The following is a 1,048,691-nucleotide window of genomic DNA, read 5'->3' on the forward strand; positions in this document are numbered from 1 at the left end:
AATAAGGAGGTTACTATCACAAACTCCATAAATATATTATTGATTCTCTAAGTTTCTTTAAAAGACATACAACCACAGAAAGTAAAAATTATGACAATGTTTTGTGGAGTTTATAACGCATATAGACATAGTGTGTATAATAATAGCGCAAAAAGAGGGGAGAGAGATTAGAACTGCATAAGAGTAACATTTCTGTATCTCAGTGGAATCGTTAGTATAAATCTGAAGTAGATTCTGATAGGTTAAGATGTAAGCCCATGAGAAACCAATACGAAAATAACTAAAAAAATTGGGTAAAAATTTGTCAAAGGAATTAAAATATTATTTTTGACAATATTCACTTAATGCCAAAAAAAGGGGGGAGGAGTAAAGGAGTTTAGTGGAACAAAAAAACAGATATATAGAAAACAAAAATCAAAATGGCAGATGTATCCCAATCATATTAATGATAATGTTGACTGTTAATGGATGAAGCAATCCAGTCAGAAGGCAGAGCTTGTCAGACTAATATACAAACAAACAAACAACAAGCTGTGTTCTCTACAGAAGACATATTCCAAGTCCAAAGATGTGAGTAGAATGAGAAGAAAAGGATAGAAATAGTAATACCATGCAAACAGCTAGCATGAGAGCTGGAGTGGCTATCCTAGTAGATAAGATAGACTTTAAAACCAAAAATGTTACTAAAGATAAATAGGGACATATTATAATGATAAAATGATCAATCCATTAGAAGGATATATATAATTATAAACATGTATGCTTCTAACAAGACAGAGTCCTAAAATATATGAAGCAAAAAATGACAGAATTGAAGGGAGAGGGACTTCCCTGGTAGCACAGTGGTTAAGAATCCACCTGCCAATGCAGGGGACATGGGTTCGAACCCTGGTCTGGTAAGATCCCACATGCCGCGGAGCAGCTAAGCCCGTGCGCCACAGCTACTGAAGCCCGCACACTTAGAGCCCGCGCTCCACAACAAGAGAAGCCACTGCAATGAGAAGCCCACACACCGCAACGAAGAGTAGCCCTTGCGTGCAGCAGTGAAGACCCAACACAGCCAAAAAAAAAAAAAAAAAAAAGAAGAATTGAAGGGAGAAATAGATAATTCAACCATAATAGTTGGAGATTTCAATACTCTGCTTTCAAACATGGATAGAAGACTAGACAGAAGATCAAGGATCTGTAAGACTTGAAACACACCGTAAATCAACAAGACTTGACAGATATCTACAGAACGCTGCACCCAATAGCAGCAGAATTAGACACTCTTCCCGAGTACACGTGGAGCACTGTCCAGGACAGACCCCGTTCTAGGGCATAAAACAAACCCCAACACGTTTAAAAGTTGAACTCACGCAGACTACACTTTCCGACAACAATAGAATCAAACTAGAAATCAATAGCAGAAGAAAATTTGGGAAACTCACAAAGGCTTAGAAATTAAACACATACTCCGAAATAACCAATGGGTGAAAGAAGAAGTTAAAAGCAAAACTAGAAAATACTTTAACACGAATGAGAACAAGATACAACCAGCCAAAATGTACGAAATGCAGCTAAAGCAGTGTTTAAGGAAATTTACAGTAGCGGGCGGGTCGGCGGGAGAAGAAAGATTCAGATCGATCACTAGCTTCTCCACCTTAAGAAACAAGAAGAAGAAAAGCAAACAAAACCCAAGGCGAATAGAAAGAAGGAAACTATAAAGATTAGAGTAGAAATATGATAAAGACTAGACATCAATACAGATTATCAGTGGAACAAAAGTGGGTTCTTTGAAAAGATCAACAAAATTGACAAAACTTTAGCTAGGCTGACCAAGAAAAAAAAGAAGTCCAAGTCCTAAAATCAGGAATGAAGAAGGGGATATAATTAGTTCCTCACAGAAATAAAAAGGATTACAGGGAATTCTATGAATAATTATATAAATAACCTAGATAACAGATGAAATAGAAAATTCCTAGAAAGACACAAACTACCAAAACTGACTCAGGAAAAAACAGAAAATTTGAATAGACCTATAACAAGTAAAGAGATTGAATTAGCAATAAAAACATCTCCCATGAAGAAAAGCTCCCAACCAAATAGCTTCACTGATTAACTCTATCAAACACTTAAAGAAGAATTTACACTAATGCTTAACAAGCTCTTCCAAAAAACAGAAGAGGAAGGACACTTAACTAATTCTGTGAGGCCAGTATTACCCTGATACCAAAACCAGACAAAGGCATCACAAAAGGAGACCAACACTACAGACCAATATTCTTTATGGGTAGGGATGCGAAAGTCCTTAACAAAATATTAGTAAATAAAGTCTAATAACATGTGAAGAAGATTATATACCTTCACCAACTGGGATTTATCCCCAGGAATGCAAGGTAGTTTAATAAGTGAAAATAAATCAACATAATAAAAATATTAATAGACTCAAGGACATAAACCATATGATTATCTCAATAGACACAGAAAAAGCATTTGACAAAATCCAACACCCTTTCATGATGAAAAAACTCAACAAACTAGGAATAGAAGGGAACTTCCTCAATCTGATGCAGAACATCTACGAAAAACCTGCAAGTAACATCATAATTAATGGTGAAAATTGAATGATTTCCCACTAAGATCAGTAACAAGACATGGATGCCTGCTTTCACTTTTGTACCACTTTTGTACCATTTTGTACCGGAAGTTTTAGGCAGGGCAATTAAGCAACAAAAAGATACCAAAAGCATTCATGTTGGAAAGTAAGAAGTTAAAGTATCTCTATTTGCAGAGATATAATCTTGTATTTACAAAATCTCAAAGAATGCACTTAAAAAAAAGAGAGACCTATTAGAATGAATGATGAGGTTAGCAAGGATTCAGGATAAAAATCAACACACAAAAAATCACTTGTACTTCTATGTTGTGACTATCCCTTCAGTTGCCCAAACAAGCCTCTGAATCATTTCATTTTTAAAAATTTCCATCATAGAACTGGCCACTTTCTAAATATGTCAAAGTCTATTCTTCTTTATTAGTGTTACTTCAGCCTTAGTTCATATTCTTACCACTTTCCTCCAATTACTGCAATAATCACCTGAATGAGTTTTCTGCCCTATTCCACTTTCTCACTTGTATTTCTATATACTAGCAATGAACAATTCTAAAATAAAATTAAGAAAACATTTCCGTTTACAATAGCACAAAAAGAATAAAACACTTATGAATAAATTTAGTAAAAGAAGTGCAAAACGTGTACACTTTATAAAACATTGTTGAAAAAATTTTAAAAGATCTAAATAAATAGAAAGACATCCCATATTCATGGACTGGAAGACTTACATTGTTATGATGGCAGTACTCCCCCAACTGATTTACACGTTCAGTGCAACCCCTACTGAAATCCCAGTTACTTTGTTTTGCAGAAATAAACACACTAATCCTAAAATTCATATGGAAATTCAAGGGACCCCAAATAGTCAAAACACTCTTGAAAAAAAAGAACAAAAATGAGTAGTAACACTTTTTCATCTCAAAGCTTACTACAAAGTTACAGTAATCAAGATAATGTATTGGCATAAGGATAGACATATAACTCAATGGAATAGAATTGAGAGTACAGAAACAAATCCTTACATTTATGATCACTTGATGTTTGAAAAGGGTGCCCCATGATTTCAATGGGAAATAATAGTCTTTTCAATGAACAATGCTGGGAGAACTAAATAGCCACAAGCAGAAGAATGAAGTGGACCCTTGCTCACCATCATACATAAGTATTAAACCAAACGGATTATAAACCTAAATGTAAGAGCTAAAATTATAGAAATCTTGGAGCAAGGCACAGGAGTAAATCTTCATGAACTTTGGTTAGGCAATGGTTTCTTAGACATGACACCAGAAGCACAAGCAATAAAAGGAAAAAGAGATAAATGTGACTTCATCAAAATTAGAAACCTTTGTGCTTTAAATGAAACCATCAAGAAAGTGAAAAGACAACCCGTAGGCTGAGAGAAAATCTTTGTAAATCTACATCTGAAAAAGAACTTGTATCCCAAATATGCAAACCTCTTACAACTCAGTAATAATGCTTTAAAAAAATAACACAGTTTGAAAAAGTGCACAAAGAATCCGAATAGACATTTCTCCAAAGGAGATATATAAATGGCCAAAAAACACATGACATGATGACGCTTACCATCAGGGAAATGCAATTCATAACCACAACAAGATACCAGTTCTCACCCTCTACGATGGCGATGATCAAAAAGACCGACGATAACAAGTGTTGGTGAAGATGTGGAGAAACTGGAACCCTCTTGCATTGCTGGTGGGAACATAAAATAGTCCCACCACTTTGGAAAACACCCTGGCATATCCTCAAAATGCTAAATGTATGACTATCATATAGCTCAGACGTTCTACTCCTAGATACAGTCCCAATAGAAATGAAAACATAAAAACTAGTACATAAACGCTAATAGGAGAATCATTTGTAATAGCTAATAAGTGAACACAACCCAAATGTACATCAACGGATGATGTATTAAACAATGTGTGCTATAGTCATGCAGTGGAATATTTTTCAGCAATATAATGAAATGAATTACTGAAGCGTGCTACAGTATGGATGAACCTAGAAAACATTATAATAAATGAAAGAATTCAGTCACAAAATACCACATATTGTGATTCCATTTATATGAAAGGCCCAGAACAGGCAAATCTATGGAGTCGGAAAGTAGATTAGCGTTTGCCTAGGGGTGGGATTGGAAGGGAAATGGGGGTGACTGCCGACAGGCACAGTGTTGCTTTTGGAGGTGATTCGACTGTTCTATAGTTAGATCTGTTGATGGTTGCAAAACTGTGGCTATATTCAAAACCACTGAAAGCGGAGAGGAGAGGGATAAATTAGGAGTTTGGGATTAAAATATACACACTACTATACATAAAATACATAACCAACAAGGACCTACTGTATAGCACAGGGAACTATACTCAATATCTTGTGATAACCTACAATGGAAGAGAATGTAAAAGAAGAATATATATATGTATAACTGAATCACTTTGCTGTACACCTGAAACTAACACGACATAGTGAGTCAACAATATTTCAATAAAAATGTTAAAAAAACCCCATTGAATTGTGCACTTTAAATGGTGAATTATATAGCACGTAAATTATATCTCAATAAGGCTCCTAAAAAAAAAAAAAAGACTCAGCACATGATTCTGGCTGATTCACACGATCACTCTACTGCTGTCATCTTTGACATTGTTGTTTGTGAGTGTTGAAAGACTGTGATATTCTGGGGTAAGTTCTTCTCGGTCAGCTCGTATCTTGGTGTGTGTGATGTTGGCTTTGGCCTAATGTACTCATCAGCGTGGAAGCCTCAATCAATTTGAGAGCCAGAGTCAAGCCCCAAACAACCCCAAACCCTACCCTGGTTTGACGTGCCACCCCTGGAGACGGACATGAGAACAGACGCCAGCTGAGATATAGGAGTCACATCTTTGGGCTGTCCTGGTGCACAACTCCAGGGGGCAGTGTTCACAGTGTGATCTATGCAGAGGGTGCCCTCGTGTGTGAATTATTCCCCCTGGAGTGGTGCAAGGCACAGAAGCTCACGAGCCGTGCTCTTACATACTCTCCATGAATTCTCACAGCCAACAATGGGGGACACTTACTTATTCCTGATATTCTGGTGGCCATTCCACACTGAAAAAAGGAAGACAGGAGACTGTATGAATGCTCATGGAACCTCTCCAAACGGACGATTCCCGAGGACGATTCCTCAGATTGCCGTCACCCCGCAGTGCTGGGGGCTCCTCCGTGAAAGGTCCTCATCTGTACAAAGAATGGACAGCATGAAATGTACTGAGTGCATCTCCCTCTGGGGGCGCTCCAGTCCCCACCAGGTATCTCACCAATGCCTTCGGGGCTGGACCGAGTGTGTGAATGTGGGAAGCAGGCAGACGGAAGACCAAGGCCCAGGGGAATTTGGGTGGCCAGTTTGCAATGCCCTGCTCCGGATGTCATATGGGGCTCCTCCCGGGGGGACGTGCACAAAGGGACGTAGGGAACCCCTACTTCAGCACCAGTATTTGTGTCAAATCTGGTTCCAGGTCCTGATCTTCAGGGGCACAAACACCTGGAGCAGAAGGAAAAACGCCACCTTGCAAAGAATTGCAACCCACCAGCAAGCCTGAGTGGGAGCTCCAAAGAGGTGAGACGCCAGTGGTCTATCAACCATCTCTTTGAAGTTTAATTCTGACATAGCCCTCCCCCAGGGTGGGTCTAGCGAATGACCCTGATTTGCCACCCCCTAGGAAGAAGGCTGCCATTGCTATGCCGTTTTACATTTCCCCAAATATCTAGACTTTGAAACCGTAGTTTTAGGACCGTGAATGTAAATCTGAGTGGAAAAAATAATCTTCTGGAGTAGGTATTGGGATAAACGAGACAGAATGACTCTGGGTTCATAAAGCAGCTAGTTAATATGAATCACATTATTTTGTTTGGCTCACAAATGATCCCAGATCTTCTTTATTATCTGTGCCTCAGCTGCTCTCCAGAAACATTTTAGCTGCTCTTATACACAGATTATGAGAGCCTGGCTCTCCTACCTAAGAGGGTTTTAGGATTTCACTGTTACATTTTTATAACTCTACTCCCTGGAAATTTGGGTCATTTTGTGCATTACTAAGGACTTTCACTGTCCGTGTTCATTTGCTGTGATTATGCTGGTGGTCAAAGGAATCCAGCCAAATTCACAGGTGGAGGAAGAGGGCTCTGTCGAAGGCAATTGGCCTCGGAGGGCCAGCACCTGCGCCGTGTTTTACACAGGGGCACACCTGCCTCTGAAACACTCCTGTGATTTCTGACAAAGCAACTGCAATTTCTCACCTCTTATGAGCCAGTAGTGACAACCTGTTCTGATGAAAGGGACAGTCAATTATGGGCTGGGCCTCAAACAGTAAAGAAAACCCACTAAAATGTTTTTGTTGTGGGTAACAGTTTTGGCTTTTATTCCACACAGGGACAATGGACTGAAAATTAACTCGAAACTAATTTGTTATAAATCTAAAGGGTAAAGATACAAAGAGCGAGTTTCCTTCCTCCGCCCCATCCTCTCTCTGTTCTGCTTTTGTTTCGTTTGGATTTTTGACTGTTTTCACCTCCTTGTTAAACTCGCTGTTAAATATTTTACTTGACATCTCTACAGGCTTTTGTACTTGAATTACTGTTATTTTCTGATTATAAGGTTGATTCATGTGGATTGTAGTAACTTTGGGAAATGCACAAAAATCATGGACAAAACAAATACTACCCCAAATCAAACCTCCCAAAAGCCAGGCATCGTATCTCGATGTATTTGTTTCATTAGAATTTTCAAACATTCCACTGTATTACTGAGAGCTGACCATATGTCAAGCACTGTTCCTTTCAGTATTTTTTTCTGTGATTATATGTCTCTGTATTTACTTATTTCAGAATTAAGACGTACTGCACTTTTAATTTTGTATCTTGCTTTTGTTACCTAATGTTTTAGTTCTTGCATTTCCCCATGCCATTCAGTAGCTTTTTAACTGGCACATATAATTTGTTATACAAATTTATCATGGTTTATTTAACTGTTCACTTATTTGTACATATTTAGGAAGTTTCTGGCTGTTATAAATTAATATCTGTATATAATTCTTTGTGTGCTTATTTAATTGCTCTTTGAGAATGAATTGCTAAGTAAGATTTGTAGTCAAAGGTATAAATATTGTGTAAGTTTTGGCTGCTTATTTCTAAATGGTGCTCCAGAAATATTGGGAGATTTTCTCTTCTATGAAAAGTTGAATGGAAATGTCTAGTTCATAGTTCTTATACCAACACTGTATGCTATTTGCGCGGGGGGGGGGGGGGCTCAAAAATTGGATTTTTAATACCTTATTTTGCAATGTTTTAAATTTTTGACTAATAAGTCAGATACTGTGTATGTTTGATAGCTATTTATTTTTCTAGTGTCAGTACTTGCTTTCAAAGCCAGTTTTTCGTACACATTGCAAATATTTTTCCTACTCTGCCTTTTCACTTTTAATTTTGCTCGTGAGGTTTCTTTTTTCTGTTTTCAGTATATTAGTATAATTTCATTCATCTCTGTTGCCATTTCTTTCATGTTTTTATGCCTAGAAAGTCCTTTCTGCCTTGAGACTCCTTGTATTTCTTTCTAGTTGTTGGCTTGGTTTTCAGATTTAACTCTTTAAAGCATGCAATTTTTTAAAATATATAATGCAAGGAAGGAAACCCTTTTTATTCAGTTAGTTAATAATCTTGCTTCATTCCTCAGGGAGGAGTGGGTGGTGTGAAATGCTCTTGGAGAAACAGAAATTATGAAACAGAATCTGGGCTTCATCTCCTGAAACTTCTCTGTGCTTTGGTCTCCCAACCTCTAAAATGCAGAGAATAGTAAACTTGTTTTAAGCATTAAATTACTATTTTTAAACAGTTCTACTTTCAGATGTAATTCGCATACCTGTGATTCCCTGACTTAAAGCATACCATTCAACGGTGTTTTAGTATATTCACACTGCTGTGCATCCAGCGCCATGAACATTTCTATCACCCCAAAAAGAAACCCTACACCCCTTAGGCAACCACTAACCTACTTTCTGTCTCTATAGCATTGCCTATTGTGGAGAGTTAGATGGAATCACACAGGAGGTGGTCTTTTTGATTAGTTTCTTTACTAAGCATGTTTTCAAGGTTCGTGCAGGCTCTAGCATATACCAGTATTTCATTCCTTTTCACGGCTGAGTAACATTTCATTTCATGGACAGACCACATTTCATTTATCTATTCACCAGCTGATGGACCTTTGAGTTGTTCCGACTTTTTGGCTCTTATAAATTATGCTGCTGTGAACATTCCTGACAATTTTTGTGTGAGCATATGTTTTGAGTGCTCTGGGGAGAAGCATTCTCTCCACTTTCAACCCAGTTTGATTCAAAAGAACCATGGTCTTTGGGTTGTGTCTGCAAGAAGCCAGCCACTTTGGAGATGCAGGTTAGGGAAGAGTCCCTAAGACACCCTCACTTTTGACGTCAGTTGCAAGTTCAGGAGTCTCTAAGACCACCTTCGGGTTCCATGATTCTCTAAGACTCACAGGACTCGATGAAAGCTGAGCTCTGGTTATGGTCACGGTGTAGCAGTGACAGGGTACGGATGAAATCAGCCAAGGGAAGAGGTGCCCAGGGCAGAGGCCAGGAAAGTTCCAACATGGCCCTTCGAGGAACGCCAGCATTACTTTCTTGTGACAACACACACAGAGCACTGCCAGCCCGGAAGGCTCCTCTGAGCCAGAGTTTTCACTGGGCGCCAGCACGTGGGCCTCCGACTCCCCATGTGGCCGAGCTCAGCCTCCAGCCCCTCTGGAGCTTGGACTAATGTCGCAAACCCCAAAGCCCCAGGCCTAATTCACATTTTGACTACTTGCTGTGACCCAAGACCCCCGGCAAAACAAACACTTCTATCAGCCATGACATTCCAAGGGCTTTGAGATCACTTCCCAAAGCTGAGGGCAAGGGCCAGACTTCTTTGGGGGCAAGGTTAAAGTCTTTATGACACAGTGAGGGACCCGTACAGATCTCCTAGAAATTAACCTGGAAGACTCCTGTTTCATACCCCACATTGCAAGGTAAACCTGTTACAAAATACGGTCTAGAATCTGGATACATCATGCCCCTAATAGTAGGACTTTGGAATTTGGGAAGAACTTTAGAAACCAACATTATTAGCCATCAGGGAAATGCAAATCAAAACCACGATGAGATAGCACTTCACACCAGGTAGGATGGCTAGGATCAGAAAGTCAGATCCTAAAAAACAAGAGTTGGCAAAGATGTGGAGAAATCAGAACCGTCATACACTGCTGGTGGGAATGGTGCAGACACTGTGGAAAAGAGTCTGGCAGTTCGTCAGACAATTAAACATAGAGTTACCATGTGACACAGCCATTCCACTCCTAGGTATATACTCAAGATTTCTGGGCCTGTCCTCTTTTCTTTTCTTTTTTTTTAAAATGTGCTTTTTATTTTTTTTTTATTCTGTTCTTTTTGGGCACGCCGTGTGGCCTGTGGGATGTTAGTTCCCCGACCAGGGATTGAACCCGGGCCCTTGGCAGTGAAAGCCCAGAGTCCTAATCACTGGACCGCAAGGGAATTCCTGGGCCTGTCCTCTTTCCACTAGAGCTGTCAAAAGAAGTCTCCTCATCCTGGGGTTCAAGGTAGAGAGGAGGGATGTCTCCCTACCTGTCATGACCCGTTACTGCCCAGGAGCACAGAGGGAGGAGAGCCATGTTTGCCAAAGACCACACTTAGCAATTCTGTCTTTACCAGGAGTCTTGGCCTCAACTACAAACGAGGCAGAACTCATGTGTAGACTTGCCTGGGCCACGGAGCTGACAGAAGGGGGTACGCGTCCAGGAACAGGCTGGAGCGGGGTCAGGCTGCGTCCTGCAGGGGCCACGTGCTCGACTGCATGTCTGCTCTGACCAGGGACAGGCTCTGCCCCATCCTTACTCCAGGTGGACACAGGATTAACTCCTGCTGTGCCCGAGCTGTGGTGAAAAGCCATCTAGTTAAATGGGTTCCAGGTGATTCTGATTCCCTTGATTGTGCCTGTGAGGATTTAGGCAAAGGATGCAGACTTCTTGGGGGTTGCGCTCGGTACAGATCCAGCCACGCGGGGGCCGCTGAGTCCTCCCCACTCTGACACATCCTCCAGGCCGGCCTCATTCGTTAGGCTGTGACCCCACAGGGAATCCGGACAATGGCTTGCTCATAACCACAGCTGGAAATTTAAATTTTATTTTCGACACATCTTTACCCTTCTTGCTGCTGATCTGTCTGGCTCCGAGCCAATCTCCCCGTGGCTTTGGTTTTAATATGTGGCGATAAACCCCTCAGTGTTACAGCCGCTCTAAGCCGGTCCTGGTGTCACCTTCCTCAACACAGTTAATTAAATTGCGAGCACAGCGTGCAAATGGAGATGATAAAACTCCTCGGCTGGAGAGAGTGGGCTGGATGCATCTGGGCGAACGTTCGAATTATCTTTTTACAATGGTGTCAACACAGAGTGGGCAGAGGCCATCTGGGGTTGGGTGGAAAGTGGTGCTTGTACGTTCCTTTAAAAAATTCTACGACGTGTCCACTTTTAGAGATCAATGCAAGAGAAGTGGAGACATAGGTCCACAAAAGGCTTTTTCAAGAATGAGGATAGCAGCATCATTGGGTTTAGTCCCAGACAGGAGACAACTCGAGCGTCTGCCCACAGGAGCCTGGATACGCACACTGTGTTACGTCCATACAAGGGACTCTTGCTCAATAGTAAAAGGGAACAAACGACACGAAAAGTACAGACTGGATGATTCCATTTTTTGACATTCAACGGCCAGCAAGACTAATCTATAGTCACAGAAATCAGAACAGTGGTTCCTCACGGGGGTGTGCAGCCTGGCTTGGAAGTAGCACAAGGGAACTTTCCAGGGTGATGAAAATATTCCATATCTTGAGTGGTGCGGTGGTCCCATTGGTATATATGTTTATCAAAGTGCATCCAAGTTTGCGCTTATGGCCTGGGCATTTCACTGTATGTAAGTGTTATCTCATAATCAAAAAAAGTTCCAAGATGATACACCCCCGAGAATTACCAGAAATTTGAGTGTCCAGCCCACTTACCTTTCAGAATGGAACTCCTCAGGCTCTGGCCAGTGCTTGGGATCGGGGTGCAGAATGCAGATGGGGGATCATCAAGTGTTCCCTTGGGGAGGGTCACCCCATGGATCTCTGGGGTTTTCTTACAGACTCTCTTGAGACATCCGCTGAGGAGTAGAGCCTGAGGGACTCATTCACCTCCAGGGGTCCACCTGCTGGAAAGAAAGGTGTTTATTAAGTGGTTACGGAATGCGTCCAAGGCTGGATGCTAAGAAAAATAACCCTGTCTTTCAGAATTCTACTAGGCACCTCTGCTTGCTCAGAGCCAATGGAACGACTGTCACAAGAGAAGACGCTGTGAGCTGCAGTGAGATCGGGCTGGACCGTCCCGTATGTCACTGGCTGTCATCATGTATTTACCATCGTGTCTCTTGCACTGGGTAAGGGGTGGTTACTTTTAGGCTTCTTTTAGGGTTGGTGTAACCTTTCCTTTCTCAGAACAGACTGTGCCTATATGTGTATGGATATCCGAAGTCTACTCAGTGTCTCCCTGGGATGGCTAACTCAACATGGCCAAACAAAATTCTCTTTCCCCACCAGACGGTTCCTCCCGACTCCCCTCCTGTCCTTCTGTCAATGGTCCTGCCCTCCACCCACTTGCTCAGACACAAACCCTAAACGTGCCCTTGATTCTTTATTTTTAAACACACCCTGTCCAGTCCAACAACAAATCTCATCCATGTCACCTCCCAAATCTCTCAAATCCAATCAGCTTCTCAGTGTCCACTGCTGTCCTCTTTTCCACCTGGACCTCAACATCCTCACTGGCCTCCCTGCCTCCATTTTTGCCCCGTGCATGTATCCCATCCCATCCCCCCCACCGCTCGGTGGTTTCCCACTGCAGAGAGATCAAAAGCCCAGCTCTATCCCATCTACAAAGCCCTATAGGATCTGGACCCTGCCCTCCTCCCCGGCCTCCCCTGAATTTCCTACACTCCAGCCACCCTGGCCTTCACCCTGGGTTCACGGAGCCCATTGCTGCCCTAAGGCCTCTGGACCTCCTGCCCCTCCACCCGGGACCCTCTATCCTAAGGCTGCCTCCTCGGAGACGCCTCCCAGAACACCTGACCCCAAGTGTAACCTCCAGCCAAGCCCGTCCCCACCCCCTCCCCAGCCCCCAGTCCCTAACCTGCGGTCCTGCGTGCTGCCTTCACCGAACGTCTCACCGTTCGCATTTATCTTGCTGCTTTGTTGGTCAACTTGTTTGCTGCCCTTCTGCCACCTCCCCAGCCAGGAGCATTTACACAATTTGCAGGGCTCAGGGCAAAATGGAAACGCAGGTCCCCTTGTTCAAAAATTAATAAGAATTTTAAGCAAAACAGCAAATCAAGCGTGTGGCCCCGTGTGCCTGCTCAGGCCTCCCCCCTGGAAGCCAGCCCGTCTCCGCCCATCACACCTGGAAGGCGAGCATCCTGAGGCCACAGCCCTCGTCCTGCTTGTGCGCCGCTGGACCAACGGCGGCACAAGGCAAGGGAACGCCCCAGAAGGAATGGAAAAAGGCCACGATCAGGAGACCCCTAGCGCGGTGTGGCAGCCGGAGCGGGATCCAGCCCTGTGACGTGATCCCCCGGGGTCTCCCAGCCCTGACCCCCCCCAGCTTTCCCGCAGTCGCCCACGATGCCCGTCTGCACAGCGGGACGTGTCGCCACGCTTCGCGGCCTGGCCTGCAGGTGCACGGAGCCGCAGATGACCGAGGCCTCGGGTCATAACTTCCAACTCCATATTTTCATACCGGTTCTCAATTCACGTGGGTTCTGGGCCTTTTAGGCCATCCTAATAATGTGCAGGACTGGGAAGAGGCAAATGGGGCTCATCTGGCTTCCCATGATAGTCTACAAAAAGAGGAAGAGAAAATCGTGACCATTTATGCCCGGGCTCCTGGACCAGAGCCCCTTCCATCCACGTGCTCCAGCTCCAGGACGCTGGAAAGACCCAGATGCTGCCTCTCTCCTCCCCAGCGGTCACACGACCCTTCACCCTCTCCAACTCTTTCCAAGCCCCTTCCTTCCCAATGTTTTGCACCAGAAAGTCTCCCTGGCGTTGGACAAGGGGAAACGTCTGAAGCACAGTCACGGCCATTCAGTGTTTAGCCGTTGCTGCAACCAGTGCCCAAAAGACATTTGGGTGCATCTAGTACAAAACCTCTGTCGACCAGAATTGCTGAAGCACGGGGGGCGGGGGCTGGGGTAGGGGCTGGGGTTCGGGGGTGAACTGAAAGAGGCAGGAGATACTCTGATCACTTAAATGGAGCAAGAAAAGGACTTTCATTTCACGATGGTTCTAAAAATGTTCCTGAAGCTTGAATTGACTTTCCTGTTTTTGCAGGTCCAGCCTCTGAATATAAATCTTTCCAGGACTTAAAGATCATGCTGGTTGAAGTCATCACCGTGCAGGAGAGGAGACTGGCTTGAATTCTAGGTGGAGGGATATTGTTGCTGGGCAGGTACTAACTCTCCAGGGAACAAGCTCTGGTTTGGGGTGTTCACCAGTTTCCATGGTGTGAGTCCTCCCTCGGGGATGACCTCAGGCTGCAGTGTGACATCCCTGAATGTGACATGGGGGCGAGTTTGGCACAATTGGCTCTGAAAGGGGGTACAAGCCAGTGGTTACACTCCCAGGAGACCTTTTAGTTTTACTTTAAAAAAATTTCAGCTATGTGTTTACTCTGCTATCTTCTGGCCCCTTTTGCCTAAAAGGCAAGTGCAGGTGAAAAATTGAGGGATGAGAAGGTCCCACGTGGGGCCTCCAGGCTGCCAGGCTCCGTGTCACTGGGACCCGCCGGCAGGGTTCCCAAGACTCCACTTCCCCACGTCCCTGCTGGGGGGTGGGTGGGAAATGGGACAAATTAATAGCCAAAGATAGAAATGTAGTTATCATGACCAGTGGACAGGAGAGAGAGTTTGGGGAGAGGTCTGCCTGGGACCTCTCACGTCCCCTGTATAGGAGGCTGCCAGCTGGTGAAGGCCTGTAATCTTACACATGGAAACCACTCAGATCCTAGCTGCCTTGACATATGACTATTTTAACTTCAGCAAAGAGATAAATCGTGTTACTTTGGGTGCCACCATTGGGTGCAGTCATTTCCACATTAAGTTGCCTTTACTTTCCAAAAATGATCGCCAATTCACAGGCAAATTTTCCACATCTTAGATGCTGGCATGATCGCAAAGAGCCAAACAGCATATTTTTCAAAGAGCCATCTGAGTATGACATGAACAATTAATATGAAAAAGGGCTTTAAGCCTATTAGCTGATGGTTAATTCCTGTCTCGGGTCTAGAGGGAGGGAAAGGAAGTTGCCAGCTCACAAAGCCCGCGTTGAACTCACTTCTGGTCAAGAACACGAAGGGGAGGAGCAACCGCACATCGGAACCTACACTTCGGTTGGTAAAAATGGTGCAAAACTCCTGCAGGAGAACTTACTTGATGAGGACACGACCCAGGACGACCAGGACGGGCTGTCTGCCTTCACAGATACTGCTGCAGATGCAAGGCCAAAACAAAACAAAACGGGCAACGGCTATTTAAGAAGCCGAGATGTCCTGGTTAGCGAGCCTGGCATTTCCTCTCTGAGAACTTTATTATTATGCAAGTCCCCCATTTCTTTTCCCCCTTACAGTATAAAAAACCTGAGCATGAATTTTAAGGGCACAGCCTGATAGGGTTTCTTCCATGATCTTACCTCCACTCACCTCCCCAGTGCTTTATCAGGCATCATGTCTCCAGTCATGTTGAAATCTTTAGTCTTTACTGAATCCAGAACATTCCTGGGATTCCCCCCCCCCCCATTCTGTTTTGGGACATGTAATCTGAAGAGTTCAGTTTTGAGACTTTTGGGTTGTGATCACCACCACCCAAGATAAGACGTGGACGTGTCCACCATCTAGAAAGTTACTGTCAATTTGCCACTCAGCTTCCTACCCCAAAACCACCTTCTGATTTCGACCACCATAGATTCATTTTTTTTTTGTCTGTTCTTGGACTTCATAAGGCTGACATCATATTATACGTATTCTATTGTGTCTGACCTCCTCTGCACAACATGTTGTTTGTGGGATTCATGCACGTTGGTGAGTGTATCAGTAGTTTATTTCTTCTCATCGTTGAGTAGGATTCCATTGTATGGAATGTGTCCATTTTCCAAACGAATCCATAATTTGTTTATCCATTTTGTATTGATGAACATTTGGATTGTGAAGGAGCCTGCTGTGAACATTCTTGAGCAAGTTGTTTGTTTATGACATGTTTTCATTTCTCTTGGGTGAATACCTAGGTGAAGAACTGCCAGGTTACAGAGTAAATGTATGATTAACTTTATAAGATGCTGTTCTTCGAAGCGGTGGAGCCATTTACACTCTCACCGATAACGTGAGCGTTCCAGTTGCTCCACATCCTTACCAACATTTGATGATGCCAATCTTTTCTATTTTTAGCCATTCTAATGGGTGAGAAGTGGGTTCTCTCCTTTTCTGTTGAACCAACTCCTATTTGTCCTTCAAGTGCTCAGACACCACCTTTTCTATGTGGCTTTCTGGCTTTGTCTGTGTTCCCTGTAGAACTAGAATGGGCTTCGTGTTGACTTTGAATCATCCTTCCTTCACAGAACCATGAGATCCCTAAAGAGAGAAGTTGTGCATCATGTGTCTCTGCCCCTCTAGTGCCTAGCACTGTGTCTGACCCACAGCAAAAGCCCCCAAAGAGTCTGATGAATGAATGAGAAGCAGAGAAGGGGTTCGAAGCTGATTTCTGGTTTTGAAATCTTGGCATTTCTGATTCTTTTAAAATGGGAATTTCAAGAGACATCGAGGTTAAACTGCATAAAAGAGTTATCAAGACATTGACGGATGGTGTCCTATATCATATCCCCTGCCCTCAAATTTCTTAGCAGAAAACATTGGGCAGCAGCACTAAAATTTGTTTTGCTTGAATCCTGAGAGGATAGAGGGAGAATGTGAAACCGGGGCAGGACCAGCCACAGCATACAAAACGCTGCCTCGGTTGTGGCTCTCACAGGGAAGGATTTTAAAGAAGAAATCAACCTGCATAAGAACATTTCTGCCGGGACGTGGGCATGCACACTGGAGAAGGGGGGTCCTCTTGGCTGCAGGAAGTGGCGGCTCCTGCTCATCCTTGAGGTCACCCGGGGCCACACTCAGCACCCTCTGTATCCCGCCTCCGACCGTTGTATTTGCATCCGGCCATCTTCCCCGATGGACTCCAAGATCTTCTATGTAACCAGCTTCTACTCACTCCTACGAATTTCTCAAGACCCTACTCAGATATCACCCAGTCCAAGAAGATTCTAGAAATATGAGCCCTTGCCCTGTACCTGATTCAGGGCTCTGCATGCAGTTGTGGTCCAAATACCGGCTGATTAATTTTCAAACTGAGGAGGACACGGCAATGCCTCTGAATCCCCTGTATGAGTGAGACCAAGGTGTTACATACCAGAGACGGCAGTGGCCACTGCGCTTGCACTGAAAGTTGGACAAGGCCCCGCCCGCCTTATCTTGCTGCGATGGAGGGAGAAGGAGTCACGGTGAGAGGCTTACCCCATATTTTGCCGTATTTCTTAAAACAGTTCAGATTCCAAAATCCCCCGCAGAAGAAGAAAGACCTGTCAGACACTCGGGGACCCTTCTCCATCTCCCAATCCACCGTTTCCCAAAGTGGCCGCAAGATGATTTGGGTGGTACATGGACTAACATCTGTTAGGTTAATAGTAACTATTTTAAGGTAAGTTAGAAAAACATATAGCTAGTACATGTAGTCCAGAATTTCTAAGCTATTATTTCATAAGATAAAGCTACATTGATTTAGGTTTAAAAAATTAAAGGTTGACTTAAAGAAAATCATGTAGTGAATTATAGCACAGATAGTATTTGGAGATGGGCAAAAATAGTGATGATAGTAGGTGAATGTCAAAAATTTGGAAAAACACTGGACTATCCAAAGCCCCTATCATGCCCAGAAGGAGCTCAGGCATTAATGGAAATCATCAGATTCCCACCCAGGGACTGGAAAGGAAGTGTTCTCCAACAGTTGTCTGTGAGGTTTGGCCACTTTTCAACCTGAAAAATTAGCACCAGTTGGCATCTGCATTTGCAAACTAGTCCAAGAAGTGGAACTGAGCTGCAGTGGATGGATTTATCTTAGAAACAATCTCCACGCCCCTGGCTGTGCCTCTGCGTTCTTGGTGCTGAGACAGCTTTGGATGGAAACAAAATGCTGTCTCCCCAGAGCACAGAGGACAGACATTGCTTTCAGAAAATTAGAAAAGACAAACCCTGGAATTCCAGGGTGTGAATCCACCTGGGCCAAGGGCTTGAAAAGGCACCATGTTTCCATCTCCAGCTGGTCAAACTTTCTTCCCCTGCGGAGACCCAGTAACTGCCTCGGGTCCCAGTTATGGCCTTCTTTCCTCTTTGCCTTCCTAACCCCACTTCCCCATTAGAATTAGGTGCACAGGCCAAAGGGTCCCAACCACCGGGGGAAAATGACTCTGAAACACATTCACCTTTCTATGTTCCAACAATGTCCCAGTGAACGATAGAGGCCTGCGTCCAGGAATGCCCAGTTTCTTAAAAAAATTATTCGCCTATATCCCACACCTGTGATGGAGAGAGAGGCTGTTAAAAAGGTGCTCCGTCCAACAGAATTTCCCCAATGATGGAAATGTGCCATCATCTGTGCTAATACGGTGGCCTTTACCCACATGTGATACTGAACCCTCGAACGGTGACTAGTGTGACCGAGGAAGTACATTTTAAATTCTAATGAATTTAAATGTAAGCAGCCACATGTGACTGGTGGCTTCTGTACTGGAGAGCACAGCTCCAGCCTGAATGCATTTAAGGGCTAGTGAAAGAGTGAAATGAGTCAAGGCACCCCCCCCCCCGGTCCATCTGCCCCCTTTCTTCCTCAGCAGTGAGGAATCAGGGGGACTTGTGGACATGGTAGTGTCATATGGATGCAGAGAGAGAGTGGGATTTGAGGAAGGAAAGCCAGTTCTGTCTAGGGGGTGGGTGCGTGGGGAGGGGGCATGAAACCAAAAGTAGGGAGGGGTGTGGCCAGTTGTCGAAACTCATCAGCCTGCCCACGACGAGGAGGGTTTTCTCAGCGCTCAGTGAAGCCCACGTTCACCTGACAGAGAAAAACCCCTAAGACGTCACATTAGAAAGATGAATGTGGAGGTGAAGACGTGCTGCTGTCGAGCTGGTGCCTGGGAGGCACGGGACGCAGAGGCAGGTGAATGTTCTCAGGTGTGTTGTCCCCTGAGAACGGTGGTCTCTCGCACATCTAAAGCCACATTCAAAGTTTGGTCATCTTTTCTATTGTGTCCCGTCTTTCAACTGAAACTGCCTCTCAGACGTCCTTTGAAGAAAGAGGCGTTCCGCCTTCATCTGTGTTTTCGGCCCCATCGATGAGAAACTGGGAAATTACTTGTGTGTTGAAAGAGAGGCGCGTCCCTCGAGGTCTCCTGGGCTCGGCCGTCCTCCTTCCTCCCGGGCGGGTAACCATTCCCAGGGAGCGAGTCGGTCCACTTCTCTGGAGGTGGGTCACAGGCTCTGAAAATCAGGACCCCGTGACCGCTGTGGTTCCCCCGGGGCCGGGAGCCGGAAGGAAGGGCTGGGGTCTGCCGAGGCCTGGACTGTGAATTAAGAATATGGTAGGAGTGAAAACTCCCCGATGGGCTGCAAGTTGCCAACTTCATGACACGATCTAGGGCTGGGGAGCGAGATGGACTTCAGCCACATCACTTAAAAATGTGAACGCTGGGACGACAAAAGAAAAAACCATGAAAAAAGGCATCTCTTGCACAATCTCCCTGCCGAACAAGCAGACGGGGAGGGTTTGCACCCTCTCACAGGCGGGATGTGTGCTCTGGTTTCAATATGCTGGGCTTGTCCCCGAGCCAGGAAGCGCTCGATGACAACAGCCCACCCCAGGGACACCCCCGAGTCCCGTGAGGACCACGCGCCTCCTGCCGGCCCGCAGGTCACAGGGCCCTGAAGACCAGGCTTTGCACAGACCCGCTGTCGCTGGTTCCCCGCTAACAAGACCACGTACAGCATCTCGTGGGCAGCGTGGTACCCACCTCCCTCGTTCCCACTCTCACCTTCCTTCCCTCCCTGGGGGTGTCCCCTGGGCATCAGCGCGGGTCTGTGCGGTAAGAGTGACGTTCTTACACGTAAATGCGCCCTCCTCACCTTGCATCTTCTCCCGTTTTCACAGCGGCTGCCAATCGTGACACAAGAGCTGGGTGGGCAGAATGTCCGTGGGGAGAGTGGCTCTCAGAGGTGGGGAGGTTTGAAGAGGGATCAGGGGTCTGGCCACATGGGACTGGCTCCCGGAAAACAGTGGAGAGAGATGCACCAAGGACCCGAGAGCCGTGGAAGTGGCCCGTAACAGGCAGAGCTCACACGGGGGCGGCCACCCACCCCGTCATTGGGAGGAATGGTGCTGAGGGTTCCATTCAGTTACAGAGAATAAAGTTCCACTGTGGCGCCGTCCTTTGCAGCTGCCACTGTGAAGTTCAAACCTCTACCCAATTTACAGTTTGACAGTGACCTCAGGGCCATGCCTCGGGCCACAGAATTGTGGTGGGCAGCCTGGGTGGGAGCAGGGGGGTAGGTGGATGCCGCCCTGAACTCTGATCTAGCATCAATTCTCCCTAAAACATATCTTCTTCCCCCACTTTTTACCATGACACATATAATCCATAAATATATTTTCTGTTTTTCAATATTTAGCAGCTTTATTGAGGTATAACTGACAGACAATAAACTGCATGTATTTAAAGAGGACAATGTGAGAGATATATACACATACACATGAAACCATCACCACAATCAAAATAAGAAACCTATCTGTTGCCCCCAAAACTTTTCTCTGATCACTCCCTTCTGCCCGCCACGAAGTGTCTCATACCTGCCCTCCACAACCAAGGACCTGCCTCTGTCACTCGCTTGCATTTCCTAGAATTTTATATAAAATGAAATCATATGGTATGTTCCTTGCTTTGTCTGGCTTCTTCATTTAGCACGGTGCTTTTGAGATTCGTTTGTGAGGTCACCTGTATCAGCAGTCCATTTTGTTGTTTTTGTTGTTGCTGTGTAGTCTTCCACTGTATGAATGGACCATAATTTGCTTTATCAATTCACCTGCGATGGACATTCAGGTTGTTTCCTACTTTGGCAATTGCAAATAAAGCCATGATTAACATTTATATATGTCTTTGTGTAGACACCACCTTTCATTTCTCTGGGGTAAATACCTCGAGTGTAAGAGCTAAATTACACTGTAGGTGTTATGTGTAACTTTTTAAGACCCATGCTGATGCCAAGGGGACACCCCCAGGGAGGGAAGGAAGGCGAGAGTGGGGATGAGGGAGGTTGAAGTTCATTTTGGCGTGTGGATGTCTAATTGCTCCAGCACCATTTCTTGAAAAGAATTTCCTTTCTCCATTGAATTGCTTTTGCACTTTGTCAAAAATCAGTTGGCCACACTAATGTGGAGTTATTTACGGGTTCTTTATTTGGTGCCATGAATCTATGTATCTAAACCTCTGTCAATAGCACACCGTCTTTTTTTTTTTTTTTTTTTGGCCATGCCTGTGTAACTTGCAGGATCTTAGTTCCCCTACCAGGGATTGAACCCGGGTCCTCGGCAGTGAGAGTGCAGAGTCCTGACCACTGGACCACCAGGGTAGCATGCCATCTTGATTACTGCAGCTATATAATGTCTTGAAGACACCTAAACTTGATCTTCTTGTTTACTCTTTCTCAGAAACTTTGTGATCTGGGGCTGGGCAACGAGTTTTTTTTTAAGTTTTTAAATTCATTTATTTATTTATTTTTGGCTGCATCGGGTCTTCATTGCTGTGCGCGGGCTTTCTCTAGTTGCGGTAGTGGGGGCTACTCTTCGTTGTGGTGCATGGGCTTCTCATTGCGGTGGCTTCTCTTGTTGCGGAGCAGGGGCTCTAGGTGCATGGGCTTCAGTACTTGTGGCGTGCGGGCTCAGTAGTTGTGGCGCATGGGCTTAGTTGCTCCGCGGCATGTGGGATATTCCCGGACCAGGGCTCGAACCCGTGTCCCTTTCATTGGCAGGCGGGTTCTTAACCCCTGCGCCACCAGGGAAGTCCCTGGGCAACGAGTTCTTATATAAGACACCGAAACCACAAATGATAAAGGGAAGATAGGTAATTGGACTTTATCAAAACTAAAAATTTTTGTGCTTCAAAGGACACCATCAAGAAAGTGAAAATACAACCTCAGACTGGGAGAAAATATTTACAAATCCTATATCTCATAAGGGACTTGTATCCAGAAAACATGAAGAACCCTTAAAACTCAGTGATAAAAGGAGAAATTGCTGAATTTAAAGTTGGGCAAAGTATTTCAATAACCATTTCTCAAAAGAAGATGTATGAGTGTCTAATAAGCACATGAAAAGGTGTTCAACCATCAGTCTTTAGAGAAATGCAAATTAAAACCACAAGATACCACGTTACACCCATTAAGATGGCCAGAATAAAAAAGACATACAATCATAAGTGTTGACAAGGATGTGGAGAAATTGGAACCCTCATATTTTGGTGACGGGAAGGTAAAATGGTGCAGCCACATTGGAAAACAGTCTGGCAGTTCCTCAAAATGTTAAATGTAGAGGTACCATATCACCCAGCAATTCTACCTCTGGGTATATACTCAAAAGAAGTGAAAACCTATGTCCACACAAAACCTTGCAAACAAATGGTCACAGCAGCATTATTCATAACGGACAAAACCCGAAACAATCCAATTGCCCCTAAACTGCTGAGTGGATAAACACAATGTGGATACCCATAGAGTGGAATATTATTTGGCCAAAGAAAGGGAATGAAGTACTAATACACGCTATAGCATGGGATCCTGAAGACATTATGCTCAGCAAAAGAAACTGGCCACAAAATTCCATGCAGGGTATGATTTCACTTACATGAAATGTCCAGAATAGGCAAATCTGTGGAGACAGAAAATAGATCTGTGGTGGCCCAGGTTGGGAGCGGGGCAGGCTCGGGGAAAATAGCGGCTGACTGCTAATGGCGTGAGATTTCCTTTGGGGATGAGGCAAACATTCTAAAATTTGAGTAAGGTGATAGCTGTGGCTCTGTAAAGGCACAAGTCAGAATCGCTGACTTCCACACTTTAAACCCACGTGAATGATGTCTCAGTAAAGCCCTTAGAAAAACACTAAGTGGCAGTGGGCAGCATGTGGCCCGTGGCTGCTGACTGCACACTCCTGGGACCACCCTGACCCCACTGGGCGGTGGTCCAGCCTGTGTTCCATTCTTCCCGGAAGAAACCCCTGTCTCTCGAATTCTCAGGGAGGGTTTGTTGTACGAACCAAATAGCACAATGAACTATGCCCTGGATTTTCAAAGGTTTTCTCTAAAGAGCCATATTTATCTTTTCCCGACTCCTGAACTCTGTATTTTGGAAGACTGTATCTATGTAGCAGATACATTTACCTTTCCTCAAATAACAGCAGGCTTAGCTCCTTCAAATTGTTGGTGGGAAAGCACTCTTTCACTGAGGCCTACACTCACCGCCTTACAGCTGCCCCCGCCTGCCCCCCATCTCCCCTCTCCCGCTCTACTTCTATTTCTGCTTATCACCACCGAGCAGCCTACACACTTCACTTTTAATTACATCTACTGCTTATTCTTGGCTCCCCTTACTTCAAAGTCAATTCCAAGTGGGGGGCGGGTTGGTCTTGTTTGTTCACCGATGGATCCCAAGTACATGGACCATTGTAAAGGGCTCAACACTGATCTCTTGAATGAATGAATGATTACTAAGAAATACTTAGCTTTCCTTTCATTAATATTTTAAGAATCAGGTACAATAACAATAGCTACCATTTCTTGAGTATTATAAGTGTTTTACAGATGGGAGAACTGACCCCAGGTCATGCAGCCAGTAAGGATGGGTCCTGGGTGTGAATCCTCTGCAGTGGCCTCTGCAGGCCCCAAGGCAGTGGCCCCAACTCGGGGCTGTAATTTCACGCCGATGTTATTTCAGTGGAAAGCAGAGAGACTGTACAGCCGAAGTTAGGGAAAATAGATGACTTTTTGTCGGGCATATTGAAATATTGAAAATATCTTGCGAAATCCCCTCATGGTACCTCTTTGGACCCCTGGACAGACTGGTGAGTAGAGCTTCCAGAAGCTCTGCTGGAAGGTGAGAGTATATGGCTGCGGAAAACAGAGCTTAACATGCAGGTGCATTTCGATTTAGAGAAATGTAAACAGATCATCTACATACTCACAGTCTACCCTCATAATCATCTGGTGCAAGCCTGGGGGGTTCTGATAGCATCTGATGTGGGATTTTAGCTCCAGGAGATCCGTAAACTGGGAAGACAGCCATGCAAAGACCGTGCCTCTCAGGGACACAGACAATCCCACACAGCCTGCCGTGCCACTGTCCTCTGTTTAGCTACCTCCTGCTCAGCTGTCTCTTTCCTAAGCCCTGGCACGGTGCTCAGTCTCTCTTCCCGTCGGCTGGATGGAAGCAGCACGTCAAAGAGGGCAGACACACTGGCGGGTGGTAGATCTGGCAAAACAGCCGCCTTTCCGGGAGCAGACACAGGCATCGGGAGCTGCAATGACCGTGACCTCATCGAACATGGGCTTCCTCCCGCCCGACATTCGTCCTCCTGCTTTCCGGTCATCTCTGCTGACAGCCACCAGGACTCTCCGTAGTCTCATTGTGATTCCAGTGTTAGTACGAGCTGGATTCTGATTCACTCGAAGGCAACAGAAAATTCAGACACCAAATTCAGTGCTGATTGTCTTTGACATGATGAAAGACAATCAGAATGAAAGGCTACTCAGGAAGCCAGGACAAGGAGGAAGTGATGGGGCAAAAGAAGAGACAGGGGCTTAGCCCCTTAAGTTCTCAACTCACAAGTTAGTTTTCAACTCACGAGTTAGACAAGTATGTATTTCCAAAACTTCAAAAATAATTTTTAAAAATGTATGACACTTCCCAGTACAGACAGGATTCTGAATGGAAGATGGGACTGACCCAAGGCACAATTTCTTAGCCAGAAGACTGTAAGTTGCCCCGAAATGAAACATTGACCACGGTTCAGTTTCAGTGTGAACTGGCTGAAACCGGCGTAGTGAATTCTGTTTTGAATGGGGCTACTTTTCTCTAAAACCTACGAGCAGGAATGGCGTGGTTGAGGTGGGGAGCCTGGGCCTGTCTTCTGCTTCGGTCCCCCTGTGAACACTGGGCGGCCAGGCCGGGACGGCTCGCACACCCTGGGGTTGGCCTCCATTTCTCACTCAAGGTGCCCTGAGATGGTGGCGGTGGTGACCACAGTAATAAACCGACACTAACATATCTCTGGAGTCCGCAAACCATCTTCCCACCCATTCTTCACTTAAGCCTCAAAATAACCTAGTTATATTAGGAAAAAAGCAAAAGCAAAAACAAAAAACCAGAGAGGATTAGTGAGTTTCCCAAGAGCACACAGCTAGGAAGTGGCCCGTTGTTCTCAATGCCTGTTGACGTCCGGTGCCCTGGACGCCGAAAGAGAGGATGGGCTCTGGGGAGCAGGGATGGGGAGGGGCCCAGTCAACTCAGAGCTCCAGCACTGCTCCAGTTTTCTCTTTTTTTACATGAAAAGATAATACATGTACCTGGTGAAAAATACAGAGGGTGCCAAGGTTAGCCCCACTCCACCCTGGTCCCCCCTGTTTTCGTCCCGTCTCTAGAGGTAACTGTTACCAAGTGCCTGTCCATCTTTCCGGAGACAGTCTTTCCACATTCCGCACCAGCGTATGTGCACGTCTGCACGTGTGCAAACACACACACTCAAGTGGAGCATACTTATTTTTGCACAGCATCGTATAACTTGGAGATTGCTTTGCACCTGTGTGTGTAATTTCATCTTGTTGAAACAGCTGCATAGGCTCCAATGTGTGGACGTAGCAGGATTCATTTCCTGCTTGGGTGAGTGGGCGCCACCGAGGTGGATGACGAAAGGGGGGCTCCCTGAGATGCAGACGAGGTCCCCCTCGCTGGGGTCCCCAGGAGGCTGTGTGGCCCCCTTTCTCCATCACAGACGCCCCTGGAGGGCTTGCTGGGTTTCTGTCACCCCTCATCTCTGGAGCTGCAAGTCCCCAATCTTCCTGCCCTCGACGTTCTCGAAAAAATGTTCCTGAAGACCAAGAGGGGCACAGGACTGTCCCCCACAGACTCCGGGGCTCCATCAGGTTTCTTCTTGGGCTCCCTATGGGGGCCCCATGGGGCCGTCTGGACCCCCAAGTCAGCAGGCCAATTATGCTGTTTGCTGGTTGGAGAACCCCACAGAAACATTTTCGGGATGCCTTGGAAATATGCATTTTTAAATTAAAATATTTGAGTCTGGATTAGATTCAACCCCATAATGTCGCTATTTGCTTAATGACTGTAGAATATTGTCTTATCTGAGGAGAAGCAGGACATTTTTAAGACCGCAGAGCCCAAAATTAACAGCTTGGAATTTTCGCCCATGCTGGCTGTTAATTGACTCCAGCTATTAAAGGGAAAGAGATTTTGGCAAACCCTCAGGTCCTTGTACAAGCAAAGCCATGGACATGTTCAAATCATTTTAAAAGAGGCGTCTGGTGAACCGACCGTGTTCGGAAAACAGGCCGGTTGATCAGAAGGTTTGCAGAAGCTTCTGCGGCTCCCGAATAAAGTATCTGAAAATGGTTTCACTTCATGACAAAACCAAACCGCTAAAATTCACGTGCCAATGTCACAGAAATTGGCAACAACCATGTCAAACTTCAGTTTTCTCCCGGGACGTCCGGGGAGGCCTCGCCACCAACCTCAGAGCCCCTCGTCGCTCTGCCTGTTCTTGGTGCTGGGGGGTCTCCGGTGCCCACAGGCGGGTGCTCTGGGAGATATCACTGGTGGAGGCAGAGAGAATCACTGCCTCTGTCGGGGGAGAAGGGTTCGGCTGTGGTGGAGGAGGGGGCACGTGTACACAGGGGGCAACTGGTCCCTGTTACCATTTACCTGATGTTCTGGGGGGGTGGGCACAGTGATGCTGACTTAGAGGACGCTTCGGCCTGGGCCATTTAAAAATAGTTCATGAAAACTAAAAACAGAGCTACCATAGGACCCAGCAATCCCACTCCTGGCCATACATCCAGACAAAACTCTAATTCAAAAGAGACATGCACCTCTATGTTCACAGCAGCCCTATTCACAATAGCCAAGACATGGAAGCAACCTAAATGTCCATCAACAGAGGAACGGATAAAGAAGATGTGGTACATATATACAATGGAATACTACTCAGCCATAAAAAAGAATGAAATAATGCCATTCGCAGCAACATGGATGCAACGAGAGATTACCATACTAAGTGAAGTAAGTCAGAGAAAGACAAATACCATATAATATCACTTATATGTGGAATCTAAAATACGACACAAATGAACCTATCTATGAAACAGAAACAGAATCACGGACATAGAGAACAGACTTATGGCTGCCAAGGGGGAGGGGGTTAGGGGAGGGATGGATTGGCAGGTTGGGGTTAGCAGATGGAAGCTTTTATATATAGGATGGATAACTGACAAGGTCCTACTATATAGCACAGAGAACTGTATTCAATATCCTTTGATACACCATAATGCAAAACAATATTAAAAAAAAGGAATGTAAAAAAAAAAATAACATCAATCAATCAAAAAAAAAAAGATAAAATATAGTTCATGATTTTCACAGAGTGTTTCCCCCCCCCCCCCCCCCCAGAAATGCCTGGTTTTGTGGAAAACACACGTAAGGCGACATCCACAGCTAGGTGTGCACTAGCCCTTGCCTGCTTGGTGCATCCTGTCTATAACGTGGACCGTCCCTTTGTCCCAGCTGGAAACCAGGCCGTTCTGATTTGCTCCTGAGCCCAGGCAGCCGAGGATGTGACTGCTCCCCTGGGGCTGAGGGCCCCCAGGCGTTGCCGCCGGAGCCCCCAGGGTGGCCTTACAGGCGCCCAGAGCTCGGCCTGGGGACCAGGACCCCTCCAGCTGCCAGTAGGGGCGTGGTCTCCAGCTAAGCTAAACAGGGGAACTTACTGAGAGGCTGTTGGGAGCCCCGGAATTGGCAGGAAGCAGGGCTGCTCTTGCAGCCGGGAGGAACCTCGGAGGCGCCTCTGCTTCTCCCCCCCGCTTGGGGGCCTCATTCCCAGGAGGGGCACCTGCCCCCTCAGCCCCGCTTGGCTCACCTGTCTCCTGGGAGGTCGTCCTGCCCCAACAGTATCACTCGGGGGACAGGCAACGCCCCAGGGGCAGCGAGGGTGCGTGGGGCAGGAGAGACACGTCCTAGGGCCCCCTCACCCCCGAGCTTGCCCTGGGGGCCCAGCTCGTCTCAGAGGTGCCCTGCTGAGGGCAATGCCCGGGTCTTCACCTGCTCACGGACTGGGCTCTCTGTGGAGGAGAGGACCCAGACCCCCAGTTCCTTCCAGAAGAAACCCGACCTTGCGGAGACGCAGGGCCCACCAGCCCGTGACGCCCGCCTTCCACAGTCTGGGCTGGGCTCCGCGGGACTCAAAGCCCGGGAACAACGTGCTTCTCCCAGGAAGGTGTAGGCATCAAGGTGATGGCCCCCTCCCCTCCTGCAGGGAATGGAGAGGTCACACCGAGCTCTGGAGACCACAGATGGGGCGCCACTGCTCCCCAGCTGGCTGGGTGCAGTGAGGGCTCCCCCCGAGTCATTTTTCCTTCTTGGGGAGGTCCATCTAACTGTCATCCAACAAGGTAATGGAGATTTCTTTTCTCTGTGATCACTGGTTGCATGTCTAAAGTTTTTACATTAACTTTTCAGTAATAACAACAGTAACAGTAACAACGGCCAGGCTTTGCCTAGAACAGGCCAGATTGTGCAAGTGAATTCCTGCATTTTCTCTTTACTAACAAAGGAGAGAACCATGCCGGGGGGGGGGGGGGGGGGGGGGGGGGGGGGAATAAATCCTGAGCTCCAGGTGCCTTTTTGTGTAGGTGTGGTCGCCACGCTGGACCCTGCGCTGTGCGCAGGGCCCCTGCCTTCCCGAGGCAAGCTGTCCCCGACGGGAGGAAAGCTTGGGGAAGGCAGATGGCCTCCGGGAAGGCGGGCCATGCAGTGGTTCTACCTGCTCTGCAGCCCCTGACTGCTTGGTCTGGACCCTGTCTCTGCCCTGTGTCCACCTGGGGCAAATGGCTTCACCTTGGGCATGTTTCCTCGCCTGCAAAACGGGACCCTGACAGACCCACAGGGCATGGTGGACCCTGCGGATGGACGAAAGCAGAGCACACAGCGCCACCCGGAAATGGTACCCTTCACACGGCAGCTGCGGTGTCCAAAACACTGGAACGCGGGCCGACCTTAAGTGCATATTTATGGGGGCGGAATGTTGGCAGACAATGTGGGGAAAAGAGAGAAAATGAAATGCTCTCACCTCTGGCTTGTCAGTATTTGCTTCCGGAGCAAAAGGGCCACGTCGGAAGCACAGGCCCCCTTCTCCCTCCTTCGACCCAGCCCCCGGGCCCTGTCCTCGCAGCGCATGTCCTCCTTGGTGGCACCTGGACTCATTCGGGCAGCTTTTCCCCCGAAAACTGGATGCCAGGGCCCAACCCCCAGAGATTCTGTCTTCCTGGGCCTGGGTGTGGCCGGGCACTGGGATTTTTAAGCACCACGTGGAGAGCTACGTTCTGAGGCTGGGAGGACCTGAGGCTGAGGGCAAAGCCGAGCCCCTCCTGGTGGACCCTGGCACCCACGGCAACGTGGCCCCAGGGCACACGGGCCCAGCTGGAAGGGGCGGGAAGGGCCTCAGGCTCTCGGAACCTGCTGGGCCCTCATGGAGAGGGGAGGGGAGGGTCCATCGGAGCGGGCAGTCTCCCCCCAGTCGAGGCTCAGTTTGGCAATGAGCAGTCTCCCCTCCAGGCACCTGTGGAGTCTTTGTGGGGTACTCCAGGTGGTGGGGGGCTGGTACTGAGGATGGCTGCTGGCCACTCCGGGGTGTGCGGGCCCCAGGCTGCTCGCCTCAGGCCCCTGGCCACCCGGCCGGGCTGCTCCCCGGGAGATCTAAAACTGAACCCCTCTGACCTCACCTCCGCTGTGCGTCCACACGTGCATTTCCAGGAGGGGCCAGCACAGCACTGGGCTGACGTTTCAGCGTTCGATCCTACAGCCCTAGAATTCATGAGTCACTTCATCAACACTTGCTGAAGAAAATCACAGGCGCATACGGAACAAAATGATGCTTTTTATTAAAAATCGTACCCATAGCACCTCTCTGTCTTCCTACATTTTTTCTCTTTTTTTTTTTTTTTTTTTTTTTAAAGGAGATCTAGTTTTCTGCACAATTCCAGAAAATTGCCGGGAAGACTCCAGGACTGACCTAAGGCCCCGATAAACCAGCAGGCGAGGCTGACAGGAGACGAGGCACGCACAGCAGACCAGCTCAGTTCCTGGATTTCCACCTGCTCCCGCCTTTCGGAGGGTCCGCGCTACGGGGATGCTGAATCAAAAGAGCCGCACCTGGATACGTGGATCTGACTGCTCACTGGGAGAAGAGCTACAGTGTGCCAGGAATTCGCAAAAACCGAAAACCGTGCTACAAACCATTAGGAACGTTTTGCAAACACCATGCTTCAGTCCCAGGGCAGGCACAGCGTCACAAGGGGCTTACGGAGCGCGCGCCACCCTCCGCGGTCTCCCCCGAAGCTGCCCCACATCACGTCTCTTCCGCGACGACGCTCACCGAGCGCTCCTTAGAAAAGCATGGCCGGGAAGGGGAGGCCTTGGTTTGGACCGATTTATTCAGAGGGAGGAGGTGCAGTAGATCAAGGAGATGTGCTCCACGGCCCGCTAACCACAGGGACTGCCCACAGCCCCGCCCTGCCGCTCACTGGCCTGGAACCCTGTGCCCGGAGTCCCCAGTGGGGACGGGAGCCCCGCGCAAACCCACCCCTGCCGCTCGGACAGAGAGCGCGGCCCTGCGGCTGCTTCGCTGTGGGTCCTCACGCGGAAGGGGCGGCTCGCCTGCCCATCACGGGGCCTTCGATGGGGGACTCAGCGACAGCTGAGCGCGAGACACCTGACGGGCATCGTGGCTCAGAAGGCGGCAGGATGGAACACTCCTCCTTGCCTCGGTGAGAGAAACGGTGCTCGTCCCTTTTTTCAGAGCCGAGATTAAAATCCAGTATCCATTTTCCTATCCTGTGATTTTCTTTTTTCCTCCCTAAAGACGAGAGGTTAGGAATCGACGCTTCTCAACGCCCACGCTACCTGGAGGCTGAAACCTAACCAGAGACCCCCCCCCCCCCCCCCCCGCTCTTCCTCTGGTCCAGTAGCTCCCACGGCCCACAGCGCCGGTGCCACCGGGCGGAGCGCGGACGCCAACGCCCATCGCCACCTCGGACCGCCTGTTCCGTCCCAAAGGCCTTTTTTCAGCAACACAAAACTCTCCTTGGTCTCCTGGGGAGACCGCACCCAGCAACTCTGAAATCAGAGAGTTAAGACAGCCCTCTGCCCGGAGGAGGCGTGGGAAGAAGGGACCCCCCCCACAGACCACGTGACCCATGGGTGGCCACGAGACCGGCATGGGTGGCTGGCCCAGCCCTTCCCCCCTTGGGGACTTGCAGGCCCGTCCTGTGCCCTGGGGGGGTTGTGGACAGGCTCCGGCTGACCGGGCAGCCGGCGGGGTCCTTCTGCAGTGCCCCCCGGGGGGGGGGGGGGGCGGGGCACACCCCGCTGACAAGCAATGGCACTCCCGGTACATCTGGCCCTGGGACCACGGCTTGACCACCTGTACCTCACACACCTTTTGCAAAAAATGATGTGATGGGCTAGAGGCAGAGCTACGGTTTGGAGTTTCAAAATAGTTCATGCTATTACCATTTAGCTAAAAACCGAAAACAAAACAGTAACAAAGTAAAAAACGGTTTCCAGAAAACCCATTAAGGCTAAGAGCTGGCCTGGGGTCAGGGGAAGGGAGAGCCACACCACAGTCACGGCAGCGGCAGGAACCCGGAGGCCCCAGGCCGCGCGCGCTCCAGGGAGAGCCGCGGGCCACGCGCACGGCAGGGCCTGGCAGGCACGGGGGCGGGGGCGGGGGCAGGGGCTGGGGACCCCGTCTTCTCAGAGCCGTTTTGCTATACTTGGAGACACTGTCGCTCTTCGTCTTTCCCACGTACAAAGCTAAACAATTAATAAAAAGGCACCTGGAGACAGCTGAGACTCATTCATTTCATGTGACATATTTTAAAAAAAGATAAAAATATTTAAAAAATACTCTGGTTAACAATGCACACCTCTTACACAGCGAGCGATTCTGCAGCCGCTGCCTCGTTCGCTCGGGTTGGCGGGCTGGCCGTGTGCAGCGCGGTCAGGGAAGGAGTGAGCTCGCCGAGGGCCACGGGGGTGGCTCCCAGCAGGGGTGCTTCCTGCTCCTGCGCTGCGAGGTCGAAAGGAAGAAAGGAAGGGGGAGCCCCGAATATTTCACCCCTGGAAGGACGCCGAACGGAACCTTGGAATCCGTGGCCCCGAGGCCAGGAACCTTAAAGCCGATTCCTCGCCTACAAACTGCCGAGTCAGGACATTTCAGAGAGGGACGCCCTTGGGTCCGGAGGCCCTGAGCCTGGGTCACACACATGCTCTTCGCACCCCGGAGACGGAGATGGTGGGATGGAGCCCCGGGCGGGCCGCTGGTTCTCGGGCAGGGGTTAGAGAAGAGAAGGGAGCGGCCTGCAAGAGGCGCGGCCTCCCTGGACCCCTGTCTCCCTCCCCCCACAGCCTTCCTAGTCGGCGCAGGATGGAGAAGCCCGGGACCCGAGGGCTCAGGCCTTCCCAGGTCGGGGTGAGGAGCCCTTGCACCAGTGAAACACACCGTCTCGTAAAAAGAAAAGGAAAACAAAGAAACCCGCTTCCTGCAGCGATGTTACAAAAAGCCAGTAAAAAAAAAACTTTCCTAATTGAAATCTCGCGTTCACAAGTGGGTAAAATCAATCATCAGGCGTCAGATCCTCTTAAACCCAAGCTGGAGCCCAGTTCCCGGAGCTGACTGTCTTAACAAGGGTCGCCGCGGGGTCGGCGCCGCTCACACGAAGGACGAGAAGCCGGTGAGCGGAGTCCGGGCGCCGTGGGAGGCGGGCGCGAACACGGCGCTCTGCGTGGTGACCACCGCGCGCGGGGCCGGCCCGGCCTCGGCCCCCGCCACCGCCTCGTACCTGTGCGGGGCCGCGCCCGCGCGCCGCTTCCACGAGTTGTAGTAGGTGGGGTCGCTCAGGTAGTGGTTGACGAAGGAGTGCTGGGGGAGCGCATCCTCGGACTCGGACTCGGTGCCCTGCGGACAGACGGATGGACAGCGAGGCGTCAGCCAGGCGGCCGGGGGGTGGGGGGGAGCTCAGGGGGGCCGTGGACACGGGGGGCGGCCACGGACGGGGGGAGCTACGCGGGAGGGCGGCCGTGGCAGCAGGGCTGAGCGGGGAACAGGAAGGGCCAGGAAGGGGACCAGCACTGGCCGCCCGGGGTGGGATGGTGCAGGTCAACTGTTTCCTCCGGCTTCCCCCGCCCCAGACCTCCTACACTCCACACAAGCGCGCACGGACCCCCCCAGACCTCCCCCCAGGAGACTGGGCTGAGCTGCACCAAGCCGGGCACCGTGCTGTCTCACTGCCCTTGAGTCTCTGCTCCCCAGCCCATCACTGTGCCTGGGCCAGTGCCAGGAGGGTCTACACTGCACTCCCACCCAGGAGAGGTCTACACTGCACTCGTGCTCCAGGAGAGGTCTACACTCCGTTTCCCACCCAGGAGAGGTCTACACTCCATCTCCCACCCAGGAGAGGTCTACACAGCACTCCCACCCAAGGAGAGGTCTACACAGCACTGCCACCCAAGGAGAGGTCTACACAGCACTCCCACCCAGGAGAGGTCTACACTCCATCTCCCACCCAAGAGAGGTCTACACAGCACTCCCACCCAGGAGAGGTCTACACAGCACTGCCACCCAAGGAGAGGTCTACACAGCACTCCCACCCAAGGAGAGGTCTACACAGCACTCCCACCCAGGAGAGGTCTACACTCCCATCTCCCACCCAGGAGAGGTCTACACTCCATCTCCCACCCAGGAGAGGTCTACACAGCACTCCCACCCAGGAGAGGTCTACACTCCATCTCCCACCCAGGAGAGGTCTACACAGCACTCCCACCCCAGGAGAGGTCTACACTCCATCTCCAACCCAGGAGAGGTCTACACTCCATCTCCCACCCAAGAGAGGTCTACACAGCACTCCCACCCAGGAGAGGTCTACACAGCACTGCCACCCAAGGAGAGGTCTACACAGCACTCCCACCCAAGGAGAGGTCTACACAGCACTCCCACCCAGGAGAGGTCTACACCCCATCTCCCACCCAGGAGAGGTCTACACAGCACTCCCACCCAGGAGAGGTCTACACAGCCTCAAGGGGATGGTGTGTATCCTCGCAGTACAGAACACAGAAGAGCACGGGGGTGTGGAAGGCCTAGGGGCCGTAGCCTGCCCAAGACTATGACGCAGGCTCCCACAGACCAATGGGATCCGATCCTGAGCGTGAGAGGGGGTGAGGAGGTTTGTCCTTCATGGGACACACATTTCCAGGGAATGTCACATCCATGCCGATCTCTGAGGGGAGGTTGCCAAGAAAGGACACCCTAAATGAGCGCGGTGTCGTGGTGTCTAAAGTGCTACGGGCCCCCCTCCCTCTCCAGGCACTGAGCGACCTGACCCCTCACCATGCGGCCCCAGAGCAGCTGCTGGAGGAAGTGGGCCGCCCATTGATGGTTCAAGATCAGTCCCTCTGAGGCTCTTTCCCCCCTTTCTTTCTACAAAACAAAGCAGCAGTTTCTAGTAAGAGCACTTAGCCCGCACAGTTTCTACGTTCATTTTCTTGAAGTAAAACTCCATGCCGTGTGTTGTGCGGTCTTGGCGGCGGGATTTCAGTGCTGGAGGGTCTGCAGATCCGGATAGTGGAGGCCGGAGTGCTTTCCCAGAGCGGGGGGGGGGGGGGGGGGGGCTCCCGGTTCCCCTGTCCCAGACCTGCCAGGTGGTCCCGGCCGGGGCCCCTCCCCTGAATGCTCGGAGCTTCCTGCTCCCTGGTGGGTGGGGATGGCACCCAGGCTGGCCGGGCTCTGCTGTGAGGACCCGCGCCCAAGACGCTCCCCAGACCCTGAAAGCACAGGCGTTCCTCCCCGCGCCTGCTACCCCGGACCTCACAGAGGCCACCTTGCATGTGCCGAAAATGGGTCTGCAGGCACGGTGGCTTCCGGCCTTTCAAGTTCAGGGAGGGGACAGGAATCGTGGCCGAGTAAAGCCCCTCCCCTTGCGGGGCACCCTGCCAGGTGAAGGTCACCGTGGGCCGCGGGCGGGTGACTGGCTGGTCTCTCACACTCCAGCCGCCCACGGGCGGGGCGCCTCCTCGCTGGGCGCCAGGGCCGAGCCGGCAAGGGGCCAGCCAGCCACGCCTGCCCTTCCTCCTCTCCCCGGAGGGTGGCGGAGGCCTGGGTGGTATAAAGGACTGAGTGTCCCCCGAATGCTGGCTCAGAATCTCCGGGGAGGTCTTGGAAGAGCACAGCTTCCTGGGCGGCGGCTCCCGCTCTGCTCTCCTGACTCAGTGGGTCCGGGACGGGGCCTGGGAACGTGTATTCCCTGGAGGCTCTGGGAGGATTCTGAGCAGCGGCCAGGCTGGTGTGGGGGCAGGGGAGGAGGGGACAGTCGCCTTCGGCCTTCACCTGGCGGTCTGGGGGGTGACGGCCGCCCCCGAAGGCAGCTCGGACCCGAGGGCTCACGCTGTCCCGCACCCGGGGAGCAGCATTTCGTGCTGTGAGAGCGGGCGGCCTCTTGGCTGTGCAGACACCCCTCGTGTACATACGGTGGAGCCAGAGACTTCTGGGATTTTTTGGACACAGACTGAAACCCTTGCTCTAAATGGAATATTTACATAAAGTAACGACGGTGAGTCACAGATCTGGGAATCCTCAGGACGTTAAATGTAAACCGTTCATGTTGTGCCATCGTGCATGGCTGAGGCAGAGCTCCTGGAAACGGGGGCTGACAAACGTGCCCTTCCAACGCATCCCAGAGGCGGAGGACAGCTTCTCCATCATCGGACAGCGATGCCGAGAGGCAGCCCAGGCTTCTTTCCTGTGGACACTGCTCACGACAGAGTAGCCTCGTGCCACCTCTGTCGCTGCACCGTGACCCTGGGAGGTGGGAGTTCGGATTCCCGGTTTATGGATGAAAAAGGGCTGTGTAGGCCCCGGGCGGCGCGGGAGCCTCCCCTGAGCCCGGCCACCCAGGCCTCGGCGGTTCCCGGCTCCAAGCCCCTCCTCCACGGCAGCTGAAGAGGCTCACCACCCCCTAGTCGTCAGTCCCAAGCCCATGATGCTCTGAAAACCAAAAGCTGTTTTTGCAACTCGTTTGGAGGCAGAGCCTGACCTGCGTTGAGCTAAGGTGCCGCAGACCCCGAGCTGAACTGCTGGGAGGCCAGCTGGTGTGGACATCCTCGGGGGTTGCTGCAGAAACACGACTGGTTTCCGCGAGAGTGCCCCCCCGGCCCTGCTGGGGATGTGACCCGATACAGGGCTCAGCCCCAACCTGAGAAACGCCCAGTTCTTGAAAGTGTATCTTTTTCAGATAAGAGATCAGGCGCCTGCGTCTGCAGCTGGTGGTTAAGATTTATCCTTCACCTGTTTTCTAGAGGCCTTGAGGGGCTTTCGAGGCCAAGCTCCGTGTAAACTCAGAGAAAGGAGGACAGAGGTCATGGAGGGAAGCCGAGGAATCTGTTATCAGTCCCTGAGTTGGGTCTGTCACTTCTTCAGACGCTGAGTTTGGTTCTAAGTTTCCTGAAGCTCAGGGGAAGGAAGACACCGAAGCCCTCTTTCCTCATGAGAAATTCACGGAACGTTCAGGACTGGACGACAGCAATATGGTTCCTGGTTTCACAGACGGGGTCAGGGTTTATGATGATCTGAAGACTGAACGTTAGGATTCAAGATTTCACCCTTCAGTGTTCGGGGTCCTCCCCACCCACCGTCCCAACCACGTGAGGACGAATGTGAGAAGTCGCGATTGGGTTCCATCTCACTTTGTGTTGGAGAGAATGGAGGCCCACAGAAGCGAGTGACCATCTCAGGGTCGTACTGGCTGAGGACAGAGTGGGGGCAGACCAAGCTCTGGCATCGCAGCCCAGGTGGCAGAGACAGAGGCTTCTCAGTAACCCTTCGGGGCCGCCTTCAACCCCAGCTGTATAAAAGATTAGAGACACTTCAGTGGGTGGGTCTCACACCAGGTCTCTCCGGTGATGGAGGCCATCATATGCGGCGGTCACTTGTTTTATAAACACATCCCACACCCAGGGGGTGGCCCGGGGCACTTCTCTCCCCTCTTTCTACCCTTGTCCCCCCTCCTGCAGCTGTTCAGGCTGCGGGGAAGCCGGGTTCGCAGTCACCAGATGGGACCGAGGGGCAGCCTGGAAGGGGGCTCTGAGTTCTTGCAGGAGCCAGCACTTCTCAGAGTATGTCCAGCACTGCTTCGAGAATGAACACATCACGTGTCCCACACTCATGTGTGTGTTCACGTGATTAACAAAACGTAGTTTCACTGGAGACCTCTTAATAGCTATGTGTCATTATGCACTTTCTCAACCACAGATCTCAGTGTCCTCTAGGCCTGTGACAAATGCGGGCACTAAGAAGAGGGCCTGGCAGGAGACAGTCGGGGTTGGCTGTCCAGCTCACAGTGATGTCCCAGTGTTTGTGTCTGAACTGTGACCCTTTGAAGGAAGTGACCCTTGTCCCACCTTTCCCTGTGACATGGGCTGAAGGGTTTGACCCTCAGAAAGCAGTGATTGGCTAATGGGTGGGCATGTGGCTTAAGCTGAGCCAGTCAGAACCTTCCCTGGGATTTTTCCCACTGCATCTGGAAGAGCAGAGTGCTTCATGTGGGGACCAAGCTGGGCGGCTGTCAGCCTTGAGTGGCAGGGCTGCAGGTCCAGCCAAGTGGTCCCAAAAGCCACTGTGAGAGAACAAAACCATCGTGCAGAAAGGAGAGGAGAGACTAAGAGCTGCTCCTTTAGCTTCTTGCTGTTCGTTTAGGGAGAGTGAGAGCGTACGCAGGTCTCACGACACACGAGGGTGAGTGCGAGGGCGAGGGCCTCCTGGCTCCTGCTCAGGTCGTGCCTTTGCCTTCACAAGAAAGCACCGAATTAAAATGCCATTCGTCCTTCTGCTGCCTGCCCTGCTTATTGTTTAGATGACATTATTATTTTTTAATGAGGATGTATTTTAGTGATTTAGAATTGTTGACAAAAAGGAAACACTGCAGGGTCTTTTTTTTTAAGTTTCCTGTGTGATATGAAATAGCGATGTGTGTTGGTTTCCCAGGAAACCGTAGAAGGCCAGCCTGTGATTGGATGTGCTGGCAGACGGACTGTGAGAGTTTCTACAGGTGCATGGACGCCTGGCAAGCATCTAACAGAGATAATCTCAGCACTTTTGGTACTATATTGGCAAGATGAAAGACTCAAATGTTATTAGGGAATTAATTAAGCATGAGGGGGTTGGTCTAAGTTGGTTGGAGCAGGAGAGATCTTGAAAACTGTTTCTTTGGATTTTGAAAACAATTTTTAAGATGCGATTTGAACAGTAGCCCTGATGTAATTCATAAGCATCTGTGCGATAAAACAGAGACAAAGCCTCTTATTTCTAAACAGAGGGACATAAAGGGCCACAGCACGTGTCATGTGACGCTGATGGCCTAATTCAGAGCAACTCTCATCAGGCAGGTTGTTGTGCACCTGTGAATGGATTCTTAGAATTTTCACTTGAGCAGTATTTCTGAAAATTGGGAGAAAAGGATGGCATCACTATTTTTTTTTTAGTGAAATATTAGCTTTGCAAAAGAGCTCTTCCGGTCAAGGCCTCATAGGGTTTCTGGCTCTGGAGGAGCGGGTGGGCAGGACGGGAGGTCAGGAGACCCCGCCCCAGTCGGCCAATCATCAATACAAAGATCCTTCCAGAATGGCCGGAGGAGCCAGCAGGTCCTCTCCCTAGTGGAACAATGATTTAACTGGGGAAAATTATCTTATAAACGTTTAGAGTCCCTGGAATTGGTGCCAAGGGCATATAGCAAAGGGGGGAAGACTTAGTCCAGAAAATCTAAAATCACTAAGAATAGCAAGAGTCTGAGCCACTTGACCTATGACCTGCTCCCCCTGCCCCTCAGCCCAGGGTGACAGAAGCTCCACTCTGAGCACATGTGGCCAAGAAGACCCAGCTCCTAGTCCAGCAATTTGGTTTGACCTGGAGCAGGAAGCTGCCGGCATCTCTCATCCGACTGCCCACCCCCAGCTCCACAGGACAGAACTCGATTCCAGGCAGGTATGGCCAAGAGAACTGGGCTTCCTTCCCTCACCCAGTCTTTGCTGGGAGGCTGGATGATATGCACCAGACACAGCAGGTCGAGAATACTGAGCCCTGATTGCCCCTACCCCAGCTGGCTAATACGGAAGAAGTTCCACACTGCCCACTGCCCACACAGCCCACACTGGGGCTACCGTCTCCACCCAGCGCCCCACTGGTTCAGCAGGTGCATCACGATGGAGAAGAGGGCTGTTGTCCCCACTCCAGCTTCGGTGCTGTGACACAGAGGTCCTGATAGGGGCAGAGTCAGTCCTTAAGAAGAGAGAGCTCCCCTGCTCCGCCCGAGGGGAATGGCTGTATTTGGACCAGAGCAGGCCTAAGGGCATTGTTGGAAACAATGGCGACCTCAGGGGCGAGAAATTGAGAGGAAGCTGGCAGCTCCATGATAGCAACAAGTGAAGTAATAATAAACAGGCCAGAAGTTTAGCAGCGAGAACCAGGCAAAGAGACAGCTAAGGAGAGCCCTCTTGGGGGTTAGAGAAAACTTCAAAGGTTAACAACATCCTGCCACTGCAAAAGGGCTGGGCTGTGATTGGATCAACCTATGGAGTAATTTATACCCTGGAGCGTTGTCAAAAATAATAGAGCTAGCAGGTAGTGGAGGTTAACAGCTGGGTGTGATACCCGTGGTGGTAGACAATCCGGAATCTTAATGGGGAGGCGAGAACAAGAGACAAGGGGACCCTGGCTAAGACCAGTCATCCCTGGTTGTCAGGGAAACTGCACATGTGCCCAAGGCTGCCCCTCTGAGGGGTGACATTGGAGGGTATACATTGCTGAAGAAACGGACTTCCCTGAGCTAGTCCAGGCAAGTCACTAAACAAATAAGCCGATAAGCAAACCACAATGACAACAACCAGCGGGGGTTGAACATCAGTATTCTAAGTTGATACAATATGTTATCGAAAATGAGCTGTTTTCAAAAAGCAGGAAAGTGTGACCCATACAGAGGAAAAAAGGCAGGCAGCCTCTGGGGAGCCCCAAATATTGGCAGACAAAGACTTTGAAAGTAGCTATTATAATATGTTCAAAGAACTGAAGGAGACCATGTGTAAAGAATTAAAGTATGCTGACACTACCACACCAAGTAGAGACTATCAATAAAGAGACAGCAATGATTTAAAAAGAACCTAATGAGAAGTTCTGGAGTTGAAAAATACCATAACTAAAATAAAAAATTCACTAGGGGGACTCAGTGGTAGATTTGAGCTGACAGAGGAAAGACTCAGTGCACTTGAAGATAGAAATGATAGAGATTATGCAATCTGAAAAACAAAGAGAAAAAAGAATGAGAAAGGAAAAAAAAAGAACAGAGCACCCAACAAATGTGAGAACGCACCGAGTGTACCAACATAAGCATAGTGAGAGTACCAGGATGAGAAGAGAAAGAAAGCAGCAGAGAAAATACTGGAAGTAATAATGACTTAAAACATCCCAAATTTGGTAAAAAAAAGTCTACAGCCCTGACAAGCTCAATAAACCACAAGTAAGATAAATGGAACAAGATTCACACCCAGACACATCATAGTTAAAATTCTGAAAGACAAAGACAAAAAGAAACTCTTGAAGTCAGCAAGAGAAAAATGACTCACCCAGTACAACAGAACTCAAATAATATTAACAGCTGACTTCTAATCAGAAAAAATGGAGGACAGAAGACAATGGGGTCACACATTCAAAATGTTGAAAGAAAACTGTCAATCAAGAATCTTATATTCAACAAACTATTTTCAAAATGAAGGTGAAATAAAGACATTCTGAGATAAACAAAAACAGAAAAATTCATTGCTAGCTGACCTGCCTCACAGGAAATACTAAAGGAAGATTGTCAGGTTGAAAGCAAGTGACACCAGAGAGTAATTCAGATCCACATGAAAAAACAAAACGTACCAACAAAGGTAATTACATAGGGAATTATAAAAAATAGTATAATTACCTATTTGTTCTCCTTTCTTCTCTTATCTGATTTAAATAGCAATTTCATAAAATAATATATATATAATTGTATCGTTGGGCCTATAATATATAGAAATGTAACATACTTAACAATAGCTGTGCAAAGAGGCAGAAAGAAATGAAGAGAACCAGAAATAGTAAATAAAAAGGTTAAAATGATAAACTCTAAATAGATACTTGCCTTTCTTCTCTCAACTTCTTTAAAAGACACAAAATTCTATCAAATGATGCCTATAAAAATGCATTCTTGGGTTTGCCACATATATGGACGTAATATGTATAATAATAGCACAAAGAGGGGAGGAGGGAATAGATCTATACAGAAATATAGAGATTTAGTATAAATCTGAAGCAAATACTGATACTAGGGCAATCACTATAAAAAATAACTGAAAAAATATATAGCAAAAGCAAAACAAGGGCGTTAAAATTGTACGCTAGAAAATATCCACTCAACAGAGAAGACGACAGCGAAGGAAAAATAGAGATATGAGACTTATAGAAGGCAAACACCAAAATGGCAGATGTAAATTCTGCCTTAGCAGCAATTACATTGAATGTGAATGGATTAAACAACCTGGTGAACTGGTAGAGATTGGCAGAATGAATAAAATAACATGATCCAACTATATGCTGCGTGCAAGAGACACATTTTAGATCCAAAGATTCAAATAGGTTGAAAGTGAAAGGATGGAAATGATACACTATGTGAACGGGAACCAAAAGAGAATTGGAGTTGGCTGTACTAATATCAGACCAAATAGACTTTAAGACAAAATTGTTACTAGAGACAAAGAGGGACACTCTGTACTAATAAAAAGGGTCTATCCGTCATGAAGATACAACAGTTATAAACATATATGCACCTAAAAACAGAGCCTGCAAATACATGAAATTAAAACTGACAGAAATGAAGCGAGAAATAGACAACATTAACAATAATAGTTGGAGACTTCAATACAGCAGATGGCAGAAGATCAAGAGTGTGGAAGACTTGAACAGCACTATAAATCAACCAGACATAATAGACACACACGGAACTCACCACACAGCAACAGCAGAGCAACACACCCTTTTCAAGTGAATTCTTGCAGCACAGACCAGATGCTATGCCATAAAACAAGACTCAATAAATTTGAAAGGATTGAAAATATACGAAGTATGTTCTTTGACCACAATGGAATAAAATAAAAAATCAGTAACAGAAGAAGATTTGAGAAGCTCATAAACCTGAGGAAACTAAGACACACACACCTAAATAACCAATATGGCGAATGGGTGACTTGTGTGGTGTGTGAATTACAACTCAATCTGGTTGTTCAAAAGATGTGGTTCAAAGGAAATGTCCCCATTGGAGCTGGCACTTCCAAGATCCCTGTGTTGGGATCCCATGCATCTGCCTACAACTCTCCCAAATCGTAAGGGTCAACGTTGGGACCCAGCAAGATTATAGAGCACAGAATTCTGGAAGAACGATGGGCCTCACCCTATCTACCTGAGAACGCAGGAGCAGACAGAGAGCCCAGACATGCGAGTTCTTAGCCTGGACTCCACGGGGCCTTCGCTGGAGGCAACTACCACAGGCTTCAGGGGGGCCTGGAGCCCCAGATTCAAGGTGAAACTCCTGGGTGGAGAGAGAGCACCCACATCTTTGATCAACTTTCTTGAACCAAAAAGCATTAGGACCCAAAAAGCATCTGTGGGAATCACAGAAGGAACCCCTTCCTCCAGGCACAGGGCTGGCCAAGGCCCCTCCTCCACTCAGCCACACGTCCCGGGGCTACGACAGCTCAGCTCTGCACAGCAGGTCTGGCGGGAGGGATGGAACTGCGAGCCCGAGGCCCATCAGGGTGTGTCTGTCAAGCCTCGGCTCTCTCATCTATTACGGGAGGATCCGAACAACCTCCTTGCAGGATGTACCGTGGATTCCACGTCCCTCTCCCCTCCTCCCTTCCTCCCTTCCTGCCTTCTTCCTCCACATGTGTACACGTGTATGTACTCAGGAATGCGTGTACGTGTGCACGTAGGCATGTGTGTATATGCCTAGCTCAGTGCCTGCATGCATTTAATAATCCTCCATGCAAATCAGCTGAATCTGAATCTCAAAACACCCGCCTGTGTGAGAGGAGAAACAGACTGAATGCCTCCTATCAACCCATTCTGAGAATGCTTTCATGAACAAAGAGTCCAGAACTGATGAATCCAGTCCTGGCAGCGCTGGGAATGGCCACAGGCGCCTGGGAGTTGGGCTGCAGGAGATGGTGAGGGCGGGGGTCAGTAAGCTCTGGACACATTTGGCGGGGGGGAGGGGTGCGTCCAGCCTCAGCACCTGCATGTGGGACGGCCTTGGCCTCAGGCTTGTTGTGTGAACAAGGACGAGAACTGCTCTACCTCGCACGGCTGGTGTGAGCGTTGAACGAGCGTGCCCGGCCCAGAGCAGGCGCTCAATCAGCGCTCAGCACACGCGGAACCGTGAAGAGCGCAGCCCGCAGAGCTAATGCCCGGTCGCTGTGGACACCACCCATGAGGCCTGACGCTCTAAGAGCAGCAAGCCCAGGCATCAAGGACAGATCAAGGCAGGTGCTGGTGACTGTCTCTAACTGCTGACCCAGAACGTGCTGGACGGCGGACCTGCCCCTTCCCAATGTGCTGCTTTTGGTACAAGCTGCGGCTTCCTTATCAGGAGGGGGCAGGTCAGTGTCTGCAGCTTTTCACTTGAAAATCTAAAGCCCCTCAACTTTAGACAAATGTTCCTTCTGAACATCTGCAGTGCTGCCTGCTGTTTTCCCCGTGCCCACGGCTACGGTACAGACGGGGGGCCCGGAGTCCTTGTCAACAGAGCATGTGAGGCCGAGTGAGCTGGTGCCACCCCACCATCCCCCTGCTGTCTCGGTCCCACTGTGAGCTCATATGCAAGCCACAATTTAAAAGAAGCCATTTTATTGAGCCTCAGGGCTCAATAAGGCCTGAATTCAGATCAGAATGAAGGTGAGACTTATTTTAGATTAAACATTGATTTAGAGTGTGAATGCCAAGGGGTGCGGCGGGCCTGCGTGTCCATCAAAGAGCTTGGTGAATTTCATGCCTGTCAAGGCTCAGCACCTCTGAAACTGAACAGTCTAGGACTGACCGGGGCCCAGCTCTCTACCGGCTGCTTCGACCGGTTTTGTTCGTGAACGTGCGAGACTGACTAGGGCGCTTGTGGGGGAAGCGGAGCCCCTCCCGGAGACGCGGCCACGGCTGCCTCCAGGGAATGCCCCCCGCCCACCCCCGACGGAGGCCTCACCCAGGACTTGCTCAGCTCCACGAGAGTGCCCAGGCGCGAAGGAGGCCTGAGACGTGCAGGGCAGAGTCCTGGGGGTCTCGGCGGGAGGCTGACAGCCCCTCGGGGCAGGGTCTCCCTAGTCCCAGGGCTCCCGTCCTGCTCACCTGACCCTGTCAACTGACCCAGCGACGCTGTGACCAAAGTCCCCTCTTAAGCACAAGGACGCAAGAAGGGAGGCTGGCGGGAGGGGAAGCCAATGCCCGGGGCGGGGGTCCCAGGTTGTACCAGTCGGGTAGGCTCGGGGTCCCCCTTACCCAGCCGGGGTCTAGAGGCCACCAAGTTCCACGGTGACCTCTAGAAAACTCCGGGTCTCTTTCTGAAAACAAAATGGAACGAGGATGGTTTGCGGATCCGACGTCCACTTTGGGCGAGTGACTGACCTAGGAGCCAGCCTCGAGCCAGGGACCTGGGGGCCAGAGACGAGCGAGGACCTTCCTCGTCCGGGAAGGGGAGCCGCTTGTCCCCGGCTCTGCCTGCCCCGTGCGGTCGCGGGGCCCCTGGGGAGGGCGGGGTCCCCGCGTAACAGGCACCCACCTCAGACTCCGTGGCGTCCCCCGACTTCTCCTGGAGGGTCCCGCCCTCGGTCAGCGCGGCACCGTTGTACTTGTTGCAGATGTCTTCATCTGAGTAGTGTAGCCCGCCGGGGCTCGGCCGAGGCGGGGACCTGGGCGGGACGGGGACACCAGTTACCCCCCACTGAGGCCTCCCAACCCCTCCTCTGGCCTGCTTCGAGGCTGAGTGGGAGAAATCCGCCGCCTCCGGCACCATTTCGGCCCCCAGTGCAAACAATTTGCAGTCCCCCTGCAGCTTCGCATGACGCCTGCCCCATCTGGGGCCGGGAGGTCTCCCGAGACCACGTCCCTGCACCTGAGACCTGCCCTCTTCTTCTGTCTCTGGAAATGTCTTTCAAACATCCCTAACTCCCCACCACCCTGCCCCCACCCCCGGCTCGGCGCTGCCCCACTGGGGGGCCCGTGGGCGTGGGCCCGGCCGAGCGGGTCCTCAGGTGGAGGCGGCACCGGGGGCTGGAGCTGTTGCAGCCCTACCTGGTCCCGTTCTTCTTCGAGAAGGTGTTCTTGACGTTGAGGTGGCGGGTGCTGAGCTCCAAGGTGGCAAATCCCCCGTTGTCCAGGGTCACGGACTCCTCCACGTTGGAGATGCTCTTACCTAAAGCCGGGCGGGGAAACGAGCACAGATGCTTCAGGAAGTTGCTCCCCGACAGCCTGCTGGACGGAGCCCAGGGCCGGGCCGGCCTGCGTCAGCCAGCCAGGCAGGCAGAGTCAGGCTGGGGAGAAAGGCTGCACGTCAACCCTGCAGCAAAATGACAGCGTTAGGATTTGGGAGTTCATTTTGCTTGACACCAAAATACAAGTATTTTGATCAGTACTTTATTAAAGAGTACTCAGAATACGTGAACTTTTTAAACCATTGAGGAAATTAAATATTCAGTAAATTTCAGAATAAAAGCCTCCCAGTCATAGAACGAAACAGTAAGTGGAGACTAACTGCATAAGAGTGACAGCTACAGGGTGCAGTGCTTCTTTCTGCGGTGATGAAAACACTCCAAAACTGACTGTGGTGATGGTCACACGTGTCTGTGAACGTAACTGAAAACCACTTAAAATAAGTCTGTAAATACACATCAAAACATATTCTAAAATACATTAGCCGGCCAAAGTTACAAGTAACCCGAGGACACGAAGAGGTCCTGGTGGCTCCGACCTCGTTCGGCGCGAGAGCTGGTGTCCTCACAGCTGCCCCTCTGCTCGGGCTGGTCTCCCCCCCTTTTCCCTCCCCCGCCTTGGGAGCCCCTCCCCCAGCCATCTTCCTGACTTATCACTCACCCCCTCCTTCAGATCACAGCTCAAGGGTCATGAGACCAGGGAGAACTTTCGGACCCTGAAGTCTTCGCCCTGTGCTTTTTCTCTCCGTGGTGCTGTCACCACGTCTGCCTTTTTCCTGTGCTGGCTTGTTCCCCGTGGTCGTCTGTCTGTCTTCCCTACCAGACCATAAGCTCTTGGAGCACAGACCCCGTTACGCTCACACAATTACGCTCGTAGTTACATCCCAGCCCCCGGGACACTGCCCGAGCACACACCAGGGGCTCCGTGTGTGTTTGTAAAATTCATCAGCCTTTCTAGACCGCAAGGGTCCTCTCTGCTGGGGATCCCACAGCCCTCAGCTCACCTTAATGTTCTACTCGTGTGCAATGGGAAAAAGCCAGCAGAACACAGAGAGTGGTGAATGAAAGGTGAAGTTGTTTGCGAGGAGGGATTTGGGTTGATGGGAGGAGGGCAGGTGGAAACTGTTGTCAGAAGGGGAATCTGACGGCGTACACGGGAGCACGAGCGGGAGGGTGAGAACGAGACTGCAGCAGCAAAGGTTTACGTTGTGTGTGTCTCCTGGGCAGGCAGGGAGACATTCTGGTAGACAAGTGTTTCTTTTCTCTTTTTTTCTCCCCTGGGCTTCAGTGATGACGTTAAATTAATGCTCCAGGGTGAGGCTGAGCATCAGAAACTGCAGGTCAGATCGGACTTTTCAGGTCTGTTTCCCAGATGGAGAAGGAGAGCGAAAGCGGGGAGATTTTCTCTGCGCCAGACATCGGATTCTGTAATAGCATTAACTCAGTAAAATGACATGCCATTCATACACTGTAAATCCCGTAGGAATAAAATCTGATTTACGAACACTTGTTAGAAGTGAATTTATACAGAAAAAAAAAAATCCTTTCTTGGAGGGATGAATGGCTTAATGTTACAAAAGCAAATGGCAGGCACTTTAGGCGCCTGGTTTTATGAACCCTTTTGGTGCCGTGACAATGGTGCCGGGGGCTGGGGTCGGGGGATCCGCTGGCCCCCGCTTCACAGAGGTATCAGAGTGTTTCCAGCACCCCGTAAGGTTCCCTCACGGACCTTCGCTGCTTATACTTCTCCACTGAGAACACCCACCATCCTGCCTTCTAGAAACATCCATTCATTAGGTTGTTCCTGACCTTCCTGTAAACGGAGTCACACTGTATGTGCCCTTTTGTGGTCAGCTTTGCCCAAGTTTGTCCATTTCTCTAATGATGGTGATTCCTTTAGCAACGGACGCTTACTAAGCACCTACTACACGCCAGGCCAGGCTGTGCTGGGAACACCGGGGACCCGGCCCACAGAGGGCTCAGAGCTGCGACGTGGGACCTAAGGCAGGTGCTCACCCTGTTAGTGAGAAGGGCTGGGCCACAGACACGATTCTGCACCATCCCCGAGCCACGCCGGAATGCCTGAGACGTGCCCCATTCACTGTTCTCATGATACTGACGAGTGCGATTTTTCATCTGTTTAACGCTTTCCACTTTTTAATCATCACTTAACAAAATACTCCTGCATTTGAGCAACAGTGCAGATGAGGAAACAGACTCGCAGAGGCCAAATGACCCAGAGGACACACGGCCCACTTGAGGGCAGAGCTGGGACAGAATCTGGTGGCCGAGGTCCAGAGCTCCTGTTTCCCTGCACCCGCCGCCTCCGAAGGGATGTCTGTTGTGCGTGTTTTATCGAATGAAATGGAATGTGGATGTGGGCACCCCGGATCCAGGAAGGAAACCCCAGACGTCTCAGCTCCAGAGTTCCCCCGTGGGGAGACAGGGAAAGGCAGGCGCCGTCCCACCTGGGCCGCAGCTCCCGTACTTCTTGTTCTGGCCGTGCAGGACCAGGGCGAACACCACCAGGAGGACGACGAGCAGGCTGGACAGCGCCACCACCAGGAGGAACCACCACTGCTCGTAGAACGGGGTCTCCACCTGAGCTGAAGGGCGACATGGCACACGGACGCGGTCACGTGGGGCAGAAACTCAGTCCCTGCCGTGAACGGGGGAGCGGAGCGCTCGAGGGGCAGCCCCGGGCACGGGGAGGGTGAGACCCCTGCCTGGTCTGGGTTGTCGCGGGCAGACCGACCCAGAGACAAGGCTCTGGTTCCACCGGCTCTTTTGGGCCCAGGGTCCTGTCCCCACCACCCCCCCCTGCTCCCACCCCAGAGACTTCGCTGTCCTGGACCCTGGCCATCGTGCTTATATTCCCTCAATTTCACCTGCTTGCAAATGCTGTCTGGGTTAAAGGGGGGGAGGAACAAAACCGCCTGGATTTGCTCCTCTCTCCCAGGGCCGGGGCTTCCCTCCCAGACAGCCCCCAAGTCCCCTGGCCACCTCCATCCCCGCTGCCACCCCCCGGGCCACCACCGCCGCCCGGGCCACCGGAACCACTGCTCAAATGTGTCGCCTCTTCCCGTTGTGCTCAAACCCTTGACGTCACAGAGAGCGTTCTCAGGTGGGAAGTCGGCTCCTCCTAAAAGCCCTCAGTGCTGCCCCTACTGGCCTCGGGGTGCGGTCAGTCTAAGCCTGGGAACCCCGTGACCCGAGCCCTGCCCGTGCCAAGCGCTGGACCCTTCCACACCTGCCCAGAAACCTCTGCTCGCACCCTCTGGCTGGGTGGGCCAGCCTGACTACCTGTCGGCCTCCTCCGCTGCATCAGGGCCCCCAGCCCCGGAGGCTGGGCCGTGTTTTATTTATTTCGATCCTCCAGCAAAACTGAGCCGAACAACGGGCCCCCCTTAGATACGTTTTCCCAGAACGAACAGAAAAGGTTTCACTTGAAAGTTGCTTTGAAGAAGGATTGTCTTCCTCATGTTTTATTCTGTTTACTAAGAGGAGAAAAATGGGAATTGCTTCTCGGTAGGTGTCGGATGGCCCTGGGGTCCCACTCGTGCCTTCCACGAGCTTCCCTGTTTCGGGGCATCGGACGTGAGGGACGGAACAGGAAGCCCATTACAGGTGGAGCCCAAGGTCTGGCTCCCAGGAGCAGAAACCCGCAGAAAAGACCTCTCCCTTATGCTAAATACCTCACTGGTCGGATGCGAAGCGTGTGCACCCTGGGAACGAGGGGGACGTCTGCTCTGGATCATGTAACAGCACAGGGAGGCTTGACAGATGACAGCACTTTAAATCCAAAATACATGAGCTGGATTTCAGGCTGTACGTTAAGTCTTCCATCTAATAAGGCCAACACATCCAAGCCGACCGCTGGGCAGTGGCGCAGAGCAGGCCTGGGCAGAAAGGCCTGGGCAGAAAGGCCTGGGCTGGGCTACAGGACTCCGGCCCCGGGTAGGGCTCCCCGCCCCCGGTCTGCACAGCGGAGCCTGAGGGGTGCCGGCAGGTGACAGCCTGCTGGCCTCTCGAAACCATGAGATGAGCGGACTGCCGACCAGCTGGCAGCCAAGGCCAGCGCGGGGATGCAACGGATTTCAGAGGAACGGTCCAGCCACGGTGCCCCATGACCTCAAGGGCCGGGAGCCGCGTGCTTACGTAGGAACTAGCCTTTGCCACCGGCTACGCGTGTGCGGAATTAAAAGCTCTGTGCATTTGGAATTGCTTTCTAATGATTTCTTGTTCATGAACGAAGGGAGGCATATCTTGAATTGCTGAACTGGGGCGATGGGTGATGGGGGTTCCTTATTCTATTCTCTCTACTTTGGGGTATGTTTACAATTTTCTTAATAAAGATGAAGGAAGCGAGGAAAATTTGACTTTTCTACGCACTGTTCGTTAAACAAGCGAGTGGTGCCAGGGTCCTTCCTGCAGCCCCTCTCACTGAGCGCCCCTGGGATTCATGTTGCTCCTAGACCAGGGGCCTGAGCGCCCAAGACGCTACCCTTCCTCCAGACTCACGGCAAGGAAAGGATAAAGGATGCCTTCAATTTAAACAAGTGCAGTCAGCAGCTTGAACAAACGTGACTGCAGGGAAGGGAAACATATTTGTCTTGATTGGAAGGAAGGCTCTCGTGGCTTCTGGCCCGGACTCGGCCTGCTCCCTTCTCCAGAGCACCTCCAGCGGTCAGCCCTCACTCAACCCCTCTAGATCCCGGCTCGCAATCTTGGCTGCACGGAAGGACCGCTGCGGAGCTAGACGATCATCAAGCCCAGACCCGCGCCCCCGGCGATGCAATTGCTGTCCAGGGTGGGGCCCTGCTGTTTTCTAAGCATTCCCGAGGGGTGACCCTAAGGTGCAGGCGGGGTGGAGACCCGCTTCCCACCCGCACCTGGGACCAGCCTCACCTGCCCTCCCCTCCCCACCGGCTGGTCCTCACCGGGTTCCTCACCGGCTACTTCCTCTGCCTCGTCCCAGGCTCTCCCTTCCCTGCAGCCGTCCCCCTGCACCCTTCCAGACCCAGACCTGGGCTCCCTCCTCCGAGAAGCCCTTCCTGATTTTCGGGCGGTCACTTTGTCCACCAGCTGTTACACCGCTTGCCACGTCACTGGTGAGGACAGAGTCTGTCGCCACTGACACTCGAGCTCTGGGAAAGGCAGCCTGGCCTCCCCCGTGTCTACGGCTCCACCCAGAGCAGGGCGGGGGGCGGGCACCTCCAACTTCAGGCGCAGGGCTCAGCGGGGCCCCCGTCGGACACGACCGTGTGTCAAGGGCTACCACACTCCCCGGTGGCAGCTGGGGGCGATCTTCGCTTTTCAAAACCGGCCCGTGGCTCCTCGGTGAGGACGCGTCCCCTGATGGAGGGTCTTGGGCTCCACTTTGCCGGCGAAGCCTCCTCCCCGGGGGGACCCCGCCCGGCTGGAGCTTGTGGCTCCAGCACTCAGGGAGAGACAAGAACTCAGAACGGCTGGAGCACAGCGTGGTCGGGAGCGCGGAGCACGCGGGAGACGCGCGCCGGTTCTCCTTCTGTCCCCGTGGCTCCAGGTCACCCTCCCTGCCCCCGAAGGAGGGGCATCGCCCCGGGATTCCCGGGCAGGGCTCCTACCTGACACGGCAGCAGGGGGGCTGCTGGGCTCCCCGTAGCCCACCTGGTTCACGGCCACCACCCGGAACTCGTAGGTCACTCCTTGCCTGAGCTTGTCCAGGCTGGCGGTGTAGGATGTGGCGTCCCGCGGAATGTCCTTCACAAACATGTCCCACAGGCCTTCATCTGCAGGGCAGCGAGAGCAGAGGTCAGGGCGCCCGCGCGTGGATGCCCACCCCGCCCTCAGCTCCCGGCTCCCTCCCCGGGGGGCGGATGTGAGCAGCGGAGGCTGGGTGAGCTGCCGGGGGCGGGGGCACAGGCGGGAGAGGGGCCTCCCCCTGGTGACCAGACTCTGCTAAGGCTGCAAGCTGGCGGAGGCATTTTCCCCAGTGCTCTCTGGGCCTCTGGTTTCTCACTGCATCTCGCCTTTGGTGCAGGGTTCCGGCTCCCTACAGACCTCCGGCCGCGTGTCCCTAACCCCACCTTCCGGGCTCTCCGAGGACACCCAGCCGGCGGGTCAAAGAGAAAACTTTGAACAACGCCTCTTTTGCCAGCCGGCTGCCAGCCTTGCGGTGATGCCGTCACGCTGTCCCCGCCGCCTGGGGCGGTCGCTGCAGTGTGCTCGGCGCAATTTTCCATAATCGATAACGGGTCGTGTGCTCTCGTGGGGTGAAGGCGCCGAGTGGCAGCTGGCATGGAGGTGCACGTGCTCTGGGACAGCCCTGCCGGGGCCTAGTTCCCTCACCTGGGGACCCGGCCTTAACCTGCCAAACCGAACTCCCCAAGTGCCAACCTCGAGTCTGAGCATCCTTTGCAAGGGCTGCAGCATCAAACCTGCCCTAAGACCAGCAGGTATTTCATCTATGGCCAGGTGCTACCGAATACAAGTATAAATTTTAAAACATATACTGAATTTTGAACAGACACCAATACACCTATGTTCATAGAGCATTATTCACAGTAGCCAGAAGGTGGAGGCAACCCAAATGTCCATCAACAGAGGAATGGATAGAGAAAAGGTGGTCCATCCATACAATGAAATATGATTCAGCCTTAAAAAGGAAGGAAACTCTGACACCTGCTACAACATGGGTGAACCCAAGGACAGGATGTTCAGTGAAGTAAGTCAGAAACAAAAAAGATAAATACTGTATGATTCCACTTATAGGAGGTCCCTAGAGCAAATTCATAGAGACAGAAAGTAGCAGGGTGGGCGTCAGGGGCCGAGGGAGGGGGAGGGGGAGTTAGGGTTTGATGGGGACAGAGTTTCAGTTTGGGAAGATGGACAAGTTCTGGAGGTGATGGTGGTGATGGTTGTGCAACAACGTGGATATACTTAATGCTACTGAACTGTACACCTAAAAATGGTTAAAATGGTAAATTTCATGTTACGTATTTTACCCCAATAAAAATACATATTGAATTTCTTTAAGCCCTGACGTGTAGGAAAACATTAATAAAATTGAAATTAAAGTCAGAAAATCAGGTGCAGAGATAAAGGAAGAAGCTAGACAGCCTTGGTGTGAAGCCTGCCTCACCGCACATTAGCTGTGTGACCTTAGGGAGAGTACTTAGCCTCTCTGTGCCTCATCTGTAAAACGGTGACAACAAAGGGCATCTACATCGCAGGTGTGTTGCAAGGGTTAAACAAGTTAATACTGATAAAGTGCTTAGTAAGCAGTACACTCTGTGAGTGTTTGCAAAATAAAATATAAATCCAATTTCTAAGGAGGTTGTTCAGTAAAAAGTGGGCTCAGGGCCCAAAATGTTCATTTGAAATAGTGATCCTTCATGAATTAGAAATTCTTTTATAGGCACAGGTTTGTGATCTTTTAAAAACAGCAGGAGATCTGGAGAGGAATCTCCCTGCACATTTGAATATGCATGCATACATGCTGACAGCTTTACTGGGGCGGGGGTTATCTGGAAACCAACCTGATCACACACCTTGGAACACCAGATATGTTTGAGAGGATCAGCCCCACAGTAAACAGAAAGAGACCACTAGTGTGTAAGTTGTATTTGCATAAGGTTTAGAGTTTGCACCGATTAAGCCCTTGTAGTCACAGGTTAATGAAGGAATGGATGTGAATGAGACTTTAAAGGCATAAATCTCTGTGCAGGCAAAAAGGGAGTACGATGATTATTTTTTTCTAAATATTCACATTTATAGTAGTTTCTCACCAAGTTACCCATTACCACTAATAATGTCCAAATGGCAAGTCATAGCTTAAGCCTTTCTTTTCCTTCTAAAAATATTAAGGTTTACACTCATGATTGTCATAAGTGATTTATTTCTGCTTTGGCAAGAATGATCGGGGAATAATAGGCACGGAGGGTGCGCTTTCTCTGCACGTGCCACTCCCTCTGCCTGGAGACCCCGGTGCGGTGGCGGGCATCCTCCCCCTCCACCCCCTCTCACTCATCCACGCATCCGATCCACAAATACTGAAGTGCTCCCTCTTCGGTCAGGCCCTGTTCCAGCCAACAGGGGATCAGATGAGATTTCTGTTCTCAGTGAGCTATTTATAAGTCTATGGGGGAGGTGGGGGATGGAGGAAAATCAACAAGGTCATTGCACCCTTTCAGATTCATCTTTTTGAGGCCAGCCTTGACCCACTCCTACACTCCAGGAAGAGATGGCAGCTTCTGCCAGTGGGTCTCCAGAACACTTCTTTCTCTACATTTACCTGTCTGTTTGCACCACTGGGCTCTTGAATTTTTCAAGAGTTCAATAAATATCAGTTGACATGATTCATCTCCCCTTCCTTACTCCTTTCCTTCCCTTCCCTTCCCTTTCCTCCTTCCATTCATCCTTCCATCTACCCATCCATCCATCATCCATCCATCCCTCCATCCCTCCATCTGTCCTCCTATCCATTCATCTTTGTGCCCCCATAGCCTTTCACAGGGCCTGGCACAGGCAAGCTTTCAGTAAATAATAACCACCACCATTTTATTTAGCACTTACTATGAGCAAGTCACTGTGCTAAGGGCTTTAAACACTGAATAAATTGTGCCATGTTTTCCCTCTAAAACGACAGATAATTTTATGCTGTGAAAGAGACTGAAGAAAAAATACAGACTCTTGTAAACTGGATACTGCTTGAAACCATTGAAATTAAGGGACTTAAGAGTGTGAAAGGCATTCCCAGACCATCTGCAGCAGCCCTGAACACTGCTGCAGTGGGTTCTCTGGATGTCTTTTACACTAATGTTTCTGTAATGCTTTCCCGCTACTGAAGAAAAAGAATTACTTCCCCTTCCTCTACTGTCACCTAAAGTCCACATTTTATTTTAAGCGCTCTGTCATAGCTCCAGGAACTATTTGCATTTTTCATAAAAACATTTTAAAATATTGATACAGAATCTCAACACACGATTTACTTTACATTGAAAAACGCTGGGAGGGGAGGAGTCATACCACGAGAATTTCCTTCTGAAGGAAGTTCGCACTTTTATTCTGCTTAATTCCGCCTTTCCAAAATTAGCATACTCAGCATTTCAGGCTCCGCTTGTGATTCCCTGGGCTATTTATCCACACTAACGTTCACACTGCGATCACGGCGGGCAGAAAAGCCTGGCGGCTGCCGAAGCCTCCACTCTGTCTCTCCACTGTGGACTGTTTTCCTCGCTTGTATTATGTTGTTAAATATCTCAATAAATCAATGATGGAGAAAAGTATGTCTACAAATTAGGGGGGAAAATAACATTACAGAACTATTAAGCATAATGAGATTTGTGCAACTGATTTTCCACGCACCAGGATAATCCCCGGGCCTGGATTTACATTCTCAATCAATACTTGAGGGGAGTGTGGGCCCTTGTGTTTTTCTGGGGATGCATTGAGCCGGCTGCCAGACTCCAGGCGAGGTCACCCCACCTGGTGCTCAGCAGACCCCAGCCTGCCTTCCCTCCCCACTGGGGGCGCTCCTACTCCTACATCACCCTCGCGTGGGGACCTCGTGATTGGCCCGAGGAGAGCAATCGCTCGTGTTTCCCAAAGCCACATCCCTGGGTGGCCGATGCCAGAGGCCTGAAGACCAGCCCTGCGGGCGGTGCCAGGACTTCCACCTTCCCGGGAGTCACGTCGACCTTCAGGCCGGGGCATCTTGATGTCTGTGGCGGGGTGTCCGTGGCATCTTGCTGGGCTTGGTTCCCCTTCTTGGACGCCCAGCGCCTTCCTGGCCTCTCCTTCCTGTGACACTGCTGGGAAGACGCCACCTCGAGGTATGAAGGTGGGGGAACCGTGGAGAAATAAACGTGGCAGAATGCTGCTCGATAGGCCGCACTCCGGTCACACAGCTCCATCCCTGCTGGGCTCGGAAGGAAAGCTGCGTGAGGGTCCACCCACGCACGTGCGTCCCACTGGCTGGGTTTCCTTTAAAGATATAAGCTCTCGGTCCTGGCTGCCCTATGGCAGTATTTGTTTACTAAAAAAGGAGAACGGCAAATACTGAATATCCTCGAGGAGAGCAAGCGCCTTCAGTCCACACGGGTCGCTGCCCCGACTGCACTTGTTTCTGGCGCTTGGCGCAAGGCAGCTTCTCTCCCGCGGGGCCAGCACCTCGCCGCCCAGGCACACCTGCTCCCGGCCGTGCCCTCGAAACCGGGGAGCAGGGACACCGCCCTCCCGAATCCCAGGGTCCGCGCTCCACTTACCCTGCCGACGCCCAGAAGCGTGTGTCTGTGGCAGGTTTCAAGGCAGACGCCAAGAAAGACGTTTGACCTCGTGGACAGTCCAGCAGGGTCTCCACGCTGAGTGAAACTGTCATTCACGGCCCAAGGGTTCTGGTTCCACTAACTCACATAACCAGCGCCATGACGTTGGCTTGCAGCTCTGAGCCTGGCAGCTGCTTATGTCTTAAACGCTGCCACTTCTCTTGGTGTAACTGGGCTGGGTCGGAAATTGAACTGAAACAGGTGGGGCTTACACCCGAGGTTAAATACATCTGATGATAAAATAACTGTATGTTATCCGATCCTTGTTGAAGGCAGGACGCGCAATGAGATGAACGTCGAAACGCAAAGGATGGCCCAGGACCAGGACCCAGCCCAGAGAGAAAGGGCTGCAGAGCCCGACAGGCTGTCGACTCGGGGTCGTGAAGGAGAGAAGCAGTGAACACAGGCCCGTGACAGAGTCAGAACTGCAGCCGCAGCCCTCGGGCAGAGGACGCTGACTTGGCAACTTCCGTGGATGTTAAACCTTCCGAAAAGCACGGATGTTTTTCCTTTGTTCGGTTGAAAAGTCCCGCAGGCAAAGATCGGAAGTGGACAGAATGAGCGGGGAGGGGCCTGGGGGGCCCCCAGGAGGACCGCAAGTGGGCAGGGTTTCCCCTGCATAGTTTCCACGGCCTTCCTGGGAGCTTAGCAACACCGACCGGGAGGAAACAAACCTTCGCCCAACCCGAGAAATGAACCTTCGGCAAGGCTGTCCTGCGGCGTCTGGGGCCGCGTCCACACTCGCTGACCGCCCTTCTCCAGGAGTGAGAGGGGGTGTGTGTCCTAGTCCGATGTGAATTTCACCAGCTGCTGTTCAATTCGGTGTTTTCACGTTAGGGCATCAGCAGAATTTGCAGGGGTTCAAGTGAAGATGCACAAGGCTGCAGGGCCACCTGCCCGGGCTGCTGGAGCCTGCTGGCCACCCGCCCCGCGCCAGCCAAGCGGACGAGCTCCGTGCCTTCCAAGGGCAAGACGGAGGTGAGGCCTGGTGGGGAGATGGCAGGCAGCCTGGGGCCCCCAGGGCCACCCAACGAAGTGGCTCAGTCTTTCCAGACGCCCGCGGTGACGGGAACCTAGGTGGCCCCCTATTAAAAACTACCCCTCCCAGGGCCCCACGCCACTACCAAGCTCCCTGCAGACACCACTGCCCTGCCCGGAGAGAGTGTCGCCAAAGAGCTTCGGGGCGAGAGTAAGATGATACAGCATTTACTGTGCTGTGTAATGAGGCCTGTAATAGATGACAGCTGAGATCCAAGGCCCAAGGTACTGGCACGGTGTTTAAATATTGACAGTCCGTAAATGCATTTCATCTGACTCCGAGCAGCCGCAGGCCTCCGTTAAGGGGGGAGGGCCGGGGGGAGAGGGCGTCTCTCTCAACTTTCAGTGGCTGGACGGTGAGTCCGGCAGCCTGCTCTGGTCCAGTCGAAATCGCTGGCAACCTGCTTTCCAGTGTTGAGAAAGTGAAGCAGAATCTTCGGGGCTCGCTGAAAACGACAGCGTCCTCCAGGTCAGTTTCCTGGCACGTCTTGGTCCCCGTGAGTCAGCTTCCTTCCACCTTCTGGTAGTGACCCGGTGAGTCAGACCGCCAGCTGGCCGCCGAAGGCTCGCGTCCGGGTGAGGCCCTCGGGTGTGGGGCGACACCCCATCAGTGCTGCACCACCTTCCAGACTCCCTGGAGCTGCACCTGTCACCACTGAGCACCCCGTTTCCTTCATCACAGCAGATGGATGAGCGAAGGTGGCACGAGGGGAGATTGACCAGCTCCCCAGGAAGCCTGAGAGCCCACCCTCCGCACCCTGGACGGCCCCGAGCGCTCACCAGGGCTAAGATCCCAGGCCCACGCGCCTGCTTCTGGCTGGCGGGGAGGTCCGTTCCCCACAGGCTGACCCCTGACGCGAAGGTGCTCGTTTCAGAGAGACGGTGCACTTGAGTGACCAGGGTGAGCAGACCATCCGTGGAGATTTAAAAAAAAATTTAAGCTTTTTATTTTGAGATAACTGTAGATTCCCATGCAGCTGTGGGAAATAGCACAGGCATCCCATGTGTCCTTTATCCAGCGTTCCAACCCCCCCGTTCCCCCGCAAGGGTGTCATGTTGGGAAACTACAGTACAGCGCAACCGGGAAACTGATGTTGACACAGTCCTGATGGGACCCTTTGCTGCAATGCTTGCACCTGGACACGTCTCTCCTCGAGAAACAAAAACCAAAGAAACTGTATGAGACTAAAAATAACTACGTGCATGCCCAGTTGGGACAAATTCTGGACCCCAAAAGATACAGAGACCCAAAAACCCAATTGCCACTTTTGAAGAGACTGGAGCAAAAGCAGGGTACTGAGCATGCCCCCTGCACACAACACCACCTAAGAGGTGGGCAAAGCACCTAAGCCTCCCCTCTGGCCCGACTCCTGGACACACCCCTACCCTCACCCCATATAAGGAACAAGCTCACTCCCCCAGCCCCGCCCCGCCCCCGTCAGGGCGTGAGCAAGCAAGGGAAGCTGTTGTTTGTTCTCGCACCCCCTGCTGCAGCAGGGGCCCCAATAAAGCCTTGCCTGAATTTCCTGTCTGGCCTCTGATCAATTTCTATCGAGGAAGGAGGCCAAGAACCCTGGTCGGTAACACTGACCATCTCCCCAAGGGTGCCTCGTGTGGCCCTTTTATAGCCACATGTCCACTGGGATCTTTAACTCTTGTCGGGGAGACAAGCTTTCAGGTAGAAGCAAACGACTCGGCGGGAGTCTTGGGTGCGTGTCCTCTAGAGCGAGGCGTCCTAATCTTTTCTTGGTGCCGTGGACCCTCTGGCAACCTGCTGACTCTGAAGGACCCCATCTCAGAATGGTTTTCATGCATAAAATAAAACTGAAAAGGAAACCAGTTATATGGGTGATGCACCTAAATGCCTAGCAGTAACCGCAAGTTCACAGTCACGTCCGTCTCCTGGTTACGCGGAAGGTCTGGATCACGTGGGTTTTCTTTGCACCCTTGTTAAGCTACGTGGTCTTTGGAAGATGTGGTGGAGAGACGTGCATTGAGGTGACACCCTTATCCCAGGGAACTCAGAAGTCTTCGCTTCTTCATGAACGCTTTCGATAAGAAGGTCTAGCAGGGTCTGCAGACGACCGTAATTTCAACGCCGTGATGAGTGTGAACGATCTTGGGAAATCTCTGCACAGCTGGCACGTGATGTGAACGTGGCTGTGATTTCTACTGCTGGCGGTTTCACAGGTACTGCAATTACTTACGTGGTTTCTCACCTACGGTTATGGGTTGAACTGGGTCCCCTCATCATTCATACCTTCAAGGCCTAATCCTTAGTATCTCAGAATGCGACCTTATTTGGAAATAGGGTCTTTGCAGACGTAATTAGTTAAGATGAGGTCATGAGGGTGGACCCTAGTCCAGTATCACTGGGGTTCTTCTAAAAGGGGGAAGTTTGGACACAGACAGGAACACAGGGAGGAGGCCACATGAAGAGGAAGGTAGGGGTCTGGCTGATGACTCTGCTACAAGCCAAGGACCCGCAAAGGTTGTTAGCGACACGCCAGAAGCCAGGGGAGAGGCCCGGACCAGATCCTCTCCGATGGCCCCCAGAGGGAACCAACCCTGCAGACACCTCGATCTGGGGTTCCAGCCTCCAGAACTGAGAGAGAACACGTTTCTATTATCTAAGCCACCCAGTGTTTGGTACTCGGTTACAGTAGCCGAGCAAACTAACACGTGTTTATAAGTGAAGGGAAAGCTAAATTTCAGTTAGAGGGCTAGTGAAGATAAAAACGTATTTTTTCCCGTCGAAGCTGATGGAGCCCCTTGGTGCGCCTGAGCAAGGCAACCTCTGCAATAAACGCTCTCCCTGCATTTGGGGAGCAAACGGCTTTGCCTCCTCAGGTCAGTGCAGCCTCCACTGCCTCAGTCTGGGCCCAGACCTCGCAGGGCCTTTCAGCCACGGCACTTGTTGATCTCCGAAAGTGCCGCGGGTCAGATGTCGCCAGCAGAGAGCTGGCTGGCTCTTCTGGGGGCCACTGCTTTCAGAGGTACGGGGGGAACACGTGACCACAGAGGCCTCTGGCGAGTCCAGCCCCGTCACGGATTTGGGACCCTCCATTTCCAGAAAAGGCCAAATGCCCTGCTTATCAGAAACTGCCGGGATGCCCCAGGCCCGGGGCTGAACGTGGGCATTCTTGAGCCAAAGAAGTATTCACATCGCCTTGACGTAGAAACTGTTTCGGTTTTATGTACTAGGTTTCTCCTTGGAAGTTTCTAGAAGGCACTTCTAACCAGTAATCTTTCAAAAGCCATTTGGTGGGAGGAGGGAGGCCTGCGACACAGTGGCGTCTCCAGCTCTGGGGACCTTCCCTCTTGGTCTAATAGCTTCTTTAAACACCACACTGACGTGCTCACGGCGCCGCAGTCCAGCTGGCGGCGGGGCCTGGCGATTCGCTTTCCAAGTGTGTCCCTGGCACGCCGTGTATTTTCACGCTCGGATGTTCACGCTGAGCCGTACGGCCATCTGAAGGTCGCGGTGAACGTGCCCGGGGCTCCTGCGAGGGTGATACCCCCCCAGCTCCAGCTGTAACATCCGACTCAAACCATCGTTCACTTTCCAGTGGTGTCCGCCCTTAGGTATTACTTGAACAGAGAGAAGGCGGAAGCCCTCTTAGGGCGGATGGGGTCGGGGCGGATCTCAACCTCGCTCTCAGCGGATGGCGTGTGGGTTTCACTACTAACAGGAAGGTTCATAATGATCCGAAATGAGCAGGTCGCCCTCCACTGAGATCTCGAGCGGAGCCTCTGAAAACACGCGCGGGACTCACCGGTGAGCTGAGGACGTCCTTAAGGGGCCCTAAGTTCTCACGCACGTGTATCCGAGTGACACTCATCCCCCCCCTAAGCCTGGGTAACGTGGCCAGAACGCCATGGGTCTGACGCCCGTGAGGCCGCTAGCGCAGCCGTGGTTATGAAAACGGGGGGATGGGGGCTTCCCCGGTGGTCCAGTGGGTAGGGCTCCGCGCTCCCAATGGGGTTCCATCCCTGCTCAGGGAACTAGCTCCCGCAGGCCGCAACTAAGAGTCCGCAGGCCGCAACGAAGATCCCGCGTGCCGCATCTGAGACCCGGCGCGGCCAAAATAAATAAATAAATAATAAATAAATATTAAAAAAAAACAACAACAGGGGGTTGGGGAGTGAGAGGGAGCCTCTCATTTCAAGTCAATGCCCTCCGTCTCCACGTCATCAGGGAAATGCTGGGCCGGGGAGGCCCCAGGCTCTGACACGTCCCCTCTTTTACAGATGCAGAGACACCGTCTCGGGGTTTTGCCCGCCCTACCTGAGGGCCTGGCCTCGATGACGTAGCCCGTGGTGGGCGTCCTGCCCGCGCGGCCCTCCGTCCACTGCAGGGTGAGCTCAGAGGCGGATCTGGTGACCGAGACGTCTCGAGGGGAGCCCGGGGAACCTGTGGACAGAGGAGAAAAGAGCGGGTGGGCTTTGGCCCGGGACTCCTGGGCCCGCAGAGGGGCCAGCTCTGCTGCTAGGTCTCCAGGCCGGGCTCACCCGGGGTCAGTCCCGGTCCCTCATCTTGAAAGTCGGGGTGGGGCTGACACTGGCCTCACAGGGTCCGTCAGAGCATCAAGAGAGCTGAGGCGTGGAGGTGCCCGCTCGATCCACTGCCCTCTCCTCCGAAAGCCCTTAAACAGAGGCCAAGGGCCTTTGTGCAGTGGGAACCGCGTGGCTCCTCTTCATGACAGGAAAACTTTAAATTTTTCTCATGTATCTTATTTGAAAAATTGAATGCACTTCTTTTCTCTTACTTTTTTTCCAGAAAACAAACACAAACTGGACACGCTTAACACCTAAGCACTTGCTCGCCCGCACTGAATGCGTCCACGTGCAGACGTTTAGGTAACACACGCCTTGGAAGGCGGGGCCAAAAGAGTCCGGAGACCCCTGACCGGACAAAGGAGGCCCGATACTCACCCTCGGCCGGGCCGGCCGTGACGCTGGCCCGCAGCTCGGGCCCGTAGGCGATGGTCCGCGCTTGCACTCGGAAGAAGTAGGTCACCCCCTTGGTGAGGTCGCGCACCTTCAGCCAGCGTTGCCAGTTCCCCTTCACGTCCACCGTCACCACCTTGCTCACCCCTAGAGCCGCCGGGAAGGGCGAGAGGGGCCCTGAGCACCGAGGGGGCCGCGGGGTTTGCTGAGGAAGCATTTCTCACCACTGGGACGTTAAGTGGTGGTAATGGCCGGTTTTCAGCACGGATAAGTGCAATTAGAGTCTAAGCTTGATAAGCGGGTGCCGACACAGGGAAGAGCCCCCCTCAGTCCCGGTTCACTGGCCACGTCGGGGGGAGAGAACCCCGGCGACTGGCACCAAGGGTGGGGGGCAGGCCCCCGACGTCTGGAGGGTCCCTCCCCGCTTGGCTCGGAGCTGCACAAAGCCCTGTGTCACGTCGGAGGCGACCTCGGGCTTCCCAACTTAGTCGGGGGGGGGAACATGGAGGAGGAGACGGAGCAAGGCTCTGCGTGGGCTGAAGGCGGCCCCCCCGCGGGGACCACCCTGCGGCCTAAAGGCTTTGGCGACGCATGACAACTTCATCCACAGACCCTGAAACGTAACGAACCTGTCACCACAGAGACGCTTCCCGCACAAACACAGACACCGAGCAGATGTGACGCTGGGTGTACTAGGTTTAATTAGAAAATAGAGGTGGGACACTTTGGCAGGGGGATACAAACTGAAAATTACACAAACGCAGCATTTTCCGGAAGGGAAAATAGGGTTCTCTGGTAAAACAAGTCTGAAAATGAAGCATTCAAACAAAAAAAGTTACATAAGCTCTAGACTGTGGGACTCCTCAGAGCCTTCAACACACCGATATCTGTCGGGCACCTCTTGGAGGAGGATGTCAGGCTGGGGCAATTCCAGGACTTGTTAGTCAGCAGAGGTCGTGTGGAAGAGCCACGCCGGGTGCCTGCTGTCCTGGGTCCAGCGTCCGCGCCACCGTGTCCCACACACAGAGAACGGCCGTCCTTTCCAAGACCAAGGGGCCACCTGCCCTCGCTGCGAAGGGCCGGTGTTATCGGCACCTTGAATCCTAGGCTGGCCTTGACCTCAGAAGAGCCCAACAACGTGCGTCCTCGCTACAAAGTGGGTCCAGCTTTCAAAGTCATCAAAGCAAATTCCTCTGATCCTACAGGTCTCCAGAACCCCTTCTAGTTGGTTTACTGTCTTCATAGTGCGCCTTTTATAAAACATTTGTTCAGCTAAATGATTCTCTTCCAAGTTATTTTGGAGCAACTTGGGCTGCTCTTGTGTGATTGGAGCTTTTCGGTAGAGAAGCAGGGCCATTTCTGCACAGAGAGGCCGCCCCTCAGCTGCTTCGCTCCAGAACGGGGTTTCAGGGATGACAATCTGCACACGTGGTTGACTGTCAGCAGTGAACACACGGGATCCTGCCAGATGTAAAGTTTTCCTGGAGAGCAGCCCCTTTTTTTGTTAAAAAAATGGCCTCCTTCTCCTCGGAGCAAAACCAACCCCGTGCACAGATTTTGTGAATTGTCCCACCAGGAGGTAGAGCTAGTCTGCTCCCCTCCCTCCACCCCATCCCAAGCACGTCAGCATCTTATTTATTTAGTCAATTTTAAAACCATGCCCTGCACTCCAAACCTCAGGGTGCAATCGCCTGAAATACTTCCATTTCAAACATGTAAGAAAGAAAACATAAAAATAGCTCTTCTACGGAATCAGATTCCCAGGAACACGAATCAGTGTTCCGAGGGTCTGGGGGCTCCCCACGCAGCCAGGCCTACTTTCCTGGTTGGGGGACCCGGGGTCCACAGCACTGCAGTACCACATCGACGCCCCTGTTCCCGGGGCCTGGGCTGCAGGCTGCCTGACCGGGGTCTGCGGGTGTCCCTCCAGACGCTGCCCGGGCCTGGGGGAGGGGGCATGAAGAAGGGTCACCCCAGGGTGAGGTCACTGCTTTACAACTGCTTTTTTACTGTCTTTACCGCACACTTGTGTATGTGTATATCAACAAAAATATCATATCCTCGGTGATCTTCACAAGGGAACCGGCGTTACCACAGAGAGTTAATATAAAATAAAGATGCTTGAGGTTCTCCCTACGTTTGCAGCCGTATCTCTGGGAGATGCACGGGTCCTCAGAGGCATATGAGAGTACTGAAATGGTTCGGAGTCCCGCTTACTACTTTCATGATTCCCTGCGTAAATCCCAGATCCAACAGCGAAGGGGGTGAGGGCCAGGCTTCTCCAGGAGATGCCTTCCAAGAGGCCTGCACACCCATCACATCAGCCAGCTGCCCTAAGGGGAGGAGATATAGAATCGGGGAACTGGGGGCCGCTGGGGAGGGATGGGCCCAGGTGTGGGGACGTAGGGCAGCCAGGGCTGGACCAGGGCCCGAGGTGCCGGGCAGCCTGCCCTCAGCGGGTCCGGCAAGCTGTGTGGGGCTTTCACAGCCGCGGCCTGGTGTTCAGCCTCTCTGTTCTCACCCACAACTCTGTCCACGGTGTCGGGCCTGCTCAGCTAGGCAACGGCGCGGTCTTAGGTAGAATGCCCCAAAGAGCCCTGGCAGAGAGGCGCCCAGGGCGAGTGCCGCTGCTCCAGGATCGGCCGAGGGCGGGTTCCCTCTGAAACTCGCGGGGTCGGCCGGCGGGACGGGGAGTGCGGACGCCCCGGGATTTGGAGCCTGTCCCAGGCCTGTTACTTCTTCCCCGGGTGACACCGGGTGATGCACTTGACCTCTGCAGGCCTCTGTTTCCTGTCGGTCCTGAGTGGGCAGTGCCCACCTCACAGCAGTGTCAGGAGGCCCGGATCCCAGACCCTGCAGTGACTGTTTGAAAGCACATTAAACTCCGGGCGCTGCAATCCACCTGGGTCCCCGGCTGCACCTCTCCCACTCCGGGTGGCCACGCTGCCCCAGCACCCAGGGGCTTGTGGCGGCCACCGTGGAGCTCAGCCCGCCATCCTGCTGGGCAGGCCTTGGGAGGCGGCTGGCGTGGCCGATCGCGGCCGGGCTCCTGAGTGCAGCTGTGGCTGGTCCTCACGTGCCCGGCAGGTGGCCGGATGTCCACCAAGGCAAGAGGATGGAGGGGTCACGTCCCTGTCATCGCCCCGAGGGCCGGCTCAGGCGTGTCCACGAGGCGGCAGGGCTGCCGGAGCAGCGAGAGGACAGGGTGCCTCCCGCGTGCAAATGCTTTCCACGCCTCCGCCCGCCCCACGGCGGTTTCTGCTCCCGTGGCCACTGCGAGTCACGCGGCCAGGTCCGGAGGAGCGCAGTGGGGCTCGATCTGGGGCCTTCCTGTGCTCGACCCGTGACACCCACCACCAGGGGGACCGCCACCGGCAGCCGCTGCCCACGCCCCACGTGACGGCCTCCTTACGGCCCCACTTCGGCCGGGCCGTGCTCCTCTCTGGCCTGTGAGGCTGCCAGCCGTGGCCACTGCAAGGGCTCAGGACTAGTGTACATCTGGCTAAGTCAGGGGTTCTGGCAGAGGCCGTGGTCCAGGAGGGCTCATGGTGGGATCCTGGGACGTGATGCTGGGTTGGCGGTGAGTGGGGCCCTTCGGGAAGGTCACAGGGTCACCAGGGCGGCACCAGGGCAGTGGGTCGGTGAGCTCTGCTCCTGGGGAAGGGGTGTTTGCTGGTTGCCAGGGGGGCCGGGGGAGGCTCGAGGCCTGTGGCCAGCCTCAGCCCAGCGGGAGCAGGGCCGGAGCTGTCGGGGGGGGTGGGGTGGTCTGCGGTTGGGAGCCCGGCTTAGTGCAGGCCTGGTGCTGGAGGCAGCCCTGCGACGCCTCAGGCGGGACTGGACGCTTCCTGTCGCCGTCACTGTCACGTGGGGTAGCCCCAGCCCTGGACCGGCCACCTGACAGGCAAGCAGGCGTCAGTGGGTCAGAACCTGGCATCTGGGCAGTTTGCTGCTGAGGGCGCAGGAGCCGGGGCGGCGGCTGGGTGAGCGCAGGGCTGAGCCCCCGTCCCTGCTCCGACGGCAGGGCTGGCACGCTGGCCGGAGACCCAGGCTGAGAGCAGCGGCCCTCCCCACAGACAAGGGGCGCTGCTGCGGACGGCGGGCGTCTCAGTACTTGTGAAACGAGGCGAAGACGGCTGTGACCGAAGTGACTCCACCTGCTGTCACCCCAGGGAACGGCAAGCCCCACCCGCGGCCGCGAAGCAAAATGCTTTCCTGACTGCCCCTCGGGCTCCGTCTCTGCCGCTCACCATCACGTCTACGTTCAGAGACACAAGTGCTCCAGACGTTCCCCATCATGTGACAGATAAGACCTCGGCTCTTGAACCCGCCCGCCTGGGTTCGAATCCCTCCTCTCCCCCCATTCCCCCACCGTAGGCCGCGGACAACGTCTTAAGGGCCCGAAGCCCAACTGCTTTGTCTGTAGCCTGAGGATAGATGCGGCCCGCCCCGCAGGGCTGTGGTGAGGCCGAGGGGAGAACACACGAGAGCGGTGGGTGCGGCCTGGTGCGTAGGCAGTGCCGGAGGGACAGCCCCTGCTGGTCGGCGTGCTTGGTGGGGTCGCGTTGACGGGCGCACAGGGAGAACCCTGTGAGCTGCTCGTGGTGACCCTGAGTGTCCAAACAACGTGGAACAAACAAGCAAGCTCAAGCCCGAGGACACGGGGAAACCGGAGCTGCTGCGCCCCCCCGCGATGAGGCGGGGTGGGGGGGGGGGCGGGGAGCAGGCGTGGGGAAGCCTTGCGGCAACCCGGCAGCAATTCGAACGCCTGACCGTGCGGAGGAGGGTAACAGGGGGCACAGACAGGCCCCGCGGCGGAATCCGGCCGGGCGATGGCCTTGCCTGGAGGCCAAGGAGACAGGTGTGGGCCGTGGGGTTTCTGGAAAGACTGTGCAAACCTACCCACACAGATGCTCTGCTCAGCAGTCAGTCGCTTACTTGCGGAAGCGTGGGAAGCCTCACTCACGGTCTGGGGTGAGGAAGGAGGCGGAGGCCTGTCAGGCACCATTCTTGGCAACCCTCTCTCATCTGAACGACACTAGTGGGTTAGTACCCTTGAAAAGGTGTTTGGGACCTGGGCTCGTGGAATCTGTGTGCGTGCGTGTGTGTGCATGCGTGTGCAGGGAACGCTGGTGAGCAAAATGAAAGTCTCCAGTAATTCTCGGCCCTCCCTCCCCACTGAACGAGCAAGAACGTGGCCCGTCTCCTTCTGGACCTCGACCCAAGCCACACCCAGGCCGCCTGTCCCCAGACAGGTGCTGGGTCCTCAAAGGATACAGCAGAGCACGCTAAATCAGTGCTGGTCCCCAGCCTCTTGGCTGTTTTACAAACCGTATCCACACGTCGCCTCTACTGTTATTTACCTAAGTTCACTGCGAGACAGGAAGGACCCTCTGTCATCTCTACTGTTATTTACTTAAGTTCATCGATTTTCTGAGACGCACATTTTCCCCCTCGCATTTTTACATCTCTGATCTGGGATGCAGCTCGGAACTGATGCTTCAAGAGGACCGGGCCGTGGTTTAGTGGAAGCATTTTTTCTTTCTCAGCACTTCATAAAATAACAATGAATCTCACAGGCCATGGCAGTGTAGATTAGATGAAATAAAATCTAGGGCTTAACTTTTCTTCTTCAAATCAACTCCCTGTTTTACTTGAATGTGCTTGTTTTAAAAGGAAACTTTTATCATGGCTTTAAATGGAGAGCCAATATCATTTGATGTGTTGGTGATATCTTTTCCCCCCAGACATTAAATAATCTATAATTTCTACAGTCTGTCTGTGTCTATGACCGGGGCCTCACCTCCCTTCTCTGCACCACAGTGCCGGGCACACGGTGGGGACGGAAAGAAATGCCCACTCGGCCCTCAGTGTGCGCTCCGGGAGTGGGGCAGCGGGCAGAGACGAGTGGATAAGAAATCAAATCAGCACAGAGCTGGCGGCACCAGCTACAGCAGGGGCGCAGGGACAGAGCCATGCCGTCACGGCCCAGCTCCTTCCCGCCTGCCCTGTCCACCCCTGCCCCTGTCCTCTCCTCTCTCGTCCATCATCCCCGCCCGGAGCCCCCTGCCAGCCCCCCTGGTGGCACTGGGGTTTATTCAGCTGGGGATCCCGGTCTCCTGTAACTCAGACCCTGTGCCTCTGGCTCCACCTCGGCCCCATGTCACTAGTCCTGCGGCCGCCCGGACGACTGGCATCGCCCCCTCCCTGCAGGCCCCGCGTGACCGAGCCTCTGTGGGCCAGTCTCGCCTCGGACGCTGGGCGCCTGGGCCCTTCCTGTCTCTCAGCGCCTGCCCCCGCTCCACGCCCGACGCTCTCACGCGGCTCCGCTCTCTTCTTCATGGCGCTGACCACTACCAGACTTTGTGTGTGTGTGTGTCTGTTCGTGTGTTGCTCTCTCCTCCCTGGAGCACAGCTCACTGCACTCCGGAAAGCAAGGATCTCGTTGAACGGGTCAGCTCAGATCCCAGCTTCCCTGGATCCACAGACTCCAGCATCTAGAACGGCACCCGGCACACAGCAGGCGCTTAAAACAGACTTGCTGAGCGGAGTTCCCTGGCAGTCTAGTGGTTAGGACGCGGCACTTTCACTGCGGTGGCCGGGGTTCAATCCCTGGTGGGGAAACATCCCGCAAGGTGCGGGCCAATCCCCGCCCCGCCCCCCCCCACGAAAAACAAACGAAAACCTCGCTGAGTAAATGGAAGAATGAAGGCGGCCCCAGGGGAGCACCCGAGGGAAGCGTCCAGGCCCCGTTGCCTGCGTGGCTCCAGCTCGTGGCACCCAGGGTGGGACGAGCACTGAGATCCCAGGCGCAGCAGGAGAGGCGGGTCTTGGGTGATAAAGAGGCCAGGTCAGGGGCCCTGCGGAGAGGGCCGTGTGGAACCCTGGACGCCCTCAGCCGGTTCACCCGCCCCTCCCGGCGCCGTGCCGTGTAGACGGTGGGTGCCACGCAGCCGGGAGGCTTACCTTGGACAGGCGCTATGGGCTCGTACACCACTCGGTAGCCCTGCAGGACGCCATTGGCTGCCGTGGGCTCCCCCCACGAAACGTTCAGCGTGGTGGAGGTTACTTCCGAGAATGCCAGAAAGCTGGGGGTCCCGGGAGCTGGAGGACAGGACAGAGAGGACGCTCGCCGAAGCCCCTTTACGTCACCTACGTACGTGTCTGCGCCTCCGCGCGGAATAGAGATCTTACTGGACGGTGTCTCCAACTTAGTGAATTCGCAATGCCGTGGATGAAGAGGAGATTTATCGATCATCTCCGAACTTCCCAGGGTCAACCAGAAACTCAGACCCTCCCGAGAAGAGCAGAGGAAACGGCGGTGTTTAAACACAAAGGGGCCTGAGAGATGCAATGGCAAAGGCATAAAAACGAATAATGGATGGAAACAGAAAATGAAGTGCAGACAGCGCCATCTTCTAGCACCTGCTGGAGGCTTCCACGGGCTCCAGTCCTGCTCCTCTGGGGAGGCGTGGGCTCTCCCCTCCCCTCCTGGGGGGCCCCGAGGCCTCCAAGGACACCCCCGCACACTGGTCCTCATCTGACAGCCCACAGGCGCCCGGCCACCTCACTGTCCCCCTTGGTCTGGAGGTGGGGGAGCTCACGTGCCACCCTGAGCTGGAAGAAGCTCCTGGCAGAGGCAGAGGCAGGCTGTGGGGCCAGGGAGGACGCCGACCCCGCCCGTGGCTCCCGTCTGCCTGGGCCCCGTGGGAGGGCCGGGTGGGTGCTGGCACCCAGAGCTGCCCCTACCCCGGTGGGCACTGACGCCCCCCGTAGCCGGGTTCCCCTCCGTGCTCAGAAACGCCCACTGAGTCGGCCCCCACTTGCCCCCCTTCCGTACTCCCCCGTCCCTGGGGGCCCTTTGGCCCTGTGACCCGCCAGGCCCGCAGCGCCCGAGGGCCTCCACCTCCTACCCTCGGCCCCACAGGTCCGCCCAGACCCTTCCCGCTCAGAGGCCACAGACAGCCCCTCCTGGGCTGCTGGACGGGCCCCGAGGACGCAGCCCCTGCAATCCAGTCATGGGCATCTCACAGGGGGCCTGACGCTCAGCAGCCCCTGTTCCCGGGAAGGCTGAACCCACGGAAGTCTGGGGAGCCCTGAGCCGGTGGGTCTGTGCCCCATGGGCTCCCTAACTTACATTGCCAGCCTTCCACTCCCTGCGTCTCAAGAAGGCCCCAGAGCTCCCGGGACCCAGGGTCCAGCCGCCATTCCCTCGGGAAGCCTGGTCAGCCTCAGGAAGCGCCCCAAACCACCAGGGACTCTGAGAGTCACCAGGAGAGTGAGTGAGCGGCTCAGAACGCACCCCAGATGGGGAGAGTGGGTCACAGGCAGTGTGACCCCCGGCAGGGCAGCCCGGCCACGCCCTAGGACCCGCGCGGGGCGTGTGTCTGAGAGACAGCCTGCCAGCTGCTTCCAGGGGTCTCTGTGGCCCAGAGGCCCGGGGGGCTGACACTGCGGCCTGGGCTCAGCACGTCAGCACACAAGGAGCTCCCCCTGCCCCGGGCTCTGGACCCTGAGAGAACCCCCTGCGGGCCTGGAGCAAGTCCTGCCGGTGACAGACGAGGCCCTGTGCAGATGGAAGGCCGGCCCCCCAACCGCCCCGCGCTGCTCACACTGGTGAACGTTTACGGGGCAGCTCCACACAGAAGGCATGGGCTGGGCGCTGGGGACACCACGTGAATTGGACCCAGAAATTCCCAGCTACGCGGGATCTGGCTCACAGGACAGGCAGAGCGGAGCGCCGAGGGAATGGAGAGGGCGGGTCGGGGAACAGCTGCAGGGCAGGGGGGTGACCCAGGCTGCTGAAAGGAAACACACTGTCCTCCTACCGGCCTGGTGGGTACGGCCCTGCCGGGGGTCACTCCTGGGCCCGTCTCCGGCGGCGTTGAAGGCCGAGATGCTGACCAGGTACTGGGTATGGCTGGTGAGGTTCTTCAGCTTCGCCGTGGTCTCGGGCAGGAACAGCACCCGCATCTTCTCCGTCCCGTTCTGGCTGTCCGCCTCCCAGTAGTAGATCTGCCAGAAAGAGCCAGAGGCTGGAGGCCAGCGTGGGGGGGGAGGGGTGGCGCCCCCTCTGTTTCTCAGCCTGGGGACAGGTGGCCACTGAGCCAGAGGGGACCTGAGTGCTCCCGGGGGCTGAGCTGTGCTCTGCAGAGTCGGGGGTGGCTGAGGCCAGGCCAGGGTGGACGGGGCCTGAGGATGGAGGTGGCATTTCGGTGGCATCTCCTTCGGCTGCCAGGAAAGTGCCTTTTCTCTCACAGGGCTGGCTGTGGGGGCCCTGCCCCTTCCCCCCAAGCTTCTGGACAGCAGGGAGACCCATCTACCCCCTGCTCCAGCCTGTGGGTAGAACAAGCCCCCAGCTTCTACCCTACGCTCCCACATTTTCTTTAAGGCTGAGATCGAAGGCTTCGATCAATGTGACCCAATACTCTGGATATTAAAACGGCCAAAAATAACGTGGAGAAGAACCACGTAGGGCTCAGCCCTGTTGGAGCAGCCCTTGTTTCTCCTGGGTTCCGTTTCTCCTCGTCTAGTTTTTAATGCGCTCGTGGGCGAACATGATGCCGCGCACAAAGGTTTGCTCAGGTCATCAGAACCGCTCCCCTAGACAGCTGGCCGGGCCATCAGAACCGCTCCCCTAGACAGCTGGCCGGGCCATCAGAACCGCTCCCCTAGACAGCTGGCCGGGCCATCAGAACCGCTCCCCTAGACAGCTGGCCGAGGACCACTGCCCAAGCCAGTGCCAGCCAGGCCACCCAAAGACAGCCCCAATCCACGGAGCCACCTCGGCTCTGTGGGCCTACAACAGGCCAGGCCGTGAGAGCCGCTGGCCCACGCACAGAGCAGCCGAGGCTGCCAGGCTGCGCGGGGCCCGGGGCCTGCTTTCCTGCACCGCAAGCCTGGCCAGGCCGGAGCGGAGCTGGCGGGTGAGCCTCGCTATATCCACCTGCAAGACGCAGTTCGGCTTCTGCTCTCTGAACTGACCAGATGAGACGCTCTGCTTGAACAGGCCTTACTAACTTGAGATCAATATCCAAGTTCAACGTCTCTATCATTAGGAAATTAGGAAACATGTTTTGGACATACATAAATAGCACCTTGCCTCTGGGCTCAGGGGACTTTCCGTTACCTCATTAATCACTGCAGGTGCCCTGCCGTGGAGGATGGTATTTATTTTCACAAAACACCTACAAATGTCATTTTTAAAGGGACATTTAATTGGTCCAATAGTCTTCAGGGTAGGCTAGCCCATGGAGTCTGATGAATGATCAACTTGGGCTCAACAGACCAGACAAGGAAATTCACTCTGGAGGAAGGTGGGGAATTTTCAAGGGACGGCACTTCAGGACGGTTTTAGCTGGTCTCACGGGGTCCGAGCCCCCTACGCAGGGGTGATGCTGGAGGTAGAACACTGCGGGGGGCTTCCTGCCCCCACCAACTCTGTGTCACTGTTCATCACCTGATGCTCGGACTGCAACGGGCTGCTGCCTTTCTTGGATCCCACCTCTGGGATATTTAATGGGGAATCATGACAGGTCAGCGTAAGGGTTCTCAAAGTGAGGTTCCCAGGAGCACGCAAATCCTTGGGCCCCATCCTGGACCTACCGAACAAGAGACTCGGACCCAGGGCAGGGCTGGGGGGGGGAACCTGTTCTCTTGAGTGCTTCCCTTTTACTGTCAGCAAAGGCAGTGGAGACTCCCAGAGGGGGTGCAGGGGGAGGTCTGCGCGGGGAACTGGGCCCCGCTCTCCCAGGCCAGAGGCAAGGTCAGGCTGAGCCCATTCCAGCCGCTTGGCGATGCCCAGGCTCTGGGGGCCGAGGGTCCGTCGGCGCGAGTCAGGACGGGAAGCAGAAGGGCAGGGTGAGCCGAGGGCGGCCAGGGTCCCAGCGGAGCCCTCGGGAGATCTGGGGATTCAGGCCGCTGGGGACCCTGGCCCACAAGTGACCTGGAAGAAAGAGCCAAACCAAGCAAGAGAGCGCCTTGCCTTGTAGCCCTGGATGTTTCCGTTCTGGCTCTCGGGCGGCGGCGGGTCCCACGTGACCTCCAGCTGGCTGGCCGTGAGTGGGTTCACCTGCACGTGCTGCGGAGCCATGGCCGGGGCTGCGGAGAGAGCAGCGGGGTCCGCTGAGAAGTCCCGAGACCCTGCCCTGGACCACCCAGCTTGTATGCCAGCATGACCACAAACCCTTCTCAGAACCACGCTTTTAAATGCATGAAATGAAATCTGGAGAATCCCAAAGAAAACCGATTATATCGAGACACGGCAGAGCTTTGGAAAACAAAGGTGTGATACAGTAACCCACGTGCTTGTGACTGAGCCCTGAAGTCAGGCTTAGAGCTGCTCTAGCGACGGCTCTGAGGTCAAGCGGGATGAGCGGAGACGGCACAGTAACAGCCAACCTCGCCGCGATGGGGGCACACCCGGGGGCACACCCGGGGCCCTGCCGCTGAGAGAGTCCCAGGCCCCACTGATGCGGCACTGGTGCGTCGCCACATTCATAACCGAGGGAGATGCTAAGTTCCAGGTGGAACTCAGAGAAAATAAAGGCATTTGTGGGAGTCCCCTGGCGGCCCAGTGGTTAGGACTCTGCGCTTTCACTGCCGAGGGCCTGGGCTCGATCCCCGGTCAGGGAACTACGATCCCACAGGCCTCACGGCCAAAAATAAATAAAGAAAGGCATCTGTGTTCCCACCACGAGTCCCGGATCCTGGGGTACGAAGCCCTGCTCCAGGTGGAGCTGACGGCTGCAGACCCGGGGCTGCCCCTCCTCGGGGACGGAGCACAGAGGCCACAGCTCCGCGCCCCGCAGGAGGACCCGGTCCCACTCCTTCCCTCCCAACCCCGAGGGCCCCCGGGTGCTGTGTGGGTGTCAGCAGGGCCACACTGTGCAGGTCAAAGGTGAAAGGTGACTGACAGGACGCCGTGGCCGTGGCCTTGCAGGCAGCCGCGGGTAGGTTGGGAACGACGCAGAGGACGCACGTGTACATTTGGGGACATTTCTCCCCGCCGGCTGGTCTGTCCTCTGCCTCCCAGGAGCTACTCCTTCCTCCCACCTGGGTCACCCCTCCCCCGGTGAACTCCACGCTGGGCTGGACCCTGGGGCGCTCCACGGAGCTGTCGGGGACATGGCTGCAGGGGCAGGGCGCCAACCCAGCACCCTCGCCTTCCGCGGCCCCGCCTGCGGCTCGGGCGCTGCCTCTTGCCTCAAGTCTATTTAGGGCCATGAATGGAAAGGACCACACGTCAGCGTCGGAGGGAGGCAGCCCAGCTCACAGTCTCTCTGGGGAGAGGATGACCTCCTTGAGGCACCCCTCCCCCGCGTCTTCCCGTCCCTGCTCCCCCCCACCCCACCAGTGTAGAATAAAATAGTAATTAACACCCACTCAGCCTGACACCAACTATTTATTTTGTTCTAACTGTGTGGCTCCTGTATTATCGCTGCCCACCCTGCCGTTAATGGAAATGTTAATAACCCACACCAGGTTGTTGTGACAGATGCTCGGCCTCATTATCAGAAATTCTTATTTACCGCTCCATTAAACAACAGAATCACACAAAAAAACAATTCAATCAAAACTAACTGGAGGAATTTTAACAGCCACATTAATAATCCACAACATAAATAAAGTTAATGTCTTCTGCCTGTTTGCCATGGGCGACTCGATCACAAAATTACTGTTGTACGATTAAAATGTGAAAGGCAAAATTGAGCACAGCCATTACCCTGGTAGTGGGTTAGGACCATCTGTGTGTGGTCGCCCCCCAGTGCCCCAAGTTTCCCTCTCGAAGCACAGCCAAACCCAGGGCCCACGACGGCTCTGGGGTCAACACGGGCTGGACAAAGCCTCCCTCCACCGCCACCCCCGGTCCCGTCCTGGGCGGCTGAGCCCCACGCGCTGTCTCCACGCCCCCCAGCTGTCCTATAGCAGAGCCCCTTCTGGTCACAAAAATGCTGCAGGTGACAAGGACTTTCGTGATGCTAACACAGCAGGGGAGGGAGAAACCCACGTGAACACAGAGCAAAGCACGCCGGTTTCAAGACTTAATTTTTTGGCTCCTGAGATCCTCGGGGTCTCTACCCTGACGGGAGACCCTGACTTGCAGGAAGGCCGTCTGTCTATACCCCAGTGCAACCCTCTTCTGTCATGCAGGCGCTCAGTTTGGCGCGTCTCATGGGTCGTGATCCTCTTGTTCTCCACCCTCAGCATCTGTGGAGTACGGCGCCCACGAACATCAGCTCAGAATGCTGTGTTAAAAGGCATGAAATTAGTTTTTAAAAGCACGCTGGCCCGGCCTGGCAGTCCCTGGCGTTTGCTGATATGCAGATTGCCCACAGACAGCGCTGGAAGGCGGGTGCAGGGTTAGGGCGCAGATCGGAGAGTCTCTCCATCCGGCGTCTCGGCCCAGGCAGACGACGCCGTCCCACAGCTGTCACCCACTGGCCTTGAGTGATTGCTCCTGCCACCCCGGCCCCGGAGAGAGGGCCGGGCAGGGCGGTGATAGAGAAGCCTCCTGGACTTCTGGGGGCTCCTTGCACCTGACAGCAGTAGTGGAATCCCAGCGATTTCTGGAATCTTCTGGGATTCTGGCTGAGCGCTGGGAGAGGCCCTGCAAAGCTGGGTGCTGTGGGCTGGACTCGGCGGGCGGGTCCCACGGAGCAGGGAGGGCAGCACTTTGTCCAGCTCGCTCGGCCCCGACGTGGCCATCAGGCGTCAGGGACACACGGCGGCTGCCCTGACCCAGTGTAGGCTTGCTGCTGACAGGGGGGCGCTGGCTCACGGGCTCCTGGCTCTGCGTCCCGCAGACCCTGGGCGGCCCTGGGCTCATCGGGGCCCCCACGTCAACCTTTCAGAACCTCTGCTCCAGGGAGGCAGCTGCGCAGGCAGCCGTGGGCTCAGACCACGGCAAGGAGAGGAAACGACGCCTCAAGGGCATTCGGTAAACAGCCGAGGCTGGGAGGGCAGGGGCTTGTCAGCTGCTCGGGTGGGACCTTTCACCACCCGGCCCCCGCTCGCCCGCTCACTCTGCCCCCGTGGCGCGGCGGGGGGCACCCACCCACCCTGCAGACAGTCCCCCCCGAGGGAGCTGCACGCCTCCCTCTGACACTGGTCTGGCCGACGACAGGGGAGCAGTAGTTACATGCAGGTCCGGCCCTTCCCAGCAGGAGCTTCCAGAGCGTTCCATGGCGCCGACCCCTCCCCACCCCCAGACCAGCGGGGCCCCCAGGGGGGCTGATCCCCATCTGTGTCTGGGAGCACGAGAGACGTAGCTGACCGTGAAGGACAGGGACGCGCGAGAGAAAACACACGGGTGGTGTTTCAGGCGCTGAGACTTGGGGGTGATTTGTCGCCACAGAGCAACTTCGCTGACGTTTTCCTGAATATCAACCGGGCCCGCGGCTTAGCTCAGAGGGGTGGGTGGACACAAGGATGCACAAGACACGTTCAACAGGAGACATCATTCACAGCAGTCATAGTACCAGGTAGAATGTGAGGACAGGGTCAGAGGGCCACGAGGGGTCACGTCTGGCTGGGGGACGTGGGGTCTTTCCTGGAAACAGAACATCCAGCTGGCTCTTCAGGAATGGGGGGGATCTACCACGGGACCGTGGGCCGGGGAGGCGGGGATGGAGGAGCAGTGGAGAGCTGGGGGACAGGGCGTCTGCCGGCGACTCGACAGACGGGCGTCCGGGGGCTGGAACTGCTGTTGCTGGACCAGGCCAGACCGTGCTCGGGTTTGACCTTCACTCTTTGTAAGCCAGTGATTTATTACTTGGGTAGAGCAAGTTTTTAACTGATGATCTGAGGATCATTGTTAATGTTTTAATATAATGAAATAAGTATTTCTTTATGTGATTTTTTTAAAAACTGTACATTCATCAGTTCACTTTAATTACACCAACACTTCTCTGGTCAAACACTCTTTCTGATCTCCTGTCAAAGTGAGTAGGAAACAGAATTCTCGAATGTAATTCACCTTGTCAGCAAACTTTGCCAACACATCTGTTCCCCTAAGCGGGGATAACCGGCGGGGAGGGACTCCAGGTCTGGGTAACTGTGTGGCCTCTGGGCCCCCTCGGTCCATAAAGGAGGTTTACATGGGCGGTGGGGCTTCGGCCCCGAGGGACAAGCAGTGACTCGGCCCAGGAAGGAAGGAGGGGGCAGATCGCAAGGACCCAGGAAGGAGCCATGTCTGGGCAGGCGTGCAGCCCCCTCCTCCTCCGGAAGAAGGCTGTGAGTCACTGCTGCCACCAAACGGGACGTCCAACGCCCGGTCACCAGGACGCCACGCAGCTGTGAGCCCTGCCCGCAGGAACTCAGGTCCGAAAATGAGCATTTCCGTTGACATTACAAAGTAATTTTTAACAGAGCTTACAACGGACAAAAGTGAGATCATATCTGATAAATCTGTAACGAACACGAGGGACACGCACCACCTTTCTCTCAACCGACAGCCCCCATCTCTCCAGAACCCCCAGGACTTGTGAAGACAAACACAGTGGTGCTAACGTCTGCTTTAACTCCTGGTTAACGTAGGGATCTGTCAGTGGGATGTGAACGGCGCTGACGCCGATACCAATGGTGCTCCCTTCACACCAGGGGATCAGGCATCTCTTCCAAACCCTTCATCTGGGCTCACTTCATCCTCATAACCTGGGGAGGTGGGTACAAGTCACTGCCCATTACACGGACGGGAAGACTAAGGCCCAGAGAGATCCGGTAACCAGGCCCGAGGTCACACACTCAGCAAGTGTGTGGATTTGGCCTCGTACAAACCCAGACGGCCTGGCTCTGAGCCTCCCTCCCTCCCTCCCAGGGGAATTCCAGGGGCCGGGCCCGGGGCAGGGGTAGTGGGTGGGGTGGGTGGGTAGGGGAGGCAGGGCATTCAGCCCCATGTGCCTGGGTTCCTGGAGCAGCCCTCTTGGACCAGCACATCTCACCCCTGCTGCCGTCCTCCCCTCCGAGCTCTGGCCCCCAGCCTGTCCTCCATCACCTCACTGCTGAGCCAGGACCAAAAACAACTCCCAGGAAGCTTAGCAAGAAGAATCAGGAAACTGGTCACAAAAACTATTTTCAAAAAAATCAATGCCATGTACTCCAGGCTATAGAGACCATAGCTGGGAGGCTGTGGAAGAAGCCCTGGCTGGCGAGTTTAAGGTCTGGGCTCAGCTGGTGGGACTTGGGACTCTGTTCAATCTCTGAGCCGCAGTTCCATTGTTTGTAAGATTGGAGAAAATATCAGACGTAAAGGGTTTTCGAGCTGAAATGAAATGGGTGGTGTGAGAGCAGAGCAAGGCCCGGCCAGGGGCTCATGGTGCCCTCAAGCTCGTCCCCGAGGTGACCTCTCTGTCCAGATAATCGCCCGAGGGTTTATCTGGGCACTGGGCACATAGGGCACTGCTCCTATGTGGGCTCTGTCCCTGTAGAGACGGTAGGTAATCGAGTCACCATGCGCTGACACGTCTAGACGTCCGTCTCCCTGGTGGTTCCCGTATGAACCTAGAGCAGCCCAGGTGTGTCACCATGGATCCTGGTCACAGCTCCAGGGACCCCACTCCTGGGGCTCACAGCCTCACGCGACCCTTCTGACACGTAGGATATGGCAGACGCGGTGGGGTGGGCAGTCTCCTGCAGGCAGGTCAGGGCGCCTGAGCTGCCCCTCCTGCTGGTGCCCCCTCCTGGCTCCTCTCACCCCCCACCAGCTCCCTCTAAGGAAGCCAGCCCGTATGGTGATGTGCCATGGAGAGGTGGCCAGGCGAGGACCTCGGGGAGGCCTCTGCCCATCAGCCCAGGAAATGGGGTCCCGCGCACAACCACCCGTGAGCTCAGAAAGGGCCCCTCCCTGGTCGAGCCCTTGGACAGCGCTGCAGGCCTGGCGACACCTTGTGAGAGACCCAAGGTAGAGGACCCAGCTACATTGAGCCTAGATTCCTGACCCACAGACTCTGCGAGGTAGCAGGTGTGTGCTGTCTGAGCAGCTACGCTGGGACAATTTGTTACCCAGCAGCAGATAACCAATACACCCCGACCAGTGAGAGCTCCTCAGGGAAAGCACCCAGCCCAAGGCCAGACTGCATGCTCTGGGCTGCCAGAGGCTGGCTGGAATTTGGTGTGGGCCCTGTTGTAAATGCAGGATTTCATGGTGTTCCAGCGAAACACCCTCTGTTAAGGTCAACATGTCCTCTTAACCAGCCCAGACCCAGCTGTGGCCTTGGCCCCATGAGTTTGCACAGGAAATCTAGGATAAACTCCTGGCCTTTTCACTGGTGGATGTCCTGGCAGAATTACAGAATTCTGGAGCAGTGCAGGAGCTTGAGTGGTTCTGATTACAGGTGCCTCGGACCAAGGACGGGGTGAGTTAAAGAGGGCTCTTAGCTCTGACAGAGCACGTTCACACGTGTGGACAGAATTAGAGGTGCTCCAGCTGCGGACCAGGCAGCAGCAGCCCTAGGACACCGAGCGTCCAAAGAGTGTATTTTAAAAACAGTGGTTTCAATATGAAAGGAGGTGGAGGCCAGAGAGTTCCAGACTCATAAGAACAAGCATATTTTTCTTACAGATACTTCCGTGATAAAGGTTAGTGCCGAACAAATCCAGCATTTGGTTTCATCCAGCAGTGACCTTTGTTTTCCCATCATCACCACTGCTCACACCATCTTATCAGCTTAATCACTGCTACCACCGTTACGAGACGCAAAGTTAGAAGCCACTCAAGCAAACCAGCTACATTGCTCGCAACTGTTGTGGGTTTTCTTTTTTTCCTCTTTGCCTGTAGAGTGAGTTTCCCATCACGGCAAGATCCAGGTCCTGACAGACCACGACTGTATTGTAGCCGACCTGGTCTGCATAACACAATTCACAGTCCCTAATTAACCGACTGCATCCCATGTAGTTTGTATTCACAAAATTCAAGCTGTAGGGAAAGGATCTTATTCTCATTTTCCCCCTTAGAAAACTGAGGCTTAGAGGAGTTAAGTCACTTGTCCCAGGACGGACTGGATTTGAACTTGGGTCTGCCGACTCTAGGGCCCAAGCTACTTCCCCAGGGCAGAGTTGGGAAGCTTTCCCTAAAGGGCCAGGCAGCATTTTAAGCTTCAAGAGACAGAAGGTTTCTGTTGCAAGAACTCAACTCTGCCTTTGTATGTAAGGGAATGGGCGTCTCAATAAAACTTTATTTACAAAAAGAGGCACTGGCTAGGTTTGGCCTGAGGGCCTGGCCTGGAACCCTGCTCTACTAGGGTACAGACTGGTTAACCCGTTGATTTTCCACATTTTTGAACCCCGTGTCTCTCCGCTCTGATGCTGATTCCAGAGGGGCCTTGCTCTCTAAGAGAAAAACAGTGGCCTTGGGTGCAGTGGCCACACCGGTGCATCCCAGGACCCCTGACCAGCTAAGCATTCCTGGAGAACCCTCTGGAAACTCTGGTGCTTGTTTTTCTCATCTGTAAAACAAAGGTGACCTTTAAGCCCCACACCTCAGGTGTGGTGGGTCTGTGAGCCAAAGCAAAGGACACAAGCGGAGGTGGAGGGGGTCTCCCTCCAATTCCCACGTCCAGGTGCCATGGAGACCAAGCCGGAGTTGGCCAGGGTCAGAGGTCAGACCGAGACCAGGGCTGAGAAGCACCCACTCGACTTGGTGATAAGAAGCTCCAAGGGCGGAGGGGCGGGAGCGGCAGGGTGGCCGTGGAGGAGAGAACTGGGGTTGGGAGGAGTAGGCAGTTCCCTGGGGGTCTGAGTGCTGACCGGATACGGATTATATTGAGAAACTGTTATTAATTTTTCTGGGTGTGATAATGGCTTTGTGGTTATATACACATATTTTTGAAAGAGTTCTTGTAGAGACACATCAAGGTATTTTTGAATAAAACGATGCAAGGTTTACAAAAATGGACATGATGTCTGAGAACAGGGGAGCAGAGAGGCAGGTGGGTGGCGAGATGGGGGAAGATGGTCACGGTGCCTGGGAGCGCACAGCCTTCTGTCTCCTAGTCCGTCTACTTCAAACTTCCCTCATTTCCCCGCGTTAAACAACATAAGACAAACAAAAGCAAGCAGGTTCTTTCACGAAGAGCTGGGCTGGGAAGGAGAGGCAAGAGCTGGCCAGTGTCTGGGGTGAGACCTGGGCTCGGGTGGGACACGGGGTCACGGCACGTCTGGATCCCCGGCTCCGTCCGTGCTGCTGGGAGCCCAGCGGGCGGTGTGAACACCCGACTCTGGGTGGCCGTCTCCCCAGCCGCCCACATGGAGACGGTGCCTCCTTGGGGTGGACGATCCAGTGTCCACTCTGCCTGCAAAGCTCAGCTGCAGCCCCGCTCCTGGCCACCCTGAGCTCTGTGACACTCAGAGGCCCACGCCGTGTGGCTTGACCCTGGATGGCCTCAGCCCCTTCCAGGACCCACGGGAGGCCATTTCCCTTCTGCCCGGAGGGCGCCCTCGTCCAGGGCAGGGCTGGGGTCTCCTCGCCTTCAGGGGCCTAGCGAGGGGTGCGCCGCGAGCCACCGGTCGGGTGAACCGCGGGGTTCTCTGGAGACTCTGGCCGAGGACACGGACTCCGAATTGTGTGGCGTTTGCGATGCTTTCCAAACAAAGTGCTATGTGTTAGAATATTCTCTCTAACCTTCCTACATTGATGGAAATAAAGTTAGGAATAATGTCATTTCTCTACCACTGCTTCCTGGGCTCCCGTGTCTGCTAGGAAAGGCCGGAACCCAGGCAGGGCGGCCTGGGGAGCCCGGGGGGCGTGAGAGGGATGCCCGGGTTTGGGGGAGCGGCTGACCCCACCGTGGCGGGAAGAACGCAGGGTGGGCCTGGTGCAGCCAAGGTGCTGCTGGGGGGCAGACTGGGGCGGGGCCGGGGGCTCCCATGGGCCACTCACGGGAGCACATCGTGTTTCCCTACAGACACGGGGACGCACGGAGGGGAGGAACCAGAGAAGCGACGGGATGGGGTTTGGGCCCAGGAAGGATCAGTCCAGCGGGGCGTGGAGGACGGGTGGAGAGTGGCTCCAGAGGCCCCTCGGGCTCCCGCGGGAGGGGCCTGGGGGCCAGCTCAGCCCCAGGGGGGCCCTGCCCCGCCCTCTGTCCCAGCATTAACGAGGCCCTGCCAGGGCCGGTCGCTTTCCCTCCTGCCCACCTCCGGGGCCGCGTCTGACTGCTCTACTGGCCTAGTCCCGGGGGCACCCCGAGTTCTCGGCGCATCTGCTCCTGGTACCCCGCCCCCACTGCGCTTGCAGAGCGCTTGAAAACCAGCGCGGACGCTGGGCTCCTTGTCTCCTTCCCCACGCAGGCCTCAGAGCAGGCGTCCTGGGGTCAGGGGTGCAGGGGAGAGAGCCCGGAGAGGCGGCAAAGGCCCGAGCGGTATCTTGCTATTCTCCCTGGCACGGCGAGGGGACGGGCAAACTCTACACCCATCCTCCACCTCCGGGCCCCGCGGCCCTGGGTCGGGTGCTGGAGACGCCCCCTCCGCGGGAGCCCCGGGCTGCGCTCCAGGCACTGGCTCCTGGGTGTGCGCGCCGAGGGGGCAGAGCCCCAGGGAGACTGGGTGATGATCTCGGAGCGTCCCCTGTTCCTCTGGGAGATGGCGACAGCGACTCCCGCCTAAGCGTTGGTGCCGACACACGCCCGGCACACGGCAGGCTGTCCCCTGGCCGCTCCACCCGGCGATGGCCCGGGTACGAGTCCACGCCCCTACCCGCACGCAGCACCGCCGCTGAGCCCGCAGGTGAGGCTGGCCACTGAAACGGAGAGCACCTGCCCGCGCGTTTCATCCCTTCGTGGCCTGTGCTCCACGAGCAGTGCCCGGGGGACCCCCGGGGACAGGGCCCCGTGCACTGCGGGAAGGGAAGCCGCGCTCACGCCTCTCAGACGAGCGCCACTCACGGTGCGTCACACGCAGTCTCAGGTCAGCGCGCCTCCAACACCCTTTCTGTCCCCCGAGGCTCGAGGGCTGCCCTCGCTTGCCACGAAGGGGGGCAGAAACACGCGGGATTTTCCTCTCGTCCCAACCGACGGTAATCACACACCTGGAGCCCGTACAAGACAGGTAGAACCCGCAACCCTCGAGCAGTTTTTTGAGTCTTTAACGACAACCAAACCAAGAGTTTCAAGATACTTTCCTGTCTTCCGAAGCAACGCGTACACCAAAGGCAACCCGGACGCCGCTCTGAAATGACTGAAGGGTCATAAATACTGAGTTTGCATGTCTGCCTGTTTTCCCGAAAATCGTGGACCCAGCGACACAGTCCGGACGTTCCACTGCCGACCTGAGCTTCTGCGGGCACATCCCACCGGACGCAGAGCGAGTCCTGGCTCCTTCGCTGAAGAACCGACAACATCCTCCCCCCTTCTGGGTCTCAGGGACAGGGCAGACCTCGGCCCCGGGTCTAATCAGGGACGAGCCGCTGGGACATCTGGGATCACAGAACAACACAAGGAAACTGCGGGCTGGGGCTCAGACCTGCACCGAGGGACCCACCAACTCCAGCAAGAGATGCGAAGGGAGAGACGGGCCAGTGCCATGCCGAAGGCCCTGCACGGGGACCTTCGTGATGGTGACTTCCACGGCAGGAAGGTGATGGCCGAGACTGGCCTGGGTCTCCCCCTCTGGAGCGAGGCTGTTCCCCTGTGAGGCTCGCGCACAGGTACCCCCACTAGCAGCCCGCCGGGGCCCCGGCCCCCCTCTTCCCGTGTGTCCAGTGAGAGCTGGAGCCCGACACAGCCACGCGGCCGCACACCGGGCCGCAGAGCCCACGCGTGTTTTGCTGGGCTGTGCGGAGTTCCCTCACCCTACACCCCAGACCCGCAGTTCTGGTCCCACGACAGTCTGTGAACATCAGGTGTGTCGGGGCGTCAGGTCCAGCCCAGGCCCAGCACTTGGCTGACTCAGTCGCTCTCTGGCCCGGAACTGCTCCTGCCCGACGGCAGCCTGTCTGGCCAGACCCACCTTGGGTTCGCCCTGGGTTCCTTCTCCTCTGCCTGGATCATGTGCGTCTCAGCTCTGCAGGTGGCATGGTTTGAATGTGGACAGAGTCCATCCGCTCTGGCTTTAAAACTGGGCTGAGGTTCAGGGGGAAGCGGGATGAACGGGGCCGGGGACCTCTCACCTTGGCCTCCACCCCGGCCCTCTTAGGTCAGGTGGCCGGGAAGGGAATCCACTAACAATCTTCGCCGTGACCTGTGACAGGGGGCCCCGGGCCCCGCGCCTCAGGGAATCAACCCCAACTCACGGGGGCTGTAGCAGCACCTTCAGGGACTGAGCACGTGGCCGGAGCAGGGGCCGCGAGCAGCAGACAGACGAGCGCAGGGTGAAGCCCGGGGCTGCTGGTCCTCTGCAGCGGCTGGGATGTGCGGGTCAGGGCAGCCGCTGAAGGGGTCCGGGAGGGGGTCCCTGCTCTACGAGGAGGGGTGCTGTCACCCCCTTTCCCGGGTGAAGAAGACGCCAGCAGGGTGGGGGGTGGCCCCTGTCTGCTTCCACGGGCCCCACCCCCAGAGCTGGCAACACACGCTCTGCCCTCATGTTCCCTACAAGGCGCTCAGGGAAGGATCCGTTTTTGACCCAGTTGGAACAAGAGCCCAGATGGAAGCCTCAGGCTTTGTTAGGAGGGGCTGGGTCTGCTCTGCTGCTGTCGGGGCCCCTCGTGGGGTCAGAGCCCCTGGGGATTCTCAGCCACCACGCCCCCTGAAAGGGCAGAGGCTGCAGGGCAGGCGGGAGCTGGGGCTGTAGGCACCTCGGGCAGGAGCCCTCCCTCTGGGGTCTCCCCTCAGCTCCCCGGGCCCCGGGGGTCTCCTCCCTCTGGGGTCTCCCCTCACCTCCCCGGGCCCCGGGGGTCTCCTCCCTCTGGGGTCTCCCCTCACCTCCCCGGGCCCCTGGGGGTCTCCTCCCTCTGGGGTCTCCCCTCACCTCCCCGGGCCCTGGGGGGTCTCCTCCCTCTGGGGTCTCCCCTCATCTCCCCGGGCCCCGGGGTGTCTCCTCCCTCTGGGGTCTCCTCCCTCTGGGGTCTCCCCTCATCTCCCCGGGCCCGGGGGGGGGGTCTCCTCCCTCTGGGGCACTAAGAGCTCTGGCCTTGCTGTCTTGTGTGATTCTGGTGTCGACCAGGCTGCGTTGCTTCCCTCCTTCCTTTCTGTCTAAATCTGTTCTCCTCCTCCTTCACTCCCCCAACATTTCAGAGTGTTTGCTGTGCTCCAGGCAACCACGGAGCCCCGAGGACCCTGGACACTGGGGTGAATCAGAGGGGTCTTTGCATCACAGATAGGAGGTGCAGAGAGCAGAACGGGCGGCGTGTTCCGGAGCAGTGGGGTCCCTAGTTCTGCCCAGGCTGGGGTCAGGGCGGCCAGGCCTTGAGGGGCTGGCTTTGAAGTTGGGCTGAGTGGAAGATTGGGGGGTCTTTCCAGGGGCTGGAGGGAAGGGCAGGGGTTCCCAGCAGATGCGGCGCGGTGTGGGTGGGATGGCGTATGTCCGGGGGAGAAGCCTGGGAGGTCTGGAAACACAGATGCGCCCCAGGCAGGAGGGCAGCCTTATCCTCAAGGTGGGGCCTGTCCTCCAGTAGTAAGTGTCCTGAAGGCCAGGATATGGGCTCCTTTCCGCTGTAGAACCCCGAGAACACAGAGTTGGGCCTGGAGCTTTCACAGGGGCGGGGGCGGGGGTGGCTGGCACAGCAGTCCTGCTGAGGAACCCACAGACCCATCTCCCAGAAGCAGCTCTGGCCCCTTGGAAAACTCTGCCAGAAGTGCCACATCAACAGCTAGAGCGAACACCCAGTCCCCTTCTGGCAGCACATCCAGATCTCCCCTGGGGATCTGGGGATCCCTCCTCCCATGCGGTCCCTGTGGTCCAGGTAGAGACGACATAATCCCCTGGCTTTGGGACAGCAGATGGGCGTGTAAGGCAGGCTAATGGGGGCCAGTGGATTGCCACTGTAGGCACCATAGAAAAAGGAAGCTCTCTTCCTGCTGCCTGAAGCTACAGGACCACCTGGATGAAGAGCCCACCCCAGACAGGAGTGAGCTGAGAGGAGGAGAGTGGAACCAAGGGAGGACACGGGACCAGCCTGTTAGGGCGCTGGATCCAGCCATGCCTGAAGCTGTACCCAGGCTCTTCAACTTTTCTGTTATGTGAATTGATAATTGATTCTTTCAGCTTAAGCCTGTTTGGGTTTCTATCTCTTGCAAACTGGAGTCCTTACTAATGTATTATTTTTACCAATTTGAAATGCCTGGACTCAGAAATCAATCTCAATGAGAAATCTCCTAAAGGTTATGCTTTCTCTCTGAGATTAAAAGGATTTAAATATTACATATTTGGACTGGAGGGGACCCAAAGATCATTAACTCTCAACCTCTCACTGTTCTGTAGATGGGCCAGACCAATCCAGTAACCACACAGGGTCTCAGTCACTCACTCACCACTTACTGACTGACCAGTCCAGGCGTGTCCTGGACATTTATCCCGCAGGTGGGACAGGCAAGTTGGGGGCAGAGTTGGCACAAGGACCCCAGTCTCCTCACTCCTAGCCCGCAGCTTTCCCCTCTGCACCACGGTCCTCAGGACCAGGGCTCAGAGAGGTGAAGTAACTGGCCCAGCATCACACAGCCGGAAACCGGCCGAGCCAACACTCAGACGCTCAGGGCGGTCTAACTCGGGAAACCGTGTTGTTTGTTTCCAGGCTGTTTTCACACAAGTTTGAGCGTTTCATGCCGACCAGTGTGCGACATGATGAAGCGTCTGGCCAAGTGGGTGGAAAGTGGTCCCGCTGAACTTCATCTTCTGCAGGCCTGGTTAGCCGCACTGCTCAGCATCGCAACGAAACCGTTACAGGGGCCCTTGGGCTGTGAGAGGCGGAGACTGGGAGGGCAAAGTGTACGTGGCAGCCACGCTGGAGGCACTGCCATCCTCCTTTCAGAACATTCTCTGCAGCGTAAACACAGACGGCAGAGCAATGGACAACCTCCTTCCATCCCTCTCCGCGGCCCCCCTTCCCCCCCCCCCCCGGGGGGAGTCAGCACAGGGGCAGGTGTGTGGTGGGGGAGGGGCCCCCATGGAGGGGGTGGGCGCGGCCGGCGCCCTGCATCAGGGCCAGGCCACACGGGCTCAGCCTCAGCTCAGCACTTGGAAAAAACACCTGGTCCCCCCGAGTTCACAGCAGCTCCACCACAAACCCGAGAGGTGGAAACCACCCAGGCGTCCACTGACGGGCCCACAGGTAAAGAAAATGTGGTGTCTGCGCACGGTGGACATGCCTACTGCACGAGAAGGAACAGAGTCTGACACCTGCTACAACACGGATGAACCCAGAAAACACGCTGAGCGAGAGAAAGCGGGTGCAAAGGACAAATGTAGTGAGTCCACGCCTAGGAGGTACCTAGACTAGGCAAACTGACAGACAGAAAGTAAATGAGAGGCCGTCGGGGGCGGGGGGAGGGGAGAGGGAAGGGTCTGCCGACGGGCGAGGGGCTCCTGTTTGGGAAGATGAAGGAGCCTAGAGGAGACGGGGCAGGGGGCAGTGGCCACACAACAGGGGAATGTGCTTCATGCCCCTGAGCTGGACGCTTGCCAGTGATGAGGTCGGCATGTTTCACGTTAACTGTGCTTTACCACAAAACAAACAAACAACAAACAAGCAAACGCAGAACGAGACCCATGAACTGGGCACGCCCCACGGTCGCCCGCTGGCTGGCTGCAGCCCCAGTGCCGGCCGGGTCTCCCGCCCAGGCTCCAGCCCTGTTCTCTGGACGTCTGCCCTGGTCCTGGGCCTGAGGCCCTGTCCGGAGTGCCCGGGCCCCCGCAGGCTGGGTCCTTTCCCTGGAGTGCAGGCTGGCGGTGCACAGGGCAGCTCTGCCGGTCCCAGCTGGCCGGCCGTGCGCCCCTCAACCCGGCGGCACGAAGGCCTCCACTGATGCCCAGCGAGGGCCCAGAGCGCCTGCTCTGACGGATGGCATGCGCCACGTCCCCTCCCTGAAATGTCCCCTCCCTGCCACGTCCCCCCTCTGCCCGCGTGGGCTCTTCTGTGGCCAGGCCCATGTCCTCCTGGAACGACTGGCCTCTGCCCCACCTGCTCCAAGGAACCTCCACGTGCCCCCCAGACAGACTTCTGTGTAGAGGCCAATGCGACCTCCTGGTGGCTCACTTGGTTTATCCTCGCTTACACGAAAATACTGTGGGACCGTTCCAGAAAAGTCCTGCGAAGCTAGGCCCTCAGTGCTGATTGGTTCACAATGATAACCTCTCCAAATTGCAAAAGGTCACCTGATGTGTTCTGTGTGCCGGCCGAGTGACCAGAACCTCTGTCCTCCTGCAAGCCTGGGTCTCTGTCCTCAGAGGGATTCCAGCCATCCTTCACCCTCCCAACTCCGCACCAGCAGATCTGAGCAGAACCCCCAGGCCATCTGCTAAGCTATGAGGAGACGGCCGTCAGCGGGGCGGTGGGCGTCAGGGGCGGGGTCGCTCTGCGGGCCAGAGGGCAGGCGGCACAGCTCGCTGCAGGGCAGCTGGGGGCAGGCGCACTCTGGCCTCCACACAGGACACGACGTCTCCCTGTGGGTTAGCCCCACAGAAGGGACGGTCCTTGAAACAAACCCAGGGGCCACCTCTTCCCTAAAAGGGGTACAAACATGGATCCACGTGGCTTTTTGAGACCTGGGAATGGGCTGCTACAGATGGTCAGGCTGACTCAGCGCCGGGGCCACTGCCCGGGCCCAGCCAGAGACGGCAGGTGACAAACGTCCCCCCCCACCCACGGAGGTTCCCACACACCTAGGTTCCCACGGAGGTGACGGCATCGCTCCCCTAGAGCAGGTCCTGATAAATCCAGACGTCAAACACCCCTGAATCTCAAAAGCAAGACGTGGCCGCTCCCCCCGTCGGGACACCCAGCCCTCGGCCTCTTTCCAGCCATGACCAGAAGCCTCCTGCCCCGCCAGCAAAGTGACCTTCATCGAGGCGGACGCTGCTGGCACCTGAGCTCTGGGCTGGGGGTGGGCATGGGACCTACCGGCCTCGCCGACGAAGACCTCCACGGGCGCGCTGGCCGGGCTCTCGCCGATGACGTTGTAGGCTGTCATGACCACTTCATAGCGCCGGTATTTCTTCAGATCTGCAAGGGCCAGGGGCCAGGGGTCAGCTGGCGGGACCCCCTCCCTTTCTTAGAAAACTCCCTCCATGAGCCACGCTGGGGGACCAGTCCCCCTTGAGGAGATGCTGGGGAAGAGCTCTTTCTTGCAGAGAGAGGTCTGCGAGGGGCCTGCCACCCTCTGTCCCGGCACTAGTGACACTCGTGAGGCAAAGACGCAACCCATCCTGCACTCAGGGAAAGGCGACGGCAGGCTCCTCTTCTGAGGGAAAGAAGCTAGGACACAGGGCCTGGCCCGGGCTTGCCTTTTGGTCCAGAATCTCTCCGTAAGCATAGGGACAGACGGAGTGAGACCCTGGCCCAGTAGGGCAGGCAGAACCTTGACCACCTTCAAGGGAGGGCCTGGGGGTCGGATCCGCTGCACCTCTGCTGAGCTAGCCGCTCGCTGGGAGGCACGATCTGCAGGAACCACGCACCCAGGTGGTCCGGCATGCACCTGGGGCCTCGGGAAACCCACACAATGGGGAGAACCTTCCAGAATGTTTTGGCTTAGAGGTCAGCTGCTCTCACCATGTTGGCTAGTACAGAGCTCGTGCCTGGCTACCTGGCCTGGGCGAGGTGTCTGGATTCACACGCCATTTGCTTCCCAGGACACGGCCATTAAAACCTCAAAGGCCTCGGCTTGCCGATACGTGTATATTTCATGGTCAAGGTTCCGTCCATGTGGTCCAGCTGTGCTGCCAGACAAACAACCAGGCTTCGTCTCAACCCCGGGACTCGTGTGGTCCAGGAATCCATGGAGACACACCAGAGTGGACGCTGCTGCGTGGTCGGGGCCGCCGCCCCCCACACTTCATAACCACGATTGGCGGGCCTGGACGAGACCCCGGGATGGAGCCCTCCTCACTGGGGCCGGGCCCGCACTGGACTCTTCACCTGGGTCCTCAGGGAGGTCACGTCTGGGGGAGCGCCCGGCCCAGGTGGGACTTGGCGGAGAGACAAGGAAACAACCAGGGAGCGATGGGTGGGGGGTGAGCGAGCACACGACAGATGTACGAGGTGATGCTTGGGGAGGTGGGACAGGTCCGTGAGCCCCGCCCCGGCTGCCAGGCTGGTCAGCTGGCCCAGGTGGTGGCGGGATGAAAGGGCATGGGCTGGCAGCCAGTGCCTGCACACCTGGGGCCGGGGGAGGGCCGGCTCCCCCTCCCCCATTTATCCTCTTTCTAATCCAGCCACTTCTCTGTGTTGAAGTGAATTGCATCAGGGCCCCTTAGCCTTGCACTCGGTTGCTGAAACCCATCCCCCGCCAGGAATCCAAGGGGAAGCAGTTTGGTAAAAGAGGAATGGAGGACGGATGGATAAATTAATGGGGTGTGTGCATGCGGTGGACTGTCCCCCAGCCTCGAGAAGGAAGGAAACCCTGACGCTACAGCACAGATGAAACTAGAAGTGAACCCAGCAGACACAGAGGGACCAACACTGTGTGATCCCACTTCTGTGAGGTCCCTGGAGGAGCCAGGGTCACAGAGATGGAAAGTAGGGGGTGGGGACCAGGGGCTGGGGGAGGGGGAGGGGCCTCCGTGTTTCATGGGGGCAGAGTCTCAGTCTGGGAAGTTGAGAAAGTTCTGGAGACGGATGGTGGGGATGGTTGCCCAACAGTGTGAATGTGCTTAATGCCACTGAACTGGACCCTTAAAAATGGTGAAGATGGTAAATCGTGTGTTATGTGTATTTTACCACAATAATAAAGGGGCTTAAAGAATACGTTGAAGGAGCCAGAGAGGAGATCTGCCCACTCTGCCTTTCCTCCTGTCCCAAACTCGAAGACCAGCTGCCGGTACCCCCACTCCCAGCCTCTGCTTCTAGAAGTTTCCTTTCCTGTCTCCCTGGCGGTTCTGGCATATTGCGAGGCAGTGTTGGAGGGGGAATTCCAGAAACGAGAGCCACGAGTCCAAGCTGGCTTCCCCTCGGACCCCAGAGAGGCCACGCTGTGCGGCTGCTCCCGGTCACGCGGTCACACGGCTCCCGCTGAGGGCGGCGTCACTTACGTGTTAACTCGTATGTCGTTAACGTGGAGCTGCTGTTCACGGTCTGGAAGCTGCTCTGGGCTATTAGGGGCAAGCAGAGCAGAAAGGCGGTCAGCACGCAGGGAACAGCTCTTGCCATGACGGGCTGCAGGCGCGGAGCAGGGGCCTGGCCGGGAAGCCTCTGCACCCCCCCGCGTGGCGGGGTCCGCTCGCCGGGGCCCCCATGCCGCCTGGCGAACCAGCCAGGTCCCCCGGCCCGCAAGGGGGTGGCGTGTGCTCACCCCTCAGGTTAAACGGGTCAAGTGCGCATCTGGCGCGAGGCAGCGTAAGCAGCGCAGGAGGAGATGGAGAGCGGCGTCTCCCGGGCAATGCCTTCACAGGCACCTTGTCGGGCTACCTGTGCTCAGGTGGAGCCCCGGGCTGAAGGGGACAAGGAGATGACAAACAGGGACCAGGGGCACAGACCCCACCGCGCCCTCTTACTCCACGGATCTGATTTTGTGACACAGCCCAGGGAGACGCTCGCTGCGGTCTGGACGTCAGCAAGGGACACCCGGGGTGACACTGAGACTGGGGGTCACGACTGAGCCAGTCCTCCTCCTGGCGGGGCCGGGGCCGAGCTGCAGCCCCGAGACCCCAAAGGCGTGCTGGGGAGGGGGCACAAGGAGCTGCCCGTAGCACGTGTGACCCTCGCCGAGACGCGAGGCCCGAGCAGGACCTGGCTCCCCGGCCGGCCTCCCCCGACCCCGGCGCGCAGGCGTTAAGGCTCAAGTATCTCCTCTGACAGTGTGTGGGTCGCCAGGAAGAGAGAGGAGGCGGGAGCACGGCGGCCTCCCCAGCAGCTCCAGAGCTCCCCCGACGGCCGCTGGAAGGACTGTCAGAGCCCGCGGAGGGGCCTGGCGGGGTGCAGGCGAGCAGGCAGATGAGCCGGGAGAGAAGCCAGGGCTCCCTGCAGCTGCCCCATGCACCCCAAACCTGCTCCGCTTGGGGCAGCCCCGGCTGTGCCTCCTCCTGAGGCACAGAGGCCCCACGCGGCACAGGCCCTGCGCTGGCCGGCTGACCCCTGCCCCACCTGAGCCCCTGCCGCTCTGCTTGCCTACCCGCACCGAGCTGCGCTGGGCCCTGCATCCCCCGCTTCCCGTCACATCCTCGGTGACATCCTTGTACCCCGACAATCACCTCAGATGGCTCCTCCTCCAGGCAGCCTCCCTGGTCCCCCACCGGCTGGGGGCCTCTGCTCACGGCACCTCGCTGTGCCCTGCGCCGTGCGCACCGTCGGCAGGAGGGGGCAGAGCCGCACCTCCTGCAGCCCCCGAGGCCCAGGCCTGGCGGGAGCAGATGCGCCGTGGTCACAGGAACCTCCCTGCTGACGGGCCCGTGCAGGGCGAGGGGAGGGCTCACCTGTGAGCTCGGCCCGCAGAGCGGAGGGGGTCTTGAGCGTCTTGGACTCAGTGGCCGAGGCCGCCTCGTTCTCCAGCTCCCGGTAGTAGATCCTGTATCCCTGCAGGAGGCCGTTCAGGCTCTCGTCCCTCGGGGGCTGCAAAGACACCACAGTCAGGGGACCTGGATTCACGTGTGGCCGCCTGGCTAGGAGGGATTCACCAGTCCACACGGAGGGCCCTCAGCTGTTTGCAAGCAAAGAGGCAGGTGTCACACGGATGAGGAGCGCGGGGAACTCGGGGACAGAGCCTGCTGTGCGGCTGCTTCCCCGCAGCCTGGGGCTCCTGGCGCCTGAGTGCGGGCACGGGCGTCTCATCCACGTCCGGCCCAAACCCCCGAGCCCCAGGGCTGAGGCTGGAGACCGTGGCCCAGGTCACAGACGGGCGAGGAAGCTGCCCGTAGCGGGCCAACCCAGGACCTGAAGGGAACCGTGGATGTGGCCTGGCTCCGCCTCGTCCGCCGCTGGCCTCACCCCGTCCCCTCAGCCCCTGTCCCTTCTGTCCACCCAGGCCGTGGCCGTCTCACTGACCCCTCCGCGTGCCCGGTCACCCCCACTCTGCCCGACTCAGGCGCAGGGCTGGAACCCACACCTCCCTCTTCCATGTCAGTGCGTGACGGCGGGGCTCGTCTGACTCTTAAGAACCTGGTGGAAGCCAGGTGACGGGTAGCTCGATGATGAGGTCAGCTCGAGGGAGAATGTGAGCCCAGGACCCGTGCACACCCACACTGGGTGCAGGGGCTGGTCAGGCAGGGCCCAGCCAACCGTCCCTTTCCCTGTGGCTGACAGATCTGTCAGGAGAAGAAAGGTCGTCTCATTCCACACAGAATCCCAATGAGGCCGCAGCACCGACCCCGGTCTTAGGGGCTTCGGGCTGCAGTTTCCCCTCTGGGATCCTCAGCGAGTAAAGGATCAAACCTCCCAAACTGTGACCAGACAGACGGACCAAGAGCATGCCCGTGACCCCTGGCTGGAGGGGTCACGAGGCCTTGCCCGGGGACAGGGACGCTCCCTGGATTCCTGTGACTCTACAAGGCCACTGCCTAAGTGATGCCCCTGCGCCTTGGTATACAGCGTCCTGGTGCCTGAACGGAGGCCACAGCTTTGGTAGGAAAGCCCCTCTGTTGTTGGTTGAACTGTGTCCCCCCCAAGAGATACGCTGACGTCCTAACCCCTGGTACCTGTGGACGTGAGACCTCGTCTGGAAACAGGGTCTCTGCAGATGTAATCAAGTTAGGAAGAGGTCACACAGTGGTAGGGAGGGCCCTAAGGCAATGACTGGCTTCTTCTTGGAGGGCAATTCCATTTTATTTGTCTAAGTCTTTAATGCACTTGCCTTTTAATCCAGCAATTACACGTCTGGAAATCGATGCTACACAAACATTTGCAGGTGTGCAGGCCTGAGTCCTACAAATACAAGCTCGGGACTAACCCCCGCCCACCCCCACCCCCACCCCCCCCGCCCAAAAAAAAACAACGCCAAAACCAATCCTCTCTGGGTCTTTCCAATGACACGAAGACAACAGGACGGCCTTCCAGCTTGAAGGGCACTGACAGCAAAATTGCTTGCAAACATAATCGCAGACTTTGGACTCGTGAACACCATCAGGTATTATAATAGTTAATTCACACGGGCACCTAAATGTTCAACGTGATGGATCCATGAAGACAAAGCACATTTTAAAAGGCAATATACAATCTCGCAATTATTTGACAAATGCTGAGACTATAAAAAGACCCAAAGATTCTTATAAGATGAGGACATTTGGACACAGGGAGGACGTCATGTGAAGGCAGAGGCAGAGGTTGGAGGGATGCGTCTAGAAGCCATGGAGCACCAAGGACTGCCGTGGCCGCCGGCAGCTGGGGAGAGGCAGGGAGGATGCCTCCCCGTGTCTTCAGAGCTGACCGACACCTTGATCTTGGACTCTGGCCTTCAGAACCGTGGGAGAGTAGGTCCCTGCTGTGCTAGGCGCCCAGTTGGCGGTGACCTGTTACGGCAGCCCCGGGACACCCGCATGCTTTGCTGTGCAAGCTCTCACCCTTCAACCCTAGTCCCTGAACCCAGGCGCCACGAGGATCTGGCTGTTCAGATGAGCCCCTTCTCTGTGACTTCTTGCTACTCGGTCCCAAACCCAGGAGCCAAGCAGATGTGGGCAGTGCAGGATCCTCTGCGCCCCAAACTCTCCAGCAGGACAGCACAGACAGCAAGCGTGATTCCCAAGACACAGCGGGCCCTGCACGCACGTGCGCACGTGCCAGAGTCACCACGTTTTCACCAGCGAGAGCTGCCGCGTGCTCCCTCGAGCCCGGGCGCTGCGCTGCGGCTCTGCTGCAGCCCTGACGTCCTCGCGGTGCTTCCCGGGTCCTCGGTGATGCCCTCACCTCGTGACAAGCACCTCGGCAGGTCATTTTCCCCATCAGACGCAGACACGCGTGCCTGGGAAACTTGAGTGGACTCGCCATGTGGACAATCCACGCGTGTCCATCTTGCTGGAGGAGCCCAGCAAATCCAATCGAACGACACTCCTCCTGGCTGAGGGGCGACAGACCCCAGCGTGAGCTCAGGGGCAGAGAGCCACCAGGAGGGCCGCGTCGGGGCCGCCAATGGCCCCGAGCATGTCTCCTTAAGGAGCCTGTCCAGGCTCTGCCTGCCCGGGGCCGGCGGGGCTGTGCTGCTGGGCACGTGGGGGCCTTGGCTCCGGACCCTCCGCGGCTGCACGGGGAGCTGGTCTCCGGGGCAGGACGGTTCTGTTTCCGTTTCCCTCCCGACCTTTCTCAGCCACCACAGCCAGCACAGAGGGCCCGGGGGCTGGCTCGCCTCCAGCCCCTTCCCTTCTGGTTCTGGCCGCCTTAGCAGGACCCTGGGGCCCCCTCTGAACGCTGTGGACTGTCAGGCCAGAACCGCAAAACCAGAGCCCAGGGACTGCCAGGTCAGGTGAGTCTCCCCCGTTTTGCTTTTCCCTCACAGGGTTGCCAGATGTAGCCAAGGCAAACACTGGGCACCCAGCTGAATTTGAATCTCAGAACCATCATCGACGTGAAGTTTGCGTTAGCGGGACACGGAGGGGGGCTACAGGCACACCTCGCGGTACTGCACTTCACAGATACTGTGTGTTTTACAAATTGAAGGTCTGTGGCAGCCCTGAGCCGAGCAAGTCTATCAGCGCCATTTTCCCATAGCGTTTGCTCACTTCGTGTCTCTGCGGCACACTGTGGTATTTCTCACAATAGCTAAAGCTTTTTCATTATCGTTGTATTTGTTAGGGTGATCTTTGGTGTCACTCCTATGACTCACTGAAGGTTCAGATGATGGTTAGCATTTTCTAGCAATGAAGTATTTTTCATTCAATCAAGTACACTGTCTTGTTTTGACATACTGCTATTGCACATCTAACAGACTACAGTATAGTGTAAACATCTCTTTTACATGCACTGAGAAACCAAAAAAGGCGTGTGATTCGCTTTATTGCCAGAATCTCTTCATTGTGATGGTCTGGAACCAGACCCCCAACATTTCCAAGGTGTGACCGCTGCCGCCCCTTTGCCTGAGTGCTGGCCACTGACACCCACAGGTGGAAATGTCTTTGAAATCAACTCACAGTCATAGAGTTAATGACATGAAAGGCAAGGTGGACCAGCACAGACCTGGTGTCTCCTGGATGGCGTGTGTGGACGGGTGACCAGCAGGGCACACAGGGTCCCTGGGACACACGCCTGTCCGTCCGGCCCCGGCGGCTGAACCACGACCTTGACCACTTTCTCCAGCATTGGGCCCTCTGTCCTCTCCCTCAACAGTTCCCAAAACGAAGCCCAAACCGACAGAGAGCGAGGAACTCGGGAAGCTGAGTGCTCTCAGGAAGGGAGGTGAGTACAGGGGTGAAGCCCGGGGGTCTGACTGGGGGGCAGGAGACAGGCTCTGTTTCTTGTTACGGTTTTTATTTTATTTTATTTTCCTACATTTTGTCCTTTTCTTTCTTACCAATTTTGATGGACAAAACCTCAGTGTTGGAGATGCGGAAGCATCCCTGTGAAAGGGCCCATCACCGGGCGCCCTGGGACGTCCCTCCGCTTTCTCTCCAGCCGGCCCAGCCTCCGGGCTCCTGTTCTGCTTGCTGGCCCACCCTGAGGAATGCAGCGTTGCAGATCCTTCCCTTAATACGGGGCGTTGCTGACGTGTTGTTTGTTTGTTTTTTTCCCCAGATATCTCCCTTTAGAGTTCACAGAATTGTTTTCAGAATGGCTTTTAGGGTTTTTATTTTGTACCACCCTCCCCTATTTAAAAGTTGGTTCCGTGTGGTAAAGGCAGACACCATTCAGCGTTTAACGCTAATTGATGCCAGAGACAGGGTCGGTGCTAATGCATCACAACAGAGGCTGAGACGCAAATCGTGTGTGTGTGTGTGTGTGTGTGTGTGTACAATACACACGCATCTATTCATAAGGATGGAAGGCGGCAATCTGCCACGTCAACTCTAGGCCTGTTTTCTTATTGGCTACAGTGGAGACAAATTACAATCCTTATTCTGTAGGGCTCCCTTCAAACACAACTCTTATAACATGTGACAGAATGTTTATTTCACCCCCTTCTTTAAAAAATGCAACGGATGGAAAAGTTGGAAAAGTCTACGTGTAAGAATAAAAGGAGAGACGTTTCTCCACCCAACACCTAAGTTGTACAGAGAAGGTCCAGGGCACGGCGATGCATTCTCCATGGCCCTTTGCCGACTAAGGCCAAGCAATTCCAGGGCCTCTGACCCTGGGGACCCCAGCTTGCTCACAGATGCGGCCCCTGAGGGAGGGGGGAGGCCTGGACCCCACAAGTACCCCTGCAGTGGAGGCACTAGGCTGAGGCCCACCAGGTGGTCAGCAGAGCTCCTCTGCTGCAGGGGGGACCTGCCTGCACTGCCGAGCCCTGCGCCACTGCCGGGGAGCACAGCGCACGCCCCAGCCCTGTCTTCTAGCGGTGACCCGCTCAGCAGGTTGACGACACGTCCTGAGTTATGACACACTAAGTGCCAGAAAGGGAGGGCTCGCCGCAGACTGAAGTATCAGAGAGAAACATACAGGGCACGCAACCGTGGAGCTGGCCCTCGTGGGAGGAGGGGTTTGATGGGGGAGAAAAGGCAGCCCACCTAGTGGAAGTGCAGGGATGGGCAGGGCTCAGGCGGCAGGGGGTGGTCACTAGGAGCAGCCGGCCAGGGCATCGATCGGCACTGAGCCAGGACAGGCTGGGTCCTGCGCCGTTCCCCACGTGGGCGGCCCTCCCAGGCCCATCTGGAGCTGAACTCCAGGAGACGGGCCTGAACGGAGAGTCCTCAAGTCCACAGGAGCCTGTTAATCAGGGGTCGGGAAGATGCCCGGGTATGAGAGACAGGACCCGGGGGCTTTTGCTTCCCCTCTCCTGGGAGACTGTGCCCCGCATCCAGGCTCACGTGCGGCACCGGCTGTGCACCCGGGGAGCCCCGGGCCACCCACATGACGCCAGCGTCCTGCCTGAGGGTCCCGGGGCATCGTTGTTGTGGAGGAGGTGGGAAGGGAGAGGCGGTGACGATGAGAAATCCCAGGCTTCCCTCTCTGGGGTCTGAGCTGAAGACAGGCAGGTGGGCAGAGCCGTCTCAAGTCCCAGCCCAGCAATGTCACCCTGGTCACCTTCCAGGCCTCTACACAGGCCCAGATTATGGTCATGGCAGCTGCAGGCACCCAGACCCCAGCAGGGAGCCTGCAAAGGCCCAGGCCTGACCCTACACACACACAGGCCTGAGAAGGGATGACAGTGAGAGAAATTGACTTTCAGGGAGTGGGGAGCTTGGGAGGACTGGGGAGGACTGGATTCAAGTCACCCAAAGTATCAAACAGGCAGGATGCTGGGAGTTTGTGAAAATAACAACATCCTCCCTGGGGACCAAATGTGGCTCTGGAACCAGCGGCAAACACCCGGTCCCCAGCCTGTGTCCACACCTAGAGGGGCTGGGGTGCGGGGGCCGGGGGAAGGGGCGGAGGCTGCCGATCCCGGGCGCAAACCCTTCCAGCCGAGGAGGAGAGGATGCTGCAGGGGTGTGAGGAGAGGCTGAGCCCCACGTCCCGAGGCACACCTGCTGCAGCTGCGGGCAGGTCCACATCTGGCCCCACCAGAAACCGCAGCGCCCCCCGCGATGCCCTCCCAGCAGGAGCCGTACCAGCCCCGGGGAGGAGGGGCAGGTGGTCGCACAGCCCGGAGGGCGGGCTCTCTGAAGGCCTCACTCAGTGAGCATCTCATGACCCACGGCTATGCACAAGGCCTGCCTGCCTGCGCGGGATCCTGAACAGGGTTCAACCACACTTTCTATCCCTCGAGCTTGGAATAAACCATCTGTCATTTGTGAGAGGCCTCTACGACTCCGGGTGTCCTGGGAGGTCCCAGTAGGGCAGCTGCATGTGACACACAGAGAGTTCCAGAAGCAGTGGTCCCAGTTCAAGTCCTGGCTCTGCGATGGCCTTGCAGGGCAGGCTCAGGCCGGTGCACAACCTCCAGGGCTCAACCTTGTACCTGCTACATGTGGAGCCGGCCTAGGTGGTCTCTAGGGGGCTTCTGAACAGAAGTCTCCCTTCGCACGTGCAGACCTTTCTCCCAGCCCTTGGCCCTGGCGACGCCGTTCCTGTGGTTTCTGATCTAGCACGTGCCCGTGGAGGCCGGGCCTGGTTGGTGTCGTGTTCGTTTCTATCTTCCCACAGCTCCTCTGCCAGGCCTGGGACACAGCAGGTGCTTAGTCAGTGCTTGTGGAGGTGCGCCGGGTTTGCTCAAGTCAAGGCGGCACCACCTCTGGCTGACCTCATCCTGGATCAGCCATCTGTACGGGCAGACGCTTGAAGGGACTGGGGTCCCCTCTAAAAACACCTTCACTCTGCCTTCTGCACGTCAGAAATTCTACCAGCAGGCTCTCTGGGGGGCCAGAGCGGTTTTTCAGTTTTCGAAGCCCCCGTTAAATGCAGATGAGCTGGTCAGAATGCACTGGCCTTGATGGCCCGCTCCGGCGGGCGGCAAGGGAACCGAGAGCTGGGGACGGCCGGGAGGACGAGGGCCGGCGTCTCGTAGGCGGCAGGGTTGAGCGGAGGGAAGGGCCCGGGTGGGGAGGGGGCAGGACTCCCACCACGAGCCTCAGCCCTGGCCGAGCGCTCAGGGACGGGCTGGGGCCGGTGCAGCGGGCTTTCCCAGACCGGGCACATCTGGGGGGACCTGGGCTTGCGGAGGGTTCACGTAGAGTCTGAGGCCTCATGGCGAGTATGAGACAGAGCTGGAACTCAGCTGCTGTCGTACTGAGGCCTGAGCCCATGACTTCCCATGACTTCCGTTTCCTGGAGCACAGAACAGGGATTCCCTCTGACGCCTGTGGGATTAAGTCCCAATGGTTCAGCGGAGCACAGGAGGCCCTAGAGAACCCGGCTCCATCGTGCCTTCCCTTGAAACACAGCACCGAAGCCCAGTAGCCGTCACACCTCCAAGCCTTTGCTCTGGCTGTACGTGATGTTTGGATAGCCGTCTCCCTGCCCTTTACTGGGGGGAGTGAGGCAGGAGATAGATGGGCCCCAGGCAGAGCAGCTGGAGTTTGTCCCCTGTGGGGCGACAAGGGCAGAGAGAAGCTGAGCCCCGCCCAGATAAAAGATAAAGAGACCACGTATTTCTCATTCTTGAGGTCAAGGAGACCTGCCCCGACTACACATGTGCAGAAAGGCCCCTCGGAGGTCAAAAGGGACGGGGTGCCACTCTATAGTAGGTGATGTCAACCTACCCATAGGCCTCTTCGCTAGAATCCATCTTGGCTAAGAGATGCGCGCGCACACATGGGAGGACCCTGAGATAAACCAAATACGGACTCAGAACCAGGCAAAGCAAGATGACTGGCCGAAGGGAACCCGGAAGAATTGCCCCATGTAAGTGATTCAAACTACCACAAGGGTGCAACTCTCTCTGAGTCCAGCCGTGTCAGTCTATTCACACATATCCTTTTTCCTCCTAATAAACACTTTACTTGTTTCACAGCTTTCCATCTCTTTGTGGGAATTCACTTCTACAAAGCTGATGGGCCAGGGCCGTGTCCCTGGCCACTGGTCTAGTGGCCAGGATTCAGGACTCTCACAGCTGCAACGTGACTTCAATCTCTGGCCGGGGAACTGAACTGCTGCTTCAGGCCGCCGCAGGCCGAGGCTACCCGAGATCAGGAGGACCATTCATCCTGTCACCTCCCGCCTCCCTCCGGCCAGAGTCAGCTGTTCCCCTCCGCTGGCTTTGCACTAATGCGTGTAGAGCTCAACGCACTAAACGGAAGCTCTTCAAGGTCTGGAATCTGTCCCGTTCACCTCAAGGTGCTCAGCACCCCACGCCGGAGCTGGTCCTCTGCAGACAACAGAGCACGTGGTGAGGAAAGGAACGAAGGCCAAGAGCTGTCCTGAAGAGGCCCCGCCGCCCCGTCCCCTCTGCCCAGGCAGCTGCAACACTCCTCTTAGGAAGGCGCCCTGTACGGCACTGAGTCCCCCCTCCCCCGAGTCCATCGTGCGTGATGTGATCTGTCCCTTAGGACGTTTTCTTTGATAGAAAACAGCCTCAAAATCCACTGCAGCCACACGAGGGGAAATGCATTTGAGTGACAGACTGTGTGACCCGCTGGAGGTTTCAGAACAGCCAGCTTAAGTGTTGTGATCAATTCAGAGATGTGAATGCCCAGTATGAGCTGCACTCAGTGTGGACACAAAGCCACCACTGTCTAGAATACACACGCAAATCCTTAGATTCCAAACAGCACTGGACCCGTGAAAGGCACAGATTGATCATCCTACTAAGAGGAATCAAATCTGACAGACAGCCCATTCAAACGGGTCAACGGCCTTGAAGTTACAGGCAGTGTTTGCATTTTTAAACAAATTACAAAAAAAAAAAAAGTTTACAGGTGAAACATTTCATTTGGAATGCAAATCTATATTTAAACGTAGTTCCTTTGTTCTGCTCACTCTGATTTAGTAAATTACTCGTAATTTTAATTATACTTCAATTGCCTGGCAGTTGACAGGCATTTATTTCCACAATGCATCATACTGACCACCTCCTGTTCAGGCTTCCTGGAATTAGTTTGTTCTGCTGGGGTCTGAAGGGGGACAGCTGACAGACACACAGGCCAAGCACCTTTGGTGCGGCTCTCGCCACTTCACAGAGTGTTCTAACCGCAACTGAGGGCTTGCAGCCCAGTGGCCAGAGGCGGGACGGCCGGGCTGACAGCCAGCACCTCGTCCACAGCCATGTATTCGGAGGCAGTGAGGTGACATAGCCCTGAGCCGCTGCCTTCACAAAAAAGGAGCTCACCTAGTTACTGGGCAGCCAGACCCCAAGCCTACAAACAAAGCACAAACCTGGCAGAATTCAGCACAGCCCGAAGGACCTACCTGCTTTTGGTTGATCATGTTAGTGGAGGGTGGGAAACAGAAGGGCTTGGGACCTTGAATTTCCATTTTGAATGTTTCCCACCTCCCATCAGAGACCCTGATGGAAGTCAGGGCTGTAGAGGTCTAACGGGCCTTGGATCAGCGACCTTGCAGTGACGTCAGAGGTCACCTTTGACCTCCTGTCTGTACGGAGGAGGAAGCTGGGGACAGAGAGGCCTCTGGGGATCAGAGTCACGCGATGGCAAACTGGGGCCCGCAGACCGAGCCCAGGCCCTGGACCTCTCCTGGGGCTCCCCGTCCCTTCCCGTCCCGCCCTTCCTGTGCCAGCGCAGTGCACCCGGCCAAGAGAAGCCCTCTCCACTCTCCAAGGCCACGTCCAGACCGTTATTTTTGCTTGGCTCCCGCTGATTCTGGATGTGATTCCGGCATTATCTAGACGATTATCATCAACCCGGAGGAAGACTCTCATGCCCACACAGACCACCCTCTGGACCCCCAGCCCACAGCAGCCACTCCTAGGCAGACCTCAGCTCCCCGTGGCTCTGAACCCAGACCACAGCGCCTGCCCTCTGTCTGCCCTCCCCACGGCCTGCCGGCTGTAGGCACTGCCCCCGCCCAGGACGGCAGTCCCCCTTCTGGACTCAGGAACTTCCCTTGTTGGTCAGATGCTGTGCCCATGCTCATCCCTGCCCGTGGCCCCTGCCCATCGGTCTGTGTGCCTGCCCGGCCCAGCTCCAGCCCTGCTCCTGAATTAGCCCCCCAGGCCCTGGCTGGATCCCTCGCCCTCCGCTGGGCTCGCCCTCGGGCAGGGCAGCCTTCCTTGGCGGTTCTGCCCCTCGTTACTTCTGTCCTCAAGGCACCTCACTGTTAGCAAAAATGATCCAGAAGTGGAAATAAGGCAAAGAGAGGGCAGCAGGTCCTTTCAGTGTTGTATTAGAGCACTGTTAACAGCTCACGGGATTATCTGATTATTTAGGAGAAGGTTCCTTGGTTTGACTAAAGACTTGGAACTAACAAAGATACGTGTCATCCTGTTGATGTTCTGTCTGGTTGGAAACAATTTCTGTACAAATGACAACCCAGCAGGACGTGAACCAGTCTTGCCACAGAAGCCTTGCTCTGTCTGCATCCTTCTCCAAAGCTCAGTCCGTCTGTGCTCTGGGCACCCCCCTTGCCGTCCTGCTGGTGCCCTCAGGGCGCTGAGCACGAGTCCATCATGCATGCCACGACAGTCCTGCATCACCCGTCTTGGAAGTTACACTCACCATTTCCCCGCACAGCGTTTAAGCCCGACTGGCGTGTCCCCTTTGTCCCACTCCACCCCGACCCGGGGCCCGGCAGGTGCCAGCTGACCACGCGGTCGCATGAACGGTTTTACCAAACACCGTGGGATTCTGGGGCCCTTACCTGCCACTGGATCAGAACAGACGAGGTGGTGTGTGGCGTCACAGAGACAGAGCTTGGAGGCTCTCCCGGAACTGAAACACAAGAAAGAAGAAGGCAAGGATTAGGCGGTCCTGCCTGTGCTCGGCGGCCGCTTGGGCCAGCTCTCTCCCGGTCCCGGTCAGGAGGCAGGGCCAGGTCCAGCCCCCAGGGAAGCTGGCCAGCCAGCGTCCAGCCTCCCTCTTCCCTGGGGATGCCCTTCCCCCACCCGCCAGCCTGTGTCCAGGAGAGAAGGAACCTCATCCTGGTCGGGCGATCACAGCTCACGTCCCTGACCTTCCCCCCGAGGCGGACCCCCAAGACAGACACGCGAGTCTCGATCTTTCCACGGGGAGCTGCTCACACCAGAGGAGGTGCCCAGAGAGCCCCTGCGCTTCCCAGGTCTCCCGGGGTCCACCCCTCCCCCAGAGGAGGGGCATCATTTTTTTGAGGTGCTCCGGTCGGAGCAACTTCTGAACAGGACAGATGATCAAGCCAGGCCACAGTGCCCCTGGCTTTACACATGGACGTGACTGTCAGGGACGGAGGCTGACTTCCGGGGGCTGGAGGGACGTCTGCCCTGGTCTGGGTCTTGGTGGCAGCTCTGCTCTGATCCCTGGGGGACAAGGTCGGTTTGACCCCTGCCCACAGCCCTGCCCTGCTCTCTGGAGTGTCTGCCATGCCCAGCAGGCCTTCCCGACACCCCTTCCCCACCTCTGCTCCCGCTGGGCCTGGGCGGCCCTGTCTCAGCAGACGGATTGGCCTCCTTTCGGCTGCCCCACTGTGACATCCTGAGACCCGACACACAGTTAAGGTTCAGAAGTAGGCTCTGAGCAGAATGACTGAGGAGTTCTCCCCGCCCCGCCCCCAGGGTGTGTCTGGCACACCCACCCCACTCACCATTCCGCCCAGGGACAGCTCTCTACCCTGCGCCCTCTGACCTCCTGCTGTTCTATCTTAAGGCCCTGATCCAGCTTTCCTGATCACACAGGATTACAATTACGGGGCGGTCTCAGTACCCTAAACACTGTTCTAAGAAAACGTTTATCAGCAAACCATCCACAGGCTCCCAAGCCCCTCCCCCAGCACAAGGCTGCCCACCCCTGGAGTCAGCCTCTGCCGAGAGCTGGACTTGGACGATGCAATGAAAACACAAGGCCGTTCCACGGCAAAGAGAAATCGCAAATCTCAGAAAAGGAAGATGACACGATGAACGCATCAAAAGGAGTGATCTGAATATGAAAGGGGTGAGAGAGGCCCTCTTCTGACTGAGCCCGTGAGGGGCGGAGGGAGGCTGGAGGGGGCGTCCTGCCTCCACAGTCCTTCTCAGAGACTCCCCCCAAAACCAGCGTGCTGCTGTTTTCTTTCTTCTAACAATCAGTGCTTAGTTGGAGTGGAACCTTGGTTGTGTTAAACGTAGGATTAAAGTGGGAGTCACAGAAGACAACCTCAGTTTCTCCAGGGCCAGGTCCCGCCCCTCCTCCCCGCAGTCGGGGCTGCAGCCTCCCATGAGCTCGGCGGGCATGTCCCTGGTCAGGATCACCGGGGGGCCCTGGTGGCTTCTGCTCTGTTGCAAACAATCTCTGCGTGCTCCTGAAGAGCTAGAAGGGTCCCCGGAACCCCTGAGCCAGTCCTTCAGGTCACTGGCGGCCTGGTGTTGGAGAAGCTGCCCTTCCAGGTTACAGAAAGAGCAGAGCTGAAGGTGGGGGGGTCCCAGGGCGAGCAGGCGGAGATGGGCTGGCTTGAGCCTGGTCCCCTGCTGCGTTCACTGGGGGAGCGGGTGCTCTGGGCGCGTCTGTGGATTATCATAAAGCGCCGCTGGGCCAGCTAAGGGTTGGGGTCTGCAGTCCGGGATCAGAGCCCAGCACTGTTACGCAGCAGCTTTCCTTTCCAAGCCAAGCACCTGCCTGTCCGCTGGGTGGACTTGAGGACACCGTCTCCGGGCTCCCTCCGAGCCTGGTTTGATTATCGATTGCCAAACAAACTCACAACGGACCTTCGGGCCCAATTCCTCTGAGCAGGACAGGGCCGGTGAAAAACCACCTGGAGCTGTGAGGGGGTCTCACTTCCATCACTTAACTGTGCTTCTGTCAAGTGACAAAGCTGGGTGGCTCGTGAATGAGAAAAATGGGGAAAACCTCTTAAAACGCAGGTACCCCACGACATCTATCTTTAATGACCCTATAAGTTATTCAATCTCAGGGCTACTAATGGACGGTCGGGGTTTGGAAGCCAATCAAAGAAATCTCCCTCCATGTGGAAGCCCTTGAAGTCTTGATTTACGGCCCTGGGCTGTGCAGGAGCGCCCAGCTTCTGCTGCTGATTGAATTCCACTTTCCATTGAAAGCCCACGGCCACTCCCCCCACTCCCTGGGGTGACCCCTTCCCTGCTCAAGACGAGAGTGGGTCTCTCCAGGAGCCAGGGTTTCGGGGCGCAGAGGTGGCAGCGGGAAGTGGGCCCCCTTGCTCACCGTCCTGCAGTGTGGTTACCGCCTCTGTCTCCGTGCTGAAGGCGCTGTCCCCAATGTCATTGGTGGCCTTCAGGCGCAGCTTGTAGGAGGTGAAGGGCCTCAGCCTGAAACACAGAAGAGACCAGTGACCACGGAGACCTCCGCCTGCCCGCGGGCCCGGGCGGCGGCGAGGAGCGGGCATTCTGGGGCCGGGGCTGAATCCCTCCGGGCATCAGCGAGCCGGGCCCCCGGGACTGTCTGGGGAGCAGCTCCCCAACACCCGGCGCCGGCTCACTGGCCGCTCTGGGAGACAGGAGATTCCCGGGGCGGGGGGAGCCCAGAACTTCCCAGCGGGGGGATGGAGCTCTCGCCTGGGGCTCCTGGGGGAGGGACTACCACTTCCCGTAGTCAGAGACACCTGTGCACAGCACATTGCTGCTCTCTAGCAGCTCGGAGAACCTCTCAGCAGGAGCTAATCACGACGGCGCGGGCACGCGGCATCCGGAGCGCAGAGGGCAGGCGCTCGCCCGGCCCACCTCCTCCCTCAGCCCGAGCGCTCCCTCGCGGAGCTCCGTGCCAGCAGGGGCCCGGCTCCAGGGGCTGCCCCTGCCCCCCTCCCCCCCCCGCCCCCACTGACCGAGCCAGACGCGGTGCCAGTGCCGAGCAGCACAGCCCCATGTAAGCCGCAGGGCGGCTCTGCAGGGTAGAGCCGTCACGATTCCCGTTTCACGGTGAGGGGGCAGAGGCCCTCGCCCTCCGCCGGAGGACGGGTCAATGGCTGGGGGACGGAGGTTGGAAGAGGGGTCTCGTCTTGAAGTAACACTGCCTCCCACCTTAAGCAAGGCCAAGACAATGTTGGCTGTCCATGCGAAAAGACGTCCCCCTCGGCCCACGGATGAGATTTTCGGGACATTAATGCACTCTTTGGTGCCACCACTGCAGGCTTCCCCTCTCCCTTCCATCCTTCCTCCCTCCCATCCATCCATCCATCCCCCCCCCCACCCAGATGGTCCGTGTGCCCAGCGCAGAGCCGCACCGACGACTGAGGCTTCAGACAAACTCCGCTGTGTGGACGACACACAGACCTTCACCCACTCCCCCGGCGGCGCTTCCCTACTCAGCCCCGTTCAGCACCCGGCTGGCCGGCCGGCCGGCCGCTGTCACCGCCCTTCGGGTTTTACTTCCAGAGGAGCAGATGAGGGCCCTGCGTCCTCCCTTCCCTCCCAGCAGCGGCTGTGTCTCAGGCAGTGGCCCTGCTGTCCTCTCCATTTCCCGGACCCGAAGATCCGACGTGATTCTAGACGCTCCCTCCCCGTCCCTCGAGTCCAAACCATCTCCAAGTTTCCTCAACTCGGTCTAAGCACAGCCCTCCCTGCCTCAAACCAACCCTTCCCCTGGCTCTGATCCAGCCTGTAGACCAGTGGTTTTCAAACTGAGCACTGAGGAACCCCTGAGACTCCGAGGAACCCTCTGGGTGTCCAGGGCCTCCGTTCCCCCTGCATCAACCAACAGCAGCTCCACTTCCATCTGGTCTGTAATTGGTTCTGGGTAACACTTTGTTAGAGAAAGGATTCTGCTTTTTGAAACACTGACAACCATTTCTGGAAACCATGATCAGAAAAGTTTTCTCTACCTCTGTTTTCAAATCGCCTCCTGCGTAAGACCGACGGCAGCGGTTCTCTGTGAGCTGACACCGCAAGGGCTGCTCCCGCTTCACAGCCCCCCAGAGCCGACCGCACCCTGCTGCTCGCTAGTCCGTCCGCGCCCCGATGCCACAGCCAGGAAAAGCGGTGACGGGCAACCCCGTCTCGGCCCTGGCTTTAGTGGAGACGCTTCCAAAGGCCCACCCTGAAGGGCGGTCTGGTTTTTGGGCGACACCCATTATTCAGTTAAAACAGACAAGTAAGTTCCCATCTGTCCCCAGCTTCCTAGGAGGGATTTCATGAACGGTGGAGGTGACCACGTCTTTCCTCCCCCGGCCTCCATCTCACCCCGTCTCCCCATCTGGGCTGAACAGCAGCGCCCACACCGTGAGGCTGTTGCCGGGATGAGTTCAGCAGACGGGCGGAGGGGAGTCTGGCCCACAGCCGGCGCTCGGGACAGAGCAGGGGCCGTAGTGCTCTTGCCCTGCAGGTGTCAGCTTCACCAGCCCCAGGCGACGCCTGTCCCCTGCCCACTGTCCCCTACACCCCGTTCATTTCCTCGTCTCCTCCATCACAATTTGTAATTAACTGTTTCCTTGACGACTGTCTTATTTACAAGACTCGGGACTCCTTGGGGACAGGGACAAAGGCCTCATTTATTGCCTTGTCCCCAGCACCAATGGCAGTGCCTGGCACCCAGGAGGTGCTCAGTGAATACCCGCATAAGGGATGAATGTCTGGGGTGACATTATCTGTCTCTGAAGTTTCTTGGGAGGGTTGAATAAGAGGACACGTGAATATCAGCACAGGTCCGGCACATGGTAGGTGCCCCGGAAATGACCCTTGTCTTTATATGTAGCACTTTTATTATCCAGTACACTTCCACTTAGAACATAGTAGTGCCTATGACTTATTACATTATATTCAGTACTTCACTGTTCTCTAATGATTTCGGAATCTGAGGCCGAAGGTCAAGCTATTTGAAGACCACCCTTTCTTTCCTGACCTCCGGGGTCTCCAGGAGCCGGGGGCACAGCAGGGGAGCAGTAAAGGATGGCTGATGGCTGGATGACATCTGATGACAGGTCTGTGACAGATGGGCTGGGACGAGGAGACTGGGAAGTGGAGCCCCCGGCACCAGACCTGCGCTGTGCAGGCTCTCCCCCTTCACAGGACCGATGACTGTCCCTGGGAGTCTGAGCTGCAGGACTTACCCTCTCAGTAGGAAGCCCTGCCAGGTGCCTGAAAACAGGCAAAGAGCGACTTGGAGGCTGTGAAGGGAGCAGCCAGCTCATCGCCCTGGAGAGGTGACCACAGTTACCATGTCCGCCTCCTGGTCTCCATCCTCTGCAGGAGCTGCTCCTTTGGATTACTGGTCTACCTTCTACCCTGAGCACACCCTCCACGCCCCATCCACCCCAGCCCCTCGCTCCCTCCAGGCTCGCCCCTGGGCACAACAGGACTCCATGACTACTTGACAAATGAATAAGGAACAAGCCCTCCAATTTCCCCCAGTTCTGCCCTCATTCACTCTTCCAGGCCTCCTTGAGCCTCTACTTTGGAGTCGGCCAAGCAGGAATTTAAATTCTGGCCCCGCCACTCCTAACTGGGGCACGCCGTTTAATTTCTCTGAGTCTCACTCAGTTCATCTATGAAAACAGAGGTAACGATACCCACGCTTCCAGGGGAAGTTAAATGACACAACCCACCTCATGAAGTCTGGCAATCGGTCACACAGTAGGCGCTTAATAAATGTTACTTTCTCTTTCCTGTCTTCCCAAAGGCTGCCGGAGAGGGCAGGTTCAGAGGAACAGCAGGGCCCACGGTTACTGGACACACAGCCGTCACCGGAGCCCACGCCATCACTGCTCTGTCCTAAAGGGACATCCAGAATGTCCATGTGGCTCTGTGCTCAGACCTCTTCTCTTCAGCCACACTGCATTTCTATGGGATGCAACCATCAACCAGAAACCGGTGATGCTGAAATAGGTCCCTCAGACCCAACCCCTCCCAGTGCCCTGGACCCACATTCACCAGAGGTAGGTACAGGCACGAGATGTGGATCGTTAAACTTTTTGTTTTAAACTTTTGTTTAAACGTTTTATGTTTTTTTGGCCACTAGCAGACTTCATGCAACTGGCAAAAGTGAAATGTAAAAAGAATGTTTAAAAAAAAAAAGGAGAATGTAGCTGTCAGGACTATGAAGCAGGAAGGGAGATGACACGGTGGCAGTGTGCAAGACATTGCTTTCCCGGGATCCTGCCCGCGACATGTTTTCTACTGATAGGGGAGGAACCATGCGTCCTGGTTCTGGCCCATTAGGAAACTGACAACAGTCTCTTCTGCACCAAATTAAACTGTCTGTCCTGAAACATGGACCTCTCCTTTCCAACGCGAAGTCCCAAGCACACCATTGGTCGGTTGGAGGCTCCATGACAGGAGAGGCAGTTGGATTTTATTGCTCTTCTTTCTTTCACATGGTTACACGAGGAGGTGGGGTTATTTACGGCCGAGGGCATGTTCTAACTAAGCCGGGCGCCCAGCACACTGGAGTGTGCTGTACGAAGTAAGCTGGGCATCCTGGCCACGCTCGCCCGGCACAGGTGAATCCTGGCCCGGGGGGTGTGTCCGCAGCAGAGTGCCTTCCTCTGCAGGGGGAGCTGTGCCTTGCAGGTCCCACGGCTGTCGTAAGGCTGGCGGGCTCCGCGGGGACAGGCTTTGACTACTCTGGGGGCCTTGTTACTTGGCCGTCCGTTCACTGCTGTCAGTCACTGAGGCAAATCTTCGACCCGGAGCTGAGAGGAACCCCAGGATGGTTCCTCCAGCCCCGTGTTTCACTCCTCCACGGCCCTGTGGTCACTCAGGGGTAGACGGTCTGCTGAGAGCTTGGGTACACGTGTAGATGGAAAACACTGTTCGCTACATCTGGACCCGCGTTAATTAGCTGGGTGCTGGTTTGCATCCGTGAAGCTCTGAGCTACAGGCCCAGCGAATGTCCGAACCACAAAGGGATCCCCTGCCCCATTCAGAGAAGCTGAGGCCCCTTTGCTGCTTAAGACGCGTCTGCTGCCCCACGTCGTCATCTGCACGACGGGAAAAATAAAAAGTCTGGTCTGTACCCCACAGGCCTCTCTCTCCACGTGGACGAGCTGTGGGACAACACGTGGGAATTGCTCTGGAACTGACGGAGGGCTGCGTGATGCTGAGGCAGTGATGGTGGCGATGACGTTGACGGCAGGGAAGACGGCGCGGGAGGCTTCACCACCAGGTCGCCGTGGGGAGCGTCTCGGAGGCGCGCGTCCACACTGATGCCGTTCCAGCCTCATCTTCCCACCACGAGGAGGGCGCTTACAGCTGCCGTGACTGTCACTAGTGTTCTAAACCCCTCCTCGGCAGCAGACGGACCTGAACAAATGTCGCCTTTAAGTAGCAGGCAGTGACCTCGGCTCTTCCGGAAGCAGAACGTGTGCATGGGGACCGTCCATCCCTCATCTTCAGACAGAGCTGACAGCTTTTTGGATCGTGGGATGAGGGAGTCACTCAGACCAGGTATACCACTTGGGGTCCCAGGAGGCCGCAGCTATAAGTGGTGAGTTGCCTTCCTTCCTGGCCTGTGGCTGCCGCTGAAGGTCACCTCCAAAGGGGGCGCCTGTTCCGTGCGCCAAAGCAGAGCTGCCGGCAGGTCCCTGTGAGCCGCCCGGGCTGCTCATGGTCATCCTGTCAGGATGCAGGCTGGCCACACAGCCTCCCGGGCGGGCAGTGACAGTGGCCACCACCGCCCGGAGCCGACAGCACCCGCCGTGGGCACCAGCTTCACCCCCGTCGGTGCCGGCTCCTTGGACCAGGGGGGTGGTCCCCTTCTCCTTCAGCCCCGCTGCTGGCACATGTAGGAGAGAGTGACAGTGCCACGCTCCAACCCCAGCCCTGAGCTGTGCCTCCGGGGGTCTCTGAGGATGGCACAGCTCATGGTCTCTGCTCAGCGGACAGCAGACTGGCGGCCTTGCGAGGGGGAGGGCGGGGTGCCCAGGGGGGCCCGCACGTGCTCCCTGCTGGCTGGGCAGGGCTGCAGGCAAGGTACCAAACCGACCTCTGACCCTGTTCCTCACCCGTGGAACTGGGACGGCAGTGCCCGGAGCTGTCGCGGGGATTCCACGAGGAGGTGGACGTGAATGCGGCACGGTACCCGGCACGGGGCTCGTTCTGAACGATGAGGGGACCTTGGTCCACCTAGGAAACCATGGTCCTGGCCTCTTCCGTCCTCCTAGGAGGTCCTGGCAAGGGTTCTAGCACCCACGGGGGACAGTGGGACCCACTACTTAGTAGCCCCTCCCCAGCCCCGGAGCATGAGCCTGGCAGAAAGTGGCAACGCCAGGGCCGGGCGGGAAGTACAGTGAAGACGCCAAGGTGTCTCCCCGGGCTGCCACCATCACCCTCCCAGGCGGGGGGCTTCCACGCGGGCAGACGTGAGGACGCAGGGCCCGAGGCCACTTCGTAGACCTGCCCATCTAGACTGTTCCATCTGTAGGATTCTGGCAGGTGACGTAACCCCTCCCAGCCCTAGTCTCCTTCACCGTAGGAGGGGGGCGGCCGAGAGAAGAGGCCCAGGTGGGATCACGACACAGCGGGTCCAGCTGTGCCCGGCGGTGCAGCCCCTCCCTCCTGCCCAGCAGTTCACCAAACAGCTGGCTCAGGGTGCGGGGCTCTGCTCCTGCCCCATCAACCATCACTAAGGAACGGCGGCCCCCAGGCGGAATCTGTCCACCTTGCTGACGCAGAGACAGCACAGAGAAGGGCCTCTCTCCGGCCTGTGACACGGTGACAGTGGCAGGCTGGGCTGCCCTCCCCGCCGCCCCTGACTCCGTCCCTCCCGACTTCTGCCTCTCGGGCACCGGGGAGCGTCAGTCCCACTCCCGGGCTCAGGGCCCCACCGCCTGTCCATCTGTGCGTCAGTCCCCGGGGCCTGGGGTGGGCAGACCATCTGTGCCCGGCTTCTCGGAAGGACGGGCGGGGAAGCGGCCCGGGTGGGCGTCTGGAAGCGGACGCAGGGTGCAAGGACTACCGGGTCCTGGCACGGGAGCGCCGACTAGAAGAGGAGACCTGGGCTTTCCGTGGCGCGTCTCCGCGTCCTGCACAGACGCCCTGCTCAGTGGGCAGGAGCTGGCTGGGGAGGGCAGGGCCCCCGTACCCCGGGGGAGGGTCCTCCTGGCCCTCTGGGTACCTTTCAACAGCACAGGCTGTGGCCTCGTGGCTGACGGACGAGGAGTAGGTCTGCCACTGTCCCCGGGGCAGCTCGCGCAGCTGCACCGTGAAGTACCGGATGGGGGAGGCCCCATCGCTGCCCGGGACCCACTGGAGCCACAGGCTGCGCGCAGTCACTTCCCCTTGGGGCACCAGGAGCTCCCTGGGGGGCGCCGGCCTCTCTGCAACCAAAAGAGGACAGATCAGGGGCATGTGAGAGGCTCGCAGTGAAATTAAGCAGGGGGAGGCACTGTGGCTGCCCAGAGAGTCGGCTGCATGGATTAGATGATCTGCAGACTGTTCCTGGTTCCGCAGGGATGTGAGGGTCTTTGACTTCGGCCGGCGCCCAGCTTGGATCTGACTGAAGACCCCTGCTTGCTCTTGGAATGTTCCATCCTCAGAGCAGAGAAAGACAGACAGACAGACAGGAGGTGAACCCACCCATGCTCCCCGACGGCACCGCCATATAAGGCATCTTGAATGACACCTGGGTGCCCCGAGCATCTCCAGGTTCCTTTGGACTCTCTCGCGCTTTCTGATTTTGGGATGAGTGCATCTTTAACACTGATCTCCTCTCCCTGGAAGTCGACCTGGGCCTGAAACTGTAAAGGCGTGTGGAGCAGGGGTGCCTGGGGGCTGTCACTGGCCACTCCGTGCCTGCAGGAATGGGACTGGGACGCGGGGAGCGGGGCCGGGACCTGGCTTCTGAGTGGGGGTCGCTCGCCCGTCGCCCTGTCTCCTCACCCCATTGATTTCAACAGAGAAGCCCCACAGAGGGAGGAGTCATTCTTTAACTGTTTATCATGAAGAGTATCGATTCTGATTAGAAGGTGCTTCGTGAAGTAAAGCAGCAATTGATTGCCGGCCCCAGGTGATGGGCTGCCAGGGGCCCTTGCATCTAACTTAATCAGCATCCTTTGCTGAAGCACACACTTCGGCCGGGCGGTTTCTTCTCGCCCCGAGCAGCCTGAGTCCTGCCCCTGCTTCTCAGGCCCCTCCCGGACCCACTGGAAGGGACAAAGCTCTCCTGGACCCCCTCTCCCTGAGCCACGCGGACCGAGGCCCTGCAGGCCCTGGCAGTGCAGGTGTTCCAGCTGTGGGACAGGGTGCAGGCGGAGGCACGTGGCGGGCAGGGGACAGGGCTGCCTCCTTAAGGGAGTTCACGTCAGTACTTGCGCTCGGGTTTGGTTTAAGTCACATCAAACCCTGAGCAAAACTCTTTCCCCCTCCCTCAGAGGGGCTGCATGGGCTCTAAGGAGGATGGCAAGAAACAAGGCCTGCGGCTCTGAGCTGCCTGGGGGAGAAACTCAGCCCTGGCTGTTCCCTGCACACTGAAAGTGCTGGCCTGACCGAGTTCCGGTGGGGGGAACCTGCAGGAAGCTCCGGTATCGCGGGGGGAGGGGGGAGGGGGAGGGGGAGGGGGAGGGGGAGAGCTCTCTATCTTTGAACCTGGGAGGATCAGGCCTGAGAGCCCAGCCTGGGCGAGCGTTGGGCTGGGAGACCCGCTGTGCGTCCAGCTCCAGGTAGGCTCAGCGGTGCTTAAAGAACGCGCAGTTCACGCAGCCACCCTCCCCAGGCACGCGGGATCTCCCCTCCCCTGGCCCGGCAGGGAATTGGGCCTCACGGTCTTACCTCTCTTCTCGGTGGTGATGACGGTGGCCTCCAGCGGCTCCCCCCAGCCCTGCCTGGTCTTGGCCGACAGCCGGAAGACGTACGCGGACTCCGGGGCCAGCTCAGTGGCCGTGAACTGCCTCACGGTGGCGCCGACCTCCACGGTGGTGAACGTGTTAGGGCTGCTGCTGGCCAGGCGGTAGGCGATCTGGTACCCTGGGGGGGGCACGAGGGCTGCTGGTCAGCTGTGCCCTCACTCACGGGGAAGCCCCCAGTCCCGCCACCCGGGAAACCCTACAGAGCCACGTGTTTCTGCACCGTTTCCCTCTCCCAGGCCAGCATCTGAGCTGCAGGCTGGGGCTCTTGGGAGAGAAGCCAGGCTCAGTGATGAAGGGAGGGCCTCGGGGTGCCAGGCCCCCTCTTCTTCCTTCACGGAACTGGATGTGAAAACAGCTTCCTCTTCCCTGCGGTCCTCGGTGCCCGGAGGACCCAGGGAGCAGTGCGGACGGCGGGGGCTTTCTCTGTCCCTGCCCCCCGCCCGCCTTCCAGGGGCCCTGCCCTCAACCCCCAAGGGTCTTCTTGCCTGGAGCGCCCTTCTCCAGGGCTGCCCCGGAGGCTCTCACACCTGTGCTCAGACCACGTCTATCTGTCTGCACACCCCGCTTCCTCCCGCCAGCCCAGCACTCCCGCCCCTCCCAAAAGCCCCACCCCTGCGGCTCTGAGCCCGGGGCTCCCCTGAAACAGCTCTCCCCACTGTCGAGGAAGCAGAAGGGAGTACATCAGCTCGGGACAGGCCCCCGGCTCTGACCGTCTCTCAAAGTCCCCTGATCATCAAGGGTTCATGATTGATCGGACTTCATTAAGGACCAGGCCTCCCCCACCAGGCCCTGCTGGGGCCCCTCGGCCCACATCTGAAGAGGCACAGCGGGCTTGCAGACTCGGCCCGAGCCTCCTGGGCTCCCAGACAACTGCGGTCCAGCCGCTGAGTCCTGCGCTAAGACCAGAAGTGGCGGTGCTGCGACCTCCACACCGCTAATGACAGCCAAGCCACTCAGTTCAACAGGGACCCTCAGGGGACCAGGCCAGCAGCGCTGAACCCAGCTCTGCCTTCGCAGGGCGTCCCGTGGGTGTGACGGCCCCTGTGGAGATGGGCTGCTGGCCCTCGGGACAGGGCCTCCGGGCCTCAAGCAGCTTGCGTCTCCGTGGCCTCCTGCCCCGGGTGGCCATCCCTGCTCCTTCGGTCCTCCCACTCACACAGCCTTTGGCCCCATCAGTGGCCAAGCTTCCCGGCACCTGCCCGCCTGCGTAAGGAGCCTCAGCCCGCCCGCCACGTGGGGGGCCAGGAGGACGATCCCGTGGTGTCAGACGCAGAGTTTGCTCTAGCACTCAGCCCCTAACCACTGCGGGTCACTACCACGGCCACACAGACGGGGGCCGGCAGCCCAGCCCTGTCCACAGTGAGCACCGTCACAGCGTGTTTGCAGGACCCTGGACAGGCTCTTACAGCTCTGTTCTGCCTCTGATGGCCATCCTCCCCGCCGTAGCGGCCAGCTGTCCCAGGGTGTCCTGCTGGACACCTGTCCTTTCCCATCCACTGACCGATGACCGGGGGCTCTTCTCCTGGACCTCCCCTAGCACCTCCCTCGCCCCTGCCTGGTCCTGGGGGAGGGGGCGTCTGGAGTTCGGGTGCATCGGGAGCCCAAGCCCAAGCTCTGAGACTCCCGGACACCTAGCGTCCTGAGAACGAGGGCAATGTGGTCAGCGTGGCCACCGCGGCAGAGCCCTCCTGCTGCACGCCTGACGGTCCTCGCCCCCCGAGCCTCCGGTGGTCCTGCCAGGGAGCAGCAGAGCTCAGAGAGGTAAGCAGTCTGCCTGAGGTCACACAGAAAGTCACCAGCAGAGCTGGCCTGAGCCCTGCATCCGTCCGGCTCCAAAGCCTTCACTCTCCACTGAGTCACACTGTCCCGAGAAGCGAAAGCATCCGCCCCAGGCTCCCAGCAAAGGGAGTGGGGCCCTTGGTGTCCTGCCCCACGAGAAGAGCATGTCTCCCAGGGACGACGGTGCCCCGGGAGCCACAAGATGTGGGAGCATGTGCCCGGGCTGCGCTCCAGGGTCCGGGAGAACGTGCCACTCCCTGTAGCCCGTTGTAGGTCCTGCTACTCATTTCCGCTTCACCGTTAACACCTCTGCGGTCGGCATTTGCTTTGTCAGAGTCGGTTTCCCTTCCGATCCTCCGGGGGGTTTGTGTCTGTTTTGGTCCTTCTGGTCCTCACCCCTGAGAGTCCCAGGTGATGCGATGAACTCGGTCCTCCGACTTTCGACAGCACCCGCTGGCTCCTCACCGTGACCCGTGGTGGAAGCGCTCACCTCCCCCTTGTCTGTCACACCATCCATCCTGATTAGTTACATTATTGCTTGTATTCTTCCCTGGCCTGGGCCTTTACACTTTAGATCCATTTATCTCTCTGTTATTTGATGTATTAACCCCCAGCTCTCTTCTGAAGCTCACCCACTGCTACAAGAGTGATGTAAATCCATGGTTTTACACCAGCTCTAACCTCAGTACATCTACGCCGGCTTTTAGGTGTCGTATTATTATTTTTATATTGTCAGGATTTGCAGGTGAAAAGCGACGCCCATGATCGGCAGATTTCGAGGGGCACAGGGGGAGATCAGACGGCATGGAGGCAGCCTCTGTCCGAGGGTGGCGTGGTCCGCCTGGGCACGTGGTTCATCCACAGAGGCTGCAGCAAGCCTCACGGGGGACTGGGGACCTCTATGTCTCCCTGGCCACTGGAGGAAAGTCTGTCTGTGCCCTGTACGAAAGCAACTGACCAACGTCATTATCACACGCACATTCCCAAACTAAAGCAAGGAACTAAGGAAAGGTATTTTGCACAGGCAAACCGAACTTTACAATCCAGCACAAAGACTACACAGGCAGCAAAGACCCCCAATAAGAACATGATCAAACACAATACTTTAAAAACCTCAAGAGGGAGGCGTGGCCCAGGGTGAGTGAGTACGGCCATTCGAATACCACTCCTAGTGATGAAGAGATACCAACCCTCCCCAAAGAACAAAGAGGTAACTTTCCGTTAAAAACAGATGAACGTATGTATGTCTGAGACCCGGGCCCTGTCTGCGTACACACTGAATTTCTGCGTAGGACTGAGCTGACCAGGTTTCTTTTTCAGAGTGTGAGACAGCATGCCTACACCTGAGATGGCGGGACGAGCAGAAACCACCCGACCAGCACGCCCAGGCACCGGGAACACCGGGGCGGCCGCTGCCGTGCAGTTAACACTTGGTGTCCCGGGGGCCCCCGACACCCGTCAGGGAGCTCCCCTCACGACCCCACCAGCCAGCGTTCAGTCCCTTAACTTGTCCCTTCGTATTTCGGAGAGTCATGTGTGTGTCATTAAGACTCCTCATTAATTCAAATCACCTTTCACCTAGTAAGCCTGAATTAATGAGGATGTATACACTTTTAGGAACAGGACATGATTACAGATGTGCTTTCTTTATCCTTTATTCTTTATGAGGTTTCATCTCTTCTCAGATTATCTGCCACTGGAGTTAAAAATCCTGGGATGAAACTCAGATTTTGTTCAAAGGTGCATCTTTGTGAGCTGGGATTTGGGAACAAAATGGGAACCGGTCTCCCTGAAGGTCCTCCCCTCCCCTCCCCTTCCTGGGCTGGCTCAGGTCTGCTCTCCATCAAAGGCTCCACCTCTGCCCTCCCCCGCCCCCAGAGCACGACCCTAGGGTGACCCTTGACCTCGCCTCCACCTGGGCGGTGCTTTCCCATGGTCCCTCGCTCACTCCTTGTCCTTTCTCTTGCCGGCCTCCTCGCCATCCTGGCATTGGATGGCGTGTTGTAATGCTTCTAGATGGTCTCTTGTCTGTCTGTCCGTCTGTCTCCCAGAAGCCCCTGACCATGTAGCAGGATGTCGTCAGGAGACCCGGGTCCTAACCCAGCCTAGCTTTTCTCACCTCGGGCAAGTGTCAACTCTCGACTTTTTGTTTCTAGCTAAGACTAAAGAAAAACATCAGCCCCCGCTCATCAGGGCCCCTGTACTCCAGGCGCGTCACCCCTGCCACGTGCAGACCTCGCAGTGGTCTATGGTCCACGGTCCATGGGGCACATGACAGCGTCTCCATGTCACAACCGAGGACGGGGGCACGGGGCACCCAGTAAACAGGACAGAGCTCCCTCCTGCTCTAAAAGGATAGGATCCTGATGATGTCAAGGAAAGGGGGACAAAATAGAAAACAACTTGGCCACCCAACAGGATATTTTCAAGGTGACTGTGGAAGAGTGGGAGAAATCAGAGAGCATTCAGATGCAGCAAGAAGCACGTCGCCCGGCCAGAGGCTGGACTCCAGCACGAACCCCCGTGGGCGACGTCCCTTCTGGAGGAGGGGATGCATTGTTTCAGAAAGCAGCCGAAGAAATGGGGTGCCTGGAAGAGCCTTGGGGTGCCTGTGCAGGGAGGGGCTCAGGCGAGGGGCAGGTCAAGTCCCCCGCGGCAGGGCCTGGGGCCAAAGCCGCCACGTCTGAGTGGGGGACAGACAGGCGGCGAGGAGCGGGCGGGCTCACCCACGGCTGCAGAGACCAGCCTTCGGCCCGGCCGCAGCCAGGGCGCTGTGCCGGCTGTAAAGGCAGGACACGAGGACAGTAAAGTGTGCAGCGGGACAGCACAGTGACACAAAGGACGGCTGCCCTGCATGTCCAGTCCACAGGCCTGCTGTGGGTCACCGTGGCCAAGCTGCCGGGAGATGAGCACCGAGCTGCATAGCAGGGTGGCAGGGGTAGAGAGGCTGGGGCTGTGCCCCACACGGGATGCTTCCCATTCGATGGGTATTTCTGCCTGAGCCCCGAGGGCTCCAGTCTACCCAGAGAACTGCATGAAATCTGGGCTGTTCTACCTGATCCGGGTCCCACATGGAGCCACTGGGAGAAAATTCCTCGGCCCGAGGGATATATTTGTATCTTCCTGTTATTTGCCCTAAAAGAGAGACAATACCCCTGCTGTCCCCGTCCTGTGGTGTGTCGATAAAGATGAATACCCGCACCTCACCTTGACACGGATGTGATGAACAACGGAGGAGAGGCTTCTACACGGAAACGGCCAAGAGAAACAGCCGAGCGCTGGCTCGCAGGTCAGGAACAAGGAGGGGAGAGCAGAGGGATGAGGGTGTTTGGGGGACAAGGCTCGTCATGTGATTCTGGGTCCAGGAAGCTCAGAAACACGAGCTGAATGTCAGCGACGTGAGGTCAGAGGCCGCGGCCACGCGAGGAAGGAACAGGGAGAGGGACCCACGGCGGGAGGAGAGGCGCCCAGAGCAGCCCGCTGGTGAAGGTCAGGGTGAATCGTGCTGACACAGGCATTCGGAGAAGCAAGGCCACGTACGAGCCGCGGGGCCCCAAGGCGAAGATGAAAGCCGCGGGCAAGAGAAGCCTGAGCAGCTCGGAAGTGCCCGGGAGATGAGGAAACGTGACTCGTCTAGAAAATCAGGACCCGGAGAGGACGAGGCTCCAAGCAGGAGGAAGGTTCCGGGCCGCCCGCGGGGGAGGCGCAAGCAGGAGAGTCTGAGACACGCCGCTGAGGACGGGAGGCGCAAGCAGGAGAGTCTGAGACACGCCGCTGAGGACGGGAGGCCTTGGCGGGGGCCGGCGGGGGTCTCGGCCGCCTCGGTTCAATGAGCTGGCTGCCGAAGGGCCCCAGAATTATTTTGAGAGAATCGTGTAGACATTTTAGGTGGTGGCAGGCTTTTATAAAGACTGGATGCTTCCTGGGTAAACAAAAGGCGTCGATCTGAGAGTCGCCTGTGCGGTGACCACCCCCGGGGCCTCGAGGCCAAGGCCACGAGTGGGGTCCGGTGCTGCCGGCCCCTCTGCAGGCACTGTTGCGGGGTGTGGCTGGTGACAGCCCCACCAACGCCCATTCGTGCTTCGCAGAACCCACAGCAGCTGAGTCTCCCTGCGGGCAAGCGTCAGCCCAGCCCAGATGCCACCCGGCTCGCTGGTTTTACGGCTTATCCGTTTGAGGGCTGGGGGCAGACAGACGCCAACGGTGGAGGAAACGATGCATTTGCGAACTCGGATCGGACTCCGTCGAGCCCCTAATTCCCAGCAGAGCTCTCCCTCACCCTCGTGTGATATGCTGAAGGTCAAGGTGCAGCCCTCGTGGGCAAGCTGACTTCTAACCGGGCGGAGGGGGAGGGTCTGGCGTGTCTGGCAGGGCGGACCCGCGTGGGTTTGAAGAGCGCGTGCATCGCTTGAGTGTAACGGCCTTTGAGGGACTGTGGGGCAGCTGGCAAGTGGCGGAGGGATGGCCTCTCTCAGGTGGCTCCCACCACGCCCCCCAAAGCAAGGCTCTAAATGCCGCCAGCTCTCCCGGGTAAAATACTGACACAAATAAGCAAGTGTTTTTCCTTCCAGGCGCCTCCAGTGTTTCACACTGTTAATCTCTTTTGGAAATGCAAGAACACGCTTTGGTATAGATGACAAAAGCACTCGCTGCAGAGGTGGTTATGTACTCAGAAGGCCACGCCGCCGGAGCGGGAACACTGATTCAAGGCCCCTGGATGCAAAGTGAGTCTCGAAGAAAGATGTTTTCCTTTCTCCCCTGTGGACACCAGTCTGAATCTTTAGAAATCGTTTTCCCGTCTTTCCTACAGCATCTACCATTTAGTGCGCCGGCTGTAATGATATCCAGGTGACAGGTTACCCAAGACAGCGTTCGTTACAATGACCACTCAACGCCGTTACAGCCACGCAGGCTCACGTGTGATGTCTCCCGCTTTGGAGGGACGCGGAGCACTGTTTCGTTTAGCCTCTGTTTGGCCACGGTTGGAACCGTCGAAGGATTAAAGTACGACCCCCTCCTTACCCGGAGTTTTGTGATTTTTCAGTGACCCCCAGGGACTACAGATCCACACCCAAACTTCTCAGTGCCTCGGGGGCGTCCTGTAACCCGGCCCCATGCTGCCTTCCAGCATAAACCCTCCGTTCCAGCCGCCAGCGTGGCGGAGAGCAAAGCCGTGCCACATGCCCTTGGTGGGTGCGGAGTAAGTACTGAGTGTAAATACACAGTGATGCAGAACACTCCCCGGTCCGAGAGAAGGGGTGAGACGCCGAACGGCCACAACGTTCCAGCTGGCGCTGGCCAGGCACTTGCTGGGAGGCGGGCCCTGTTCTGGCTTCTCTGTGCACCCGCGTACTGGCCCTACCAGGGAGGTACATGCCGCCCCCCTTGAGGGTGGGGAAGCCCAGGCACACGGAGACTAAGTGACTGGTGTGAATTCACTCGCCGAGGTTGGCGCCCGGCCACGTGGCTGCGGGGTTGCCCCCTCCACCCAGCCTGTCCACCACGCAGGGTTTAAAACACAGGGGAGGCTCAAAGGGGGCAGCCCGTGCTGCGTCTCACCCGCTGCAGCCCGAAGAGGCTGGGCTGCGTGCGACCCTCTGTCGTGCCACACCTGCCCTGACGTCCCCGTGGACACGACGCCCGGCCAGTGCCCGTGGCGAGACTTCAGGCCATGTCACTGCGAGTCCAGGGTGGGGAGGAGAGGGGAGGGCCGTCACTTTGTAAAATAATTAATTAATTAATTAATTAATTAATCTTTGGCTGCGTTGGGTCTTCGTTGCTGTGCGGGCTTTCTCTAGTTATGGCGAGTGGGGGCTACTCTTCGTTGCGGTGCGCGGGCTTCTCGTTGCAGTAGCTTCTCTTGTTGGGGAGCACGGGATCTAGGCGCACGGGCTTCAGTAGTTGTGGCACGTGGGTTCAGTAGTTGCGGCTCACAGGCTCAGTAGTTGTGGCTCGCAGGCTCTAGAGCGCAGGCTCAGTAGCTGCGGCATACGGGCTCAGTTGCTCCGCGGCATGTGGGATCTTCCCGGACCAGGGCTCGAACCCGTGTCCCCTGCATTGGCAGGCGGATTCTTAACCACTGCACCACCAGGGAACTCCCGAGGACTGTCACTTTAGAGCAAAGAACGGAGGGACCCTGGTGCGCTCTGAACCCCAGCAGAGGAGGCCTGTCTGCATGTGAGAGCGACCGCTCGACCCACCAGGAAAAAGCCAAACAAACAGATTCAATAATGTGAGCTTTTAAAGTTTATGTGAAAAGCACTATAACAGAAACTAAGAGGGAAAACTTTGGCAACAGATGTGACACTTAATATTCTTAGTGATCATATGGGCTAATATTTACTGAACTGAAGGTCCTGACCCCAGAGCCAGGCCTCCAGCCCAGATGCGACCTCAGGGCCAGGCCGCTCAGTCACTGGGTCTTTATGTTGCTGCCAGTGTGTAAAGAGTATGTGAAAATCAACAAGGAAAGGGTGAGTCCCCAAGAAACAGTGGTCAAAGGGCCAATGTTATGGGCCGAACTGTGTCCCCTCCCCAGACTCATATGTTAAAGTTCTAACCATGAGCACCTGAGAATGTGATTGTATGTGGAGCCAGGGTCTTTACAGAGGTGATTAAGGTAACGTGAGGTCATGTGGGTGGGCCCTAATCCAATAGGACTGGTGTTAGGGAAAGGAGGTCAGGACACAGACACATGCAGAGGGCAGACCATGTGAGGACACAGGGGGAAGACGGCCGTCTACATGCCAGGGAGGGAGGCCTCAGGAGGAACCAACCCTACCAACACCTGGATCTTGGATTTCCGGCCTCCAGAAGTGACAGAAAATAAATTTCTGTTGTTTACACCGCCCACTTTGTGGTACTTCATGCAGTCCTAGCAAACTAATACAGGACATAAACTGGAAATTCCCAAGAGGAAAAAAAATACTCGTGGCCAAGAAACTTTGAAAATATCCCCTCAAAATATAAATAATATACTTTACCTATCAAACTGGCCAAGTTACTTAACACCCAGTGCTGGTGAGGGTGGGGTGACATGGGCTAATTAACACAGTGTTTCTGAAAATTTGAAATGTGTGTGAAGATCCTTAAAAATGTCCTAACACCTGCTCTGAGTTATTCTACTTCTAGGACTATATCCTGAGGAAATCACCAGAAATGCTACAAACATTTACCTCTAAGGATGGTAGTCTCAGACGAAAAGCCTTCCTGTCATTTAAAAATAATAAATATGAGTAAACTGTTACATATAGAATGGATGAACAACAAGGTCCTATTGTACAGCACAGGAAACTATATTCAATATCCTGTAATAAACCATAATAGAAAGGAAAAAAATAATAAACATGATATTAAGTAAAGGAAAGCTTCTAAGTGCGCCGTTGAACTGGCAAGAGGGAAGGAGAAATGGTAGGGATTGGAGAGGAAACGGGAACAGCATTTCAGAGACATTAAGATGCCCAGGGCAGCCCAGGGATAAATGAACAAGGAAGGCCCGGCTCATCTGCTGTCGGGGAAATCCAGCACAAAACCACAAGGAGACACCACTGAGCCTTCCAGGATGGCACAAAAAATTAAAGTCTTGAGTCTACCCAGTGTTGGCAAAGGTGTATCAAGCGATGGGGACCCACGTGCCTGCTGATGGGAGGGTAAACTGGGGTTACCACTTAGGAAAACAGTCTGGCGTCACTGTGTAAAGTGGAAAACGTGCAGACTCTATGACCCAAGGAGGCTGTGCCTAGGTGGGCACAGGTGCACCAGGAAGGGAGCCTCCGAATGTCCATGTCAGAGAACAGAGGGGTGACCTGCTGTACGCAGGATTGGACCACCAGGGAGCACGTTGATGCCGCCATAGAGACAAGCCAAGATTCACAAGGTGGAAAGAAAAAGCAAGTCACAGAAAAATATGTAACGGGAACTTATACAAAGTGTATGGCGTGCAATGCTAACATTAAGTTGTTTGGGCTTCAACATAACACTAGTACAATCGTAAAGGAAAAGAAAGCAAAGACAAACACAAAATTCAGGGGCATGTCTACCTCTTGTTGGGCTTTCAACGGTACTGGTGGCGTTCTACGTCTTCAACTGGGAGCAGGGACATCTGTATCTTTTTATTATTCACTATAACATAAATACACTAGCATGAAGAGATTCCTTTGTAAGTATGAACTATTTTATAGTTCAAATACTAGAAAATGACTGGGAGAAAAAAAGTTGACATTTTTAGGTGGTGGAATTGTGGGTGATTTCCATTTTCTTCTTGTTACTTTTGTGAATTTTATTTAAGAATTTTTTAGTGAATATGCTATTTTTATTTTATAGTTGCCCTTTTTAAATTATAAAGTATTTCAAACATGCAGAAAAATACTTGGAATAATATAGATCACACACCCATGTATTCATCACACACTGAACAAATCTTGAGATTTTGCCAAATTTTTATGTTCTGTTTTTGTTTTTATAAGAGAGAAAATATGACAGAAAAAAGTTGAAGCTATTCTGGTGGTCTTATTGGATCCTCTTCCTCAAAGGTAACCCCTATTCTCAACTTATTGCAAACTCCTGCCAAGTTTTTATACTTTTACTATATACGTGTAGCCATAAATGATACATGGTAATGTCTGTGGAGTGCTTAAATGTACAGAGACATTCTTAAGCTGGATATATTCTTCTGCAACTTGCTTTTCTTCACTCAACAGATGTTTGTGAGACTTATTCATGTTGACACATGTAGGTCTTGTTCATTACTTTAATTGCTACCGTGATTTCTGCTGTAATGAATAGCCTGCAATTTACCTTTTCATTGCCTTATTGATGGACATTTGGATTGTTTCCAGTTCCTTCTTTTTTAAAATTTTCTGTTCTTTAAGGCAGCTCTGCAGTGGATCTCCTTGTGCGTTTCTTCCTGTGAACAGGCGTGAGGATTTCTCCAGGGTTAAGACCCGGAGGGAGAGCAGCTGGGGTACGGGGTGCACCCATGCCCGGATCGCCCCACCGCAGCTGTGCCAGGTCACGCTCCCAACAAGAGTGTGTGACGCTGCGTCCCCAAACCCTCCCCTCTGCTGGGGATCGTCAGACTTTCTGTGGTTCTAAACTGGATGAATGTGAAACGCTATCTAAATTATCTGCATTGTACATGTGCTTTTATGGTCAGAAAAAACTGATGTTGAAGACACCCTTAAAAGTAGGTGACACGATTCTAAAGTGAGCCGCCGGTCTCCTGTGGACAGAGGATTCGTGCTGTGACTGTGAGCGCAGGTGCTTTGGGAGCAAAGAGGAGAAGAGCCCAGCCCAGGTCGGGATGGGCGAGGGGGTAGGCCGCAGGCAGAGATGCCATCTGATGTGACTGCCAGAGGAAGAGCAGCGACCCGGGGAAGGGGGTCTCTCCTGGCAAGGAGCCAGGCGAGTACCACGGCTCAGAGCTGCTTGGGGCCGGAACCTCGCCGTGTCGGCAGGGAAGCCCTCGGATGAGCACTTCAAAGCCACAGCAACAAAACCAGAGCACACGGCTGTCTGTGCGAAGAGGGAATCCCACGTCAAGGGCACACTTTCCTTCTGCACATCCCCGTGGAGTCCTGCTGTCAGAACTAATTCTTATCGGCCCAGGAAAGCTGCAGAGAGCACAGAGATGATCCCAGAATCGGGACGAGCCGGGGTGTCAGCAGAGGCGGTGGCGGGGGCCTGGGGCAGCAGGGCCTCCTTCCCCAGGCGCCGGGGCCCCCGCTCCTCACAGAGAACCCCACTCTGGAAGGCTCCTAGGGCTGGAAGTGACACGTGGAATTTCACATCTTGTGCTCTGAAAATGCTTCCTGCTCCACAGCGTGCTGGGCATCCCCTGGGTAAACAGGCGGCTCGCTCTGCTTGCTCCAGGGAAGGCTGCAGGCTGGGCGCTGAGCCGGGGGCAGGCCCTGCCGGCGCGCGGGCTCCAGGAAACCCGGCGAGTAGCGGCTCCGCAGAGCACTCCCGCCCCAGGGCCTGAGACCGGCCTGCAATGGTCCCCCAGCTGGCGGGAGCCGAAATGCACACTGCAACAGAGCCTTCTCCGGCTGTTTATCGTGATTTTAACAGCAAGAACCTGCAGTTCCAGAGGTCACCTAGTTCAGAAACACTGTCGTCCCAGCAAAGTGGCTGCAGGAACTGCAGAAGGAGAGAGTGGAGCCGAAGGGCCCCTGGCCTGCTGTGCAGATGACTTGGGAGCCCCAGGCTCCGTCTTAATGAAGCCGGAACTCAATAAATATCTGCCTTTCTGTTCACCCTTTTCACGGCTGCCAGATATTATCCAAAAGACATATCCGATCATGTCACTTCGCTGCTCAAGGTCCTTGGGTGACTCCCAATGGTCCTCAGCACAGATTTGCAAATTTTTTAAAAAAAATGAAGTGAAACCCTTTTCTAAACCAAATCTTACAATCCTCAGCTCAAAAGCAGGTCTCAGTGGTGCATTTTACTGCTGTTTGTAAGCCGTGTTCGTGGTCCTACTGTCAATCCCCGGTACCCAAGCAGGCGTACGCGGGGTCTGCCGAGGGTGGGCAGGAGGTTAATACCGCATCTCAGGTCTGGCCTGTGTCGGGCGCGTACGCCGGGCCTCGTGCCTGGCCTTTGAAGGCCCACTTTGCAAGGTCTGGGCCTCTGGCCCCTCCTGCACGCGAAGCACGGCCTTCCCAGTGGTTCACAGCCCGGCCCAGCCCGCGTCTCCCTCCGGGAGGTCTGTGCTCCCACAGGCAAAAGGCAGCGCTCCGTTCAAGGATTTGGAAACCACTTATGCAACCGAGCGGGATCCTACGGGGCCTTCCCAGGATGGACCCTCCCCGTACCCTCTGCTGCAGCTCCTCTCTGAGGCACCCAGATAACGGTGTCTGATGCGCTTACCCCGAGTTGTTTTACAGACGCTCAAACCTCCACCGCGTGGAAGACGTTAACTACTCGATGACCCTGAGCACGTAACGTAGCCCCCAGACCTCCTGGAGGCTGAGGATTGATCACGTGAACCCCTGCGACACTGCCCTGTGACCTCACCATCAACCACTCAGAGAGCTGCGCGTGAGCCGATCACACACCCCGCGACCCCCCTCCCTCCCCTGGCCTTTAACAATGCTTTGCTGAAACGCTTCGGGGAGTTGGGGTGTTTTGAGCACCAGCTGCCCTGGCCGCCTTGCTTGTTGCCCTGCAATGAAGGCTGTGCTTTCCTTCACCGCAACCCAATGTCAGTAGATTGGCTTTACTGGGCGCGGGCTAGCGGACCCAAGTTGTGGTTTGCTACGACTCATCCTCAAGATAAAGCCCGACCATGCCTTCCGCCCACTGAGCCCCCTGGCCCAGGAGGCGCAGCTTGCAGGGCGTTTCCTGGAACCCCTACCGCATCGTGACCACGTGGTAGCGTCGCTGGTGTCTACCCCACGAGGACGGCCCACCTGCATCTTATTCACTCCTTACCTACCACTCTGAGCACGAGCCCTGGCATATCCGAGGCCCTTAATTTGTCCTGGTGAAAGGGTGAACAAATAAAGGGGCTGATGATTTTTTAAAATAAAATTTGCTGCCTTTGGGAAACTAGGACAAATTAAGGCTTTTCATCAAAGTTATCAGAGCTGGCTCTCTGAATGAAAAGTTCAGAGTAAACCATTTCCCTGAGACCTAAGCATGCAGTTCACTCGGGAAACTTCCTCAAAGGGTTAGGTGCAGGCCCTGCAGCAGAAGACAGACGTTTCCGGGACTTCGGAGCAAAGCCCGGGAGTGAATCTTCTATGAAAAACAAGCCCGTGGTTTTCCAAACACACATCAAAATAGCTGGGTTATTTCAGAGCGGATGGAAAGTCAACTGCAGATGGTACTGCCACGAACCATGAACGAACACGAAATTCTGGGCTAACAAAATGTAAATTTCATTCTGCAAAGAAACCTTAGCGCAGGACACATTTAGAGGGCTGCAGTCTCTCAGTTCAGAAGATGCCAGGCTGCTGTAGACAGGATTTTTTCTTTAACCTCTTAGACATCTAATAAAAATAGATGAAATCGATCTATTTGTTCTCTCTCTCTAAGCTGTGATCCCTTTAGTCACTGCCGCTCCCTTACCCAGAATAACGCCATTGGGCTCCTCCGGCGGCTGCCACACGATCCGCACAGACGTGAGTCTCACCTCTGGGAACACAAGCCTCACGGGTGGGCCTGGGGCTGAAGGGAAAAAAAGACCGGTGATCCAGGCACCGCTGGGATGTCATGTGGGAACACGACGGGGCCTCATGGGGGAGGATTCTGTGGGCTGGCCAAGGACAGGCATGACTGCCGATGACACCATTCATGGGTGAATTCCTCTAAGTTCTGGGAGAGTGACTTTTGGAATCTCTGTGTGTCTCCCTAACGATTTTGAGAAAACGCCTCATTTTGAATCCAGCTCATCTGCTTTCCAAGCAGCGTAAGCAGTGCCCATGAGCTATGCTGCGAGTCCTGTGAGCGTGTCACCTAAGGTAGCTGCCCAGTTGTTAAACAGCATCGTAGAGGGTACGTCAAGTCACAGGAGAGACTTCACCAATCTGAGCTGATTCCTCTCCTGGGCTGGACATCCACCAAGCAGGTGTCAGATAAATAAGGTGGCCGAAGGTCCCTCCCACCTCCAAATGGAGGTTACAATTATTGACCAAGTAACATGGCTATAACCAATGATTTTTCTCTTAGGCACACAACCCCTCTCCTGCGTTGTCCCAGAAAATTAAGAGCTGATGCCCACAAACACACGTAATAGCGCTTCTGTGTGGTCTGGTGCACCAGTAATTCAAAAACCAGCTACGTATCCCGGCACCATTGAACAATAGGGTCACGGCCATCGTAAAATATATTTACTTAAATGGAGAGGCGAGTAAGTGTGTGGCCAGCATGGGAACTTCTCGTTGGAACTTAAGAACTGACTGGTTCCCAGGTAGGAGGAAATGAGCACGCCGCAATCAATACAAAAATAAAATGACGTGCGTTACAGTCATTGCAGGGCTGTTGAATTCCGCCTCGAGCTATTAAGTTGAGAACAGTATTTTAAATTATAAACACGTGTTATGACCCCTGTGTTCGGGTGAAATAAATGAAAGAAGGAGGCCACGGGCTCACACACCGGGACCAATTCACCAATAGGGAACTCTGACGTCTGTCTTCTGTGGTTTCTGCCCCCTCGCTGTCCCCCAGGCTGATCATTTGTATCACAACGAAATGAGGGGAAGGAGAAACACGTTTATATCGGGATTGTGAGAGAAAAAGAGAAATCAGTCCATGACGCCCCAGCCTATACTTTGGGAAGAAACCATGATAACTGCCCGAGTCTGAGGAACAGTTACTAAAAGCCCCTGTTACTTTTTATGTGTGTGGCCCTCGACAGACCACATAGTTTTGCAAAGACATGACCTTGAGGTCACACGGTCCCTCTCAGACCCCAGCCGCCCTGAGACCAGCTCCCAGGGAAGGACCAGGTTCAAGGCGCCCCCTCTTCTGACACAGGGGAGGCCCAGCTACGGGTGTCCCCCAGCAACACGGAGAGAATGTTGTCAACTCAGCGGTCAGAGTGCATTGGGGGGTTGATTTAATTACTTCAGTAAAGATGCTTAAGAAAATCTATGGGTGTTTCACTTCTGTCAGCTGCTTCTGAGCCTGGGTTTTTTGGGGGGAGATTGGCATTTTCCCCCAGAATATTCATCACAGTCTATTTAACGAAGATCATGTAAAGGAGCTAACCTTTAAGTGTTTGACATCTGCAAAGTGGAGAAACGTATTTCCTGATGATTTAGACAATGCCGTCAAGGTGTACTTGTTACTGCGGCTGCGAACCCCGGGTATCCTGGGAGCCCATCACACACCGCACTCTGTGGGGCCTCTAATGATCCCTTACTATGCAAACGAGAGCGGGAAGCCCAGAGAATCTAGAATCGAGGCATGGGGTCTGCAGTGGGGTTTTTCAGCCAGGTTTGTGCCAACACCACCAGGCCTTAGGTTTTTCTGGCCCAGCCTGCCCGGCCTTTACTGCACTGCCTACAGCAGAGCTACGATGAAATTGTGCTCAGGCTGATAATCAGGCTGTGAACATTCACTCCGGCTGAAACTGGCCATAGAAGCGCTCAGCGACCAGAAAACAACTTTGTTTTGTTTTCCTGTGCTGAAACGAAGAAAAAAGAGTGTTTTGAAAATTAAGTTAAAAATGACAACCATCCAAAGGGTTTGGATGGCGACAGCAAACCTGGGAGACGGGCAAAGGTGCAGCCGTCGACGTACCGTCATCTTTGGTCCGCTCCAGGATGGGGGGCGAGCTGGGGACCCCGTTCCCGATGCGGGTGAAGGCCAGCACCTGGAGCTCGTACAGCACGAACTTGCCCAGACCCGCCAGAAGCGCAGACTGCGTGTGGTTCCCTCGGACCACGTGGCTCCTGGGCTCAGGATCCAGATCTCTGGCGCGGAACAGGATCTGAGCATGACACACAAGGGGGGCGGTCAGGAGGACGGTGTGCAAGGAGGGGCCTCGGCGGGCCTGGGTCTCAGGACCACGCGGCAAGGACCAGGCAACTGAGGGTCCTCCCCCTGGGCAGCTGTGTTGAGGGCTTAGGGATCTAATTCCTATCCGCTGGCATTTTGGGGGAAAGATGGAGATGAAGCAACCGGACTCCAGACTGGAAGGCAGCTGGAGCTGTGCCCCAGCCATGGCCGGACTGGGAGAGCCAGACGCCCCGCTGTAATTCACAGGGTTTCAGGTGCCCAACGGCAGCCACTAGAACCAGGGCTCGCTAGGAACACGGAGACGTTCTGCTTCCTGTACAAGCAGCCAGCAGCAGCCACTCGCTTGCCCGGCTTCTTGGGAGATTAGGCTCCTGCCTCAGGAGACCTGTGCTCTCCCCCTGAACCCGAGGCCCCGCCCCAGGGCTATTTACTGCCCACGCCGCAGACACGGCACGCTGAGATGCCCCCTCCACGGCCCGCCTGCTCCTCCTTATTCCCTAAGCTCACCCTCTCGGAACTGGTCCCTAAGATCAGGGACCAGAAGGCCGTAAAAGAGGGGGTCATCAGGGAGGACTTTGAAAAGGGCTTGGCGAGCGCTTTTCTCCAGGGTCCAGGTAGGGGGTGTGGAGTGCTGGTCACTGAACCCACTCAGTGGGATCGCCATGTCTAAAGGGGCCAGAAGGGAGCCATCAGAATGCCGGGGTTGGGGGAGGGCATGAGAACAGGTGGGGGAAACAGAGAATAGGATCTAAATGATGGAAAGCGGGGAGGAGAAGGCAGCAGCGCATGAGACAAGCGTGGCCTTGTGGCCAAATCCAGGAAGATCTGTCCTGCTTCTTGGGGGAGGGGACAGAACAAAAACAGAGTAGGTTTTTAAGGGTCTGGGTAAACACACACAAGACTAAACCCAGAAACGTCTTCCTGAGAAGCTGGAAGGTGTCCAACCCTCACCGCTGATGACACACGTGCAGACACACGTGCAGGGATCTAATGATACGTCCTTAGCATTTTACAGAATAAGCCACTTCTCACACCAACCCTGGGAGGGAGCTACCATCATTCCTCCCACTTTACAAGTGAGGAAACAGGCTCGGAGCTTTTAGTGCCTTGTCTTGGCCCACATGAAGATGGTACACTGATGCCTCATCTCCAGGCCGTGATGAAGGTAGATGAGACAAGTGATGTGGAATCAGGAAACAGGCCAGAGCTGGAGATCGGCAGGAAAACATGAGCTCACGGGTTTGGGGAGACAGGTGCCAGCACCTTCACAGCGTGAGCAGAGGAAGGTCACCTGAGCACATACCTTGTAGCCCAATATGAGCCCATTCTGGTCCTGTTCGGGCACCAAAGCCCATGTCAGTAAAATCTGGGTGGAGCTGACGGCCTCGGCTGACACATTTTCAGGGGCGGCTGAAGGAACTGCAGAGAATGAGTTAAATAGATTGGCACCCAAAGTCTAAAGGCTTCTACAAATAAAGGTCTAATTTTTACCCACATAATCAAGTTGTCCTTGAAACAGCAATGTATTCTGAACATTTTGCAGTGATCAGATTAAACCTGCACAGAAATGTAAATCTCTTTAATATTAGCAACAAATTCCATAAATCCTGGGTATTTAGGAGCTCAGTTTTACCTGAGTCCACCCAGCAAGAAAATAAGCTTCATCTGATTCTTATATTAACTTGTGAGAACTGTGACTTTCATCTTAGATGGAAATCCTCACTTTCAGACACCAGTTTACTGACATCTCTAAACGGGGCACTTTGTGGGGGACAGGTGGGTGGAGAGGGGAGGAGGTGAGGTTCTGATCTGCACCAAGGGGAGGGGAGGGGAGGGGAGGGCAGGGCAGGGGAGGGCAGGGGAGGGGAGGGGAGTGCAGGGGAGGGGAGGGGAGGGAGGGGAGGGGAGGGGAGGGAGGGGAGGGGGAGGGAGGGGAGGGGAGGGGAGTGCAGGGGAGGGGAGGGGAGGGAGGGGAGGGGAGGGGAGGGAGGGGAGGGGGAGGGAGGGGAGGGGAGGGGAGGGAGGGGAGGGGAGGGGAGGTTTACCAAGTGCACATCCCTGTGTGGGGGTAACAGGCACCAAGAAAAGGGCAGCTCTCAGCACCCCCCAGAGCCTCCACGGTCGAAAAGGAGAACACGTCAAGTTCACGAATCTCATGGGTACATAACACATGATGGGGCTTTGGCATCTTCTCAGTCACCCCTCAGGACCACCCTGTGGGCTGGTTCACTCATTCATTCATTCACTCACTGATTCATTCACTTGCTCACTCATCCATCCATTCGCTCACTCATCCATTCACTCATCCATCCATTTGCTCACTCACGCATAAGTACTTCCTCCTCGTGGCACAGCCACTGTGAAGGTGACTTTGTTAGTCAGTTGGTCTGAATCCGGAAAGTAACGTGTGTTTGCACGATGACAATGCTCCCAACCTATGATTCCTAGAGTTCCTACACTGAAGTGATTTGGTCTTTGTTATGGATTGAATTGTGTCCCCTCAAGTTCCTGTGCTGGAGTCCTGACCCCACGACCCAGAATGTGACCTTATTTGGAAACAGGGTCGTTGCAGACGTAATTAATAACATGAGGTCACACGGGGGTAGTGTAGGTCCTAATCCAATAGGACTGGTGTCCGTACGAGAAGAAACAGATGTGCACGTGGGGAGAACCCCCAGGCAGGACTGGGCTTGCGCTGCCACAGCCCAGGAGCTTCTGGAAGCTGGGGGCTGGCTGTGACAGACCCTCCCGGGCCCTCCAGAGGGGGAGTACGGCTCTGCTGACACCTCGCTCTCCATCTTCTGGCCTCCAGAACTACGAGAGAATATATTTCTGTTGTTTGAAGACACCAGCTTGGGTCCTTTGTTACCGCAGCCCCAGGAAATGAACACAGGCTTTAAGAAAAAATGCCAGGATTCATGCTGGGCCTGGAAGAGGTGCTGCTCTGTTGTCTGCAAGCTTGACCTGGTCGTTCCCACAACTGGCAGGTCTGGGATGGAGAGAAGAGGAGGCCCAGCAACAGGCTGCCACCTCACAGGGCGAGCTTCTGGGAGACACTGAACCTGGGCTTGGCCACCTCTGTCCTGGGAGGGCTGCCAGCCCCAGGAAAGGGCGACTTCCCTGGCTTGATGCCCAGGAGGCAGTGGCCCCCCTCCCCTTGTCCACTTGCTACACTGACTGACTGTCCTCAGAGCTCAGGCACCAGACCGGCTGCCAGTGCGGGGTTGGCCGACGCGCCCACAAAACAGAGATGCCACTGTTGGTGCCTGTTAGTCCCAAGCACAGGGGCCCTCCTGACATTTCTGGAGGGAGAAGATGCCAGTCAGCCCACCGGGTCGATAAAAACTTTTTCTTCCCAAATATGTCAGTTGAGAGTCACTCATTCCGTTATTCAGTCATTCAACAAAATAATATTAATTTATTAGAGCAGATAAGTGTCACAGGAAAAGAATCTTCATGGTTTCCGGTTAACTCAGCCCCCTGAAGGGGAGCATGCCTGCCACACATGCCACCCTGTGTCCCCCTGCCTCTGGCGGTGGCTCCCATGGCGCCACCTGTGCTCTCTGTGCCTTGGGGGCTCCCACCGGGTGTCGTAACTTCCGAGGCAGTTACCAGGACATTGTTTACACCCATGCTTATTTTATAAAAAATCGAGTGATAAGCTGGCACCTGGAATCAACTGTGAACTAAAGGAGTCATTATCATTCAAAGAGAAGGTAAGCCTACCATTTATCTGACTTCGTTTTCTGACTTTATTTAGAATCAGGTGAGAGCAGAAAATATACTCTATGCCCAAGATGCTAGTGCTATGTTCTAAACTCCTGTCCCTGTCTGTGAAGAGAGAAGCCATTGTCATAGCAACACAAATGGTCAACCTCTCAATCCTTAACTGTTTCCTTTGGGTTAATCTTTGAAACCGTAAGTGCCCAATTCTCACTGTAGATCTACAAATAATAGCTGATTTTCTAAGATGCAGTGACATGTGCATCCATTTACTGGCAGGCCATCCACATCTCCAGAGAATGAGGGCAACCCCGTGATCACAGCAACTCAGCCCTGGCGCCTAGAACACAGCTGGTTTCCTAACGAGAAGACAGGCAGAGAAAATCGCAGTGTTCAGGATGAACATTTCAGCTGATTCGAGTCCCACCAGGATAAACTCTGCCATCTAATTACAAAGTATTTATGTTTTTAAGATTTGAAAAAAAAAATCTTATTCATTACCTAACTTGAAGGAGATTCAACTTCTTTCCCAACCTGAAATCTTGAGTTTTGAGACCGTCCTAGAATCTCCCCTTTCATTAAAAACAATACCATTTAAAATGCGTTTTTCCTTCAGTTGTTCTCTCTCCTCTACAGGGTTTCTCACTCCTCAGCTCACAGCTACTCCTCACGTAGTCTCTTTGATTTTTAGGGCCTCATTTACCCTTATAATATATCGTAATATATCATAAGGTGTCATGAAACCAGCTCGATCGCATTTCAAAACGGGAAACCTCATTTAAATGTGGTTCAAGATGTTCTGCTCGGTGCCTCCATCACTGGCTTTCAGCACGTCTGCGCACCGTGCTGTTTCTAAGCACCGATGGACGGCTATCTTCACTGAGGTGATGCTGGGTTCCAGAGGTGGGTCTGCAGTTCTCCTCTCCTCCCCAGCTCTCTCCGACCCCTCCCCGTCCCCATCAGCGGTGGTGGCAGCACTCTGCCAGTGGGCCCGTGTAGCCCCTTCACGCTCTTCGCCAAATGCTGAGCGGTGATTGGCAGGACCAGTCCGCTGAAGGGGCTGATTTCTCTGCTGGGGAGGCCACCTGTCCAACCTCGGCAGCACCAGGGAAGACATGACATCAAAGCTGCCACAGCTGGGAGGGGCTTGTGGGTCAGAGGTGAGAAGCTTCCTGCAGTAGAAGGTTCTGCAAGCTCCATTTGGAGGTGGGGGTACTGAACCCCTCCAGGAGCAGCCCCAGATGGAGGGGCCAACATGACAGCACCAGTTTCCCTAGAGGAGAGAACAGCCCATGAGGGGTCCCAAGGAGCCCACTCTTCTGGTATTAAAAATATCTGAAATCTGAACCACCCATATCTTGAAATGAAGATCAATAACCCTATTATCAAGTTGTAATGGAAACACCTGTTGAACCAAAACTGTTCTCTTCTTCTCCAAGAGGTATGTGTTGAACCAAAATTTCTCACTGAACAAATATTCAGTTGAAAACGAAAGATAATTTTCTGCAAGCCGTAACAATCAAAAGAAGAAAGAACGGGATAGCTGGCAAAGCAAAGTGTAAGCTGTAGGAACAATTCTCACTCGAGATCGGAGGCTTTCTCAGCAAGCGAACTATGAGCACGGCCACCGTCAGCTCCGCTGGCCTCTGCACACGGCCCTCTTCCGGCCACACGTACACACATTCGCCAACCGAGACAACAGCGAGCCCACGGTGCTTTTCCGGGTACAAAATCTATACCTCAGACAATGACACTGCTCAGCAAAGTCTTTTCAGAGTCTGCGTAAGAGACGATCCAAGATTGTCTGAGGAGAGCAGAGGTAGAAGAAAACACTGGAGTGAGTTCACACAAAGAGTGATGGCCTCTGACCACTGTAAAGATGGCTGTTCAGCAGCTGGAAAGATTTTTACAAAAATATAGTCTCAGTGCAGCAATTTTGCCACTGGTTTACTTCGTTCTTTGAAAACTTACCCCAAAATATTATTTTCTGTTTTTAATGACACTTTCTTCATCTTTACATAACATTTAGTTTGTTGTTTTCTGAACACTATCTTGAAAAGTGTAGCTAGGTGTACAATTTGAGGTTGACAGTTATTTTCTTTCAGCTCCTTCAAGATTATGATTCCATTGTCCTCTGGCCTCTCTTGTTCTTGAGAAGTTGGCTTCAAATGGTCTTTGTAGGTAAGATGCCTCTGCTCCAGACGTTTTTAAGATTGCTCTTTGGCTTTTGTATTTGCCGTTGTAGTGAAGTGCATTTTGGTGCAGATTTATTTTTATTTATTCTGTTCAGGATTCATGTCTTCAGTCTGATACATAATGTCTTATATCAGTTCTGGAATTTCTCAGCCATAATCTCCACATATTTCCTCCCTCTCATTTCCTTCCCCTTTCTCTTCTGAGCCTTATTAAGTGTATGTTGGACCTTCTCATTCTATTCTTTATGTCTTTTAACCTCTCTATCATACTTTCAATCATGATGTCTTTGCACTGTATTTTGAGGTTTTTTTTTTTACTCATTTCCAGCTTCCAGTTTGGTAATTCCCTCTTTATCAGTGTCTAACCTACTTTTTACCTCAATCAGAGTGGTTTATTCAATGACTGTGTTTTATTTGTTTTTCCTAAAAAAAAAAAAACTGTTTAAAATGGCATTTTAATCTCTACTTAAAGTTTTCATGCTTTCCTTTAATAATTAAAGACTTTAATATTTATTTCCAGTTTTATTGAGATATGATTTGTATATAACATTGTGTAAGACTGAGGTGTACAACATACAACATGTTGCACATTTTAATCTCATATACTGCAAGATGATTACCACCATAGCATTTGCTAACGCCTCCATTAGGTCACATAATTACTGTTTATTTTTCTTTTTCGTGGTGACAATGTTTAAGATCTACTCTCTTAGTGACTCTCTGTCTCTCTCTCTTTTTTTTTTTTTGAATTATAACTGACATACAGTATTATACTGGTTCCAGTTGTACAACACAGTGATTCAGTTCTTAACAACTTTCTATAATCACTATGCTGTACATAAGGTTACTCAGAACTTATTCATCTTCCTACTGAAAGTCTTTAATAATTTTAAATGTACTTATTACATTTTGAGGTGTCCAGCGTGGAAACAGCTGCTGGGAGGAGCTGGCTTCCCCTGGCTGCCCTCCCGTCCCACACGGGCTTCCAGGGTGACCTCTCAGCTTTTGTACCTGTGGAGCCTTGAGAAGACAGGACACGCCCTGGGCTCAGGAAGCCTCCGAGGAAACAGCTAAGTCACGATGGTGCTAGTTCACCGTCTCAGACTTTCTACCTTCTTCTCACCCCTCGTTGGGCGGAGGTCAGGAAGGTATTGAACAGCGCCCCCCCCGCCCCTCCCCCCCACCGGATACATCAAGCACTGGGAGAGTGTCACGGGGTAAGGGGATGGTGAGAGGAGCAGAGACGTTCTTCCTTTTCAGGAGAAAACCTCACTATTTCAGACCAGTGGAAAGAGCTGGCCTGTGCGTCCTTAAAGAGTGTTAGCAACACTCTTTTCTGTGTTTCTACAAACTCGAACCAGGCCAGTAAGGGTCCTGCAAACCACTGTTGACCACAAAGCCTAGAAGATGAGCATTCTGTAGAGAGACCACTGAAAGTTTTCCTTTCCTTCCTGACCATGAGCGGTACCCCGAGCCCGGTGGACGTGAGCAGAGGATGTGTACCACTTCTGGGCAGGTGTTAAGACACAGGTGCGCCCACCCTTTGCTCATTCTTCCCCTCTGGCAGCTGCATGCAGATGACAGTTAATTTACAGGACAGCAGAGCCTGGGTCCTTGAATCACCTCATGGACGAGAGCCACCCAACAACAAGAACACCCATCTTAGGCTGTAATGAGAGAGAAATAAACTACCATTGTGCTAAAGCAATCGAACTTTTGAGGGTCTATTTTCTAGCGCAGGGGAGACTCAACATTTCACACGCATGACTTTATCAGGAGGAGGCCCTGAACACCTTTCATTATAAAGATCTCCTTAGAGTCTCTGTACACTCCTACTTTTCATCATTGGTGGTGAGAATTACCCCTAATTAAAAAGATAATAATGCGAGTCTAGCCCCTGGTAGAATTCATCATCAATTTCAAAGCAGCGTCATGGGCTCTAATGCAGTTGGACCTAATTACTCAGGAAAGTGTCAACACAGACATGGCAGGGGAGTGGGGGACGAGCCAGCGAGATGCCAGTGACACTGCGGACGCTCAGCTCGGTCTCCAGGGAGACACGGGGAGGGCCCGGCGAGCCCTCATCTTACCTGACTCCCGTGTCCGGCCCCGGACGGCCTCGCTCCAGGGCCCGGCCCCGATGGCGTTGAAAGCCTGCATCTGCAGCTCGTACTCTGTCCATTCCTCCAGCCCCTCGACCGTGAGCTCCCTCTCCAGCCGGTCGCTGATGACTTGGGCCAGCACAGTGGACGGGAGGTCGGGGCGCCAGCACGTAACTCTGTAGCCCACGGACTCGGGGTTCCCATTGTACTGTGAGTCGGGCAGCGGCTGGAAGTGGACAACAGTCCGGGGTGAGCCAAGGTCTCGGAGCCGCCCCCCGCGAGGGTCCCCATGCACGGGCCTGTCTTAGGGGGCCAAGTCCACGGAAAAGATATTCTGGGGTGAATATTCTTAGGACCTTTATTCTACTTTACCCTGGAACTTTTCTTCTGTTAATTAAATGAAGTCCCGTCAGTAACTTTGGCTGGACATAATTTCTTTTAATACATTTCAGCTTAATTTTGTGGGGAAATGTTCTGATTCAATATCAGCCTGGCTCTCTTACAAATACTGAGTATTGGTTCCGTGTCATCCTGGCTTAAGGACTTAACAGGTTCAGCCTGTAGGGCCATCGGCTTTCCTCCCCAAAGAATATTCCTCGGTTCCAAGAAGCCAGTGAGTCATGCTACTAATTAATAAGACAGCCGGGGCTGGTCTGAGATCCAACACCGACTGTAAAATGCAATACTTCCTGGTTTAATGATGAGATTAGTTTTGACCAGGACAAGGCAAGAGTAGGAAATGACTAAGCTCTGGGCTCCCACGCAGGCCCCCTGCCTCCCAACTCACCACCCAGCGGAGCCGCAGGCTGGTCTCGCTTGCAGTTCGGACGGTGACGCTGGTGGGGGCCACGTCCGGGGGGGCCTGCAGGGTCTGGATGACCCGGGAGGACTGACTGAAGGGGCTGGCGCCGACGACGTTCTCCTGCCTCATTCGGAACCTGGAAGCAAAGCCGATGACCGGAGTTACTCTGCACAAGAGGTTATGTGGAAGGATGGAAACCTGCCCACAACTTCCAGGTGTATGGGGTGGGCGGGGGCAGATATGTGTCTGCCCGTGTCACAGAGGCCATTGCTCAAGGCCGCGCTCTTTCCACCTGGTTTCATTAAAAATGTGAATTACATATATGGCCTCTTTCCCTAAAAGCCTGCACAGAATGGTAAATGCACCGCAACTCAGCAATTTCCCGTTCCAAGGGAAGCATGACTGGATGGGTTACGTGGCCAGAATCTGTGCCATCAGATGCCCTTGGCTGGTTCAAGTTTAGGGCGAGACCAGGGGATTAGAGCTCAAGTAGCTCTTTACCGGAAGTGGAATGTCAGAATGTCGCTACCGGATGACAACTTTGAAATTCCAGCATCTCTTAATGACCAAGGGTGCCCTGCAACCCATTCTCTGTTGGTTCAGGAGAGGAGCAACGGCCCCAGAATCCACACCCTGCGACTCTCACCCCATCGTTGACTTGCCTTTTTCCTTATCTATAAAACCAGGGTGGAACTAGATGTTCTTTAAAGTCGATGTTAATGTTCTCAGTTTTTATCTCTTCTTTATTAATATGTACAACTATGTGAATTGAACTTATACACCAGAAAAATACCCTAAGTAGACACACATATTAATTATAGGGGCTTCCTAAATTTACGTGATTTTAAGACAGGGATACTGATCTCTAATCATACTTTCTGATCTTTGAAATAACTATACAGCTTATACTAATTTCATATGGCAAGTCTTGCATCCCAACAGGTCATTGTATGCTGAATGTTTTTCTCTAAAAACAAGTGTATCTTGATTCATCTGCTCTAATCTTAGGAAGGATGTTAAAATGAATGTAAGTTAAACAGCATCTCTCATTAGGTTTTTTTTTAAAAACCCTAAGTTTGGTATTGTACTGAGAAAGTGTTCTTCGCAAAGATGTAATTTCACCTTTTACTCCCTGAATTAGTCATTCTTAGTCTTTTGTTCCCCGATCTTATGAAATGTATCCATCCTGGCAGAACAGTGACTTTATCAAACTCAGCATCTGGTGATAAACTGGAAATTCCACCTCCTTCAGTGACCTTATGGGAAGTCACGATGTCTCTAAGAGCCCATGATCACCCTACTCTTTGTTTAGGCCAAGGATTTACTGCCTGGAGACGTTTCAGGATCAAGAAGCAAAGGTTAAACGGCACATTAAGTGCTTGATTTGTGCTAGTCCTGGGCGGGGAGGGGGAGGCAGAAGGGTATTCTGAGGACTTCTGCTTTGTGTACACAGAGGTCGTGGAGTTTTGTAAAGAAAAGCACCACATCTCCAACCATGTGGGTCTTGGCTACTAAGCCTAATATACCAGCCATGCTGCCGGCTGCCTGGCCAGCGACGTTGGTGGCAGGTACGTGGCTGACCTCGCATCGGGTACCATCTCCCTGGAATAACACTCGACCGTGTCTCGTGCCCCGAAAGGTTCAATTTGCTGTTATGGCCACCTGGAAGTGTCTCGCTTACCCTCATGCAGCTAGGTTTCACTACCGCAGACAGGGGCCACCTGTGGGGGGCGCCCCCTTCCTCGTGTGGGGTTCATGGCCTGCCGCTCTCACCTGTAATGAGTGTAGGGCGTGAGGTTAGGGATCTCCAGCGTCTGGGCGTCAGGCTCATTCTCCTCCTCGTAGAGGGTGACCCACTCCTCCTCGTCGCCGATGGCTCCAACCTGGGGAAGGGAGGTCTTGGGACCGGCTGGACGACACAGGGCGGAGGCTGCCGTTCATGTACGTGCGGCCGCCCAGTGTCCCCCACGAGTGGGGCGAGTTGAGTCCTGTGTGTGCACACCCCCAACGTGTGCCTCGGAGACGTGGGCTCCTCTGTCCCTGCCACTGGGTCTGGGGGGTTTCAGTCACCAGCTCACAGTCAGGACCTGGGCACAACTGCCCGAGCGCTCTGAGACCGCAGGTGCAGGAGAGGACCTGGCCATCGGGGCCTTCATTCCTGCTGAGGGGATAACTTGTCAGAGAAGACCTGCCCAGGACCCCACGGGACCTGGGTGGCCGGGTGTCCTCACGGAGGGTTCAGAGCCGTTTCCACTGCGGCCGAGCAGGGGGCTCCACCTCTCCCGCCCCCACCCTGACCCCTTCTGCCCAAACACGCCCCAAAGACACCGCCGCTGGCCTTCTGCCCAAACACACACCAAAGACACCGCCGCTGGCCGGGACACTGGAGGCCCTTCCGCAGGGGACTCGCCGCTGCCCTGGGAACCAGCTGAGGTGGTAAAGACCCGCCTCGGGGCACGGCTGACCCCCTTCCACGTGGGGCGCCCTGCCTGCCCTCTGGCCCTGCCCAGTGATCCGCCTCCTGCTGATTTCACTCCCGTCCGTGAACCTCCCGTCCAGTCGGCTGCCCTGGAGGTATTTTCACGTGGCTCTGACCCTTCCAGGACCACCCAGCCTGCCCCCGAGCCACACCTCTCGTGATTCTCGCCACCTCCTGAGGCAGCTTCTAATTCTGCCTGCCCCAGCCTCTCCGTCCCACTCACGCCGCCCTGCAGAGCCCCGGGGCCTGTCCCAGCGAGAGAACAACGGGGGACGCGAGTCACCACCAGCCAGGGAAGCCTCTGAGTTCTCTGCAGGTCCCTGCATCCCTGTCCCAGGCAGGCTGGCAGGTGGTCATGGGAGGGCGGCGCGAGAATTCAAATGACCTTGGTAAACTGGAGAAACGGACGCGGAGGACGAGAGGGGGACGGAAACACGGGGCCGGGGGGCATGAGTCCCCAAGAAACTGAACGCAAAACTCCAAATACCCTCGACTAAACACGTGAAAATGGCTTGGCAGCTCCTCAGAAACCTAGAATCACCACATGACCCGGCAGCTTCGCCGCTGCGTCTCCACCCAGAAGAAGTGCAAACTGGTTCTCTCACAAGTCCTTGGACACACACGTTCACGGCCGCTCTGCTCACAGCAGCCAAGGGAAGAAGCAGCATGAGCGGCCGTCAAGGGATGATGGAGAAGCAAACCGCGGTGCAGACACAGGATGGCACTACTCAGCCCAGGAAAGGAGGGGGGCACTGACACCCGCTACAGCGTGGGCGGGCCTCGAAAGCGTGGTGCTGAGAGAGAGGCCAGACCCCAAAGGCCACGTATTGTATGATTCCATTTCATGAAATATGCAGAATAGGTAAACCCATAGACACAGAATGCAGACTGGTGGGCGCCAGGGGCTGGGGGAGGTGGGGAAGGGGAGTGGCAGCCTGGCGGGCACGGGGGGTGGGGGGAGCCCGGGAAAGGTTTCAGAACTAGACGGAGGTGGTGGGTGCATGTTGCAGAGGCGCCAACTCGTGAACCGTACACGCTAACACGGTTCACTTTATGTTTATCAGGATTTCACCTCGGTTAGAAAGCATCAAAATAAAATATGGGATGACCAGCCAAAAACATATGGCAGGAGGTCCGAGTGGGTAATGAGCCCGGGAGTCAGCAGAGCAGCGAGCCGTTGAAGTGACATCGGGAAGAGGCGGCCCGAGTCCAGGGCCCTGCACCGAGGGGGCCCGCTCTCCGCGTCCTCAGCGCGGGACCCCACAGAAGGGGCTGCGGGTTGGCTGTGGGGCTTTTGCTCTGATGAGTGTAACCTACAAGTGTAGGGCAGGGACACCCGAGGTCACAACCCCCGCCCCCAGCAGTGCTCTGGCTCCTTTTTAAAAGACCTGGATTTGAAGGGAGGCCACATTCTGGGGGCTCAGGTAGGTGCCACACGGCTCCGCGGACCCCACCTGCCACTCTCCCTGCGGGCCCAGCCGTCATGACCTCATGGCATCATATAGTCCCAGACGCCCGAACCTCCGCAAAACGCACCCAGGCCTCTGCCCCTTCTCCACGCAGCCGGCAAGCTCCTTCGGGTCTGGGCAGCACCAGGCCCTTGGGGAGCCTCCATGAACGGGACCCCCTCGCCCCCCACGATCCCGCCCCCCCACCCCGGCCGCCAGAAGGTGATGTTCTAGTTCTGTGCTGTGCCGGCACCTTCCACGTGCCCCAGTGCAGGGCTGATCACGCCCAGTTCTCACGCAAACACACAGCGCGTGTCAGAGGTTTACGTTGCTCACGGACGAGGGAACCAGCAGGTGCGAAGGTGGTTCAGAGGAGAGCACCCGAGGCGGAGTCTGAGTCAGCGCAAGGAAGGAGGCCGCAAGGAGACAGCGACACGAGACGTGAAACCGGTTAGAAGGGCAGCACAGCGGCAACCTGTGGGTCTGCGGCTTCTACAGGCTTGCACCTCACTTTACAGGGTCTGGGCCAAATCCTAACAGTAAGTCAAACACAGTCAGTCAGACTCCTTAAGGCAGAGGAGCGTTAGGCAGACTTATTCAGCAAGGCTCTAGCTCTGGCTGGCGCCTGCAACCTCCGGCCCGTGGGCCGAACCCGGCCCACCTCCTGCTTCGTAAATAAAGTTTCACTGGCACACGGCCTCGCTCACCAGTTTGTGTACGGCCGGCCCCACGTTCATGCTCTAACAGTGCAGTTGCGAAGCTGCAGCAGAGACCCCCCCTGGCCCCCAAACCTATGTGCTTACCACACGACCCACCCTGCCCGCGTCCCACCACAGGGCACGCGGTGTGTCCTCCGCCTCCTCCCGAGGCGTCTTCCACGCTTGCTGTCACTTGTCCCACGAGCCCCCGAGGTGGGTTCAGGGTGTGACTCGCCACTGAAGCCCCAGCACCTCCCCCAGGGTCCAGCCCAGACTCAGGGCCCGACCCGTTGGTTTAATACACGAATGAATACACAGACAAACACGTGTGTGACTTCCAAGGCAGTATTGCAAACGGGCTGCCTGGCACTGAGCTCCAGAAACAAATTACTACTGAAAACATGATTGTAGTTCTAGACCTCAGCGGCTGCGGGGGTTACATTTCTATAATAAAAGGTTTACATTTGGATCTAAAGAGACAGGATCCTTCTCAGTGAGGAAGAGGAGTCCTCTGATCTCTGCTGGGCTCCTCGGGGCTCTCTGGTTGGATTTCAAGACCATCACCACGATGGACTTTCTAGAAGCAAGCGGCCGCTCCCTAACGATGCGCTGGGCAGAGAGTGTGGCAGGATTCTTTAAAGATAAAACAAACCAGAGCTCCGTGGGGAGGCTGGGATTTTAACATATTTTTTTCCTTCTCCTTCTCTTAAAGCTAAGCAACAGCACTTCACAATACTTATTACAAGAGCAGAAATGCCACACATTTCAAATGTCACTCAGCGGGGGGCGGTCATTAGGACCCACCGGGGAGCCCGCTGTCCTCTGCTAAAGCCCAGGGAAGGCTGCCCCCTGCCCACCTCCACGGCAGGGCTCTGGGCCGCTGCTCCCACGGCCGGCCTGCACTTGGCGCCTTCGGACACGCCTGCTCTTTTAATTCCTGGGGTCCCAGACCCCGCCAGCCTTGCCAAGTGGTTTTTCCATCAGGGCCCGAGTTGCCACGGCCGCCGTTGCCACGCTGAGCTCAGCACCCGGAGGCCAGGCGTTAGTCTCGTGCACAAGGTAACCGCAAGCGGAGAGGAAGCGTGCGGCCCTGCAGCTGCGCAGGGAGAGGCGCAGCAGGCCGGGGAGGGCGGGAGGCAGCAGCTCGCCTTTCATCCAGAGCTAAGGAGGGGGGGAAAAGATGCTCCGAGAATCCACCCTACGGAAACCTGCCAAACCCTGGTGTCAGCAGGAAAACCTGCCTGCCGAGCAACCTGCACGGCTCCCGAGTCCCCTCGGGTTCTGAGCTGTGTCCCCACACCTGAGCCAGTGGAGCCTCCCAGGGAGCCCCGGACACATGGGGCCAGGAGGGGACTCAGGGTGGACAGGGCTGGAGGCCAGTTCCCGAAGGGTCCGGACAGCCTGCGACCCTCATGAGCCGGCGGGGGCGGGGCGGGGCGCCCCTGGCACTGACTGGCGTCAGCTCGTGAGGAGGCTTCCTGCTCCGGAACAGCCGGAAGCCGGATCCCCGCCCTCCCCGCTCCTCCTCAGCACCTTGCCAGTTGCTTATTCATTTACTTTTTAACTATTTAACACTCCTCTTATCTTCAGAAGCAGGAGGATGTGAAATGACCATTTGGTCTTCCTCGATCTCATATGCTGCTCTCCTGGGTCTGTGACCCTGGGTACTCCTGGTCCCCTCTGGCTTTCCAGCCACCTGTCCTCTGCTTCCTCCTTTGCCCGCAGTGACCCCTAAACGACGTCTCTCCCGGGTCTGTCCCGGCCCCTCCTTTCTCCCCTCGACAGTGTTCTCCTTCCTCCTGGCATTTGGGGCCCCTCCATGAGGACGTCTCAGACCCCGGCGCGGCCTTGGTGCCTCCTGACCGCCGGCAGGACGTTCCTGCTTCCAGCCCCTGAGCCAGGGCCTCACCCCCGACGCCCGCTCCCCCTCCCTCCCCCTGCCCGATGCTGGGAGGCCCCTCGGCCTCTCTACCTTCCCTTGATTTCACTGACGGGACCCCAGTTTAGAAGCTCCTGACCGGTCGCTTGAACTATTTGGATAGTCAAGCTCAGTGACTTAAAAGAAAAGAATGACATCTCTTGGAAAAGCCTCTCTTCCTTAAAACAGACCAAAGGTTCAGGGCTGCCGGCTAGCCTGCCCTCGGGTCCAGTCGTGGCCGCCGGCCTAGCGAGTCCGCTTCCCTGATGAGCAGCTAGAAAGTCACAGGTCAAATGGAGCCCCCGGCTGTGGACCTCGGGAAGGACTCCCTTCCCCATCGGTCACCCTACACAGCCCAGCCCACCATGCCCACAACACACAGGCCTCCGGAATTTCTGGGCCTCACCTGTTGTGGCGATAAAGTGAGAGACCGGGTCATCATCCAGTTCAGATGGCACACGGCTTTACCCGCAGGCCCAGGCTCCACTGAACGGCCCTCACTGTCTGCAGACTCGAGGCCGACCCCCCAGTCTTACCTCCCCCGACGCGCGCCTGGGTTTTTGCCACTTTATTCACATCCCCCCTGAAATATCCTTCTAGGAACCAGGTTTTCCATAAAGTCCTCCCCCACCCAAGAAGAGGCTTCTCCTGGAAGCCACCTGTGGACGCACGACTGTCCCTGCACTGGGGGCCCCTGGGGGTCTGCCTTCCTCGAGTCTGTGGGCCCACGGTGCCTGGCCCAAGCCCCGCACCCAAGAGCTGCTCCACGACGCCGGCAGCTCGGGGCCGGTCTCGGCACCCTGCCCGCCCTGCAGCCGCGGTCTCCCAGTCCTACCACGGGACCCCAGACCCCCAGCCCCTGCTCATCTCGAAAGCGAAGCTGGCCTCCTCCGTGTCTGTCACAAGTGTCGGGGGGACTGCATTTGTGTCTGTCCCTTCTCTCCCGTCAGACACGAACCCTCTCAAGGACAAACAGGACTGCCCACGCCTTCCTGCACCCCGTGGCGGGATTTCGTGCCACTTTCTAAGATCCTGCAGTGCCGGCGAGGATTGGGGCCCATCACTCACGGAGTGGGGTGTGCGTGGAGGGTCGGGAAAGGGACTGGAACACCAGAACCGGCCCGACACATGCTCGCGTGATGCGGGGACCTGGCCTTGGGGCTCTGAAGTGAAGGCCCGTCGGGAGACTGTGCTGGGGTGAAGCGTGGGGAGTGCCGAGACACCCTGGCACATGCTCGGAGACCAGGAGATGCAGGTTCTCGCTGACGTTTTCAGACAGAAACAAACTCCACCCTTAGTAAAGGCGCTGCAGGCTGCTCACACCGGCTCCTGCCTCCCCTCCGGTCTCGGCTCCCATCACCACCTGCTCACACGTGGCCCGGCCACGCAGCTGCTCAGCCCTCACCACGCCTGTATCAACCACAGTTCTAGTTTCTGTATTTCATGCCCTGACATCCGGGGCCTGGCTGACCCAGCTGGGACTGCCCCTCCCAGGGCAGCCAGGTCCTAGAGATAGCAAACAACTCACCCGTGAGCACACTTTTCCAATGCAAACCAACCAACCCAGAGCCCTCACCCCACCCCTTCCTCCATGGGGCTCCCACACTCCGGACCACTGTCTCCCTGCCCTCATCACCCAGAGCAGGTACCAGACAACCAGGGAAGGGCCCTGTGCCCCACAGCCCGCTGGAATGATCCAGACTAGCCAGTCCTCAGCCTGACCACCCTGCCTTGTCCACTCCTTCCACGGAAACTGCAGTGAAGTCTCTGGTCCACACTGCCCCCCTCTGCCTCCTGGAAGACCCTGGTGCTTCCTTGTGTGGCCCTGCCTGGCATCATGTGCTCCCTCCTCTCGGGATCTGTGAGTAATAAATGATCTTTTCAGGGAGTTGTCTACTGATCCATTGGCCTCACTCTACCTGAATAGAAATGAAATTCACATTTTAAAACAGCAGGTGCCATGCCTTTCACTCTGCTATTCTCTCTGCTTGGAATGTCCTGCTCCCCATCAAAATACTATGCAGCCTTCAAGGCCCAACTTAAAGTTCACCTCCTACGTGGAGCCCTCCTTGATTACCCTATTCTGTTACCCATTTTCTTTCTGATACTGTCTTGGCAACACCTTTTATAACAATTCTCACAAGCCTCATTTTTATTGATTATTACATTACATCTCAATCGTTCCTCCCACATTTCCCCCCAAATTGTGAGTTTCTGGAGGTGGGGACTAAAAGTTTTCCATCTTTGTAATCTAGTATGTACCATGAATCCTGAAACCTATACGACAGTAGATGCTTAATAAATGTTTGCTGGATGAATGTATGACTAAATGAAACAAGTATAAAACCTAATGACCGGAAAAATGAAACATACAGGCAAATCTAAAATTCCAACAAGAGAATTAGGATGGAAGAATTTGAGTGGTCCTCAAAAAGAACAGGAAAATATTACTCTCGTAAAATTTAATTTAGTTTGACAGTTGTGATTTATATGTGCATTGGCCTCTATTTCTTGAAAATGACATTTGTAGTAAAACGCGTCCCTCGGTTGTACTTGAGTTGTCACTTACACTGCAGTATTTTCTTCTGCAGTATTTTCTTCTGTGTTATTTTTAAAAGTCCCATAATAGGACCTAAAAGGATCTGACAGACTAATGAACAAAAAAGCCACTTCAAACCGTTCATCTTGTACAGATTTCCTATGCAAGTTGAGAAATAAAAGAGAAAAGTCATCGTAAGGGTGTTATTATGGACAATCAAGCAAACAATAAACATTTTGAAATATCCAGGTGTATATTTCACTGTCACCTATCCCCTCAGTACCTAAGCGCTCAGGCAGAGGCATTACACCAGAACAGAGCTGAAGCCCGTCTCGGCAGATTTACCCAGATGGCTGGGCCATTGCTGAAGGAGCCATCAGAGAAGTGACAGCCCTCTTATGCATCCGTGACAGACTGTTCAGAAAAAATGTCACTCTTTTTCTTCCTATTATGAAAAAGAAATTCAACCACAGTCAAGGCTTATTACAATTGAAATGCTGACAGACACTTACTAAAAGGGCCACAAACAGCCCTAATATCCACACATAACGAGGGAAGGAGGAGAGATAATTAGCAATCAGAAATCCCCAACTCCAGACCTCGAAGTGATGAGATAAAAAGCATCTGGCCTGCGACCCTGCCAGAGACGGAGCACACCGTCAGAGGTAGAAGATACATAAACAAAGGATGGAAAGTCTCTACTGGGAAAGGGGACCAGGGACGGCTGGCTGCGGGATGGTTTTGGTTCCGTGTAACTAAGCTCTCCCGCCAGCAGCTGGACGCCCAGCTGGCTTCTGGCTGCACGAGCTGCTCCTCCCGAGCTGCTCCTCCCGAGCTGCCCCCACACTGCCCCCACCGGGGACGCGGCCCACCTTGGTCCTGACCGGAGACCCGCATGGAACCCCAGCGCCTCCTGTGCTGAGCACCAGTGGGTCGCTGACCTTGGCGGGCCCAGCCTGGGGCTGGTGTCCTGAGCACCAGCAGGTCGCTGACCTTGGCGGGCCCAGCCTGGGGCTGGTGTCCTGAGCACCAGCAGGTCGCTGACCTTGGCGGGCCCAGCCTGGGGCGGGCCTGGCAGTCGGCTTGACTCTGCAGTATTTCCCGGGGCTGGACCCTGCGCTGTCTCCACAGGCCTGTCCCAGGAACACTCCCAGTGCAAGGACAGTCCTTCCTCGGAGCCACAGCTACTCAAGCAGCTCTCTTTGAGTCCAGACATTTGCCTTGACTTCAATATTTTTATTACGTGCTGTGTTTATTAAGTGCTTAATAAGTGTGAGTCCGGCGCTGAGGCTCTCAAGGCGTTGTTCCTCTCCCAACGTTCTCCCGAGGGAGCGAGGCCAGGAGAGGCCGCAGGACTCGTTCTGTGTGCCAGGTCCCCCGCCCCTGTGCCCTTGGCAGCCTCGTGCTGAGGACGGCTCCTCCCTGGTGTGCCCGGTTTCCGCTCTGGCACCATCTTCGCTGGTCAGCCTGTCCCTCCCCGGCCTTCCTGGGGCCACGCACTTCCCGGCAGGTCCCAGCGGGTCCCATCCTGCGAACAGCCGGGCCCAGCTGAGGACGGAACACTGGACGAAACCGGGCAGAGCCGGGCATCTGAGTACCTTATTCCGGGGAACCTCCGATCTTCCTAAGCCTCGATGTTTCCCAACTTGCTATTTAACACTTTCATGGACTGTTAAAGAGAAAAAACCTCTGGGAACGCACACACAGCCAAGTGGACCGCTGAGAGCAACATTTCAGAGAGCTGCTCCCCCGACGTGGGCACCTCCCGCCCTCGTTCTAAAGGAGGGTCGTGAACGGAGCTTCCCCGGAGGCCCGCGGCTGTCGGCTTCTCCCTCACTTGCCGTGAGGTTCCGGTGTCCTGTTTCTTCCGTGAGGCCCTCTTCCCTCCGCGCGGGAGACGGGGGCACCCAGAGGTCAGCTCAGGGCCGGAACCCCCCGGCCCTCGGCACGTGGGGAGCGGGTGCAGGCGTGGATGGAACAGATGAGGCCTTGGAGGGGCAGGAAGGGGTCCCAGCCCGGAACCCCCAGGCAGCGCGCTGGCTGCAAGCCCAGCAGCCTGGGCCTCAACCGTGACAAAAGAAAGTGGACACACACCTGCCAGGACCATGTTTTCCCGAGAACTCAGCGCCAGGAGAGATTTACTGGGAGAGGCCTGGACCAGGGGCTGATGGGGAAACACGGGGCCCCATACACCCCGAAAGCTTTCTCTCGGGGGAGCACGTCAGCAAAAAGAAAAGGAAACAAAGCCCGGCCTTCCACTCTTCAGCCCCTGATCCGGTCCCTTGGGGGGACGGGGACGTGTACTTGGGAGACAGAGCGTCACTCCACCCCGCACCCCATGTTCTCCGCGGAAGGTGTGTCTCCAAATGCCACCGCCGCAGACACTGCTGGGCCACCTCGGGCATCTGCGAGCGCCTCGCCCGCGGCTCCTGGGCACTGGCCCGCCACCTCCGTGGCTCTGTAGTTACCTAGAGACCAGCGCTCAGCAGCCCGCGCTGCGTGTTATTAGCCCATAACACTCCCTGAAACAGTGCCTGTTAAGAAAATGGCTACTATTATGCACAAATAAGCACTAAATGGGCTTTTTCTTTTTTCTTTCCATTTTCGGATGGAACCAGTTTTATCTGCACCCAAGTGCTACCACCAGCATCTTCATTACAGAAAACCTTGCTCAGAGCAGCCTTTGGAGAAGCCCGGGTGCTATCTTGGCTATTAGACACAGCCAACAGCTGCGAACGGCGGGGCTCCCAGACGCACCGGGCCGGCAAGCAGGAGCGAAGGAAAACACGGCACACTTGCGATCTCCCCTTTTACGGCACGCCACGAAAGTGTGGGAGGAGAGGTTTTGCTCACTCTACAGTCAAAGGTCACTAATTAAGCAAAGCATTACGGAACCAGAAATACCCGTAAAAGCCGCTATTTAAAATTTTAACCCACGTCTGAGCATCAGCTTATCACAGGGCCTTTCAAGGGGCCCCTCCAATGATGAGGGTCTTTGATTCCATAATCCACTGACGACAACTGCAGGAACACAGCCTCCTCAGCGCACTTCAACAAACGGTCAGGATTCAAGGGAAACTTTTCTGCAAAGACGTGGATCAGAGGGGAGGAAAGCAAACGCCGTCCCGCCACAGAACATTTCGGCAGGAGCCCAATCCTCGCTCGCGGGGGCCGCTCAGCTGTCCCCTGCCCTGGCTAACTGTCGAGGTCCCTGGGGATGGGGCTCAGATGTCACCCCCTTCGTGGGCCTCTACGGCCACCTGAAGGACTCCGTCCCCCCTTCCTCAGCGTCCGCCAGCACCCTGAGCAAACCTCTATAATCACCTCCCCACTTTCTATGTGATTAATCGCTAAGCGGCCGACTTCCTGCCGGCCTGGGTGCCCCCGAGCCACTCCCCCGAGGATCCCAGCCCGCGGCCAGGCATGGGGCAGGAGGCCACAACCACTTCTTGGGCGAGACACTGGGTGAGCGAACGCTGGGACCGCACTGCAGCACAGAGCGCCTGCCTGGGCGTGGCTTGCATCCATGTGAAGGGAATTAGGTGTGGAATATTCCAGAAGACGTCACCTATGCCAGTCACGGTCTCTAGGGCCCCATCGTGTTGAGTCTAGGAAGGTTGGAGCCTGTCTGGACCAGCAATGTGCCAAGACACCCTCAGAGAAGTAGCGGTGGTGCACCGAGGCTTCCTGGGGGACGACATGACATGGACATGACCTCCCACTGCCCTGAGGGGCTGACGCGCTTCTCAGAGGAGATTTTACTTGTAAAGTACCTCGTGCCTACAGAATGCAGAGCCATGCACATCTTAGATACATACATGTAACCAAATGTTCTAGCGCTCCGGCAGCCTGCAAGACAGGTGCCATCATTCCTGTTCTACAGCTGAAGGACCTGAATGGGAGGGGCAGAGCTGGGGTTCAAGGTCGGGTCTTTCTGGCCCCAAAGCCTGCGCTGTCTCTGTGTCACTGACAGTGTCGTTCTTCGTACCACATGTCCTCAGGGACCTTGTCCGTGGCCCCTCCTGGGGGTGAGTCAGAGGGCGATGCATGGAACGTGATGAAGGCCAGGAGGGTGGCACAAGGAAAGATCTCTCTCAGAGGCCGCAGGTCTGTTCTCTACCTGGACGGGGCCACGTGTGTTTTAGGAGATGATGGGGGCGGGTCGGAGTATGTTCTGCCTTGAGTCTGCAGATAACTGAACACTGGCCTAGCAATGAAGTGCCTTTCAAGGCCTTTAAAGAGATGCCCATTCATAGATTTTTGAATGGACACCCTGCTGTAATATGCCTTCGAGGTTAGTAGGAACCGTTCACAAATAAAAGCAGGATCCGTTTGCCCCAGAATGGATATTCATGCTAACCTTTGCCACATCATCGTGATATTTTCTTGGGATAACTTAGTATATGATTGAAAACCAGTTCCAACGAGCTTGAGCGAGAGAATGGATTAGTACAACATAAACCAGGTAGCAGTCTGTTGGTGGAGTCAGGGCAGAGGATGGAGGAAAGGGGCACCTCGTCCACGTGGCAGGAGGAGTCGTTACAGGGGCCGCGTGCGTGTCAGCTCTGGCACGGGATCGGCTCGGGCCCCTACCTGCCGAGTGACGAAATGCTCGACATATCCTCTAGTCTCCTCTTGGTCAGGAAACGTCTGTAACCCTCACCCCTGGGGTTTGGAACTAAGCTGCTTTTTATAGATGAACATTTACTCTTCAGGAATATTGAAACACAAATGGTTCAAATAACGAGTTTCAGGAGAAAAAATTACCTTTTTGGTTTTGAAGTTCCAACTGTCTGCACCACTACCAGAAGTTTTAGACTTGCTGAGTTAATGTTAAAATATTTTAGAAAGACTATTTCAAAGGGACTTCCAGTTCTGGAGATATGGCAGACTAGCTAACCCGAAAAGCCTCCGACCCCAAAGCCAGAGCAGAGCTGGACAGAGTGTAACAGACGCATAACAGATGCATGGCTGGGCGCATGGGGAAGCAAGGTCCACGCCTGGAGGCCAACAGAGTGGGAAGTGAAGCCGCAGCCAAACTCGCCGTGAAATCTAAGCAAGCACTGACTATAAGAAAAGATAGTAATCGTCATTGTAGCCTTTGAGGATATAGGAAACAAGGCAGAAGTGAATACTGAACACAATAACAAGCATGACTTGGAATTAAGGAATTTTAGGATCCTGTACCACTGGGAGGAAGATAGAGATGATTAACTTTAGATTTTGATAACTTAAATTTGCAATTTAAAAGTTTTAGGGCAGCCTTCATCCTTCCTTCCAGAAGCTCAAGGCAAAGGAGCTTAGTCAGGACCTGTGCAAAGAAGGTGTCCACTCAGCTCAAAGGACTGGCCACAAATGGGGGATTCAGCAAGTAAGTAAACAGAATGAGGATACTGGGAGCAAAGTAGGGCTAGTATAAATGTGGAAAGGGGGTAGCCTGAGTAAATGGATGGTACTGAATTGTATTCGGAGGTGCTGGTGTCAACTAATGCTTCTCAGTGTATGCAGACAGATATAGAGACAGACCTGGATGCAGACCTGCATGCACGTGAGCACGTGTGTCTCCTAGCTCTGTGCACTGAGAGGGCCTGGGAGCAATGACACCCTAGGAGCAAGGAGCACATCTAGTGCCCAGATCTTGGTTTCTAAATACCACTCTCCACTGAAAGGATCCAAGTTTCCTTGGAGAATGGCTGGGAAGGAAGGTAAAAGAATAAGATAATCCAAGAACATCTTGTGCCAGAAAGTAAGGAGGTACTCCCAGTAACTGGAACATGTGCAAAGAACACAGACGCTGGCTGGAGGGCCTCCCACTGGTCAAATGTAGGAAAGTTTGGTCATCAACATAAATAATGACAGCAATGGATTGCAATCTGTTACATAAAATAGGAATCCATGAGTCCACACGGATATAAACAAATAAATGAATAAATAAGTGAGAAGAGAAAGCTCATTTGCTTTTTAGCAATAAAAGTCCAATCAATAAATGTAGAAGAAATGACTGAATTAGAAAGGTCACAAGTGGGTGCCTCATTATACTACTTAATTCTGGCAAAACATAGTCGGTGAATGACAAACTAGGGATGTGAGTGGAAAGGAGAATGAGATTTTCACATAATCTTGAAGTATCTCCCCACAAAATACTTATTCATCGTGAAAGGGAGAAAAATAACTTTACAGTGGACAAACCCTGGTGGATTTCATTTTAATCGAGTGAGCAAAATTAACTCCACCAAAGATGGGGCATTTCGATATCATGTTAAACCCAACAAGACACAGTGTGAAGAACTCAGCATCACTTCTGTGACATTCTGACCAAAAATGCGTAATCTGGGTCTAATCATGAAGAAGTATACACATCCAAATTGAGGGATATTCTAGGAGATGAATGGCTTGTGATCTCTGAAACTGTCAAGGTCATGAAATGACCGGAATGGCCGAGGAACTAATCCAGGTGAGGGGGATGGAGAGACAGGACAGCCAGGTGCAATGTGTGGTTCTGGACTGGATCCTTTTGCTACCGAGGACATCTGGGGACAATTGACAAAACTTGGATAGGGTGTCTGGGTGAAGGGTCATTCTTTGTAGTATTCTTGCAGCTTTTCTGTGGTTTTGAAATACTTTCAAGGTGAAAGGTAAAAATGAACTTCAGGGGCTTCCCTGGTGGCGCAGTGGTTGAGAGTCTGCCTGCCAATGCAGGGGACACGGGTTCCAGCCCTGGTCCGGGAAGATCCCACATGCCGCGGAGCGACTAGGCCCGTGAGCCACAACTACTGAGCCTGCGCGACTGGAGCCTGTGCTCCGCAACAAGAGAGGCCACGACACTGAGAGGCCCGCGCACCGCGATGAGGAGTGGACCCCACTTGCCGCAACTAGAGAAGGCCCTCCCACAGAAACGAAGACCCAACACAGCCATAAATAAATAAATAAATAAATAAATAAATAAATAAATAAATAGAATACCATGGCCAAAAAAAATTAGTAAAAAAAAAAAAAAAAAAAAAAAATGAACTTCAGGGCAATCTCAAACTTTTAAGAAATGGCTACAGGCTGGCGGTGAGCTAGCTGTGAGCACGGCAGCCCAGGAGCTGCACCCCCGGGGGAGTCTCTGCCATCGCCCACGGGCCCCGTGCCATGGACCTGCACTGCCCTGGCCGCTCTGAGACACCAGGTGCAGGCCTGGGGAAGGGGCACGGCCACCTCTGGGGAAAGGCACGGAGCCTGCCCAGATCGCCCTCCCCGGGGAACAGAGCCTCGGAACCTCTGGAAAGAGACGTGGGCAGAGGCTGGATCACTGACACGTCCTACTCCGGGCCCCATGCACGGGGCCCCCGAGGCAGGACCAGAGCAGCAGACATGGTACCTTTTCAACCCCCTGTGTCACCTGGGAAGGTACATACAAACAGGACGGACCCCACGCCCGGAAAGGCCGACGAATTGATTTGAGGTGGGGTCTGAGCGCTGGTGTGTCCCGGAATCTGCACTGACCCGCGGCTGGGATGAAGAATGCCGGCTACCTTAGGAAGATGGTCACGAGGCTCCTGTCTGTGCCAGCAAGGCCAGGGCGTCAGCACCCCTCCCTCTCAGCTCCCCTCAGAGCAATCACAGCTTTATTTATGAAAACTGGTGAGAAAGTGAACTCTTGGTCTTAAAAGCCAAACCAACAACCAGAAAAGCCAAGTTCACTTATGAACATGAATACAAAAATCTTAAACCCAAACTGAACCAAACAAAATAAACATCAAATTGTGTTTATCTCAGGAACATAGGGATGGGAGAACATTAGAATATCAACATAAATCATCTCACCAACAGATGAAAGAAGAAAAACCATGAACAACTCAGTAGATGCAAAGAACAGTTTGACAAAATTAAACTTCTTTATGATTTTTTTAATCCTAAAAAAACTCAAAAAAAAACCCTCCTAGCAAACCAGGATTAGAAAAGCATCGTCTGAACCCAATACAAGCTAGCTGCAGAAACAAAGCCTCAAGAATCCCCCACAAAACCTCCCGTAAGTGTTGTAAATGTCACACTTGATAATAAAATCTTAAAAGAATTTCTTTAAAGTTAGTAATAAAACAAAGGTTGTTCTAACGCTGCTCCCATTCAACATGATACAGGACGATCTAGCCCTCCCATTAAGAACAATAAATAAAAAGAAACAGAAAAGAGAAAGAAAGGTTTCAAAGGAAGAAATAAAACTGTCACTAGCAGCAGGTGATGTGACTTCTTAACAGAAAACTACTGAAGAATTAACAGACTAACAAGAGATTCTCCAGGCTTCTGGCCGGGAGGCGCTCACACCAGGCTGGGTGGTGGCACCGCTGCAGCCTCAGGTGTGGACCAGGGGCCAGGCCGCTCAAGCCGGATGCCCTCCCGGGCTGAGCCGTGTGGTCCGGGGACGTCACTGAGTCCCTCGGGTCTTGCCTGCAGGAGTGGGTCCCAGCAGCCTCCTCACGGTCAGTAAGAGGATTAAATGAGTTAATGTTTGTAAAAGCACTTAGAACACAGGAGAGTTCATTAAATTAAAAAAAAAATTCAAAAATCAACTGTGATCTTATATGCCAGCAACAGAGTCAGAAAACGTAACAAAATGTACATACATTGATTAATCCTCCCGACCATCTTGCAACAGCACTACTGACCCTGTTTTACAGACAAGGACGCTGGGGCTCGCGCAGAAGTTAAATATGTCCAGGACCACAGAGCTAGGAAAGGGGGGCAAGAAGAAGGGGGGCCAGGGCCGCTGGTGCACAGTCCATACTTTTCCAATCGCAGTTTTTGAGGCACGCTGATGGCCCCTCAGTTTGCCTGCCTTTTTGGGAGCAGAGTGAAGGTCAGAATAGATAGCCCAGTGCTTTTGCCAGGAAGAAAAGAGCTGACAAAAGTGGATTTAAACAAATGCAAAGACGTATCATGTTCTTGGATAGAAAGACTAGACATCATAAGACAACAGCAAGGAGAGTAAAGCAGTGCGCATGCGTGCGTGTGTGTGTGTGTGTGTGTGTGTGTCTGTGTGTGTGTGCATGCGTGTGTGTTGGTGGGGATTGGGAAGACCTTACCAGGCATTAAAACAAATTTTAAAGCCTCTATAATTAAACAGTGTAGAGTTAGTGCATGAACAGCCAGACTAATAGAACAGAATAAACAGTTCAGAAACAGACCCAAGTGCATATGGGAATTTAATACTACAAATCAGGAGGAGGAAAAAACGGACTTTTTAATAGATGTTTTGGGGACAACTGCATAGCTATTTGCAAAGTGATAAAAAATGGACTCATACCTCACTCCATATAAAAGAACAAATTCCAAATGGATGGAGACCTAAATGCAAACATGAAACCACAGAACTGGTAGTAAAAAAATTGGGTGAATTCCTTTTTAACCTGAGAAGGAGGAAAACCTTTCTATCTAAGACTTGAAGTGCAAAACCTTGCAAGAGAAGATTGATAAATTAGACTTCAATTTTTTTTTGGCATGGCAACAAATTATATATATTGTTGATGGAAATGCAAGATGTACAACCTATAGCAGAGGGATTTGGTAATGTCTAGGAAATTTACGTATACATTCATTGCTTGCTCTCGAAATCCCGTTCCTAGGAATCCATCCCAAAGATTCAGTGGCAAAAGTACAAAATGAGTATGCAAAAGGCTGAAAACACCTTTAGGTAGAATAATGCCCCTTCAGGTATCCTCCCAACCACCTCACCCAGGTGTCCACACCCTAATCCCTGGGACCTGTGGGTACGTTACTCCACACAGAAGGGATTTTGCAGACGTGATTAAGGTTAAGAGCCTTGAAATAGGGAGATTATCCTGGATTATATGGGTGGGTCCTGAAAAGTGCGAGGGAGTGGGGCGGGAGAGTGGGTCAGAGGGATGAGACAGAAGGAGACAGTTGAAGCCTGGGAAGGACCTACCCGCCACGGCTGGCTCTGAAGGTGGAGGGAGGGACGTGGCGGCCGTAGAAGCTGGGGATGGTGACAGCCAGCTCGGTCCTAGGACCACCGGCAACAGCCTGACTGAGCAGGAGACGGTCGTCTTCCAGAGCCTCCGGACAGGAACGCAACCTGCCCACACCCGGACTTCAGCCCGTGGAGCCCAAAGCTGTGAGATACCACACTTGTGTTGTTCCAGCCACTGGGTTTTGGCTGCTTGTTGTGGCAGCAGCAGGAGAGGAACGCACACCCCAGGTGTCCAGAGGACCAGATGAACACACAAGCTTGCACGTCCACACAAGGGAAGACCACACGCCAGGCACGTGGTGTTCACATGTCCTCAACTGAAGAAAGCAAAGCACCTTCCGCATACGGAAGGGGGACACGGGTACGTGTATTGCTAACGCTGCAAAAGACAAAAGAGGACAAGCCAGAAACCTACTGTGGGGCTTCTGGGGAGAGAGGCAACAGAGTAAAGGGAGAAAGATGAACACAAGCTTCCCTGAATATAACTAGTAGTTTTGACTTTGAGATCATGCAAATGAGTTACGTGCTCAAAAATAAATTAAATTTTAAATGTTTGAACAGTTTTTTAAAAAGTAAAAATGATATTTAAAGAAAGCAATCTCTAAAAATTGAAGCAAAAGAACAAAACAAAGACACTGAAATGGATGAAGCTAATCTGTATTAGGTTGGTGATAGAAACACACAGAGAAGAATTTAGACTCAGTATTTTGACTGTACATCCACAGTGTAATACCGTCTAAGGACAAATAAGTTGCATTCAGCAGGCTCGTTAGCAGTAGCATGGACATTGCAATTTTGAAACTCTTTATAGAATAATAGGATAAAGAAAATAAGTAATTTTGTTAATATTTCTAGAAAGCACACTTTTACTATAAAAGTTACTGAAAACGTAAATTCAAAGTTAAGTAATCTTAAATTTGAATTGGAAGTATCAGTACAAACTCACGATGTTTCCAAAAAAACGCATTTCCTCCCTCTATCCGCTGGAAAAGTCTAGAAACAATGACCAGTCGGCAGCAACGAGCACCCTCCCCCCTCCCCTTAGTGCCCATATTATGGCCTTTAAATACGATCTGACACTAAACGAAACCAGGTAGCAGCGGGTCAATTTGAGCTTGAGCTTGGCGCTCGAAGGCACAAGATGCTCCCAGAAGCATCAGGAAGCAAGGAAATCATCCAAGATCAGTTATCGTGAAGTCAAAACACCTAGAACATGAAGGGCTGCCCGCTGGCCAAGATGGGTCAGTGTTAGGTTCAAAAAGAATGATGACTGTAGGTGACTGAAACAGACTGAATACACAAAATACCTGTCCTGTCCTACTGACACTCAGGAAAAGAGAGAGCAGGGCAGAAAAGGAAGAAAGAAAAACCTGTTAACGTTGGGCATGACTGGGAAGCGGTTCCTCACTCTGCAATGCCCTGCCTTCCTGTGTTCAGGGCAACCACCTGACCTGAGGGAGGAGGGAAGTGCTCCTTCTCAGAGTTCCAGCTACTCAGTGCGGAAAGACTGATAGAAAGTTGCCATTTTGAGTATCTGTAGATAATACTGAATTCAGGCAAAGGTCACCGATGGGTGAGACCACTGGATACAAAGCTGATGGGAGGACGAGGCAGGGACCAGGCTGCCGATCGTGCGGTGTCCCTACGTCCCCTAGGGTGGGACCTCGAGACCCCACGTGTCCTGATGTGCCTCCGTATGAAGCCCCCAGCCCCGCCCAGGAATTACTCTCCACCACAGTGACCACGACAACGTGGGAACGATCCAATGGAGGTTTTAGAATGAACTTCCTGTTTACAGGAAACACGGGGGCAGGGGGACACGTGAAGTGACGCTACAAGGATGCAGATGGGACTTCTCCGACGGAGGGCATTCCACGGGACAGGGGACTGGGGTTTGCAACAAGGCGGTGGCAGGGGAACAGAAGGGGCTCTGGGTGAAAAGGGCATCATCTCTAGCGGCAGAAGGCAGCTGAGTGGTGGGCGGGGATAGGGCGGGCTTGAGGGGGGCTAGGGAGGATTGCACAGGGCGCGAGGGAGCTTCTGGGGGCGATGGGCTCGCTCACTATCTAGACTGTGGCGAGGGCCTTACAGACATGCACATCTGGGTCCAAACTTAACAAACCGTATACTCTAGAAATGTCAAGTTTATTATATGCCAACTATACCTTGAAAAAGCTGTTAAAATTTAAAAAAAAATGATTTAAGAGGCATGACATCCAAATGCATAATGTGAACTTTGTGTGGACCCTGTTCTCATCAAAGCCACAGTAAAAAGACGTTTTTGGAAAATCTGGGGAAATTTGAATGTGTGCTGATTATTAGATGATATTGAGGATTGTTTATTAATTTTGTCAGGTGTGATAATGGCATTCTCATTATGAGAAAAAGCATCCATAGTTTAATGTAAAGTTATCGAAGGAAGACAAGTGCACAAGATGAGAACACGTGTGCAACCCAGATCCAGACCAAGAGACAACATTCCTAACATTCCAGAGCCTTCCCGTACAAGACCCCAGAGGGGACCAGTGCCCTAACACCAAAGATCCTGTTTTCTCCTCTGGGACTCTGTACCTATGGACTCCAATCACGCATCTGGCTTCTCCTGCTCAACGTTGTGCTGTGAAATTTGTGCTTATTCAGTGCTGAATACGTGGGAATAAAATGACGTGTGGTCTGAGATACGCAGTGGTCACCAGTGGAGAGAGGGAAGGGGGGGCATACGGGGCGGGGAAGTACGAGGCACAAACTAAGCCACAGGATGTGTTGTTCCACACGGGGAAGAGAGCCAATATTTTATAATAACTATAAATGGAGGACAACCTTTAAAGATTGTGAATGACCATACTGTACACCTGTAACTTATATGATATTGTACAGCAACTATACTGCAATTTAAAAAGAAAAGGTGCAAACTAATAGGCATGAGGTAAATAAGATATAAGGATTTAATGTACAGCACGGCGAATATAACCAATATTTTATAATAACTTTAAATGGAGTATAATCTATAAAAATATTGAATCACTATGTTGTATAATTGAAAATAATGTAATAGTATGAATAAACGATACTTCACTAAAATTATTTTTAATTGAAAAAAAACCCCAAAACACTCCAGCAACAATAAAAAGTAGGACTAGATGGATCTAGGTAAGAGAAGAGACGAACCTGGGTGATGGGTGTGTGGGAGCTCATTAGATCATGCTGCTTCCTTTTGGGTACGTTTAAAATGTTTTAGATTAAAAATATAAATAGATCAGTTGTGGGACAGAAGCACGAAGCAAACGTAGTGTGGAGAGAAGCGCTATGTGTTCCCCCATCACTACCTCTCCTCGGACAGACAGACGGAAGGACCCTTCCCAGACCCCCTGCGGCTGCCTGGAGCCCGTGACTGTCCTGGCGAACAGAACCCCGGCAGAAGGAGTGTGGACGCTCCCAGGTCTGGCTCTGGAGGCACAAGACGCAGACCTCGAGGTGAGGCACAGAGGGGTGGGCGTCTCCACCCCTGTGGCCCCGCCTGGCCTGACTCCCACTCGGAAGCCCTCGGAGTTTGTGTCCTTGGCGTTCACCGTGCCCAGCTGTACTGCTGTCCAGTGACACCAAGGACAGACTCTCAGCTCCTGTGTCCCTCCGAGCACTCGCCCGGCTCCATCTGGCAGACTCTGAGACGCCAGGATTGGTTTCCAGGAGATACCACAATTTTTCTCCTTGATTTTTTTCGATGCGTTTTAAAGTTCGCTTTTATTCTTTTGGTTTTCGTTTCCAGGGGATTTATTTTTTCAGTTTGATGGGAGGTAGGGGCATACGGTGATTTTTTTCTACGTAAATAATTGTTCCAGCCCCATTGATTGATCAGTTCCAACTAGCTGGTTCCCATTGTCAGAATCCTGCAGAGTTTTCTGGAAACAGTTGCTTAATGAAAGTTTCGAAGATGTAGATGGAATTCGTGCCCTGATTTATGGCTAATTTCCAAGAGCGAATTGTCTTGCGATAGAGCACAAGCACAGCCACGAAAATCACGAGGGTTTTGCTACAGACAATAACTGTTTGGAAACGTTACCACCCCCGTCGTGCGGCTCTTCGTCTGTTTTCTCGGCTCTTAGAACAAGGCGCTTCTGGGTGGGTGGGATTCCCCGAGGCCCCTGTGACCCTCCCTCTGACGCACGAGCCCTGTGGGGCTTGCTATCTTGCTATGGTGCTTTGAGTCAGAGGCAAAGTTCTCCCTAAGGTCGACCCTCAGGATCCCCATGACCTGCCCCCGGCTCTTCCCTACACCCCCTCACTCCAGCCACCGGCACCCCTGCCGTCCTCACAGGTAAAGTGCATGTTCCTCTCCCAGCAACCTGAGGGTCCTTCTCCTGAGAGAGGACTTTCCTCCTTTACGGCACAGACTTCGTCTGTTTTTGTTTACCACTGTGCCCCTCGTGCCTAGAATAGTGCCTGGAAGTAAACACGCTCTACAAACATTGCTGAGTAAATGCATATTCATTCATTCATCTGAGAGAAAAGTTGTACCAAACAATCCTCTTAGTCTGTTCGGTAGCTAATGGTGATATAGAATTAAAAGAAGAATCTCAACCAATGACGCCATCAAATTGGGGGAACTTACTATATATTGAACCACAACTTGAATGTTCACCCCATGATCACCTCTTCCACCCTCCAGTAAGAGCCCAGCCTAACATCCCGTTTCCCCCCGTCTTCCCACACCCTAACCCCGGCATCCCAGCCGCCTCCAGTATCTGGTTCTCCTCTTCCAAACATCGCCACCTCCCAAACCACCCAGAGGCAGCTCCAGCTACGGATTCATCACTCTGCAAAGGCATCAGTCAACCGTCTCTCAACTTCAGGCCCCAGTGTTACCCTGTGGCAACTGCAACTCTCGGCTTCAAGGAGACCGTACCTGTCCCTCCACGATCCACCTGGAGATGGACGTCTTCCCGTCGTAGCCGGGTCGGAACTGCAGGGTGGCTGAGCGAGGGCTGATGTTGGAAATGACCAGGTTGGACGGGGCACCAGGGAGCTCTGGGGATAAATGAGAGGGGAAAGGTGGAGACTTAAATTCTGTCACAGCTTAGGAGAGGTATCAACATGTCAGCCAGTAAACAGTTCCAAAATGCCTTAGGATCAGAACAGGGTTTGTTTTCACAACCACGAAGGTGAGAAGCACAGCTTTCCAGGAACGTGCTCACAGCATGACTGCCACTCCAACGGGGTGGCCCGTGAGGCTCCAGGCCACGTGCCGTGTCACTGGAGACCTGTGAACGTGGCTCCCAGATGACAAACCATGACGGTCGGGGCATGTCTCACCCATCGTCTCCCTGAACAGCAGGTGATCAGTAGAACTTGTTGAGTGAAGAAAGGATGGACGAAGGTAGATCTTCCAGGATCCTCAAAGAACCCAAAGGACCGACTGTCCCTCCTGCCTCTGACAATGACCTTGATGCCTTCGAAAGAGGCAGGTGGAGCATGCACCCCGTGCGTCTCCAGGCAGCTTGACGTGGGGAAGTGTGCAGGTTCTGAGCCGTAGGCTTCCTGGCTCTGGTTTCCAAGACAACTGGATTCAGGTGAGAGCGCGGAACTCTTCCCGCTCTGCCGGCGCTCAGTTGCTCTGGTAGCTAAATGAGGGGCGGGTGGGTTCTGCACGAGGCTCCCCCCTCTCAGGCTGCCTGCGGCTAAGCTTCCTTGCTGAACACAGGCCCTTGGGCAGGTTGCCCACACCCCCCAAGGAGCCTGTCCCACTCAGAAGTGAGATACTGTGAGTTCAAAATGAGAGCTCTTACGTTATCGGGCGACGCAAAAACTCTAGAGAAAGACAGCAGGATGAAATGAAGGCGAAAAAGATGCAATGCGAGCAGTAGAAAGGCTCTCAGGCTGCGCCGTATCTGAGGAACAGCTTCTGAACTCGCCCGTGTTTGGGGTATTTAAGACCAGGTCTCGCGCAGGGACAGTAAGACCTCTTTGGTGATCGATTCAGTATTTGCACAGGCAGCGTCGCTAGGCTCTCAAGGGTCCTTTCCACATCACGTCTAATGAATCTGAAGAGCAAAATATTTAAATCGAAGGACAAGTGACTCTTTTTTGCATATTTCTCAGCTCTCTGGATTCTTCAGCTGGTTCTTCAGTCACTGATGGACGTAAACTTTAAGCACGGCAAACGGGACACAGCCCCCAAAGCGATCGTCATCACGTGATTCTGCACGGCCTGCCCCAGGATGGACCCCCGGCTACAGGTGACCTGAACCGTCAGGGAAGCAACAGCAGCCCCGCGGGCTCCCCCGAGCCCGGGTATCAGGTTCACTCGGCACAGCCGGGCCCGTGTCCCCTCCAGCGCCTCTCTGCGTCCAGGGCGGAGCTGGTCACAGTCACGCTGGGGGCGGAGGTGAGGTCAGCTCGCCCACTTTCCAGCCCCGGCTGGACGCTGTCCAAACCGTCCAGGGAACGACCTGGTCACGCACAGGGACGTGCCCCCAGCGCCACCCCGGTCGCTGTGCGTCAGCCGAGTCTAACAGATCAGATCATGGGCTGCCATCATCTCATCATGACTAGCTATTAAAGTACTAACAACATTTTAAATGTGTGCTTTGGGAGCTGGCTCTTCACGTAGAATAAATGAATCTCTCTGGAAGCCAAAGACTTCTTTCTTAAGAAAGGATACATGTATTTTGAAAATATCTTTAAAAAAAACATCGGATTGCCTCCAGTGTGGTCCCCGACCAGCAGCGCGGGTGCCACCTGGGGCTTGTTCCGCTGCAAGCTCTCCAGCCTCACCCCAGACCCAGGGGTTGGCCATGCGGGAGCGGGCCCAGCACTGATCTGGGGGGAAGCCCTCATGATTCTGATGCTCGTGACAGCGTTAGAACCACTGCCTGAGAGGCAGGGCAGTGCTGACTGCTTATCAGTAGACAGAAAGCCTTGCTTCGGGACCCTGGGGGCTCAAGGCCCCCCTGACGGCCAGGAAGGTAGCAAGTGCCCCGTGGGGTCACAGTGCTCAGAGGACAGGAAAAACTCCTCCTTCTCTGCCACCCCACGGTTTCCCACGAAACACGGTCCCTGTGCGGAGAGGCGCTTATTCCTCTGGGGAGTTTTAAAAACTGTATACATTTTATTTGTTTTGTATTCTCTTCAGGTCCCCTGCGCCAGGCTTCCAAGAAAATAATTAGGTTACAAAACCCTAACTGGGTGTGGAGGGCGCTATGGGGGTAAATGCTGGCTTCAGCTTCTCGGGGCCTGATGAACATGTAAGCCGTTGTGCTTTTCTCAAAGACCAGAACGAGGCCAACTGACATTTTTAAAGAGCCAGAGACCTCTGGCTTTAATTACAGAACTGAACTGATGGCCCCATGACATCCTCTCACACCCACATGTATTCTGTGAATTCCCTGGAAAAACACTTTCATTTTAAACATAAACTTTGGAGAGAAAAAGTTGAGTGCAATTTCCAAAGCTGGATGAGGGTGAACGTTTAGGAGGACACTCTGACTTCCAGAAAGCCCGAGAGCAGGGTCACCTCGGCCGTGCCGTGTGCGGATGCACTCTTCACCCTTCACGCCCCTTCCCCGCTCTCCTCCCCCTCTGTACCTTCTCTCCCCACCCACCTTCTCCTCACTGCTTCCCTCAAACCCACGTTTTCACTGTTGTGTTGAGTGAATACAGTTTTGTGCTTCCTGGTGGTCTTAACTGTAATGTTCCTTGACCCCCGACCATCCGAGCCAGGAGCTGACACCCCTCTTTTAAAGGCCCCCAGGGACTTCTGCACAAAAGATGCCCATCAACTCCGAGCGTGAGAAACGGCCCAGGGAAACGCGGCAGCGGGGACGCCAGGGCCCGAGCGCACTGACCTGGGGGCACCCCAGAAGAGATGGTGGACGAGGTGGCCGGGCCAGCGCCCACGGCGGTGAGGGCCGCCACGTCGATGGTGTAGGTGGTGAGAGAGGACAGCCCTTGGATCTTATACTCGTGCGTCGAGCTGTTGAGAGTGAGTTCCAGCCGCGAGTCGCTCTTCCCGTACACCTCCCAGGAGATCTGGTAGCCTGGAAGGCAAGCGAGGGCACAGGGTTAGTCCCGGGGTCCCGGGGACAGGGGCTGGGCCACCGCGTTCTCTCGGAGGATCTGAGCAACGGCAGGGAGCTCAGCCGGGCCCACTGAGGTCCACTGCGCGTCCACAGCCCACGGAGACGAGACCCCGGGCTGGGCCCCTCCATCCGGCCGCTGGACCCACAGGGGCGGCAGGAGGACGGGGCTGGGATCTCGGCAAGCTCGGTCCCCGGCGCGTGGACGGAGGGGCCGAGGGAGGACTGGCAGCCTGCGGCGCTCGGTGCAACCTTCTCTCGTCAAATGATAGACGCGCTTCATCCGTATTTCCATTTTTAGAAGCTCATACTTTCATTACATGGCACCCTAAATCAGCAGCTTGCTCCTGGCTTGCAACTAATTTGTGGAAACGCTGCCACTTTTCCCTTTACAAAAGGATGGATAAAACACTTTTTGCCTTAAAGTTTCTCTCCCCCAGGGCACGAGTGTCGCTTCCAGCTCTGCCTTCCCCTTCGAGCCTGTTTTCCGAGCAACATCTGATCTCCTCTGTACTCAGATCGTCCGGCGGGGCCTCATGATCACAATTTATTCAGCCATGGCAGTTTGGGGCTCAGCGAAAAAAGACCCTGCCAGCCCCTGGGTCAGCCCCCTTGGAGGGGGCTTATGTGATTAGAGAACACTTAAGAGTGTCTCCTAAAGAGGGAGGTGGTGACGGAGGGCGCTCCCAGGGCCAAAGGCAGAGCGCTGAAAATGCTTGTTCTTCCGTCTTCCCGGCCGATAAACTGGGGAGACAAAAGCACTGGGGGGTGTCTTCTCGTTCCTCTCACTCTGATGAAAGCAATAAACAGAGTGAGAAACTCGCACTCGCGGGTAAACAAGGATTTAGAGAAGAGTGTCTCGGGACCTCAGTGTTTTGAAAACAATAAAATTTTAGTGTCAGAAGCCGCTGCCCGTCTGCTGCCCCACAGCCTGGCGACCTCTGTGTGCTGGGGGGCTCCTGTGCTAGGGTGGGGCGGACGGGGCACCCGGCAGTGGAGGAAGCGGGGGACCCTGCCACACGTCAGAAGCCCCTAGCTGCGCTCCTGGCCCGCGGGGACCGCTAAAGCCCACTAGGCCCGCGGCTCCGGCTGCCTCTCGGGGGGCCAGCCATGCACCATCTCCCGACTCCGGACCTTAGACCCTCCCGCCTCCCAGGGGCCGTCCTGACCTCTGGCTTCCCGCATTCTCAATGGGCCGGCACGAACACCACGATGCCCTAAAATCAACCCGTTCTGTCTTTTTTGCCAATTCAGATTTTTGGAACTGATTGTACAATTAAAAAAAGAGAAACCTTCACGGCAGTGAGGATTAATAACTTCAAATCCATAGAGTATTTATGATGTTCCTGTGGTGCTCTGAGCACTTCACCTGCATTAATTCACTCAGCCTCGTGACAGAGCTTTGAGGCTGGAGCCATCACGACCCCTGCCTCACGGAGGAGGAAGCCAGGGCCACCACAGGTTCCTGAGCTGGCGAGAAACGGCCCAGGCTCTGCATCCCCCACGGAGCCTCCTTCCACACGACCCGCCCTCGGAAGTCTTGCCGTGCACAGGTAAACCTGGAAGCCAGCCCTGGCCTTGGTGGGTTAGCCTGACAAACCTCTACGTGGAGTGGTGACACTCGGGGTCTTCCCTGAACGCGCAGGAGGAGAAGGCTGTCGTAATGTTGTTATACACGCTTGCTGTTACGTATGTGGTTCATGTTCCAACCTTGTCTGTCGGACAATTTTATTTGTTTAAAAGCTGTTCTTCATCAAGATTTACTAAAATATAGCCTTTTGTTCTGCATGGCAACCTGGAGCCCAAGCACAGCAATTCCAGCACCTTTAGCGGAAGAGAACTACTAGGATCTCCTGGCATCAAGACTGACAGTCCGGTGTGCTGCCGCTGTGGATACAAACACCACCAAACGGGCAACTGAGGATGCTCGTGTGCGCAGGAAAGGCTGTGACAAACACCAGCAGAGAGAGGGAGCCGGCCTGGAGGCCGCGCACAGAGGGACCAAGCCGGGGCGTGTGGTGGGCAAGGCCCCGAGCGGGCGCTCCTGGCCGTGAGCGTCCCTCTGGCTCCGGTGCAGGAAGCGGGGGCCTCCAGCTGGCGCCCTACCTGCTCCAAACAGCTGCCCAGCTGAGACTAGCGACTGGAGGAGCTTCAGAACTAATTCTGTGTGGATCCGACGTGAACTCTCTGCGAGAGGGCGGTGCATCCAATCCCAAGCTGTCTGCCCGCATCCCGGCCCTCAGAGACCAGAGCTCCCGCAGGGAGAGAGGAGGACGCTGGAATTCACAGGGAGCACTCGTGGGCAACTCGCGCGGGCGCCCGGCGCCCCTGCCGCTCGCCTCTCCTTCCGGCAGCACAGGGAAGCTGCCGGCACCCAGTTTCCCGAGGGCCGTCTGCACCAGAGCGGCCCGCACGTGGGACCGACGTCATGGTGCCGGCTGGCGTTGATAGAGCGGCTTCAGGGGGACGGTCGCTGGCGCCCTGCGGACGTTTCCTGAAAGGGGCTTTTGGAGGCCAGGTGTGCCCACAAACACAGTGTTTCTTTTGCTGTACTTGGTAAAATTCTCTCCCTCCAGCCTGGAAAAGGCCTCTGGGGTGCTGCCGGCGTGCCCCACAGGAAACCAAGTCAACCTGGGGAGCGCCGCCCTGCGTGCCCGGGCAGAGCGTCCAGGGCAGGGCGAGCCCCACGGAGGGCAGGGGTCCCTGGCAGGTGGCAGCAGGTGACTGCAGGGACACCACCGCCGGGCTCCCGCCTCTGGGGAGGCCCTCTTCCCCCGCAGCCCATCTTACAGGGTGGGCGGGAAAGGCGACAGCACAGGCCAGACGTGGTGGGACAACGTGGCCCCGAGAGAGGAGAGCGGAGTGTCTGCCTGCAGCTCCGACCCAGACCCTCGGAGCTGCCACCGCGGACTCGCTCCCAGCCCAGGGCCAGGGCGACCCGGCTCTGAAAAGCCCAAACTGCGAAGGCCGAGTTCCACAATAAACCATAGCTGTTGCCTGTAACTACAGGTATTTGTTTAATAAAACACGAAATTGGGTTCATTAAGCTCTATTAGCTGGTGCGACGGGTGACCATCAATTGGGAGTACTGGTGCCCGCCGCTCAGCCTGGGGATGTCGGCTCCACTCGGGCGATGACGCCTGTGGGTCTCCTTCAAGACTGGAAACTGGAGGGGAGAGCTCGGTGCTCCCAAAGGGCAGGGTGGGGCTGAGGGTGCGTCTGCGAGGGGGCAAGGCCTGGCTGCCTGCCTGCCTGCCTGCCTGGGGGGTCTGTCCACCAAGGGGTCCTGGCCAGCTTTCTGAAACGCAGCACACTTAGGTGAATCCTAAAGGCTGAGCTGACGGAGGCGAATGGGCTGCCTCTCCCCACCTCAGCCCCCTCTGAAATCAGCAGTAGGTACGGCTCTAATTCACTCTAATTCAGCCACAGATGGTCCCCAAGGGGCCTGAGCTAGAAAGCCATTTTCTTCCAAGTGGTAGCCTCTTGCTAAGCATTCGGTGCTTCTGGGTTTGCTTTCCCTCTCACTAGTCTGTTTGTCCTCCCTTTGCGTACAAAGTGAAATCCTGCTGTCTGCAACCTCCCTCCTCCGCCCCTGCACCCACCTGGTTTAATTCCTTCCGTTCCTGGCCACAGGAGGGCTTCTTCATTACATACTCAGCACTGCAATCCTCTACAAAGAAGACCTCAGAACGTGCAACAGATTGGGGTTTTGAGGTCCAGTTTCAATAGTGACTTTTCCCCATTCCTGAACTTAGCATTAAAGTGGGTATTTCAAAACATCAGCTTCTTGAGGGCAGAACTAAATTCATAAATTTACTTTATTTAACAGTGAGGGTTAGAGGCGGTATCAGTTCTCAGGTACCATCTGGACCCGAGGACTCCACGCTGTGAGGGGGTCTGGTCGAGTCCAGGTGAGTAGAGGGCACCCAGCAGGTAAGTAGTGGGCGGGGCTGACGCCGGGAGGTTTTCTGAGTAACGGGAGAGAAAGGGGGCGTTTAGTGTAGGAACATGGTCCCCCGGGGTGCTGCAGGGAGACAGTGGGGCCGGCCCTCCGCCTGTGTCTGTGGGACTCCGCAACCCTCCAGCTTGAGTGCGTCACAATTCCGGATCAGAGCGCACCGCGCTCCTTTGGATGCACCCTGTCTTTGCAAAGCTGAGTTTCTGGTGGTTGCTGTGATAAGGACACAGGAACAATGTGAAAACCGACGTGGAACAGGAGATTCGGGAGGCAGGTCCGCTCTGATTCCAAGTTGGAGAAGCTGGGCAGTACCTGGGGGTGCACACGTCCCCTCAGGAACTAACTGGTTATTTGAGAAGGAAATGCAAATATCCTTTTCTTTCAATTAATGTGTCTTCTCTTTTCAAACGGCTATTAAAGTGCTAGGATAGAAATACTCACTAAGTTGTTTGCACCTGACCACCTGGTAAGCAGAATGGTCAGGTGTGTCTCTGGCCTGCGGCACGCCGAGGAATCCAGCGAGTCACGGAGAGCAAGGCCCCGAGACAGGGACGCCCTGGGCTGGGGTGAGGAGCGCGGGTCGGACCCGCGTCCAGGGGCTGATGATGTGAAGGAGAGGACGCGGCATCCCTGCCCTGGCTTGGCCACCTGCTGGCCGCGTGACCCTGGGACATGAGCGCCCAAGGTCTCAGACGGGGTCATGAGACACACCTTGCCTGGCTGTTCGGGAACTAAACAAGAGCCGGCACGCGGTGGGTGCCGCCACCCAGGACACAGGGCGGGAGGAAGGGGACCCTGACCCTGCAGCCAGGCCGGGGACAGCCGATCGCTCCTGGTCCACGCGGCTCACTCCTGGACAGTCTTCTTGACCGTGGAGCCGGCGCGAGCACGCTTCCTGGGCCACGGGGCTCACGAGGGACCCCAGGGGCTTCGGTGGTCGGCTGGACCACCTGGCCACTCGCTGAGGGGCGGCACAGCTCCGGCTCCCGCGGGCTCACCGGCGGATGGACGTGAGGTGCCCAGAGAGGGCTGCCAGAGCAGGGGGCCCGCGCCGTGAGAACGCTTCGCGGCCGGCGGGACGTTCCAAGTGCCGTCTGCTGAAAGGAAAGGGCCGCCCAGGGCAGACCACGCCAGGCAGCGCCGGGGTCGCCCGCAGCCCCGTGAGGGTGTCTCGATGCCCGTGTGTGGGGAGGGGGAGGGGTCTGCGAGGGGAGCCCTGAACCCGCTGGGACGCGGTCCTCCCCAGCTTCCCCTGAGGCCGAAGACCGTGCGGATTTTATCAAGTCTGCAATTTTCTTCCCCAAACTAAGATTTAAATTCAGCTTTAACCTGAAAGGTTTTTCAGAAACCTCTTCTACAACAAAAAATCATGAAAAGCCCTACAAAGGTGAACTGTTCCCCAGAGACCCCGCCGCAGGAGAGGAGAGGCGGCCGGCGCCCAGCGCCGCGCCCCTGGCTCCCGGGCGCTGCTCACCCCGAGGTCCCCCGAGGGTCCCGAGGGGGCCGGCGGCCTGGCACTGGCATCGGGGGCAGGCGACAGGTGTGGCCTGGCCACTCGCAGGCCGGGGCACCGGGGCCGCCGCACGGCGGTGGCGGCAGTGTTTCCCGCACATGCAGGCGCCCAGGGCACAGCTGCCAAGGAAAGGTCACCCCACCCGCCTGAGCCTCAGTCTCCTCAGCTGTGAAACGGTCGTAATCTCAGCAGTCGCCTCACTGAGCTGCCGTGAGAACTAAGGGAGAGAAAGGCCCACGAGAGGCGCACCAGAAACACGGATTCCGGCTGATCGGAGGCGCCAGAGGCTTGTTCAGACAAGGCGAGGAGACCAAATCTCCAAACTCCGAGGCTGCAGCCCAGCAGGGGAAGGGGCTCTCGGTGGCACCGCCTGGGGGTGGGGGACAAGCGAGCCCTCTGCCCTCGGCCCTGCGGCCAGTCACCCTGCAGGGGCTGCAGGCACCTGTGCGCTGCCAGCCGCGGTGTTTGGGGCTGGGTCCATCACTCTGTGTTGGGGCAAACGTGTTCCTCCTCTACCTGAAGACGGAGACCCTTACCTGTAACGATGCCGTTTTTCTCCAGGGGCTCCTGCCAGCTGACCTTGAGAGACGTGTCCAGGATCTCTGTGAAACTCAGGTGTCCCACAGGTCCCGGTTCTAGCAATTAAACACAAAGACATCTGTTAGCACGATAACCCAATACTCTCTGGTCAGATTTGTGTGGAACGTTCTCACTGTGGAAGGGGGCAGGGAGCTGGGCCAGAGCCCGCGGGAAATGTCAGAGAAAACCCAGAAGGGACAGGGAGTCCGAGGTGTTGAAGGTGACCCGGCTACGGTCACATAGATTATCTCACTCGGCCTCATGCCGGCCTCGCCAAGAACTGCAGAGACCGGCGGCAGGAGAGGTAGACACAATCCCTTCTCTGTCTTTCCCCTGATCTGATCTAATTGGAACAACCAGGTGGCTGGATCCCGAAAGCAACCGCGTGCACCGGCGTCCCCAGAGGCCTCTGCAGCCGTGTCCCGGCCACACCTGGCTGCAGGGCGATGCCTGCCGACCTGATCCAGAATTCCAGGCTGCACCCTTACTCTCCCCAGGGGCCCCAGGGGCAGGGCAGGCACGAGAAATTTCCAGCAAAACGGCATGTTTCCCTGGAGTTTCCCTGACCGTAGCCCCTCCTAGTGCAGGAGGGCAGAGTGGTGGAGCTGCGATTTAACGCTGGGCTCAGCGGGGTTCAAGCCTGGCCCCTCTGCTTGCTGGCTGTGCGTTACTTAAGCTCTCTAAGCCTTAGTTTGCTCATCTGTGAAACAGGGCAAATAAAAATAACTCACTCTGCAAGGTAATCGTGAGAAGAAATGGAATAAAACACAGAAGCGCCTAGCGTGTCCTGGCACCACAAAAATGCTGATTGACGTTGGCTGCTATTGTTACTAGTTGTACGTTATCGTACCATCAGAATATAAAGCCATTTCTAAGATGAGCTTGCTGTCACTTTGAAGAACACCGGAGAGAAAAGGCCTGAGAGGCCACAACAGGAGTTCAACAGATCCAAGATCACGGATTCTTAGAGCCAGAGGGACATTACGAATCTGCTCGGATCCCTCCCCGACTTTGCGGCCGTGAAATTCAATGCCAGGCCCAGGGCAGTGAAGCAACTGCCCGAGGATGCAGAGTCACCAAGCCCAGAGCTGGGCCTGGCACGGGGGCCTCCTGCTTGCTCTGGAGGGACCGCAGGGCTGTCCGGGGGCTCAGCAGTTGTGGCACACGGGCTTAGTTGCTCCGTGGCATGTGGGATCTTCCCGGGCCAGGGCTCGAACCCGTGTCCCCTGCATTGGCAGGTGGATTCTTAACCACTGCGCCACCGGGGAAGCCCACATTTCACTCTTTGAGTGTGGAACATGGTAAAATAGAACGGCTGTCAAGACCATCTCATCCTCCCCCAATTCTGAGTTTCCAGAAAGACATTCTGATGGATTTTTGAAATGACTTGTTCTTTTTTCAACCGATAGAGCAGCAAAGAAAGCTTTTTGTTCCTTTTCTATTCTCAGTGTTTCTGCTTCCTGGATTCCTTCCCAAATATTCTTGTCCTCTAGCTCTGCTGGAACCAGCTGGCAATGTCTAGGCTTAAATTTATATTCTGTTTCCTCTCTACTGTGCCTCCTGCTTCCCACACCCTGGCCCCAAGTTCTTATTTCATCAGAGCTTTGGAGGAGGAGGCCAGCTGGATGTGGAGCCAACCATGGCGCCATCCGCGCTGTCACTACAGAGCGATGGGGGCCATTTCTCCAGCACCCAGAGTCCCATGTCCTCTTTTAAAGGCCGCCCCCCCAGAGCTGACAGCAGCCCTACCTCCCCCGTTTCAGTGAGATCGTCCCTATTTACAAGGATGCTCTATCTTTCTAAGTAGGATGAACAGGCTCCCTGCCTATCAAAAAAATGGTGGCTCAGTTAGAAAATTCTAAAAAGATGACATCACTGCCATTGTTCTCAATTCCCAAGACATTCCTATTTCTCTTTTCCTTACTAATGGTGGGCCTGGCTGCCTTTAAGGTTCTGTTTCCTGGCTGCACAGCATTATGGGATGTTTCCCCATAGTTTGTGTCTGTCTGTTTAACTGGCAACAATAGGGCTTTTCTAGAAAAGAATTCAGCCAGGAGTCTTCTCTCATTTATCTGAAGAAGTTCTCTGCTTTTGCCACTTTTTATTTTTAACAAGTGTCCTCTGGAAAATAAAATCTGATATCCAGTTGGACCTGGCTGTGGTTGGAGCTGAGATGCGGCCCTGGCCTCGTCTTTCAATAATGAAAGAGAGGAAAACGTCCAAATGATGAAGAGCCATGAGGGGTGCTTGACAGCCGCTCCTAGAATTCACTACCACCTTCCTTAGTTATGGGGACTCTCCCTTCCCACCCCGCTTGCAAACGTAAAGCTGTTAGGCTGTGTTTTCCTACAGAGGAGTGGAGCACGGACCCTCCGAGCAAGCAGAGCTTCCCTTCTTCTTCCAGAGGCCCCTCTGCTCGCCACCCCCTGCACTGTCCCCGGACCAGCCTCCCCTCACACGACGGTGCCAGAGGCCAGTGAGTCTCCCGTTTCTCTTACGCCCGCCTGATTCCCAAAGCGACTGCATCCACTTAGGTGGATGGCACTGATTTCAGATATTTCCATCTGTGGTTAGACCACGTGCTCAATTATATTCCCTCAATTATTTTCCTCGGAAAATAAGGTCACAATCGCTAATTGCTAGGACTCCCAAATCTACGTCTTCAGACTCTCTGCTGCCCATTGGCCACACCTGCCTCCATGTGAGTGTGATCCGACTAAACCCAGCGTCCTAACCCTGGACCTGTTTCCCACCTTTCACTCACGGGCATCACCAGCTGCCCCATCACCTACGCCGAAGTATGTGGAGTGATCCTGGAGAACACCTTCTTCCCACCCCCTAAGTCTAACCAGCCCCCAGTTCTCTGTGACATGCCTCTAGCGTCTCCCCTACTGCTGGCTCCACCGCTGGTGTAGAGGTGCACATAATTATTTGCCTTCTTCCCAGATTGCATCACCTTTATCTCTAGCCCATCATCACAAAACCTCCAGACAGAGCTGTTGAAACACTCAAGTCATAGCCCTAAGGGAAATCCCTCTGTGGTTCCCCAATACCTAGACTATCTCTGTCCAAGCATCTTAACTTAGCAGTTGAGACCCTTCTGGGTCGGCTCCCAACTTGTTCTCTAGGGTCACCCCCACCCCACAGGTTACACTGAAGCTGAGCTAAATACCTCATGCCCTCTCACACTCTCTTCTACTCTCTTTGCTTTTACGGGTTCTATTTCTTTTCAACCATTCTCGGCATCAAAAGCTCATCCATCAGGGCTGACCTCAGTTCTCAGCTCCTCCACAAGACTGACCTGACTCTCCCAGGTATTTTCTGTCACTCCTCACTGGGCTGCCACAGCCACTGGTAACGACCTCCTTCCTCAGCGGCACTGACCTCAGTCCTGTCCACGTCAGATCTGATTAGGCTGGGAGCTCTAAAGGCAGAGGCTGTGCTTACTTATCTCTGCTCCCCCTTCAACACGCAGCTGGCTACCTCTCACATAATAGGTATTCTACAAACCTCGGAATGGAAGTACATATACATGTTTGTATGTTGGATAGATGGATGAATGAATCCCCTGTAATTATGACAGGCCCAGTACACACAGAACTTGATGAGGTAGCCTTAATATTTTTTTTAAAAAAGAGAAGGCTACAATCTGACCAACTGTCTCCTTTAATCCTAAAATCTGATGAGGGCTATATAAAGTGTATAATTATAAGGCAGATTCCAAAGCAGAATACACATTATATTTTCAAGAACTCATGAAACCTTAACTGAGATTGATCATATTCTGGGCCATAAAACAAACCTCAATAAATTTAAAAGAAGTGAAATTATGCAAAGTGTGTTCTTTGACTGTAATGGAGCCAAGCTAGAAGTCAATGGCAGAAAGACAACAGGAAAATCTCCAACACATGGAAATTAAATGGCACACTTCTAAATAATCCATGGGTCAAAGAGGAAGTCTCAAAGGAAATAAAAATATATAGAGCTCAGTAAAGATGAAACAGAACATATCAAAATATGTGGGATGCAGCTAGAGCAGTGTGAAGAGGAAAATTTATAACACTAAGTGCTTACATCAGAAATGAGGACAGACCTCAAATCAATGATCTAAGTGCTTACCCCAAGAAATTAAAAACAGAAAAGCAAAATAAACCCAAATCAAGCAGAAGGAAGGAAATAATAAGAGCAGAAATCCATGAAGTTGAAAATAAGAAAACGATAGAGAAAAATTAATGAAACAAGATAGCGGTTCTTCAAAAAAATCAATAAAATTGATAAATTTCTAGGAAGAATGACCAAAAACCTCCACAAAAAAACAGAAGAAAGAATGAAATAGGGAATATGACTACATATTTTGCAGCCACTAGAAAAACAATAAGGAAGTACTACCAACAACTTTACACTCAGAAATTCAACAACTTAGTGGATTGATTCCTTGAAAATCATAAACTACCAAAATGAAATAGATGACTGAACAGTACTAGAACCATTAGAGAAACTGAATTTATAATTTAAAAACTCTCAAAAAAGAACTCTCCAGGAACAGAGGATTTCACTGAAAAATTCTACCAAACATTTAAAGAAGAATTAATACCAATTTTACACAACCTCTTCCAGAAAACAGAAGAGTACGAACTTATTTTATGAGGCCAGTATTATGCTGATACCAAAACCAGACAAAGACGATAAATACAGTAAAGTAAAATTTCAGACCAATATCTCTCATGAACTTAGATGTAGAACATCTTCCATAAGGTATTAGCAAACTGAATCCCACAACATGAACAATAATTATATACCATGACCAAGTGGGATTTATTCCAAGCATGCAAGCTTTGTTCAACATTTGAAAATCAATCCACTTTATCAATTAACAAACTAAACAGAAAAATGATACGGTCATATCAATTGATGCTGTAAAAGCAATTGAAAAAATTCAACATTTATTCATGACAAAAACTCTCAGCAAGTTAATATCAGAGGGAAATTACCTAAACTTGATAAAGAACAGCTATAAGAAATATCATACTTAACAGTGGAAGACCAAATGTTTTCTCTCTAAGATCAAGAACAAGGCAAGAATGTCTGCTCTCACCACCCTTATTCAACATAGTACTAGAAATTCTAGCCATTGCAACATGGCAAGAAAAAGAAATAAAGGACATATAGATTAGAAAGGAAGAAAGGGTAGGACATGGATATGCCTATAAAAGAAGAATCTTTGTGGTATTGGAACCATGCAGTATCTTGATTGTGATGGTAGATACACAAATCTATACATGTGATAAGTTGCATAGAACTAAACACACATACACGCATGCATGCGCATGCGTGCACGCGCACACACGCACACACGAGAACAAATAAAACTGCAGAGATCTAAATTGGACTGATGGGTTGCATCAATGTAAATATCCTGGCTGTGATGTACTATACTTTTGCAAGTGTTACCATTGAGGGAAACTGGGCAAAGTGTACATGGGATCTTAGTATTATTTCTTACAAGTTCATGTGAATCTATAACTATCTCAATAAAATTTCAGTTAAACAAAAAGCAGGTAGCAGATCAAAGTCAGAGTATGGGAAGAACATCAGGGATCAGTTAATAGTGGCAGAGTTACTTTTTATCTTTTTAATGGAAGGAATATCAGTGGTCTCAGAGGGTCAAGAAATCCATTTCTATTCTTCCTGTGTCACTACTTTGACACAGACCTTGAGTCAATTCAAAGCAGTTACAGCAGAGTAGTGGAGTGAAAGCCAGGTGGCTATGGGTTATGGGGAGCGGGAGAGGTTAGGAGTCAGAGTAATCATTTATACTGAGAGCTGGGTGACTCAGTGGGCAGCACGGTCAGGGAGTTGGCACTTCTGGGTGAGGGAGACCTGAGCATATTTGTGGGCTGAGGAAAGGTCAGAGTCTTCATCCTCTGAGAGAGGAGGGAAGAGGACCAAGAGTGAGAACATAGGGAAACTCAGACGGAAGGGGGAAAGCGAGGAAGCTCATCCTGCACGGCCTTGACCTCTGTAAATGTCATCTGCTGGGAGGACAGTGAAGCTGGGTCTCAGGGGGCAGGGCAGAGCGGAGCAGTGGATGACAGCACCGAGCAGAGATAAGTACAGAAGGTCGGACCACAGCCAGAGCCCAGCTGAGATGGGAGAGGAGGAAGCTGGAGGAGAGACAAGTGGCAGCCCTTTTCAGCTTATTTAAGTTTTAATTCTCCTTATAAAAGAGTACATACTCATTGTCGCAAAGAGAATATGCAGAGAAATAAGAAGAAAATAGTAAAAGATACCCATAATCATGTCACATGGAGATAACAACTGTCGGAATTGTGATATATTTCCTTCAAGGTCTTTTCTCAGCTAATATGGTCTTATACAAGTGTATTTGTATCAAATTTGTAACTCATATAGTTTTGTATACTGTTTTTTTTTCCCACGTAACATTAGATCAAGACCGTTTCCTTGCAAAACTTTTTTTTAGTAACTATGAAATATTTAGTATATTGTCATTCCATAGTTTTTCAATTATCTCCCTTTGGAACATTTGAATGTTTTTCATTTTTTTTCCAATTACTAATAATTGTAATTAACCTCATTGCATATAAATCTTTGTGCACATCTGTGATCATTTTCTCAGAAAATGTTTTCCAGAAGCACCAGCTGGCCTAGGAGCAGAGAAGCAGCTGATCTGAATTGACCAGCTGGAGACAATGGAAAGTCCAGGGTCTTAGAGAGGCGCAGGTGAGATTCCCCTGGGGAAGGTCAGGGAAGACATGGGCTGGGAGGCTTTAAGGGAGATTCAAGAAGAAGGTAAGGGGATTGGAAGTTGAAATCTGAGTGAAGAGAAGTCTAGCAAGACAAGACCAAAGGCTGACTGTACAGCTGGGACTGGACTGTCTCTCTTGTCCTCACAGCTCCTTCCTCTAACCAGGTTTCCTTCCATACTCCACAGACCACCTCTGCCAAACATTATTACTAATTTCAATGACTTATCTCTCCAGGGTGAGCAGACTGTGAACACACTGAGAACATGGAGTTTCCTAGTGACCCACCTTTGCTCTTGCCCTGTGCTGGATATGACAGTGGCCCAAACCTCTTTGACAATTGACTAAAGGCTATTGATAAGACACCTGGAAAGGAGTACTCACTGTCTTCATGTGTCCGTATGAGCTGAGGCGTGCTTGGAGGCCCGTCCCCCGGCGTGGTGAAACACAGAACTGATGTGAAGTAAGCAGTAAACTTCTTCAAGTTCGTTATGTACCCATGGTGGACTCCATGGAAATCTGGAGCAATGGTGACGACAGTGACGGCCTCGGGGACATCGGCTGGCCACGCCAGAAGCTGGGATGGAACAGGGTGAAAAAGAGATTCTTTTAATTGCACGTCTTCACCCTCAAGTCTGCACCAGAATTTTATTTCACAATTAAAATGTCTTCAAAGAAAGCAAAGTTGTAATTAAGAAGCCCCATACATCCTACATCTTATAATCTCACTGAAAAATATTGAGTTTAAAAGATATCTCATAGATTATTGAGTACAAATATGTATATTTATATATCTATTTTATACATGTGTATATAAATAAAATATCTACTCTAACTCATGTTGGGAAAATGGACCTCCTCAAACCTTCACCTTCTGTTCACTTAAACATGTTACAGAACATATTTATTTTTCAACATTTAGAAATAATTATGACATTACTGTTATTCAACTGCATCAGTACAATCGAACATCAATACAAATATTTTTCTAGTTAGGCACCTATGCTGATTCAAAAAGAAGCCCCTGGTTCAATGGGAACAATGTTAATTATTTATAATTTATATGACACCAGTTTTCTAAAAAGGATTTTAGGAGACTGATTATAATATTAAAGAAATATAGTATATATACACATTCCAAGGGAAGTTGTTTTAATGTTTTGGCAACATTATGTATGAGTGTGACTTTTAATTCCTCTGACACCAAACATTTCTAGGGTTAATTAGGTCTGAAAATTGACACTCTGCATGACAAGGAGCATATTTATATCGATTAGGCTGACAACCAAGCCATCGAATGAACACCCCAGTCTTGCCAATAAGACCTGACGGGAGAGTCAAGAAGGCAGAATCAACTTCGTTGATCAATATGATTTCCTTTCTAAGAAGCTTCTGACTGTAGATACCTCTGGGGGGAAAAAAAAAGGCAGGACAAATTTCTAGCTATGTCTGCCCTTCTAGAGAAAAACAAGTGTTTTAGTAAGTTGAATCCAAATGGAAAAAAAAATTAACTGTGTGTCTGAGGAAATAACACTCTGTGAATCTGAAATGACCAAGTTTTCAAGCAAACTCTCTATAAAGATATTCCCTGAGTTCACCTGCTGTCACAGAAGATTAGCGAACATACTGCAGGTAACATTCATGTGGTCTCCCAGTCCAGCCAGGAGATGCTGATCTAAAAGGAAAGGTAACCTGTACTTGGAAACTGCATCCAGGTACATCTCTGAAGGTAACATATTCTGGTACTCAGACAAAGGGCAGATAGGAGTCTGTCCTTGTCTCTAATTCAGTCCGGATAGGTGCCCCGAGTCAGCTGGTCCCAGTTCTACAAACAGAACTTTCCCTAAAGTAGCGAGAGGGGGCCTACTTATCCTTACTTGGTAGAAACATCACTCAGTTGCACCCAGTGTGCTTTGAGAGGACGCCCTTCCAGGAAGAAGTGGTTTGTACACGTGCTGATTCCAATCAACAGGGGTAAGTCTCCCACTGGTCATTTTAAAATGGACGGCTTTTCTCATAACATTGCTCAGTTCTATATGAACCATCCTCTTTTTTCTTTCTTTTTGGTTTTTGGCCACACTGCGCGGCTTGCGGGATCTTAGTTCCCCCACCAGGGACTGAACCTGCACCCTCGGCAGTGAAAGTGCAGAGTCCTAACCACTGCACCGCCAGGGAATTCCCGTGCACCATCCTCTTGATAACCGATAATTTGAGTGTCTGAAGCAGTATAGCTGATGAAAAGACCTTGGATACAAGGTGACCCCAGCAGGTCGACACGCTCTGTAACCGGCTGCCGTGGGTTCCTGATGAAATGAGGGGCGGGCAGCCCCCTCACTCATCACAAGACCGTGACACACCACGACAGCCGCCCGGAGGCTGTGGCCCAAGGCGCCTACCTTGTAGCCCTGGTTGATGCCATTGATGAACTGCTGGGGTGGAGGGTTCCACAGGAGCTGGATGGTCGTGGAGTTCACGGCTTCCGCCTGCACGTTCTGCGGGGGCGAGGTCGGCACTGCTCCAGGGCAGCCGAGGGAGACAGCGGGACACGCGGCCGGAGGCGCGGGGCAGGGGGAGGAGAAGAGACTCTTAGCTGCTGCTCACGATTCACCGATTCACCGGCGATCGCAGCACTGAGAACGGGGAGGGTGATGGACGTTTGGGGAAGCTAATCGTGACGTTACAAAGAAGAAGAACTGGGTGACTTCTCATTTTCTGCTGGGGAATTCTTTAGGGCACGCGCAGAAAAGTGGGCCGGATCACCTTAGCCCCATGGGCGAGCCTTTCCTAGGGATCCCAGGATGGATAGCAAACAAAAGCTTTCTCTGATTTTTTTTTCAGTTACCCGATATTTGAGATCAAGGCAAGGTTTCATCCAGAAATCTGCCTTCCCTGTTATATATCACAGTGTTTCAAGCCCAATTATCCTTCACATGAAAAAAAGAATCCCTTTTCATAGGTATTGTTATTTATTCATTTGTAGGCTAAATTTCTCTTTGTCTGCCATAGAAATTACCATTTAAAAAATTTCCACTTTCCACTTCTTTTATTGAACAGCTACTGAACCCAATTATATACCTGCCCAGTGGCCTGTCTTCAAGGAAGTCATATTCTAGGGGAGGCACTCATAGAATTGAAATAGGCAAGTGACTCTAGAAAACACACAGGGCAGAGCCTCTGCCCTAGGAAAGCATGGAAGGCCTCACATCAGAAGACACTTGCACTAGGTCTGGGATAGAACTTTGAGGAGGGAAAGGCCTTGAGAAAGGCATTCGCACCTGAGAAAATGGAGTGGGCAAAGGCGTGGTATTATGAAAAACCTGGTGAACGGTGAGAAAACAGCATGGCTGGACGTGGGGTCCAGGGGGTGAGAGGGGCGGAGGAAGTGGACAGGTCACTGTGGGGATGGCCTCACATGCCAAACACAGTGGGCAACAGTGTATACGGTAGGCAGTGGGGAATCAAAAGCCTTGGAAAACAGCAGTGACGTGACATGGGCAGCTTTTTAGGACGATAACCTCAGTGGCCTCTGGAGAGGGCACTAGTCCACTGGCTGTGCCGTACAACGTTTTGCAGGATGCAAAGGAAGGTCCTGGTTCTTTAGGAGCTTGTTCCAAAAGAAAGACACTGAATCCCAAAGGATCCTTTGGCTTAAGGTACAGAAACAAAGACAAGAGTCTCTTAGCACAAAACACGTGAGGACAGAGCACGGTCCTGTTAAAAATTACTACACCTTTCATTACGCTCTTCTTCAGAAGCTCATCTCATTAGGCAGAGGTGAAAAACATAGAATTCATCCAAGCCCCTTCAGTCACGCTCCAAGCCACCTGTCTTTTCCCATCTGCTCTGGCTGTGCTATCTCTGGGTCCCTCCCTCAGTAAGTCACCAAGAAGACTGTCCCACTTCTCACTCAGCACCCATCCAACATTTGTGGACTAAAAATGGCCACGGGGATTGCTTTGCCTAGGCTGTAGAAAGTTGGAAAGAACATCGCAGCCATTACGCATGAGAAAAAGCTGAACAAACGATAGAGTCCTAACTTTTCTTGAGCCCGTAAGGAAGCTGAGGTCACAGGGCAACGAAGTGTCTGAAATATAAGAAAAGATGGACCTCCCCAAGGAGTAGGAATGTGAACATGGGCTCGCTTGTGACAGAGCATGAGAGAAAGAGCAATGGACACCACACAATTGGGAAAATTCAGCTGAAATTCTTAATGAATTGTTAAAGGCTGAATGTAGGCTAGCAAGGGAGTATAGAAAGTCTGTGCTGCAGATACACAAAAAGGTACAATGCATGTAAGACACAAAAACAAGAATAACAGCCTTTCTCATCAGAAACTATGTGAGCCAGAAGGTAATGGGGTGATATCTTTAAAGTACTGATAGAAAAATCTATCACCCTGGAATTCTATATTCTGTGAAAATATCTTCTAAATATGAAAGCAAAATAAAGACATTTTCAGAAAGACAAAAACTGAGAGAATTCATTACTGGCAGACCTGCATGCACTATGACAAATGTTAAAGGAATATGATATCAGACACCAAAACTTTAGATCTATGCAAAGAATTGATGACTTCTGGAAATGGTTAAAATGAAGTAAATATAATGTGTTTTTTTCTTATTTTGGCTCACTCTCAAAAAATAGTAGCAATTTATTGTGGGCTTATAACATAGGTAAGAATGAAATGACTGACCACAATAGCACAAAAGGTGGGAAGAAGGGATTGAAAGTATACTGTTACAAGGTCCCTACATTATACACACAGTGGATTTCAAGAGACATCGTAATTAATGAATGATATATATTTTAAACGCCAGAGTAATCACTAAACAGATTTGGAAAAGAGATATAAATAAGGCAAGAGTAGGAAAAATAATGTAATTGTAAAAATATCTAATGAATCAGAAAGCAGGCAGGCAAAAGGAAGAGAAAAGGAAAAAAATAAGAGAGAGAACAAATAGAAAACAATTAACAAGATGGCAGGTTTTAATCCCATCCTATCAACAGTTACATCAAATATATAATGTAATATATTATCAATATATTTTGTTGTCTATACCAATAAAAGAGAGATTATCAGTTGGATGAAGAGCAAGACCCAACTACACGGTGTTTAAAACAACCCCACTTTGAATATGAGGACACAAATAGCTTAAAAGTAAGAGAATGGAAAAAAATACATGAAACACTAATTAAAATGAACCTGGAGTGGTTATATTAATATCAGTCAAAGTAAATACCCTACCAAGGAATAAAACCAATGATAAAGAGGGATATTATATAATGATGACGTGATCTATTCACCAAGAAGACTCAGCAATTCTAAATGTGGATGCAACAGAGCTTCAAAATACGAAAGGCAAAACTGAAAAAACTGAAAGTAAAAACTAGACAAATCTATTAGTATAGTTGGTGACTTCAACACTCCTTTATTTAAAAAAAAAAAAAAAGGTAGACAAAGAATATCAGTAAGGATCTACAAGACCAGAACCACATCATCAAGTAACTTGACCTACATAATATTTCTTTCGAAATCTACCCAGTAACAACATAATACACATTCTTTTCAAGCACACATGGAACTTAACTGAGATGGACATATTTGAAATATACATGTCATATAAAACAAACTTAAACAAGTTAAAAATAACTGAAATCACAAAAAGTATGTTTTATGACCCAACAGAATTAAACTTGAAATTAATGATAGAAAGATACGTGGAAAATCCCTAAAAACTTCAAAATTAAGGAGCACATTTCAAAATAACCCATGAGTTAAAGAGGAAATCACATGGAAAGTTAGAAAGCATTTTCAGTTTAATGAAAGTGAAAAACACAACATATCAAAATTTGGGGATGTAGAAGTGTTAGAGGGGAATTTATAGCATTTAGATGTTTATATTAGAATCTAAACTTCTACTTTAAGAATCTATGAGAGTAAATTAAACCTATGTAAAGAAACAGTAAAGAAAAAGAGCAGAAATCAACGAAATAAAAATAAACAATAATTGAGAAAATCAATGAATGCAAAAGCTGGTTCTTTTAAATATCAATAAACTCTTAGCCAGACTGATCAAGAATAGACAGAAATCACAAATTACCAACATCACCAATATCAGGAGACACCTCTATAAACCCTACTGAGAGTAAAAGAATAAAGGAACATTTTGAGTATCTTTATGCTCATTAATTCAACAACTTAGACGAAATGAACAAATTCTTTAAAAGAAACACACTTCCAATCTACTCAAGAAGAAATAGATGACCTGAATAGTCAAACAGCTATCAAATATTTGAATACAAAATTAAACCCTTCCAACAAAAAAAGCTCTAAGCACATAAGGTTCACTGGCTAATTCTACCAAGCATTTGAAGAAGAATGAAATAAAAGACATTCTAGAGCATTATCCTGACACCAAAATAAGAAACAGATGTTGAAAAAAAAAAAAAAAAAAGAAAACTACAGGCCAAATATCCCTGAGAACACAGGTACAAAAATCCTTAATAAAATATTAGAAAGTCAAATTCAGCAATATGTAAAAATCACAATTTATCCTAATCAAGTGGGGTTTATCTTATAAACATAAGGCTGGCTCAATATTTGAGTATCAATCAGGGTAATTCAACATTATCAATAGAATTTAAAAAATATCATCATCTTAATAGATTTAGAAAAAGAATTTGACAAAATTCAACCTCCAATAGTGATTAAAAAAAACCTCTCAAAGTAGGAATTCAAAGGAACTTACTAAACTTGCTAAGGGGCATCTGTAAAACACCTATAACCAACAACTTATTTAAGATGAAAAACTGAATGCTTTCCCCTAAGATCAGCAACAAAGCAAAGGTGTCTTTCTTACCATTCCTATTCTGGAAGGGCAAGCTGGTGCAGTAATCCAAGAAAAAGAAATAAAAGGCATACAGATAGAAAAGGAAAACAAAACAAAACAAAACAAAAAAACTCTCTCTATTCACGGACAATATGATCATCCACGTAGAAAATTCCTCAGTCTACCAACTATATACTCCTAGAACTGAAATTAGCAAGATTATAGGATACAAGATCAAAACACAGAATTCAATTATATTTTGAAACATGAGCAATGGACAACTGGAAATTGAAATTAAAAATTCAGTACTGGGGCTTCCCTGGTGGTGCAGTTGTTAAGAATCTGCCTGCCAATGCAGGGGACACGGGTTCGAGCCCTGGTCCGGGAAGATCCCACATGCTGCGGAGCAACTAAGCCCTAAAAACTTGCGCGTCACAACTACTGAGCCTGCGCTCTAGAGCCCGCGAGCCACAACTACTGAGCCCACGTGCTGCAACTACTGAAGCCCGCGTGCCTAGAGCCCATGCTCTGCAACAAGAGAAGCCACCACAATGAAAAGCCCGCACAACACAACGAAGAGTAGCCCCTGTTCGCCGCAGCTAGAGAAAGCCCACGAGCAGCAACGAAGACCCAACGCAGCCAAAAATAAATAAATAAAATAAAATAAAATAAAATAAAATAAATTCAGTACCATTTATATGGCAGTTAAAACATGAAATAGATATAAATTTAACAAACTGTATGCAAGATCTGTATGCTGAAAACTGATGAAAGAAATCAAAGTCCCAAGTAAATGAAGAGTTGTATATTAATGGATTGGAAGACAACATAACAAAGATGTCAATTCTCCCCCAATTGATCTACAGGTTGAATGTAATCCCAATCAAAATTGCAGCTAGCATTTTTTAGAAATTGAAAAGTTGACTTTAAAATTTATATGGAAAAACAAAGAAATTAGAATAGCAAAATCAATTTCAAAAAAGAAGAACAAAATTGGACAACCTTTACTACATGATATCAAAACTAACTATAAATCTATAGTAATTAAAACAAAGTGTTACTGGTGAAAGGAGGAACACATCGATCAATAAAACAGAGTTCAGAAATTATTCACATACATATCAGTTGGTTTTTAACAAAAGCACAAAGGCCAACTGTGGAAAAAGATAGTTTTTTCAACAAATGGTGCTGGAACAAACTGGACATTCATATGCCAAAAAAACCCACAAAACCCAATCTGGATCCATACCTTACACCGTATATGAGAACTAACTCAAAATGGACATGGGTCACATGCTTAAATGTAAATCTATAATTATAAAACTTCCAGGAAAAAATAGTTGTGATGTTGGGTTAGGCAAAGATTTCTGGATATGACAGCAAGGGTACAACCCACGAAAGAAGAAAACTGATAAATCTGACTTCATCAAAATAGTAAACTTCTGATCTATGAAAGACACCTGTTGAGAAAATGAAAGGAGAGGTCTCAGATTGGGAGAAAATACTCGTAAGACACATATCCAATAAAGGACTTTTATTCAGAATATACACAAAAAACTTTCAAAACTCAATAATAAGAAAACCAAAAACTCAAAAAATTGTCAAAAATAATTAAATAGTTACTTCAACAAAGAAAATATAACGATAGAAATAAGCACATGAAAAGGCCCTCAATCGACATCACCGGCCACCCGGGAAATTAATTCGTGATGTGATACCACTATATACCAACTAGAAGAGTTAAAATAAAACAATGACCAGATTTTAGTGAAGATGCAAAGCAACTGAAACTCTCATACTTTTAATGGGAATGCAGAATGGTAATAGTTACTTGGAGAACAGTTTGGTAGTTTCTTACGGAGTTAAACATGCTCTAGCCATACAATCCAGCAATCCTGCTCCTAAGTATTTATGCAACAGAAGTGAAAACTTAAGTTCACGTAAAAATCCGTATGCCATGTTTATAGCAGTTTTAGTAATAACCACCCTAAACTGGAAACATCCCAAAGCCCTTCAGCTGGTGGAGAGGAAAACGAACTATGGTCCGTCCACGGGATGGAACACTGCTCAGCAGTGAGCGGGAAGGAACGTCTCACTCTCACCAACAACGTAGGTGGGCCTCGGATGCATTACACTAGGAAAAGGGGCCCGACTCAAAAGGCTACATGCCGGGTTTTCCCATGTTTATGATATTCTGTAAAAGGAAAAGCTAAAGGAGAGAAAACACGCATGGCTGCCAAGGGCTAAGGGTAGGGGCAGAGCTCTACCCTCGAGGTAGAATTTTACTGTATGTCAGTTATACCGCAATAAATCTGACTTTAAAAATGCTGCAGATTCTTTGATGCTTTTTCTCATCTAGAGGTGGTGTCTGTGTTTGGACCCCCTGAATGCAGGCTCTGTGACTATTTTGACCGAGAGAATACAACCCAGGCCTTAATGAACTAGAAGCTTCTACTCCTTATCTCTAGAACTGTCCTTTCTGGGAGCCCCGAGAGGCCATGGCAGGAGTCTGGCGACCCTGCAGCCACCACGCTGGAGAGGCTGTGTGCAGGGGCCCAGGTGGACAGTCCCAGGGTGCCCGGCCTCACAGCCTTCCCTGCTAAGGCACCAACACGTGAGTGAACCCATCTCCCCTCCCCCGACACCCAACTGCCAGCCCAGCCCATCTGCCAACTGACCGGGCACAAGGCACTGCCCCTCCGGGCTCAAATTCCCAGCCCACCCAACCATGAGATATGATGCAACGGCGCTGCCTTCAGCCTCTAAGTTTATTCAACAGCAATGGATAACCGGGACAATCTCCCCCCGGAAGAAAGAAGGAAAAGAGGAGGGAAAGGGGAGGAAGGAGAAAAAGAGGGAAAGGGAAGGGGAAGGAAAAATATCAAGAGCCGCTGGGAAAGGACTGAAAAGAGCCGTAACTTTTCCTCTTAGAACCCACGCTCTCATTCTTTGCAGGCTTAGTTCTGGGATTTCATTTCCAATCACTGACTCTGAAATTCCATACAACTTTCCAGTCAAATGTTGTTATATTCTCTAAACTAAGACCATACGGATCAAACACTTTAATAAAATGGCATTTTGCGTAAACTAAATGAGCAATCATCTCCTGCTGTTCTTGGCTTTGCTTTGCTTTGGTGTCACGTATCAGCCATGCTGAGAGGCACTCACTGGCCTGGTTCTTCTGGCCCTTCACCCTAAAGTCAGTGCCCCTCACCCCACCCCAGGACCCAGGACCCAGGCCTCCAGCCCTCCAGCCCTGGCTGACCCGGTTAAGAAGGCAATTCCCCCGTCCTTCTCATTACCCAAGATGGCACACAACCATAAGACTCGAGAACCACTCTGCCTGTGCCATCCTCGCATCAAATCTCCCAGGGTCCGGCCCTTTTGCACACACTCTCCACCCCAAAGTCACAGGATAGAGGTTCTGAAGCCTCAGATTCCTTTCTCTTACCCATCCTGGGTTTTACTCCAAAAATCGCCAATTTTTCTCAGCCCTCTTCTCTCTCAGATCCTTCAGCTTCTCTTTTTCCTAATTATTGTCATCAAAAGTGACTCACAGATTTGCGGACAACGGGATTAAAAATTCCCTCAAGTGAGAAGAAGACCTACAGCCCATAAATCCTTCTTGACAGTGCTTCAAACAAACGCGTCACTACGGCTGAAAGGTCTTAATTAGCGACGGTTACGTAACCCTGCCCTTCTGGGAAAGGCCGGGCTTAGGCTCTGAGCTGCCACCGGTCTGCAGAAAGGTGGAGGCCCATGTGTCCAGAGCTGGGTTCCGTCTTCACCAGGATCCCAGCTGGAAGCTGTGGCCTCCTGCTGCTGGGAGTAAGGCCTCCAGGGACATTTTCTCCCCAGATAATTAGCATTTGAAGTGCCATTCTTTCCAAGCCTCTAACTGCAGGCCTTGAAGAGGCCTGGTAAAGTGACAGGTGTTATGCTTTTCTGTGATTTTCATTGCTCAAAAAAAAAATCCATTTTCACCAGATAATTCCCCCAGCACAGATCCCAGTATGTCCTCGGTCTTAAGTTGGATACAGCGTTAGCTCACTGGATACTGTCTCAATTCTCACAGCCGAGGACAAGGAGCTCTGTGGTGAAGCACCCAGCACTTGAGGACACCTAACGACCAGGTAATGTGAAAGGAAAACCACAGGAGTGGTTTCAGATACAGGAGTCTTTTTCCTTTTGGAAAACCGTTTGCAACCTAAAAGAAGGGCCATTTCTGGGAGCTGAGAATGGATTTCTTGGAGAGTGGCGAGTAGGGGGCACTGCAGGGTAGAGTGGTCCCGTCAGGGTGCCGCCCACGGGGTGCACCTGGGCCGGGAGATACTGATGTCTGTCAACTTTTCATACTAGTAAACTATTGTTTACAGCCACTCAAAAGTTTACAACTGTTGAAATTACATTTTTAAACCATACGTGTGCATTACATACATTGCTAAGCGAAAAAAGGCAATCCGAAAAGGCTACATACCTTAAGAGTCCAACTATATGACATTCTGAGAAAGGCAAAACTGAAGACAGAAAAGGATCAGTGGTTGTCAGGGGTGGGGAGGGAGGGATGAATAGATGGAACACAGGGGATTTCTAGGGCGAGGAAACGATTCTGTGTGATACTGTAATGGTGGACACATGTCATTCTACATTTGTCCAAGCCCATAGAATGTCCAACACCAAGAGTAAATCCTGAAGCAAACTGTGGATTCTGGGTGATAAACAGGCGTCAGAATAGGTTCATCAACGATAACAGAGTTACCATCTAGAGAGGAATGCTGACAGTGAGGGACGCTGCGGGAAGGGCAGGGGGAGATGGGAAATCCTGCACTGCTGTTCAAATTGGCTGTGAACCTAAAATTCCTCTAAAGTCTATTTGAAAAGTGAAACTATACATAGACTTGTTCTGTAAACCTCCTGAATCCGTCACTATTTTGCACTTCCTCCAATATATAGTATCTGCGGCCAGGGGGGCTGGGAGTGGCTAAGCCACGCCTTCCCTGATGCCCACTGGTCCAGCTTGTCAAGCTGAGCTTTACTTTAGCTGCAAGTTGCTTCTCATCAGTGAATCGTTGTTGTTGTTGTTCAGTGTGTGTGGGTATTTTTTTCAATTAATTTGGTTAGTATTTTCCCCTAGTCATATATACAGGGCATGTGTGATAATGCTTACGATTATTTTCTGGTATTAAGTGTTCCCCGATAACACATGAATGATTTAAAATCTGTTCTTCTCCCTCATTCCCTTCCTTTCATCTTGGATAGTGATGTAAACTCAGCAAGATCTGATTCTTGATGAAATTTCAAAATGAATCATTTTTTAGAAATTTAAAAACATGTTTAAAAATAACAACCTACAGAAGACATAGAAAATGGACTCGAGGACATGGGGTGGGAGGGTGAAGTGACAGTAGCATCGACATACATACACTACTGAACGTAAAACAGTTAGCTGGTGGGAAGCAGCCGCATAGCACAGGGAGATCGGCTTGGTGCTTTGCGATGACCTAGAGGGGTGGGATAGGGACGGTGGGAGGGAGACGCAAGAGGGAGGGGATATGGGGACATGTGTATGCATATGGCTGATTCGCTTTGTTGTGCAACAGAAACTAACGCAGTATTGTGAAGCAATTATACTCCAATAAAGATCTATTAAAAAACAAAAAAAAAAGGATTCCTTGGTGCTCAACTGTAGAATCTGAAGAAAAGAAAGCAAATATGTGAAAGTACATGGTACTGGTCTTGGCAAGGGTGGCCATCATGGCTTAGTAAGTAATGAAGCAGAGAATGAATGGGTCCATCCGAATTCCAAGCGTCTGCTTCCCACGGAAGAAGAGGAATCAGAGAAGGATGCAAGGGTATGCTTCCCAGGGGGCTTTGGAAGGCAGTGAGGGTCACTGGCCACAGAGGTGACAGCCAGTGATGGAGGAGGAAGGGCAGAGAAAGTGGTGTGGCAGGGAGGTAGGGAACTGTGTGTGTGCATATGTACACATGTGCATGTGTGTGTGTGTACATGTGTATGTGTGAGGAGACAGAGGGAAAGAGAATGATTTTTGGCAGTTGCTGATAGTGAAAAAGATCTGATAAAGAGAGAGTCTAAAGAGGATTCTAGGAAGATTTCTGTATGATATACCTTGTCAATCCCATGAGCCACTTTTTCTCACCTTTAAGATTATCCTTTAAGAACTTGGTGTCAGATACACACTACTGTATATAAAACAGATAAACAACAAGGACCTACTATATAGCACAGGGAACTATATTCTATATCTTGTAATAACCCATAATGGAAAAGGGTCTGAAAAAGATTATCTATATATGTGTATATATATGCATAACTGAATCACTTTGCTATACATCTGAAAGTAAAACAGCGTTGTAAATCAGCTATACTTCAAATTAAAAAAAAGGGGAAAAAATAACCTACTTAATTAAATCAACTCATTAGAAAGGACTACAGGGCTTTACAGCTTCAAATAATTTACTTTTTGAAATATTTTGGACAAGAGATTACACAACTTATATATGTCATGAATATTTCAGAATTTTAATCCTTTAATTAAATAAAAAAGGAATGTATCAATATTGCTTACTGCATGCATTCTTTTTGGATTTTCCAACCCAATTTATTTGAAAACTTTCTTAAGAATTTGTTCAACCAAAACTTTTTGAAAAGTTGATTTCTGAAGTTACTACATACATACATATAGTCTACTTTATTGTACTTGATATTTAAATATGTAAATATTTATTAAAATTATTTAGGTCAATATTATTAATACTATTTTATATTTATAAAGACATATTTTCGCACCTTAATGAACAACTTTTCGGTTAAAGGAACATCATCAGGGATACCAAGTCAGAATAGTAGAAACATTTTCTAATCAGGGACTATAATGAGGCTGATCTAGAATGCAGACTTGTGTGTTTCAATAATCTTCCTCTTCAGCCTAAATGTAGTATTTGATGGAGGCAAAGATACCAGGGGAATTATGCCAGCACCTTTCCCCAAAACATCACTCTTACACAAAAATATTAGAACTGGGAAAATTGTCTGCAGGTACAAAGTAAGAAGGACAAGTATTTATGAGTCTGGTTACAACTGTACCAGTCTGAGTACAAGAAGCTAGTTACAAAGTCCTGCATTTAATAGCTAAAGCCAAACTCCTCCTGCAATTGCAGAATCACTCACATTGCCAGGCTATGTAGAAACTGTCAGCAATGAGTCTGAGACCAATGAAGCACAGGAAACAGGCAAGGTACCATTTCTGAAGAACATGGTTAGAAGCTGCACGGATGACATGTCAGATGACCCGGAGACACACTCAGTTTGGAAGATTATGAAATCAGAAAAGCTTCCATTGCCGACTGACGGGTACTGATGTTAGTAACTGCACTTGATGTGTAGTAGTAGTTTGACTGCCTCAAAAGAAATGCGTACAACATTATGTTTCAAAAACATATGTGTATTAGACTGAGTGCCCTGGAAACAGACTCTGGCCATGAAGAGTTTTCTGTATAAGCTTTATGGGTGCTCCGTAGACACGCTGCCAAGGAAGAGAAGAGGCCAGGGCTGGGCAGAAGGAGAGGCTTCCAGTGATGCCTCATTGATCCCACAGGGAGTTCCAGAGCAGGGATGCCCCTTCGAGTTGTCCTAAACTGAGGCCAGGGGACTGGACTTTTCTGTGCCCACAGCAACCAGCCATTGGTCATAGACTGACCCATGGGAGGGGGTCCCCTTGGGAGGGGCATGTCCCCTTGGCAGTAGCAGTGCCCAGGAGGGCCACAGCTCTGAGCCTCGACAACCAGGTGTTGGCATTGGGGATGGGTGTGTCACCTAGAGGAACTGTTCTGGATGGGGGCACCACAGTGTACCCCATACCAGACAGGCTGCTAAGGATGAAATCGTCAAAGCTAAATGGACACTGGGAATAAACAAGATACTAGAGAACAAATTTATAAGTTCTATATACCAATGCTGACAGAAAGGTATAAAGACTTGGGTTGGAAGAATTAATATTGCTAAAGTGGCCATGCTACCCAAAGCAATTTACCAATTTAATGTGATCCTTGTCAAATTACCCATGACATTTTTCACAGAGCTAGAACAAATAATCCTGAAATTTATATGGAGCCACAAAAGACCCAGAAGTGCCAAAGCAATCCTGAGGAAAAAGAACAAAGCAGGAGGCGTAATCCTTCCAGACTTCAGACAATACTACAAAGCTACAGTAATCAAAATAGCATGGTACTGGCACAAAACCAGACATATGGATCAATGGAACAGAATAGACAGCCTAGAAATATACCTACGCACCTATGGTCTATTAATTTTCAACAAAGGAGGCAAGAATATACAATGGAGAAAAGCTGGACAGTCTCATGTAAATCAATGAAATTAGAACACTCCCTAACACCATACACAAAATTAAACTCACAATGGCTTAGAGACCTAAACATAGGACAGGACACCATAAAACTCCTAGAAGAGAACATAGGTGAAACATTTGCGCACATAAATTGTAGTAATATTTTCTTCAATTAGTCTCCCAAGTCAAAAGAAATAAAAGCAGAAATAAACAAATGGGACCTAATAAACCCATAAGTTTTTTTTTTTTTTTTTTTTGGAGCAGAGAAAGGTTTATTGCAGGGCCACGCAAGGTGCAGGGCCACGCAAGGTGCAGGGCTACGCGAGGAGATGGGTGGCTCATGCTCCAAAAAACCCCCAACTCCAAACCCATAAGCTTTTGCACAGCAAAGGAAACCATAAACAGAATGAAAGGACAACCTATGGAGAGAAAATATTCACAAATCATGCAGCCAACAAAGGCTTAATTTCCAAAACATACGAACAGCTCATGCAACTCAATACCAAAAAAACACAAACAATCCAATCAAAAAATGGGCAGAAGACCTAAATAGGCATTTCTCCAAAGAAGTCATGTAGATGGCCAACAGGCACATGAAAAGATGCTCAACATCACTAATTGTTAGAGAAATGCAAATCAAACTACAATGAGATATCACCTCAAACCATTCAGAATGGCCATGATGAAAGTCTACAAATAATCAATGCTGGAGAGGGTGTGGAGAAAAGGGAACCCTCTACACTGTTGGTGAGAATGTAAATTGGTGCAGCCACTGTGGAAAACAGTCTGGAGATTCCTTAAAAACCTAAAAATAGAATTACCATATGATCTAGCAATCTCATTCCTGGGCATATATCCTGAAAAGAAGAAAACGCTAGTTCAAAAACATACAGGAACCCTGGTGTTCACTGCAGCAGTATTCACAACAGCCAAGACAGAAGCAACCTAAGTGTCCATCGATGGATAAAGAAGATGTGGTACATATACACAACGGAATATTACTCAGCCATAAAAAAGAATGAAATAACACCACTTGCAGCAACATGGATGGACCTAGAGATTATCGTATTAAGTAAATCAGACAAAGACAAATATCATATGATATTACTCATATGTGGAATCTAAAAAAATAATACAAGTCAACTTCTTTACAAAACAGAAACAGACTCACAGACATAGAAAACAAACTTATGGTTACCAAAGGGGAAAGGTGGGGAAGAGGGATAAATTAGGAGTATGGGATTAACAGAAACACCCCACTATACATAAAATTGATAAACAACAAGGATTTATTGTATAGCACAGGGAACTATATTCAATACAGTTATCCTGTAAGTTTGTCATTTCATACTTCATACACTACAGTTGCCATCACTGGATGCCTGTTTTGCTGGCTTTTAAGCTACTTGGTCAAAAATCCTGCTTCCTTAAAACATAGAGAGTTAATGAGCATCTCAAGCTCTTTCTTTTCCTTTTTAATGATGCCTGCACTATCAGAGTATATCTAGTGAGCTTTACTTTAGCTGTAAGTTGCTTCTCATTAGTGAATCGTTGTTGTTGTTGTGTGTGGGTATTTTTTCAATTAATTTGGTTAGTATTTTCACCTATTCATATATACAGGGCATGTGTGATTACGCTTTTTGACCTATAATAGACCTATAATAGAAAAGAATCTGAAGCTGTACACCTGAAGCTATCACAATACTGTAAATCAATTATAGTTACATTAAAAAATGCAAAGGATAAAAAAAAGACTTTATGGCAAAATTCAATCTGAAAAGCCTGAGATTGAAGAAATCCATTGTTTTATTCACAGAGAAGTTCTCGTCTGTAAGGGGTAGCCTGTACACCTGAACTCTTCATTAAATGACGTTATCAGGAGGTAAATCTAACAAAGTCCAAGACACTGTAGTCCCACCTGTTTTTCGCTTTGTGAAAGAAATGGAATCAGAATACCACTCTGACAAAAGAACTTCTTTTGAGGGATTCCAGCTGGTGCTGTACATCAGTCAGTACTCATCGGCCTGCAATGGAAATGTTGATTTAATGATCTGAACTGGGTCTGTCTCTGGGTCATCTGCCATGCCAACCATTTATCTTCTAACAGTATTATTCATAAATGGAACTTTCCTATTTCCGATTTCAGTTTCAAATTGAAGTCTACAAGAGTTTTTGCAAGAGTCTGTGAACTGAACAGAGCATTATTATTATCGTTGTTGTTAGTGTTTTTAGTGAATGGGTCTCACTTTGAAGGTTTGTTGAAGGAAAAGTTACTGGTACCAAAAATGGCCATTAAGTGACATTTTCAGCACCTGAATGGACACAACAGAGAACTCCCCAGACCTTGTGACTGTATACTAACATGTATGTATAAAATGTACGGATTCAAAGCAAAACTTCAACTTCCTTACAGGGTTAAAAATTGTTCACTAGTGACATATAATCAGTTTTATAATTCTAAAGGAATCAGTGTTTGAACTCTAAAGAAAAATTATTAAGACTGGCAGCAGTTATCTGTGTAGATATACAGAAATGCCCATTATTTTTAAATACTTGATATGAAAAACATTTGATCAGATTCCAAATCCATTCACATTATCACAAAAACCGTTTGACATTACATTTGTCAAAGGAATAAAAGGAAGAACTGTTAACTTAAAGAAACACCACCCTTAAAGTATAATTTAAAGAGGCTGAATTATCTACGTTCTGGTTAATGGCAAGAAAGAAGTTTCTCTCAACTGGGGAAAATGTAATAAATAATCTTCAGGCATTTGTGACCACCTGTGCAAAGACTTTCTTGTCAATGGTTACTTTCAAATATTTGAAGAGGTTATCATGAAAAGTCTTGATGGTATCTGAATGGGACCATCTCAAGAATAAAACCAGACAGTGAGTAAGTTATGTTCACCCATCAAGGTCAAGTTTCTCACTAAAAATTTTGAGATTTTGATTGGAAAGTTTTATACAAATTCAGTATGTAATAGTTTCCCTAGCATTCGCCAAAGATGACTAATGAGGCTTTTAACATATATACTGTTATGAATCCATGGACTGAAATGTATTTGGAACACTTCAATTCATTGCAGTCATTGTTATTGCTTTTCACATTATCCCACCTTTAACGAGTGGGAGCCTCTTCAAGGTGGCACAGGAGTGTTCCTGACAAGCCCTCACTAGTGTTTGATAAGCTTCTTTACTTTTTGGAATTATATATTATTTATTGTCTGTCCCTGACTTGGAATCATCCATTTACCCAAGAAAGCCTGTTTATTTTGGGGGGTTACTGGGAAGCTCAGTGCTACTAGGTTGGTTCTTATTTCCAGGCCTTTTTACAAGAAATTCTTTTTTTCTTTGAAGATAAAATCATCGTACTGCCAATTCCAACTTAGGGCTTCAACTTTGCCAAAAATCTCAGTTCCTAACATCCACATAATCCTTATTTGCTTTATGTCACAATACTCATACAATTGCACCTTAGAAAACCAAACCCAGCACTACCATTACCAACATGACTGCTGCAAACAGCTTTTGACCTTTTTCTTTTTCCTCCAGCTTTTGATTTTGGTTTTGTGCTAGGGATTGTCAATCACATTATCATGTTTTAAAGTTACTTGAAATAGTTACTTTCCATTTGGCTAAGTCACCAATTCAAAATACCGCTATGATCATTTGTTTCATTTTGCCTTCAGTTTTTCAGAATTTCTTTTATAAATGTTTTAAAATAATTTAGTAACATCTTACGGAAAAAATCTGAATGAACTTTTTGGCCAACCCAATATTTACATGGTTTCAAAGTCAATGAGAAGCCTAATTTCTATTTCTGTACCCTCCTTTTCCTGTAGGTACACTTCCAGCACCGTGAGGTCCTGGGGTTCACTCACCTGTCCTTGCGGGAGCCCACCTGCCACTCCTCCTACAGGCAGCCATTCAGCTGCTGCCCGCACAGCTTCGTAGATGCCTTCCCTGCTCTTCAGTCAACTTGCGCCCTGGCCGTACGCTGTAAAGGGACCTTCCTTACACGGAACTAAAACCCTTCCTTCCACAATTGCTGCCTATTGCTGCCTGTCTGTCTCCTTGCCCACAGAGCTGTTAGACTATATGAAAATCACAAAAATATCCAGCTGGGCTTTGCTCCCATGGGCCAAGTAAACACCCCGCTTCTCTCCCGCTTCCCACACGACCTGATTGACAGAGCACTGCCCACGCTGGTCATCCCCCTCTGCAGAGGCCCCGATTTCTCACCATCCCTCAGGGTGGCATCCAGCCCAAACAGGATTCTGTGGCATTATGATCTGCCTTGATTTGGAAGTGTGTCATCTACAAGATTAAGGTCAACACTCTCCCTGGATCTGTGCTCAACTCACCTCCCCGACTCTTTTTATGGTAACTGTTGGCAAGTCCCGTCTTCCCTCCCTCTGTCACATGGCTGGTCGTGTGTATGTAAATGCAGTGTCTGGCTTATCCCTTTTATGTTTCGGCCTGATTTCAGCCATCAATCTAACACAGCAGTTTATTTTTATTTCTGATTCGGGGACAGAATATCTGCATGACCTGTCTCAGCTGTGACACCTGCATGTTTGATAGGCATGTCACCTCCATCCCCTCCGAGTCACTGACAGAAGTGCTGACCAAGAAAAGCCCAGAAGAGTGATGGGCTTTGCAACTGGAGTCACCCTCACAGCGGTGGTCCATCAAGTGAATGACACTCTTCGGGCAAAGCTGAGCCCTTGGAGTCCATCTAATTACTTTATCACCCAATCCACATTCCCCATCTTAGCCACGGGGTGCTGACTGAGTGAATAAATGAATGAATGAACGACTGGACATCAAGCCACAGAATGACTATACTATTTGGATCCATCGACTCGGTAACCCTCCCCCAAAAGGAAATGAGGTTGGTAGCATGTGGCCCCTTCTGAGTGACCAAAGGTGACTCCTAGTGACTCTTTTCCACCTTTTCTTCCAGGAACGTCTACTGCTATTTACAGTGCACAGAATTTGAGACTCTGCCGGGCCAGCACTTTTCCTGAACCAGTCTCTGCAGCTGAAAAGAGAGACACCGGTGGTTTTCATGTTTGCTCTTTCATTCAAGTACTCAAACAATATCATGCAGATTACGTAAAGCTTATTTGCAGGATCCCCGAGTAAATTCTAGTCGACCATTAAAATTCATCTTCTCTGTAATCTATGTAAACGGCAGAATCAGTTTAAAGTAACAGTTAATCGAAAGAAACCTACACTGACCATGGAGCTACCTGGTGTTTGGGAGATTCACAACATGTCAAATAAAATTAATAAACTGAGGCTGTGACGTGCCAGCAGGGAATTCACAACGTCTCATGGGACAGGTGGTCATGGCCTCTGTAGTAGGAAAGTGATTGACTTCTGCTTCCTGCTTGTTCCCCGTATCAACGGGTGCAAACCCAGCCTAAAGATGCTAACGGCCCACTGATAATGCTGTAAAATTAGCTGAATTTAGCACAGAACGAAATTACAGTGCATTGCCCGACAAAATTTCTATATGCTAACATGCTGGGCTGTATCTCCCTGAGATACCTTATCTACCTTATCTGTTACAGATAAACTGTGGAATCTCAGTGTCTACACAATAGCAGTTCATCTCTCATCGCCCTACAGGGCAAGGTCAGTTTTCCTGGTTGTGAGTAGCCTGGCATGTGAGCGTTCAGGGCACCCCCCTTGCCTAGAAGAGCATTGCCTCACTTCCGCTCGTGTTCCATTCACTGGGGACGGAGCCGCTGGCAGGACAGCTGCTCCCAGCAACGTCCACACCACAGAAGGGAGCGTGGGTCCTCAGGTCTCCACCACAACCACACACACTGATTTTCCTTATCCTAAAAGCATATGATCGCTAGTACCAGGGACTGAGGTGTCTACCCAGAATTCACAGGCATCTCCCTCTCCAGGTGATCCCACGGAATTAAATGCCTCTCAGGGAGGGGAGAAGCAGATCATTATGTGGAAGAATCACGGCCTACACTTTGCTGTGGGGACGAATATATTACAATTTGTGCGTTGGGCGTTATTGTTAATTCCAGATCGTTATAGGCTACGGCTGAGTTCTTGTGTTGTGACGGTTCTTGCGGTTTTGATACACCTGAATGTCCTAACTGCATTAAACATTCCTAACACATTATTAGGATAACAAATCTTGGACAAAGAAGCTCAAGAATCTTTTTTCAACAGCCAGCGTTAAGAAAATATCTTAACACTTAAAAAGTTTTGTGCGTCCTTTTCTGAACTTATTTTTCCCAATTCTTCATGCGCCAGGCATTGAGGAGAAAGCATGTGGGACCAGCTTTTAGGCTGGGGAGGTACAATGTGTGCGGCAAGGCAAGCAGGGACCCGGCTCTCCTTCTGAGACGAGCAGAAGACTCGGGAGAGAAGGCCGGGCATCGTGCTGCACACGGAGATTCAATCGGTGCAGTGTTGGAAATTGAAATATGAACAGCAAGGGTCTGTCTGTAATCAGATAGCTCTTTACATTCTGTTTATTTACGCATCAGGCATTGTGCTTGGATTTAGGGATACAGATATAAATAAGACAAATCAGACGCAGCCGCTGCCCTTGAAGGGTTCACAGGCTTGTAGGGAAGCCCAGTCTGTACATCACAAAATAATGTGCTGGTCACAGTACTTTAAGATGGGTTTGATTGTTCCTTGTATCTTCCAGCAGCAGCTGAAGGGCAAGTCTTACTCCGGAAACCCCTTCTCTTCCATGAGGTCATCTGCACAGATACAGGTGCTGGACTCAGCCTCCTCCAGCCCCCAAATCTCAGCTCTGTGCCCAGGCCTGTCACCCCTGCTCAAAGCCCCACTCAGACCCCTGTTTGGTCTTTCAGTGTTGGTTTTAGCAGTATCTCCCTTGGGAAGCCTTCTTCAGCCCTGACCCTGATGTGTCCTACAGGCCAGTAGAAGCCTGTTTTGAAAGGGATTCAAGATCAGCTGAACCAAACATCCTGTATTGCTTGAATTCAGTGTTTTTCAAAACTGCAGGTTACAAATGCATTAGCGGCAGCCCAGGAAGTCAATTTAGTGATCACAGCCTGCATCTGTTAAAGGAGGAGAGAGTGAAACAGAATGGAATAGAACAGAAAATATTAAAGAACATCACACACCGTCAGGGCGACTATTGTTCTACGAGCCTTTTGTTTCAGGGGTGTGCGCGCGCGCGTGTGTGTGTGTGTGTGTGTCTCCTGGGTGTCCATGTAAAACAGACTTCTTATTGTGGATTGCAGTAAAAAATGTCCACGGGCTACTGCAAACCCACTTGCCATGTGAACATAAGCACCAAAAATCTGGAAGTAATTTATGTCCATGTTTGGTAAATGCAGAATGAAAAGCAAAAGCATAAATTCTAGCATTTTCCAGCATTTTCGAGCTATGTGACCTTTGGAAAGTTAGTTACCTCTCTGAGCTTCCATTTTTTCTCTGTAAAATAGGGACAGTGGTGCCTTTCTCACGTGATGGCTGGGGGATGACCGACGAAATGATAATGAGTGCAAGTGGAGAGCACAGCACAGCGAAACTGGCATAGAGTGGCTTCCCCTAAAATGCTCGTTTCCTATCCTTTCCTTTCCTGAAAGTTCTAAAAGACCAAATGAAGCCCATACCTAATGGAATATCCCATATCACTTTGTTCAGTTCCTACTTGGTGTTTTAGGTGATGCTGGGAGATTCTGAACATCATCCTGTTCTGTAGGCGCAGCTTGAGGTCTAGAAAGTCGTAAGGATTGCACACATCTTTTGTGCAATGTCATTTATGCCACATTGAGAATTTCCCAAGAGGAGATAAGAATGGAGCTTGCAAACGGAGTGTTCATTTATAATCCTTACTTTAGAAAAGCTTGCAAAGCCCAAGTGAACATTTAAGGGCTTTTACTAATGTTTTAGAAATGTGGATAACCAAATGTTTTTTCCCATTTCTCTTTAAATATGAAGTATTTCTCTTTCATTAGAAGGTAATGTTCTGAAACCAGAATAAATCATTACAGCACAAAAATACCTGTTACAAGAAGAAAAATGATAAAGAAATAAAACCAGAAAAAATTAAAACCTTGGCATGCTCAAAAAATGATGATTTATAGTATAATTTGTCTTTGGACCTTTTCTAGAAAAACCAACATCTGCATCTTAATGGATACATTTAAGGAAGGGATAGGAGTTTGCTAACCTCACTGGCTTATTTTAGGAGGGAACCATCACCTATTACATCCATATCCTAACAGTATGTAGGATTCCACACTGAGGCTCACCTCAGACCTCTGTGGTCACCTTACTTCTTCATGTGTCTTTCACCATTAGTCGAACAATTTTTAACAGAAACTGACTGGAACCAAACACTGCATCAGCATTAGATCTGAACCACTGATCGCGTCAGATGACTACCGTGCTTTTCCTCCCATACCAGATGATTAGGAAGTTGCTGAAGTAGACATTGGCAATAAGAAAAATGCTTGTAATTAGACTGCGCGTTTAGTCATGCAGAACTTAGACTCTATGGCTTTTTCTACTTGAAACTAAAAGCAAATTGATTTCTGGAAGGGTTTTGAAAGAAATTCTTGAGTAAACTTAAGTTGTTTTTCATTCATTTTGGGTAATCACAATGGAAGTTTGACAAGTGGGTTCCCCGTATTGTGGAACTTTAGGCCACAGCCACTGTGACGAACGAACCACGCCCCGTCTTCCCCCGACCCCGCCCAGAAAGTTCGCGTGGCTGGAGCTGTATTAGAGTTTTGCGGCTCCACGTGTAAGTTAATCTCTCACATTTTAAAATTCTTCTCTAGAGCAGAGAAGGTCATGAGGCCCTGCTAATAAAATCTATCAAATGGGATTGGCAGGCAAGATCATGGCGGGCGGGGGATGAGGGGGGATATGAAAAGTTGGGAGGTGAGAAAGTTTGTGCTAAATAATCCCTGCGTGTCCAAACCTTAAAGGATGAAAGCAGACAAACTAGACGTTTTTATTGTATCTTAATAATGAATGGGACTGAAGAGAAACCCGGGGTGTGTGACAGGCGGAACAGTGGGTTCAAATCACTTCAGGGATCAATATCACACTCGGCTGAACTCGGGAGGAATAACTCACTTATCTTCCTTTAGGAGCTTCCTGGAAGAAAGTGCCTCTGAGACCAAGCCCATGCGCTCCAGGAGCAGGAGGCCACCGCGTCTCCTGGGCAGCAGCCTTCCCGTCCCCGTGTTCCTGCCGCTGCGTGCCTGCACCCGGGCCGACCCTGCGTTAGTTATAAGTTCTCTTTGCAAGTGACGGTCTAACACGCCACACGCCCCCTCTAATGGCAGGGGGAGCCGCACCAGCTCTCCTGGCATTCCCATACCTTCTCGAGAGGAACCTCATTAAAGTCAAGATAAATTACATCTCATTTCGCCTGATGGCTCAAGCTTGCCACGCGGCTAAAGGGAGAGGGAAAATCAGGCTGGCTGGACCGCAGCCTCACTCTTCCCATGGCCCAGAACTTTCTGCTCCTCCATGGTCTCCTGACTGACTCCAGAATTATGTTTCTATACATTCCAATAATTTCCCAAATTAGGCTGACAATTAATCTTGTGAGTTATTTTTTCCTCCTTAATATACAAGCATTTTAATGATTCTCTTTTCAGCTTCAAGGGCCAACTCAGCCCCCAGGCTTTCTCAGCAATGGCTGCTAAGAGCGCTGGGACACGCAAGGCGCTGGGAAGGGTCCCCGGTGGCACATACACGTGTTTGGCTGTTGCCCGAGCAGACCCACCGAGCTTAGGGCTGAGGCTGAGGGGTGCGGAGGGGCTGTGGGTTTGCAGTTTCTGCTAATTCCAATGTGGGCGATTATGCAGGATCATGAGGTGCTCTTCATGCAGCAGCCATGAGACAGGTTGTCCCACAATTTTATATCTAGAAATTGTAAATACATCCTCTGGGTTTGACCCCTCAGCAGGAGTCGCCATACAAAGTGGGGCAGGAACTGCTAGCTGCCCTCCACTTTCCCCTCCCCCTTTTTTCCTTCATAATGGACAGAAATGTACCCAGCTGAAAGACCCTTTCCAGGCTCTCTGGCACAGAGATGGTTCATGAATTGTAAGCATACGTCTGCGGCAGATGGGACTTCTAAGAAAGCTCTTCAGAGGTGGGCACACTTGATTACTAGGCCACAAGGCACACCCCATGCCTTCCTCCTACTAGGATGTGGACGTGATAGCTGGCATCGCAGTAGTCAGCTTGTAACCATGAGGCAAATGCTAAAGATGGCAAAGCAAAAAGAAGGAGCCTGACTCTCTGGTGACCATAAAGCTGCCACTATGACTCTGTAGAGCCCACTGCCCACTCTTTTGGTATGAGAGAGATAAAAACACACCTCCACCTCATTTAAGCTACTGTTCTCTTGGGTCTGTTTCTAGCAGCTGGACTCCATTCCTAACCAAATCAGACGGCTGCACTTACTTCCCTGGTGCAGTCCCAGTAAAGCCCCTTCTCAGGGATGCCTTCCCACCAATGGCATACTCCTCGGGGCATCTCGGCTGGAAAGCCTTTACAGCACGTTAGTAATGCCTATCTTGTGGGCAAATGGGGAGTGACTGCCTGTGAATGAGGCCGGATTCTGTTCTAGTTCTTGATCTTGTCTCACAATAATGTCAGTCTTTGCTCCCGGGCGAGGCGGCAAGCCCGCAGGTTTGACAACGAGACAGGTGTCCCCTCCACTCTCGTTGCCCTGGCCCATCGCACAACCTTGAGCACACAGTAGGCACTCACACCAATTCCTGAATGTGTGTTCTCGATTTTACTATTAGTAGAGAGAATAACCCCAAATTTCTTTCTGTACAACTACCAGTACAGAAACATTCAAATACCGCAGTAGATACTGGTCATTGCCACGGTGGAAGGAGCAATACAGACAACAACACGGGAGTTTGTATCATAGCTCAGCGTTTTCAAAGCCTTTTCACGTGCATTGCCTTGTTTTCGCTTCACAACTGCCCTTCAAGCAGTCAGGGCAGATAGACACGTCACAACTTTACAAGTGAAAACAGCAGAGGCTCAGAAAAGTTACTGTGTTTCTCGAAGGCAGATAAGGAATAAATAGTAAGAATCAGGCCTTACAGACTCCAGGAAAGGGCCGTTTCTGGGGCCACGTGTACAGAAAGGGGTGTGTGCGCGAGCTTGCGTGCGTGTGTATGCATGTGTGTGCGTGTGTATGCATGCGTGTGCCTGTGTGTGCACGTGCCTATGCGTGCGTGCCTGTGCATGCGTGTATGCATGTGTGTGCGTGTGCACGTGTGTGTGCCCGTGTGCACGTGCCTGTGTGTGTGCCTGTGCGTGCGTGTGTGCGTGTGTGTGTGCATGCGAGTATGCGTGCATGTGGTGCACGTGCCTGTGTGTGTGCCTGTGTGTGTGTGCGTGCGTGTGCAGACATCTCACAAGCACCCCAGCCTCATCTCCATCTCCCTAAGTTACTCAAGGCCCCTCGCTGGTGCCATTTTCTTCCCGACGTCCCACCTTCTAGTCAGACGGCTCTTCATCCGGCTTACCAAGTCATCTGCTCCAGAGCCAGGACAGCCGCCCGTCCCCCCGCACTTGCCCCCATTCTTCCCGACCTTGTGTCTGAAGCTCCCCTCTGACTGTCCTGTCCTGGGCGGGAGCAGGGATTCAAGGACAGAGTTAACGTGCTTGCTCCCTTTTGCTGCGCTGTGGGTGCCCGGGAGGCCACAAGGAGCATGGACGACGAGCTCCGCGTGAGCGTGGGTCCCACTGACAGCAGAGGCTGTCGACGGCGCCCAGAAAACAGAGCTCTTGACTCAGAAGACCCAGCGTTAGTGCTGCTCCGCCGTGCGTTAGCCGAGCGACCTCAGACCAGCTCAGCTCGAGCAGAACGTGTCCTGTTCTATGCCATAAACTGCAGGCAAGCTGAGGGAGGGGCTGGCTCCGGTCCCACCGGACAGGTGGCTTGGGGGAGGGCTTGCGGGGCCCCCTGCAGTCTGGGTGGGGTTCCAGGGGCGCTGCAGAGGGGAGGCGTGTGGAGCTGCTCTGAAAAACATGAAGCAGCACCCGAACGCGTCCCTCGCCCCTCTCATGGCCAGCGCCAGAGATGGGGGAATTCATCACTTCACAGCCACACTATCGCTCTTTTGTCTCCGGAGCTGCCGCCTCATCCTCAGCTCCCCTCCGCCTCGCCCGCACCCACCGACAGGCCCCTCTTCTGATACGGCGCTTTGATCACGTCACTCACAGCCCTAAACCTTCCACAGGTCCCCAGGGCAGACTCTACAGCCTCCCAGCCCTTCTCCATCCAGCGGAGCCTGCGGCCGCACAGAATGCAAACGCGCCGGTAACCGGAGGAAGCAGTCGCAGTAAATAGCCATGGGGATTACTAACAGCAGTATATGTCATTTTAAGTGTTTCCAAATTTATTGTTATTTTATGAAATAGACTAATTAAAGCAAGCATGAACTGTGCAGGGTTTCAGCTATTTTCATTTTTCAATGCGTGATCAAGAATCACCAGCAGATAAACAGACCCTTCCTGGTCGCCCGGCATGTTAAATATTTCTCCTAGTCACTGTGAACGCAGAGGTGACGGCACTTAATTTATAAAGGAGGATTTATGGACTTAACGGATGACAACAGACAGCCGATCAATAAGGGACGGTAATAACAGCATGTAATATCAAGGAACATTAGGTCCCAGGCATGATTTGGGGAGAGAAGTGGGCAGTTAGAAACCTTATCATTTGAAAAAGGTCAAGGCCTGGTAGCAATAAAAATGCCTAAGCAAATAAAATCACACCTGTGAGTCAGGAGAGGGTAAAATTGCTGAACAAAAAAGGGTTTCAGATTTTGTGGGAAAACCGCTTCCCTGGGCAAGGCTCTGGGCTGCTCTGGGGCACACGTGGTTGTGTTGAGAGAGGGTCTATTTATTCCCGCTAAGAGCTCTGAAAGTGAAATGCAGACGTGGAGGAGGTTTCTGAGTGTCCAGCCCTTCCCGGCGCTGAGACCCGGATCCTCCAGAAAACCAGTGGAAATAACTGAAAATAACGGGGCTGGGTCTTAGCACATAAATGTAAGACCCACTGGCTTTATGACATTCTGCCTGGTCATTTTTGGGGGGGTGGGTGTGGGGAAGAGTTTTTATTGATTTAGTAAATTGTTTGCTTGTGTAACTGAAAAAGTAAACCAAAGGGGGGGGGGGTTGGAGAGCACCAAGTTGCAAATTCCATTACTAATAATTGTATTACATCATTAAAAGCAAAATACTAAATACTCATTCTCTTTGAAAAACATTCACAGTTTCACACAGGACTCCACCGCCAGCTTTACTGCAAAATATACTGTTATTCCATTTAGGAAAAGCCGATCCCACAGACCTTTTACAGAATCAGTGGACTAGTTAAAGGAGGTGTGTAGACACATCCTGTCCTCAGTAACCAGAAAAAAGCAGTTAGAACCGTATCTGTTTCCCTTCTGTGGTTTTGCTATAGTTTTGGAATAGACAGAGAGATTAAATTCGATATGTGATTACTCTCCTTCTAACTACTCCCTAGAGAACCGGACACTCTATTTTTATTTCGAACATGCTCTGGTTGAACTTTGCAAATCCTGCCCCCCAGCGAAGATCCTGCAGCCTCGGGGGCAAGCAAGCTTACCTCCTTGTAAGGTGTACTCGGTCACCGCCCTGCTGAAGACGCCCAGGCCAGCCCCATTGTAGGCGGCCACCTGTATCTCGTACTGCGTCCAGATGATGAGCTCCGTCACCAGGCAGTAGCTGACCTCGGGGCTCGAGATGTTCCTCTGCTGGTACTCTCCGGGCAGGCCAGCCAGGCGGTACCTGCAGCGGGCCCAGGGGACACGACTCGAGCAAGGAACTGGGTTTACCTGAAGCCACTCCACATGGTTAGAGGAAAGCGGAAGTAAACACAAGAGTAAAGCCAAGAGGTCAGCCCCAGACGACACTGCTTCTACTTCAACCACGGAAAAGGTATAACCTAATCTCACAGTGATTATAAGCTCTGGGCCAACAGAACTGACGTTTCAACTATGTTAGGGTTCAGGGAAGATGATGGCTTTTTCAGTGCCAGGTCTCCAGGGAGTACAGTGACTTAAGGCCCAGAATCCCAGACATGATTTCTAGCGGGCGTGGCTATAAGTCAGCCTGAGCGACCCCATCCTCCTGTGACTCTGAGACGAGGGAGGGGAGGAAGTGAGCAGTGCGCTGTCCCTCAGTGCCCAGGGCTGAGCTCCCCGCTGGGCTTGCTCACAAAGTCCTGGAGTCAGAATGGGTGCTTTTCAAAGGCGTTCACGCGCTGAAAATACTAGGCCAGCGCTAAGTATGACAAATGGCTTTTTAGGAGACCTGTAAGAGCGTGGTGTGCATGCTACTTAGTGGACTAAAGGCAGAGATTCAAAGTTGTGTTTATTCAAAACAGCGACATACACGGCTCTGGACACAGACAACGTATTAGCTAGGACATTGCTATTTGTACAATGAAAGGACTGTTGTCGTGTTATTTTGAGTAGTGAGTGTTTTCCACGATTGCGTGTGTGGAAGTGAATCAGTTCCCCTGGGTAAACCGAGGGGCACGCACAGTGGGCGTAACTTCCTCAGTCATCGGGCAGCTTCCAAAAGCACGGATTTCTATCCAAGAGCTGGTTCTTGCCTCAGGAAGACACGGCTCTGACGCTCAGTGGGGGAGGGAAGAGAAGGAGGAGAACACGAGCCCAGAGTGGCAGCAGGAGATCGCCCACTCTCCGCAGCAGGCTGGGGTCTTCAGGCCCCGCCCGGACGCTAAGCAACCCTGCGGAGTCCCGCTCGGTCATCTGTGCTGTCCCCAGGCCGGAGCGTCTGGATGCAGGCGGACCAGCGCACCAGCAAGGCTGCCGCCCTCGGAGGAAAGAAGGAACCCTGAGGTTCAGGCCTGGAATGGAGAACAGCCCTCCAAAGAGAACAATGGCTGAAAAGGCACGCCATGAAAATCAGGATTTCCTGAGACTAGTCTTTTGTCCCTTCCTGCTACAGGCCACTTGTACGCGGTGAGGCCCGTGGAGAGGAAGCAGAAGTGCCGGAGAGCAGGCCAGCTGTGAACAGCACAAAGGCCCAAGGCCTCCCCGACTCTCGCCTGAAAGGAGCAGCAGAATGTGGGCCCTACAGTGGCCCCGGCGACGGTCGGCGTCGCTCGGCGTCGCTCTGCGACGGGCCAGAATGAAGGTAATGTATCAAACCCCGTGTGTGCTTCACAGCCCATCGACTTCTGAGCTTACCCAGCTGGCACTCCTTTTCTGAACTACCTGCACCAAGTGTAGGTGCCATGCACAGCATGTGAAGTTCATCACATAACAGGGCGGCCTGTCTTCCAGGCAGGGGACAACGGGAGGGAGGCTTGGTGTGGAATAACCCGCGTACTGGATACTTCCCATCTACGGAACATAAACTTTGAAAATAAATGGCACTGAGACAATTAGACAGCCATTTTGAAACAGGTAAATATTGGCTTCACACCCACACCGGACCCCAGAGTAACCTGGCACGTGACCGGTGCCCAGGATCATGGGTAACCAACATGGCACAAGCCGGGCACGGCTGCTGAAGAGCTCACTCCACTATCTGATACACATTCCAGGGAAAAGCAGAGCAATCAGCTCAGAAGACGTAGGTTGGGAAGAAGACTTATGAGCTGGGTGGCCTCAAGCAAATTCTGAACGTCCCTGAGCCTTGCTTCCCTCCTCCCTAAACTGACATAATAATGATGGCATCTCACAGGCTTGTTGTAAGAATAAAATGAAACAGTGGGTGCACAGGAGGCGTGACAGTGTAAAGCACCCCCTAAACATTTCTCTTTTGGAAACACTGCTCTTGTAGGAAGTATCCTAAGAGAGAACACTGAGTTATGAGAGACCAAGGCTGCTGCACACCTTCTCCCAGGCCCCTCTGTATGAGGTTGTGTGTGACAAGCTGCAGAATCCCCATCTTGGAGACGGCGGCTCTCCCTTCGAGGCAGGCAGCTTGGTCCACTCCGACCAGCGGCTCCGGGTGCTTTTGTAATATTCATGGGATGTCTGGGAAGGTCGTAATTAATAACAGAAATGCAGGGCATCGTCCTTTGACTGGCCGGATACGTTGCCCAGGAGACGGTCTCAGAGAGAACGAGATGATTTTTTACACAGAAATAAACAGGAGAAGTTTTTTAAAGGATGTAACCCCTATGCTCCTCTCAAAGCAACACCCTGCCCATTACTATAAATATTTAATTACTGTGCACGCACTCTAATTCTTATGGCCGGAGCCACAACAGTGATTTATTTCCATTTTGTTCTTCCGTGGATTGTGCTGTTTATCTGACACGGAGACTTGTGCCCCAGAGGGTACACACTTGCAAACAGAGCTGATTTGCAGATGGGAGAATTATTCGGAAATGTTTCCAAGCAAATTCATTTTGGCACAGGTCTTCAATTTCTGAAAACTTGGATATTCACAGGCCTTGGGTAGTGCACCCTCATCTTAGGGCTTTCTTGATTTAAGCCCCTGCAGACACAGATGCCCTCTTTTCCAGTGCTCGACTCTACTGATGCCATCACAGAAAGTCCTTTTAACAGTCGTAATTCCGCAAAATAGAGAAATGTGCGGTCCCCGACGGGGCCTCGTAACATCAGAGGGATTTTATTCTTAAACTCCATGCCCCGGGTCTGGTTCTGTGGGCTGACTTTTAAAGTCCTTACTTGGCAGCCGGAGCCCAAGGAAACTTTTCCTCCATGTGCTCAAAAAAAGACAGAGGCGGCCTGGATGACAAGCACGTGAAGGAAGGGCTGGTCCGGGAGGGGAGGCCAATTATTTTCATTAGTTGATAAGCACGGAACAAGGGCAACAGCTGGGGTGAGCAGCGAGGGGCAGGAACGCGACAGAAAACCCCAGCCTCTAGCAGGGGGAAGCACCAGGCTGCTTTCCCCAGGGAAATGGGCTTGTCTGGAAGCATCCACAGGACCAGAGTCCACAGGCGCCCCCGCCCGCAGGGGACAGATCCACGGTATCCCCTGTGAAACGGGGAAGGACGGCCAGGGGCGCAGAGACCAAGGGGGCCCTGAGCGCTGATCAGACCCCCCAGCCCTCGTGCACCCCTGGGGATGGCCGCACTTGAACCTCTTCAGGCAGATAACGATCTGGCTTGTGTTCAGAGGATAATTCATATGCTCGAGGAAAAACTCCAAAATAGCGGTGAAATGGTTGTGACAGGTAAACGTTACACGCACAAAGATAAACATGTATGAAACCATGAGTGGGTGATTACATAAATACATAGGGAATGAGCTATCTCCCATAGGCAAAGATACGGAGTTAAAGAAGCAACTCTTTCATAATTTCTTACATTGATCTAAGAGACTGTATTTCTCCACTTAAGACCTTTGTTAACCCGGCATTTTCTGATCACACTTTTAGAAAGGGCACGGGCTGGGCATCTGGAGGACGGTAATGACGGACACCCACGGTCCCTGCCCCATAAGGCTGGTAACAGATACGGCCACAGCTGCACGGTCCTTTAGAAGAGGTTTAATAGTTATCCTTTTAATACTGCTTTACTTTTTTCTTTTTACTTGTGTCAACAAACCACTCAGATGATCACTTTTGCTGCAATCTTAAAATCAGCAGTAGTTTTGGCAAAGCAGGTTCCTTCTGTCAACCCAGCCAGGGCTGGTACAGCTCACTCAATGTGCTCAGAAGCCTAACCCCCCTCCCCACGGGGACAGAGATGGCAAACCGGCCACTCTTGGGCCACATCTGTTCTGTAGCTGTGAGGGTCAGGCCTGCCCTGTGTTTCAAAATATATTGATTTCATTCCCAATTTTTAAAAACTGTGAGAATGTGTGTAAAAAGCTGGATTTTAAAATTTCTTTGAAACAGTGGAAAACCTGGCAATTCTGAACAACATACTAGCATGGTAAAAAACTGGCTTATAATTAAATCAACCACATTATTACTAATTAAAAATTATTACACTAACCCTTGGTAAAAACTTAAGAGTGAAAGGATTTACAATGAATAAGCACACCTTGCTCCCAACCCATAATATTCCCCTCCATCCTTCTGCCAAAATGCGACCCCTGAGAGCGGTTTCTTGCATGTGCGCCTCACGGCTGGACTGCAGAGCCTGTCCGGTGAGGCTGCCCACAGGCGCCTGTTCTCACTGGTCTGCCGCAGTCTCCACCACTCCCTAGAGTCTCGCTGCTGGCCTGAGTCTCTCGATTACTGATGGGCTCCTACAGACATGTGAGTTTGCGACCTGAGCAAAACAGACACTTGACTCTTTATAAGGACAGTCTAAACACGGCCAACCACTGGCTACTTGCCTGAGGATGTACCCACGCAGCAGCCCGTTGTGCTCTGTTTCGGGGGGCGGCTGCCACTGGACCATGATGGACTGATTGGTGCGCCCACTGGCCACTATGTTTTTCGGGGGAGCCCCGGGCGGCTCTTCAGGGAGCACCAGCCTAAGAAGAAGAAGCCAGGGAGGGGAAGAGAGGTCAGCCCCAGCAGCCAAGGGTCTTCGCCCGCATTCTCTAGCCTGCTGAATCTTGAGCCTAACTGTTTACTCAAGTCGAGCAATGAATAAAGCAAAACGCACAGCCGATCGAACTGAAAGGACACGCATGAAATAGTTACAAAAAATCAACATAATAGAAAATCAGTTCAGCAAGCAACAAGAAAGACGTGGGAAGTGACCTTTTTCTGTTTGAACGGCCCGTGGTACCTCCGCTCTTTAGAGGATCACAAGTGTGAGTGAGGCAGCTCACAGGCCGAGGCTCCTTCCCAACTGTTTCCTTCGGCTCTTTCAATATTTCTCATATCCAACTCCCACATTTTGAAGAAAGTCATTTAGATCTCTCAACTCTTCTATAGCACAAGCCCATTGAGAGCTCAGGTTGGCTGGGGAGGGCACAATGAAACGGGATGAAGCCCTTTCCCCACGTCACATCTGAACAGGCTTGAAAGCAGCCGCCTGGCCTGGGGACGTGGGGTTGGTGGGGGGGACAGCAACAGGACCACCAGGGAAATGCCAGAGCTTACTTGGCTTCCTGCCGACACGTGCTCAGTGTTTACCTGTCAAGACGGTGGCACCAGCTCCCACCTTGCTGGCAGCCAGGTACACAAAGGGCATGGAAACACCGCAAGCTCTTAATCTCATGTATACAGAGGGCCGTGCGGTTGGGAATGACTTATGTTGGCACAGCCAGAGCACCACAGAAGCCTAAGAAACTCCCCTCGGCAATTAAGGACCCGCTGGCTAGCCCAGCGAGCCACCGTGCTTCCTCTCTGTCTCCCCCAATATGACTAAGGGGTGGTAACTGATGACCTAACTCGATGCTTCCTTGGCTCCCCGTGCCTCTCCAAGGGGTGCGTGTCACACACCTGCTCGTCTCTGTGCTGTACTGGCCTTTGCCCACTTGGTTCACGGCGCACACCCTGAATTGATAGGTACGAGCCGGGGTCAGGCCACGCACGGCGACGCCTGTCATCTCGGGGCCGACGTGTGACAGATGCACTTTCCACGGAGAGTCTGAAAGAAGGAGCAAAACAAGGTCAAGCCTCTACAAGCGCATGTCTGAATGACAACAAGCGAATGCAAAGTGCGTTCCCATGGATTAGCTCATTTGCTTACCAAGGCAGATGGAGTGGTTGCCTCCACTGAACAGATGGGCAAACCGAGGCTCATGGTCCCGGGGTGAGCAACCAGCGAGCCCGGCTTTGAACTCGGGTTTCCCACGCCGAGTCCAGTGTGCCTCCTGTTAACCCCATGCTGTTGTCAACAAGTAAAGGGATTTTTTTGGTTCAACCTGCATATGGCAGTTTAAATGGAACCCAATATTCCTCATTCCCGTGTTCGATATGTAACGGGAAGAAGTTCTCTGTCAGCTCACGTGGCAGATTGCAGATTTGTCTCCCAGAAAAGGATGCTGCACATGTCGCCAAATGATAAATAAAAACCTATATTCATTAACATTTTAATAAAAGAGGAAATGAGCATGATAAAGACAGATGGGCTGTGCGTTCTGCAACCCATCTGCGTGGCAACTCATTACACTGCCACACCCCTGAGCGGCTCTGGCTGGAGAGACATGGAATGAAATTCACAGCGAGTTTAGAATATCTTTGCTCCCAGCTTTCCGGCAGGCGTGGAAGAGTGACTCTGTCAGCCAAGTGGGCTCTTGCCTGCAAGGCTTCAGAAGGTTCTGTCGGCTCCTACACTTTAGTGGGACTTTCTCTATAGAGTTTAAACAGGCTGTTTGGCCCGATCATTTCGTGCAGTGATGCCCTGGGATGAACAAGTGCCCTCTGTCAGTTCCACTCAGAATTGCTATGACCCTGAACTACATTTTCAAGTTATCACTGAAGTGAAATGTGGGTGCTGGGGACTGACTCGTAGGAAATCAAACTGTCTTTCTTATTTCTTGGAAGTGGTGCTAAGCATTATGAACATAACAGCATTATTCATAACAGCCAAAAGGTGATGCAACCCAAGTGTCCATCGATAGATGAATGGACAAACAGAATATGGTCCATCCATACAACGAGATATTATTCAGCCTTGAAAAGAAAAGAAATTCTGACACATGCTCCAACACGGATGAACCTTGAGGACATTATGCTGAGTGAAATAAGCCAGTCCTCGAAGAACAGATAATGTAATATAATTCCACTTAAATGAGACACCTGGAGTACACCGGGGGCTGGGGGACGGGGGGACGGGAGTTAGTGTTTAATGGGGACAGAGTTTCAGTTTTGCGAGACGAAGAGACTTCTGGAAATGATGGTGGTGATGGCTGCACAACGGCGTGAATGTACTTAACGCTACCGACCTGTACACGCCAAAGTGGCTGAGAGGGAAAATTTCATGCTATGTGTACTTTACCACAATTAAAAAGTTTAAATGGTGGGAATTGCACGTAACACAAGGGGGATAACACATGACTCCTGAGACCGATGAGTGTGAAACAAGGGAAGGGCGCCGATGCATCTGGCGTAGGCCCGGCCCCGGCAGAGACTCTGCCGGACGTTCCTGTTTTCACCCCAGGCCCCCTCTCCACCCTGCCCACCCTGCCTGTGCCCTGGAGGGCCTGCCTGGCAGGGAGGGCTCTTCCCTACTCACCGGAGGTTGCCCCAGACTGTCTGCATTCTTCACCCAAAGGTCCCTGCTCTTCTCGTGGCGCAGCCCTGCACAGTGTCTCTCCCCGGCTCTGTGGCTCCCCTCGCCCCTGTGACCACGGGTGATCCCGGCTCTGCCACCTCCCCTCGTAAACTCCCCCTTGATTATTCTAAGTCATGAGCGCTGCCTGCTCCTGCGGGGGCCCTGCCTGACATGCGCTGAAGAAAACACGTCTCCCATCCCTCTCTTCCTGCAGATTACAGGGTCTGTAAGCTCATCTGCTCCGCCAGGTACAGAGTGAACCGTGGCAATTTCAGAAAGAGGCAAAGTCAGAAGGACAGTGGTTGAGCCCGTGGACTGAAACGATTAATCGCACAGGGAAGGGGCAGAGAAGCGCCCCGGACGCCTCCTTCCCGCCCCAAGCGCCCTCCCTCCCTCCCACCCAAACTCAGCCCCACGCGTGATTCCCTGACTCTCAGCCATTTGTTCATGCAGAGTATAAACAGCTCCTGGAAGTGTAGCCTCGTAGGAGCTGCCGCCCAGTCTGATTTGACAACAGGGCCTATTAATCTGCTCTAGACCCTGGGGCTCTGCTCAGTTCTCTGGTTGTATCTATAGGATTTTTTATTTATTTTTTTTCCTCTCCTACTAGAAGATAAAAGATCTGGCAGGAAGAGAGATTAAACTGAAAAGTAATACAAATGAACCCAATCCATCTCATGGGCACTCTGATTTGTACCAAAAAAAAAAAAAAGAAAAGTGGTTTAGGAAGGATTTGCTCACTAACAGGCTTTGGAATTGCAGACTTGCTGAGAAGTGTTAAAATTTAAATACCGAGTCTGTTCCTGACAATCAACAGGCAAAATCCCTTTAAAAGATTCTTCTCCCAGTCCTCACAAAAGAGTATTACAAGATGCTTGTCTTAGGGCTGGAATGTAGAAGAATCTTTTGATAAAGGAACCCATCCCATAAAAGTTTCAATAGCTTTTCTGCACCCCTCCGGGGATGCCCCTTGCTCCTCTAATCTAGAAGACTAAGGAATTTTAGGCTTCCCCAGCCAGGCTATTAAACAAACCTCTGCTCCACAGATGGGCATCACTAATCTTCCTCTTGGCTTCCAGCGCCCAGAAACCACGAGGCGTTAATCACTCCTCCACTCTGTCTGTTGGTTAAAAAGCTGGTGGCTTTCAATCTTCCCAAATGTACTGGAAGCTCTTTTCGATTAAAAAAAAAAAAAGAGCATCACCATTTTCTCAATTAAAGGTACTTGAGGAAGGAAAATACTTTTCAAAGAAAATTTTCTTAATTGCCAGAAGAACCATTATTATTATTAATACCTAACATTTGTGCGGCTGTTTGAAGTCTGGAAGTGCTTTCACATCTGTAACCACACGAGTCCTCTTGGGAAGGAGGTATTATCTCTCCTCTCAACAGACGGAGAAATCAAGACTCAGGAAGTTTAAATAACTTCTCCCAAGCCTTACGGGCTGTCACCGCCTAGGCTCCTGGATGGTCCAACATCACTGAGGACAGAGCAGCCGGGCCTCCAGTGTCGCCCTGTGAGACGAGGTATGGGGTACCCAGAAGCACCCGGGAAGTGCTGACACTCGCACACACCCCAAGAAAGCACACAAAACCAAGAGCGGAATGTGTCTGGGCAATAAAGAAGATGCAGGAACCAATTAAGTGACACCAGGAGGAAGCGGATAGCCAAATCCCGGACTTGGGACATTCAACAAGCAAGCGCCCTGGCCTGTACCCCAGGCGAGAGCAGGGAGGAAGGCAGGCGGGGGCTAAAAGCAGGGCAAGTCGGTTAAGAGACGAAAGAGACAAAACCACCAACACAACAGATGGACCTTGTTTGGATCCTGATTCAAGCAAATCAACTGTGAAAACTTTTTTTAAAAAACGATGAGGGACACTTAAATGTGGACTGAGTATAAGATGATATTAAAGATTCCATTAATTTTGTTACGTATAATGTTCTCTTTTGAGCTATTTACTGAATCACTTAAGGATGAAACAGACAAAATCTCTGGGATTTCTTTTTAAAATACTTCAGCAAAAAAGGTGGGGAACTGATGAAACAAATGTGGTAAAATATTAATGGTTTTTGAAACCAAAGACAAGAATACTCTGTACCTTTGTGCGTATTTAGTACTTTTCCTAACAAAAAGTTTTTAGAAAGTGACTGTTTTGTCACTACATTGCCAGCAGTGAGCATTATAACTGTCTTAAATTGCACATTTGACAGATGAAAATATATGATTTCACTGATGATGATTTCACCTTGTATTTTTTTACGTGGATGAGAATGAACATTCTTTCATTAAAATAACTTCCCCCAGGTTACAGAGTGAGTTAAGTGGAAAATTAAAATGCAAATTTATTTTCCTAATTGTAATTCCACCGCTGATTTGGCTACAACTGTCTGCATATTGTGTCTCCTGAGATATAAATATCATAAGTATTATAATAATAATGGCTACCCATTTAAATAGCCACCCATGAGATAAACTCCATTCAAATGCATTTAATTCACTGTTGGATCCTCAGCACAGAGAAAAGTGCGTGACCCACCGTAGGATCTGGATTTCCCCCTGTTCTGGGGAAGCACCTGCTGTGCCCCAGGCACTGGCCATGCCTCCGTCGGGGCGCATCCAACCTCCACAGTTACCTGCGGCAGGTGCGAGCTTCCCCATTCCCACCCGAGAAACCGAGGCACGGACTATGGCCTGATCTCTCCACCTCGTGGAAACTCCCGGATAAGCCCAATGTTGTTCTTCTGACTTCTTGTAGCTGCTTCGCATTAAAGCAAGGAAGCCGAGGGCTCGGTCACAGAGATGATTCAGAAGAGGAGCTATTCTCTTGGACCGTGGCCTTCGAGGTGGACCTCATCAGACACTCTCCTTTCCCGCCCCGGGCTGGCTGTGTAGACGCTGAATGCAAGTGCTCTGGGTTTCTGAGGCCGATCGTGCACACTCAGGACAGGGGCCACAGAGAACGCGACCCTAGGCACAAACTCAGTCACAGCCCCCGACGTTTACCAAGCCTAACCCACATCAACAGCAGCAGGCTGAGAACAGGCGCCTGGAGGGATGGGACGTGAGGAGAGGGCGCTTCACCTCAGTGGGCTCCCTCCCCCAAACCCCAAACTCCAGTCTAGCCATGAGAGAACGCTCTGACAAACCCCAACAGAGTGGCATCCTACGAAACGCCTGGCCTGCCTCCTCAGAGCTGCCACCGTCATCAAAACCAGGGTAAGTCTGAGAAACTGCCCGGCCAAGAGGAGCCCAAGGAGACGCGGCCCCTGAATGTGATGTGGCGCTGGATGGGAGCCTGGGACAGAGAAAGGCATCTGCGAAACGCTGAGGAAACCCGAATAAAGCATGGCCTTCAGGTAATAACCACAGGCCAATATTAGTTCACTGATTGTGACAAATGTCCCCCACAAAGGCAAGATGTTAATAAGAGGGGCAACTGAGCATGGGGTCCAGGGAGCCCTCTATCTCCACAATTATCCTGTAAACCAAAAAGTGTTCTAAATAAAACGTTTACCGAGGGGGGGAAAAGGCCAGTCAGTTAATGGGTCGGCGGGACCAGGAGGAGAGGGGCAGGTGTGGGGCCTGCACTGGAGACCCCTGGTGTCCTGCGCGAGAAGAGATCGGGGCTGGTGTGTGAGGACACCAGGTGTGCATGGCGCTCACCAGCTGGACGCGGAAAGCCCGGATTTAAGCCACTGGGATTCTTCTGGGGTCGGAGCTCTGGAGGGCGGGCTGTCCCAGACGTGGCTCACGGGAACCTCTCGTGTTTGGGGACCTGCTGCCTTTGGGTGGAGTGAAAAAGCCGGGACCTCCACAGGCTGCAAACAGCAGTCACCCAATGCCCTCCCGGTGGACCCTGTGCCCCCTCCAGAGGGACCTTGAGCTCTTGGCCCCCGTCTGCGCTGGCCCTGCCCAAGGTCCCAGCAGGGGTACTTTCAGGTTTGAATGGTTTTTCTTAACCAAAGCTCCAAAATTACATAAACTATAAAACCTGGGTCTATCCTGAGAACTGTACATCCATAGAGTAATACAAAAAGGTAAATTTTATTTTTATACATATACACACATATATATGTATGTATCTCACAAAAAAAGTAATATAAGTTCATTAGCAAAAATCTTCTTTGGAAAATAAAGAGTAGGAGAAAAACATGAAACAAAACAAGTACAGGTCAATATTACAGTTGTGTTCTAAACCATTCTCATGATTTTTCAAGTGCTTTGTGTAATTATTTTCAAGTTTTTCAGAGACTCTGACCTATACTTCAGTGTTCAGCTGAACGAGTTATTGAAATTAGTTGGGCGGGATGAATAACATTCGCTTCTCTATACTAAAGCACCCTCAGATTATTGTCATCGTGTCAACAGAGACACAGTGTCAAAGCCCAGACACACAAATAATCTCAACCTCCACAGAGTGAGGCCGCTCGGGGGGAGGCTGTGGACTGGGTCGCCACTCCAAGCCACTCATCTGCTCTGCGCGGACGGGAAAACTCAGAGGCTAGCACACCCAGGGCGACAGAGCAGCCTCTCTTGGTTTATTCATAGCTCATCTGGACATTAAAAAGAGAAGCCCAGATAATAGCAAGCTCTGCAAGGTTAAATGAGATCCTTCTGCAGGATTCTGGATAAAAAATTATTAAAAGAATGAAAGGAATATCATTTGTAGTGACACTTTAGAATTTCAAGCTTGAGCTGGCAGAAATAATATTTTTAGAATAGACCGTCGTACTCTTGAGAGAAGACCATGAGGTCTTCCAGGATTCTGTCGAGGCATTAAACATACCTAAAAATGAGCGAATCGAAACACAATTTTGAAAGGATGTTGTGACCCAGACCTACTCATGGAATCATGGGGGAGAAAACTGAGGTCACAGGAGGGACAGGCCACTCCGCTAAGGATGGATGGGGTGAGAGACTCAGACTAGGCAGACAGCATCACTGGACCAGGAGAAGGAGCAGGAGAAGTGGGCGGGTACTTTCTGCCTAAGACAAAAGCCCGAAGGGCAGACGGCTACAATAGTTTCACATCTTTCACTTTGGGAGGCTTTCTCTGCTGTATCTGTCTTTAGAGAAACAGTAAAAGTCTGTGGGGTTAGAGTTACAATGTACCAAGTTTTGCCTTAAGAGTTAAGAACAAAAGAGTTGAGCATTTAAGGAACTAAATGAAATTCTCTGCTAAGGACTGTGGCCTGAGTGATGCCAAGAACAGGCTTTGAGGCCTTCGGCTGTTCACATCCAAGGGACTGGGCTCTGCTGTTCACATCCAAGGGACTGGGCCTCCTGAGCTGTTGGTAAGACACCAAATGTGCCCCAGGCGTGGGCTCACGCGGCGACACAGCCCTGGGAGGAGTGTGGTCCCTGAACTGGAGAAGCCGTTTGCATCAGAGGAGACACTGGCCAGAGAGGTTGGACATGGGCACTGGACGAATGCAGAAGCGGAGGGCAACTCAGCCTGGGGCAGGAGACAAGTCTTGGTGGCAGGGAGCCCCAGGTGGTGGGCTGGGGACAGGTCCGACCTCGGCTGGCCGGCGACCTGGTGGAAGCAGCTGAGCTGGCCTTGGGGAAGACATGCGGCAGGGGCCACTCTGCTCTGCACCGGGCGTCCCCGTGCAGGAAGCCGCGTCCGTCTGGGGGACGGGCTTGGGAAGGCAAGGACCCGCAGGGGCTGTGCGGCCCCTCGGCTGCCCTGCCCACCTCCTCATCTTGCCCGAGGGCAGGGAGCCAAGGGGACAGGACCGCAACCCCCCCGCCTCAGCCCCTCTCTGGGCCTACGACACAGCAAAGCGACAGGGAACGTCTGTGACGCACACTGTCTTCCTGGATGGATTTTAAAATGGGAGCAAGTGCTTTTAACGTGAGGTTCAACATGCAAAAACCCACAGAAAATTGAGCGAAGGCCGAAACCACTTCCTCACACTCTGAGGCTTTTAGCCAGTACCTGTGTGAGATGTGTTTCAAAGACGGATGAAAACGATTTGAAGCATAAAGAACAAAGTCTCTTTGCCACTTTGGCAAGCAAAACAGCACAAAGCCCAGCGTCAGCTCTGAAGCACCTAAGGGCGAGGCGGGAGAGGGCGTCTCACATGCTCGCTGGGGAGGGGGCTGGCGGGCTGACGGCAGGAGAGCGAGCCAAGCTGCAGGGTCTCCCTGGGGCGGGGGGCCTCCTCACCTCCCCCAGGACGCCCGGAGGGGCGCAGGTGTCGGGGCCTCCGAGAACCTTCTCCAGAAGCCAGTCTTGGACCAGCAGGTGACACAAGAAGCCCTGCTCGAGAAGGGTGTTGGCACCAGAATGTTCCACGCTCCAGGAAAGACAAACTGCCCTGGGCCGTCGCTACCCGAACCCCCAAACATCATCTCAGACTCAGCAAGTGCCCGGACCACCGCCTCGCAGGGCGCTTCCCGTTCCCGCGCCCGGCTTCCCGGCCGTCCTCGGCCCCCTCTTCCCGGAAATTCACTCTCCGGTTCAGAATAAGGGCCCTCCCCGCACCCGGCCCCGGGCCCCTGCCCTCTGCCGCCAGGACGAGAGCTGCCCGCACAGCACCGCCGGCCCGGCTCCGCGGGTCCAGCTGCCGGGCTCCGCTTCCACGCGGTGCTGCAGTGGCGCTGCACGGCCCTCTGCGCTCGCCCCTCGCTCTGGCAGCATTCTGTCCTGCGTGAGTGTGTGTGTGTGTGTGTGTGTGTGTGTGTGCGTGTGTGGAGAGACAGAAAGAGAGACCTCCTGCTGTTAAAGACCTTCTACAGTGAAATATGCATAAAACTGGATGACGAAATGAAAATGAAAGATAAACAAATCCAAAATCACTAAGGAGAAGAAGCCAGAGAGCCGTTCTAACACCTGGGTGACTTTGGAAGCTCAGCTAAGCGCTCGGTTTAGCTTTGGGTTCCCTGTTGACTAAGGGAACAAAGCAACGCTCTGGATGTGGGGTTTTGAAAGGAAGCCGCTAAGTCGCCCGGGAGAACCAGCCGCCTCTTGACAGCAGTGCTGCCTGCGGTGTGGACTTCTCCACGTGTCAGAGGCAGCGAAGGAGCAGAGGACGCAGAATCGTCCTTCCAACCTGACAGTCCTCGCACATCTTTGGAAAAGACGAAGACAGGTATTAGCTTATGGAAGACAGTGTTTCTTTCCAAGCTAAGGAAAAAGACATTGATTTCAAGTCTGAGGCTCGGGAACCTCATAATGATGGCCAAGTCCCTCAGAGTCAGCTCGGAAACCTGTCCAGAGACAGGACCTTGGGAGTTCACGGCGGAGCTGCGAGCCTACAGGGTATTCATATAGTGAATTCTCCTGCGTAAACTGTAGGGTATTGCTAAGTGGAATTAAAAGAAAACACAAACTTGCTTAGAAAGAAGAAACAACCCTACATATATTTTAAAAACCCTAAGAACCAGGCATGGGAGGAACGTATTACAGGATGAGAAACGGCTGTTTCAAATCAGTATCGTGTTCATTTATATAAAGTTCAGATAGAAGTCGGAAGAGTGCTTGCCTTTGAAGGAGGAAGACTGGAAAGGGACACAGGGAACCTTCTGAAATGTTGAAAATGTTTTGTGTCTTGTTTAAGGTATGAGCTACATGCTGTATATATATTTGTCAAAACTCAATAAACAACAAAAATATCAATATCATACATAACAGTAAAATCCTTGTAGACATCCCATTGAGATCAGATAAACAATGACTATGCCAATTACCTTTACTTTTTAAAATTATTCTGACCAACCCAGTAAGATATAAAAGCAAAAGGAGGGCTTCCCTGGTGGGGCAGTGGTTAAGAATCTGCCTGCCGATGCAGGCGACACGGGTTCGAGCCCTGGTCCAGGAAGATCCCACATGCCATGAAGCAACAAAGCCTGTGTGCCACAACTACTGAGCCTGCGCTCTAGAATCCGTGAGCCACAACTACTGAGCCCGTGTGCCACAACTACTGAAGCCCGTGTGGCTAGAGCCTGCGCTCCGCAACAAGAGAAGCCACCGCAATGAGAAGCCCTCACGCTGCAACGAAAAGTAGCCCCCGCTCGCCGCAACTAGAGAAAGCCCACGCACAGCAATGAAGACCCAACGCAGCCAAAAAAAGTACATAAATAAGAGGATTAACATAAATTATTAAAAAAAAAAAAGCAAAAGGAAACAAAACATTTTTACTATTTGGAGAAGATACGATTGTCTACCTTGAAAACTAAAAGGATCAACTGAAAAAATATTTATAATAATAATAAATACCTAAACATCAATAGCTTTCCTATGTTTCAACAATGAATAACTCTTTAGAAGATGAAATGGAAAGAAAATCCTATTTACAGTAGCAATAAGACAAAATCTTAGGGTAACTGTAACAAATAAAGTATAGAACCTATGGGTATAAACCTGCAAACTTCACTAAGCAATATAAAAAAATAGCTGAAGAAATGGAGAAGCATATTATTTTTCTGTATGGGAAGACAGAATCAACAAGAAGTCAGTTCTCATAAAACTTATCATAGGTTTAACATGATTAAAAAGTCAATGTGATGATTTTCAAAATTTGACAAAATAATTCCAATTTTTTTCTGGAAGACTAAATAGGTGACAAGAACTAACAAAAATTCTGAAAAGAGGGAGATTAACCAAGATGGCGGAGTAGAAGGACGTGCTCTCACTCCCTCTTGCGAGAGCACCAGAATCACAACTGGCTGCTGGACAATCATTGACAGGAAGACCCTGACTTCACCAAGGAGGATACCCCACGTCCAAGGACAGAGGAGAAGCCACAGCGAGACGGTAGGAGGGGCGCAATCAGAGTAAAATCAAATCCCATAACTACTGGGTGGGTGGCTCACAGACTGGCGAACACTTATACCACAGAAGTCCACCCACTGGAGTGAAGGTTCTGAGCCCCACGTCAGGCTTCCCAACCTGGGGGTCCGGCTACGGGAGGAGGAATTCCTAGAGAATCAGACTTTGAAGCCTTGTGGGAATTGATTGCAGGACTTTGACAGGACTGGGGGAAACAGAGACCCCACCCTTGGAGGGCACACACAAAGTAGTGTGCGCATCGGGACCCAGGGGAAGGAGCAGTGACCCTGGGGGAGACTGAACCAGACCTACCCGCTGGTGTTGGGGGGTCTCCTGCAGAGGCGAGTGGTGGCTCTGTTTCACCGTGGGGATAAGGACACTGGCAGCAGAGGTTCTGGGAAGTTCTCCTTGGCGTGAGCCCTCCCAGAGTCTGCCATTAACCCCACCAAAGAGCACGGGTAGGCTCCAGTGTTGGGTTGCCTCAGGCAAAACAACCAACAGGGAGGGAACCCAGCCCCACCCATCAACAGTCAAGTGGATTAAGGTTTTACTGAGCTCTGACCGCCACAGCAACAGGGAGGGAACCCAGCCCCACCCATCAACAGCCAAGTGGATTAAGGTTTTACTGAGCTCTGACCGCCACAGCAACAGTCAGTTCTACCCACCACCAGAGCCTCCCATCAAGCCTCTTAGATAGCCTCAACCACCAGAGGGCAGACAACAGAAGCAAGAAAAACTACAATCCTGCAGCCTGTGGACCAAAAACCACAGTTACAGAAAGATAGACAAGATGAAAAGGCAGAGGGCTATGTACCAGATGAAGGAACAAGAAAAAAACCCAGAAAAACAACTAAATGAAGTGGAGATAGGCAACCTTCCAGAAAAAGAATTCAGAATAATGATAGTGAAGATGATCCAGGACCTCGGAATAAGAATGGAGGCAAAGATTGAGAAGATGCAAGAAATGATTAACAAAGACCTAGAAGAATTAAAGAACAAACAAACAGAGATGACCAATACAATAACTGAAATGAAAACTACACTAGAAGGAATCAATAGCAGAATAACTGAGGCAGAAGAAGGGATAAGTGACCTGGAAGACAGAATGGTGGAATTCACTGCTGCGGAACAGACTAAAGAAAAAAGAATGAAAAGAAATGAAGACAGCCTAAGAGACCTCTGGGACAACATTAAACGCAACAACATTCGCATTATAGGGGTCCCAGAAGGAGAAGAGAGAGAGAAAGGACCAGAGAAAATATTTGAAGAGATTATACTCGAAAACTTCCCTAACATGGGAAAGGAAATAGCCACCCAAGTCCAGGAAGCGCAGAGAGTCCCAGATACAGGATAAACCCAAGGAGAAACACGCCGAGACACATAGTAATCAAAGTGGCAAAAATTAAAGACAAAGAAAAATTATTGAAAGCAGCAAGGGAAAAACGACAAATAACATACAAGGGAACTCCCATAAGGTTAACAGCTGATTTCTCAGCAGAAACTCTGCAAGCCAGAAGGGAGTGGCATGATATACTTAAAGTGATGAAAGGGAAGAACCTACAACCAAGATTACTCTACCCGGCAAGGATCTCATTTAGATTTGATGGAGAAATCAAAAGCTTTACAGACAAGCAAAAGCTAAGAGAATTCAGCACCACCAAACCAGCTCTACAACAAATGCTAAAGGAACTTCTCTAAGTGGGAAACACAAGAGAAGAAAAGGACCTACAAAAACAAACCCAAAACAATTAAGAAAATGGTCATAGGAACATACATATCGATAATTACCTTAAACGTGAATGGATTAAATGCCCCAACCAAAAGACATAGACTGGCTGAATGGATACAAAAACAAGACCCATATATATGCTGTCTACAAGAGACCCACTTTAGACCTAGGGACACATACAGACTGAAAGTGAGAGGATGGAAAAAGATATTCCATGCATATGGAAATCAAAAGAAAGCTGGAGTAGCTATACTCATATCAGACAAAATAGACTTTAAAATAAAGAATGTTATAAGAGACAAGGAAGGACACTACATAATGATCCAGGGATCAATCCAAGAAGAAGATATAACAATTATAAATATATATGCACCCAACATAGGAGCACCTCAATACATAAGGCAACTGCTAACAGCTATAAAAGAGGAAATCGACAGTAACACAATAATAGTGGGGGACTTTAACACTTCACTTACACCAATGGACAGATCATCCAAAATGAAAATAAATAAGGAAACAGAAGCTTTAAATGACACAATAGACCAGATAGATTTAATTGATATATATAGGACAGTCCATCCAAAAACAGCAGATTACACGTTCTTCTCAAGTGCGCACGGAACATTCTCCAGGATAGATCACATCTTGGGTCACAAATCAAGCCTCAGTAAATTTAAGAAAATTGAAATCATATCAAGCATCTTTTCTGACCACAACGCTATGAGATTAGAAATGAATTACAGGGAAAAAAACGTAAAAAACACAAACACATGGAGGCTAAACAATACGTTACTAAATAACCAAGAGATCACTGAAGAAATCAAAGAGGAAATAAAAAACTACCTAGAGACAAATGACAATGAAAACACGACGACCCAAAACCTATGGGATGCAGCAAAAGCGGTTCTAAGAGGAAAGTTTATAGCTATACAAGCCTACCTAAAGAAACAAGAAAAATCTCAAGTAAACAATCTAACCTTACACCTAAAGAAACTAGAGAAAGAAGAACAAACAAAACCCAAAGTTAGCAGAAGGAAAGAAATCATAAAGATCAGAGCAGAAATAAATGAAATAGAAACAAAGAAAACAATAGCAAAGATCAATAAAACTAAAAGTTGGTTCTTTGAGAAGATAAACAAAATTGATAAGCCATTAGCCAGACTCATCAAGAAAAAGAGGGAGAGGACTCAAATCAATAAAATCAGAAATGAAAAAGGAGAAGTTACAACAGACACCGCAGAAATACAAAGCATCCTAAGAGACTACTACAAGCAACTTTATGCCAATAAAATGGACAACCTGGAAGAAATGGACAAATTCTTAGAAAGGTATAACCTTCCAAGACTGAATCAGGAAGAAATAGAAAATATGAACAGACCAATCACAAGTAATGAAATTGAAACTGTGATTAAAAATCTTCCAACAAACAAAAGTCCAGGACCAGATGGCTTCACAGGTGAATTCTATCAAACATTTAGAGAAGAGCTAACACCCATCCTTCTCAAACTCTTCCAAAAAATTGCAGAGGAAGGAACACTCCCAAACTCATTCTATGAGGCCACCATCACCCTGATACCAAAACCAGACAAAGACACTACAAAAAAAGAAAATTACAGACCAATATCACTGATGAATATAGATGCAAAAATCCTCAACAAAATACTAGCAAACAGAATCCAACAACACATTAAAAGGATCATACACCACGATCAAGTGGGATTTCTCCCAGGGATGCAAGGATTCTTCAATATACGCAAATCAATCAATGTGATACACCATATTAACAAATTGAAGAATAAAAACCATATGATCATCTCAATAGATGCAGAAAAAGCTTTTGACAAAATTCAACACCCATTTCTGATAAAAACTCTCCAGAAAGTGGGCATAGAGGGAACCTACCTCAACATAATAAAGGCCATATATGACAAACCCACAGCAAACATCATTCTCAATGGTGAAAAACTGAAAGCATTTCCTCTAAGATCAGGAACGAGACAAGGATGTCCACTCTCACCACTATTATTCAACATAGTTCTGGAAGTCCTAGCCACGGCAATCAGAGAAGAAAAAGAAATAAAAGGAATACAAATTGGAAAAGAAGAAGTAAAACTGTCACTGTTTGCAGATGACATGATACTATACATAGAGAATCCTAAAACTGCCACCAGAAAACTGCTAGAGCTAATTAATGAATATGGTAAAGTTGCAGGATACAAAATTAATGCACAGAAATCTCTTGCATTCCTATACACTAATGATGAAAAATCTGAAAGAGAAATTATGGAAACACTCCCATTTACCACTGCAACAAAAAGAATAAAATACTTAGGAATAAACCTACCTAGGGAGACAAAAGACCTGTATGCAGAAAACTATAAGACACTGATGAAAGAAATTAAAGATGATACCAACAGATGGAGAGATATACCATGTTCTTGGATTGGAAGAATCAACATTGTGAAAATGAGTATACTACCCAAAGCAATCTACAGATTCAATGCAATCCCTATCAAATTACCAATGGCATTTTTTACGGAGCTAGAACAAATCATCTTAAAATTTGTATGGAGACACAAAAGACCCCGAATAGCCAAAGCAGTCTTGAGGCAAAAAAATGGAGCTGGAGGAATCAGACTCCCTGACTTCAGACTATACTACAAAGCTACAGTAATCAAGACAATATGGTACTGGCACAAAAACAGAAACATAGATCAATGGAACAAGATAGAAAGCCCAGAGATAAACCCACACACCTATGGTCAACTAATCTATGACAAAGGAGGCAAAGATATACAATGGAGAAAAGACAGTCTCTTCAATAAGTGGTGCTGGGAAAACTGGACAGCTACATATAAAAGAATGAAATTAGAATACTCCCTAACACCATACACAAAAATAAACTCAAAATGGATTAGAGACCTAAATATAAGACTGGACACTATAAAACTCTTAGAGGAAAACATAGGAAGAACACTCCTTGACATAAATCACAGCAAGATCTTTTTTGATCCACCTCCTAGAGTAATGGAAATAAAAACAGAAATAAACAAGTGGGACCTAATGAAACTTCAAAGCTTTTGCACAGCAAAGGAAACCATAAACAAGATGAAAAGACAACCCTCAGAATGGGAGAAAATATTTGCAAATGAATCAACGGACAAAGGATTAATCTCCAAAATATATAAACAGCTCATTCAGCTCAATATCAAAGAAACAAACACCCCAATCGAAAAATGGGCAGAAGACCTAAATAGACATTTCTCCAAAGAAGACATACAGACGGCCACGAAGCACATGAAAAGATGCTCAACATCACTAATTATTAGAGAAATGCAAATCAAAACTACAATGAGGTATCACCTCACTCCTGTTAGAATGGGCATCATCAGAAAATCTACAAACAACAAATGCTGGAGAGGGTGTGGAGAAAAGGGAACCCTCTTGCACTGTTGGTGGGAATGTAAATTGATACAGCCACTATGGAGAACAATATGGAGGTTCCTTAAAAAACTAAAAATAGAATTACCATATGACCCAGCAATCCCACTACTGGGCATATACCCAGAGAAAACCGTAATTCAAAAAGACACATGCACCCGAATGTTCATTGCAGCACTATTTACAATAGCCAGGTCATGGAAGCAACCTAAATGCCCATCAGCAGACGAATGGATAAAGAAGTTGTGGTACATATATACAATGGAATATTACTCAGCCATAAAAAGGAACGAAATTGAGTCATTTGTTGAGACGTGGATGGATCTAGAGACTGTCATACAGAGTGAAGTAAGTCAGAAAGAGAAAAACAAATATCGTATATTAATGCATGTATGTGGAACCTAGAAAAATGGTACAGATGAGCCAGTTTGCAGGGCAGAAGTTGAGACACAGATGTAGAGAATGGACATATGGACACCAAGGGGGGAAAACTGCGGTGAGGTGGGGATGGTGGTGTGCTGAATTGGGCGATTGGGATTGACATGTATACACTGATGTGTATAAAATTGATGCCTAACAAGAACCTGCAGTATAAAAAAACAAACAAAACAACTAATACTAAACTTTCATTGGGTTATTTGTATGGAAATATGTTAATATAAATGTTTCAGACATTACATGAAATTTCTAAAAATCTTATATTTGTATTTGTATGGAAATATGTATGGAAATATGTTAATATAAATGTTTCAGACATTACATGAAATTTCTAAAAATCTTATATGTTCTGGTATAATGTTATAAGTAATAATCCTAGTTATTACTTTAAAATGTATATCTCAGAAATAACTAATTTTCTTGTCAACTGCATTATTATGAACTTTCGTCAAATCTTTAACCGTGGTCATTTTTAAGTCTTTTGTCATTTACAGACAGTTCTGGGTGTACTCTGATGATTTTGCAAATATGTTCCTATAAAAGGGTTTCATCTTCAAGAAATTCATGGAAAAGACTCTGACAAGTACAGGTTTCTGGTAACTGACTGTACTGCTGAACTGAATGAATAAGCATTTTCAGAACTCTAATGAAAAACTGATGAACTCATAAAAGTGCTAACAAAAGGTCAAGATGAAAAAAAAAAAATTAATTACATGGGACTGAGTGAACTGATGAGGATGAGTATAATTTTTGTGACTTTCTGTCTGAATTTAAAAAAAAAAAATCCCACAAGGACTCAGAGGCAAAGAATATACAAATCAATTTTCACTGCAAAGTAAAGGAGCTGTTACAGTGGAGGATTACTGGACTGAATGTCAATATTATGACATAGTATGAGTGTGTTTCATGTTTGGTAATTGCAATCATTGTTGCTTTTGTTGTGGTCATCCATGTACAATACTTGGTGTCTGTCTATTTATCCCTTGTAAAAATAAAATACAGTGTGTGTGTGTGAAAAAACAACAACAACAAAAAAAAACAAAATAAAGAACTATGTAACTAAGAATAAAAAAAGTAAAAAAAAAAAAATCTGAAAAGAGAGGAATGCTTTATCAGTTATTAAAACATATTTTGGGACTAAAGCAATGAAAATATTATAGAACTGGCAGATAATCAGGTGATGAATCAATGGGTCCAAACAAACTCCACAGACTTTTACATAAACAGGTCCCCTTAATATATGAAAAAGGCACTTCATAAATAAATGGATTATTTGATAAGTCATGCTGAAAAAAGTGGGGTCATTTGGAAAAAATAAAAGGTCACATGTCAGATTACTTACATCTAAATTCCAGATGAATTAAAGAGTTAAATGTATTAAACCTTAAAGGTTTACAAACAAGATGAAAACTTATAAAAATATATGTTATGCTTGATAGTGTTGAAATATCCAAACATAAAAGTGATGAAAGAAATCATAAAGGAAAACATCAGTAGATTTACTACACAATAAACCCTTCTGTATGTCAAAAAGTAATACACAAAAATTAAGAGTAAAAAAAGAAATTGAAAAAATTCTTGTCACAAATGACGGAAAAAACCCTAAGGCCTTGATAGAAAAATAGGGGAAAGGAAACTGACAGATCATAGCAGGGGAAGTACAAAAAGCAACCAACTTGGAAAAATGTGTTCAGCAGGACCAGAAATTAAAGAATGAAAGTAAAATAACTGTAAGACCTGAACTCAAGGCTCAGAGCCATAAATCTTCTCAATGAAAACACAGGGAAATATCTTTGCAAACTTGGAGTAGGAAAAAATTATTAAAGAGTTTCCTTCCAGATATTTTGCTTAGTTTTGGTATCCTGCCTGTGCTGATTCTCTAAGGGCCCACTTTGCCTGCTGGGCAAATCAGCACGGCTGCCCTGAATGTGCAAGCAGGAGTCTGGGGACAGCACTTCCTGGAGATGACCGAGGACAGTTCCCAGAGGAGGTGCTACAAAGGAGCCGGCGGAAGACGGGAGGGCAGGACCGGGGAGCCGAGCAAAGGCGCAGTGGCGCCGTTGGGTGCACTCAGGGAGCTCCGGGCAGAGTCCTGATGCTGAAGCAAGAAAAGCACAGCAATGAGTGGCTGGAGACAAATCTGGAGAGGCAGGCGGGGGTCAGGTGATCAACGGCGCTATGTATGTGCAAATAAGCCTGGAATCTACTCTCTAAGCAATAAGGGTTTCTATGCAAGAAGGAATTAGGGCTGGCAATCTGGTTAGAAGGTGGCCTGGGACTAGTCTCCGGGCTGTTAGAAGCACAAGCACATTTGGGGGAACCCGAGGCTCCCTGCCCAGCCCGGATGCGACGCCTGCTCTGGGGGCCTCTGCAGGGCTTCAAGCGGGGTGTGCACTCCACAGACGTGCAGAGAACGTGGGGACTCCTGGGCGGAGGGTCTGAGGAGGCCAGGTGGGTGGGATTGCATGACGGGGCAGAGCCAGTCAGGGACAGGGGTGCTGAAATGCGGAGGGGCAGTGGATGAGACAAGACACTTACGAGGTAAAACCAACCCAAAGGGACGTACTGATGCCTTCGAGGGGGGCGGGGAGTGGTGAGGAGACAGGAATGACGTCTCTGTCTCTAGCCTGGGAAACTTCGGGGGAGGGTGATGAGGTCTACTTTGACAGTTTGAGTTTGGTGAACCTGGGGACGTCTAGGTGGGGACGTCTAGGTGGAGCCGTCTACATGAACCTGAGGTCTGGGTTGGAAGCACATGACGGGGAGCTGCAGCCCGTGGTGGGAGGTGACCCTCGGGGAAGGGATCACTGGGGGAAACGTGGGGAGAGAAGACCAGTGTCCTGAGCAAGGAAAACCAAGGGACACCAACACTGCAAGGGCAGGACTGGAAATGAAGTCAGATGAGTCAGAGAAAATGGTCCCAGAGACAAAAGACTGAGACGTAGGAATGAGGAGGGAGATGGAAGTCAAGCCCAGGGAGCGGGGTTGTAACTGGAGGGGTGAAGAGAGCATGGGGTGAAGAGACGTCCAGGAGGAGGGGACCGAAAAGCGCTGGCTGGGTCTGTCCGTCTGTCCTGTGGAAATGATGCTACGGCTTTGGCAGAGAGGAGCAGATGGCATGAGGGGTGGAGATGATTCTCCTCTGAGGCAGAAGGAGGCAGGAGAGAGGGGGAGCTTGAAGACGGAAGGCTGAGGGATTCAGCGATGGAGCCAAGTCCTGGAGGATGTGGCCGCAGAGGGACCAAGCACACGGGGGGCGGGTTGCTTTCCACACGTGTGGGATCATAGGGAGTATTTTTATTCTTTGTGCTGTAAGTAATTTCTAAATTTTTTATTAATGAGTATATATAACTTTAATAACAAATTACAAAGGTATTTTTAATATTTTAATTAAATTTAAATATTATAAGGTATAAAGCTATGAACACTCATATCTGTTAAAAACTAACAGTAGAACTAAACAAGATGAAATATTCCGAAATTTCCATGTAAGAAGTATGTATGCTTGTTACCTGCAATGACTTCACAGGAGTCACGTGCTAAGATTTAAATAAATTAATGGGGAAAAGACCTACTTTATCTAAGTGGTCAAAGACCAAGCTTATTCTGTTTTAGCAGTAAAATGCCTTAGTTAAACTCATGAAAACAGGGAAGGGCTCCGTTTGAGAATTAGTCTGAGATACAGAGATGGCCCTCCCCAAATGTCAGTTATCATGGAAGCTTGTGGCACGTGCTGCCTTAGATGAGTCTGTGGGTTTCTAACACTGTAGGACGCCCATGCGCTCGTGTTAAAGGATACATTTTTCAAAAGGGAAAAATCATGGTTCTCATCCAAATACAAAATGAGCATGTGTCAAAGATTTTAGTTGTCATTAATTGAGGGAACCAGTAAGATGTTACAATGTATCAAAAGAGAATTTGAACAACACACACATGTACGACAATGAGGAATGCTAAAATGAATTTACAGATAGACGCAAAACTGACCAATAGCTACAGAGCAATAACTAACTACTGCAATAACCACTTATAACCAGGACACAATTCATTTGCATCTCTATGGACAAGAATTATTTGCAGCACTACAAGTTTTCTATAACCTAGAGTTTTGTAAAAATCGCTCAAAAACAACGAAAAGTGCAGGCCCCCAAAGCATCAGGTAACCCTGAAGGCTGCTCGGTGAGACACCCAGTGACTTGCTTTTGGGTCCACTTCAGAGTCCATCACAAGTTTTTCCTGGCAATCTCCCCCTTGTCATCATAATAATCTTAAAGAAAGGTTATTCTTAATTAAACTCAACAAATATTTTAGGGAATGGGCCAAATCCTTTTGCTATGCAACTGAGTTTTCAGCCTGTTTACAGGGTCCCTGCTATGAAGACATCAAGAATCCCTGCTCTCTCTTAACACAGGGATGCCCCTAGGCTCCTCTGGCCACCACTGGGCCTGACCCCTGCTCTCAGCCCAGCAGGCTTGTACCTCGGGCCAGGCCTTGGGACAATGCTGCCCCCTCCAGCCCCTGGCCTCCCACAGAGACGCCTGGGACCAGAGAACTACCGGCTCCACAGAGAGAACTACAGGATGTCTGCAGGGGCCCGCGCTCTCCATAACGGGCTTCAGCTCCGGTCCAGCGCACGGACAAACACTCGGCACAAGCTCCACAGTTCTGCTCCATAAATTATAGCTCTAAAGAAGCCCTTTCGCAATGGCTGGCACGTTGTGAAGGCAGGTGTTACAAAGCGCCTGCCTCCGCCGCTAAACCCCGCCAGTTTGGTCCCTGCAGGATCCACGGTTTCCAGGAGAATGGCATCCTACTCAGCGTGCCAGGAGGCGCTGGCGGCAGCGAGTACCCTGGGTAGCTGGATGAGTGGGCTGTTGGATGGAGCTATTTAGAACCGTCCACTTGCACGCCACTGAGTGTAGGCCAAATACCATCTCCATTTTAGTGTACTTGCAGCTAAGCTGTTTTTTCTTTTTCTTTTTTTTGAATCTTGAAGCACCTTCTTTTTTTTTTTTAATACTTTTATTTTATTTATTTATTTATGACTGTGTTGGGTCTCTTAGTTTTCGTGTGAGGGCTTTCTCCAGTTGCGGCAAGCGGGGGCCACTCCTCATCGCGGTGCGGGGGCCGCTCTTCATCGCGGTGCGCGGGCCTCTCACTATCGCGGCCCCTCCCGTTGCGGGGCACAGGCTCCAGACGCGCAGGCTCAGCAGTTGTGGCTCACGGGCCCAGCCGCTCCGCGGCACGTGGGATCTTCCCAGACCAGGGCTCGAACCCGTGTCCCCTGCATTAGCAGGCAGATTCTCAACCAGTGCGCCACCAGGGAAGCCCTAGGCTGTTTTTTTCCGACCGTAATTAGCCAGCATGTTCAGCTGCTTCTTAAGGGCACTGGCTCCTAATAAAAATAAAAACCAGATCATTGGCCCAGGAGACAGTGATGGTCTTGCTGTCCGCACATCGGGGAGACGCGGGCTAATCCACTGAGAGCAACACGAAGTGATGCAGCCAAGGCCGCAGACGTGTTTTATACAATTGAAATCAGTATCAGCCCGGAGATAACCATCTCATCCACTTTAGATTCTTTGTGTGGTAATCACACTTGGTGCGATCATAACAATACTGTAGAGTACTCCGGATTCTTCTACACTGCCTTTCCCCTGAAGGAAAAGCATCTGGGCATCAGCCAGCTCCAGGTGGGTCCAGCAGGAGAGCCAGAGGCTGATGAGGGACTAATGACGCCCTCGGCCACTTTCTCAGCATCCTGGCCTGGTCCCCCACATTGGCGTCACCTTGAAAGCCGGCTGTTTCTAAACGCCTCGAGGCTTATGCTCTGGGGCCTTTGCTGACGCCGCCCCTTGTCGTCTGCTGGCCCCGGTCTCCTGGCATGCCTGCCCCTCTGAGGGCGCTGCCCACCTCCCAGCTGGGGCCTCCGCACGCCGTCCCCCTACTGAACTCGGGACGCACCTCAGCAGGAGCGCCGTACGTGGCAGGACGTGTTGACGTGTCTGACCAGGTCCCTGCGGTCGGTGGGTTGAGACCGACCATTTCAGCTCTGCGCCCCAGCACCCAGCAGAGTGCCTGGTGCAGAGCAGGCGCCCAGTCAGGGCTTGGCGCTGAATGGACGGATGGACGGATGGGTGGCTGCAGATGGAATAAATGACTGCACGTAAGACCTGCTTCTTACTTAGGCAGGATGTCTTGACAAAGAACCAGCCGATCATGCAAGTTGTTAAGAAAACAGCTGGCGTGGCATTTTGAAACAATGCCTTATTTTACGTAACCTGGGGGCCATAGAGCACTTCCCTTTTGGCAGATGGTAACTGTAACTCGAGTCTGTCACCGGGGACTCCGCCAGGGACTGACCCAGTTCGCCTGGTGAGCGCCTCCGAAGGGCACGCAGACAGACGAGTGAACCACGGTCCTGGTCTCAGGGCGATGACACCCGGCGGGGGCCACCTCTGCCAGAGCCCTGATAGAGAGCCTGCTCCTGACAGTTCTTTCCGTACGGATCACGTCCGGTCCCGTTTTGCTTACAGGCCACGTGGCCCTGACATCCTCGGGGAAACCGTAACCGCCCAGAAAAGCTACGTCAATAAATGCGGTCAATCCCTCCCCGCTCTGATCGATAATAAATGCGGTCAATCCCTCCCCGCTCTGATCGATAATAAATGCGGTCAATCCCTCCCCGCTCTGATCGATAATAAATGCGGTCAATCCCTCCCCGCTCTGATCGATAATAAATGCGGTCAATCCCTCCCCGCTCTGATCGATAATAAATGCGGTCAATCCCTCCCCGCTCTGATCGATAATAAATGCGGTCAATCCCTCCCCGCTCTGATCGATAATAAATGCGGTCAATCCCTCCCCGCTCTGATCGATAATAAATGCGGTCAATCCCTCCCCGCTTTGATCGATAATAAATGCGGTCAATCCCTCCCCGCTTTGATCGATAATAAATGCGGTCAATCCCTCCCCGCTTTGATCGATAATAAATGCGGTCAATCCCTCCCCGCTTTGATCGATAATAAATGCGGTCAATCCCTCCCCGCTTTGATCGATAATAAATGCGGTCAATCCCTCCCCGCTTTGATCGATAATAAATGCGGTCAATCCCTCCCCGCTTTGATCGATAATAAATGCGGTCAATCCCTCCCCGCTTTGATCGATAATAAATGCGGTCAATCCCTCCCCGCTTTGATCGATAATAAATGCGGTCAATCCCTCCCCGCTTTGATCGATAATAAATGCGGTCAATCCCTCCCCGCTTTGATCAATAAATGCGGTCAATCCCTCCCCGCTTTGATCAATAAATGCGGTCAATCCCTCCCCGCTTTGATCGATAAAAAATGCGGTCAATCCCTCCCCGCTTTGATCGATAATAAATGCGGTCAATCCCTCCCCGCTTTGATCAATAAATGCGGTCAATCCCTCCCCGCTTTGATCAATAAATGCGGTCAATCCCTCCCCGCTTTGATCAATAAATGCGGTCAATCCCTCCCCGCTTTGATCAATAAAAAATGCGGTCAATCCCTCCCCGCTTTGATCAATAAATGCGGTCAATCCCTCCCCGCTTTGATCAATAAATGCGGTCAATCCCTCCCTGCTTTGATCAATAAATGCGGTCAATCCCTCCCCGCTTTGATCAATAAATGCGGTCAATCCCTCCCCGCTTTGATCAATAATAAATGCGGTCAATCCCTCCCCGCTTTGATCAGCGCTGCGGAACTAAAACGGACATGGGCGTTGGCTGATTTCCATTCACACCCTACCCTCTCCTCGAGGGAGGAGACCAGATCAGGCAGCGCAGAGGACCATGGAGAGGGAGCGAGGGCCCGGGCCCCGGGCACCTCAGTCTAAGACATGCTTGGAACCGAAGCCACTGCAGTCAAGGGTGAACGTTTAGAAAGCCAGGACATGGAAGCAGAATACTGAAGGGGTTGGGGGAGCCCAATTCAAATAAAGGCAGGTCCGCAGAGCGGCTTCCTTCAATCCCCGCAGAGACTGACACCAAAGTGCCATCCTGGGTCCACTTTCACCACAAAGCCTCCGCTAAAGCACAAGAGGGAGGGGTCTGCCCCCTAAAACTTCTCTGCAGTGGCCTGGCCGTCACGAAGAGCACAGGCTCCAGAGGCTGGCAGCTGGGCGGAGTCCCCCCCCCTCACCTATGACTGCCTGCGACCTTGGGCCAGGGGTCTACGCTCCGCATGTCACTGAGTGACAGGGCCTGCTGTGGTCCGAGCATGTGATGATCAGAAGGGGGACCCATCGTGTGAGAGGAGGTGGGAGAACAGAAGATAATCAGGAGAAACACGTGAGCTCCATCAACAACCAGAGGGAGAGTGCACAGGCCGAGAGAGCTTGGGAAGAGCTGTGGCAGAACCGTAGGCTGCTCTGCCGGAGGAAGTGAGCAGCGCCGAGTCCCTGTGGGGCCTCAGCAGGACAGCCGGTGTGGCTGGGGGGACACTGGGAGAGCAGCACTCCCAGATGTCCTGAAACAGAGACCCACTTATAATAACGTCACGATGAGACCAGCTGCCAGCCCAGGGAAGGTGACCATCGCAAGAGCCCAGCGACCTGTGGTCTGGCCAGCTCCTCCCTGGGGGAGGCCCAGGAAGGAGCCTGGAGTAACGGTGGGATGACAAAGGCAGGAAGCCAGCTTCGGCAGGAAGCAGTTCAGTGGAGCTGGTGTGTGGAGCACCCCGGCAAGGGGCCAGGACAGGGGAAGCCTGGCCCTTAGGGAGACATCGTGAAACACGGTGGGCGGCACAGAGCAAAACGCAGTGGCCTGGGAGGCTGCCTGGGGGCCGAGGGGGGTGGGTTCTGCTCCAGGCCCTGCTGAATTCGTACGGGGGAGGGAGGATATCGTCCAGGTGTATTTTAGGAAGGTCGATGTTTCGGCCTGTGTGAGAACGGTTTGGAAGAGAACAAATGGGGAAGGAGGGGACCAGTTAGAGGCTGTGGCACTTGTCCCGGTGAGAGGGAACCATGCCCTGGAGAGACAGAGAGAGGAGAGCAGGTTCCTGCTATGTCCTAGAACACAGATGGGCAGGTCTGCTGATGCACTGGGCTGGGCGCGGGGGTCGGGAGAGGGAAAAAGAAACCCAGGACTCTTCCTGGGCTTCTGGCTTGAGTGATACAGGAGTCACCAAGGGGGCAGACACTGAGATTAGAATGGCTGCAGTGAGGATGCGGGAACAGTTAGGGTTAAAGTGTCAAAAGACACATTTCGAAGAACCTAAGTGGAGGCATCTGTGAGACAAGCAGATTAGAGATACCAACTGCTTATGTGGGTTCCATCTGTGGTCCTGGGGGTCAAAGATCAGGAAAAGACGCCACTGGAAATCACAGGGATGCACGAGATGTCCTAGGAAGAGGTCCTGGGAGAGCGGAGAGGAGAGACCAGCAGAGGAGAGGAGCGGGGGTGGCCAGTGGGGCTGGAGGGAAGTCCGATGAAGGAGGAGACTGGTGAAGGATGGTGCCGACCGCCGCTGAGAGGCCGAGGAAGGTGAGGAAGGAGAGGGCCCACTGAGCCCTCAGCAGGACGTCTGCGCCCAAACCGCCAAAACAGGTTAACTATCATTGTTGCTGACCCCCAGACCAGCCCCAGGTGGAGGCACTGTTCATGCGTCTCCAAGTTCGTCCCATGCTGAATCGGGTACCCTTGCTCAGGGTGGCCCCATGGGCACAGCCATCTGGGGCCTCGGCCCAAACCCAGGCTCCCGCAGGAGGCCCTCCAGCCACTCCTCCCGCTGCCCGCCTAGGCTCCCACGCCGCCCTTTGATTTTCCCAAAGCCCGAGCTGTGGTTTTCACTGGAAACTCCGTAGAGCATCGTAAGGTTTTACTAGCTGTTCTGGGTCTGAGCCAGAAGTAAAGGTTAAGGACATCAAGAGCACAGGGAGAAATCTGATGACCGTCCACGGCGACAATGTTGCTTCGTTACTTACTGTTTTCAGACAGCTCCACAATGTAATAAAGAACAGGGCTGTTTCCGTCAAAGGGTCGGACCCAGGACAGCATCACGGTATGGCTGTGGGAAGAATTCAGGCTGGCCAGGAGGTTCTGGGGTGAATGAGGCAGCTCACTTGGATACAAAAGAACAAAAAAAGAAAAGAAAACGCACGTCAGAATTGCAGGTTAGCCTCCTGGCTCTTACGTTGCCTGGTCCTTGTGTGGGATGTTTTGAAAATGGAGAACATCAAACACGCCCCGAACACAAATACTAACTACTCCCCGCCCCCAGAAAACCCTTCAGCATTCACAGTGTGTTTTATTTTCCAAACATAATTTGATTTAATCCCTCTGGTAGGGATTAAACAACTAATGACTCTCACTTAAATCGAGTGGGGAGCGCCGATTTTATACAGTAGACTATTTAATTGAGAAAACTTGGTCAACAGTTTGTTTTTACAGCTAGAGGCTGTCAGTGGGAAGGCAGCAAGCCATAGGATAGGAAAAGGCCTGGGAAATATAATTTACTGTGGAAGTTTCCGACACCAGCCATTTGGAGTTACCAGCCAAAATGCCCATATGTATTCTTGGACAACGGAGCAGCCCCATTACTGAGCCTGCGAGGTTATATTGTCGTCTGTCTTCTGCTGGATAATGGAGATTTGGGAAAAGCACTGGAAGGGAAATGTGGTACAAACACTAACTGGAACCCCACGGAAATAGTAAACAATGCATCAGCAAGGCTACAGAATGGAAACACAAAGCAAATAAATTCTGGAAAGAAGTTACTAACAGAAAGGGTCTTCATTGGGATTTACTGGTGACAAAGCGTCAAAATCCAACTGCATAGTTTCTACCACCGAGGGGTGAGGGGTCAGCAACCTTGCAATCATGAGCGGCCCAGCCCGTATTTAACCTTTACATCTCACGCTCCGGGAGCAAGACCCTGTTCTGTGGCCATCAAGAACAGCTTCTCCTCCTACAAGGAGTGCTGGGAAAGGGGAGGCCGGGTATCACCCGCTTCACCCACTAACTAGCTTCTGGTCTCTCTTAGACATCAATGATTGCTAACCCACACAGGTCAGCACAAAAAGCCATAATTATCCCTGATATTTTTAATTTAAAAAATGTGCTCATTACACTTTGAAATTTATTAAGCTGTTATGTGCTTGCAGCTACCTAAGAAACACAGCTCTCTCTAACCCACCACACCGTTTGTAAGCAAACTAATATTTCTAACATAGACTGCGACTTTATTTATTTATTTAACATCTTTATTGGAGTATAATTGCTTTACAATGGTGTGTTAGTTGCTGCTGTATAACAAAGTGAGTCAGCTAAACGTATACATATATCCCCATATCCCCTCCCACCCCTCTAGGTGGTCACAAAGCACCGAGCTGATCTCCCTGTGCTCTGCGGCTGCTTCCCATTAGCTATCTATTTTACGTTTGGTAGTGTATATATGTCCATGCCACTCTCTCACTTTGTCCCAGCTTACCCTTCCCTCTCCCTGTGTCCTCAACTCCATTCTCTACATCTGCATCTTTATTCCTGTCCTGCCCCTAGGTTCTTCAGAACCATTTGTTTTTCTTTAGATTCCATATATATGTATTAGCATACAGTATTTGTTTTTCTGACTTACTTCACTCTGTATGACAGACTCTAGGTCCATCCACCTCACTACAAATAGTTCAATTTCATTTCTTTTTTATGGCTGAGTAATATTCCATTGTATATATGTGCCACATCTTCTTTATCCATTCATCTGTCGATGGACACTTAGGTTGCTTCCATGTCCTGGCTATTGTAAATAGTGTTGCAATGAACACTGTGGTACATGACTCTTTTTGAATTATGGTTTTCTCAGGGTATATGCCCAGTAGTGGGATTGCTGGGTCATATGGTAGTTCTATTTTTAGTGTTTTAAGGAACCTCCATACTGTTCCCCATAGTGGCTGTATCAATTTACATTCCCACCAACAGGGCAAGAGTGTTCCCTTTCCCCCACAATGGTCTCTCCAGCATTTATGGTCTGTAGATTTTTTGATGATGGCCATTCTGACTGGTGTGAGGTGATACCTCATTGTAGTTTTGATTTTCATTTCTCTAATGATTAGTGATGTTGAGCATCCTTTCATGTGTCTGTTGGCCATCTGTATATCTTCTTTGGAGAAGTGTCTATTTAGGTCTTCTGCCCAGTTTTGGATTGGGTTGTTTGTTTTTATGATATTGAGCTGCATGAGCTGCTTGTATATTTTGGAGATTAATCCTTTGTCACTTGCTTCGTTTGCAAATATTTTCTCCCATTCTGAGGGTTGTCCTTTCGTCTTGTTTATGGTTTCCTTTGCTGTGCAAAAGCTTTTAAGTTTCATTAGGTCCCATTTGTTTATTTTTGTTTTTATTTCCATTTCTCTAGGAGGTGGGTCAAAAAAGATCTTGCTGTGATTTATGTCATAGAGTGTTCTGCCTATGTATTCCTCTAAGAGTTTTATAGTGTCTGGCCTTACACTTAGGTCTGTAATCCATTTTGAGTTTTATTTTTGAGTATCGTGTTAGGGAGTGTTCTAATTTCATTCTTTTACATGTAGCTGTCCAGTTTTCCCAGCACCACTTATTGAAGAGGCTGTCTTTTCTCAATTGTATATTCTTGCCTCCTTTATCAAAGATAAGGTGACCATATGTGCATGGGTTTATCTCTGGGCTTTCTATCCTGGTCCGTTGATCTATATGTCTGTTTTTGTGCCAGTACCATACTGTCTTGATTACTGTAGCTTTGTAGTATAGTCTGAAGTCAGGGAGTCTGATTCCTCCAGCTCCATTTTTTTCTCCCCAAGACTGTTTGGCTATTCGGGGTCTTTTGTGTCTCCATACAAATTGTGAAATTTTTTTGTTCTAGTTCTGTGTAAAATGCCATTGGTAGTTTGATAGGGATTGCATTGAATCAATAGGGATTGCTTTGGGTAGTAGAGTCATTTTCACAGTGTTGATTCTTTCAATCCAAGACATTGATATATCTCTCCATCTGTTTGTATCATCTTTAATTTCTTTCATCAGTGTCATAAAGTTTTCTGCATACAGGTCTTTTGTCTCCTTAGGTAGGTTTATTGCTAGGTATTTTATTCTTTTAGTTGCAATGGTAAATGGTAGTGTTTCCTTAATTTCTCTTTCAGATTTTTCATCATTAGTGTGTAGGAATGCAAGAGATTTCTGTGCATTAATTTTGTATCCTGCTACTTTACCAAATTCATTGATTAGACCTAGTAGTTTTCTGGTAGAATCTTTAGGATTCTCTATGTATAGTATCATGTCATCTGCAAACAGTGACAGTTTCACTTCTTCTTTTCCGATTTGTATTCCTTTTATTTCTTTTTCTTCTCTGATTGCTGTGGCTAAAACTTCCAAAACTATGTTGAATAATAGTGGTGAGAGTGGACAACCTTGTCTTGTTCCTGATCTTAGTGGAAATGGTTTCTGTTGTTCACCATTGAGAACGATGTTGGCTGTGCGTTTGTCATATATGGCCTTTATTATGTTGAAGTAAGTTCCCTCTATGCCTACTTTCTGGAGAGTTTTTAATCATAAATGGGTGTTGAATTTTGTTGAAAGCTTTTTCTGCATCTATTGATCTCTGCACCTCTGCACACATCTCTGTCCTGGGGCTCCGCGGGATCCAGTGGTCAAATTCCCACAGCCAGGAAAACCCAGGGTCTACACTCGATTTCAGATCATGCTTCTCAGCCTACATGAGGGCACACTCACTTAGCAGTGACCGATCCGACAGGTGAGTGGACAGCTCTTTCTCTGGGGCTGGAGAGCTTTGTAGACGGTGGGCTGCTCACTGCTCCGTATCTACAGGTCACTCCACAGCAGCCCCCCGTCCAGGCCTGAGCTCAGGAAGTCCTTGGAGCCAGCTTAGGCAAGTCCCTCTGTCCAGCCCTCCGAGCTTGATGCTCACCCAGGGTGTGAGTCTGGGAAGAGTGGTTTCTGACGTCCCCCCTCCCAGCACTGAAAGGCCAGCAAGGAGAATGCCACAGGGCGTGCCAGACGTAGGCACACTGAACAGCGACAACGGCAGCCCTGAGCTTGGTGTGGAGGGGTGAGAAAAGACTGTTAAAAAGATTGACGGGACTTAGGAAATTAAAAGGCAAAGTGGCCTTGAGACATTTAGAACAGGAACCGAGATCTAAAGCCCAGTGGTGCCAAGGACATCGCTGTCCGTGATGCAGCTAGAAATAACGAGCCCTCGTCCACTGCTGCCCCCAAAGAGTCCGTGGTCGCCCCTGGAGGACGGCCCACGCCAAGCGTGTTCTTTACAGACATCACAGGACTCAGAGTTGGAAGGAAATTTAGATTTTTTTTCCCCCTAGTTCCAGCCTCTCCCCTCCATGGAAATTCCCTCTAGCGTACCTCGTGTCCAATATTACCTGTTTCACAATGCAAAGAACTTTTTAATATGCATTGGAAACGTACACTATTTCTTTAAATGATATTTCGGTTATCTGGAAAATTCAGGTTTGTGAGATCCTTGACTAACCCATCAATAGCCGATAAATGAGGCTTTAATATATTCTGAATCCATCTCAGAGAGGCTCATCTAATAGCGGGAGATTGTGTCCTGGCACCTTCTCCGCCAAGTCTGAAAGGAGATAAATGATCAGCCAGTGACTCACAGACAGTGATTTGCAGACAGGGCGACAGCGGAAAGGCTCTGAGAACATCAGGGACAACGGGGGACGAGGCCACTGCTGAGTCACTTCGTGATTTAAAGAGGAATCACCATCAGGAAAATGACACCGCCATAATGTCAGAAATGAACGACAACAAAACCTGGGCTGCAGGGGACGGCGATGAAGCGAGGTGTGTTTGAGAGGAACGGCTTGGGGAGAGGCTCGAGAGAAGGCAGTTGGCACAGTGGTGGCCGTGGGGTGCTGCTCTGGTGGGAGAGGGTCGGATAAGTATTTCCTCCGTAAAAGCGCTGTCCCTCTAACGCACAAATGACACCTTGGTCAAACCCATCTTCTCTGACTTCACGCTGAGGATGAAGGCGATGGGGGTCTGATAGCTCTCGAGAGATGGTATTAAGTTGTTCGCTCCTTGTTATGGCTTTGTCGGAAGTGGTTTTACTGAAAGAAACCTCTCCCACTGCCTCGGGGTCCGAGTCTTCCAGTCGCTCTGTAAATCAGGTTTTTCTCTGTACTCCGGGCTCAGAAGAATTAGTCTCTGATCTCAGAAGGAAAGATGCAATGCTAATTGGGTCTTTAAATGATTAACAATCAATCCAAAAAGCCTTCGCGCCTGGTCCCTCACAGCAAGAAGCTTTGGGGGTCCGGAGTCATCCCAGAACCAGTTCCTTCCTGTAAGGCCCTAGCAAACTAGTAGGAGAGACACAGCTAACACAACTGGTGACCGGCGTTAATGATGACTGTGTGTTGTTAATTTACCAGACGCATCAGGAGACCCCCTGGAATTGCAGACGCCTCTCCTCTCGGGGAGGGGATGAGGCAGACCCCTCAGAAATTAGTCCTCCTCGGCGGTACCAAATCCCAAACCCATTTCAACCTGGTAAGTGGAGCAGGGCTTCCTCAGACACTGATGGGGCACCTGCTATGCACCTGGCGCCATTCCATGCACAGAGGGCTGGCTCTGCAGCAGACAGACACACCTAGTGTGTCAGAGGATGAAAGAGAGAAACTTCCTGGCCCTGGGTGACGGGAAGGGTGCCGCGGATGAAAAGAGGAACATTTTTTATAAGATGGTGAGGAACGGTAAGAGCTGTGTGACTGATTGAGTGTCTGCCCCAAGCTAGGCTCCCGGACAGGATTTACAAACAGCGGTCCACTCAATCCTCACCGCCACCCTTTAAGGTAAATGGCAACGTGCCCAGTTTACAGGTGAGAAAACTGAGACTGAGGTGTGAGGTGACCTGCCCGAAGTCACACAGTCAGTGAGAACTGGGGAGGGGTCTCCAGGCCAGCCTCGCTCCGGACAGCCGGTGACCCTGTGTGGACTGTGGCTTCTGCCCGCACGGTGCCCCCACCCCCCTCACCCCCGGCTGGCACAGCACCAACTACCGAGCAAACCAACAGGAGAGCTGCCAGCAGGCGGCCTGCTTCTGAAAAGCCCACTTGGGATGCTCCTAATTTCTACATTTAACGAAGTAGCTTTTACCTCAAGTGGGGAGGCTGGGGAAGCAGGCTTTCAGGCTCTTCGGAAGGACACTGTTTAGCCATAAGTACCTCTCAGTCACTCCTGCAATGGGGAGATTTTTTGTTGTTGTCATCTGAGTGAGTCAGGGAAATGTTACTGGGCTGGATTTGTAAGTTCTCCGAGAAGCACAAAACACCCTGCAGTCCTGAGTTGCGATTATCGTTATTGCTATCGTCATCACTGATGTCTCAGAGTTAAGACCTTACTGGATGTAAAGATACACCGTGCTCTAACCTACAGCCTTCCCCATTCATTCCGATTTGGAAGAGTGGAGTGCTTATTACACCAACAATTCACAAGGAACCACTGTCTTCCAAATCAGCTCTGTAACCAGTTGTACCTACATTGGTTTGAATCACGAATCTGCAAGTATTTCTATATTTAGAGAGGAGGTGTCTTAGCATTACACAAAGCCTATTATTTTATAGATACAGCAACGTTTGCTGAAAAATGTATTTTGCTTAGAGGAAATCAAATAAGCAAATACTAGGGGAGATGTGCAAATCAGGAGAACATAAACATCGTGCAGAAGAGAAAGAGTTCGCTATACTGGAAGCACACAATTTGGCTTCTGCTGACAGAGTCTTTATGAAATGCTAACACTTATTTATGTGGTACAAATGATGGATGATCTAAGAGTTCTCAAAGGTAGTTTAAAAACTGTGAATAGCACAGTGCATTATGTGAATTCCCTGGTCATGGATGCCAACATCATCAACAATTTTTAAAAAGATCCCCACGTGAGCTACGGATGGAGGAGGAAAGCCAGCCGACCAGAACTGAGCAAGGGTTGGCCGCCCAGCTCTCGACGGTGGGGGGAGCCCAGGGCACGTGAACATCTAAGGGAAGGTGAGGGGCGTGAGTGGAATGTCCGGGAGGATCGCCGGGGGCCTGCAACAAACACACATTCATTCAACCAACCAACGTGTATTTGTTGAACGCCTAAGGTATGCCAAACACTGCCAGGCACTCAAAATGCAGAGCTGTGCCATCCTTCTACTTCAAGAGGGAAGAAGTCGCCCACGTGATTGGTGCTGACGAGGGTGGAGCAGGTGCTGGGAAGCAGGGGAGAGACAGCCTGCATCCCGGGGGCAGGAAGGGATCCTGCGCTGATTCCCAGAGGACGGGCGCGCCCTTCAGGGGGAGGTGACAGAAGAGCCAGGCCAAGCCGTGGAGGCAGCAGAGGCTGAGGTGCCCTGGATGGGGGCCCGGGGGCCCAGGAGGGCAGGAAGGGCAGGAAGAGGGCAGGTCAGCGGGTCCAGTGGCGAGAGGCAGGGTGGGGAGACCCCCGCTGATCCTCTAGGGCTGAAAGGCAACTGGGTGACCTTCGATCACAACAGGTGACTAACCTCTGCGGAGAACAAGGTCGTCCTGGGGAGAGGCCAGCCTGGAGGTAGAACGGCGCTTTCCCAGGTTCCGCAGGCCCAGCAGCCGGCCTTTCTGGGCTAGCAGCTGCCCGTCATTAACCCGTCAAGTCCCACGCACGGGCTGGCGAAGAGCCGCTCGTGCAGGTGTGTGTGCAACAAACACAGGGGGCCCTGGGTGCAGCACCGAGCAAGCGTTTTTCTTTTTCCTTTTGAATTCCCTCGGCCAGGGCCTGGGGATTCAAAGGCAAATGAGACATGCCCCTGTACTCAGAGTGTTCACAGCCTGTTTCAGGGAATGATTTTTGCCTAGAGAAGCCTTCCTGGGTCGCAGGGGGCAGAGTCCAGTGGGAAAGACCTCTCAAGCCTCTCCAAGCCTTTCCTGATGGCCAGCGTGCCCCTGTCGACCAGCGCTGGCTGCTGCCCCGCCAGCCCTGCCCTGCTTCTCTAGTTTCGGGTTTTACTTCTGTGCGTATGGGCTGGGGGAGAATCTTGGGGGGGGCACCATTTTTAAAAAGCAGGTCAATACATGTCGGAAAAACACACTGGGTCAGCAGGCTTTTCAGCTTCCTGCCCGTGAGGGGGGAGCTGTGGGAGGATGCGCTCGAAGCACAGAGGCGGACGCAAGCAGGGGTCCCACGGCCCCCGCCCCCAGCAAGGCCCAGGTGGAGGGAACGGGCGGCGGCTCCCCGCTCCCAGGAGCTCAGCAGACGTAACGGGAAGTGCGCGTTTGCCCACAGAGAGGCAGCTGGCTTTCCTGGGAACTGGGGCAACCTGACGCTGACCGGAAGTTCTGAGGGGCATCACGTGGAAAAGCGGACCTACTGTTACTTACACATGGTGTGGCAAACAGTCTATCACGATACGGGCTCAATGGGGAGAATGGGATAAAAGGGATCAATGAGGAGGAAAACCAATAATTAAACCGTCTAAACCGAGGCTGAACACATTGTAATTTTAAGGCTACCACAGAAACCCCCACCCGGTAAGTGTGCGTGCCTGAGGCCCACGGCGGTGGCCTCTGACCGCTGGCTTGCGACCCGTCACGCGTGTTACGTGATGCTCACGTGGGGAGGGTTGACACCGTGAACACGGAGCAGCGCGATACTCACATCACCTCCAGGCGGGCTGTCCTGGAGTCGTTCCCGCCCTCGGAGATGACTCCACAGGTGTAGTCGCCAATGTCGCCCGACCACGTCTGGCTAATGAGGAGGGACCCGTCCTTCTCCACCACAATCCTGGAGCTGCCAGATGGGGTGATGACCACGTTGTCCTTCTTCCACACGTAGCTGTGGGTCAAGCAGAGAGTCCGGAGTTAGGACCCCGGTCGCTGATCCTTCCCTGTCTGTTAAAAAGCAAGCAACTGGGACTTCCCTGGTGGCGCAGTGGTTAAGAATCCGCCTGCTAGTGCAGGAGACACGGGTTCGAGCCCTGGTCCGGGAAGATCCCACATGCCGCAGAGCAACTAAGCCCGTGCGCCACAACTACTGAGCCTACGCTCTAGAGCCCGTGAGCCACAACTACTGAGCCCACGCGCCACAACTACTGAAGCCCGCATGCCTAGAGCCCATGCTCCGCAACAAGAGAAGCCACTGCAATGAGAAGCCTGCACACCGCAAGGAAGAGTAGCCCCCGCTCGCCACAACTACAGAAAGCCCACACACAGCAACAAAGACCCAACACAGCCATAAATAAATAAATTTATCAAAAAAAAAAAAAAGCAAGCAACTGACGACCTTGTGAGTACAGTAAAAACCACCGAACTGTGCTCTTAAAAGGGTGATATTTAATACTATGTGAATTACATCTTAAAAGAAAAAAGGAAAGCGACCAGATGTCTTGGTCACAATACAAAGATAGATGCTGAAGTTAAAACAGGACAAAAAGACAAGTGCAGACAGTCGTCTGTCTTTGGGTTCAGGATGGGGAGTCTGAGGGGTCCTGACCACCCGTGTCACCACTGCAACTGTACCTCCCGCTCCTGCAGGAAGGTCCCTGGGGGACAAGAGTGTAGCCTGGGCAGGGGGCAAGGTCCCCAGGGTGTCCCCGTACACGTTTTCTTAAAATCCAGCCATTCTGGGGACTTCCCTGGTCACAGAGTGGTTAAGAATCCGCCTTCCAATGCAGGGGACGTGAGTTCGATCCCTGATCAGGGAACTAGATCCCACATGCCGCAACTAAGAGTTCTCATGCCACAACTAAGGAGCCTGCCGGCCGCAACTAAGGAGCACACGTACTGCAACTAAGAGCCGGTGCAACCATAAATATATAATATAATATAATATAATATAATATAATATAATATAATATAATATAATATAATATAATATAATATAATATAATATAAATAAAAATGTTAAAAAAAAAATCCAACCATTCTGGCAGACTGCCCTTAAAACTGCATTTCTTTCTCTTTTAATTCTTTATGACATTTTAGCACATTTTTCTTTTCAAATGTAGACTCCACTAAGAGCCTGTCCAGCCCCTCACTAGTCACGTCTGGATGAGATCAAAGTGCTGGCTTTCCTTTCCAAAGTACTGGATTGGATTTCCAGAATGCACCCAGTTCTTTAAAGGCTTAATGCACACAGAGCACAGACATGTACAAACTGCTCCTCTGGAATTACCCCCAGACAGAGCAGGATTGTCTCCACCAGAAGGAAGTGAATCAGCTGCTCACTTGGGGAGCAGCGTTCGGCGGCCAGTGTCCCTTAGGGTCAGGTGCTCCTCGGGACACAGGGACCCAGGACAAGGGGTGCCCCAGAGTCAGCAGCCTAACTCCTTCTCAGGAAGGAAGCGCCGATTTTGTCTGTTTAATCACACTAAAGAAGCTACAAGAAAACCACGAAGATCTGAGGGGGGTTTCTGGTGTGCCCTTAGGGTAGCAGAAAACTGGCTCCTTTGTCCTTTGTTCGGTGACACTCCCAAGTCCTTTAGAAACGAATGAATTCTTTCCTAGAATCCTAGAATTCTCCAGGCAATCTCTTAACTTGTTGGCTTTCGTTTCTTTGTTTTGCATTCAACGTTCTTGTAACAAAAGCAAACTTGGTTTCTGAGCTCTGGGGAAACTCCAGAGAGACAGGTAGAGATGTGGAAATTCACGATTTGTCAAACACCTGCCCAAGAAGAGTGAGAACACAGCTTGGTCCCTGAACCCAGTTAGTAACGTACGTATACGTCAACAGCTACCTCCCTCTGCTCAGCGCGAAATGTTCCAGAAAGAAGAAGAGCATCTTGATTCTGCCACTTGGCTAACTGCATGCCTTTGGGGCTAAGGCCAGAGTGAAAATACTAGGATGACTGCATCTCTCTTTCTAGATTCATTTTCAAGGCTGGTTCTGAAAATTAAAAACTATTCTGAAAGTGGCAGCCCTTTGGGAAGAAGCTCGCCACCGACAGCCAGCTGTGTCTGCTGCCGTGTGTCTACCTGGGCTGTCACGTTCTTCATCATGACCGTCCCCGTCTGAGTCAAACAAAGACAGGTGTCACCACCCACTTCGTGGACCTTCACGTCCTCTGGGTCCCTTGGTTCCCCGCAGTTTCCTCTAAATGTGTTAGATAACCACGGCTGCCTTTCTTCCATGCGGAGCTCCCTCCCTCCATTACACAGTGGAGCCATCCCTGGAGTAGAGAAAATCCCTCGAGTCTAGCACAGCCCCAGCGCAAACACTGCTGAAATCCCATTCGATCCCTCTGGATTTTTCTCTCATTAAGTATCAGCCTCTGACAAGTACGTTTTACAGATAGTGTATTAACCTTGGCAGAAAAATCATGAAAAGCTGTATTGAAGTCATGAAGTGGAACATAGCTCACTGTAAATAATACATAAGGCTGGAGTGGAAAATGGGATTTGTGTGATTAATGATGGAGCCCAGAACTGTAAGATGCCGTAATCAGGGATCTGTGGCTGGAATCAAAGTTCCTGAAATTCTCCCTTCTCATCTCTACTTCAGTTCCCCAGCTCCCAGAATACTAATGAGCCCCAAACGCTGTAATTGACCGAGCTGACCGGAGAGAAGTGCGGGGGTCGTGGGTGGTCCCACAGTGCAGCGTGGCCGTGGTCCCCTTAATCACCACGCGGTCCTCTGGAGGGTTCACGATGGACGTTCGATCTGGAAAGACACAAGTCGCGACTCAGACAAGATGACGTGCCTGAGCGTTTCCTCCCTCAGGGGGTGACGAGTCGGTCATCTGACATCAAAACCTCCTAGTTTTCTCTTATCTCGACAAAACCAGTGTACATGGACGCACACAGAAACGTTCAGGGAGTTGAAAGCAAGCCTGTTCGCCTCTCAGCTAAGGGAGACGGGCCTCCCCCAGCCCGTCTCAGGTCACCCCTGGACCTCGGACACTCCGGAAGGAAACAAGAAGGAAGATCGTATGCAGATGGTTACCAGGTTCTACATCCTGAGGAGAAGTCTGGATTCTTTCCCCAGATTATCAACATTCTGGTAGTTTCTACTGTCTACACAGTACGTCATGACTTTGCAAAGTGCTTTCATTTATTCTGTTTTACTTAATCCTCACAACAATCTTGTGAGGGTTGTGATAATCCTTCTCCCAGAGATCAGGAAGGAAAACCGATACTCAGAAGTACAGGATCTTGCCTGATGCCACGGGGCCAGTAAGCAGCGGGGCCTGGTGCTACGTGCAGGCCTGCAAGATCGTCCAGACCTGCGGCCGCCCGACACTCCACAGCTGCCAGAGCCAAGGCCCCGGAGACGGCCCTGTGGTGTGTGTCCCCACGCTGCACGCCTCTCAGGAGGGCGCTGCTCTGGCACCAGGAAAGGAGACGGAACTTGGAGCCACGAGACTGGGTTCAGGGCCCAGCCCGACGGCTTACCAGGGGGGCATCCAGAGAAACGCCTCTGAGCTTATTAGTTTTCTTGTCTATGAAAGGGGGTGCTGCGATCACTCACGCTGGGACAGAACAGAGTAGGTGACGCCTGGGAAGACCCCTGCAGGCCACACAGCGCTGCACCAACCAGTCTAGCGCTATTATAATTCTGAATCTCAGCAGATCCACAGAATTTTCCGGTGAGTGACCTACAGAGATGCAGACGTCAGTTTTCCACAAGATTTTAAATTTATGGTTAATTTTGGGGGACACTGGATGAATCAGATGTGGTTGATAGAATAGACCACCAAATGGAACAAAACCTCTTTTTTAGTGCTTCACAATATTGGGAGGATTTGGATTCATTCCTTTTAAACTTGTGATATTTTTAGAACACCTAATAAATGAGAAAGGGTCATTTATCAAAGCGGACACCAACTATATCATAGGAGACGCTAAGCAGATACGAAATAAAGCACAACAATTTAGTCTTTCCTCAAGGATGGTATTTTAACAAATTATTCACTCAGGCAATTTAAAAATTTCTCTCCTCGTATAGATGGCTTTACAAAAATCTATTAGTGAGCACTGACTGTCTCTTGCTTTTTTGAACAATAATTTTTTAGTAATATAGATATGGATGAAGCAGAGAGAGAAAAGTTTATCAGCCAGTGAAGTTAAATACTTGGTAATCCAATCCTTATGTTCTGGAAAACAACTTATTCTGCATTTCAGAAACCCGTGTTATAGATAAAATAAAGAGAAACAAAAGCTGGAGGAACCACCAAGATCCTTCAGTTCACTCCTAACATATAGGAAACATCCATATTTAATATACGAGGAATGTTTTAGTGGGCTATAATGATAGTATAGAAAAAATGCTTTCTCTGGGATTTTCATTCTTGGTCCACTTTTCTTATGGGATGCTTATAAGATTAGCCAACCTATCAGTTTTTTTTTTATTTGAGCTAGTTTTTGGGGTAATATCCCTACTCTACTGAGGTTAAAAAGTTAACCTTTTATCTCTCCTGAAACGCCCCCATTAAATCTTTGAATACATTTTCTAATTATTCTTTTAGAAGCTGAAAAATTAATTACTCAACAGATTTCTCCAAATTAGTTGTAAAAATAATGATTCCCCTTTGATTGGATTAGCGAGTCCAAGGGCATATTGACATCCCCAAGCACAGACGACACGCTGATTAAACCGTTATTAACAGAGAGCTCCACACGGGCTGTGGTCCTTACTCCACACGGTGAGCGTGGCAGACGCGTGCAGGGAACCCTCGGAGTTGGCTGCACAGCAGGTGTAGTTACCAGCGTCCTGGATTAAGACAGGGGTGATCTGCAGACCCCCAGACTCAAGGAGCATGAACCTGGGAATCCGCACGGAGCCGCTGGCCAGAATGCGGTTTCCTGAGGACGACAGACAAAACAGCAACGTGAGAACTGCAACGTTCGAGAGAAGGTAATGCTCTGGCCGCACCCAAGAAAATAACGTGAGGAAATAATCAGAAGAAAGTGGAAACTTTATGCACAAAAGTAACCAAAGCAGTTTGCTTTAGCGTTAATTAGAATAACAGAAACCAAGAACATCCTAATCGTCCAATATTGAGAGATTTGGTTAGACAAATTATGATCCATGTATGTGATTGTTTCCTTTGGGTGACTGATTTTGAGTTTTCTTTATATGTGTATGCATTTGAAAAATTTCTCTACAAAGCCATTATTACATTCTAAATCAGGAAAGACAAAAAGAAAATATATAAAATGAAAGAACCCTTCTTTCTGATTAATCTGTAGCTTCCCAGATCTTTATGTCTACAAGCCACGGCCCCAGTGCACGAGTCATACCTTTGAGAGTTGGGAAGCCGAGTGGTTTTCTGGGAGTGAAAAAAGATGTAAGTTTTGAAGTTTCACCCAGATACAGCCCACTAAGCATGACCAGTTAATCTATGAGGATGAACCCAACTCAGCCGGGGTTTGTTAAGGACAGACTATGTGTGCTGTTCATTTAGTGGCAGGTGTGCTGAACGTGTAGACAGGGCTGCAGGGGAGCTGCAAAGAGCCCGAGATGTGACACCACTCTTCACAGGAACTGATACTACAGTCGGATTAAGAGCGCCACACACGTCAAACTGCGGAGGATGCAAGCGATCCTGTGCTAGAGCAGCTTTCTTAGAAATGAAGGCGGATGTAGTCTTAACTGTGAATATTACCAAGGAAACACGCCTTCATTCACAAAGGGGAAGCTGCAGCTGAAATCCAGAGCCCGTCAGGCCCGGGGCACCGGGTGAAGGGCTTGACGGAGGAAAGCGCCGTTCGCACGGTGTACAGAAATGTGCTTCCTCTTCTAGGCTGTGAGCTGCACAGAGCTTAAAGGGTCTTGCTCGTCTGACCCCTCCCCGTGCCCCTAGCACTGGCCCCGGTGGGTGCTCTGTCAATGGTTTTTTACTCTTTACCGAACGAATGAGTGAGAATAACAAACACAACGCGGGGCCGCTGGGCTCGCTTCCTGCGTTGGCCGCGCCCTCCAGCGGGTGCGGGCACCTACCTCTCCTCCACGCGATGGCCGGCCTGGGAGCCCCGGACACCGCACAGCTCAGGACGGCTGTCGCCCCGTCGGTAACCGTGGTGTCCGCCGGAAGCTGGGTGAAGGCTGGGGCGACATCTAGGCAGAGGAGGTGAACAGTGAAATACTCAGTGCGTCGTCCCTCGGAAACGCTCAAGCCAGCCTGGTGGAGTCGGCCACGTGGGCTTTTACAGAACTAATCACAGAGATAACTGAGTGATAAAAAATGAAAACCTTTCAGGAAGACTACAACCCTCCACTACCCGTCTCCCAGGAAGCACCTATCTTTGTTTACAGCCTAAAGAGAAATACGGTCTCGTGATGTAATGGACACACAAGTGGGGAAGAGCAGGAAGAACTGTTTCTGACCAACGTTAAAGAGGAGAGAGATGTTTATTTAGATAAATCAAACAAGCTGCTTTCATTATGTAAAAAAAATAGAAAAAGCTCATTTCCGAATATCCTACATCGCCCTGAAGATGACAGTTTGACACTACCTAGGATCCGTTCTGAAAGTTAAAACAACCAGATTCCAAGGGCTTCAGGGAAGAATTCCCGGGGGAAGCGTTGGGTCTTCCTGTTCACGGGGGACTGCCCGGGCCTCCGGCTTCCAGCAGCCCCGAGTCAGAGCCAGGAAGACAGAGGCAGCTCGGGCCAGCTTCAGGGAGGGCTCCGCTGGCTCTGCACTACTTTGCGAAAGATTAAGCCGGAACCCCTGAGTGCCAGCCGTGACCCGCGTCGCCCAAATCCTGTGTAGGGGCCCCTGGGGTGCCTGGGCCCATGCCCCCGGGGCAGAAGCGGGCAGGTCCAGTGGACCCCGGGGCAGCCGCCCACCTCTGCCCTCCCTCCCCGCTGGGCGTCCACCTCTGGTGCGAACCCCTGGACGACCTGGGGGCCCCCCAACTGGTCTCTTCTCATCCCCTCACTGTCGCCCCTACACCAGGTGCGGAGGCCCTGTGAAAGCTTCGGACGACGCCCGGCCAGTGCCCACCTCAGAGCCACAAAGGCCCCGCTCGCCCGTGCTCTTCGTCAGCGCCCTTGTGCCCGCACACACCGGGGCCGGCTTGTCCCCCCACGCGTCTGTCCGGCACCTGCAGCGCCCACCTCCACCGCGCCTCTCCAAGGCTCCGCGGGGCAGGCCCCTCCCCACCTGCAGGTCTCCGCTCCAGTAAGAACCTCTCAACTCAGAGAACCCACCCCGCCCCGCCCGCCCTCTAAAGGGGCTTCCCTGGCCGCTCTGGGCCTCGCCTAGGCTTCCTCTGTGGGGCCCTCACCGCCCTCTGCCATCTCTCCCCTCCCCCAGGACCCTCCATCCTGGAAGCACGAGAACCTCTTCTTCACGGCGTCCTCTTAGCTCTGTCCCCGAGCCTCACGGGCCCGGAGTAACTGACACAGATGCTCAATAAACGTTTGTTAAGTGAACAAATAAATATTGATTGTTTTACACGCTATTTTTCTTTCATTAAAAGTACTTTAATTAAAAAAAAAAATCCATTTTGCCAAACCCTGTACTTACAAAACAGATATGCGGCATTATCACGATCACGTATTTATTTGTTCACCCTCCAGTTGTCATGGTAACCAGGTTAAGTAGCACTTTCATTTAAATTTCCAAACCGATCCTCCTAAGAACGCTGTGAACTGGGCTGGGTTGGTTCCATTTTGAAAAGAAAACGGAGGCTGAGAGAAATCAGGTGATCTGCCCTGGGTCTCTCCCGAGAGCAGGGTCTGCGAACCACCAGCCCGGGCCAAATCCAGCCCGTCCCTGCTTTCGTAAACGGAGTTCTGTGGAACAGCCACGTCTGCTCAGAATCGTGTGTGCTGCCTGCAGTCTACGACAGCACGGTGAGGAGGAGCAAGAGAAACCACGGCCTTCAAAGGCGAAAACAGGCACCACCCGGCTTCTCACAGAAAAAGCCTGCCCATCCCTGCCCTACAGCACCCTGGCCCACGATTCCAAACAGGCTTAAATAATGCTAATGGGTCAAAACTCAGTTTCTGGCTTAAGTCTCCAGTATTATTTCTGCTGCTTGAAGTGATACTGGTTTCCTATGCTCCACAACGCAGGGGAAATTTGACCCCCGGCCAAGATTGGAGGAAATGACCCCTAGTTTACCAAAACATATGCATGAATATTTCAGGATTGGGTCAGTCCCTTCCTAGTTCTGGCTGACAAGAGCCACTGGCCACGCACACGCTGACCAGTTGGCTTTCTCTGATGGCTCTCAGCATTTTGCTTCCAAAAGGGCAGACGTGAGAGGTAGAGTTCCCTAATCACTAAATTCTACTTCGTTTTAGAAGAACAACATTACGACTATGGGAGATTAAAGAGAAAACCCACAAATATAATAAAAACCTTTACCTTTACTTTATTTTTCAGAGTGCCAAAGTATTTCTGTTACTGGGACAATAAAAGAAAGTCACAAAAGTACTACAATTGTTCGATAAAACTAAAATAGAGAATGAATATAAAAAATGGAATAAAGGTCAAGAGAAAAGGACTAGGGACGAGGTGCTCACTTAACAGTCTTTTCTAGTTCCGTCCAGAAAGGTGGGGGTTTGTCCCTATGTCTCAATAAAGCAGCGTGTTCAAGTGCTGGGGAAATCAAGGCTCCAGAGGGGCAGGGAGAGCGCCCGGGATACGGGTGCTCGGGCTGAACAGACACTGGCATTTTCTGACATGTCCATGGGCCGAGGACTGGGAAGCCCGGCTCTGCAGGGCATAGTACTCACTGGTGACGTCCAGGTAGGTGTAGGTCTGGACCTCCCCGCCCTCGTTACTGGCGAAGCACTGGAAGATTCCTGAGTCCTCCGGACGCAGCTTCTGGACGCGCAGGCCTCCACTTGACAGCACTTGGTATCGAGGGTTCTGGAGCTTGTTGATGGAGACCGCATCCTTGAACCACCGGAGGGTGGGAAGAGGGGCCCCTGTGTAGAAGTGAAACAAAAATCATTAAGTTTCGAGAATTCCTTACGTGAGGACTAAATGGTGGTATTTCAACCGGCATTTTCTCATCTAGTCATCCCTCCAAGCACCCCATGAGCTGTCATTTTTCTCATCGTATGAGAAGATGGGGAGGGAGAGGCCCAAAGGGAGTGGCAGGGGGCGGCTGCAGACCCTTCCGGCTCTTCCCACGGCCTGTGCTCTTGCCCAGACGGTTCTGGCTGCGACTGACCTCAGACAGGGCTGGGAGGAAGGTCTCTGCCTCTGCCGCGGTCTCTGCCCCTGCCGCTCGGGCTCGGGGAAGGGTCACCAGGCGGAGACAGGTGGGCCCCCTCCCCCCGCCGACTGTGCCATTGGGCAGAGCACTCAACCCCTCGTCCCTGTAGGGAACAAGGGTCACAGCGACCTCAAAGGTGGCTGTGAAGGTTAACTGGGTCAGGATATGAGTACCTCCTGGGGCCCAGCCCATGACACGAGCTCAGTGGACGGCACCGCTCGCTGCTCCGCATCACAACTAACGACAGCACTAACGCGCGCCGCCTTGGCAACGCCTCCCTCTAAGGAGTGGGCTATCGCTGACCACCCGCGTGTGCGCTGTGCTGGGGGAGCGATTGCTTAGGGAAAGGCATAAGCACAGGAGATGCATCTGGTTCAGGCTGAGGAGACACGAGAGGTCCAAGCTGTGGCTGCAGGAAAAGTCACCTTGGCCCCTGAGACCAGCGCGGGTGCAGCAGATGAGGAGGAGGGTGCAGGGCGCCCCCGACCCTGTACCCAAGAGCGGAGTGAGCCGAGATCACAGCCAAGACTTCAACCAAGAGGGCGAGGGTCACGCGGAGGCTCCGTGCCCAGCTGCCCCGCCTGGGTGCCCCTTCCTCATCCTGATGATGTTACAGGGAAGACCCAGGCCTCCAGGCCGTGAGACTGGAGCTGCTCGCGGTCTCGCCACCTGGAAGGAGGTTGAGGTTGGGGTCGGATGGGGCGTAGGCGGCGGACAAGGTCACTGGGGCAGAACCCAGGTTGGCGACGAAGGGACTGTCCTTAGCCCGGGAGCACGAGGGCCTCTGCTGCTCACCCCCCAACTGGGTGTGGTCAGTGCAGGTAACCAGGCGGTGACGCACTGCCTCCTGGTGGCCTCGCTGCGTGGGACACACCGGGCTCCTCCTCTTGGTGGCTTTTCCGGGAGCCTTGGGGAACCAGCTGAGGGAAGACTGCTTCCGTTCTCCTTCTTCCTAAACCTGAGCAGGGTCAGGTTACCCAGGGGGGTAGACAAGAGAGCCTGTCCAAGGAACGAGACCACGGCACTCAAGACAAGAGTTCTGGGCTCTGGGGGGCACAGTGTGTTTGTTGTGGCTCTGCGGGAAGTGCAGAACGTCTGGGCTTATTTCTAGATCTCAGATGGCGCTGTGCCTCAGTTTCCCTAATTAGAAAATGAATTTCAATAAAATATCTTGATGTGATTCATGTTGAAAGGCACACGCAAATCCCTTGACTTAAGATGCTATGTAGGTATAAGATGTCTTCTTCAATAAATAAAGTTAATGTCGTGGAATATTTCGAGAGAATGTATTCTCAGATTTTGTTCTTTGCCTAAATTATGTTTCCTGTCACTTTTCATTAAATCCGGAAATTAAAAAAAATCCATTGCAAGGTAAAAGCATAAGCAATCCACGTAAAATCTCATAATAGCAATTATACATGATGTAGCTTTCATAAAGAATAACCACTTCGCATGCTGCTATAGTTGCATTGTCAAAAGAAAGAAGTAAATTATATGATGGCAAGGCAAGGCTGAAAGACCCGTTCAGTGTATATTTATAAGCGTGTACTTAACAAGCAGTTTACTCTGCAGAAATCATGCCAGAGAAGCAACCTCTTGTCAAGGGGAGAGCCTAACATTGTCATTTATTGAAAAATAATTGTTAGTGTATAGGGAACTAGGAGTATTTCTATTTTGGGGCAATTTAATGTCATAAACAGAAATCTCATCCCCACAGTATTGCAGATTCTCGTTTCTAAAATATAAGGACTCTAAATATTTTGTAGCTTCACTTTCACAGAGTTGTTGGCCTTAAAAAGCGGGGGTGTTTATAGAGAAGAGAGAACAATGCAGCCACAGTAAGGCAAAGAGTTCCACTTGAAATTCACAGGACTCTTCTCATTGCTGTCTTCTCCCGCCCTGAGCCTGAGCAGCGGAGAAGAGAAGCAGAGCAGGGGTGGAGACTGCACCCTGGGACCTGGCGGGACTGGGAACCAGAACCACTGAGGAAATGACGCTTCCGGGCGGCAGCAGCTGTTGCAGAGGCTCCGTGGATGGAGGGGAGGGGAGGGGACTCCTGGCCGGACGCCCCTCCCTACGCTGACCCTCAGCACTGTCCTGAGCGGCACTCGCACTCCTTCCCAGAAATGGAAAGTGACCTGCACATCGGTGGTATCTGTTCCGAGTCCCAGGGCCTTGGCTCTCAGGGTCCAGGCCGAAGCACTGGCTTTGGAGCTGGTGCCTGTGGGTCTGGATCCCGTCTCCACCAACACGTGGCCCGAGGCAGGCCGCCTGTCCAGGGCTCAGTGAGCAACGCCCCGGCGCCAGACCGCGGGCGGAGCGGAAGGTGTCTCCTTCATTGTCCTGACTGCGCCTTGAGTGCGTTACTTAGCTTTGCTTCTTAAGGGGCGTTTTCCCATGTATAGAGGGACGTAACGATCTCTCTCTTACGCAGCTGTCCTGAAGATTCACAGAACTGTTACGAATCCTCACCCGCCAAGCTCTTAGAAGAAAAACCCCACCCTTAAGATGAACAGGTGTTAACATAAAGGGTCCTTTTCCTCACTTGACAATCCCCAGAGGACGCGTGAAGTTTTGTTTATGAAATTGCCGTGGAGAGCCTGTCTGTGTCGGGCGTTTAGCGTAACTACTTGCATGTTGGACACGAAATGGGAACAGTGGGCAACAAGGGGTCCAGGCTCTCGGGACGAGAGGCAGAATTCCCTGAGTGACAAAGGGAAAGTCGACTCAAAGCTGAAAGGGGGGAAAAAACAGAAGATTTCCTATCCAAGAAGTTAAAACAATCTCTCTTCTCTCAAGTGGGCGTGGTCACCAGTCCCACTCACCCCGTGGATGAGAATGAACTTCCTGCCCCAAGTCTTAGGGGTCGCGCGCTTGCAGAATCAGAGCCTTTGAAGGGAGTCAAGGGGACAGGACTTCGTCTCTCTCTGTTGGGATGGACAGGGTAAGGCTTCCTTGCTGTTCCCTTGGGGAAATATTACCCCTGCTTTGCAGGTTACACGCTCAGCAACTGAGTTCTACTGCACGCCAGCGGCCCCGTTTCTAATCGTCACAGTCCACCTGTCGCTATCCAGAGGACGGCTCTGCCCTGGAGATGCCATTTCTGTTCCTCCACCACGTCGCTGCTTGCCCTGTGGCTCCCCGCACTCACCCATGGCTCCACACACGATGTCCACGGTTTCTTCTACTTCCACTAAAATCCGGCTCTCGGGTTCCTCGGTAAAATACGGTGGCTCTTTAAACAAGAAAAAACCAAAACAGCCCGTAAGCCAAAGAGGTATATTTCAGAAGACCCTTACAGCCTACAAGAGTTTGAGCTCCTTTTAAAAACTATTTTTGAAAACTTCATTAGTTACCATCGTGCACACAGACTCAGAATTCGGTGCGCAGAGGCCAAAGGCAATTTATAGCCTAAGGTTTTGGAAAGCAAATTACTACTCAGGGCAATGGCTACTTTTCAGTTTATGGGCTTGAATAATGGAATATCTTAATTCACATTTTAGAAGGACTATCCCATGAGGTTCATAAAGGTTTATATTTACAGCACAGTATTTTGTAGTCTAGTTTGCTTCAGTATCTAAACTAAACAACAACTCAGGAAGCATGTCAAATAAAGCACCACAGACAGGCACCCGGCCTGTTTCAGGGAACAGGGCAGCCTATTAACATATTTTTTAAAGTCTTAGCAGTTCTTCTTCTCCAAAATATAGATTTAATACTTCAGTGGAATGCAAAATAATAGCTAAGAGAAGAAAGAAAATGGGCCTCTCATCCATCTTCAGTAGCAAAGGAAACCCAACCACTTGCATATCTCCAGACACCCTGCTCGCCCGCCTGTTCAACAGCAAAAAAAGCAGTGGTTGTATGAAACAATGAATTTCCTTGGAAACTAAACTGCAATATTTTTCTCAGTTTATTCAGCAGGAATTCAATGGTGGCATGGCCAAGTTCGAGGAGTATTAAGGTAGTAGTGATTTCATTATCATGATAACAAAGGGCCGTTGTATTCACTTTCCGTGTGATAATTTCCAGGCGCTGTCTTCCAGAGTGGTTTATTTCCACTGTAATTGTGTCGAATGTGGATACTATAGCTTGGCCTGCCTCTTGTATTGACTATATCTTTAAAACAGGGTGGGACCTAAAAGACGAAAAAGAGAAATGAAAACTTAGCATTTCAAGGAGATGATTAAGCAGACAAGGCTGAAGGCTCCTCACTGGAAGCAGTCAGGTATCAATCCTGCAATCACCTGCATCGCTCAAGCAGAAACAATCTGCTGAAGGAACCAGTCTGGCTGAGGCCACGGCTGCAAATTCACTAGACGGAGGCAGATTCTCCACTTAGTTGTGTGTGTGTAGAGACCAGGCCTCAAGAAATACTGCAGAGAGCCCATGTCTCTTTTTCAAGCTGGTCTTCATCGTACACTGCTGCGTGCACACTCATGCGTGCACATTCAGCCGCGTCTCCTGCGTCCATAACAACGACAACAGCGTTGCTTATGCTCTAACTACACAGCAGCTGCACCCTGCCAAGGCCCTGGTGTGCAGGTCACGCCTCATTTTCATCAGCAAATGCTGAAGTTGATATCTACCCCTGTGGTCTGGTTAAAGGGATGTGAGGGGAAAGGAAAAGAACTAAGCTAAAGCATCAACATCTGCTATGACGGATTACAGTTTTCCTTTCTTAACTTACACATTTTATTTTGAGATCAGTGGAGAGTCCCACGCATTTGTAATAAATAATAGAGATCTCTCGTGTCCTTTACTTAGTTTCCCTCAGCGGGGACATCTTGCAGAAACTATAGTCCAACCAAGATACTGACAGTGAAACGCGTAGTCTGTTGTATTCAACGTCCCCCCCCCCCAACCCCGCCCCCCAGCCTTGGTTGTTCTCGTGTGTACGACTCGTGCAGGTCTGTGCACCCACACCACGGTCAAGATGCAGAACGGGTCCACCACCACCAGCCTCCTCCACGCTGCCCTTCTGTAACCATGCCCACCCCAAGGTCCCATCCTGAACCTCTGGCAACCACGCATCTGCTCTCCATCTCTATAATTCTGTCCTTTCAAGAACGTTACATAAATGGAATGATACAGTATGTAACCTTTGGAACTGGCTTTTTCCACTCAGCATACTTCCCCCGAGATTCTTCCAAGAGGAGTCACACTTTGGTGGGAAGAATCCATACCTATAGATGCTCAACGTCTACAGGACCAGACAACTCCCGAGGCGCTGATGGCGGGTGCTGTCGGGCACCCTGGCCGACGTCCCGGGGCTGCTCTCCCTTGCCCTGCAGTGCCCAGGTCTTCCCCAAGTGCTGGGGGGAAAGCCCCCAGGGCCAGAGACAACGGGCCCCCCTCACATGGTGACCTGAGGCTGGACCGAGCTGACTGAAGGCCCGGCTCTGGGACTGCAGGTGCCTTAGGGACCCCCGGGCCTGCTCAGGGCGGCTCCTCTGCGAGCGCCGCCATCCCCGCCCGGCCAGTTCCCCGGGGCGCCCGGCACGGGCTCACGGCTCCGTACCCTCTGTGGCCCTGAGCTCAGGGCCACCGGGCTCCCTGGCGCGTCCTGTCGGGCGGCCTGCCAGAGCTGGCCAAGCGCTGTCTCCTCCGCAGCCAACACCCAGGCAAGTTTTAGTGGCTGGAGCCAGGGAGGCCAGGTCTGCTCATTTACTGATTCTCCTGCGTTTTTCAGAAAGTCTTCCAGGTGCTGAGCGCTCAGAGCAGCCGCGGGGCTGCCGAAGCCCTCACAGGCCCACGCGGCTTCCGACGGTAACGTCATCTCTTCCACACGCACGCGTTACCACTCCTCTCCCTGCTGACCCCGTATTCCAACCCAGCTCAACAGCGCCCTCAGCTACTTCTGCGAATAGCTGCCTATAAGGAGAACAGTGGGGGAAAGTACCGGGCGTATCAGCCAAGAAAGACTGAGGTGACTGGTGGGGAAAACCTGCTATGGACGAGTCATTCCCACCGTGGACTTTTCAACCACTTAACCTTCAAAGGGCAAGTGCGCGTCTTAGCTAATCAGCAGCAACTCTGTCTGGAAAGGGTACCCTGCCAACGCAGGCGCACACTAGACATTCAAAGATTTATGGCAATTGCAGCCGATAAAACCGGGGACTGAAACTAACACTTTGACCTCTTTTGAAACAATACGAAGCCGTCAGGAGAACGCTCTCATCCCGTGCGACACTGGCGTGTTAAGGATAGGCCAGCCATGCAGGCTGTCGTCCACATCCCCCGGGGGCCGCGGGCAGCTCCTCCAGTCAGCACAGCAAGCCTCCAGCCCCCCGACCTCACGGCTTGAGGCAGGGCTACCTCCCAGGCAGCCCCCAAATTAGGATCCCTCAGGCTCTCCTGCCCTTGATGCTGGGCTTTGCCTCCTGCACCATCCACCCCCCAACCCCGGCTCACGGCACAGCCCGGAGATGCCCCCTCTGCCGTCTGCCCTTCTCCCAGAGCGACCGTCTCGGGAAGTGGCAGAGCCCGTGGTGTGCCCTTGACTCACCACCGTCGTCCACACTTGGGTGCCTTTGTCCACTGGGGTGGGCAGAATGCCCCCCGGAGACGTCCACCCCCAATCACCGGTACCTGTGAACATGCTACGCTACGCGGCAGGGGGGACTCTGCCGACGTGACTGAGGTCATCGATCTAAAAACGGGGAGATGATTTCAGAGCAGCTGGGCGGGCCCAATCTCATCACAGGGACCCTTAAAAGCAGAGAACTTTCTCCAGCTGGCAGCGGGAGTGACGGCAGGAGGGGGGTGTCAGAGATCCGCGATGTGAGGAAGACTCGGCCAGCTGCTGGCTCTGAAGGCGAAGGTGGCCGTAGCCAGGGATGCCGGTTGTCTCCAGAACCTGAGAAAGACCCTCCAACAGCCAGAAAGGAAACAGGCCCAGTCCCACAACCGCATGAACTGGATTCTGCAGCCCATGGGTGAGCCGGGAAGTGGATCCTCCCGGGGCCTCCGGAGAAGAACCCAGCCCAGCCGGAGCCTTGGTTGCAGCCTTGGGAGGCCTGGAACCGTGAGGCGACGCATCTGTCTTATTTTAAGCTGTTGAGTTTGTGGTCCTTTCTCACAAGAGCGACACAAAGGCCGTCACTGGTCCTGGCTCCTCCCCGTGGACCAGCCTTTCTCAAGTCGCCTCGTTGGCAAATTCGGACCGATCTTCAAGGCCAGTCCTCGTGTTCCTTCTCCAGCAGAGGCTCCCTGCCCTCCCCGGGCCGGGTCTGCCCCACCCACGTACCCCCTGGGACCGATGACCCACGTCTGTGTGCTGCGGCCACCACGCTGGAGGCTGCTTCAGGGAAGGGCGTGGCTTCGTCATCTCTGTGCTTTTGCGCCTGCCATCATCTCTGGGAAGACACTTAGAAACCGCCCACTGGAGAAGAGAGAGAGGAGACGCCCACAGACTTCAGGACCCCGAAACTCCTTCAGGGGCGGAGACGCATCTAACTCGCCTTCATCCCACCCAGGCTGGTGCTCCCGCTGGGTGCCTGGCACTCGCTCTGCGCCGGTGAATGACAGGTGGTGAGCGGAGAAGCAGAGGATGGCGGGGGAGCCTGGAATTGGACGGCGTGTGGAAGAGTTCACACCCTGCTCCCCAGACAGAATTCCTGCTCATCTCGGGGCACCAGGAGCTGCCCATGCTGCATCCGGGAGCAAGTCTCCCCAGCATCGTCTGAGGTTTGTCTCACACGACTTTTCCTTTCGTTTAAGGAACAGTTCTGTAATCGCTCTTTTCTGAGCTTTAAGCAGTGATGAGATGCCAAACGGATAAGTTCTACAGTTGGTGATAGGATGCCGACAATTAATTTGGGTGCTTCTACTATGGGTCGTATGTGAAAACTATAAAAAAGACATCTTAGGCTTTTCTTACACCGATGTGACGAGTTACCAGGCAGGAGCTCTGTAGATCTCCGTGAGGAGAGGACTAGGCCCCCTGCAAGGTTCTCTTCCGGCCCGAATTGCCGCGAAAGCCCCTCCCTGCCAATCCCAGGGGCGCCCCCTCACTCCCCGCCTTGCCGAGGGTCTTAGCACTCACTGTGGGGAACCATAACTGCCGCGTGAAGGGACCGCCTTCCGCGTAAGACCCTGGACGCCGGGACCAGCACAGCATCGGGGGGGCCGACTCAGTAAAGACCTCTGTGTCGAGCGGAGGGAAGGAAGGACGAGAACAAGGAAGGGAGGAAGGAATCTGTGTTGCAAACAAACATCTAGGGGATGGTCAGTCTCAGCTCTAGGAGAGCAGCTTCTCAGTTGCGGCGCTGCTATCAGGAGAGAGGTGTCACAGGTAACTTGTTATTTTAACAGTAGTTCAGATATTGGAGCTTCTGCGTGATGCATGTATAAAAAATCAGAAGAGACCTGAGGTATCCAGAGAAAGCTCCGTACAACTGTCATGCCCACCCACCCGAGTTTCTGAGCGGGGGCTGAAGGAGGCATTGCGGCTCGGGCAGGACACGCGTACGCGTGGCCGCGCTGTGCGTGGGACCAGATCCGTCAGTCTGGACGGAGGCTGAGACGTTGCAGCATTGGTGAGAGGCATCATCGTTTTGTTTACACCCAAGAAAGAAGAAATGCTCCCGTGGGTTGTGAGGCACATCCTGATTTCGGAGGCTGCAAGCGTGGAAGATGTGTCATGTCACCGCTGTAGGTAAAGCACTAAGGGTGACGTGTGTCACCGCGGAGTCCTACCAACAGCTCCCAAAGCTGCCATTTCAGTCCTTCCGTGTCCGTTACTTCACACGATCCTCACAATACGAGCCGGAATCATCTTCTGCAGCATCCACATTTCACAGACGTGCACGCTGAGGCCCCCAGCGGCCAGCGAGTGGTGCAGTGAGGACCTGGGCGCAGTCCCGCCTCCAGAGCCTGTCCCGTCACGCGTGGAGCACCAGTGACCCCTAGAGTGTCCACTCTCTGCAGGACAACAGCTGGCACAGCGTCACTCCTCTGCCTGGTGCACAGTCTGAGAGGTCACAGAGGCAACTGGTGACCACCGAGGGAGTCCTGAGGGACATGCAGATCCACAAGGCAGGTAAGGTGGGACCCGGGCGGGAAAGGCCATTCGTCCTAAGCACAGGTGCTCGGGGCTCTGAAGGGCGATGGTCCAAGTCTTGGGTTGGCCTCCCTGAGAAGCAGACCTGAGTCAGGGTTCCCTGCCAGTGGTTTATTTGGGAGGCGATGGGAACACCATCAGGAGGGCGGGAGGCCGGCTGAAAAAGAGCACGTTACCAAGGCAGCTCCCGCTGTAGGTGACTGAGCTTATGCCGCTGGGGAACTCTGGAGGCCAGTGAAGACCACAACCTCCAAGTTACGTCCCCACCTCAGGGGTGAGGAAGCTTGGCCGATGATACTCCGGTCCACGTGGCGCTGGACTCACGCACGCCAGGGGGTGTGGATGCCAGCACTTCCAAACTGTCACACGGCGGGTGCCCTGGCCTCACGCTGGGGCAGCCCTGGCTCCAGTGGCCAGGGGACGCAGTCAGGAAACGGGCCCTGAGGCGCCTGCCTCATCGCGTGGGGTGTGCGGTGTGTGGGCAGGTAAGGAAACGAGCGGTGAAGCGACAGCCGCAGACCCTCCGCAGGGCAGGTGGAGGAGACCGTGGACCGCCAAACCCAGGAGGCCGCTTTCCCTGCTGTGTGCAGAGTCGCGTGTGTGACGCCGTCTGCAGTCAGACCCGAGCTCCTGTTTAAACATCAGAAATTAAGCAGTGCAGCAGCGGAGTTGACAGGTGGGCTGAACAGCCTGTCTTGTCTCATCAGTAAGAAACAGGAGTAAATGGAAGTCAATCTGTGTCTGCTTTCTTTCATCTGCGTGTTCATATCGATAGTTCACCGCACGGTCCCACCAGTGACAGGGCCGTGGAACCGGGACCAGGGTTTCCTGGGGATCCCTCCCTCCACGATCGCTGGGCTCAGGGCTATAATCTCCCAAATCACTCTGAATTGACAGAGGCTCTTGAGGGCTTTCCCAGGATGATTCAACCACAAAATCCTACCTGTCACAGCAAATTCTTATGAGTAAACGGGATTTAAATGAACATCATAAAGGTACACGAGTGTGTCCGTGTACCTTTAAAAGCCAGAACATGGAGAGATGGCAACTCAGGAGAATACAGAAACAACCTGCTCTGGAATCCAGATGGAAGTGCAAAACCCAAGTTCACGTGACAGATTTAAAAATTTTTTTTTTCAATAAATTTATTTATTTATTTTTGGCTGCGTTGGGTCTTCATTGCTGCACGCGGGCTTTCTCTAGCTGCGGCAAGCAGCAGGGGCTACTCTTCGTTGTGGTGCACCGGACTTCCCATTGCGGTGGCTTCTCTTGTTGCAGAGCATGGGCTCTAGGCGCGCAGGCTTCAGTAGTTGTGGCACGCAGGCTCAGTAGTTGTGGCGCGCGGGCTCTAGAGCGCAGGCTCAGTAGCTGTGGCACACGGGCTTAGTTGCTCCGCGGCATGTGGGATCCTCCCAGCCCAGGGCTCGAACCCGTGTCCCCTGCATTAGCAGCTGGATTCTTAACCACTGCACCACCAGGGAAGCCCTTAAATATTTAAAAAGGGAATTATAATGGAAACAAACGTTCTAGTTTACAGGGAGATAAATTTCTTCTCTTGCTTAAATTACCTTGAAATGTTTTAACACGATATAGTCCTGTCTGCTGGAGATTTACACGTTTACAATTTTAATTTGGGTTCAATCTATAACGCGCTGTGCTCATGTAGCTGTAGATCACCCCCGACAGAAAGGTCCTCGCCGGGAATGGGGATGGGGTATTGACATCTCTAAAGCGTGGATGAGAAAGGGAGCAGAGAACCAGCTCTGATCCCTAGTGGAGAATCAGCAATGATTTGTGACTCAAAACCTGCCTTCTCTGATGCTTTTAAAATTCGTGCACATCTTTCAGAGGGGCTGACAGGTTTGCATCACTTGAGTTTGGCAGTCATTTTCAGGCCACAGAGCCGTTTCCTAATGATTTAAAGGAATGTGACACACTCAAGGCAAACTGCCTTTTATGCAGCATTTCTTCACACTCTTGCTAATTTTTTATGAAAACACAAGCTTTTATTTTTCCTTAGTTTGCAAAGTGGCAAACTGCAAAGTATGTTACGTGAGGGGCGATTGCTCTCAAAGGGCTTTCTGCTTATGTGGTCCTTCCTGTTCTCCATCTGCCTTGTTTGGATTGAGAGGAGAGAAGCAGAGATTCTCCCACCTGAAGTGGACCCTGAAGGCACCTCTTATCAGCAGTGGCCACTAGACAGGTCACTGCGACAGTGACCACAGCCACTGCAGAGGCCTAAACGTATTATAGCAGCTGAAGAGACGAGAGAAATAAAGGCCTTTGCCTCACAATTTAATGTAATCTTATCATAATCTGAAAATAGACTGAGGATTCCCTTAGTCTGTGTACAATGCACCTTCCTAAACATCGAGATTTCCCAGCATTTAGAGCAGCTCAAATGTGCCTAATTTTGTCTCCTTTCTCCCTGGTTTAAGAATAACACATGATTCTAGGAAGCCTCTCTGTTCTCACTTTCTAATTTAACAAAAGGTAACACCCAAGACTTTCTGACTTGCTTCTGGGTCAAAAAATAAAAAATAATGGTCATAGATTAATCTCTGAACATTGATCATAACGGCCAAATAAGAGTTACAGAAAAGCCTCATGGCAGAAAGGTCAGCACAGGGAGGTGATAAACATGCCAAGGATTTCGACGCTCTATTTCCCAAGCTTTACGATTGGACGTTTTCAGAAGAACGGTTCTTGGGAGTATTCAGAACATCAACTCTTTGGACTTAATGCACTGATATTCTTGGGAAAGAAGAATAGGCTGAATCTGGGAGATAAACTCAACTTCACTTCCATGTGCTGAGTTAAAAACAGTCGGTGGAACACAGGTGTTAGCTACGTTGTTTCCACGGCCTGGGGTGTGCCGCCGCTCTCCGAGGATGCCCTCCGAGGATGCTGACGCCATCACTCCCAGTTTGAGCCTTACCTATGATAGAAAGGAAGGCTTTGGCTGTGGCGGGCTCGAAAGCGCTTCCTGGCAGCGCCGCCTCGCACACGTACTCCCCGACGTCCGAGGAGGTCGGGGTGCTGACGGTGAGGCGTCTCCCGAAGCTGTGGAGCCCACTGGTGACTCTCACCCCGTTTCTCTTCCAGGTCACACTCAGCTCCTCGACGGGCCTGTGAGAACGAAGGGCTTTAGTGACAGTAACTGTGGATCATGTAGATGGCAATAATAATCATTCTACCAGGAACCGTGGTGGGTTGAACAGTGGACATTTAAAAATCAATCCAGATATAACTCTACTCCCTTAAGGCACGCGTCAGCGACACAGGCTGCTCAAGGGCTATTGAGCAAGGATAGCTAATTGCAGCAGCGACGGACCATAAGTGCTAATGATTCCATTTGCTCAGGAAAAGAATGTTTAAAACAAATACTGCTAGGGGACACGCTACATGGGAGGCGGGATCACGGGGACTCCATTCCGGAGCGACCACTAATGGGGCTGAGAACACCTACGACGACAGAGGAGAAGAGAATTAACCCTTTCCTTTGCACCCAAAGGAGAGCAAAGCTCCTCTCTGCTCCTCAGCCAGAATCTAAGAAGAGACCCTCTACCATGACCCAGAGCTAAAGTGAAAAGCGCTGCTTTCCAATACAAATATTACCTTCAGTATAAATACTGCAGAAGAAGGCCCGGGACAGGTCAGCACACCCACGTCCTATCTTCCCGTACGCACTGTGCCCACAGCCCAGCTGGATGAACAAGACCACCATTGCTGGGAGAGCCAGCCACACGCAGGAGGTGTTGTCATGGGTTGTTACTCCCCGCGTGGGGGACTGGCACGCACCTGGCATTGGCTATGCATTCCAAGGTGGTCTCACTGGACCCGGCCACCACGCTTCTGTTGCTCGGGGGGATCACGATGACGGGGGCCACGGCTTCAGGCGTGCCAACATCTCCTGTGGCAGAGAGAGCAGAGGCCCGTGGAACTCTCTGAAGTGCAGAAGTTGTGAGGATCGGAACGTGACACGAGAGTCTCGTCGAGCTGCTCCGACAGGGCACCCAGCACCGCGGGACCCAACCCCAGCCCTCGAGGGGCACTCGGTGTGGTCCTGGTCCGTAAACACACGTCCCGCCCAGGGACCATGGGCACCGAGTGCTCCCGCTGCTTCTCCACACATCGTGCCCATAAAGGGCTTTAGACTGCTGTGCATTTTCCAAAATGCTTGCTGACTTTATCAATTTTAGACTTTGCTGATTGAGTTACCTGGTCTACCCACTACTTTCAAATCCGTTCACTTCCACAAATATCTCACGCACCAGGCCCTCCGCTGGGCACGTGTGTGTTTGGAAAGCGGCTGCTCTCTGACTTGGGCCCGAACATGGTCCCCGGAGCAAAGACATCCCATGAACCAAGGGCTCAGTTCTGGGCGTGCATGTTTAATCCCTTCTCTCTGAAAAGTAAATATTCCGACTCCATCTCTGTTGTGTGAGTATCAAACTATAAATAATTTAGCTCATACCTCTGGTGACAAGGGAGAAAAAAAACACAAGATGTTTTTGCCGCTTTTCTCTAAAATACAAGTAATACCAAAATTAAACTACGTGCGCATTACTACTGTTTATTTAGGGAAAATGAAGACCGATCAAACATTTTGAGAACAGGACTTTCAGTAAAGGGTGGAGATGGAAGAGGCTGGAAATAAAAATAAATTGACATCACAGCAAATGCCCAGTGCTTCCTGGAGGACCTCATGCTGCAGAGACCCGCCACCACTGCGAGCAGCTGAGGAGAGCCGTGGAAGGTTCCAGCTGCCGGCAATGCGGTCAGGGCGTTGAGAGAGAACAGGGGGAGAAAAGAGGACTGGCCTCTAGTCAGTTTCCCACAGCTCTGAGTCCTGCTTTCACTGCCTAAGCAGTATGAGATTCTGGAATTAAAGGTTCATGTGAATTAAAAAAAAACAAAAAGCTTGAGGCGGGCAGAGCCAACTAATCAATTTTTTAACCCTATGTATCGACTAGTTACTGCGAGGCCGTTTCAGGCCCTCGGGGCTCCTGGCAAGCGCCAGGCAGCCTTCCCCTCCCCACGCCCGGCAGGGCCTCCCGGGGACCTTCCCGCCGCCGACACCCTCGGCTTGTGAGACTGGGGATGGTGGGGCTGGTTATCAGACCGCCGAGGATGCTGGAGTACAGACACGTTCGTGACAAAGGCTGAATGCCTGCCTGTCATCTGTGAAAGCCGCGGATGAGGAGGAATGACCTGAGCAGCTAGTATTTGCAAGCAGTCATGTGAAGTGAAGGAAGGCAGCGGGGCGCGCAGAGGTCGCCGAGCAAGGTGCTAATTTGGCATGAATCAGCGCTCCGCCTGGCGCCGGAGAGGAAGCCCCCGCTCAGCACTTGTCGCTGCCCGGAGGGCCGGGTTCTCCCCACCCCAACCCCCCCACCGGCGGGCGGGCGGCTCAGCCTCGTCTGCGCGCTGCCCCCGAGAGACCCGCACGCGACAGACAGGTCAGCGCTAGGCCCGAGTTCACAGCCCCGGGGACGAGCGAATGGCAGGACGCACGAGCTGCTCCGCGCTCCGCGGTGATTCCAGCCGCCCCGGGGACAGCGGAAGTCGTCCGTAATTGTGATTCACACGGAACAGCAACTTCTATCTGTATTGCTCTCGAGGCCCAAACCATTACACGATTTCAAGGGCCCTCACCCATGGGGTCGACAGGACGAGGCGAGCGAGCAGCTCGGCTCGGGGCTGGTAAATGTCAGCCTGCCCTCAAACCCGGCCTCCTTGTTCTGTCTGGTGATGCGGGAGTCACACATGACGCTCGGAGAAGTAGGTGCCAGAGATGCAGATAAAACGTGACGGTTCCTAAAAAGTGCATTTCTAACACACACACGAGGTACACACATGCCGGCAAAGTGACCTTGACTTCTGGAAACTACAACAGAAAGATCAAAGCAAGGTCTTGTGATTGAGGAGGCTGTGCGTTTTCTACTGAAACTTAACATTTCAGTCAACTTTCACGTAAGCTCCCAGATTCCACATTTCTCGGTAGCAAGGATAGTGCTCGTTGTAGCACACGATGCTGGCACACTTTCTTCATTAAAAAAAAAAATGTTTTAAAATTTCAGTCAAATTCGTATGAGCACGTGGATTAAAAAGAACAACAGAGAGAGGCTTAAAACGAAACGTAACAACCCAGTCCTCCCCCAAATGTGACTTTTAACTTGTCAATGGGCAACTTTGCTTCAATCAGGCGGGAGGCTCAGTGCTGTCCCGAAGGGACCCTGAACCCCCGAGTGCAGAGCTCTTTCCTCTGGGGCCATTCATTCTCAGACGGGGGGGGGGGGTCCTTACCTGTCTGTCTGTCTGTCTACTCACCTTAGCTGCCGAGTACTCTACAGTGGGAGGTAGGAAGCAGACTGTCCCAGACACAAACCATTAACTACCCCGGCTCTAGCTCTGGGTCATAACTAGCCCCACGGTGGCCAAGTTCGCTCCCCAAGCCGAGACCTTCTCCGCCCACCCCCACGGTCATCATTCCTCCATCCAGACCCTCGTTTCATCTCTCAGTCACTAACAGCGCCTTCTTGTCCCGTGGACCTCCGTCTCTTCTTCCTGTACTGCATTTTAGTGGGTTTTTACTTCTTTTTTAAGTGAGAGGAGGTCATGGATGTGCATTTTTAACCTGCCAAGCTGACTTTTCTACCAATTTTTTTCCCACGTTCAATTTTTAGAAGAAAAATGCAAAGAAGACTATCTGGGCATTTTTAAAAGAATAAAACGACCTCTTCATTTCTGGTACTCCCACGGTGTCTAAGATATAATAAGCACTCAACAAAGACTCAATGATTGGTTAATCTTTTCATAAATATTCTACAATAATGAGCCACTACTACCACCACCAGGAAAATTACCCTCTCCTTCAGGGTTCCACATTAAAAAACATTTTAAAAATACCATATGCCAATGTATTAAGAATTATTGCCAAGAAGAACGAAAACAAAACGGGAAGCGGGAGGGAAACTGTACTTCACCAAGTTCCCACACGGCCGCTCAACATTCTGTTACGCGTTTACATTTACAAATGTTGCCCAATTTAATCTAACAACAAGCTATTAAGATAGCTATTATCATCCCCCTTTTATGGATGAGAAAATTGAGCCCCAAAGTCACATGACTAACATGGTAGAGAATGGGTTTTAAATAGAGGAATGTCTTCATCCAAAGTTCATAATCTTTCTTTCATATAACGATGTTTCCTCCTAATAAAAACTCTGGTTGTGCTCAGTTAACCAAAAATTAAATGAACTAGAACACTCCTTCCCCCGAGCATTTCCTTAATTGAGACTTTACTGTAGCGTTTTCAACCGAGCGTCTCCCAGGTTGGTTTAGGTGGGTGGGAGGTGAAGGCATCGAAGCAAAAGAGGATTTCTGCCGAGGTCAGCAACAGTGGGTGCTAGGTAGCTTCAAAGGCAGAAGGGCGAATGCTTCGTAGTTACGGGAAGACAGGCTCCTGGCAGAGGGAAATGGGGGCCCACTCCTAGTCAGTTTCCCACATGAACCCCTTAATCACTGGAGAGGCTGAGTAGAGAGGAGCGGCCCAGGTCGCATTTAATTAAAAAGTACATTTAAAGAACATCAAATCTCTCAGACAGAAGAAGAAAAAAAAAAAAGTTCAAAGTCTACCAGAACCGCTAAGCTGTGGAATTACTGCAGATAAAGTAGGATGAATGGCACACAGCCTGCTTCCCTGCAATCGAGACAGTGCCTGTGGTGGGAGAGCAGCGTACGGATAAAGGGCAAGTCACACGGACCCGGGGTCAGGAGCACAAGGAGGGGTGGGAGGTGGTGACCGAGACCGGGAAGGAAGGAACCAGCCCCGCGGACATCTGGGGGCAGAGTCAGAGAGTCAAACTCTGGAGACAGAAGTGGGCAAAGGAGGACACAGGAGCTCAGCCAGGTGACAGCAGGAGCCTGGGGGTTGTGAGGAAGAGAACTGAGTTTAGAATCCGGTGGAAATACTCTGGCTCCCAACGGGAAGCAAGTTACTCAACTTCTCCGAGACTAATCTTCCTGATTTGTAAAATGATGCCCGTTTCACGGGGCCGTTAAAACCAGGAGTACACATTTGACACTCTCACTTTCGACGTATGTTTGTATGTGTACACTTCGCACGTCAGACGGCGTGTGGCGCACAGGACGTGCCACGGAACTCGAGGCCGTAGCACCACGGTGAAGGGGAGACCAAGGCCCTCAGTCCCTGCTCTGCCCCGGGGTTTCCCGTCTCTCTGCCAGGACGGCCTCCCTGCAGGCGCTCTGAAGGCCTGTGCGCCCTGGCTGTGAGGCTGCGGGGGGCTGGACCTCAAGGGGAGGCCCGCAGCCCTGCTCGCAGCCCGGGAGGTGCGAGACCGCCTGCAGGCTGGGGGCCCACACGTCCCCACGCGCCTCCTCATGCAGGTCTCCACAGCTCACTCAGAACACAGCCTCTTTCTTTCAAAAAAAGAGCCTATGCCCTAAAAGTGGAATTTTTCAGAACACCTGAGAAAGCAAATCCCTCGTTTGGGCTTCCTCTGTCGGAACCGTCACCTTGCGCGTCCTGCTTCCTAGGCGAGCGCTACTGGCCACGCGCCTCAGGGGATCTTCGCGTCCAAACTGGCGAGGCTGTGGCTCTCCCCTCTGTTCCCTCCGTGGAGCCGGGTGTCCCCCTGGCCACCCAGAAGATAATGAGCTCAAAGGCCACCTCCACCGGGAGATGTTGAGGCACATCTGCCCGGAGACACACAAACATGCAAGATGAGCCGACCACACGGGCACACGTGTTCAACCAGAGGCGACCCCGTTCCGGGAAAGATGGGGCAACGACAAAGGCCACGGCCCCCAAGACTCCAAAGGCCCTTGGCTCTCCAGTTCCTAGTGGGTCCAGATCTACAGGGTTCTCACGCTGGTCAAAAGAAGATCCCCTCCAGAAGCAGCAGCTAATGGGGCCTACAGGACCTTTCGAAACCTCCAAATCTTCCTGCTCCAAAACAAGTGGTCTAAAATTTGTAGGAACAAAAGAGAAAAATAAGGTTGGGAACACACACGGGGAGTAAAAGGCCTTAGGAAAGCTCTCAGTGCTGAGCTACAGGTTCCTCGGTGTTATTTGAAAGCTTTTTTCAACATCCAATAATGATAATATTTATTGGTTGTGTTGACCAGATGACATAACAATTATAGACACGCTTTACAATTCAGGCAACTGGCTATCTGGGCAGAGCAAGAAGTGACCCGTCTCGAGCCAGGGCCACGGGTGCTGGGCTCCTTTGGCACCTTTGGTGCCAGCTCTCACCTCACTGCAGTGTCCCGATTTGTGGGGAGGTCTGTCCACCTTCTGGAATAAGGAGTGGCGGATGTGTTATTCATCTTTGCACGAAGCAAAGTGCCTGGGCTATAAGAGCCCTTCTGTGAGCACTTGTTGAAGGAAGAATTAAGTCTTGTCCAAATAGAGCACGGCTGGTTATTATTATCAGCTCTTTATCGCTATAGGATGATACGAACAGTAGCAAGTACCTCTTATTTCCAGGCACTGCGCGAGCGTGGGGAATATGAGAGTTAACTGCACGGGGTCAGAGGTCAGCGACGTCAAGGAGGTCTGGGTTCAGCAGAGGAAGAGAGTCACGTGGGAAGAACAAGCAGCTGGTGGTGGGGTCAGGAGAGCCGAGGGGGGGGACGCGGCAGGATGCGGGGTCGGGAGTGCCGCGAGATTGATTCTCCCAGGGGAATCAGGAAGGGCTTGAGCCCGGCCCTTGGAAGATGGGCAGTATTCGCCAGGCAGAGGAGGGAAGGAAAGGCATTCCAGGAACAGGAAAAAAGAAAGTGGAAACCGGGTTGGCTTGTTGGGAAAACTGTCAAGTGGTTCTTGAAGGTTGAGGGGAAACTGGGGCCTGGGGGTGACCCCAGAGGAGGCTGTCAGGGGAGGGGGGCCATGCTGCCGAGTTTGGACTTTATCCAGTAGGGAATGGAGAGCCACTGAAGGACCCTGAGGAGGAAAGTGGTGACGGAGACCGTGCGGGGCTGTCGCGGGCGTCGGGGGAAGAAGAGGCGCCGGCGGCAGCTGGATGTGTGTGCACGGAAGCTCTCCCGGCTTCTGGCTTGAGTGGTTTGATGGATGGCGGAGCAGCTCGTAAGAGTGAAAGCTCAGGAGGAAGAACGGGCTGGGGTGATGACGTGGGCGTGTGAAGCCAGAGGACAAGGAGGCCTGGGGGTGTCTACGTGGGCAGGGGCACCGGCTGGTCTGCGGCACGAGAGCTCGGGGATGAGCGTGGAAGGCAGCACTTGGACGAGCCCCCGGGCGGCGTGGAGTCTTAGGGCGCAGGCACAGGATGTGCACGTGGACCGGGATGGCTGGCGGTCGGGGCAGCGGAGGAAGGAGGAGAAAGACGAGCTGACACTAGGGAAAAAGAGGCTGTTGTTCCTTCCAGATGAACAGGAATTCTCACACGGGCGGTCAAGGCTGCTCTGCTCAGTTTCTGAAGATGAATCTCTGAGTTCGCCTCGTAGGACAATTGCTAAGAAAGGCGGAGCTATATGTAAGTGAAAATCCTGACCTTCCCCAAGAAGCGTTTCACTGTGCCACGGAGCACACTAGCAGACACTGCAGAGCTCGAGCCACTCTTCTGTTCAGTTCTATAGCTCAGCTTCTGCAAACAGGCTGCCTAGGGCCATTCCCAACCGCTTTCCGGCGATAAAAAACACAATTTAATTGGTCCGTCTCTTATGATTCTTGACCTTCTTCCATGCATAGCCAGGTACATTGGTGCCCTTTTGGGGGATGGGTGAAAACAGCTCCAAGACATTTTACTTAAAGAAAATCAAGTGGCTTTTCTTTTCTTTTTTTTTTTTTTTAAATAAATAAATTTATTTAAAAAAAAAAAAAAAGAAGAAGAAAGCTCTACTGCTTTCTGCTCTCCCACTTATTAGCTTGGTGACATCGTTGGCATGTTACTAACCCTCTCCTGTGCCTCATTTTCCTCATCTGTAATGTGGGGATAATAGTACCACCTCACAAACTCAAGCTCATCACTGAGTGCCCCAGAGTGATTATTAACATTGAGAGCCAACTTAATTACTTAGTTCATATAACACAGCCAGAAGAGACAAGTTATATTATAGCATCACTGGGTTTATAATAATATATAAATGAATGTCAGAGCCACACCAGGGAGCACAAAAAGTTGGATTTATTGTTTCTGACAACTGCAGAGCGACTTTTAGTTTGTTCATTATTCCCAGCATCACAAATCCGAAATACAATTTTGCTCCTCAATTACAAACATATACTCTGAAAAGTGATTAGGTAGCTTTTAAAAAATCATCATTATTCATTTAAGATAGAATATCTTAAGAATCTTTGCCAAGCAAGATATTAGCTTTACCTTTATAAATCTCTGCATAAAATGAAAAACAAATCAAGGCATACAAATTTCATTTTGTTCCATGTTTTTAAATACCATCCTTTGTTTCCCTTAAAAGATTTTTATCTACTCATTCAAAAGTATTCTGAAGCTCTACTGCCCGTTTAAGACAGAAAGAAGGCATTTTAGAGCATCTGAACTAAGCGCTGTCTTGACTGAACCGAAGCAGAACTCGATCAGGGTCCTCGTGGGCCTCCCAGCCACGCCTTCGCACAGATAAGGAACCTCATCTTTGTTGGTCATCACACCTGCTGTGTCTAAACGCGCCCGCGTAGGATAGTCACAAGTTCTTTCGGAAACGCTGCAGCCGTACGTGCTCCTGCAGATCTGTATTTTCCAACGTTATTAACATCAGCAAGTTGGCAACCTACAACCTGTCTTGTGTGATGTTCAAAGAGAGGCATCCTCCAGACACGGTCTCCCGTTTCAATTCTAGTCTCAAACAGTTTGCTCCACAGCCAGGAAGAGTCGGTAAAGACCCCAGTGGCACCGGACCCCAAAGCTACGTCCGTGGCACCTGTCAGGGTGGCGGCATCGATGATGACCTTTGGGTTCAAAGTGTGCGCGTAGCAGAGGGCATCGGCCAGGACGAGTATCCCCTCAGCATCCGTGTTAATCCACCCGTGTGGTCTTCCCGTCCTTGGATCTAACGACATCCCCAGGCTTGCTGGCCTTCCCACTGGGCATATTTTCACAAAGAGGGGCCAAACCTACGATGCTGATGGGCAGGTCGAGCCTGGCAGCAGACATGACGGCTGAACAGGTAGTGGTGGCTCCTCCCACGTCAGCCCTCACGAGGTCCATGTTTGCAGCCGCCTTGATGGAGATGCCGCCACTGTCAGAGGTAATCCCCTTCCCAACAAACACCAAGGGAGGTTCACTTGCATTGCGGCTGCCTTTGTAGTGAATTTCCAGGAAGACTGGAGGCTCTTCGGACCCTTTGGCCACACTGAGGAATGATCCCATTTCCTGTTCCTCAACCCGAGGCTTGGGTCTGATGTGGACGTCTGTTTTACTACTAGCACTTTTGAGGTTCTTCTCAGTAATTCCGGAAAATCTGGTTGGCGTCATCTCATTGGCGGGCGTCTCCATGAAGTGGCATGCCAGGTTCTGCCCAGAAGCAAAGAGGACTCCCCTTTGCCAGGCCTTCTGATCCCCACTTCCATGGGGCTTCACTGACACGGCCACCTTCTTTTTCTGCTTCAGATCGTCATACTCGTAGAGCCCAAGCACCACGCCGTGTGCATGGGTGTCTCCGCGCGCATGGGTGTCTCCGCAGGGGTCCATCTCCACGGACGGGATCTCCGGGTCCTGAACCTGTCTGCACCCCGCTGCAACAGCGGCTCTGATGTTTTCTTTGCCTTCGTGCCAGTTCTCCTGTTCATCAACTCCGGCCGTCGTTTTGCCGACGCCCACCACCACCACGTGGGGGAAGTCCTCATGCAGACCATAAAAGGTTTGGGTTTTGCCTGCCTTCAGGGGTGGTCCAGATACGTTCAAGACTTCTCTCAGCTTTCCAGACACCAGTTTATTAAAATTCTCTCCTGCGCTTGTAAACTGGGGCACATCATCCTGTTTTTCTTTGCCACAGATTCCTAAAACAAGGCCCTTCGTCTTGTCCGCGGCGGCTGGACCGGGTCCCCAGGAGCGATTCCCGCTCAGATATCGGACGGGCGACTCCCGCGGCAGCCGGAAGAGCCGCAGGAACATCTTTTCGGCTAGGCCCCCGGCACCGCCCTCCTCCGAGCACGTGGCGCAAGGAGGGCGAGTGCGCGCCCGGGAGCCCGGCTTTCGCGGGGGTGCGGGGGGGGGGGGCGAGGTTGCGGGGTGCGGGGGGCGGGCTCAAGTGGCTTTTCCACTCATCAGTTGCTTTTGCAACCCTTCGGAGTCTGTCATCTTTCTCGGCATTATTAAAACGGCCTGGCAAAGGGATGAAGTGCTCTCCTGCCTGCAGAAGCATCTCAACAGGCGTGTCTGATCGCTTGCCACCATGGGAGCCGGCGTCTTGATAGCTCATATCCTGTAGAGCTGAACCCTCCAGGTCACATACGTTTTAAGAGACTAGGAGATATATGTGTGTGTGCGTATATATATTATATATATAATCTCCAAGAACCCACAGAAATTATTATTATTATTATTTTTTGTTAACATGTGCTACAGTAAAAGGTGTATAGGCAACAGGCAAACCAGGTCATTCCCTCAGATTCCAAGAGCTGAGTTTCTCAAGGCAGAACCTGGGCAATTTTAAGACGCACTTTATTGTGAAAACGGAAATAAACAGCATGAATTTTCTCCTGATTGGAAAAATCTTGTTCACTAAATAGAAAGTTCCTCCCACCTTTCACTTTCCCCAAACTCACTTTTTAGGTTCTGCCCACCCAGCTCCTGAACAGGTGAAGCAGGCATGTAAATTTCTGCGTTAATAATCCATTGTGTATGGAGCTGCCGAAGAAGACTCTCCTATCCTATCCTTCTAAATGCTGTGTCCTTAATCGCTCGTTAGCGAGAACGCGCTCACAGCCGCGAAGGTGCTGGGCAGTGCGGCAGGAGGCATGCGGGGCTGCGGGCAGTGCCGCTGGACAAGCCCAGTTACAGAAGCCCTCCTGCTCCCTCCGGAGGAGGGTCCGCACCGGCCGACTCACTTCTTGTTTACTGTACAACAGTGGGAGGGAAAGAAAAATGGGAGGGAATACAGCCGTATATCCCATTTACAATTTTATCTTTACGTGTACTTCCATTTTTATCTCAATACGCTTCTGGACTTTTCTATTGACAAGAGAGGATAAATAAAATAATGTGACAGCTTGACAAACAATCCAGCAGTTTCTATTCTTCTCATTTATAACATGTTTGAAAACTTGCACATTTGGAAATCCATGGAATGTTACAAAGAATGTATTTTCATCGGCAGAGAAAAATGAAGGTGATAAAAGGCAACTCTGCAGCAGGCTTATTCGTTTGTTTATTTATTTCGGGATGGGCCCAAATTGGTAAACCACAGAACAGGAGTGTGGATTTAGGAACTGCACGGTTGGACCCTTGAGTGATCCAAATATACAGACAACAGCTTTCCATTTAAGCATATAAATGCATAACCTACCGTTTAATGCAAAAGAACCACAACCAACAGAGAAACTGGGGCCATATGTAGTTTGGGTGGGATAGAGAAGTAACAGGGTATTCTTCAGGAAATTAGGTCAATTTTCCAAATGGCATTCTGAAATTATTGAGAAGGTACCTAGGCACAATAGCAGATCACTTTTAGCTTCAGTGAGAAATGCCCTTGAATAATTTTACCAAACATGCCAACCTGGGCGTGGAGCCCAAGCCCACCGGGGCAATTGATGCCCATCTGAGGCTATTAGCAAGGACAATGGGGAACTGCAGGACCCCTTGGCAGGGGCCTCTGAAGCCTTGGTCCCTTCCATCCGCAGCTGGAGGAGTTCCAAGGAAAAAGTTTTTCTCACAGTTCCCATGAGACACGAAGTATTTAGAGGCTGGCACATCTGCAGGAAGAACACCACTGCACTGAGCAAACCTCGAGCAGAGAAATCAAAACCACATCTGGTTTCTTTAGTGACCATAAAGCCATCATTTGGAGGACCGGAGCTACACGGATGGGGGCCTCTGCCTCCGCAGGCTGCGGGCCCCTCTGACAATGGCGAGCCCATCCCTCCCAGCCGTGCTCTTCCCCTCGCTCCGAGCTCCACGGGACCCTCCGCTCACTATGCTTGTTTGGTTTGTGTCTGTCTCTCCCCGCAGGAAGAAGACCAGGGGCACAGGCACTTTCGTCTGTTCTGTTCTAGCCATTTTCTCGAGGCCTACAACAGTGCCTCGTGCACAGCAGGTATCCAGTAGGTATCTGTTGATTGAACATGGAGACAAGGGCTTGGGTTCCTGTGCTTCACCCGCCACGTGGCAGGCGCTCTCTGAAACATCCCAGCCGCCCTCCTCTGACCTGAGCGCCTCCGCCTGCAACAACTTTCCCCATTCCTACCCCCCACCTGCACTGCTGCCTGCTGAAGTCCACCCACCCATCGGGGCCAGGGAGCATGCCACCTCCTCCAGGAAGGCTTCCCAGACCCTCAGTTAAAGTGCCCTTCCCTCTCGGTACCTGCTGCATGCTTTTTAAAAATTGTGGCTAAATATACGTAACATGAAATTTACCATTTTAACCATTGTTAAGTGCAAAGTACTGTGGCATCAATTTACACAGTTGTGCAACCATCACCAGTATCCCATTCCAGAACTTCATCTCCCCAGACTGAGACTCTGTCCCCATTAGACATCTGCTCCTCATTCCTTTCTCCCCAGCCCCCTCCCCCTCTCCTGCTTTCTGTCTCTGTGAGTTTGACTCCAGGTACCTCACGTAAATGGAATCATACAGTATTCTTTCGTGACTGGCTTATTTCACGGAGCATAATGTCTTCAAGGTTCATATATGTGGTAACACGTATCAGAATTTCATTCTTTTTTAAGGCTGAATAACGGTCCATTGTATGGACGGACCACATTTCGTTTATCCATTCACCCGCTGATAGACACTTAGGTTGTTGCTTCTGCCTTTTGGCTGTTGTGAATAATGCTGTTATGAACATGGGTGTATGAGTATCTGTTCAAGTCTCTGTTTTCAGTTCTTTTGGGTATATATCCAGAAGTAGAACTGCTGAATCATATGGTAATTCTGCGTTTAAGTTTTTGAGGACACATCATACCATTTTCCACAATGGCTGTGCAATTATACCTTCCCACCAGCAAGGCAAAAAAGAGTTCCAATTTCTCCACATCCTGACACTTGTTGTTTTCTCTTTGTTTAGATTTTTTTTCAAAGTAGCCGTCCTAATGGGTGGGAATAGTGTATCATTTGATTTGATTTCCCTACTGATTAGTGAAGTAGAGCATTTTCCCATGTGCTTAATTAGCCATTTGTATAGCATCTTTGGAGAAACATCTATTCCGGCCCTTTGCTCAGTTTTTAAATCAGGTTGTTTGGTTGTTGAGTTGCAGGAGTTCTTTATATTTTCTGAACATTAATCACTTATCAGGTGTAGGATTTACAAGTACTTCCCCCTATTCCATGGGTTGCCTTTTCACTCTGTTGATAGTGTCCTTTGATGCGCAAACGTGTTTAATTTTGATGAAGTCCAATTCATCTATTTTTTCTTTTGTTGCCTGTGATTTTGGTGTCATATCTACGAAATCACTGACAAATCCAGTGTCATCAAGCTTTCCCCCCTATGTTTTCTTCAAGGAGTTTGACAGTTCTAGGTCTTAGCTGTAGGTCCTTTGACCCACTCTGACCCTGGACCTGGGGTATGCGGTGTAAGGCACGCAGTGCACTTTTCACGCTTGGTTAGTATCGCTCTGGAGCTGGTGTTGCCCATGCCCTGCCCACAGTCTCTGTCACTTTCCGCTTACTTACCAACCCATGACTTTCTGCAAACACCTGCCAGTTCCTATCTGAGGTCATTCTCTGGCCAGGGGTATGACTGGACTACAAGGGTGAGGTGGAGAGATAAGCCTGCATGCCTGGACGTTAATGTCCCTGGAAGTCGTTCTCAAGGAATAAAGCATGGGAGCTGATGAATAAATCCTTGCACTTTCTCCCTCAGTTAGCGACACTACAGTGGCTTCTATCCAGTCTCCGAGGCTCCTGGGGGACCCAGGCCAGATGTTCACTGAGGGGATGGGCTCACTCACTGATGCACCTGCGCTGGTGTCTTTCCCTTCTCTGTCTCCTTTGCCCACTCCTTTGCCCATACTTCCTGGGATCACCTCTAAATAAACGCCTGCACCCACATTTTCACTGAACTCACACGCTCTGCTTCTGGGGGAAAGTGAGACAAACCTTGGTCTCCTTCAGACGAGGGCACCTGTACAAGCGCATATCTGCCCCATCCACTGTAAACTCCTTAAGGTGTGTGATTTTTAGTCTTCAGAGCCTCTGGCAAACAGTCAGTGCGTTAACAGATGCTTGCCAAATCGAATAAATCTAACTTTACAGTTTCCAAATAGACATCAATATCTGTTCCTAAAATAATCAAATCTCTTCCCAAGACAAGAGTTTTGCACGTAAGTTTCTGGAGAGCAGCACAGTCCTGCTCCTGAGACATGTTTATGACCCTCTGTCAGGCTCAAATCCTGCTGAAAATCAGATTGTCTTTACATAGCATGAATCACAAACAGAATCTGTAACTAGAAAAGTGTCTCACAGATAAAACCAAGAACAAAGAAATGCAATCCTGAGTCCCTGGAGAAAACAGAATATTATCTTAACAAACGCTGTGAGCACATGAGAGAAAGAAAAAAAGAAAAAAAGGAGATAAATAAGAGAGAAAGGGGTCACACAGTATGTTCGGCGGAGTATATCAGGAAAACCACAGTTGTGCCCCCCTCCTTAAAATACAATAAAGATCTTCAGAAAACCAGACTAAATTGAAGTTATTTTCCCTGCTACAGACACCACTGTTCAACTCACAGACTAGAAATTATGGCAGTTGAAGCTCAAGGTAAATTCATGGTCTAGTTATAAAGATGCCTGCTTGGGAAGCCATACCGCAGGTGAACACTCCCAGGGCTGTTACTTTTGGAAGACTTTGTTTGACTGGAACAACATAAAATTGAAAGCTTTGTATTTTACAGCTCCCCCAGCCATGTGAAAACACAAAGAGCTGAGGGGCCAATATTTTGAGAAACAGGTTTCTCAACGTTTCAGCTCCTTCCCAGAAGGGGCACCCCACAGACCAACAGATGACCTTCTTTTTTTTTTTTTCATATAAGACTGATATCCTAAATAAAACCAGAGCTTCTCAAATGAGAAATCCAAGACCAATAAAACCTCTCACGTATTTAGTGTTTCATAAAACTGAAATGCCGAAAGGTGGTTATACCCAGAACTGAAGAAATATTTTATCGATCGTGTGGTGTTTTCTTCTGTAGTCCCACCTTAAATGCAAATGTTCATACAAATATACTGATGAACACTTCCTCTGCTGTGTTTTTAGGTAATCAATTTCTTATTTATTTCATCTTAGAAGAGAGCAAACTCCGAGGCAGGAAATCTTGCAGGTATCCTAACCAGCACAGAGCAACTGAGAGTACGACATGTTCCAAAACAATGAACAGTAAGTAAACAACCTGATGGATAACCATGGCCATCAACCATATTCATTCCAAGCTAATTCTAGGAATAGAACCGTATTCTGTTTCCTGACATTAGGATCAAGGAGCATTTGTCTCTGGAGGATGGAGTGAGGACTTTACCCCAGCTCATCTCTAGGTGGGCCAGGCAGGGCTGTATCTCTACCAACATGGTGGGGCTGACGGCTCCCGATGCACCAGCGCAGGTTCTGGGCTCGGCCTATTTGGAGATTCATCACGCTGAGTGGAGAGCGCTGGCCCCAAGAAGAATAAATAATCAGGTTGGGGACATTCAGCTAGAGAGCAGCGCCACACACAGTCTGAGCACACAGGTGAGACAGGAGCGGGGGTCTTGGCTTGTTTCTTGGTCTCTCTCTCTCTCCCTCTCACTCCTGCTTGTGTGTGCGCTCTCTCTCCCCCGTCTCTGGAAATTAGGTGGGTCACTGTCCTCGATGGGGAGCACAGCAAACTAGACCACAGAATGAGCCGGGGCACAGGGAGGCTTTGATAGTGACGGATGACAGCTCATAACTGTGGAGGAAGTTCCCCTTCTGTTTCCCTATCTCTTTTCTTTTTGTTAGCGTTGCTATATCAGAATTACCCTTGGGTGTCACAACAGAGGTACAAACAGATCAGGAAATCTTAAGAGAAGAAAATATTTCTTTTCCTGTCTGCCCTAGCTTCCTTTAAATGAATAAAGTCAGTCCCACAGTGCAAGAATAGAGTACTCAGCAAGAACAAGACATTTTCTGATATGACCCAAGGTTATCTGTTTAAACCAACTGGTTCTCTACTCAATCTGCTAGGAAGCAAGGAGTTGTTTCTTCTTAAATGTCAACACAACCTCATTTATATTTTGGTCTAAAATCAACACCGACAATAAATCTAAGGTTGATGACAGAAAGAGGGAGAGTGTATAAAGAGCAGAAGCTGTGTATATAAAGAATTAAGCCTACAAAACACAGCTAAGATCCCGCCTAAGATATATATTTAAAATTAATTATTGCAGGTGTTATGAGAGGGGAGTGCGCTGCTGGTAGAAACATAAGACGTCTGTTCACATAACCTGGAAGGCAGGTGAATAAAAAATAAACTCCTAATCCCATTTATGTGATTGTTCAGATATATTAAGAAAGAAACTGGTCATTGTGGGCCTATTTAAAACGTGGAAGGTTGATGATTACTCAGCAAATCTGGACAGTGCAAACTATCACTTCAAACAAATGAGCACTAAGGGTGTTTCACACACTTAGCAATCTGTTGTAGTTTTAAAGCAGCATGGGCACTCAGCTTTCTGCGTGACAGCATGAATAACAGATTTATAGAGGATTTACAGGAAATCCAAAAGTAATGATGGCAAATCTTTAAACAATAGGCACTTCCACCAAACCTCTCCCAAAGCTTCCAATAAGAGGATCCATCTATTTATTTAAAAATTTACCTTAGTGTGTGTTCAATCCATGGAACTACTCATTTATTGGCAGTGAAATGCCCCCACAAGCTTGCACAGAGGGGGAGACAGAACGGAACTGGAGCTAGGACAGTGCTCTCTTTAACCAGCATGGGATCAACCGGCACACAGACGTGGGGCGGAACTCACGGAGGAAGGCAGAGGGGAGCTTAAGGAGCTCAGAGTCCACCCCACATGCCTGAATATAGGCAAGAGTCTTCCCCCAAATTACTTCCCCCCGAAGTGGGAGCTGCCTTTGGTTGAGTCCTTTAAAAGTCTCTCAGATATGTCCATGACACTCTCTCACCCTGTCACATCTCACCCCTTCCCCTCCCCATATCCTCAAGTCCATTCTCGACATACACACACTACCAAATGTAAAATAGATAGCTAGTGGGAAGCAGCCGCATAGCACAGGGAGATCAGCTCTGTGCTTTGCCACCACCTAGAGGGGTGGGATAGGGAGGGTGGGAGGGAGGGAGATGCAAGAGGAAAGAGATATGGGAACATATGTATATGTATAACTGATTCACTTTGTTATAAAGCAGAAACTAACACACCATTGTAAAGCAATTATACTTCAATAAAGATGTTTAAAAAAAAAAAAAGTCTCTCAGATGACAAACGCTCCCTTTATTTCTTTGTTTTGAAAATTAAGTACTGCTTGGGAAAGACACATTAGCCTAAAATAACCCCAATTGAAACATGTGGTGGTTACCTGGAAGGAGTCAGTTTTCAGAAAGATGTGGAAATTTAACATAGGGTTAGTAATTATGCTCCCACTTCTAAGTGTTGGTTATTGTTCTGAAAGGCCTTTTAAATATCATTTGGAAAAGCAAAATGTTCATGTGGTACATCCACACTGTTGGATGCCACCCAGCACTAAAAAACACTGAGGAAGCTCTTTATAGACTGATATAGAAAGACCTCCAAGATGTACTGATAAACGAAAAAGCAAAGTACTGAACAGCAAATAGGACATGCTCCTTTTGGGGTAGGAGAGAAGGAAGAAATAAGACTACGCATGCATATTTGCTGTTACTTACATAAAGGAAAATAATGGAATAAAAAAATAATTCGGTAAGACAGATGCAGGAATCATTTTTCTTTTACAACTAGGCTTTTCTAAGAAATGGCTAAAGATAAGACCTTCTAACTGATGATAAAAATACAAATCAAATATATTTATAAACATACTTTTCCTCTTCTAAACCTGGTACAGAATTTATTTTCCTCAGAGTGTCTTTTCTGATTAATTTCAACCCACTCACTAATTAGCTTAATTTGACATCAATATTTTCAGTTTCCAAAACACTGAAAAACCACATACAGTTTTACAAACATTCTTAAGACCTTTTTATTTATATCTTCTAAATTGGTGCTTCTCAAACCTTCATGTGCACACAAGTCATCTGGGGAGCCAGTTCAAAAGCGGATTCTAAAGCAGCACGTCTCGGTAGAGCTAGCTTGCACATCACTCAGCTCCCAGGTGAAGCCTGTCCTGCTGCCCACGCTCTGGCAGCAGAGCTCTCACTAGTTAGAAGGAAAAGATCATGCTTTTCAGCACATGGTGAGTTTTCAATACATATCAACCAACTCATTGCTCCTCAGAGTGGAGCTGGGACCTGCAGTACAGACCTCTTCTGGGAGCTGGTTAGAGGGGCAGAGTCTTGGGCCATACCCTGGGCCTACTGAATCAGGACCTAAATGTTAAACTCTCTGAGTGATGTGTAAGCTCATTCAATTTGAGAAGCTCTGTGCTAGGTGATCTTACTCTTCAATTAGGATTATTTTCACATGTTTATCAATTACATAAAAGAAAACACGTAAAAATACTCTGTCTTTATGAGTGTGACTCGGCAGGAAGTAGTCCTGCTGGGGGTGGAAGGACGCAAGGTCTGGGACAACTACCAGGGGAAAAGAGGCAGGAGGAAACTTGGGGTGAGTCCGAGGATTTCTGCACAGCACTGGCATCTCCAGAGATTCTAGAAGCTACCAGTCTGGTGGAACTTCAGTCCTGCAGAGGAGGAAGCAGGTGGAAGGTGGGTTGAGCCTCGGCAAGCTGGGTATGCTGGTAGGTCAAGACAGGACTGATACCACAAGGGAATGATTAAAATGTGGACACCGTGGTGTGGAGGAAGGAAAGGATGCTAGGAGAGGGCTAACAAATTGGGCAGGAGAGATGAGCTAGATATTGATGAAGTAACAGGGACAAAGGGCAGGAAAAATGGAAGGGAAGGATGACCATGAACAGAATTAAAGATCCCAAAGGCAGAACATTTTCAGAGATTATAAGGATTACAGCACATTTATTAACTGCTTAGTGTGGGCCAGACTCACTGTGTGTCCATTATCATGTATATTTCTATTGTTCACATTTTGACAGATAAGGAAACAGACTCACAAGGTAGATTTCCTGCCCAATGTCACAGCACAGAGCTGGATATACACCCAGGGCTTTATGACTAGAATCTGTGCTCTTAACTCCTACCCCATCCTAACCCCAGTGAGGAGGTCCCAGGTGTGGCCACACACAAGCAGCAGAGATAAAAGTCCATAGAGAGAAGGCTGAGAAATCCTGCAGCCAGAGTGGTCATTTCAAATGCTGAACTCAGGCCAATCTTCCTAGAACCCAGGCTCGTCACACGCAGACGCTGATAACTGCTCCAGGACCTGTCACTTTGAGTCTACACACCCCTACCTTGGGTGGGAGACATTATCATGGTTCACAGTATGTTGAGCTCTCTGCTCCTTCTAGATATAAGGGGAGGATCCTTCTCTTTTCCCAATGAGTTAGGTGTAGGTACCAGTTAGCCATGTATCGATAACTGGTTTTGGTCCATGAAATGTGAGTGGAAGGGATCTACATCATTTCCAAGCAGATGCATTCAAGCGCCTCTGTGCGACCCCCTGTGCCCCTGCAGTGAAGCTGCGGACACACCACATCTTAGAGCAGCGACACACCTGACAGCCCGGGTCTGAGCAGTGAGCAGCCTCTTCTCCCACACAGAACCTCTGCTGCACATGCAACGTGAGTGAGAAATAAACTGTGTTGTTTAGGCCCCTGAGACGTTCAGGTTGTCATTATTGCAGTGTTCCTCTGTCTACCCTGACGGATTCACTTGGCTTCCAAGAACCCCTCTAATCCATTCCTCCCACATAATCCGACTGTATTCTTCACTTCTCCCCAACATCCCTCCTCAACTCTGGTCATGCTGGTTTCCTTGCACCTGGCCTATGTCTGCTGCTCTGCACCTGGCCCGTATCCAACCCTCCACCCCTCCCAACCGATCTACGAATGACCTCATAGGCCATCTAGTTCCACAGACATCCTTCAAGGGCCAGATCAAATTCCCCCACCTCTGAAATTTTCCCTAATCACTCTGACCCCTTCTTCCAAATCCATAAGACCCTCACAGAACACATTACACAAGGTAACACTTCAATAAACATTTTGTTCAAAGGAATTTAGAAGACCAGTTCTGCTGCCTTGTCTAAAAATGCCAACAGAATCCTGAGATTAACCTTCAAAACATCCCTGGGAGTGGGGGAAACAGGGCACTGCTTGTATGTTCCTTATAGGTTAAGGCACAAATCTGGAATGCTCTTCTGGTTGCTGGTCTCCAGAAAAGAAGGGTAGAAAGGTTGGAGAAGGACACACAAAACAGCCAGGGCGATGGCACAGGCGGGGTTGTCTGGTCTGTGAAGGGCACTGCGTTCAATCTGGCAGATGCAGGCTGGGCAGATGGTCACCATCCATAAAACCCTGAAGCCTGTGTACAAGATCAACAGGGATGGCGCCATCAAGTCTCAGTAACGAATGACAGAATTCAGTGGCAAGTCTGGACTTTAAGGACAAATAAGAGGGCAAATAGAGGCCAACTCTGCCCAGATCATAGTTTGACCAAGAGTGAACATAAACACAGTGGTTCCTAGCCCATAATAAACTTTTAAGGCAGCTTAGACTCTTTTGAGGAAGACTCCTATATGTTTAGAGTTGACACTGGAAAGGACAGCTATATCTAATGTCTCCTGATGACACTGTGAAAGAGCATCAGATGGGACAGAGAGTTGGGTCCAGCAAGGCAAATTTTATCTTCTTAAAAGAAGTTAGGGCTTCCCTGGTGGCGCAGTGGTTAAGAATCCGCCTGCCAATGCAGGGGACACAGGTTCGAGCCCTGGCCCGGGAAGATCCCACATGCCGCGGAACAACTAAGCCAGTGCACCACAACTACTGAGCCTGTGCTCTAAGCCCACGAGCCACAACTACTGAGCCCACATGCCACAACTACTGAAGTCTGTGTGCCTAGAGCCCGTGCTCCACAACAAAGAGAAGCCACCGCAATGAGAAGCACATGCACCGTAACAAAGAGTAGCCCCTGCTCGCCGCAACTAGGGAAAGCCCGCGCGCAGCAACGAAGACCCAACACAGCCATAAATAAATAAATAAATAAATAAATAAATAAAAGAAAGCAACTTATTATTACTTTAAAAAAAAAAAAAAGAAGAAGTCACCCTCCACACGGCCGTCTGGCCCAGTGGCTGAGAGGGCACGCAGGGGGAGGTGGGGACCCCCCACCTGAGTCTAACTCTCGGCTTCCCACTCAGCTGTGCGAACGTGGACACGTTCCCGACCGTCTCAAAGTCCTAGTTTCCTCATCTGTAAAGTGGAACAATACCTCCTGCCTCAAAGGTTGCTGTAAATGTGAAGATGAAAGGGCACGTGAAGCATGGGATCCAGTCGCAGGTACAGACTGAGGGTGTTTTCAGTGTGTTTCTGCACTTCTATCACTGCTGTTGCTGCTGCCGTCATTCTCTGTATTACTGGTCTTTCCGAAGAAAATGTGTCTGCTTCTGCTGCTGGGTAGAACGAAAGGTACATAAAACTGTCTTGCAGCTTTATATTTTTGGACCTGAACTGTTCTTTGTCACTTTTGAGCAGTTTCTTTTTTTTTACTAAAAAAAAGTTTCATCATCATAAATAATATTTGCACATGTAGATAAAATGTGCATATATTGATAAAATTAACTTGTGAAAGGTTTTTAATTAAGTCGTAGAATTGAGGCATCTTAAACTAAGTAATAGTATTAGCTCACTACAGGGAATTTTATACTGAAAAAGTAAAGAAAAGATCTGTTCAACTATCTAGCGAATTCAGACCAAAAAATCCACTTGCACTTTAATCAACTAGCCTAGCAGCCCTAATGGCTCTGGATACAGTAGATAATGACTATAATTTATGTTAGCTGAGAATTCTATTAACTTTCCTATACCTTTTTTGAGGTTATATCATTAATGGCTATTAATGCTTCCTAATCAAGACAGAGCCAGTCACTGAAACAATTAACCTATTTCTGAAGGTGCAAAGAGAAAGATAATTCATCAATTTCCTATTTTTTCCCCCTGCTGCAACACTAGGCTGGCTTTTGTCACTAGATACGCTTCTCCTCAGGACTCACGGCAGCTGCTGTCAGCGATCGAGGACACACAAAGCATGTGTTCGTTTAGAAGGGTCGTTGCTGTAGTTCTGCGGTGAGGAACAGTCATTTGTTAACTCAGGTAAGAGCCTCAGTCACAACCACGATTTCCACCATCTAAAGACATTAAATGAAGCTAGATTCCTGCAAAGAAATACACCTCAAAATCCCATCTACTTATGAAATTAGAGGGTATTGTTTTTACTGCCGAGCAGATCTCTCTACAGTGACCTAAGGCACGTCCAGACAAGCCAGTTGGACAGAACAGCAGAAGATGGCGCAGATGGGGCACTGCCTGTGCCAGCCAGTGGCTGAGCTTCAGCCTGAGCCCTGGTGCACCACACGCCCGCTGAATGACGGTGTCACGGAAAGAGCTCACGCTTGGCCTCCAAGGGCCTTGTGGTTTGTTTGGGCTTTGCTGCCCACTCTCTGACCCTGGCCAGCTTGTTCCCCACTCCAGCTTCCTCTTACTACAGGAGAAATGGGGCTGCACTGCTGTGAGGACTAGGTGAAAGAACGCATGTAGGTGCTTGTAACAGCGGCTAGCACGCGGTAGGTGCTCAATAAAGTGAGTGCCTCAAAATACCTAACTACAAAGCAGGAGAAAAACTAAAGAACCCAACATTTACTGGATTAAAAAAATTTTTTTCCGCTAAGTCATGTGATTGCTTTAGAACGTCATACATTTTTTAAAAGATTCTCAAATACCAACACGTTTATCACCTTTTCCATATAATGTTTAGTCAGACCTGGTTCCTTAAGACCTCAATTTCTGAGCCTCCCAAATCCAAACTATGAAATCTGAGGAACAAAACGGTGTCAGCCCCTACCTGCCCCTCATGCAGAACGTGAGCCGATGGAAACCCATCGGTGGACGGATCGGGAGCCTGTCTGCGGCCTGAAGCCCAGGACTGAGGACCCCGCCTAAGTCCTAGGAATGACCAGGCTATCGAGACTGACCTTTATTTAAGTTCAGGTCCCCACAAGTCCTGTGGGAAATGTGGCTTCTGCCTACTCTCTCCTTAAACGGATTAATCCTGAAAGGATTATGGTTCCTGCTTGACATAAGGGGAGAAGTCAAGCAAGTTGGCCTAGCCACCGAGTTACGAGGTGGCTGGGATGGAGGGTGAACCCAGATCTGTGGGACTCCCCAGCCCGTGTCCCTAACCACCACGCCTCACCGCCCCTGAGACACACATGGCTTGTATGTGACAGCCTGTGCTCTAAGGGGTGAGTCTGAAGTCAAAACAATTTAGTGCCATTTCCCTGGAACCAACCCCAGAGCACCATTTGTGGAGCGCCTACTCTTTGCCAGGCCTTAGGCTGCGTGTCTATTCACACATCACCCAGTCACCGCTCGAATCAAGCCTGAGGTTGATGAGGTCACGTCAACCGCATTCCCCGCCTCCGAGGGTTCCTGGGAGCAGCGAAGGGTCCTCTGCTGGCAAGGAAGGAGTGCCGCCGACCGGGCTGCTGAGCACCACGGCCAGTGTTCCCTCTGCTGGAACTCGGGCTCCTGTGACCTCCATTCGTGTGTGTTTAAGGAGGCGCTTATTCTGGGTCTGGAGGATCAGAAAAGACGCCGTGACTGTGCACGGGTAGAGCTGATCCACTCCCCCTGCAGAAGCTCCGAATACTCGTCACAGGCTCGTCTCGGGCCCCTGTACTTGAGGACGCCGAAAGGGGTAAGATGTTTGTACCGCTTACTACCGTAAAAACCTCTAAAACAAATACAGTATGCTAACACATATATATGGAATCTAAGGGAAAATAAAGGTCATGAAGAACCTAGTGGCAAGACGGGAATAAAGACACAGACCTACTAGAGAATGGACTTGAGGATATGGGGAGGGGGAGGGGTGAGATGTGACAGGGTGAGAGAGTGTCATGGACATATATACACTACCAAATGTAAAACAGATAGCTAGTGGGAAGCAGCCGCGTAGCACAGGGCGATCAGCTCGGTGCTTTGTGACCACCTAGAGGGGTGGGATAGGGAGGGTGGGAGGGAGGGAGATGCAAGACGAAAGAGATATGGGGACATATGTACATGTATAACTGATTCACTTTGTTATAAAGCAGAAACTAACACACCATTGTAAAGCAATTATACTCCAATAAAGATGTTTTAAAAAAAAACACAAAACCTCTAAAACCGCGGAAACTCAAAGGACTGTTGAAAACACAATTCCTAAAAGATAATTTCCACATCATGAATGGGAAGAGGTGGCGCGATGACGGCCCGGAAGGGAGGAAGTGGAGGTGACGTGTCCGGGCACAGGGAGGCCGCGCGGGGGTCCCCTGAGCAGCCGGGACGGCACCGCGCGGCCTCTCCCAGCAGGCGCTCCGCCCGATCACCTGCTATTCCGAGACAGCGACAGCCCTCAGGCCACCTTCCCTCGCTGTAGAGAGAAGCGGGGTCCTCGTGCCCGAAGAGTCCCTGCAAGGAACGCGGGCCGGCCCTTCCGGGGCCTGCGGGGTGGGACCGCGGGGCGCAGGGAGGCCCCCTCCGCTCCGCCCCGATCAGCACCGCCGCCTCGGCGACCGGAGTCGGGCCGCGGGGGCTTCTGCTCAGGGGACACGCCGACGCCTGGAGCGCTACTGGCAGCATCACTGGCCGCCATCCGGCCCTGCTCAGCGTCCCCGCGGCGCCCTTGCCCACGTCTGGTGCCAGCCGTGTTAAGAGAGCGTGAACCGATCTCGAGGGGTCAGTCCTCTGCTGCAGTGACGTCACCGTCCCCACGGCAAGCGGGTGGCGCCTCGCGTGCTCATCTGGGTCCGAAGGCCCCCGGCCCTGCGCCGCGACACCCGGCTGCTCGCTTTGCTCCGTCCCACGCTCAGAAAGGGCGGGCGGCCGCTGAGCTGCCGCTGGACGGGGCGACAGGGAAAGGCGGCTGACGGACCAGACCTCGAGGGCCAGCCTGGAAGGCAGGATCCGGCAGGTCGTGGAGCGAGAGACAGACCCCAGCTCCTGTCCCCACAAGACCAGCGGGGAAACGACAACGGCCGGAATGCGGAGTGAGAATCCAGGACCTGAGGTCCCGGACAAGGGGGCTGTTTCCGGTGAAGGCCGGCCCCTTCCCCATAAACGGTCACAAACACGGCGACAAGGAAACAAAACATTTGAGTGGCAAGAGTTACGACAGACAGGAGGAGGGCGATGGGTGAAGAAATTCATTATTCTCTTTAGTGCCACGTGGTAAACTTGAAAATTAACACGCCGCCGCTCCCTGCGGGATGGCTGCTGGGACGCTGCAAGCTCATCAACAGAGCGGAGGGACCGCGCGCCTAAGGGGAAGGGCCGCCCCGCCTCGGTCATCTCGGCGCCCCTGGAGAAGCGCCCTGAGCGCTCTCCTCCGTCAGCAACAGGCTGCACGCAACAGAACTGAAAGGGACGTGCCGGCATCGGCCTGCGTCCGCGTGCCTCCCGCTTGCTGCCCGACAGCGACTGTGCACATGGCCGGGGTGGCCCGGGATGCACCGCTGGCCGGGGAGGCTGCACCCTGTCTCCGCGCCGGGCGGATGCCTATCCTGCTGTCCCGGCTACGGGCCCCTGGTCAGGAAGGGCCTCCTTTTTCCGTTCCCACATGCAGAGCATCATTCTGTCCAAGCCAAGTACAACTGAATGTCTTCCAAGAAATCATCCAGGAGCCAAACTGCACTTTCTAAGAGCACACGTAGCCATCCTCAGCTCCGTCCTGTCGCACACTCCTCACAGGCCACTGCCATCAAGTTGAGCCACTGTGGCTCAGAAACACGTGGCAGCCCAACTTCTCCCCGCCACCGGCATCTCTCACTGCCGCACAGGCCGGCCTCACTGACCCCCTGGCGGATACGGCAGCTTCCCGGGTCCTGTGAGTCTCTGTGGTTACACACCCTTGGGTCACCCTGAAGGCTGCCATTAAAAAAAATCAAACTCCTGCCCCTAGGTGATTTGAACTCACCCATTTTGTGCTTCTTAAATCCCTACAGAAATTTCCAGAGGAACAAAATAGGGAAATAACTGTATTAATACTGAAAATCAGGATTGCTTCCATCCACAGGAGAGTTTTTGCAAGGTGGTATGAATGAGCTCTGAGGGGGCAAAGGCTTAACTGATCTGAATTCCCATCTGCAGAAGAAAAGTCAAAGGGACTCCCACCTCACCCCCTGGGGAACCGCATAAGTGTGGCCAAGGTCAGAATGAGCAGTCTTCATTTTAAAGCATGTAGAGGAACATCTCCTTTATGAAACGGAACACTTCAGGAAATTTCTGAACCACACTGATTCAGATGAGTCAGAAAATCTGAATCGAATAAAAAACTCATTGAGAAGAGTCAATAATATACTATAAATTTGAAAATGGAATAATCTGAGGTCAGGAAAGATTGTTTTTAGATGAGAATACGATTGCCAAAATTAAAAATGCAATAGAAGCCCAGAAGAACAGATCAAAATAGTGCATAAAATCAAATCAGTGAATTTGGCTGGGATTGAGAGTCCTTCCTAGAATTCAGAGAAGACAGATTAAACGAGCTAGGAGGAGAAGAGAAGCAAAACGGAAGACTGATCCAAGGGCTCCACTATAAGCACAATAGAAATTCCAGACGGCAGAAGTAGAGTCAGTGAAAGAAAAATGTTAATCACGTTAACAGTGTGGAAAAATTCCCTGACATGAACACAGAGGATCTGCATCTTCAAGACAATAAAAGGGCTTCCGGAGTACCAGGAAAGAGAGAGCCACTACAGTCATGTCTCAGTAGAATGCTGTAGCTTCATGCAGAAACAAAACTTACAAGAGTCAAGAAAGATAAAGCAAGGTATCAACCCAGAGGAAACAAAAACGAAAACCAAAAACCTCCGGACTTCTTCTCTACAACATTAAATGCTAGAAGAGGATGAAGTGACATCTACAGAGTTTTAATGGAGTTAAACTGTATCGCAAATATCCTAAAGATGTCAATCACGGGCCATACCTTTCTCAAGGAATCTGACAGTTTTACTCCATGTCACACCCAGTGGTTTTCTGATAAACATTTAGCAGCCGGCCCTATCTGCAGTGTTCGACAATGACTCCCACCCTGGCATGTCTCAGGCTACATGTACGCCTACAGTCAGCACTCACCAGCACAAGACTGACTGAAACCCCACCCTCAAGCCCCCGACCCAAGGTTGCCCCAAGTTAACAGGCCTACAACGGGTAGGAATCTGGCCATCAGACTTACCTTCTCAGGAATGTTAGCAAAGAAACGGAGACGACTGTCAGCCACTGAATCTGAGCGGTCATGATGTAAAATTGAGTCTGCTGGCAGAAGAAGTAAGCAAAACAGGCTGGTGAAGCAGAGGAGGGAGCCAAGAGGCACGGAGGAGCAGAGACGAGGCCAGCCGGTTCCTGAGGAGCTGGAACGTGCTTTGGATCCAGGGAGTTTGTACTTTCAGTTTCTCAGGAGGCCTGGAGGTATCTTGTTCTTGAGCTCCATGAGATTCCCTCATTCCTTGTGTTCATATGAACCCCATTTTCACACTGGAGCCAGCAGGTTTTTATGGGTATCTATTTCTTGCAATTAAAAAGCTCTACTAGAACACCCTTAAAATAACAGCTCCACCTCTAGGAACTTAGGGTGAAGAAATAATTTTGATATTCACATAGATGTAGCTAAAAGGATATTCACCATTCTGTCTATAATGGTGAAAATCTGGAAACAATCTAAATGTCCAACGATTGAGAATTAGGTTGATGAATCATGATGCTTACTTAAAAAAAGAACACTAGGCAGCTATTTAAAATGATAAGGTAGATAGCTAATATTGTATAAGTAATAAGATACTAAGTGAACAAGTTTACAAAATAGTACACACAGTATGATCTAATTTCACTAAAAATGTCTATTTTTTATTTGTATGAAACATATACAGGCAGACTTTGGAGATATTGCTGGTTTGGTTCCAGACCACCACTATAAAGGGAATATCACAATAAAGCAAGTCACATGAATCTTCTGGTTTCCCAGAGCATATGAAACATAGTTATGTTTACACTATGCTGCAGTCTATTAAGTGTGCAATAGCATTATGTCTTAAAAACAATGCAATACCTTAATAAGAAAATACTTTATTGCTTAAAAATGCTAATCATCGTGTGAGCCATCAGCAAGTTACAACCTTTTTGCCGGTGGAAGGTCCTGCCTCGATGTGGATGGCTGCTGGCTGATCAGGGTGGTGACTGCTGAAGGTGGGTGGCGATCTCTTAAAATGAGACAGCTAAGAAGTTTGCCGCACTGCTTGATTTCCTTTCACGAAGGATTTCTCTGTAGCCTGCAGTGCTGTTTGACAGCATTTTACTCAGAGCAGAACTTCTTTCAAAACTGGAGTCAATCCTCTCAAAGCCTGTTGCTCCTTTATCAACTAAGCTTCTGTACTATTCTAAATCCTTTGTTTCACTGCAACAATCTTCACAACATCTTCACGAGGAGTAGATTCCAGCTCAAGAAACCACTTTCTTTGCTCATCCATAAGAAACACCTCCTTATCCGTGAAAGTTTTGTCATGAGATTACAGCAATTCAGTCCCATCTTCAGGCTCCACACTTCTAATTCTGGTTCTCTTGCTGTCTCCACTACATCTGCAGTTATTTCCTCCACTGTAATCTCAAACCTCTCAACGTCATCCGTGAGGGTTGGTATCAACTTCTTCTAAACTCCTGTTACTGTTGATATCTTGACATCGTGCCATGAATCAGGAATGTTCTTAATGGAATCTAGAATGGTGACTCCTTTCCAGAAGGTGTTCAATTGACTTTGCCCAGATCCATCAGAGGAATCACTATCTATGGCGGCTACAGCCTTACGAAATGTATTTCTTAAATAATAAGACTTGAAATTTGAAATCCCTCCTTGATCCATGGACTGCAGAATGGATGTTGTGCATGAAACTGGCATGAAAACATGAATCTCACTGCACATCTCCGTCAGAGCTCTTGGGTGACCAGGTGCGTTGTCTGAGCAGTAATATTTTGAAAGGATTCTTTTTTTCTGAGCAGTAGGTCTCAACAGTGGGCTTGAGATATTCAGCACATCACACTGTAAACAGATGTGCTATCACCCAAGCTTTGTTCTTCCACTTATAAAGCACGTGCAGAGTAGATTAATTATAATTCTTTTTTTTTTTAAATGATACAAATGAGCTTATTTATTTATTTATTTATTTTTGGCTGTGTTGGGTTTTCGTTTCTGTGTGAGGGCTTCCTCTAGTTGCGGCAAGCGGGGGCCACTCTTCATCGCGATGTGCGGGCCTCTCACTATCGCGGCCTCTCTTGTTGTGGAGCACAGGCTCCAGACGCGCAGGCTCAGTAGTTGTGGCTCATGGGCCTAGTTGCTCTGCGGCATGTGGGATCCTCCCAGACCAGGGCTCGAACCCGTGTCCCCTGCATTGGCAGGCAGATTCTCAACCGCTGCGCCACCAGGGAAGCCCAATAATTCTTAAGGGCCCTAGGGCTTTCGGATGGTAATTGTCTTCAACTTAAAGTCACCAGCTGCTTCAGCCCCTAACAAGAGAGTCAGCCTGTCCTTTTAAGCTTTGAAGCCAGGCAATGACTTTTCCTCTCTTGCTATGAAAGTCCTAGATGGCATCTACTTCCAATATAAGGCTGTTTCACCTACATTGAAAATCTGTTGTTTACCGTGGCCACCTTCATGAATTATCTTACCTGGATCTTCTGGATAACTTGCTGCAGCTTCTACGTCAGCACCTGCTGCTTCACCTTGCACTTTTATGTTATGGAGGTGGCTTCTTTCCTTAAACCTCATTAAACCAACCTCTGCTGTCTTCAAACTTTTCTTCTGCAGCTTCCAAACTTTCAGACTTTTCTTCTGCAGCTTCCTTACCTCTCTCAGCCTTTATAGAATTGAAGAGAGTTAGGGCCTTCCTCTGGATTTGGCTTTGGCATTAAGGGAATGTCGTGGCTGGTCTGATCTTCTGTCCAGACGACTAAAACTTTCTCCATATCAGCAGTAAGGCTGTTTTGCTTCCTTACCATTTGTGTGTTCACTGGAGTAGCACTTTGAATTGACTTTAAAATTAAAGCAAGAGGTGCAAGAGGCCTAGCTTTTGGCCTTTCTCAGTGTTTGACATGCCTTCCTCACTGAGCTTAATCACTTCTAGCTTTTGATTTAAAGTGACAGAGGTGCCACTCTTCCTTTCACTTGAACTCTTAGAAGTGACTGTAGGATTATTAAGTGGCCTAATTCCAATACTGTCATGTCTCGGGGAACAGGGAAACCCGAGGAGAGGGAGAGAGATGGGGGAACAGCCGATCAGTGGAACGGTGAGAACACACACAGCGTTTATCAGTTAAGTTTGTTGTCTTACGTGGGTGTGGTTCGTGGTGCCCCCAAGCAATTACAATAGTAACATCAAAAATCACTGATCGCAGATCACCACAACACATTAATAATAATGAGAAAGTTTCAAGCTAGAAAGTCATACAAGACACTTCCCTCTCTTTAGCCCCATAAATTAGTGTATCATAAATCCTGCTGACTCTACATTCTCCCCCAAACTCACAAGTATGATCCCTTCCCTCTACCCTCTTTGCCACTCGTAGTGCAAGCCCTCGTGTTATCTCATCCGACATACTGCAAAAGCCTTCTTCCAGTTTGCCCACGTGCTGCAGCCAGCATGGTCTTAAGACGCTCACAGCGCTGAAGCCCTGAATGAGTTACCACGACCCACGGAGTAAAGTCCAAAAGTCTCAGTATGCACAGCACGATCTTCCCACATTGACCCCCAGGCCCATATTCCATCACCTCCCTGAACACAAACTGGCCGCCAGCCACGGCGGAGTGACTGCCATTCCCGGGGTGTCTTCCCTGCTTCTGCAGGCGGCTCCCTGCCAGCACTGTCCTTTCGCCTGGTCCTCCCCACTGCTTCCTTTTCATCCTGAAAGGCTCAGCGAACTGTCCTCTCCTCGGTAAAGCTTCCTCAGAACTGGCACCCCCTCAGGCTAACTAGGGGCCCCCCTGTGACCTTAGAGCCCCTGGGGCTTGCTCTAGTGGTCACTAGCGCTGATCACCTGTCTAACTGTGGTTCTGCTTGGTCTCTTCCCGGGAGGACTGAGGCCTCTCTGAGGTCCAGTCTGCGTCTGGGATGTGAGGCGTGTGCGCAGCCCGGGTCTCGTGCAGTCTCTGACGTGCAGCGGGTCCCAGTGAATGACACCGTGAGGTCCTCGACTAGACTGTAGGTTCCGTCGAATCAGCAGCCCCTAGCCACCCCACAGGGCCCAACGCGACAGCACGCTCGCCGTCAGGTGACCACTCAGAATCTTTAAGTGCTCTGAAAGCCGATGCTGTGCTCAGAGGCTGACTCCATGGGGGAGAAACACATGGCGATGGTCAACGCCTTGACGTGATCAGTGCTCTCTGCTAACTCTCTCAGTTCACCAGCAAGAGTGAGAAAGCCACTCTAGCTCCTCTGCCCCCCACTCCTCCCACTCCAGCTGCCCTCCGTTCTGTCCTCACTGGATGGGTGGGCAGGGCCGGGCACATGACCCGTCTCTGCTTCTCGACCTGCAACTTCAGGGGGGCCCCCTGGCCTCAGCAAAGACAAAATCCGACGTGAAGGCAAGGTGCACACCTACGGGCCGCACAACCAGCCGTTCACCCTAGGTCTTGCCTCTCTGCAGATGAACTAACCGTCCACTGGTCACTGACACACATCATTATGTCCCAGGGAGGGAAGGTTGACTCTCAGGATCTGCTAGGAACCCTGGGTTGTTTGGTTTGTTAGGCAAGGCAGGGAGAAGGTAAAAGGGAGTAGAGGGAGGTGAGGCGCCAAAGACAGATCGTGTGAGATGGAATATCGTTAATAATAGTAATTATATTAGTGATAGCTTGAATTATTCATATTTAGTTAATAGTCATTATATTAGCATTGATAGTAATAGTTATGAACTAATGGGCTAATGATGATTGCACTGAATGTTGTAATAATAATGGATAGAAGAAGAATTCTATGCCAACAGATCAATCTGAAAAGAAGTAGAATATAACACTGTAAGTGGTACAGATGTATTCATGAGAAAAAGGGTGTGAGAAACCACGTATGTGGAAAATTATTAGAGGATAGATTGGGCCAGCTAAAAAAGGAAGGCTTTCGGTAGAACTGATATCCAACGTCCTTTCCTACAGATAAACTTGAGTAACCCACAGATGCTTCCCGAGTGTTCCCAGACAGCATGGTGTGGAGATGGGGGACACAGGGGCCCCCGCTACTTCTGGGGTTCCCAGTCGTCCCCTGAGTTTGGGCTGGGAAGGCAGTGCCTGGGGCAGCTGATCTGAGACACAGTCAAGGAAAATATTGCCGTGATCTCTGCCTAGAAGGGAACTCCTACAAAACTATGGATTCCTCAGGAGGCCCATGAAACTGAGTTTCCTGGGCCCTGAAACAGAAAACTAGAATTAAAAAAGAAGCTGTTTCTGCTTTATTGAGACTTTGCTCAGAATCCCTGAGCCCTAAATCTTCTCATCTTCCAATGGTGACCATATACCCTGAGTGCAGGATGAGGGGTGTGTGTGTGTGTGTGTGTGTGTGCAGAAAACACCGTTGGGGCAGACCTTCATAGTGGCCCAGGGAGGCTTCAGACCAGGATGGTAGCACCAGTGTGACAGAACAGTGCAGTCAGTTAATACTTTTTCGTGACCTTGGAAAGCTCAGGCACCTTCCAGAATGCTAAGGAAACAGATTCCCTGGCCAGAAGAATCTGGCCTCTTGAGGCAATACTCTGCAACATGCAGCGAATGTTGCATGTGAATTCTCCAACACAGAGAGCCTTTATAGACAGAATATGGCTTTTAAAATGTGCCTCACAAGAGACAATTTTGAACAGAGTATTGTGCTGTGGCAATGTGGCAGCACAGCAGAATAATGTTTTTGTCTCATCTCTCTTTGAAATGTTCCGGTTGTCTCTCTGCTGAGGCTCTGTGAGCTGCAGAGAGAACAGAGGTACCGAGCTCTGCACATTCCACCGGAAAATAATGCGACTGTCTGCTGATGCAGCAAGAGGGGAAGCATCGTACACTGTGTCATTGTTTTCCCTGCAAAGAAACACAATGCTTCCACATCGGCAGCACCAAAAAGTTAGCAGTCCCTTCAGATGGCCTTTCAATCCACGGGCGCTTTTATTATTTTCATACATTTTAAATGAACCTTACCCTCGGCCTCTACTTCTTCTCCTATAAAAGATTTACTTCCCCCTGGGTGTCGATGCATAATGATCCTTAGTGCGCATTTATGTTTTCAAGGCTGTGTTTCAAGCCTATTGCATTTAACGTTTATCCAAAAGAGGCTGATTTATGTATTAAGAGGGACTTTACTTTGAGCAAGTGAGGTATACAAAAAGATAAAGCCAAAGATCATGTGAATTAAGAGAGGATTCTTTAATCATCGAGCTTCTCTGTAGTAAATTTTAAAATATTTGTACTTAGAAAGTGTGTATTTGTTTGAAACCTCACATTGCACAGCGCATACAGAACAAATCCATCTGCACACACTTGATGCCTGGAAGACACTGCACCAGGCTCTGTGGGGACCACACAGATGGTCCCTGCCCTCCAGGCGTTTCCCAGGCTTATCATCTCCGGGAGGGCTGGGGACACACTTAAGTATTAAGGGTCAATCAGTGCTGTCAGTGGCCGTGCCACCCTCAGGAGGCCACAACACGAGGATCAAGGCCCGTGCCCACTCCACCAGCTGCCCCTAACACAGTCCACAGCGCCACCCACAGAGTAGCTGGAGCACCGGCCCAGGGCCAAAGCAGGAGTTAAGACTAGAGGCCGTCGGGTCACCACCTGAGAGCTTGAGAATGCAGCCAAACTGGAGGACAGCAGAGGCAGACATGGAAGGAAACCCAGTGCGAGAAGTCAAGCATGCGGGTACAGCTGTGTCCGAAGACAGTCTGCCCCTGGACCCCTCCATTACCTGTGCCAAGAAATTCCCTATTCATTTGTACAGCCGGTTCCAGGAATAAATAACCTTCAGGGGAGCCAGGAGGAAAATGGGCCAAGAGGCACAGTCAAAGGGGCCACCTTCCTAATCTCCTTCCCGCCCCCTGTCCACCTGAGTAGAGAAAGACCATCTAGATGTGGCTTCACTTTCATCTCCTGACAGACCATCCTAGAACCCCAAGATTACCTATGTTGGTGGAAAGAACACCTACAGATGTAGGGGACTTCAACCCGTGCCTTTCAAATATGGCTTATTCCTTCTTTATTCGAAGGCATCCAAAAAATGATTTCTTTTCCTCCTGAATCCCCCAAAGAATGCTGCCTTTTCCTTACCCCTGCTCTAGAGACCAGGGAAAACACAGGTAAAACACAACTATGTATTCTCTTACAGAAGAGCATGATTTCCTCTTTGACATCACAAATATATTAAAAGTGATTTGGAGAGAGAAGACAACTATCGCTATAAGCTTAGGGGTGATAAGCAGCTGAGACGACCAGATGCCAGAGTTCTTAAAGGAAGGAAGGGATTGTTAATGGCCAGTTGTAGCAGACAGACTAAGGGTCAGAACACCCTGACACGTCCACCACACGCTTTAGGGGTCATTCCCCTAAAGTCACGATGTTGTTTCCATGTGACCCACCCTTTCTGCTCATAGCTGACTGGGCCGTGGGTGGGCATCTGGCCAGCAGTCTATGAAGGGACCTGCCAGTGTCACCTGGGCACGAGGTCACGGTGGGGAACTAGACCAAGAAGATCTTCACCTAGATTGGGTGACTTCCCTCAAAGCCTGCCTTCCTTATTTCCACATGGGCCTGAGCAGTGAATTCTCTGTCACTCTCTGGAACCCAAATGAGTGTTTGTTTTCTGCAGCCCCATGTGTGGAGTGTGTCAGACACACAGCAGGCATCATCTGGGTTAGAAATCCAGTTCCACGGACATTCCATGCTTCTTCTATCACAGCCTTCACCACAGTGCACTATAATCTTCTCTCTCTGCCTCTGTTTCACTCACTAGGACCCACGTCTTATCTCACTGATATCACAGAATCGAGTGTATTGTAGACACTCAATACATGTTTAAGTAAAGGAAAGCTAAGCAGCAGAGAAGTGATGAGAAAGGCCAGGGGATAACTGTGAAGCAGGAATGAATATAGTGCTAATTCAGCATCACCCCAAGCCCTAAACAAACAAACCACCCCTCCTGAAATAAGAATAAAAAAATGAGCAGTATGTACACAAGCACTCGCTCAATCAAATTACTGTAGTTCCACAGAAAATCACATTGGATGCACATGGTAATATGTAACAGTAACTGGGCGATTCCAGAGCTACAAAGTATTGGTCTTAACTCTGAATATCATAAGTGTTAACCTAGACAGAGGAAGCTTGCTAGAAGACCCTCATTATCTCTGCTGTTTGAGTGCTACATCTTTTGTGATTTATTTTATTTTGCTAAGAATGTATTTAAAAAACATAAAATTACCATATGATGCAGCATGCCCACTCCTAGGTGTATACCCCAAAGGATCGAAAACAGGGACTAAAACACACAGTGAGTGTTCACTGTAACACTATTCACAACAGCAGAAAGGTGGAAACAACCCAAAAGCATATTGACAGGTGAATGAATAAACAAGTTGTGGGACGTTCATTCAATAGAATAGTATTCAGCCAAGAAAAGGAATGAAGTTCTGATATATGCTACAATGTGGATGAACCTTGAAAACATTATGCTAAGTGAAATAAGCCAGATACAAAATGACAAATATTGTATGATTCCACTTTGATGAAATATCTAAAATATGCACATTCATTGAGATAGAAAGTAGATTAGAGGTTACCAGGAGTGGTGGGGGAGGAGGGAATGGGGAGTTAATGCTTAATAGGTATAGAGTGTCTGTCTGGGGTGATGAAAATATTTTGGAAATAGATATTGGTGATGGCTGGACAACACTGTGAACGTAATTAATGCCATTGAATTGTACACTTAAAAATGGTTAAAATAGCAAGTTTTATGTTATACATATTTTACTACAATAAAAAATCTATTTAAAGTTGTTTTTAAAGATCTATTTTTTTTAAGATCTATTTTAAAGATCCAGCAATCCCACTCCTGGGTATACATCCAGAGAAAAACATGGTTTCAAAGGGTACATGAACACAATGTTCACTGCAGCACTGTTTACAATAGCCAAGTCATGGAAGCAACCTAAATGTCCATCAACAGATGAATGGATAAAGAAGATGCGGTACATATATACAATGGAATACTACTCAGCCATAAAAAAGGATGAAATAATGCCATTTGCAGCAACATGGATGGACCTGGAGATTATCATACTAAGTGAAGTAAGTCAGACAGAGAAAGACAAATATCATATGATATCACTTATATGTGTAATCTTAAAAAAAAAGGATACAAATGAACTTATTTACAAAACAGAAAGAGACTCACAGACTTAGAGAACTGAAGTTATGGTTACTGGGGGCAAGGGTGGGGGAGAGGAATACCTTGGGAGTTTGGGATTGACATGTACACGCTGCTGTATTTAAAATAGATAACAAACAAGGTCCTACTGTATAGCACAGGGAACTCTGCTCAGTATTTGTAATAATCTAAATGGGAAAAGAATTTGAAAAAGAATAGATACATGTATATGTATAACTGAAACACTATGCTGTACACCTGAAACTAACACAACATTGTTAATAGACTATGCTCCAATGTAAAATAAAAATTAAAAAATACCTATTTAAAGATTTCTGATTTTAGCTACCTGGCAGAATGAGCTATCATGGACCCATTCCTGTTATAAGCACGTAAAGTTCTAGGTGAAATATAAGAAAGAAATTTAAAATGCAGAGCTAAGCCTGATAGAAAAAAAGAAGACAATTAGTATATGCCAGAAAATAAGAAATATCAAAAAGACAAAGAAATGTTACTTGTGTTTTGTAGGACTCTTTAATCTGAAAAATTAATTTAAACCATTTCCAGAACAATGAAACCAGTGGGATAATGACACACACAATGCAAAAACATACCATAATAACACTTCCACAATTCATGAATAGGAGAATTAAGTACTAATGAAGATGAGCTCTCACACACACAAAATACAGCCACCATTAGGAAGAGTCAGTAATATTCAAAAATAAGCTTTACACCCCCTGAACGTGAGGCAAGAGAGTAATTTGAGAGAGCCTATAAAATAAGAAAGTTTCAAATTATTAAACATAAAAGAAAAAATGGAAATTCTAACAAAATAATAAAATATTATGAAAAGAAAAGGCAGATTTAAAAAGTAGCAAATAGAACTTCTCCAAATGAAAAATATTGTCATTGAAATTAAAAATTCAGAGGTGAGGATAAATATCAGTAAGACAGAGCTAAAGTGAAAATAATCAAATGGAAGAGAGATCAAGAAAATTTCCCAGAATATAGCAAAGACAGAAGAGATAGAAACTATGAAAATGAGGCTTAAGAGAAAGTAAGGTAAAAGAAGACGGTTCAATATATGTTTAAATAGGAGTTCTAGAAAGAGAGACTACAATAAGAAAAAGAAAAACAATGTCCGTGAAAAAAAACCCTAAGAATTTTGGAATTGATAAAAGACGTGATTCTTCAGACTTAAGAAACGTAGTGTATCTTAAGCAGGAGGAAATAAACTACCTAGTGAAACGGCAGACAGCAAATGCGACAGGAAAAATCTTAAAAACAACCATAGAGAAAGATTACCCACAAAAGAATAATTGAACTGGCAGGAGATTCCTTATCGGAAAAATAAGGTGGCTAAAGAAAATGGAATAATAGCATCAAGGGGTTGAAAGAAAATAAACTATCAACCTAGAACTTTATACACATCCAGACTTCATTCAAGACTGAAGGGAAAATCACCCCCAACGATACCCAAACATATGCACAAATATTCATTGTGGCATTACTTATAATAGAAAAATAATGAAAATAATTTAAATGTCAATATACAGGAGACTGTAGAATAAACTATGGTACAATGAATTTGTAGTTGCTGTAAAAAAGGAATGGTGAAGGTTTTTACAAATTGATTTCCAGGATATTAACTGAAAACAAAGCAAGGTGCTCATTAATATATAAAAAAAGCTTAGATTTTTATTGATATAATTCGTATACCATAAAAGTCACCGTTTTAAAGTGCACAATTGAGTGGTTTTTATTATCACAAGGTTCTGCAACAATCAATACTACCTAATCCCAGAAACCACAAAACTCCTAGAAGAAAACATAGGCAGTAAGCTCTTCAGCATTGGTCTTAGCAATATTATTTTGCATATATCTCCTCAGGCAAGGGAAACAAAAGCAAAAACAAACAAATGGGACTATATCAAACTACTAAAAAGCTTTTGTACAGTGAAGAAAACTATCAGTAAAATGAAAAGGCCACCTACCGAATGGGAGAAGGTATATGCAAACTATATATCTGATAAGGGGTTAATATTCAAAATATGCAAAGAACTCAGAGGATGCAACTTCAAAATAACAAATAACCCAATTTAAAAATGGGCAGAGGACCTGAACAGACATTTTTCCAGAGAAGATATACAGATGGCCAACAGACACATGAAAAGATGCTCAACATCCCTAGTCATCAGGGAAATGCAAATAAAACCCACAATGAGGTATCACCTCACACATGTCAGAACAGCTATTACCAAAAAGACAACAAATAATAATTGTCGTAGAGGGTGTGGAGAAAACGGATCTGTCATGCACTATTGGTGGGAACATAAAGTGGTACAGCCTCTGTGGAAATTGGTAGGGAGGTTCCTCAAAAAATTAAAAATACAACTACCACACGATCCAGCAATTCCACTTCTGGGTATTTTTCTGAAGAAAAAAAGCCACTAATTTGAAAAGATATATGTACACCTATGTTCACTGCAACATTATTTACAATAGCCAAGATGTGAAAGCAACCTAAGCATCCACTAATAGACAAATGGATAAAGAAGATGTGTTATTTATGTAAAATGGAATATTAGTCATAAAAGGGTTGAAATCCTGCCATTTGCCACAATGTGGATGCACTCAGAGGGTATTATGCTGAGTGAAATAAGTCAGACAGAGAACGACAAATACCATATGATTTCACTCAGACGTGAAATTAAAAAAATAAAACAAATAAACAAAACAGAAACAAACTCACAGATACAGAGAACAAACAGGTGGTTGCCAGAAGGGAGGGGCTTGGGGCATGAGTGAAATAGGTGAGGGAGATTAAGAGGAACAAACTTCCAGTTACGAAATAAATGTGTCATGGGGATGAAATGTCCAGCATGGGGAATCTAGTCAGTAATATTGTAAGAACTTTTTACGGTGATGGATAGTAACGAGACTTATCGTGGTGATCATTTGGTAACACATAGAAATATCGAATCACTATGTTGTGCCCCTGGAGCTAACACCATTGCAGGTCAATTATATTTTGATATAAACAAACAAACAAACACTTTGTTCCTTTTAAAATTAGGTTATTTGTACTTTTATTGTTGAATTGTAAGACTTCTTTACCTATTCTGGACAACAGACTTTACCAGATATAGGACTTGCAAATATTTTCTCCCATTCTGTGGTACATGCTTATTATTGCAAAAAGAAACACAGAAAGGATACAACAGAAACTTAGAAAAATGGCTGTTTATGGGGCATGGCTGAGAATGGAGTACGATGTAGAGATAAGGAAACAGGATTGGGCTTCTCTGAGTGTATCTTTTCATGGAGTTTTAACTTTTGAACTATGCTAATGATTTACATATCCAAAAATATATTACTAAATCAACAGAGATAGAAAATTTTCCTACAGTTGATTCAGACAGAAACTAATCAACCTAACTCTACATCAAATAGATAATTATAATATGCATAAGAAAAAAAAAGAATTAATCCAAGAAAGTTTGGAACCCAGTAACTGATTGTAGCTCTCAATGGGATATCTATTTTTTTTTTTTTTAATTTTTATTGGAGTGTGGTTGATTTACAATGTTGTGCTAGTTTCAGGTGTAGAGCAAAATGAATCAGTTATACATATATGTATATTTACTCTTTTTTTTTAGATTCTTTTCCCATGAGGCCATTACAGAGTATTGAGTAGGGTTCCCTGTGCTGTGCAGCAGGTTCTTATTAGTCATCTATTTTATATACAGTAGTGTGTATATGTCGATCCCAATCTCCCAATTTATCCCTCCCTCCTCAGTGGGATATCTTTTATGCACACACACAAAAAAAAACCTAGAAAGAAATCCTGAATTGTACTTAATGACTGTAAAGTAGGTAGTGGTATTAGTATAGCAATTGCAAACAATTTAGTATGAATTATAGACATGAGAAAAAAAAATATTAATTTTGTTGGAAATCAGTGTTCTCACTGTGGGATAAGGGAGATACAAATATGTAATGCAGGGAGGGGAGAAAGAACCCTGTGATATCAGTACTAAATTGAAATTCAGAAGTGCCAGTATAAGTGCATGATTTTATACATAACTTACATATGTAATATATAAAAATATAAATATATTTTTTCAGTGGATAGAGGAAGGAGCTATATATATATCTTATATAATATGTCTTATATTATTATATATCTTATATTATCTTATTATATATATCTTATATATCTCCTTGCTCTGTCCACTGAAAGAGCTTAAAAGCAGTAGTACCTCAGTAGTAATGAGCACACCTAGTTCCCAGATCTTGGTTTCTAAATACCATACTCTACTAAAGGAACCATGGCCTCTTGGAACCTTGGCTGATTCCAGGGCCGTGGGCAGGGAAAATACAAGGTGAGCACCTTGTTGTGCCAGAAGGTGAGAAATTCTCAAAATCAGATGAGAACAGGTGGAAAGGATGTAGGACACACTTTGAATGGGTCCTCGCAAGCCAAATATGGAACAGTTTGAGCATCAGAATGAATAACTGAGGGATCATATTATAACATGTTGAATTAATACAGAGAGCACATGAGTCCATTCTAAAAATTTTTTTAAAGGGCGGTGGTATGGAGAAGGAAAAGCAGTTCTTTACGGAAGAATGCTAACTTTAAAAACATAGAATGGTAGAAGCTTAAAAAATCACGAGCATTTGACTGAAGCAAGAGTCATCAATAAATGTTAAAACCATTGGGAAACAGAATAGTCACATAGTTTCAAAGTATTGCTACACAGATTTTTAACTAATCACAAAGGGAAAAAAATGCATCTTTACATGTGGAAAAATCTGTTGGCCTCCATTTAACCAAATAACCCCTTAATCAAAAATCATCAATAATGAGACAAACCGACATCCAGTGGCCTCTGATGTGGTGCACTGAGAAGGGCATAATATCACCAAAATGTTTAACCTGAATCTAATAAAGATAAAACAATCAGATAAACTCAAGACTGAAGAACATTATACAAAACAACTAGTCTGGAGTTTTCAAAAATGTCAATGTTGAGTTGAACAAAAGGCCAGGAACTCTTAGATTAAGGATAAGGAGATGAAGAGGACATGAGAACTAACGCAATGAATAATCGTTAATTGGATGCCAGAACAGAAAAGAGCTATGAAGTTCTTTATGGTTATAATAAGGGACATTTGGATATGAACTATATACTAGATAATAGTGCTAAATCAATGTTAAAATTTAAAGAGCGATATTTCTACTGTGATTGTGGAGGAGAACGTTCCTACTTACAGTTGATAGGTGTCGGAGTATCGAGGGGGAATAGCGTGACAGATTTTGAGATGCTTTAGTCTAACATAAGTGTGTGTGTGTATGAAAGAGAGAGACAGCATCAGTGGAAAACACTAAGAATCTGTAAATCTAGGTGAAGGGTGTAAGATACACATTTTATCATCTTACATTTCTGCAGGTTACAATTTTCCAAAATAAAAGTGGGAGAACCAAAGAGTGAAATGAAATAAAGATATTTTCAGACTTTCAGTAGAAAATGACTACCGAAGACAGTACTTGTGTAAGAAGGATACCAAACCCAGGAGGAGGGGGTGGCAGAAGAAATGATGAGTAATCTAAATAAGCACTAACCGGGAAAAGGAATTTTGTGTCATTATTATAACTTACTTGGGGATTAAAAACAAGACAGAATCCATACAGGAGGCCACACAGACGTGAGATGTGGAGGAGAAGTTGGCCGGTACTGAAGTCGGTCCCTTTCTGTTCAGAACATGCTGCCTGATCTCCGTTAGGTCAGTTATGCCTGTTAGATATTTGAGGGTAACCACTATAAAATGGAAATCTTTATGTAAATTTAAAAATACACAAATTCTATATTCTATAGAATCTGAGGGAAGTAAATGTGTAAGAAAATAGGAAAACGCGCATTAGAAGGAGTAACACCAAGTTCAAGTTAATGGTTCCCTCAGCAAAGAGAGGAAGAGGGGGCAGGGGAGAGTGATATTTACAGTTAATTTTTTTATAAAAGAATCCATTCGAATACATAACAATTTATATGGTGAGGCACCATGTGAGTAAGGGAACCAAAAGTCAAGGGAAGAACTGCAATTTGCTGTGACAACTCCTGCAGCTGAGATGTGCACAGGCCTGGGAGCAGGGGCACTCGGGGTCAGGGAACTTCCCCTGGAGGAGTGTCAGCCTGCACTGCCACTTGAAGACATTGACATTGAAGACAAGGGTGTCCAGGACAGAGAAACAGGGTGGCAGAAACACAAAGATGCAACAGAGCCGGGCGTTTGGACCGTGGCGCGGCTGAGTGTGACGGAAGTGCTGGTGCAGAGGGGAGGACGCTGCCGATCGGCCTGTGAGGGAGGTGGCGGGGGGTGTGGAGGCAGTGACAACGTGTCTGGACCAGATGAGCTGAGGGCTTCACCTGCATTCTCATTCAGTCTCCCCAGCGATCCTCTATGGGAACCTCAGTTACTCCCATTTTACAGACAAGGAAACTGATGCTTCGAGAAGATGAGCATTCCTGTAAGTCACATAGTACGGGGTAGGCATAGGATTTGCACACAGGTCTTTTTGACTTCAGAGCTCTGTTCTTAAGAAGATGTTAACCTGTAGGTGATGGGGAGATATGAGAGAACCTTAAACAGAGGAGGGCATGGACAGATGTGCCATGGGAACAGCCCTGTGAAAGTTTCAAAGCAGAATATCACTGTAGGGGAACTGAGGGTGAGATGTTAAAAAATCCAGGCTAGTTTGGAGGTCTCTCAACACCAGACCAAGGAGGTAAGTGTCTTTGTTTTCCAAGACAATTTTCACACGCTGTCCCACTTGACATTGACAGTAAATCTGGGAGGATTGCAGGAAATATATTTTAATAAATTTCTCATGATTAAAGTTGAAATCAAAAAGAAACCTAGAACTCTACTGATATAATAATAAAATGAGGTACATATGGGCTGTTTTATCTCACTACATTATTGGAAAACCGTTAATTCAGAATTGATGATAACTCATTTAGTAGGGATTGGGTTAAAAAATCGACATTTGTTTAAAGATAAAACTTTTTCTCAGCAAATCAACAATATAAACAAGATGTCTGGAATAACCTCTTTGCACTTACAAATGAAAGATGTTCGCTGTGATAAAATTACCATCTATTTATTAAAACATGTTCCCAAAGAGCTCTAATTGCTAAGACTTAGTTTGACAACGAAGGGTGACAAAATGCCTTCAAAACAATAAAACTAAAACTCTAAATTAGTCATTCTAACTTTTTACTCATTCAGATGACTTATCATTAGTCAGAATTACTGCAAGGCTGCTCTTTTGTTTCAGGAGCAATTAGTTTCTTAAGAATTATTTTCCTAAGAACAATAGGATGTAAAAAGCAAAAGACAAATGATAAAACTGAACAAATATTTGCAATGCACAACATCTAAAGCCATTCAAAAAATGGGCAAAGTGCATGAAGAAGAAACAACTTAATTTTCATTGCCCAATTTAAATTATAGCATACATATATAGTTTCCCATATATTGCTTTGAAATTTAAAAAGTTAGCTGAAAAGAATCCTTGGGGTAAGAGAGCTGAATGACATAGTGACAAGAACATTGTACGAGAAGGCAGAAGGTTTTTAGCTTTTGCTCACATCATTTCTTCAACCTAGAACAGCTTTGCCATCATCGGTAAGCCCGACTGCGCCCAATTCTTAGGACTCAAGTCAACTGTCAGTACTTCAGTGAAGCCTTCCTGGATCACCGAAAGCCAAAAATAACCTCCCTCACTGAATGACTGAACTGCTGCGTCTGTGCTTCTTTTCATTTCAGGCTGCAGTCACGGGCGCTCATGCCCGCTGTTCCCTCCTGGTGTGTGAGCTGCTTCCTGTTAGCACGTCGGCCTGTCAACTGTGTTGACTGGTCTCCGCACACAAAGCGGCTTCATGTAGCCGCTACCACACCTCCATCGAAGGGAGAGAGGGGAAAGAGGTGGGCTAAGCAGAGCAGAAGAGGAAAGGAAAAGCCAAGAATGAGGGAAAGAGAAAAAGGAGGGAGAAAGGGGAGAAGGTGATAAAGAGAAAATGGAAAGGAAAGAAAAAAGAAACTGAAAATGGCAAGGAAAGGGAATTTGATCAAAGTTGGCTAAGGAACTATATCCATTTATCTCTTCTTCTTCCCATGAGAATTTTATATAAAAAAATATACACACTCACATGCACCTGTAAAAACAAACTGGACAATCTGGTGAGATGGCTGTCAATATTCGAAGAGTTTTAACAAGCTTGTGGCATATTACAGGTCCCTAGAGAATAGCAGCATTATCCACAATAGCCAAAAGGTGGAAGCAACCCAATTGTTTATTGACGGATTAGTGAATAAACAAAATGTGGTCCATCCAAACAATGGAAATTTAGCCTTTGAAAGGAAGGTAAATCTAACACATGCTACAACATGGATGAACCTTCAGGACATTATGCTGAGCAAAATGAGTCAGACACATATTATACGATTCTACTTATATAAGGGATCTAGAGGTTATCAAATTCATAGAGACGGAAAGTAGAAGGGTGGGTGCCAGGGCCTGGGGAAGGCGGAATGGGGAGTCAGCGTTTAATGGGGACAGAGTTTCAATTTTCGAAGATGAAAAAGTTCTGGAGATGATGGTGGTGATAGCTGCACAACAGTGTGAATGTAGTTAACACTGCTGAACTGTATACTTAAAATGGTCAAGATGGTAAATTTTACGTTATGTGTATTTTACCACAATTAAAATTCTTCTATTGAAACAGTAGATGGAAAGGACTTTTGCTTTCAGCTGTGAAGGAGTAAGAGGAATCAAATTTATTTCCTCACCTTAGACAGCTAGAACACCAAATGAAATGTATGAAACAATGATTTTCAGATGTTGGCCCGCAGGCAGAGAAGAGCGCTGATCCCTGAGGGAGAGACGGTGTGTAGCTGCCCCAGCTCACCACCTCCAGCGTGTCCGTCCCAGGGCGAAGGACCCAAACACATCCCTTTGGGTCTCCTGAGTTGACAAGACAGACTCCAGACTTTGGGGAGGCAAGGAGGCTAAAGCCTGTGGGCCCGAACCCCAGAGAGGAGGTAAGAGCACAGACACAAGGTCCAGAGATCTGAAGGGGAGTCCCCTCCCATCTTCTGCTGAGTGCTGGCTTGTGCATCTGTGGTCCGGGTAAGGAGACCATCCAGGCCAGGGTGGGGCAGGAGGGAGGAGTTGGCAGTACACCCCCAGGAGCCCAACAAGGCCAGAAAGAGTTTGTGCTCCACGACAGCCAGCATTGGACAGACTTTATCACCAGCAGACCAGCTCCACCAGAAAGGTCAAAGCAATGCCTCAGGGAGAAGGAAAAGGATGCCAGACAGAAAGCTGGATGTACACAAGAGAATAAAGAACCCCCGAGATGGTAAGAATGTGAGTAGATATAAAAGACTTTTGTTTCTCATTTAAAAGAATTTCTTTGAAAGAAAAGTTAGAGAAGCAGTAAAGATATAGAAGACTTCAACAACATTATAACCTACTTGACCTAATTGATATTTATAGAACATTCCACACAACAACAGGAAAATATAAAGTCTTTTCAAGTGCACACAGAACATTTGCCAAAATACTGTGGGCCATAGAACAAATGTCAATAAATTCAAAAGGACTGAAATCATGCAAAGTATGTTCTCTGACCACAACAGAATTAAATCAGAAATCAATAACAGAAAGATAATCTGGACAATCTCCAAACAGTTGGAATTTACCAACACACATAAATAACCCACAGGTCAAAGGAGAAATTACAAAGGATATTAGAAAATATTTTGTCATGAATGAGAATGAAAACCCAACATATCAAAAATCTGGGATGCACCTAAATCAGTGCTTAGAGAGATATTCACAGCATCAAGCGTTTATGTTAGAGAAGAAGAAAGGTCTCAAATCAGTGACCTAAGATCCACTTTATGCAAGTTCAGAAACAGAGAACACTAAGGTCAGGGCGGGAAGTGGGGCGGGGCGGGGCCGGGAGCTACTGGCTCTGCAGGGCTGTGAGGAGGTGTCAGTACAGCGTGGAGCACGGAGCTTCACGGGGCCGGAGCCAGCAAGCTTCCAGGCCCAGGCTGGGCAGCCCCCAGCCCCAGAAGGCTAAAGCGGAATGCGTAATTTAGCAGGAGCCATGAACGTTTTTAAACCGCTCCAGATTTAAGTTACAGGGAGAAGTAAACTAAGTTTTATGAAAGCTTTGACTTTTAATACTATTGGCAGTATATTAAAATGTTCTGAAGATTATTTATGGCACATATTTTCCCAAACTGGTCCAACTCCAATGGTGGAAAGCATGGAAAGTTCCCAGCTTAAAGTACTTAAAACACGCCTGGCGCTATCTAGAGAGGAATCTCAGGAGACATTGCTTAAGAAAGTTCCCCTGTCTTTTAGTGAATTTATTCCTGAATCTTTTTTTTTTTAATTTTTATTTATTTATTTTTGGTTGCACTGGGTCTTTGTTGCTGCGCGCGGACCTTCTCTAGTTGCGTCGAGCGGGGGCTACTCTTTGTTGCGGTGCGCGGGCCTCTCACCTCAGTGGCCTTTCTTGTTGCGGAGCACAGGCACTAGGCGTGTGGGCTTCAGTAGTTGTGGCTCACGGGCTCAGTAGTTGTGGCGCACAGACTCAGTTGCTCCGCGGCATGTGGGATCTTCCCGGACCAGGGCTCGAACCCATGTCCCCTGCATCGGCAGGCGGACTCTTAACCACTGTGCCACCAGCGAAGTCCCTTATTCCCGACTCTTAAACATCACCACAATGCCTGGCTACTGAGAAACCAGCAGGGCTGTCACTGCAGTCAAGCTAAGAGAGGTGAGGAAAGGAAACGCAGGGTGTGCGCCATGATTTCACCTCTTCAGTGGTGTGACCCAGGTGGTGCTCAGAGAATATTTGCTCTTACGACCCTCTCTCAGGTAAACCCTATATTCCTAGGGTAGACTGTGCTTCCTATAAGACAACTGAGTTTTATTCAAATACTGTGGGTATTTTATCTTCATTCCAAATGCTAATATGGTGTGCTTGGTATCTAAAGATAGGAATTTTTTAAGAAGTCTTAGTTGACTCGACGTTATCGGTATAAATGCTAGAGGATCAATCTCCACTTTAAATATAAGTGAAGAATAAGTGACCATTTCACACATTTCGCAAAAATAATATATTTCCCCTCTTATTCTCTACTTGAAAAGACCAGGAAATTCAGGAAATTGTTACCTTTTTTCCCGCTGTTTGATTAAATTAACACTTTCAGAGATCCACTCAGCAAGATAACTATTCCAGACCATTAAAGTAGAATGCTGGAGAATAAGAAATGAACCCTAAAGCAAAGAATAAATAAATGGTTATGATGCTAGAATTAGAAGGCCTGTCAAAGGCAAACCTGTAAAATCCTTAGTGCTGGCCTAGGAAAATCTAAGTCAGGCAAAACATTTCAAGCGGCAAGTGGGTGGTCCTGGAGACAGGGTCAGATAAGCATTAAGTCACCACCTTCGGGAGAGGGCAGGGCAAGGCCCAAGCTGAGTGAGGAGGCCAGGACGCCCCAGGAGGGGGCTGGGGCGGACTCTGCGTGTCCGTGGACGTGTCTAGAGACACCTGGGGTGCCATCGGCCCTGTGGACGTTGACTCCACCTCTGAATGCACTTGCCGTTCCTTCACCCCGTGACAACGGCTGCTGAAGCTGATTCCCGAGAGGACAGGTGAGGAGTGCAGAAAATCTGACACCTACTGGATGCTCGAGGGGACCCGGTGGTTTAGCCTGGAGAAATGCGGGAGGGTACCGAAGGCATGAAAACTGGGTTCAGGTACCTGAAGAGCTGCCTTTTGAAACAATAACAGCAACAGCAACAATAGCAGCTAGCATCGCACCCGTTAGCTCATCTGTTCTCACGGTCAGGCTGTGAGCAGATACGACGAGTGGCTCACGTAGATATGAGCGCGCTAAGGCACAGAGGTGCTAAGCATCCTTCCCAAAGCCACACTGACGAGGAGCTGGCAGAGCTGGGCTCAGACCCAGGGAGCCCGGCACCTGTGCTCCTAACTGCCTCGCTGCCCCCTGACAGAGGGAGAACTGGGGCCAAAGTTCACAGGTGAGGGCGTCGGGTTTTGACTCAATATAATGAAGAATTTTCTCACAACAGGAATTACCTGAAATAAACCTAACAACGCCCTATGAGTTGGATGCTATTATCTTCACTACACAGACAAGGAAATCAACCCAGGGAGTTTAAGATGGCCCATGTTCCACATCTGGTAGATGGCAGAATGGGGTTAAAACTCAAATCAGCCTGATTCCTAAGCCTGTGCTCTTCCCACCACAGCCCAGACTCCTCATAATGTAATAACTCCTGCCAGATGGACTGGCCGAGAATCAAAGCATCATCCCTGAGAGCAGCTCGCGGCATCATCTAATCCAAAGGTAGCTATTACCTTTGTTACTAGTGAAGAGGAACCTGAGATTCACAGAGGAAAAGCCTCTGGCCTAAGGTACGCTTGTAAGTGGTGGTGTCGCAACTCCCCACAGGGTTCTCTCTGCAGCCTGGAGCCGGGTGCACGGCCAGAGGACCACCTGAGTCGGAGGCCCCGCGGTTTATATCAGGCCTATGCTTCTCCCGCTATAAAAATGCAGCACCGCTGTCCTTGCTGATTCACTCTTGGGTTTCTGTACGGAGTCTGTACCTGTGAGACACAGTGGTACTTGTTCAAAATCTTTTGCCTCCCCCCCTGCCCTTCGCATGACTTCCCAGAAGGGGAAGGGTACATCCCGCCCCATTAACTTTGAACTTCCCATGTCACCTGCGGGAGAAGGTGACAGTGTGCCAGGTCCCAGCAGAGGCTTTACGAGGTAGTGTGGGTTTCCACTTCCCCCTGGAGGTCCCGCCCTCCACCAGGAGAAGAGCACAGCCCAGATGGCAGCTGCTCATTCCGCTCTGGTCTTGGCATGAGAAGACATGCGAAGCACGGCCAGGCTCAGCAGAGCTGCAGCTGGCTTGCAGGATTCTTAAGTGGAAAATAAATGTTGGTTGCTGGATGCCACAGAGATTTGGGGGCTGTTAGTTACCGCAGCAAAAGCTGACTAATGCAGAAACCGGTGCACAGAAGGAGGGGCTGCCATGACAGAAAGCCGAAATCGGTGGCATTGGTTTTGGGTCTAGGTGATAGGGTGCCAGAAAACTCTTGCAGGAAGTTGGAAAAACGGCAACCCAAGGTACGCAGCACTGAAACATCTGGCAACAAATACCACCTGTGATAACTCAGAAGGTAAAACATGCACCTACTAAACTTGTTTTCAGAATGTTACCAGTGTGAATTGATTGTTACAGGATACCTTTACATCCTATGCAGGGAAGGAAGCCCCCCACCCCAAAACAAAAACAAAAAAAACCAACCCAATCCTTTGCAACTGAAAGGGAATATAGAAAATCCAAAAATTCCAGGACTTGAAGGATTTGCAAATGGAACTATTATACTTCTCACCAAATCAAGGTTGGCCATTAAGGCACAGCCTCCTGGTAAAGACTAAATCAAATGTATGACTGTTAACTCCCTTTGTCGAAATCCCTCAGTGGAATCTTCTCAGTTGCACAAAATGGCCCCGGGAGAGAGACCCGGAATTTGGTCTCTTGGAAGCACCAAAAGCTCAAAGTACTTGTGACTGAGCGTAGAGAGAGGACCTGGGATCAAAGATTAAAAACAAACAATGGTTTCACGAAGCGCCGAACACACTTTGAACCTGAATGCAAACAGACTGTGACCATCTGCCAACTAAAATGATCCTCAGCTCCCACCTTTCCTATGGGTAGGAGACAAGTTAAGAAATCTGCTTGCCATCGGGGAGGGCATTTCTTCCAGTGCCTTCCTCAGAGGGAGCCGGGGAGGATGAGAGAAGAGTGTAACTTCCAGAGGGTGATCCAGAGTCATGCAAACGGCAGACTGGGGCGTTCTCCTAATCAAGGAACACCCGAACCCTTGCCTCGGCTCTGAAGTATCTGCCCAGCAGGACATCAGGACCGGCATGGGCTGTTGTGGGTCTCCTGCCCTTCCTCTTTCCAAAGTGGTGGTCTCTGCTCCACCACTGGGGAAGCAATGAACCTGCCTTTCGGTTCACGAGACCCCACGTCAGGAGGGGCTGATTGGACACAGGGTGGCCCTTGACAGCCTGACGCCATAAACGTGTGATAGTCTTTCACGTGGGGGGAGAGGGAACACGTGTGACCGACAGGGCGGAATGCGGCACGGCACATCACATGCTCACAACCGCTCGGGATCTCCCTGCTCTGGCTGTGTTCTTCCAGGAGCAGGTACACACCCCTGCCACGTTTTCTGCGGACTTGGGCACGCGAGCTGCTTTGACCAAGGGAACATGAGAGAAGTGACAGCACACCAGCTCCCAGCAGAGGCTTCAAGAGGCACTGGGTGTTTCTGCCCCCGCGCTGGAGCTTCTACAGTGAGGAGAACGTGCCCCAGAGAGCGGCTGCTCCACCAGAGCCTGGGTCCCAAGTAGGAGCACGTGCAGCCCGGGTTAGAGGAGCCAAGCCTGGCCCGGCCCGACCAAGCCACAGCTGACTGGGAGACCCACAGCGAGAAACAAGTGTGTGTTGCTATAAGCCCCTGAAATTTGTGCAATGTTAGCTACCACGGCAAAAACTGACTAACATTCAAGCATAATAACCACAGACCCAAGGCTACCCCCAGAGAATCACATGTCATCTTCTCTCATGGTTGTATTCAGCAGCTTTGTTCAAGAGAAATATACTCCAACTCACACATGTATCTTTAATTTTACTGGCAGCCACACTGAAAAATTAAATGGTAAGAAGTTTAAAAATATATTTTATCTCATCCAGTATGTCTAAAATATAATCATTCAAAATGTGATCAATACAAAAATGTAAACTTGAGATAGTCTCCTGTTTTTGATACTAAGCCTTCAAAACCTGACAGCATTTTGGTACAGCATGTCACAACTTGGATGAGCCGCATTTTAAGTGCTCAATAGCCACACGTGGCTAGTGGCTGCCATACTGAACAGTACAGGTCTCCAGAATGACTCTTCTTCCTAAACTTCCACGAGTGAAAAGAAGAGAATTCCAGCACCAGCTCAGCTGCCAACTCTCTACAGAACTCTGAGCAAGGAATATGTCTGGGAGTCATGTTAACATGAGAGATTAGACCATTTCCCAAGTTTCTCTCTGCTTTGAGCATTTAGGAAATGTCAAAGCAATACTGACTGCTCAATCACGCGGGAGTTCTTGGTTATAAACGATAGAAACCAACCCAGGCTAACTTATGTAAAGCAAGGGGTGGGAGGTTTCCAGGAAGGTTCTCAGGAGTTCACAAAACCAATAAGAGGCTGGCCAGGCAGTTTTAGAAGACAGACCAACAGGAGCTAAGGTATCTCTAAGACATCATACAGTCAACACCTTCTAGTGGGAACGGTCTGGCGAGGATGTCACTGGCACTGCTGTAGGACTTGCCACCTTTGGACACGACCACGGTGAGTTCTAAAGCAGCTACAGCGCCTTATGTAGAGGAACCCAGCCCTCCCTTTGTCTTTGTGTCACCCAGGCTATCCCGTGTCCTGGGAGAGCCGGGTTCCCGGGTGCCAGGTGGCAGGATGGGAGCATCACGTCCCTACAGGGTTTCACCGCCATCTTCACCAATGCAAGTGCTTTTGGACATAAGGCACTTGTCTTAGTATTAGGAAGTATGCAAAAATTCAATTACATATTTTCTATCCTCAAGGATCCTGGAGGCATTGATTAGACATCATTTAGTGGGTTTTTGAATTTCTAGGTCCTAGAGGACAACAGGGCTGTGGACAGTTTTGTCAGGATCCTTGAAGTCGTATCAATGCATCTCATTAAAAAATTAAGAGCAACAAGATTACGCTATTCCCATATCTCCACTTAAAAGAAATCAAATTTCATCGTTCCTTTTAAAATTCCTGCAATTATCAGGAGTGCTCACAGATTCATTTTTAGATAAAATGAAAGAACTAAAGTGAACATAGCTTATCATATAGAATACGAAGAGAATGATTCAAAAGATACGAAAACCTTGCCAATTCTGCACCAATACCTTATTATGGAAAGCACTGGCTTCTCACAATATGTGCAAGATTTTTTTGCCTCCGTACAATGCAGAAATGAAGTCTACTGCTCCACAAATCCTGATAACCCCAAATTAGATCTACACTAGAATTCTAAGATCCTATTTGTGTATAATTTATCAGAGTCATTTCCACTGTGGTGATATTACCATTGTTTTGTGATGATATACTGTACAAAATGCCATTATCAAGGAATTACATTCTGTGAACAATGAATTCAGTAGCAGTCTGTTAATGCATCACCATTGATTCATTGGATACATTTTCTCTTTGGGTCCTCAAAAGCCTTTGTAAATCCACTCTACAGCAGGGCAAGTAATAGCACAAGCCCTCCAGAGTGGGGTGTGGTTCCTGTCCTGTCCTGCTCTCAGGGGCCAGAGACCAGGCTGTAGGATGTAGGATGGGGCGCAGTTATGGAAACAGCATCAGACTGTGGGAGGAGCCCTTCTCACTCAGAGCAAGGAATTCTTTCCACAGTTTTCACAACAAATCGCTGAGTGAGGACAGCCTGGGAACAGCTGTAAAAATACGGTTTCCTCCCTCAGCAGACAGAATCTGTGCATGTCCGCAGAAAACAGAAGTAGAGTCACAGATGTAGAAAACAAACTTATGGTTACCGGGGGTGGGGGGGTGGGCATGGGGATAAACTGGGAGATTGGAATGGACATATACACACTACTATATGTAAAATAGATAATCAGCAAGGACCTACTGTAGAGCACAGGGAACTCTACTCAATACTCTGTGATGGCCTATATGGGAAAAGAATCTAAAAAAGAGTGGATACATGTATACGTATAACTGATTCACTTTGCTGTATACCTGAAACTAACAACATTGTAAATCAACTATACTCCAATAAAAATTTTTTAAAAAAATGCATTTTTTAGTTGTTTAGGTTTCAAAAGAGCTGTGAGAACAACTGTTGATTACTACCCCACGATGATATTTCATGCCAAGAAGATTTATTTCCAAGCATAACTTGGAGGGATAGGAGAGAAAAAGATGTTACAACTACTACGATGTGTAAAATGAAGAGAACGCATCTGCTTAAAGAACCATCAGGCCCAGGGAAATGACAACATGTTCTTTTGAAGTTTTAAATAACAACATACTTTTTTTGATTTGTTAAATAACCAAACAAATATAGCTTATGAGCAACAGCAACCTTGCCTCTGGGCATTTCTGAGGAATTAATGAGCAACTGACATAGCCCAGGGCAAAACTCTTCCAGCCTTTCAGAAATCCCCAGGAAAGGCCCTAGGCAGGCCTCCATCATGACTGCTTAATTAATGGTACTTCTCTTACTGGGGAAGACGTTTCTGGGTTTCTGGGGTTCACTAAGACCCAGCAGTCCCTACCCTGCCCTTCCTGGGCACTCGGAAGACTGCACTTCCCAGCCTTCCTGTAACTAGTTGGGCCACGTGACAAGATGTGGTGAATACAATGGAACTAGAAGCGGCATCTTCATTTCAGGGCTGAATCAGTGAGAGGCCCAAGTGGGAGTGTCCAGTAATTCCTGTGACCTGCGAAGGCCCAATGAGCTTGGGGCAGGGGAGCCACAGGATCAACACTGCCCAGCTCCCCGAGTCCCCACATGGACCCGCAGTGGACTCTGTGGGTGAGCAATAAACCACTGTTGTTGTCAAACCACTGAGACCACGGGGTTGTCTGTGACAGCAGTGGAACCTAGCCTACTTACTACTCGAGGTTGAAATTAAAAACACATCACTCCAACAGAAGTACTTCCCCAGCCTCACCCGTTTCTCTTCAGAGTAGGTGAGATACACTCCTTCACGGAAGCAAGTAGGCTCGGAATCTCAAGAGCCAACTTTTGGGTCAGAGTCAGGTGGAAAAGACCCCCAACCCAGATGGAGGAGGTACCAAGCCCATGAAGCCACTGTTGAGCTGAACTGCTAGTTAAATCCTTGGGTTGGCAGGAAGGAAGGGGAGTTTCCACAGAGAAAAGAACATGAACGACCTAAAGTGTCACCTAAAGCAAGTCACTTAGGCCATTAAGACTCAGTTTTATTACAGTAAGTCCCGTACATACGAACGAGTTCCGTTCCAAGAGCGCGTTCGTTAAGTCCAGTTTGTTCATAAGTCCAACAAAGTTAGCCTAGGTACCCAACTAAGAAAATCGGCTACATAGTACTGTACTGCAACAGGCTTATAATACTTTTCACACAAATAGTACATAAAAAACATACACAAAAAATAAACATTTTTAATCTTACAGTACAGTACCTTGACAAGTACAGCAGTGCAGTACAACAGCTGGCACACAGGGGCTGGCATCGAGGGAACAGGAAAGAAGCGTTACTGACTGGAGTGGGGAGAGGAAGTGGGAGAGGGTAGAGCTGAAGGGTCGTCAGCAACGGGAGACGGAGGGCGAGCTGCAACGTCACTCACGCCTGCCGTTGATGGAACGCACGTGCGCACGCTTGAAAGTTCGCAACTTGAAGGACTGTGTGTAGGGGACTCACTGTATCTGTCAAATGACAGTAACATGACGGCCTCACGCAGCAGACGCTGTGGATCCCCCGCGGCAGTGCCCACTGGCAACCTCCCAAGGCCAGTGTCGGTATCCGTCCCTGACAGCTTTCTCTGGGGGCCGGAGCCTGCTCTGCCTTCACCCACAGTGGCCAGACGTGCCAGAGAATTCGCTCCCCCCATGCACCGCTGTCAAACCGACGATCACGAGTCGTCTACACACCTCGGCCCCCTCCCTCTCCCCTGTACACGTTTTGCACTGACTCCAGAGTCCCCCAGAGGGATTAAGCTCTGCTCGTCTATGGCACTACCCGCTACTGTGCCTGATAATAAGCCTCTGTCGGGCTGCCTTCCCTTAGTTGTGTCACATGTCACCCCTGTCCTAGGACTGCCTCTTGGATAAACCACTTGCATTGAAATCCTTGTCTCAGGGGATGCCTCTGGGACATTAAAACTCAGAACTCAGCTTAGGGAGTTAAGAGGGAGAATTCAAAATAAAACAACACACAAAACGCACAGTCCTGTGTCCTGTCTCCAGAAAGTGCTTACTAGGTGCCAGCATTTATCACTGTCATCGTTATTTACTATGAACTCTGGGAGGGAATAAGAGAGAGGAAAGGCTCCAATGAAACTGTACAAGCAATGAAGGTCGGCACTGTGGAAAGATGGGGAATGAAGCAGGCCAGGAGCAACTAAATAATTCAGCAGCATCCATTCTGTTTATTGGAAGATATGATAATACACACTATAGGATTCACCAACTTAGGAGAGAAAACGGGCACACAAAAATGCCCCAGCTCCATGGAGGGCTGGGAGTGGCTGCCAGGACGAATGGCCAGGGTGCGAGGCACGCGCTGACTTGATATAAAAGCCGTCGCAGGTTCTCAGTAAGTGACACATTCACAGAAAACTTATGAATAAGAAACACCCAGCGTGAAGGGGACAACCATCAGAGGTCTGCACTGCATTCTCTACAAAATGCGAGGACGTGTCGTAAGTTCCAACCCCACAGCGGTGCCGTCGGCCCCAGTTAACTGCCCTGGGGGACCAGCCCGAAGGGCACCGGCCGGTTTGCATGTGGTAACTCAGGAAGCGGCCAGCCCTGAGGACCTGCCGGTCATTTGCATCTCCAGCTGTCCCCCAGCACGTCAGGCCACCCTACCCACACTCCCTGTGCCGCACACGCACTGCACTCCGGCCAGTTGCAGCCGTCTCACCTGCGGGCAGGTTCAGGCTCAGGTACGTCAGGTTCAGGTATACCTGACCCGCCCCTCCCACCACCCCCAGAGCCGCCCCCCGGGTTGCTGTCAGAGAAGACTGGGGGAGCAGGAGGTCAAGGAGAGCACCTTCCTTCCCGCCCTTTCTGATTTTCCCGCCTGGAGTGACAGGGGCCAACGGCAAGGAGAGGGGACCAGCTCTCACCTGCCCAAACCCAGGCCTCGAGCCCAGGCCCGCTCATCAGTACGGAAGCCTCATCTGTAATGACCTACGTGGGGTGGGGTAGCCTTTTCCTCTGGAAGTCTGAAGGAGCCACAGCACAGGTGCACTTACTTTCGGAGACTAAGCATCTTGCTTCACATAAAGTGGGGAGCGTCCCGGCCACCCCACGTGCCCTGTGCTTCCTCTGCCTCAGAGTGTCTCCCTCTGTCCCCCCGCCAGCCTGTGAGCCTCCTGTGTCCCCAGCACGGGCCTGGCGCACAATCAGTGCTCCCAAATGGCTCAATGAAAGGATGTTAAATAACGAAAAAGTCAGGCAGGCACTGATGTTCCCTCATCTAAGAGACGGAGTTAGCCACTCCACCGCTCAGGGTTCTCGTGAGGAGTTAAAAAGAGGCCCAGGTCCCTACGTCAGAGGCCAGTACACAGGAATGCCAGGAAACAGCAGCAACAACAAAGTAGCGGTGCATCCCCTTCAAACATACTGAACACCTTTTCTGTGTATGGCACAAGGGATTCAAATGCAGGAGGCCCTCAGGGAGCCTCAGCCTAGTGGGATATAAAAGACGCACAGCCAACAAAAGCTGTCAACAAAGGAAGCCCTCAGAAGAAGACTGTGTACCTTGGGAAGAGCTTTGCACCCCTGGTTAAGGGGCTTGGACAGTATCTGGCAATATTCTTTTTAAGGGTGGTGACTTGATTGCATCTATTTTAAAAGTAGGATTCTTGAGGCCACGTGGAGCTTGAGGAGAGGGAAGAGGCTGGGACGGTAGAACGATGAGAAGCTCACATCCTGAGGAAGATGAGATTCAGGGCGTCTGGAGCAGAGAGGAGGGACCAGATTCAGGGTGTCTGGAGCAGAGAGGAGGGACCAGATTCTAGACCCAGCATCTTGGATCACGAGGCAGAGTGATTACTAACGGGGCTGACGATGCGAACAGGGTCTGGAGAATAGCTCTCAGGCGGCTGGTTCTGTCTTCATGGTAAAGTCTACATTCCTCAGAAGGGAGATGAAAGGCCTTCATAATCCGGGGTCCTCAAAGCCTTCCACTGGCCCCCAGGAGCCCTGGTTAGCCTTCAGGGGGAATTTCTGCAACTCACTTTTGCAATGAGACAGCCTCGGACAGCAGAGCTTCACACACACCACCCCCCCACACACACCCCACATACACACCCCACACACACACCCCACACACACACCCCCACACACACACCACATATACACACACACACACACACACACACACACACCCCTGGATCAACCTATGGGAGTCTGCCCAAAGAACTTTGTCCTTCGGGTACACCCCTTCCCCAAGGCTCTCAGGAAGGAGACCACCCTGTTGTCCTTTATAAATTCCTTTGGGACGATACAAAAAGGGCTGTGCATGCTCTTAAACTTTTAAGAAACATTTTTTTTCTTCCTAAAACAATCTTAGGAGGAACTTCAACGTAGAAAACAGAGGAACACGGGGGCCACGCCAGATTAAGAGTGTGTGCTGCACACGCCTGAAGCCCCGCCCGATGCCACCCAGGAAATCTGCTTTATGCCTGGGGGCCTCTTGGCGCCTTCCCAGGACCCCTGGGCTCTGCAGAACCCTGTAGGAAAGCCCCTGGGCTCCATCAGTCATGCCACTAGCTCAGACGAGGATCACATCTGTGCGGCCCCTCCAGCCAACACCTGTACTGACCTGTGGAAATGGGGTAAAAGCTCCATTACCGAAATTACACTTGAAGAGAACAAAAGCCAGAACGATCTCTTAGGTATGCATGACTAAATTGTTTTCTGCATCAATACAGTACAGTAACTCAGAGGATGCAGAGAAAGTCTAAATTATAGAATATTTTCTTTTAAATTAGTTTCATTCACTTTAACGGCTCAAATGAATTGCTAACGAAGTGGTTCCAAAAAGAGGCCCTGCCAAGGCCACTTCAATAAAAAAAGGAAGTTCAGTGGTAATAGTGACAGCGGTGGTGCCTAAGCCCTTAAAAAGAGTTCGTTCGGGTAAGTAGGCAATAGGTGCCCCTGCAACGCTATCTACAGTCCAAACTGGCTCTCTGTCTCACAGATGGGGCAAGGGGAAGTGTAACCCCAGGCCAGGTGATCGTAAACCCTAAACGTGAGGCCTACGGAGTCCCAGCACAAATTCCAGGAGGACAGAGTCAGAGCTTGCGGTCAGATTACGAAGGAGAGAAGAAAGACGAAGCCCTGACGGGACGGCGTTTCTCGGTTAATGCTGACCGGTCAACCTGCCTGCACCACCCCAGGAAGGGTCTTGTACTGCCCCCTCCGCCGCCGGCGGGTCCACGGCCCAGCCCTAACGTGGAGGGAGACCGCACAGCGACCTCCCAGGAGAAGGCGAAGCGAACGTTTGCAGAGCCGCGTTGCAACGCCGTGTACAGCAACCGCGCAGGTGACGGCGCCCTCCACCATCTCCCCGAGCCACGCTGGGATCCCGGCGCCCGGAGCCGAGGTGCCGCTCCCCACTAGCTGTCTATTTTACGTTTGGTAGTGTATACATGCTGCTCTCTTTCGTTCTCGAGGGTGAGTGGCAGCCAGTTACCCATGTCTTTCCAATCCCTTCCCAGGAGCCTCGTGCGAGTCTGAAGTGTGCGCTCGGAGCCCCCCTCCGCCTCTTCCCAGCAGGATGAACGACGGCCCCGCGGAGGCTTCCTAAGGCGTCCTGCCCCTGCGGCGGAGCTGAAGCCCTCGCGCTGGCCTTGCGCTCAGCCGCCTGCCCGGTGACCTCCTGTCAAGGCTGTGTCAGCTCCCTTCGTGTCGCCTCCACCGGGGGGACGGGTTTTGGGGAAAACCGAATAAGAGGGGGCGTGGGTGGAGCAGCAAGAGGCCGTCTGGGGATTTAGCTCGGGTGCTTCTGGGCTGTTTCTCACCTGTTTCTCACCTGTCTGCATGTTCTTAAAACAGGGCATTGTCTTAAGATGCATCTGTGCGCTGCTGCACTTGTATTTGGATCTTGGCAGCCCCCCGGGGAGGTGGCCGAGCGCACGCAGGGCCGTGTCCCTGCTGCCCTGCTCGTGCGGCCAGCCGGCGGTGCGGCCGACAGCTCGTCACCCGGCCAGGCCCTCCCCACCCAGCGGCCGGCGCCACTCCCTCCCCAGTTCTTCACTCGCCCGCCCGCTGCTGCGTGTGGCCGGGCTGCAGCCCTGACTGGCTATTAGGCATTCATTTCTAATAGGGCTAACACTTAACAATTATTTTTGCCGGAAATGAAGGCCCACCTCACCATCCTGGGGTCGCAGAATACACCCTTCTCTCTGCGAAGCACGGCGAGAATTACGTTCATTAAGATCTTTTCATAATGACATCCTTGCTATCAAAGGGCACGGAGATGATTGACCTTGGCATCTAGGATTAAGGCTGCATTATTTTTCTTGATTACCAGCAGCAGAATAGAAGGGAAATTATAAAGCCATTGAGAGGATTAATACAGCCTTGATCTCTCTCCTGGCTCTTTATCTCAAGTGATTAAAATTCTGCAGGAAAAAAAAAAAATGGTCATGTGGCATATGCCGGCTGCCACAGACAGACACAGTATCAGCTCCGTGCATCAGCTCGCATCATCAGCTCGCATCAGTATCAGCTCGCAGACATCAGCATCAGCTCGCGGTGACAGCCGCGCAAAGGTTAATTATGCATGCTGTATATAGTTTTAATCACTTTAATCAGAGCACTGTTCCGCTACAGACCAGGCTGTAACTTTTCTACAGGCAGGGGAAGCAGTGCAGGCAAGGTGGTGTTCGTGCAGGAAAAAAGAGAAGAAAAAGGGTACATTCACCACAAAAAAGAAAGATAATGCAAAAGCTACTGACTGAACAACAAGATTAAAGCAGGTGTCCATCCTGAACAGGCAGGGAAGGGTGAAGGGAGGCTGGAGGAGCTGGGAGGTGAGGCCGACTTCGAATCTTCTCCGCTCCAGTTGTGAGGCACAGCCTGGCACCTGATCCAGGAGGCAGGCTATGGCCTCTGCATCCATCGAGCACTGTGGCTGCAGGCAAACGGCTGAGCTCCCAGGCCTGTGTTGCTGGCTGCCGCACCATATAATCTCACAGGCACTTCTAATTCCCTGCCACGTTCCCTGATGCAAAGTGCACAATTCCTTATTGTACCTCCACCTTTATCCAAACAATAACGTGTGCTAAACGGTTCACATCTGGTTTCCGGCCAGCATGTACAGCAACGTACCTTCAATTACATGCTTTTGCGTACCGCCGTGTTTTGCCCTTACAATTTCGTGGTCTGGTTTCACTGTCAAAGAGTAAGAATATTGAGAGCTTTTTCAGTGCTCTGGATAATCTAAAAACCAGGCACGTTACTACACACAGAATATTGAGAATTAATCGCCCCCAGAGAAGCATAGAGGAGGAGAGACCAATTGGGTACATTCTCTCAAAGAGAAATTATTGACTGTCTGATGTAAAGGTCACAGTTTAAGGAATATGCAGGACAATTATACATTTTTCATTATGGTCACCTTTTATTTTTTAGATAAGTGAATTTTTAAAAACTTTAATGTGAAAAAATTTTTTTAAATATACTATTTGATTTTAGGGAGAAAATGTGAAGAAAATGCTCTCATCAAAGAATATAGAAATATTTTATTTTATTCTAAAACTCAAATGTGGAGATCTGAATGCTATATATGCTTTAATGGGGTGTAACTTACAACAGCCTTTCCAAGTGAATTTGATAATATGTCGCATTTAAAATATGCTTTCCTTCTGTCCAGCAAATCCATTTCTAAAACTGTTTTCTAAGCAAATAACCATATATGTATGAAAAGACATACGTATAAGGGAGATCACTGCAGTTCACTGGAAGTAAGCTAAATGTCCACTGATGGACATTATTCCAAATTTATTTAATTTGGAAAATCCATATAATGACATTCTATGATGATGTTATATACTGACATGGAAACCTGTCTATGATATAGCATTAAGTGAAAAGGAGATTATAGAACATTATATTTCATATAATACCATTCCTGTACATATTTGTATATTTTCAAAAAAAATTTGGAAGGCTATACCTCCAAAGTTGACAGTGGTTAATTCTCTATGATAGCATACAGGTGATTTTACATTTCTTTTTCTTACTTTTTCTGTATTCTCTTTTTTCATACTTTTATAGCCATAATTAAAATGGGAAAATCACGTAAAGATTCCTAACTGGAAAACAGAGCGAAGCCTCCATCACATATAGTTCACATCTCTGATGGATTAACCACCTCCCAGATGACATGGACTCAGGGCAGGCTCAGAAGTAGGAGGCAGCTGAGGAGCATATGCTCTTCATCTCTTTGAGATACCTGACATCTCACAACGTCATAACAGCTGCCGTCTGCTGAGGGCCTACTGTGTGCAGGGAGCCACTGTTCCCTCAGTGAATCCTCACAACAGCTCTGCCAGACAGAGAGGACTGTCCCCACATCTGGAAGAAACCAAGGCTCAGAGGGGCTGAGTGCAGGGACAGTAGAGAAGGGGTGATGCCCAGCGGCTTGAGGCCACACTAGCGTAAGGGTTAGGGGCGCTCTGATAGGTCGGGTGACCAGGGTTAGGGGCTCTCTGATAGGTCGGGTGACCAGGGTTAGGGGCGCTCTGATAGGTCGGGTGACCAGGGTTAGGGGCTCTCTGATAGGTCGGGTGACCAGGGTTAGGGGCGCTCTGATAGGTCGGGTGACCAGGGTTAGGGGCTCTCTGATAGGTCGGGTGACCAGGGTTAGGGGCTCTCTGATAGGTCGGGTGACCAGGGTTAGGGGCGCTCTGATAGGTTGGGTGACCAGGGTTAGGGGCTCTCTGATAGGTCGGGTGACCAGGGTTAGGGGCTCTCTGATAGGTCGGGTGACCATTCTGATTAGTCAGAGTTCATTCTGATTGGTTAGGATCTGCTCCTGGCTGGAATTTGAATCTAGTTCTCTCTAATTCTGAAGCTGGATCTTTTAACTGTGCCGTTTCATCTATGAACATGCTACCTCTCGATCTAAGAATTAAAATTTATACATAAGACCAATGGGAGGACAGAGAGAGAGGTTATTTACCTTATCCAATAAGTCTTTGTTTTACAGAAAGAACAATGTATAATTTATTTTTACCAATCCCTGTTAATATTAAGATATATTTCAACCCCCCAAAATTGTTTTGGGGACACAGAGTAAAGTATTAAAATGCTAAGGCTTGGTGAATGCAGCTCAGTATCTATATCCCACCTTAGCTACTTCACGTGGAAGCATGGTCACTTATCTTGATTAAAAGTGCCACCATGTCAAAAGAAAGTAAGTATCCATGTCCCTTTAAAAAAAATCTTTCCTTTGGCCACTGAAGATCTACTATAGCATTGTATTTTGAGTTTTGAAATCCGAAATGTAATCTTTAGCATCTTAAACTTGAAGTATCTTAGGATGTTATGAGTCATCTATTTCACATTTTAAAATTGTAAAAATAACATCCAGAGAAAAAGTAATGTCCTGCAACCAGTTACTGAAAGCATCCATTCTCTTAAATAGAATAAGTGCTGATAAGAGGATGATAATCTTGGATTCTTCCTGTCTTAGTTCTATTGAGGCCCCAAGAAATTTAAGTAATGATTCCTTCCATATCCCACAGTGTAAGATCTCAAAACCAGACCTGCAACATTGGATGTAAAAAATCTGTTCTGCAACTTTCAGCTGCAGAACCCTGTTTTGCAAATTTGCAACCTAAAGGAGACTGGGGAAAGTAGCCCCAAAAAAGCTGGAGATTAGAAAAAAATTTTGGAGAAAGTTATCAGAATGCTGGGAATCTAACCTTTATCCCAGTTCACCTCAAGTCAAGCGACTGGGGCTGCAGCAGACCCCTGGCAGAGTTTGGTTATGTGTCCCTGGCAATTTGAGGGTAAACAACAAGCTGGTGTCCAACTCACACCAGACCAGGCAAAAGGACTGGAGAAAGTGCCTACAGTACAAGAGCCGCCCCTGGGAATGTAACTACCCTCCCACCCATGGCAGTGTGGAAGTTTCCCATGGATCGTGTATGAGCCAGTTTGGCATCGTCTTGGACCTTGCCCAAGAGAACTGCCTGGAAAGTGAAAGAAGGTAGCACCTGGTACCTAGGGGCTAAGGAAGGGAACACAAGGACCTGCAGGCTGGAGGAGGTGCATTCTTCCATATTAAGGGATCTGTAGCTGAAGATTCCCAGCATGAATTGGTCTCAGGATTCACAAGGGCTCTCACAGGAGAACTTCGCTTTTAAACACCTATGCACGTTCAAGAAAGTACTAGTCAAATACGAACTTTCCTGCATCCTCTTTATATCCCTTCCCCAACCCAACCTCTAGTCAATCTTTCCTTCCTCTGTCCGCAAGTCTGCAGACGGGGAGGGTTGAGCTAGCTGGGAGACAGAGAGAGGAGAAACAGAAGTGAGGAAACAGGAGAAGCCAGCCACGAGCCCCTTCCCCGCTGCAGGCTGGCTGTTCCACACAAGCCTGAAAAGAGCAGGGGGAACGAACAGCTTCCAGAGCCTCTCCTGTGTGTTCTGTCAGTGTACTTTCTGAACTGGGGATTATTTGGGGTATTAAAGGGAGTGAAGGAGTGTTTGTTTTTCTGAGAGTGACTTGGAAGGTAAATGGTAGAGACGGGATATAGTGCAACTCTGGTGTCAGCTTCTACATGTAGAGAGCACCACCTCCATGATTAGAACAGAAAAATGCCGGACAAAGCGCAAACCAATGCCTCTTCTTGGAACTGCCGGAGAACGGAAGCTGCAGGGCCCTGTGAACCTGGGGCTCAGGGCTGTGGCCCTAACAGGCGTTCCTGTTCCTCCCCTATGCGCCATGCTGGCCTGGCATGTGTTTCTGTCTCTCCCCCAGAGGCAGAGCCCCCCACCCGACTAGGTTCCACAGTGTTCTCCTGCTACACTTTTGTTGCTCTTTCACGTGAATCGTGAATCGTAAGGCTTTTGTTTTTCAGGGGGATTAGAGGAGATGGGTACGGGCAGCATTGATGGCGACTGCCATTTGCCCCTTCCGGCTGCTGTAGGTTTCCACCAGTGCCTAAAGGCTGCAGTTGTGCTGTCCTTCCCCCTGCAGGTGAGCGGTTTTGTTCCTGAGGGAACAGAAGAGATGGGTCTGGGCAGAGTTTCAGCAGCGGCTGCTGTTCTTCTCCCCCAGCCAGCCCCAGGAGGGGAGCTTTCTTAAGACTCCCGTCGACCTTCCCTGTGAGCGCCCTGTAGGGCTCTGGAGGAAGCTCTGCACTAGGCTATGAGTGCCTGCACGCCCGTGGCCCTTAGGGCTGCACAGTCACACCAGCCCACACTTGACCTTAGACAATTTATTACAACTTGCAGCTGAATCTTCCTGTGGGCTTCAGTCCTGCCCAGTGGCGTCTGTCCCAGGTAAGCAATGCAATGCTCAGGTCCTGTTTCTCCCTGGAGGTGCCTATCTCTTTCTAGATTTGGAGTTAGTTGTTTTCCCTGCAGCTTCAGTTCTCTGGAACTTGAATACGCACAAAGAAATAAATGAAGGTAAATTAAAATACTTTTCTTTCTTTAAAATTAATTAATTAATTGAATAATTTTGGCTGCGTTGGGTCTTCATTGCTGCACATGGGCTTTCTCTAGTTGGGCGAGCGGGGGCTACTCTTCGTTGCGGTGCGTGGGCTTCTCATTGCGGTGGCTTCTCTTGTTGTGGAGCACTGGCTCTAGGCATGCGGGCTTCAGTAGTTGTGGCTCGCAGGTTCTAGAGCACGGGCTCAGTAGTTGTGGCACGTGGGCTCAGTAGTTGTGGCTTGCGGGCTCTAGAGTGCAGGCTCAGTAGTTGTGGCTCACGGGCTAAGTTGCTCCGCAGCATGTGGGATCTTCCTGGACCAGGGCTTGAACCTGTGTCCCCTGAATTGGCAGGCGGATTCTTAACCACTGCGCCACCAGGGAAGTCCTAAAATACTTTCCTTATTTTTAAATTATGTAAAAGACTACTGACTGTTTAAAGCTGTAATGGTAAGAATGTATTGTGTGTTGATAGCATATTTAAAAGTAATATTATGATGATAATAGTAAAAGAGATGAGAGGGAAGAATTGGCAATATACTGTCAAAAGATCTTTATACTATACATGAAACAGTATAAGACCATTTGAAGGTAGATTCAAATTATTTTAAAATGTATATTATAAACTCTTTAGCAGTCATGATAAGAGTTTTCAGAAAAGAGGTACAGAGTTCAATGAAACCAAAAGTGGTTTTTTAAAAAATATATATAAAAAAAGTAATAAACGTCTAGGCAGGATGATTGAGAAAAGAGAGAAGACACAAATTACAAATTCTGAAAAGAGAGAGGGAACATTACTATTGACACCATATATACTAAAAAGATAATAAAGAAATACCACAAACAATTCTACACCAATGAATTTGATAACTCAGATGACAAGGACTAACTCCTTGAAAGAAACAAGTTACCAAAACTCACTCAAGCAGAAAAACATAACCTGAATAGTCATATATATCTATTTTTTTATGCTTATCATATTAATTTCATTTAAAACTTAAAACAAAGCGTACTTCAAAACACGGCATGGCATATCATCACAAATAAAGGTGGACATTTTATGATGACAAAAGTATTAATTCATCAAAAAAGTCATATATGTATTAACAAAATTATATTTGTAGTTGAAACATTTAAAAATAAAATGAAACAAAATGCCAGTCCCAGATAGTACCAGTGGTGAAATCTTCCAAACACACCAACTCTACAGAAAACAGAAGAGAAGGGAATACTTCTCAACTCATTTTATGAGGCCAGCATTACCCTAATACCAAAGCTAGATAAACACATTACAAGCAAAGAAAACTACAGATGAATACCCTTCATGAATATAGATGTATATATTCTCAACAAAATATTAAAAATTTGAATACAGGAATATAAAAAGTGTACAAAAGAAACATACATCATTACCAAGTGGAGTTTATCCCAGGACTGGAAGGTGGGTTCAATGTTGAAAAAAAACAATCAATGTAATTCATCTTATTAACAGATTAGATAAGAAAAACCATATGAACATCTCAATAGATGCAGAAAAAAAGAATTTAATAAAATTCAACATTCATTCATGATAAAACCCTCAACAAATGGTAAAAAAAAAAAAAAAAAAAAAGAAAGTTTCTTAACCAAACATAGGATATCCACAAAAAACCTACAGCTAACATCATACTTAACAGAGAAAGACTGAGGACTTTTAAGGTCAGGAATAAGGAAGGGATGTCTTCTCCACCACTCCTATTCAACAGCCTATTCAATCCTAACCTATACAAGAAGGCAAGAAAAGGACATAATACAGATTGAAGAGAAGGAAAGAAAACTGTCTCTATTTACAAATGAGATGACTTGTCTATGTGGAAACTCTTAAAGAATTTATGAAAAAGCTCCTAGAATAAGTGAGTTTCACAAGATGACAAGGTACCAGATCAATTTATGAAAGTCAATTGTATGCCTGTATATCAGCAATAAACAATGAGAATTTGTGGGAAAAAAAGAACCCACCATTTACCCTAGTACCAAAAACAAACAAAAAAGAAAAGAAATACATAGGTATAAATCTAACAAAATTTGCGCAGGATCTGTATGCTAAAAGCTATAAAACACTGATGCAGGAAATCGAAGAAGACCTAGATAAATGGAGAGGTACACCATATTCGTGGAAGATCAATGTGGTGAAGATGTCGAATTCTCTCAAGTTTGACCTATAGATTCAATTCAATACCAAATAATCTCTTCAAAATACCTGACCCTTCCAAAATGTCAAGGTCATGAAAAACAAGGAAAGAATGAGAAACTTTTACAGATTGGAGAATAAGGAGACATAACAACTAAATGTAACATGACAGCCTGGAGTGGATACTGCAACAGAAAAAGGACCTAAGTGGGAAAACAGGTGAAATCTGAATAAACTCTGTAGGTTAGTTAATGGTACTGTACTAATGTTAATTTCTTAGTCTTGATAAATGTATTATGGTTACAAAAAATGTTAATGTTATGGGAAACTAGATGAAATGTATACAAAACTTTCTGTACTAACTATGTAATTCCTCTATAAATCTAATATTATTTAAAATTAAAAGTTTACTTTCTTTTAACAACAGGTAATAGCACCTGCTGGAGATTTCCCCCAAGGGGTCAGGGAAAGACTGGTCTAAGGAGAATGTCTTGAAATGACAGTGAGAGACAAGAAGTAAAGATATTTATTTAAAAGCTGTTGCATCTTTCTATGTCCAACCTGTTCAGTGTAACAGTTACACCCTCACTGAGCACTTATTTTGTTCCTGATAGCTGTCAACTTCTTCCCCCAGAGACTGGCACATAAGGTCAGCTGCCTTAGCTGAAGCGGGGCAAAGAGCTGTAAAAGTGAGAAGTGGCCATTAATTGATATATTAGAATAAATTTATAGAATAAGAGAGTTAAGTTTAACATATCAAAAACTCATAGAAACTCTGGCCTCTAGATTGTAATACCTTTATGGAATCTTCAAAGCAAAGCATTATACGGCTTTACATAAGCTTTTCTGAGTGCTGACAAAGGCTCTGTATTAAAGAATAATGCATTTTTAAATGCCCTCTGTTATTCTGATCTTTTTTACTTCTAATGACACAACGACAGTATGTACTCCATTCACACTGAAGCTTTCACATTACACTCAGATGGATGATCCAGAATAAATCCATGAGACACTTAAGTTGTAATACTCAGGGAATGTTAAATATCAGATGGCATTTCTTTCAAATAAAATTATTTAAACAGCATTTTCTTCTTCTACCCTGTGGGACCAAAGGAATCCATGTATGATTTGTTAAAGGCTGCATGCGATGCGCTATGGTAGCTTCTGGTCTGAACTGTCCATGTGAGCCCTTCTCCCTTCTGCTGGGCAGCATGGCACTCCCACGCCCAGGTGACTGCCCGAGACAGCCCATGTCCTCCTCTTGGTGAGGTCTCAAAATCCTCAATTTCAAAGAGTCAAAAGCAGCGTGCCGACATCTTCTCATCGGCAAGGAAAACGCACCTGGCCTGTGGAGTGTGGAGCATGCAGGAGAAGGAAGAGGAGTTATCCAGGAGAGGAGATGGGGCTTTGAAAAGCTCAGAGCCGACGCTGACTTCCTACCGCCCCACTTCCCTCTGGGCTTTGCTCCCCCGGTGGAAATCTTAGAGAAATGAAAAATGCAGCTGTGCCAAAATGCACACCGTGTTAGTTCCCACTTACGTTTTTTAAAGAAATCTTCAACTGACAATGCTCTGCAGCCAATCAGAATCCCCTATAAGAACCACCAGAGTTAGCTTCGTTTTTCCCCAACGAGAAATGTCAATCAACCTCATATTTCCCTTCTGTATTACTGCCTTTCGACAATGTAATACAGTAATTTACATTTTCTTGAACAGAGCAATGATACTGTACACATCATTTATTCATCTCAGGATATTAGGCAACAAAAGCAAGCAATGTACATGTTTCTCACTCTGAAGGCTAAAAGGATACCTTTTTTTATAAACAGTAGCTCTTGAACATACATTAACAGAAATGTTTGCAATTTAACTTCTGTTATGGAGAAAAAGGTATATGCTATACTACATGTAACTTATGTGCCCTTAGAGGTGCCCTTAGTTTCTGAAGAAACAGAATAAACAAGAGTATAGATTTATATTCATGCTAATTCTAAAATTAGAATGGAAGTCCAAGCTGTTTATCATGGTAGAATGCAGTATTAAAATACTGGTAAATTCTTGTGGAAGAAAAGTATAGAGGAAAGAACAGGGTTTGACCAGAGTAGCAGAGCATATTACATCACCTGGTTGTGAAGACTTCCACATACTTTATTTCATCTAATAGTAATGCAAATTGTGTTTTCCACAAAAAGAGCAAATTTATTAACCAGATGTCACCCAGTCTGTAAAGCCAACTTTGATAAGGTGGCTTTCTTTTCCTATTTCTTTTTTAATAAAGTCTAGTTCCCCTGTACAGACAGTTTTAATCTCATTATATCAAGGGCCTTCTTGATGGTATTTAATAACCACAGTGCTTCCCTGAGACAAATCTCCTTGCTCAGATGAGACCAGTCACTGAAACAAACCAAGCAGTGTATTTTCTTCAGAATCAATGATTGGTGACAGGTTTGTTTATTGTTCATTAATAAACAATAAACGATAACATTCCTAGTGGGTAATTGTCAGGTCACTTGATTACATTTCCTTCCAATTTATAAGGCTGACCTATGACTTATCAGTTTGGGCATTTCTTCTAAACTTCACACACCACAGAGTTGCAATCCTTCGTCATGGAAGCTAATGACAGAATTAACATTCTGCTAAACATTCAAACCAAAATGACTCTCGAGTTATGAAATAGGGTTTTTATGAGACACTTTATGTAATCTGTGAACTTGGATCATCTCTGGGAAGATATAAAGGATAAGTGATGGTCGCCAGAAAGCATTTATCTCTTCCATGAAAGAAAAACAAACACAAAAGAGAACACACAGTGCAGTGGAAAACCATGAACAGCCAATAGATGATAGCTAAGAAATAAAACACACCATTATTTCCGAAGAAAATTCTGATTATAAAGACCCCACTATCTCAAAGCTGGAAAATAACCTAGAGATCCAAAAGTGTATCTTAAGGGTTTTCTTTAACATGTTTTAATCAAAAGGACCTACGTTTTCACATATCTTCACACCAAAATAATCAAAGTCTAATTTCTGAACGTGATTGGGGAAAATATGTTTTCAATTAAGAGTTCAATTTTTTTTCTCTCCTGTGTTCAAGGCCCTTTTTTTCCCTTCAGCCAGTTTGAGCTCATCTCCTCAGACTGATCAACCAAGACCAATTCTTATTTCATCTTAATCCAACACAATAAAATCACCAAACATGGTTTTTCTGTGTTTGGTTGAACCTTAATTTCCCTTAGTTCTCATGTCATCACTTGGAGAAGCAGGACGTTTCCATCAGTGCCAGGGATGAAAACCCACTTACAACAGCCAGCTCTACAATCTCCCACTGTTCCTCGTTAATTCGCCAGGAGGGCAGAGGAAAGGGGATGGCTGCGTCCTCCAGCCTGAACCCTTCAGGGAACCCACAGCCTCGCCACCACACTGGCCACTGAGCTGAGTGCTGTGGACTCAAGGCCGTTCACTCTCTTGGCAACCCAGCTCCCATGACCAATGGGGTCAAATTCCAGCTCTTCAGCTGGGAAACTGAGTCCTTCACAGTGGGTCCCAATCCTTTCTCTCACACTGTTTCTCCATCGTCACTGCCCTTAAAACGCATCATGTGGTTCCCACGCAGGGGACGGTACGCTTCCTCACTCTAACCAGCTTGGTTTCTGCGTGCCCCCGGTCTCTCTCCTGCACTAATCTGTGGTGCATGGATTCTGGGTGGGAGGTGCGGGGCGTCCATAAGCTCCCTGGGATCGTGTGAACCGTTGTGTGAGTGGGCGCATTGTTTCGGAGAGCTGGTCCGCAGCGTTCACCATCTCACTCTACACTCCCCCTTGGCAGTGACGCTCCAGCTACTCTGGACTCCTTCTCCTAAACCTAACAAATCCCTTCCTTCCTAAACCTTCTGTGCTTGTTCTGTGCCCCTTTCATCATTCAGAGCACACATCAGCCTCTGGAAGGGCTGCAGAGAGGCACCTATTTGCTGTCTGTCTTCCCCTCGGAATGGGGCTCATCAGAGCAGGGTCACCACTGAACTCCCAGAGCCTGGAACAGGTCTAGGCAGAGAGAGAGAGACAGGACCAATCGATATTTGCTGAATTAATGAATATGTGAGTGAATCAGCCTTTCGAAGTGGTTTGAGACCTAACAGAGGTTCTGACGTGGCTGTGCTAGATGAGGGCAATCAGCTTCCCAATAATCAAAAGGGCTCACGTCATTCGCTGTAAACTATCTGACTCAACTAATAACGTACAATCATGATGTTCTATTCCCTTTGCCTTCGGCTCTGTTACTGTGGTCCCCTTTCCTTTCAGGCAGGTATCAAATCTCCTTTCAGGTGTATACAGTGCCGTGTTCACTGCTCTTCTCTTTGTTTTTCCAAATGCATATTTAAAGCTTGTTCACTTAGGACTGCAAAGGCTTCCTTTCTCTGTGAACCTCAAAATACTTTCTGGAAAGACATTAGTGGTAGGGATCTTGGGCTGTATGTGGGTTACACAGAAGAAAACCCATAAAACTGATGTGTTGAGAACTGAGGTGACTAGTCACCTCGCTTCTAGCTGGGGGCTGTTCCATCATTTCTTCATGCAGACAGAATTTTGGTAAATGGCACATCACATGTAAAAAAAATTTCTGAGCCTGTGGTCATACTACTACCACCTTCCAACATCCCTTCAAAGAGAGAAGGATGAACTGCCCTTCCCCATTCTCTCTCTTTGTCAGACTCACTCTCTTAAGGCTAATTCCAGCCTCCCTTTGTCAGGAGGCTCTGTCTACCCAAACACCCACTTTCACCCCTCTTTTTCCTCCCCTCTCACTCTGCCCGCTTCACAGTGGCTCCAACATGGCTTCCTGTAAATCTCATCTCCTTGGACATACTTCACTCTCCAAGACCAGCACCCAGGGTATGTTCTTTCCATTCCTGTCTGATGTCTAGGGGAAGGGGTTTGAATGATGGAAAGCTGAATAAATGTCTGGAAAACGCTAGCAACCCCAGCAGCAGGAGATGAAGTTCAAGTAGGAGCAAAGGAGACTGCTAAATTTGGAGGGTTCCTTCTGGGGAAAATGCTTCTTGCTCACTTCCGCTTCCTTGTTTATAGAGAGACGTCTACTCCTGATCTCTTCCTCTGTCTCTTTCTGCCCTGTCCTTCCTTCCCTCACTGGGGAGACGTGTGACTTAGCTAATTAGTGGATTTGGGAAAAATACATAGACAGGGTGTGCTCAGCTTAGTTTCCCCTCTTCTTCTTTCCTAGGCAGGCTACCCAGCCCACAGAAGGTGCACCTGCCCTGCTCCTTCCTGCTCCTCCTGGAGCTGCACGCGTGCTGCCCAGGGCCGCCCAGGACTGAGTGGCTAAATTCAACTCTGGTTTTGGTGTTAGCAAACCCACTTTCCTGCAGATCCCAGCCACGCCTCCAAAATCTGCTTTATTAGTCATAAAGATACTATTTTAACCTCCTATCTGCCTTCCCCTTTTGTCTTATTCCATAGGTTGAGAACTCAGGCAGGAAAGAGGGGTTATTGTTTATTGGGCTCCTCAAACCATCACAGATGTTAGCGTATTATTTACTCTCTCTCCCTCCCCAAATGCTTCTAAAATGACAGTAAAAGATTTTTTAAAAATTATTGTTCTCTAAGTACAAGGCAAACAGAAGAGGCGATACAACACATTCTTGGAAGAAAAGAATTGATGGCAAGTTACAACTCAAGTGCCTGTTTAAAAAGATACCTTTAAAAAGTGAATACTGTAGAACCCAGAAAAAGAGGTAGGACCTGGAGGCTGCAGGTATCACAGAAAGTTTGGTTGAGTTTAAGGGTGCAAATGGAGAATTGTTGCCTATCTCTATACAGAGCTTTTGGAGTCCCTCCCCAAATTTTACCTAAAAAGAATATCATTTTTTGTGTGTGAAAATATTAGAAGTAAGCCCATTCCAGACACAGTTGTACTAAAAATGGGCCAGCCCACTGCTTCACACCCATTAGAATGTCTACTGGGATAAAAAACAAAACAGAAAATAAGTGTTGGCAAGGATGTGGAGAAACTGCATCCTTTGGGCGTTGCTGTTGGTAACGTGATGTGGTGCAGCCACTGTGGAGGACAAGATGGCATTCCTCAAAAAGTTAAACATAGAATTATCATATGATTCAGAAATTCCATTCCTTGGTATATGACCAAAAGAACTGAAAGCAGAGACTTGAGCAGACATTTGCACATCCATGTTGATAGCAGCATTATTCACAGTAGCCAAAAGGTGAAAACAATCTGGGTGTCCATTGACGGATGAATGGATAAACAAAATGTGGTCCACCCATACACTCGAATGTTAATCAGCCTTGAAAAGGAAGGAAATTCTCACACCTGCTACAACATGGATGAAGCTTGAAAACATTATGCTAAAAAGCAAAAGAAGTCTAACACAAAAGGACAAATATTGTATAATTCCACGTAGATGAGGTACCTGAAGTAACCCAGTTCACAGAGACAGAAAGTGGAAGAGAAGTTATGGGTGGAGGGAATAACAGGAGTTATTGTGTAATGGGTACAAAGTTTCAGTTTGGGAAGATGGGAAAGCTCTGGAAATGGATAGTGGTGATGGTTGCACAACAATGTGAATATACCCAATGCCACTAATTGCACACTCAAAACTGGTTAAAATGGTAAATTTTATGTTATGCATACTTTATCACAATTTTTAACAAAAGGACCTGCTGGCCATGGGGTGCCGAAAGGGGCACTAAGACATCGATGGAAATGTTGAGAAAAGTTTCTACCAGAACTTCTCTCAGAGGAAGTTGTCTGATAAGTGCACTGATGTGAGAGGCAAGGCGCCCTGGAGACGAGCAGGAGTGATACTATCTACTCCCTGCGTTCCTCCTAAGGTGTCTGGGTCACACTGCCAAGGGGAACATTCCAGTTTGAGACGGAGGTGAATGGTTGAGAATGACAATGAATTGGCCGGACGTTCTCACCAGCACTTCCCTGCCCCACCCCCAAGGAGCTCTGGAATACGGAGCTAAGAGAAGGTGCCCCAAAGGAGCCACCAGTATCTCAAATCCTAGTTTTGTCAGAAAAAGGATGACATTTCTGGTAAATACAAGGAAGAGACTAAATGAAAGTCGCTGATTATCCAAGCTTTACCTAACAAATAATTCAGGTGACCACATTTTCCAAATCGAGAATTAGGAAATATCTGAGAAAGGAATCTCTGATTCGTAAATATGGGGGAAAGAAGTCTGATAAGGTCACAAAAGTTACCTTTAGTTATATATTTAACACATAGCCTTTACTGAAAAGAATAAATTGTCAAAAATTATTCTATTCTAAAAAGACATGGCTGCTATATCATAGCAACACAGACTGAGACTGCACTACCCTGCGAACGCTGTCTCAATCAGGGGTTCTCGATCTTGGCTGCAGACTGGAAATACCTGGGGAGATTTAAAAAGTGCCTATGCCTGGCGTCCTGCCCTCACATTCTGACGGCATAGGTCTGGGTGGGTTCTGGGACTTTCCAAAGCTCCCCATGTTATTCTAATACGCAGACGACAGCTGAGCGCTTGTCTAAATAAAGGAAACCAATTTCCTAATCATTGCGTAAGCAGATAGATCTGCAGATGTAGTCATTCAAATGAGATGTCTGTGCAGGAAACTCCCACCACCATTGGCAAGGAGTTTTTGGAAACTTGCTCTCAAAAATGTTTATACAAAGCAATACCCAGGAGCCTTTGTTTTGCGCTGAGTCTCTAAATAAAGCTGAGAGTTTGAGTCTCCTGGATGCCAAGTCAATCCTCACTCCCAGGAGGTCTGCATGAAGGAGCGTCTGTAACCACAGTGAGGTTCCTGTACCCCAGCAGCTGCTGGGATTGTTTTCCACAGAAGATACCCACCTTTACACTGGGACGGATAAACACAAACCCTTCTAATGCAGTAATCAGGACAGATAATTGCACCCTCGTAATTGTTTTCTTTTTTCAGCTTAGGTTCACTTTGATGGGAGACGGTAAAATTAGTCCACAAGCCATGTGAAGTTTGCTTCTTTGCTGATTAAAGCCTTAATTGATTCAGAATGTTTTACAAATCAATCTCTGTGAATTATTTCAGGCACATGAAGGCACCTTATGAAAAAGCGTTAGCCCCAAATAAGGTTTTGAACGAGCACCAAGTTAACAGACAGCCCTTCTGGTGAAGACATTCAAGTTCTCCATGGGATGGAAATGAGTCTTGCTTTCTCCCATTTGTGTTCAAATTACTCATTCCATTTCTTTTGGTGGCACCCAAGCGGCAGGGGGCCAACTAAAACTCTTCAGCTTGAAGCACACAAGCACTCCCCAAACCCAAAAACGCCTGTGTGGTATTACTACCCCCCTGTAAGCACGGGAGCAACGACGACGTACAGGAGACGCTCCGATTTTACAAAGACATCAAAGAAAACAATGGGTAGATTCCATTTAAACAAACAAACAAAAAATGACTTAAGTAGCTAGTGGAAAGACATTTAATCAGTATTCTTTCCTGATCCTTATGCAGGGTGCTGCCTTGACCTTTATGCATAACACGGCACACTGGACACACAGAGGGTGCTTAACCAGCCCCGTCAGGACTGTTTCCAGTTTATACCAGTACAAACATCCTCCTGTGTACTTCCTTGTGATCACGAGCAAGTATCTCTCAGAGCAGTGAAAAGAAGGGTTACAGAGCAGGGGCTTAGTCATTTTAACAGATATCAGCACCCTCCTCTCCAAAATGGCTATCTTAACTTATACATTAGTTAACAGCATTTGTAAAATTCCATTATACCACACCCTGCTCAACACTGGATACTATCAAATTTTTCAAACGTTCGGCAATTTGATGAGTGAAAACTTATATTTTGTTTTCATTTGGATTTCCTAAATTAAAAGTGAGCTTGCCCATGTTTTCCTAAGTTCACTGGCAATATGTATTCATTTTCTCCCAACTGCCTTGTCATATGCTTTGTCCATTCTTTCCACAGAATTGTCTTTTTTTTTTAATATTGATTACCTCTAGAATATTAGGCCTTTGTAGATTAACTATGTTGCAAACATTTTCTTCCAGTCTGTCTCTTGTCTCTTAACTTTGTTTATAGGGCCCTTTGTTACACAGAGATTTTAAATTTTGATGCAATAAAATATTTTATCCGTTCTCTTATTGCTTTAAGTTTTTGGCTCTTATAACGGCCTTCCCTACACCAACATTTCCTAAGGCTTTAACAGTTTTATATTTTACCTCTATGTGTTTGGTCAATTTGGAATTTTGGTAAGTACAGTGTAAGACGTGTCATGGCCACTGTGGTTGACTCATCAATGCTGATTCGACCCCTGGAAATCGGTCCAAGCCAATGAGCACTCCCCTGGCGGCTGTAATTGCAGTTGACTGAATGAGACAAAAGGGAAAGAATTTTCATGGTGTGACTCTCTTTCTCTCCTGATAATGTAACAAGGAAGCATGAAGCCCAAACTGCCACCAGCAGTCACCTTGCAACTTCAAGGAAAACCAGATGTGGGATGAAGGTGATGCTGAGGATGCTGAGGAAGGCAGGAGGAATCTGGGGCCCTGATGACATCATGGGCCACACCGGGCACTGCTCTGCCTTCGGACTTCACATGGGATAATAAATCACCTAACTGTTAAAAACCAGTTTGAGATTCTTCTGCTCCCTGAAGTCCAAAGTAACCTAACTGATTAGTGGGTTTCACCACATAAGAGTGCCACTACCCTGAAGACACCATAAGTAAAGGTCCTGGAGAATGAGTCACCACGAGGAAAAGCCACCTTGGAAGGAGACTTCTATCCCAGGACCTAGCTGACCATGGGTGGGCCAGAGATAAATCCTCTAGCTGAGTCCTTCCCCAGTTCATGACCCACAAAATCATGAGCGAGAGAGAGAGAGAGAGAGAGAGAGAGAGAGAGAGGGAGAGGGAGAGAGGGAGGGAGGGAGGGAGGGAGGGAGAAGGAGAAAATGGTTGTATTTAGCAAGTAAATTTGGGGGGAGTTGTTAAACTAGATAACCAAAAATAGTACATTTGTTCATTCTTGCTCCAATATTGAAAATTTATTACTTTATCTTTATGATATGCCTTGAGACTCCAGGGAAAAATTTTCCTCTTTTTTTAGTCCTTATAAAACTTGTGTTTTGAACTTCCATTTCCAGAAGATGGCATAGACATAATTTTCATTGTTCCTCCACTTAAGCACAACAAACCCCTCTGGGTTTTATATATAAAGCAAACGTAAGACTCTGAAAGGTGGGTGAAACGAACCTTAGGACATTTTTCTACATTCTATCCCAATCCTCCCTCTCCTGAGAAAGCCATGGTTAATAAACAGTTCAATGTGATTCTTTTTTGTATGTTTTTCAATTGAATTAGCTGTATATTCGTGTACTAATAAAATGTATAAAGTATTGTTTTGTGTTTTCTAATGAAGTGGTATCATACTATATGTATTGTTCTGAAACTTTCTTTTTTCCCACAGAGAAATATGTTTTGGGGGTCTAGCTATACTCATATGCACAAATCTACCTCATTATCCTTAACTGATCCATTGCATTCCACAGTACGAATATACTAAGATTTATTAAGTCATTTCCTCATTGAAGGCTTACATATTAATTCTAAAATCAACTTGATATGTTTCATGATTGTAATGAATTTATAAATTTGAGGACAGTTGATATCTTCACATAATTGAGTCTTTCCATCCCTGAACATGGTACATAACTCCATTTGTTCCTATTTTTAGAATCTTCAGTAAAGTTCTACAGATTCTTGTGTATTTTTTATTGGGTTTAATCAAAATATTTAAAAGTTTAGCCTGCTATAGCGAATGGTGTATGTTAATTTTGATTACATTTCTATGATATTTTTCTACGTAGTTACTCCCAATGAACAGAAAAACTGTTAATTTTTTCCATGTTGATCTTGTATCCAGCCATCTTTCAGAACTCTCCTATAAATCCTAATAGTCAATTGATTACCTCAGATTTTCTGTGTAAGCAATTACATTGCCTGAAATGATACTCTGACCTCTTTCCAATATCTGTAACTCTTTTCTCCCTCCCTTCATCTCTCTCCCTCCATTTCTCTCTCTCTCTGGTCTTATTTCATTTACTGTGCCCTTAGTATTGATATAATGTAACAGTGGGCATCCTTGTCCAGATGCAGACTTTAAACCCAAAGTTTCTCATAATACACCAGTAGGTTGTTTCTAGTAGATTTTTGTTAGATACATTTTATTTTTTTGATTAAAGAAAGAACTCTGGTTTTAGTAATTTTGATCATTAAGAAAGTTTAAATCTGCAATCAATCATTTAAAAATATTTTCTTTTTCTATTCCCAGTTGGCTAAGAATACTTTTTACAGTGAATGGGAGCTGAATTTTTTTCATAGTGTAATTCTAAACCTTCTTTACATTTTTATATTCTTACGTCACTACTTGGTGATGATATATTAACTGTGATTGTCATAATGTCTGGGTACACGCTTCTCTTTTCAACATGAAATATCCCCCTTTGTCCTTTATAATACAATTTGCCTTGAATTCTAATTTATCTAATATCTCATATATTCTAATTAATATTGCTAAACCTAATTGACTATGGTTAACATTTGTCTGATATGTTTTTATATTTTTTATCTTAAGCTTCTTAACATTATTTGAGAAAATAGTTCCTGTAAGTAGCATATAATTTAACTGTTTTTTCAAAACCCAATCTGAAAGGCTCTGTCTTTTATAACAGGTGGGTTTAAATTAGTCACATTTACTGAGATTACTAATCTTTGGACTAATCCTGATATTTTACATATTTATTTTGCCATGATTCTTAGTTGCTTGTTTTTTAAAAAAAGTTCTCTTTTCTGTCCTTTCTTGGATTTATCCAATTGATTCCAGTATTTTTTTTCTCCTGGAAAAGCTATGCATTCAATTTCTATTCTTTTAGTGACTGTCCTTAAAATTTTAACATTTACTTAAACTTACTTTTTCCTTATATCTAGACTAAATTAGTAAGAATCTCCTTCTCATGAACAAGATTAAAGAATTATTATACTTTTTCTTTATTTCTCCCCAACACCATCTCGCTTCTGGGGCCCAAACTCCCAATACCTCTTAGTGTTGATAACTCTTAGAAGCTTAGTTCTATGTTGATAGTATCAACAATAAACATTACTTAGACTTAAGATTTGGGAAATTCTTTATTCATTGTTACTTCATTTGTATATAGTTTTCTTCCTGCTGGAGTATATCGTTTATTAATTCTTTCATAGTCTGTTTAGGTGGGGAATTTCTGAGACCTTGAATGTTTGCAATGTCTTTTTATTTTGACAGTTAAAAGACAGTACAGAGTTCTACAGTCAAAGTTATTTTCCCTCAGGACCTTGACTAGAAGTATTTTATTTTTCTTTATGGGATATTTTAGGATATTGTGTTGGGAGGTTTGTCTGTTTGTTTCTGTTTTTATTGGCACCCAATGACTCCTTTGTCTTTCTACAGTTATGAAAGTTCCCTAAGATTTCTTTACACATAACTACACCGAATTATCTTATTATAAAACTCCTGTTATTGAATAAATGCTGGCTCTATCTTCTATAACCATTAACTCCCACCCCCCACCCAATATCTCATAGTTTGTTTTTGATATATTCTAGGAGGGTCCTTAAGCTTGTTTTCCAGTTGTGTTCACTTCTTTCTTCAGTCTACTGAATTTTTATTTCAGCAGTCAATCTTTACTTTCCAGGATCTCTAGTTTTTTACTGATGAAAGTTTTCTTGTATCTTTCCCAAAGTAATACATTTATCTTCTTTTTCACTTGTTCTCTTCAATGTTTCCTTGCATAAATATCCTTTGCTGAGTCTGGCGTCTCTCTTTCATGGTGTTTCCTGGCTGTCTAGTGACTCTTGGTGGTGTGCTCATCTTTCTATTTGAGATTCCACAGTAGCATCTACTCACTGCAGTGAGAGGAGGGAGTCAAGTGCTGCTGACCAGGACGGTTATCTAGATAACCTTCTGGGAGTGAGTTCTCGCCTTTCCTCCTGGCTTTCTAGAGGACTGACCTCTCTCTTTCACCCGAATCCCAGTACTCATAGCTCTCACCTGTAGGCAAATACGTCTGCAGCCACAGCAGAGGAGGAGTGAGGAAGTACCGCGTATGTGGAGAATACCATAGATGGAGCGGTTAGAGTTCCATCAGTCACCCTCCGTTTGCACCTGGGTGCTGTCTTGCTCTCAGCGTCACCCACCTCTGGTGCTGCCCCCACCTTCTGTAAGTTTCCTGTCAACCCACTCTTGGTTGCTAGGAATTCCTCATAATCTATCCTTTTTCCTCTTTTCTGTGTTGTCTACCTATTTATTTATCTATTACCTATCTACTTATCATGCATTTGTCTATCTAGCGTCCATCTATCTATCATCTGTCCATCTCTGTTCTTGTTTCTATTATTTACAGTGCAAGGAAAAGGCTATGGCAGAATCTTAGTCTGCCATTTGACCTGAAACCCCGCAAATATTCTTCTTACATTTTCAGAAGAAAATATTGTAGAATAAATCCAAGTTGTCACTTTTATGTATTCTAATAAATACAGGCCCTCACGTACAGTTGTGTGACTCTATAAAATTTCATGAGCAAAATATTTCTTGAATTTGCATTCCATTCTCATGGAAAGATCTTCTTGTCAGCATTATGGAATATGGTCGCTATGTTCCCGATAATAATCAAATCATCTCTAGCAGCTAATAACAGATACTGGTAATAAGTACATACTGAGAATGTGGGTAAGGAAAGAAGAAGAGGAAATAATTAACATTTATTGAGTGTCTGTCATGTTCTAGGAGCTCTTTTTATATTATCTGATTTAAGTTGCACAAACCCTCTGTAAGGTATAGACTGTTGTGTTTATTCCCATTTTTACAGATGAGGGATCTCTTGGTGGTGTGCTCATCTTAGTATTTGAGAATTCATGCTAGAATGTAGGCTGTATCTGTTCACTGCAGTGAGAGAAGGGAATGAGTCTGCTGCTGACCGGGATGCTTATCTAGATAACCTTTGGAGAGAGTTCTTGCCTTTTCTCCTAGCTTAGCAGGAGTCTGGAGTTAATCTTCCCACAGTCACAAGATGAGGAAGGAACAGAGTTGAGATCTGAACCCCTGCTCCCAGCACATCATGTATCATGCATCATATTTGGCTCCAACAAGTTTTCTAAGAAAGTGAGATTTACTGTATCATCCTCCAGTACTTTATTCCTCAGAGTTTTAATCCCTATTCCATATTCTCAAATTAAGAAATTTGTTAAGCTTTATTTAAAAAAATGGAATGCATACATGCACATGCACATATTCAAAATCTAATTACAAAATTTTTATAGCATAGCTTTCAATATTTAAATTCAGTTGATCAAAAAAAAGGTCTAAGGATTGTAAAACATAAGACAGACTAGATTGTGAGGTCCTAAAGGACAGTCATATTTATTGCTATATCCTCAACAGCTGACACTTCATAAATGCCATCCAGAATTGTTAAATAAATGAGCAAACTCCAGAATCTACACTCAGAACTGCAAACTGTTGCCAAGATTAGTCTGAAGAAGAGATTTCCTTCCATCTTTCCAATCAGCAAAATCAACATACACATTGGGCATCATCCAAATGGAAACACGCCCTCATCCAGGCTGCTATGTTGGAAGATAGAACCAATCAGTGTAACCACAAGTGAACATTCTGCCTTCACAAGGGTTGACCCTCTGGGGGTGGGTGACTTCTATGACAAAGGCACATGGTATTTAAAGACTAAGAAAATGTATGTTTTTCTTTCCTTAAATAGCATGTTTTAAAGTAAATTTCAAGAAACGTATTTTTTAAACAAATAGCACCTCTCTCACATTTTGCCAGACTCATAAAATGGATGTGTTTCCAACTGGGATGGCTGATGACAGCACCATAACCACATCTTCCAAACACATGTGCTGGCCTTCAAAGACTTTATACCATCCAGTCCTTGGGGCTGGTCAGCTTTCTATGCTTCCACAGGACACTAGCTAGAACCATTTTTGTAATCAAAATTTCAAGATGACTTAACGATCCCAAGAACAAACAAGAGTAGACCCACACCCTTGCACACAGTTCATCATGAACATGAGGCCTGGGGACCAGCAGTGGGGCCTGTCCTCTACTTGGTCTATAAAAAGGCAGACTCTGATCCAACCCTTCCTTCTCATTTCGTTCACTCAGATTAACTCACTTCAACCCCACAAGCAACCTCTCAACGCACTGGCAGCATTAAATGGTTTAAAATACACTTCAAACACATACTTCCTATGAGAAACACATATTTCTCTTATTTGTCAAAATCTGTCAGGGATATGAGAATGCGCTACCTCATCTATAGGTCTCATTCTTTAACAATCATACTTTAAATCTATTTTTCTTCCTCCAGGGGGTGTCCAAAGCCATTTAGCCATTTTGCTTCAATGTCCAGTCTTTTTTCCAAAGGGCACATCCTCTGGGTTCACAGTGGCTCCCGGTGAGGAGGGTTTACTGGTGGGCTGTGGGCAATCACTCTGAGACTTTCCCATAAATCACCTGTACCAAGTGCCTAACGCCAGCAAAGCTTACCTAGTGAATGAGGCTCTTTTTTTAAAACACACTTCCTCACGACACCTGTATGATTAGCAAGTTCTTACATCAAAGATATTACTTATCTAAATTATTATGCTCTAGGGATTAGTATTATCAGAATACAGCTCCATTAAAGGGAATGCTGGTGACAAAGCAAGAATATAAACACATAATACAATGAAGCATATTATGCTTCTATCTTTATGGAAATATGAAGTATAAGTTAGTTTTAACTGAGATTTAAAATATGTTAAATACTTATTACTAACATGAAGCAGAAATTAAATATCAATTTCTTAAGAAATATGAAAATAGGATAATTCCTTCATTAAAATGTTAATATCACCAAATAATTCAATTAAAAAAAAGACGATATCATGCCTTCAAGAGAGACATTGTCTCCTAAAAGCTTATTATTTGTGGTAGATAGTATCTTTGCTTTTAACAAGCTTTAAATGCATTTTAATAAAATGATAATTTTCACTCTAACAAGTGAAAATTCCAAGATGTATAATTATGAATTATAATCATGCACATGTGGGATTTTTTTCTGTTAGTCCATCAGATTTGGTCAAGAACTCAGACACTTTTTAGAAATTAAAAAAGATGTCTTGTTCTTATTAATAATAAAAATATGTGATAATCAAGACAATAATATAATAAGTGTCAGTTTACTTAATTAATTATTAAATGAGGCAATAGGGACTTCCCTGGTGGCGCAGTGGTTAAGAATCCGCCTGCCAATGCAGGAGACACAGGTTCGAGCCCTGTTCCAGGAGGATCCCACATGCTGCGGAGCAACAAAGGTTGTGAGCCACAACTACTGAGCCTGCGCTCTAGAGCCCTCGAGCCACAACTACTGAGCCTGTGTGCCGCAACTACTGAGGCCTGCGTGCCTAGAGCCCCTGCTCTGCAACAAGAGAAGCCACCGCAATGAGAAGCCCGCGCACCGCAAGGAAGAGTAGCCCCCGCTCGCCACAACTAGAGAAAGACCGCGCAGCAACAAAGACCCAACGCAGCCAAAAATAAATAAATAAATAAATTTATAAAAAATAAAAAATAAAATAAGGCAATAATAATTAAATAACCATAATAATTAAAATGAGTATCACCTTCCAACATGCCAGGCACTCTTATACATACTTCACACGTATTTATTTAATACTGAAAAGGTTCCTGCGAGGTGGGTGTCGCTGCTGCTTCCTTTAGAGCAGGCAGAGGCTCAGGAGCCAGCTCGGGGCCACCGCAGCCCTCGGCGCAGCCAGACTCGGAGGCAGGCGGCCCGTGCCCAGGCTGGCGCTCCTCACTCCGCAAGGGCCATCTCTCCTAACTGGCTTTTGTCACAGGACAGCAGCACACATATGTGGAAGGACGTGCCTCCATATTTTTAACCTGCTAGACAACATCCCAGAAATTCTACTCTGCCTCCAGGCCCTTGTCAACTTGTGAATTAAATACACATTATCGTTCCAAACGTCTGAATTCTCTCTCTACTAAAGCTAATATGTCACCATGGTGCCAAGCGCTGCATTCATAGCTAAAGTCTGTCGGCTTTTCTATTATGTGCTCCCTATTTTTAAAATAAATCTTTTAAAAAAGATTTATTTATGATATTTGAAAGTTACATAGATCGGTACAATAGCAAGAAAAGGAAAGAAACAAACGATCCCGCTACCCAAAGGGCTGTGAGTTGTAATACAGGTCACGGCCGCTGTCAGAACATTCCTATCTATTATCAAAACGTGCCGCCCTGTCAGAATCGTCCATCAAAACGAATTCTGCATCCTGCTTTAAACTGAAATTCACCGGTCAGCCTAAGATTCAAAAGATCTTCCAAATTCATACTTTCTTGTGATATTTTCTGAAGTCAAAATTTACTCTCAATAAATGAATATAATATCAAACTAAACAAAACAAATTTTCCTCAAAAATGATCTTTCTAAAGACTAATAAGCCAATTTCCTACAAACATCCAAGAAGTTGAATTTCTCAGCATCTGAAACTCTGGGTTCCACTCCCAGCTCTGTACCGGGCATTGTGCTGGACCTGAGGATACAGGGTCAGAGGGAGGGGCTATCTGGAAGGGGCTCTAACCTCTGCCGGTGAGGCGGAAGCACCGACAGCGTGAGCGAGGCACCAGGGCAGAGGCACCCAAAGCCCCGGGGACCCGGTACGGCTTCAGAAAACCACCCTGCAGACGGAGAGGCAGAAGTAAGGGCAGTGAGGGCACTCCCGGCCAGGGGATTTGTTCAGATTAGGACAGCGGGGGAACGGTGGGGGGAACAGTTGGGATGGAAAACTGAAACTCTAAACATAGGCTGGGACAGGTGTGAAACGTCTTAAATAGGAGGCCAAGCAGTGAGGATTTTAAGTTCTGAAGGGGAGTGGCACGTTTTAGCAGGAGGGCTCTACTGTCATTACTGAAAGTCCCCTGGGGGGGACGTGGTGGCTCAGGTACCTGCCAGGGACTGCAGGGGAGACCCCTGCAGCAGACCTGAGGGGGCTACCTGTGCGCTGGGGAAGGGGTACCTCAGGAGGGCTGCTCTGAGCACGCACAGTGCAAGGGATCAATTTCCAGACCCTCAGTTTCCACGCATACTCTTCCCTAACCCTGTCTTCCTGAGCCGTCTCCCCAGCTCCAGGCCTCCCTGCCCCGCCTTCCCTTTCACAATCGTCCTTCCCCTGCTTTAAACAAGAACGGAATACCTCTCACCACGCTGAATCTTAAGGACTTTCCACCCTGGATAAAACCCTTTTGGTGTCAAAATGAAAACACAGTTTGAGTTCATTTCATCAGGGTACCAAAACATAAATGCCCCTGAATCCATCTCATTAAGGGATGTGTTTCCAATTAAATACTCATAATAGTCATAATCCAATAATCCAACCATAATAATAACTCAATACAGAATTAGTTTTTTAACAAAGTTTGCGGCTACTGGAAATAAAAGTTTCAAATGCGATTTATAAATGTGTGCATGCGTGTTTGTGTGCATGTGTGTACACACATGTGCACATGTATGGATGACTATATGTATCTGTGTTGCAGGAAAGTATGACAGGGTAATCATGAAAACTTTTGAAGCATAAAAGAATATTACATTAGGATGAAATTCTGTGTGTGTGTGGTGGCAGGGAGGGGCAGGGAAGCAGAACCAGCACTACCTCCAAATAGCAAAGAAAATATTTTTCACATACTTTTGAAACAGATGACAATATTAAATCACTATGGCATTTATATAATCAAGTGGATCCATTCAGAAGAATGATGTAACAGTTCTATTTTTAAATGTCAGTATTTATAATAGATATTTCTTGAAACTGTTTACACTTATGAAAGTTTTATTATCTTTAAAAAAAGTATGCAAGGAGGTAGCCGGGACGGCCCGGCTGCACCAGTTCCTCCACTGTCAAGCCCCACAGGCTGCTCCTGGTTGGAGCCCTGCTTTCCGAAGCCCCCATGACGATGAGGGGTTCACGCAGGTGCTCAGTGCACCTCCACCCTGTAGGTACGCGAGCTGGGCCACCTTCCTCCCTTGCTGACACGCGCTCTTCTGAGTTGGGCCTCCACAAACACCGCGGTAATTTCTTGGCTGTACCTGTGGTGACACCACGTTCTCTTTGCCATGTAGACTCAGACACCCTGTCTGAGCCAGGGTTAAGGGCTGTCAGGGGGTCGATTCCAACGACACAGAGTGAGGAAGATGGGGTGCGTTCCGCACCCGTGGCCAGCACGTCAGCTGGACTGGGTTGCTGGGCTGGTGGGGTAACCGAGACCTTCCTCCAAGTGTTCAGGCGACTTTCCCTGCTTGTTATGTATAATACATACACTCAGGGCCCACGGTAGCACAGGTGCCCACGGGCTTGTGATCACAGGTGAAGCTCGTGATCCCAGTTTCGGCAGCGGGTCTCTCATTAAGCTGCACCTCCGAGTCTTCACAAACTCCCACCCGGCTCCCTGAATTAACTGGAGGCTCACAGCTGCTGAGGTCCATGTGGATTCTCTCTAGAGCAGTCCTTCGCCAGTTTAGTATCAGAATCACCTGGAGAGCCGGCTGAACCGCAGGCTCACGGACCCCATTCCCAGAGACTCCGGTCAGTCGGGCAGCGTTAAGACGCTGAGGCTCTGAACGTCTCACGGGCGCCCCGGTGACGCCGGTGCTGCTGGTCCCCGGACCGTACTCTGAGCGGCTGTGCTCTAGCGCCTCTGCAGAGCACTGCTCTCTAACCCTGCTGTTCAACCAGCAGCAGCAACTGCGAACTTGTTAGAAATCTTGGTTTTCTCAAACTGTGCTGTGCATCTGAATCACCTAAGTATCTTGTTAAGATGCAGAATTTGATAAAGTAGCAATGAGATGGAGCTCAAAATTTTGCATTTCTAACAAGCTCCCAAGATGATGTGGCGATTACTGGACCAAGGACCACACTTCACGTCTGGCCCAATCATTTGCAGCCGTGGCTGTACAGTAACATCATCTGGTGCTTTAAAAAAAAGTCCTGAACCAGCCTGGGTGATTTTCATGGGCATCTAGGGTTAAGAAACAGTGTCATATACTTAAAATATACTTAAAATATTTTTATTCTATGTTGTTACTTTTCCTATCATTACGTTAAGTATACGGGCCCAGCACTTTTCCGAGTTTCATGCTACTTGCCCTCTGTCAGTGCATCTCCCATTTTCTCACTGTCCAGGCACCCTTAGTAGGGCAGCCAGGGGTCCTCATCTCCACCCCTCCGCCACCTCCTCCCGTTTCAACTTTCATTTCCAAACTAAGCATAGACCTCTCATTACCACTTTCACTGAACATGGGCTTTATATATTTTTGCCCATATCAACCATAAAAGAATTTTGAAAAACTCTATCCCCTTCACATATTTTAAGTTTACATTTAAATAAGTAAATTTAATTTCTAGTGTATTTTATAAATTTTTAAATTTATTTTTGGCTGCATTGCTGTGCACTGGCTTTTCTCTAATTACAGCGAGCGGGGCCTACTCTTCATTGCGGTGTGCGGGCTTCTCATTGTGGTGGCTTCTCTTGTTGCATAGCAGGGGCTCTAGGCATGCGGGTTCAGTAGTTGTGGCCCACGGGCTTAGTTGCTCCGCGGCATGTGGGATCTTCCCGGACCAGGGCTCGAACCCATGTCCCCTGCATTGGCAGGCGGATTCTTAACCACTGTGCCAGCAGGGAAGCCCTGTAGTGTATTTTAAAGATTTTTTTTTTTTTGATGTGGACCATTTTAAATTTTATTTATTTATTTATTTATGCCTGTGTTGGGTCTTCGTTTCTGTGCGAGGGCTTTCTCTAGTTGTGGCAAGCGGGGGCCACTCTTCATCGCGGTGTGCGGGCCTCTCACTATCGCGGCCTCTCTTGTTGCGGAGCACAGGCTCCAGACGCGCAGGCTCAGTAACTGTGGCTCATGGGCCCAGTTGCTCCGCGGCATGTGGGATCTTCCCAGACCAGGGCTCGAACCCGTGTCCCCTGCATTGGCAGGCAGATTCTCAACCACTGCGCCACCAGGGAAGCCCCCCTCTAGCGTATTTTAAACAAAACTTCAGATCACTACTTTCAATGAATCTAAAGAGACCTAGATTCTACTGTGAAATGATACCTACCGTCATTCATTTAAAAATCTCCTTTTAATACCTACAAATTTTACATCCTTCAATCCACGGCAGAATTGTTTTTCACTGTAATATGTATTACGTTTGGAAGTCTTTTATCACTGTACCACACTTCTCTACATAAGAAAGGATAGTTATTTCATTTTTTTCAAATTCCTGTGATCCTAAAACTCTAAATGTTAAAAAAATTCCTGAGTTGGTTATCCATTCTAATTATTATTAATACTTAATAATCAAGCCAATATACATCATTACAAATTTTGAAAAATACTGAATATAAAAAGTAAAATTCTAGTGGAAATGCATCTCAATGAGATGAATGAGACTGTTCTCTGTTTAATTAGTTCATATATTTATGGATGAATATTACTTCTAGCTAAAATGAGAAAGTGTTCAGCATCAATTTTATTTCTATTTTTTGTTTTTATAAATGTATGCACTGAGAAAACTTATTTTCATAAATAAGTAGATGGGAATGGAAGTTTTTTTGTAACAGTGTCAGTCACTTCTTTGACATTATTCCTATTGGTTATGCCCAAAGTCACATAGTAATTTATCATCAAACATTTTTTTTAATGATCTACTGGCTGACAACTTGATTAGGTCCTCCTTCCATTTTATTGAAAGTTACGAATTGTAAGCCGCCTGACTTGCAAGAGGATTTCTTACCCAATTATTAAAGTCATCCACTTTCTCAGCACTGACCCCAATGTTTGAAATGATCCTTTGTCTGGCAGGCGGAGGGCTTGATAGTCCAGAGCAATGCACCAAAGAAAGGTTGTTAGCATTTGGTGGGAGGAATGCCTTCCTTTTGCACGGTGGGAGAAAAGCAATTGAGAAAGGAAGGTGAAGGGTCTGCCCCTCTATTGCTGATGTTCCTCAGGCAGATCAGTCTGGGAGACAGTACATGTGTGAGTTTGGGGGTAGAAACTGATTCCCGGAAAAGCATCCATCTCTGAGGGTCCCTGGAGTAACTGAACCCTGATCTGAAGATCCCGGATCTAGATTAACCCCATCAGTTAGTGGTGAGCAGAGGGGGCGTGCCTTTGCCCAAACTAATGCCTGCAGGGCCCAGGCAGCCAGGCAGCAAAAACGACTTCACTGAGCGGTGTGAGATACTCTCCAACTTCTTTGTCTACCTTTCGTTCACTTCTTTTTGGTAGAGACTGGGCATAGCAAAAGATTTCTCTGCTGTAAGAAAGAGAACAGGGCGAACAGTATAATAAATGGCGCCTGGCGGGTGTCCTTGCTGGGGCCACAGTCCGGGACAGCGGGGACACTGGCGGGTGAGTAAAGGCACCCAGGGCGTGAGCAACAGCTACTCAGCTTCAGCTCACCGCTGTCCTGAGGGGGATGTGCGTCCCGCGCCACCAGCTCTTCAGCATTTACATGGACTCTCCCGGCTTCTGAGAGGTTGTTGCCATTTCCTGAACAGTCCTCTCTGGGCCTCCGCTAGGGCAGGGCCTTGCTCTTGTCTTGGAAGTCGGTATATTCCGTCTGTGAACAGAGCAGCGTCTGCTGACTCCAGGCACTGCTGTTCCCCCCTCAGGGCCGCCTCCTCCCCAACTCTTCAGCCATCTGAGTCTTACTCAACATGTAGGTCTCAGTTCAGCATCAGACCCTCAGGAAAAACCTTCCCAGTTCCCCCAGACGTGGCTCGGTGCCCCACCCTGGGGTTTCCATAGTGACCTGTGCTTCTCTCTATCATGGCTCACATGCTTGTTTTAATCATTTATTTCATGAGATGACCCTCTCATCCTTGGCTTCCCTAACTGTTCATTGCTAGCACAAGGCTTGGTGCGTAAGAGATATTCTATAAATCACTGTGGAATGGTCATCAGCGTTTGCTGTGTACACCACGCAGGCCTTGCACTGACCACGTCTTTCGGGCACCATTACTACAGATTATTATAGACCCTGGCGATGTGCAGTGCAGCTGCCCCAAAGGAATGACTGACCAATTACATTTGCTAAAGGAAATTCTCCCCCTGCGAACTGCTGCACAGCCACAGACCTTCGGTAACTGAACCTTAGGTATGTATCCTGCTCATACGAACAAGGGGGCCTGGGGTCAAAGTCTTACTGGTCATGACCAGCCCTCACCACTTCTAGACAAGTCCAGGAGCACGCAGAGATCAAAGATGGGTCATGTGGGTAGTTTCAATGGGAGTTCTTTTTGTACACAGAGTGTTAGGCATTCGTACAGAACTGTCCTGTTTAATATGGTAGTCTCTGGACACATGGCGTATTAAAATTAAAATAAATTGAAATTAATAAAATTAAAAATCCACTTTCTCAATCACACTAGTCACATTTCAAGTACTCAATAGCCCCATGCAGGTACTGGCCACCACATTGTACAGTTCAAATAGAGAAGATCCCCATCATCACAGGAACTCCTACTGGCTCATAGGTCACAGCGCAAATGCTCCCAGCTCAGTAGCTAATGTGAAAGAACCAACATAAGATTCAGAAGCATTTCTCTTCGAAGAAGAGGGCTGTCAACACAAACACCCAAGTTACCTCAAGAATGAAGAACCTTAATCTCTCCTCTAAAACACCTGCCCCTCACATAGCTCTAAATCTGCAATAATTTAACATTCCACAATGAATGTTTTCCCAAAACAAAGATGAGTGTGCGCCACAGGAAGACTAGAGCCTCTGCCTCAGGAGGAGGAGCTCAACTGAACAAGCTGTTCAAACGGGGGAGGTGGCCAATTCGTCAAATAGTTTTTGAAGCCAGAAAAGTTTCTCTCCACTTTTAAATACCGGTTCATGTATTTTTAAGGTATTGTGCAGGTTAAAGGCAACACAGTCAAGGAGTAAACCATATCCCACAAATGGCTAGTTTGGACTTCTGATCTAGAGTAATACCCTAGGAAAGAAGCCACAAGAGGAAGAAGGAATGGGGAGTTGTTATGGACTGAATTGTGTCCCCCTAAAATCCATATGTGGAAGCCCTAACCCCCTTGTGACTGGATTTGTAGACAGAGCCTCTAAGGAGGTAATTAAGATACAATGAGGTAATAAGGTTGGGCCCCAATTTGATAGGACTGGTGTCCTTATTAGAGAAGGAAAAGACGCCAGCCATCTCTCCATCCCTTGCTCTCTCTACCCTCCTCCCTTTCCCCCTCTCCCCATGGGTGCCCAGAGAACACAGAGAACACGGCCCTCTGCAAGCAGGGAGAGAGGTCTCACCAGAAAGCAACCCTCTGGCACCTGGCTCTTGGAGTTCCAGCCTCCAGAACTATGAGAAAATAAAAGTTATTTAAGCTGCCTTGTCTGTGGTATCTTGTTATGGCAGCCCGAGCTAATACAAGAGTCTTAACTTCTATATCTAAGTTACTTTATGTGTATGTACATAAGTTATGTATATAACTTATACATAAGTTGTGAGGAAATCAATTTCTACAAATCACATATTGAATGGCTTAGAGATGAAGAACTTATTTTAATAGTCCATTTGTAAAGCAACTCGTTTTTTAAATTACCGTCTGACATACGGGGCTTGCAGAACACGGGCGCTGCATTATTTCACACGGCTCAGTCAGTTTTGCCCGCAGAAGGGCCCCACTCATGAGAATAATGACGCCTATGGCTTGAAGGCTATAATTCCACTGACTTGTTCTATGTATTTCCGACATAATCCATCTCTTGAAAATTTTCCATATTTTCTCTGTAAAAGCCCACACTAATAGTTATATAAATAAGAACCATTGTGGGGCTTCCCTGGTGGCGCAGTGGTTGAGAATCTGCCTGCTAGTGCGGGGGGCGCGGGTTCGAGCCCTGGTCTGGGAGGATCCCACATGCCGCGGAGCAACTAGGCCCGTGAGCCACAATTACTGAGCCTGCGCGTCTGGAGCCTGTGCTCCGCAACAAGAGAGAGAGGCCACGATAGTGAGAAGCCCGCGCACGGCGATGAAGAGTGGCCCCCGCTTGCCGCAACTAGAGAAAGCCCTCGCACAGAAACGAAGACCCAACACAACCAAAAAATAAATAAATTAAAAGAAAAAAAAAAAAAGAATCATTGTGAACTCTTCTCAAAAAAGTGTTGCTTCAGGGACTTCCCTGGTGGCGCAGTGGTTAAGAATCCGCCTGCCAATGCAGGGGACGCGGGTTCGAGCCCTGGTCCGGGAAGATCCCACATGCTGTGGAGCAACTAAGCCCGTGTGCCACAACTACTGAGCCTGCGCTCTAGAGCCCGCATGCCACAACTACTGAAGCCCGCACGCCTAGAGCCTGTGCTCCGCAACAAGAGAAGCCACCACAATGAGAATCCCGCGCACCCCAACGAAGAGTAGCCCCCGCTCGCCGCAACTAGAGAAAGCCTGTGCACAGCAACGAAAACCCAGTGCAGCCAAAAATAAATAAATTTAAAAAATTATTTTTTTTAAAAAAGCGTGGTTTCAACACACATTTTGCATATATTAACTTTATCTTTACCAACCCTATTTTTATAGCAGGCGAAGGATTAGAAATGGAAGTGGCAGAAACTCAGGATGTGTGGGAAAACATCCATTCCCCAACTTCCCCATATTAAAAGTGCTTGCTTGCCTTCTCCTCCCACCAAAGTCGGCTCTGATGGCAGAACCCAGTCTGCCTTGACCCTCAGTATATTCTCAATGCCCAGCATGGTGCTGGCACTTACCAAGTACTCAATAAGTCTATGCTGAGTGAAGGAAATAATGGAGGATGGATGGATGAACATGCTGGAAGAATCCGGGACTTAGTACATGTTTTGGGATAGACGAGAGCTGGGAGTGAGACAACTTTGTATGGAATTGAGAAGAAGAACCTGCCTTGGGGTAGGGAGTACAAGGGCACAGGCTAATTTAGTTTCCAAGTGAAAATGTCCAGCAACACCACGGATTCTGTTCTCAGGGCCCGACGTCCCGATCACTGGGTCAGACGGGCAAGCTTTGTCCCCTGTCACCAGGAGCTGCATAATCTCTTGGATGAGGGAGAGACAGACACAGAGGGAAGCCAGAGACCAGTGAACCAAACAAAGTCACTAAACAGAAAAAAGTCAATAATTGAAGAGATGCACAGGGGCAAGTCTTCCATTTTAGGGCATCTTTACTAAATCAGGCAAAGAAGTTAAAAAATTAGAAGATAATCAGGATTTTAGAGTCATAGTGGACTTAAAATGATTCATCCAACGTTCCACTTAGCAAGGACTGAACACTGAGAAATGTCTGGAGAGAACATTTGACCAAAGGTGATACTTAAAGTCACAGAATCAATGAGTCCTCCAAGGAGAAGTAAACAGCAGAAAAACAAATAAAACATTGCACCCAAGGACTAGACAATGGAGAGTCCGCACACGTGGGGGTAAGGGGAACCAAAAAGAGCTAGAAACACCCAAAGAAAAGGAGCTGGAGGGAGAACAAGAGCACAGGCCGTGAGAAGGTACCTGAGAAGCCAAAGTTGCAGAGAGATCAAGAAAAGGAGAGTACAAACAGTGGTCCATTACACAGGGCGAAGAACGAAGACAGGAGAAAAAGCAATGCATTTGGTTCCTAATTGCTTCATTCATTCACTGAACGAGTCTTTACGGAGTCCCTATTACTTTTCATGTATTCTTCTAGCTGCGTGGGAAAACAGACAAAAATCCCTGGCCTCGTGGAACTTCCGTTCTGGTGGAGATAAGACAGTACACATAAAGAGCTGAGGCTGTAGGAGATGTCGACGTGCTGGGCGACACTCAAAGTGCAGACCAGGGGACCAGACAACAGGACAGCAGTTACAATGGTCCGCAGTCACACCGAGCACCGTCCTACCCCAAATCTCCTCTTCTTAATTATCTCACTGGTGCCGCACCTCTCCATACACGAAAGGGAAGGTGAAAGTTCTGCTAACAATGCTCTTCTGACCTCGGAAGCAAAATTAATTGCTCCCTTGCCTGTGCTTCCACATTTTCTACCGAAGTCCGTTTCATTTGGCATTTAACACACTGTATTCTTGTCATTTGTTCGTGGATCTGCCTCTCCTCAAGAAAAAGCAAGCTCAGGAAAGGCAAGGACCATGTGTCTTATTCAGTTTCCTCAGTGTCAAGCATAATGCCTGGTAGATATGAGATGCTCAGTGTTTCTGAACAAAATACCAGAAAGGAAATTTGATTTTTTTTAAAATGGGGGGGTTATACATTTTGGAACAAAAATGAGACACGAAGACCCTAAAAGTCAAAGGAAACGACCCTGCAGCACTTCTGACTGCTTTTCCTCAGACGTACAGGGACGAACACAGAAATGGTGTAGGGCTGACTCCAGAACAGCAAAGTATGCAAGCTGTGCCCATAATGATGATAAGGCTACTTTTCTATGCATCCTTGAGTGTTCTTCCAGGCTAGGGTGATACTCAAAATACTTAATGACCACCATGCCCACATGGTAGTGGTACCAACCAATTAGCACCGAAGCCAGTGGAGGCACAATGGTTTCATATCCAGTCCTTCAGGTGCAGACTTCAGAGGTGGATACAATCCAGCTAATCTCAATGCCAGTGTAGAGTTCAAGGAAGCAGAACTGCTGACTTGATTTCCATCAAGAACATGCTTTCTGTCGTAATTTTTTTAAATGTTGTAACTCAAATGAACAAAGAAATGAAAGGCTCTAAATATTTCCTATTCATTTTATATTTCTTTATGATAGTAATATTTTTGCATAATTTTTTTCTGAGGCCATTTTCTCTATTCGCTTTGGTCTTCCTGAGTAGACCAAAGACATGTGAAACCCCTGAAACTCTCTTAAATGAGCTAATAACCAAAGGTCAACCTCTTTGTATGGCTTTTATACATAAATCATTCTGACTAATCAGTGTGCTTCCCAAAGTCTTAAGGAAAGGAAAGGCAGAAGGCTGAATTCTGGAGCACATCTGTGCTGGAAACCTTCCCAAATGAGAGCAGATCTTTGTGTGATTCAGCCCTGTCTGAATTAATATAGCCATGGAGTGACACACTGACAGGGAGATATACTAGCGTGTGCAACAATCTTTCAAGGAAAGTGAAGGGAGAAGCATAGTGTGGGACACAATACCAGATGGGATGCAGCTCAACAAACTCCATTATCAGTAAAACAGGCAAACAAACAAACAAACAACAGCCCACTCCACGGGGTCAGCTGAATGGGTTGCCACCACTGACATTTCTTTTCAAGTTCTAACTCCTACTCCTAAGTCCAAGTTGGGGACCAAAATGAAAAAAACAGTCATTCTTTCAAGTCTTTCACTAGAGTTTTTGTACTTCTGGGTTTTTGCTTGTATCTTGTTCCCTCGGAAAATCACACAGTACAGCCTTCAGACTCGCCAGAGGGTCATTCATGTCTATAACTAAGGTGAACCAGAAAATCCCCAGCTCACTTTTTTATGATTTTATAAAACTATGCAGAATAATAGTCCTCAGAATCCACCTTAAGAAGCTACACTTGACAGATATTCCTGGGCCAACAGCGAGTTACACTGACAATCAGAAGTCACATTTCTTACACTCTCTGATGACCTGCTTTGCCACATAGAGAGCTACACTAGGCTCTGAGAGTGGGAACTGATTTTGTGCCAAGGAGGATATTTCTGAAGATCATAAAAGGTAAGAGGGCATAGGCAGAATAATTACCTGAAATAACAGAGACTCACAGGCAGAGACCATCGCTAAGAACTCACTAATCGGAACACAGAAAGAGTCTACATCTTAAGATAAATTCCTGGCTTCTATTATTTCTGATATAAATGCCACCTTTTTTTTAACATCTTTATTGGAGTATAATTGCTTTACAATGGTGTGTTAGTTTCTGCTTTATAACAAAGTGAATCAGCTATACATATACATATATCACCATATCTCTTCCCTCTTGCATCTCCTTCCCACCCTCCTTATCCCACCCCTCTACATCTCAGAATCAAAGTGTTCTTGGAAAAGTGGGGAATCCAGCACTTTGGATCTGGTAATGATCTTCACAGGAGCTAAGTGGCCTTTCACTTTAACAATACTTTACCCAGTTTTCTTAAGGCTTGATTTAATATTCTCAGCTACCGTGCAAAGATCTACAGTTTTACTTACCTGCTGTAATTGCCTTCTATAAGAGCCAAAAGAACATCATTTATTGTGATCAGTAAGAAAACATTATGACTAAGTGGTAAAGGTAGATCTGAGCTGTCATCAGAAGGTGACCAAATGTTAGGCTGCATACACAAAGCAGCAACCAGGTTAAGGACTTTCAACATGGTTTTAAAACTTGAAAACAATTCTGCAATATAAATAATCTACAAGCTGGAGTTTGAAAACCTCAAAAACTCTTAAGGAAGAGAAGCTAACCAGATGTTTCTGAATTAACAGATTCAGAATATTGAACTCATTCATAAAAGGAAAGAGTACTGGGAAGTGTGCATCATTTGTATTCAATGACTGAGAAAATTGTATTTACAACTAACAACCAGTTCTGTGGTCTCATCTCAGCTGATAACCATTACTTTGCTTGAGGTTTCCCCAAACAAGATGTATAATGAATAGATGTTAGAGTTCATAAAATGACCGTAAGGAAAATTCAGTTTTCTATCCCCTTTGTCTGTGCCCTCTAAAAATTTCTTATCTTTCCATATCAATTATAGTGTCAGAGAAATCAGACAAAGCGCTTCAGTGAATGTAATATCCGAAGTGATGAGAGCTAGGAAGATACTTACTGCATGAGTAAGTGAAAATGTTGAGTCACTCTCCATGTAAGTTTTGAAATGTTATGCTTCCATATTATGAGCCTATAGTGCAATGATCTTAAATTCTCAGTCACCTAAATTCAGGATGTGTCTGAAGACACTGGATCCAGAGCCAAGGGTAAAAGTCATTAGGGTTACTTCTATTTACAGTTCTAAAACTGCCACAATTAAGAGTCCTGTGTTTAAATATCTGAATATAATCATTTAAATTGGTATGGTTAACAAAGGGGCAGGAGGAGAGGTGGTTTGGAGAAATTATTAAAGTTGAGTTCTGGCATCAAAACAGAAGCTCTCGCTTTTTAAAACACAGCCAAGCTCCTCTGAGGTCGGGTGTGTAAGAGCTCTTGATGGAGAATCTCCAGTGCAAAAGGAGGGCTGACTCGGAGGACGGCTACTTTCCCCAAGTTTGGCCTTTTCCTTGGGCTTCCCTCATCTGTACACATGTTGGCACCAAGGGCATGCCCAGCCTCCTTCCAGGAGAAACGGGGGGCGTTGGGAGTCAAACAAACCTTGACTTGAATTCTCAACTCCCCATTTACTATTCTTGTGATTTCCATCAATAACCTAACTTAGGGCCTTGGTGCCCTCAGCTTTGAAACAGGTTGGTCATTAAGGAGCAGGGCTAATATGGAAGGAAGGTGCACATGAACGCCTGTCACCAGCTCAAGGAGCACCAGTGCCCTTCCTCTACCTATGCCCTTGGGGAATCACTTAACAGCTTATTTGTAAATTCTCATCAAATCTGATATAGCTTAGAACAGCTTTGCTCTTATATCTCCTAAAACTATCACTTCCTCAGTTCAAGTTGACATCTAAAGGTTTTCAGTACAGATTTGAAGAACTGCAAAGAATATAATTTCCAGTGTATTTTAATATTTTAATATTCTAGTGTATTTTAGTAATATAAACTATTGCAGCACTCTTTTATATGTATCCAAAGGAACCTAAATATTTGATAGAGTAGGTCTAAGGATTTGATACACAGCATCACCCATTTAAGCAATACATGAACAAGCACTAATTTTTAATATCAGAAGTTTACATCATTTCTATTTTTCTTCCTGAACTGGTATTTCCATTCTACTCCTCCCACAGAATTTTATCTTAATTTACTATATTTAATGATTCAAAGTATTTTACTGATCACCCTATCATAGCCTCTGAAAAAAATATAAAAATTAAAAATTCCCAGCAACCATATGCCTCTGGGGTTAAAAAAACCCTCTTGGATTGAGTTATTGCTACAATTATTATTTGCAGTCTGTGAAAGATAAATACATGTATAACAAATTTTGATGAATATTATATATAAAAGAAAAAAAAATCACTGGAAATGCATCTCTCCAAGAGATGGATGCAAGGTTTACCCTAATTCTAATCCTACTTTTCTTTTTTGTAAAAATAACTGCTGGGAAATTTTGCTCATAGAAAAAAGTAGATGAGAATGGAGGGAATTTTGTTATAGAAATATCTCTCAATTGTTTAAACACCTCTGAGTATACCAAAAGTCACAGGGTGATTTATTAGTTAGGATAGACTACTTTTTGTTCCAATAACAAATAAACCCTGAAATCTCAGTGCTTAGCACACCAAGTTTTACTTCCCACTTATATCGAGTCCCATTCAGACGGGGTGATTCTCCAGGGCTGTTCTTTCCCTGCACTAATTCAGCCTCTGGGCAGCTTCTACCTGGCGGCTCTACCATCTCCATGGGTGGCCCGGCCACTGTGGGCCCCAGGGGGAAGGCAGAGCATGAAGGTGACTTGCTGGTTCTTAAACACATGGCCCGGAAGTGACACACTCCCTTCTACTCCACACTGAGTGGAGTTAGTCAGTGGCTCCAAGCTGCAGGTGGGCTGGAAATGTCTTCTTGTCCTAAGAGCAAGGGGACTTTCTATCACTCAGCAATCAATCACCAGAAATTATTTGTAATTAAATGTCAGCTGACAATGCATTTGGGTGTTGCCTCACTTTGTAGACAGCAGGGAATTGAAAACTCCTGATTTATAAAATGATTTATTTCCCAGTTACTAGAGCACTTCACTTTCCCAGTTCTGACACTGATATTTAGAGTTATTCCTTTGTTTGGCACCTGGAAGTCTGTAGCCTCAGATAATGCCTGTACTAAAGAGTCGGGATGGATGTGACACGTGCCCATAAGAGAAGAGCCCCCTGACACACAGGCATCCTCAGGATGATCTGATTTTAATTTTTTTAATTTTTTAATTTTTAATTTATTATTATTATTATTATTTTTGGCCTCGCTGCAGCTTGCGGGATCTTAGTTCCCCAACCAGGGATCGAACCTGGACCTCTCAGCAGTGAGAGCGCCAAGTCCTAACCGCTAGACCGCCAGGGAATTCCCAGGATTATCTGATTTTTGGAAAGTGTATAAGAAAGCACCTGGAAACAGATGTCCTGAGAATTATACATGCCTGCTCACCCTCTTGGAGACCTGTGGGCACCCTGAGAGGTACTCATAGCCCGATCTGAAGAGTGTTGCTTTGGGAGAGTGAGGACGTTGGGCATCTCAAACGTGTTCAAAAGTTGAGGGCAAATTACAATTCATCGTTTAACCCAATGCCCTAAGATTTACCAAGGGTGAAATTAGGCTGAAATAAGTCACAAAGGGGAAAAGAAAGACAGATTGGGATGAGGAGAGATGGGAATTCCATGGAAAGAACATGAGTAGATAACAAAAATAACCCAGTTTTGTCTTGCAGAGGTGAGAAGAGAATTAGGGCCTCATTATTTTGTAATCACTTTGTCCTTTTTTTCTCAAGTCTGGTTGAGAATCCCCAGCTGTATGCTTCTTCTAAACCTCATTCGCCACCATTTATACATACATTGGGTTCGGAAACAAACTATTAGGACTGGCATTTTCATTTGTGTCTTTGAACTGAAACCATAAGAAGAAAACAAACCCCTAATGCTATTGTGCAGATGGGGTCAATCAGTGGGATGGCTCCGTCACACTTTGCATGCAAGCTGCCCCAAGGGAGATCTAAAAACTCTCATTTTCAAGGTGCACAGCATGCCTTCCTATATCTGTTTGCTGTCAGAACTTTCCAATGGGCTGTGGTTTCACCTTTGCCCGGTAGGTGGATTTACGTATTTGTGTACTTAGTTTTAACTGAACTAACTCTCACAGGGTAGGTAACTGGATACAAAAGTACACCTGGGAAGAAATCACAGATGTGAGTTACTCACAAGTCTAGCACAAAGGAGCGACACAGACACAAATGGCAACACTGACACCTGTGCTCTCCATCAGCCACGTTCCAGGACAAACGGTCCTCTGTAATCAGATGTCGGAAGAACTCGTCCAGAGAACAAACTATCAGGAAGACCAAGTAAAGTATGGATTTTCATTCACAAATGGTATATTGTGCTGTGAGACATGAACTAAAGACGGAATGAAACTTTCATGATTAGCAAGATACCGTTTATTTCACCTTTCAGTATTTCACCTTTTTGTACGACAGCTAAATACTCGTACTTTATAAACAGCTCAGTATGCATATACCAGGGGTGAATGTCAAGGCTTCCTTACTGATGGTGTGCCTATAAAAAGGCTTCAGAGACCATAGCCTAGACTTAGCTCCTTCCATAACCAGCTCCGGGAGGTCTGGGCAGAGCATGTCGTATGCTTCATTACATACCCTACTTAGCAGGTCAATACATGCTAAACGATTAAACTCATCATTCTACTGTAAAGTACACTTCCTGTTTATGTTTCTGAAAATTCTGGCAGTCAAGTACCATTTACCCTATAAAGCCATAGCTGGATCTGAAATCGGTCATTTATAATACAGACACTGCCTCAGGATTGCTCTTTAATAACATTTCAAACCGGTCCTACGGCTTCGGCCATCCAATTCATGTCAAAGAACAACTGAGAGGCTTATGCCTGGCCCTTCTCTCCCTATAATGTTAGAAGCATGAAGAAAATAAGACAGAATTTTATCTGGGCACACAAAAGCCATGTTTTACAGGGCAGTCCTCTTGGACGACTGTTCCTAGACATTATTCTCAGGAACTCACTTTCAACTACTAACCATACATGAGGTCTGCAGTTAAATTAGAATTATAGAGGACAAAAGAATGTTAAGTGGTCGTCAGAATTAAAAGCAAGAGTTTGCCAGCCTGAAGGAGGATCAGTTGAAATGATACCCCATCTGCAAATGTTGTTTGAGGAGCAGACATTAAAATGAGAGAGGCGAGAGAGGCAGTCATTTCTTTTCTAATCTAAGCTTCATCTCCAGCAGAGAATCTCATTACGCTGGACATTCTGAAGATTGGGTCAGAGCTGATCATGTGTCTAAGGTATGTACAATGGCATTTAAACAATTAGTTAATCACTGTACAGAATTCTTCTCATCTTCAAAAAGAAACTCTCATTTACATATTAATTCAGTTCGGAAGACCTGATCCACACAAGTTAACTCAATGTAAAATCTTCAAAGTGAAAACCAAAAACAGGTTGACAGGTGTATAAAGCTTGCCTGAGTTTGACCTCAGAATGGAAATGTGCACTCTCAGGCGAGTTCAGCGCATTCTTTTTCTGGTGTGCAGCTGAGCCACGGGAGCCAGCGATGAAAAATTCATGCAGGGTGCTTCAGCAGTCCCACCTATGGCCTTAACATCTGCTGGCTTCACGTCACATTAAAACTTCAAAGTGAATCCACCCCTGAGATGGTGGCAAGCTTTCACTGGGAGCGGGAGAATGGATAGTTCAGAGAAGTCCTCTCCTTCCCAACAGGAAATACCTGTGCAGAACATGCTGTAACTTACCCTCTTAACCATATAAAAGGGCGGCGGGGGGGGGGGGGGACGTTAAGGGATAATAATGCACAAAACAGCAGGCGGTACCATGAGGGGACTGCATTTCACTTCTAATTGTCATGCTTTTTAAAAATTTTATTTATTTTTATCTCAACCGTCTTTATCTTTTGCTTCCCATAAGCTTCAAGTGCAGCCAAAATATTTAGCAACTGAAAAGGTGGTGAGGTTTTGAACTCTCAAGTACACAGTTGTTTGGGAAAATATGTCACCTCCTCCTGTTAGCTGGGGGAGAGCGCATCACGCATTTTGATGTTTCGAGGCAAGGCTGGCCCTGAGTGCTACTCCACCTTGACACTAGGCTGTCCCTGCAGGAGGAACAGTTTATTATGATGACTGCAAACAAGAGGTGGGCCGCATAGCACTTTCCACTTTTAAATTAATTACAGTGCAATCCACCAGGAAGTTAATTTCCAGTACCCTACCACCTTGATCATATTCACTACAGAAAGGTTCCCTACTTTATTCTCCTGATGCCAAGGGAAAATTTATCATCGTTAAATGATAATTGGCTGTAATATCTTTAGATTCTTCAGAATTGCTGGCTGGCAAGTTTTTTAAATTTTTCATCAATCTTGTTTGGTGTTTTTACGAAGCCTACATTAGGAAAAAGAAAAAAGATGTCTAAGCCTGCAGAACACACTGCATCTTACTACCTGCATGAATAGGTCTTGAGAGTATCTAACTCCATAATAAATCCAATGGGGTTGTGCACCCTCTGTATTTCACAGCCTCACATGGTGCTGGCAGGGAAGTCCTGAACTGCAGTTTCCCCCCTTACAGCGTTCGTTGCAGTCCAGAAAGGAGCAAATTTAAACAATCAGTACTGGGGAATTCCCTAGCAGTCCAGTGGTTAGGACTCCAAGCTTCCACTACAGGGTGCAAGGGTTCAATCCCTGGTGGAGGAACTAACATCCCACAAACCAAGTAGCATGGCCGAAAAGATTAAAACATAAGTAAATAAAAATGAAAATAAATAAACAGGGACTTCCCTGGTGGCGCAGTGGTTAAGAATCCGCCTGCCAGGGTTTGATCCCTGGTCCGGGAAGATCCCACATGCCGCAGAGCAACTAAGCCCGTGTGCCACAACTACTGAGCCTGCGCGCCTAGAGCCCGTGCTCCGCAACAAGAGAAGCCACCGCAATGAGAAGCACGCGCACCGCAACAAAGAGCAGCCCCCGCTCGCTGCAACTAGAGAAAGCCCACGCACAGCAACGAAGACCCAACGCAGCCAAAAATAAGTAAGTAAAATTTTAAAAAAGAGACTATTTTAAAAATAAATAAATAAACAATCAATTCTGGGGTTTTCTGCAGATTTATCAAGACTTCTGATCTTTAGAGGTTTTCAAAATAGAATTTTAGTGAGAAAATGCATGATTGGGTGCTCTTTAAATTTTAGGTAAATCTAACACATCAACAGTGAGGTTCACCCAAGAATTAAAATAAGGCCATTTCCTCAACCTCCTTACTTGTCACATTTTACCCGGTCCCCATAAAAAGCAAAGAACACAGATGGGGACAGAATGCAGGTTTTCTCCTAAGATTTAAAATAAGTCCGTCCATACCATCAACTTCCTTATATCTCACCTTCTACACATTTTACCCAGTGCTAACGAAAAGATAAAACTACACAAGGGAACGAAATGCAAGGCAGTTAATTATAATATTTATGAGCTGCTTCCAACATGCTTCTTGGTTAGAGTAGACACTGAAATTATTAAAAAATTTACATATTCCAATTATCTAACGCATGGTATGGCGTTAGTACGGCAACTTACAAATTCACTGTATTCGTTTTATTTTCTACTGGCTTTGTAGAGTAGGCATGTAGGAAACTACTAGGTGCGGACTACTTCATACCTTCGTGATGTTATTAGCATCAAGTTAACCAGAATATTTGTGGAAACTTTTTCCCCCTCTTCTAATAGACTAAGGTCAATTTTTTTGTTTCTGACTCAGAATTCCACCAATTTGACCTATTATTATCCTGGTATGTATATTACAATTGAGTGCTGAATCAGATTTGCTAAACAGAATAAACGGCTCTAATTATAAAAGTTGGAAGTCATTAAAATTATCACAATATATTTAATAACAAAATTTCCATCTTTTATTATTAATACTGAAAAATCTCCATAAATCATTCTTTTTCTACTATGATTCTTGATTCATAGGGTCCTTTAAATAGCAGTACAACATGCACTGGACTTTGTGAGCCCTACACCTAATCAATGGGCACAACTCTCCAAAGCACCACAAAGGCCCCGCTGATGGCCAGATCTGCACCGCCTGTGGTCTGGAGCTGAGGACTCAATTCCTAGAAATTAGGAGCTGGTGGCAGGGTGGCGGCCACCTAGGAGCACTTGCTGGGCATGTGCGGGGCATGTGTGAGCACACGCAGTTAATGCCCACCGTCTCCTGACCGTGGTGCTGTTCACCCGGTAAACTCTGTTAGGCCTAAAGCAACTGTATCCCTCAAGGACCAGGAGTAGCAAACACTACGGTCTATCCCGCGTATGAAACAAAACTTTTCAAACTACCCGAAGGGGAAAGCCATTCCTTCAAGGTGGTTTTTAAAAAGATGAAATCTACCACTATACAGACAAATCCACTTAACTTACTCTTGTATGACATGATCATGATATTTTGAAATCTACCATGACCATTTCCCAACTGTATTTTCTCAACAGCATAATCACTGCATTTCATACCATGAAGCTTCACACTGCAGACATTTGGTGGCATCTCTGAGATGCACCTTTTGCTCTCTTTTAGCTCCGAGTTCTTGCTTCTGGTCATTTCCCCCTCCTCTGGCAATCAACTCTTCCTAGTAGAATTTCTGGAACCTTCTTTCAAAGGCCAAATATTTAAACTAAGTTGCCTCAAACTAAAACATCCTTAAATTAACTGAACATTTAACTGGGATGTGTGTGTATTTTCTTCATGATCTGGGCTTTTAGTTATTCTTAAGATATACTCCTAATTTTAACACAGCTTAGTATATATGTTTTCTCAAAGTTTTTTTTAAAATTAAAGTAAAAGAACATAACCTGTGGCTTAATCTAGTCTCAAGTTTCATGGATACAACTCCTTATAAGCCAAAAGATGTTTTGTTGTTGTTAAAAACCATACACATAAACAGAGTACAAAAGCAAAAATGTTATTTTAAATTCCCCCAAACAAATAAGATCCCGTATTAAGAATTACCGGTCAGATTCACATTTTCTGCCTATCAGTTCAAAGAAAGCAACTATAGACACTGGATCAATACTGAACCATAATCACTAACCCAGAGAGGTAAGATTTATTGCAAAATGCCCCTTGAGATGGCAGTTATTAATTAAATCCAGAAGTTACTGCTTTCACAATGACCGTGTGGGATTTTGGCACTCACTTGCTATGCTCAGGTGAATGAGTGGGCTGGTCTTGTTCTCCCCATTCCTCTCGTTGACGGCCTGCACGTAGTAAGCCCCTGCGTCGCTGGCCGTCGCTGCCAGGATCACCAGCTGGTTCTCCAGCGTGATGGCTCTGCATCAGGGAAGAGAAGAGACAGTGTCAAGGCCGGTCCAAATACTTTGTATTTGTAAGACAGATTAATTTACTAGGCCGACCATAAGGGAATGTCCAGAGTTGTTATTGTTGTTGTTGTTGTTTTAAAGGTTAAAAAAAGATCTGGAAGGACAAAAACAAATCCCCAGGCCGACTTGAGGAATGAGTTGGTGGCTGAGCCTGCTGAGGTCCAATGACGTGCTGGCTCCTGCCAGGGGTCTGGGAGCTCCAGGCGCCACGTCCATACATTTGGCCCACCCTCCTTCTCTTAAGAAATGAGAAAATGGAGGATCAGAGAGGTTAAGTTGTTTTTCCAAGGTAAAACAGCAAGGTAACAGTACCAGAGGGAGGACTAGGTCTTCTCACATGTAGACTGGTGCTCTGCCAACCATACCATACACAGACTCTCACCCTTACTTATTTAAAAGAAGAAGAAGAAGAAAAACAACAAACACAAATTCCATAAATCCAAATAACCTTTCCTTAAATGGGTGACCCAGTATCCTTTGCTCATGTTATAGTTCTATATTCTTTTTACTAGTTAAGGAGGTTGGGGGGTAGAACCTGTTAAAAAACAAAAAACAAAAACAAAAACAAAAAAAACAAAGGTAAGTGATCTTTTCCTTGGCTGGTGAAGTGCACTTTGAGGGTCAGACACATTCTGAGCACCAAAATGTCATTTAGCCTACACTCTCATCTTCAAAATGCTAGGAAACTCCTGGGACCCTGGAGTCCCACAACTGTGTCACTCTACGGACGAATAGTTTTATTTGTTCATTTTTAATGCTAGATAGTCATAGCCCTTCCAGAGTCAGCTAAACTAAGATCTCTATTCTAGTAACATAAAAAAACATGCAGGACGTAAAACTGGGGCCTCAGATGTAAATTCGGGGCCTCAGACGTAAAACTGGGGTCAATGATGTAAATCCGCGACCTCGGATCGGATGTGAATCTGGGGTGCAGATGCCTGTCAAGCCCAGGCAGAGTCCCTGGCACGCTGGGTGGTGCGGGCGGCACAGATGGCCCAGCTCTGACCCTGAGGACACCAGGCCGCCACCCTGCCCCTCCGGCAGCTCTGGGTCCCCATTGCCACGTACCAGCTAGGTGGTTCCAGGGATCTGGATGTCCATGTCTTTGGGGGACCATTACTTCGCCTGCCACATGCTTGTGGGATCTTGGTTCCCAGGCCAGAGGTCGGGCCCGAGCTCCTGTGGTGGGAGCTCCAAGTCCAAACTGCTGGACTAACAGAGAACCTCAGACCCCAGGGAATATCAATTGCATTGAGGCCGCCCAGAGGTCCTCCTCTCAGCACCAAGATCCAGCTCTATCCAACTGCCTGCAAACTCCACTGCTAGAAGTCTCAGGCCAAACAACCAGTAAGACAGGAATACAGCACCACCCATCAAAAAAAAAAGAAACAACAAAAAAATATGTTACAGATGAAAGAGCAAGGTAAAAACCTACAAGACCAAATAAATGAAGATGAAATAGGCAAGCTACCTGAAAAAGAATTCAGAGTAATGATAGTAAAGATGATCCAAAATCTCGGAAATAGAATGGAGAAAATACAAGAAACATTTAGCAAGGATCTAGAAGAACTAAAGAGCAAACAAACAGTGATGAACAACACAATTACTGAAATTAAAAATACTCTAGAAGGAATCAATAACAGAATAACTGAGGCAGAAGAACGGATAAGTGAGCTGGAAGATAGAATGGTGGAAATAACTGCCAGGGAGCAGAATAAAGAAAAAAGAATGAAGAGAATTGAGGACAGCCTCAGACCCTCTGGGACATTAAACACACCAACATTCAAATTATAGGGGTCCCAGAAGAAGAAGAGAAAAAGAAAGGGTCTGAGAAAATATTTGAAGAGATTAGAGTTGAAAACTTCCCTAACACTGGAAAGGAAACAGTCAATCAAGTCCAGGAAGTACAGAGAGTACCATACAGGATAAACCCAAAGAGAAACATGCTGAGACACATATTAATCAAACTATCAAAAATTAAATACAAAGAAAAAATATTAAAAGCAGCAAGGGAAAAACAACAAATAACATAAGGTTAACAGCTGATTTTTCAGCAGAAACTCTGCAAGCCAGAAGGGAGTGGCAGGACATATTTAAAGTGATGAAAGGGAAAAACCTACAACCGAGATTACTCTACCCAGCAAGGATCTCATTCACATTCGATGGAGAAATTAAAACCTTTACAGATAAGCAAAAATTAAGAGAATTCAACACCACCAAACCAGCTTTACAACAAATGCTAAAGGAAGGAAACACAACAGAAGGAAAAGACCTACAAAACAAACCCAAAGCAGTTAAGAAAATGGTAATAGGAACATACAGATTAATAATTACCTTAAATGTAAATGGATTAAATACTCCAACCAAAAGACATAGACTGGCTGAATGGATACAAAAACAAGACCTGTACATATGTTGTCTACAAGAGACCCACTTCAGACCTAGGGACACATACAGACTGAAAGTGAGGGGATGGAAAAAGATATTCCATGCAAATGGAAATCAAAAGAAAGCTGGAGAAGCAATTCTCATATCAGGCAAAATAGACTTTAAAATAAAGACTATTACAAGAGACAAAGAAGGACACTACATAATGATCAAGGGATCAATCCAAGAAGAAAATATAACAATTGTCCAAGAAGAAGGTATAACAATTGTAAATATTTATGCACCCAACATAGGAGCACCTCAATACATAAGGCAAATGCTAACAGCCATAAAAGGGGAAATCAACAGTAACACAATAATAGTCAGAGACTTTAACAGCCCACATCCACCAATGGACAGATCATCCAAAATGAAAATAAATAAGGAAACACAAGCTTTAAATGACACATTAAACAAGATGGACTGAATTGATATTTTTAGGACATTCCATCCAAAAACAACAGAATACACTTTCTTCTCAGGTGCTCATGGAACATTCTCCAGGATAGACCATATCTTGGGTCACAAATCAAGCCTTGGTAAATTTAAGAAAATTGAAATTGTATCAAGTACCTTTTCCGATCACAATGCTATGAGACTAGATATCAATTACAGGAAAAAAAACTGTAAAAAATACAAACACATGGAGGCTAAACAATACACTACTAAATAACCAAGAGATCACTGAAGAAATCAAAGAGAAAATCAAAAACTACCTAGAAACAAATGACAATGAAAACACAATGATCCAAAACCTATGGGACGCAGCAAAAGCAGTTCTAAGAGGGAAGTTTATAGCAATACAATCCTACCTCAAGAAACAAGAAAAATCTCAAATAAACAACCTAACCTTACACCTAAAGCAATTAGAGAAAGAACAACAAAAAAATCCCAAAGTTAGCAGAAGGAAAGAAATCATAAAGATCAGATCAGAAATAAATGAAAAAGAAATGAAGGAAATGATAGCAAAGATCAATAAAACTAAAAGCTTGTTCTTTGAGAAGATAAACAAAATTGATAAACCTTTAGCCAGACTCATCAAGAAAACAATGGAGAAGACTCAAATCAACAGAATTAGAAATGAAAAAGGAGAAGTAACAACTGACACTGAAGAAATACAAAGGAGAGAATACTACAAGCAACTCTATGCCAAAAAAATGGACAACCTGGAAGAAATGGACAAATTCTTAGAAAAGCACAACCTTCTGAGACTGAACCAGGAAGAAATAGAAAATATAAACAGACCAATCACAAGCGCTGAAATTGAAACTGTGATTAAAAATCTTCCAACAAACAAAAGCCCAAGACCAGATGGCTTCACAGGCAAATTCTACCAAACATTCAGAGAAGAGCTGACACCTATCCTTCTCAAGCTCTTCCAAAATACAGCAGAGGGAGGAACACTGCCAAACTCATTCTATGAGGCCACCATCACCCTGATACCAAAACCAGACAAAGATGTCACAAAAAAAGAAATTATAGGCCAATATCTCTCATGAACATAGATGCAAAAATCCTCAACAAAGTACTAGCAAACAGAATCCAAGAGCACATTAAAAGGATCATACACCATGATCAAGTGGGGTTTATCCCAGAAATACAAGGATTCTTCAATATACACAAATCAATCAATGTGATACACCATATTAACAAATCGAAGGATAAAAACCATATGATCATCTCAATAGATGGAGAAAAAGCTTCTGACAAAATTCAACACCCATTTATGATAAAAACTCTCCAGAAAGTAGGCATGGAGGGAACCTACCTCAACATAATAAAGGCCATATATGACAAACCCACAGCCAACGTCATTCTTAATGGTGAAAAACTGAAACCATTTCCTCTAAGATCAGGAACAAGACAAGGTTGCCCACTCTCACCACTATTATTCAACATAGTTTTGGAAGTTTTAGCCACAGCAATCAGAGATGAAAAAGAAATAAAAGGAATCCAAACCAGAAAAGAAGAAGTAAAACTGTCACTGTTTGCAGATGACATGATACTATACACAGAGAATCCTAAAGATGCTATCAGAAAACTACTAGAGCTTATCAATGAATTTGGTAGAGTAGCAGGATACAAAATTAATGCACAGAAATCTCTTGCACTCCTATACACTAATGATAAAAATTTGAAAGAGAAATTAAGGAAACACTCCCATTTACCACTGCAACAAAAAGAATAAAATACCTAGGGATGAACCTACCTAAGGAGATAAAAGACCTGTATGCAGAAAACTATAAGACACTGATGAAAGAAATTAAAGATACAGACAGATAGAGAGAGATATCATGTTCTTGGATTGCAAGAATCAACACTGTGAGGATGACTATGCTACCCAAAGCAATCTACAGATTCAATGCAATCCCTATCAAATTACCAATGGCATTTTTCACAGAACTAGAACAAAAAAATTCACAATTTGTATGGAAACACAAAAGACCCTGAAGACCCAAAGCAATCTTGAGAAAGAAAAATGGAGCTGGAGGAATCAGGCTCCCTGACTTCAGACTATACTACAAAGCTACAGTAATCAAGACAGTATGGTACTGGCACAAAAACAGAAATATAGATCAATGGAACAGGATAGAAAGCCCAGAGATACACCCACGCACATATGGTCACCTTATCTTTGATAAAGGAGGCAAGAATATACAATGGAGAAAAGACAGCCTCTTCAATAAGTGGTGTTGGGAAAACTGGACAGCTACATGTAAAAGAATGAAATTAGATCACTTCCTACCACCATACGCAAAAATAAACTCAAAATGGATTAAAGACCTAAATGTAAGGCCAGACTCTATCAAACTCTTAGAGGAAAACATAGGCAGAACACTCTACGACATAAATCATAGCAAGATCCTTTTTGACCCACCTCCTAGAGAAATGGAAATAAAACAAAAATAAACAAATAGGACCTAATGAAACTTAAAAGCTTTGCACAACAAAGGAAAGCATAAAAAAAGACGAAAGGACAACCCTCAGAATGGGAAAAAAATATTTGCAAACGAAGCAAGTGACAAAGGATTAATCTCCAAAATATACAAGCAGCTCATGCAGCTCAATATCTAAAAAACAAACAACCCAATCCAAAAATGGGCAGAAGACCTAAATTGACATTTCTCCAAAGAAGATATACAGATGGCCAACAAACACATGAAAAGATGCTCAACATCACAAATCATTAGAGAAATGCAAATCAAAACTACAACGAGGTAACACCGCACACCAGTCAGAATGGCCAACATCAAAAAATCTACAAACAATAAATGCTGGAGAGGGTATGGAGAAAAGGGAACCCTCTTGCCCTGTTGGTGGGAATGTAAATTGATATAGCCACTATGGAGAACAGTATGAAATTTCCTTAAGGAACTAAAAATAGAGCTACCATATGACCCAGCAATCCCACTACTGGGCATATACCCTGAGAAAACCGTAATTCAAAAAGAGTCATGTACCACAGTGTTCACTGCAGCTCTATTTACAATAGCCAGGACATGGAAGCAACCTAAGTGTCCATCGACAGCTGAATGGATAAAGAAGATGTGGCACATATATACAATGTAATACTACTCAGCCCCTAAAAAGAAACGAAATTGAGTTATTTGTAGTGAGGTGGATGGACCTAGAGTCTGTCATACAGAGTGAAGTAAGTCACAAAGAGAAAAACAAATACTGTATGCTAACACATATATATGGAATCTAAAAAAAAGAAAAAAAATGGATCTGATGAACCTAAGGGCAGCACAGGAATAAAGACACAGACGTAGAGAATGTACTTGAGGACATGGAGAGGGGGAAGGGTTAACTGGGACGAAGTGAGAGAGTGGCATTGACATATATACACTACCAAATGTAAAATAGATAGCTAGTGGGAAGCAGCTGCATAGCACAGGGAGATTAGCTCAGTGCTTGTGACCACCTGGAGGTGTGGGATAAGGAGGGTGGGAGGGAGACGGAAGAGGGAGGCGATAATGGGGATATATGTATGCATATAGCTGATTAACTTTGTTATACAGCAGAAACTAACACAACAATGTAAAGCAATTATACTCCAATAAAGATGTTAAAAAAACATGCAAGATAAATAACTTCTCCTGAGAAATTTTAACATAATAAAACTTTTTCTTCCTGCTACCTTGTAAAACCTTTTTCAAAACCTCTTGATTTTCAGACATTTTATAAGATTATCTTAAGAAGTTACTGCTTATTCAGGGTTCCCTCAGGATATATTACAGTTTGAGGTCTCTACGACTAACTTACCTCATTTCTCATTTAAGAAAATTTCCCTATTAAGAAGTTTTCAATTTTTAGTCCCATAAAAATATTTCAAAAAAGCTTTACTATAATTATTTATGATTCCTTTATAGAACCATAGAAATTGTTCCATTTTATTTTAGTATATGTTACACTGGCACCTAAAATTAAATATCAATATTTATTACACATGAAGTTACACATTTAATAGTACAATTTAAAAACTGAATATATCATAACTTTTTTCTTTAACATCTGATTTTTGCCATAGTAATTTCAAATATGCCTATTATTCCTCAGAATTATTCTCCAAAAAGTCCATTAATTCTCTGTATTATTTATGACGTTGTTTCAAGGGTATTGAAAATTAATAAGTACATAAAGAATAGAAATATTAAAGTTTACATCTGTTATAATTTATAGATTTAAGCTCATTTTTTCTTTTAAATGTCAGTAGTAAAGCCAAAAGTCATGAAGAAAAACCTATCTATTGCCAAAAAGAACACCACAAAAATGCCCAAACTTTAGAGAACATTAGATTAATGAGGATCGATTCCCCAGAAGACTTTATTCTTTTTTCCTATCCATCTCTTTCTGAACAGGGCATTTCTACAAAAGAACCAGATTTTTTAATGAAAACTAAAATATCTAAAAACATTCATCAAATTCAAAATTCTGGTGATTGTTATAACGCTTAAGAAGAACAATTTTTAAAGATAATGAAGTAGGTACCAAGCATCCGTGCTCTCAGTCTTCTTTCCCAAGAGACCCTGACTTTGCTGTGGTGCCCATGCCTTCCCCAGGCAGCCACGTGATATGAGGAAGTCAGCAGGCCCCGTTCCCAGCACCAGGTTTGCTACCCCAGCAGTGTTCAAGACAGTGAGGAACTGCCATGGGACCCAAGTTGCCCAGTCAGACCAACAGGAAGGACCGTGCTTGGGGCCAGTCAGGACACATGCTGCCCTGTGGGCTGCTGGTGGCCACCTTTACAACCCTGAGGGAAGGCAGTGTGTAAACAAAGGGAGGAGGAAGGACAGAATTTTGAGAATCAGAACAAATTAGACCACAGCCTGAATGTAATGATGAGAAGTAAGCTAAGAGATCCTTTAAGACGACCCTTATATTTGTTCATAAAATATTCAGTGATAACTTTAGGTCACTACGTTGGGGCTGACTTCCAACGTCTACCCCACATCCCACCCTATGACAGCAGCACTGTGGTGTGAGAACTGACCCCACCTGGGGGTCAAGGTTATCCAATCCCTCCTGCTAGTGACTAACACAGGAAACAAGGCTTAAGCCAATCAGCCTACGGCATATACCTGGGGACTGTCATTGGTCTGGGGTGGCCACACCTAAGTTAGTTCATCAGATCAATGGGCAGGATCTCCATCCCACGGCTGGGGCTCAGGCTTTTTCTCCCTCCACTAGACGTGAACAAGGAAGCATGTTGCCCCAGATGTTCATGGTGACAATTTTATGGCTGTGAGGGGAACAACCTTAACATGAAGCTGACAATGTTAGTGGCAGGACAAAGAGAATGGAAAGCACCCAGGTCCTTGACCTTGAGGACCTGGTGGGATCAGTGAACTGTCCTGCAGGCCTTCTTGTCTCTGGACTTCTCATTTCACGAGGTAATGTACTATACTCGTGCTTAAACTTGTTAAGTTAGGGCTTCTGTTACTAGAAGTGAAATACATCCTGATACAGATTCAAAACAGCATACACAATAGCATCAATTTAGAGTAAAAAAACCCAAAGAAAACCTAAAACATGTGTATACTCTGTGCATAGGAAAATAATCCCATATATCAGTCTATCTATATGAATACATGAAATGTTAACAGTGGCCAGCTCTGAGTAGAAAGATTCCAAGTTATTTTCTTTCAATTTCTGTTTTTTAAAATATTTTTCCAATTTTTCCATAAGAAATATCACTTTAGTTATCCAACGAAAAATTTTCAAATTGAGTGCAAGGGTATGCTAAGTAATTATGGTAGCAAAATTTAATAATTTGTCCATATTTATGAACTACGTGGCTTTTACTATAATGTAATTCCAAAGTACTAATTTAAAACTTACACTGATTATATAGGAAAATTACAGTATTAAGCCAGAGATTTTCTTTTAACGTTATTAAAATAACTGTATGTATGGTTTTATGTAAAATTATTTCCTTAGTATTTCCCATCTTAATTCTACATTTCAAAATGAAATCTTATAATTCTAACTTCTAATTCCATGGAATAATAATAAAGAAAATAAGAAAAAAAAATGAAAGCACTTAGTCCCATATGGGTGAAATGTGCTGCAGCTCAGGAAACCAGAACGCTGGATCCATAAAGAGGGAGTTTGAGGGTTACCAGCTACTGGCTGTGAGCGCAGGGGGGTTTTCATGTGGCCAGTTGCCCTTAATAGTGGAGATTCCTGACCAAGGAAACACTGCAGTTCCACAGAAGACGACTCGTTCGAATGGACATTCTCTAAGTGCTTTGGGTTTACACTTGATTCTCCCAGCGCTTTCTTGAGGCAGTGGGCAAAATAAGGACTCTCCGTTTCAGAAAAGATGAAACCTCCTAGGAGCTACTGGGGGTCTTTGACCATCAGCATTGATCAAAAACATCTGGGGGGGGGCTTCCCTGGTGGCGCAGTGGTTGAGAATCTGCCTGCCAATGCAGGGGACACGGGTTCGAGCCCTGGTCTGGGAAGATCCCACATGCCGCGGAGCAACTGGGCCCGTGAGCCACAACTACTGAGCCTGCGCGTCTGGAGCCTGTGCTCCGCAACGGGAGAGGCCGCAACGGTGAGAGGCCCGCGCACCGCGATGAAGAGTGGCCCCCGCTCGCTGCAACTAGAGAAAGCCCTCGCACAGAAACGAGGACCCAACACAGCCAAAAATAAATTAAAAAAAAAAAAACAAACCTGTGGGGGAAAAGACCCCTGGGAGGTGGGCTCCTACCCCCAAAGCTTATGCATTTGGTGTACGGGGCTGGGGGGAGGGGAGTCGGCACCCAGCTGGGATATGGTCAAGCGTGCTTCCCCCAACACTAGCCAACACTGAGGAGACGAGGCATTCCCCGTGCCATACAGAGCATCTACTTTCAGAGCTGTGACAATGACATATTAATTCTTGAAGCACCAGATTTATGGTTGATGAAAACAGCCCAGGGTGTGCCTGCTCAAGACGATGAAGGGAAAGTCAGGGTATATGTTCCCTTGGATTGCCATGAGGACAGAACCAAATAACTGTATTCACTATTTAGCAACTATCTGCATCCCCAGGCCTGACTTGAGTGGAGGGAATACAATCTGAAACCAGGTACACACTGCCCATGTTCCATGGCGCTTAGATGTGATATATTTACAAACCATGAGAAGTAACAGGAAACAATAACTTTCCCTTAAGAGCAGTTTTGGGCCCAAAGGGAGGAGTTCCAGGGGGTACCACCCAAAATTTCCATGATGTACATCAAAACTTTCAGTGTAACCCGTCCTTTTGTTTTCATAAAAAAACAAAGTGTCTTTGGTATTTAATCTCTGACACTTTTTAAAAAGTTTTTATTTATTTATTTATTTTTGGCTGCGTTGGGTCTTAGTTGCTGCGCGGGCTTTCTCTCGTTGCCGCGAGCGGGGGCTACTCTTCGTTGTGGTGTGTGGGCTTCTCATTGCGGTGGCTTCTCTTGTTGCAGAGCACGGGCTCTAGGCGCACGGGCTTCAGTAGCTGTGGCACGCGGGCTCAGTAGTTGTGGCTCGTGGGCTCTAGAGCGCAGGCTCAGTAGTTGTGGCGCACGGGCTTAGTTGCTCCGCGGCATGTGGGATCTTCCCAGACCAGGGATTGAACCCGTGTCCCCTGCACTGGCAGGCGGATTCTTAACCACTGCGCCACCAGCGAAGTCCCGATCTTTGACACTTTTAACACACAGCAGGATGGTGATACAAACACTGATACATACATTATGAGGAAAATTAAGTAAAGGGTTCAGTAAAATAAGAACTTTGCCCATAAAATATAAAAGTATAATTTGGGTCTGTGGTTTTACTATTACAAATGTTAACGCAGCATTTGATTAGTTTCAATTGTCATTTGAGTACATCTTTAAAAAAAATCAGAGTGCAGAAAGATGTAGAACATTAGTTTTTAAGCCCTTAAAAAATAAAAACAAAACATTTAAAATAGTCCCCATTTTAATTAAACAACTTTTTAATGGGTTGGTTCTAAGGTTTAGTGTTCTGAGGATAATCTGGATCTCAGGCCTCACAGTTTAATAGCAAGATCAAAGCAGACAACTTCAAAATTGATGAACTTCCCCTACTTGTGTAATTACAAGAACTAAAATTGCTTCCCAGTAGTCTTGGCCATGAGTCTCTGGATACTCAGTAAATGTTAAGGCACTGGAATGACATGTTTACTTAGTCAAGAAGTAAACACTTGTTGCTCAGCGTTCGTTCTGGGTGCAAGAAGAACATTTTATTTATTTGTCTATCTACCTATCTATTTATTTATTTATTTATGGCTGCGTTGGGTCTTTGTTGCTGTGCGTGGGCTCTCTCTAGTTACGGCAAGCAGGGGCTACTCTTCGTTGAGGTGCGCGGGCTTCTCATTGCGGTGGCTTCTCTTGCTGCGGAGCACGGGCTCTAGGCGCGTCAGCTTCAGTAGTTGTGGCTCACAGGCTCTAGAGCGCAGGCTCAGTAGTTGTGGCACATGGGCTTAGCTGCTCCGTGGCATGTGAGATCTTCCCGGACCAGGGCTCGAACCCATGTCCCCTGCATTGGCAGGTGGATTGAACCACTGCGCCACCAGGGAAGTCCAAGAGGAACATTTTAAAAGCAAGTGAGGAAGAATTTGGGAAACCTATTTCTCAAAATTTCAAACCAAGAGAAGTGATGAGTTGAGTTGAGTTGAGCCGTGTTCATTTGTAGAACACAGGAACACCCAGGAGAGATGACAAGAAGTAAATGGGATTTCAATTTAGCGCTAGTGCACCCAGCACTGCAGGCTTGCGGAGAAAGGCAGTTGTTAAATTTGAGAGCTACGGTTGTGCAGTAAGGCCCTCGTGTGGTAGGAGAGAAACCAATGGTGACCAGAGAGGGAAGATGCTAGAGACAGGAAGAGGCCGTTCAAACCGCCACCAGCTCAGCGACTGCCACCGTCCATGATTGTGAAACACTTCCCTCCTTTCGGTCCCTTCAGGGATCCTGTTCTATGGCAGGTACAGTTAATCTCATAATGGTAAGTATATGGAAACATACAATTAAATTGATGTAAATTAACCTTCAGTCTAACTCTTCTATACTGACGGTTAACAGATACAAATGGGGGTAAGTTGTAGGGTGGAGTTTCTAAAATGGTAACTCCCTTAAAGTCATCTGGATTTCAAAAATATTCAGATACACACGTGTTCTGCCTTATACACAACTGAACCCAGTGTTTCAGCACAGAGCCTGACAAATAGTATGCAACTGATAAATAGGTGCTGAAGGAATGAAAAGGTGAAAACATCCAGGTACTCATATTCACATATTTGCTCTCTTCCCTTCGGAGCTTGCAACTACATTTTGGCGCCAGAACCCAGGCACGGAGAGGAATAACTGAACCTTTTAATAAACGTGCACAGAGCGCCCGCTACGTGTACAACACCATCCAGGGAAGGCAGCTGGGAGATACGGCCATTGGACCACGGAGCCCGCTCCACGGGAAGAAGACCCCCGAAGGCCTGAGAAGACAAGCGGCAGCTGCGTGAGGCCCCGAACGCGTGCAACTTGTCCACGTGTTTTACAGAATGTTAGGGGAGGACGGGAGAAGCCAAACAGGTCACGAAATGCGCAGGCCTGACCACACTGGCGTGCCAGTGACAGCTTCCTGAAAGTAGAACGTGAAATCAGAAAGACAGAGCCGGATCTCTCTCTAGCCCAGAGCAGGTGTGATTGTTCAGGAACGGAGGGCTGCTCAGGAGGCGACCCGGGAGGAGACCCACGCACCCTCCTGCGGCCCCTTCTACCCGCACGTCCCCACCTCCACCTGAGGCTCTGGCCAAGGGCTCCTTTGAGGCAGCGCTTCCCCTGAAGGCAGCACATCCAACTCTCTCCCAACCTGTGGGCCTGGTCTGGGGCTTCCCCAACTGCTCTCGAAGGGCCCGGGCCTGGACGTGTGTCCCGGTCAGCGCGGCCGACAGCGGCAGAGAGGAGACTACAGTGGACCACAAGGAAGCAAAGAGGGACTCCCCGCCTGAGTGACAGTGTCCGTCTCTGAATAAAAGCAGACAGGAGCCAGCGCTCAGAGTTCACTCATCTCCTCCAGGCCCCGCTCCTGGAGCCTGGGGCAGAGCAGGGCCTGCCTTCACGTTAGGATCTAGCGGGGTCCACAGAGAATACACCTCCTTTTTCTACCAGAACAAGGTGATTACAGCGATAGGAAGTAACACCACAGATAAACTGAGGACGAACTTATCCTGGTGCTTGGTGTTTATACAGAGAGGCCCTTCAAATGTTCAGACAAGTGCGACCTGGACGGAGCAGGGCCTGGAAACAGAGCTGGCCCTGAGTCTGTTCTCTGAGGCTCCTTACTTGGTTTTTTCATCTGTGAAAGAAGGGTAACAGTACTTACACCAGGAAGAAAGCACAAATCAGGCAGTGAAATACTTGAGGCCAACACACAGCCATTCATTCAGTGGGCGCTGGGTCTGAATCTGGCTCCAAGGTGTGGTACATGTGAATAAGCAATAACATCAGGAACGTAGACAACTGTCCTCTTTGGGGGCTAAACAGCAAATATGTTCTAGAGTTTTAGTTGACAGACCTCCGTACACACACACACACAGCCAGGTGACTGAATTATCAGATTAAAGTCATAAATGATCTGATGCTGCTACTACCTAAAAGTCGTCTGTTCAGGGAGCCGAAGTGTAATGATTTAGCAAAGAAGCCCAGGAAAAACTCATTTTCAGATACGTCCCCCCATCTAACACGCAAACGGCAAAATCCACTTTACAAGACTTTAATGCTGGAAAATCCCTGGCATCTTCTCAACATGTATTGATGTGTCACAAACAGAATCGACCCCTTTCCTCTAGAAAAGATACCGAACAATGTGAGGGATGGAAAAGAAATGCAGAAATTACAGGGTAGCTTGATACAACTGGCGAAGGATTTATTTCATCAGGGACTTGTGCCCAGCAGAAATATATTTATTTATAGCAGTTTCTTAAAATTTCTAGCTAGTTTTTGAAAGCATTTTAGTCAATTTATTCTTTAGTCAATTTATACTCAGGGGCCTTTTGCTATTTAACTAATTGTCAGCATAAGGCACAAGGAAGCGGCCGTGCCAAATTTCTGGTGTGGTCATATACCAAAGAATGAAGTGAAACAGGAAGGTTTCGATAGCGCTGAGGTTGAGGCATAAAAACTTCCCGCCAAGCTTTTTTTATCTGCTAAAACAAACAAACAAAATTTTTTAAAAAGAACAAGAAACAAGACTTAAATAAATAAAATGTGTGGAATATGTGTTTTCAGGTCTTTAGGTCCGAAGAGTGACCTAAACCCCATTTTTACACTCTGAACAGAATGTAACATCCACTCAAACTAAAAGCCATTTGAAGAGATGGCAGAAAGGCGTCTAAAAATACATGGGCACCAGTGAGAGCCTCTCTGGAGGCGGGCTCTCCATGAGTCCCTCCACCCCTGAGATCCTCTGAAAACAGAGGGAAAAGCTGATGTTAAGTCCACATTATATAGTGAGCTAATAAAAACAATACTGAATTCATCCAAAAATTAATGAGTATTTCCACGGCCAAGTAAGACTTTCCCCCAAAGTAAAAGAGCACCAGGTCCAGGGCGGCGGCCAACCCAGTGGTCCATGCGTCCGGTGAAGGCTTCTGCAGGGTGTGTAGTGACCCTCCTGCGCCTTGGTGAGTTGGGTCATTCCCAAGGCAGGGTGGGGAGAGGGGGTGGACCCAGCCGTTCCTGTGTAGGGTGGGGTCCAGCAAAGCCTGAGGCTGGCGATTCAAGCTTCCAGACAAGGCAGTTCCTCTCTGTATCCCACTCTCTTCAGAGTAAGGCACGCAGAGCGGGCAGAGCACCTGACCCTGTCTCGGCGTGGTGTCCCCTGTGCAGGACCATGTCTGCACGGCAGCATCAAGTGCGCGGAGTAGCTGCCATGAAAGAGGAGCTCTCCTTCAAGAGCCCGCAATGGCCGAGGGATCCAGGACAGTCACTAGTGGGGCCCAGGCTTTTCTAAAGGTCTCCACCCACCTTTCAAGTCGGTCCCCGTACTAGTTCCTTTTGAAAGAAACGAACTTAGTACAAAGGGGTTCTCCTCTTTGTTCATCTCTTTTCGATTATTAAGGGACAGAGCTGTGCCCTTAGAGCTGGGAGCATGGAGCTGACCAGGGCACAGCCTCAAGTGCTGAAGCGGATCTTCAGCGACGGGGCCCCCAGACGCTGCTCCCCAGACTCCAGGGAGAGACCTTCACGCTCAAGGACAGGACTCCCTTGACAGTGAAGGGGAAAATTAATCTAGAAGCAACACAATTTTCCTGTAACTTCTTTTCCTTCTGGAAACTACTATGGGCATGGCCCTCCTGTGTAAGCAGAATGTCTGTTGGTTCTCTGCCTTCTCGGGGGCCCACGAGCCATCTGTGGTTACACACAGGCTCTGACACACACAGGGAAATGGGAAACTAATTTATAAGCAAGGTTGGAAATTATTTAAAACCCTGGGACCCTAAACCGAACTCTCCGTAAGGGTCACCACACCCCTTGCCGATGTGAGACAGACCCCCCTTCCAGGGAGAAGCGCCACCCCCTTCGCAGGCCAGCTGGGGCCCTGGGGCCAGGGTGAGTCCAAAGGCGCTGGACAGAGAGCCAGCTGCACCACGAGCCGCAGCCGGGAGACGGACGTCGGTATTTTCAGAGCTCTGCCAGGTTTCTCCGCGTCCAGGGAGGGGTTAGCCTGTTTGTCTGGGGCGATCTCCCGGAGGACTGAGCCTCGAGCCGCTCCCCCATTCATCCCTCTCCCTGGGTGCCTGCAGCTCCTGCAAGGAGCCGGAAGTCCCCTTTGAATCTCCTGCTCTGGGATGGTTAAGAGCCAGCTTCTGGGCGCCTGGCGCGGTGCTGAGCCCCTGCAGGACTGTCCCCGGGTCCTCCCAGCAGCCAGGGGTGAAGAGCCAGGGTGTGGGTGCAGAGCGGGGCTTCCTCCGACACCCCCTGGGGGCACCGAGCAAGCTGTCCGCCTGCGGGTGGCACCGTGCTCACGCCCCCTCTGCTGACAGGGAGAACAAAGGGACCCACTTCCTCGTGCTGGTGTGAGAAACAAGCGAGACAACGCACAAAAAGCGATGAGAACCACACGTGGCACACACCTCACACTCCAAGATGGTTATTGTTCCCATTATACGGACGGAAACTGAGGCTCTCAGAGGTGAAAGAACTTTCCCCAAGAAAGGGAAGACTCAAGGCTCCCGCCCAGTCCCCTCCCCCCTGCCCACCCCTAGGGTATTCTCTGCGGGCCGGTCTAGACCACCTAGTCTACGCCCTCCCCCCCCACCCCGGGAGGCAGGAACCGTCCTCAGGGCTAACGGCGCCATGGGCTGCTCAGCATTGCGTCGGGCCCCTTTCTCGCTCTGTCTCCCCCCCACTCCTCTAGGACTCACGTCTGGCCCCAGGGTGGCTAAGAGGGCGCCTGGCACCTGGCGGTGGTGGTGGGAGCCGAGACGCGGTGAAGGAGCGGTGCCGTGGGCCTGGGTGTCAGGACACCCGTGTGTCCACATCTGTCGGGAGGACGGCGGCTCCACGACGCGCCAGACCCCCGTGGGGAGCCCCGCACCTCCGAGGTGTGCGAGCCGGAGGTTCGGGCCCCCTCTCCCCCCGTGGCAGAACCTCAAGGCCAGGCCCTCTTGGTTACCGCTGCAGAGGTTCCTGTCTCCACCAGGTCCCGGCTGTTGGTCCTGGAAACGGGAGTCAGGAACAGGAGACCGGGGGTGGGTCATGACAATGAGTGAAAATGGTTTCTCCCTTGGAGAGAGGGAATATTTTTTTCTCAAGAACTACCAACTTCGGACTTTCCCTGGAAAAGCTTATATTACCCTGTGTTTGGGGGCATTAGGATGTGTCTACAACGAGAAAATGAGCAGGTGACTTCAGACTTGCCTGGGTAAATGGCGATATGCCCAAAATAAAGCCATGAAAAATTTAAGGGGGCCGTTTTGGGAAAGTCTAAGGGTACTGGAAGCATTATTGACCATGACGTGACATGCACCTGTGAGACACAGGCAGTGTGCCTCTGTAGGGAGTTATCACTCACAGCGCCTAGACACCCCAACGGAAATAAAACGAGGAAAGTGGGTAAAACTAGAAAAAAGGCAACAGCCGCTCTCCCCGGCGGCCCCCACTTCTTGCCGCTGTTTACTGACCACGCGGCTCATTTCCATGACCAACGTAACACAGCAGCATGAGCGTAACTGCGTCCTCCGTCTCTGCAGAGCGCCGCACTGTGTTCCGCAGGTGGCAGTGCATCCGCTCTTGGGCCCGGCCGCGCTGCTCAACAGGCCTCCCAGGTGTGTCACAAGCACCCCAGCTCAGGGCGACACTAGTGAACCAGGCACCAGGTTTTGAACAGAATAAAAGACCCGGGCCAACCCTTACCCGACTGACACAAAGGTAAAGACCTTTGAGATTTCCTGAAGGAGAGGCCACCTTTGCTGGGAGGAGGGTTAAGAAGGGGCAAACACGCAGCCTAACCCTTACCACGTCTTTGGTGGATGAACGTTCTTTGGGTCGGCAGAGCAGTGGCCCCCGAAGACGGCCACGTCCTAACCCCCAGAACCTGTGAACACATTACCTCACCCGGCAGAGGGGCTCTGCAGATGCAGCTAAGTTAAGGGTCTTGATATGGAGAGATGCTCGTGGACCAGCTGGCTGGGTCCATGTAATCACAAGGGCTCTTAGAAGGGAGAGGAGTCAGGAGAGTCAGGACCAGGGAGACAGCTGAAGGTGCTGGGCGGGCGTGGAGGAGCGGCCGGAGCCCAGGGGTGCAGGTGCCCCAGGAGGCTGCAAAAGGCCAGGAAACAGGTTCTCCCCACACCTTCCAGAAAACACAGCCCTGCTGACATCTTGATTTTAGCCTAGTGAGACCAATTTCGGACTTCTGACACCCAGCCAGAACTGTAAGATAGCAAATCTGTGTTAAGTCACTATGTTTCTGGTAATATATTATAGCAATAATGGAAAACTAATACTCCTGAAAAACTTCAGTTTTCTGGGCTCCAGTTTCTTCACCTCTGAAATGAGAGATTCCCTACCTAGCTCACAGAGTTGTGTGTACTGAAAAAATCAGTGGAAGGTATGTATATGTGCTAAGCATAGGGCCTGACACTATAAATATTCAACAATGAACTTCCCAATATGACACAAATTCAAATTTACAGCAAAACTGATTCAGAGCTTCCTCTGACAGACTGTTGGCAGCATTTATTCATTTATTTGTGATAAGAATAAATGAGAAGATTTTTAATCAAAAGCATTTATAATCTTCCTGTTCCTTTACTTTAGGGCCCTAGTGAGCAGTCTGGGGTAACAGCAGAGACCTAGGAAGGAGGAGGGCCTTGGGGATTCACACTGAGAAGAGAAACTTAAATCCAGAACTGACCCAGAGAGGAAGGGGAGGGGCGAAGAGGCCAGGCTGGCTACGAGGAGAGAGGATGTGAAGTGACAATTGCGGTTCATCTGAATTTTGTAATTCTCGGAGAGACTGGTAGTGATTTCAATTGCTTTGACAATATTTCTTTTTTGGATGGGCTGTATTATATTTTTTCTGCTTTGCCATCAAGCAGGGATTGCACAAGATCTGTTTCATTCACATATTCATTCATTCACTCATTCATTCATTTAATCATGTGACAAACAACTATTGATTCCTTATTGGAAAGTGTTCTGACAGATCAGAGAGTATAAGAGGGGTTCATCAGTCTCCACACTCCAGTAGGGGTTGTGAGGTCAGGCGTCTATCACAATGGCTTAAAGTGCTGGCTCCAACCCTAACACCAGACTGTGGTCTCTAAATGCTGTTTCCACAAAAAGGAACCAGGGCCTTTTGGAGAAATGGTTAACTATGGGTCTGGGGCAGGAAATGTACAAGATGAGCCTTGAACATCTGGTATTACATAGGGAGGAAACAATCAAAGACAAGGTCATATCAAAAGGACTCAGGAATCAACCTGAAGAAGCTCCCACTGCCCTAAAAGGGCACAACTTGGCATCAATAAGGCAGCACACAAATCAGAAAAAAACAAATAAACTGTCTCAACCTCCAGATAGCATAGTCTCCACAGAAAATACCCAGAAATCTACAAAAAACAAACCCTAAAACAACTCATGGAACTAATAAGTGAGTTCTGCAAAGGTTTCAGGATACAAGATCGGTATACAAAAACCAACTGTATTTCTATATAGCAGCAACAAGCATGCAAAAATCGAAATTAAAAATACAATACCATTTATAATGGCTCCACAGAAATACTCAGGTGAAAATAGAAACAGGATTCCTATGTGAAAAACTACAAAAACACTGAAGAAAGAAAACAAAACTCTGAATAAATGAAAAGACATACTGAGTTCGTAGACTGGAAAACTCAACAAAGTAAAGATGTTAGTGTTCTCCAAACAGGTCTATAGATTTAACATGATTCCTATCAAAATCCCAGAAATATATTTTTTGTGGATGTAGGAGAGATATTTTAAAAATTAATACGGAAGGTAAAGAAATTAGAATGGTTAAAACAATTTTGAAAAAGTATGAAGAATCACTCTACCTGATGTTAAGATTTACTACATAACACAGTTACCGGAACAGTGTGGTACTGACAGATGAAAAGACACATAGATCAAGAGGATACAGACAGGGGCACCACGTGCAAAGGCCCTGGGAGGGGACAGGCGTGGTGTGTTACCACACGGCAAAGGGAGCCACGAAGGCGGGAGCAGACACAGCAGGGAGAGGGGGAAGGAGATGCGATGGGAGCAGCCATGTCGTCTGGAACTCTGCAGACCTTCCTTACTCAGGAAAGCTTATCAATGGGAAGGGCCTGCAGTTTATTGCTCTGAGGTCCTTCTTCCTCCTTTGGTCAAGCTTGGTGACCAGAGCCTCAGGGTTGAGGAGGAAGGAGGAAGGAGACGGGGATACTGACGACACGTTGACAATGTGCAGTGGGAATAGATAAGCTCTATAAATGTAGCTCCAAGAACTCAAATGCAGAGCTGAGGCCAGTCAGGGAATTTTACAAAGAAGGATGAAACAACTCAGTGGATTCTAAGGATCAGGGAACAGGAATTTGTGCTTTTAATTATAACCTTGCAGTGATGCTGAGAAGAGAATAAATTATGTACCCTATTCTCTAAAATACAAGTAGAGACGCTTTAGAAAAGTTTTCATTAAAGCTACCACAAAGTAAAAAGCAAAAAACAAAAAACAAACAAACAAAAAAGGTTATGGTGATAAAGTATTACTTCAAGCTATAAAAAATAACCTGTTCAAAAAAAAAAAAAAAAAATAACCTGTTACATGAAATAGCTAATTACATAATAATGCCTCATAAATGAAATAGTAATGTGCCTTACATTATCTTCTGCATCTCTGTCTTCCTTTGCTCAAAAACGGTCAGCTTGGTATGGCTAGCTTAACTGTGCTTTGGGATGTAATAGTAATATAAAAAGAATTTGCTAAAATCTAGATTTCATTGTGCAGATATCTGAGTTTGGGACATTTCAGTTAGTTAAGAACAAAGCGGTCAATTGATACGAAAAGAAAGTTAAGGGGAGTTAGCTCAACGAGAACCAAGAATTCTGACAGTAACAACTCTGCCGAACCAAGAACGAACCAGGCTGGCCTGCTGGGATGGCCAGGCTTCTGACACACCTGTGCAGGTCTGTAAGATAACTCAAATGGTACAAAGGACTCTTCTCTTTTGATGCAGGAATAGGGTGATCGTGTATGTAAGAAAGATACACATGGAAAATTGAATGCTGTTGTACTTTTTGAGTCATTTGGGATGTGAAGAAAACTACAAGTCTAGTGAAGAGCACATCAATACAGCTAGAAATTGTCCTCGATGAACTTTATATATATACACACACACACACACACACACACGTCATTATCCAAATACCAAGAGATTTAAAGCAATAAGAAAATAGAGTTGCTTCATTCCCTTCTAAGATTAGACACAGAGGCTAGAAGCTTTCTAAGAGAGTCCACTAGGCTATAAAGTAGAAGGCCTGCTCAGCTGAAAGGTTGGGGACGGGGTGCTAAACAAGAAACATCTGGTTTTTATTGTATATATTTGAAGGTTACAATGAATCCTGTGCAGGGACCTAAATAGTTACATAGTTCTGGAAAGGTATATTGTTCCATCACATCCAGACAAGAAACCAAACCTAACCTAGAAAAGGAAGAAAGTGTAGAATTAACTAGGAAAAAAAAAAAAAAAAAAAAAAAAGAACCAAGCATCCATGTTACAGTAACTTTAAAGTAAATTTTAAAACAAATACCAAAAACAAAGAATTCCAAATTTTCCATTTTGAAGAACATGTACACTCAGGCAAGGGTAGAGAGAAGTTTAGGGTCCATATCTGTCAATTTCAGAATAAATGGTATCTAACATATTCATATGCCTTTAGCATGGAGAAGCCAGAAGTCTCAAGAGAATACAGTGATTAGGAAAATGGAGAGGAATGCCACACTTCCACATAAGAGAATTACTGGGTCCTAAAGATAACATTTCTTTCCAGGTTTAGTTGTAAAGTTTAACAAAATTCTAAAGAACACCCCAATTGAACCTTCTGAAAATGGAAAATAGCTAAAATTAGTGAGTAAAACCTTAAGAAGAAACAGGGTATTTGTAAAACCTCAAAGTGTCTACCCAAAATACTTACCAATTTTTTGTGGTGGTTTTAACTTATGTCCACAAATTCTGTGATTCTCTTCTCTCCAGTAGGTGAAGCTTATTCTTCCCTTGGGTGTGGGCTAGGCTGTAACTGGCCTCTAAGAACAGAACAAGGAAAAGGACAAATCCTAACTTCCCAGTGGACAAACCCGCTGACACTACCTTAACCAACTGACCAAGACTAATGTCACCTCGTGACTGATGTTGACATTACGAGGCCCTGATAGGATGAGGAGAAGTTCATCTCCCTGGGATTTTTTTCCCCCAATTTATAACCCCAACCTAATCATGAGAAAACATCAGATAAGCCCAAATTTCGAGGCACTTTACAAAACAAGTAACCAGTGCTCTTCAAGAGTGCAGAGGTCATGAAACACAAGGAAAGACTGAGAAATTGTCAGAGGTGGCAGGAGACTAAGGAGATGTGACAGGTAAATGAAATGTGGGATCCTGGAGCAGAAAAAGGGCATTAGGAGAAAAGCTGGGAAAATGTGAATAAAGTCTCTAGCTTAGTAAATAGCGCTGAAGCAATGTTAATTTCTTAGTTTTGATAAATGTACTGTGGTCATACGAGATGTTAACATTTGGGGAAGCTGAGTGACGGGAACACTGGCACACTCCTACAACTCTTTCGTAATTCTAAAGTTATTCCTAAAAACAAAGTGTTTTAAAAAGAAATTGAACAAAAGCAACAACAAGAAGGTGACATCTGTACTGAACAGAGAGCCTCAAGACAGACCATGGAATATATACGATTAATATGAAATAAAAGGAGAGCTATAAATCACAGGACAGGAAGGGATAATTCAACAGAACATCAGGGAAATATTGGCTACCCTGTCAGAAAAAAAAAAAAAATTTAGATCCTTACTGCATGCCACACAGCAATATAAAATTCCAATGAGATTCTCCAATGGAAAAGACTATAAATTATGACAAACGCACATGGGATATCGCACAACTGCTTAAAAGAATGAATTAGAGCCAAGAAGTTGAGTTCAATGGTTTTGTGTAGGTATCGTTGAATACGAAAAGTGATATAGAAAAGCATATAAAGTGTGATCCAGTTTTTACAAATGGTGGCAATAAAAACTGTGCGTGTGTGTTTGTCTGTACCTGTCTACACGGAGCCACATGACTATACAGAAAAGAATAAGAAAAGATACATATTAGGCTATTAACATGGGTTGGATGAAAAGTTAAAAAGGAGAAGAGAAGGAAGCAAAAAGGAAAATGTTGAAAAGAGGAACTTTAAAAAAAGATGTATATGATCACATTTACACATATTTAAAATGACAGTAAATGTGAATATATGTTTAAAGAAATTAAATCTTAAGAATTAAACATTATAAAACAAAAATAAAGTTTAGGTCAGTATATATCTAATTGCTAAATGTAAAAGTGCTTTCCTAAATGTGAAAACTATGTAATAAATAACAAAGGTTAATAAACAAAGATTAATAAACGACTACATAACGTTTATAATTTTAGTTTACCTAAAAAACAACAAAACTGAAAGGCAAACTGGCAAAAATGTAAAAAAAAAAAAAACAAAAAAAACCCATAAAATTCATTTAAGAATTAAAACCGAATAATGCACATTTGAAAAAAGCTCAGCATTATCAGTAGCCAAAGGAAAACAAACAAAAGCAATGAATGCTGTTTTTATCAAAGCCAGAGGTGCAGAGAGTAACCCAAGCGCTTGAACCACGGTGGTCACGGGGAGACAGCGAGAAGTGGCTGCACCCTGGATACTTACAGCAGGCAGGGTCGACAGGAGACCTCCGTGCTGTGTGTCAAGGCTAAAGGGAACCTGCACCACACAGGACACGAGGCATAAAGGTGCAGAGGTCTTTAAAAGGGAGCTCTGCTTCCAGGGAAGGACAGCAACATGCAAACAGGAACGTAGCTTCCAAGCCTCCCTCTGAGACCCACTTCTACGTTCTGTTACCTTCTTGTTTAAGAAATTCTTTTTCACAGTCAAGGAAGCCTCTCCCTCTCTATTTAAGCCTCTTCTCTTTTTATCTGGCCATCTGTGGGCGCTGGTAGAAACTCTTCAGGCATCCCATTCACTCACCCTTAAAGACCTCATTAGTCTTCCCTCTATTAGCCTGTACAAACTCTCTCAAGTCTCCCTTTCATTTTACAGAACTATGCTCTATCCCTTTTATCTTTTTTTTTTTTTTTTTTCCTGTTTTAAATTTCCTCTCCAAAACACTAGAAGCAGCACTTACACCTCTAAGAAAATCGAGAGAGGCAAAGGAAAAAGACTGCACACCACGGAAGGGCTCCAGCTTACTGGTTTCCAGAGCAGGCTGGCTGAGCTCACAGGACAGTCCCTGATTGTTAAAGCCAAAGGTTATGACTTCTACTTCTTCGCTCTCTCGTGATGTCGGTGTGTGTGCATCTGATCGTGAATCGCCACCTTCCCAGAAACACATTTTATGAGAGCTAAAGTTAGATTTATTGTTCTCACTGATATTATTCTGAGTACAATCAGTCAATTTCACAGATTCTACTGCCTGACTCAAGGAAGAATACAAATGGGCACATACCCATTCCTGTGACTTTATCCTATAACTCTACAATGTGGGGAGAACACCAACTACTTTCCAGAGTGGATGCTTCAGAGAGGGCACATGTGAGGTTAGATCTCAGCTCTCAGTCTAACATGATGGGTTGTAACACATCAGTGTCACTTTTCAATTTAATGTAATTTAACTTTTCATGAAGGGAGAGAATGCCAGCTGAGAGACAGACATTTAACAACCAGATATGGTGAGGCACAAAAGAAAAATGTCCCGAGTGCAGCCAACCCTCCTCCGTTTGCGCTTTACAGACCCCAGCACTCCTCTCAGGTCCCATTTCTGAAGGAGTTCTGTGCACTTTATATTTGTTTCTATTCCCCTCTCTGTCATAAACTCACAAAATAATCTGTAAGACTTGACCCCTTCCGGCAGCACCACAGGAGGTGCTAGCAGTACACTGAGAGCCAACTCTTGTTTGGCTTGGCATGCGAGGTGGCATCAATTTACAAGATGACCATATCCAGCACTCCCGTACAGAAAAAAAAAAAAAAAAAAAAATCACAGCCAGAGGACATTGCCCCATTGAAGGACGATGCAGGACTGAGCTAGCCAAGTCCCGGCTAATAAATCCCATCTCGTGTGCTAGGACGGTACAGCGTGGTTGACGGATTCTGGGGTCAGTCAGCTATGCCACTAACCTTGGACAAGCTCCCTGACCTAACGGCAGCTCCATCTCCCATGGGAGAAGAGGCAGAAGGATGCCTTACAGGATGGGCGCAGCGAGTGAAAGAGGGAACACACGAAAAGTTTCTAGCAGACTCCCTGGCAGAGTTCACTCTTAATGGTGTAATAGTAACGACAATAGAAATATCTATCATAATTTTTTATAATAAGCCCATTAATCTTTTCTTAAAGGACATATTTAGTGTCCAAGAATTCATGTAGGCAATAGACAGAGGACCTAAAGCAGATGTCTGGCCAGTCAAGTGGGGGAGAGGACGATGTCGACTTCTGAAATAACATGGGTGCACCCAAAGCTAGTCCCCCTGCTGGGTATTATTTTCTTGCTTTGATAACTTACTTTGTTTTTATCTTTAAAAATTTCCAGCCTTACTGACATCTGATTGGTATATTAAAATCTTTCTTTTTATTTTGAAAAATCATACTAAAATAAAAAAAAAAAAGCAGCAGCAGCTAAAACAGGAATGTAAAACATAAAATTCAGAACACTTGAGGGATGGGATAGGCAGGAAGGGCCCTTCAAGCACATGGGTAATGCACTAAGCCTTCAGCTGCAAGCTGGGTAGTTAAGGCATTCAGGACACTCTCCTTTAAACTTTTTTGTATATATGAAATAATTTATACTTTTTTAAAATAAATTTATTCATTCATTTATTCTTGGCTGTGTTGGGTCTTCGTTGCTGCACGTGGGCTTTCTCTAGTTGCGGCGAGCGGGGACCACTCTTCATTGCAGGGCGCGGGCTTCTCATTGCAGTGGCTTCTCTTGTGGAGCATGGGCTCTAGGCGCGCGGGCTTCAGTAGTTATGGCACGCAGGCTCAGTAGTTGTGGCTCCCGGGCTCTAGAGTGTAGGCTCAGCAGTTGTGGTGCACGGGCTTAGTTGCTCCGCGGCATGTGGGATCTTCCCGGACCAGGGCTTGAACCCATGTCCCCTGCATTGGCAGGTGGATTCTTAACCACTGGGCCACCAGGGAAGTCCCTATACTTTTTTTTAAAAAGGAGGTAAAAATTATAAGATGTCAAATGAACTCAAAGAACATATTAGAGTAATTTTATAAAGATAGCGTGTTTATTAAAAATAAGACAAATTTGGCTTGTGCTACGTCGGGGGACGCGACTCCCAAACAAAGGGATTGGGGGAACACCCTCAGAGCGAGAGGGCTTCGGAAACAGAGGATTTCAGGACTCTCCAGAGAGAAGGCAAGAGGACCCTGGCCCCAGATACCCCTTTCAAGAGACGGGGATGGACCCTAATCAGGCTCAGGCAGATCCAGCTACCTTTCCCAAGGTGACTGCAATTGTGCAAAAATGCTGCCCCCTGCTCCCCAACCCCCGCCCAGGCTCAGCACATTCCCTTCCTGTGATTCCAGAATAACCCCACTGTACAGCCATTACAGAATCGGTATGCTGAATGCTGACACCCCATTTAGTCTTTAAATCTCACTTCCAATAGCTAAGTGGCAGAGGAGTGGGAGGTTAGAAAAGGTGCAATTTACGGCTTCCCAAACCTAAAGAAAAAACAAGATTGCTTAGTTGCTGACAGTAGCCATAGAATTGACTGACAAGAGGATGCAAAAGCTGGAAAGGGCAGACAGAGGCTGGAGGGTCTGCTGAAAGTATGCACAGAGAAAGAGACCGGAAGACTACCCGAGGCCCGGGAGCCTTCCCTGATCTAACGTGACCACCACTGTGCGGAATATTCAGGGTGAGTCATGTCGATCACTGGAAAGGCTTTTCTTTGTGGGGCATGAAGATCTTCAAATACACAGCTTTTCTGTCCACTAGAAAATGCATCTGATGTGTAGCTCATTATTAATAATGATCATGTCTTTTCAGAGGAATACAAGAAGACATGGTTTAAAGCTAAGTAAATGAATCATTTACAGGATCTTATAATAGTGGAGGGGTTGCCTTCAAATTTAGAAATGTATTATTTGTCTTTTATAGAAACAGACCAAAATATTGAACCTATAACCCTTACATGTTACTATAATTTTTTTAAAAGGGACATTTGGGTAGGTACTTTTCATAACAGCACATCACTCTTCTTAATGGTGCTAACTTTATCATCGTCCCATTTGGAGGATTCTGGAATCCTCTGACCTTTTTTATTTTCTTCCCATTATCACCCACACAATTCTATGTATCCCTGTGAAATGAATCTTTTTCCCTCCCATGTATGAAAGCCTTGAGTTATTACAATGTTAACATTTCATTGTGTAGAAGCTACAATAAATGCATTTATTAAGCTTTCTATGTTAAAAGCTAGGCTGGTATGTGTGCTAGAAGTTACAGAGAATCAGATCCTAAGCAGGGGCCAGCAGTGGCCCTGATGTTAAGTAAATGAGCTTAGAATGAGATGTATAGAGATGCACAGAGGATGGATGGATGGATGGATGGATGGATGGATGGATGGGTGGGTGGGTGGATGGATGGATGGATGCATGGATGGATGGATGGATGGATGGATGGATGGATGGATGGATGGATGGATGGTTGGATGGTTGGATGGATGGATGGATGCATGGATGCATGGATGGACGGATGGACGGACGGACGGACGGACGGACGGGTGGACGGATGGACGGATGGATGGATGGATAGGTGGATGAATAAACTGATGCATGAATGGCTAAGTGGGTGGATGAATGAATGGTGGATGGATGGGAGAGAGAGAAGAGATATTCAGGTCCCTGATGAAAGACGTTCAGTGAGGCAGTGGGAAAGAAAGTGAGAGCATAAAAGGCCTGGTTTGTGTGATTCATTTATTTGTCAGCTAACAAGGGTCAGCTCTTTGCAGGGCCTGCTTGGCAGGGGAACATTGAATATAAAGACATATAAGATACACTGCATACATTCAAGAACATACATCTTAGGAAAATTTAAAAATTAATTCTTCAGTGTTCACTAGAAATGACTGAAGAAGAAAGGAAAAAAGAAAGCAAAAAGGGGAGGAATAAACACATACGCAGGCCAGTACTCAGGGGCTCTGTGGCTAAGAGGAGGAGGACTCCCGCGCTCACAGGCTGCTGCCGGTCGGGATCCGGCCACTAGGGATGTGGAAGTGGGTGTCCAGGATGGTCTGGACCCTGCTGTAGGGTCCATGCAAGTTTCCAAGCAATGCCAGGTGTCTGGAAGCTTTGTTCCATGTTTGGCCAAAGGATACCAGATTGAACTGCGTCCCTAGAGCACACCCCGGGCTGATCACCCTTGATTAAGGTCTATTGCAAAATCGATCCCCCTTTCAGAGATAAAGAATTGGAGGCTTCCTGCATCGGAGAGGGCCCTTGGTGTGAGCCACCCCTTCCCCAGGTTCCCTTCCCACCCGGGAGAGCTCCTGGCGTCATCCCACTCGGCCTCGGACTGGGTCCTGAAGGAATGAAGACCAGGCAGGAATCATACCAGCAGCCTCTTCCCACTGGCTAGCAGGATCTGGAACATTGCGCTGCTTTGGGCTCATGACCAATGGGCTTGGGGAAGCTTTAGAACAACCAGTTGCCACCAAGTCAGACTTTCCTCATGTCTATACCATGACTTGGTCCACATGACGTGGTTTCTGCAATAGTTCCCTTATAATATGTGAAGCTCTGGCATCTAAATCATCCCAACCAGTTCCCAGGGGTTAGATCTGCTTCTGGACTACTATTTCACCAGCTGTAGTTCCACTAGCTGGCCTGGTCTCACAACATTATGTTCCTACTCAACTAAATTCTGGTTTTGCTCAGCAGCTCAGACATGAATGGTACAAGCCACAGTCCAGGTGTTTTTGTTTAACAAGCACTTATCGAATGTTTACTGTAGGCCAGACACTGTTCAACTTTACCATTTACAACTACTAAATAATCCTTATAACACCCTGGGAGCTAGGCACTGTTATTAGAGACTGAGGCACAGAAAGGTTAAGTAACTTGTCCAGGTCACACAGCTAGTGAGAGTGGAACTGTGATTGAAACCTAAGCAGGGGGACTCCAGAATCAAAGCTCTTTTGACCACTGTGAAAGCTCAAGCTAACGTACCCACACAGTGGTCCTCCCTTATCTGTGGGGGATATGTTCCAAGACCCCCAGTGATGCCTGAAACTGTGGATAGTACAAAACCCTACATATACTATGTTTTTTCCTATACGTACAAACCTGTGATAAAGTTTAATTTATAAATTAGGCACAGCAAGAGAATATCCAAATTGCCAGCATCACTACTCTTGCACTTTGGGGCGATTATTAAATAAAATAAGGGTGACTTGAACACAAGCACTGCGACACCATGACAGTTGATGTGATAATCAAGATGGCTACTAAGTACTATTGGTTGGGATATGATGGACAAAAGAATGATTCATGTCTCAGGTGGGACAGAGTAGGACAGCACAAGATTTCAGCATACTACTCAGAAGAACGTTCAATTTAAAACTTATGAATTATTTATTTCCAGAATTTTCCATTTAATATTTTCAGACCACAACTGACCACAGGTTAACTGAAACTGAGCAAAGTGAAGCCACTGCTGAGGGGCGTCTACTGTGCTTAAATTTCTCTCCAAAGGCACAGCAGTCCCTGTGCCACCCCTGCGTATCTCCCCAGCCCCACTTCCAGGTGCAATCACTTTCAAGTCTTTGAGGCTTGTAACCTGACCTTTGCCTCTGCGTGGGCCATGCACCGAGCTCCAAAGCCACTGTCCTTCCCTGTGCCAGGACACCGGGCTGTTGGCTGTGGCCGTGTGCCGAGCAGCAGACTTTGCTCCAGCCTCCAGCTTCTTCTTCGCACGCTCAGGGCAGGTCCAAGCCCCCAGAAGCCGCCAGGTGGCGCCTCCCCCTCAGCCCTCTGAGCCAGCTCTGAGGGGTGGTCTTCGCAGCTCCTGGGCTCCATGGTCTCAGCCTTGTCCCTTGTGTCCCCCCAGCCCTAGCAGTGGCAGCGGCTCCTACAGTTGCCAGCTCTGGGTTACCACCTTTCTGCTTTCAGCCTTCCAACACCTATGTAATAATCAATACCACGTGTTAAATCCCCTCTGCTGAAATACCTGGCATGACTTCTATTTTCCTGACTGACAAATATCAATATCTGAAAGTCTTTCCCCTGAGTTCATTTAGCTTCTTCAGAGACAACCACCCTCCCAGCCCCGGCTTCTAGACTGTGATGTAAATGTCTGGTTGCTGGTATTTGGGGGAACAGGGCAGAAAATGGGCAGTGGGTCCAGCATTCAGCATGCAGACTGTCACTCCATCTCCTCTCACCCCACCCTCTGCTACATCTAGTATCCCCACGTGCGGGTCTCTCTCTAGGTCAACCTCCCCCTGAAAAGACAACTGGTCCTGGGGAGTGGGGTGGGCAGTGGTGGGAAAATTAGTAAAAAGCCTACTTATGAACTTTCTACCAATTCTGCCACTTCCGTCCTGCACCTCCTGGCATCCACAAGACCTGTCCTGCAGTCTTTACAGGGTGTGTGGACAAACTGAGCTCAGTCTGTCGTAACAGCCTCAGTTCTGCTAATCCAGCTCTGGCTCCTCCAAACGCTTTCTATCCTGCAAAGGTCTTTGCAGCTCCCACATCTATGGAACACTGCTGTCTCTCCCACTCCTTCCCTTGTAGTTTATACTTTCTTATTCTCTCACTGACATTTTCTTGGGGTTTCAAGAGGAAGAGGAGAGATAAAGGTATAAAGTTAATGTTCCATGTTTAACCAGAAACTAGATGGTAGATTTTTTCAATCCATTATCACTTTCCTTTTTAATTCAGAAAGTACATACAAATGGCTTCATCAACACTTCTAAAATACCCAACACAAGAAGTACTATTAAAATGATTCGTTTTGAAAGGGATTTCCTAAGAACACGTGTTCACACGTATGTAAACTAGTAAAAGCAGCCAGAAGCAGAATTAGCTTCCGCAGTCAATAGACTTCTCCAGGGTCAATCAATTTCATTCTTTCAGGATCCGTCCCTACAAAACAGTATTATCACATCTAGTGTATGGCCAAGCTCTGTCTCCCTCAGAGAAGACCTCGTGGTACATAGTCAACTGGTGACAAGCCATGTTCGGAGAGCAGAGAGGAAGCCCTGGCAATAGCTCCGCTCTACCTCCAAACGCCGCTTGAGCCCAGGCCTTGTTCCAAGGACAGACCAGGAGACCCAAGCAGCCTAAGGATTCAGGCCTGAGTTCCAACTCCTCACCTCACACTGGGAGATGCCATGTCCTAATAAAGCGATGCTTACCGAGGGGCCCTTGGGGAGGACTGTTTGATACACCATATAAGTGATCTAAAGGTATAGAAATAATGACAGTAGAACAGTGCAGCACGCAGAATTCTAATAGAAAACATTACAGGGACTTCCCTGGTGGTGCAGTGGTTAAGAATCCGCCTGCCAATGCAGGGGACATGGGTTCGAGCCCTGGTCCAGGAAGATCCCACATGCCATGGAGCAACTAACTAAGCCTGTGTGCCACAACTACTGAGCCCTCGTGCCACAACTACTGAAGCCCATGCGCCTAGAGCCTGTGCTCAGCAACAAGAGAAGCCACTGCAATGAGAAGCCCAAGCACCGCAATGAAGAGTAGCCCCCGCTCGCCGCAACTAGAGAAAGCCCGCGCACAGCAACGAAGACCCAATGCAGCCAAAAAAAAAATTAATTAATTAATTAATTAATAAAAAAAAACATTACAAAATATGACACATTTGCCTGCAGGAGCAAGCTGCATGCAAATGCAGAGAGCGTGGCTGACACCACAGACAGCACGGCTTGCTCACCTCCGTCCACCCCCTTGTGGCAGACCATCCCTGACGGCAGAAGCTAGAAAAGCTCAAGGCCATGTCTGCAGACCCCGCATGGGGTTTCACACATTGACTGCACGCACTGTTGAGGCAGGGGAGGGAGAGCTGAGGGTCCACGTGTCTGCCATTTCTCCCGTCAAGCACAGGCACGGGGGTGTCTGGTGTGTGGGCAGCAGTGATCACAGGTGATCCGGTGACCACGTCCTCTACTGCCCGAGTGCCAAGTGGCAGGGTATGTCGCTGCCTGTGATAGCACGAGTGATGCTCTACCCAGAAGCCAACAGTCACACAGGTGGCCTCCTGCTTCCGATCCCCGCAGAGGGAGTGGGGTCTCGGGCCAGCACTGGTGGTGAAGCTTTGAGACTGCCCACCTCCTGCCCTCCTGCTTGTACCAGGGACCCTGCTCCTGAGAGCGGGCCAATTCCTCAGCGTTATTCGGGGAGCCATTCCCCAGCTCGGTCTGGAGCCGCCCTGCGTTCCTCCCGATGGCTCTGTGAGCAACAGCTAACATTCCGCTCCTGCGTCTGCAGACTTGCTGAGAGCAGGCCCTGTGCCACCTGCCTCTGACACTGACGGCAGAAAGAACTCCAGTGCTCCTGAGGTGCAGCAGGCCCCAATGAAATGACCTCTTCTGTTCAGGAATGCTTTGATGCAGTGGTTCACAGAGCTACTAAATGTACAAGGGACAGCAGAGAGAGCAGATACGTTACATCTCTGCCAGTGGGTCAGATACACAGGGGTTTTAAGAGTGCATCTCTGAGTGAACTGTATTATGGTGAACTGGCCAATGTTACATTTAAAAAAAGGACACCTGTGGATTGGGCCAGCTTAAAAAAAAAAAAAAAAAAAGGAGTCATCATCTAGAGGAATGACTCTTACTATTTATACAAAGGTACTTCGGGAATCCCTGAGATATAGAAATTGAGGGAACTAGAAGAGATTTTGCAACAATGCCTTAGAAAAACGAATGTTTTAAAACTAGTTTCTACAGGTATTTATTTCTTCTTCTTACATAGGTTCATCTCTAGCGTCAGAAGATGCTCTTCAAACCAGTGAAATAGCGGGAGGAGCACAAGGTCTGCCTTCAATGTGATAAGTTTTACTTTGTTGCTGCCCTTTGCCACCTTTGCCTTTCTACAAATGAAATAAATACTTCACTTCTGCGACTGAAATAACTATTTTCTTTGTGTTTTCCCTAGTTAATCAGAATTTAGATGAATATATTTAGAAAAAGGAATTTTGTCAATCATAATTAGCATTCAAACAATGCCAGAAAATTAAAATTAAGTGGGAAAAAGAAGAACAAAGATTAAGGACTATACTCTATGGCAGAAAAGTTTTCCTTATGGGATTTTTTTTTTAATTTATTTATTTTATTTATTTTTATTTTTGGCTGTCTTGGGTCTTTGTTGCTGCACGCAGGCTTTTCTCCAGTTGCGGCGAGCGGGGGCTACTCTTTGTTGTGGTGCGCGGGCTTCTCATTGCAGTGGCTTCTTTTGTTGCAGAGCAGGGGCTCTAGGCATGCGGGCTTCAGTAGTTGCGGCACTCGGGCTCAGTAGTTGTGGCTCACGGGCTCCAGCGCTTAGTCTCAGTGGCTGTGGCGCACGGGCTTAGGTGCTCCGCAGCACGTGGGATCTTCCTGGACCAGGGCTCGAACCAGGGCTCGAACCTTCCCGGACCAGGGCTCGTCCCCTGCAATGGCAGGCAGATTCCCAACCACTGCGCCACCAGGGAAGCCCTCCTTATGGGATTTTAAAAAAATGATTTCGATAATAGGTCTTTCCTGGGATGAAAGAATTTTAATGATAATGAATATATTGTCAAGAGAAGTTGCATTTCTTATTTGCAACCTGCGAACAAAAGCAATGTTTATGTCAAGCACCACTAAAGTGTAAGGGAAATAGCATCAACCAATTCGGTATGGGCAATGGAAGAGAACAAGGTTTGTCCTGTTTCTTCTACCTTCTTTGTTATTTTTTAAATAAGTTGACGTGAAGTTCCAGCGATGTTACCTTTACTGAACTAGCATGCTTGTCGGGGTGGAGGACAGCAAAGAGAGCCACAGGAGTTGCAGGTACTAGTCGTAGGGCAGCAGGACTTGCGCGTGTTCAAAACAAAATTTTTTTTAAGGAAAAGCAAACTGTAAAGCACTCAGGCACCATTAAGCTTCCCTCTTCTGTCCTTCTACCCCTAATGCAAGCAAACATTCACTACGTAAGAGAGATAAAGACCAGTAAAAGTATTTATTGTATAAAATTCATTGTTATCAGGGCAAATAGATGGTCACGGACCCCAGAACGTGACACGGAAATAGCTTTGCCGCTTGGAAGACATCTGATGGTATCCTTTGCATTTCTATTTGCATTCTTTCATATGGAAAGGCTTATAGAACCCTCTCTCCTTCTTTTGTGTTTCACATACATGACTGTCACTAGGCCAGAATGTAAGACCCTGAATCCAAAACTATCTGGTATGTTTTTAGGTGGGAAACAGGAGAAAGACTCTGAAGTGGTGGCTGTGGAAGAGGCGGCCTATTTCAGGGGTCTCGTCCTGTGTCCGAGCACAGCAGCACTCACTGGAAAAGCCTGTCCAACCTGCAGCAAGCCGACGGCACCAATTATTGATCATGCATAATGACGGCAGTGGTAAAAGAGGACCGTGCTAAGGTCAGCTGGAGATGCTCTGTCCAGCACATGAATGCTGTTTACTAGGAGGAGGGAAGGAAGGAAGGAGAGAGACATAAGCCAACAGACAGACAGAACTCAAAGGAAGAGAAACAAGACAAAAACGAGAGGTGCTTAAGGAGCGCAATCTGCCTTCTCTGCTCCACGGTGGCGCCAGCTTGTCCTGTTTTGAAAGAGCTCACATTCGCGTATAACATACATGACCACGACTGTACCATCTGACACAGATGACAAGACCCATGACCTGACACAAGTAAGCAATTCTCTAAGACTGTGTGTATCTGAAACATACACCTTTACTTTACTCAATACGTATATATCTCGCAAGTTTGCGGGGGGAAATAAGATAAGGGCGCTCTGAACAGGGTTGTGATGTGACTAACAGGGTGAAGACACAACAACTGTGGGCAGCAGCGTCTGAATTTGCAACGCTTTGGGAAATTTTTAAGAGACCGTCTCCTCTTTCCTTACACTCTTCAGACTTAGAGCTTGGAAGGGCATTTACAGCCATGGGCAATTGTATTTTTCAAATTAAATGCCTGTACTTACTGGGTAATTTCCCATATGTGTTCTGCTTTCTTCTCCCTTTTCCCTCTAAGAGACAACTACTTTATGAAGAATTTATATCAACAGTCTGTTAAAAAAATAATTTCATTTGTAATGTTTTCCTGTGCTTTGTTTTCTGTTTTCACATTTTCTAAGCAAACTGGCCTCAGCTTCTTAACTGTACACTGTTCCCCCCCAGATTCTGTTTCAGTTAGAAGATTCCTTTCATCTTAAATGGCATTTCAAAAAAAGAGATGCAGTATCAAGACCAAATTCAAAAACTATTTTTCACTCACAGATGTTTAAAAAAAATTCAGGTCTGATTCGGCTAACTCTGCCCGTGATTCTAAAATGTACAGGATGCTTGTTTTTGCCACACAAAAAAGAACATGATTTCACCAGCAAACACCAACTACTGCTCAGTGCCTCCCATCTGTCTTTAGAATCATGTGTAGCTCTGGTAGCTGCGACACAGAAGACGGATCTGCCTGTCCTTGCCCACTCAGGAATGGGGATTTACTGCAGGCCGTTATTAAACTACACCAGCCCTAAGGGGACTCCTTTCTGAAGCTTGGGAGAGGCAGCCTGGGCAACTTCAACTCCATATTCATTCTATTCAGAGTTTCTTGGACCAGATGGTATATACCTAGTCTTAAGACAGTGTGTTTATTTTTTATATCAACCAATTTGAAATAATATAATTAGAAAAGAAACTGGGCACAACTGTTGGCCAAAAGATAAAAAAGAAACATCCATAATTTAATACTGTCTTCGTTAATTTCATTTTGCTCTGAGGCACTCAATTAAGTGTCTGCAATAAAAGCTGCAGCTACACTGGAATCCCAAATCCTATCAAGTGTCAAGGATGTTAAACCTAGAAAACTAACAGATTCTTTAGTCTGAAACCAGCTTGCCTCCCACCTGAACAGTGTTTTACCAGGAAGGCAGTCTGTAATGTGTAATCATAGAAGCACTTTGAAGTAATGGACCCCACAGGGCCCTTCAACCTTATTCAGTTCACATTAAATGATTATGAACTCATCATTTTGCTTAAGCTTACGTTTAACGTCAGCCATTCTGCCACGTCTATTCTGTTAAGATGAAATGTATTTTAGTTTATGGATCATGCTAGATTCATGGTTGCTCTAAATACACTTCAACCGACTAAAAACACGTGATGTACTTGACTATGATGAAATGCAAAACACACACTCACAGCGTCAGAGCATAAATACAGACGCAGGCTAGCCATATTCTCATGTGTAGAAATAACTGTTAGATGAAACAAAAACATTCTCTGACTATATTTTTCAGATATAAAAATGTGAACTGTAGCCCAGCCATGTAAAGAACCATGATGCAATGGGAAATGGAGTTTCTCAAGGAGACTTTTTGTCCAAAGTCCAAAACACTTAACAAGGCATTATTTAAAAAATCTAAGTCATGAGGGCTGTTCTAAAATATATTATTACCTTGTTTTTTTCATGATTTTCTTTAGGAAAATGCTATAAAAATATGGACTAATGTTAGTACAGAAAATTCCAGCTTCTTATTAACCTTTGTTCTTAATAGGGAAAAACAAAATTTGCTTAAAAGTAGAAAGACTGTCATATTATACACCACTGGTTGTTACCAAGATGGTAACAACAATGGCACAGAAAATGCATGGCACCATTTGATTTCTATATGCACAGATCAAAAACACCTCTTTTGCCTAAAGGTAGATGAGAGAATAATCAAAAAAAGACTTCATGCTACTTATGTAAAGTAAAATCATGTTAGGAAATGTCAGCTACCAAATAACAATGTCTGTCATCCCCTGCTGACCCTTCCTCTCCAGGAAGCTAGTGCTACAGAATTAATGCTTAGAATTGGGGTGGGAACTGGGGAGGAGACCACATCTCCTTTCATAATCGCCACAATGCTTTTAGAGCAACTTCCTGCAAAGTCCCTAAGATTAAGATAATTAGTGCAAAATAACATGTAAATGCACATTGTAATATGGCATGAAAAGCTGCAAGCTGGTGGTCAATCAAAAATCTCAGAAAGTCCGCTCTGAGCTCAGGCTAAATATCACATCAGAGAATGTTTCCTCGTCTGTAAAATGACAATCTTGCTACCTGCCTTGACTACCTCACAAGGTGAGGAACAAGTTGGATTATATGAGTAAACACTTTGACAGCCGTAACGTCTTACTCAAACATTAGACTATTTGTAAAAAGGCTTAGGGATATCTATTAAGCAGCATATGAAGAGGGCAAATTAGTGCACGGCCATCTGAATATAAAGGGTGGGACAAAAGTCACTTGAAGATCAAACTCGTGTTTCGTTCAGGTCTGCAGTTAAAACATTCATTTTATGTCTTGAGTGTCTTTATCATAATGCAAAGTTTGCCCCCTTACAGAGACACCTTCATCTCCTCCCGTGTAAGTGCCAAGGGGGGTAGAGAGTAAAAGCAGAAAGGGTGAGTTATGAAGTAGATTTTGGAGGAAAAGATCATCACGATTAGCAATGAAGAAGCAGGTGGCTGAGGCACTGGGAAAGCACAGAGGTGAAGCAGCCAGTGGGATGTGGGGAAGGATGCAGATCTCCTGCTGGATCAGAGTTCATGCACGTATTCACTGCTCTATGTGCTATAGTTCTCTGCAGGTTACCATGGAGACTTCGAGAAGTTTCACTATATGGCAGATTAGGAAAGGCTACTGCCTGACATCCTTAAGTCTCTGTAACAAAATCAAGGTCAATTTCTGTCATATGTCCTTTCCAGATACATCCTTGTCCAGGAAACCATCTTATTGGTACATTATTTAGGTCTCTGCTTTAATTCTTCTAGAAAAAAATTTTAGCAAAGTATCTCCTTTTCTAGTGATTGTTTCTCAGGTAATTTACTGTGGGCCGTTCATATACTTTGCAATGATTATTAACTATGGTACATGGTGACTGCATGTTCAAAATCCATGCTGCTTGAATAGTGGTTTATATACAGTCACATATCATTCCCATTTAAGCCTCGCAACACCTCTGTGAGATGGGTGAGGGGAGCACCCAGCAGAGAAATGTTACATAGCAACGGGCCTGGCCGGGTTCATTACACAGAGCGAGACATGTCGGATGAAGTGGAAAAACCGGAACAATTTGCTCAGGTGATAGTGATACAGGCTCTAAATTGCCCGCACATAAATCTGACAGAATATCTTTTCAGGATGTAATTGGGAAGCAGAATGTGGACACAGCACGTATGAAAAGCAAAAGTCTCCTTGGTTTTCCCAAAGCCCCTCATACACACATCCATGACTGTCCTCCGCACACTGAAACTCTGTCTCCCGAAGACAGGACGCTCCACCAAAGGTAATACCACTCACTCTCTCAGTCTCTCTCTCCTATGTATTCATCCAACAAACATTTATTGAACACACATTCTATGGGATCCACCATCATACCCATGACCCGAGGGCCTGGCACTCAGCCCGGGGCACAGCAGGTGCTGAATGAAGGGCGCTGTGGAGGACACAGGGTGGGAAATAGATCACACTTGAGTAGGACATCAAACGGGAACTCCCTTAGCGAACTGGTGCAAATACTGGTCACGAGCAGTCAAGTTGTAGGAGAGGGAGAGTCAGAGGCATTAACCAAAAGATTGTAACATTTAAAGAGGTAATAACGACTGAGCACAAGAATTAAACAGGAAAAACATGAAAAGAGTAAAAATGTTATGGAAGGCTGAAAATTAAAAACATCGGCCTGAATGAGCAGGACACATGTGTGTGTGTCACGGATGCAGGACCCTCAGGCCGTGTGCTCTGCAGACGAGAAGGAAGGCTGCCCGGGAGCAGGGATGGCCGCTGAGCAGACACAGCGACGCAGGGTGTCGAGCTGAGTGCCGCTGCCAGCGTTGAACCGCTCGGACCTACCAAATGGCAACGGCACGCGGTTCGACCTAACAGAGATCAGGACGGCCTGAAAAAGGCAAAAACAGCGAAGAGAGACTGCGGGGAGCTCATGAAAACAAACGCCTTGAACTATTTCTAAACCTCTTATTTGACCTGTATTTACTGAAAACCAGCACACGCAGAGCAAACACCCAGGTGATTCCAAAACAACTGCGACTGAAGATTGGTGAAGGTGATTTTCTCCAGGAACTGCAGTGGAAGGGAATAGACAGGGCTCCTGGAGGAGCTGCCCCGCTGCCCACCAGCACCTGGGCACCCGGCCTCCACGAGCCCTCAACCAGTAGACCCTCCAGAGAGGATGGACCATGGAGGTAAAGGTGTCCCTCAGAGAAGAAAGCATGAGTTTGGTAATTAACAATCTCATCTAGAAGGAGTCCCATCATGGCTTGCCAGACTCTGAGAATCAGAGTTACCTGAAGACTAAATACCACAAATTAATTTAGAAAAGGTAGACAAAGGGTAGAATTCAGAAGAAGATCATAAATCCTGAAAAAAACCTCCAAATTTTATAATTGTTTTTAGATTATAAAAACAATACACACTTTTCTTAGGAAACTTGGAAAATGCAGGAAAATGTCAAGAAATACTCTGGCAAAGATACAAATTTCTGAGAAGTTAAAGCATATTGCTTTCCAAGGGGGTTGGCTAAAGCTGGGCTTGTTCAAAAACCAGATCCATCCTATGAAGCAAAGAGAAATGCCACAGATGTCTCGCTTTGATGGAAGGGATGGCATACCAGCTCCAAGCCGAGGTCCCAGGGGCCCTGTGCCCTTCCCCACTCTCCTGGAACACTGCAACTGACACACAGACAAGCCCCGGCTGGCCTGCTGATGGGTCAGAGACCACATGGAGGAGAGCACGGTGGTCCAAGCTGAGGCCATCCTTGGTTGCCCAGAGAAAGCTGATCCCCAAATGTGAGAGAGCCCTGTGTGGCTCAACAGAGACCCTTAGCTGATCACAAGCACATGGCTGAGCCCACCCAAGACCAGGAAAAGCACCTAGCTGACCCAGAGGCTCATGAGAAATAATAACTGATTACTGTGAACAGGCAAACGGGTCAGGGACCCCAGAACTGGAGGAAGATGGCACGGGGTATTCATGACCACCCGCAACCAACAGAAGGAAGGACTCGGGCCCAGCACAGCAGCAGGAGAGTCAAGGCAGGCTCCTTCCTCACCTGAACTGAACAAGACGTGAGCCCAGCAGCACAGACAAGGGGGCTCATCAATCCAGGGTCCGCTACACATAAGCAGCCAGAAGAAGGGTTTTCTTTCCCCACTGGCCTGAGACTCCTCTCCTCACCAAGAGATGCCACGCAGCCATGGCAAAGGGGATCTCTCTACAAGTGCCCAGTCCGGGAAGCCTGTTTCTGCAGGCCAGAGACTTCACTAGGCAGCCAGGTGTCACTAACCTGGGACGTGCTTTCTACTCCCCACAGGCAGGGGAATCCAGCCAAAATAAGAGCCCAGTACCAGAAGCTCTGTCCTTCCCCTCAAGCCTGAGGATTCCCTCCCTCCCTGGAGGCACCAGGCACCTCTGCCTGGGGAAACTTCTGCCCCCTTCTAGAGCAACAGAGGACTGGAAGGAAACCCAGCGGGCACCAGATAAACAGAGCAGGCCTAAATAGCATCAAAGAGCCTCTGAAAATTGTCAATGTCGTAAATTTGACAATGCAAATGAAATGGCCCAATTCTTTGAATTACAAACTGCCAAAACTCAACCAAGATGAAGTAGATAACCTGAATAGTCCTATCATTAAAGAAATCAAATTTGAAAAATAAAAAAAATGCTCCCCAATAGAAAGCTCCCAGATGAGGTGATTTCGCTGGAGAATTTTACCAAACGTTTAAAGAGTAATTAACACCAATTTTATGTAATCTCATCAAGAGAGAAGAGAAGGGAACACTTCCAAACTAACTTTATGAGGTCAGTATTACCCTGATACCAAAACCAAAGATGGCACAAAAACGTAAACTACAGATAAATATCTCTCATAAACTTAGATGTACAAATCCTCAAAAAAATATTAGCAAATTGAGCCCAACAATGGATAAAAAGAATTATATACACTATGACCAAGTAGGATTTATACCAGGTATGCAAAGCTGGTTCAACATTTGAAAATCATTCCATGTAATCCATCATATAAACAGGCTGAAGAAGAAAAATCATACAATCGTATCAATTGATACAGAAAAAGCATTTGACAAAGTCTAATATGATAAAAACTCTGAGTTAGCATAGAGTGCAATTGCCTCAACTTGATAAGGAATATTTACAACAAACCTACATCATTGTTAAGCATGGAAGCCAATGTTTTATCCCTAAGGTTCAGAATAAGGCAAGGATATCTGCTCTCACCACTCTTATTCAATATAGTACTGGATATTCCAACCACCACATAAGGAAAGAATAAGGAAAAATTGGAAAGGAAGAAGTAAAATCGTTCCTATTTTCAGGTGATATGATTGACTATGTAGACAATCCTAAGGAATCTACAAAGAAAAACCTCCTGGAACCAATAAATGAGTTGAGTAAGGTCACAGAATACAAGATAAACACATGCAGGGACTTTCCCTGGTGGGGCAGTGGTTAAGAATCTGCCTGCCAATGCAGGGGACACAGGTTTGATCCCTGGTCCGGGAAGATCCCACACGCCTCAGAGCAACTAAGCCCATGCGCCACAACTACTGAGCCCACGTGCTGCAACTACTGAAGCCCACATGCCTAGAGCCCGTGCTCCACAACAAGAGAAGCCACCACAATGAGAAGCCCGCACACCGCATCGAAGAGTAGCCCCTGCTCACCGCAACTAGAGAAAGCCCGCATGCAATGAAGACCCAAAGCATCCAAAAATAAAATTAAAAAGAAAACAAGATAAACACATGCAAAAAATAAATAAATAAAATTTATTTCCATGTACTAACAAACATGTGGGAATGACAATTAAAAGCATAATACCATTTACACTTACTCCAAACAAAATGAAATAATAAACTAAAAACTTAGCATATATAGACTCTGTATGCTGAAATTACAAAATGTTGATGAAAGAAATCAAACACAACCTAAATAGATGGAGAGACATACTGTTCAAGGACTGCAAGATTCAACATAGTAAAGATGTCAGTTCTCTCAAACAGGTCTATAGGGTTAGTGCAACTCCTATCAAAATCCCAGCAAAATTCTTTCTATACAGAGACAAGATTATTATAAAATTTATATGGAAAGGCAATGGTACTAGGATAGCTAAAACAATTTTGAAAAAGAACATTGAAATAAGAGAAATCACTTTACCCTATGTTAAGATTTACCATAAAGCTACAGTAATCAAGACAATATGGTACTGGCAGATGGACAGACACACAGATCAATGAAATAGAAAAGAGAACCCAGAAATACAGAAATATGAACAACTGATTTTTGACAAAGGCACAAAAGCTGAATAGAGGAAGGACAGTATTTTTAACAATTGGACATTCATAGGGAAAAAGAAAATTAACCTTGACCTAATCCTCACATCTATATACAATTAACTCAAATGATCATGGACTTAAATATAAAATGTAAAACTACAAAACTATTAGAAAAAGATACAGGAAAAATTCTTTGGGACCTAGGGCTTGTTGAAGAGTTTTTAGACTTGGGAATTCTCTGGCAGTCCAGTGGTTAGGACTCAGTACTTTCACTGCCGGAGCCCTGGGTTCAATCCCTAGGTGGGGAACCAAGATCCCGCAGGCCGAGGTGCAGCCAAAAAAAAAAAAAAAAAAAAACAACCCACCTCAAGACTAGAATTTAAAAAAAAAGCATTTTTAGACTTGATTCTGATAGTAAGATCCATAAAAGGAAAAACTGATAAATGAGAACTCATCAGAATTTAAAACCTTTGTCTGCAGAAAAGCTTGTTAGGAGGTTGAAAAGACAAGATACAGACTGGGAGAAAATATTTGCAACCCACATATCCAACAAAGGACTAGTATCTAGAATATATAAAAGGTCTCAAAACTCAACAACAAAAATTCAGTTAGGAGATGGGCAAATGTTGTGAAGAGATATTTGAAGGGAATATATAGATGGCAAATAAGCAGATGAAAATATGTTCAACATCATTAGCCATCAGGGAAATGCAAGTTAAAACCACAATGAGATATCACTACAGGCCTAGGATGGCTAAAATAAAAAATAGTGACAACACCAAATGCTGATGAGGATGCAGAGAAATGGATCACTCATACATTGCTGGTTGGAAAGTGAAATAGTACAACCATTCTGTAAAGCAGTTTGGCAATCTCTTGTAAAACTAAACATAAGCTATCATACAATGCAGCAATTGCACTCAGGTATTTATCTCTGAGAAATGAAAGCTTGCGTTCACACAAAAACCTGTACACAAATGTTCATAGCAGCTTTATTTGTAATAGCCAATAGCTGTAGATAACCCAGATGCCCTTCAGTGGGTGAATGATTAAACTTACTGTGGTACATCCACACCATGGAACATTACTTAGCCATAAAAATGAGTGAACTACGGATACACACAACAACTAGGATGGACTTCGAGGGAATTATGCTGAGGTCCAATCTCAAAACTAATATCTAAAGGTGATATACTGTATGATTCTATTTATATATAACCTTTCTGAAATGGCATAATCATAGAAACGGAGAACAGGTTAGTGGTTGTCAAGGGGGTGGAGGTCGGGGTGATGAGGTAGAGTCAATGCAGGTGAGCGTAGCTACAGAAGGGCAACAGGACGGTCCCTTGTGGTGATGGGACTACTCTGTATCCTGACTGTGGTAGAGATACATGAACCTACACGTGATAAAATTACATGGATCTAAATACACAGACACACAGACACACACACAGGATGAGTACAAGTAAACCGGGAAATCTGAACAAGATGGGCGAGTTGCTGTGTTGTTTTAATCAATGTCAGTAACCTAGATGTGATACTGCAGTGCACTTCTGCAAGATCTCACCACTGTGGGAGCCGAGTCAATGGTACCTGGCATTTCTCTGTATTATTTCTTACAAGTGCATGTGAAACTACCATTATTTCAAAATAAAAAGTTTTATTTAAAAAGCTGTACTGTTCAAAATTCAATGGAAGCCACATTAGGGCACCAAGAGAAAGCAATATTACTGTAACCATTCTGCAGATGTTACTCAGCATACACACAGTTGTGGTCGTGACATAACAAACCCATGAGGAACGTATGGTCCCTGACAAAGTGCTTCATTCTGTCCTGTATTCCCACAGCAGTTCTGCCAGCCAAACAGGATCCAAGGGAGGGGGAAGGGAAAATTGAGTGGAAAAAGCAGACAAGGACCATTTGGGTCACGGAGTGGGTAGAACAGCAGAGGGAAGAACAGACTGCGAGGGATTTGCAGGCACTGGTCACTGTTTCTGGTCGATTTCTCAGTACTCCTACAGCCGTGTGCTAGAGCTCTGAGCTCTAGGCTCTAGGCGATGCAAAGTGCGAAAACTTCTGTCAGCATGTGAGAATCGGTGTATAATTCACTCTAGACTTCCAGTGGCACTGGATTTTTCAAGAAGCAACTCTAGACATTCCAAATGTATGGCACATGCCTGCATGATCTAATCAAATTATTAGACTCAGCCGCAAAAACTGCTGCTGGGCCAAGAAGTACTCAGAGTCTAATAATAAAGACTTGCTAGTTGATGAAATGCTGTCTTTGAAGTTATTGATTTTTATTTAGTTTCCTTGAAATTTAAGGTTCAGGAGTGATAGTGAAATACGTCATCAGCATGCTAAATCGACTGCCTTTGCCCAGTACAATGTCCTCCTGAATTCAGGGGCCTCTACCCTCTGCTTTCTGTAGAGGAAACCTGTACTATTACATATCCTTCAAAGCTACAGTTTTCCAGTTGAAACACAGCTGATAGAGGAGAGGAAGTTTTGCTTCTACTACATTCACAGCTGTTTTACAGAGAACAGTAAATGCAGTTAAAAAACTGGTTGTTAAACTGACAACCCGAAGAATAAATGGGGCATCAGTGACGGTCAGAATGGCCATCCAGAGCTTGAGATGGCTCCAGGCCTTCCCCTCTTCCTTGCTGTGTGACCTCAGGCAAGTTAGGCACAGAATACCCACCTTTTAGGGTTGTGAGGATTAAAAGGAGGCAAGCAACACAAACGCCTTAAAATAGTAACTGGCTCAAAATAAGTGTTCAATAAAATCACCTCTCCTTTTTTTGATAAGAAGTCATTCATGACAATCAATGACCTGAAAGGAGGAAAACTATAACTTTGTCTTGCTCTATTCTTTGTCGTCTTCTAGATAATTCTGAAGTTTGTTTTCTTGTTTTGTTTCGTCTTATGAGGCAACACATCATAATTAAGAACAGAGAGTCAAGACTCAATCTGCCCGGGTCAGATCCTAGCCCCTCCTCCTGACCATGTTTCCTTGGGTCTGTCACCTCACATCTCAGTAACGTGACAAGAAGGATGTTACCTGCCTCTCTGGGTGGCCAGGCGTTCAAATGAGTTGGTACATGTAAAATATTTAGACCAGAACTGAGCCTGCATACAGTTAGCACTAAGTACCTGCTAGCAAGTGTGGATTTCATTTTGTGTTAAAACAAGTAATTGCAATAAAATAATGAAAAATAAAAAAGAGAAAAAGCCTTAATTCTCACCCTCGTCAGTCTCCCATCCCAGGGGCCTCAGCACCACCCGGCACTTTCTTTCAAACATCTTTCTGGGCTGTTCTCATTCTCAGCAATAATCTTAAACCTTCTCCACCCAGACCCCAGGTCAGCTCCTCGAAGCCAGGCTCGGAAACCCCAGGTGTCCATCTGCAGCTACGACTGGTCCCATGAGGCCACCAGCAAGCCCCTCAACCTCCTCTCCACATCGTCTCCCCAAGCCACCCCGCCAGCCTGCGCAGCCCAGGCCCCTCCTCTCCACATCGTCTCCCCAAGCCACCCCGCCAGCCTGCGCAGCCCAGGCCCCTCCTCTCCCAACCTTAAGAAGGGACCTCTCTGATGCCCCTGCTATTCCATCCTATCCAGATTTTCCCAAAAAGGATACACACTGTTTCTACTTCCTTTCTATCCCTGCACTGCTCTGGGTTTTCCTACTTAGACTACTAAAAGGATCCTGGAATCCAAATCCAAACAGCAACTGGAACCCAAGGTGCCCCCTCATATGGCTACTGGTCTTCTGCGGCGTTACATACAACCACCTTTGGGTATGTTATTGTGAAGGCAGTGACATGAGCTTGCTGAGGAGCAATCATCCTTCATTCATATCTTTAATTCCCAAGTGTCTACACATAACAGGTTAATCTATATTTGTTGTCTACTGAGAAAACTAATTCCAAAATGTTCATCAGAGGAACACAATTCCTAATTTCACCATTTATTAGTATTCATAATAAAAACTGATAATAACCAAAAGTTATTTTTTATTGATCACTACTAAAAGTCAGGCAGTATTCTAAATGTTTCACATTCTATTATTCCATTTAATAATTACAATAACCCTATTAAGTAGGTACAATTGCTACATAGTAGGTATAATTTATCCCATTTAATGGATAAGAAAACTGAGGCAGACAGAGAAATGACTTGCCTGGTAGAGCCAGGATTAAAATCAAGGTAGTCTGACTTCAGCAGAGACTTCACCTGTAGCTACCATTCTACTTACTTCCCAAGGTGAAAAATAAGATAATACACGTTGCAATTCATGGTGGCTGGGTTATTTTCTTGGAATAAAAGATCTTCCTGAGGCATGAATTTATAAAATGTTCAGACTGAGAAAAAAATGAATAGCTAGTTTGCTTATTTTACATTAACCAATGCAAATCAGATACCAAGGAGATAAATATAATTATATACAACAGGAATAATGCCCTCTATAAATCAATATTAGAATCTTGCATAGAATTCAGGATGCCAATCCTTAAACACGATGTTTCTATCCATCACTGCAAATCTTGGTCAACTGGCCAGAAATGTCATCTCTTGGAAAAATGCCATTTTTTAGTAAATGATACACTTAATAAAAACATGTTCTTATGAAACAAATGATTAATTCTTTGCATTGTAACATTATTGCTACTAGGTTCTATATTTCAGCAAGAATGATGAGCTAAGAAGAAAATAAAGACTTTAAAACATGAGCCAAGAAGTATTCTCAACCCCTTGGGATCTAAGCCCGTTTTAAACGACAAATATTTAATAATGCCCACTTCACTCTTCTGAAGTGAAATTCATAGATAAAATAACCACACTTTACATACAATTTCAAAAAATCAACGATACAGAGGAGAAATAAAGAAAACAGTGTATAAAGACATGCATTTCAATACATAGATGCTTAAGCCTGACTACACTGGAGGCATAATGAAGTTGTTAGATGCTTGTACCTTCTTATTAATCAACACGTCTGGATGTGGAAATACAGGATGAAAAGCCATTCCACAGACGATATAGGAAAATGGAAGAGTAGAGGTATAAGTGGACACCAGAACAAGAACTGGTGTTAGAAGTGAAGAAAAAGAACAAATTGATATCACACACGACACAGTAGACTCTCACAGGCATAACGTTGTGTGAACGCAGCCAGGCATAAAAGTGGGTACTCTTAACGGACTGTTTACATAAGATTCGCAGATGTCAGAATCACAGTTACCTTTAGGGGGCAGTAATGATGGAAATATTTTATATCCCCATCCGGATGGGCACATATATATTAAAAAACTCACTGACTGTGGTATATTCATATGATAGACTACTATTTATCAATAAAAAGGAACAAACTACCGGTAAACCAAACAACATGGATGAATCTCAAAACCATTATTTTGAGTAAAATAAACCTTAGGCAAAAAAATACACCTTCTGTATGATTCCACTTATATGAAGTTCTAGTACAGGCTAAACCTGTGGTTCTCAAGGATTTTAGTCTCAGTAACCTCATACAATCTTAAAATTATAATTATTGAGAACCCCCAAAAGCTTTGATTTATGTTGATTATATCAATTTCTATTTCTCATATTAAATTTTAAACCGAGACACTTCATTAATTCATTAAAAATGGTAATAGCAAGCCTTACATATTAACATATATAACATAATATTTTATGAAAAATAATTATATTTTCCAAAAATGAAAAAAAAAAGTTAAAAGAATGGCATTGTTTTCATATCTTTGAAAATCTCTTTAATGTCTGACTTAATAGAAGACAGCTGGATTCTAATAGCCACTTCTGCATTCAATTTTCATATTAAAATACATATTCATTATGAATTACTTTCTTTTATTTCTCCTTTATAGCAGCACTAGGGCATTATATTGATTTTCTGAAATTATATGTGTAGGCTGGTTTTTTAATCTATGAATTGCATTGCAGAAGAGTAAGGGGGCATGATTAAATATTTGTTGTAATAAAAGGGGAGGGTGGAATGTAAATTGATACAGCCACTATGGAGAACAGTATGGAGGTTCCTTAAAAAACTAAAAATAGAACTACCATACGACCCAGAAATCCCACTACTGGGCATATACCCTGAGAAGACCATAATTCAAAAAGAGTCATGTACCACAATGTTCACTGCAGCTCTATTTACAATAGCCAGGACATGGAAGCAACCTAAGTGTCCATCAACAGATGAATGGATAAAGATGTGGCACATATATACAATGGAATATTACTCAGCCATAAAAAGAAATGAAATTGAGTTATTTGTATTGAGGTGGATGGCCCTAGAGTCTGTCATACAGAGTGAAGTAAGTCAGAAAGAGAAAAACAAATACCATATGCTAACACATATATATGGAATCTAAAAAAAAAAAATGGTCATGAAGAACCTAGAGGCAAGATGGGAATAAACACACACTTACTAGAGAATGGACTTGAGGACACGGGGAGGGGGAAGGGTAAGCTGGGATGAAGTGGGAGAGTGGCATGGACATATATACACTACCAAATGTAAAATAGATGGTTAGTGGGAAGGAGCGCACAGCACAGGGAGATCAGCTCGGTGCTTTGTGACCACCTAGAGGGGTGGGATGGGGAGGGTGGGAGGGAGGGAGATGCAAGAGGGAAGAGATATGGGGACATATGTATATGTATAACTGATTCACTGTTATAAAGCAGAAACTAACACACCATTGTAAAGCAATTATACTCCAATAAAGACGTTTAAAAGAAAAAAAAAAAAGGGGAGGGTGATTTTGTCCGGTAGGATTGAGAATAACACTGCCTTAAAATATGTTTTAAACTATTTATTCTTTCCTTCCTAGCTCATCATCCTCACTGAAATATGAAACCGGGCAGCAGTAACACTACAATGCAAAAAGTTAATGGAGAACTGGAAAAATCCCAGCAGACTCTTAAGAGAATGAAATGGAAAAGGGCAAATAAGATCTATGTAGTTTTACAAAAACAGTTTTGGCCTCACGGTCCCCCTTGAAGGTTTCCAAGGTCACCCATGAATCCTAGACCAGGGCTAAACTAATCTATGTCAAAAAAAATCCAGAAGAGTGGTTTCCTCTAGGGGTGGAGGTCAGGTTTGACTGGGGAGGGTCACCAGGGAAATGTTCAGGGTGATGGTGATTTTCCGTCCTGTCCGGGCTTGCACACAGATGTACGCATTCGTAAAAAGGAATCACACGGTACGCTTACAATTTATGTAGTTGATTGTATGCAAGTTTTACATAAAGAAAGTAAAGGAATATTGAAGTCTAGTTAATGATATACATGGTGAAGTGTTTAGGGGTAAGTGTACTGACGTCTGCAACTTACTTTGTAAAAAGCATCAAGCAATAAGATGGACTGGTGGGAAAAGAGAGGGGTGGGTCAATGGAGAGACACATGATGAAGCAAATACAGCAAGACATTAACTGCAGAAACTAGCGGTGGGTATAAGGGTGTTCACTTTTTATTTTTTCTACGTTTGAAAATGTTCATAATAAAATGTTGGAAAAATTCATTGAGTTGTATACCTAAGATCTGTGTACTTTACTATATATAAGTTATACCTCAATAAAAAATTTAAACTATTACACAATTTAGGCTAAATAGTAACAGATAGCTTATTGGTAAATGATAAGAGAAAGAGGAAATAATATTTATTGAAATAAAGTTTCAAGACAAATTATACATGATTAAAGTGAAGAAAAAGAAATATATGACATTCTTAGGAATAATGAGGCTTATTTTTCAATGTTGTATCAAAATAATGTGCTACCTTGACATGGGATAAGGTACTGACAAAGGATCCCAGAAATACACCTTGTATCTCAAATCGCCATCACATGCCAAGTGATAGACCCGGGCTCTGAAACTTAAGAGGGAAAAAACCAAGAGGCTGTAACACAGGTTGTAGAACACTGGGGGTAGTATCAGAATAAGACTAAAAAGCAGCAGGCAACCCTCCAAATCAATAATTAAATATGTAATTTTATATTATATTTCATAGGGTCATATTACAAAAATAAAGAATATAGAGAGGATGACAATAAATGACATTTAAAAAAAACTTGTATTATTATCGTGTGATAGCTTCACATTTAATGTTCCTCTACTAATTAAAAAACATTTGGTTCTAAGTCTCTTGCAATGAATCCCCAATTCCCTCTGTTATATATTTGCATGCTATGGCTACAAATGAAGACTGATACAGGCGTGCCTACCAGCAGCTCAGATACCACAAGGGCATTGCCGAAATGGTGAACAGCTCTTGGTAAAGTTCCCAACAAAACAAAGTACTATTTTCCCTCAATTTACTCAGTAATTGCATTTGTGGAAAATTTCAGTGTATGTTAAAACCCTGCAAAAATACTATGTGTTTATTTAAAAAATGGAGTACTGGGCTCAGATCATAATGTTCATTTTTTTTTTTTTTAACCCATGTAAACATCCAGGGAGGCGTGGGAAAGACACGTGCGGGCACAGAGCCGTTCTTCCTCATGCTGGGCCACCCCGAGCACCGCAGGCAGTCTAGCCTGGCTGCCGTCCTTGGGACCAGAAATGCCCCACAAACATCCCGTAGGAGGCAGTCCCACATCCACTAGAAGCCACAGATCTAAGGTGATTAAAGGATTGTTTGAGGAACATTTTATATTTTAACAGCAGAAACATATTCCCCAAAACAGAATTAGCAGACTATTATGTGTTCATTCCTAAACTATTCAATGCAAAAATATTTTCAATTTCTGTAAACAATTCATGTCCAAGTTGTGGTTAAAAATAACACAACCCCCCAGAGATATATTCAGATACACAGTCCTCTGTTGATGTTTTGTGACTATAGTTTCACTACAAAGAAAGCATTTCAAATAGTAGCTAAAGACTTGTCATATGGAAACAATATTTGCTTATTCCTGCCTAGGGCTGGATTTAAACCACTGAGCCAGAAGTGAAAAGCTCCACATTCTGCTATTTAAAAATCGAAGCAAATACAAAAACTTCATACTTGTTCTTAAATATTATTCTTGTGATTTTTAAATCATTTTTCAGGTTATCCAACCTCGGTGTTCCAGTGGTGTGTAACTTCATGGCTTTATTGTCTCCACTTCCAAGTGTCACTTGGCCACTGCAGTACTTGTGTGTTTTTACCCCAATCAGGCTGGTGTCACCAGCGCTCCCGAGGCTTTCCTGTGTCCTCCCCATTCTCCCAGGCATCCTAGATGTCCTTCTGCCTTCGCCGCCTCCTTTCTCTCTTTTTCTTTTTTTTGTTCTTCCCCATCATCCCTGTACAAAGATTAGGCCTATTTTTTTTTAAGCAAGAAAAGATGAAATGACACGTGAATTTGTTTGTTTAGAAGAGGTGCCACCACATAATTAAACAGATCACTAAGTATGGACCGAAAGAAAAATGTTCTTGATCAACAGAATAGATACTGAATTTTTTCAAAGAAATTAAGGGGGAAAAAAATCAGTCAGCTTTAAAAAGCCATATGTAATTGGGCAATCAAAATGCTCACAAAGGAAAGGTGCTGTTCACTCTATGTTCTAGGTAAAGAAACATTTTGCAAACACTTACATAAAAATTAAACATGTACTATCTGACCCACTCCTAGGTATCTACCCAAGGGAATTGAAAATGTATATTTACAAAAGATTAGGTAGGCAATGTATATATCAGCTTTATTCATAATCACCCCAACAACCAAAACGTCCTTCAACAGATGAATGGATAAACAAATTGTGATACATTCAGACAATGGAAGATGCTTCAGCATTAAAAGGAATGAACTGTTGATTCACATAACAGCATGAATAAATTTTAAATGCATTTTGCTAGGCAAGACCTAAAGATCCCATTTACATGACATACTGAAAATGGCAAAACTGTGGGGTCAGAAACAGCTCAGTGGTTGCCAGGGGTTGGAGGGAAGGTCTGAGCACAATGGGATCACACAGGGACCTGTGCTGCAGGTACTACGGTGGTGGATACACTGCTCTGTGCTTCTGTGGCTCCCACAGAAAGGTTCACCGTTTGCAAACTAAAAAGAAACAAACAAAAATCAGGGGACTTCCCTGGTGGGGAAGTGGTTGAGAATCCGCCTGCCAATGCAGGGGACACGGGTTCGAGCCCTGGTCTGGGAAGATCCCACATGCCGCAGAGCAGCTAAGCCCGTGCGCCACAACTACTGAGCCTGTGCTCTAGAGCCCACGAGCCGCAAATACTGAGCCCACGTGCCACAACTACTGAAGCCCGCGCGCCTAGAGCCTGCAACAAAAAGAAGCCACTGCAATGAGAAGCCTGTGCACTGCAACAAAGAGTAGCCCCCGCTCGCTGCAACTAGAGAAAGCCCGCACGCAGCAACAAAGACCCAACGCAGCCAAAAAAAAAAAAAAAAAAAAAAAAAAATCAGCCAGGATACTGGAAGATCCCAGAATGGGGTTCAGACTGTGATAAATGAATGACTGATGAATGAAGTACAAATGTGTGACGTAACCTCACTGAAGGGAGTGAGGAAAAAGAAGGCACCCTAACTAGCCTTGGAAAACAGTGTTTTGACTGTTATTTCAAGGCTAAAGGTAAGGGAGCCGTACATAAACAGTGCTCAGTTGGTGAATTTGTTTCTCACAGGGACATGAGTTAATTCTGAAACTAGCGTACGTGTACACTGGGGTTAAATAAGTAAGTAAACTGTAGGTAACGGAAGTTAGGTTTCTCACCATTAGAGAGAGATTACAAATAAGGAACGGAAGAAAATGGAATGAACCCACGGTCCCGGATTACGGTCAGAGATGCCTGCGTGAACTCATGCTTATTTTATTATTATTATTTTTTAGAATTACTGTTTTTTAAAAATAATTAATTAATTAATTAATTTTTGGCTGCATTAGGTTTTCTTTGCTGCAGGCGGGCTTTCTCTAGTTACGGCGAGCGGGGGCTACTCTTCTTTGCGGTGCACGGGCTTCTCATTGCAGTGGCTTCTCTTGTTGCGGAGCACGGGCTCTAGGTGCATGGCCTCAGTAGTTGTGGCACACGGGCTCTAGAGCGCAGGCACTCTAGTTGCTCCACGTCATGTGGGATCTTCCCGGACCAGGGCTCGAACCCGTGTCCCCTGCATTGGCAGGCGGATTCTCAACCACTGTGCCACCAGGGAAGCCCCATGCTTATTTTAGAATGTATACAGACAGACAGATACAGGAATATAGACTTGGGTGTATATATGGGTTAGAATATTTGTGTTGATTTCCTAGCTCTGTCCACTGAGAGGCCTAGAAGTGTGACAATCTAGCAGCAACAAGCATACCCACTACCCAGATCTTTCTAATCCCATTTCCAATAAAAGAAACCAGTGATCTTTTAAGAAATGGCCGATTCTGGGGCCAGTGCAGGTAATATACAAAATGAGCCTGGAGGATCTCATGGTGCCAGGGAGGAAGGAAGTGCTAAGCAAAAAAATTAAAGCGATACACAGAAGCCAACCTGAAAAAGCTCCCAAGGCCAAAGTTGGAACAATCTAAGCTACAAATTAAAAACAGATTATAACCCAAGAAATGACATAAATACCCATGTCCATAATGATATAATAAATGACTGGATAATAGCACTGACATATATACACTACCAAATGTAAAATGGATGGCTATTGGGAAGCAGCTGCATAGCACAGGGAGATCAGCTCGATGCTTTGTGACCATCTAGAGGGGTGGGATAGGGAGGGTGGGAGGGAGACGCAAGACGGAGGGGATATGGGGATATATGTATACATACAGCTGATTCACTTTGTTGTACAGCAGAAACTAACACAACATTGTAAAGCAATTATACTCCAATAAAGATATTAAAAAAAAAAAAAGATGGCGTATAACCAGGAAAAAAAAAAAAAAAAACATGGGGAGAAGGGACAAATCTTTGTTACAGAAGAATTCCAAATAATGAATGTAGAAGGAATGAGGGAAACAGAACTTCAGCACAATAACTGCTACAGCAAGATCCCCTGATGATAAAATTTAAGGAGAAACAGTTATTTGTGTAGCTTCAAAGTATCTCCCCCAGAATATCAACAGATTACTGTGGTGGTTTTAACACATGCCCACACATTATTTGATACTCTTCTCTCAGGAAGTGGAGTTTAATTCCCCTCCCGAGTGTGGGCTGGACAGAGTGACTGACTTACTTCTAAGGAACCGGAATCCAATAGCAAATACACATTTGGTCTCTGTCTGGGTTCTGGCAAAAGAGTTCCTGAAACACCTGGGATTTCCTGAGTGATAAGGATGGTAGGAGTGTCTTTTGTTCTAGAGACGGGATTGTTGGTGGGCTCCTATGTAGCTTCAGAGATGGGGGCTGGTTGCAAAAAGACCAAGCCTTGATCAGAAACTTGCAATGTTCAGTTCCATTCCCCCAGTCTCTGGGGAGGGAAGGGGTTTGGGGATTGAGTTAATCACTGATGACCAAGGATTTACTCAATGGTGCTTGTGTTATGAAACATCCATAAAACCCTAAACTGAGGGTTTTGTAGATCTTCCAGGTTGGTGAACACGTGCAAGTGCTGGGAGGTGGTGCACCCAGAGAGGACATAGAAGCTCGGCTCCCCGAACTGAATTGCTGGACACCCTTTTGGTGTCAGAGAATTGGAGAACTGGTGTGGAAAAACATCACATATTTGGTTAGTATGCGAAAAAATCTTTCAGGAGTAGAGTGAAGGAAAAAAAAACTAGGAACTGTACCTTGGAGAAACTTGTCAAGCACCACCTGCACCAAGTGATCAAGGTCCCCATCATCAGGAACAAGGCATGTTGATATCATGTAGCCCCAGGTATGATGTCACGGAAGAGGCACTTCATCTCTTGTGGCTTTCCTCCAAATCCACAACCCCAGGCTAATCACAAGGCAACAGACAAACATACGTGGAGGGACATTCCACGAAACATTGGACCAGTACTCTTCAAAAGTGCCAAGGTCAAGAAAATAAGGAAAGACCAAGAAGTTATCACAGATTGGAGGAGACTGAGAAGATATGACGTCTAAATGCAACGTGGGACCCTGGATGGGATCCTGGAGCGGGAAAAGGATTATCAGGAAAAGCTGGTGGAATGCAGATAAAGCCTAAAGTTCAGATTTTTTATTTTAAAGATAATAAACAACTGATACACATAAAACAATATGAATGTGTCATACACTTTACGATATGTGAAAAAAGCCAGATCAAAAAGCTCCATACTGTGTATATCCATTCCTATGACATTTTGGAAAAGGCAAAACCATAGGGTCAGAAGATAGATGAGTGGTTGCTTGGGGTCAGGGGTGAGGGAAGGGGCTGGCCGCAAAGCGAAAGCACAAGGACGTTGGGAGGTGACGTTCTGTATCTTGATTGTGGTGTTGGTGATCAGATTCTATGTCCTTCCAAAAGAGTGAATTTTACTATATACAAATTAAAAAGTAAATTTAAAAAATGTCCCAATAGCCTTCTTAATTTAAAATTTCCCACTTAACTATATTCAGTTCACACATGGCTAGACAAATCCCTCAGTACAAAATGAGAGACTGACTACACAGAGAGACCATGGACGACAACAGAACTCCCACCCACGTGAGAAGCCTGGGGAGACAAGCCGCGCACATCCCCTGCACCATCGGCCTGGAGAGGCCGAGACTTGGTCACTGATGGCTCCCACACCCTTCCCAGCGCAGGACCAGACTCGTGAACCGCCTCGGCTTGCCCGGGCAATGGCCTCCAGTCAGGGCCCACCCGAAGCCCTCTCTTCTTTCCCTGTGAAGTTCTCCCACACCTCGGCCTGCCTTTGAGTCTCTGCCAAAAGCAAGGCTCCCTCGCTACAGCGAGCTCCGAATCCACAGCTTCTGTTTGCTCTCCTTTGCTTTTCGTTTATTTCCACAGAAGCAAACCTACTTTATAAAACAAAGCCTTATCAGACATTAGATAAAACATTGCCCAAGTGCTATGTAACCAGTAAGGTAAGAAGCTCTGTGCTGAACAAATGGACAGGAGAAGGGAAGCTGTTGAAGGCTCCCCGTGCTGCAAGGCTCTTTCAGAATCACCAAACCACTTCTGAACTCCTCGTATTCCCCTAGCTAATGCCATCATTACTGCACACTAGCTGTTCAGTGAAACAGGGACAATCTTGTCAAATGAGACTTTCTTTCATCGTGTCTGAATTATTCACTGCGTATTGTTACCACTGACAAGGGATTTTTTTTTTTCTTTTCTTTTTTCTTGGTTATTCAGAAACCAGGTCCTGCTGTTACTCCAGTCAGCAATCCTGGAAGAACTTCCTGGGATAAGGGGAGACAGGAAGGAAGGAGGGGCGTTAGGGAATGCAGGGGAAGAGGGGAAACTAAGAAAAGACTGGCTTTTTTAGTAAAAGATAACTTTTCTTTTAAGGATACAGTAGAATTAGTAATGCAATGCTTCCAAGGACTAATAAAATGATTGCACTCCACAATTTAACATTTTAATGCTTCCTATAAAAGTGTTTTCTTTCTTACTACCTGTAACAGCTTGCCAAGCTGTTTGAATTTCAGGAGAAATGTTATATAGGCTAAATTAGATGGTGTAAAATTAAATTATTCTGACAGAACAACACCAAGCAAAATTTGATGAAGGAATTAATAAATTAAGAAACCTTCTTAAAAATGCAATATTCAATTATAACTTAAATAAATCCTTGGGGTATGAACCAAGACAATTGTATTAAAAAGTAATATGAATTTCTCAGGAAAAGAACTTCAGGTTGGTTGAATAAAAACTCTCCAAGGGCCAACTTCATTAGCCAGCATAACGTCCAAGACTCTTGGAGTGACCGGCTAATTTAAAACAACTTTTACAACCATTTCCATATGGCCTAGTCATTTATGTTTATGGTTTGGACAGAAGTCTTGAATGGAAAGCCAAGAGCAATGCCTAGAAATATCAAGTCTCTTTTAGAAAGATTTTCCTCATCAAATCATTAATTTTTTTTGCATTTTACTTTCCTTCAACATTTTATTTTATAGGTGATACTGAATTCTCATCAACATATTTTATTAAATATAGTAAAAAGAAAAAAAAAGGACAATAATACCAAAGGGCCCAGTTCTAGCTACTTCAAAACATGCCTTTTTAAATGTTTAATTTGCAGATCACAGCCGTGTTCAGCCCCCAAATGCCACTGCACCAACTTATGAGTGTCACCTCATGCATTTCATTAACGAGAAAACTGCGTGCAGTCAGGCTTCTCAGACCTTCCCTGTGATAAACAGGTCTACAGCATGGCCTCTCACGCTTAATGCCCCAGCTTTCCAGAGCCAACTGCAATAACCTGCAAGAACATTCCTGCCTTGGGTCACTGCAACATGGCCAGGTTCATTCCTGCTTTCTCTCTTGCAATAAAGATACTTTAAGTGGCACCAACTCTGACTCTGCATTCCTTGTTTCTCTAATACTGATGGTGATTTTTTTTCCTTTTTATTGATGATGATGATTTACTATAATGAAATATGATTTGAACAGTCGAAGTTTCTAAGGAGAATTCAGAAACCAAGTTCACAAGATGACACAGAGTTTGGATTTTTTCATTTTCATAAATTCAGATTATAAAAATAGTAAAGAAATTACTATGAAATTAATATTGAAATTCTAATATTTCTAGATACAGTAATTCATAAGCTTGATATAACTAGTTTATAAATTACCATATCTGGAAATACTGCCCCACACCCTCTAATTCTTTCCATTTTTGATCATCACCCCTGACATCTTATTGATCTGAAAGCAACAGAATTCAAAGACTCCTTGGGAGTTCAGTGCCTCTCCTTTTATTTGGTTACAGAACTAGTAGCACCAATGTTGTCTACCCTTTTAGACTGGGGGAGAGAGCAATTAGGGAAAGCCAGAATTTAAAGCTGAGATAATGACAAAAACTAGATGGAAAAAAATTGTTGGGACTTCCAACAAAGATAACTGACTCACTACTTATTTACAAGTTACAAATCTGAATTTTTCGTACATTGTTTCTCAATAAGGTTCTGAACTTGGAAGATGGGTCTCATGATTCATAATAATAAAGATGCAAAGAAAGAAATGGATTCACAGAGTTTTAAGAATTGGGGATGAGAGGAAAAGAGTATACCATACAGTCAGCCCTCCATATCTGCTGATTCTGCACCCACAGATTCAACCAACTGTGGACCAAAAATATTCAGAAGAAAAACATTTCATAAAGCTCTAAAAAGCAAAACTTGAATTTGCCACACACTGGCAACTATTTACATAGCATTTACATTGTATTAGGTATTATAAGTGGTCTAGAGACGGTTTAAAGCATAAGCGAGGATTCGTGTAAGTTATGTGCACATACTACGCCATTTTATACAAGGGGCTCGAGCATCCTTGGATTTTGGTATCTGTGCGGTCAGGGGTAGGTTAGGGAGGGGGTTCTGGAACCCATCCACTGTGGATACTGAGGGATGACTATAGTCCCAGATGATATAAATGCATGCTAGAATTCTAAAATCAAAACAATTTCTGTAGATGTTTCTGAAGGCATCTCCCAGCATGTTTTTGATTTCTTAAACACAGAATCACACTTTGACCAAGAATTTAAAACTTCTTTGAATGCTCAGTAACAAAGTTTCTCCAGGACCCTTGTTTTCTCATCTTGTTTGCATTTAATTCTATTAAAATCCTAAGGTCAAATGACATTAAAAGTATTGGGAGCTCTTGCAGAATAGTAATTATATATCAAAGTGAAGGCACGGAAACTGTGATGTTCAGGAAACTATTTAAATGAATGAAAATCAAAAGAAAAGGGTCTTTGAAGTCCTAAACATGCATTAAGATGAAAATAATTGATCTAATAAATTCATCACATAGATTGCAGTCCTTAATAACAGTGAATAAGAGCATATGGAAGACAAGTTAATATTGAGTCCATTTCAGCCTCAACCATCAGACTGGGCAAGATGAAAACAAAAATTGTGATATATGTTCAATCATGTAGGCAGAGACTTAGAAAGTGTTTATTAGTTAACTTTCTCCCAAAAGGCTGTTTTGAAATGTAAATCATAGAAGGCAAAAGAAATACTTTTTCTACTGGTAGAGAGCTCATTTCATCCTCTGCTCATTGGAAATATGCCTCACATGAAATACTACCTTTAGCCTCTAGACCATCATTAGTGATGTTTTTAAAAATTAGACATAACCACACAAATTCAGCAGCTGAACCGGGAAAGGAAATGGAAGCAGAAAACAATTTTCCCAGGGCTTTCAGAAGACAGCGGTCCTCAGAGGAAACTTAGGAGGAGAGCTGTCCGGAGCCCAAGCCCAGCGCTGGGTAAGGCCGCTTCAGGGGCCACAGTCAGTGTCCTGCCTCGGCCCCTTCCCAGCGCCTGTCAGCTGCGTCTGATCAGAGCTCAGCGCTGCCAGCAAGGAAATGTTGAACACTTTCTTGGGAGAAAAAGGACCTTTCAAGAGGAAGTCTGTACGGCCGCCAGAGAACCATCACTGACTGAGGCTCAGTCCTCTGGAAATAGTCCACCTGGACGATTAATGACTGAACAGCACCCGGGGTTTCAGGCACTTGACCACAACCCCCGCCCCCACGGCCCCCTTCTTGCAGCGGCATCTCTGGCCCTACTCTCACGCTTTGTTTGCTACGTGCAGCGTCTTGGGCTGAGTGAATGTGCAGCAGTGATGGATTATGAATGCAGGCGCTGACTTCAAGGTTTCTGGGACAGGAAGTAAAAAGGGGCATCATCCTAGTTTTACAGCCCTCTTATTCGATACCTTGAGAACTATCAGACCTTCAGAAGACTGAAGTGTGCATGAAAACCACTTGCTGAAATTTAAGTTCCACGTTAGTGAGAGCCTACATGCCCCGTAATATCAGAAGCCAAGCCCTCAGGCTGGTAGCCGCACAGGGGCCAGAGGGAGGGCTATGGACCAAGACAGCAAGGGGCCCCCAGCCTTCCTCTGGAACCACAGCTGCAAGGTGGATCCTCAGGTATTGCTGTGGGTGGCAGGCCTGCGCTGGAAGGAAGAAGCAAATTCTCAGAAGCGAAAGGCTCTGCACATGCAGGTACATGAGATTATTATGCAAAGAAGGGCAGCCTTGACATGTATCTCCTCTGCTCTGCTGTCATCACCATACTCAGGCATCTTCCCACAATTTAAGCAGAAAAAAGTACAGAAGAGAAAGGTGTGAATAGATGGTAAAAACTGAAATCTTTTATCCCACATGACATGACTCTACGGAGTATCTTTTGTTTCACTAGTATTTATTTATAGACAGCATTACATATAAATTATATATTTAAATATTTTTATACTTGTTGATTTGACATGATAGTAGATGTCAAAGTTAAGTGGTTCACCTTACTTTTCACTCTTCTGCGACGCAATTAACACCTCTTTCTCATTCATTGTTGTCTATCTAATCACTTGAATCAAGCACCTTCTTTTAGAGATGGCTGTAAGATCTTATTAAATCTCTGGTCCCCCTTGGCAATGATAAACTGATACTCTTAAGCGATTTTTAATTGAAGCAGTCAAAATCACCATGTATTTTGAGAGTAAAACATTTTTGCCAATTTTGTTCAATAACTTAGTCAATTTTGTGGTAGGCAAATAAATCACGTCTTGGTCCCTAAACACACATTACCATGGTCTGTAAGCCTGCGTGAGCTTTGTACTAAAAAGCGTGAAAAATGCCTGGATGCCAACAAGAATGAAAGTCAAACCATTGTACACTGGTGTGCAACTGGGAGAGGCGGGGTTCTGTTTTCAGTTTTGTTTCTCCTCTGTAGTACTGACTTGGTCCAAAGTAATCTGCATTGCTGTTATTTCACACCAGGATAGCTCCAGCCTTGGGAGCTGTAGGGTACGTTACCACCACCAGGAGGGAAATGGGAGGGAAATGGGAGACTGGAACTCCGCCCAACGCATAAGCCAAAGAGGAACCTTATCCCCAGCTCCTGGTCCAGCAAGGAGGAAAGAAGGATACAAGGTACTTTTTCTCTGCTGGAACCAGGGTTTAGCTATGAGCAGCAAGCATGGAAAGGGGAAAGGACTTTTATTTCTTTTCCTATTTCAGTTTAAGAGGTGGTGTTCCCCTTAACCTTCTTTAATGCATTCATCTATCAATCAGACCATCTGATTAGATTCTCAGAAATAGTGAAAATATGATCTGCTAAAATATTCTCATTACTGGTATGTTTCCATCTATCTGTGGCTTGATTTTTTTGTTCCCTGCTATACTGAAACTTATTTTAAACCAGAATATTATTATTATTAATGAATTTCTATAGAACAGAAAAAATAGTCTAGATATGACAAATCATATATACCCAAACAATTGCGATACTGTGGATAATACTGAAAATAAAAGCATATAGTAGCTGAGATTCTAAATTTATATAAAGTCATTATATGGTTGCACCAAGTACTTTTTTGAATTTTTAAGATTTGTTTTTGTTCCCAGTCAAATAAAACAGGGATGAGATCTAATTCACCCTATGATACTCTATGGTAACGAAACCAGAATTTTTACAGCTCAATACATGAAGCATGAAGAAACTGAACATGTATTAGAATTTCGGAAGCAATTGCCCAAGGCTAGCTGGTTTCAGTTTCTCCCCCAGATCCATATGTCTGAATAATATATTTCAATAAAAAACACTGAAGCTTAAGGGTCCTTAGAGGAAAAGTGTACACTGAAGATCTCAAAGGGACAAAGCCAGCACTAGCCCTGACTCCATCCCATTTAATGGGTATTTCCCATGTCATGTCATAAGCCCATTTTAATATATATAGACTATTCATTTAAGTGTTCCAAGATAAAACTGAATCTATTTTTCTGAAATAATACATATTTTTCCTAAGTAAATGGTAACACCTATTCATTTAGAGAATTTAGAAAATAAAGGAGAATATGAAAAGCACCCTTCATCCTACCACCCAGAAAACCACTGGAGTAACAATTTGGAGTAATTTCTCAGTTTCTGCATGTATATACATACAGTTTTTCTTTTTCAAAATTAAGATTAAACTGTACATGCTGTTTTGTGCCCCTGTTTTTATAATTTCATATCATTAAATATTGTATCATTATGTCATTAAAATTATATTATTTAATATTAATGATTTCATAAGTAATGTTACACAGTATAATCATATAGTCATGATATACAATATAATTATGACATACTAATATTGTATCATAAATTATATAATTTAATATTGTATCACTGTCTTCTTTGGAAACATTATTTTCGTATCACTTTCCTGGTTCAAACCTTAAACTGCCTGACAGGTCTGGCACGCTGTTTCCCTTCCTACCTTACCAGCGTCACCACAAGCTCCTCTCCTGTGTCTCTGTTTCATTGTCTTGTTCCCTGGTACCAGTTCTGCTGGACTTCGCACACGCCACTCCCCCATCCTCTTCTCCCTGACGCGTACTGTGGACTCGTTTAGCCTCTACCACTTCCCCAGGGAAAGCTTCCCATTCACCGTCCCCCCCAACACACACACAAGCACCCACACCCAGTCCAGGTGAAATCCTCCAGTGAAGGCACTCATCCCTCTAGATCGTCCTCTCTAAACACCAGTGATTGCTTTACTTTCAACTTTTTTCTTACTATTTCTAGTTTATTTATCATCTTTAGGACTTGAGTATTATTTTGTCAACGTTCCACATGTATCTTCCAGGAATGTGACTGAAATTGCATTAAGTCAACCTGTGAATCAACTTAGAGAGAAATGATGTTCTCACAATGTCAAGTTTTCCCATTCAGGAAGAAGGTATGACTGATCACATGGTCAAGGTATTATTTATATTTGTTTGTAAAGTTTTAGTTTGTCTCATAAAGGTCTTCTACACTTCTTGTTATATTTGTTCCAAATATTAGGTTGTTTTGAGAATTTCTTTTCGTGATGTTTTCTATATGGTTACTGCTAACTATATAGGAAAGCTATTTAAAAGAATTTTTAAATTGTGAAATAACACACATATATATGGATCAAAAACAAATACTCATATAAACTATCACCCAGATCAAAATACAGAGCCTTGGAAACTTTCCTGCCTGGCGCCCCCCTGGGGTCATCACCTGTCTTCACACCACAATGAACATTTACCACCTATGTGTTCATCTCTACACACCATAATTTAGGTTGCCTATATTTTGAACTTTGTAAAACTGGAATTACACAGTAACTATCCTAAGATACTGATTTTTTACCTTACGAGTACAAAAAGTAAAATATCTCATGTTACTTTGTCCCCTCTATAATGCTCTTCCTTTCCTTATGTGGGTCAGAGTTTCTGACCTGTATTGTTTTCCTTCTCTTTGAAGAGCCTCCTTTAACACTTCTTGCCAGGCAGGTCTACTGGCAACAAATTCTTCAGTTTTTGGCTGAGAAAGTCTTTCTCCTTCACTTTTTCTCCTTCAGTTGTCAAGGGTAATTTTTGCTGGATACAAAATTCTAGGTTGGTGGGTTTTTTATTTAATGCTTTAAATATTGCACTCCACTCTCTCCTTGCTTGCATGATTTTCAGCAAGAAATCTGATGTACTTCTTATTCTAGTTTCCTGCTAAGCATGGTGTTTTCCCTACTCTTTCTTTTTTCCAAGGTTTTCTCCCTGTCTTTGGGCTTTCTGCAGTTTGAATATGATTTGCCTACTAGCAGATTTCTATAATTTATCCTCACTGGTGTTCTAAGAGCTTCCTGGAAGATTAGTGTGGTGTTTGTAGTTAATTTTGGAGAATTCTCAGCCATTATTACTTCAAATATTTCTTCTTTTCTTTCTTCTCCTTCTCATATACTTATTATGCATATTTACGTCTTTTGTAATTGTCCCATAGTTCTTGAATATTCTGCTCCACCTTTTTCATTGTTTTTTCTCCTGATGTTTCAGTCTGGAAAGTTTCTATTGACATATTTTCAAGCTCACTGATTTATTCTTTGCCCATGTCCAGACTACTAATGAGCCCATCAAAGACACTTTTTTTTTTTTTAAAGAATTTTTTTTTCCTGCTATGCCCTTTGATTCTTTCTTGGAGTTTCTATCTCTCTGCTTATATTATCCATCTGCTGTTGCAGGTTATCTTTTTTTCAGTAGAGCCCTTAATATATCAGTCATAGTTACTTTAAATTCCCTACCTGATAATTCCAAAATCGGTGTCATTCCTGATTCTGGTTCTGACTCTGATTTTTCTTGCCTGTTGGCGTGCCTTGTAAATTTTTTTTTTTTTTTGAGAACCAGGCATGATGCATGGGGTAATAGAAACTGATGTAAGTAGGCATTTAGTGTGAGGTTTTATGTTAGTTTGGCTAGAAGCTGGGCTGTGTTTAATGTTTACCATAGCTGCAGGTGCCAGAAACCTTGGTTCCCTTGTTGTTGGTTTATTTTCCTCCCCTGTTTTCTTTGGGTTTCCCTAAGAACTCCTCCTTAAATAGAGTCTGTGTCCTGCAGCCCTCTCAGTTGCCACCCACTATTATTAGACTGGAGCCCTATTGACCTGGTGGTAAGGTGTTTGGGAGGGAAAACATTCTATAATCTTATGATTAAATCTCAGTTTTTTAGTGGGCCTAAAAAACAGATTTAATCAGTTAAATCTGATTATGAAGAGACCTTCAGAAGCACATCTTGGCCAATTTTCCTTCCCTTAGATGAGACAGGAAGACTAGATGGGGCTAAAGCTGGCCAGCTGCCCTGCTCTCAGGTCAGATAAGGCTCTGGTGAGTTAGTTTCCCATGGAGGGCTGGCCTTTGTATGAAGAATGCTCTGGGTATATTTTTCAAAATGGTTACTTTCCTTTTCCCTGCCTAGGACAAGAAGGATTTCCCCCCCATTTTTACAGTACGAATCTTGTGGGATTCCAGGAGATAAAACTCACAAAACTGTGGGAGTCCTCCCAAGACTGGGCATCCAGGAGTTTTAAGTCTCAGGTAGTCTACACTTAGCCTCCAGCAATTCATCAGAATTACGATTTAAATGTTCCTGTGAATTAGTGGGTCAGTGGCTTCTGTTTTAGGTAGCTGATCTCAGCTATGATTCTCTGTATTCACCTGTCTCTCCAACTTTTGGGATTGAGGTTTGCCCTGTGACCTTAATTCTCTGATGGATCTTTACCAGGGTTCTTTGCTTTTTCATGTGGATTCAACTCACCTAGTCATTTACTTTTGGCTGGAAGAATTTCCTTCAGTGTTTCTTATAAGGATCTGCTAGTAACAAATTCTCTCAACTTTTATCTGGGAAAGTCTTTACTTCACCTTCATTTTTGAAAGATGGTTTTGTGGGATATAGGATTCTTGGTTGGCAGGGTTGTTTTTCGTTTTTTCCTCTGAGCAGTGTGAACATGTTATCCCACTGCTTTCTGGCCTCTACTGTTTCTGTTGAGAAGTCAATTGCTCATCTTATTTGGGTTTCCTGGCAAGTAATGAGCCATTTTTCTTTCTGGCTGCTTTCAAGATTTTCTCCCTGTCTTTGACTTTCAGCATTTTTACTATGATGTATCTGTTTATAAAGATATAATGGGTTTCTTTGCAATTATCCTACTTTGTGTTCACTGAGCACGCTGGCTGGATAGGTTATTGTTCCTCAATAAATTTGGGGTGTTTTCAGCCACTGTTTCCTCGAATACTTTTTCTGCCCCTATCTCCCTCTCTCTTTCTCTCTGGTATTCCCGTCATACCTATGTTGGTGTGTTTAATGGCGTCCGACATGTCTCGGCTCTCTTCATTTTCTTCCTCCTTTACTCTCTCTGCTCTTCAGCTTGCATAACCGACCAACAGAGTTTCAAGTGTGCTTATTCCTTCTCCTGCCAGTTCAGATCTACTGTTGAGCTTCTCTAGTAAGTTTTTAAACTTAAATTATTATACTCTTTGACTTCAGAGTTTCCATTTGATTCTTTTTTTTTTTTTTAAACATCTTTATTGAAGTATAATTGCCTTACAATGGTGTGTTAGCTTCTGCTTTATAACAAAGTGAATCAGTTATACATATACAATATGTTCCCATTTCTCTTCCCTCTTGCATCTCCCTCCCTCCCACCCTCCCCATCCATTTGGTTCTTGTTTATAACTTCTGTTTATTGACATTCTCTATGCAACATTTTCATCATACTTTCCTTTACTCCTTTAATCATGGTTTCCATTGGTTCTGTGACTATATTCCTAACAGCTACTTTGAGACTTTGCCTGATAAATCTGACATCTGGTCACTCTCAGAAGCAGTTTCTGTTGCCTGCTTTCCCCCCACACACCCCCACCTCCAGTGTCTGGCTCATACTTTCCTGTTTCTTTGCATGCCTCATAATTTTCTTCTGGAAACTGGACATATATTGTAACAACTCTGGGTATTGTTTCCGCCAACTGTGGAGCTTCTTCCTGTTATTTGCTTGTTTATTTGTTTATTGACCGGCTGGATTATTTTAGTAAAGTGTATTTCTCCTCCAGAATGCTAAGCCTCCAGTGTTGCTCTTTGGATATGTTCACAGTCACCTGGGGTGACAGTGGTTTTGGTAGGGCTCTCTTCCTTTCTTTCCCTGAATACGCCCAGCTGTTAAACTCTATTAACTGCCAACTAACTGCTCTATTGTTTTCAATAACGCTCTGAGGCATAAGGTGTTCTACAAGTGAATGCAATCAAATCCTGCCTCCTTTGAAGGAATGGTTTTTGAGGCCAGTGTTTGATACTTGTTCTAACCTCAGGAGGACTCCCCCCGCCCCCGCCCAGGCAAAAATCTTTGAGCCAGGGCTCTGGAGCTGTGGGTGGGGACAAAGGCAAGTTTCTCTGAGTGTCACACCCCACCTGCTCCTCTAGGAGCTGAACTCTGTGCTGGGGGGCAGGGGAGAAGCCTGAGGTCCTCTCAGCTTACCTCTCTCGGCCTGGAACCACTGCCTCATGAGTTGAAGCAAAGGTGGTCAGGACCCCAGTATTCTTCACGTGCTGAATCCAAGGTAGAGTGTCCCATCCACAAGTAGAGGCTGGTGGAAGAAGGGAGCCTCCACCTCTCTACTGCAGTTGCTGGAGCTGAGACTCAGCAACAGGTAGTTGAGGCAGGATGAGAAATGCCGATGCTCTCTCACAGGAAGAAAGCCCTTCACCAGGGAGGTAGAGGCATAAGGAGCCTTGTTCTAGGCTGAGGGGTCTCGAATGGAGTCTCTACCTTGTTAAGCTGGGAGGGAGGAGGAAGGAGCAATCTTGATTCAAATTCCACAGACTCTCACCTTCCTTACAGAGTTTTTGTATATTTTCTTGAATAGATGTTTCTACATTTGTCCCTTGCCCTTATGACCATTTCTAGAAACTACATTTTAAAAATAAAAATAAAAATTTTATCAGTTTCACTGGGGAGAGGGTCAGTGGAGCTCTTCATACTGTGATGTTAGAAGTTGATATCCTCTGATTTTTTTAATATCTAATTTTTGACGAGTTGCCCTTACTGACTTCTCTCAATGGTGGTAATAACACTAATAAGAGAAAACATTTATACGTTACTTTTAGGTCAAACTATATGACGTTGCCAATATCTAGCCATTCCGATCTACAGAAACAGCTATTTCATATAATTTAACCTATTATATGTTGAGTATAGTTCTAAATGCTTTACGTATATTATTTTCTTTAATCCTCACAACAATTCAGTGAGGTAGCCACTATTATATTCCTATTCTACAGATGAATAGAACCTTTACAGAGAGGTTAAGTAATTTGCTAAAAGAATGACAGCTAGTTTGCAGTGGAGCTGAGATCCAAACCCACACAGCCAGGCTGCAGAGTATATGTTCTTAATCACCACAACCTAACAGATTCCAAATTAATATTTTTCGGCCATTTACTTTGGATTTTTCTGAAAAGAAAAATATATCATTTCCAAACGATATGTTTTTTTCTTTTCTCTTTTCTTTTCCGATAGTGTTATTACTACTTATCAGGTCTAATTACATTGGCTAGAAATTTTAAAACAAAGAGGGCATGTTAAAAACGGTGAAAACTGAATAAAGTTTGTAGCCTAGTTAACAGTATTGCATGAACGTCAGTTTCTTGGTCTTGATATTTTACTACAGTTATACAAGATGTCACCACGGGAGAAGCTGGACTCTATTATTTTTGCAACTTCTTGTGAGTCTATGACTACCTTAAAATAAAGAGTAGTGGCAAAAGCAGATATCTTCATCTTATTCTGGACATTAATGGTAATGCTTTAGGATTTTACTGATAGCATAACTTTGGTTTAAGATACATATTATTTATGTACCCAAAGAGTAATATTCCAACAAAACAGAGAAACAGAACTGAGAGACGTCAAGATACCACAGGATCTTCATCTAAGTTTATCTGATATAATTTATACACTGGATAAAAAAAAATTCCCAAGGTTATATTTAGCAATGGCAGGGAACTTCAGAGCAAAGAGTAGAATCAATGATTTATAAAAATTTTTGCTTTTAAGACAACAGTAAAGCTAACAGTCATAATAAGAAGGCTTATTACTTAACTTGACACCTGATACTACTTCCTTGTCACTGATTGCTATGGAAGCATACAAGAGGATTTAGCCTTCATGAAGAGAAAAGAATACAACCACCAAAAAGAAACTGATTCTTCATTGTATGTACACTATTAGTTCATTTAGCAGATGTACTGAATGCCTATTAAATGTTTGGCAGGTGAAGCCCATGCCCAAATGAGACTTACATTCTAATAGAGCAGATACTGGAGACAAACATGAGGACACATAGTGACAAGTGCTACAAAGAAAATCAAAGCAGGGTAAGGTAAGGGGTTTAGCAGCAATTAGAGAAATGAAAGGGACCTATTTTGGATAAGGAGGAACTTTCTGAGGAGATGACATTTGAGAAAACAACTGAATTAAGTGAGGGACTGAGCTATGGAAAAATCTTGGAACAGCACTCAAAGCAGACAAACAGTAAGAAGGACCCTGAGGCAGCAACAAATTAGGAGGCCATTGCAATAAACAAGGTAAGAGATGGCAATGATTCAAGATATCCAGTAGGATGATTTTTGGATGCAAGTTACAGAATATTTGAAGAAAGGTGCTTAATGAATAGTTTTACTGTCACTGTTTTACTAATCACACAGAATAATAAATATGGAAGAACTGATTCCAGGGTTGGTGCTGTTGCTGAACAACGTCACTGTTTGGGAGATGCATCTTATGATCCACTCAGATGGCTACAGATGGCTCCTAAGTTATGGCTACTATAGTTCCAGACATTGCACCACATACAATAATATCCAAGCAGGAAGGTTTCCTTATCATGCCATTGTCTTCATCTCTTTGTATGACACACAATGGTGATATATCCGCTCTTCCTTCTCCGCCTCCTCCATCTAATTACAATGCCTAGTACATATCAAGCACTAAGCACATTCCTGGTGCATGGTAATTGTTTCTTAAATGTTAACTATTTTAACTGTTTATAGTTGAGGTTATTTTGAGGTATTAGGGTATTTTGTATCCCAGCACATCCGTTCTAGTAAAATAAAGCAAGACTGGGGGGTGTGAGTGTTTTAAGAAGGCTTCTGCCTTCTCTGGGGCTGCTTGGCCCCTCTCCATTAATTAAATAAATAAAAAGGTCAACTCTAATTGCTCTGATAATTCCAGCTCTGTAAACAGAAGGCCACAAAAGGAAAAAGGTGGAGGGAATGTGGCAGGGAGAACAGGCTGAATGTTCAGAGTTCAGAGAGCCCTGAGCGGGGTCTCCATCAGTCAGGTGTGCCCGGCTACGGAAGCTGAGTCAAAGCTCACCCAGAAGGCCAGACAGCCTGCAACTCCAAATGTACCCGCTGTCACCTCCAGGCATAGACTTAACAAAGGACCGCTTTTAAACTATCCCTCACAGGAGTTCCCCCCTCACCCTTATATTGAGACTTTCCCCATCTGTGTGTCTAAGTACTCCTCTCCTCTTCAAGGCACCCAGGACTTTTCTTATTCTTGAATAGAGCCTTTCCTGACACAAGCCATGTGCACTGATGTGGGATCAATCTGATCCTGTACGATCAAATCTATGCCTCTCAATAAGTAAAAGTCATGTCATACCAAAGCTCAATACAAATTACTAATGTTGATGAAGACGAATCATCCTGTAGAAAACCAATCTCAGTTTAATGCATACAGTTTGCTGGTATTTTTTTGTTTGTTTGCAACAAATTTTTTTCTAGACTATTTCTCCAGGGATCTCTTCCCATTAACCAATCCCTGTGAACTCTGATCAAAAGGGCATTGATCTTTTATGTCATGAACTTTGACAAATACAGAAGAGATTGAGAAGGAAAGAAGAGGAAGAAAAGGAAAGGGAAAGAAGGCAGGGTCAGAAGATTTAATGAAACCAGATATATGAAAACATAATTAAAACTGCCCCCAAATTAGTGTTGTGTCCCTGCTATTTAAAGCACTAATTCTTAAATCACTATAAATACAGCATACATGTATACACACTAGAGTACAGGTATACAAACTACAGCTCAAGAAAATGGATGGGGTATTGGGCCTGGATATTGGTTGGTTCTCTAAGTCAATAGCTATATATACATATGCATTTGGAAAGTCATTTACTGTATGTTTTCTGGTTTACACAGTAGTAAAATTAAAATAATCAAGCATGGCAATCCCAATAGTTCATCTCTTTCTTTGGTGAGTTAGTAATATAGTGACATGGCGTAAATGGGATTTTTTTTTGGCTGTGCCGGGTCTTAGTTGCAGCACACGGGATCTTCACTGTGGCATGCGGGATCTTTTAGTTGTGGCATGCAAACTCTTTGTTGAGGTATGTGGGATCTAGTTCCCTGACCAGGGATGGAACCCAGGGCCCCTGCATTGGGAGCACGGAGTCTTCGCCACTGGCCCACCAGGGAAGTCCTGGATAAATGGGATTATAAATGTAAATGTTAGGACTCCTAGCTTAAAAGCTTCATATAATTTGCATAAATCTGCATGCTGAGTTCAAAAGGCACAAATCTGTAATATTAAAGTTAATAAGGGCAAACTACTATTTAATATAAATCCAATATTCAAGAATAACACAGATGAAATAGAGAGTAGTTTAAAAAAAAAACAGTTGTTTGAATCATTTCCTGATTAGGACAGCTAAAATAAGCTCCACACACATATGGCACTGCCAGTGGGGTGTACAACGCCCACACACACCACTGCAGGAAAGCAGGGGAAGAGGGAGAGCCTCCCAGGAGCTGCACATTTCTGCCGCACCTTTCAGAGCTCCAGTGATGCAGGTGGGCTGACAGGGTCTTCCTAGAGTTCTGGTTGCTCTAAGACTCTGACTGGATAAACTTAAAACCCTGCAGACAGTCCCATGGCTGGTGGGGGGAGGACTGTCCCAGAAATTCTGTCACACCTTCCTCAGCAGCTCAGCAAGTACCTAGGACATCCACGTGGCGTGTAGGAGGTGGCAGGGTGGGGTGGGTGTTCAGGGAGATGTGGCCGAAGCAGCCAGTGTTCTTCCATAAGCCTCGTTCCACTCTGGGAGGTCTGCGGAGCAGCACAGGCACACGAACCACAAGGTCGGTCCCTGACGGCTTTTCTACACAAAGGGGCCTCTCCCCGTGTCCACATCTGATTGAACCACAGGACGTTGCCGGAGGAGAGAAGCACCTCTGGAATGGCAGAGTAAAAACCTCAGAAATTCAACTCCTCCATAAAATCAATTGAGACCATTGGCAAAAACTGTAATGTCAACTTTTTCAGAACTCTGGGAATTAGAGGCTTGCAACAATCCAAGGAGTGTTTATTAAAGAAAAACAGATGACTCTTGTTAAGAACAGAAAACTCTGGGTGTTTTAACTTGGCCTATTCCCATATCCCTCTCCTCGATTCCACAGGATTCTTGAACAGCCTTGCAACTACAGTAGCCATGAAAACCAAGTCGCCTTGAAGCCACTAAGTGGGATAAAACAGGATTGTTATTATTTGGTCTGTCAAGGAGCTCCCTTGAAAAGCTTCATTCTTAGTATTTGCCTTTATTTGACCTGACTCAGAGCTCACTCTGTGTTGAAAGTCATGATGAAAACACTCAACAAAGTAGGAATGGAAGGAGGCTGTCCCAACATAATAAAGACCATATATGAAAAGCCTACAGCTAACATCATGCTTAACGGTGATAGGCTGAAAGCTTCTCCTCTATGACCAGAAACAGAACAAGGATGGCCACATTAGCCACTTCTATTCAACACAGTATTGGAAGTCCTAGCCAGAGCGATCAGGTAAGAAAAAGGAAGAGAAGGCATCCAAATAGAAAAAGAAGAAGTAAAATGATCTCTATTTGCAAACATAATCTTATAAGTAGAAAACCTGAAAGATTCCAAAAATAAAACTGTTAGGACTAATAAACAAATCCAGCAAGGCTGCAAAGAAAATCAACACACAAAAATCTGTTGCATTTCTATACACTAACAATGAACAATCTGAAAAGGAAATTAAGAAAACATTTCCGTTTAAAATAGAATCAAAAAAGAATAAAATACTTAGCAGTAAACTTAACCAAGGAGGTGAAAGACTTCTTCACTGAAAACTACCAAGTACTGCTAAAAGAAATTAAAGAATACACAAATAAGTGGAAAGATATTCCATGTTCATGGATTTGAGGACTTATTATTACAATGTCAATACTACCCAAAGTGATCTACAGATTTAATGCAATCACTATAAAATTCCCCGTGCAGTTTCTGCAGAAATAGAAAAATCTATCCTAAAATGCAGATGGACTCTCACTGCACCCCAAACAGTAAAAACAATCTTGAAAAGAAAGAACAAAGTTGGAGGTCTCACACTTCCTGATTTCAAAATTTATTACAAAACTGCAATAATCAAAATACTTTGGTACTGGCGTAAAGGCAGACATATATATACCAATGGAATATAATAGAGGGCCCAGAAATAAATCCTTGCATTTGTAATCAAATGATTTTTGATAAGGGTGCCAAGACCATTCAATAGGGAAAGGACAGTCTTTTGAACAAATCGTGTTGGGAAAACCAGATATCCACATGCAAAAGAATGAAGTTGGACCCTTACCTTATACCGCATAAAAAAATTAACTCAAAATGGATCTAAGACCTAAATGTAAGACCTAAAACTGTAAAAATCTTAGAAGAAATAGAAGAAATGCCTCATGAAATTGGATTTAGTAATTATTTCTTGTATATGACACAAGAAGCACAGGCAAAAATAGTGAAAATAGATAAACTGGCCTACATCAAAATTAAAAGTTTCTGTGCACCAAAGGACACAATGAATAGGGTTAAAAGGCAACCCACAGAATGGGAAAAATATTTGCAAATCTATATTTGATAAGGGGTTAATATTCAGAATATATAAAGAACTCAACAACAAAAAAAATCAAATAACCCAATTTAAAAATGGGCAAAGGATTTGAACAGACATTTCTCCAAAGAAGATATACAAATGGCCAACAACATATGAAAAGATGCTCAGCATCACTAATCATTAGGGAAATGCAAATCAAAACCACAGTGAGACCACTTCACACCCAGGAGAATGGCTGCTATCAAAAAAAGAGAAAATAACAAGTGTCGTGGTGATGTGAAGAAATTGGAACCCTGTACACTGTTGATGGGAATGTAAAATAGTGTGGCCATTATGGAAAACAGTATGGCAATTCCTCAAAAATTAAAAATTGAATTATCATATGACCCCGAAATATGGGTATATATCCCCAAAAAACTGAAAGCAAGGTCTTGAAGAAATATTTGTACATTCATGTCCATAGCAGCATTATTCACAGTAGCCCAAAGGTGGAAGCAACCCAAGTATCCAGTGACTGACGAGTAGATAAGCAAAATGTAGTATATACATACAATGGGATATTATTCATCCTTAAAAAGGAAGGAAACTATGACACATGCTATTACATGGATGAAACTTTAGAATATCATGCCAAGTGAAATAAGCCAGTCACAAAAAGACAACTACTGGAGGATTCCACTTATATGAGGCACCTAGAGCATCACATTCACAGAGACAGAAAGTACAATGGTGGGTGCCAGGGGCTGACGGGATGGGGAAGCAGGTAGTTGTTTAACAGGTACTAAGTTCCAGTTTTGCAAGACAAAACAGTTCTGGAGACTGGATACACAACAATGTGAACTATACACTTAAAAATGGTTAAGATGGTAAATTTTATGTTATGTGGTTTTTACCACAATTTAAAAAATAAATGAAAAAGAAACAAAAGCCAATACTGACTGAAAGAAATGAATGAAGCAAATTTATAGAGAGCTGCAAAGAGAAAAGAGAGAAAAATCTAGAGGTTTCTGATTCCAAGCCCTCCTGAGTCCCAGCTGGACTCCTGCCCTATGACTCCAAAGATACCTCAATAGTCTAATTACAAAGTCTCCATTGGGCTTAAATCAGATTGAGAGTGTGTCATGCAAGTACCAGAGTCCTAGCCAGCATGCACACAAAAAGGAGAATGAGGGACACAGTCACTAAAGCCACATGGCTTACTTCATAATTCTGGCAAGAGCTTGCTACATGCTGAACTCAGAAAACAAAGAATATGGGGCATGGGAAATATTGTCCCCCCAAATAAGGCTGATCCTAAAGATATTATCATTTGTTTTTAAGAGAGAGGCTATTCAACTAAAAAACTATGCAGTAGGAGATGAAGTGGCTTAGATATACATCAGCTGCACTCATAACAAATACCCCATACATCTCAAACACACTTTGGCCTCCAGCCTTTGCTACTTACATTCACTTCCTCCAACTGCAAAGGAAGTGGTGTTTAATTAATGGCTATTTCATTTGATCAAGTTTTGGAAGGGAAACATTATTTATTTATTTTTTTAAAGATTTGTATTGATTGATTGATTGATTACTATATTGGGTCTTCGTTTCTGTGCTAGGGTTTTCTCCAGTTGCGGCAAGCGGGGGCCACTCCTCATCGCGATGCGCGGGCCTCTCACTATCGTGGCCTCTCTTGTTGCGGAGCACAGGCTCCAGATGCGCAGGCTCAGTAGTTGTGGCTCACGGGCCCAGCCGCTCCGTGGCATGCGGGACCCTCCCAGAGCAGGGCTCGAACCCGTGTCCCCTGCATTAGCAGGCAGATTCTCAACCACTGCGCCACCAGGGAAGCCCGGGAAACATTATTTAAGCTGCAAATGGTAACTAATCTCAGATAATATCTTTAGCTGAAATGTTTAGCCCTCTTACCAAATTACTGACTTAATACATAAGGAGAAGCTTGCTTATAGACAAATTCTAAAATGTATGTCTATTCGAGTTATCACCTTTAACATCATCCATAGGTAAGTCAAAGTCTGAATACAGATTTCATGACCTGTGATTAATGTGGATAGATGCGTTTCCTCATGCTGATTTGTGTAGAGAGAACCTTCACATTCCTTTGATCTAGTTATGCCAAGGTTTATGTCATTCTTGCACAGCTCACAGAACGTGGGTATCCTCCCTCTGTTGATTACAGGGCACCAGTTAAGCATTAAGGCCTCTGCTCCAGGAGCAGCAGAGTGTCCAATGATACAACTAAGTTTAAAAACAACTATAGCTAAATATCAGCATGATACTATAGGTGATGAAGAGAGCTATTGCCCCTTAATTCCAGTTACTTTCCATGAAGAAGATAAAATGGGTTGTAGGACCCTTCATCTTACTGGGAACCTGGGCAAGAGGAAGGAGCTTTCAGTAAGGGCACACCCAAGGCTGAGCAGGTCTAGACCAACAGTTCCCGGCATGGATTCTCAGGGCAGTTTTATTGGAAACATCTTGGAACCTTTAGAAAAGAAAATTCTTGGGGCTACTCCTTGGAGATCCTGAGTCAGTAGCTCAGGGCTGGGACTCCAGAACAAGTGCCCTGGGTGATTCCGATGTGCATTCAGATTTGAGACGTCTGTCCTGAGAACAGTCACTACCGGTTATGAGAATCGGGATGGAACACACCTCTCACAGGGAAGGCTAGGGACATGACAGGCCTCTGAAATGCCTCAGAGAGAAGTCACCTCCAGCCCCCACTACACCTTCCTTCGTTCCTTCCCGTCCAAGTACCGTATGGACCGGTCACCTCACTGCCAGTCGCTGTACTAGGGGCTGAGAGGCACAGGAGACAGACGCAGCTTTCGGAACTCACCGGTAGAGGTGAGCACAGGTCCTAAGCAAATTAAAGGGGGAGGAGCTAGAGAAGGCACCCAGGAAGGCCTGCCAGCCGCAGTCACTCACCGCTCAGCGCTCTGACCACCAGAGCAGGGAAACTGAGACCCTCCAGCTCTGGAGGGAAGACCCAGTGAATCGAATCAAAGCAAAGAGGGCACTTCTATTACTTGTAGTTTCTATGTATCAATCATGAAAAATAACTCGTAAGATAGCCTCTCCTGAATGAAATACTATAATTTACAATGGCTGTCTAACTGCACACAATTAGATGTCTTCCCAAGGTAGTAACTATTTTCATGTCAACCTGTTAAAGTTCTTCAAAGGAAGTATCTTCTTGGAAACTGAATTTGATTCAAGCGGCCTACTGAAAGACACAAGCTGATAAATTAGCATATCCCTTAAAGACCCAACACATCACATAGGGAGCCGTTCCTAGTCATATAAACCCCCTTTTCAAGAAATCTGTCAAATTCTTTTATGCTTATCATTGAACTGCCTAATGTCTGTTTTATTAATTGGGAAAAAAACACAGAGCTCAAGGGATGGATTCACTTGCCAATGTGCAGACAAATGACCAAAATGCAAGCCTGGAACCCCTGAGATTACTTGCTGGAAACTGGGTTGCCTCCCTAGACTCTAGGAAAACTTCCAATGGAGATAAACTCATTCCCCACGCAAATAAGGATAGACGTTTTAAGGAAAGGTGAATATCACGTGGAGATACACTAATTCCCACATCTACGTCCCAGTAAAATGTAAACTTTGAACTGCCTCATGAGCACTGCCTTATGCTTATTGCAGCAGCTATGGAGCCTGAATTGAAGGTTCCCCATCCCGTCTGCCACTAGATTCCATGTCACTGAGTGTGTTCCGAGACATTCTGTGCCTCAATTAATCAAATAAAAAGACACATTGCAAAGATTAATTAGTGTTCGCCACTTAGTCTCTCTGAATGCATCACATGGAGAAAGCAGAGAAATGTGTTGCCAAAAAGAAAACAGAAGTATAATTATGAGCACTGAACAAAAGGAAATATATGAATAGAAATAGTTAAGACTGAGAGAAGACCGAGGGCAATGCTGTAAATACGAACTGTATAAAGTAAAAACTTTGTGTACAAAGTTTTAGAAAAATCTTCCCTATCTTTTCTTGGAATTTTATAAAGTTCCACTTTATTCTATCTAAATAAGCTCCAAATAATATGGCAGCTCTCTCCTGACAAAGTGCAAAAATGTATTCTTATTATTCATATATGTTTATAAATATTCCTATATTCATTTGATCATAACAATTTGAAATCCAGCAGTTACATGCCCTACTGACAAAACTCACACATGGCTGGCGTGCCCTACTTCACTATTCTGCACCATCTACTCCAAAAAGAAGAGAAGGCTAACTGGAGCTTTATGTAGTCACAGCTAACAAACACTTCTTCCTTCATCATTTTATCTTAAAAATAAAATTACCAGGAAGTTTTTCTCCATGGGGATTCCATTCTGTTTCTTCTTAAATCTACATGCTTCTTTTATTTAGTTCCTCTGAACACGCCCTGTTAGAGTGGTATTTGTATTCCTGGGGTTTCTATCATCATCGTGTAGCTGACAGAATGACTCAGAGATAGAAAAACTATCTACTTAAACCGCCTAGTCAAGATGCCTGTCGAGGTGGATCTCAACCACAAAGTAGACTGAAATACATGACATGTTTAGCTCCAAAGCAGCAATACCAAACATAAAAGAATACGCAGGAGAAAAGTCATTCTGACACCTGGTACCTATCAACCGACTTACTTGTATGTCACCAGTTCGGGTAGAGTGATGGAATCACTAGTCCCACGTCCACCTGCCTGTAATCGCTTTCTGGAGTAACGCCCTCCCACGTTGACTCTGAGCTTGGCTGTGTGACCTGCTTGACAGTGGTTCCATAGGAAACATAATACAAGCAGCAGCTTGAAAAAGCACTTGTGAATTTCTTTCTCTCCTGGACACACTGCTAGGAAAATGTGCCCCTTGAGCCTTACAGAAGGATGCTGGTGACATGTGGGAGAGAAATGAGGCCCCCGTCTGAGGCTGCCCCTGACCAGCCGCTCTCAGTCATCCCCCATCCGCGACCATGGATGCAAAAGCGAGCCCAGATCAGCAGAACCACCTAGCCAATCCATAGACTTGTGAGAAATAATAAAAAGTTACTCTTTGAAACCGCTAAGTCTGGAGGTGGTTTGTTACCCAGCAATAGCTAACTGACACACTACATGATGGAAATGTAGAGAATATGAACTGAGAACCAAAATAATCAAAATAAAACCTGTCCTGAGGTTCACCTAAGACCTTAAGCCTGATGCTGTATTTCAAAGACTGATGGCAGCCGTGAAAAGGCCTCTAGTTTGGGAGACAAAGCAAAATCTTCAAGGCCAGAGTTTGGTACGGTACAGTTGCCAAAGTAGCCGATTATGCGTCCTCTCCCTCCCCTCCACCCTCTTACTACATCTGAGGCTCTTCCAACTGGCCGCCTCTTGATCTGTTTGCTTTAGCTAGTCTCCTGGAAGGAACGTGGACCTTAATTTTGTGAGTAAGAAAAGGTGATCTAAGATCTGGAACCCAAGCCACAACTCTTGCATGTCTTTGGCTTCCTTCCCAGAGAAAAAGGACATTTGTCACCTCATCCTCTCAGACCTGCTGCCAGCACACCTACTCTTTGGAGGGGCTCTTCCCACTGGCACCAGTCCTCTCGCTGCCTTCCTAGAATTGTCTCCTTCACATCTCTGTTAACTCCAGGTTCTACCCTCCCGTCATTTCACAATCTGCTCTTTGAAAAAGTGGACACAGACAGTCCCAGAAGATTCAGCGTCTTGGCAACAGTCTCTTCTATCCACTGGCTTCATTCCAGGGCTCCTGCCCTCACTGGGGCTAGAGAAAGCAGCCTGGTGCCTCAGCTGTCAGAGTCCTTTAATGATAGGTGATAAGGCATGAAAAGTACGGCAGAGCGCCCCCCATCATTAGCAGACAGTTAATGAGTGGTCACTGTATGTGGGGCTAAGACACTCCTCCTCTGTCCTAGACTGACCGTTTGTTCAGTTCCAAATGTAAGGATTCTCCAAGTCATCTCTGTCTCAAAGGAATCCTCATTAACGATGGTTCCCCAGGTTGTGGGCCGTTTTCCCCCTATGAGGACAAAGGTTTCCTTCCAGGGGCCATCAAATCCATATGCACCCAAGCACTAGCTGGAGACTGAACAAATAATGGGTCTCACACAGACACACAGGTATAATTGTTTTTCAAATGTCGTGTTGCCAAGACAGAAGTTACTGTAAATATCTCACTAACCCACAGCCACTTTGTGAGTGTGAATGTGTGTGCTAGCGTTATGATACGTTTTCTCCATTATTGAATAATAAGGGGTCGACAATTATGTGAGACTCCTTGAAAGCTCTGGTCATTAAAAAAGGTCTTCATATTTAAACAGGCTGAGTGGAAACCACTGTTCTAGAAGTCATTCTAGAACATTCTAGAAGGCTCATTCTTAGGTGGACCTAGGGTCACAGACGTTCTCTGGGGTTATTTAACACCTTTCGGACCAAACCAAACACACAATACGTCTCAGGGCCTAGGGAGGCGTGCCCCAGACAAGAACTGGAGACAGCACAGTCGGTCATGGGAGTTTCTCATGCTGGCACTGCTGGCGCTGCGGGTAAGACGGCTCTTTGCTGGGGCAGTGGGGGCGTCTGTGCATCGCCAGGTGTTTAGCAGCGTCCCTGGCTTCACCCACAAGATGTCAGTAGCACCCCTCCACCCAGCTGTGACAACCATAAATAAATGTCCCCAGACATTGTCAGGTGTCTCCCAAGGGATACACTCCTCCCCCGACCCTGGAACCACTAATCAAGGCTATTGTGAGCATCTGAAGGCAGTGCTAGAGTGAACACTTCCAATGTCAAGCCATTAAACTGTTCCTTTGTGAAAGTCTATTTTCATTTGGGTCAATGAACAATTTTACACCTGAATATATAAATGTTAATTTTGCTTCAGAATTGAAAACAAAATAGTTAAATGATTTACTAAGATAAAAAACACTTAATTTCATTGGCCCTTACAACCAAACTTTCATTAATACCCCAAGTAGTGCGATGTCATGTTAAAATAAGTACAGACACCACCCAGGCAAGGAGAGTGATGCCGACAGAGGCTGAATTGAGTTGTCAAGCGGGATCCACGCTGCCAGCAGCTAATCCCAAAGGCTGAGGTCAAGAGGTCCAGGGGCACCCTATACTCTCCCTCAAGTCACTTTCCTTCATAATTTTTAAATCAAAATTTTCTTTGTATCTTGCTGACACTAATTACTGAATGTATTCATTTCAATGGGAACTTGTGGTTGTTTTACACTGAATTTCTTCTATGAGCTATAAGGATTTTTGTTTCTGTTTAGAATGCCTGTTTTGCTGGTTCAAGGGATCAAGAATACTCAGTCCTTCATGCACAGGCAGAACTAAGGATAATATAATACGACACATGGTGGAAAAAGAAGAGAGAGCTTTAGGAACACATACGTGAGAGCTCAGCTCTGTGCTAGAGCTTGGAAGTTACAGAAGACATAAAATACATGGTCTCTGACTGAAAGTTAATACAGGGGAAATTTTTCAGATAAAATAAGAGTGAACACCAGAGGTTAATAAGAATAATTAAAAGCTCAGAGTTGTGAGGAGAGGGATTCCAGGGAAGTCAAACTTTATGGCAGACAGAGCTACTTTCATGTATCCTGCCAGCTGGCAAAAGCAGGCAAAAAGCCCAGCAAAGTGACAGATCCAGGATATTTTTCTGGAAACACTGTCTTCCTTTCAAGTATGTATTTTCACTCTTAGAAACAGCCATTGGAGTTTGTTAACTCATGACTATGTGGTTTCCTCGCCCCTCACCTCAGTGCCACCAGACCCTTCTCCACTGTTGACCGCAAAGCAATTCTTAGAGGAGTTCTGAGGTTTTACCCATGTATAAAAGACAAACTATAATTTTGATATATTATGGAATTGTAGTTGGGTCGCTCAGCTAAGAGGTGGTGAGCACTTCTCACCTGCCTTCCTAGTGCAGTTCTCAACAAATAAGTCTTGTCTCAAATAGTAAGCCTATGGTCTAATAATCCACAAGACTGGTCAGATTCAAGGGAAGATATCTAGAAGGAGGTGAATCCTGAGGCAGTCTTTGCGGTATAGGCAGAATTAAAATAGAAGTAGTATGGCAAGGGGAGAAAAGACTAACTTTCCAGTGGAGAAACCTGAAAACACACCTCAGCCAGGTGAACAGGTCAATATCAACAGTGACAGATCATGTTGATAGCATGTACCCTAGATGTGCTGTGATGAGAATGGCATTTCACCTCTGCACTCCTCCTCCCCAAGAATCCTAACCCTTGTTTAACGATGAGAAAACTATCAGGAAAACCCAAATTGAAGGAAAATCGACAAAATATTTACCAGCACTCCCCCGCAAAACTGTCAAGGTCATCACAAACAAGGAAAATCTAAGAAACTGTCACAGATTGCAGAAGCCTAAAGGAGACATGCATGGTGACTAAGGTAATGTGGGACCCCGGATGAGGCCCTGGGACAGAAAAGAGACTAAGTAAAAACTAAGGAAATGTGAATAAAGTATGAACTTCAGTTAATGCATTTTATTCTTGATGAGTCATTTTTTAACTGTTGTCCTTGGCAAAAAGAGAAGGATGGGTAGGGCAGAACCGGCCTTATGAGAGCACAGAAATAATGGTGCCTGGTGATGACAAGCTGATGGCAAATATTAGTGGTAAATCCAACATCACACTTTCTTTCCAGAATAGAGAGCAACGGAATGAAACCATTTCCTACTTAGGGATTCTGATTACACATTAGATCAGCAGACACAAACAAACAGAACTCTAATTAAATCAATATGGCAACACGGTTGCTTTTAAAACTAAAAGTAACTTGCTCCTCTATCTGCCATATAAACAATCAGTGAGGGACACTCTTTCCAATGCCTACTTATGATGCAAGTGAAATTTTAAAAATTAATTCCCTTTAATAGAGGGAAACATTGTTGTCTCTCTAACCACAAGCTTGCTTTCTTGTCACAAGCATGTCATGCCTGTAAAGACTGAAAGATACATTCTCCAGAGCGTCACTCAGAGACCTACCTTACTCATGATCTATTTATCATGGAGACAGGCAATTACAGTTTGGTTAGCATGTATAAATGCTGTTTCTTTACAATATATCTAGCAAAGTGGGTGAGCAAAAACCTTTTGGTGGGATTTACACCCCTACAGACTACACAGTGGACTGAGTAAAGGGAAGAATTGAGCTGGTAGTAGAAAATTTACTAGAAAAGTGGAAACCAGAAGGTCAGCTGGCTCTGCGGTCATTGCTGAAATCTGCTGTCGTGAACTGTGATTTCCCCCAGCTCCTGACTATGTGAGAGAACCCAGAGTTTGATGTGCCCCACTATCCACATTTTAAAGTTTTCGAAGCATTAAAGGTTTAGATTTTTTAAAAAATTGATTTGTAATCTGGGAGCAGATTCAGTGACAAAGAATAAATTCAGAAACAATTGCGTTGCAATGGATAAAACCAAATCGCAAATCAAATATTTTAGAAAGCTCTTACTGAGACAAAGAATTCATTTACTCCCTTAAAGGGAAACACGTAAAGGGATGACAGTTGGGCCTCAAAACTCGCCATTAAGGCTACAAAAAATTAATTTCCTATAAGTGAGAAATACCTCCAGTTGAGTTACTGCTCCCGATTTCATTGTCTGCGTGTATCATCTACCTTAATATCCAAAAGCATTAACTTTGTTCTTCATGCTGATTAGAATGAATGGATTTTAGTAAGCATGCCTCTAAATCCACTCTTTAAAAAGGAAGTATCTGTCAACTCAGCGGCTATCATATTCTGCCTGGAGTAGTGTGAAGATTCTTACAAACCGGGTTCTAGCACTAGGCTTAAAACGCTCTTCGGCAAGGACTTCTCCGATCTGGAGACTCTTTCTCTATGAAGTGGGAATTCCTGCTCCCCTCATCTCATTGGGATTCTGGGAGGACCAAGCATCAGGCAAACGTAAGGTGATGTGACTTCAAGCATACTTAGCAAATCTGCAATTTATTTTCCCCTAAAGAATTTTAATAGTGTCCCCCTTGCTCTGAGATACCGGTGCCTGAATACAACCTTATTTTTCTCAAACCAGCCATTATTTTGTAATGTAAGCATGTTTTAGCCCAGAATCAATTGACTGTTCAATACAATTGAATTCCGACTGCAGTAATCTTAGAAACTTTATTACGGTAGTAAATTGTGGTTTCAAATCAGATGTCATTCACGACCATGCTTGCGGAGGAGGAGAAGACAGTATGCTCTCACAGTGGCACGGGCAATTTTCTTCTCGCTAATGGTCTTGGCTTTGGGCAACTGTGAAGCTTGACTGCAGATGGCTGAGGCCCAGGGGACAGAGACTGCTTTGATTATTTCTTTGGTGTGGCTATCCTCTCCTTTCTTGGGGCTGCTGTCTCTCTACGTATGGTTTATATTATAAAGTAGACAGCAAAAGAATAGCAAGGATGAGCTAAAGTTTCTGAAATAACAGTAATTTTAATGACAGTATGAATATTCTCTTAAGGGGATCTTTTATTACACCTTCTTCTGTAATTGTGATTAGGAAACTTTTTTTTTTTTTTAAACACAGAATTTGTCAAAACCTAAGTCATCTTTGGATTTCAAGGAGAAAAGAACAGAGTTACTTAACAGAAAGTACATTTATGGACCTTCCCCAGCCCTCCCTCATATAGTAAGGCCTTGAGACTTGAGATAGCCAGTTCCTTCTTGTTCAAGGCCCAGGCATATACACTTTGAATCTCAGTTTGCGAAATTCCTAGAAGTAATGCCTGAAAGACTCTCTTCCTTAAACCCTGCATTCGTTCACCTCTCCAGTCAGACTAAGGGTAGATTTTCTTGTAGTTTTCAGAATGCTCAGAAATTTTTCTTGCTTAACTAAATCCTAATCAGAAAAATTAATTCCCGTATCAAGTGAAGATGGATTCAACTCTCTAGAACTATCCTTCTCTTAAAAGTACCTGCCAAGGCCCAAATATCTGGAAACGGAATATGGCTAAGGAGGGACGTCTAAGCCAATACAGCTGAAGAAAGAAAGCTTCCAGCAGTTGGGTGGACTGTCCACCAAAATCCATCTTCTGTCTCTAAAATGTCACAGCTATGCCTGGGAAGCAGCCCCCTGGCCAGAACTGTATTCCCCACCCCTCTGCAGGTGTGGCCTGGCCCCAAGCTCCCTCAGTGGAACGCTGTTAGGAATGACGTGTGCTACTTCCAGGCCAGGCTCTGGCCGGGGAGGTGTGTCTCCTCCTTGCTCTTTCTTCCTTCCGACAGACGCAGAGCAGTGGTGGAAGGCAGGATGACAGGAAAGCGAAAGCCTGTGTCTCTGAATCCCCAAAGGAAGACAGCAATTCCAGGATCAGGAGCCCATCCTGGGCTCTTCTGGGAATGAAAACCACTTCTGTTGTGTTTCAGTCTCTTTGTTACCCTAGCTTCGTCTTACACAGGGCACTATTAGGACCCTCAGAAGGTATAAACACAGCCACATAAAAAGTTTTCCCTTAATGCAAATCAAAACCAAATGGCCATCACAGAAAAGTCTACAAATAAAAATGCTGGAGAGGGTGTGGAGAAAAGGGAACCCTCCTGCACTGTTGGTAGGAATGTAAATTGGTGCAGCCACTATGGAAAACAGTATGGAGTTTCCTTAAAAAGCTAAAAATAGAGCTACCGTATGATCCAGCAATCCACTCCTGGGCATATATCCAGAAAGGATGAAAACTCTAATTCAAAAAGACACATGTACCCCAACATTCATAGCAGCACGATTTATAATAGCCAAGACATGGAAGCAACCTAAGTGTCCATCGACAGATGAATAAAGAAGATGTCATATACAGTGGAATATTATTCAGCCATAAAAAAGAATGAAATAATGCCTTTTGCAGCAACATGGATGGACCTAGAGATTATCATACCAAGTGAAGTAAGTCAGACAGAAAAGACAAATGTTGTAGGACAGCTCTTATATGTGGAACCTAAAAAATAATACCAATGAATTGATTCACAAAACAGAAACAGACTCACAGACATAGAAAACAAACTTACGGTTTGTTAGGAGTATGGGATTAACAGCTATACACTACTATATATAAAATAGATAAGCAATAAGGATTTACTATATAACAGAGGGAACAATATTCAGTATCTTGTAATAACCTATAATGGAAAAGCATCTGAAAACATTTTATATATATATATATCTTATTCACTTTGCTTTACACTCGAAACTAATGCAATATTGTTCATCAACTCTACTTCAATAAAAAAGTTTTCTCTTCATCTCACCCCTCAACACACAACAACTAAACATTGCTCAGGCTTAATAAGCAGATGGTGCGGTAGAATGACAACTACTTAGTTTGCCACGTGTTTCTTTCTAAATGCATGAATCGTCTTCTTCCAATTCTTCAAATTTCATTCATGAAAAGCGTCTATGTTTGAAATTCAGGTTTTACAATGAAACGTATTATCATTAGGTCAAAAAACAGATAAAATTCTCTCACTGATTTTCCTAATTTTGTTACTAACGTGCGAATAAAGAAAACTGAACACGTAACCTCTTTCAACTTCCCTATTTGTTAAATCATCAAGACGTGTAGCAGCACCCAGAAGTTTCCTTTTTTCAACAAATATCATATTTTTCAAAAGCTTGTATTTAAGACATAAAAACTGCTATTCTAATATTTTAGGAAAGCGCTCTCTGAGTTCTATAGTAATCATCTGAATTTACATCTACATCTTGGTACACAGAGGTAACTTATTTATTTGGTCTTATGTACTGTCTCATTTTGAATTCTTAATTTATTACTCAGTAGGGACAAAGCTAAATCTTGAGTGTGGAAGCTTTTTACTTGAGAAAGGTCTGAGAACGGAATTATATAGTCACAAATTCCTTCCTAACACAGATATGCTATCTGGCCTTGCAAAAGTTACTTAACCTCACTGTTTGTTTCCCAAGTGTGAAATTGAATATTACATGTTACTTCTTTCTATTCCCATAGAGTCATGTGAAGTTTAAAATTTGTAATGCAATTTCAAGGTGAAAGGAGTTTATCCATACTAAGTACTTAGGCTGATTTTCCACTCTACCTTGGGAAGTATCTCCTGAGAGTGGAAGGGAAAAGGCCAGGAGGGGAACGTGTGTGTGGCCCTGTAGATCAGAAGCCCACTCTGCTCCAGCGTCGGGCACGGCCCAAAGAACAGGCAGGGGTGTGTGCTGACCTACCACAGCTCAGTCCCTGCCTCCGAGGACCCTGAACCAGGGGTGAGGGGTACTTGATATCAGAATGTATGTGTCTGGGCATCTTGGGGTGGGGTGCTCTTGAATACACTTCGGCCCTTTATAAGCACCTCCTGTGTGTCCAGAAGTGTGTGGTGTGCTGTGGAGTGTACACTGTGTGCCCATAAGGAGTTCCCGATTGTGAAAGAGCACGTGGACGGAGATAAAGGCCTGGAGGAATGCACAGGCCGACTGCTCCTGTGTGCCCACCCCGGGTGCTGTCCCCTGCAGTGAGCTGGACAGCCAGGTGGCCCTTGTATTAAAAGCTTTGTATGTGCTTCTTTACCCTGAGCGGACTCCCCAGGGAGCCCCTTTCCTGTGGCTGACTTGCCAGGGGACAGAGATTGCTTTGTCTCTTCAGCTCAGCTAACTTCTCTGTTCTTGGGGTCCCTGTCTCCCTAAGGGTGGCGACGGCATAGGATGTGGTCCCCGGGCCTCCTCTTCTTCCAGGAAGTCTACCAGCCAGAGGTTCTTTTTGTGTAAATCCTCTTAGCAAGATTTATTGCTAAGAATGATGAGAAAATCAGCGGATAATGGACACAGAAGGGAGAGTTTAAGGATGGCAGACAGTTCATGATGTTACTGTGCCACCTGTCCTCAAGTCCTAGTAAAACGAAGCAGAATACGTTTCTAGTAACTTCCAGCTCCGGATTCTCTCTCCTTATGGTCTATTTCTCCTCCCATTCTTCCCCTCAGGTAGAACACAATGCACCCCAAACCATGCCCTATCTTCCTCTGGAAATACCAGACACCCCTTGTGGCAGATGTTAGAGCAGAAGAGACAACTGAGAGTCGTTTGCATCTTAAGGGAATATCAACAGAAGTGTTACCAAATCACTGTTAAGACCCTCTTTCCAAAATTTAGAAGCTTATGCTTTGAAAGCTTGATCGTTATTTGATTTTCGCACATTCTAATTGTATTTTTAATTAACTTTTAAAAAACTTTGATTCCAAAATAATTATAGATTCACAGAAGTTGCTGGCATCTTCAGCATAACCACAGCACAACATCAAAATCAGGAAACTGACACGGTACAATCCACAGAGCTTATTCAGATTTTACCAGCATGGTATGCACTCATCTGTTTGAGTGTGTAAATACACTTTGCAATTTTGTCACATGAGCAGCTTTGTGTAACTACCATCACAGCCAAGATGCGAAACTGTTCCACCATCACCTGACTCCCTCCAGCCACTTCTGTACACCCAAACCCATCCCTTTGCTCCCCACCTCAGTCCCTAACTCCTGGTACGCAATGATCTCATCTCCAATTCTACAACTGTGTCCTTTCAAGACTGTTATCTAGGGACCTCCCTGGCAGTCCAGTGGTTAAGATTTTGCACTTCCACTGCAGGGGGCGCAAGTTCAGTCCCTGGTCGGGGAACCAGGATCCTGCATGCTGCATGGTGTGGCAAAAAAAAAAAAAAAAAGAATGTTCTCTAAATGAGAATTCTACAGTACGTGTCCATTAGAGACTGGCTCTTTTCACTAGGCAGAATCCTCTAGAAGTCCGTCCAAGTGGTATGTATTGATGGTCGATCGCTTTTTATTACTGAGCAGTATTCTATGGTAGCACAGTTTTTTTTTTAACCATTCACATATTGCAGGACATTCGGGTTGTTTCTAGTTTGGGGCTACTACTAATAAAGCAACTATGAACATCCATATATAGGCTTTTGCGTGAACAAAGCTGTCGTTTCGCTGGGATATGCCCGAGCGTGCAATTGGTACGTCACATAGTAAGTGTATTTTCAGTTTTAGAAGAAACTCCCAACCTATTTTCCAGAGTGACTAGACGAGTTCACATTCCCACCAGCAAAATGTATGAGTGATCCAGTTTCTCTGCATCCTCACCAGCATTGGATGTTATCACCATTTTTTATTTTAGCCATTCTGACAGGTTTGTAGGAATATCTCATTGTGGTTTTAACTTGCATTTCCCTAATGGCTAGTGATACTGAATATCTTTGCATGTGCTTGTTTGCCATCTGACGTACTCTTTGGTAAAACGTCTATGCATATCTCTTGCACATTTTCTAATAGCAGTTTTTTTTAAATGTCAAGTTCCGAGAGTAGTTTATTTATTCTATATATCCTAGTATATTCTAGATATATTCTAGTCATTTGTCAGATATGTGGTTTGCAAATATTTTCTCCATCTCTGTAATTTGTCTTTTCATACTCTTAACATGGTTATTTGTAAAAGTTTTTAATTGTGATGAGGTCTAATTCATCTTTTTTTTTTTTTTTTCTTTTGTGGATCACACTTTTGGTTATCATCAAGTTTAAGAACTCTTCTCCTGGGACTTCCCTGGTGGTCCAGTGATTAAGACTTCACACCTCCAATGCAGGGGGCACAGGTTTGATACCTGGTCAGGGAACTAAAATCCCACGTGGCATGTGGCACGGCAAAAAAAAAAAAAAAAGAACTCTTCTCCTAGTATTAGGTTCCAAAGGTATTCTCTGATGACTTTTTTCTAACAGTTTTAAAGTTTTACATTTTACATTTAAATCTGTGATACATTCCAAATTGACTTTCTAAAATAAAGTAAAAGATTTAGGTCAAGGTTGTTGTTGGTGGTGGGTTTTTCTGCCTATGGATGTCCAATTATTCTCACTACAGTTACTGTAAAGTCCATATTTCCTTCATTGAATCACTTTGGTCCTTTGTCAAAAATCAGGTGGACATATTGGTGTGGGTCTATTTCTGGGTTCTCCGTTTCTTCCCATTGATCTATGTGTCTGTCCCTCCACCAATGCCACCCCATCACGATCACTGTCTCTATATAGTAAGACCACACTGCACGGAGTGATTCCTTCCACTTTATCCTTTTTTTTTTTTTTTTCCACAATTGTTTTAGTTATTCTAGGTCCTTTGCCATGCCATACAAATTTTATAATGAGATTGTCTATGTCTACAAAAAATTGTTAGTTTTTTAATGGGAATTGTGTTAACCCAATAGATTAATTTGAAGAGAACTAACATCTTTACTACACTGAATTTTCTAATCCATGAACAAGTAAGTCTCTCAACTGGAGGAGAGGTATGTTTTGATTTATTTCACTTCTCAGCATTTTCTAATTTCCAGCATATACCTCATGTTTGATCTATACCTAAGTATTTCATTTTCTTTGGAGCAATTGTAATTGTAATATTGTGTTTTTAATTCTGGTTTCCACATGCTTGTTACTATGTAGAAAAGTGATTGACTCTTGTGTGTTGATTTTGTATCCTGCAATCTTACTGGAATCACTCATCTAGGACTTTTTGGTGAATTTCTTTAGATTTCCTATGAAGACAATAATGCCTGAAAATAAGAACAGTTTTACTTTTCCTTTCCAACTGTTATGCCCTTTTTCTTGCCTTATCATACTAGATACAACGTTAAATACAAGTGGGAGAGCAGACATGCTAGCTGTGCTCCCTACTTTAAGGGGAGAGCAGTGAGCCTTTCACCATTAAGTTCAGGGTTAACTGTAGGTTTTGGTACATGCTGTTAATAAAACTGAAGAAGTTACTCCCTATAACAAGGTTGCTGAGGATTTTTATCATGAATGAGTGTTGGATTTTTTTCAAATGCTTTCTCTGTGTCAATGGATATGCTCTAAAGATTTCTCCTTCAGCTTGTTGATATGGTGGGTTACATGGATTGATTTTCAAATACTGAACAAGCCTTGCATACCTGGAATAAAATCCACTCGGTGATGGTGTAGAATTCTTTTCATACTTTGCAAGATTCAATTTGCCTGTGTTGTATTCAGGATTTTTACATCTATATTCATTAGATATATTGGTCAATAGTGTCTGTTTTGTGCTCTTTTACTGGCCTCATAAAACAAACTGAGAAGTGTTTCCTACTCATCTGTTTACTGGATGAGACTGTGTAAAATTGGTTTTAATTCTTCTTTAAATATTTGGTAAATTTCTTTAATAAAATCATCTAGGCTAGGAGATTGAGGGGGGAGGGTTTAATTTTAAATTACACTTCTCTAATAGCTATAGACGGCTACATTTATTTATTTCACAAAGGTAGAGTTTTGGTACTTTGCAGTTTTTGAGAATTCGGTCCCGTTAATCTAAGTTCTCAAATTTGTGAGCACAAAGTTGCCTGTAGTATTTCCTTAACATTCTTTTACTAGCTGCAGGTTCTGTAGTGATATCTCCTGTTTCACTCCTAATATTAGAGTTTTGTGTCTTTTTTTCCTTCTTTCTCTAGGTCCCTAAGGTTCTTACTTATTGATTTGAGATCTTTCCTCTTTTCTAATAGAAACATAAGGCTATAAATTTTCCTCTCAGCACAGCCTTAGCATACTACAAATTTTGGTGTTTATTTATTTTCATTTTCATTTAGTCCTATGCATTTCTTTTATTTCCTTTAAGATCTTTTCTTTGATTCGTGGATTATGTAGATGTTGTAAATTCACATATTTAGAGATTTTCCTGTTTTCTTTCTCATTAATTTCTAATTTGATTCCATTATGTTCACAGAATATACTTCGTATGATTTCAATTCTTTCAAATTTGTAATAAGGTTTGGTTTATGACCCAGGATATATTCTATTTTGGATACTGTCTCATGGATGCTTTAAAACAATGTGTGTTGGGTAAAGTTGTTCTATAAACGTCAGTTAGCTCTTACTGGTTGATGGTATTGTTCAGTTCTTCTAAATCCTTGCTATCAATTGGTACTGTCAGTTGGTGAGAGCCCCCAGATATAACTGTGAATTTGTCTCAGGTCAATCGGTTTTTGTGTCATGTATTTTGAAGTTCTGTTTTTCGGAGCATATACATTTAGGATTTCTATGTCTTCTCAGTGGAATAATCCTTTTATCATTAAATAATGGCCATTTTTCCCCCTTGTAGTTATTTTACTCTGAAGTCTACTTTATCTGATATTAATGTAGCCAGTCCTGCTTTTTAAAAAATTAATGCTTGGATGTAACTTTTAGTCCTTCTACTTTCAACCTATATATGTCATTATGTTTGAAGTGAGTTTTGTAGGTTTTTTAAATCCACTCCACCAATCTCTCTCTCTTTTAATGGTTGTATTTAGACTCTTTTAATTTATTGTTTCTTGTTCTTCTGTTCTCTCTTATTGCCTTCTTGTGGGTTACTTGAAGGTTTTCAGGATTCCATGTTGATTTAGTTATGGTGTTATTTAGTGACTTGTTTTGTATAGTTTTCTTAGGTTGCTCTAACGTTACAATATACATTTATAACTTACCACAATATCAATATTCTACTCCTGCAAGTGATGTCCTGAGATTCCCCTTTCCCTTCCTCATGTTTTAAATATAATTGTCTTAAGTATTCCCTCTACACATATCTAGCACCACTTCAGATGGTCTTACAGTTGTTTTTCCTTCAAATTTCAAATATTATTTAAGAAATTCGCTGAGAAGGATAGTCTATTTTAGTTACTTTCATTTTCCAGTTCTTTGTTCTTCTTTCCTTTCTGTAGTTCTGAACCTTCTTCTCTGATCACTTTCTTTCTGTTCAGAGGGCCTCCTTTGGTTATTCTCCAAGTGTAGGTGTTGTAACAACACATTCTCTCAGTTCCCCTTACTCTAAATTTTCCCCTTCATTCCTGAATGATATTTTTGCCAGATATAGAATTAGCAGCTGACAGTTCTTTTTTCTTTCCTTTATTTTAGTTTGAAGAGTTTTCACTTTTCTTTACTTTTTATAAGTTTAAGTATGATGTATCTTTGAGTAGGTTTCTTTATCTTATTTGGGATTCACTCAGCTTCTTGAATTTCCAGGTTTGGTTTTTTGTTGTTGTTGTTGTTGTTGCTGTTTGTTTGTTTCCTAATCTGGGAATTTTTCAGCCATTACTTCTTTGAATGCTTTTTCAGCCCTCTTCTCTTTCTCCTCTTCTCCTGGGCATTCCCATGACATGAATCTTAGATCTTCGGTTATAGTCTCACAGGTCCCTGAGGCTCTGTTCTCTTTTTTTCCTTTAAGTACATTTGTTCCTTATTGTTCAAAGTGCGTAAATTCTGTTGATTTGTTCTCATATTCAGTGGTTCCAACCTCGTCACCTCCACTCTACTACTGAGCTCGTCCACCTAGCTTCTTGTTTCAGTTATTGTGTGTTTCAATTGGCTAATTTCCACTTGATATATTTTTTAAAATTTCCTCTTCTTTGCTGAGATTTTCTATTTCTTCATTCATTTAAACAGAAATAAGAATGTGCTGTTGAAGCACTTTTATACTGGCTGCTGTAAAGTCCTTGTCAGATAATTCCAACACCTGATTCATTGCAATGTTGTCCCAGTTGATTTTCTCATTCAAGTTGTGATTTTCCTGGTTCTAGGTACAGCAAGTGATTTTCAGTTGTATCCTGGATATTTTGGATATTATGTTGAGGCTCCTAACCCTATTTAAATCTTTCATTTTAGCAGGCAGTTGTCTGATAAATTTCATGTATAGGATGTAGCCTACTTTTGTGGGCTGTGGTTCCAATGACAATTTATTCTTCAGAGCTATTCTGGTCTCCTTTGTTCTGTAGGGTCTGCCGGGGCTCTTGCTCTGTAACCCTGTGGGGACAGAAGGCACTTCCCTAGGTAGGCCTCCCTGTGTCACTGGGTATGAAGTGAGGGATGCCTGGCCCTCTGGACTGAGAGAGTTTCTCTGGGCCATCAGGTACTGGTGAGATTCTTGCTCAACCTTGGCTGGTGCCATGCAGGGAGGGAAGCACCCACCTGGTCTATCTTCCAGGACCAGAAAATCAGAAAATGCTGGGAATGGATCAGAAAATGCTGGGTCACCACTTTTTCCATTTACAAGCTTCCAAGTGTTACATTCTGGGCTTGCTTGCTACAGTTTGAATGATCAAATCCAAACCAAACCAAAATAACATAAATAGTAGAGGGGTAGCTCTTTAAATATTTCCCTTAGTACAAGTAGGCTGGACAGTGGAGTCAGCCTGAGTCCCCTCTTCCTTCTTGTAGCAACACGCTCCAGACAGCTTGAGACCAAGCACTTGACCATGACACCACAAACAAACAAATGAAATTGGAGGCCCTCAAGCGTGTGACTTCAGTGCCTCAAGGCTGACTTTAATCAGGACACCTGTGAGAACTCAGTAGCAAAGCCATGGGTGGGACATAATATCTTTAAATAAATTAGCAAACAATTTTGGAGCAATTTCTCTGTGAGTTTCAAACCTCAGGAATTAGTCTCCGCCCTCAACGTACTTATATTCCGCAGCAGACTTTCTGAGGAATCAGGATGAATGACTATTCAGCTGATTTTGGGGGTGTCAATAGTGGTACAATGAATGAGAGGCAGACCTCTTTTATTTATTTTTATTTTTGGCTATTCTTGGCTGCGTTGGGTCTTCGTTTCTGTGCGAGGGCTCTCTCCAGTTGCGGCGAGCGGGGGCCACTCCTCACCGCGGTGCGCGGGCCCCTCACCGTTGCGGCCTCTCCCATCGCGGAGCACAGGCTCCAGACGCGCAGGCTCAGTAGTTGTGGCTCACGGGCCTAGTTGCTCCGCGGCACGTGGGATCCTCCCAGACCGGGGCTCGAACCCGTGTCCCCCGCATTGGCAGGCAGACTCTCAACCGCTGCGCCACCAGGGAAGCCCGCAGACCTCTTTTTATTGTACTTTGCAGATACTGTGTTTTTTTTTTTTTACAAACTGCAGGTTTGTGGAAACCCTGTGTTGAGCAAGTCTATCGGCGCCATTTTTCCAACAGCATTTGCCCACTTTGCGTCTCTATGCCACGTTTTGGTAATTTCTGCAATATTTTAAACTTTTTCATTATTATTATTTGTCATGGTGATCTGTGATCAGTGACCTTTGATGTTACTACTACGACTCGCTGAAGGCTCAGAGGATGGGCAGCATTTTTCAGCAATAAAGTATTTTTTAATAAAAAAAAAAAAAAGAAAGAAAATGCTGGATCAAATATTTTTTAACAAAATTTCTGATAAGTAGTTATGTCATTAATTCACTTATAGTCTGCAGTTCATCTGCAAAAAGTGAAATAAAACCTTAAGTTTGCAATTATATTTGAACAATTTATGACAATCTTGTGTATTTGTGATTAGGGTAGTTTAATATTAATGGATGCTAATTATACGTGCGATTATTTTGGTATATAGTGAACAATAAGGGCAGTTACAATCTTAGCATTTAACAGATTTTTAAGTCATCATTTGAGAGGTTGAACCGAATGAGAGATGAGTGCTCTCTACTCGATTCTTCCTTTATTTTTTATTTGATTGACTTTTAATGCTACATAATATTGATTCACAACTTAAAAGATTAGAATTACAATCAACCTAAGTCCGCACTGCATTCTCTCAGAGCCTATTTTAAAGTCTAAAAATTTGGTGTCATTTATTAATTTCATTGTAATTTGCACTTAATTTGAACCTCTCCGTATTTGAGACATACACAAAACAACTCATTCTAGCATAACTGGGAAACGAGATATCCTACAAAAGCAAATTTCCCAGACATTTGATGCTCAATGCTTCAAGCATGGTAACTTGTTTTACAGTCACATCTTAGAGAAAATTTTCTGAAATTAATTATACAGTAGTTCTTTTCCTTCTTAAATAAAGCATACTGAATGACATTTAACCTTTTCTTGAGGCCTCAGGACCATTTTCACAATTTGTATATTGTTCTGTAATGTAGTAATGACAATATCAGCCACTTACATAAGAATGCAAAGCTTACAGCATTGCAAAATTCTGTAATTCTGTAACGGCTTACAGAATGCAAAGCACTTTACGGACATTATTTTGCTGGTATGAAATGGGCAAGTAAAGTATAATTATTTTCTCAATTTAGGAGGAAACTGAGTCTCAGGGAGGTTGAATGACTAGTCAATAATTAAATGGCTAATCAAAAGAAAAAGGACTTGAAAAAGCTAAGCTTCACATTGTACTTTTATAGTGCCAAAGCCCTTTTCACACATATTATTTCACTTAATCCTAAGAACGATAATAATTATCCTTCGTATTTCACAGTGAGGAAACTGCAGCTCAGAGACTTTAAGCAACTGTCTGTTCACAGATGGCACAGTCAAGGCCTCTGCCTCTGGGTCCTGTGCTATCTGTAGCTCGTGGGTTTTTAAAGCCCTCCTGAATCTGAGTCCAGAGCTATCCCAGACGCACCGGGTTGGCAGGGCTCTTTACACCTTCATGACTTGGCTTCAAATGGCTGGTGTTGTGATTCTGGTTCCACATTTTGCATTCCTCTGCCTCCTCCATGGCTGCTAGGCTGCTGGCTCTCTCTTTGCTGCTGCCTGTACGCCTGCCTCTCACGGTTTCTAATCTGATATTTCAAATATGTTTGTGGACTGAGATGAATGAAGCAGCCTTTGAATTAGGGTCCGAGGAGCTCTCTCCTTTAAATCCAGCCATGAATTAACGTTATGTCTATTTTGACTGTGTAAAGCCTGCTTTGCTGATTCCTAGGTCTCAGTTTAGTTCTTAATCACAAAGGTTACTAGATATATGACTCGTCGACAAGTGATAGGTTGTGACTATAATACCTTAGCATAAACAAATTACACAATAATTAAATTGCTGACTGGCTTTGCTTTCAAAGCTAGTACATTCTCCAGATGAAAGCTCTAGTTCAGATTCCACGATCAATGACCAAATAGTGGGACAGAAAGCTGCTGAAAGATTCTGATGACTGATGGGATCTTATTCTAATGGAGTTGACATATGTTTGAAAAGATTCTTTTTTGCCCTTTTTGTTACAAATACTAAAGTCTAGACGAGGCCCAATTCAATGGTAGAAAACTGCATTGGGAAGAAGCCAATAGGAGAGATCTAAGATGACGAGAGCAATGAATGAAGCAACTCCTGAGGGGAAGCAAAGAGAAGATGTGTGACAGTCCATCTATCCCCCACCCAGGTCCTTTCTTACTTCAAACTCTTTGGAAACCCTTTTTATTGAGGAATTGGATTTCTCTAGGCATGGAGAGATAAACACCCCCAATTTACTTTACACAGAACCTCAGTTCCCAGAGGATTCTGAAGTAAGAAGAGCATGATCTTTCTTAACCTAACAGAGGAAGACAATGTCTTCACCATCAGTCTGTCGACCAGCCAGACTCGGCTTTGAAAGTAGGTGTTTATCTCGGGAAGGCACTCACCTCTCCCAAGACTGCTGGAGGGTTCCCTGCACCCTCTGGCAGTCCAAGATCTCCTCCTCCTCCAGACTTGGACCCCTGCCACCGTCCCAGGGAACGCAGCCTGTGCCATGGCATCCTTTCACCCCAGCTACATGGTATCCCCTTGGTTGGTTCAATCCCCTTAAGACAGGCTCAAGATTAACAGTCAAGTGTGTGGGTTTGCACCTTCATAGGGGCTTTTGGGAAATAGTGCTCTAACCCAAAGGAGGGAATCCAATGGTACCAGGGAAGGTCCATGGGGGAGAAGTTGTAAAGGCACCTGGGCCAAATCACAGAGCCAGTCACCATGTATTTAGTCACGTTTAGACAACAGTTTTATGTAGTCTTTTCTGAATTTTCCCCCAGAATAAACTTCTTTCCTTTGTGTCCAGGTATGCCCTGGATATGTATTTCGAACAATGGAACTACTGTACTCTACCTGTCTGTTTGTGTTCCCATTGCTGTGTGCTTCACAAAGGCAGTGAGATATCTTACTCATCTTTATAACAATGTGTTATAACAACTGCTACCATATTACTGAGCACTGGCATTGTTTAACCGTAAGACTTTCACATACATTTTCTTATAGAACCCTTACGATAGCGTTATTACACAGATACTACCATTACTCTCATTTACAAATGAGGGAACTGAACTTTAGACAGACTCACACAAGACAACAGCCCAGGAGAACTTTCCTAGAGGGCCAGCCATGGCAGGTCTCCTCTCCTCGGTCTTGGCTTCCATACAAATGCACAGAAGACCAGGTCGCACCCTGCTCAGAGGAGTTCAAAGGTGCCCCTCTGTGCTCACAATAAAATTCCCAAGGACGGAAATGGTCTAAAGAGCCCTGCAGGATCTGGTCCCTGCTGAACCCTCCATCCGCATCCTGAGACTCTTCCCACCACGTGCATTTTCTTCCTGCTTCTTCAATGCACCCAGCTTTTCCGCTTCGGGCTCTCTGAGCCCGCCATCTCCACAGCCAGAAACGCTCTAACCACAGGTGTTTGCTGGCTCATTCTTATACTTTAGGAATCAGTGCAAATGTCAACTTCTTACAGCAGACTTCCTTGACCACCAACCAAAGTTACCCACCACCCCTAGTACATAAATCACTCAATTCCCTTCATATAATTTACAGCTATCTAGAATTATCTTGTTTATTCATTTGTTTACTTGTTAACTCCCTGTCTCTCCCATGTAAACTTTACAAGGTCAGGGACCTTATTTGTCTACTCTCTGATGTATCCCTGGAGTGTAAGTCCAGTATTCAATAAATATTTAATGACAGAATAAGTGAGTCCTTAATAGCAAAGATGATGGATAGCACAGTCTCCTAAATTAATGGAGATTATTCTCATTTTAAAGAAAAAAAGGAAATCTGCAAAGATATATAGAAATATCTGTGTTGTTTTAAAAATTCAAATCATACTGTTTCTTGTGATAAAAGAGAAAGTATATCAACTTTCTTAAATTACATAATTCAGACTTCTCAACATAAAGCTATTCTACCTTCTGAACAATAATATTAATTGCTATCAAATTATAGGTCATGAATTCACGAAAGCACTTCCTGAGAGTTCCCTGGAAATAAAATTTAAAGTTTGAAACTGACATAAATGTAAAAGAATAGCTTTCAAATGCACTTTATATTTTAGAGGAAAACGTCTGTATTACTACATGAAGCCACAGTAATAAAGATATCAACCAGGTACTTATTAATGATGCAGTATTCACTATGTTATGTAATAGTATACGGTAATTTGAAAATAGAAATAATCAAGTGTGCAAACATTACTGGGATATTTTCTAAAAGGTAGATGGGGGTTGGCTGCTAAGACTGTGGAAACATTAGCCTCTCTGTTGCTTTCCTAATCACCTGGGAGCCCCTTTAGTTCAAGCAGTGACACAGCTGTAGTTAAATTGGGGTGTGTAAGCACTCTCACAATATTTGCCTTAGATGCTACTGCTCTGTTTTAGGAGGTGAGAAAAAACAGTAAGTATATAAAGACTCTGTTTAAGAAAAAGTACACTGTGACGCACTAAGACAGAAGAGAAAGATTTTCCCTAACAGCTTGTTCGTATATTAAAATTAGAAACAACTCCAATCAGATCTCTGCCCTTAATAATTCTAACATGAGAACTTTAATAAAAAACAATCAGATTTGGGCAATGGATTTTTTCCTGTCTCATTAAAAGAGCATGGCATAATTGAGTAACCAGTGAACAAACAAGTTATTAACTGTGTGTCCGGTATGTGACAACCTCGCATCAAGCTAGTCATTCTGAAGGATGCAGAGCTATTTCATATGACCCCTCTATAAGAAAGCCAGGTGGGAAAGCAAAATGCATACGTGTGGAACAGTAGAACAGCTAATTGCAGCATATTACTGGCCATAAGCATCACAGAATCTGCCACTGAAAAATTAGAGAAATATCAATTCTCTACCTGTCCTGAAAGGATTTAAAATGCAAAAGGCATTACAGGCAATATCAAAAGTTTAATAAGAAATGTTTAAAGAGTTTTAATAAAATCTCTTTCTCTATACTCAATATATCAAATGATTTTAAAACAATGTATCAAAAGATAAAGAAAATACAAAACTAAGGAGAATGTTTAAGTCTTGGGGCATCTGGCACATGCTTTGCTCCCTTGAGCTTGGGATGGAGCTCGTCACTAAGGTCCTTGATGGCAAACATCAAGAGGAGAGGGCCTGGAGTTTCTAACCTTTGTAAATTCTCCTTTGATATTAGAAGTTTAGTTCACCCTGCAAAGCAGCTAAGAAAAGTTTTGCAAAAGACCAATTTCATGACAAAGAATTTACTCTAAAGAACAGGAAACCATTCGTTGATGCAAATGAATAAACAAATACAACAAAACTATAACATGAGACAACAACTAAAGCAAACCACTTGGGAAGCCAATGACAAATGTGGGAAAATTATCTGGCAAAATTCTATAGCCATTCCTGACCAAAACTATTACTAAACTATGAACAGAACTTCCTCAACTTGGTAAGTGGCACATACAGAAACCCTACAGCTGATATCATACTTCCTGGTGACGTACCGAATGTTCTCCTGTAGGCTTGGCAACAAGGCGGGGATGTCCACCCTCACCACTTTGTTTCAACACAGTAGTGGAATTTCTAGCAAGCTCAATAATGCAGAAGACGAATAACAGGAATACAGATAGGAAAGGAAGAAAGTAACTGTTCCTGTTTTCCAGGGTGATCTACCTGGAAAGTCTCAAGGAATCTATTTTTGAAAGAGCTCATAGAATAAGTAAATTTAGCAAGGTCACAGGATAGAAGATCAACATGCGGATATCAACTGCATTTGTGATGAACATATGGAAATTAAAGTTAAAAAATACAATACTTTTTATAATTACTTTAAAAAAAGAAATACTCAAAACACGTTCAGGGCCTGATGCAGAAAACTACACAATATAATAGGGAAATCAAAGATTTAAATATATGTTCCATGGATTGAAAGAAGTCAATTTTCTTCAAATTGATGTATAAGTTTAATGCAATTCCTATCAAAATCCTAAGAAAAAATTTTTTTTAGGTTTAGAAAAGATTATTCTAAAACTTATGTGGAAAAGCAAAGAAGCTGAAACAAGTTTGAAAAAAGAAGGATAAAATCGGAGGAATCACTCCACCCAATTTGAATTCTTATTACATAGCTAAAGTAATAAAAACTCTGTGGTATTGGCACAGGGAAAGACACATAGATCAGTGGAACAGAACAGGGAGCCCCGAAATAGACCGACACAGGTACAGCCAATGGATTTTTGACAAAGGCACAAAAGCAATTCAGTGGAGGAAGAATAGTCTTTTCAACAAATTGTGCTGAAGGGATTAAACATCCAGAGGAAAAAAAATAAGCCTTGACCTAAACCCTACTCCTTATATAAAAATTCACTCAAAATGTGCTGGATTAAATGTTAAAACTATTAAACTTTCGGAAGAGAACATACAAGGAAATCTCGGGGGTTTAGTATTTGGTGAAGAGTTCCTAGGCATGACACCAAAGGCACAGTCCATAAAAATCAATAAAGTGGAATTCTTAAATTTTTAAAACTTTTGCTCTGCCAAAGAGCCTGTTCAGGGAATGAAAAGACAAGCTATGGACTGTAATAAAATACTTGAAAGCCAATATTCTCTAGAATACACAGAGAATTCTCCTAAGTCCCCACAATAAAAAATTGAATTATAAAATGGGCAAAAACAAGAGGAGACATTTTATGAAAGAGGGTGTGCAGATGGAAAATAAGCACATGAAAAGATATTCAGCACCACTAGTCTTGAGACCAATGCAAATTAAAACCATGTTGAAATATCACTAAGGAGCTAAGAGAACTGCTAAAATAAAAAGTAGTGGCCCTAACCAAATGCTGGCAAGGATCTGGAGAAGCTGGGTTGCTCATATATTGCAGGTGGCAAGGTTAAAGGGTCCAGCCACCCTGGAAAATAGTTTGGCAGATTCTTAAAAAAATTAAACATACACTGATGAGAAGACTTAGCAATTGCACTCCTGAGCACTCATCCCAGAGAAAAAACCTCAATCCTTTAGGATTGCCATGTCTTCCTGGTAGACAGACCCTTTTTCATTATGTTCCTCTGTGTCTCTAGTAATTTTCTTTGCTCTGAAGTCTATTTTATCTGATATTAATATAGCAAGTTCTGAATTCTTTTGATTTATGTTTGCATGGCATATCTTTTACTCTTTTACTTTACATTTACTTTCAGTGTACCTATATCATTATTTTGAAGTTAGTTTTTTATAAACAGCATATAGTTGGGTCATGATTTTTTATCTACTCTACCAATCTCTGTCTTTTTCCTGGTGTATTTAAGCCATTCCTGGTGTATTTAAGCCATTTACCTGTAAATACGATTTGAGGGCTTAAGTCTACTATTATTTTTTATTTGCTGTTTGTTTTCTCTCTTTGTTTCTTTAATTTCTGTGATTTCTTTTTCTGCCTTCCTTCCTGATTGTCATTTGAAATTTTTTTTTTTTTTTTTGCAATTCTATTCTGCTGTATCTAGTGTTTTTGAGTGTATCCCTTTGCATAGCTTTTTAGGCATTACATTTTATCTATATAAATTTATCATGGTGTGCTAGTGCCAGCATTTTACAGTCTGAGTGAAGTATAGAAATCTCACCTCCTTTAAATCCCTTCCCCTTCCCCATGTACAATAAAATCATCTTAAATATTTCCTCTACATTCACTGTGAATAACATTTTACAGTGTTATACTTTTTACTTCAACCATCAAACATAATTTAGAAAACTCATAAGGAAAAGAAAAATCTATCTTATTTATCCATATTTTTGTTCTTTCTGTTGTTCTTTCTTCCTGATGTTCCAAGAGTCCCCTCGTCTTTTTTTTCTTTCCTTCTTTTTTCTTTATCATTTCTGGGCTTTGAACTGCTCCCTATAGCCATTCTTTAAGGGTAGGTATTATAACAACACAGACTCATGGTCTTCCTTCATCTAAGAATGTCTTAACCTCCCCTTCATTCCTGAAAGACAGTTTCACCAGATATAGAATTAGTGGTTGACGGTTCTTTTCTTTCAGCACATGAAAAATGTTCTGAAACCTTCTGGTGGTCTTCACGGTGTCTGACGAGAAATCGGATGACATCTGAATTGTTTTCCCCTTGTAAGTAAGGTGTATTCTGCCTGGCTGCTTTTAAGATTTTTCCTTTGTCTTTAGTTCCAACAGCTGGGCAGTTGCGTTTCTTAGTAGGCATGTCTTCAGACTCACGTTGCTTGGGATGCACTCAGCCTCTGGAACTGTGGGTTTGCGGGTTTTGCCAAATCTGAGACTTTTCCCAACCCCAGCCTTCTTCCTTTTCCGCGTCTGGGATTCTGATGACACAGTTGTGAGATCTTTTGTTGTAGTCCCAGAATTCTCTGACGCTCTGGTTTTGGCTTTGTTTCCGTCTATTTTCTCTATTGTTCAGATGAAGTAATGTCTGTTGTTCTGTCTTCAGGTTCATGGATTCTTTTCTCTGTCTTCATTCTGCTGTTAAGCCCATCCATTGAGATTTTTTATTTCAGCTATTACATTTTTCAGTTCTAAAAATCTCAATTTGATATTGCTTTATCTCTTAAATTTCTTTGCTGAGATTTATGTTCTCTTTTTTCCCCTATTTGTTTCCAGTGTGTTCATAATTGTTCACTGAAGCATTTTTGTGACTGTTGCTTTAAAACGTTAGTCAATTTCTAACGTCTGTGTTATGTTGTTGTTAGCGTGCATTGTCTCTTCTCGTTCAAGTTGAGGCATTCTTGGCTCTTGTTATGACAAATGACTTTCACTTGAAACCTGGACATTTTGAGGGTCATGCTATGAGACTCTGGATGTTAAGCAGATCTATTTAAGCAGGGCTCTTCCAACACTGCTCCCGCAGAGGAAGGGCAGCAGTGCCCTTCATTGGTGCCGGCTGTGGAGAGAAGTCCACGATTCCCACTCGGCCTCTAGGGATACCAGGAGTTGGAGTGGAGGGCTCCTCGTTGCTGCTAGGTTGGGGTGGGAGTTCAGGCTCCCCATGGGCCTCTGCTGACACCTCCCTGGCTGAGAGGTGGAGGGGGTCTCTTGCTGCTCCTTACAGAGCCTCCACTGACTCTGTCGGGGAGGGGGCCCTGTTACCACTGGTGGAAGTGAAAAGTCCTGAATCTCCACTAGGCCCTAGTGAGAAGACAGAAGGGCACCTCAACAGCCCTAGGTGCAAATACAAGTCCAGGATCCCCAGGAGGTCTCCCCTGAAGCCAAGCAGGGAGCTCATGACTACTTAGAGGGGATGTAAGTCTTGGCTACACACTCAGCCTTCTTTCTCACCACTCTGGTCAGGGGTAGGGGAGTGGAGCCACCCGTGTCAGCTTGGCAAGGTTGGAAGTCCAGGCTCCCCACTGGCTTTGCTGGTGGAGTTTGTGAGGGTGGCCACAGTGTTTTCTGTGGCATTTGGATGGAGACTGGTTAAAGGTGTTCTGTCCTGCGAGGCTATCCCTCTTGTGGTCCTTTACCTAGAAAGGGCAGGGTTTCTTGAGGACTCTTTTCTCTGTGTCCACTGGAATCTGGGTTTCCGCCTTCTCTGGCACCCAGTCCAACATATATGAAGCAAGTAGAAAGCTCAGGGACCCACCACTGCCATTCATTGGGTCCCAAGGTCCCTAGGCAATCTGCCTTCTGCTTTCCACCTTTCAGGCTCTTCTTATGTTTTTCATATAAAAAGTTACAGATTTTTAGCTGTACTTGGCAGGAAAAATAGGGAAAAGTACATCTATTCCCTCTTTCCAGAAGCATGAGTTGAGAAGGTTCTTTTAACAGTCTTTCTTTCCCTTCCAGACAGACTGATGATCAGCAAAATAAGATTCAAGGATCATGAGCACGTAGAAACGCTGAAGGAATAACAGAAAAACCTACCACAGGAGTGAAGTGGGAGGAAGAAATGGATAAATTGTGAACTGTACACCAACCTTAGAAGTAGAAACAGGGCCCTCGTCTGTTTTGCTTTATGGCAAAAGATAATGACTTGGAGATGCGGACAGTCAAAAACTGTACGGGGCAAAGAGTAGGAAGAAAATAATAATTTAAGAAAAAAAGGGAGCATTAAAGTTATGTTAATACACATGGCCTTAGGAACAAAAAACAGAAAACCTTTTTTAATGTCTCATGTTAACTTTTAATGAAGCAGAGCTGAAGAGAGATTCTCCATGTTAGCCAAACGTCACTCAATTCCATTAGTTGAAGATGAAACCTAATTGCTGAGAAAAAAAGCAGAGGCAGAAGCTCCAAATCAGCAACTGACATCCTAAAGACACACTGTAAATTACAGTGGGAGAGAAAGGAATGAGTAATTAGCACTACACAAATTTCAATATCTTGGCTTTCCTTATAATTAGCAGACAAGCAATTTAAAATCCAGAGCCCTGCACAGAATCATTATTGTTATTTTCCAAAGGTAAAAGAAAAAACCTAGCAAGAAAAGGTTTAAATTCCCTTCATTCACTCCATCTAGTTTTATTATAAGAACTGGTCAAAACAGCTAGAGAAGGAAAATCTAGAAAACGAAAGATTCTCTCACAAGAACCTGAGAGTGTATATCCCTTTCAAGGTCTTCGAAGGATTTTCAAACTAAAGGTTCACTCAGCACTGCTATTCTATATATGAAATGAATTTATCACACATACCATGTTACTTCTGTTTTCTTTAAGAAATTACAATGGTAAACATTAGAGGTCTCCTAGCTACTAGTGTTGGAAACCCTAGGGAATAAGAAGCAATGAAATGCTCTCCCTTTACAGTTAATCACTTTCCTATAATTAGATTTTAGTCTCTAAATTCAATATACTATTTAATAAAATAATTAGAGAATCAATAAATTAGAAAATAATCAAATATATTATTTCTTTCATTCTTTAATTAATTTTCTTAATGTTATTTTAGAAATTAGCACCTACAAAGCATTAGAAATTTAGACAATGATTACATTAAACGTAATCATCTTTGCTTTTTGAATAACCCTCAATATGGAAGATGATTCAAAGGAAGAGAGAACGCCATCATCAAATCTTGGGTAAAGAAAAGGAGAAGCATGTAGAAATAGAAAAGAGATTTTCATCACCATTAGATGGTCACATAGATCTGAGAAGAGAAGGGATAGTCAAGGTCATATAGAGGAGTGTGGACTTGAGCCAGGACCACAATGAATGGCAGGTGTTAAGTGAGTCCCAAGGCAGAGAGAGGAGGATGGGATGCAGGATGGAGGGCCATCATTCCTCGGAGGCAGTTACAAACACAGGAGCAAGAAGAAACCACCCAGGGAGATTGTTTAGAATGGAAAAAAAGAGCGTCAAATAGAGAATGCACAGAAACACCAGCGGTTTAGCGACAAGGTGAAAAAGTAGTTAAGAGGAACGGTCAAAGGAAGAAGTAGGAAAGAATAGCATTGAGGAAGGCAAAAGAGGCATGTCAGGAAGCTGAAAGTCGTAACAGCTCCAAAGCCTGCAAAAAGCAAAATAATGTAAATGGAGGAAATTGTCCATCAGCTTTGATAACCGGGCTGTCACTGCGGAACCAAGAGAAAGCAGTTCCACGGGTGTCTCCTGGGGGCTAAGCCCGTCTTCTTCAGGGCTCTCTACAGCACACACTGGCTACTGCCTCCTATCTGCTTCTCTTTCAGGGCTTTATACTACACAGATTAATAAATACATTTTACAAGGAAAATATATACATGATATAAATCTCAGTTAACTAAATTATTTATGTGAAACACTTAATGCATTGGCAATGCATTTCTCCATGTTTTGTATTTCTGATTTTCTAGGAATATTCACATCCTAGAAAAGTATGGTACCTCACATTCAAGTATGACAAACTATTATACCACCATTAAAATGATTTTTACAAGGTTTTTGATAAAGGAAAACATCTATGATATAATCTAAGTTTAAAAATGTTTATAAAACAACTTATCAAGTAGGATCTCGATCATGAAAAACGTACATAAAGTAGAAACATGACAAATGCTTGTAATTTTCTATAAAATAAAGTTAATAAAGTTATGGGTGATTTTTTCTGCTTGCTCAATCTCTTCTGTACTTATCTGTTACAACGAGTGTGTGTTTTGTATAATTTTAAAAATCATGAAAAACAATAATTAAATCCTGTTATAAAGACAATCAACTTCCTATCCTCCCGCAATTATGTTTAGTATTCAAGTTCTTGGAGGGAAATAGTTGTTTAATTTGCTGTGTGAAGAAGCTAATATAGACCATACTGCCTTCTAAGAGAGCTGCCTTATAAGAACTCTAAGACCATGTGCTGATAAATATTTTAGCAATCAATAAAGTGTGAGTTATACAGAAAAGTTGCGTTAACATAACAACCCTTTGTCTCTAATATGTACAGTTCCCGGTGAGCCACCTCTGTATCTGCTTTCTTGAACAAGGCATTTATATACTAAAAGTATTTCAGAATTTGGTGGATCAATAAGAAAACCCATGGAGATACACCAGAGCACTTACATGCCTATTATTCTAGGGTATGTGCTTGCGTTTGTACATGTGTTTAACTTTTTGTTTCACAGAAGAAATGACTTTCCGCAAGGTCTGAGTATCACTACCAAGGATCCTGTTGTTCTTCCTAGTGCACGGTTTCACGAACTTGCCTGATGATGTGACTTACAAGAACGTTTGTAAAAATGTAGGCTCCTGGGCCCAACCTATAGAAGCAGAATCTCAAGAGATGTGGATTAGAAATCTGTATTTTAAAAAACTTTCCCAGGACACCAACACACTGAGAACTAAGTATTATTTTCCTGAGAGTGTTTTAGACCATCTAAAGAATCGTGTACTTTTCCAAATTCAGATTTTCCCTTTGCAACTATTCTCATCAATATACACACACCCTTTCCGGACCAATGTAACAGCCAGTGATAACCAGAAATCCCCAGGTCTTTAGTTGCAATTTCAAATTTGCTTACCAGGCAGCTTCTATGCACACTCCAAAGTCTACTAGAACCCAAGTGCTATCCCCCATTTGCCAAGGTTGGCCACCCACTGAGTCAGTCTAACTGAGAGTGTCTATAGGAGGACAGCATCATGCTAAACTAAACCTGCCCAGAAATACTGGTGTGAAAAACAGGCTTTGCCTTAGGGACCTCCCAATCTAGGAGGGGAAATGACTGGCATGGTTATCAACTCCTAAGTTTGCATTTTCCAGACAGCAAAGTGCTTCCACACAATCCTGTGAGGTAGGCAGGACATAATTTACTATTCCCATATAAGTCGGAAAACTGAAGCAAAGGGGTATTTAAATGATGTGTGCACTGTCACAGAGCTTAGGCTTTCACAACCTGCTTTCCACGCTGTCACACTTTTGGGAAAGGATAGGTATACACATAAATCATCAAACACAGATACGAAAAATACTCTCCAAAGAGGTATGAACAAAATGCGATGAAGGTCTAGAGGAAGCAGTAATCGTGTGCAGGCGGGACAAGCAAGAGGGGCGGCCTGGAAGCCGGAGCCGAGCGGTGGGGGATGAACAGTGTTGACAGGCACACGTGGGGGTGGGGCAGGTCACTGAAGGAACCAGGAGGAGGTACAGACAGGGAAGGGAAGGGAAGAGCAGTGTTCACAGAAACCAGGTGTTTGTCCAGTTCAGCTGCCCGGCTGGGGTCTACGGGGAGGGGGGAGTGAAGACCAGGCTGGTGAAAAGTACAGGCCAGTGCCGGAATCTAGAGGATGTTCCGTTCTTGAACAACTTACTTCAAGATGGTCTCCAAGAGAGAAACATAACAATTATAGTCAGGAAAGAAATAAAAACAAACTGTTTAACAATAAAAATATATACAAAATTGCGAGCAAAATTAAAAAGTGTGGCACCCAGGAAAAAAAAATTTTACCAAACATCACTGGAAGATATAAAGGACAATAGAAATTAGTTGAGAGACAGACAATATTTCTGGAGGAGAAGATGTAATATTGTAAAGATGTCAGTTCTTCCCAAATTTAGCTTGTATTTTTGATGTAGTTCTAACCAAAATCTTTCAGAAAATTTTTCGAACATTCCATTGTGATTCTGAAACTGATCGGAAGAATTAAGAGGCAACACTATGATACAAAAAAATTGAGTAATTGAAGTAACTTGCAATAATAAATATTAAGACATTTTCTTATGCAGAAAAAGGAAATTAGTAAAAGGGAGACAGGGTCATAAAAGAACACAGATGAAGAAACAGATTCTGATGCATGCATAAATGCATGATCTATAAGTAGCATTACAAATTAGTGTGGGATATTTTGTTATTAGTAGAAGATAATAAATTGCCAATATCCTTAAGAAACAATATATCTATATTAATATACCATATAGGAAATATACTGTCATATTAATGTAATATATAATGCCATCTATAATAATTTTATCTAGACTATGTTCATGTATTTAATAAAAAAGACTAAAATAATAGAAAATTGGGAAATCACACACAAACACATGAAGTACAACAGGATGACAAATAACTGGAAATACTAAAGTAAAATATTAGGATACTACTTTTGTCCATCAAATTGACATATAATTAAAATCTGCAAAATACTCAATGCCAAGGACATGTAAACTAGATACTTACTCCTTGATGGGGTGTGTAAATTGATACAATTCTAGAAAATAGGAGTGTGCTTCACATTATATATTATATAAATTGGGTCCAAAGGCATAATATTCTTATAATGCTTCACAGATGAGGTGATATGTATATGTTGTATTACAAAAATATACGCTTTGACCCAGTAATTCCAATTCTAGATTCTATTCTAGGCTAGCAACAAGAAATGAGACAAGGATTTACACTTTCATCATCACATCAGTTAACATAACACAAAAACCGAGTGGACATCATCAGAATGTATCCAGAGAAAAATAGTTAAATAATTAGGGTACACAAATAAAATAAAAAATTATTCAGCAACACTAAAATATATTTTTAAAAGAGTATTTAATAATATGAGAAATTCTCACTACTTAATGATCATTTAAAGCAAATAGCAAAACTGAGTATATAGTGTGATCCCAAATGCACACACATGTGGGCACATATGCATGTGAACACACACACACAAAGAGAAGAAATAAGGGGAAGGAAATACATCAAAATGTTAAGAACAGTTATTTGTTCTTTTGTTAGGGTTGGTGGGTTATTTTAGGTTATTTTTTCTTGATATAGTCTCATATTTTCTAAGTTGTCTATAAAGTTTTAGAATCAGAAATAATTTTTTAAGAAAAAAAAGGAAATCAGAAATTATTTGGGGTCTCTGAACAGGAATTACAATTGCAACAAAATTTCTTTATACAATTACTCATTTAATGTCTGTCTCCCCACTGAATTAGCAGTTAAGTTAGAGTAGGACCTACAGCCATGGTGCTCAACAGCTGTAGTCTGAAGGCCTGGCACATTGTAGGAACTGAAAAAAATATTGATGAATGAACGAATAAATGAAAGGAAGGAAAGGGAGGAAGGGAAAGCCAGGTCATGGTGAATCTGGCAGACAAGGAGCCCCTCTAACCATCAACTTCTCAAGGACGTCTCCACCGCACAGCGTGTTACCTGCCTTATAACACATGCCGAACACATGTTGAGGAAATGAGTAAGCAGACAAACCAAGATTTACTGCTTAGTTAAGGCAAGAACAAATACTACAAGCCCCTATTTTTTCTCTTCTCTGACACGTTCTGAACACCACTGAAAGCAGACCTGACAGTAATAGATATGCATCTAGGTCAGTGTTGGATGACCAAGGTCAAAATAGGAAAATCAATAAGATCAGTTCCCATGGATCATGTCAGATAATAATCTTTTTATTTCTTTTTAAAATATCATACCACCAGAGAACATCTATCTTCTACTTTTTATTGTGAATACTACTGCCTCCTTACATAGGTTCCTGAAAAGAGAAGAGGGTAGGCTATTTTCTGAGCCATCTCCAACATGCGGCAGTTCTACGAAGCTGCTGCTTGTGGGTTCCTACAGCCAGGTGGGGTAAGCTGTCCATTCCAGTGCAAAACTAAGCCTGCGATTCATTTCCATTCCAAGGAGTAGCCTGATCTCTTCACGTCCAAAGACATTCTGCTTCCACGGCATTTCTACTCTACTTTGCGATAATCATAAACCTTAAGAAAATTCAAGCCGTTTCTTCGTCCCTCGCAAGCCTGAAATTCAGAAATTTCTAATTGGTTTTCAAATACATTTGAAGTTATTCGTGCTGAAAGGTAATTCTAAGGTATGAAACATTGGTGTAATTGTCTGAGAGAAACTGGTGAGCTTCCTGCTAAATGATAAGAAAATGAGGGAAGTATTTTTCTAACAGAAGTTGAAGAAATTTTCTTCCAAATAATCTTCCTTGAAGAACAAAATCATCTGACAAAGACAAACCACTGTATTTGAGTATTTCTGGTGGGTCACACAGAGTCTTGTAAGGAAACATTAGCCCAGTGAATTGCCTGTAAATCCAGGCTAAAATATTAGTGTGGTTTTTTTCCTGAAGTGTTTTGAGACTACACATTAGGAAAGGTGTTATATAAATGCAAAGTATTACTTTTAAATTAAATTTTCTTGGAACTCAAAGACAAGTCATGTGGCTTGTATTAATGTAAAGTTTATCTTGACCTTGCAGTGGAGAGTATAATCAACTTGAAAAAATATTGGTACAATGTTATATGGGGTTAAAACTAACGTGGAATCTTAAAACGAAGAAGTGCTTTCCTACTTTCTAAACAAGGTTGACTGTGTGACGTTTGCTTGGTGATTTATCTGTAAAAGTCACACAATGATCTCATAATACAATACTGGCAGAACTGCTCGATGCATGATTTATTGGATTTCTCTTTATCCTAAATGCCAGCAAAAGGCATAGGCTATCCAGTGGGCTTACTTTTTCATTTACTACGTGCAAAATCTGGAAGAGACACACATGTGAGAATTATAAAAGAATAAACGTTTGCCACTATCATTGAACAGTAACAGTAAGCCTCAAGTGAATTACTATAATTATGGCCCCCCAAAAAATGTTATTTACTCACAGCCCTCAAAAAATTATAGTTACAATAAACAGATCTATATTGTACGATGCTTGAGACATAAGTATAACACATCCCTTAATTCTGGATTCGTGGCACTCATCACTGGAAGTCCATCCAGCTAGCACTGGGGATAATGCTGGAGCCGTGGCGCGAACGCCAACCACTGCATTGACAGTAACCAAGTTGTCCTGGCTGCCATTCCCTACTTTTTTCAAAAGGTTAGATCTGCTATGGGTTATAAACTGCAAATCTCATGTAAGCAGCTTGGAGCTGCTTCTCCAAGGCAATATTCTAAGAAATGGACAAATATATTTGCAAAAGCATTTGGCAAAAATATTTTGTAGCTTAACTCAAATATTACAAAACATTCATTTCCACACAGATGATCAAAACAAGTATTTTTAAACTGGAAATATTTTTGTTTGCAATAGAAACACATGTTCTGGCTGTCAAAACATTTCTAGATAAAACATGGTTTTTACAAAAGGTATTTAATTTGGCAAATATGTGCCTGTGTAGACACAGACTCAAAGTACTTTAAAATTATGTATAAATTCATCAGAAATAAAAATAATAACTTCCAATTATTTGCTTATTTTATGGAAGGAACTGAGCAAGAGCTTTATACTTATTATCTAATTTAATCTTTGTTGTTATTAAGTGTGAGAAACATATAAGAAATTTGAGGCCTGGAGAAGTTAAGTAATTTGTCCAAAGTTTCACAAATAGTAAAAGCCTATAATATTGGATTGCACTGAGTCATAAGCAGGAACAACAACAACTGTAAAAATGTTTTAAAGGGAAGAGGGTCCAGGACTAGCCTAGCAGCTCAGCGAAGTCTGTAAGGAATTCTGCCCTTCCATCTTTCTATAGTTGCAAGCGAAGCTAGGAAACCGCGGGCTGCAAGTACCATCGCTTTCTTAGAGGAGAGGCTGGCAAACATTTTCTGCAAAGCACCAGAGAGTAAACAGCTGAGGGTTTGCAGGCCATGTGGTCTCTGTCACGACTATCCAACCCTGCCCATACAGCTGGAAAACGACCACAGACAATACACAAATGAATAGGTGACTATATTCCAATAAAACCATATTTACAGAAACACAAAACAGGCTGGGGTTGGGGGAGGGACAGAGATTTGCCCCTGGTTGGCTGCAGTCTGCTGACCTGTCATAGAGCAATCATGATTCAGGTCGGGGTGGGAAGCACACAGCACCGTCTCGAACAAGATCACAGTCGTGTTAGGAAAGCCGATGTCTGGCCATGAGCACAGTGCACATACAGAACAGAGCAACGTCTCAAATCTAAGGCCTAGAAGATTCCACAGCCGGTGCTTTCAACCACTATGTTGTGTTTTTTTTAACCACTATGTTGTTTTTATCATTTTATCTCCAACAAGTTCACCTTGGAATCCAAGAAGGTGAAAACTGGAAGATACTTTGCATATTATCTACTCTGCTCTGCAAAGATTCTATAAATAGAAGAGGAAGCTACGGTCTGCAAAGTTAAGCGACTTTCTAGAAGTCACACCACTAGTTAGAAGCACAGAAGAAATCTGTCTCTTGATTCCTTTGCACCATCACTACTGCTCCTGCTTCTAATAACACTAACAATAGCAGCAGCAAAGCTCACATCTGCAGAGCAGTTAGAACTGCTTTACTTTAAGTACCTCATTTATCCTTCAAAGACCCCTTCAATAGGGATACAACTCTCACTGCTCAGTTCTCATTCTACATGTAAGAACTGAAGCCCAAAGATCAACCAATTTGCCAAAGGTCACGCAACCAGGAACTGGGGCCAGAATGAGAATCCAGGTCTGATTCTCAAACCACCAGGCTGAACTGACTGCAGCCTCCTGTGAACTGCATCGCTCTCCAGGATCTTAGAAAGGTTTGTAACGCTCCTAAGAAACATCTAGAAAGCCTCAGCTGTTTTGAAGTAGTAATAATACAACTAGTTTTGTGTATACAGCACTCAGGAAGGAGTTAGAAAGTGGCCGCATCATGACTGCACTAAGCATTGATTGTCTTAAAGCTCTTAATACACGGGCTGCCCTGAAGGCAGTTAAAAAACAGTTTCCAGAGCAGTTTCCTTTCGGGAATCTTCTAACCTTTGCAAGTAAGACCTTTTCTAACGATCTCTGAAGGTGCCACAGCTCCCCTCTCATTCCCTTACTCTAAGCTTTTAGGAGCTTTTATTCTGCTTACGAATGTGCTGACCCAGTTCACGGATAGAAGAGGTGGTCTCTGTAGAGCATTTGAAACTAGAAACCTTAATTACTGTTTTTTCCTTTTTTCCATACACCTCGAGAAGCCGTAGAAAGCCCCTTTTTGTCGCTAAGGGGAGAGTCATCTAGAAGGCAGAATTCCTTCCTGTGGCTTTCTGATGCCTCGACGCAAGACACTCCATACAAATTAAACACATACCGTGAGGTACGTTCCATGAACATTCCTTCCTTTATTCATCCAATAAATAGTGTCCTAAATCAACCTTTTCATATTGAGATAATAGTAGATACCCATGCAATTGTAAGAAATAATACAGAGAAAACCCGGGCATCTCTTACCCAACTTCCCCCAGTGGCGACAGCCTGCAAAGCTACAGTCCAACCTCACCATCCAGATACAGAGCATTTCCATCGCCCCACCATCCCTTGTGTTGCCCTTTTATAATCACAGCCACCTCTTTCCCTTCCCTACTTCCCTGACCCCCTAGCAACCTCTAATCTGTTCTCCATTCCTGTAATTTTGTCATTTCAATAACGTTCATATAAATGTGACCTCCTAGGAGTGAATCTTTTTCTCACCTTAATTCCCTGAAGATTCACGCAAGTTGCTGCACGTATCAACAGTTTGTTTCTTTTTACTGCTGCATAGTATTCCACGTTGTGGATGTACCACAGCTTCATTATTCATTAACCAGTCCTGGGACTTTTGTTTTTCAATTTTTGTTGATTATGAATATTCATGTACTGATTTTTATGTGAAAATAATTTTTCATTTCTATGGAAAAAACGTCCATATGAAAGAGTTTTCTTCTTAAAAATATGCTGTCTTGACCTAGTTTTGAGGCCCTGGCTAAAGGCCAGTCAGTTCCCGTTCCTTGAGCAGTGGGAAGTCCACACCCCATCACCTCTCTTGTGGGGCTCTCACAAGCCAGACCACCCTGCACTAGCCCAAACTGCTCCAAGACCAGCCACCAGGGATGGTCCCTAGACCCTAGAGCTCACTGAAATTGTTCAAATTAACCAATCCACAAGGAGGTCAAGAAACCTAGCTGCTGTATTCAAGCTCCCCCTTGCTGCTACCCCGTCCTAGGCTACAACTCCCTGTGTGGCCTTCTCCTTTGGAGCTGTAAGTAACAAAGAGTTCTGCCTTTCACCTATCCCAGGGTCAGTGTGTTGTGTCCTGCCATGAATCAAATCTTTGAATCTTATAAAACAGCCCAAGGGTACGTTTGATGGGTTGTATGTAATTGCATATTTAGATTTTAAAAAAACTACCAGACTATTCCCATAGTGGCCATACCATTTTACATTCCCACCAGCAATGTATGGATTAGTGATAGGAGAAGGTTTGGGGTTTTATTTTCAGATGCTTTGATCAATTTGAGGAAGTTACAAGTTCCCCTCTGTATGGTCAGGCCACTCAAGATGGCTGTTCTCTCGCTCTTGGTCCATCCCCCGCCCGACCAGGGCCTGCTTCACCTGCACCTGCTCACCTGACTGACCTTCCTAGTATTTGCCCCAGGCCCAGCTGGTGACTGTTCTTAAAGGGGCGGTGAGGGGGCGTGCCCCTCTACTGGTTTCCCTGGTAACTAATGAGCCCACCCGACGTCAATTCCCCTATAACTGGTAATCGCCGCTCCCCCCCCCCCACCCCGTGGAGCGAAGACTGCCACCCTGGGCTGTCCGCCGCACACAGTGAGGTGTCGCTCGAGGACCTTGCTTCAGACAGGTAAGCTCTCCCATCCTTTAAACCACTGGTGTATCTGATACTGACTCCAGGCTCTTTCTTCGGTTTTAAAGCTGGGCAAGTGCAAGCCTTGTAGGCCTGTGGGGTGCAGCCCAACAATTGGTGGAGCAGCCAGGAGACCGAGGAAAATCCCGTGAGCACAGAGATGTCAGGAAACACAGGATGGGGAATGGAAAGTTTCAGGGGCCCGTCCACTAGTTGCAGGTGTAATCCCAGGGTGGCCGTCCACTAGTATGTGGGGCCCTGTGGTGACTGTCCTTGATGAATGGGGGCTGCCAAGAGGTCTGGAGAACAGTGGTCCCTAATGGCTCTGCTACTGTATCAAAGGAGCCTTTGTAATTGGTTAAGCTAGCTATCTAGAAGGAATGGTATTTCTCTTGTGCCTTTGAGATATAAACGATCTACCTGGCCTCTCTGGAACTTTAATCTTATGTGATCGCTAAGAGTAAAGGAGAAAAAAAGAGCTTTTAGGTAAACTCTATAGAAATAATTATGTTTTGGGAATCTCTATCTAAAATAGTCTCCCCAGATTTTGGTAACTTGAAACTAAAGCTGAAAGTGTAATAGGGAAGAACCTTTTGTGTTCTACTACAAGTTAATCACTAAAGGGATGTTGCCTGTAAGCTTAAATGATACACAATGGCCCATCTCTGGGAACCATGCTTCCCAGGTAATGAGCATTAAGCTGAAATACCTTTGTTTAGCTCACAGGAAACATCCTGACCAGGCCCACCTGTGAATGACTGCAGGGAGGAAGAAATGAACACATCCCCTCTGAGGCTGATGGGAACCAGGAAATGTTTGACTTTACTCTCTCTCCCCTTTTAGTATAAAAGGAGCCTGAATTCTAACTCAGGCAAGATGGGTCCTTGGGGCAGAAGCCCACCGTCTTCTTGGTTTGCTGGCTTCCGAATAAAGTCATTATTCCTTGTCCCAACAACTCATCTCTCAAGTACTGGCCTGTCATGTGGCAAGCAGTACGAGCTTGGACTCGGTAACAAAAGAAGAGAATTCATGGGCCATTTCAAACAGGATAAAAAACTGGAGCATTAATTGCTGGGTGGGTCTAAGTTAATCTACCTTTTCCTGCTTAAGAGAGGAAGACTAAAGCATTAAGTTTTCAATCAGGAAATGCACAATTACTTGCTTCTTGGTTTTTGCCAGAGATTGTTTTCAAGGGTTAAGATCATAATCAGTCATTATTCTTGTAGCCAAGTTTCTTTATCGATTACATTGTGATCAGGTGTTTAACTATGACTTTTTAAGTTTTTTATCATTTATAGACAGTTTTTGTTTTACTCTGATGCTTTTGCAAAAGTGCTTCATCTTCAAGCTGATTCATAGGAAGCACTTTGTGAACAGTACAGGCCTCTGATAAATTTCAGATCATACTGCCAAAATGGGTAAAAAAATGAAAGAATCCTAATAGAAAACCTGATGGCTTCACAAAAAGTTAACAAAAGGATTGACTACTGAGTGAACTAATGAATATGGTTATAATGTTTATGGGTTTTGTCTGGAATGTTACTGGTTTTGATCTGTGTTTTCCAGACACAGGGAAGCCCTTCCCTCCAAGTTAGTTATGACTTACAGCAATTTGGTAAACTACACCTGTGGGTAGAACTGAAGCATTTTTCTCTTCTCTCTGACTGGTCCCTCCAGAAATTAGAGACTTGGGTTCTGAGCAGCCTTAGCAGGTGAATGGGAAAAACTGTCTCCTGCCTTGTGCAGGAATCTTGATACTTTGGGGACCTCTAGAAGAGGGAAGTCCACTGAGGTGGAGCCGGATAGAAGGCCTCTGGCACGGCTTTCCTGGCCTTGAGAGGCCTATTGGGAATTCAGTGTGACACTCCTTCTGAGGAGTTCCACCACAGCCAGTTTGGAGGAGCCTATATGGTCAATTACCAGACTTGTTTTGCAAACAAATTAGTCTTGATTTGGCTGTATTTGGTGAAGATACGGGTAATTTTAGAGAGAACAATATTATGTTTCAGTGGATGTTAAATTCTAGTTCTTGAGGTATTTATGAAAGTTACTATGTTAGCCATACTTTTGCCCTGATGTTCTGGATGGAAAGAAAATCATCTAGTGAAATTGTCACAGAGTGTAACTACTCATGAAGTGTAACAATGCTTGCTTTAAGTCTGCTGCTAAAAGTACGTGTACAATGCTTGTGTGACAATTGGGTATAAGTGATAAAATATATAGCCTATAAAGTGTTTCCCCATTAACATACCCTTAGCCTGTTCATGAGATCTGATTAGTTTTCTCCCAACGTGAATGACGAGGTGAATGTAAAGAAGGCCTAGCAACCGAGGGACAAGGTCTGAAGCTGTGGTAGTAAAACAGGAGGGAAGAGGGCAGGGCACAACCTCTAAAAGAATGACATAGCCCTTGAGGACAGACATAAACTGGTTAGAATCAACTAGGTCCAGGATGGCAGAAGATTCGACTTCCAGTAGACCTTGAGCCTCATTATATGCTCACTGTAATACATTAGCATCTAAATGACACACCCGACTTCAAGAGCACAGAGGAGAGTGTGATGAAACAGTGAGGCCAGCAGAAACTGTTCACTGGCTGTGTGGCTGATAGGGACTTGGTGCTCCAGCCAGGTGTCAGGCCTGTGCCTCTGAGGTGGGAAAGCTGAGTTCAGGACATTAGTCCACCAGAGACCTCCTGGCTCCACGTAATATCAAACGGCAAAAGCTCTCCCAGAGATCTCCATCTCAACACTAAGACCCAGCTCCACTCAACAACCAGCAAGCTGCAGTGCTGGACACCCCATGCCAAACAACTAGCAAGACAGGAACACAACCCCACCCATTAGCAGAGAGGCTGCCTAAAATCATAATAAGGTCACAGACACCCCAAAACACACCACCAGACATGGTCATGCCCATCAGAAAGACAAGATACAGCCTCATCCACCAGAACACAGGCACCAGTCCTCTCCACCAGGAAGCCTACACAACCCACTGAACCACCCTTAGCCACTGGGGGCAGATAGCAAAAACAACGGGAACTACGAACCTGCAGCCTGTGAAAAGGTGACCCCAAACACAGTAAGTTAAGCAAAATGAGAAGACAGAGAAATACACAGCAGATGAAGGAGCAAGGGAAAAACCCACCAGACCAAACAAACGAAGAGGAAATAGGCAGTCTTCCTGGAAAAGAATTCAGAGTCATGATAGTAAAGATGATCCCAAATCTTGGAAATAGAGTGGAGAAAATAAAAGAAACGTTTAACAAGGACCTAGAAGAACTAAAGAGCAAACAAACAATGATGAGCAACACAATGAATGAAATTAAAAATTCTCTAGAAGGAATCAATAGCAGAATAACTGAGGCAGAAGAACGGATAAGTGACCTGGAAGATAAAATAGTGGAAATAACTGCTGCAGAGCAGAATAAAGAAAAAAGAATGAAAAGAATTGAGGACAGTCTCAGAGACCGCTGGGACAAGATTAAACGCATGAACATTCGAATTATAGGGGTCCCAGAAGAAGAAGAGAAAAAGAAAGGGACTGAGAAAATATTTGAAGAGATTATAGTTGAAAACTTCCCTAATACGGGAAAGGAAATAGTCAGTCAAGTCCAGGAAGCACAGAGAGTCGCATACAGGATAAATCCAAGGAGAAACATGCCAAGATGCATATTAATCAAACTATCAAAAATTAAATACAAAGAAAAAATATTAAAAGCAGCAAGGGAAAAACAACAAATAACATACAAGGGAATCCCCATAAGGTTAACAGCTGATCTTTCAGCAGAAACTCTGCAAGCCAGAAGGAAGTGGCAGGACATATTTAAAGTGATGAAAGGCAAAAGCCTACAACCAAGATTACTCTACCCAGCAACGATCTCATTCAGATTCAACAGAGAAGTTAAAACCTTTACAGACAAGCAAAAACTAAGAGAATTCAGCACCATCAAACCACCTTTACAACAAATGCTAAAGGAACTTCTCTAGGCGGGAAACATAAGAGAAGGAAAAGACCTACAATAACAAACCCAAAACAAATAAAAAAATGGAAATAGGAATATACATATCGATAATTACCTTAAATGTAAATGGATTAAATGCTCCCACCAAAAGACACAGATTGGCTGAATGGATACAAAAACAAGACCCGTATATATGCTGTCTACAAGAGACACACTTCAGACCTAGGGACACATACAGACTAAAAGTGAGGGGATGGAAAAAGATATTCCATGCAAATGGAAATCAAAAGAAAGCTGGAGTAGCAATTCTCATATCAGACAAAACAGACCTGAAACTAAAGACTATTACAAGAGACAAAGAAGGACACTACATAATGATCAAGGGATCAATCCAAGAAGAAGATATAACAACTGTAAATATTTATGCACCCAACACAGGAGCACTTCAATACATAAGGCAATGTTAACAGCCATAAAAGGGGAAATCAAAAATAACACAATCATAGTAGGGGACTTTAACACCCCACTTTCACCAATGGAAAGATCATCCAAAATGAAAATAAATAAGGAAACACAAGCTTTAAATGATGCATTAAGCAAGACAGACTTAATTGAAATTTATAGGACATTCCGTTCAAAAACAACAGAATACACTTTCTTCTCAGGTGCTCATGGGACATTCTCCAGGATAGATGATATCTTAGGTCACAAATCAAGCCTTGGTAAATTTAAGAAAATTGAAATCGTATCAAGTATCTTTTCCGACCACAACACTATGAGACTAGATATCAATTACAGGAAAAAATCTGTAAAAAATACAAACACATGAAGGCTAAACAATACACTACTTAATAACCAAGAGATCACTGAAGAAATCAAAGAGGAAATCAAAAAATACCTAGAAACAAATGACGATGAAAACATGATGACACAAAACCTATGGGATGCAGCCAAAGCAGTTCTAAGAGGAAAGTTTATAGCAATACAACTGCCTCAAGAAACAAGAAACATCTCAAATAAACAACCTAACCTTACACATAAAGCAATTAGAGAAAGAAGAACAAAAAAACCCCAAAGTTAGCAGAAGGAAAGAAATCATAAAGATCAGATCAGAAATAAAGGAAAAAGAAATGAAGGAAAGAATAGCAAAGATCAATAAAACTAAAAGCTGGTTCTTTGAGAAGATAAACAAAATCGATAAACCATTAGCTAGACTCATCAAGAAAAAAAGGGAGAAGACTCAAATCAACAGAATTGGAAATGAAAAAGGAGAAGTAACAACTGACACGGCAGAAATACAAAGGATCATGAGAGATTACTAAAAGCAACTATACGCCAATAAAATGGACAACCTGGAAGAAATGGACAAATTCTTAGAAATGCACAACCTTCCAAGACTGAACCAGGAAGAAATAGAAAATATAAACAGACCAATCACAAGCACTGAAATTGAAACTGTGATTAAGAATCTTCCAACAAACAAAAGCCCAGGACCAGATGGCTTCAGAGGTGAATTCTATCAAACATTTAGAGAAGAGCTAACACCTATCCTTCTCAAACTCTTCCAAAATATAGCAGAGGGAGGAACACTCCCAAACTCATTCTAGGAGGCCACCATCACCCTGATACCAAAACCAGACAAAGATGTCACAAAAAAACAAAACTACAGGCCAATATCACTGATGAACATAAATGCCAAAATCCTCAACAAAATGCTAGCAAACAGAATCCAACAACACATTAAAAGGATCATACACCATGATTAAGTGGGATTTATCCCAGGAATGCAAGGATTCTTCAATATACGCAAATCAATCAATGTGATACAACATATTAACATATTGAAGCAGAAAAACCATATGATCATCTCAATAGATGCAGAAAAAGCTTTCAACAAAATTCAACACCCATTTATGATGAAAACCCTCCAGAAAGTAGGGACAGAGGGAACTTACCTCAACATAATAAAGGCCATATATGACAAACCCACAGCCAACATCGATCTCAATGGTGAACAACTGAAACCATTTCCACTAAGATCAGGAACAAGACAAGGTTGCCCACTCTCACCACTATTATTCAACATAGTTTTGGAAGTTTTAGCCACAGCAATCAGAGAAGAAAAAGAAATAAGAGGAATACAAATCAGAAAAGAAAAAGTAAAACTGTCACTGTTTGCAGATGACATGATACTATACATAGAGAATCCTAAAGATGCTACCAGAAAACTACTAGAGCTAATCAATGAATTTGGTAGAGTAGCAGGATACAAAATTAATGCACAGAAATCTCTTGCACTCCTATACACTGATGATGAAAAATCTGAATGAGAAATTAAGGAAACACTCACATTTACCACTGCAACAAAAAGAATAAAACACCTAGAAATAAACCTACCTAAGGAGACAAAAGACCTGTATGCAGAAAACTATAAGACACTGATGAAAGAAATTAAAGATGATACAAACAGATGGAGAGATATACCATGTTCTTGGATTGGAAGAATCAACATTGTGAAAATGACTATACTACCCAAAGCAATGTACAGATTCAATGCAATCCCTATGAAATTACCAATGGCATTTTTTACAGAACTAGAACAAAAAATTTCACAATTTGTATGGAAACACAAAAGACCCCGAATAGTCAAAGCAATCTTGCGAAAGAAAAATGGAGCTGGAGGAATCAGGCTCCTGGACTTCAGACTATACTACGAAGCTACAGTAATCAAGACAGTATGGTAGTGGAACAAAAACAGAAATACAGATCAATGGAACAGGATAGAAAGCTCAGAGATAAACCCATGCACATATGGTCACCTTATCTTTGATAAAGGAGGCAAGAATATACAATGGAGAAAAGACAGCCTCTTCAATAAGTGGTGCTGGGAAAACTGGACAGCTACATGTAAAAGAATGAAATTAAAACACTCCCTAACACCATACACAAAAGTAAACTCAAAATGGATTAAAGACCTAAATGTAAGGCCAGACACTATAAAACTCTTAGAGGAAAACGCAGGCAGAACACTCTATGACATAAATCAAAGCAAGATCCTTTTCGACCCACCTCCTAGAGAAATGGAAATAAAAACAAAAATAAACAAATGGGACCTAATGAAACTTAAAAGCTTTTGCACAGCAAAGGAAACCATAAACAAGACGAAAAAACAGCCCTCGGAATGGGAGAAAACATTTGCAAATGAAGCAACTGACAAAGGACTAATCTTCAAAATTTACAAGCAGCTCATGCAGCTCAATATTAAAAAAACAAACAACCCAATCCAAAAATGGGCAGAAGACCTAAACAGACACTTCTCCAAAGAAGATATACAGATTGCCAACAAACACATGAAAGAATGCTCAGCATCACTAATCATTAGAGAAATGTAAATCAAAACTACAATGAGGTATCACCTCACACCAGTCAGAATGGCCATCGTCAAAAAATCTAGAAACAATAAATGCTGGAGAGGGTGTGGAGAAAAGGGAACCTTCTTGCACTGTTGGTGGGAATGTGAATTGATACAGCCACTATGGAGAACAGTATGGAGGTTTGTTAAAAAACTAAAAATAGAACTACCATACGACCCAGCAATCCCACTACTGGGCATATACCCTGAGAAAACCATAATTCAAAAAGAGTCATGTACCACAATGTTCATTGCAGCTCTATTTACAATAGCTAGGACATGGAAGCACCCTAAGTGTCCATCAAGAGATGAATGGATAAAGAAGATGTAGCACATATATACAACAGAATATTACTCTGCTATAAGAAGAAATGAAATTGAGTTATTTGTAGTGAGGTGGATGGACCTAGAGTCTGTCATACAGAGTGAAGTAAATCAGAATGGGAAAAACAAATACCGTATGGTAACATATATATATGGAATCTAAAGAAAAAAAAAATGGTTATGAAGAACCTCGGGCAGGACAGGAATAAAGACGCAGATGTAACATGGACTTATATATACTACCAAAATAGATAGCTAGTGGGAAGCAGTCGCATAGCACAGGGAGATCAGCTCGGTGCTTTATGACCACCTAGAGGGGTGGGATAGGGAGGGTGGGAGGGAGACGGAAGAGGGAGGGGATATGGGGATATATGCATGCATATAACTGATTAACTCTGTTATACAGCAGAAACTAACACACCATTGTAAAGCAATTATACTCCAATAAAGATGTTTAAATAAATAAATAAATAAATAGTATACCCACCAGCACCATGGCAGTTCCCAGGCCAACCATCAAAGGTCAAAAAGTGGGCAGTGGCCCAATTCCTGGAAATCCCCACGCCTTCCCCAAAATAGTTGGAATAATCCTCCCACTCATTAGCCTATGAAATTACCCAGTCCATAAAAACTAACCACCCCATATTTCAGGGCCTCTTGCCTTCTGAGATGACCCACACCCTGTTTTTGCAGTGTGTTTCTCTCTAAATAAATCCACTTCTTACATATCACTTTTTCTCTCACTGAATTCTTTCTGCTACGAGACATAAAGAACCTGAGCTTCATTAAGTCCTGAGACCAGGTGTGTGATCTCAATTAAAAGACCTTGGGTTCAAGTCCCAATCTGGGTTGTAAGGCTGTGCGGTTTCAGTAGGAGCCAGCACCCCAGCACTGAGGGATGGACATTTTGATCATCAATGCTTTCTACTGAAATATTTGCAATCAGAAGGGGAAATGATGGAAAACTCTGCATGGATTGAGGTATGGGGAAGTCATTCTGGCTTATCTATGGTTTAACTTAAATTGTACTGACCAGAGCAGCCTGTTTTGTGGTGTTTCAGACGTGCATAGCACATCTGCTTTGTCCACTGAGGAAGGGAATGCCTTTGAAAGTTAAAATGGGGTAGCTGTGGTTCAGACATCCAAGATACAACTAGGTGGCCACTGTAGACATGATTTTGGACATGCTCTTGTATTACTGAAAACTTGAGTTTTCTGAACTGTATTGCAGACCAGGATAAAAGCCACAGGTCAGTGTGGTGTTGTCTCTGATTGCAGTCTCTGCTTGTATTTTGCTTAGCTGTCATGATCTCCGCTGTGTCGTGCCTGTTAGGTGTCTTACACTTCATCCCTAGCCTGAGGGAGGAAACCTGTGTGAGGACTGAGCAGCGACACTGGCCTCTCTGCGAAATGAGTCTAACTGCTGGGTCCTCAGCGAGATGGCCTTGTTGTCTTCCTCTGACTTCCATGAACAATTGGCTGGGCTACGGTGACTATGTGGGGACTACTGACCATGGGGAAAAAGACTCACCATCTTCCTGCCCCGTAAGCCAACAGGTCAGAAGGACCCCGTTGGGAAACGTTAACTATAACACTGACTGCCCCTGAGTCCCCCGGGCTATGCTGTGTGGAGTAGAATAGGCTGGCTTCTGGACACACAAGTCCAGCTAGTGGGATGAACTGTGTTTTGTTTGGAAAGACCTAATGGGTTCACCCCTAAGGGCACTCAACATAACATGGGGCGGCAGACCTGTACCGTGACTGCTGACTCCTGGCTAGGCCAACAGGATGTTTCCTTTAGAGCCAGGGCCCACCGCTCCCCATGGGAGTGGCTCTTGGTTTGCTCTGGGTTGTTGGCCTGTCTGTACTGTATTTGTAGTATCTGGTTGCAGTGCCCCCTACATATCTGACCCCAGGGATATCACAGAAGAGGGGTGGACCAAGACTGTAAGGGTCCTGCAGGGTGTGTAGGGGTGGAGCCTATGGTCAGGCCACTCAAGATGGCTGTTCTCTCGCTCTCTGTACATCCCCTGACTGACCAGGGCCTGCTTCACCTGCGCCTGCTCACCTGACTGACCCTCCTAGTACTTGCCCCAGGCTCAGCGGGTGACTGTTCTTAAAGGGGTGGTGAGGGGGCGTGCCCCTCTGCTGGTTTCCCTGGTAACTAGTGAGCCCACCTGATTTCAATTCCCCTATAACTGTCCTGCCCACAGTCCACCTCACATGGTGGGATGTTTGCTCCAGGACCTTGCTTCAGACCTGTAAGCTTCCCCATCTATTAAACCATTGATGCCTCTGTTACTGACTCTGGGCTCTTTCATCGGTTTTAAAGCTGGGCAAATGCAGGCCAACACCCTCTATTCCTAGTTTGCTGAGAGTTTTTACCAGGAATAGATAGGTGTTGAATTCTGTCAAACGTTCTTTCTGCATAAATTGATACATTTTTCTTCTTTAGCCTATTGATAAGATGGATTACATAGACTGATTTTCAAATGTTGATACTTGGAATAAATCCTAGTCATGATAATTTTTTATACACTGCTGGAATTGATTTGCTAATATTTTAGTGAAGAATTTTTATGACTAAGTTTATGAGAGATATTGGTGTACAGTGTTGTTTTTTTTAATGTCTTTATTTGGTTTTGGTATCAGATACTATCCTCATAAAATGAATTGGGAAGTGTTCTCATCAAAGTAATACTATCCTCATAAAATGAACTGGGAAGTGTTCTCTTCATTTCTTTGGAAGAGACTGTGTAAAATTGGCGTTAATTCTTTAAAAGTTTGGTTAAATTCTCTAATAAAACTCACTTCAAATGCAACGACATTAGAGATTGCATGGAAATTTCTTTTCCAGAAACTTTAAATTGAAGTAGAGTTGATTTACAATGTTGTGTTAATTTCTGCTGTACAGCAAAGTGATTCAGTTATACATATTGATATACAGATACATTCTTTTTAAATTCATTTCCATTATGGTTTATCACAGGATGTTAAATATAGTTCTCTGTGCTATACAGTAGGACCTTGTTGTTTCTCCATTCTATAAATAATAGTTTGCATTCAGAAACTTTTTAATTGCAAATTTAATTTCCTTAATGGTTATCGGGCTATTCAGGTTATCTATTTCATCTTGATTCAGTTTTGATGTTTTTTTTCCTGTTGAGGAATAGGTGCATTTCGTTTCAGTAATCAAATGTATATGTGCAAACTTATTATTCCTTATTATCATTTTGATTTTTGCAGATTTTTCATTTCTGACATTGGTGATTTGTACCTTTTCTTTCTTCATTGTCGGTCTTCCTACAGGTTTGTCAATTTTATTAATCTTTTTTAAAAGAAGTGTTTTCTTTCTTTCAGGAGTAAAAGCTGTGAATTAATTTTCTGTTAGAATTTAGAGTAACTTGAAATTGGCATTTAGACCCTATATTAGTAGGCTTACGTTTTGGCGTGTTTCATGCTGCATAGTGGATAAGCTATTTTTCTTTAATCAAAGACTCTTGAATGGTATCAAGATTCTAAAAGTTGGCTTTTTTTCTTACTATATATGAAATAAGTAAGATACAGGATGGAATGTACAGAACAGAGAATACAGCCAATATTTTATAATAACTTTAAACGGAGTATAATCTATTGAAAAACATCTTTAATATCAACTTTTTCCTCATTTTTCTGTTTTCAATTTCACTGTTTTTTGCTCTTTATTATTCCATTCCTTCTGTTTCCTTTGGATTTATTTTGCTTTTTTTTTCTAGTTTCCCGTTTTTAGTTTCTTGAGGTGGGAGTTTGGCTTGATTGAAACTTTTTTTTCTAATGTAAGCATTTTATGCTACAAATTTTCCTCTCAGCCCTGATTTAGCTGCATCTCCCAAATTCTGATATGTTGTATTTTATTTTCATTCACTTCTGTATATTTTAACTTCCTCTGAGTTTTCCTTTTTGACCCAAAGATTGTTTAGAAGTGTGTTGTTTAATTTCCAAGTGTTTGGGGATTTTCCTGTTATCTTTCTGTTACTGATTTTTACTTTGATTCCATTATGGTCAAAGAAGATTTCTGTATGATTTCAATTTTTTTAATTTGGTGAGGTTTGTTTTATGGTCCAAGATAATGTCTATCTTTGTGAATGTTCCATGTGTGCTTGAGAAGAATGTTTATTCTGTTTCTGTTGAAGTGTTCTATACATTTTAACTAAGTTCTGTTCGTTGTGTTGTTTATAGTTATTCTGTATCATTGCTGATTTTCTGTCTAGTTTGTTCTATCAATTGCTGAGATTGGATTAAATTCACAACTATAATGGTGGATTGTCTATTTCTCCTCTCAACTCTATCAGTTTTTGCCTCATGTATGTTGAGGCTCTGTTGTTTGGTGCATACACATTTAAAATCATTCATTCCTGGTGGATTTATCTTTCATTATTATGTAATGTCCCTTTTTGTCTCTAGTAATTTTCTTTGCTCTGAAGACTACTCTTATGTAGTTAACTTATGTAGTTAACTGTCCCCACCCCAACCAACCCCTCCCCACACATATAATGGAGTCCTAACTCCCAGTGCCTCAGAATGCAACCTTATTTGGAAATAGGGTCACTGAAGATGTAATTAGTTGAGATGAGGTCACACTGGAGTAGGGTATGATATTCCAATATGACTGGTGTCCTTACAAGAAGATAACCATATGAATACAGTGACAAATGGAAGAATGTTATGTGAGGACAAAGGCAAATTCGAGTTATGTAGCTGCAAGGCAAGGAATGCCAAGGAATACCAGAAAAACCTCTAGAAGTTAGGAAGAAGCAAGGAAAGATTCCCCTACTATTTTCAGAGAAAGCATGGACATACCAACACTTTCATTTCAGGCTTTTAGTCTCCATACTATAAGAAAATAACCTTCTCTTGTTTCAAGCCACCCAGTTTGTGGTACTTTCTTGCAGTAGTCCTTGTAACCTAACGTAACTGCTTTGTTTGATATTAATACAGACACTCCTAATTTTTTTTTTAATTAATGGTTCCATCATATATGGTTTTCTATTCTTTTACTTTCAGCCCACCCATGTCATTGCATTTGAAGTGAGTTTCTTGTAGACAGCAAATAGTTGGATCATGCTTTTATTATTCACTCTACAGATCTATGTCTTAGATCATTTACATTTAATTATTGATATGTTACGGCTTAAATTTGCCATTTTATTTTTCTGTTTGGTTCCTCTGATTATTAGTCTGTTTCACTTTTCTTATCTCCCTATGGGTTATTTAAACATTTCTTAAATGATTTATTTCTAGTGTTTTTCAGTATCTTGTGTAGTTTTCTTAGAGGTTGATGTAGGTACTGTATGTATATAGAAAACTTACCATTCTGAATGAAGTTTAGAAGCCTTACTTCCATTTAGATCCCTTTACCTTCTCCAGTTTTAAAAAGGAATTGTTTTAATTATTTCCCCTATATATACTGAACACCATTTCAGATGGTGTTATAGTGTTTGCTTCAACCATCAAATATGACTTAAGAAATTTAAGAGAGGTAGAATAGTCTGTAACATTCACCTCTCTTCTTATGCATTCCAATGTTCTTCTTTCCTTTCTGGAGTTCTAAGCTTTCTTTCTGTTATCATATTCTGTTTAGAGAATTTCCTTTAGCTGTTCTTTTGCTAGCAACAAATTATCTTAGTTTTCCATCACTTGAGTATGTCTTGATTTCCCTTTCTTCCTGACGGATGTTTTCACCAGATATAAAATTTGCTTTTGACAGTGCTTTTCTTTCAGTACTTAAAAATGTTATGCCAGGGCTTCCCTGGTGGCGCAGTGGTTGAGAATCTGCCTGCCAATGCAGGGGACACGGGTTCAAGCCCTGGTCTGGGAAGATCCCACATGCCGCGGAGCAACTAGGCCCATGAGCCACAACTACTGAGCCTGTGCGTCTGGAGCCTGTGCTCCACAACAAGAGAGGCCGTGATAGTGAGAGGCCCGCACACCGCGATGAAGAGTGGCCCCCGCTTGCCACAAGTAGAGAAAGCCCTCGCACAGAAACAAATACCCAACACAGCCAAAAATAAATTAATTAATTAATTTTTTTAAAAAAGTTAAAAAAAAAATGTTATGCCAATTCCTTCTGTGCCCCATGGTTTCAGACGACTACTGTCATTAGAATTTATGTTCCCCTATAAGTAATGTGTCATTTCTGATTCTTTCAAGACTTTTCCTTTTTCTTTAGTGTTCAGAAGTTTCATTATGATGTGGCTGGGTGTGATTTTTTTTTTACGTTTATGTGATTTGGGGTTTCCTCAGCTTCTTGAATTCATAGGTTTATGTTTTTTTCCCAATTTGGGATGTTTTCAGACATTACACCTTCAAATACTTTTCAGCCCCACTTTCATTCTCCTCTCCTTCTGAGCCTTGATGATACAAATATTAGCTCTTGTCATTGTTTACAAGTCCCTATGGGTCTGTTCTTTTTTTTCCATTCTATTTTTTCTCTGTTGCTCAGATTGGGCAAATTCTTGATGTCCTCAAGTTCACTGATTCACTTCTGTCATCTCTGCCACTGAGTCCATCCAGTGAGTTATTTATTTTGGTTATCATGTTTCTCAGTTCTTCAATTTCCATTTTCTTTTCTGTTACTTCAACTTATTTGCTGAGCTTTCCTATTTTTCTATTTTTTCCATTTATCTGAGGAGAGTTAATAGCTACTTGTTAAATTACTTTTATGATTGGCTCCTTTAAAATCTTTTTCAGATAATACTAGCACCTGATTTATCTCTGGATTAGTGTCTCTTGACTGGCTGTTCTCACTCAAGTTGTGATTTTCCTGGTTCTTAGTATAAGTCCTCTTAAATTACGTCCTAGACACTTTGGATAGTACATAAGACTTTGCAGCACATGTAGTCTTTTGAGCAGGCAGTTCCATGGCTGGTATGTAGCATAAGGACCACTTGTGTATGTTTAGCTTTGTACTGGCCCCTCCAACACTACTCTGGCACAGGTGGGGCACCAACTCCCACTACCTCATTTCCTGAGTGAGAGTGGAGATCAGCTCCATGGTGGGCCCCATAGCCACCAGGAAGCGGGAGGCAAGGCTGACTGCTTTGTTTCTGCAGGGTGGGCTGAAGCTCCCCTCCCACTGGGCCCAGATGAAACAAGTGTTGAGTGTGCCTGGTCCCCCCCTCACCAGCTCCCTAGGGCCTCTTGGCTGCTGAGTTAAGGGGATGCTCAGCTCTGTTCTAGAGCCCACTAACAGCACCTTGGTGGGGGAAATCAGAGCACCACCTGTTTCTTCTGGGCACAGGATGGAGGAACAACTCCCTGCTCAGTCCTGCCAACACCACCCAGTGGGTGGAAAAGAGCACCGGCCTATTTGGGTGGAGCAGGGGTTGCAGTGAAACATCAATTTTCTCACGAGTAGGGGCTGGGGGGGGAGGGGGACATTCTTCATATTCCTGTTTGGCTAGAGTAGAAGAGAGTTACAAGGATAACCCTTGTGGAGACTTTTCCCAGTGCTCTGGCTAGAAGGAACCATCTTTATTTCTGCAGCTCCTTGTCCAGGATACATGGGTGGCAGTGAGGAAACTCAGGGAACTTACCAACACCTTGATCCTTGAGTGCCAAGTCCCCAAGAAGGCTACCTCTTCTTTCTACCTTTCAGAGACATCCTATGCTTTTTTGTTGTGTCATGTCCAGGGAATTTTAGTTGTAAGGGAAGGCCCTGGGAGCAGTGGAGCTACCCCATCTTGGCAGAACCTGAAGTCAATGAATACTTTCTGAGTTGCTACTATGTGCCAGGCACAGATGAGTTTCCTGTCCTCATGAAGCTACCTAAATCTTAATGGACAGATTACACAAAAATCATGATAATTTATGATGAGTGCTCCCACAGGGCATGTCAAAATCTACCGACTCTCCACAAAAATGCTCCTATCTGCTTCTTCCGGCCTGAAGTTGTTTTTAACAGAGCTCAAAGGCATATAGCTATTAAAAATGAAAGGGGTCAATAATCATTTACTTATAAGTAGATATTTAGCAAGTGCAGAGCATGTTCTGGGTCCTGTTAGAGGTATTAGAAAAGCATCAGAAAACAAAATAACAAAGAGCCTTGCACTGACGCAGCTTCCCTGCTACTGGAGTAGACAAACACAATAAACATAATCCACAAGAAGACTGAAATCTCCACTCATTCAGTCACTCAGCTCACTCAGTGTCAAGGCCTTACCAGGCAAAGCCTTGCCTGAAAATCACTCCCCGTAAAATTTGCTATTAAATTTATAAATTCTGGATGGCTGACTTCAGATCCTCCTCTGCTCTGAGAGGGGAGAGCAGGCTGGAGTGTAACGGGCGGCACTGTGGAGCTGATGTGGGAGAAGAATCTCCACAGAGGGAAGCGGGAGCACAGGAAGGCAAGCACCCCGGGCCGGTGCGGAGGGTCAGCGCCTTCACCGCAGCAGACAAACGAATGCTCACCCTGACGGTCCAGCGCACGCTTGTGCCTCGGTGGGAGCACCGCCCTTAGTTCTGTTCCACATCTCAGTACAACTCTGCATGATTTATGACAGCTTCATTATGAAGAAGCTTTTTCCCCTCTGGAAATGTTAATTTACGAATCACAGAAACTGCCACTTTCATGAGAAGCAGCTGTGGCATTGTTGAAAAAGTATTAGAATCAGAAGACAAGGTTTGTGTTTCAGCTGTGCTGTTTAGCAGACCCTGGGGTGAGATCCTTTTTTCCTAGTGACTCAATTATCTCATCTGGGAGGTGAGTATAATCTTATGTGGCCTATCATCTCACAGAGTTGTAGTGAAAGGTAAAACAGTTTCATACATTTTGTTGTATAATTTTTAACATCGTAATCTTCAAGTGATCTGACAGACAGGTCCTTTATAATTCTACTACTGATCAAACAATTACTTTAATTGCTCTAAGTCTATTTAGAGTCTGTTCTTATTCCATTTAGTCTGTCACAGTTTCACTGCAGAGACATTAGTATGTTTGATTATGCAATGCTCCCAGCGCCTACTTGGGGTATTAGGTAATATACAGCGTATGAACTGTATTACGTTTCTACAAAAGGATAAATTTAAAACTCTGAATTCCAAAATACATCTGGTCTCAAGGGGTTCAGAAAAACACTGTGGACCTCTATTTTAATCTTTTTCAAGTGAAGGGAGGGTTAATCAGGGAAGAAAAGCTGTCTTTGGGATGTAACGCCCATGAATTCAATTTATTCATTCAACAAACAATCTGCTATGTTTGCTGTGCCTGCCATGTCTCCGGCTCTGATACAGATACTGGGGATACAAAATAAAAAAAGCAAAACAAAACAGTATCTTTTTTTTTTTTGGCCGTGTGGCATGTGGGATCTTAGTTCCCTGACCAGGGATTGAACCTGCATCCCCTGCGTTGAAAGCACGGAGTCTTAAGCACTGGACTGCCAGGAAAGTCCCACAAAACAGTATCTTGAGAGCTTATATTCTAATGATGAAAGTCATACCTAGACGTTATAAATAAGTAAACTATGTTAAAAGTCATTAAAGGAAAAACTGGACTAGACAGAAACATTTTGAAAAATAGGCATTTCTTCGTGAATTTGAGAACATGCCTACATGAACGTGACTCGGCAATTCCATTCCTGAGCAAAGACCAACAGAAACGTGTGCAAATATAGCAGGGAACATGTATAAGGATGGTTTATAACAGTCTAATCAGGAGAAAACTCAAAAGTCTATTGACACTAGAATGGATAAACACACTGTGCTGTGTGCAGACAATGGAAAATTAAAAGGTAATGAAAATGAATGTTTACTTTTTAGAACAAGCATGAATTTCATAAAATGTTGAGTGAAAGAGGTCAGACACAAAAAGGATATATACAATAAGATTTCATTTATATAAAGTCTAAAACCTAAATTATAGCACTTAGGGGGCACACTTATTATTAACTATATTAATTATTATAAATTATAAAGCATTACGAACTGGTTAACATACTTATGAGTCAGGATAGCTGTTACCTTTAAGGGAAGAGAAGGGGTAGGACTGGGAAAGGGCAAGCCTAGGCTTCTCAGGGGCTGCAATATTTTATTTATTAACATTGTTTCTGCAAATATTTTCTTTGTAATAATTTATTAAGCTTCACAACTATGTTTTAAAGCCAATCATAGATTTTAAATAATAATAGATACATAGGAAGATGCAAAAAAGTCTTATATAACTATACTACAATTTCAAAACCAAAATAGCCATTGGTACAATTTCCAGAACTTATTTAGACTTCCCGAGTCTTATGCAAGTTTAGCATGTGTACATCATTTGTGTAACCACCACAATCAAGACACAGAGCTGTTCTGTCACCACAGAGGTCCCTGTGCTAACCCTCTGCATGCACATCCCTCCCTCTCCTGTCCTCTGCCCTCCCAAACTCTCCTGGATGTCTAACTCCAGACAACCACTAGCCTTTTCCCCATCTCCACAATTGTGCCGTATTGAGAATGTTATATAAATGAAGTCATACAGTATAGAACCTTTTGAGACTGGATATTTTTCTATCAGCATAATGTCCTTGAGATCCACTCAAGTTGTTGCCTGTATAAATAGCTCAATCCTTAGTTATATTCCACGGTTATGGATGTACCACACTTGGTTTAATCATTCACCCCCTGAAGAACAACTGGTTTTGTTTCTAATTTTTGGCTGATTTCAAAGAAATGTCTAAAATTTGGCTATTACAAATAAAGCTGCGATTAATGTTTGTGTACACAGTTTTGCTTGAACATAGGACTTCATTTCTCTGGAATAAGTGCCAAGAAGTACCAATGATCACTGGGTCCTCTGATAAGTTTATGTTTGCCGAGTGCCTGTGCCAGTCTGCACACCTCCCAGCAATGTATGAGCGATTCAACTTCACATCTTGACAGCATTTTGCATTGTCACTACTTTTAATTTTAGCTGTTCTGATAGGTGTATAATGAAATCTCACTGTGGTTTGAATTAGCATTTTCCTAATGGCTAATGATGTTGAAAATATTTTTATATGCTTATTTGACATCTGTATATCCTCTGGTGAAATGTCTATTCATTTCCTTCGTTCATTTTGTAATTGGATTTTTTAACTGTTGTTTTGAAAATTCTTTATATATTCCAGATACAAATCCTTCAAAAGATATGTGATTTACAAATATTTTCTCCCCATCTGTAGATTATCTTTTCATCCTCTTCACAGCATCATGCACATTGCAAAGTTTTCAGTTTTCAAGAAACCCAATTTATTGATTTTTTTTTTTTTCATCTATGACTCATGCTTTTGGTCCCACGTCTAAGAATTCTTCACTACTCCCTAGGCCCTGAAGATTTTCTCCTACTTTACAGTTAAGTCTATGGTATGCTTTTAGCTTTGTGTTTCTGGTTTTTGGTTTTTGTTGTTGTTTTGGTGTGAGGTTCAGGTTAAAGTTCTCGTTCTTTTTTTTTTTGCCTATAGATCTCCAATTGGTCAAGCACCATTTGTTGAAAAGATTATTCTTCCTCCACTGAATTTTCTTTAAAATTGTGATTATATATACATATTTATATTATATATATAACTTAAAATTTATAATTTGAACCATTTTTAAGTTTACAGGTTAACAGCACTAAATACATTCACAAAGTCATACAACCATCACCACTATTTTTTATCATCCCAAACAGCAACTCTGAACTCATTAAACAATAACTCTCGATTCCCTCCTCCCTCTAACCCCTGATAAATTCTACTTTACTTTCTGTCTCCATGAATTTGCCTATTCTGAATACCTGATATAAGTGGAATCATACAATATTCGTGTTCAGCTTTTTTTACTTAGCACATTTTCAAAGTTCATTGATGTAGTAGCATTTTTCAAAATTTTATTCCTTTTATGGTTGAATAGTACTTCGATGTATGTATACATCACATTTTGTTGATTATTTATCTGCTGATAAACACTTGGGTTGTTTCCACCTTTTGGCTACTGTGAATAATGCTGCCATGAACGTGGGTGTGTAAATAAAGTATCTATTTTCAATTCTTTTGGGTATATACCCAGGAGTAGAACTGCTGGATAACATGGTAATTCTATGTTTAACATTTTGAGGAACCACCAAACTGTTTTCCACAGCAGCTGCACCATTTTACATTCTCACCAGCAATACACAAGGGCTCCAATTTCTCCACATCCTCATCAATTTTTTTTTTAAATGATAGCCATCCCAATGGGTATGAAGTGGTATGTCACTGTAGTTTTGATTTGTACTTCCCTAATGACTAATGATGTTGAGCATCTTTTCGTGTGCTTATTGGCCATCTGTATATCTTCTTGGGGGAAATATCTATTCAAATCTTTTACCCACTTCTGAGTTGTAGGAATTTTTTAAAATATATATCCTGGATATTAATCACTTATCCAATTCAATTGAATGTGAGTTATATATTAGATTTCCAACTGGAGCTGTTTCATAGGCATGATAAAGTCTATAGCAGTGACTGGCAAATTATGGCCTGTGGGCCAAATCCAGCCCAAGCCTGTTTTTATATGGCCCACGAGCTAAGAACACTGAGGTCACCGTGCATCTATCCACACTAGTCAAGAGGGAATACCAAACGCTCCCTATACTTTCACAGTCTTGCCCGATTACCTGCCTTGTCCACCAGGACTAATTCTAGCATGCCCTTTACCCAGTGTGGGCCAAAGTTGGTGCCTGTTGACTCACAGGAACCAATTTTGTGCTTTTCTGTCCAAATTCTTATAAAATGATGCCATGTTGGTAGTTGAAATCTGCTTTGATGGGCGTATTTACAACATAGAAATTCAAATGCCACAAATGAAGACTTTTCCTGAAAGAGCCACTTAACTAAACATTTAACAGCATATCACTGTCTTTATTCCTGTTTATGGGTAAAGTCCCAGAATCTCAATTCATCTCTCATCTCTCATACTCAATCCCCAGACATCTCTGAACATTTCCTGCTTCACTGCATCCCTCAGGAATCCCAAACTCCTTAACCACTCTTACTGTGCCTTTGAGAATCACAGCCCAGCCTCAGCGAAAGCCCCTGTATTGTCAACCTCTTCCCTGAATATTTCTTTCTTCATCTTGCTCCACTGGAAACCTGGTTCTCCCCTGTTGGCACTCTGACCCTTGCAGCTCTCTCTAGACCCCCCAGACCTCTCCCACCACTGGGCTTGGAGCTGGAGCAGGTGTCCTCCTAGCTTCTCACCGCCACAGCCAGTCCACGCCACCTCCTTCTTCTCCAACTGCCTCCATCCCTAATTTTGAATCTCATGTCATCCGACTTTATTTCCCACTATCCCTTCATCATTGTAGTGAACTTCTGATGCTGTCTGTCCCTTACTTTTGATGATATATCTCTTGATTCACAAATTCCCTTATGTACACTGACAGTGTTCCAATCAACATATGATCAGTCTGTGCTATCCAGAGATATTTCCTCATTCTCTCTTCTGTGCCTTAATGGATTTCAAACATTCAACAGTACTTAAAAATTCCATGATCAAACAAATCTCCCAATTGTTACCTATTAAAAAACCTCCTTGAAATAATCCCTTATTCTTTATAACATTTCTACTGTGAGTTTTAATGAGATTAAACTTGCTTTGTTCTTGTTTCTAAGAATAATTTATAATCATTTTATTGCTAATGATATCAGTATTTGAGAAGAGGTACTTAGAACCCAGTTTTATGATATAATTCTCAAATGAAACCAACATTTATGTTTTCCTCCCTTGGAGTGAAAACTACCGTCCACGATGTAAAGCAGTCACTACGCCGACAGTAGAGAATGTGGGCCTGACGAGAAGCTCGGTGTTGACGACAGACTTTTTGTCTTCCCACAGTAAGACAAAACTACCTTGATGCATTAGGAAAACATAATATTCAAAATCACAGGAGACAGAGATAAAAGAGTAGACTATCCCAAGGCATCTCACAAATGATGTGAATCAACTCAGATGTGGTAACGTGCTGGCAGGACAGTGGTATGCCAGTAGTTTTATTTTGACATGTTGAAATATTTGGTTATAAATTATTAGGAGTTTAACATTCTCCTATGAGCTGATGAGCAACTAGGAAAGGAGAGCATCCTGTAAAGAAGAGCCACATGACAGCATATGAAACCAGGGAGAAGGCTAAGGCTTCCTCCGGAAAACGAATGCTTTCATTTCATCTCTCTTTCTCTACCGATACTGTCTAGCCCTCGGCTATTTCCATCTAATGAGTGATCCTGTTGATCATGAACTGCTCCCGCAAGATTTGTTACTGCAATGCTTCATTCTAGTTTCACAGGTCCATTCCATCAAGTGTAGTCAATATTCTGTACATAGGATGAGAGTTTTGCAGATAAAAACGATTCCCTTTGGAACTCATTTTCTGAAAAGCTTGGTGTATCATTGGAATGTAGAAACCACTACCTTTCAAATTGGTCACATGCTAGAAAAAACTATCTTAGTACATTAAGCATTTGTTTACTATCAGTAAAAGCTGCCCCAGAGCCAAAAGAAGGAAACAAAAAAGATATTTATCCTTTAAAAATGATAGGAAAAAAAGCAAATAAGAGGAATAAGAGGAAATCATTTGGAATCCTTCAAAGGGATGTTGAAAGATGCCCCTAGAAAATACGTTCAATTGTTTCAAGAGCTGGAATAGAGCTCTTACCCCCACCACTGCACACACTCAAAGGCAGGGCCTCAGGATGGGGCCTGTTTGGACACAAGTACACTCTCTATACACTTAGAGCTTTCTCAATCATTCTCTCGTCTCCACATCATCTCCTTCTTTGAGGCAGTTCTACAGCCTATAAATGGGATTACTTCTGGACTTATCTAGGCACTGGTTTCCAGTTCATCTCTCTTCATCTGTATATCTATCTCTTTAGATGATACCTCAGTTTTTCTCCTCAAGAGTTCTCTGTAGAAGGATAAGTTTAGATTTAGTTTCTCATGTTGGCCTATCTCCAATAAGGCCAAGAAATAGAAGGGTATGTCGAGGTTTTGAGGGTTGGGTGGAGTAGATGAACTACTTTGTTATGATAGAATAATGCAGGGTAGGTGTTCACGACAGCACAGCACTATGGAAACAGGACTGGTGTGGAAACCACTTGGGGGATGCTTCCATTCTCGACAACACTCATAGACAGACCCCCTCTGTATAATTCTCCCTGCCCCTCAGTCTTACAGGTCAGAGAAAAAGTCACTGAACCATGACCCACCATTCCTCAGTTACCAAGAAAACTCTTGAAGATCTCAGAAGACCATAGGTCCTAAAGCATTGTTAAATCCTCCCAGAAGCCAAAGTGACTTCAGGTTAGCTATTTCTCAGTTTTCAGGGTCTTCCAGGTTTAGGCTCTAAGCAATTGCTATGTATGACATTATGAGTTGGAAAGGGAGCAGTTACAATCAGCTGATTTCCTCATATTATTAAATACAAATAACAAGCAAGAAGTCAAGCAAACAAAAAGTTTAACAACCTCACAGACATACTGTGAGACCTAATCAAATTAAAAGAAAAAACCTTATAAAATAGTTTCAAGATTTCCCACTATGGATTTTATTTTCTGCTCTTAATTTCTACTTAATTTCATTACAAAATTCAGTGAAAATGCTTTAGATTTTCCACAACACTGTTTCCTCAAGGATTATTTTTTTCTGAAGGACAACGGCAACAAAAAAGGGTTTTTGATTGGCTAACCACGTGGAGACAGACAAGTTTACTTTAAATAAAAATAACTTGGGGCTTCCCTGGTGGCGCAGTGGTTGAGAATCTGCCTGCCAATGCAGGGGACACGGGTTCGAGCCCTGCTCTGGGAAGATCCCACATGCCGCAGAGCAGCTAGGCCCGTGAGCCACAACTACTGAGCCTGCGCATCTGGAGCCTGTGCTCCGCAACAAGAGAGGCCACGATAGTGAGAGGCCCGCGCACCGCGATGAAGAGTGGCCCCCACTTGCCACAACTAGAGAAAGCCCTTGCACAGAAACGAAGACCCAACACAGCCAAAAATAAATGAGTAAATAAATAAATTTAAAAAAAAAATAACTTTTTTTTTCTATTAGCTATAAGCACATTCATATAGACTATATATTTTTCTCATATATGTTGAGAAAAAAGGGAGAACATCACATTTTACACATTAGGAGTCCACAATAAGGAAAAGGATAACAATTGGGGCTTTAGATAGCCTCATCCACCAGAGGGCAGACAGTAGAAGCAAGAAGAACTACAATCCTGCAGCCTGTGGAACACAAACCACATTCACAGAAAGACAGACAACATAAAAAGCCAGAGGGCTATGTACCAGATGAAGGAACAAGACAAAACCCCAGAAAAAAAACCAAAAGAAGTGGAGATAGGCAACCTTCCAGAAAAAGAATTCAGAATAATGATAGTGAAGATGATCCAGGACCTTGCAAAAAGAATGGAGGCAAAGATCAAGAAGATGCAAGAATGTTTAACAAAGACCTAGAAGAATTAAAAAACAAACAGAGATGAACAGTACAATCATTGAAATGAAAACTACACTAGAAGGAATCAATAGCAGAATAACTGAGGCAGAAGAACGGATAAGTGACCTGGAAGACAGAATGGTGGAATTCACTGCTGTGGAACAGAATAAAGAAAAAAGAATGAAAAGAAATGCAGACAGCCTAAGAGACCTCTGGGACAACATTAAATGCAACAACATTCACATTATGTGGGCCGCAGAAGGAGAAGAGAGAGAGAAAGGACCAGAGAAAATATGTGAAGAGATCATAGTCGAAAACTTCCCTAACATGGGAAAGGAAATAGCCACCCAAGTCCAGGAAGCGCAGAGAGTCCCATACAGGATAAACCCAAGGAGAAACACGCCAAGTCACACAGTAATCAAATTGGCAAAAATTAAAGACAAAGAAAAATTATTGAAAGCAGCAAGGGAAAAATGACAAGTAACATACAAGAGAACTCCCATAAGGTTAACAGCTGATTTCTCAGCAGAAACTCTACAAGCCAGAAGGGAGGCCATGACGTATTTAAAGTGATGAAAGGGAAGAACCTACAACCAAGATTACTCTAACCGGCAGGGATCTCATTCAGATTTGATGGAGAAATCAAAAGCTTTACAGACAAGCAAAAGCTAAGAGAATTCAGCACCACCAAACCAGCTCTACAACAAATGCTAAAAGAACGTGTCTAAGTGGGAAACACAAGAGAAGACAAGGACCTACAAAAACAAACACAAAACAATTAAGAAAATGGTCATAGGAACATACATATCGATAATTACCTTAAACATCAATAGATTAAACGCTCCAAACAAAAGACACAGGTTTGCTGAATGGATACAAAAACAAGACCCATATATATGCTGTCTACGAGAGACCCACTTCAGACCTAGGGACACATTCAGACTGAAAGTGAGGGGATGGAAAAAGATATTGCATGCAAATGGAAATCAAAAGAACGCTGGAGTAGCAATACTCATATCAGATAAAATAGACTTTAAAATAAAGAATGTTACAAAAGACAAGGAAGGACACTACATAATGACCAAGGGATCAATCCAAGAAGAAGATATAACAATTATAAATAGATATGCTCCCAATATAGGAGCACCCCAATACATAAGGCAACTGCTAACAGCTATAAAAGAGGAAACTGACAGAAACACAATAATAGTGGGGGAGTTTAACACCTCACTTAAACCAATAGACAGATCACCCAAAAAGAAAATTACTAAGGAAACACAAGCTTTAAATGACACAATGGACCAGACAGATTTAATTGATATTTATAGGACATTCCATCCCAAAACAGCAGATTACACTTTCTTCTCAAGTGCGCACGGAACATTCTCCAGGATAGATCACATCTTGGGTCACAAATCAAGCCTCAGTAAATTTAAGAAAATTGAAATCATATCAAGCATCTTTTCTGACCACAATACTGTGAGATTAGAAATCAATTGCAGGGAATAAAAACATAAAAAACACAAACACATGGAGGCTAAACAATACGTTACTAAATAACCAAGAGATCACTGAAGAAATCAAAGAGGAAATCAAAAAATACCTAGAGACAATTGACAATGAAAACACGACGATCCAAAACCTCTGGGATGCAGAAAAAGCAGTTCTAAGAGGGAAGTTTATAGCTATACAAGCTTACCTCAAGAAACAAGAAAAATCTCAAACAATCTAACCTTACACCTAAAGGAACTAGAGAAAGAAGAACAAACAAAACCCAAAGTTAGCAGAAGGAAAGAAATCATAAAGATCAGAGCAGAAATAAATGAAATAGAAACAAAGAAAACAATAGCAAAGATCAATAAAACTAAAAGCTGGTTCTTTGAGAAGACAAACAAAATTAATAAACCATTAGCCAGACTCATCAAGAAAAAGAGGGAGAGGATTAAATCAATAAAATTACAAATGAAAAAGAAGAAGTTACAACAGACACCACAGAAATACAAAGCATCCTTAGAGACTACTAGAAGCAACTCTATGCCAATAAAATGGACAACCTGGAAGAAATGGACAAATTCTTAGAAAGGTATAACCTTCCAAGACTGAACCACGAAGAAATGGAAAATATGAACAGACCAATCACAAGTCATGAAACTGAAACTGTGATTAAAAATCTTCCAACAAACAAAAGTTCAGGACCAGATGGCTTCACAGGTGAATTCTATCAAACATTTAGAGAAGAGCTAACATCCATCCTTCTCAAACTCTTCCAAAAAACTGCAGAGGAAGGAATACTCCCAAACTCATTCTATGAGGCCACCATCACCCTGATACTAAAACCAGACAAAGATACTACAAAAAAAGAAAATTTCAGACCAATATCACTGATGAATATAGATGCAAAAATCCTCAACAAAATACTAGGAAACAGAATCCAACAACACATTAAAAGGATCATACACCACGATCAAGTGGGATTTATCCCAGGGACGCAAGGATTCTTCAATATACGCAAATCAATCAATGTGATACACCATATTAACAAATTGAAGAATAAAAACCATATGATCATCTCAATAGATGCAGAAAAAGCTTTTGACAAAATTCAACACCGATTTATGATGAAAACCCTCCAGAAAGTAGGGATAGAGGGAACTTACCTCAACATAATGAAGGCCATATATGACAAAACCAGAGCAAACATCATTCTCAAAGGTGAAAAACTGAAAGCATTTCCTCTAAGATCAGGAACAAGACAAGGAAGTCCACTCTCACCACTATTATTCAGCATAGTTTTGGAAGTCTGAGCCACGGCAATCAGAGAAGAAAAAGAAATACAAGGAATACAAATTGGAAAAGAAGAAGTAAAACTGTCACTGTTTGCAGAGGACATGATACTATACATAGAGAATCCTAAAGATGCCACCAGAAAACTACTAGAGCTAATCAATGAATTTGGTAAAGTTGCAGGATACAAAATTAATGCACAGAAATCTCTTGCATTCCTATATACTAATGATGAAAAATCTGAAAGAGAAATTCAGGAAACACTCCCATTTACCATTGCAACTAAAAGAATAAAATACCTAGGAATAAACCTACCTAGGGAGACAAAAGATCTGTATGCAAAAAACTGTAAGACACTGATGAAAGAAATTAAAGATGATACCAACAGATGGAGAGATATACCATGTTCTTGGATTGGAAGAATCAACATTGTGAAAATGACTATACTACCCAAAGCAATCTACAGATTCAATGCAATGACTATCAAATTACCAATGGCATTTTTTACAGAACTAGAACAAAAAATCTTAAAATTTGTATGGAGACACAAAAGACCCCGAATAGCCAAAGCAGCCTTGAGCGAAAAAAACGGTGCTGGAGGAATCAGACTCCCTGACTTCAGATTATACTACAAAGCTACGGTAATCAAGACAATATGGTACTGGCACAAAAACAGAGATACAGATCAATGGAACAGGATAGAAAGCCCAGAGATAAACCCAAGCACCTATGGTCAACTAATTTATGACAAAGGAGGCAAGGATATACAACGGAGAAAAGACAGTCTCCTCAACAAGTGGTGCTGGGAAAACTGGACAGCTACATGTAAAAGAATGAAATTAGAACGCTCCCCAACACCATACACAAAAATAAACTCAAAATGGATTAGAGACCTAAATGTAAGACTGGACAGTATAAAACTCTTAGAGGAAAACATAGGAAGAACACTCTTTGACATAAATCACAGCAAGATCTTTTTTGATCCACCTCCTACAGTAATGGAAATAAAAACAAAAATAAACGAATGGGACCTAATGAAACTTAAAAGCTTTTGTAAAGCAAAGGAATCTACAAACAAGACGAAAAGACAACCCTCAGAATGGGAGAAAATATTTGCCAACAAATCAACGGACAAAGTATTAATCTCCAAAATATATAAACAGCTCATGTAGCTCAATATCAAAAAAACAAACAACCCAATCCAAAAATGGGCACAAGACCTAAATAGACATTTCTCCAAAGAAGACATATAGATGGCCAAGAAGCACATGAAAAGCTGCTCAACATCACTAATTATTAGAGAAATGCAAATCAAAACTACAATGAGGTATCACCTCACACTGGTTAGAATGGGCGTCATCAGAAAATCTACAAACGATAAATGCTGGAGAGGGTATGGAGAAAAAAGAACCCTCTTGCCCTGTTGGTGGGAATGTAAATTGATACAGCCACTATGGAGAACAGTATGGAAGTTCATTAAAAAACTAAAACTAGAATTACGATATGACCCAGCAATCCCACTACGGGGCATATACCTAGAGAAAACCTTACTTCAAAAAGACACATGCACCCCAATGTTCATTGCAGCACTATTTACAACAGCCAGGACATGGAAGCAACCTAAATGCCTATCGACAGATGAATGTATAAAGAAGACGTGGTACATATATACAATGGAATATTACTCATCCATAAAATGGAATGAAATTGAGTCATTTGTAGATATGTGGATGCATCTAGAGACTGTGATACAGAGTGAAGTAAGTCAGAAAGAGAAAAACAAATATCGTATATTAACACATATATGTGGAACCTAGAAAATGGTACAGATGAACAGGTTTGCAGGGCAGAAATTGAGACACAGATGTAGAGAACAAACGTATGGACACCAAGGGGGGAAGTGGTGGGGGGGTGGGGGGTGTGTGTGATGAATTGGGAGATTAGGATTGACGTGTGTACACTGATGTGGATAAAATAGTTGACTAATAAGAAGAAAAAGAAAAAAAAAGCAAGCAATGGTGATAATGATGATAATGTTTTTAGGAAGACCTTGCAATAACCATTAAATCAATTCTCAATTAAAAAAAACACATAGCATTGAATTCAAGAAGCAAGATACAAAATAATACATTCTGTTTGATTCCATTTGTATAAAAAAACCCCAAAGAAGCAAAAGATATAAGCAGTACAACTAAGAACAACAAGAAAGTATTACCATAAAGGTCAAGTCTTCTGGGGGAGGAATGGAGGGGAAATGAATTGGAAGGGGGCCCACGGGAGGGTTACAGGTTGTGTTCAATGTTGGAATGAGAGGTGGGCACAAGGGTGTTTGCTTTATAATCATGTTTTATTCTGTACATTTACGATTTATGCACTTTTCCACATTTCTGTATATTTCATAATTAAATATGGTGGCATCAGTTGAAGAGGGACATTAATAGTATAGCTGGCCTGCGGAAGAAGGTAGATTTCAAAGTAACAAGTTCAAGATGACAGTGATTTATTTTGTAAAATACTTGTTGATATTTAGAAACGTTGAAGGAAAAACAAAGATGTAGATATGGGAGTTCCACTAGAAATTATGCACGTTTAATTTTTTCTCTTAATATTGCTGTATTGTGTTTATCTTAATTCCACAGGGGTGGTTTTCCAAAATAAATTAGTTTATATAAAATTAAGCAGGTAAGTGACACTTTACATATGTTGATTGTTAACATCTCAGTGCAATGTGCCTTTATATCTGAACTGAAAAAGCAATAATGAGAGTAATGGATTAAATCTTGTTGGAACATTAAAACTTAAACTTCTTTTACTTACATGGAACCCCCCAAAGTTAATGCAGGGTATGTGACTGCTACACTGTCAGTGACACTTCCATTTGCCTCTATCTGTGTAACCAGAATTACCAATTCCTGTGAGTCAGCTATTGACAAATTTTCATTTAGCCCCAATTTTTCAAAAACTAGCTTTAAAAGATCATTATAGGCCAAAATGTTGTTCTACATATTACTTATATGAAAAAGAAATAAATGATGTTATCATTTTAATAATGGAATAAATAGAAGCTGCAGAGTCCCAAGGATGCATTTTTGATAATAATATAGTTATAATAAAATTACATTTGAACAACTATATAAACTTCATGGATATACATTTCTCAAATGAGAATTTACCCATGGTGAGGTCAGAATAACCCGGCAGGCTGTACAGATATGCACAAGAAATCACATGTGTCATAATTCATTGAGATTTTTTTTCTTTTATCATTTTTTTAAACATCTTTATTGGAGTGTAATTGCTTTACAGTGGTGTGTTAGTTTCTGCTGTATAACAAAGTCGATCAGCTGTATGTATACATATACCCCCATATCTCCTCCCTCTCGTGTCTCCCTCTCACCTTCCCTATCCCACCCCTCTAGGTGGTCACAAAGTACCAAGGTGATCTCCCTGTGCTATGCTGCTGCTTCCCACTAGCTATCTATTTTACACTTGGTAGTGTATGCCACTCTCTCACTTTGTCCCAGCTTACCCTTCCCTCTCCCCGTGTCCTCAAGTCCATTCTCTACATCTGCATCTTTATGCCTGTCCAGCCCCTAGGTTCATCAGAACCATTTTTTTTTTAGATTCCATATATATGTGTTAGCATACGGTATTTGTTTTTCTCTTTCTGACTTACCTCACTCTGTATGACAGACTCTAGGTCCATCCACCTCACTACAAATAGTTCAATTTCGTTTCTTTTTATGGCTGCATTATATTCCACTGTATATATGTGCTACATCTTCTTTATCCATTCATCTGTCAGTGGACACTTAGGTTGCTTCCATGTGCTGGCTATTGTAAACAGAGCTGCAATGAACACTGTGGTATATGACTCTTTTTGAATTATGGTTTTCTCAGGGTATATGCCAAGTAGTGGGATGGCTGGGTGGTATGGTAGTTCTATTTTTAGTTTTTTAAGGAACCTTCATACTGTTCTCCATAGTGGCTGTATCAATTTACATTCCCACCAACAGTGCTGGAGGGTTCCCTTTTCTCCACACCCTCTCCAGCATTTATTATTTGGAGATTTTTTGATGATGGCCATTCTGACTGGTGTGAGGTGATAACTCATTGTAGTTCTGATTTGCATTTCTCTAATGATTAGTGATGTTGACCATCCTTTCATGTGTTTGTTGGCTATCTGTATATCTTCTTTGGAGGAATGTCTATTTAGGTCTTCTGCCCATTTTTGGATTGGGTTGTTTGTTTTTTTTGATATTGAGCTGCATGAACTGCTTGTAAATATTGGAGATTAATCCTTTCTCAGTTGCTTCATTTGCAAATATTTTCTCCCATTCTGAGGGTGGTCTTTTCATTTAGTTTATGTTTTTCCTTTGTGGTGCACAAAAGCTTTTAATTTTCACTAGGTCCCATTTGTTTATTTTTGTTTTTATTTCCATTTCTCTAGGAGGTGGGTCAAAAAGGATCTTGCTGTGATTTATGTCACAGAGTGTTCTTCCTATGTTTTCCTCTAAGAGTTTGATAGTGTCTGGCCTTACATTTAGGTCTTTAATCCACTGTGAGTTTATTTTTGTGCATGGTGTTGGGGGGTGTTCTAATTTCATTTTTTTACATGTAGCTGTCCAGTTTTCCCAACACCACTTATTGAAGAGGCTGTCTTTTCTCCATTGTATACTATTGCCTCCTTTACCAAAGATAAGGTGACCATATGTGCATGGGTTTATCTCTGGGCTTTCTATCCTGTTCCATTGATCTATATTTCTGTTTTTGTGCCAGTACCATATGGTCTTGATTACTGTAGCTTTGTAGCATAGTCTGAAGTCAGGGAGCTTGATTCCTCCAGCTCCATTTTTCTTTCTCAAGATCGCTTTGGCTATTCGGGGTCTTTTGTGTTTCCATACAAATTGTGAAATTTTTTGTTCTAGTTCTGTGAAAAATGTCATTGGTAGTTTGATAGGGATTGCATTGAATCTGTAGATTGCTCTGGGTAGTATAGTCATTTTCACAATGTTGATTCTTTCAATCCAAGAACATGGTATATCTCTCCATCTGTTTGTACCATCTTTAATTTCTTTCATCAGTGTCTTATAATTTTCTGCATACAGGTCTTTTGTCTCCTTCAGTATGTTTATTCCTAGGTATTTTATTCTTTTTGTTGCAATGGTAAACGGGAGTGTTTCCTTAATTTCTCTTTCAGATTTGTCATCATTAGTGTATAGGAATGGAAGAGATTTCTGTGTATTAATTTTGTATCCTGCTACTTTACCTAATTCATTGATTAGCTCCAGTAGTTTTCTGGTAGCATCTTTAGGATTCTCTATGTATAGTATTATGTCATCTGCAAACAGTGACAGTTTTACTTCTTTTCCAATTTGTATTCCTTGTATTTCTTTTTCTTCTCTGATTGTTGTGGCTAAAACTTCCAAAACTATGTTAAATAATAGTGGTGAGAGGGAGCAACCTTGTCTTGTTCTTGATTTTAGAGGAAATGGTTTCAGTTTTTCACCACTGAGAACGATGTTGGCTGTGGTTTTGTCATATATGGCCTTTATTATGTTGAGGTAAGTTCCCTCTGTGCCTACTTTCTGGAGGGTTTTTTATCATAAATGGGTGTTGAATTTTGTTAGAAGCTTTTTCTGCATCGTCGAATCTGAATAAGATCCTTGCTGGGTAGAGCAATCTTGGTTGTAGGTTTTTCCCTTTCATCACCTTAAGTATGCCCTGCAACTCCCTTCTGCCTTGCAGAGTTTCTGCTGAAAGATCAGCTGTTAACCTTATGGGGATTCCCTTGTATGTTATTTGTTGTTTTTCCCTTGCTGCTTTTAATATTTTTTCTTTGTATTTAATTTTTGATAGTTTGATTAATATGTGTCTTGGCATGTTTCTCCTTGGATTTATCCTGTATGGGACTCTCTGTGCTTCCTGGACTTGATTATTTCCTTTCCCATATTAGGGAAGTTTTCAACTATAGTCTCTTCAAATATTTTCTCAGCCCCTTTCTTTTTCTGTTCTTTTTCTGGGACCCCTATAATTCGAATGTTGTTGCATTTAATGTTGTCCCAGAGGTCTCTGAGACTGTCCTCAATTCTTTTCATTCTTTTTTCTTTATTCTGCTCTGCAGCAGTTATTTCCACTATTTTATCTTCCAGGTCACTTATCCGTTCTTCTGCCTCAGTTATTCTGCTATTGATTCCTTCTAGAGAATTTTTAATTTCATTCATTGTGTTGCTCATCATTGTTTGTTTGCTCTTTAGTTCTTCTAGGTCCTTGTTAAACGTTTCTTGTATTTTCTCCATTCTAGTTCCAAGATTTTGGATCGTCTTTACTATCATTACTCTGAATTCTTTTTCAGGTTGACTGCCTATTTCCTCTTCATTTGTTTGGTCTGGTGGGTTTTTACCTTTCTCCTTCATCTGCTCTGTGTTTCTCTGTCTTCTCATTTTGCTTAACTTACTGTGTTGGGGTCTCCTTTTCACAGGCTGCAGGTTCATAGTTCCTGTTGTTTTTGGTGTCTGCCCCCAGGGGCTAAGGTTGGTTCAGTGGGTTGTGTAGGCTTCCTGGTGGAGGGGACTGGTGCCTGTGTTCTGGAGGATGAGGCTGGATCTTGTCTTTCTGGTGGGCAGGACCGCTTCCGGTGGTGTGTTTTGGGGTGTCTGTGACCTTATTATGATTTTAGGCAGCCTCTCTGCTAATGGGTGGGGTTGTGTTCCTGTCTTGCTAGTTGTTTGGCATAGGGTGTCCAGCACTGTAGCTTGCTGCTCATTGAGTGGAGCTGGGTCTTAGTGTTGAGATGGAGATCTCTGGGAGAGCTTTTGCCATTTGATATTATGTGGAGCCAGGAGGTCTCTGGTGGACCAATGTCCTGAACTCGGCTTTCCCACCTCAGAGGCACAGGCCTGATATCTGGCCAGAGCATGAAGACCCTGTCAGCCACGTGGCTCAGAAGAAAAGGGAGAAAAAAAGAAAGAAAGAAAGAAAAAATAAAATAAAATAAAGTCATTAAAATAAAAAAAATTATTAAAAATTAAAAAAATCTAAAAGTAATTTTAAAAAAGGAAAAAAAAAAGAAAGGAAGAAAGAAGTGAGCAACAAAACCAGAAAACAAATCCACCAATGATAAGAAGCACTAAAAACTATACTAAAAACAAAAAACAAAAAATGGGCAGACAGAACCCTAGGACAAATGGCAAAAGCAAAGCTATACAGACAAAATCACACAAAGAAGCATACACATACACACTCAGAAAAAGAGAAAAAGGAAAATATATATACATAAAAAAAAGGAAGAGAGCAACCAAATCAATAAAGAAATCTACCAATGATAATAAGCTCTAAATATTAAACTAAGATAAACATAAAACCAGAAACTAATTAGATGCCGAAAGCAAACCCCAAGTCTACAGTTGCTCCCAAAGTCCACCGTCTCAATTTTTGGGATGATTCGCTGTCTATTCAGGTATTCCACAGCTGCAGGGTATATCAAGTTGATCGTGGAGATTTAACTCGCTGCTCCTGAGGCTGCAGGGAGAGATTTCCCTTTCTCCTCTTTGTTCACACAGCTCCTGGGGTTCAGCTTTGGATTGGCCCCGCCTCTGCATGTAGGTCGCCTGAGGGCATCTGTTCCCCCACCCAGACAGGAGGGGGTTAGATCAGCAGCTGATTCGGGGGCTCTGGCTCTCTCAGGCGTGGGGGGAGGAATGGGTACGGAATGCGGAGTGAGCCTGTGGTGGCAGAGGCCAACATGACGTTGCAGCAGCCTGAGGTGTGCTGTGTGTTCTCCCGGGGAAGCTGTCCCCGGATCACGGGACCCTGGCCATGGCGGGCTGCACAGGCTCCCGGGAGGGGCGGTGTGGAGAGTGACCTGTGCTCGCACACAGGCTTCTTGGTGGCGGCGGCAGCAGCCTTAGCGTCTCATGCCCGTCTCTGGGGTCCGCGCTGATAGCCGCGGCTCACGCCCGTCTCTGGAGCTCGTTTAGGTGGTGCTCTGAACCCCCTCTCCTCACGCAGCCCGAAACAATGGTCTCTTGCCTCTTAGGCAGGTCCAGACTTTTTCCCAGACTCCCTCCTGGCTAGCTGTGGCGCACTAGCCCCTTCAGGCTGTGTTCACGCCGCCAACCCCAGTCCTCTCCCTGGGGTCTGACCTCCGCAGCCCGAGCCTCAGCTCCCAGCCCCACCCGCCCCAGTGGGTGAGCAGACAAGCCTCTCGGGCTGGTGAGTGCTGGTCGGCACCCATCCTCTGTGAGGGGAATCTCTCCGCTTTGCCCCCTGCACCCCTGTTGCTGCGCTCTCCTCCGTGGCTCCGAAGCTTCCCCCCCAGCTCACCTCCGTCTCTGCCCACGAAGGGCCTTCCTAGTGTGTGGAAACTTTTCCTCCTTCACAGCTTCCTCCCAGAGGGGCAGGTCCCGTCCCTACTCTTTTGTCTCTGTTTTTCCTTTTTTCTTTTGCCCTACCCAGGTATGTGGGGAGTTTCTTGCCTTTTGGGAAGTCTAAGGTCTTCTGCGCATTCAGTAGGTGTTCTGTAGGAGTTGTTCCACGTGTAGATGTATTTCTGATGTATTTGTGGGGAGGAAGGTGATCTCCACGTCTCACTCCTCCGCCATCTTGAAGGTCTCTCCTATCATTTATTTTTCTTCTAAGAGCACTTAATGGAAAAAACAAATCCTTACCACACAATTTCCCAAACTATAAGAGCACCCAAAGTAACAAAGCACAAGTCCTTAAAGAGAAAAGTTCAATTCCAAGTTCAAAAAGAGAGTGATGTGATTACATCGGCCAGCACCACCAGATAAGAGTAAATGTGAGCATCTATCCCTCATTTCATCCTACAAGACCTGAGACAGGAAAGAATAAACCAACTTACCTACCCACTGACATCGTTAAACTACACTGTCACTCTTTGATCTTTTTATCTCCACAAATGTAGTTTAACAGACAGATAAGTATGAAAAGAAAATTAATATTAGTCATAAATCAACCAATTCACCCAAACAAATCCAACTGCTTGCTACGCACCAGGTGCTGCTTTCGGGCCAGGGATACACAAGTGACTGATACATGGTGCCCATCGTCAAGGCACTCACAGTGCAGAGAGAAACCAACCATCAGGCCATCACAGCTCAGAGCTGCCAGGACCGACCACAAACTAAACACAGGAGACACAGGACCACACAGACCTCACTGCACCGGGTCTCAGTGGGCAGCTGGGCTGAAGAAAGTGGCCGGGGAGGTGTTCTCAGAGAAAGATGAAATCTAAAGCCCAAAGCAAAAGCCAGTCAGGGGAAGAGCATTCTAAGCAGTGGAATAGCACGTGCAAGGGTCCCGCGACGAAGAGGGTCCAGCGCAGGTGGGGCAAGCTTTCCACGTGGCGTCTTGTTGAGGGAAAGGGAGAGGCAGGAGGAGGCCGAGGGAGGCAGCGCCCGCCGGGAGGACCCCGGCTCAGACATCACCCTGAAGACCGTGGGAAACCACTCAAGCGGGGAGTGGGGGGCAGGGGCGGCGTGTGACCTGCAGAGGGTGTCCACCCTCCAGGGTACAGACTGAGCTGGGAGGACAAAGCTGGAGACCTGGACATGGGTCAGAGTTGGTGCAGGGACCTAAGCAGCACAGTCCGATGGCCTGAAGGAAGGCAGGGGCCGTGGAGGAGAACATTTTGACACCTGGGATTTGAAGGGAGAGGTGAGGGAGGAATCCCGGGAGACGGCACAGAGTGTTCTAACTTCCTCTGCCCCTTCATTAATGAAACCAACTGAGAAACTGCCTTTATCACTAAAAATCAATCCAAGTCTGTTAATAGAGGGAGGAAAAAAAACAACACAAATAATACTCAATATTTCAAAAGTGAATAAACCGTTTACCACTTTTCTCTCTGACTCTGGGGGGCACTAAACAGACTGCAGGCTGCTGAGGTGTGAGCGTCAGGGAAGGGCCACTTCTCCATGGGCCACACTGCACATCCTGGGACAACCTCAAACACTACTTACCTCCTGCTGCCTTTTGCTGCTGCATTATGTCAAGGGAGGGAGGAGGACAATCCGTTAACTCTGGGATACCAAGCACAAGACAAGCTCCATTCATTCATTCAACCAACAAATATTTCTCGAGTATGTGTGGTGAACTGGGCTGTATGCACGAGGTGCAAAGGTGAAGAAAAATCTGTCCCTGTCCTCAAAGAATGTCAGCCTAGCTTGATTTAAGGTAGCAGGGAATAGAACAGAAATAAAAGCAGAATTAGTCACTGTTTTAGTTGATGTGCAAATTCAGGTGAGTTATTCCTCATGGTAAAGAGAGCTTTGCAGAAATTGCTCAAGCGTTCCCAAAGGTCAGGCCATCAGTCATAAAGTGTGGTGATAAGGGGGTCGAGGTTTCATTATAAGGAGGAAGAGACGCTGGAGGCTGTTGTGGATGCACGGAAAGGGTGTCCACGCACACAGGCTCGTGCTGGGAAACTATAGAGAACTAATACCTGGAATCTACTTCACAGAGGAAGGGCCCAACCACAGGCTCTCACAGGCTTGAGAAGAACAACAGCCGTCAGAGAGAAAGTCCATTCTTTCTCAGAGATTTATATCATTAATTTACTTCTCTACTTTCATGTAAATTCAAAGATCTCCAAGTTAGTCAAAAGAATCTACTCAAAGTTACAAAGGTCTTAATCATTCCACTGTTGATATGGCTCATATCTGTTCTTCCTGAAAATGATAAACTGCCCTTGAAAATCACTGCTATTTTTCAAACATGAAGATATGAAGGTAACATTTTGTATTTCTTGGAGGCAGTGTTCCTTCGTCTGAGAGCCATGAGCAAGATGCCAAGTTGTTAGAACTCTTGCAGACGTCATCTACTTCCTCAAGAGAGCAAAAAAAAAAAAAAAAGGAAGTTTCCCTAGAAAGAGATTTAAGCACACCAGAAGCTAGATTATACCATTTCTATTTTTCAAATTTATGAGCACAACAGCAAAGGCGTTAAGATGACCAGAATGAAATGTGCCTAGGAGAAAAGAGTACACATATTAGATTTTCTCATTATACTTTCTCACAACACGACTGCATTTTAGCTGGAGTTGCCCTGAGTTGTGGGAGCAATTAACAGCCTGGCATTTCTCATCATAACAATTGCCATGACTCAGGGTGTCCCAGTGACGCAGCTGGTTGGCACCCCTCCTACTCGCCTTGTAGTTTACGTCCCCTTCAAGGCACGTGTGTTTTTGACAAGCATTCCACCAAGAAGAAGGAAAAATGTCTCCCTGTGGGAAACTGGGAAATGCTCACCAAGCTAATTTTGACAGGTACGTTTCTGTAAGCATTGATGTTGTTCAGACAGAGAACAAAGGGGGAAGTAAACCAAAATGCTTGTTAAAAGGTATGACTAGTCATTTAGTCATTCTGTGAGACTAAAATGAGATGCTGGGGTCAGGGAGTATCTTATGGTTCATTTTTCTCAGTTGACAATGCCTAGCATACTGTGGAAGCATATCAACTTCTTCCCATGGTGACAATGATCTCTTAATTTATTTTCAAAGCATATTTCAAAGCAAGTTCCGTTCGTGAAAATAAGCCTTGCTTAGCATTTACAGGATAGTTAGCTAACGTTAGATTTCTTTTTCTACTGCCCATGCTTCTTTATAGATGTGGAGCCTTTGGCACTAGTCGGGAAAACACATAATTATAATATGGCAAATTTTATAACCACAGTAGCCACAAACAACAGGTCGGGTGGCCAACCATCTGAGTTTGCCCGGGGACCTGCGGACTCTCAGTGCTAAAACCAGAACAGACCTGGGCAAACCAGCACGAGCTGGTTACCCTACATGTCACACACACACCCTTCCACCAGACATGTGGTCTAAAGAGTATGTTTATTTTCTCAACTTACCCAATGTTTTGTTGTATAAATCCCTCAATTCCAGCATAAACCTCTAAGAAGAGAACATCACAGAAAATAAACAAACGAAACCATGAGAACAAGCCCCAAATCAAGTAGAGATGTTACAAGCGTAAATTCAACTTCCCTAAATGTTTTATTTATTTGAACACTCAAAAGAGAAAAAAATACCATGCAGGAAATAAACTTTCATTTTGTACAATGAAAGTTATAATGCACGTATAATCCCCCTAAAATCACCCCATTCGAGGACAGAAACATGGATGTTCATTTCTCTGCTCTAGGATGTTTTATTATCATTACAAATCTTACTCTAAATGTCAGTATCACAGTCTTACTCAGTTCAAATATGGACAAGTCAAATCTTTTTACCACTGTAATAGATTTAAAAATATGGAAACATTTGACTCAACTATATTTAGTCTGAGTATATTAATTAATACTAACTTAAAATAATCTAATTAGGCATTCCTTCAAAGTCAAAATGAAATCAAATATACATAGTACTAGCTGTCTGATACATATAAGGTATATGTTATACACCCATGCATATCTCGACCACCATGCACAGATATGTTTATACGTGTTATATATTTATTTTATACATGCATGTCTCTCTAGATATGCGTGTGTGAGCATGCATGTGTGTGTGGATGCAGGCATGTATTCCTTTACACCTGTGAGACACACCTGGAGGACACAAGACCCTAAACATTGGCTTCCGCTCTGCTGTCTCTCCACGAATGCGCCAGCCCCGACCCTGAGCCTGCGGGCTCCTGACCTCAAGTGTCCACATCAGCACCCCTGTTCTCAGGGCCCAGGACACGTGTACTTCCTGGCAGCACCACTGCCGTGCTAAAATAGGGTCTTTCCACGGACAAATGGAATCTTTGAGAGCTGACCGCAGCGATGGCTTTGCTCCTTTCAGGACTAAGCTGCAAGGCACGGCAAGGGGGCTAGGAAGAGATGTGTCCCTTGCTCCAAGTCTCACCCTGCGAAACGTTCGTTCTGGGGCTATTTCCTGTAAACGAAGAGGCTATCTTCTTGGAGATACTGTGACACATCGGATCACACCCCTAAAACCTGCACTACTTCGTTACAGCTAACCCCACAGGATCTACTTCACTACTGCTTCATCAGTTCCATCTTGCCTATTGCTATTGAGAACTTGGACGTTTGTTCACATGAAGGATTAAGGAAATGATTTTCACGCCTCTAGATGGATGAAAGTAATCAGAAATACAAAATGCAACTTTGCTTTGCAAGATTTACTTGAAGGGAATTAACACCAAGAGAATAATACAACCATTGCCTCCTCCTCTATTTGAAACCCTCAATTAAGTAATAACAATGAGAGAAATAAGAACCACTAACAGTTACGATGCTCTTACATGATCCAGGAGCTGGTCCAAGCCCTCTAAATGGACAGGTGCTTGCACAGTCCTGTGAGGCAGGGATTGTTGTTATTCCAGCCACACAGAAGAGGAAACAGCTGAGTATGCGCCCAAGGTCACATACCATTAAACGGCAGAACCAGGGTTTGAACTCAGGCCATGTGATTTCAGAGTTCATATTCTTAGCCACCATTTTACATTTTTTCTTTTCAAGTTGCAGCTCTTATCCTTCCTAACCATGTTAAGAAGAACAGGAAGATAACAGAAAATGCTAAGGACATTTTCCACTAAATATTTAGAAGCAGTATTTTTAAAAAACTTTTATCATTAGATGCTTTTCAAATTTTCCATCATTGCCACAATTCCTTATTTCATCATGAGATCAAAGAAATGACTAAAATTTATCTGGGGCATTTACAATTTATTTAAATTCATATAGAGTGTGTTAGATGAAAGCCAGGCGCTAAACAGCTAGATGTTCCACTCACAACTAAAGACCAGAGATAAGCCATCGGCAGGTTGCCAATTCCTCCTTCCTCTCCAACTTTAATTAACACAAGTACTGTTTTACATCCATTTCCACAGACAAAATTCTTAAATTTAACTAGAATTTAATTCAATAATATTAACCCATACACAGCAGCTTCAAAACAGACTATGATTTCTCCATATATATCTAGTTTTAAAATAAGAAAAAGTTATTAAGACTATTGATAGTAAATTAGTTGTGTAAAGTACTTGGCGTGACACAGGTTTCAGACAGAATACTAAGCTCCACAGAGCACAGGTAAATAGTGATCTAGACCTTCGGAGTAGGCAATAATGATTTCCCAATGATTTTACTGAATGAAAGGCATGTGTTAAAATGGGTAGACTTCACATAGGCAATTTCTAAATACCCAAGATTACTCAGCATAGGTAATACACAAAATTGTTTCATGCATTAAACTATAGACTCTGACTACAAAAACAAAGTATACACATTGTACATATAGCCAAAGGACATAATTTATGTCTTGGATATAATACTTTACCTTGCCTAATAATGAATGGGCATGTCTAGACTGAAGAAGGAAAGATTCATGCTTTCAAAGATAAATAAGTTCTAAGGATTCCTCCCCATTTATAATCTTCCAAGGAAAAACAGTACAATTCCGTCAGCGATGATAAAGACCGAGAACTAAAACACCAAGAAAAATCATCCTGGGTGAAGCATGAACTAGGCTGTTATGGTTGTTTTGATCCCAAACTTTCTAATCTGTCCACGACACATTTTTTCCAGAGGGCCTTCTAATTTACGGCTATGGCAGAGAGGAAAACTGGACCTCTTCCCAACAAGACTGCAGAACTGAGTCCATTATGTGCGGGTTTTACCCGAAAGGTGATGAAAGCTATAAAATGATAGGCCTTTCCCTCTTTCTCTGCTTTTCCCTTTTCTGCCTCACACTGCCTTTTCTCCTCCTCTGCTTTGCTAGAGCTTTTCCTGTGATCTCCTCTTCCCCTCCTCCTCTTCTCCTCCTCCCCCACTGCCCCTCCTTATTTTGTTTGTCCTGGAATTCAAGTTCTCTTGACTCAGACTATGTGTGGGCTGGATTCAGGTAAAATATTCTTTTCTTGGAGATTCCATGACATCAGACACTCCTGGTTGCCTCTTCCCTTCCTGCTGTCTCTATCTTTCTGTGGGCATTTTATTTCTCTAAATGTTGAGAAATAATGTTCTCAGAGCTGGCTTCTCTTCTTTTCAGTCTAGTATCTCTCTCCCCAGAAGAGCTCATCCTTCTCATGGTTTTAAATACCACCTGTATACTGATGATTCCCAATTTTGTGTCTCAAGCTTAGATCTTTCCTTTGAGCTCCACACTTGTGTACATCCAATTGTTGATCCAAAAGTTGATCTTTCTATGCTGTTTCTTCATAAGCATCTCTCTCAAACTTATCATGACCCAAAAGCATTCTTATCCAGTTGTCATTATTTCAGTAAATATATAACCAAGGCTCAAATCAGAAACAAAAAGCCTGACTCCACTGCATACCCAATTCATCTGTAAGCCCTATTGATTCTACTTTTTTAATCCTTATTTTGTTATGACTTATTCACACTGTTGAATGTAACTGTTGATTATACTTTTGACCAATAGCTCTATTTTGTCCACTTTCTCCATTTCCTCTGCCCTGTCTTAATCCAAGCTACCAGTACCTCATTTGCAAAATAAGATGTTTGCAAAAACTTCCAAAGGATTCCACTTCCACTGTTACCATCAAGTCTTCACAAAGCACCCAGATTTTTCTTAAAGCAAATCAGATCATGACACCCTCCATGTCCCTCCACTGCACTTAGAATAAAACCCAAACCCTTTTCCATAGCCACATGACTGGGGCCCTGATGTCATCTGGGGTATTCCACCCACTGTCGCCACGTGGATGGATTCCTTTCAGGTCTTAGACCACCAGGCTCTTTCCCACTTCAGCTTCTTTGCCAATGCTGCACCCAGAACATCCAGCCCCATTTCTTCATGTCACTGGCTCCTTCTCTCTCTTCAAATTTTGGTCTCAATGTTATGTCCTTGGATAGGGTTGATTCTCTTGTTGTGTTTGTTCGTTTGCCCATTTTGCATCTGTTTACCCTTACCAGACTGTAAATTCTGTGAGAATAGGGACCCATGTGGCATCATAACCTGCCAGAGTGTCTGACACAAAGGAAGCATTTGGTAAATATTTCTTAAAGACATGAAGGAATGCCTTTCCTTTACCCACATAGAACTTAGCTCAAGAAAGTTACGGGAAAAAAAAAAGATCCAATGAAATATTTAATGATGATCAGTGAAAGTAAAAAAGAAGATTCAATGAAATATTTAATGATTATCAGTGAAACGTCAAAAAAGAAAAAAGGGGGAAAAAAAGAAAAGAAACAACTGAGTAAAGACTATACATGGTGTCAGGTGTCAAAAAGCCACAGAGTATATGATTCCTTTTATATGAAATGTCCAGAACAGACAAATGCATAGAGACAGAAAGTAGATTAGTGGCTGCCAGGGTCTGGGGGCAGCAGGGGGATGGTGAGCGACAGCTACTGGGTACGGGGCTTTCTTTCGGGGTGATGGAAATACTCCGTCAGTGGTGATGACCATCCAACTCTGTGAATACAGTTGACCCGTGAACAACACAGGTTTGAATTGTGCAGGTCCACCTATACGTGGATATTATTCAATAGTAAACACTACAGTACTACGCGGGGTCCGTGGTCAGTTGACTATGGATACAGAGGAAGCAGGTGTACGGAGGGTCGACTGTACCCTAAAGACCACTGATTATACAGTTCAAAAGATATATTCTTTCTTTTAAAACAACTTTTTTCTAATTTTTACCCTTTGGCCACGCTGAGCAGCACGCAGAATCTTAGTTCCCTGACCAGGGATCGAACCCGCACCCCCTGAGGTGGAAGCGTGGAGTTTTAACCACTGGACCGCCAGGGAAGTCCCAAAAGACATTTTTTAAAAAGAATTAATGATAAGTGAGTTACATCTCAATACAGCTTTTTTTTTTTTTTAAAAAAAAGACTATACAGGATGAACTACAATCAAATGCTACAATCCATTCACTAGAGTGTGAGCCCTTTTGAGCCAGAATCATTGTACTGATCTTTTTATCCCCAGATCCTAGCACAGTGCTGACTGGTGGACAGACTGAATGGATGAATGATGACCTTGACATCAGGGACTGTCATCTGGATGCAAATACTCCAGCAATTAGATCTAACTAGGCTTTGGTCAGATCTGATGACAGCAAAGAATGAGCCCTCATGAGAAAATGATTCCACATTACACAGACATGACACTTTGTAATTCGCAAAAGGCTATTATATCTGTTACCATATTTGAATATCACACACAAAAGTAAAAGTCCTGTGAGGTGGGCAGGCTGCTATATCATCACTTGTATTTTCCAGAAGAACAAAGGGAGCCTCAAAGAAGTTAGAGACTTGCCCTAGGACACCTGGCTACACGTGGCATCGTGGAGTCAAAGAACGGGTGGCAAATGCCCAGTGCGGGCCCCTTTTGCAAACCACTGCCCTTCTGGGCAAGCTGAGATCAACTCTGCCACCAATATTCACAAAAATAACCAGAAAGGCATCATTCAGGTGCTCAACTCCATCCTTGGCTCCATCACTAAAGTAGATTTGACCTTAAATCACGTAGCCACTTTCTTCCCCCATGCAATCATCCACAAAATTGGTGTGATAAGACTTCCTCTGCTTTCTTTACTGGATGCCATGAAGATTTAGAGCAGTCTTGCAGAAAGAAAAGAGATATGCAGGACCCTCTGCAGCATCTGCACTGGCTGTGCTTCAGCTACCCTGCCCCGCAGACCTTCATCCCCAAGGACAGCCAGCTCCCTCCTCTCCCCGTCAGAACCCCAGCCAACAAATGGGGGGGGGGGGCAAAACGTTTTCACAGCAGATATTCACAGGATTGGGTTTACCCCATTTCATGTGTGAAAAAGCTGAGTCCCCCAAACGTTAAGTTAGGCCCGCCCAGAATCAGAAAGTGATCAAAGAGTATAGCTGGTTCTCAAAGTCAGCTCTTCTCGCTTAAACCCAGAGTGCTTTCCAAAGCCCATCCTGCTCCTCAAACACCTTACACCCACACAGGACCGCTCCTGCTTCTATTGAACGTCCCTCGACCACTTCCATACCCATGATCTCCGCAAATGCTGCCTCTCCTCCCACAAAGAGGGCACCCAGTGGATGCAGGCTGCCAACCGTACCAGCACCTTCTGACAAGTTCAGCTGGCACTGCCCATCTGTGCGACCCCTGACCCTCCCTATGCCCCCACTGCCTTGATCTCTCCAGTCCTCAGCTCCTTACGGCCCCAGGCCTGAGGTGCACGAAGGCCCTGGAGTGGGACACACGTCCTGCGATTTTCTCTGAGCTCTAAGAACATCCCTTCCTTCCTGGGGTTCCTTTCCCCTCCTTCTTTGTGTGGGAGAACTTCACGTTGGCATGCAATATTTCCGCCTGAAGACTCGGGGGTAAGACCAGATGGGAGCAGGCCCGCCAGGATACAGAGTCCCCAGGTGCACGTGACAGCGGAATCGCACTGTGACGGGTACATCCTGGAGCATCAGCAGACGCTGCCCTCACGGGCCAGGCCCTGCCTCTAGGTTACGAATGGGACAGTGCTACAAAGTCTTCTTGACTTACTCCGGCCGTACCCCTTGGCCAGAGCCCAGAGCGTACTTCCTTCACAGGGAGTTTGGTGCTTCAGGAGTAGCTTCCATGGATGACACCAGTGCAATTCGGTGCTTGCTCAGTGAACAGATAAGTGAATGAATAAATGACCTGTACTTAGGAAGAGCGACACTGATACTGCTAATCTAAAAGAGAAGCTAATAAAAGGCACTTACATTTGACTGTGTAATAAACTATACATTACGTGCACAGGTAGAAATGCCTCCCTAATTACCCAGCCAATATTAAGACTGGCTTAAATTTCCCAAGGACATTTTAACTGAGGCAGGAAGGAAGGGAAGATGGGAGGGGCATATCTCCTTGTATTCTGTACTACAGGTGCCGATAACCAAGGACTGAAAATTCACTGCAAAACAACCTAAAGGCGGCTTCCCTGGTGGCGCAGTGGTTAAGAATCCGCCTGCCAATGCCGGGGACATGGGTTCGAGCCCTGGTCCGGGAAGATCCCACATGCCGTGGAGCAACTAAGCCCGTGCACCACAGCTACTGAGCCTGCGCTCTAGAGCCCGCGAGCCACAACTACTGAAGCCCTCATGCCACAACTACTGAAGCCTGTGCACCTAGAGCCCATGCTCCACAACAAGCCACCTCCATGAGAATCCCGCGCACCGCAACGAAGAGTAGCCCCCGCTCGCCGAAACTAGAGAAAGCCTGCGTGCAGCAACGAAGACCCAACGCAGCCAAAAATAAATAAATAAATTTATATTAAAAAAAAAAAACCCTAAAAAATCCATAGTTCCAATGAGGTGATGATGAGTTAGTTGCCTGTGAATACTAATGCACGTTCATTTATATAGTTAGAGAGGATAATGAGCAGAAGAGGGGACGATCGTAACTCCACTGCATTACATTTACTTACAGGTCAGCAAGTGTTCTCACGGCTGTAATTCTATCCATCAAATAAATGCTCCCCGTAATAATTCCAAGACCGTGGCGGGGTAGGCAGCCTTATTTCCATTTGAGATATCCCATTACATCATCTTTGTCGGCAATAGTCAAAAGACTTGCCCAAGGTCGCACAGCTACTAAGGGAAAAAGCCGAGACTGAGAGCTTCATTTTCTGAGTCTCAGCCTAGTGTACGCAGTCCCACACCATCTCCCCAGAACGAGCCAAGTACTACTATTTATTTATTCATCCAAGAAGTACTTATCCATTCATCCCATAAACATTAAGTAAGTATGGCCAAGCACTGTGCTAAGTTGCTGGGCCTTCAAAGACAAAGAAATAATCCAATACAAAATGGGCAAAGGTATTGTTAGATTCTGTTTGCTAGTATTTTGTTGGTTACCAGAGTGGGGCAGTGGGAGGCAAGGGGTGAAGGTGGTCCAAAGGTATGAACTTCCAGTTATAAGACAAATAAGTGCCAAGCATGTGATGTACAGCATGGGGACTACAGTTAAGAGTACTACATTGTGTATTTGAAAGTTGTTAAGAGAGTGGATCCCAGAAGTTCTCATCACAAGAAAAACACTTTAACTGTGTTGTGAGGAGTATTCGCTAAACTTCTTGTGGTATATATATATATCAAATCATGATGTTGCACATCTTGAAATAATAGTGTTATATGTCAATTATATCTCAATAAAACTGGGAGAAAAAAGACATAGAAAACCTTAATCTACTTCTACAGATTGTAATTAGCAGCAAACAACCAACTATATATGCAAGGGGGATAGACAGATATATATGATAGCCATAAAGAAGCATATTATTTAGTAGTACATACTCATAAACGTATTTTAAAATGCCTCCTGGACACTATAAAACTCTTAGAGGAAAACATAGGAAGAACACTCTTTGACATAAATCACAGCAAGATCTTTTTTGACCCACCTCCTAGAATAATGGAAATAAAAACAAAAATAAACAAATGGGACCTAATGAAACTTAAAAGTTTTTGCACAGCAAAGGATACTATCAACAAGACAAAAGACAACCCTCAGAATGGGAGAAAATATTTGCAAATGAATCAACGGACAAAGGATTAATCTCCAAAATATATAAACAGCTCATGCAACTCAATATTAAAAAAACAAACCCAATCAAAAAATGGGCAGAAGACCTAAATAGACATTTCTCCAAAGAAGACATGCAGATGGCTAGGAGGCACATGAAAAGCTGCTCAACATCACTAATCACTAGAGAAATGTAAATCAAAACTACAATGAGGCATCACCTCACACAGATTAGAATGGGCATCATCAGAAAATCTACAAACAACAAATGCTGGAGAGGGTGTGGAGAAAAGGGAACCTTCTTGCACTGTTGGTGAGAATGTAAATTGATACAGCCACTATGGAGAACAGTATGGAGGCTCCTTAAAAAACTAAAAATAGAATTACCAAATGACCCAGCAATCCCACTACTGGGCATACACCCAGAGAAAACCATAATTCAAAAAGACACATGCACCCCAATGTTCACTGCAGCACTATTTACAACAGCCAGGTCATGGAAGCAACCTAAATACCCATCGACAGACGAACGGATAAAGAAGACGTGGTACATACGTACAATGGAATATTACTCAGCCATAGAAGTGAACGAAATTGGGTCATTTGTAGAGATGTGGATGGACCTAGAGACTGTCATACAGAGTGAAATAAGTCAGAAAGAGAGGAACAAATATCGCATATTAACGCATACATGTGGAATCTAGAAAAATGGTACAGACGAACCAGTTTGCAAGGCAGAAATAAAGACACAGATGTAGAGAACAAATGTATGGACACCAAGGGGGGAAAGTGGTGGGGTGGGGGGGCGGGGGTGGGATGAACTGGGAGATTGGGATTGACATATATACACTGATATGTATAAAATGGATAACTAATAAGAACCTGCTGTATAAAAAAAATAAGATTCAAAAAAAAAATGCCTCTTGCTCATAATTGTTGCCATTTCAAAACATAATGTGGATACAGATTTAAGAGCTAAAGAGTGAGGTATGATTCGAATTAACACATTCCAGGCTTGGCAACTTCAGCATTTACTGTTCATTAAAACTGCATTTTCGGGCTTCCCTGGTGGCACAGTGGTTAAGAGTCCGCCTGCCAGTGCGGGTTCGAGCCCTGGTCGGGGAGGTTCCCACGTGCCGCGGAGCAGCTGGGCCCGTGCACCGCAGCTACTGAGCCTGCGCTCTGGAGCCCGCAAGCCACAACTACTGAAGCCCGCACATGTGGAGCCTGTGCTCCGCAACAAGAGAGGCCACTGCAGTGGGAAGCCCACGCACTGTGGCGAAGAGTGGCCCCCACTCACCGCAATTAGAGGGGGCCCGCGCACAGCAGCAGGCACCCAATGCAGCCAAAAATAAATAAATAAAATAAATAAATTTATTAAAAAGAAACTGTATTTTCATTATCCTAGTTTTTTTTTTTTTTTTAATTTTATTTAATTTTATTTATTTATTTTTGTACCTGTTGGGTCTTCGTTTCTGTGCGAGGGCTTTCTCTAGTTGCGGCAAGCGGGGGCGACTCTTCATCGCGGTGTGCGGGCCTTACACTATCGCGGCCTCTCTTGTTGCGGAGCACAGGCTCCAGACGCGCAGGCTCAGTAATTGTGGCTCACGGGCCCAGCTGCTCTGTGGCATGTGGGATCTTCCCAGACCAGGGCTCGAACCCGTGTCCCATGCATTAGCAGGCAGATTCTCAACCACTGCGCCAGCAGGGAAGCCCATTATCCTAGTTTTAATTAAAGTATTATGTAGAGTTGGTGAGATGCAATTATGTGCAACTGACTTAAGATGTATAATAGGCTAATATTTGTAAAGAAATTCATTATTGTCACTAGATCTGCTCATGTAAAATGAAGTGGTATTTTATTTTCAAATGAAAAATTGGTACATAGAATATTAAACTCTTGTCATTAAAGTTAAACACTACATTGCCAACTCAAATGGAACCAAGTAATTGTAAGATGCCCTTGCCCATTCCTCAGGCTGTTCCCTTTGCACGGGAATGGTCCTCTGGCTGCGATGTACCCTGAATGCCAAAGCAGCAGGTGCAGGGTCAGCTGCCTGCACATGCCCAGTGACCTTCATTACGTCCATCTGCATTGCATCATGATGCAGGCCTCACACTTAAATACCCGGCTGCTGCCAGGTGTAGCCCATAACCTGGTCTCCTAGTGTTTATAAGGTAACCCTTCATACAACAGTGTCACAATGACTAACAACCTGAAAGAAAATGTGAAATTCTCACAACGACCTTAGCCCTCCTCTCACTATGCACGGTGAGGTTCCAGGATAAAGCACAATGAGCTGGAGCCTTGGTCAGCATTCTGTACACCATTCAACAAAGAGATGCAGTGCTTCCAACCTTTTACCTGCTTCTATGGACATTAATACTAGTCTCCAGGATAATACCAGCTCAGAGGATGGGACTCCTCCTGGTGTGGTTAGAACGACCACAACAAAAAGAACTTTCTAGGCTTTAGAAATCAGCACTTGGAAAAGCCCATGGAGCATGTATATAGGAGCTAAGGCAGAGGTGCTGCGCCCCAGGGCTCCAGCACGTTCTCTTCCCCTGGGTCCCTCCTTCCCAGCTGGCTCTAACTCCCGGAAGACGCCTACAGGCACAGCCATGAACTCAGCCACATCTATACAGGGCTTTTTTGAAGCAAGCATCAGGACATGATCGCTACATGCAATGTCAGGCGGGTGACATGTAGCATGTACTGTCTTCACATCCTTGAACATTAGGTGGTAAATTACTTCTCACTCTATTATCTCTTGTTAAATCTCCTGACAACTCCAGGAGGAAGAGACCGTTCTCCCGCTCCTAAAGGAAGCAGAGGCGCCGTGAGGTTACGTGACCTGCCCCCAGGATAGAGAGATGCCCTGGGTGGGCGTCTTAGTCCATTCAGGCCACTACAACAAAATACCATAGATTAAGTCATTCATAAGCAAAAACATTATTTCTCACAGTTCCAGAGGCTGGGAAGTCCAAGATCAAGGGGCTGGTGAGAACCCACTTCCCAGTTCACAGACAGCCGCCTTCTCGCTGTGTCCTCATGTGGTGGAAGGGGCGAGGAGCTCTCTGGGGTCTCTTTTATAGGGCACTCATCGCAGTATGGGGCTCCACCGTCATGACCTAGGCGCCTCCCCAGGGACCCACATCCTAACACCATCACAGTGAGGATCGGGTTTCAACATAGGAATCTGAGGGGACACAGACGCTCCGTCTACAGCGGTGGGATTCCAAGCTGCAGATGTTGGAGCCAAACGCCCAGAGAAGCAGTCCAAGGAGGTCTTCGCTGTGCTGGTCTACCCAGAGCAAGCCCCTTCCGTGCCACCAGCAGGCACTGTCTAACCATGTCTCCTCTTCCTCCTTCCAAACCCCAGCTCCTCTGCAGCCCAGGTGGCCCAGCTACCGCGCTGCTTATTCCCGATGTGTCCGCTTCCTCCGCCCACTGACTGAGGAAGGAGGCTCCTGGCTTTCCATCTCCCCCCGCTCCTTCTCCTGCCGCCATCCTGCACGGCTCAGCATCCACGTCTCCGTCCACTCTCACACTGTGGCCTCAGTCCTCCACTGACATTTCCTCCACACCGTCTCAGCCCCGTTCTCACGGTCACCCCCTAAACCTTGCCAGCCCCTACAGAAATTCCATTCTGAAGTCTAGCCCTCAAATGCCCCGTCTCAGCCCAGTTTTTCTGGGAAACAGAGCCCTTCCTGATGTGTGTGTCATCACAGGTAAGCAGGAAGGAGGGGCAGGAGGAGAGAGCACAGACCAAGGAGGGCTTGATCCCACTGACTCCAGCTGTGTAGCTGTGCTTGACCCTCAGGAGGACTTCCAAGAAGCTGCATGAAGCTGTGTCCCTCAAGAGTCCAGCTGGGAGAGGTCCATCTGCTGGTCCGCACCCCTCACCTGCATGCACCCATGCTGACTCACTAAGGGCCAAAGTCTACCCCCAGGAATTTAACTTGGCCACCCTCCTGGACGGCATCACCTGATCCTTCCAATGGAAGAGACTGGCTAGAGCAGTCATGGTGGGGATCGGAGGATCTGAGGGGCCCAGAGCACCCACTTCCTCTCAGTGCCCCACTCAGGTATTCTTCCACTTCACAGGCTGCAGTCTCCTGCCTCTGCCGAACTGGACCGCCCATCACACCTCCTCCCTTACGCGACTCCCAGACAACCAAGAGCCACCTCCCATTTGCAAACCCTCCACGTGCTTGTTTCTTGGTCCCACGTGACAGGCTACACCTCATCCTTCATTGTACAGCTGCCTTCTCTACAACTTTACTGCGACAATCCATGACCACAAACCGCAAAGGTGCCACTGTACTCAAATGGTCCCCTAAGTCTAGCGTGTTGCTCAATTTGCTTTCGACTCTCCAGATAATTACTGAATACCTTCACCTCTCTTCTTGTGTCACACTTCACTCTAAACTTATAACCTCGTCCCAATATTCACAGAGGAAATAAAAATCCACAAGAAAACCCTCAGTTTTCCACAAGCATGTCTGCCAGACAACATGCGTCCAAACCCATATCAGGCCCCGTTCTGTAGTGGAAGCTGCCCTTGACTCTATCAAAGGCTGTCCCTTGATGGGCTGTCATACAGAGTGATGAAGCCCGTGGACCACACCACACCGGGGCCCTCGTGCACGTGCTGGTGATGTGGGTGCCCATGCCACCCAGCCTCTACCTTCTCCGGGGCTGTGCCCCTCACTCACACTCTACTGCGTCCTCACACTCTCCTTCTCTAGGAGAGAATTTCCATTAGCACAGGAATATTCTCTGCTATTTCCCACGTTAAGGAAAAAACCCAACCCCCTGACCTCACGGATCCTAACCATTTCTCTGCAGCCATTCTCAATAAAAATTCCCAAAGAGTTCTCATCTTGCTGTCTTTACTTTCTTCTCTGTTATTTATATGTATTAAAATTGCAATTACCAAACATTTCCTAACTAGAGAAAAATAATAAAATGAAGACCAACAATTCCTAACTAGAGAAAAATAATAAAATGAAGACCAACATTTCTAACATTCTATTTCCTCCTAGGTTCAATATTCTTTTTCCTCAAGCCCATTCTTAGTAGATCTTCCAGCAAGTTCTCAGAAATGTAAATTCTCAGCCTGAAAATGTCTTACTTTCTCCCTTACTTTTGGATATTAGTTTGGCTGGATATGAAATTCTGTGATGACAGTTATATCCTCAGGTACTATCATCTTCCCTATTATTGCTGTCAACTGTCATCTAATTGCTGTTCCATTGAGGAAATCTGAATTACATGTATTGTTGCTTTTAAGGTTTCTTCTTTGTCTTTGAGGTTCTACAGTTACACTATAATAAGCCTAGATTTGGATTTAGTTTTATTTACCCTATTTGCAGCTTTTTCTGCTTCTTGACTCTGAGGATTCCTCATGTTAGGAAATATTGTAACAATTATCCCTTTGAACATTATCTAGCCCCTATTCTCTCCATTCTTTCTTTCTGGGACCCGTCTTAGGTTTCTACTGATTATCCTCTGTATCTCTTTGCCTGTCTTCTGTACTCTCCATCTTTTTATCTCTGTGCCTGACTCTGAGTATTTTCCTCAGACCTACCAGAACAATATTTCTCACTTTAGCTGCAATACTGTCTGCTCTTTCACCCATTCAATTGGTTTTATAAATAAATGATTGTAGTTTTCACTTCAAGAAGTTTAGTTTTTCCCTATTTGGTTCTTTTTAAAATCAGCACATTAAATGATGTTCGACATCATTAGCCATTAGGGAAATGCAAATTAAAAACACAATGAGTTGTACTTAAATATCCATCGAGATGGCTAAAATAAAAAAATAGTGACAACATTGAATGCTAGTGAGGAAGCAAAGAAACTGGATCATTTGTACATCATTGGTGGGATTATAAATAGGTACAATAACTCTGGAAACAATTTGGCATTTTCTTAAAAAAACTAAACATGCAAATACCATATAACCAGCCACCGAACTCCTGGGCATTTATCCCAGAGAAATGAAGACATGTTCACACAAAACATGTACAAGAATATTTACAGCAGCTGTATTCATAAGGGTGAAAAACTGTACACAGCCCAAATGTCCTTCACCTGGTGAAGGGTTACACAAGCTGTGGTATGTCCACACCATGGAAAACTACACAATAAAAAGGAACCCAGCACTCACACATGCAGTAACCTGAACTAAACAGAGAATTATGCCGAGTGAAAAACGCCAATCCTAAAAGGTTACAGACTGCACAATTCCATTTATAGAACATTCTCTAAATGATAAAATTATAGAAATGGAGAACAGATTCATGACTGCCAGGATTTAGGGTGGGGACAAAGGCTGGCGGAAAGTAGCTATTGGTATAAACAGGCAACGTGAGGGGTCCTGTGGTGATGGGACTGTTCTGTGTTTTGAGTGTATCAACATCAATATCCTGGCTGTGATGCTGTACCACAGCTCTACGGGGTCTCACCTGGCTGTGATGCTCTACTACGGCTCTACGGGGTCTCACCTGGCTGTGATGCTCTACTACGGCTCTACGGGGTCTCACCTGGCTGTGATGCTGTACTACGGCTCTACGGGGTCTCACCTGGCTGTGATGCTCTACTACGGCTCTACGGGGTCTCACCTGGCTGTGATGCTCTACTACGGCTCTACGGGGTCTCACCTGGCTGTGATGCTCTACTACGGCTCTACAGGGTCTCACCTGGCTGTGATGCTCTACTACGGCTCTACGGGGTCTCACCTGGCTGTGATGCTCTACTACGGCTCTACGGGGTCTCACCTGGCTGTGATGCTCTACTACGGCTCTACGGGGTCTCACCTGGCTGTGATGCTCTACTACGGCTCTACAGGGTCTCACCTGGCTGTGATGCTCTACTACGGCTCTACGGGGTCTCACCTGGCTGTGATGCTCTACTACGGCTCTACGGGGTCTCACCTGGCTGTGATGCTCTACTACGGCTCTACGGGGTCTCACCTGGCTGTGATGCTGTACTACGGCTCTACGGGGTCTCACCTGGCTGTGATGCTGTACTACGGCTCTACGGGGTCTCACCTGGCTGTGATGCTCTACTACGGCTCTACGGGGTCTCACCTGGCTGTGATGCTCTACTACAGCTCTACGACGCCTCACCTGGCTGTGATGCTCTAGTACGGCTCTACGGGGTCTCACCTGGCTGTGATGCTCTACTACAGCTCTACGAGGTCTCACCCGGCTGTAAGGCTCTACTACAGCTCTACGGGGTCTCACCCGGCTGTGATGCTCTACTACAGCTCTACGGGGTCTCACCTGGCTGTGATACTGTACTACAGCTCTACGGGGTCTCACCTGGCTGTGATGCTCTACTACAGCTCTACGGGGTCTCACCTGGCTGTGATGCTGTACTACAGCTCTACGGGGTCTCACCTGGCTGTGATGCTCTACTACAGCTCTACGGGGTCTCACCTGGCTGTGATGCTCTACTACGGCTCTACGAGGTCTCACCCGGCTGTGATGCTCTACTACGGCTCTACGACGCCTCACCTGGCTGTGATGCTCTACTACAGCTCTACGGGGTCTCACCTGGCTGTGACGCTGTACTACGGCTCTACGGGGTCTCACCCGGCTGTGATGCTGTACTACGGCTCTACAGGACCTCACCAGGTAGGGGAACTGTTTAAAGGGCATATGGGATCTCCCTGTATTACTTCTTAACAACTGTATGTGAATCTACAATTAGCTCAAAATGCTAAGTTTAATTTAAAATGAGGATAAAACAAATACTGTATGATTTTACTTATATGAGGGACCCACTGGAGTCGAATTCAGAGAGACAGAAAGTAGAAGGGTGGGTGCCAAGAGCGGGGGGAGGGGGGAGTGGAGAGTTATCCTTTAATGGGGACAGAGCTGCAGTTTCACAAGATGAAAGAGTTCCAAAGATTGGTGGTGGTGATGGCCGCGCAACAATGTGAATATATTTAATGCCACTGAATTTACAGTGAAAAATAGTTAAGATGGTAAATTTCATGTTATATATATTTTAGCACAACTTCGAAAAATTTTCCAAAGAATAAAACCACAACTCTTCCAAAGACGTCCCACTGTATGTGGAATAAAACTCAGATTTCTTTCCAGATTCTGGCACCTCCAGGATCCCATTTCCTTTCTGGGCCCCTTCTCTTTCCACTCTCTTTGCCCGCTGTTCACGAGGCCCTAAGCACCAGACAACAGTTTAGCAAGTACAACAGGCTTTGTATTTGCCTTTGCATGTATGTGGCCCCAGTGCTCAGAATATTCTTCCTCTAGATGTGTGCACGGCTGCATCTTTCAGACATGAGCCCGAGAGAGCAGTGCAGCACAGAGGCAAAGTGTGGGCTCAAGAATCAAAGGCTCTAACACTAACCAGCTGCTGGCCTCTCTCTGTCATTGTTCCTTTCAGCAAAGTGACGATAATAACAGTACAACCCATGGGGCTGCTGTGAGGATTCAATGAATCATTATAGAGAAAACACTTAAAACAGTGCCTGGTACTCAAAAAATATTTAATAACAATCATTATTAATACCACCTCGAGAATATCACAGAAATTATGTCGAATGAAAGAAGGCAGAAACAAAAGAGTTCATATGCCATGATTCTATTTATAAGCAATTCTAGCATAAGCAAACTAACCTACGGTAATAGAATGAGATTAGCAGGTGGGGCGGGGCAGGGACCAGGGGTAAGAACTGCCCTAGGAAACTTGCTTAGGATGGTGATTACATCCGCGTACACATTTGTTAAAATTCATCAACCTGTGTGTTTAAAATCTGTACATTGTGTTGTATGTAAATGACAACTCAATAAAGTGTCACCTTAAAATGTCACCTGCATAGAGAGGCGTCCTTGACCACTCGAGGCAGGGTGTCCACCTCCCTCCCCTCCCGCTCAGTTCTCTCCTGTCCCGCCCTCCATTCCCCTCATAGATTTCATCACCCCCAAAAGAGCCCTGGTTATTAAGCTGTTTCCACACTGGGCCGTAACTCAGTGAAGGCAGAAGCTTCGATGTCCTCAGGCCCCGTCCTGTCCCGAGCAGCTACCACAGTGCCTGGCACAAAACAAGTGCTCAGTAAGTACCTACTGAGTGCAGGAAGGAGGAAAGAGGGGGAGGGGGAGGCAGGCCTGGCCCTGAGCACCCTCCCATGAGCATCGCTGGTGTGAACACCAGAAAGGACCTCAGAGGTCTTTCATGTCACCTTCCTCATTTCTGACATGAGAAAATGGAGGCAAAGGAGAGTAAGTAAGTTTCCCAAGGTCAGAATTAATGGTGGAAGCAGGTCTGGAGCCCGTTATCTCCTAGTCTTTTTTACTTATACCAAATATGGCTCAATTCACACGTAAAGACCTACTCTATAAACATTCACAAAATGCCTACAAAACATAATATAAAAATTTTAAAAGCATATTATTTTGAAAACCCAGTTAACTATAAAAATATTATTACAACCAGATCTACTTCATTCAAGCATTAAGTGGTGACTTCCAATACAAGTGCTAATTTAAACAAATCTTTCTTGCAGCAATTGAAATGAAATGGTAGTAGGTTAATGGATGTTCAAGTATTTAAGCATGGACAATCATGAGTCAGACCGTTTCTAAGTCACCTGGGATGCTGTTTGCTGCCCATACGTCACAATTCAGATCGCTCCTGGCAAGTCACCTCACAAAGCTGACTGGAGGTTTGAAATATTTAATCTATAAACCACGCATTCCTAGGAAAACACATGCCAGGACACTTGTGCTTACACATTCCTGTCAGGTAGGCTACAGGATGCAGTTTGAGCACAAGAGCCTGCAATTAGGCAGAAGAATGGAATTGCACAGGACAAGTTTCTGCGTCCTAATCTGATAACTGCCGACATAAATTACCTCCCGGAGGTCAGAGAAATACTGCACGACATCAACGTTCACATTTCATATTCTGAGAAATATAAGGAAACAAAGAACATATATCTAAACTGAAATAACACAGAACAATTTTATTATCAAATTAGACTATATTTGTAAGACAAGGCTATAATCATCTTTGATACCCAAAGACAGCAAACTAACTGTTCGGATTCAGTAAACCAGAAAAATAAACATGCACATTTTTCATCTTCTCAGATACATAAAACCTATAATTACCAATTCATAATTCTGAGTATAACTTATTCTCAATTCTTTCAAAATACTGTTTGCTTTCCCAAGATATATTTCTCCTTCATCAGCACCGTTTTCTCCTGAGGTTTGTTGTGCCATTTTTTTCCCTTTTTTGGTGAGGATGTTTACAGATATTACATGATTCTTCTTCACATTTCTTCATTCATTCATTCAGACTTTCCAATATTGCATTTCTGCTCTGCATAACACCAGGCCAGACAAGAGTTATAAAAACAAAGACGTTTTAGAGGGTCAATACCCAGGGGAGGTGAAAATCACTTGGCGGAGACAGGACCTACATGTACAGTACGGGATTCATGACTCTCACTAGCTAGTCTCAAGGTGAGATGTTGAGAGAAAGAGCTGCCGAGCCTGGCATGTGCAGGTCATGGGTATAGACCCTCAGCTTAACTGTTAAGCTCCTGGCCTGAGACTGTGCCTTTGTCCCACCTGCCCACCTTATTAGTTCCCTATGGAGTCTGCTACCTTCACCCGCTTTGCCATGTTACCTAACAAATTCAACTGTTCCAGGCATTAGGACCTGGATGTCCTTGGGAGGCCATGGAAGTGCCGCCCTGCTCCCTGCTCCTTGGGCCTCGGGAGCAGCCCTGGTTTCCATCCTGTCCTCTCCTTCTGGTGGTCTGGTTCTGTAGTTCTCTAAATACTCCAACATATTTTCTTTTTGCTTAGCCAGAGCCATCCTCTGTAACTTGCAGCCAAGGGCATCTTAAGTGAAATGATGGAACTCTTTGGGCTTCGCTAACTGGCTTATGTAGTCCATACACAGCTTTAAAGACCTATAAATATCAATACAGCAACAACCCCCAAGTTTAACCAAGATCTCTTTGCTAACCTTGAGTCTGATATATACAACTATCTAACGACTGGACCCCCTTGGCCGCCTACTAGCACATCACACTTAACATGTCCGACACGAATTTCAGACACCACCACCAACCCCCCACACACAGACACAACACTGTTTCACCCCAAATCATCTCCCCATTTCAGAAAATGGTAACTCCATCCTATCAGTTGCTGAGGTCAAAATTCTTAAGAGTTACCCATGGCTTCTCTCCTCTCATCCAATCCAATGGGAAATCCCATTGTTTCTACTTTCAAAATATATCAGCATCTGACACTTCTCACCACCCTGATCCAAGCCACCTGAATTACTGCAGAAACCCCTCACAGGCCTCCTGGCTTCTGATTCTGTCACCCTACAGCCTGTTCTTAACATAATTTTTTTTTTTTTTTAAATAAATTTATTTATTTATTTCTGGCTGTGTTGGGTCTTTGTTGCTGCACGCGGGCTTTCTCTAGTTGCGGAGAGCGGGGGCTACTCTTCGTTGTGGTGCACGGGCTTCTCACTGCGGTGGCTTCTCTTGTTGCGGAGCATGGGATCTAGACACGTGGGTTCCAGTAGTTGTGGCTCGTGGGCTCAGTAGTTGTGGCGCAAGGGCTTAGCTGCTCCGCGGCATGTGGGATCTTCCCGGACCAGGGATCGGACCCTGTGTCCCTTGCACTGGCAGGCGGATTCTTAACCACTGTGCCCCCAGGGAAGTCCCTGTTCTCAACATAATTCTTAATAGAAGAACCCTAAGTGAGATTGCATCACTCCTCTGCTCAGATCCTCAGAGCAAACGCCCAACTCCTCACTATGGCTAAGTAATCTGGTTCTGGAATCTGGCCCCACGGCCCTGATCACCTCATCTCCAGCCCTCTCCCTGGCTCCACACCAGCCCCACTGGCCTCCCTGCTGCTGCTCAAACGCCCCGGCACGGTCCTCCCTCAGAGCTTTCACACGTGCTCTTCTCACCAATACACCCCCATGCCTCACTCCCTGGATTCATTCAGGGCTCTGCTCATAGTTTAGTACCCGAGAGGCCTTCTCTGATTTCATGTCTAAAATGGCCACCACCCCATCCTGCACCCCTACTCTGTCACCCTGCTCTGTTTTCTCCTTACTACGTATCATGAGCTGGCATATCATACACTCATCAGGTTGCCATCTGTTTCCTTCCAGTTGGATGTAGGTTCCCTGAGGACAGGATCTTTCGTTTACTGCTGTCTATTCAGAGTACGCCCTGCACAAGGACTTGGTGAATGAATGAAAAAAAGTGCCCCAATTGCAGTCAGAACTGTGTTAGTTTTTCATTCAGCCTGTCTCATGTGAATGTGAAGCAGCTCAGGTACCACCAGCAGGTACCACTACTCTTCTGGAAATGATGATGAATTTCTGCTATTTTTCCTACACAGTCTATTCTTCGTTCAACAATATGTAGCTGAAGAACAAGGAGGCCGCCCCGGACAGGGTGCCAGATTCTGCACGTGGTCACCACCCCTGCATCTCCTGTTGCCATCCGCCCTGCGCTAAGGTACCTGATGATCGCTGTATCGAGATAATGTCTGTCTCCATCTCCCACTAGACCTCTGAATTTAATAAAGTCCATGCCTTAATTGGAAGGCCACATTTGCCTTCTCTTTGTCAAAAATTTCTGAAGATAGGGACCAACAGACCTAATACAGACAGGATAAACAATGCACACGCAGGGATGCTCACTGTTGACGAGGGTGTGGGTGTGTGTGTGGGTGTGTGTGTGTGTGTGTGTGTGTGTGTGTGTGTGTGTGTGGGTCTGTGGCTCATGGCAAACGCAGGTTAACCTACAGCATTTCAAATTGAAACCTGGTGTTCTAAAAAAGGAGAAAAAAAGTTGAAAGCAGTGTAAGGAGAAAGTAAATCAAAAGCACGAAGAAGGTTCAGCAAAATAAAGTGAAAAGAAGAATTAGCCTGATGCAGAAGAGAGCATGAGATTTAGAGCCAGAAAGGCCTGGGTTTGAGTCGCAGCTCTGCCATTTGTCAGCTGTGTGCCCTTGGGTGGGTCATTTAACATCTCCAATCTTCAGTTCTGATAGCTGATTATACCTGCCTCAGAAGGCAAATGTGAGGATTACAGAAGATATGTTTAAAGTAGTACTCAATAAATAATAGCTGCTGTTAAAATTATTGATAGACTATTCAACTAATTTTTCAAGCTGAGGAACATTAAACTTACTGTTTCCCTTGAAAATGAAAAAAAAAGCCTAAAGCTCACAGTTTTAAGGTCACGAGATAATATTAAAAAATACAAGGGCGGGGTGGCAAGATGAGGCTCTCCCTCCCCATGACAAAGGTACGTCTCTCCCCTGTGTTAGGGAGCTGACCTCAGACAACCAGGCTAAAAGGAGGAGGAGAGGCTTGACCTGTTTCGACAGGTGCGAAACACTTTGAGCCAGACGTTCCATTTTGAAATGATACCTGGTGGCACAGATCTAATAATGCCCTCTGAGTTCCGTCTGCCAACCGTCTGGGCAGAGGCAATGCATACGTGCCCTTCCATCTGATGTCCACGCTGAACTTTATGAGATGTGTAAAGTAATACATCTTTGAATGATGCATAAACTTGTGGAGAAAACCATGCAAGTGCTGATTTATGGTATCTTGCACGGCAGGTACTTAATACATATGGGGGTGATGACAAGGTGGAAAATAAGAAACTAAAGGGCCTTGAGAAAGTGTAAATACCCATCATCAGCCCCATCTCATCTCTTAAGAAAAAAGCTATACAGGCATATTATTCCCTGAGACGGGAGATTCATCAGTAGCTTCATGGTTGTAAGCAGACCAGTTGTTTGCTATGACACTAAGTTAAAGCCCTACTAGCATCTTTGCCGCATTAGCTCACCAGGAATTAAACAGTCTTTAGCAAGAACGTGCAGGTTAAAAAAAAAACAAGCTTATAAAATTAAGAGTTATTTCGTTCTGTATCCTTTTATACTTCTTGAGTAAATGTTGTTTCACGAACATAGCTAGACCATAGGTTAGCAAATGAATTACTCTGTAGTTGTTTGCTACTGAGTTAAAATAATCCTTCCACCATTGACATGTCAGAAGCTCCAGTGTTTGAGAGGAAGCCTAATTCAATCTACCCACCCCTCCTTGTACCAACTCTTCCCCAGCACTCACCCCACCTCTGCCCAGCCACACTGGGCTTGATCAACACTAGGACCTTCCAGAATATTTCACAAGACTCTCTCTCAGCTGCCTTTTTTTTCAGCCTAACAGTCTTCTAAGAGAATGAGAAATTGATCCTCGTCTTTGTTTCACCCCAACTCCAGAGGCATTTGTTATAGTTGGAATGAATATAAAGGTGGATACCTAAGCCACTTTTAATAAAATAAAGAAAAAGGATAGAAGTTATCCCATTTTCCAAGGTAATTTATATTTTTACTAGAATCTTAAAATATGGATTTTTACATATTTCAATATTTTTCCTGTTCCCAATAACCAAAACAGAAACATTTGCTAAATAAGCTTAAGAATTGTGTAGGCTCACGCAGAGCTCTGACGCCCAAGTGGAAGAGCGGGGACACTGGGCTTAGAGAAGGGGCTGCATGGACGCTCAGGCGGGGAGAAGGCACATCTGAAAATTGTTCAGCAAGTTGCCTTTACATATCCTTTTTGGGGGAAAAAAAAGCGCATTTTCTTCTCACAATTTTTTTTTGTCTGAGTGCAACCATCTGATGGCATAAATATTTGACGTTTAGCCCAAGCTTATAGCATTTCACAATTCTTTCAGAAATGTCCATCCTCAAAGCCTTTATATTTGGTATATTATCTTTAAATTACATTGCAAAATGCCCACTTATAAAATATATACCAAATGTTAATCACTTAAAGCTCCAAATTCAGAAACTGTTTGGCATTAGACAAACATCTTAAATGTGAAATAGGCAAGAACACCTTGAAATAATGCTTAACTAATCACAAAGCAACTATTCTGCAATAGATGGGTGAACCACTAATTAGTCAAAAGGAAATAAAACTGTCAATGGTAGGATAAAAGGATAAAGAGAAATAAGCAGTGATTACTGTTTTATCATCAGAGAAAGTAGCATCAAAACACGGCTCAGTGAAGAGGGAAAAAACCCCACAGCTCTATAAGTAAATACGAGCACTCATTAAATTAGTACTTGGAGCTAAACACAACTCAGGATGAAAATGACATCTCAAAAAGTGCATTCAAAAAAGGAAAAAAAAAATACCATAAAGAGTATGTAAAGGTGCTTTAGTTAGGGTATGCGGCATATTAAAGAATAATATTACATGACAATTTTCTTAAACTGCTTAAAAATTTCCAAGCCAGTCTTAAAATAGCTGTTTACTAAGGATTGAGGTAGGTCTACTAGACCAGGTTAGTCTTTTCAAAGTTTAATTGGTACACTTAATATGTAAATGGTACCAACAAGTGTAATGAGATGTATTTTAAACTTTAAAGTTTGGAACAACTTACATTCTGTTGCTTGGAATAATCTTGTGCCCTTCTCTGAACCAGGTCACTTGAGGTCTGGGGCAGCTGGTGATGGGCAGTAAGTTGAGTACAGCTGCATGTCCTTGAGAGACCATTTTTCTCTGATCTGTATCCATGAAATTTCCCATATCTGCAAAGAAAAATCAGACCTTTTAAGTTTCAGAAAATTCTTTTTTGAGGGGGCGGGAGGTCAAAGATGGAAATAACTATATTTTATTGCAAAGTCACCAATGTTGCTATAATTAAGCAGTAAGACCAGAGACGCGCAGTAATGCTGATGAGTGCAGACTGGGTGGTAAAGCGGAGCATGAGACAAAGCCATGTGCCTCCAAAGTACCCACGAAGTACATGAGTCAGCAGAACTTCAGGGTCTTTGTGTCGCTGCAACAATACAATGAAATGTTTGCAACCAATTTTAATATTGAAGTAAACTGTGGAAAAGCATCCTCATGCCACACGAAGCATTTTCCCAGAAATGATAATAAAATGATTTCAGACATCCCCCGGCTCCCAGATCTCTCCAGCTGGTTCTACCCAGGCACCCGCTGCTGTCCTGCTCAGTTTCTCCTTCTCTTTGTTTCTGGGGTGAATGCTCCCTAAAAGATCTTTTGGGAGAAATATTTAACCATTGATTCATTTTTAGAGGGTTCTCCAAACCCCATACTACTGACTTAATTTGGGGCAGGTAGGTTTTGTTCCAGTCTTTGTGCTACTGGATTACAACATTTAAAAAATGAGATCACAGGAAAAAACCCAGCCTTTAGAATGTGGGTATATGTGGCCAATTTTTAAATCAGTACCATTTAAAAGTTTTTAAAAATTTCCATATTATGATTAGCTACAGATATATGTATACACACACTGATATGGCATATATACTACAATTTTGTCTGAATGCATATAAATTTGGAACAGTCCATAAAAGATCTCTATTATCAACGGATTTGTGATTCAGAAGAAATTATTGACTATGTTACAAGCAGTGTTTAATGTCTAGGAAAAGATGAAACAAATGAAACAGATTAGGAAAATATGCACGGTTATTTTAAAGTAAGGTGAAATTTGTTATCAAAGAGAAGGAGAAAAGAGATAAAATCTAGCGCTAGAGGTAAAGAATAGAAACAAGGATATTACATTAAACAATTTATTAAATATAATAAATTCTAAGCTTATTCAAATATGTTTTGGGTATTGACCTTAATTTTTTATTTATGAATTATGTTTTCAATTATTCAATTGAATAAAAGTTCTGAATTATTCCGCAGACAGGTTTAGTTGAGTGACTTCACCACCACAGTTCAGAAAAATGTAAGCCTCCCTAGTAATTAAAACTACAACTAAACATGTATAGCAACAGCACCTTACCCAGTCACTAGTAATTACCGTAGAAAAGTAGAATAACTAGAAATTATTTTATTTTATACAGTAACACTGAAAACCACAAGCCTTAACTGGGGTCAAAATGACATATGAGAAAATATTGTCATCACTGGTTGACACAGCCCAATTTAGGAGCTTTTTAGAGTTCTCTAAATCTATTATAACATATTTATATGTAATTTAAAATTTCTTAACACTTTTTGTTTTCTTTTAAATGAAGAGACATTTTGGTAGTAAATTCAAAATATAATAAAGCCTACATGCCATTTTAGATGGACCCCACCCATCACAGATTTTGGACTAGGAAAGTATTAAATGTTTTGCATCAGCCAACTTCCCTCTCCACATCCTCCTAAAGACTACACCAAAATTCAAGGCCCCTGCATTCTGAGATCCCCTCCAGTTACTTTTAAAGGTTTCATTCTCCAAAATGGCCTGCCCAGTAGAGAATTAATTAATTCACTACAGCATTAATACATGCTATCCACGTACTTTTTGTTGTGCAGCTGAAGGATTTCTAAACAAATCACTGGAAAGAACTGAGTATGAATTGATAAAATTTTAACTAATTGGGTTTAATCTTTTATTTTAAAAATATCTGAACCTGGATAAGATAAAAGCTAAGAGCAGCTAACTCATAAAACAGAAGGCATCTTGTTCATTTTTTAAATCCTCAACAGAGCCTTACCTATTGAATTGAAAACAGTGGCATTTACCTCATTAGCCCCAGAACATCGTCAGACCAGCTGCATTAGCTATTTACTTCTCTCTCAACTGATCTTAGAAATTATACTATTCCAAATAGAACCCAAGATAGAAACTCAACTCCCACCATGGTTAAAGGTGATTTTGATTAGTGTTTTGTTATTTAACATTTGCAGATCTTTTCAGTGTTCACATACATGCGACTTGAACTTCTGATCTTCTTTGCAAGAGGGCTCCCATTCTGTTTCGAACCACACAGCGGTAAAACCCAGCATCCAGCCTCTGTAAAGATGGAATAACATACCTGCCAAACACCAAAAAGCAGTGTTAATGGTTCCGTACCTAGGCAGCCAGCCTTGGCATCTCATCTAGTATATTTTGGTATCTAGTACCAAAAATATTTAATTTTTGATAAACTAATATCTATGCAAGCCTTCCCTGACCGACACACTTACTGCAACTGCAATTTATTTGTGAGATTATTTAATTGCTATTTGTCTCTCCAACTAGGCTGTAAATATCACATGAAGCTAGTTCTGGAACTGTCTTGTTCACCATTGTACCCCTCTGCCATCACGTAGTATCAATAGATATCACTCAAAACCGCCTGAATGAATAAGAACTATTAAATAGCTAAAAATCATTACACGTAAACCAGACCTTTCAATGTTTTTTTAATAATTCTGTCTCTCAGAATTTCTAAAAATGATTTCTACAACTGGCAATGGTCTTAACATAATGTGTTGTGTCATTCCGCATCAAAGTTCAAACAATGCAGGATGAGACACAGGTGTCATTCAGGCAAAGCAAGCAGTGACATCAGGGCACAACTCCCCTCTCCAGTCCCCACAGCGAGCAGACATCTCCCAACACCATTTACACACTTTCCTTAGTTCACATATGGCTTGACACTAACTTTTAAAACTTTCTTGATTGGCTGAGAGGTTATTTCATTTGTATTTTCCATTCCTGCGACTGTAAGTAACCATCCCTCAAATCAATGCCTTTCTAACAACGTCAGCAAATTTTATAGGGGGGAAAAAGTAGCTAGAAGATACGGTTTCCATAAAAGTCCTGGTTTAGGTTTATGGTTAGTTTTATAATTCAGGATATTTTTAAATCCACGAACAAGCAGGAGGTACAACCGAGGACCACTTCATGTGAGTTCTGCAGCTCCGGAGCTCAAACCTTTCATGCTACCTAGAAGAGTGCATTTAATTGGTTTCTAAGCCATGTTCACTAAAAATCAAGAATAAGGCTTGATTTTCACACATGGGAGGGTGCCTATCCTAAGAAAGAATAAGAGAGCTAAAACCCAATCAAATAGGAGCCTACTTTCCAAAAAAAGAGAAAACACAGTGATGCTATCCTTTCTAAAAACATGTTCTGGTAATAGTTATCTTCAATTTAAAAATACTTCCTCTTACAAAGTATAATCAGAGAAACCTAAAAAAAAAAAAAAAATCAGGTTAAAGGCACCAAGTATGGTATGCTTTATTTGCTCAGCTCTTACACATACCTTAAAATCACTTATATTCAACTAATTGCTCATCTTTCTATTCAAGTATGTCCAATTAGTCAACTGGAAAAAGGAACTGATAGGCATAATTTTTAAGTGAATGAAACATTTGGACAACACAGGTAATTCAGTATTAAGCAAATATTAATCAGAGTGTGTTTACCCTCTGATAACCATCTTGAGATCTTACAGCAAGATTAATAAAATATTTTATGAAAAAATACTGCTGAATCTCAGTCTTCAAAATTTTATTCTATTCTGAGGAATGGTTTATCTCAAACAAAAAATTAATTAGTGAAGACGATCAGAACAATACCAAACTGAACACAAAGAGTCAACGCCATTTATTTAAATTACAAATCAAGACTAGACGGATGAGCAGCTTTGATTATTATACACTATGATTATAATTAGGAGGGGTTTTGAGATTAGGTTAAAACAAAGTCAATAAAAGTTTTCGGAAAAGAAATAACACGTTATTGGAGTACATATTTGAAAAACTACAAGAGCAGTTTTATCATTGCAAACTAACCACATTTATATGATTGTTATTCATTTCATTTTTCCTTTTTTGCAGTATCCTGAATAGATTTTATATTCTTATAAATTTCTATAGTAATCTTGTGTACTAATGCACAAAAACAGCACTGCTTTCAAACAACTGGGAGAACCAGATACAAAACTGAATATTAGGCATATGCTGTTTTGTACTGTCTCTTTAGCCTAATGTCTCACCAGGGAAAAGATATACAAAAAAGTGGCAAAGTACTCCACCTATTACAGGAATTCCTACACAAATTATGTTTACCCAACAGATGGGAATATTCATTGCAAGCCTATTGTTTATAAACACACATTTTTAAGCAGAGAAAGTTTCCTGGCTCCTTATAAGAAAGTATGATAAAATCCTAGCACCATATGCCACTAACATATAGAAAATGACTGCTCCTATTTCAAATAAGCACAGCTGGGAATGTTTGTATTCACTGTTTCAGGGCAGAATCTACTAGACTAACAGAACCTTTTCCAGGGCTAGTTCATTATCAGGAAGAGCAAATTAAAGAAAATCAAACACAAAACCACAACAAACCCCAGGGTTTAAACATTCACTTCTGCTACGTAGGAGAATACCTCAGCTCCAAACTGCCACTCGGAATGGGCAACAAGAGCAACCCTAGAATTTCTCCAAGAAGCAGTTTTAGGTCCATTTCCATCCGTGAACAATTGCTTGACTAGCCCTGCCTGGAGAGGATATCTGACATTTTTTGTGTGCCTAGGGTCTGCACCGTGTTCTTACATTCGGAGAATTCTCCACCATGAGTCCTGGTGGAGGCGGACCCCTACATCAGCAGGGCACAGGAATGAGATACCACAGGACCACTGCACACACATGCTCTGGGCTTTCAGATCTGGGGCTGGCAATGCACAGGAGCAGGGCTAAAGGAGAACCTGTCCAACAGCAGCAGCGGTGGGGCGCAATGGAGCCCCGGATCAGGGGAGCGGTGCAAGTGTCCAGTGCCCATAGGGGCAGTGGCTCAAGCAGTGGCAACCAGGGTGCAGCAGTACCAGCAGCAGGACCCTATGGGACTGGCTCTTGGGGCAATTTGGCTCTGATGGGCTCGCCTCCCTCTGTTCCTGCCCAATGTCCAGTCAGTCCAGTGACTGTAAGAGCAACCCAATGTCCAGGTGACAGCTTCCTTTTTTGTTTCAACGAGAGAGGGTTTGTTTGGCTTGTCCTAGAACTCCCCAGAATGTAGCCAAAATAATTTTGGTTGAAAAAGCTTCTGAAGTTACTAGGTACTCACCATGGTCACAGAAAAACCTAAATAATGCCTCACTGAATCATCTCTTTTTAAAAAATCATGGCTTCCCAGCTAACCACTAAGGATCATTAAGTGGTAAATAGTCCCCCAAAAACTGAGACTAATTAATCTTTTATAAGGAGTATTCCTGCCATGAGCCACTAAAATTTTAGAAAATGTCTGACAAAATACTATCTGCTTTGGAACAGTTACTGTTGAGCAGTTCTTCCCAACAAGAGTTAAATGCTCTAAGCACACAGGTCTACACAGACCTATCACAGTTCAGAATAACGAAACCACATCTTTGATATAGAAGAGAAAACCCACACTTCTCCCTCTAAGGTCAGTGGACACAACTCAATCCATGAGAAAGAATTTTCATACCCATTAAAATTAGATATAAGGTTTTTTTTCTTTTTGGGGGGGTCTACATTCATTTTATGCCACTCCAGACAAGACTATTCCCCACAGCTTTTTTAAAAATTAAAGTATGAAAATATCTATTCTGGTATGAAAGTATCTGGTATGAAAGTATCTAGTCTGCATGAAAATAAACAACCAAGTCCTATAATAAACTTTCATATCTTGGCCCAAAGCGCATTATTATCTTTAAAGTGAAAAAAGGTTTAAGAAAAAAAAACAAAAAAAACCAAAACTGAGCCATTTATATCCTTCTTGGAACTAATTCCTTTCTATTTGTGGAAACAAGATTACAAATAATTGTATTTTCAATTTTATTTTTATAAATTTCCTATATGAACATTTAAAATACAGCAACAGTCAAAAGTGGAATGAGTCCATAGCTGACTTTCGCCACAAGCAAAGAGTGAAATGAAAAATCCAGACTGAAACTTGTTAACAAAGAGACGGACACAAAATTTTGAAGGTGTGTCCAGCTCACTAATAGGTCTTAGACGTTAAGCAAATTGAGGGTTGTTTTGAATCCTTTCAAAAGAGTTACAGTAATCAGTATGAAGTTAAAGTAAACAGCATAATAAAGATAGAAGTTAGCCGATAGGAACATTATACTCGCTAAAGTTCTTTAATCTCTATTTCATTTACTGAAAATTCTGCATTAAGTTGAAAGAGGCAATGAACAGGTCCCTGCTGGGGATGGGCTAAGGAAGCATCTACGGAATCTGTCTGGGAATATAAATCTGGGGACCGTAAGCCCTCCAGGGACCAAGTGGATGCTGAGTATCCACATACCAGGAATAACTGCATTTAAATTTTATATTCACTTATAAACGCCAATTCAAAATTTCTAGAGTTAACATTGAAAAGTTCCTAAGAATCTTCTTCTGGGATTGTGGTTTATGTGATTTTCTCTAACAGTAACAATGTTTTGGGATCATTCATTCTTCATCCATTCCTACCTTCTATTATCAAACCAGGGACAGTCAAGGAGAAATTCACATTTTGGTAAACATGGACACATGACCGGAACTAGTCTGTCAGATCTGTCATTAGGAGACAATGCTCTCTCAAGTCAGTAAGAATGGAGTTTCAGAAAATCTTTGTGAAAGACAGAGATTGTTTTAGAGCTAAAAGTCCTTTATTCACCTCTGTTTACTTAATTCTTTATATTGCCAGGTTCTCTAGAGATATTTAAAAAAAAAAATCTAGAACCGTTATATGAAGGGCTAAAATATGAGGGGAAATGTTAGTTTCTACACAGTCAAAATGATCCACACCAAAACACAATGGAAAGAAGACCTAAGCTATTAAGTGTTGCAATATTAGCACAAGTGAATTAGAAACGTAAATGAGAAAGCTTTCACTTGTCTCATGGAAGCACTTGTCGACAATCATGTTACAGAGTTGTTTGGTCACTCTGGCTAAAGTAAAGTTCTCCACTTAGAACCCACAATGATCCTGAGATGAATGAGCCAAATGGAATCACTTCTTCAAATCCAAGTCATCTCCAGTAAGAACTTTTAAAAGTTCAATGCTACTCCGCTTCAGAAATTCTCCGGAAACAATCATATCTGCTATGACCACATGGAGTTGAAAAGACGGTCAATTAAAATCAGAAACAGGGGCTTCCCTGGTGGCGCAGTGGTTGAGAGTCTGCCTGCCAATGCAGGGCACACGGATTCGGGCCCTGGTCTGGGAAGATCCCACGTGCCGCGGAGCAACTGGGCCCGTGCGCCACAATTACTGAGCCTGTGCGTCTGGAGCCTGTGCTCCGCAACAAGAGAGGCCGCGATAGTGAGAGGCCCGCGCACCACGATGAAGAGTGGCCCCCGCTTGCCACAACTAGAGAAAGCCCTCGCACAGAAACGAAGACCCAACACAGCCATACATACATAAAAAAAGAATGTAAGCAGACAAGAATAGCATTAAAAAAAAAACAAACAAAACTGAGTAAAGAAGTCAGTCCCTAAAGACTACAGATTGTATAACTGTATTTATATGAAAATCTGGAATATGCAAAACTATAGAGACAAAAAAAAAAAAATCAGAAACAAACGATACGCAACTTTGTGGGAGAGATATAAGCATTGGGACACACCATATTAATATTAGAGATCAAAATCGAACAAGACAGCGCAGACTCATACCACTTTAATTAAGCCTTGGAAATCAATGTCAGATACTTCGACTAGGAATGAGATGAGAATAGTCCACCCACTTTCACCTGCCAAAGTTTATCTTCCCCTTCCTTACAAACAAATAGACAAAAGGACTGGATGCCTTAGGAATGAAAAATTCATTTGTTAATTCCAGGGCTCCTAAATATAACCATGTGATATAGAAGAAAGGCCAAAATTAGGTTGAAAGCTTTACACTAAGTGCCCAACCATTCACATCTTGGGCACTAGGAAATAAGAAAGTTACCCCAAGCCTTAAGCAGCTTGGAACTATAAGGGGTTCTACTGGGTTGGTTTGGCCAAAAGGTTCATTTGGTCACTATACCATGTGGGAGACAGCTGACATACTCAAAATATCCAAATGAAGCGTTGAAAATCATTTGCACCGGTTTGGTTATGTTAATCGCTTTGACGTTTGGGTTCCACATAAGTTAAGCAAAAAAAAACCTTCTTGACTGTATTTCCACGTGTGATTCTCTACTTAAAGGTAATGAAAACATTCCATTTTAAAAACAAATTGTGACGAGCGATGAAAAGTGGGTACCGTACAATACTGTGGAACAGAAGAGATCGTGGGGCAAGCAAAATGAACCACCACCAACCACACCAAAGGCCGGTCTTCATCCGAAGAAGGTGATGTTGTATGTATGGTGGCACTGGAAGGGAGTCCTCTATTACGAGCTCATTCCGGGAAACCTAACGATTAATGCCAACAAGGACTGATCCCAATTAGACCAACTGAAAGTGGTGCTTGACGAAAAGCGTCCAGAATCAGTCAACAGAAAACGCACAATCTTCCGTCAGGGTAATGCAAGACTGCTTGTTTCTCTGATGACCAGGCAAAAACTGTCACAGCTTGGCTGGGAAGTTCTCATTCATCTGCCGTATTCAGCAGACATTGCACCTTTGGATTTCCATTTATTTAGGTCTTTACAAAATTCTCTTAATGGAAAAACTTTCAATTCCCTGGAAGACTATAAAAGGTACCTGGAACAGTTCTTTGCTCAAAAAGATAGAAAGTTTTGGGAAGACGGAATTATGAAGCTGCCTGAAAAACGGGAGAAGGTAGTGGAACAAATGCGTGAATACGTTGTTCAATAAAGTTCTTGGTGAAAATGAAAAATGTGTCTTTTATTTTTACTTAAAAACTGAAGGCACTTTTTGGCCAACCCAATACTTATTTTAGTCAAAATGGGCAAGACGAGTTCATTTGAACCAAAATACAATCTGTTGTTGTTGTGAGCTGGGCAGCTCCCAGAAGACAGGACCAATGAAAAGTGAACCAGGAGAAAAGAATGACTGTAAACAAGGTTAGGAAAACTGAAGTTCAACAACCTGGGGAACTCAGCCCTTTGTGGGGAGATGTAGGTGGGAGTCGCACTCAGTTTGGCTGGTTGATGAAGAAACCAACTGGTTATGTTTCACTTAAGAAAAGGGTTCTCAATTAAATGGACCTTGCCTGATGAGTAGGGGCCTCAGCAGATTCAAAACAAAACAAAATATAAAAACAGGTACAGGAGTCTAATTCATGGCTTAGTGATGAAGTTCTGTCTCAGGGTCTCAAGCCTAAAGGATACGGCCAAGGGATCAATCTGGGAAAGTCTGACATGGCAGTAATACTGAGTTTTCATACGAACATGTCCATTTATTTATTTAGGTCTTCTTTTATTTCCTTAGGCAACGCTTTATAGTTTTTAGTGTAAAAATGTTGCAAATTCCATGTCAGGTTTATCTCTAAGATTTTTGAAGATATTTAAAAAATATATTTATAAGATAGTTTTAATAAAAATTATAAATTTTAATAAATTGCAGATTATTCTTTCCTAGTATACAGAAATATAACGGATTTTTGTATGCTCATCTTGCATCCTGTAACACTGCTAAACACATAAATTTTAGCAGCTTTTTAAAGATAATATCACATTTTCTGCAACCATGTAACCCTCAATAAAATACATTTTTACATCTTCTCTTACAATCTAGATGCTTTTTATTTCTTTTTCTTATTGCACTGGCTGGTAACTCCATTATTGGGATCTGTTGAGCTTCTTGCATTGATGAATTTGTAGTTTTCATCAAATGTAAAACTTTTTCAGTATTATTTGTTCAAATAATTTTCCACCCCTGCCTCCTTTGGGATTCCAGTTATACATATATTAGGCCATTTGATGTTGTCCTGTAATTCACTAATGGTCTTTTCATTGTGTTTGATTTCTTTTTTTTCCTATCCACCTTTCATTTTGAAGAGTTATATTGCTATATTTTAAAGTTTACTAATATTTTCTTCTGCAATGTCTAATCTGCTAGTCCCATCCAATGTGTTTTTCATCTCAGACATTACAGGTTTCATCTGATCACATGGAATACAGTTACGATGTTTCAACGCACTTCTCTGCTAATTCTAACATCTGTGTCAGCTTTGGTTTGGTTTCAATTGATTGATTTTTCTCATTTTGGGTCACGCTTTCCTTCTTCTTTACATGCCTGATAATCTCTGATTGGATTCTAGACATTGTAAATTTTGGTGCTGGATATTTTTGTACTCCTATAAATATTTCTGAGCTTTCTTCTCCAGTGCTGCAAAGATACCTGGAAATGGTTTGATCCTTTCTGGTCTTGCTTTTAAGATTTCTTAGGCAGGACCAGAGCTGTGTTTGGTCCGGGGTTAGTAACCCCCACTACAGACCCAGGACACTTCTGTGTACCCTATCCAATAACCCCATGGATTACAAGGTTTTTCAGTCTGGCTGCTGAGAAGAGGCACTGAACCCCACGCTGTGTGAACCTGGGGAACTACTGCCTCCACTTTTTGGGTCCCTGGGCAGTCTCCTTACATGAATGTGCTGGTGAATAATCTGCTAAATACTAGACAAAGAACCTCTGAGGATCTCCAGAGTTCACCCTCTACACAGCTCTCTCCTCTCCATTACTCTGCCTTGATCTCTCTGAACTCTCAGCTCCCTTCACCGCAGGGATCCCTCCAGGTTTCACCTGTGTTCTCCCTCTCTGTGCCACAGCCTGGAAATTCTCTCAGGGCAGTGAGCCGAGCAATCACAGGGCTCACCTTGTTGGTTTTCCATCTCTCAGCCATCACACCTTCGGTTGCCTGATGTCCAGTATCTTGAAAACAATTATTCCATATACTTTGTCCAGTGTTATGGTTGTTTAGATTACCTATCTAGAATTCTCCTTCAACTCTCTCAGTGAGGTTTTCTATTTTTCTGCATGTTCTACTCATTTCTTATAAAGATTATTCCCAGGTATTTAATAAATTTTACTGATATTGTAGAATTTTCGTTCTTTTATAGGACATAAGAAAAAGTAAATTTTCCCTTAACCATTCCTATTTTTTTACTGAAATAAAAAGATAAATATCCATCAAATTTCTACTGTTTATACTGTAACAGAAATTGAACCAGAGGCAGATCATGTAAGGAGACTATTTAGAGTATCCAATTATTCCTCCTGCTGGAACGAGTATTGTGCCTAGCACTAGAAATTTTGGGCATATATATTTTTTGAATATAATTACAAAATATTTTTTATCCCATAGTAGAAAAAATAATTTACAGTAAATATTTTCTGGGGAAAAAAAATGGATACAAATCTGCCTATGACACTTAAGCAACTTTGCTTAATTACTGAACTACTCTCATTTTCCCAGTGTAGCCATCTGTGCCTAAACATGGATATAAGCATCACTATGAACAATACAACATGTGAAACTTACTAAAATTCATTGTTCAGTTTATAACACAAGCAACAAAGAAAATGTTATTTTTAGTCAAAGATGGAAAAGCTGAATTTATATTAAATATTTGCTTTTTTTAGGGTTAGCACTTTCATAACTGATACCAAAGGGTGGAGTTAGGAAACAGCTACCGTTTTTATAGAGTATGTTTTCCAATTTGAGACTTACAGCAGCCTCGTGAAGGTTAACATATGACAGCTGAAGGTGCTTATTGGAAGGAAGCAGATGAAAGAGTAATTTGAAAAAATAGCGTAAGATTTTTAGACAGGTTTTACATCTTGAAAAAAATGATGACAAAATACAATGGATCCTTGATAACCCATCTCAGTGTCTGAAGCCCTCAGTGAACAGAATATAATTTATCACGTCTAACCTAAACCTAAATTTTGCTTCAGAATAACCCATATCTTCCTAACGAGTTTCTGGTGAAATGGTAGTGAAGCATCTACCCTGTTTTAATGGTGCATATATAACGAACCACCTTCTCAATCCTGCTTCAATCAAGCAACAATGCTTTGTCTTCTTGAGGACTATCCAGGGTGTGTCAGGTTAACAGGTAAATTAGCTGGTGCGAAGAGCAATGCAAAAAAGAGCTCAATCTCCTCGCATATTTTTAAGTTGACACCAAAATTTTTCTGTCATATAGAAGTTTAAATAGTTGCATATACAATAATGGCATAGTATATGTTTTGGCATTTTAAAATAAAACTGTCACACACTGTTTTAAATGTATCCAATGGAAGTTAATATAATGATTTTGATATCCACACTTTCTATTGCTTAAAAATGAACTGACAGAGCTTTCATACTGTTTCTTTTTACTCTTTGAACTTGAGTATTAAATCCATTTATCCCACAGAATTTTATTCTAATGTAACATTTTTCTATGCCTGAAAGATACTTATTATTTATTACCCAACATACTTCTCTGAAATAAAAATATACAAATAAATGGTAATTTAAAAAGAATTTCCTTTTGTCAAAATAGTCTAAGCACTTAAAAAAAATTTCATCTGGACTACTTGTGCATTGTAATTATTATTACCACACAGCTAATGAAAACAACATCAATGTATTACGAATTTTGAAAAATAATTATTAAACATTAAAAACTTAGAAAGGAGATATGTCTCTTGAAAGTGGCTGTTTATTTAATTACTTCACATTTTATTGAATGGAAAGTTATTTACTATAAGAATGAACAGAATTGGATAGAAATTTACTACAAAAAGAAAAGAAGGTATTGACCACATATTTGCATACAGTTAATTTAAATCTAATGAGTACACGAAGACATAGACAAGTAGAGAAGAGGCTGATGCGTACCAGCAAGCAAAACACACTGAAGTAATAAAAATGAATATGGATTTAGAATATCAAATGATATCTTTTTGCAAAAGTTAACGAAAGTGTCTTCCGAATGAATGAGAAAATATAAAGCACAAACGTTCCTATAGTGCATGGTCCTTCTACATCAGGAGGGCACATTGATCTGATGAAAGTAAACAGAACTTTTCAGCCCCTCCTCGTTGAGATCTATCACTGAAGCCTCCCCGAGCTCTTTTCACTTCTGGATAGGTGAAACGAAGACAAGTGTGTTTCAGAGAAGAGTATTTCTCAAAGGGCTTTTTATTTCTAACAAATCTTGAAAATTCTAATTCTATTATGTGTAAGTGTGTACACCACAGAGTGCTACACTAAGCTTGCAGCCTGGATAAAACAAGGTGCCTTGCCTGCGGTAATTCCTGCAGATGTTTCTCTGCTTTGTTCTCATAAACGTTCCTTGAGGCACAATATATACTTCGATGATGGATGGAGAATGGAAAAGGGAAGGTTGTTCACAAAAAAATGGTACAGCTCTTGCTGACCACCTATACATCTGAATTAAGAAAACCCCAAGACTGGTCAAAAGATCCCATTTCTAGTGTCATACTCTGTCCTTAAAAGTAGTACGTACAGAGTGAAGGCAAGGAGCTCTTCTATGGGATGTTTAAAAGAGGCTTCTTCGAGCCCAATATTTTAAACTGGGCTTGTCTTGCACCCTGAAGGTGTGGTTTCACAGAAGACTCACTGGGAAAGGTGTGTCCTTCTTTTGTGAAGTGGAAGAAATAACGCAAAGCAGGTATGAAAAGGGAACTGGCAGGTGCCAACACAGAGGCACGTTCTCAGGTAGCTCAATTTCAGAAAACATGCATGTAGAAACTGAAGATCTAGAAAACTATTCCTTTGCCACTCTCCATGGCATATACCCCAGTTTTAAGACCACTGTTATAGATCACCCACATCACTACTTCTTTTTATGAGGAAAAAAAATATGGATTCTTTTGAAACCTCACTTCCTTTCTCCTGGGGCATATGAAATATGGTATCATTTAATTTTTATGAGAACCCTCTAAGGTGGGTTTTATTATACCCATTTTACAGATGGGAGAAGTAAGATCAAGCTGGTTAGATAACTTGTCCAAAGTCAAACAGGTAATAAGTTGAATAGAAGTATCTGAACTCAAGTCATCTGCCATCAAAGCCCACTGCTCGTAATGGTTCTCATTTCTAAGCTCACTTTTTTTTTTTTTGCTTTCTAATACCCCTTCTAACAAACCAATCCCCATGTCATATTATGATAAAATAGAATTTAATAGAACTTATTAACTGATTGCTGGTGGGCCAGAAAATATGCTGTTTTACATACATTAGAGCCTTTTAATGCTCACACCACCACAAATGAGGTTTGATCACTCCCATTTTGCAGATACTGAAAGTGGGGCTAACTGGCTGCTTGCCCGAGGTCATGCCGCTAACACTAATTGGTGGTGAGCTGAGATTCAAACCTAGGTCTGTTTGATTTCAACATGCTCTTAACTATTAGGGTAAATTGTTCTCACAGCAGCAGATCCTCTGACAGTACAGGCCTAATGATGAAAGAGGAGGACACAAACTCCTCTGACTAAACAGGGCAGGTGGATAATGGGACTGGGCAAAGCAAGTGGGGCACAAGGCAGGGACCAGAGAGTGCTGAGAACTGGGTGTCCAGGCCTGTACCCCAGGGCAGCACTGCCAGGGCCAGCTTCTGTGTGGGGCTGCAAACCCAGGAAGCCATGCCTGCTGACTCTTCAAGAGGGACCGAAGAGCAGATTTTTATGTGAAATCTTAAAAACGTTATATGCTGGCAATCAATTAAGAAATATCTACTGTGCATATATCCACACATATTTTTAAACTGATTTTTAAAATACCTGCACCATGTTCCAGGCAGGCTGAATGTGGTTCATGGACCACCATATTATAACTTCTGAGGTAAAGTGTGCATGGTGGGCTGTGCCCCATGTTGAGAAGATCATTACTCTATATAAAATACCTCTAGAGACTTCCCTGGTGGTCCAGTGGTTAAGACTCTGCCCTTCCACTGCAGGGGGCACGGGTTCGATCCCTGGTTGGGGAACTAAGATCCCACGTGCCACGCAGCCAAAAATAAATCAAGAGTGAAGATTACGTTTAAATAAATAAATGAATAAATAAATAAAAATAAAACCTCTCTAGACAGCCAATTCTCTTTCTTATTTCATTTAAATAAGAGCATGGTATTGCTGGTTTCTGCTGATTTGGGGGCCTCTGGGACTGGTTTAGCCAGCTGCTAATTCTCCGTCCCACTCAGAACTGGAGCATCCAGCATAATCCTCCCATAGAACAGGAGGTAAAGAGATACAAAACCAGAAAAGCATCAAGCACTGCAAGGAGGTGATGAGGCTGGGAAGCTGATCCTGATGCCTCCTGGGCGAAGCTGTACCTCAGACGTGACCCGACCTCCCGTTTCCCCCATCTCAGTCCTCTGTACTCAGCCCCCAGTACCTAGCACATGGCAGGTGTTCAATAAATACTCATTTTTGCTGCTCAGTGTAGATGCTGTACTCATGTCCATCCTCCCATAGTTCCACTTTTTCCCATCCCAACTCTGAAAGTTAGCCAGGAAGGTGTTTGTTGACTAATCAGAGCTCCAGAAGCTATGACCTAAAGGTATCTGTTTAAGCATTTACGCTCCTCAGACAGGAACAATACTGGTGGGTGGGGAGGCTGCCACAAGAAATCAAATGTATCAGGCTAAAGCTGTTACTTGCATTCCTCTGTAACTGTAGCTTCTCTGGTCTGGTGATTTCACTAACGGGCTTCCTTTTACAAATATAACGACAAGACTTCCTAAGTGTGAATACAACCTGTATCAGAATAGTGAATCACATACTGATTATATGTTCAAACCTATGCCTTTAATCCTTAACGCATGACAAATTAAATCCAATATTTCCCCCCGCTTGCGCTATTATGGCCAAGAGGCAAATATTCTAAACACATCAAGCTGAAACAGAATCTTATTTTCGAGCAATCAATTACTTATATTCGCTGGTGTAGGTGGTGAGCTCACTGTCATCGTGCATCCACTTGAATTCCAAGGGCCAGCTCCCTTCAGCGAGGCAAGTGAGAACGAGGCGGTTCCCCTCCAGGTGCAGCTGTGGAAGGCCCGGCTCTGTTTTAAAATATGGCACAACGTCATCTGAAATATGAAAGAAAAAAGAGAGAGAAAGGAAAAAAACTGAATGAAGTGCACATGAAAATGTCATTCATCCAATTAATCAATCACTTATTTAAACAGACCTAATTTTAAAAAGCAGAAATGATGGCTATTTGGCCCAATTAAGTAGCAAATTATCCTTGACCCCCTAGAAACCTGCAATACCCTAGACAATATTTCAAAAGGCTGAATGCTCTATGAGAGCACCATGTGAAAGCACCTGACAAGTTCATCCAAGTTATTTCCATTTGTGATTAATACTTACTTATCGCATACTGGGCAATCTCTGCTGATGCAAGCCTTGGTTTTAACTAGGCATTATATTCTTAAAGTCACAATCAAGGGTATATACCTTGGCTCTAAAAGAAAAATATAACCTTCACTTAGTTATAAAAAAAAAAAAGGTAACTAGGATAAGCAAGATTAACATATATACATAAATGACATGAATCACAATCCAGCTTTCATCTCACACACACACTGTCTCTTTCGGTGACATCCAGGGGGCTATCACACTGGAAACCCATGTGTATTCATACAGTGGAACAGCTTGCAGAAACGCGAACGAACCAACTATTGCTACACACAACACCACGGATGGATCTCACAGACAGATGTATGTGTAGTGAGAGAAGCCAGACAGGAAAAAATTACAGCATACGCTTCCATGCAAAAGTTCAGAAAAGTTCAAAACCAGGCGAAACTAGTCTGTGGTGTTAGAGGTCAGTCAGGGTGAGCGTTGTTACCTCTGGGGGATGGGGATGGTGGCAGGTGTGTAACAGGGCAGCTCGTGGAGAGCACATCAAGAACCATTTCTCAATATGGTTACACGGGGCCATTCACTTTGTGAAAATTCAAAGAAAATCATTCTGTATCTGACTTGTGCAATTTTTGTATGATGTTTCCTTAATTTTTAAAAAGTATATGAACATAGGAGACTTACTTCCACTTCTAGCTCTATCATTTTTCTAATAAAATCCCCAGGGCACACCCGCATAAACCGGTCTGTCTATCCTTCAGGCCTCTTACCCTCTGGACTCAGGAATAAACATTCCAGCACACTCTGCTTTTCACTCTTAAGCCAGGCTAAGCCCTTTCTCCCTGGTGGGGTGGGGGGCCTTGCCTGTACTCCTCCCCCACCCTGGGCGCTCCTCCCCAGCTCCCTGCAAGCTGATGCATTCCCATCCTTCAGGTTCACCAAGCTCCTCCCACCAACACGCCCTAACAAACCATGACTTATACCCAGTGGATTCCCATGCACTATCTCAATCACTTCTGAATTTCTAAACCAAAGCCAGGAACAAAGTAAATACTGAACAAATATTCGTTCAATGAATAAATATAATAATAACAAAATTAACAGTAATAGCTAGTGTTCACTGAGTATCTACTATGCCGGAAACTGTTCCAAGTGCTTTGTATTGTATTACTTGATTTAATTTTCACGAAAGCCCTACAAAACAGATGCCATTATTATACCCATTTTACAAATGGGTAAAGAGAGGCATAGGGAAACTAACTTGTTCAAGGCCACCCAGACAGTATGTAGTACAATCATGATTTAAACCCCAGATAATCTGTTCCAGAATCCAGATATCCTATATATTATGACTCTAAATGTCACAGGTTTCTCAATAGAGAAATTTTCTTCTCAAGAATCCCTATCTTAATGGGACTTCCCTGGTGGTCCAGTGGTTAAGACTTCACGCTCCCAACGCAGGGGCCCGGGTTCGATCCCTAGTCAGGGAACTAGATCCCGCATGCGGCAACGAAGATCTCACATGCGGCAACAAAGATCCCGTGTGTCGCAACTAAGACCCCGTGTGTCGCACCTAAGACCCAGCACTGAATGAATGAAAGAATCCTTATCTTAACTTCAAATTTTTGATAAATTTGTAGAATTACTAAACTGGACTTTTAAATTATGTATTTTTCAAATTAATCATCAAATAGTGTATTAACAGCGCCAAAATTGAGACTATGTTTTTACATTAAATTGTACATATAGCTGGTTTCTTCTGTACTGAATATATAGAATTTAAATATAGAGTTTATTTTGCCATTGTGCTGATCACTGTATTCCATTATTGGTATATTGGTAATACAATGTTACCAGTCTCTTACTAGTATTTATCCAAATAAATAAATGTTAAATTGTATATATGAGTGTAGTAAGAGCCTATAATAAGGAGATTTAACCACCTCAATGAGATGCCGGGCAGGAGCTGAGAGCTAAAAGATCAGTAGTTGTCAATACTCCAACAATACCATGTGCAAAGGCCCTGTGGTGGCAGCAAACATGGCGAATAACCTTGGAAAGCACAAAAGACTGAAACACAAGCAGTTCTGTAGGTTCAGAGAGAATGACTGGAAGCAGGGCCTCGCAGGCAAGGCAAACACAAGTCTTCTTTCCACATCATCCCTGTGTGATTTTCAATGGTGCCCACTTCACATTCAAAAGCGTTCTTCTCGTGTGAATGATAAATTATATGACCACCTTATTTCTAGGCCTTGGTCAAAAGTACTGTCAGTATAATTATGATGATGATTAGCTATTATTATAAAAGGACGGCAGAAAAGCTTTGAAGGGGCTATGTAGTTAAACGCTCATTTTGGCTGCAACATGGAGAAGGAATTAAGAGGGGCCAGAGTAGTGGGAATAGACCAGTTAGGAGGTCACTGCAGTAACCCAAGAAAATGCTCTGAAAGGTGACAGTGGGTTGGGTCAAGGTAAGAGTAGTGACCGTGGTGGTGGAGACAGAGAGAAAAGGATGGCTCTAAAACAAGATCTAGGGGGCAAAAAAGACTTAATGATGGACCGAATACGGGGGTAAAGGACTGAGAGGTTCAAGAAGGATTCTTAGATCTCTGACATGCACAACTTTCTGTTCGAGAAACACACCTTGATTCTGTCATCAGCATGGGGAATACAGCAAGAGTAAGACATAGTTCCTGTCCCTTTAGAGGTTAGAGTCTAAGTCTGGCACAGGAATAGAAACGGTAAAGTGTCAGGTGCTGTGACCCCAACCCTAACGCAAAGGCAGGAAGTAGTCACCCCCTGTCCTACCCCAAAAGCTCCAAATGCTTCTGCCACACATCACCTACTCTAAGTTACAATTCAAGTGAATTCTTCGGTTTTGATTGTCAACTGTGTGTCCAATTTCCCTTTTTGCTATGTGCTAAAATCACGCACTCTCATGACCCAAGCAGTCTAATAAAGCTGAACTGTGGTGGATACGGCTTTGACACCTTGGGACTGACTGCGCTACTGGCTTTATTAATGCCCTGCCATTTGCACTGTATTCAACAACAGAAAAAGAAATGCCTTCATATGGCTCCAGTGTCCTACAAGAGTGAGTCACTAAAAAAATAGATCTTCTTGAAAGAAAAAGGCTTCAAGACAGATGCTTAAGAATTTGGATTTGGTTTTACAGTTGACAGAGCATCACCGATTTAATACATGATGGTTCTGAATGTAAATAATACCATAATAATTCAATTTTTCCTAGACTTCATAGTTTACTAAACATGCCTACACCGTGTACAAATTATGCTGGGTATTGTGATCTAGTAGGAAAAACTATTTTCAAAAAGAGTAGTTTCATAGGGCTGGCAAGCCAATACCTTGCTATAGTGTAGAGTCATGGTTGGCACTGACTCTGATGTTAGTTATAGGAAGGAGGGAGGTAACTATGTCAATGTTCTGGAATGCTAAGGGTCTAAGTTAGAATTACTGCCACAAGTATTTTAACATAGATTAGCCAGTGTGCAGAATAACATAGTTAGCTCTCTGAGCCCAGAACTATTTACCACTGAAATATACAGAGTAGATCATGAAATTAAGAGGGCTTAAAGGTAGCAAAACATAAAAGCTCTGGGGAGAGAAAGAGAAACAGAAGGAATAGTATTCAGGTCTGCACAGACCCCTACAAAAGCATGTGATCTTTATATATCTTAAATGGAACAGAAAAGAGTTTGAAAAGATCCATAAAGACAAAAATGATTGAGGTAACTCTGAGATAAGATTATGAGACTCTGACTTGGGGACATGTCAGTGGTCCACCTGATGCTCTTTGAGGTGTATGTGTGTGTGGTTTTCCCAAATAATAACTAATAGGAAAAATGAGCAGAGATTAAGTATGCTTCTGTATTCTTATAATGAACATTCATAGAACCCTGAATGAACTACTAAGAAAAACTGTGAAATTTCCATTTTCACATACAATTAAATAGAACATAAATCATTTATGAAAGAATGAGTCTCGTCTGTCTGGATAATACAGATTTAAGGTCCATCCAAAGGAGAGGAATGGACTTCATGTTTTCTCAAGACAACATCATAATTTTATGATGTATAAGTCACTTCCCTAAATGGATTTTTAAGGTTTTCAGATACAGTGTAAATGGACTTAACTTTACCTGTCCAATATGAAGACAGTCTTCTGCTCATCCAGAAAGGAACCATGACCCATTTGCCACAGGAAAAGTCATTTCCACGGGGAAGCCAGAGGACAAGATGTTCTGAAGCAGGACCACGCCCTGGGGTTCCAGGCTTTCCTACCACGAGGAAGAGTGGCCTTGCCATGCATTTCAATTATCTGCTCCCAGTGGAATACGGAAGATTTATTACCAGATACTCCTTCATGGCAGAATGGATAGGAATCAACTAGTCGGTGCCAGGAAAGTCAAACTTCAAGCGATTCTGGCGAGGCTGCCAATGAGAGAACTTCAGCCATGACAGTCGATAACTGCAATCTCTTCCGTAACTTCCCCTCCATTTTAAAGTGATAACGAGTAAAGAAATAATAATAATCACTTCCACTTAGTAGAAGAATCAACCTACCACAAACAAGGGGGGGTCTAAAGCAGAGGAGCCCCACATGTTCTGGTGACAGTAAGATTTATTAAGCAATCATCATCGGCGCCATCAGTCAGGTGACGGTCCAGCGGGCAGGATTAGGAGTCACAGCACGTGGGGCGCAGTCAGCTGGAGCAGGGCCCTGTGTTACTGAACTCTGCTTTCTTGACAACTGAATCTCCCAGGGCAACTAATCTTTTGGTTTGAACCACTAATCTTCCCTTCAAAACTTCTTTTATATCAAATTCAAACATTTTCATGCCCCAAGCTTATGAATTTACCACTAGCAGAAAGTTTAATTTTTCAAACCCCAGTGAAAAACAAAAGCACAGGGCATAATGCATCATTTGTGAACAGCTATTCTGAAAAATATGGGTAGAAGATTCTTTTCTGGTAAATACAGTCATTCAAATTTCAGCTGCCGGCAGGTCATAATGTACACCCATCGAAGCCAGGAATTTAATCTCACAGTATGCTGTGCTTTTTTCATAATAGTAGTGTTAATCTTTTTAAAACAACTGTTGTGCATTGTAAATGTATTTCTGAGGTTAAATTTAAATGTATGATTAGATATGTTCTCTTACAGTTAAATATGCAAATATGGAAAGGTCTCACTACAGTGCAGAAAGATGATCCTAGAAGATAACAGTCTCAGGACAAAGTCCTCTACGTGCTTTAGGACAAGCCGTTTCAACCTGCACTTCCTGTGACCACCTAATGTAAACCCTTCGGTGGTTAAGCTGAAATGAAGAAGGAAAGGAGGAGACAGAGGAGGAAGAGGAAGAGACGGTGGCTCTATCACCCCAGCTAATTCTCAAGCTTCATTCTTCTAGCTTATCAGAAATATTTGTAAATATTTTCCAGTGATAGACTGTCAAATATAGTAGGATGTACCATCACATTCTGGGGCTAAAAAAGTTAGCCAACTTCTCTGTATGCCACTTTATATAATTCTACTACTGCCCTGTAAAATGAATGAGAATCAGACACTTCAGGGCTAAAGGCAGCTACAACTGAACAAATACATACAGACCCGATTTCAAGCATCATAACCTACTACGGTGACCACGAGGCCCAGGGACCGGGTGCTCTGCAGTTCCCGCTCTCTCTTAAGCACTTCCGACGGGGCAGGACAGGAGGCCGGGGTGTACGCCCGGTTTCCACTCTGCGCTGCAGCACCTCTGAGCAACAAGCAGCCAGACCCTCACCCCTTCCCAGCTGGCGGAGCTTCGCACCGAAGAGGAGGCACAAGACTGAGGCCCACGATGGCTCCTGCCCCACGTCACCAAGGTTCACCATCTTCCCTCAAGCACCTGCTGAGCGTCTCCTGGCTGCTCTGCGGATACAGCTCGTCCCTGCCCTGAGGAGTCACAGCCCAGGGAGCAAGAGGCTAGTCAACGAGCCGAGGGCAATACAGGAGGTGAGAGCACAGAGGCAGGAAGCCATTGCCTGAGAGGGCCCTTGATGAGGTTCAGGACCGAAGACCTCCCCAGCTGAGGGTCCGCATATCAGCCAGGACAGAAGCGGAAGGGGCGCCAGTGCCCAGAGCAACCTGACAGCCTCGGGCTTCACAGGGGCTGAGGCCCCAAGGCCGTAGGGAACCATGAGGGCTCAGGTACCTCTGCGTGCTGCTGCAGCTACACAGTGGCTTCCCAAGGTTTCTGAAGGCTTGTTAAGGAACTGTCTCATCCCTTATGACAAATGAGAATTGTTTTAGATAAATGCACTCCTCCATCCCAACTAAGAAGGGAACTTTTATGAGTCATTTGTTTGTTTGTGCCTGGGCCCGGCTGTGAAAGGCGAGCAGGGCTGCAGGCCGTCCTCGCACGCCTGGAGAGGCCTCTGCGGATGAGGAACGGCCTGGTGGAGTGGCAGCGGCGACTAAGCTTGCTTAGGGACAGAGTTTGGGAAGCCAGGGGACAGGACACCTGAGTACCCTGTAAGAGGAAGGAGAAGACTAACTGTTCATCCCTCTTCCAAGTGTCTGTCCCACTGTCCTCTGGGGGCACCATAATCAGAGGGAGAAAGAAGATCAAACCATGCACCGCATATTCCTAGATCTCATGGTAAAGTCATCATTTTCTATTCAAAAGTTCATCTAGAAAGTGTGGGAAAGTAGCTGGTCTGCAGTGTTCTCTTGGTATTTGGATCTGTGTGTGTGAAAAGAGGAAAGCAAGAGGGGTCCCTAAGATTTCCACTAACAGTACTGTGAACAGCTTGCCAATGCATTTAGTCAGGGGGAAGTCAAACTGATTCTCTCTGTTTTCTCTAAAATCAATGTGAATTAACAGCATATTTAAGGGAACTCATGGGGTGAAACTACCCTCCCAATATTTTCCCCTAAGAAACCATTCAAGCTTTCAGTGAGATTAATCTACAGTGAAGCTGATGGTAGAAACATAAATGGTTGTATTCATGTACTGGTTTGATCCTGCACTGTGCTAATCTATTTCAGCATATAAATTAATAATAAGAGGCAGTGGAATAAAAGCAATTCCCCTATTTCTCCAGACTGCAATAAGCTTCCAGCTCTCCAATATTTTATTTCAAAGTACAATCACACTGAATCGTCATTTCTATGGTTTGCCGTTAAAAAGTATGACCAACCAAAATAAGGAGAAGAGTTATCAGAAGTAACCAACATTTTTCTTGAATATGGTACAATATTTCTCTCAAATATTCTTTCAAATAACCCTGAAACTCCAACTCAGGTTAAATAAAAGGCCAAAAGGTCCAAGAAAAGAAACTCAGATGAGATTTCTTTCCCTGATTAATGCAGACTGCTGAGTTTGTCACATGTGTACTGACATAAAAACTGGGACTCAAAAGATACCTAAATAGTGAAGGTTTAATTTTAGACCAGGAAAATTACATGGGAAAATAACTTCTTAAGAATATCTAAATTCAAATAGATAAGGCCTATTGATTTCAGCGAAGTTACAAACCATAAAGGTTTCTCAAAGAGAAGCACTCGTACATCATAGCAGCTTAGAGCAAGGGCTCAGGAGCCAGACTGCCTAGGCTCAAACCCCAGCTCTACCCTGACCAGCTCTGTGAGCTTGGGTAACTCAACCGCCTACGCTTGAGTTTCCTAATCAACAAAATAATGAAATTATCTCAAAAAGTTTCATTAAAACAAATGCACTGATAATGAATATGAAAGCCACAAAGTGGGAGAAAATATTCTGGTTACATGTATCTTGAGAAGATTTGAAGTCAGATTATATAAAGAATGCCTACTACTCAATGATAAGACAAAGAAAACAAACAAAATGAGCAAAAGACTTGAACATGCACTTCATAAAGGAAGAAATACTAACAGCTAACAAGCACACAGGAAAGTGCTAATATCATCTGACATTAGGGACTATAATGGCTAAATTGAAAAAGACAGACAACACTGAATGTGGGCAAATATGTGTTGCAACTGCAACCATCCTCCTCCATCACCGGTAAGGGTGTAAAAATAGTACAGCCACCTGAGAATAAGGTTTGGCAATTTCTTATAAAATTAAACACCTACTCAATGACCCAGAAATTCCAGGCCTAGATATTTCTTTGAGAGAAAAGAAAGCAAATGTCTACGCAAATAATTTTACATGAATAGTCACAGTGGCATTAATTATAATACCCTAAACTGAAAACAACAGAGATGACATCAATAAAAATGAACTGATGAACTCAACACCGTGGAGAATAATTTCGCAGACATTAGGCTGGGTGAAAGAAACTCTGCCCATATTATGTGATTCCCTTTATGTGAAATTTAACACAGGCAAACCTAATCTATGTGAAAAGAAATCAGAAAAATGGTTGCCTGCAGGGATAGAGATTGACTGGAATGGACATGAAGAAATTTGATGGAGTGACAGAAATGTTCCATTTCCAGACCGAGGTGGTAGTTGCATGAGTTTATACAGTTGTCAAAACTCATTGAATTGTACACTTAACATCTGTGAATTTCACAGTTTACAAATTTTACCTCAACCAAAAGTCCTTAAGGCATACATGTGCCCACTGTCTCAGAAACAGAGACACTCCTTTGTCAGTCACGGCCTCCAGCTGCTTTACATCAATTACTGGCGTCTACCCGCATGGTCACTGGCACTTTAAGACACACTCTCTTCTACTATTATGCTAATAAGATTGCCCATGTGTTACTGAACTTTTGATTCTATTGCCATTTAACTCTTCAGGTGTATCTTATCTCCCAGTCAGATGGATGAGTCAACAAGATTATAGTTCTATTTCTACTACTAGGACTACTACCTACCAATTATTGAGTATTTGCTGCATACCAAGGAAGACATGTTTTAATAAATAATATCTCAGGTATTCCCACAACAACCCCAACAGATAGGTGGATTTTATGGCCTTAAATTACCTGAACGAAGCTGTTAAACTAGCATGTTTAGGAAATAACGATAATAGCTATTTGTGCTAAGCATGTTAAGTACTATTATTTTCACTGCTTTACAGATGAGGAAACTGAGGCACAGAAGGGTCAAGGATGTGCCCAAGGTACACAGCTGGGAAGTGGCAGAGGCAGGGCTTGTGCCCAGGGAACTTCATGCAAAGTTTGTGCTCTCACCCACTCTGCCTTACAGTCTCCTAAAAAGAGCCAGTTTCTGTCTGTGGGTGTCAGCAGTGGTCAGTGCGCAGAAGGAGGGGGAGGGAAACTGGAGGGGACACAGGAGAGGGCAACAAGAGAAGGATGGAAGGACAGTTGGCTTAAGTTTGGACATACATTCTTGAAAACCAGAAAGATCTCCCCTGTAGACAGGGGGACCTCTTTGCAAGAAGATCTTGGGAAAGGCTGATGGATTCAATTTGAGAATAAGAAGGAAAACCATCATGAGAAGGTGTCTTCAAAGTTGTCTTCAAAATAATCATGTTCTAAACAAGCAGAATTATGAAAAAATGAGCTGAGTACTTTCAGAGCCTCCAAGGTCCCTCAGTAAACAAAGCAAGATTCAAGGAAAGGCGCAGCAGACCCATGGCCATTGCCCACTGGGAACACGTGCCATTCCCAGACCTGAAGGGCAAAAGAAGGGAGGCATGGCCTGGTGGAGACGGTCTACACTGTCCCCGGGTCCTCTACACTCAACAGGGAGGCCCAGGGGCAACGGCTGTCAGGTAGAAATAACTGAAGGCAAATGCCCCTTTCAAAAGCCCTGAGGTGCTGAGAAAAAAGCATTACTACACAAGCATGTTCTTAATGTCAAGAAATAAGCCTTAAGATGAGTAAGACTTCTCAAAATAGTACCTAGACCCTAGCCTGCTGTCACAGATGCTGAATCAACTAAACTACCCTCCCCAACAGTAAGACCGAGGTAGGACTCTCTACTGCAGCCTCACAAAGTTCCAGCTGCAACACTGCTTTCCAGCAATGTTTTACAGACGAGTTCTCTCTCCCTAGGTGCCTGTCTCAACTCCCCAACTGCCTGTGGACGGAAGGCGGGCAGGAGGGAACAGACTCTAGACTGCTCACCCCCATTGGCTACTTTTCACCTTCACCCCAAGGATATTGATAAGCAATGAGTTAAAAACCCCGTGCCAAACCAGCTAGTGTTTCAAAGTACACAGTAAGCAGATGCTTTCAAACTGCCAGATAAAACATCTAAATGGTGGCAACCTAAGCTGTTTCTAGAGGTGCGATTTAGCCAAGTTCTTCTTTGTCTAAAGCAGTGACATTTACCCAAACAGGGCTTCCACAGCAGGAGTCCCCAAGCTCCACCAGCCTGCTATGCATTACACAATGGCATGGAAAGGAATGTCTGGTAGCAGTTCAGAAAGGAAACAGAATACCAAGATAAGTAAACAGAGGATAAAATCCAGCTTAGGAAAAAATAAAATAACCTTCACTGGGCAGAATTCATCAGCAGCAATATACAAACAGCATCATGAAAATGGCGCAAGAATGACCAGGAGGTAGAGAGAAAGAAAAGGAGAGTAAGTGGAGTTATAATTATCTGGACTATTAACAGCCTTAAAATAGAAGGCAGTTTCTCAGATTTGCAAAGCTTGAACCTTGAACGCTCCTCCTCATTTTGCAAGGATTCTGTTATTCTCAAATGTTTGCATGTAAGGGGGAGGGGAGGGGGGGATGGCAATTATATTTAAAATGGCATGTAATCTTTTTACAACAGATAGCTGACATTTTATAGTGAGACATCATTTTGATTTCAAACTGTTGGGTGATTCTTATAATGACTTGAGGAGCTCTAAGGAAATAAAGTATCAGCAGGTGGTCAGTCAAATACTAAGTTCCTCACTCCACAGGCAGTAATCAGGTTGAAATACTTCCTCCATTACTTCCAAAAATAGAGCAGATAGTGATACACAGGCCTTCCCAGTTTCAAAACTATAATTTCCACAAATGGTAAAAATACACTCACTTGTTTCTATATGAAACCATCAATAGACTTGTTTGTAATCTGTGTCAGGGCATCTAAGAAAAATAGCTTTGGGGGGAAATTCATTTAAATCGTTGCCTCTCAAACTTTGGACCCCAAATCTGATACTAAATCTGATCCTGATATGCCTACAAATGTTTGAGAATCAACCATTTAAAGGTTTCTCTCCCTTTGCACAAATTTTGCAAACATTTAAAAATTGAGCTTCATGTTTCAAATTTTTAAAAAACCCAGCAATATACATACATCCCAGCATGCCCATATGCGTGTGAGCACGGACACACACACACACACACACACACACACACACACACCCGCCCCAGATGGATGCAGAGATTACAAATAGCTTCCAGCGCTGTGGCCTCATCATGAACATGCACCCTTTTTTATCCATCAGCGCACAGTAGGCCCACTGCAAATTCTACCAAGAAATATACACCAAAAAGGCATTCAGTGCATGTTCTTTCAACAGAGGAAGCCCCAGCCATTACTGTGACTTGTTTTTCTGAATGTCAGTACGAGCAGCCAGTGCAAAATACTTCTTTAATTTTATGACTTTCACAACGTGCCCAATGCCAAGGCCTCTGGGCAAACACATAAAGGACGTCCAGAAAGGAATTAATAATGGTAAGGCTTCCCCTAGGTGGTCAGGGATCCTCCCCATGTCAATCAGATGAAAGCACTGAATTAACAGCCAGGTCCTGCCATACCCGGCAGGCTCAGAACAGTTTAAAAAGGGTCTACTGGGAGGTTTCAAAAACTTAGGTCCTGGCACTCAGTATTATGACGCTGCAAAAGGAAAAGGGTAATCTTTACGGTAATTGCCAACTAAAATATAAAAACCTTAAGGATAAAGGTCAAGACTTTGAATTGCCTGTAAGTTGGTCTGAGCTGCCTTCCTCAGAACTGTACAACCCTAAAGTCAAAATATTAAAATACAGAGCTCTAACTTTAAAAAAATAACCAAATGTGATTAAAGAATGATTATAATACAACCATGGTTCTCAACTTTGGAAGTACATTATAATCACCTGGGGAGTTTTAAAAAAATGCCCATACCCAGGCCACACCCCAGACCAATTAAATCTGAATGTCTGGGAGTGGGGCCCAGGCATCAGCATTTTCCAAGCTTCCCTTGTGATTTTATTGTGCAGCTGAGGCTGAGAACAGTTTAAAGGAAGTGAAGGATATCACACACCATTATCTGACACTAGCAGTCTTCCCCAAAATATGTTTAGACTTTCAATTTTAATTAATAGAACTCCGTTGCTCAAAGCAAGAAATCACTGTGATTTAGTGATTTCAAACTTATTAATATTCATTTTTTAGAAGCTAAACAGAATAGTTTAAATTATCAATTCACTTTTTCATTAAATTTGTTTCATTAAATTTCATTAAATTTGTTATATAATTTAAAAATATAAATCTTTATTCAAAAGAAAGGCAAAGGAAACAGAAACAGGGAAGGAGGTAAAAAAGTCTAAATCGATCCTTTAATTTCTTTTTTTTTTTTTTTTTTTTTACTTCAAACCAACCAGAATTCAGAATTCAAGAAACAGGATTTGTTTCTACTTCAAATCCACTGAAGTTCAAGTTTTACTCAGGAGTACCCATAACAGGTGAAGAAACTGAACAAGTGCCCCCAAGGTTCTGGGAGCAGAGCCTGAAGCTACCTGCTGCAAGCTCTCTACATGTCAGCCTTAGTCTTCAATTTTATAAACACATGCATAGTTTATTTACCCTCTATCCCATAACGTATTTAGGCCAACATGAAAACAAAATTTCCACTCCCTATCACTTTTGTGCACATCCTGGCCTACCACCGTATAACTAGTTCCAGAAGCATCCAATTCTGGTTAAGTGGAGACTGTGATGAGCACAGAGTGTGGAGAATCAAAGGATTCCATTTATCCACGCTTTCTGTATTGCCCAAACAGTGCAGTTATTCAAGAGACTTTGATGCAAATAATACCACATTGTCTTCCAAAAACAGTGGTCATAGCACCTGACACTAATAGTATATGTAAAAACTGGAAGAAGACATTCTGGCTGTGGAGACAGTGTTAATGACCAAGAAGAGTCCAGGCACTGATGTCCAAAGGCCACGCTAACTGGGTGAGCAAGTCTGTTCATCCCTGAGTCTCGGGATCTGCAAAACGGGGCTAACAACTTCCACCCGGCAGAGTTGTGAGAATTAAGTGAGGTGATATCTGCACAACAACTGCTATTGAATATCAGTACAAAGTAACTCCTGTCCTTCACATCTGATTCACTGTTCCATGTCAGGAAACTAAAACCCCAAATGAAGAGGAAGCTTCTTTTGTAGTTAAGTGACAACTTCAAAATCATTTTTGACAAGCAGAAGCCATGGGAAAATGACCAGGAAGAGAAAGGAGAGCAAATCAAATGCATGCTTTGATTCCTTTATTTCTTTGGCTCGGATCATCCAAAAGAGCGATCCACAGTACCTCTGCTTTTTTCTCAAGTTTCTCTCATCTAATAAATTACTTTATTCTAGAACACAGCAAGAAGAAACTAAATCAATGCAACACAGATGTTGATAAAACCTGATCAATTTTAAATGAATAATTCAATCAGTGAGGTGTCCAAAACGTTTCACTAAACCTTTTTCAACATCTTTCTCACACTTAGCATGAAGTCATGGCTGCAAGGACTTTCATCACCTCAACAGGGAACCCAGGAACACACGCTCATGACCCAGGCCATGCACCTGCCCAGCACGTCCACCTCCTCACACAAGTCACCAAAGAAAAACTCAGTGCGTTGAGTCAGGGACCTTTTATAAGTGAATTTTCTTGGCTAGAAGCTTTTCCTGTGTGTTTTTTTTTTCTAATTAACCTGCCATAAAATACAAAACTGTTCAATATAGATTTCACTCATTAGTGTATTACTGAAATAATGTTTTACCTTAAACAAATCTACTAATTATCTGAAGACTAAAGATAAATACTGCTGGAAACATGATGTTACTAATCTAATGCTATAAATCCCATAGTTGGACTTTTCACCGAGTCTCTACCTAAATAACAGGTATACTTTGCTTGAAGGAACCTTATATTTGGCCAGCAAATCAGATTGGGACAAGTCACTTAATTTCTCTGCAAATCAGCTTCCTTATCTGTAAAATGAGAATAACAGAGTAAAGGACCCTTGGATTCCTAAAAATTGACTTAAGCTTCCTTTAAATGCTGAAGATCCCTTGTACATTTGAAATAAGATTCAATTTACAAAGAACTGATTTACCCACAGCTTTTTAAGAGCAACTCTACATTGGCATAGACATAAGTTTATTGGATCAATGAACCACCCAACACATTTTTATTGAGCATTTAGTACATGGAAAGCATTGTGTCAGCTACAGAGAACACAGAGGAGAAGACAGGGACCCTGCTCTGGAGGAGCTCACTCATAACTGCAATGTGGAGACCTGATGTGCACAGATGGAAAGCTAGGTCACCATCCAAGGAAGGTCATGGAGCAATGTGACGGTTAATTTCATGTGTCAACTTGACTGGGCCAAAGGATGCCCAGATAGGTGGTTAAACATTATTTCTGGGTGTGTCTGTAAGGGTCTTTTGGGAAGAGATGAGCATTTGGATCGGTAGACTGAGTAAAGATGGCCTCTCCTGCTGTGGGCGGAGATCATCCAATCCATGGCGGGCCTGAATAGAACAAAGAGGAAGAGGAAGGTTGGATTCACCCTCGCTCTGCCAGACTGCTGAGCCAGGACATTGATTGTCTGTCCTCTGCACTCCTAGTTCTCAGGCCTTAAGACTCAGACTGGAATCTACACCATCAGCCCTCAGGCTTTCAAACTGCCACCAGCTTTCCTGGGTCTCCAGCCTGCAGATGGCACACTGTGGGACTTCTCAGCCTCCGTATTCACGTCTCTCTCTCTCTCTCTCTCCTATTGTTATAGCCCATTGGTTCTGTTTCTATGAAGAGCTCTAATACAAGCAGCAAATGCTGAAAGTCTCAAGCCCTCTAAACCCCCTCTGACACCCATTCCTTGTCATCTCCTTCCTCTGCTCCCTCCCTTCTTTTCTCTAAGTTTGGCATCAGTCTGACTGCTAAATTCTCAATCACTTCCTCTTACCTAGGTCCACGAGCAGAGCGTGTGTTAGGACTTAGCTATTGGGTCTGGACCCATAACCAGCCCTTTCAACACGATTTCACACACGCCCAAGAATCCCCCCTTGATGGAACCTCAGTCGACGCCCACCGTGCCAATCCCCAAACCTCTGCACTGGGCCCCCCATCCTCTCCTCCTCCTCGTCCTTCCTCTACGACACCTAGCAGTTATGCCGACTGCTTTGCCACAAGGCCAGCTAACCCTACTTGGACCCTCACTGCTTTAAAAAAACAAATCTCCTATGGAACCCTTATCACACTGACTACCCAGCAGCTTCTCCAGCACGTGTCCCCTCTCTGCAGAAGTGGCAGCGTGGCTGCCTCCACCGAGTGCCTCCCTGCTGCCTACACAAACAGCAAGAAATCCCCCGTGACATCCAGATGACAGCTAAGGTTACTCTGTCCTCGGACACTGTAATAAAAGTGCCTCTGCTGTCCTCCCCCACGTACTGTGGGAAGTCCAAATCCCTCCTCGATTTTGCTGCTAATCTCTAAGAGTCAGGCTCTCGAGGTCACGTCGGCTGGGCACACTTGCGCCTGCTCACAGCTGCTGGCCCACAGCTGGGTTCTTCTGCTGACCCATGCTGACCCAGTAGAAAGCAGCCCTTTTTTTCCAGTATGACTTAAATTCTTCCTCTCCCTGCTCCATCCTGCCCAAGACACTGGCCCAAGGTTACTGTGCGTGGCACACATCACTGAAAGTTAGGGCAACAGAGCAGTGGCTCTGCCCTCTCCCTCCCTAATGACTCGGCTTCCATTTTACTCAGGCCTCTCTTCCAGGCCAGTCCCACCTCCAAAGTCAATTCCCCCCACTTTCTTTAGCACAGCAATATAGCTCTCTTCCACCCAATCAGTTGTGGAGCCCATATCTGCATATCCAAAAGCTCATTCTTGTTTCTTCTAAAACAAAGAGCCACAAACTCTGTTTCCTTTAGCAACAGTTCAGCAATTTCCTTCAGGAAATGGCAGAGGCCCTGCAATGGCAGCCTTCCCTCTAATCCCTTAGCCACCAATCTCTAAAGGTAGAGAAAAATAGACTTCTCCAATGACGAAAATTATACCACATCTTTAGAGGCAAAAGTGGCTATAATCTGTTTTGCTTTTAGTTTGCTTTTTCCCCTGTTTCATCTATCTTCCCTTTCCTCAACCCAGATGTACCTTCTAGCTACCACCCTCCTCCCCTCCACTACCCAACTTCCAGTCTTAATGCCACCCCTGGCAGCACCCACTGCACCCGCCGGGAACCGTGATTCCACCGCTGTGTGACCCCCGGAGTCCAGGGCCCTGGTCCCCTCTGTCGTCAGGACACGTGCTCTTCAGTGTTCTCAGGGGCTCCACACCCCACTCCTGCTCTGTGGCCATCCTCTCTCTCTCAAGAGCGTCTCATCCTCTCCCTTTCCAAGCCAAGACAGTCCCATCTCTCACCATTTTCTGCTCGCCCCACCCCCGTATGCAGTCTACACCACCATCTTTTTATTAGTCGTCTCTGAGAGACCTCCCCCCAGTCCTTTCCTCTGGCTCCTCTAGTCCCAGTTCTGAGTTACCTCATCAACTACCTGCTGGGCATATCCTCTCCTCCTCTCTCCTTCTTGTGCTCTGTTGGTCTAGACTACTGTGAGGCTGGTCATCCTTGGTGCGTGGTGCCCCAGCCCAGCCCATGCAGCCATCACACTGTTTCCCAAAGTGAGCCCTGTGAAACACTGGTCTCGAATGCACAACAGAAACAGGATTCTGCCTTTGCCCAGGTCCTCCAGAAAGCAGAGCCTGAGGCAAGGATTAAGTGCTGACATTTTATTTGCAAAGTGCAAGCTAGGTCAGAGGACCTGAGGCAAGGAGAGATGTAAAGTACTGGGTCGCCCCAGAGGCTGTGATGGCACAGACTCAAAGACACATCAGCTCACCTGGCACACATGTCCAGGTACATGTGACTTCTCTGAAAAGTTCTCAGGAGAAGCATACCACGGAACAGACTGTGAAGAGACAAAGGACAGGAACTCTACCAGCCCAGCTCCCTCCCAACGCCTATTGATCAAGAGTCACCTCTTGGGAAGCTAACTCCCCCAGGAAGTCCAGGTTGCATCACCCCCACCCCTTGGTCGCCCCATCAGGAACACTGTCATGAAGCATTTTACCCAGGAGAGGAGGGGCAACTGAATCAGAATGCAGCCCAGACAGAGGGCCAGGCGGGGCTGGGGCAGGGAGTACCTGGCAGAAGACAGAAGGAGGGGGCCAAGGGAAACCAACAAGGTGCTCCTGGCTTGTGTCCCACTCAGGTTTATGGTCCAAGACATTTGAAACGGCACAAAATACATCCTCCATCCAGAAAGTCACAAAGCATATTGAAGGCACTAAGCAATCTTATAATAAAGACCTGCTTATTTCCCACACTTAATTAAAGCACAGAACCCTTTTTTCCTCACAACACTCCAAACTACGTTCAAAAAACATCCTTTGGAAAAATTATTCAAATCAATTTACTTTACTTGCTCTATAAAATTTAGAAACTTCTCCACCATCAACCACTTCAGACCACCATTTGGTTCCTCCCAGGATGGTGACGGGTGGCTGGTATCTGACCCCAAACCAGGGTTCCAGCCTGTTACTTAATAGACGGCTGGCATTTAACCTTCACTACAACCAGACTAGACTTCCCAGGGCTCCACAGGCCCCATGCTTTCCTCTGTCCCTAACAGCCCCTCCACCGGAAATGCCTGCCCCACCTTCTATCTACTGCTGAATAAATGTGCTGTCCCAGACGCCACCTTCTCTGTGCCATTTCCTCTGATCTTGCAGGTAGATGTGGCCTTCCCACCTGTGCCTTCCTCTGCACACCATACCTCTCAGAGGGCACTGAGGACTCTCCGCCTCTCATTTTAGTACTTGTTTTACTTCCCCTTTCAAAGTGTAGAGGTTCAAGGGACAGAGAATGGTTGTATGTTATTCATTTCTGTATCTTAAGGAGACCCCCAAGTGGAGGGTCTTGCACATAATAGCGACTCAGTGAATGAATCAGAAAGAAGTGTCATGAACTGGATAGAAACAACCTCTCAAAGACAAATACAGAGGTGGATTCCAGTGTTTTAAGCTCCTCGCATACTTCTAGCCAGGGATTGCCGACTCTCCTTGTGTTTTAAAACTGTTCTAAACAGAATCTTATTTCAAGGTAAATAAAATATCCTTTATGAATCAGTCACCTTTAAGAGCAATTTGGAGCAAGAAGAGGAAAGTTTCTAAATGGTAACATAATGAACTGAAAACTAGTTTACTGAGAAAGCAGTTTACTCCTCGAAAGACGGAGAATGTTATTTTAGAGCAAGAACTGCCAGATTTACACACCCTCAAGCATAAGTGATAATCCTCATTAGACTGAGAGCTATAAACAAGGTCATGCTGATGTAGGGCCCACATGGCTACGGCCAGGGCCTAAATGGAAGAAACAACCAGAGGCTTGGAGAACGTATACACCCATTTGGCCACAGTCTCCAATTTGAGTTTCTTTATCAAAATGCTTTTGATCCCCCACTCCCACCCGCATGCCCTCCTTAGGCCTGAGTAACAGAAGCGGGGCCTCGGAGTACAGTCTCCCTCAGGCTCCTGGATTCCTGAACGCACACCCACTACCCGCGCAAGTCCCTTATTACCTGCCACAACCTGCCACGTGTGTCTTCCTCCCCAGCGCGGCGGAGGTCCTGAATAATAAAGTCCTTGCCACGCTCAGGCCACAGAGCTAAATGAGAAAGAGGACGCTGGGAAAACGGGAGGGAGGGCTGGGCTGGGCACGGCTAAAGGCCTACGAGAGACGGAAGGGACTCTGCTTCCTTCACTGCACAATCAGAACAACGACCAGAACGGAAGGACCAGCCTTGAGACTACTTTCATACAGCCTCCCTTCTAGGGGAAAAGAATGCAAACTACAGGGAAAGAAAACAAGATGAAATCAAGAAAAAGGGAGGGGAAGGAGAAGAAAGGCACCTCACCACCTCCCGGGTCGGTGTAAGGTGAGTCAAAAGGATCCATCTGACCACTTCTCTTGCTCTTTCGTCCTCTGATCATTTCTCTATAGCCTGAGATTTCCTTTAAACTGAATTAATCAAGGCACTCAATGCAAGCCTCTTTGTTGTATGGACATATTAGGGGTTGCCTGGGAACACGGAAAATGAGGAAATTATCGACTCTGCCCTCAAGAAGCTTGTAACATGATTGTGGGACGATACAACCAAATGAAAATTTAACGTTGAGCCAGGTCTCTCATTAGTAAAATAGGGAATGCTCTCCTTGCTGCTGCAAGAATGAAATGCTCAGTTTACTTCAATTTAACTTAACAGACATGGAAAGCTCTTAGCACGGGGTCTGCCACAGAGAGAGATCAGTAAATAGCAGGAAAATGAAAGACTTCCATGGGGCTTACGCAGAGGGACGGAAACCTCCAAGAGGACCTGGTGCACAGAAGGTTACACTTGAGGCGCGAGTGGCTGCAGTGTGGGAGCCGGGAGAGCATGAAGGACCCTACCCCGCACGCCAACCCCCAGGAGCCCGAGCGACTGTGCCGTGCCTCAGCGAAGAGCTCTGCAGTCAGACAGCCTGGATCAGGCTGACACCAGGACCTGCTGGTCGGGGACCCTGGGCTGGGCACCCTTCTCTCCCAGCCTCCTCCTCCTTGTCTGTAAAATGTGCAAGTAACAGCACCAGCCTTGGAGCTCTGTTATTACTGCCATGATTGCTACTAGGACTAGATGATGATTTGTAGAGAAGCATAAGGAAAGCAAATGCCAAGCCGGTCTGTGGGTGTTGCAGGGGATCTGGGATTCCAGACGCAGAAGCCTCTGGACTTGGTGTGGAACGGGCTCGGGGCGGGTGAAACCCTCCCGCACGGCCAGTCTCCGGGGACACTGACATGAGGCCCCGTCTCTGAGGTGCGCTGGACAGAGGACTCAAGTCAGGAGGTGGCTACAGAGGCACCAAGGGAAGACGAGGAAGTCTGTCCGCGGCGGGTGCGTGCAGACAGATGCACACCAAGTCTACCCTCTGCTCAGATGCCCACCAGCCACCTGGGCAATTCATGTGCCCTTCCCCAGAGGCAGGTTTAGACAGTCCCAACAAACAGCAGCTGACTTCAGCTTTGCAGATCCTATGTATATAACTTAAGTACACACCTTCCACCTGAATCAAGGAAGCATCAGGAACAAAATGTAAAGCTCTAGTTTCCGGGGCAATAAAGAAACAGTTTTTAGTTTGTTCACATGGGCTTAAAGCAGACAAAACACAGCCACATACATGACCGTGCATAATTCACACAGGTATAAGTAACGTCTCCTACACTGGAGAAAACTGGTAGAATTGATTATGACTTGCTCTTTTCTAGCAAGTTAAAAGATACTGACTGCTTTACTACAGTGCAACCCTAGTATCCAAGTAAAGAAGTTATTTGCTGGATAGCTGAGGGCATGGTATCCATTAACTGGATCAGTTCCCTCAAAGGCCACCATATTAAGACACCAGGGATCTCCCGTTGTCACCACTGCCACCCGGCTGCCCAGTGGGGATCCTCTGCTCAATGTTTTCTGTGCTTGCTCACTGGTTCCCCAAGGAGGATGCAGGCTTTCTCTAACCAGGCAACATGCTGCCTACCTGCTCCAGATGCCCCCAGCTAGCTCAGAGTCAGACCCAGGTGTCTGGTGTAATTTCAGAAGCCTTCACCTGGGGCAGGACACCACCTACTCTGTAAACAGTGGGGACCCCAAGAGACCTACCTACTTGGGGGTGATGGACATAAAAGAGAAGTCTGAATAGCACAGCATTACCGTTCTACATTATTCACAATGATCCGTGAGCGATCCAAAGCACAACTGGTTTGATAAAAAATTTTGCTGAGAGTTGGAAATGGTAGGGTACCTGTCTCTAATTACAATTTTAACTCTCTTCTGAAACGTAAAGTCAGATTTGTGATTTTCCTCATTTTTCCCTTTCTTTTTTCTTTACCTTTGAACATAATCCAGGTAAACAAACACATTCATAAGAGGAGCAGGAACACTGAATCACTGCTGACCTGGGTCACATGGGGTGCAACTGAGCAGAGATGAAAGGCTTCATCTCCTATTTCTCTTGGCTATTCACAGGCCTAGCTCTGGAGCTTGCACCTTTAATAAAAAATAAGTAATAGATTTACAGCCTCCTGGTTTGTAACAAGACGAATGCTATTGTGTTTTGGGTTTCAATGATACATGATAGACTGGGAAGTTTGTTTTTAATTCATTCCCGTAACTTTAAAGAACAAAGAAAGCTTGATGGGTTTGAATGCTATTAATAAGCTGATCCCCCAAATTTTCTCTAAACAGAGTTATTGCCTTTACTAAGACGGTCCCTTTGAAGCTCCTACTTAATGGAATGTTATTGTTTCTCTCTAGATTTTTCTTGATCTTGAAATATCAAAAGCCAGCTGAAACCACTATTTATAGCCTATGTGGTGTTTTTTTTTCCTCCAGAAAATGTATAAATGTATTCTTTTAGCTTAAATAAACATATTAAATGAGATGTTGCTATGTACTAAATGTTTCTGTCCCCTCAAAATTCGTATGTTGAAGTCCTAACCCCCAATGCAATGGCATTTGGGGATGAGGCATGTGGGAGGTAATTACGATTAGATTAAGTCGTGAGAGTGGAGTCCTCGTGAGAGACAGCTGAGAGCCTGTGCTTTCTCTACTCTCTCTCCTTCCCCACCATGTGAGGACACAGCAAGAAGGTGACCATCTGCAAGCCAGGAAGAGAACTCTCACTGGGAACCATACTGGCCAGAAAATTGATCTTGGATTTCGAGCCTCCAAAACTGTGAGAAATTTGTTGTTTAAGCCTCCCAATCTATGGTACTGTGTCATGGAGCTCGCGCTAAGACAAATGTCAATCCAAACTTAAGGATTTGTCTTCTGAGAGGCAAAGGGGCGTTCTTTGGGCTCCTCTTGAATGTAAAGCAATGATAATTCAAACAACCTGGAGGGGGCTGGAGGAGCAACTCAGAAAATTACCCTCCTGCACTTTGAGATACCAAGTGGCTCCAACACCACAGCTCACACTCAGACGTTTTCTATAATCCAGAGAAAGTGCCTTTCACATTATTAATTTGTGAGCCTGATAACTGCTTCTTTTCTCAATCCTGGAAGTCTAACTTATTCATCTCAGTAGACTTTCTTTCCAGCTTTCTTTCACCTTTTGTCACATGTTCCTTCTTTATTCCTTTATTTGGTTTAGTAATTGGTTTGCTTCGTAACTTTAAGTGAAATGTCTTCCTCCTGATTTTCATGAAACCAGGCAGTACTGTGTTGCACTACTTTATAAGCTGCTTTAGCTGTGTGGAATGTGTGCGTGGAGGGAGATGGTACGGAGGGGAATGGAGGTCGCGCTTTGCAAATGGTAGGACTCTGAAGCCAGCGCTGGTGAGGGTCAAGGCTGCAGGGAGGAGGCCGGGAACCTTCCCAGGTTCATCTACTCTCAGCAACAGCACACTGGCCCCACCGGTTCCTTAAACCCAGGTTCTGGCAACAGTTCACGTCAGAAATTCACAAACCAGGTCAATTCAGGGACCACAGAGTCTGCTTTGGAAGGACCGCTAAGCCCTCACTGTGAAGCCAAGTCTGTCCACTCTTCAAAGTAAACTATTAGGCATCCTGCAACACACCCTATCTTCAGAACACCAACTCCGCAAAGAATGGGACCTAAAATACAGCCTGTCTTTAGTAAATATTCAATAAATGCATGTAGAATTGATGAAGCCATCAGGAAAAAAAAAAAAAGATAAAAAACGCAGCATCTAGGTTTGACCTGGTCACACATTCAGGTTTCTTCTCCTTTCCTTCCTTTCTTCTTCTGTCTCTCTTCTTCTCCTTAATGAGCACGGGAACAAGGAGTGGCAAATGGGAAGAACTGCAGGGGCTTGACGGGTGCCCGGCTGCCTTAGAGAAACGGAAGAGCAGAGATCACAGTGCCCGTGGCCGCAGCAACCACAGGCAGCTGCGTTCCCAGAAAGCCTTTGGTTTTTTGGTTTAGCTTTGGCCCTAAGCTAATCATGATAACACACCATCCTCCGGGGAGAGGAGCATTTGATTATTGTTCTTCCTATTCAAAGGCTGGCTTTGGAGGAAGCGCTCATTCACCAGGTGCTGGGTGGGACTGAAAGATGCCCTGTGTCTGCACCTCTTCCGTTCTGCTGTGGACAGCTGATCTACTGTTGTCCAGTGACACTGGCTCCCTAATGCCAGTTCTTCGCTGGGCCCTCGAGCAAACAGATCCACCCCATTTTCCACTGCCGAAGACTATACAGAAGCCCAGGACCGGCCCACCCGAGAAGGGCCCTCTGCTCAGCCTCTTCTGAGTCTGACTCTCCCACTGTCCACACCTCTGTGGGACAATGTGCACGCTTCTGCCCCTCCTGGTCACCGCTGCTCAGTGTCGGCCCCTGGCCCAGTTCCAGCCCTAGTTCTGCCACTGCCTCTGGTTCTGCAGCAGCTCCTCCACCAGCCCAAACCATTCTCCACCCTGAGACCAGAGAAGTTTTTCTAAGTATTTTGTCAGATCCCAGCAATATTTAATCTATAGCTCCCGCACTGCTCTGGGATAAAGTGCAGGCTCCTTCGGAGCAAGCTAGAGGCACTGCCCGCGCAGGGCCCACCTGGCCCCTGACCTGGGCTGCACATGAGTTCCGGGGTGCTCTGTGCTCTCCCTCACTTCTGGGTGGTCACGCTGGATGCTGCCTCTGCTGGAACAGTGCTCCCCTCACCTCCTCCTCTCACCAACTGCTACCCACCTTCCAGCTGAAACACTCCTTCCAATGGGAATTCTTCCTGTACCCCCTCTTCAGGAGAACACATTCCAAATGGCACCGTGTATTTTGCCACCATCACACATGCTGTTTAGCCCGTGCACTCGTCTGAATGCCCCACAGAACTACAAGTTCTATGGGGGCAATGAGTCGGTCTGTCTACTTCGCAATGAAATCCTCTTTACCTGGTACCGTGCCTATCACATAACAGGCGCTCAATAAGCAGCCATTAATGAATGGCTGTCTATCTTCACTGAAGAATATTCATCAGAATAAAAAATAATAATAACAGAATAATAATAGGAGCCACCATTTATTGAGCTGTGAGGCAATGTGCTAGGCCCTTTTATATGTGTGTCTCATTTAATCTGTGCTCTTTCTGGCACATTCCAGCTGTCTCTCCTATGCTCATTCAGTGGTCCATGCACCTTATAGAGCATATGGAGACATTACTCCAGTCCGGTCAGACCTGATGTCTACACCAAGCCCAGGTCTTGATGCCCACCCACTATGCCCATAATCTTGCCCTCTGAGGGTCTAGAGGATCCTAATCCCAAATAAGCTCCACATCCTCTCCAATGAGGCATTTTTGCCCACGATTGTCAGTAAAAAAACTTCTTTACAAAAATACATGAAATACCATTAAACAATAAACAGAAACTTTTTTTTTTTAATCTGTGTTCAGCTCTATTTTTTTTTTTTAATTTATTTTTATTTATTTATTTATTTATGGCTGTGTTGGGTCCTCGTTTCTGCGCGAGGGCTTTCTCTAGCTGCGGCAAGCGGAGGCCACTCTTCATCATGGTGCGCGGGCCTCTCACTATCGCGGCCTCTCCCGCCGCGGAGCACAGGCTCCAGACGCGCAGGCTCAGCAACTGTGGCTCATGGGCCCAGTCGCTCCGCGGCATGTGGGATCTTCCCAGACCAGGGCTCGAACCTGTGTTCCCTGCACTGGCAGGCAGAGTCTCAACCACTGCGCCACCAGGGAAGCCCCAGAAACTTCTTTAAATTGGAGTCAGGAGACCATAAGGGAGAGCTGCCACATCCTACTACTCGACATCAATTGTAGAAACAACAGGAAGAGATGTACATTTGCATCTCCAACAGGAAGAAGGTTATTGCTTTACCACTCAGCAAGAGGAAGGAAGCGTTTCTCCCTGCCCAGCAACAGCCCAGCCAATGAGAGACTGTCACAACTCAGCCAATGAAAATTCCCAGTTTCCTCCAATTCCGCCTTTTTGTTTGTAACAGCCCCTCCCAACTCCCCCTGCTCCTCTATAAAAGACTGTTCCTCTCCTTTGTCTCTGGAATTGCCTGTGCCTCCCCAGAGATCACATGTCCTCGATTGCAATTCTTTGCTGTTTCTGAATGAACCCATTTTGCTGGTAAAAATAAGTGGCTGTTTTATTGTTTTAGGTCAACAAGTTCTAGCAAAGGAATAGAAAAAAGCAAGAATGAAAGTTACTTGAAACTAGAAAGTACTGACTTATTAGTCCTATTATCCACAGTATTTTGAACATAGTAAGTACCTAGTAAATGGTTGTTGAATTGAATAAAAAAAAATTAGTCACTTCTTGCTGATCTAAAGGTTTAGTTTAATGGGTCGAGTGCCCTTTCTTTGATGGTTAGGCATTGGTAGCTAGCCAGTAAATCCTATGTACTTAGATGTTCAACAAGTAGATTTTGAAGATTTTCCTAATAGAATAGCAAGGGAGTAACTTGGGTAAGAGGAGGGAATAATAGGATGAGAAGAGAGAATGATGACTTTTTAAGGGCTAGGTAGAGGTTTACCGATTAGCTTTAAAAAACACAGACAGCAGATTTAACTCAACATTAAGAAAACAGGTCAATTTACACTTCCTCATAACTCATGCTGGAATTGCTTGTCCAAGCTAAAAATTTGGCCCTTTTCTCTAACTACCAAGAATGCTGTATTCAGTGAGCTCCGTACACTCCTCAAAGCTGATTTTAAAAAGGGGTCTTAATGAGCTAATACTTTTTAAAAGATGTGAATTTGGGAATTCCCTTATAACAAACTCTAAAACAAAAAGCTACTTCATTAACAACAAAGATAGCCTATAATAAGAACAATACCATCAAAACCAATATTTTGTAGATCAGTAATATAAAATATCTAAAACAAGTTTATATATCTCTCTATATATAGAGACAGAGAGATAAAGATACTCCAGAAATTACTTTTAAGTAAATAATCAACTTCAATAATCCAACTCTAAATTAAATTGCATAACATAGAATACTTAACTGGAATTTTTAAAATAAACATTTCAATGGGAAGATCCTAATTTCATTAAATAAATATATTTGAGAAAAATATATTAGCTCCCTGGGGAAATGTAAAACAAATGAGTGTACTGTAAGTACAAATATCTCAGTACATATTCTGACAGAGAAATTCATACTACAGATGGTAAACACATAAATCACCATAGATTAAAGAAGCATGAAAGAAAAGCAAGCAAACTGAGATTATTATGAATTCTAAGCATTTATGTATTAACAAAAATCACTGAACAAAATAAAGAACATTAATTTGTGTTAAAATACAGCACTTTGTGGAGCAAAGCTTTAAGTGCCTTTAGGGACCCACTGACGCAGTAAATCACACCGCTCTCACATGCCACGGCATGCCATGCTGCAGGATACGGCCAGGCCACTGCCATCTGTGACTGTGACATAAGTTAATGGCCGTGTTGTTATAAATAAAACCATCATTAGAAAACAAGAGCTATCCCCAGGTAAGAGAGAATTCGAGGGATCCTCACGAGAGCGATGGATTAAATGGGAATCCTCACCATCCAGTGAGAGGAAGAGAGTAGTCTGGGGAAACGGAACCATTAATTAAGTGATACTGGGGGAAAAACAAAACAAAACAGGGAAGAAGCAGCCTAAGGCTTCTCCCAAACCAACTGGATGCTAGTGCTACACAGAAAATGAAGAGCCAATGGTTTCCGTCCCCACCTCTCTCAAATGATGGAGCTGTTGTCCATGATTTAGAATTGTGAAGAAGACAGTGATAAGAAAATAATAGTCCTAAGGCCAAAGGCAGAGAAGGACTCTGAGCCCCAAGGAGGCAGCAGCAAAGGAAGATGGTGGCATATCGCACATAAGACGCACAAGGGGACACAGTTCCCACTAAAACAGTAAACCAAGAGTCAACTGTATGGCACAAAGAACAGAACAGACCCTAACAAGTCTAAGGTAAAACTGTTCCTCCGAAAATAACAACTTTGTAATGCATGCTGACAGAGTGAAAATTTCCTTCCGTAAGTGCAAAGCAGAGGCCAATGATCCCTGGGTGCACAGGCACCCTGGCCTCTCTGGCAGAGGATCTCCGAGAACTGCCGGGCCTGAGAGACCATCCAGTGAAGAGCCCTCACTCCTCATCCTGGCTCCCGTGTCAGGGGGACCTCACTGCCCACGTGGAGGGAGGCTGCACTGGATGCCCTTGGGACCCTTCACGAGGCTGTACAAGGGCGCCACTGAGACACTGCTCACTAAGCCTCAGTGTCCTCCACTTCCAACTTCTCAAGAAACACAGACTCTGGTCCTAGCATCCTGAGTATCTGTGCTTCTTTGAAACAAAGAACTTGCTTTATCTGATGAGCCTTGGGAACCAGGCAACTGGCTAGGATTCCCTTTTCCTGTTGGCTGCAACACAGCATATCACTAAAATCAGGCACAGTCATGGCGAACGACCCAGGCTCTGCGCGTGCTTCTATCAGCCTCACATCTGGGTCTAGTTTGAGGGCCTACTTTTCTTTTTCCTTGTTTTTCTTCACTTCTAACTGATACATTTGTTTTTGTACTCTCTGTATCCTTTTCACCAACTTTAAATGCATTTTAGAACTAAACAAGATATAAATTTTAAATGAGTAAATAAGTATAAAAAATACAAACATTAATTTTTCCAGTAAGAAAATTAAGGTCTAAAGAACTGCCAACAGTAGTGTGTACTAGAAAAAACATATGCCATGCTAAAATATTCAGTAATAAATTAGAGAAGGTAAACTGTTTGTATAGTGAAAAAAGATAATAAATCAATTTGTCTATAATTTCTTTTATATAAATTTATTTATTTACTTATTTATTTATTTATGGCTGAGTTGGGTCTTTGTTGCTGTGTGCGGGCTTTCTCCAGTTGTGGTGAGCAGGGGCTACTCTTCGTTGCGGTGCACAGGGTTCTCATTGCAGTGGCTTCTCTTGATGCGGAGCACAGGCTCTAGGCACACTGGCTTCAGTAGTTGTGGCACGTGGGCTCAGTAGTTGTTGGCTCGCAGGCTCTAGAGAGTAGGCTCAGTAGTTGTGGCGCACGGGCTTAGTTGCTCCGCGGCATGTGGGATCTTCCCGCACCAGGGCTTGAACCCGTGTCCCCTGCATTGGCAGGCAGATTCTTAACCACTGTGCCACCAGGGAAGCCCTGTCTATAATTTCTTTGGGAAAATATTTTCTATTTTATTAACAACATAAAATGGATATATGCTCCTATGTAGGAGCAAAACCTGTTGGAATATGGTGTTTGAAGGGACATGGTGACCAACAGTACGCATCAAAGATACTCCAAGATGAGGTAAATTTAGGAAAATGTCATTTCATATCAGGGAGCCTGCCAAAGGCCACATCTATATGTCACCAGAGGTGGAGTCATAAATCATAAAGGCTCTGTCTGCCAAGGACCTGCTCTTTATCATAAACTGTCGGTGCAAATCATTTCTGAGGTCCTTTGGAATGTGGTAATGAATAACCTTGGGGGACATGCTGAATATTTACCAGAAAGACGTCCAAAGGATACCAAGGGGGAAGGTCAAAAAATTCAATTCAACAAAAACTCCTTGAATGTTAACCACTTTAGGGAATCAGTGATGAACCACCCATAGTCCCTGACCAGAAGAATCTGAAATCTAGTGAGGGAAAAAAAATATGTACACTACATACAAAGAAGAATGGTGATTATCGCTTTAACAGAGGTACAAAGAGTTATGGAAGCACCACGAAGGAATGCACTTCCTTCTGGAAAGAAGCCAGAAATTAGGAGTGGTCTATCAGAGCTGTCTAAAGTCGCTGACTAACAAAGATTAACATAGTAAATAAATGGCCCATATGCTGCCATTTACGACACTGGTTCAAACAGCAAATCTCTTACCCGCTTGAGAACCATGGAGGATGTGACAGCAGGTAGCAGGTGGCCAAGCATTTTAACCCCCACCTTGACTAGGAACCAATGATGAATAAGAGGAAAACCTCAGGGGGTTACCATCTCTTGCTGATACTTGTGGAATGACAAAATGAAGAATGAAGTGATGAGTAGACGACCCAAGTGCTGAGCCCACTTGAATCAGAGTACCATGAAAACTAACCACAGCTTTATCGTCATCTGTGACGCTTATTACCACGTAATATATGCTATATTTTATTTATTTATTTTTGTTGTTACCGTGGTAATCTAGTTCCACTTTTGTCTAAGTACCAAGACATATTGTGGGCACTTAATAAATATTTATTGAATGAACAAATGAATGATGAGTCTTAAAAAAAGAAAGTTAACACCAATTAACCCAGTGCTTCTGCTTCTAGGAACAACACCATGGTAATAAGCTACCATTTACCAAGCATTTATTATGTGTCAGACACTCTTCTAATCCTGTTACAGGTCTCACAATAACCCACGAAGAAAGTAAGGCAAAGGGGAGAAATATCTTGGCTGAGGTTACAGTTAGTAAATGCCAGAGCACTGTTATTTCTAAGTAGATAACCTCAAATGTGACCAAATAAATATTTGCAACAATGTTCATTACACTGCTTTTTTAAAACCCTAAGACAATCTAAATACCTAACAGTAAGGGGCAGCTTTCACAAACTGTACCACATTCATGAGGGGAGTGTCATATAACCACCGTTTATATGTATGGGTTGATTTATGTACAGATTCCCTCCTCCACCCATTCCCCACACTCGCACAGGAGCAAACGTAATGACGGTGGCAGCAGTGGTAGCAGAGCACCTTCCTGTCCTCTGTCCTTTGAGTGTAAACGCAGTGATGTGATCTTGAACTCTTTCCCCCAAACCTGCTCCTCCGAGCCCTTCCAGCAACTTTAAGTATCTGACCCAGAATACTACCTCTCCTTCCACTTGACAACCTGGAACGACACATTATTTCCTACGCTAAACTGTGACTTACAGCAGTATACTTGTCCTGTTCCCAATATCAGAGGGAACGTATCTAATATTTCTCCATTAAGTGCAATCTTTGATATAGTTTTTGGTATGTAACCTTAAAGAAGTTCCCTTTCACTACTAATTTGTTACGTGCATGTGTGTTTTTAAAATCATAAATAGGTGTTGAAATTTATCAAATATTTTTGCTGCACTGAGATAATATTTTTTTTCTCCATTCTTTTAAATGTGCAGTATTACATTCCTAGGTTTTCTGATAATGATTACAGTAGCTTCATAAAATGAGCTGAGCATTTTTTTCTTTACCTTCCAATTTCTGGGACAACTGAGAAAAAGGGACTGTTTCTTAAAAGTTTAACAGAAATCACCTGTAAAATTTCCCCTAGAGATTTTGGGAGAAAAGGCCTTTGACTACTATTTCCTTGCCTGGTTTAATCATACATTGGTCAAACCATGTTCTCCAATTCTTCTCATGACAACTTTGACCTTTTACATTTTTTCTGAAAATTTATTAATTTAACTTAATTTCCCCCCTCCAAATTTATTAGCATATATTTGTTTCAATACTTTTTTCATCTGAAAATGTCTTTGGTCTATAGCCTAATCTTCTGTTTGCATTTTATTTTCTTCATGTTTAGTCTCTTAGAGGTCTATCTTTCAAAGATCCATTTTTGTATTTTCTTAACCTTCTCTATCATTTATTATTATCATTGTTCTGTATTTTATTGCCTTCGGTACTTTATTTCCTTCCTTCTAGTTTCCCTGAACTTTGTTCTTTTTTTTTTTTTACATACCAACTTTTGAGTTGAATGCTTGACTCACTTATTTTTTAACCATTCTTGTTTACTGATAAAGGTATTAAAGACTATAAAATCCCTTTAAGCACGGCTTGAACTATAGCCCACAATTCTGACATTTAATGTTTTCACTACGTTTCAATTCTAAATATACCATAATTTCATTTTTATTTCCTTTTTAACCCAAGGGTTATTTAGAAATATGCTATTTAATTTGTAATCATAAGGGATTTTTTAACTGGGGGGGAGGGCTATCATTTTGTGAGTAATTTCTTATTACATTGCACATATTGAGGGAACCTAATTTTGTATCACTTCCATTCTTGGAAATTATTGAGCTTCCTTTATAGCATAATATATACCCATTCCACATGAGACCCCCCCCCCCAAAAAAAAATCACATTTCTCTGTTAGGCATACAGTTTTAGGCATATTTCTAATAGCTCAAGCCTATTAATTGTGTTGTTCAGGACTTCTCCATGTCTGCTTATTTTCTAACTTCAGGATTTAAGTTTCTGACAGCAGTGTGTTAAAAATCTTCAAATACAATTGTTGATTTTCTCTCTCTCTCTCTCAGCAGTTCTGTCCATTTCTGCTTGGTATATTTGCAGACTGTATTGTTAGATACCTGTGCTTTTGATGATTATACCTGCTTGTAGTCTTGATGTTCCAATGCTCCTTTCATCAGCGTATAACATTCCTTTCTCCCTTATATTTACTTTAAGTTACTGCTACTTTCTCTTGGATCATATTTGTGTAGTATATCTCTTTTCTATCCTTTCATTTTCAACCTTTCTCTGCCTTTTTTTTGAAGTATGTTTCTTGTAGATAACTTATTTTTGCATCTTGTTTTTCTATTCAGTCTAAGGATTTCTCTTTATAATGAATAAGCCAGTAACATATATTGTGATTAATGTCATATTAGACTCTGATCACTTTTTTCACATTTTCCACTTAATGTTCTTTCTTTTTGTCTTCTTCCCCCACCCCACCTCCCTTTCCTATTTCTGATTAGAAAAATCAAGTTTTCTTCTGCTGGTTTAAAAGCTGCACCTTCTGTTTTCTGTATGCACAGTGGCTGCTTTTAAGATCCATTCTTATGTTCATTTACCCCTACTGTCAAGTCCCTTTGGTTTCCCCTCGACCAAATAATGCAGATAATGTCTAGAATTTTAGTCCTGGGTTATTTTGCCTGTTTCTCTCTCTTTTAATTTTGGTCCTTCACTTTGGTCCAGCCCACGTCACAAATCAAAACGTACATCAGCCTGCACTTACAGGAAACACCTGTCAAGGAACCTAACGCACACCAAGCACAATCCTCCAGCTCGGTTTGGCTAGCTCCCCTGACCCTAGAAAACAGGGCCTGCTAGCCTTACCAGGAACTCTGCGGCCTCCTAGCCCACTCTGTCCTGTTCCTGTTTTGCTGCTTCTAACGCTCCATAAAACCTCGTTCTTACCCTGTATCCCTCAGCAACGACGCTCCCCTGCTTGTGGGGCACTGTATTCCCTGACTCCAAGGACTGTCTTTCCTTGAATAAAGCACATCCAACTCACTATTAAATTATATCATTTTTTGTCATTTACAGCTTCAATAAACTCTCCCAGGGCATCTGATTCCTCCTCACTTCCCTTATCTCTTGGAGCTGCTCATGTGTTTGTTACCCCACATATTTAGATACTTCTCCCAAAATATTTCAATGTGGGTCTTCATATGGAAAGTTTTATAAGGCCTTGTACAGCTGAGGGTACTTATTATGCCCTCATATTTGCATGACAATTTGGCTGAAAATATAGTTCAAGGCAGTGGGAAAGGTGAAAGCAAAACTTAACCGTGAACGTACTTAATGCCACTGAACCGTACACTGAAAAACAGTTAAAATGGTAAATGTTATGTTATGTATATTTTACCACAGTTAGAAAGAATAGCTAAGAAAGCTTTCCTCCATGACACCTCCGGCTGCCTCCCTCACAGGCTGCAGTCACAAGCTCCCCAGCTACGCAAAAGTTCAAGCAGCCTTCGGTCTCCGCAAGGGGGTCCTCATGTTCTGTTGTTAGTTCTCAGCGCCGGGATTTCCCTGAGTTTCTGTGCTTTCTCAGAAGTTACTGTGGGAAGAGGAAGTCGGTAGTCTATGCTAGTTTACCCTGTGGCTGGCACTAAAAGCCCATACACCGCTTCTTGGATGTCAAACCTAAAGAAGATTATGCCAAAGTATTTTCTACAATGAGCGTATTTTACTTGAACAAACAGAAAATGTTATTTTAAAGGTAAGGGTCAAAGCTGATAATGGCAAGTTATTTTTGGAAACTTTACACGATGGTCTGAAATCCTGAGCGATAGGATCTGCCTCGCACTTGGAATCATTTTTCACTAGGGCACTATGCAGCTTCCCAAACATAAAATTATATTCCCCAGGGAAAGCTGGCTCTGAGGCAGCATATTGTAGAGATATGGCATTGCATTCTGTCCTAGATCAACTATGTAAACGTAGCCGTGGGTTGGTAAAAGACAGAGACCTAAAATATTTATTATGACTGCATATTTTTTCTGTATTTCCCCCCACTGGCATTTTTTGTTAAAATTAATCTTTCTCAATCCATTTTAACAAGAAAATGAAAGCAAATGTGAATTTAAGAAGAAAACTTTGAAAAGAGAGTGAAATATCCATAACTTACAGGTTCCTTATAAAAATAAGTTCCCAGTGCAAGGCCAGCCCTACAATGAATCTCGTTTATATCCATATTCAGAAAAACCTATTTAGTTTGCTTGTTAGAAACAGTGCATTCTGGAAGGAAACATGCTCTTTGTAGCCTGGCCTCTGATAATATCTCCTGGAGCTTCAGAATGTAAATATGTGAAGACCACGTGTAAGCTATACAGGGACAAACTAAAATCATCAAATTCACATTTAGGGGCCCTGTCTTGATTTATAAATGATTTACTGAGCACTTACTATGTGCTGGACATTATGTCTGACCAATAACTACCATTTAGGAAAACACATACACATCCTGAGGAGCAAGTCTCTTTAGGAAACAAGTCATCAGAAGAACGTTTATCCTCTCGGGGACTTCCAACTTCCACAACCACGCTTACTGTTTCTAACATATAGAACCACACTGGGATATGCATGTGGGAATAAAGAAGTGACCAGAAAGGAGACAGAGTCTTTCTTTTCTCCACTAGAAGCTCTGTCCCTGATGCCTGAAGAAAGCAGCAAGCACAATTAGACAGCTGGCTCGGAAGTATTTCTGACACAAAGCTGGCCTAATATCCTAAAGACATGATGTAGGCTTTAGACTTTGAGGGTGAGTGTTAGGGATCTGACTCAAGAAATGAGTGAGAGAGAGTTAAAAGGGAGCATTCTGCTAACTCTGGAGGCAGATCAGGATTAAATGAAGATTTCCTGGCATGCCTGTTATACGTAGCAGGTACCATCTTATCCTACCCTCACCAAGTTTACAGTCCAGGACTGTATTTTGCAGGGGAGGGAAGCAGAGGGAAGAAGAGATAATAAGTACCTTCAACGTGTAAAATATATATAGTATGCTGATATGATAAGTATAAAAAAATAAAGTGGGAAAGGGGGATATGCTTGGTGGTAGCTGTGAAATTTTAGATAGGATGGATGGGATGACCTCACTGCAAATGTGACTTTTGAGTACAGACCTAACTGAAGAGTAGGAGCCAGCCATCCTGGATATCTGGGGGAGAGCTGGTCTGGCAGAGGGAAAGCAACTGCAAAGCCTTGAAGAAGCACCAACTCAGGCATGCTGGAGGAACAGCAAGGAGGCCAGACTGGCTTAGGCAGAGAGCCAGGAGGATGGGGAGGCTGTAGGAGGTAGGTTACAGAGGGGGTGCAGGGTCACTCCAGACAGGGGGCGGCCACCGGAGAGTGCTGTGTCAAGTGTGGCCATGACCTGACCTGTGTGTTTATAGGGTCACGCGGTTCCCATATGGACACTGGGCAGAAAGGCGGGCAGGGAGCTGGGGGGTAGACATGGCAAGACCAGTTACAAGGCTCCTGCACAAACCCAGGTGAGAGATGCTAAGACAAACTGAGACAATATTTAAAATGTTAAGTTTATTTGAGCAAAAATCAATTTGAATTAGGCAGCCCAAAGAGGAAGTGGTTAGAAGCACACCACCCCAAAGGAGCCAGGGTAAAAACGTATACAAAGAAAGTGCGGAAGCAAAGGAAATCATTTGATTGGCTACAGTAAAGCCAAGCTGGTTGTTTGTGATCAGCTGTCCTTAGTGTTTTGATTTTGTAACCTTGAGGTATTTACAAGCATAGGTTTTGGTTTGCTTACAAAGGCCACCAGCATTAGAGCCACTTCAGTCTAATGGATTCCTTGTTCAATTAATTTAAGAGATAATGGTGCCAGATGACGGTAGTAGTAGGGGTGGTTACAAGTGATCTAATTCAGAATATAGTCTCAAGGCAGAGACAAAAGTAATTCCAAATAGACTGGATGTAGACGGTGAGAGAAAGAAGCAAGTCATGGATGACTCAACAATTTTTTTGTCCAATGAACTGGAAAGACAGTTGCCATTAACTAAGATGAACTGAGGGGTAAAGACAAAAGACATACATTTGAATGTCATCTGCATACAGATAGTGCTCAAACAGAATGTAATTAATTGGACATTTGTATTTCTCAAAAGCAACAAAGATGTGTTAGTTAGGGGTATTCGGACACACACAGTGCATTTTCCAGAAGCATGATATTATTTTATGATAGATAACATTTAAAATAATTTTTGCAATAGAGCAAACATTCCTAATATGAAGTAGAATTTTAAATGTGTATGAGTTTTTAAGATAAAACACAGACTTCAAAGAAATGTACTTGTGACAGGTTGTTTTGAGCTATGCTCTGGTCTCCTGGGGCTGTGCATTTCTCTCTTCCGCCAATACAGGTTTTTCTGTGTTCTTTCAAGTTCTGAGGAGCTCAGTAGTTTTTAAGTTTATTCAACATCAATCATCTTGAAACATTTACTGAGTGTCAAACACTATACTGGGAACTAGGGATACAGCGAAGGCAAGAGTCCCTGCCCTTGTGAAGTCTATAGTCTATGTTGATACTAAGTTCATCTGTGCTTGTTTTTGTTTTGGTGAGTTTTTAAAGGAAAACACAGTGTCATCTCTATTTAAACTATGCAGGGTTATTTTGGAGGTTCAAATATTTATGATTGTGAAAATAGTTTAGAAATTGTAAACAGACATGCAGGTAAATTGAATCGAAACTTCTTTTACAACAGGGCTTCAGACAGATAAAGTAAAAGCTATTGCCAAGACACTTAGGAATGAATCAGAATGGAGTACAAATGAATGACTTACATCTGAGGATGCCAATTACTACATCTGGGCACTGAATCGGTCCCCTAAGTGCCCTGGCACTAAAGAAAAACTTAAAGCATGTATCTTTTCGTTTTCTGGCAAAAGAAACATAAAAATTCACTGGCAGAGAAAATATTTTTCCTGGAAATAGACTGCAGCGGGGTTCACCTGGGTCTTCATGTAAGCCATACTGGATAACAGAGTGGACGAGAAGACTGTCCACTACCATTTTACAAAGGAGACAACAGCATTGTTCAAACTGATGCTTCCTGTGCTGATGAGTTATAAAGTCAGACTTCGTAATAGTAAATTATCCTTGCAAGAGTCATTATTCTGTACTGTTTGGGGTTTTGTTTCCAAGTACACATTTGACTTTTGTAATATTACTAAAAATAACTATTTATATATCATAGTTAGGTTCAGCATCTCAATTACAGACTGAAAGCTTCAAAGAAAACACCTTCAGTTGGAGAGGGCATGCTTTCTATTTTCATTCTTAAGTTTTCAAAAACATACATCCTGTATGTAACAGGAAAATTTAAAACATTCAGCTGTTGCTTCTCATACCCATTAGTCAAAAGCCTGCTTTCAAACAATCTTAGATATGTGACTTCAAGTACAGTAGGAAAAAGTGATTATATGAATTTAGAGTGGAATATACATTTGCCTAATAAAAATGCATATTAAAAACATACCAATATTCCTTGTTTAAATGCTACTTTAAAAATATTTTTGATAATCCCTAATATAGATTGGTTTGTCATTAACAGAAGGGGAAATGTCTACTGCACTCAAAAGCTATTACAATTAAGCATATTTTAGAAATTATTTTTACAGTCACGATTTAACTATCATTTAGATATCTTGCCCTGATAACTACCGCCATGGACTGCAGCAGCTCCTGCTTCCCAGTGGTCATGTCTGGGCTGCCCCTCAAGTGCCCTCCCTTCTCCCACCCCCTTCATACAGCAACAATCTCTATCTCCTGGTCCACGCTGCCCACGCTGCTTCGCCAATCACTGCCCCTTCCCCAGTGATTGGAGAAGGTTGGGAATGACCCAAACCAGGCTAATCTCAATCTTCCCTGGGATCTTTTCAAAGAAATCCTCAAAGAAGGAGGTTCCCTTTCCTTCTGACTGAAGGACTGTTAGGATAAGACCCTAGAGGCTACCAATGATCCCACTGCAGGCGGTATGGAGAATGCTCATCTGCAGTAGAACCCAATATTTAAGAAGAAAAGATAAGAAATGGGTAAAGAGATTGTGCCCCAGGTTCCAGTCTGAGACCCCCAGAGCTCTCTTGTCCCCTCCACAATTCCTGTGATCCTATTACCTACTACAAGATCCTTCCAAGAAATCCTCTGTGCTCCAGCAATTTCTTTGAACCATATGAAACTGCCATTTCTGTAAATCAAAATTGTCTAATTTGACAACCATATTTGCAATTTCAATTGGATCTGCCTAACAGGTCATGTCAAATTTATGCCACTTGGAACTTAAAGAGTCTTTGGTGACCACAGCTGCCAATATTGAATGGAATTTTCAAACTACGTGATAGAAAAAAAAAAAAAAACCTACATTATCTAGTATTAACCATTGCTAGTAAAGATAAAGATATATATGCAAATACATATATACATCTATACATATACACACACGTTTTAAAATTTACACATAGTATGAATCCATGTGATTGCATAAAACTACTAGTAATGCAATGTCTCAAATCACGTGGCAGTGTAAATGTGTCACTGGGGACACATGTTCTGGACTTACACTGCCAGGGGTCAACTCAAAGTAACAAGTTCTTAGCTTTTTTTTCAATTGAAAATTATATTGAGATAATTATACATTCACACACATTTGTAAGAAATTATATTTTTAGTACCTTTCACTCAGTTTTCTGCAACAGTAATATTTTCCAAAACTATAGAATACTGGGACCAGGATTTGACATGGATATAATCCACTGCTCTTTCTCAGATTTCCCCAGTTTAACCTGTTCTTGTGTGTGTGTGTGTGTGTGTGTGTGTGTAATTCTACAATGTCAGCACATCTGTAGGTTTGTGTGTCCATCAGTACAGCCAATATACTGAGTATTTCCATCACCACACGGATCCCTGGTGTTGCCCTTTTGTAACCACAACCACTACCCTGCATCAATTTCCTTAATGGTTATAAAACTCTTCAAATTATCTACTTCAACTTGATTGAGTTTTGGTAGTTTGTAGTTTTTGACAAATTGGTCCATTTCTTCTTAGTTGGCAAATGTATGAGCATAAAGTTGTCCTTTACATCTTTTAATGGCTTCAGGATCTGTAGTGTTATCCCATTTCATTCCTGATAGTAGTGATTTGTGTCTTCTTTTTTCCTTTCTCAGTCTTGCTAATGGTTTATCAATTTTATTCTTTTTTTTTCTTTTAACAAAGAACCGGCTTCTTGCTTCACTGATTTTCTCTATTATTTTCCTATTTTCAATTTCATTGACTTCTGCTCTTTAATGTTCCTTCTGTCTGCAGCTTTCAGGGTTTTTTTCCTCTTCTTTTTCTAATATCTTGAGGTAGGAACTTAGGTTATTGATTTGAGACCCTTCCTCATTTTTGATGTAAAATTTAGTGCTATACGTTTCCCTCTCAGAACTGCTTTAGCTGCATCCTACATATTTTGATATGTTTGTTTTCATTTCCATTCAATTCTACATACTATTATTTCCTCTAAGATGTCTTTGATCCACATATTGCTTAGAAGTGTGCTGTCTCATTTTCACCTGCCTGGAGGTTTTCCTGTTGTCTTTCTGCTACTGAGCCCTTGTTTTACTCCACTGTGGTCAGAGAACACACTCTGCATGAGTTCAATTGTTATAAACGTGCTGAGGTCTACTCTAAGACCTGGGATATCTCCCATCCTGGCAAATGTTCTGTGAACTCTTGAGAAGTCTGCATTCTGTCACTGTTAGGTGACATGTTCTAGAAATGCCAATCGGGTCATTGGCTGATTGTGTTGTCCAGCCTTTCTATACCCTTATTGATCTTTTCCCTAGGCAGTCACCCTGTCTAGGTTCAGCATACAGGTCATGGTCTACCTTTACGGCCTGTGGCTTCAATGACAGTCTAATTTTCAGAGGCTTTGCAGTGTTCTTTTGGTCTGCTTCATTTATCTGGTGCCAGTGAGGTTCCCAGTGGTGCTGAGAGGATGGAAGGGGTTTCCCCAAGTATGGCTGCCTGCTGTCTCTCAGAGGAAGAGGGAGAATGCCTACAGGCTGGAAGAGGATTCCCAGGCCTAGCACTTACTGTGGCAGAATCCCCCTTACCTGTGTCCTGGCTACCTTGTGTCTCTGGATAGGGGAGGGTAGTCTCAGACCCATAGTGACAAAGGAGCTACTTGGCTGGGCCATTTGTTGTGGCAGGACCCCTGTAGCAGGAACTACTAAATGCCCAGGTACCTCTCAGCCCCGTCAGGGAAGGAGAGTGCATACCCTGGCCAACAATTGTTGGAGGGGCTTCTACTGATCCCGCTTGCTGCTGATGCCAGGCTTGCTCCTGTTTGATCCAGGGAAGGAAAGGGCCTACTGGAGCTGCTTATGTTGCTAGTGTGGGGAGTCAGAAGACGCCAGGCCTCGCCAGCTCTTGTGTTGGCTGGGGAATGTGTGAATAACAGGTCCTACCAGTACACGGTTCCTCCGTTCCAGAGGTCCCAAACCAGCTGGCCTGCTTCTTACCACCTTTCAGAGTTCTCCTTTTTGGCCCCTTGCACTAGTTCTAAGGTTTATAGTTGTACTTAGTGGGGAGGAGGAGGGAGAAACAGATCTATGCCATCTTGTACAGACCGGGAATCTCAAATTTCTAATTTTTTGACATTGAGTAAAATCGCTCTAAGTCTCAGACTCATTCCTAAAAACTAACTGTCTCATAGTCTGTGGTGAACATTAAATAGATAACACACATAAAGCTCTCAGCTCACCGCCTTCTATGAAATAAGCATTCAGAAAATGTCAGCTATTGTTACAAAATATAAAGCAATAATTAAAGTTTGTGAAAAGATATGAATAGAAAGGGCCAGAGTGAAATCCATTAAATAATTATACCTCTAGGTGGTAGGATCATGGGTATTTTAAAATTTCCTTCTTTTATATTTCTCTGTATTTTCTAAGTGTTCCACAATTAACAGGTTTTCGTTTGATGATAAAAATTTTAAAATAACTATAACCTAAATCTATACTTTATCACTTCTTGTTTAAATATCTTCTGCACAATCTTCAGATAAAGTGAGGAAGATGATGAATACAACAATAAGATCCAAACTTATCTTTCATTTCTGGGTTTATGAGACATCAGAATAAAATGACTGGGCAAGAGCACTGACCGCTGCTGCTTTGTTCTGAGAATGTAATGATTACTTCAAAGTCTTCCACTTCCCTTAACCCCTAGAATGACTTAATTAGCAAACTGCATGACAGCTAAGATAAGTGGCTTAACATGATTCGCAGCCACGAGTAACGTAAGATCCTTCTCTGTGGCTAGTCCAGCTCAGAAACCTTGCTCGGAATCCACTTCACTGCAAGGAGCTCTCTACAGTGTGACCCACCCAAATGAAAATAATTTCTTCCAAAAAAATAGGTACCACAAACTAACACAGCAGCAAATTCTGCCTTCCTTTCGGACTACGTCAGCCTCGATGTAGGGGGAGCATAGGTAGGTAAAAAGCTAGCAGCCTCTGGAGGATGGAGCTGCTCAGTGAGCGTTCCTTCAAAAGACATCAGCTGAGTGCTTGGGACCCTGACTTCAGTAACCAGGGGGTCCGAAAGCGCAAGATCTCACGTTTAGGAGCTCTGCCAAACTGAAACCTCAGTGAAACCAGCACTTAATGCTCTCGATTACAGTAAGAGTTTTTTAAAGATTGATAACATGAATCAGCATTTCTAGGTCTAAATAATTCCCTTGAGAAAAATTTTCTTTAAGAAAACCTTTAAGGTTGTCTGTTATATAAAACTACTAAATTCAGGGGCAAAGTGAGATCAGCTAAACTGATATTTCTGTTTTTATTTTTGGATAGCTTTAATTCCAGAAAAAAAAAAAAAAAAAAAAAAGACTGAAAAGGCAGGCAAGCGAGCTTGAAGTTTAACTGACTCAAAAATTATTAACATAATAGTGTATACATATATACATAATTAGCCCATTTTAAAGTAGGAAAACGTCACTGAAGGTTGAGTCCAACTTTAGGCTTGCTACAAAGTGAGGGAGCAACACTGAGGCTGATTCCCCATATGGATTTGAAAACTTTTACCGGAATAATCTTGGCAGATCTTATTACACAGGAGCATTAAAAATTCATTTTATTTCAAATACCATAAAATAGTACACAGATGCTCATTTTAAATAATTCACATACCCATCGGGTACTGATGTATTAAAGTAATATGACCTATATTAATAAATATTGCATTATAAACACAGATGCGGTTTTTTTTGACTGGGTCGTACCCCCTAAAAACATCTACTCCTGGCAATCTACCGTTACAATAAATATTAATAAAATGCAAAAGAATAAAAGGGAAAAAGATTTTTAAACCAATAAAAAAAAAGAAAATTTAGTGTGCGTGATTTAAAAGTAGGTGAGGCCCTTAAATAGGTTGTTCTTTCTTGCTATCCTGCTAAAAAAAAGTATCAAAAGCTGGTTGAGTTTACCCAACACTTACACAATTTATTTTAACCTTTACTTCTTTTAACAATCACAAATGATAAAGGAAGGTTTAAAATAAGCTAATATGTGCATTTCAACTAGGCTCCAGAGCAGTACTGCAAAAAAATTATAAGTACTTATCTTTAATAGAGGAAAACATTTCCTAGAAATACCAAAACATGAAGATAGAAGGAAATATGATGAGAGCTCTTATGAGAAATATTTTCCTTCTTAAACTATTATTTGTCACAGCACTAATATATCACACAAAGCGTTTCAAATTTTACTTCATATTTTAATGACTACAAGAAAGTTTCAGAATACATCTGTCAAGTGGATATAGTCAGCACAAGAAAATTGCTGACTTGTTTTCTACATGTCCTAAAAGTCCACTTTTAGGAGTCATCCATCAAGTGTTAAGGATGGAGAAAAACCAAACTACTATATGATAGACAGGCAAAGAAGTATTCCAATTTATACTACTCCAATAAAATCAGAGAAGGAATAACTATAAGTATCCAATAATAACTAAGGGGAGGTTTTAAAGGTAGAGGGGAGATGAGATGTTTTAAGTGGTCGTCAGGACTACTCTGATCCAATCCCTGGTAATGTGTGCAATATCCATCATTTTCACTTTGCCGTAATACTTTGATTTTGAGTATATTAATTCATCTGAAGAGTACTTGAGGAAAGGGAAGAAAGTGCAAATTACTAAAATGTAAAGGTTAAAAAAATTCCAGGCACTGAAATACTGTGAGTTTATTTAAACATCACAAGATACCTAAAATTTGTAACCCCCTTGATAAATCATTTGTTATTTGTGTTATCTCAATATATACGCAGATATACTAAGATATACATATATATGTTGAGATGTACAAAATACATAAATATATTGAGATATATACGTATGAATGCATATGTATATATACGTAAAGCTAAAAATTCACCTTGACTTTTCAAAAATATCATTGTGATAGTTGTGCTGATGTTTAATAAACATATATACCTCATATATCTAAATATATGTTTTTAGATGCAGATTTAAGGAGACTGTAAATGAAGGCTCATTGTTTTATTATTTCAGTGTTGCATGCACCAAAATAGGATTTTTTTCCTTTCTGGCTAAACTTGGCTTGAGGAAAGAACTGGACTATGCAAAGAAAAATGAGTCCTGAGTCAGCTCTCCGCTTACATGTTCAATGATTTGCAGTAAGAAGAAGGGCAAGAGCAAAGAGCAGTGCCTCTATGTGCGTTAGTGAAGCCATTTACAGAAAGATGTCAGTGGTACTCTGCAGGGTCAATTTAAACAATTGCTATAAGTTTCACCTTATTTATACTATAACAGTCTAAGTCTGTGCTAAAAAGTAAAACCAAAAGCAAAACCCCCTCTTACCTGCATGGAGACCCGGTAACTCTGATCACAGGGCACAAACGCTCTAAATTCAGCCTGATGCACTGTGATTGATGACACATCTCCATCCTAGTTCACATTGAATTCTGCCAGACATAAAACTCCCTGCTCTGAAAAGAACTTTATTTTCCTTCGGCATAAGGGGTAATATTTAGCACAATATATTATTTAAAATGTTTAAGTAAAATGGCAACACACAAGGAATTCTTATGTTATCAAATAATTGGTGAGACGTCATTACTTTGTACAAAAAGTACAAAAAGTGTATGGAAGAAAAATAAATAATACTGCATCAACCCTGTAGCAGCTTCCACAAAGAGAATGCATCCACACAGGAAGACCAGAACTCATACCAATCACATTTCATGGCCTTCAGAATTAACTCTGTAAATTCTAGATTCCATGAAAAACAAGTGTATGCATGAAAGATAACTAAACATAGGAGTAAGTCTTAATACAGCACATGTTTTTATACAGTTCGGAAATATACTGCACTTCCACTGAATAGATAATGGAGAGTGCCAGAAATCGTGCAGCAGCAAGCTCTACCAGGGATGTAATTCACTGACAGTGTGAGGAGGAGGGCCTTCTGGCCACCACACCGTTTATATATTGATACTATGCAAAGTAAACCCTACTACTGCTCTTCTATGTGACTGAATCATAACAGAGGTCTCTGATTAATGCTAGAGAAGATATTTGGGGTCAAAGAAGTGATATTTTCTTCCTGACCTTATTGATATGTTACTCTGCAATAGATGATAAAAAGGATAAAAGAATATTAACTCCAGATCTCACAGGAAGCCCTAAGTTAATTAAAAACTTGCCAATATAAAAAGAAGATGGGGGAAAAGTACGTCTCTATAACAAATGATGGTCTAGGAATAGAAAAATAGTAAGATATTGAATATAACACAAGAGCTGAATCATTAAATTGGCATGGTCTTTCTGAAGAGCAATTTGGAAATTCATTTCAAAAGCCTTCAAAAATCTGAGTATCCTTTGACTCAACTACTTCACATCTAGGAAAGGGTTCTAAGAAAATAATCATGGATCCACTTATCAATTTAGACAATTTATAAGCATTATTTATAAAAACAAATGAAGAGCAACAGAAAACATTTCTCTCCCGTGCCTCTCCTTCAGGGAATGTAACAGGACAACATCTGTCAATATTAAAGATGTAGCACACAAGCATGAGACAGACCTGGGTTCGAATCCTGCCTCTACAACTTCTATATCTGGAATGTTTAGAATAATAATGTAACTGAAATTTATTTTTGCACACAGTAGAGAAGGATGTCTAAAATTATTGTCTTCCAGAAGTATGGTCAGTTGTGTCAATGACATTTATTAAATAAACCATATTTTCTGAACTGATTTTTACAGCTCTATCATATATCAGATCTTTATATATACTTGGACCTCTAATCTATTCTACAGATCTATTTCAATGTTAATTTATACTAATTTAATTGTGAGAAATTCGTAGTACATAGTACATGGTTTATAGGTGCCCCACACTGAAATGTTTTAAGAATTTGGGGGGCAAATTCTTGGATCTATTCTTCCATTGGTACTTTAGAAATAAAAGTTATCTTTAAAAGAATAAAAGGAAAGAGGACGGCGGGAAAAATTGGTTACACTTTCTAATACGTTCTTCAACAAGAATATGTGGGTTGACATGATCAGAAAAGGTTCTGAGAGGAGACAGCCAGGCAGAGGGAAAGGAGGGAAGCAAAAAGCCATCGTCTAAGGCTGAGGTGTATCTGAGTCTTAAGAGAGTATTGAAGTATCTTCACATCCTAAGTTAATATTCTTGGTTTTCCATCCTTGCTTCCTTTAGAGAAGATATAGTTCTAGCCAAAAGGCTAAGAAATATGTAAGAAACATATGTTACAAGGTGATCCAAACAGCAAGTCAAGATGAAGGGCCAGAATAGTATCATGGACTGGGTCAGGGATTCCCAATCTTTTTCTGGTATGAGGATCCCCCTTTTAATGCCAAGAATTTAAACAGAACCCATATGGTAGTAACTGGCCTTTTGGTATCCACTGGTTGAAAAATACGTAATAAAATCTATTACAATTGCAGTCAAGCTTTTACATAAACATATTAATCATAATGGTAGCCAGCATATATAGTTACGCTTCACTGTCTAGAGCTCAATCTACTGCTCAGATACTGTCTTTGCCCAAGATAAGTTTTAAAATCTCAATTTTATTGTCAAAAATAATTTTCATTTACCAGATAAATTGCTCTGACCTATAAAATTAGTCCATATTTTCTACTCAAATCAATATTATTAATGATAAATTATCACTTTAAACTTAAATATCAGGCTATTAAACCACTTAAAGTAAATACATTAATATTCTGTATTCAATATTAATTTCTAAACCTACTATTAAGTATAAGTTTAAAAATTAGAGTTAAACCATAATAAAAATATCTAAAACCCTAAGAATGGACGAGATCACACATCATAAAAGAAAAATGCTAGTGCTGATCAACTATTATGAGCTACATTTTTTAAATTGAGATTTTCAGGGATTTTCCTCACCCACCCCATTTGGCTAAATCAAAAGTTTCGGTAGACTGCTACAGACTAAATGTGTGCATCCCCCTAAAATTTACCCGTTGCAATCTAAGCCTCAGTGTGACAGTATTAGAAGGTGGGGGCTTTAGGAGGTTACAGGTGACAAGGGTGGAGGTTTAGTGCCCTTATAAAAGAGACATCAGAGAACTCCCTTGTACCCTCCATCATGTGAGGTCACAGCGGCAAAAGGGTGGCTACCCATTAACCAGAACTGGGTCCCTCACCAGACACCGGATCTGCCAGTGCCTCGATCTTGGACTTGTCAGCCTCAGAACTGTGAGAAATAAATGTCTGTTGTCTGTAAGCCACACAGTGCACAGTATTTTGTTACAGCGGCCTGAACGGGCTAAGAAAATGACATTATATATCTTCTGATATTTATATTTACAACTATCTTACTAAGAAGAGTTTTAAAGGCAGGCAAAACAAATAATTTTATACTCTTAATTTCACCAAACTCTAAGAAGTAGGTAACCTGAGATTGAGTCCTTGAAAGGATAAACTTTACTCAAAATGTGCCAACATTACAGATTTCCAGGCTTCGGGACATTACCTCTGTGATAAGACAGTTCTACAGCAAAGAACACCCAGTGTTTTCCTGTGAAATGATGGTCTTTGCACAGCAAACTATGGGCAAAGGTCACCCGCAACAGCCCACTGCAACCTCTCCTTCTCTGAATTCTTAACAGCCACTTCACGTATTTAGCATTTGGGATAGCTCACACTTCTGCTGTTCTCTTTTTCTTTCTATGTCCTACTCTCCACTGCCTTGCATAGTGTGCCCTGTATACATTTGACTGTAAATTAAATGTCTATGGTTCATAATATATAGGATATTCTAAGGTGGTATTTTCACAGAGCCTTACTTTAAAAAAAAAAAAAAGGTTCTGTTATACAATCTTATCTGATCCTCTGTGAGGTCAATTATGACCTTCATTTTCCACAAGAAGGAAACCGAAATACAGGGCTGAGTAACTTACACAGAGCCAAACATTTGTTAAGTAGCATCACAGAGACTCAAGCGCATACATTTTTTTACTCCATTTTCCTCAACATCACTGCTTATCAACTTGTGGTCCCCAGAGCAGCAGTCTCAGCACCTCCTGGGAACTACAGATTCTCAGGCCCCAGCCCAGACTAACTGGACCAGAAACTCTGGGAGCTGGCGCTCTGCAATCTGGGTATTAGCAAGCCCTTCAGGTGACCCTGATGCACTCAAGCTGGAGAACTGCTGTTCTATATCACAAGGATTAAAAGTTAAATTATATGTCTAACTATGTTTAGTAATTTTGTAATAATAAAAGAATGTGAAGCCAAGAATACCACAAGTTATAAAGTCTTTAAATGACTAGATCATATTAATTTAGGTTTTCCTCCTTTTAATACATTTTGATACACTCAAAAGTAGGAAACAAAAACGAAACAAAAATTACGTATTAGGTACAAATTTACTTTTTCCCTTTCACTTTTCAGCTCTCCAAATACTACTTTCTTACCCCTCCTACTTGCACTGGCCCTACCAAGATGAATAGAGCAGAGGCCAGAATGCTCAGAAATGCCATCCTGCCCTAGCCGCTCCCACCAGCGGCAACCCCGGTGTAGGTGTGTGAAATGCTGAGCCAGCCAAAAGGGACTGCAGGTACCTGGCACCGTGGGAGAGGGTTGCCAGATGGTTCTAATTCATTCATTCAATAATCTCGCAGTGCCTGTAAACCATGTGCTAGGAACACAGTATACAAAAATGGCCCCTTGTCCCTGAGGAATTCGTATTTGAGTGCGGAAAAAATATACGCAAATAAATGACTAATATTTGAATTAAGCCACGTAGGATGAGGAGTAAAGGATGCTGAGAGTTCTTGAAGCAAAGAGCTATGAAGAAGGCTACAGCCCTACCTTTCTGGAAACAACTCCATATTCATCTTTTTTCCCCCAAATGTGCAATGTCATGTAGGCCTAAAATTGATTGTTAACACTAGCCCCTTTTGGCATTCTGTTTATTTGGTGCACCACAACTATTTTTCTAACCCTTCATCAATCCCATGACACGTCTCTGCTTCCTGTCTAATGCCTTTTTCACCAGCCATCATCCTCACTCTGTACAATGTGGAAATGTCTTGAGCAAAGATCTGTTGCCTATCAAAATTTTCTCCTGAAGTTGGCTTTGGTTGGAAGTTCGCCTCTGTAAAGTGGGGTTTTAATCCTGCTGCCCAGCAAACATTCCCAGTTCTCCCAGGCCCTGGTGGGTCTGCATTTCCCTGCCCCCTGAATTGGGTATGGCACTTTGCTTCAGCCAATGAAATGCAAGCAGAAGTCAGGAGGCTCACCTCCAGGCAGACGCTTAGCACCCAGTGAGCTGTATACACATACACGGGCCACACTGCCTTCCCACTCCGGCAGGTGTCGGCATTTGAGAGGGTGGCTCCTCCACCAGCCTAGGACCGTGCCGAACAGTAGTTCCCCAGCCTACCCACACTGGATGGGTAGCCTAAGCATGAAATAAACTGAAATTTAAAAAGCCAGACTCCCAGTGCAACATTCCCTGGACGCCCCACCCTGCCTTTGAGGCTGCTCAAGGTCCAGTGCTGCTTGATCCACGCCATCTCCTGCACTGCCTTTGCTGACAAAATGCACTCTACTCTAAGTTAAGTTGCAAAGGAAAAATGTCTTTTAAATTATTCTGGCAGTCAAACTGTTGGGAACCAAGATGGATACATATGGTCCTTGGAAAGTGAAGAATTCTTACAGAACTACAGTAGAAAATTTATAAGCAGTCAAGCATGTCTCTGTAGGCATTTAAAAATGAAACTGATGCTATAAAGGCCAGATAGTCAAAAGCATTTACTAAAGAGAAAAGCCTTTAGCCAAGGATAACATAATTTATGAGGAAAATAATGCAAACATAAAAACCATACAATTGTTATGGTTGAGAAAGGAATTAAACAAGTTGAACAGCAGTACAGATGGCTAGTAGTAACAATCTATGAGCAAAAAACGAGTTTAACTTTTTATTTTATACTGGAGTATAGTTGATTAACAATGTTGTGTTAGTTTCATGTGTACAGCAAAGTGATTCAGTTATACATATACATGTATCTATTCTTTTTCCAATTCTTTTCCATTTAGGTTGTTACAGAATATTGAGCAGAGTTCCCTGTGCTATACAGTAGGTCCTTGTTGGTTGTCCATTTTAAATATAGCAGCGTGTACATGTCAATCCCCAACTCCCTATCCCTCCCCACACACACACGCTTCCCCGCCCCCATAACCATAAGTTCTTTCTCTAAGCCTGTGAGTCTGTTTCTGTTTTGTAAATAAGTTCATCTGTATCCGTTTTTTTTAGATTCCGAATATAAATGATATCATATGATATTTCTCTTTCTCTGTCTGACTTAACTTCACTCAGTATGACTACCTCTAGGTCCATCCATGTTGCTGCAAATGGCATTATTTCATTCAAAAAATGACCATTTTTCAAAAATAAAATCAAGCCCATCTTAATGATAAAAACTAAAAGTTTATAAAACTCAGATTGCTATTGCTGTTTTTATTATCAGGTAACCAATAATCGAATATTTTGAGGTAATACAGACGCTAATATTTATTAAATGTTCTGAAAAAAATCACCCTCTTATACAGAATAAGCCAAAAATGAAATTCAAACCATATAAATAAACATCAATAGAATTTAAAACACATTATAACAATGAAGTCCTTATAATTCCTGCCCGTGTCTATAAACATGCATAACACAGAAACATACTGAATGCCATTCCAAACCTTTTTCTGAGACGTAAGCAGATGACCATCTTATATGTTTCCAGACCTGCCTTTATGTGACTGTGTCATCTTTATTACTCACTATTAGAAGTGGCCCCTGGAAAGCGTATCAGTCAAGTGCAGTAGCCTCCCACCTGACCTGCCCGGGGCCCCTTCTGCCCAGACTCCTTTCACACTGGAGAGCTCATCTCGTCAGTAAAATGGCTGCACCTACAGGGTAGGAGTCTGGCCTTGTGGCTTTACCCTCACAATCACAACAGATAATGATCAAATTAAACACTCAGGGTAGAAAAGGAGGCCAAAGGAAATGGGATCTATTTCTTCAAAAGGTCAAATCTTATCACAAATGCCATCTCAATGACAATTCCTCTATGGTGATATCTCAATTTTTTTCTTGCTAGTGGTAGAAACATTAGTCTGTCAATTTAAAAAAATAAAATAAAAATGAAGCATAAGCTCAGTTAGCTTGGAGACATAGATGCTTTGGCAGAGAACCGTGAAACACAAATAGGAACTACGTCTAGGTTTGCCCAGCATGGGGGGATGAGAGCAACTGCAGCAAACTTACCATGAAGGTTAATCTCCCCCAGAGAGGCTCTCGGCGTCAGGGAACAAGATAAGCAACAGAGGGAATGAAGGATGCCCTCAGCAAGGTCTGCCCCCCTTTTTTTCTTGCTCCCCCCTTTTGGGAAGCTTCTGAAGCAAGGGTAAATCCATTTTTACTCTCCTTAGAAATTTTCCTTTGTCCTTGATGTTTTTTCTTCATTTCTCCGTTTACTCTTAAAAAAGGCCCCTTTCAGAGCTCTATGCCTTCTCTGAAGGTACTCCTCGTAAACAAAGAATAAAACTAAGCCTACCATGTCATTTCTAAGAGAGGTTTAAAGAGAAACAATTTCACATTGCCAATAGCTACTGCAAGGTGTTTTTATAAATTAAAATATCTTTTACTTTAAAAACCTTAAATATTTCAAATATTTTTATTGACTACCGTATCAATGCCATTTTAATCAAGCAATACTGCATAAACACTTATTAAATGCTAACCTACTATATATATGCCAGGCTGGGTAACAATATGAGCTGGGTATTCCAAGATGTTTCCCAGCACGGCCCCTATACACTGATCCTTCTCTCTTATAGACCCAGTGCTCTGCCCTGGAGCATGGGAGCTAGGGCCATGTTGGCTATACAGGTCTCTATAAAACGAGTCATGTTCATGACCTCTACATAAAGCAGAGGTTAAAAAGGATCATTTTGATATACTGGATCACCTTTCCAACACTGGTATTGGGAGAAAAATAATGTTCTAAGTTGTCTTATGTGAGATCTTCACAATCATTAGATTTCTGAATGATAAGTTTACTTGTGGCATATCTAAACTATGTAATATCAAGCTATGATATAATAGAAATATATTGCAGATTATTAGAGAAATCTCTATCATTCTGAATGAAAATTCTAGAGTTTGCTTTGTCACTGACTTCTTAACCAACAATCAAATGTTTAAATCAATGTGAACCATCTTAAAATAAAATAGGGCCGGATTTTTGAGTTAGTTTATGAAGGCTTAAACATATACCTAGCCCTTCTTCCCTTGAAAGTTCTTATTTTTGTTCCTTCGTTTGAATTACATAATAATAATATGTGAGATCATTTAGTTCATCACACTGTTAAGCTAAATATTTAATAACATATTGGGTTAATGGTTTATTTGCCTGAGTCATGCACTGGAGTGATACCTGTCCTAATAAATGGATTCAATCCAAGTCAACAATCATTTGTTGAAAAGTACCCCCATGTCAGATACATGCCTAGATGCAGAAATAGTTTATACAAAGCGTTACGGGAATAATGATAAGGAGGCGTTAAGGATAGCTCTAGAGTAACTGACATTTTAAACTGTCCCTACTGCATAAGTAGGAATTCACAAAAAAGATTAGGACAGGAGACTGGAAATGGATGGCACATTCCAGGCAGAGGGCAACACATCAGAAAAAGTCATGGAGGTAAGGAAGTACAGAGAATCATCAGCGTGTGGCTTAGACCACACCCTCTTTAGCATTATGATAACAAATCAACCTGCATGGCTTTGAGCATATGGCAGTACATGGAGGGAGCTCAGTAAACGGGTTTTGTTTGTTCCATGAGACAATTTCCAACTTGCACAAAGCACTCATTAGAGTAATTTATAATTAATTATAAACTTTCTATTTCAACAAATAAAAATGAAAACACCTTCTATTAGTCCAATACCTTAGATAGGATACACTTTGTTATATTCAAGGATGTACCTTGTTCAATTTTGATCTAAAATGCATATATCACTTGAACATTGATGAAGTTCAACAAATGGAAATGATTGTGTCAAATATTTGAGAGACTTTGGAAATCTGTTCTTTGGTAGATAACATGACAGAAAATTAATACTGAGATTTTAACTGGGCTTCCCTCCAATAAAATAAAACCTCCTGGAATAGGATCTACTGTCATAACTCTACCCAGACAGACAAGACGAAGGCCCATCCTATCATGGTGAAGATATAAAAAGAATGCTTCCTTTGACAGTTTCATGTAAATTGCTTGAAATATTTTAAATACTCCATTAAAGTATTATATTATGGATACACGAATAATGGTTTTCCAAATATCAATTTATATGAACTTGGACTCATTTTTTGTTAAAGCTTTAAGGAAATCACTTTAAAAACAACTTTGGTCAAATTGATACCTAAGTCACAGACTGGACCATATTTATGCAGACCAAAAATAGCTGCATAATATTAATATGCATTCTCCCTGCATTCATGAATGATTCACTGTGTTCTCTAATTACTTGACTTCTCCATAGCATATATCATTGCAGATATCCATCAACCTTGCCCAGATTTCTTGAGAGCCTTCCCTTCTTAAGATTCAAGCTCACTGCTCCCCTCTAGCTCTTTAATCGCCCTTTCTCAAGCTTGCTGGGAATTCCTTTCTTTCCACCTGACCCTGAAGGGTTCCTGGCGCCCTGCCCTCTTCTTGTTTGGTTTTCTGGAGAGCGCAATGTGAAAGCCTACAGACCAAATCTGACCTATATGTGTGTTTTATTTGTTCCTCAAAATACTACAAATTTAAATTTAAAAATCAGAATAGTTCATGTTGCCTTCTGAAAAACTGGGAGGTTTGTCATCATACCTACCGGCTACAGCTGAGCAGCAACTGCCCCCATCAGATAAGGTGTGTGCTCTCCAGCGGCCACTGCCTACCGACACTGAGCTGAGCTGGAGCTGCAGCCGATCATCCTAGAGTGGCCGCCCTGCACTCATTCGTCTGGACACTGTGCGCACAGAGCTGACGAGTCCTGTGATGGAGACGTATGCAATAATTCTTTGTAACCTAGCGCAGCGCATTCCTAGGACTCATCTTGGTGTGGATGATCACCGTGATGGTAACAGCCTCATTTAATCAATCAGCCTACAATAATTTATTGAGCACCTATTACATGCCATGAACTATGCCAGTTCTCAGGAGTTCAACAACAAATGAGATGCGGCCCTGCTCTAAATGAGCCTGCCGTCCAAGGTGGGGAGCCAGGCAAGTAAATCAGTCTCTGCTGAGCTCCAGCCCACAGTCTCTAGACCCCAGGGACCTCTCACACGTGGATGCTCCAAAGCCAGCACGAACTCAGCTTGTCCCGCCTAAAACTCCCACAAGAAGCCCTCTTCTGAGCATTGCAGGCGGCAAGGGCAAAGGCCCAAAATTCCTCCTTCACTTTCCCATTAAAATTCCATATAAACACTCAAATAATGTTTTAAATCATGTATATATCAAGTCTTGGAAGCAATTTCTAAAGATGAAACACCAACTGGATAAGGTCTTCATAGCCATGCTCCAACTTCTTGGTAAGTATAAGTAACAGGATGCCCTAGCGGCCCCCTCCCACACAGGCCCTAACTTGTGGAAAGATGCTTACCAACCTGGGAAGTAGGTGACTTGAAAAAAGAGAAAGGACCTACTGAAAAACCTCTCCCTTGGGTCTTCTTGTCCCCCTAATGGTGGTGGGGAGTATTCAACTCACAAACAACAAACCCAGAGCCATTTCTTACAAGCTGAGACACACCAGTTAGCGACCAGGTTGAAAAGGCAGAGGGAGATGATACCAATTTGGGAGACAGGACAGAAACAGGAAAAAGAATCCAGCAAAAACACCTCTAGAGGAATCCCTTCTGTCTCTTGGTTCCTACAACCATAAAATCATGCCAGCAGGATAATGCACTCTGGGTCTCTCTTTTTACCCCCCTCTTGTGTTCCTTAAAACATTATCCAAAAAAAAAAAAAAAAAAACCCATTATCCAGCCACCAAAGTAATTTCCTCTCTATCAGGGCTCGAATGAGCCTTTTTGCCCTCCTCCAAGTTCATCACGTTCTGGGGTGAGAAGTGTCTTAAAATCCTGTGTCCTCAGCCTAGCACAGAAGTAGCTGGGCTGGCAGATATGAGGGGACCACGGGGACTTAGTTGATTCCCACATAAAAGGAATAAAGCAGAAATTCTTTAGCATGCCATCCAAAGTATTTCACAGTCCAACACAATCTTCCTTTCCAGGTAAGGGGGCATGTACCTTAAGAATGAATAAAGATAACTTGCTGACAGGGCAAAAGGAAGGTGCTTGGAGTCAAAATTACATTGATTTTTGGAAAAAACAAAAATTCAGTATTTCTGAACCTGCCTCAGAATTAACAGAAGGAAACATTAATTAAAAAATTAATGAAAAAAGATCTGTTCCTAGACTGATTTTTTTTAAAAGGGATTTCCAAGGTAAAGATGGCCGATTGAAAGTACATAGTTAACTCTCTTCTGAAACTTCATGAAATGACAGTAAAAGGATTTTCTTCTAGAAGTAAAGGGAACACAGGAGAGAATACAAAATTTGGACAGCTGGAAAATGTTATAGCAGCGGGAAATGCTATAGATGACGCAAGAAGCCTGAATCCAAAATTGGCAAAAGGGAAACTAACAGCAGAGATGATGATTTATAATGCAAAATCCCCAAAGGATTTTGGGTAGCCTGAGCTTCCCCATAAAGGAGTGAAAAGGAGCTAGGCAAGGAAGATTACATGAAAGTAGTTAAAAACAACCAGTATCTCGATGCTCTTTCCCACTATGCATAACCAGGTGCCACCCTCTGCCATTCTGGGCAAGCACTGGAGGTTTATTCTCTGGAGAGGGTAACACAAGGGTACATGGACTCAGACTCTGGGACAGACATAGCCGAGTACCTTCCTGAAATCAGGGAGACGATCTGATTTTATGCATATCTGCCCCAACTCACCTTCCTGAATGCTGCAGCCAGGCTATCACCCTCTAGGCAGGCGACAAATAGAATCTTCCCTGGAGAAACTAATCTGCTCAAGGGGGAAACAAAAATGCCAACATCTAAAATCAAGTTCCCTGACTCAGCAGGTCACCAGGTCACCCCACAGCCAGGGCTTGGGGTCAGCAAGCTACTTAGAACAATAGTGACTCGACGAATCCTTACTGAAGGAAAACTGCAATTTTATATATATATAAAATATATAACATATATATATATAATATATATATATATATATATTTATATATATGAAATGAATGCAGTTTGTTGTACTTCACAATCCCAGAGCATCATGGTATTATAGTGGAGAACTCATTATAAGGAATAAAATGCACATTCCTTAGCATAACATTCAAGGTACTTCACAATTTGACACCATCCTCCTTTCCAACTTTATTTCCTATCACAAGCCTAGGAAAGTCACAAGCATAGGGTCAGAGAAAAGAGCTCTGGAGTCACACAAACCTGAGACCAAGGCCTGGTTCCAACACTTCCTAGCTCTGCAACTTTAGCCCACTTACTTGAACACTGAGAAGAAGAATAGGTGTTTTAAAATAGTAATGAAGATACATAAAGATATGATGTGTAACAGAATAGTCAGACACAAAGGAGTACAGAGAGTGGGATTTCATTCAAATGATGCTCAGAACAGAAAAAAACTAATCCATAGTGATAGATGCCAGACCAGTGACTGCCTGGATGGAGGAGAGGGGTTGATTTTAAAGGGATTCAAGGGACTTCTACGGGATTGTTTGAATGTTTTGTATTTTAAGTGCAGTGGGTAAAAAACTCATCAAAACGTACAGTTAAAATCTATGCACTTTATTATATGTAAGTTATACTTCACTTAAAAAATAAAAATAGGAAGAATGACAATAAAATATTCTAGTGAGGTGCTATTTAATAGTCAATAAAAAATATGGTTTTATAATTCAATTAAACAACTACTGATTGATAATTACTTCATAATAGCATGGTACTTTTTATTAAAATAGATTTTTCCCCCAATAAAATGTCAATTGTTAACAATATGAAATATACAGAAAAGCATAAAGGAAAAAATTAATTCAACTTTAGCACATAACATAAGCACTGTTAACATCTGCTTTATTTACTCTTTTTTTTTTTTTATTAGTAATCAATTTTATACACATCAGTGTATACATGTCAATCCCAATCGCCCAATTCATCACACCACCACCTCCATCTCCCCGCCACTTTCCGCGCTTGGTGTCCATACATTTGTTCTCTACATCTGTGCCTCAATTTCTGCCCCGCAAACCGGTTAATCTGTACCATTTTTCTAGGTTCCACGTATATGCGTTAATATACGATATTTGTTTTTCTCTTTCTGACTTACTTCACTCTGTATGACAGTCTCTAGATACATCCACGTCTCAACAAATGACGCACTTTCATTGTTTCTTATGGCTGACTAATTCTCCATTGTATATATGTACCACATCTTCTCTATCCATTCGTCTGTCAATGGGCATTTAGGTTGCTTCCATGACCTGGCTATTGTAAATAGTGCTGCAATGAACATTGGGGTGCATGTCTCTTTTGGAAATATGGTTTTCTCTGCACATATGCCCAGTAGTGGGATTGCTGGGTCATATGGTAGCTCTATTTTTAGTTTATTAAGGAATCTCCATACTGTTCCCCACAGTGGCTGTATCAATTTACATTCCCACCAACAGGGCAAGAGGGTTCCCTTTTCTCTACACCCTCACCAGCATTTATTGTTTGTAGATTTTCTGTTGATGCCCATTCTAACTGGTGTGAGGTGATACCTCATTGTAGTTTTGATTTGCATTTCTCTATTAATTAGTCATGTTGAGCAGCTTTTCATGTGCTTCTTGGCCATCTGTATGTCTTCTTTGGAGAAATGTCTATTTAGGTCTTCTGCCCATTTTTGGATTGGGTGGATTTTTTAAAATTGAGCTGTATGAGCTGTTTATATATATTGGAGAATGATCCTTTGTCCGTTGATTTGTTTGCAAATATTTTCTCGCATTCTGAGGGTTGTCTTTTCGTCTAGTTTATGGTTTCCTTTGCTGTGCAAAAGCTTTGAAGTTTCATTAGGTCCCATTCATTTATTTTTGTTTGTATTTCCATTACTCTAGGAGGTGGATCAAAAAAGATCTTGCTGTGATTTATGTCAAAGAGTGTTCTTCCTATGTTTTCCTCTAAGAGTTTTATAGTGTCCGGTCTTACATTTAGGTCTTGAATCCATTTTGAGTTTGTTTTTGTGTATGGTGTGAGGGAGTGTTCTAATTTCATTCTTTTACATGTAGCTGTCCAGTTTTCCCAGCACCACTTGTTGAGGAGACTGTCTTTTCTCCATTGTATAACCTTGCCTCCTTTGTCATAGATTAGTTGACCATAGGTGCGTGGGTTTATCTCTGGGCTTTCTATCTTGTTCCATTGATCTATGTTTCTGTTTTTGTGCCAGTACCGTATTGTCTTGATTACTGTAGCTTTGTAGTATGGTTTGAAGTCAGGGAGTCTGATTCCTCCAGCTCCGTTTTTTTCCCTCAAGACTGCTTTGGCTATTCGGGGTCTTTTGTGACTCCATACAAATTTTAAGATTTTTTGTTCTACTTTTGTAAAAAATGCCATTGGTAATTTGATAGGGATTGCATTGAATCTGAAGATTGCTGTGGGTAGTATAGTCATTTTCACAATGTTGATTCTTCCAATCCAAGAACATGGTATATCTCTCCATCTGTCTGTATCATCTTTAATTTCTTTCATCAGTGTCTTATAGTTTTCTGCATACAGGTCTTTTGTCTCCTTAGGTAGGTTTATTCCTAGGTATTTTATTCTTTTTGTTGCAATGGTAAATGGGAGTGTTTCCTGAATTTCTCTTTCAGATTTTTCATCATTAGTGTATAGGAATGCAAGAGATTTCTGTGCATTAATTTTGTATCCTGCAACTTTACCAAATTCATTGATTAGCTCTAGTAGTTTTCTGGTGGCATCTTTAGGATTCTCTATGTATAGTATCATGTCATCTGCAGATAGTGACAGTTTTACTTCTTCTTTTCCAATTTGTATTCCTTTTATTTCTTTTTCTTCTCTGATTGCCGTGGCTAGGGCTTCCAAAACTATGTTGGATAATAGTAGTGAGAGTGGACATCCTTGTCTCGTTCCTGATCTTAGAGGAAATGCTTTGTTTTTCACCATTGAGAATGATGTTTGCTGTGGTTTTGTCGTATATGGCCTTTATTATGTTGAGGTAGGTTCCCTCTATGCCCACTTTCTGGACTGTTTTTATCATAAATGGGTGTTGAATTTTGTCAAAAGCTTTTTCTGCATCTATTGAGATGATTATATGGTTTTTATTCTTCAATTTCTTAATATGGTGTATCACATTGATTGATTTGCGTATATTGAAGAATCCTTGCATTCCCAGGATAAATCCCACTTGATCATGGTGTATGATCCTTTTAATGTGTTGTTGCATTCTGTTTGCTAGTATTTGGTTGAGGATTTTTGCATCTATATTCATCAGTGATATTGGCCTGTAATTTTCTTTTTTGTAGTATCTTTGTCTGGTTTTGGTATCAGGGTGATGGTGGCCTCATAGAATGAGTTTGGGAGTGTTCCTTCACGTGCAATTTTTTGGAAGACTTTGAGAAGGATGGGTGTTAGCTCTTCTCTAAATGTTCGATAGAATTCACCGGTGAAGCCATCTGGTCCTGGACTTTTGTTTGTTGGAAGATTTTTAAGCACAGTTTCAATTTCATTATTTGTGATTGGTCTGTACATATTTTCCACTTCTTCCTGGTTCAGTCTTGGAAGGTTATACCTTTCTAAGAACTTGTCCATTTCTGCCAGGTTGTCCATTTTATTGGCATAGAGTTGCTTCTAGTAGTCTCTAAGGATGCTTTGTATTTCTGTGGTGTCTGTTGTAACTTCTCCTTTTTCATTTCTAATTTTATTGATTTGAGTCCTCTCCCTCTTTTACTTGATGAGTCTGGCTAATGGTTTATCAATTTTGTTTATCTTCTCAAAGAACCAGCTTTTAGCTTTATTCATCTTGGCTATTGTTTTCTTTTGTTTCTATTTCATTTATTTTTGTTCTTATCTTTATGATTTCTTTCCTTCTGCTAACTTTGGGTTTTGTTTGTTCTTCTTTCTCTAGTTCCTTTAGGTGTAAGGTTAGATTGTTTATTTGAGATTTTTCTTGTTTCTTGAGTTAGGCTTGTATAGCTATAAACTTCTCTCTTAGAACTGCTTTTGCTGCATCCCACAGGTTTTGGATCGTCGTGTTTTCATTGTCATTTGTCTCTAGGTATTTTTTGATTTCCTCTTTGATTTCTTCAGTGATGTCTTGGTTACTTAGTAACGTACTGTTTAGCCTCCATGTATTTGTGTTTTTTATGTTTTTTTTTCCCTGTAATTCATTTCTAATCTCATAGTGTTGTGGTCAGAAAAGATGCTTGATATGATTTCAATTTTCTTAAATTTACTGAGGCTTGATTTGTGACCCAAGATGTGATCTATCCTGGAGAATGTTCCGTGCGCACTTGAGAAGAAAGTGTAATCTGCTGTTTTGGGATGGAATGTCCTATAAATATCAATTAAATCTATGTGGTCTATTGTGTCATTTAAAGCTTGTGTTTCCTTATTTATTTTTATTTTGGATGATCTGTCCATTGGTGTAAGTGAGGTGTTAAAGTCCCCCACTATTACTGTGTTACTGTCGATTTCCCCTCTTATAGCTGTTAGCAGTTGCCTTATGTATTGAGGTGCTCCTATGTTGGGTGCATATATATTTATAATTGTTAAGCCTTCTTCTTGGATTGATCCCTTGATCATTATGTAGTGTCCTTCCTTGTCTCTTGTAGCATTCTTTATTTTAAACTCTATTTTATCTGATATGAGTATTGCTACTCCAGCTTTCTTTTGATTTCCATTTGCATGGAATATCTTTTTCCATCCCCTCACTTTCAGTCTGAATGTGTCCCTAGGTCTGAAGTGGGTCTCTTGTAGACAGCATATATATGGGTCTTGTTTTTGTATCCATTCAGCGAGCCTGTGTCTTTTTGTTGGAGCATTTAATCCATTCACGTTTAAGGTAATTATTGATACGTATGTTCCTATGACCATTTTCTTAATTGTTTTGGGTTTGTTTTTGTAGGTCCTTTTCTTCTCTTGTGTTTCCCACTTAGAGAAGTTCCTTTAGCGTTTGTTGTAGAGCTGGTTTGGTGGTGCTGAATTCTCTTAGCTTTTGCTTGTCTGTAAAGCTTTTGATTTCTCCATCAAATCTGAAGGAGATCCTTGCCGGGTAGAGTAATCTTGGTTGTAGGTTCTTCCCTTTCATCACTTTAAGTATATCACGCCACTCCCTTCTGGCTTGTAGAGTTTCTGCTGAGAAATCAGCTGTTAACCTTATGGGGGTTCCCTTGTATGTTATTTGTCGTTTTTCCCTTGGCGCTTTCAATAATTTTTCTTTGTCTTTAATTTTTGCCAATTTGAGTACTATGTGTCTCGGCATGTTTCTCCTTGGGTTTATCCTGTATGGGACTCTCTGCACTTCCTGGACTTGGGTGACTATTTCTTTTCCCATGTTAGGGAAGTTTTCAACTATAATCTCTTCAAATATTTTCTCTGGTCCTTTCTCTCTCTCTTCTCCTTCTGGGGCCCCTATAATGTGAACATTGTTGCGTTTAATGTTGTCCCAGAGGTCTCTTAGGTTGTCTTCATTTCTTTTCATTCTTTTTTCTTTATTCTGTTCCACAGCAGTCAATTCCACCATTCTGTCTTCCAGGTCACTTATCCGTTCTTCTGCCTCAGTTATTCTGCTATTGATTCCTTCTAGTGTAGTTTTCATTTCAGTTATTGTATTGTTCATCTGTTTGTTTGTTCTTTAATTCTTCTAGGTCTTTGTTAAACATTTCTTGCATCTTCTCGATCTTTGCCTCCATTCTTTTTCTGAGGTCCTGGATCATCTTCACTATCATTATTCTGAAATCTTTTTCTGGAAGGTTTCCTATCTCCACTTCATTTAGTTGTTTTTCTGGGGTTTTGTCTTGTTCCTTCATCTGGTACATAGCCCTCTGCCTTTTCATCTTGTCTATCTTTCTGTGAATGTGTGGGGTTCCCCAACACACACAGGCTGCAGGATTGTAGTTCTTCTTGCTTCTGCTGTCTGCCCTCTGGTGGATGAGGCTATCTAAGAGGCTTGTGCAAGTTTCCTGATGGGAGGGACTGGTGGTGGGTAGAGCTGGCTGTTGCTCTGGTGGGCAGAGCTCAGTAAAACTTTAATCCACTTGACTGCTGATGGGTGGGGCTGGGTTCCCTCCCTGTTGGTTGTTTGGCCTGAGGCAACCCAACATTGGTGCCTACCTGGGCTCTTTGGTTGGGCTAATGGCGGACTCTGGGAGGGCTCATGCCAAGGAGTACTTCCCAGAACTTCTGCTGCCAGTGTTCTTGTCCCCACGGTGAGCCACAGCCGCCCCCTGCCTCTGCAGGAGATCCTCCAACACTAGCAGGTAGGTCTGGTTTAGTCTCCTATGGGGTCACTGCTCCTTCCCCTGGGTCCTGATGCGCACACTACTTTGTGTGTGCCCTCCATGAGTGGAGTCTCTGTTTCCCCCAGTCCTGTCGAAGTCCTGCAATCAAATCCCACTAGCCTTCAAAGTCTGATTCTCTAAGAATTCCTCCTCCCGTTGCCGGACCCCCAGGTTGGGAAGCCTGCGTGGGGCTCAGAACCTTCACTCCAGTGGGTGGACTTCTGTGGTATAAGTGTTCGCCAGTCTGTGAGTCACCCACCCACCAGTTATGGGATTTGATTTTACTCTGATTGCGCCCCTCGTACCTTCTCATTGTGGCTTCTCCTTTGTCTTTGGATGTGGGGTATCTTTTCTGGTGAGTTCCAGTGTCTTCCTGTCGATGACTGTCCAGCAGCTACTTGTGATTCTGGTGTTCTCGCAAGAGGGAGTGAGAGTACATCCTTCTACTCCGCCATCTTGGTTCCTATCTCCAGACATTTTTCTATATACAGGTTTTTAAAAATGATTCTGCTATTACAATTCAAACATGCAGGGGGAAAATTAAGATTTAAGAAAAAAGGTAAAGAATTAAAATTCTTATTAAATTATAAATTATAGCTACCAGATAGTGACTAAAAATAAACATGTACAGGAATATGTTTATATTAGATCATTTCCAAGATATAATGGGGAAAAAAGTAAGGTACTAAATAGTACCTGTATTATGATTTATATGTATATACACTGACAAACACATGAAAAATTTCTTCAATAAGGTACAGAGACTGTTAGCAATTATTAGCTCTTCACTGTAGACTTTTAATCTGTTTTGTTTTGAGTAGGGGTGGGAGCAGACTTTCACTTTTTGTTTTACAGACTTTGATAATGTCCGAATTTTTCACCATGATACACATACATACATATATATGTACGTGTGTGTGTATGTATATAAAAAATTTTATTTGCATTAGTTGATTATACATTAATTTAATAAGAAAGACCTATAATGACATAATTTGTCATATAATAAGGGAGTATTACAAATAGAGGGAACCCAAGGGCTCTCATTTCACAGCTGAGAAAACTTGAAAGCAGAGAAGTTAAGTAACTTGCATAACGTCACACAACTAAATAAGTAGTCAGACTCAACTTGGAGAACAGTTCTCTTGGTTCCCAGGCCAGATTTCTTTCCATACTGTAGCCATAGGGTATAAAGTAATCAAATCTTCTTAAAATTAAGAATGAGAGTCATGAATTTATGAACGTAACATTCAACACTAATGCATATAATTAGAATAATATATGTTTTTCTTTTAAATTAAACCAAGAGATAAGCAAAGGGACTCTTTATAGCCTACCATAGTTTGTTTTAACATGATAAAAGAACTACCCACACTTAAACCCACTCATACTAATGAAAATTAATGTCCAAGCTTTTACATTTTATTAGCTTTGATAGTTCTGAAATAAACTGGTGCATTTTATTAATTTAAACTGTAAGGCTAAATGCGTTTTTTCTCACTTTACAAGACCCTTAGCAACTATTCGTATAATGATTTTGAGAAAATATCTATCACTGCTCTTTCTATGAAAACACTGAACTTTCTCTGTGATATCTGCCTATTTATTTTTACAGTGGTTTAAAATATTTAAATTATTTTTACATGAAATAATTTCTCAAAAACTAAGTATTTAAGAATGAAAAAAAAAACATTATCTTATCCTAATTAAGGATCATAGTAATAAAGTATCACTTAGGAGGAGTTCTGAACCACATAAGTGGCTAGCAATTCTACCAGAAGAAGTGTGAGTTGTAATTTGTTAGTGTAAACCCAATTTTACTACTGAATTACAGTGGACTTTGGGGAAGTAGAATTGTAATGTTCCTGCAAACAACACCCTCCTCACCCACAAAAAGACGAGGACCCTGCTCCTGATTCCCCCAACAAAATCTCCCACACTAAACACTGCAAACAGATAACATTAATATTTAAAAACCAAAACAATAAGCTTTCAGAAGTTATAAAGCCTTCCATAATAATTCAATGCAATATCTAATATCCCTAGAATTTAAGTTCTTCTTATTCTCAATTCAAATAGCTTTCTAGGTTTGCTAGTTAAATGTGGAGAACTTTATACAAGAGAACTATGTACACTGACACCTGGAGAACTCCACTGAGGTAAGATAGATCACCTTATAAAAAAGCATTTGGGTCCCATCCATGTGCAAGTAATTTATGACCAACAGGCATCTGAGGAAAGCCTCCAACACGAAGGACAGAGACCAAGACAAACAAATGTAAAAAAGGACGCAAGTAGCAGCAGAAGCAATGAAGAAAGCAAAAGGAAAAAATGAATATCCTCAGGTAGCTAAGAAAAAACTACTGTGAAACGGGGCAGAGGGGGGTGCGGAGCCAGAGAGATGGACAATAGGAAAGAAAAACAGATGAAAATAGGATAATTACCCTGGCAAGTCCAACAGGAAACTAGCAAGAGTTCTAAAAAGAAATAAAAGACAAAAAGAGAGAAACTATCCAAGAAATAATACCGAAAGAAAAAAAAATTCCCAGAACATGAATTTCCACATTTTAAGGATAAACAGAGTACCTGATACCATTAGTTTTCATTACAGACTTACAGTGCTAATCGGTTTTATATAGTACATGTGTTAGGCCGATAAAAATAAAAATATTTAAATTCAAAACACTGCTTATACCATAATCCCTTACTGTCTGGGGAATATATAGAATTTATTTTGGCATCTCCCTCAGAATAACAAAGTTTATATATTTAAGTCACATATAAGTCACCCCTTAACGTTTCCTTTTCAAGTCATAGTAATTCCGTTTCCTTAAGTCTTTACCAATGGGTGTTCTTATTCTACTTTTCGATTTAGTTACTAGAGCTCACATTCTTCAGGCCTGTCTACACTTTTTATTTAGCATTACCCTGTACTGGAAATGGGATTCTAATCAGAGCCTGAACAGCAGTAACTTTAATCTCTAAGTACTGTATTTGATAAGCAAGAGGTCAATGTTACGTGCCACTATGCATCCGGGGTTTTCACGGTGTCTTACCTCACATTTACCACAAAGTTCCGGTTGGCTGGGACACGCGAATCATTTCCTCTCACACCTCTATATACACAGTTCAATTACTTTCTACCTGTATTTGGGTATTTCTATTTTTCTACCCATTGGAACTCATTCTCTGCCCTCCAGGTGTCCTCAGCCTATGTCTGTTCAGAGTCTCTCCATCTCCCTCCTTCTCCCACATTTTCTCCGCTTATTGACTGTTTATACTGGCTGAATGGATAGTGCTTTTGAGGACAATGGCTCCAGAAGCAGGGTGCAGAACAAAGAGAGAAAAAAGACAAAAGATGACAAGGCAAGGACTGGGCCTATGTAACAGAGATGGAGAGGAGAGAAGATTCCAGTGAGATTTAAACCAAACAAGGTTTCAGTAACTCTTGGAATGGAGAGCGCAGAAAATTCTAGGATGATTCTCTGGTTTCTAGTGTACGTAAGAGGGTGAGTAATATGAGTCCCTTCAAGAAAGAACACAGACTTTTTTATTTATCAAGACTGATGACAATGCTCTTAATTACCTGGAGTTAAGGTCGTAGTTACAGTAGATAAGCACTGAGCTTGGAGACAACAGTCTGAGACTTAAACCCAGGGTTGTTACTATTTAGTGTGTGTAAGCTGGGGTGATTCCCAGGATACTCACTTAGGGCTCAGTTTACTCACCTCTAAGGGAAGGTGAAGGTACCAGGTAGGACCTAACATACCATGAGTCAGTGACCTCTCAGTAATCAACCTTTCAGGACAGAGCTCCAAGTCCAGAAGCGCTGCGGAAGTGTGAATGCCCGACCAGCTGAGGTCCTCACCCTGATCCTCCTGGATTCTGATTTACCATCAACAGTAATTCCTAATAACTTTGATTTCACAAGCCATGGAGAACAAAACACAAAACCACTAAGAGAAAAAGAAAAGTTATTAGATGTGATACAAGAGCAGAGGAAATGGCAGCTTATTAATAATCTAACCAAGAAAAAAACACTTAAAAGTAGGCATAACACTCAACAACCTCATTTCTTTAAACTAGTGGTCCTCAAAGAAAGAAAGCTACAGGCCAATATCACTGATAAACATAGATGCAAAAATCCTCAACAAAATACTAGCAAACAGAATCCAACAGCATATTAAAAGGATCATCCACCATGATCAAGTGGGGGTTATCCCAGGAATGCAAGAATCCTTCAATATATGCAAATCAATCAACGTGACACACCATATTAACAAATAGAAGGATAAAAACCATATGATCATCTCAATAGATGCAGAAACAGCTTTCGACAAAATTCAACACCGATTTATGATAAAGACCCTCCAGAAAGTAGGCATAGAGGGAACTTACCTCAACATAATAAAGGCCATATATGACAAACCCACAGCCAACATCGTCCCCAATGGTGAAAAACTGAAACCATTTCCAGTAAGATCAGAAACAAGACAAGGTTGCCCACTCTCACCACTATTATTCAACAGTTTTGGAAGTTTTAGCCACAGCAATCAGAGAAGAAAAAGAAATAAAAGGAATCCAAATTGGGAAAGAAGAAGTAAAGCTGTCACTGTTTGCAGATGACATGATACTATACATAGAGAATCCTAAAGATGCTACCAGAAAACTACTAGAGCTAATCAACGAATTTGGTAAAGTCGCAGGATACAAAATTAAGGCACAGAAATCTCTTGCATTCCTGTACACTAATGATGAAAAATCTGAAAGAGAAATTCAGGAAACACTCCCATTTACCATTGCAACAAAAAGAATAAAATACCTAAGAATAAACCTACCTAAGGAGACAAAAGACCTGTATGCAGAAAACTGTAAGACACTGATGAAAGAAATTAAAGATGATACAAATAGATGGAGAGATATATACCATGTTCTTGGATTGGAAGAATCAACATTGTGAAAATGACTATACTACCCAAAGCAATCTACAGATTCAATGCAATCCCTATCAAACTACCACTGGCATTTTTCACAGAACTAGAACAAAAAATTTCACAATTTGTATGGAAACACAAAAGACCCCGAATAGCCAAAGCAATCTTGAGAAAGAAGAACAGAGCTAGAGAAATCAAGCTCCCTGACTTCACACTATACTACAAAGCTACAGTAATCAAGACAGTATGGTACTGGCACAAAAGCAGAAATATAGATCAATGGAACAGGATAGAAAGCCCAGAGATAAACCCACGCACCTATGGTCAACTAATCTATGACAAAGGAGGCAAGAATATACAATGGAGAAAAGACAGCCTCTTCAATAAGTGGTGCTGGGAAAACTGGACAGCTACATGTAAAAGAATGAAATTAGAACACTCCCTAACACCACCCACAAAAAATAAACTCAAAATGGATTAAAGACCTAAATGTAAGGCCAGACACCATCAAACTCTTAGAGGAAAACATAGGAAGAACACTCTATGACATAAATCACAGCAAGATCTTTTTTGACCCACCTCCTAGAGAAATGGAAATAAAAACAAAAATAAACAATGGGACCTAATGAAACTTAAAAGCTTTTGCACAGCAAAGGAAACCATAAACAAGATGAAAAGACAACCCTCAGAATGCGAGAAAATATTTGCAAATGAAGCAACTGACAAAGGATTAATCTCCAAAATTTACAAGCAGTTCATGCAGCTCAATATCAAAAAAACCCAATCCCAAAACGGGCAGAAGACCTAAATAGACATTCCTCCAAAGAAGATATACAGATTGCCAACAAACACATGAACGAATGCTCAACATCATTAATCATTAGAGAAATGCAAATCAAAACTACAATGAGATATCATCTCACACCAGTGAGAATGGCCATCCTCAAAAAATCTACAAACAATAAATGCTGGAGAGGGTGTGGAGAAACGGGAACAGTCTTGCACTGTTGGTGGGAATGTAAATTGATACAGCCACTATGGAGAACAGTATGGAGGTTCCTTAAAAAACTAAAAATAGAACTACCATACGACCCAGCAATCCCACTACTGGGCATATACCCTGAGAAAACCATAATTCAAAAAGAGTCATGTACCACAATGTTCATTGCAGCACTATTTACAATAGTCAGGACATGGAAGCAACCTAAGTGTCCACTGACAGATGAATGGATAAAGAAGATGTGGCACATATATACAATGGAATATTACTCAGCCATAAAAAAGAAATGAAATTGAACTATTTGTAGCGAGGTGGATGGACCTAGAGTCTGTCATACAGAGTGAAGTAAGTCAGAAAGAGAAAAACAAATACCATATGCTAACACATATATATGGAATCTAAAAAAAAAAAAAAAAAAAAAAAAGGCCATGAAGAACCTAGGGGCAGGACGGGAAAAAAAGACGCAGACCTACTAGAGAATGCACTTGAGGACATGGGGAGGGGGAAGGGTAAGCTGGGACAAAGTGAGATAGTGGCATGGACATATATACACTACCAAATGTAAAACCGATAGCTAGTGGGAAGCAGCCGCATAGCACAGGAAGATCAGCTCGGTGCTTTGTGACCACCTAGAGGGGTGGGATAGGAAGGGTGGGAGGGAGGGAGATGCAAGAGGGAAGAGATATGGGGATATATGTATATGTATAGCTGAATTACTTTGTTATAAAGCAGAAACTTACACACCATTGTAAAGCAAGTATACTACAATAAAGATTTTAAAAATAATAATAAATAAATACATTAAATAAAATAGTGGTCCTGAGTCATTAGAAAAAAAGATTGAATTACACTGAGTATCCTCTGACTAAGAAAACATAGGAAAGGAAGAAGGTAGAAAGTGTATAATAAATTTTATAAAGATTTCCATCAAAAATGGTTAAATTTAAAAGATTTTAGTCCTTGAAGGTGTAAGATTCAGTTACCTGGAAAACTAATTTATGATCAGTTACCTGGAAAATTCCATCTTATTCTGGAAAATGACCAGATAAATGGGGTGTTACTGAATGTGCTACTTTAGTACAAATAAATGAATCAAGTTTAAAACAAAAGCCTACTTAATTTCTAGACAGCTTATTTTACCTGAACTGCAAAGTATTTCCTGTGAATTCCTTATATGTTTAAAATATTAATGTGTAACACTTTGCATTGTTCAGATAAGCATCGTAAGTAGTAAGCCAAAATCATTTCTTTTTCAAGAGTAAACTCTGCCATGTATCACTTCTAACAAATGTCAATACCCAGTACAAATGGAAGAATCAAAATAATGAAATTAATTTAATTATCTACACTAACAGGGATAAAATAGTATGGATGATCCAAATAATTTTAAATATATTAAAATCACTTACATTTGACTGAGACAAACTCAGATAATGACAAACTTAATTACTTACACACTAAGTATGTTTTAACTAACCTGCATTCCCTTTTGGCTAGACTCAGAACATGGCCAGGAAAATTTGAGTCTCTATGAAAAAAATTCAAAAGACAGATTAATGCTCAAATAGCTGGTAAATTCATTTTTTTTTAATTTTAAGAAAGCAAACGTTAAATTTATCCTCAATTTAGCCTTCCCAAATAACCATTATTCAAATAAAGACTAAATCTCCATCCCATTTCTCACTACCGTTAAGTAACTGAAGTCAAAATAATCATGAACATTTCAATACAAAATTAAGGGTAAATAAAGGTCTTACACAAAGCACTAAAATAGGGAATGGATTAAGATCACTCCAAAACGTGCCCTTGAATTATTCAAGTAAAAACGTGGGCTTATCAAAAGATCCACATTTAATATCAACTGAAAACCATGTAGTTTGAGGGTAAGCACTTCGGTCTGACAATCAGGAGCAGATCCACTATTCAGAGTCGAGTTCACATTAGTCAAATCTTTTTAGACTCTTAAATGAATCACTCATTCACTGGTGCATGAAGCAGAGCTATCTTGGTAAAACATTCTAACGGCATAATTCCAAATACCAGCCATATATTTCCAACAGAGATGATCAACTGTACAATAAGGTTTTTCATTGAGAAACAAATTTTAATAATATTTAGATTTGACCTTCTGGATAGTTGTCTATGTTTTTATACATAGAGAAATAATAAGGCAAGCAAATAATTCTTCCAGAAATTATGTTATCACACAAATTTGTTCATAGATGTAATTTCACAGACTCACTAGTACTCCTCATGAAATAAATGAATCCTAATATTCCATGTATGAATTTAGCTACCATAATTTACATTTTTATTTCTCATTCATGCACATATGCTAACTTCATATTCAAGGTAATTTTGAAATAGATGATTGACCTTATATATCTGTCTATTTGAAAACAGGTCAATAATATCACAAATAAACAACAGAAATACTATTTCCCTCTATTGTTCATTCTATCCATTTATTTTCCTTTGTAGAACTTAAAGATTCACTCATGTTTTATCTATCCCTTCTTTATTCTTTCTGACTTGCTTTTCTTATTTCTCTCATGGTTCACAGTCAGTCTAAGAACTAGTCATTAGTAGATGTCTTCTATAAGCTACAATATAGGTTAATAATATGGTAAAAGACAAATTTCCTCTTAGTAACTTGAAAAGGCCTAAAATTTTAATAAGCATTTAGCCTTAAAAGAAACAAAATCCATGAAATTTCATTGTAAGTGTTTAAGCAGGAGGGTGATGAACACCTGTAAGGGATACTATAGAAAATGTTTTTAAACAGAAGGATCTAATCCTTGCTCTTAGGCAAGTCAAAATGGTCATTCTAAGACTATGGTTTATTGTATTATTATTTTTAGGGACTTCCCTGGTGGTCCAGTGGGTAGGACTCCACGTTCCCAATGCAGGGGGCCCGGGTTCGATCCCTGGTCAGGGAACTAGATCTCACATGCATGCTGCAACTAAGAGTCCACATGCCGCAACTAAGATCCGGTGCAGCCAAAATAAATAAATTAATTAAAAAAAATAAATCTAAAAAAAAAGACTATGGTTTATTGTACCATTATTTTCAAATGCATGCAAATAAACTCATTGCCATTTTGAGCTGATATAATTGGTACTTACAAACAAATCACTAGTGAGAGCGTAAACTGATGCTAGGTTTGGGAATATAATTTAATAAGACTTTTTAAGAGTCTTTAAAAGTTCTTACTCTTTCTTCTAGTTATTACATTCTCAGAACTCTATCCCAAGGAATACTCTTAGGTATAGAATTCTACCCATAAAAGTGTTCATCACATAGTGAAAAGTTAAAACTCAAACTATACAATGTTGAATTATGACTCATTTATATGATGGAATACTATGTCTTGACATTAAACAGCTGCTTATAAATAATGTTTAAAAGAAGGTAAAATAGCTATGAGGTAAATTATGTTTAAAAAGCAGGACATACAGTTGTATATATAGCATGATTTCAACTATGTAAAACTACAAATAAAAAGTAAAGAAGTATACCAAAGTGGAATGCTGATTATGTGAGTGAATCACTCTTTTCTTCTTCATACGTTACTATAATCTCTATAAGGTTTCTTTTAAACTTAGGGGAAAAAATAAAGATAATTGCTAAAAAATTAGTGACTTTTATTTTTTATTCTGGTGGTGTAACAGAGTACCTGAATGGCTGTGAGTAGGAAAAGTACCTTCATGCGTCTGTAACCGCTGAAGTGCCTTCCAGGTCTGTAAGGTGAAGACCCCAGGTCAGAGCAAATGAAGCACTGCTGGAGGAGGGCTTGCTGCTGCCCTGGGCCTTGATGAGGTGCTCACCACCATGCACTGCCCGACAGACCAATCCCAACAGAGGGGTCAGATTAAGCACTGATTCCCTACATTTCTCTGGAGTGATCCCATTATGCCCTAAGTTACCAGTTTGGTTGGTTTGCTTATTTCGTTGTACACTTCCGCCCACAGAAGAACTTCAAGCACACTTAGTTATCTGACATTATGCAAGTTCCTAACCCCGTGTAACCCTCTCCATGCAGTAAATGTATTCGAATTCTACCTGCCCTGCCCTCCATACCCTACCACTATGCCCTCTGGAATTCACCATCTGCCATGCCTCTACACCCTCAACTTCTTCTCTGAATAGCCCCATCACCTCTTCCTTTTACTGAAACCAGGCTGTCCCCAGAAGCTCCTTGTAGGTGGCAGCCGTTTTTTTCTCCACACCCCATATGCCACTGCCCTGAAGACAATATGCCATGGCTGGTTCCAGATTTTTTCCTCACTCAAACTTTCAGCCAATTTAAAGCATTAGCCTTAAATCATTTGTATTATTTTCCTATTCCTGTTGTAACAAATTACCACAAAATCAGTGGCTTAAAACAACACAAATTTATTATCTCACCGTTATGGATGTTGGAAGTTCAAAAAGGGTTTCAGTGGGCTAAGATCAGATTGTCGGCAGGGCTGCAGTCCATCTACTTCCTTGCCTTTCCAGCTCCTAGAGGCCTCCTGTGCTCCTGGCTGGGGGCCCCTTCCTTCATCTTCAAAGCCAGCAGCACAGCATCTTCAACCTCCCAGACTCTGCTCCCATCATCACATCTCCTTCTCTGACTTTACCTCCTGGCCACCCCTTCCTCTCAATGATGACAATGTTAGCACTGAGGCACTGTCTTTTTCATACTGTCACAGTTTCTGTCATCATTCAACGTGCACACAGATGATCCAGCCTTCACACTCATCTCTCATTTCTTTGCTGTCATCGTATCCGAAGAACTCTTCCTCCATCCCAACTTGATCGCCTCCTTCCACGATTATACTCTAGAGACCTTGACAAAATCTCAACCTCAAGTATCCTGCTATGTCCCAGGCTCACTTTCTCATTATCAGGGCCCCTGAGAGTTCTTTCTTGTAGTACGACTGGAGCTGTGCAATAAGGCAGTCCTGCTCATACACTGCCGAACGACTGACCTCCATCAAGACCTTCAAGCCACTGACCTCTACAACATCTTTACTGGTCATTCCTCTGTTCATGCCCTACCTCAGCCCTACACAGTTTAGATCCCACTGTCCGTCACTATAATCATGCCCTTATAAGCACCCCTAACTTCCCTGTCCTCTCGCCCTGTATCCCAGACAGCTGGAAACCCCCAATATCAATTAAACCAAGCACTCTACCCCCACCTCACCTGCACACAAACAGCTGAACATGGCTTGTGAAAAACACAAAACCAAGCTGGCTCAATCTCACTTTAAATGCCATCTTTGCAATGATAAATCCTAAAATTATTTCCAGCCATAATTTCTAGAAATCTAGATTCCTAAATGCAATGGAGTACACCAAGCGCTTAGGTTTTATTTTCTAAATTCCATCTTCCAATAAAAGAAAACCACGGCTCCTTGAAGGAATAGTTGATTCCAGCATAAACATCAGATGATCCTGGAAAATGTATCTGTGTCAGAAAGCAAGAAAGTACTCAGAATGATTGGGGCATGTCCAAAAGCTACAGGACCCAGCCTGAAGGGGCTCTCACTGTCCAAATCTTGGGCAATTTGAGCATCAAAATAAATAATGATGGTAATAGATACAAATAAACATATAAATAAATGGGAGAGAAGGAAAGTTCTTCCTTACAGCAGAATGCCTGTTAATAAATGAGGAAGGAATAATGAAGTAAAAAAAAAAAAAAAAAAAAATCACCATTTGGCAACCACTGTAGTGGTGATTGATTGAGGTGGGAGTCATCAATGGATGCTGACGTTGGTGGGGGAGGTTTGATGAGAAACAGAATATTGGAGTAGTCTTGGCTTATCTCCTGACAAAATAGTTAAATTACAAAGGGAAAACTGGTGACCAAGTGATCAAGGCAAACGTTGGCAGTGGTGGGATATGGTGACATCACATGCCTCCTGATAAGCAGTACTGAAAAGAGAATAGTATCAATTAGGTGATATTTCTGCCAAAATTCCAGCCCTGGACTGGATATGAGGAAACACCGGACAGACTCAGGTTGAGGGACATCCTGGAGAATAATAAACCTGAACTCTTTAGAAATGTCAACATTATGAAGACGGGAAAAGACTAAAAAACCAATAAAGACTAAAAGACAGGAGACATAGCAACTAAAGGTAACATGGATACTGGAGCAGGAAGGAGAAAGAGACGGTAGGATGGTTGGTCAAATGTGAATAGGTTCTGTGGACAGGACTGACAGTATTATATTAACACTGACTTCCTGATTCACATGGTTATATTGTGCTGATGTAGGTGAGTGTTCTTGTTTTCTGTTTCAGGTTTTTTTTGTTGTTGTTGTTTTTAACAAATGCAAGCTCACCACCCTTCCCTACAAAAAAATCCTCCATTACATAAGGAGGACAGAGCCTCCACTTAAAATCCAAACTCTCTACTTTGCCCCTTAAAGCCTCTGGATCACCCCTGCTGCCTCTCCAACCTCAGCTCCAACCGTTCACCCCAGCTACTACCATCCACTTCCCTAGGACACCCAAGCTGGTTCTGCTCAGGGCCTTCCCATGTGCTGCTCCCTTCTCTAAACTGCCCTCATTCCATCATATCTGTCAGAACTCGGCTTGAATGTCACCTTTCCCAAGAGGCCTTCCCTGACCACACCAAATGTCTTCAGCTCCACCCCTGCACCCTGCTCTGTTTTCTTTGAAGCACTTAACACTACCTGTTGCTCCATAAGGTTTGTATTTACTTGCTTATTGTCTGCCTCCTACGTGAGGGTGTAATTCTTACAAGGGCATCCTACGCATCATGGTATCCCCATTACTTACGTGCCTAACACGTGGTGGGCGTTTAATAAATATTTGCTAAACTGACACATTAACAGAAATGTACGTATAGCAAACTTTACGAAAGAGAAATACAATCATCTGAAGATGTGGATTCACTATAAATGGGAAAGTAACAGGGTTAGTGACACTACCCACTAGCAACATCAGGGACAGACCACCAAACCAGAGATGTGCCGTTCCTAACAGAATTTACGTACTTATAGAACCCTGAAACTGAAGATAGATTTATAGCAATTCAACTGACAACCTGCCATGTGAACACTAGAAAAGGTAAGTAGAGAGAGGCTCAAGGAAGAAGCCTTTCAGAGCTGCCCAAATGACAAATATCTTCATAATAATATAAAGTTAAATCTGGAAGACATATATAGGCTTCAAAACTGCATACTCCAGTGGTTTGTATATGCATCAAGAATGAAAATCAAGCAAATAAAGACCATCCATAGCTCTGCATGGCAGTGAAAAAAGGAAAAGAAACTGAACCGGTACACAAATGAGGCAGATTGATGGCATGAAGGAGAACTTGACGAAAATAAATGGGACTGCAGGAAACAATCATGATAGTGAAAAAGAGAAATGAAAGTAACCATTTCATCCAGCATTCTCAAGCAAAGTGATAGAGGAAAGTATAACAACTAAAAAGAAAAATTCAACCTAAAAACTATCTGCAGACAATGAAAAAAATTCCATATATATATACATATATATGGAATACATACACTCACATGACAACATATAAGGAAAATATATAATATAAAAGGTGGCTGAGAAATTTTAATCTAAAAACAATGATTATTAAATAGAAGTCATATCAAAGTCATAGGGGAAAACACTGACTTTAAAAATTTTCTCCAATGTATGAAAAATACTGCCAATTTCAGTGAAATAGGTACCATAATAAAAATCCATGGTAAATCCTACAATGGAAAATTGGATGGTAAAAATAACAAATCCTATAAAGGCCAAAATGTGAATTATTTGATAGCAGGGATATATTATCTCATTAATCTCTACCCCAACCCCATCTTAAGTCCTTGGTAAAATCTGAATTTTATTTAAGTGAACAAAATTACATACGACAAGTTATTACTTTAAATGTGATAGTTTTTTATTGGTCAGGGAATAGGGAGTTAGGGAATTTCAGGCAGAAGAAATCTACAAAGCAACTGAGACAGAAAATAACAGGGCATGTGGGGAAAGCCATTTGGAAGACCAACTGTAAATATGGCTTCCATGTTGATATCACCTGTCCACAAGCCATCCCTTCATCAGAAACGTTCCTCTAAGAGAAACAGAGGTGACAGGAATTACGCCTGACTCAATACAAGGATAGAGGCTTTTGCAATCAGAAGTATATTGTACACACAACAGCTACAAAAGCATTTTCCAGGTTGAGGTGCAGGGGACACTACTGAGTTGGTTCTGCTCTCTTACTAACCAGCCACACTCACAGTGAACGTACTGTGCCATCAACCTTCCAGAAGATAAGAAAAGGGAGACGTGGGGTCTAAACAAAATTAGGAGCAAAAAGGCATTTCCCCAAGTACAAGTGAACAAACTGCCTGATATAAACTCACTAGATAAGGAAAGGGCAGGAGGCAGAAAGTGCCCCGCTGTACCCAGAACCCCCTCCTCATGGCTTGACTCCATGGAGAGAGGCCCGCCATCGCTACAGAAGCAGCCCACTCTCCTGCATGTGTGAACTCCACGTCTACTCCCAGGCAACCGACTGTGTTTGGACACAGACACACAATCATATGGACTGGGCCCCCTTTAAACTCAAGATCGCAAGCCTCAAGCGGGGCCCTTCTTGCCGTCTGGCAGTCCCACTGTCTGCTCCGTTCCCTGTCCCAATCCCCTCCATGACAATTTCATACACCTTTCCCCAGACCTCCCACGTCACCTCCTTCTTCCTCATTTTCAGCTTGCTCCTGCTTCTCTAAGAACATATGTGATCAGAAGAGCTCTGCATAAACACCACCACCTCATCTACCCTCCCACCTGTCTCTGCACCTGTATAGTCTGCCCTGTCACCTATTACTATTGGCCATACTCCCATCTAAGACCAAACCTGCATTTGCACACTAGATCAAGGACCTCATTCCAGCAATCCTGCCCTGTCTCTCCCTGTCACTAACTTTTCCCTCCTCACTCTCCTCCTCTTTTCTCTCCTCTCCTTTACAACAAACTCCATCTTCACTTTCTCCAATTTCTTTTTTCCCAATGACTCTCTGGAGAGAGAGTTAGGTTTTCATCAATATCCAGTTAGGTTTTCATCAGTATCACTTCATCAAAACTGTTCTTCTAAGGTCTCCAATAACATCCCAGTGGCTGAACCCAGTGTTCAAGTGTCAGCGTCCTCTTGTTGGACTCAGCAGCAGCAGCTGGCACGGCTGACCTCCTTTCTTCCCTCAGCTTCCAGGACGCCATGGTCCCTGGTCTCCTCCTACTGCTCTGCTTGTTTCCTCTTTATTGCCTAGATCTCTAAATGTCGGAGAACCCAGTGTTCAGTTCAAACAACCTCTTCTCTTTTCTACTTACACTTTCTCCCTTAGTGATCTCATCCAATCCCGTGACTTTCAGGCCTTCAGTTACACTGATGATCCCCCATTTTTATTTCTAACCTGGACCTCTCCAGAGCACAATTCCGGCTTTGTACATCCAGCTGCCTATCCGACAACTCCACGTGGACATCTAATTGACGTCTCAAAGTGAACATGCCTGAAACTAAGCTCCTGAAATTCATCCTCCAACCTGCTGCCCTCAGTGACCCCATCTCAGTGGAGAGAAACATAATTTCTCAGGTCAAAGACTTTGAGGTCATCCTTGGCTCTGTTTTCTGTTTTTCCTTTCTTTTATGGGCACATATACGCATGCACGTGTGGGCGTAGACACACACACACACACACACACACACACTCACACACACTCTCCATATCCAATCTGTCAGCAAACCTTGCTGGCACAACCTTTAAAATATATACAAAAATCCTACACTCCCCACCGTCTCTCCTGCTACCACTTAGTCCAGTTATCTCATTACCTTTGTTTGATCATTTAAATCACCTCCCAATTGGTCCCCCTGCTGCCATTCTTGCCCCCTTCAACTGTTCTCAACACAGCAACCAGAGTAACTTCGTTAAAATGTAAGTAGAATCTTGTCATTTCTACCTTTACTCAAAGTTCTCCAATGGTTTGCCAACTCACTGCAAATAAAAGCCAAAGTCTTTAAAATACTCCAGAAAGCCCTGTAGGATCATGTACGATCCGGTGCCCCTGACCTCATCTCTCGTATCTCGTAGCAATTACTTTTGCTGTTCCTTCCTTCTGGAAAGCCTCTCCCTCACATATTCGGTTAGTTCACTCCCTTTCTTCCTGCAGGCCTTTGCTCAAATGTCATCTTCTCAGGCAATATTTACTGAATGAATGAATGAATGAATGCTGTTCACAAAGCTGATGTGCTGACTCAGGCCACGGACTACAGGATTCTAATCCCAGTGATGGACTCACAGGCCAGGGGTGAGAATCCAGACCCAAAGGAGACAGGTTTGTATAGACACCAAGTCGTTAGCCAACAGGGGGGTCTGGACCCACAATCACAGCAATATTTTGCCACTAAGGTAAGTAGAAAACCAAACACACAACCACAAGACTGCTTGGTGATGATAACATTACAACAAAGAGACTTAAATTATCTAGTAGAATACAGGCAAAATTAATCATCCAGTCACACTGTAGAATTGCTGCTCAAACGTGACCCAGCACTGCCGGTCTGCACACTGTCAGGACAGAAAGAGCAAGCGCTTCAACTTTGAGGCAACTTGACTTTGCTGTGATTTGTCGATGAATGTGATCAAGGTACACATCGTTTGGGTTCCATGTGGTGTGAGCGACATCCTACTCATGTGCAGAAAGGCCATTCATTAGTCTGCAATGGATTAGAACTTTTTAAAAAAGAAAACACTGCTCCTTCACCACAGATAGTTTGAGAAGCACCACTATAAGGAGGGCCTTTATAACACATGCCTGATTACCTACTGGATAATATTTCTTCCTTTAAATATATACAAAAATATTAATACTTGCATTCCATCTTTTTTTTTCCTTACGTCAAATTATTCAATTTTCTCCTGACAGCATATACCCATGACATATCGTGATTTGGAAATTTTAAGTTTTTCTTTTAACTGATATTGATAGGTTTACTACTTCCTGGTGACTACTTTCTAAAGATTTTTCTTAGAGATCAACAATCCTGTCTTTGGCATATAGATTCTACTAACCATTTTTCAGAGAGATTTCCGGTATCAAAGAGTTTCTATTATAACATTATAATCTCTTTTCCCAGACCCCTCAGTACTCCGTATGTCCCCTAAGACACTTCCCATCTCATTACACTATAATTACTGGTTTAATTATCTGTTTTCTCTATTGGACTGTAACATCTGTAAGGGCAGGCACTACGTCTGAATTCTAGAATAGCTTTATCCCCAGTACCTACAGTAGTTCCTGGCTCACAGTAGTTGTCCGATAAACATCTACTGAATAAATGAATGAATTCATTTTATATAGGTAAGTGAACTATAGGTGACAGAAAATCTGGAGGCCATCAACTGGAAAAAAGGAGAAAGAAGTACATGTTTCCTAAACAAGAGGACACAACACAATGGTATGACTCTGAGTGGTGCACGTAAATGAGCTTTGTTCCAGAAATTCACATGCCTACCATCAGACAAAGCTAGTGAAACGGAAGTAGACTTCTGCAACAGAATACAAAAAAGGAAATGAAAACTAAGAAGTCCAATCACTTATGATAAAAACAATAAGCACAATAAAAAGTTTCCTTCGAACGGGAATGCTTTCCCCCCACAATATTCCTCAACATTTACTGAGCACTTGCGAAAGCACAGCATGTGGCGGGGTGAGGGAGAAGGGTGGGGAGGCGGATGTGTTATCCCTGGAGCACAGCTGACTCCTGTGTGGGCTAAGGGATTCTAATTTTCGTTTGTTTTTTTCTAGCTTGATGGAAAGAAAAAGTTTTCACATTGCTGCAAATCAAAAGTCTGACTGGTTGTTAACAACTGTCACAGCTTATTTAATATTTGATGATTCTGATTTTCTGACAGTTACAAGTTTTCCTCCTGCTCTGGGAGACTGGGTCCCTCAGGGCTCCCCATGTTGCACTCATTCTGGTGGCTATACCTGTTGGGGTATCATAAATTCTGTGACAGAAGCACACACTGCATAAAGGTGGTAAAGGGTCAAAAAAGACCCTCTACAGGACACTTATGGGTCTTAGCTAAACTTCAAAAGCTTAGTAGCCATTCTCCAGGCAGACACGTTTAGAAGAAGGGTCACTTTCATTCACTAATCCAATACTTAGTGATACCCTACTATGTGCTGAGTACTTACTGCATGCTCACTCTGCACCCACAGTGAACCGCCTTGGAAACGTATGCCTGAGTCTGTGTCTCATTCCCCACCAGACTAGAAGCCCTGGGACAGCACAGGCTACATCTCTAGGACCCAGTGCCAAGCACAGTAGTAACCGTTTGTTAACAGAGAAGAAAATAAGCTGTTTCATTTATGATTTACAAATGCTTTTGCAACTTTTGGTGGCTCTTTAACAATTACAGCATTCAGGTCAATTGCATTTAGTGTTTTTCAGGAGATTTCACTCCAAGTTTTCTCAAAAATATACAAATATTATCATTTCTAATTCAAATGTGATACCTAAATTTTTCCCCTTTATTTAATCCTGACCTACATCACCTGTCTCATGATACAAATGTTAAAGGTATACCAATTTACCACTTTGTACTAAATTACAAATTTGCCTTGAAGAGGGTTTTTATAAAACTATTACCCAAGTCTTATACGGTATAATTAAATAAGTCAAACTAGCCCTTAGGGACCTCTTACTTTGAAATGAAATTTTAGAGCCAAAGAGTGCCTGTAACCTTTACTGAAGTCATGTCGAAAATGCTAGTTTGAATTTAACAAACTAATGAGATCTCCTTAGAAAAGGCTAGTCATACTCTCTGATGTGAATACTCGTGAATTCCCTTCCCATCAAAAGGATCAACATGGAAATTATTTTAAAACAAGATTGTGTTTTTCAAAGGGTGCTGTGAGCCTCAAAGCTGGAGCCCATGCATCGAGCACTCAGGGTTTGATCTGGCCAGGGTGTCAACTGGCCTTCAGGCCTCTGGAAATGTGGAAGAAAAGAAATAAGAAGCTTTTCAAAGGTGAGCCGAGGTGATCCCAATTATCAATCATTAATTTAATAAGCATCTCAGGGCTCCTTCTATGAGCCAGGCCCCATAATAAGCCCTGAAGCAACAAAATGATCAAGTCTCTGCATCCAACCAGCTCCTAAGTATTTATCATATGCCTCATCTAAGATATCTGCTTAAAAACCAGTAACTAAATACATATATTTATTTAGCAGGAAAATTATTCAGTTTAGTTCAAACTGCGTATCTGAAGATTCTCTCAACTTATCTCCAAGAACAGCTGCCAGGATAGGGCACTGGATCAGAATTAAAGCCCAGAATTTTACTTCTACTTATGACACTGACATGCTGAATGATCTTGATAAAGTAACCTCAGATTTCTGAATTTCACCTCTTCATATTCAAATAGAAAAAGCAATTCTTCCTATCCCAAATGCGTTCTGAAGACTATTATCAGAAAAGTATGTGAAGCACTAAAGGTCTGACACAGGAGAAAAGTTTATCACTCTTACTGACAGCAAAGCTGCCAAAGAGATAGGGAGATTTACTGTATACAGTAAAACCAAAAGATAGCATCATTAGTGAAGGAGTTAATGAAGTTGCCTCTTAAAGCTTTAAAATCATAACAAGTCCTACGATGTCAGTATTCAAGACTGTGCTCAGTAAGCAAGGTGCTTGATGACGATGGTCCGGATCCCGTGCCCCACTTGTCCGAACTCTACCTCCTCCACCGTCAAGTCCATCCTGCATATTGCTGCCAGAATAATCTTTCGGAAACTCATTTCCTTATACTACTCTCTCACTCAAAACAAAGTGGCTTCCCATTTTAAGAAATCATACCTAAATTCCATTGCATGACTCTCCAAACTTTATACAATTTGTACATATTATTTACTACTATTTCTAACATAGTCAATGGAGCCTCTTTGCTGTCACATAAATATACCATGTCCAATCCGACATCACATTTGTTCAAGTTGATAAAGTTCTTCCCGTCTTCTACAACTCCACAATCCTTAGAGTGTGAACATTCAAACAGTCTTAAAGGCTCACTCAGCGGCTTCCTCCTCTATAAAGCCTTCCTTATTTCCATCTTCACTGAATTTACTTCCCTTTAAAATTCTAAAATACCAGTATAAGTGTTTATCACAAACCCTCAACTAGTTTTTACCAACTCATGTGTTAGGACTCTACCTCTTATTTTCTGGGTGCTCACTACTCTGGATAACAATGGTTAACACATAGAAGGAATGTGTTTACAGCCATGAAAACAAACAGGCTCACTGTGGAAAACAGATCAGCCCGAAAAACACGTTCACACCCTAAATCCCTAGAACCTTTATGTTACTATACAAGGCAAAAGGGACTCTGCAGATCTAATGGGAAGATTATCCTGGATTATAATCTGGATGGGCCCAATCTAATCACATGAGCTCCTAAAGCAGAGAGGTGTAGCAGAAGGGAAGTAGAACATTCCCTGGAAGGAGATTCAAGCTGCTGTCCCTGGAGAGAGGCACATGGAAAACAAGAGAAGGAATGTGGGTGGCCTCTCTCGGAGCAGAGATCAGCCCCTGGCTGAGAGGCAGCAAGGAAACGGGGTCTTCGGTCCCACAACCGCAAGGAATTGATTTCAGGGAACACCTGAATGAGCTTGGAAGCAGATTCATCCTCAGACCATGCAGAAAGAAACATAGCTCTGCTGACACCTTGATTTTGACCTTGTGAGACTCTAAGCAGAAGAGTAAGTCGAACCACGATGTACTCAGACTTCTGATCTACACAACTGTGAAATAATAAATGAGCATTGTTTCAAGTTGTTAAATGTGTGGTAATTTATTATGGCAGCAATAAGAAACTAATCAGCTCACAAATATGGCAGCGCAAGGTCAAACAAATATGGCAGCGCAAGGTCAAACACAGGCCAAAATGCAAATTCAGACAAGCTATCCAAACAGAAGCTAAATGCTGGTAAGTTGATTAAAGATAAACATGCCCACTTGAACAGAGCTAAAAGTAAAGAGCAGACAGTATTTCAGTTTTTATTAAGGAAAACTTGGAGAGATCCCCATAGTCAAACTGGGTTTTAAAATAACTGGGTCAAATATATTAGAACTATAGTATATGATAAGGCTATCTGCTCCAATTGCTTTTGAAATAAAGTGAGAAGTTTATACAAAATTTCTAAACATTCAGGCAAAATGTTTCAAAGAAAAGGCAAAACCCTTTTCTCTGACAGGATTAGGAGTACAGTCTGTAACACAAAACACAGCAAAGTTAAATAGCCTGCAGAGAGATTGTTCACACAGCTTTGTTATTATAAATCCTATACTAAGGAGATAACCATCCAAAGGCTCAATGGAGCAAACAGATAACTGCACCTGATGTTCTTAACACACAAACTGGATATAGATATAGATAAATCAATGGAACCACAAAGCATTTATCTAGAAGCCCTAGAGGAACAGACAGTGAAACTATGAACCTGGTGGTCAAATCCTGACAGCGTGTAACTTACAAGGTCACTGTGTCAAATGCAGGTACGTGTGAACGTAACCCCCACAGGCGGGCTCTAGAGAAGAGTCTGATAACTAAATAAAAATGCTAAGTATCAAGTTAACTGGCACAATGGCAAAAATATAATCAAAGGTAGTAACTTTTAATCTAATAAAAACCTTTTTAATTTTAAGTAACCTTTTTTTTCTCCAAATGCAGAATAACATGCTCAATGGAAAAAACTTGGGAAACAGAAAAACTACATGCACAAATAAAATCATCAATAATCCCAATATCTAGAGGTAGTCAATATTATTAATATTGTTAGATGATTTCCCAGTTTATTTATACAATATCTTTATTCAAATTTATGTGTATTAATACCCTTTTTATAAAAATAGTATCATACTTTAAGGTTTAGCATTATGGAAGGCATTTTCCACAAACTGAATTTTTAATCTCCTCATAGAATTCTACTGTATGATTCTTTTATTCAATAATAACCTCTATTTGTGGAAATACAAGTGGATTCAAAATTTTTCATCTTCTACACATACTTTAATGCACACCTCTGAGAGTAATAGAGGCAAAAAAAAACCATTCACTATCTAAGTGATACTGGACAAGTTACTTAACTTTCTGTACCTCAATTTTTTAATCTAAAAAATGGATATGACAACAGTTCCTACCTCCTAGGGTTATGGTGAGTTAGATAAGTTAATGTATGTAAAATGCTTTAAAACAGCATCTAAAACACAGCAAGTGGTAGAGAGATGTTAGCTCTTATTGTTATTTCCTACAATAAATTCCAAGAAGTATAATTATTGGGTAGACAGGCTCACACTTTAAGAATTCTTAATATGTATTACTAATTTTTTCACAGAAAGGATAGTATGAAATAAATTATTCACCTAAAGAAATATATTCTCTTGCCTCATATCAACACTGGGTAAACTATATAAACTCAGCCCATCTTCTAGGCAAAAACAATACTCTAAGTATAAGCATAAATACCTCACCAAAACACTTTGAAATATTAATTATGCTTTGACAAAGCAAAGGCCTAAAACTATAACTTTAATTTGGCTCTTTAAATACCCTGGTAGACACTGTCCTCAATGGTGAAAAACTGAAACCATTTCCACTAAGATCAGGAACAAGACAAGGTTGCCCACTCTCACCACCATTATTCAACATAGTTTTGGAAGTGTTAGCCACAGCAATCAGAGAAGACAAAGAAATAAAAGGAATCCAAATCGGAAAAGAAGAAGTAAAGCTGTCACTGTTTGCAGATGACATGATACTATACATAGAGAATCCTAAAGATGCTACCAGAAAACTCCTAGAGCTAATCAATGAATTTGGTAAAGTAGCAGGATACAAAATTAATGCACAGAAATCTCTTGCATTTCTATACACTAATGACGAAAAATCTGAAAGTGAAATTAAGAAAACACTCCCATTTACCACTGCAACAAAAGGAATAAAATATCTAGGAATAAACCTACCTAAGGAGACAAAAGACCTGTATGCAGAAAATTATAAGACACTGATGAAAGAAATTAAAGATGATACAAATAGATGGAGAGATATACCATGTTCTTGGATTGGAAGAATCAACATTGTGAAAATGACTCTACTACCCAAAGCAATCTACAGATTCAATGCAATCCCTATCAAACTACCACTGGCATTTTTCACAGAACTAGAACAAAAAATTTCACAATTTGTATGGAAACACAAAAGACCCCGAATAGCCAAAGCCATCTTGAGAACGAAAAATGGAGCTGGGGGAATCAGGCTCCCTGACTTCAGACTATATTACAAAGCTTCAGTAATCAAGACAGTTTGGTACTGGCACAAAAACAGAAATATAGATCAATGGAACAGGATAGAAAGCCCAGAGATAAACCCACACACATATGGTCACCTTATCTTTGATAAAGGAGGCAAGCATATACAGTGGAGAAAAGACAGCCTCTTCAATAAGTGGTGCTGGGAAAATTGGACAGGTACATGTAAAAGTATGAAATTAGAACACTCCCTGACACCATGCACAAAAATAAACTCAAAATGGATTAGAGACCTAAATGTAAGGGCAGACACTATCAAACTCTTAGAGGAAAACATAGGCAGAACACTCTATGACATACATCACAGCAAGATTCTTTTTGACCCAGCTCCCAGAGAAATGGAAATAAGAACACAAACAAATGGGATCTAACGAAACTTAAAAGCTTTTGCACAGCAAAGGAAACCATAAACAAGACGAAAAGACAACCCTCAGAATGGGAGAAAATAGTTGCAAATGAAGCAACTGACAAAGGATTAATCTCCAAGATTTACAAGCAGCTCATGCAGCTCAATAACAAAAAAACCAACAACCCAATCCAAAAATGGGCAGAAGACCTAAATAGACATTTCTCCAAAGAAGATATACAGATGGCCTACAGACACATGAAAGAATGCTCAACATCATTAATCATTAGAGAAATGCAAATCAAAACTACAATGAGATATCATCTCACACCGGTCAGAATGGCCATCATCAAAAAATCTAGAAACAATAAATGCTGGAGAGGGTGTGGAGGAAAGGGAACACTCTTGCACTGTTGGTGGGAATGTAAATTGATACAGCCACTATGGAGAACAGTATGGAGGTTCCTGAAAAAACTACAGATAGAACTACCGTACGACCCAGCAATCCCACTACTGGGCATATACCCTGAGAAAACCATAGGTCAAAAAGAGTCATGTACCAAAATGTTCATTGCAGCTCTATTTACAATAGCCAGGACATGGAAGCAACCTAAATGTCCATCGACAGATGAATGGATAAAGAAGATGTGGCACATATATACAATGGAATATTACTCAGCCATAAAAAGAAATGAAATGGAGGTATTTGTAATGAGGTGGATGGAGTTAGAGTCTGTCATACAGAGTGAAGTAAGTCAGAAAGAGAAAAACAAATACAGTATGCTAACACATATATACGGAATCTAAGGGGGAAAAAAAAGGCCATGAAGAACCTAGTGGCAAGACGGGAATAAAGACACAGACCTACTAGAGAATGGACATGAGGGTATGGGGAGGGGGTGGGGTGAGATGTGACAGGGTAAGAGAGTGTCATGGACATATATACACTACCAAATTTAAAATAGATAACTAGTGGGAAGCAGCCGCATAGCACAGGGAGATCAGCTCGGTGCTTTGTGACCACCTAGAGGGGTGGGATGGGGAGGGTGGGAGGGAGGGAGATGCAAGAGGGAAGAGAAATGGGAACATATTGTATATGTATAACTGATTCACTTTGTTATAAAGCAGAAGCTAACACACCATTGTAAGGCAATTATACTTCAATAAAGATGTTTAAAAAAAAAAAAAAAAAAACCCTGGTAGGCTTCTGCACCAAAAAGAGCGAGGGCACTAAAACAGACTAACAAAAAACAAAATGAATTACCCATTAGATTAAGGAAAAATATTTAGTCACCGGGTAAAGGTAGCACAATAACAAGAAATTTGTTTTCTGGAAAGAGCAATCTCAACTGTAGTGTCAGGTGCTAGAAAAGTGGTCTTATTTAATGATGACCTAGGAGAAGAAATGCACAAGAAATTCTCTAGATGAGCTAGGAAGAGAAAGCACTGGGTGGTAGTAAAGTTCCAGGCTAATAGATCATGCAACACAAAAAAGCTGACAGCTTTGTCAGAAGAGTGGTGGGTATCAACATGGACAACTTGCAGGTAACACAGTCCAGATAATAACAACCTACTCCAGAGATGATAGGCTCTGAGCTAGGAATCATGGAGGGTGACATATTCGTGGCTCCCTAAGTTGTCCTGGGCATTTCCTATAATGAAAAGGGCTCAGTAAGTTCCTGCAGAAAGCATGTACAAGTGACAAGTATCATCAGGAAGAGTATCTGAGACACAGAACATCACTTGACTTCCTCTTCTGTGGAACCATGATGCATTTCTGCCTCTGACACTGTACTGAATTTGCATGGGTACAATTCAAGAGGAGACGTAGGAAATAAAACAAAAGTAAGCTAAAATAATAAAGAGGGCAAAAGAGACCCACATAAAGATAGACTAAACACGTTAGTGCTCTACAAAATGGAAGAGTAAATTGTGCATAATGGAAGTTTTTATGTAAAGATGCTTGAATTACGGGGCACTCTCATAAACCTAAAAGTTGTAATTTCCTGATCACCAGAGCAACTGCTGATATTCTTTCAGAAGCAATTGCTTAGGAATAAGTTTCTTCCAGAAATGGTTCAGACTAAAAATGTAAGTAGGCTCAATAAGAGTTTTCATACATTTATGAATGATGTATACAATACAGGTCACAGAGAAATATCAGGGCTGTTTGCTTATAACCCTAATCTTCTGAGATGACATAATCCATATGTTTGTTTTTGGCAAACATACCAAAAAACAGTGTCTGGTTCTCACCATCGGAGAGCTACTAGCAGGCTGATCTGACCCAACACAGCATTTCACAGCTCTTTAAGTGAGTACTTCTTCATGTCCCCAAATTATGGGTAATGAAGTCTGTTAAAATTAATGAATTCTTAAGAAAGTAAGCACTTTTCTTTGAATGATTTTTGTATCCATTTCTTTTAAAGTAAAAATATATAATACTGTATATATTTCAAATTGTTAACTGTCAGAAGATAACCAGAGTTTTTCACAAAAGTCTTCCATGGACTTTCCCAAATTATCGTTTATACAAACCCACAATAATTCACTTGAAAGGCCATTACACCCTAATTAATATATTTTTAGAACACTTTGCAAAAGTATTGTTACTGGTACACTAAAAAATGAATTCCTTAAGAGGTCAGGGAAGCTCTAAAAATACTTCATTCAGAAATCAGGAGAATGTTTTCATTAAAGGTTTGACAAATATGTTTGTCAAATTATTTCTTAAAATATAAAATAGCTTTTTTAAGTAAAATACTTTAAAATTTCTTATTGTACTTTCAATTATTAGCCTGTGGCAAATAATTCCAACATATAAAAGTCAGTTTTTAGTTAAAAGAATATAGAATCATCCAGTAGGATGGTTTGACATAGATATTGTGTGTGTTTGTGTGTGTGTGTGAGAGAGAGAGATTATTTATAGGTTCATGTATGTATAAACATTATATATATAAATAATTTACAGTATACATAATATGTACATATATAATATGTATAAGCTATATAACTTTAGTATATAGGTACATAAATATATCATATAGGTGTATATGTACATAGAGAGAGAGTTTGTATATATATATATCTTAAGCATTATACACACACATACCTATTTTGAAAGTGGACCAAAAAACAAGAATATATCTTTTGAGTTAAAGGGTAAGAACAGGGACTTCCCTGGTGGTCCAGTGGTTGGGAATCCATCTTCCAGGGCAGAGGACACGGGTTCGATCCCTGGTCAGGGAACTAAGATCCCACATGACGCAGGGCAACTAGGCCCTCGCGCCACAACTACTGAGCCTGCACGCTCTGGGGCCCACACACCACAACTAGAGAGAAGCCTGTGTGCTGCAACGAAAGATCCTGTGTGCCGCAACTAAGACCTGACGCAGCCAAAAATAAATAATAAATAAATAAATATTTTTTTAAGGAAAGGGTAAGAACAAAGGAGAGTTCTAAAATTTTCTTACATTTTTCCAACTTTTATCACTGAAGACTTAATACTTTAGTTCTCATCTAATGAATTACAGGTATAAAATAACAATGAGTAATGAAATAATTACATGTGCAGAAAGCCCTTCTAATTACACTACATGAATATTTCCAAAGGTCAAAAATGAAAAATTTCAGCTAAGTTTCTTATACTTAGTGAAGACTATTTTTCATTAGTTTTGTTTCAATCTTTAAAAATTGATCAAAATACTGTGATTTATAGCTTTGAGACTATACTATTGGGATTTCTTAATAATGCATTTGTAATTTAAAGTAATTGGTAATTTGGGCCTTATGCACATGGATCTGTGCTAAGCAATTCATAAGGATGCAATTTTTGCCTTCCAGAATTTTGCTGATTAGGGGTACCTCTCCTTCTGAATTAAATTTAGACACAACAAAAAAATAGTAAATTTTCTTCTTTTCCTAAAATACAGAAGTCTTTCCTCCTATGGGACTATTTCTCAGGATGGTCCCAAGAGTTAAGAGTCAGCTCTCAGTCCAAGATGTGCTCAACTTCCCAAGATCATTCAATAACACAGCAGAACGAGAAGTTGCTACACCTCTAGTTCCAGTCTCCTCCTGGCCAGTCCAGTGTGCCCCTTTCTCTCACCTGCCCCGTGAACCCCCAGATATACACAGAGGTCAAGGGAACAACAGTGTTAAAGGTACCTTCCAAGCCTGATAATGTCTCATCCTGAATCTTTACATTCACTGGTGAAAATGGCCTAAGGGATTATTTTTCTTATTAGGATTAGAAATGTTTCCTTTGCTCTTATTACACATGAAATAAATGCTTCTTTGTATGTATGTAAGAAAAGAAATGTAAATAAGGTGGAACAGAGATGGCTACTTATCTAGCCCAATATCCATTCTTCCATTCCTCTTTAGTAATAACAGGCTCCTGATTTTCAGCTGGGCACAAAACACTGTATCTTGTTCCACAGGCCTAACATTTAGCCAGTGAGAAAGAGTGCAAGTACTGTACAGCAACTTCCAGACACCTCCTTAACAGAAAGCTAAGCCTATACCATTTGCTCTGTTTTCCTTGGCTCTCTTCCTTCCTGCAAGCAGAAATGCATGAGAGCTGGATGAGAGCATCCATCTATGACAACGATATGCTATTCGTGGCAGAGTCGTGAGTCACATGGAGCCTGAGTCCTAATGACTGTGGACCCACCACACCAGCCCTAGACTACCTACCTCTCACAGTGTAAGAGAAAATTAACCTCTCTCTTGTTTAAGCCACATGGATTGTCTATTGAAAGCAACCAAAGGTAATCTACCTGATATGTAAATTTTCTACAAATATATTTGTGAGTTTCAACCATGTATTTGTTTCCTTGTTGCATTAGCAGAAAATACACATTAACACGTAAAAACATGACCAAGAAACAACAGAAGATTATACAACATATTCAACTTATAAAATGCAGAAATGTCAATTGTAAATCTCGTGCAGAAAAAAAGTCACACTTGGTAAAAAAAACTCCAGACAGTAAGTCTGTAAACATTTGCTCTGAAACCTATCTTGTCCTTCTTCTTTTTCCTTATTTCTAAAATACTGTTTTCTTTATATTGTACACCATAATTTCATGTTTCAGTCACATGAGTCTTAAGTCTTCAATAAGAGACATTAAACATGACAAAGATTTAAATAAAGAGATTTGCTATGTATAGGAAGACTATTTTTTAAATGTCAGTCCCAAATTGATTTATAAGATTAGCACAATTCCAAACAAAATCCCAGAATTAAGGGAAAATGTAGATGTAAATATTTATCAGCTTTCTGGATGATGTTTCTACGTTTCAAAGAAATAGAAGAAACCATAAAAGAAACAAGTTTATCTACTCAGACCATATTTTTTAAAACTGAAAATTTGCAAAGTCAACTTAAAATCCAAAAGCAAATCACAAACCTAGACAAAATATCTGTAACAAATATGACACAATATAGATAGGTTAATTTCATAGCAAGTTAATAACAATTTAAGGACATGAAAAGACAAGGAAGAAAACAAGAAATACAAATGGATAATACATATTTGAATAATTTTCCATTAATTTTTCAAAGTACACCAAAACAAGAAGCCATGTCTCAGCTATAAAATTAGTGCGATTTCAAAAACAGAAACTTTATAGTATTAGCAATCTAGGGTTGAAAACCAGCGCAGTGTTTTCTTGCCGTGCAAAGCAGTACAGCTAAGAGGATGCAAAAGCAAGGGCTCTGGAGGAGAAAGGCCACCTGGGCGTGAATCCTGGCTCTGCTTCTGCCATCTTTCTGGGCTCCAGTTTCCCCAGGGATAGAACAGGGTTATCACAGGTACCCCCCCCCCACAGGGTGTTTAAGAGGATTTAATGAGATAAAACATCAGAAAAACTAGGAATAAAAGGGCTCAATGTTAACTGCTATCATTTTTATTAGTATAACTATTGAAAAGCAACATCATAATGTGTATGTAGACCCTCAAAAATGTTTCTATTCTCCAAACCAGTTACTTAATTTCTGGGAATGTACTCTAAGAAAATAATCCAAAATACAGGAAAGGTTTTTATGCACAATTATTTTAATGGCAATGCTATTTATAATTTTTAAAAGGTGAAGATAACCAAGATTTCTAAGAAGAGGTGAATATTAAATCTCATTACAATCACACAGCTCTTACAATGACATGATGCATTTTCAACAACACAGGAAAAGAAGCTTTTATTGTGATGCTAAGTGGGGAAAAAAATAGTCACAAAATTATATTTAGCCCAAATCTCAACTACTCATACAAATAAGCATGGAAATCATTCAGTTTTTCACTTAATCCTCCATCTACCATGTTAATTCTTTTTTTTTAAGCAAAACATCAGAATATCAGTGCCCAGTTTCAATACTGTCACAGGACATAAAAAACCAAGCACTGCATGGTCAGCAAACACAGGTGAAGTGAAAACTTCAAGCAGCCAAGACATGACCAGTGACACCTATGGTGCAACAGTCTTCTGTGCAAATCGATTACACTTTGAGCATTCAGGCCCTGCTTCCTTGTGAAATTTTACACTCCTTGATACACTGGCTTCCTCTCTACCTCACACACTGCTCTTCTCTCACCTCGTGACTAGCAACACATAGTGGTCTGCAAAGTTGAATTCAAGCTGCAGTTAAAAAAAAAAAAAAAAAATCCCCAGGTCCAAACACTGCAAAAACACTGTGAGATCTACTTCTGATAAGGCTGTCTCCTGAAAACCCTGGAGGCACAAGCTGTAACTGAGCCCCCACCCCCACCCCCAGCCTACATCAGTGGCTCTTCTCAACCATGCCTGCACCGCGGGGCCACCTGGGGAGCTGTGACAAGTGCTGGAGGTCCTGATCCTCATGTGCAGCCTGCGTTGATCTAACTCATTCTACTCTCTAAGATTTAGACTCTACATGCTCACTCCCCAGTTGTACTGGGGGCGCTCTCTACCCGTCCTGTTCCTTTTCTTACAGAAATCCTACCCAGGGCCAACGGCAGAGGACACATGCCCTGTGTGACGGTTGCTGTGGGAGCCTGCCCGCACTGTTAAATGGAGGGTCACGTGGTGAGTGAAGAAGCAGGCATGATGTGGGGAAAAGAACTTGGACACAGATCAGCTCTGCTCCTTGAGGAACCCTTGGAACACTCGGCTGACTGGCCCATAGTTTTGGATCTGTAAAACAGAGATGACAGAATAACCCCTAATATTGTGGGCTTAAGCATTTATTTAATAAACCCTTAAACAGCAATGATTATGTGCCAGGCACCCTTAAGTGCTTTACAAATCATCATTCCCATTTTTACATGTGAGGAAACTGAACACGAAAAGGTGAAGAAATGCCTTAGGTCACATCTTGGCAGAGCTGGGATTCAAACCCAAGTAGCTCTGGCTCCAGGGTCAGCCTGAGAAGCTCCCATCACTAATATTAGAAATATAGCACAATTAGGAAAGCCTGAGAATCTATCCCCAAGCATATGTGCCAGTGCTGATACCTGGGGGTCAAGTCATTGGGCACAATTCCATTACTTAATACGACTTAATCTTACTTAATATACTGACTGCTCCTTTAGGATGGACTGTGTATGTATGTGTGCACATTATCTCACAAGCATGCACACAAACACAATGTACACACATGCAGACAGACCTCATTCCTTAGGCTACCATAAAATTTTGAGTTCATCACTGCTCCTGGCCTGCTATGACTGCCATCACTGCTACAGCTATTACTAGAATATTCGATTTACTAAAACATTTTAGATGTGTTTACTCTTTAAGAGCAAAAGAATAAACTACATGCCACATTCAATAAAAGAAATAATCACTTCCTATAAATCTTATTTCTTCCTTTGTTCACCGAATATATACTCACTAAGTACCTACTTATAGAATCAGTTCTTACTTACAACATAATTTGGGAAACAAACTAGTTTGGGGAAAGGCCAATGCAATACAAGGCAATTCCCATACAAAAGCTCTATGTGTTAAGATAGAAAAAATACAGAATGCTTCGGAGAATTAAGAAAGGATTCTTGGAATTAGATATCTAAGTTGCAATCTCAAGAATGATAATGTCAGAGGGGCAAGAGCAATGATTAGTGCAATTTGGGGTACACTAAGTTTGAAAGTCTGATGGACAGGGAAGGCAACAGCCAGTTAAGCTCAGAAAAAAGTATGGCCAGAAAAAAAATATTTGGAGAACACCAGCTTATGGATGATAATTCAAGTTACAGAACTATGTGACATTGCTAAGGAGGAATGTGCAGAATTAGAAAAGACAAAGACCATGGACAATACTCCAATAATCACCAGCCTTTTATGCCTGATAAAAGTAAATCAGACAAGATAGGGATAGCCTTAAAGGGAAGAAGAAAAGTAGGAACTTATGATATCAAAAAAAGGGAAGAAAGAATTTCAAGGAGTGTCAAATGCCACCAGAAATTAAGTGAGATTAGTATTGAGACAGTCTGCTCGTTTAAGCAATAGGGGAGCCATGAGTAACCCTGCGAAATGCTACTGCAGGAGAACTACTAGGTGAATGCAAGAATGAAATAGGTTGAGAATTAAGTGACAGCAGGTCCAGATATGGCTGTTTAAGACAAGGGGAGATTAAAGCATATCTAAATGCTAATTGGAGGACATCAGCCCTGTAGGAGAAATAGAACATACGGGAGAAAGGGAGAGATCATCTATTCAATAAAACATTCAGCAAATATTTATTAAGCACTTACTGTGTATTAGGCTTTGTTCCAGACTCAATGATACAAGAAAGACAGGAGAAAGTCTCTGCATTAATCAAGGTGACAAGATATTAGCAAGTTAAATAGTAATAATAAAGGGACTGCTAAACATTTCAAAATAACTAGCATTGGACCAGTCTTCCTGGAGTAAAAAAAACTAGAAAACAAAACAAAATACGAGAAATGACTGTTTTCTGTCGCAGACTGTGATGCCCCAGAAAAAGGAAACAAACGAAGTGAGCCCTATAGTCACCTTAGGTTTCTGCCTGGAGACATTTATTGGACTACGTTATGGCGGATGGGAGCCCAAGAAGCTGGTCTTGTCAGCTGAGGAGACAGAGGTGAGAGGAGTCTGTGGAGCAGAACACTAAGAAGGAGGAGATTTACAGAGAAAGAAGTCCAGAAATCTGCCTACGATCCCCCTGACTCTGTGTCTGAATACTAAACTATGCATGTGTAGGGAGAGGTTAGAAGAGATAAGGCAAAAAACAAAAACTGGGGAGCAGTAAGCTGGACACCAATGGAGTGCACACAGGGTCGGACGACATCGGAGTCTCACTGGAACCTCCTTAAACACCAGAGGCATTAAGTAGAGACCTCTGAAGACCATGAATTAGAATTAGGGCTAAAACACTGCTATAGTACAGACCACTGTTCACCCACCAATCAAAACTCAAAAGCCAGACTTGAAGAGGTCAAGTTGACACACGTGTAATTTAGCTTGCCACCAGAAATAAATAAATGCTTTTAAAGGAAAATGTAATTAACCAGAAGAAAAATCAAACAGTATAAACAGATGCAGCAATGACAGAGAGGATGAAATTAATAGACAAGGACTTCAAATGAGGATTTAAAGGAAAACAAACATAATTAATTTATATGAAAATATAGGGAAAAAGAGTTGAAAAATACACCTGAAATGAAAAAGTGACTGAATGTGCTTAAAAGCACATAAACCTAGGAGAAGAAAAGAACAGTAGATTTGAAGACAGGGCATTAAAAACTACAGACTGAAGCACGGGGAGAAAAAGAGCCTGAATGAAAGACATAGTCACAGTAATCAAGCAATATGCTCTACCTGTCATTGGAGTCCTGGAAGAAGGTGAAGTATTTAAATTTGGGAAATTAAAAACATAAATCCACATATCCAAAATGCCTATAAACCCCAAACAGAATAAAAACCAAGAAAACACACCAAGGCATTAATAATTATATTTCTGAAAACTAGTGACAGATAAACTCTTGCAAAGCAGCCAGAAGAAAAAAAGAGAAAATAGATAAGAGATATTACTGACTTTTCATAAGAGACAACACAAGTCAGAGACAATGGAAGAAAATCCTTCTCTTTCAGAAAAATAAATAAATAAAGAAAACCATGACCTTGGGATTCTAAATCCAATGAAAATGTCATTCAAAAATAGAACCAAAAAAATGTTGAGATAATTTGATTTCAAAAGACCTGAACTGCAAGAAAAGCTAAAAGAAGTTCTTCAGGTAAAAGAAAAATGTTATAAAATAAAAGCTTGGAACTACAAAAAGGAATAAAAAGCACTGTAAATGGTAAATATGGATAAATTTAAATTGAATTTTTCTTATTCTTTCAATTTCTTTAAACAGACAGAGTTAAAAGCGAAAATAAAAAATAATTGCAGAGCTTATACATATGTAAAAAATACATGATGGTAATAGCATAAAGGGCAGGAAGGGGGAAATACAAGTATACTGCTTTGGTTTATTATCTTTTACATGAAGGGATATAATATTTAAAGATAGACAATAAATTAAATATGTGTACTGTAAACCCTAGATTAACCAGTAAAAATTAAAGAGCATTAGTTAATAAGGCAAAAGAGAACAGGTAATACTTTAAAATTCTGAAACCAAAGGAAGGTGAGCAAAAAGGAAAATTTCTACTTTATTTTTTTCAACTACGTATAACCTGTGCTTTTTAAAGAAAATTATTCTAAAATTATTCTAATGGTCAAAGGTCTTACCATATAGAAAAAGAGCCAAATTAAACAACTAGAGGTGTATCACCCCTTGAAATGTTATATATTTTACTTGTTTATTTATTTACTTATACTATTATGTGAGGCATATAAGAGGTGCTCAATTAATACTAGTTGAACAAATAAATCAAATTCTTATAAATGGTGGTTCATGCCCTAAATATCTACTCCCCATTAATTTATTTTTTAAAGCAGTACAATACATTTTCCAAACAAAATCATATGTGGAACTACAACCTATATAATGAATAAAAGAAGAGGGACTTCGTTAGAAGTTGGAAGAAGGCCTGGGGGCACCTGAGGTCCCTGTCACTTATCTTCCCTATCACCCATGGCAACCCCAAATACATCTCTGTGAAACAGAACTGGCCCATGAAGCACAGTCCAAAAACTTCTGTTTTACATCATTTTACTGACAACTACGAAATAGCCGGGTTTTAAGAAAGTACTATTGAGATATGTCATATACCATAAATTTTAGCTGTTTAAAGGGTACAATTTAATGGATTTTAGTAAATTCTCTGAGTTGTATCACTATCACAATGCAATTTTAGGATATTTCATCACCTCAAAAGAAACTTCAATTCTATTAACAATTAATTCCCATTCCCCACCTCACTCCCAACCCCTAGGCAACTAGCATCTTTCTCTCTATATAGATTTGCCTGTTCTGGACCTTTTATATAGATGGAATCAAACAATATGTGGTCTTTGTGTCTATTTTCTACACTTAGTATAAAGTTTTCAAGGTTCTTCCATGTTATAGAAGGTACCAGTATTTCATTCCTTTTTATTGCTGAGTAATATTCAACGGTATGGATATACCAGATTTTATTTACCAATTCATCAGTGGATGGACATTAGGATTGATTCCACTTTCAAGCCATTATGAATAACGCTGCTAGGAACATCTGTGCACAGATTTTTGAATGGATGTATACTTTCATTTTTCTTGGGTACACATCTAGGAGTACAATTGCTGGGTTATACGCTAATTGTATCTTTGACATTTTGAAGAACTGTCAAACTGTTTTCCAAAGTGACATTCCCACAAGCAATGCATGAGAGATTGTTTTTCTTTTGTTTCCTGTGCTTTCAGAAACTACTGCCTAACCCAAGGTCTCAAGATTTACTCCTATGTTTTCTTCTAAGAGTTTTATAGCTATAAGAAAAATATTGAATTATTTTTTGTACAGGTGTGAGGTAGGGATCTGAACATTCTTTACACATGTGTATACAGCTGTCTCAGCACAATTTCCTGAAAAGACTATTTTTTCCTCCATTTAATTGTCTTAGAACTTTGGTTAAAAATCAATTGACTAGGGCTTCCCTGGTGGCGCAGTGGTTAAGAATCCATCTGCCAATGCAGGAGACACGGGTTCAAGCCCTGGTCCGGTAAGATCCCACATGCCGTGGAGCAACTAAGCCCGTGCGCCGCAACTACTGAGTCTGTGCTCTAGAGCCTTTGAGCTACAGCTACTGAAGCCTGTGCACCTAGAGCCCCTGCTCTGCAACAAGAGACACCACCGCAATGAGAAGCCTGCACACCGCAATGAAGAGTAGCCCCTGCTCGCCGCAACTAGAGAAAGCCCGCACACAGCAACGAAGACCCAACGCAGCCAAAAATAAATAAATAAACAAACAAACAAATAAATAAATTTATTTTTTAAAAAATAAATTGACTATAAATGTAAAGGTTTATTTCTGGACTTTCAACTCTATTCCATTGATCTACATGTCTTTCTTTTTTTTTTTTTTTTTTTTTTTTGTAAATTTTATTTTATTTGTATTTATTTTTGGCTGCATTGGGTCTCCATTGCTGTGCGTGGGCCCCCTCTAGCTGCGGCGAGCGGGGGCTACTCTTCATTGCGGTGTGTGGGCTTCTCATTGCGGTGGCCTCTCCTGTTGCGGAGCGCGGGCTCTAGGCACACAGGCTTCAGTAGTTGTGGCACATGGGCTCAGCAGTTGTGGCTCGCAGGCTCTAGAGCGCAGCCTCAGTAGTTTTGGCTCGCGGGCTCTAGAGCGCAGGCTCAGTAGTTGTGGCTCGTGGGCTCTAGAGCACAGGCTCAGTAGTTGTGGCGCACTGGCTTAGTTGCTCTGCGGCATGTGGGATCTTCCCGGACCAGGGCTCAAACCCATGCCCCCTGCATTGGCAGGCGGATTCTTAACCACTGCGCCACCAGGGAAGCCCCACCAGTCTTTTTTTTTTTTTTAATTTATTTATTTATTTATTTATTTTTGGCTGTGTTGGGTCTTCGTTTCTGTGCGAGGGCTTTCTCTAGTTGCGGCAAGCGGGGGCCACTCTTCATCGCGGTGCGCGGGCCTCTCACTATCGCGGCCTCTCTTGTTGCAGAGCACAGGCTCCAGACGTGCAGGCTCAGTAGTTGTGGTTCACGGGCCTAGTTGCTCCACGGCATGTGGGATCTTCCCAGACCAGGGCTCGAACCCGTGTCCCCTGCATTGGCAGGCAGATTCTCAACCACTGCGCCACCAGGGAAGCCCCCACCAGTCTTTTAATATTCATTGAAACTTGGTCCTTATGAACATGTTCTTCCAGGAGTTATAGGGCATCAGGAGAATGAATTCAAGGATACTTCTTTTGGTTCTCTTTTGTTCTCAGAAGGGTGGCTGAAATGTAGCTTCAAAGAGGGAACACTTCTTCTGAGGTTAACCACCTAAAGTGCCTCTAAGTTTGGTAAAATTGATTTTGTTCTCTGTCTTTGGTATGTATGGCAATAAGCCAGCGATGATCGGCAGCTCTCTGCTTTTATTACAGTTGGAGGCGAGGGCTTTTTACTTTAATAACCACAATTTCAAGTCCTGATAGATACAATTTGAAAACCCTCTACAATGTTACTGGCCAAAACAAATTCTGTTCAACATGGGCAGCCTGGTACTTGCTAGCTGTGTGACCTTGAATGAATACCTTACCCTCTGGGCTTCAGTCTGTTTCCTCACCTTCCATGGGGGCTGATCCAGTACCTCCCATGATTTTGGACTGGCAGTTAATAAACTCTGGCTTCCTGTCTGTGAGGTAGCGCTGGCAGGTGTGGTGGAGGATCTGGAAGAAGGTGCATTTTTCTGAGGCCGTGCTGGCTACCCACTGGTCAAAAGCATTTTCAAACAACAAATCAAACTCTGCAGAATCCCGATTAGGATCGATGCCATTAACCTGGCGAAGCTGCTCAAGCATCCACTGTGATCTCCGCACAAACGACGTGGAGCCTTCAAACTGCTTGACCTTCGTAATGGATGCCTGTGTGGGTTTCTTGTTTGTCACTGACAGGCAGATGTCTAAGTTAAATATTCGCCTTGACCTCCAGTTGCCAAGAAAGGAATCTTTTTCTTTGTCCTCCTCTTGACTTGGACAGCTCCCAGCATCCTTTCATCAAGAGGTGCAAAAATTTCCTTGCTGATGGCAGACTTGGCACTCATTGTTGACCAAGCAAGCAGGGCACGCAGTGAGTTTTCTTGCAGCCCGGTTCGTGTCCCGGCAGTGCCAGTGCGCTGCACGCGTCCCAGCCCGCAAGGCTCCTCCCCGGGAGCTGCCCCGCGCGGGGCTCCGGGCTCCGGACAAGGCTCGGCCCGCCCGGGTGCTGGCTAGCCGCCGCTCGCGGCTGCCGCGCCGGCTCCAGCTGCCGCGCGCAAGGGGGAGCGGGGGGAAACTCCCGGCAACTCCAACTCCGGGCGCTGGAGCTCCAGCTGCAGCCGCGCGCCCGCCCGCCGCCGAGTGCTAGCGCCTGCGAAGCTGCCCGCGCGGCCGCCTCTGAGCATGCCCAGTGCCGCCGTGGGCGAGCCCCAGCGCCCTGGGCCCTACATGTCTTTCTTTATGCCAATCCCACACTGTCTTGATCACTGTAGCTTTGCAGTGTTTGAAACTGGGAAGTGCAAATCCTCCAACTTTTTTTTTTCAATATTATTTGGTTATTCTGGATCCCTTGTATTTCTATGTGATTTTAGGATCAGCCTGTGAATTCTGCAACACTGACAGAAAGGTTCAGCTGGAATTTTGATGTGAATGTGTTTAATCTGTAGATCAATTTGGGAAATAATGTCACTTTAATAATATTAAGTCTTCTGATCTATAAACATGTCATGCCTTTCCATTTATTTAGATGTTCTTTAATTGCTTTTTAACAATGCTTTATAATTTTCAGTGTACTAGTCTTGCACTTCTTTATATTTATTCTTAAGTACTTCACTCTTTATTGCTATCATAAATGCAATTGTTTTCTTAACTTCATTTGTGGATTATTCACTGCTGTATACTGTGTTTGACAAGATTGAATCATCACTGGCTGAAAATGAATGTACTGAAATATTATGAATACCATAGGCCAAATAATCCAATTTTTCCAAATACAATTGCTGCAATTCCTGAATCTTAATTAACATTTTCTTACTCCCTGTTTTTCCCTAGAGCTGATAAATTCTTCAGAACCTTGTAATTATGTATAATTTAAATATTTTATGTTAATATTCACTTGCCATTTGCAGAGAACAAGATTGCGGCAAGCGTGCCACTATCTCCATGTAATTTTAATGAAAAGAAATCCAAAACGTTGGATGATACAATTATCTAGTCCACTGTACTGAACATAATACATAATATTAATGATAGTATCATCTATTTAGGTAATTCCAATTCTAAGAAGAACAAAATATTTCACAAACATTAGTTCATGAATCCCTACAATACTGCAATGATTTGGTAGAATCAGGATCAACATCTTCATCTCAGCTTTATAGCCTAGAAAAGTGTGTTATAGAACAAATAAACAATTTGTTCAAGGCCTCTCAGAAAATCAGAAGCTGGAGCTGATTTCTACTAAAAAGCCCCTTCATTTGTCAAAAAATACAGGTGTATGCTCATGCAACATATGCTGTCCTGAAAATGCATGTGAGTCCAAATTTTGTATATATAATCAGGATTTAAATGTATTAAAGATACTATTAAAATAAATCATCTTATGAAACATTTTGTTAAAAAAATTTATTAAAACAATGAATGTTAAAATTCTGAAGCAGCAATCTCCAATTAATGATCCTTGTGTACACCTGAATTTTCATTTCATAGTTTTGTTTTAATGGCAGTGACTAAACCATAATTTTAACATTAATTGGTTAATTCATAGTAACCAAATGACAATGAGCTTATGCATAAATGGAATTTTTACTAAAGGTTTTTCTATCACTAGAAATCCAACTATATAAAAACATATAAAGTTATAAAGAAAAAACATCTCTGGCCTGGGAGGGCAAAACAACAAGCAAGAATAAGGATAAGTTAAAATGGTTACAGAATACTTGAAATTTCCAAATGTCTGTAAATCAAAAGGAAATCATAATATGAACCTTAGAGAACATCAAAAGTAAGAAGTATTTCTCAAACACAGTCTCCCATTACTTTTGGGAACTTGTAGATAGTTTATAATTGCAAAAAGTCAAATGACTGTTCTACTTCAACAAAAATAAAAGGAAGATTATGATAATTATGGACCAGGTAGTATTTACTTCAGTAACTGGGAAGATTAGAGAACACATTAATAAATAAATCATTTTATAATCAGCTAGAAAAGTACACATACTGGATCAACTGAAATGGTTAAGAAAAAACAAATTACTCCAGAACAATTTGCATTAATACTTCATCTACTTAGAATTCCATTACATGAATACATCATGTTTCCAGAATACATCCAAGAACACAAAATAAACAAAAACATGTTTCTAGGTCACCAAAATAGATGCCAAAAAATCCACACATTTAAAGCATTTTATGCACAGGCCAGTCCCTTAGGCTGTCACTCAGGATTTAATTGTTATAATTTCAAACAATCAGGTTCTTCCCCCTGACTCCCTAGCTTATAGAAAATTGCAAACAGCAAATTAGAGAAAGGGAAAGGAAGAAAAAGTGACAACAGCTAAACTCCAAGCAAGTGATTGAAGTAATCTTCTCTAGGGAATCTAATCAGTCCAACAGGAATTCTCTAAAGATACTGATGTCAAAGGTGACCCAAAAAGAGCTCAAGTAGATCACTCTGCAATGCAACTTCAAGTTAAGATGTCCCACCCACATGCTTAGCACTTTCAATCAACTTTTTTAGCCTGCTATTTGGCATTATAAACACATATATAGGATTAACAGTCATCTAAGGAAAGACTTCAACAGAGAAGTTAGAAATCAAAACAATCATTAAAAAAAGAAAAGCAACTTTTGGAAAGTAAAGGCTATGAAGAAGAAAACGTCTTTAAAAATCTATCATTAAAATTCTCAGAGAGATGAAAAAAATATTGCATCTATAACCAATAAGAACAGAATGCTATAAAAAGGAAAAGAACAAAAAAAGAACTCTTAAAAATTAACAGCATGATAGCAGGAAAAAAGGAAGAGTTGGAGAATGAAGTTAAAGAAATCTCCCAGAAAGTAGAGCAAAAAGTCAAAGAAATGCAAAATTAAAGAAAAGAAATAGAGGGCCAGTCCAGGAGGTGCAGCATCCAAATAACAGGAATCCCAGAAAGAAAGAACAGGAAAGAAAAAAAATGGAGAGAAAATCATTAATGAAATTTTTCAAGAAAACTCAGAACTGATTCCACCTAGGTATATCATTGTGAAATCTCAATTCATTGGGGGAAAAGAGAAGTTCTTACAAATAGCCTACGAAAAACCACAGGATCACATCAAAAGAATTAAGAAACCGAATGGCTTTTAACTTCTCAACAGTAACAATGGAAGTGGGAAGACAATGGAGCAACACTTTCATGCTACTGACAAAAATTATTTCCAACTGAGAATTCTCTATCCTTCGATCTAAGAATGAGGGTAGAATAGCGACGTTTTTAAGATATATAAGATCTCCAAAAAGTCATCTCCCATGCAGCTTTATCTCCAAAAATACTGGAGGATATGTTCCAGCAAAAGAAAGTAATCTAAAGAAGAGGGAAATGTGGGATTCAGGAAGCACAAGATCTAGCACAGAGAAGAAGCAAACGGAAACATCAAAACACAGTGAAGAATGATCATTGGATCAGAACCGTGAGACAAATACACAGAGAACTAATCCAATTTCAGCAACGTGACTAATGCGATAGACATGCTGAGGGCTATCACCACAAACCCCACTCCCTCCCCACCCCCACCCCCCCCTTTTTTTAACTACCTTTTCAACCTGAATACAAAATGCCCAGGTGAGCCAGACCCAGACTCTTATCTGTACTTTGGCTCATCCTAACCACATGTTAATGAAGTTCCTACTCAATTTCCCACCAACTCCCAATCCCACCTTGAAGCCTTTATCCACTGAGGACTTTCTTTTCACCCTATGATGGCTACATTCATCTACTCTGGAGAGCCGTGGTGGCCATAGTGAACTTAGAAACAGAAAATAGAGAAGCACGCATCCTCTCTTACCATATTTCTGCCAGGCATCTGACACATGACTCGCACATCAGCCCTGCCAATTTTTCTGATTATGGTAAACCTTATGTTTCCCAGAACTCGTTCATGACCTTGAGCATTAACTTCCCCAGAAGGGGCTCTGCAAACTCCCAGGAAAAATGAAGCGCAGCTATGACCTAGAGACTCAGTTCAGTTTCTCTAATTATGGAGACCACAGCGGCAACGTTGCCTTTCCCTTACACAGCTGGATGTACAAAAGTTACTCAATTTTTCAAAACAACAATAAATTGTTTTATGCAAAATAACAATATGGTGGTTAACCTGTAAAGAAGAACAAGGAAACAGCTTGGGTTTACTTCTGGGTGTGAGGGAAAGGGAAGCAACAGGGAATGAGTCCACAGGGGGCTTCTAAGACATTGATAATCTTATTTGCTTAAACTGGAAGTTGATTACTTAGGTGTTCATTTTACTATTACTCTTTAAACTATAATACACATTTTACACATGCTTCCTCATATAGTATACGTCTCACAATTTAAAAAAAAAAGAAAGTAAAAATAGAAAAAAAGGCTAAGACATTAAGAGAATAATTGGTTAATAAACCCCATTTTAACAAAGCAAGTTAGTGCTTTATTAAAATGACTGAAAAGCTATGATGACTGGAAAGCTAGAGCACTTTCATATAAAGGTGCAATGATGTCTGTAGCAGAGAGTTACAAAAAGAGTGATAAATATCTACCAAAAAAATAAAAAACAAAATGTAAAAAAGAGTAGGTAGCTTGACAAGGCATTTATCCAAGTTAATGTTGTATATATGACTGTTGAATTAAATCAAGGCCTAAGATAAATTTGAAAAGATGTCCATCTTAAAGAACCAATTTAATGCTGCACTGGGTACAATTTCAGCAATTCAGAAAACCAGGTTTTCCAAAATAATTGCAGAGGCATCATCGTAACCAGGAACTGTAGAAATGGAACACTTGACTAAATTTTACTTATTTTATGGTGTGACACGCAACATCTTAAAAAGATTTTAAAAAACAAAGTACAGAACATCTGCATTTTAATTAAACTTTGAATTTCCACATATTTTTAATTAACCAATAAAAGTTGGCTCCAGATCAATGGTATTCATTCCCCAATTGATCTCTACCTGCCCTTATGGCCACTGGGTCCCCTGATATGCCCTGGAAGCAGGATAAGAAGTGCCCTTCAGAGGAGCCCAAAAGAGAGGTCTGGGTTGGAGATAACCATGTGGAAGCTGCCAGCACACAAACAAGTGACAGCTGAGGTCTTGGCTGTGGCTCAGGTTATCAAGAGCATGTAAAGTAAACAAAAGATAATGCGTACAGGAGAAATTCCAGTACTGAGCAGGCAGATAGATGAAGAGGCAGGTAAAAGACTGAGCCACTGTGTCAGTGATACTGGAGGAAAACAAGGTAAGAGGAAGGTTTCAGAAGCAACAGAGGAGAGAAGCTCAAGAAAGGAAGGAGTAATCGGTAATGGTAATCAGCAGGAAAGTAAATGTTTTCCTCACACTGTGCTATGCAGTACGTTAAGCACACGACATATTACTTCACTTAATCCTCCCAACGATGCACTGAAATGGGTACTATCATCACCGCACGTTCTAGACTGAAGAGACTCAGGGAGGTTAAGTAATGAGCTCAAATCTAGAAAGCTGGTAAATAAGGAAGCCGACCCTAACACCAAACTCCACGTACGTTTTCAGCTCTTGCAAGATCTAAAGAGAGACATAAATTCAAACTATAAGTGCACATTCATATACAGTCTGCAGAGTATAAACTATTATTCACAAAAGCTGACGTTTTTCAAGGCCGGCCACAAGTATTTTCACCCCCAAACCTCACACAGACAAGAAACAAGGCTTAATTTTACAAATCAGTTCAAAACAAGTTTCAAGAATAATGACTTAAAACTTCAAATTAAATGTAGGCCAGTTTAGCCTCAGGGTTTCAAATGACCAACTTTCAGAGCGCTGGTTCCTTTAAATCAATTATGATCGATATAAACCAGATGGCTGGACTGTCAAACTGGGTAGAGCTGTCTGCATGATAAGGTCACTGCATCTGTCACTGGGAGACTTTGGAAAAAGTGTCACATCCAGAAACTCAAAAACCGCACAGCCCATATATCTGAGAAGAGTCCATCAGGGATTAAGATGTGCAGGGAGGGGATTAGATGAGGTTACAGCGTTTGACAGTGTTTGTCTGTCAAATTATTGTTTGCATTTTTATTTTGGGAATAAAGAAAGGAAACAAAATCAAAAGCTCTCCACAGCCTAAACAGCATCTAAGGGGGTTATCAAGGTATGTGATTTTATTCCTTCATCTTTAAGCCACTTTTTACTCCATCTTACTACAAACAATATAATCTTAACAGGCGCCACACTGTGTCTGATATCAGGAAGGGTATTACCATAATTAAACGTTTTTTCTGTGAGGATATGTGTGTTACAGGTTGAGACAAGATCATATGTAGTATTATTATATTGCAATTTGCAAAATCATCTCACTCCTGCTGCTTCAGAAACTCACTCTGGAATAGCAATGACTGGAAAGCTACAGCACTTTCATAATAAAGGTGCAATGATGTCTGTAGCAGAGAGTTACAAATAGAGTGTTAAACATCATCTATCAAAAAATAAAATGTAAAGAAGAATAGGTAGCTTGACATTTCCCACAAATACTATATTTTTTCACACAGATCTACAGCCCCAGTCCCCTTGTGTTCGTTTCTATTTCACAATTTCCGCCCTAGGGATGCCTATCTTCGGGGCAAAACAATCTAAAAAATAAAAGAGTAACCACTGCGCTCATGTAGAGGTAACGTGCTTACAGGAGCATTATTCAGGATCTCTCTTTTAAGTCATAGATTAAAATAAAGCCTCAAGAATAAGCGCTGTCTTGTCTGTTAATAAACATTCTTATCTAGAATGATTTCAACTCTCACATATTTGTTGTGGACATTTTTCACTGGAAAAATGGCATGACCAACACCAATAATTATTTAATTATTCCATGCTGAGAACATGAAGGGACAGAAATACGCATACGGGTACTCAGATTGCTTGGCTGCTTCACACCCACAGTTAGATCAGGTGACCTCTGAAGAGGAGCCTGGTCAGGCACTACTAAGCTAACTGTGAGAGGCAAAAGGATTTTTATCTTCCAGCCTGTAGAAGAAATCAGCCACATTTAGCTTGGATCTGTATACCTTCACTACACGAAATGAATTAACCAACGGGCCACTCTTTATGCTCTAAGAATGTAACAAATGCAACGGAATCGAAAAGCAAAATATTTGAAGCACAGATATTCTTCGCAAAACAGAAATTCAACATGTGAAAATTCACTGTTTTGAAATTTATTGAGCATAAACCAATGTACTATACTTGACCTGAATCCTCACTATTTTAAATTTTCACCTTCACCATGCAACCTATATCCAATTAACTCATTCATTAATGTAAAACAGTATTATTTTCCATATATATTATAATTAGGAAGCAAAACAAGATAAAGTAGGTAAGACAGCTTCCTTCTATAATGCTGAAAATATAATGTTAAAAATAGGACTTGATACTCTGACAAGTTATAGAAACTTTTAAAAAGTATGTATGTATAAGTGTCGGTTTGAAAAAAGATAGAACAGCTTTATTCGGAATTCCCATAAATAAACTGTGGGGATTACAAACACAGCTACAACCATGAAAACAGTAACAGAAGCAGCTAAAATATACAGCACATGACTGCATACCAGACATTATCTTTGAAGCTCCAGAAATGCTAACTTGTTTGTTCCTGCAGCAGCCCTGTGAGATACGTACCATATCACCCCCACTTTAGTGACGAGGAAGCAGGTCTAACAGAGGTTGAAGTCATGCAGCTACTTACTCTGTGCTAGAGCAGGAATTGAAAACCAAGCCATGTGACTCCAGAGTCCAAACTCTTAACCACTATGTTATACTGTCTCTATTCCTTGGGAAAAGTTTATCAATAACTTTATTTTACAGTTGAGATCCTATTTGATCTTCACAGCAACAGTCCACTGAGAAAATATGATAAGTATGTTCTAATTGTGTAGAAAAATTTCCTGGAATGCATGAATTGAAATTTTGAGAAGTATAGCTTACTACATCCACACTAGAAGAAGATGTTAACTCGAGAGACAGTGGTCTGTTACTTCCTTGGCTTCAGTATGTAAAAGAGCCTCCAGGCACTGAGAACAGAAGGTGCCAAGGCACAGGTTTGTAGTAGGACACAGCCCACTGCGGAGACCAAGGTGGTGCACGGCGGCGGAAGGCAGTGGAGGGAGCCAGAGCGAAAGAGGGATGCAGGAACCAGACGACAGAGTAGTTAGTGGGGGTCTCTGTGGGAAGCACGACATCATCACTATCATTTTAAAGGGAATAGTTATGTCAACACTGTGGAAAGCCGAAACAAAGGGAAAACATTTACAGCTGTTACGTGTTCCAGCTGTTGGCCTGAACTAAGGCAACAGAAAGGGAGAAAGGGGTCTCACTGAGATGACAGTTCTGAGGAAAACATAATGTTGTGATCAACAGGCTGTGGATAGTAAGAAAAGCATTGAGAGACCCTAAAGCTTCAAACTTGAGAGGCCGATGGTGGTGTCTCCATTAACCAAATCACGAAACACCCCTGAGTAGTAGCACTTCAGGGAGACAGAGAGAAGTTTGTGTTCTTTGTTTTAAGTGCCTTTATTACAAATTTTAAATCTGGGGAAGTCCTTTTTCCCACCCAAAGAGTTCATAAATAGAGACAGCAGAGCAAGTTCTGTATTTTAAAATATCGTTTATGAATAGGTAAAAGCTGACACTCATAGCCACCAGTCCAACTTCTACTAGGCAGTGCACAGTACCAAAGCTAGTAAGCCTGCCTCATCATCCAGAATTTATGGGCTAATTCCTACACTTAACAAGGAAGGATAAAATTTATATGGTTCAACAGGAAAAAACTATTTCCAAAGGACACTCCTGTATCAGTCCCCAAGTTTTCCACCCGAGGTGATACTGAGTTTTTCTGTCCCACTGGCCCTTGGTATTCTCCCCATACATACTACTATTATTCTCTATCTCTTTTTACACAAATGTGTTCGAGTGACATTAAGGTTTCAGGTTCTCACAAGAGAGAAACATCGCTAAACATTAACCTATAAGAAACAATAGTCTGGAACTCAAGCAAGAGGTTGGGTTGCAGATGGAGAGAGAGAGACACACATGAAACCACAGGACCAAGGAGTGGGCACCTGGTGAGAGGAGAAATCCCCACATGACTTCCTGCATATGATAAATGTTTCCCAAATAAAGTATATGGAGTGAATCTCCGAATTATGCAGCATAATCAGTGAATGAGGTAATCCAAATAGGTGAACTGTACAAACATTTGCTCTTATCGTTTTAAACACCAGGTTAAAATTTTAATGAGTTTGGTGGCCTTCCCAATATATTGTCTTCTTTAATAAAGTACATAAAACTTAATCCTTTTTCATAAATTTATAATTTCTAACACTAATATTCTTACTATAACATAATGTTATGATATTCTTATAAGTTATTATTGGCTCGGAGTTATTTAGCACCACCCTAAATATCCCCGGACTATTATAACTCCTTCCCTCTCTTCCAGATATGATTCCCCCATCATTTCTCATTGCTCCATCTTGCACTACTTATCACCTCCCACCAAATTCCTATCTTTAATCTGGACTATAATAGAATAACATATAGCAAAGCTCGTTAAAATCGTATATAAGGTAAGTATACTGATTCAAGATAAAAAAGCGTAAAAGCCTTCCTTATGCAATAAGAAAAAAAGATTTTATAATAGCTATTTTGAATGTTGAAGTGAGAAGGAGGTGTTTATTTGCTTTCTCCTAGGTCCTTGAAATATATCTGAATTCTAAGTAAATGGGATTAAAGTTTAGTAAAAAATCTAACTTTTCAAAACTCACCTAAGGATAATACCGAAGCTTGAATTCATACTTCCAATTCAAACTAGAAGGCTGGATGAAAGATTTGTAATGGAACTTTGGTGCCAATTCAATCTGGTCATTCCGTGTACAGACAGATTCAGACTGATCTACTATAGGAAATAATGTTCCATAAGCCAGAGGCTATGTCATAAGTGAGAAAGGATGATCAAATGCAGGATTTGTGAGCTAACACAAGAATAATTCTCTTAACCTTGCAAGAGAGAAACAAACTGAAAAGCCCTAACAATACAAAAGCCCTGATTCACGAAGATGAAATTCATAAAATTCTTCCTATAATCCCTCCTTGTCTTTAGTTAAATAAAAGAATTATCCCAAGAAAATCAAATTTCTTGATTAATTATGACTATTTTATCTGTGTGGCACTTCCTTGTAAATATCTATAAATTAGAAATAAAGGAAACAATATTCTGTAGTGAGAACAGCACACTACCCAAGAAATATTTTTCTTTTTTGAGAACAAAATCCATAAGCATCATTAAAATACAATTATTACACTAACTGAATGAACAGAGCTCTAGACTTGAAGACTAAAAACTCAGTTTTAGCTCTCAAGTAATGTCAAGGATGGATAAATAGATATTAAGTAGGCAGGTAGACAGACACATATTTAAATCTTCTCTTGGAACACAGTACATGCATAAACTACTTATTATTTGAATCCCATTAAATTCCCAGTGTTTTCCTGGCTCATCTAAAATATAAAAATTTTAGTCATTAGGCAACTAAAGGCCGAATTAAGTTCTATGTTCAATCAAGAAGAGCAGGCTAAACAGCTGCATCTTTCTGTCAATGAGTTGGAATTTTGTTTTATAATTACAGTCTTAATAGGATGTCAGGATGTTACGTAACTAACAGAACATCAGTCAACCAGAAAGCAACAGGGCGCTTGTTAAATGTGAACTGTTGAGATACAGGATGAAGTTTGCCGTGTTGAGGAGGAGGAGGAGGAGGAGGAGGAGCGCTGATGAAGAACTACTCAATGCACGCCAGCTGTCCACCCATCCCTTTGGTAAGATCACCCGATTTCACAGACATCTGTCAGACACAAGCTTTCTAATTAGAGACATTACCCTTTAACTCACAAATCTGCCCTCACACATGATAAATTTTAGCAGGGAAGAAAGTCTGAGATGAACAGAAAAGACTCTTGGAAATGCTCAGGATTTAAATAAGCAGTTATTATAGTCTCCTCATGTCTTAAGTTCCTAAAAAGCATCTATCAGAGAAAATTTAAGTTTTATCCCGCCAAATGTCCAAATCACATTTGGCTTTGAAAATGAAATCAACACCTTGAGTCGTATCCAGAAACCAACAGGGAGTCAATGTAAAATGGAACAAAAGGTAATGTGTTCCATATGGATAGAGGATTTTAAATGCCTATATGTTTCATAAGAGGACCTGTATTCACTGCATCAACTAAGTGGTGGTCAATAAGATACTTTTATCTATGCTAATTACTATTTCTCATTCTTAAATTTAAATTCTGTTCAAGAGTAAGAACTCTTTAAATGGCTACTTTATACTTTGATTACATAATTGTTGGCACATAGTAGTTGGCTTGCAAACAATGTTGGATTTATTGCTCTGATCCATTTAAAAAGCCATAACACTCAGGTAACTTTCAGTAGAACAATGAGACAATACCTAAAGTTCTACCTCAGCTAAGAATGCCTAATTATTACTAATTATTGCCTTAATTAGTTGCTGCAAAAAGACTTCAGGAGAGATACAGCTATATGTTTATTTCTTTTTCTAAGTAAATCTCATCAGGCAAAATTCGGTAATTCTGCAGAAGACTGTTATCACAATGGTTTATGAATGGGGGAAAAGAAATGCTTTAATCTTTAATTCATTTTATAGACAACTCAACATTTTTCAGTAACATCTACCCTAAAACTGCAACAACTGCATTATTCAAAGCTCTAAACCAGTGGTTCTCATATTTGGCTGCATACTGAAATCATCTGGACACTTTCAAAATCCTGATGGCCTGGGTTCCACCCCAGAGGCTCTGACAGGGATCTACATACAGCACTCCATACTGTGGTATTATGATGTGAAGATATACTGACCCACCATGACGCAGTCTCATTGTACGGTGTCAACATGAACAGAAGCCAATGTGGGCCCCTTAGCAACCAGGGAGACGTCCTGCTCACTTAAGGTTACCTATGCCTGTAAAATGAAGTTCATGAGCATATGCTTGAACTTCTATGAGGCAATCCAAACAAGATCCTCGTCCTTTCTGTCCTGCAATCTATAAGGGGGGGTAATGTGCGGCTGAGAGCGAGAGTGCATAGAGCACAAGGTGTGGAGAAGCTGATCAACCTGGTGATGGTGGCTATTCTCACATCTGCAATTTGTGGCCCCAGGATGAATGCTACACAGGAGTAAATGCCAAAGAGAAGAAAATTTGCCTGTGGGAGCGAGGGACAGGGGGAGTCCACTACTCACCTAGTCTTCTCCTGAAGTTCCAAGAATGCCCCAAGAAGTTAGGGAGAATGCACTTCATCAAAGCCTAAAGGAAGCTCCGTGCCTTGCAAAAATCTGGGAGACTGCCCTCAAATTGCAGGGAACAAGGGTTCCTGCAATATCCTGAAGCTGTTTGAAGAAGGAGTGCTCACAGAACCCCCGAGTCAGGGATGTGGGCTCAGGCAGTGTTCTCCCCTCACCAGCCGTTCCACGTAGTTGAGTGTCTGAGCAGGTAGGGCTTCATGCATGTGTTCACACTGAACTGTATTCCTGACAGAGAGTTAAATGGAGGTGACGGGAAGTCCTAGCTTTCTACGTGGTAAATTCTTAACACAAAATAAGATCTCTAAAGAAATACAAGAAGACAAGGAATAGCAACCTATAAAATGATGTACAGAACACATGAATGACTGGCAATCACAGATACTCAATGAATACTGTTGAATTAATACATAAATTTATTCTATGCCAGATATGATTCCTAGGCCAAATTTCATACACCTTCCCCAAGAGTAACAAAACAATCCTGAAAGAGCTATTATGAAATATAAATCCTCGGAATTCATTTCTCTTTTCCTAATCAGTATCAGTGATAAGGACTATTAACTTAAAGTATGCCTATTTCCTATAAAAAGAATTTAATAATCCATCATTCATATTAAATTATCTGGATGCAAAGTAAAGAACCTAGCAGTTACAAGATTAAACAGTTACAAGATACCTATACTAGTTGTAATAATTTTTACTAAAGACAGATTTCTTTTTACTTAATTGGTACCTACATCTAAACATCAAGAGAAATAATTCCAGGTTGAAGGCAAGTGACAATGTATCATTTTTTGTATCCTCTCAACAAAACTGAAAATAAACAAATGAACAGTAAGCACAAGGGGGGTAAAAAAGCTCATCCTGACATTTAGTTATTCAAATATATTAGCCTTTGACTACTTTATGTGTAATTGGCAACATCACTTCTTTATGACAGGACTCATTTAGTGACACTACAACTTCACATCAATTCAGCATTTTACAACAAACTTGAACTAGTAATTATTTGGCATGAATCTTGCTGCATTACCATATACACTTTGTGACCAAATTTTAATAGGACTATCTCATCTGTATTCACACAATGTTGTTAAACCAATTATTTTTTATGTTGCCTTAAAATAAATCTACTTTATTTTTCATATTAGAAGCTTTCCCTGGATTACAAATATGCAGGAAAAAAATAACATTTTAATAATAACAAACTAGGTAGCTAATCACATCTTGAGTTACATTTCAATCCATCTACAGATATGTACCTTTTATTATTACTAATAATGAGTTTCTGGAAATCCAGTGCTCACTGCTGAATGAACAATAAAGAAGACACAATGTCTGCTCAAAATCCTAAGATTCTGAATTATAAACAAAATAGCAAAATATATATATATATCTGACATGCTCACAGTAATAGAAAGAGAATTTTATAGTAATCATTTTTCGGGGGCAGCAATTACTTATTAAAGAAAAAAATCACACCAAACTTTCCAGGATAAACTCAATTATTTATAGCCAAAAAGATGCTTAAGTTACACCCGAAAAGAACATTCCAGATGAAGTGTATGGATTGTTTGTGCAATCTTACGGCTGATAAAGTATTGCACTGTGGAGACCATAATACTGGTTTCCCACCCAAGCACCTTCCCTGCACTCCCTGCCACACCTGCCTTTAAACTTACTTGTGGAACCCTGATTTTGTTCACTCTGGCTCAGGTTCTTTGGGAAAGGCAGCTGTCCTTTCGTGCCTCCAATCCGGACTTACCCTCAAGCAGCAAATTATTACTGCACTTACTACCCATGGTGGTCTTGTTCCCGATGACTGCTTTAGGAATGGGCCTGTAACACAATTCCGGTCGTTCAAAGAGCCTGCTGGAGCTACAGGAAGCTTCTGGGAAGGCCTTCCCCCCACCCACCCACACACCACAGGCACTGAAATGAGGGCATTTATTCTTCATCTGGTCGTTATCTGTGAGAGCCATCCTGAAACCATGGGGAGAACCAGCCTAAGAGGATAAACCTAAGCTGAGAAGGGGAGAATGGAAAAATGGAAAGAACTCAGGTTTTTGATGATGCTATTGAAGCCCGCAGTTAACAAGCCCTAGAATTACCCTACTTCAGGGCTTCTTATTATATAGATCAGTGGTCCCCAACCTTTCCAGCACCAGGGACCGGTTTTGTGGAAGACAATTTTTCCACAGACTGGACGCGGGGGGGATGGTTTTGGGATGATTCAAGCGCATTACATTTATTGTGCACTTTATTTCTACTATTATTACATGGTGATATATAATGAAATACTTACACAACTCACCATAATGCAGAATCAGTGGGAGCCCTGAGCTTGTTTTCCTGCAACTAGAAGGTCCACCTGGGGGTGATGGGAGACAGTGACCCCCGAGGTGTGTTGCTTTATGTCCCGTCTACTCCGTGATCTCGCTTTGGTTGCTGTCACTGCAGAAAACCCTGCTTCATAAAGACAGGATGCTGGAAGTGGAAGCAGGCTTTTCAGTGCTTTTGTGGCAATCTCAGGATATTCCGCCTTGACTTTAATCCAGAACGTATGGAGATCTGAAGTTGTCTCAAACATACTTTTAAGGCCACCTTCATTTGCAGTCTCAAGCAGTTGATCCTCTTCTAGCACGGACAAAGTCGATTCACCTGGCTTATTCACAAATGGGTCGCAGATCCATTCCTTCCCAGTTCGGGGGTCTTTTGTGGTTGGGAAGTAACGCTCAAACTCTTCTGAAAGCTGAGATAGGTGATCATGCGCCAGCTGGGAGAAAGCAGGCCCTGGCTCAGTCTCTTTCAAAATCTCTGCTAATGTTTGAAACACGTCAAAAATCCCAGTGGTCACTCGTCCCCTCCATAATTCCAGTTTGGCTTTGAATGCAGCCACTTTATCTGCCAACTTGAACACAGTTGTCATTCTCCCCTGAAGTGACAGATTGAGTTCATTGAGCAGGTTGAATATGTCATACAAGTAAGCAAGTTTTGTAACCCATTCTGTGTCACTGAAATGTGCTGTGACTGTTTTTCTAAAAGAAATCTCTGGAGCGGCTGTCGTAACTCAAAACCTCTGGCCAGTGATCTACCTTTGGAAAGCCATCTCACTTCTGTGTATAAGAGAAGACATGTGTGCTCTGCGTCCATCTCCTCACAGAGCTGCGCGAACAGACGTGAGTTAAGGGCGTGTACTTTAATGCAGTTGATAATTTTAATCACATCTTGCAAAATGTTAACTTCAGGTGACATTTCTCGGCTAGCCAGCATTTCTCTATGGATGACACAGTGCGTAGACTCACATTCAGAAGCCACCTCTTTGACCCGAGCAGTGAAACCAGAAAGCCGTCCAGACATGGCAGCCACTGCATCATGCATACACCAACACAAACGACCAATTTATTTTTTCTGATATGTATCATTCAAAGGCTTGAATAGTTCTGCCGCTGTGGTGTTGGTTGGCAACAGAAGTGCACATAACATATCCTCATGCACATCCTCCTGAAAAATATATCCCACAAAAACAAGCATTGTTGCTTTGTTGTCAACATCTGCAGACTCACCAACCTGGATTGCGTACCATGGTGACTCATTAATCCTAACAATTGTGCCTCAATATCCTCTGCTATTTCATCAAATCGTCTAGTTATGGTGCCAGCCGAAAGAGGAACACATGCCACCTTTTGAACTGCAGCCTCTCCTAAAAGTTCATGACAAATGTGCTTAGCAGCAGGCAGGATCAGCTCTTCACCAATAGTAAAGGGCTTCTTAGCTTTAGCAATGCAGTTAGCCACTAAGAACGATGCTCTCAGTGCGGACACATTTGATGAAGTGGTGGCCCTCAATAATTGCTTCTGTTCTTCATGTTCACGTTTCTTTCTTTTGAAAAACTCCAAGGGCTTGTCTTTTGATGCAGAGTGCTTGGTCTCCATGTGGCGAAGCTGTTTTGAAGGTTTCCTGGCTTCCTTGGATAGCCAGTCGCCACATGATACACAAAGCGGACTTGGAGAATGTGAATCACCTGTTGCAATGAACCCGTAATTAAGTAGGACTCTTTGGTCTCTTCTCTTAAATGCAGCTTTCTTTTTGTTGGCAGTCTTAGAGTCTTCTGCTGTCTCATCATTGGGTCTTTCTTCCTTTTTCAAAGAAGCTCTCCAGCGACATTTGTTTTTTACTCATTTTGTCTAGGGTTAGCTTGTGGGCTTACCAAAACTGTGATTGAGACAAGTGTGCAGTGTGGGAAAGAGGCACGGATGGAAGTGGTAAATAAAATAATGGGTGGGCCACTCGTGGACTAAAATAAGTTTCGGATTCTGACTTAAAGCCTGCAACAGATGCAGCTATACAATTGAAGTACATCAACTCATTTGTCACTATAAAGCCTGCAAGATGCACTTGCCACTCACTGATAGGGTTTTTTTTTTAATAAATTTATTTATTTATTATTTATTTATTTATTTATGGCTGTGTTGGGTCTTCGTTTCTGTGCGAGGGCTTTCTCTAGTTGCGGCGAGCGGGGACCACTCTTCATCGCCGTGCGCGGGCCTCTCACCATCGCGGCCTCTCTTGTTGCAGAGCACAGGCTCCAGACGCGCAGGCTCAGTAGCTGTGGCTCACGGGCCCAGTTGCTCCGCGGCATGTGGGATCTTCCCAGACCAGGGCTCAAACCCGTGTCCCCTGCACTGGCAGGCAGACTCTCAACCACTGTACCACCAGGGAAGCCAATGATAGGGTTTTGATATGAGTCTGCAAGCAATTAATTTATATAGTCTCTGGGCAGTCAAACCTCTCTGCTAATGATAACCTGTATTTGCGGCCGCTCCCCAGCGCTACCATCACCATCACCATCTCAGCTCCACCTCAGATCATCAGGCATTAGATTCTCATAAGCAGCGCGAACCTAGATCCCTCGCATGTGCAGTTCACAGTAGGGTTCATGCTACTATAAGAATCTAATGCCGCCACTGCTCTGACAGGAGGCGGAGCTCAGGTGGTAATGAGAGTGATGGGGAGCAATACAGATGGAGCTTCTCTCACTCGCCCGCCGCGCACCTCCTGCTGTGCAGCCAGTTCCTATCAGGACACGGACTGGTACCAGTCCATGGCCCAGGGGTTAGGGACCCCGACATAAATAATAAATTTCCTTTCTGCTTAAGCCATTTTCAGCTGGTTTTCCATTACCTGTAGCTGAAAGCACCCTAACTGATGATCATTGTGATAGACTTCAAAAATCATTTTGTGATCATAGAACCCTTATAAAACTTGATTACATATTATGCCACAAACTAAGCCTCAGTTCAAAAGCACATAAATTACAGAGATCACATTCTCTGAAGATGATGTAATAAAAACTGAAATTCATGACAAAAATATAAAACAAAAACAGCTAAATAAGGAAAAGAAAAACTTTAAATTCTCCTCAAATACTAAATCATTTCTCAAACAAACGAGAAGCTAAAGATGCAATTATAAAAACTTCAGAAAATAATTCAAGAATACTGCATACCAAAAAGAGAAAGAAAAGATGGGGAAAAAAAGAAATATAACCAGATTTATATCAGAAAAAAAGATACAGCATAAAACTAGGGGGAGGGGAAGTAGAAAACAAAGTAATCATTCAATTAGGGATATTAGAAAGCAAAGAAAAACAAGCAAAATAAAGATGAAAGATATAAATAGATGAATATGGGAAAGAGCTGAACTGGAAAACTAAACCAAGAGTTCCTTGAAGGCACTAAGCTCAGATGGTTTTTGGAAGAGTTTTCCAAATCTTCAAGGAACAGATAGTTCCCATGTTATATAAAATGTCTTAGGACAAAGAAAAAGATTTTTTAAAGAGCTACCTAACATATTTTAAGAGGCCAACATAATTGAATTCATAAACACAATAAATATGAGAACGGAAACTTAGATGGAAATAACATTTATGAACATAGATGTAACATTTTTAAAATAAAGTATTATTATCTTAAAGTGTAAAAGTTAGGCAAGTGTTGTGACCATGTGGCGTTTCTCCAAGGTATATAAATGTGTTTCAATAATATAAAAAAAAAGGAAAAGAAATAAAGAGCCCCAATGAATTTACTGTAGTAATGTATTAAAGGGGGAAAAAATCATATAATTATCAAATAGACGCTGCAATACCATTTGATGATATCCAACTCTAATTCCTAACAAAAATGCTTAGCAAATTCGGATAAAGGGTATATACCAGAAATTTAGAGAAAATTTTATATGTAATGGTAAAATATTAGAAGCATCCATTAAAGGAAAAGTAAAACAAGGAGCTGGGTTCTACCTGCTAATATTCCACATCTCAATACCTGATTGGGGTATTGCAATAAGAAACAAAAATTTAGAACTATAAATATTGGAAAGGGAAAGATAAGATTATCATAATGCATAAACAGTATGATTATTCACCTAGAAAATCAGACGCAATAGAAAAATAAGAAATTTTGGCAAGTGTACCACATACAAGGTCAACACAGAAATCAATAGCTTTCTTCCACCTCCAAAACAGCCAGTTTAAGAATCTAATAGAAAAAAGCAACGTAAACACTAAAGTAGGTATAAAACTAAAAGAAATGTCCAAGATCTTTATGAAGACAACTGTAAAACTTTACTAAAGGACATAAACGAAGCCTGAATAAATGAAAAGGACACACTCTGTTCAAGAAATGGTGAGACTCAACATTATAAAAATGTCACTTTTTAACAAATTCATTGATAAATGTAATCCCTATCTCTATCAAAATTCAAACATGATTTTCCAGGAACTTGACAAGTTAATCCTAAAACTTACATTAAATTTAAGAATATGGAAGAAAATTTTCAGAAAGAACAATGAAAGAGTTTGAGCTATACGAAATAATAAACAAAACAAAATAGCGCTGTTATTTAATTAAAGAGTGTGACAGTAATACAGGAAGAGAGGAAGCAATGAAGAGAATTAAAAAGCCTTGAGATCATGAATGTCATCATTGCTGCCATCGTCGTCATCATCATAGCTAACATTTACTTGGCACTTATTAAGTGCCAGACATGGTTCTAAATTTACTGCATAGATTAGTTCATTTAATTCTTACAACAATCCTTGTAGGTAGGTATACTTTTATTATTCCCACTTTATAGCTGAGGAAACTAAGACTCAGAGAGGTTAAGTAAGTTGTCTAAGGTCCCACAACTAATGCTTGGCAGACTGGGATTCAAATCCAGCATATCCGACTACAGTAACCACCATATTATCCTGGTACAGTGCCATATAGTTTATGGAGGTTGAGAATTTTAAAAGGTAAAATTTCCAAACATCGGACACGTTTAACATCTTCCACATACCTCTCTAGATGCGCCCTTCGGCACCCTGCTCTGTGCACAAGACGCTAGCCTGTTTGGACTATATTAGTGGGCTCCTATGACTTCCAGTTGGTTTCACCCAATGGGGAATAAGGGTAAATAATTAGGTCAAGATATTTATTCTGGCCCGAGCCCCAACTGCCCGCCCCCGCCACACACACACACACACATCAGCTCCCTTTCCATAGGGTTGCCACAAAGCTCACTACATCCCTCGGCAAAATGTCACAGCTCCTATCAGGCGGCCTCTCCACCCAGCCCTCTCAACATCTATTTTCCACTTCCATTGACATTATCCCTAAAGGCCTAAGGTGGAAAAAGCAGTTGTTACTTGCTCCAGAGTATGGCAGAATTCCTTTCGGTTTCCCTCAACTGCCACACGTTTGTGAAAGTCTTTTTATTAAACTCTTCAAAAACTATCCCTGTTTACTTGACCAATCTGTTTTCTGCCAGGACCCTGACTGATACACTGAGAAAGGATCAGTTAATCAAATCAGCTAATCTTTGGGGGGAATAATGGTTAAAGCCTACCTCATATCAGTCACACAAAAAAATTACAGACAAACTGAAGATCAATATATTCAAAATAAACTATATAAATATTAATAGAAGGTACAGGAAAATAAATATTTTATAACCCTGGGTAAGAATTCCTTCTTTAAAAAGACAAAAAACTCAAAACATATAAGAGAAAAACTTAATGGATTTAATGACATCAAAATTAAAATTTTTGTGTGACCAAAAAAAGCAACAGATTTGGCAGTCAGAACTTACAAGAAAAGATAATAATTAAGGCATAAAAAGGATGTCAAAACACCCATAAAAATGATGAGCCACACAACAGTAAAGTGAAAGAACATATTCTACCAGACATATTATAAAACTACAGCAATAAAATGTAAAAAAGAGACAGGTTTTATTTTACAGTATTATGACAGATCAGATGCCCTAAACTACGTACCTACTGACAGCAATTTAAAATGTTAGATGAAATATTTTTTAAAAGGTATTGCAAAATGTATCTCTGATCAAGCAAGAGGGTAAGAAATTGTCAGGGAAAAAAAGTGAAAGCTGTACTCTAGGACGGCAGTGAGATTTCACCATCTCTCTGAACTCTGGTGGCCGGGAGCCTCTGATTTGAGGACCGCATGGGGCATCAGAGGTAAGCAATAAAGCCTGTGGTCTCTACAAGGTGGGAAGCTCAAAAGAGACTTCTGAATAAAGTTGGAATCACAAAGTCCTTCACCCACAGTGTAAAGGTGAATGAGGAATAAACCCCTGTATAGAAGAAAAAGGCAAAGACAGGTCTGACTTACTGGTTTAGAAGGGAAAGCGCTTCCCCGAGAATTTCTAACCACCAGGGGGCCTCATGCAGGTCTGAGGTCCAAATTCCCACTACACTACCAGGAAGGCCAAAACAACCTTAAGCTAACAATTTTTAAATGTACCCTTCAGGTAGCTGTGCCCCCAGGCAACTGGCAAAAGCAAATACAAATCCTCTCTGGAGGCAAGCAGCTTCAACCCAGGATTCAAAGCATTACTGAAGGCAGCAAACAGAAAAACAGGTAAAGGATTAGCAAGCAATTCACACAAGATAAAGTGTACATCGTCAATAAACAGAGAACACAGAAAAAGATGCGTCATCTCACCAGGTGCAAGAGATATGCAAATAAAAACAACAACACGATACCACCGCACCCACTTGATTGGCAAAATTTATAAATCTCATATTAGGTGCTAACAAGGATGTGGGAAAACTGAACTCTCACATGTTGCTAACTCATTCATTATTCAACAAAATATTTATTGAGCTCCTATATATACCTGGTATTACTTTGGTGAAAACATACAAGTCTGTTTTGAAGCTTATATTATAGTGACCAGAGCCAAGTAATAAACAATTATATGTTAAGGGGAGAGGGAAGGGCAAAGAGTTAAGGGTTATAAAGAAAAATAAATTAGGGTAAATATATAGAGCAGAGGTCTGCAAATTTTTTCTGTAAAAGGTCAGATAGTAAATATTTTAGGATGTACAGGACAAACAGCCTCAGTCAAAACTACTGGCATTCCTCATTTTATTGCTCTTCACTTTATTGCGCTTCACAGATACTGTAGTTTTTACAGTTGAATCTCCGTGGCAACCCTGAGTCAAGCAAGTCTATCTACACCATTTTCCAACAGCATTTGCTCACTTTGTGTCTCTGTGTCACATTTTGGTAATTCTCACACTATTTCAAACATTTTCATCATTATTATATTTGTTAGGGTGATCTGTGATTAGTGATCTTTGATGTTACTACTGTAATTCTTTTGGGGTGCCACAAACCATGCCCATATAAGACAGTAAACTTCATCTATAAACGCCCATTGTGTTCCAACTGCTCCAGTGACCAGCCATTTCCCCGTCCCTCTCCCTCTCTTCGAGGCTCCCTATTCTGAGACACAACAATGTTGAAATTAGGCCAATTAATAACACTACAATGGCCTCTAAGAGTTCAAGTGAAAGGAAGAGTGGCACCTCTCTCATTTTAAATTAAAAGCTAGAAGTGATTAAGCTTAGTGAGGAAGGCATGTCAAACACTGAGATAAGCCAAAAGCTAGGCCTCAGTTAGCCAAGTTGTGAGCTCAAACTATAAGTTCTTGAAGAAAATTATAAGTGCTACTCCAGTGAATGAGGCCTCAACTCTGTTCAATTCTATAAAGGCTGAGAGAGATGAGGAAGATGCAGAAGAAAAGACTGAAGCTAACAGAAGTTCGTTCATGAGGTTTAAGGAAAGAAGTCATCTCCATAACATTAAAGTGCAAGGTGAAGCAGCAAGTGCTGATGTAGAAGCTGCAGCAGGTAATCCAGAAGGTCCAGAAAAGATAATTCATGAAGGTGGCCGCACTAAACAACAGGTTTTCAAGGTAGATGAAACAGCCTTACATTTGAAGAAGATGCCATCCAGGACTTTCTTGGCAAGAAAGGAGAAGTCAGTATCTGGCTTCAAAGCTTCAAAGGACAGGCAGACCCTCTTGTTAGCAGCTGGTGACCTTAAGTGGAAGCCAGTGCTCATTTACCATTCCAAAAATCCTAGGGCTTTTCAGAATTATGCTAAATCTATTCTGTCTGTGCTCTGTTAATGCAACAACAAAGCCTAGATGACAGCGTATCTGTTTACAACATGGTTTACTAAATATTTTAAGTCCATTGTTGAGATCTACTGCTTGGAAAAAAAGGATTCCTTTCAAAACATTACAGCTCACTGACAATGCTCCTGATCACCCAAGAGCTCTGATGAAGATGGACAATGAGATTAATGTAGTTTCATGCCTGCTAACACAACATGTATTCTGCAGCCCACAGATCAAGGAGTAATTTCAACTAATTTTACTATTTAAGAAATATATTTCATAAGGCTATAGCTGCCAGAGATAGTGATTCTTTCATGGATCTGGGCAAAGTCAATCAAAAACCTTCCGGTAAGGATTCACCATTCTAGATATCACTAAGAACATCTGTGATTCATGGGAAGAGGTCAAAATAATCAATATTAACAGGAGTCCAGAAGAAGTCGATTCCGATCCTCATGAGTAACTTTGAGAGGTTCAAGACTTCATTGGAGGAAGTAACTGCAGATCTGGCAGAAACAGCAAGAGAATTAGATTTAGAAGTGGAATCTGAAGATGTGACTGAATTGCTGCGATCTCATGATAAAACTTGAAGGATGAGAAGTTGCTTCTTATGGATGAGCAAAGAAAGTGGTTTGCTGAGATGGAATCTACCCCTAGTGAAGATGCTGTGAAGATTGTTGAAATGACAGCAAAGGACTTAGAATAGTACATAAATTTAGCTGACAAAGGAGTGGCAGGATTTGAGGATTGACTCAAATTTTGAAAAAAGTTCTACTGTGGATAAAATGCTATCAAACAGCATTGTACACTACAGAGAAATCGTTTGTGAAAGGAAGAGTCAATCGATGCAGCAAATTTCATTATGGTCTTATTTTAAGAAATTGCCACGGCCGCCCCAAACTTTAGCAACCACCACCCTTATTAATCAGTAGCCAACAACACTGAGGCAAGACCTTCAACCAGCAAAAAGATAACAACTCCCTGAAGGCTCAGATGATTAGCATTTTTTAAAAATAAAGTATTTTTAATCAAGGTATGTACACTTTTTAGACATAATATCATTGCGCACTTAATAGACAATAGTGTAAACAACTATTCCAAGCAGTAGGAACCCAAAAAATTTCATGTGACTCGCTTTAATGCAATATTCGCTTTATTGCAGTGGTCTGGAACTGAACCTGCAATATCTCTGAGGTGTGCTGAACTCAACTCAACCCATGTAGCACAAAAGCCGCCACAGACCACACATAAATGAGTATGGCTATGTTTGTCAACCCCTAATACAGAACGAAGAATAATTTGTTTTTGTTTGTTCATTTGTTTACCTATTGTGAAAGTTTCAAATATAAAGTATTTATAAAAACAGTTTAATGAATATCTATATACCCACCATCCAGGTTTAATATGAACATTTTGGTATATTTGTCTTATCAATATCTTGTTGAATTATTTTTGAGTAAATACTAGAAATCATGACACAGCCTCATGCATACTCCAGCATGCATTTTAAAAAATATTTTCCTACAGAATCACACTATTGTCACAGCTAACAAAATTAACAATAATCCCTTAATTTCATCTTACCCTCTGTCCATATTCAAATTTCTACAGAGGCCTAAAAAAAATTACTTTTACAGCTGGTTAGTTCAAATCAGGATCCAGTCAAAGGCAACAGAATGCATTCAGTCATTAGCTCACTCTTACATGTGAGCTAATCTCATTTTAATCTCAAGTAGTCACCAACATTTTTTTTCATGACAGACCTGATGAAGAGACCAAACCAGTTGAAACATGGAATGGCTCACCTTACCAACTTAACTGATTTCATTTCCACTTTTAATTACAGACCTTAGAGAAACTCTCCCAAATATGCACAAAGAAATAAATGCATGAGAATATTTTTGTTTATAACAGCAAAAAAGTGAAAACAACCCAAATGCTTATTGATAGGGAATGGATAACTAACACATCACTGCTTATTCATAAGACAGAATTTCATGTAGCAGTTAAAAGGTATATACTATATCTGTATGTATTTACATGGATAAATCTAAAAAATATGATTAGTAAAACAGCATTTAAGAACATACTATATTGTTTATATATTTTTTTAAATAACACATTCAAAAAGTAGTGAACACTGTTCATAAATGTTCACATTCTAAAACTGTGTATATTATAAAAAATAGAAAATAAACTAATCTAGACCCCTCAACAAAAGCTTTTTGTTGCAATGAAATACACAAAGAAAGATGAATATTTGAACTCCTTTTATGTGCATAGCTTAGCTTGCAAAGAAGAGAGGGAACTCCTTTTCAAAGGATAGAACAAATAAATATGAAACATAAAGATGGAGCACAGACCCCAAGCAGCTTAAATTGGTGGTCCCAGGAACTAGAGCTTCTGTTTTCAATGACTGCACAAAAAACAAGGACAAGACCTCAGGTCTATATAGGGTGGGAAACTAAAATAAAGACAGAGCCATTAAAGGTCCCTACATTTACTGTGAAAAGATAAAAAAAGCTTGTCGTTTTTTGGTCTTAATTCTGGATAAAGGAGGGAAAAAAAGTCTGAATTCTAATCACAAATTGACCTTAATGAATGATTGAAATTTAATTTTACCCTATCTGTACAGTCCAAAGCACTCCAAATAGAGAAATTAATTTGAAGTAGTCCCATCTTGGTAGCTGTTCCAAAGAAACAGAAAACATAATTGCCTCTAGAGAAAGTCTCCCCGTGACACAACCCTCACAGAATTTTTACAATTAAAATCTCCATACACATGAGCTCATAATAAAAATGATAACATATAAGAAAAGAAAGCATCATAGTGAGGGTCAATAGAAAGAGCAAATGTGATGAGACTCATTAAAAAACTTAAGATACACATAACATTGAGATATAGAAAACAAAGTAAGGTACTCAATACGTTTTGAAAAATAATAGGCAATTAAAGTCACAGGAAAGCACCAAGAGACAATGAAAGTATGAACAAGTGTATTTTACAAAGTAAAAAATACACCTTCTAAAAATAAATAGAATTAACTAAACAGACAATTAGATATAGCTGAAAAGAGAACTTTTGAAGTAGGAGATAGAAAAGTAACTAGAATGTGGCATAAGGCAAATAGTCAGGAAAAAAAAAAAAAAAGGTGAAGAGACACAGATAGAGAAGTATTAAAACACATGTAATAGGAATTCCCAAAGAAAATGATAAGAGGGAAGAAATAATGACTAAAAACCTTCCAGAGTTGATGATAGACATAAATCCTCAGTTTCAGGAAGCACAATGAATCCCAATTCAATTGGGATAATTACAAAGAATTCATACTTTGGCACATTACCATGAAACTACAAACCATCAAAGACAGACCATCTCAGCAACAGCATGTCAATTTACACAGAATTCTCAACAGCAATATTGGGAAGACAGAAGACAACAGAATATTCTATGATGCAGAAAGAAAATAACTGTTAACCTAGAATTCTATAGCAAATAAAACTGTCTTTCAAATGCAATGCAAAAATAAAAATATTTTTTCAGGCAAACAAAACCAAACAATGTGAAAAGGAACTTCTGAATGACATATACTTGAAAAAGAAAGCAAACCCAGAAGGATGGTCTGAGAATGCAAGATGAAAAGCTGGCCACAGGAAAGAGTAAACATGTGGTTAATCCCAAACACATATTACCATATAAAATAACAATAAGGATACTGCATTTGGGATTAAGAAAGAAGAGACAGAACTAAATATACTGGAAAATAAGAATGTGGAAGAGAAATGACCAGAATTAAGAGGTCATTTAGAGGTCCTTGGATTGTTAGGGCAAAGTTTTTAGGCTTTAAATATGCATGTTAAACCTTTATATGTTTATACATGTAATAATATGTTTAATACATGTTTAATACATGTTTAATAAATATAATTTATTAAATCTTAAGTAGTGGAGGAAAATATGAAAAGGAGAAGGTTTTTACATCAAAATGGGGACAAAATAAAATGATAGAAATACAGTGGTAAAAATGGTTCCAAATGTATAGTAATCATAGTAAGTATAATTGTTGAGTTCTCCAACTAAAAACAAATATTGTCTAACTAGGTAAAAAATTCAAAATCCACACACATAATGCTTACAAGAGACACAAAACACAAACATAGTGAAATGTAGAAAGATAAAGAAAAAAGATACACCGGGGAAATACTAACCAGAAGCCTGATGCAAGTCTCACTGGGCTACAATCAGCAGAGCTGCATCCTTCCTGGAGGTTGTAGGAAGAAGATATTTCCTTGCCTTTTTAAGCTTCTAGAGGCTGCCTGCCTCCTTTGACTCATGTCTGCTTCCATCTTCAAAGCCAGCAAAGCTGATGGAGTGTTTCCCACGCCACAGCACTCTGACCTCTCCTCCTGCCTCCCTACCCCAACATTCAAGGGACCCTGTGACTACATGACATGGCTAGCAAGTGGTGGAGAGAATCTTTCAACCCAAACCAGTCTGACTTGAAAGACCAGATCCTTCCAATACCCTTCACTGCTGTGCTAGCTCAGAACATATACGAATTTGGAAAAATAGCCTAAGAAAAATAAATGAAGACAATACAATGGTCTAAAATGATCACCTAGTTTCTATCACACTCCTAAACATTATAAGTTAGCACCTTATTTTGGGAGCTAGGGTTTAGGAAGAAGAAGCTAGAAGTAGAATGAAGGTAACTAGAAAGATAAAATGAGGGACTTCCCTGGTGACACAGTGGTTAAGAATCCGCCTGCCAATGCAGGGGACACTGGTTCGAGCCCTGGTCCGGGAAGGTCCCACATGCTGCAGAACAGCTAAGCCCATGCGCCACAACTACTCAGCCTGCGCTCTAGAGCCCACGAGCCACAACTACTGAAGCCCGTGCGCCACAACTACTGAGCATGCACTCTAGAGCCCGCGAGCCACAACTACTGAAGCCCACGTGCCACAACTACTGAAGCCTGTGAGCCTAGAGTCCGTGATCCACAACAAGAGAAGCCACCGCAATGAGAAGCCTGCGCACCACAACGAAGAGTAGCCCCCGCTCGCCACAACTAGAGAAAGCCCACGCAATAACGAAGACCTAATGCAGCCACAAATAAATAAATTAATTAATTCTTAAAAAAAGATAAAATGAAAAAAAAGCAATAATTGAAGATATATTAGCAGCTGAACCTAGAGGAAAAATGTAGTAATCAATAAGCACATGGAAGCACACGGTTGAATTCAAAAGGCTTTTCTAGTCATTTAGGACTGCAAACATCCCACTTCATGCAAGAATCCCATCTAGAGATACATGGTCCCTCGGGTTTAAAAACTCCACAAAGCTATTCTTCAAACCAGCCTAGATTTTTGTTTATACTATCTAACTACTAATAGTACATATAACACAAATCTACAAGGATTATTAAAGAAGTAAATTTATAAAGCATTTTTAAAAGGCACAAGCCAAGTAATTACAATAAGCATTTAATCACAATTTCACTCCTCATTTTCCACATGTTCTAAATGATTCCCTGGTTTGGGAAAGGATTTGGGATGGAACCAGCTTTCTGAGAAGCAGTGGGAAAGGCTTGCAGAAGGACATTTGAGTTTGAGGTCTTGTTTCACTTGCTTCAGCAAATTATTTCACTGATTTGCAGGTGTGTTTTCTCACCTTAGATCAATCTTGACATACCTCACAGGTTTCTGTTATGCTCAGGTAAACTGGTATATATAAAAATATTTTTTAAACCATAAGGAGCCATTCAAATAGAAGGCATAATGACACTGATGTTGACAATGATGGAGAAAGAACAGTAGCAAGAGGAAGAAGGAGAAGAAAAGGAGGAGGGAGGGAAAGGGTCAAATATAACGACCTTTCATTTATTACATCAGTAATGCTTATGAGAGTTTCTTCCTTAAGTATGGCCAACAGCTCAAACTCATATGTTAGCCCATGTTCTAATGCTAACACTACTATTAGGTAGCTGTGTAACTTAGGCAAGTCACTGGTCTTAATTTCTTCAAATGTAAATTGAGTAATTTAAGCTAAAGTTCTAAGTTTTCAAAGCTTTCTGGTTCTCCACAAACTTCACTTCAATAAGGTAGTGATTCATTTTCTTTAAAATTCGAATGGTAGTATCCTGTTCATTTCAAGGCCCTGTGATGGGGAAGTAACCATTTTTAACTAAATAAAGAACTAGTCATTATCAATTACAATTATTCTGCTAAGATATAAAAATAATCTTATTTATTTTTTCTTTCAAAACATACTTATATATTATCTCTAGCTTGTATTGTTTTCTAACTTATTAGCTTTGTCCCTCTAACTACATAATAAAAAGCTCTTCAGGCAACAAAGATTATTAATTCTTCTCATGTCCTTCACAGTACCTAGTAACACACTGGGCATATGCCAGACACTCAGTAAAATTTATGCAAAATGTGTAACATGTAGAAACTCAACTGTTCTTTACAATCCTTCCTCCCTCAGCAAAAGGTGTCTCAAAATTGTGAAAACATAATAGCTAAAAATGGAATTCTGTGTATATCTAAAAAACAAGAGATGCAAATATTTTTACAATTCTTTTTGCCAACAAAAAGTAGTGGAGGGAAGTATGAATTTACTAACTCAAAACACCGTAGAGAAGGAGACATGGATAAAGGATAAGAAAGCACTCATGTTCGCTGTAACACTACTTTTACGTAAGCCGAAATACGAAAGAAGGATATAAAGATTACAAAAGCGAAAAACTGAAAAAATGCTCAAGACTACAACACATGCTTCAAGTAAAAGTGATTGTGGTTATGAATCATTTGAAGAGCTTGATATTTTTTAAGAGGAAACAAAGTCTTTTTCACAAATCAAATGCAAAACACTTCAATGTTTGTTTCAGAGACATTTCATGTTAATAATTGAAGTTTAAACTCCCAGAGTGTTTTAAACTAGTATAATATAATCAGGAAGTTTTATATTAAAAACAGAAAGCCAAAGGGACTATAAAAAGTAAAACCACACAACACTCATTTTGTTCTTAGTACTACTTAGTAAAAGTAGTATTTTATCTGATTCTTAGCAATGTTACCAGTCCTTCACTTGAACACAAACTAAATTGGTCTATGTAAGTAAGTTGACAACATTTCTTATTCTTGACTTACTTCAAACATTTCAGGCAAATTGAAAACAAAGTGTAAATATGTAAAATTGAATTTCATCTGAATTAGTTGGAGAATCTAAATTGACTGCTCATATTGTTAACTTTATTAATGACTCCTTAATTAGCAAGGTTTTAAGTACCTACAGTTTGAGGATTAACACATATTAAAAATAACAGTGTGAAATAACCCAATTTACAATATCAGGAGATGATAATGATTTTGTAGAGAGAAACAAGGTCTAATAAAAATAATCTAGATTCCTAATACCACTTACTGACAATCACAGCTTTATATCATGCTAAAATTACATACTTGTCTCCTCATTAGCAACTAATCTCACTTACTCTTCTTGCCAAACCAATTATGAGAAATTTTTGGACTCAAAGGAATTAATAGGACATTTGGACCTCTCTCAGTCTTCTCATGACTCAAGTAATTAGCATGCACTTGAATATGAAATCCATATTGTTTTCCTAAACTGAGTAATGAAATGAAGGACATCAAAATGTTATCAACTAATAGCAACTAAAGTCCCATATACCAATAGTCCTCAAACAGATATAATAGCTGCCAGAGGATGACAGGTTCTTTTTGGTCAACTCAGAGACTAACCTGGGGTGTAAATGAGGAGAAGGAAGCAGAGGTAGTTGCTTATCAAATATAGCAAACTATTTATGTGATAAAGGAATATTTTATAGGCAATGCTTTGTATATTAAACAGCTTCTGGAGTCTCCCAACTCTTTAGGCACATAATACAAGGTGAACAAATTATTATAGTAGAAATTTGCATTTATATGACACTTTCTTCCAAGCAGCTCAAAATGGAAGAACATAAGGCTAAGCCATTTTCTCAAAAGTTCATAAAAAGCCTGGAATTTCTGAAAAGAAATTTGGAAAGCTTGTTTCTCCTGTCAGTCCCTTATTTTCCATGTCCTTTCAACCATTCATTTCAGAAATCAGACTGTAACCGTTCGTTAGACTTTCATATTGTTTCCTCTCCTTCCACAATCCTAAACTCAATAAAAAGTTTCCATTATACACAGTTACAGCTTCCTCCCCAAGGTTTTCTTACTGACTGAATGAGAGCCTCAAAGCAGACTTCTTTTTATGGACATGTTTTATATTATAAATTAACAGCTCATTAGCTGTCCCTAGCTCTAACTTTTTAAAGGGCTAAATTAATAGTAAGTCAGAAATTAAATTTAGTTTGATTACAGACTTTATATTTCTTTACTAAAACTGAAGCCCATCAAGAGATCTTTAAATAGTCGTACACAGTGTTTTGAGGACAGTACTTTGACTCTCTCTGAAGCCCATTGCCTATTAGATCCTATAGATCCTGGTAAATAGTACAAACCCAGAGTCTGGCACAAAATAAGCACTCTATATGTATTTGTTTAAAAGGAGGGAGCGGGGCTGGCATACACATTTTTGAAAATTATCAACGAGATTCAGAAAAGCCCAGTTGCAAATTCTTCCAAAGACACCAGGCCCCGACAAGGCTGAAAACAAAGGCAACCTTGCTAGTCTCTTCCCCATGGACATGAGTAGTGCTAAATATGGTAAAATTAATGAAAAGAAGTTGCTTCTGGCCGTCAATATTACTGCATGAATTTTGTGCCTGAGGTGAAATTTAAAATATTCTCTCATACCAAGTCAAGCAAATCTCTGAAATCTCTAACCAATGATTAAACCATTGATCAGCACAGTTATTTTCCTAGGTCTTAATTCAGAGATGAAGCTTCACCTGATCTGAAATCTTAGAAAACACTTTCAATTTCCTTGGGACTATGCCTGACAGACTTCTTTTTAATCTCCCTTTAGATAAAGCTCTCTGAAGATCAAAGGGGCCTCACTCAGGCAGATGTGTTTTGCTCTCAATGGCTATGGGGGGAAAACAGACTTTAAGCAAACTGCTCAGAGAATCCTTAAACAATTAGGCATTAAATAGAGAATACAAGCTCTTCAGAAATGTCAGTGGATAAGGAAAAGCATGGCATTCACACACACACGAAAAACTTTCCTTGGAAAACCAACCTAGAAATAAGCCCTACCTGGGAAACTAGTCACAATTAAGTAGACGAGCTCTTCATAAATATTTAAAAATACTAGAGAAGTATACATAACCTGATGCTATTTACCGGAAGTCTTAATTTCTAAAGAATTTCTGATGGAATCACTTAATTGACACAAAATTCCAAATTTAAAATCAGCCTATACATAATCACATAATCAGAAAAATCAGTCTTTAAACCTGACAACATATTGTTACTATTTCATAACTTCATGTAATTAGAGAAAAGCCCAAATTGTGTAAACAGCCCCCAAAATTCCATAAACTAATTTCTGTTTATATCCTTCCAGAAAACACATCATTGGGCATGAGAAAATCATATTTCACTAGTACTAAAGGAAAACATTCTTCTCTTGGACAACATGAATATCACATGAGGTTAAGAATAAAGAAATGTTGAACATTTATCTGAACTTTTTCACAACTTGAACAACGATTCTCTATGCTTTATTTTTTCCATTCTAAAATATTGAGATAATTATTCATTTCTTGGATATACATCATTATAAATGTCTGAGGCAAAGAACTGCTTAAAATCCTCAACAAATACAGTAACAGTAATGATAATGTCATCTATGTATAACAACTAGAAAGCCAGGAAGCCTAAAAATTATGCAAAAGCAAGATCTCTAATAAACCTGTGATGCATTTTCAGATTTTTCCAAGCACTGTTTCAGTGCATAAGCTAACAAACAAAATCTAATACTAAGGAAAAGTAACTAAATTTTCATTTGGAGAATAAGTTTTAATTAAACACTGTCCAATTAATTTTACTGTAAAATTAGATGTATCTTTAATCCTACCTCTATTTACAAATCCAAAAAAAGTAGAAAAAATCACTAATAAGGAAACTGGTTATAAGACAAATTCTTAAAGGTTTCAGCAAACTTTGTTCTTTGTTCTTTGATAGCTACAAAACATGCACTATGATTTCCATTGTATTTTAGTAAAGATAACAATTTTTTAAAAACTTACTATAATAAAGAATTACCTAAAAGCAAATAAACTCACTCAAGGAAAGGAACATCTAGCCCATCTCTCCAAACACCAATAAGACTGTTGTTTTACCAGGTATAGTTTTTATCTATACAAAAAGTACAGTGGGCAACAATTCTTAAATGCCTGTGAATATGGCTCTTAAATTCATGAGTAAAAATATTCTCCTTTTGAACGGAATGTAAGTGGTATTTAGCTTCAATTCAAATGTTGCTCAATATACAAATTTTACTGTTGTCAATTATTGGCAATTTTTAAAAGTATTTTTTTCTACCGTGAAAGTAACATGTGCTTATAGAAAAAATTTTTTTACTGATTTCACTAAAAATAACACATGGTCTCCATGAAGCATAGATCAAAGTATAAAGAAGTAAAAAGTAGCCTAAATTCTGCCACCCAGGTATAAACACATTTATCAACATTTTGTGCCTTTCCTTACTAAGTACATGTATTGTTGTTTTCACATAGTTGACTATACACACACACACACACACACACACACACACACACACACAGACATATATATGGAGAGAGAGAGAAAGAGACAGATTTTACAGAGAGAGAGAGACAGAAGGAGACGGAAAGAGATATTTTGTGCCTTTCCTTACTAACTACATGTATTGCTGTTTTCACATAGTTGACTATATACACACACACACACACACACACACACACACACACAGACATACATATGGAGAGAGAGAGAAAGAGACAGATTTTTACCAGCATATTTATCAAAGGAACTAAAGACACTAATGGTACGTAATGTTTACCATGGATGATTCGTATTTCCAACTTAAAAAACTCAACGCCTCCAGTCATTTCACATCAATTTAAAGACACAGTAAATCATTAGTCAAAATCCTAAGCTATGAAAATTCCCTTTATGTTGTTCAATTCAACTCTGCTATGGAGAACGGGGGTGGGGGAATACTTTGTGTAATCCTCTTGACAGATTATCATGATCATTTGGATAGTTCTGCCATTACTACAAGTGCTACAATAGAAAAGGAGCCAGTTATTATTTTATGTAATAAGCAAGAATGACAAGCAATTTCATATGAACTGTGGATATGGAACATGGCTCAAAAAACAGATATACTAATTCTGAGATAAGAGTGGATGAAGATGGGTCAACCTGCCAGAAACAGTGCAAGGCTGAGCTCATGGCCCAGGCTAAAGAATCCAACTGACAAGACACAACCCAACTGAATTCTTGAGGTTAGGACACAAGCTAGATAAGAATTCTGTCTGTGAAAGAAAAACATTCACTTTGTTCTGCGGGTGAGCACCCAGAATTTATCCACTATCAGAGAGAAAGTGTAATGTGACACTGCCGTGCTTCCCATTAGTCCCTCTTCTGGGAAGAAGCATCTATGATGGAACATCTCACTGTCTGTTTCATACCCTGCAGAACACAGCTCTCAGAACTGGCATATAAAGCGAAGAATCCGCCTGAGGACCCTCAGGCTCTCTCCGTATCCCAAGAACTGAACAAAAGTTAGTTTCCCATGAGTTTCCATGTGTCAAATCATGACTGCCAATGTGTCCAACAGTCCCGTTCTATGAGGCAGAAGTCAAGGCATAGCCGGTAGCAAAACCTCACCTTCTAACACAGTTGTCCATTTGAGGAGAGAAAAGCCACCACACCTCCTGAAAGTGGAATTCATTCAAAGGGATCCATGTCCATGCTTTACTATCAGTCCAAGAAAAAAAGAGTGATGGAAAATTATTGCAACAACTTTTATTCAGGAAGGACTTGGTCCATGTGAACATGTCTCAGGTGTGGTTAATACAAAATTCTCCTCAACATATCCCTATGGTTGGTTGGGTATTTAGACCTATGGCTAACTCAGTGTTGACTCCCTGAAACGCTCCGTCATAGGATGTAAAATGCTTCAGTAACCACCAACACCGTGCTCTACACTGGCTCACCAGGCACTCCTTCCAGACCTTCCAAGTCCTGTGCCTGAATGGTCAGATAAGTGAATGATAAGAAAAATTGGGTCCACCTCCCTTTGTGGGTCTTTCCCATCCTCCATTAAATGGTTAGACAGGAAGACTATGTTCTCAGTGTATGGGGGGGCTTGATTCCACCAACAACCTAACAGTATACAAACTTCAGCAATTAGAGCGATGAAAAGCCATTCAAAGAAGACAGGAAACTGTTCATAGTAATACCTATGGCAGGAAAAACAATGGTCAGGGACACCAGAGTATCTCTACTAGAAATATCTCCTCTCAAACTTAGGCTTCAATTGCTGAGATCTCAAATTATGCTGAGGTTACTCATTATGTTTTATGTACCTATTTCTCCTAATTTTCATTTTTGGTTTAAATAGTTTTATTCATAGTTGAATTTGCATGTGTTATAAAAATGTTGGAAAAAATTATGATAATCTCTAGAGAATGCCATCCACTGTCACTAGTGACAAACTGGACATGAGGGCCTCTGCTTCATCTCAGAAGCCGAACCATATCACAAATCAAAAAGTCCACTACAGAGTTCATCCTTAGAATTCCACTAATCACTTTGAACTGGAGGCCCAACTCCAATTTGCTTTGGGGAGCTCCCTACTTGTAGCCTCACTTATACAGTTGTCTCCACCACACTCAAATTTTCTGACTCGATTTCTGTAGGAGTTTGTGCCCTTCCTTTCCAAAGTCTTCCTCTAAGTGTACCTTCAGTTAGTAACAATGTTAGCCTTGGCGACACAAAGTATATTATTTTTAAAATACTCAACAGATACTATAGTTCAGTGTCAAACACTAAAGGAAAATCATATAAATGTATATTTTCTCCAGATAAGGACTAATTTAATGTACAATATAAAGTCAAGACTTATCTTGTAAAAATCTGCTATTAAAAACTTGAACTGAGAAATATGTCATAAAACTGAAATATATTTCAGCAAGAATACTTTGTATGTGTGTATAAATAAACGCATATGTACACATACAATGAATGTTAAAAATGTACTATGAAGCAGGTATTAAGCAAATACTTATTATCATATTTTAAATGTTGTCTTAAAAAACATAACTTTTCTTAAAAAAAGTAATTGACAGAAGGAAAAGACATTTCAAGTTTTAACTTTTCTATCTTGCTTTAACATAGGAAAACAGTTTCTCTATCCCAAAAATTGCTTTATATACATGAAATGTACACTTATGTATTTCACTCAGAGAAAAATGTATCAGTGTAACAGTACACAGAAATAAGTACATAAAATATTTTTAAATGATTTTTACAATTGGTAAAAAAAAAAAAAAAAAAGTCATGGTTAAAACATACTAAAAGGCATTTGTTTGTTTTTAGATTAAAGCTACCAGAAAAAGAGAGGAACAGTTTACATCTGCATGGCCCTCTGAGTCCAAAAGCTCCAAAGATGGGGAAAATGGCCCTGAGTTTTCAGATGCCTGGAGTGGGATAAAAGAAGAACTATGGGGCCCTCATACCTGGAATATGTCAAAGTTCAGGTTTCTAAGTCACCGTTAAATGCGAAAATTACAATAGAAAGAATAATATACAAAAGTCATGGATTAAAAGATACAGTACTGTAGAGATGTCAGTTGTCCCCAAGTTGATCTGTAGACAATATAATCCCATTCAAAATCTTTGCAGAGTATTTGTGTGTGTGTGTGTGTGTGTGTGTGTGTGTGTATATGTCTCTGTGTGTGTGATTTGACACACTGATTCTACAAACTTATATGAAAATACGGAAAGGTCAATGATGATCAAAAAAGAATTAAAGAACAAATTTAGAGACTTTCATTTGCAAGTGTAAATCCTATTTATTAAACTACAGTAATTAAAATAGTGCGGTAACAGTGCAACGACAGACAAAAGGAACAATGAAACAGAATCCCTATTTGCTTGAGCAAAAAGAGAGAGTCCTACACATACACAGTCATTTGATTTAGGACAAATGTGACACTGCAGTGCACTGGAGACAAGATGATCGTAATGATGATGTGCCAAACAGACATACATGTGGAAAAAAATACAGCTTGTACTCTGTCTCATACCATATATAAAAACAAATTTCAGATAGACTGTATACTTGTAGATTATTCTATTTCCCATCAGTACTCTGACCATAAAGGTGATTTACAACAAAACAAAACAAAACAAAAAAAAATGAAGAAAACAGGAGGGAGGGCTCTTGAAAATAATACTATATTAGCAGACAAAAGAACAGGTAAGCGGGAAGATCGATTAAGAAAACCTCCTGTGTACAGAACAAAAAGGAAAAGACTTGTACAAAAGAAGGGGAAAAACAGCTAGAAGATAAATCCAGATTCAACTGAAATATAGAAGAAGTTCATTTATTCCTTCATTCAACAAATATTTATTGTACAGAGTACTTATACTGTAAAGACAGTGTTCTAGGCACTTGGGATTAAACAGTGAAAAAAAGAGAGAAAACTCTCTCTAGTTTTAGAGCTTATATTCTGGCAGAGTTCTATAAAGTAAGAAGAGAGACACAAGAGGAAAGATATTACCAAAGAAATAATATTAGACATTTTCCCAGGGAAGAAAAACAGTTTCCAGATTAAAGTAGCTCACCAAGACCCAGCCCAATGCCACAACTCCACATTGAGGTATGTCAATGAAAAATTTCAAAACATCAAAGATAAAGAGACATCTTAAAGTATTAATCTTCTTGTATGTCAAATACAAGAATCAGAACACCATTTGATCTCCCAAGAGAAATCACTGGAGGCTGGAAGGCAATGGCAACACTTTGAAAATTCTGAAGGAAAATAATTCTCAATTAAGAAGTTCATACCTAGACAAGTGTAAGAGTAAAACAGGTATTTTCAAAGATCAAAAGGGTCTAAAAATGAACATCTCACACGTGCATTCTCAGGGAACTCCTAGAGGGTATGTTTCAACACGCAAGAAGCAAAATAACAAAGGAGACGTGGAATCCCGTGAACTAGAGACAACAAAGGAGACCAGTGAAGGAAGCGGGTGGAGTGGTGGTGATGTGAAGTTCTAAGATGGGAGCTGCACAGAAGGCCCAGAAAACAACCAGCTCAGGTTGAAGTCTGGCTCTTCGGGGAACATCTCTAAGATGAAAAAGGAACTGATAAGCCACCTGATGTGTTTGACTGTATTAAGCTGAATTTCATAGAGTTCAAGAATAAACCAGTAACAGGTATATAGAAAACCTGTGAAGAAAAGAAATATCCTCCATAGTACACTGTGTGGGCCAGCTATGGACAATAATTATAGTCATAACAATGTAAGCACCATGTTCAGATTCAACCAAAAGTTGTGAAATTGGGAGAATGAAAGGAGGGGAGAGGACAATGTGTATAATATGTGTGGCAATAGGCTGGGGAAAGGCACAAGAATCAGCTAAAAGAGTTAAATCCTCACCCCACAAGAACTGTGAAAGATAAAAAGAAGAAATGAATTGGTTAGGGATGCCAGGATTGGAGGAACAGCAAAATGGCAGCACACGTTATGAACACCCACCCAACAGATAAAAACAAACCAGGCCTGGTGTTTCCCAATCTCTAAACTAGCAAAGGAGGCAGCTAAGGTGGGCTCATTCCTTCCCTTGGTCAGTAAGAATCTCAGCAATGACACCAGGCAAGCACAGCAACACCAGAAAGGGGGTTCAACTAAGAACCTCACTGAGAATAAAGCAGCCAGCAGCAATGCTCCTCTTCCCTACCAGGTCTGAGACTCAATTTCCCCAAAGCAACCATGCAGCCCAGACTGGGGAAACACCTTCTGTACCCTCAGTAGGCACCAGCAGGAATCAGTGCAAGTCCTGCAGGCACCAGAAGAACAAAACAGGTCGAAACAGCAAGACCAAGGCTCTAAAAGGTAAGGTGTCACTGGAACCACTAAAAAAAGTAGACTAGAATCTGAATGCTGAACCTAAACAAGGTGACTGTTGGCTAAAATAAAAGGTTTAAGCAAGACCAAGAGTCTCCCACCATGATAGGCAAAATGTCTAAGACACAATTAAAAATCATACATCACACCAAACGCCAGGAAAATCACAACTTGAATGAGAAAAGACTATTGACTGATGCCAACACTAAGATGCACTTGTTAGAATTACCTAACAACAGCTTTTAAGTAGCCATCATAAAGATGCATCAATAAGCAATTACAAATTCTCTTGGAACAATTTTTTTTTTTTCTTGGAACAAAGTTTTTAAAAAAAGAAAAGATAATCTCAGCAAAAAATAAAATAGAAGTTATAAAAAAGAAACTGAACAAAATTTACAGAATTGAAAAACACAGTAATAGAAATGAAAAAAGAAACTTGCTGCAAGTGCTTAATAGGACAGTGTAGATCACAGGATAGAACTGGTGAACTTGAAAATAAAACAGTACAATTTACCAATCAGAACGAGAAAAAAATACACCAGGGGAAAAATATGACAGAGACTCAGGGCCTGTAGTGAAATAACAAAAGATACAAAATTTGTATCACTGGAATCCCAGAAGGAGAGGTGAAAGCTAGTGGGGCAGAAAGAGTATATGAAGAAATAATGACTATTTTCCAAATTTAGCCAAAAAAACATAAAACCTACAGATTCAAGAAGCTGAATGAATCTCAAAAAGGATAAATGCCAAAAAATCCGTATCAAGACAAATTAATGAAAACTTAAAAATTACTGAAATCAGTGAGAGAGAAACAACACCTTACTTACAGAGGGATAACAACTCAAATGACAGATTTCTCAGCAGAAACCATGAAGGCCAGAAGGAAGTGACACATTTTTCAAGTGCTGAAAGAAAAAAACTGTCAACCATAACTTCTATATCAACAAAATTATCCTTGAGAAATGAAGAAAAAATAAAAACATTCCGAGACAAAGGAAAACTGAAAGAATTCATGACTAACAAACCTTTTCTTGAAGAATGTCAGTCATTCCCCCAAACTGATCTATCGGTCTAACATGACTTCTATCACAATCCCAGTACAAACAGACATTGCAGACATAGACAAGATTATTCAAAAAGTTACATGAAAAGGCGAATAACTACAACAATCTTGACAGAGGAGAACAAAATGAAAGGAATCACATTACCCAATATTAAGCCCTACTATAATACTACATTAATCAAAACTGTGTGATATTGGCAGCAGGACAGATACACAGATCAATGGAACAAAATAGAGAAGCAAGAAATATATACACATAACTATGCCCAACTTAACTTTTGACAAAGATGCAAAAACAACTCAATGAAAGAACGAACAGTCTTTTCAATACATAGAGCTGGAACAACTGGGCAACCATGGGTTTAAAAAAAAAAAAAGAAGAACCTCAACCTAAAGTGTCACATCTTATGCTAAAATTAACTCAAAATGGATCACAGATGTAAGTATAAAGCTTAAAACTCTGTAAGTTTTAGAAAAAATAGGGGAAAAATCTTCCGGAAGTAATGGTAAGAAAATAATTCTTAGACTTGACCCTAAAAACACATAAATCCATACAGGAAAAACCGGTAAATTGGATTTCATCAAAATTTACAACTTTTGCTCTGTAAAGACCCTGTTAAGAGGATGAAAAAAAACTACAGACTGGGAGAAAATATTTGCAAACCCACATATCCAATAAAGAACAAGTGTCTGACTATATAAAGAACTATCAAAACTCAACAGTAGGGAATTCCCTGGCAGCACAGTGGTTAGGGCTCTGCGCTTTCACTGCCGAGGGCTCAGGTTCAATCCCTGGTCAGGAAACTAAGATCCAGCAAGCTGAACGGTGGGGCCAAAAAAACCAAAAAGACAAAAAAAACCTCAACAATAAAAAGGAAAAAAAGCCAACCCGATCATAAAATGGGCAAACAACATGAACAGACATCAAAAGATGTCCAACATCAATAACCATTAGAGCACTGTGAAATCACAATAAGATATTACTACATACTTATCAGAATGTCTAAATTTAAAAAATGATTATACCAAGTACTGGCAAGAATGCAGAGAAACTGTGCCATTCATACATTGCTGGTGGAATACTAAAATGGCACAGCCACTCTGGAAAATAGTTTGATAGTGTCTTATAAAACTAAATATGCAATTACTATACAACACAGCAACTGCACATTTGGGCACTGCCCCAGAGAAATGAAAAATTACGTCCACACAAAAACCTGCACATAAATGTTCACAGTAGCTTTACTGGCAATAGCCAAAAACTAGAAATAACCCAGATGTCGTCCTCCAACAGGCAAATGGTTAAACATACCATAGCAGATCAACATCACGGGATACTCCTCAGCAATAAAAAGGAATGAACTATTGATAAACACAACTTAGATGACTTCCAAGAAAATTATGCTGACTGAAAAAGAAAATCCTAAAAGGTTACATACTATAACATTTTTGAAATCACAACCTATGGAAATGGAAAACAAATTCATCATTGCCGTGGATTAGGGATTGGGGAGGGGATGGTTATGAAAGCACAACAAGGGACCCTTGTAGTAGTAGAACTACTCTGTATCTTGACTACAGAAACACAAACCTACATCTGTGATAAAATTGCATAGAATGTGTGCATGTGTGTGCACACACACACACAACACAAATGACAAGTAAATCTGGGGTAACTTGAAAAAAATCTAAATACATTTATTAATACCAATAAAAGTTCATTTTTAAAGGGAAAATTAAAAGAAAAAAACAATAAAATGTAACATTAAAAAGCATGATAAAGATGAAACTCCAGAAAGTGAGTTGATTTTTATGATCTGGCTATATCAATTTTATCTTGGGACTTGGTTTTCTCTTATGCATACTGTATTTAACACATTCTCATTGCACACTGCCTCAAAGTTTTGCAGAAAAACATGTATAAATAAATTGACAACCAACCAACCTTGGCTCCAGGTTTATATAAGAAAAAAGAAAGCAGTTGTTAATTACTACAAATAGGAAGTAAATTACAATGAAAAAGTTAGCATTTTAATGAAAATGATGAAGTTCTCAACATAAAAAAGCCACATAACCTAAAATTCTTAAATTTTCCCTTTCTTCCTCTCCTATCTCACAGCCATGCTTTGCAGCAAAATTGAATAGTGAATGAAATTACTTTATAGATCTAGACTAATCCAAAATAAGTTAATCCAAATGTACCTGAATTACAGTTCTAGAACTGTAGAGTGTACCACTGTCTCTCAGCTCTATTAAGAAATACCACAGTCCCAATGTCCACCTGAGATGCAAGGCATCATCTTACACTGGCTGAAGGTCAAAGAACACAAGCTGATAGCCCTTCCTAAGCCAACAGGTGTCAAGTGTAGTGAGATGAACACCTGCACTGAAATTACCCAGGTGTTTGCTTAAAAATGCATATTCCTGGGCTCTACCCAAAGCTATCATATCAGTTCCTGTGGCTACCATAACAAATACCGCAAACTGGGTACTTAAGACAACAGAAATGCACCCTTTTAGATTTCTGGAGGCCAGAAGTCTGAAATCACAGTGTTGGCTGGGCTGCCCTCCGTCTGGAGGCTCTAAGGGAAATTTTGCTCCTTGCCCTTTCCAGCTTCTGGCGGCTCTCAGCCCTTTACATGTGGTAGTGTCATTCTAACCTTTGCCTGGACACACTACCCCCCTCTTCTGTCTTCTCTGTATGTCTCTCTTATTAGTACCTTGTGATGGCATTTAGGGCCCACCTACATAATCCAGAGTGATCTCCTCATCTCTAGATCCTGAATTTATTCACATTTGCAAAAACTCTTTTTCCAAATAAGGTAAAATTCACAGATTCTGGGGATTTGATGTGGGATATCTTGGGCGGGGGGTGCATTTTTCAGCCTATCACAGCTACTGAATCAGGATCTCTAGCTGTGGGGAGCAGGGGTCTGCATTCTTTACATGCCAGCAAATCTCATGCATAGTCAAGTTTCAGAGCCACTGTCCTAAGTACTAGGAAAGGGGACTCCCACAGAGCCAAGGCACTCACCCTACTCAGGCGCTGGTACAGGGGCTTCAGCAAGTTTGGAAGAAGTGGGCAGAGTACACTGGGTCTAAGCTCTGCCACAGTTCCAGACACCAGTAGTAGGATGTGGACAGAGGGGCAGTGATGCAGGGTCAGTTCTATCACGGGGTCAGGATGGAGCTGAGGAAGCAATGCTGCGACAAAGGGAGTGCATTAAAAATAACAGTCGCGTGTAGTTTTCTCATGGTTGAATGAGGTGGAACGGGGCAACTGACATCAATAAGGGCTTCACAATGGAACGTGCTCTGTGCTGGGAAAAAACAAAAACAGAAAGAGCCAGAATACAAAAACTGGGAGAGAAGAAAGGGATATCTCAGCAGGAATAGCAACAGAAATCTGATTCATCAAAAAGCTTACAAGACTTCTGGAAAAAGTAAACAATGGGAAGTTCTAACAGGGTGATGGATGAAGAAAGGGAAATTCCCACAAGAAGGATAATTCACATAAGGAATACATGTATTCCTCTGAATTCTAAATGTCACCATAAATAGGACAATACTGTAGGAAGTGTTTCTCTAATATAACACAGCAGGTTGGCAAATATTTTCATTATTTTAATATTTGCAAGACAGCATTATGAGCTCTAAGTATTGAAGCAAATATACACAAAATTAAGAGTTTTCTTAATGTGACATTTTAGTAGTAAATGTTTTGTTATTTATGCCTTTTCCAAATAACTTTCTTGCTTTTTACTTTTGATACAACAATCACAAGGTTAACTTTATTCCAGGGATGTTTATTGTAAGAACTTCCCTATGATTCAAAATGAATTAATAAATCCATGTTCTTGATACGTAGGTACATAACTCCCAACCTGCCAGTTTCTAGTATCAATCACCTGCTTCTAGAGAGTGGCAGAAAGAAACCAGATGCCTAGCAAAGGCAATGTACAGCCAGCATCTAAGAATTTGAGATGGCAACATCATTCTAGAATCCTTAGAAAAGTAACTACTTATTCTGAAGAGCTTAGATGACATTCTACCTGTTCTAAAGAAAGCTGACATGACAAAGGCCCCAAATATGTTAAACAGATAAGATACAAAAATGTCTGTAACTTAATTAATTTTAATCATGTGAGTCTGTTTCAATGACCCTTGACAAATTTATACAATTTAACTCAATAAAAAGTTTATTCCTCTGTTCCTGGTTCTAAGACACCAGTTTACTAATGTTAATGAGTTTTGAACAAATTATTTTTACTATATACGAAAAAATCAATATTATTCACAGCTCATAAGCAGAGACACCTATACACTGTGTTAACACCCCTACTTGGGGCCCATTTTCTTGGCAACTGCCCAAAGCAATGCCTTCATATACTGTCCCAAGTCTCTTCCCTACTGCACTGGTCTGACTGGCCATATACAGTTGGTTCATAGTTAGAGAGAAAAACTGTTAATATTGGAAAACGGAAAGTAATCAGGTAGAGCAGAGTTCCTGAAGTCTGACGGAACTATTTAATTTTATGTGTTTTTGTTCATCAAATATTTACTTTAGCTTAAATTTCAGTAAATTACTCAGTCCTACATTAAACATAAATTCTCAGTATCAAACATCTTATGCAGTGAAAGATAATGGAAATTAAATTAAATCTACTTAATTCCGATTCCAGGTCAATACATCAACAGGAGCGAGGAGACCGATCTTGTGCTGAGGCGCGTTTGCCAGGCAGTTCCCCTCGCTGCCCCGGAGTCCCCAAGCCCTCCATCTCTCCGCTCTCTGTCCTCAGATGGCATCTCTTAATTCACAACAGAAAATGCAGCTGTCCTCATTCTTCCACCTGCCTACTTCGCCTCTGACTCAAACTTGCCTGCACCTTACGTGCTCATCTTTTCATCCGTCTCTCCAGACACAGTGGGAAAGGGGCCCCTATTTTTTAATAGAGCTCCATGCTCCCTCATGTCTTTAGGGACCTTGTGTCAGTTACCTCCATCATCTCCTTTATTTTCACTCTCTATTCCCGAAACTTAGGACATTGCTCAAGTCTTGTTCATCTTTCTCACACACACACACATACACACACACCCCTCCCTCAGCCCTACATCATCTCCTTCTAGCTATTGTATTGTCTACTTTTCTTATAGCCAAGCTACTGAAATAAAATACTAGTATCTTTGTCTCCACTTCATCTCCCATCCTCTATTCAGTCCCTTTAAGCTACCATCTTTCAGTGCCACTTCCGGAACCTGGTCTGGCCTACACCACTGATAACCTCTTTGTTGCCAAATCCAACAGACACCTTTAAGGACTGAGCTGACGTGAACTCCTGTGCCAACTGACCACACTAACTACTGCTTCCCTTAGAAAACTTTCTCCTCCTTTGGCTTCCATAAAACTGCTCTCCTCCTGTTTTCTTACCTTTCTGACTATTCCATTTCAGTCAGTTTTATTTAGTAAATGAAAATGAACAAATTAGTCACACAAGTCTCTTTGCTACTTGGTATCTTTTGAGTTTAAATGCTGGATATCTACTGTAGATACTAATTTATCATGAAACATAATATTGTGAGAATATTTATCGACTATAAATATTCATCAAAAATATAATATTTAATACTTACATACTGTTCCATCCTAGGAATATAGCGTATTCTATTTACTTAGGTCCTTACTGTCAGATAGTTAAGCTGTTCAGTAAAGTGTTCTGAACAGACTTCAATAGCCTATTTCTAATTAAAGATGATCATCACAATAATGTAATGTATAACCAAATCTTCTCAAATCTGTAATTGATATGATTCTTGCTGCTGCCTCCTGATTAGAGATACTGAAGTCACCTTCACCTCTCTTTCATTCCTTGTATGATGGTGGATAAATCCAATCAGCATTCCTCAGCAGGAAGATTTTAGAAAGCATGATGTTGTAGCACCAAGCCCAAGGACTTATTTCCACAATGAATAAAAGTAACAGATGCCCGGATTTGACCTCTCTGTGCAGTGCACACTTAAAAGATGAGCCCAAATAGAACTGGGGGTAGAGGGTTTGCCTTCAGAACCCTCTGGAGGAGCAGCTTTGAGGTGCACCAAGCCCAAACCGCAACCGTCCTTCTTGGAGAGCCATCCCTACGTAGCTTACGCCATGAAGCAAGAGAAAGGCTTCTGTGAACCTAACTTGTCTATGTGTGAAAAGAAAAAAAGAGATTTCATTCTTATAATTAATCAATTATTTTCTTTACAGTGCTTATATGTTACTGCTTTTGTAGAGGCACTGAATGAATATCTCAAATTTTCCCTTTGTTACCCAGGGTCTTAAAATTGTTAAGTTACATCCTGATTGGTGGATTTGTTCACAGCAGTAATCCTTCTTGCGCTTGCAATTTTAGTCAGCAACAATAAAGAGTCATCAGGTAGCATTTGACATTTGAGCACAGAGAAATAACCTTTCCAATTTACTAAATCCTGCTTTTAAGAAGTCATTACCTTTCTGAAAATGGGTTAAGCTGGAGAAGAAATGTAATCATTTAAGTATTTTAAAAGAATACTGATGGCATTTAAATTTAGAGGGGGAAAGGATGGTTTATTTACTAAAATCCATTAGCATAATAAATGGCTAGCTATCAAGAAAAAGGCAAAGCTTGGCCCTTGTATCTCACCATACATAAAAGTAAATTCCAGGACTTCCCTGGTGGCACAGTGGTTAAGAATCCGCCTGCCAATGCAGGGCACATGGGTTCAAGCCCTGGCCCGGGAAGACCCCGCATGCCGCGGAGCAACTAAGCCCGTGCGCCACAGCTACTGAGCCTGCGTGCCACAACTACTGAAGCTTGTGTGCCTAGAGCCTGTGCTCTACAACAAGAGAAGCCACTGCAATGAGAAGCCCATGCACCGCAACAAGAGTAGCCCCCGCTCGCCACAACTAGAGAAATCCTGCACGCAGCAACAAAGACCCAACACAGCCAAAATTAAATTAATTTTTTTAAAAAAAGTAAATTCCAGATGACTTAAAGATTTCCATACCAAAAAAATAAGACAGTAGCGTTCAGACTAGGAGAATTTAGGAGCATATCTGTAGAACTAGGGAAGATAGGAAACTCTCCACAATACAGATAGATAACCGTGATAACATATTTTTTGTATTTATTCTATAGCAAAATAATAACAAACCACTTCAAAAATTTATAGACTGGTAAAAAATACTTCCAAATTAAATGATCAAAGAGTTAATACCTGATACAGAAAGCACTCCCACAAACTAAAAAGAAAAAGACAACTCAATGTAAAAATAGGCAAATAACATAAAGAGGAAATTCACAGAAGACCAAACTAAAGTGGCCAATAAAAAATGAAGACGTTCAACATGACCAACAGTCAGAAACTGTCACTTAAAGCAAAAATGAAAATCTCACAGGAAACTACTGAAATGCCCAACGATAGGGAATGCCTGCATAAACTGGCCAACCATACCACAGACACTACATACTGTAGTTAATTTTAAATAACTTTGATGTATAGCCATTGTCCTGGAAGAAGGAGAGGAAAAAGGCAATTTAAAGACTCAAGTATAGAGAACGATCCCACTTATGGATCACATATTACTATTAATGAAGTCTAGTACATTTGAAATGTATATGGGTATATGAAGGTAAGTACGTGTGTGTGTGTACTTGAACATGGAGAAAGATATGGAAAGATAAACCCTCCAATGTTAACATTAGCTGGGGAGAGGGAGAGAGGATGAAGAGGAGGCTGCTGGGGAAAAGTAACTTTTCCTTCATTATATGTTAATCGCTTCAAATGTTACAATTATTTTACTCTTGCAATTAAAGAAAATATTAAGTATAAAAATTGTTTCCTCTAATGTAGTTTAATGTATAATATTTAATATATTAAAACAGATATAACTAATAGTGAATTACAAACCTGCTGAGAACACTTTTAAAATGAGATTGAGTCTATCTCCATCCTCTAAGATTTCAATAAGATTTCAAGTTCAGAGCTCTGTAACCTGTCACTTGCACAAAAAAGGGACCTAAAACCCAGCACACCAGATTTATTCATATTTCACATCACTTCATTAACTGTCCCTTCAAGAAATTCATCTTTTTCTCAGCTTTTTTCTTGAAAGCTGTTCTATTGATTACATGGTCTCTAAAAAGATGAGCCACATAAAGACTTTCTGAAAGTCTGAAAAAGAATTTGAAGAGAATAAATTCATGGTAAAGCAATAATCTCATAAGCAAATGCACTTGACGGTAGAGTTTAACATCCAAAAATATTGTACTTGTAGCTAAAACAATACCCTGGGATATTAACCTAATCCTACACAGTGCCACTGATTTAATATTATTTATTCCTCAAGGATTGAATTCAAATACAGTTTCATCTTGTTTGAAAACAGGTATTGTTAAAGTCATTGTTAACTTGTTCTACAAATGCTTTTTTACAATACAATGTCAGGAATCTACTAGAGAAAATTAAAAGCAGAGACTTGATAGAGTTGAATGGATCCAAAATATTTAACTTGATAAAGTTTTTGAAAGTTGGTTGTTCTCACTCATACTCTCTTTTTTACTCCTTTTAAAATCCTACTTTAATTGTAAGTCAAACAAAGCACTGAGAAAGTAATTTTAATTTCGAGGGGGAGGAAGGCTAGTGGAAATTTTGCTAACTCTAAGATTTTAATCCAATTTTCTGCAACTGTATGATAAAGGCAATGGGCAAATATTTTAGAATTAGACAAACTTTGGTCCGTACCTAATGCAACCATTTCTTCATTTTGTGACCTCGGCTAAGTTAATCTACTTCCATGAGCCTCAGCTCTTCATGCACAAAACAGAGATAATACAACCTAATGCATGGAGGTCTAGAGAAGATTAGAGATAGCACACAGCATGTCAAGCACATAGCAGGTGCACCATGAATTATAGTAACTGATACTGTGATTATTAGCAAAATTTCAGATTTATACCAAGGCTATTAAAAATTCCAAAAACAAAACAAAATACACACAAATATGCATAAAACATGTATAAGTTAAACTGGCTGAACATTCCTTTACCCTAAGAGTATATTCTGATTTAATGTGCAAACTTTATTTAAAAGAAATATAATCATTAAGGAAAGCTTCCTGACTTCCAGCTCCAAACCAAGATGGAGTACACATACTTTTCCCTATTCCTCCTGCTAAGTGCAGCTAAAAGCTCTGAACCTAATATAGAAAACAATCATAAAAGCCTCAGAAAGGTGGAAAGAACAAGTAAGATTGGCTAGGGACTCCAGGACCCAAAGAACGACACAGCAGTATATTCTTTTGGTTTTCTTTTCTCCTCATCCCAGATCAGACGCTGAAGATGGTAACCTAGAAAAACCGATGGGAGTAGACAAAAAAGTCTCCAAGAAAATCTTATCTCTAATAACCAAAGCACAAGGAAGGACACAACCTAACAAAATACAGAAAACCTTTAGACAATAACCACTCTACTCCAGCAAAATACCTCAGGAAAAAACCCCCCACAAACCACATTCCTGTAAGCAGAAGCCAAGTGGGCTGCCTAGATTGTCACCCTTGCCCTGTACCATGGTACCATTCCTCCCATCCCTCTGGGGTGGTCTCAGAGAAGACAAAAGACTTTCATCACCATTCAGCAGTAACAAGTTCCAGCCTCCCCTCAATGAGTCATCTGTGCAAATGGGGATCATGGCTTTACATAAGGCACCTCCCCCCAATCAAGCTGGATATTGGCCTATCAAAAAATGGAATATCAATCAAGGATAGCAATCTAACAACTGACTGTAGAATAGAAATATACACAGCTAGGGAGAGGAGCATGGCAGTGGGATCACCTAAGGAGAACTAGCAGGCGACAATAAGAGTGTGCCCAGTTCGGAGTGGCGCACTTTTTAAAGAACTTTGAAAAACTACAGTTTTCTTGTAAAATGAATGGGGTTTTCTAATTCTTGGACGGAGTAAGGAAAGAGCCTTCCCTCTTCTTAGAACTACCTACTACTGAAATTATATGTTGAATTCAGCCACTCATTCAACGAATATGTATTACCCTAAACACAGGGATACAAAAATGAGTAAGAGAGAAAAGGTGAGGAGGAGGTAGAGAAACCAGTTTGGAAAAAGGAAAGTCAAAGGGGCACTAAGCACATGTGAAGTTGGAGAGGTCAGGGAGACCTCCACGTGGAGATGTCAAACAGGCAAAACTCGCTGGCAGACAAGCATAACTACTGGAGGGACTACTCTATTGCAGAGACAGAGAGAGCCCACCCAAGGAAAAAGCAAAGAGCTTGGGCCTGGGCCCAGGAGATATCAATCATCTCCATCTTATAAATCAGGACAGAACTAGACTAAGTTGTCCTTTCCAGGGGGAAAAAGTACGTAGGAGAATAGCAGTGCAGGGTACAGATTTCTGCAGAGGTGAGAGCGCTATAGCAGCCTATGAGAGAGACAGAGGACACGGATGGGAAGGCTGCACCACGGTATCTCCTGAACCTTTTTGCTTCTTGCCAGGCTTCCATGCTTGTTGCCAAAACAACTGTAATTGCTTCCTGACTGCTCTGGTCCACATCTACTTTAGCTCATTTCAATCCACTTTCCAATTGCAGCCATAGAGATCTTTATCAAAACTGAAGTTTGATCATGTTCCCTCCTTTCCTTAACCCTTCCAGTGGATTCCCTTTGCTCTTCTTATAGCATAAAGACACATCTCCTGAAACTGGCCTTCTGGGCCCTGCAGGCTGAGGGTCTTACCGAACCCCCCAGAACCATCTGCACCTGACCTGCTCTCTGCTCCGAGCTTCACGGGTCTTCTCTAAGGGCCTCAAAGAAGTGCCTCGGATACTAAGTGCACTGGCTGTTCTCTCCCACCACAGGACTCCACGTGAGCTGTTCCCTCTCCTGCACACTCTTCCCTCCCTTTTCACCTGGTCCACTTCAGATTGCAATTTAAGCAGTCCATCCTCAAGAAACCCTTTCTTGACCTCCAGCAGCAATGACAATAAAATGTTCCAGCCCTTCACAACACCCCCCACAGTTAGCATCTCTGGAGCGACTATTTCCCTACCGCCCTCTAGAGTATTAGCTGCTTAGAGATACGGAACCCTCTGGCTCACTACTGTATCCTCAGCACTTAGTTTAGTGCCTGGCATACAGTGAGCTCTCAATAAGCACTGGTTGATAGAAGAGATGAATGACACCCAAAGCAAGGGCTCACGATGGCTAGCGAGTACGTGCCCCGAAGTGAAACACCTAATACAGCCTTTTGTTTATGCTTAGAATTTCACTCACCATCCGAATAGTATTTCTCTTCTGTGTTAAAAGTAAATGCCACATTATATGAAGATAATGAATAATGCTCTTTTGTTATTAAACTATTTATGTTAATAGCATTCTACATTCAGGTCTTCAAGTCATATTGGCAGATCATGTTCTGCTTAGCTTTAATTGAACTTGACGTTATCTGTTTGCACTTTCTTTTAAACTCCCAATGGTGATATCCCTAGCCTGATGACATTAAATTTATAACAAAGAATCTAAAAATAAAAGTCATTATGCTTGCTGAGCAAAAAACAGAAGTAGATTTACTATCTTCAAGGTCACTCAAAGCTGAATTTAACAAATTTAGTTTTCCCCTTGACAATCACAGAGGAAGAAAGTAAGCACAAATCAAACTAGTATCAAGGCTCTTATTTATGCCAGCTGTATGGGAAATATTTAAACTTGGTATTCATCTTAGCACTATGGATTTTGTAACTAGTCACTATCTCCTTCATTAATAAGCAGTTAGTGACAAAATCAGATCACATCATCTGTACAGTTAATTACAAGCTGGAAAATATTCAAGGTATACAAATTTTATTAGTATGGCTGATTATCTGTCAACTATTTTGGTTAATTACTTCTGAATTTGGATTCTAGCCTTCAACTATTTCAAATTTAACATATTTGACATCAAGGGTTTTCAAGCTACTCTTATCTCTGTTTAGTATTTTGTCTTATTCCTATTTTAAAATTGTCAGAAATAAGTACTGTTAGCTCTTAAACTGACAGTTCATTCTGCAGCTAAATAAATTATTAATTGGCAGAAAGCTATCTACCACATGGCTAATTTTTTGTCAATGTTTATTAAATACTCTCAGCATTACTATATAGGACAAAAAATATTCTGAACTCTAAGTTACATGTTAAGGATAGAACCCTAAAACTTTTCTCTTTGCTCTGCAGTAGAAAAAAGCATTTGGCTTTTTATTTTTACAGGTTAGATATGGATAGGTTGTTCGTGTGGCTATGTAAGTAATAGCATAGACTCTAATCTATAAGTCATTTGTGGTGCGGGAGGGCAGGCTTCCTGGAAGAAATTAGTTTTGAAGTGAAAGAGAAGGCTGACTGAGGTGAAAAGAAAAGATCAAAAAAGTAAGAGGGAATATAAGAGGTGAGACAGGGTGAGTAGGACAAATAATTTACAGAAAGTAAATCAAAAGCCGTTCACGGAACACGCAGTTCACATTTTCACAGGTAGTCAGTGGCAACAAGAACATACAAAATGAAAGACAAAAAGTTGAAAAAATATATTATGCTAAAAACACAAAATGTACCAAGCACACTAAACCCAAATATTCACTTTTAAACTCTCCATTCTATGATTACAATTTTCTGTATCCTTTAAAGAAAAGAGGCATAGAGAAACTGACTCCCCAGATGCGCAAAGGCAGAATGGTAATTTGAACCCAGGCAAGCTAACTTCATGCCCTCAACCACAACACTACCTTAGTTCGAAAAGATGTATTCTACATGTAAGAGGACAGCATAGGCACATATTCAACGACAAATAGGTTCTGACTTGTCCTTGAAGAACTTGTGGTTAATTTGCAATGACCAGTCACCATTCCATTTGTTATCTTTATATAACTGACTAAACAGGATTGTGGGTACCAGTTATGGCGGTGATAAACAATCCCACTACCTGAGTCACACCTTAGCCTCATACTATAATCAACACTCCTTCAGAAAAATGTGAAGCCCCAATATGAAAAGCTATATTCTATAAAAGGCACGGTTATCTAAATACTTGTGGTATCTGACCTCTTTCTTTCATAACCAGAATTATGTTGCTGTTATTAATAATGGCTTAATCTTTGTTGCATGTATTCCTTTGCCTTTCCTGCAGGAAATTCCCAAGAGAGGGAGTTGATCAAGGGAGGATTTGAATATTCTTGGACCTCTGGCTTAAATCCCTCTTAATCTCACCTAAAATGCTCACCATCTGGTGTGGTATCAGCAGGCTAGTTGAGTATACCTATTTATGGTTGACTGGCATCTATGGGACAAGGATGCTTGTGGAGGGCTTGAGGTTTCTATTGAGTAAGACATCGAATATTTAGACATTTCATATTAAATGAAAATTTTGTGGAGAATTGGTCAAGCAAATCAAGCAAAAAGACCAATTCCCATATAAATCAAAACCACAATGAGATATCACCTCACACCTGTCAGAGCAGCTATTATCAAAAAGACAACAAATAACAAGTGTTGGTGAGGATGTGGAAAAAGGGAACCCTCATGCACTGTTGATGGGAATGTAAATATAAATGAACGTAAATTGGTGCAGCCACTAAGGAAAACATTATGTCGATTCCTCAAAAAATTAAAAACAGAACTACCATGTGATCCAGCAATTGCATTCCTGGCATTTATCCAAAGAAAATGAAAACACTAATTTGAAAAGATATCTGCACCCTCATGTTCACTGCAGCATTATTTACAATAGCCAAGATATGGAAGCAACCTAAGTGCCCATCAATAGATGAAAGGATAAAGAATGGAATATTACTCAGCCATAAAAAAAGAACAAAACTTTGTCATTTGTGACAACACGGATGGACCTAGAGGTCATTATGCTAAGTGAAATAAATCAGAGAAAGACTAATACTATATGATTTCACTTTACATGTGAAATCTAAAAAAATAAAACAAATGAACAAACATAACAAAACAGAAAGAGTCACAGATACAGAGAACAAACAGGTGGTTGCCAGAGGAGAGGGAGATTAAAAAGTACAAACTTCCAGTTATAAAATAAATGAGTCATGGGTATGAAATGCACAGTGTGGGGAACACAGTCAATTATGTAATATCTCTGTATAGTGACAGGTGGTAACTAGACTAATCATGGTGATCATTTTGAAATGTACAGAAATGTCAAATCACTGTGTTATGTACCAGGAACTAACATAGTGAGGTAGGTCAATTATACTTCAAAAAACAAACAAACAAATTCATAGAAAAAGAGATCAGATCTGTGGTTATCAGAAGCTGGTGGGGAGGAGGAATTGGATGAAGGTGGTCAAAAGGTATGAACTTCCAGTTATACGATAAATAAGTACCAGGGATATAATGTACAACATGATAAATATAAGTAACACTACTATATGTTACATATGAAAGTTGTTAAGAGTAAATCCTAAGAGTTCTCATCAAAAGGAAAAAAATATATTTTTCTATTATTTAAATTTTGTATCTATATGCAATGATAGATGTTCACTAAATTTATCGTGGTAATCATTTCATGATGTAAGTCAAGTCATTATACTATGCACCTTAAAATTATACAGTGCTATATGTCAATTATATCTGAACAAAACTAAGGTGAAAAAAGACCAATTCCCAATGTCCTGTTTAAGCTAACTATGAGGCACCCGAGGTATCCCTTTGCTTTGTCTCCTGATCAGTGATCCTGAGTGTTTTACATTTTAAACTCAGATACCTGTTTTAAATTTCAGAGATCCAGAGACCCTGTTCATCGTTTGAAAGACTCAATATTTGTTAAGATGTCAATCCTCCCAAACTGATTTATAAATTCAGTGTAATCTCAATCAAAATCCTAGCAGAACTTTAGGTAGAAAATGACAAGCTGGTTCTAAAATTCATATGGAATGGCCAAAACAACTCTGGAAAAGGAGTACAAAAGAAGAACAAAGCCAGAAGGCTAGCGCTACCTAACTTCAAGAATTATTGTAAAACTACTGTAATCAAAACACTGTAGTAGTGGTATACAGAGAGACAAATAGATCAATGGAACAAAATAGAGAGTCCCAAAATAAACCCATACACACATGGACAAATGGTTTTCAGAAAGTACAAAGGCAATTCAGTGGAGAAAAAGAGAGCCTTTTCAATAAATGGTGCTGGAACGAGAAGATAGCCATGGAAGGACGGAAAGAAGGGAGGAAGGGAGGGAGGAAGGAAGGAGATCTATCCCTCATACCGTATACAAAAATTAATTCAAAACGGATCATAAGCCGAAAACTAAAAAAATCCTAAAACTTAGGGGAAAATATCTGTGATCTTGGGTTAGACAAAGGTTTCTTAGATATGATACCAAATGCACAATCTATAAAGGACAAACTGGAAAACTGGACCACATCAAAATTAAAAACTTCTACTCCTCAAAAGACAGTAAGAACATGAAAAGGTGCAGGCTGGAAAAAAATTTCTGCAAAGTACATACCTGATATACTTGCTTTCAAAATAAATAAAGAACTTCCAAAATTCAACAAAGAAAACAACCCAATTTCAACTGGACAAAGGATTTGAACAGATACTTCACCAAAGAAGATATATGTATGGCAAACAAGCACATGAAAAGATGCTCAAAATCACTAGTCATTAGGGAAATTCAAATTAAGACCATAACGAGATACCTCTACACATTTATTATAATTGCTAAAATTAAAAAGACTGCCCATATGAAGTGTTGGCATGGATGTGAAGAAACTAGATTTTGGAAACAGTGTCCTTAAAAAGTATACTTATCATATGATCCCACCACCCATTCCTATGTTTTGCCCAAGAAAAATGTAAAACCTAAGTCCAAATAAACACTTATACAAAAATGTTCATACCAGCTTTATTTGTAATAGCCCAGACCTGGAAATACTCCAAATATCCATCAACAGATGAACCAATAAACAAACTGTGGTATACCCCCACACAGTGTAATATTTACACAGCATAAAAATGAACAATGAACAGTTGATACACACAAGAGAGATGAATCTAAAAATAATCAGGCTAGACAAAAGGAAGACATACCACATGTTTCATTTTAAATAAAACTCTACAAAATGCAAACTATAGTGACTAAAAGCAGATCAGTGATTGTCTGATGATGGGGGAATGTGCAAAGAACCTGCTCAAGGGATTACAACTCAGCTCAATGAAACTTGAAAGGAGGGATATATATGTTCACCACCTTGATTGTGGTGATGATTTCATAATGTATACACATCAAAACTTACCAAAGTGTATACTTTAAATATTTTCAGCTTGCTGTATGCCAATTACACCTCAATAGAGCTGTAACTTTAAAAAATGTACACTATAGGTTTGGGAGTTATTTTAATTCATGTCCCATTCTGATCCACCTCAGATGCTTCTGGCACAAGAAAAGGGCCTTCTGGTGGGGAAGGAGGTCTTCATGTGTGTAGTTAGAGCTGTGCTGGCCATTCTGACAGTCTTCTTCTCAAGAAACTGACAGGTTTAAGTCATGATAATAAAAATAATGTATGAATGAAATTTTTTTTTCTGTTCTATAAAGCAAACTCTGATAACTCATCCAAAAGTGTATCAGATCATTAAGAAACAAATTAAAAAGTAGGATAAACTTTTTTTTTTACCCCACTGGAGAGTATTAACTAAGCCAATACAGGACATTCCTGGCCACACTGACTCACAGTAGCATTCCTGTACAGATTCAGTATGAGTATTGACATGTGGAATTTTGGATTTCGCTTACGTATCTTGGCACATAACTGATTTCTGTCCACTGAGTCAGTCCTGGGAAAGACTGACTACACCCCCAAACAATCTGATATTATTCATGACTTTCTCCACAGGTTTGTAAGGAGTGTAATAGTGGTCTCTAGTGTAAAGCTGGATCCGGAGCTTGCATGTTCCTCACGTATAATCATGGCTGCAGAAACATTGGTTTTACCGTTTTTTAAGCAAGAAAGTGGCATATGTTTTGGATGGAATGTTTACTCAGGGGAAATTTAACGTTATTTATCTTTTGAAAAAATGGGTTCACTATATTGTATGTAACCAGTTGAGGCTCAACTGAAAACTACACATTCAAAAGGCTCAACAGTTACTGCAAAGGGGAAACAGGACTGCTGCCAATGAGGGAATCAGTGAAGAATAAACTTTTCAGAACGGGGATATGATGGTTGTCTGAGGGGAGAGGAGAAGATTCTTTGGAGAGGAAGATTAAGAATTTGAGGGGGGAAATAAAGAATCAAAGATGAGTGTTGGCAGTGAAGATGAGAGGCCCCACACCAACCAAATGACAGGCTAGGAGTGGAACCCAGACACAGCCTGCTCCAGAGCCAGACTCTTGATCACGACACTAAACCAACATATGGGCTAGCAGCCTTCCCAACAGACATTTCATGAGGCTGGCGCTGTCTCTGTAGCTGACCACATTGTACAGATGGCACAGGCAGCAAGGACACACTCAGCAACAATAGGAAACACACACATTTACGAGGCTTCTTTCATATAGAAACCTGAGGGTCTAGAATATGCTATGACTAAAGAATTATTCAGAATACGTGGCACATTCTATCTTCTGTCTTTTAATGAAGGCGTCCAATTTAGCTGGAAGACAGATAACTATAAAATGATAACCCTCGTTACATGTTTTAGGCAGAAGTCATTATTCATTGAGAAAATGAAATAACAATGCCATACAGATCTCAGTAGCAAATTTTTGGCTTAGTGTTAATGATGCATAAATCAAAGGAATCAAAAGACTATACAATGCAGCACCTTAAAAGCACTGTGGGGAAAAGGAGGGTTTCAAAAGATCTGGAGGGAAGGTTAGTTGCAAATGTCGACCATGTAGCCTTGGATTACAATTATTCTAAGTCTATTTCTTCATCTGTAAAATGTAGAATAATTCCACCTGCCCTAACAATATTTCAGGATTGAGAAGATCAAATGAGATGACAAAGAAAACTGTCAAGTCTCTCACACATTTGTAAGGGGGTATTCTCAACTGTCAACACATTACCTCTTTCAGGGCTGTCAACTCTGTGGTTTCTTCACTAGTAACTTCCAGTACTACAAAAGATGAAGCTTCTATTCAGCCAAAGCTTCTCAAACCTATGTGAATAACTTTTGGTTCTGCTTAATCATATCCAATTTTTACTCTTTTTAAAAAATAGATCTTTACTGGAGTATAATTGCTTCAAAATACTGTTAGTTTCTGTTGTACAACAAAGTGGATCAGTCATATGCATACATATGTCCCCATATCCCCTCCCTCTTGAGTCTCCCTCCCACTCTCCCTATCACATGTCTCTAGGTCATCGCAAAGCATGGAGCTGATCTCCCTGTACTAATGCTGCTGCTTCCCACTAGCTATCTATTTTACATTCGGTAGTGTATATATGTCGATGCTACTCTTACTTTACCCCAGCTTCCCCCTCCCCACCTGGGTCCTCAAGTCCATCCTCTATGTCTACGTCTTTATTCCTGCCCTGTTCATCAGTATCTTTTTTTTTTTTTTAGATTCCATATATATGTGTTAGCATACGATATTTGTTTTTCTCTTTCTGACTTACTTCACTCTGTATAACAGATTCTAGGTCCATCCACCTCACTACAAATAACTCAGTTTCATTTCTTTTTATGGCTGAGTAATATTCCATTGTAATAGTCCATCTGAGTAATATTCCATCTTCTTCTATCGATAGACATTTAGGCTGCTTCCATGTCCTGGCTATTGTAAATAGTGCTGCAATGAACACTGTGGTACATGTCTCTTTTTGAATTAATCATATGTAATTTTAACTGCTGACATCTGATAGGGAACTTCAGGTTTCATAAATTTCCATATTTCTTTTAAGTTTTACTTTTCATATACTATTAAACATTTGTGTTTTTATGCTAAATCATCCTTTTTAAAAAGTCAAATTTTAGCCTTGAAAATATCACATTCATCTTTTATTCCACCTCAAAAGCCACCTCTCAATTCTGAGAAATAACAACGTGAGAACTTTTTTTTTTTTAAAGAATCATTTATTACTTATTATTCAGTTAGGTTTTTAGATCTGTTTTTTGCATTGGAATATCTCCTTTCACCCCCGAAGGGCACTGAGCAATAAAGGTGAAGGACTACAATAGAATGTCTTGTATGCATTTTTAAGGATTGTATTAATTGTCTTTTAGTGTCATGAGATCTTTGAGAAAGAAAAGCAATGTTAAACCAGACTGGGCTCTTCTGGATTGCTGGGGAAGAGAGGATTCTCTTCCTGGATTCTCCTGGAAGAGGGGCTGCTGCCCCTTGGATATCTAACCCAGGACTTTTTCATGTAACTGATCCAATAGACATTCTAAGCTCTACATTTTTTATCAATAAGTAATAATGAAGTAGAGATATACTTTCCTTAGAGAACATTCTACTGTCTGTGCAGGTTCGTTGCGGGGGGTGGGTAGATGACTTTTTAAAAGTAGTCTAGCATTTTCCTGGTTTTTATTTGCAACTCTAGATTATAGGTTTCAGGGAAAGGGGGAAGAATGTGAGCACAAAGATTCTGTTCTAATTTAAATATTCTTCGCAATTTAGAAGTAATTACTTCTTTTAAGGTTCAATCACCTTCTAAATGTTACTCAATTAAAAGAAGAGAAACGTATTATGTGGGTCATAGACAAGAATATTAATAAAATAATTTCTAAGGTATAATCATTATTTTTTCTATTTAAAATTTTTCATTTTTTAATCATCTCAGTTGCCAAATTTTAATCTTCATTGATTAAAACCACAGAACTCCTTGCATACAAATTAATTCAGGTTTGCAAACATTAAATCATCATTAGATTAGAATGACAAGCATGACAAAATACTTCAAAAGAAGTTCAGGGAAATATGAAACCTTAAAAGTACTGAATTAGGTTTTAAATTGAACTCATACAAGCTTAAGTTCAGTGAAAACTAATATTGCATACTTTTTAATCAATTATTTCATAATCATCCCCCTAAATTCTTTAACTTACCAAGAAATCCTATCTAAAAAAGTTTTCTAAAGTCAGCCATAAAATACAACTGACATGCAAATTGATCTAAACGTCCAATGAATCCATCAAATGTCACCTCACTTCAACTCATCAAATCACTTTATGTGAGTGAATGCAAAGTGTCCTCAGTGCTCAATAGTGTTACAATTAAAATCCATATAATACAGAAAATAAAATGATGTAATCACTTGGAACCATTATGGGACTAACTCTATTTTTAATTTATTTTTATTTTCTGAATTTTTATTTTTATACAGCAGGTTCTTATTAGTTATCCATTTTATACATATTAGTGTATATATGTCAATCCCAATCTCCCAATTCATCACACCACCACGCCCCCTGCCGCTTTCCCCCCTTGGTGTCCATACGTTTGTACTCTACATCTGTGTCTCAGTTTCTGCCCTGCGAACTGGTTCATCTGTACCATTTTTCTAGGTTCCACATATATGCGTTAATGTACAATATTTTTCTCTTTCTGACTTACTTCACTCTATATGACAGTCTCTAGATTCATCCATGCCTCTACAAATGACCCAATTTCATTCCTTTTTATGGCTGAGTAATATTCCATTGTATATATGTACCACTTCTTCTTTACCCATTCATCTGTCAATGGGCATTTAGGTTGCTTCCATGACCTGGCTGTTGTAAATAGTGCTGCAGTGAACACTGGGGTGCATGTGTCTTTTTGAATTATGGTTTTCTCTGGGTATATGCCCAGTAGTGGGATTGCTGGGTCATATGGTAATTCTATTTTTAGTTTCTTAAGGAACCTCCATACTGCTCTCCATAGTGGCTGTATCAATTTACATTCCCACCAAAGTCCAGGAGGGTTCCCTTTTCTCCACACCCACTCCAGCATTTGCTGTTCGTAGATTTTCTGATGATGCCCATTCTAACTGGTGTGAGGTGATACATCACTGTAGTTTGGATTTGCATTTCTCTAATAATTAGTGATGTTGAGCAGCTTTTCATGTGCTTCTTGGCCATCTATCTGTATGTCTTCTTTGGAGAAATGTCTATTCAGGTCTTCTGCCCATTTTTTGATTGGGTTGTTTGTTCTTCTAACATTGAGGTGCATGAGCTGTTTATATATTTTGGAGATTAATCCTTTGTCCGTTGATTCGTTTGCAAATATTTACTCCCAAATTGAGGGCTGTCTTTTCGTCTTCTTTGTAGTTTCCTTTGCTTTGCAAAAGCTTTTAAGTTTCATTAGGTCCCATTCGTTTATTTTTGTTTTTATTCCCATTTCTCTAGGAGGTGGGTCAAAAAAGATCTTGCTGTGATTTATGTCACAGAGTGTTCTTCCTATGTTTTCCTCTAAGAGTTTTACAGTGTCCGGTCTTACATTTAGGTCTCTAATCCATTTTGAGTTTATTTTTGTGTATGGAGTTAGGGAGTGTTCTAATTTCAATCTTTTACATATAGCTGTCCAGTTTTCCCAGCACCACTTATTGAAGAGACTGTCTTTTCTCCATTGTATATCCTTGCCTCCTCTGTCATAGATTAGTTGACCATAGGTGCGTGGGTTTATCTCTGGGCTTTCTCTCCTGTTCCACTGAACTATATTTCTGTTTTTGTGCCAGTACCATATTGTCTTGTTTACTGTAGCTCTGTAGTAAAGTCTGAAGGCAGGGAGTCTGATTCCTCCAGCTCCATTGTTTTCCCTCAAGACTGCTTTGGCTATTTGGGGTCTTTTGTGTCTCCATACAAATTTTAAGACTTTTTGTTCTAGTTCTGTAAAAACTGCCATTGGTAATTTGATAGGGATTGCATTGAATCTGTACATTGCTTTGGGTAGTATACTCATTTTCACAATGTTGATTCTTCCAATCTAAGAACATGGTATATCTCTCCATCTGTTTGTACCATCTTTAATTTCTTTCATCAGTGTCTTACAGTTTTCTGCACACAGGTCTTTTGTCTCCCTAGGTAGGTTTATTCCTAGGTATTTTATTCTTGTTGTTGCAATGGTAAATGGGAGTGTTTCTTGAATTTCTCTTTCAGATTTTTTATCATTAGTGTATAGGAATGCAAGAGATTTCTGTGCATTAATTTTGTATCCTGCAACTTTACCAAATTCATTGATTAGCTCCAGTGGTTTTCAGATGGCATCTTTAGGATTCTCTATGTCTACTATCATGTCATCTGCAAACAGTGACAGTTTTTTCCTCTTTTCCAATTTGTATTCCTTTTATTTCTTTTTCTTCTCTGATTGCCGTGGCTAGGACTTCCAAAACTATGAATAACTGAATAACAGTGGTGAGAGTGGACATCCTTGTCTTATTCCTGATCTTAGAGGAAATGCTTTCAGTTTTTCACCATTGAGAATGATGTTTGCTGTGGGTTTGTCCTCTATGGCCTTTATTATGTTGAGGTAGGTTCCCTCTATGCCCACTTTCTGGAGAGTTTTTATCATAAATGGGTGTTGAATTTTGTCAAAAGCTTTTTCTGCATCTACTGAGATGATCCTACGGTTTTTATTCTTCAATTTGTTAATATGGTGTATCACATTGATTGATTTGCATATATTGAAGAATCCTTGCATCCCTGGGATAAATCCCACTTGATCGTGGTGTATGATCCTTTTCATGTGTTGTTGGATTCTGTTTGCTAGTATTTTGTTGAGGATTTTTACATCTATATTCATCAGTGATATTGGTCTGTAATTTTCTTTTTTTGCAGTATCTTTGTCTGGTTTTGGTATCAGGGTGATGGTGGCTTCATAGAATGAGTTTGGGAGTGTTCCTTCCTCTGCAATTTTTTGGAAAACTTTGAGAAGGATGGGTGTTAGCTCTTCTCTAAATGTTTGATAGAATTCACCTGTGAAGCCATCGGGTCCTGGACTTTTGTTTGTTGGAAGATTTTTAATCACAGTTTCAATTTCATTACTGTGATTGGTCTGTTCATATTCTCTATTTCTTCTTGGTTCAGTCTTGGAAGGTTATACCTTTCTAAGAATTTGTCCATTTCTTCCAGCTTGTCCATTTTATTGGCATAGAGTTGCTTGTAGTAGTCTCTTAGGATGCTTTGTATTTCTGCAGTGTCTGTTATAACTTCTCCTTTTTCATTTCTAATTTTGTTGATTTGAGTCCTCTCCCTCTTTTTCTTGATGAGTTTAGCTAATGCTTTATCTATTTTGTTTATCTTCGCAAAGAACCAGCTATTAGTTTTATTGATCTTGGGTATTGTTTTCTTTGTTTCTATTTCATCTATTTATGCTCTGATCTTTATGATTTCTTTCCTTCTGCTAACTTTGGGTTTTGTTTGTTCTTCTTTCTCTAGTTCCTTTAGGTGTAAGGTTAGATTGTTTGAGATTTTTCTTGTTTCTTCAGGTAGGCTTGTATTGCTATAAACTTCCCTCTTAGAACTGCTTTTGCTGCATCCAATAGATTTTGGATCATCGTGTTTTCATTGTAATTTGTCTCTAGGTATTTTTTGACTTCCTCTTTGATTTCTTCAGTGATCTCTTGGTTATTTAGTAACGTATTGTTTAGCCTCCATGTGTTTGTGTTTTTTACGTTTTTTTCCCTGTAATTGATTTCTAATCTCATAGCATTGTGGTCAGAAAAGATGCTTGATATGATTTCAATTTTATTAAACTTACTGAGGCATGATTTGTGACCCAGGATGTGATCTATCCTGGAGAATGTGCCATCTGCACTTGAGAAGAAAGTGTAATCTGCTGTTTTGGGATGCAATGTCCTATAAATATCAATTAAATCTATCTGCTCTATTGTGTCATTTAAAGCTTGTGTTCCCTTATTAACTTTCTGTCTGGATGATCTGTCCATCAGTGTAAGTGAGGTGTTAAAGTCCCCCACTATTACTGTGTTACTGTCGATTTCCTCTTCTATAGCTGTTGGCAGTTGCCTTATGTATTGTGGTGCTCCTCTGTTGGGTGCATATATATTTATAATTGTTATATCGTCTTCTTGGATTGACCACTTGATCATTATGTAGTGTCCTTCCTTGTCTCTTGTAACATTCTTTATTTTACAGTCTATTTTATCTGATACGAATATTGCTACTCCAGCTTTCTTTTGATTTCCATTTGCACAGAGTATTTTTCCATCCCCTCACTTTCAGTCTGTATGTGTCCCTAGGTCTGAAGTGGGTCTCTCGTAGACAGCATATATATGGGTCTTGTTTTTGTATCCACTCAGCAAGCCTGTGTATTTTGGTTGGAGCATTTAATCCATTCACATTTAAGGTAATTATTGATATGTATGTTCCTATGACCATTTTCTTAATTAGTATGGGTTTGTTTTTGTAGATCCTTTTCTTCTCTTGTGTTTCCCACTTAGAGAAGTTCCTTTAGCATTTGTTGTAGAGCTGGTTTGGTGGTGCTGAATTCTCTTAGCTTTTGCTTGTCTGTAAAGTTTTTGATTTCTCCATCGAATCTGAATGAGATCCTTGCTGGGTAGAGTAATCTTGGTTGTAGGTTCTTCCCTTTCATCACTTTTTTATTTTTTTAAACATCTTTATTGGAGTATAATTGCTTTACAATGGTGTGTTAGTTTCTGCTTTATAACAAAGTGAATCAGTTATACATATACATATGTTCCCATGTCTCTTCCCTCTTGCGTCTCCCTCCCTCCCACCCTCCCTATGCCACCCCTCTAGGTGGTCACAAAGCACCGAGCTAATCTCCCTGTGCTATGCGGCTGCTTCCCACTCGCTATCTATTTTACCCTTTCATCACTTTAAATATGTCATGCCCTCCCTTCTGGCTTGTAGAGTTTGTGCTGAGAAATCAGCTGATAACCTTATGGGAGTTCCCTTATACGTTATTTGTCGCTTTTCCCTTGCTGCTTCCAATAATTTTTCTTTGTCTTTAATTTTTGCCAATTTGATTACTATGTGTCTCGGCGTGTTTCTCCTTGGGTTTCTCTTGCCTGGGACTCTCTGCGCTTCCTGGACTTCGGTGGCTATTTCCTTTCCCATGTTAGGGAAGTTTTTGACTATAATCTCTTCAAATATTTTCTCAGGTCCTTTCTCTCTCTCGTCTCCTTCTGGGACCCCTATAATGTGAATGTTGTTGCGTTTAATGTTGTCCCAGCGGTCTCTTAGGCTGTCTTCATTTCTTTTCATTCTTTTTTCTTTATTCTGTTCCACAGCAGTCAATTCCACCATTCTGTCTTCCAGGTCACTTATCCGTTCTTCTGCCTCAGTTATTCTGCTATTGATTCCTTCTAGTGTACTTTTCATTTCAGTTATTGTATTGTTCATCTCTGTTTGTTTGTTCTTTAATTCTTCTAGGTCTTTGTTAAACACTTCTTGCATCTTCTCGATCTTTGCCTCCATTCTTTTTCCGAGGTCCTGGATCAACTTCACTATCATTATTCTGAATTCTTTTTCTGGAAGGCTGCCTATCTCCACTTCATTTAGTTGTTTTTCTACGGTTTTATCTTGTTCCTTCATCTGGTACATAGCCCTCTGCCTTTTCATCTTGTCTATCTTTCTATGAAGGTGGTTTTTGTTCCACAGGCTGCAGGATTGTAGTTCTTCTGGCTTCTGCTGTCTGCCCTTTGGTGGATGAGGCTATCTAAGAGGCTTGTGCAAGTTTCCTGATGGGAGGGACTGGTGGTGGGCTGAGCTGGCTGTTGCTCTGGTGGGCAGAGCTCAGTAAAACTTTAATCCACTTGACTGCTGATGGGTGGGGCTGGGTTCCCTCCCTGTTGGTTGTTTGGCCTGAGGCGACCCAACACTGGAACCTACCCAGGCTCTTTGGTGGGGCTAATGGCGGACTTTGGGAGGGCTCAAGCCAAGGAGTACTTCCCAGAACTTCTGCTGCCAGTGTCCTTGTCCTCACAGTGAGACACAGTCACCTCCCGCTTCTGCAGGAGACCCTCCAACACTAGCAGGTAGGTCTGGTTCAGTCTCCCCTGGGGTCACTGCTCCTTCCCCTGGGTCCCGATGCACACACTACTTTGTGTGTGTCCTCCAAGAGTGGAGTCTCTGTTTCCCCCAGTCCTGTCGAAGTCCTGTAATCAAACCCCGCTAGCCTTCAAAGTCTGATTCTCTAGGAATTCCTCCTCCCGTTGCCGGACCCCCAGGTTGGGAAGCCTGATGTGAGGCTCAGAACCTTCACTCCAGTGGGTGGACTTCAATGGTATAAGTCTTCTCCAGTTTGTGGGTCACCCACCCAGCAGTTATGGGATTTGATTTTATTGTGATTGCACCCCTCCTACCGTCTCATTGTGGCTTCTCCTTTGTCTTTGGATGTGGAGTGTCTTTTTTGGTGAGTTCCAGTGTCTCCCTGTCGATGACTGTTCAGCAGTTAGTTGTGATTCCGGTGCTCTCGCAAGAGGGAGTGAGAGCACGTCCTTCTACTCCACCATCTATAATTCCTTCAGGACTAACTCTTTAAAATAACTTAGTGTGCAAGCCACATGATGCTAACCTCATTTACAACCTGAAACAAAATTCAGACCTAATTTCCAAAGCTAACATTTAGTCAAGAGCAACAGTCCAGTTTTCATATTTCTAGTGGAGAGAAAACTCTGTCAGTTTCACTATACAATCTTGTGGCTAACAAGTAAATAGAGGGGAGACAGCCTAGAAATCTAAGTTTGGGAGTAATCACCATAAATTCATGAGAAAGGATGAGGTCCCCCAGAGAATGAACACAGAGAGAGGGGAAGTTAAGGGAGGGGAGGGAACAAACAGAGAAACAGAGAACTAGTCAGAAAACACCTACAGAAGAGACAAGGGTGAGGGTGGGGAGCACGTAGAATAGCACAGAGATCAGTTACCCTTTAGTCCCTCTTTGAACAGTGTCCCCCTTAGTAAGTGTCAAAGTATGTGGAATTGGAACTCAAACTGTAAAAGATTCTTAATGTAATGCTTTGGTTTTCTCCCAGTCATTGTCTTCCATAAAATAGTGAGAAAAACAAAATATTTATGTCAATAATAATACAGAGGCTTTTGTAAAAATATTAAGAATCACAAAAATAAACTGATTATAAGTTAGAACTCTTTAATTCACGTGAAGCCAAATAGATTGCAATTAACTGATCAGAGTAAGAATTATATAATTTGGTATTTTATTCTTTGGGATATAACTTCGTATCTCATTAGTGGGATCTAGGTGGAGACTTAACAATTAGGAAAAGTCTTCAAAAATTGATCTAGAATTTTAGCCCATCATCTTTACAGAGAAATCAGCTATGAAACAAGAGAACATAAAATAATCAGTGCTATGAAATGGGTCGATTCTAACCTGTATCTGAGTTTGCTGAGGGTCAACATGGACGCAACGGGAGGCTCCACCAGGATGTGCTTGAGTCCCATCTACTCTGCTGCCAGCACTACCGCCCAGAAGGAGTTGCAATTCAGAACCCCAAAGCAGCCAGTTTGGGTTGGTGATGGTAGCAAGTCACACCTCATGGGGAGGACCATCTGTGTTGGGTCAGCTGACTCAGGATGGAATCCCAGCTTGGTCACTTGACTGGAAAAATGACCTTGGATAAGCTCCTCAACATCTGTGAAATGGAAATACTTTTGTTGTTTTAAGAATTAAAATGGGGAAACATATGATCTTCAGTAAACGGTATCTCTAGTTACGGCACACCACCCTCTCCAAGAGAACTGGGTGGCACTCATGGCTAAGCAAACTCCTCAAGGTAAGTGCAAGGTGGCACAGCCAGGCCACTCATCCCTCAAGAAAGTTAACAAAAAGAGGACTTGAGTAAAAATTCCACCTCATACACCAAAATCAAGGGGAACAAAGTGCAAATTCTCTTACAGATCCTTGATAAAAGAAAAATCAAATTAACATATTAATCTTCATTAAATGAGTCTTTGAAAACGTGATTTCCTACTCTTCTCTCCATCATGCTGGTTCTCTCCTGGTAAGGTGAGTAGCACAGCATGCATAGTTTCTAACTCTAGGTCTTCAAAGTGAAAAAAACAGTCCATCACAAAATAGGCCAAAATTACCAGCAAAAAGAAATTATAAGATGGACCCACATCTATGGTTTTTGCTTCTTTTCTGTTATTATTCCTTTATTAAACTTCCTTCAATTGACTGCTTAAAAGGAACACTGCTTTAAATTGTCAGATATGTGGAGTAACAATTCTTAACTCTTCCTTAATGCGCTGTAGTATTTATATATAAAGTAACCTATTTAACAAAAGTTAAACTTATTAATAAATCACTAAGTACACAGAAAACTTTGATGTAAAATTGTGTTTAAAACATAAATTTTTGAAGTCAACTGGAGCATGCATGTAATCGATAAGGTTATCAAGCTTGTGATACCTAAAAGCCGTGTTAAAGATGAGAGTTTTTCAAATTTACAATAGTATCTCTTTTTTTCTGCTAAGCACTGACTATTGCTCTTAAAATTTTTCAGGGTCAGTTGAGCTGGAATGGCAAAAGATTTCTAACATGTTTGTATTTGATGTTGGTCCCTAAAGGCTTTCATACAAAGAGTAATAGTTTCTTGGCCAAGCAATCTTTAATGTTGCAATTCGCTCAGTCATTGTGCCGGAAATTTTTTTTTTCTGTTTAATATACTCCTAAAGAAAAGGGAGAAGAAATAGGGAAGAAGAGATAAAAAGAAGCAACGAAGATAAAAATGAAGACAGAGGGCTTCCCTACCTAAATTCTACAGCTGACATTTTACTATATTTGCTTTAACACATCTCTATTCATCTACATGTTCTTCTATCCTTTCATCTATCTGTCTTATTTTTTGGATGCAATTCAAAGTCTTTCCATATTTGGGACTTCCCTGCTGGCGCAGTGGTTAAGAATACGCCTGTTAATGCAGGGGACACGGGTTCGAGCCCTGGTCCAAGAAGATCCCACGTGCCGTGGAGCAACTAAGCCCGTGCACCACAACTACTGAGCCTGCGCTCTAGAGCCCGTGAGCCACAACTACTGAGCCCACATGCCACAACTACTAAAGCCCGCGCACCTAGAGCCCGTGCTCTGCAACAAGAGAAGCCACTGCAATGAGAAGTCCACGCACCACAACAAAGAGTAGCCCCTGCTCGCAGCAACTAGAGAAAGGCCGCATGCAACACTGAAGACCCAAAGCAGCCATAAATTAAAAAATTAAATAAAATAAAAATAAATTTAAAAAATACAAATGAAGGCAGAGATAGAAACAGAGACAGAGATGGTGATGGGATTCTTGGGAGAGGGGAGTTTATTAATCGAATACAATAATCTGAGAACCTACCTCACCTTTCTCAAGAGAGAAGAAATAACAGAAATCTAATCCAACTAACCCTTTCTCCCATGTATTAAAATGACTAAACCAAACATCAACTGGCACGCACCTTTTGAAGTGTGACTATGGACCAATAACTGCAATGGCAAAACATTTGTAGTATCACAAAAGGCTACAAAATTTATCTCTGGTTTACCATTCATCTGAGACCAGCTGAAATTGAGAATCAAAGCAGCTAACCAGATAATTTAGGCAAAAGCAGACATATTCTCTGGCCTCCACCTGGTTTCACTTGGACTTGCTGAACACTGTGCTGTCACACTTGGAATCAACCAGTCAGCAGGAGTTATGTCGACTGGAATCTCTGCGGATGTGTTTTGCAACCAAGATGAAACTTTGTGGAAGACCTTCCTCTAAAATGAATGGAAAACTGGTTTTAACTCAGAAATCTCAACAACAGTATAAAAGAACTCCAAGATTCTAGTCACTATTTCCTGTAAATGAATATTTACACATCAGCGATAACATGCTATGAATCCATACAACAGTGAGGCTCAGCCATGAAATTCTTTCTGGAAAAGGTGGCAGCACAGTATTCATCTTCAGACTGTTTTGGGAGAGTCTCTTTTAGCTGGAGGAAACAATTTTATTTGGGAGTTATAAGCAAATTTGGTTACCCTATGGGGAGGCGACCCCTTCCAAAGCAACTCAAATGCAAACATCATTCTGTTTCACACACCAATCCACCAGCACCCTTCTGTGACAGACAGTTCAGGGTGCAGTCTGGACTGGAAAGGTAACAAACCTGGGTTCTTAATAAGATTCGGATACTGTGTCTCTAGCCACTGAATCTCTCAACTTCAGGAGTTTCTGTATGTGAAACCCGGCAAAATATACTTTTAAATAAGTATATACAAGCTTTTGTGATACTACAAACTAAGTTTTTACAAAATATACTTCTAAATAACTAAGACTGTTATGTAAATTCAACGTAAATATATAAAAATCTGTTATTTATTTCTTCCTACTACTTTAATCCTTTGAGCTTGTTTTACATGTTACCTTTTAGGATACTTTGCCCTCTGGAGAATAAATTCACAAGCAGGCATAAGACTGCCACAGTACAAATCAAACCTCCAGCCCTGCTACATCAAAATTCTCGTAGCAGCAGATAAACTGAAACTGCCTACAGCCGTTCCTGACTAGAGCAAGATGACATGGTGCCAGTGTGAATGTCGACTCAGCACCGGCATCATAATGCCAAGACCAACACGATGATGCCCATGTCAACCAGTTAGCAAAAACATGGCAGAACTGGCACTAATGTCATTCTCATACTGAAAAAAAATCACCCTGAAATCTAAACTATGAGAATATTCTTTGTTTACTGCTGCCTGCAAAACATTTTTTTTTTTGAAGTATTTCACATAGATTTACTGAGTTTTCATCATAACCCTACCAGAATTTTTTTTTCTCACTCTATCCAATGGGTGTTTTTTTTAAACTCATATATATAAACTTAACTTTTGTCAGTTAATCACAATTTAAAAGACTGAGAAAAGGCTGGATCTTAAATGAATTCTAGGGAGAATCTTTTTAAAAAACACAGTCTTCTGATATGAAAAAAGTCACTCCTGATTTTTATAAAATCTTTCTTATTATTCAGTTTGCTCAAATCAGAATGTACCTATATTCTGATCTATTCTATCAGGTAGATCCCATTTTACATATGAGGAAATAGACAGAGGTTAATGTGCTTTTTTTTCAAGGTCACAAAGCTAGTCACAGTTGCAAAACAGATTATATCTCAGAGCTCCAAATTCCCCAGCCTCCCCTTAGTCCACTGGGCCATGCTGCTTCTCTGACTGAACTGAAAATAGATTACAATAAAAGATTATCATAAAAGTTTGATTCTTCCGTTGACCACTTCATGGACTGCCTTTGCAAGTACAATACTGAAAAGGTGATTTGGCATTCACCTTTGGTATTTTTCATTGCAATGAAGCAGTAAAGAATGTGACTAAAAGGCATAGTCTTACTCACAGACCAAACCACTGTATGTGTCTTCAGATTACTCATCTAAACAATCGGCAGGCTAGTAGGTTTCTGATGAAGTAAAACGGACAAGTTTGCTTTAAAGTATCTTCCCTAGTTTTCGGAATAAGTCTGCTCCTGGTCCTTCTTCTATCACAGTTCTTTGGGAGCCCTCTATTACTGGGCATACTTTGGATGTGAATTTTAATTTGAAAATACAGAATGTGTGGTGATAACTGTTTCCTTAGTTTAAAAGTAGTAAACTACAGAAAGCCAGAAGCAAAAAAGCCAAATACAATTCACGAGTCACGCACCATATGAGGCACCTCCCAGTCGCCCTCTGCTCGTGTTCCAGTAGAGGCCCGAGCCACAGCAGCACTTGGGGAGGGCAGGACTCAGCCCCCCAGACCGTGGACATCACGTGGACATCACCTATCTAGTGATGGATACCTAACTTAGGGTGGGCCAATCAAAGTCACTCTGTCTTTGGGATTCTGGAATCAGGTCTCGGAGACTGGTTAGAATCTACTCATCACTGCAACTGAGGAGATATAAAACCACGAGCAGGGAGGCAATGACGTAGGACCGTGTGCTCAGAGGCCTTCAGCAAGCCAGCGAACGGAGAGAGAAGGAAGTCAACACGCAAAGGAAAGGCTGCCTCAAGTGACGTTAAAGCCAGAGAGGCGAAGGTAGAGACAGAGCAGAGCCAGACGAAGGGAGAAGCTCCTCCGTGGCTGAGTTCCGGTCGCTGGTCCTTGGGGACCCTGCGATTCCAAATGTGAAAATACCCACTGCAGCCCTAGAAGTAGTGTCTCTCTTAGCAGGCTAGAGTCTGTTTTGGTTACTTGCTATCAAAAGAACTTTACTTACCAATTAAGACAAGTCCCAATACACAAAAACAATTTACTAAGAACACGCCCATGATAAGAAAAAGGGAACATAGACTGTATCAAGTGCCGCTTATTCTCAAGTTCAGAATACCTGAGAAGTGATTCCCTGGAAATGCTGCCTCTCTTACGAACACAGCCCTGAAGACAGCTGCCGCTCCTGCACAGGTGTGAACACCTGACAAGTCACCAGTGCTCCTGTGCCTCAACAGTGCTGCTGACAGGCAGGGCTGCCCTCCGGGCGAGGGGCCGAGTTCCCAGGGTTCCTAAGTTGTACCTCAAAAATGTACTGTTTTATATAATAATTACATGTATTTTAAATAGTACAGAAAGCTATATTTAAAGAAATATACATACTGAGACACAGAAACATAGAGATATGCATATAAAATATTTTTTTGCAGTATGGCCCACGTAACAAATCACGATTTAAAACATTATTTCTACAGAAACATGAATTCTGAGGTCCCTACAACAGCCTTCGTTCAAGATCAAGATGAAACACACATATATGGAATCTTAAAAAAAAAAAAAATTGGTTCTGATGAACCTAGGGGCAGGACAGGAATAAAGATGCAGACATAGAGAAGGGACGTGACGACACGGCAAGGGGAAAGGGTAAGCTGGGACGAAGTGGGAGAGTAGCATTGACATATATACACTACCAAATGCAAAATAGATGGCTAGTGGGAAGCAGCTGCATCTCATGGGGAGATCAGCTCGGTGCTTTGTGACCACCTAGAAGGGTGAGATAGGGAGGGTGGGAGGGAGACGCAAGAGGGACGGGGCATGGGGATACATGTATATATATAGCTGACTCACTTTGTTATACAGCAGAAACACAACATTGTAAAGCAACTATACTCTAAGAAAGATGTTAAAAAAAAAAAAAAAGATCAAAGATGAGACATATACTCCCTAAATGTCTTACTTACTTTTAAAAATGTTTTAGTCTGGTATCTTTTACTTAAGAACTATGTGATATATTAAAATGGGTCTGGGTTTAAAAAGAAAACCTCAGCTTTACCACTTACTAGCTCTAGTACTTAAGTTACTTAACTTTTTTGAGTCTCAGCTTCCTTATCTCTGCAATGCCTGCTAACAAGATTTTTATAATTACGTAACTAATAAGTAAAAGCCATGCACAAGACCTGGCATTTTAGAGGCACTAAATAATGTCACTTTTTTTCTTTAATCAAATTTTTTCTCAGCCTTCATCTTTCCAAGCCTAGTATTAATCCTTTTAGTCCATCTCTGTATCATAGTTCTCCTCTACCCTGAATAATTTTAAATGCTCCAAACGGGACCTCCTCAGTTTTAGAAGCTGGACTGTATCTCAGAATCAGACTCACTCAGATTTAACTACTCAGTGTGAACTCCTACTACCAGCTGGGCCAATGAATGAAGCAGAGACTATGCTGAAGCCATCCCTGAATCCCAGGAGCTGAAGGTGAGGTCGGTCACTTAACATCCCTACCCACCCTGCTTATCTCCCAACCTAACCAGGGATCTCAACTGCTAACTATTTAGCCCACTTTTCTCCACTCAATTACTGGGATGTTCCTTTCCTTCTCAGGGATTTTTCATTTGTTCTAGGCTGGTCTCTCCTTTATTCTAAGACTAAGGACTCTTGATTCATTCCAAGAAACAATCTCATGTAAGGTCAAGTGTGTCACTAGCTTGCAGAAGCTTTGCACAATCACTGTACAATACTTCATTTTTCAGGCAAGCCCTGGCAATATTACGTGGTCAGCCCAGCTAAGCAGGGACAGAGTCCCTAGAGGGCTGCAGGCCTGATTAGATGTGCAGATGAGTTTTTGAAGACAATCCATTAGTAATACAAGCTCCATCAGTATGTCGACAGAAACATCAATAGACAGGCTGTGCATCCTTATAGCATTAAAATCCAGAAACATTAGAAAGTTTTGTTAATGGGTTTCTGACACTTCTTAGCTATGTGACCTTAGGCAGTTTACCTAATCTTTCCAAAACTCAGTTTCTTTGCTGGCAGAATGATTATAACATACAGACAGCCCTTGCTTTGCACGGTTCTAAGATGCATACATTTCAGTTACCACATTTTAGTTAAATAACACCATTTCCTTAATAACAGGCTTCAAATGTCAGTTATCATACCATGTTAACCATGGATAACTATATAAAGCACAAACTTCTGCACTAGCTCTTCAGTCCACGAATCGTCAAGTAAGTAACAGACGTGTATCATGGTCCATGACCAATTAGGTTGCTTCTTTCAAAGCCTGTCAGTGATTGGTCACTGTGCATCTGTTCGTTCACACACAGACAGCAAAGTGTGTCGCTGCTTTGCCTCCTTGTCTCCCAATGATAAATGCGCTGGACATCTTACAAAAATTGGTAACCCAACGAGGGTATTGGTCAAAACAAAGATGAAAGTGCAGCAAAGAAACAAACTGTGGTAAAGCTGGAAGTGAAATTTAAATCTAGCGTAAATGGGGGTTATAGAGAGGCTGCTGACCATGGAAGTACTGGCACCACTGCTGTTTGAAAGATTCTGGATGTGCAGCCACAGGGAGTTGGGGAGGCAACTTATCAAGGTAAACAAGCAAAAGGATGAAGATGCCCAAGAGGAAGTAATACCAGTGAAAAACTTCAGGTTGAAGGAACTCCAGGAGATACTTCACAACCACGAAAGCACAAAGGATAAAATATTGGAAGCTGATCCAAACTTAGAAAGGAGTATGACAATTCACCAAGGCACAGAAAAGGTACTCCATATGTCACACAACAAGATGAAGGAGGGAGAAACTGTTCACACTGCTCTTGGTAAGTTTTTATTTCTCAATGTTTCTAACGTTTTACATTACAGTGTACTAAATCAATGTTCGTTTTACTATTTTTTCACTTCCCTACACATTTATAAGAGAGAGTAAGAGTTTTCAGTGCTTTAACAAAAAGTTTTAAAGGTCCTGAAACCACTGTAAGTTTTCCCATTGGTTTTTTTCTTTAACATCTTTATTGGAGTATAATTGCTTTACAATGTTGTGTTAGTCTCTGCTGTGTAACAAAGTGAATCAGCTATACGTATACATATATCCCCATATCCCCTCCCTCTTGCGTCTCCCTCCCACCCTCCCTATCCCACCCCTCTAGGTGGTCACAAAGCGCCGAGCCGATCTCCCTGTGCTATGCAGCTGCTTCCCACTAGCCATCTATTTTACATTTGGCAGTGTATAATGGACATATATACACTCCCATTGGTTATTAAGATTGCTTTGCATGGGTCCAGCTTGCACTGCTGTTGTTACAGCCCTGCACTGCCCTGCAAAGTGACGATGCCTGCACAACCTTTGGGAGGTTGTAGTAAAATTAAATCATATGGCGTTCATAAAGTATCTGCTGGGAGATGAGGTTGGAAAGGCAAACAAAGCAAATTCTGAAGAATCTTGCATGCTAAAGATTAATTATAAATTCCTTAAGTATGACAAGGGACCACTGAAAGGGTTGAGGGAATTGTTAGGGCAAGATCTGCATTGAACTGGCCATGTTGAGCAGGATGGATTTTAGGAAATTTTCACTAAAAAAAGTAACTGAATTAATATGAGAGATTAAGAGTCTCTAAGACTATGGCCCTTGGATGGAGAACCCATCTTTAAGAAATATTTAAATGTAGAATTGACCAAAGGTGATGACTAACTAGAGACAGGAGTTGAGGATGGCTGCACAGGTCTAACCAAGGTAATACTTGCTGCCATTTGTTGAATGCCATGTGCCAGGTACTATCCTAGGGGCTTTACAACTACATATTAACTCAGTCAATCCTCCTAACAAATTCAGGAGGTAAGTTCTCTTATTACCATTATTTAGAGAAAGGAAGATGAGGTATGGAGAAGGTAACTTGCCTAGGATCACACAGGTAATAAGTGATGTGGCTGGATCTGGGGCCAGGCTGTCCAACTCCAGAGCCAATCTGAACATATCCTCAACCCACTCACCCCGTGGGTCACCCTCTTTTCATCCAGGGCGCCGTCACTGCACTTAGAGCCCTCTCTTGGTGTCATCCCTCCCACCAGGCTGCTTCTCTTCCTTCTGTCCTTCATCAAATACTTATTAAGCACCCACCGTGTGACTAGCACTGCCCTTCTCTTCTTACTGTAGCGAAAGTTCCCTTTAAAACAGCCAAGATCAACTGCTTATCTCCTGACCAACCATTTCTTCCATGTTGTTAACTGTTTAAGTCATACAACTGCATGGAACAAGAGGAAGATAAAGAAAGGGCCATTTATCTGAGAAGAAAATAATATAATTTCACAAAGTTTGTAATCCCTCCATCTACAGGTTACCATCTACAGATCAAAATTTTTTGTGAGGACAATAGTGTTCATGAAACCGTTTTTTAACCCACCTGATTTCTAGCTTTCCCTTCCATGTGAGCTCCTACGTCTCCCAGCTTGTTTTTAGAAAGACTCATCTTCCTGAAGGAAAGCCGCTTGGGAAAGTGTGTTCAAAAGATGGTGGGCTAACATATTTTTACACTTTTCTAGGACTTTCAATAGAAGTTATTTACTCTGCAAATGTCCCAGAAGTGACTTTTTCTTTCTACTTATTTTCCCTAATTAATGGCACATTTTATCATAAGTACCTTTAAAATTAAACATACATTTCATTTTCCCTCTCCCACCTAAACGGTGGATATGGTTGCTTTGGTCAATCCCATGCATGGGGTTCCCACTTCATATTATAAATTCGTTTTCTACTCTATTAGCTGAGATTATTTATTGAGTTATATGAGAAAACGTATACCTAACAGAAAAAAAAAACAGACCTGTCACTGGTATTAAGTTATATTTTAGATTTTCAGTTTATGCCAAAATATAGAAAATTGGTCGAAAATGGTAATTCAAATGGGTTACAAAAAAGTTACTCAGAAATCAATCTCCAAATCATAGATTTATGCTCAGAGAGAAAAATAGTCATTCAATTCTTGATTTACACCAGTCATTCATAAAAGTCTTCCACAGAAAAAGGCCATAAATTTGCTCTCTATGAAAGTGTACGTCATTGCCACGCGAAGATAACACAGGCCAGCCTCCCTGAGGTCACTCAGCTGTTGAGCAGCAGCTTATGTGTAAAAAGAAAAGGTAATTCTTAGTTCCGTAGTTCCTACAACTCTTCTACCGCTTGCAAAAAGCTGACAATTTTACAACTGACAAGAATGGAAAATCGAAGACCTCAAGGTTTTGATACTTTTTCCATATAGAGGATGTAATAACTATATTAATTAATATACAGTTGATTTAGCTAGAAATAGTTTTAATCAGCCATGGCCATTTCAAACAGTGAAAAATATTTGGCTGTTCATCTTAAATATTTTAGGTTTGATTAATTTTGAAGGGAAAGTCTTAGAAAGGTTAACTAAACTGCTTATCAGTCAGACTATCAGCAAAAAGAAAAATTAAATTTTGACGCATAAATGAAACCTCGGTTAGCACACGTTTGAGCGTAAAATAATGAATCTTTTTACACCTTTGATCAAAATGAACTATAAAATAACATCCTTAAAATTAAGTTAATATGTATTTGCCAAGAACCAGTTGCTTATTGTTCAGAATGTGTAGGGAGAAAAACAGAGTGATGGTTTTACTTACTTTTACTCTCTATATTACTTACAGAAAATATAACATTAGAAAAATTTCACAAGGTTGAATTATAATTTTCATAGCAAAGAAGACGATATGGTGTCTGATCATCTGGTCCCTGGTTGCTCGAAATGAATTTTCCTAATCCATTCAGATATCAAAAGCAAAAGTAAATTCAATTCAAGTTACTGAGTTCTATAATACAATACCACCTAGAAATATATTTCCTTTGTATTTGGGATTCTCTGTATGGAAAATAAAAGCAAAAAAGTATAGAAAGCAATTGACTCCATGATTAAAACACAATTCAGGGTCTTTATCGATTGACTTTTCATTCCGGAATTTACTGTTTTTATGTTCTCATTGCCCAAAAAAACCCATCATATGAAATCACAGAAACCTACTTATCTCCAGAAATTCTCCCTGTTGAAGATTCAATTAGCCTTGCTCTGTACTCCCTTTGCTCAGCCAATCTGTTCAAAAGTTCACTGTTCTTTTGATAGGGATCACGAAGATTAACTACATATTCTTTTTTTCCTAAGGCAGAAAACTCGGGTCTTGGTTCCTCAATGAAAAGTTTACTCTTCTCTGCCATCTGATGTAAACCAAGCCAACCATAGTGCCATAATAAAAAATGTAAATTACTGGCATCGTCTGTGCTTAAATTTTCTCATGGAAAGGATGGCAGCTCTCACCAACCAATTTATTTTCTCTTTACATGCTGCATCTACAATAGTTTCCTTCAATTCCTCATTGATTATGATTAGCTCTTGACAGTTTAAAAAAAGAGAAAGAATTGAGTCACAAAAGGACAAATACTGTATGATTCCATGATTGCACTTATATGTGGTATCTAAAGTAGTCAAATTCATAGAAATAAAAGTAAAATGTGCTTACCAGGGGCTGGGGGGAGGGAGCAAAAGAACTGTTGTTTAATGGGTACAGAATTTTAGTTCCGCCAAGGTGAAAAAATTCTGGAGATCTGTTTCACAACAATGTAAATATAGCTAACACTGCTGAACGGTGTACTTAAAAATGATTAAGATGGTATATTTTATGTTTTTCTTCCAATAAAAAGAATTAATTAATTGAAAAAAAGCAAAGGGGAAATAGTAAAAAAAAAAAAAAAAAAAAAAAAAAAAAAGACTTTAAAATTAAGGTGTCTATAATATTAATGAATGCTTTTTACACTTTAGCAGGTATATAAGATTGGCCTGTCCATTAATAACCCTGATAATATGCAGGGTAAAATGAGATAACAAAATGAAGTACTTAAAACAAGACCCTGCAACACTTAATAAATGCTATCTATTTTCATGATTACTTTTGAAAATCAGATCGTTTCTGGTATTTTTCCCTGGAATTGACAGTCTATCATATTTGTATCATTTCCTCTCCCACATTCTAAATATCCCCATTTTACCCCCATCTTTCAACCCCTTGGTCCCAGGTTTTGCCAGAGTAGATTTTTCAGTCAATTAATTAGAAATGCATGTGAACTCAGAGCTATAGAAAGGAATAATTTGACTTTTGTAAAAGAACTCCAGTGTTATTAAGAAAATAAAACTGGCTATGTTCTACAGTATTTTCCATGCAATGAATCCACTTAGCTTCACAACCTATTAACAATTATTTAGATTCAAATCAAGTTCAATTCTTTGCATACAAGCCACTGTTTCTTTTCTACAATGGTGTGTGCGTTTTTTCACCCTTGATTTTGCCACTGCCTTCAATATTTTCTTAATTTTTTCTGAAAGGATTCATAGTTAAAACAACAGCATGTCTGCCAATATTGATCCTTTAACCACTTAAATAATAGTAGTTTGCCTGGGTATAGAATCCTTGGGTCTGTCTGACTGTCTAACACTTGAAGTTAACATGTTTTATACTGATTAGATACTTGTAGAATTTTCTGTCTTGAAATTCAGAAATCTCAATATAGATATATACATATATCTCATTATATCCCTGTTACCATTGTTAATCAGGCATTATGTCTTCTGATTTACTATTTGATTTTGAGCACCATGCAGTCTATTTAATTCCTCTAATCAGCAACCACGCTTTACATCTCCGAGAATTCTCTTCCATGCTCAGATTATTTTTCATATCAGTCTCTTGTAGATTTAGCACATTGAAAATTTCATTACAAACTTAGTTATCAGGTTTCAGCTTAAATGTTATTCCTGTAGTTTAGATCTACATTGTATACTAAGACCTAAGCGATCTAGTTTTTATTTCAGGCTAGTCATAAAAAAACTAGGGACGCTCTATGGAGGCAAGCAAGTAGTACTTAAGATTCTACAGGAGAAGCTCCACTACCCTAGGGATCTTAACTTATCAATTCAGTCAACTTACCTTAAGAAAAACTTTGCTCACTTTCCAAAATAGTCTCAAGTACCCAGAAATCAGAAAGGAAAGATGCAGCTCCTGGAGCAGTTCTATTATTTAAGGTTGAGAGCAGGTTCTCACAACTTGACAATGGATGTTATACCAAAAGACAACTCCCTTCCCCTAATTTCAAGGTGCCATTTAAATGAGGTGTAGACATGGAAAGCTACACCTCGTTGCCTAGAGGTGTTCTTTAGCTTTGGACATTCACGTAAAGTAGAAGATGTCAATTCTCCATTGATTTCATTTCACAACATAATCAATTTACATATGGTAGCTCAATACTAAAAATTAAAACTTTACACATCTAAACTAAAATCAATAATATGAAATTTTTAAGTATTTTTAAAATATTTAGGTCAAAAGGTTTTCTATCATAAAGTAGCAAATATGAAAATGCAATTTTCAGAGCTTTAGTAATTGTGAACATCACAATTATTTAGTGACAAACAGTAAATTTAACATTGTAACAACTAAAGGTGGGAGTACAGAGAAGGAAATTTGCTGCAAAAAAAAAAAAAAATCATTGGTAAAAGGTTTTACTCTTTCTCCTTTGGACTACCACTTAAGCAACAATGCAGTAAAGCAATCCAAGTATTATGCTTAAAAAATAATTGTTCCTGAGATGTGGTAAATTCTTCCATAAAGATTCTCTTTATATTAAAACAAATACAATGAGATAACATTCAGATTCTCTAAAACAGTAATTTATTATAATCCTACTTATTGTTGAGCCATATACCAAACTCTGTGTAAAAGACAAAGTGTATCACAAAATTAAGCAAAACCTCCCCCATCCCTCCTCAAAACATTAGCAAGGCTATTAAGAGCTATGATAAAGCAAAAATGCACAGAAGTTCATTAACACCTAACTACTTAAGCATCTCTCCTACATAAAGTAAAATATGGTCACTGCTCTGAAAGAAAAATTAATGAGAAAGGAAAAACGCAAAAAGAGGATCCGAAGGGTGTTGAAAACATCTGAGCTGTAAAGCCTTCCCTGCTGCTGGCAATCCATCGAACTGTGCAAAATAAATGCTATTTCATCTAACCTTTGAAAACCTCTTAGGTTAAACAATACTTTCAAATTCACCAAGCCAAAAAAATAATGGGAAAATTTTAACACTAATATGACAATACTGTTAATCCAGCTATAATATTACTACTAACACTTTTAAATGTAAAGAATGCCAAATTGAGTATTAAAATAGCATTCTGTTTTGTTTTCACTCTAGGGCATTGTTTTTCTTTGCAATAATAGAGCCTCTGGAAGGCTCTACAGTTTGCCACTGACAAAGAGGTCTGAATGTCACAGAAATACTTCAAACACCCAATGCTTTGGTGGCACGTTCACAGCCCAGGGGTTGGATGCATTTCTCTGTATTATCTACTTCTGAGTCGCTGGCACATCTCTAACAGTTTTGCATATTTTCCAATTTTATTTATTTATCTTTGCTTTTGCACATTTTGCCCGTTTGACTGTGGAACTTCTAGGCAGGGATTAATACCAGACCACACTGAGCTTAGTTCTGTTCTTTAGAGAAAGCTGTTAATTCTTTTTTAATAGCGTAGTACATTTCTTGAACACTGGGAACTTCAGTACTTAATGGATACACAGGTAGTTATCAACTTCAAAACAGATTATGTTCCAAAAGTGTACATGTAAAACTAGAAACAGAACTAGGAATATACTTTCCCATATGATCAACATTGTGAAGGTTGACTAGGATTCGTGACCAGCGTTCAAAAATCGACTGAATCCACAATGAAGCTCCTACTGCAAAAGAATCATACAGAGTCAGTGACGGTGTCCAGGGAGCCTGATACGTTCCAAAACAGCGACTGCCCTGGTGGCCGAGCATGGCATTGCTGTTTCTCTAGACACTCACATTAGAAGTGAAGAAGGAACATGTGCTCAGCAAGAGGGCAGGACGGAGGCAGAAAAGGGAAGGGCAGTCAACTCTAGGTCCTGACTTCATAATTAGTGCCCTCAGAGGCACATTACAATAGGGGAGAACGTGGATTCGGAAGCCAGAATGCCTGGGTTCAAATGCCAATTCTGACCTCCTGGGCAAGCTACTGAAGCTCTCTGAGCTTCAGTTTCCTGACCGATAAAAGAAAAAAAAAGGAATAAGGGCAGCTTCCTCATAGGATTTGTTGTGAAGATTAAATGAGTAAATATATGTAAAGTGCTTAGAACAGGTGACTTGCCCAAAGTGTTGCATGTACTTGTTACTCTTACTACTTTTCAAAGTAGAACACACCAGGACTGTGCACAGCACTGCCCATGGGTCTGTCCACAGTACCCTGCACAGTACAGTCTGCAAGACCTTCACAATAAATGTCTTCACAAGGCCACTTCCATCATATAAGGATTTTCAAATTACTTCATGCTTATGTGAAGAGTTGGTCTTCTAAGGTTCTGTTTCAAGTTCTATTGAGCACAGCAATGAAAGAGTACATATTTTTTAATGCCAGTGGTACTGAAAAAAAAAAAAAAAAAAAAAAAGACTGTACTTTTGGCTCAGTGATAAAGCAGAGGGGATGAGAAACATCTGGGTTACTCCTTGCTCTCTGGAGCAGAATGCTCTGAACTGCCCGCCTGTGATGATCTGCACTGAAGTGAATATTCCATCCTATCCATTATCCACTGAGAAAGGAAATCATAGTAGGATGTCTTGGGATTTATTTTTTATCTTATTATAATTTGGAGGATTCTGACAGTGTTTACTGAAATAGAAAAACTCAAGAAAAGGTGCTATCAGTAGAGAAATTATTTGCAAGTGTTCCAATGTTTTATAGTGAATAGCCTTGCTTTTCTTTTTAACATATTCTGCAATCTTGCTTCTGTCCACCCCCCCCCCTCCACATTCTACTAAAACTATACCTTCTAAAATATCTAGTGACCTCTACTTGCCAAACCCAATGGACACCTTTCAGACTTTGACTTGCCATCCTCAGCAGTATATGTCACTGTTGGACGCTGCCATTTTATTCACTCCAGGTATCTCTGTTAGGCACGGGAATATGTGCCAGGCATTGAAAACACATGGGAGATACAGCATGAGCAAGACTATCATGAAAGGCAGAAAGGCAACAAGAAAATAACTGCATAGATATTTTACTACAATCGTGACAAATGTGACTAACAAGAAATACAAGGGGCAGTTAGTACCTATACTCAGTATATTTGCCTTTGTATATTAAAGCAGGAAAACCTAGCCTGGAGGGTCAGAAAAGGTAATATTTAAGGGTAAGCTTGAAGAGTTAGTAGGACTTGACCAGAGGAAGGAGCAAGAAAGGGTTTAGGCAGAGAAAACAGCATATGCGCAGGATACAGGCTGAAAGAAGGTTGGTGAGCCTGAAAAACTAAAAGAAGGTCAAACTAAGTGTCACGAGAAGATGCTGGGGAGGCAGGGAGAGGCCAGACTTGTTCCAAACTCTATGAGCTCTATCCTTTTAAAAGTAAAATTATACACATTTTCTCCTGTAGCCAAAACTAGAATCTCAGTCTCCAAACATTCAGCTCACCATTCAATGTTTCTCCACACCAACCTGCCCCTACGGAACTATTCTGCAAATGAAGAGTCACTCATTTTTAAATCATTTATCCCATACCCCTTTTTTCTTTCGTACTGTAGTAACTGTGGAGTGGGGGGAGCATCTTATACCCAGCGGCGTCATACCGTTAATTGTCTGCATCTTTTTTAGTGAGACATAAAACAGTGCATTTTTTTAATCATTGGCATCTTAGATTTAATTAAATATAAAAGCTACATTTTTTAAGCAAAATATTCCTGTGCTAAGTAGGTATCTGTCTGAAGGAAGATAGACTGTTTTGGTACTTTCACAGGTAAAAATAAAAGGTTTCACCACCTATAAAAGCAACTATCAACAATGTGCTCTGTCAGGATCCCTTAGGATTTTAACTGCTTTTACGGGTTCAGATAAGTCAAATTGCTTCTAAAAAGCTGAGTAAATTCCTATAATGCCAAGATGCTGGCTGAAGGTTCTGTGAGACATAAAGAAAAAAGTTTCAACAATTGTAAAGGATGGAGAAAACCAAGACTACCATCATTACGGGGGGAGGGGGAGGGGGTATACATAGGAAACATGTGGCTCACTTCTACCACCTTTCCTGGTTCTAAACAACTGAGCATAACCACAGATAGACAGATGGGGATCAAAGCATGAGCGTCAGCGACAGCTACCTCCAGTACCCTCACCGCTTCGGGTGAACCGTGCTGGAGAACGTAGCTTGAGCCTAAGGTCAAAACGAGGCTCCCTATTGTCCTTGCTCCTGACCTGATTCACAGAGAGAGCCTTAATGGGTTTACTCACCCAGGGAAGGCTGAGACAGGACCGGACATGTGCAGATCAGGCTAGGCCTCACAGGGCCGACCCCTTGTTCTGCTTTCAGTACTGTGAAGCAGGCAGGGAGAAGAGAACATCTTTACCACCATGAAGCACTCGGTGAAAGAGAGTCAGAACAGAGACATGGAGACCACAAACTTCACCCACATTGTTGTCAAGCTCCCAACTTTACAGTTTGTCCTTCTTTTTCCCGTGGGGAGAAGATAATAAAGAGAAGGAGGTACAGACCCTAAGTGGAAGCGGAGTTCTCCTCCTCCATATAAACACAAAGACGTGAAACTAACATATTCCTGAAAGGCAAAAATATTAGTAATACCACATCCAAGTCTGATCATAGACATCTTTCTTTCTACAACTACCTGACTAAGCTGTGTAACCTGCTACTTGATACAACAAAGCCATCAAGATTTACAGGATACATAATCATTACCTTGACAAGGAAGATAAAAATCAACTGGGATATCATAAAATACTCCATACTTTAAAGGAGACAGCAATGACTTTTGCAACAAAGATATCTTTTGTCCTGCTTATTTGCACACACCATCTGCTTTATTAGCATGTCATGTCACAAAGAACTACTCTTGTAATTGCAGGCCTCATTTTATAACACTAGGGGAATATGAAGGTAAAGAAGAGACAATAAGCAGAAAGGGAGAAGGGCGAATTTAATTTGTCTTGCCCTACCTTCTTCCCAAAATAACTGAAGTGGCTTCATATTCATTTGCTTAGCCATTCAAAATTGTTTTTACGCCCATGTGCTAGGCACATTGTGCTAGACAATGGAAATAAAAAAGTGAAGAAAATATGGCCCCTATTCTAAAGAAATCGACAGTCTTGTAATGGAAATAATTTGTTAAATATATAGGAAGGAGTAATGGCAGGAATTTTAAAGCTCAGAAGTAGGGACACAAAGCAACCACTACATAGACTGATGAATGTCCTCCATACCCATTTTTATACTTTTGCACGCGGGTAACAATGTATAGTCTTTCTCTATGGTTTCCTTACTTTAGTAAATGATGTTACACTGTATCTATTACTCTGCAACTCATTTTTTCACTGGGCATTATGTTCTTCTATGGTTTTAAATCTACTCCTGTTGAGCCGTTATGTGTGCATATGTTCTTCTTCTGCTTGTACATAAATGCTGTACACACAAACCTAGCTGCAACCGTCTGCTACTATGCGAATAGCACACATTTTATTTACCCTTCCTGACCAATATTTAGGTTTCAGTTCCGCCCTAAAGTAACCAAATACATCGATGAACCTCATTTTAAATATATTTTTGTGACACATGCAAGCTCTTCTCTAGCCCACCTAATCTTTCAGATCTTCAGTTGCCTTTCTCAGTCACTGTGATAAATAAAGGATACAAAGCACTTTGTAAAGTTCTACATAACCTCAAAAAGTTAAACACAGGTTACCATATGACCCAGCAATTCCGCTCCTAGATACATAACCAAGAGAAGTGAAAACACGTTCACACAAAAACAGGTACACGAATATTCACAGCAGTATTATTGATCATGTCCAAAAAGTAGGAACAACCCAAATGTCCATCAACTAATGAATAAATAAAATGTGGAATGGTATATCCATACAATGGAATATTATTCAGCAGTGAAAATGAGAGAAAGTAGCAAAAGATGTTGCAACATTGATGAAACTTGAAAATATTATGTTAAGTGGAAAAAGCCAGTCACAAAATGCCACACATTGTATGATTCCATTTATAAGAAATATCCAGAACAGGCAAATTCATAAAGACAGGAAGAACACTTGTAGTGCCCAGGGACTGGGTGAGGGGGGTGGAGGGAAAATGGAGAGTAATTTCTAATCAGTATGGGATTTCTTCCTGAGGTAATGCAAATCTTATGGAATTAGATAGCGGTGGTGTTGGCATAACCTTGTGAATATGTTAAAAATCACTGAACTGTGTACTTTAAAATGGTGAATTTTACGGTATTTTAATTATATCTCAAAAAAAGTTCAAAGCTATAAACTTCCCCAGGATACAAAATGTGCATTACACATCTCTGCATTCCCCAAAATATTTTCTATACAGTAGTTTCTCAAGTTATATTTGCTACATCAATATTATGGGCAACAGGAATATTACAGGCACTCATCACTCGAAGTTCATTGGAAACTTCATCCCTAGACTATACCAATTCTTACCTAATCTTTGCCTTTCAGTAAGATGACATGTAGTTCTTATTAAAGAGGGTGGAGGCCATGCTATCATAAGTCAAGTGAATGGTCACAGTGTGCCAAATTATAATACTTGAGGAACAGTGTCTGAAAATCTGCAAAGAACGGATCTCAGGGAGCTCAGTCAGGCTGGGGGTCTACAATCCCTGCCCTGCCCAGGGTCCTGAGCTTGGCTCCATAACCCTCCCACATACCACCCACGCACATGCACAATCTCAACTGTAGAAAAGCCTGATTTTATTATATTAAAAGAAATTATACTTACTGGCAAATTACATAGTCTGTTTTCTATTTTTGGTTAATTTTGAAGCACACCAATTATGTACATCATTATATTGTGTCATAAATTTTTTGTAAATTTTGTGACTATGAAGCTCCAAGGAGAGTTCATTCATTCCTTATTTAAATTACATTGATTAAGGACCTACTATGTTCCGGGCACTATTCTAGGCAATGGGTTCATACACGGTGAGCAAAGCTCCAGCCCCATCCATCCCTCACAGATGTTAGACAAGTCAAACTGCAGAGTTCATAGCCTGTTGCTCTCAAAACATGGTCAAGTCATCTCACAATTTTTTGATTGTGGAGAAAGCAGACACAAAGAATTAAGAAAAAATGGGAAGAATTAGTATGAATAAGAGTAATCACTGCATTAAAAGGGAGCTTCTCCAGGTTACCATTAGCACAATGTTCATCATTTCATGGCAGTGTATCTATTGCATTTCAGATTTGTGGAGAAGCATCACAGATGCATGAGATAGCTGAGTTTTCCAACTAGATCTCTAATTAAGCTGATACATGTCAGACAATGCATGCTACTAGAATATTTTATTGATAAAACTTATGAACTGGAAAGGGGGGGGGGTCAAAAGAATAAATCTAACTCCCAATTTTAGCTGATTCATCTACATCATTGGATCCTATATTTCTGTTTCTTATCACTGTATTTTTAGTCAATTGTTTATAGCTCAAAGGGAAATAAATTTAATCTGTTAACACCAAAGAGTGATTCAGACTGCCTTTTCTCAGGTCTCATTCTCCTTGACCTCCATGCAGCACTTGACAATGTCAACCAACAGGTACTTTTTAAGCTCTCTTGTCCCTAAATGCAGAAACTACATGAACTTTCTCTACTCTCTCGTTCTCTCCGACTTTGCTTTGTCCTACACGATCTTCTCCCTTTTCCCCTTTCATTCTTCCCCAGCAGTTCTCAAATGCCAAGCTTCATTTGCATCTTTCTGTAAGATTTTCTCCCTTACAATAACTGTTACTAAAAAGCTCTCCTTATAGTGTTTTGGAAGGGCATTGCCCATTTAATACTCAAAACAACTTTCTGTGCATTAGGTATTTTGTCCTCTATCTTTTCTCTACACCATACAGCCTCTGTTGAAGAGTTTATTTTCACAAAGGAAGGAGAGAGACAAGCGAAGTTAGGAATACGGTTTGACCTGGGTTCAAATTCTTCTACCACTTACCAATTATGTGACCTCTAGCAGAGCAGTCAAGTAGTTAAGTTGCTTGAGCCACAGATCCCTCTTCTATACAATATGTACAGCTGACCCTTAAACATGGGATTGAGCTGCATGGGTACACTTATACACAGATTTCTTTTTCGGTAAGTACATATATGTACTGTAAATGTATTTCCTCTTATGATTTTCTTAAAACATTTTCTTTTCTCTAGCTCACTTTATTGTAAGAATACAATATTTAATATATACACAAAATATATGTTAATCGACTGTTTATGTTATCGGTAAGCCTTCCAGTCAGTAGTGGCCTATCAGTAGTTAATTTGGGGGAGGTGTCAAAAGTTATACGCAGATTTTTGACTGAGCAGGGGTTCAGTTCCCCTAACCTCTGCATTGTTCAAGCGTCAACTAGATAAAAATACCTTTCCAAACAAATGATGGATTAACTTGTGATGACGATGATAACTAGCATTTAAATATGAGTCATTATGTGCTGGACACTGTTAAGCACTTTACACATATTAACTCATTTAAACCTCACAAGAATGCTATTGTACCCCTTTTACAGATGAGAAAATTTAGGCTCAGAGAGCATGTTCACATAGCCCTTATCACAGTAGCTAACAAGCATTCAATAAACAGGGGCTGCTATTATGATTACCTTTAGGCTGTGACTCTCTAACACACGTCCCACCAAATATATACCTTCATTCACTTAAACTCTGCTAGGGGACTTCCACACGGTGTCTCACCAACATTTACCTAAGAATATCAAGAATCAAACTCCACATTCCACTCCCCTCCTCCCGGCCCAGCCCCACATAAAGCCTGCTTCTCCTGTCACGTCGGCAGCTGCCGGGGCTCAACTCACAGTCGCCCTGACGCTCTGCTGTCCTGCTCTGTCTCAGTCCAGCGCCAGTCTGGGTTTCTCCCTACTTGTACTCCTCCTCTCCCCTCCATTTCTACTTCCTTCACCTCTGTCCTGCCAAAGTGCTAGATTCTGAAGCCAATCAAACTGTACTAAATGTATGCTGTGGAATTCCATAATTTATACAAAGTTTGATGAAAACAGGACGCAGCAACACCTCAAATCCCACCCACAAAGGATGCCTGAAAGGCAACGGCAGGAGAAGGAGCAGAACGAGACCACCCACCCGACTGTACAGGCGACCAGACGGCACACGCAGGGCAAATATGTGATCAGACTACAACCTTGAATATTATTATAACACTCATGCTCTAGGAGTAACCATGAGTATTATTCAAATGGCCTTGAATGCATCCAAAACAAACACATAATAAAATCTTAAAAGAGACCATCATATGGGAAAGGTGGGATGAAGGACATGAGGTTTGGTGAAACCTCAGCCAGGCAAAGAACTGGAAAACTACCAACCCACATTGAATGAAAAGGCCCATGTTAATCATGAGCAAAAGTGTCAGTTTACATTATCTGGTTCTGTTTTTATGTCGTGAAAAGGAAAGCCAACTCATCTCTCAAGGGTAGGGAGGGAACGGAGCTAACCACGGTAATTCCATTCTTACAGGTTCCATTTTAGCAGCCTGACAAGCCAGCACTATGTGCCTCCAACTGCCACTAGGGCTGACAGAATCACTTAAGCTAATTTACTAGCTAGGTCTTGGAAATGCAGTGGGAACTGTACATCAGCACTGCTTAATTATTTCAAAACTCGAAACTGCAAAATAAATATTGTAAAGCCTTCGTAAATAAATGGCACTGCCGTTCTATAATGCATTACTATTATCAAATGTTAGTGAATATAGTTGAGTATGCAAAAGCAAATAAAGTTCTAAAAGCAGAATTTAGAAATGCATATTAAAATAAAACAACTTACAATTCATAAATAGAGCAATCCATAGTACTGTCTGTCCAACATATTAAATGTAAGCAGTTAATTCAAGTACAGGTCAAATTAATAAGCTTATACAAACAGGTGATTAAAAAGAATGATCAATTCAACATATAGGAAACAGAGTAATTGGCTAAAACCTCCTTGAATACCAAGATTAATGAGATACTCAAATATATTATTTAAATATTATTTTTTCAGTAATTTGTCAAATGGGATGCTGTATGGAATTTGTTCATAAATTCCTTTAGAAATAATAACCAGAGTGTAAATATTTTTAAAAAATCAATAAAGCCAATGCTCATAATTAAAGACTGAGGATTGATAAGTAATAATATTAAATAGAGGAAAAGTAACATTTTAGTCATAAAGTGAATTTATTTGAGCCAAAACATGAACTACGGCATTCTCCAGGTCATCACAGTACACTGGCCTTTAGCTGATTCTTTGTAGGTTCTGTCTGTGCTTCCCATCCCCTTGCCTCTACCTTTCTCAGAACATTGATAGTGTTGGCTGAGAGCACGACTATGTCTGCCTCTTTCTCCAGAGCCTGGTACCATGCTTGGCCCATGGTAGTCACTCAATAAGGACTAGTTGTAGGATTTGTTACAATTATGCCACAAAAGTAGGAGCTCCTTGAAGGGAAGAACCAATTCTTACAGATCCCTGTATACCCAATGCTAGAACAGTGCCTGACATATAAACACCCAAGAAATGTTTGCTAAATGAAGAATCTTCATTTTCAATTTATATCCAGCTTGAAATTTTATAATATAGGTAAATAAATTATTATGATATACATCACTCACATAAAGCTGGTTTCCTGGAAATAAATCTCCTTTATTAAAGGAGACTGACTGACCAATGTCACACACTGGGATAAACTTATTTCTGTATGTAATCATACTGTTGCTATGTTTATTTTTTCTTCCATTTATCTGTTCTTTCATTCGCATCTTTTAATCACAGATACTTAAGCAGGTTGCTGAAGCCAATCAACCATGGCACTGGTCACAAAAAAATACCACTTAGCAGGATGCAAAAATCTGTGAAGACTGGCACCGTGCAAGAGGGCTCAAAGAAGCTTTGTTTTCAATCAGTCATTGAAAGAACAAGTGTTTGGTAATGGCTATCAGCAAAGATTATGCTGTTTGAAAATTCCTTCTGTGATCTACGAAAATTTTAATATGAAGTTCCAGGAAGCCCAGTGAATTCTGAGTAGGTCAAAAACTAAGGGAGAAACAAAAGCCAACTTGTAAGGACTTCTTTCACCCTGAGTGTCATTAGTGCAGACAGTATCCCTGTCTCTGTTCATTGTGTGTTTTGTTTTTGTTTTTTTCTACCCATATGGAGAGAGAGAGAGCAATTTCAGGTGAAAGGATAATCTCTGCCCTTTCCTCTAGGATTCTTGATCCTGTTGGCAACCAGTTCTCTGTGCCTCACCAACTCTGCAGTTTACTCAATCTTGCCCACAAAGAGGTAAAATTAGAAGAGGGTATTTTCTGCATTTTCTGTGTTAGTATTACATTACAAATATACTGTTTGCTCTTATTCTACAAAATGGAAACTCCTCCATTCATTAACTTTCTAAATTCTTTTTGTGTTTATATCAATGTTTGTATTCATGCACACATAAATCTCCTTATGTTTCTGTGTGTGTGTTTATATGTGGATGTTGTGTGTGGTTTCTCAATCATTCAAAAAGTCTTTGATGACTTTCCCTTAAATATCCCTCCTTATGAAACACATCCATACACTAGGAGATTGGCTTATATCCTTGTTTAGTACCCTAGGCCGGATGGTAAAGCTGAATGTTTTTAGTACGACGTCCACAAAACGATCTATCAAGTAAGAAACCAAATCAAGTAAGAAACCAAAACTTAGGTACGTTAATGAACTGGCCCAAAGAAGAAAGAGAGGTAAGATTTGAACAAGGTCTGTCTGACTCCAGAGTATCTGATCTTGACTTGACAATAATACACCAAGGCAGTGCAGTAGGAGAGGAAAAAATAACCTAGCAAGTTCTCCTCAGAGACAAGCAGTACAGAGAGAGAGAAACACGTTTGCTACTTAAGTACAAATCTATTGTTATTTATATTGTCTGGGCTATCTGAAAAGCTTTCCCACAGATATATCTATATAGATATATCTATACATATATCTATATCTAATAGAGATTTAAGCCAAGAGTCCAGTGTAATACACACATCCAAGTTCTATGCCAAGATAAGCAAAGTGAGATGGTAATTGACTGAGTTCGTATTTCAATGCATCAGCTTTTAAATGAGAGCAAAAAAATTTTGGATTAAGTTGTTCTATATTTTGTTTAAAAATTTTAACATTCAAAACTATTCTGAGGAAAACAGTAATGAAACAAAATCAAAAATACTGCCATTAACTTTCTTACAGGGTTGGCTACCCAGCCACTACCCTTGAGTCTGCTCTACCAACCCTGCACTGTTTCGCTAAAGTAAGCTTTCCTATAAGCATATCTGATGATGTCATTCTCCTCTCAAAACACTTCTATGTCTACATATTACCCCAACATGGGATAAACTCAAAAAATTTCAAAGGCAAAAGGCAGGTACGACAGTCTAGTATGAGACTAAGAAAAAGTAGAAATCGTGGGGAATGGAGAGGGTATACGCCTGCAAGGGTGTTTTGATACACAATGTTCAGGATAAGCATTAAAACTGGCTACTTGTTTCTAATTTGTGCACTTATGGTATAAAATCTGTACAGCCTTGTCTAGCAATAAGGCTCTGGGTCCTCTGGATGTGGCATGTCCAAGTTTTATTCCCAATTACTCTACCCTCTCCCTCAAACTTCAAGCTCCCGTGATAGCAGAATACTCATACAGCCACTGATACCACACTTATTTCTTTCAAAAAGAAATTCCAGGACTAAGGAAAGTTTTACAAATGAGAGAGTTGGAACAGATCCTCTTTAACAGTGAGGATATTAAAACTTCCCAAAGTCATAAAGGTTGCTTATAGGTAGGCCATGATCAGAACCCAAGCCTTTTATCAACTAGTTCAATTTTTTAAATCCAACTGTTTTTGCTCAGAATCTTTCACATACAGGCAATTCCTCTTATATAAAAGGCTCATTTGAATATTTTCATTTACTTAAGACAAACATTGAAACCTCAATCTTATTATATACATTACGGAACACTAAATTAACAAGTTACTTTATTTTAAATTTCTACCCTTGAAAATACTCCAAAATAGCTCTTCCATTCTTGTCCAGTCAAAACACATTATTTAAACACCAATTACAGCAGCATTTAAAAGGATCCTATATATTGTACCACCAGGCAGAATTAAACCATTTACCAAGGCTGCAATTGTTCTAGCTCTGAAGTAACTGAACTCAGTCATGTAAAAACGCTGACAAGAATCAACTGGCTTTCAGCCCAGAGAAGCTTTCAAAACCAGTTCAGAAGTATTTAATAATTTTAATCATTTCAAACTCCTTTTCCACTGAATATTACTGTATCCCTGTAATAATGCCAAGCCTAAGAGCAGCCTAATCAGTTGTTTAGATAAACAAAGAAAAGTCAACAGACTCTGTTAACAGTAATGCTATCAATTCTCTATTACCTGAGATAAACAGGTAGATTTAGATACACACACACACACACACACACACACACACACACACACACACATATATCGCCTTAATTCAAGTTGAAATATACTCCTCCAGAACCCACACAGATGTGCAGTACTCCTGCTCTCTCAGAAAGATCACACCAGGGAGCATTCCACATGGAAACACACAACAGTATCAGACTATTTTAACAGATAGTAACCACTGGGCTATTTTACATCAAAAAACTGATATAATATTGAGTCTCCCTTTTTTAATATACCTGTGCTCTTTTCACACTTTACTCAGAGAGTTAGGTGTCATCTGTCATTTTGCTCATAAGTACAAAGAAATTTTTGTTTACCTAAGTCATTTTGCTGTTACCTAAATAATTCCTCCTTATATTAGAACCAAAATACCTTTTTTCCAGTGGCATTTATGAGTCAGCACCACAAATCAAAGAGAAAACACTGTCAAATAGTCATAATATTAAAATAACCTACAGTAGGCAATAATAACTAAAAATTTTCCAGTATTAATTTCCAAACATTTGAAAGAAACAATCATTCATTACTATTATGGGGAAAAAAGTAAAATAAAATAAAATCACAAAATTTTAGACAGAGGGAATCTTAGGGATCTCCTAATGAGTAAGTTAATGACAGAGATACAGAAATGTTGGTTTACCTAATTTATAATAAACCGAAGTGTACATAATTAAATCTCTATCAATCAGAAGCCATCACATTTACATAAGAACAAAATAATTTTAGTAAGTTTCCACACAGAGTTATAATAAAATCTAGTATTGAATTTAGAATAAAGTTTATATTAACTATAAGACTCAATAATGTTGAAACTTAAACACATTGGTTTCTATTTTTAAGCTACACAAATAGTGAAGGGAAAATTGCAATCAAGAAGAAAACAACATAGTGATCTATTTAAACACCTCAAAATGTCATCATAAAATGGCCCATATAAAAAAAAAAAACTACTTCAAATCATTTGCCTTTCACAATGCATATTCTTATTTCACTTGGAAAATTTAATTGTGTTTCATGTATGACCTTTAAAGCATCATTGTCACAGCTTGATAACATCCAAATAATTTCAATAAAACATCTACCACAGATGGGAAGTAATAAAATCATAATAGAAATACTCAAACTTTATAATAGTATCTAGGAGAAATTTCTTTTCTAAAACTTAGTCTTTGTCTCTTCAGAAATGAATATTGTGCTTCCAAGTAAATTTCTTGGGAAGACACAATAAAAACTCTCTGCATAGGCAGACTTCACCATCCTTTATGTCTGATCATTCAGTTCTTCAGTCCTCATTAAATCCTTTCCTAAGAATCTCAGTTAGACCTTACACATATCCCTTGCATATCCTACTGAGTGCAAGACACTAAGCCACATGGAGCTTTCCCTTCTTTAAGGTCTTTTTACATTTATTTTCTGAATATTATTTTCTATAAATGACACAACTTTGTCATTTATGATTCACATAAAAGCAACAGATCATGAGCCAGACTGAGGTCCATGAGGGTAGGACCCAGTTTTCTGTTTCTTTATATCTCCCACAATAGCTGGTACAAGGTACACGTACAGCAGGTGTTCATACCTCCTAATTGACAAAAGCGGTAAAGACAGCCACACAAATATATGAGAGCATCAATAACAATTCCTAGCAAATACCATGTACTGGTTTTCAAATCCAGATAGTTAAATAAAAATTGAATGGCTATGCATTTGTACAAATGCCATTTGCTCTGACTTTGGTCAATATTCAAATGTTATTTTACATTTTAAGTATTTGAGAAACTAAGGGGTAATTTTTATATTCTAAAACTAGTAGATACAAAATCATTACAAATTGGCAGAACTATTCCCATAGTTCAGACAGGTAAACTAAGGCTCAGAGGAGTAATGTAACTGTCCAAAGTCTAAGAAGTAAATCCAGAAATCAAAGTTGGGTCTTCACAACCAGTGAACTGTGGCTGGTTCAAGCTACTGTGGCCATGAGCAGCCTTGCTATTTTTCCCAACAAACCATAAAATTGCCATTTTCTATGCATCCCACATGAAAAGGTTTGGGAGTACCATCTGACTCTACCTATACTGCCTCTCAAAGAAGTTTTCCAGTAATATAAATTACCCAGCGGTGGTACTCCCATTATCAACACTTTGTGCTGACACTTCTATTTTAAAAAGTCATTCTTTAAAATAGAAAAACTACAACTGTTTAAATTTTCATTTTCTTAGTTTCCTTTCCCTTCTGATCCTGTCTGCATGATATTATTATGCTCAAGTCATCTTGATGGCAGTTTTGGGTATTCTCCCAAAGTCTCCACTTGATTATTCTAAAAAATCTCTTGAATGCTTGAGCAACTGGAGAACATCATGCTTTAAATATGGATTTAGTGAGGGCAGAATTTCCTGTATATTTATCGGACTCTTGCTGACAGCTCCTGTATATTTATTAAACCCCTCAGAGCACATTATGGAGATGAGGGCTGTGAGATTGCAGATGGTGGCAGGGACATAGGGAGGGGCAGTGTGAGACAACCATTTGTCTCAAAGCAGCAGTATGGCCATCAATTCTTTCATCATTACCCCATCTTGTCCTGATAATGGAGTCTGGGCAAGCTGAGGCAGCCCCATGTGGGACTGGGCAGAGATATCCTCCCTAAGTAATTCCTCTGGTCATAAAAATGGCTTTGAAAGCTGAGGTCAAACTCTTTCATAAAACTCTATTACATAATATTGATAGATTCCCCATCTCATGTGTTAGTGTGAAAGTAACCACAACCATAAAATTTTTTGTTTGTGTACATGTTTTTAATAATGTAATAAAACCCCATGAACCCATTACTCCAAAATAAAACTGGCCCTTATTTATAACATACATATTCTTATGTACCCCCATCCCATTCCTAGGCCTGCCTCCACCTTAGGAGACCACTATCTGGAACTACTCATGTATTTCTGGGTGATGCAAATATTTTATTTATATATATATATATATTTATATTTATATATATTTATATATATATATTTATATTTATATATATATATTTATATATATTTATATATATATATATGTGTGTGTGTGTGTGTGTATTACGTATATTATGTGCATTTATGTTCTTTTAGTTGTTTCTAAGTTTATAAAATGGGTACATGATACATGTAATATTCATGGACTTATTGTTTCACTTGCTATTAAAATTCACCCATATGGCAGGTGGGGGAGGAATGGCAGTTTCATTGATGAAACTAAATGAAAACTCAAATCCAAGCAAAGAACACCAGTAAAGGAAACTACAAAGGTAAATATAAAAGATGATAATTATATTTTGGGGGATAGAAGGTGTAATGACTTTCTTCTATTTGATTTGAAAGGCAACTGTATAAAACAACAATTATAAAGACTTTAATGGGCTTACAATGTATAAAGATGTAATTTGTAAAATAAAAATAGCATAAAGTTGGGAGAAAGGGTTAGAGCTACATTAGAGCAAGATTCTGTACTACTGAAATTATGTGAGGATTAATATGAACTGGATTGTTTTAAATTAAGATGTTAATTGTAATCCCCAAGATAACAACTAAGAAAATAACATATATATGGGAGAAAAAAAAATCTAACACAAAAGGCATGAGAGAGCAATGGATGAACCAACAAGATGACATGTAGAAAACAAATAAAATGGCAGACATTTATCTCACCTTATCAGTAATTATAATAAATGTAAATGGATTAAACACTAAAATCAAAAAACAGATTAACAGTATGGATTTTTTTAAAAAATGACTCAACTATATGCTATCAAAAGAGACTCAGATTAGATTGAAAGACACAAGTAAGTCGAAAACAAAAGGATAACAATGAATCACGCTAACAGTAAGCAAAGTAGAGCTACACTAGTATCAGACAAAATAGACTTCAAGGCAAAAATGTTACTAGAAAAAAAGAGGGAAATTTTGTGATAAAAGGGTCAATTCAGAAGGAAAGATAACAATTATAAATGTTTATGAACCTAATAACAGAGCCCCAAAATACACGAAACTAAAACTGACAAAACTAAAGAGAGAAATAGACAATTCAACAATAATAGTGGAACATGTCAATACTCCACTTTCAACCGTGGATAGAAACAAGCAGAAAGATCAACAAGGAAATGGAAGACTTGAAAAACACTACCAACCAACTTAACTTTAACAAACATCTATAGCACACTCCACTCAACAACAAAAAAAGAGACATTCTTCTCAAGTACACATAGAACATTATCCAAGATAAGCCACATGCTAGGCCAATTAAAAAAAAAAGCATTAATAAATTTAAAAGGATTGAAATTATACAAAGTATATTCACCAACCATAATGGAGTTAAATTAGATATAAACAATAAAAGAAAATTTAGAAAACTCCACAAATATTTGGAAATTAAACAACACATTTCTAAATAACAATAGGTCAAAGAAAAAAATTACAATGGTAATTAGCAAGGATTTTGATATCAGCAGAAATAAAAACACATCAGGTCAAAATGCATGGGACACAGCTAATGCAAGATTTAAGGGAAACTTTATAGTGTTAAATGCCTATATTAGTAAAGAAGATGACCTCAAATCAATAATCTAAGCACTTCCCTTAAAAATGTAGGGGATAAAGCAATTATACTCCAATAAAGATGTTTAAAAAAAAAAATGTAGGGAAAAAAAAGGAAAACACATTGAAGGCAATCATAAAGAAGGAAATAATAAAGATGAGAGTGGAAATTAAAGAACTATAAAAGAGAAAAATAAATTTTCTAAGAAATTTAAAGAACCAAAAGTAAGTTCTTTAAAAATATCAACAAAATTGACAAACCCTTAAGTATACAAACCCTTAGCAAGAAAAAGGAGAGAAAATACAGACCACAAAATTCAGGAATGAAAGATTACCTCTGACCCTTCAGAAATTAAAAGAATTATGAAGAAATACTATGAACAACTTTATGCCAACAAATGCAACAACTTAGATGAGAAAGTAAAAATAATACAAACAGGAAGAGAACATGGGCTGATCTCTTTGGATATGTCTTGTTTTACAATGTTGACACTGAAACCATGTAATCCTATTATGTAATTTAAAAACAAAATTAAACAAAAACAAGCAAAAGGCAGTCACCGAATAGAAAATGAACTAAACTGCACAACAGGTTGGTGGCATAACCACACAGAGAAAATAATTCCTTCAAGTTACTTTAAAATGCTGAATTTGGGGAGTTCCCTGGTGGTCTAGTGCCTAGGATGCGGCACTTTTAGTGCCGTGGCCCAGTTTCAATCCCTGGTCAGGGAACTGAGATCCTGCAAGCCAAGCGATTGCAAGCAGTGTGATGCAGCCAAAAAAATTGCTGAATGTTGACTACACATTTCTCCAGAGGGATACAGCCTAAGGCAGTGGTGGGGTGGGGGGTGGTGGGGTTGGGGGTGGATGGAGGAGAAGGAGCGGGTGTGGGGAAGAAGAGAACTGCAAAGAAATATCAAATAGCATTCTATAGTCTTTTCGTAAATAGAAATACTGTGGTATCATCGTTTTTTAACTATCATAGTTATATCATAGGATAAATCAAATGAGTAGTATCAGACTTTCCAATATAAAATCAAAGAAGAGCTAGTACTCTTGCGTTTGATTTAGAAGCATAAGTTTTTCACTTTAAAATAAATATATGCTTATCATATTACTACAAATATGTATGTGTGTATATATGACCTCAGAGATAGGTATGTGTGTATCTGTGTGTATTTCCTAGCTCTAACCACTGTAAACACCAAAAAGCAATAACCCAAACTGTGGTTTCTAAATATTGTTTCCACTAAAGAGAACAAGGGCTACACTTTCCAAAATGCTTGATTCCACAGTGAGGTGACGAAATGTACATGAGACTAAGACACTTGTTATTCCAGCGATCCACAAAACTACCAAAAACTAATGGGAGTCTCAAAATGAACACTAGCAAACCGAACCCAACAGCACATTAAGATTACACACCATGATCAAATTGGATTTATCCAGGAATGCAAGGGTGCTTCAACGCAAGAAAATCAATGTAACACCACATTAATAGGACAAAGGAATAAAACCACATGATCATCACAATTGACAAGAAAAGGCATTTGACAAAATTCAATATCCTTTCATGATAAAAAACACTTTAAAAGGTAGGAATAGAAGGAAACTTCCTCAAAATAATGAAGGGCATTTACAAAAAACCCACAGCTAACATCATTCCCGACGGTGAAAGACTGAAAGCTTTCCACGTAAGATCAGGAATAAGAAAAGGATACCCACTCTCACCACAGTTATTCAACATTCTACTGGAAGTTCTAGCCAGGGCACTTAGACAAGAAAAAAGGGATCCAAATTGGAAAGGAAGAAGTAAACTCTCTCTGTTCAAAGATGACATGATCCTGTATACAGAAAATCCCAAAGAATACATAAGAAAGTTACTGGAACTTAATAAATTAATTTGGGAAAGTTGTAGAGTACAAAATCAACATGGAAAAATCAGTTACATTCCTATACATCTGCAATAACCTATCTGAAAAGGAAATTAAGAAACCAATTCCATTTACAATAGCATCTAAAAGAATAAAATACCTAGGAATAAGTTTCATCAAGGAAGTGCAAGAATTGTACACTAAAAACTATAAAATATTGCTGAAATAAATTAAAGTAGGCTTAAATAACAGGAAAGACATCTCATATTCATGGATCAAAAAGTTTAATATTGTTAAGGTATCAAGACTACCTGAAGTGATCTGGAGAGTCAATGCAATCTCTATTAAATGCCAGGAGTCTTTTATAGAAATGGAAAAGTCAATCCTCAAAGTCATAAGGAATTGCAAGGGGCCCAAAATAGCAAAACAATCTTGAAAAAGAAGAACTAAGTTGGAGGACTCACACTCCTAATTTTAAAACTTACTACAACACAACAACAATTAAAGCAGTGTGGTAATGGCATGAGAACAGACATATAGACCAATGGGATAGAATTGAGAGTCCAGAAATAAATCCATACCTCCACAGCCAAGTTAGTTTTGACAAGGTTTCCACATCCTATTCAATGGGAAAAGAACTGTCTCTCCAACGAATGGTGCTGGCACAAATGGATGTCCACATGCAAAAGAATGAAGTTAGACCTCTCTCTCACATAACATACAAAAATTAACTCAAACGGGTCAACAACCTAAATACTGTATAGGAGCTAAAACCATAAAACTCTTAGAAGAAAACATAAGGGTAAGTCCTCATGACCTTAGATTTGACAATGGATTCTTAAACACGACACCAAAAGTACAAACAACAAAAGAAAAAACTGGACTTGATCAAAAATTTTTAAATTTGTGCTTCAAAAGATATTATCAAGAAAGCGAAAAAACCGCCTACAGAATGGGAGAAAATATTCGCAAATACACTATCTGATTAGGGTTTAATATCCACAATATCTAAACAACTCCTAAACAAGATGACAAACAACCTAATCTAAAAGTGGGCAAAGGACTTGAATAGACTTTTCTCCAAAGAAGATATGCAAATGGCTGATAAGCACATGAAATGATACTCAATATCATTAGTCATTAGGGAACTGCAAGTCAAAAACCACAATGAGATATCACTTCACCTACTAGAATGGCTATAGTTTAAAACAAAAGAAAGAAAATTAACAAGCGGAGAGGATGTGGAAAAACTGCTAGTAGGAGTGTACTACCATGGTGCAGCCACTGTGGAGAACAGTTTTGGCAGTTCTTCATAAAACTAAACATAAAATTACAATATGACTGAGCAATTTCACTTCTAGGTGTATACTCAAAAGAACTGAAAACAGACTCATATTTGTACACCAACATTCATTCACAGAATTATTCACAATAGTCAAAAGGCGATAACAACCCAATTATCCATCAACAGATGAATAAATACACAAAATGTGGTATATCCATTCAATGGAATATTATTCAGCCAAAGAAGGAGCAAAATTTTGACATATGCTACAATATGGATGAACCCTGAAAACATTATGCTATGTCCCATCACAAAAGGACAAATACTGTATGATTCCACTTACATGAAATATCTAGAATAGGCAAATTTACAGAGACAGGAAATAGATAAGAGATTGCCAGAAGTTGAAGAAGGAGGGAATGGTGAGTTAGTGCTTACTGGCTATAGAGTTTCTGTTTGGAGTGATGAAAAAGTTTTGGAAATAGATAGTGGTGATGGTTGCACAACATTGTGAATATAAATTAATGCCACTGAATTACACACTTAAAAAATGGTTAAGATGTCAAATTTTATATTTTATATATGTTTTTTAAACCATAAGATAATTTTTTAAAAAACTAATTGAGTCTTGCCAAAAGTTGGATCACAAGAGCCAACTTAAAGGGGCCCAACTAGCCAAAAATGTGACAATTTGAGTGTCAGTAAAAACTAATGAGTGACATGGAATAAACACCAAGTACATAAAGATTCATGAATCAATAATCTTATTAGATTTTTTAAAATCATTGGTCACCAGTAGAATTTGCTAGGGTATTGTGGTAGATTAAGATGGCTGCAAATTCTTTCCTGCTCCTACCCTTAAATCCAGACTGGCCTTAGTGACTTACTTGACTGACAGAATGCAATAGAAGTAAAACTCTGAGACTTCAAGGTTAAAACATAAGAAGCTTTGCAGCTTACATAGGGGACTCTCGGAACATTCCCTCTGGGAACTCTGAGCTACCATGGAAAAAGCCCAACACTACCCTGGGACCATCATGCCTAAGGGGACGTGTTTAGGCTCTCTGATAAGTAGTCCCAGGTGAGCCTACCCCTCTAACTATCCCCTCCAAGGTGCCAGACATGTGAGTGAATCGGTCTTGGACCCTCCAGATCAGCCCATCCACCTTCTTCCACATATAACAGTACTGCCAGCCAAGCCCTCCAAAATACCTGACCTATCAAATAACGATGTTTAATAAAACAGTTGTTGTTTTATGCCCCTTGAGTTTTGGGGTAATTTGTTATGCAGCAGCAGATAACCAAGCAGGCATCAGCTTATTACTCTGAAAATTGATAAAGGAAAAAAATCAAGCATTTACCTGCCCTTCTAGTTATAACTATTTCAGGGTAACTATATAGCTGATGAGGGAAGAATTCTAGCTAATAAAAGCATAAAGAATGATATCATTAGAAATGCACTGTTTTTCAACCCCTGAGGAAATCATGGTTCTAGGCAATAATCGGACTATAAAACCTCAGGTGGAAGGTTTTTAAGAGAAGGATTAGGCACATACCACCGGAACACGCACACCCGCCAAACACATCCCCACGACCCCACACACAAAAGCACACACAACAGATAAACTGCAGGAAATAAAAAGTGGGAAGCCATTATACAACCAAAGAGGCCTAAAGGACATAATCGAATACAATGTAAGGACTTTTGTTTACATGCTAATTCAAATAAGCCAAGTGGAAAAAGCCATCTTTGGATACAACCTGAGACGTCTGAATGTGGATGGGAAATTAGATGATATTAAGGAGTTACTATTCATTTCTTTTGGTATGATAATGGAATAGTAGTTATGTTTTATTAAAAAATAAGTACTTAGTGATGAAAACTGAAGTAATTACAGGCAAAATGGCATGATGATTTCTAGTCCTGCTTTAAAATTCTCCAGGAAAATAAAACACACTCTTACCCTCAGATTCCTGCAATTATAACAATATTGCCAAAATGCTGGTAACTATCAAAGCTGGATGATAGGTACACGGGGGTTCACTATACTGTTCTCTTCTGTGAAGTTTGAAAATGTCTGCTATGAAAAATGTTGTAACTGCTCAGTTATCGATTAGAACTGAATTTATGGGTTAATGTGGGGACAACTACCATCTTTGTAATATTGATACTTTCCATGGTGAATATGGTACATCAGTGCACTTACTGATGTCTCCTTTTATGTCTCTGTGAAGGCTTTGCATGTTTTTCTTTTTAATTTAGCCTTAGGTAATATATATATTATGCTATCTTGAATACAGAATATTCTTTACAAAATATTTCTATTGTTTGTTTATTGGATACATATCTGCTTTTAAATATTTTTTTAATACATACTGGGTACAATTATTTCCTTGTGGGAAGAAATCTTTTACTCTACAATAGAAAAACTAAAAGGAAGAAAACATAGCTTCACTTCATAGAATGTACTTTAAAGCAGAATTTCAAGGGACAACTCGATTCCACAAAATGAGGCATCCTTTTAGTTCCAACATTGCTATAAGCAAACTGCTTATATTCAAAGTGCATTTCTAAGTCCTGCACAAGGAATAAAGGTCATGCAGGAGTTGACAGGACAGAGGAAAAGAATGACAGGAAAGACATTTTTAAGAGCTGACTTCCGTAGAGCCTGTTATTTCCCTGGCCAGCCCAGGGCAAAAATTACAAGAAACAAATTGCAAAAGACATGGTGCCACTTTATGCAACCTTCCTTCTACTTCTTTCTTGTCCCTTTCTCAGTTTGATATTAAGTTTGATTTTGTGTTCAAGGTCTTTTCACTCCATTCTAAATCTCACCTGGTACAAAAGGTTTAAGAAGTACCCAAGGAGCTATCATAGCTAACTTAAACCTCCAGAATTCCAAATTTGGAGAACAGCCATCGCAGGCACTGGCTCTGTGGAAGACTAACATTTTCTATTGGGTTTTTTAATTAATTTGCTAGAGTCCCTTATCTAATTTTTACTTGTTAGATGATGAATTTGTTCCCTAGAGCTGCCATAACAAACTACCACAAACTGGATGGCTTAAAGCAACAGAAATTTATTCTCTCGCAGCAGTGCTGGACACCAGAAGTCCAAGATCAAGACTGTTGGCAGGGTCAGTTCCTTCTTGGGGGCTCAGAAGAAGGATCTGTTCCATGCCTCTCTCCTAGCTCCTGGTGGTTGCCGACAATCCTTGGTGTTCCTTGGCTTGTGACAGCATAACTTCTATCTCTGCTTCTGTCTTCACGTGGTATTCTCCCTGTGTGTCCCTGGGGTCCAAATTCCCCTCATTGTATAAGGGAATGTCACTAGATTGGGGCCCACCTAATCCTGTATGACCTCATCTCAACCTCATTATATTTGCAAAGACCCTATTTCCAAATAAGGTCACATGCACAGGTTCCAGGGTAAACATGAATTGGGGGGTGGGGGGAGGAGCGCCATTCAACCTAGTACAGGAGAGACGCCAAAAAGCTTTTCCAAATAAGAGAAGGCACAGTTTTTATATACTGGCTTAGATCACTGCAATTAGATCAGTTAAGTTACAGTCAGCGGTAAACATTTTGAAAACTGACGAGCAAATTCAAACTCTTGTACATAGGACACGTTTGGCACTCTAAATAAACAAACATGGTTCTCCACAACCTTGCTATTCAAAGTGTGGTCGTTAGGGCAGGCTGTCAGAAAAGGCAGGCTGGAACCCTAGGGCATGCACTGAAGCTGCAGTCCACAGGCAGAATTTCTTCTCATATTTTTACCATAAGCAGCAAGAAAAAACCAAATAGCACTTCCAACACTTCGCTTGGAAATGTCCTCAGCTAGATATTCAAGTCCATCACAAGTTCTGCTTTCCATAAAACTGCAGGACATAATTCAGCTGAGCTTTCTGCCACTGTATAACCAGAATCTGCCTCCCCCAGTTTCCAAGAACAAGCTTCTCACTTCCTTCTGTGCACTCAGCAGCAGAGCCTTGAACATCCATATTTCTACCAACAGCCTGTTCAAGGCAACCTAGGTGTTTCTTCAATCGTGCACATCAAAATTCAATCCTCTAGCCACTGACCATTTCCAAAGTCACTTTTACATTTTTAAGTATATGTTACAGCAGCACCCCTCTTCCAGGTACCCAAATCTGTATTAATTTGTTATAGCAGCAGTGGAAAACTATCACAAACTGATGGCTTAAAACAACAGCAATTTATTCTCTTAACAGTCCTGGAGGCCAGAAGTCCAAAATATGAGTATAAAAGGGCAAAAGTCGGGCTTCCGTGGTGGCACAGTGGTTAAGAATCCGCCTGCCAATGCAGGGGACACGGGTTCGAGCCCCGGTCCAGGAAGATCCCACATGCCACGGAGCGACTAAGCCCGTGCGCCGCAACTACTGAGCCTGCGCTCTAGAGCCCGCGAGCCACAACTACTGAGCCTGCGTGCCACAACTACTGAAGCCCTGGCGCCTAGAGCCTGTGCTCCGCAACAAGAGAAGCCACCGCAACGAGAAGCCTGTGCACTGCAACAAAGACCCAACGCAGCCAAAAAATAAAAAATATAATAAAATAAATAAATTTTTTAAAAAAGGGCAAAAGTCAGCCAGAGCCTCAACTCTCTCTGGAGCCTCTTGGGGAGGATCCATTTCCCTGCCTTTTCCAGCTTCTAGATCTGCATTCTTTGGCTCCCCGCCCCTTTACTCATCTTCAGAGCTAGGGGTGTACCATCTTCTCTCTCTGATTCTACTTCCCTCTGCTTCTGTCACGTGGCCTTTTTCTCTTTTGAAGTTAAATCTGCCTCTTATAAGGACACTATATTTGGGGCCCACCCAGATAATCCAGGATGATCTCCCCATTTCAAGATCCTCAACTTAATCACATATTCACACGTTCCAGGGGTTAGGACTGGGATACCTCTGGGAGCCATCATTCAGCCTTCCACACTCACCTAGCTCTTCTCCCCCGATCCGCTCCCTCTGCCCTCATTTCTCCTAGAACTGGCTCCTCCCTGTCCCTCTGTTAGCTTTTCGCTGAAATGCCACTTCCTCTGAGAGGCCTTTCCACACTGCTCGATCTAAAAGCTGACCCATCTCTACCACAGCAGTAATTCTCCTTGGTCTCCCAGGAGGTATCACACCTTCTACTGATTTTATTTACTCATTGGTTTACTTGTTGATTGTCTGCTTTCTCCACTGGAACATAAACTCCATTTGGGCAAGATACCTTCTCTTTATCATTCTCTACTCCAGTATCCAGCATGGTGCCTGACACATAGTATGTATTCAATAATATTTGTTGAATGAATATATGATAGAATTCCCTTTAATTATATATTTATATTCCATAAATATTACATTATATTTATATGATATACAAATATAAGTGTAGCATGCATACTATTAAAAATTCTATCTTTATTTATAAACCTAAGTATCCATCGAGAGATGATGGATAAAGATGTGGTACATATATACAATGGGAGATTACTCAGCCATAAAAAATGAAATAATGCCATTTGCAGCAACATGGGTGGACTTGGAGATTATACTAAGTGTAGTAAGACAAATATCACATGACATCACTTATATGTGGAACCTAAAAAAAATGATACAAATGAACTTATATACAAAACAGAAATAGACCCGCAGACATAGAAAACAAACTTATAAGGGAAAAGAATCTGAAAAAGAATAGATATATATATGTATAACTGAATCACTTTACTGTACACCTGAAGCTAACAACATTGTAAATCAACTATACTTCAATAATTTTTTTTTTTTTTTTTTTTTTTTTTTTACAAAAGAGAAGTTTCTGTCATCAAGTTTAGGAAACACTGAATTCAACAGTGCTAAATTTATTTATTTATTCACTCTAGATTTTCTCAGATCTTTCAGTATGTTAATGTACCTTGTGACCTTTCTAAGGAGAGGATATAGTATGCAATCTTTCCCAAAGTTACTAAAGCATGGAATCATTTCCGGAAAAGCATCTCTTAAAGGAATTAGTATTCTTCAGACTGTCCTTTAGGATATATTGCTATTGAAAATAAAAATACATTCCAGTTAACTCCTTTGGAACTGGCTAATGACTGCAAAACACTAAAAAGTATACATTAATGAAGTTTGGCATTTTAAAATAAAATTAAAATATTAACCATATAATATTAAAGTTTTCTTCTATAAATAGCTGTAAAAGAAGTTTCATTTCAGATATCCACCATAATAACTGTGCATTAATTCTATCTAATTCTTTAAGGCCTATGCTGAGTCTGCATAAAATAAATTTATTTATAAACATCAAGTAATAACTCAGTAGTTCTATGAAGTACAGTGTGGATAATAAATGATCTTAATTACCTTTTGAAATGTAAACTGTCTTAATTTGAAATATAAGAATCTATTGTGGCTCATAAGATTGACTTAAGTTCTCTACCTGAAGAGTTTAAAAAATGTTTCTCTAAAACAGAAAAAAAAGCACTATGTACTGTTGTCCTTTTGACTAAGACCATTTGCCCAAGAAGGACTAGTCTAGCTACTTATTCAAATGATGCTGGCATTTAATAGGTTCCATGCATCAAAGATATTTGACAATCATTAACCTTTTATGGCTACAGTAATTTGTGCAATTAACTTGGGGGAAATTATTTTTCTCAGTCACATAATTAATTCCCATGCCATCTTTTAAAAATTCTTGTACCTGAACTAAAAGTTATATGAAAATACTAAGACTATACAGTTTAAGATCGGGTCCCCAACATGGAGTACAATTAGTACCTTAAAGTGCTTCGATATGCATGCAATCTAACTGATTATGTATGGAAGCGGATAAAAGAGGTCGAATATCCTCCACTAGCTTGGTAAACCAAACACTGCCACAAGCATAACTTTTTATCCTTTTAACTAAGACTTTAATTTGAAAAAAGTAATCATCCAATTTCTAAGCTCATAATTTTAAATTGGAATTTTTAACTGAAGTATAACAATACAATTTAAGAACTAATATTTTATTAGTATGAGAGAGTGGGTGATTTACTTTTAATTAGTATCATTGGTACCTGTGGGTGTTTGCAAATTGGAGATGAAGTGAGAAGTTAGGAAGGAATTCCTTCCCTTTACCCAAAACAAGCTTCATAAAGAATCAGGTTGATCAGTCAACAAATACGTAGTAAGTCAGAAACCTACTGAATTAAAAACTAATCCACATTTCTTGAGTGACTGCCACTCACTGAATCAGATGTTGTGGAGAATACAAATATATAATTATTTGACTTTTATATATATATAATATCTGATTATATATAATTTATATGTATTTTATTATATATAATTTTTATATTTGATTTTTAACTTTTATATAAGTATGGATTGCTTTTATAATTAAAAAACTCTTAAACTGATATTTATCCTGTGGTTTGGCTTATAATGATTTTATATGCATTCATATACAATATATAAATTATGGATATAGATAATAAATAGAAATGAATACTAAATAAGCAGGCTTACACCTATTCCAATTTAGTCAATTTTTATGTTGTGAGAAAGTAAATTTGTAACGTTTGTTTTCTTCTATATTTTTGCCAATATTCCCAGCAGATCCCCAACACCACCAAATACCATTTATGTAACATCACTATCAAAATGTACTCATTTAAAGTAAAACAAACTGGGGAGTTCCCTGGTGGTCCAGTGGTCAGGATTTGGTGTTTTCACTGCCGTGGCCCAGGTTCAATCCCTGGTCTGGTAACTGAGATCCCACAAGCCGTGTGCCGTGGCCAAAAAAAAAAAAAAAAGTAAAACTAAGGATGTTATTCAAAAATTAGCACTAATGTGATGATTTTAAAAATCAGGATAATTAAAATTATAAATAGTTCAGAATGTTACAGACTATGACAATTAAAATACTTAGGGCAATGCCTGGAACAAAGCAGTCCAGTGACCTTGGCAATTATTTGGGTAAGTACTGAATACTGGGTTGAACCATAAAATTGCCAATCTTCTGTCATTTTTTAACCTACAAAACAGGCAATTTTATGTGATTCAATCCACACAATAGTAGTTAATAACACCACTCTGGAGTCAATGAGACGCAGGTCAAACCCTGTTGTAACTACTAACTAGCCTTGTGATCTAGGACATGTTATTTAATTATCTGAGCCTAGGTTTTGCCATCTTTTAAATGGCGACAATAATATACCGGCTTCCTAGGTTTTTCTTGTGAAGTTTGCATAAATCATGCAGGTAACGTGCTTACCTTTTCATGTGGGACAGAGTGGAGCCCTCAGTAAATGTTAGTTATTATTATTTAAAATTACTTGTCTTAGAGACAAAGAAAACTATTAAACATGTTCTAACAGCTTTTTGTACAAATCTATGGTTCTATACCTCTAAAGTGCTTGTAGGTACCAGTCAGAAACGTCAGCTAGATTTTTAAAAATACTTTCCTTGTAAGATAACGGCACTGCACAGGTCGGTACTGCTGAACTCAATTTAATTCAGGTTCCCGAACCACGACTGGGCTCTTAATGCAACCCACCTACGCACATTTCACTCTCCCAAATTCTCTACAACATTTATCAATGGTCTTGTCCCTCCTCCTCAGTCTCCACGTCTGCCATCTCTCTCCTAACTCGGAGGATAATGTATTTTCTCATTTCCCAGAGAAGACAGAAGCCATCAGAAGGTTCTCTCGCATATCCCTGCCCCCAAACTATGAAAGTCCCTCTGTGTCCATATACCTTTCCTTCCTTCAAAGCTTACCCTTTCCCCTGGGCTCTGGATCTCAACACCTTCCATGTCCCTTGAGAAATATAATTCTTCCGTGGAAAATATTTCTAAATATCTTCGACCTTTCACCATGCTCTAGGATCACATCACTTCTCGAACGCACATCTCCCTCCAATCACTCCTCTCCCTTCCCTGCCCCTCCATTTCACTTAGAACCCTTTGAGTGTCATTTACTTTCACTGTCACTACTTAATCCCTCTTCACTCCACAGCCCACGGCCACCACTGAAACTGCTTTCTCCAAGGCCACCGATGGCTTCCTTTTGCCAAACCTCAGGTCCCTGCCTCAGTTCCTGGCATACTGGACTCACCAGCACACACGGCAATATAAACTGTCTTCCTGCCTCTCCTCAGGCTTAGAAAACACCACACCCACCAGGTGATCACTCTCAGTCATCCCTTCTTAACATCTTCATGACACTGCAGTTGATGTTCCCTTGACCTATTCACAAACTGCATTTTTTTTTTTTTTTACATATCATTATAAGCCAAACCGTAAGTTAAACATTAGTTTCTTTTAAGAAAATTTTTTTCTGATTATAAAAGCAATCCACACTCATAGAAAATTTGAACATCAAATAGAAGTATAAAAAAGGTCATCAAATCATGCCATCCCACCTCCCAAGGATAACATTTTTGGTACTGGTATAGTACTTTCATACTTATATATATATATATGGCATAACACATATAATATGTAAGTTTTTTATGCTTTTTCATTTATTGCTTATATCATACATTTTTCCCAGGTTATTATTCTTTGAGGCTTCTTGGTTCAATCAAGACAGCTGATCTAACTTTTTCTCCCTCCCAAACTCCATGAAATAGGAGAATAAACATATAATGAAAACAAACCCGTAGCAATAGTAAACACCCAGCAGACCATGTTCCCCTTCATCTGTAAGGCCTCCTCCCCTCCTGTTCCCTCCACATGTCCTCACTCTCATCTCCTATCCCTCCTTCTCTTCCCATTGCTCAAGTCAACTGTCACTTACTCCAGGGTAGAATTCCATGACAATCCCTCTTCCACTAAGTAGCCCTTCCATATGTTCCCAAAGCACAATGCAACTTTTCCTCACAGAACACGACCTTTTCTGTGAGGCAGTTGTTTAATGCCTATGTTCCCCACATGACTATGTATAAACTCCATCATGATGCGCTCTGTTTCTCTTTTTGTTCACCTTTATTTTCTAATGCTCAGCACACTGCCCTCCACAATAAACATTTGAGGAATAGATGAGTGAACTTCTGGAAAAACCAAGATTGATGGTAGCACAGTGGCAAATCCAAGGAAATACAAGGAACCTGTGACAGTTGACAAGTTTCCCCAGCAGAAGCTCAGAATATTCCCATTATCAGTACAGCACAGGCTAGGAGAGGGAGCTGGCCACAGACAATTGGCCAAATAATTAACTAGAGGGTGGGAGTGCTGAGTTAGTCCCCCTACTTCAACTGCTGAACTCTGACGTCTGCTCCAGGGAAGGGGTGGGTGGGCGTGAGCACAGCTTTCTAACAGGGAAGACAGCCAGGTGCACAAAGGGACAAACAAAATGGAGCAGAGCCGCCTCACCCAGCAGGACAGCTAAGTGAATACCCTGCCCCAAAACATGCCCCTACCTGCCCCTGAAAAGTCATCTGAAGTCAAGCTCCTATACTAAACCTACATTGGCCAGTGGTGAGGGGGGAATTCTCACTTGAGCTGAAGAAATACACTCCATCATAGATCCTTACCTACAGATGTGAACAGAAATACAAGAAACACCGGATGTTTGAGGTAATCAAATAGCATGAAAAAGAGGCACCTAACTAACACCCAGAAAAGACAGTGAAGCAGTTACAAGGATGGGCCTTGAAGTCAGCCAGCCTGGTCTGAATCTTAACCGTGACTTCAGTGTCTCCTCATGTGTAAGAGGGATACGTGCACACTCCTAACCCCTCACTAAACTGTTAATACAGTAAGCAGAAAAAGTTTTTAAATAATCACACTCAGACAACTTCAAGGAGATAACACACCCATAAAAAAAAACCAAAAACCAGGGCATCTGAGCAAAAGTGTCTACTTCCCCTCCCACCCAAGGCCTCATGCACTGACAGAAAAGACTTTTATTTTTAAAATTAAAGAATCCTGGACACAAAAAATGGTGCCATCAGATTAAATATTTTATAGGATGCCTGGAAATCAGAAAAATTGCAGGACCAAAAATATGAGGGACTCCCGGAAGACAGAGCAGTGTTCATTGTGGCCCCAAACAGAAGACTAGAGGATTCCCAAAGTAGTCAAGAGAAGTTTCCAGCTCAGAGTCAACAAGTACAGAAAAGCAAGAGTAGCTCGACAAATAAGTTGATTAAAAAGGAGACTTGAGAATAGCTGGACTCGTAAGCACCCCACCCATAACCCCCTGCCCTCCGTGTGGCAGTGAAAGAGAAACTCAAAGTAGATGGTTTACCTGGGGAGAGATCCAAGTGTGGATGTTACAATGTAAGAGAGAAGAACAGAGAAAGAAAACTCCGAACCTCTGGAAAAGACAGGGGCTGGCGGTGAGGAAAAGTGGGGAGGGAGAGCAGCAGCTCCGCCTCATAACATAAACACCGACACACCCCATGACACAGTGAAGCCCTTCCTACAGTGACAACTTGGAGGGGACCCAGCTTGCTGCCTGGTTCCCCACCCACACAGCACCCAACAGGGAAGCATGCCAAGCAGCACAGTCCCCACTCCACGTGGAGGCTGCAGTAAACCCTCCCACTCAAAGGAAAACAGACCTATTCACCTGAAGAGGAAACCTGGAGCAGCTCCAGCACCAATTCACCTAGTCCTTTACTCATAAGTACAAGTAGCTAGCCAAGAAGCACCAGGACTTGGAGATAGTCTAATAGCATGGGAAGAAAGGAGCAAGATGAATACACACAATTAACTCTGGAACAAACAGCCATAATCAAGAAATCTGAAGAGAACTTTAAAAAGTTTCTAATTGGCATCCTCAGAGACATTCAAGAACTATTGTACCCATCATAGAACAGATTCCTAGAAAAAAGAATTTATCAAGGACAATAAAGTATTTTTGGAAGTTAAAACTAATTGCCAAAATAAAATTTTCAAAGCAGGGTTGAAAGTTACAATAGACATGGAAGAAGAAGGAGTTGGCAACATGGAAGTTAAAAGTTAAGGAAATTACTAATATAGAGAAGAAACATTTGAGAAATAAGAGCATAATGTTGAGAAACAGAGAGTAGATACAGGAGGGCTCAACAGGAATTTCTGAACAGGAAACAGAATTCATAGAGGTGGAAGACAGAGACAAAGGCAGAAGGAAATTTGACTAGGCCAAGAATCAGGCTTGGGGATTTCATAATATATACATCCTTCTGTACCTGAGGATAAACTCATGCAAGTAGAAAAGTTTTGTATTTCCATTTTGAGACACGTCAGGCTGCCCTCCAAAAAAGTCAGACAAATCTATATTCCCACCCACATTTTCTAACCTTCCTGCAGATAAAGGAATCTTTTCAATCTCAATCTTTTTAATCTCTACCAATCTGATAGGTAAAATGTGATTGTTCATTGTTCTTAATTATATTTCTCAGATAACTACTGCTCATGCATTAATTAGTATTTCTACTTTGTGAATTGCTCATTCATGTTATTGGCCAACCCATCTACAGAGAGAATCTTCTTACTGCTGATTTTCAAGAGCTGTCAATATTTAAGAGAGAAAAACTTTCATAATACAGGTTGCTAACATGTTTCCCTAATTCATGGTTTACCTTTTACCCTTGCTTATAAGGTTTCTTTGTCATAAAAAAAAGTTCTGAATTTTACCTTATGGTTTGGAAACTTCATATTCATAATTAGGAAATGCTTTTCTGCCCCAGAAGTATAAAAATATTCAGCTTTATTTTCTCCTAAATACATTAATAGTTCCATTTTTTACAATGAAATCTTTGATCCACTTGGAATTTTCTTGATAAAAAAAATATAGTAAGAATCCAGCTTATCTTTTTCCCCAAATACTGGCTGGCTGACTGGTTATCCCAACACCATTTATTTAAGAATCCATCTGATCAGTTACCTATTGCTGTATAACAAATTACCCCAATACTTTGTGGCTTAAAACAACAATAAACATTATCTCACACAGCTTCTTTAGATCAGGCATTCAGGAGCAGCTTAGCTCTGTGGTTCTGGTTTGGTGATCCTCATGAGGTTGTGGGCAAGATGTCACCCAGATCTGCAGTCATCTAAAGGCTTGACTGGGGCGGTGGGATCCACTTCCAAGAGAGCCCACTCATATGGCTGGCAAGCTGATGGTGGCTGTTGACCAAGGTCTCAGCTCCTCTCCACATGATCCTCCCATAGCACTGCTTGAGCGTTCTCATGACATGGTAGTTGGCTTCCCCCAGAGCAAATGACCCAAGGGAACACAAGACAGAAGTTGCAATGTCTTTTATGACCTAACCTTGGAAGTCACACACTGTCACTTTCATAATGTTCTTTAGGTTATGTAGGTCAGCCCTATCCAATGTCAGAGGGTCTAAGAAGGATGACAATCCTAGGAGACAAGGATCACTGGGGGCCATCTTATAAGCTGGTTACCACCTTTCAGTTTTCCACTAATTTAAAATGAAATATGTTGGACCTATACTAAAACCCCATATATACTTGGGTTTACTTCTAGACTTTATTTCATTTTTCTGTCTATTCCTGGGCCAATATTGCAGTGATTTAATAATCACAGCCTTATCATAATTTTATTACATGTAAAGGCAAGCCTGCCCTCATTACTGTTCATTTTCTAAAATTTTTTTCAACAACTCACAAATATCTATTCTTGAAAATGAACTTCCAATTTACTTTATTAGACATGAGAGACAGATTGGCCTCTGTGATAAACAGTGTTAAGAGTTGTGGTAGAAGCTGTGTAAGAAAAATGCCTATACAGCATCATTAAACATGTTATGCTACTCAGAAAACATGTTTTAAGTTATTGTACACTTATTCATTCACCAAATATGTACTGAATGTCTACTACATGGCATGAACCATCTAGGTGCTGGACCTACAATGGTGAACTAAGCAGACATAGTCTCTGTCCTCTGATGAGCGTGACAGACTATAAACAAAATAAACACATGATTAAGTGTTAAGTGCTATGAAAGAAAAGCTCAGGGGCCGAAACAGTGAGCATAACAACAGGATCTAATCAATTTTAAAAGGTCAGGAGAAGTCTCTCTGCAGAGTTAATCAGAGACCTGAAGGGTGAATTAGAGTTGACCAGATGTGTGTGGGGGGAGTGGGGAGACAGGGAGAGGAGAATGGTCAGGAATTGGTCCAGACAGAGGGAACACCGTAAGTAAAGGGCCTGGGATGAGGAGAGAACTTGACTTGTTCCAAGCACTGAAAATAAAGGCCAGTAAAGCTATAGTGTAGGGAGAGTGGGGTGACCTGAGAAGTATAGTGGCCAAGGAAGTAGGCGAGAGGAAGATCATATATTGCCTCAGGTAATATGTTGAGGCATACTGCCTCAACTTTCAGACAAAGAGTTAGACTGTATTGGTGCCAGGGCTATGATTGGCTAAGATATTAAAGTAAGGCAGCTAAACTCCCCAAAGAGAGTAGGATGAAGGTAGAAAGTCAATTGTGGAAAAAAATCTTTTGGGTAGCCACAGTAGCTGATGACAATCTGTCCTGTACACAACTAGGGGGGAAAAGGTCATACACCTTCCAGAGAGTTAACAAGTCCCAAGTAGAGAACTTAAGACCAGTTAATAGGTGGCCTTGCTCCTAAAGAGTGAACCACTTAAGGCAATAGTGGATTCTTGATACCAGACTCAGATAATCTCCCCCAATCATCCAGCCTCTAGCTATCGATAATAAGTGGACATGAATCTAAAGACTTTCATCATTCCAATTTCCATGGGTATCATAACATCAAGTTTTAAAAAAAAAATTCTACTACAATTTGAATTGGGGTTACACTGAATTTACAGACCAAGGGAAAACTGACATTTTACAAAGTTGGCTATTCTCATGTGAAAACAAGGTGTGACTTTTTTTTCCAAGTCTTTTTGTCCCTTTAAAAAGTTTTATGGTTTCCTTCACATAAATCATATACAATTCTTATCAAGTGTATTTCAAGTTTTGGGGTTTGTGACTGTGAATGGGGTTTTCTCTGTTATTTATTCTAAATGGTTATTGTTGGTGTAAAAGAAAGTTACTGAAATTTACACACTTAATTTGTAAACAAGCACCTTAGTAAAGTGCTTCTAATAGTTTGTCAGTTTACCTTTTTTTTCCTAACCATATCTTCAAAATTACAATAATTTTGCTTCCTCCTGTCATTTACCACTTATTTTTCAGTGTCAAATAACATTATGTCACACTTCCAAAAGGAAACATTTCTTAATGGAATTGATAACACCCTTATTTGGGTTTTTTAAATATGTGTTTCTAGAATTTCCACTATAATAAATGATGTTAAACTATTACTTTGAGACATCTGTAACTAAGTTAAGATCGGAAAGCACCCTTCAATCCTTCTTTTCCTATTACTAAAGATTTTCCTTTTTAAGATAAGGAATAAATGTGAAACTATCAAATAACTTCACAACATCTATTTAGACCATATGGTTTTCCTCCGTTGATTTATTCATAACTTCAATTATATTCTTAATACCAATAAATTCCACTTGATATTTTTTAAATTAACTGCTGAATTCTAGTTTCTAAAATTTAATTTTCATCATCAAAATCCTGCAATGTTATTTTTCGTGTGTTTCCTTATTATAGTATTTTTAAATTGGGAATGTAACCAAAACATAAAAGGACATTTCCAGAATGTTAGAATTTAGGTAATTCTGTATTTTGAAATAAAATCCATCACCTTAATACATTTGCAATTCTGCCAATACAGCCTACAACGTATACTATCCTACATCATGTGCTATCTTTGGAGGTTAGTTTATTTCATTTCAGTGTTTATCACTTAGGATGTATTCAGCTGCAAGTAACAAAAACTCCAACTCAAACTTTCACAAAAAGTAAACTGACCATCTCCTATAATGATCACTACAGAGGCAGAGCTAGTTTTAGGGTTCTTTTGTTCAGGAGCCAAATGACGTTCTCAAGAACTCAGATTCTTGGAAAACAGTATGGAGAGTTCTCAGAAAACTAAAAATAGAACTACCATATGACCCAGCAATTCCACTCCTGGGTATATGGGTGTATAATTCAAAAAGATACATGCACCCCAATGTTCACAGCAGCATTATTTACAATTGCCAAGATATGCACACAACCTAAGTTTGCATCAATATATGAACGGATAAAGATGTGATTATACACATACATACACACACACACACACACACACACACACTAGCAGAAACATGGATGGACTTGGAGGGCATTATGCTAAGTAAAGTAAGGCAGACAGAGAAAGACAAATACTGTATGATATCACTTATATGTGGAATCTAAAAAACATAAAACTAGTGAATATAACAAAACAGATTCACTCACAGATACAGAAAACAAACTAGTGGTTACCAGTTAGAAGGGGGAGGGGCAATACAGGGGTGGGGGAGTGGGAGGTACAAACCACAGGGTGTTAAGAGGCTCAAGAATGTATTGTATAACACAGGAAATATAGCCAATATTTTGTAATAACTGTAAATGGAAAGTAATCTTTAAAAATTATATAAATTTTTTAAATTTTAAAAAATTTCCAGCAGAAAAAAAAAAACTCAGTTGCAAAATGGTAGTAAGATGCAACTGGGTGTGTTTCAAAGCATGAAAGTTTTCCATTTCTATGGAGTTCAATTTATCCATTTTTTTTTTATCTCTTGTGCTTTTCATGACATAGGATTAGGCAAATGCTTTCTTAGCTATGTATTCTTCTAAGAGTTTTGTCATTTGAGCTCTTACATTTAGGTCTGTGATACATTTTGAGTTAACTTTTGTGTATGGTGTAAGGCACAGCTCTGGATTCATCTTTTTGCATGTGGATATCCAATCGTCCCTCTTGTTGAAAAGCCTATTTCTTTCCCACTGAACAATCTTTATAACAAATGGCACTGGGACAATTACTTTCCCATCAATTGGCTCTAACACTAATCACAGACCACCCCATGGAGCTGAAGATGGAATGGATCCCTGACAAAAATCAGAAAACTTTTTAGAAAGGCAGCAAGGACAAGTAGATGCTGAAAAGGCAACCAATAGGGCAGGAAAGAGGTTTAAGAAAAGTTTCCCATCTTTTTATGTTTAGGAACAATTTATGTACCATAGGTATGATTTGTTTGGAAGAGTTCACCAGTGGAACTATTTGGGTATAGATTTCTGTGTTGGGAGCACATGGGGCTAGCTCTCCAACAACCCTCACTTACTGCTATTAATATTGTTATCCTTATGGTTCTTCTCCTCTACTTTAGTCAATTTGGGTAATTTACACTTTACTAGAAAAGCATCCATTTCATTTGGGCTTCAAATTTATGAATATAGTCATAATATATATATTTTTCCCCTTTTTCATATTTTGTTCTGTCTCAATTAGGTTACCTAAAGACTTACCTATATACTGGAGCACTTTTCCCAAAGAACTAACATAAATTTATCAATTGTCTGTTTTCTAGCGCATACTTTTTAATAACTTCTTTTTCTTTTATGTCTGTGCTGAAATGCTTTTTATTCCCTCTTGCTAAGAAATGTCACTATTTAAGGACATTTATTTTCCTCTATGTACTGCTTTGACCATATCTCAGTGTTAATATGCACTTTCCATTACACTTTTTTCTAGATATTTTTTAATCTTAGTTTTGCTTTTCTCTTTGACCCAATCAAGAGTTATTTACGAGATAGCTTGAAGTGGGGTGAGGGGAAATCGGCACTTTTTGTTTTAAATTTTCATGTACAACATTTTTGAAATTTCATTGTGGTTAGGGAATGCATTTTCTATTATATTCAGTTTGTTGGAAGTTTAGGTTTTATGATCTAAAAAAAAAAGAAATTCCCTGGGGCCCTGGGAAAAGAAGGAATCATCTCTATTTTCAGGGTAAAGCTCTCAACACGCATCTTAGATCACCCTTAGAATATTCATGCCCTCTATCATCCTGACTTCTTGTCTAACGATCTGTCAAAAAGAAACATTAGTGTCTCATTACTCTTTGCTTTCCTTTGCATTCCCAGTGATTAATGTTTATTGTGATGTAATTTATCCCATAAAAATTAAATCATTACTTTATTGTGGCTTGTACTTTTCATCTTCATGATTACTTTTGTCCCATTTTAATGCTTTGTCTTAGGGTAACAGAACTTCTATTCTCTTTGTTCGCATTTACCAAGTTCTTTCCTTAAAGCCTTTTAGTCATAGCCTTTGACACATAGGCTATGACTCAAAGCCTTTGACACATAGCTTTTACAAAGGAAATACAGCCGAATTGTTTCTGGTTTTGTGTTTGGTTGGTGGGTTTCCAGTTGAGCTAGACTAGTCTGACGGCCTGTACTGCTAACCTCCAATCAAAGGACATGACACATAAATATATTCCAACTTCCCAAAAGGTGAGGAAGCTATACAACTCCATGCTCTCCTTTCAAAGTCAGAGAAATAAGCTAAAACCCAAGAGTGGTCTCCTCCATGGATGACATATGTATCTAAGCAGCTCTTTAAGGGATGGAACATGAATGCTGTTGTTTTACATCTGAAAACAGTCATTTACAAACAAGATTTTATATATATATAAACTAAGCTGAACACAATTACTGAGCCACAGACTTAGTATGTTCCTTTGTAGGTACCTGCTTTATTTCCTGGGTTTGCTTTATCCTTAAAGTTCAAATAGTTTGCCAGAATAGGCCTAAGTAAGAACCTTTAGTCATTATTGTTGGCTGGTTCTCAGGACACCCTTTTGATCTCTACTCACACTCTCTCTGGCATGGGAAAGTTCGCTCATGATTTCCCTGCCTACTGCTTTAGTTTCCTGCTATGGAACACCTCTTGGGTTGAAGAGGTGTTATCTGTCCTCCATATCTACTTTTCATACTTACATACCTTTATCCTTTTCTTCTCTGCATTCTGTTCTCAAGCTTGTCATCCATGATACACTTCCTTGTTTTGGCATATCAAGTATTCTTTTGATTGCCTTAATTTTAAATTTTATTCCAATTCTGGTTTTCTTGCATTCTTTTATTTCAACCAGCTTTGACACTTCTGCTTTCATCTCATCCTGTTCCTCCATAGGGCTCTCTGGTTTCCTTTTTGCCCGAGGCCATGATCTTTTAAGATCCCAGGAGACTTACACTAAATTTGTTGTAAATTTATACTAAATGTGTTTCTTAAATGCAATCATTTTTGGAGAGACACACTGTGTCTTCAAAGTCATTATTTCATTTCCCTTATTTTTGAGAATCTTTTCAAAGCTACATGATAGACATCTTCCCTATACGTAGTTTTGTAGAGGAGAGGGCTATTTAAATCTAACGTTTTTGCAGACAAGGTAACTTGTCTTTAGTCTGCTCAATGTCCACTAAATGTTGGCAGGTTCTCCCTCTCAGAATGAAACTCAGATTGAAATGAGATGCGTTCTACTCTCAGCTCAACTGCTGATGTGTTACAGACATTCCTTCTAATGTGAGCATGTGGAGAGAGAAACTCTTCCTGCTCTGATAGGTACTCCTGTCAGCTGTCACACGCACCGTACATAATACATGAAACACACGGGCACCCACGGCTTTTCCTACTTAAAAAGTTTTTCTTTAAGTGACATGCATTCAAGGGTGTAGGGCACCCTCAGCCATCTCCCTCTAGCTCCTGCTACTGGGTTGCACATTGGGAGTTAGCTTTCAGAGGACAACGAACGGAAATGAACCAGTGGAGATGGAGAATGGGGCAGGTTAAGGACACTGATTGACTGGCTCATAAGTCTACCAATGAAGTAGCAGGATACAAAATTAATGCACAGAAATCTCTTGCATTCCTATACACTAATGATGAAAAATCTGAAAGTGAAATTAAGAAAACACTCCCATTTACCATTGCAACAACAAGAATAAAATACCTAGGAATAAACATACTGAAGGAGACAAAAGACCTGTATGCAGAAAATTATAAGACACTGATGAAAGAAATTAAAGATGATACAAACAGATGGAGAGATATACCATGTTCTTGGATTGGAAGAATCAATATTGTGAAAATGACTCTACTACCCAAAGCAATCTACAGATTCAATGCAATCCCTATCAAACTACCACTGGCATTTTTCACAGAACTAGAACAAATAATTTCACAATTTGTATGGAAACACAAAAGACCCAGAATAGCCAAAGCAATCTTGAGAAAGAAAAACGGAGCTGGAGGAGTCAGGCTCCTGGACTTCAGACTATACTACAAAGCTACAGTAATCAAGACCATATGGTACTGGCACAAAAACAGAAACATAGATCAATGGAACAGGATAGAAAGCCCAGAGATAAACCCACGCACATATGGTCACCTTATCTTTGATAAAGGAGGCAAGAATATACAGTGGAGAAAAGACAGCCTCTTCAATAAGTGGTGCTGGGAAAACTGGACAGCTACATGTAAAACAATGAAATGAGAACACTCCCTAACACCATACACAAAAATAAACTCAAAATGGATTAAAGACCTAAATGTAAGGCCAGAGACTATCAAACTCTTAGAGGAAAACACAGGCAGAACACTCCATGACATAAATCACAGCAAGATCCTTTTTGACCCACCTCCTAGAGAAATGGAAATAAAAACAAAAATAAACAAATGGGACCTAATGAAACTTAAAAGCTTTTGCACAGCAAAGGAAACCATAAACAAGACGAAAAGACAACCCTCAGAATGGGAGAAAATAGTTGCAAATGAAGCAACTGACAAAGGATTAATCTCCAAAATTTACAAGCAGCTCATGCAGCTCAATATTAAAAAACAAACAACCCAATCCAAAAATGGGCAGAAGACCTAAATAGACATTTCTCCAAAGAAGATATACAGACTGCCAACAGACACATGAAAGAATGCTCAACATCATTAATCATTAGAGAAATGCAAATCAAAACTACAATGAGATATCATCTCACACCAGTCAGAATGGCCATCCTCAAAAAATCTACAAACAATAAATGCTGGAGAGGGTGTGGAGAAAAGGGAACCCTCTTGCACTGTTGGTGGGAATGTAAATTGATACAGCCACTATGGAGAACAGTTTGGAGGTTCCTTAAAAAACTAAAAATAGAACTACCATATGACCCAGCAATCCCACTACTGGGCATATACCCTGAGAAAACCATAATTCAAAAAGAGTCATGTACCACAATGTTCATTGCAGCTCTATTTACAATAGCCAGGACATGGAAGCAACCTAAGTGTCCATCAACAGATGAATGGATAAAGAAGATGTGGCACATATATACAATGGAATATTACTCAGCCATAAAAAAGAAACAAAATTGAGTTATTTGTAGTGAGGTGGATGGACCTAGAGTCTGTCATATAGAGTGAAGTAAGTCAGAAAGAGAAAAACAAATACCATATGCTAACACACATATATGGAATCTAAAAAAAAAAAAAAAAAGGTCATGAAGAACCTAGGGGCAAGACGGGAATAAAGACACAGACCTACTAGAGAATGGACTTGAGGACACGGGGAGGGGGAAGGGTAAGCTGGGACAAAGTGAGAGAGTGGCATGGACATATATACACTACCAAACGTAAAACAGATAGCTAGTGGGAAGCAGCTGCATAGCACAGGGAGATTAGCTCTGTGCTTTGTGACCACCTAGAGGGGTGGGATAAGGAGGGTGGGAGGGAGGGAGACGCCAGAGGGAAGAGATATGGGGACATATGTATATGTATAGCTGATTCACTTTGTTATAAAAGCAGAAACTAACACCATTGTAAAGCAATTATACTCCAATAAAGACGTTAAACAAACAAACAAAAAAGAGGAGACTAAGGTTAAATAAGGTCATTCAGATGGGCCTTAATCCAGTATGATTGGTGTCCCTATAAGAAAAGGAAATGAGGACACAGACATACAGAGGGAAGATCGTGTGAAGGCATAGGGAGAAAACAGCCACCTGCCCTGGCAACACCTTGATCTTAAACTTCTAGGCTCCAGAGTTGTGAGAAAATAAATTTCTCTTTTTTAAGCCAAAAAAAAAAAAAAAGTCTACCAATGGCAAACTTTTGCCACTCAGAGTAACCCACATGCTTCCTGAAGTTAGGCATGCTGTGCAAATCAGCCTTTACACTGTGTCCTACGTTGGGTGGGGCCATATGCCCTATTCTAGTTCAGAAGCAGAACACGTGCTATATAATCCCTAACTAGTCTCAATCCATCCCACCAACCACATTTAGGAAGCTTCTACCCAGATCTTAGTATATGGCATTTGCTTTATAGTGCCATTGCCCGTGTTTGCCATCTGCATGGATGTTTTAACAGGAATTGGGAAGCAATCCATCAGGCCCAAGTAGTGTGCCACCACATTATCTCAGAAACGTCAGAGCTAAGAGTTTGTTTCCTTTTTAAATTACATCATCTTCCACTGTTTTAGTGAGAACTGAGATTACAGGCTGCACTTGTGCATCTAATGCCTACTTTGCTTAAAAGGTTTCTTTTCCCACATCATTCTGAAGTCAAGCTACAGACTTATAAAGAACAACTGACAGCAACTGTTTTCTCACTCCCTCAGGGGTTAACATTCGTGTAGCTGTCTCCTTTGGTTGGCACACCCTGTACTGAAGAAAAAGAGCCATCTGCCTTGCTGTCTGAAAAACACCACTTGTCTGATATTCCCCTGCCGGTAAGGAGACTGCTCTGAAAACCCACATATTCAAGAAGCAGATTCACTTTTGAGAAATTAATGATCACATTATCAAAACCATACTCTCTAAAGTCATATACACATTTCAATTTAAAGTCAGATCTAAATTCAAATTTTGTCTTAGGCCTATGTTCGTACTCTTTATTATGGCTTGAATCTAAGTGATTCAGGTAATAGTAATGACACATTTTAAAACAAAGGTTGGTTTTAAAAGTCCTTCTCAATGGGTAGCAACATGCTGTCTCCTGTGGATGAAGGTGATACCACTGACTCCCCATGTTTAGAGTAATGTTTTGAGTTGGTACTGTGAGCTGATGAGGCTCAGTGCTGCCTTGAAATACTAATTCTTATGAAAGCAAACTATTGCACAGCATAAATATAAGTATCTATTCTTAGTAAGTGGAAAGAAATGTACCACAAATTTTATTATAGGTTCAGGTTTTCATCTATTATGGAAAAAAAAGGAACTTCAAGCATTTAAATTAATTCACATAGTTTACTGCAATTGGTAATGTTTCAATAATTTACAGTAATTCAAGACCAGCTCTTTGATAGCAACATAAATGAAAACCTGAATAAACATCTTACTTTGTGCTATCCTCTTTTATACAACATCATTTGTTTCAATATGAGATTAAGAGAAATGAAGACTAAATGCTGGTTTCAGAAAGCTGTTCTATAATTGAGTTCTTTCTATTTACTCTTACTTTGGATCAGAATACCCTATGTATCAGGTGTTGGCAAGCTTTTCCTGTAACGCACAGAGAGTAAATAATTTTTGTTTTGCAAACCACATAACCTCTGTCTCATCTATTCAACTCTGCCACTGTAGAGTGAAAGCAGATGTAGACAATACATAAATAAATGAGCATCAGTGTGCTTCAATCAAACGATTTACATTATTAAAGGAGGCAGGAGGTAGTGCAATGACGTATAAAAATGTGGGACAACACGATTTCAAAGAATTACAGACTTCTTGACTTTTATACACAAAATAGAGAAAACAAGGGGCAATATTTATATTATTTATTATTTATTCAAATTTTACGTGTAATAGCTAACTTTTATTCAGCTCTTACTACGTGTCAAGTACTGTTCTAAGTGCTTTGCATTAACTGTCTCATTTGGTTCTCATAAAAACACGAAGAAGTTTGAATCAGGGTGTTATGATATAGAGGAGATGCCAGGTCATACCAGGCTCCTTTTCACTTCTAGGAGTGGAAATGAATGGAAGGGAAGATTGGGATGGCAAGGTCCAAATGCCACATGCTTTGGGTTCAAATAACAGACTGTCAAAGTCCTAGAGAGTTTCCAGTGGGTCTTCTCTCCTGCTGTCCTTACTGCTTTATCCCTTCAACTCTACCATCCCATGATCCAAACCCTTACATACTGCTTTTAATTCTCAAATTATCAATTTCACTCAATCCCCTAATACCCTATTACTGACCGTGCTTCTGCAACACCATGAAAATTGGATGGAAACATGGTAGTAAGAGACACCGGATTTGCAATCCCTCTGATAAGACTTGGAACTGAATAAATGTTTCCCACAAAAGTGAGTTGGGAAATAGGTGATTTAAAATGTTCATTTAAACACTAGCCTAACAAGAGGACAAATATCTTTGTCAAGAGCAGGTACACAAGACACTCTTTCAGGAAAGGAGAGGCTTGGGAACACTTTCTTCTTTGTAATACCTAGAAATGATCAGGACTTACACAACTGACTCAACAGTTAACTAACTTTTATGTATTTTATCTGTTTCAGATTTTTTTTTTACTCATAGAAGCCATTATTATTAAGTTTACTTTTAGTTGAGGACAATAACACTGGCAATAATGTGACAGGACTCCTTCCCGATGCAGATCATTTCCTCTTAGAATTATCACTTCTACAGAGAGATCTGACAGTGTGATGGTATCACTGTTTGTCTTTCTACAAAGTTCATCCTCAAAGGGAGTACTGTCAGCAACATTAGCGTCCAATAAATAGGAATTAAAGCATGTTCTAGTTATTCTGATTTTCTTTAAAAATTTTTCTGCATATTTGTCCTGTAATAATAGTGTATCAGAAATCAATAAAATCTTATCACCATCATCATCCAAACACTATACCAAATTCCCTGGAGGTTGATGACTCTACTGTCTGATTTTATAGTTAAGTTTTTTTTAATAGCTTTTCACTTACTCAAAATGATGGCAAGGAAGTGAGCAGTTAAACACGTTGAAGGGGAGTTTAATTATAATGGCCTAGAGCAGGGGTCAGCAGAATGTAATCCATGGGCCAAATCTGCCCACTCTTCTCCCTCTCCCTCCACCATCACCTGTTTTTGCAAATAAAAATTTGCTAGAACACAGCCATGACATTCATTTACATATTGTCTAAGGTTGCCTTTACATAACAAAAACAAATTTGAGTAATTGTGACCAAGACTATATAGTCTGCAAAGCCTAAAACACTTACTTCTGGCCCTTTGCAGAAAGGTATTGTAAACCCCTGTTTTAGGCAAGAGATGTAAGGAACAAGACTATGGAAATGTATAACAAATATAAAGGGGGAAAAGGGCATGAATGTCGTTCCACAAAAAGAATTAACATCACTAGGCAAATGTTTCACAAATGACAAGTTTATGATAGAAAAAAGCCAGTAGAGGCTTTCTGCAGTTTTCTGGTATATGGTGAGAAGATTAATCAACAAAGGAGCTGGAATAATGCATTGTTATTGACAAGGTGGTTTGAAATATATCCCCAAAAGGTGAGCAGCTAGAGAATGCAGACATGAAATTTCTAACTTCTCTATCCCATCTATGTAGAACATATGCATAAAGATCTAGAGCACATGAAATTACAACTTTAAAAAAGATATTTTTCAAAACTTACACATGGGACTTCCCTGGTGGTCCAGTGGTAAAGAATCCGCCTTGCAATGCAGGGGACATGGGTTCGATCCCTGGTCAGGGAACTAAGATCCCACGTGCCGTGGGGCAACTAAGTCCGCATGCCACAACTACTGAGCTTGCGGGCCTCAACTAGAGAGGCTGCATGCCACAAACTACAGAGCCCACGTGCTCTGGAACCCACGCGCCACAACTACAGAGCCCACGTGCCCTGGAGCCTACGTGCCACAACTAAAGAAGAGAAATCCCGCACGCCACAACTAGAGAAAAGCCCATGCACCGCAACGCCGCGCACCGCAACGAAAGATCCCACATGCCTCAAAGATCCCACATGCCGCAACTAAGACCCGACGCAGCCGAAATAAATAAAATAAATTAAAAGAAAGCCTTAAAAAAAACTTATACATCCAAAAAAAATCATCCTAAAACAAATGGAAAACCAGAATACAATAGTCACAATTCATCTCCCAAAGAGAGAATCTTTCTTTTTCTTCAAAAATAGAAGCAATAAGTACCAAAAATCTCATAGACAAATAGGCAAAACAGATGAACCAACAGTTTACAGAAAAGAAAGCTCTTAAATATTTTTAAAATGCTCAATTATACTCATAAGAGAAATGTGAAGTAAAACTACACTGAAACACTACTTCTCACCTACCTGGCAAAAACCTTCTCTCCTGGCAAGGTTGAGAAGTAACTGAAAATGGCAAACACTGCTGATAAAAGTACAAAATAAAATCCCCATAAAGGGGAATCCTACAATATCTAATAAAATTACACATGCAAAATTATCCAGTACTTATGCTGCCATAAAAAGGAGTAAGGAATATATTTATGTACTATTACGGAGTAATCTGCAGGATATACAGTGAAATTAAACAAAGATGGAGAGCAGAGAGTATACAATACTACCTTTTGTATAAGAAAATATGTACTTATTTTTATGACAAAAATTAATAAAAATGGAGGAGACACTGGGAATGGGTGAAGGGGTTAGAGATGGAAGTGAGCCATCTCTAAAGATAGCTTTTTATTTAATTTTGACTTTTGAACTTAATGTACTGATATATACGTGTGTATATATCTATACATACATATATACAAATACATATACATCTATGTACTTGGGTATATATGTATACATATAGATATATATATACAGAATTAAATCAAAACACATAATATGTAAAGAAATGGAATTAAATAAACCAACATTTATATCAAATTGGTAAAATATCTACACACAGAATTGTTTGAAGAAAATTTTCAACTCAGTACTCTCTCTGTACATCCTTGGTAGTATACATTGAAAGGACTCCAACCTTAAAAAAACACCTGCAAAAAATCTTGAACTTTATTCAGTAGTTTTATTCTTAATAATATTGGTACTGTAATTTTAAAATGTTTTATGTATATTGTAGGATAAAGCAAATAACTTATTATTAAGGAACAATTATTTTCAATGTAAGAGAAAAAGGACAGAAATATTAAAGTGAAAGGAGCTAAAAAGTTAAAAACCATCTGCTGTTAAGTTTGACTTTGAAATATCAATGTGAACTCATAATTATTTTCATTTCCTAGCTCTGACCACTGTTTTTTCTAGCTATTTTGAAGCAATGGCCACCTGTCACAATAGAGCCCAGATCTTGGTTTCTAAATATCATTCTCCCCTAAAAGAAACCAGGGCTTCTTGGAGAGAAGGCTGGCTCTAGGTCTTGGAAAAGAACAAGATGAAAACAGAATATATCCAAACTGAAAATAAATGAAATATTTAAAGTCTTCAAAGGTCCTTAAAATCAAGAGGCATTTCTACTACCACCATTCTCTAGCAAACAATCTACTCATTTCTAAAATGAATTGGTGATATCTGGATGAATATCCAGAGAATTATGCTGAGTGAAAAAAGGCAATCCCGAAAGTTACATAGTGTATTATTCCATTTCTATAGTTCTTGAAATAAAATTATGGAAATGAACGAATTAATGGCTGCCAGGGGCAGTATTGAGGTCAGCAGGAGGAAAATGGGTGTGGCTATAAAAGGGTAACAAGAGGGATCCTTGTGATGAAAATGTTCTGTATCTTGACTGTATCAATGTCAATATCCTGGATATGATACTGTTCTGTAGTTGTCAAGATGCTACAATTGAGGGAAACCTGGTAAAAGGGGCAGAGGATCTCCCTTATACAGTATCTTAGAACAACATAGGAATCTATAATTATCTCAAAATAAAAAATTAAATAAATAAATGAGACACAAATGTTTATTTCCTAAAATTACCCAAGTTTTTCTTAGAAGTCTAGTAAAACAAGCATAGAAAACTGTAAAAGAAAAGCATAAACTATAAACAATCCCCTAAAGTACCTTTTAGACAGTACATGAAAATGTCTTCCATGCTGGAGAGGTATGGAGGGAAGGGAACCCTCCTACACTGTTGATGGGAATGTAAATTGGTGCAGCCACTATGGAGAACAGTATGGAGGTTCCTTAAAAAACTAAAAATAGAGCTACCATATGACCCAGCAATCCCACTCCTGGGCATATATCTGAAGAAAAACATGGTCTGAAAGGATACATGTACCCTAATATTCATTGCAGCACTGTTTACAATAGCCAAGACATGGAAGCAAACTAAATGTCTGTTGACAGAGGAATGGATAAAGATGTGGCATATATATATATATATATATATATATATATATATATATATATATATATATACACACACAATGGAATATTATTCAGCCATAAAAAAGAATGAAATAATGTCATTTGCAGCAACACGGATGGACCTAGAGACTGCCATACTGAGTGAAGTAAGTCAGACAAAGACAAATATCATGATATTGCTTTTATGCGGAATCTAAAAAAAAAATGATACAAATGAACTTATTTACAAAACAGAAAAATACTCACAGACTTAGAGAACGAACTTATGCTTACCAGTGGGAAAGGGTGGGAGGTTGGGGGAGGGATAGTTAGGTAGTTTGGGATTGACATGTACATATTGCTATATTTAAAACTGCTATATTTAAAATGGATAACCAACAGGGACCTACAGTATAGCACAGGGAACTCTGTTCAATATTCTGTAACAACCTAAATGGGAAAAGAATTTGAAAAAGAATAGATACATTTATATGTATAACTGAATCACTGTGCTGTACACCTGAAACTAACACAACATTGTTAATCAACTGTACTCCAATACAAAATGAAAAGTTAAAAAAAAAAAAAGAAAAGTCTCCCAGGGAGAAAAACCAGCGTATGCATATAATTGTTAATAAGTACTGTTTTTCTTAATTATATATTTCAACACTATAATTTACACTGCAGAGTGTTAGTTTAAAAAATAAATGCAAATTTTTTATTTTCTAAAAATTAATGAATTTTAAATCTTGTGTATTCCTTCAATAGTCTGAAAAGAAAAAAGTAATTATACTTAATTTTTTAAACCTTAGTATTCTAATGGAGTTTGTAAAGATACCAGAAAATATTAAAAAGGGCATTTCTTTAGATATAATAAATCCAAGAATGATTTTGAATTTGGTGGTGTATAAATTTTCTACTGCTGTATATTTATGTTCAAACACAGTCATCAAAATCCTACTCAAATAAGATTACCACAATGACAAAAAGAGAAGATTCAAGCAGTGTTAGATAAATCCTCTCTAAAAGGAGTCACCACAGAGTCAAAAAAAAAACAAAAAAAAGGTAAAGGAAGGTTGCATTTACACTCAGCTCACACACGTATTTATGTACTACGCTGTGTGAAAACAGATTATACAAAGTCATAATCAGCCACCTAATGCCTCAGGGGTATATAAGTTCTCTCAAGGTTAACTTCATCCAGGTTCTACAGTGAGAGTTATTTATCACAGTATAGTCCTCAGATCAAAATGCTACTGTGAGAACTAGGTCCTTTCACTCAGGAAAATTATTTTTCTTTCCTTTCTATCCTGCTCTAAAATTACAATAATAAACTTTAAATCCTTTAGGTCTGAGAGTTTTGCAATAAAGCGTGGTACCAAGTCATAACTCAATGTAGAGAAAATGAGGCCTGCCATTGAAAAATTAATCTGCTCCAAGGGATAGATCTAGAATACGTAAAACAGATTTTTTAAAATGCCAGGTTGTGCATATGGCTTAGTTTCAGTATCTATTATCAGTATAGCACTTTAAATAATCACCCTGAAAAATTCACTAGTTATTTTTAATTGATTGAGATTAGAAACCTGCCCAGCTACATATCTTTCCTCTAATAAATATTAAGTAAAGGCCTAAATACTTTTCATGACCAAAGGAGAATTCTAGCCAACAGTTAATTCTAAGAAGGAAGCAACCACAGGGTAGGTGGTCAGGAAGCATAGCTAGCTCTTGGCCTATTTGAAACCTCCTACTGACACTCATGAATAACTTAAAAAATAAATAAATGAGAGATAGTCAAACTGTATATTTAAATGGAGTGAATCAAAAGCAAAAGATAAACAGAGAAGATGAGGAAATGAAGATGTGAGAGAAGTAACCTGAGGAAGGAAGAGATACATGGAAATGGAGAAAAGACCAGACCTGGACATTGAAGTAGAAAAAAAGAGAAGAGAACCTATTAGTAGGTGGGACATAAAATGGACTCAAAGAATAAGTAACACAGAGGTACAACAAGAGAAATACAAATATTCTTACCACAAACATCCAGAAAATTAGCACTAGTTTCAATAAAGGTTTTTTTAATTAAGTAATTATGGAAATAACGACGGTATCAGAGATACCTGACCACATATTTTTTCTAAGACTTTGGTATATGTTTATCTTTTGATCCTATTAAATTTCTTAACATTTGTCACTTTAAAATTCAACCAGAGCGGGCTTCCCTGGTGGCACAGTGGTTGAGAATCTGCCTGCTAATGCAGGGGACACGGGTTCGAGCCCTGGTCTGGGAAGATCCCACATGCCGCGGAGCAACTAGGCCCGTGAGCCACAACTACTGAGCCTGCGCGTCTGGAGCCTGTGCTCCGCAACAAGAGAGGCCACGATAGTGAGAGGCCCGCGCACCACGATGAAGAGTGGCCCCCGCTTGCCGCAGCTAGAGAAAGCCCTCGCACAGAAACGAAGACCCAACACAGCCAAATAAATAAATAAATAAATAAATAATAATTAAAGGTGCTAATAATTTTTAAAAAATTCAACCAGAGCGAGAAGATGGCAGATATGATTGCCAACCCATCATTTTGTTTCTTCAGTACATATGCTATAAATGGCAACTGCAGGCCTTACTATTCGAATGTGCTGAATTGCTACTCCGTGTAAGTACATGGAGTAACACATAGGCAGAACCATTTCCAGTACGGAAATTCCCCAAAGTAAAACTCGCCCCTCCTCCCAGTGGGCTCACAACTTGACAGCAGAGGACAGACTTCCCTTCCTCGGGGGCTTCTCATGTAGCTAACCTGGCAGCTTCTCCTCCCACTGCTCCAGGAAGAGCAGCCTAGGTGACTGGGGCTGCGGAGGGAGCACTGGGCCAGCGTTACAAAACTTGGGACAATCAAGCCAACACTAACTTGTCACATACTCTTGACATGTTCTAAAAGACATAGCAAAGAAAAGCTTATGTTTCAACAGGAATCTTCAGCAGTTATTCCCACTGAAGAATGTCAGTAACCCTAACGAGACCTAATAGTGATAAAGAATCGAGAGTAAAATCTGTTTTGCCCCCGGAACACACCCCCCCCTTCATTCACTAACATTATGGGCCTGGCATCTGAGTAGGCTACCCGGAGCTACACATTTGCATGACAGTGTTCCTCTAAGGTCTAACTGCTTTAAAATACCTGCTGTTTTCTGCACTGGTCTGATGAGAATCAGCCCCACCAGCCACTGAAATTTAGCTAACTGAGGAGCTTCATTCATTTATTCAACAGATTGTATAATGAGCACCTGCTGTGCCGGGCACTCCACTGGGTCTAGTGAAGAATGTTATCGGGAACAAAACTAACTGGCCCCCTGTCCTCTTGAAGTTTACATTCTAACACTGAAGAAACAAACTAACAAGTGGTGGGAATGTTAAAGGGTGCTTCATTCTAAGAAGGCCATGAAAGAGGAAGGAACACCTCTCCTCCAGGCCCTGATGTTATGTGGCCTGCAAAGATGACAGCAGAATGGCAGAGCCAGAAGTAAAACGGAGAAAGTGTGGTAATATCTTGCTTATAAAATTTCTTTATGAAAGTATCTATTGCTCTAAATGAGGGCAATAACTCCAGAGGCAAAGCGGGAGCCTCAAAGTTCATTCAGCCAAAGAGCCTTCCTCGATTTGCCCTAAGACCCAAAGAATCAGGGCTGCAGTAAAAATTCCTATCTCCAGGGCTTAATTACTGAGTATTATTCCTTTTTACAGTAACCTCCAGAATACCCTGAATAGTAGCATCCCCCAAAGAGTTCCATGAAGCCTAAAGATACTGTCTTGAAATTGCTAAACTCCTGAAAGTGAGGTTCCTAAACTGAAGAGTGACAGCAGGAACTGCTGTGGAACTGGTGTCTCTTCTCTATGGTTCTCACAGTATTCCAAACAGGGAGCCCACAAATCCTCTGGAGTAGAATGTCAGCACTAAGGGACCACATAGTAATCTTGTGTTGAGAAGGTATCCAAAATGTTTTATTTAAATGCATTCCTAGCCAGATGTAAAGTCACTCATTACGAGCAAGAAAAATATAATGATAAACTTAAAAATTAAAACCTAAAAGCCTAGACTATGATTCTTTTAATAACAATGGCCTGTAAAAAAAAAACAATGAAATAATGCCATCTGCAGCAACACGGATGGATCTAGAGATTATCATACTAAGTGAAGTAAGCCCTACAGAGAAAGACAAATGTCATATGATATCGCTTATATGTGGAATCTAAAAAAAAGATACAAATGAACTTATATACAAAACAGAAATAGACTCACAGATATAGAAAACAAACTTCTGGTTACCAAAGGGGAAGGGGGGAGTGGGATAAATTAGGAGTTTGGGATTAACATATACACACTACTAAATATAAAGTAGATAACCAACAAGGACCTACTATATAGCACAGGGAACTATACTCAATATTTTGTAATAATCTATAAGGGAAAAGAACATGAAAAACTAGATATATGTATAACTGAATCACTTTGCTGTGCACCTAAAACTAACACAACCTTGTAAATCAACCACACTTCAAGAAAACAACAACAACAACAGCAGCGGCCTGACAGTATCATTCCTAATTTGCCATCTTCCTTAAGGTAGTACTGCTCATAGTTCTCAATTCTAAGTGGAAAAAAATCCCACAGCTTAAACAAAAAAGAGAATGTACCCACAATGCATGTAAGTAGCCCTGGAGTGGAAAGGCTTTTACCTGTAAGGGACCCAGGTTCCTAGAGTGTCATCAGGGCTTGAGTCCCTGGGCTCTGCTCCCTCCAAGTGCTGCATTCCTCAGAGGAGCTCTCCCACAGAGCCAAGAAGGCAGCCTCTTGGCAGCCCACACACAAGCAGCAATCCAGAAAGAAAAGGCAGTCTTGCCTTGCTAGTCCTGCAGAAAAGTACCAAACGGGATGCCAATCGACCTAGTTGATCCCACGCCCATCCCCTGAACTAACGCTGTTCTCCAAGATGATGCTGTAGAGTTCTGTGGGAGGAAAAGGGGGCCGGGGTGAGGGGACAGCAACTAACAGCTTCCCCCGAAGAACTGTGTTCCGGCATGTGCATGCAGTGTGGAAAAAAGGGGGGCTTGCAAAAAAACTAGACACAAGGAAAACCATTCCAGATAGCAAACTAGAGTTGCCATAACCCACTGTACCAAATTTTTCAACTTTTCATCTTTACAAAAGTAAGCCTTTCTTTAAGTTAAATCTTACATTTTATTTTTGTACAGAGGGCAAACAAAGAGAGAAAAGCTGGATGGAAAGTGAGGAGGAACAGGGCCTTCCCCCCACCGCTACATACCTCCCTTACCCCCAAACTGATGCCTGAGGGAACTCCCGTAACTCCTGGAGTTCTGAGGAGCAGTCTTAAAACCAGGGCTCTAATTTAGATGTTTTTGCGGAAAAGCTGCACTAATGTCCCAAACCATGCCTTAGAAATGTTGCACCATATTCCTTTCTATAACGATCATTATTTAATCCTTATTTGCAATTGCAAAGAGAAATTAAATAGTTAAAATGTTTAATGATTTTATTAAATGCTTAAAACCCACCACATTTTGGCTCCATCTAGGATGCATTCTTATTTACTGTAGTGCAAGCACATATAAAGGTCTCAGGAATCAAGTCCTCCAGGGATGACTGCCAATTGGTTTAATTGTCAAGATCAATATCAATGCTCAGAGTTACTAAAACCTTCAAACCTACAGAAAATTCTAGCTGCATACTATTTCCAGACAACATTTTGAGACTGCTTTTATAGAAAAAATTTTTATGAGTCATACCTTAGCTTATGCCATAAGCCTGAAAGAACATTTTAATGATCAGATCAGCTAATTGCTCCAAATGTCCTCCCTCATTAAAATAACTTACTAATGAAACACATTGTCAAAAATCATCATTTCTAGCACCAGAAATGAATAGGTACAGCTTACACATCAATCTATGAACATCACTAATGATTTAAAGTTTTATTAAGCTACATTCTGTTACTAAATATAGTTTTTTTTAAAACAAATATAATTGAGAAGTACATCTGTCCATAACTACAACAGAGTGTGAAAGAGGAAAAAAGATACACTTAATTACAAATCATAAATACAGCAGCAGAGAAAGTTCAGCTCATCTTTTTTTGTTTTTAAGAAGGTACTGTCATCACAGAAGATATGCCCAGGGGTCAGATAATAGTATGTGCACCTCTCAGACCATCCTCAACGTGCTAACACTTAACTCATTAATATCTGTTTGCTTTCTCTTCAGTCCCTCAGGTCATAGCTATGTGACACCTATGTCATCTGAGCACCTGTGCCACTATGTTTTAAAAATTGGTTCTGTGTTTTCTGGTTTCTGTATCGTGTTGAAGTAAGAGGAAGAAAGAGGTAGGAGAGAAAAGTGGACAGACATGCAGGCAGGGAAAAAACAGAAAGAGGAAAGAGCCCGATAAAGAGGTGAAGCAAGAGAAAAAAACTTAAAAACATCACATTTTCTAAGACCACGAGTATCCACATATACATCAACTACAAGAGTGCCCCGAGTCTCTCAAAGAGAGACTACATTCTGACTACAAACACATGATTTCAAGGAGAAAGAAATGAAAGAGATACTTAAAGAGATTAACATGATCAAGCAGGTATTTTTCTGATAAGCTCAGAAATGTTCAAAAGACAAAGACAAGTCGTGTATAAAAGAATAGCATGAATCTCTAGAATTATTATCAGGAAACAATCTCAGAATAAAATGAGGTTTGTAAAAAATGAAGTTCCATTTAGTTATACTACACTGTTAACAATTACAGAAAACATAACTCTACAAATACTTTCTTGGTCAAAGAAAATAATCTTCAGAATACATACAGAAAACTAAATATTGGAAAAAGGTAAACTAAAATCCAAAGACTGGTGAAGACAGTGAATTAGTGAATCTTAGATACTCTAAATAAACTGCAGCCTCCTAACTTGCACGAATTACAACGTAGGAACTTATGGATGAGCTCATGGAATACCTGCCTTAATCTTTCAAGAGAGGTAACACATGTGAGCGCTTCTAGGAGCGGGCAATGTCCTACTTCTTGATCTCAGTGGTGACTACACAGGTGTTTATTTTACAGTTGGATGAACTGTACACATCAGCTTTATGCACTATTTTATGTGCTGTATTCCACACAAAATAAAGGTTAAAAAATTTAAGAGGTACCAGATGGCTGGGGAAGGGCAAATGTTTCAAGAACTATAGCTAGATATAATTAATATGAATCCCTACCAAGAGTCTTACAAACTAAGAGACTAGTTTGTAAAAGCTAATGAAGATGTCATGGGAATTCATACACTACAAGGCCATGAAACCCTCCTTTTTCAACAGTGTTACTTGTCAGCAACTATAGCTTGTAAGAGCTACGAGGTGTCCTGCTCAAACAGTGCAGCCCTCATGGTAAGGGAGTGGGGGAAGGTAAGATGGAGAAGTGCCCTGAATGTTAGAACTGTTGCGTAATTTCCTAACTTTGAAGAACCAGACATAAAGGGAATTAATTACCAGATCAAATTCACTCTAGAGGGAGGACTCTGGGATGTGCTGCAAAGGTCTATGTCCTGTCCTCTCAAGACGTGTAGGTAAGAATATGGAAGGCATACCACAGCAGATTTCACGGATAATGAATTTGGGCATGATAGATGAATTCAGGGGATGGTTTCTGAAATTAGGACCAGAAGCCCTTAAAATACAGATGGTAAGGATGCATGCCTAAAAGTATAAACATGTGGAGAGATGGGTAGGAAGTCGAGGGTGTTTCCACTAATGGCTTCTATTTCTTCTATGAAGGACACCTGTGAGGAGGGAGACACCAGGGGACTGAGAAGGATGGGGTAAAGTTGACGCAGAGAATGGAAGAGAAAGCTGACTGGAAACATAGTGGAAATTTTAAGATTTAAATTTGCAAATGGCAAAGAGTACATTTTCACCAATGGATGTCTATATTTTAAAAATAACTCCAAATCCACTCTTTTTTGAGATTCTTTTCCCAAATAGGACAGAGTATTGAGTGGAGTTCCCTGTGCTATACAGTAGGTCCTTATCAGTTATCTATTTTATATATAGTAATGTATACGTATAACAGATTCACTTTACTGTACACCTGAAACTAACACAACATTGTAAACCAACTATACCCCAATGAAAATTAAGAATAAAATTAAATTAAAAATTAAAAAATAACTCCATTATTGATATGAATGACTCATTTATATTTTAACAAAGATTTTTAGCCCTAATTTCAGAGAATATTCAAAATCAAATTTTAGATATGAGATATTCTGAAATCTTCAGTTACCTTAGTATTTTTAAAAACCTTATATCTTAATAAAATGCATCAATGGATTTATCACATAACATGACTGATAAAGGACTAGATTTGGCCAGATAGGTCCCTTCCAATTTAAATCAGAGAAAATGAGGAAATAAACGAACTGAAACTTAGTTATAATCATATAATTAGAACTTCCCAATAGATACAAGAGAGTAAACCACTACCACATACATTAAGTGTTGCTTGGTTAATTATTTTAAGCATCTATAGTTACATAGCAGAGAGAATTCCTTAACATAGTCAACTAAATATAGTTAAGTTCAACAGTTTCTTCATTTAACTTTGCTTCATTCTATTTCATTTTGAGATATTTAACCACAATATAGTCAATAATATTTTGCCCTTATCCTTCAGGATATGTTTTTCATAAGAGCAAGGGTTAATGCCTTAGCTAGCAGAGCTAAACAGTCTACGCCAGCCTTACAAAGCCAATATGAAAGCCAATGAAATGTAATTAACTGTATGTGATTTAATAAATGTGTGGTTTTGATATGCATGAAAAAATACAGATTGATCATTTGAGTTAATTCTTTTCAGGAGCTTTTAAAGCATTAAATGATACAAAAAATGTTCCTGCAAATGAAATGTGAGGACTGTTAAATTTAACTTTTCTGATGTTGCTTTTACCAACATTTTCCCCAGAAAATTAATTTCTAAAATGATAATTACCAATGAAAAACATTGTTTTAAAAGATCTCTTCCTTATATTCATTTATGCAGGCATAAACATAAGACCTAAAATGAAGTCATACTGTCCCAATTTGTTCACAGCTCTGGTTTTTTGTCTTAAAAAAATAATCTGAACCTTGGTGAAGTGGACGGTGGTCTAAAATGTTGATTCAGAACCCAATTCTACCGCAAAATGTGTTACTTGGGCAACTGGTCAACCTCGCTGTGGGCTGGTTCCCTATCTTCAACCTCATGGGATCAATGTGAGGACTACACAAGGCACCCTATGCCCTTTCCACCCTACGGAAAGCACTCTGCACAGAGGCTGACACAGGATCTGCTCAAGCACATTAGACTGATGCTTCCATTCATCATTTGTATGGAGTCCACTGTGAATGGTCCTTCACCCAACAATGACAAACATGGCCCCTGTAACTACGAATCACATGGTCTGTGTATGCTAACCTAGTTATTGTGGTTTCTATTCATGACAGAGTGATAATATTTCCAATAGGTCTGGGAGTGGTGGGCAGCCCCACTGGGCATTCAGAAATGGACTATAGCCAATTCTTGTGTGAACCATTAAGGAAACTACACAAAGGGCACAACTAATTAGAGCTACATACTTTTTGAATTTTATGGAGTAGAAACAAAATATGGGTTAAGCTGTTAATTCCAAGTAGTAATAAAATTTAACTTCTCTCAATTTGTGTTTTTTTTTAATTATGGTTATTTCAAAAATTGGGAGTCATGGTCAGTACATTTTATAAATCCAAATGTGGTCTAAGTTTATATCAGTTTTTATTCTAAATGTCAGCAATTTTCAAAACAACCCCCAAATGAAAGATATTCACTAAAATGTGTAAGCACCAATCCGAGGTTAAGCCAGGCACCTTAAGAAGAGTAACAGAGGATATACAGCTGACCCTTAAACAATGCAGGGATTAGGGGTACCAACCCCAAACAGTTGAAAATTTGCATTTAACTTTACAGTCTAGTTGGCCCTCTATGTGGTTCTGCATCTGTGATTCAACCAACCGCAGGTTGTGTAGTACTGTAGTATGTATTTAGTGAAAAATATCTGCATATAAGTCGACCCGCACTGTTCAAACCAGTGTTGTTCAAGGATCAACTGTAATCTACTTCATGGTCTTGAATTTTTCCATGCCATCATCTGCATCACTTAGATATCCAGCCTCTACTCAAAAAAGGTAACAATAACAGGATCCAAATTAGAGAAACTGCCTCAGGAAAAGAAACTGTAAATTGGGATAATGTGGAAATTTTTTAAAAAACAAAAAACTAATGAGCCAATGGGATATGATCACCGGAAAAACACATGTATCCACCTGACACTTAACCTACCCTTCTATGCCTTGTTCTTCAAGGCAAATCCTATTTCAACAAGCTATTTCCATATATAGTGTGCTCCTGCATCCATGACATGACAAATTAGTTCTTCAGCCTGGTGTCTGTCCTACTTCAGATCCTTACTCTCTCAAAACATAGGCCAGAACTCATTTCCTTTTAAGAAGTAGTGAATGCCTGAATCTTTTCATGCTACTCTTTTTCTTTTTAAAAAGAAAAGGGGGGATGGGGGAGTTTCTCCAGATCACCAACAATCAGTAATAATCTGAAATGCCTCTTCTCTCTTATCCTCAGAAATGGACATGGGAAGGGATGGTTAAATCCCAAACTCGTGCATCTGTGAAGGCCTACAGGTGCCTCTGCTACCATCGTTTAAATATGGAACTACAAATAATCTACTTCAGCCTGTCTGAGCCTCAAATTTCCTTCAATGTCCAGCCCACAGTCACACTATAGGCTCAGCTGGTCTCCAGAGCTCTAAGTAAATGAAAACAGGGACCACGGCCTGTGAACTAAAACCTTCATGTAAATACCCTGTTTCTGGTAAATCCACAGATTTCTTGGTCAAGGTACACTCTCCTCCCACCAGCAGGAATGATCTTTTCCCCCTTTAGCTCAGAGACTTACTTCCTAATCCCATTTAGAGGATCACTAGCCTCTAGGGAAAGGAAAATTTTCAAAAATACTGGAGATCTCTGGACTACAGGATTATCAAAAAATTGGACATTAAGAAAACTATGCACAGATGCTGACAACTTTTAGTCTCTAGGCTCAGCGTCCACTGCTGAACGCCCATTCTTCCCTTTACGGCGTGCTCATCCTGTTACTACTTTTAGATCACGTTATTTGCCAGGCTGGGGGGTCTCTCACGCTCCCCTTTGATCCGTTATATACTGGTTGACTCAAATAGTTCACTCCTCGCAAACCAAACTTACTGTTATTGGGGCACCTCACCCATATAGCACCAACATCATGAACTTACGTTGTTGTGCTACATTAAAAAATGGCATAAACACGAGACATAAAGGACAAAAAGTCGAACTTCATCCTCTTCCTGCTGCTTTATCAGCAGCCTGGCAATGCTCAAGAAGTAAATTCCTTAGCTCTACCAACAGGGTGCTCTCTAAGATCCCAAAGGGCAGGTAAACCTTCACAGGCTGTGTACCCATATTCCTCACTTCTTAGTCCTCTATCTGCCTCCACGTAGCTGGTCCCTTCCAGACACACACCAGGGCAGCTCCCTCCTGGACATCTTGGTCAGTCACACTCAGGTCCAAGAGTCAAGCAGAGTTTCAACCTACAGAAACCCAGAGTTCTTCCTACCGCCCTGCTCTCCAGCCCCTGTGCCACTCTCCCGTCTGGGAAGCTAGTCTCTTTTTCAGATGCGCAACTCCAAGAATGACTTTCCCCTTAAGTGATAATGAGCCACAGTCTAATAAGGGTGAGCCCACACCCTTATCACAGAACCACAGCCCTCATGAAGTCAAAGTCATACACGTACATATGGGATCTTCTTTTTTTTTAACTGCAATCACAGGGCAGCTGAAGACTGAGGAAAGAGGCAGCAGAAGTAGTGGAGGCACAAGGATACAGAAGGGAAATGAAGAAAATGCCAGAACTAAAGTTCACTTTCAAGTTACTTCTGCCTAGGGGGCAAAAAGGAGGTGGAAGAGCAAGCCAGCCACAAACTCTACAGTGACGTGTACAAAACTGTGAGAAGTGCATTCCAGAGATAGGACAGAGGCTAACAACATGAGAAACAAGGGGCAGAGCATCAAAATGCTCTGTTCTGTGAGTGGCTTACTCCATCTGTACCTTAAAACTGGAACTCTCTGCAGATGAACCTTCTGCAATCAATAATACTAACAGCAAAAGCTATCCTCTATTCACTGTTTGCTACCATGTCCCAGGCACAGGACTTGGCACTTTTTATCACTTACCAAGTCATGATGATGAGTAATAAAAATAGCAGATCACATTTACCGAGTTGTTAATCTTCATAACAACTCTATGAGTTAGATATTAGTATTATTCCAGTTTATGAGTGAAAAAGGCTGAGTTGGAGATTAATTTGCCTAAGGTCACACAGTTATCAAGTAGTAAAGCCAGGAACTGAACTCAGTGCACCTGGGTTATACACTAAAACCTAAGTGCTTAACAACTGCCCTATGCTGTCCCTGACACAGCATCTTCCCCCACTTTAAAGGTGAGAAAAAAGTAGACAGGTTAATCTACCAAAGTCTCACAGAAGTACAGTGCTGAGCTAGAATATGAACTTGCTTCATCTTTATTATTATAATATACCCCTTCTCTCACCGAAACATTACACATGTTTAGCTACTTATGAAGCAGGATTCCTAGATTTAAACTCAATCTCCATTTGTTTTCAAGGACTTAAATCTACTTTCCAAAACGGGAAAAAAATTCCATAGTGTGTGTGTAACTGGCTAGATACTAAGCTACACTCTAATGCATAAATTGTTCCCTAGGAATTAATACAGTACTTAAGAAACTTGTATTAAGTTTCAGGTCGTATCATTCAGTGAACTGAATTCTTAATTTACTAAAATGGTACCCAAGAGGTTCAGAAAAACATAACTTCCTCTGAGGGTATGGGGAGAAAAAAACCTGTAAAGCCATTTAGAAATATAAGCTAAATTTAGAATACAATTAAAAAAACAAGCTACAGGGAAATACTGTTCTGGTGAATTGACCCCTGGCCCTCAAGAATTTGGCAGAAATGAAACTAAAGGGAGGTTGGAAATATCTATGTCTTTTGGGTAGGAAACCACCTTGGACACAGTATCTGGGCCCAATGGCTAGACTTGACTATAGTCACCAGAGAGCAGATGACAGAAAAAGTTATCTTGCTCCTGTTTCATCAGGTACTTCTGGGAGAGACAGAGTGAGAGCAGTGGCTTTAGGAAGAATCGCCAGGTCTCCAACTGGCACCACTATCTTCCCATTCTCTCTCACAGCTTCCTCATTTGGGGGTTCTAACCTATCACAGTCTGTCTTCCAGCAATAGTTCTCCTTGTCACTGTCTCATGGTAACAGCACATCAGCATTAAGTCTCCAGCAATTTAAATCTCACTGTATATACTGTATACTCAAGACAAAATAAACACTACTAATGTCACATTAAATACACTCTTTAACCTACAAAGTGATTGCTCCATATACTACAGAACATCAGACTACTTACTTCATATGTTATCAGAGTAGTACAAAACAGCTATAAGAAAAGCAAGAACATAAAAAATCAGTTTTGTTTTGTGCAACTGGAGAGGAATTCTTGGAGGCAGTGGGTCTATAAGGACAAGTAAAACTTAAAAAAAAAACAGGCTAACATCTAGATGATGGAGATAACAAAAAGAGAGCGGAAGCAATGGCACAAGCAAATGAACAGAATGAGAAGACAGTCTTTCAGGGAGTAGCAAGTAAAAAATTTAACTGTAGACTTTGGTATCTAAAGTGAAACTTTCTCCAGTTTCTTCAGTAAAGAAGAACAAAGATTTCTCTCAGCTTCACCCCTAATTCTTTCCACGTATGGTCTCACCAGCTTTCTTCTTTTTACTGATTCTGATGTTCTTATCAATGTTCTCCTTTAATATTTTTGCCATATCTAATCTCTAACAAAGATATAACTAGCCTTACTTAGTATGGCTTGGTTGTTCTTTACCAGTACTCACTATTCTTAGGTTTCTTTCTTTGAAGACAGTCTCTTACTTCAATAATATTGCTGCTCTTCTATGATGCATGTTTTTAGTTCTTCTACTCCCATTGAAAGACCAGAATGTTGCCATGGACAAGCAATTGCTCAAAGTCCACATTCCACGTGTTATGGGAAGCCCAGTCTTACCAAACCTCTAAGAATGTTTATCTTCCAGAAATCCAGTACTCTGACATCCCTAAAGACCTACAGAAAACAATCTAGAAGGGCAACACTTCTTCCAGTGGGGGAATTGGGAGGAAAGCCCTTGGCTTTTACTATGCAAAACAGTTTGGCTCCACATTCCAGTATGAGATCTTGTGTTCTTCTACGTAACCAGAAGACCTACTTAAGTGAATTTCCCAAAGCAGCATTTTGTCCTCAAAGGTGACCTCGGGCTCCATCTCTAGAAATGCAGAACTTCCACAAATTTTAATATTATTAATTTTTAAATTCTGATTGAGGTTTCAAAAGCTAATTGGGTCAGTAATCAAAAAATCTCCCAACAAACAAAAGTCCAGGACCAGATGGCTTCACTGGAGATTTCTACCATTTGAAGGAGAACACCAATCCTTCTCAAACTCTTCCAAAAAAACAGAAGAAGCGGGAACACTTCCAAATTCATTTCATGAGGCCAGCATTACCCTAATACAGTACCAAAATCAGACAAGGACACTACAAGAAAATTATACAATATCCCTAATGAGCATAGATGTAAAAATACTCAACAAAATATTACCAAACCAAATTCGACAATACGTTAAAAGCACGATCAAGTGGAGTTTATTCCAGGGATGCAAAGACGGTTCAACATCTGCAAATCAATGTGATTCATCACATTAACAAAATCAAGGATAAAAATCACATGATCATCTAATAGATGCAGAAAAAGCATATGACAAAATTTAGCATCCACTTATGATAAAAACTCTCAAACTGGGTATATAGGAAACATAATAAAAGCCATATATTACATGCCCACAGCTAACAATATACCCAACAGTGAAAAGCTGAAAGTTTTTTCCTCTGAGATGGAGAATGAGACAAGTGCCTACTCTCACCTCCTTCATTCACTATAGTAATGGAAGTCCCAGATGGAGCAATGAGGCAAGGAAAATAAAAAGCATCCAAATCAGAAAGGGAGAAATAAAACTGTCTCTATTTGCAGATGACATTATATACAGAAAATCCTAAAGATTCCACCAAAAACTGTTAGAACTAATAAATTCAGTAAAGTCACAGGGTACAAAAATATTAAAATTCTGTCCCATTTCTATATACTAATCAACTACAGTATCACAAAGAGAAATTAAAAAACAATCCCATCTACAATTGCATCAAAAAAATAAAATACTTATGAATACATTTAACCAAGGAGGTAAAAGCCATGTATGCTGAAAATTCTAAGATATCGATGAAAGAAACTGAAGACACAAATAAACGGAAAGGTATTCCATGCTTATGGACTGGAAGGATGTTGTTAAACTGGCCATAATACCCAAAGCAATCTACAGATTCAACACAACCCCCACCCAAATTCCAGTGGCATTTTTCACTGAAATAGAATAATCCTAAAAGTTGTACAGAACTACAAAAGAACCCAAATAACCAAAGCAATCTTGAGAAAGAACAACAAAGCTGGAGGCATCATGAATCCTGATTTCAAACTATATTACAAAGCTACAGTAATCACAACAGTATGGTACTGGCACAAAAACAGACACATAGATCTATGGAACAGAATAGAAAGCCCAGATGTAAACCTGCACATATATGGACAATTAATTTACGACAAAGGAGCCAAGAATACACAATGGGGAAAGGACAGTCTCTTCAATAAATGATATTGGGAAAACTAGACAGCCATATGCAAAAGAATAAAACTGGACCACTATCTTACATCATACACAAAAATCAACTCAAAATGGATTAAAGACTTAAACATAAGACCTAAAATTGTAAATCTCCTAGAAAACATATGTGGTAAGCTCCTTGACATTGGTCTTAATGATGGCTTTTTAAATTTGACACCAAAAGCAAAGGCAACAAAAGCAAAAATGAGTAAGTGGGATATCATCAAACCAAAAACCTTTTGCACAGCAAAGGAAACCATCAACAAAATGAAAAGGCAACCTATGGAATGGTAGAAAATATCTGCAAATCATGTATCTGACAAGGGGTTAATATCCAAAATATATAAAGAACTCATTTAACTCAACAAAAACACCAAACAATTAGATTGAAAAACAGGCAGAAGTCTTGAATAGACATATCCAAAGAAGACAACCAGACAGCCAACAGGTACATGAAAAAGGTGCTCAACATCACTTATCATTAGGGAAATGCAAATAAAACCACAATGAGATATAACCTCACACCTATTAGAATGGCTATTATCAAAAAGATAAGAAATAAATGTTGGTAGGGATGTGGAAAAAGGGGAATCCCTGTGCACTACTGGCAAGAATGTAAATTGGTGCAGCCACTATGGAAAAAAGTATAGAGGTTCCTCAATAAATTAAAAATATGATCCACAAATTCCACTTCTGGACATTTACCTGAAGGAAATGAAAACACTAACTCAAAAAGATATCTGCACACCCATGTTCACTGCAGCATTACTTACAATAGGCAAGACATGGAAACAATCTAAGTGTTCATCAATGGATGAATGGATAAAGAAAATGTGGTATATATACAATACTACTCACCCATTAAAAAAAGGAAATCCTGCCGTTCGCGACAGCATGGATGGACCTTGAGGGCATTACGTCCAAGTGAAGTAAGTCAGAGAAGGACAAATACCGTATATGGAATCTCACACACACACCAAAAAAATACATCTATGAGAATAAGGAGTAGATGAAAGGCATGAGGGTGGTCAAAAGATACAAAATGCCAGTCAAAAGTCCTGGAGTTGTAATGTATGGCATGGTGACTATATTTAATGATACTGTATTGCATATTTGAAAGTTTCAATAGTAGGGTCAATTACAAGTGGCCAGGGACTTCCCTGATGGCACAGTGGTTAACAATCCGCCTGCCAATGCATGGGACACAGGTTCGATCCCTGGTCTGGGAAGATCCCACATGATACAGAGCAACTAAGCCCATGCGCCACAACTACTGAGCCTGTGTTCTAGAGCCCGTGAGCCACAACTACTGAGCCCACGTGTCACAACTACTGAAGCCCATGCACCTAGAGCCCATGCTCCGCAACAAGAGAAGCCACCACAATGAGAAGCCTGTGCACCACAACGAAGAGTAGCCCCCGCTCGCCACAACTAGAGAAAGCCCGTGTGCAGCAACAAAGACCCAATGCAAGCAAAAATTAATTAATTAATTAATTTAAAAAAAAACAAGTGGTCAGTTTCAGGATTTAGTTTGAAGGTAGAGCCAACAGAATTTGTTAATGGACTGAATGTGAAAGAGAAGACAAAGGATAATGCCAAGGTTCTGGGCCTGAGTTACTGGGTAAATTATAATGTCATTTACTAAGATAGAGGACACTGGGTATAGGGCAGAGCTGGAGAAGGAAAAAAAGTTTGGTCTTAGACCGATTTGAGAAGCCTATTAAATGTCTAAGAGGAGATCGGTGTAGGCCACTGAAATTATAAATCTAGACCTCTGGGGAAGATTGAGGCTAGAGACAAATCAGGCAGGTGATTACCCACAAAGAGAGAAGAAAAGAAAGAAAGGACTGAGCCCTGAGGCAAGGAGAGGATTCAACAAAGGGAAGAGAAATGGTTTCAGTCAGTGAGACAGGAGAGTGGAATGTCCTAGACTCTGAAGACAGGTTTTCAAGAAGCAAAGAGTAATCTGATGGTATCAAATGCTCCTGAGAGGCTGTTTTTGGAGTCTCTAGAATGTTTTTATTTTCCTCCTCATACTTACTCTTCTCACTTCCTGGACCCCAATTCCAAGAGTCTCTGTGTCCCTAGGAACTTTGCTGACTCTTGCTTCCTTTTTCCTACATTCCTTAAGTACTGCAAGCTACTCACAGTAATTTGAAAGGGACAGGAAAGAAGGTATAAGAATGATTAAGTAGAGTTCACACCACAGCTTCTTTTTCTTTCATGCCTGGGCTGTAGTATCTGCTAAGATTAAAAGGGACCAGAGTGAAGTAGAGTAGGAATTGCCACTTTAAGGAACAGAAGAATCACCCAATCAAGGACAAGTGAGAGGACAGTACAGCAATTTTGAAGAACCAGCTATGGTTAGAAACCAAACACCTACGGAGAATACTGTAGATTGACTCACTCAAAGCTACTCCAGTCTTCTTACTAACAATTCAGAAAGACATTTAATTCCCTGTAATAAATCCCTTTCTGTTTAAAGTAGAAAGAATTAGATTCTATTTTCTACAACTGAACCCTGACCAACACAGTCTTCAAAGTTGTTCTAATTCACCCCAAAGTGCTGAGCACTGTGGCCAGAAGAGCGGATAACGTGAGTTTATGTTGGGTTAGGGATTTGCATGACAGGAGAGACTTAAAAAGTAAGAAATTCCAGACATCCCACAAGTAGTTTCTGAGCATCATGATTCTGCCAGTAACTGGCCCCATCGGCTCAGTGCATTTTGACCTTCATTAGGAATCAGCCACCCTCAGAGCAACAGAACCAAGGCTCCCAATTTCTTAAGCAAGAAATCTGAACTCATTCACAGAGAGCCCACCCCTGAGAATGACACAGTCAAATACACTGCCTGAAGTAGCAGCCTCTTCTTTTCTTCTTATAAAAGATTATGACATACTGACAAGGAGAAATATAAGAGCCTTTTCTGGACAATGAAACCCAGTCCCCAGCCTCAATTTAGCCTTCAGTTCTAATCAGTGGTAATGTCAAAGTGGTAAGCTGAATTAACTGTTTAACTTAAAATGTTATTATTATCTAGGCACCTTCAATGATATAATGAGTACCACAAAAAAGCTTCACAGATTTACCAAAAATACTTCTTACCTATTTAGGGGAGCGGGAGTTATTTGGAAATACAAACAACTTATTGGCTAAATGTCAGAATCTTTAAAAGTATTACTGTCTCTACAGCATATTATGACATTCCCAGAAACTGTTCCAGCTTCTACTAACTTTAATTATGAAATGCAGAGTCTTTCTAGGGCCTAGAAATATATTATTTCTAAAATAAATGGTAAGCCATTTACATTTATTATAAAATTTGTTTCTCCAAGTAGGTAACAGATGCCATTATCATTCCTTTATAATTACTCTAACTTCACTTTAAAAGAGTTATTACTTATTAGAAATGTGAAAGAGGGCAATTTTTAATTTCTTGAATCCTATTGACCCATATCCCTTTACACCCACAAAATAAGAATTTATATCTACATAAGATATAACGCCAGAATAACAGGAAGAATGTGAGAACAATTTACAGCACTGACATTAAAGGATGGAACCCTGCTAGCATTAACTTGTACAACTTTAGTCATATTTATCAGTAAGCCATGCCCTGTACGTTAATTATCCCGAAGAAAGAGATTTAAAACTACAATAAAGAAAAAAATTTTTTAACTTTCTGTGGATGACCAAAAATAACAACTGAAAATCTCAATTTCAATATCAATTAGTGTTACTCAAAAAAGTCAGAGATATTAACTTTAAACATAATAGTTTGGATAAAGTGGTTTTTAATCTGCAATAAATTAATCACCATCTTCTTAGCTTAAAAAAGAGGCTTACTGCTAATCAAAACAAGGTGCGAGAAAGCCACATTCTTAAGCTGAAAATAGATTTTTTTTAGTACCTATAAAAGTAAGTAACAACAAGTGTTTTACCATAAATATGCAGAACTACATTGCAAGGTCACATATTATAAAACCTAGATTAATTTTCTTATGAAAATGCCTTTAAAATACTGCCAAGTAAAATATCTAAGTCAACTTAGTTGATGCCACCTTAAAATAGCCTGCACCTGAGATGTTCAAGGAATGTTTGAGATAACACGTTGCACCAGTATCCAAAGGAAAGGTGTTTCATCAAGCAAATTCATCATCTAAAAATGTATGTTGAAATATGACACCAAAAGCACATGCAACAAAAGAAAAAGAAATTGGACATCAAAATGCAAAACTTTTGGGGCTTCCCTGGTGGCGCAGTGGTTGAGAATCTGCCTGCTAATGCAGGGGACACGGGTTCGATCCCTGGTCTGGGAAGATCCTGCATGCCGCGGAGCAACTAGGCCCGTGAGCCACAACAGCTGAGCCAGCGCGTCTGGAGCCTGTGCTCCACAACAAGAGAGGCCGCAAATAGTGAGAGGCCCGTGCACCGCGATGAAGAGTGGCCCCCGCTCGCCGCAACTGGAGGAAGCCCTCGCACAGAAACGAAGACCCAACACAGTCAAAAATAAATAAATAAATAAATAATTATTTTAAAAAAAAAAAAAATGCAAAACTTTTGTGCTTCAAAGAACACCATCAAGAAAGTGAAAAGAGGACTTCCCTGGTGGCGCAGTGGTTAAGAATCCACCTGCCAATGCAGGGGACTCGGGTTCAAGCTCTGGTCCGGGAAGATCCCACATGGCGCAGAGCAACTAAGCCCATGCGCCACAGCTACTGAGCCTGCACTCTAGAGCCCGCAAACCACAACTACTGAGCCCACATGACACAACTACTGAAGCCCGCGCGCCTAGAGCCTGTGCTCCGCAACAAGAGAAGCCACTGCAATGAGAAGCCCGCGCACCACAACGAAGAGTAGCCCCCACTCTCTGCAACTAAAGAAAGCCCGTGCACAGCAACAAAGACCCAACACAGCCAAAAATAAATAAATAAATTTATTTTTTAAAAAAGAAGGTGAAAACAAACCCAAAGAATGAGAAAAAATATTTTGAAATCATATACTAGTTAAGAAACATTACAATTCAAAACTAAATAACTTTAAAATGTGCAAAGAATCTGAATACACATTCCTCTAAAGATATGTAAATGGCCAATAAGCACATGAAAAGATGCTCAACCTTATTAGCAATCAAGGAAACACACGTCAAAACCACAATGAGACACTTCCCACTTACTAGGATGGCTATAATTTAATTTTTTAAAAATGGAAAATAACAAGTATTAGCAAAGATTTGGAGAAGTTAGTACCCTCATACACTGTTGGTGGGAGTATAAAATGATGCAGCCACTTTGGAAACAGTCTGACAGTTCCTCAGAGTCATATGACCCAGCAATTCCACTTCTAGGTATATACCCAAGAGAAACAAAAACATAGCCATACAAAAAGTTGTATGGCAGCATTATTCATAACCACCAAAAGGTAAAAACAATCCAAATATTTGTCCATCAACTGATGAATGGATAAATAAAATGTGGCATATCCATACAATGGAATACTATTCAGCTATAAAAAAAGAATAAAGTACTGATACAGGCTACAAGGTACGTGAACCTTGAAAATATGATGCTAAATGAAAGAAGCCAAACACAAACGGCCAAACACATACTGCATGACTCCTTTTATATTAAATGTCCAGAATAGGCAAATCTAGAGACAGAAAGTAGATTAGTGGCTAATCTAACTGCTAATTAGATGAGATTGGGGTTAAAATAATTAACCCCACCCCCACCCCAGGACTCAAAGGATGAAGGGATTATAGCTAAGTAGTGTGAGGTTTCTTTTAAGGGTGATAAAAATGTTCTAAGATTGACTGTTGATTGGTTGCACAACTCTGAATATACTAAAAGCTGTTGAATTTTACACTTTAAATGAGTGAATTATGTGGTATGTGAATTATATCTCAATAAAGCTGTTTAATTTTAGAAGTATATGAACAAGGAGCTCAAAACGAAGAGAGGACAAAGAATCTGTTTCTCCCCAATGTCATAGGAGTGCCTCAAGAAGGTAGTCCAAAGGCATGGGAGCTGAGAACCTACATGAGTACCAACCATTATCTGCAACATGGCTCATAATGTAAATTTTTTCAAATTGGCATTAATATGAATTAATTTAAATGAAAAAAGTAAAACATACCTACATAAATAATACCTAGCAGTTGGGGCTTCCCTGGTGGCGCAGTGGTTGAGAGTCTGCCTGCTAAAGCAGGGGACACGGGTTCGAGCCCTGGTCTGGGAAGATCCCACATGCCACGGAGCAACTAGGCCCGTGAGCCACAACTACTGAGCCTGTGCTCCGCAAGAGAGGCCACAATAGTGAGAGGCCCGCACACCACGATGAAGAGTGGCCCCCACTTGCCACAACTAGAGAAAGCCCTCGCACAGAAACGAAGACCCAACACAGCCAAAAATAAATTAATTAATTAATTAATTAATTAAAAAAAAAAAAAAAAAGAAAAGAAAAAACACAGTTCGAGTACTTTCTAAAAAAAAAAATAATAATACCTAGCAGCAGCAAGAGAGGGGATAAATAGCATTCATGAACACAGTAAGAAGATACATCAGTGAGACATTTTGTTTGGGTAATTCAACACTATCAGTATGTTTAAATGTACATATCTAGCATTTCCATGGTAGGAGTCAACTTTTTGGATTTTCTTGCAAAAAAAAATATGTTGAACTACACATATAGCCAGTGCATGATCACGTCTAATAACAAAAAAGAAACAACCTAAAGGTCCCTCAAGGACTGGTCATGGAAGTTATGATATACACGGAACACTACACAGTGACTACAAGATCAGTGTGTGCACTTATAGAAAGATCTTAAAAGACACATGTGAAAAAGCGATGGTCAGTATAGAGAATATATAATCCTATTTGTATCATTTTTTAAAAAATACACATATATACTAACATGAATAAAGATTTGGGGGACTAAAAATACGCAAAATATTTTAGTAGCAGTTACCTTTGGGTAGAAAGATTAGGGTAAGGAGATATTTTTTTACGTAATACGTTTTTTGGCTGTCTGATTTTTTTTTTTACCAAGTGAGCTGTTGTTTTTATAAATAAATTTTTAAACCATACTGCCTTGCTGTGTGACATTTGGGGTGTGGCTTACAATACAAGCAAGCTAGATTACTTGAACTACGATGTTAGCACGATCTAAAATGAAATCATCATCATCATTTACAAGTAACTTCAATATATATGCCTAAAAGCAAATTCAAAGAGCTCATAAATGTAGACCTTAAAATAGGCCTGATTCTGTTTTATGATACATTACTTCACTTCAAACAATTCAAAATAACATTATAATGCATTAATCAAATAAGACGAAGTGAAAACATTTTGAAATATGTCATTTGCCTCTAGAAGACATCTCCTTGCTCAACACCTGTAATATTTCAACTATACATTTCAACTTTATTCTTCCCATTTTCAGAAGGAATGTTAAACATGTACAGAATAATAATACTATATTTATAACATGTTATTTTTAGGTAATGCTATTCTGAATGTTCTATCTACATCTTAACCTTATTTTCACAGCCTCCAAACGGATAAATGGGGGAAACTATTATCCTCTTTTTATATATGCATAGTGATCAGGTATCAAAATACACAGTATATCATTCAATATATGAAAAAAACAACCATTATATTATAGGTACGAAAACTCTTTGGGCCAAAAGTGTTTGAGAATTCAGACTTCTTTGGGTTTTAGAACAGTAATAATACAGCACTACATAACACCCCCTAGGGTATGGCAAAGCACAATATACTCTAACACATTACTATTTCTGCAAAGAAATGTATGAATATTCACACCAAGTGGGGTAAAGACACATCTGTGCAGGTCAAGTTTTGCCTCCAATGAGTTATAAAAAACATTTTAGAACTTTTATTCTGAAGGGATAAGATATTAAATTCTGGGCCTCTGCTGGGCAGTTTTCTAGCTGGAAAATTATTTTTTTCTACTCAAGTGTATTTTCTTGTATGGCAAAATCACTTTAAATCTCAAAGTTAAATCCTTTTTTGGAGAGATGGGTGTGTGGAGTAAAACCTGACAAAGATCATCTCAGGTTTTCCGGGAAACACAAAAGCATCATTTGCGCCACATAACTAATCACTTGCTTTCATCAGCTGTATATAAACAAAATCAGTAAAATCCAAGTATGAGAGCCAGAGAGGAGATATAATTTATTGCTACTTAATTAGCAGCTTCTTCCTCTTTATCTCCCTGAAATCCTTCCACATGACACGTCTTGCCCCCATTCATCACCTTCTTTCTTCAGTTTTGCCTTCTCCAAACTAAAGATCCCCACCAGGCTCCTTCAACCATCCTCTGTGTGACACTACTCCCTAATTTTCCCACACTGATCACTCTCCTGTGGATATACTCATTTGTCAATATCCTTCTGAAAATGTCACGCCCAGGACCAAATGCTAGTGTTATCTGACCAGCACAAAATCTAGTTACTTTCCTGGAACTGAGTATTATCGTTACATCTAACATCTTAAGATTATTAAACCTAAGTGCTAAATCACACTAATGCAATTGGTATAAAATCAGAGAGAAGATCAACTAATTCACTACTAAATTAAAATGTATAAACACTTTGTACCCAATATGTATACAAAAGGATACTCATTCTCAGTAATAGATGTAAATAAAAATGAGGTACTATATAATAATTTGATACAGATTAAATGATAATGTCTGGAACTTGCTTCAAATGAATGGACAGAAGGGAAACAGGTGGGATGTAGACGAAACAAGATTAGCCATGAGCTGAAACCACTAGGTGAAAAAACTGGGTGATGGGTGCATATTCTAATGTTGCACATGTTTACATTTTTCATGATAAGAAGTTAAAGCAATAAAAAAAGAAAGAAAAAGTGTAAAAGAAGAAGCCGTCAGTTTGCCTATTTCTGATTTGTAATAAAAAAAGACCACAAAGCAGTGTTGGTGAGAAGATGTGGAAATGAGGACTTCACTTAGTGACGTATAAATTAACACTACCTTTTTCAAGAGCAACCAGGTGATAGGGAACAAAATGGAAATATTCTGGGGCGCAGCAAACCTACTCCTAGGTATTTACCCTAAGTAAGGTGATTATCAGACGAGTAGGAAGAGATGTATACCTAACCATATTCATAACATCATGATTTAAAATGAAGAACTATAACAACTTCAATGTCTATTAATCAGAGAGTTAAGGAAAATCTGACTCACACTGGAAGAGTATGCATCCATCCACTGAAAATAACGGTTGCATATCTATATTTACAGATTTGAAAATAGATTGATGGGTGAAAGGTAACAAAAAAGGACACAACTTGATCCCACTTCATTGGGGATATGTATACTTTTACATATGAATGGAAGTACAGAGAGATTTCTAGAAACCAGTTCATCAAAATGTTAACAACGATTATCTGTGCGGAGGAAGATTTCTGTTGATGTCTACATTCCTTTCCCAGTTTATTTTTTTTTTGAATGTTAGAATTTTATTTTTTTATACAGCAGGTTCTTATTAGTTATCCATTTTATACATATTAGTGTATACATGTCAATCCCAATCTCCCAGTTCATCCCACCACCCCCTCGCCACTTCCCCCCTTGGTGTCCATAGATTTGTTCTCTACATCTGTGTCTCTATTTCTGCCCTGCAAACCGGTTCACCTGTACCATTTTCTAGGTTCCACATGCATGCGTTAATATACAATATTTGTTTTTCTCTTTCTGACTTACTTCACTTTATATGACAGTCTCTAGATCCATCCACATCTCTACAAATGACCCAATTTCGTTCCTTTTTATGGCTGAGCAATATTCCATTGTATATATGTACCACTTCTTCTTTACCCATTCATCTGTCAATGGGCATTTAGGTTGTTTCCATGACCTGGCTATTGTAAATAGTGCTGCAATGAACATTGGGGTGCATGTGTCTTTTTGAATTATGGTTTTCTCTGGGTATATGCCCAGTAGTGGGATTGCTGGGTCATATGGTAATTCTATTTTTAGTTTTTTAAGGAACCTCCATAATGCTCTCCATAGTGGCTGCATCAATTTACATTTCCACCAACAGTACAAGGGGTTCCCTTTTCTCCACACCCTCTCCAGCATTTGTTTTTTGTAGATTTTCTGATGATGCCCATTCTAACTGGTGTGAGGTGATACCTCACTGTAGTTTAGATTTGCATTTCTCTAATAATTAGTGATGTTGAGCAGCTTTTCATGTGCTTCTTGGCCATCTGTATGTCTTCTTTGGAGAAATGTCTATTCAGGTCTTCTACCCATTTTTTGATTGGGTTGTTTGTTTTTTTAACCTTGAGCTGCATGAGCTGTTTATATATTTTGGGGATTGATCCCTTGACCGTTGATTCATTTGCAAATATTTTCTCCCATTCTGAGGGTTGTCTTTTCATCTTGTTTATGGTTTCCTTTGCTGTGCAAAAGCTTTGAAGTTTCATTAGGTCCCACTTGTTTATTTTTGTTTTTATTTCCATTACTCTAGGAGGTGGATCAAAAAAGATCTTGCTGTGATTTATATCAAACAGTGTTTTTCCTATGTTTTCCTCTAAGAGTTTTATAGTGTCCGGTCTTACATTTAGGTCTCTAATCTATTTTTGTGTTTGGAGTTAGGGAGTGTTCTAATTTCATTCTTTTACATGTAGCTGTCCAGTTTTCCCACCACCACTTATTGAAGAGACTGTCTTTTCTCCATTGTATATCCTTGCCTCCTCTGTCATAGATTAGCTGACCATAGGTGCGTGGGTTTATCTCTGGGCTTTCTATCCTGTTCCATTGATCTATATTTCTGTTTTTGTGCCAGTACCTTATTGTCTTGATTACCGTAGCTTTGCAGTATAATCTGAAGTCAGGGAGTCTGATTCCTCCAGTTCCATTGTTTTCCCTCAAGACCGCTTTGGCTATTTGGGGTCTTTTGTGTTTCCACACAAATTTTAAGACTTTTTGTTCTAGTTCTGTAAAAAATTCCAGTGGTAGTTTGATAGGGATTGCATTGAATCTGTAGATTGCTTTGGGTAGTAGAGTCATTTTCACAATGTTGATTCTTCCAATCCAAGAACATGGTATATCTCTCCATCTGTTGGTATCATCTTTAATTTCTTTCATCAGTGTCTTATAGTTTTTTGCATACAGGTCTTTTGTCTCCCTAGGTAGGTTTATTCCTAGGTATTTTATTCTTGTTGTTGCAGTGGTAAATGGGAGTGTTTTCCTTAATTTCTCTTTCAGATTTTCCATCATTAGTGTATAGGAATGCAACGGATTTCTGTGCATTAATTTTGTATCCTGCAACTTTACCAAATTCATTGATTAGCTCTAGCAGTTTTCTGGTGGCATCTTTAGGATTCTCTATGTATACTATCATGTCATCTGCAAACAGTGATAATGTTATTTCTTCTTTTCCAATTTGTATTCCTTTTATTTCTTTTTCTTCTCTGATTGCCATGGCTAGGACTTCCAAAACTATGTTGAATAATAGAGGCGAGAGTGGACTTCCTTGTCCTGTTCCTGATCTTAGAGAAAATGCTTTCAGTTTTTCACCATTGAGAATGATGTTTGCTGTGGGTTTGTCCTCTATGGCCTTTATTATGTCGAGGTAGGTTCCCCTCTATGCCCACTTTCTGGAGAGTTTTTTATCATAAATGGGTGTTGAATTTTCTCAAAAGCTTTTTCTGCATCTATTGAGATGATCACATGGTTTTTCTTCTTCCATTTGTTAATATGGTGTATCACATTGATTGATTTGTGTATATTGAAGAATCCTTGCATCCCTGGGATAAATGCCACTTGATCGTGGTGTATGATCCTTTTCATGTGTTGTTGGATTCTGTTTGCTAGTATTTTGTTGAGGATTTTTACATCTATATTCATCAGTGATATTGGTCTGTAATTTTCTTTTTTTGTAGTATCTTTGTCTGGTTTTGGTATCAGGGTGATGGTGGCCTCATAGAATGAGTTTGGGAGTGTTCCCTCATGTGCAATTTTTTGGAAGACTTTGAGAAGGATGGGTGTTAGCTCTTCTCTAAATGTTTGATAGAATTCACCTGTGAAGCCATCGGGTCCTGGACTTTTGTTTGTTGGAAGATTTTTAATCACAGTTTCAATTTCATTACTTGTGATTGGTCTGTTCATATTTTTTATTTCTTCCTGGTTCAGTCTTGGAAAGTTATACCATTCTAAGAATTTGTCCATTTCTTCCAGGTTGTCCATTTTATTGGCATAGAGTTGCTTGTAGTAGAATGCTTTGTATTTCTGCAGTGTCTGCTGTAACTTTTCCTTTTTCATTTCTAATTTTATTGATTTGAGGCCTCTCCCTCTTTTTCTTGATGAGTCTGGCTAATGGTTTATCAATTTGTTTACCTTCTCAAAGAACCAGCTTTTAGTTTTATTCATCTTTGCTACTGTTTTCTTTGTTTCTATTTCATTTATTTCCACTCTGACCTTTATGATTTCTTTCCTTCTGCTAACTTTGGGTTTTGTTTGTTCTTCTTTCTCTAGTTCCTTTAGGCGTAAGGTTAGATTGTTTGAGATTTTTCTTGTTTCTTGAGGTAGGCTTGTATTGCTATAAACTTCCCTCTTAGAACTGCTTTTGCTGCATCCCATAGGTTTTGGATCATTTTGTTTTCATTGTAATTTGTCTGTAGATATTTTCTGATTTCCTCTTTGATTTCTTCAGTCATCTCTTGGTTATTTAGTAACATATTGTTTAGCCTCCATGTGTTTGTGTTTTTTACATTTTTTCCCCCTGTAATCGATTTCTAATCTCACAGCATTGTGGTCAGAAAAGATGCTTGATATGATTTCAATTTTATTAAATTTACTGAGGCGTGATTTGTTACCCAAGATGTGATCCTGGAGAATGTTCCATGCGCACTTGAGAAGAAAGTGTAATCTGCTGTTTTTGGATGGAATGTCCTATAAATAGCAATTAAATCTAGTTGGTCTATTCTGTCATTTAAAAATTGTGTTTCCTTATTAATTTTCTGTCTGGATGATCTGTCCATCGGTGTAAGTGAGGTGTTAAAGTCCCCCACTATTATTGTGTTACTGTCAATTTCCTCTTTTATAGCTGTTAGCAGTTGCCTTATGTATTGCGGTACTCCTATGTTGGCTACATATATATTTATAATTATTATATTTTCTTCTTGGATTGATCCCTTGATCATTATGTAGTGTCCTTCCTTTTCTCTTGCAACATTCTTTATTTTAAAGTCTAGTTTATCTGACATGAGTATTGCTACTCCAGCTTTCTTTTGACTTCCATTTGCATGGAATATGTTTTTCCATCCCCTCATTTTCAGCCTATATGTGTCCCTAGGTCTGAAGTGGGTCTCTTGTACACAGCTTATATATGGGTCTTGTTTTTGTATCCATTCAGCGAGCCTGTGTCTTTTGGTTGGAGCATTTAATCCATTCATGTTTAAGGTAATTATCGATATGTATGTTCCTATTACCATTTTCTTAATTGTTATGTGTTTGTTTTTGTAGGTCCTTTTCTTCTCTTGTGTTTCCCACTTAGAGAAGTTCCTTTAGTATTTGCTGTAGAGCTGGTTTGGTGGTGCTGAATTCTCTTAGCTTTTGCTTGTCTGTAAAGCTTTTGATTTCTCCATCAAATCTGAATGATATCCCTGCTGGGTAGAGTAATCTTGGTTGCAGGTTCTTCCCTTTCATCACTTTAAATATATCATGCCCTCCCTTCTGGCTTGTAGAGTTTGTGCTGAGAAATCAGCTGTTAACCTTATGGGAGTTCCCTTATATGTTATTTGTCATTTTTCCCTTCCTGCTTTTAATAATATTTCTTTGTCTTTAACTTTTGCCAATTTGATTACTATGTGTCTCGGCGTGTTTCTCCTTGGGTTTCTCTAGCCTGGGACTCTCTGCACTTCCTGGACTTGGGTGGCTATTTCCTTTCCCATGTTAGGGAAGTTTTTGACTATAATCTCTTCAAATATTTTCTCTGGTCGTTTCTCTCTCTCTTCTCCTGGGACCCCTATAATGTGAACATTGTTGCGTTTAATGTTGTCCCAGAGGTCTCTTAGGTTGTCTTCATTTCTTTTCATTCTTTTTTCTTTATTCTGTTCCACAGCAGTCAATTCCACCATTCTGTCTTCCAGGTCACTTATCCGTTCTTCTGCCTCAGTTATTCTGCTATTGATTCCTTCTAGTGTAGTTTTCATTTCAGTTATTGTATTGTTCATCTCTGTCTGTTTGTTCTTTAATTCTTCTAGGTCTTTGTTAAACATTTCTTGCATCTTCTTGATCTTTGCCTCCATTCTTTTTCTGAGGTCCTGGATCATCTTCACTATCATCATTCTGAATTCGTTTTCTGGAAGGTTTCCTATCTCCACTTCATTTAGTTGTTTTTCTTGGGTTTTATCTTGCTCCTTCATCTGGTACATAGCCCTCTGCCTTTTCATCTTGTCTATCTTTCTGTGAATGTGTGGGGTTTCCACCGCCCCCCCCCACAACAGGCTGCAGGATTGTAGTTCTTCTTGATTCTGCTGTCTGCCCTCTGGTGGATAAGGCTATCTAAGAGGCTTATGCAAGTTTCCTGATGGGAGGGACTGGTGGTGGGTAGAGCTGGTTTTTGCTCTGGTGGGCAGAGCTCAGTAAAACTTTAATCCGCTTGTCTGTTGATAGGCGGGGCTGGGGTCCCTCTCTGTTGACTGTTTGGCCTGAGGCGACCCAACACTGGAGCCTACCCGGCTCTTTGGTGGGGCTAATGGTGGACTCTGGGAGGGCTCATGCCAAGGAGTACTTCCCAGAACTTCTGCTGCCAGTGTCCTTGTCCTCACAGTGAGCCACAGCCATCCCCCGCCTCTGCAGGAGACCCTCCCACACTAGCAGGTAGGTCTGATTCAGACTCCTATGGGGTCACTGCTCCTTCCCCTAGGTCCCAATGTGCACACTACCTTTGTGTGTGTCCTCCAAGAGTGGAGACTCTGTTTCCCTCAGTCCTGTCGAAGTCCTGCAATCAAATCCCACTAGCCTTCAAAGTCTGATTCTCTAGGAATTCCTCCTCCCATTGCCAGACCCCCAGGTTGGGAAGCCTGACGTGGGGCTCGGAACCTTCACTCCAGTGGGTGGACTTCTGTGGTATAAGTGTTCTCCAGTTTGAGTCACCCACCCAGCAGTTATGGGAATTGATTTTATTGTGATTGTGCCCCTCCTATCGTCTCATTGTGGCTTCTCCTTTGTCTTTGGATGTGGGGTATCTTTTTTGGTGAGTTCCAGTGTCTTCCTGTCGATGATTGTTCAGCACTTAATTGTGATTCCGGTGCTCTCGCAAGAGGGAGTGAGTGCATGTCCTTCTTCTACGCCATCTTGAACCAATCACCACCCATTTCTTTCCCAGTTTAGTTTTTACTTTCTTTATAGTTTTCTACACTCTACATTTTTTAATGAACGAGTAACATTTTCACAAATCCTAAGCCACCGGGAGGGAAAAACTAATCACCTTATTGGAATTATATTAAGAGACATTTAACAACATATATAAATGCCTAAGTATGTAACTTTTTCTTTGGTTGGCTCTCTCTCACGATGAGAATGTGTACGGATACAACCAAGTGAGGTGGCCTTTCCTAGGTCTCTCAAAGGGGATATACTTGACTCATGCAATCTAGTCATGATTTCTAAAAGCCTGCCACTTTTATTATAACCACCAATCTCTAAGATCTTCCTGCTCACGAAAAATTAGTTGAACAAAACATGAGAAATTCAAGCAGTCTGAAGACTATTCGTGTAGTTTTTTTAAAAAATGTGTAAGACTTCACTCAGCAATGGTTCTAGTACACTTTCAAAGATATATAAAACTGTATTATTTAGCAATATTAATAATTTTACGAGAAGCTGGTTTATTTTGTTGATATGCACTTTAATCTCTTAAGACGGTTTTGTGATGGAAATAGTTACTTTCACATTCTATCATCTACAATAAAAATCATTTTGGTCCCTGGGAACCAGGATTACATAAAAAGAGCTGCTTCGTATGATATTAATAAAGAGTTTTAAGTGTAATGTTGAAATTCACATTTTAAAATGTATCCATATTCTTCTTTTAAAGTTAGTATTCTTTGAATATTAATGAAAATAAGTAAAGTTACTTATGTATAGATATATGCAATAATTCATGAGGTTAGAGAAATACAGAGTAATAGGTTAAGATGATACATACAAAGCTTAGGATATTATACATAAGATTAGGAGTGCTATAATATATGTAATTAGAAAAATAGGCTATTGATGCTCAGATCATGAACCCTCCAGTATCAGTATTTATGATGTGGTCTACTGCTTTAAGTTGTCAAATTTCTACATAAGAATACATCAGAATCTGTGTTTTAAGACGGACCCGTAAGACTCAAGTATCACCCAACTGTGGATAGGTAGAGAAGTTTAAGAAGCTGTCCTTCCCAAAGGGTGTAGGATTCTTTTGGTAATGGTGATGATAATTCTTTTGGTAATGGTGTCTAGGGACACAAACGAATAGGTATCCCATTAGCAAAGTCTACCACATCATGTGGGGCTTAAATACAGCTTCCTAAAGCTTGTTCTCTTAAAAAAGAAAAGTTCAACATGGAAAACTTGTCGTATATTAAAATAGAAAAATTAAGAATGGAAAAAGGACTTCCTTTTGAACGCTGGCCCCTAAGAACTTTCAAACGTATAAATTCTGTAATCTTGCCCTTTACTATTTTCTGGGCACAGGTTTAACAAAATTATAGAAGGGAAAAACTAAAATCTCTGGTCTTAAAAATAAAATATAAAACCAACCACCACTTCAAATTGACCCCATTATGTTGACTTTCCTAAAGAACAGTTTTCCAGTTTCTATTTTAACAGCAAAAGAGCCTACTCCTGCTTTGAGTGCAAAATCCATTTCTATAACTAAAAGTTAGTTATACAATGAGAGTTTATTTCCTATTACTGAGAAGATAAGGAACCTAGCCCCACATCACCTTTGGTCACTAAGTCCCATCCTCTGTAGCAAACAAACTTACAAGAGCTACCTCCTAACTACTCATATTCCACGCTCCAAACAGTTTAAGGATTATCTTTTATACCTGCTTCTTTAATAAGTTTTTTTAAAGGATTAAATAGACAAAAAGCTCATCAAATTAATAGGCAAATAAAACACTGCTTTCAAAGGGGCCATAGGATAGTCAGGCTTATTGGAATACTGATACATGTTCTAATGCTTTGATTTGGGTATTAATTACATGTGTTCCATTTGTGAAAATTTATCAAGTGATATATTTATTATCTGTGTACCTTTCTGTATGTCTATTTCAATAAGAAGCTTACTTTAGAAAATCCGTGTTATGCTTATAGTCAATATTATGTGTATAATCAAAACAATCTCCTCAATGATTTCAAATGCTAAGGTAAAAGAGGAGAAGAAAGGCAAGAAAAACAATCTGAACCTAAAACTGCAATTGGAGAAAGGAGAGAAACATGAATCACATTTCCCCAGAACAATACATACTAGATTTCATTATGGGGACCAACAGTCCATTTAAACTCACTTCTCTCAAGCTTATTTCCACATTATGAGATACATCACATGATTAAAATCCTTATGCAGCAATATGAGACCAAGGGCTTGAAGAAATGGAAACAGGTCATATAAACCCTTAAGTTAAAAGGCAGGGAAAGACGTATTTTACTGGCTAAAGCAGAACCTTTACCCAATCTGTCAAAACATCACAAAACTTTGAGCATTGCAGGAGGCAGAATTCCAAAAATGTCCCACCCCAATCTCTGGAACCTGTGAGTACTGTGACATATGGCACATTTAAACCTTCAGACAGGGAGACTATCCCTGCAAGGAGGCAGTGATCTGGGCACATGAGCCCTTAAAAACAGAGAGTTTTCTCTGGCTAAAAACAGTAGTCAAAGATTTTCAGAGCATTAGAACGATGTGGGGTGCTGTTACTGGTTTGAAGATGGAGGGGCTCTGTGAGAAGGCAGGCCTCTAGAAGCAGAGTGGCCCCAGCCAACATGGAAAAGGGATCTCAGTCCTACAAATGCAAGGACATGAACCTGATCAACAGATGAATGAACTTGGAAGTGGGTTTTCCTCTAGAATCTCCAACTATATTATGAGCCACCCAAACGCTGGCCCATGTTAACCATATTTTTTCTTCTTATCTTTTATAGCAAGCTCTGGAAATTCAATAAGCACAGGCATAAATGGTGATAAAGGAAAAATTACACAATGTATTCATTCATTCAACAGGTATCTATCAGGTTCCTATTATACATTGGGCACTGTGCCAGGTGCAAGGAATATAACAATGAATAAAATAAAACAATCATATCTTTTGAGGTTCTCAGACTGGTGAAAGAGACTGACATAATAAACTATAATGAGGAAGATACAAAGATAGGGAGATGCACAGGATACTGTGGAAATCAAGATGATTCTTTGTGTGGAGGACACAGAAATCCAAAAGGCTACAAGGAGGCCGTGATACCTGAGCTGAGACTCAAGGAATAAGCTGAAGTTTGCCTGGCCAAAGGTGGGATGAGAGAGGGGGCTTAGGGGACAGCATTCAGGGCTAAAGGGACTTGCAAAATAAAGGCAAGGAGGTAAAAACAACACAGTGTGTTGGGGAGAAGGGAGCAAAGGAGTGGAACTACTGGCAATTCAGTACTCTGAGAGTGCCAAATGAAACCCAGGAAGAGATTACACAGCAGAGGAAAACAAGGCTCAGATTATGATCTCCAAATGCCTCAATAAGAGCCACTGTAAGCAGAGACTCATGGTGAGATTCATGTTTTGGAAGCTATGTGGAGGATGGATTTGACAAAGAATTGGGCAGAAAATTCAGTAAGAATGATGAAAGATTTTAGAAATATTAGAGAAGTAAAACCCTCAGGATTTCAAAACTGACTAACTAGATATAGCAAGGGAAGGGTCAGGAAGTTAGAGGTAGACTCAAGATGAGTCTCAGGTTTCTAGCTGAGGTGACTCAGTGGATGATGGTGACACCAAGACACAGAAGATACTGGCTGAAACACAGACTAGGTTACAGAAGAATAAGAGAACAGGCTGGAAAGGTGTTTAGTGACATCTAGAGGCAGGTGAAGAGCTTTTAATGCTAGGCTCAACTTGGTCAGCTTTGGAGAGCCAAATAAAGTTTCAAAGACTAAAGAGTAATCCCCAAGGTATTCACTGAAAAAATTCTTAGTCATTATAACAGCCCAGACAGTAGGTGGAGTCCACATTCAGGCTGAGGCAGTAGAAAAACAGGGGATATATATGAAATATTTCCATGTAGAAACAGTGGTATTATTTTTGTATATGGCGTGAGGAAACATTCCGATCTCATTCTTTTACATGTAGTTGTACAGTTTTCCCAGCACCACTTACTGAAGACACTGTCTTTTCTCCATTGTATAATCTTGCCTCCTCTGTCATAGATTAATTGACCATAAGTGCGTGGATTTATTTCTGGGTTCTCTATTCTGTTCCATTGATCTACATGTTTTTGTGCCAGTACCATGCTGTTTTGATTACTGTAGCTTTGCAGTATAGTTTGATGTCAGGAAGCATGATACCTCCAGCTTTGTTGTTTTTCTCAAGACTGCTTTGGCTATTTGGGGTCTTCTATGGGTCCACATAAATTTTAGGATTATTTGTTCTAGCTCTGTGAAAAATGTCATAGATATTTTATAGGGATTGCATTAAATCTGTAGATTGCTTTGGGTAGTGTAGATATTAATTCTTCCAATCCAAGAACATCTTTCCATTTCTTTTTATCATCTTTAATTTCCTTCAATGTTTTATAGTTTTCAGAATATAGGTCTTTCACCTCCTTGGTTAAGTTTATCCCTAGGTATTTTATTCTTTTTTAATGCAATCTTAAATGGGATTGTTTTGTTTCCTCTGATAGTTCATTATTAGTGTATATAAAAAGCAACAGGGGCTTCCCTGGTGGCGCGGTGGTTGAGAATCCGCCTGCCAATGCGGGAGACACGGGTTCGAGCCCTGGTCTGGGAGGATCCCACATGCCGCGGAGCAACTGGGCCCGTGAGCCACAATTACTGAGCCTGCGCGTCTGGAGCCTGTGCCCCGCAACAGGAGAGGCCGCGACAGTGAGAGGCCCGCCCACCGCGATGAAGAGTGGCCCCCGCTTGCCACAACTGGAGAAAGCCCTCGCACAGAAACGAAGACCCAACACAGCCAAAAATAAATAAATAAATAAAATTTTTTTTTAAAAAAGCAACAGATTTCTGTATATTAGTTTTGTATACTGCAACTTTACCTAATTAGTTCTAATAGCTTTTTGGTGGAAACTTTAGGGTTTTTTACATATAGTATGTCACCTGCAAAGAGCGACAATTTTCACTCTTCCCTTCCAATTTGGATGCCTTTTCTTTCTTTTTCTTGTCTGATTGCTGTGGCTATGAATTCCAATATTATGTTATACAGAAGTGGTAAGAGTAGGCATCCTTGCCTTATTCCTGATTTTAGAGGAAAAATTTTCAGCTTTTCAGCACTGAAAATGTGAATGATGTTAGCTGTGGTTTTGTCATAACTGGCCTTTATTATGCTGAGATATGCTCCCTCAATACCAAATTCAATGAGAGTTTTTAATCTTAAATGGATGTTGAATTTTGTCAAATGCTTTTCTGCATCTATCAAGATGATCATGTGATATTTATCCTTCCTTTTGTTAATGTGATGTATCACATTGATTGATTTGTGAATACTGAACCATCCTTCCAACTGTGGAATAAATCCCACTTGATCATGGTGTATGATCCTTTTTCTATATTGTTGAATTCTGTTTGCTAACATTTTGAGGATTTTTGTATCTATATTCAGAGATATTGGCCTATAATTTTCTTTTTCATAGTGTCTTTGTCTGGTTTTGGTATCGTGGTATGGTGGCCTCATAGGATGAATTTGCGAGTGTTCCAGCCTCTTCAATTTTTTGGAATAGTTTGAGAAGGGCAGATATTAGCTCTTCTTCATATGTCTGGTAGAATTCCCTTGTGAAGCTATCCAATCCTGGACTTCTGTTTGCTGGGAGTTTTTTTAACTACAAATTCATTAATACTGCTAGTAATCAGTCTGCTCAGACTGTCTATTTCTTCCTGATTCAGTCTTGTAAGGTTGTATGTGTCCGGAAATTTGTCTATTTCTAGGTTGTCCAATTTGTTGGCATTCAACTGCTCATAGTATTCTCTTAAGATTTTTTGTATCTCTGTGGTACCAGTTGTTATTTCTCTTTCACTTTTATTTTGTTTATAGATAGGCAAAGCAAGGTCTGGGTAACATTTTTTAAAAGGAAGTCAGGAAAAGATGAAAAAAATGTGTTCATTTATGCATTTATTCCAAAACTACAAATGCTTACTATATACAGGTCAGATATGGTGCTAGATAATGCGATGTCAACTCTGGCTTGAAGGATTACTGTATTTGAGGTTCTGGTGGGATGAATCAGACCCAAAGCTCAGATCAGAGGCTGGAATGGGTAGATACAGATGAAGTCATTTGTTTAGGAATGACAGCTGACAAAGGGTAGATAAGATGAAAAGGAAGAAAAAGCCAAAGATGAAACCCTGGGGACATCTACACTTATGCAGTTAAGAAGGAAGGAGAGGAAACAGCATAAAACCTTACACATTAATTCACTCAAAATGCTCAGCTACAATTGATTCAGCATGATGTAAGTTCAAAGTTCTGAAAGATACACTCTCCAGTCTCAAGGAGTCTACATAATACAATACGAATTTATGTGTACAATAACTACAATACTAGATGGATGGAACTTATGGGTACTATAGGGAAGTTGCCAAAAATGCTATGAAAGTTGGGGTACTATTCTAAATTGGGTAAATTAGGGAAGATTTCATCAAGTAGAATGCATCTTAGTTGACCCTTCAAAGATGGAAAGGAACAAAGATAAGAAAGAATAAGGATTGGCAAGGATGTGGGAAAACTCATACATTGCTGGTGAGAATGTAAAACGGTTCAGCCACTCTGGAAAACAATTCGGCAAATATTCAAAAAGTTAAACACAGGATTATCACATGATCCAACAATTCCACTCCTAGGAATATACCCAAAAGAAATGAAAGTTAAGTACTCAAACACATGTACATGCATTTTCATAGCTACATTATTCACAATAGCCAAAAGGTGGAAACAATGCAAATGTCCATCAATGGAAGAATGGATAAACAAATTATGGCACATACATACCACAGATTACTATTTAGCCATAAAAAGAAATGGAGTACCCTGAAAACACTGTTAAGAGAAATAAGCCATATGTAAAAGTTCTCATATTGTATGACTCCATTTACATGAAACACCCAGAATAGATAAATGCATACAGATAGAATGCGGATTAATGGGGAGGGGACAGCTGGGGGGCCCGGGGGTTTGCTACTGCTAATGGGTATGGGTTTCCTTTGGGGGTGATGAAAATGTTTCGGAACTAGGTAGAGGTGGTGACTGCCCAACACTGTGAATGCACTAAATGCCACTGAATTGTTCACTTTTAAATGGTTAATTTTATGTTATGTAAATTTTACCTCAATTTTAAAAATTATCTTTAAAAGAAAGAAGCTAATACGGTTTCCTGTGACAGGCGGAGGGGGCAAACAGGCTGGAGGGCAACAGTATAAGCAAGACCTCTCTATATACACTCCTACACGGTTTGACCTTTGAATCCTGTAAATATGCTCACAAAGTAGTCAAAAACAACTCCACATTCGTTTTATTAAATCTAAGGTTTAAAAAATAACCTTTGTCACAACATGAAGAGTATTTCTTTGCATAAACTTCTTCAGATACCATAGATCTTTATAATACCTTTAAAAAAAATGGCTTTTTTGAGTTCTTCTTAACAACAGGTTCTGATATCCTCACCCGATCGATTCACATTCCTGGGCTGAGCCTCCAGAGCCAGGGGTAGCAGAACAGGCCAAAGCTCACTGCCTGCAGCCTAACCACCCAGGACCCCATCATTAGAACTGCACTCTAAGAAAGCTTACATGTGACAAAGAAATCAACACAAATTAAATGACCCAGGAAAATCAAAGATGATTTTCTAATTCATTTTGACTTTGATTTTGAGGCTTCTAAGCAATCTGTCAAAAAATTCTGTAGTATCATCTTTCTTCTGGATTTTTTTTTAAGATTTTTGAGTTTTATAAAAGATTTTTTATGTACAATAAATACTTAATAGTTTTCAAGAACCTTCAGTAGACATGCTCTGATATACCTGAAAATTTTAGCACAGCAAGATATCCCTATACCCTATGTTACATTAGCGAAAGTTACATTTCAGAAGAAAAATACAGAAACTTCAAGAACTTTGTGATCTTCTCTGTCAAAGTCTATAGGCTACATTCAATTTTTATCAAGTACAAGGTTTAAAGTAAGATTGCTTAGCCTTGGCTGATATTTTTAAGCCACACTGTTCCTTCAGTACCAAGGTACTCATTTTTCTAATTCCTGAGATCAAAATTACTTTAAATATATTTTGTCAAGCTCAATACTATATATAAAGTTTGGGCTTATTCTATAAGCAGCAAAAGATATATGAAAGGTCTTATTTCCTCTCTTAACAAAGATAAGTAGTTGAAGAAATTCTGTACCTCAAGAAGGACTTATTCTGGGATGGTTGTAATTATTATTTAAACAGAAATTGCTTAAAATATGTAAAATATTTGACAAAAATCTACAAAAACCATAGACTGGCACCACAGATTCGGTTAGATTTCTGATGACTTATTTGTAAAGAACAAAAATTAGTCAGAAGGCTTCCTCTATCTTTAGGGTGTTCATACACCAACCGAGACCCCCCCCAAAAAAAATCAATATTAAACAAGGCCAGTTTGGGACTTCCCTGGTGGTCCAGTGGTTAAGACTCCATGCTCCCAATGCAGGGGGCATAGGGTCGATCCCCGGTCGGGGAGCTAAGCTCCCTCATGCCGCACCGCGTGGCCAGAAAAACAAGGCCAGTTTTTTTAAAGAAGGAACTCTGACACTGAATGCTAAGCAGCAACCTACAGGAACATGAGTTCTTATTCTGTGTACCAAAAATACCTATTTTCAATTTTACTTGTAGCTTTCTCTATAGAGTCCAAGGTACTGTGTGTAAAGTAAGAAGGTGGGATAGGAGAAAACTTCCAACTGCAAAGGAGGGCAAAGATGTCCGGAGCTAGAACACCTAACTCTTCCAGTGTACACGTGCAACTATGAGGGGTGAGGAGGGAGAGAGGGGAAACTGTGTATGAAGCAGAACCTTCTGGCGCTTCTTAAGCCCACATCCCAAACAGAATGGGGCGGCAGGGAAAATGAACCCGGAGGAACTGCCTCAAAAGGCAGAAGAGTTGTGGCTCTGCCACATCACACCCTCCACCACTTCTGAGCGAGTCTGAGATGGGATTCATTTCCTCACTTTCTCAGGAAACACTGGTGCGGAATTGAGCCATCATCTCTCTAAACGTTCAAATTTTCAGAAAATTAAATGAAAAGAAAAAAAAGGACTTCTAAGAACACGAGATATCTAGACAAATGGAGGAAATCAGATTTTCAATATAAAGAAACAGTAACAAAAACGAACTCCTTGAACAGAACATCTCAAACATATTCTCATGTGCCACATTTCTATATATTTCCTTCAGTGATTACAGTTCTACGGCAGAAAGGCTGAGTTGGCAATACACAGACCAAGGACATGCAGACCATCACCAGATACCTCGGGAGAAGGCAACAGATCCTCACTCGTCACCACAGCATGTGACAGAAACTCAGTAGGGACAAAAACATTAAGGTGATCAAACAGTACACATGTGTATCATCCAAGTAGTGAAAACCTATCAAGGCCAAGAAGTCAGAAAACACAATCTTGAAGAGAGGATAAAAGAAACCTCTCAAATGTAAGCCAGCTTGCTTAGGCCACACCAGCCAGTAGGTATAGATGAAATCACACTGACATGAACCTTCAAGTAGCCAGCTAAGCCCCCAGATGCTCTTCCAGACGCTCAACCCCCTGGAAAGGCCCTACACCAGAATTCCCGGGTGCACCAATCCTGAGTCCTCCACGCATCACAGCTTGGCAGACCGCGTCAAGTGAGACTCACGCCTCCCCTGTGGGAAAGGGTGGGGCTTCCCACAGCTAGACTGCTTGTACCCCGAAGCAGAACATTAAAACCGCTCAGTAAGATAGCTCATCTAGTTTATGCACACCAAATTCTTTAATTTTTTTTAAACACACCACACCCCGCGTACTATTCCCCATGAAGACCCACCGCCTCTGACTTATCCTGACAGTTTTTAATGAACAATGTGTCAATGCACACCCCCCACCCATGCACCCACACGACCCCTCATAATTAGCCCCGTGGACCAGCCTCCTAGGGCTGCTTCCAGACAGGCCCACAGTTGAAGTGCTCCTGTGGCATCTTGGGCCCACACTTAATACTCTCTGACAATTGCCATCTGTATCCAGATCTCATTTCTATCCCAGCTGAAATCCCAACCACAAAAAGAATCATCCTGTCTAGTGACTTGACTAAATTTGATTGCCAATATGCAATTCATTCCAGAGTATCATCAACAGAAATATTCCTTCTCTGTTGAGGTTTATACTAAACCACAACTGATGGTACCCAATGCAATGGCAGGAGGATATCATCGGTCAGTAAAGTCATCAACAAGCCAAGAAACCTCAAAAGTAAAAGAATATTATTTATTGCGGAGAGGGTGAGGAGCAAAGGAGGAGAGACTATAAACAATAGACTGGAAGAAAAGGACAACCAAGGTAAGTTATGAGGTCAAGAAACATGTAATGCCTTCTGTGTATTTTATTTTAGCTGAAGAAGGAGAAACACATCAGGGGTTCATTTGATCTGATAAATTCATGAACCTAATAGCAGCTATGATTTATTAAGCAAGACACTGTGCTAAATGTTTTACATACGTTATCTCTTCTAATCCTTACAAAAACCTTGTGAAGAGATATTAACTTTTCATTTTATAAATGAGCAACTGAAACAGACAGGTTCTGTAACTTGCCCAAGGTCACACAGCTTATAAATGGCAGAGCCAGGATTTGAACCAGCTCTAAGACTCAAGACACCATCATGTTATAATGTCAATACACCACAGCCAATGGCTTAAAAGCGCATTTTCTATGTACGTATTTAAAAACGAGATATATCTGTATTTGCCAATACAAAATGATATCTAAGATACATTGTTAAGTGAAAAAAGAACTATGCTGAGGCCAGTCTCCAAAGTATGTAACAGTATGCTACCATCTATATAAAGCTAAAGGATATACGTATATGGTTGCATTACACATATCACTGAAAGAATACTCAAAACAGCAAACAGTGATGACCTCAAGTAGAAAGGACCAGGGGAATGAGGATCAGGAAAGCAGATCCTTTTCATACATATACTTTGGTATGATACAACTTTTTAACCCACTCATGTATTTTTTCATAGAGAGTAAGTGCTACATAATAAAATATAACTGTAGACTAAAATCCTGTCTTGAAAGGATACCTTAAGCCTTCCTGTTTACCAAAGCTAAATAAAATAAAGAGGCTTAAGAACCACAAAGGCACATCGATTTTAATAAAGCATCTTTTCTAGATGCTTCCACAAGCAAAGGGTACCTATTAACACTGCTCACATCCTAAATGTGGACCACACATGTTGCCACCCATAGAAAGAAATGCTGGTGAACATGGGAGGAGAGACTGCAGGTAGGAAACCTTGGTGAGGAAGGGAAGAACAACGGCCACTCAAAAACAGTAAGCCAAGAGAGACAGGAATAGGCAGAGGCAAGCCCACTCCTGACGGGCCCAAGGAAGCACCGCCAGAGAACGAAGCCAAGCCATAGAAATGGGCAAAGAAGATAAAGGCACATAAGCACCTTAAGCAAGGTAAGGGAAAGGCATTCTCACTTCCCAATCAGTCTGGAAAGTGGTAAGATGAAAACAAGATCAACACACGCAGAGACCAATCCCCTTCGTTGTAATTCAAAGAATAATACTCCCATTCAGAATCAATATATGTTTCTTTGCTTGTCTTGAAATATTTACTTTTGGAACTTCAATTTTTTTTTATTTATAATACAATTCAAAATTATTGGCAGTGCTTATTAAGCCCTCCCATTTTAAAAGGTTTGGATATCGTTTGCTCAAAGAAAAAGCTAGTCTGGCTAGCCTAAGCAAAAGGGAGACATACTGGAAAACAGACTTGAGGAAAGCTGCACATCCACACTTCGGGATGGGCGAGAACCAGAGAAGCTCTGAGGCTGCAGGATTTGTAGAATTCCACGAAAACAAGTCAAGAGATGACACAGCAGAGAAGTGGCCAATGGGGGCCCCTGCTGTGTAGCAGGGTCATTCTCAGAAAATGGCACCTTTTGTACACTACTGCATTCATTCATACATAATACTCTCCTAATTTGCATTTACATTTAATATAAATTTATTAATAATTCATAATTTATGTAAAACACAAATTTAAAATCACTAATTTTCATTTATAAACTACATGCTTCAAAGTTTTTGTACATAATATCATTAAAACTTGAACTTATTAAATTTATTTGATATCAGAGTTGTTATTGGGAGAATGTGACACCAGAATCATAAAACAAAGATTAAACAGCATTAACTAAAAATCGATGGTACAAATGTGTTTATCAACCCATCTTTCAAAGGAGTTTTTGTGCTTACAATGAGCCTGTATTTTAGATACTGCATGCCGTTTTCCAAGTAGATGAACAAAATAAGGCCCAAAACAGTAACTTAAGTTTCCTCAAACAGAAAAAAACCACCAAAATCTCAAGTCCCCATTACTGCAATCTCAGCATGAACCACTAAACTACTTTAATACCATATTCCTCCTAAAATCCACTAATATCACATTATGGTAAATAACACTTGCTTTCACAATTTTTTTAAAGTTATAAATGCTTGTTGTTTGAAACTTAGAACTTTCAGAAAAAAAGAAAAATTTCCCGTAACAGAGATAAGCACTTTAAGCAGGCTCGTCTATTCCTTCAACCATACTTGCTGCATATATTATAAAACAGTAATTTCTTATCCATTTCTGACTTAAAATTATATCCCCATTACTTTTTTAGTCTATTACACTTTTCAAAAGCAATCTAAGGGCTTCCCTGGTGGCGCAGTGGTTGAGAATCTGCCTGCCAATGCAGGGGACACGGGTTCAAGCCCTGGTCTGGGAAGATCCCACATGCCGCAGAGCAACTAGGCCCGTGAGCCACAATTACTGAGCCTGCGCGTCTGGAGCCCGTGCTCCGCAACAAGAGAGGCCGCGATAGTGAGAGGCCCGCGCACGGCGATGAAGAGTGGCCCCCACTTGCCGCAACTAGAGAAAGCCCTCACACAGAAACGAAGACCCAACACAGCCATAAATCAATCAATCAATCAATCAATCAATCTAAGCCCATTACAGAAAATCAGAAATTAGAGAAAAGGAAAAGGAAAAAAAGTCACCAAGAAACGGCTGCTATCAATATCCTGGTGCATTGCCTCCCAGACCCTTTCCTATTGACCTATATATGGATGACCCTATGTCAGAAACTTCCCACCACATGTGCTCATGTCACACACAATGGGCAGCACAGTGTAAGGACCAAGAGCAGGGGCTCTGGAGTCAGCCAGCACTGCACTGAAAACCCAGCTGCACCACTTACTAAGTAGGTGACCTTAAACTCTCTGTACCACAATTTCCTCATCTATAAAATAGGGTTGTCACAAGATTATAAGATACTGCATAGCAAGACCCTAGCACATTGCCTGATGCATGAGAAGCACTCAATAAAGACACACTATTACACTGTACAAACCATGCTATAACCTCATTTTTCACCTAATATATTCTGAACAGCCTTCCATGTCAGTTAGATCCACTTCTATCTACAACATCTTTTTAATACCAGCATAGTACAGTAGTTTTCTCATGTGCTACATCAGCCACTAGAAAAGATGTCAGAAAAATTCAGACCCTCACCATTTTGGTCAGCGTCACCTGCCGCTAACTCACACACAAGGCAGAGGACTCCAACCAAACCAGCTTGCCCCCTAAAAGGGGGGAATGGGAGTCACAGCAGGTTAAGACTCCCAATGTTTCCTCAATAGCTGATTTGGGAGAAGTCACAGGGCAGATGGGGTTTGGCTGTTTGTGGTTTTTTTTAATGTTTTTTTTATCGTCAATAGTATCTATGATGAAATTCAGTTTATTTACCCAAGAAAGAGCAAGTTTTAACGCAAAGAACTGTAGTTTTAAAAAACCCTCTTAAGCTGTATTTTTAGATAATAAAATGCTAAACTGTAGATTTTAAATTGCTACAAAGTATCCACCTAAATAGAAGCATACCACAACTTACATTTCACACTTTTGATCCCACAGAGAACGGCAAAGTTAGAGATGCAGATGACTGTTGTCTAACTATACTACTGTGATACTAGATTTAAGTAATTTTCAAAGTCCAGGAGTTGGTCAAAAACAACTAGCCAATCATATCAAGTTGACACAAAACGGCAAACGTCTACATTCTCATCTGCCATTTACCCTCATCCGTTGAGCTTTTTCGTGTCTTAACCACTGTCCTCCCTCAATATGTATGCTTTCCCTCAAATGTTGTTAAACGTAGTTTACCCTCGTGCACTGAATCTCTGATAGCTAAGATCCAAGTCCTATTTTTCCACAGCTAAGACCCCAATTCGGAATGTAAAGGAGGTCATTTTGGAATGTGTTGGCTAAACATGAAGGTCTTGATATTTGGTTCTATCTGGCAAGAATCTTGCTATTATTATCCAGACAATGAATTCCTCACTCCTATTGCTTAGTTTCTTTTACCTGAATCCTTCATCTTTGCGTTCCCAAGTGCTAAGCTGAATGCCCAGACTCTAACGTGGCCTGCCTACTTGCAGCCCTACTAGGATTCTGTTTAAGCTGATCTCCTAGGTTCTGAACCCTCTGTCAGCACTTCACTATTTGTATTCCACTCCTCCCTTCGACTTTCAATTTCTTTCGTCTTGAAATACATCTTTTAGTAGTTCCATCAGCAAAAGTCTACAAGTGATCAACTTTGTCTTTATCTACAAAGCTTTCATTTCACTTTTACTCTTGAATATTACTTCATATGGATACAGAATGCCAGGCTGATGTTTGTTTCTCCCCCAAAGCATTTTGAAGATATTATTCTATCATCTTCTGCTACCAACAAAATGTCTTCCAGATATTTAGACAATGACTTTCTTCGGGTTGCTTCTGTCTTGTTTCTAATGTTTCATGTACAATGTGTCTAGGTGTGGATTTGTTTTTATTTATCCTGCTTGGGTTCACTATGCTTCGTGGACCTAAGAACTCAAGCCTTGCATTTATTATGGAAAACTGTCAACCATTATATCTTTGGAGAGTTTCTCTCCCACTCTATTTCCTCTTTCAGGAAGCTCACAGAAATCGGTAATGGTGAACTTTCTCTTACTAAAGTTCATGGGTCTTATCCACTCATTTTCCACCTCTATCTCTCAGTACTGAATTACAAGCAATTTCCTTGGAACTCCTCAAAGATCAATAGTTTTCTCTTCATTTATATCCACTCAGCTGTTTAACCTGTCCATTGAGGTTACTTGAGGTTTCTAGAAATTCTATTTGGTTCCTTTCCAAATCCATGTGTTCTTTTTACAACCTGTGATGTTTTTTCATTGCAGTCTTACCCCTTTTATCTCTAGTAATTTTAACCAAGTGATTTCTGTCCTATGTCCCAGGAGCACCTTTCTCCTATTTACAACATCTGCCAAAGCTCCTCCATAGTGATTCATGTCCTCGTGTGGCTGCGATGTTTTATTGCAAGTTCACCCTCAGCATGAGCTGTTTCTTCTATCAGAGTCCCCAGACTCACCTGCTCTGCAGGACAGTTGTACACTTACGTCTGAGGGCTCCACTGGCTCCCATAGTTCTGGACCAGATTTTGTGCTAACTTCTTAGCTTGAGGGTTAGTTGCACTGCAAGAAGTGTTAAATTTTAACCTACCGCCAGTGTGAGGTACAGCTTTTCTCTTTTCTTATTCCTAATTATGCACAGCCCCAGGAGGATAGCACGTTTCTTTGCACTCCCTCAGACCAGTGGGCAAGGCTTTTCTAGTCTTCTTTTCACAGATGGGACAGCTTCAAGATTTTGTACAGGAGGACACCAACTCCACCTTCCTTCTTTACACAGACCTAAGACCACGTTTCCTGTTTCTCCATGAGACCCTCAGGTCCATGCCCTTGGGGCCTATACTCAGATCTGAAACCACCACAGGCCTCGAGTTCCCAATTACAGCCTCGCTTTGAATTCTCTTTTCACCTGTGGCACCGGGGATTTCCTGGTTTACCAGGCTCAGGAATGCTTTTGTTTTCCTTGTTCTGTTTTGTCCGCAGTTTCGATGCGTCTGCAGCAGGGAGGGAGTGGGAGTCCTCTCTAACAGTTCTGGCAGCAGTGTCACCAGAAGGCTCCAGGAGTTGCAGAATAGGAAACTGTGAAATGATCACTTCAGAGAATCGTGATGATTACTCACAATCTTGCCAGATGACAACAGCCCATATTTTTTTTCAGCCTCGAGAACAGTTTTTAAATTGGAAAAAATAAATATTCCCAAGGTATTTCAAGATCATTTTGTCACTACACACTTCAAATGCCTTCATAGTTCTTTTCTTGAGAATTTTAACAGTATGAGAAAAACGCCTGTTGACTGACTCCATTTTCTCACTGCCCATTCATTCTCTAATCAACTTCAATCTGCTTTATAGGCCTACAACTCTAGTGAAATTATACTAAAAAGGATCAACGTTTACCACCTTATCAACAAATCCAATGGCCTTTCCTTGGTCCTCATATCAAATTCACTCTCATCAATCCAATCTCTTCCTCCTTCAATTTATCCAGTAAGTCACTGCCACATTAACATGACTACACATCAACTGTTCACACTCCCCATTCTGTCCTAGTGGCTTATTAATACCTAGTACTACGAGAAAAGACGAAATGAATGAGGCATGATTCCTGTTCACAAAAGTGTAAACAACGATACCACCACCTAACACTTACTAGATACATACTATGTACGTGGCAAGGTGCTACATACCTTATCTGTGATCGTATCAACTGATCCTCAGAATAGCTATATGAAATAGGTACAATTATTAAGAAGGTAAAATTGGACAATTATACTTCAGGGATGAGAAATAATGCCTAAAGAAGATTAAGTAGCCCACCCAAGGAAGCACAGCTAGCTTTTATGACTCAGTTTTATTTTATGCCAAGCCCATCCTCTTAAACATGCTATACTATCTCCACAAGTATTTATACCAAAAGCCCAGATTGCAAAATGCATATATGCAAACATCTTCTTGACAGGTCTCCCTGGATGCCTCAAAGGTACCTCACATTAATACATTCAAAACCAAAATCGTGACCTTGCTGCCCAAACTGAGGTGGTCTAACCTCAGTGAATGACTCCCCTAATCAACCAGTCATGCAGGTCAGAAGCCTGGATGCCACCCGTGACATATTCTCACTCACCCTCCATATCCAACCTACTGCCAAGTCCTGTCCATCTTTTCCCCTGTCTCTCTCCCTACCCATCCGCCCTCCTCTCTCCACCTCCAACCCTACCACCCTGGCTCAAGCTACTACTTTCTCTCAACAGATGACACAGTTTAACTTGTCTATAGTCATTCTGGCTTCTCCCAACCCCTTCTCGATTTTGCAACCAAAGTGCTCTTTTCTTCTCAAGATAATGCTTTTAAAATGCAAACCTGACCATTTCACAAATTTCACAACCAAAGCTTTAAGTCAATCTTTATTTCAGGATCTGAAGCAACAGGAATGTAAAGACTGGCAATAGCCCCATTTTAGTCACAAAGAGAAAGGCAATTTCAGTGAGAGTCAGGAAGGACCCCAACACAGAAACAGAAGCAGAGATGATGACAAAGAGGACAGCACCTGAGAGGTTTCAAATACTTGGCTCTAGTTATCCCTGAGATGGAGCTGAATCCTACATCTGCCAAGTTTCAAAGTATTCTTCTTGTTACACTGATACCCCAAGATGCCTCCAATAAAGTCTTTTTTTTTTTTTTTAAACGTCATTCAGACTAAGTTTCTAGTTTGCAACCAAGAGAGTCTTAGCAAAGGGGAAAAAAAAAAACCAAAAAACCTTAGAAGAGCCAAGAAGACACACTTAGAAAAAGGGGACATACCTACACGGCAAAAATAAAACAAATTCCACATAAAGTAAAAATACCTTTGGCCAGAAAATATATAAATATGTTCAATGTTTGTAATCTCATGTATCTCCGCCTTTTAAAGGTGTTACATAAAATGCTGGAGGGTAAGAGCCATGTTTTCTTTCATGTTCTGCAAATCATCACAGCTTACTGTAGAGCTAAATACTGAATTAAAAATTAGTAGTAAAAGCATGACTGTACGATAATATAAATCATAAAGTTGCATCCTTGGAAACCCACTCCCTCTGGGAACAGTTTATATATGCACTCATGTAAATAAAATGTCTTTTTCTAGTAATACTTTACCACTACTTTATTTCCTGGTTGTGATTTCCATTGTAAGGTATTACAAACTCACCTTGCTCATAGACAAGAATTTTATATATTGCATGAAGTGCCGAAAAGCAGTGTACCATGGAAGGGGGAAAAAAATAGCTATGGAAACTAGAGATTACATCCTATATAAATACTTTTTCTGTTGCCATCTGGTGGTTCATGTATTAAATCAACACTGACACTCATTGTACAGAAGGGCTCAGTCCACAAAATCAAAACCTCCTATTCTTTTTGCATCACGTTTAACACCTAGGGGGAAGGCAAGAAAGAACTGACCTTCGCTTTGAAAATAGTCCCTCTTTCACGAAGCCATAAATACACACACAAAATTAAGGATCACACTAAAGAGAAAAACCCACAGACACCTGTGGATATAATCATCCTTATCTACATATGAATAGGTTATACCTATGTGATATAAGCTATGATATCCCTCCTTACCCCAAATCTAACTTCTTCCTTACTAGCCTGCTTGGTTTGGTAAAATTCTTAATAAAGGCAACTAACGGCACTCTGAGTAGCCATACTCCTCTTCCAGTTGCCATAGTCATTCTTTAGTTACCTCCCTGTATTCTTTTTCTTGGAGAGATCATTCATCTTCATAAAAATCAAGCTTACATATTTGAGAGCTTCCAAAACTCTCACAAAAAAGAATCATGTCTAGAATACAGAGTAGAGTTCTGAAAGGGAGAAAAAGCAACAAAACATTGCACCAAAGGCTGAATTTATCTATGTAATAATATGGGCCCAGGAGTCCAATTCTCTAAAGTCCACATCTCCAAAGTTAAACACACACATGCGCACACACACACCAAACCCAAAAACACTGCAGAAACTACAGTCTTAGCTCATGTTCAACAAGCTAATCTCCAAAGATCAGTAAGTTAATAGATTTACCTGGCTGACATATTTGTTATCAAGAAATTGGATCATTTAATTGATAGTTGTTACCTTCACTAGACATTGTCTGTATATCAACAGAGTGCCAGCTAAGCCTGTTAAAGTGAAAAGTAATTACTTTGTTAATTTTGAGGACCTTCTGATTTACTGAAAGTCCCTAATGAAGACAATTAACCAACATAACATTAGGTTGCCTCCAGAAACATCAAGAGAACACCACCTACTAATCTCTTCGATTGCTGATGGTCACTGTCCGGTAAACATAAACATTCTCATATCACTATTTCATATCTTCTAAAATTTCTCACTGCATTAAGTACCTCCTAGATTTCAATTAGCCTTGCCCTTTCCCTTCCAGCCGTTTAAATAAATAAGCATCTCGCATTTTAAAGAAATTTATTCCCCCAAACGTCAGGCTTACACTGATAAATTACGGCACTAATTCATTTTACAGAACCTAACATTTTGAGCATGAACCACTTTCAGGCTAGAGTAAATATATCGTGTGTAAGATGGCAGCCCCTAAGGAGAAATGTTATACTGCATCTTCGTTGTTTTCGACATTGTAAATACCACGGTAAAAGTAAAATGAAGAGAATCAGGTTCTAAGAGCCAAGACATATGGAGTTATAGAATCACCAGATAGACGACACAGAGAGTTTGGTGAAGGGCAGAAAGGATATGACAAAATACAGATCAAAGAATCAGAGCAGAACGATTTTGAAGATCTAGTCTAACCCCCAACTTTTACAGGTGAGAAAAATCAACTCAGAAGCTAACAGACCTGCTTATATTGCAAGTCAGTTACAGAATAAAATCGAAACCAGGTCTAGTAACACTTATCCCAATGCTTCTTCCATTCACCTCATCCCTGTTTCTAGAAAAGCTTTGTAAACATTCTCATTCCCACAACACCTACAGGAGACCCTGGGGATGGGACGCCTGGAGCCAGGCTAAGGCAGTGAATCTCTGGCTTTAGAAGCTGCCTGCCAGAAGTCATACCACCTAAATACTAGAAGAGCAAACAGAAACAAGAGTTTCCTGAAGCAGTGCTCCCCTACATTTTTAATTTTTGTATTTGGATATGGTAAGAATAGTGTTAAAATAATGAAGCTGTAAGACTAATAATAATGTATTTCTCCAGAACAGGTCTCAGGTATGGGATCAATAACTGGCAGGTAGGTATCTATCAAACTATGACAGACTTTTGTAGTTCAGGGAATCATTAAAAAACATAAGACTAATTTCTATGCGTTACTACAAAAGGATGACACGAGGTGCCATCACTGTAGTCCCAACTGACAAAATATATTCTCTCTTGGGATCATAGGTACAAATATTTATAATCTGTTTTATTAAAAGAGATTTACAAATTGAGGAGAAATTTTAAGAAAATGCCTTATAGAACTGATGAAGTCAAATTACTAATTAGAATGAAAGAGACTACACGTATTAAAATGATCAGTTACATTAGGTAAATATGTACCATCGCTTACTGTATTCACCAGATCATAAAACTTACATCGACACCTTTACTTTTTTTTTTTTTAAAGATAATTCTACTTTAACTCCTCTTTATACTATACCTTTCAACCTGATTTTCATTCCCCACCCTCAGTTTTACTCAACTTCCATTGATTTGGACTTAAACGGTGTACTCTTAAAACTGCTGCTTTTCTTACTTCTTACAGAAATTTAAGTCATGACCTAGGCAAAATCCAGCTTCTGAGTTTTCACTCTGTGTCTGTTCTATCCTCTAGATTTAGTCAGCAGACATTATGGTCTCTGACCTCAGGGACACCTGGAGGAAGGTCCTGAGTCTCCCAACAAAAACAATACAAGGACTCTTAAGAAAGGATAGAACATAAAGGCAACTGGGAGACAGAATTTAACTACGATGTCTTGTTTGATTCCACTCCATCACCCACTTAACTTTTCAGAATGACTTTGTTTTACTCCAATATTTGACGACAAAGGAAACTTCCTGGCTAGATATAATCCCAACATATAGCTAAACTTAACTCTCGTTAGATAAAATGCATGTTAACAAAAGATCAGTACCTTACAATCCCCACCTCTCTATTTCCATTTAAAGAACTTACGCATGTACTTGAGTGAGAATAAAAGAATTTTCCAAGTGTTCTTCAAAGAAGTGGTTAGTATGCTCCTAGTGGTCAATTCTGGGGAGTTCAAATCTGCCAACTGACTGCCACAACCCCATTCTCAATTGGAATTTGACATTTACATTATGAGAAAAAAAAAAATTCTTCAAAAAGAAAAACCAAAATGGCAAGTCATTTTCTTATGGGAGAGGGATAGTTATATACAGGGGGCTATGCATATTCTTCTGTATTTTCCAAATCGTTTAACGTAATTTTTATTGTTTTATGGTAACAGTAAATTAGGTAACCCGAACCTTGAGGTCATGTAACTCAATACAGCATTTGGAAAACATCAGCTGCCATCTTCCCTCTGGTATTGACCAGATTGCTCTCCCTCCCCATATGAAACCACAGGCTGCACGGGAGACACTCCAGCCCACCGGTTATGAGCATAAACTGTGGATTCGGCAGCCTGCTTTCCAGTCTGCTTCCACCACTAGTCCTGAGGCCTTAAGCAAATTAGTTAACAGTTCAGTACCTCAGTTTCCTCACAGGTAAAATGAGTACAAAATGCTACTTGCCCCTCAGGGGTTGTTGTGACGAGTAAATGAGCCTACCTGTAATGCACTTAGTGCGTGGCACGTAATAAGGGCTCAGTAAAGGTGAGGTACAGGTGGCCATACATAAGACTGCAGAGAGGGTGATAATCGCTTATTGTCACATTTACAAGACGGTTACCAACCAAGCGGCCAGTTGCCACCTGTTAAACATGCAGTGGTCTAATAAAATTTAATCAGTAAGTACCTGAACACTTACTAAGTGTAGTACTCTCTATGAAGACTCTCTAGTGAAGCTGCCAGCCTGGAACTCAAGTTCCACTTGAAACTCAAATTACAAAGATGTGAGGAGAAGGGGGTCTAGGGGTAAGAGGAACAGGGGAAACAAACCACTGCAGGGAGAATGGGAAGCAACCAGGGCCCAAAAGGAAGCTAGATTTGTACTGAACCCAATTAGCACTGTTTTGAGATTTCTCCAGCAAACCAGTGGCAGAGAAGCCTAATTAGTAGACCTTACTCAAGGCTGAGATCGGCCCAAGAAGAAGGATCCAGGTAGGAGTCCAGGTCACAGCAAGTCAGGCTAAGGATGACAGAGAATTGGGTGAGATTATGGGATTGGCCAACAAGGATAAAACTGTAACACAAAGATACAAGAATCACATGTGGAGTTTTTAAATGCACAAATTCTCCCTCCAAAGACCTCCAGGTTGGAGGTAGAGCCCAGATGAGTGTATTTTTAAATTGCACTGGTGACGCTGATGCAAACCCCGACTAGCACGAAGAAGGAGCTCAACAATGTCAGTAGGAATAAACAGAATGAGCGACTGAAAAGCTAATTAAGTCTGGAAGAAATTTCAAAGTTTGAGATCATGAACATGGAACAAGTGAAAATCAGCTCAAAGTGCAGAAAGCTCACTGGAATTGGGGGGAGGGGGGGAGGTACACACACTATAGAACCACAAGACCAGCCAGAAACAAGGTTAAAAGAAAAATCAAGTCATGTGATCTTACGTTAAAAGGATTACAGCAATGGTTCTCAAACTTGGTTGAACACTGGGACCACCTGAGGAGTTTTTAAATCTCCTGATGCCCAGGTCAAACCTCAAGTCAATTAAAACAAATTCTGGGAATGAGATCCAAGCTTCGGTATTGCTCCCAGGTGATTCGAATGTGCAAATATGTTTGAGAAACACTGGGAAAGAGAGGGTCCAGGAAATCAGCAGGTGAAGGGAATGAGGAAAATCCAGGCAATCCAAGTTGGTGGTTCTCAAACTCTGGTGTGTATCAGAATCACCTGGAAGCAAGCTCATTTCTACCATGTGGCTCACTGAAGAACAGAAGGAGCTGGCCCTCTACAGGTTCCCCCAATTCCCCAGGTAATTCTGATACACACCAAAGTTGGAGAACCATGGTTCCAAGTGGCTAGAAATAACTCCAAAGGAGAAACTAAGAACTATGAACCACCCCAAGCAGTAACTGAGAGCGTTCCTACCCCTCTGCACCTGATGAATACAACTTAACATGAGGCTGTACTGAACACTACCAGAATCAATACACCTGTAAAGGTCCAGCAGTAAAGCTAAGGCACCACAGGTCTCACACACATGACACTTGCAATCCCGCCATCCTCCTCCTCAAAAGGCACCCTTCTACAACACTCACGTCTGGCTCCTAGTGGACAACATACCGAAAGTATGCATTGCCACCTGCCTTTCACAATTAGAAAGCAATCTAGAAAAGTTACAAACACACTAATAAGCAGAGTATATAATTCAAATTCCCATTACCATGTAGAAAGAAACCCAGGACTATTAAAGCTACATTGGGAAGATGTGAACCTGTTTCACATAATGGTCAATTATGCACTCTGCTTATAACTTGGGCTATGTAACTCTATGTAACTTTTACTGGTTAATATTGCACTTATTTTCTCCCAAGATATCATGACCAAACCTAGCCACGTGAAATGCCATTAGAAGGAAACAAAGAGAAATTAGGAATTGCTTCACCTAGCTACATAGTAATATAGTACTTATGACCAGTTCCAACCAAGTGGTAGGTATTCCATTTAGAATGTTACATTTTATCTGATAAGATTCAAGAGAATACTTCCCCATGCATATGACCAACTCATCATCCCATCAGAAATCTCTATAGCAGCACCAGAATTTTCATTTTCAAGATACATGAGCTTTTGTGAAATGGTGACATCTCCCCTGTAATATGAATTTTCAATATAATATAAAAAATGATGGATATATTACACATTTCACAGAGCACAGAGAACAGAAACCTGTCAATGAATTTAGAATTTGTTACAACCTATTTGAAATTTTACACTAAAAGATCTGTTCATTCTATAAACCATGTAAATGTAAAATAGGTACCCATGTTTTATACTGGTAACGAGGAATAAAATACTCCTGCTTAACAAAGTTTGTTGCCTTAGTACTTTTTTAAAATTAATTTTCATTAACACAATTGTAAAAAGCAACACGCCAGACAGCCTTCAAACTGATAAAAAGTTGAAATCTGCATACTATACTTCAAAACAAAGCCAGATTTTTTCCCCACCATTTGAATTTGTGCACTAATCTTTAGATGTATAAATGTACAGGGCTTATTGCAAAGTGCAAGTCACTGTTTTAGAAAAAAACAAAAAAGGAAAACTTAATAAACACCCTTTTCTATCTTAAAGGTCATCCCTAAGTGATTTAGATTTCTTCATTCGAACCTGGCTTCTCTGGCAATCTACAGATCCCATTTTACAAAACGACTTAATGCTTTTCTACCAAAGTCTGTCATTAAGCAAAAAAGCACAAACAAGCGAAACGAAAATTTTCCAAGTAATGGAGGAGAGTTAAATTAACCAGAAATATGGCAATTTGTTTCCATGTAGCAAAACATGAAAGCGGGCACTTAGGAAAGCCTTTGGGAGAGGGCGGGGAGGACCTCAGTGCACATCGATTAGGTTAACACTAACAAAAGAAGGATGAGTTATCTGTTAAACTATCGATGACAGTTCTGAGCTCAGACCTTTAAGATGTGATTCCATTTAAATCATTATCCGTCGCTACACACACATCACCTTCCCTGGACACTGAACACGGCTAATTTAAGTTTAGGGCTCCCATCTGCCGTCCACCTGTCTCCTTCCATATCCCACGACGCTAAGGACCACCAAAGCCAATTCCCCTGAAGCTACCCACGCAGGTACACGGATCTTAAAAGACCGCACCAAAAGGACGCGTGGAGCTAGCTACTTCCACCTTTCGCTGCTTGCTTTCACCTTTATTCTTTCCAGACAAGCAAACTTCAGCGAGGAGGTATGCTCAGAGGCAGGGGGTACGTGCCGGGTCGTTAAAAGAACCCAGGTTTCGGGGACAGCTCGGCTCGGGAGAAATGCCACCTCCCTTTTCAAACGGCCATTTGGCACCGGCAGACGGACAGCATCTACTCAGAGACCAGCACCGACGCAACAAAAACCACGGTGGGGGGGCGGGGGGCAAAGCCGAGGGGAGAGGCCGCGGGCACCCAAAGTTCTGCTCTAGCAACTGCCGGGCTCCCCCTGGGGTCAGGCACCGGACCGGAGAGATGCGGGGTCTGGGACAGCGGCTCCAGGTGCCCGGCACCTGGAACCCGACGAGAGTCAGCCACTGAGCCCGCAGAGGAGCGGCGGGCTCCCAACTCGGAGGCTCGGCGCCCGGCTCCGCTCAGGTCCAGCGAGCGGCACTCGGGCGCGCCTCCCCGCGTCCGCCCAGCTCCCGGGCCCCGTCCGCCCCGCTCCCCGGCCCGCGTCCGCCCAGTTCCCGGCCCCGGTCCGCCCCGCTCCCTGGCCCGCGCCTACCTTGAGCCAGCGCCCGGAGCAAGTGCAGCTGCAGCGCCGCGAGCGCCCACCATCCGCGCCGCCGGCCCGCGCTCAACTTTGTCGCTGGCCTCCCGGCGCGCTCCCCCTCGTCCTCGCCGAGGCTCCCGGGCGCCGCGCGGGCTCCCCGGGGCCGCCGCCGCCGCCGCTCGGGGCCAGGCAGGGACCCCCGCGGCCGCCCCGGGCCCGCCGCGCCGCCGCCGGCCGCCAGCCGCACGCCCCCGGCCATGCTGAGGAGCCGCCGCCCCCGGCCTCGGGCCCCGTGAGCGGGACGGCGGGCGGTGGCCTCCGGGCTGGGCGGCCAGGTACGAGGGGCGCCGGGCGCTGAGGGGAGCGGCGGGGGAGAAGTTGTCAGCGGGGAGATGACAACCTGTCACGCCGCCCCCGCGGCCGGAGCGCCCTGGCCGCGCCGCGTCTCAAGAAGGGTCGGGCGGGCGCTGAGGAGACGCCGCCGCCCCCGCCGTGCGCGGAGGAGAAAGTGCGCCCTCCCGCCCGCGCGCCGCCGCTCGCCCGCCGCCGCCGCGCCCCATTCATAGCCCGGCCGCACGCACCGCCCGCCCGCGCCCGCCGCCGCCGCTGATTGGCCGAGGGGAGGCGGCCGGCGGGGCCCACGTCCCGCCCCCACTCCCTCGACTGTTTTCAAACTCGCCGCGCCCGCCCGCCTGGAATTTCGCGCCGGGCACCGGCCTCGAGTCGGGCGGCTTCCCGCGCCGGCTGCGCCCCCTAGGGACGCACGGAGGGCACTGCAGGCCGGCGCCGGCTCGGCACGCGAGCCCCTAGCTGCTCCCGCTGGGGCGGCTCCGGCGTCGCCCCGCCCAGCAGTGCCTGCGCGCAGGTGGGCTCGCACGTGCGGCCGAGGGCCCGGCGGGAGGCAGGCTGTGGGCCGGGACCACTGGGCGAGCCCCTCCCGGCGCCCGGGCCCGCCCTCCCCGCCGCCCGCGGGAGCCGCCCCTCCCACCGGCAGGCTCCGTGTTCGCGTGCTTACGCGCCAAGTTGCGGGGATTGCAAACGAGAAACACGCCTGATCGGGTTCTCTATTCCCAACAACAAAAGGCACCTGTGGGTGTAGACCCGCAGCCTGTTGAGAGGAGTGGACGCAGGCTTTGTAGGGGCGTCCAAGGTCATGGGTGGCCTGCGGGGAGCACAGCGCCGGCCGCTTCATACCGTGGGGTGGGCCGGTCCCCTAGGGGATGGGTCCACTAGGGGAAGCGTCCCCTAGGGGGAGGGTCTCATAGAGGGAGGGTCTCCTAGAGGGGGGGGGTCCCCTAGGGAAAGGGTCTCCTAGGAGAAGGGTCCCCTAGGGGGAGGGTCTTCTAGAGGAAGGGTCCCCCTAAGGGGGAGGGTCCCCTGGGGGAGGGTCTTCCAGGGGGTGGATCTCCCGGTGGGAAGAGTCTCCTGGCCAGGGCCTGGGGCCCCCGCGAAGGGCAGTGGGCGCGGTCCCCGGAGCTCAGCAGCATGTGGTAAGCATTAGCGGAGTTTATGGGGTGAACTAAACGCTCTGGAGGCTGGGAGGCCAGCGTTTTTGTGGGAGGAGGGCCTGGAAGGTGACACACAGTGTGACCCTGGGGCGTGTGATAATTGAGTGAGATCACTAAGTGGTGATGGTAGCGGGTCAGGGCGTGCGCCTCGCTCGGTGCTGGCTCCCCAGGAAGCACTGGGTGCCGGTTTGCTGTTACTCCGTTTATTGCCCCAGGCGGGAGAGTGGACAGCGGGTCACTGTGGCCCGAGGTTCCTGAGTGGGAGCCAGCTCCCGCTTCCAGAGCACCTACTGTGCGCTACCCAACCTCTGCTAAGTCTGAACAATGACCCTGTGAAGGAAAGATGAGGAAAGATGGGGAAACTGAGCACCGAGGACAGCAACCAGTTGGAGGAGGTGGATTCTGAACTGGATCTGACCCCAGGGCCTGCCCTCTGCCTGCTTCCCACACCATGCCAGGAGGGCGGGAAGTGACATGCAACCCAAAGCCAGCGTGTTTTCTGGGACCGTATTGCACCAACTCCAACAGCACAGCAGAGCCCTGTGGGCCAGTGGTGTCCTAAGGACATGTGGACGAGGGGGTGGGGGGAGGGGTCTTCTTGCAGTGTCCACGGCAGCAGCCCTTGGACTCTTCTAACTCGCAGGGTTATATGAGAGTCTGGAGGAGGAGATGAGCCATGCCTACGGTGTGTTGAACCCTCCTGTGGGCCAGCCCTGTGTGGTAGCGTCACACTCATCCCCACCCCACCCCTGCTGTGTGACAGGGGCTGTCCCAGGTGCAGTGGGGGAAACAGGACAAAAGAGGTGAAGTGGCTTCACTGCTGAGCACCTCTGCTTTGGTCAGAGACGGGGGTGAGGCACCAGTGGAGCGGGTGAGGGTTTTGACGTCTTAGCTCCACTCTTTCTAGTAGTGAAATCTGGGCAAATTGCTGGCTCTGTGTTCCTGTAAAAAGTTAGGAATAATTCCCATCCCACAGGGTAGTTGCAAAGGAGTGAGGTAATTCACACTCAGTAGATGCTAGTTTCCCTTTCCTCATACCACCTTGTTATGAAGCAAACCACCCTTGCTATGCCCACCAGTTGAGTCCAGTCCACATTTAACCTTTTCCTTTCATCTAGAAACATATGCCCATTACTTTCCTTGCAAATGGCAACCCATGCCCACATACCCTTACAGCATAGGCATGGATATGGCTCAGGCAACTTCTTGACATCAGGACACTCAAAAAATGCCCAGAGCCTCTTTTGCTGGGATTGATTTTGCAGTTCAGAGAAACCTTTATGGAAACTTGCTTGGAAATTGGAAAGCCAAGCCAGTATGCTGTAGGTTGTCACAGAAGCATTGACATCACCGTTACTCCAAAAGGTCTGGAGACACCTCTGGGAAATTTTTTATTCCAATATCATCCTGGGTATGTGAGGCTCTAATGGTGTCTCATTTTACAGTTGAAGGAACCAAGCCAGGGAAGTTTAATAGATGCAAAGTAGCTGTGATAAAAGCCAGAGCAGAAATCCAGCTCTCCTGAGTCCAATTCTAAGACTTCTTCCACACCAGATGGTGTTGCCTCTTACATGACCCATTGGTTACTGTCTTAGGGAGTATGTGTAGACTGTAGGTATTCTTTCTCAAAAAAATAATACAGAGAAACCCCGGGGAGAGGAGGTAGCCAGCACAGAGCTGGACTATTTCTGCCCAAAAGGGCCAATTAATTTCTCAGTTTAATTTTATCCAGCCCAACGAGAAGGTCTCAAGAAGTGAACATTTTATACGTGTTTAAAAATCTTGAGCCGTATACGTATTTTAAAGGACCATGAAGTGGAGTCATGTTACTCCATGAAAGCAGAGTTATTTTTCTTTCAAAAAAGAGCTATTGGTGGTTTACTATTTTCCAGAACAAGAAGTTAGGGTTTTCCCTGCTTGCTTAGAGAAGGGGTTTTCAAAACAAATGATAGTTTAAGTGGAGTTAGGACTGTTCACTGAGATGGCCGATGTTTTCCACTCGTCATAAATAAAAGCTGCTCCAGGTGTGGTCCATGGTCCATCAGCCTCACCTGGGAGCTGGTGAGAAATGCAGAATCTCAGTCCCTTCCTGGACCTACTGCATCAGAATCTACAGTTTTACAAGATCTCCAAGTGATTCACATGTAAATTAAAGTCTGAGAATCACTCCCTGTCTCTTGGGAATTTAATAAACATGATGAATACAGCTCTCTTTATCTTCCTCCCTATATTCCTTCTTTGCTTCCTCTGTCCTTTCTCTTCTTCTTTTGCCCATAATGGGCCATGAAATAAAAGGGAAGCTTTTTTAAAGATGGAATTATAATTTTACTTTTATTTTAAAAGGAAAATATGCATCTTCCTAGAACATTAATAGCCTCAACTGTATACAAATTAAAAACCAAAAAACACTCATGGCACTGTGAAAAAAAAAGTCAAGGGAAACAAGCAACAAACTCTATACAAATGGCTTTTATAAGTCAGTATGAAAAATTGATGAACAATTCCTAATATAAAGACGGGCAAAGCACATGAACAGGCAAGTCTGGGAAAAAATACAAAGTGAAAATCAATGTTTGAAGAGTGCCCAAAGAAATGAAAAATTAAAGTAATAGGGCTTATAAAAATGTTAAAGGACTGATAATGGCAAGTGTTGGTGAAGGTGTGTGAAAATGGGTACTCATGTTATGGGTGGAAATATAAATTAAACAGTCTTTCTGGAGAGAAACCTGCAATCTGTAGCTAAACTTTAAATAAGAATTGTCTTTAGTCTAGACATTCCAGCTCACAAATGCACAAATGTGTGTTTAAGGTTGTCCATTGCAGCATTGCTAATAATAGCAAAACTGGAAAGCAACCTAATCCCCATCCAGGAAGGTTAAGTACAATGCGGTGCATCCACACAATAAAATCCCACGTGACTGTTAAAAAAATGAAGAAAAGTATCAGTACAGAAATGTCCATGATATTCAGTTAAGTGTTCTCTTATAAAGTTATAAAACAAGTATAAATAGAATAATCCCTTTTATGTTCATTTTATTTTTTTTCTGAAAGGATGAATGCCAAACTTTAATAAGTTTCCTTTAGGGGTTATGGAATTATATGATTTTCTCTACTTTAAAATTTTTCAAATGTGTATATATATTTCATAATAAATAAAGAGCTTATTTTTAAAAAGCAGATGGTGATGATCCCAAGTCATTTCTTTCCTATCATTCATTAAGAAATGTCCCTCATGGGTTCTCAGTGGCTCTTCTGAGAAAAATATTCCCCGATCCTATTAGAGGCTGTAACATACAGCACGAACTTCTCCGCACGGGGATACCGTGGCCATCCACATGCAAATCAAGGCAAAGATCAAGGGGATTCCTTACATCTGGTTTCCATGGTCTTCCTCTGAATGTCTTAGTATCACTGGAAGATCTCCACCACCTGCTTAGCCTACCCTCACCCTCACCTTCGTTCCGTTGCCTAGCAACCCATTAACAAACCACCAGGTGCTGCCTTTGATCCCTACAGGGCGTGTGCTTTGGTTACCTTAGAGCCTACCCAGTTTCCTGAGAATCTGTTCAGAGACTAAACTCTCTCATGAAATGCTCCTATTAAGAAAGCAGCAAAGAAGAGAGGTACCAGAAATGTACCAAGCCTCCAAAAACTTCTACCAGCCTTCTTTAAGAGTAATTGTCCTTCACCTTTCAGACTGCTTTAAACTGTATGAAGCAGAAGTTCTTAATGTGTGGTCCTAAACCAGCATCATTATCATCACCTGTTTGGAAATGCAAATTCAGGGGCATCATCCCAGACTACAAGATCAAACTCCAATCAGAATCTCTGGGGGTGAGCCCAGCAGGCTGTGTTTTCACAAGCTCTCCAGGTGATTCTGGTGCATGCCCAAGTTGGAGACCCATTGGAAAGTAATTCCATCCATTCTTACTTCTCAACAAGTATTTATTAAATTCCTGATTTGTGCCAGCCCCAGTGCTAGGCAAGAGAGAAACAAACAATTACAGTAATTCTATGACAAGCGAAAGCACTTAAGGGAACAGCTGAGAAAAGATCTCACCACCTTGGAGAATCAGGGAAAATTTTCCAGGAGAAGTCAAGTCTAAATGTAGACCTGAAGGATAAGTGGGAATTGAATCAACAACCAGGAGAAGAAGGAAGGGCGTTCCAGGCAGAGGGAGTACCACATGCAGAAGCCCAGAGTGTGAACTTTAGCATGAGAACAACGAACATCTACTGAAGGTTTTTAACAGGCAACTGCATAATCAGACACATTTTTAGAAACATCATTCAGGTGGTGGGTTGGATTGGAGTGGGGCAAGATTGGAAGCCAGGAGACCTGCAAGGAGACAGTTGCAGCAATTGAAATAGGAAGTGACGGTGACAGTTGGGATGGGAGAGAAGAGGCAGATTAAGGAGCTATTTAGAAGGTAGGATCCGTACTTGAGAAAGGGAGGTGTCAAAGATGACACCTGTTTTCTGGCTTAGGCAGCTAGAAAAACAGCCTTTTGCTTCTTCAGAGAGTGACGAACACAGGTAGAGGAACAGAATTGCAGGCATGAAGGTGGGAGGAACACCTGATTCAGTTTTGAATCTGTTAGATATGAGATGTCTGTGGGACATCTTCACACAGATATGATCACTAGACACGTGGATTTGGGGGGTAAAACTGAGAAGGAGGGAACAGAGGTAAGGGGAAAGGCAGGAGAAGATGGTGGTGTCCGAGTGATGGGGAGACGGGTGACTTCACGGAATCAACAATGGCAAAGACGACAGAGTGTCCAGAAGCTCAGGACTGAAAAGTGATCCCTGGATTTACTGACAAGGATGTTCTCCCAGACCTGTGACAGCAGTTTCATTGGGAGCCCATGCCAGCCCCAGGTGGTAGTGGAGTGAGTGGGAGATGGAGGTGACATTTTCAACGGGTTTAGTGTGAAGGTGTGGGCAGAAGATGGCAAGAAGATTTGGGCTTGGGGGAAGTTTCTTTTCTGTAGAAAGGGAGACCCAGGAGGAGAGAGTGGTAATCAATAGCTCAGGGTCCTGAAGACCCCTGGGAATGTCCTGGCAAGTGAAGGCTTGATCTTATACAGGGAAGGGACATCCAGTCCTCTGTAAAGGGAGACTGGGGACAGGGGCAGTGGGCACAGCCTACTTGGTGAGCAGTTGGAGAAAGTTAAGGAAGATACAGTTGATATTTTCTCTCTCTCTCTCTCTCTCATCACTCTCTTCAACAGGGGACCTAGTTATTTTAGGGATGGAAAGAGGAGGGGAATTGGCCGACTTTGAGAGTATAGAGTGTAGGAATTTTGAGATATTTACTTTGGAGAAAGGGAGAGACTTTAGCAACAGATTCAATAGACATCTTTCCACCTGGTTTTCACATAAGCACTATATTTAATGCTCACAACAATCCCTGTGTGATAGGAAATGTGTTTCTGCACTTTACTGAGGCCAAGTAGACTTAAATCATTTGCCCGGGGTACCCAGCCATGAGTGGTAGATCTGGGATTTGAACCTATGTCCTGATGCTGTCTCCTGCTTTGGGGTCAGGCAGGACAAATACTGTACAGACAGCATCATGAAAACTGATTAGAGGGGACCTTAAAGGGCATCTTGTTTAAAAGAGGAAGTTTTAAGTCAAATAAAAGAAAGCTCTTAAATCCCTCTGGGAACAAGGCATGGAAGTGATGGAATCTCAGAGCTGAATGGGAGAGTTGCAACTGACCTTAACACATATTAAGTCCAGTCATCTGCCCAAGGGACTCAGTGCCTCTCTGTCAACCCACAAGATCATTCCATTTGGAGAAAGCTCTGGTTACTAGTCTCACTTGCACTGAATTGTAATCAGCCTTTCTGTGATGTCCATCTGCTGGTCCTTGTTCTGCACCCAGGAGCTATACGCAAGTGTCACTGTTTTCTCTCCCTGGTGCCCCAAGATGTGTGTGGTTCACGTAAACAATAAACATTTGTTAAAGAGTAAATCGTGGAAGGAGCTCTGGACTGAAAATTGTGAAGGCTGGATTTTAGTCGAGTTCCATCATTTACCAGTGGAATAACTTCGAATATGTCACAGCCCCTCTTTTGGCTTCAGTGTCATTGTCCCAAAATGTGGTATAAAAAAATCACTTTGCTCACAGGTTCTGAGGGTCAGGAAGTTAATCAGGGTACAGCCGGGAAATGGCCGGGGACTGGAACTTCTTCACTCAGTGTCTGGTACCTGAGTCGGGATTACATGCAGGCTGTCCTCGGTTGGGACTGTTAACCAGACTGCATACATGTGGCTCCTCCGTAGGACTTGGGCTTCCTCACAACATGGCAGCTGGGTTCCAAGAGGGAGCATCTGAGAACACGTGTCTGGAAGCTGACCTCTTATGACCTAGCCTTGGAAGGCATGCAGCATTACTTCCCTTGCAGTCTGTTGGCTGAGATTCACTAAGCCCGGTCCAGATTCAAGAGGAGGGGGAATTAGATGCTCCCTCTTGATGGAGGTGGCGGGGGGCAAAGTCACATTGCAGAAGAGCAGGCAAGATGGGAAATACTGTTGTAGCCATTTTGGACAATACAGTCTGCCAGAGATAATCCCTGGGGACTCTGGGAGATACCTGGAAAACAGGTACTTTGCAGGGCCGGAAGTCCTGCCTTAGAAAACCGTGCTTCAGACTAGAAATACACAGCCCTCCACATCAACCATTCCTTCTACTACTAGGCATTATGTGTCCCCCCAAAATTCATACGTGAAGCCCTAACATCCAGTACCTTAGAATGTGACCATACTTGAGAATAAGGCTTTTAAAGAGGTAATTAAGTTAAAATGAGGTCATTAGGGCAGGCCCTATTCCAATCTGACTGGTGTCCTTATAAGATGGAGAAATTTGGACACACAAAGAGAAACCTGGGATGCGCACACAGAAGGAAGACCACGTGAAGAGGTAGCAAGTGGGCAGCCGTTTGCAAGCCAAGGAGAGAGACTTCAGAAGGAGCGTGCCAACACCATGATCTTGGACTTCTGGCCTCCAGAACTGTGAGAAGATTAAATTCTGTTGTCTAAGCCACCCAACCTGGTATTTTGTTATGGCAGTCCTAGCAAACTGATACAATGACTGACTAGGTATCATGGTTACGGGCACAGTCTTGCTTCAGGGACATCATTGACCACCTGTGCTCCTCGACATCTCAGCCCCAAATGGGACATTTATTATGTGTTTTTACCTTTCACTCTCCTGTGTTCTATTCAATTAGGAAGTGAAGCTCAGAGTTGATCAACTCCATCATTCTGAAAAGTTATTAAATGAAGGAGGTGCATGACTGCAGCGTCACATAGAGATTACGGAAAGTACTTTGGTGATACATGTATATGAAAATCCTTGAGAGAGTTCATATTCTTTGGCCCAAGATTACATTCCAGTAAATATATCTTTAAAATAATTGAAAATGCTAAGATTCATGCACAAAGAATGCTTATCTTGGCATTGTTTGTAATAGGAAAAAAAATCAGAAGCACCCTAAATGTCTGAAGGTAGAAATTATTATACATTATGGCTTATCTACTTCGTGGGATACTGTGAAATTGTTAGATCTATATTTTCAAAGAATATTTAATGACATGGGAAAATGGTCAGGATAAGTGGGGGAAATTGTTTATGTCATTTTTCTTTTCTTTTTTTTTTTTTAAATGTGGAAAACACGGGTATACTTTGGACGGATGGCTGGCTGGCTGTAAAGACAGATAAATACTAAAAAACGATTGGAAGAAAATGCCCCAAAATATTAATGGTGGTCATTCCTGTAGAGGATTATAGGTGACTTTTTCATTAAAAATGCTAGGAATTCTAGACTGAATACATTTCTCTTTATAATAAATAATAAGTAAATGAAAATAAGTTGTGTTTTAATGTGGAGATGGTACCCGCAGCTCTCTCCTCCCACATGAGGGGCGGACAGCATTTGTTCAACTCACACTGGGAGATGTTTGGAATCTTTAGTAATGCTGCTTTTTCCTACCTCTGCATCTTTTCTCTTTCCTCTCCCTGCTTTTCCTTTCAAAAACCATTACAACTGAGTCAGCTTCCTGGCCCAGTCGGCTTCATTCTGGGACCAACAGTGGCACCGAAGAACGTTTGGTGGGAGGACCAAGAATCACAGAATTTGAGAGCTGGAAGGGGCCTCAGAAACCATCTAGTTCAACACAGTTATTTATCCTGTTGTCAGCTGGAAAAGCATGAAATGTGCAACAGAACATCCCAGTTTGCCATAATAAGCCATTATGAGTCTCTCAGCCATGAAGTTGTCCGAATCATTTTCAAAGCTATTTGTAGTTTCAAGTGTATGGTTTCCATAAATCTGCTCCCCACTGGAGAGGATGGGGAGGACGGGTTTAACAGCAACACGTGTGAGGCAAGGCTGCAGGCTGCTCTCTGGGTGCCTGTAAGCATTATGGGGGAGGTGGGCAACATGTGGTGGTGGTCCTGGGCTAGTGTGGGGTCAGTGTGGTGTGCAGAGAGCAGGACGAGCTGGCCAGAGCTGGGTCAGCCTGGCCACGGCTGCAGCAATGTGTTCGTTCCTTGGTGATGCAGCTGAAGAGGGATGGCCGCAAGCTAGGGCCATAAATCTCAAGTGAAAATGTTGGCAGAACATGGATCTGGTGGCTGTTTTTAAATATCCGACTGTATGGACAAGTTATTGGACTTAATTTCAGCACCCGTTGCAGGGGGCCTATCCAATGGTGAGTCGAAATTCAGTTAAGGGAGGACTTTCTAGCAATTGGAGCTCTCCCCACACTGAATAAGCTGCCTTGATAGGTAGTGAGTTCCCTGTCAATGGAGCAAGTGAAGACCAAGCAGCTGGATTTCAGGAATGTGAGAGAGAAGGAAAAGCGGCAGGCAGAGGGTTGGATCCAGCAAGAGTTAAGATTCCTATCAACTTTCCCTCCCAACTGTGGGATTCTGTCTCTTTTATTTTACTTATGAACGCTGTGTCTTATCCACAAAAAGACTTGGACACAAATGTTTACGGCAGTTTTGTGCAAAATAGACCCAAACTAGAAGCAACTCAAATGTCCTCAATACCTAAATGGATAAACAAACTGTACCGTAGCCCCACAATGAAATACTATACAGCGATGGAAAAGGTGCAACTACTGATACAGGCAACAGCAGGGATGAATCCCAAAAACACACAGCTGGGGGAAAGAAGCTAGACACTAAAATATACATATGAGGTTCTAGAACAGGCAAGCTAGTCTACAGTGATAGAAAGCAAATAGGTTACATGGTTGTATACATTTGTCAAAATTCACTGAACTGTGCCATCACAATGGGTGTATTTAATTGTATGCAAATTTTACCAAAACAAAGTTGATTTTTTAAAAATAGGATGCTTCGTTATCCAGAAAGATTTAAGGCAGCTTTCTTTTATGTGAAAAAAATTTTTTTAAGATTTTCTTAAACATCAAGGGTTGCCTCCCCTTTCCAATATTCTGTGATCTGGTGAGCAGGGCCCTGTTGATCTTCTCTATACTTTTCAAGGATTTCGACGTGTTACTGGTGTCCACTTTTGCCGTCATCTTTCCAGGCTGAAGACACCTGCCTCCCTACCGCGGCCCCTCCCTCCCGAGGGTCAGAGCGGCTGACTTGGGACGTCTCCCATCTCCATGTGTCTGTCTTGAGATACACAGCATAGGTCTGCTCTCCTTTTGTGCACCCCATAAATAGTCACTGAGCACCTACTATATAAAACATTTCTCACTTTTAAGGAGCTCACCTTGCAAGAGGCCAACGTTCAGCAGATCATCTTTACACACTTTCAACAGGGGTCTGAGCAGAGAATGGAATGAACACAGAGAAGGCAAGATTAACTCTGAGCAGTGACAGGGGGACCCATAGTCGGGGGAGGTCTCAAGGCATCTGCGTCAGGATTACAGGGGTACTAGGAACTCACAAGATGGTGTTACACTCTCTGCGGAGGGCAACACAACATTCCAAAGCATGGAGTTATGAAAGAGGAGCAAGGAAAGTTAAAAGGAACCCCCAGCAAAGGTGGGTAGGGCACGGGGGGGAGAACGGCGGGAAATGAGGGGTTTCATGAAGCAGTGGGATAACGAACTATGTCCTTCAACGACCTGATGCCCTTCCTGGGAAGATCCAGTATTCTGTTTGTGTCTTGCCTTATGTGTTGCAGAAATAGTGCACAGTGCCTGCCTGGACCTTTCCCTGGGCCCTGGCTGACAGCTCCACGTTACTTTTCCCTGGATGCATGACCAGGGTTTGCCCCGCTGAAGCTCATTTGCCACTTCCCTGCCCACGCACTCAGCCCTGAAGACCTCCCGCCGTTCAACTCCATTGGCCTGACATTCTACCACCCAGGAAGGTCCAAGGTCACCTGCCGAGAGCTGACTTCACTGGGCACGTCTTCTTCCAGATCGTTTGCAAAAACACCACAAGGGACCATTTCCAGGGCTCCTCGCTGGGGTCCCAGCAGGTGACACTGTTCCTGCCAGAGCTGCCTCTTCATTACTGTTCTTTCCTCCCTGTCTCTAAGTCACTTTCTCATCCCACACTGCCCACCCCATCCTACGCTAACTAAAGATTTAAGAATAGATAGATGTTGGTGCCGAAACTTGTCAAGGGCTCTTTGAAAATCTAAAATATTATTTCCACGTGTACCCTCTTCTACTCATTTACTCCCTAACCGAGATGTCAACAGCTCGATTTCCTACATCAAAATAATGACGCTTTTCCCCCAGAATCTTTCATTTCCTTTGGTTGGTGTTCGAAGATTATTACTATTTATAACTGAGACACCATCTTGCCCAGAGCAGAAGTGACATTCTCTTGGCCGTCCTCAAAGTCCTGGCTAGAAGACCACCCCCTACCTTGACATTTTAACAAATACCCTTTACCCCTGCCCTGCAGATCCAGGGGGTTCTCAGTCTGAAGATGGTCAAAGAGATCTAGGCAAGTCATTTGCCAACTCTTTTAATTAAGGAAGTTTGTGCAACAAAATCTTAGGTGGAAATGTATTCATTCAACAAATAATCATTTTAGTGCCTTCTCTGTGCCATGCCCTTTCCTGAGTCCTTGGAATATATCAAGGAAGCCAGCAAAGTTCTGGTCTGCGGGGCTGACACGCAGAAGGGTAGGGAGGGGAGGAGAGGAGAGACAAAGCAGGAAGCATAATAAATTACATCTTATATTCAAGGGTAATAAGTGTGATGGGGGGAAAAAGGTAGAACAGAGAAGACAGGGTATCCCCCCTGAAGATGGCATTTCAGCAAAGACCGCAGGGAGGGAGGGCTTAGCTGTGGGGATTATCTGGGGAAAAGTGTTCCAGGCAGAGGGAACTGCTATAAAGAAGGAGCCTGCCTGGAGGGTTCCAGGAGCAGCCAAGAGGCCAGTTTGGTGGAAGAGAGTGAGCCAGGGCGAGGTCAGCTGGTCCACAGGGTGAGGGGGCCATAACAACTGTGGCTCTGGGGAGTCATGGCAGTGTTTTGACCCAGAGAGAGCCATGACCTGAATGATGTTTGAAAAGGTTACTCTGTAAACTAGATAATAGGGAAGCCACTCTGTCTGGAGGGAAGAGGAAGAAGAGACCTCTCAGTGGGGTGATCCCCAGCTCCTGGGGATCTGCAAAGCCCTTATTGGTTCCATTCCTTATATCACCGTTCTTAAAATATAGGAGATGTTTCTATTATTTAGGTATGGCAAGGCTAACAGATCCAGAGACAACTGCTATTGGAGAGACAGTTTTTTATACTCACAGTTCCCAAGAGAAGGGGTACGCCAACACCAAGGGGGGATGGGGGAGCCCAAGGAAGCACCAGAGCCGCTCAGGAGGCAGAGGGAGAAGGGGGAAACGTAGCAAAGGCCTTTATTGTTATTGTCTAGGAAAGAAACAGGTGAGGCAGGGTGGGCAGGCTTAGGATCGGCTGGTCTGGATCATTCCAGCAGGCTCTGGGGCACAGGGCCCATCCCTGGTTGTCTGGTACCTTCCCTGGGTGATGAGGGCAGGGGGACGGTGGTCCAGAGTGGGGGAGCCCCATGGAGGAGGGGGTGGGGTGTGGGCTCTGGGTTGTCTGGTTTGCACATGAAAGGCACGCTCACAGGGGAGCTGTTTACCATTGCTAGGAATTGGTTAACCTTGGGAGAGCAGTCCCTCCAGGGTCTGCAAGCTCCCAAGATAGCAAAGCATCAAAAAGACAGAATAAAATATATGATTAATACACAATGGTTCTCATTAGTATCACTCAGGGAGCTTTTGAAACACAGTGACCCCAGGCCAACTGAGTCAGACTTTGGGAAAAAGAAGTGAGTCTACTGTGAACCAGCACCTCACACCAGTTCCTCAGAGATAAATGAGGAAAAGCAGTGGCAGAGGTCCAAGCCTGGCCACCCCCTGGCTGGGAGATCTGGGCCAGGTCACTGTCCCTCCGTGAGCCTTGGTTTCCTCCTCTACGAAATGAGGAATTGTTTCATGCTTCATGGTAGATGAGAATCCACATCTTGTCAAAATGCTCTGTAATTACAACAACCACCAATATTGTTGTTCTTACTGTTTTGCCGATTTCTTATCCCGAGAGCTTTTGAAATCATTTCAGAAGCGGGACTCTGGGTCATGTTTTCATCTTTCTTCTCGTGGCACTTATTTCTCTTTGTCTTGTCTGATTAGCATTTGTGTACTTCGGTCCTCCTTCCCTAAGATACTGGGAGCTCCTTAAGAGCAGTCAATGGCTCTTCATCTTTTTTTCATTGGTCCTCACGAGTTCCTGGAACACTGGCTCCCAATAGGGTTTATTGAATGAAAGCAGAGACCTTGGGCAGTAGCAGGTCAATAAATATACGTTGTATTGAATCCTTCACTCTTCCTTCCCAAGCCCTGAGCCCAGAAAAATCCCCTGCAAACACTCCCTTTGCTTAACGATGGCGTTGAAGACTTAAAAGGCAGAGAGGTCTTTCTGAATTGTTAGCCTTTTGATGTCTAAGGGAAAATGGCTTGTTCCTTCTGAATGACCGTCCAGTTAACAAGGGGTTATGATTATAGCTATAGGAATGTTTCTTTCATTCAACAAACATTTGTTGAGTTTCTACTATGTACCAGACACAATTTGAGGGTTGGGGTTAGAGAATAGGACACAGCCCCTGCCCTCAAGGAACTTATAGCTTAGAGTAGGATACGTACAGAGAAACAATTAATTATAATACAAATGATTCTCCTGCTATCACAGCTCAACTAACACAGGTTCTATTACAGGAGTTTTAAAAGGTCCACCATTTCCTTTAGTGGATTTTCCAAACTGAAAATAAAATGGGAGGAAGCCAAAAAGTGATAAAGATTGACGAGGCTTCTGTTATAGAGGCCAGGAGCAAAGCCTTGTAACCTTCTTAAAAAGAATAAATGGAAGAGACAGAAGCTGACCCATCGAATGAGACATTATATAGGCAGAAGGCAGCCAAATAAACAAAGCCAGATTATATATCCCAATGCCAGGAGCCTACATAACAAGACAGCTCATATGGGTCCTTGGCAGAAAATGGAGATCTTAATGTAGCTGGCATCTCGGAGACCCAGTGGCAGGGAAACAATTGATGAGATGGGCTTCCAGGACAAAAATGATACAAGAAGGAGAGAGACAGCAGAGGGGAGGAGAAAAGCTGCTTGGATAAGGATGACGCAGATAGCAGCGGGGCCCCTTGACTCACCTGGAAAAGGGTGTGCTGGGGAATCCCAGTGAGTGGAAACTCCATCTCACGTGATAACGCTTTGGGACACTCACCACCCACACACAGCCATGCCCTGGATGGGGACGACCACGATTAGAGAGCAACATTAACAGTATTAGCAAAGAAGCCAATTTAGACCTGGTATTGATGGAAACCTTCCATTGCCCTGCATAGGTAGGCCAAATATCTTATTGAACAGAAAGTAAAGGTCAATGGCTTTGAAGGTCAGAGGCTTTACTTTTTTGGAAAAAAATTCAAATTTACAGCAAAGTTGAAAAACTAGTACAATGAACACACACATGTAGCTTTCTGCTAGATTTATCTGTGTTAACTCTCTCTCCCTTGCCCTCCCTCCTTCTCTCACTCTCTCTCTCCCTCCCCATCTCATCTGTGTCTCTCTCCTTGAGCAACCATTCCTATCACCCTGTCCCCCACCAGTTACTTCATCATGCGTCTCTTAAAAATAAAGACATCCTCCTATTTTTTTTACATAGAGTATCTCATTTAATCCTCTCCACCACCCTGTACAGGAGGTATTCCTGTCCATGTTTTACTGGTAATAGCCCTGATCCCAATTCACACCTATAAGAACTAACATTAATTCAGTTACCTAGTACATTTCCCCGTTTGTTCCCTGAATGTTTTCTTGTAGCTGTTTTGTTTCACCTGAACCTGGACCAGTCAGGGTTAGCCTATGGTACGTGGTTCTTCTGTGTCTCCAGACTCTTTCAATTTAGAATAGTCCCCCACCTCTTTTTGTTTGTTTCTCATGACATAAACTGTTTGGAAAAGTTCAGGCCGGTTGTCCTTTAGAACTTTCTGGATTTGCTGATTGTTTCCTCACAATGACATTCAGGTTAAACACTCTGACAAGAACATAGATGATATAGGTGTCTCAGTGCGTCTCATCAGGGCACACAACATCAAGCTCTCCCACCGCTGGTGACGCGAAGTTTGACCACTTGGTTAAGGTGGTGCAAAGATCAAGTTTTTATAAGGGATGACGGGCTGACTGGCTCTTTTCTGGCACAGATGGCTTAGGGCCCTGGCCTTGATTACAGTGACTGGACCAGGAAGCCATGGAGGAAAGGCACCAAAAAATAGACTAATAAAAACAGTAATAATAATAGCAGCAATTAACTACTGAGTACACTGCCTATAAGGCAAATGGCCACTGTTTTACATGGGGCATCTCATTTAACCCTCATAACTACCCTGTACAGTAGGCGCCACCATCCATGTTTTACCATCAGGAGGCTCAGAGAGGGACAGTGATTTGCCCAGGGTCACACAGTGAGGTAGCATTAGAGTCAGGGTTCAAACACCTGGCACCTGACTGCAAATCCCATTTTAGCCATCAGGTTAGACCACTTCCTAATCATAGAACAAATTCGTTGTCTGAGGGAAAGTGGGGGTAGCACATACCCAAGAATTAGCTTGCCTACTTACCTGCTCCTTTCGGAAAGATGATACAGATCATACAGTCAAAAGTGGGCTTTCAGAAGACTTGAAGGGAACATTAAAAAGAATGAATAACTCTATAAATCCAGAGCATGGTCTTAAGTCAACTTACTGGAGGAAAAGTGCCTCATTACAGGAAAACATGCAATCAGAGCTGATCAGTTTGCTTTAGTCAAGTCACTTTTACCTCTTCAAGGCTCAGTTTGCTCATCTTCAAAATGGGCTAGTACATCCTAGAGCGGAGGCTGATCCAGGTCTTAATGGATTTGAAGCTTATTCAATCTGGAATAAGAAAAAAAAAAGATTATTAATAAAATCAGGAAAAAAGGTGAATATTTATTTAGAATGAGAAAAAAAAAATCATCACAAATTAGCACATCTGAAAAAGTTGACAAATACCACACACAGCACAAAACCCGAACCTTGGAGAGAAGCCCACACAAGTGAGGGCTCCTGAAGGCTGAGCTTCATCAATATCCCAGAATGTCTGCCCTGCAGTCATTCTTCATCTCTCCCTGTGATGTCTATGAGCCCAACCTTCGGAATGTGTTCCAAACCTGCCCATTCTCACCGCCACCTTTCCACCTTCGAGCAAGGCTCCCTCATCCGCCACCTGGACGGTTACAGCTGGTCTCCCAGTTTCCATTCTAGGCCCTTTACAAGGCTGTTCTTCACATAGCTTCCAGAAAGATCCTTCTTAAAGGTCAGGAAGTTCATGTCCCTGCCTGTTGTCCAGCCTACAGTGGTTTCCAGAGCACTTAGACCTACCTTGTCCAGTATGGCAGCCACTAGCCACAGGCGGCTGTTGAGCACGTGAAGTGTGGTTCATGCAACTGAGAAAGTCAATTTTTAATTTAATCTAATTAATTTAAGCTTAAAAACTGATGCCCAATTCAGTTATTAGGAAACCTTTTCAGCGTGTTTGGGACAACCTGGGTATGTGCATCTACTTTCTCACTGTACGCATATGAAATCTAAACACTGATCAAGTATTTATGATAAAAATTCAGCACCTGGGTTGAGACGTGGAAGTATAAGTGTAAAACGTATACTGGATTTTTAAAAATAGTATGAAAAAAGGACTTCAGATAGCTCATTATTTTTTTATATTGATTGCATGTTGAAAAGTTAATATTCTGTATGATTGGTTAAATAAAATGTTATTAAAGTGATTTCACCTGTTTCTTTTTTGTTTTTTTAATGTGGTTATGGGAAGGTTTTGAATTACATATGTGGCTGGCTCATGTTTCATTTCTCTTGAGTAGTGCTGATTTGGAGTAAAATTCAATGTATTGAGATATCCTACATGATCTGGTTCCTGTTTCTCTGTGACCTTATCTCCTAAGACTTTCTTCATGACTGCCAGGTACAGTTGTCCAGGTTGTGTCCTACACAATGACGGCTGGTGTTAGGCTACCCAGAAGAGGATGCATTTTTCTAATTAACATGAAAGTACTATATGGGCTAATAAACGCCCAGACTTGCCCCCCACTTCCACACCATTGGCCTTGCTTTCTTAGATTATTAGGAATCTCATTCCTGCTTCAGGGTTGGTGGACATGCTGTACACAGCCCTGGAATCCTCTTCCCAGTGGCTTGCTCCCTGAGTTCATTCGTGTCTTTGGTTTAATGTCAACTCTTCAGAAAGGCCTTCTACAATCACCTAGGAACACCTTGTCTAAAATGGCATCCAAGCCCCCAGTCGCTCTCTGACTTGATCTATTTTGTCTTCATAGGACTTACTGCCACCTGAAATCATATTGTGTATTTATTCACTTGCTTGTCTCTCCCACTGGAATGGAAGTTCATGAAGGTGAGAGCTTTGTCTTATCCACCTGTGTATTCCCAGTGCCAAGAACAATGACTGAACGTAGTAGGTTTGTTGACCTAATGAGTAGATTTCTATCTCAAAAAGGGGCTGACAGCCTTTAAGGAGGCATAAGGTACAAAAGTGCTTTGTAAGTAGTTTGGATCACTGAAAGAAAAAGAAGAAAGAGAAAGAAAAGCTTGCCCAGGTGGAAGTAGAGAATCCCCTGAGGCATAGCCAGGCACAGTTGGGCCTCCAGGATTTTGTTGTGTAGTTTGCAATAGACTCTCATACCAGTCCCATGAAAAGTGGCCTTTTAATGATATTAAAGAGGAAAGACTTCTAGAGACTCAGTAGGAAACTCATTTGGGGGCTGGATTAGTCTGGACACATTGGCTGCAATCAGCAGGACCCCAACACATGCCAGCTCAAGAGGGAAAGAAGGACCCATTGACTCATGTAACTGAAAGGCAGGTGACACTGCTGCCTCTGGAGACCTCAGAAACTGAGCTCTAGGGGGGCCACACTCTCCTACTCACTCCCTGTTTCCCAATTCCTCCCCATCTCTTGATTCTCATTCTCTGAGCTTGTCGGCAGCACACTTACCTGCTTCAAACAGACCCCTACAGGAGAAATGAGAGAAGGACCTTAGCAGCTCTGGATTATATGTGTAGAAATGGCCTCCCCAGCAGGCTCTACTTGGAAAACTTCAGGGAAGGATTCTGGTTGACCCATCCCTGGACCAATCACTGCAGCCAAGGAGACTGTGTATTGTGATTGGCGACCCCAGCACAGCCACCGTGATGGAGTCTGGAGGAGTATCTCCCTAAAGGGAGAGAAGTGGTACTAGCCAGGCAAGCTCCCCACATGGGAAGTGATGGGACCAGGGCTTCAGCCCTGGTCAGTATGACTCCGTAGTTGATACTCTCAGTCACTAGGCAACACAACTTCCTGATCACAGATAAGGACAGCACCCTGCTAGGAGGGCGGTGCAAACCACCAACCCCGTTGCTCGCTTCGTTTCTGAAAATGATGGAATGACTAATAGATGGTCTCGACAGGGGAAAGGATGAAAAGAAAATAACTAACGGGTTGAATGGACTTCCAGCCTTGGTCTACAGAGGCTTTTAGAATGGCTTCTATAGCAGACAGGTACTAGATCAAACCGTGGTCAATACCAGGATTGAACCAGGAGTTCTAAGCCAGATTGGAGGGAAGTAAGGGCCGATGAATGACTGCAAGCAGATGCCATCCACCTGAGAGAGCTGCAGGAGCTCATGGATGAAATTGCAGTGGTTGGTTGGCAGGAGTGTGGGACCGCTGAGCTGGAGAGGATGGCAGCTCACAGATGTGACCCCGGCCGTACGAGCGGCACGGCAGGGCCCGGGGAATTACAGCACAGAGGAGTCAGCCCTCAGCCTCCATCTGGACCAAGCTGGTGGCGACTGGAATAAAGAAGAGAAGCCTGTGGACTCGGAAATAACCCACAGGGGAAGGAATGAACGGGGTGTGGGAGAAAGGGCAGCCAACCGGGTGTTGCCCAGAGAAATCACACCTGAGGGCTGTGCTGCAGACCTCCGGGGCCGAGGGGCGAGTTGGCGCATGTGCAAAGAGAGCCGAAGGCTCTCGTTTCCATGGGATGACGCACAGCCAGCAGCCCACTTAGCCGGGGGAGAGTACGTTTTCTGAGTCACGTCGTCCTGGCTCCAACCCCAGCTCTGCCACCAATTTAGACCAGGTGAACTTGGGCTGGTTGCACTGAGCCTCAGTTTCCTTACCTATAACATGAGGATAATCACACCTCACTCCAAAAGCAGCGTTGAGGATTTAAATTGATGCCTTTAACATCCAAAGAAAATTTACTGCAACTTCCGTAGAATTGAATTTGTGCTACAAGACACGTTGCATTTTTTAAAAAGTACCTGGCAGGTAGCAGGTAGGTAATAAGCAGTGGCCAGTATATTGACTACACCTGGAACCAAGGGATTTTTTTTTCATCTGAGTTCTACAGCGCCTAGTATATCTGGGGGCAAAGCCTTCAGAGCCACTTTGGAGGATCTTTGGGAAGGTCTTTAACAAGACTCCAGGCCTCCTTACCTGTTCTTCCCAAACAGCTCTGCTTGTATTTGTTTTCTACCTAAGGTTCTTTCTGAGAAAATGTGTGGCATAGTGGGATTCTCTGTCCCCTCTCCTCACATCCCATCCTCACTGCTTGTGGGGTCATTTAACATAATTAATGATAGTTCGACATAATACTAATACAAGTTCATTTGCTTCTAGATTTACCACCCCAAAGTCTGAAGTGTCTATACCTTTTGTGCAGTGGCTGAAAGCAGGAGCTCTGGAGCAGACTGCCTAGGTCTAAATCCTAGCTCTGCCTTTACTGGCTGTTGTCACCTTAAGCAAGTTACTTAACAACACTGTGCCTCAATTTGCTCACCTGTAAAATGGGATTGATCATAAAAAATACTTGGCTCATACGGGTGTCCTGAGGATTGAACGAGTTAATAAATGCAAACTGCTAAGAATAGTGCCTTGCGTTCTTAGCTACCGATGCCATCATCAACATCATCAGCATCAACATCATCTCCACCACCACCACCACCGTCATTACCATCATCGTCACCACCATCGTTATCTTCATTATCACAAGCACCAGCATCTCCATCATCACTGTCCCCACCACCATCATCACCATCACCACCATCTTCATCATGATCTTCATTATCACCATCATCTTCCTCATTATCACCACCATCATCACTACACCCACAGAAAACTGTGATGCTCTCTTTTGCCCTACAGGATAGAACAGAGATTCCCTGACTTTGACTGTGCAGGGAGCCAGAAGCTGGAGATCAGGACTCTGGACAGGGGAGTGGGTTGAAAAGGGAAGATGGAGGGTGACCTATGAAAAAGATAGGCTCCCCTATAGCCTATATCTGAGGCCAATTCTGCAAAGACTGAAAGGTGACCCAGGCAGGAAAGGGCTGTTTTCTGTGTTGCACCGTTCCCTGGGCTCCTTGTTACTATTCATAATCAGCTACCCATTGACTGAGTGCCTTTTCTGGTCTTGATCAATACACTCACACCCTTCTAGATGTCCAGTGGTGGCACAACAGTAGGGTAATTAAGGATTTTGCTGCTACAAAGGTTCAAAAAACACCTACATAAACTTTCAAGTCTTCAAGGAATTTTATTCACTAAAGACCTTTTGAAATAATTGAGCCGCTGACCAGTTGAGATGGGGGCTATATTGACAAAGTCAGGGAATGATAGAGAGTAGGGAACATATGCCAATAATAAAGGGACAGAGGCTTTTCTCCACAGGGAGGTGTAAACAGCAAGACTCCTGAAAGATCAGCACCAGCCCCAGTTGTGTTTAATATTCTTTTGCAAGGCCTGCAGGAAGTGGGTAGGGTGTACGGCAGAGAAAGCTCAGGGTTAGCAGATAAAAGGACAAGGGCTGGAAACTGATGGCAGGAAAACAGGAAGATCTCAAGACTCTGTGCAGGTGAGCAGGAAGGAAGGAGGCGAGATGGAACGTGAGCACATTCAAGGTGATACTCTTAATAAAATGGGAGGTCTTGGACTGCTCTGGAAAAGTCACCACACTTCAGACATCACCAAGAGGAACCTTTCAAACAGCATGGGAAGGTTGCCCGTCACTTACACGTTAATTTCATATCCACGTTTCCCCCACATTCCCTATGCTTGGGGGACGTTCTGAGCTCCAGCACAGTAATGCCAAGGCTGGGAACAGCTGAACTGGGGGACTGGGTCAAGGGGGGAGTCCGCTATCTGCTGAGTGGGCCATCTGGCTTGTTCAAGTGCTAACAGCCTTGTTACCTTCCAGAGGATGACCTACAGAGAGGAAAAGGCCGTAATGCTGCTCTCACTCCTCAAAATGCCCTACCAACTCAAGTGGTAGATGACGGTGTTTTTCTCTCCAGGATGCTTGTGTGCGATCAGCGATCTCCCAGGCCCGGTGGCAATATTTGTGAGCCGCAAATGCTTTGGATAAGCTGGCTACAAAGCTACTTCCTCTAGCTTGTGCCCTGGAGTTCAGTACCCAGCGTCGAGTTCCCTGTTGTTTAGATCTCCAGTGTGAGCTCATTGCGTGAATGGCCCGAGAGGACTCTCCAGCCAGCTGGCTCTCCCAAATGAGCTCTTTCTGCCTTTTTCACTCCTCCATTCTCTTCCATAAGGCTGAGTGTAAGAGCAAAGCAGGCTGGGCTTTTCAACAGTATTATGTGTCATCTAAATAAATACATTTCACTGGGGAAAACATGCTAAATATGATATTCCCATGAGTCACAAAACAGCTGTGCTAGCTCTGCAGCGTGAATCTGCTCCCCTATCAGTGCTAACGATTGGAGATCACATTTCAGAACAGGCGATCCCCAGAGCCGCAGGAAGGGGTCAACTCCTGGCATTCTGAGGGGGCTCTCAGAACTGCTATGGAAAGTTCATTAGCCGTAAAGACTAACACCCAAATAAAATATGATGAGTGTCTGAAGAGCTGGACACAGATCTGAAGTTCATGGAGAGGGCGAGAGATGGGCAGAGACAGTTCTACAAAGCAAAATGATTAGATCTCCCTTTGCTTCAATTCCTGTTACAATGGAAAAAAATAAGTCAAGCCCGGCATGCCTCCCACCCACCCTCCACCACCACTGCCAACGGCTAAGGATCTCGGTCACAAACGAATGAGCTAATATTTACAAAGACACTTTGTAAAATTTAGAGTACTGTTGGTGGACAGGGGAGAGCAGGCTTTAGAATAAAGTTAAACCCCAGATTTCTTACTTTCAAATGTCAGAGTGTCTTAAAGGATGGCTTTGGCTGTGGCCATGTTCAATGCATTCAAAATACAGGACGTAGGAAAAAATGGAGTATTTCGTTTTATTCTCCCCAAATGGCAGTTTGGTTCTGCATTTCTGTAACCTAATTAATGGGAGACCACTCGTGTCACAGGGGAGGAAGGCTCACTGTGACATCACCATAGTTTCCCGACGTGCTGTACGGAGGGGAGAATTTGGGACGTAATCTCTAAATCACACTAACAGATTGCCTATTTTCTTGAAACACATTTTTTCAAGAACATTTTGAGACCACTCCCAGGAGAGAGCCAACGGGCAAAAGGTATGAGGATATTACTGTCAACTGTTTAGAGAGTTTTGAGGGAGGTTATCCTAACAGGGCTTTCACCTTCAAATCTTAATCCTTTTTGGACCTCTGCAAACAGCCCTACCAGGCTCCTTTTTCTGAAGTCTGAGAATGCCTCTGGCAAAGGTAGACTAAGGACATTTCAGACGGAAGGAGCAATAAAGAGAACAGGTCTAAGATGCTAGGAAGCTCTTCATGGGTCCAATTCTTCCCATTGCCCTGGCTTTGATTTTTAATGTTCATTCCAACTGCTTGGGAATCTCTGAAGCCTGTCGGTCCCGATCCTGTGCCGAGAATCACATGTGGAACCACTGCCTTCTAATAAAATATCTGAAATTAAATCCTTGTGTCCTTTGATAGCATCTTTCAAAAACAAAATTGCCTGCCCAGTTGTTCAGATAGCACTTTCTGCCTATGCAGAGCAACAGGGTACACAACAGAGTTAATATGCTTAATATTCTATTTTCAGAGGCCTATACCATAGAATATCTTTGTTAGTATAATTAATTTAATTCAGTCGTGCCTACCAAGAAATTTTTTTAATTGTATTGCTATTTGAATAGGTGATGTGATTATAATAAACTAACATTCTTTTTTTTTTAAAAAAAATGCATATTTATTGTCAGATGATAGGAAGAAATTGAGAGAGACCTGGAAACCGTTACTGTGAAGGCTTGAACAACCGCAATTTACTGCAAAGAGATAAAAACCAAACACCTCAGCCATATTATCACCATAATTGTCTGCTGTTTACCCATCTTGTAAAATAAACGGACATGAAATGTGAGAGCACGTTTCAAAACATACATAGAAGGTGTTAGAGTGATTATGCCTAGGCCGCCTGACTTAATTGTGAATTGTTTTGCTTTCAGCTGGAAGTGAGACGGTATTAATTAGTAGTGGTTTTGACAAGATTGGAAGTCCATGGACTTCCTTCAGAGGGAACTCTGCAAAGGTGCCTGCATCCCTCCGAGGGTTTAAAAAGAAATTTTTTTTTTTAGCTTGTAGTGGCATTTTGTTGTTTGTTAATCCGTGGTGTGGGCACAAACCAGAAGATCCGAGATGTGATAAATGTACAAATGGCTCAAGTTTTAACAAGGAGCTTTTCTCTCTGAACTCCAGGTGGCAAAGACAAAAGCTGGACTGCATCGGGTGGCCCCAGGGAACTGCCAACGAGGATTCGTGCACAGCCTCCGCGCCAGCTATCTCCTACAACTTTAGAGGTGCTGGCACCAAAGTGAAATCTAACTCGACACTCTTTTCCTTTCTTCCCAGTCACTCGGTTTTGTGCTTTTTCCACCAACAGATTTTTATTCTCAGCAGCCAAAATAATTTATTGGTTTCCACTGTTCTCCTTGGCTGAATCCTCAAGCACGCCAACTCCCCGCTTTTCTGGACAGACTCTCCGTAATTCAGCTGGCATCTCATCAGCGCCTCGCTGATCCTCCATCCTTCCTTCCTCCAGAGTCCTGGTTCTTTCCTGTCCCTCGAGTCGAAGAGGAATAACAAGCCAAAAGACACCATCCAGTTTGGGTTAAACCGAATGGGGAATGAACTCTACCACATTTTTGCTTTGTTGAAATAAGCTCAATATCGCCCTTGTACAGATAGCAAATCGGCTTCACCAAGGCAGCAAATGTTGCCCTTTTTCTCCTGGTCCACATCACAGTTCGGCATTTCCCACTCACAGATGAGACTCTTAATTCTGTCCTCACCGGGAGAGTTTTCTGAGCTTGAAGATGCCCTGTTTTACCTAGATAATCAGTGCCATGCTCTTGTTTGGTGCAAAAACAAAACCATTATGGTATAGATTCTTTAGGTGAGTTAGGAATGGGGTCTAAACATGTAGGTAACGGGTCTGGTGATCAAATTCAGACTGTCATCGTGGCAATCCATCTTCCAAGGGAAACCACACAGAGTGTACGTAACTCTGATTAACCTCCCTGCTGCAGACAAAGCAAAGTGATAATATGGAAGTGAAAAATGACTCCTTTAAAATAGAAGTAGAATTCTGCTGGGCTCTGTGTAGTGCGTGCATGCGCGTGTGTGTGTGTGTGTGTACGTGTGTTTCACACCAACCTCCATTATTTTTCTAGTTTTAAGCAGACACTTCCATCAGTCCATTAATTTCCATGACAGATTCCAGTGAACTGAACAGTCAGTGGGAGCATCTGGATGGTCCTCGCACACCTGGAAGCAGGTAGATGGAGCACAGCCCGCCAACGTGCAACACCAGGAAACAGATCACGTGTCAGGAAACTTCAAAGTGCTGCATCCCTCCAGGCCAGCTGCGACACCCCACCAGCATGCATCTGAAGCCTCTCCCTTTTAAAATAACATACCTCCGAGTTCTGTGGTGTAAGTTAACATTTTTAACAAAAATGACGTGAAGGGTTAACGTTTAAAAACTCTGGCTGCGAGTGAGGGATCTGATTGGGGCACTGAAGAGAGGCAAACCTTGGACATATGTCTAAAAATAACATCTACGTCTCCCTTTGCAGCTTTAATTATTTTTACATCCCTGGTGAGCTGTCTGAAGGCTGAGATGGGAAGCTCTCCCAAGCCTCTCCCTCAGTCCTTGACACTTGGTTGTTACTTTATTTAAAGCAGACATCAGGCAAGGGGAACAGGAAACAGAGGGCCGGGAGGGGGTTTGGGAGCATGGTCAAATCCAACTACAGCCTTTGGCGGGACACCAGCTCCCTAAACACCACAGGTACAGAAGGATTCTGAAAACCACCCCAAACTTAGATCTACCTCCCGCTGCTTTGCAGGGCCCAGGAAGTGAACAATGGCGTTCTTCCTCACGTTAACACGGAGCCCCTGCCTTCTGATTGGATCAGCACCGAGGAATTTTAGAAAACAACGCCTCAGGATGAACCTCACAGATAACGCTGAGAAAATGAAGTCAGCCGTTAAAGAGAATATCCTGTAGGATTCGGCATGATTCCTTGATGCAAACATAAAAAATCAAACACAATTTACTGATGGTGATGGAAATGACAACAGTGGTTATTCTTTGAGGTGGTCTATCATTGGGAGGACCTTCTGCAGTGCTGGATTCTATACTGTGCTCTGGATGTATTTACCTTGTAAAGATTTATCAAGCTGTAAACTTGAGATGGGTTAATTCACTGTACGTTAGTTACACCTCATTAGTTATGCCTTTATATAATTTCTCTCTCCTTCTAGTTCATATACAATGAAAAACGTCACACATACAGAATTGTATGGGGAACAATAGCTTAAATGCTGTGTATTCACAATTTAACAAGACTTAATATTCTGTCGTTTCCTCCAAATCTTTTTCTTTTCTTTTTGAAGAAATAAAGCAATTACAGGTAGAAATGAAGTCCCTGATATGTCTGTTTCTAATCCCCCTGTCTCCCTCCCTCTCCAGAGGTAAGCACCATCCTGCCTGTAGTGTTATTCATTATATCTTCCCAACATAAGTATTTTGTATAGCCATAAAAGATGCATTGTATTGTTCTGTAGACTTTTAAACTTTACATAAATGTTATCATATAGTTTGAATCATTTTGCAATCTTTTTTTTTTCAGGCAAGAGGTTTTGTTTGGGGGATTATCCATATGGATTCATGTAGCTCTATTTCCTTCATTTTAACCACTATATAGTACTCCATTGTGAAAATATACTGCGATGTATTTGTCCATTCTCCTAAAGATAGACATTTGAGAGACAAAGGCTGATGGTTGCTTCCCAGCGCCCCTTCTTCCTTTCTTAGTAACAGACCCCACATTTATTCAGAGTAGCAATGTGCCCAGTTAAAAGGATAGATTTCCCCACGTTTCTTGATCCCAGGTCTGGCCCCTAGAATATAAGCAGGGGTTCCTGGGTGGTACTTAAGAGAAGACTCCTTTAAAGAGGGACAAGCTGGGGCATGCCCTTTTGCTCTTCCTCCCCTTCCCTTTTCTTGTTGCTTGGAATGTGAACTTAATAGCCGGAGCTCCAGCAGCCACCTTAAACCATGTGGTGATGGTGAGGATGGAAGCCACTTGCTAAGTCTGACAAAGCAGGAAGACACAAGAGAACTGGGTCGCTGGTGACTTTGTGTAGCCTTCACCCCAACCCTGAGCTTTTCTTTCAATCTGAGAAAATAAACCCTTACATAGATAGGTCTCTATTGCTACCAGCTGAACATTTCATTGTCGTTACTAACTGGTAGAATTTGGGGGGTTATTATAAGCAATAATGCAATGAATGATCTTGGACCTGTCTTACTGTGCTCTTGTGTGAGAGTTTCAGTAAGGCATTGTGATACAGTAAAAAATACATATTTGGTCTTCGTTCCAGGTTCTTGATGCAGAACTTCTAAAATCCTTAGAATTTCCTGAGTGACAGGGATGATAGGAGCATCTAACAAGCCCCTTTCAACCATACCTGAGTTTACACTAATAAGGGGACTCAGGGTGGGTCCCTCGATAACTCCAGGATGGGGGCTGGTTGCCAGAGGGACCAATCAAGTAATTAGAAGGGTTGGAGTTTTCACCCCTACATACAGACCTCCCGGAAGGGAAGAGGGGCTAGAGATTGAGTCAAATCACCAATAGCCATGATTTAATCAGTCATGACTATGTAATGAAACCTCCATAAAACCCCTAAATGATGGGGTTCAGAGAGCTTTGGAGAACACATTGAGGAGGGTAGTGCACCGAGAGAGAGGGGACATGGAAGCTCTGCTCCCCTTCCCCCATACCCTGCCTTGTACATCTCTTCCATCTGGCTGTTCTGAGTTGTATCCTTTATAACAAACAGTTACAGTAAGTAAAGCTGTTATCTGAGTTCTGCGAGTCATTCTGGTGAATTATTGAACCTGAGGAGGGGATCACGGGAACCTCCGGTTTATAGACAGTGGGTCAGAAGTACAGGTGGTAACCTGGAACTTGTGACTGGCATCTGAAGTGGGTTGGGGCTGTCTTGAGGGACTCAGCCCTTCACCGGTGGGGTTCTGCACTAACTCTGGGTAGTTGGTGTCAGAACTGAATTGAATTGTAGGACACCCAGTTGGTATCAGAGAGTTGGAGAACTGATTGGTGTGAGGGAAAAAACCACACATTTGGTGAAAACATTTCAGGCACACACCTGGAAACAGACCTGGAGGGAGGTAGGGCATGCCCGTATCCAGTTTTACAAGACACTGCCAAATGTTCTTTCAAAGCTTATGCCAAGTTATATTTGCACAGCATATATAAGAGTTTGTGTTTCTCTCCATTCTTGACACTCTGAGTATTGTCAAACTTTAAAATTTTTGCCTATCTAATGGGTGTGAAACATTGTCTTATATATATATTTTTTCGTATCTTGTTTAATTTGCATTTCACTGATTCCTAGTGAGACTGACCTTTTCTTTCCCCATATATTTATTTGCTATTCAGTTTTCCTTGTCAGTGAATTATCTGTTCATTTTCTTTGTCCATCCTTCTATTGAGTTTTTTGTTTTCTTGTAGGAATTTTTCATATATTCTGGAAACCTCATCTTAATCAGTTATCACTTCTCCTCATCCGTGTCTTATATTTTCACTTTGTCTCTTGTTGTCCAGAGATTTTGTTTTATTGTAGTCAAATTTATCCATCCATATTTTCCCTTACAGTTTATACTTTTCTGTGTCTTGCTTAAGAAATCCTTTCCTACATGGAGGCCATAAAAATATTTTTCTATATTTTCTATTAAGAGTTTTCTAATATTGTTTTTTACATATCAGTCTTTAGTCCATCAGGATTTTATTTTTGTATACATTGTGGAGAGGCAACTAATTTTTATGTGGATTATCAATTGGCCTGCATTCTTTCCCCACTGATGTGAACATTAGTTAGTTTCCACATATGTTGGTTTGTCTCTATTCTTCCTTTCTATTCTGTTGCCCTATCAGTTTATTTTTGTGTTACTGTTGCACTATTTTAAACCCCAAAGCTCTGTTTGATACCTAGTAGGGCAAGTTCCATGTTATTTGTTTCCTTTCATCAACAAATTTGTAGACTATTCTTGCCCTTTTCTCCTTCACATGACATTTTGAATAAGTTTGGGAAAGTTCTTTGAGAATTCCTGTTTGGATTGAATTCAATTTATAAATTAAATTGGAGGAGAATTAATGTCTTTATTACATTAAATATTCCCAACCTTGTATATGATTTATCCATGCTTTTAAAAAAAATTTTCCTTTGGTCATGTTTTGTACTTTCTTCATAAAGTTTTTGTAAAATTTATCTATTCATAGTTGGTGTAAGTCATTTGTTTGCTGTTGTATTTTCCTTCTATTACTTTTCTTTTTAATTAATTAATTAATTTTTGGCTGCCTTGGGTCTTCGTTGCTGCACGTGGGCTTTCTCTAATTGCGGCACGGAGGCTACTCTTAGTTGTGGTGCCCGGGCTTCTCACTGCGGTGGCTTCTCTTGTTACAGAGCATGGGCTCTAGGCACGCGGGCTTCAGTAGTTGTGGCTCACGGGCTCAGTAGTTGTGGCTCGTGGGCTCTAGAGCGCAGGCTCAGTAGTTGTGGCGCACAGGCTTAGTTGCTCCGGGGCATGTGGGATTTTCCTGGACCAGGGCTCAAACCCGTGTCCCGTGGGAGGCAGATTCTTAAGCACTGAGCCACCAGGGAAGTCCCTTCTATTACATTTTGTGTGTCTTTTCCTTCTATGACATTTTCTAACTGGTTTCTATTGTTATAGAAGAATGCTATTGATTTTGCATTTTGATTTTATATCCCAAACATTACTGATCTCTTATTAGTATGGGATCTAAGTTTTCTGGTTTACACCTGTTGTCCTGGGATCCCATCGGGTTTAGCATTAGTCCCAGGTCTCTCATTTTTAATGTGATATTATTAGCAATTGCATTTACATGGACCAGAATGGACATGGTAGACCTCATCTTTGTAATTCCAGCTTCTTGCCTACATCTCGTCTGAGAAATCCGGGTCTTTCTGCAGTAAACACAATTCTCACTTTAACACATGGTTTAGCGTGAGCGACAACCAATGATAACCCACCTTTTTTTTCCTGACTCTTTTTACACGCCAGGTAACTGACACCTCCCTTTGTAGGATAACAAACAGGGCACTGGCTGGTAGAACAAAAGTGCTTGAACCTTCTTTGCTTGTGGCATCATGAGGATCTTGTTTGCCTATCATGATTACTCTAAGTTTATAAAATTGTTTCAGTAGCTTACCTTCTTTTCCTAGTCTCTGTAATAGCTTTTATGAGATGAGGGCTCTCTCTTCTTTGAAGTTTTGTTAGAACTCACCTGTAAAACAGAATCCAGGCCTTTTGCCTGTGTGTACGGTGTCGGGGATATGGTTTGTGGGAGCATTCTTGATTGTCGATTCCATGTCTTTAATAGTTTTGGTGTATTTAAACCTTCTTGAATCAATTTTGGTAGTCTATATTTTTCTAGAAAATGATTCACTTCATTTCAGTTTTCAAATTTGTTGGCATAAGTTATTCATTGTATCCTCCTGATTAAAAAAAAATCTCAACTGTATCTGTGTTTGTTTACCCCTTTCTATACCTATTGTTTATTTATGCCTTTTTGATCCACTTTTAAATCTTGTTAGGGGCTTGTCTATTTTGTTTGATTAAAAAGGCAGCTTAAAAAAATACTTTCTTCTTGATCCCAGTTTTCTATTTCACTTATTTTCATTAAAACATTTATTAATTTTTCTCTGTTAAAACAAAAAAATAGCATTTTTAAAAAAGCAGTAGTTCATTGCATTTTCCAATGTAGTTCATGAATTTTTGTGCTGTTTCTCATTTTTCATGCCTTTCTTCTTTGTTTGCTTCCTCTGGTATTGAGAATCTGCTGATAATAAACTCTCTTATTTGTTGTATGTCTGAAAATGTCTCTGTTTAGCCTTGACTGCTGGATAGTAGTTTAGCTGGGTATAGAATCCCAAGGAAGGCATTTTAAAGAAATTTTCTTTATTGTGTTCATTACATTTTATAATTATACACATTGTGTGATTATTTGAAAAATGTCTGTCTCCCACCGGAATGATTTTTGTTTGTTTTGTCCACCACTGTGTATCCTAGTCTCTAGAGCAATGCCAGGCACATAGTAGGCACTCAATAAACAGTGTGCAATGAGTGAATGAGTGAATGAATGAATCCTTCACTGGGCCCTCTGTTCTCTGACAGCAAGGTGGGTGTCTTCTTCTTCAGGGCTGAGTCCCAGTGCCTTGCTTACTGCCTGACACAGTAGTAACTAAATAAACATTTGTTGAAGGAATAAATGAATTCACCCTAGTTCTAAAACAAGAGCCTAAGGACAGTAGTCTTAGAAATCAGTGCCTTTTGAAAGGCAATCTTTGGTATCCCCTGGGTTCACATTTTCTTTTTGAAATTTCTTCTCTGGGGTTAGCTGCAAGGGAACTGGGGGTAGACAGGAGCTTTCATGAAAGCAAAACCCTCCTCCGAAAGGGAGTGTTCCCTTTTACCAAAGCTGCACAAACTTTCAAAGATCTATTCACAGAAAGGAGAATGTTCTCCAGCTTAGCTGGGAGCCTGGCTGAGTCCTCTTTTCTAAATGGACTTCAACGCATCATCACTGGTGGCTCCTTTAAAGGAAAAGGGTGTCACACCAGGAAAGATGACATCCAGATGCAGACTGCACGGACTCGCACAGCAACTAATAAGATATTCAGCAGCTGCTGCTGTGGTGTCAGTGAGGACAGTGCACTAGGATTCTGCAGAAAGGCCCATTTAGGAAGGAGGTAGGGGCCTTTGAGGCCATGGTACAGGAGGCATTTAAAGACTTAGCCCCCTGAGAGCCCTAATGCGCTTCGATTTGGCCATTTATAAAATAGAAGGAACTATTAGGACTCGGAAAAGACGCCTGGTCTGCACCATATGAGGACGCAGGGGTCACCTGTGTGTCAACAGTGTAAGAGGGTCATTCATAAAGCCTTTAGTCCGTTCATCGGCCCTAAAACCCTGCTCACCACACCCAAGTAGGCTGCTGTGTTTCGCCATGCTCTGGTCAAGTCTAACAATTCTCAAACGTCCGGTCTCACACACGTAGAGTCCCAACTGCAGGCGGTTTCTCTAGACACAGGCGGCCCCCCGTCCAACTCAAACCACCCCCTTTAGATAGGAGGGCAGTAATCTTGTAACAGACACCCTCTAGCAGCAGGTGGCAGGGCTCCAGTGCACATCTCTGCCCCGGTCACTCTTAAGACCACACAGTTCACGGACAGCCATGGAGAAAGACAAAAAGAGGAGAAAAATGAGTTTTAAAGACGCCAAAGCTAATGTGTTAGCGAGATTTTAAAGACTTGTTTTCCTTGGCTCGCCGAACAGGCCTTTTCTCAAACTGCGTCTCCTTCAGCCATGACGTCTTCTCTGAAACATGGGAGTATAAACAGAGGAAAACACCCCTTCCAAATAGTGGTGCAGAGGCAGGCAGGACACAGCTGCCAAAGGAAAAGAACAAAATCAGAATCAGAAAAGCGAATTGGTTTTTGAGGCATCAAAGTAGGTTTTCCAAACAAAGGAGAGTGGCTATTTCTTTGTTAGGAGGGAAAAAAGCCATCCTGGGACATACTTGACAGTCACACTTTAATGTTGATATATGACAAAAATGTTGTTTTGATCTGCAGCCCGCCATTAGGCCTTGCCTTCCAGAGACTCTCCAGCTTCTGCGTCCTCGAGAAAGGGACTTACTGAGTGGCTTAACACATCTTTCAAGTGAAGATTAACAACAATGATAATAATAAAGTGACAAATTGGCTTTGAATCTTGGCAAAATGGAAAACCATATGTTCTGAGAGTTGCTTCATTCACTGGTAATTAAGTTTTCTTTTCCCCCACAAAGATGAGGCTTTTTTGGACCCAAAACATAGCTTGAAGCATGTAAGCCTCTTAATAGGGACCTCTCTCCTCTTTTGAAGATCAAATCCTGGCTAGTTTTGTTTGAAGTTCAGAGCCCTGTATGGGATCCTAGGCTCGTTAATAAAATAGTAGTACATATTTGGAGTATTTCTACAACCCCAAAGACTTCATCCCAGGAGGGAAATGTAACCAAAAAAAAAAAAAAAAAAAAAGATGGTCTCCAAGTTCCTCTGACATTACGGAATTGAACATATGTCTTCATGCCCTGGGCCACCCAAAAGACTCAGGCATGAGGATGCCAGAGTATTATCTGCATCTCTTCTAATCAACACCCAGCCCAGACGGTCATCAACCCTCTCCTCAGCAAAAGTCACTGAGCATTTGGGTATATACACAGCTTGTTTGTCTTGAGTTAGAGCAGCCTTGCAAAACACAGATGTTTTCCTTTTAATCCTGTTTGCACTTTGCAGTGGTCACACTCGAAGTTATTTGGCTGCAGGAAGCCCCTCCAAGACTGATCCCGCAAGAGAAATGGCGCGTGCGCAGAGCCGTCCGATTTGGGGCTGCTCCCTGCCTCTCTGCATTGCTGAGCACAGTTAATTCATCTGAACAGAATGGCTTATGAGGGTGAGGATGAACATATAAATACCTCTTTTTTTTTTAATGGTGACGCTATAGAATCTCATCATCGGGCCCTTCAAGGTCAGTTTATGACTGTGCTTTACGTACTTTTGGATATTCACTCCTCCACCAGGATTTGCAAAGAGCCTTCCTGGCTTTCCTGAGAGAGATGATTCAAGAGCTCAGACTGATGGCAAACAGTCTGGACTCAGCAAGTCTTGGACCTGCTGCTTCCTTGGCTGTGTGACCTTGGGCAAATTACTTTACCTCTCTGGGCTGCTTCTTTATCAGTAAAGAGGAGCTGAAACAAATATCTACATCATAGGGCTATGGCAAAAATTAAGGGAGATACTGCGCAGAGACACGTAAACATGCAGTACATGTTTGCTATTCTTTTATTTAATCTCTGTCCCTTGGGCCTTTTGTTCCTCGTTTCAGGCCCTTGATCTCATAAAGAGCCAGCTCAAGGATCAGAGCCTTGGAATGAAATAGACCATGTGTGTATTTCTCCTCTGCCCACGAAAATGTCCAGTTTGCTCCCTCCTTTGGATCAAGGAGCAAAGGCTGCTATGAAACACGATATTACCACGTTACTCACACCCTGTGGATACCGTGATCCAAGATTTGGAACAGCTCTAGAGAGAGGATTGGTCTTAGATGAATAGGACGTAGGGCAGATAAAGGTCCAGATTCAATAAGCATTAATAGAGAGCCTACTATGTGCCAGGAAATTTGTTAGGTCTATTCTTATGTGTGGTTTTGTATAGTACCCAAAACAAAACTCTAGGACAGGTATCATTATGATCTCCATTTTACAGAAGAAGTAATGTCTTTAGGGGAAATAAATAATTGGTCCAAGACCAAAAAGTCCCCCTCTGCCACCGGGATAAAGACCCAAAAGATGACCCAAGAGGGTCATGGTGTGACCCTCTATCCATCCACCTCATCTCCATCCCCTACCTTGTACCTCACTGTAACCCAAGGCAAATCCAGCCTTCTTTTTCCTGCCTTAAGGGAGCCTAAGCTCCAACAGCCAGCAGCACAACCAACAGAAAATCCAACCTCCCAAAAGCACAGAACTCTAATGACAGTCTTTACTGACAATATCTTATGGACGGTCTTAACACACGGAGGAATGTCCTAAAAACCCACTTTCCCTTCCTCTCACCACAAGCCCTCATCCTAATGGGAGCTGCTCATCTCATATCCTTTTCTCCCTCATTAATTCTCAAATGTCACCCCCTTATTCTCCTCTCCCTACAATGCACCTGCTCTCCTTTCTCCAGGGAAGAGTGTGGGCAGCCCTGGCGTCCTACCCTGTCCTCTCTACTCCTTGCCAGGTTAGCACGGCAAAGCCCAGTGGGGAGGGAGGTCTGAAGATTGCGAACACGGATGCTGACAGTTTTTTTCTTTATCCCATTCACACTGCATTTCCAGCAAAGCTGAACCGCTGATAACGTCCCTGCAGAGGCCACGCCACTTAAGGTCTTTTCTCACACAGTCCTCTCTGCCCCAAACAGCCTACTTCTCCCATGACTCTCCTCCTCAAGCCCTACTGCCCACTCAGGCCCAGGGAGGAGGCCTTCCCTGATTGACCCACCCCTTCACCTGGGCGAGAGGCTAAGGGGCCTCTTCTCTGGCCTTCTGAGCATCCCTGACCATAACTCATGTATAGTGGTTACCACGCCATACTGCCACCCAGCTGTCCCTTCTTCTCCGTGGTTTCGCTTTCCTTGGCTTCAACTGCATGGTCAACTACGATCCAAAAATACCAAATGGGGGCTTCCCTGGTGGCGCAGTGGTTGAGAATCTGCCTGCCAATGCAGGGGACACGGGTTCAAGCCCTGGTCTGGGAAGATCCCACATGCCGCGGAGCAGCTGGGCCCGTGAGCCACAACTACTGAGCCTGGGCGTCTGGAGCCCGTGCTCCGCAGCAAGAGAGGCCGCGATAGTGAGAGGCCCACGCACCGCGATGAAGAGTGGCCCCCGCTCGCCGCAAGAAGAGAAAGCCCTCGCACAGAAACGAAGACCCAACACAGCCAAAAATAAATAAATAAATAAATAAAAACAAAAACAAAACAAAAGAAAAAAACGCAAAAACACCAAATGGAAAATTCCAGAAATAAACGATTCCTAAGTTTTCATTCGCGTCCTGTTCTCTGTAGCGTGATGAAATCTCTCGCCGTCCTGCTCAGTTCCTCCTGGGACATGAATCATCTCTTTGTCCAGCGTATCCCGCTGTTAGTCACTTAGTAGCCGTCTCTGTTATCAGAGCTACCGTCACAGCATCACGGTGCTTGTGTTCAAGTCACCCTTATTTTATTTAATAATCGCCCCAAAACGCAAGAGTAGCAATGCTGGCAATTTGGATATTCTCTTACTGTGCTTAATTTATAAATTAAACTTTATCATAGGTATGTATGTATAGGAAAAAACATAGTCTATATAATGTTCAGTACTATCCACAGTTTCAGGCATCACTGGGAGTCTTGGAACATATCCCCCTCGGATAAGGGGGGGACCTCAGTCAGTTTTCATTTATAGATCCATCTCCTGCCATATTGTGAGTTTCTTGAGGGCCCAACAGCAAGCTCTCTCCAGATGATTGCTTCTGTTGTTTTTTAAGAGTGCCTTAAACAAATAAGAATTGATTCTTCTCAACAACAAAAAGACAAGAGTTGTCCTTACTAGCATTGATTCAGCAGCACAGAGGCAGGGCCAGCCTCCCCGAGGTCCTATTGGGCTTCCCCTCATGCTGAAGCCCCATCACCGTATAATGGCTCCTGTGACTCTAGACAGTGCAGCCATGTTCAAGGCAGGAAGAAATAGGGAGCAGATGTAAGGTCAGCTGTCTGAACTTTGACCGGGGATGCAATGGCTTCCCTAGAACCCAGCCCCGGTCTTGAACCTGAACCAAGGTGTCTTACTGGCCATTGCTGGGAGACAAAACATTTCCCCAGCTTGTTTAATGGATTGTTATGATCTGATTTGTTTTGCTTTTTTCTTTTTTGGACTAAAAGTCATATAACACAAAATAACCATTTTAAAGTGAGAAATTCAGTGGCCTTTAGTACATTACCGCTGTTGTGCAACCCTCACTTCTATCTAGTTCCAAAGCATTTTCATCACCCCAAAAGGAAACCCCGTACCCACCAAGCAGTCATTCCTCATTGCCCCACCCCCTGCCCCTGGTAACACCAGTCTGCTTTCTGTCTCTATGGATTTCCCTATTCTACACATTTCATATAAATGGACATACACAATACATGACTTTTTGCATCTTGCATCTTTCACTTAGCATAAAGTTTTTGAGGTTCACCACGCAGTAGCATGTACCAGAACTTCATTCCTTTTTGTGATGAATAATTTTCTGTTGTGTGGATATACCACAATTAGTTTGTCCATTCATCCATTGCTGGGCATTTGGGTTATTTATCATGTGATTTGAGCCCAGGCATCCTGGCTCCAAGTCCCTGCCGTGGACCCCTGTAGAATGCCAGGGCTTGGTCCTTGGGGTGAATAAGGGCTTCAGGGTTACCCTTGTTGCCTGGAGATAGTGAGCTTGCTCCTGAGATGGGGAGGGGCCACTTGGGGACCCACTGGAAACCATCTTTGTCTGCTTCCCCGCCCTGCATGGCCCTGTGAACATCTGCCTTTGGGGAGCCTCTGCCTTCCATGCCCACTTAGGGCCACCACCGGGGAAAGCAGTAGCTGTCTTCACCTGGGGTCATCCAACCCACAACTGCATTGGCTGGTGCCCAACCAAGAACATTCCTCAGCACTGGGGTCATTTAGGTAGTTCTTATTAGTCATCAGGTAGGATTCATAGCTGCTTGACTCTTTATTCTTGCCAGAGGCTGATAAATTGGCCAGACGCAGGAATCATTCTTCAATAATTAAAAGACTTTATGGCTTGCAGAAGGAAGCAAATTTGGGAGCACCAACCACGAGCCTGGGCAATACTCCTGCCAGCCGAAGACTACATCCACCACGGGCTGCTGACGGTTCACCTGTGACGTGGTCTCTGGGATCTCAGTTCAGCCATCCAAAGGCACTGCTCTCTGCATTCAGGCACTTTCAGGTGTCCCCTGGGGTTTGAGTTGGACCGATTGGTCCAGGGAAGCAAATGACGGCCCTGAATGGGCTCAGCATCCTGGAGGTTTGCATGGAGGTACCATTTCAGCCCCTTTTAATTTCTTGCTCTGGAGACATATAGGTATCCCTAGCGCAGGAAATAAAACCTGGCAGACTGTCCTCAGCCCCCAGGGAAGGACTCTGTCTTCCTAGGGAAGAACCCAGGAAGGAAATGCTCAGCCATTGGCTTTGGACAAGTGAAGGAAAGATTAAGGGATGATATACAAAGGCGCTCAGTGGACAAGCACAGCCCAAGCCACCTTACTTTCCTCAAAAGCAGAGATTTTATTCCAGCATGAGCCTTTACAACATCATGCTTACGATCTCCAGCTGTTGAGTCAAAAAGACCTGAGTTTCACAGATTTAGAGAATGAGCTTAACCGGGGGAAAGAGTTGGGGGGAGGAATAGATTGGGAGTTTGGGATTGACACGTACACACTGCTATATTTAAAATAAAATGTCTTTCCATGGGAAAAAAAAAAAAAGACCTGAGTTTGAATCCAGGCTCTGCCAGTTAGTAGCTGGGTGTCCTTGGGTAAGTTACTTAACTGAGCCTCAGTTTCCCCATCCATATGACAAAAATAATGTCAACTTCATGAGGAGTAAATAGGATAATCCTGGGAAGTGAGTGTCTGGCACAAGGTGAGAGCTCAGTCAACCGTAGCTGTTAGATTACCTGTGACTCAATTCCCCACTTCACGTGCCCCTGTCCGTCCAGACAAAGCTACCAGGACCCCTGCTTTCCAATACCTCCCCTATTTCAGTCCTTCAAATCCAAAGTTTTACAGACTCAAATCTTGCCAGGGCATCTTTCTTAGGGGGCCCTCTATGCCAGGGTGGGCTGAGGATTATAAAGTGTGGTTAAGAGTTTCAAGGTCAAACCTAGTACTTCCTATGAAAATAAAAAGAGAGCAGTACATTACATTGTCAAGTTAATACAGCGTGATGGAACATCTCCAGACTGCACATCCTGGAAGACTGTAAAAGTCTAATAGATTTAGGGAAACTGTACCTCGGGGAGCGTATTAGACAGCGCTCATCAATGGATCAAAACTGTCTTGGAGGCTCCCTTCCCAGGGAACAGCAGTGCCCCTTAAATGATTGCTTTCTCTCAACAACCTGGAGAGGAATGGTACTTCATACATTAACTATACGCAAATGGGGCACTTATTCTGAATGGAGAGTGCACCTTATTTTACCTCAAATGAAAAAGTATATCCTTTGAAAGCCAAATTCTGCTTTCTTCTAAATTACTGTAAAATGACATAATGCCATATTGATTTCCCTGGCTCCATCTCCGCTGATTTCGGATGTAGTTGGACCCATTTCTATGCCTCTACTGAAGTGTCTTTAATTATTCCAAAGGATGTCTTCATGCATTTAAGTTTTAATCGGATATAAAATTAGCAGAGTGTAAACTTTGCACATATGCTCCTAGGAAGGGATCATTTCAACGGGCTTTTATCCTGGGAAGAAATGCCATTTTACAATGAAAATGTTAATAACATAACTGGACTCTTCAGACTTTTTAAGAGTTACCACGTGAAATCATCAACTTATTTTACCCATTTTGTGCAGTTCTAAAACTGCACATGCTTTCACAATCTGAACAGTCACTTAAGAGGCATTGTTCTCATGAGCTGAGGGTTGATGAGGAACAGCACTGTTGACAGATGCTTGCCCCTTGCTTCTCATGTATCTTTCTGTTCGTTGGGATTTAATCTCTTCCATGGGGAGGACTGTTCAAGTTGAGTAATTTAAATACGCTCAGTGACTAGACAAGGCATCATGGCACCCTCAGGGACCAGGCCATCGGATGGAACATCAATCACCAGAGTCTTGACTCCTTTTCAGGGGCAAGATGCTGCAGGAGGAAGTTATGCACATCACTTCTCCCGTAAATTGTTCGTCAGAGCAGTCAGAGGCCAGCCTGGATCTCAGGGGAAGGGGAAGAGACCCCATCTCTCGATGAAAAGATTGTCAAAGAATGTGCAGCCATCTTTAACCACCCATGGCAATCAAGAACACGTGCAAGGTGGTGGCTGTTTTGGAGACTGAATGTTACTGTTTGAGGCACATTGTCACACTGCACTATGAAAAGTAGGTTAACAAAAAGACGCATGTTCAACTAAACCAAGAGCAACTTAAGGTCATTACCAGACTTTTTACAAAATACATTTGATTTGTTCGTGTTTCTCATTCTCCATTTCTAAGTGATTTCCAAGAATCACTAAATCTTGTTCATTTTACCTTCTAAATATTGTGCACGTGTCCATTTCTCTCCACCTCCACCAGCACAAACACTGTCACCACCAACACCATCACCATCAAAACCACCACCTCCACCACCACCATCACCACCACCATCACCACCACCACCTCCACCACCACCACCACCACCATCACCTCCATCACCATCACCTCCACCACAACCACCATCACCTCCATCACCTCCACCACCACCACCATCACCTCCATCACCATTACCTCCACCACCACCATCATCACCTCCATCACCTCCACCGCCATCACTGCCACCACCTCAACCACCATCACCTCCACCACCACCACCACTACCATCACCTCCATCACCATCACCTCCATAACCACCACCATCACCTCCACCACCTCCACCACCACCACCACCACAATCACCTCCATCACCATCACCTCCACCATCACCTCCATCACCTCCACCACCACCATCACCACCACCATCACCTCCACCACCACCATCACCTCCCCCAGCTCCACCACCATCACCTCCATCACCACCACCACCTCCACCACCATCACCTCCACCACCACCACCATCACCTCCACCACCTCCACCACCATCACCTCCACCACCACCATCACCTCCACCATCACCTCCACCACCACCACCTCCATCACCATCACCTCCATCACCATCACCTCCACCACCGTCACCTCCACCATCATCATCACCACCATCTCCATCACCACCACCACCACCATCACCTCCACCAGCTCCACCACCATCACCTCCACCACCATCAGCTCTATCTCCTACACCACCATCACCACCACCACCTCCATCCACCACCATCACCTCCATCACCACCACCACCATCACCTCCATCACCACCACCACCTCCACCACCACCACCTCCATCACCACCATCACCTCCCCCACTATCACCTCCACCACATTTGTCCAACCTACCCTCATGTTACCCACAGTAGCCTCTGACTGTTCTAGCCACACCCACCCTGACTCCTTCCAGTTCAGCTGTTCCACTGCAGAGTGATCATTTCAAAATCTGATCATGTCCCAGAGCCCACTTATAACTCTCCAGTGGCTTCCTGGCACTCTCAAGATGAGAACCAAGTTATTTATCGCAGCACACAAGGCCCAGCCTACCTCTCTAGCTTCATCTCTCATCAGCTTCTCTTTTTGCTCCAAACCAATCTTTTCAGTTTTTTTGTTCTTGCCATCTTTCCTCGACCCACATGCTGGCCTCCAGCCAAAAAGCTGTTTCCTCCTCTCTTTGAACAGGTAACTCTCAGTTCATGTTGCTCTAGGTAAGCTCAACGCTCCCACTGTAGAATCATAGAGCAGCTCCTTTACTTTGTTTGCCGTGCGTGTACTTTCACATTTGCTGGTGGGACTGTTTGGTCAGCAAGCATCCACCACCCTAAAAGGTAAGCTCCATAGTGGTAACAGGAGTGTCACCAACATGGGCCCCCGAGCCTGGGGAGCGGCAGCCCAGAGGAGCCGCTCAATAAACATTTCTTGAAGGAAGGAAGGAATGAACCTTATGTTCACCAGGAACTGTCCCATTTACCTCTTTCAGGTTGTGAAGTTGGTTGGAGGGTTTAAAATTGGAACAAAGTAATGGCTATGATATACTGCATTTCAGGCTCGAAACAGTCATAGACCCATGTCTCAGTCCCCTTGCTGTAGTCATATCTCCACCTGTTATATATATTAACACTGAACTACTTAAAGCAGGTAAAAAATTACTTTAAATTGTGATGCACTCCTAAAAACAACCCTTGAAGAAAGAATATTTTTATCAACTAAATAGGAGAATCTAAATATTTTTATAATCCCTGTGTACTTAGCTGATCACAGAGATTAAGCAGCAATCCATTCTTAGCTGTATTTTTATCATTTTCTTCAAAATTTTAATAAAGAAAGAAAGCATTATAAGTGAAAATAAAGTTAGCTTTACCTCCTTTACTGGTTCCATTATTGCCCTCTGCTCTCTGGAGACAGCCACCATCAAAAATTTGGTATAAATACATTAAATTCTTGATTTTATATTTTTCTACATATATGTGCAATCATAAATAATATAGGTATTGCTTTGTGTACCTTACAATTTTGTTCAAATGGCATCGTATATTTCACATCATTCTGAAATATTTATGAGATCTATTCATTCTGATAAGCGTGGATCTATTTATTAACTGCTTATGATATTCCATTATATGCATATTCTGCAATTTATTTATCTATTCTTGTACTGATGGTCATTTAGATTACTTCCAAGTTTTCACTAAGCAAACTCTGTTGGGATAGACATGGAACAGAGATACTAGAGTTTCTCTATATTCAGGTACAAATTATACTCAGTAGAGACTTTCTAATGACTAGAACTGTCCAGACATGAGATGGGCTGCTTCACATGGAATACACTCTACACTCCCCATGCCTGAGCAGAAGCTGGCCAATTACTCCTTAGAGATGTCTCAGAGACAATTTTTAAAAATTTATTTTTTTGAAGTATAGTTGATTTGCCATGTTGTGCTAATTTCTGCTATATATATATATATATCTGTATATATATATATAACTGAGTCCATTAGGGTTTATTACAGGATATTGAATATAGTTCCTTGTGCTATACAGTAGGACCTTGTTGTTTATCCATCCTATATATAATAGTTTGCATCTGCTAATCCCAAACTCCCAAGCCCTCCCTCCCCCGCCCCCTTCCCCCTTGGCAACCATAAGTCTGTTCTCTACGTCCGTGAGGCTGTTTCTATTTCGTAGATAAGTTCATTTGTGTTACATTTTAGATTCCACACATAAGTGATATCATATGATATTTGTCTTTCCCTTTCTAACATACTTCGCATAGTATGATAATCTCTAGGTCCATCCATGTTGCTGCAAATAGCATATTTCATTCTTTTTTATGGCCGAGTAGTATTCCATTGCATACACATATACACCACATCTTCTTTATCCATTCATCTGTTGATGGACATTTAGATTGTCTCCATGTCTTGGCTATTGTAAACAGTGCTGCTATGAACATAGGGGTGCATGTATCTTTTTGAATTATAGTTTTGTCCAGATATATGCCCAGGAGTGGGATTGTTGGATCATATGGCAACTTAGAGACAATTACTATAGGGAGCTGAAGACTTATCTGGTTCCTTCTGATTCTGTATGTTCTAGGTACTGCGGGTATGATCTTTTTGAATCAGGTGTTGGCAAACTATAGCCAGCAGGCAAAATGCAGCCTGATGCCTGTTTTTGTAAATAATGTTGCACTGGAACACAGCCATGCTCATTCATTTATATACTGCGTGTGGCAGCTTTCATGCCAAAACAACCCAGTTGAGTAGTCGCAAAATCCACAACATTTACTATCTTTGCCCTTAAAAAAAGTTCTGGGGTGGACTTCCTGGGTGGTGCAGTGGTTAAGAATCTGCCTGCCAATGTAGGGGACAAGGGTTCAAGCCGTGGTCCAGGAAGATTCCACATGCCGCGGGGCAACTAATCCCGTGTGCCACAATTACTGAGCCTGCGCTCTAGAGTCCGTGAGCCACAACTACTGAGCCTGTGTGCCACAACTACTGAAGCCCGTGTGCCACAAATAGTGAGCCCACATGCCACAACTACTGAAGCCCACGCGCCTAGAGCCCATGCTCCACAACAAGAGAAGCCACCGCAATGAGAAGCCCACACACCGCGCTGAAGAGTAGCCCCCGCTCGCTGCAACTAGAGAGAGCCCGCGTGCAGCAACGAAGACACAACGCAGCCAAAAATTAATTAATTGATTAATTAATTAATTTTTTAAAAGTTCTGGGAGATTTGGGCTTTGCATCTCACACTCCTTTAAATAAGTCACCCAGCCTCTCTTTGCTTTGGCAGTACACTCCAGTGCAATGCCTGGAACACAGCTGGTGCTCAATAAATACTGGTGTTACAAGCCAGAGGGTGACTGAACCACTGGCAAGGTAGCCTCTTACAGCAAGAACATTGGAAAAATCTGTAGGGTCCGTGAGGGCAGAGATCTTCTCTTTGACATTCCCACCTGACACACCGCCCACGACAAGGTAGACCCTCACCAAGTATTTGTGGAATGGAATCGAACAGGTCTGCATTGGTGGCATTTCATTCGTTAAATAATGGGCCTCCATTTCCTCAGTCTGCGCCCTGTCAGTAAACCAGCAGTCTTGGTTGGCTTGGAGAAGCTTGAGGGAAGAGGCAGTTCCTCTCTTGCCTTCAAACAGATGTCCCTGTTCTTAGTGTGTACGTCTGGCTGGTCCAACTCAGGAGCAGTGACACTGCCAGAGGCATGAGTGAGTTGGACTAACTGTTCCATCAGCAGAGCCATCATCTCTTTGTCAGGAGTTGGCAATGTGGAGCGGGCTGGCATGTTGTCTTCTCAGCACACAGCACTGAGGGCTTACCAAACCCACAATACTCAACGCCCATCTAAGGGCGATCCAGGGTTTCAGACTGTTTAAATGTATTGCATCCCATAGCTCGTAAACACAGAGAGATCAAAATCAAGGTTTTCACCAGGGTTGGGCAAGATGGATCTGCTCTGTAGGAACCAAGATTGTTTCTGTTCCCACGTCTCCTTTTGCTACCTCATCCTTCAAGAAACAAGTCAGTGTCACCCCCTCCAGGAAGCCTTCCCTGAACTCATCTGTGAAACTACCTACCTCTCAAATTCATGATGATCCTACAAAGGACTTCTGACAAGCAAGCATGAAATTCTGAGCCATCCTCCATGCTTAATGACTATCTAGTCCTAAATCAGAGAAGGATGCACAAGGACTGAAAGATGAAAAAATCTAATCTCACCTCTTTTCCTAACTTAACACTCAGGGCCTTCATCTGAGAAGGGGAAGAATTCCTGCCTCACCTTGACAGGGAGAGAATTCAGCTTCTCACCCCGTACAGCCTTCCTCGAAGCTTCCTGAATTCTAGCTTCTCATAACCCCCATTTCCATCATTGAAAAACCCCAGCTGCAATGAACTGAATGTTTATGTCACTCCAAAGTTCATATGTTGAAATCCCACCTCCCAAGGCAATGGTGTGAAAAGGTGGAGAATTTGGGAGGTGATGAGGTCATGAGGGTGGAGCCCACATGAATGGGATCAGTGCCCTTATAAAAAAGACCCCAGAGCTCCCTCACCCCTTCCACCATGTGAGGACACAGGGAGAAGACAGCCATCTGTGAACCAGGAATTGGGTCCTCACCAGACCCTGAATCTGCCGGCACCTTGACCTTGGACTTTGCAGTCTCCACAACAGAAATAAACATTTGTTATTTAAGTTGCCCAGTCTACGGTAACTTTGTTTTAGCAGCCTGAATGGACTAAGACACCATCCCAAAACAGTATTGCGTAGACATTCACTAATGATCGCTCACTAACAATTTCAGGTATTTCAGATTTCTTGTCCCAGAGGAACTTTAAAGCTTCCTGAGGACAAAGACTGCATCTTTCATTTCTCTTAAATAACAGTGACATAAGAGAGCTTTCTGGTGGGCTGGCAACATTCAACTCTTGATCAGGGCGGTGGTTACATAGGTGTGAACATGTGTAAACATTCACAGGGCTCTACTCTGAGGCTTTGTCCACTTTACTATCTCACACTCCACCTCAGTAAAAACTGAAGACAGTAACAATGAATGACCATTGATTAAACACTCACCATGTAAGGCACTAGGATAGGGACCTCACAGACATTATTTCCATCCTCACAACAAATGGGTGAGTTTGGTACCATCCTCCCCACTGAACAGCTAAGCAAACTGAGGCTCAAAGAGATAAGGCCATTTGTCCAGGGCCACATACCTTCTCAGTTCTGCATTCAGGGGCCACACTCAAGGAGAGTGGATTGTGAACCTTGTGTTCTTCTCAACTGAGGTCACCAGGACCTCAAGGGAAAAAGAAACACACACATATGCATGCACATAGGATGCTCACACGTGCACATACACACACGTGTGTGTGCACACACTTATTCAAGATAAGCTTTCAACTGCAATTCCAAAATACATTTTATAAAAGACAATGAACAAATTTATGCCTCCGAAGGAAATGCAAATACAAGCGCATCAGAAAGGACTTGCCAAGGATGAACCCAGAATAGTGCTTCCCAAACCCTAATGTGCAGTGAACCACCTGGGCACCTTGTCAAAATGCAGGTGCTGAGTCAGGACAGCTGGGGTGGGACCAGGGCGTCTGCATTTCTCACAAGCTCCAGGTGATGCCAAGCTGCTGATCTGTGATCAAACATCCGAGCATATTTCGATGCACGTGGGATCGATTGGATCATTAACAAAACACAAGAACTTGCTTAGAAAGTTAGATAGTTCCTGCCAATGGAAGATATTGGCATTTCCCCTGGTCAGGTTACAAACTTCATTTTCATCTAAAGTGATGCATTTGAAACCCTCCTCTGAAGGGTCCAACCTGAGGCCTGAAGCTCTCAGAGCCCACCTTGCTGCCAGGTGTCAGGTTCTGTCCCAGCCCTGCCCACCCCAGCTCCCAGGGACACCAGAGGCCATCAGCCACAATCTTGTTCTGTAGGAGGGAGACCCCGGGGTCTGTTTAATTTCCCTCCAATGGCTTTTACCCCTGCAGCTCCTGGTGTGCCATCGTCATTATAACCAAACCCTGAGAGTCTGCAGTTGAAATGAACAGGACTCACAACTTCTTGCTGCTCCCCTGCACCCCAGATTTTGATGAAGCCAATTCACGTGTCAGCAACACACCAGCAAGGGTACGGGAGCTGTCAGTTTGCAAAGTCCAAGCCCTAAGTTCAGACAATGTGGGATTCTGCTCCCAGTTTGCCAGCAGTGGTCGTCTCGTTTATTACTGAGAGAGCGAGATAGCTGATGGTAGAGACACATCTCACCTAGCTTTATGTACCTGCAGGCCATGACAAGAAAGTTCCTATTCAGCCAGCTCTTCTACCTTGATTGACAAATTTGCTCCCTGAAATCACACAGTGGCTCAACAAAAAGGAAAGCTCCCTCTGTGTGTGTGTGTGTGTGTGTGTGTGTGTGCGCGCGTGTGTGTGTGTGTGTGTGTGTGTGTGTGTGTGTGTGTGTGTGTGTGTCTCCATCTATCTGTAGAGAGAGGCACATAAAGGTGTTTTGATTCTGGGCACTGGTGTCGTGCTACCACATTATCTGAAGCACATCCCTGAGACCTCATGGAGAATGTGATTCTTTGATTTTTGCTGCAGTTTGGTGAAATATATACAGAGGAGTTTTTGTTGTGTGTTTCTCTCTGTGTGTGCATTTTTAACTGTCCCAGGCAGGCCACAAGGGAATGGCGATCTGAAGGCTTTGTGCATGTGAGGAATGTAGGAGAAAGATGGGGTGCTGGGCCTCCGTTCAGAAATGCAGCAGCAGTATCAGCTGCAAGTTGGCTTTGGAGCTGCCAAGAAGCGTTCGCCCCGATAGCCGTCTCTTTTGTGAGTTGCTGATATGCAGGGTCTGCACGGTATTGCCAGCAGCTTTGTGTACAACCCTGTTATAAGCCCTCCACAAAGCTCCAGTTATTTGGCTGTTGTTATGGGAACAGTACAATTATGGCCAAATTGGAGTGGCGATGGGGGACAGAAAAGAAAGTGGATTGGGGGTGGGCAAAATTGCTATTTTTGTTCAAACGCATTTTGGCTGATCACCTTGACTGAAGGTGAACAGACAGGACGACCAGGGAGCAGAAACCCTGCCCGGCTTTGGGGATTACAGGCCTGAGGATGTGCCGGAAAAAGAAGGTGCCTTTCAGAGAGAAATATCACATCCTCTTACTTTCTTTGTAATTTTACAAAAATACTATAACTGTGCACCAGAGCAGGAACTTCAGTGGTGTTCAAAGATTCTATGTAGCCTCTTTACTTCTGTTACCCAAGTTAATACATGCCTGAACTACGTCATCTTGCAATTTAAGGTTTTTGATTGAAAAAGCTAAAGTATCAGTCAATAATCTTTTAAAAGGATTGTTACCGTTATTCAGGCTTAATATAGTTATCAAGCCAACGCCTGACTCCAAGCTAATTAAGACAGCAACTGAAACATCATGGCAATCCATGCTCCATGAAGCCGAGCTGCTTTTTCAAAGCTGTAGGTGGGGAGAGGAGGTTACCTCCCATAAAAATGGCAACATGAGTTCACACAATGCTTCCCCCTTCCATCTCCAAAATGACAGAAATAATGAATAAAGTGTAAACATATGTTTTAAGACTTAACGTCCTTTGAAAAACACATAGATTCTTTGGGAGCTAAATCCTGCAAGGTAAAGAAAACAGCAAATTGTCTCCACCTATCCCAGGATGGGGTCCAGTCTGGGGAGGACTCTTCCACCCATGAATGGAGGCTAAAACATTGCAACCGTAGCCCAGGGTGATTGCCTGAGGTGGTAGGAATCAGCATAGGCACCTGCAGAACTTATGTCAAATCACACCTTGTCAATGTCCCTGTGGGACAAAAACCCCAAGCCCCCAGTATACGCCCTCTTGTTACTCAGAAACCCAGTGGGCTTGGTGGAGGCCCCTGCAAAACTGCTGGTCACAGTGGGGTGATCCCAGGGAGGGGAAATGTACCCATATACACACAGAACTTCTATTCAAGATGAGTTTTCAAACTAAAATTCCAAAGCACATCTTTTACAACAGGGTTCCCCGACCCTGGGGTCTGGACAGGTACCAGTCCGTGGCCTGTTAGGAACCGGGCTGCACAGCAGGAGGTGAGCGGTGAGAGAACGAAGCCTCATCTGTATCTACAGCTGCTCCCCATTGCTCGCATTACCGCCTGAGCTCTGCCTCCTGTCAGCATTATTGTGAATTGTATAATTATTTCACTATATATTGCAATGTAATAATAATAGAAATAAAGTGCACAATAAATGTAATGCCCTTGAATCATCCCAAAACCATCCCCACCCTAAGTCCATGGAAAAATTTTCTTCCACGAAACAGGTCCCTGGTGCCAAAAAGTTGGGGACCGCTGTTATATGAGATGGCCAACAAATTCATCAATCCCAAGGAAATGAAAACATTAGGGTAATGCGAAATGGTTTTGAAATAAGTATGATTACAATTCTCAAAGATAAAAGGAGGAGCAATACCCCTTGAACAAGACCAAGATAACAAACAAAAACAAAGCAGATAAGAATGAACAAAAAAGCAAGACTTTAAAAAATTAAAAATCCTGGAAATAAGAACTTCCACTCACAGAAAGATGGAATTCAGGTACTTTTTCCTAAAAACTCCGGAGATCATACATAAAACAAACACAAAAAATGATGTTGAGAGGTGCAGAGAAGATGGCAGTGTTCCTAGGAAAGAAGAAATGAGACAGAACTGAGTTCTTTAGTTTCCTTTTGCCTCATTTATTCCTCATACATCCCATCAGAAAAGCTAGCAATTTGGAAATACCAAGGGGCACAGACAAAAAAGAAAGTCTCAAGGAAAGCCTGCTTTCTCTAACTAATGAACCAAGAAAGCGCCAGCCTAGAAAGACGAAACTTTTAGACAATAGCCGCTCTGCTGCAGGCAAACATCACAGAAAATACTGTGACCCCACCTACACTCCCACCAGCAAAGGCTGAGTGAAAGTCAGAACTTTCATCCCCACTGAGTGGGTATGAGGCCTCACCCAACGGTGTCAGTGGAGACCACGGTGGGGGGGGGGGGGCGGCGCTAGACTTCCACCCATGCCTGGTAGGATAACATGCCCATCCACCTCCTTGCTGGAGTGCGTCCGAAGAGCCAAGTGGAGAATCAGACCACTCAGCATTGTTCAGTGGAAACAAGGTAACCTTCACATGATGACAGTGGACACCACGTAGAAAGGAGTAAGGAAGTACCCATGTGCCCACCAGCCAGGGTGGTATCAGTGGTGGCTGGTAGGGAGCCTGAAGCCACCCCTCCACTCAGCACTAACGAGGAACATGGCTCTCTCTGATGTCCCTGGAGACCAAGTGGGGAACCTGCATCCCCTCTCCCAACCCCGACACCTGGAAGTAACAAGGGGAGGATCCCCTCCTTCAGCTGAAGAAGTGTAGAAAAAAATGTTAAAACAGAAGGTTTAAATAAAATCCAGAATCTCATAACAAATACTCAAAACGTCATTTCAATCAAATATTACTAATCATATGAAGAACCAACAAAACTCAGCTTGAATGAGGAAAGTGAATCAGCAGATGCTGTACTGTGTTGAAGGGCATCCCCCTAAAGTCCATGCCCACCTGGAACCTCAGAATGTGACCTTATCTGGAAATAGGGTCTTTGCAGGTGTCATCAGTTAAGGAGGTCAAGATGAAATCACCATGGTTTTAGGTGATTCCTCTCCTATTCTTATAGGAACAATGACACAGATAGACAGACCAAAAGAAAGCCAGAGGCTGAGATTGGAGTGATGCAGCTTCAAGCCAAGGATGCTGGCAGCCCCCAGGAGCTGGGAGGGAGGCTTGGAGTAGACTCTCCCTCAAGCCTCCAGAAGGAACCGACCCTGCTGACATCTTGATCTGAGACTTCTAGCCATCCGAACTGGGAGAGAATAAGTATTGTTGCTTTAAGTCACCCAGTTTAAGGTAATTTGTTATGGCAGTCCTAGAAAGCTAAGACAGATGCCAACACAGAGATGACGCAGATGTTAGAATTATCTGGCAAAGATTTTAAAGCACTCAACATAAAATGCTTCAGGGAACAATTATGAACACACCCGAAACAAATGAAAGTATAGAAAGTCTCAGCACAGAAATAGAAAATATTTTTTTAAATAAAATAAAAATTTAAAAACTGAAAAATACAACAACCAAAATAAAAATCTCAATGGATGGGCTTAACAGCAGAATGGAGAGAAAAGAACAATAGTGAACGTGAAGAAAGAATAATAAAGATGACCCCGTCTGAACAACAGAGAGAAAATACACCCCCCCCCAAAAAAAAAAAAAAAAAGAACAGAGCCTCAGGAATCTGCAGCACTATAACAAAATATCTAATATTCATGTTATCTGAGTTCCAGAAGAAGAGGAGGAAATGGGTGGGACTGAAAAAGTCTGCAAAGAAATAATGGCTAAAAAGTTCCTAAGTTTGGCAAAAGACCCAAATTTACAGATTCAAGAAGCTGAGTAAACCCTAAACAGGATACACTAAAAGAAATCCATATCACAATCAAATTTATGAAAACCCTTTGGTTGAAAAAGAAAATAGAAAAAGAAAAAAATCTTGAAAGCAGAGAGAACTGAGACCTTATTTAAAGGGGAAAAACAATTCGTACAACAGTGGGTTTCCCATCAGAAACCACAGAGGCCTGAAGGAGGTGACACAACATTTTTCAAGTGCCGAACTAAAAGAACTGCCAGTCCAGAATTCTATATACAGTGAAAATTCCTTCAGGAATGGAGGAAAAATCAAGACTTTTTGGAATGAATAGAAGCTCAGTGAATTTGTCACCAGTAGAAATATGCTAAAAGAATAGCTAACTGAAGTTTTATAAACAGAAAGGGAATGATAAAAGAAGGAACCTTGGAACACAAGAAAAGAAGAAAGAACACAATAGACTTTTCCTCTTGAAATCTGTAAATTATGTTTGATGGTTAAAGCACAAATTATAACACCGTCTGATGTGATTCTCAATGGTAATTATATTATAAATAGGGGAGGGTAAAGGGACATTAAAAAGAAATAGGGTTTTTACATTTTGCTCAGTCTGCTAAAATATGGACACCAGTAGACTGTTAAATGTTTTGCAAAGACCCTAATGTAATACCTAGAGCAACAACTAACAAATCTATAAAAGAGATGTATTCATCAAAGGCACTGGAAATAAATAGAAATGGCATTAGAAAAAAATGGTGAAAGGAAAGCAAGAAAAAGAAAATAGGAATCTGATTTCCAACTTTCAGCTCCCATCCTCCCAAGAAGAGAAAAAGCTGAACAAACTGAAAATCAACAACTCTTCTTAGATCCCTCATAGAACTGAGGTCATAGGACAAACCTCTGCCTTGAAATTTGGAGAGATGGGTGAATACAGAGAATCACAGCTTGTGGAGAACAGAAGTCACTGGAGAATTTAAACTCCTGGGGGCCCAGTTTTGGGAGGCCCCCAATTTCACAGTTTTATCTCCAAGAGACTCACCAGGTTCTCCCAGTGAAGAAAGGAGAAAAATGCCCCCAGGCTTCAGGAGGAAGCAGAAAGTAACCACTTTGAAATACACCGAGAACATTCAGTTCTCAGCAGCACAGGCCTGCTCTCAACGGAAACTTCCAGAACCTTCTCCAATCTAGGGGAAAGGCAGTTAGACAACTGGATCCCATTCTAGCCTCCCTATCTCACAGAAGTTGAGGGAAAAAAGGCTGAGAAACTCTGAGAAGCTCATAGCTCAGGGACTCAGGTCCACTAAAAAACAAAAACAACCAAAACCCAAACTGAAAAAGCCCTTAGATTTAATATAAGATGATAGAATGTCTCTCCTCCCCCGTACCTCACCACCACATCAATAGGGCTCCAGCATAATCATAGGGAATTACAACTGAGAAATCTGCAAGACACAGACTCTATTTAAAAAGAAGTTTCCAGGGAAACCCAGAGACAACAGGGAGAAAAAAACAAGGACACTAGAGGACATTGAAGCCTCTGACACTGAAGCTGCAGCAAGCATTAACACAGCCTAACCTCCAGCCAGTAAACAGAAAACTCACAATAAAAGCCTACTCATTTCTGTTCTTATGGCCTGATACACCTGTCTGACTTTCAACAAAAAAGTATAGGCATGAAAAAAGGCAAGGAAAAAACACAGTCTGAAGAGACAAAACAAGAGCCAGAATCAAACTCAGGTATGACACAGATGTTGAAATTATCAGGCTGGGGATTTAAAATACCTATGATTAATATGCTAAGCGATCTAATGGGACAAGTGGATAACGTAATAAAAGATGGGTAATGTAAGCAGAGAGATGAAAATGCTAATAATGAATCAAAAGGAAATGCTTTAAAAAAAATATTGTAACAGAAATGAAGGATGCTTTTGATGGGCAAATCAGTAGACTGAACATGGTTGAGGAAAGAACCATTGAGCTTGAAAAATGTCAATAGACACTTCCCAAACTGAAATGCAAAGAGAAAGAAGGATGAGGGGAAATGAGAAACAGAATACCCAAGAGCTGTGGAGCGATTACAAAAGGTACAACATTTGTGTAATGGGAATAACAGAAAAAGAAACAGAAAAAAAAAGAAGGAATATTTAAAGTAATAATAACTGAGAATTTTTCAAAATTAATGATATACACCAAACTACAATTAGGAGAACACCAAGGAGGATAAATACCAAAACATCAACACCTAAGCAAATCACATTCAAATTGCAGAAAATCAAAGACAAAGAGAAAAATCTTGAAAGATGACAGAGGAAGAAAGCACCTTATCTACAGAGGAACAAGAATGAGAATTTACATCAGAGTTCTCTTCACAAACCATGCAAGCCAAAAGAGAGTGGAGTGGAATGTTTAATGTGTTGAAAGGAAAAAATAAAAAAGACTTCCAGCCTAGAAATTGTATCTAGCAAAGTTATCTTTCAAAGGTTAAGAAGAAATACTTTCTCAAACAAAAAGTGAGGAACTTGTTGCCAGCAGACCTGCCTTGTAAAAAAATGCTAAATTCTTCAGAGAGAAAGGAAATGATGTGGAGCAGAAACTCAGATCTGCATAAAGAAGGGAAGAACAGTAGAGAAGGAATAAATGAAGATAAAATTTTAAAATATTTTATTTTTTATTCTTAATTGATCTGATAGGTAACTGTCCAAGATAATAATAGCAACAATGTACTGGGTGATTATATCTAATAGATAAGTGACATGCATGTCACCAACGTTATAACAGAAATTGGGAATACTTTGTTATAAGGAAGAAATGTACTGCTTTTTGAAAGTGGACTTGGACTAGTTGTAAGTATATATTGAAACCACTGAAACATTTCTTAAAAGAAATATAATTGACATCCTAATAGAGGAGAGTAAATTGAATCACATAAAATGCTTAATTCAAGTCAGTGAAGGCAGAAAAAGAAACAAAGACCAAAAAAAAAGAAGAAGAAGAAAAGAAAAAGAAAAAAAAGAAAGAGGGAACGAAGAAGGGCTGTGAAAAGGAGACAATTATAAATATGGTAGCTACATAACCCAACTGTAAAAAGTTATACTCAGAAAAGTCTCAGTTCCTATCCCAGTCCCCTAAACCCTTTAAGTAATTGCTTTCATGAATTTCTGGTTTATATTTCCTGTGCTGTTTTACAGGGAAAAAAAATCAAATACATACATACATACAAAACTAAGCATATTGTAACACTCTTTTGCACTTTGCTTTTTTTTACATAACAACATATTCTGGAAATCACTCTATCAGTTCTTGGGGATTTTCCTCATTGTTTTTTCCAGCTGCCTAATAATCTATTGCATGGATGTATCCTAATTTATTCAATCAGTCTCCTATTGATGGGTAATTAGGTTGTCCCCAATATTAGAAACAAGGCTGCAATAACTGGCTTCAAGTCATATGTCATTTCATATTTGTGGAGATGTGTCTTCAGGGTGAATTCCTCGAAGTAGGATTGGTGGGTCAAACAGTAGATGCTTGGTATTTGGTTGAATATAATCCAATTCCTTTCTGGAGGGTTTAGTTATTTTGCACCCCACTGCATCTTCCCATAGAGTGTTGTTCAGTTGTTCTTGAATTTTTGTTAAAATGAAAGGTAAGAAATGGTACCTCAGTACCATTTCTCAGTGTAGTTTTAATTTCTGTTTCTCTTATTGAGGGTGAAGTTGAATACCTTTTCATATGTCTAAAAGGGCTAGTTGTGTACTGATTTTTATGAAGTATGTGGTTATGTCTTTTGCTCATTTTTCAGTCAAGTTTGTGGTCTTTCACCCCTCCCTTTAAAAAAGCTTTTTTATATATTAGGAATATTAGCCCTTTATCTGTTATACAGGTTATACTCCTGTTCCCTGGTTTCTCTTTGTTGTTTGTTTTTTACTTGGCTTACATTGATTTTTTAACCATAAAAAGTATATTTTTCATGTAATCAAATGTACCAGTCTTTTTATTTATTACATCTAGATTTTTTCATCATAGTTAGAAAGGGTTTCTCCACAGCCAGGTTGTAAAGGAATTCATCCATAATTTAAAAAAAAAACACTTGTGTGGTTTCATTATTTACATTAGACTTCTAATCCATTTTGAATTTATTCTAGTTTATGGTATGAGGAATGGATTCAATTTTGATTCTATGTCCAAATACCTATCACAAAACTATTTATTTAAAAAAGTCTGTCTTGACGTGGGTTTGAGCCCTGGTCTGGGAGGATCCCACATGCCGCGGAGCGGCTGGGCCCGTGAGCCACAATTGCTGGGCCTGCGCGTCTGGAGCCTGTGCTCCGCAACAAGAGAGGCCGCGATAGTGAGAGGCCCGTGCACCGTGATGAAGAGTTGCCCCCGCTTGCCGCAACTAGAGAAAGCCCTCGCACAGAAACGAAGACCCAACACAGCCATGAATAGATAAATAAATAATAAATAAAAATTTTTAAAAAAATTATTAAAAGTCTGTCTTGAGAAAGACAAATACTGTATGATATCACTTATATGTGAAATCTAAAAAATACAACAAACTAGTGAATATAACAAAAAACAAGCAGACTCATAGATCTAGAGAATAAATTAGTGGTTACCAGTGGGAAGAGGGAGAGGGGAAGGGACAATATTAAGGTAGGGGAATAAAAAGTACAAACTATAAAGCTTAAGTATAAAATAAGCTACAAGGATATATTGTATAACACAGGGAATATATCCAATATTTTATAATAACTATAAGTGGAGTATAACCTTTAAAAATTATGAATCACTATATTGTACACCTGTAACTTATAAAATATTGTATAGCAACTATACTTCAAAAAAAAAAAAAAAGAAGTCTTTCCTATCCCCAGTGATCTGAGATACCACATTTATCACATAATAAATATTCATATGTTCTTGGGTCTATTTCCAGATTTCCCACTGATCTTTCTTCCTGTTTATACACCAACACTACATTCTTAGTTATAGAGGCTGTATAATGTTTTAATATCTGGAAGAGTAGTTAGCCTTTACTGCCCTTTTTGTGGTTTTCCTATTTTTTGCATGTTTATCTTTCTATTTGAACATTCAAATCAACTTGTCTAGCTGCAGAAAACAAAACAATACTTGGTGTTTTTATGAAGAATTGACATCTTCATAATGTTGAGCCATCCTGTACAAGAATAAGAAATGTCTTTCCATTTGCTCAAGTTTATTTTTGCAGAAAGATATTGGATCCTTAATTAGAAATTTCACATCTTGCGGCTGAGTAGGATAAATACAAACGAATTCACACAGACAATTTTAGTGAAACTGCAGAGTATTAAGGATAAACAGAAAAAGATTCATAGCTGCCAGGGAGAAGATATTTATTGCCCACAAAGCAAACAGAGTTAGGAAGACATCTCATCAGCAACATCAGATACCAAGAAACATAAAACTGCTGAGGGAAAAACATGTCAATTTAGAATAATATACCCTGATAAGCTATCATTCAAGCCTGAGGGCAAAACAAAGATATTTTCACACACCAAAATGATTAAAAGAGTTTATTTCCACAGATGGCCCCACCCTCCCATAAGAAAGCTACTGAAGGATGTACTTCAGAAGAAAGAAAATGACATTCTGATGAAGGAGTGGGACACAGGAAACAAGAGCAAACGAAAACATCATTAAGTAATTTGATAAGTCTTGTTAACTATTGACTCTAAGAAAAGATATTTTTGTGTTTACAAAAGATAGATATGAACTTCTATAGAGCAGTAACATGGAAAATGGGAGGGAAGAGGTTGAATTTGCTAAACCCCTTTTCTTGCTTGAGGGAAGAACAGAGACACTGTATACCTTTAGGCTTTTGAGAAAAATACACAAAGTATCTGTGTTAGAAATTTTTGTGAGTAACTTAGAAAGAACAGAAATATAAGCTATCATTTCCATCACAGTGAAAGAAACGAAAGAAAATAAAGAAAACTTATCAATCCATAGCAGAAAGGAAAGGAAGGGGCAGAAACAAGGCAAATAGAAAAAATACAAAATAAGATGACAGAATTAAATCCTGATGTATCAGTAATCACAATAAATGGGATTGGGTTAAACTCACATATTAAATATCAAATTGGATTTAAAATAGGGTTATATGCTGCTTATAAACAAGAGGCACACTTAAAATCAAATGACTCAGAAAGGTTAAGATCATAAGGTGGCTGTTAAGTTAATTCTTTGTACCTTGTAGTTGCTTTTATTTTTCTTACCCCCAGCACAGAATTTTATTTATTTTGGAAAACAACAGTTTGTTCAATAGGCCTATCATTCCAGTCTGTTGGGGTTGATTGGTCCGATTCTGTCCTGCTTCATAACATGTCCCTCTTTGATCAGCCTTGAATGGTTTCAGAAAAAGGCTAAGAAAAAAGCCCTAAGGCACTCCACTAGAGATACCAACTCCCTAACAGTCCTTATTTGGACACTTTCATTCTAGAAGTTGCAAAGTCACCTGGTCATCTTCTCATTCATCCTGCTATTTCACCAGCTTATCCAGATATCTTAATATGCCAGGGGTTTGATCACCAAGACACCGAGAGAACTTTTGCTAATAACAGACTTAACCACATCACAAGCTGTTTTGCTGTAAAACCCCAAACAAATCAAACCCCTTTCTTAAGGTGGAGAAGGAAAACATCAGCTGATGGAGGATACTGCATTCCTGCTGCTTAATTTAGCACATCCTGTACTTCAAAAATGCCTCTTGGGCTTCCCTGGTGGTGCAGTGGTTGAGAATCCTCCTGCCAATGCAGGGGACACGGGTTCGAGCCCTGGCCCGGGAAGATCCCACATGCCACGGAGCAACTAAGCCCATGCACCACAACTACTGAGCCTGTGCTCTAGAGCCCACGAGCCACAACTACTGAAGCCCGCACGCCTAGAGCCCATGCTCTGCAATAAGAGAAGCCACCACAATGAGAAGCCTGCGTGCCACAACGAAGAGTAGCCCCCGCTCACCGCAACTAGAGAAAGCACGCGCGCAGCAATGAAGACCCAACGCAGCCAAAAATAAACAAATAAAATAAATAAATTTATTTTTTTAAAAATGCCTCTGATGTCAGTTCTTCTGTTTTTCGTTTGCAGTATTTGAGAAGTGAAGGTTCCAAGTCAAGAAACAGTATCAGAACAAAAGCCATAGCTGCATACCAGTCATTTAACATGTTTAAGTATAACCTTCTTTAAAAGTTCATTGAGAGGGCTTCCCTTCCCTGGTGGCGCAGTGGTTGAGAATCTGCCCGCTAATGCGGGGGACACGGGTTCGAGCCCTGGTCTGGGAGGATCCCACATGCCGCGGAGCAGCTGGGCCCGTGAACCACAATTGCTGAGCCTGCGCATCTGGACCCTGTGCTCCGCAACAAGAGAGGCCGCGACGGTGAGAGGCCCACGCATCACGATGAAGAGTGGCCCCCGCTTGCCGCGACTGGAGAGAGCCCTCGCGCGGAGGCGAGGACCCGGCGCAGCCATAAATGAATAAAATAAATAATAAAAATGAAGAATTTCTTAAAAAAAAAAAAAAAAAAAGTTCATTGAGAAGTCCAGGCAAAGCAGGCCAGTGGTGCACCTGTCTCTTTCAGCTGATATAGGAATAATTAATTACATGAAAATGACTTCTATTGGAGGTTAATTTATCTTGGCTGACAGTCACATACATACGCAGATATGTCTTATGCTGCAGTAGAGCAGAGATTTATTTAGAACATTTTATTTATATCTTGGGTGATTTCATTCCTAAGAAATTGAGGGCGAGAAAGAGGAGACGGTGGAGGAATGCAAGAAGGGAAGATTTCTCACCATTTTTTTTTAAACAAAAGGAAAAAGAGGCCAATGTCACAACTAAGAACTTGGCTTTCTCCCCAGGATGCAGTAGAATTCAGACACACCGAAGAGAGGGGTCAAATGTGTGTTGGGGGCAGGTAAGCAGGGGAGAGCAAGGGCAGGGGTGGTGGATTTGGCTGGTTGTCTGTGGGACCTGCCAGGTCTTCGTTTACTTACTTCCTCCTGAGAGATCGGGCGTGCGGCCAAAGTTGCCACCATGCTGTGCTCGAAGATAAGACAACACGAACACAGTGCCTCAGAATCAGTCCACCCCCCCCACCCCCAAATATGACCTCAGCCTCCCTGGGAGCCGAGAAGGACCTGTCTTTCCAAATAATAGCTAAACTTTATTGTGGGCTTTGTTATGTACTGGGCACCTTACAAGCAGTAAGCCATTCCATCCTCACCCCAGCTCTGCATGGTAGGTACTTTTTATTGTCCCCATTTATGGATGGGGAAACTGAGGTTCAGAGAGGTTAGGGAACTTGCTCAAAGTTGCACAGCTAGCCAATGATGGAGCCAGGTTTTGAACCCACGACTGGAGCTGACTCTCCCAGTCTATACTTGTAACCAGTGCACACACTGCCTCTCTGTCATTGTTGTTATTATTATTATTATTATTATCAAGACAAGTGGTCCCACAACATCTTTGGAAGATCTAATGGATTCCTGACGTGTATCCCTGAGTACGTGTGCTGGGTTTTTAAATTTCAGGTGGGGAGGGCATTGTCACCTCTGAGGGGTCAAGTGAGCTTTAGCCTACCCTCTGGTTCACTGGCACATAAAGAGAACAAAGCAAGGCGTGAGGGGAAATTGTTTTTAATAATCACCTTGCAAGCCCCATCCCCATCAGCGCATCGATGGTGGTTGTTACCATCAGCCATAAGCCTCACTCTCCCAGGTCGTTAGTCACAGTGGGGTGTCAGCTCAGGTTCCGGGGACCCCAAGCCACCAGCTTGTCGTAATAATAATACTCACCATTACCACCAATACTCCCACTTGTGAATTGCTTACTGCGGCCAGAATTCGGATCCAGATCTGCCCATTTCATCTCCACCACCGACTAGCTTTGCGATGTGGGGACATGTCATGTCCCTTCTCTGAACTTTGGTGTCCTCTGTGCACAGTGAGGGTAGCTCTGCCCACTTAAAAAATAATGTTTATTTATTTAGTCATTACTCTATATGCATGATTTATTTATATGCATGATTTCATTAATTCTCACAAGAGCCCTGTTAGGCAGATTCTAGCAGGATGCCCACCTTTAGATGAGGAAACTGAAATTTACAGAGGGTATTGTAACCCACAAAGGCCACAGCTTATTAAGTGGCAGAGCAGAGATTTAAACCAATTTCGGGGTAACTCCAATGCAAGGCTTTTAATCATAATACATCTCCAGAGTTATTGTAAAAATTAGATGCAATGTATGTTGAAGGCTCAACCCAGTGCCCAGCACATAGTAGGACTCAATCATCAATATGTAGACACTGCCATTATGATTACTGTCCTCGTGCTGGTCCTGCTCATCTCCAGGGCGAACCCCAAATCATGGCACTGCAGGTAACAGCCACAGTGACACCCCCTCCTAGCCAGGTTTAGGGGAGAGGTGAATCGCCTGCAGAGAGAGGGTCACCCGACTGATACTCATCTTATTTTAAAATAGTACGCTAACACATATATATGGAATCTAAAAAAAAATGGTTCTGAAGAACCTAGGGGCAGGACGGGAATAAAGACGCAGACGTAGAGAATGGACTTGAGGACACGGGCGGGGTGGGGAAGGGGAAGCTGGGACGAAGCGAGAGAGTGGCATGGACATATATACACTACCAAATGTAAAACAGATAGCTAGTGGGAAGCAGCCGCATAGCACAGGGAGATCAGCTCAGTGCTTTGTGACCACCTAGAGGGGTGGGATAGGGAGGGTGGGAGGGAGGGAGACGCAAGAGGGAAGAGATATGGGGATATATGTATACGTATAACTGATTCACTTTGTTATACAGCAGAAACTAACACACCATTGTAAAGCAATTATACTCCAATAAAGATGTTTAAAAAAATAAAAAATAAAATAGGTACTTCTTTTAAACAAAACAAAACCAAACCAAAACCTGTTCAGCCAGACTGCCCGGTTTCCTTACACAATAGCTATCTTAATGAAATCTCAAGTTCCTTTAACTCTATCCGAGAGCCTCTTGAAAGGAAAGGCACCCAGGTTCCCGACTCTGGTCTAGAAAGAGGGCATAGGGTAACCAAGCACTTCTGTCATCAGCCAGCTTTAGGGAACAGACCCGCCCACTTGCCTCGGCAGCAAACACCGGCCCTAACTTCACAGCAGGTAATCCTTTCGCTCCAGCTGCCAAGAAGTGGAAAATAATCATTTATGGGAAACCAGATGGTGCTGCCTTGGAGCCCTAAGTGTGGTGGAGGGTGGTGGTGAAAGGCCCACCGTGGGGTCAGGCTGCCTGGGTTGAAACCCTAGCTCAGTAACAACCTCCCTGTGCCTCAGTCTCCTGCTCTGTAAAATGGGAATAACAAGACTCCCTACCTCTGCAGGGCTGTTGCTTGGATCTGATGAATCAATTCACATGTGTAATGTGCTTCCAGCAGCGCCTGGCACGTAGTCACGCCCATGGGACTTTCAGGAGTTACATTATTTGTCATAATAATGATAACAATGAATATTAGTTTTATTGAACTCTCCACCATTCTGTGGCCACCCAGCTCCTGGCAATATTTTTACAGGCAGAACTGCACAATCAAGAAGCTTTCAGATTTGCAACAGAACCTGGCAGGGAGGGTCAGAGTCTGCTGTTGGGGAAAGAGCTGGTGGGAGGTTAGGATGAAAGAGGTTAGGAGAGGGGTAGAGACCGAGGGTCCCCTCCTTACAACAGGGCCTGAGATGGGGTTAGGGATGGATGGACTTCAGGAGGACCCTCCCTCAAACTCCCGGGCAGCCCCTCTGCTCAGCCCTTGCTTCCTACTGCCAAACTCTTCCACAATTTGAGGGACCAGTTTGTTTGGTGGGACGGGGTAGAAGGGAAGGTTCTAGAAGGGGTAGGCCCAGGGGACCATCATGTGGCTTTAGGCAAAGATGACAGTATTCTAAAGTATCCATAAGCCATGAAGTGTTTGAGGTAACCCCTGGGGGTGGAAATGTTGAATTTTATCTGAGCCCTGTGTTCTGAGAAAACAGCATGATTAAGAAATTCCCCACCCTCTTGTGTTCCGGAAACAGCTTACTGAAAAGAAACACCCTCCCCCAATATGACCTGGATAAGACTCAAGGATGCCGCTACCTTATTTGCCAAACACAAGGCCAGACTCAGACCCTCCCCCACAAATTCCCATCTTTTGCTTCATAAATGATTTGCTGGATTGCTCGTCCCACTGGTCAACCAGAACGAACCCCTGTTAACAGAACTCGGGTTAAGCGTCTCTCCTTCCTCAGGTCCCTGAACCCTGGCCCACCCGCAGGTGAGCGGGCAGACAGCGCCTCCTGAGAACAGGCTGGCCTTGGGGTAAGACGTTCTCTGATCTGCTGCCCGACCCTCTCCCTCCCACTCCCATTCAGACGACTTCCCCACACCCATTCCTCCTAGCCTTGTTTACTTTTTTCCATAAAAGAAGAACCCTGCGCCTAACCTTTCAACACTCACAGATGTATGGTCAGAGCGTTCTGCAAACTGCAAGGGTCCCTGAGCCCCACCTTCCTGCTCACAATAATCCTGCTAAATAAAGCCTTGCCTTACAAAATCTGGATTTGTTTCTTACTGGACAGAGGGGAAAACCTTTGCATGGGACCTCCTGAGCCGTGGTTTTCTAGAAGGCTTAGGTCTTTCTCTGCTCCTGGTGGCTTTCTCAATCTTTAAGAAACAGAGGATCCCTCCCGCCCCCCAGTCTCCACGGAGGAGCCTTCTTTTTTTTTTTTTTTTTATAAATTTATTTATTTATTTTTGGCTGTGTTGGGTCTTTGTTGCTGTGCGCGGGCTTTCTCTAGTTGCAGCGAGCAGGTTTTCTCTAGTTGCAGCGAGTGGGGGCTACTCTTCCTTGCGGTGTGCGGGCTTCTCATTGTGGTGGCTTATCTAGTTGCAGAGCATGGACTCTAGGCGTGCAGGCTTCAGTAGTTGTGGCACGCAGTCTCAGTAGTTGTGGCTTGCGGGCTCTAGAGCGCAGGCTCAGTAGTTGTGGCGCACGGTCTTAGTTGCTCCGCGGCATGTGGGATCTTCCCAGACCAGGGCTCGAACCCGTGTCCCCTGCATTGGCAGGCGGATTCTTAACCACTGCGCCACCAGGGAAGTCCCCACGGAGGAGCCTTCTGAGACGTGAGCAGCTGCTCTTCCCGTCTCTCTTTCCCGCATGGCTCCTCCATCCTCTCCTCCCGCCTTGCGCCGACTCTGCCTCTTTCCGCTCCAGCAGCTCCAGAACTTCAGCCAGAACCTGGTGGCCAGGCCGCCTACACGCCCCACGGCCTTGCAGCGCGGAGCCCTCGTCAGCTGTCAGCTTCCCTCTGGTCTGTCATCAACTTACACGACCTGGCAGATGGCTGGTCACCCTCTGGATTGGCTGCCTGCAGTCCAGTCCTCACCTCTGGTCCCACCTGCTAAGCCAGGTGAGGTCACCTGATGAAAACCACAGATGCTCAGACAGCCATGCCCCAGGCAGCAGGAGGCGTTTCTCTTCAAAGGGGCCCAGGCGGGGCCAGCGATGATGGATATTTCCACTCCAGCTCCGCAAGGAGGCTTCAGGAAAGCCAACAGGCCTCTTATCAACTGAAAACCGACTATTCTTTGGAAGCGAGCATGAACTCAACCCCCAGTTGCTTAATTTGTTTATGTCTCCACTTTCCCAGGATATCACTTGTTTCGTCCTTTTCTCTTTTACATGGTGCATTAAGAGTAACTGAAAGTGACTTCTCGCGGAACAGACCCCCCCCCCTACAAAATTCCGCAGTTTCACCACGAGCCCAAACAAGAGGAAATCTGTCCACTGGCTTGCTTGGTCTGGAGTAATTATTTGTTTCACGTAAAAAAAAAAAAAAAAAAAATTCTGTTTTTCTTTTTCGCTGGTGCTGCAGCAGCACACAGAAGCCCCTTTTTTTCTTTTTTTAGCTTCAACAGCTCAGGATGCTACACTGTGCACAGTGTGGAGGAGGTCCCGTTCACTCTGATGGTGTCGGCGGTACGTCTGTTGAATAATATAAAGGCAGCCGCCAGAGTGAAATAACGCGGAGGAGCCCGTGTGAAGGAGTGGCCCTGGAGGGACCAAATCAGAGATTCCCAATTAGGGGTTCATAAACAATGGGAAATGCCACGTTCAGGATTGACTGCTGATAAGAATGTCCCAGCTAATTAAAACTCCAGGGCTCCCCGGCTCCCCACGATTTATAATCAGCCCGGGAGGTAACACTTGTCCATTTGTCAGTTCCTGCTGATAAGAAGTTCTGCTTGACAGTTACTGAGGTCTTTGATAAATAAAACATAGGAAAACAGATGGATTATGACTTAATAAATGCAGTGTTGCTGGGGAAGTTTTTAAGGTGCAGAGGTCGTGACCAGCATTGGTATCACCTGTGAGCTTGTCAAAGGCCCATTGGGTCAGAACCTGCACGTTCACAAGACCCCTGGGTGATTTGTGCGCACATTACAGCTGGAGAAACCCTGGGACAGAGTACAGTTGAACGCGAGGGAAGGAGGCAGAGAACAAGGATGGGGAGGGACACAGCATCCCAAACATGCAGGGCCACCGCTGCAGAATGGGTGAGACGGCCCCCCACGTCCTTCGCGGCTGGTGTTCATTGATTCCAGCCACCCAAAAAGTATTTATTGAGTGTGCCCTTTCGGCGAGGTAATATTGTAGGCATGGGGCACAGTGGTGTGCTGGTTAATGTTTAACAACTTGCTCTAGGGGAGGAATTCCATCATGATTGGTGCTAGTATCTTCATTTGTGTTAAGATGAAAGTAAGACAACAAAGGCACATACTAAAACTTTACTTCTTCACCAATGACCTGAGCGACTTCTTTGCTGAGTCCGATAACAGTTACCAAATACTGGAAGAACATCTCTTTAATTCTTTGTGCTATTTACAATTTAACATGGCATACATACATTCATAATTTAATCTACATTATTAACCTTTTGTCCACCTGTCTTAATCTAGGCAATCAACCAAACAGTAAATCAAGCTCTGATTTGTGGTGTTTGCTGATTCCTGCAGTGTAAATACCCCCACCGTGGCCACCATGCCAACATGATGTCACACAGCCCACCACTACATGGTGTGTCCCCTCTACAGATAAATAGACGCGAACGACCTCAGGAGCAGAGGTAATAGTACAATCATTAGAAAGTGATGAGTTTTGAGTATTCATTATCTTTGCAGCATAATTTGTTTTTGTAATCTAATTTTTAATAATATCAGCCTACAATATTCCTTAAAACGTAACAGTTGGCTCTCCCAAGCTGGTAGGAGCTGGCTCCAATGCAGCACCGGGTAGGGGTTTTAACCACGCACAGGGCAGACGTGGCCCCCATCTTCTGAGCTTACAGTTTAGTGAGGGATCTTGAGCTTCATTAAACCCAACTTCCCTTAGACTAAAGGCAGAGGGTGGGAAATGAAATTGGCCCTCGGTTTGCTCTGGTGCCCACTCTGGCCTAGGAAAGCCCCTTCCCCAGGTGCAGACCCAGGGACCGGGCCTCCAGAGCCCCCCACAGAGTGAGGTCAGTGGAGACCCACCAGGAGAGGGGAGGAAGAGGAACCAGGAGGCTGGAACGAAGAAAATTTTGGAGAGGAGATTAGGGAAGGGTGACCTTGGCTTGCCATTCCGAAATCTGGGCCACCCATGGAAGAAACAATGGCAGAGCAAGTAAGCTCTTGAAGAGGTGCCTCCAAGAGCTAGAGCCCAGCCTAGACTGAGGCGAAAACTCCTGGGCCTGGAGCCAGGAAGGGAACTACCTTATACGTCGGTTCCCTACTACGGGCAGGTTGGATGACTCATAATCTCCCTCACGTTTGACCCTCACACAACCTGGTGGAGTTGGCACCTTTGCCAACTTGAACTGATGGAAGGAGAAACTGAGGCTCAGAGAGGTTAAGGAACTTACCCCAAATCACACAGACACAAGGTGGCAGAGCTGAGACTCAAACACAGGAGGTCCACAGCTCTTCGCCTGCCTGGGACGGGGACCAAGGACACACGAGACCCAGGTCACCCTGGTTGATAATATTGCGGCCACTCCCACCCCTGTCCCATGTCCCTAAGTGAGGCAGGGCCATTCCTGGCCATCCTGAACGGCTATCCCTACCCACTCTGGGTCCCCTTTATGACTTGTTTCTTCCCTCCCAGGTCCGGCGTTATTTCCCTTTTGTGACTGTTTTCCTGGTAACGGTGCTGCAGACATGGCCCTTGTCCCAGCCACGGTCCTTACTACATGCAGCCACCCTGGTTTATTTGGCTCTTTAAGCTACTTTGCTGCTCTCTCCTTGCCACACCCCTAATCTTCACTTTTCCTGTAGCTTCCTCCAGGGTTGTTGATCGTCAAGACAAAGGTCTTCGCAGACTCAAAAGAAACAGGGAAATAGGCAAGAGAAGGCTGACTTCTGGCTGTCAAGTTTGCTCTCACCAACATTAAATTGAAAGATGGAGATGGAGGAAGCCCTACTGTGTAACCTGTCTCTTCTCAAGCTACATCTTACCAGAACCTAGATTCAGAAATAACGATCATTATAATAACATTCTCTGCTAGCATCAGATTCACCAGTGTACTTGCATACACTTGTACATCTTCGTTAATTCTCAAAACAGTTCCGCAGTGCAGGTAGAGTAGGTATTATTACACCCATTTTACACATAAAGAAACAGAATAGAAGGGTCATGTCACACCTGAACTTCCAGCTCTGGATGAGATGGCATATGCCCATTCCTCCTAGGTCCTCCTCCTTACAACTGAAAATCCCTAGACATGACAGAACAAAGAAGCAGAAGACAGAGTTCCCCTCTCCCCTTCCCTGGTGTGAGCAGGGCTTCTGCCCCCTACCCTGCAACAACAAAGCAGTGGAATTCAGAGCTCCACCTCTCCCGTCCCTGTGTCAGGGGAGCCTAGCAGGGGGGCTCAGAGAAAATAAGATGGTGCAAGGTGTTCTCCACTTTCACTGGAAAGGTGTCAGCAGAGCCGAGGGGAAAGCTAACTGCTGCCTACGCAGCTGCAATGAGGTAGAGTCAGCACTCACTTCTGCTAGGATGGTGTCAGGGGCTCAGTGGGAAGTGATCATGCAACCCGTCCAGCCCTCATCCATAACATCTTATGGAAAAACCCGAATGAACTTTTTGGCCAACCCAGTACACCTCAACAAGGAGACTGCCTGCTCAAAAAGAAAACTGGAATAGGATCCAGGGTCTCGTAATATAACACTCCCAATGTCCAGGATAGGATGGAAAAATCACCCCTCATATCAAGAACCAGGAAAATCACAACTTGGATGAAAAAAGACAGTCAACAGGCATCATACAGAGATGAATCAGAGCTTGGAATGATCAAGAATTTAAAAGCAGCCATGGTAAAAATGCTTCAACAAGCAATTATGAATTCTTTTCTAACAAATAAAATAGAAACTCTCAGTAAAGAAATAGAAGTTATTAAAAAGAACCAAATGGAAATTTAAAAACTGAAAAATACAATAACCAGGAAAAAAACCCAAAACCTCACAGGATGGGCTCAGTAGAGTGGCAATGACAAAGGATAGAATTAGCAAACTTGAGGATAGAGCAATAGAATTTCCCAATCTCAATAACAGACAGAAAAATAAGCTGGAAAAAAAAGAAAAAAGAAAATATTTTCAGAGACAGAAAGAAAAGAATTAACATTTATATCTTCTGGGTCCCAATTAAGACAAAGCAAAAATATTGAAAGCATTCAGAAACAACACACTACTTATCTGGGAAACATCATATGGGAATGATAGCAGATTTCTCATCTGAAACTATGGAGGCCAAAAAGAAGTGGTTCAACATTTTCCAAGTGCTGTGAAAAGAACTATCAACTGCAAATTCTATATTTGATAAAAATATCCTTCAGAAATGAAGGGAAAGAGAGACATTCTCAAATGAAGGCAAACCAAGAGAATTTATTGTTGGCAAACATATCCTTAAAGATTGGGTAAAAGAAGTGGTCTAAACAGAAGCTTTTTAAAATATAACTTCTGTTTCTTTACTGAGAATTTCTATTTTTTTCATTTGTTTCAAGAAAGCTTGGAACTTCAGAAAGGATAAAAAAAAGAACTTTGGAATGTATAGAAATAGGGATAAATATAATGACTATACTTCTCATGAGTATCTTAAATTGTATTTGATAATTGAAGCATAATTATAACATCTAAAGTGATATTCACGTATGCAGAGAATATACTTAAGGCAATTAAATATATATATGAGTATATGTATATACATATATTATACATATATATATATATATATATTTTTTTTTTTTTTTTTTTTAATGAGGAGGTTAAAGGGACCTAAGTGGAAGTAAGGTTACATTTTACTCTAGTGGTAAAGCATCAATATTACTAGACTGCAAAAAGTTGTTTATATATAGTGTAATCCCTACAGCAACCAATAATTTTACACAATCTCTCCCAGAAAATAGAAGAGAAAGTAACGCTTTCAGCTCATTTTATGAGGCTAATAGCACCCTGACACCAAAACCAGATAAAGATAGTTAAAAGAAAGAAAAACACAAGCCTGTATCTCTCATGAATTTAGATTCAAAACTCCTCAACAAAAATTTTAGCAAATTGAATTCAGTAATATAGAAAAAAGAATTTTACACCATGATGAAATGGAATTTTACTCTACGGATGCAAGGCTGGTTCAATATATTCAAAAATCAATGTAATCTACCATATTGACAAGCTAAGGAAGAAAGATCATATGATCTTAACAATTTATGCAAAAAACCCCCACCACATTTGGCAAAATCCAACACTCATTCATTATAAAAGCTCTTGGAAAACTAGGACTAGAGGGAACTTCCGCAACTTGATAAACAGCATCCACCAAAAGCTTTCAACTAACATCATGTTCAATGCTGAAATACTCAACGCTTTCCCCCTGAGGTTGGAAACAAAAGAAGGATATCTTCTCTCACCACTTATTCAGCTTAGTACTGGAAGTTCTAGCCAGTACAATAAGGCAAGAAAAGGAAACAGATATATAGCTTGGAAGAGAAGAAATAAAACTGTCACCATTTACAAAAGGCATGATTGCCTTTATAGAAAATTCTAAGGAGTCTATCAAAAAACTCACAGAACTAATAAGGAAGTTCAGCAATGTCGCACAATGAAAGATCAATTCACAAAAATCGATCACATTTCAATGTACTAACAATGAACCTGCGAAAAGTGAAACTGAAAACATTTACAATTGCTTCAAAGAAAATGAAATACTTAGGTATAAACTAACAAAACATGTACAGGATCTGTATCTTGACCGTTACAAAATACTAATAAAATAAAGAGAAAAAGACCTAAATGAATGGAGAAATATACCACATCCATGTATTGGAAGATTCCACATAGTAAAGATGCCAATTCTTCCCAAAATGATCTAAAGGTTTAATGCAAGTACTATTAATGTCCCAGCAAGATTTTCTTTTATAGATAAGCTTATTCTAAACTTTCTATGGAAAAGCACAGGACTTCAAATATCAATAGCCAAAAATATTCTTGAAAAAGATTAAATTGGCAGAAATTTCTCTAATATTGAGGCTTACTATATAGTTACAGTCATCAAAACAGTGTAGTTTTGCCAGAGGGATTAGACTCATATGTCAGCAGAACAGAATAGAGAACCCAGAAATAGACTCACACAAATGCCCAACTGATTTTAGAAAAAAGAGGAAAAGCAATCCAATGGAAGAAAAGACAGTTCATTCAGCAAACAGTACTGGAGCAACTGGACACCCATAAATAACAACGACAAAATGAACCTCTATCTAAGCCTCACACTTTATACAAAAATTAACTCATAATGGGCCACAGACTTAAATGTAAAAATACAATTACAGTTGACCCTTGAACAATGAGGAGAGTTAGGGGCACCAGCCCTCCATGTATTTAAAAATCCATGTATAGAATATCCACCTACAGACAGCCCTTTGTGTAGGAGTTTCCTCCCCATCTGTGGTTTTGTCATCCGAGGAGTCAACCAACTGAGGATGCGTAGTCCTGTAGTTTTTACCATTCAAAAAATCTGCTTGTAAGTGAACCCACGCAGTTCAAACCTGTGTTATCCAAGTGTCAACTGTATACAATTCTTAGGAAAAGAAATAGGAGAAAATCTTTGCGATACAGGGCTAGATAAAGAGTTTATTGGAAACACGTTTTTTTTAAAGCTTCTTTTTTGTGTGTAATTTTTATTTATTTTTGGCTGCATTGGGTCTTTGTTGCTGTGTGCAGGCTTTCTCTAGTTGCGGCCAGCGGGGGCTACTCTTCATTGCAGAGCGTGGGCTTCTCATTGTGGTGGCTTCTCTTGTTGTGGAGCACGGGCTCTAGGCGCATGGGCTCGGCAGTTGTGGCACGTGGGCTCAGTAGTTGTGGCATGCGGGGGCTTAGTTGCTCCACGGCATGTGGGATCTTCCCAGACCAGGGATCGAACCCGTGTCCCCTGCATTGGCAGGCGGATTCTTAACCACTGCGCCACCAGGGAAGCCCCGGAAACACATTTAATAGAAGGAAAAATTGGTTCATTGGAGTTCATCAAAATTAAAAACTTTGCTCTGTGAAAGACCCTGTTAAGAGGGTGAAAAGGTAAGCTCTGGATGGGGGTGGGGGGGCAGATATTTACAAATCACGTATCTGACAAAGGACTCATATCTAGAGTATAAAAACATCTCTCAAACTTCACAGGAAATAAACAATCCAATCAGAAAATTGGCAAAAGGCATGGACAAACATTTCACCAAAGACGATACACAGAAGGCAGATAAGAACAGAAAAATTGCTCACCATGATTAGCCAGTAGGGAAATGCAGTTAAAGCCACAATGACCTATCACTACATGCCTATCAGATGGCTCGAACGAAAAGTAGTGATAAGATGAAGTGCTGGTGAGGATGTGGACACGATGAAGCACTCATACGATGCCAGTGGGAACGTAAAACAGTGCAACCATTCTGGAAAAGAGTATGGCAGTTTCTTATAAAACTAAACACGTGCTTATCATTCGACCCAGCTATTGTACTCCTGGGCATTTATCCCAGAGAAATTAAAACTTATGTTCACACTAAAATCTATCCAGGAATGGTCATAGCGGCTTATTCATAATAGCCCCAAATTGGAAAAAAACCCCAGTGCCCTTCAAAGGGTGGATGATTAAACAAATGGCAATACCTCTATACCATGAAATACGACTCAGCAATTAAAAAGAAAGAACAATCTATTGATACATACGATAACTTGGATGGATCTCAAGAGAATTGTGCTGAGTGATAAAAGCCAAATCTCAAGAGATTACATAGCTTACGATTCCATTTTTATAACCCGCTTGAAATGATAAAATTAGAGGTGGAGAACAGATTAGTGGTTGCCAGGGACTTCCAGGGGAGGGGGGAAGGAGAGGTAGCTCTGGCTGTAAAAAGGCAGCACAAGAGGTTTTTTTTTTTTGGCTGTACTGTGTGGCTTGTGACATCTTAAGTTCCCTGACCAGGGATTGAACCTGGGCCCTCAGGAGTGAGAACGCAGAGTCCTAACCACTGGACCGCCAGGGAAGTCCCATGAGAGATCCTTTTGATGGAACTGTGTCTACTGTGGCTGGTAGTGGTCACACAATCCACACATTATAAAATCACATGGAGCTGAATACACACATATACACACCCAAATGAGAGCCTGTGAAACTGGCAAAGCTGAACAATGTTGGTGGATCGTACCAACGTCAATTTCCTGTTGGGATATTGTAATATAGTCACGCAAGTTGGTATCATTAGGGGAAAGTAAGTGAAGGGTATACAGGATCCTTCTGCTTGTTTCTTACAATGATCTGCATATTTACTATGACCTCAAAATAAAGTTTTTTTATAAGGTCACACCTGCGTAATACACAGAGGGAACCCAAAGTTACGTCATTCCTGATGTTCTTGCGAAATGGAAGATATGATTCTGGGTGAGCCAGCGGACACAGAGTTGGAACAATGCCCAGAACTTGTGTTCCAGCGTCTTTCACGGGGAAGGAGGAGCTGGCCTGGTCGGTGAGGAAGATCTCACGAGAAGCAGAGGGAGCCACCGAGACCGGGCCATGCCAAACACAAGATCAGCTCTTCCTGGAGGGACGTGAGAAATGCCACGTGGTAGCACAGGCTCCAGATGCAATGGGGTCAAACAAAGGGAGGTCCCCAAGGCAGGAGGTCCAAGGAAGCTTCATGGAAGAGGCAGTTCTCAACAAGTGTAAGAATGGGCTTGACCCACTGACTCACTTCTAATGACTAGATTACAGCAAAAGTGATGGATGTCACTTCTGAGATAAGGTTACAAAAGTCTGACTGCCATCTTGACCTCTCTCTCTTTTTTCTCACTTTCTCTCACTTTCTCCTTCTGACAAAGCCAGCTGCCATGCTGTGAAACCACCCTATGGCAAAGTTACATGGCCAGAACCTGGGGCCTGGCTCTGGCCAACAGCCCGAGAGGAACTGAATCTACCATTAACTGTTAACTGAGCTGGCAGCGGCTTCTGCCCCAGGTGAACTTCATGATGACTTTGGCTTCCCTGACTCCTTGAGTGCAGCTGTACAAGACTCCAAGCCAAAGGACCCAGCTCAGCCGAGCCTTGATCCCCCATCCACAGAAACTGCGAGATCATAAATGCGTGTTGTCTTGCTTCGTTTGGGGGCCATTTGTCATGCGGCACGCGATAACGAATACAGGTGGTGACATCTCTCATCATCCAGCGGGCTAGCCCTGGCCTGTTCACACGGAGGCTGCAGAGCCCTGAGGGCAGAAGCATGCAAGACCTCACGGGCCCAGGTTTAGAGTCAGCACGTGTCGCTTCCGCCAAATTCTATTGGCCAACGCAAGTCCCGGAGGATTCAGGGGGTGGGGAAATGGATTCCCCCCGTGGTGGGAAGAGCCTGGAAGTCACATTGCAAAGAAGGGTGTATACAGTTTTGCAAACAATCAAACCCACCCCACCCCTGGGGTCAGAAGGTGGATGTCACACAACGTAACAGCAGGCTCAGAACTGGAGCCCAGAGTCCAGCAGGTGGGGTGGGTGGGAACGGGCTACAGAGTTCCGCCAGGAAACTGCAAACTCTCCACACTCCCTTCATACCTTCCCCACCACGGCCTGAAATGAGCTTTCAAATAGGCCACCTTTGCACTCTCCGCGGCTCCCCAGGCAGACAGGACAAAGCTCTGCATCCAGCCTGCCACCAACACCACGGTCCGGCCCTTGCCAGCCTCTCTCGCCTCCTACCAGCATCTTCCCACTCTCAACCCCCAGCTGTCCTGGACCCCTTGCAATGCTTTGGGGTCGCTCTCTGACCTCCAGCAGCCCCTGGACCACCCTCATCTGTCCCAAGCACAGCAGCCTGATTTCCAAAGGCCAGAACCTCACCGCTGTTGGATAGTGGCTGGAAAATGGCAGCGAATTCCCAGGATTACCTGGGAATCAATATCCCCCCAGGGGCAGCCTTTACGTCCACGTCGGGGTACAAGTACCCCAGCCCCTCACTCCACGCCCAGGACCATCTGAGGCAGGTGCTGTGCGTCATTTCCCAGATCTCCCTGCAGGGCTGGGAGGACAGAACCCCCCATGAGCGGGTTCCCGTCCACGTTGATAGCATGAGAAGCAGGCCCCCAGCGGAAGGCTGCTTGCCCGCTCTCAGCACAAAGGGTGGAAACATTAAGCAGCTTTTGGCCCAAGATGTCCAGTGTCAAGGCTCCCGCGCCCTCAGCCGCGTCTCTACACGCTGAAGAGTCCTGGGCTCCTTCTCTGCCCCCAGTCCCATCGCCCGGAGGCCCCGCCATCCAGCCTGTCGGATCAGCTACAGCTGGGCCTGTGCCTGTGAGTTAATATGTCCAGGATCCACCTCCCCACCCTGGGTCGGTGAAAACACTCGGGGCCTCTGACCTGGTCTCGCAGGGTGGAGAGAAGGCATGAGCCGAAATCACACATGCCGGCCTGGGTTTGTGATGGCGCCAGAGCCTCTGATAAAATTACACCACGAGGGTTGGACCCAGGGCTGGGGGGTGGGACGTGGAAGGGGGTGGTCTTTGGACAACCCCAAGAAAGAGGTCGTCAGTGGAAGAAAGTCTTCGGTTCTCCGGGCACTTGCTCTCTGTGGAAAGTCAGCAACTTTAACTGTGCGAAGCCCAGCTCTGCGAAGGCTGGCCTGGGAGGACCGGCTGGACGGGGCTCCAGGTGAAGAGGCCACACCGTCCACACTTGGCGTCCACACCCTGTGGGCATCTCTCCTCCTCGCTGCTCTGTGATGAAGGCACCCTTGGAAGCCTTGCTTTCCTCTCCCTGTTCCCCTCCCCTCCAGCGGTCCCTTCCCCGACTCTCCCCCCAGCTTTGCTTCCTCCTCTGCCGCAGAAACAGACGGGGCTACCTCCCTTCTCTCTCCTTATGCTCTTTCCCCGGCTAGTCTCCACCCCTGGGGTCCCCTATTGCTCCCAGGATAGCGATGTCTGTTCCCACAAACCCTGAACTCCCCAAGTAGGTCCCACGAGTCAAGTTCACGGAGCTCAGATCTGAACTCATCATGTCCCCCTCTCCCCCACCACCCCTCCCCCTGCCCTTCCAGGTGCCCCCCACCCCCGCCCCCGCTCCCTGTTGCACTGTCCCTGCCTCGCCTGCTGACTGGGAAGGAGGGTGGGAGGTGGGCACCCCACCTCATTCCTCGCTGTGCTGGTAACTGTCTCACTCATTCATTCACAAGTGTCGATTGAGAGCGTTCTCTGTGTTGGGTCAGGTCACGGGACGCTGAGCAGGGAAAATGACCCGTTACTGCTCTCGGGGCTCACGCTGGGGAACAGATGAACAAGTGTGTGAATCCCCGAGTGACCGAGGGGCCTCATGAGTCCTGAGTCGTGTGGCTTTTGAAAACTACGATCTTGCAGTCTGGGCTGTCATATGTTGGTTTCTTGGTAATCAATGCATCTCAGCACGGTATGGGGGTGAATTTTGTTTCCACTCGGCTTCCCTGAGGGCAGTAGACAAAATTGCAATTTAGATCCAATCAATAAATGTTTGTTGAGAGTCTATTGTTTGCTTGCAGATCGTGGGCATTGTGGAAACACAAAGGGAGACAATGTGAGAGGAGCTTACCATGGAAACGTGTCCTGTCTGCTCTGTGGTGTTCACCATGGCCAGGAAAACAAACAAAAGGAATCTTTTTGGTGACAATGGAGGCAGGAAAGTGAGAAAACAAAAAGGACATCCTCGGTTTCCACACAGGACAAAGTTCTGAGTGGGAGAGGCAAGTCTGATTTGATGGTATCGATTTGACATGCATGCCAATCTGTCAGGCCAATCTACCACCCATGGGTAGTAGTTGCCTGAAGCATTGTGTTGAGAAAGCCTCTGAGGCTCTATCTGGCCTCTGACGCAAAGAATGTCGATTAGTTATGTCTGCCATGGGTGCAAGAAGGGAGGAGAGTATTTACTTTCCCTGCCTTAGGGCAGAGGAGCTTAAGGGATTTTTTTTCCCTGCTGTAACAGGAGGGGCTGGACAAACACTGAAAATCTGATGGCGGGGGGCGGGGGGGGGGTCCCTGGAGGAGGGATGTAAGAAGAAAGGGCTGAGACTGCTAATCTCATCATGTCACCTCCTGGTCTGTCCATGGCCCCAGGCTCTCAGAACCTGCAGCTGGAAGCCCAAAGCCCTGTCCCTGCTCTCAGAGCTGTCTCAGATGTCAACCCACCTGACCTTCCAGCCATGTGTTTGACCATACTCCTGGTGCTTTTCTGTTCCAACCTCATGGAACTCTTTTTTTCCGAGCTTTTCAACGTATTATGACACACACACCCAAAACTGTTAAATATTTAGGCTGTACAATGTGATTGTTAAAAGGTGTATAATGCAATGATTTGATATGTATATACAATGTGAATTGATTACCACAATCAAGTTAATGCATCCATCACCTTACATAGTTACCATTTTGTGTGTGGGGTGGTGAGAACACTTAAAATCTATTCTCTTAGCAACTTTCAAGTATTATTAACTATACTCACCATGCTGTACATTAGAGCCCCAGAAACTACTCATCTTGTAACTGGAAGTTTGTACCCTTTGACCAACTTCTCCCATTTCCCATGGTAACCACTGTTCTACCCCCTGGTTCTGTGAGTTTGACTTTTTCAGATTCTATATATAAATAAGTGAGACCCTACAGTAATTGTCTTCCTCTGTCTGGCTTATTTCGCTCAGCACGGTGTCCTCCAGCTTCCTCCATGTTGTTGCAAATGGCAGGATTTCCTTCTTTTTAAAGGCTAAATAGTAGTCCACACTTTCTTTATACATTTATCTGTCAGTGGACACTTAGGGTATTTCCATATCTTGGCCATGGTGTGAATAACGCTGCAACGAACATGGGAGTGCAGATATCTCTTCAAGATACTAGTTTCATTTCCTTTTGGTGTGTATACCCGGAAGTGGGATTGCTGGATCATATGGTAGTTCTATTTTGAATTTTTTGAGGAGCCGCCATACTGTTTTCCATAATGACTGTACCAATTTACATTCTTATCAACAGAATATAAGGGTTCCCTTTTTGCCACATCCTTGCCAACCCTGTTATTTCTTGTCTTTTTGATAATAGTCATCCTAACAGGTGTGAAGTGATATCTCATTGTGGTTTTGATTTGCATTTCCCTAATGATTAGTGAGGCTGAGCATCTTTTCACATACCTCTTGGCCATGTGTAGGTCTCTTTGGAAAAATATCTATTCAGGTTCTTTGCCCATTTTTAAACTGGGGTTTTTTTTTTTTTTTGCACCACTGAACTCTTTGCAAAGCCTGGATGTGCCTTTATCTATGCTTTTCCTAGACCACTTAGAACATCCTTGCCCATTGTCTCTGCAGGGGAACTCTTACGTAACTCCATCAAGACCCGAGGCAAACATCACTTCCTCTGAGAAGCCCTCCCTGATTCCTCCACCTGAGTCATCACTCCCTCCTCTGTTTACTCACTGTGGACCCAGCCTCTGCCTGGCAGTCTTCACCCTCTATCACCCTATCCTTCAATGTGTCTCACTTTCTCATAAGGCTGAGAGTTCCATTGAGGGCAGGGCTACAGTTTGACTTCTGTCAGTCCAGACCCAGCACTGGGCCTGACACACAGCTGGTGTGCAATGACCATTGGTTAAATATATGAATGAGTCAGTGAGTGAATGAACAAACCTCACAGATGTCACACTGGCGCTGAGACTCAGCTCCACAACCACGTTCCCGTGCTTCTCCTTGTGTTCCTACAACAGTGCGCTGACGTGGTAAGTCAACCTCAGATCTCCATGGCTTAACATAATGCAGGTTAATTCCCTCCCACAAAGCCCAAGGTGAGTTGTCTTTGTATTAACCGTGTCCTTTATTTTCTGTTCTGATGCTGTCACATCTGAGGCCTTGCTGACTCTCGAGGGACTGTCCCTCCCACGGTTACCTAGTTCCTGGAAATAGTAAACAACTCACCTGTGAGCACACCTTTCCAATGCAAACCAGCCATCCCAGAGCCCACCCCCACCCCCGGCTCCTCCATGGGGCTCCCACACTCCGGGCCACTGTCCACCTGCCCTCATCACCCAGGGAAGGTACCAGAAAACCAGGGACAGCCCCTGTGCCCCAGAGCCTGCTGGAATGATCCAGACTAGCCAGTCTTCAGCCTGACCACCCTGCCTTGTCTACTCCTTCCACAGAAACCACAGTGAGGTCTCTGGTCCACACCGCCCCTCCCTCTGACACCTCACCCACCCTGGTGCTTCCCCGTGTGGCCCTGCCCGGCCTCACATGCTCCCTCCTCTTGGGAACTGTGAGTAACAAACGATCTTTCCAAGGCAGTCATCTCCTGATCCGCTGACCTTCCTGTACCTCGAATTTTCTATCGGTGCGCGACATTTTAGAACAGCCTTCCATTCAGTGACCCAGCCTTCCGGGGTGCTCCCAACACAGCTCCACCACTTCACCACGTCACACGGCCCCCACGTTCTGTGGCAAGGAAAAGAGAGCAGGAACATTGCACGCCAGCTCTTAACTACTCCTGCCGGAAGTGGCACAGGCCACCTCTGCTCACCACCCATTGGCCAGAGCCAGTCACACACATGGTGCCACTTGGGCACAGGGGGTGTGGCTGGGAAACCTGGGGGTGGGGGGGGTGTTACTCTCTGCACTTCTGGTCTTGCTCTTCCCCTCCAAATTAAGAATGAATCAGCAATCTGAGGTCAGTATGTATTTCGTTTAATGACGATGACATGATGTGATTGTGGAGTACCCTTTGCCATGGATATGACCTAGTTTGTCACCAGAAAATATGGAAGCTGAACGTTAAAAAAGCAGAAACTGCAAGGAGATGGGGCAAAGGACTGATTGGGCCATAAATGTGCTCCGGCATTAGGGCCGTGAGTGAGATTAACGGGCCGAGGCCCCGAGAGCTCACCCGCTCTCACCTCCGTGGGCCAGAAGCAGATGGGGGCCGTTTGGGGACGGCTGGCTTAGGCTGGGATGTGGCAAAGAGGAAATGTGTGTCTGTTACCACCCTGTCTTGTTGACATCCTCCGGATGTGGTGTCTCTGGGACCCATAAGCTAGTTTCCCCCAGATGTTTGCTTTAAGTGGTTGCATTAAGCAACTTGACCATGGTCAGGCTCTCGAACATTCATGGCCGGGGAGGGGTCAGCAGAGGAGAGAGGCATTGGGAATACTTGAAAGCACAGATCTGCACGAGATGATAATTCCAGCTTCTTTCTCTCCCAAATATTAACTACAGCTGCCCAGAGGTTGTAAAATGATGAAGGTTTCACCCCTCCCTTCTCCTGCCCTGGGAGACACAGAGGTGATACGCTGGGTGGAGGAGGAGGGTGACGAGAAGAGAGAGCCTTTCTGGAGGCAGGAGAGGAACCGGACGTGCGGTTCAGACCCGGGCAGAGGCTCTAAGTGCATAATTGTATTTAGTCTTCACAAAAGGAAGGAGGTTCTCATTTTTACAAATGAGCATGCAAGATTCAGAAGGGGTAGGAAACCAGCCTGGAATCACACAGGATTTGGGTGGGTGATTTTGAGCCAGGGCCCCTTCTCCTGCCGCAGTCCTACACAGACAGGCCCAGCCTGCAGCTCTGGGATCTTGAGGTTAAGGCATCTCACTCCAGACCCATCGCCCACTTTCGAGATGGCCATTAACGAAGAACAATGGCTTTAACCTCATGGTGGATGCATTCCGGAGGCTGGTGAAAGCTGCACATTCTTTCTGCAGAAAAATGCACATACCCGCAGGCAGGCACATGCACCGTGGTTCCGCCCACAATTTCAGGGTGTTTGTGTGTGTCCCAGATGGAAGTATAGCTGGTGGGCTGCACGTGAAGCACTTTCTCCCCAGCCTGGTATACTGCAAACACCTTCAAGGTAATATGTTGACACACCTGTGGTTCGAGAGCTGATAGACCACTGTGAGAGGAAGCAGTGTGACCAAAGGACAGGGGACCCCGGACAAGGAATCGGAGAGTCACATGTTTGTTTCATGTGCTTGCTCCCCTACCTCCAGGTGTGCCCCCTCCCCACCCCATGTTAGACCTGGCCTCACCTTTGCTCGGTGAACCCCTGTGGGCCGAGGCTGTGTGTCACCCCCCAGCCTCGGGAGAGGACCTTTCCTCCTAGGTATCACACGACTGCTTCTCTTCTCTTCCCACAGACCCTGTCTCATGACCTTCCATTCTACAACTTGGTTGTCGACATCCTTGATTCAGAAAACTGGTAAGGAAGACGAGCCGCCAGCTGCAGAGGGGCCAGGACGTGGAAGACCCCACTTGGGTTTTGGCAAAAGGCCTTCTGCCTTCCACGAACAGGAGGAGAGAGCTGGGGCTTGGGGAGAAAGCAGCGGCATTGCTTGTGGTTACTTGGCCTCCCGTGCCTCAGTTTCCCCATCTGTAAAATGGGGGCAATGGTAATTCTACCCTCAGAAGGTCATTAACCTGCAAAGCATGGAGAACAGCACCTGGAGCACAGAACTCACAACATACGCGGGAGTTGTTGTCACTCCAGCCCCTGTGTCCACAGAGACCAGGTGACAGGGTCCTGGGGTTGCAAGGGAATACCTGTTAAATAACAGCCCCTCCTTCCCCTGGGCTCTAAACAAGTCGAGTGAGACCAGTGAGAGGGCAAAGCATCCCCTTCATTCTTCATGCACTTAAAGTGTGCCCCTCCACCTCCCCAGGGCGTGCGGAGGCCGGGATGGGGGAAGGGCAGTTCTCTCGGCCATGGTCAGGCACTGCTCTCCTTGCCATCGTGCCAGCCACAGGTCTGCGTGGCTCCTGGTCGTGCCCGTGGTCTGAGATGTGTCTGCATATTTGTGACCAACCCCTGGGAGTTGGCTTTGCCCTCTAGTGAACCTCATCAGCGGAACCTTCCACGTGGACCCCATATAGCAACACAATCTCAGCTGCACCTGGTTTTTCTCTTTTTCAATTAAAGTTCTTTAACGGTCTCCATTTAATTGGTTTGTTTGTGATCAATAAACTGGCAACACAAGGAGGGGCCAAGGGCGTACTCCCCCACCAGGTCCTGTGTTTGGGCTCAGGCAGGAGACACTGCCCTGGGGCAGGTGCAGGACAGGGTTCAGCCACCTGTGCCCCCAGGATGCAAGGAAAAGGCCCGTCACTTCTAGGAGAACCCCTGGGATGAAGACAGTGGCCGACAGGGCCGTTTCCTCTCCAGTGTTGCCCCCCTCGTGTGGCTGCAATGGCTCTGTCACCACACTGTCCTCCCGCATCAGCAGGTGACGCAGGAGTGCCAGGCTACCTGCAGCCCCCAAATGACTCAGCCCAGCTCTGGTGGCAAACATCTAAAGCCTGAAAGCCAATAACGAGGACCTCACGACCTCAGCTACCTCCAACTTTGATTTTCAGCAAGAGAAAAGCATCTGTATCATTAATGAAGTCAAGATTTGGGGAGAAAAAAAACATATAATATTTCCAGCTGAGTTCTGGCCTTACATATATACAATCCACTCAAAGAAAAGCAACAGACTAGGAAAAATATTGTTAACACCCATCACACAAAAAGGATTACTTTTGATAATATATAAAGAGCTCCTACCAATCAAAAACAAAAAAGACAAATGACCCAGTAGAAAAATGGACAGCATTGTTGCAAGCGGTGCTGGTCGCCTGCTGGGACAGCCACCCCTGTGTCCCCGTCCCAGGGCCCCAGGTCTGCTCAGGTCACCACCTGCACGTGGACATGTGCTTGGGGCAGGGCCCATCCCCTGTGCCCTGGAATCTGGGTTCATCATGGCCAGTCGCATTGGGCTAGGCTCCTTGCCTGTGACCCCCAGACAGGAGCAAAGGGCAGTTGATGTCACCTGTCCCATCTGCTGGGCGCCGTGGGGAGGACGGGAAGGGGGCTTCCAGGAAAGGTCTTCCTCAACCTTAAAAAGAGATGCTGAAAGAGAGGCCCCCCTTTCCCGCTTGCAGTCACTGTTGTGAAGATGTAAATCCTGAAGAGGCTGCAGAGGTCTTGGACTCGGAGAGGAAATGGCTAAAGGCGAGGATTTCTCTGAGGATGTCAGAGCAGAAAAAGGGAAAGAACGCTGATATCACTGGACTGCTGACTTCACCAATCTGGGAGCTACTTGTAGTCTGCACTTTTTTTTACCTAGAAAATTAGTTTTAACTGTGGTAAATGCATGTAACATAAAATGTACTGTAGTAATTAAGTGTATCATTTTTACGTGTTTAGTTCAGTGGCGATAAGCACATTCACATTGTTGTGCAATCATCACTCACCATCATCTCCAGCACTTGTTCATCTTCCCAAAGGGAAACTCTGCCCCCATCACACACTAACTCCCCCCCACCCCACCCCACCCCCTCCCCCTCCCCAACTTCCTGTCTCTATGAATCTGACCCCTCCAAGGACCTCATGTAAGTGACATCATACAGTATTCGTCCCTTTACAACTGGCATATGTCACTTAACACAATGCCTTCCAGGTTCATCCATGTTGTATCACGTGTCAGAATTCCCTTCCTTTTTTTAAAAAATTATTTGTTTTATGTACTTATTTATTTATTTATTTGGCTGCTTCAGGTCTTAGTTGCAGCGCGTGGGATCTTTTGTTGCAGCGTGCCGGCTTCTCTCTAGTTGTGGCGTGCGGGTTTTCTCTTCTCTAGTTGTGGTGCACAGGCTCCAGGGTGCGTGGGCTCTGTAGTTGTGGCGCACGGGCTTAGTTGCCCCACAGCATGCAGGATCTTAGTTCCCTGACCAGGGATCGAACCCACGTCCCCTGCATTGCAAGGTGGATTCTTTACCACTGGACCACCAGGGAAGTCCCTCCTTTCCTTTTTAAGGTTGAATAACATCCCATTGTATGGATGGACCCCATTGTGTTTACCCATTCATCCATCGATGGACACGTGAGTTGTTTCCACCTTTTGGCCGCGGGGAATAATGCTGCTATGAACGTGGGTGAACGAAGATCTCTGAACCCTTGCTTCAGCTCCTCTGGGTATAAACCCAGAAATGGAGTTGCTGCGTCATATAGTGATTCTCTGTTTATTTTTTTCAGGAACAGACATACTGCTTTCCAAAGCAGCTGCACCATTTTACATTCTCTCATCTCCAGCTCTTTTAATATGAGAAGATAAATTCCTTATCATCTAAGCCAGTTGAGTCATGGTTTTCGGTTCCTTGCTCCCCAAAGCACCCTGATTGCTACAGATAGAAACAGGTACTTTTATAGATGAGGTATGATTAGCCAATAAACATACAAAAATATGCTCGGCCTAAGTAGTTACATCAGGAAATGCGAATTGCAATAACTGATATATCGATAGTTTGTGCCCTTCAGATTGGTAAAGAGTAAAAAGATTGATACTTGGTAACGTCGGTGATGCTGTAGTGTAGGCGCTCTTATACACGAGTGGAGGAAGTAGCCCCTAGAACCATGTTTGGGGAGGGCAATTCAGTGTCACTAAAATCTTTTCAAAAAAATTTTATTGAATAGATAGCTAGTGGGAAGCAGCCGCATAGCACAGGGAGATCAGCTCGGTGCTTTGTGTCCACCTAGAGGGGTGGGATAGGGAGGGTGGGAGGGAGACGCAAGAGGGAGGAGATATGGGGACATATGTATACATACAGCTGACTCACTTTGTTATACAGCAGAAACTAACACAACACTGTAAAGCAATTATACTCCAATAAAGATGTTAAAAAAATTTTATTGGAGTATAATTGATTTACAACGTTGTGTTAGTTTCAGGTGTACAGCAAAGTCAATCAGTTATACATAAACGTATATCCACTCTTTTTTTTAGATTCTTTTCCCATATAGGTCATTACAGAGTATTGAGAAGAGTTCCTTGTGCGCAGTATCAGTAAAAATTTAAATGCACCTACGCTTTAATCTCACGATGCCAAGCCAACCTGTTTTATAGGAACGCTAGCACAAATGCACAAAGAAGTAAGGAGAAACAAGCAGATGGTCTGGAGCAATGGTAATAGGAAAAAAAACAGGAAACCGTCCGATGGCTTCCAAGAACTTGGTTAAATAAATCATGACACAGTCACACTGTGGAAAACTATGCAGCTGTAGAAAGAATGAGTTTCGCCACGAACTGTGCAAGCATGGAAAAACCTCCAAGACAATCAATTTTAAAAGTCCAGTGAAAATCAAGTCACAGAATAATGCAAATAATATAGTTGCATTTAGGTCAAACATTGTAGCTGAATGTGTATACGTATGTGTGTGTATACATACACAAATTCATAGAGAAAAGGCCATAAAGGAATAGACTACAGGGTTAACAATGGTTCCTCTGTAGAGAGAACGTGGAGAGCTGGGAATGAGAAGAAACTTTAACTTCTCATTCTATGTTCTGTTTGAAAAACATTTATTACAGTGTATTGCTGCATTGTGTGATTTTTTTAAAATTCAAGACACTCATGATGTTCAAAATCAATATATAAAAGGGTTGTGTTATGGAAAGAAAGGGTTTCATTGTAAGAGGGGTGGTTCTGCCTGCCCCCTACTCCTCCGATGCTTGACCCCATTTCACAGATGCAGGCGTTTCCCTGCCAGTGAGGAAACTGCAGCAGCTCCGAGGCCACCAAAGCAAAGCCAGTGCCTCCAATTTCTCAGCCTGGGCCCCGAAGGAGCCTGAAAACAGAGTTATTGTCTGCAGCCCCCAGGCCTCCACCTGAGCAAACGTCAGTCACTCCCCCACCCCCCATTTCTTCCTACCTGGTGTCCCCCATGGAGCTCTGGCCTCAGCCTGGAGCCAGCTGCCCCAGATCCAAAGGCTGCAGCCACCTCAGCCACGTGTCTGAGCCACGTGTCTGAGCCACGTTCCTGGTTAGCTGCCTCGTGGCTGGAAATCCACCTTCTCACTGTCAGGTTTGCTTTTGGAGGCCCCTGACAGCTCTGGGGGGCATCTTACCTTGTGGGAGGGGTGCTGAATTCAGGGGGTGCTGTGGGCTTCATTCACCTCTGTCCGGGGTCCTTAACCAAGAGTTCCACAGGTACAAGTCAGAAGGTCCAGAACCTAGTACCGGGTAATCTCCTGTATTTTATTTTATGTATTTCCACATTTTGCACAGCCCCTCCAGCTGTAAGACCCGGCCCTGCTGTTTAGCAGCTGTGGACCTGGATAATGTCCCCTAACCTTCCAAGCTTCAGCTTCCTCATCTGTAAAATGGGGCTAGTGAGACCTGGCTGTGAGGAGTCGCTGTGAGGATTAATGCACAGTGTAAGGGCTGTGATCAAGGAGCCTGGGGCAAGGGGGAGGGGGCACAGAAGAAGGATGATTTGACCCAGCCTAGGCATCCTGGAGGGCTTCTTGAGGGAGGGGGCAGGGAGTTGAGTTTTGAAGGCTGTCCAGTGACCACTGCTGTGTAATTAAAAAAACACCCCAACTTAGTGGCAGAAAAGGATCATTTCATTGTGTTCACAGATCCATGGGCCATCTCCGCTCCACAGTGTCTGGGACCTCACCTGGGGATACGTGAAGGCTGGGCTCTACGGCTGGGATCGGGATCATCTGGAGGTGTCTTCACTCACATGCCTGGCAGTCGGTGCTGGCTGTCGGCTGGGACCTTGCTGTCCTGTCAGCTGGAACACTGACCCAGGACCTCTCTGTGGTCTCTCTACATGGGCTAGTTGGGCTTCCCCATAGCTTGGCAGCTGGGTCCCAAGAGAGAGTCACCCAAGAGAACCAAGAGGGAGCTTTATCACCTTTGTCAACCTAGCCCCAGAAGTCACGTAGCGTCACCTCTGCCGTGGTCATACACTCTCCCAGATTCAAGGGCATGGAACATAGACTCCATCTCTTGATGAAAGAACTGTCACTGTAAGATCATGTGAAGTGGGAGATACCGTTGCTGCCATTTTGGGGGGGAATAGAATCTGTCACAAAGGCCAGAGCAAACAGGAAGTGTATCCTCTAGCTAAGGGGAAGGGAACATGTTTCCTGGGTCAACTGGGACTGTTGTGCAGGTTGTGCACTGCACAAAGGCGCCCAACTGAGAGGGCAAGTGGGAGCTGAAATCCACGCGGTCCTCCATTCAATGAGCTCTGTATTCATGCACGAAGCTGCATCTGCTCAGGGGAAGGGCAGACTTTTCCTTTTCCAAGGGCATTGTCCACTGGCTAAGGTGAGCACCCACCGGGTTGTGTGCACCAGAGGGGTACACTTTCTTAATACCCATAAGATTACCATACGGACTGGCCGGGGTCCTGGGGAAGGTGAGCAGGAGAACTAGAGGCTGGAACAGGAGGTGAGGGGAGACCCAGGCTGAGACCAGGGGCTGTGCTCCTCTGCCATCATCCCCTGACCCTTCCCCAAACACACACACACCCAGAAAGTCATTTTCCATCTTATTTTGGCATCCTCTGGCCAGGATTCTAGTTTTGTTCTGGTCCCAAATCCGGTGTACCTCAAGTTCATGGAGGAGGTCCTGATGTCACCAATGGGTCAACATGACCATGGAGCAAACCTTCAACTCAGAAGAGAAGCAGGAGGCAGGACTTGGGCCAGACTCCAGGCTTCAGTGAGGGCGCAGCCTCTCCTGGAGAAGAGAAGGAAAGAAGCAGGACATAGATGTCCCTCCTTAGAAGGTCTGGAAGAGCATCCTTCAGGGGCCGAGGTGCTGAAGCAGGAGGCAAGGACTCCAAGTTAGATACAGCAAATGCCCCTTTGCTTAGCGTTTAATCTCTTTTTTTCCAATTTCCCTTTACGGAGATGGGGCTATTTTGAAGAATGCTCAGCGCTATAAAAATAAAGCCAGAATTGCATATCTGGGCTTCCGGAGAGCCCGCGGTAGGAAATGTGTAAGGCGAAAGCTATTTATGCAGTGAGGGAGCGTTTCAGCCAGAAACTTACAAGCGGTGTTTAGAATTAATTCAGCGCCTTGTCTGCTCCAAGGACATATGCTATGTGTCTAGAATGATGACACCTCCAACACCACATGTGTCTATTTGATGTGGCCGCGAAGGATCGTGGAGCTCCCTGGCACACAGGCTCCGTGTGTCGGCGATGATCACACCTCCCTACGCCCAGGTGTCTAGAATCCTAGAGTCTTCGGAAATTAGTGGACGTATGGCGTGTGTCTCAGGTTTTGGCTCCAGACAGAGAAAATAAACGGTGTGTGCAGTCCAGGGTCAGGCAGGGGGTGACCTGCGCATCTTTGCTGTCTCAACTTCACGTGATGTGGCGGGTTCCCAGCTCAGAGGGGGTGTCCCCAGGGTTTGCATCTGAACATACTGGAGCCCACAGTGGGGCCACTGGAATCAGACCGGGGAATGGGCACCCACCAGTTCCGTAACTGGCAGCTCTCGGCAGTTTTCACCTTCGAAACTAAAGGTGACTAAAGGCTAAAAAGGTACCTGGTACATCTGGTGACACAGAGCTAGAGAATCTGAATTAGCCAGAGACTCAGCCACTGCCCACGGGTGGAAGCAGGGAGACAGATTCATGGCGACAGATGTGGGGTCACAGGCCAGACCTCGAACACTGCTCAGGAAGGAATTGGGAAAAGCAGTGATTGTCACCAACCAGGTGTGGACTCACTGTCCCCATGGTGCCCAGACACACTCAGAAGCCCCAAGACCCGTCCCTACTTTCCCTGTAAGAGCCAGAAACAAACTCACTTATGACCTCAAAGAGAAATATTTATTAAGCACCCATGTAGGAGTCATTCACACAAAAGAGACAGGAGATCCAAACTCCTGTCTTCACGGAGCTGACATTCTTAAGGGGTGATGGGCATTATTAGTGACGTATTCGTCGGCTCCGGCTGCCATAACAAGAGACCACAGACTGGTGGCTTAAACAACAAACATTTATTTCTCACAGTTCTCATGGCTTGGAGTGCAAGATCAAGGTGGCATCAGGGTTGGTTTCTGATGAAGCCTCTCTTCCTGGCTTGCAGACGGCTACCTTCTTGCTGTGTCCTCTGGGCGCCCTTTCCTCTGGGCAAGGAAAGAGAGAGAGATTTGGCATCTCTTCCTCTTCTTATAAGGCCACCAGTCCTATTGGATCAGGGCCCCACCCTTACGACCTCATTTAACCTTAATTACCCCCTGAAAGGCCCCATCTCCAGATACAGTCACATTGGGGGTTGGAGTTTCAACATAAATTTTAGGGGGGACACAACCTAGTCCATAACAGGGGAAGAGAAACACACAAAAGAGTAAGTCCATTACATCGAATATTAGAAGGAAACTGCCATGAAGAAAAAGGAAGCAGGGGAGGGGAGCGGGAAGGGCAGGGTGGGTTTGCAAATTTAATGAAAGTGGTCATATGGGCCTGGCTGAGAAGCGACACCTAAATGGAACAAGCCACTCAGCCTTGCAGAGACCAGGAGCACAGGTGCAGAGCACAGGTGCATGTCAAGGAGCGGCAGGGAGGCCAGTTGGCAGGAGAGGTGGACACACGGGCAAGTCAAGTTCAGAGAAGACAGATGAGGTCAGAACAACTATGGGGGACAGGTCGTGTGTGCCTGCAGAGCATGGGAGGACTTGGCTTTCAGTCCTGGCGACGAGGAACCTTTGGGGGAGGGGGTTCAGAGCAAAGCAGCAACATGACCTGACCTCCTCGGTGCCTGCTGTGTGGAGAATATTCTGTAACAGGGTAAAGCAACATTTTTTTTAAAAATTTCGAACTCAATGAGTCCTTGCTGGAAAATCAGTCTTTGATTTTCCAATTTCATTTTGGACCCCGTAGAGAAAGCACAAAGTCATAGTCAGGGGACCCGGGTAGAAGCCCTCACTCTGTGATGTGGACACGCCACTTAAATTGCCTTGCCTCAGTTTCCCCATCTGTCAAATGGGGACAGTCTGGCAGCCCTCCCCACCTCACTAGTAACCAGCATGAGCTGAGATTACAGAAATGCAGACATGCAAAGCTGTGAAAGTAAAGATGCTCTTCAGCTCTTGGTGGGGGTGGGGCGGGGGGAGGGCAGGAGTGAAACCAACACTCCTTGCCCTTATGTTTCCTTGCTTGAGCCAAGACAGGGTGTGGTGTCAGAGCATCTGAAGTAACCCCACATGAGGCTGTGTCTGGAACATGAGTTGAGCTGCAAGGAGAGTTGTCAAGCTAAACAGGGAAGGTCTCACAAGTAGGATGGCTTGCGTGGTGCTCTCTCTGTGGACTGTCCCCCTAAAGCACCCTAAACCCTCCCCCCAACCCCTGCGGCTAGCAACTTGCAAGAAATAGCTTTTTCTTTTTCACTTAACAATCACCAAATTCATCTTCAAATTGTGCAAATTGAAAATCAGCTCATGAACCAAGAATAATACTACCAACCAGAGAGTGCAAGAACTTAAAAAAAAAAAGTTAGTTTAAAAAGATTAGGTACTACTCACAGAAAGGAAAGATTTCATCAGTACAAGGCAGGGGGGGCGCGGTTCAGGGAGAGGTCAGTCATCACCCTTCCTGATACCCATTCCTCCTCGCCAGAGGCAGAGGCTGTTACCAATGCTCACGTGTCCTTCCAGAAGAGAGAGCCATACCTGTAACTCTGCCTTGAAATGCTTTTTATACACGCATGCATATATGTAATCCCTTTAATTCCAAAATCGACAGTGAATCATACTTCCTTTGGCAACTTTGATTTTTTTCACTTAACAATACGATTTGGATACTGTTCAATCCGGCACTTAAAGAGCTTCCTCATTCATGCGCTTCCCTGATGGCGCAGTGGTTAAGAATTGGCCTGCCAACGCAGGGGACACGGGTTCAATCCCTGGTCCAGGAAGATCCCACATGCCGCAGAGCAACTAAGGCCGTGCGCCACAACTACTGAGCCCGCGTGGCACAACTACTGAAGCCCACGCGCCATAACTACTGAAGCCCACGCGCCTAGAGCCCATGAGCCACAACTACTGAGCCTGCGCTCTAGAGCCCGCGAGCCACAACTGCTGAAGCCCGCGTGCCGCAACTACTGAAGCCCGCGCACCTAGAGCCCATGCTCCGCAACAAGAGAAGCCACCGCAGTGAGAAGTCCACGCACCGCAACGAAGAGCGGCCCCCGCTCGCCGCAACTAGAGAAAGCCCGCGCGCAGCAACGAAGACCCAGCGCGGCCAAAAATGAATAAATAAATTAATTAATTTATTAAAAAAAAAAAAAAGAACTTCCTCATTCTTTTTCGTTTCATTTTGCACATTCTTTTTCATAGAGTGAAAGTACCATAATTTAGTCAAGCAGACTCCTATTGACTTGGGTTGTTTTCCATTTTTGGTTAATTTCTACAATGTTGGAAAGAATATGCTGTACAAATGCTCTGGTACCTATGTGAATACATCTGTGGGATAAATTCCTAGGAGAGGAAAAGCTGGGTCAGGAAGTAAGGGCTTTAGGCATTTGGATAGGTCTCCCCAAATCGCCTTCCTAAGAGTTTGTATCTATGCCACGACTCCGAGGGTATGAGAGCCATCATTCCCCAAATGGAAGTTGTATCCGTTCCCTGGAGCTGCTGAAAAAAAATGACTGTAAGCTGTGGCTTAAAACCATAGAAATGCATTCTCTCACAGTTCTGGGGGCCAGAAGTCCAGATTCAAGGTGTCTGCAGGGTTGGTTCCTTCTGGAAGCCCAGGGAGAATTGTTCCATATCTCTTTCCTAATTTCTGGTGGCTGCTGGCATTTCTAACATGCCGTAGCTTGTAGATGCATCACCCCAATCTCTGCTTCTGTCTTCACATGACCTCTCTCTCCTACGGGTCACGTGTCCAAATTTCCCTTGTCTTCTACGAACACCAACTGATGGATTAGAGCCCACTCTAATCCAGTATGACCGTGTCATAAACTGATTACATCTGCAAAGGCCCTATTTCCAAATAAGGTCTCATCCACAGGTACCAGGGGTTAAGACTTCAGCGTACCTTTTGGGAGGACAATCTGCAACAGAGTTATGATGGAATGTTTCCATCTTGGACACTGCAAGAGACCCCCAGCAAGTTTTACAGCAAAGAGTCAAGTCAGTGGTGGAAACCCCAACAAGTCAGCGGCTCCACCTAACCCTACTGGCTGCCTCTTCAGCGCCATTGACACCTGAAGTCCTCTGTCTGCCTTTAGCAGAGGCCTCCCGAAGCTCGTTCATGGGTGGGGTGGGATAGAGAGGTGGGAGGGGTGGGGGATGGGGAGTGCTGTCCTACGATGTTCCCACACATCTCCCAAACCTGGGACCGCTTGGGGAGGTTCGCCAATACCGATGCCTGGTCCAGTGGAGTCACATTTAATGGGAGCTTAAATTCTAAAGTTCTGCAAAGTAAAAATGACATGTAGTCAAAGTTATGCTTGGAAAGGCCCCTTAGATGTTCAAAAGCCACTACCCAACTTTTGCTTGGCTTTGCGTTTGGCAATGCAGAATGGTCCACGGAGGCCAAGGTCTAGCTGGGAGCCCCTCTTGTGTCACCCCCTTATGTGTGACGGGGTGATGGGATGCTTCTTCTCTGTCCTCAGGGAAGGATGCTCCCGTCCAGGGAAGGCCTTGAACTCTGCCTCCGGAGAGGAAGTGCACTATACAGACTCCCTCTTCCCTTCGGCTGAGCTTTGAAGGGAAAAAATCTGAAAGCGCTTAGTGCCTGAAGCACAGGCTTAGCCAACAGGGGATCCCCATCTGCAGTCTGTCAGCAAGATGAATGTTCCAGAAGAGGACTGGTGACCCCCAGGGGCACAGAGGGTGCCTCTGACCCTCTCGGCAGTCCTGCTAGCCCTCTTTCCATTTTCTCTGGGGCCAGCGCCCTGGTGATTAGCCTGTGTCCCTCAGCCTTGCCGGCACCTTCACGTCGAGGGAAAGTGAGGGCCAGGGTTGTGGGAATCCTGCCCCATCCCACCCTGCTTGCTAATCCAGGAAGATGGCTGTGACTTGGGGAGTATAAAGGCAGGAAAAATGAGAGCCTCCCTGGGGCTCTGACAGAGATGTAGAGAACCCCGCGTCCGATTGAAGAAATAGGTAATGGACTGAGGGAATTTGCTTTGGGAAAATCCCCCGTCCTCTCCATCCGATTATCCTGTCTCCTAACGAGGATCCTAAGGTGTGACTCCATTTAAATGATATCTGAAGACGCGCCTTTGTGATGGAGGAGCAGGGTGGGCTCCCCAGCGCACGTCAGCTTACATGGAGCAAATGCAAACGTTGTGCACATTTCTTGATTTATTGACTTACTTCTCCCAGGCAGTCTCCCACCCGGAATGGCATGGGGCTGGAAGCCGTGTGAAAATCTTCCAAACGCTGCTCAGAAAACAGGGGGTCACCCCCCGAACACGTTGCCTGCTCCAGAGAGACGACCAGAGAGAAAAGTCCTCCCACCGCAGAATGTATCACTGGGGGTTCAAGGTTCCTCCCAAACACCAAACGCAATCAAGGCTCACAACCAGTGCCTGATAAATGTACCAAGGTGAGGAATTTGATTTGCCAGAGTTTCCCATAGGGAAGTTGTTTATTGATTTTCGTAAGGGGTTTTTTTTTTTTAAAGAAGGCTATTACTGCTTACAATTTTATTTCCTTTAATATTTCAAGAGAAACGTGATCCAATATTGGAATTATTTGTAATTAGTGTTATTTGATGGCTTGCTTCTGCCAACATGACCCTATACTGAACAGAGCCTTGTGGGGCATGGCGGGTTACTTGAGTTACATTTTGCGTGTCACATTGGGATTCTGGTAAAAACGTGTCGTACGCAGTGTGGACCTGGGCAAAGAGAGTGTTTTCACCTCCTGGCTTCTGGACTTGTGAGGTCTGGAATTAAAGGCCCATCTGATTCGAGCCATTCTGGTTCTTGGAATACAACTGCAAATTCAGAGAGGCATTACAAAGAGGACCCTAAAAAAGAAACCATGCTTTCTGGGAAAATGCACGTTGGGGGCAAGATATTTCACGTGGAGAGTCTGAGAGTAATAGGTGAGCTCACTGAAATTGCAGAAGCTTTAAAAACCTCTTCTGGGAAACTCTGAAGGTTTAAATTTGAAATTGGATTCACATCCTCCGCTTCCTAATGTCCAAAGACACTGAGAGTTTTTTGGTTTTGTTTTTAAAATCAGAGTCCTTTTCAGACACTGAGGAAAGTTCACCATCAGATTAGCTAAAAATTGCTGTTCAAATTTTAAAATAGTTTAAAAATTGTCTTCCAGGCATCTCTTCCTTCGACCAGTTATAAACTTATGGAATTCCAAATGTTTGAGTGAATAAAGGAATGAGGAATTGTCTTCTCATTCCACAGGACCTGACACTAGAATGTTCATAGTAAATATCTGCAGACCCCCTGAACCGCTGGCTGGTGGTGGCCCAGTGCAGAACCGGCTAGATGGAGGAAATCACTGAGTCCTGCTCTCAGAGAATTGGCAATCCGGTAACTGGAAAAAGAAAGAGAGGGTGAGGAAGGAAGGGGCGGAGCTGACCAGGCAGATCCACGCTCTGGTGGGGAGCCCCCAAGTCCTATTTCATGCCTGCCTCTCTGCCACTCACCCACCACTGGCCCCTCACTGTATCCCTGCCCCTCACTGTGGGACTCTGAAGTTCCTGGCATCAAAGCAGGGGAGAATATTTCCCCACATCCTGTCCATGGGTTTACACGTGGGACCTGCTTTGCCCAATAGAACGAGGAGTGTATGAGGCTTCCTTCCCAGCCAGCTCCCAGCCTGGGCCTCGAGTGTTTGCACGTTTGCGTTTGTCCTTTTATCCTTCTGCCAGCGTCATGAGAGGACAGGCCTGGCTAGCCTGCTGTCTCCAGAGGAGAATGAGAGACCTGTGGGTTACAGCCAACCTGGCCAAGCCCAGTCTGGGTCATCCAATCCTCGGCTGACCCTCAGCCCCGTGAGCATGAATAATGATGGTTTTAGGCCACTGAGCTTGGGGGCGTTTTTGTTATGCCACGATTTTATATCAACAGCTAATTGACCCACTCCCTTCCGTGAACTGCTCGGTTCTCCCCATTCCGCACATTTTAGCCTGTCTGCAGCTTCACGCCTCCCACACCAGTTGCTGCCCTGCATCTTGTGTGCTAATATCGACTCCCTAAGACCCTTTGGCACCACCATTGATTTTCCAGTCTACCTGTTTCCCGTGTATTGATGTTTCCATGTTTGAATCTTTCTCAGGTCTGCAGCACCTTTGGCACATGGAGCTGGCTGGTCCTGCCCTGGTCCCCTCCTCTCCCTGCACTTGGTTTCCATTCCTGTCCTTCCCTCTTGCTCTCCCCATCTCTCCCGGCCTCCTAGCACTGGGCAGGTGCTCACCTTCTCCCTGGAATCTCTGCTGCCCTCTTTGCAGGAAGGTGTTTAGAAACACTCTGTGCAGGCATTATTCATACACGAGATATTGTCACCGCTGTTGGGGTAGGTAAGCCCCACAGCGGGCTCGGTGACCTCCGGTGCCAGATCTCCTGGCAGAAGAAGCCGGGCTCTTGTGGAACAGACGCAGCCTTGTCTGGCAGCAGGCAATCTCTGCCAACAGCAAATTCCGTCGGCTGCAACTGTTATTTGACAGCATTTGTTAACATATTAATGATGGGAAAAGGCTTTTGGCAGAAAGAGCTCCTCCCTGGGTCCTCCTCTCTGAAAGGAAGGAATGGGGCTGTGTGAGGAGGTGAAGTAGACATGACAGAACCAATGCCCCCTGGAAAGATCCTGGATTTCGCCAATGTTGTTCCAGAGTGTGAGGTCTCAGAGGCAGACACACATCTGTCTGTTGAACCCCAAAGTCACACAATTTGGGTGCAAGGAACAGGGGCTCACACAGGGTAACTCAAGGAAACGGAATGACTCCAACAGGACCCTCACAGCAAAGATGGCCACTCAATTAAGATGACTCAAGGCAGGCTTGAGGAAAGAGATGAGAAGTCTCCTGCGAAACCACAGGGGAAATGAAGCGTCCCAGGGCTAGTAACACTGGAGTTGCCGCCACGTCCAGGCCCAAAGGGGCAGAGAGGAGCTGACGACAGGGACCAAGGAGGAGACAGTCACCTACAGAGCCACCTCGAGGTGACTTATAACTTCAGTTGAGGAGCCCAACTGGCCCAAGGCAACCACACAGGAGGGAGCTGGGGAGATTGACACACCAGCCTTACCCTCTTCTGTCCCTCGGAACTCCCAACGGGAAGCCAAGGACAGGTTAGTCCGTTGACATCATCTGCACGGATCAGCCTCCTGGGCTGAGAGTGACGGGAAGAAGAGTGGAGGGTGGATCTGGGTACTTGTAGCTCTTCTGCAAACCCCAGGACCGCTAGTCAGGGCCGGGCTCCACAAAGTATGCGAAGGATTTCTCCACAAAGTATGGAGAAGTGTATGGTGTTTCCTAAAACATCTAAAAAACAGAGCTACAGAGCATACGGCACTTTCACTCATGGGCGTATATCTTGGGAAAACCAAAAATCGACAGGACACAGGCACCCCAAAGTTTAGGGCTGCTCTGTTTACAATAACCTCGACTTGGTTACACCTTAAATATCCCAGGAAAGAGAAAAATGGATAAAGAAGTTGCGGTACTTATGTACAATGGAATCCTTAATCCTTTGTACTTATGTACAAAGGATCCTGAGAAGGATTCAAAGGCACTTGAAACACACAGACGTGGAAGTGACAGTCATGAAAGGGGAAGATTTTATACTCACATATCCCCAGAAAGAGGAGGCTTATGCCAGGCAGGGCCACACAGGGAAGCACCAGGGTCATCCAGGAGCCAGAGGGAGGGGCAGTGTGGACCAGAGACTTCACTGTGGTTTCTGCGGAAGGAGTGGACAAGGCAGGTGGGCAGGCTGAGGGCTGGCTGGTCTGGATCATTCCAGCGGGCTCCGGGCCGCAGGGCCCATCCCTAGTTGTCTGGTACCTGCCCTGGGTGATGAGGGCAGGTCGACAGTGGCCCAGAGGGGGGGAGCCCCATGGAGGAGGGGGTGGGGTGTGGGCTCTGGGCTGGCTGGTTTGCATTGGAAGGTTGTGCTCATGAGTGAGTTGTTTGTTATCTTTAGGAATTAGCCAGCCCTGGAGGGACAGTCCCTATGGAGTCAGCAAGACCCCAAGATGTCAAAGCATCAGAACAGAAAATAAAAGAAATGATTAATATAAATGGTGAGACCAGAGAAGAAGAATAGAGGTTCAGAAGGGGAGGAGGTACTGACAGCGACTTTTTAGGAGAACCTCCAGTGTATAAAGACCTGTGCTAAACGCAGAAGAATTCCAGGAAGCACTGGGTACCTGCCACCATCACGCGTATGATGCGGACACGGGGACGTCAGCTCAGAGCAGGTGGAACGTGAGCCCCCATGCATGCAGGCATTGTCCGCTCCAGGGAGGGCGCCTGTGGTCCTATAGCTAGTCAGTGCCGGGAGTGGGCACCGGGGGTCCACTTCCAGAGCCATTTCTCAAAGCGGCTGAGCACACACACCGCCGTTCCCTCTGCCAGAGGAGGCCAGGGAGACACATCCGCTGGCTTTTCAGGACACGATGTTTTCTGCTGAACGGCCACTACAAGGCCATTCGGGGAATCGGTGGAGTCTGCATGGGAGGTGGGAAAGCGGGCATAAAGTGTGCCCTGGGGGACATCGGGGTGGGCGGGACAGGGTAGCACCTCCTGGAGGAAGATCTTTCTAGGAGGTGGGCTCTCGTTGCCAGCTTCTTTGCATTAAAAATAATATTCCACATTAAAATAAGGGAGCCTCCGGAGAGGGAAATCAAACATTTTCAAACAAGGCAATCAGTTTTCCTGTTCAACCCCCATCCCCAAACTACGAGAGGTGTCTTTAACAAACTGGGAACATTAACGTGGCTGGAAGTCAATCAGTCCCTCGGTGAAAATAACAGAGCAGTACACCGAAAGGAAAATGGAAAAAAGTCATAAGGGCACGAGAAAATGCACTGTTTTCCAGAGTGTCCTTTGGAAAACAGCATCAGGTGCTTCCAGTGGTTTCCACGTTAACGGGCCCAACGAGGCTGCCTGTCTCTCCTCTCCAGGGCGCCCTCTCCCCAGCACTCCTGGGGGCAGCCCCTTTGACACAGATGAGAGCCAGCCCTGCTCCCAACAGCCCTCCTTGGCAGGGGGACGAGCGGGGGTCTCTGCGTCAGGGCAGGGTGGCCGGGAACGTTTCAGGCCCCAGCCTCCTGTAACTCAAATGCAGCATCGTAAGAAACGCTCAAAGCCCAGGACTGTTGCAAACGCCTTTCTTCATTATGATTTTTTTTTCCTTGAGCTTGCTAATTAAATCATTAAAATTTTATCTTCACTTAACTATGGATAAGAACCTTTGAAACATTTAATTAGTAGGCTGCAAGAGGTACACAGGAGTCCGGACTGTTAGGAAGGGAAGGTGGATGGGGTGAGGGAAGGAAGAGGGACACGGGGAAAGCGACAGAAAGAGAGTGGACCGTTCATTTACAAAGGCATCTGCAAGCCTCTCCTGCCCTGGTAAGAGGCAGAAAAGGAGCCAGATCCACGTGCCCGGTCCTGCCCCTCTGCCTTTTCTTAGGAGCTCTGGCGGGCAGCCAGATTCTCGCCCAGAGAGGCATCCCTGTGTGTGTGCATGCCTGTGTGTGTGCACATGTAGAGACAGACAGACAGACGGAGGCAGAGAGAGGGGCGGAGACAGATTGAGAACAAGATGGAGCGAGAGGTCCAGGGCTCTTGGCTCAACAGCCTAAACTGCGTTTGGAAGTTCACGTACATTTACATTCAGGGTCTCTGAGTTGCCTGCCCTTCCCTCACTCCCAGCCAGCAAAATAAAATATCATGAAATAAAATGGAAGTAGTGCAACTCCAAGGTCAAGCTCATATTCAGCAGGTTGGGAAAAAGACCCCTGGGTCCCCAGGGAACAGACGCTGCCAGTTCTGAGCCCTCCCCGCTGGCCAGCAGCTTGCCAAGTGTCTTCCAGAGTCTCACACGATCCCACCACAACCCCAGAGTCGCTATCATCACCTCCTTAGCCGTGACGGATCCAGTCCTCTGGCCGCCGTCACAAGGTACCGCAGTCTCGGTGGCTTAGAACAACGCTGATGTCCTCACAGCTCTGGAGACCAGAAGGCCGAAGTCCAGGGGTCTGCAGGGCCCTGCTCGCCCCGAAACCTGCAGAGAACCCCTTCCTTGCCTCTTCCGGCTTCAGGAAGCCCCAGATGTCCTTTGGTTTGTGGTGGCCTCAGGCCAATCTTCACACTGTGTCCCCCACATCCGTCTTCACATCCTCTTCCCTCTTTGTGTGTCTCTGAGTCCAGATTTCCCCTCTTATAAGGACACCCGTCCTACTGGATCAGGGCCCGCCCCAATAACCTCATCTCGACTTGACGACCTCTGCGAAGACCTCACCTCCCAGTAAGGTCACAGACACAGGGACCGGGATGAGGACCTCAGCATCTCTTGTTGGGGACACGAGTTGAACCATCACCAGGCCTGGGAGAGATTTCGAAGCTTATGCAAGGTCACACAGCTGCTAAGTGGATTACAACCCAGACCCGACCTCGGCGCCAGGCGGCTAACTGCAGTGCTGTTTGGGGAGATTCTAGGTCTTACATGTGGGGGCTTCTGACTCCAGGAGTGTCCCAGTCCTGGGGCCAGCCGGGGCGGGGCAGGCAGGGCAGGCCACGCATAGCCGGAGCCTACAGCAAGCCTCAGCGCTTCTCTCCTGGAGGCTGCCGTCTCCGTGTGTCACTGGTGTTTTGTGGGATTTCAGGGCTCACTGCACGTTTGAACAAATCTCCAGGGGCAGGTTTTCAGGGCGATTCTTCCTGGCATGGCCAGCCCCTCCCTCCAGATCCCCCAGCTGCCCTGCTCACCCCTGGCCCCGCGGCAGCCAGCAGAACAAAGTGAGGCCAAAGGGATTCTCCCCTGGCCGTGTCCTGAGGACGTCGGGATCAGAGGCTTTCTCAGACCCTCCTGGTGTCCTGAGGCCGGGAGCGCCAGCCCAGGCACCCTGGCATCACTCAGGGTTTGTCCAGAAGAGGGGGCCTGACGTGCCTTCTTGGGGCCCCCATGGTCAGTCCCTACCCTCCCATGGCTTTCTCTGTCACCCCAGCCCATCTTGTGCAGGGTGGAGCTCCCGGTGCCAACCAGAGAGAGGAGGCTGGAGAAGGCAGAGGGAGGGGTGGTCTCGGAGAGCCAGGAACCCACCCATGTGTCCTGCCCACTCAGGTCACGTGGATTCTCTCTTCGGGTGGCTCCACGCTCATTCCTGTTGTAAATAAACGAGTCAAGGGGCTGCCTTGCCAAGATGCAGACAAGCCCCAGGCATGCTGGCGCTTCCACCAAGTTTTCTGCAGGAGGGGATTAAAAGAGGGGAAGGATTTCCCATTAAACACAGTAATTATTAAAATCCTTTGAGGCAGCACACAGGAGAGAGTATGCAAAACATTTAAAGAAACTTCTGGTACCAAACGGCTATTATACTGTCAAGTTACAGATACGGGGGAAGAAAAGCACACCGATGCCGGCGTTCAGGAAACACAATGATACAGGACGGCATGTAAAGCGGCGGTGACAGCTGTGACCCTGCTCTGTGCCTTAGGAGATAATGAGAGCGTGCAGGTCTTTGATTTCGCTCACTACCTGGGGAGTTTAACCCTTCACTCTGGGCAGGGGTGGAATATCTGACGGCACCACGGCATGGTTTTCTTTCCAGCATGTTAGGGAATCAGGATTTCTGCTCTGGGGCAGACAGAGCCGGTGACCAGACTCTGGTCCCAGTGAATTCCGAAGATTTCTTAGAAGAGCCAAGGGAGAGTACGCTGAGAGGTGCAGGAAGGGTAGGGAGACAAACCATCCGTCGTGGTGATCACCTGCCATAGTGAATCCACCATTTCGCTCTGGCCAGGGAGGGACAGGCTGAGAGACAGGACTGGGGGTGTGGCCCACACAGAGCTCGGCTTGAGCACACAGACCTCCCCCTCCCCACAGAAAATAAGAACTCGCCCAGCTCCCCCTGGGAGTGTGCCTAAGAAAGTTCTGGTTAGATTCTTGGGCTGGGCAGAGACAGGGCAAGTCGTTATTTCTTCCTTGTTAGGAGGGAAAACGTTCCACGGAAGGAGATGCAGAAGGGTCTTTGGGAGGTGCATCTGGAACTTTCTACTGCCCCGGGTGCTCCCTGGGGCTTTATTGATGCCCCAGGCAGTGAAGTCCAGTGGGATCTGAGGCGAGCTCCTAATTGCTCCCCAACTACTGACAGCTAAACCCCATCCTCCTTGGTCACCAGCTCCGCTCTCTCCATAAAAAGAGCCATGCGGCTGCCATGGCCAGTGAGGTCTCTCCACTGACCAGAGCTGTAGCAAGGCTGGACATGTCCCCACCAGCCCTGTGGATAGTGTCTGGAGGGAGATCCCGCTTTAGTCTTTTTCTCCACCAGCCCACTCGATTCCCTGGGGCCGTTGCCAATGGCGTTCTCAGAGTCTTGAACTTGCTCCTTGGAGGGGTGTTCCAAGGCCCAGCAGAAACCCACGCCCACTGAGTCAGTCATTTTACCCAGGTCTTCAGCCCCCCTGTGGGCACAGCTTGAGAAGCACTTCTCTGAGGCGCTCCAACCTGGATGGCACCCGTGGCCCCCCTGCAGGACGGCAGGAGGGAAGAAATCTCCAGGTCTATGGAGTCTGAAGAAACAGTCCAGAAAGCAAGGACCCGATCATGGACATGGCCTCTGTATGGATCAGATATGTCTGTATTCCCCCGCAATTCACGTGCGATGGTGTTGGGAGGTGGAGCCTTTGGGGAGGGGATTAGGTCGGGAGGGTGGGGCCCCATAATGGGATCCGTGCCCTTATAAAAGGGACTCCGGAGCGCTCCCTCACCCCTTCCACCACGTGAGAACACAGAGAGAAGATGAGCCAGGACGAGGGCCCTCACCAGACACTGAATCCGCTGGCCCCTTGATCTCAGGCTTCCCAGCCTCCAGAACTATGAGAAGTAAATGTCTGCTCTTTCTAAGCTCCCAGTCCAAGGTGTTTTGTTACAGCAGCTTGAACGGACTGAGACAGCCTCCCTTGCACATGGAAAAGAAAGAGCTGCGTTTTGAGCTGGGCTTCTTGCAGGGTGTACCCCACAGCTCTGGGAGGAGATGGTGACCCCAGCAGAGAAATCAAGAGCCCTGAGAACACAAGACGAAACCAAATGCTCCCTTGATCACATACGGATACCACTCCCCCTGCCCCAGCCTGTGACGAGCTTGAGCTCTCGCCCTCTGCTGGGCTCTATGAGAAATACAACTGGGAGCTGTATTAGGCCAACCATCGGACCCCTTAATTATTTCAGTAACAAAGACAGGATAATGATAGCCAACATTTCCTGAGGACAGCTCAGTCCTGGGCACTATTCTAGGGTCTTTATATACTCACCCATTGAATTCTCACAACCCCCCGTGAGACTTTTATTATCTCTTAAAGATTGTAATACGTGCATTTGTGGTTCACCATGCCTATTTCCTTGCAGTAAAACTCAAAACATGGGGCATAGACTTTACCATTTTAACCATTTTGAGGGTACAGTTCAGTGGCATTAATACACATTGTTGTACAACCATCACCAACATTATCTTCGGAGCTTTGTCATCTTCCCAAGCCGAAACTCTGCACCCATTTAACGCAAACTCCCCACCCCCTCCTCCAGCCCCTGGGGATGTATTTTCTACTTTCTGTGGCCATGACTTTCACTACTCTAGGGACATCAGGCAGTGGGTTAAGTATTTTTCTTTTTGTAATTAGCCAATTTAAATTAAACTAACTGTAGAGCACAGGGAACTATATTCAATATCCTGGGATAAACCCTAATGGAAAAGAATCTGAAAAAAACGTCTCTAGGTGTGTAACTGAGTCACTTTGCTGCACAGCAGAGACTGGCACAGCATCGTAAATCAACTACACTTGAATAAAAAAAAATTTTTTTTAATTAAAAAAAATAAACTAAACTAAAATCCTTTAGTGTTTTACTTCAAGGAAATAGACATGGCGAAGTATAAATGCAGTTTACTGTGATATCTAAAATTAATTTTAAAAAATAAACTTTGTGGGGAATTCCCTGGCGGTCCAGTGGTTAGGACCCCACCCTTTCACTCCCAAGGGCCCGGGTTCCATCCCTGGTCGGAGAACTAATCCTGCAAGCTGCACGGTGTGGCCACAAAAAAACAAAACCAAAACCAAAAACCTTTGTGAAATGAGAAACGTGACCCACAAGCATTCTTACTCTTCTGGAAATAAATGAACCTCAAATGAAAAAGAGGCTGGTGGCAATAACAGCAGCCGCCCCAGCTGCTTCAGGAAAGTTCTAGAAGGTGGGACGTGGAGCCGTTCCCGCTGGCACCTGACCCGGGAAACCCCGTGGCCACCCACTGCCTCTCTGGGTGGCAGGTGGCCTGCTCACGGTGCGTTTCTAAGCCGAGCTGCTCTCCTGTCTGAGCTGTTGTTACAGCCCGCTGGCCATAGCTATGTCTTGGAGCCAAAGGTGGCGGGTTTGGCTTCTGAGGCAGGAAGCCAGGCAGCCGGCTATGGAGATGGGCCCAGTCTCATGGATGCCCACCAGCGACCCCCCGAAATGGCAGCTCCCAAGAAGGCGGTCAGAACTGGACCCGTCCCCTGGGTGATCCCGGCTTCCTGTTGGCAAGGAGGGAAGGAAAAATCCAGAAAGGTCCTCGCGCAGAAGCCCCAAACTCTTGCGGGAGGCTCCCCCCATCCCTCCAACATTATTTCCAAGTCCTCTCCCTGCAGGGGATCCGACAGAATTCCTTTGCCCACAGGGTGAGTTTAATCCCCTTGTTAATCAAATCATCTCTAGAAGCTAGCCTAGACCTGAATTAGGTTCTTGGCTTCTAGCCAAGCATTTCCAGACCAGCATCTGTGACCACGGCCCTCATTCGGCCCCTTTAAGAGTCCCAATTCTTTCTCCTTTAATGACATCAGGGGGCGGAGCAGCCTGGTGGAACGCAGAGCTTCCTTCCTTTTAAAAAATGAAATATCCCCAGCACTGAACTTGACCGAGTATAAACGGCACAGGTTGGTCCCCATGGGGTTAGCTACTTCCATTTAACAAGTCCCCTTTCCCCTCAGAACCAGCCTCATCTCGAAAGAAGAATCATAGCCTGCTTCTTCTTTTTTTTTTTAACGTTTTTATTGGAGTATAATTGCTTTACAATGGTGTGTTAGTTTCTGCTTTATAACAAAGTGAATCAGTTATACATATACATATATCCCCATATGTCTTCCCTCTTGCATCTCCCTCCCTCCCACCCTCCCTATCCCACCCTTCTAGCTGGTCACAAAGCACCGAGCTGATCTCCCTGTGCTATGCGGCTGCTTCCCACTAGCTATCTATTTTACATTTGGTAGTGTAGGCTTTGATGCTGTCCCAGACTTTGGTTCAGAGTCAAAGCAAAGGAATGAATTTGTTAGCTGGAACACGGCCCTGAATTCTCCCCAGGAAATTCTCTGAAAAAGAGATTTAACCTGGGAGAGTTTCAATGAGGTGATGAATCACCCAGCTCCTCTCCAGCCTTTCATATCCAACGTTTCCCTTTTCTACCTTGGGTGAGATAAATGGATGCAAAACATCCTTAGATTCCTGGGCGCTTTGAAGTTTTCAAAGGACCTTTACTTACCTTGTCTCCTGCGAACTTCTGGGCAACCCTAGGGGCGAATGGGAGAGGCTGGTAACAGGAGCTTAAGGTGAAGGGCCCCACTGTACCAATAGAGAAACAAGACACAAATAAGGTCCAGTGGCTTTCCCAAAGTCCCACAGCCTGGGAAGTGTGGTTAGGACCAGAGTCCGGATCCCCATCTCCAAGGAGTGGTTACCGTATTGGACAGAACAGAAAGAACACTTCATGGTCACAAAGTCCTGCTGGACAGCAATAGGACAGGAGAACAGGGCTGGTCAAACCACAGCCCTCAAATCAAATGCAGTCCCTGACTGTTTTCTGTGAACAGTGTTTTGTCAGAACACGGCCACACCCATTCCTTTATTCATGGCCTAGGGCTGCTTTCATGCCCCAAGCATAGCAGAGACCTTATGGCTCACAAATCCTTAAATATCTGGTCCTTTCCCAGAAAACTTTGCCTATCCCTGCGTTAGAAGACACTGAATCTCTAGTTTCACTCAGGGCTGTTCAGTATCATCCAGAGGCCCAGAATGATCTCAAACCGCAGAAATCCCTCCTCTCTCTTCTCCCGGTTAGTGGGATCCATTGAACACACCTGCCTGTGTGTGTTTCCAGAAAAGAAGTGTAGTTCTTTTACTAACAGGATGGTTTTTTTCTTCCTTCTGTTCCATCTTAGCAGCTTTATTCCTGCTCTGTCTCCACCCACCTCCTCGCCTGTTCTAGCTGCTGGAAGACATCACATCTGTCCTAATAGATCAACTTCACAGGACTCTTTGGAGTGAAATACTCCAGAGACCATACAGCAATCATGTATTGATCCCTATGCCAAGCACAGACCGACATTATCTTGCAGAATCTTCCTGACAGTTATGTGAGAGAGGGTCTGTTACCAACCCATTTTATAGATGGGTACGCTTCAGTCTTTCTGAAGCCAAGACCTATGTTCCAACCACTGTGCATTACTGCCTCCTGGGGGAGTCCTGGATGATAGCAATGAGTACCTTCCAGAGAGACAGACTTTTCATTATGGAAAATGTGAAACATCCACAAAGGTACAGAGAACACTCGCTGAACCCCTGTGACCCCCTCACCCAGTTTTAACAATTTCCAGCTCACGGTTTATCCTGTTCCACACACTCTTCAACCCATTCCCGGTGGGCCCTGAATTCTTTTGAGGCCAGTCCCAGGCATTCTGTCATTTAATCAGTAAATATTTCAGTATGCATCTTCAAAAAATGTAAACACAATACTATTATCACAGCTAAAAATACTCACAATAATTCCTTAATATCCTCAAAAATCCCGCCAATCATCAAAGTCCTCTAATTGTCTGAGATACTTTTTCTTTTATTGTTTTTAAATGTAAATTAGTATCTAAATAAGGCCCATCCATTGTGATTGGTTGATCTTTCTGCTACGTCTCTTCCAATATATGCAATTATTTAGTTAAATAATTATTTAATTTATTTAATGAAAATGAGTCATCTGTCCTATAGACTTTGCCATAGTCTAGATTTTGATGACTGCATCTCCATGGTGTCATTTAAGGAGTTCCTCTGTCCTCTGTTTTTTATGTAAATTGGTAGCTGGGTCTAGAGGGTTAATGAGATTCGGGTTTTGGTTTGGGGCAAGAATATTTCATTGTGTAGTGCCATGCTCTTCCACTGGGGCACAGAATCCTTGGTTTGTGTCTCTTTTGGGGGCGTGGGGGAGTGTTCATGGACTTTAATGGTCATTGCTTTGATCCATTAATTCATTCGAGGCTGCAAAATGGTCATATCTGAATTCTACCTTCCTCTTCATTAATTTGCTGGAATACTTCTGTAGTGAGGACCCTCCTCTCATCCGCCATTTGGCCACCTGGCCTGAGGTATAGCTGCTAAGGAAAGGCAGGATAAATGCTTGATTTTTTTCCCGCTTCATGGGTCAATTTTAAAAATAATGAGTTGGTACACTAACATCCTCCAAAGGTGGTCAGTGGGGGATTTTTTTCTTTAGGAATCATGGATTCATGGATTTAAACATATTCCATGTGTTTTGATCCATTGTGCTAGTTATCCTTAAGGATGTTGAATTGTTGAAGGGGATCCGTTGGACCAACTCCCCCTACGCTTTTGGCAGCTTCTAGCACAAGAGCCATCAGGGCTGACAGGGTTGGGGAAGGATGGGATCCCCTCATCTTGCCACAGGCTGTAGCATCCCACCTGGTCAATCCACGGTCTGCCCATGTGCAGATGCATGGTTCACAGAGCAGCCATAAGCAGAGAATGTTCTAGAACCCAGCCAGGTGGTAGGAAGGGCCAGGCACCATTCATGGTCAAGAGTGAGAAACCTGGACCCAGATGCCCATGGTGAGGGGTGTGCCTTGTTGGGTTATGTTTGATGAAGACACTGATTCTAAGCCTGCGAATGCACACACCACACCTGCACATACACATGCACATACACATGCACACACATCACCCCAGCAAATGCATAGGACTACTGCTCATGAGGGAAAATCCTTTCCAGGCTCCGTTTCCACCTGCTGAAAACACAGATGCTCTCATATCTCAGAGTTGGCCAACTAACTTGGTTTGATAAAGGGGCAGATTCTCTTTTTAAGGCACCTCAATGTCTATGTAAGTTTCCTTTTCTTCTCCTCCCATCTCAGAACTCGGGCTGTGCCAATCAGTGACATCCTGGACTTCCCAGTGAATGTCTAGTCTAAGTGGAATTTCTTCTGCCATTTCCAAAGTCTGCAGATCTCCACTGGCATTCTCTTTATTTTATTTGCTCAGCCCCCGCTCAGGACAGGATATTGGAGATGAATTATTTATACCCCCAAGAAACCGAAAGAAAGAGAGAGAGAAAATAAGAAAGAGCAAGAAAACGGTAATTTCTGTACTGCTGTCTTGCAGGTGTTGCTTTTCTCACTGAAAAATATTTCATTCTCCCTTCATTTCTGAAATTTTCATTTGTGTACTGCCACTGGAGAACAACATTATTGATTTATTTAAAATATTTATACTGAATTACAGCATCAGATACACACACGCATTAGCAGGAGCCGTTCAGAACAATATGCCCACAAAGTTTATTTTTGAACAGAAAGTTGAGAAGGCTGTGTCTACAAACATCAAATGACTCATTCTTCGCTAATTACTGACACCTGCAGCAGAATCACTCTCTACTAAAACTCAGCATTTCGGTTAATTTCTGCTCCAATAAGTGTGGTAACAAATGCATCGCCTGCTTGATATAGAAATGCAGAAGCTGCACAACGATTTTGGGAGCTTTCGATTTTCTTCTAAAATTCTAGCCAAGAAAGCAAGAAAAGGCAACCATAAGGGTGTTATGGCCAGACCCAGGTGGTCGGGGTCCCTCCCCTAAGAGCAGGGTCACTTGGAAACCAGTCAGTTCAATCTCTTAAGCCGGGACAACGGAGAGTTCAGGGGTCAGGGGCCAGACAGTCTTGGGTTCAGGTTGCTGCCCTGCCGTTCATATGCTGTGTGACCTTGGGCAAATCACTTAGCGCCTCTGAGCCTCAGGATGGGGATAAACAGTTGGTCCCATCTCACTGGGATGCTGTTGAGGCAAAGTCCTTGGACTGCGGTAGGTGCTCCATGCACACTCTTCCCCGTGGCTACTGCTCTGGGTCAGCCCCCCATTTTTCTTGACCCCAAAACTTCCCGCCAGTGCTGCTCCCCATTTCAGTTCTCCAGGCTGGGCTCCTATTCTAGGTCCCAGTGCCGCGGGCTCCTGCCTTCCACCGGTCCACGAATGTACTTTCGTCCTAACCTGGCCCCACCCACCAGGTGGAGAGCAGAACAGCCACCCAGGCTTGGTGCCCACCATGCAGTGATAATAAGAGCACTTCCTCTGTTGCAAGGGGCCTCACCAAGCTCCTCATGTGCATTGACTCAGTAAATCTCCACGGCTCCCAAGAGGTAGGTACTATCACTCCCCCATTTTATGGATGAGGAAACCGAGACTTTAGGGAAAAGTAGTCCAAAAACACAGAAACAGACAATTCACAGAGGAGGAAATCAAAATTGCTGATCGAGCTTAGGAAAAGCTGCTCAGACTCACAAGCCGCCAAAGAAAGGCAAATTAAATTGATCATGAGATACCGTTCTTCATCAATTAGATTAACAGGTGATTAAGAGGGCAATAACCTCCAATGCTGGCGGACTGTGGGAAAGCAGGTGTTTACGTACCATGTGAAACAGTTCAATTGCTGCAACCTTTACAGGAATTAACCTTACAATAGCTATTAAAATTTAAAATGCTTGTCCTTTGAACAAGCAACCTCACTTTGGGGAATCTAGCCTACACAAGTCAGATCAGCAGTGCGTGAAAGTTGTGTCCAAGGCTGTTTGTGGCAACATTGTTCGAGGCAGGGAAAATGAAGGATTCCGACAACATTGTAACGGAGAAAAAAGGAAAACAATTCAAGGATGTTAAAGGATTGTTTTTAATGGGGGGAAATGGAAACAAACTAAATTTTCATCAATAGAGAGGAGCTGAATAAATTTTATAATCCTTATTACAGAATATCATGCAACAGTTTAAAGAACAAATTACAGCTCTACATGCTGGATTGCTGAGTGAGAAACAAACCTAAGCTGCTCCTTAAAATGGGTCAGAGAGCAACATTTTAGCTAATAGGAAACTATATTCCATTATTTTAAGTGGTGTAATATCATAATGCATCCCCAGCCCATTCGAAAAGCCCAAGGTCCCCCAAATTACTAAAACTCTCTCCAACAATCATGAAATAATCCACTGAGTATTTATAATATCAGGCATTTAAACCATCAATATAAGGAAGATGTGGCACATATACACAATGGAATACTACTTCGCCATAAAAAGAAACGAAATTGAGTTATTTGTAGTGAGGTGGATGGACCTAGGGTCTGTCGTACAGAGTGAAGTAAGTCAGAAAGAGAAGAACAAATACCGTATGCTAACACATATATTTGGAATCTTAAAAAAAAAAAAAAAGGTTCTGATGAACCTAGGGGCAGGACAGGAATAAAGACACAGATGTAGAGAATGCACTTGAGGACACGGGGAGGAGGAAGGGTAAGCTGGGACGAAGTGAGAGAGTAGCATTGACATACATACACTACCAAATGTAAAATAGCTAGTGGGAAGCAGCCGCATAGCACAGGGAGATCAGCTTGATGCTTTGTGACCACCCAGAGGGGTGGGATAGGGAGGGAGACGCAAGAGGGAGGGGTTATGGGGATATATGTATTCATACAGCTGATTCACTTTGTTATACAGCAGAAACTAACAGACCATTGTAAAGCAATTATACTCCAATAAAGATGTTAAAAAAATAAGTAAAAGGTGAACACGGAAAAAAAAACCATCAGTAGCCTAATTATTTAACTCCGTGCACTCACTCAAGGGGCCGTGTGTGCACACTCAACCGTACTGTTCTCCTTTATTGCAATGAACGTACCCTGCGATATCAGCAAATGGCAAAATAATATGTTAAAGGTACGCAGTGAATGCAGATAAGATTTAGCAAAATAAAATGAACAAGGGGACGTTTTAATAATGGAGGGTTACTGATGGACGAGTCATCTGAGAGGAGGGGGAATGGGGCCGTGACGGGCGCTGTGGGCCACCCAGACGCCCCTTCAGGGAGGAATTTGTCTCTCCAGCCACCGGCAGTGCTGCGGGCAGATAGCCTTTAGCTGTGAGCCCTTCAGGAACTGTGTCTCCCAAGGCCACGTCCCTCTCTGGGACAGCTGCCGCATGTGGGTCCTTGGCTTGCTGGTCTAACGGGCACAGTCAGACATCTGCTCGCCCCTCAGGGTTGACCAGGGTGAGCAGGCTTAGGATAGGCTGGTCTGGATCATTCCAGCGGGCTCTGGGGCACAGGGTCCGTCCCTGGTTGTCTGGTACCTGCCCTGGGCGATGAGGGCAGGGGGACAGTGGCCCGGAGTGAGGGAGCCCCATGGAGGAGCCGGAGGGGGCTGGGCTCTGGGTTGGTTGGTTTGCATTGGAAAGGTGTGCTCACAGGTGAGTTGTTTACTATCTCTAGGACCCGGCTGCCCTGGGAGCGGGGGCAGTCCCAGCGGGGTCAGCCAGGCCCCGGATGTGAAAACCTCAGAACACAGACAATACAAGATAAGTGAATACACCTGTAAGGTGAACGCGCAAAGGTGAGGACAGGGCGTCCTGTGGGCAGGAGCTGCGTAATCGCAGGAAGACAGGTGCACATCCTAATTTCCCCTCCCATTGCTCCGCCTACAGCCTCCGAGGAAGGCCCTCGGCCTCTTCTCTGCGCAGGGCAGGGAACCCTGTGCGCTGGTGTCCCAGGGTGACTGGACTACGGCCTCGCTTCTGGTTCACACCTGCTGCCCCTCCCCCAGCACCCAGCTGTGCCCGTGACCTCAGCCTCTGGCCAGGTAGGATTCCCTGATAGACCCCGCTGCACGCAGGACATTCACCGAGGAGGGGGCTCACACTACGGAGGGGAGGGGAGGGGAGGGGAGGGGAGGGGAGGGAGCGGGAGTGGGCACGGGGGAAATCGCCGGGATGCGGCCTCATCTGCGGCCAGGGTCGCCGTGCCAGCCGGGCCTCTGCGGCTGCATCAGGAGCCCTGACAGCTGCAGGCCAGAGAGAGGTGAGGGCCTTGCAGAGGAGGCATCTTGCTGGGGCGGGGGGGCGCATGCAGAGGAAGACCAGGACTCAGAGGGAGGCTGGAGGCTGGAAGGCCAGGGCACGTGCGGGGCTGGGGAGTTAGAGGCGAAGGGCCGTTAGGATCAGCTGGGCCTTGGTGTGCAGGTCCCCTTGGGACGTGCTGGGCAGTTTGAATGATGCCCGCTGGGCAAAGGGAGCTGCTGAAGAGGATTCAGCAGAGCTGGTGCCAGTTTCGGGTGAACCTGATCTGCCGTCCAGGGTGGATTGCGGGGCACCCCCGCCTGACTCAGTTTTTGTGACCGAATTGATGGGTGCGGTCTGGAGTCGTTGCAGGCGGGGGCAAGGGGAAGCGGACAAAGTCTGGAGATATTTGGGACGCGGCACGAGGACTTGGCAACTGATGGAAATGCACTCATGTTGGGTGGGCAGTGGGCAGAGGGAGGCCAGCAGGGAGCTCCCTGGTTTCCCTTGCAGCTGGGTGAGTGTCGGGTATTTAACTGGAATAGAACTCAAGCACAGCATTGAGCTGGGGAGTAGTTACCAACACGTACGAGAAAGGCATCCTGAACGGAGTCGAGGAGACGTTTGTTCCAAAGCACTGCACTGTAATTTTCTTTTTTTGTGATATCTTTGTCTGGTCTTGGTATCAGGGTGATGCTGGCCTCAGAGAATGAGTTCGGAAGTGTTCCTTCCTCTGCAATTTTTGGGAATAGTTTCAGAAGGATAGGTGTCAACTCTTCTCTAAATGTGTAGTAGAATTCACCTGTGAAGCCATCTGGTCCTGGACTTCTGTTTGCTGGGAGCTACAGGCCAATAACACTGATGAACATAGATGCAAAAATCCTCAACAAAATACTAGCAAACAAATCCAATACATTAAAAGGATCAAACACCACGATCAAGTGGGATTTATCCTAGGGATGCAAGGATTTTTCAATATACACGAATCAATCAATGTGATACACCACATTAACAAACTGAAGAATAAAAGCCATATGATCATCTCAATAGATACAGAAAAAGCTTTTGATAAAATTCAACATCCATTTATGATAAAAACTCCCCAGAAGGTGGACGTAAGAGGAAACATACCTCAACATAATAAAGGCCATGTATGACAATCCCACAGCTAACATCATACTCAGTGGTGAAAATCTGAAATCATTTCCTCAGATGCTCATCAATGCGGGTCAGCCTCACAGCTGGCTGCCCCTCCTCCCTCCAGTCTTCTATCCTCCCCCCCCTTCTTTTCTGTCTCCCTTCCCTCCTCCCTAAAATACATTTTTAGCATCAGGGTATTGGGCAGCCTACACATGGCATTAAGAGAAACCTGGCAATGATTCTATGTGACATAAAACTCATTAGCAGTATCTAGTTTTGTCTTAATTATTCAGAAAGCTGTACCCACTTAATCCGAAACTAGGGTGAGATGGTGAGTAGAGAACACATACAAGTCTGCCAATATGAGCTGAATGGCCTCTGAAGATCATCTACGCTCCCCAGTTCTGTTTCCTGGGCTCTAAAATACAGCAGAAGCTACCCCACAGCATGCAGCGAGGCCCCAGTGAAATCGCCCTGTGAGCGTAATCATTCTTTTCCTTCTCGAAGCAGCTCTTATTTTTGACCTTGGAGGTATGAAATAGCCCTCGCCGGAGCGGGGCACCTCCCTGTTGCCTCTGTCTTCCTTGTCCCCTGACTCTCTGCCCCGCGGTGGATGTGACCTAGGGCTCCCGAAAACCACCCCCGCCCCGTGCCCCCCGGCCTCACGCTGATTTCCATAACCTGAATCCTTCCTCCGCAATTTGCAACGACTTTCTTAGTAAATGATTATGAAGCAGAATGTGCCGCCTTCTATGAGACAGATCACTCAGAATAAATCGCAGGGGCATTTTGCCTTCTCAGTCTTTTTCTCCCATGCGGTGTGTGCTCAAGCATCTTAAAGATCTTTGTTTGACGGTTAAGTGCATTAACATAGACGAGTGTGACATTTCTGCCCTATTGTAATTATTATTTCCTCTTTTAATTTCTGAATTTATGATTGCTTCTAATGTTGTGGCCCCAGCCCTTGAACGTAAAGATTTCCATCGCACCCCAATAGCCATGCTGAATGAGGAAAGAATGACAGTGGCGAAATCGCGCAGACTTGTATAAATATCTTATAGGAATAAAGCAACAGCACTCATTGTCTAATCAGGGTGAGCACTGCCCTGGAAGAAAGATGCCAACCTATTCATGTAGCAAAAGCTTCCAAAGACAGGTGATTGTCAAGGTTCGGGGCAGCTCACATCACCTCTAATCATAATATGATTCTTTACGGTGGTACCCTTATGATTACGTCAAAATGCTTGTTTATCAAAAGGTCTGAGAGGGCACCAAAGAGTTCTTCTGGCACACACTTTCCTCCGCATCACTGATGCAGTTCCACAGCTCCCAAAGTCAGAGGGAATCAAAAGGCGTAACGATCAAATGCTCTGCCTCTCTGTCCAAGCCTTGTTTCCTCCCTCACGTGCCATCGATATGTAGTTTGCTCCCAGGCCATCCATAAGGTGGTGTCAGTAACCTGGGCTTTAGAGAGGTGAGCCGGGGAGCCAGGAAGTCATTCATGGGCCAGAGATGACAGGTGACAGAGACCCTGACCACTCAAAGTGTGGTCCCGAGACCACCAGCCAGGTGTCAGAAACCACACCTGTGGCGATTTACCAAGACTCTCACAGGGGACGCGTAGGATGCTGAAGCTTGAGAAGCACTGGTTTAGGGAAGAGCTTCTTGAAAGTAAAGCCCAGAGAGATGCAGGAGCTCTTGTGCAAATGGAGACCCGGGGCCATTAGGTCTTGGCTAGTTTTCAGGGTGTCGAAGCAGCAAGGCCCCAGGAGGAGGTCAGGGGCTCCCCTGAACATTCAGGAACATTTCAATTAAGTATACAGGCACACCTCGTTCATTGCATTTTGCAGACATTGCATTTCCCACAAACTCAAGGTTTGTGGCAACCCTGCGTCCAGCAGGTCTTATCGGCGCTATTTTTCCAAAAGCATTTGTTCACTTCATGTCTCTGTGCCACGTTCTGATAATTCTCAGCACGTTTCAAACTTTTTCATTGTTACTATATTTGTTATAGTGATCAGTGCTGTTTGAGTTACTGCTATGACTTACTGAAGGCTCAGATGGTGGTTAGCAGTTTTCAGCAAGAATATATTTTTTAATTACGGTATGTTCGTTGTTTTTTTAGTTATACTGCTATTGCAGACTTCAGAGACTACAGTGAAATGTAAACATCACTTTTCTAGGCACAGGGAAACCAAAAGTTTGCGTGACTTGCTTTATTCCCACGTTCGCTTTCTTGTGGTGGTCTGGAACCAAACCAGATATCTCTGAGGTCTGCCTGTAATTGTGTTACTCAGTGGTTTTGAATCAGTAGGATTTCAGCAATTATTTTTTCAGGCAGTGTATATGAACCTGAAAGAAGTGCTCAGGTGGCTTTCTCTGTCTCACATCTGGTCAGCTTAGATTTCCAAATCATGCTACGCCTACTCACACAATTTGGTATTAGAGGTAGTGAAAGGAGGTGGAGGGGGAGAAAAAAGCAAGAAAGAAGGAAAGAAAGAAGAAAAGGAAGGAAGAGGAAGGAAGGAAGGTAGAAAGAAAAAAATCGAAGTAAGAATTGCTTTTTATTTTGGGGAAGCATTCCAACCCTGGTCTCTGGTTGGAAAGCATAATTTGTTTACAAGAATTTTTATTTTTTAAAATACTGATTTAGTGGCAGGTAGTACCAAGTCGTGGACTTTGTAAATCTGCTTTTCTAACTGGGAAGAAGGATGTCGGCTTGCTCCCCATCATTACTCTGGACCTGTGCCTACGCTAGAAGCCAAGAACAGGTGTCACGTGGGAGACGAAAGTGCTTATGGAAGATGACAGTCAGATCCCAGGGTGCATTGGTGTCCTGTGGCTCCTGTAACAAAATACCACAAACCAACAGAAATGTACTCTCTCACAGTTCCGGAGGCTAGGAGTCTGAAATCAAGGTGTCGGCAGGGCGAGTCTCCCTCTGAAGGCTTGAGGGGAGGATCCTTCCTGCCTCTTCCAGCATCTGGTGGCTCCCGGGAATCCTTGGCGTCTTTGTCCATCCAATCTCTGCCTTCATCTTCACAAGACCTTCCTTCTTTGTTCGTGTGACTTTCCTGTCAGATACCCGATATTAGATTTAGGGCCCACACTAATCCAGTGTGACCTCATCCCAACTTAAACAATTACATCTGCTAAGACGTTATTTCCGAGGTTCTGGGTGGACATGAACTTTGGGGGGGACACTTTTTGTTGTTTTTAAAGGAATTCCTTTATTTTTATTTTTTATTTTTTATTTAGTTATTTTTGGCTGTGTTGGGTCTTCATTTCTGTGCAAGGGCTTTCTCTAGTTGTGGCAAGCATGGGCCCCTTTTCATCGCGGTGCGCGGGCCTCTCACTGTCGCGGCCTCTCTTGTTGCGGAGCACAGGCTCCAGACGCACAGGCTCAGTAGTTGTGGCTCACAGGCCTAGTTGCTCCGCAGCACGTGGGATCTTCCCAGACCAGGGCTCGAACCCGTGTCCCCTGCATTGGCAGGCAGATTCTCAACCACTGAGCCACCAGGGAAGCCCTGGGGGGGACACTTTTCAACCCATACAGAAAGGAAGACAGCTGATAGACAGTGGGGCAAGAGCCCCAGATGGGCATTGGGCGCCTGAGTTCTCCTGGCTGGGCACCCTCCCTGGGCCTCGGTTTCCACGTCTATAAAAAAAGGTGCCATCAAGCCCTGGATAGAATTCCTTTCTTTAATTCTATGGTGGCAGAGAACCCACCAAGGACAGTTGCAAGGGGACCAACGAGGAGAAGGAGCTGAAATTCCTCTCAAATTTGGGGGCAAAGTCCCGAGTTTCAGTGGAATCGCCAAGTCAGCCCCTTAGGACCTCTGGGTAGGTCCCTTGCGTCTCTGCTTCCATCTCCTTGCTTTTCAAACTAAGCTAATAACTTGGAACTCCCGCGCAGGAATATTGCAAAGAACTGGTATTTAAAGGAAACGATTCTCAAGCATGTTGCAAATAGGAGGTGCTACAGGAATACTAACTAGGGGGTGACCGATCAAGGTTTCTCAGATTCTAAATCTGGCAAGAGAGAGAAAGAGAGAGGTGGGGGGTTGGGAGCGGAGAGAACGAGCTATTTTTAACTCCTGGCCAAGAAATGCTTGTTTTAAATCCACACTAATATTACGAGCTCAGCCTGTTTGAACAATGAATTTTGTTTCCATAATTGTCCTGTCCACGGTTATGCTGGTGGAGAGAGCAAGAGTCGTGGTGATTTCTAATCTAAAGCTGCCCGTGTTTCCAGGTGGCTGAGGGGGGCTGGGGACGCCATGGGAGCCCCTGGAGAACCCTGAGGATGGGGGAGGGTGGCTCTCACTTGGGGCCAAGCCATATGACTAATAATTAATATTTAACACTGCTTTTAAGAATAAATGGCAGGGCCCTCAATCAGCACATATGACCTAAGGTCAGGAACAGAAGAAATGCATTTATTTATTGATTTGCTTTGTACCCTCTCATCCGCATCTGTGTCTCTGGGTATATGTGAATCAGTATTGCCTACAACGTCCAGATTTTTTTTTTTTTAAAGGTCTTCTGGATGCAACTATAAAGACAGCCAGCCCCCTCACTGCTGCCGGGGAGGGCGTGTCAGCAAGAAATGCTCTCATTTTAGGAGTGTCCCTTCTCCTTCTGCCATCAGACCTGCTACAAAACAACTCACTATGAACTGAAGAAGAGGGTCAGATACATTCAGTATGTAGTTTCTCATTGGTTTAAATTTTTTGGAAATGTTTAAAACGTAGAAGAGTGCAGAGATCATAGAACAAACTTCCAGGTCCCCACCACCCCAAATTATTGATAACAAATGCCATTTTCTGTCTTTGGGGCGTTTTCAAAATATGAAATGAACAAAAGAGTACAGCTCCGGCTCCGTCCCTTTCAACCCCGCTGGCGGGGCCTTCCCCCTCGCCTCTCGACTGGGATGGGGGTCTCCAGGCTGTCGTGAGGGCTTCTGCCCTCCTCTCCGTGTATCCCTGAACAATCTGTAATATTGCCGTTTGGGCTGTTTTCAGTTTCCTAGAACTTGCTTTCTGTCACTCGACATTACGTTTGTGATAATTACCCATGTTGATCTGTTACGTCTTGTTTATTGATGACCGCTGCATATAGAAGTCTGTGGTATGAATACACCCTGGTTTATTCATCTTTCCCCTGTGGATGGACGTTTAAGCTGTTTCTCTTTGATAGAGTTTCTCTTTTCATGTCTCCGGTGTACACGCACATGTGAGATTTCTGACTCCTGACCACATGTGTATTCAGCTTTACTGGGTGTGGCCAAGCTGCTCTCCAGAAAGGCTGGATGGATTTCCACTCAATCAACAGGGCACGAGAGTTGCTTTTCCCACACATTCTCTCCGACGTTTAATAGTGTCCAACTTCCTTATTTTAAACACTCTGACAGGTGGGGAGGGGAGAGGGCCCTCAAGATTGCTTTCATAGTGTCATTCTTTGGCCGTCTCTGTTGGAGGTATGAAAATGCAGCACAGGGAACAAAAACCAGGGCAGGAACCAGATTTAAGAGACCTGAAGCTGGAGGGGCTCCCCGGTTCCAGCTCTCCAGAGACCTCACACCAGGACTGCCATCCCCACCATCCCATCTGCCATTTCGGTAAAGCAGAGTAACACAATCTAAGTATTTTGAGAATGCGGGATGGCGTTGGCAAGATCTGGGTCCACCTGTTGGCTCTAAGACTTCCCTTTGTTATTTATTTATTTTTAATTTTATTTTATATTGGAGTACAGTTGATTAACAACGTTGTGTGTTAGTTTCAGGTGTACAGCAAAGTGATTCAGTTATACCTATATATGTATCTATTCTTTTTCAAATTCTTTTCCTGTTTAGGTTATTACAGAATATTGAGCAGAGTTACCTGTGCTCTACAGTAGGTCCTTAAGACTTTCTTTAGACAACTGACTTCACTCTCTGAACCTCAGTTTCATCAATGGTCAAAAGTGGACAATAATTCTTATCCCGTAGGTCCTGCAAGGACAAAAAGAGACAATATTTGCAGAGGACTTAACACATCACTTGGCTTCTGGTGTCCAGAAAAGGCCAGCTATTATTGTTAATAATCAATAGTATATTGAAAGGGTTGGGTCTGGACTCTGGAGGCACTCACTGTCTGGGTTTCTTTCCTGGCTTGGCTGCTCGCTTGCTGTGTGCCTTGGTTTTCTCACCTGTAGACTGGGGATGCTATTCATACCAATCGTGAAGATCAAGAGAGATCATTCACGTAAAAGACTTAGTGCATGGTCCGTAGTAAGTGCTCAATAAATCATTGCTCCTATTCCTAACAGAGCAGATTATCAAAAGTGGAACTACCCTGTGATTTGGGCGGAATCTGTTCAGGAACGTTGGCCTGGAAGGTCACCAGACTATGAAGATTTCACAGTGCCATGCAGCTCATTCAATGTCTTCCAGGCTACGAGAGCTCTGTTTTCCTTCCCATTGACTTTGGCAACAGGATGAGAGCTGGTGTGCCCAGTGGAAAGCACCCCAGGGACCCAGTGGTCCTTCCACCCCTGCCTGGTTCTGTGGCATAACAGCAGGTCTGGCCTCCAAAGGCCTGGTCAGGTTTTGGGTGGAGGGAAGAGAGAAAGCATCAGGTGACAAGGGGGAGTCCCTTGTGGGAGAGCTGCCTCACGCACGGGCCCAGGAGGAAAGCACGTCGGACCTGCCGGCTAGTGGAAATGACAGCAGGAAGCAATATCAATTCTCTTCTCTTCCGAGATGTCCCCTGCCAGCACTCTGAGTGATAATAAATCACTCATTTCTGACATGGTTTATTTTTCAAGGCATTTTTATAAGAAGCACCCAGCCGTCTCATTTCAAACATAATTTAAATGCAGGAAAAAAACCGTGCAATGTTTATTATTAATTAAGCAGGATTACAGGACCCACTTGGTAGAAACAGGCTGAGGGAAGCAGGCATCATCCCAATATTTGACACCCAGCCCCAGACCTTCCTGGGAGGAGCTTCCCGACGAGATTCCTTTTGTCATAAATCCAAATATCTATTCACGCCTATCTGCATTTTGATGCTGGAGTTAGATACTCCGTGTGTGCAGATGTTGGAATATTTATTGACGGTTAAAATTTCATGTTCCCTGGATTGATGTTTGTGCATAAGGACAAATGACCAGCGTCTTGCAGGTAGTTTGAACAGGTGTAAAGATTATTGAACCCCGGCTTCTGCTTTCTGTCTTTAGCTTCTCCAGGAAATGAGAAATCAAATCTCCAGGGACTATCCAGGTGGGAAGTGGAAATAAACGATAAACCTATAAATAAGTCAGTTGTGTCTCCTGGTGGTCTGGAACAGGCTTTTTCTTTTATGATCTTGTTACTGTTCCAAATTTATGAATTCTAAAAAATTTAGAGACGATTTGAAATATATAAAAGTGTTTTAAAGACTCTGCTTCGGAAATGGAGCTATAACATGACAACATCCAGAGTGCCTTTCACAAGCCCGTGCTCTCTCTGGGAGGGCCTTTGTGGACAGTGCCCAAGCCCCATCAGTGCTGTGTGTGAGCTGCATAAGAACCTGCAGCTGAAGACACGGATGGACCAACACCCACGACTGGGGTGTCCCTGGGGCACCCAGAGTTATCCTGGGGGACCACCACCCAGAGCACCGTCCTTGGAGCAGGAACAGCAAGGATCCCCAAAGAGCGGCGCGCACGAATGCCTGCAAATCGCTAGACGGCTGACGCCAGCCCTGCTCATTCAAAAAAATGTGACCCCACAGTGTCCTGCTCATAGCTCATAACTGGATGAATCATTCCTTGGTCATCCAGGGGGTGGTATAGAGGTGAGGGAGCCATCCTCCCCAGGGGCCGCAATAAGAGGCCCTTGTAGAGAATTTTGAAACAATAATAAAACCAATTCAGAGTCAATCTACTTTTTATTATCGCCAGACACTGACAGTTCTACACAATAGATAGAACTGTGATAACACATGCTTCCTCCCCAAAGTTCTTTCGTTGGTTTCACTTCTACACAATTACCATTGGGTTTCAACGGTATAGCTTCAGATCGGCACAGCTGTCTGACTCATCCTCTGATAAACATTATATTCGACACGGAGGGTTATACAGTTTGCCCCCAACACTCAGGAACTCAGCTGCATGTGCCCACTTTAAAGAGGAAGTTCGCCAGGGTTCGGAATTTTGGGGACTCGTTTGGGGTGCAGTTCAGGTCCCCGACCCCCATGATGCTACCTGTTCCTGTGTTTAAACAGTTGATTCAAAATAAACAATAGGGGCTTCCCTGGTGGCGCAGTGGTTAAGAACCCGCCTGCCGATGCAGGGGATACAGGTTTGAGCCCTGGTCCGGGAACATCCCACATGCTGCGGAGCAACTAAGCCCGTGCGCCACATACTACTGTCCCCAGCACACTTGAACCACCACCAGTGGGGTGTGTGCTGTCAAGTTGGGTCCTATAAGCACGTACCCTGGGTGCTATAGCAGAGACCGCAATAGACATTTCTAAACCGTGAATTCCATAGTTCATTAAGTATAAAAGTCACAAGTGCTATGAAAGAGGATAACGTTGGAAATGACCATATCGATTGTCTATTGCTGTGTAACAAGTTTCCACAAAACTTTGTGCCTCAAATGAATGAGCATTTGTTATCTCCGTTTCTGTGGCTGAGCTGGGTGGGTCTGGCTGAGTCTTGCATGAGGTTGCAGACAAGACATTGGCTGGCGCTGCATCATCTGAAGGCTCGACTCGGGCGTCAGGATCCACTTCCCAACTCACTCACTGGCTCTCCCTTATCGTGTAGACCCACGCGGAGGGCTGCTGGAGTGTCCTCACGCTGTGGAGGCTGGCTTCTCCCAGAGCAGGTCACCCAAGAGAGGAAACCAGGAGGAAGCCACAGTGCCTTTTATGACCTGGTCTCAGAAGTCACACGTCACCACTTGTGCCATATTCTGTTCATCAGAAGTGAGTCGCTAAGTCCAGTCCACTCTCAAAGGGAGGGAATGAGGCTCCGTTTTGGAGGGAAGAACATCAGAGGATTTATAGACTTATTCTAGAACCCACACACCAACTCTGAAGTGAGAATGGGAACTAATTAGGGAAAGAAGGAGGAAGGAATGTTCCGGGCAGAGGGGACAAAATGCATGCAAAGGCCATGGGGTGGAAGGAGCAGAGTGGTTGGAGAGCAAAGAGGAAAACGGCTCCAGCTGAGGAAGGGGCGGCTCATGCCCTCGTAAGGATGTGGGGTTTTATCCTAATAGTAAGGGAAGGGTGTGCATCAGAGTACTGACAGGACCCGTCTGTTATTTTTAAGGATCTTGATGGGGACCAAGTGAAGACTGAGTCAGACGGAGTCAGGAATGATGAGAGATGGACCCATTATTAGATAATTACCATAACCCACACCGCAGGGATGAGGGCTCGGCCGGGGTGGGCCTGGGGTGGAAAGGTATTTACTGATCGACTCTGAGGGGACGAGAGGGAGACTTCAGAGACGATGCTGAGGTTTCTGGCTCGTGCAGCTGACTGCGGAGGTGGTGGTGGTGCCGTCGACTCTACTCCGAGAGGGAAACGCTGCAGGAGGAACAGGTTCCAGGAGCAGGACCAGGAACTGAGTTTTAACGTGCTTAGCTTGACAGCCCTGCCAGACATCCAAACGGTGAGATCAAGCAGAGGGCTGAGTATATGAAGCAGGAGTTCAGGTTTGGGGATACCTATCTGGCCATGGGTTTAGCCTTGTAGGGAAAGAAAGATACTAATTTAGAGAAAAGAGGAAATAAGATAGAAGATGGCATTTGAATCCCTTTTTTTCTAGCTAAATTGTTATCTGCTTTTATGGTTCCATTAGACAAAGCTACTGTTTTGCTTAAGCTACTTAGGTTTCAGTTGGGTTTCTGTCACTTGCATTCAAAACGTTCTGACAAACACACACGGCTACTTGAGAAGAGCTTTCCTGCTTCTTAGAACAGTAAACCAACTTTTCTTCCCACTTGCAAAAAAAAAAAAAGATGAAAAAGTTCTTAATTTGTATGCAGATGGAGATGGATGGTGGTGACCTCTTGCTCATCCGCAGCAACTCCCCCTCTTTTCAGAAAACAGAAACTTTCCACTTTATACAAATGGTACATTGCAGGATGGCAGCCTGAGGCAAATATTTCCTTCTTCTTCTTCTCCCTCTTTTTTTTTTTTTTTTTTGTTGCTGATTATTAAGCAAGACTTCACTTGCCATGTAAATGCTTCTATAACCTTTGACACAGTCATTTCAGATCTTTCCTCCTGGGTGAAACTTTCAGCAGAAGTGCCTGGGCAGAGAAGTCTAATTAGAAAGAAGGTCACCCTCCCACAGGTGATCAGAATTCAGAGTGTGTGGGTCCCTCCTGGCAACTGGTTCTGGAAAGAGCAACTGATGGAAGCCAAATGGGGCGGCCTCATGTGTCAGCACCAGGTACCTGGTCAGCAGGTCAGTCCTGGGAGGTCATGAAACTGGATTGCTTTCTTAGAAGAACACAAATTACCAAAGACCTGACACGTTGGAACGGAAAGAAGGGTACTAGGCAATACGGCCCTGAGTTTAATTTTGGATCCCACAATAACACTCCTCAGAATAATCATCTACGAGGTATTTATCACCTACAAAATGTTTTCACATAGATTGCTCACCAAGCCTTCTTCTTAGAGCAATTCCCAATCTTTACGGGACCTAACTTCTAAACAAACCTCCGGGGTTCAGAAATCCTTGTTCCATCAGACCCACCTTCACCATTTTTAGAGTTTAACATATCCTGAGAAAAAGTGGCAATGTCTCTTGTATTTTCAATTGGTGCATAGCCAACCACTCCAATACATCATGGCTTAAAACAATAATCATTTATTACCTTGCAGTTTCTGGGGGTAAGGAATTCGGGAGCGGCTTAGCTGGATGGTTTTGGCACAGGGTGTCTCATGGGTTTGCAAATCAGATGTTGGCTGGGGCTCTGGTGATCTGAAGGCTTGAGGCTCCCCTTCCAAAATGGCTCACGCATAGGGGACTCACTCTGCAGGGCTGCTTGAGTGACCTCCTAACATGGCAGCTGGCTTCCTGCAGAGTGGGTGGTCCAAGGGAGAGAGCCAGGCAGAAGTCACAATGCCTTTTCTGACCCAGTCTCAGAAATCACACACCACCATTTCTGCCATATTCTGTTCATCAGAAGTGAGTCAGTAAGTCGAGTCCACACTCAAAGGGAGGAGCATTAGGCTTCATCTTTGAAGGGAGGAGTATCAAATAATTTGTGGACATATGTTAGAACCAAGTCTCTTTAAGTCAAAAAGCTAGAGAAAAGACATCAAATAAGTTTACTTATTCAATGAGCAGGGAATAGGGAACCCAACTCCATCATACCCATTTCATTTTGCAGTGAGCATTTTTTAATCAGAGTCCTAACAGGAAACAGATGGCACACTCAGATAGTGAAACATCTCAAAGACACAGAAAAAGCAATTGACAAAATACAGCCCCCATTCATGAAAAAAAAAAACCATCAACAAACTAGGAATGTGAGGGAATTTCCTCTACCTGATGAAGTACATCTACAAAAACATCATACTTAATGGTGAAAGACTGAGTGCTTTCCCCAAAGATTGGAAGTGAGGCAAAGATGTCCCTTCTCACCACTTGTATTCAGTATTGTGCCGAAGATTCTAAACAGTGAAATAAGGCCCCCCAAAATTAAAGGCATCCAGATTGCAAAGAAAGAAGTAAAACTTTTTATTCACAGATGGCATCATTCTATATGTAGAAAATCCTAATGAATACACACATACATACACACACACACATACACACACACACTTCCTAAAACTAGTAAATTTAGCAAGTTTTCAGGATAAAAGATCAATACACAAAAATAAACTGTATTTTTCTATATTAGTAACGAACAATTTGAGCATTAAATTTTTTAAAAGTTCATTTGCAATAGTATCAAAAAGAATAAAACACTTTGAATTTAACAAAAAAATGTGTAAGATCTATACACTGAAAACTATAAAACATTACTGAGAAAAATTAAAGAAGATGTAACTAAACGGAGACATATTCCAAGATCATGGATTGGAAGATTTAATATTGTTAAGATGTTAATCTCCTCAAATTGATCTGTAGATTCAATGCAACACCAATTCAAATTCCAGCAGGATTTTTTGAAGAAACTGACAAGGTGGTCCTAAGATGATGTATGTGAAAATGCAAAAGACCTAGAATTTCCAAAACAATTTTGAAAAGGAAAAACAAAGTTGGAATACTTATACTACCCAATTTCAAAACTTACTATAAAGCTACAGTAATCAAGGCTATGTGATTTTGCAGTCAGGATCAGGATACTGACCAATGGAACAGAAGTGAGACTCCAGAAATAAACCTTTACATTTATGGTCAATTAATTTTTTTGACATCTTTATTAGAGGATATTTGCTTTATAATGTTGTGTTAGTTTCTGCTGTATAACGAAGTGAATCAACTATATGTATACATATATCCCCATATCCCTTCCCTCTTGCGTCTCCCTCCCACCCCCCCATCCCACCCCTCTAGGTGGTCACAAAGTCCTGAGCTGATCTCCCTGTTCTATGCGGCTGCTTCCCACTAGCTATCTATTTTACATTTGGTAGTGTATATATGTCAATGCTAAGCTGAGATGAGGTCAATTAATTTTTGACAAAGATTCCAAGGCAATTCAATAGGGGAAAGGGTGGTCTTTACAAAGCTGGTGTTATAACAGTTGGATATTCATATATTAAAAAATTAACTTAGGCCCTTACCTCATACCATATATAAAAATGAACTCAAGGTGAATTATAGACCTAAATGTAAGAACTGCAATTATAAAATTTCCGGGAGAAACCACAGGACAAAATCTTCCAGACTTTGGGTTAGGCAAAAGATTTCTTAGATATGATACCAAAAGCATGAGCCAATTGTTAAACTGGACATCATTAAAATTTAAAACTTTTGCACTTCAAAAGACACCATTAAGAAAATGAAAACACAAGCCACAATCTGGGAGAAAATATTTGCCAATCACATATCTGATAGGAACTTGTGTCCAGAATATACAAAGAGTTCCTGCAACTCAATAAGAAGACGATCTAACCAAACTAAAAGTGAACAAAAGACTTGATGGACATTTTACCAAAGATGACATTACAAATGCCTACTAAGCACATGAAAAGACACTCAACATTATTAGTTACTAGGGAAAGGCAAATTTAAACCATAAGATACCATGACACACCTAATACTGATAAATGGCTATAATTCTTAAAAATCAAACAATACCAAGTATAGGTGAGAATGTGCAGAAATTGGAACCCTCATTCATTGCTGGTAAAAATGTAAAATGATATAGTAGCTTTGGAAAATAGTTTGACAGTTTCTTTAAAAGTTAAACATAGACTTACCATGTGATCCAGCAAATTCCACACCTCAGAATCTACCCAAGAGAAATGAAAACACAGCTTTATTAATAATAGCCCAAACCTGTAAACAACACAAATGTCCATCAACGGGTGAATAGATAAACCACATGTGGTGTATCTGTACCATGAAACACCATGCAGAATAAAAAGGAACAAAATACTGGCACACGCTACAACATGGATGCACCTCAAAAACGTTATGCTGAGTGAAAGATGATGGACATAGAGGGCTATACATTGTATGATTCCATTTATACGAAATGTCCGGAAAAGGCAAATTCTGAATATTGCGTAGAGCTACAGCAAACAGACTGGAGTGAATTATAGGGGGTAAAGGAAATGTACTGAACAGGATTGTGGTGATCAGATTACTAAGAATCACTGAATTGTACACTTAGAATGAACTTTATGGTATGCAAATTATGCCTTAATAAAGTTGTAAAAAAAAAAAAGAAAAGAAGAAGAAGAGAAAAGAAGAGCCAGAGGAGAAGGGAGGCTGGTGATGCAGTTCCTAGAAATCAGTCTTGGAGCGGAGGGGTTGGCGGAGAGGGTGGAGCACAGATCTGGAGAGGCAAACGTAGAATACGCAGTCCACAAATGATTTCTACATGCCCTGCATCTTTCCCCCACTTTTAGTAACGGCACTACAGTCTTCCCTGGGAGAACTGCTCCTCCAGCTCTGCCAGGGTGTGTGATTTCTCACGCCTGCCTGCAGGGAGAAGCAGATGACCAGGGCCCAGCAAACCAATGCCAGTCCTAAGGGTTTTAGCAGAGTTACTGGGAAGCTATTGCTGCTGGTTGCTAAGCAGATAACGTAAAAGATTGCCGCTGCTGGAAGACAATTTTCCCACCATCAAAGAGGTCATCACAGAGGAAAGCAGAGCTGCGAGATGGAGGAAAGGAGAAAAAGACACTATGTCTTGAGGTCCAGCCACTCTTAGACATTTCAGCTGAGTCATCGAATTCCTCTTTGTGATTCCATCCGAGTCTGTAAGGTTTCTGTCACTTGTCACACACGGTCCTAACTCTACTTCATCCGGGCTCACTATTCTGCACTCTCCCTCCTGCTTCATCTTCCCTCACATCCTTTCCATTTCCCCTCCCTCGTTCATTCTCACCTCCTACCATTAGGCTTCTAAGTACAGCCAGGTGAAGGGGAACCAGCCACTTACTACCCACTGCTTATCAGCTACGGTAAACTTGTTGGACAAGTGACTTGCTTCTCTGAGCCTCTGTTACCCTGTCTATAAATCGGGAACAATGACATTGACTTACATGTTTGCCAGAAGGATGAAATGAGGCACTGGATGCCGAGTACCTGTCACATAGTAGGTTTTCAATAAATGTAACTATTATTACTAATCATTATTATCTTGGCATTAGTGGCCCAAGAGGTCACGTTTGGTACTAGAATGGTTGCAGAACTCGGTATATGACCAACCCTTCTGTGTCATGCCCTGGTGAAGATGTCTGAGTTGACTCTTGGGTCCCCCTGGGATGGCCAGTATCACGGGTCCATGTCTCCCTAAAGGCGGGAGAAGGTGGAGAGCAATTAGCTAGAGTTGAGGGCAAAGAGGCTTGGAGTTGTCAGCAATAATCAAGATTCCTCTCAACGGCGATCTCACCTAATGCTCCCTGAACTGCAACATGACTCAGGTGGTCCTGGTGGTTTGGGAGGAGTGGCATGGGACCTGAGGTTGTTTTTCTAGCCGGTTCCCAGGTGGTGCTGCTGGGCCACAGACCACACATTGAGTAGCAAGGATTCCAAAGCCCTGGTTTTCATATCTGGCTGCTCGTTGGAATCACCTGGGGAACTTAAAAAACTGCTGATGTCTGGTTCCACTGCGAGAGGGTCTCTTTAGTTGGTCTGGGGTGTGGCTGGGGCACCTGCATTTGTCAAGGTGTCCTCAGGGACAAGGGGGATGGGATCCACTGTCCTAAAAGAACCCTGGTCTCTTTCCCTACACGTCCAAGAAAGATTTGCTTTAAACACCAGAGGGTGAAATTGACTTTTTTTTTTTTGACCCTTCTAGAAGTAGCCACACACACACACACACAGAAAGGAAATAAGTGACTCACAGCTTGAACCCTCACACACTGAAATATCAACAGAGGTGACAAATGCGAGTCGAGAAGGAAAGCTGTGTAAACCCTTTAACCTAATTAAGATGCCTCGGTGGTCCTGGGACAGGGGAGGTGTGGGCCGTGAGCTCCATTCAGGAAGCAGGGCAGTGACATTTCACTTAGGGAAAAGGAGAGCACCTCCCCAAATCAGGACCTCGGTGACACCCTGAATATTTTCAGGGAGGCTTGAATGTTAATGTATGCACGCTGGAAATGTCTTGTTCCTGGAGAAATGTTATCCCTGGCCCTCTTGGTTTGGAGTTGCCCCTTTGTCTCCACTGCTGAGGTTCCAACTTGGGCCTGTCGCTCTATCTCTCGAGACACTAGAAATTCAGCTTCTGTCTTCAGAGCTGTGAGGAGAAGGACAAGCCCATTCCTGGTCCTTGCCGAAGGCAGAGAGGCGTCAGCCCCGAGGGCAGAAGCCACTTCAGCTACACTCAGCCATCACCCCCATGTCGACCAGAACCTGGAAAAACTAGGAGAGAGGGCAGGGACAGAAATGAGATGTAGGAATCCCTTCAACAAGCAGCACAAAACATTCATGTCTTTTAAGAGGCAGGTATTGGAGGGAGCATTTTAAAAATTGTTGTTTATTTTTTATTTTTTAGTAAAATTCTCCCACATTGAATTTTTTTCCATTGTGGTAAAATAGACTTGGCATAAGCTGTACCATTTTAACCATTTCTAAGTGTCCAGCTCAGTGGCACTATACACATTCACACTGTTGTGCAGCTATCACCTCTGTCATCTGCAGAACCTTCTCACCTTCTCAAACTGAGACTCTGTCCCCATTACTGATGCCCCTTCCCCCTCCCCCAGCCTCTGGCACCCACCCTCTACTTTCTGTCTCTATGAATTTGACTCCTTCAGGGACCTCATAGAAGTGGAATCACAGAGTGTTTGTCCTTTCGTTTCTGGTGTATCTCACTGAGCATAATGTGTTCAAGGTCCATCCATGTTGTTGCCTGTGTCAGAATCTCCTTCCTTTTTAAGGTGAGAGCATTGTTTTGGAGCCTGTTTGAATCCTAGACTTGAGGTAAATGCTCACCTCTCTAGGACTCAGTTTCCTCATCTGTAAAGTGGGTCGTAATGTGTAGCAACAGCCAGTGAGGGGTTCTGTTCACTTGTATGTCACAGAAACCCCACTTCAGTGGCTCCGGCAAACAAGGTGCCTTTCTCTCCACCTCAACATGTAACAAGATATCGGGAGGAGGCCACCCAGGGTAACTTGTTCTACGATATCCTTGACATCCTAAATGCCTTCTTTTTGCTCCGTCATTCTTAGTGCGTGACTTTCATCTTTGTAATCATGGGAGGGTCACTCTTCCACAGCCCCCTGTCCATGTTATGGGCAGGAAGAAGGGGAACCCAGCAACGGAGAGGAATGGGTGGTGCCTGTATCAAGAGTGCAAAATTTTCCCAAAAAGCCTGCCCAAGACTTCCTCTCACATCTCATTGGCCAGATGTGTCACATGACCACATCTAGCTGCAAAGGAGGTTGGGCAGGTAAGGGGAGCTACTTATTCCATTGTTTGTCTATCTCATACAAACAATGAACTAGGTAGCACCATATCTCATTTCATGGGACATTTTACTTCTTTTTCCAACAGTCTCACTGTTTTAGATTATCATACCTAGAAGGAAAAGTGGATTTTGTTTGTTCTTATTAATGAAGGTTTTTAAAATTTGAGTAGCTTGCCACACTAAACAAAATCACTGTTCTGCATAGTAAGGAGGGGTGGGGGGCACGTGGAGAATGCATTTGAGGTAGATTATTAGTGCTACACCACTTCACAAGTTGTTCTGGGGATTAGATATTGATGTAGGGAGCATCTGAAATAGTGCCGGCATACAGGAGGCACCCAGCCAATGATGGTGTCGGTGATGATGATGATGGTGGTGATGATGGTGATGGTGGTGTTGATGATGATGGTGGTGGTGATGGTGGTGTTGATGGTGGTGATGGTGATGATGGTGGTGATGGTTATGATGATGGTGATGATGATGATGGTGGTGGTAATGGTGGTGTTGATGGTGGTGATGGTGGTGATGATGGTGATGGTTATGATGGTGGTGATGGTGATGATGGTGGTGATGGTGATGATGATGGTGATGATGATGATGGTGGTGGTAATGGTGGTGTTGATGGTGGTGATGGTGATGATGGTGATGGTTATGATGGTGGTGATGATGATGGTGATGATGACGACGATGATGATGGTGATGGTGGTGATGATGATGGTGGTGGTGATGGTGGTGTTGATGGTGATGGTGGTGATGGTGGTGATGGTGATGATGGTGGTGATGGTTATGATGGTGGTGATGATGGTGGTGGTGGTGATGGTGATGGTGGTGATGTTGGTGATGGTGATGATGGTGGTGATGATGATGATGGTGGTGGTGATGGTGATGGTGGTGATGGTGGTGATGATGGTGATGGTTATGATGGTGGTGATGGTGATATTGGTGGTGATGATGATGGTAATGATGATGATGATTATGATGGTGATGGTGTCAGTGATGATGATGGTGGTGATGGTGATGATGATGGTGATGGTTATGATGGTGGTGATGATGATGGTGATGATGACGACGATGATGATGGCGTTGGTGTCAGTGATGATGATGATGATGAAAATGATGATGGTGGTGATGGTGACTAGATGTGGGCAGAAACATTTTCAGTGGAATAAACTTTTTCGTAAGACTGCCGGTTAAGTGGATTTCATTGGGAAAACAATAGCATCCAGTAAACAGTTAACAATTATTGAGCACTCGCTGTGTACCTGGCACTTTGCCGGTATTATCCTCCTGAATCCTCGCGACTCTCCCACGAGCATCCTGATCTTCATGCAGGGGTGTTCTTTGGGGATTACTCCACTTCTGCTCTAGAGGAGGGGTAGGGACCTCAGGCTTGATCTGACCAATGTAATCTCGTGCCCAGGACCCTGATTAGTTCAGATATGGTCACACCATCCAAATAATTCCATGAACCCTGGGGAGAGTTTTTTTTTGTTTTTTTTTTTAACTTTTGGGTTTATTTATTTATTTATTTATTTATTTATTTTTGGCTGTATTGGGTCTTCGTTTCTGTGCGAGGGCTTTCTCTAGTCGCGGCAAGTGGGGGCCACTCTTCATCGCGGTGCGCGGGCCTCTCATTATCGCGGCCTCTCGTTGCGGAGCACAGGCTCCAGACGCGCAGGCTCAGTAATTGCGGCTCACGGGCCTAGTTGCTCGGCGGCATGTGGGATCCTCCCAGACCAGGGCTCGAACCCATGTCCCCTGCATTGGCAGGCAGATTCTCAACCACTGCGCCACCAGGGAAGCCCCCAGGGAGAGTTTTAATGAGGGCTCCATGAAAGAAGCTTTTTCAGTCTCCTGTGACACTTGCCCTCTTTCCATGGGCACATTTCTAGCTCCAGGATTGGTTGGCAGTCATATTACAATTATGATGAAGCTGACACTGCCCAGAAATCGAAATAAACAAGGTAACATCGTGGTTGTTACCACTGCAAGTTGTTGTAAGTTGTTACCATTTTCAGCCCCATTTTACTGATGGGAACACTGAGGCTCAGCAAGGTCAGCGCTACACAACTAAGTGGCAGAGCTGAGATCTGAACCCAGGTGGCTGGGTGTCAAACCTTAGAACATAATCACTCTGTTGTACCTGCGTAGAATGCTTATTGGTGGAGGTTTCAATCCCCCCCCCCGCCCCACCCCACAAATAACCCTGGCATTTCCGTCTTTCTTCCTGAGCGCCCCCCCACCGCACCGCCCCGATGACTGACTTCTTCCATCCCAAGGTCAGCGTTCATGCAGGCAGTAAGGGCGTCTTCGTCTTGCTCCTGGATTTCCAAAAGCTTAATGGAAAGACCCTGTACGTGTACAGAGCATGACCGAATTCAGGCTGGTTAAAATACAGAGCATCTTTACCTTTGTATAGAATCATATCCACTCCATGGGAAACACTGCTTAGCTCAGGATCAGTACAAGTGCTGATTGCCTGTTGTATGTCTTTGATTAACAATAATAATTTTTTAATGAATTCATTATTTCTTAATAAATGCAACTTAGTAAACAAAATCATTCGAAGTACAAGGTGTATGAGGCACACAACAAAGGGGGCCATCGTCTCCCTGTTCCTCAGTGTGGACTTCGTCACCCCCAGATCCCTGCGTCCTTAGCACCAGGCTTGTGTGACTATTCAACAAGATCTGGAAACTTCTCTCCACACCAGGTCACCCCGAGACGCGGAGCTGAAAATTAGCTCCTATTCTGTACAAGAAAAACGTCTGTGGGCCTTTTCCCCAAAAATGAAAAGGAAGAAGTTAATATGTGATGAACTAGTTTCCAAATCTTGTTTAAATATCGTTTAAAAAACGTTCGGCAGGAAATGATGCCAGCCGCTTCTGGAATAGAGTGTTCTGCACGGTTTCTGTCTGGGGCTGAGAAAGTTGCTGGCGAGGCCCCCGTTGCTATGGAGACGGCGAGGCGGTTCATTATATGTAAATTCCAGGCATGTAAGAGACAGTGAGAGTGAGTTCTCTCAAAAAGGGAAAATTTCGGGAGAGATGGGAAAGCAAATTGGCAGAGAAACTTTGATTGCAGAAAGTCAGTCCCAACAGGGCTTTGTGCTCAGGGGAGAGATGCATAAGGAAACAATCGTATCTCTCTCTCTCTCTCTCTCTCTTTCCAGGGAAGCAGTAAATTCTCATCTAAGCTTTTCTTCTCATACTTCGGGGTCCAGGAAGGGTTGCCAGATAGGGCAAATAAAAATATTTATACTAAGAAAGAATTTGTTTGTCTGAAATCCAGATTTAATCTGGTGACCCTCAGTTCTCCAGACCATAGCCTGCCCCCATCTTCATCATGACAGCACCAACACACCCCCTCAAGTTCCAGTGTTAGCTCTCAAATCTCTATATCGGTAACTGTGTGTGTGTGTGTGTGTGCGCGCGTGTGCACGAGCATGAACTTGGAACATGATAGAATGTGAAATTGAACAGTGCGTGAAATCGGCCTTGTAAATTGTAAGCGTGGCATGATTCTGTTTACTCTGTGCCTCTGTATAAATCACATTTTAAAAAAATCAAGACAGGTACCAAAGAATAAAGATAAGCCTGGGACACCATCACCTAAAGAAACTGACCACTGTTGGAGCACATTACAGCAAGTAGACTCCCGCCCCCCACCACTGCTCTGTCCTCCAAGCCCCTCCCCAACCCCTGCACACACACGCTTTTTTCCATCTTAAGCCCCTGGCTTGAAGCAGCAGCTCTTTCTCAGCTGATCTCTATCACTCAGCTGATTTCCTGCTAACCAGCCTGGCCCATGAGCCCATCCACCCAGGGCTGTGCTCCCACAACTAGCTTTAGATACTCTGCCCAGCAGGACTTGAAGGAGGATAGAGATGGTTCCCAGCCTTGTGAGCCAGTGTCCCAGCCAAGGCTGCAGGGCACACTGGGATTGGGTTCACACAGAAGAAGTATCTTCACCCAACCTGTTTCATTCGGAGTCATTTCCATGAGTCACAAAATAGTCTTTGCAAATGCAATTGTTGTCTAGTAGGACTGGGGCATATCTTTACCCATCCCCTATGGTTGAGCATTTAGATTGTGTCCAATTTTATAAGGGCTTTCATCTTAAAGTCTTAAAGAGAAGGAAGAATGGAGTCTTAATAGCTATGAATTTATGAGCTCTGTACCCACGTCTTACGTAACATCCTGACTTGGCGTGTTTGGTGATGAACTGCCCGGCTTACATGAAAAGATACACTTTAATAGGCTATTAACGGCAAGTCCAGAGTTCTAATCTGGAACTTTAAAAACATGGCGGGGCAGGGCAGATCCCATCTGAACAGGAACCGTTGCCAATACAAAATCGGGGTGTGGGAGAAAACTAGTAAGCGCCACATTTGCAAACGTGAAGTTATCAAGGGACAACCACAGAGAGATCACATCCTAGGAAAAGAGATGCCTGCTGGGCCAAAGTGACAGTAATCTATTCTGACTCTGCCCAGGGTTCCTCCATCTAAGTCCCTTTCATGATATATGGAAAGGCAAGAGAATCCCACCTGGCTGGGTGGGTGGGTGGCACTGAGGAGAGAGGGAGTATGCTGTGGCTTCCAGGAGGGAAGTTGATCTGAGTCAATAATAGCCCAAGACAAAAACTGGAGTTCTATCAAAGCATCAAGTCCAAAGGGCAAGGTGAGGTTAGAAACAGAAACACAATCCATGGATGATCAATGAGCTCAGAGGCTGGGAGAATTCAAAACAAGATGGCGGGCAGGATGCAGAGCTAGGCGAAGCATGTGGTTCAGAACGAGTCGTCCATGAACACGGAGAGAAAGCTGAAGTTCCTTTTCAATGGAGAGGGTGTTGTCCAAGATGCAGGGGTGAGTGTGATGGCTGAAAGGAATCTGCAAGGCTGGCCACCTGTCATATTGCACTTTGATTCTGGACATTTCATCCATCAATTTCCTTTCTTTGTCCATTCCCAATTTCATACCACACTTACATTCTCAAACAGCTGTCAGCTACTGCCCTGCTCACATTCCTAACACCACCACCTTAAGCCTCCCTCAACTCTCTCTAATATAGAACTAGAGAATCTTTTCCTTACATTTAGAAAGGAATACCCTCTAGGTCTCAATACTCAATACTCTGTAATGACCTAAAAAAGAGCAGATATATGTATATGTATAACTGATTCACTTTGTTGTACAGACACAACATTGTAAATCAACTATACTCCAATAAAAATTAATTTAAAAAAAAAGAAAGGACTATCCTCTTGAGAAATGCTCCCTTCCTTTCCACCTCTATCCATTCTGAATAATAAATCTAGAAGATAAAAATTAAAGCCATCAAAATAAATTCACTTGCTGGCAAGCTATGACTTGGGAAAACTAAATGTTTATGGATAGAAGGGCACAGGGGAAATCCATTTGGGGAAATTATTTCTAAAGTTTGCTGTCTACTTATGGCCTTAAAGTTTTTATTTTCTCAAGTTACAGGAAAAGGTCAATCGTGGTGAGATAAAAATTTCTTTTGGAAAAGTCGTGAAAAATATCTTTGCTCCAACACGAAGCAACAGAGTTTTGTCTAATTTTCCTGGTGGGCACGGTGAAGAAGATGGGGCTCAGATAAAGAGTGATGGGGATGGTGGTTTATGTTCTTGACACATAGTCTTAAAGATGAAAATCAGCTGGCCTGGGAGAGCTCAAGGGAAGAAGGCTATGCGGGTAGAATGAACACGTATGATCGATAAATAGGACACATGCTTGAGAGGCAGCTATCTCATCTAGAGACAGCCTCGCCTCTGTTACTTCATTGATTCTCTCCACGTTAATGGTGTTGCTGGAGCTTCTATTAATCTAATGACTGTGCTTTGGAATAATAATGCTTCTCTGCTGCCCCATCTCTCCCATTTGACAGACAGCTTGGATTCATCAGAGAAAGGGCCCAAGAGCTACATCAGTCATTATTAAATAGGAATCAATAGAGCACATCCCGTGAAGGAAGCTGCAGGTCTGTGATATGCGGCGACGTGTTACCTCTCAACTCCCAAGTCCGGTCCAGTTCCCGAGCACCAGCTCTGTGAGGCCATGCTGGACCCTGGAAATGTATGCATAGACATTGGAAGTTAGTGCTGCTAAGAGGGCAACCAGGGCGGGACGCAGTGTCAGTGGTGCCCCCGGAGTGGAGCACGTGGGCAGCCCTGGTTCTGGGTCGCCAGCGGGCAGATGTTTGTGTGAATCCTCATCTCCAGGCTGTTGAGCGGTGCCCATCACACAGTCCCGCACACCCCCTCTGAACCAGCGGGCTGGGAGTGACTCTTTGGACCCCAAAATGCAGGAAAAAACAGGGGCTGTGGCACATCTGAGGGTCTAAGGGCAGGGGGCTTTCCAAGCAGGCTTCCCAGGTACCTGGCAGGGTAACTAAACACCAGCTGGGCAGGCTCACCTCCGTTTTCCCTTCCTCATTTGCTGTCACAGCCCTGCCTTATTCCCAGGAGAGGTGGGGGAGGAGGTCTTTCCTTGTGGCTGATGAACAGAGAGGCAGGCAAAGCTGCGTCTCATCCCCACGCGTCAGAGAACTGGATGAAGGTGTTGCTTTCTAAAGGTACGGCTGTCCCGGCTCTGCTCCAAATTGTTGGCCCAGAGGTGCCACCCATACCTCATGCTGGCCCACCCGTTCCCATTCACAGTAGCGGTAACAATACCAAATAACAGCTAACATCCCCAGTGCTTACCGCGGGCTAACAACCAGCCCGAGAGATCTCACTGACTTTTCACAGCAGCCCTGTGAACTAGGACCGGTTACTGCCCCATTTTATAGATGAGGCACTTGAGACTCAGAGAGACCAACAGGCTTGGATCCACATCCAGCCTTCCTGAAGCCACCTTCGTGCTCCTAACCACCGTGCTTTGCGGCCACGTCCCCACAGGTGAGGGAGATCTGAGTCCTCACGGTGGGCGCCCTCCCCACCTCCCCACGCCCGCGGAGCTGCCACGTTCGCCCCGTGGCAGCAGTTGTTGAGGCTCCGCCCCCATCCCGCTCCCTCAGATCCCTTTGCCGGGAGGTGCGCGGAGCCCCCATCGTGCTCTGGATCCCAGCAGCCAGACTCTGGGTCTCTTTGCGGGGTGCTGTCTTCCAGCTGCTGGAGCTCACTTCCCTGTCTGCGTGGAGAGCCAGCAGCACCTGGGGGTTTTGTCCCCACCCCGTCCCCAGAAGCTCCTAACACAAGAACCGATGGGTCTGCGGATATACATTCTCCAGCGCCCACTGGTTGGGACACTGTGAGATGTCACCAGAGACCCCCCCCCTTGTGCAATTGAGTCAAAATGCCTTTATCAGTTCTCTATTGCCATGAAGTAGACAAATGAACCCCAAAGTTTGTAGCTTAAATAATAACACACATTTATCGTCTCCCAGGTTCAGTGAGTGAGGAATTTGGGTGTGGCTTGGCTGAGTGCTCGGGGCTCCGGGTCTTTTGTGAGTTCGCAGTAAAGGTATCGGCCAGGGCCGCGCCACCTGAGGGCTGCACTGTAGCTGGAGGCCCTGCTTCTAAGACGGCTCCCCTCACAGCTGGCAAGTCGGTGCTGGCTGGCGGCTTGAATGGCCTCCCCCAGAGCCAGTGATCCAAGAGAGCAAGGGGGTAGCTGCAGCGTCTCTTATGACCCAACCTCAGGAGTCACATCGGGTCTTTTCCACAATATCCTATTGTTAAACAGGTCTGCCCTATTCAAAGTGGGAGGGGGCCACACAAGGGCATAAATACCAGGAGGGGTGGATCCTTGGATACCGCAGTGCCACCCTGATACCGTGTTGGTCTTCGCACCCTCTCTTGGCCTCCTCCCTTCCTGGTCCCACTTCCCTACTTTCCCATCCGTTTTTCCTGGGAATACTTAGTATCAGAGGGTTTTCACTTTCACATGAATCTTCCCCAAGGTTCAGCTTCTAGAGAACCCAGCCTAAGACACGCACCGTCAATGGCCAGCTCTGCTCCATTTTCTGACCAGCCCCTGGCTCTCTGCTGGCATCGAAGTCCTTCTGTGAGCCACGCTCTCCTTGACTGTGGCCTTGACCAGCTCTTAGGAGGCTTGATGCTCTCCTTTGTCTTTTGTCCGGTCACTGGCTGGGGTCCCGCTGATGGAACTGCCCCCTAGAACCAGCAATACCTTTAACCAAGCACTCGGCATACAGCAACCCATTTAATGTAACTCTCAAACAATCTGCTATTATTGCCTCCTTTTCCAGGAGAGGAAAAGAGATTTAGGTTAAAAAAGTAACTTGAGCAAGTTTGCATTGCGCGCCTCGCAGACCGTGCTCAGCCCACGTCCACAGAGAGTGAAGCTCACGTCCACCTCCATCATGGCTGTGCTTCCATCACTCTCTCCACCTGCTGTCATGCCAGTTCTGCAGGTCTGACCCTCCCAAAGATGGGGATGGAGCTGAGGCTGACCATGTCACCTCGGGCTGCTGGCCACGCTGTCACGTATTCTGGGTACCCCCCCCCCCCGCTGGCCCAGTGCTGACTTCCTGTCCTCCACACCACGGTGGAAAGCCGCAGCACGTGTCTGGCCTTCGCGCCTGAACCAGCCCAGAGCTGTGGTCGCTCTGATCAGGACACAGATCTGAGTGATGGACCCTCCCCCCTGCCCCGTCACCCCCTCAGCCCCACTACCTTCGGTTCAGAGAGTGTATGTCCCTCGTGTCACCAGGCACAGGCTTGGCTGCAGCAGATGAAATGGCTTCTCGGTCAAAAGATTTTGCCTCGCCTGAAAGTTGTGCTGGAGCCTAAGCACATTGGTGCTGGGGTTTCTTCGAGGACAAGGACTGACGGGAGACTGGGCAGAAGGCATTGCAGTGGCTCCTTTGGGAGGAAGTGGGCTGAGGGAGCGGGGGGGACATGATCGTGGCTCTTGCAAATAAGGCAAGTCCTCCCCGCTGGATAGACTGCGGTTTAGGGAGAGCCGTCCTGGGCTGTGGCAATGTCTTGCTTGTAAAACACAAGGGCTCTGGGGGCAGCGCCTAACTAATTAGCGTAAATTTACCTTTTAAATTCAAAAGATCAAACTCCTTGGACATACCGTAAAGAAAAGTTTAATTTTAAAGAAGGACGCGTAGAGAGTTATCGAACAGGTTTTTTTTAACTTTGTATTAAAGAAAGATATACATAGGTATACATATGTATACATTAAAGATATACACATGTATATATACGTGTATATTAAAGACATACATAGGTATATATACGTATATATTAAAGATACACATCATATATCATATTTTATATATCTTATAGAGATTAAAGATTTACATATAGATTATATGCATATATGTATATACATATCATCTATATATCTTACCTATATCAATATATGTTGAACTTCAAACACAAAGTTCAGTGACTGTTCACCAACTGAACTCACTTGTATAATCGGCATCCACGCCAAGATCAGGAACATCCCAGCTCCCCAGAAATCTCCTCTCTTTCCTCTGAGTCACTGGCTCTCCCCTCGCCTGATTTCTAATACCATAAATTAGTCAAGCAGAGGTCATGGGAGTGTCATTTTTTAATTGAGCTATAATTAACACTCAATAAAATGCACGGATCTTAGGCGTTTGGTTTGATGAGTTTTGACAATTGCGTACACGCAGGCACCACCACCCAGAACAAGATACAGCCCAGCGCCGCTCAGTAGCAGTGTAATGAGAGCTGCACATGTCACTTAAAATTTTCTAGTAGCCACATTAGGAAAAGTAAAGGGAAACAAGTGAAATTAATTTTAATACCATATTTTTAGATCAGTGCATTAAAAACATTATCATGTCAACACATAATGAAGATTAAAATTATAATAAGAAATTTTACCTTTTTTGGCAACAAGTCTGTGTAACTTAGTGTATATTTTATACTTATGGCACATCTCAATTCAGATGCTAACTTTTTAACCGTTAATGTGAAATGACGTCCTACCAAAACAAGAGTTATAATATTTTGCACTGCTTCAGTTTTAAATTTTAAATTAAAGTTAAATAAAATTTAAACTTCATTTCCTCACTTGCACTAGCCACAATTCAAGTCACGTTTTGTGTGGCTCGTGGCCTCTGTCCTGGACAGTGAAGATTAGAATATTTCCATCACCCCAGAACATTCTCTCTTCCCCCTTGTCAGTCAACTTCCTTCCTTCGCACCCAGGCAAATACTTTCTGATTTCTATCATCATAAATTACTTCATTTGTTCTTGGGTTTCATATAAACGGCATTATACAGAATGTACTGTTTTATGTCCTGCTTATTTTGCTCAGTATAATTGTTTTTAAGAATCATCCAAATTAAAACAATGAGATACCACTACACACCTATTAGAGTGGCCAAAATCCAGACCACTGACAACATCAAATGTTGTGAGGATGTGGAGCAACAGGAACTCTCATACATTCCTGGCGGGGTTGCAAAATGATGCAGCCACTTTGGAAGACTGTTTGGCGTTTCTTACAAAACTAAACACACTCTTGCCATATGATCCAGCAATTGCACTCCTTGGTATTTACCCAAAAGAGTTGAAAACTTACATCCTCACAAAAACCTGCACACTAACGTTTACAGCAGCTCTATTCATCGTTGCCAAAACTTAGAAGCAAACAAGTTGTCCTTCAGTAGGTGAATGAATAAATACACTGTGATCCATTCAGACAGTGGAGTATATCAAGTCATGAAAAGACATGGAGGAACCTTAAATGCATATAATGGAGTGAAAGAAGCCAGTCTGAGAAGGCCATATACTATATGATGCCTACTGTATGACAGTCTAGAAAAGGCAAAACTATGGGGACAGTAAAGAGATCAGTGGTTGACAGGGGTCAGGCAGGCGGGAAGAGGCAAGAGGAGAATAGGCAGAGCACAGAGGATTCTTAGGGTAGAAAACACTCTGTATGATACTATGATAATGGATGCAAGTCATCATACATATGTCCAAACCCATAGAATATACACCACCAAGAGGGAACCCTAATATAAACTACAGACTTAAGTGATTTTGATGTAGGTTCATCCTTAGTAAAAAAAAAAAAATGCACCATTCTGGTGAGTGATGTTGATAATGGGGAAGCTAAGCTTACATAGGTGTAGAGAGTATATAGGAAATCTCTATACCTTCCTCTTATTTTTACTGTAAACCTAAAACTCCTCTAAAAAATTAGTCTTTAATAAAAAATAATAATCATCCATTTCATTGCATGTATCAGAACAGGCATACCTCAGAATCAGTGTGAGTTGGGTTCCAGGTCACCATGATAAAACAGATATTGCAATGAAGTGAGTCACATGAATTTTTCAGTTTCCCAGTGCACATAAAAGTTACATTTACACCTTACTGGAGTCTATAAAGTCTGCATAATGCAATAGCATGATGTTTAAAAATCAATATACATACCTTAATTAAAAATACTTTCTTCCTGGGCTTCCCTGGTGGCGCAGTGGTTGAGAGTCTGCCTGCCGGTGCAGGGCACACGGGTTCGAGCCCTGGTCTGGGAGGATCCCACATGCCGCGGAGCGGCTGGGCCCGTGAGCCACAACTGCTGAGCCTGCGCGACTGGAGCCTGTGCTCCGCAGCAAGAGGGGCCGCGGTGGTGGGAGACCCGCGCACCGCGATGAAGAGAGTGGCCCCCGCTTGCCACGGCTAGGGAAAGCCCTCGCACAGAAACGAAGACCCAACACAGCCAATAAATAAATAAATAAATAAATAAATAATAAAAGTGTTTTTAAAAAAAAAAAAACTTTCTTCCTAAAAAATTCTAACTATCATCTGTGCCTTCAGCGAGCCATAATCTTTTTGCAATAGTAACATCAGAGATCACTGATCACAGATCATCATAACAATATAATAATAATGAAAAAGTTTGAAATATTGTGAGAATTACCAAAATGTGACAGAGAGACATGAGCTGAGCAAATGCTGTTGGAAATGTGCCGCCCGTAAACTTGTTCGATGCAGGGTTGCCACAAACCTTCAATTTGTAAAAAACACAGCATCTGCAAATTACAATAATGTGAAGTGCAATAAAATGAGGGATGCCTGTATTTTGTTCTTTTTTATTGCTGAGTAGCATTCCATTGCCTAAATATACCACTATTTATTCTTCTACTGATGCACATTTTGGCTGTTTTCAGTTTGGGACGATTATGATAAGGTTGCCATACACATTCTCATATGAGTCATTATACGAACATATGTTTTCACTTCTCTTGGATAAACACCAAAGAGGAACTGCCGAGTCATATGGTAGGTACATATTTAACTTTATAATACAAAGTTTTCCAAAGGGAATGTACCATTTCACATTTCCATCAGCAACATTTGAGAGTTCCATTTTCTCCACATCTTTGCCAACATTTGCTACTGTTAATCTTTTTATTTTAGCTCTCGTATCTACTGTGGTTATACTTTGCATTTCCTTGGTGACTAAGATGTTGAGAACCTTTGATATATGTATTGACCATTCTTAGATCTTTTGTAAGGGGCCTGATCAAGTCTTTTGTTCATTTATAAAATTGGGTTGTTATCCCTTTATTGTTAATTTGTAGGAGTTCTCTGCATGTTCTGGATACAAATTGTTTGTCAGATATATTTGCTGTCAGTATTTTATCCAGTCTGTGCCTATCTTAATGATGTCTTTTGATGAGCATTTTCTTACCACTGTCTTGTGATGAGCAGAAACTTTTCATTTTAATGATGTCTAAGTTATCCAATTTTTAATTTTGTGGTTAGCGCTTTTTGTGTTCCAACAAGAAAATCTTTGTCAAGGTCATCAGATTTTCTCCTATGCTTCGATAGCTCTCAGGCCAGATCCAGCCTGCCGCCTGTGCTTGTGTGGCTTATGAACTAAGAATGATTTTACATTTTTGAAATAGCTGAGAAAAAAAATCAAAAGAAGAATAACATTTTGTTACATGCAAAAACTCTACATGCGATTCAAATTTCAACATGCGTAAAGTTTTACTGGAATACGGCCTCATGCATTTTTACGTGCTGTGTGTGGCTGCTTTTACACCACAGAGGCACAGCTGAGTAACTGCGACAGAGATTGGATGGTCCTCAAAACCTAAAATATTTCATATCTAGCTCCTTATAGAAAAAGTTTGCCCACCCCTGTTCTAGAAGCTTCTGTGGTTCTGGGTTTTGTTTTTGGATCTATGATCCATCTTGAATGAAGTTTTGTGTTTGGAGCGAGACAGAGGTCAAGTTTCATTCAAACAGATTTCTTTAAATGATCGTTTGAATTATGTGGCTGATTGCGAGACTTAAGGACACAGCCCGAGTTCCTGGCAAAAAGCACCTCCTTCTGTCCCTCTGGAAAGAGGCTGTGTGGCCCCCGCTTCCCAGGTCCTGGTGTCCGGGCTGAGACCTGGAGGAGAGGGTCTCCTCCGGGCCTCTCGAGGACCAAAGAAGCTGACTCAGAACTGGTGTGGTTTTCAACTCTTGTGGGTTTCCCCAGATTACACAAACCACTTCAAGTCCGGGTTTTTTACATTAAAACTGCAGTCTTCTATTCATGCCGGCCCACAGTTCATTCCCGGTGCCAGCGTTCCTCTCCAGATAGGGATCACGGCCTTACAAGGGCTCTCTCATCAGAGCCAATAGTCTCCACAGCAGCTCAGGTCCTGCGCATGCATCCGTCAGCTCCCACTTTTCTAGCCCTTTATCACGCAGAGCTATCGCCTGCCACTCGGTAACCACAGGAAAACGCAGTGGAAGCCTTGCAAAAGCAAATAATTAGTTCGTATCTGTTTATAGCTCCTCCAAGTTGTCGGCTCTGAGAATGGAGTTCAAAGAGTCACCCCTCCTAACAACCAAACAGAAATATTTGCCTGTCCTTGAAGAGTTCTATAGCTCTCAGGGGCCGCCTTACCTTAAAGTGTTTGTTATGTAAAGCATTTGGAGATGAAATTTAACTTCAGCGTTTGGGGAAGGGCTTCGGATGGATTTATTAACCGACTTTATTTGCATTGCCTCTCTTGTATTCCGTGCTCTATCTTCTTCTTGTTATCTTTTATGCGAGGCCAGGACTGGCGGTTATTTTGCCTTTGTGAAGCCTGTTTTCAATAGAAACCACACACACACACACACACACACACTCCTTAGGTGTGAATCTAAGGCAGCAGGTGCCCTGCCAGCCTCCACCTTCCCACTCTGCAGAGATTGCAATCACGTAGTTACAATAACACTCTGCATCCCCATCCCATGTTTCATCTACAGTTGCAAAGGGTTTCACAAGCTACTCTATCACGTCCCTTCCAAGGAGAGAAACTGAGGCCCCAAGACACGTGTGACATTTCATGTCCCTGACTGCTCCTACCTCCAGGGCTTGCTCCAGACCTGTCCCTCGGCTCCGATGGATCAGGACGTTATCTGCCACCTACTGTTTTCAGGTAGTGTGTCAGGCTCCGTTCTCAGTGCCTTTCACGTTCTAGCAAAATTAATCCTCACTGCAACGTATATGCCCATGTTTCAGAAGGGGGAGATGAGGCACCGGAAAGGTTCGAGAAATTGCCCAGGGTCACAAAGCTAGTGAGAGGCAAAGCCGGAATCCAAATCCAGGCAGGGGAGCACCAAAGACCATGCTGGAGTCTGTTTCATCTGACACGATAGATGATGCCGTCTGGTAATGATTCGTCCCCCTGGGAAAGAGGCACCGGTGACACACACCTGGGGGCATGCATCAGCACCCAGAGCTGGAGAAAGCCTGTACCTGAGGGATACACGTGTCCCATCAGCTTGGCCACATTGTCAAAGGATTTCTCTATGACTCAAAGGAAAATTTTAAAGCAGATTTTTACTGGGTGTTTTGATATCAAAACTAAAGGGCACCTAGCCTGAAAGTGTGTGGCCAAATACGTATCTGGCCGTTTGTGATTAAAGAGCTTCAGAAAGAAACGCAGTGGAGCGAGACAGCTGTAAAAACGGGGTGGCACGTCTATTTCACATTAAAATAAGTTCATGTTTTCACATGCATGGCCTAAATCTGTATGCAAAGCAGAATGAACCCCACCACTGAAAAATTTACCTGGACTTTTCCCTGCCCTAGAACACAATCCTCCAAGGATTTTTCTGTAAGGGCAAGTAAAATTACAAGGCTGTTTTTTTTAGTGAAGTCACAAAATTATAGTAGTATAAAGGGCACTCAAAAGGCCAATGATCATTGTGGCAAATTAACATTTGTTAACACCAGAGGAAAGAAACACAGCAGAGGAAGCTTCCAACACAGGTCTGTGGTGCGGGACGTTTCCTCCATCTCACCCCACCCCAGCTACAAAGAGGAGTGCGGCTCCCTGCGACCTTGGGAATGGGGGGTGCTGGAATGCTAGTGAGAGACCCTACCCAGCCCATGAAATCATCAGGCTGGAAATGTTTCTGAGACCCTGCTCTAACCTCTTGGAAATCCGTCAATGTCTTTCACTTATTCAACAACATTTAACAAATATTTGAGCAACTCCAACATGCCAGAGTCAGTGATATGATGGTGAAAGAGACAGATGGGGTCCCCGCCCTTACAGAGCTTGTGTCTGATGGGAAGACAAGCTCCAAGGGTAGAAGCGACTTAACACAGATGAGGAGCACGGGGACCAGTCAGCAATGCATCCACTGCAAAGAGCAAAATCCTAGCTAGAGAGGCTCAAACCAAAAGGAGGTATTTTTTCCACATAACAAGAAGGTCCAGGTAGGTGGCTGTAGGTGTTGGTTCAGCCACTCAACAGTGTCAAAGTCCACATCTTGGCAAGTTTCTTGGCCTTTCCCTCAGGATCACAATATGACTGCTGCAGCTCCAGCCATCATGTTCTCATTCTAAGTAGAAAAGGGAGACAATGGGAGTGCAAACTTCACTGTTCCCTTTTAACAGGAAAGCAAAAGCTTTCTCAGGGTCCTCAACTGTACCACATGACCACCCCAGCTGCAAGGTGGGCTGGAAGAGCCAGTATGTAGTTAGGCACATAGCCAATCCAAACAAAACCAGAATTCTTTTACCAAGGCAGAGGGAACAGGCAATGGGTTTTGGTAGCCAATTGTTCCAGTTATCTATTGTTGTATAAAAACCACCCCAAACATAAACATCTTTTCTGACCACAGTGGTATTAAACTAGAAATCAATCACAAGAAGAAAACTGGAAAATTCACCAATATGTGGAGATTAAACAACATGCTCCTGAATAACTAATGGGTCAAAGAAGAAATCAAAAGAGAAATCAAAAAATATCTTGACACAAATGAAAATGGAAATACAACTTACCAAAACATACGAGATGCAGCAAAAGCAGTTCTAAGAGGGAAGTTCATAGCCATAAACACCTACATTAAGAAAAAAAAATTGAATGTGGAATTAGCTGCCTTTCATGTGTTTATGTTTGAACTGTAGTTGATTTACAATGTTGTGCCAGTCTCTGCTGTACAGCAAAGTGACTCAGTTATACACCTATATACATTCTTTTTTAATATTTTTTTCCATTATGGTTTATCACAGGATATTGAATACAGTTCCCCATGCCATGTGTTCTTTTTATATTCCCCAATGGGCTTAGAGCAGCTACGGTGACAACGACTTCATTTTTCTGCAGACCAACCAATAACCCTGTCGTGGGACACTAGTGCATTCCTAAATGCAGCCAGTAAGCAATAACCCCTGCCTCACCCACCCCAGCACCACCTCGGGATGCACTCAATAGCAGATGCTAGGTGCTTCCTAGACACTCAATAAACACTCGCTGCTTTTTAAATTTCCCTTTTGTTGGGAGGGAAAATCTGAGAGGCAGGATATGCTCAGGGTGGAAGATGAGACTTCATTTAATACATTTTCATGTAAGGCTGGTAATGCAGTTTCCTCTCATTAAAGATGGTTTTTTCCTAGCAGTGCACCATTCAAGCTGCGTTAAATTTTAAGACCTAGTTAAACTTGTATTTCTTCAGGCTAAGTGGAAACTCGGTAGATTATTTTTTCCCAATTAAAATAATAATAAAACTGATTTAGAAAAAGATAAAATTAAACAAGATTGAAGAGGCCTAAACATATCTGTCTGTCAGTTTTACCATTACAAATAGAATTAGTCCAAACCTTTAAGTGGCTTCCACGAGCGTACCTCCTGTGGGTTCCCTCTGTGTATATTCTCCGTGCAGAATGTTATTAGCTATAATTTATCCTCTGCTAATTTATTAGATTATGTCTATATACTGCTGTACTTATTTTAACAAAGAGGTTTTTAAACAAATAGAAGTAAATGTAGATTTAATTTATTTCACCAGGCGAGGAATTCTCCAGAAAATCAATTTTCATTTGCACAGGTATTCTGGTCACCTGGCACCCTCCCATCCCATTGTTACACTCCTGCTTCTTCCATTTTGGTGTTTACATGACAGATAGCTTCATTTCTCCTCCATGATTCTATCACTTACAGGAAAATATGTTTAAAGAGTATTAAAGGTCTAACTTAAACTGCCAAAAGTCACCAAAGCTTGTGTTGAGGCTTTAACCTACTCAGGCAAAGGGGAACCATGGGGAAAAGTGCACGCTGCCCATAACGATGGGGTGCAGCTGTTTTTATTTGCGACCCCTCATGTTTTGTAAATTTATGAAAGAGGTTTAAAGCTTTCTCAATGGAAGAGGGGGTCTCGGCACAGCATGGGAAGGTCCAACGATGGAGTTTTCTCTCTTGTCTCTGAAACTGTGCATGTCAGAACCAGGCTGTGTGTGGGTGCCCCCCGCCAAGGTTCTAAAGTGGGTAGGTCCTAGGTCTACTTCTCAACGCTGCAGTTCATCCCATTTTTTTCTAGCCTCAGGGCTCATTGACAGACATAAATTAGGTCATCTCTTCTGTCCTCTGCCCAAAACCCTTCTAATGGTTTTCATCTTCTTTTCCGAACTCCTTACCGCTGCTCCTTATTATGTGTGCTAGAGCCGGCTGGTACCCACTCTCGAGAGCCAAACTCGCATCTCTTTCCAATTCTGCATTCAGGGTTCTCCTTGGTAGATGACATCAGCTAGGATGTGAATATTTGCACCGTGGAAATTGGCAAACACTAAAAATTGGGGCTCTGGGGGTTTTGCGGGGGAGGGTTGGGTTTTTTTTAAGAGTCGGCTGAAAATATTGACCAGCCCACCACTGCCTTCCCTTCTCCCATTCTCTGCGTCCTTCACAGTGTTCTGGCCACGCTAACCTTCTGGAAAACCTCGCGCTCTTTCCTTCAGAGCTTTTGCATCTTCAGCCCCCCTGGCATCGAAAGCTCTTGCCCCTTGTGGCAGATGTCATGGCTTCCATACTTATACCGCCTTCCCTTCCCCCATCAGTGCACGAGCCTCCCAACTTCAAACTTCCAGGACACATTGATCCCAAGGACGTGCTCTGGTCACCACGGGCTGGCAGTGTAGACCGCAGAGCGCCAGGAATTGAGGCACCATCCCCAACCCTACTCTTAACAAAGATGATTGAGCAGGGGTTGGTGGGTCAGCAGCCCAACTCCCTGGCCCTTGAATGGGATAAGTCTGGATGCACTTTCTACACGCTCCCTGTATTGGCTGCTTCTCTCCCCTGTCTCACTTCCTCAGCCCTCTATGGTCTTTCCCGGAATCACCTCCAAAAATAAACTTCTTGTACTTTAATCTCTGTCTCGTGGTCTGCTTCTAGGGGACTTTTACTAGGGTGCCCCCAGCTGTCCCCTGGCTGACTGCTTCCTCCCCTGCAGATGTCAGCTCAGCTGTGCCCTCCAGAAAGCCTCTCCTGATAACCAGCCCGTCCAATACCTCCCTACCCCAACCCCAGCCCCTAATAAATGCAAGAGCTCAGTTTTGAACTCAGATCTCTGTGGCTCTCAGACCAGGGACTCCTGCAGCTCCATCACCTGGGGAGGCTGTTAAAAGGCAGGTACTGATTCTGTAGCTCTCCAGCGAGGCCTGGGAATCTAGAACCTATATGTATTTTTAACACGTTCCCCCAAGGGATTTTTATTCATACCGAGTCTCAGAAGAGAGCTCTCAGAGGTGATTTAGCAGTGAAACGTAATGTCTTTGTAAAACTACTTTATCATTTCAATTACTACATACTCATTCACTCAGCAAGTATTTGTTGAACTGAGGGTACGAAGCCTAACAAGACAGGCGTGGGTCTCTCCTTCTCTGGAACTTCCATATACACTTGTTATTTTTGTGATCGGGAAACGAACTGAGTCTGTTTAAAAAGAAATAGAAACACCTGTTGATTGCGTGAAGGGCTGGTCGCTTTCCTGGGCTGCCAGTGGGGATTCCCTGGGTCTGGTGTCCGCCCCCCAAGCAGCCTGCCCTGTCTGGGGCTGACTCAGCCATCACTTGTAAGTCAGTGGTCACTCGGACAGCTTTCTCCAGGCATTCCTAGCAGCTCCTCTAAGTCCCCCTTCTCAGAATCGAGTTGCCGTCCTTCTGATTACCATCTATTGCCCAGTGCAATGTGCATCTGCTAGAATGTTCGTCCATCAGAATGTTAACAGGCGTCTCAGAAAGTGGTTACACAATCAGGTGACTTTGGAGGACATGGTATATTGAGAAGCACAGCACACTGGAGCCCCGCCTTGGAGGTTCACAAAGAACACCAGCGTATTAAAGGTTCTGAGATAAACATAAAAAGTGCGGTGAACATAAAAAGTCAAAACATTGTGCTTCTTTATCCGTGTCTCATCAGTGCTGCTTTGTGAATCTCAAAGAGGAAAGCTCATTATCCAGTCCCAAACCGACCTCCAGCTTTCAAACCATAGGCATTGCCTGTATGACCTGCTTCATGCCAGCCATCACGATGGATGCTGGGATCACGAAAATGAATGAAATGGACACAGTCCTTACCCTCAGAGATCTTGCATTTATCAGGGGAGACGACCTATGTATTCAGTTACAGTTGTGACCTGGGCGGTGATGGGAAATTCCAAGGTCAAGAGCATGGCTCTCCGAAACTAACCTGCCTGCAAGCTTCTCCACAGACAGAGCTCGGACTCAACACTTGCTCTGAGAAACGCTGGTCCGGGGCAGTGGTTCTCAGACTTCTTTAGGGGACCTTTTTGTTGTCGAAGGACTTCACAGCTCACCCACTCCATTCTCTGTCATTTTTGTGTTCGTCTAGAAAAATGTTTTGGTTGTAATAACACACAAAAAGCAATGTTCAGATGTGTATTAATTTATAGGCAAATCATTTCACATCAGAAACGAATAAGCATTTGCAAATATAGTTGTCACAAAGTCTGCTGGAAGGTGTTTATGGATTCCAAGTTCTGAAGGTCCTTTTGGCTGGAACTTGGGCCTGAGAATCCTGGGTTTAAACCATCCATGAGTTTTCCAGAGTTCCTCATGTGTCCTGTTGCTGAACGGAAATAATTGTATTCCTCCTCCTTCCTTGTTGAGATCTTTTGAGACAAAAGACAGATTGATGTTCTCAGCAACCAAGACCCCCTAGGTAATAGGCTACTCTTGGGGGGAACTCGGGCGGTTTCCCAGCTCTTTCCAGGCTGTAGCCCCATCCTGGAGGGTACCCCCAAACTGGGCGTGGAGCAGGGAGGAAGCTTCAGGTGAGAGACTTGAAAATAATCAGGAGAGACTGCTTCTGGTGAGGAGATTGTCTGGGATTCAGGAAAGCAGAGACCAGCCTTGTGGCATTCGGAAGCGTCGTTGCTCCGTGCTGAGAAGCCTTTCTCCTGGGTAGAGAGTAATTCACTTTTTTCTTCTGTAAAACTTTAACACCTCGATGAGAAGACAATTTGTTCTTTTTTCGCCACACACTTGAAGACGCTTTTCCAGGCAGCATCTGTTTGGCGGGGAGCGAGGAGGGCAGATCTTTCAAGGATCGGCGTTTCACAGTGATGTGACTTTGTACTGTCGCGGGGTTGTGCCCTGACAAGGAGATCTGCTCACGCAACCAGGCCTTTCACAGGGACGCCCACGTTTTGGACTTTATTTTGTGATCTGCCCCAAAGTGAGGTGATGCCCTGCCTAGACCCGGCTATACTTTATTTCATTGCAGTGACACACCAAGAGACTGAAAATGGTTAAAATCTCTTCCCCGCTATTTTTTGATCGCCTTGGGATGCAACGCCCCCAAAAAGCTGGTTGTACTGCGCCTCCGCCTGCCCCTGTTTGGAGGTGGGCTGGGGAGCTTCTCGTGTTCAAGGGTCCCAGGTCCCGGTCTAGGGTCACCACCCCGCACCTACAGTCCAGCCTCTGCTGGGACCATTCAGGCCTTTCTGATCCATGACCCTGGTTTCTAACTCGGGTGGGAAGAGGTGCTATCTTCCTGGTAAGAGTTCCTTACGCCTTTCTGCGGTGCAATCCCATTAGACCTCGCCGGGCACAGTTCTGTGCCCGGGCAGCCTTAACAGACCTCAGCGAAAGTCCTCTAAACATGCTAAGTCGGGGTCGGGTGAGGGCATCCAGGACGGCTACTATACAAAGGCCTGGGCTCTGCCTCCTTTGCAAATTTTACAGAAGAGAATGAGGTAACCTTTTGGCATACCTTGCTTGGGAACAATATCACACATTTGTAAACATCTTTCTTCCCAAAGGGAAAAGGGACTCTTAAGTGGCAGGCTTTGGAGTTCGGGGAAGTCCTACAAACTTGAGACATTAGGGTGAGGGGAGGTGCAGACCTAGGGGGCAGGTGAGGAAGCCAGGATGCCTTAGTACAAGACACGCAAGAGATCCTGGATCTTTATCTGGAAAGGTAGCTGTATACTGGAGGACCCTTCTGCGCCCTGGATTTACTATTATTATTATTATTATTAATTATCGAAGTGAAAATCACATAGCATACAATTCACCACTTCAAAGCGTATAATTCGGTGGCATTTAGTACAATCGCAATGTTGGTAACCACCAGCTCTCTCTAGTTTCAAAAGTTTTTTCTCATCCCAAAAGGATACCTGCACCTTGGATTTTAAAGCAATATGTGTTGAGTGCCCACTGGATGTCTCATTTCATCCCCCCAACAGCCCTTCAGGTGTTTATTAAAATTCCCACTTTACTATGGACTGGATAAAGAGCAAGGTCCTACTGTCTAGCACAGGGAACTCTATTCAATATCCTGTGATAAACCATAATGGAAAGGAATATGAAAAAGAATATGTATATGTATAACTGAGTCACTTTGCTGTACAGCAGAAATTAACACAACATCGTAAATCAATTATACGTCAATAAAATTTTTTTAAAATCCCACTTTACAGCTGAAAAAGCTGAGACACAACTGCCTAAGAGGCTGATTCTCCCGCACAGGTGGCCGAGACTGTTCCAGCCCACACTCCTGAAACCCCGCTGCTAAGCCTAATGCTAGATGTTTTTTAAAATGCAGATTCCTGGGTCCAGCCCCAAAGACTCTCATTTCCTGGGCCTGGGGTGGGGCTATAAGCAATCTGAATTTTTAATACTTATCTCAAATTACTTTGATAGTACAGGGGCTTATGTGGCTCTCCCCGGCTCACATTTTATCCCTTCTCTGGGAAACAGTCCTTCCTCTTTGAGGACGGGGTTTTGCATTCCCTGGGGGCCTGTGAGGCCCTGCTCTGCACCCCCAGCCTGCACGGTGACCCAGATTAATCTGCCTTGCTTTCGGGTGTCCGCTTCGGGACCCCCTTCCCCCTTCCCACACATTCACTCCTGCACTCCCATCCTCACCTGAAAGGGGAGGATTCCGGTGCCTTTGTCTGGTACCCTGGAGCCGGTTCGAGGTCGGACCTGGCACCGCAGCTCTGATCCCCAGCCGTAGCGTTATTGGGGGACATGGTCTCCTCACTGCGCCCTGTGTAAAAGCTCCAAGTCTCCATCCTTCGCTCTGAGGCTGCATCTCTGTCCCAGTAACCTCCTGGGAAGTGATCTCTGGGCCTTTGGAATGTCCTGATTGATAGAACATTTGTGGACTGGGGTCCTTTAGGCCGTGCCAGGTAGACTAACCATGTGATTTATCAGCTCAGCCTCAGGAAGGGCTGGAGCCTGAGGTCAGCCCCATGGGGAGTCAGCTGTGACCATGCGATGGAGCCCAATGCAGACTCTGGACACCAAGGCTCAGGGACCTCCCCGATGGCCGATGTTCCACGCACGTTGTCACACAACACTGCTGGGAGGGGTCAGCTCTGTGCACACTTCCACTGCGGGGCAGGGGGGGACAACTGGGAGTGCCATATGGGGAACCCTCCTGGACTCTGTGCCCTTGGCTGATTTTAATCTGTATCCTTCACTGTAATAAACTGTAACTGTGAGTATGACAGCTCTCAGTGAATTCTGTGGCTAATTATCAAAACTGAGAGTGGTCTTGGTGTCAGAGGTGAGGAGAGTCTTGTTGACTATGCCCTGACTTCAAAGACCCCCAAGTTTCCAGGGTTAGGAACCCCCTTGTCCCTTCCCAGGCCTCAGGTCCCCAAGCCTTGGCATGCTGGCTGGGACACTGCCCCCACCCCCCATTAGACGGTGTGCCGTGTGCTGCCGGCCTGCACACCCCGAGCTGGGCTTCCTCACCCATTTCCTGCCCTCCTTGCTCCGTGTCAGTCTCCCTAGCCCATCCTGTCTTGTGCTCCTACCTTTTGGAACCTGGGTTCTGTCTCCCCAGCACCTGCACCTGCGGCTGGATTTGTCCCCTGTCCCCAATCACATGGGCATCCCTCCAGGTCCCAGCCCTCCCCTTCCATCTCGTCCCCTTTCCTTCAACCTATAGGATAACTAAGCAGGCCTCCTATTCCCTCCAGGTAGCGCCATCCTAGGTCCCATCAACCAGAGACATTTGTCGATTTGGGAAAAGCCCAACAGAAGATTTCTCTCTGGAGTTTCTGGTTCTGTGGCCCATTTTCACCCGGGGATGTTTCTCTAGTCCAAGACGGAATCTTTCATTTCCCTTTTTTCACAGAACAAGCTTGTCTGATGTTTTTAGCCTCCGTGGGCTCCAGAGATGAGGAGAAGCCCTTATTCTTGTCATGACCGCATTTCCCTCGTTGGGCATCGATTGAGACGCACGGATTTCACGGCTTGTGGAGGGAGCATGAAAGGATCTGCAGCGCGGCTGCTTACGTTTCAAAGGAGGCGAGGCTTCCACCTCCTCGTCTTTCTTAGCCGTCGGCCCGCAGCCTCTTAACTTCCTGACATTAAACAAAAACGAAACCGAGGTTTCCCTACTTGGGGATCATAATCAAGAATCTGTCACAGGGTCTCTTAGAAATTAACTCAGCTTGATCTTTAGACCTTCGCTAAGGAGCTGGCGTGTCACTCTTGATGCCGGCATGTCCCGTTTTCATCCCCTATTCACTCCTTAACAATATTGCACGATGGGCATTTAGTTCCCAAATTAGAAGAAGGACAGTGGTCCCAGCAGCTCGGTCCCCGTTCTCTCTCACTGATTGCTGTAACGGTCCCACCGCCAGGCTTCCAGATCTTTCTGCATGAGCTGAAATTGGTTCCAAGTGTAACTTCACGTTGGATATTTTGCCCCCTTTCCATCAGTGCTGTCACGGTGCACCATTTTTTTTTTTAGAACTTCACCTGGTTACCCATCTCATGGAAATTGCAATAGGGTGTTGACATCTTGTATAGTGAATGGAGCTTTCAAAAAATTGATCCTCTGGATTCCGTCTAAACACATCTCTGGCCACCGACATTATGCTTCTAATTCACTTTGGTCAGGATTTGTGACTCTTCACTGAAGGGCATCGCTGGGCTCGATCCTGATGCAGTGAGGGGACCCGGCGGGGAACACCCGGAAATTTCTAGTTTCAGTCCGAGGTAGTAACGATGTCTTGGTCCACATGGAGCTGGGCCGTGGAGCTGAGTGGACCTGGGTTTCCAGCTCACGCCAGTCATTTTCTAGTGACACACCCTCAGGTGAGTTTCTAGCTATCTCGAGCTTCAGTCTCTTCATCTGTAAAATGGGGATAATCACAAACGTCCCTTCCAGGGCTGTTGGGGGGCTTAAAGGAGATAAAAACACTGTGCCTGGCCAGGGTGGGCACCGACAAGCCTCCATCCCTGCTAACCTCCCGGTCCTTCACGCTTTCGGTATTTTCCCCTTCGGTCTGGTGTCTGAGGTCTTTGTGTATCCGAAGGCTGTGATGTCAGTCAAATCAGCTATAATGAAAAACATCCAGCTTGCAGCTCAGCTGCTCAACCCGCCTTAGCTGCACCCGGCTCTCACCTGCGGGGAAATCACAGCGCATTATCAGAGAAATAATTGTGTTGTCAGAACCCTGTGCTATGCCCTGGTGCCAGACAGTAGCTGTCGAAGTAAGAAACATTCACCCAGACTGCAATTCTTAAATCATCAGCAAAAGCCAGAGAGAGAAGTAAAAAATGTATGAGCGCTAAATGAATTGATTTTCATAAAATTAACATTATGCTGTATGGTAACGTTTCCCAGTGTAAAGAGGTTTCATATTAATATTTATAACCTTGTAAGGATTAAATCATACCTTTGTGATTATTTTCATCTTTTTTTAATCTTCTTCTGTTCCAAACATAAGAGTTGGTTGTGGGTTGTTTTGGGGTTGAAGGTTTTGGGTTTTTTTTTGGCCTTTATCTTCAGAATGTTCTGGTGGCATTCTGAATACTTCCAACAGGTAGATCTTGTACCTTTAGTAACGGTTACAAACAACACACACAAGAATCCATCCTGGAGTTGGGGGGACTGAAAAATCTGCTTCAACACCCAGCTTAAAAAAGCTTTTCTCTTTTCATGTTTCATTTGCGATCATCTCCCTCCTCTGCATGTGGCTTGAGGCATGCCTGGGAAAGGAGAGCAGCACACAGGGTCCGGCCGCCCCCTCCGCCCCTCTTCTGGGGGCTCTGCCTCCTGGATGTGGGTCTGAGGCAGAGTGGGGGAGCAAAGGTGAGCAGCAGAAGGGCGGGCGCTGCCGCAGCCCCTGCTGGCCGGCTGGCCTCCCGCGGGTGAGCCGACTCCTGAGCTGTGTGCACGGGAGGTACGCCCAGAACCCCCAGGCAGTGCAGGAAGTCAGCCCTGCAGCCGCATCCCGGGGCCTCACTCCTTCAGCGTGGGGGAGGTGGGGAGCCTACCCTTCTTCCTTTCACAGCAACAGATTTTTTTTTTTAAGCATCACGTTTTTTTCATACTTACCAGTGTTTAAAGTTTGGGGCTTCTCTGTGAGCACGTGAGTTCGTCATTTGAGCTGAGTAATGGTGAGAGGCACACAGTTTACCCAATCACTGTGACAAATCACCACGCACAGCGGAAATGTACTGTCTCCCAGTTCTGGAGGCCAGAAGTCCGAGGTCAAGGTGTGGGCAGGGTTGGGTCCTTCTGAGGCTGTGAGGGAGGATCTATCCCAGGACCCTCCCCGAGCTTCTGGGGTTTGCTGGCATCCTCAGCTTGTACAGGCATCACCCCAACGTCTGCCTTCATCTTCACATGATGTTTTCCCTGTGTGTGAGTCTCTGTGTCCAAATTCCCCCTTTATGTAAGGACCCCAGTCCTATTGGATTAGGGCCCACCCTAGTGACCTCGTCTTAACTGGATCCTCTGCAAAGACCCTATTTCCAAATAAGGGCACCTTCACGGTTACTGGGGTTAGGATGGCAACATCTTTTATGGGGGACACGACTCAACCCATAACTAGTCCCCACCTCCCTGCCCTCCCCACCCCAGTGCAGACCACCGGCTCCCTTGGCCTGACGCAGGGAACTCATCTCCTCACCCTGCACCCTCTCTGACCCCTTCTCCTACTGTAGGGCCTCAGGCTGGGTGTCCCGGGAAGCAGACTCAGGGAGATGAATGTGCAGGAGCTTTGTCAGGGAGTGGTCTTAGGAATAGCCCCTGTGCAAGGGGAGGGTGGGATGCAGGCGTAGGCAGAGGACATTATCCAACTTCAATCCAGCCTCAAGGAAGGCCTCCAACGACCCCACAGGGAATTCTGGAGATGGGATGACCCCCTCGGGCTGTCCTGGGGTTGATCAGGTACCACCAGATGCTGGCTCTCCTGCAAAGGGGTGTGACTTGGGCCAGCACCCTCTCCAGCAGAAGCCATCCTGAAGGGGTCAGGTGCTGAGGGCTTTCTGCCAGCAGCCCTCCTGGCATCTGCGGGACAGGCCTTTATTTCTGCAGAGCTATCTGATGGCTCATTGCAGAGCCCACCTCAGGGAGCCCGAGTGATCTTCTTACGAGCAAATTTGACCATGTTTCCTCTTTTTTTTTTTTTTTAAGTGACATACGCTTTTTTTTTTTTTTTAAAGGAATTCCTTTATTTTTGTTATTTATTTATTTATTTTTGGCTGTGTTGGGTCTTCGTTTCTGTGCGAGGGCTTTCTCTAGTTGTGGCGAGCATGGGCCACTCTTCATCGCGGTGCACGGGCCTCTCACTATCGCGGCCTCTCTTGTTGCAGAGCACAGGCTCCAGACACGCAGGCTCAGTAGTTGTGGCTCACGGGCCCAGTTGCTCCGCGGCATGTGGGATCTTCCCAGACCAGGGCTCGAACCCGTGTCCCCTGCATTGGCAGGCAGGTTCTCAACCACTGCACCACCAGGGAAGCCCATGTTTCCTCTTTATATCCTTCAGTGGGTCCCCTGCTCTTGGGATAAAGATCAGAACTGCTCAGCTTGGCTGTTGCCTGCCTCCACAGCCTTATCCAGCACTGTGTACCCATCCCTCTCGACCCTGACCTCATTGCTGCCATATGCCCTCCTACCACAGGGCCTTTACAAAGGCTATCCCCTCGACCCGATCACTCTTCCCTTTTCCACCTACCTAACTGACTCCATCTCATCCTTCAAGGGTTGCTTCTTCAAAAAGCCCTCCACCAGCTCCATGACCAAGTCAAATCCTCTTACTGTAGGCTGGTAGAGCACCGTGCAACTTCCCTAGAACACAATTTGCAATTTTACATTCATTTATGTGATTATTTGGTTACCATCTCACTTCGGACTGGATTGTAAGTGCCTTGAGGATAGGGACCAAGTCTGGTTTTTTTTTTCACCATTGTTTTCCCAGAGCCTAGCATGAACCTGGCACATAGTAGGTACTCATAACATTCATGAATGAATTAAGGACTATATATGTCCACTCATCAATGCCTAACTCCCCACAGTGGAGGATTTCACAGGAAACCTGGGAGGCATTCATGTTCGCTGTCAAAAAGCAAAAACAAAGAAAAGCAAGAACTGGCCGTGTTTGGGTCCCTGAAGGCGGTGAAAGATTGGCTCTCCAACAGGTTAATAAACAGCAGTGGGACCCGGAAGACACAAGGGAGCCATTTTTCCAGACAAGGACACGATTCATCTGCTGTGGGGATTTAGTAAATGGCCCCCTGGTGGACTGAACACGAATTCGCTTGCCCAAGTTGGGCCTGACCCACCCCCTCCGCGGGTCCCCTGATGGAGGCGGGGAGGGTGTATGTGGCTGTCTGCCTAGAATTCTTTTCCAACAGGTTTACAATCCTAGCCATGTAGGTCCTGGGCTAGGATGATATATCAAGAGCCAGAGGGAGCGAGGACAGGAACTAGGGTGGCACACAGGCCTTGGAATATTTACACCTTGAATGATCCACACGGAGTCCCATTTGTGTATCGCGACTGGAGTTGGACACGACCCGGTCAAGCAGTCCAGAAGCTGCCCTCTGGTTTTGTTACCGAACCCAGGTCCGGCTGCTCGCTGCTCGAAAGCCAGTTCTCGAGAGACAAGTGTTGGTAGGAAAGGAAACGTTGCTTTATTTCAGAGGCTAGCAACGGGGGCGGGGGAGGGTGGACGCCTGTCCAAAGGCCGACTCTACCCCCCCGACAATCAGGGGGCAAGAGCTTTTACAGACAGAGGGAGGGGGCTGCATGCAGGAACAGCGCAGTCAGCTCTGACTGTCATCCTGAAATTGGCCATCAGTGGTCTGACCAGTGTCATCTCGATTATTTTAGGTACAGTTAATCTTCAGTTCCAGGGTCGGTTTGTTTCCATTTCTTTGGGGCCAGTTCTCGGAATTGTGGCAGCTTATGTCATGGCTACAGCCTGGTCATCATGTAGTTAACTTCTTCCACCTGGTGGGGTTTCAGTATCTGTAAGACAGCTCACAGGATACGGCTCAGAATATTACCTATAGCCCCTAAGGAAGAACTAAAGGTCCTTGACGTTGCTTAATGACTAAACTATTATTATTTGGTCTCCTTTGACTGTGTTCCGCTGTTTCTGCATTTTCTCAGTTCTCTGATTAAACTTATTCTTTGGCTAAATTTTTTCCACAGACAAAAGGCAGGCTGAGGACATGGGGGGGTGGGAAGGACCATAGGGTCCTGCTCTGTTTCAGTTTGACCCCCTTGCATCAGCATCCTTCCCTTTCTGTCACATCCCATCGTTCCTGCTTGCTGGGGTCCCCACATCTTCCTCTAAACCAGCAGCCCCCGGCGCACTGGCACTGAGCTCCCGAATGCATCAGCTTGTTGGCAGCAACCTGGTGAGGTTCCCATTGTACAGAAGGGGAAGCTGAGGTTAAGCCATCTGCCAGAGCTTGAGATCTACCCCAGCCCACGGGCTCCTTGCAAGGTCCACAGGAAAGTGCCGAGTGCAGGGAGCTGGCGGGAAGGAGAGGGTCCCGGGAGGGGGTCTAAAGAACAGCAGAGACAGGTGGGTCATTGGTGGTCAACGTCTGCCCTCGGCAACCATCGTGCTTTCCCAGGCCTGCGACTGGGGCGAAGGGATGCTTGTCTTTCTGCAGGGCCCGGAGGATGGAAAGGCCTAAGACGTGAGACGCTGAGTCCTTGGTGATCTGGCCCGAGGCTCGCTGCCTCTGCCAGAAACCTCTGGCAGTTCAACTGCACCCCCTAATCCCCTTGTTTTCATTCTTTGTTGTTGCCGCACCAGCCCTTTGGAGGAAGTGGGTCCCACCCTGGGGCCTGGGAAACCGTGAAACCAGCCCCAGACAACCGCCTCGCTGCTGTTCTTGGCCCCGGCATAGCTGTGGACACAGAGAAATGCCTCTGGACCCCGGAGTGTCTTCCTGGCATCCAAGCCCTAAATGGCAGATCAACCAAGGGGCTACCTGACAAGGAGAAGCAGCGCCCCTAGCCTCCCATGGCCTTCTGTTGCCAGCCCTGGGCTGGAAAGTAAATGTTATGCAGTAAATTCTTTCCTAACACATCAGCAGTGCATGACCGGAGCATTTCCCCCCCCACTGACAGGATCATCCATCAATGCCAGGAAGTGGGATGCAGGTTCCTGAGCTCCTGGCAGGGCGCTGCAGCTAAAAGCACACACCTGTTTCAGGGTGGGTCTGCCAGGGCAGGAGGATGACAGCATCGTGGAGAGAATTCCACACAGGAGAGCTCCGAGTCCAAGCCGCTCCTCCTCCAGGTGAAAAGAGAAGGGTCTTTAGTACCCCGGTGGGGGGGGTGACCTGCGGTGGTGAGAGCTGGACATGGCTCCTGGTTCTTTGGGGACTTTGATGCCATCTTATTAGGCTTAAGGTCAAGCTCTCTGTGATAAGGAAAAGCTGCTTACTTGGGGGGTACGTGGGTCACCGAGTGGAACCAACATCTCCTGCAGCCCCGTTGGGTACCACCCCAGGAGCCGGATGGCCACCTCCCCCCGGGTTTGGAAAGCAGTTCTTCTCCCCGGAATCTAAGACGCCTCATCTTAGATGAGAGGCAGCAGCCACAGCTAATGAGAAAGTGCACTGGAGAGCATCTGAAACACCAAGTGAAAAATGGCAATCTTCGGCTCAGCAAAATAGAAAAGAAAGAGCACTCCTGAATTTCTCTGAATGCTTGCTTTGTAGCCTCCAGGCAAAGCTGTCATTTTGGACTAAACTCAGCCAAGGAGGAACTAATGCTGATGGCTTATCACTGGCTCCCAGCTCTCCTGATTTTGCCTTGTTAACACATCCAAAGTAATCCCCCCCACACACCCCGCCCCCTCCGGAGTTAACGATGGCTTGTTTCCTGCCTGGGCATCTTGCAGGTGTGGCAGTGAGTTCCTTGGGAGAAGATTCCACTATCACCATTAAATAAATAAATAAGATGACATCGTCCACTTTTCCTGGCCTGACACCCCATCTCAAAGTATTAAGTCCCTGCTTTTCAGATATACAGCCGGCATCCTTATCTGTGTTTCTGTAAGGACAAAATAGTAAATATGACCTCTCTTCTCTGGCCATCAGCTGAGGACGCGGGGGGGAAAAACAGCGTCGTAATTCTTCTCTTTATGAAGGTGAGAAGCGTCACCCCGAGGACGTTATTCAAGTCTGACCTGGAGTCTGGAGTGTTTTTGGTTCTGCCGGCCTTCCAGCCGTTGCAAACCTGCATCTTCCCTCTGCTAGCCTGCGGGTCAGCAGACGGTACCCCTGGGCTTGCATCTGTGAATCTCTGAGCCTCTTCACATTTTCTGAAATGAAAACAGGCTAAACTTACAGGAGTCCAAACTATGTGGGCCGGATGACAGAATCTAAAACAAAATAACACCAAAATATAAGGCACCAAAAAAAAAAAAAACAAACAAACAAAAAAAAAACTCATCTCATTGGGCTTCTGATTTGGTTTGTTCTCTTTCTTTTTTTTTTTTTTTTAATTTTTGTTCTCTCTGATGCTGACAGCTGATTTTGCCTGATGTCCTCTATTATTTCCAGGATGTTCTGGATGCACTGAGGCTTTATAGGTTAATTTCTATTTTTGCTTTCAGGGAGTTCATTTCAGACCCATGTACCAGGCTTATGCTGGAAGTAGTTTTCAGCTTGAGAACCCTGGATTTAGAATCGGGGACCTGGATTCCCAGGGCAGCTTTGTAATTGTCTTTGCAACAAGTCTCCCCCATTCTGAGCCCCAGTGTGTCTGCTTCCCAGGGACTCAAAATCCTTCCTACACAGTGAAGCTCCGTTTGCCGTCCTCACCTAGCACTTGGCGACTTCAGGATCCAATCAATGTCACCCCTTATGTGTCCTTCAAATATTGTCAACTAAGACTCCCCCACCTCGATCTTCCTCTTCTTCTGACCCCCAGAATAGGAAGAGTAGGTTTGGGTGTGACTTTCTTGCCTCCCACAAAGCTGGGTCCCCTAACCCTGACCCTCTACCACTTCCAGGGGGCCTCTTTGGTGCAGCCCTGCCTTGGTCATCTCTCCCTGGAATGTCTCCACTGCTGGCCCCCCATCCCAGCCCATCCACCTCTCCATCTTCAGCTGGACACATGAGTGTTCCATCTACTGTCACCACAAAACTTTATGGCTCCTCGTCCACATCAGAATTTCAATCAAACATCACCCCTGCCCCCTGAATTGCCCCTGTGTCCCACACATCCCCAAACAGGACTGGCATTGCTTCCTCCCTCCTGATCAATCCCCTATGTGCCCGGTCCTTCCCAGGGCATCTTGGCTGTCTGTGCCAGCCTCCCAGGAATACCCAGACCCCTCTGGCCCTGACATCTTCCCCACTGGTGGCCTTTCAGCTCCTAGTTAATGGTGCCATCGGGCCTCTCCTTGGCCCAAACGAAGCTTGGCCAGGGGGGCTTCCCGTGTCTGTAATTGTCCTACAATGTCTTCTGATTCCATCCGTTTGATTAATTGTGCACTATGTACTCTGCCCATATTTGCATAGAAAGTCGGTAATTAGCTGTGGAGCGTTTTGTTAAACTTCCACTTGAAAGATACTAGAGAGAAATAAATTGCATCATATTGTACGTCACTCCTGAGCCAGCCCCCGCGTGCCCGGCACCAGCCCGTTTTCTGCTGCATAGCCGCCCCGTGCCTTGCTATTCCTGTCTTGACTGCTGGGTCTTTCCAGCCTCAGAATTAGTTTTCAGGGGACAGAGCAGTTTCTACCAACTCCATCCTTTTTCAGAAGGGTCTTATTTACCAAAGTTAATTTTGCTCATATTACAACGTGCTTGAAAATAAGTATGCATCTTGTTTATTTTCATTTGCAGTGTTCCACCAGCAAGTGGCGATTGGAACTAAATTGCACGTGTTCAAAGAACGTGCTCACGTATTTCTGAGCTGTTGAGAAACATCTTGCTGGACTAAGCTGGGTTCAAACGCAGCCATAAACCAAACCATGGTTAGCTTTAGAACACCCCGGAGAGTGGGGCTGTTGGTGCCACGACAGGCCTGCTGGCGGTGCCGTTTGTTTTAGTTGCAAAAGCTGGTCACAGTTTTACCATCTGTCTCACTCCTGTCCCTGGCAGCCAGGCTGGGGATGGCATCGACTTAATGGTTCCTAGCCCATTAGAAATGCAAACCTTTTTATTTCCTTGTAAATAAATCTCTGCTTATTTCCAAATCCACCCAAAAGGAATGGGGGTGCCACGGAAGGACTTTGTACTTTCTCAACAAGGTGATTCTCTGTTTCTTCCCGGAAAGCAGGAGAGCTCTGCGCCCGGGGTCGGGGGCAGGAAGTCTACCAGCCAGTCTTTTCGCTGGGCTTGCAGCGCGCTGGGAAAGCAAGCCAGGCAGGTCCCTGCCCCCGTGCTGTTTGCAACCTAGCAAATGAGGAAACCCACAGGGCCGCACGCAGCAGCCAGCGCTGTGGGGAGAAGCCAGGAGCCTCTAGGGAACCAGAGCGGTGACACCCGTTCAGGCTGGGGACCCAGACGAGGGCTTTCTGAAGACGTGACATTTCAGCGAAGGCCAAAAATCCTGACTCTTGCAGCCAAGATCGGAGTTTTTCTGTTGGACTCAGACCAGGGATTCCCGCCAGCTTTGTCATTTAACATGTGTAGATTTCCTGGGGTGCAGCATAAACTTGAAAACGGTGTCCCTAGAAATTTTGTGGATAGATTCTGATTTTTCCATTGGACTTAATGTCAGGGAAGCTCATCTTCATCTCTGATTGATAGCTGCATGGCGGGGACCCCAACCCTTTATTTCTAAGTATTTCTGTCCCCCTTAACCACTTCCAAATTACTCAGACTTGAAGTTCAGGTCTTTACACTCAAAATAAAATGTTCAGTAACCCTCTCAGTTGATGGCAAAAATGACCCCATTTCTCCACCCCTCCCCAAACCCACCCCCTTTGCCTCTCAGCTCTGCAGCATCTCCCAGGGGTCTAGTTCCCCACCCCCTGAAGCAGGGCTGGTCACGTGATTTGCTTTGGCCAGTGGGATGTAGCAGAAGTGATGGAGTGCTTGTCGGGAGCCCAGGCCTCAAGGGCCCTGTGCACTCGTCATCTCTTTCTCTCTCCCTCTCCCTTGCTGTCGCCATGACTACAAGTCCGGGCCCCCTGCTGCAGCCCCAGAGACCACAGGGCGGCACAGCCACATAGCTGCTCTCCCAGATGGGGCCACTGAGGACCCGCCGACAGCCAACCCCTGACGCATGTGAGCTCAGCTGGGATCAGGAGAACCACCCGGCCCACCTGCGACCATAAGTGGTCAGACTGGGTGGCTTAGATAACAGAAATTTATCTTCTCACAATTCCAGAGGCTGGGAGTCCAAGATCAAGCTGTCGGCAGGGTTGGTTTCTTCTGAGGCCTCTCTCCTTGGATGGCAGGCGGCCGTCCTCTCCCTGTGTCCTCACATGGTCTTTCCTGTGTGTGCGTCGTGTCCTAATCTCATCTTCCTATAAAGACACTGGTCATGTTGAATTAGGGTTCCACGTATGACCTCATGTTACCTTAACCACCTCTTTATTTTTTTTTTTGAGTTTTTTTTTGATGTGGACCATTTTTAAAGTCTTTATTGAATTTGTTACAATATTGCTTCTGTTTTATGTTTTGGTTTTTTTGGCGAGGCATGTGGGATCTTAGCTCCCCGACCAGGGATCGAACCTGTATCCCCTGCATTGGAAGGCGAAGTATTAACCACTAGACCGCCAGGGAAGTCCCTTAACCACCTCTTTAAAGACCCCATCACCAAATGCATTCTGAGGTCCTAGAGGCTAGGACTCCAACCTATACATTTGGGGGAACATAATTCAGCCCATTACAGGATGTTTTGTTTCACAGCATTTTTACAGCAATTCATAACAGGTGCCCTCGGTAAGGACCAGGCCCTGCATTTGCACTGGGGTTATATGCAAGCACAAGACAGGATTCGTGCCCTGCCCAGCAACTCACAGTCTGTGGGTTTTCTTCGTCTGCAGCCTCGTGCCCAGGGCCAACCACATACACGTCCATACACACATCCCAGTCTGGAACCATCCATCCCTGGCCGGCAGACTCATGCTCTGCCTTTGTGAAACAGACTCCAAGAAACACAGAGGGAGAGAGAGAAAATGTGATACGCCCCGTGTATCCTCACGTTCAGTCACATAATAAGCGGTTACATTTTGCTGCCCCAGGCAACAGCTTGTTCTGTTTTAATTAACTTGCCTTTTATTGAATTTCCATATCTGTCACCAAACGCCAGCGTGCCTTCACGTGCTTCTATAAAGTCGGCGATCACCCCAGCCAGGTGCTCTGGGATGCGCGGGACCTCTGATCCTGGGGAGGAATGTTCTGGCTCACGTTGGGGAGTGTATTCACGGTCTGATGAGCGCGATTGGGGTGGGGACAGTAGGAGGAAGGTGTGAGGAGGAGAGGAGAGCCGTGCGCAAGCGGGGAGGCGAGACTGGGGCCCTCCGCAGTGGCACCAGGAGCATGGCATCTGTGGCTTGGCTACACTACGTAAAGGTTGAGACCCGCCTCGCGCTGGCAGCTGCGTGCAACGTGCGCTTGATTTCTGCCTGTAAGAGCAAGAAACCAGAGGCAACGGGGAGATACACAAAGCAAATCAAAACTGAGGGTCGCCTTCTCCAGTCTCTACCAAGACCTCGTGGGGATAAGGCTGGGCTGACGGTAACAAAGCAGGGACCAGCACGACGGGAACAGATGCATAAATTCCACCCCAGCCTAGGAAAGCCTCCTAGTGAGGCCAAAGGGAAAGATGTCATCCCCACAAGCAGAGGCGTTCTGCCTCTTTGCGTCACTGCTCCGTCTCCAGTGCCTAGAAATAAGGCTTAGCAGCCAGCAGGCGCTCGGGGAAAGTTTGTTCTCAGAATGCATGTGACCGCACCACGCCCTGCTCCTCTCTTCACACGGGGTCTGTCTTAGGTTGGGTTTCCCCGGAGCAGATCCTGAGATGAGGACCTTTGTGCTCGCAGGAGAAACTGGTGAGGGAGTGAGTGGGCTGAGTGGGGAGCAGGCAGGGAAAAAGTGAAGGAACCCAGCGAGGCTGAGGGGTCGCGGGGAAGCACCGTGGAGCGTGGCTTCTGCCCGACCCCACGAGGAACGTGGGAGAGAGATCGGGTCTCCGAGTTGTCTCGGCTGGAGGCGAGGGGCTGGGCTTCCCACTCTTCCCCTCTTGGGTCAGCCGTGGGTTAAGGGCCACGCTCGGGAGAAGAAACCCCCAGGTGCTCCAGCCCTCTCTCCGAGGGCAGCCTCTGCAGCAGCACATCGGAGCTGGGAGACAGCTGCCCGGAAACAGGAAAGGGACCCAAGGGGGTCTGGGTGGCTCACGGACAGAAGTGTCATCTGGGCGACTGCACGCTGGGTGGGGGTCCCTCACAGTCGGCTCACTGCCCCCCTGTGAGGGTTAAATTTCTGTGGGTTTAACTTGGCTGGGCCACGTTACCCAGATATGTGGTCAAACACCAGTCCAGACGTTGACAGTGAAGGTATTTTTTAGACAAGATTAATACTTAAATCAGGGGACTTCCCTGGTGGTCTAGTGGTTAAGCCCTCGCCTTCCGATAGCTGGTGGGAAGCAGCCTCATAGCACAGGGAACTCAGTTTGGTGCTCTGTGATGACCTAGAGGGGTGGGATGGGGCGGGTGGGACGGAGGCTTAAGAGGGAGGGGATATATATATGCATATAGCTGATTCACTTTGTTGTACAGCAGAAACTCACCCAACATTTTAAAGCAATTATACTCCAATTAAAAAAAAAAAAAGACTTTGCCTTCCAATGCAGGGGCTGTGGGTTCGATCCCTGGTAGGGGAGCGAAGATACCACACGCCTCGTGGCCAAAGAAACCAGAACATAAAACAGAAGCAATATTGTAACAAATTCAACAAAGACTTTAAAAAATGATCCACATCAAAAAAAATCTTTAAAAAAAATACTTAGTAGACTTTAAATAAAGCAGATTATCCTCCATAATGTGGGTGGGCCTCATCCAGTCAGTTGAAAGCTATAAGAAAAAAAAAAAAAAAAAGACTGACATCCCCAAAGGAGGAAGAAACTCTGCCGGTCAACTGCCTCAGGACAACGTCAGCCCTTCCTGAGACTCAAGCCTGATGACATGCCCTGCAGATTTTGGACTTGTCAGCCTCCATAATTGTGTGAGCCAATTATAGATAGATAGATTGATAGATAGATAGATAGATAGATAGATAGATAGATAGATAGATAGATAGATAGACAGACAGATGTATATGACTATATCTACATGTACCTATATCTAGATAGATACAGGTTCAGATATAGACACATATAGGTATGTATATAAACAGTATATCTATAGCTGTAGCTAGAGCCACATCTACACACCATCTCCATGGGGGAGGTTAGCTAGAGCTGTGTCACCTAAAGGCTTGACTGGGATGGAACATCAAGATCGTTCACTCACCGGCTGGCAGTCGGTGCTGACCGCTGCCTGGGGCTCCTCCTTGTGTCTCCTCATGCAGCTTGGGCTTCCTCACAACGTGGCATCTGGGTTCTGAGAGGGAGCGTTCCATATATGGGAACTGCAGATGGTTCAAGGTCCAGCCTTGGAGTTACGTAGTGTCCCTTCTGCTGCACCTGTTGGTCAGAGCCAATCACAGGTCAGCCCAGATTCAGTGTGAGAGGCTCTACACAGGACATGAAGACCAGGAGGCATGGCTCACTGCAGGGAGGAGGGAGGCTCACCTATTGAAAACTCAGATTTAGAATTTTTCAAACCATTATCAAGGCCCAATTAATCATCAGCTGGCCAGATTTGGCCTATAGCCTGCAAGTTTGAAATCTCTGGTCCAACACCTAATTTTCCCAGAGGAAGACCCCAAGATCTGGTGGGGGATAGGGATGGGAGGAACTTTTTTAAAATTGAGGTGAAATTCTCATAAGATTAATCATTTTAAAGTGAACAGTTCATTGGCATTTAATACATTCACAACGTTGTGCAACCATCACCTCTGTCTAGTTCCGAAACATTTCCAACACCTCAAAAGGAACCCTGTACCCATTACGCTGTCACTCCCCATTCCTTTCTCTCCCTAGCCCCTGGCACCCACCAATCTGCTTTCTGTCTCCATGGATTTGCCTACCCTGAACATTTCATATAAAAGGAATCATAAAACCGGTGACTACTTTTGTCTGGCTTCTCTCACTTCACATCATGTTTTCAATACCTCCTTCCTTTTTATGGAAGTATGAGTAGTATTCCGCTGTATAGATATACCACAATTTTCTTATCCACTCATCCACTGACGGACATTTGGGTTGTTCCCATTTCTTGGCTCTTGTGAACAGCGCTGCCGTGAACATTCACAAACAAGTGTGTAAGTACAGGAGTTTATTTCTGAGACCATACAGGCAGAGAGAAGCAGATCTTAAAACATGTAGGTTCCCTGGCTCCCAACCTAACGTATATTCTTGGACTGTGTTAGACTTAGACACGGCCAAGAGATACAAGGATGAAGGTGGGCAGGCAGCCAGGTCCTGGCTATTTCCGAGGTGATTTTAACAATGAATCAGAACCAGAAAATTGCTGCCGAGTCGGACCCTTCCCAGATGTTCAGACGAGTCTAATATCATACAGATCAAGCCACCTGGAGAAGAGGATTCAAAGAACCAAAGAGGGTTTGATCTTATTCTTTCCTTTAAAAGATAAGCACATGCGCGAGAGCACACACGCACACACAATCTCACACACACACGCTCCGTCCTATCATAAGCTGAGCTCTTGAAACAGCACCAAATATTTTAAATACTTGGAATTGATTCTCAAAAGATTCCTCCCAGCAAAACCCATTCAGGATGCTCCTCTGGGTCTGGCATTTCTTTCATCTTCCCAAACCCAGGAGAGATCCTACGGTAAATGACAGCTACTGAGAAAAGATGACCATTGTCGCCGGAACAGAAAGAACCCAACATTTCCAGCTTTAAAACCTGTGCATTTCACAGGTCACTGGAAATGTCTTTGCTGCTGTATTTTGAAAGAAACATTATCAGCCCCAGGGGGCCTGGCAGGTTGCAGGCTTTGAGTTACGGCTTTGGATCTTGCTATATGTTGGTTGTTATGCAAAATTAATTATCTTGGTCATTTGAATGTTTTCCCCAAACATAATATAATCTCACTACAGATTACTCCATACCAGAGTGAATCTCCAGCCAAATTCCATTTAGGAAATTGAAGGTAATTTAGAGTTATATGATTTGGAAAAAAAAAAAAAATAGGAAGAAGCAGCCCCTTTCTGTGCTAAATGCTAATCTGGTCTGTCTCTATAATGTAGAAGTGACATTCATTTGTTGGGGAAAGGCTGTAAGTGTATAGGAGACTTGGGGCAATGGATGGGACAGCTCAGAATTTTTGAGTGAGTTCTCTGGAAATAGACTGTGCAAAAGAATTCTGGGATACAGGCTGCAGAGGACAGGAGGCCACCTGGCTTTCCAGAGAATGGCATTTGTCGGCTGGTGAGCAGGCGAGTCCATGGGAAATATAGCCCTTCTACCCGAGAATCAGCTGTGGACAGAGAGACGGCAAGGCTGTGGAGGAAGCAGAAGGGGAAGGGGTGGGGCCTGGACCACGTGGGCTGGCCTGGTTTTAGCTAACACCATGTGTATTAGTTTGCAGGGGGCGGGGAGGCGGGGCTGCCTTAACAAAGTACCACAGTCTGAGCAACTTAAACAACAGAAATTCATTTTCTCACAATTCTGGAGGCTGGAAGTCCAAGACTGCACTGTCTGCCGGGTTGGTTTCTCCTGAAGCACCATTCCTTGGCTTATAGACAACTGTCTCCCCACCCCCCACCCCCGCATCTTTATGTGGTTGGCCCATCGTGTGCATCTAGGTCCTAATCTCCTCTTCCTATAAGGACACAGTCAGATTAGATTAGGGTCCATCCTTACAATCTCATTTTACCTTAATTACCTCTTTAGAGACCCCATTCTCCAAACACAGTCATGCTCCAAGGTCCTGGGGTCAGGTTGTCAACACATGCGTTCATGGGGGACACAGTTCAGACCACAGTGGAGTGTAAAGCCCCAGTGACCCTCCAGCCAGCCACCAGCTTGTCTCACCAGATGCCCAAGAGCTAAACCTGGCCTCCCTGCTCCCACCCTCCCCCATTCCTAGTGCTTTCTGCACACAGTAGCCAGAGTGAGAGATGTTCTTAAAACATCTATCAGATCATGACATTCCCCCAGGACTTTGGTGGCTTCCCATTGTGTTTTGAATAAATACAGGCTCTCCAGCAGGGTCCCAGAGCAGCCCCTGCCTCATTCTCCAGCTCTGATCTCCAGTCACTGTGCTCAGGACACCTGTACTCTGTGTCTTCCCCTTGAGCTCCTGGGCCTTTTCTTCTTTGCCTCAGGGATTTGCGTGTACTGTTCCTTCTGCCAGGAGACACTTGTCTCTGCTTGTCATCTAATGAGCTCACTCCTGCTCACCCTTGGAGTCTCCATTTAAATATCACTTCTACAGGAAAGCCCTCCGAACCTCCCTCCTCCTGATTGAAAGAAGCCCTTCCACTGCCTGGCATGGGACAGGCACTCCATAGAGATTGCTCAACAGAAGAGAAAATGAATAACCAACACATGACCCAGCAATTCCACTCCTGGGCATATATCCGAAAAAAACAAACACTCTAATTTGAAAAGATACATGCACCCCCAATGTTCATAGCAGAACTGTTTACAATAGCCAAGACATGGAAGCAACCTAAATGTCTATTGACAGATGAATGGATAAAGAAGATGTGGTACATATATACAATGGAATACTACTCAGCCATAAAAAAGAATGAAATTTTGCCATTTACAGCAACAGGGGTGGACTTGGAGGGCATTATGCTAAGTGAAATAAGTCAGACAGAAAAAGACAAATATACTGTATGATATCGCTTATATGTGGAAACTAAAAAATACAAAACTAGTGAATAAAACAAAAAAGAAGCAGATTCACAGACATAGAGAACAAAATAGGGGTTACCGGGGAAGAGGGGAGGGGTAGGGGGAAAAAAGGGTTATTATGGGATTATGTGAAATTGTGTGTGAAACTTTTGAAAACTGTGAAGCTCTATAGAAGTTAAAGAATCTTTCAATTTGAAAAAAAAAGAATGAATGAGCAAGTAAGTGAACAAACAAACATATCCAAACACAGTATGGTAACTCCAACCCCTCCAATGAAAGTTGCAGTGTCAACCACGGGTTCATGAGCTCAGCCTTGGTGCCGAGGAAACACCCACAGGGAACTAGGGGTGTTCTCACCCTTGCCCGCCCAGAGGGGCCTGCCAGGAAGCACTCACCTCTCTCACTTCTTATCCCCACAGCCCACGGCAAGTGAAAATCCACAGCTATGAGAGTTTGGGCTCTCTCTGGCCCATGACCCTCCCACCCAAACTTCTGTCCCACTGGAAATATCAAATTATAAATTTAAACCGCAGAGAGTGAAGCCGAGAAGTGTTTCAAGTGGCAGTGAGAGTCCCCATTAGACTTCTCCCTGATTTCTTTTTCTTGGATTATTACTATCCAAAAACCTATTCAAGCCAATCACTCCTTCCACCTTGGAATGATGGTTGTGAGTTAACAAACAACCGTCAAAGAACGTAACAACTTTGTTCAGACTCAAGCAAGTGTAATTGTTAGTGAAATGTGAGAACAACATCGGTAAATGGTTCCCTGAAAGAGTGAATCTCGTTCCCTGGTAAATGACACGGTCAGAGATGAGGTCCTCACCCTGAGATGAGGAGGTGAGACTCGTTTCCTGGGATGCTGATTCCAGGAAGCATTGCGGAAGGGAGGTGTGGTCCACGGCCCCGACAAGACACCCAAGTCCTAACCCCTGCGACCGGTACAGCCAAAGGGGACTTTGAAGATGTGGTTAAGGCTCTTGAGGCAAGGAGATTGTCCTGGGTCACGTGGGTGGGCCCTTATACAACCACACGTGTCCTTATGGTACCGGACGCACAGCGAGGCCAAACACCACCAAAACGCCAGAGTTTGGAGCACAGAAAGGTTTACTGCAGGGCCATGAAGGAGATGGGTGGCTCATGCCTTAAAAACCCCAAACTCCCTGAAAGCTTTCAGCAAAGCCCTTTTATAGGAACGGTGAGGGAGGGGCGTGGTTCGTTGGTGCCAACTTCTTGGTGTCGGGTCCTCTGTTCTTGAGGTCAGGTCACCATGTTCCTGTAACCCTCCACCAAAATAAATGTTACTCTCTGTTCTGACAAGAAAAGGGTAGGTCCCAAGGCACAACTTTCACCCTTCGAGGTCCAGGCCTGGCTGAGAGAAGGGGGTCCCTGCGGTGGGTGGGGGGCAGGGGGCAGGGTTACCCTGCCCCAGAGCGCTCGTCCGGCACCCAGGCTGGCTCCTCCCACCAGTGCCCAGGCCTGGCTGAAGAGGCAGATCTCAGTTGGCGGCTCCCTTCAGGGCCAGGTCCCCAGACCCTGCCCAGCCGTCCTCGTGGAGGGAGCCAGGCGCCCAGGACCCAGCTGGCCCTCAGGCTCCTCAGGCCACCTAAACGGTGGGGGCCAGGTCCCCCAGACTGTGTCCCATGCAGACTGCCTCTGCCATTAGGTCACAGAGGCAGGGATGGGGGAGAGGGTCACTGCTGCCTCAGGACCTGGGCCGGGCCAGTGGGTGGTCCTGGCCAGGGCTCTGGAGCTCTGCAGGACACACCCTCAGCCTGTTCCCTGGGCCCCCCATCTCACCTGCCAGCCCGAGGCCGGGGAGCTGGAGGGCCCCGGGTAGAAGACCAGGATCTGCCTCTTACCTCTACTCCCCAGCTGACGACCACCACTCCACCGATCTTTGGCTCAGTGCCCCTGTGACAGTGGCTCCTTGACAGTTGCTCACTAGGGGGCGGGGCCCACTGCAGTGCCGACCCATTGGTCCTGGTCCCAGCGTCCCAGGAAACGAGTCTCACCTCCTCATCTCAGGGTGAGGACCTCATCTCTGACCGTGTGGGTCGGCTGAGCAGGACCTTTAACACCCTCTAAGCGTCAGGCATTAATGGTCTCCGGGTAACCGTTGCCTGGTAACGGGGTGAGGTGGGGGGCGGTGGTAAGGGTGCACAGCAATGGCCAAGGGCTAAGGACCGCGCACTGCAGCGCTCTATTACACTTACAGGAGGGAGGCAGAGATCTGACTACGGAAGAGAAGGCCTTGTGGAGACAGAGGCAGAGATTGGAGTGATGTGGCCATAAGTCAGGGAATGCCGAGGATGCTGACAGCCACCAGAAACTGGAAGAGGCAAGGAACCGAGTGTCTCCTAGAGACCCTGGAGGGAGCAGAGCCCCCCCAACACTTGGCTTCAAAACAAAGATACTGATTTCAGTCGTCTGGCCCCCAGAACTGTGAGAAAACAGTGTCTGTTGTTTTTAAGTCATCAAGTCTGAGGCCATCTGTTATGGAAACCACAGGAAACCAATATAGGAAGAAAACCAATACTGTGCATGTCACCAAGCAGCTTACTTCTGTGGGCAACTGGGGCTCAGTCCTGCGGGGCCAGCGGGACACTCTGTGGATCCCACCTCAGAGCCATCCCAGCTGGCGGATGAGGAACTGGGTAATTGATTCAGTCTCATCAGTCATTGGTTAAAAGGCATTCCTGGGAGGCTCCACTCTCTGTCCCACGTGCAAACCAAGCAGGTGCCAGCAGCCAGAGAGAGCGCTCAGAAAGAGCTATAGCTGCTGCAGTTACAAGCCAGTGGTGCGTCAGTGTGCGTAGAAATGAGGACTGTCAGGGACATGTGGGTAAGGCACCGACAATGTCTACTACATGTACGAAAATAAACAAAAAACTCAAAAGTGAAAGCCCAAGCGAGGGCACAATGTTGGACATGCACTAAGACCTTTTTCAGTGAATACATTGGGACGCTGATAGATGAAGCTGAATACCAACCCACAGCTCCAATGTTACCTATTGAAACAGCCTGGAATAGCAAGAAGAACTAGCGCTGGTTGAGTGTTTGCCTTGATCAAACACTTGTGTCCATCTTTCCACTTACTGTGCCATAATTCTGTATAGAGTACTAGGTCAGTTTCCTAAGGCTGCTGTAACAAATTACCACAAACTGGGGGGCTTAAAAGAGCAGAAGAATATTGTCTCCCAGTTCTGGAGACCAGAAGTCTGAGATCAAGGCATTGGCAAGGCTGGTTCCTTCTGGAGGCTCTGAGGGAGAATCCACTCCATGCCCCTCTACCCTAGCTCCTGGTGGTCACCAGCGATCCTTGGTGTTCCTTAGCTTGTAGACACATCACTCCAGTCTCTGCTTCCATCTTCACGTGGCCTTCCCCAGGGTGCCAGGGTATGCCTCTCTGTATCCTCTCCTCTTCTTATAGGGACACTCATCCTTGGATTTAGGGTCCACCCCAAACGCAGATGATCTCATCTCAAGATCCTTAACTAACTACATCTGCAAAGACCCTATTTCCAAATAAGGCCACATTCTGAGGTTCCAGTGGACACGAATTTAGGGGGGACACAATTTAACCCACTGTAAGTAGTTGTAGCATTGGCATTTTTACAAATGAGGGAATTGAGTTTGCCTGAGATCACAGAGTTTGTGTGTGGAAGACGGATGATTTCAGCACAGGTTTTTAGGACATCCAAGTGCTTGAAGTCTCACTGGATCTTCTACGTGGAGGCTGCGGAACTATGGGAAGCTCTAAGAAAACGTTCCCAGCAAGATTGGCCAGAGGTGGACCAGGCAAAATTCAGGCTCAATCAATATTGGTTGCATAACTGAAATGAATATTCCAAAAGGACCCCAAATTCCAGGTTCTAAACACAAACAGGGCATTTCTCTTTCATGTCTACTTGATGGGGACTTTTGCCCTGGAAAACTGGTTGCGGGAGGGTGGGGCATGATCTGGCCAAGATCAATGGTCCATAGTTTGTGCTTCTGTCTACTGCTGTTGTCCTTGGCATCAGAAAAACCCTCAGCCACAATCAATTTTGTATTTTGTTGCCTTTTTACCTGGTTCTCAAACAGTTTCAAGTACACTGGAGCATCTTTTATCCTTATTGATCTGTCCTCCCGAAATTTAGTTTTGGAAACCAAAGAGTAAAGAAAAGAAACCAAACCCAGCTCGATCCCAATAACTCCGAACCAAACAAATTGGGTCTTCCTTCTCGTTTCTTTGCTGCTTACAGGGCTTTAAAGATCTTATGAGCCATTAATTTGTTGGCTCTTGTGGAAGTATTTATGCAAAGCTATTAAGTAGCACAAACTGTGGAGGGAGGTTAGGATTCTTTAGGAATCTGGCCTCTGACCCTCACTGCCCGTCTTCCCTTAAAAGGGAAACACAGTCAGGACTTTCAGCTCTGGGGCCGCCAGTTCATTATAGCCTGGTTTTCAATCCCCAGACAATCATTTTCCACCCTTATCCTCACTGTGATCAAAAACAGAAAACAAAACAGAAGGGCAGAAGATTTTCTAAGGGGAAAAGCTGGGACCCCGAGTAATGAATTAGTCACACCCTGAAAAGTGATTTCTCCACCCAGAAATGGCAAGTTCTCATCTAAATTGTATCCTCTTAGCCAGGGTACAAGGAGGAAACACATTACAATGCAATTCTGACACAAACTATGGGGAGTTGGGTCAAATTTTACAGGTTAAGACTGTCCTCACTGTAGACACTGCAAGCTCAGCAGTTCCCAGGGCACCTGCACTTCTGACCATCTGGCTACGGATTCAGGGCCCCCACTGTTCCCTCGGGTTTGGTAATTCACTAGAATGACTCCAAGAACTCAGGAAAGTGCTGTACCAACTATTACTATTTTTTTATAAAGGACACAGATTAGGACCAACCAAAAGAAGAGACCCATAGAATGGTGACTGGGAAAACCCCAAAGGCAAGATTCTATGTCCTCAGACACTTCACACTCCCCAAGGAGAGATGTCTGATTACCAACCAATAGGGCAATGAGCTTCAGTGCCCAGAGTTTTTACTGGAGTTTCACTACACAGGCATTATTGTTTGATTCATTGGTTACATGATTTAACTCAATTTCCAGCTGGCTCGGTGCCCCAACCCTCTAATCACATGGTTGGTTCTTCTGGTGTGGCGGGTCCCCATCCTGCCTCATTGTTCTAGCATAAACTCAGGTGTGGTCTGAGGGGCCCACCATGAACAACAGACACCCCTGTCACTTGGGAGATTCCAAGGGTTTAGAAGCCCCCTCCCGGGAACTGGAGACAACCAAACTTGTTCTTATACAACACAGTACAATTGGTGGGGCCCAAATTAAGAAAGTATTCTCTCTCCTCTTGAGCTGATAAAAATCTGTTGTCACTGGGTCCGTTTTCCATCAGCTAAAGAGAAGGGATTCTTGCTTGCTAGAATCTGATCTACAGGACAGCCTGGGAAGGGTGGAAAAGGGGCCCAAGAGCCAGGGCTTGGGGAAACGTTGTTGGGGGGAGGATCAGTGGATGGTGGTAGCAGCTGGGGATTGGGGGCAGTGGGAGGGGCTTTAAGGAGTGCTCGTGATGGTTTTAGGTTGGACTCCCTGTAATATGTTTGGAGAAACATGACATAGGAGCGAAATTCATTTGGATTTCTTTTGACTGTGGACCCGTGCTTTTAAATGTCTTCTCTCTGCAAAGATTGAGCTGCGAGGCTCATCCCCCTGGCATGAATCGTGATTTTATGCATGTATAGATCTTCTCCTTCTGATGGTGAACTTTTCCTCTTTCACATGCCATCCTCACAAACGGAGCCAGTTCAAATTCGGCCTGTGCTTCGACCTTCAAGTACAGGCAGGAAAGGTGTGAGCTAGGCGCAGTGGGAGCCCAAAGATGAAAAGACAAGGCCCTGGGCCTAGGGGCCGGCAGTTTGGTCATGGATGTTATCTATGCTTTTTCCTAGATGACTCGGTTCCTCCTGGTGCTGGGCACGGGGCACGGAGTGGGAGGGACAGTGGGAACGTCCAGTTCTACTACGCGTCAGCGGCCACGGGTTAATGACTGAGCTTCTTTCAGTCAGCGCTGACTTCCTGATCTGCCAGATGGGGACTGACTCACTCTGAGAACCAGGTAGATACAGCCAGCATCCTCCCCTGGGACCTGACTATTTTAGTGAGCACCTACAGGCTCCCCTTAGCTATACCTGCATCTCTGTGCCCAAGGGATGCCTTCCAGGCACTCCAAGAGCTGTTATACAGGGAACAGTGGGAATTTCCCAGCGGTCCAGTGGTTAAGACTCTGCGCTTTCATTGCCAACAGCGCGGGTTCAATTCCTGGTTGGGGAACTGAGATCCCACAAGCCATGTGGTGCAGCCAAAAATAACAAAAAATAAAAATAAAAATATCAAGAACAGCTCCTTTGTCCCCAGGTGAGATTATCCTGATGCCACTGTAAGTCATCCTCCATGGGGTCAAGGTCCTCTTGTTCCCAGTGGTGACTTGCTCATCAGATACCCTGTGTTCACCGCCTTCCCTTCCTGGCCTCATTTTCCCTCACCCCTACCAGTGTTTCCTGGGATCACCTCCCCAGTAAACCACTTGCACAGAAATCCTCATCTCAGTGTCAGCTTCTGGGGAAGCCCAAACCAAGAGGCAGTTATCGTGAGGATTACCTGAGCTTCTATATAAAGAGCTCGCACAGTGCTGACACATAGGAAGGTGCAGTAAATATCAGGTGCAAGCGTAACCTTTGGATGGGTGGGATTTGGAGGGGAGATCGGCCATGGAGAGCATTGGAGGTGGTCCAGGTGAAAAGGAGGTGGTGGACAAAGTCACCGAAGGGTGGTGCCAAGGCAGGAGAAAGAGCGCCACCTAGGGGTAGGAGAAAGAGGCGCCAGAAGAGTAGAAGGGTTGGCCAACATCACCGGCCCCGGAACAGAGAGCTTTATACTCCTCCGGTTCTCATTCTCAGCAGGAATGAACTTAATTTCTCGGAGTCTGTGCCCCTGCTCCCCAGGTTCTGTGTAGCTCTGTCCTTCCGGTGGAAAGGTGGCTCTATCATTGTCCCCACGTCCACGGTTCAGGTAGGAAAGGTGGACTCCTTCACCTAGACTACACTTTTTTCTTTTTTTTAAATAATTATTGTTATTTATATCATTTTGGGCATAAAGCTTAATTAGCCTCAGAGCAGCATGTTATATTTATAAACCGCCTTTCATCTGACACTTGTCTGACACTCACCAAAGGCTCTGAAACTTTAAAGAAGCCATACAAAGCTGGGCTTGACTCCACCCTGATGTCAAAGGCCAGCATTGGGGTGGGGAAGGAAACGCATCACAGGCTTACTCACCATCCCCACCGACTTCTCACAACAGACCAGTGAGGCAGGAGTTATGATCCCCTTTCCACAGATACAGAAAAGAGCTTCCCAAAAGCGAATTTACTGGCTTCTCAATGTAAGGACACGTGACCCAGACCACACAAAGGCCTCTTCCCAAAGGGCCTCTCACACAGACCTGTGAGATCCCAGATGAAGTCCACCGACATGTTAGAAAGAAGACATTCTTCATTCATCTGTAAATCAACCCACACACCACCCTGCAGAACGAATCAATGTCTTTTTAAAATAAATCTCCTAATCAACTTGGAAGAAGCGCAATTAGAGTTCTCATCACAAGAAAAAAATTTTTTTCTAACTATGTGAGGTGACGAATGTTAACTAAACTTATTGTGGTGACCCTTTGCTATACATTCACATATCAAATCAGTACATTGTACACCTGAAACTAATACCATGTTATAGGTCAATTATATCTCAATAAAACTCGAGGGAAAAGAACTTAAGTGAGATTCTCTAAGAGTAAACATCCTTCTATCATGAGATCATAACAAAGCAAGTAAAGACAACTCTTAGTTCACAGATTTTACAAAAACAGACTGCAGGGCAGATTTGGTCCATGGGCTGGTGTTTGCTGACCCCCTACTCTGGCAGATGATGAATCATCAAGAAACAAATGGAAGTGACTCTGGCCTCTCCTGGTTCCCGAGAGCCCCTCAATCAGCCCTCTTCATTTTGCCTTTCATTCTGTCTTGGATTGGGGACCCCAAAATGGGACCCTGAAACAAAGATTTGAGGGCAGGTCATTTATATGGGAGGTGGTCCCCAAACTCCCCAGTAGGGCAGTCAGGAAATGATACGGGAAAAGGAAGGCAAGGAGTACACGGTCTGCCATTGATCCGGTAAGCAGGGTGGGCGGCTGGAGCTGGTCCTGCTGGGACCTGCGGAGACAGAACACACCTTGGAGTTACCCTACTAGCCAGGGAGTGCCTCGGGGTAACTATCCTCCAGCCCCACCAGTTATTAGCTGAGCGCTGCTCCAGGGACTGCTCCTGTTAAGTCAGTGAGACTCCGCAGCATTTGCAGCTGACAACGGCAGGGCTTTGTGCCTGGAGTGGCGAAGTACCAGGGGACTTGAGTGGGGCCCTGCTAGCATCTTCTCCTTTATGGCATCTTCAGGAGCACGCACTGTCTTTGCAGAAGAATTCTTTTTCTCCCTAGAAATAGTGCGCTCCTGTAAGGAAACGATACCCTCCTCATTTTCCCCTAATCTGTGCCAAAAAATGAAACACGTTTTAAAATATATTTTGACAAGCTCAAGGCTGTGAGCCCCTAGAGGGCAGGAATGATAAAAGCAGGTTGTTTCTCCCCCTTTTTATTCACAAGGCCTCATTCCTTCAAAAGGCTCAGTAACCTAGCCACACTGACAGTCTTTCCCTTCCAAGGTGGGCAGCGAAAGGGGGAGGGGGCCAAGGTGGTGGCAGCAGGTCAAGATTGCACTTTGATCCCCATTTCACAGAAGAAAAACCAAAAGAGCTGCAGCCGTGGGCGCAGGGTCACACGGTGAGTAACAGCGGAACCACGTCGTTCTCACGTGCACTTGCTCCCCCCAAGGGGGTGCGGACACAGCCCCTACAGCACTGTCATCTCGTGCCCTCTGCACACAGGCCCTCGAGAGCAGTGTTGAGAGAGAACAGAGACTGCCACTCAGCCGGTCCCCAGCCCATCTCAGTCGACTCAGCAGGCAAGTGTGAAGGGTCTTCTGCGCACAGGGAGGGGAGGGAGACACAAACGGATAAGACACAGCCGTGCCTCTGTGTGATCTGCCGCGCACATCAGAGACAGAACTGTGTCAAAGCAGGGTTCAGAGACTGCCGCTAAGGGGGGCGGGCACTGGTGCGCCAGTGGTGGGGCAGTGGGAGCCGTCCGCCCTGGGTGCAGGCAGTAGGGGGCATGTTCTCCACAGAGAATTGTAAAGTAACAGAAAACCAACTGAAAGTCGGTCTGTTTCTATTACCAAGGTGCCACCAGCACAATATAATGCCACAATTATACTGTGTATAATTCTAACAATACCAGTGATAAACTGCTCTCCCCCGAAAAGTATCTTTGGTTGGTCTGAGTTCTAAACAATGACTGCGGTTACTGTTGGTGTTTGGGGTTTTCTTTGATATTTTTATTGAAGTATAATTGATTTACAATATCATGTAAGTTTCAGGTGTACAGCACAGATTCTTTTCCCTTGTAGGTTATTATATAATATTGAGTATAGTTCCCTGTGCTATATGGTAGGTCCTTTTTGGTTATCTATTTTATACATAGTAGTGTGTATGTTAATCCCAGCCTCCTAAGTTATCCCTCCACCCCTCTTTCCCCTTTGGTAACCATAAGTTTGTTTTCTGCATCTGTGAATCTCCTTCTATTTTAGAAATAAGTTCATTTGTGTGTTTTTGTTTTCATTTTTTTAGATCCCACATATAAGCAATATCATATGATATTTGTCTTTCTTTATCTGACTTATTTCACTTAGTATGATAATCTCTAGGTCCAATCATGTTGCTGCAAATGGCATTATTTCATTCTTTTTTAGGGCTGAGTAGTATTTCATTGTATACATGTACCACATCTTCTTTATCCATTCATCTGTCAATAGACATTTAGGTTGCTTCCATGTCTTGGCTGTTGTAAATGGTGCTACAATGAACATTGGGGTGCATGTACCTTTTTGAATTATGGGTTTCTCTGGATATATGCCCAGGAGTGGGATTGCTGGAATACGGTAGCTCTATTTTTAGTTTTTTAAGGAAACTCCTTAAATTGGCTGCACCAATTTACATTCCCATGTTGGGTTTTAATAATATATATGTGAGCTTCAAATTAGCACATTTTTATTACTTGAACTTTAACAAATATTGTACTCTCCTAGGGAGTTAATTTAGTTCTGCAGTCTGCCCCCAATACACACCAACTCAGCTACACAACATGCTCATTTTAAAAGTAAGTTCCTGTGGAACAAGACAAGGATACTTGTCTTGGGTACTTCTATCAGAGGGACTGGCCAAGGCAATTAGGCAAAAAGAAAAAGAAATAGAAATAAAGAAATGAAAGGCATCCAGATTGGGAAAAAAAGAGTAAACCTATCTCTAGTCACAGATGACGTGCTCTCATACATAGAAAATCCCAAGAAATCCACTAAAAAAACATTAGAAGTAATAATCAAGTTCAGCAAGATTGAGAGATACAGGATCAATATAAAAACCAATTGTAATTCTATGCACTAGCAATAAACAATTTGAAAACAAAATTAAGAAAACAATTCATTTACAATAGCATCAAGAGGAATAAAATACTTAAGGATAAATTTAACAAAAAAGTGAAAACTTATACACTGAACACTATAAAAACATCACTGAAAGAAATTAAACAAGATCTAAATAAATGGAAAGACATCCCACGTTCGCACTTCTCAAACTGACGTATAGATTCAACACAATTCCTAACAAAATCTCCTCCTTTTTTTTGCAGAAATTGACAAGCTGACCCTAAAACTCGCATGGAAATCCAAGGGGCCCAGGGTATCCAAGAATATTTCAATATTCTTGAAAATGAAAAACAAAGTAGAAAAACTCACACCTCCCAGTTTCAAAACTTACCACAAAGCTACTATAACCAAGAAGTGGTGGTTCTAGCATAAGGATAGACATATGGATAATGAAATAAAATTGAGAGTCCAAAAATAAACCCTAATTTATAGTCAATTGATTTTTGACAAAAGGAGTCAAGACAATTCAATGAGGAAAGAATTGTCTTTTTAACTATGGTGTTGGGACAAAAAGATATCCAGGTGAAAGAGAATAAATTTGAACCCCTACCTCACACCATATACAAATATTACATCGAAATGGATCACAGACGTAAATGTAAGAGCTAAAAGTATGACACTGTTACAAGAAAACATGGGAGTAAATATTTGTGATCTTGGGTTAGTCGATGATTTCTTAGATATTTCATGAAATACACAAGTAACAAAAGAAAAAAATAAATTGGACTACATCAAAATTAAAATTTTTGTGCTGCAAACAATACCATCAGGAAAGTGAAATGACAACCCACAGAATAGGAGAAAATATTTACAAATCATAAATCTGATAAAGGACTTGGATCAGAATATATAAAGAACTCTTACAAATCAATAATAAAAAGACAGCCCCACTTTTTAAATGGGCAAATGATTTGAATAGACATTTCTCCAAAGAAGGTATACAAACACATAAAAAGATGCTCAACATCATTAGTCGTTAAGGAAATGCAAATCAAAACCACTATGAGATACTACTTCACACCATTAGAATGGCTGTACTAGAAAAGACAGACAGTAACAGGTGCCGGCAAAGAAATGGAGAAATTGGAAGCCTCACACACTGTTGGTGGGAATGCAAAATGGTACGGCTGCTTTGGAAAGGAATTTGATAGTTCCTCAAAATGTTAAACATGGAACTACCATATGACCCAGCAATTCCACTCAGGTATCTACCCAAGATAAATGAAAACATATGTCAACACAAAAACTTGTATATAAGTGTTCATAGCATTATTCGTAATAGCCAAAAAGTGGAAACAACCCAAATGTCCATTGACTGATAAACAGATAAACAAAATGTGGGGTACTTATAGAAGGGAATAATATTTGGGAATAAAAGGAATGGCATACTGATACATGCTACGACATGGTGAACCTTGAAAACAATTTGCTAAGTGAAAGAAGCCAGATATGAAAGTCCACATGATCATAAGCTATAATTTTTTTGGGGGGGGGGATAAGTACACATTTTGGTTCATATATGAAATATTTTCCTGAATTTGAACACTATCTTTCCTATTTAAATTCAACCTGTTTATAACTGATAATTGTTTTAAAACCAAAACACAAACAAATAATGATTGTTACTGATTCTAGTATAATTATTACTGAAAATAATTCTGAAATATAGAGGAGATTGTTAAAAATGATCTGCTCCATGTGTCAGATAAGCTGGTGCTACTGGGAGTTGTACACGTCATAAATGGTTGAAAGGACACACTTGTACCCAGAGTAATATATGCAGGCCCAGTGGATCTTAATAGTTATCAATAAGATATTGATATATTTGATATATCTAGTCATGTACTTTAACACGTACTTTAACATTATGGACCATTTCATAATTTAATCTCAGCGTCCCCAAGTACAAAAGCCAATGCTAAAAAAAAAAAAAAATGTGTATGTGTGGAATACATAACTGGCACATGTTGTGTGTGCGTGTGTGGTTATTGGTTGTTCTCGTTTGGTTTGGTTTTGATTTTGCTCTGCGCGTTCCCCATCTTACAGCTCTCAGGATGGGCGGCTCACACAGTATGCCAGACGAAGCCCTTCCACCTCGGCAGTGGTTAGTGTATTTATTTGGTGTGTTTATCTCGTGGCCTCGGTCCTTTGGGCTGAATAGTTTTGAACCTTATTGGTTCTTCCCAACATTTGCTTCTGTATGATCAACCCTAGAGTGGTTCATGCTTGCTCTCACTTCCAGTCATTCTTTCCTTTCTTCAAAGAAAGAAAATTTCTTTCTTCCTCCTTGGAACATTTCCTCCCCTCCTATTTGCTCTCTCAACTAACCTTTTATTAGCAGTGGTGCAGTTTCTCCATGTTCTTACACAATGAACTCAGCCATTTCTGTACAAACATTTCCAATGGACACAATTCTTTGATTAAGAAAATCAAAGGTCAGAGAAACAAATCTTCCACACACTCTACGCACAGTTAAGTTCCAAGTAGATAACAATGTACTTAATTTTATAGAATATAAACAATTCGAAGGCTTAAGCTAAAAGGATAGCATATATGCATAGGCAGAAATGCATATAATTCTTCTAAATAGTCGTAACACAATTGTCACACGTTGGTGTCGAGATTGATAAAGTGACAGGTGCTTTTCACATCAGTCATGGACGGCTGACTTCCTCCTCATTGGCTGGAGTGGTCTTGTGAATGCCGTGCCCAGCTGGACCTTGGGGAAATATACTGAAGTGTGATATGCAGATAGATATTGAGAGATGCCTCATAAACACCCCGACTGCTATAAAACAGTTGGAGAACCACTGGCGTGTAGACGACTGTGTTTAAAGCAGCCAATTCTATAAGTTACAACATTCGTATTTTTAATGAGCCCTGAATTTCCTGCTCAAACGTTGTGTGCTTGGGTGTTTCCAGTTGCTCAGAGCCATTTATATTGCTTAGGTGTTTCTAGTTGCTTTCTCTAAAAGCAAGGGGAAGGGGAAAAAAGCAATTGGCAGGCATGGTGATGGATGAGCAGAGCTAAATATTTTCCATTTTCAAACAGGGGGACCTAAAGCAAATATTGGGCCACTCTTAAGGTCCGTGCAGAGAGGAATGGACTCCTGCTTGATGGAGCACCTTTCAGGCCTCAGGTGACCGAGAGCGTTTCAAAGTTACATGCTGGTAATACAGTCCGTGAAGACAAACAAAGCATCCATTATGTGCTCGATGCCATCGCTCACACACATTTCTGGTCATTACTGAGATTATTCATTATTTATAGAGCGCCGCCAGCACATACACCACACTGTAAAATGGATGTAACATGCCAATTACCCTAACGTTGACTAACTGAGAAAAAAAATGGTGGTCAAGTTTCAGAGACTGTCATCCATCCCCTTGCAGAGGAAAAACGTACAGTATGCAGGAGCGTGCAGAGACTGGGGTGATTCTACATTTTCTCGACATCTGCCTCCTGCACAAGATGGCGCCTCCAGGGCCCATCCTGAACCCGCCCTCCTGGGCTTAGACCAAGAAGCCCTAAGCTCATTGCAACAGTGGGCCCACCATCATTTTGCACATTCCATGCAGAGATGTCTCCCCACCAGTACTTTTGTTAGAGTGAAATTCAAGGTATCTTTCCCCCATGAGATATTTAGATGGCTTTCATCATATTTCATAACTCAAGCAATTGAAAACTACATTACCAGCCTACAGATGGGGGACATTTTCCTCCTGGATTTAAGCCATGCTTAAAAGAAGAAAAGTAAATAAATACGATCCTCATTTTAGAAAGAACTACGATCTTTGCTGTTAGCAGTTATTTATATTTGTTGCTCTTTTGTTCTTAAAAAATAAAACTCACATGAAGAGGGACACCCAACAAAAAAAGAATTAAAAAAAAAACAAGTCAAGGGTCATTTAAGGTGTTCACCAAAAGGTGGACCTGTCGGTGGGTTGTCTTTTATTTGTGTGGGATAATGGATACACTGATGCTTTTCTGGAATCAGCTCTCTGTAGGGAGGTGGCATTAAAAAAATCCGGAACTAAGAGGAATGAGCTTGAAGGGGCAGCAAAAGCAATAAGAACATAAAAGTATAAAGTATGTAAAACATAATTAAAGGCCTGGTAGGTTCTGCTTTGCTCTCGATGCTACTTTGCGGTAGGGGTGGGTTGGTGGGGGGCTGTGTGGTATTAATACATAGAATGGCAGTAAGGGGTGGCATCGGGGGAAAAAGCAATATATTCTCAGATCAATAGTTTGTGAAATACCTTTCTGCTGTCCCAAGCGTGTGACTGTTCCCCCGATAAGGAAGGATTTTCTGGGCGGTGGAGGCAGCCTTCACGGGAAGAGAGCGCTCTCTGGAGGGGAGGGGTGGCCGGAGGGGGAGGGCCAGCAAAGGAGGGGTCATTTAAGAGAGGGGAGGACAGAACCACGTCCTGCCCTGGGCTCCTGGTCTCATTCCATTTTGCTTTCAATGCAACACAGAAACATCTCAAAACACAGCATTGTGACCCGAGCTAAGATTTGGCTCCGGGTAAAACCCTTCTCTCATCTTTCCCGTTTCTGATCTCCTGTTGGGGCTCAGAGAACTCTGAAGCTGCGGTGTACAGCGAAAATTTTTCAGCGGGGAGGAAAACTGAAGATGCGGAGCATTTGGCAGACATATTGAGACCTACAGGGGACCAAGAGTGAGAAAGGGGGGCACAGCAAACAGAGCTGACAATTCCAGGAACGGAACTAATTTCATGACCTTCCTCCAATTATGCAGCTGTGACACGGCTCCCTGCTGTTCTGTCCTTTCCGTTTCTGAGAGGCTGGTTCAAGGTGACCCCCTCTTGAGAGAAGCCCTGTTACACACACCTCCCCCTGGCAGCCCTCAGGCAGTGGTTAACCAACCCCAAGCTCCAGTGCTTCCGGAGGGAGCAGGCTAGACTCCAGCTGGGATCACCTTCCCCTTCAGCACCCCCGCCCCGTTTGGGAAAGTGGGGTCTCCTGGAGCTCTCCCAATAGTTGCACAAAGGGGACGGAGAGAGGATACTGAAAGGACCTCTCTCAGGCGTGGGTGTGGGTCTGCCCCTCGTGCAACCTGATTGCCGCAGCCCGTCCTGCAGAGAGAGACCTGAAGCCTGGGCTTTCCCAAGCTCGTCCCAAGCTCCCCGGTGACAGGTGACACGGATGGCAAGTGAGAGCCTGCTACAGCACTCGAGGAGACCCCAGAGCAGAGGCTGCAGGGGGCCTTCAGGCTGGGTAAGACCATGGCAGATGCTCACCCAAGTCAAGAGGGAAGCAGACCAGGACCCTGATGGAGCTGGAGGTCAGCCCTGAATTCCCGCAGGGTGAGGGGCACCCAGGCCAGAAAGAGACGTCTTCCTCGTGGTCCTCAGGTCCTCCAAGCCACTTTCCTCCCTCACACTCGGGTGCATCTTGTGGGGAACACAGAGGGAGGGGCAGCCGTAGGAGAGACTAAACATTTTTATTCCAGAAAACCTAAAAGGACTGTTAAGTTACTGGATTGGGCTATATTTTAAGGCAGATAGAGCTACAAGTTTTATTTCTCCTACTAACGTGGAGGGGGGCCCAGAAGGAAGACAAGATAACTTCCAGATACAATAGAGGTTTTCTCTGAACGTACATCCGGTGGTGTGAGTGACCCTGCGACCCCAGCAGGGGCTCAGATCATGATAACTTGAACGCAGGGAGACATCGGAACTAAACTGATCGGTTCCCTCCTGGGTTCTCCCACCCCTGTTTCTTGTAGACATGATTTATTTTGATTATAAAAGAATTACACAGTATGGAAATACACAGTTTCTGGTATAGAAGGACATCCAGTGAAGACCCTTTGACCCTCCTCGCTCCTTCCTAGTTCAATCCCTTAGAAATGACCATTTTTCACCAAATATGCCTTTCAGATCCATCTGACGTCATACTTTGTCCAATCCAGTAACTTCACAGTGCTTTCCAGTTCTTCGGGTGGCGAGGATCTGACTGAAATCAGATACATCCTGACTTTTTTTTTTAGGCCTCCTGCATAGTTACTATTCCTTTTCATTATTTTCATGGATTTATTTTACTCGTTCCTGGATCCCATGTCTTCCTCTTCCCTAGATTTCTTCTTCATTTCATTGTAGTACCTTCTCAAGTAATTGTTCTTCTCCCCTGCCCCTGCCCCCTGCAACATGCACAGCCTCCCACTTTATCAACATTCCCCAGCAGAGCGGTACATGAACTTGCGTCAACAAATCATAGTCACCCAGAGTCCACAGTATACGTTACTGTTACATTCTGTGGGTAGTATACATTCTATGGGTGGTTTTTTTTTTTAAACCTTTTTATTTTTATTTTTTAAATATTTATTTATTTTATTTTGGTCTTCGTTGTGGCACATGGGATCTTTCATTGTGGCGCACGGGCTTCTCTCTAGTTATGGTGTTTTCTCTTCTCAGGTTGTGGCGCGGGCTCCACAGAGTCCGTGGGCTCTGTAGTTTTCAGCACGCAGGCACTCTAGTTGAGGCGTGCGAGCTCAGCAGTTGTGGCACGCAGGCTTAGTTGCCCTGCGGCATGTGGGATCTTAGTTCCCCGTCCAGGGATCGAACCCGCGTCCCCTGCATTGTAAGGCAGATTCTCTACCGCAGGACCACGAGGGAAGTCACTGTTTTGTTTTTCAAGTATCCTTTTCTTTTCATATATATGCCTATATATTTACAGATGAAATTATATGATATTTGGGACGTGACTCAAAATAATCTGGAAATGGAGGGAAGTGTGTTGGAGCATAGACAAGATTGGTAATGAGTTGATAATTGTTGAAACTGACTTAGGGGTACATGAGGCTTCATTATGTTATGTTCTCTAGTTTTGTTTATTTTTGAAACTTCCCATAACAAACACTTTTTTAAAAGTTAAAAAAAAAAAAAAGAAAAGTAATTGTGTTTCTGGAGAAGTGCTTGGGGGATAAATTTCCAAAGCCCCTGCATGTCTAAGAATGTGTTTATTTTGCTCTCACACTGGATCAAAAATTTGGTTGAATACAGGACTCTACATTTAAAGTGAGTTTTCGTGAGAACGTTGAAGCATCACTTCATTATCTCGTCGCTGGAAGATAATCCACTGCTGCTGATGAGAATTCTGAGCCCCACCTGAGCCTCAGCATCAGTGTGCTTTTTTCTTCCCCCGCTACAAGGTCTCAGAATCTTCTCATTATCCATCTTTTCCTTTTCTTTGCTGAAATTTCATGAGAATGTATCTAGAGGCAGATCTTATTTTATTTATCACATTGCTTCTCACTGGACCCTCTCATTGTGGAGAATCACGTCCCTCTGCAGCTCTGGCAAATATTATTATCATTTCATGATTAACTCCTCCCTCTAGTTTCTCTTTTCCTGCCTGGAACGCTTTCTAAGCGGACAAGGAACTTTTCGTGTTGATGACTTATGTCTCAACTTTTCTCTCGAACTTTTCCCATCTTGGTGGGTTTCATTTGTTTTGGCTTCCAGCCTAGGAGACACACTCAACAGACATCTTCTTCCAGCCCTTCTATTAAATTTTATTTATTTTTCCTATGATTTTGGCAATTGTATTTTTAATTTCCGTGAACTGTCCTTTCTTCAGGCAGCCCGTTTCATGGCAATCTGTTCCTATGTTATGGATGTGATTTCTGCTTGCATCTCTCCGAGGACACTCATCAGAGGGTGTTTTGGATCATTATACTCTGTTCCCTTCCCATTTCCTCTCCACCCTTGGGAGATAGTTGTCCTATTTGTTCATCTAGATCCCTCACTTTCAAGCTGCTGGTTTCTGCCCGTCTCTGTGAAGGCCCAGGGTCACTGATGTTTCCCGACCTCCTCGTCGAGAGGCCGGCTGGGCTCTCAGGGCAGATGCGGTGCCCCAGCAGGCTGCCTTCCCTCCAGGGCCGCACCACGCAAAATCTGGCCCGTGGACCCGTGTCCTCCTGCGCGCTAGTCCTCGACAAGTGAGATGAGAACAGAAATCAAGACTGAGCACTCAGAAACCTTTACAGCATTTTGACATTGCCACGATAACCAAGCGTGATCAGCGGGCCTGTACCTTGAGCATCTGATTTTTAAATCGATTTTCTAAATTCATTTTTATTATATTTTACAAAAGTATCAGTCTGTAACAGATCAGAATTTTTTTTAAGGCTGGGGGATGGAGGATGTCTTTCACTACAGACAGTTCAGAAAGCACAGCCCTAGGGGGCTGGGGCAGAGAGAGGTCTAGGCAGGCTGCCCTTCTGCTAAATGTCACATGGGGAGGGGTCTCCCTGGGCCGCTGCCCTCATTCCAAGAGCCCTTGACCCTCCCTCAGAGGAGGTTTCCTTAGAAATACTTCTCTGGCTTCGCCTGGGGGAGAAGCTTAAGGCGCACAGTGGAAGGTCAGAGGCGGGGAGTGCCCAGGGAACTCTACACTCAGCAATTCCATCCATCCAACATTCAGTGTCTGCCCCTCATTCCACCCTGCCCTACGCTCAAACCCGACAGATCTGTGGGGTTCCCAGTGAGAGAACCACTCCCATCTTTGCTGCCGCCTTCTCCCCTGCCCGCTCTGAGCTGGGGCTTCTGTTCACCTGCCTTCTATTCACCTGTCCACTCGCTTACTTTCCTGGCACCTGGATTAACTCATCGCCCACTGTTCTTTGCTGTCATTCCAGCAGGTTTCCAAAAGAGGAGGTGAATTTTGCATTTAGTTTGTCGTCTTGAACCAGCGTCCTTCAAAGATGTTCGAATCACCTTCGCCCTGGGGTCACAGAAGAATCAAGTTTTAAAAGGGCATGCCTGGGCAGGAGGGAACTTTCTGGGTGATGGTAGTGTTCTACATTATATCCATACTGTCCCATAAAAATATCATGGAAAATTTAAAATTTTCTAGTGGCAACATTAAAAAAGAAACATGAAATTCATTTTTTTTTCACACACACACACACACACACTGTATTTTATTTTTACAAGAGATAGACTGACCCCAAGCATTGTAAATGAATGACCACAACAAAAGCAACAATGATTGCAATTACCAAACACAAAACACACTCATACTATGTCATAATATTGACATTCAGTCCAGTAATCCTGCACTGTAACAGCTCCTTTACTTTGCAGTGAAAATTGATTTGTATATTCTTTGCCTCTGAGTCCTTGTGGGATTTTTTTTTTGAAATTCATTTTAATAATATATTTATTGAACCCAGCATATCCAGAATATTATTATTTCAACATGCAATCAATATCAAAATTATGAGTGAGATGTTCTGCATTCCTTTCTACATACCATGTCTTCAAAGCCTGGTGCGATTTTTACACTTATAGCACCTCAATTTTCCTTGAAAATACTTCACCTGTATTTAGCTTTCATACAATTTACAGTTGAAAAAGCAGATTAATATACTCAAGATGCTCCCAACATACTTAAAAGTTTTCCAATAACAGAATTGAGTATCAGTTTTTAGATTTTAATTAAAATTAAATGGAATTTAAAATATGGTTCCTTATTCACACTACCCACATGTTCAACAGCCAAGTGTGGGTAGTGGCTGCCATGCTGGACCACACAGTTCTATATCTTCACAGGGATTGGGGTTACACGGTGTATACACTTGTCAAAACTCATTTCATGATATCATTAAAATCTGTAGATAAATTTCACCTAAAAAAATCTGTCTAGTTAATGATATGCATGATGAAGTATTTAAAGTTGAAGTATGTTGATGTCATCAACTTTGAAATGCATCAAAAAAACAAAAAAACAAAAAAGAAGGATCGATGGCTAGAGGAGACAGATGGGTATGCGTGTGATAAAGCAAATATAGCAAAATGTTCATTGTAGAATTAGGTGGTGGGATATATGGGTATTCACTATACAATCCTTCTAACTCTTCCGAATGTTTAAAAAGGTCTAATAAGGTGTTGGGGAGGAAGAGAGACAACATGTCTTCAACAAACCATACCTGCATGTAATCCCATGGCTAAATCTGAAAAACATAATATTGAACGAAAGAAGCTAGACCCAGAAGGGAATCTATGGATGGCTCCATTTATATAAAGTTTCTGAACTTTAGAGACAAGACATCTGGCGAAACTGACCTATGCTGTTGGAGGTCAGAAAGTGATTTATCCTTGGTGGTGGGGAGGGGCTGACAAGTAGGAGTGTGTAAGGGGGAGTTCTGGGGTGCAAAATTCTCTGTTTTGGTAACTTGGGCGTGTTCACTTCATGAAAATTCATCAAGCTTTTTTTGCAGAATTTCTATCAGTTTTTGTTGTTGATTTAAGGCCTGCCTGCCCTTCGTACCCTGCATGAGGAAAACCAGAGTTCCCCTTCAAAACTACACGGGCTGATTTAAAGGTTCACCAAGTGCAAGAGAGATTCCACCCCGGTCCCCAGCGAGTCACTGGGGATGAAGGACCCGGATGCTGTGGGCCTTGGCATTTATTTTAGGAACTTTCTCTCTCTGTGGTTCCTGATTAAGTTTTTGAACATGCTGTGCAGAAAGCAAACTCATGTCTCCTTTGATTCCTGGCCCATGTGCATCCGTCAACTGCACTCCTCAACACCGCCAAGATTTTAGTCTCCTGTGCTTGGACCATAGCACATCATTTATTGATCTTCGTGCTTAGTTGCTTAATTTATTGAACGCCTTTCCCTCCAGGAGCTCAAGGAACTTTCCTCAAAGGAC

At 44.4% G+C, this 1,048,691-nt stretch overlaps 2 protein-coding genes and 1 pseudogene across 4 annotated transcripts; all 3 read right to left on the reverse strand.

Moving 5' to 3' along the window:
* Positions 1 to 31,997: 31,997 nt before the first annotated feature.
* On the reverse strand, positions 31,998 to 571,170 carry SDK1 (sidekick cell adhesion molecule 1). Of its 3 annotated transcripts, XM_068566066.1 has the most exons (44): positions 571,035 to 571,170; positions 557,183 to 557,289; positions 554,883 to 555,030; positions 376,226 to 376,359; positions 271,169 to 271,280; positions 270,306 to 270,496; positions 261,455 to 261,538; positions 257,816 to 258,010; positions 255,065 to 255,181; positions 253,759 to 253,926; positions 251,683 to 251,785; positions 248,786 to 248,962; positions 240,096 to 240,232; positions 213,988 to 214,135; positions 212,928 to 213,068; positions 208,238 to 208,419; positions 181,790 to 181,905; positions 179,778 to 179,970; positions 172,587 to 172,685; positions 166,349 to 166,540; positions 163,411 to 163,532; positions 141,229 to 141,338; positions 139,441 to 139,591; positions 138,642 to 138,879; positions 131,937 to 132,052; positions 130,415 to 130,604; positions 128,240 to 128,338; positions 114,312 to 114,506; positions 112,660 to 112,861; positions 105,820 to 105,923; positions 103,334 to 103,404; positions 92,476 to 92,611; positions 91,096 to 91,155; positions 88,970 to 89,071; positions 72,968 to 73,083; positions 70,812 to 70,998; positions 68,950 to 69,087; positions 61,972 to 62,133; positions 61,325 to 61,450; positions 51,298 to 51,462; positions 48,160 to 48,297; positions 45,555 to 45,675; positions 45,043 to 45,172; positions 31,998 to 33,113 (listed from the first exon to the last, which is right to left on the reverse strand). In XM_068566066.1, exons 1-44 carry the CDS (start codon positions 571,076 to 571,078, stop codon positions 32,868 to 32,870), a joined length of 6,213 nt encoding a protein of 2,070 aa, XP_068422167.1. In that variant the 5' UTR covers positions 571,079 to 571,170; the 3' UTR covers positions 31,998 to 32,867. The 3 variants fall into 3 exon arrangements, with proteins under 3 accessions (XP_068422167.1, XP_068422168.1, XP_068422169.1); XM_068566067.1 differs by lacking the exon at positions 68,950 to 69,087; XM_068566068.1 differs by lacking the exon at positions 61,972 to 62,133.
* Positions 278,915 to 280,485, reverse strand: LOC137778609 (cytosol aminopeptidase-like). Its single transcript, XM_068565774.1, is given in 4 exon segments — positions 278,915 to 278,943; positions 278,946 to 279,053; positions 279,056 to 279,389; positions 279,391 to 280,485. Coding segments are annotated over 4 exon segments (1,566 nt in total).
* A 99,326-nt stretch (positions 571,171 to 670,496) lies between the features above and the next one.
* On the reverse strand, positions 670,497 to 671,273 carry LOC137750465 (syntaxin-binding protein 6 pseudogene; annotated as a pseudogene).
* Between the last annotated feature and the right edge of the window lie 377,418 nt (positions 671,274 to 1,048,691).

Source organism: Eschrichtius robustus, chromosome 16, assembly GCF_028021215.1.
Source record: "Eschrichtius robustus isolate mEscRob2 chromosome 16, mEscRob2.pri, whole genome shotgun sequence".
Taxonomy (NCBI): domain Eukaryota; kingdom Metazoa; phylum Chordata; class Mammalia; order Artiodactyla; family Eschrichtiidae; genus Eschrichtius; species Eschrichtius robustus.

Coding starts and splice junctions, on each gene's coding strand:
- SDK1 (XM_068566066.1), bottom strand. CDS start 571,078: ATGCACGATGACAGTGAGCTCACCACCTACACCAGCGAATATAA. Junction 138,880..139,440: donor GCCTGCGGCTCCGCTGGGTG/GTGAGTTGGGAG, acceptor GTCCACTTCCAG/CCGCTGCCCGACTCACAGTA. Junction 62,134..68,949: donor GCCCATAGCGCCTGTCCAAG/GTAAGCCTCCCG, acceptor CGGCGGCTCTAG/GGGTGAGCAAGGTGGTGACG.